This window comes from Apus apus, chromosome Z (assembly GCF_020740795.1).
Source record: "Apus apus isolate bApuApu2 chromosome Z, bApuApu2.pri.cur, whole genome shotgun sequence".
NCBI lineage: Eukaryota > Metazoa > Chordata > Aves > Apodiformes > Apodidae > Apus > Apus apus.
This window is the reverse complement of record NC_067312.1, coordinates 1,123,141-2,158,041: the sequence shown is the minus strand read 5'-3', so window position 1 is coordinate 2,158,041 and position 1,034,901 is coordinate 1,123,141. Positions and strand designations below refer to the sequence as shown.

At 48.6% G+C, this 1,034,901-nt stretch overlaps 12 protein-coding genes and 1 long non-coding RNA gene across 30 annotated transcripts; 9 read left to right on the top strand and 4 right to left on the bottom strand.

Annotated features, from left to right (window-relative positions):
- The first annotated feature begins 385 nt into the window (after nucleotides 1-385).
- Nucleotides 386-42,914, top strand: ME2 (malic enzyme 2). The gene is made up of 16 exons (XM_051642492.1): nucleotides 386-484; nucleotides 7,488-7,616; nucleotides 19,344-19,477; nucleotides 21,851-22,000; nucleotides 24,236-24,311; nucleotides 25,072-25,233; nucleotides 25,766-25,869; nucleotides 26,378-26,487; nucleotides 26,616-26,713; nucleotides 27,703-27,816; nucleotides 27,904-28,018; nucleotides 30,378-30,520; nucleotides 35,018-35,120; nucleotides 35,917-35,987; nucleotides 37,339-37,437; nucleotides 37,810-42,914. Exons 2-16 carry the CDS (start codon nucleotides 7,509-7,511, stop codon nucleotides 37,957-37,959), a joined length of 1,737 nt encoding a protein of 578 aa, XP_051498452.1. The 5' UTR covers nucleotides 386-484; nucleotides 7,488-7,508; the 3' UTR covers nucleotides 37,960-42,914.
- An 848-nt stretch (nucleotides 42,915-43,762) lies between these two features.
- On the top strand, nucleotides 43,763-51,148 carry ELAC1 (elaC ribonuclease Z 1). Its single transcript, XM_051642526.1, has 4 exons — nucleotides 43,763-43,955; nucleotides 46,713-46,891; nucleotides 48,567-49,034; nucleotides 50,086-51,148. Exons 2-4 carry the CDS (start codon nucleotides 46,735-46,737, stop codon nucleotides 50,559-50,561), a joined length of 1,101 nt encoding a protein of 366 aa, XP_051498486.1. The 5' UTR covers nucleotides 43,763-43,955; nucleotides 46,713-46,734; the 3' UTR covers nucleotides 50,562-51,148.
- Nucleotides 51,149-57,363: 6,215 nt separating this feature from the next.
- On the top strand, nucleotides 57,364-82,633 carry SMAD4 (SMAD family member 4). 3 transcript variants are annotated; one of them, XM_051642493.1, is made up of 12 exons: nucleotides 57,364-57,664; nucleotides 67,327-67,715; nucleotides 68,671-68,845; nucleotides 69,273-69,302; nucleotides 70,844-71,059; nucleotides 72,809-72,928; nucleotides 73,064-73,174; nucleotides 75,297-75,347; nucleotides 77,614-77,797; nucleotides 78,622-78,790; nucleotides 79,951-80,089; nucleotides 81,231-82,633. In XM_051642493.1, exons 2-12 carry the CDS (start codon nucleotides 67,467-67,469, stop codon nucleotides 81,440-81,442), a joined length of 1,656 nt encoding a protein of 551 aa, XP_051498453.1. In that variant the 5' UTR covers nucleotides 57,364-57,664; nucleotides 67,327-67,466; the 3' UTR covers nucleotides 81,443-82,633. The 3 variants fall into 3 exon arrangements, with proteins under 3 accessions (XP_051498453.1, XP_051498455.1, XP_051498454.1); XM_051642495.1 differs by lacking the exon at nucleotides 67,327-67,715; XM_051642494.1 differs by lacking the exon at nucleotides 72,809-72,928.
- A 4,771-nt stretch (nucleotides 82,634-87,404) lies between these two features.
- MEX3C (mex-3 RNA binding family member C) lies at nucleotides 87,405-104,937 on the bottom strand. The gene is made up of 2 exons (XM_051642489.1): nucleotides 104,213-104,937; nucleotides 87,405-90,712 (listed from the first exon to the last, which is right to left on the bottom strand). Exons 1-2 carry the CDS (start codon nucleotides 104,841-104,843, stop codon nucleotides 89,487-89,489), a joined length of 1,857 nt encoding a protein of 618 aa, XP_051498449.1. The 5' UTR covers nucleotides 104,844-104,937; the 3' UTR covers nucleotides 87,405-89,486.
- A 13,828-nt stretch (nucleotides 104,938-118,765) lies between these two features.
- On the top strand, nucleotides 118,766-129,689 carry LOC127395474 (uncharacterized). 2 transcript variants are annotated; one of them, XR_007891808.1, is made up of 4 exons: nucleotides 118,766-119,472; nucleotides 119,833-120,154; nucleotides 128,504-128,601; nucleotides 129,150-129,689. It is a non-coding gene; the product is annotated as an uncharacterized LOC127395474 (long non-coding RNA). The 2 variants fall into 2 exon arrangements; XR_007891809.1 differs by lacking the exons at nucleotides 128,504-128,601; nucleotides 129,150-129,689 and adding an exon at nucleotides 121,790-121,975.
- Nucleotides 129,690-274,257: 144,568 nt separating this feature from the next.
- On the top strand, nucleotides 274,258-776,710 carry DCC (DCC netrin 1 receptor). The gene is made up of 29 exons (XM_051642548.1): nucleotides 274,258-274,669; nucleotides 469,369-469,689; nucleotides 517,598-517,882; nucleotides 534,295-534,445; nucleotides 535,228-535,364; nucleotides 597,237-597,391; nucleotides 598,538-598,658; nucleotides 632,330-632,486; nucleotides 640,658-640,812; nucleotides 649,707-649,855; nucleotides 651,582-651,720; nucleotides 659,920-659,969; nucleotides 694,473-694,614; nucleotides 697,543-697,653; nucleotides 702,364-702,558; nucleotides 716,187-716,282; nucleotides 719,768-720,006; nucleotides 723,763-723,901; nucleotides 727,790-727,897; nucleotides 728,968-729,162; nucleotides 736,303-736,335; nucleotides 740,097-740,162; nucleotides 741,973-742,135; nucleotides 750,327-750,553; nucleotides 751,720-751,836; nucleotides 756,627-756,782; nucleotides 764,611-764,823; nucleotides 773,196-773,338; nucleotides 774,421-776,710. Exons 1-29 carry the CDS (start codon nucleotides 274,579-274,581, stop codon nucleotides 774,508-774,510), a joined length of 4,344 nt encoding a protein of 1,447 aa, XP_051498508.1. The 5' UTR covers nucleotides 274,258-274,578; the 3' UTR covers nucleotides 774,511-776,710.
- An 85,523-nt stretch (nucleotides 776,711-862,233) lies between these two features.
- MBD2 (methyl-CpG binding domain protein 2) lies at nucleotides 862,234-890,405 on the bottom strand. The gene is made up of 7 exons (XM_051642527.1): nucleotides 889,940-890,405; nucleotides 878,816-878,975; nucleotides 873,047-873,184; nucleotides 868,503-868,593; nucleotides 867,344-867,521; nucleotides 864,193-864,333; nucleotides 862,234-862,705 (listed from the first exon to the last, which is right to left on the bottom strand). Exons 1-6 carry the CDS (start codon nucleotides 890,308-890,310, stop codon nucleotides 864,204-864,206), a joined length of 1,068 nt encoding a protein of 355 aa, XP_051498487.1. The 5' UTR covers nucleotides 890,311-890,405; the 3' UTR covers nucleotides 862,234-862,705; nucleotides 864,193-864,203.
- A 23-nt stretch (nucleotides 890,406-890,428) lies between these two features.
- Nucleotides 890,429-900,890, top strand: POLI (DNA polymerase iota). Of its 4 annotated transcripts, none has more exons than XM_051642451.1 (10): nucleotides 890,429-890,958; nucleotides 891,472-891,573; nucleotides 892,247-892,411; nucleotides 892,838-892,990; nucleotides 894,393-894,629; nucleotides 895,145-895,323; nucleotides 895,583-895,674; nucleotides 896,274-896,407; nucleotides 897,334-897,536; nucleotides 897,724-898,557. In XM_051642451.1, exons 1-10 carry the CDS (start codon nucleotides 890,895-890,897, stop codon nucleotides 897,805-897,807), a joined length of 1,413 nt encoding a protein of 470 aa, XP_051498411.1. In that variant the 5' UTR covers nucleotides 890,429-890,894; the 3' UTR covers nucleotides 897,808-898,557. The 4 variants fall into 4 exon arrangements, with proteins under 4 accessions (XP_051498411.1, XP_051498407.1, XP_051498408.1 ...); XM_051642447.1 differs by lacking the exon at nucleotides 897,724-898,557 and adding an exon at nucleotides 898,609-900,890 and having other exon boundaries at nucleotides 890,430-890,958; XM_051642448.1 differs by lacking the exons at nucleotides 890,429-890,958; nucleotides 897,724-898,557 and adding an exon at nucleotides 898,609-900,890 and having other exon boundaries at nucleotides 891,387-891,573.
- On the bottom strand, nucleotides 900,506-905,591 carry STARD6 (StAR related lipid transfer domain containing 6). Its single transcript, XM_051642707.1, is given in 6 exon segments — nucleotides 900,506-900,659; nucleotides 900,978-901,064; nucleotides 902,550-902,674; nucleotides 903,351-903,477; nucleotides 905,306-905,355; nucleotides 905,502-905,591. Coding segments are annotated over 6 exon segments (633 nt in total).
- Nucleotides 904,683-919,155, top strand: CZH18orf54 (chromosome Z C18orf54 homolog). Of its 11 annotated transcripts, none has more exons than XM_051642511.1 (8): nucleotides 904,683-904,805; nucleotides 909,621-909,951; nucleotides 911,119-911,796; nucleotides 913,253-913,403; nucleotides 914,575-914,683; nucleotides 916,039-916,170; nucleotides 917,814-917,885; nucleotides 918,467-918,501. In XM_051642511.1, the coding sequence occupies exons 2-7, from the start codon at nucleotides 909,672-909,674 to the stop codon at nucleotides 917,856-917,858; spliced, it is 1,395 nt and encodes a 464-aa protein (XP_051498471.1). In that variant the 5' UTR covers nucleotides 904,683-904,805; nucleotides 909,621-909,671; the 3' UTR covers nucleotides 917,859-917,885; nucleotides 918,467-918,501. The 11 variants fall into 11 exon arrangements, 10 of the variants coding, with proteins under 10 accessions (XP_051498471.1, XP_051498472.1, XP_051498473.1 ...); XM_051642512.1 differs by lacking the exon at nucleotides 904,683-904,805 and adding an exon at nucleotides 907,522-907,545; XR_007891803.1 differs by lacking the exons at nucleotides 904,683-904,805; nucleotides 917,814-917,885; nucleotides 918,467-918,501 and adding exons at nucleotides 907,807-908,324; nucleotides 916,258-916,619; nucleotides 916,733-917,802.
- Nucleotides 919,156-924,147: 4,992 nt separating this feature from the next.
- Nucleotides 924,148-934,393, top strand: LOC127395456 (uncharacterized). Its single transcript, XM_051642520.1, has 9 exons — nucleotides 924,148-924,748; nucleotides 926,436-926,660; nucleotides 927,802-928,008; nucleotides 929,367-929,600; nucleotides 930,312-930,465; nucleotides 932,134-932,243; nucleotides 932,346-932,459; nucleotides 933,188-933,334; nucleotides 934,091-934,393. Exons 1-9 carry the CDS (start codon nucleotides 924,668-924,670, stop codon nucleotides 934,205-934,207), a joined length of 1,389 nt encoding a protein of 462 aa, XP_051498480.1. The 5' UTR covers nucleotides 924,148-924,667; the 3' UTR covers nucleotides 934,208-934,393.
- A 16,067-nt stretch (nucleotides 934,394-950,460) lies between these two features.
- RAB27B (RAB27B, member RAS oncogene family) lies at nucleotides 950,461-973,512 on the top strand. 2 transcript variants are annotated; one of them, XM_051642542.1, is made up of 6 exons: nucleotides 950,461-950,524; nucleotides 964,838-965,009; nucleotides 967,328-967,413; nucleotides 969,815-969,918; nucleotides 971,181-971,304; nucleotides 971,890-973,512. In XM_051642542.1, exons 2-6 carry the CDS (start codon nucleotides 964,857-964,859, stop codon nucleotides 972,077-972,079), a joined length of 657 nt encoding a protein of 218 aa, XP_051498502.1. In that variant the 5' UTR covers nucleotides 950,461-950,524; nucleotides 964,838-964,856; the 3' UTR covers nucleotides 972,080-973,512. The 2 variants fall into 2 exon arrangements, with proteins under 2 accessions (XP_051498502.1, XP_051498500.1); XM_051642540.1 differs by lacking the exon at nucleotides 950,461-950,524 and adding an exon at nucleotides 964,103-964,129.
- Nucleotides 973,513-979,096: 5,584 nt separating this feature from the next.
- On the bottom strand, nucleotides 979,097-990,120 carry CCDC68 (coiled-coil domain containing 68). Its single transcript, XM_051642706.1, has 11 exons — nucleotides 990,111-990,120; nucleotides 986,422-986,575; nucleotides 985,809-985,829; nucleotides 984,204-984,288; nucleotides 983,819-983,944; nucleotides 983,419-983,547; nucleotides 981,925-982,007; nucleotides 981,302-981,407; nucleotides 980,003-980,086; nucleotides 979,651-979,727; nucleotides 979,097-979,172 (listed from the first exon to the last, which is right to left on the bottom strand). Exons 1-11 carry the CDS (start codon nucleotides 990,118-990,120, stop codon nucleotides 979,097-979,099), a joined length of 951 nt encoding a protein of 316 aa, XP_051498666.1.
- Nucleotides 990,121-1,034,901: the final 44,781 nt, after the last annotated feature.

Sequence of the window (1,034,901 nt, the reverse complement as noted above, 5' to 3'; positions counted from 1 at the left end):
TCCCTCCCCATCCCCCCATGTCCCCTCATGTCCCCCCACTCTCCCCATCCCCTCCCTCCCTCCCCCCTCCCTTCCCGGCCCCGCCCTCTCACACAACCCCCGGCCCCGCCCCTTTCAGGACCTCAGCTCCTCATGGCCACGCCCCCCTCTCGCTGATTGGCCACCGCACCCCTACTCATGAATATTCATCAGGCCGCGCCCGGCCCGCTTCTCCCGTTGCCAGGGCGGGGAACCGAACGAAAGAAGCTGATTGGCCGAGCGGCGCGGCGGCCGCCGAGGAAGCTTGCTTCCCATTGGCTGCGGCGGGCTGTCAGTCACGGGAACGCCCCGCCCCCCGGGGTGTCCCTCGCTGGTGCCTCCGTGTGGGCGCCAGTGAGTGGCGGGTTCCGAGGCGGCCGGAGCTCCGGCGGATGGGAGCTGCTGTTGCACAATAGAAACAGGTCCTCGGCCAGCATCACTCAGAGGGCAGCAGCCGCTGGAGGAGGTAGATCCCGTTCTGGTAACAATTCTCCAGTTGCCGTGGCGTGCGAAAGGGGCCAGCCCCGTCCCGCCTCGGCACGGCGAGAGAGGCCCTCCCGGGAGCGGAGGGAGGTGAGAGGGGATGGGCTCCGGTGGCAGCAAAGCAGCAGCTCGGCCCGGGGTGCTGGGAGGGCCGCGGGGCTCGGCACCCACCCACCCCCACCCCCCCCCCGGGGGGCCCCGGGCCTGGCAGCAGGTGGGAACCCCCCCCGGGAGGAAGCGGGGCTGGGGCCGGTGAGCCGGGCTTGGCGGGCAGCTGTCCCAGCGGGTGACACCTTCAAGCTGCCACCCCCCCCCCCCCCGGAGAGCAACCAACCCCCTCGGGCTGGTCGCAGCCTCTCCCCGGGTCAGGCCTCTCTCCTCGCCGAGTCCCCAGGGTGGGGGGCTCAGCTGGTTCTGCGGCTCCTCGGCTGAGGGTTTCTCCCCCCTCTTCCATCCCCCCCTCATCCCATCTCTCACGGCACGGCCCTAAATTAACGCTGGAAGAGCCAGAAGTTGGGAAGCGGCGCTGGGAGAGGAAACGCTGCCGGGGGTTGTTGTGAAGAGCTTTGCCGTCCTGGGGTTTGGCCTCTCGGGTTGTTTGTTTCGAGAAGTGGCTGCTTCAAGTGTCACCGCCTGGCCCCGCACGAGATAAAAACCGCTGGTTTCTGGCGTGTTTAGTCTTCTAACTACTTGAAGAAACCCCCCCAAAAACAGGCCGCGGAGTTGATAAAGAGCTGATAAAAAGGGGCCGTCTCGCAGCCAAGAGTAATTTGGTATCAGGAGTCTTTAATTCCAAGCAGTGGAACAGTGGAACAGTGAACAGCAAGGGGAAATTTCTGTGTATGTATGCAAATAATGCAAAAAAAACCCACCAGGCAGAGCAAGAAACTGCAAGTGATCCACGTGTGTGTGCAGCCAACATGTCGTTGGCTCTGTTGGTCTGTAGAAATTCAGTCTGAGCGTCTGTTTTAAGAGAAAAATGAGCATTGCAAGAGCCAGGACGAAGCTTCTGACGACTCCGGGCGGTGGAATTCCGAGTCAACAGCCCGAGTGCAGGCAGGGTTGGAAGCTTTTTTATCTCCTGCAAAGTAAGCAAGAAGCTGTCAAAATGTGTGGCAGCGTGGTGTGCTGATTAGATGTTCATCTTTACTGCTGGTGGCAGCACCTTTATTGCAGCAGGAGCACGGTGCTGCTGTGGTGGCTGGTCGCTGCTTGTGGCTGGATGGTGGTGTTGGGATTGAAGCAGGAATTTTCTTGTAGAAGCCCAAGCTTGAGTTCACAGCAGGCTGATACTTTGCATCGTTTCCACGACAGGTAGTTCTGAGTTAGCCAGTGCAGCAGAGCAGAGAGTCACAGGATGATTTGGGTTGGAAGGGACCTTAAAGATCATCTAGATCCAGCCCCCCATCATGTTGGGGATGTCCTTGTTGCTCTCTAAACTTCTAGCCAAAACATCCATCCTTTTGAACTGGAGAAAACAGCTCTAATCCAGCTGTGTGCCTCCTCTCCAGAATAAACCAACAGTGGCTCTCTCTTTATATTTGCTGTCTTTCTGAGGGTTCTGCCTTTATCCTGCATATGTAGATGCAGATACCAATAAGACAAATGGAATAAAATAAAAAAATGTCAATACATCTTGTCATACTAGGCCAAAAAATCCTGCTGTTGCAGTTTCCACAGAGCAAGATAATGGACTTTCTGATGCTTAAGAAAAATATTTAGGGCAGATCCATGAGTGTATAAAGAAATGGCTCTCGGATGTTGTGTAGTCAGAGCTTTTCTGAACCAAGGCTCCAACACCAAGCAATTTAGTCCTATTTTATAGTTGTGCTGTGAGAAGTTTTCTAATATACTTTATATAAAGTTGAGAATTTACTTACTCTGCTTGGGTCCTTTGCACCTGACATTTCTCCTTGTTGACTTGATTTCCTCAGAAGAGGAGGGAAGTAATTTTAATATGTGAAAGATCTGCTTCCAAAATGACCTGCTGACCACTGCCAGATGATTTATTAGTAACACCTCCCTGTATGATTGCCCCTTTCAATCTGTAGGTCTCAAAGTACATTAGAAATGTCCTTCAAAATGACTGTGCTGGAAGGAATCTGAAGTACTGGGGTGGTCCCAGTGCCCTTGGTCCCCAGAGCACCTGCTGCAGGGTGGTGGGTGCAGGGGAAGCTGCTTTCTTGAAGTAAAAGTCTCCCTGGGAGACACGTGTACAGTTGGTACTTGCCTAATGTGATAATTTTTGACTGCTTTATCATTAGTGAAGTGATGAAGCCAGTTTGTGTGTGCCTGGTTTGTGTCATGCTTGGCTAAGAAAGGCTTGTCTGCTCCTTTTTTTGATTGTTTTAAAAAAGAGAATAGAGTGCAATGGTGCATCCACACCAGGCTTGGGATGGTAAAGACTCAAGAGGATAGTTTGCTGTGCTGTGTCTCTAAGAGCAAATGTTTGCTGACCCAAGAGCAGTGGTGCTTAAAAAAACAAAAAAACAATTCAGGCTGGAAACTCTGTGAGGCCTGCATGGCCTGGAATTAATAATTCCAGCTGGTGTTATCAAGCTCCTGTTCACACACATTGTGTGCATGGAAGAAAGACTGGAACTGTTCATTTACAGAGGATTTTGGGAATACTTGGGAGTAGGTTTAGCTGTCCTTGAAGCTGAAGGAAGACTGCAGAGTCATCAAGAGCAAGTTGCTGTGCACTGAGAGATGCTCCTGAGTATTAAGGTATAATCCACAAATCAGGCAGTAATTGAAGCAGACCTTGCTTTAATTGACACTGGGCTTCCTGACTCTCTGAGTAATTGTGCCTTTTAAAAGTATGATGAAACTTTCCCTTAAAAGAAGCTTTTGCAATTTAACAAACCCATCATTGCAGCAGCAAAAACATTTGCTCCTAGATAAGGACACTCGTGCAGGATTGGTAATTAGTTTGACCTGGCCAGATGCCTCCTGATAAGGCAGAGCAGAGAGCTGTCATCTGCTGTGCTGGAGAATTCAGTTCTCTTGAACTGTGAAACAACATTTCTGTAGTGGTAAGTCAGAAGTGAACAACTGTGTTGCATTAAGCCTAATGGTGGTTTGTCCTTACCATTGTCAAGTAGTGAAAGGAGAAAAATCATCCTTGTTCTGATTATGCTGACACATGTTTCAGCAGGAATGTGATTCCTCTTTCAGTTCCTCTGCTTTCCTTCTAATTCCTTCTCACAGAATGTTGCACAACCTCACTTCTCTCGGGTGTGTTTTCACACCATTGAAACCTCCTGTGTTTCCCTCAGTTGACATCCTGGTCATGGAATAATGGAATAGAATCTGGTCAGAAATACGAGACACGACCTTTTGAGTCAGACACCTGGCTTGCTCTTTCATAGAATCCCAGACTGGTTTGGGTTGGAAGGGACCTTCAAGATCATCCAGTTCCAACCCCCCTGCATGGGCAGGGACACCTCCCACCAGCCCAGGTTGCTCCAAGCCCCATCCAACCTGCCCTTCAACACTGCCAGGGATGGGGCAGCCACAGCTTCTCTGGGCAACCTGGGCCAGAGTCTCATGACTCTCACCATAAACAATTTCTTCTACATGTCCTACTAAATCTCCCCTCTTCTAGTTTAAAGCCATGACTCCTTGTCCTTTCCCTGCCCTTGTCCCAAGCCCCTCCCCAGCTTTCCTGGAGCCCCTTCAGGCCCTGGAAGGTGCTCTAAGGTCTCCCTGGAGCCTTCTCTTCTCCAGGCTGAACACCCCAGCTCTCCCAGCCTGTCTCCAGAGCAGAGCTGCTCCAGCTCCTTCATCATCATTGTGGCCTCCTCTGGACTCACTCCAGGAGTCCACTGAAGCTTTGGGAGACGTTTCTTCCAGATCTGTCCTTGCCCAAAGTACCTCCCAGAAGCAGGGCTGGCACATGCAAGTCTCCAGGCACAAGGCTTGGTGGCCCTTCTTCCTTTCCCATGAGGCCAGAGGAGAAGCAGAGCTGCCCAGATGGCTTCTTTGTTGTCAGTTGGACTGTGTTGCATCTAAAGTATTTTTCTTGTCTGGTGATATCTTGCCTGGATTGTCCTGTGCATTTGTTCTTGAAGAGAAATTGAGCCTTTTCAAGCAGGACGACCTGGGCAAGATGAGTGGTGGTTTGTTCTTGCCAGGTTGGTGGCCAGCATAAGCCAGGAGGTGACTCATGACAGGTCATGAGCAAAAGCATAGAACTCTTGACACTCTTAGAGAGGAGTGTGGACAGGGCATGGAGAGGGATGCTTGCTTGGTGGGTTCAGGGTTAGGTGATAAGGTGAGTTTTGGAGGCAGATTCTTGCTAAGACACGTTTAAAAGTCAGCAACAGAAGGAGTTGGAGATGTGCAAGGTGAAACAGCAATAGGAATCAATTAGAAGAGCAGGAGAGCTCAGGACTGAGTAACCTGTCAGGTTCTACCCTGGATATAAATGAGCTGGGAGTGTATCTCTTGGATCTAAACAGAGGGACTGAGAGGAAAATTAAGCCCGATTCTCCCACTTGCTTTATGCATCTGAGATACCTCCACCAAGAGAGTGATTGTAGGTGCTGGTGTGGCCCCTCAGAGGAGAGGAGCAAGTCTCTTCTCTCACAGAGGAGAGCAGAAAGTAACAGTTATAAAATTTTAATCACACCCCTTAAAAGTCTATTTTTCTCTCTCTCATTGCTTGGAGAGTTAATTGATTGAGTTAAGAGAAAACTGGGCCACAATCTTGCTGGGTTCCTAAATGCTCATTGATTGCAAGGAAGCAATTTAAATGTAATTAGAGTAAAATAAGGTGTGGTGTTTGGGCTGCTTGTTTCAGGTTTTTGCTCATGACAGATTGAAACCACCCCAGCACCCTGGAGTGGTGGGATGTGGCCTGAGGTTTGTTGTGCTCACAGATCCTTCTCAGCCTCACGTGCACGAGGAGATGGAATCCCAGTTGTGTAACCATGGCAGAGGAGCAATCAGAATTCAAAGCAGTTAAGACTGAATTTGCCACTCGTAAAGGCTGCTTGTTTTGCAGCACGAACTGAATTGTGCTTATCTGATCCTGATTTTCAGCTGCCCCAGGTTCTGGCACAGCAGCTGTGTTGAGTCCACTGCTAGCTGGTTTAGGGAGGCCTGGTCACGTTAGAAGCAACATTTGTTTGCAGTGTTGGCAAGGCTTCCCTTCCTCCTGTCTCCACATGGCAAATTTATGGTCTTTACCACCAAACAACTAAGCTCAAGGCTTTTGAGTGGAGCTTTTTTCAATTGCAAGGCCCAAAGAAGGAAGTCAAGGATGAGATCAAGGGTTGGTTCCTGCTGAGTGTCAGTGTTGCTTTCCTCTGGGCTTTAAAATGGGTGGAAGAGAATCTCAGGTACAACTGGTGATGAAAAGTAAAATATGTTTGCATGTTCTTCTAGTGCCTCGGAAAGATTTTGAAGCAAATCCTCAGGTTGTAACTTGTGAAATCAGTCTGGCCATCTTAAAAGTTGGTTATGTGTAAATTTGATTAGAGAAGGGTTCTCTCAAGTATTCAGGCTATATTTGAGATAATGAAGTTTTCTTCCTTAATCTCATTTGGGCTTCCATCTGGAAGGAATTAAAAATCCAAACCATGCCTAATTTCATTCCGTAGACGTGTCTGATACTTGCTTTACTGTCCCTGTATCTTCACCCAGGCCATGGTTCTGTGTGAGGTGTTGCTGTTGTGTGTCTGTGTTGGTGAACTAATGTTGAGAGACAAGCCCAGGACACATCCCCTGGTGCTGCTGTGTTCTAAAAGTGTGTCATCAATGATCATTTCTTCAAACAATTAGTGGAATAAAATGGGTTTGAGAGTGGTTGTCACCTTGTGAGATGAAGAACTAAGCTTTTGAATGGTACTAACAACTTTGTTATTTTATTAGGGAAACATATAATTTAATGGAAAGGCTGTATTCTTTCTGAAGATAACCCTGGTTTAGGTTTAGAATTTAACAAATCTAAGCATGGACCCCCCAGTTCAGTAATTTTGGGACCATTTTATTCCTCCGTTTTGTTTGAATCTCGTTTTAATAGATTAATAGTGTGATCCTAGTGCAAGTGCCTGTTTTTGAATGAGTATTTAATATTTGATGACCCGAGGGCTGGGGCAGCTCTGCTCTGGAGACAGGCTGGGAGAGTTGGGGTGTTCAGCCTGGAGAAGAGAAGGCTCCAGGGAGACCTTAGAGCACCTTCCAGTGCCTGAAGGGGCTCCAGGAAAGCTGGGGAGGGGCTTGGGACAAGGGCGGGGAGGGATGGGATGAGGGGGATGGATTAAAACTGGAAGAGGGGAGATTTAGGTGAGACATGAGGAGGAAATTCTTCACTGTGAGGGTGGTGAGACCCTGGCCCAGGTTGCCCAGGGAAGCTGTGGCTGCCCCATCCCTGGCAGTGTTGAAGGGCAGGTTGGATGGGGCTTGGAGCAACCTGGGCTGGTGGGAGGTGTCCCTGCCCATGCAGGGGGATTGGATCTAGATGATTTTAAGGTCCCTTCCAACCCAAACCAGTCTATGAACAGGCATAATTTCTTTCTTTTCTGTGGTCCAGACCACGATATTTTATGATCAGTAAGCTGGTGGAGAAAAACTCAGCTGAAGTTTCCTTGCTGCAGTAGGCCAAGTCATTCTGTCCTCCCTGGTATTTGCACTGGTGCCAGTTGCATGGGTCACCAGGGAAGGTTAATATTTGCTGATGGCAATTCTGCTCTGGGTTTATGGTGCAGCTGTAAGACAATACCTAGTGAATGCTGCCTGGCTGCAGCTCACAGTGTACTGCTAGCCCACATTTTTTAATATCTCTGTATGTTCTCTCCACTTATGTGCTCTCTTTGTAAAACCTTCCTCCTGGCTGCTGCAAGGCAGTTTTGGGTTATTATCACAGCCTTAAGAGCAAAGAGTCTTACCCAGCAGGTAGCTATTTTCTTTTACAACATATGGCTTCCAAACCTGAACGTTTGTTCCACTGCCTCTGAATGGGTTTCTTTTCCTTTTCCCAGGTGCTGTCTACAAACCCCAAGATGTTCTCCAGGCTACGAGGAGCTGCCACTCCCTGGGTGGTTGCTTGTCGCAGGGCACACACCAAGGAAAAAGGGAAACCACTGATGTTAAACCCACGAACAAACAAGGTTGGTAGTGCCTGATTTCTCAAAATATCTTATCTTCATCTGGTAATCATCCAGTGGACCTTGTTCTAGGGGTTAAACCCTGCCAGGAGGTGTACTGGGCCACAGCCAAAAAAGGGTGCAGAAGATGGAGGAGTCAGTGATCGTTTCCAGTTTATTCTGTGGACACCTAGAGTACAAGGACTCCCAGTAACACCTTCTCCCTGGTTTGCAGTGGTTTACACAATCAATAGTGCTGCTTCCTCGTGCCAAACAGAGAGTTGCTGAATCTTTCTGATGATTGGCTTAGTTTTGGGGCTGGGTGAATTGAAGCTTTAGTGGAAAAAGAGTCTTATTTTATAGTTTGTAAAAGTGAATCACAGAATCATCAGGTGGTTTGGGTTGGAAGGGGCCTTAAATATCATGTAGATCCACCCCCCCTGCATGGGCAGGGACACCTCCCACCAGCCCAGGTTGCTCCAAGACCCATCCAACCTGCCCTTCAACACTGCCAGGGATGGGGCAGTGCTGAATTCAGTCTTGTTCGTGATGGAAAGTGTTAAGTCTCCCTGTCCCAGTCCTGGCTTTTTCCTGTGAGACTATGGGTTGGGACTGAGCCATATCAGTAAGAAACATCCCTGAGCAGAGTGTTGGGCAGAGAGCATCTAAAAATAAGCCTTGAATGGAGCTAGCTGGGAAGTGCAGACATTATGTTAATGCCATGCATTGAGAGGAACTTCTCCCAAGAAAGCAGGTTGGTTTGGTTTTTTTTCCCTTCACAACATGTTTCTGTATTTTTTCCCTGTTTTCCACCTCCCAATCCTTAATTTTTGTGATTTTGTTGTTTTTTTGTTTTCTTTTTCCCATAGTAGTAGCCTTCAGGAATATTGAAGCAATTAATGTAAACTAAAACTAGTAAGAAACTATAGAATGGTTGGAGTTGGAAGGGACCCTAAAGATCATCTGGTTCCAACCCCCCTGCATGGGCAGGGACACCTCCCAGCAGCCCAGGTTGTTCAGGGCCCTGACCCAAGATGTCTAAATTGACCAAGAAAGGTGACAAATCTACATGCCTCTGATGGGATATTTCAGGAGCAATGAAGCTATGGCAGCTGGACTTGCATAGTTTTATCCTGTATTTTGAATATCTAGCTTTTCTCCTCTTCCCCATTCTCTGGTATTAGTTTTTCCCCTCCTCCAATGCTTTATATTTGTCCTTCACTGTAAATTGCCTGCCTTCCTTCCTCTCCTTCCTTCCTCTCCTTCCTTCCTTCCTCTCCTTCCTTCCTTCCTCTCCTTCCTTCCTTCCTCTCCTTCCTTCCTTCCTCTCCTTCCTTCCTTCCTCTTCCTCCTTCCTTCCTCTCCTTCCTCCTTCCTCTTCCTCCTTCCTTCCTTCCTTCCTCTTCCTCCTTCCTTCCTTCCTCCTCCTTCCTCTTCCTCCTCCTTCCTCCTCTCCTTCCTTCCTTTCCTTTCCTTCCTTCCTTCCTTCCTTCCTTCCTTCCTCCCTCTCTCCCTCCCATTCCTTCTTCCTTCCTTCCTTCCTTTCTCTCTCTCTTCCTTCCTTCCTTCCCATTTCTTCCTTCCTTCCTTCCCTCCCATTTCTTCCTTCCTTCCTTCCTTCCTTCCTTCCTTCCTTCCTTCCTTTTCCCTTCCTTCCTTCCTTCCTTCCTTCCTTCCCTCCTCTCTTCCTTCCTCTTCCTCCTCCTCCTTCCTCCTTCATCCTCCTTCCTCCTTCCTTCCTTCCTTCCTTCCTTCCTTCCTTCCTTCCCTTCCTTCCTTCCTTCCTACCTTCCTTCCTTCCTTCCTTCCTTCCTTCCTTCCTTCCTTCCTACCTTCCTTCCTTCCTTCCTTCCTTCCTCCTTCCTTCCTTCCTTCCTTCCTTCCTTCCTTCCTTCCTTCCTTCCTTCCTTCCTTCCTTCCTTCCTTCCTTCCTTCCTTCCTTCCTTCCTTCCTTCCTTCCTTCCTTCCTTCCTTCCTTCCTTCCTCCTCCTCCTCCTCCCTCCTCCTCCCTCCTCCTCCCTCCTTCCCTCCTTCCCTCCTTCCTGGGTGTCTTCAGGTTTAAGTGATTCCTGAGTGTGCTGAAAAGAAAGGGAGAAGGCAAAATCTAGAGGTGCAGTCAAGTTTCTTACTGTTCCTTGTGCACAATGTGAGTTGACTCCAGAATGCAGGTTGCCTACAGAGAGAGAGGACTGTAGAAGTTATGGAGACTGACTGACCTCAAAAATAAAATTGGGATTGGAAGGAGAAAAGAATAGATGGGTGTGATTTGTCAAAATCAGATCATCTCGAGACTTTTCCATGCTATAAACACTTTGATGTGCCAGTGGAAATTATTTCAAGCCCTGGCAGCTTCTCCGAGTGCTGATTATGCAAGTGTGTCCAGAAATGAAAACAATAGGTCATTTCTTACTGTTTTTTCTACTGGTAATATCTGTTGTTGTTTTTTAAAGCCTGGAATTCTCTGGTAGATTGAGGACAACGCCGGATTTTTATGGGTTGTTTGTTTTGGTTTTTTGGAAGAGGGAAGAGCAAAGAGCTGCTTATTTAGTAATGGTTGATTTCCAAAATGGTTTTAATGTCTCCAAAAAGTCATACTTGTGAGTGGAAAAAACAAACTTGGCACATTTGTATCAGTCTGCTGTGAAGGCTGATAAGGTTTGAATGGATCTGGAAGGTAGTTAAGTGATACTACTTGATATTGGGCTCAGTATCTGTCCAGAAGTGTGTTTGGGAAATTCAGCAGATGAATAAATGATTGACTCAATATGGAAAGTACTTTACCCTTTGTGTTCTTCCTGCTCACAGTGCCTCATATGCATATATACATAAAATATACATACAGGCACAGATAAAAGGCTTTCTCTCTTGCTGGCAGCTTGTGGAGGGGATCATTTTAAGAGTCATGGTTTAGTTGCTGGTGTTGAGTTTTTCCAGTCCCTATCAACTCCACCAAACATTTGGTCTCCTTTAGTATCTCTGGGCACTGCAACATGGCAGCATCACTAGCAGAAAACCACTCCTTGTGCAAATTAATCTGGTCTGGTTCTTTGCTACTGGAGTAGTTTTTTCTTCTCCCATTTGTTAGTTTTCTTTCCCATCCTTACCTCTCTACCTGTCTTTTACAGGTTCCTGCTACACTTTCATTGGCTGGTTTGGGTTGTTATGTTTGGAGACCAGCTTTCAAGTGTTTCTTGTCAGGGTGGCTCAGAAAAAGCTCATGAGCTCCATCAGTAATGCCCAACACAATTGCACAACATATTCTAGCTTCCTTCTGGCATCTCTGTATTTATGGTCATCCATGATGTTTGATTTCTCCTCTTGTGACAGGGATTCAAACTGCACTTAATTGGCTTCAGGACCTTTTATTCTGCTGGAAATCCCTGCTGTGCCAAGGCAGCATCTGAAGCTGGTTGGGTGCTTTTAGGACAACCTCATTTATTTAGTAGTGGCAATTAAATTGGTATTTATATTGTGCTCGTGCTTTGGGTTCTCACTCAAGAGGCAGGATTTTTTCTGTCTGCACAGAACAGAATATGCCTGGGTAGATGATCCCTGACCTTGACAATGTCCACTTGGCCACACAGAGTGGCATCAATGTCTTTATCTTCACTGGGAATAGGTGACCTGTGGCATTATTTGTGTGTTTGTTTCCTCTGTGCTTGCAGCAATTGGTGACTCTGAGTGACATGTCACGCTTTCTATATTTTAGATTTTTCTCCACTGTGGCATCACTTCTTCTTGTTCCTCCCTAAAAGCTTGACTGTTTTGTACAGTTGATTCCATTACCCCATTTTTAGTACTTGCTTCCTCAATGTTCTTTGGTCATTTCATCCTTTAATATCATTCTTCTGTCCTGCCAGGGCCTCTCAAGTGTTTAGCTTCAGCAAAGATCTTTAGGACGTTGCATCAAATGTGTTGCATGCACATATTTGTGTTTGTTTGTATCTGCCTGAGCCCACGTGGGGGGGAATACGTGTTGAATTAAAACAAATAAATCACTGACAGTGTCACACTTCAATCCCAGATTCATTCCTGAGGAGCTCTCCCTGTGTCCACTGTGTGTGATGGGAAAACGCAGTAAAGTAACAGACATCCTGGGAGCTCTGGGTCAGAGAGGGCAGGCAAGGCCTGTTTAGTAACATGTGAATAGTTTCTACTGAGTCTCTTGTTTTGTTTTGGGTTTTTTCTGCAAGATATTTTTGTTCTGTGACAAGACAGAAAAGCTTGGCTTTCCAGATTGCTCAAAAAACCCAAGTGAGCAGGGCAGACTGCTGGGCTCTGCCCACTGTGCCTGCAGGACTGAGAGCTGATGTGGTATCCCCAGGGAAACTGGTTTTAGTGGTGCCATAAGGACAGTCATGCCTGGGGCCTCTCCCAGCTCCGTGGGGAAGGAACAGTGGGAAGCTGGAGACCAAAGGCTTGGCTGAACTAGTAGGAGGTTGGGAGGCATGAGATGGAGCTGCCCAGGCCATTGGCCAAGCTTTGATAAACTTGGTAGTTTCTTTCTGAAGATGTAAACCAGTTTATTCAGTATTTCTTCATCGTGAGGAGTCTTACTGCAAGTATGAGAAGTCAATCAGAAAAACAGAGTGTGGGGGGATTTGTTTATGGGTATTTCTGTATGGATTGAGGCTTTGTGAAGCCTGGTCTAGTGAGAGGTGTCCCTGCTCATAGCAGGGAGGTTAGATCTTGATGATCTTGAAGGTCCTTTCCAACCTTCACCATTTTGTGATTCCGAGTGGCTGATTATCTTCTCATGTGTTGTATTTAGATAATTATTAATCACAGTTTCATCTGTATTTATTCCCAGCTTTTTCCACCCAATTTCTTTTAATCTCTGCCTGACTGGATACTTCTAGAACCTCTTGGGAGATGACCTCTGTGTAGAGAATCACTTTTCTTAACAAAGGTTTACCTCCCTGACTTCTGGCAAATATTCCAATTCAGACTAAAAACCAACCAAACAAAAAACTCAACCCAAAGTTAAAGCCAGTTGGACAAAATAAACAGGACAGGACAGGAGAATGTGAGGGATTGTGTGAACCTGAAGGACTAAAAGCAGCTTCCACTCCCTTCCACTGCCCTTTCTCAGCATGCTGGTTTTTGTCACACCTGATTTCTTTTTCCTCCTTCTTAGACTGTGTCTGTTGGCTTGAGCAGCCAGCGTGGAGAATACTCAGTGCCCATCTCCCTTCCTGGGGAAACCAGGTTAAACAGGATGAGGAGATGTGCTGCAAAGGGTGATTGGCATGTCAGTAAGAAATGCAGTGCTTGAAATACTACCAGCAGGTTCTGATTAGTTGCAAGGAAAGATCCTAGAAGGCAGGAGACTCATGGAAAACTGCTGATTTCTTAGGGCATGCCCAGCCCAAAAATCCCACTGCAAGTTTTGTGTCTTCCCCAACTGGTTTGGAGATGGAGGGACTGTTGGATGGAGGTTTCATGGCTGTGCTTCTGCAGCTTTTGTCAGCTTCCTTGAGACCTGCATGCTTTGAAAGGGAATAAGAAGTGGAAAGATGGAATTGTTTAATCTATAACCAGCTTTTATCATCTGTCTGGAAAGGTGCTATAAGTGCCAAAGGTGACAGGTAATGTTGCACCTCATTTCACTTGGATCAGCTGCTCTGCTCAGGACTTGTGAGCTGCTGGGTGGTGGATGGAGAAAGGAAGGAAGATGGCTTGTTTTTTTCATTTCTTGGTTTCTTTATTTTATTGTAAGATTCATGCCATTAAAGGAGAACAAAAGCAACTAAAGCTATTCAGTTAGAAAACCAGCAAGTTAATGAAATGTCTCTGAGATGTTCAGTGATGGTGTAGATGAACCATTTCAGTCATCATGCACATGATTTTGCTTTACCATAACCATTGGTGCTTGGACACAAACCCCAGAGAGGCTGGATGACTTCCCTGCTGGTGTGTGAAGGTTTTCTGCTCCTGACTTTTCCCATTTTCTGCAGGGGAACGCTCCTAATTAAAGCCACATCATTAGTAAATGAGAGCTACTGTGGGTTTGCAAAGTCTGGTTCAGCAACCAAAATCATTTACAGCTGGTTCCAAATGTGCAGAGGAGGTACAAGAACTGGTGGCATCTTTGCCTGCAGAGACTTAAGTTCTTTAAAGGCTTAATAACCTGGGGAAGGTCTGGGTCATTTCTCAGCTCAGCAGGGAGTAGTTTGCTGTGCTGTGTCATCTCTGCCCTCCAGCACATACTGTGCTGTTTCTGGAAGAATAAAGATATAAAATGGAGTTTAAAAAATGAGGGAGGGAAGAAACCAAAGGAGGTTTCCATATTCTACACTGTCCTCATAAACACAGGGAAACTCTGAGATAGCAGAACCACCTTTGATTCATAGGAATGAACTTTATTAATTTGCAGTTGAAGATGTGTTGTGTAACAATGAACTTTGTGATTATAGCAAAAAGAAGCTGAGTTAAGCAGCCCACAACCCAATGTAAAATCTACTTTATTTAAAAAATGCTTATGATGCTGCTTCAGAGCCTAGAGGTTATTGCTGAATATGTTATAACAATCATTAGAAGTTCTTATATGAGAACCTTTTGATTAAATCTTCCCTGTGAAGTAGGCTAATTCTTGTTCTCCAAACTGTGGCACGTTTGGATATATTCTGTATTTACATCTTTATCAGGGGTTTTGAATGGGTTATGTGTTGTTTTCAGAATGCTTTGAGGGTATTTCTTTATTTATGGTATTGGGTAAAAGTATCTCATATATATATATATATATATATATACCTGCAAGACTTTGCAGGCAGGCAAAAAAACTATCATCACTAATAATTCTCTGCTTAGAAACCTCACATTATTGCTTAGTGGTGCTATAAATAAAAAATCATTCTTGCAGGCTTCAGGTCTCCTGTTCACCTTCATGCAAAGTAGGCAACTGGAATTTTTTTTATGCTGGTATTTATAGCACCACTCTCTTTGTGTGGCAAAGCCCAGTTGTTAGGGCTGAGGTGAGATCCCAGTGCCAGATAATTTGTGGATTAAAGGCAAAGTATCTGATGACTCAATGTGAGCTTGTCTTGACTAAAAAACTGTCAACACTTCATTTTTACTTGTATTTTTTCCCCCCACAGCAGTACGTTGATTTTGTTGCAATGAATTAGTCTGTGTGTATTAATTAATTCATTGGTGGTTTTTGAAGTGTGCTGGGTTTTCTCCTGGATGTGCTCCCTGGTTTGTCTGTACTGTCTCAGAAAGGACACCTGGTGTTTTTCTTGAGCTGTAAAGAGGATTAAGGAAACTAATCTAAGTGAAAGTCACTGCATAACACCCAGAGAAAGGACACCTAGCTCTGTGGGTCAGAGGAAGCCAGAAAATGATCCCTGTGACTTAAACTCAAATAATTGCATTATTTAGGCATTTAATCCCAGTGGAATCCAGAGCTTTTGAGGTGCTGGGATCTTAAGTGGCTTTGGGAGCATCAGTCCCAGTGCTGCAAGTTGTTGAGTGCCTCCTCATTCACTGGAAAACTGGTCACTGGTTCTGTCACACTGAACTGGGGCTTCTCAAACGAGGGAAATTTCTAAGACTGCAGTTCCAAGCTCACTAGTTGAAGGAAAAAATTCCATCCTGCAAGGTGCTGCCCAGGGAATGAGATGCAAAACATGAGGCAGCTGATGGATGTGGACAAAGATAAAAAGTGTTGGAAGGGCTCTGGGTTTTTTATAGTTCTGCTCTGGCCTGAGCTTGTTCTCTTCTAGTTGGAGCAAGGATGGAATTTCTGGATGGAAGTTGATGGCATTCAGATTCCTGAGTTAGGCCTGGGCAGGAATGAAAGCATCTTTTCATGTGGTAAGATCTGATTGTCACAGAAATAAACAGCTGGGAGTCCTTAGTACCACTTAAAAACTGGCTGTGTTTAATGCAATTGTAACTCCAGATACACTGAAGAAACCAGGTTGTCTGTAGACTGGGAAAAAAATGTGGTTAAAGTGAATAAAGGTGGGTGAGTGTTCTGCTTAGTGCTAACCTCAGTGGGTATTATTCAGGACCCAGGTGGTTTAAGGTTTCACTGTCAGGGAAATAAAGGAAAAGCCACACCCCAGTGCCATCCTAGCACTGGGAATCAGAAGTTAGGTAGGCTTTATTTTTCAGGGACTGGAGGGGTTGTGGTGGGGAGGATGCAGGTTTTGCCTGGGAGGTATTTCAGCTAGTTGAGGATTAAATGTCAGTGTAGCCAGCGTGGTACCAGTGAAGGGATTCTGGCCTTGGATCTGGGAGCACTGGTTGGCAACTGGTTGAACAGGAGGCAGCAGTGTGCCCAGGTGGCCCAGGAGGCCAATGGCATCCTGGCTTGTATCAGGAATGGTGTGGCCAGCAGGAGCAGGGATGTGATTCTCCCCGTGCTCAGCCCTGGTGAGGCCTCATCTTGAGTCCTGTGTCCAGTTCTGGGCCCCTCACTGCAAGAAGGATCTGGAGGTGCTGGAGCAGGTCCAGAGGAGAGCAGCAAGGCTGGTGAAGGGACTAGAGGGGAAGTCTTGTAGGGAGAGGCTGAGGAAGCTGGGGTTGTTCAGCCTGGAGAAGAGGAGACTCAGGGGGGACCTCCTCACTCTCTACAACCCCCTGAAGGGAGGTTGGAGTCAGGTGGGGTTGGGCTCTTCTCCCAGGCAACCAGTGACAGGAGGAGAGGGCCTGGCCTGAAGCTGCTCCAGGGGAGGTTTAGGTTGGATATCAGGAAGTACTTCCATGGAAAGGGTGATCAGACATTGGGATGGGCTGCCCAGAGAAGTGGTGGAGTCACCATCCCTGGAGGTGCTCAAGGACAGGCTGGATGTGGCACTTGGTGCCATGGTCTGGAGATGTGGGGGTGTTGGTCATAGGCTGGACTTGATGGTCTTAAAGGTCTTTTCCAGCCTCAATAACTGTGATTCTGTAAATGAGTGGTATCAGTGTCTTTACTGACTGCATAACTTCTGAAAAGAGACTAAGCTCTGCTCTTTTGCTTTGTTGTTTTTATTTTTTCTTCTTAACACAGCAAATCTTTTTGGCGTCATTTTTGTTTTCGTAGTGCCTGAAGTAACAGTCAAAATATGACAGAAGTTTCAAAGCTGTACTGGGCTTCAGGTCCTAAATCCCTGCAAGTCCAGTTTGTGTTGAGAAAGGGTTGTTTTGGAAAGGCAGCAGCTGCTGGTGGTAACAATTGGAGGGGGTGGTTAAGGCAAAGGGGAAGGTGGTTGAGATGTGTGCTTGGATTGTTTGCTTCCCTGCAACTTGGGAAGCTGCATTTACCTTCCCAGAGAATCTTCCAGTGTTTCTTGTGATGTACTTAGGAGTGAAACTTAGAAGTAGATTCTTTGCAATATAATAAAAATAAAAATAAAAATACAGTATTCTGTGTGTGTTCCTCATGGTGGGTTTTTTTCTCATGCATGTGGTGCTTCCTGGGTGTGTTCTCAGTGGGAAATTCAGATTATTCCAATCAAGAGTTCAGAAAAAAAACAACACATGTGGCTGAAGTTGCACCGAGCAGGAAGGGTAAAGAAGTGCAGGAATAAGCCCTATTTTTAACTTCATTTGCAGACAATATTGTAAGGCTGCTGGAGAGGAACAATTAGGTGATGAAATTAAAAATCAGGTTTGCAAATGGCAGATAGTAGAGCAAGGACAGATTGTGCTCAGTATTTAATGTTGACTCTGCTACCTGGAAGCTTGTCAGAAATATGAAGCATCAACCCAATTTTAGGGTTAAATACTTTGGCAATGAAGTGTTTTCTAACTGGTTCCTTAACTCTTCAAATGCTTTAGGACATGGTGTAGAATGAGTACAGGGAAGCAGGTGAACTGCTTAAATCAGGGTCATCAAAGCAACGGATGTGAAATGTGATTTGAGTAAGCAAAGAAAAATGATACAAAGGGGATTAAAAATGTATGTTGTGAATATATTATGAGTTGTTAATTGTTTTAATTATGTTTTTTTTTCCTAAGGAGTCATTTTATTGGCTATCAAGCATTCAGTAATGCTGAATAACACTAAGCACAGCCTCTAAACTAGACGTTTTACTACTGGGCCTGTCTTCTACAAATACCAGTGAAAGCCCATTCAAACACTAGCAGAGGTTAAAAATACATAATTCCTGAGGTTTTTATTCAAAAGTGGGGCAATACCTTTTTGGGGGGGTGATTTCTCTGACTGTGGCAGGAATTTGGAATGTCATTATAGGGCATGAAACAAACTTGAGAAAGCTTTTTTAAACCTTCTTTTTCAACTTGGCAGTGAGAAGTGTGGGGAAATTGGAGGAAATCTGCTCCTGTTTTTTAATCTGGCTGCTTTAGGAAACAGAGGCAGTGTTGTTTGGGAGCAGAACTGATGTTTCTTGTTTCTGTCTCTTTCCAAACATTCCAGCTTAGCAGACCTTTTCCTTTCCAATGCTTTTTTTTTTTTGTGCCCCCAGATGGATGCACAACCTTGGCACAGCAAAGGCTTTCCTGGGTTTTCAGCTCCTGCCTTCACAAATAATTGATTTAATCATTGACTGAACTTGACCCAGTTGGATAAACTTTAATAAGAAAGGTTTATCACTGGTCTTTTGCAAGGGGAAAACTTGAAAAGCAGGGTCAGTTGTTGTTGGAAATGGGGTCAAGCACTTTGGGCCAGGTTGGCTGGGAATCTGGCCTCAGATCAGTGAACCTGTTGCAAAATTACACCTTGGAGCAGAAGGTGAAGATGCTTCTGAGACTCCACTAGCAGGTAGCTCCCAGCAGGCTGGTCTCTCTGCTAAGTGAAAAGCCAGTTTTATTGGACATTATTGTTAAATAATTCCAATTCATATTAAAAAACCCCAATAAATTGAAATTCAAGGCCAGGTTGGGTGAGGCTCTGAGCAACCTGGGCTGGTGGGAGGTCTCCCTACCCATGCAGGGGGGTTGGATCTAGATGATCTTTAAGGTCCCTTCCAACTCAAACCATTCTGTGATTCTGTAAAATTCAACTCTTCATTCACCTTGAAGCAGAGGAGGATGGAAGTGGTGGGATGTTTTTGCAGTTTATAGAATCATAGAATAGAATCATGGAATGGTGAAGGTTGGAAGGGACCTTAAAGCTCATCAGGTTCCAACCTCCCTGCTATGAGCAGGGACACCTCCCACCAGACCAGGCTGCACAAGCCCCATCCAACCAGTTTAACTCTTCTGTTACAAATAGGTAGCAGACAACTGCAGTTGAAGACAAATATGTTAGTTCTAGATCTAACTAAAAAATGAAGGATTTAGGTGGAATTGTGATCTGAAAAGGAGCGTTTTGGCAATTCCCTGAGTTTGACATCTGGCTGGATTGCTGAAAGTGTGTATAAAAAAGCAGCAAATGGAGCAATTTGGATAAACCTTCATGGACTAAGTGTTACTGTCTGTGATTGTAGAGACCAGACTGGGTGACCAACATGTTCCTGGTCAGTCTGATGGTTTGTAGGAAACAATTCAAGAAGCAGCTGTTGTTGTACTTTTAAACCTTAGCCTGTTTGCAATGGGATCTCCTAGTTCTCCAGATCCACAGAGGAAAAGGAAATCTAGTAAAGGAAGACTTGGAGATGAGGAAAAGCTGTAGTCAAAAGAGATACTCACAAAGGGTGAGGAGAACCCCAGCAGAGGGAAATAAATCCAAACCCTGCCTGCAGCAGCACCTGCCATGAGAAAAGGATGCAGCGGGCAGACAGAAATGGCCAGTAGAAATACATTGTAAATAGAAATGCTGGAGAAGAAGTGCTCATTATTTCTCACCTCTCTTGTTTCCAGGGCATGGCCTTCACGTTACACGAACGACAGATGCTTGGGCTGCAAGGACTTCTGCCTCCTAAAATAGAGACTCAGGACATCCAAGCCTTACGTTTCCACAAGAACTTGGCCAAAATGACTGACCCCTTGGAAAAGTAAGCACTCCTCTGGCTTTGTTTTGTCCTGCAAAGAAGTGGAAATGGCTGGAAAATACTGCCTGGGGTTAACCAAACAAGGTTTCTCTGCCCCCACTGGGTTTCTCAGCTGTTGGTTATTTTCACTTTTGCACTGAAAACTGCTTTGATCAGTCGTGATTCATCACGTGGCTAAAGGAGGTTGGGGAGCTTTTTTCTTATATTCTGGACTCACAAGGTAATGACAAAGAACATGCACAGGTTAGGCAGCCACGAAGCTGCAGAACTTGCTCTAGTAGGTTAATATGTATTTCTATAGTAGGTAATATGTATTTCTGTATAGAATCATACAGAATGTTAAGGGTTGGAAGGGACCTCTGAAGATCATCAAGTCCAACCCCCCTGCTGCAGCAGGAACACCCAGGGCAGGTCACACAGGAACCTGTCCAGATGGGTCTGGAAAGTCTCCAGAGAAGGAGACTCCACAGCCTCTCTGGGCAGCCTGTCCCAGGGCTCTGTGACCCTCACAGGAAAGAAGTTTCTCCTCCTGTTGAGGTGGAACTTCCTGTGTTGTCACTTGGTGCCGTTTCCCCTCGTCCTGTCACAGGCACCACTGACCAGAGACTGGCCCATTCTTGACACCCACCCTGCAGATATTGAGAGACATTCATCAGGTCCCCTCTCAGCCTTCTCTTCTCCTCACTAAACAGCCCCAGGTCTCTCAGCCTCTCCTCATCAGACAGATGTTCCAGTCCCTTCACCATCCTTGTAGCCTCCCTTGGACTCTTCCCAGCAAATCCCTGTCCCTCTGGAACTGGGGAGCCCAGAACTGGACACAATCCTCCAGATGTGGTCTCACCAGGGCTGAGCAGAGGGGCAGGAGAACCTCCCTTGACCTGCTGGCCACCCCGTTCTTAATGCATCCCAGGATACTATTGGCTCTCTTGGCCACAAGGGCACCTTGCTGTCCCATGGGTAACCTGTTGTCCACCAGGACCCCAAGATCCTTCTCTATGGAGCTGTAGTATGTAGGGTTTGGGTGGCAGGTTGTTAGAGCACAGACCATTTGGGGGGAGGAGGGAGCAGCCATGCATGCTAGAAAAATACATGAGAATGAAGATCATTTGAGAGTTTGATAATTGAAAGTCTTCATCATAACAGCAGTTAGTGCTAGGGGAGGAATTAGAGGGTTAGAATTTTGAGTCTCATCATGTATAATTTTTTAATCAGTCTTACTTTTGTTTAGCCAGTGGTTTGGTGAAAAAAAATGTGATGCATTTTGATTTTTTTGGTTTGTTTTGGAATGGCATGTTTTTAGCATCCTGGTACTGTTTTCATACAAACCTCTGTGTACCTGCCTGTAAAAACAGGTCTCCCCTTCAGTCTCCTGAAGGTGAGAGGAGCACTGGGATGGTTTGAAGCTTCCTGAACCACATCAAAACACTTCTGTTCTCATGCAAACTGAAAAGCTGGTTTTTGAATCCACGTCGTGTTACTTGCTGACCTGAAGCAGACATGTCATCTGTGTTGGCAAAGTGCCTGGTTTCTGTGGCCTGAGATGAACCCCTAATTAATTATCTTGATGTTGTTGGGTCAGCAAGTCTGAGTAGGCATTGATACATGGTGGTTTGGTAGGTAAAGTTGCAAAAATGCAGGTTTCATTTACAGATGTAGGGAAGTCCTTATAATGAACTTTTTGTTAGGGGTTAGTTTGTTTCATAACTGGGCTAAGGTCAGGATTAGAATCATAGAATCATGGAATGGTTTGGGTTGGAAAGGACCCTAAAGATCATCCAGTTCCCACCCCCCTGCATGGGCAGGGACACCTCCCACCAGCCCAGGCTGCTCCAAGCCCCATCCAACCTGCCCTTCAACACTGCCAGGGATGGGGCAGCCACAGCTTCTCTGGGCAACCTGGGCCAGGGTCTCACCACCCTCACAGCCAAGAATTTCCTCTTGATGTCTCACCTAAATCTCCCCTCTCCCAGTTTAATCCTTTAATCTCTTCCCCCTTGTCCTCTCACTACCCTCTCTGGTGAAAGCCCCTCTCCAGGACATTACTGCCAGGATGTTACTTTTGAGGATGAGAAATCCTTTCACTGATATTTTTTTTTAAACACTAATGAGACTCCCAGCTGCATCCTGTCCTAAATCCATGGGTTATCTTTTATCACAGTGCATGTGTGTGCATTTATTTCAGCTTTTTAGTACTTTTACTCCCTCTTTTCCAAACATGATTTAGTGTTCAAAGCTCAGTTTGAGTGGAAACAGGAATTTCATGAGGAATAATATGAAACGAGATGATGTTGTTGCTTTGACGTTTTCCACATTGTTTTAAAGAAGCACAAGTGGGAAGTAAGAAGTGTTTGTTGGTTTTCTTTTGCTTCATTTCAGGTATATCTACATCATGGGAATCCAAGAGAGAAATGAAAAATTATTCTATAGGGTGTTACAAGATGATATTGAGAGGTTAATGCCAATTGTTTACACACCAACAGTAGGCCTTGCCTGCTCCCAGTATGGACACATCTTCAGGAGACCAAAGTAAGAACAAGATCTTCTTTTATATGTATGTATTTATTATATATATATTTCTCTGTATGTTTACCTGAGGTTTGGAAAGGTTTTATTTCATTTTCATTGGGGTTCAGCTACACAAGACTCAAGCCAGTTCAGAGCAGCAAAAGTTCATTCAGTAATACCTCAAGACCCAGTTTATATTGGAAACCAGAAGGTTTGAACACAGAGGTGGTACCTGTCACACAAATACCCAAAGTGCAGGGCTTCAGCCCCCTTTCCAGCTCTTCCTAGATGCCACACAACTCTTTCATTCCAAGGAGATGCTGTGGCTTTCTCCAGCTGTCACAACCACATCTGTGAGTCTGTGCCAGGACAGAGCATTCAGAGGGAAGTGGAGATGGAAAGGGATTTCTGGAGGTCATCCCATCTCCCTGTCTGTCCAGGAGGGGTAACTTCAGGTAGATTCATGAGATATATTCCCCTGTGTATTAAAAGCCCACACCACCTGGGTCAGCACAAATCTAGGCTGGGGGAAGAATGGCTGGAGAGCAGTCCTGAGGAGAAGGGCTTGGGGGTGGTAGTTGATGAGAAGCTCAACATGAGCCACCAGTGTGTGCTGGAGCCCAGAGAGCAACTGCATCCTGGGTTGCATCAAAAGAAGTGTGGCCAGCAGGGCCAGGGAGGTGATTCTGCCCTTCTGTTCTGGTGAGACCCAGCCTGGAGTGCTGTGTATAGTTCTGGGGTCCTCAGCACAGGAAAGACATGGAGCTGTTGGAAAGGGTCCAAAAAAGGGCCACCAAGATGATCCAAGGGCTGGAGCAGCTCTGCTCTGGAGACAGGCTGGGAGAGTTGGGGTGTTCAGCCTGGAGAAGAGAAGGCTCCAGGGAGACCTCAGAGCACCTTCCAGGGCCTGAAGGGGCTCCAGGAAAGCTGGGGAGGGGCTTTTCATCAGAGAAGACAGTGATAGGGCAAGGGGTGATGGTTTTAAACTGAGAGAGGGGTGATTTAGTTGGATATTAGGAAGAAATTCTTCACTCTTAAGGGTGGTGAGGAATTGGAATAAGTTGCCCAGGGAGGCTGTTGATGCCCCATCCCTGGAGGTTTTTAAGGCCAGGCTGGATGAGGTTTTGTGCAACCTGATCTAGTGGTTGGGATTCCTGTCCATGCAGGGGGGTTGGAACTTGATGATCTTTAAGGTCCCTTCCAACCTTAATGATTCTATGAAGCTGTGCTACCAGAAGTCAATCCCAGTTCTTCTGAGACAACAAACATGCTTGGCTGGGATCTGATTGGAGTTCAGCAGCAAAATTCAAAAGAACCATTCAGGTCATTAGTTCTGTGTTGAGGAAACCAGTTCAGCCTGGCAATCATTGCAGCTCATTTCCATCCTGCAATTCCAAGTGTGTTTCCAGAGCCCTCTTGCTTGAGGGCTTTAGTGCTGTGTGGAGGAAAGGCTAACCCTTTACTGCCCTCAGGACTCAGCTGTGTAGTGTGGCTGCTGTGAGAAAGACAGTGGGACCCTCATGGTTTTGCTCCTGATCTGGGGCAGGGGGGAGTGTGAAGGATCTACTCTTAGTTCTCACATACTTCCTTTCCTCTTCCACATCTCTGTAGGTATTACAGACCAGTTTGAAAACTCTGTCCCTCTTAGGAGTCTGTACCAGAAACAGCAGCAGGGGCTGGAACTCAGGCTGTCCCCCTTTCTTTCCCACAACCAGCACTTGCCAAGTGTTGGGAATTTGTTGCCACCTCTGCTGAGCCTTTCATGCCCTTTCCTCCTAATCACAGAGGGCTTGCTGGAGCAGGAGAAACACAGACACTTCACCTCTGCTCCTTTGCCTCCCTTCCCATGTTTCCACAGAGGAGAGAATTCACTGGGCTTGGAGAAGACAGTCTGCTCCACCACCTTGTGAGTGGAGATTCACCAGGGTGAAGCCAGGCTTAGGATCCTGTTCCCTTCTCATATCCTTACAGGGGAGTGTTGACACCAGAGGTGTTTTGTCCTGGAGGATTATTCAAGGTAGCAGTGTGAAATCCCAAGTAGCACCACAAAAAGCCTTTTCTCTACCTTCTAATTTTAGTATCCAAGTAGCTGAATAGAGAGAATTGCCCTTATTTATGTCAGTGATTGCCAGGCTTTCAATTTGAAGGAACTTGTGCTCTTTGACGTGTAGTTTTGCAAAGCAAGAGGAAATTTCTAATTGCCACCTACAAAATATTCCTGCTTTGTGTTTTGTTTTGTTTTTTTTTTTCTTTCAGAGGCTTATTTATTTCTATCTCAGACAGAGGCCACATAAGGTCAATTGTGAACAACTGGCCAGAGAATGATGTCAAGGTACTACCACTGTGCAGTTTGTTTTCTAGTTGTTCTTTCATCTCACTTGAGCTTCTTAAGATTTTTGTAGGGTGTGATGAAGTTGTAAATGCTAAATAATGCACCCTTGGCAGTAGTTGGACGAGGATGGCAAAAGAAAAAGATCACCCATCTCTTCCAGAGCAGTATTTTTATCTTAAGTAGGAGGTTTATGGTTTGAGTAAACAGTGAGGATGAGAATGAGATTGGCCAAACTTCTTGTTTTACTTCATTGTTCCACCTTTTGGGGAGGTGTTGGAGAATGCACCTCTGGGTCTTGCTTACTGTGTCACACAGCAGCAGGAGAGGTGATCTTGTCCTCAGGACAGAAGTAGTAGTTGGGAGTCCAAGATTTTGCCCTTAAAACCTTGGTGACTCAGTTGGGTCAAGGAACCACAAGAAGAGATGAGGTGAATTGATACTTACCCAAACTTTTGGATGTTTGGATTTACAAGAGGAAATCCTCAACCCGAGTTGCAAGCTGCTGTTCCACAAGGCAGCTTGAATCCTTCCCCATTTGCCTTCCAGGAATTTGGGAAGTTGATTTCAGCAGAGGAAAAGGAGTGTAGCAGATTCCAACGTGAAGGATTATTAAGTAAAATATTCCTTGTAATCTGTTCTTCCTTTGATTCTGCAAACACACCTGAATTTTTGCCTGGAAAAAAACAACCCACAACTGGTATTTCTCTACGCTTGATCAATTTCAGTGACCATCCCTAACTTCACCTGCTTTTCTTTTCAGGCTGTAGTTGTCACTGATGGAGAAAGAATATTGGGTCTTGGAGACCTAGGTGTGTATGGGATGGGAATTCCAGTAGGAAAACTGTGTTTGTACACAGCCTGTGCAGGAATCCATCCAGACAAATGCTTGCCTGTGTGCATCGACGTTGGAACTGATAATCCAGTGAGTTGGACTGAACTTTGCCTGCCATAAGTTATCCCTAGGGACAGTATTTCTTTAAGAGCATTTGGTCCTAGAAGAGAAGATTTTTCTTTGAGCACTTTTTTGTAAGAGAAACCCAAGTATTTCATGTCAGGATAAATGATTTGGAATTCACTCTCCAGTTACGTATCGACAATGGAAAAACTCCAGTTGATTTGTCAGTGAAATGGCACATTTGGAAGTCATTTGAATGCTGGGATGCTGTAAAATAGACAGTCAGGTTGACCTGACTTGGAAGAAGTCAGGAGATGTGAATCAGATATATTTAAAGCAGTTTGTTGTTCACAGTATTGATTTGTTCCATTTTAAAAGCAGCCATCCCCAGCCTCAGGTGCCAGCTGGAATCACGGAGCCATCCATACAGGCTGGAGGCAGTTCCAGGGGCTACAGAAATGCAGGATCTTTGGTGTGACATGTGTTATTGGGAACTCTGGGAAGTGTATACTGAGGAAGTGATTCATCCTGCTCCTGCCTTTGATTTATTCTTTTCCAGACCCTCTTAAAAGATCCATTTTATATGGGCCTGTACCAAAAAAGGGATCGCTCACAGGTCTACGATGACCTCATAGATGAATTCATGGAAGCCATCACAGACAGGTATGACACTGACTGTTCTCCATGGAATTAGGGCCAAAACAGCTGGCAAAAAACTCCATCACACACTGTCCTTGAAACAGTCGTTTCAGGAAGAAGGGCAGGACTAGAAGTGAAGGGACCTTGAATGTATTTCTGGCTCTGCAGTGATTTGCTCTGTGACTTAGAACGTGCTGCTTGTAGTTATCAGGTAAATATGCACAGAACTGAGATGGAACTGTTGGAAGCAGTGAAAGTCTGAGGCCATTTTCTTTCCTAGGACAATTGACTACATGCAGGATTTGTTTTCAAATTATTTTGGAACAGATTGCCCAGAGAAGCTGTGGCTGCCCCATCCCTGGCAGTGTTGAAGGGCAGGTTGGATGGGGCTTGGAGCAACCTGGGCTGGTGGGAGGTGTCCCTGCCCATAGAACTAGATGATCTTGAAGGTCTCTTCCAACCCAGCCCGTTCTATCATTCTGTTTGATTTCTTGATGTGTCTGGTGATGGGAATCTTTGCCATGCTCTGCAGGTATGGTCAGAACACACTTATCCAGTTTGAAGACTTTGGGAACCACAACGCATTTCGCTTTTTAAGAAAATACAGGGAGAAATATTGTACCTTCAATGATGATATTCAAGGTATTCCCTTTGTTTATGGTCCTTAATGCAGGTGCAAAAAAAAAACCCAACAACCCCCGACTTGCCTCCAAGCATAATCTGCCATGTAGATCTGTTCAGCTCTCCTTAGATTTGTCCTGCTTCTACAGGGACAGCTTCAGTGGCCTTGGCAGGGCTTCTGGCAGCACAGAAAGCCACTGGGAAACCCCTCTCAGAGCAGAAGGTGCTGTTCCTTGGAGCAGGAGAGGTGAGTTCTCTGAAGGCTTCTAGGGCAACAGGAGAGTTCACTGTGTGTTTTCTGGTTCTGTAAGACTTGTGGAGATTCACATTCTCTGAACTCCATTGCAGAACTTATTACAGAAAGCTGAAATAGGGACCTACTTAAAGCTGATTAATGGAGAGGTGTTTAACATTTGCAGTGGCTCAAGTTTTTCACTTTCTTACATGGACTTGGAAGAAACATCAGAGACTTGTGCATGGCTGAAGGGGAATTGACCATAAAATTATGATTTAGTAAGAAAGAGACATCTATTAATTTGTGTAGCACTGGAGAGAATTGCACAGTGGTTTTCTTAGCAAGTGAAATCAGTGGCTGTTGGCAGCAGACACCAGTTAGTTACTGGGGCAGCAGCCTCAGGACCAGCTTCTTGGTATATCAGCAAAATTGCTTCTGTGGTGCTGACAAAATAACTCAATTAGCTGGAAATTTCTCCAGCAGGGGAAGGTCCAGATTGCAATAATTGGCTGATGTTTTGTTGTTGCCTGAGCACTGGGAGCTGCTCTGCACTTCCCTCTTGTCTTAGTTCTCCTGCCAGAGGTAGCAGCATGTGCAGAGAGACAGGAGAAGAAGGGGTGTGGAGGGAGGTCCTGCCAGCCCCCCCTTTTTGCCCTCACAGGCAGTGGGAGCAGGGAGAGGTTTGGAAAGCAGCTGGACAGAAAACACAAGGCTGCTTTTCTGACAGGAGGGTTGCTGGAATAGCTTGTTCTTGTTGTCTGCTTGAGCTGCTTTGTTGTGGCTGCTGAACTGGTCCAGGCAGTGGGGACACAGCACCCAGGAGAACCTGCCTCTCTCTTTCTGCTTCAAGTTGTGCCACCATTGATCCCAAGAGTCTGTCCCCATCTAAGCAAACATTGCCTGTGTTTCAGAGCTGACTGAGTACAGGATTTTTGTGGGCATCTTGAACTGGGTGGTGGTTGTGCTGACTTGTTCAAAAGCCAAGTCCTTTTCTCCACAAGGCTGCCCTGGGCATTGCAAACCTCATTGTCATGGCCATGGTGGAAAGTGGAGTTTCTGCTGAGGAAGCCTACAGGAGGATATGGATGTTTGACAAGTATGGTTTGCTGGTTCAGGTAGGGGTGCTTTGAAATACCACAGTGCAGATGGTCATTCCTTTCCATGGCCTCACAAAAAAATGATCATCAACTTTTCATCTCTAGGGCCGAGACCAAAAGGTAGATTCCAACCAAGAACCATTTACACATCAGGCTCCAGAGCAGATACCAAAGACATTTGTAGAGGCAGTGAATGTCCTTCGACCTTCAGCTATTATTGGTAAGTAAGGTTATTTCTGTGTCTGTGTTTCCATCATTTGGTTATTTGCTGCATTTAATTTGCTAAGGTGGCTGCAAGAAGGTTGGTGACCGAGATCTGTGTTTTGCTGGTGTCAGTAAGATGAAAATGTGAGGTCCATTTTCTGCTTGGAAATGGGCTGAGCTGCAGGCTGGTTCTCAGTGCATCCTCCACTGCAGCTGTGAGGCTCCTGCATCTTGTGTCATCAAATTATAGGATCATTTAGGTTGGAAAGGACCTCTCAGACCATCCAGCCCAACCATCACCCCAGCCCTGCCCAGGCCACCCCTGCCCCATGTCCCTCAGCACCACATCTACACGGCTTGGAAACCCCTCCAGGGATGGGGACTCCAGCCCTGCCCTGGGCAGCCTGGGCCAGGGCCTGACAACCCTTGCCAGCAAGAAATGCTGCCCAAGATCCCATCTCAGCCTCCCCTGGCACAACTGGAGCCCATTTCCTATCCTAGCTAACTGCTTCCTCTAGTCCTTGTCCAGCTGATGTCAGACCCTTCTTAGAAAACTCTTCTCATGGCCACAATCAACTCAAACTGCAGGGAAAGGCATTAAGAGCCAGGAGGACAAACCCAAAATGTTTTTCCCAGACACATTCCCTGCACCAGCAGAAAGGGAAAAAGCAGTCACAAACACCACCTTTTCTGCTTTACAGGAGTTCCCTACATGGAGTAAATCTTCTTCTCACCTTCCTTTTCCTTTCCCCAGTCACCTTCTGTGGCCAGAATCTGCCAACAGCAGCAGCAGGAGCTGTTTCCTGCAACTCACCAACACCTCTTAGGTCACTGACAGATGTAGTTATTGATTAACAAAAGTTTAGTGGTGCAAATGTGTGCTGAGACAATCTAATTAGGATATTAAACTTCACTAATGATTGTTAGGTGTTTAACTGTTCAGAGGCACACCCACACATCTTCTGCTTTTCACATTTTCAAATGGAAATAAAGCTATTCCTAAAATTTTTCAGCAGCAGAAACCCAAGGTGAAATGAAATGGATCATTGTAGACCTGTTTGGAAATATAATTGCTTAGAGTTGCCTTAAAATGGTTTTATTCCACTGGCTGTTTTGTGCCAGAATTGAATTCTGGGTGCAAACACGAGCTCAAAACATGCCTGCAAATTTGGCAAGTTAATTGATACAAATCAACCACTTCAGGTTTTCTTGGGAGTTTATTTTTTTGCATGTGATACCTTGATCTGTGTGGTAGGAAGGTTTGGGGGCTGTAACTACCTGTTCTAATGCCCTCAGCTCCAAAGGAAAAACTGTGGCAGTCTGCAGAGATGGGGTTACAGGTATTTCCTGATCCAACTCTGTCATTCCCTTTGGAAAAGTTTTGTGGCTGAGTAGCTCCCCTGGAGCTTGTAGCTGGTGTACAAGTGTACACTGTTGGTATGGATTAGTAGCTGTGTGTTTGGGTGTGGTCAGAAATACCAGTGTCAAGGGAATGTGCATTGCACAGTTAACACCCAGCTAGGATGAATCATCTGGGGAGAACCTGGAGTTGCCATTTGCTTATCCAAGCAGTGCTAAGTGTTCTTTACACAGATCAATAGAAAAAAAAAGAATATAAAATAGGTTTTCTCTGTCTCTGCTCTGTTCTGGTGAGACCCACCTGCTGTGCTGGGTCCAGTTCTGGAGTCCTCAACAGAAGAAGGACATGGTTGGGAGCAAGTCCAGAGGGGGGCTGTGAAAATGACCAAAGGGCTGGAGCAGCTCTGCTCTGGGAACAGATTGAGAGAGGGGGAAATTGTTCAGCCTGGAGAAGAGAAGGCTCCAGGGAGACCTTAGAGCACCTTCCAGTGCCTGAAGGGGCTCCAGGAAAGCTGGGGAGGGGCTTGGGACAAGGGCAGGGAGAGGACAAGGGGGAATGGCTTTAAACTAAAAGAAGGGAAATTCAGACTAGATATTAGTAAGAAATTGTTTTACAATGAGGGTGGTGAGACCCTGGCCCAGGTTGCCCAGGGAAGCTGTGGCTGCCCCATCCCTGGCAGTGTTGAAGGGCAGGTTGGATGGGGCTTGGAGCAACCTGGGCTGGTGGGAGGTGTCCCTGCCCATGCAGGGGTTGGAACTAGATGATCTTGAAGGTCCCTTCCAACCCAAACCATCCCATGATTCTATGATTAATTAGATGTTCCTGTGAAAATGAGAATTTTAAGCAGCCTTTAACAGAGCAGTGCCTTGATTTCCATCTCCTGCTGCTAGAGGAGCCTGTGATGCTTTGCTAGAAGGACTTCAGGGATGCCATGGACTTGAATCTGCTGTCACTCTCACCTGCCCTGAGGCAGTCAGGTATTGATTCCCTCCTTGTGTGTGTCCCTTTCCTTCAGGAGTTGCCGGCGCTGGGCGGCTCTTCTCTCAGGATGTGATCAAAGCCATGGCCTCTATCAATGAGAGACCCATCATCTTTGCCCTGAGTAACCCCACAGTGAAAGCTGAATGCACAGCAGAAGAAGCCTACACGTTAACAGAGGTGTGTATCATCGAGGGGTGTTGCCCTACTTAGTGAGGGAACTGTTGGCTGACTGGGAGAATGCAAGAAGTCCACTTGTTTTCTTCTTACTTGGACTTCCTGACATCATAAGACAGATCTCTGGTGTCTTCTGGCACAAGTAAATGGAGGTGGTTTGAGAAGAAGGCTTGATTTTTAAATAGTAACATGTTGCAAAGCTGAAAAGAACCTAAATCATCTTACTGCTTTCTAAAAGTGGGATCACTAGGTGCTGTTTTGTAGCTTTGGTCAAATTATTGTTTTCCACCATACTTTTTAATTCTTTGCCCAGAGAAGCTGTGGCTGCCCTGAAGGGCAGGTTGGGGGGGGCTTGGAGCAACCTGGGCTGATGGGATGTGTCCCTGCCCATGCAGGGGGGTTGGATCTAGATGATCTTTCAGGTCCCTTCCAACCCAAACCAGTCTGGGATCCTATGATCTTGGGTTTTAAAGAGAAATGTGAACATGGAAACAGAGACTGAGTGCAACATGTCATGGCAGAGTGAAGTCCTTAAAGCAGGTCGTGTCCTTGCTTCACTCCAGGAACTCTGCTTTGCACTCACTCATTTCCTGGTGTCTCCAGGTCTGAACTGGTCTTGTTGACAGTGACCCGTGAAGTTCAGGAGGTGGTGGTGGCCCCTCTGTCCTCCTGTCCCCTGTCACAGGCTCTGAACCTCGTGCACTGGCACCACCAAACGTTGAAATGGGTGAACCACAAATAAACACACCTGCTTCTGCCCTGTTACCTTGGAGGAGGTTGGGGTTTTGGGTTGTGGGGTTTGGTTGGTTTTTTTTCATAACACTGTCACCAGCTCATCCAAACCTTGGTTTTGCCTAAAATGAAGCAAGTCTTTTATCCTTCTGCACAGCTTTGTATATAAAATGAATGATATTTGAAGAGAGCCTGAGGGGAAGGAGGTGAGGATGAGGGAGCAGCAGGCAGACCAAGCCCTTTGAGCTGGCTGGTGATGCTTTTCCTCCAGCTCCCTGTGATCTCTCCCCTCTCCAAAGGGCTTGCTTGCAGAACTCCAGGGGTGGGGCTGGTCAAAAGACTTCTTTCTTGCTTTTTTCTTTTCTTCAAGGCAGTCCCAAATCAAGTGACTTATACATAAAGATGAGATGGGTGGAGATCTTTGCTTGTTTCTGGATGCACAACTATGAACTTCTTCCTTCCACTGTTAGTGGGGCTCAGCTTCCAGCATTACAACCTCAGCTGTGTTGGCTTCAAACTGGGAAGGGTAGAATTCCACCATCTCCAGTTGGCACCTAGATTCTCTTCCCTGTTACTCAGCCCATCAGCTCAGAGGGAGCTCTTGCTGCAGAGATTTGCAGGTCCAGAGAGAGCCCTAGGCAGGAATAACAGCCTCTGGACAAGATCTAGACCTTAGCTTTTAATAGAATCATAGCATCACAGAATGTCTTGGGTTGGAAGGGACCTCTAAAGGTCATCCAGTCCAACCCCCCTACAAGAAGCAGGGACATCTCACACTAGACCAGGTTGCTCAGAGCCCCATCCAGCCTGACCTTGAATGTCTCCAGGGATGGGGCCTCCACCACCTCTCTAGGCAACCTGTTCCACTGATCCACCAGCCTTATTTTAAGGAACTTTTTCCTCATCTCCAACCTAAATCTCCCCTTCTCTAGCTTCAAACCATCACCTCTTGTCCTATCATTACATGCTCTTGTGCACAGCTCTTCCCCAACCTTCTTACAGGCCCTTTTCAGGTTTTGGAAGGTGCTCTAAGGTCCCCCTGGAGTCTTCTCTCTTTCAGGCCCAACAACCCCCACAGCCTGTTTTCATAATTCCTCATAAATGAGAATTACTTTAAATGAAGATGGTTTAATATCTTTCAAGTACCTTCATTAGCCAGAACAGGGAGCTGGGCAGAGTTTCAGTACAGGAAATTGGATTCCAAGATCTTGGGTAGAAAGTAAGCATGAGTTAGTTGTACAGCCAAGCAAAAATACATGTAAAGCCTAGTAGCATTTCTGAAGGCTGAAGGAGGCCAGCAGAACTCTTGGAGGGAGAATCAGCCTCATTTTTGCTTGCACTTTTCACAGAATATCAATGGAGCAATAGATCACAGAATCACAGAATGGTCGGGGTTGGAAGGGACCTCTGGAGATCATCAAGTCCAACCCCCCTGCTGCAGCAGGAACACCCAGGGCAGGTCACACAGGAACGTGTCCAGATGGGTCTGGAAAGTCTCCAGAGAAGGAGACTCCACAGCCTCTCTGGGCAGCCTGTCCCAGGGCTCTGTCACCCTCACAGCAAAGAAGTTTCTCCTCCTGGTGAGGTGGAACTTCCTGTGTTGTCACTTGGTGCCGTTTCCCCTCGTCCTGTCACAGGCACCACTGACCAGAGACTGGCCCATTCCTGACACCCACCCTGCAGATATTGAGAGACATTCATCAGGTCCCCTCTCAGCCTTCTCTTCTCCTCACTAAACAGCCCCAGGTCTCTCAGCCTCTCCTCATCAGGCAGATGTTCCAGTCCCTTCATCATCCTTGTAGCCTCCCTTGGACTCTTCCCAGCAAATCCCTGTCCCTCTGGAACTGGGGAGCCCAGAACTGGACACAATCCTCCAGCTGTGGTCTCACCAGGGCAGAGCAGAGGGGGAGGAGGACCTCTCTTGACCTGCTGCACACACTGATCTTAATGCACCCCAGATGTTTTAAGGGAAGAGTTCTCCATGGCTGCATGTTGAGTCCCAAGAAGTTGGACCTCAGGGTAGTTGTCACGATCAGATGCAGAAGCAAGGCAGTGCTGGTTGGACTGGGGTGTGGTGACATCTTCATGGGAGGAGCTCTGTGACCAGAGTGTCATTGTAAAAGTTTGTGCCAAATGGAGAGAGGATCTTAGTGGGTTTTTTTTTCCTCTCTTGCATCTACATTCCCTTTTATTCATGATTTTCCACGAGTTGTTATTTATAGACATGGGTTATTTGGACAATTAAATATTACTGCTCAGCAGATGAACGGGTGTAATTTTATTCCAATCCTTATTAATCAATTTTCAAATGTTTCTGGCTCTTTAGACTTTTCTCCATATCTAATATTTCTTTTCCTAATGCTCTTTAATTCTCTGAGCTGCATTCACGTTTACCCAGAGTTTGCCCTTCAAAAGGGATAATATTTTTCCCTTCAAGACACAGTAATTACCTAGAACATCCTCTCTGACTTGATTTACTTTCTCAATTAACCACCTTTATCAGGCCATTAGGAATCAGAGCTGTCAGCCCCATGTGTCTCCTGGCCCCCAGAATAGCCTAATCCTGCCTAGTGTGAAATCTTAGGATAAACTAGGAAGTCAGGAAGGAAACCAAGATATCCTCACCAACCTTTTATTCCTCCTGATTTTTTTTCCCACTAGGTGGCACCTGTAAAAGCCTGACGATGCTTTAGTGGCCTCTGCCACTGTGTGTGCTGTGGACTTTTCCTGGGAATTCGTTTCCTGGGGTTTAGTTTTGGTTGTCTTTAAGGTCTTGTTCTTAAATGCATCCACATGCTTTGCTCCCTGCACGGAAAGGTTGTTGTCAGCCTAACATTCCAACATAGTCTTGAGCTTCTTTGGTAATTTGTTCTCCAATGTGCAGTCATCCTGGGGAGCCTTTGAAGGTTTTTAAAGTCATGGGGTTAAACCTGACACTCAAAAAATCCCAAAGTCAAGATGTTTTGCTTGCAGGGGTTTCATTGCTTGAGGAAAGGGTCCTTTATGTAGAGGGTATGTTCCACACTCCCAAACTGTAGGTTTCTTTTAACATTTGGTGCTGATGACAATCCTTTCCAGAGGCAGAACAAGCAAGCTGCATCATTCACTCCTCTCAGAGCCCTCAGCAATAAAAGTGTGACACAGGAGTCCCTCCTTCCCCCTCCCACCCATCAGCAAACAAGTGACCTTTTGTTCCTGTGCTTGTATTTCCATCTCCTCTTGGAAGCTGCCATTACTCAGCTGTCTTTGTACAGTCCCCACAGTGGTGGGTCTTGGCTTCTGGCCACTGTTCCTGATACATGGTTATGGTTTTGATAAGACACAAGTACTTTCTTTGGGGTGTGAGTGGATCCTTGAAGTCATTTCTGTCTTCAAGAATGATGAATGAGAAAAGGAAGGGGCTGCTACCATGCCTTAGAAAGCTGCACAGTTCAGTGGGTGTGCTGGCCTCTTCGTTTCCAGATGTTTGGCTGCTTCCTGATGCTTGTGTCTCTTCCAGGCCCTACTGGGAAGGGTGGGCTTGGTGGTTGTCATTCTGGGATTGTAGGAATTGAGCCAGCAAGAAATGGAAGGATGTGCTTGAATCCAGCTGCGTTCAGGAGGGCCTCTTGCCTTTTTGACTCTGTGCTCAAAGACTTTCCTGACTCTACCTAGAGCTGACTGGGAGCTGTAGGACCCTGGTGTCCCTGGATTTCACCCTGACCATGTTGCTCCACACATTTGGCTCTTCAGAAGGTGCCTGACTGGGGTTTTCCCTCTGTTTGACAGGGCCGTTGCCTGTTTGCCAGTGGCAGTCCCTTTGAGCTGGTGACTCTGCAAGATGGGAGAACCTTCAAACCAGGCCAAGGAAACAATGCTTATATTTTTCCAGGTAACAAATGAAATGGCCAGCTTTCTCATCTTTAAGACTAGGCTTTTAACACCTCTTCTTGTGTTCCTGTGCTATGCTGGGCACAGTTAGGGAAGCAGCATGAAGAGGTGTTACCAGCATGTCAAGCTGAGAACTCAGTCAGAAGAATGAGTGAGAGAAAGTCACTTAAGGACAGACGCACAACACACTGAGCTCACCCAACTGGGTATTTCTAAGAACACAAAAGCTTTTTAGACATCAGGAGGAAATTCTTTGCTGTGAGGGTGGTGAGACCCTGGCCCAGGTTGCCCAGAGAAGCTGTGGCTGCCCCATCCCTGGCAGTGTTGAAGGGCAGGTTGGATGGGGCTTGGAGCAACCTGGGCTGGTGGGAGGTGTCCCTGCCCGTGCAAAAGGTTTGATCTAGATGATCTTTAGGGTCCTTTCCAACTCAAACCATTCCATGATTCTATGCAAGCTGCTGCATTAAGGGTTCTCCTGTTGGATTTTGGGAGGGAAGAAGAAAATGAATCCCAATGTATTCCTCTTGCAGTTACATCTGCACTGGTGAGGGTATGAAAGGAGCAGTAGGAATCTCTCTCTGCTTTCCCTTTTCTCTCCCTTTCCTCCTTGAGCTGCTAAGCTCCAACCCCTTGTCCGAAGCCACTTCTTCTGGCAGACGACTAGCACACATGGTAATAGTTACTTGGCTGTGTGGAGAAAGCTGTGGGAAGGTTTTGAAGAAGAACTCTCTAGCTGATTGGCAGCTTCTCAGTATTTGAAACTGCTGTGGCCCTAATTGGCAATAATTTTCTTGTAGGCGTGGCTCTGGCTGTGATCCTCAGCAGTGTGCGACATATTAGTGATAAGGTTTTCCTAGAGGCTGCTAAGGTAAGTGTGGGAGCAGAGTAGGCTGTGGCTTCTGGCATGATGCTGGAGGAGAAGGCCTTGGGGGTGCTGGGTGATGAGAAGCTCCCCATGAGCCGGCACCGTGCGCTGGAGCCCAGAAACCCCCCGTGTCCTGGGCTGCATCCCCAGCAGCGTGGCCAGCAGGGCCAGGGAGGGGATTGTCCCCTCTGCTCTGCTCTGCTGAGACCCCCCTGCAGGGCTGGGGCCAGGGCTGGGGTCCCCAGCACAGGAAGGACATGGAGCTGTTGGAGAGAGGCCAGAGGAGGCCCTGGAGATGCTGGGAGGGCTGGAGCAGCTCTGCTCTGGAGACAGGCTGGGAGAGTTGGGGTGTTCAGCCTGGAGAAGAGAAGGCTCCAGGGAGACCTTAGAGCACCTTCCAGTGCCTGAAGGGGCTCCAGGAAAGCTGGGGAGGGGCTTGGGACAAGGGCAGGGAGGGAGAAGACAAGGGGTCATGGCTTTAAACTAGAAGAGAGGAGATTGTGGTGAGACATGAGGGGGAATTCTTTGGTGTGAGGGTGGTGAGACCCTGGCCCAGGTTGCCCAGAGAAGCTGTGGCTGCCCCATCCCTGGCAGTGTTGAAGGGCAGGTTGGATGGGGCTTGGAGCAACCTGGGCTGGTGGGAGGTGTCCCTGCCCTTGCAGGGGGTTGGGACTGGGTGATCTTGAAGGTCCCTTCCAACTCTATTCTATGATTCTATGACATGATGGGGTGTTTCTCAACCCTTGCTTGAAACTCTGTGGTTTTCTGTTTGTTTTCTGTTGGTTTATCCCTCCCCAATGGGAAAAAAGAAGTGGATTTTGATCAAACAGAATTATGGAAAATATCAGCTTCCACTGCAAATTATTATTATTTTTCATCCAGAAACTAAACATCCAAATAGGAAAATCTGTCCAGGTGTAAATTTCCTCCCAGCCTTGTCAGTCTGTCTTCTCCTCCCACCCCACTTTGGTGGTGGGGTCAGGGATGCACATGACCTCCAGGCTCCCATCCTGTCCAACCATGGCAGGAGCACCTGTCATGTTGGAATAACCACTGAATCAACTGCCCAAAGACATGGCCAATCCTGCAGGGATGTTGTGCTCTTATCACTTCCAAGTAGTTCAGCCTCCAAAAAAAAAAAACAGGCTCTTGCTTTGCTGAATGTTCAGAAGCAGAATTTGCTGATGTGGGCACAGATGGCAGAGTTGATCTTGGAGAATTTGGGGACTTGCCCTGGTGCTTTGGCAGCTCTCCTGTTGTTAGAAGACTGCAAGTTGTTTCTCTCAGGTGTTTTGGGGTGCTGCTGGTGCCATTTGGATGCAGGCAATAGATCTTGTTTGTTTTTCTAACTCAGGCATTGGCAGAACAGTTGACTGATGAAGAGCTTGCCCAAGGAAGACTTTATCCTCCACTGTCTAATATCAGGGAAGTTTCTATTTATATTGCTGTCAAGGTGAGTATGAAGTACAGAAGTGGACTGTCCTAAAAGTGTTGCCATGTGTACATTAACCTGCTGAATTGCACGGTATGACCCTTCCACACTGGGTGCTTGGGCAGAAATTTCCCACTTCCTTGTGCCTTTTGTAAGAGACACTTGGAAAACTCTTGGGTTTGTTGGGTGCTTTGGTTTGGAGGTGGTGATGGACCAGGATCAGCCTCCTTTGGCTTCCGAAATTCAGCTTCCAAAGGCGCTCAGGAATCCTAAAAAGACTTTGGTGTTTCTCTTGATCCAGTTTGTGAGTCCTAAATATACCAGAGTGGAAGAAGGTGGGTGTTGTGTGGAGGGAGTAACAGGCACAAACCACCTGGTGATTTCACTTTGCAGGTTATGGAATTTTTGTATGCCAACAACATGGCTTTCCACTACCCGGAGCCCGCTGACAAGAACCGGTACATTCGCTCCAAGGTTTGGTCCTATGAGTACGAGTCCTTCATGCCAGATGTGTATGACTGGCCTGAGTCTAAAGTTCACTGAGGCATCAGAAGATCACACTCCTCAGGCAGTATCTTCTACTCTGCAGGGATCCCTTTTCCAGACCAACTGAAGTCGTGATCTTTCAGTCGTGTAATTTATTTCCGCTCACTGCGTTGTCTTTTCTTCCCTGTTCTGCCTTGTTTTTCACATGACATAGATTTATTGCCCCCCCCCCCCCCCCCAATTATGTGGGTGATGGCATCTGTCACAGGAATGAGGGAGCTCTCCCAAAGTAATTGAAATAATGACATTGCATTTCTAACTCAGAGCCAGCCCCACACTGAAGAATTCCATGAATGATGTTTTTTAGCTGCCTGTGTTTGATGATGAACTGAAGCTCTCTCATCACTGCTGATTTCCAGCATGATTTCTTTCTGCTTTTAATAATCAGTCTTCTAATTGTCCTAGTGATGTCACACTCTGACATCACCAGAGAGCCTTTGTCCAAAAAACAAAAGTCACTTTAAGACGTATTTAACACTCTGATGGGCTTTCTGTTTTGTCTGGTGGTTAAAGATGTCCAGGCCTCCTTGTGGCATTGGCTGCTCTGCTTCTTCCCCTGTGCTTTGAGGAGCACGTGTGGGACCTGCAGCAGTGTTTGTATTTCATCATGTGAAGTCTGGTATCAGGAAAAACAGGAACTAGTTAAAATTATCCTTGGGGAGCCTGAAAAGAATATTAATCACTTAATAGCTTTTGAAAACAAAGTGTTGCACAATAAATTCTATCGTGGAAAGGCAGGATCTGAAGTAATCTGTGGAAATCTTGTAGAGATCTTACAAGGAGATGATCTGCAGTGGACTCCAAGGTGATGTACCAAAGGATCTTGGTTTCATGGGTTGATTTTAGTCCAGGTTCTGTTTCTCCTAAGCAAGTTGTTTTCTCCCTTGCTTACCCTTGTTCTCACCAAAAAAAAAGACTTGTGGGTGATGTTTTCATGGCATCGCTGACTCAGATGCTCCCAAGTGGGCTCCTTTGCCACTTGGGACAAACTCCCCCAGAGGCAGCTGGTGAAGCTGAGGCAGAAACTGTTTTACAGGCAGCTATTGACACGCACATTTACAGAGGGTCTGACCATGTTCCTTGGGGTCTCAGTCCAGGATCCTCAGCTCAGGTCGTGCGCAGCGAGCGCAGACGCGGAAAATCACATCCTTAGAAGCTCTGAGTTCATCACTTCATCTTCCTCACTCTCTTTCCAGGTTGTCAGGGGTTCCGTGTGGCAACAAAAAATAGTGAGTTGACTTTTTCCTGGCAGTGATACAGATACCACAACGTGCATTTCTTTATAAATGGAGCCCCCTCCCTTTACTTTGTATTAGCAGGCAAGGACACGCAGCGATGGGACAGGCTGTGACATCTCTAAATCTGGTCTCTGCAACAGGAACAGTGGTGTGGCAGGGACAGAAATGATGTGCTGCTCTCTAGTGAGGCAAAAAAGGACAAAACCAGGTAATGAGAGAGATGTAAAAGGGCTATACTGGCAAACTTGAAGCCAGAATCCAAAGAGATGAAGAAGTCAAGCTTGCTCAGGATTTATCCGTGGCAAGCACCTCTCTCATATCCTCATCTATATTGGGAAATACAGTCTCCACAGAACAGGCCCAAAATAGGACCAGGAAAATAGTCTCTCCACCTCCTTAGACATGGTCTTTGTCACTTACTGCCTAATACCTGATTTTAAAATGATGTTCATGTGTTAGAGAAAAAAGATCAGTGTACTTTGGGAAGGCTTTACCTGCAGAAGGAGAGAAGACTGATTATTTAAACACAGAAAATAGTGATGTGGGGCAAAAAGCTGCTTGTTCAACCTGTGGTAACCTGCTGCCTGGTGGGGCTTGAAATGCTACCTTGCCAAGTTGGGCAACCTACCTGGTTTGCAACTTGTGTATGTAAGTGTTTGTACAAAAAAGACCAACACACACATATGATGTTTTTACAAAGAATGCTTTCTTCCCCCCCCCATCTATTTTTGCTATGCCTAGTTTTTATTGTATTTAAATTCTTGATCTCGTTGAGAAGTTATTTATTTAGTGTGCAAATTATTTTTACCTTCTGCCAATTCAACTTGAGCAGAAGCTTGTTGCAGTGTGCCAGTGGGAGTCCTGCATCCCTGGATTCAAACACCTTGGGAATGCACACTTCCTCACTTCTGCCAACTTACTAATTAGGCAGATGAATAATAAAAACACTCCATGCACTGACCTTGTGTCCTGACTGAGAATGATCACAGAGGCAGGGCAGTTGGTCCCTAAATGTTACAAAATAAAGATCTGTCTCCATCTCTTCAGCATCATTATTATTTGATTTTTTTTCAGGCAACAAGTGCAGTTGTGGTTCAGAATCAGTGGGCATTGATGAGTACTCAGGAAAAGCTGGCACTTGGGAAAATAGTCCTACCTGCTGCTGCAGGAGTTCTTGCTTTGGGGGAGAGTGGGTTTTGGTTCCCAAAGGGACCTTCTGTGCAGGAAATTCCAGGGCTTGGTTGGTGAAGTGCAGTCCTTTCCCTTCCCTGCTGGCTTTAAGCAGATGCCAAGAGGGACTGATTGTTCAGAACTGACTGGCAAGTGGGATTTTCCCAAGTACAAACGTTCCTGTGGAATTCTACTGGAAATCCCAGTGCACACGTGAGGAAAAAACAGACTTGAACCCACTGGGAGGCTGCAGCTACAGCCCTGCCCTGGGAGGGCTGTGGATGTGTGGGAGCTCCAGAGTAGAAAAGGCCTCGCTGTCTCTCTCCCCTTCCCAGTTAGAGCAGCTCAGTGGTACCAGTTAGACTTGACCTCTCCACACACACCTGTGGATGTACTTCAGGTTCTGTGGCTCATCTCTTAACCTGCAATAGCAACACGGAGGGATTTGACCTCTCATGGGTAGTGGTTGTTTGCCATTAGCAACAGGTAACATGTCAGCTCGTTAGTTCTAAGTGCATTTCACTCTCCCTTTCACCTTTTTCAGATGATTTTTTTGAAATCAAATACATAGCTACATCTTCAGTTTTGTGTATCCTTCAGATCTGATTCATCTCTGAGTGATTACAACTCCTAATCTTGCTGCTTAGGAAGGAACCACAGCCTCTATTTTTCATATCCTACTTAACCTGATTTTTTTTTTTCCTATTTGCTGGCTTCTTCAAAAACATTTAGTGATCTTGATCCATATGGAAAATTCTCTTCACCTGATATGGAGAGGGAAAAAGTTGTCAGCAGGATGCATTTCCTAAGGTCACATAGTGAAAGTTAAGCTTACACTGTTCTTTAAAAACAGTCTGTCAGCTAAAGGGTGACCAAAGTTCCAGCTCTTCACACAGCCCTAGTGGCTTTTGCCCTCCCAATAGTACAGAAGCCTGTCTTTTGTGTCTCTTCTGGGAGGATACACTCTTGGATGTACAGAACACTTCCCAGAGGATGTAAAACTCCCACTGAGATGAGTTGCTCAGTCTTTTCCAGGCCTGGTTCAAGACTTGTTTCCTTAACATCACCAGGGGCAGGACTGGGCCTTGTACAGCAATGTCTAAGGGAGGAGAAGAAGGGGAGCTCAGCTTTTCCTTATTAAACATGTGTGACCTTGGGCAAAGGTGTGACCAAGGTTTTTGTGTTCCTGAAATATATCCCCGTGTGCCAGCAACTGGCACATCGAGGAAGGCTATTAAAATGTTGTGCCTGATAGATTTTGAAACCCCAAATGTGACTCCTGGTAGAAGTTCTTGGTTATGGTTGTGAGCAGGGATGTTTCGTGACCTTGTGTTTGGTTTCCAAGCCCAAATGAAGCGACACTTCACACGCAGATCAGTGTTCAACAGGTTTCCTGTGGGAGGTCTGTGTCTGTGGACTGTTTTGTTTTTTTCCAGCACAATGTTTTGCAGGAGGGGGTAAAAGAACTCCTTCTGCCACCCCTTTGGTAGCAGCTGTAAGGAGAAGTGAAAACACCTTTTAGTTTTTCATTCCTGGCCATATTTAGTGACTCCTGTAGAGGAAGATCTGTGAGATTCTTGGATCAGACTGTAAGCACAGCACAGTTTGGACTCCCAGTCTGTCTCAGCTGCTCCCGAGTTTAAGAAAACCACTGTCATTTTTGGACTCTTTTGAAAAGGATGTGTGCTGCTCTCCTGTTTCATAACAGCTGTATGGAATAGGCAGGGACTGGTGTTACACTGAATACTGGAGCAAGGAGAAAATCTGGAGCAAAGCTCTAATTGCACCCACTTGACGGCGGGATTTGAGCAAACTAATTCAGTTGCCTCTGGTGAAGGGACATCTCATTCTGTATGGATCTACCTTGACCTACCTACCTGCTCCCAAAATACACGTGGCTGTGGTTTGGAGAGCCTGCAGGTGTCCTGGGTGAGCCACGAGGAGAATTCAGCCTGGTTTAAACCTCTGCTTCCAGCCACCGCTTCCCAGCTGGGTGAGGACGCAGCCTTCTCCAGAGGAACACGTGCTAACAGCCAGATGGTCCGTGGGGAATCCAGGTCCTGGTGGCACGGTTGGACCGTGCCTACAGCTCACCTACAAAGCTCTCTCACACCCCAAGTGTTGCTGGCAGTGCAGGAACCCTGTGGTGAGCATTTAAATCCCTGCACGCGAAGTACCGAACTCCCCCAGTACCTCTGACTTGGACTTACCCATCCTTTAAGCACTTGTTTCTCTCATGGAAATAAAAGCACTTTTTAAGTCTACACGGACATAGAAAGGTGGCCAGCTTGTCAAGAAGTGTCACCACCATTTAAATTTATTACTCACTGAAACATACCTACCTGGCACAGTGAAACGTAGGTCTCCTGGAGTGCTGTGGGAACAGTTTGGACCCTCCCTGAGCTGAGCTGAAACTGAAATGGTATTTAAACCTGAACTGATTGGAGTTTTTTTTCCCCCCTCCTTTATAATGTTGTAAACTCTATTGAAAATGTGTATTCTGGTCTTCTATTTTCTTAGTAAAATGCATTCCCTTTGCCTAAATGACATTTGATTTGGTTTGTGCTAAGTAATGCTCTGTAGGGAGCTGGTATGGAACTGCCTAAACCGCCCATGGCATTTACCTTTTTTTTCCCCCCTCCCTTTTTTTGGCCTTGCAAATGATCAGCAAACAAAAGAGGGGCTTGGGCTGTGGGTGAAGCAGTTACAGTTTTATCTGGAAGCTGGATTTTTAGCACGGTGGGCTGTTGTGACAGCACGAGGGCCTTAAAAAGGTTCCTGGGGAGGGGCTTGGGACGAGGGCAGGGAGGGATGGGATGAGGGGGATGGATTAAAACTGGAAGAGGGAGATTGAGGTGAGACATGAGGAGGAAATTCTTTGGTGTGAGGGTGGTGAGACCCTGGCCCAGGTTGCCCAGGGAAGCTGTGGCTGCCCCATCCCTGGCAGTGTTGAAGGGCAGGTTGGATGGGGCTTGGAGCAGCCTGGGCTGGTGGGAGGTGTCCCTGCCCATGCAGGGGGGTTGGAACCAGATGATCTTTGGGGTCCCTTCCAACCCAGACCAGCCTGGGGTTCTGAGATTCCATGACTTGGAGTCGTTCGGAGCTGGCACTGGAGCCCCCGCAGCCAGGAGCAGCGTGCCCGCCCGGGACGGGGTTCGCTGGGAAGGGCCCTGGGGACAACATCCCGGTCCCGGTCCCGATCCCGGTCCCGGTCCATTCCCCGCCTCCCGCAGGAGGAGGCCGGGCCGGGCCTGCGCTCTGCCCGTTCCCCGTTCCCCGTTTCCCGCCGGGCGCTCCGTCCCGCAGCCCGGTCCCGCCTCCCGGTTTGTCTCGGCTCTGCCCCCCGCTCCGGAGGGCTGAGGCGTTTCTTCGCCTGCTTTGGCGCTTGAGGAGGAGGAGGAGGAGGAGGGCTCCTCTCCCGGGGAGCGCGGGAGGTGCCCGGCCCTGCGGGAGGGCAGCGCGGTGCGGCCCGCACGGGGCTCCTCCCGCCCGAGGGGCCCGGCAGCTCCTCCGCAGCGCGGGGAGCATCGTCCCGTGGCGCCGGTTTGTCCTGACGGGAGCCTGGAGCTGCTGCGGCCGCAGGAGGTTGGACAGGAGGGGGGAAGGAGTCTGAAAAGTGAGGGGGGAGGGAGGGAGGGAGGGGGGGAGGGAGGAAGGAAGGAAGGAAGGAAGGAAGGAAGGAAGGAAGGAAGGAAGGAAGGAAGGAAGGAAGGAAGGAAGGAAGGAAGGAAGGAAGGAAGGAAGGAAGGAAGGAAGGAAGGAAGGAAGGAAGGAAGGAAGGAAGGAAGGGAGGAAGGGAGGAAGGAAGGAAGGAAGGAAGGAAGGAAGGAAGGAAGGAAGGAAGGAAGGAAGGAAGGAAGGAAGGAAGGAAGGAAAGGAGGAAGGGAGGGAGGAAGGAAGGAAAGAAGGAAGGAGAGGAAGGGAGGGAAGAAGGGAGGGAGGAAGGGAGGAAGGAAGGAAGGAAGGAAGGAAGGAAGGAAGGAAGGAAGGAAGGAAGGAAGGAAGGAAGGAAGGAAGGAAGGAGAGGAAGGAAGGAAGGAAGGAGAGGAAGGAAGGAAGGAAGGAAGGAAGGAGAGGAAGGAAGGAAGGAAGGAGAGGAAGGAAGGAAGGGAGGAGAGGAAGGAGAGGAAGGGAGGAAGAAAGGAAGGAAGGGAGGGAGGGAGGGAGGCTGGGACAGCCCACAGCTGGGGCCGGGAGAATCGCGCCTGTGCGTGTTCTCCTCAGAGAGCTTCCCAAAGGCCGTCCTGCTCAACAAGGGCAAGTGCAGAGTTTTGCATCTGGGGAAGAACAAGCCCATGCACCAGTACAGGTTGGGGGCTGAGCTGCTGGAGAGCAGGGTAGGTGAAAGGGACCTGGGGGTCCTGGTGGACAGGAGGATGACCATGAGTCAGCAGTGTGCCCTTGTGGCCAAGAAGGCCAATGGCATCCTGGGGTGTATTAGAAAGGGTGTGGTTAGTAGGTCAAGAGAGGTTCTCCTACCTCTTTATTCTGCATTGGTGAGGCCGCATCTGGAGTATTGTGTCCAGTTCTGGGCCCCTCAGTTCCAGAAGGACAGGGATCTGCAAGAAAGAGCCCAGGGCAGAGCCACAAAGATGATGGAGGGAGTGGAACATCTCCCTTATGAGGAAAGGCTGAGGGAGCTGGGTCTCTTTAGTTTGGAGAAAAGGAGACTGAGGGGTGACCTCATCCATGGTTACAAATACGTAAAGGGTGAGTGTCAAGAAGATGGAGTTAAGCTTTTTTCAGTGATGACCAGTGACAGGACAAGGAGTAATGGATACAAATTGGAGCATAGGAGGTTTAAAGTGAATATCAGAAAAAAATTTTTTTACTGTGAGAGTGACAGAGCCTGGGCCAGGCTGCCCAGAGAGGTTGTGGAGTCTCCTTCTCTGGAGACATTCAAACCCACCTGGACACGTTCCTATGTGATGTGCTCTGGGTGACCCTGCTCTGGCAGGGGGGCTGGACTAGATGATCTTTTGAGGTCCCTTCCAACCCCTAGGATTCTATGATTCTGTGATTCTATGATTCTCCTGCAGACCAGCCAGGCTCTGGAGAAGACAGTGGACACATCCATCTCGGGGGTAGGCGGGTGGTTGCACAGCTCCTGCTGCCAGGGTGGGTGCCCTGTCACCCCTCAGGCAGCCCCCAGGCCCCCCCAAGGCTTGCTGGTGTTTAATCATTCCCTTGGCACCGAGGAGAAGTCCAGCACCCCTCAATTCTAAGGGTGCCCTCTCCAAGGCAAAGTGAGTCGGGTCGCCCCTGCCTCTTGCAGGTCTCTGGAGTTGATTGGAGGGGAGTTTGTTCTGCTCCTGGTGTCCAGGAACCGTGTTTTAAGTGTCAGCTTGGTGTTAAGTCATTCTACAAAGGCTTTTAGAGGGAAGAGCAGCCAGGTAAATTCCCAGTTTAAATAAAAGGAAGAAGAAAGAAACAGGAGTGTTTTTAAAGATGAGAGCGTTTCCAGCTGGATAGGGCTGTTTCTCTAGGAAGTGAACATGAAAGGTCTTAATGTTTGGGCTGTGTGTTTGCAACCTGCCATTGCCATGGAAAGGAAATACTGTGTTGTCCTGCTCCAGGGAGGTGTTAGTTTTATTTTTGAAGGGAAGGGACATTGGATACTCAGGCTAAACTACATAGGATGCCTTCATTTAAAGCCAAAAAGTTTCTTTCCCAGCATAAAGTGTGCCCAGGTGGCCAAAAAAGCTCATGGCATCCTGGCTTGTGTTAGAAATAGTGTGACCAGCAGAAGCAGAGAGGGGATTGTCCCCCTGTGCTCAGCACTGGTGAGGCCACACCTGGAGTGTTGTGTCCAGTTTTGGGCACCTCAATTCAAGAGAGATCTCGAGGTGCTGGAGTGAGGACAGAGGAGGGCAATGAACTGATGAAGGGCCTGGAGAATCAATCTGATGAGGAACACCTGAAGGAGCTGGGAATGTTTAGTGTGAGGAAGAGGAGGCTGAGGGGAGACCTCATCAGTCCCTACAACTACCTGAAAGGTCATTGTAGAGAGGCTGGTGCTGGTCTTTTCTCACAGGTAATTAGCGACAGAACAAGAGGGAAGGGCTTCAAGCTGCCACAGGGCAGGTTGAGACTGGACATGAGGAACAATTTCTTCACAGAAAGAGTGGTCAGACACTGGAACAGGCTGCCCGTTGAGGTGGTGGAGTCACCATCCCTGGATGTGTTGAAGGGTGGTTTGGATGTGGTGTTGGTGGAGATGGTTTAGGGGAGAACTTTGCAGAGCAGGGATGATGGTTGGACTCGGTGATCCCAAGGGGCTTTTCCAACCTGAATGGTTCTGTGATTCTATGCTAAATAAGTTATGTTCCAAATCTCTTTCAGGTGGCATACCAACATCTCTGAGATGTCCATGGATATAACTTTCCTGGGCACAGGCTCAGCCTACCCCTCTCCAACAAGAGGAGCTTCAGCCTTAGTGCTGCGCAGGGAAGGAGAGTGCTGGCTCTTTGACTGTGGAGAGGGAACCCAGACCCAGCTCATGAAGAGCCATCTCAGAGCAGGTTTGTGCTGCTGGAGGGTGTTGTGGGGAGGGAAGGGGAAGAGTTCCATGGGATCTAAACCAAACACCTTGTCCCCGTGGTATTTGCATACACACTAAAGATGCATGAGTATCTGAAGTGCGTGTTTAGGTGGCAGTTGCTGAACCTGTTGTGCAGTGATCCTTGATTGCCCTTTGGTAAAGAATGGCAGTCAAGAACCAAGGTCTGAGGTAATTCCTTGGGATTTGTAATTTCAAATGTGGACCACAGAGCAGCTTGAAACTGGCACAGTTTTATTTGAAGAAAGCTCTAGGCAATACCTGCTGCGAGTCCTCCTGCCAATAAATACTGGGCTTTTTTTTTCTCCAGTAAAGTTGTGTGTATTGGTGGTAATATTTTGGCAAAACAAAGGAGAAAACAGATTTACCTTCAGTCACTGTGCTTTTGCAGTCTGCAGTGGCAAGAGCAGACTGCTGGCTCTCACATGACAGAGATGAAATGATCAACTATAAACAGAAAACCAAGTTCCTGCTCCTAACCTCCCACCAGCCCAGGTTGCTCCAAGCCCCATCCAACCTGCCCTTCAACACTGCCAGGGATGGGGCAGCCACAGCTTCTCTGGGCAACCTGGGCCAGGGTCTCACCACCCTCACAGGGATCTGCTGGAGAGATCTACAGTGGGGGCTGTGAGGGTGATGAAGGGACTGGAACATCTGTCTGATGAGGAGAGGCTGAGAGACCTGGGGCTGTTTAGTGAGGAGAAGAGAAGGCTGAGAGGGGACCTGATGAATGTCTCTCAATCTCTGCAGGGTGGGTGTCAAGAATGGGCCAGTCTCTGGTCAGTGGTGCCTGTGACAGGACGAGGGGAAACGGCACCAAGTGACAACACAGGAAGTTCCACCTCACCAGGAGGAGAAACTTCTTTGCTGTGAGGGTGACAGAGCCCTGGGACAGGCTGCCCAGAGAGGCTGTGGAGTCTCCTTCTCTGGAGACTTTCCAGACCCATCTGGACACGTTCCTGTGTGACCTGCCCTGGGTGTTCCTGCTGCAGCAGGGGGGTTGGACTTGATGATCTCCAGAGGTCCCTTCCAGCCTCTGACATTCTACAATTCTATGAACTTGGACATGGAAAAAAAGCCCAGATATTTAAGTTCATTTTTTTCATCCATTCAAAACAAACCCGTTAGGAACCCTGGAGTTCATACCTTTTAAAAAAGCTTTGAAATCAAAACTGGATGCTTTAAACAATTATGTTCATTTACTGTGCTAGATTGAAACCTTGGAACAACCCAAATTCCACTTTGTTTCTCCTTAGCCTGGAGTTTCCATGTCATGTATGGAAACACAACCACTGTCCAGGACTTCTTTGCTATTAAACAAGGCTGATGTCACCAGTCAGTTCTGTTCCAGCCTTGTAGCACATTTTCTGCTTAGAAGCAGCTAAAACTTAGGTCTCCTCAGGCTTTTCTTGACAAAACCAGCCAAAATAAACCTTGTGTGGAAACTTAACCACTACTGTGGAAATAAAAAAAATACCTTGTGGCTTGGGATTTATTTCTTAAACACAGGTTTTATTTGGATATCCCTCCTTATTTCCTACTTCTTGCCCAAAAGGGATGGTTTCTGAGTTGTTTGGGTGTTTCTTTTCATGGCTTGTTCTGGTTTGTTTCTCTCTTCCTGTTCTTCTAATCAACAGGCAAAATTACCAAGATTTTCATAACTCATCTTCACGGGGACCACTTTTTTGGCCTTCCTGGCCTGCTGTGTACACTGAGCCTCCAAAGCAACCCAGACCCAAACAAACCACCAGTTGATATTTATGGACCTTTAGGACTGAGGAACTTCATATGGAGGAGCATGGAGCTCTCCCACTCACAGCTTCTCTTTCCCTACACTGTTCATGAGCTGGTACCTACACGGGACCAGTGCCCTGAGGATGAATTTAAAGACTTTTCTTACCTGGACAGAGATGAGGGATTTCTCAAGGGAGCACAAGGGAGAATCCTCCACCTGGATCCAGTAGAAAGCTCTTACCTGCTGGTTGAGGATGAGCAGCTGGTTGTGAAAGCTTTTCGCCTGTTTCATCGTGTTCCTTCCTTTGGATTTGTGGTGGAGGAGAAGCCCCAGCCTGGGAAACTCAATGTAGAGAAACTGAAAGACCTTGGTAACTAATTTGACTTATTTTTCCTCTTCTTAATTCGTTTAAATCAGAATCCCAGACTGGTTTGGGTTGGAAGGGACCTGGAAGATCATCCAGTTCCAACCCCCTGCATGGGCAGGGACACCTCCCAGCAGCCCAGGTTGCTCCAAGCCCCATCCAACCTGCCCTTCAACACTGCCAGGGATGGGGCAGCCACAGCTTCCCTGGGCAGCCTGGGCCAGGGTCTCACCACCCTCACACCAAAGAATTTCCTCCTCATGTCCAACCTCAATCTCCCTCTCCCAGTTTTAATCCATCCCCCTCATCCCATCCCTCCCTGCCCTTGTCCCAAGCCCCTCCCCAGCTTTCCTGGAGCCCCTTCAGGCACTGGAAGGTGCTCTAAGGTCTCCCTGGAGCCTTCTCTTCTCCAGGCTGAACACCCCAACTCTCCCAGCCTGGCTCCAGAGCAGAGCTGCTCCAGCCCTCTCAGTATCTCCATGGCCCTCCTAAATAGATATGGACAAGCTGAGGAATGACTCCAATTTTCAGCCAGCTGGGTTCACAGACAGCTGAAATCTATTAATGACCACCTCTTGAGGGCTTCTGGCAAGTTAGTGCTGCTGGATCTCTCCATGATCCATTCTAATCCAGTTCTCCATTGCCCATTAAGGACATTTGAATACTTCATCCCAAGGCAGCAGTCTGAGTTGGTGTGGAACAGCAGTGCCCATTAGGACCTCAGACCACTCTCATACCAGGAAGAGCGAACAAGTTCAGGTTCTGAAGTTGAAAAAGCACCATGTGGCTCTCAGGGAAGTGTAGGGCCCAGTGTATTTCCATTACTTTCTGGAGTTGAATGTGAAGAAGACAGCTTTTCTTCAAACACACTTCCTGCTAATGTTGCAAGCTCTTCATTTGTATGAAGTGTGTGAAACAGCAATTGCTTTTTATACTGAGGGTGGAACTTCTCAGTGAGACAGCTCTAGAGATAGTTTATCACTTCTGAAGTGATGTTTTTGCTTTAAACCTGACACTCATCATCATACTTAGGGGCTCTTCTGCTTTTCTTTACCAGGAGTTCACCCAGGTCCTTTATATGGGAAACTGAAGAATGGAACTGCAGTTGTTTTAGAAAATGGAGTCACCATTTCTCCTTCTGATGTCTTGGAAGACCCTATTCCTGGAAGGAAAATCTGCATATTGGGGGATTGTTCAGGGGTGGTTGGAGATGCAGCCATCAAGCTTTGCTGGGAAGCAGATGTGCTGATACATGAAGCCACGTTGGATGATACCCAAGAGGAAAAGGCCAGAGAACATGGTCACAGCACTCCCAAAATGGCATCAGAGTTTGCAAAGTTGTGTAAAGCTCAGAAACTGGTTTTGAATCATTTCAGTCAGAGGTATAAACGAGCTGCTCAGGGGGGTGAGGGAGATGTGGACATCACCCAGCTGAAGAGACAGGCAGAGGCAGTGTTAGGTGGTCAAGAGGTGACACTAGCTGAGGATTTGATGACACTAGACATTCCAAAGAAGAAGGAAAAGCAGCAGTGAAGTGCTGTGTGAAGACATCAAGGAGGAGAGTGTTGGACAGCATGTAAAAATCATGGTAGGGTTGCTGGTGTCCACATCAGTTCTCTTGTTTGGCACACAGTGCCAAGTGCAGGAAGTACCAGGTGGAGCTAGCATTGCTTTTGTAAAGCAAGAAAAAAGGATACTCAGCCATCTGAAACCTGGAAGAAATTCCTGAGGGATTGTTTTGGACACTCAGCCTCCCCAGCAAGCAACTGCACAAACCCTTCACAGCCCAGGGTTTTCCTGGAACCACAGGTTCCTGGAGGAGATCACTGGATCCTTTTGGCTTAGTGCAGCCTTCTGGAGAAGGTTTGTGCTGTGCACCAGGATTTAAGGTGTCTTGCCTGTTGCAAGCTTTTGAAGAACACCTATTTGAAACTTGTGTACAGGGTTTTGTAACTGTTACCCCACTTCTGTCTAAGAGGACATGACACTGAAACTAATAAAGTTATTTATAGCTCTGCCAAGTGTTTGTGACTGGGGGTGTTGCTGTGTTCAAGTTGAGGAGCTCTTCTTATTCTCCTTTTGGGTCTGAAGTTTTCTCATCAATAAATAGAGTTGAGCCTTCCTGTCAAAACTGAATCACTCTTAACAATTGGATTCATTTAAAGCTCTCAAGTGTGAGCCCTGAATTTGAACACCTGTTCCCTGCATCAGGAAGGTGAGGAAAGTATGTTCTGGGAGTCTTGAGGCAGGTGACAAGTAGTCTTTTCCTCAAGTGTTCCTGCAAGTGCCTTTTCAAAGACAAATCATCCTGAGAAAAGCCTGTTTGTGGTTGTAGAAATACCCCTGCAGGGGGAATGTCACTGATTTTTAGCTCAGTCTTTCTGCAGTGACTTTATTCTTTCAGTGAAGGGACATGGAGACCAACTTTGTAGACTCTCTGTTGTGACTGGTGCACTACTCAGTGTGGAGAAGGGTGATCCCCACCCAGGCTGCTGAGGTGAGGAAGTTAAATCCTGCAGATTAATTTTCCTCTCCCTGTTTTCTTCACTAAGAGTGTGCTTGGCTGTAATGAGACAAAGAGACAGGAGTGTGATTTCTTGCTGTCTTAACTGAACTCATCAAACTGGATGTCTTATTCAAACAGTCTTTCCTGCTCTTACAGCAGCTCCAACCTGAATGACCCCAATGTTAATATTTCATGCTTTAAATATGCTTCAAATGTAGAAGAAGAGTCATTTCTTTACCAAAAAAAGCATAGGGAAGAGTTGTAAACTTGAAGAATGTGACTTCTGGAGCTAAAACTCACTGATCTCTCTGACTCCTCTTTTCAAATGGGTGTGAAGTGGGCAGAGACTACAGGTCATACAGTGGCAGGTGATTTTCCTGCCATTCGTTGTGGGGTTTTTTGCTTGTGTAAAATAAAAATGGGTGGTAGGAGCAGTGATGTCACACTCTGCTTGATAGAGTCAAAGGCTGGGCAGCTCTTAGTGGCAGCAAGAGTGCTGCTTCCAAAGGGAGTTCACTGAAGGAAGCCAAAAAAATAATCTGTAAGAAGAAAAGTGGTTCCATCCTGGCTTAAACCAGGACAATTCCAGGAACTTTGTTGTCTGACCTGCTCTGCTGAGGCTGCTCCCACACTGGAACAACCAAAAATTCCTCTGTTCACAGGGATGAGCTGAAGTTTTTGGGACCAGCTTCAAAGCTTGGTGGAAGTTTTCCCTTGGATACCAGCTGCAAGGGACAAAACCAAAGGATGGAAAGAAGAACAAGGGACAATCCAAAAGCTTTTCCAAGCCTGGAATGTGTGTGCCCACCTCTGCAGCTCAGCCTCCCCACCAGGCTGGATCCTGCTGCTCCAGGACTGGGTTACCCATCCTGGCATCCCTTTTTGCATTTGTGTGGTGAGTTAATTGCTGTGAATTCAGGAATATCTTCAGTTCCTATTCAAATGATGAGGGTGTGGATAGATGGTGGGATGAGTAGATGGCACAGGCTCCCAGCCTGGAGGGAGCCTGGGCCACCTCATCTAAACTGTGCTCCTCTCTAGATAGGTTGGACCCGATGATCCTGGAGGTCCCTTCCAAGCTGGCATTCTAGGATTGTGTGATAGGATGTGTTGGGCCTGCAGAGTAAGATTGAGTTTGGTTTTGACAGAAAAAGTTGAGGAGGTGGCTCATAGACCCCAGCCTGCCCTCTCTTTCCTGTCCTGGTGAATTCAGTGGTGAAGAGAAGGCTCCAGGGAGACCTCAGAGCACCTTCCAGGGCCTGAAGGGGCTCCAGGAAAGCTGGGGAGGGGCTTGGGACAAGGGCAGGGAGGGATGGGATGAGGGGGATGGATGAAAACTGGCAGAGGGAGATTGAGGTGAGACATGAGGAGGAAATTCTTTGGTGTGAGGGTGGTGAGACCCTGGCCCAGGTTGCCCAGAGAAGCTGTGGCTGCCCCATCCCTGGCAGTGTTGAAGGGCAGGTTGGATGGGGCTTGGAGCAACCTGGGCTGCTGGGAGGTGTCCCTGCCCATGCAGGGGGGTTGGAACTGGATGATCTTTAAGGTCCCTTCCAACCCAAACCATCTGATGATGATGTCCTTTGGTGCTGGTGTCCCCATGCTCCAGATCAATGGGCTGGTCCAGTGCTTGCCTGGGTAAAAAACCCACAGCTTCGTGCTACCCTGCAAGAAAACAACCTCTGGGCTAATTTTTGGCTGTGTTACCAGGTCAATTAGTGAGTTATCTTGCTGCACAACAAGAGTTGAACCAAGGAAGGTGCAGAACTGCCCAGCCAGAAATGAGGAGCTGCTTGGGACCCCCCTTGTTTGCAGGAGTGAGCTGATACTTAGGGTCAGTCCTACCACGTAGCTACGACCTCAATGTGTTTTAGGATCTAAGCCCTAAATACATTTTAGGATCTAAACCCAAAATACGTTTCAGGATCTAAATCCTACATAGGGAAGAGTCAGTTTGGATCCAGAGCAGCAAGGGGAAGTGTGTATCAAATGGAAGGAGCAGGCCAGGTCCTCCTCAAGTATTAGGTCTTGGGGACTTTTAAAATCTCTTTGCCTGAGAGTGTTTGTTTTGCCAGCAGGTGAAAGCCTCTGGTCTGGTCCTGGAGGGTGTTTGAATGAGTTCTGGGCATGTACATGAAGTTGTTGGGGTTTTTTTTTAGCTTTGAATAACTTACTCTAAAAATTCTTCTGCTTTCCTGGAAGAGTTCCTCTAAATTTGGTTCCTTTTTTTAGCAGAGGGACTTGATAAACTTGTGAAAGAAGCTTTTTTTTATGTTCCAGGAAAGAGGAGGAGGGAGGAAATAAGATGTGAAGAGTTTTGTAACAGCAGAGACATCCCTGCCTTTTAGGTGGAGCTGCTCAGGGGAGGGGTGAGTGGTGATCAGAGGGAGGGAGGTTGAGAAAGAAGTTCCCCACAGCACAAAAATGATGTGTTGCTGCAAGTGTGGTGCAAGTCTGGGAGGAGGATGGAGAGCTGGAGATGGAGTCTGGGCTGTAAATCCAGCTGGGAAAGGGATCCTTGATCCTGGAGATGGTTCAGCTGTTGGTCTCAACCACTCACAGTCTCCATTTGGGGGCATTTTTGTGTTGTTTTTAAACAGCCTTGGAAAATCATTTGCTCCTACTGAATTGTGCTCATTTGTAAGGAGAAGGATATGAATTATTTACCTCAGATGGCTTCAGTCTAGAAATCAGATTTCTGGCAAGGTGGTAGGACTGGTCCAGGTCTCCCTGAAACCAGTGGTTTGGCACGTAGTCACCAGAGCAACTTCATGTATTTTTTATTAATAATAAACCCACATTGCTTGGGATTTTGAGGTAGAACGAGTGGCAGAAATTTGATCAAATTTCACATTTTGGGGAGGGGAGCAGGGCCAGATGCAACCCCCCAAGATGTTAAATTGGTCCTGCGTGTGATAGTGGACAAATGTTTGAGTGAAAGGAGTTGAGGTGGTTGGAAAAAGCAGAGTTTTCTTGGGCACAGTGTCCCTGCAGCCTTTCAGAATGACTCCAGGGGCTGACAGAGGTCCTTCCCAGGAAGGGTTGTTGCTGGAGCTGTTTGGGTTTGGAGGCAGCAGCTCAGCATCTTCCCTGGTGGAGCACCTCCCTGGTGGTCACCCAGTTAGTTCCCTTTCAGCTCCAGGTCAGTCCTTTCCTTGTGTGCTGGTGCCCACTGTGGTGGAGACACCACGTGTCCTCAACAGCCACCGTGCACAGAGGCTGGTGGGCACTGTGCTGAGCTGGGGACATTGAAGGCTGGTGGTGGCACCAGCTCCATGTCTTCTGCACCCCCAGATTTGACATGTCACCATCTGGTTGAGAAGGACATGGCAATGATTGCTTTATGGACCTCCAGCCAGCCAGATGTATAAACACTGAGAGTCACCACGACTTGTACAATGCTCTTTAAGATACCTCAGGGCTTGGACAAGTCAAGTCTTCTCTGGGTAAAAAACTAGCTGGATGGGCCCAGGGAGTTGTGGTGAATAGAGAACAATGCAGCTGGTGGGTGGTCACCCGTGGTGTCCCTCAGGGCTCAGTGTTGGGGCCAGTTCTGTTTATCAATGGTCTGGTGAGAAGATTGAGTGCTCCTTCAATCAGTTTGCAGATGACAGCAGGTTGGGCAGGAGTGTGGATCTGCCTGGGGGTAGGAGGCTCTGCAGGGGGACCTGGGCAGGCTGGAGGGATGGGCTGAGGCCAGTGGTGTGAGGTTCACCAAGGCCAAGTGGTGGGTCCTGCCCTTGGGTCACACCAACCCCAGGCAACGCTCCAGGCTTGGGGAGGAGTGGCTGGAAAGTGCCCAGAGGATAAGGACATGGGGGTGATGGTTGAGAGCAGCTGAACGTGAGCCAGGGTGTGCCCAGGTGGGCAAGAAGGCCACCAGCATCCTGGCTTGTGTCAGCACTGGGGTGGCCAGCAGGAGCAGGGCAGGGATGGTCCCTCTGTGCTGGGCCCTGGGGAGGGGGCAGCTGGAATCCTGGGGTCAGGTCTGGGCCCCTCAGGACAAGAAGGAGATGGAGGGGCTGGAGCGTGTCCAGAGAAGGGCAAGGGAGCTGGGGAAGGGGCTGGAGCACAAGTGTGAGGAGGAGCAGCTGAGGGAGCTGGGGGTGTCCAGCCTGGAGCAAAGGAGGCTGAGGGGAGACCTGCTGGCTCTGCAGCTGCCTGAGAGGAGGTTGGAGCCAGGGGGGTCGGGCTCTGCTCCCCAGGAACAAGGGATGGGACAAGAGGAGATGGGCTGCAGTGGTGCCAGGGGAGGCTGAGATGGGATCTTGGGCAGCATTTCTTGCTGGCAAGGGTTGTCAGGCCCTGGCCCAGGCTGCCCAGGGCAGGGCTGGAGTCCCCATCCCTGGAGGGGTTTCCAAGCCGTGTAGATGTGGTGCTGAGGGACATGGGGCAGGGGGGGCCTGGGCAGGGCTGGGGGAACGGTTGGACTGGATGATCTTAAAGGTCTTTTCCAACCCAAACAGTTCTGTGTTTCTAATTCAGATCCTTTCAGGTTGAACGTGCTCCAGAGGTGAATTAACCACACTCCCCCACAACCCAGCTGTGGTGTCACACGGGGGGATTTCCTTGTTGAATGTGCAGCTTCTTCCCACCTGCTGGTGACACGAAGTGAAAGTTACACCGGATTTCCCAAAACCCTTTCATCTCCACTCTTAAAAACCCACCTTTTCCCCTGTAAAGACACCTCCCTGTTGGAAAAGTGTGCAATGCACAGTGCCCGTGGTGGCATTTTGCTGCATCCCAGAGGTTTCTGGTTCATGTGATGCCTTCAAAGCCAATTACAGCTATTGCCAATGGAAGGAAATTTAACACAGGACATTTAAACTTCATCTTTGCCATCGAGGAGCTGATGGGCCTTGCCTGGGACGTGCTCCCTGGCCAACTGGAGCTCTCATCACTCCTCCAGAACGCTTCAAAAAACCTCTCAAAATAGAGAATTTGCAACACACTCAGCAAATTCTGGCGTGAAGAGGCTTCAATTACATCTCCCCAGGAAAAGATGACAAATATAGCAGCATTTCATTTTGCTTTTCATCACTGAGATCCTCTTAAGGACCTGGAAGTGACTAGAAATGAGTGTGAGCAGGAAGTTTTGGTGTGGCAAAAGAACGATTTTTGAAGATTTCTGTAGTTTTTGCCTCTTCCCAGAGTTGCTGGAAGGGCACACCAGGACTTTGCCAGACATCCCACTTGTTGGGATGGACATCCCACTTATTGAGTAAAGAGCAGATGGAATTTTGCAGGGGATGTGATACTTTCTGCACCTGGTCCCTTCTGGTTTGTACCCCAGGGGTGGCCCTAACACCACAGAGACGTGAAGATGGAATGAATCATTGCCTTTTTCAGCTGGATTCCTGTCGGGGGAGGGTTTTGTGGGACCCAGCATCTCTTGGGGTTACATGTGTGGGGCTTTGGCTTGTAGGGGGGGGGTCCCATTTCCAGGGCCAGCCCTTGGTGGAGGTGGCACGTGTGACCCTGAGCGGGGCTTTGCAGGTGCGTTTGAGGGGCTGGACGCCTCGGGGGGTTGCTCGTGGATGAGGCTGTGCATGTGGGGGGGGGGTTTATTTATTCCACTCGTGCCTTATTTTGGGGGGGCGGGGGGAGGGCCGTGCTTGCGCGGCCGTGGGACGCCAACCCAAAAAACTTCCCCCCCCCCCCCAGCGGGGAAAACGCGCCCGCCCGCCCAACGCTGGGGCTGCGGGCTGCGCGCCAACCGCGGGGACGGCGTGTGCGCAGGCGCAGTGCGCAGGCGGGGAGGGGAGGAGGGGGAGGTGGTGGTGGTGGGGGGTGTGTGTTGCCCGGATGTGGCGCATGCGCGGTGCCGCCTGGACGTGTCGGCGGAGCGCGAGCGGCCGGGGCGGCCGCCACAACAACAACAACATCAACATCCTCCTCCTCCTCCTCCTCGACACCAACGCCAACCAGCCCCCCCCGGGAAGGCGGCGGCCGGCGCAGGGCGGCCCGCTGGCCCCCCTCCCGCCCCTCTGAGCGCCCGCAGCCCCGCGGGAGGGCAGGGCGGAGGGCGGGGGGGCGGAGGCCCGGCCAGGCCCGGCCCGGCCCGGCCCGGCCCGCCAGGCCGGCTGAGGCGACCGAAGGTTCCCCCCCCGCCCCGCCAGCGCCGCAGGCCCAGGTAACATCCGCTCTCGGCTCCCGGGCCCGTCCCCCCCTCCTCCTCCTCCTCCTCCTCCTCCCGCCCGCCTTGCCTTCCCCGCCAGCCGGGCCCCCCTCCCCGCCCTGCCCTCCCCCCAGCCCCGCTTCCCCGCCTGCCCCCTCCGCCGCTCCTTCCCCGCCTCAGATCTCAGCCCTTCCCTCTCTCCGGCCCCCCCCACCCAAAAAAACCCAAACTTTTCCAAACCCCGCCGCCCTCCCGGCGAGGCTTTGCCGCCGGCCTGGCCCCGGTGCCGCTTCCCTCCGCTCTCTCCCTCCTCTCCCCCGCACGCTGGGAAGTGCCCCTGGGTGCTTCTGCCTGAAGCCGCCCCGCGCTCCCAAATCTGCCATTTTATTTGCGGTCCTGACAGAGAACGGTGCTTGTAGCTGATTTCCTCACCCAGCGCGGGGCTGCTCATGAAACGGCTCCTCATTGGAGATTAGTCCGTCTTGACTGCTACGGTTTTTGTTTGTTTGTTTGTTTGGTTTGTTGTTTTTTGTTGTGTGTTTTGTATTTTTTTTTTTTTCCCTTCACGTCCCCTTTCTGTTGGCTTTTTTTAGGGAGGTTTGTGTCTTGCTGCCTAGCTGAGCCCTTTAACCGCGGGAGGCTGGTTAATTGATGGGCTCATCTAGTTGTGGCTTCAGGTGTGTTATTATTCCCCGGAGCCCAAATTCTCCAGCTGCAAACCGATTGTTGTCAGACACACACGGTCGGGGCAGGATGGTGGTGCCTCCTCTGGGGTTCAGAACCCTGTGCTGCTGTCAACAGGCAGGAGGGATTTCAGGCTCTGGGAGAGCTGTCACCTTTTAAATCCCAAGGCTCTTGTGCTGCTTGTAGCTCGGTCGGTGCTGTAGGTAATTCCACCGAGGGTTCTTGAAACATTGCCCTATAAAACTCAAGGTATTTTCATCCCTGAGAAGCAGGCAACTAGTCCTTCTGGCCCTCCTCTTATCTTGGCCCGGTTGCTCCTGGAAGGAGTTTCTTCTCACTTTGCATTCGTCAACCTCCTTTGATTTGCTTCTTGCATAAGCATGTGTTTTTAATATTGATAGAGAAACTTTTATTTCAAAGAGCTGAAGCCTGAAGAGAAGCAGTCAGTGTTCTCTAGCTGATTAGAATTCCTTTTTTAAGTCGATGGCTCTTTACATAATGCATTCAGGCGCAGCCAGCACAATAGGCCTGGGAGTTTTGAGAGGTACCGACAGATTGAGTGGAGAACAAAGGTGCTGAGAGCAGATCCTGGGGAGGAGCAGCCTTTGCCGGGCTGTCGTTAAGGTCCTGCTGGAATTTTAGGCCTGTTAACCTTGTGAGAAAACTCTTACTTTTGCTCGGGACTGGAATTTTCCATGCTTGCTTTGCCCAGAGGTGATGATTATTTCTTTTATTTCTTTTCCCAAAACCTCGACCAAACACAGAGAGCGTTATCCCGGTGCAGATGACAATAGAGAACAGATATTATCTCCTCCACCTGTTGCTGGGGCATCGAAACCTTAGGGCCAAGTGAGAAATCACACCACTTCTGCCTGAGCAAGGCTTGACTCTTCCTTTTATTGCCTGGCGTGGCCACAATTGTTTCCTCTGTTTGTGAGGTTTGGCCAAATTACTGTTTGTCCCGTTGAAAGGAGCCTTCTGCAAGAAGATGGGGCTTGGCTTGCAGGATCTGTCATTCCACAGCCAGAATTTCCATCACCTGCTGCTTTCTGAGCATGGTCTCTCCTGCCCTTCCCAGGTTTCCATCCCCTAGGAATGCTAGGATGAGGAGGGGGATGGCTGGGTGGGACACCAAGGGGTGAGGGAGTGTGAATCTCAGTGTCTAGAGCTGTGTTGTGGAAATAGATCCAGGTGTAGAGGAGTTTCCTGCCCTTCCCACTCTCCTGGTCTCTTTCTTCTCTGGCCATACAGAAGCCTGTATTGAAAGGAGGAGATTATTTTCCAGCTGGATGCTTTCTCAACAATACAAAGTAGGGAAAGGGAACAAAAAAGAAAAATGCAACTTTCTGGGGTTTAACACCTGTGCAAATGTAGTCACATCAACAGAGTGGTGCTACCTTTTCTCATCATGTCCTGCCCCCAAGTCCTTCAAAGACAAGAGAAGGATTTGGGTGGGTTTTTTAATGTTTAGTTAGTTCCTTGATGAAAAAACCTGGAAGCTTGTGCAGCAGCAATGTTTGCTCCACTTGCAGGATCAGGCTGTTGCATTTGTCAAGTGCTTTTGGAAGTGCACAGGTGGAAGCTGAAAGGAGGGGGAGATGGTGAGAGGAGGGGGAGATGGTGAGAGCTGCACTTGGGCAGCTCCATCAGATCCGTTTCTTCCACACAGAAATGGCTGCTCCTTCTTTTTCCTCACGGGTTCAGTGTTAAGATGAAAGAGTTGCCACTCAGATTTGTCTAAAACTCTTCCCCAGTTCCTTTTATGCTGTCATGTGCCTGAAGTTTTTCTAGCTGCTGACAGGGAGATGAGCAGAATTGATACTGGTGATGCAGATACATGCACAAAAATAGTGTTCTGGGGAATGTTGGCTCTTCTTGTGCAGAACAGTGTGAGTGCAGGACCTGCTTAGGACTCTTTCTCATCCTCTTTAATGCTAATTGTTCTTATGCCTACAAACATTTTGTTCCTGTTCACCCTTTGGGCAAGTAGATAATAGTCTGATGTGCTGGAAAGTATTTGCAGTTTAATCACTTATTCATATCTTCATCAAATCACGAGCTGCCTTTTGTTTTATTGGTTTATGGATTTTTTCTTTAGCGTGTTTGTCATAAAACTTCCACCACTGCATTATTAAACAGCAAAACTCAGTAGTAATGTTTTGGTGGTTAAAAAGCCATCCAAAGTGCATGCTGCTTTTCTGACATCTTTGTGTTTGTCTAATTTTGGAGGCAACAGCTTATGCAAGAGCCTTTTTTGTCCTTTATTCCTGTGAGATGTTCTAGCAAGATGTCATTTTGCACGCTCTTCTAATTAGCCACTTTGTTAGCACTGTGCCTGTTATCAAAGCACTGGGAGTGCTCTTACTGGGAAATCCTCCTGGACCATCAGTGGCAGCTTCAAGCAAACAATCCTTATTTTTTTTGAGGTAGTTTTTTTCAAAAAATTCCCTTCATATTTGCAATCTGGCAGTATGGTTTTGGCCATTAGGGTATTTTTTGCATTGATTCGTTTCCCTCCTCACCCCAGTTGATGACCCCCCAGAACTGCAGGCTGTACCTCTTTGCCATCACACAGCACCACCAGCCTTTGTTACTGCAATATACATGGGGTTTATTTTCTATTTTACTTGAAAGCTCAGCTGAGAGGAGCTTCATTTTTTTTTCTTCTTTTGAAGACCATAGTGGTGATACTCAAGTCGTGGCTCATCACAAAGGATATTCTGCCTGCAAATCTGCTGACTTGCTGAGACCCTTCTAGTGGATAATGGCCAAGATCTCTTAAGTTTTGTAGCATCAATAGAATCACTTTGCTGTACCTGGTGAATGCCATTAGACTCACTTAGTTGCTCTGTGTTATCATCCTGAGCATCCCTGTCCATGTTTGTAACAAACACCAGCCCTTACACAGATACACCAGCACTAAAAACTCTCAGGCTGATTTATTTTCATGCATCATGGAGCACTTCTGCATAACTGCTGCTGAAAATTGGTGTTTGTGTTCTTTGGAATCCGTGTGAAGGAACCTTTGAAATGCTCTGAGGTGACAAAGGGTTGCTGTCTGATGGGTTTGCACACGAAGATAGCACATCTCTCTCTACCTCACTGTTAAAAGTTACTTCCCCAAGTGTGTCACCTGATACATAGCACCTGTAAACCTTTTTTTCCTTACATTTTAACTTTGCAGGCTGGTTGGATTCCCATCACAACTCTTTATTTCAGGCTGCTTGTGCATGTGGTTGCAAATCCATCTTGCATTCTTCATTCCCTTCTGATCTGTTCCTGTGTGCTGATGTTCCCTCCTTGGCATGTTTATTAGCCCTCCCCACCAGCATCTCTGCACCCTGAGGAACCTCTTTTCTGAGCTTTCTCTATCAAACATCTTCTCCGAGGGCCATTGCTGCCCTAACACCTGCAGGAGCTATTTGTTCCAGTTGTGCCAAGGCTGTACTATATTTTTTCACTTATTTTTGCTTTCAATACAGCACTGCCCAATTCTTACCACCTTAGCTTTTCAAGCAAAGTGTTACCTGATCACTCCTAATCACAACTACTTCTCACTTAGTTTGTCCTGCAAGCTATGAAGTCTCCCAAGAGTCTCAGGTTTGGAAAATACCTAGTTTGCTGTAGAAACTTGGTAAAATAGATGCTAAGAAAGTAACATGCAGGGACTTTTGGCCTTTTGCCCATCTCTTAAAGTAATTATCTGGTGGCATTTGGACTGTCACATTTTTAGACCGAGTTTCTTGGTGAACTTGATCCCTCTGCAGCTGTGATTGGTTTAAACCCTACTGTAAATGACCAGGGTAGGGTATCCTATCAGTGTCCTGCCTGAGCTGTTGGATTGCTGATTGCCTGGATCATATTCCTTTGGGTTCCATCCCTGACTTCCAGCTCCATCCATAACCGCCTGGTTTGTCTGCGTAAGCCCTATGATTTCCTTTTCTTGTTTTGGGGTTGATCTTTCTCCCCCAAATTGCAGAGTGTGGCTTTTGTGGGAGGAGAGGGGGAAGATAAGCAGCTTGGGAGTGTGAAAAGTGTTCCTTGAAGGTTGTGCTCAGTACATAGGGAAAAAAAAAAATAAATCAAAGTCACTTCTCAGCAAATTTTAACCTCTTTCGAGTACTGGGGATGGGAATTGGTTGGGATTTTTCAGCTGAGTTTCAAAATTTGCTTGGCTGAACAGCTAGGGCACATTGAGAAGGGAGTTTAGGTGAAGACTTCATGGTTTTTTTAGCAGTCCCTGCTCTTCTGTCTGAGCTGAGTTTCTCTAGTAGCACATCTATGACAGCAAGGAATTCAAGTCCATGTGTTTTTTCTAACCATGAAAGCAGAAAACCTTATTTTCCCCCTCCTAAACCCCTTGTACCTTCTTCAGACCCTGCCTGTGTCTCTGTCTGGGTCTGTATTCATCTGCGTGCTCTTTTGATGAAGAATTTCAAACTGAAATAAACCTCAGCAGCTTGGGTGAGGCCTTCCAAATGATCCTATCTCTTAAATACTCGTGTGCTGCCTGAAGAGTTGCTGCAAATATTTGGAAGTCATGGCTCATGCTGTTTTTGTTACCCTTGGTTTTTGGCATGGAAAAGCACTTTTTCTTAAGCCATGCTGGCTTATAATATTATATCTTGCTGGTGCAGCTGAAGAGGTACTGGCAAACAAAGTGGAATATTAATTTTCTGTTCCATAAATGCCTTGGTTATCCCTCTGGGTGACATCTCATCTGCTTTTTTTGGGCTTTGCCCCTTTTTATCTAGTTGATCTGGAGCACCTTGCTTCCACAAATGAGAATCCTCTCGTGGAGCTCTGAGCTATAACAGGAGATGCTGAACATTAAACCCAGTCTCTGTTTTCTGGTCACACCACTAAAATAACTGCAGGTTTGGGAGAATGTGGCCATTGATCTGAGAACAGTGGAAGAGTTGGAGTCTGTACAGTGCTTATTTTGCTTTCCTGCCTGTAAGATACATAGAAGTGCATGTGTGAGAGCTCAGTGAAGTTCCTTCCACACAGATAAGTCAATAATATATTTGATTTTAGTTACATGAGGTTGCATACTGTGTTTTTTTAGAATCTATTTATATTGTTCAGGTAACCATTTCTGGCAGAATTAGCCACAGCCATGAAAATGAGGCATGTGGCACCAGTGTTGCAGTTTTAATTGTAGACAGCTGCTTCATGTTTTGAATTTCACTGCCGAGGCTAAAAAGATCCATCACCCTTCAGCAAGGCAGCCCTGGGCAAGTAGGGTGTGTGGAAAAGCCATGGTCTTTGTTCAAGTCTTGGAGGAAGAGTTTCACTGAATGGTTATTTATCAGGTCTCTGAGATAGCAGCGTGTTTGCTATCGATCGTCAAAGGTGTTGTTAATTGCCTGGCAGTCTTAACTTCTTTTGTCTCTCACATTTATGTCCTCTCCAGAGGATCTTGCTCTCAGACTATGGCAGAGCACTAGTTGCTGTTGCTCATTTTGTAACATACCCATTCATACTTAGTTGTTGGAATAAATTACTTACTAGAACATAACGAGGTACTTCTCTCTAACTTTGTAACTTGTTAGCATTTGACATCAGCAGTTCCATTTTAGTTCTCCTGTCTTTTGCTTGCATCACACCATGGCAAAAGGGAGAGAAATATCTTCTTGTTCCTTGTTAGGAAAAGCCAAGAGCTTTCATACAAGCTCCATCTCCTGCTGCTGCTTTCCTCCTGTCCCCTGGCTCTTTTTTCCTGCCCCTTTCCCCCTAAAACACGCTCTTACCCGTTGCTGTTTCCATGGAATTCCTGGGTGAAGGGAAGGAAGCTCTTTGCTCCATGTGTTTAGCAGTCTGTTCCACTGCAAATTCCACTGGAGCTGTAGGGTGGGATCACCTTGGGCCAAGGGACATGCTGAGGGACGATTTCAGAGTTTCATGCTTACATCAAATAAAGGTTAAATCATGCAACCATGCTGTTGTTTAGCAGAACATCTAGCACTCCATTGCTGAGGGCATGCTGGAACCTTATCTTCAAAGGCTGTCTTCTAAAAATATCATGCATTAAGATTGCATTTTGCTTTTATTTGCACACATGAAAGTAATAGAGTAAGAAGGTGTGAAGGCACCTCTTGAATGTGTGACTCAGTCAAAGATAGGCTTGGAGGGCTGGTTGATGTGAAACTGAGTTTGTGGAACGTGCAGTCTTGGCTGCAAAATACACTGGTGCCTTGGGTGCTTCAAGAGAAATGTCACAGCTCTGGAGCCCCCAAAACTAGAAAGATGTGGACCTGTTGGAACGTGTCCAGAGGAGGCCACAAAAATGATCACAGGGCTGGAGCACCTCTCTTATGAAGACAGGCTGAGGGAGTTGGGGGTGTTCAGCCTGGAGAAGAGAAGGCTCCAGGGAGACCTTAGAGCACCTTCCAGTGCCTGAAGGGGCTCCAGGAAAGCTGGGGAGGGGCTTGGGACAAGGGCAGGGAGGGAGAGGACAAGGAGTCATGGCTTTGAACTAGAAGAGGGGAGATTGAGGTGAGACTTGAGGAGGGAATTCTTTGGTGTGAGGGTGGTGAGACCCTGGCCCAGGTTGCCCAGAGAAGCTGTGGCTGCCCCATCCCTGGCAGTGTTGAAGGGCAGGTTGGATGGGGCTTGGAGCAACCTGGGCTGGTGGGAGGTGTCCCTGCCAATGCAGGGGGGTGGGAACTAGATGATCTTTCAGGTCCCTTCCAATTCAAAACCATTCTGAATCTATGATTTATCAACACGGGCCAGGTTGGTGGCCACTGACCTTGACCCCCTTTTATTCTGGGGATGGAAATGGCAAGAATAAAGAGAGGATTTCTGCAGGGGGGACTTGAAAAGGAAGGCTCCTGGATGCCCATGCCATCACACACCAGCAGTGTGTGACAGGATTCAAAATCCTAAACAAGTGGCCTGGCTTTCAAAAGTGCTGAATAGTCAGAAGCTCCTATTGAGTGCAGTGGCAGCTGAGGGGTGACTCAACATTTCTGAAGATCATTCCACTTCAAATAAGGATTTCTTTGCTTGATCTTAGTCACCTGAAAGTCAGGGGGCACAATCCTCACTCATGGTCGTAGGGGTGTAGAAGATAGAGCTGCATATCTAATTTTAAGCATCTCCTTATTTAAAGCTCTTTTGACTAATAGCTTTATCTAGTCACTTCTTTATGATTATTTATGCATATCTATCTGAGATGCTGGTTTATATTTAAGGAAAATGATGTTCTATTCTGTTTTAGCTGGCAAGCTTTTATGGTTTTATGCAAGTGTGGGTTGCCATGGAGAATGACTGGCAGGTTAAGCTTGACTTTTCAAAGAGGCTTAGTGAGTTGAAGCACAGAAAGACCTAGAGTTGAGGGAGAAGCTTTATTAGCTAGGTAAAATGAGCTTACTCAAACTTGGAGGTAATGGTTTCTCCTTTGGGAGAAATTAGGTCCAAAAGCATCCCTATAAAAGAAGAAGACTTGAAAATGGAGCAGAGGGGAAGGATTTGTGATGTGTTTTTTCCAAGTGTCCCAAAACACGCAGTATTCTAGTTGAAACTGGAGAAAAAATGAAAGAGGGAAGACTTGGTTTCCTTATATAATTGTTATATACTGGAGTTGTGGTGCAATATTTCTTTGACCAGAAGGGAAACCATGCATTCACACTGTAATTTGTGTGATGCCTGAACTTCCTAAATTAACATCCCACTCTTATTTTTGTGCAGTGCATTTGTTTCCAATAAATAGCTACTACTACTGTACCTCTAATAACATGGAAAATTCCAGTGCAGCAGCAGGTCTTTGACTGGATGTGTTCCTCAGATCATGCGAGCAAACTGTTTTCCTTAACTATTCAAGTCAAATATATTTTATTTACATGGCTGAGAACAACAGAAGGGCTTATATTTTAAGTTCACTTGGGAAATGTCAGGGTGGTAAGATCACTTACACGTATTTGCTGCCAGGGTTTTTAAGTCAGACCTCCTAGTTGGTAGAATGGTGTTACTGGATGATGACCTGAAGCTTGAAGAACCAGAGCAGCTTCTTAACAACATTAGAGTCATTTTCTGTGAGTGCATAAAACCTGCCCTATGTTTCTGGCTAAAGCATATTAATTAGCTCATTCAGAATTGAGAGAATCGGGCCAGCTCTTCTTCTCATTTGTGAATTAAAGGGAACTTCAGAAGGACGAGGTCTGCTGGTTTGGAGAAGGATGTCTTCAGGACCAGAAACTGCTGCAGGTTCTTAACAAATCGAGTTTGAAGGCCAAATGTGTTAGGATGAACTTATTCCTTTTCTTACATTTAGTCTAATTAAGACAGTTCTGCTTGAGACAATTCAGAAGTGGGTTTTTTGGTGAATTCAGTTGATTTGTCTTGATCCAGAAGCAGCTGGATCCAAGGAAGTCAAGTCAAATGTTGGATTTTTCATATATAAAGACACACATGTTAGTGATTTCCAGAAATGTGTGTTAAGCTAATGGCCAGGTAGAGTTTTTTTTGCCTTTCTGATTAGCCAAGACAATTTAAGGTTAGTCAGAGGTCAGGACATAGCTGAACTACTTGAACAGGATGATGAAAGAAAGATGACAGCTGATTCTGGTGTGCATTCCTGCTTCTTCACTCCTCACATGTTGTTGAAATCAATGCCTTTGCTTGCCAGTCAGTGTTTTCACCTGGTTTCATCCTACCAGCATAAACCATAGGAAATCATTGTCACTGTTCTCCTTTTCCTACTTCATCTAATAATCCCTGCCTTTCTATATGTACATACTATGTGTACATGTATATAATCTTTATTTCAATACTGTTACTAGGGGAAAAAAAAATCATCTCCTATCTAAAACTGTGCAAGCAGTGTCTTAAGCATGTTTTGGCTATCGTGGGACAAGTTTTTTCATGTGCTTTTAATATCCTGCACTTAGCTTGAAAATAAAAGCAGCAAAAAAACCCACAGACTTCCTTAGAAACATGATCTGCCATTTGTTACAACCAATTCTAATGGAGCTATTTTTTCCTCCTAGGTTTTACCAAGGGACAGTACATCTAACACTTAACTTGGATCATCTCTTGTTCATCAGCTTGAGAATCATAACAGCCCCCAAAACTGACATTTGATCTGAAAAGGAAAAACCAAACAAAACAAAAAACCAAACAGTGACAAATGGACAATATGTCTATTACTAACACACCAACAAGTAATGATGCTTGTCTGAGCATTGTTCACAGCTTGATGTGCCATCGTCAAGGTGGAGAGAGTGAAACTTTTGCCAAACGCGCAATTGAAAGTTTAGTTAAAAAGCTAAAGGAGAAAAAAGATGAATTGGATTCTTTGATTACAGCTATAACCACAAATGGAGCTCATCCTAGCAAGTGTGTTACAATACAGAGAACGCTGGATGGGAGGCTTCAGGTTAGTACAAGTGAAAAAATCAGATGTTTTCCTCCTAGTGAAGCTGGAGCAGGAATGAGTGGAGCAGGATCCTAGAGTGTTGAGGAAGAGCAGATCTTCTCTTGCACCCCCTTTTTGCAGGCACGTTTGGTGGCTGCAGCTCTGGGCTGCTGCAGTACTTGCTGATTTTTTTTTTTTTTCCCCAAAGGAGCAGAAGGGGTTGGATCAGCCCTTCTAACCAAGCGTGTGTGTGTGTGTGTGTGGCAGTAAAAAGCAGGCTCACGTCACAAATTTGGCTGTTAATCCTGGTATTTTCACTAGAAGCTTCTCTTAGCTCAGTGTTGCTCAGCAGTGTGAAGAAAGGCCTGTGATCCCTTGCTGAGGTACTCCAAGGAGTCTGCACTGAGGACTTCTCTTAGCCTTACATTGTCAGTACTCAGTACCTGCACAGCTTGGCTTGGGATTTCCTTCTTCCAGGACAGATGTCATGTTTGCTGGCGTGCTTTCTGTCTACCCTAGAAGCAATTTTTGAATTTTAATTTCAAGATGGATTGATTTTTTTCAGTCTAATGGATTGGCATTTCTTCTCCTTGGAAATTCCTTACAGTGTAGCTTAGTGCCTCGTTCCTCTTCTTCTGGGGCAAAGCTCCTTCATCATCCATGGTGGGGAAGGTAACCATACATACTCCATGAAGCACAAATTCTGCTTCTGCCATTTTGGGTCCAGTATTTTTTTTCCTAAAGAATCACAGTGTTGACTTAACTGTAACAAAACCCCCATAGAAGCATGTTTTGAGTGCAGAACTTTGGGTAAACTTTACACCACCTTTATTTTTATTTTTATTCCCCTCCCCCCCCCATAATTTGATGATGGAGGGAGGTTGGGGGGTTGGTTTGTCCTCTTCCAGCTTTGCTCCTCAGGAAAACAAATGCTTTTGCTACTTTTCCCAATCCACTTTTGTGTCTGGCTTTTTAGGTGGCTGGTCGCAAGGGATTCCCTCATGTGATTTACGCTCGGCTTTGGAGGTGGCCTGATCTTCATAAAAATGAACTCAAGCATGTTAAATATTGTCAGTATGCTTTTGACTTAAAATGTGACAGTGTCTGTGTAAACCCTTACCATTATGAGCGTGTAGTATCACCTGGCATTGGTAAGTAGACCCTTGATTTCCAGTAGAACAGTGGGGATGAGATGGGGCATGTTTTCCTTTGGAGGGGAGAAACTGCAGGCCTGAATTAGAAGCACTTTAACTTTTAATGATCTTGTGATTAGTGGCTCCTCATGTGCTCTAGTCCATCTTCTTAATGGGGATGTTCTTTTAGCTTTATTCTAAATTTGAAAGAAGAGTTTGTGGCTTTTGTTTAAGCCTCTCTGTTGGCTTTGCTCACCGTTCCTATAGTTCACGTGTATCCTGGGAATACCTGAGCTTTGAGACTTGTGTTGGGGGGTGTGATATGTCAAGTCTGTAGCACCAGTCTCTAAAAGCTTATAAACTCAATGATCAAACACTGTTGAATACCTCTGTGTGTATAATCCTCCACACTCCCCCCCCTCTTTTCTTTTTCTTCTTTTTAAAGATCTCTCAGGACTGACACTACAGAGTTCTGGTAAGTAGTTCTGTTGATGATTGCATTTCTGTGGGCACAAACTGTGTTCAACTCTTCAGTTTATTCCTCTCTGTCTCCTTGGGAGGGAGTATGGGGAGCAGATGGAAGTGCATTTGTCTCACCAGTTTTGGAAAAGCAGCTGAGTAGCATCTGAGAGACAAGGATTGATAAATTCTTTACATTGAGGCTTCAGCTCAGCTTGTGGTTCTGTTCTGTTTTTCGTTGCCTGCAACTTAGAAACCCCAACAAAAAAAGGAAACCAAACACTTCACTGTTGAATGCTGCTAATTAAAAACCCCAAACACCCCAAAACCTGTGCACCTGGATGGTACACTAATTAATGGAATTGGGAATAATAGATGCTTATGATTTAATGAGTAGTTTAACAAGCAAATAATAGAAATCCTGTAATAAATATGCAGTTGAATGAAGCAGGCCCTGAAACTTGAGAGAAACTGGACAATAAATGGCCAAAGAACATGATCAAGAGAAGAGAATTTGGGTAATCCAGTGTCTTTAGCACATTATTACAAGTATTCAAGCAAAAATTACTTTAAAAAAAGAACCCCAAACAACCCAACAAACTCTTCACAAGCTGTAACTTGTGTGCTTAGCTCTCCTAATTTGCATTATTACCTGTGTCTTCTGGAAAATGGTCCTTTTGTAAGGAATCAAAGCTCACTAGGCAGCAGTTAAAAGTTTTTCCTTGTGGTGCTGCTGTTTTTGCAGCAGGAGACAGAAAATTAGTGCAGATTTTAGTGTATTTAAGGCTGCTTGAAAAATGATTATAGGGATTATTATAGTGGAAGAGTTTGACTTGAACATGCTCAACAGGACCTGTAGAAATAAATAGGACCTGTATAAATAAATAGGACCTATAGAAATAGGACCTGTATAAATAAATAAGATCTATAGAAATAGGACTTAAAGAAATAAATGGTTGTCTTGTCAATGGCAGCAATTTCCTTACACTGTGGAATATTCTGAATTGGTGACTACATTAAGTATCAAGTGTTCTGTTGTCTCTGAATGTGAATTTGATGTTTCCAGTCCATTTGGGTGGGAGTTGCTTGAAATTACTGAAGGGATGCATGAAGTTTTTAATGTGCTTTGTCCATGAATGATGTGTTTCATGGGAACTTTGTGGAGATTCTTGTATGCTAGAAACTGGTTTGTCAGCTACTGTATTAACATATGTTTAGGTGCTTGGCAAAATATATTTCCCTTTTATTAACCATGTCCAATCACACAGTGATGGACTGGAAAACAAAATGCTGTTGGGAGTCTGCAGGTGTGGGACTGAACTGCTTGTTTGGTAGCAGGAAGCAAAACAAACAGTTTCTTTCCCCTCCAGATGTGCTCCAAAAATCCCTGCTGCTGGCTTGAAGCTTTGATTTGCAATTTAGAGGAGTGCTTTAGCAATGTTTGGATAGGTTAAATCCTGGAGTAGCATTGTTATGGCTTGACAGTAGCAGTGCAATTTGTGGTTAAGTCCTGGGAGTGGGTTTGCTTGGTGTCTTCACCTCTTTGCTTCTCCACAGCTCCATCGAGCATGTTGGTGAAGGACGAATACGTTCATGACTACGAGGGGCAGCCATCCTTGTCTTCTGCTGAAGGCCATTCAGTCCAAACCATCCAGCACCCACCAAGTAACAGGGCATCTACAGAGCCTTATAGCACCCCAGCCATGTTAGCTCCCACTGAGGCTAGCACTACCAGCACCACTAATTTCCCCAACATTCCTGTGGCTTCAACAAGTAAGATCATCGGGATTGTGTACAAAAAAAAAAATGTGACAGCTCAAAGATGACCACTGAGTTTTGCCAGAGTAGATCTTGCCTTGCAACTGGGCTGCTGCCACACTGCCCTGATGAAGTGTGTGGTGATGTGATCTGGGCAGTCTTGTAAGTTTTTAACAAAAGGTTTTCACTTGCAGCATAATTAGAGTAACTTTTCCTGGTGAGCCAGTCTCTTTTCAGGGAGACTGACACTACGTGAGTGTTACAAGATTCTTTGGGATATGCCAAAGGTTCAGTGATACAATGTTAAAGCAATTGAGCACTGACAAAACATGATGGCTATTACTGGAATAATTGCTGTAGGGATGGGAGGATTTAATTATTTCATTACAACTGCAAGCAGGAGGACAAACAGATACAAGGTAACAGAATCAAGAGCTTTCCAGACAATTCTTTAGTGTTCCACAGCTGACAAAATGACTCTTCCAGTTTTAACTTGGGGATTTTTATGCTGGCCCATAGTGACAGCCTTGATTAGTATTTCCATGAGTCATTTGGAGTTTTTCTGTGCTTTTCTGTGTCCATTTGGTCCAAGTGGAAGAGTCTGGTTTGCCGAGATCAAACCTCACACTTCACTCCAGCCAGGTAGTAAAGCAGTGATGGACATGGGGTCCTGCACCCCTGACTGGGAAATGAGTGAAGTTTGGAGGAATTTTACCTCCTCTTTTGTCACTTGAATATCAAAGATGTGTGAATACAATGGGTTTCATGTGCTCAGATTGGGTTGAGGGTGGTGCATGGGATTTTGATAATGTTCTTTATTTTTAGCTGATGACTTTCTTGCTTAAACTAATGATGGTTTTGCTAAGCTGGGGTACAGTGACTTTGTCTCCAGCAGCTAAAAAAGGATAAGCAGCTTAATTGTATTGCCTTTGCACAACAGTTTATAGTCAAGAACTTTTTCTTATCAGTTCTGTAATTGTTGGAGCCAAGTAGACATGAAAAAACAACTTGCTTTTAGGTTTTAATTCAAGTTTTCAACGTGTTAAATTCTGCTAGCCAAACCAGCTTGAGAGTGCAAGTGTACTTGTGAAACTGCTGATCAGTTTAGTGTTAATGGCTGAGCTGAAGCCTTTTAAAATCCAATTCTTTTAACCTTTTCTGAAATCTCTGTAGTTTTACTTCAAAGCTTAGGCAATTCTTGAAGTATTTTTTTGAAAGAAACCAACCAACAACCAAAACAAACCAGTGACTTTTTCAGGAAGGAGTCCAGTGATATTTGCAGCTCGATTCCAGCACTGTTTTTAAAAAGAAAATACTGTTCAGTATGTTTTGGAGGACATAAATTGAAAGGATTGTCCTTCTTGGGAACAGTAGTTTAAAAATGCTGCAAATAAGCAACTTGCTGGACCTACTGTTGGCCTGTTTGGCTTCATACCAGCTCTACTCCAGCTCTGTTATTGAATAAAACCTGTGACATCTCTTTCCAACTGAAAAATGAGATGTGAACACAGCACAGATTGCAACTGATAAACAGAGTTCTCTGCATACTTGGACTCCTGAAATATTAAGGCTGTCAACATTAGCTGATGCAGAGTTTGAGTTTCCTGAGACACTGGTGGGTGGAAAAAAGACTGAAACCAGACTTGTAGGAACTGTGTATGGCAGTGCCCTTAGTTGGGTGTGTTTTCCTACCCAGTAGTGCTGAGCCTCTTCTTCATTGAAATTTTGGAACGTTCATGAATAGGTAGTGTGTTCTTTTACCAGGTCAACCTACCAGTATATTGACAGGTAGCCATAGTGATGGACTCTTACAGATTGCTTCAGGGCCTCAGCCAGGAGCTCAGCAGAATGGGTTTACAGCTCAGCCAGCCACTTACCATCACAGTGAGTATACACATACCTGCACTCTTCTTAGTTTGCTAAAAACCAGTTTCCAAATGTTGAGGAGAAATTAGAGGATTAGAAGGGGAAGATGCAGAAAAACTCCCTTTAAAACCAACCACACTTTGCTGTTCCCAGATAGCACCACAACTTGGACTGGAAGTCGGACGGCGGCCTACACACCCACCATACCTCACCACCAGAATGGCCATCTTCAGCATCACCCACCCATGCACCCTGGGCATTACTGTAAGCAGCTTGTTTTCAGCTTTTGAGATTGTTTTGTACCCTCCCTCCCTTTTTTTTTTTATTGTAGAACTCCCATTACTGTACAGGAAAGCTGGGGAGGGACTTGGGACAAGGGCTTGTATTGAGGACAAGGGGTGATGGATTAAACTGGGAGAGGGGAGATTGAGGTGAGACATGAGGAGGAAATTCTTCACTGTGAGGGTGGTGAGATCCTGGCCCAGGTTGCCCAGAGAAGCTGTGGCTGCCCCATCCCTGGCAGTGTTGAAGGGCAGGTTGGATGGGGCTTGGAGCAACCTGGGCTGGTGGGAGGTGTCCCTGCCTATGCAGGGGGCTTGGAACTGGATGATCTTGGAAGTCCCTCCCGACCCAAAAGATCACATGATTCTGTGAAATGCAAGAGCTTCATAGACTTGCCTTCTTTAAAGCAGCAGAGATTAGAAATTCAGATAGCTGGCTACCTTGATACCATCAGACACTTTACCATACCTAACAAAACTACCATTTCCTTTCTAGACCTTAGAAGGTTTGCAATCTGGTAGTAAATATTTCCTTTGCAGGAAAGGAAGTTGATTCAGAGTGTGTTATTTGAATATTTTGTTCTCTCAACACTCCAGGCTGTTTTTCTTTTCTAGAAATTCTGAAGTCATCTAAATGATGTAACAGTCTTTGGACTGTTAAGCTTTGGAAGATGAGTCTCTGTGTACACTGGCCAGTTGAAAAGAACTTTGTGAAAACAATAAAATACTTGTCAATAAAGTGGTCTTGCCACAGGCTGATTCATTGCTACATTTGGCACACAGACTTGAAAGTCTTTCTCATTTATGAAATAGCACCAAAACCTTTTGTTTGAAGGTACAGGAGATGGGAAGGAAAAAAAGAAGGGCTCATACTTTTAGTGTGTCTAACCCAGCATAGGCATGATGAGGATAGTTCAGAAAAACCCCACCCAAATTAAAGGTTTTCTACATTTTGTGGCAAAAAGCCACAACAGTTCTTGATTCACTTACACAGTACTTAACCAGATCCCCTGTTTGTAGCAGTTAGTGGAGGGGAGGGAATCTTGTGAGTTCAGGTTAAAATGACTTCTCAGCTTGTCTCTGTCCAGAACATTGTGGTTGAGCTACAATTATTAAGTTTAATTGTTTTCTTCTGTTAGGATCCCACTTCATTTGCCATCTGATTTGTCAGAAATACCAGGGTGTAAAAAATGTAGTGGTGCAGTAGATGCTCTGGAAGTGTTTCTCAGGTGCAGTAGATAGTCTGGAAATGTTGCTCAGGTGCAGTAGATACTCTGTAAATGTTTCTCAATGCATGACTCCTTCCCTAACTAACACTTGTAACTGGCTGGTGGTACCACAGGGAGCTTCTCTTGCCTGCTGCCATTTCTCACTTCAGAAAGTAGCACGTTTTGACACCTACCAACATTTTGCCTGTTTTGACATCTTGTTGCAAAAGCTGCTGCTACTTGGAATACTATGTTTAAAGTCTTGTTCTGTGCTGCCTGTGAGGGACCTAGTGAGTTTATGGAAGAGGAGAGAAGAAACTGACTCTTATCAAGGCCTTATTTACTATTTTTTTCTTTAGAAAATGGGTTTTCTAGGGCTTTTTTTTTTTTTCTCCCCCCAATCTTCAGGGAGTGTTTCTTATGGCCAAGTCCACCCCATGCTGGGCAACTCCTTCTGTGATTGATGGGATTAATGAAGTGTCATTTCAGACAGATTTACATCACATGCCTCTAGAAGATGAAGATGAGTTTCTCCTTGCCCAACTTAGGGGCAGATGAGAAGCCCCAGTCCTGTTTCTATCACATCTCCCCACTGCCTCTGCTTTCTGCTGTCACCTGGAGCTGGGTCTGGCTGAAGCAGCATGAAATCTTTCCTCCTGGGATACTAATGGAGCTTTTAGTTCTGCTCAGCTTCTGAATTTTTAGGAAACCTCTGAAAGTGGAATTCTTCTGTGGGCATTTTTCTCCCCTGTCAGATGTGGCCAATTGATTCAGGAATTACTGGGTTTTATAACACCTGGCATCCCCACAAGTCATTTCTCATAGGAAAACAAGCTAGGAAAGAACAACCTTTCTTTTTTTCCTTATGTAAAATAAATGATGTGTTTTCTTTTAAAGGGCCAGTTCACAATGAGCTTGCATTCCAGCCTCCTATATCAAACCATCCTGGTGAGTAAAATCTAACCTGTAATGCTAATATTGTGAAAGCCAATAACTTTGTTTTGAGTCTTTAGGGGTTTTTTTTATTATATCAAGTACTCTGAAATTAGTGAGACATGTTGAGAAGGGAAGGGGAAAGAAGGAGAAGAACCATTTTGTGAGAAGGATTTTTTTTCTATTTGAACCTCTGCTTTGAAACAGCAACATATTTTGAGAACTGAATTTAATTTAGATGCTTAAGTCCAAAATTGAAATCCTTAAGCCCACACTGAGCCAGTTTCCTGAGCCAGTTTCTACCCTGGAGGTGTCTGAACTCTGAATGTCCTGAACATCACAGGGTGCCTCAAGTTGTACTTTTGGCCTGCTTAGAAACATCATGGAGCTTAGGTCATTCCAGAGCCCTCTTGGATTCATAGAAATCCAGAAGTTGGGTACAGCCCTTTTTAATTTTGGTGCTGAAGCTCCTCTTTGGACCTTTGTCTTCAAGCTGGTTCCTTCCAAGAGCATTTATTAATGGTAGCAGTTAGTAGAACCAAAGTGCTCTTTTCTTCTGGCACAAACCAGCTCCACTGCAGGTGCAAGGTGGAATTTTGTTTTTAACAACATCAAAGCTTTTAACCTGCATAATTAAAGAGCCTAAAAGTTTATTTCATTTATTCATTGGCCAGTGACTAAATCAGTACCAGAAGTAAAACTGTTGCTAATTGCTGGCTGAACTTATCTCTAGCTAAGTTGTATTTCCTATTATTTAGGATGCTCCTTTTGTTTTTTCATGAGTTTTTATGTAGAGCTCTTTTTCCTGCTGTGCTTTAGGTCCTATCACCTTAGCTCTTCTCCTTCCCTCAAGTACCCCGTGCTGCTGATTTTCTTTACCCTCCCCACCAAGCTGCTCAAATGCCTCCTGTGGAAATGGGCCCTCAGAGTCAGCAAAGGCCCCCAAAATCCCCACTTACTCAAGCTTGTTCCAACTTCAGGTTTTCCTGTGTCTGAAGGGAGAAAATCTGACACTTGACAGCACACAAACTTGCAGGAGGCCTGACAAGCTGCTTGCCCCCAGGTAGCACAAAGCAGCAGAGACACAAAATCACTTTGTGCTTTGTCAGGTTTCCTCCCTTCCTGGAGTGCTGGGGTCTCAGCAGCATCCTCCAGAGGGCTGGGATTCTGTATCCTCACGTGGTTCTTTCTTCCAAATACCATCTTGCCTTTGTAGTTTTGAGAACAGTTTGAGTTAAAAAATCACCTCTTTGCTATTAAAAGATGCCATTTTGTTCTGCTCCCTTGCTTAATACTTCCTGTTCTATCCCAGGCCTGACTTTTCTTGTGTGCAGACAAAAATCAGTGTGTGATCTTTGGTGTTTTTCCCCTCATTGCCCTGCTTTCCAAATCTGGTTTGCTTTGCAGGAGGATAGAGAACAAAACTGACTTCATCTAGGATGCAGTTATACTTACCTCTTAAGCCTGTTTGAGAGTGAGTTTCTATCAGCCTAGCCCTGAGTAGAGACATATATATGACTTCTTTATGCTGAAAGAGGACAAAATCAAGCTGTAGACATAAGGTATAGGTATGCAGATGGTTTATATAATAAACTAGAGTTATAAACTGTGCAAAGACTTGTGAGATCTTATGAACTATACAAGGACTTGACAAATTTTACTTACAAACTGGCATTGATGTGGGCTCAAATACAAACAGAGTTGGTTGTAGTGTTGTATGTTTCTGTGCTAGCAGACATGTCTCTGCCTGTCTGGACTCTCTGAAGTGAATGTTCTCCCTTACTCTGAGGGACAAACAGGGCTGCAGAAAGCTGCAATGATTGTCTGGAGTGGGTTTGTGGGGTTTTTGTGCCTTCCAACCAGCTGATTACAGGCTGAGAGAGTTGGGGTGTTCAGCCTGGAGAAGAGAAGGCTCCAGGGAGACCTTAGAGCAGCTTCCAGTGCCTGAAGGGGCTCCAGGAAAGCTGGGGAGGGGCTTGGGACAAGGGCAGGGAGGGATGGGATGAGGGGGATGGATTAAAACTGGAAGAGGGAGATTGAGATGAGACATGAGGAGGAAATTCTGGAGTGTGAGGGTGGTGAGAGCCTGGCCCAGGTTGCCCAGAGAAGCTGTGGCTGCCCCATCCCTGGCAGTGTTGAAGGGCAGGTTGGATGGGGCTTGGAGCAACCTGGGCTGCTGGGAGGTGTCCCTGCCCGTGCAGGGGGGCTGGATCTAGATGATCTTCAGTTTTGCTTCCAACCCAAACCCGTGTGTGATTCAAGGATTGTCTGTGTTCCTTAGCTCCAGAATACTGGTGTTCAATTGCATATTTTGAAATGGACGTGCAAGTTGGGGAGACATTCAAGGTCCCTTCCAGCTGTCCCATTGTCACCGTTGATGGATACGTGGATCCTTCCGGAGGAGACCGGTTTTGCCTGGGCCAGCTTTCCAATGTCCACAGGACAGAAGCCATCGAGAGGGCAAGGTACCCAGCAGAGCCCAGGAGCTCCAGCTCTCTGGGAGCTTGGATCATATTTTCTTTCACCTTCAGTGTGTGTCTCCCTCTTGAAATGACAAATGGGGTGTTGCTTTTAACTGAATTAACTCCAGCAGAGGATGTTTGTCCAGGCCACTGCTGTGCTGTTCCAAACAGGAGTTGTGTGACAAGCCCTCCAGAGCTTTGCAGCAGCACGTTGCTTTCTATTGCTTCCCAAGGCTGTGCCTTCAAGGATCAGATTAGCAGTTGTCACTCATTCCCACCCTGCATGTGCTAGGCTTTTTGGGAGCAGAGGAAACCCAAGGCATCTTGCACCTTTTATTTTTCTTTTTTGGAAATGAAAAGGAGGAAAATGATTCCATGTCTACAAAGGTTGCATGGTGACAGTTGAAATGCTGGGTTGCTGTCATGAGATCCAAGTGAACATACAGCTCTGCATGAAAATGTGGCTTTGGGAGGTGTGCTGGACTGACTTTCTGTACCAGTGAGATTTGCCACTTCTGAACAGAAGTGGATGTGTTTGCTTGCCGAGCTCTGCATTGGCAGGGAGTGCTGTAGCTGCTCCTCAGTTATTGTTTCTACATTCTGTATTTCCCATTGATCTTTGCCTCTTATTGCAAATTTTTTGACTTGACAGATTTTATGTAGCTCTAGACTAACTTAATTCTAAGGTAACAACCACAATTTCAAGTTCTGGTGTGAGTGGAGTGTAAATGTAAGGTACCACAGACAACTGAGATCTGGAAAATGATGCTTTATTTAGTCAAGATGTTGTTTCTAGTACCCAGTTTGGAACTGTCCTTCTTTTTAAGGTTGCACATAGGCAAAGGGGTGCAGCTGGAGTGCAAAGGAGAAGGGGATGTGTGGGTGAGATGCCTCAGTGACCATGCAGTCTTTGTCCAGAGCTACTACCTGGATCGAGAGGCAGGACGTGCTCCAGGGGATGCTGTTCACAAGATCTACCCAAGTGCATACATCAAGGTTGGTTTCATCTTCCTAGAGGGAATTTGTGGATGAAATAGCATTCGTTTGGTTCTTGTCATGGTTAGGGCAGCTAGGAGGCACTGGAGTAAATGTAACTTTGCTCTTGACCATCCTTTAAAAAAACAAACTAAAGCTTTGCATTTGACAGGTCACTTAAGATGACTTTTGTCAGGGACTCTGAGCTGGAAATAGCATCCAGGTACTACAGCAGGAACTGATTGTCACAAACCATCTTGATAGCAGCTTTTTGCATTTTCAGCCTTACAGGTTTCAATGAACTGCTACTAAAATGCTCAGCATAGCTTCTCTGTTTCTTTCTCCAAGACAGGAAAAGTTGGCCAAGTTTGTCTAAATGCAGAAATGTCAAGGGTGTTTTCAAGTGTCTATGTGCACAAAATGATCCAGAGATCACAGTGGCATGGAAACTAATTATTTTCAGGAGCTTCTTACTTGGACGTGGCTTGAACATTCACTCAGGACAAGCCCCACTTGCACAAAATCATCCTTTCATTAGAATTAAACCACTTGCAGTTTGCAGAGAGGTTTTATTTCTTGATTAATCCTCAGGTTTGCAGGCAGGTTGTGCACTGAAGGTGGAAGGAACCCCACCAGCCTCTGTGTCTCTGAGCTTTCTAGTGTGAGAACAGAGGTCTCAGGGATTTAGTGCCAGCCCTGATCATGGAGATAGAAACTGCTACAACTTCAGGCCTGGCAGTTCTTGGTGTTTCTTTTAAACAGGCCAACACATTTCAGCAAAGCAGTGAAGAGGAATCGAGTCTGACAAGGTTAAGCACAACTTGTAGGGTTCCATTTGTATTTATAGGCCTATTCCTGGGATTTAATTAACACGTTGGGATTTTCTTAACATCCTTCAGACTTTGATCCTGCAGTCAGTTCCTTAGGAGGCACTGCACAGCTCAGCCAGGTCGTGGTGGTAACATCATGTGAGAAGAGCCTCCAAGAACCAGCTTTAATGGATTATTTCTGTTAGGAATTCAGCTAATCAGGCAGGGTTTGCTTGGAGAGTGTGTGCTGTGACTAGGGGTTGGTTTGGGAGAGAAAACAGGTTATCAGGGGTGGGAGGGGAGGAATTCTTCATTGTTTTGGCTAAGTGCACGGTTGACGGAACCACACAGACTCTGTTTGTTGTTTTAAAGGTGTTTGATTTACGCCAGTGTCACCGTCAGATGCAGCAACAAGCAGCCACTGCCCAAGCTGCTGCTGCTGCCCAAGCTGCTGCAGTAGCTGGAAACATCCCTGGACCAGGATCAGTAGGTGGAATAGCCCCAGCCATTAGTAAGTGCATTAACTGCTTGGTCTCCCTTTTATTTTTTTTCTCACCTGAGAACACTTTGCTCCAAACAATGGGGATTACTGAGCAGCAAAATCCTTGAGGAGGTTTAGGGAAACTTCATAGTGATTCTTGAGAAGAGGAAGAAGAGAATATGAGGGTGTTTTGCCTTTTTCTTTTTTTTTGGAGATATTCTGGGCTAGAGATTACCTAGTTGCTGAATTCTAAATCCTTGAAATTGTACCGAAGCCCTTTTCCAAGTGGAAATACTTCCATGTCTCTGAGTCCTTCATGTGCCATAGTGTTTTTTGGATTCCTTGCCAAATGGCTCTTTCCAGCTATCCTGGAAATTGCTGAGGGCATTTTGGGGAGATGGTTTAACTTGTCTTGATTTGAAGTTTGCCAGCTGTATTCATGCACTAAGTAATTGGAAGTGTTGAAGGGCAGGTTGGATGGGGCTTGGAGCAGCCTGGGCTGGTGGGAGGTGTCCCTGCCCATACAGAGGGGTTGGAACTTAGATGGTTTTTAAGGTCCCTTCCAACCCAAACCTGTGGGATTCTGGGATTCTATGAGATGTGACATAATTATAGCAGAGATGTAGAAAAATGGATTGGCCTTGGCTGTGGTGAGAGGGAACCTCTGCTATGAGGACAGGCTGAGAGAGTTGGGGTGTTCAGTTTGGAGAAGAGAAGGCTCCAGGGAGACCTTAGAGCACCTTCAAGTGCCTGAAGGGGCTCCAGGAAAGCTGGGGAGGGACTTGGGACAAGGGCAGGGAGGGATGGGATGAGGGGGATGGTTTAAAACTGAGAGAGAGGAGACTGAGATATTAGGAGGAAATTCTTTGGTGTGAGGGTGGTGAGAGCCTGGCCCAGGTTGCCCAGGGAAGCTGTGGCTGCCCCATCCCTGGCAGTGTTGAAGGGCAGGTTGGATGGGGCTTGGAGCAACCTGGGCTGGTGGGAGGTGTCCCTGCCCATGCAGGGGGGTTGGGACTGGATGATCTTTAAGGTCCCTTCCAACCTTCACCATTCTGTGATTCTCTGAATTGTGCTGAAGACAGAGCCAAGCAGACAGGAGTGACTGGCCAAGCAACCAGCTGAAAACCCACCCTGTGTCCATCAAGACTGACTTGAACCCTCTCCTGTTTAGGTTTGTCAGCTGCTGCTGGGATCGGTGTGGATGATCTTCGCCGCTTGTGCATCCTCAGGATGAGTTTTGTAAAAGGTTGGGGACCTGATTACCCGAGACAGAGCATCAAAGAGACCCCCTGCTGGATTGAAATCCACCTACACCGGGCCCTCCAGCTGCTAGATGAAGTACTTCACACCATGCCCATTGCAGACCCACAACCTTTAGACTGAGATCCCCCCGGGCTTTGGGAGATGGGGGAGGCTGGTGGATTGTAAAATAGAATTCTGTTTATAACCTGAAGAGATATTTTACTTTTGTTTCTTGTTTTGTTTTTTTTGTTGGTTTTTTTTCCTGCTTTAATCTTCTCCAACCAGGTTTTAAAAATGTGTTTGCCTCCTTGCTCTTAGCAGAAAGAAACTGAACAGGCAGAATTTGGATTTCAGTTCTTCTCAGAAGTGTAATGGTCAGAAATACATGGCTCAGGGCTTAAAAGTGAAAGGTAAGGGCCTCGTAGAGACTTGACAGTATTGGGTTTGTTCCCTTTTTCCTTCTCTAGCATGGCATCTTGGTGATAAGCCTCACAGGAGCCTTTTGTATGCAGAAATATATATTATATATATATTTATATCTGAAATTTTCCTTCTCATAGTTAAGAAACATTTACCTTGTAGCGACTTGAAAAATTCCAACAGATTTGTGATGTTCTTTTTTAGGGAACAACAGTTGTCTGAAGACTCCTTGATTTTTGTTGACTATCTCATGATGATTTTTAGTTTTTTCCAGGTGAAAAGGTAGAAGCTGAGGTGGAGGTTGGGAATGATTCAAAACAGCAAGGAAAAGAAGCCTGGCTTTTCCTTCCCTAGTTTTTAAAAAGAAAAGATCCTTAGCTTTTTATTTCCATAGACAAGTTTTTAAAACACTAAAGGAAAATGGATTCTTTCAGTGCTGGCACTCAGATTGAAAACAGGACATGAAAGACCCAGGCTGCAAAGTTGCCACTGAAATTGTGCAGGAAGAACCTGATGGCAGGAACATATTTTTCATACCCACTCCTGACTTGTCACCCGAGCAAAAGCTTCATGACTCTTTTTGCCCATAGCATGAGATCATGGGAGAACATGATGCCACCCAGATTTAGGATCCAGTTGGTTTTGGGGTTGGTTTTTTTTTCCTTTGGCTCTCTGTTCACCATTTCCACTCAGGGCAAGATGGCAAACTTGTTTTTATACCTCTTGGTTATTTGAAGCCCTCTGCCATCAAGGACCTGATCAATTGGCAATGACTTTGTCTAGAGAATTGATAAGTAGGAAGAAGGAAAATATTGCAGATGTATTGACTGTATGACAGATACAATATGTATGCTTTTCTCTCTAGTGACTAGTATCAATAAAAGGATGGAAACCTGGATTTTCCTAAATTTAGTTGGCTTCTCTCATGTAATTCTGCACCTTGAAACCTTTCATCTTGAGTGATGGATGATTTTCCCTGGCAGGACCAGCAGCAGCCAATAGTGGGAGGAATTTTACTTGGTTTCAACTTGCCAGGAAGTAAGTCCCAGTTTTTCTTCCTTTCCCTCCTTAGTCCTCTCTTGGCTCTTCAGTGGAGTATGAAGAAGGAGCAGGAATTCCTTCTTTTCCAGCACATAGGTGGGTGTTGGAGCTTAATTAAACAGGCTTAAAAGTGCAGAGGCTCCAAGTTGAAATCCTTCAAGCACTGCTGGATCACCCTGCTGTGCTGAGCAGCCTGGCAGCACAGTGGTAGTGGTTAACAGAAGTCTTGGAAGAGCTTATCCAGCAGCTTTTTGCCAAGCTTCAGGAATCTGCAGAGGGCTCTTTAGATGTTGCTTCTCCCATACACTGAAATCCTTCTAGCAGAAGTCAAGGGTCATTGTTCCTCTCTGAGGTGTGGAGGCACAGAAGACAGATGACTTTTGTCCATACTTCCAAGAGCAGCATTGTCTTCTTCAGACTTCTAAAATACTTCATTTCTCTTTAAATTTTCCCTCTTCTGTGGCAGCTTCTTGATGTCTGGACAGTGTTTGCTTTTCTCAAGGTCTCTAGTTGAAAACTTTCATTTTCCTGTCTCTCCTGATGATCTAGTTTGTCCAAACTCCTTCACACTCTTGAGGAACACGTTCAGTAGAGGGTTCTGGCAGCAGGCTCAGAGGAGTTTATTCATCTTCATCCTTGGTTACTCTTCATCCCCCACAGATAACTTGATTTGGGGGAAGAAATGTAAAGCCTCTCTACACATTCTTCTTGCCAACCTCCCTTGGGAATTCTCTGCCCTTCTCTTTCTGCTGGGCTCGAGGTTCCTCAGCTTTTGGGAGGTGTCTCACCTTTTCAGTGGGGATTCGAGTGTTGATTTGATGAGGAGTCCACCTCACTTTGGTTTGATTAGGAGTCCATGAGCTTAGTAGTCCCTGTTTCACTTTGTGGTTTTGTGAGGTGCTTATCTGGGTGGAGGCCTGATCTGTACATGGTTACTTCACAGAAGACTCTCTGTACTGGTTTGGATTGTGCCAAACTTTGCTAAAATGGTCTTAAGATTGCTTCAGCCTGTGGGGGTTCTTGCCTGTATTACAGTCTGAAGGAATCCAGCTGTTCAGGCTTTCTTGCAGCTGTTGTTCAAGCCTCTCCCTCCAGTGAGTGGTACCTACAGTGTGATATTTAGATGGCAAAACCCATTCAGAAGAAAACAACAAAAACACCATCAGATGAGTTGATCAGGACCAAGAAATCACAGGCTCCACCTCAGGAGAACTCTGAACTCTTGTGTGAGGCAGTAAAAACACCCAGCTGGCAACTGTACCTGTTCAAGGGCACAGTGGGACACTTCACCTTATTTTTTAACCTGCCTGGGAGTTAATTTATGTTCTTTCATGACCAGGCAGAGAAGAAGGCAGTGTGTGATGGGTTGGAAACCCTTCAGCAGCAGCACCCTCAGGCTTTGACAGCTTTGCATGTTGTTCTGAGCTTCAGGAAAGAGTTCCAGCTCCTTGACAGCTGTGACCCTCCCCGGGCAGAGATGTCAGGAACACCCTGATCTCATCTCCTCCCTCAGCTCTGAATGTCTCAAATTGGGTGAATTCAAGGAGGATGATTTTTTTTTTCTTCCAGCTTGCAACCTCTCACCATCCCCTTCCTGTCTGTTCTGCTTGGTTCTTTTGCTGAAGTCATGACCCCTTGTGTTTCTCCCCCTCAGTTACGTGCTCCTCAAAACAGGCATTGTGCTGGAGCACTTGCAGGTGGCACTTGGTGTACTGGAGAGCTGGGATTAGCACCGGAAGGTTTAGAGGGTTTTAAGTTGGTTTGGAAAGCCAGGGCATTGAAAGTGAACACAGTAGGAGAGGAAACCTTTTCCCTGGAATGGTTTGAAAGGACTTCATTCTACCAGGAACCCCTTGGAAGGAGTCCTGAATGGTTGCTCTTCATTCTGTGTTGGTTGAGTGATGAGTTGAGAGACCTGGACCTCCTGGCTGAGATACAAATCACTTCATAAGCAGCTCTACTGTACTGAAGACCTGGGAAGTCCTTTGGCTGCTTTGTAGAGAGAGGCCTAAAGCAGAGAGGAGACACCAGGCCTCTTCCAGTCACCACCCAGGGCTGTAGCAGCAGTAGTCTTTCCACCTCTGGCCAACTCCTGTGCCTTAACCTTTAAGACCATCTGACTTCTGGTGACACTTCTAAAGATGACAGCGTCCTCTCTGCCTAGCTCAGGAATGATTGCTTCAGTTCTCCAAGGAACCATGCAAAAAAATCCCTGTGCCACTGTAGATAAGGAGGCCTTCAGCCTCTGAACCCTTTAATGAGGTTTACATCTTGATGGTGGTCTTGCTGGAGACATCTTTCATCTCTTCTTGGGAGGGTAAAGAGCTCTAGAAGGGACCATCTCCTCCATTTGCATTTTGACTCTGCTGCGTCTGGGATCTCTGGTGGCTGCTTTAATCAAGGAGAACCAGGTGGAGCTGCTTCTAAGTGGGATTCAGGCTTCATTTAGGAAATCCTCTTCCCTCCTTCTCCTGGCAGGCCCCACGCTCCTTAACATCTGCTCCATCAGACCAGAAGGTGCTTGGTTGGCAGGTATCATGAAGGATGCTGGTTTTGAGAGGTTCCTTTCTGAAGACTTCAACATGAGAAGTGATGGTCTTGCCTGGTCCTGCTGATAACAGGAGTGTTGATAACTGGGAACAGGTTTTTGAGGACTATGGGGATGGTTTTGGGATTGAGGTTTGTGAGTTGCCTGGCATGGGGCATTTGTGTTCTTCATCAGTACTAAGCTGGTGGCTTCTACCACTTTGGTCCTGGATGGGGAAATGAAACCAATGGAAAGCACTTCTCCACCAGCCCTGTAGGACATGGGGGTGAATCACTGGGTCACCCACCTCCAAAATGTCTTTCATGATGGTGTGTTTCTGGAAATGATCTAGGAGGTGCCAGCTTGGGACCTGCCACACGTGGTGTTGCTGAGGTCCCCAAGAGCCAACGGGACCTCGTAGCCCTGTGAAAGTTCTGTTTGGTGGGAAGCAGGACTGTTGGGAGACAAAAACCTCTGGAAGTTCTGGCACTGCTGGCTGCTGTTGTGCCTTAGGGGTGATCCATCCCTCCTAAATTGACAGGACTTTTTGGAGCTCACCAAAAAAAAAAACAAACCCACCTAGCGCTTTCTTGCTCCACTACCTTTTTGTGTCTCTTTGGTGACGTTTGGTAGCACCACCAAGTTGTGATTCAGCTGGATGGAGAGCTGCAAAAGTGCCCAGAACCCAAACTTCACCATCAGAGGGGTTTGGTTTTGAGCATGAAAGCCTAGCTCAGCAGTTCTCCTTTCAGCCATTGCCTTTTGATAAGTGGTCAACAGAATTCCCAGTAGTTCCTTTGTAGCTTCCTGTATGTTTTTCATTAGACCTAGTTTGTGGATAATATACTGTAGTTAACTGAAATTCTGTAACAGAGTATGTTTTTGATTAAAAAAGGTAAAAGATTCAACTCTCTGTCTTCTTTGGTTCATTCCAGGGTGAGCTTTCCACCCTGTGTCTGCTCAGCTGGCAGAACTAGCTGCTGTCTTCACCTGTGTGGTGGCCAGAAGAGCTCTCTGCTCCAGGACGATGATTTTGGAGGGTTGTGGAGTCTTGTGTGTCTGATATGGCCTCAAATTGTGCCAGGGGAGGGTGAGATGGGATCTTGGGAAGCCTTTCTTGCTGGCAAGGGTTGTCAGGCCCTGGCCCAGGCTGCCCAGGGCAGGGCTGGAGTCCCCATCCCTTGGTCACACCACTGCCAGCCAGCAATGTCTGCCTGCAACACAAAGCAGAAAACAGCCCTGACTTCCTTCCCTGACAACTGGGACAAGTTTCCATCCTTGTTTCTGTCCTTGCTCCTAACAAGGAGGATTCCCAAGAGAAGGTGGCCCCGTGGCCAAGAGGGGACACGATGGCTTTAGGAGGACACATTGGAACACTCTGCAGCAGGGGCAGGGTGCAAACATCTACCGGAGTTGGAAGAAAGCAGGAGACCCATGGAACATGAGGAGGCCATGAAGATGGTGAGAGGGCTGGAGCAGCTCTGCTCTGGAGAGAGTTGGGGTGTTCAGCCTGGAGAAGAGAAGGCTCCAGGGAGACCTTAGAGCACCTTCCAGTGCCTGAAGGGGCTCCAGGAAAGCTGGGGAGGGGCTTGGGACAAGGGCAGGGAGGGATGGGATGAGGAGTAATGGATTAAAACTGGAACAGGGGAGATTGAGGTGAGACATGAGGAGGAAATTCTGGAGTGTGAGGGTGGTGAGAGCCTGGCCCAGGTTGCCCAGGGAAGCTGTGGCTGCCCCATGCCTGGCAGTGTTGAAGGGCAGGTTGGATGGGGCTTGGAGCAACCTGGGCTGCTGGGAGGTGTCCCTGCCCATGCAGGGGGGTTGGAACTGGATGATTCTCTGATTCCTGCTGCTTGTTGATGCTCCCAAATAGAAGTTGCTGGAGCTCTCCTGGCAGCCATAGTGAAATACCTCCAACATGAGCTCCTCAGCACTGCTGTGCCCTCTGGACCAGCTCAAGCTGCTTTCAGAAGCAGGGTGTGAAGCCAGCAAGCCCCAGGACACAAGACTCCTTGCAGGTAAAGTCCCCCAGCCCCACCATGGGGTCTTGAGCACTGGGAACCCCCTTGGTGGGTGGGGGAGGCTCCAACTGCCAACCATGAAGACAACAAGACATTCCAGTTAATGGAAACAAGTCTTTATTAAGTAACTTTTAATATCAGAAAAATAAAACTCTTATAATTCTCTTTACAGCAAATATATAATATCAGTGCTTTGGCCATCATAAGTTAAAGGCCCTTTATCATAAAATATATGGTTTTTAAACTTTACTCAAATTGAATTTATAATCCCTATGACCTCCCTACATATACATAACAAAAAAAAAAAAAGTGTAGTAAAATTAGCAAATACTAAACTAGGTGGAGAGACTTTGCTCCTCCTGAAGTGGGTGGTTGACAGAAAGGGGCCAACACACCTCACCCCTCTCTGTTCCTTGGCTGATTCGTTGCCACGTCCGAGGCAAGAAAATACAAAAACAAACAAACAAACAAAAAAATCTCCATCCTGCTCGAGTGAACCTTTTGTTCAGAGGCTTCTCCAGGACTGCAGCTAGAGGTTAGGCTTCAAAATACTGACATGGAACTATTCCTACGAGCAATTCTAGGCTTTAAAAGTTAAGCAGTACGTAATAACGCCCTCAAAAGGCAACTCTTTGAGGCTGGAAAACAAAACCCAAAAGAAATCAAATAAAAACCGTTGATCTGTAAACTTCGGATACGAAATGTAACTCTTTCAAGTGGAAATAAAAAACACCATTTTTCTGTAGGTTTACTAGTTCAATACAGGTAGAATCTCTTTTTTTTTTTTTTTTTCCATCTTTTTTGTTTCGTTTCAGAAAAAAAAAAAGCTTCATCTTGGGGAAAATAATGCTTCAAAAAAAACCCCCTAAAACGATAGAAAAAAATCCACCGGAACTCCACGTTGTGTCTTTTGTTGGTGTTGGTTGAAGAATTTGCCAGCCCGGATTTGGGAATGAAGGTGGAAAGAAAGGAAACCGAAAGAGCTTGAAACATCCGCAGGTTGAAATGGAAGAAGCCCCTTCAAAAAGATTAAGGGTTGGTGGTTGGTTTGGTTTTTTTTTTCTCCTTATGATTGGAAAGACACTTTTTGAAATGAAGTCACCTGGTTTGCAGGGCCCCCGTGGCATGGATGACACCAGGACACACAACTTCCCTCCTTCCCATCCCCCCAACCCCCCCCCCATCTTTTTTATTTTTTTCCCTTTTCCTTACTAAAAATAAAATCTACATCTATGTGCAAGACAAGTCGGGATCGAACGTAAAAAAAACGCTTCACATTTTGAACTGTTAACCTCTAAAAAATGTCATTTAAGAAGAGCTTGATGGGCCTGATGAACGGAATGTCGGCGTCCTCGCTGAGCAGTGGGAGTGTGTGCATCCCAGAGCCTTTCCTGGAGCTGGGCTGAAACCACAGCCAGGCTTTTTTTTTCCACACCATGGGTAGGAATTCCCAAATGGAGCTTCTCCTGATCCTCTCAACACCTGGAGGTACCCTGGGCAGCTTCTCACCCTCCCTCTCCTGAAATTGATTACCTGAACCTGGTCACCCATTCCAAGAAATCAAAACTACGCTTTAAAAAAAAAACAAAACAAAAACCCCAAACACAACAACAACAAAAAAAACCCCGAAGAACCAAACGAAGGTATTTTTGCAACGCTGAAGAATTAGGCAGAAGTCATTGGACAAAGCAAAAAAAAAAAAAAAAGTTCCCCAAACCTGTTTTTCAAAAACTGGCAGTGTAAAGAAGGCAGCGTTGGAAGTGTTGGTTGATATCTTGCTAATGCCACAAGCCCTCGGCGGCAGACGAGCGCTCCTGGGGACGGGTACCCAGGCTCCTGGTTGCCAGCACGCCTCAGAGATCCTTCCGAAAGCCTGGACCATTTGGTTTGTGTTGTGTCATCGAGGAAAACTTCCCCTGGACATCCCACCAGCTGGACCTCTGCTGAACGTGCCGTCTGCTTACACTGAGACCACCTAGGTTTAGTGTTACCGTAGCAGCCTTTGGAGAAAGTCAACTTGTTATTCACAACTTCAGCCTAATCCCAAGAAAGCCCAACAGTCAGAATTCATGAGGAAGTTTACTAAGAGGGTACCATGACACCCATGCCTTGAAGTGTTTTGTGTGTTGTTTTTTTTTTTTAAAAAGTCCCATATATAATAATATCTATATATATTTTAAGAGTGGATTTGGATTGCCTGAGTAACAGCGGCCTGGCAAACGGGACACACCGGCGTCTCCTTCTCACAGATCTTGTTGGCACACTCCATGCAGAAGAGGTTGTGGCCACAGGGGACCAGGGCTGCAATGACCTCACTCTCGAAGCAGATGACACAGTCGTGCTTCCGTCTGGACTCGGGGGGCGAGCTGGACGTGGAGCCACCATTGGAAGAGGAGTAGCTGTTGGTACCATTGGAGAAAGCAGGGATGTAGATGGGGAGGCCGGCTTGGTGGCCGGCGCTCGGTGGGTCGCTCCTCACTCTTCTGGCCAAGGGGTGCTCCAGACTTTCTGGGAACGTGGGTGACAGGCGAGGAGTAGATGGCTGGCTGCCTCGGCACGGAGGCTTGGTGGGACCGGCAGGGTCGTTCCCGAAGCCAGAGAGGGGGTTTACGGGTTCAAATGGGGTCCAAATGGTTTGGGAAGGTGTTGCTAAGGAGTCGTAGGCGGGAGAGTCGCCCGCGAGGTCTTCGGTGCCCACCGAGGGCAGCGTTTCTCCAAACCAGAAGTTGCCTGTGCTGAACGGACTGGTGGGGCTGAAGTCAGCCAATCTATTGCTTCCAAAATAGGAATCCGTGGAGCCGCTTCCCAAGGAGCTGGAGCTGTCGTTTCTATAATTAGAAATCATCCTGGTGCGGCTGGGAGGGACGGGATGAGAAGCCAGCCAGGCAGATCCCAGCGTGCCCCCTTCGAAGCTGACATCCGTGCCGTTGTAGTGGAAGTCGTTCTCCTCGTGGAGCTCGATGTAGTTCCCGGTGCGCATGGCGATGTGCATCTCGATCTCCTCCCGCGCCCGGTCCACGTTCTCGGGCATCCCGGTCACCTCGAAGACGGGCTCCTTGTCTCGGCTGGGAGTGACGATGTAGGTGTGGGTCTGCTGCTGGATTCTTTTGATGGTAGCTCCTTTGGGTCCAACCACCAGCCCAACCACCCGGTAAGGCACCCTGACTTGGACTGTGGTCTGGCCCGGCAGGTTGGGGCTGCAGGGCAGACCCCCCAGGGCAGGGCCGTTCTTGTTGCGCGACGCCCGGATCATGGAGAAGTGTTCAGCAGCTGAGAGGATTTCCCTTTTGGCCATGGCTACGTCCTCTTTCCGGCCGGTGACAACAAAGATGGGTTCTTCTCCACGAACGGGGGTCTTGATGTAAGTATTTGTCTTGGCCCTTAGTGCTTTGATTTTGCAACCTGTTGAAAGGAAACACAGGCAGGTTCAGCGAGAGGCCTCCGTTTAGAAAGCCACAAGAAAGCCATCTATTTTAAGCTGCTGGAGAGTTTCAAGAAACCCCAGGGTGAAACCAGAAGCAGCTGTTTTTATCTCTGCGAGCCACACTAGAGAAAGCAGTAACAACTTCTACCTGTGATTTCCAAACAGACCTCTTGACACGTAACGACCACAAACTATTTCTGCAACGGTCCTTGGGCTGCTCTAGCCCATCACCTCCTCCACCGCTCTTCAACGGTGAATCAACACGAGTGGCTTTTTCTCTAGGACAGCCACGTTATCCCACAAATACTGGTGGGCTGCTCTTTTTGCCCATTGCTTTGGGTGTCCTTCAGCTCTTTCTAAGATCTTGCAGGAGGAATAAAGGCTCACATGCAGGCCCTGAGCTCTGGTGCTGCCTGAGCCTTTTCCCTGCCAGGCATGACCTAAAAGCAAATTAAACATTTACAAAGGAGAGCAGGGTCTGTATCACAACCTGTGTAGGATATAGATAAAAGTTACTGATTTACTGAGAACTCTTTCTGTGCTTCCTGTTATCGATGGGTTATTTAAATCTTCCTCTTCCCTGTGGGATGAGGGAGCCACTCCTTGAACTGGCAAGTAGGAGCTCAAGCAGCTGGTTGCATGCAGATCAGGTTTATCATGTAATATGATGTGCCTACGTGGAACTTCTCTCTGTCACTGGGTAAACACAGCCTGAAAGGGAAGCAAAAAGCTCCTCAGACTCTTCTATTTGATTTTTGGGGGACTGAAGGATGGAGTTTGCCAGGACACAGGGGCAGCAGGTTCTTTTGATAAGGTGCTGCAGGCAGTTTGGCACAGGGCTCACAGGAGCAGCTTTCCCCCATCCCAGGGCTGGAAAAGCCAGCAGTGCAAAATTCAGAGAGACAAGCCAGGCTGTGACACCCAAGACAGTCACCTGGATTCAGTCTGAACTGGATTCAGTCCCTGTCAAAACCAATTCAGAAGCCTCAACATCACTTTAGAGCAAAACTCATCTCCAAACAACTCTCAGCAACATTTGCAGGCTGTGTTCTAAGGGTCACATGCAGAGTGGAGTTTATTTCCACTTCCCTTGATTTGAAGCACATGAAACAGTCTCTTGATTTTGGCAGGTCCCTGCACCTGAGGTGCCCACCAGCCACCACAGTTGTACAGTTCAAAAGCCAAAGATGCACTCGATTCAGGACTGAATGCTGATTAAAAAAATAGCAAATGTGCTGATGCTGGTTGGGAGAGAGGGAAGGAAGAGCCTGTTCTTGCAGGGCCCCTGCAGACAGCAAGGACAGAGGCTGAACACAACAGCCCTTTGTTTCCAGGCCACAGCTGGAGAGGAAGTTCATGATCTCCACCAGTTCTGGGAGGCCCTACCTCCACCAGAAGGCTGAGGGAGGAGCACGGCAGGGGCAGACCTGAGCCACCATCTGCAGCAGAGGACAAACCCCAAAGCCTCAAGCTCCCCCTCCAGCCCACCGAGATGGGCACTACTGCTCTGCTAGGTGAAAAAAAACCCAGGGGAAACCACTTCCTGCATCTTCATGGATACTCAGAAAAGATGAGGGGCAAATCTTTACCCCACAAGGATCCCCCAAAGTGCTGCTGCTGAAGTTTTCACCCCAATCAAGGCCTCTTTACAGGAAGACCTAAAATCAAACTCAGCCTCCTGACACACACCAGTTCTGCTCCAATTCACACAAATGACTTTCATTTACTCCACTGCACCCAGGTATCCTTATTTCCTAGGAATTGCAGAAGTGTTTTCAAAGAGAATACTGGGAGCATCTAGCATAATGTTTATATATATATAATATATATATATATATGATTCATTGTTATGTACCACAGTTCAGAAGCTGCTTAATTCCAGCTTCCCAAGTGCTTTCCCAAGCCTCACAGTTTACACTTCAGACAAGATTTTCCTGCTGTTTTAGGAACTCAAATTGAGATGGAAGCCTGGAGCTCCAGCTGCAAACTCCCAGAGGTTGCTTAGCCAGAGCCACATTCCCAAACCACCCCCCCCAGTGTGAGGAAAAGCCTTCTCCTTTCCCCCTCAGGCTGCAGAAGGACACGGATTAAGGTGGGCAGAGCTTGTCTTTGAAGGCATGGGTCACAACATCTAGAAAGCAAGAGGCTGAACACTCCCCTCGACTCCCTGCAGGGATGGAACAAGATTTTTGAACACTGCAAAGGTGGCTGCAATGGAAAGCTGACTCCACCAACCATCAACACTCCAACTTGGTGTGTGAAGTCGGGAGGAACCGAAGAAAGTCACCACAAGCAAACCCCAACATTTCTGAGTGAGTCAGTCAACGTGGCTGGGTTTTATTTGCAAGAAGGAGCCCTGGAAAACTCCCCCCCATCAGCCAGACATGTCAAAACACAAGGTCAGAGCCTCCCTCTACCAGGATGATCTTTGCTTTTCCTCAGCTGCTCTGGCTTCCCACCCTGCTCCATTAGTCACCACCCAGGAGGTGATGGGAGGCTCTGCTGATCTCCCAGCCCCTCGCCGACAGCTCACGGCCGTGATGACACGAGGTTGGCCAGCTATGGAGTCACACAGCCAAGGGATGAATCAAGAAGTTTCCTAACCTCCTGAGCTCGGGGAGACAAAGGGAAAAGAAAACACACCGCCCAACACTTGTGCAACACATCATCAGGTCATTGCAGGCAAGATTGGGAAGCACAGGGATCGAGCCTGAGGGGGAAGTTTTAAACTGGAAATTCAGTTTTATCCCAAGTTTCAAAGTCATTTTAGTTTTGGTTGATTCAAGACAAGTTACCATCCTTGGTTCAGCAGGACAAGCATTTCTGAGCAACCACAGCATGACAGATAGAATGGTTAAGGTTGGAAGGGACCTTAAAGATCATCTAGCGATGATGACCATGGGCAGGGACACCTCCCACTAGACCAGGTTCCTCCAAGCCCCATCCAACCTGGCCTTGGACACTTCCAGGGATGGGGCATCAACAACCTCCCTGGGCAGAGTTAAAGCAAAACCCTTTAGTTTTGCTTTCATGTAGGTAAAGACTGAGTTCCTTACCCAGGCCAAGCCCTGCAGGCAGTGTTCATCCTGCACCAGCTGATTTGCATCATTCTTCTCCAGCCTCCTCCCTGCTTTTTCCCCTGAAGAGGATGATTTGACCAAACATTTGAAACACACTGTGAACATTATACTCCCCAAGAAACTCAAGGGTAGCTCTGAAGGAATTGTTTACCTCATCCACTACCAATGTTAAATGATCAAATAATCCCTTATTAACAAAAGGTGAGAGGAAGACAAGAGGATTTCCCTCCCCACCTTGAAGTGAGAGTTAAGCCACAGCACCCACCCTCCTCAGCCAGCTCAGCCTTCACTCCACCTCTCACCTTTCATCATCAGGATGAGACACATCAAACCCAGTCTCAGGCCACTTGCTCCAGCAGGGAAAGTCCCTGATAGAGCCAAGTGACAGCCTGGGCTGGCCTGCCTTGCTCCATGCCAGCCAACCTGCTGCCCTGAGCCAAGAACCACCCAAAGATGCATCCCAGATTTCTCCTCTGCACAACCAGGGCAGTAGCCCAGGAGAAATGAAACCTTGGGAACAGGACAAGGCTTGAGGATCCCTTCATTGTGGGGTCTCTTCCAAACCTACACCAGGGGAAGGGAGCTCTTCAGACTTCCGAGTAACAACATTAGCAAAACACAGCCTGGAAAAAGCAGGGGGACACACCTCATATCCATGTGTCTCCTGCAGCTGGGAGACTGGGAATCCAAACCTTATCAGCATGTCTGTTTAACCTCAAATCCTTGATTACGTGGAGCTTTGGAAAAAAACCCAACAGTTTATCTCAATCACAGAACGGTTTGAGTTGGAAGAGACCTTAGAGACCATCTAGTTCCAACCCCCTGCATGAGCAGGGACACCTTCCACCAGATGAAGCTGCTCAGAGCCCCATCCAACCTGCCCTTGAATGCTTTCAGGGATGGGGCAGCCACAATCCACTGACAATACTGGTTGGTTCTTCCCTGCTCCTGCCTGGTACCCAGCTAAGGGTTCCAAACTGAGGACCTCCTGCAGACACACAGATCCAGTGGGAAGACACCAGCACCACCTGGGCTGTCCCAGAAGCAAGCAGGGTCAATCTGCATCAGCACCAGCTCACAAAGAACAATTTACTCCATGTTAAGCACGACTGCTCAACATATTTTTCAGAAGACTTGGTCACTCCCACTGGTGGGACAAGCTGCTTCTTCTTTTCCTTAAGCACAAACAGTGGTGCTGCTTCTTGTGCCACGGCTAAAAATACCTCTCCAGTTTGTCTGTCACTTCAAAAAAACTGATGGGGTCCATTTCTTCAGCTGCACTGGGACAGAAAAATGAAATCCTGAACTGTTTCATGGTTCAACCTCCTTAGGTTGGCTACATGAGCCAATGAAGACCAGAACATTTTTTTTTTGGCACTTCACTGGGTTATTAAAGCCATGAAATAGGACCCGTGGGCTGGTCAGTTCATAGACAAGACTCTGGTTACTATCACCTTTCACCTGAGATCAATTAATTCATCTCACACTTTTGTCTTTGTTCATGGACTGGAAAATTTCACCTCCTGACAAGCAGGTTGGTTTTTTTTTTTTTCACCTGGCTGTTGAGTCCAGGCAGCTGAGTCCAGGAAGATGAAGAAAATCATGTCTCTGCATTTGCAAAAGCTGCTGATCTGCACAAAACCTTCATCTTCCTACTCAGGCAGCCATTCATCACCCCCAGCATTTTGAGTTTAGGATTGAAGGTTGTAAAAAGGTTGCTTTGTAAGTTCTGGTGTTTTTTAACCCTTTCCAGAGCAAGCCCTGAACTTGGGAGAAGAATTTCCAAGTGGCATTTTTGGAAAGGAAGTTTTTGTTGCTTTTGATGGAGCTTTCACTGCAGGCAGAGGGTCAGAGATCTCATCACTGAGCATGGGATCCATCCTGGGGGCAGGACTAGACCAACCAGCAGCAGCTTCAAGAGGTAACAGTCTGCTCATTATTTGGGTTAATTAGCCAGTAAGATGAGGGCTCCCAGGTGACAACTAGACACAGTGGATGCTAGAGAGCTAACAAACATGAAGACACCAAGAGATGGGCACAGCTGGGATTTGCTCCAGCTCAGGGGGCAGGTTTGGAAACCAAAGGTGACAGTCCCCAAAGAGCAGGTGAGCTGCTTGATGGGGACAGGGATGTCCACAGATTTTAAGCAACAGCTGCTCTGTTCACCTAACCAATCAAAGAAAACTCCTCCCTGGTAGTACCCAAGCTGTGGTTCCTTGGAGGTGGCCACTTAAAAGATGTCCCTGAGCAAAGGCTTCTCCCACAGGCTCCCCCAGAACTTTGTGCTCCTGCTCTTCACCAGGTGGTATTTTTAAGATGACAGTTGCAACTCATCACAGTAGGGATTGTTCATGAGAACCCACCAAGCAGAGCTTCTTCTCAACCCCACGTGGGCATAAACCATCTTCCACCTCCAACTACAAGAAGCAATGCTACAAGCAGGTACCTCAGTGAGTAGAGGAGAAACAAAACCCTCACTGAGAGCCACCCTGACCAAGTTATTCCAGGAGAAAGAGAGATGACATCCAGGCCCTTTGAAGAAAAATAAAAATGAGAGCATTTTAAACCAAAGCCATTTTTCTCTGCCTTCTGACCCCCTCATTAACTTCCCACTGCAATCAAAGGCTTTGCATCGGGCTGCAGTTCCCTGTGGAACATTTCAGGATGACTCATGCTATATATAGCAACTGAGGCTGCTCCCAGCATGATTCCATCAAGCTTTCCCATTGCTGAGGAGCAACTGACCCCTCATTTTGCTTTGGATTTTCTACATGTACAAATGCTGAGATGATACATGACTCCTACTTGTCATCATCCAGCTGGAACTGCATGAAGGGCTTTCAGACAAGATACTGTCCAGACAAATACTTCAAGCTTGAGTGCAACAGATGGGGGAGCTGCACAGCCTCAGGCTTGCTGAGGACAACCTGGAGGTCTCAAGTACTTTATAAGCAAGTGCCAAGGAATCGTGGTCAACCACTCAGCTGTGCCAGACCACAGGGAGCAGAACTTTGGCCCCACTGCTGCCAAGCTAAGGGATGGGAAAAAAGGGCAGGGTGGTGAGACCCTGGCCCAGGTTGTCCAGGGAAGCTGTGGCTGCCCCATCCCTGGCAGTGTTGAAGGGCAGGTTGGATGGGGCTTGGAGCAACCTGGGCTGGTGGGAGGTGTCCCTGCTCATGGTTATCATCACTAGATGATCTTGAAGGTCCCTTCCAACCCAAACCATTCCATGATACTACGAGTCTATGAAGAGTCTTTGATGATGCTGAGAAGAAAGCTGCCCAAGGAAAGGCTGCTCCTAAGCTCTTGGAAACACCTCCCCCTTTTGGAAAGCAAAAGCCCTGGTTCCAAAACCATGTACAAACTCTTCAAGAAAGACTTCCTAGGTATGCAGCAATTTATCAATTGATTTATCTACCAAGTGTCAGCCTGCACATTGCTTCCTTCTACATGTCAGGCTGGGACAATCCATCAAATCAGCCATCTCACCAGCAGAGGAACACTCCAATTCTCAAGACAGATGGCAACTCAGTAAACAAGTTCCACGCAGCACAAGAGCCAGAGGGCAACAACTTGTATTATTAATGACTTGCCCTGCTGCAGCACCATCATTAAGGTAACAACTGCTGAGCAGAATTAGCAAGATCCAGGAGTAGGAAAGCAAGAGTTAGAAGAGAGGGAGTGTTGTCCAACAAACAACTCCTGGAAAAAAAGTCTGAAGTAAAAACATTCATCTAGTGAATTCAACAGTTTGGTACAAGCAGTGGTGCTGGGGAGGCTGATCTCACAAGGAGGGTATGAAAGGGACTACCTGAAAGAGAGAAAAGCAAGACATTCTTAAAGAGTAACTGAAGTTGGAAACAAATGCTTCAATTAGAACTTTCTGGACTCTTCTTTTGATTAAAGAAAAATGTTCTAGTGCTCAGCAGCCTTTTTTGTTTGGTTTGGTTACAGCACGTTCACAACCCAATCCCTGGTAAATTTTTGATGCCTGCAGTGGAGAGTTGGCCCTGTGGGGTGGAGATACTGCATCAAAACCAAAGTGAAGATCTGTGAGATACCCAACACTTGGTTCTAGACAAAGTTTCTCTTCCAGAAATTCAGACTACAGAAAAGAGGGTAAGGGGGGCTGAGAGAGGGAAACACAAAACATCTGCTGACTTCACCAACAGCTTAAAAAAACCTCCCTGTTTTCTCATGCCACAGGTTCATCTAGGGCAGCTCAGCACATGCCTCAGGACTTTTTTTGGTGTGTATGGTATAAACTTCAAAATCCTGATTTAGAACACTGCCCTTTTTTTGCAAGAAAAACAAAAGGATGAGAAAGGAGCATTTTGTCTCACGAGATTTGTATTCTTTTAACGTCAGCTTCATCTAAAAATCTTCCTGGTCTTGAGATGTTACCATCTCCAGCACTTCCAGCAGGCTGCACAAGGAGAAAGACCCCCCTGCAAGGTGCTGGGTGTGCTTCCCACCCAGCCAGGCAGGCAAGAGCAGCTTTTATGACTGAGGATTTATGATCCCAGCTGGAGAACTTGCACCCTCCTGACACGCTCTGCAACTCGAGCTGGATCTCTGCATAGCACGGCTGACAAAGAGCAGAACTGAAATGATGGTTGTCGTGCAGCAACCAGAGCAAGAAGCCACTGAAACTTCAGCAGTGATTTCACACTGTGCCAGGCCATGGTTTGCTCACGTGCTTCGGTTCCTGGAGTTCCAGGCTCTCAAATAAATGATGAGACTTCAGCTTCTTTGATTTTAACAAATAGCTTTTGTAGTGGATTTAGATCACAGGCTGGTTTGGGTTGGAAAGGACCTGAAAGATCATCCAGTTCCAACCCCCTGCATGGGCAGGGACACCTCCCACCAGCCCAGGCTGCTCCAAGCCCCATCCAACCTGCCCTTCAACACTTCAGAGATGGGGCAGCCACAGCTTCTCTGGGCAACCTGGGCCAGGGTCTCACCACCCTCACACCAAAGAATTTCCTCCTCATGTCTCACCTCAATCTCCCCTCTTCTAGTTTAAAGCCATGACTCCTTGTCCTCTCACTCCCTGCCCTTGTCCCAAGTCCCTCCCCAGCTTTCCTGGAGCCCCTTCAGGCACTGGAAGGTGCTCTAAGGTCTCCCTGGAGCCTTCTCTTCTCCAGGCTGAACACCCCAACTCTCCCAGCCTGTCTCCAGAGCAGAGCTGCTCCAGAGCAGAGCTGCTCCAGCCCTCTCAGCATCTCTGTGACCCTTCTCTGGACCCTCTCCAGCAGCTCCATGTCCTTGTGTTGGGGTCTCCAGAACTAGACTCAGCTCTTCAAGTGGGGTCTCACGAGACCCAAATAAAGGGGGAGAATCACCTCCCTTGGCCTGCTGGCCACACTGCTTCTGGTGCATCCCAGGGCAGGCTTGGCTTTCAACAACACAACTCATGTTTTCTTTCAGTCTTTACATGGAGCCATTTCATACAGCATTTGATAACCTGCTTGTGAGAGAAGATGCAAAAAAACCTTAAGTGTAACTGCCTTTTCAGCTGTCACTTCAAACCAGGTAGCTGGATCTGTGGCTTTTGTTGGCTGGGGCAACCAAGTGACATGGAGCTGTGTGATGACTTTAGTCATGCCAGTTCAGTTTATTCTCAAGAGTGGAAATCTTAGGCATCCAGTTTTGTTTTTAAAAAAAAACCACCACCCCACAATATGGAATTCAGACTAGTTAGCTGTGCTTATGCTGACTGCTTCTTACAAGTCAATTAATAACCAGTCAGGGCTGAGTCAGTATTGTCAGTAACTCAGTAACGTGGAGACATAAAACCAGACCATTTTTTTTCTGAAAGATCAATGATTATCTGACCATAGGACAGCTATGCCTTGTACTCAGTATTTGCTCCAGGATTGTTTTAAGCCCTGTTTCCACTCCCCCAAGAGTAGAAGCTTTTGATTTGGCTGGTCAGCTATGCTAGTTATCACCTACTAACTTACCAAAATTCCATGTCTTTTTGCTTCAAGTTACAGGACTATTTTGAGCCAAGTGGTATTTTGCTCAAGAGCCCATGTTCAAAGAGTAAAAAGGATCATTAAATATGCATACAAATGTTATTTTAGTTGCAAGGCAGATTTGTCATTATTGATTTGATCAGTGAAATGGGATGATATCATTCCTCCTCCTCTTACTCATCTGGGGTCTGGGGACTGCCCTGCCCCTTTCAAGTTCTGCAGCCATCAGCTGAAGAAACAGAAGCACCAGGCTTCAGAGTTCAGTAGTTTCAACTTGGAGTGATGTCTGAAGGAGAAAAAAAAAACCCACCATGGGCAGCTTCATCAAGGACAGAAAGACTTGGAAAAAAATCACATTACTTGGAGATTCACAATGCTGGAATGCATTAGCAAATCTATTCCAACAGGGATCATCCAAAGACAGTTACACTCAGGAATGAAGCTTCTCTTCACAAGACAGATTTTTGTCCCTTCAGGTTTTCTGTTCATGCCTTCAGACACCAACCCCTTTCTTTTGCATGATTCAAATGAGCTTTTAGTGTTCAAACATGTCTTTTTTTTGTGTGTGTTTGTGAACAAAGCAGTAGAGGGGCACTGAAGACTCCTGTTAAACTTGTCAGGTCCTTCTCAAGGCCCACCAGGATCACCACAGAAAAATCCCCATCCCCAACCTTCTGTATAAGCAACACATTTTCAGGTGATCCACAGCAAAACCTGTACGAGTCCTTCCCACGATTTAGAGAAGAAAACAAAACCTCCCAAGTGAGACTGAACTCCTGGAGGTCCAAGTCTGGACACATGTTTCTAGAATTTGGGGCATACACCCTATGCCAGCTTTTCTCAGGCAAACGAGGTCACACTCCTCAGCAGTGCAGCTTGTTTTCTGGCTACCACTCCTCAACAGCACCTTCTCCAGCTGGATTTTTCTTGTTTCAACCCATGCAACTTTGTGCTTGCAGGATCTGTGGCTGCTGACAGCAAAGGAAGTCACTTTTCTGACCAACATGATGACTGGCCAACTGACTGGAGGTTGGATTCAACAACTAGTTCAAATTCATCCAGGAAGCCTGTTCAATGCCATGAATGGAATCTAGTTTTCCTGGCTCCCAGTCACATGCCTTAACATGAATAAAAGGACACAAATATATTTTCCTTTGTTGTTCACCTTTGAGATTCTTCCACTTCAAAGCCTACAAAGAATTCTATTACTCTCCCCCAGCTGTCTGTCAGCTTGAATTTTGGGGGGAGGGGGAGCAAAGAATGAGGGAAGGTTGAAAACTTTGGGGGATTTAGAAAACCAACTAAAAATTGAACAGCTCAAAAAAAACCTCCCAGGATTCAGAAATACTATTTTTTTTTGGTAACAAAAAAAGGAACAAACACCTACTATTCATGAAAGGAAAATCTTATTAAGCCTTTTCCAGTGCTTTTTACAGTGATGTAAATGCTCCCAGCAGCAGGTTACAAACACTGTCACAGCTGCAACCCAGCAGCCTCCACTGCAGCTTCACCAGAAAACCCATCAACCACAAGGTCCATTTTCAGTCCCCACCTTCTCTGTAGCTGTGACATGTCACATGCACAGCCACCAGCATGGATACCCACATGGCAACCTCCCTCCCCCCCCCAGAGCAGGGCTGAGGGGGCACCACTTCACCCCCTTCCAGTGCTCCATTTATTTCTGAAACTTGCACCTAACTGGAAAAAAAAAAAGAAGTGATGTTAAATGCAAGCACTGGGGGGTTTTTTTGCCTGTTTACAGCTCTCTTGGGAATCAAGGGCTCCTTCAGTGCCTGGAAATCCTCTTCCTCTGTGCAAAGAAATGAAATCTGGATGAAGGATACGATGGAATTCTGGTTATCATTCCTCTTTTCCAGTGAGGGGGGTAGAATTTGGAATAAACATGCTTTCAGACACAGCAGTCAGGCCTCCAGCAAAGCCTAGCTCAACCTCAGCATTCCTGGTATTTCAGAGCTGATGTTTTCAGGCTGCAGACGTTTCAAGTTCTTTTTGTACCTCACAAAGACAGCAACAGAACATAAACTTCATCTTCGTGAAAACCCACCAGAAGTAACATTCCAATTGCATCAGCCTTACATAATTAGATATTAAAGTATTACAGCACCCAGGAGTCTGGCATAAAACTTCAGCTGAACTTCTCCAAGCTCATGCAACCAGCTGGTGATGACGTGGGCTAGGAAGGGAATAGGCAGCATCTTCTTTTTTTGAAGAGAGGGAGGAAGGATGGGTGAAGGATGCAGCTCCATCCAGCCTGAGGATGCTTCACTGGGCTGGAGCACAGACCCATGAGGAGCAGGTGGATCAGAGAGCAAGAGCCTCTGGGCCATGCAAGGAGCCTGCACAGCTCTGGGCCATCAAAGGAGATGCCAGGACTAGTAGTTTTAAGAAATGGGCCAAATACTTAGTGGAACTAACACAGTTTAACCTCAGTTGGTCTCCCAAGTATAAGTCTGCACTAAATGAGAATTCAGAAGGACCTTTTCACCCAAAGCTTTCATGCAAATAGATTTGGTAACAAGTTTCTTAGCTCTCCCTCCACTCCTTCTGCTCCTTTTTTCTAGCCCCAGTTCTTCCTACGATACAATCCCTCCCCACCAAGGCTAAATACTTGTATCACAAGTGTGACATCAGATATGAACTAAAAGCAGAAGCAGCAAACGAAGCCTTCAGGAACAACCATCCTATTTTTATGCCAACTCTATTATCTTGGAAGTGTCTCAAAGTACTGAAATACACCCAGCAGAGAACACTCCTGAGCTGGTGGAGAATAAACACAGCAGCCTAATCAGCCCTCAGAGCCCAGCAGTTTGTGTTTCTCTTTTAGAGGACTCAGAGGAATAACTGTTTTCAGTTCTGTTTTCCACCCCCCCACGCCCCCCCCGCCTGCCATCCCCAGTGAGACACCAGCAAAGTCTCCAGAGATGTAAAATACTTCTTTCTTGGAAAATGTAACTTCTGCTTGAAGGGAACAGAGTCGTCTGGCATCAGAGGAAGCTACCTGCCCATTTCTACACCCACCCCTGAGCCAAACTGCTCCAAAGCCTCCCAAAAGTCAAGGTAGGAACAGAAAACAAAAGCCTGCCTTGGTGCATCTCGGTGCTCAGCGGGCAGCTCTGGAGCACCACCTGGGTTTGGAAAGGTTTTAATACTTCTTCCATGCTCAAGAAACAAGAAAAGGAACAAAAGCCACATTGATGGAGAGAGAGAGAGAGAGGGAGCAGACAGCACAACCGCTATCTGAGCCCATCAGCAAACGAGACACACCACCCCCAAAGCCATGAAGAACAAGACAGAAAGGGAAGAGGAAGAGAGCAGCGACTCCTTTGTCTGCATTTCCACACCTACCCCTGACACTGCTGCTCGTGGGATGTGAGTTATCTATATATACCCATCTATAAAAAGGGCTTTTAAAAGAGGGTTCACCACCAGAAAGCTGGGGTGAAACGTCCTCTTTATAACTCATAGGATGGTTTGGGTTGGAAGGGACCTTCAAGATCATCTAGATCCAACCCCCCTGCATGGGCAGGGACACCTCCCACCAGCCCAGGTTGCTCCAAGCCCCATCCAACCTGCCCTTCAACACTGCCAGGGCTGGGTAACTCCTCCGAGCACTGCTCCCCTGAGATCTCTCATGCAAGGCTGACGAGGGCAGCGACATCCCCCATGTCACCTTACCCTCAGGCCGCACCAGGGAAGCAGGGAGTGGAGCAAGAGCCATCAACAGGAAGCCGCAAGCCCGGCAGAAGGAGGACAAGGGCTTTCACCCAGACAAGGGCTGCACGTGGCTCCTTTCTCCATCCCTCCGGCTCCCGAGGCCCCACTTGCTCTGGACCAGGGCGGGGGGGATTCTGCCTGGGCTGCGGGGCCAGCCAGTGACAGCCCTTCACCCCAAAAAGGGCTTGGTACAAACAGGGTCCCAAGTTCCTAGGGTGCGAGAAGCAAGCTCCTGGCTGGAGACCCCCAGGCCGAGGTGCCTACTGAAGGCAAAGCCCCTTCCAACATCTCCCTGGGAACATCCCAAGTATCTATCTAGATGGATGCATCTACCCGCCGCGTTTTAACACCTCCAACGACCCAAGGCCCCAGCTAACCCGGCCTCAGCTCGCAGCTCCTCGGGCACATCAGCCCTTGGGGAAGCCGGGGCTGGGGAGGGGAGAGGCAGCCCCGGGGGCACCGGGACGGCCGGGGGGCTCCTCCAGCCGGCCCTGGGGGAACCGGGACGGCCGGGGGGCTCCTCCAGCCGGTCCCGGGGGGGCTCCTCCAGCCGGCCCCGAGCCCGCACAGCCCGGGGAGAGCCCTGCACCCCTGCCAGGGGCGGCGGGGCCGGGCTGGGCCTCCCCTCTCCCTGCCTCCCTCCCCGCCGGCCCGTCCCGCCCCGCGGGGGCCCCGCACTCACCCTGGCGCCCCACGATCTCGGCCACATGCTCGGAGCTGGGCACGGGCACGCACTCGGTGGTGTTGACGCTCTTTCGGCGCAGCAGGGCCGCCTGCTCCCCGCCCGGGCCCGCCGCCGCCGCCCCGCCGCCGCCGCAGGCGTGGGCCAGCATCGCCGCCATCATGCCCGCAGGCTCCTCCGCCCCGCACGCCGCTCCCGCCGCCGCCGCCTCCCGCGCATCGAAGGGCGGCGAGAGCAGGACGGAGCCCAGCGCCGGCAGCAGCGGGAGCGGCCGGGAGGGCGAGGAGGACGAGGAGAACAGCAGCAGCGCGGCCGCCTCCTCCTCCTCCTCCTCCTCGTCCTCCCCGGCCAGCAGCTCCTCCTCCAGCTCCAGGTCTCCCTCGTCCCCCGCCGCCGCCTCCTCCTCCTCCTCCTCCTCCTCCTCCCCGCGGGGCTCAGCCGGCGCCGCCCAGCCCTCCCGCCGCCGCCGGGCCGGCCCTGGGCCGCAGCCGGCGGGCAGATGGCGGAGGCCGAGGCCGGCCAAGCGCTGCCGGAGCAGCAGCAGCGGGGGGCGGGGAGGCGGGGGAGGCCGGGGAGGAGGCGGCTCGGCGGGCCGGGCGGCGGGGGAGGCGGCGGCGCTGCCGCTCGGCATGGCGGGCCGGGCCGGGCCTAGGGGCGCGGGGCAGCCATGGCGGGGCTGGGCGCGGCGGCGGCCGCGGCTCCTCACGGCGCCCGGCGGCCCATGGCGCTCGCGTCCCTTCGGCGGCGGCCGCGGGAGGGAGGGAGGGAGGGAGGGAATGGGGGTGAGGGGAAGGGGGGTGCGGGGAGGCGGGGCGGCCCCGCCTGCGGCTGCCGGCAGCGCCATTGGGCGGCGGGGGATGGGGCTGGGCGGGCCCGGGGCGGCGGGGGCGGGAGGGGTGCGGGGTCCTCAGGGATGGGGGGGCCCGGGAGGGGATGTGGGATCCTCAGGGATATGGGGACCCTGGAGGGGATGCAGGATCCTGGGGATGGGGGGGCCCGGGAGGGGATGTGGGATCCTTGGGGGGGGGGGGGCGGGAGGGGTGCGGGATCCTCAGGGATAGGGGGGCCCAGGAGGGGATGCGGGATCCTTGGGATGGGGAGGGCCCAGGGCTGTGAGGGGATGCGGGATCCTCAGGGATATGGGGGGGCCCGGGAGGGGATGTGGGATCCTTGGGATCTAGAGGCCTGGGAGGGGATGCGGGATCCTTGGGATATGGGGACCTGGGAGGGGATGTGGGATCCTCAGGAATGGGGGGGCCCAGGAGGGGATGTGGGATCCTCGGGGGGGGGGGGGGCGGGAGGGGATGTGGGATCCTTGGTGGGGGGGGGGCGGGAGGGGATGCGGGATCCTCGGGATGGGGGGGGCGGGAGGGGTGCGGGATCCTCGGGATGGGGGGGCCCGGGAGGGGATGCGGGATCCTCAGGGATGGGGGGGCCCAGGAGGGGATGTGGGATCCTTGGGGGGGGGGGCCCGGGAGGGGATGCGGGATCCTTGAGATGGGGGGGGGGGAGGGGTGCGGGATCCTCAGGGATATGGGGACCCTGGAGGGGATGCAGGATCCTCAGGGATGGGGGAGCCCAGGAGGGGATGCGGGATCCTTGGGGGGGGGGGGCCCTGGGAGGGGATGCGGGATCCTTGGGATGGGGGGACCCGGGAGGGGATGTGGGATCCTCAGGGATGTGGGGACCCGGGAGGGGATGTGGGATCCTCAGGGATGTGGGGACCCGGGAGGGGATGTGGGATCCTCAGGGATGTGGGGACCCGGGAGGGGATGTGGGATCCTCAGGGATATGGGGACCCAGGAGGGGATGCGGGACCCCTCAGGGATATGGGGGGGCCCAGGAGGGGATGTGGGATCCTTGGGGGGGGGGCCCGGGAGAGGATGCGGGATCCTCAGGGATATGGAGACCCTGGAGGGGATGCGGGATCCTCAGTAATGGGGGGGCCCAGTAGGGGATGTGGGATCCTTGGAGGGGGGGCCCAGGAGGGGATGCGGGATCCTCGGGATGGGGGGGGGCGGGATGGGTGCGGGATCCTTGGGGGGGGGGGGGAGCAGGAGGGGATGTGGGATTCTCAGGGATATGGGTACCCGGGAGGGGATGCGGGATCCTCAGGAATGGGGGGGCCCATGAGGGGTTGTGGGATCCTTGCGGGGGGGGCCAGGAGGGGATGCGGGATCCTCGGGATGGGGAGGGCCCAGGGGTGTGACGGGATGCGGGATCCTCAGGGATGGGGAGACCCAGGAGCGGATGTGGGATCCTTGGGATGGGGAGGCCCGGGAGGGGATGCGGGATCCTTGGCGGGGGGTGGGGTGGGAGGGGATGTGGGATCCTCAGGGATATGGGGACCTGGGAGGGGATGTGGGATCCTTGGGATGGGGGGGGCCCGGGAGGGGATGCGGGATCCTCGGGGTGGGGAGACCCGGGAGGTGTGAGGGGATGCGGGATCCTCAGGGATATGGGGATCCGGGAGGGGATGCGGGATCCTTGGGATGGGGGGGGCGGGAGGGGATGTGGGATCCTTGGGGGGGGGGACCCGGAGGGGATGTGGGATCCTTGGGGGGGGGGGGGCGGGAGGGGTGCGGGATCCTTGGGATGGGGAGGGCCCAGGGCTGTGAGGGGATGCGGGATCCTCGGGGTGGGGGGGGGCGGGAGGGGATGTGGGATCCTTGGGGGGGGGGCCCAAGAGGGGATGCGGGATCCTCAGGGATGGGGGGGCCCGGCAGGGGATGCGGGATCCTCAGGGATGGGGCGGGCCGGGAGGGGATGCGGGATCCTTGGGATGGGGGGGGCGGGAGGGGATGTGGGATCCTTGGGATGGGGGGGGCGGGAGGGGATGCGGGATCCTCAGGGATATGGGGACCCTGGAGGGGATGCAGGATCCTCAGGAATGGGGGGGCCCAGGAGGGGATGTGGGATCCTCGGGGGGGGGTGGGTGGGAGGGGTGCGGGATCCTTGGGATGGGGGGGCCCAGGAGGGGATGCGGGATCCTTGGGGGGGGGGGGCAGCGGGAGGGGATGCGGGATCCTGCGGGGGGGGGGGGGGGGGGGGGGGGGGGGGGGCGGGAGGGGTGCGGGATCCTTGGGATGGGGGGGCCCAGGAGGGGATGCGGGATCCTCAGGGATATGGGGACCCGGGAGGGGATGTGGGATCCTCAGGGATCTGGAGGCCCAGGAGGGGATGTGGGATCCTTGGGGTGGGGGGGGGTGGGAGGGGATGTGGGATCCTTGGGGGGGTGCCCAAGAGGGGATGCGGGATCCTCAGGGATGGGGGGGCCCGGCAGGGGATGTGGGATCCTTGGGGGGGGGGGGGGCCCGAGAGGGGATGTGGGATCCTTGGGGGGGGGGGGGGGGGAACAGGAGGGGATGCGGGATCCTCAGGGATATGAGGACCCGGGAGGGGATGCGGGATCCTCAGGAATGGGGGGGCCCAGGAGGGGATGTGGGATCCTTGGGGGGGTGCCCGGGAGGGGATGTGGGATCCTTGGGATGGGGGGGGCGGGAGGGGATGAGGGATCCTTGGGATGGGGAGGGCCCAGGGGTGTGAGGGGATGCGGGATCCTCAGGGATGGGCAGGCCCAGGAGGGGATGCGGGATCCTCGGGGTGGGGGGGCCTGAGAGGGGATGCGGGATCCTTGGGATGGGGGGACCCGGGAGGGGATGCGGGATCCTCAGGGATGGGGGGGGCCCGGGAGGGGATGTGGGATCCTCAGGGATATGGGGACCCGGGAGGGGATGCGGGATCCTCAGGGATATGGGGACCCGGGAGGGGATGCAGGATCCTCGGGGTGGGGAGACCCGGGAGGTGTGAGGGGATGCGGGTTCCTCGGGATGGGGAGGCCCCGGGAGGGGATGCAGGATCCTCAGGGTGGGGAGACCCAGGAGGTGTGAGGGGATGTGGGATCCTCGGGGTGGGGGGGCCCGAGAGGGGATGCGGGATCCTCAGGGATGGGGGGGCCCAGGAGGGGATGTGGGTTCCTTGGGGGGGGGGGCCCGGGAGGGAATGCGGGATCCTCAGGGATGGGGGGGCCCGGGAGGGGATGTGGGATCCTTGGGATGGGGAGGCCCCAGGAGGTGTGAGGGGGGTTTTGAGGGGGTCTGTGGGGAAGGCTTTGGGGGGACACCTGTGAGGAAGGTCAGCCAGGCTGGCCAGACGATAGGAACTCAAAACAACTCCCATGATTTAAAAAGAAACCAGCCCTGGCGAGAAGGCTGTTGCTGGATGCCTCTCGCCTCCCGGCTCTTTTTCGGCGCGGCTGCCCGCCGAGGTGCAGGGGTTTCTGGTGGAGGTGCTGGCTGGGGCTGGAGGTGTGTGGCTGTTGTCATCTGGACACCTTCCGCACGTGGGTTCCAGTCACGGGGGAAAACGTGCCGGCAAAAGGTGAGGAAACTTGTTGGAGGATGTGCTTGTGCTGTCACGAGGAGCCGTGGAATCATGGAGTGGTTCTGGTTGGAGAAGCCCTCTAAGAACATCAAGTCCAACCATTGATCCTGCCCAGGCCACCCCTGCCCCGTGTCCCTCAGCACCACATCTACAGGGCTTGGAAACCCCTCCAGGGGTGGGGACTCCAGCCCTGCCCTGGGCAGCCTGGGCCAGGGCCTGACAACCCTTGCCAGCAAGAAATGCTGCCCAAGATCCCATCTCAGCCTCCCCTGGCACCACTGCAGCCCATCTCCTCTTGTCCCATCCCTTGTTCCTGGGGAGCAGAGCCCGACCCCCCTGGCTCCAACCTCCTCTCAGGCAGCTGCAGAGAGGCCAGAAATGAGGAAGGACTTCTTGGCTCTGAAGTGAAATGATGAGCAGGGAATGAAGAGCACTTGTACTCCTGCTTATTGTTCCAGGGCAGAGAGCCCAGGGAGGAACTCGAAGCAGAGGGTGGCATGGTCCTTCACAAAAACGGACTGGAAAATGTTCTTCAGTGGTGTCCTTCAGGGTTGGTACACGTGGAGCAGGGTTCCTCTTGATACAGTCAAGGAAAGCCATGTGCAACTGGTTGTAGTATGAACGTTTGAGCAAGAACTGGGGCTGCTTAGCTGCTCCCTGACGGTGGAAGGGTGAAGAAAAGTTTCTAAGGAGAAGTCCAAGGCCAGGTTAGAGATGCCGGTGTCATTCCCCGTGCGGCCAAAGGGAGGTGTTAGAGTAGGAGCCGACAGCCATGAGGTGTGAGAGGGGCAGCAGATACTCTGATGGGATAGGAGGGCAGAGGTTTGCAGGAGAAGGAACAGTCTGTGCACCTTCAGGGAGGGAAAGGAAAACTTCCAAGAGAGGAGCATGATTCTTAGGATCCTAGAGTCATCGAAGAGCTCACCTCTCTGAGCAGCCTGAGAAGTTTACTGTGCCACCACCACTGTGCCACAGGTGGCTGGTGGGTCCAGGAGAAGGAGGAGAAGTCTGGCGAGCGTGCCAAAGCCATTAGGACTCTGGGATGGAAGACTTTTGACAAGAAAAGAGGTCTGAACCGGAGGAAAAGCTCTCCAGGCAGCAGCAGTTGGACTGGACGCGTGTTGTTGTCAGCAGCCAGACGTCCACATCACTGCAACCACCAGGGGTGTGTGGATGCTGCCTGCAGCAAGGCTGAAGGCCAAGCTGGCTTGCTGTGACCACTCCATCAGAGGGAGCTGACACTTGTCCTCAGAGGACCTCCTTCCAGGTCTGAGCCGAGCTCCTGGACGTTGGTGGAGATGCTCCCTCAGCCTCCCCGCTGGGCTCCGGACCAGCGGAGCCTTCGTTTCCCCTTTGTCAACTAGTAAGTAGATAAATTAACACCACAGCCTCTAGACTTACTTGTGAGAAGTCTTTTTAAGAACAAGGTTTTGCTAATTGCCTGCTGGAGCCTGGAGCCAAGGCCAAAAGTGTTCCGAGATGTATTTTTTTTGAGCCAGGAGGGCTGGAAACCTCGTTCCTTACCTGGGATCAGAGGTAAGAGCTAGAAGCTCTGCAACGAGGGAGGTTTTTATTCCCCCTGCTCCCATTTGCTCCACCAGCCTCCTCAGATGCCCAGCAAAGACTTTCCCAGCACCACTGTTGGCCTTAAAAGCTGTCACCAATGATCAAAGCTCTTGAAAACCTTTTCCCTTTGGTACCTCTTGGTTTCCAAGTGGAAATTACTGGAGCTGTGAGTGCAGCTTGGTGGAACAGCCTATGGAGGACTGAGATAACTGGCTTGAAACAATCCATACATTAACATTTTTAATTCTGATTTGAGGTTTCTTGTGCTATGAGGGAGGTGAAAGCAGGGTTGAGGGAGTGAGGGTGTAGAGAGATTGCTGCAGGGATGAATCCTCCCCAGGCTGTTGATGAGGCTCACAGAGGCTTTTATGTTCATGCTGCTTTTTTCCCCCCTCCTTCCTTGATAACACTGGCTGTAGAGAGAGGGCTCAGTTGGACCTTTCTCCTGTGTGGGACATGTTGTGCAGTGTCACCACTTCTGATTTCTGTAATGAATCCCACTCGGATTCAAACGGTTCCCTCTTCTGTTCCATGATAGGTTAAATCTGGTGTTCTGCAGCATTTGTTTTGAAATCTAAAGCCAGGCTTGGTGGGAGTTCTCCCACTCGTTCTCAGGCACAAGTATTTACAGGCTGTGGGGTTTGAGGTTGCACCCAGCCTTGGGTGACCTGCTGTCCCAGGGTGACCTTGTGGCTGGAGCTTGGAACAGCTCCTCTGTGCCACGTCGAAGCCTCCATGCCTGGTGTTGTCTGCTCTAGGTGACTTCAGATTTCGTAGAAGATCTTGTTTGTGAAGCAGGGAGGTAATGTGAAAGGCAGGGAATGGTGAAATGAATGTTTGGGGTTTTTTCATCTGTTTCTCTTGGAGGGAAGGGCAGGGGGTTCAGTTCCACCCCAGCAGGAGAACTTGGTGGTTCAACTTGCCTTGAGCTGCAGGTCTGGGAGCATCAAAGGGATTCCTCTTCCTCCAGCCCCCTGCATGAACGTGCTGATAGTAAGGACACCTGCAAGGACCTTTTCTGGCGGGTTTTGGGGTTTCCAGGGTGTATTTTCCAACACTCCCTGCAGGTGCTTGGGAGGTGTCCAACAGCAGTGGGGGACAACAAGCAGGGCAAGACGGGGCAATTCCCTGAGGAGGCTGGAAGGAAGAGAAACCAGAGGCTCCTTCTCCGTGGAGGCTTAATTTTTTTCCCCCCCAGACACATTGAAGTGCACAACAGCTCCCTTCGGCCTCTTCCTGCAGGTTTGCTTCCCATGGGAAGGGGAAAGCTGCAGGGAGCAGGCAGGGGAAAAGAGGTGGTTGCTGCCTTCGTGGGTCTTGCTCTGAAATCACATCACAAGGCAGCTGGGGCTCTCGCCCAAGCCCAGGAGCTGGAGGGTGTCTCTGGGTGCTGTGAACCTGCTCAGCCACTCCCCCTGCTCCCTTCTCTCCCCGTTCTCCTGCTGATCCATTGGTGTGTCCCCTCCTCCCTGGCACAGCCCTCTTGTTTTGCCTTGGGAAGAGTGAAACTGGATCATAAATGTACATTAAATGTAGTGTGTTTGGGGTTTTTTGTGACTTGAAAGACTTGTTCTCCGATAGAATCCATGGCTGTGGTGTCATCTTCTGCAGACAAGCTCTGCTCTTTGGTCAGAGCTTCTGAATCCCTCTAAAGCTGCAAAAAAAGAATATAAAAAGTACATGAATTTTGGCAGCATTTGCAAAAACATTACAAAGAGGATTAAATATGAGGCTAAAGGGGAGCAGGAGAGTCTTTAGCTTTTGGTGACCTGAAATGAAGAATAATGGATCTCTAGAAGATATTTATACACAAATTACTAGGTTACAGCCGTGGTAACTGGGTGAAGTTCTGAGATTAGCTATGATGGCCTGAAAGCTCCTTTTTGCCAAGGAATTCTTTCAAAGTTTCCATGAGTTCATCCAGTTCTGCCCATCGCTGATGGTTGGGAAACAAGTGAGGAGCAGACAAAGAGTAAGAGGACAAGGGGGAATGGATTAAAACTGGAAGAAGGGAGATTGAGGTTGGACATGAGGAGGAAATTCTTTGCTGTGAGGGTGGTGAGAGCCTGGCCCAGGTTGCCCAGGGAAGCTGTGGCTGCCCCATCCCTGGCAGTGTTGAAGGGCAGGTTGGATGGGGCTTGGAGCAGCCTGGGCTGGTGGGAGGTGTCCCTGCTCATGCAGGGGGGCTGGAACTGGATGGTCTTGAAGGTCCCTTCCAACCCAAACCATTCTATGATTCTATGACTGCTACTGTCTGAGTGTTGGATGTTCTCCAGAGCACTTTCTTGCTTTCCTTCCCTCCTCTGTGCTCTGCCCATCACGTATTTTGGTCAGATCTTTGCACCAGTCACTTTTTGGCCTGGCTGGAGGTTTTGGGGTGGCCGTATTTCCACTTCTCTGGAAATGTCTCTGGATATCATGGTGTGGGCAGTATTTTTCTTGTGTTGCTTCCAGATTGTGTTCCAGATGTTACAGCTGGGCTGTCAGGCTGTTTCACAGTGGTTTGCTAAATAGGAATTTACTTCCTGTCCATCCTGTCACCAGGTAGAGGTGAAACCAAAGTCTCTTTTCATCTCTCACTGCCACCTTTCCTTCACCTCCACTATCAAGACCTGCCAAATTTTCAAGCATCAAACCAATTCCCATCCAGAAGATTGACTTAAAAAAAAAATAAATCTCTTGGATCTAAATCCATTGGTGCCAGCCCCTCAGGCAGGATGTTGCTTTCCCAAAGATGAAGGTTGACCTTGGTGACCTCTGCCCAGATGTTGTTTATCTCCTCACTGAGGGATGTTATTTGCCCTGCTGACCATTTTGCTGCTTTCAGCACTCACTGGTACCTGCCTCCAGGAAACCTCAGCAGGCCTGAGGGCTCTGAGCCAGGAGAAGTGACTCCTGGGAGGAAAAGAGGTTTCTTCTCCACTTTATGTGGAGCATCAAAATCCACCCCATGTCCGTGGAGATGAACGTTGCTTCTCGACTGGATTTCAACGTTCTTACCCCCTGCCCTGACCTGCTGTCTCTGGCTGCTCTTCACAAACTGCTCCAGCTCCCAAATTCTTGGTGCTTTTTTTCAGATTTCTCCTTTCCCCCCCCCCCCCCAACCCCCTTCCATTCATTGTTTTCTTGGTAGAACCTCATCATGGGTGTAGGGCAGGTGGCAGTGGGAGGATGCTGGGGTTAGAAAGCCCCAGTCCCACCAGCTGCCAAGGGCAAGATCCAGCAGGAGGAGATGGCTGGAGGCCACAAACGTTTCTGCAGCACAGGGAAGGAAAGGGAAGCAAACATCTCAGGGCTGCCAGGTGTGCTGAGCAGCCCAACGCTGATCCCATCCTCAACGAAGGCTTGGAAGGACTACAAAGCTTGTGTCACCTCCTGCCATCGTTGTGTGGAGATCCAGGGTGGAAATACAGCTCCTGCTTGGTGTGACTGGCACAGCCAGCAGCTGTACCCCCTGTGGGGTGTTGCTGGGGGGCTGTGCCATCAGGTCCTCCTCAGCACTCGAGGGAGAGCCCAAGTGATGCCTCCGTGGAGCTGCTCTCCAGAGTGTGTTTTGGACTTGGGGGGTGGGTTATGTCACTGCCTGGGGGTAGGGGACACATGAGAGTTTCTTGCTCAGCCAGAGAGGGGAACAGGATGAAGCTGCTGGTGTTGCTTTGTATTTGTGTGTTTCTGTCTTTGGGGATATACTCCAGGATGGCAGTGGAGCTCTGGGTTGGGGTGGCAGTGGGAACCTGCTGGGGAGAGAGATGATGCCCCTGGTGTGTGATGGACTGTGTCCCCTGAAGAGCCAGGAGATTATTAGATCTTAGGAAGAAATTCTTGGCTGTGAGGGTGATGAGACCCTGGCCTAGGCTGCCCAGAGAAGCTGTGGCTGCCCCATCCCTGGCAGTGTTGAAGGGCAGGTTGGATGGGGCTTGGAGCAACCTGGGCTGGTGGGAGGTGTCCCTGCCTGTGCAGGGGGGTTGGATCTAGATGATCTTGAAGGTCCCTTCCAACCCAAACCATTCCATGAGTCTAGGTAACTTGGAGTTGGCTTGAAGAAAACCCAAGGGAGCATGTCTGAAAATGTAAGAGTTGGATGATGCTACCTGGTGCTCATGGGCAGAGAAGAGGAGGGCTGAGGGTTGTAGACTTTTCCAGCAGGATGTTGGCAGCAAAGGTGGAGGAACTGCATGAGCTTCAACGAGCTGTGAAGCCTGTAGGGTGAGAAAACTGTTCCCACTCGCTTCTTGCAGGAAAGAGGTGGAATTCCAGGGAGGTTTTCCCTTCTCAGAGATCTGGTTTGGGTCCGAGGAGGGGTGAGCTCTTCAGAGCATTTAGGAGAGACTTGAAACTCAGTTTGGCTTCTGTGTTTTTGAGCCCAGAGCTGCAGGTACCTGAGGAAATGCTAATGAGTGACCTGATTACAAATACCCTGGTTGGAAGCCAGAGCCTCTGCTGGAAAGAGGAGTGTAATTCTGCCTGGCTGTTGGTGTCAACATGAAAACCATTTGGCCCAACACCTCTCCCTGTGGATCCAGTTACCCAGCCAGCAAACAAACTGGTTTCCTACCCAGTGTAGACTGGGATTATGCCTGGGAGGCAGGTGGTTCCTTGTAGCAAAGGAAAAGCTAAAAACCAGCTTCATCTTCTTCAACCTGCAGTTTTTCTTCTGCAAAGCTGCAACACCAGAACTGTATGAAAAGAGCCCAGCAAGAGAAGGGATAAAAAAAGAGAAAGAGTCTAACAGCAAGGCCTGCAGCTGATTTTTTTGGTGGGAAAACAGGGGTAAAATGTTCATGTTGGGCAAGTCAGCTGGCACCATTTCATCTCATCCTCCCATTTGGACCTGCTGAAAGATCTTGCCTGGTTGGTGTGTGTGTGTGTGTCTCCATGGAAGGCTGCTTTTTTAAATAAACACCAGGTCCTTCATGATTTATTTTTTTGGCCTGAAGGCCTCTGGGTATACAAATTAATGTCTGTTGATGATGTGTGTGGATTATTAGGCTTGATTATTCATCCTAGGTGTGATTTCTGTCACCTAGAGTTGCTTCCTTTCCTGTATTGGACAGTTACAAGGTTTGAGAGGGTTTATGAAGGCATAAGCATGTTGGAATGCTGGCATTCCAGGGTTTTCCATGAACAACAACAACCAATGCCCTTCTCCAGATCAATGTGCAAACACGTCTGGATCCCTGCAAGCTCTCCTGAAAAGGTGAACAAAAGAGATGACTTGGAGTGGAGTGTTGCCCAGAAAGGAAAGCAGCACCACTGTGGTGACTCTGGGAGGCTCTGGTGCCTCTTTTTTCTCCCCCCTCAGCGTGGTGGGAGAAGCAGGAGGGTTTTTCTTTCTTGCTGGGCCACTGCTGGCCTGGAGATGCTCGGGCTGGGCAGTTGCCTGCTGGTTTTTTTGAAGTGAAAGAGCCACGGTTGCATCACTTCACTTGGCCTGTTGGGTAGGAAGGGGGGGGTCAGGAGAACAAGCAGATTTTCCGTGACGTTTCAGCCAACCTCCAGAACCATTCTGGCTTAGCACTGGAGGAGGGATTTTTTTGATCCCTCCTCCCCAGCTCAGGAAAAAAGCCAGCGAATAAAAAAGAAATCAAACCCCCTCCAGCTTTTTTTTTTTTTTCAGCCCCAATCAGCCAGGTTTTGTCAAAGCCACTCCAGACTCTTACAGGCTGTGCTGAGCTAAACCCTGGCTTGGTTAAAATCTGGCTCAGCTGGGAGTTTTAGCTCAGCCCTGGGTGTTTGTACAGTGCTGAGCCTATTTTAAGCCCTTGAGTAGCAACTCTGCCCCCACCTTCTGTGCAGCCTGAACAGATGAATATTTTAATATAAGGAAGAATCTTTTGGTTTTTTTCAGGTAGTCTCATTTATCCTGAGCATCCTTTCAGTCTACCCTGAAAACATCTTGATACAGAATATCGGGGTGTCTAACAGAATATAGAGGTGACTGGGTCTTTTAAACACACACCAGGGGTGAAAACACCTATTTTGGAGCCTTCCTGGGGCCCTGGGACAACATTGGTGCCAACTGAGGAACAGGAAAGGCTTTTTTCTTACCCCTGCCTTCAGGCCACCAAGCATCCGAGCTGGTGGCTTCTTGCAGAGCCCTTTGGTGATTTTCTTCACCATCCAAACCACCTGGGGCAGTGGTGTTGTCTGGACATCACCTGGCATGGCAACAGCTGTTATCTAACCTATTGAACAGATTTCTGAGGTCAGAAGAGACCGTTGGGATCATCTGGCTTGACAGTTGCTACGATCAATGGGGATATTTTGGGCTCCTGCCAGCAGCCCCAGGAGGGTCAGGGAGGACTTTTCCCCCCTGGTGCACAATCAGTGGGCATTTGCTGGGTATGGTTTCAGAGTTTGTTGTCCTGTTTTGTTTTCTTTTTGGAGGCATCCAAGGCTGGTTGCAGCTGGAGATGATTCCCAGCAGGGTCCCATGGTTGGGCACAGATGCTGGTTCCCCTGAGGTGGTGAGATCTTCTCCTGGAGATGGGCTGGCAAAGCAGAGAAGCTTTTGAATATCTTTTCTGCTCTGTTGACCCACGACCTGGGTTAATCCCATAGGAGATATGGGATCAGAACAAAGATTTTTTTTTCCCCAGATCAGACTGGAAGGGACTTTTTGCTGCCCTTTGTGGCAGCAGGGGGACAGATCCTGTCTCCCAGGCACAGCAATGTCCTTGCTGGATTGGAAGGGACTTTTTGCTGCCCTCTGTGGCAGCAGGGGGACAGATCCTGTCTCATCCAGTGCTCAGGCACTGCTGGTACCTTCAGCCCAGAGCACCCAAACCCTCAGTTTCTGGAGAATAAAACCAACTCAGCCTGGCAAGAACCACTCACTGCTCCATCATCAGGGTGGATTCCAGGGAGATGAAGTTGGTGGCTCTAATTGGCTTCATTAACCTGAAGGACTACAAAATGACAGACACTGGGCTGTAGTTTTGGACCTTTTGGTTTCTTCTTGGCCGTTAGGAAACCATCATGCCCATCATGAGAGTCACACAGAGCAAGGGGGTGACCTGGGAAGGCAAGGAGAGCTCTGTGCCACCCAGCTCACCCAGGAGGGGGAGTTCACCCTGTGGACTGGGATATAAATAACTGGATCAGCCTGGAATCAAGTGTTTTGTCAGCTGTGTGCAGGGCTGTGCCAAGCTACAGGCTCGACATATGGAATTCTTCTGATAATCCTTTCTCTTCCACTGCTCCCATCATGGTTTTGTTGCGTAAGGAAGGAGTTTTCGTGAGGTTATGAAACAAGGAAACAGTCCTTCCAATCCATTGCCAGTGGAAGGCTTGGTGGAGGATGGACTGCCCAGCTCCTTTCCTAAAGCCAAGGATTTATCCCTGAGTGAGTGAAAAAAACAATAAAAGGAGTGAATAGGCAGCAAGCTCCTTCATTCCAGGTGAGTGGAAAAGCCAGGAGCTGGGCTCGTGTCCCTTCTGTGGCAGAGAAATAATGTCCTGGGCTTGACTCTGCAGCTGCTGTTTTACACCTCGCTGGGTTTCAGTCTTATGAATAAACAGTATGCTAATTGTTTCAGCTTCCAGGGCAGTGGGGTTGGCAAGGCAGCCTCGACATGCCAGGAATTGATGTCATTTGGGTTTTGCTGTGGCCAGCCAGGGGTGAAAGGCTGAGCCTCGGAGATGCCCCTTGCTGGGGGAGAACCTGCCTGGTCCTTATGTCCTCAGAGCATCCTCCGAGGGCAGTGGATCCCATTGCACCCTGATGCCAAGGGAGTGGCTCTGCTGGATGCTGTCCTGCTGTGAAGCTGCCCAGAGGAAAAGGACCTAGAGGTGTTGATTGATAGCTGGATGGATAGGAGGCAGCGTCGTCTGCCCAGGTGGCCAAGAAGGCCACCAGTGAGGTTCACCAAGGCCAAGTGCCAGGTCCTCCACTTGGGTCACAACAACCCCAGGCTTGGGGAGGGGTGGCTGGAAAGTGCCCAGAGGAAAAGGACCTGGGGGTGATGGTTGAGAGCAGCTGAACGTGAGCCAGGGTGTGCCCAGGTGGGCAAGAAGGCCACCAGCATCCTGGCTTGTGTCAGCACTGGGGTGGCCAGCAGGAGCAGGGCAGGGATGGTCCCTCTGTGCTGGGCCCTGGGGAGGGGGCAGCTGGAATCCTGGGGTCAGGTCTGGGCCCCTCAGGACAAGAAGGAGATGGAGGGGCTGGAGCGTGTCCAGAGAAGGGCAAGGGAGCTGGGGCAGGGGCTGGAGCACAAGTGTGAGGAGGAGCAGCTGAGGGAGCTGGGGGTGTCCAGCCTGGAGCAAAGGAGGCTGAGGGGAGACCTGCTGGCTCTGCAGCTGCCTGAGAGGAGGTTGGAGCCAGGGGGGTCGGGCTCTGCTCCCCAGGAACAAGGGATGGGACAAGAGGAGATGGGCTGCAGTGGTGCCAGGGGAGGCTGAGATGGGATCTTGGGCAGCATTTCTTGCTGGCAAGGGTTGTCAGGCCCTGGCCCAGGCTGCCCAGGGCAGGGCTGGAGTCCCCATCCCTGGAGGGGTTTCCAAGCCCTGTAGATGTGGTGCTGAGGGACATGGGGCAGGGGTGGCCTGGGCAGGGCTGGGGGAACGTTAGGACTTGATGATCTTAAAGGTGTTTTCCAACTGGAACAACTCTGTGTTTCTGTGATGCTGGAGCCAAGCATCCTGCAGCCATCTCCAAAGCCAGTGCTGCAGCAAGCTTCAACATCCTTATTTTTGAAACAACATCTTACAAAACATCTGCTTGTGTATCTTCATCAGGAAAAGTCCTACATTTGGAGGTTTGGGTAGTTTTTTTCCCCAAATCTGTCTGGCCTGCAGCTGTGCTGGTGAGCAGACAAATTGCCTGTTCTTATTATTTATATTTCTATTTATTTATTATTTTCTAGCTCTTACTATTTACAGTTGGACTCGATGATCTCAAAGGTCTTTTCCAACCCAAAATATTCAATGATTCTGTATTATTCTATTATTTTTTCTCATCTCATATTACTTACTCTTTTTATTTCATCCCCGTGTGTGACTGTTTCAACCACATCAATCCAGCTCTGGTCTTGAATGTGGAAGGAGCAGGGGCTGGGGTTGTCTTCTCAACCTCTTTTCATTAGGGTGTCATTACTGCCAGGCAGAGAAGAGACCTCAAAAAAACCCATTTCCAGTCTTAGCTTTTGGTTTCCAGATGGTGGCTTGGGGGGGATTTGGATCATCAGTATCGGGTCCAGTAGAAGCCACGTCTGTTTAGATGTTACATCTTGACCTCCAAGTGGGTGACAGTGAAGAGAAACCTCAAACTGAGGCAAATCAGAGCCTGGCAATCCATGGATTCGTGCCTGCTCGTGAGTGTAAATACATCTGCTTGTTACTACGTGGGGAGGTGGAGAAGTTAATTAGAGCACAGCTAATCAAGGGCTCCACTGAAGCGGGGCTGCTGGGGGTTGATTGCACTGCTCACCTTCAACCAGGGCTTCCAGTCTGCCTTCCAAACAGGATAAAAAATGAAGTGAAATGGACTAGTTAAGGGAAGTGTTTGTGTGGTCTGTGATGTCTGGACAAAACCCATTCAGGGTGGTCCTATATATATATATATATAGTTTCTGTTTCTCCTCCCCAAAGTCCCTCGTGGTGCCTGCCCTCACCTTCAGCACCTGGAGCTGGCATGGCAAAGGGAGGTGACATTGGGTCTGGTGTCCCAGCAGGCCTGGACCTGCCATCCCAGTGCCCCAGGAGGCAGCAAGAGGACTCTGCCACCCATCCCGTGGCATCTGTGCGGGCAGAGTCACCTCCTCGTGTCCCCGGGGTGGTTTCTAAGGTTGTCTTCCTGCATCCTGCTTTTTCCTGGTGTGGACGGGTGGAAACACAAGGATGAGATGGGTGGGATCACGCTGAGGGAACGGGAGACACAAATCAACCCGTTTTCCAGACAGATCAGTAGAGCTTACCCACCTCCCTCCAAGAGGAAAACGCTGCCTTGTCGAGGATGGTTGGAAATCTCGGACGAGTGAATTGTTTGGAGCCAAGGTCAGTAGTTCATGAGCTCGATCACCTGTTATTTGGGCTGAAGGCTTGAAACTCCCTGAGACACACTTAACTCCAGCTCTGAGAGGAGTCGTGCACATCTCCAAATGAAGGAACCCAAAGAATTCCTGAGCCAAACCCCTCCTGCACTGCGCAGGAAGAGGGATCACTTCCTAACAGCCTCCTTCCAGAAGGCTCATACCCAAATCCATCTTTATTTTTTCTCCTAGGAAGAGAAACTTTGTTTCCCCCTAATATAGAAACTTACCCTGCCTTATGAATATGCAAAGCAATCACACCATTGTGCCTGTAGAAGAAGTGACGTGGTCCTGATGTTCTACAATTAATGTTGGTTTTAATGAAGACGTAGATCCAGTGTTGCTGCTTCCCTAGTTTGCCTTGCTCAGTGGGAATGTCAGAGGCTGGGGAATAGGAAAACTCACCTGATATCCTTTGTTTAAGAAGAGGAGAAAGAGGATCAGGACATTTGCCATTTGGGGAAGAGGCTGGTTCCTGAGGGAGAGCTCCCTTGAGGAGGCAACCGCTCCAGTTCCTGTGATCCAAGCTTGTTGCTCACATCCCTTCCCAACCCTGTTTCCAGGAGCTGGCTGTGCTCAGTGCACACAGAGCTTGGAAACCACTGAGGAAATGTCAAATTATTTTGAGAAATTAAGTGGCAACTGGCATGAACAGATGTCCCTGGGAAAGAACCACCAGGGAGATGGGGCTGGACTGGCTGTCTTCTCCAGCAAGAACATTGCCTGAAATAATTTAACTCACGTGGCTGAAATTATTGCTGTGGCTTTGAGAGGTTTTTGGGATGGCTTGGTGGCCACCACCCCTGGTGGGGACTGTTGCCAGGTCTGCTGGGGGAGGTGTAAATATTCCCTTTGACTTCAGTGGGATCTGCACATCCCTGGCAGGTTTGGGGCATCACCTGCTGAAGTTGTTGGGCTCATTCCCGTGCTCCCTGTGGTATTTGGATCAGTGGATCCAAGGGCTGGAGCAGATCTCCTGTAAAGACAGGCTGGGAGTGTTGGAGATGTTCATCCTGGAGAAGAGAAGGCTCCAGGGAGACCTTAGAGCACCTTCCAGTGCCTGAAGGGGCTCCAGGAAAGCTGGGGAGGGACTTGGGACAAGGGCAGGGAGGGATGGGATGAGGGGGATGGATTAAAACTGGAAGAGGGAGATTGAGGTGAGACATGAGGAGGAAATTCTTTGGTGTGAGGGTGGTGAGACCCTGTCCCAGGTTGCCCAGAGAAGCTGTGGCTGCCCCATCCCTGGCAGTGTTGAAGGGCAGGTTGGATGGGGCTTGGAGCAACCTGGGCTGGTGGGAGGTGTCCCTGCCCATGCAGGGGGCTGGAACCTGATGATCTTGAAGGTCCCTTCCAATGCAAATCAGTGTGGAATTCTGATTATCCAATTTTTGAGGAGATAATGATGAGAAAAACAAGTTCTGAGACAGGGATCCTACATTTGGGCACTGTCCTCTCTCCTCTGATCTAAGAAAGATTCGACCTGAGCAGTGGCCAACACTGCAGAGGTGGAATCATCACAGAATCATGCAGACCCTTCTGGGCATCAAGGTTGCAGTCAACTGCAACATTTAATAACCAACAGCAAACCTTTGTTACTAAGTGTCTTCCAGTCCTCCACGGGAGATCTCCCCTTCCTTTACTGCTCTTCTTGCTGCACCCAGGGATGGAGCTGCTGCTGAGCTGCTCTTCACGTTCCCTACACGCTTTACACGCTAAGGTGGGATTTTTAGCTTTGACTTCAACCTTCTTCTGGTCCAACTTTTCCATCTTTGGCTCCTTGGCTGGGCACTGCCATGCCAGATGGGGCAGGAAAAGAAAAGCAGACCCTGGTAGTGTTGTGCTTCCCCTCCAGGTGAAGCCAGGCTGCAGAATAGAAATCTTCCTTCTTTGATTTATTAAGCTCTTACTTATTTGGAGGCCTTTGACAGCAGCCAATAAAGATGATCCCAAACAGAGACAGCTGGTATAAAAGTCTGCTTGACACGCAGAGATGAATAAAATTAATTGAAACAGAAAGACCTTCTGCTTCTTTCTGGTGACAAATGAAGGGCCTCACTAAAAATGGACCCACTGCAAAGGAGCTGGAAGGAACCAAGAGCTGGGGAAGTTGGTTGGTTGTTGTTTTATTCCTTGGAAACTTTTTACCTTAAGAGAAAAGTGGGTTTTTTCAGTCTGTTTTTTTTCAGTGGCCACGTTGGGGTTGGTTTTTTTTTGTGTGTGTGTGTGTGTAAAAGGTTTTTGACAAGATCTGTGTGCCCCATGTTCTAAAATGTAGGGTTTGGGACTGGCATCTGGAATGTGGGAGGCTGGAGTTTGGAGGCTCCTCTGTTCCTGGTCCTTATCTCACTGTCACTTCTGCTGCTGCTGGCAGGAGGAAACAGGGGTCCCTTCCACCTCTTTGTCTGAGAGACAAGAAGTCTGAGCACCAAACCAGGTTTTCTCTCCTCCATCCACACTCTGTGTACAGGCCAAAAAAAAAAAATATCCCACCCAAACACCATAACAGGTAACTGGGGGAAGAAAGGTTGGACTTAAAATAAAATATCCCCCCCAAAAAAAACCAAACCAAACCCATCCATCTTCTACTCCTGACCTCTTGGTTGAATGTAGCCTCAACCTGATTTTATTGGCTTTGCTCAGGGGTGAGTTAAAGCCTCCTTGTTTGAGCAGAGTATTTTTAGACCCAAAAGAGAGAACACCCATTGTGGGTGGTGGCCTTGCCCTCCAGTTCTTTTCTGTCCTCTCTCTGTTGTTCTGCTGCACTATAATCATCCCGTGGCTTGTGTCCTTGGTGGACTTATATTTACCATGCAACCTGCAAGTTGGTGTCTTGTGAAATCAGCCCTGTCTTTCCACTGCCCGTTGCAGGAGACACTTGGTTGGCTCTGGAGAACGGGGAGGCAATGGAAACCTAACCCAACTGATGCAGGAATTCCATGGAAGCACCTCCCATGTGAATCCTGCCCCACTTTCTGAAGTGGGTGAAGAGGCTTTGGTGAGCAAAACGTGGTGCTGGGTGAAAAGCAGGAGTAAAATTTGCTCTCTTCTCTCCCATGTTCTGGTTGGCATCTTCAAAGGCAGCAGGATGGTGGCCATGGAGAGCTGAGGGGGTGGTTGTCCCGTCCTTGGGACCATGTCTGAGGGTTTCCACCTGGCCACTGTCTGGGCAAACCTCTGTCCTCCCTCACAGGCAACTCATAGGATGGTTTGGGTGGGAGGAGACCTTCAAGATCATCTAGTTCCAACCCCCCTGCCAGGTGTGATGGTGAAGGGCTCCACAGTTCTGGTGCAGTGCAAGTTTATTTAGTAGATCAACTCTTTCAGAAGCTAATGACTTACAGGCTACTTTTGAAGAGCAGCAGTTTGGCTCCTGGTGCTGTCCCTGGGAAGTGAAGGACATTGGGAGCAAGGTCCCATATTGCATGTTGAGCCTGAGAGAGGTGGTGTCTTCTGGTGGGAAAGGCTCCTTGAATGACATCAGAATCCGTCCCTGGAAGGCTCTGAGGGCCACCAAACAGCTTGTGCTGGGTGCTGATCTGCTGCTGCACCTCTGGTGACAACACCAGGTGGTGGCAGGTCCCTGGTGCACAGCTGGGGGCTTTCTGGGTGAGATGCCTGCAGAGGGACAAGCCCCACACCTGACATGTGACAGAAGCCACTTGTTTTCTCCCTTCCTTTGCTGGAAGCTCGAGTGCTGGAGCTGGTTGCTTGGAGGTGGCACGAGACAGGCTGCTGGGAGCTTGTGGCCTCCAGAGATGAGGTGTCAGGCTGCTCAGGATGTTCTCCACCCCCCTAAAATACGTCAGATTTTTGATATATATATATATTTAATTGAAAATCTGCCTACTTGTTAGATAAAACTCTGTAAGAACAGGCTTTCTGGCAGGGTTTCAGTAAACCCAGAATGGTCCCATGTTGTGCTTTAACTGCAGAGCTGTTGGCAAGGGGAGAAGCAATGTTTTCAAACCTTCCTCCTGGGCTCCAAGCTGGTGGCTCACCACGGTGCTCTCAGCCAGGATGAGGTGCAACCAGAAAACCTCCTCGTGCTGCTGCATGGGAGTTGTGGCTGGATGAAGCTTTTCATCCACCTAAAGCCACCCCAAGGAGGGACTTTGCACAAGAGCAGAAGAGAACATGCCAGTTTTCCCCAAGAAGATGAAGAAGAATGACTTTGACCTTAATCAGACACGTAGGTGTATCCAGAGCTCTTGATACAAGCATTTATTGATTATGTTTTGGGGTTTTTTTTAACTGGATGAAGCTTTTTACATTTTTAGGACATTTTTTGGCTGCCAGCCCTCAGCATCAGGACAGGTTGGTGACAGTGACATCCATGGGATCACAGAATCCCAGACTGGTTTGGGTTAGAAGGGGCCTTCAAGATCATCCTGTTGCAACCCCCCTGCACGGGCAGGGACACCTCCCACCAGCCCAGGTTGCTCCAAGCCCCATCCAACCTGCCCTTCAACACTGCCAGGGATGGGGCAGCCACAGCTTCTCTGGGCAACCTGGGCCAGGCTCTCACCACCCTCACAACAAAGAATTTCCTCCTCACGTCTCACCTCAATCTCCCTCTTCCAGTTTTAATCCATCCCCCTTGTCCTCTCACTCCCTGCCCTTGTCCCAAGTCCCTCCCCAGCTTTCCTGGAGCCCCTTCAGGCACTGGAAGGTGCTCTAAGGTCTCCCTGGAGGCTTCTCTTCTCCAGGCTGAACACCCCAGCTCTGCTAAGTCATAGAATCACAGAAGGTTTGGGTTGAAAGGGACCTTCATGATCATCCTGTTCCAACCCCCTACATGGGCAGGGACACCTCCTACTAGAAGTCAGATCACTGCAGGATGCACTTGACATGAATCTTGGAGATTCTGTGACCTAAAAGTGGGATTTGATGTTGGGTGAATGCCCAGAGAAAAAAAAGGTCAGTTATGGTGTGGGGCTGACAGGTGGCATCCTCCAGAGACTGATGATTCCTGCCCAAGCACACGATGCTGATGAACATCTCAGGAAGCAGATAAATGTGTTTTTAATTTGGTAACATAATTAGCCCAGCTCTGCATAGTGCTCAGCCAGTCATTCCTTTCTCAACAGATGATGAACTTGAAAGAATTCTCTTGGCAGATGAACTCCTCCCCTTTGTATTGGAACACCTCTCTGGTGCATCTTTGCAGACCACGGGTGTCCTCAACGTCCCTGTGTCATTATTGTGGTCACCTTTTGATCTATAAATGTCCCTCTGGAGCAGCTCCTGTGGATCTGAGTCTGAAACATCCATCTTCTTCTTGTAATTACATCCTCGGGACAGGAGAGAACCTTCATCCTCCCAAAACAACTTACTACCAATTAGGAGGTTTGAAGTGTTGGGTAGACACCCTGTCATCTCCCTGCTTGGAAGCAGAGTCCACCTCTTCAACCTTTCCAAATTATGGCTGTAGAAAAGGGAGATAATGTAGAAGATGGTAAATCTGGTGTCCTCACCAGGGTTCTTCACCTTCTTTGAACCTGCTTTTCACTCCGGTGCACTTGGTTGTGTGGAGGGACAGTTCAATCTGTGAAGCTCCACATGAATTGTGGATCAAAAAGCCTCCCTGAAATTTCGAGGCCTGTTTTTCTAATTGTTTTCTTGTTTTCTTTTCCTCATTCCCACCACCAAAGTTAATGTCCAAAGGCTATCTGCTCCAGCTTCTCTTTCATCAGCAGGAGAAAGAGCAAGTCCCCTATCCATGGTGGATCAAGCCCAAGTTTGGTCTAAGAGCTTCCAAAAGAAAGGCTTGGGAATTTGTCTTTCAACCCCAGCCTTGCAGTCTGGCATCTGCACTGTTAGTGCTGGGACAGCCCTTTCAAGCCAGTCTTGGATCATTTCTGTAGGCCATGGTGGTCATCAGAAGAAGGTGTGCAACCAGGAGGTCCCCTGGAGAGAGGGAACAATGTCCCTGCTGAGCCACACAGCTGAGCTGGCTTCCAGGAGCTGTTCTAAGCTGGGTTTCATGGCTTTTCACAGGCATTTGCTTCGTGAGGTGTGTGGAGATAAATAAAATGCAAGTGTGAGGCTGCAGGGGTGTGTGACACCAGCACCCCTGGTGTTCACAAAGCTCCCATCCCCAGTTTTACCTCCTAGCTGGACACCTGTGGGAGACCCTCTGGGCTCAGAAAACACTCAGATCAGCTGAGCAGGTTGATGTTTCAATTCCCTGGGTGATTATTGCTGACTTTAAACTCACCAATCTGGCTGTTCTTTGGTTCCTCAGCCCTCCCAAGACCTCAAGGTACCAGGTTTCTCTTCCTCACCCCTTGGCTTCTGGTGGGTGTTTGCCCTGGAGCTGCTCTGGCTCGCAACAGATGACTTGGACTGGTCCCAGGTGTCTACACTGGGAAGAGAAACCCCAAATCTGGTTTCCTAGAGGTGCCTTTTTCTTTCTCACCAGCTATGGAGCAAGTTGGGGTGGCCAGTTTGGGTGGAGGTGCTGGTGTGGGGGTCAGGGATGGCCTGACTGCTCCTGCTGCTGGTGGAGTAGGGTCAGCATGCTGTGAGGATGCTGAAGCTGAGTTCATAAATCTAGCAGTGTTTCCAAGCAGGGTTTTTATTCATCAGAACTCTTCCCCTGGCTCTGGAGCTGCATCTGCTGGTGGCTCAGTTTCAAACCATCACCCCTTGGCCTATCACTGCCCTCTCTGCTGCAGAACCCCTCCCCAGCTCTCCTGCAGGCCCCCTTTTAGGAAGGGATTCATGAGGGAATGAATGAAGGAATTTTGCTCTCTCTTTCTTCTTGCTCCTCTCGTGGTTTCACTTCTCTCTGTGGTTTTGTTTCCCCCTTGCTTGGAGAAACATCACACAGGTTGTTCCCTTCGTTGTTCCTCTTCCCCCTTGGCCCACCAAAGTGAGAAGGTTTTACATCCTCATGCTGGCCACGTCATAGTTGGGTTTCTCAGCATGGAGTGGGTCTGATGCTCTTGGGAGGAAGCAGGAGGAGCATCCCCCTCTGCCTTTTGATGTCTGGATTTTGCATTTGTCATCGTTGGGGCTCTTTTGACTCAGCAGTTTGGTCAAAAATACTGGCAGGAGATGTGTTGTGGTTGGTTGAAGCATTTCATTCAACCCTCAGTGCCCTAATTCTTCATCCTGCCCTCTGTGTGCACCTCCAGGGCCTTTATTTCCTGGCCTGGCTGAGCCTTTTTGAACCCTTCTTTGAAATCAAGTGCATCCGTTGCAGAATTCAAGTAGAACCCTCAGATAAAAACTAAACAAGAAGTGATTTTTTTTTTAAATCTCCTTTCTCACCCCCCCACCCCACCCTTGGCTGCAGGTTTCAGTTCAGCTTGACTTAGAATTCAACCTGGGTTTGGCCACCCTCCAATTGGGTGATCTTCTAGCCGACATGACCTGGGAGTTCCTGCAGCCCCAGTCAGAGCATCTTCTCATTAGCTGCATTTCTCATGATGATGATGATGATGATGATGATGATTTAATCTCATTAAGAAGTGCCCAGTGCCTGGAAAATCAGCCTCTCAGCTGCCTGCCCTGAAGTCATGTCCTGGTCTTGCCATCCTTCCCAGAAGATGTTCAGAGGAGAAACTTAGTGTCTGGGAACAGAGATACTGCAGAAAAAAATGGGAAGAGGGGAGATTGAGGTTGGACATGAGGAGGAAATTCTGTGCTGTGAGGGTGGTGAGACCCTGGCCCAGGTTGCCCAGGGAAGCTGTGGCTGCCCCATCCCTGGCAGTGTTGAAGGGCAGGTTGGATGGGGCTTGGAGCAACCTGGGCTGGTGGGAGGTGTCCCTGCCCATGCAGGGGGGTTGGATCTAGATGATCTTTCAGGTCCCTTTTAACCCAAACTAGTTTATTAATCCATGATTCTGTGATTTTGAGATCAGGCAGCTGAAGAAGAGGTCAGAGGAACCCCACATTTCCAGCCAGGCCTTGCCCACACGTGGCCAACCCAACTCAACCCAATGTATGGGAATACTGGGAGCTGGATGTTCTGGGAATTATCCCTGACACATGGACTTGGAGTTAGCTTTGACAACACCTCAGATGAAGCTTGACAGGGCCATTTCACAATGAAGAACAGTCTATGTGGAAGAAGAGCAAGCACTGATGCCCCAGCTAAGGCCCTACCCACCTCTGTGACATGTTGTCTCCAGGGAAGGATCTCCAATGTGGGCTGTAATTGCATGGAATAACTTTATAGCTCTGGATAAATTTAATCCTGTTTTCTCTGCTCAAGCTACACCTACACACTCCAGTCCTTCTTATCAAGCATGCCAAAGATCTATGTAATAATTAAGTAGTCTTCCCATATGATTTTTTTTTATTTCAGGGGATGTGCTTTCAAGAAGTTCATCTCCCTGATGCTGCCTGCAAGGGGATGTCTTCTGAAAAGTGAAAGTCCTGCTGCAGTTCCAAACAGTTTCCAGGGTAAGTCCGTGCTGGTGAGTGGCTGAATCAAAGCAGGATAAAGGGGGTTTTGAGCCACAGAGGCTGGTTTTCCTGGGGGAGGAGGGGTGGCTTCTGTGCTGCACACAAGGGAGCTCCATGTTGCTGTAGTGGTTTCTCCCTGAGCGTGGAGGGTGGGAAGGGGAAGAGAAGACATCAGGTGAAACTTGCGTTTTCACTTTGATGGTGCTCTCATGGCTTTCTGTGGCCATCAGCCCTGGCCAGGGGGTGCAAACATGTCCAAGCCTCAGGATTCAGAGGTTTTGCTCCCCTGAGTCCAAGGGAGGAGGGGAGGCTTTAGAGTTTAGTCTGGACTTTGAGATTGAGGGGTGAACGAGGTTGGACGGGGCTCTGAGCAACCTGGGCTGGTGGGAGGTGTCCCTGCCCATGGCAGGGGGGTTGGAACTGGATGATCTTGAAGGTTCCTTCCAACCCAAACCAGTCTGAGATGCTATGATTCCCTGGTTTTGCCCCTGAAAACCCAACGTGCCCCACTGAAAGGCAAGGCTTACCTTGGTCCTTCTGCCCAGGCTCCTGCAGGAAGGTGACCTGACAAGCGGAGGAGAAGGTGAAACATCCCCAAGGGCTGCTCTTTGGCTGCAGACTTGGTCGGAGCTCATCACTTGGGCTCCCCCCGTGTGGGATGGGGTTTTCCCTTTGGGGGTAAGAGCTGGCAGGTTTTTCCATCATCAAACAATCCCTGAGTTGTGGTATCAAGTGGAGGTAGAAGAGCCACCGATACCCTCCCACTGCTGGAGAACATCCGCGCTCGGAGCCTCAGCGCGACGGCAACAAAGTCTAAGTTGTGTGAAGCTGACGAGGGGCAGGATGCCACGTATTTCATGTCGTTGATTAATACAAATGACCACTCAGCCTGGAGCTCCAGCACAGGTGGCTACGTGGGTGGCTTTGCCCTCCAACACCCTTTGGAAACCCTCTTCCCGGGTTGCAGGGGAATTAACAACGGCGCCTCTCGTCGCCGAGAAGCTTCGGGCTGAAATGTGCCCGGTGGGCTGATTTCTGATGCTCCTCTGCAGGTGAAATCAAACCTTCTTCCAGCCTGCAAAGATTTCCACTGATTAAAATACATATATATATATAAAAATATATATATATATATAATTGCATAAGCAGAAAGGAATTTCGAGGTGCTGCAGTTTTATTAGATGCGTCTCCTGGTGAGCTGGGTGGAAGGAATAATTTCCAGGGAATAACTGAGTCAGTTAATTTGTCTCCATGGGGTTTTATTTTGCAATCTTTTTGACTGGCTAATGATAATTGCTGTTTTATTTACCTGAAATGTTAAGCATCCAAGAACTTCCATGAACAACCTTCACCTTGTAGCTATTTTATAGCCATTTGATGTTAGGGGCACTTCAGAGACCTTATTTAGGAACAATCTCTTCCCTATGAGGGTTGGCCCAGGCTGCCCAGGGCAGGGCTGGAGTCCCCATCCCTGGAGGGGTTTCCAAGCCGTGTAGATGTGGTGCTGAGGGACACGGGGCAGGGGTGGCCTTGGTAGGGCTGGGGAAATGGTTGGACTGGATGATCTGGAAGGTCTTTTCCAACCCAAACCATCCTGTGGTTCTGATTAACCTTAGCAGACACCCTTGTTGCACATTGTCACATCTTGTCCCTGAATGGGGTCACCTGAGGGTTGGTGTCCGTTCTCCACAGCAAGTAGTTGTGGATCCTAGTCTGAAAATGTGATTCTCAGTGACTTGTCCCTAACTATTGTCTTCTAAAATGACCTGTTGTTATAAATACACTGAACAACAAATCCAGTTCCTAAAAGACACATAAATCCAATGGAAAAAAAGGGTGGAAGTGTGGCTGAAGCAAATTCTGTAGGATCCTTGGAGTCTTTGCTGGTGCTTCCTCCTGGTGTAAAAGATCCAAGGTGGCTGCAAGTCCTGGTTTATTCTCTGTGTGCCTCTTCCCTATGGCCCTGTTTTGGACTTGACAGGTACCTGGCATGATGTGAGGTCTTCATTTCTCCATTGAGAGAGGAGACCAAAGAGGTATCCCTTGGGACATCCATTGGGAGTCATCTTAAAATGGGGCTCTGGGCTGATGTGCAGCTGGTAGGGCTGATGGACTGGAGCCATCCAGCTTTGGGGTCACCTTTTCTGGTTTTCCCTTCCAGTCACAAAAGGGTAACAACTTCTACTTGGTGTAGAGTTCCCAGTTCTTGTGATTTTGTTATGAATCTGCTGTGATGTGGCTCTTTTTCTGTAGCTTCACCTCCTGGCATCTGGAGATCCTGGAGAATGTTAGAAAAACCAGTGAGTGAGCAGCAGCTCAACAAAAAGTGGGTGGTCATGATATCCTGGGAACTGCTTTGGGTCCCCAAAGTTGGGGGGGGGACATCCCCAAGGGATGGGGACAGCATGGGGATGAGCCTGGCATGCAGCTGAGATTCAGATGTGGCTCCTGATTTTGGGGGGGGTTCCTGCAGAGCAGCAGCTCCTTCTTTCACCCCAGACCTGTCCCCAGGCTCACGTCATCCCTTCTCAAGTCCCTTAATTGGGGAGTGCACCTCTTAATTACATTCTGAACGAGGACATGAGAAGCCTGAGCCCTCCTTTTTGGGTTGACAGCAACCCAGCCCAGCTTGGAATGATGTTCTGGAATCAAACTCCTTCAGCCCTGATGGGGGGGAGGTGAGAGTTGAAGCACTAGGGGAAGGCAGAGGGTTAAAATCACTCAGCTGGTGTGAAGTGAGCTGTGAGGAACAGGTCCCAGCAGGCCCCCAAGTAAATAATGCTTTCTTCAGACTTAATCTTCCATCTCTGTTCACAATTAAGCACATAATCCTTCTTGCTTTCATGTTCCCACCTCACTCTTTGGCTTCTCTTTGTTCCACCAAAGCAGGAAGACAAAAAACGAAACAAGAGTAAGACCAGAGTAGGAAGTTCAGGTCCGTGTGAACCTTGGCGGTCCCTCTTCTCTTCTGGGAGGAGGTCCACTTCTAGTGTCATGGAGGGCTTGGATTTGTATTAGATAGGTTGAGGTCCAGGGCTTACCTCCCTGACCCTGTGTGCCAAAGCAGCTAAACAAACCAATCCCAACAGTTTTTGTGGTGAGACATCATTTTGGAGGACACTAAGGAAGCTGGGACCTCGCTTTACTTGCAGATGTTAGAACCATGGCTCTCCTGGGGGGTTGAAATGCCTCCCAAAGGGCTGGAGTTGAGCAGGAGAGTCCTGGAAACCAGACACTCTTAAGCCCTGATCCGCAAATGAGCAGCAGGATGGATCCCCCTGAGATGCGTCCTCCTGAGATCCCCCAAAGTGGCTGTGCAGAATTGCTGGGGAACATTTGTTGGGCATGAAGAGCTGCAGCCACAGCTCGGAAGCTGTGAGCTCATTTTGCTGCTGGAAAGAGCAAAGTGAAGAGAAGCAAGAGGCTCCATCAACTGACCTGCACATCCATTTGATATGCCCCATAATTCTTCCGTGCCGCCTTGGCCTTCAGACCCCAGATTTATGGAGGTGTTTTACAAGCAATATGGACAGAAGTTTAGAGAGTTCCACATTGACTTTTTTTGTTTGTTGACTGTGAAGTCGTTAGACAAATCTACCACCTAAAACATGAGCACCATGGAAAGAACCTGGTACTCCTAAGGCAGCCTTTAGGAAAGCTTTGTTGGGCTTTAACTTGTAGCATGGGCTATCCATTCTGCAGGCTGCAGGGCCCACACCATCTCCCTGTCATGCCTTCCATTGGGTTGCCCTTCAACCCACCACCATGATGAAGATGCTTTTTAAAGAAGCCATTCACTCCATGAGAAGTTTCCTTCACCCTCCTCTTTCTGGTTGTATGAAGCTGCCTGGAGACACCTGCCACAGATGTTGGCCTTTGCTTTTTTGCCTGGAGAGGGAGTTGAGGTCCATAAAGCTGGTTGGGTCTTGGGAAATATTTTTCAAGGGCTGACAACTTTCCTGCCTGGAGTTAAAAATGTCCTGTCTCTAGAGCTAACCCAGAGCTCCCAACCTGTGCCTCAGTGTGGGCCTTCGATCTTCTCACTTGAACTGGTGTGGGTTGGACTGGATCTTAGGAACAATTTCTTGACTGAAAGAGTCAGGCTCTCAATGCTCCTGGGATCAAAGGAGGCTGAGGGGAGACCTGCTGGCTCTGCAGCTGCCTGAGAGGAGGTTGGAGCCAGGGGGGTCGGGCTCTGCTCCCCAGGAACAAGGGATGGGACAAGAGGAGACGGGCTGCAGTGGTGCCAGGGGAGGCTGAGATGGGATCTTGGGCAGCATTTCTTGCTGGCAAGGGTTGTCAGGCCCTGGCCCAGGCTGCCCAGGGCAGGGCTGGAGTCCCCATCCCTGGAGGGGTTTCCAAGCCGTGTAGATGTGGTGCTGAGGGACACGGGGGGGCCTGGGCAGGGCTGGGGAAGTGGTTGGGCTGGATGATCTTAAAGGTCTTTTCCAACCTAAACAACTCTTTGATTCTATGAAATGTGCAAGTCTGGGCTGGTTGAGCCAGGCAGGAGAGCTGGTTTGGTGACCACTCGATGAACATCCCAGGAGGAGATGTGGAGCAGCAGATGGAGGCAGGGCAGGCAGGAGGATCTGGCTGAGCATCCGTTGGGTTGCCCGGCAGTTTCTGGGAGAAAGACTGAAACAAAGGTGCCATCAGGTGTGACAGATCAGGAATTCAAGCCCGGGAGTGTAATTAATGCCAGTCAAAATGGTTTGATGGCAGATAGATCTGGTCAAAGAAACGTGATTTCATTCTTGGAGAACACGTTTGGGGGATGGAAGGGGCTGAGCTGAGGTAATAGACTCCTCGGAAGCTGTTAGTGCAGCACGGGCTGACACTGCCATTAACATTTCTTGTGAAAAGCCATCAAGAACGAGCACATGAAATGGATGGAGGGCTGGTGATCTGACAGGTCTCCAGGAGGGGCTGTCAGGAGGAAATCTGCAGCAAACAGGGGTATTTCCAGTGGGAATTACCTGCTGAAACCGGTGCTGCAGGCAGGCGGGTGGAAGGGGCAGTGCTGTGGGTTGAACCCTACCCCCGTTGCTGCTCCACCAGCACCAGGTTCTGCCCGTTTGTGTCCCTCATGGCATGGAGTGACCAACTGGCTGAAAGGAGGGGGAACATCCCTAGAATCACAGAATTGTTTGGGTTGGAAAAGGGCTCTCAGATCATCCAGCCCAACTGTTCCCCCAGCCCTGCCAAGGCCATCACTGCCCCGTGTCCCTCAGCACCACATCTACACGGCTTGGAAACCCCTCCAGGGATGGGGACTCCAGCCCTGCCCTGGGCAGCCTGGGCCAGGGCCTGACAACCCTTGCCAGCAAGAAATGCTGCCCAAGATCCCATCTCAGCCTCCCCTGGCACCACTGGAGCCCATCTCCTCTTGTCCCATCCCTTGTTCCTGGGGAGCAGAGCCCGACCCCCCTGGCTCCAACCTCCTTGCAGGGAACTGTAGAGGACAATTTTCCTGGTGTTTTCAACACTGGGAAAACCACCAGTGAGGGCATTTTATTCAGTGTTTGCACTTAAGGTGTGAAAATGAGAGCAGGGCTTGGAAAGGCTGTTTAATTGGTAACTTGTTGTTTTTTTTTAAGCACCTACTTCTGGGCACCCTTCACGGGCCACGTTCTGAAACTCTCCCGAAGACTGAAGGGATGAAAGAAACTGGAGCAAGAGCATCTGAAGGACAAAGTCAGAATCCAGATTTTAATGAAGCAAACATAACCTTTTACTGAGGCAAACTCACCCTGAGCTCCTCACAAACCTGATTAAAGCCTGCCCAGCTTTTCAGCTCCGTGTTTAATTATAGCCGAGCTCACCAGCCCCCTCGGAGTGAAAGGATTTTCAGGATTTCTGATACAATTTCTCTTCCCTGCTCAGCTTTTTAGAGGCTTCTCACTTATATCTAATGACGTACACTTCAGGCTGAAGCTTGCTGATGCAAAATGATGAGATGGTGAGTGCCCACCTGAGAGGAAGTTGTTTTGGGGGGTGTCAGAACAAAATCCCAGCGGCTCGTTTTGTTTTCCTTGATGTTACAATTTTTTAACCTAGGAGACACAGAGGATAATCATCATCTTGGCAAAACTTTTCCAGTCACCCTTCCTGCTACCTCACCCTGAAGCAGAGTGACCCTTGGAGGAGTTTGGAAGCCACGTTGAGGATTAAAGCTCTTCTTTTTCGGTGGTGAGAAATGGGGTGGAAAGGTTCCTTGTCTTCCCAGGCGTGAGCGTGAACGTTTGAAGGAAATCAGGGGAAAAACTCCTGCTCCCAACCAGGGAACCTTGTAGAGCCTTTTCCTGGCTTGCCTGTGGGCTTAGGGGCAGGCAGGAGAAGGCAGTGGGTTTGGGAAGAGGCAGGAGGAACAGTAACAAAATAATTGGAAATTCTCCTTCTTCGACTTTTCCCGCTTCTCCCGGGACGGAGTCGCAGGGTCAGGACCTTAATTCAACCCCTTTTTTTGGACTGACATCAAGCCAGCAGCCCCTTTTTTTTTTTTTTAATTAAAAAGGGCCTGTGCATTTTTGCTGTACTTTTAGTTATTTGTTAGATGAGTTGGCTGTGATTAACAGGAGCAAAACTGCCACGGATTGGCTCTGCCACCCAATTGCAGCTCCTGGTGACTTCGGGGCAGGTTCGTGGTGCACATGAGGCATCATCTCCTTGCTCACTCAGCAGAATTGGCCACCAGGTGCCTGCTCCTGGTCCTTCCTCCCTGGAAACACGTCTTTGATTCTGGATGCAGGAAGCTGGAAGCATTTTCCCCCTTGGATCCCTGCAAAAGTGTCAAAGCAGTGCGTGAGAACCAGAAATGTTGAGGTTTCTCTTGTTGCTCAGTTCACAACAGGTTGTAATAATAACAAGAAGATAACAACAATAATAATATAACATACTAATAATACTAATAACACTAATACTATTAGTAATAGTATATTTGAGGGGGGAAAAGGCAGATCTTTCCTACCTACTCAGGAGCTGAAAGGACCAAATGCCCCTTTTTCTGTGGCAAGACCAAGAACTGGGAGGCTGCAACTGGGAAGGGCTGGGAGCAACAGTCAGACCTGGTCCCAGATGAATAAGGGAAGGAATTTCTCCCATAGAAAAGGCTGGAAAAGAGAATTTGAAGAGGGGTTCAGGGGAATTCGATAGGACAAGGAGGCAGTGAAAGAAATCCTAGCAGTCCTGCTCAGGGTTGAGCTGTGCTCCAGGACCTGCTTTTTATCCAAAATACTTGGCTTTTTGCTGCTGGATTTTTCACTCACTCCTAGATTCAGGGAGGGGGAATAAAAGGAGGCATCTCTAGCCCATTTTTTTACAGCTGTAAATACAGAAGTGAAAAGGATCCAATGAAGGAATGAATCACCTTCTTGCACACTTCCCAAAATAAATACCCTTTCAAGTTGCAGAGCCTGCTCCCAACTTTCCCTGCATCACTGACTATTTATAAAGGCTTGGAGCTACTTTATTTCTGTGGAGGTTGGAATGATTTCCCTCCAGTTCTGGTGGATCTCCCAAAGCTTAAGTAAATCTCTTTGGGTGATGGTTCCCACTGCTGCTGTGGAGTATTAGGTCCCTTTTAGACAGCCAGTCCTGTCTGGGTGCTGCTATAAATAGCCTGATGTGATGCTGTCTGCTGGCTGGGATGTGATGGGGGGGCCTAAAAATACCTGCCCTGGACTGGTTTAGCATCCTGGAAATGTGCTGGTGGGAACTAGGTCTTGGGCAATCAGCCACTGAGGGTGTCCCACATGGTAGATCTCCCATGCGTTTGTTCATGGATGTCCCCAACAGGGTGAGGCAGCAGATGTCCGTGCACGAAGCAAGATGGGTTGGAACCAGCACCAGGATCTCCAGGAAAAAGGCAGGAGGACAACTGGATTGTGGGGAGTTCAGGGTAGCAGAACAGGACCTGAAAGGGATAATACAAAAAGGTGTCTTAATAACATTGCCCCACTAAAGCAGGATCCCCTGGAGCACATCCCACAGGGGGGGCTGGAATGTCTCCAGAGATGGAGACTCCACACCCTCCCTGGGCAGCCTGTCCCAGGGCTCTGTCACCCTCACCATGAGGTTTCTCCTGATATCTTCATGGCACTTCCCATGTTCCAGCTCGTGCCTGTTGCCCCTCGTCCTGTCCCTGGGCACTGCTGAGCAGAGTCTGGCTCCATCCTCCTTGAAGCCACCCTGAGATATCTGTAGGCATTGATCAGGTCTCCCCTCAGTCTTCTCCTCTCCAGGCTGAACAGCCCCAGCTCTCTCAGCCTTTCCTCATCAGGGAGATGCTCCAATCCCCCACCCATCATTGTCACCCTCCTCTGGGCTCTGTCCAGCACTTCCCTGTCTCTCTTGACCTGGGGAGCCCAGAACTGGTCCCAGTTCTCCAGCTGTGGCCTCACCAGGGCAGAGCAGAGGAGGAGAATGACCTCCCTCCACCTACTGGCCACACTCTTCCTCATGCACCCCCAGGATTCCATTGGCCTTCTAGTCAAGTTAAAGACCAAAAGTGTTAGTATCTCTCACCCTCTTGCAGCCACAGCTTGGTGTCCCTTGTCCCATTCCTCCACTCTGGAGAAATAATCCCTCTGGCAGGTGTCCCTGCTGGAGAGAAGGTCCAGCAGCCTCCTGGGAAACCATGGGAGTCTCTCCCATCAAAGATGGGACCAAGCTTTTCTAGAAGAAAGTGGGTTGACTGCTGTCATTTAACTATTGAGTCCTCCATCCAACATCTCTCATTGAAGAACAAAAGGAAACCAGTGGAAAAACCCAACAAGGCCCTTTTCTCCCCAAGTTTATCTGTTTGCTCCCACTTTATCTCAGTTCTGGGCCTAGTTGTGGCTGGGCTGGGCTCTGTGTTCCTCAACACTGGAGAGCAGCTGGTGATAGGAACATCAGCTTGGCCTCTGTTTGTACCTTTCAAGGTCGTTACCAGCTCAGAGCTTGCGAGGTCCTTTCCCTTCCCATGGGAATCTTTCCAGGCCTGTCAAATGGAGAGACAGGAAGCAATGGAATCATAGAGGGAAACTGAGGCAGGGACCCTGAGAGATGGGTTGCTTTAGGAAGAGCCATTCTGGTGTGTTTCTCCAGTTGGAGATGGGGCAAAACGTGTGACACAAAGAGCTTCCTGAGGGTGGTGTGTCCCTGTTGTGGTGGGTACCATGGTCTGGCATCATGCCTAGCAGGGGAGTATCCCTGCTCCATGGGTCAGACAGGCAGGGGTGCAAGAGCCAGCCTCCTCATTGTCTGCAGGGTGGTCAGAGGGGAATTCATGTGAATTTCTTCGAGTTCAGAGAGCAAATCTCCATCTCTGGTGGGGTTGGGCGTGGTGACGTTGAGGGGATCTCTGCTTCTTGCTTCCTGCAGCTCCCTGGGCGGAGGTTGGGGTGAGGTGGGGTTGGTCTCTTCTCCCAGGTAACAAGGGATAGGATAAGAAAAGCTTCTTGTGCCCTTCCCCAGGTCTCAGACCACCTCGAGGAGAAAACAGCAGGTCCTTGCTCTGTTCCCAGGTACCACCACAAGAGCTGGGACTCCTCCCCCAGCCCTCCATGTCATCAGGCTCTTGCCAAGGGCTCTCAAGTCATCGTGATGGTGATTTACATGAAGACATGGGAGCTCAGCAGCAGCTTCTGCTCCCTTTGAGCCACTTGGCTGTGCTGAAGGGTGATTTTTTTTTTTGGGGGGGGGATGAGGGTGGAGGAGGCAGCCACGGGGTTGTGTGGCTCTCCCAGGGAGGTGATGTGCTCCTTGTCCCCCCCCCAGGATGTCCCTTTGGGGCTGAAGTGCAATGGAAAAGGGTGTCCCCAGCCTCTCCCTTCCAACCTCCTCAGGCAGCTTTGGGGTTCCCTCAGCTCTGCCCTCTCCCAGGTTCCTCACCTGTCCCCAGGTGTGCAGAACAACCAGCCGGTGAGACCTGTAGAGTGGCAGGATGGGAATTTCATGCCCCAGCAGCATTTCCTTGCCTTCTCAACCCTTTAACAGGCTCTCAGAGCCTCACTTTTATTCACTTTTCACCCCATTTGAATGTGCTCTTGGTTTGAAGCCCTGGCTGGGCTCAGGGATGATGCTCAGACTCTTTGAGCCCAAACAGCAAAGGTGTTCATGATGTTCTTGCTGCATCTGGGGGCTTTGTTCTTTTGCTGTGGAGAAACCTGTTCTTGGCTGCCAGCGACAGCAGAACCAAAGGTTATAAATGCCTGCAATTCTTGGTGGGATTTGATTTGGAAAAGGAGAAGAGGGAGGTTAGAAAATAAAATAATAACAACCAAAAAAAAGGAAGGTGGTGGAAGGTTTCAAATGACAAGGACCCAGCAATTCATTGGGTTTTGACAGAGCACTTCATCATCTGCTTCTCTTCCAGGAAGAAAAGTGAATTTGTAAAGGAAAAAATCACCCAACAACAAAGAGAATGGGAGGTACAAACTTTTTTTTTTCCCAAAGGGAACCATTTCTCTGTTGTTCTAGGAGACGTGGAGAATGAAGGTGAACACGCCCGGCCATCCCTTGTGATCTTCCTCTGAGTTGTCTCTCCCTCTTCCCAAAAGGATGTGAGGACATGGACACGTGTGCCCTCTGCTCCCCACCCTCCAGCCCACCAGCCTCACAGTCAGCTTTCCAAAGAAGCCCAGGCTGGGGTGGATTTGGAGAGGGCTGGGGTTGTGCTTCCCAGGGTCAGGAGGGAGAGAAAAGCCCTTGGCTGTGGAATCCTTCCTTGGTGGCACCAAGTGGTGTTTCCTTTTGACATCTTCTGCCTCGAGTGGGTGGGTTTGGAGGGTGGTCTTACTGGAGAAATGCACTGGGAGAGTAGCAAGAGGGTTTCCATGGAATCCTAGAATTATCCGGGTGGGAAAAGACCTCTAAGATCATCCAGCCCTGCCAAGGCCACCACTGACCCGTGGCCCTCAGCACCACATCCACACCCGGGGCTGAGAAGAGCAATGGAAGAAGAATGGAGAAGCCAAGTGATGCTTCACCCTCCTAAAAATTGGCTTTTCACTCCGTTTTGCTTCTCAGAGGTCCATCCCAGGGCAACCCCTGGCCTCCCAGGTCCTCCCTGAGAACACAGCTTGAGGAGGTGACTCCTACCAGCCCTGCAAAGATCTCAGCAGAAAACAAAACCAACCGACCAAAGCCGGGAAGTGTTGGTTGTCACAAAAAGGTTTTGGGGAGGAAAACAGGAAAAAACGTGGCCTTTGAGGATGAACAACTTGCCAGGAGCAATCACTGAGCTGTGGAAGGAGTTATTGAAGTGGTCAATTAATTCCAGGTGTAACATACTTTTCCCTTCCATATTTCTGCATCACTCCAGCACTTTTAAGCTGTAAGACCATGTTGGTCTGGAAGGTCAAGGTTGTTGTGATGACTAGGGGGATTTTTCCTTCATAAAAGCCCCATGAGCATGTTTAGTTTTAATCCCTGACAGCTTGGGGAAGCAGATATTTACATTTCCACTACTCCTGAATTTGGTTTTTGTGAGGGGTTCTGCTCTTTGGGGGAGGAACTGGACCAAATAACCCCTGCCTGGAAAGAAAAACCAAAGAGCTGATCTCCCTGCTGGGATCCAGGCTCCACCTGGTTGGTTATTTAATGTCATTGGGGTTTATCCCAAATGAGTTGGGGTCATGAAAAGCATCCTGGCTCCATCTCCAGCATCTGCTGATGGGTTTTTAAGAAGGCATCTGTGGGAGGGAGGGAGGGAGGGAGGGATTTGGCCCATTATGTAGATCTTTGTGGCCATTTTCTCATGGCAATGAGTCGTGTGGTTGGTCCCACCTGCACCTGCCTGGTGTTTCTTCCCTCCCCAGGGAGCTGGGAGGTTTGGGTGGTGTCTCAGATCCCACCTCCCTGGTGTTTCTTCCCTCCCCAGGGAGCTGGGAGGTTTGGTTGGTCTCTCAGATCCCACCTGAACCTCCCTGGTGTTTCTTCCCTTCCCTCTGCAGGGAGCTGGGAGGTTTGGTTGGTGTCTCAGATCCCACCTCCACCTCCCTGGTGTTTCTTCCCTTCCCTCTGCAGGGAGCTGGGAGGTTTGGTTGGTCTCTCAGATCCCACCTGAACCTCCCTGGTGTTTCTTCCCTTCCCTCTACAGGGAGCTGGGAGGATTGGTTGGTGTCTCAGATCCCACCTCCACCTCCCTGGTGTTTCTTCCCTCTGCAGGGAGCTGGGAGGTTTGGTTGGTGTCTCAGATCCCACCTCCACCTCCCTGGTGTTTCTTCCCTTCCCTCCCCAGGGAGCTGGGAGGTTTGGTTGGTGTCTCAGATCCCACCTCCACCTCCCTGGTGTTTCTTCCCTTCCCTCTGCAGGGAGCTGGGAGGTTTGGTTGGTCTCTCAGATCCCACCTCCACCTCCCTGGTGTTTCTTCCCTTCCCTCTGCAGGGAGCTGGGAGGATTGGTTGGTGTCTCAGATCCCACCTCCACCTCCCTGGTGTTTCTTCCCTCCCCAGGGAGCTGGGAGGTTTGGTTGGTGTCTCAGATCCCACCTCCACCTCCCTGGTGTTTCTTCCCTTCCCTCTGCAGGGAGCTGGGAGGTTTGGGTGGTGTCTCAGATCCCACCTCCACCTCCCTGGTGTTTCTTCCCTCCCCAGGGAGCTGGGAGGTTTGGTTGGTCTCTCAGATCCCATCTCCACCTCCCTGGTGTTTCTTCCCTCCCCAGGGAGCTGGGAGGTTTGGTTGGTCTCTCAGATCCCAGCTCCACCTGCCTGGTGTTTCTTCTCTCCTCAGAGAGCTGGGAGGTTTGGGTGGTGTCTCAGATCCCACCTCCCTGGTGTTTCTTCCCTCTGCAGGGAGCTGGGAGGTTTGGGTGGTGTCTCAGACCCCACTTCCACCTCCCTGGTGTTTCTTCCCTCCCCAGGGAGCTGGAAGGTTTGGTTGGTGTCTCAGATCCCACCTCCACCTCCCTGGTGTTTCTTCCCTTCCCTCCCCAGGGAGCTGGGAGGTTTGGTTGGTGTCTCAGATCCCACCTCCACCTCCCTGGTGTTTCTTCCCTCCCCAGGGAGCTGCTTTCTTTGCCTTTTGGTGATGTCACATGGAGCCACCTCAAGACCTTGCTCATTTATGGGAATTAGAATTTAGTTCTCTCTCTATATATTTTTTTTCCTGACTCTGGGAATACCTGAAAGCATTGAAAATGATTTTGCAGAAGAATGGGTAAACCTTTTGTGATGGGGAGTTTGTCCACCTGGATGGCAGCCCCGGGGAGTCTCTCCCCCCCCAGGACCAGGCAGGAGATGTGTGGGGCTCTTCATGGATGTGATACTGCTGTGGAATTTGGGGTGTTTTTCAGGAAGGAAGGGCTATCCCAGTTCCAGGCTATGAATTTTTAAGCTCTCACTCCCCCAAGGAAGAGGAACTGAGTAAGATTTGGTGCTTTTGCTTCTCGGGGCCTCCAGAAGAAGTCCTCCAGGGTGCCTCAGCTGTGCTTTGCCCACAGCCCAACCTCGTGAGCTTGGAGACAACCCAGCAGCTCCAAGGAAAACAGGGCAAAGCCCTGAGAGGCTTCACTTGCTGCCACTCCAAAAACTTCAGAGCCAGGGATTTCTCCTCAACGGGGCCAAACATGAAGTATTTGCTCAAACAGATGAGGCCAGGTTGGTGGCCAAATGGATCTCACGTGAACCTCTCTTAGATAAGTGAGAACTAGCTGAGCTTAGCACTGGTTTTGGAATGCAAAAGAAGCCTCTGAGTGCCACCTCCATCCAATCCTTTAATAGCAACTCATTCCTCTCAGAGACTTCTTGGTAAGGGGCTAATCCACGGGGGTTGCCTACAAGGTGCTTCCATCCAGGTGCCACCTGGGGCAGAAGGAAGAGCAGGAGAAATTGGGCCCAAGGAAAAATCAGGGTGGTTTTTTTTTTTAAAGCTCAACCTGTGATGACAGCAGGTTGGGCAGGAGTGTGGATCTGCCTGGGGGTAGGAGGCTCTGCAAGGGGACCTGGGCAGGCTGGAGGGATGGGCTGAGAACAGTTGTGTGAGGTTCACCAAGGCCAAGTGGTGGGTCCTGCCCTTGGGTCACACCAGCCCCAGGCAACGCTCCAGGCTTGGGGAGGAGTGGCTGGAAAGTGCCCAGAGGAAAAGGACCTGGGGGTGATGGTTGAGAGCAGCTGAACGTGAGCCAGGGTGTGCCCAGGTGGGCAAGAAGGCCACCAGCATCCTGGCTTGTGTCAGCACTGGGGTGGCCAGCAGGAGCAGGGCAGGGATGGTCCCCCTGTGCTGGGCCCTGGGGAGGGGGCAGCTGGAATCCTGGGGTCAGGTCTGGGCCCCTCAGGACAAGAAGGAGATGGAGGGGCTGGAGCGTGTCCAGAGAAGGGCAAGGGAGCTGGGGAAGGGGCTGGAGCACAAGTGTGAGGAGGAGCAGCTGAGGGAGCTGGGGGTGTCCAGCCTGGAGCAAAGGAGGCTGAGGGGAGACCTGCTGGCTCTGCAGCTGCCTGAGAGGAGGTTGGAGCCAGGGGGGTCGGGCTCTGCTCCCCAGGAACAAGGGATGGGACAAGAGGAGATGGGCTGCAGTGGTGCCAGGGGAGGCTGAGATGGGATCTTGGGCAGCATTTCTTGCTGGCAAGGGTTGTCAGGCCCTGGCCCAGGCTGCCCAGGGCAGGGCTGGAGTCCCCATCCCTGGAGGGGTTTCCAAGCCGTGTAGATGTGGTGCTGAGGGACATGGGGCAGGGGTGGCCTGGGCATGGCTGGGGGAATGGTTGGACCTGATGATCTTAAAGGTCTCTTCCAACCAAAAGGATTCCATAAATTCTATGATTTGCCCCAGTCAGCCCCAAATTTCAGGGTAGAAACCTGGAAAGAACAAGGGGCAAAGTGCCCCATGTCTGTTGGGAGCTGCTGCAACAGAGACTGCAGCTGGAGAAAAAGCTTGAAACTTGGCAGTGGCTTCACTTGTGCTTCCCAGCCACAAGATTCCTGACGAGATAAAGCTCCTCTCAGTGCCCTCTCTGAAAACACTTCCCATTTCCTCAGCAAACTGCAAGGAAAACAAATCCATTTGGAGTTACAGGAGAGCGTGTGACATCATGGGTTTAGGTGGGGGGTTGTCCCCCATCCCTCCTTGCCCAACAGACCCTGGACGTGAAGCAGGAGAAGGCATCAAGTGGTTTTTTCCAGCCTGGAAGCCTGTGGGAAAGGAGCCTGGTGACACTGCTGCAGCAATGACCTCCTGTGTCCCTTGAGCTCCAGCATCTGGATCTCCATGAACCTCTCCACTTGCATTTTGGAATTAGAGACCTAGGCATGAAGGAGTCAGCAGATGTCCTACCAGCTCTGAAAAAGAGAGACCAGAGGAAGAACTCCAAATGCACCATGAAGAAGGTAACATACAAATTTCAAAGCTCTTGGACACTTTTTTAATAACAGAAATACTCTGAGCAAAGTCAGCTCTGACAGAGGGGGGGGTGTGTGGAGAACCCCAGCTGTTTCAGGGCTGTTCAACAAGGGTGAGCTGATGTCCTGCTTTGGACCTGGGCTCCTGCCTGGCCACCAGCTGGAGCTGGTTGCTTCTAACGAGCTGCTGATCCTGCTCTGTCATGGGGTAATGAGGGAAGGGCCAAACTCAGCACACATGGGCTTAATTCAGCCTCTTTGTTGAATAAGAAGGGGGAGGAAGCCCTTTCTTTTTGTGTCTTGGAAGCTTCTGGTGGTTTGTTTTCTTCTCCTGTTGGGGGAGGAAACCCTTTACTTTTGTGTCTTGGAAGCTTCTGGGGGTTTGGTTTCTTCTCCAGCCTGGGGAGAAGCTCCTTCTTGCTTGTAAGGTAAGAGTGAAGGTCTTTGCAGTTGCTCAGCACCTTCCTAGCTCCTGTTTCTCCTCTTCTTTTGTCTTCTTGCTGCAGGAGAAGGATCCTCAACCTGTAATCTGGGTTGCCTGAGTCTCTAAATCTGTGTCCCAAGCTGAGAGCAGTTGGGCTTTGGTGGAGCTTGTCCTGACTTACTTGGCTGCACGTGTGATCGTAACAGATGTTTCTTGGCTATTTTTCCTCTTCTTGCAATGGAGCCTCTTCAGGCTTGAATTTCCTGGTGTGCTGGCTTTGCACTTTGGTGCTTTCCCTCTTCTTGGTGGGTTTGCTCTGAAGTTGGATGAGTTGGGGAGAGTCAGCCCGTGGTCCTGGTTCTGGAGGCGTTTCAGGTTCTCCCTGAAAACGTAGGAGCTCAGGCAAAGAAACCAACCCAGCCCATTTGCTCCCCCTTCCTGGGAAGCTGGTTGAGAATGAAAATGGTGATGTCAAATTTGATGTTCTCTTACGTGGCTTCAAGACTGTTCACCTGGGGAAACTTGCTGGGCAGGAGCAAGGTCCTCCCCAGTTGTGTAGCTCTGTAGGACCTGAGGATGTTGGCCCAGAGAGGTTGAGTGTTGCTGAGTAACTATTTGGCAGATCATGACTGCAAGAAGGGCTTGGAAAAGACCTGCAGAAAACAGCAGGGCTGGGGACAATGGTGGCCCAGGAGTCCATTTCAGCTCCAGCTTTTTCCCAGGAGAGAGGGGGAGGAAGGGAGGGAACCCTGGAAGTGGTGAAGGAATGGAAGAATGATCAGTGTGGGGATAATAATGATGTTTGGGGTTGTGTTTTTTGGTGAGGTGGGATTGTGGGAAGCTGGTGAGCAGCACTTCACTGGCTTCTCATCTAGCAGGTGTGGTCTACTGGCTGCCCCAGTGGAGGAGACAACCTCCAGGTCCTGAGGGCAAAGCTACACCAAACCCAGAGGATCAGGAGAGTGGAGTGTTTCAAATTGGCCTTTTTTTTGTTTGTTTATGAAGCATTGTGATGTGAGGAGTAAAAGGGACTGGGTGTGTTCCTGTCTGAGAAGAACCCCAGAGCAGTTGGCGTGGGAGGTGGTGGGTTTTGGGGTTGAGGAAGGGTCAATGCAGTGACTGCAACTTGTTGATTAGGGGCTGGATGGGGAAGAAGGGTGTTTTTAGACACAGTCACCTTCTGTGGGCTGCTAAGTGGTGGCATGTCAAAGGTTTGCTTTGGAACAAGCCCTCATAGTTGGCTTTTGGTAACCTCCAAGCTGGGAGAACTGGTAGAGATCCATGGATCAGGTGTGGGACAAAAAAAAGGGGTGAACTCTTAGATTCAATTCTTCTCTGCTGGTTAGATACTGAGTTTTCTCATGCCACTTGTACCTGGAAACAGTTGCTGGACCTCTCAGGCACCCAGTGATAAAGCCTCCTGAGAAATGTTGAACTATGCTGCTTTCCTCATGTAGAAGCTGAGCTCCAGATAATTGAATGTTGACCTCATGGCAATAGACAAAGAGGTGATGAGTGGTTGGAAATCTGGCAGCAGGCTGGGGCAGGTTGTTTCAATGCTGCTCTCGTGCAGGAGAGAAGATGACAGTGACCACTGATGGATCACGTTGGGACTGTTCAAGGTGGAGATACCCGAAGGTTTCAATCACTGGGGGTGTGAGGGAATGGAATTTAAATGAGAAGGACTGGAAGGAAAAAGTGAACTGGGGAAGAGCATCCAATGAGTGTCCCTAAAAGCTTGGGTTTGGAGCAACCTGGTCTGGTGGGAGGTGATTATTTATCCAACCTTCCCCTCTTTGATGAGCTCCCGTGACCTTATTTCCATAAGTTTTCTTGAATCCCAGGCTGGTTTGGGTTGGAAGTGACCTTAGAGATCATCTAGATCCAACCCCCTTGCAAGGGCAGGGACACCTCCCAGCAGCCCAGGTTGCTCCAAGCCCCATCCAACCTGGCCTTCAACACTGCCAGGGATGGGGCAGCCACAGCTTCCCTGGGCAACCTGGGCCAGGGTCTCACCACCCTCACAGCAAAGAATTTCCTCCTCATGTCTCACCTCAATCTCCCCTCTTCCAGGTTTAATCCATCCCCCTCATCCCATCCCTCCCTGCCCTTGTCCCAAGCCCCTCCCCAGCTTTCCTGGAGCCCCTTCAGGCCCTGGAAGGTGCTCTAAGGTCTCCCTGGAGCCTTCTCTTCTCCAGGCTGAACACCCCAACCCTCCCAGCCTGTCCTCCACGTACTTAAACAGAACACAGAAAGGACAAGTTGCCTAAAGAGGTGAAGATTTATGGAATGAACTGTTTATGGGAGAAGATCATCAGATCAGATGGGTAGAAAGACAACTTGAGACCCCAGGGCAGACCTGGGGCAACAGATCTAAAGATGAAAACTAATTTCTGGGTCATTTCTGCAAAAGTTCCTGTGTTTAAGCTCTTCAGTTGCTGTTCCAGCAGCTGCTGCTACTTCTCTGCCATATGGTCTTGGTGGAGATGGTGTGAAAACTACTTCTGTCTCCTACTGCTTCTGCCTCCTATTCCTAGTAACCTGGTGCCTTCCCCAGAGCAGATGCCACCTGCTCAGACATACAAATGGTCTTGGTTGAAAACAAAATCATGTAGACAGGCTGGAAATAGCTGTGCTGTCTGTTCTGTGGCAGAAGGAATGAATTCTGGAGCTGAAACCCAAGTTCCTGAGGTAGTTGTGAGCAGAGCTGTCTCAAGGCCATAGCTCTGACCAGGAAAGGTTATGGCTGGGAAGGAAGATGGGTGGCTTGGTCCCAAAAAAGGTCCTTGGAGTGGAGATTGGAGAACTGTATCTTGTATCCATCACTGCTTGACTCAGTGAACTACTTGGGTTGAATCCTGTAGTGGGGTGTGTGGGCTTGGGTGTCCCTTCCTCAACAGATCTTCTGTGCTGGACCATGGGCCCTTCTGTCCTCTTGCAATGAATGATCTCAGATGTCCTGACTCAATCTGAAGGTCTGGTGCACACTCTGCTTGTGGTGTAGGGACAGGAGGGCTGCCCTTTTCTCACCTGAAACGGAGTTCCTGTCACCTTGGTTAACCAGTGCTGAAGAACAGGTATTGTCACAGAATCCTGGAATGGTTTGGCTTGGAAAGGAACTTGGAGATGATCCTGTTCTTACTCTTCCATGGGTAGGGACACCTCCCAGCAGCCCAGGCTGCTCCAAGCCCCATCCAACCTGCCCTTCAACACTGCCAGGGATGGGGCAGCCACAGCTTCCCTGGGCAACCTGGGCCAGGGTCTCACCACCCTCACACCAAAGAATTTCCTCCTCATGTCTCACCTCAATCTCCCTCTTCCAGTTTTAATCCATCCCCCTCATCCCATCCCTCCCTGCCCTTGTCCCAAGCCCCTCCCCAGCTTTCCTGGAGCCCCTTCAGGCCCTGGAAGGTGCTCTAAGGTCTCCCTGGAGCCTTCTCTTCTCCAGGCTGAACACGCCAACTCTCTCAGCACGTAGTCAAGGTGAACTGGGGTCTTACAAGAGCTTGAGAGGAACAGGAGTTCCCTTCTGTGAACAACGAGGGGATACAAAATTCAGACAATTGACTTCTTTTCTAAAGAACATTCCACTTGTAGGAAGTTTGGGGGTTGTTTGGGGTTTTTTTGAAGCCAGGGTTGTGCCACGTGTAAGTTCTGGCTGTGGTTCTGCAGTGATGACATCTGTGTGACAAGCTGGAGAAGGTAGAGGCTGTTTTATGGTTTCAAGCCAAAAAAAAAAGGGAGACTTAGGTCAGACACTAAGAAAAAGTTCTTTACTGTGAGGGTGGTGGATCAGTGGAGCAGGTTGACTAGAGAGGGATGGGGCCTCCACCACCTGAAGCCATTCAAGGCCAGGCTTGGTGGGGCTCTGAGCAACCTGGTCTAGTTAGAGGTCCTTGCTCACTGCAGGGGGATTGGACTAGGTGACCTTTAGAGGTCCCTTCCAACCCGAAACATTCTGTGATTCCACGTTTCCAGCCTTCTGGAGTGATGCTGCAAAACTATGGTCCAACACAGAAACACCACCAGAGGCTTGGAAGAAGTCAAGAAGGAAAGAGCTGAGGCTGGGGCAGGTGTCTGAAGGTGGGAATGGGGTTCCTGGTGTCCAAGACCATCACTGGGTGGGCTGACAAAGTCCTCCTCTTGCCATCATCCAGCCCTTGTGCCTTGTGTGTTTTTCCTGGGCAGCACTTTTTGGGCTCCTCTGCTAGATGGTGCTGTTGGCCTGGTTTCTGAGAGGAGCTTGCAAGCTGGTCCTCAGCAGATGGTCCTCGGAGGAGAGTGAAGGCTTATTCCATTAATATCCATTGTTAGAAGCTGGAGCCGGTGGAAAATCTGTTGCTCTCCAGCAACTGCAGGGAGCTGGAGCTGCTCGGAGTGGCTCTGCTGCCAGATTGTCCTCACCAGCTCAAACCCTGCTCTGGGATGGGCCAGATGTCCTCCTGGATCTGCTGCTGGCCTGGGGTGGTGTCCTGATGGGAGTGTGTGGTCTTGTGAGGCTGGAACAACTCGTGCTGCTGGGCAAGCAGCCTCCTTCATCTCCTGGTGTGAAGGGAAAAAACCATCTCAGTGGGGATGTCAGGAGATCAGGACAAGGAGCAACCAGCTCTTGGCAGCCATGAAAGGAGGCTCTCAGCTTGATTTCAACCATGACATCTGCTGAGAAAAGTGCTGGTGAGTTTTGTCAGGTGGAAGTTGGACCCGAGTTACTTCTCTGCAAGTCTGGAGGAACTTCCCTGGACTTCATGGCAAGGTTTGATATTCACCTGAGGCTTTTCTTGGAGGAATGACCCCAAATAGTGCTTGAGCTCCACGGGCAGTGCCAGGGACAGACCCTCGTGGCTTGGGCAGGACAGGCTCAACTCGTCTCCTTCCTGGCAATGGAAGCAGCAGCCACGTCTGCTCGGGGGACTGAGGTCAACGTTTCAGGGTGGAGAACTTCAGGACTGGCAAAGAGCTGAGGCAACGTTAGCACCAGAGTCACTGAGTGGCCATAAAAGCAAGTTTTTGGAGCTTTCAGGGGGAATCATGGGCTCAGGTGTCTGAAACACCCCCCCCTGAGGGCCTACAGGGAAGCTGGGGAAGGACTTTGGGCAAGGGCTTGGAGTGAGAGGACAAGGAGTGATGGTTTTAAGCTGAGTGAAGAGAGATTTAGGTTGGACATGAGGAGGAAATTCTTTGGTGTGAGGGTGGTGAGACCCTGGAACAGGTTGCCCAGGGAAGCTGTGGCTGCCCCATCCCTGGCAGTGTTGAAGGGCAGGTTGGATGGGGCTTGGAGCAACCTGGGCTGGTGGGAGGTGTCCCTGCCCATGACCAGCCTGCCCAGGGCAGGGGTGGAGTCCCCATCCCTGGAGGGGTTTCCAAGCCCTGTAGATGTGGTGCTGAGGGCCCTGGGTTAGTGGTGGCCTTGGCAGGGCTGGGGTGATGGTTGGACTTGACCTTAAAGGACTTTTCCAACTTTTTTCTGTGAGTCGGGTGATTGGAACTAGATGATCTTGAAGGTCCCTTCCAACCCAAGCCATTCTGTCACCAGGAGACAGCAGATGAAATGAGTGGGTGAGAAACCAAAACACTTCTCATTCTTAACAAGGTCCATTTCCAACCAGTGTTGTTGCCATCAGGTGGTCTTGATGTACAAGATGATGCTCGGGAGGTTCTTCCTCTCTTGATGTCCTTGTTTGGTGGGTGCCTGCACCCAAGGCCTGATTTTCACGGGCAAAGCAAGGGGACAAGTCCAGCTGGGAGCCAACACCTCCACATCCAAGCAAGCACAAGTCCCTCCCTGCCTCTGTGGAGAGTTTGTTCCCTGCAATTGTCTCACTTCACCTCTTGGTTTCATCTTGTCCTGCAGGATCCAAACCCATCTCGTTTTCGGGCAGGAAAAAGAAAAGGAATGAAACCAGAAACAGAGAATAGTCTCATGAAACCCAAAAGGGTTTGATCTACTGGATTGAAAGCAGAATATTTTTCTCTGTATGTAACGAAGTCCAAAGAAAGAAGGGATGGGACAAGAGGAGATGGGCTGCAGTGGTGCCAGGGGAGGCTGAGATGGGATCTGGGGCAGCATTTCTTGCTGGCAAGGGTTGTCATGCCCTGGCCCAGGCTGCCCAGGGCAGGGCTGGAGTCCCCATCCCTGGAGGGGTTTCCAAGCCAACATTGATGGTTCTATGAATATCCACTCACTGCTTCAATTCCATGATTCTATGAAGCACTGGGATTTATTCTGGTTGGAAAAGATCTCTAAGATCATCCAGCCCAACTGTTCTCCCAGCCCTGCCAAGGCCACCCCTGCCCCGTGTCCCTCAGCACCACATCTCCAGGGCTTGGAAACCCCTCCAGGGATGGGGATTCAAACCAGTTCCTTATAGAATCATGGGCAGCTTCCCAAAGCTTTCCTCTGCCTGAGGAGAAGACCTGATCTTATCCCTGGTGGGATTGACGACGTTATTGTTTAATTCCTAACATGAAACCTTCCCTCTTGCAGCGTGGGTGGATTTGATTTCATCCATGGGCTGGTGATGCCCTGTAAAATTCCAGGGCCTCCATCACCCACCAGTTTCTTGGGAAAGAGGTGGGCTTTTCCCTTTTTCTCCTTCCTTTTTCCCCAGCAGAAAGGAATTCAGACCAACCAGGCCGTCGGGTTAGTGAAGCTTGACCTGCTAAACTGCACCTGACAGTTCTACAGCATCAGATCTTCACTGGGTTGACCTTTTTAATGAGAAATGGGTCTATTAGATCTGTTTTACTCTCTGTAAAACCCTTGATGAAGCTGCGTGGTGCTTTCCATCATTTAGGTTCCTCTCCAGTTATGGAGGGGAAGGTTGAAATGTGACCAAGGAAAATGAGCTGCTCGGTGGCTTGTCCAGGTGGGTCTCATTTGGTCACTTGCTGACCCCTTTTCTCCCTCTGCCAAAAAGCCTCCAAAGATGCCAAGGAGCAGCTTTTGGGAGGGGAAGGAGAAGGTGTCCAGCAGAAGCTGCTCTGGGAAATCTCTGGCAGCCTGGACCTCACCAAGAGGATCAAGAGGGGCCAAACCACAGGTCTTGTTGATGACTTCAGAAGCTTTGGGGTGTCTTTTTGAGGGGAGGTGCTTGACCCCAGAGCAGTGGCTGTTCTGTTTTGGGTGCTCCCACCTTTCCTTCTCCTCCCTGTTTGATCAGAATGTTTTAATCAGCTCAAATGAAGCAATTACTTAGAAGAATTTCTACTCAAGGTGTTAATTAGTTCAAGTGTGTCCTCTCTGGGGTGTGAAGCCCTGAATGCAGCAAAGAGCTCAGTAGCTCCAGCTTCCTTGAAAAGCTGTGGAGATATTGGGCTCTTCTGGAGGAATCCGTGGGGATTCACCAATTTCTCCCATCATTTTTAGGGAAAAGGGAAGGTGCAGGCAGATCCTGAGCTGCTCTGCTCTTTGGCTTCAGGGGACATCCTTGTGGTCACACATCTGCACTGTCCCCATCCTTGGAGGGGTTTCCAAGCCGTGTAGATGTGGTGCTGAGGGACACGGGGCAGGGGTGGCCTTGGCAGGGCTGGGTTAAGGGTTGGACTTGATGATCCTAAAGGTCTTTTCCAACCAGATCAATTCTGTATCCCTCCTTCACAGCCCATTCCCACCCCAGTGATGTCCCCTCTAAATCCTGTCTTGTTTTTCCAGCCCCTGTGGGTGTCTTAGTTGATGGGAGGTCACCTGAGATGTTCCCCACAAGCCAGATGACTTTTATCTGTGCAGAAGTACCCATGAAATCAGAGACTTAGGGGCAATATCTGCTCATATCAAGCTCCATTTACCCAAACTTCCTTCCTCTTCCCACTGATCATTCAGTGTTGTTGACACAAGAGTTGGTGCTAATGATTCTTCTGGTTTTTTTTAGGCTGCACTTGGGGGGAAAACCCCTCACAAGTGACATCTTCAGTGGCACCTTGTCATTGCCATGATGCCCTTTCCTCTTTGCTCCCTCAAACCAGTTCATAGCTGTTGATTTTACAAAACCAGTCGGGTAGAAACTTGTCCTTTAACTTCCCAGACACCCCTGGATGGGGACACAGTCCTCAGATCTCTTGTGCCACATGGAAGAAGTGACCATTTTGGAGAAAGCCAATGGTCAAGGTTTCATTTCCTACTTGCCATGTACAATTGCCCTTCCTAGTTGGAGGAGATGAAGCAAGAGAGCTCCATTCTTGAGGAGATTTTTAAGTCCTGCATTGAATGTTTCCACCTTGTTGTTTTAGGCCAGCTCTTCCCATGTGGTTTCTTGGCTGGAACAGGTTCAGGTGGTGGGTTTTTTGGTGTGTGAAAGATGAAAGACTTTATTTTTAAAGCTGTTGTCATTGCCTTCATGTTCTTGCTGTTTCACGCTGAGGTTCCTGCTGGGGTGGTGTCACCTGCTGAAATGTTCTCTCTGCTTTCAACAGGTCAGGTATCAAAGATCTGTTGTTGCTTTCCAGGTGCAGCTGCTGCTGAGTTGGGGTTAGAGAGAAGGTCCTGGGCCTGTTTTCCATGGAGATGGGAGGAGTGTTCCCCAGGTTTGTGGGAAGGAAAAAGGACCAAACGCACAGAAGTTTAAAGGAGGCAAAAACTGGATGTAGTTGGAGTTTCTTCCTGAAGGAAACTGGCAGGTTTTAGAATGACAGAATTCTTCTAGTTGGAAGAGACCTTCAAAGATCATCAAGTCCTAATGTTCCCCCAGCCCTGCCCAGGCCACCCCTGCCCCATGTCCCTCAGCACCACATCTACACAGCTTGGAAACCCCTCCAGGGATGGGGACTCCAGCCCTGCCCTGGGCAGCCTGGGCCAGGGCCTGACAGCCCTTGCCAGCAAGAAATGCTGCCCAAGATCCCATCTCAGCCTCCCCTGGCACCACTGGAGCCCCTCTCCTCTTGTCCCATCCCTTCTTCCTTGGGAGAAGAGACCTCCCCCTTGCTACAACCCACCTGTCATCCCTGTCCCTTGCCTCCAGCTCCCCTGAAGAGATGCAGAAGGTGAAGGTGACCTGTGCAGGTTCAGCTCAGGTCATGCAGGGGGTGGTGGGAACTGAAACCAGCTCCAGGAAGAACCATGGCCATACCCAGCAACATGAATCAGACCCTGCAAGCAACAAGAGAAACTACTTGTCCCTGTCAGCTCTGCTAATACATATTTATCCTGTTAACAAGGAATTCATTCCTGAGCAGAAAGCCTGGGAGTTGATTGATATCACAGTCAAATCAAGTCTGAAAAAGCTCCTAAAATTACCTGTATAAATCACAGTGATTCTGGTTTTGCTGTGGGCTGGGGAGAAGAAGGCAGCTGAGCCAACATGGCCCTTCGTGCCTGTTAATAATTAATAGCAGTTAATGAACAGGATGAGGGATGCTTGCTTGTTCTCAAGATCATTAATGGTGCTGGAAATGGTTTTAGCATTCCAACAAGGATGGTTCAGGAGGATCCTGATGAGCAGTGGACACCTGGGAGTGCCCTTGTCACCCTGAGGACCCAGGTGAGCTGCGTGGGTGGATGGGTGCAGCAGATGGTCCATGTTCTCCTTTCCCAGATGCTTCTACTCCTGGTTTGTGGTGAGCACCAGAAGAAATGGGGCTGTGGGTGGAGCTTCCCCATCAGCATGGCCCCTGGAGAAGTAAATGGGTGTAGGATGGTCCCAGTTTGAGCTGTATTTCCCTAAAACAACCACGTGGTCTCTGTGGGATGAACACAGGCTTGGGGGGAAGGTGCTCGACTTGAAATACTCAGTGGGTGAAGTTCTCAGAGTAAAATGTGACAAGTTTAGCTCTTGGAGATGAGGACCAGGGAGATTTCTGGGGGCTTGCAAATCCACAGCAGAGACCATGGACTTGAATTCATGAGGCTGAAGAGTTGTCTCTAAGAGGAGATGCCACATCTGTCCAAGCCTGTTGCCTCAGGTGGGTTTGAGATGGAGAATGGGTTGGGAGATAAAAAGTGTCCTAGTTCCAGAAGTTAATAGAAGAACAGGGTTTGTCCTCCTGCAGGTGTTCAGGTTTGGAGGGAAACACAAAAGTTGAGTTGTAAATGAATGGGCAGTTGAGACCCAAGGCAACATCCATTTGGGCTTTTTAAAGCTCCTTTCTTAGCAGGAACTTGCTGGTAATGGCTCTTTGCAGTGACCAGTTTTGGTTGTGATGAACAAGAGTCCTTAAACCAGATGAATTTGGCTGAAAAAAGGATGGAATCCTAGGGGCTGGAAGGGACCTCTGGAGACCATCAAGTCCAACCCCCCTGCTGCAGCAGGAACACCCAGGGCAGGTCACACAGGAACGTGTCCAGATGGGTCTGGAAAGTCTCCAGAGAAGGAGACTCCACAGCCTCTCTGGGCAGCCTGTCCCAGGGCTCTGTCACCCTCACAGCAAAGAAGTTTCTCCTCCTGGTGAGGTGGAACTTCCTGTGTTGTCACTTGGTGCCGTTTCCCCTCGTCCTGTCACAGGCACCACTGACCAGAGACTGGCCCATTCTTGACACCCACCCTGCAGAGATTGAGAGACATTCATCAGGTCCCCTCTCAGCCTTCGCTTCTCCTCACTAAACAGCCCCAGGTCTCTCAGCCTCTCCTCATCAGGCAGATGTTCCAGTCCCTGCATCACCCTTGTAGCCTCCCTTGGACTCTTCCCAGCAAATCCCTGTCCCTCTGGAACTGGGGAGCCCAGAACTGGACACAGTCCTCCAGCTGTGGTCTCACCAGGGCAGAGGGGCAGGAGAACCTCCCTTGACCTGCTGGCCACCCCGTTCTTAATGCACCCCTGGATACTATTGGCTCTCTTGGCCCCAAGGGCACCTTGCTGTCCCATGGGTAACCTGTTGTCCACCAGGACCCCAAGGTCCTTCTCCATGGGGCTGCTTTCTGGCAGGCCAACCCCTCATCTATACTGGTGCCTGGTGGTTCTTCTCCCCAGGTGCAAGAGAAATGCCATCCAGGTCTGCTCCCCCCTGAGACAACCTTGTCTCGTGCCTTCTGGCAGCTGGGTTGAGGAGAAGACCTGAGCTCTGCACCCACACTGGAGCTTGGGGGTTGCTCCTTGGTCCTCCAGTACAAACCAAAGTCAAATATTTGATTCTCCCCCGTGTCAGCATCAGTTTATTATGCACAGAAAGAGATCCCTGCATATGTGAGAAGATGCCTTTATTTTTTATGTTTGATGTTAAGTTCACCCTAATTGAGTCTCAGGTTTTTAATTGCTCCGACGTGGAGAAGGTTTATGGACCATATTTCTCCACGTTTCCTCGTTGTGAGCCCAGAGGAACGTACTGAGCATAACATCTCATCTGCCTTCCATGAGTTCAGGACATTTTGGCAATAACCCTTTGCAATCTTTGTGGAGATGAGCACTTGAAGGACATCTGTTGGTGCTGGGAACAATGAGGGAGGATTTTGCTGTTGGGTTGTGTTGCTTGTGCTGGTAATTGCTGTGTTGGCAGAGGAACAGGCACGTTCCTGTCACTTGAGATGAAACTCCTGCTCGGGGCTGAGAAAATGTGCTCCTTGTCCTCCCCCCTCACCCAGTTCCTCCTTTCCCTCTCTAATTGGCAGCTGAAGGTAAAGGTTCCTAAGACATCTTTTGGAAAGGGAGATCAATAGTTGGCTGAGCCACGTGGAGGTCTCTCCAGGGGGTTGGTTCAGCCACTTAGGCTTTGTCTGGAGAGCAGCACCATGAGTTCTGTTTGATGGCAGGTTGGAAAAGGTATGTGAGCAAGTGATGGTGGGAGCCTCAAGCTGGTGTTTGCAGAAGAAATGTGCTTTGTGTGGTCTACGTGCCCAGGTGGGCATGAAGGCCACCAGCATCCTGGCTTGTGTCAGCACTGGGGTGGCCAGCAGGAGCAGGGCAGGGATGGTCCCCCTGTGCTGGGCCCTGGGGAGGGGGCAGCTGGAATCCTGGGGTCAGGTCTGGGCCCCTCAGGACAAGGAGGAGATGGAGGGGCTGGAGCATGTCCAGAGAAGGGCAAGGGAGCTGGGGAAGGGGCTGGAGCACAAGTGTGAGGAGGAGCAGCTGAGGGAGCTGGGGGTGTCCAGCCTGGAGCAAAGGAGGCTGAGGGGAGACCTGCTGGCTCTGCAGCTGCCTGAGAGGAGGTTGGAGCCAGGGGGGTCGGGCTCTGCTCCCCAGGAACAAGGGATGGGACAAGAGGAGATGGGCTCCAGTGGTGCCAGGGGAGGCTGAGGTTGGATATTGTTGTTATTGGATGTTCAGCCATTCAATGATTCTGTGAAATCCAGCTGGGCAGCTCAGCAACTCTTCTGAGATGCCAAATTTGAGGGGACACTGAGGTGAGACATGAGGAGGAAATTCTTTGGTGTGAGGGTGGTGAGACCCTGGCCCAGGTTGCCCAGAGAAGCTGTGGCTGCCCCATCCCTGGCAGTGTTGAAGGGCAGGTTGGATGGGGCTTGGAGCAACCTGGGCTGCTGGGAGGTGTCCCTGCCCATGCAGGTAGAACTAGATGATCTTGAAGGTCCCTTCCAACCTCAAGTGATCCTATCATCTTTGCTCCTGTTGGATCACCTTAAAGCTGAGGTACCACCCTCTCCCATGAACTTCCCAGCAGTTTCCCTGCAGTTGCCAGGACTCGTGAGGTGCGTGGCGAAATATTTTGGGTGGAAAACAAAACATTGAGCATCATTGTTGATGAGTACCAGGACTGATGCTGCAGCAGTAAATCTATTTACTGTTGAAGGCTGGTGGCCTGCTCGCCAGGTGCTGTTCAGAACATTGCTTTGAGAAGTACCTGGTGACTTTTCCCTCACGAGCCACTTAGGAATTAGAAAACCTTGACTCATCTACTTAGGAAGTTTAGTATGTTGCAGACTGAAGGTGGAAAAGTTTGCCAGCCAAGGAAATCAAATCAGTGAGGTCCAGAAGATTGATTTGAGGCAGTTTTTTGGGGAGAGGAGGGGAGTGGAGTTGCTGGGCTTCTGCCAAGGCATAGGAGGAGAACGGGCTTTTACCTGGGATTGTTGGGAGGGTGGGTGGAAACGTGTGTCATGGGAGCAGGGAATGGGAAGGGAGGTGGGACATCTGGCTCAGAAGGGGTTGTGATGTGGGAGGATTCATTTCCTGGTCGTGCTTTGGGGGCTGCATCTTCTGGGGCAGGTTTTCAGAGGACTAATTTTAAGTGTGTATTTAAAATACATGTATTGGTTTGAAATTGCAGAGGAGGCAAAGGTGTCTTGGGTAAAATCACCTGATGCTCTTGGACTCTGTGAGACTAGTTCAGAAGAGCTGGGGTCATGATGTCTGGCTTCAGATGGGTTTGCAGGCAGCATCATGAACGGGCAGGTTGGGAAGTATCCTTTGACCAACTCTATAGTGCCCAAATCTGTCTCATCCATCCCTGCAATCCCTGAATCCTCTTGCTCTCAAGCATCTCCTCATCTCCACCTACAATACAGGCTGAGTCTTCCTGACTCATCTATCTGGACTTGTGCAGGGCCTTTGACATGGGTCCCCATAGCTTCCTTCTGGGTTGAAGAGATAAAGAGGCTGAGGGGAGACCACCTGGAATGCTGGGGTCAGGTCTGGGCCCCTGAGGACAAGAAGGAGATGGAGGGGCTGGAGTGTGTCCAGAGAAGGGCAAGGGAGCTGGGGAAGGGGCTGGAGCACAAGTGTGAGGAGGAGCAGCTGAGGGAGCTGGGGGTGTCCAGCCTGGAGCAAAGGAGGCTGAGGGGAGACCTGCTGGCTCTGCAGCTGCCTGAGAGGAGGTTGGAGCCAGGGGGGTCGGGCTCTGCTCCCCAGGAACAAGGGATGGGACAAGAGGAGATGGGCTGCAGTGGTGCCAGGGGAGGCTGAGATGGGATCTTGGGCAGCATTTCTTGCTGGCAAGGGTTGTCAGGCCCTGGCCCAGGCTGCCCAGGGCAGGGCTGGAGTCCCCATCCCTGGAGGGGTTTCCAAGCCATGTAGATGTGGTGCTGAGGGACACGGGGCAGGGGTGGCCTGGGCAGGGCTGGGGGGATGGTTGGACTTGATGCTCCTAAAGGTCTTTTCCAACCTAAATTGTTCTACAGTAGGTTAGAGCTACAGGGCCTGGGTCTGTGGGCATCCCCCCCTCCTCTCCTGAATGCAGAATAAATATTTAGATACTGGAACAAGAGTCTTATTCAACGTAATAATTGATTTCTTGTGTGTCTATTAGGTCAAGTATTAAAACCTTCGTTGTCTTTCTTGCTTCCATTAAGTTGTGTCAAGTGATGAATGATCTTCCCTCAGGTGCACATCTCATCTGTGAGCAGCTGTCTGGGGAGAAAGGATTTCTTTTGAAATAGGATGAAGTGGCTGGTCCAGGATCATTTTGGGTTTGTGGTGAAGGAGAATGTGATGGATGTTACAGGCTAATAATTCCCAGGCTTTGCCTGAGTTTGGGTAAGTCTCAGTAGGAATTTTGACTGTCCTACCAATGGAAGATCTCTGTATTTTGTGTGTGGTTCTGTGAGAAGAGCAAAGCTTGGATGTGGAGCTCCTGGAGAGAGTCCAGAGGAGACCAGGAAGCTCAGAGGGCTGGAGCAGCTCTGCTCTGGAGCCAGGCTGGGAGAGCTGGGGTGTTCAGCCTGGAGAAGAGAAGGCTCCAGGGAGACCTTAGAGCACCTTCCAGGGCCTGAAGGGGCTCCAGGAAAGCTGGGGAGGGACTTGGGACAAGGGCAGAGAGGGATGGGATGAGGTGGAATGGATTCAAGTTGAAGGAGGGGAGACTGAGGTGAGACATGGATGCCCACCCTCATCTTGCCCTCCCCAAGGTGAAGGGAAGAGCCCTGCAGGTGCAGCACTAACCCCCCCGTGGTCCCTCCCCTTGTGTTTGTTGGTTCCAGCTGATACTCCAAGGAGTTTTGTGAGGGCTGGTACCAGCTTCCAGGTGACTTGCTCCAACCTGTCTCTCTTATCACTCTCAGTGGGGAGTGGATGTGACCCAGCTCTTATCAAACCTCATGGTAGGTGGGGAAGAACAGTCTCCACTGCCCTGGTTGCAGGAGATGTGAAAATCCTTTCTCTGCTAACATATGGAACACGAGGGATTTAGCTTCAACTTGCCTTGTTCACCCTGTCTTGGAGATGAGTGGCCCTTTAGATAAGCCCTGGGCAATGCTTGTCCTTTCCCACCAAACCAGCAGCACTTGGTCTGGATTTCCCTGGGCTCAGTTGTTTGGTTTCCCACCCCCCCCCCCAGTTTTGATGTGACCTGTCCTGATTGAAAGCTCCACCTGCTGGCTTCTTTCAAAACCTTTGCCCATCATCTTCTACCCTCTGCCACAAAACCACTGTGGGGCTTCCCTTGGTGGCTTCAGAAGTTCATCTGACTTCTCTCACCGTGTGTGGTTTTGCTGTATTTAAGATGTTACCTGCTGCCTCCTCATTAGAGGTGATCTGGGACTGTTGAACCCCAAATCTTCTGTGTAGATCATAAATCACCTGCTCTGGCCAAGTAACCTGGTAGTGATGACTTTGTGGAGCTGACCAAGGCTGAGCTGTGGATGTTGTGGAAGCCCCAGCCCTGGAATGGGCTGGATGCTGGGCTGCATCACCAAGGGCATCTCCAGCAGAGATCAAAAGGTGGTCATCTTGCTCTACTTGGGGCTGGTCAGACCATACCTGGAGTGTTGTGTTCAGTTTGGGTCCCTGCTCTAGACAAAGGAAGGGACAGGCTGGAGAGGCTCCAGAGAAGGGCCACAGGGATGATCAGAGGACTGGAGGACCTGCTGTATGAGGAGAGGCTGAGAAAACTGGGTTTGTTCAGCCTGGAGAAGAGAAGGCTTCAGGGAGACCTTATTCCCATGTTCCAGGACTTGAAAGGTGGCTCCCAAGAAGATGGAGACTCCTTATTTACAAGTCACATGGAAAAGATGAGGGGTCGTGGGCACAAGTTGCTCCTGGAGAGGTTGTAACACGAGGTAAATTTTTCCCCATGAGGACAGTCAGACATTGGAACAGTCTCCCAAGGGATGTGGTGGGTTCCCCCCCACTGGACAGTTTTCAGTCTTAGCTTGACAGGCTGCTGAGCCACCTCATCTCAACTAGAGTAGCACCTTGAAAGGTTGGACCAGGTGATCCTTGAGGTCCCTTCCCACCTGGCATTCCATGATACTATGATATATACTTAGATATTTGCTCTACACAGTGTTAAGAAGAACCACAGTCACAGAGGAGGTCTTTGGCAGCTCTCAGTGGTGCCACCTTCCTTCAATCTGATATCTCCTCATCAGAGGTGACCTGGGGCTGCTGAAGCCCAAGTTTTCTGTCTAGATCATCCATCACCAGCTCTGGGCAAGTAACCTGGTCGTGATGACTTTGTGGAGCTGACCAAGGCTGAGCTGTGGATGTTCTCCTCTCCTGCAGCGTTGATTGGCTCCTGCACTTGGGGTTGAGACACAAGTTTTCCTTTGGAAAAAGGACTTGAATCCAAACCTTGGGTTTTAGAGCCAGGTTCAGCTGCTGGCACGGATCTGTCAGTTCAGTTAATGAAGTGGTGACCTGGAGAGCAGTTCAGAGAACTGGGCTCCTTGTCTGATTGGTGGGACTAAAGGCTTTGGACCATTTCATGGGACCCCACTGCTAGGGCAGCGAGGTGCCCATTTCATGCTCATCCATCAGGTGCCTAAAGTAGATGATGGGAATGTTGTCATCCAAGCTTTAGGCAGTAAGAAGATGGTTTCTGCCTTCTGAAACTCAACACTCCACATGCACGTTTGAACCTGCTGCTGGAGAAGATGCTGGGACACGTGAGGTTGGCCTGGGTAGGTCTTCACGGCTGGATAAAGAAGTTCAATTACTGGTGCTGCAAGCTCCATCCTGAGGTTGGAATTGGCCTGTGTGGCCTGTTCCTGAGCCTTCTCACCTTGGATGGCAAGAAAGCTGTCCCTGGTTTAGACACCACATCAGCCCCAAAGAGGAGATGGTTTTAAACTGGAAGAGGGGAGGGGAAATTCTTCACTGTGAAGGTGGTGGGACCCTGGCCCAGGCTGCCCAGGGAAGCTGTGGCTGCCCCATCCCTGGCAGTGTTGAAGGGCAGGTGGGATGGGGCTTGGAGCAACCTGGGCTGGTGGGAGGTGTCCCTGCCCATGACAGGGGTGGGAACTAGATGATCTTTCAGGTCCCTTCCATTCTGTGATTCCACCACCCTCACAGCAAAGAATTTCCTCCTCATGTCTCACCTCAACCTCCCCTCTTCCAGTTTTAATCCATCCCCCTCATCCCATCCCTCCCTGCCCTTGTCCCAAGCCCCTCCCCAGCTTTCCTGGAGCCCCTTCAGGCCATGGAAGGTGCTCTCAGGTCTCCCTGGAGCTTTCTCTACACCAAGCAGCTGGGCTTGTTGACAGGTTGTAATCAATTCTGCCCAACCTTTTAAGGAACTTAATTCCCCAAAGTGGTGCAGCTCGAGTTCATAACCCATCTTTCTAACCCAATCATCTGTGGGCAAGTTGTTAGGACGTGCCTGCAAGGGATGGAGCTGGGGAGAAGGAGGAGGGGGAGGGAAGGAATTCTGTCTCTGCCACTTCTGGCAGGAATGACTCCACTCCTGAGGATGTTTTTGTTTGGTTGGAACCAGGAACAAGGGCTCGTTTGGCCACGAACAACAGATGTTGTGTTGCAGATGAGGGGAATGAACTGGGGTGGCCCAGACTTCCCCTGCCATGGGGGTGGGGGTCAAGGGCAGGTTCCCAGTGGGGAGCAGCAGTTCTGCCTGGCAGGGGGTGTCTGGCAGCACAGACCCATGAACAGCTGAGGAATGCTTAGTGCTTTTGTCCTCGGGGCCATGGAGCTCATCCTGCTACACCAAACACCACTTCAAACCAAGCCCTGCTTGGCTGGGGGAGCCTCAGAGCTGCGAGGTTGGGTCCTAGACTTGGATTTCCCTGGAGAGCAGGAGTTTCATCTTCTGGGCTGTGCACTTTGCCTTTGAAGGCTGAGAGCTGGATGGTGGGTGTTCCCTAAATTAAGGTTTTCCACTAGGATTTCATGTTTTGCAACTGTTCTCTGGGTTCTCTTCATGAAAACTGTGTCACTAGATGGTTCTATCAATCCAGGGAATATTCCCTCCCCAGTTTGGGGCAAATATGGAGCCACATCATTTAATATATCTATATTTTAATAGATATATTTTCATTTCAACACAGAAAAGCTCTGACATTTCCAACACAAAGAGCTCAGCAGCCTTTCAAGCCCCAAGAAAGCCCTCTCCACATCTGTCTTCTTTTTTTTTTGCCCCCCCAGCAGTTTTAATTCCAGCTACAACCTGCTGTGACCGAGTCAGGTTTTGAACATCAGGATGAAATATTGTGTCTGAAATGGCAGAGGCTCCGTAAAGTGAGACCTTCTGTGAGGCTGGAATCGATTTTTACCCCCCCTCCCTGGCTGCTGTTTGCTCAGAAGTGGGGTCAGATCCACTTGTGCTTTGGTGGGGCCAAGGTCTTCACCTCTTCTCATGCTTCTGCTGTGTGGAGCTGCTGCATCCCGGGTGTGGGGAGGTTAGAAAGCCTCACCTGAACTTCCACTGTGGTCTGGACTGACCTGTTGCTCGTGTCCATCTGGGAGCTGAAGGTGGGTGTTGGGCAGTTTCCTCCCTGCCACACTTGTCAATGAGCATGGATGGGACTTGGACATCCAGAAAAATCCACTGGACAGGAACGGTCCCACCGTTGAAGTTGGTCCCTCCAGCCTGTCCATCCTTTCATTAGGGAGAGTTTTGAGGGTGGGTTTTTGGCAACAGGAGGCAACATCTCTAGCACACAGGAGCATGGATGTCAGCTTGATCCATCAAGGGTTGACTTGGCTCGTGGTCACTTGGTTTGCTTTTTGCTCATGACTATTATGAGGTCACCCAAGGGCTTGGAAAAGTAAGTATCCTGCAGGCCTTATGAGATCATGGGATGGTTTGGGTTGGAAAGGAGCTTAAAGCTCATCTAGATCCAACCCCCCTGCATGGGCAGGGACACCTCCCACCAGCCCAGGCTGCTCCAAGCCCCATCCAACCTGCCCTTCAACACTGCCAGGGATGGGGCAGCCACAGCTTCTCTGGGCAACCTGGGCCAGGGTCTCACCCCCCTCCCAGGTGTTCAGCTGTATGATTGGAGCCAGCTTGAGGATGGAAATGTTGAGCTGCAGTCCAGCTTCTGGATGTGGGCAAAGCAACCTCCTGGGAGTCCTGCACCACAAGTGTCCTTCTGTAGCTCCATCCCTCTGAATGCTGAGCTGGGCACCCTTGCATTCCTCTCCCAGTCTCAACTCCTGCTGTCTGATGGGAGTTGGTTTCTAGGCAAAGTGGAAATCCAGCTGTTGGAAGTCTGAAAGGTCATAAAACCATCTGCAACCAGCCCTGGACCGTAATCGTGGCATCTCCCAAGGGTTGGGCTGCTGCTGGTTCCACAGCTGAGCTCAGGGGTGGGACCAAACATCTCACCAACTTGCTCAGGCAACACATTTGCTCCCCATCCCCATGAGGACCACACTAGATGGATGAAAACCTTCTAAGCAAGCCCTTCAGCTGTGCCTCACGGGTGTCATTAACCACACCCAGATGTTTTTCCTGCCCCCCAAATCCCTCTTGGCTTCCCAAAATGTGACCACTTTGGGTTGTCACCCTTTCCTCGAGCAGCCAGTGTGCAGAACAGATGTTGAAGCACCTCTTACTGAAAGGAAAGATCAATCAAGATCAGCCCTGCTGCTTTCATGCTTGGTTCTAAAATGAGTTTAAATGATCAATCAAGGTTAGGCAGGAGGAGCAGCAGCAATACCTGAATTATGAAGTGTGTGGAGATAAGAAAGGTGACAAGCAGAGCCAGGTTTCCCCTGGGAGAAAAATATGAGGCTGGCAGCAAGGATTTCCAGCCTTCTGTTGGCAGAAGAGAGACTTGAATTTTACACCAGAATGAGAAGAGCCAAGGGGGGAATGAAGGTTCTGGTTTTGCTTGGTATTTCTAAAATCAAGGTGCTAATTTTCTATAGGAGGTCTTGTTCTGGTTGTCTAATGTGATTGGGCACTGGGAAACTGGTGGGAATGTGCTGGGTTGTTTCACCCAGTAGTGGAATATGGGTCTAGGTGGCCATGCATGGAAATTATTTGATATCAATGTGTAGGTGATGAAGTGTTGGAGGAACAAAGGAAGAAGTTCTTTGGAGTTTCTGTTGGAAAGTGTCAAGGTTTAACTTGGGACCTTGAGTGTTCTTTGGGTTTCTTTTTGGTTTTGTAACTGGGGAGAGGGGTGTTTCTTGTCTGGAGGAAATGAAGTTCATTTTGACTTCTCTTCTTGGGAGATGGAGATGATTAGAAACAAGGAGGAGGCACCTGTGCTGTGTTTCCATTGCTTTTGGTTTCCAGGGCATGGAGGAACCAGAGGAGGTGGTGAGGGTGGTCAGGAGCTGGGAAGTGTGATTGTGAGGAGGGGCTGAGGTGAAGAAGGAGCTAAGGGTGATCCCAAGGCAGCTCACCAGCTCTTGAAGGGCAGTTGCAAGTGTGTTGGAGACAAATTCTTATTGGGAAGTGTCAGGTAAAAAACCAGTGGCCAAAAATTGTCATCTTTAGGTCAAACATTGGCAAGTGCATCTTGGAGAGGAGGGTGATGTTGAGCTGAAGAGGTGGCATCTCTGTCTGTGGAGGTTTCCAGGACTTGCTTAGGCAAAGACCCATCTGGTGGCCTCACTGTGCCCAAGAGCCCTGTGTGGAGCAAGAGCTGGGACCAGAGGCCTCCAGCTGATCTTTCTGTCATCCTTGGATTTGGATGCTGTTGTGATGTCTCCAGCTGGAATCCATCTCCCCTTATCCTCTCGCTACCCTGTTGCAACCCTGCTCCAGAACACCTCAGGATGTGTTTGGTGGCTCTTGTCTGAGTTTTGAAGGGGTGAAAAAGCAAGATGAAGGTCCAGGTCTCCTGCCATCTGACCTGCCTCCCACCTTGCCTCCTGAAGGCAGAGGGAAGAGGCAAAGGGTGGTGGAACGAGGAGATCTTTCACGTGGTGGGCTTTTCTTGCAAGAAGCTGGAGCACAGGTTCTCTGGGGATTTCTTCCATGCACACACCCCAGGATCCTGCTGCCTTGGCCCTGGGAATTCCTGGATGTGGCCATGGGGTTCCCACAGCATCCTGTGTGGGTGCCACGTGTTGCAGCTTCCAAAACCTCAGCTTTCCACACGTTGGAAGGGTTGGTTGAGTGAAACTCCTCTGCCAGGTGACACAGCACACCCTGTTCTCACCACTCAGCTTCATTGTAAACCCTTCAACTCAAGAAAACCCAACCCAACAGCCACCCCAGTTGAATGGTTTTGTTAGGCTCGAATCACAGCCACAACTCCCCACCTCATTTCATCCCTTCCCAAGAAACATTCACCCCAAGGCTTTGGAAGAAAAAAAAAATCCCTGAAAGAGCCTGTTTGACTTCGTTGGATGAGAAGAGTGGATTTGTTTGCTTGGAAGAAATTTGATGATAGGCCTCAAGATTCTCATGATGTCTTTACCTTTTGGTGCAGCCCAGGGGTTTTGTAGATGTCACTGTTACTTAGCAACCTCCACTAGTTTTGGAAGCACTTTTGGATGCTATTTTTTGTCTTCTTTTTTGGAAGCAGAAAGAGGATATAAACATGAATGGTATCTTTTTCATAAACAAGAGCCAAGGATGTATTTCTCCATTCAAGCAGCTAATTTTAGATGAAAGGGGAATAACTAGCACACAGCCCTGGCAAGGTTCTCGGGGAAGGAGATCACAGAAATGAGCCTTTTCAGGGTTGTGGATCTGAAATGAAGTGTTGCTGCAAGATGAACTGGGCAGGGCCACAGTTGGTTGTGTTTAAAGTGGCCATATCCATCAGGGGGAAAAGGACATTCCCTTTCAGGGCTGGGGCTGCATCTATCACCCCGGGGCAGGCTTGTCAGGTCAGGAGGGGAAGGGCTTGTGTGAGGCTGAGGTGTCTTGAACAGAACGGGAAGCTGAGGGGTACAAATGGGACCAGTCAGTCCAAATGATGGTGGCAAGAGGGAGCACGTGGGGCTGGACAAAGAAAAAGGGGACTTCATGTGAACAGTGGGTGAGGTCACTTGGAAGGGCAATCCCCTGATGTGTTGGTTTAGGGGGTTTTATTTATATGTAAATAACACCTATCACGTAATAAGGGAGACCTTGGAGCACCTTCCAGTGCCTGAAGAGGCTTCAGGAAAGCTGGGGACATCATAGTGAAGAATTCCATCCCAATGTCTCACCTAAATCTCCCCTCTTCCAGTTTTAATCCGACCCATCCCTCCCTGCCCTTGTCCCAAGCCCCTCCCCAGCTTTCCTGGAGCCCCTTCAGGCCCTGGAAGGTGCTCAAAGGTCTCCCTGGAGCCTTCTCTTCTCCAAGCTGAACACCCCAACTCTGTCCAGAGCAGAGCTGCTCCAGCCCTCCCATCATCTTTGTGGCCTCCTCTGGACTTGCTCCAAGAGCTCCGTGTCCTTCTCATTTTGGGGACTCCAGAGCTGGACAGCACTCAATTATTTTACTCAGGTTTCTAGCAAGAAGACAAGAGGTAATGGATTAAAACTGGAAGAGGGAGATTGAGGTGAGACATGAGGAGGAAATTCTGTGCTGTGAGGGTGGTGAGAGCCTGGCCCAGGTTGCCCAGAGAAGCTGTGGCTGCCCCATCCCTGGCAGTGTTGAAGGGCAGGTTGGATGGGGCTTGGAGCAGCCTGGGCTGGTGGGAGGTGTCCCTGCCCATGCAGGGGGGTTGGATCTGGGTGATCTTCCAATCAATGGCCATAGGATGCCCGGCATTCAACAAGATGTGTGGACAGGGTGGGTCAGGTCTTCCAATGCCAAGTGTATTTGCCAGAAATTCCCAAATCTTCAGCAGCATTTAGGTGGTTCTTTCACCTGGCTCCTTCTTGAATGCTTTTGCTTTAGGCAATTGAAATACTTTGGGTCCAATGCAGTCCTTGTTGTGGGGTTTTTTTGGGTCTATTTCTCATCCCAAATAACCAAGAAGGAAAAGAAACAACCTTCCAGCAACCCACAGGCAACAGCTCTGACAGAATTTACTTAGATTTTCAGGACAGTGCAGCCCCACAGGCTATTTCAATCAAACCCAGCCATGTACAACACCAGTTGAGTCAGTATTGAATCCCAATTTATTTACTGAGGAGATGAAAATGCCTGCCATAGGGAAATTCTCCTCTGTGGATAATGTTTCTTTTGGAGTCATGCAGAAGGGTATTTTTGAGCCTGTGCTCCTGAATGATCCTTGCAGGAAAACACAAACGTTGCTCCATAACGTTGAGGGTGGTGAGACCCTGGCCCAGGTTGCCCAGAGAAGCTGTGGCTGCCCCATCCCTGGCAGTGTTGAAGGGCAGGTTGGATGGGGCTTGGAGCAACCTGGGCTGGTGGGAGGTGTCCCTGCCCCTGCAGGGGGGTTGGAACTAGATGGTCTTGAAGGTGCCTTCCAACCCAACCCATTCTGTGGTTCTATGATCAAGTGTGTGGGTCCTGCCAGAGCTGAATGGTAAAAAAGGTGGGCAGGGCCACTGGATGAAGCTGGATTTTAGGGTGGCATCTGTCCTGGACACGTCCTCCAGGAGAACTGAGGTTCTTCTCTGCTGCTGGCAGTTCTTGAGGACAAATATCCAGGTGTGCCCTCAGCAGAGCTGCTGCTGCTTTGGCACAGGAGCATGTTCCAGATGATGCCTTGATGTTTTATGAAGCTTTCTCGTTGATTTTCTCAGAATTGGTGATTACCTCATTACGGTGACTTCACATGCCTTAATCTTTCTGGAATTGAAGAATCATCTTCTCTAGAGTTTCCTGGGGACTATTTCCAGGTACCTATTTATTCTGTTCTTAGTCAGCTTCACACGTGTGGCTGAGGGGAAAGAACCATTCTGAGGTTCATGATGCAAGTATCAATGAACACCCCTTAAAAAGGAAACACAAATGTGTATGTATCAAGAACTCCTCCTCCAAAATGATATTTCCCAATGCAAAGGGTCAATTTTTTTGGGGCAGTTTGGCTTTTTTAATTGATTTCCCCCCCCCCTCTTTAGAAAATATCAGGTCAGTTCTGCTGGCAGCTTTGGGTTGGATTAAAACATGACACAGGTTCATGCTCCTTGGCTTCCTTCTTTCAGCCAGTTTCTATGACAATGCTTTACCCCATGTCTACTTAGCTTCCTTAATAACATCTCATGAGGGAGTTGCCCAAGGTTTTCTTCAAGCCCATGTCAACCATCTGTCCTGTTTGCAGCAAGACAGATGAGGGGGAAAAACAACAACAACAAAACAGGCAGAAGGGATAAATTAGTTGTTCAAAGCCAAACAGAAGGTTGGTATCAGAGAAGCAGGGAGCCTGGAGCCTGGCTCCTCTTCAGCTGCTGATGGCGTTAGGTAGCACTTTCCCTGCAGAGCCATGAGTGCTGGGAACCAAGGAAATGCAGGTAAAAATGAGACCAGGATGGGGGATTAATAAGTAGGCTCATTAGTTCCTGGATCAGCAGTCACCAGGCTGCTTTGGAACCTGCCTGCTGAAAACAAATCTGCTGTTAATAAGGGACCTGCAGGTAAGGATGTCATTAGAGCCAGCTTAGCTGGAGTTTAATGGGCTGTGAGCTTCTCTGAGTGTTGGTTTACACAGAGCCAGAAAGTGCAACGAGGAGCAGGGGAGGCAAAGGGAATCGTGGTGGAGATGAGGTGCAGAAACTGTGCAAAGACGGAGGTGACAGAAGAGGCTCAGGTGCCCCGTGCAGAAATGTCTGGTGCCTGGGAGGTTGGTCTCTAGGATTAGTTTCTGCTGTGCTCCATCTCTAACCAGCTCCATTTGTCTGCCCACGTGTCTGTTGTGCTTTGCAGGTGAAGCCCTCGGGTGTTGGGCTGGAGGAACCTCCCCAGGCTGAGGTGGGAGGCTGCAGGAGAAGCTGAAGAGAGAAGACAACCCTGGCTGTGTAGCAGACTCAGGTAGTTTGTGGCTGAACACACCTCTGCCTGTCTTCTGCTGCTTCCAAAGTGTGGGGAGTGCAAGAGCTTCCTGGAAAACATGTCAACAATCCCACAGAAGTCACTGTCCCACGTGCTGCGTTGTTTTGAAGTCTGAGCTTTCAGAGTCGAGCAATTAGATGATTCTCTCCCTGTTAACCAGGAAAAAAGAAATGTTTCTGTTCATGGAGAACAGTGGAAATGGCTTCAAAGCATCAACTCGAGAAGGTCCCACGCTGGGAAGCAACACAGGCAATTCCTTCAGTCCTGAAGGTTGTTGGAGGCCCCTGGGGGTGGCTGTGCCGAGGTGACTGTGCTCGTAATGCTGAGGTGGGGTGAAAATCAATCAAAAGTCCTCAAATCTTTGGGGGGAAAACCCACCCAAGTCATGTTTTGGAAGGGAATCCAAGATAAAAATGTATCTTTAGCCTGTCATCCTTGTGCAAACACCTCCTGGTCCTGGCAGAAATACTGGAGCCCAAAGAGATTCACTGCCTCTGCTTCAAGGCCTTTTCCACCCTTGGGCAGGAAGGGATGGAGAGACACTAGAGCCCTGAAGCTCACACTTGGCCTGCTGTCCTGGGAGGTCTGTTGGAGAAGAGCAGCAAAGCAACCAGGAGGCAGTTTCCATGTCATTCTGTTTATTATCGTGGCTCCACACATCTCTCAGGGGAGGAAGAGGGACTCATGTTTCAGCTTTCTGGCTTTCCTAGGCCTGCCAGGTCGAAATGAAGGTGTGGCTGGACTCAAGGTGTGGCCAAGTTTCTGCCCTGTGGGATCTGGTCCTGGTTCTTCCAAAAAGCAAGGACTGGCAGCAGTGGTCTTCTCCAGTCCCATGATTAGCTCATTTCTTGACACTAAGGTAAATGCCAGCTTCTGTCTGGTTTGGAAGATGAATTTTCACCTCCTGTTATTGGCCAGGAGAGTCCCTCAAATGCCAGGGCATTTGACAATGAAGTTTCCCTCCTGCTTGCCTGGTAGATGTGGTTGCAGATGTTAGGAGCAATGGAGCAGTCCCTGATCCAGACGTGAGACTGGATCTGGGTTGGTTTTTAAGAGCAACCTCAAGACTGCATTTTCCAGCTGTCCAGATTGTTTAGCCTCTGGAAGGCAGTGGGAACTGGATTTAGGACCAATCACTGGTGCACCAGGATGTAGGATGGATGGGAGGGAGGGAACTTCAGATATATTCCCTGTGGTGTGGTGAGCAGGGGATTGTGCACCTTCCTGAAGGGCAGACAGGTCCTAGCATGCTCCACCTGCCCTGCAGGGCCATCTCCTGAGCCATCCCATGGAGACAAGATTGGTCTGAAGCTGTTCTTGATGTGTTCTGCTACACGATGACATGGGGTTTGTAGAGAGCCTGAAGGCATCCTTGGAGGCAGCACTGCCCTGTGGACCCTTCAGACCATTCTGAAAGTACCTCCAGGGATCTTAGGTGTCCAGCTGTGGAGTCCTCAGCACAGGAAGGACACATACCTGTTAATGGGTCCAGAGGAGAGACACAAAAAATAATCCAAAGGATGGAACACCTCTTGCTCTGGAGACAGGCTGAGAGAGCTGGAGTTCTCCAGCCTGGAGAAGAGAAGGTCCAGGGAGACCTTATTGTGGCTTTTCAAGACTTCAGTGAGGCTTATAAAGATAGATGGGGACAGACTTCTTAGCAGGGCCTGTGGTGATAGGACAAGGGGTGGTGGGTTTATACTAAAAGAGGGGAGATTCAACCTAGATAGAAGACATTTTTTACATTGAAGGTGGTGAGACCCTGGCCCAGGTTGTCCAGAGAGGTGGGAGATGCTCCATCCCTGGAAACATTCCAGCTCAGGCCTCTGAGCAACCTGCTCTAGGTGCAGATGTCCCTGCTCACTGCAGGGGGTTGGACTGGATGGGATTGAAAGGTCCCCTCCCACCCAAAACCTTTTGGTGATTCCAAGTGTAGCCCCGTGGTCTTGCAGCCCAAGGGAGGTTCCTCAGTGCAGAAGGGGGCATTCCAACCAGAGGGACTGTCTTGAGGACTCTAGTGCAGGGATTACATCAGATTGAAGTCCTTGGCAAGACCCCTTGGTTTGGAGATCTGTCACAGAGTGGCCAGGGATGTGTCTTTGGGGCTGGTTTCCTGCCATCCAGGAGCACCAAAGAGCTTCCTTTTTGCTCTGTGCATCATTAAGCTGATCCATCCAGACTGGAGCACAGGAAGAGGAACCCAGCCCCAGCATGTACAACTCCCACAGCAAGAGGGATGGACCCAGGACCTACCACACCATGGGGGAGCCCTTGGGAGTCAGCAGCCAAGTAGTGTTTGAACACAAGGAGGGATTTTGCATGACACTTGTCTCTGTTGGGTTTGATGATCAGGCAGTGAGGTGAATCAAGAGCTGGTTGAAAGGAAGGAGTCAGAGAGTTGTGGTCAATGGGGCAGAATCTAGTTGGAGGCCTGTGACCAGTGGAGTCCCTCAGGGGTCGGTACTGGGACCGGTGTTGTTCAACATCTTCATCAACGACCTGGATGAGGGTACAGAATGTACCCTCAGCAAGTTTGCTGATGACACCAAGCTGGGAGGAGTGGCTGACACACCAGAAGGCTGTGCTGCCATTCAGAGGGACTTAGACAGGCTGGAGAGTTGGGTGGGGAGAAACATGATGAAGTTCAACAAGGGCCAGTGTAGAGTTTTGCATTTGGGGAAGAACAAGCCCATGGACCAGTACAGGTTGGGGGCTGAGCTGCTGGAGAGCAGTGTAGGTGAAAGGGACCTGGGGGTCATGGTAGACAGGAGGATGACCATGAGCCAGCAGTGTGCCCTTGTGGCCAAGAAGGCCAATGGCATCCTGGGGTGTATTAGAAAGGGGGTGGTTAGTAGGTCAAGAGAGGTTCTCCTCACCCTCTGTTCTGCCCTGGTGAGGCCGCATCTGGAGTATTGTGTCCAGTTCTGGGCCCCTCAGTTCCAGAAGGACAGGGAACTGCTGGAAAGAGCCCAGGGCAGAGCCACAGAGATGATGGAGGGAGTGGAACATCTCCCTGATGAGGAAAGGCTGAGGGAGCTGGGTCTCTTGAGCTTGGAGAAAAGGAGACTGAGGGGCGACCTCATCCATGGTTACAAATATGTAAAGGGTGAGTGTCAAGAAGATGGAGTTAAGCTTTTTTCAGTGAAGACCAGTGATAGGACAAGGAGTAATGGATACAAATTGGAGCACAGGAGGTTTAAGGTGAATATCAGAACAATTTTTTTTACTGTGAGAGTGACAGAGCCCTGGGACAGGCTGCCCAGAGAGGCTGGGGAGTCTCCTTCTCTGGAGACATTCAAACCCACCTGGACACCTTCCTGTGTGATGTGCTCTGGGTGACCCTGCTCTGGCAGGGGGGTTGGACTAGATGATCTTTTGAGGTCCCTTCCAACCCCTGGGATTCTAGGATTCTGTGTTAAGCACATGAAAGGAGCTCCCAAATCCAGCAGAATCCAGGCCTTGGGGATTTCTCCTTCCAGCTGAAGCTGAGCCAGAACATAAGGCACATGGAACATAAGTATGGATGGTCCAGGCCATCCTTTCTCTCCAGCTGAATGGGACTGGAAGAAAAAGGAGGGATCAACCTTTTTTACTCTGTTTTGTTGTTTTTTTTGTCTTGTTGCATATTTTTATTTCCTGTTCAAGTGTGTATTTCTCTCCATCTGCCTCCCCTCTCCCTGTGTGACAGGACTACTCAGCCTGGGCGTGGGAGGGAGCCAGAAATTCAGCTCCTCACCTCCTCCACCTTTCCTGACATGTGTACATTTGTGTTCATTTTTGTTTGGTGCCTAGGGCTGGAGGCCAAGCCTTGCAGAGTCACTGGGGAGGTTTCAGCCAGACGTCCTTCTTCTCTGCCTTTCCTCAGACACAGAAGCCCTTCAGTTGCAAACCTGAGCCAGGCCAGTGTTCATCTCAACCAGGTGAGAAGTTTCTGCATGTTTGTGTCAGTGGGTCTGGTCCACTCACGAAGTTAGAATCCAAGAAAACAGCCAGACTTTGCCCTCAGTGCAGGAATTCAGAGAATCCCAGACTGGTTTGGATGATCATCTAGATCCAACCCCCCTGCATGGGCAGGGACACCTCCCACCAGCCCAGGTTGCTCCAAGCCCCATCCAACCTGCCCTTCAACCCTGCCAGGGATGGGGCAGCCACAGCTTCTCTGGGCAACCTGGGCCAGGGTCTCACCACCCTCACACTCCAGAATTTCCTCCTCATGTCTCACCTCAGTCTCCCTCTTCCAGTTTTAATCCATCCCCCTCATCCCATCCCTCCCTGCCCTTGTCCCAAGCCCCTCCCCAGCTTTCCTGGAGCCCCTTCAGGCCCTGGAAGGTGCTCTAAGGTCTCCCTGGAGCCTTCTCTTCTCCAGGCTGAACACCCCAACTCTCCCAGCCTGGCTCCAGAGCAGAGCTGCTCTTCTCATCATCTTTGTGGCCTCCTCTGGATTTACTCCAGCAGGTCCTTATCCTTCTTGTCTTGGGGGCTCCAGAGCTGGACACAGGACTCATTTTCAGATACATTTCAGCTTAGAATTGTGGCTGTCATGTTATCTTAACCCCTGAAAAAGCTGGTTTATTCTCTCACATTGTCAAAGTTGCAAGCTCTGAGCTGTGCTGCCTTTCTCAGCAGGGTTGCACCAAAGCATGATGATTCCCAGCATCCCAGGGATGATGCTTTGGCTCCAAGGTTGAAGGTCTGTTTTCTTTCCAAGTGCTTTTGATATGAGTGCAGCAACAAGAGGGTGTATTTTAAAGCCATTTGGTCTCCCCAGATGCTCAAGGCTGTTGATGATGTATCTTTGGGATCTATCCTGCTCCCAGCTAAAGGGAGTTTGGGCATTGCACAAGTTCTCAGAACCCTGTGTTCCCAACAGGAGTACATGTAGGTTTCTGGGTTTTGCTTTTCAAGCTGGAAGCTTGTCTGGAATTGGACTTGGACTTTTACAGAAGTGGCTGTTCACATTTTTATAGCTGAGAGTCACATATGAAAACCAGCCAAGCCCCAGAGCTCACTGAGTTGGAGTGGTCCTTCTCCTTTTCCATCCTCCTTCACCTCAGCCAGCTTTGGATTGATGTTTCCCTCTAACCTTCCTCTCTCCACCTTCATCTCCTCTTGCTTTTGACATATTTCCTTCTGACTTTAGCACTGCCAGTAAATTTGCCAGGTTCCCACAGACAGCTGGGAACCTTGGAAGATCCCATATGGAAGCCAAGTCTTGATGCAGGTGGTGGCACAACACCCTTGAGGCCACCTGAGCAGGGTGCAGGAGGGGACTTGACTCTTAGGTTTGCTGCTAGAACCAGCACTAAACTGTGTCTTAAGTGTGAACGTTCCTGATGTGCTGGTGAATTTGTCCTGCTCCTGTTGGGCTTGGTTGCTCCAAAGGCCAAATCTGCCCCAAGGAGCTGAGGTGGAGACAGAGGCACAAAAAAGCAGCCACAAGGTGGTCAGTGGTCTTGCAGGGGAAGAGAAGACAACCCACTTGAAAAAGCTGGTCAGCTCACCATTTCACTTTCCAACTGCCAGAGCTCGAGCTGCTTAGTTGTGGATCCTAGATCTTGAATTGCTAAAAATTGATGAAGAGTTGGTTCCAGCTCCTCACAGATATGATTCCTGTGGTCATTATGGGGTGTGGGCTGGTCTAATAGTAACCTAAAGGAAGTGGGGCCAGACTGCAAGTGCAAAGAGGGAAGACACTTGATCTGGCTGAGCCAAGTGAGAAGGAGGAAGGTCAGGGTCCCTAGGACATCAGGTTGAGGAGATCATAGAATGGGTTGGGTTGGAAAGGACCTTAAAGATCATCCAGTTCCATGTCCCTTCCATGGGCAGGGACACCTCCCACCAGCCCAGGCTGCTCCAAGCCCCATCCAACCTGCCCTTCAACACTGCCAGGGATGGGGCAGCCACAGCTTCCCTGGGCAACCTGGGCCAGGGTCTCACCACCCTCTCAGCAACTTTCTTCCTAAGGAGATGCTGCAGTGGTGTCATTCCCAATCACAACCTACACCACCCTGAGTCAGCTCACCTAAGGTGTTTTTGGCTCTGGGAGTCTAGGATTTTGGGTGGTAAATGCCTCCTTGTGGCACAGCTACTGCCTGCTTTGGGAGAAGCTCCCCAGGGTGTCCTCCCTGGGCTTGCACAAGGACAGCTCTGCAAAAAAAGCAGCTTCTTCCTGAGGTGAGACAGCTCCATGGGGATGGCTAGAGATCCCTCAAATTGAGAAAACCTTTGGCTGGGAGTAGTTTTTGCTGGTCACAGTGATGATGTTTCCCAAGAAAGCAAAGAAACAAGAAGCTCCACTTGTCACACGTTTGCTGCTTCACACAGCAGGAGTTACACTGGGACATTTCATCCTTGAGAGAACATCACCCTTGTAGTGTAGGCAAGGTCAGCAGCTTGCATGAACTAACTGTCATGTCAGCTCTGGTCAAAGGGGTGATGTGAACTTAAGCTCCTGACTTCTCTCATGATCTCTACATTTTGCCTTCATGCCCGAGCGTGTCTTGTCCTTTCCCACTGTCTCCTCTCCAGCTCTGCTCAGAGTGTGGACCACAGGTGGTTAGACGTGGGAAGGAGCTCTGGGACTCCTCGAGGATAAAAACAAATGACCTGGCTGTGAAGGCACGTGGGGATTTAGAAAAACTGGGCTCAGGTTTTGCCTTGCAGGAGCTGCTTGTGATGGTTCAGCTCTTGCTGTGCCTGTGCTGTAGTTTTGGAGGGGTGTGACAGTGTTTGGATGGTGGCTGGACCCATCCAACTCCTTCCCAGGCATTTTGAGTCTTGCCTTCTGGCAGCCTGAGGGCTCATTTCCCACCCTCAGTTCAGCTGGCTAACCCAGCAGCAAGGGACAGCCTGGGAGAGGGGACAAAAAATACTGCCTTCTGCTGATGTAGTGAGTTGGAGATCTCCCAGAACAGAGTAGGGTTTTGCCTTTCAGCAACCAGCTTCAGCTGAGCAGATCTGAGGTGTCATACAAGGGACAACACAAGTCCTGGCACTTGTCCTGAGGAGCAGATGGTGTCTCTTCACTGCTGTTTGTCTCTCCTGGGCATTGTCCTTCTGATAGCAGCACCTGACCAAGGGGTTTGCTGTGTTTTTTTGGTTGCTCAACCCTGCGTGCTCCTCATCCAAGCCCAGGGCTGCTCCCCTGCAACCCCAAGTCTGTCTGTGGTTACTGATAAAAACACAGTGTGAGCTGGAAGGGATCCTTGCTGTCAGCAAACAGGGCTCTAAACCAGAAGCCACAGAGCAGGAGGCTGCCTGAAAATTAAGGTGCAGGGGGGAAAAAACGAAATCAACTGCTAATCAAACCAGGACAGCTCGGCCACGTATGCTGAAAACCCATCTTCCCAGCTCCAAGGGTTCCTCCACTCCTGGAACACCTTCCCCATCCCAGGGAGGTTATTCCAATGCACACAAAGCCCTGAGCTCTCACTGCTCTTCATGTCCTAACTTGCAAGAACCTGATGTCACTCAGAGCAAGCTCAGATGGCATCAGTCTTGCCTGAGAGTCCTGCCTAGTCAATTAGCTGAAAGAAAAGTTACATTTCTACCTGCTCTATTTTCTTGGCTTTATCAGCAAACTTCAAGGGCGGATGAAATTCCGCTCTGGAAACACTTTAACACCATCTAAATATCTGTTTCCCAGGTTTTTATGACAACTCTGTGCCTTTTCACAAGCAAGGAAGGAGCAGGCTCTCAAGTGCTGCCAGTTGCCCTCATGTAGGAAGCAAAGAGTGTTGAATTTTCCTCCAGGGAAATTCCCTTCAGCTGGAAGAGAGGGGCTTGTGGGGGGACCGTCCCACATCGAGCAGATTCTTGGTTTTCTTTAAGGGCTTTAAACTGGGAGAGGGGAGATGGAGGTTGGACATGAGGAGGAAATTCTTGGCTGTGAGGGTGGTGAGAGCCTGGCCCAGGTTGCCCAGAGAAGCTGCCCCATCCCTGGCAGTGTTGAAGGGCAGGTTGGATGGGGCTTGGAGCAACCTGGGCTGCTGGGAGGTGTCCCTGCTGGGGACTAGATGATCTTGAAGGTCCCTTCCAACCCAACCCAACCCATTCTGGGATTCTATGAAACCCAAGCCCCCTGCTGCAGCCCGCGGGGCCCTTCCATCTGCTTCCCCTGCTCCTTCCCGGGGCCGGGAAAAGGATCTTCCCCGTTTGGTTTCCGTGCCTTCTCTTTTATGATGGATATAACCGGAATAAAATAAGATCGACTGGCCCGGTTATTATTAGAGGTGATAATTTGCAGCCTAAATGCGTTGCCATGGAGACGTGAGAAGCCCCCGAAGAGGGAGGCCGGGGCTCGTGGCCTAATCCTGAGGTGATTTTCAATAGCACCAGCTGTCCCGGGGCTGAAAGGCATAGCAAATTACGCCATTATTGGAGGGAAACAGGGAGGCCAAGCTAATTATTTGTGGGCTTTCAGACCCAGGTGTTCATAAAAGCGGGGTTGGGGGGGGGGGGGGGGAGGCCCGGCGGGAGCCCCCGGCCCCTCATTTCCATCACAAAGGGGGGCCCGAGGAGCGGCTGCTGCCCTGGGCCTGGGCTGCAGGTAACCCTGCTGGGGCAGAGCTGCTGCCTTCCCCCCCGGAGAGCTGCCCGGGTTTGTCCTCTTTTCTCGCCCGGGTTTTGTCGTCCTCGCCGTCCTCCTTCCCGGGGAAGGGTGGTTGGCAGCCAGGGCACCCGAAGGGGTGCAGCCCTTTTTTTTTATCACCCCCCAAAAGGTACTTCCAGAGCTACTAAGATGATGAAGGGAGTGGAACATCTCCCTGATGAGGAAAGGCTGAGGGAGCTGGGTCTCTTTAGTTTGGAGAAGAGGAGACTGAGGGGTGACCTCATCCATGGTTACAAATATGTAAAGGGTGAGTGTCAGGGAGATGGAGTTAGGCTCTTCTCAGTGATGACCAGTGATAGGACAAGGGGTAATGGGTGGAAATTGGAGCATAGGAGGTTCAAGGTGAATATCTGAAAAAATTTTTTTACTGTGAGAGTGACAGAGCCCTGGGACAGGCTGCCCAGAGAGGTTGTGGAGTCTCCTTCTCTGGAGACATTCAAAACCCGACTGGACACGTTCCTGTGTGATGTGCTCTGGGTGACCCTGCTCTGGCAGGGGGGTTGGGCTGGATGATCTTTCAAGGTCCCTTCCAACCCCTAGGATTCTATGATTCTATGATATTTCCATTTCAGTGTTTTGGTCTCTTAATACCAGGCAGATCTGCTGGCGTTGCTTTCAGGGCTTGGCGCCGAACAGGGCCGAGAACAACGCGCGTCCTTTTATCTCAGCTTTGCCCGGTGAAAGCTTTGCTGTTTGTTTGTTTTTCTGGGCGTGGGGCTGAGTGCGAGGTAAATACACACAAGCCGGGTGGTTTGAGATGAGAAAATAAGCTGATTACAAGCAAAATAAGGGATCTGACATAGAGGAATTGCACGGTTTCCTCAGCGAGGAGAATGGTTGGTTGTATCTCGTGTGCGTGTGTGTCTATGAAAATACTCTTGTGGGAATAGATTAGCTTGGCTCCTTCCTGCTTTTCCTGAGTCATTCCGTGCTTCACATTTCCAAAGCTGCTTTTGAACTCTGGAGCAGGCTTGAAAGTTGTCTGTTTTGGGTGCTGCGACACTGAAATGTTTCGGGGCGTTCTGATGTTGTGGTTGTAAAGGGTGGGAGGCTGGGAAGCTCGGCGCTCCACTCTGCAGGAGAGGGACTTGGTTTGGAAGGCTGGAAGCTCAGTGAAACGGTCCCTGTCAACGTGAGGAGCTGTTGATGCTCCCAGAGTGGCAACTCGGTGCCACATCTTGTGGTAGGTCCTGCACGAAGTGTCTTTTTGCAGGAGCCCAACTATCAAAGCCGAGTGGTTTGGGAGTTCGCATCGATGTCATCAAAGCAAGGAAACATTAATGTTGTCAAAAATGAGGCTGCTTCCAAGAAAGAACTTGAGGCTTTAAAAAAAGGTCTGGTTTTGAAGCTTCATTGATTTTATTATTTTTTTTATACAGCTTAATAATTTATGTTGATTTAAAAAACGTTTTGGCAGGTAAAAAACCAATTTGATTTTGGCTAATGGACAATTAGGCTTTTTCTTTGTTGCAACTGTGATGAGCACTCCCCTTCCCCCCTGAAAGAACATGCAGCCTCCTACAAATTCTTCCCAGAAAATACTTCCAAGCTGCACTTTCCTGGACGACTGACTCAAAAGCTCTGGTGGCACAGGGATTTGCATCTGAATTCCCTAGATCTGGTGGTCGGGCTTCTAGTTAGTTGCTTTTCAGGTGTGGTTTCAGCAGGTTTGGGCTAGGTTGGGGTGTGTGTTAGGAGTGAAGTTCAGTGCTTAATGAAAAGCTTCTAGGCTGGTAGAAAGCAAAGAGAGTTATCCACTGGAGAGCAGAGTGAGGGGAATTTTCTTTGCCTCAGATGGTGTGTTTGCTGTTTAAATGTACTATCTCTCTCAGCTGGAGCTTTTCAAGCTGGAAGAATAAAGGATATCAGGGGTTGGTGTGTGCTTCAAAGTCTAAAAAAAAGTGATGTGGTGTGTTACATTCTTTTTTGGTTATAACTTTATCAGAGTGCTGCATCTGTTGTGAAGAACCCGTGACCATGCAAGTGTACTGTCAGATTATATTGTAAGTTAAGTCCATGTGGTATTTCATGCTTCATCTTTTTGCTGTCTTTCACAATAACACTACAGAACTGATGCAGGGTTTGTGTGTTTTCCCCCAAGGTCAACAACCACATTGACTAGTACAACCTCTGATCTCCTCTCCTGTACCTTTTGAGGGAGGAATTAAATATCAGGTTCAGGATAGGTGATTCAAATCAAGAGCTGAGGCCACTGTCTCTTACACTTTGTGTCTTTATAGCCTTTAAAAGTAAAAAAAAAAAAAATGCATGTTGTTAAATCTCCAAGGGCCATGGAAAAAGTTCACACTTGATAACTTCAAATAGCAGAGTGGAGGCTGCTGTGGCCAATTACTTGTCTCCCAAATAATAATACCATAATGGATTCATTACCTTGCTGCTGTCATATAATGAAGAAGGAAGAACCATTGTCGTTTTTATGTGCTGTGGAACACAAATATGTTCACAGGGCAGTGAGATTAGTGCTGGGAAATGGAAGCACTGACTCTGTACTCGCATGGCCCTGGCACTGGGGGAGCAGCCTTGAAGCACTGACAACAATCCCTTTTGGACCTTTGCAGGCAGTGCTGTTGCCAGTGGAGGGTGGCTGAGGCTTCTGAGGTGAGGATCTCTGAACAGAGGCTGCAGGTAGTTTGAAATGTAGGGTTTTGTACCCTCTCCGTTGTAACTGGGACCTACTGGAGCTGCTGGAGAGAGTCCAGGGCAGGGCCACAAAGATGGTAAGGGGACTGGAGCATCTGCTCCATGGGGAAGAGGAGACTGAGGGGGGGTGTGTGTGTGTGTCCATAAACACTTGCAAAAATCCAAAGGAGATGTCAGGAGGATGAGACCAGTCTCTTTTCTGCAGTGTCCAGTGACAGGACAAGGGGCAATGGGCACAAAGTGGGGCACAGGAGGTTCAAGTTAAACATCAGAAAAAATGTCTTTAGTGTGAGGGCAACAGAGCCCTGGGACAGGCTGCCCAGAGGGGTTGCAGAGTCTCCTTCTCTGGAGACATTCCAAACCCACCTGGATGTGTTCCTGTGGGATCTGCTCTAGGGGATCCTGCTCTGGCAGGAGGATTGGAAGAGATGATCTCCAGAGGTTACTTCCAATCCTGACCACTTTGTAACTCTGACCTATTCTATCCTTAAAAATAACATTGCAGTTCCCAACTGGCTCTCAGCCAAGCCTACTTGGGCTGAACTTTTGGAAATACTCCCGGGTTGGTTTTTTAGGGAGGCTGTGGAGTGAGAATTCTGGGTCTCTGTAAGGCAGGTGTGCTCTGTGTGTCAAAGTGTGCAAGCAGAAGCAGCTTTCATAGTTGTGTAGCTCATGATTTGGAGTCCTGTCAAGAGAAATCTCAGCTTACAGGTTTTTTTTTTCCTCCCTGGCTATTGTTTTCCTCTGAATTATTGACTGTGTGGTTTGTGTTAAAAAGGGAACATCTGAAACAAGTAGGAAGAGAACATGGCAGAAGAAAAGCCAGTGGAAAGCTCTTCTGGGTGAGGTCTTAGGGGGTTGATCAGGACAGATTCTGGGCTTTGAAACCAAGTTCTTCATCGTGGTGTTGCTTTACTACTGTGTCACATATGGGCGCCTCGAGAACTAAGGGAAGAAGGATTGAAAGCTGTTGTTAGGGCAGCAGATGCTCTTTCCCTGCACCCTTTAGTGTTCAGCCTAGCGTGTGCTGTTCTTACAACATTCTTTGGAGGTTTTGAGGTGTTGGAGCGGTTGCTGTACAAGACCCTACGTTGAAAAGCAAGGACGTTTCATTGTAAAAAGGAAAAAAAAAAACAACAACCCCAAACCAACAGTGGAAAGTGATGAGCTGGTGGGGGGGGGCTGTGATCCTGTTAGGGGCTCAACTGTGTTGTAAGTGCCCATGCCTGGACGCTGGGAATTGGCCCTTCCAGACGCACATGGCTTGAAGGGGTGGGGTGAACTGAGGCAGCTGGGAGCTGGGCTTGTTCTCTGTGGGAAGCTGCTGGGAGGGCTGAGGTGCTGGAAGCAGAGGAGGCTGCTCTGGGGCAAGTGGTGCAGTGCTGAAGCTCGGCCTCGCTTGAGCTCGGGGCTGACCCAGAGACCATTCGGTGCGTGTTTGCTGCTCCGTGCTGGGGGTGGTGACAGCCAGGGATGGCCCCTCTTTGGGGGCCAGCCATCCCCTGACCTCAGTGGCTTGGCACGGGGTTAATTCCACGGGAAGAAGAAGAAGAAGAAGAAAGGGCTTTGTGTGGATGATCAGCTTTGTATTTTGGGGCTGGGGAATCCCCAGGGCCTCGTCCCTGCAAGGCTGCCTGTGCCTCAGCTGTGCTAGCCTCCTGCCACCCAATTCTGCTCTGTGCCCAGCTGGCCTTCAGCTGCAGCCCCCACCTGGGGAAGCCCAGGGAAGGCAGGGGCTGCCCTTGCAAATTAGAAAGGGTCCCGGTGACAAATTTCCTTGCCAAGTGCAAAGGCAGCCATGGGGACTGTTTTGTGGCTGAGCCGCGGCCTGACTCGGTGCTTAAGTGCCTGGGGAGAAACGAGGGGGTTTCCTTTGAAACCCAAGTCATGGTGCTATTATTGTGGTGGCTCCTCATTATTGGGTCTTCTGCTGATTGCAGGCAGCCTGAGAAGCAGTTCTTGTGAAAATGAGCTGGGAGAGCTTGCAAGTGCTGACCGGGGCCAGGTAGATGGCAAAGCTAGAAGGTAGATGGCTGGGCAGTAATTAGAGTTTTATTTGTCTTTACTTACACGGGAGTAGTTGCTGCTAATCAGGAGAATGTTCTGCCTCTGGATATGCTTTCAGTTCATTGCTTCTCTGGGCACAGCACGGTGCTGGTGCTGTGGGAGGAATGAATCCATTGTGTCGTGTTGCTGGTGGTTTTTCACCATTTCCTGTGCTACGAGAAGATGTCTGAAGGGCACTGCTTCCTCTGCTTTCATTTTGGAGCCTGATGTGGGAGGAGAAATCCTGGGAGATGTGATTCTCTGCGGCGGGGTGTGGAGTTGTGTACTGCTCTGCAGGGTTGATGTGGAAAAGCTCTGCTCTTTGTTTTTTCCCCTGGTTGGGTAAAGACAATGCAGCCAGAATGGTGGGGCTTGTCTCCTAAATGCCACTTCAGTCCTGGTGGGAAAGTGTGAAAACCATTGCTGAGTACTGATGAAAAGAAATATGATCAGCCTCAGGAGGAACAGGGCAGGTTTGAGGTTTGAGTTGAAGGCAAATAAAACCTGGGAAAGGCATAACGTGGTGACAGCAAAAGAGCAGGGCTTGGGAGGATCCTGGCTTTTGATTGTGGCTCTGACACCTCGTGTGACTTGGCTGCAAAGTGCTTGACCTCCTCCTGCCTAGTTAACCCAGCTGGAATATCAGGGAAAGAAAGCAGAAGCCTCAGTGAAGCTCAGCTAGCCCATCTGATCGGAAGCCTCCTGGGACTAGGGTTTTCCAAAAGGTGTGGTGCTCTTAGATGCTCATTCTTGAACGCTTCCTGGCCTCGTGCTGCGAGCCAGAGGTGAGACTCACCACCAAGAAGCACAGAGGAGCAATTTTGAACCCAGTTCTCTGATCAAACGACATCAAAGTCACCCCCTAGTTTGAGCTTGGAAAGATTTCCTTCCCTCCTGAAGGCTGAGCCTCTGGAGGTTTTGTTTTAACCTGCAGTATGTATATGGAATTGATTGACCCTGTGGCAGATGTTTCTCACTCGTCGTATCTGACACGGGCTTGACTTGTCTCAGATTTACAAGTTGAATCCAGCAGATTCCTATAATTTTCTGGAAGCAAACACATCTAGCCCGGGACCAGCTGCTGGTAATTGAGGCTGAGGTGTCCGTGCAGCCGGGTGCATGCGTGTGCATATCCCCAGGGAACTGGAAATAATGACAGCTCAACTGCAATCCCTGTCCCAGCACAGCAGCTCGGCTTGCTCAACCCCCTCCCTAATCGTAGTACTACTTCATTTGGGGCCATTTAATCTCGTTTTTAATTTGAAATGGGGGATTTCTAGCTCAAGCCACAGCCTTCTCCTTTTGTGGGTGTGAAGCTGTGGTGAGCTGCTTGGCCAGAAATGGGGTCTGGTGTGTGAAAAAAACCAAAAGCCATCGTGGCTCTGACTGAAATCCAAGTGGCACGTTCATGTGGCTCAGGGCCATGCTGCTTTTGTCTCTTCCCAATAAAACAGGAGCTAATTTGTCCCTGGTTGGCTTTCACCTGCAGCCTCATTGACAAGACAGCTCAGAAGGGAGTTGTGGCTTCCATTAAAACCAGGGAGGGCTCTTGTGGGAAAAGAGGGGGTGACAACTTGAGCAGTAAAACGGTTTGAAACGAGCTCTTAGCTGGGTGGAAATAATTGTGGCAAATGGAAGGCTCACGGCAGGGCACCTCCTTTCTAGTTTGCAAGGGACAATGGTATTTAAATGCTGGGAAATGCAAGTATCCCAACCCAAAGTGATGGCACAATTGAGGCTGAAGCCACTGGAACTGGTGAGCAACAGCAGTGTAAGCACATTTCACGTGGCTCTGAAGAATACAGGGGGGCTCTTAACTCTCCCTTGCTACATCTAGGGTCTGCAGGATCTGTTTTTCAGCTTGGCTGCATCACTTTCTCTCCCAGTGCAAGTTTGGGTTGTTGCTTGGAGCAGCCCAGAGTCACAGCATTGAAATTGGAGAGGTTGTATCTGCTAAAAAAACCCCTCAAGCCCTTAAATCCTGAAGGGTGCTGAGGGTGGAGGGAAGGGGTAGTGAAGGGGCAAGAGGGTGGGGGCTGAAAAAGCTGAGGCCCACTGGAAAAAAGAGGCAGCATGAGTGAGGAGCAAGTTTTATCCACATAACAGCTGCTGGGTGTATGGTCCTTCTGTGGTGGGAGTTTCAATTGTGGGACATAAAAATGCACCTTCCTGCTTAGTTCATCTCCCTGTGTCCAAAGAAATCTGCCCCTTGTTCTGGGCGTGGCAACATCCATGTTTCTGTGGAAGTGAGAATAATGAGGTTCCCTGCTCTGTATGGCTGCTGAAATATTAAATCCTGCTACAGTGGAGGTGAACTCGAGGCAGAATATTCCACGTGTGGCTACTCCAGGGCCTACTTTTTTCTCCTTGTGGTGGAAACAGCATTCCCCTTCCTCCTGCAGACAGGTTTGGCTCTCTCCACACTCTGGAGAAGTCCTGTAGGCTGTGCAGGGCCCAGAGGCAGCAAGAAGAAGGCTCTGCTGTGGAGCTGTGCCTGAAGCTGCAGCCTGTGTGCACCGTGTTGGGGTGCTACACAATCTCTCCAAATCTGCACATAGCCTGAAACAAAGCAGGAGAAGGTTTAACTGGGATGGTCCTGGACATTCTATCTATCACAAGAAGGAGGTGGACCTGCTGGAGCGTGTCCAGAGGAGGGAAACCAACATGAACACAGAGATGGAGCATCTCTCTTATGAAGACAGGCTGAGGAAATTGGGGTTGTTCAGCCTGGAGAAGAGAGGACTCCAGGGGGACCTTCTAGTGACCTTCCAATACCTGAAAGGAGCCTATAAGAAGGTCGGGGAAGTGCTGTTCACAAGAGCATGTCATGAGAGGACAAGAGGTGATGGTTTGAAGCTAGAGAAGGGGAGATTTAGGTTGGACATGAGGAAAATGTTCTTTACTATGAGGCTGGTGGGTCAGTGGACCAGGTTGCCTAGAGAGGTGGTGGGGGCCCCATCCTTGGAGACATTCCAGGTCAGGCTGGATGGGGCTCTGAGCAACCTGGTCTCGTGTGAGATGTCCCTGGGTTGGACTAGGTGACCTTTAGAGGTCCCTTCCAACCCAAGACATTCTATCAGTGATTTTGGAGCAGTGGGCAGTTGGTATCCCTGGTGTGCATTCTCAGCATTACCTGACAAGCCCCAGGAAAAGCACAAAAATGCTTCCAAGGTCCTTTGGCACTTCTCCATCTTCTGATGCCAGCTGGAAAGCTGAACCTGCTCCTTTACTAGTCTCTGAGTGGCATATCTGTGTTGTTCTTCTTTCTCTTTGGTGTTCTATTGATTTTGTAAATTATTTTCTTGAATTCCTCCTTGAACTTTTAAAGCTGATCTCAGCCAATTCCTGCCTTTTCTGTGTTCACAGTGTTAGGAGTCACCAAAGGCAGGAGTTTGGCCCTGAGGGGTGTGACCACCTCAGGTGTAGCACAAGCCCTTCCAGAATAAAGAGGAGGAAGGCTTATCCCTTCATGCAAAATGTCAGCCTGCAATATTCAGGAAGAAAAACACACCTGGTGGGGAAGGAGGAAGGAAACCAGTCATGTTTGGGTTTAAAAGCCTAATAAATCAATAAATATGGGGCAGCATTACCCAGAAACCTTCACAGAGAGGAGTGGGAGTGTAACTGGGCTTACAAATCTAAGCAAGCAGTGGTGGAATTTGGTTGCAGGATTCCCCCAGCCCCAGTTGTGGCTGACCTGTAGGTTCATCACAGTCATTCTGCAGTCAAAACCTGTTTGTCTCATGCTGAACTCCTGGATCTTACTTAACTGAGCACCCTGGAACTCCCCTCTGGCAAATCCCTCAGCGTTTTGGAGAGCAGCAGGAATTTGTTTTGCGACGTTTCCACGCACTGAAACTGTTTTGGGTTTTCTGTTTCCTTGTGGCACAACGTTACCCCGTTGCCTCCCACGTCTGGTAGAGCTTTTCCACCCTCTGTGGAAGTTCCTTCTGCCCTGATCTGTGGAGGAGCAGGCTCTGCCACCCGAGCTTGGATGGTCTAAGAGGCACCAAGGACGGGGAATAAATCTGTTGCTGTGTGTTGTGTTAACGATGGCAAATGTTGAGCAAGGCCCTTAGTTTTTTTTCTCACATCTCTTATTTTGGTTACACTGAGCACAGTAAATGTGCAGGCAGCAGCTGGTCCAGCTGGCCAGCACGGGTTTCCATCATGGAATGGGGAAGCTGAGAGCAAGTGGGGATGAACCTTTCTTGCAGACGCATTGCCTGTAGAAGTTAAAACACCAAGAAACTGCTTGCCCATCGTCAGCATAGTGAAGTTTGGCTGGTTTTAGGATGCCAGGGGAGCAAGTTCAGGACAAAAGAATCATTTGTGCAGCATAGGCTTAAGATTACTCACAGGCTGAGCTCCCTCATTTGTCAAAATCTGATAGGAATTGCCTGGGATTTCATCAGTCTTCAACTGATTGCTGAAACTCTTCCCCCTAACGTGCTGCAGGCTGGGTTTTTAATGACTCCACAGGAATGATTTGGGCATTTGAGGATCATTTCCTGGGAAAAAAAGTCCCTCTAATAATAATTTGCTAGCTGGCCAGCAGACAGGATTGTGGTCGTGCATGCTGTGATTCCGTGTTGTTTTCCTGGGAATGTCTAGTCTGGATTTCCTCTCCCAGGGAATCAGTCTCTGTGTAAACAGATGAGGCTTTAGTAGCTGGAGTCTCTGAAGGTTTCACACTTGAAGCAGGAGTCTGAGTCTGTTGTAGTCCCACCTAGGCAGCATGGAAAAGGAGTAGCCAGGCTGCTTTGTTTCCTGAGCTGACTCAGAAGGCAGGGAACTGCATCATAAGGTGGGGACAGTGCTCTGGTAGGTGGATGTGACAGTGGGATGGAGTGGGCAATCAGGTGGGAGGCAGCAGGGAGGACGTGTGAGGCTGAGGAAAGCAGAGACCTCTGTGAAGAGGAGGTGCAGGTTGTCACAAATCAAGAGGAAGCAGAGTTTCTGGTGAGCACAGGGCTAGGCTATCAACATATGGCAACCGTGGAACCTCAACTCCTGTGCCTGGAAAACCCTTTGGGGACCTCTTGGCCTTCCCTCTCATTCACCTCAGCTGATAACTCAGTCTCTTAGCCTGGTGTTCCCGTGCAGGGGATCAAGTGAGACCCCAAAATCCTAGGAGGCTGCATCCAGAAGGTACATTTTCAAACGGTGCCTTCACAAAGAGGTGCCCCAAACCAAAAAAAAAAAAGGGCCAGAGCCAATATTTTCTGGAATGCAAAGCTGACTCCTTGCCATCATGCCCTGGGAGACAGGGTGGGTTTTGTCTCCTCTGATTCTACCACCTCCCTCAAATTTAGCTGCTTAGTTTCCTCCTGTAGCAGAGAAAAGCAGGCATTCCTAGAATGTTATTTAGCAGATGGATGGCTTTGTGTGTGAGGCTGGGGGCTGCCTTGGAGAGGCTGATCTTCTCCCTGTTGCTGTGTTCAGTGGGATGATGGGGAAATTGTTTAAAATTTTCCTATTATGGGTATTTTCTCCCTTTATTTTTTTTTTTTGGAGGGGGGGGAGGTGTGTCCTGCTTGAGGACTGCAGGATTTAATTGAAGTGCCATGTTCCAGCAGCTTTAACTAGACTTGACAGGAGCCATCATTCAGGCACCCAAGGCAGTCTGTGATCCTGGGGTGTTTTGAAGGATTGTGTTTTAGGCAGCTCGGGCTACACCCCAAGCTAAAGTCAATTTTTCAGCTTGCTGTTTCTGCCTCAGTGAAGCAGAGATGCTAACAGCCTCTGGCCTCCTTGGTTGTTGGGAAACCAAAGAGTATTTGTGAAGGGCTCTGAGCATGGTATAAAAGCTGTGAGGAAACACATAATCCTGTCTTCAGGGTATTTAATAAAAAAAAAAACAAACCCAGAAAATCCTATAAACAGGAGCACAGCAGCTCAGAGGCATGTAACAAATAGTGATAAACAGTAGCTCATCCTGGAAACATCTCCCTCTTTTTATATCACTTAATAACTCTGTGAGACATGGGCAGCTTGAGCTGTGTTTATCACCCCAGATTTTACTCAGTCTGATATTTTTATTTGATTTTTTAGAAATGTTATTTGGGGAAAAAGAAACCCAACCCCCCCAGGAAGGTGTGCATGTGTCACTAAGCAGGAGTGCTCAATGTTGCTTGGTTTTACCTCCCTCAGCTTGAGAATTCCAGCTTCTGAAAGGTCAGGCACCATGTGGTCCCAGGATTTAGCCCACAGCTCAGGTTGTGGTTTCAAGAGGTGCCAGACATGCTTTGGCAGCAGGGGAGGGTGGGCTGAGCAAGGCTGTGATCAGGCAGCCATGTAGGGAGGGTGTTGGGAGTCTCCCATGGGAGAGGACCTGGTGGGACTGGACTACATGAAGAGCAGCATGGACTGAGCTGCACTAGCATCCCAGGAAGATGCTGCCCATCTTCTCCTGCCTGGGAAGGTGCATCTGTAGGTGTTGTAGCCATGCAACAGGTGACCTGCCATGCTGGTGCCTTCATTTTTTGGGGGAGGATTGGCATCCCTCACCCAACACTATGCCAGGTGGTTCTTGCAGGCCTGGAGGCAGCTTTTCAGTCCCTCATAGGTTCAGAAATGATGTGTCCTCAGTTTGTGTCGAGAGGTCCTGGTCACCAAGCTGGTGAGCTTTCCCATGGTGGCTGGAAGTGGTGCTGAGCTACAGCAGGTCCAATTGGGAGTGCTCCTGGCCATTTGGATGCTGCTGTGGGAGGAAGAGATCGATTTCTGACATGTCCTTGGCAGGCAAAGGTAGGTCTTGCCCTCTGATAACCCCACCTGACTCAGGAGCTCCATCCTGTCCTCTTGAACTTGTGCATGTTGACTAGAAACAGACTTCAGTTAAAAAGTGTTTTAGCATTGTCTCCAAGTTTGGTGCCTTGCTTCTTTTACTGTCAGCTGAAGATGCTTCACACTGTAGGTGCCAGCTGCTGCTCCTTGGTGAGGAGCTGGTCATGTTGGCTCCTGTTCTTCTCCTCAAAGTGTTCTGTGCCACGAGGCAGCTGCTGCTGTTCCCTCAGAGATCACCCTGTTTCCCAGCCTGGTGAAGCCTGGCTTGTAGCTTGGACCTGTCTGGGTGTGTGAATCCTTTGAGCCACGTGGTATTTATGTACCTTGAAGAGCAGGAATCTATAGGTGGAATTTGCTAACATAACTGACTAAGGGTAAAGCTGCCAGGAGAAGGGTTAAATTGCAGCTCAAGCCACTGGTGGTTGTAGTGATGCAGTGTGTTTCTGCAGAGGGAAATGACTTGAAAGCAGGCAGTGGTGTGGAGGGCTTGGACTAGATGATCTTTTGAGGTCCCTTCCAACCCCTAGGATTCTGTGTGGCAGAGGGATGGCAGGGAAAGGGAACTGAAGTTGGAGAGATTGCACAGGATTTGAGCTGGAGCAGGTTCTCCCACTGGTCTGAGTGGTTGGCCACAGGGAATTTATGAAGGCCCAACTTCAGAGATTAAAGAGTTGACTCTTCATAATCAAATCCAATTCTTGGAGCCCCTGCTTTAATTACAAGAAGATGCCCAGCAGGCTGTTTCCTTGAAGGCAGTGGAGATAGCTCCCTGGCCTCTGGAAGGCTTCTCTGCCCCTGTCCCTTTTTCCTCCTGGGGTTTTCCTCTCCCTGCAGGTCCCAGGGTGCAGTGAGAGTGGCTCAGTGGCATGTGATGACAGTGACCCCATGCCCGGTGGCCATCCCGTGGCACTGAGATTGGCCATGGTCCCTCCTGGCTGAGGAGGGTGAAGGACCTTCCTGAGGGCTCACCCCAGGGGTCTGTGGTGTGGGATGAAAACCACATGGCCCGACTCCCCACCTCTGTGTGCTTTGTGTGCTTCATCCCAAGAGCTCAAGTGATGTTTAAGGCAATGTTTATTAAATATTCATATACTTCAGGAAGGTGGCTCGTGGAAACCAGGAGCCTCAGCTTGCATTTTGGTTGTCAGCAGAGACACTCATCTGAGTCACCTTCCAGAGAGCCTCCCTTTCTCCATGGTCTGTGTATGGGCTCTGTGGAAACATATAGATGTGCAAATTTACATAATATGTATATTTCATTATAAAAGATGTAATAATCTGTATAGATGTGCATATACATATGTACAAGCATCTAATGGGGAGCTGGATCTGGCTGGGATGGAGTTAATTTTCTTCATAGCAGCCTGTGTGGTGCTCTGCAAGGTTATATATATAGATACACACACAAATAATCCTTAGAGATTTGTAAATCCCTCCTGTGCTCTAAAATCTCTCATTCTCTAACTAAATTGCTTTCCTGTGGCCAAAAAAAAAAAAAAAAGGGGGAAGTAACCCAAATCAAGTTTATCTTAGAACATGGTTCTTTGAAATGATGCTGGTTTGGAAAAGCCACCGTGGAGGTTGGATGTGTAGCACCTCAGTGACATGCATGAGACTGGTTGTTTTCATCTTCCTGCTCGTCCCTGTGTTGGTCTGGCCCAGAGTGGTTCCTCCTGAGGGTCTTGGGCTGAGCCTTTTGCTCTGTTTTGAGTAGCCAGCTCCTGTCTTCACATCTTATTCAGCACAGCGAGTTAGTGAGGCTGATGGCAACTCGCCGTGGCCTGAGTGTTTGACTGTCCCCCTTTTCTATGGAGTTGGAAAACTTCTTCCATGCCCACCCCCCAGGCTCCTGCTTTCTCTGCTCTCTGCTGGACCATCTTCTTGCCACGGTGACCTGGGGAATCCTGGCCAGCCCTCACCCTGCCAGCATCTTTCAAAGTCATCCAGGGGAGATGTAACCTTTACAACCAGTCCTCTGCTGTCAGATCAGATCCCTCCAATCTTTCCCGTGCTCTTCCTTTGTAAAGTGACCTTAAAAACCTTTAAAAGTCCAGTGAAGACACAGAAGGCTGGGTGGCAGTTGTCCAGCTTTTGACTCGGGCTGTAATATCTTCTCATAACATCTAGAAAAGGGAGAACAGAGCTCTTGGTCTCTCTTGACAGGTGTTTTGGAGTTCCCTTTCACAGCATTTTTTGCCCTTGTCGAATGAGACTGATTAGGCTCCCAAAGATGGGGCTGTGGAGGAAGAAGGGAACCATAAAGCAGCAGGGTAGAGAGGAGGAATGAAGGGGAGAGAAATGTAAAATTCAATGTTAAATGTGTTTACAGCACAGTTTGTTTGTTTGTTTGTTTGTTTTCATAGGTGCTATAAAGCTCTAATTAAATGGAGTATCTTAAAAGTACTTTTATCCATCACAACAAAAGTGTGGCAGGGGAAGCAAATGCTCCTTCTATAGGGTGCTTTACTTCACCCTTGTTGGACCAATTTACAGCTTTACTTGCAGGCTTAATTACTGCCCCATGAGTCAGGGGAGCTCTGCCAACACTGGTGCTGTTCCCCTGGTGGAAAGCTGTCTCCTGTTTCCAGGTGACCTGGACCTATCACCTCCTAATGTAGCCACAATCAGTTGCAACTTAAGCATTTTTCTCCACTTCATCTTTTGTGTTTATCATTGTCTAGGATAAAGAGTGACTGGATGGCTCTTCCTCCTCCCCCCCCACCATCTCTTCATGGAATCATAGAACGGTTTCTGTTGGAAGGGACCTTAAAGATCACCCAGTTCCAACCCCCTGCATGGGCAGGGACACCTCCCACCAGCCCAGGTTGCTCCAAGCCCCATCCAACCTGCCCTTCAACACTGCCAGGGATGGGGCAGCCACAGCTTCTCTGGGCAACCTGGGCCAGGGTCTCACCACCCTCACACCAAAGAATTTCCTCCTCATGTCTCACCTCAATCTCCCTCTTCCAGTTTTAATCCATCCCCCTCATCCCATCCCTCCCTGCCCTTGTCCCAAGCCCCTCCCCAGCTTTCCTGGAGCCCCTTCAGGCACTGGAAGGTGCTCTAAGGTCTCCCTGGAGCCTTCTCTTCTCCAGGCTGAACATCCCCAACTCTCATTCTGTCTTCATAGGAGGAAAAATCCTTCTCAAATGTGTTGTTTTTTTTATTTAAAAAAAAACAACCCACCACAACAACAAAACAAAACCAACCTCTTCACAATGGAAACTCAGAACTGAAGAAGAAAGCCTCACCAAAAAGTGGTAATGAGAGCTGTCTTGCTCATGTGAGCAAGAAAGTCAAGGTTAGGCTGGAGAAGTAGAGGCTGGCTGTCCTTCCTGACCTGGTCTGTGGTTTAGAAAACCCTTCATATGGCCAAGCTCTGCCTTCTACCAAGCTGGTGCTTTGCCAGATGGAAGGCAGGGAGACCTCCCTGCTGTCTCCTGTCCTAACTGGAGCTGCAGGAAAAGCAAGAAGTTTTGCAGAGGGATGTCTTGAGCAGGAAGGGAGTTGTTGTTCTTTCAGCAGCACTGCAGGGTTTGTTCTCAGTGTGTCCTGTGGAGGCTGAAGAGCTGTCCTTGTGGCACAGAGAATTGTTAATGATTTCCTTATCCACAGGTTTCTGTCTCTTCTGTCCCTGGAAGTTTGAAGCAACTCAGTGTGCTTTATACATTCGGGTTGTTCTGGAGATGCTTGCTCGTTAGCAGGAATTAGAATTCCAGCTGATTAAACACTCTGATGATCATTACAGACAGAAGAAGCTGTTCTAGTTAAGAGTGCAGTTGGTGCATCAAAGCCTGGCATTTTGCAGTTGTTGTTCTGCCCCTGGGAGAAGAAAAACCCAAACTATTCCTACTTCCCAGGCACAACAGACCATCCCAAGTGTAAATGGAAATCCTGGAATGGTTTGGGTTGGAAGGGAACCTGAAGATCATCCAGTTCCCACCCCCCTGCATGGGCAGGGACACCTCCCACCAGCCCAGGTTGCTCCAAGCCCCATCCAACCTGCCCTTCAACACTGCCAGGGATGGGGCAGCCACAGCTTCTCTGGGCAGCCTGGGCCAGGGTCTCACCACCCTCACACCAAAGAATTTCCTCCTCATGTCTCACCTCAATCTCCCCTCTCCCAGTTTTAATCCATCCCCCTCATCCCATCCCTCCCTGCCCTTGTCCCAAGCCCCTCCCCAGCTTTCCTGGAGCCCCTTCAGGCCCTGGAAGGTGCTCTAAGGTCTCCCTGGAGCCTTCTCTTCTCCAGGCTGAACACCCCAACTCTCTCAGCCTGTCTCCAGAGCAGAGCTGCTCCAGCCCTCCCAGCATCTCTGTGCCCTCCTTTGGACATTCCCCAGGAGCTCCATGTCCTTCTTGTGTGGAGGGCTCTAGAACTAGACACATTACTCCAGGTGGGGTCTCACAAGAGCTGAGTAAAGGGGGAGAATCCCCTCTCTTGACCTACTGGCCACACTTCTTTTGATGCAACCCAAGACACAGTTGGCTTTCTGGGATGATATGTGTTGTTTTCTCTCTCTTTACCCTTGGATTTTCTGCTGTGTCATGTGGAGGGTACCAGGAAAGATCTGCATGGGAGGTGATGACCAGGCAGTGTGCCCAGATGCATAAATGCCCTGTGGACTTTTGCTGTGCAACAGGAAGGTTGTTTTTCAAAGCAAAGCTGCAGGTTGCTAAATGCAGAAGAAGCCTTGGATGGGACACAGGGATCAGCTGCAGGAGGTGAAGGGCAGGGCTGCAGCTTTGCACCCGTGGGAAGTTCTTGCCTGGCTCCAGAAGTTTTGGGCATATGAAGCTCTAAAAACAGCACTTAGCTGTGTGAAGAAATGGGACACAGTGCAGAGTGCCACATGGCAGCGTGTTGTAATCCCCCCTCACATGAATGGAAACACAAGCACCATGGAACAGCCTGGAATTTTAGGCCATGTCCTCCCATCAGTAACATGTTGGCTTCACCTGGAGCCAACCAAAAGCACCAAGGAGGACTTAAGAAGCTGTTGCAACGCGTGGCCAGGTAACGAGGACAGCAGCATCCAGCACCAAGTTGATTTAGAGAAGACACAACCACATCTCCCTGAAGTAACTTTGCTCCCTGTATCTTTTTATGGATGTGTGTGACAACTTTACTTTGCAGGAATCTCTGTGTCACAGTAAAACCAGAAATTATGTTGCTCACGAGGAGCTAAATTGTCCCCATATATTGTTAGGCAGGGTGAATGTTTCCAGGCTGCTATAATTTTCAACATACCCTATTTATTGCTGCAATTATTGCTTTGCTGTTAACAGTCATTTGGCTCAGTGTTTTGTTGCCAGGTGTTTGCTTTGTTTAAGCACCAGAAAATTTATTTCCTAAAAGAAACCTGTGTATTTCAAAGCGTTTACTTGCAAATTTGACAACATTTAAAATCCTGAAATGCCTGTTTATTAGGTGTGTTGTTTTTTTCCCCTCTTGTCTTGATCTATCGATGAGGAGAAAACACTAACCTTGTGAAGCTCTTTGAATCCATCTATGACCTTGTCCTGCAGTTTGGGGGTTGCTGGAAGGTTTGTTTCTCTCTTCTGGACTTGTGCAGCCCCTGTGGGAGTGGACTTTTGGGCCCACGACCTGACCTGGCAGGCTGGGAGAGGTGTGCACCTCACTCCTTCCCACCCCCTGTGCCTGTGGGCTGTGTTTGGGGTGGGGGGGAAAGAATTTCCAAGCTCCTCAGGAGCTCTGGAAGCCTCTAATCAAGAGCTATTGCCAGCTCAGACCATCTGGATCTACATCATTCCCAGTTTTGTTCTTGGCTCGGGCAGGGGTTTGGCAACCATGGCCTGTTGGGCAGGGTGACCTTCCTGCTGGGCTGGATTTCCCTGGCCCACGTGCAGTCCTGCCTGAGGGAGATCTGGGGAGGCTTTTTCTGGTGAACTGTGCAGTTTTCTGCAGGGCCAGGGCCAGCAGACTGAGGCATGAAGAGGTCCTATCCTAACGAAATGCTGTCAGACCCTCTGGGAGAGCCTCAACCATCCACACGTGTGCACAGCAGCTGCTCACGGGCTGTAGTGTTTCAGCCTGCTCCAAGGGGCAAGATTGAGGGCTCTCTGGCTCTCCATCTTATGGCAAGAGCCATGAGATCTCTCTGCTGGAGAGCATCATGGCCAAGGGCTCTGGAAGGTGGTTATTTTTTTGGTGCTGCACAGGCTGGGACACCAGGAGACTGCAGGTTGACCTTTAATTTCCCTTCCCTGTGCAGGGCTGCCCTCCCACCTGAAATCTTCTCCACGACCTTCACTCAGCCAGGGCTTTGTGGGCATGGGGACAGCTGTGGGTGCAGGTCTTGCTGCTTCTCACACCACCCTGATGTGAGCAGTGTCTTGCTAGAGGTGCAGGGGCTGGAGCCAGAGGCTGTTCCTGTTCTTGGAGGGCCACCTGAAAAGCAACATCATTTCTGGCTTTTGTTTCATGCTCATTCCAAATGAGGGGTCCCCGGGGAGTCCAGGCCTGCTCTCCAAGGATGAGAGCTGTCTGCCTGGAGGTCTGCCCTGAGAGGCAGGTGCTGAAAAATTGGGCTGCCTGCCTGCTGAGTGGAGTAGCTGTGTGGCCGAGTAGGAAATTGGGCCAAAGCCAGAGATTGACGCAAGAGGTCTTTGCTGCCAAAGTTGTCTGTGAGAAGAAGTCTGGGCTTTTTTTTGGGCCAAGCCTGGCTTTTCCCAGTTTTTCTCTTCTCTGCTGAATTGCTGGGTGCATTAAAAGGAGCAGGGCCTGCACAAGGCCAGCTGCACTGCTGCTGTTCTCAGCGAGAGAAGAAAGGGTGAGCCTGGTCTGTTAGTAGCTGAGGTCCACGCTGACCTTTTAGCATCCTGAAGTGATGGGAGAGGTGATGGTTACAGCCCTGAGGAGAAGGAATTAGGTGTGTTGGGTGATGAGAAGCTCAACGTGAGCTGGCAACATGTGCTGGCAGCCCAGAAACCCCCCGTGTCCTGGGCTGCATCCCCAGCAGCGTGGCCAGCAGGGCCAGGGAGGGGATTGTCCCCTCTGCTCTGCTCTGCTGAGACCCCCCTGCAGGGCTGGGGCCAGGGCTGGGGTCCCCAGCACAGGAAGGACATGGAGCTGCTGGAGAGAGTCCAGAGGAGGCCCCGGAGATGCTGGGAGGGCTGGAGCAGCTCTGCTCTGGAGCCAGGCTGGGAGAGTTGGGGTGTTCAGCCTGGAGAAGAGAAGGCTCCAGGGAGACCTTAGAGCACCTTCCAGGGCCTGAAGGGGCTCCAGGAAAGCTGGGGAGGGGCTTGGGACAAGGGCAGGGAGGGATGGGATGAGGGGGATGGATTAAAACTGGAAGAGGGAGATGGAGGTGAGACATGAGGAGGAAATTCTTTGGTGTGAGGGTGGTGAGAGCCTGGCCCAGGTTGCCCAGGGAAGCTGTGGCTGCCCCATCCCTGGCAGTGTTGAAGGGCAGGTTGGATGGGGCTTGGAGCAACCTGGGCTGGTGGGAGGTGTCCCTGCCCATGCAGGGGGGTTGGAACCAGATGATCTTGAAGGTCCCTTCCAACCCAAAGCAGTCTGGGATTCTGTGATTTCCTCTTTTGTTACCTACCTACAAGATGAAGCTGTTACTCCTTGGGAGGAAGCTGTTTTATTTCTACAGATCTCCTTTACAGCAGACTAGAGACCAATTTGTGATTTAAGGGTGGGCACAAGTGTTTTAGAGAGGGAAGCTCCTGTGAGCCCAACAATGCTGTTTACTGTTGGCACAGAGGGTGTCACTCCTACTGGTTTCCAAATGGTGTCCTTCACTGTGCAGGTCCCTAGCAAGCCCGTGCACGTGTGAGAAGACTTAAATAACCCCTACTTTTCATAAGCTCTGAGCCCCACCAGATACACTGGGATGAAGCTGAAGGTTTTAAACCTTCCTGGCTGACTAAACAGAAGCAGATCACCCATGAAGGAGGACTCTTTGCTCCACTCAGGAGACAGACCTTGATCAGATCTCCTGAGTAGAAGTACTTGACCTTCGAGGGGGAGATGCTCAAGATAGAGGCCAAAAAACCCACTTCTTGCCACACCTTCAAGCTGGCAGAGCCACCTTGGCTGCCCCCCTGAAGATGTCCCACACCAGGTTGCCCCGTGTGCACCTGCCCTTCCATGAAATAGCCAGCAATGTGCCCTTGTGGCTAAGAAGGCCAATGGCATCCTAGGGTGTATTAGAAAGGGGGTGGTTAGTAGGTCAAGAGAGGTTCTCCTCCCCCTCTGTTCTGCATTAGTGAGGCCACATCTGGAATATTGTGTCCAGTTCTGGGCCCCTCAGTTCCAGAAGGACAGGGAAGTGCTGGAAAGAGTCCAGCACAGAGCCACAGAGATGATGGAGGGAGTGGAACATCTCCCTGATGAGGAAAGGCTGAGGGAGCTGGGTCTCTTTAGTTTGGAGAAAAGGAGACTGAGGGGTGACCTCATCCATGGTTACAAATACGTAAAGGGTGAGTGTCAAGACGATGGAGTTAAGCTTTTTTCGGTGATGACCAGTGATAGGACAAGGAGTAATGGATACAAGTTGGAGCATAGGAGGTTTAAGATGAATATCAGGACAAATTTTTTTACTGTAAGAGTGACAGAGCCTGGGACAGGCTGCCCAGAGAGGCTGTGGAGTCTCCTTCGCTGGAGACATTCAAAACCCGCCTGGACACGTTCCTGTGTGATGTGCTCTGGGTGACCCTGCTCTGGCAGGGGGGGTTGGACTGGGTGATCTTTCCAGGTCCCTTCCAACCCCTAGGATTCTATGATTCTATGATTCTATGATAAATAACGACTTGGGGGAGGGGGGTTAAGGAATCCTTGGAAGAGCTGCTCCCAGTCGATTAATCGGTCGCCATCTATTACCAGCGTGTTCTAGTCGTCTCAGGGTGGTGTCCAGAGGGCAATCCAGAGCAATTAAATAAAAAGTCACCTGATAGCTCCTGCGAATTGGGTTTGTACATTTATTAGCTGCTGTTCATTTCCTCCAGATACGAGGGATTCATGTGGGAGGCGACTGTTTGGGAAGTGAGAATCCTTTTGGGGGGGTTTCCCCGTGGTTGGGGCAGACAAAACCTCTTTCACTAGGAGCCCCCAGTGCTGAGGGAATGCTAATGAGATGCAAATAAAGGGAGGGACTCGTCCCGAAGCCTCCCACGTGGGGCCTCTTCTCTGCAGAGAAACAAATGGACCAATTACTCACTTCCAAAGGCTTTCCTCTCCCTGTGAACATTTTCTTCCCTTTCTTTGTGTTCCCCGTGGGATGCAGTGAATTTTGGAGTGTTGTGCTTCACCTGTTAATAATTTAAAAAGGCAGTTTGGCGGTGGGAGAGAGGGCCCTGCTGTGTGGCTGAGTCTTGTGCTGGCTGACCCAAAACTAGCTCCAGCTTGGCAAGGCAGTGGGAAGGAGTGGGGTAAACTGGTTTCTCCCAGTTTGGTGGACTGGCCCGGAGTAAACACTGGGACAGGTATTTTCAGCATGGATTGTAAGTTCACGTGGTCACATGGAGACAGGCTCTGCCACTTGGAGTAATGATTCCTTTGCCTCATGCCATAAATTCTGCCACACTTGCTTGGGTGAGGAAGGAAGAGCAGCACTTCTCTCCAAGCTTTCTGATTTGCTCTTTCCTTGGGGAAGCCAAGACCTGGTATAGAGACAAATGCAGACATTAGCAGGCAAAATGAAGGTATAAATCACCAGAGGGAGAAGCTCTGCATTGCTCTGCAGTAGTCAGGGGAAAATCTGGTTTTGCTCTGTCTTCTGGGTTGTGTCTGTAACTCTGGCCCAGCCCATTCCTTTGCCATCCTATCACCTTGTTCTTCTTTGCTGGAGCAGGGGGCTGGTAATGGCATCCTGGGTTAAGGGGTAATGGGATCTCCATCTGTTCTGGAAGAGGTATCCATCAGGATCTTGATTTGGATCCACTGGGATCGAATACTCCTTTACTCAGAGGGTAACAGAGGACTGGGACAGGTTGCCCAGGGAAGTGGTGGAGTCTCCATCCCTGGAGACATTCCAAGCCCACCTGGATGTGCTCCCTCACGATCTGCTCTAGGGGAATCCTTCTCTAGCAGGGGGGTTGGACCAGATGATCTCCAGTGGTCCCTCCCAACCCCAACCACTCTGTGATTCTCTGCTCCACCCTCCAGGAGTTTGAGCTGCTTGTTGGTTCCCTGCCCAGGGCTGCAATTCAGCTGCAGTTGTTGGTTGCATCAAGGCTTGTTCCTTGACTTGTTCTCATGCTGAAATCCCCATTTCTGGGTCAGGATGTGTGCTGCCATTCCTAGTTGGCTTCATTCATGAAGAGTGGTGCTGGTCATTTCATTGTGAAGGCAGTGCTTCATGTCTGCAAAGCCAGGTGCTGCCTGCAACCTTCTTCTAGAGAGGAAGGATGGCAAAAGTAAGCAGGGTTTTCTTTTGGACCTGGAACAAGTAGAGTATTTAAGTGGAATCTCCACTCCTTCTGGAGGGATGGATCCACCAGCTTTGACATGGAAGCCTTTCCATTGCTAGGATGGGAGCTCCTGCTTAGAACAAGAAGGGGAGGCTGAGATGGGATCTTGGGCAGCATTTCTTGCTGGCAAGGGTTGTCAGGCCCTGGCCCAGGCTGCCCAGGGCAGGGCTGGAGTCCCCATCCCTGGAGGGGTTTCCAAGCCGTGTAGATGTGGTGCTGAGGGACATGGGGCAGGGGTGGCCTGGGCAGGGCTGGGGGAACATTAGGACTTGATGATCTTAAAGGTCTTTTCCAACCAGAATGATTCTAAAACAAAGCTGCTGGGTTTTGCACAGTGCTTAGGTTGGACACCCATCTTGGCATGGGAGGGCCAGATGAATGTCCTGCTCTGAATGAAGTGGTGAAGGAGGTGAATCCAGGCAGTGTTTGCCCAACCACTGAGCTCTTGGCTCATTCAGCTGTGCTGTGGCAGCTATTTTGGTGATGCAAGTGGTTGTGATGTTTCTATATCTGTGAGCTGGACATGGTAACCACTGGACATTATATTCCATCAGGCTGAGGAGTCCCTGACCATCCAGCTTCTGTTTGTTGGGTGACTTCAGTTTGCTGTTGTTTCCTTGGAGCTTCCTGTATGAAATAAGTAGACAAGGTCCTTTTGTGTGTTATTACTGTGGTCAGTAAGTCCTTAATAAGAATAATTTTTTATCTCTGTCCTTCTTCTGAACATTCTTGCCTGACTTATGGCTACTGGAGCTGGTATAATATTGAAGCAGTGTCCCAGGTGGCTCCTCTTCAGGATTTCTCCTATTCATACAAAAAAAAATGGCTTTAGACTGGTGAGACTCCAGGTTGCAGTGTTGGTTCTTCACTCAAGGTGATGTTTCTAGTGCTGTGGGACAGGCCACGTGCCTCCTGCAGTGGGAGATCACAGAATCATGGAATAGTTTGAGTTGGAAGGGACCCTAAAGATCATCTAGATCCAACCCCCCAGGTTGTCCCCCTCCAGAGACACCTCCCACCAGCCCAGGTTGCTCCAAGCCCCATCCAACCTGCCCTTCAACACTGCCAGGGATGGGGCAGCCACAGCTTCCCTGGGCAGCCTGGGCCAGGCTCTCCCCACCCTCACAGCCAAGAATTCCCTCCTCATGTCTCCCCTCAACCTCCCCTCTCCCAGTTTTAATCCATTATGTTTCCTTTCCCACAGGTTCCCCCAAACCACCAGGATGGTTCCAGAAATGATCCATCAGGAGCTGCAGTGGGAATGGGCCTGCTCCCTGGTATGTCTTTAATCCATTTAGCTTGGCCTAAGCTGATTTTCTCTGTATTTCCCTCATCAGACAACCCTGCACTACCAAGTGAAATGTTTCAGAAGGATGTCTCTGCCAACAAACAGACCATCATGCTGGCAGGATCACTCTGCAACCTCCACACCAGGTTCTCCAAGCTCCAGTTGACGGGCATTGATACAAGATGAGGTGAGGCTCAAAAGCTGTCATCTTTCATAGCTGGTATTTTTGCCATCCCAAAGGTCCTGGTGGTGCTGAGCATTTCAGGCTCTGGTAGCCATCAATCAGCTGGCTCTTCCCCACACGTGAGCTGGATTTGTTGAACACTCCTGCCTGTTGCCATCAGCCATCCCACCCCTCGTGTTTAGACTCTTGGAACATGGAAGAAATCCACTCAGTGGATTCATTTGCTGCTGAGATGGAGGTGGTGTCTTGGAAAAGAATAACATCCCAGATTGCTTCAATTACACTGGTCACAGGCTCCTTTTTATTGTCCTTTTGCTTCCTTTATCTGGACTCTACAGCTCCCAGGTTCTGTCACATATTGATCACCATTAGCTTCCTCTGGAGTTCTTGAATGATAATCAAAAACAGTGGTTCCAGCTGCTTTCTCCTTAAGGAAGACTGGCAAGACTGGGAGAGGGCAAAACCAGAGATGTCTTTTTCCCTTTGGGCAACTGTGGTTTGGTGGAGGTGGGGGTAGGTTGTTTCCTTTTGCACGTGAGAAACAACATCTGACACTTTTCAGCCCCGCTGAGTTGACTTCTCATTGTTTTGAGCTTTGTGAGATGGGCTGTTTCAAAGCTGGGTGTGATGAGGGTGTAGACAATCCTTTCCTCTCCCACCACAGATGTAATCCAGTCGTGATGACTTGCACTCAGGAAGCAGCTGATTTCCAGTGTAGTGGTCAGTTTACTAAGCTGTTAACTCCCATGTGACTCTCTCCTCTCCAAGTCTCCACCATGGCTGCAGCAGGGGGGTAAGAAATGTAAACCTAGAACTTTTCTCTGCTTGAAAGCTCTTTTTGGTGCTGTTACGTCTTCTTGAAGTTGCTTGGCTGACTGAAGACTCCAGTGGTGGTTGCACGGGCTGTGCTCTCTCTGTTTCATAACTCAGGGTGATGTCTGCTATCTTGCCAGGAATTGGAACCAGTAATATCATGGTTTTCTTCCCTGCCAGGCACTTTCTTAAATAGCTATAAGCAGTGACTCCACCCATGGAGGTCTCACCACGTGGTGTCCTTGGAGCAGACCTGGTTAGGACTCTGAGGTGGTTTCCCTGCCTTCATGCAGTGTGTAGACAACTGGGGCCTGGGGGTTGTGTTGTGTGCCTTGTTGGTCAGTAGTTCTTTCATGCTGTAACCTTGTGAAGGTTGTTCACTGACTTCTGGAGAGGGACTTTTTACAAGGGCATGAAGGGATGGGATGAGGGGGAATGGATTAAAACTGGAAGAGGGGAGGTTTAGGTGAGACATGAGGAGGAAATTCTTTGGTGTGAGGGTGGTGAGACCCTGGCCCAGGTTGCCCAGAGAAGCTGTGGCTGCCCCATCCCTGGCAGTGTTGAAGGGCAGGTTGGATGGGGCTTGGAGCAACCTGGGCTGCTGGGAGGTGTCCCTGCCCATGCAAGGGGGGTTGGAACTGGATGATCTTGAAGGTCCCTTCCAACCCAAACCAGTCTGGGATTCTGCTAAACACCTTCTGCTCTTGGCACCCTGTGTGAACTGTATCTGCCTTCTCTGCTCAGAATTGACTCAGCCTTTTGTCCATCTCTGCTCTTCTTCCATTTCCTGGTTTTTAGGAGCTCAAGCTGGGACAGTCCTGCTTTGCATCTGGTGTGAGACAGTCCAGGAACTCTCTGCAGTGCTCTTGGTGTCCCCAAAACCCCTTAGTGACCCCTGCCTTCTTCTTAGCCCTTTCTGTGGATCAGGCCCTTGGAAGCTGTCTCTTCTCTGCTAGGCTTGCCATCCCTTTTGAAAAACATGATCTTCATGAAAAAGGAAGGAAGCAAAACTCCAGGTTCAAGGGCCAGGGCTTCCCTGTCTCTTAGGCAGGAGGGTCCTGGTGAGATGAGCTTGCTCTCCCTGCAGCCTCTCTGGGAGCTGGAGGTCCCTGTGGCAGGCCCCCTGCCATGTAGATGACTTTTCCCACCCACCTCCATAGGGAAGAAGAGCAGTGAGGCATTTTCTGGGCCAGGAACTGCTGGATACCAGAGGGCAGGAAGGATGGAGCTTCATCTGCACTTGTGGGTAGTATCAGACCTGGCAATTCTTCTCTGAAGCTTGTGTTCAGTGAAGGTTTTTATGCTTACCAAGGAGAGCAGGAGACAGGAGCTGTAAAGATGAGCAGAAATTTATCTCCCACATCCAACGCTTCGGTCTGGTTTTCTTCCACAAAGTCTGGAAACACCTAAAAAGAAAACAAGGCTGTATTTTGGGGACACAGGGAAGAAAACTGAGACCCTTCACAAGCTCAGTTGGCAGGTCCTGGTGTCTTAGACTGGCTGTGTGACTGAAATGAGAGTGTGTGGGTAAGAGAGGTTCCTTGTCTCTCCTGGAAGTCCTGTGGCAAGGATTTCCTCTCCCTTACGAGAGCAGCATTAGATAGTCCTGCCAGAAGACCTGCCAAGTGTTTCCACCCTTTCAGACAGAAAATGTTTACACTAGAGCTTGGTCCATGACTTTCTCTTTTTCCCCTGGCATAAGGGTGCCTGCAGAAGCTGCCACCTGTGATCCATGCTATCCGGGTCAGGAGACTTCAAAGCAGCCCTGGGGGGAGCAGATATTCCCTCTTTGCATCTCTGCATGCAGAGGCTGAGATTAGCCTGGTTGCAAAATCCTTTTTCTCTCCCCTTCTCTTGGCTTCTCCCTCCCCTTTTCTTTCTAAGACATCTGTTTCAAACTCAGCATTTAGGCCAGACAGGGGGCTCTTGATTGCACCAACGTGCTCCTGGCTCTCTGATTCAGCCAATTAAGGGCTCAGCTAGCTAACATTACCATTTTAATGCCACTTATTGGGTGGCACGATTTGCTGCCTGTGCAGAAGAGAGTTCATGCCCCACCATGTGCCAAGTGGCACGTTTGTTGCTCCAGAAATCTTTAATTAACAGCAGTGGCAGCTATTTGTTTGCTCTGAGGTGGGGATGAGGAAAACAAGCAGTAAACACAAGGATTAGTTGTCAGGTTTATGCTGCTCTGCTTAGGGGCTTGTTAGGGCATCATAGGGTCCTTGTGGTTGGAAAAGACCTTTAAAATCATGAAGTGCAAGTGGTAAGGTGCTCATCCTGGAACGTTTCAACTGTGTCACTGTTTTCTTGCTGCTGGCATAGATTCTGGGGAATTATGGGGTCTGCTGCTGCTGGGTTTTCTGTGAGAGTTAATGGGAATTAACTCAGTTACCAGTGGAGTTGTGTTGGGGGTGGGATTGGCAGAAGCTTTGGAAAGAAAAGGGGCTTCGTGCCACCCTTAAGAAGTCATGAATAGGCAAAAAAAAAGGAACGTGCTCTAAATGCAGTGCTTTGAATATGTTAGTCTAATCAAAGTCTTAATCTTGTCAAACTGCCACTAATGGGGATTATTAGTCCAGTTAGGATGGCAGACACTTCTGGTTCAAATCAAGTAGTTAATATGGGAAAGGCTCAGTAATAGTGAAGCCAGAGGGATGCTGCTCCTCAGAAGGCAGGAGGGCAGGGATGGGGAGCCAGGCCAGCTGGGCTTTGGTGCTGGAGGTTATTTATTCAGAATAGCTGCAGCCTTATTTATGCTCTGCACATCACCAGGCTTCCTGTGATGTAGGGGCTGGGAAGAGAACTGCAGAAATTGTAGCTCCAAAGGGCTGGCTCCTGGGCTTGGGAAGTGCTGGCAACATGGAAACCTGACCAAAAACAGTCAAAATCATCATCATCATCATCATCATCACCCTACGAGGGGTTGGACTTGAGAGCATAACAGCCTGCAGAGCACATCCTGGAGGCAAACTCAACCTGTGGGCAGCTTGGGTTTAGAGGTCTCCAAAGCATGGCAGCTGTCAGCAGGAAAAAAATAAACACCCCCCCCCAAAAAAATAAGAATAATGAGAGTGGGTTTTCTTCCTGGAAAGATTAGTCTGGCTGTTGGGAAGGGTAATGAAAGCAGCCAGGCTGTGGGCAGGTGCACATCAGCAGCTCTCCCTAGGTGCAGTGATAATGATTTGGAAGTGTGGAAGGAAACAAACCCCCCCCCCCTCACCCCCTGCTGGGATGCTGTGCCCCAGAGCAAGGAATGTGGAGCACCAGTGCTCCTTGGTAACTGCTGTGCTGCCAAGGGCCCAAAGGGGCTGATTTTGAACAACCCACCCCAAAAAGCCACCCCATCCCCAGCTGTCAGCTGCCTTGCTGCACGGGTTGTTGCCATGGTGGAGCAATATGTGGCCAGTCCCTGGGCAGGTCACTGTTTGCCCTGTCCCCCCCCCCCAGTGACAGTGGCTCATCCTGAGCCTGGGTGGCTCTTACTCCAGCCTGGAAGTGGAAGTAAACAGACTGTTGCAGGGAGCTGCTGCTGGTGCATGCTAAGAGCATTTTAAATATTTTTTCTGTGCTTACTGGACTTGAAACAGCTGAATAACCTCCAATTAGGTTGGGGGTGGTGGGTTTTTTTGCTTCAGATGCTGTGGCTGGAAGCTGTGCTGGATGCAGTTCTTCAGGGAGTCATTAGAGCTGGCACTAAACTGATGCAGAGGAATGTGTTAGCTTTTCTGCCTCTTATTTCTACAACTTTTTGGTTGCTGCTGTTCAGCAGAGTCAAGGAATAACATCTTCCCTGAGTAGTGGGAGGGAACAGCTTTTGGTTTGGGAGAGGGGGCTCTTGGGGAGGAGAAAGCCAGAAGGGAGGTGATGGTGACTGGCCTTGGGGGTGCAGAACCTGGAAGTGGGACCTTCCCTCCATCCCCACCCCCTGTTTGTGGTTCAGGCTGAGCATGAGCCCAACAATTGGGCCTATCCCCCCTTGTCTGCAGTGCCACAAAAGCCTTGCTTGCTCCTCCTGCAGAGCTGAGAGCCAGTGTGCCACACACCCCTTGTTTTGAAACCAAGTCTGGCACGTCGGGCCCGTTGCATCTCGGTGGAGCATTCTCAAACATTTATTCAGGAGGACACACTGTTCTGAATTCATAAAGCTTCATAATAAAGACAAACATAGCAGTGATGCCAGACGACAGAGAGGAGGAGTTGGTGAGACACTGTGTTGCGGAGCTTCGTGGCAGGTTAAGTGACCAGGGAGGATGTGGAGGGAGGGGAGTGGTGCAGATGTTTAAAACAACATCAGCTGGTTCTTTTGGAAGGGTTAACAAACCCTTGTTTTGGTGGGGGAGGTTGAGGAGCCTGGGTAGAAAGAGATGGAGGTAAGAAAACAAACAGTACAAAGACCTGTGCAATTGAAAGGAAGGTGAGAGGAATAGGGTGGGGGAAAAGCTTTGAAAGGGAAAATGGTCTTCAGAGGAGGCCACGGAGATGCTGGGAGGGCTGGAGCAGCTCTGCTCTGGAGCCAGGCTGGGAGAGTTGGGGTGTTCAGCCTGGAGAAGAGAAGGCTCCAGGGAGACCTTAGAGCACCTTCCAGTGCCTGAAGGGGCTCCAGGAAAGCTGGGGAGGGGCTTGGCACAAGGGCAGGGAGGGATGGGATGAGGGGGATGGATTAAAACTGGGAGAGGGAGATTGAGGTGAGACATGAGGAGGGAATTCTTTGGTGTGAGGGTGGTGAGACCCTGGCCCAGGTTGCCCAGGGAAGCTGTGGCTGCCCCATCCCTGGCAGTGTTGAAGGGCAGGTTGGATGGGGCTTGGAGCAACCTGGGCTGGTGGGAGGTGTCCCTGCCCATGCAGGGGGGTTGGAACTGGGTGATCTTTCAGGTCCCTTCCAACCCAAACCAGTCTGTGGTTCTATTATTCTATAACAGACTTCAAACTGGTTTTGTGTGTCTAAGCTTAGATCATAAATAACCATCACAGGTGGGTGCAGACACAGCTGGGGAGAGGCAGGAGAGCTGTATGGGCAGCACGACCCGGGCAGGGATGGAAGGAGGGAACTGGTTTCTCTGCTCCCTCTTCCCACAACCCTTGGAGCTGGCTTTTCTGTTGGTGCTGCCCGTGCAGTCACCTGGCCTTGTGCTGTGGCCTTCCTGCCTCTGGGGACAAGGACACTTGGCTTCTTGGCTTGTGCCAGTAGAAGCCAGCTGGCTGGTTGCAGCCCTTGGCACTTGCTGCAGTAGATGGCTGATTCATGAAGGCAAATTTTGTGGAGGACAAGGGTGGACAATGCCCTGCTCACCCACACCAGGGACATAAGGTCCAGGAGGATGGTTGGGTGCTGAATCTATCTGACAGAGGTTTGCAACCCAGCCTGGTGACAGCCAGGACTTCAGGCACAGTGTCCTCTGCCCCTGTCTTTTTTTTTCCCCTCCTTTGGCTGTTCTGCCACGCCATCAAAAATACCACCTGGGTGCTTTGCTTTCCTCTAGACAAACAAGGTTTGCTGTTTGGGTGGTCCTTGTCAGAAGTCCTTCCCCAAGGACTCTCTCACTTCCCTCCTCAGCTGGAGAGGGGAGAAGAAGCATCAGGAAAGGCTCTTGGGGGGAGATAAGGACAGGGAGATCACTCTGAGTGTGCCAGGCAAGACAGGCTTGACTTGGGGAATATTCATTTCTTACCAATCACACCAGGGCAGGGTAATGAGAACGAAAACCCCATCTCAAAACACCTTCTCCCACCCTTCCCTTCCTCCCAGGCTTCACTTTGCTCCTGGTTTCTCTTCCTTCTCCCCCAGGCAGTGCAGGAGGATGGGGAACGGGGGTTGTGGTCAGTTCAGGAGATGTTGTCTCTGCCACTTGTTCCTCCTCCTCAGAGTCCTCACGCTTCCCTTGCTCCAAGTGTGGGGTCCAGTTCTCCAGTTCTCCCAGTTCTCCAAGAGCTGCTCCAGGGTGAGTCCTTCTCATGGGCTTTAGTTCCTTACCAAGAGCTGAAGCATGGGTCCCTCCTGTGGGGTGCAGTCCTGCAGGAACAGACTGCTCCCGTGTGGGTCCCCTCAGGGGTCACAAGCCCTGCCAGCAAACCCCCTCCAGCTCGGGCTCCCCTGTCCACAGGTCCTGCTAGGGAGCCTGCTCCAGCACAGTCTTCCCATGAGGTCACATCCACCTGCTCTGCTGTGGGGTCCTCCACAGGCTTCATGTGGATGGGTCCTCCACAGGCTTCATGTGGATGGGTCCTCCACAGGCTTCATGTGGATGGGTCCTCCACAGGCTTCATGTGGATGGGTCCTCCACAGGATCCATGTGGATGGGTCGTCCACAGGATCCATGTGGATGGGTCCTCCACAGGCTTCATGTGGATGGGTCCTCCACAGGCTTCATGTGGATGGGTCCTCCACTCTGGACCTCCACGGGCTGCTGGGGGACAGCCTGCCTCACCCTGCTCTTCACCACAAGCTCCTGAGGCATGGTGGTGCTCAGAGCACCTCCTCTGCCTCCTCCCTCACAGACCTTGGTGTCTGCAGAGCTCTCCTCACATATTCCCACTCCTCTCTCTGGCTGCAGTTGCTTGGAGGTGCTACCACCATCGTTGATGAGCTTGGGCTTGGCCAACCTTGTGTCTATCTTGCACCTGGTTGGCATTGGCTCTACCAGACACGGGGGAAGCTTCCAGCAGCTTCTCATAGAGGCCACCCCTGTAGCTCCCCCCCCCAGCTACCAAAACCTTACCATGCAAACCCAAGATAGAGCCTTTCAGAGAAGTGGGTGGAGAAGACAACTCACTTGATCCCAGCAATTAGTTGTCTTTTATAGGATGATTTCAAAACTGGCAGCAGTGAACTGCCACAACTGAGCTTCATGGCAACGACCTCATGACTTCAAACCCTGTTCCTTGAAACAAACCCAAGAGAACTTCCAATCACTGTTCCCTTGGCTTTGTTGTGTAATTTATTGGGAATGTTTGTCAGTAAATTAAGGCTCGTTGGGATCCATCCCTCTCCTTTTTCTCTCTGCCTTTGCAAGAAATATGAGATGCTTCTGGAAGTTGGGCAAAAAGGAGTTATGGCCTTGTCTCCTCCAAGTCACTGGCCCAAGAGCTGGTGGCATAAGGTCTCCAGGAGAGTTTCTATGTGCAAGACCAAGCAGAGATCTCACCTGGTTTATGAGCAAACTGACCTCCTCCTTGAGAGGTGCTACCCAAGAAGCTGCTGAGCTCCAGAGAGCTGATTTGAGAGCCAACCAGCATCAAGTTTTTTGAAATATGAAGCCCTGGACAAGCAGAGGAGGGTTTTCCATCTCCAACTCGGGTGCTGTAGGGACTGTTGCAGCTTGGAAGGATCTGTTTGTCCGTGCAGGCTGCTGAGAGAGAATGAGCAGAGCTTGAGGTCTCTTGGAGGAGAAGGAGCTTTGGAGCCTGGGTGCTGGGAGGTACAGAGAGCCCCTTTGCTGTGCAGGGCTGCTCAGGGATGGAAGAGGTGTGGGATGGGATTTCTTCCCACCTCAGCTCTCTCTGGCCTTTTGGGAGCTTGATTAACCCTTGGCCAGTCCTGGCAGCTTCATGAATGTTTGCTCTGACTCCTTTAACACTTCCCTCCATGACTGGTGTCTGGTCTCCCTCACTTCTTTGCTCTGGCACTGCAGGGCTAATCGGAGACCTGTGGGCTCCTGCAGAGTGTGGCCACCCTTGTGGAGTTCTTTGGAGACACAGCACAAGGTGACCTCTGGTGACTGCTCCCAGTTCATCCCCAAGACATTGAGCTGCACCCTAAAGATGACAGAATCACAAGTATGGGTTTGGTTGGGACCTTGAAGCCCATCTAGTCCCAACCCTCCTGCATGGGCAGGGACACCTCCCACCAGCCCAGGTTGCTCCAAGCCCCATCCAACCTGCCCTTCAACACTGCCAGGGATGGGGCAGCCACAGCTTCCCTGGGCAACCTGGGCCAGGGTCTCACCACCCTCACACCAAAGAATTCCCTCCTCATGTCTCACCTCAATCTCCCCTCTTCCAGTTTTCATCCATCCCCCCTCAGCAGCTGCATGCAGGTGGGAATGAGCTGGGGGGAGGGGGAACATAGTGTGACAGTCCAATCCCATGCCCCAGCTTCTGCTGACCTTCAAGGATGCAGCAGAAATCAACACTGATTCATTGCCTGAAGAGGTCTGTACAGTCCAACCATAAATGTGGCAGGGATGTGAGATTTATCTGTGCCTTGCCAAAGCACAGGACCTTTCCCTTCAACTGCCTAACTGGACCTGGCTGAAGGTCTTCTCACTGCCTGGCACAAAACCCCCTCCTGAAGTGTCATAGAATCATAGAATCCCAGGGGCTGGAAGGGACCTCGAAAGATCATCTAGTCCAACCCCCCCTGCCAGAGCAGGGTCACCCAGAGCACATCACACAGGAACATGTCCAGGTGGGTTGGAATGTCTCCAGAGAAGGAGACTCCCCAGCCTCTCTGGGCAGCCTGTCCCAGGCTCTGTCACTCTCACAGTAAAAAAATTTTTTCGGATATTCACCTTGAACCTCCTATGCTCCAATTTCCACCCATTACCCCTTGTCCTATCACTGGTCATCACTGAGAAGAGCCTAACTCCATCTCCCTGACACTCACCCCTTACATATTTGTAACCATGGATGAGGTCACCCCTCAGTCTCCTCTGCTCCAAGCTAAAGAGACCCAGCTCCCTCAGCCTTTCCTCATCAGGGAGATGTTCCACTCCCTCCATCATCTTTGTGGCTCTGCCCTGGGCTCTTTCCAGCAGTTCCCTGTCCTTCTGGAACTGAGGGGCCCAGAACTGGACACAATACTCCAGATGCAGCCTCACCAGGGCAGAACAGAGAGGGAGGAGAACCTCTCTTGACCTACTAACCACCCCCTTTCTAATACACCCCAGGATCCATTGGCCTTCTTGGCCACAAGGGCACATTGCTGGCTCATGGTCATCCTCCTGTCTACCAGGACCCCCAGATCCCTTTCTCCTACACTGCTCTCCAGCAGCTCAGCCCCCAACCTGTACTGGGACATCGTGTTGTTCTTCCCCAAATGCAAAACTCTGCACTTGCCCTTGTTGAACTTCATCATGTTTCTCCCCACCCAACTCTCCAGCCTGTCTAAGTCCCTCTGAATGGCAGCACAGCCTTCTGGTGTGTCAGCCACTCCTCCCAGCTTGGTGTCATCAGCAAACTTGCTGAGGGTACATTCTGTGCCCTCATCCAGGTCGTTGATGAAGATGTTGAACAACACCGGTCCCAGCACCGACCCCTGAGGGACTCCACTGGTCAAAGTGTGCAAGTAGAGGTGCTGAGAGCCACGGCTGGGGCAGGACCTGCCTTCTGTTGTGCTTCCCTGCCTACCCATCTCTAGCAGAAGGATTTTCCCCCTGGAAAAACAGCCGTGGATGGGGGGGTGACTCGTGGGGCCAGCACCTCGGGGCAGCTCCACCTGGGAAGTCCTGCAGGTCTGTTTGCAGAGGTGGGGGCAGCACAAGAGGGGGCAGTGCTGGCAGCCTGCTGAAAAGCAGCTCGCAGAGGTCTGCCCTACAGCTTGGTGCTTGTCTTCCAAACCCTGCAGACCCTTGAAGATACAAATAGGCACTTCAAGTGATTCCCTTCCACATTACAGCAAAGTTTTCAGGTACTTTTCCCCCTCCTCTTCCTGCTACCCCACAGTGGTGTCTGTTCAGTTGCTTCCTGCTCTGTAATTACAGTGTTATTCATACTATGTATGTACACATGTTATAAATACATCCTCACCACGTCTGGGGAGGGACTTTTTACAAGATGTAACGGGTTCAAACTGGGGAGATTGAGGTGAGACATGAGGAGGAAATTCTTTGGTGTGAGGGTGGGGAGAGCCTGGCCCAGGTTGCCCAGGGAAGCTGTGGCTGCCCCATCCCTGGCAGTGTTGAAGGGCAGGTTGGATGGGGCTTGGAGCAACCTGGGCTGGTGGGAGGTGTCCCTGCCCATGCAGGGGGTTGGAACTGGATGATCTTGAAGGTCCCTTCCAACCTAAACCCCTCCATGACACAATGCTTTGCATACTCCTCTTTATTACATCCTCTTTTCCCCAACCCATTCACCTGGAAATGCTCTCAGTGGTAGCTTTCAGCTCTGTAGAGTTCCCCCTTCTTCTGGGGTGTCCAAGGGTCAGTTCCTGTGCTCTGTGGCTGCCTTGGAGAATCCCAAATCTATCTCCTGGCAAGTGCAGGAGGAGACTGGAACACACAGCATCATAGAACCATTCAGGATAGAAAAGACCCTTGGGATCACAGAGTCCAACCACCATCCCTGCTCTACAAGTGTCACATACAGAGTGTTTGGTCCTGCACCCTGTTGTATTTGTGGCTTCTTCTTCACAGCACTGTTATCCTGAAGGACACTAGCATGGATTCAGAGACACAGAGCTCTGTTCAGCAGGATGTATTGCCCTCGATTTATTTTTACTTTCTGCTAGGAACCTAATTTTCTTTTTGGTATTGCAAGCAGCACTCCAGGAGCTTCTTCTAGACTCTCCAGGTAGTTGCAGTGGGAGCGTGGTTGAAAGAACCACTTGCATTCCAAAGTGAAAACAGTGTTTATTTCATGAGGTTGTAGACATTTGTAGAGGTGTGTTGTGTTTTTTTTTAAGGCTGGATTAGACAAACATACAGTGAAGAGGATTTTGCTGTAGCTGAGGCAATGGAAATGCATTGCAGGGCTGGGTTCCTGATAAGCAGCTATCTTCAGGAATTGTAAGGGAAGAGGGAGATCCCAAAGGACTGTAGGAAAGCAAAGTGTGCCTGTTTGTGACTCTCCTGACTGGTAGAAAGTGTTTTCCTGACACCTCATCTAAATCTTGCATCTCTAGCTCTGTAGCTGAAGCCTGTTAGTTCATGCATTATCTGCAGAGGAGTGGAAAAAATGGACTTAACCCCCTTCTCTTTTGCATCAGCATTTTTCCTATTTAGAAATGTATGATGTCTTGTTGTAGATTTCCCTTTGCTGGACCAAAGCAGCCTGGAGAAGAGAAGGCTCCAGGGAGACCTTAGAGCAGCTTCCAGGGCCTGAAGGGGCTCCAGGAAAGCTGGGGAGGGACTTGGGACAAGGGCAGGGAGGGAGAGGACAAGGAGAGTTGGTTTCCAAGTGAAAGAGGGGAGTTTTCTGAGATATTAGGAAGAAATTCTGTGCTGTGAGGGTGGTGAGACCCTGGCCCAGGTTGCCCAGGGAAGCTGTGGCTGCCCCATCCCTGGCAGTGTTGAAGGGCAGGTTGGATGGGGCTTGGAGCAGCCTGGGCTGGTGGGAGGTGTCCCTGCCCATGCAGGGGGTTGGAACTGGATGATCTTGAAGGTTCCTTCCAACTCAAACCATTCCATGATACGTATGGGCTGTGCTTTTTGGATCCCTTTTCATTGCTGATTTCTGTTGTTTTTCAGTTCTCTTGGCCAGCAGGCTCCAATTTCATGTCTTCTTACAGTCTTATTTACCCTTTCCATAACAGCAGCAACCTCTTTGAAGGCCTTCTCTGATCCTCAGATCCTTTTCTGCAGAAGCTGGTGGCTCAGTCTCTCCTTCCTCATCCTGGATTTGCACAGCCCATAGTTTTCACCTACCTGCTGTGCTTCCACTGCCACTTGGAATTGCCTCTGCCTTCTCTTCTGCATCATTAATGCCATTTGAAAAGTAATTCTGAGCTCCAGTCTCACCCTGCACAAGACTGGCAGCTCTGCCTAGCTTGGTTTGTTCTTCATGGCTTAATAAGAATGCTCATGATTGAATTGTTGCAGGCATGAAGGAAATTATAGGATACCTGGTTGGAAGGGGATTCCCTGCTTGAAGCACAGTTCTGGCTTTGTAAGGAAGCACTAGTGACTGACCTGTCTTTAGGAATCAGGTTTGTACCCACTTGTGCCAGCTGCAGCCAGACAGTTTTCCAGGTTGCTTTCCAAGGAAGCGTGAAATGCAAAACCTGAAGGGCCCTGATGTCTGCAGTTCTTCCCTCTTTGCAGGGCTTCTTGGGAATAAATTGCTGAGGTTCAAGGACCAAAGATCCACATTCAGTTCCATTCTACCCAGCTGTGCTCTCTAATCCCCTCCCCAGATGTGCTGGGGAGATCCATCCTCTGTTCAATACCTGGGAGTAACAAACCACCCCCTCCTTTCCTCTGAGCTTCTAGTTTCTCTCTTTGCCTTTTCTGATCCTGGGGGAAAACATGGATTGTCTTTTCTCATTTTGCCACTCCTCTCCCCTGAGGTAGGTCCTTAATTCCTCTCCTTGCAGGGTTTGTTCTCCCCTTCTCCTTTGCCCTTTCTTTTTGTTCTGGTTGTGAAGGTCACCGAAGAGGTCCCTGAGGCAGCCCTGGCTTTCCCCTCCCCAGCTTGGGGCTGGTTTGCTGCTCTGGGTTTCTGTGGCCTCTCCTGGCCTGCTCTGCATCTTTTTTTCCCACTCTGCCTTCCCAAGGGATTTCACCCCAGCTTGGTGAGGGACCCAAGCCCTGCTTTCCTGCACTCCCTTCTCCTTCCTTGCACCTCTCTTCCTTCAGTGCCAGCTCCATCCTCTCGCCACATCTTGGGCTCCAAGTCCTTTCCTGTCTTTTAGATTCTTGACCAAACCTCCCCAGCCAGACTGGGAACTGGTTTAGAGCAGAGAGGAAGAAATAAACTGGCAATTTTTCCCCCCACCTCCCACCTGTCCAGGATCATGCTGCCTTTTGCTGTTCTCTGGGGACCTCTGTGTACCCTCTAAATTAGAGAAGGGACGTGGAGCAGCCTTCATGAGGCTGCTTAGTGATGCAGGAGAGCAGAAATACACAGGTCTTGGCCCTGCCTGAGTTGTTTGTGTCCAAATATATGATTTTAATGCCATTTAAGAGGGAAAAAAACCCACCCCAAACCTCAGATGGCAGAAGGCTGGCAGGTTTGTCAACCTGGCAAGGTTTGTGGAAGGAGGGAGGATATTTTATTAGACCACTGGATACAGCTCAGAAAAGGCAGGAGGGCTTGAGGCTGGCAAGTGGCAATGCTCAAAGCTGGGGGAGATTTGCAGGCTGTTACTCAGAGTTGAACCAGAGATGAGAATCCTTTGGACTCTGGGAGAGGAAAGAGGGGCTGCTGAGAGCAGAGGGTGGTGGGATTAGTGGGGAGAGGGAATGTTTTGCTATTGGGAATTGCAACCTGGATTTCTACTCCTTGCTGTTTACCCCTGTAACTTACAGCTTAGACCTGTCTGCCTCCTAAAAAGACAAGAGGGAGGGGAGGAAAAGCAGTTGTTCCCCCTGTTGGAAAGCAAAGGTGTGCAAGTTTTACCTCTGTTGTCCTCCCTCAGCAGCAGCAGGAATGCTGCTGTGTGGGACATGCCTGGATGGGGTTTGGTAGGCACACAGTTCTCCCTTCTGCTTCCAGTTTAGTGTCTAAATAACAGCAGTATTAGCCTCAACAGCCAGGCAAAAAAAAATAATGAGCATTTGAATTAAGACAAGCTGGGAAAGGGCCAAGCACTAATAAAATTAAAAAGGACCTGGCCTCTTCAAATGAAATGAATTGTCTGTGTAATGAGAGGAGAAAAAAAAGTTGAAATCAGCTAAGCAGTGCCCCAAAATGAAACATGAATAATCTTTATGACTGGAAACCTGCAGAATCTGAAAGCAAATGGTTCCATTTTTCATTAATCCTTAGTTTAGCTGATAAGCAGAGAGTTGCAGAATCATTGAGGGGAAAGAGTTATTGCAGGAGCTGTGTTGAGGCCTCCCTGGTGTTTTCTGGTGGGGCACAGGGTTTGCAGCCATTCCTGGGCAGGTCCTTCAGGCTCCTTCCCTCTCTGCAGATGAGGATTTCCCAGTGCCCACCTTGGGCTGGAAGTGATAAAGGTGGTTGTTGAATACAGCCCACAATTATTTCTGGCAAGTTACTGAGAAGACTCAATGTCTTCAACAGAAGCGTGCTGAGAGCTGAAGGTGGTCGTCACCAGAGCTTGTGTGAAGCTGGTGGGGCTCAGGGGACCTTCAACAACACTGAAATATGGGCGAAAGCAAGAGGAAAAGTCAGGATTTGGAACCAAACCAATGGAGCAAAGCCCATCTAATTCCACAGGTATGAAGCCAAAGTGGGAGCCCAGCTGCTGGAGAAGGACGCTGGCTTGGTAGTAGCTGGGAAGTTATAAAGATGGTATTAAAATACATGGAGAGAAAAGTGTTCACACTCAGGTCCTGTCAGACTTAGGAGGTGAGGTAGAAGTTCACTGAAAGCTGTTGGGGATTTCTCTCTGAAGATACAGGGGTTTGATTACTTCTTTTGCCTACAGAGGGAAATATCCATAGAGCAGTTGAAAGAGATCCATGGTGCCTGTAGTAGCTGCCAGTTTGATACCCTGCCAGAAAGCTCCTAATTCTAGTGTGCCAAGAGGAAACTGGTTGGGATGGAAACCCATTGCTTTAACGTGGTTGTTGCAGGAAGAAGGAGTGTCATGGTGTTAGAGGGAGGAGGGAAGGGAGGGTTGATCTGAAGACTTGAGCTGGTCTGGGCTTCGTAAGGTGGTTACTGGTGGTGGAGCTCTGTCCAGGTTGGATTTGTACCTCTAAAGTGACTGTGGAAATGGCCTTTTTACTCTAGTAGGTTCCTTACCTTGGCGTGTTCAAAAGTAGCTCAACAGCAAATGCAACCACTTATTGTTCCAGGGAGACCTGAGAGCAGCTTCCAGGGCCTGAAGGGGCTCCAGGAAAGCTGGGGAGGGGCTTGGGACAAGAGCAGGGAGGGAGAGGACAAGGAGAGTTGGTTTCCAAGTGAAAGAGTGGAGTTTTCTGAGATATTAGGAGGAAATTCTTGGCTGTGAGGGTGGTGAGACCCTGGCCCAGGTTGCCCAGAGAAGCTGTGGCTGCCCCATCCCTGGCAGTGTTGAAGGGCAGGTTGGATGGGGCTTGGAGCAGCCTGGGCTGGTGGGAGGTGTCCCTGCCCGTGCAGGGGGGGTTGGATCTAGTTGATCTTTAAGGTCCTTTCCAACCTGAACCAGTCGGGGATTCTATGATGATCTTTTCCCCCACTGTTTAATCATATTTATTGTGGTGGAGGGGGAGGACAAGCTGGGTGATGAGGTTCAGCCCTTGCCAGGTTCTGTGACTGTCACATGAGCCAGGCTGCTGAGCACTGGGGTTGGTGGGCATCACTGGATAGGAGAGGAAATGCTGTCCAGCTGCAAGTGCTGGCAGAGAGGAAATACTATGGCATTCCCAGCACAAAAGCCTCTACTAGCTGGAAAACAGCAACTCCTGCCCACCTCTCTCCTCTTCTCATGCAGCTGAGACCAAGCAGGGCTCCTGCCTCTGTGGCCAGTGGTTCCTTCCCTGCCTTTTGTGTAGGACCTGCTGGAATCCATTGCAGAGTAACTTGTACCCCAGAGGGTTTTATGCTCTCTCTTTAGCAGTGGTGCCAAGAAATCCCCCCTGGAGCACCAGGAACATCAAGCAAGGCTCATGTTTTGGCAGCCTCTGTGACCCCCAGCAGCAACCTGTTGGGTGTGTAGCTGCGTGGCACTAACTGGCAGCAGTGCCCTGTTTCCTCCCTGCTGCTCGTGTCCAGCCCCAAGCAGGACGTGTCCCTCTGCTGGAGCAGAGGCAGCTGCCACAGACCTTTTCCTCCCAGAGCTTCAGGTTGCTCGGGTTTGATGAAACAAGCCTCTAGTGCTGCCCAAGCTGCTGCAAATTGTTATCAGGGAGCAGCAGCGAGTGCTCCAATCCAGCCAACAATGGTAGTGACTGCAAAGTGAAATGAGGTTTGATTGAGCTGCCAGGCAGCAAGAGAGCCCTGCAACAAATTAAAGGCAGCTGATGTGACAGTTTAAGTGTCACATTCCGTTTCTTAGGGGTGATGATAGACCTTCTATCAGCTTTTACCTCTGGGTATGGCTTGCTTGATATTTGTTTGGGATGCTCTGGGGCTGCCTGTGCGAGCAGCGTTGCTGGTTGCAGGGTTGGTTTCAACTGGCTGTGTTACTCCTGTTGGGGCCACAAACCAGCAGCTGAGCCTGAGGTGGTGGTGTTGGGGTGGGAGGAATTTCCAGCAGCTCAAAAGGAGCGAGAATGGCTGTGAATGAGAGAAAGGTGTTCATTACTGGCTGTCAGCAGCACCACCAGTGCTTCTAATTCCAGCTTTAAAGCTTGTCCAGGTGCTCTGTCAGCTTCTCTTTGGTTCATCTGTGACTTGGCTTCCAGGTGAGGTTATTACGTGCCTGTTGTTTGTTTCCTAAGAATGGCTTTTGTTGTGGTTGAGTTGCTTTTAAACTGAATGCACATTTTAAATGGTGGTGTCTTGTAACTGAGGCCAGTGCTGCCTGTTGGAAAGAGCACGTGTGAAATGGGGACCTGGAATACAGAAATACCAGCTGTTGAGCCAGGCAGCTGTGCCTACACACAAACTGTTTGAACACTGCTGCATGGTGGCAGAAAAGTTTATCTTCCCACTTCTTGTTAGTTTACAACTCATCAAACCACCAGCAACAACCTGAGCTCGCCCTCCCTTCCTGCTTCTTGTCTCCCCCGACTGTGCTCCAGGGTGTGAGGGAGCTCTGAAGACTCCCAGGTCATGGAATCATGGAATGGTTTGGGTGGGAAGGGACCTTCAAGATCATCTAGATCCAACCCCCCCTGCATGGGCAGGGACACCTCCCAGCAGCCCAGGTTGCTCCAAGCCCCATCCAACCTGCCCTACAAGAGTCTGTAGCTGTGACGTGCAAATAGAGACAGGGCAATCAGGTGGTGGCTCAATGAAATGCCAAAACACAAATGACAAGGTGGTGGAGTGAGCTGAGAGCAGTGTCTCCAGCTCTGTGGGAACCTTTACAAAAGAGTTAACAAGAGGCTATTGAAAAGTTGTTATTCTAAATAGACATATTTTTTTAACGTTGACTAATTGGTGCATTTAATCTAGGCTGCTCCAGGCAGGGAAGTCCTGCATCTACTGCCCACCTGTAGCAGCCTTAAGTAATGCTTAAATCTGGTCCCTGGAGGGTAAATCCATCTGAAATCTGTGTTTGGTGTGACTTCAGCAGATGCTGAAGTGGTTTTGTGGGTGGGGATAGCCATGCGAGTCAATGACCGGCTGAGTAACGCGCGGGGAAGCTCTTCATCCTGACTTCAGTCTGGTACCTGTCGTGGCATCTCAAAGGCAGGACTGAGGTGTCTGTCACTCCCCTGCCCATAATTGCTCCCCGAGTGACCCATTACTGGCTGAGAGAGGAGTTGATGGTAACGAGCCCCGTGCATGGATCACTCTTCCAGGATTTTATACGGCGCAGCTGCCGATGGTCGGTATGAGATATAAAACACCTCTTGTTAAAGGACACGTCATGGAACTTACACATGACCCTGCTGGGCAGGAGGGTGTTGGACCTTGAGGAAGGTCAATGTCTTGGGGGTAGCTCCCAGGAGACAGGCAGTAATAAAAGAGGAGGAGGATGACTGCAACTGGCTTCTAATTAAGTCAAGAAACAGCCCGAGGGGAGAGATTTGGGCTTGAAATTTGGGATTGAAACCCAAGGAAAGGGTTAGGTCCATGAGCAAATGCCTTCCCAGCCTGGGGTAGGCAGCTGTAGGCAGCCTGTGGAAGATGCAGAGCTTGCAGAGAAGCATGGTTTTAAACTGACAGCTAGGTAGACAGCTAAGGCTTGTGAGCTTGGATAACGGGAGAAGCTGCTCGTGGTGGCATCAGTGACAAGAAGTGGCACCTGAGACCACGTTGTTTGGATTTTGTAAATGATTCTGGATTTTTCCTGGCTCGGGTCAGATGTTTTTCACTCCCCTTTGTATTTAGCAGGCTCTGTCCTTTCTGAAAGTCAGGAGGAAGCAACTGAGCGCTGGGCTTGGAGATGAAGGTGCAGGTCTTTGGGCAGAGGTCGTCCTCCAATCTCCTTTGCTGCTCTTCTGCTCTTTCAAGCACATGTGGACCTTGAGGTTCTTCTTACCTGATGGAGTCTGGCTGCACTGCTCTGGGGAGCTTTGGGCTGTGTTGGTGGCACGGGGAGAATGCTCACTGCAGCCTGTCAGGGCTGTGTTTGCCCAAATGTCCCATATTGTCCCCAGCTGTGATTAAGCCAAGGCTGTATCTTGCTGGTACAGTGCAGAGAGTTGCTCTAAACAGGATGAATTTTCAAAAGATGACGATTTGACCAAATGCTCTGCTCTTATAGAATCACAGAATGGTTTGTGTTGGAAGGAACCTTCAAGATTATCTAGATCCAGTCCCCCTTAATGGGCAGGGACACCTCCCAGCAGGTTACTCCAAGCTCCAACCCACCTGGCCTTGAACACTGCCAGGGATGGGGCAGCCAAAGCTTCTCTGAGCAACCTGGGCCAGGGTCTCACCACCCTCACACCAAAGAATTTCCTCCTAATATCTCAGAAAACTTGTCTTCCTTGTCTTCTCCCTTCCTGCCCTTGTCCCAAGTCCCTCCCCAGCTTTCCTGGAGCCCCTTCAGGCCCTGGAAGGTGCTCTCAGGTCTCCCTGGAGCCTTCTCTTCTCCAGGCTGAACACCCCAACTCTTCTCAGCCTTTCCCAGTTCTCTTCATCTTTGATTAAAAAGAGGGAATCTGGAGATTTGTCTCTCACACAGACCATACAAATTACTCTGGAGGAACACTTGGATTATTGGGTGCTCCTGCATGGCAGGGTGCTTTTGACTGCAGTTGGGTGTGAAAGAAACACAGGGCTGTGTTTCCTTCTCACTTCTTATTTTCCTCTTCTTTTCTAAAAGGTTCATTTCTCTGTGGACACCTAGAAACTCTGGAGATTTGCTTTTCCATTTAATACCAGCACAAGCCCAGGGAACTTTCCTCTCCCTGCCGTGGGAGTTGTGTTTAGATCTAACATGCTCAGATAAAAATGCACTCTGATGGGTTCTGTAATAAACTAAAAGAACTTTGTTTTACCAAGTCCTTTTGTAAACTGTTGTAAGGAAGAGGCTAAACCTGGCAGGGCATTTCCAAGAGCAAGTAACATGCAGAGCATGTTAAATGTTGGCTTCTCTTGCTGCTCTTGTTGGCAAAGGGAGCTTGTTTCCCTTCTCCATTGTTGTTATTTCTGTAGCAAGGTTAATTAACAGCAAAAGGAGTTGTTCTTTCTTTACAAGTGGGGGGATATGTAACAGTTGTTCCATGGGTAGGAGGAATTATGCTTGTTTCATTTGGCAGGCAAGACACAAATCTTGGTGTCACGTTGGTGGGTGTGGAATCACGTGGCAGAAGCTGGTGGGTGATGGACTCCACCAGTCTTTTTCCCCTTGGATTTGTATATGATGGCATACACTGATGTTCTGGGATGGTGGCTTTAGTAGTTCATGGCTGCAGTTGAGAAAGCTAAGAAGAATGGCCCTGGACTAGGCAATTGGTGTCTTCTCTTGAGAGGCTGCTGGGAAACATGCTTTGAGAAACTGTGCAATGGAAGAGTTAAATAAAACATTTACTTGTGGTCCCAGATTTCATAGAATCATGGAGTGGTTTGAGTTGGAAGGGACCTTCAAGATCATCCAGTCCCACCCCCTGCACGGGCAGGGACACCTCCCAGCAGCCCAGGTTGCTCCAAGCCCCATCCAACCTGCCCTTCAACACTGCCAGGGATGGGGCAGCCACAGCTTCTCTGGGCAACCTGGGCCAGGGTCTCACCACCCTCACACCAAAGAATTTCCTCCTCATGTCTCACCTCAATCTCCCTCTTCCAGTTTTAATCCATCCCCCTCATCCCATCCCTCCCTGCCCTTGTCCAAGGGAACAGCTAAATCCTGCCAGTTCACTGGCAGGAGAAACAAGATGTTGTGAGAAAGGCAAATCCAAGAGGATTAAAGCCAAATAGATCTGGCTGAGGGGATTCCTACCTGTTCCACAAGTTATTTTCAACTTCCCAACACTTCGGACACACAAGCAGAAGAGCTAAAAGCACTTGGAACAGCTTGAGAGGAGTGACAAAATGGCTTAAAATTGGGAGAGAATATTAACGACACAGATGTCAAACTCCAGGACTACACTTTTAATTGCTCCGTGTCAGCCCTACTGCCATGGGAACACTGGGTGGCTTTTCAGTGGTCACAGGAGGAACCATCAGTGCCTCTGAACATCCAGCTTTTATTTAGGTATCCAGCTGGAAGCAGGAATTTTCACACCTGCATGTGTGGAACACTTGGAAAACTTCGGGATGAGCCAAAGGGAGGTGAGCATCCTTGGGGAGCTTCCTGGTGAGAAGAGGGCCCTTGCTATGTCCTCTGGAGGTGCAAGATGCAGTCTTTGCAGAAGGAAATATCATGTCCTGGCTCTGTCGTGTAGGGCTGGGAGGTGAGAGCAGTCCTTTGTCAGTGCCAAGGGTCTCCTGCTGCCTGTCAGCCCTTCTCCACAGGCCTTGTGCTGGAGGTACCAGTTTGGACTCCACTTGACTCATCAACAGGATCAAAATTCCTTCCCTCTTCCCTTCAGTAACCAGGATGAAGCAGGTCACCGTGAAGATTTCTTGCTTGGTGGTGATCACTGAAGAGATTAAGGAGTTGAACTCCAGCCAACTGGAGCATATGGCAAGCCAGCCCCAACCTTCTGCAGCCATGAGCTGCCACCCTTTGGAGAAAGGTGTTCCAGTAGGGGCTGGTTTCAAGACACGAAGTGCTAACTCACTCCTCTCCAAGAAGGCATGGCCATTTTATCTGACCTTAGTGATTTAGGTTTAGATGAGGTGTTAGGAAGAAAGTCTTGGCTGTCAGGGTGGTGGGACCCTGGCCCAGGTTGCCCAGGGAAGCTGTGGCTGCCCCATCCCTGGCAGTGTTGAAGGGCAGGTTGGATGGGGCTTGGAGCAACCTGGGCTGCTGGGAGGTGTCCCTGCCCATGCAGGGGGTTGGATCTTGATAATCTTTAAGGTCCCTTCCAACCCAAACTAGTCTGGGATTCTATGAAAATGTGAATTTTAAAACAGCTCCACCCAAAAGCTCATTTTTTGCCTCGGCAGCACAGGGTGGGTTTTGACCTTCCTTTCTTAGGTCAAATTTTGAGCCTCATCTGGGGCAACTGTGCTGCCCCTTTGCCTTTGGCTCGTGCTCTTCAATCCTTGTTGCCTCCATGTAGATCAGCATGGATCCTTAAGGAAACTTTGGAAGAGGTGACTGTAGAGAGACCTGCCCCACTAACCATCAGCCTGGCTTCTTCTCTGTAAAGATTTCTTGGGTGTTCCTTTCGTTCTTCAACACTCAGTGTCAGAAGATGGACCTTTAGGTGGGCCTTTAGCAGAGCATGGTTATGTTCAAGGTAGAGAATACTTTGTGTTCTTTCTTTGGGGTGGAGCATCTTCTCTGATTGAGTTTGTGTTGCCTCCTGGAAGGGAAGAGGCCTCACATTGTAATGATTAGGTTTCATCTCCTTCTGTAATGCTTGCACGTGCCACAGTCCCTTGTTGATGCATCATTTTGCCTTGTGTTACATTTCTTTGTCTAGTGTTTTGAGGTGTCTGATGTGATGAGGTTTCTCTCTTTTTTTGCTTTCCTTTCTCTCTGCCCCCACTTTTTTGCTACCCAACCTGAAGGTCTGAGCGTTGATCCTCCTGGGAAACCTTCTCCTGGTGGAGATAATTCAGAGAAGTCTAAGTGATCAACACCTGTGAGACTGAAGGTGGTTTAGCTGAAAGGGGTGGGACCAGGAGAGTCATAGGAGACATTTGTACCATTTTCAGGGATGAACAAAGTTTTTGATCCAGAGAGAGATCTACCCATGATCAGCTGCAACTCCAGGGAACATTGCCTTGGGCAGAGGCTACTCCTTGGCTGGAGCTTCTCCTCCTGAGCTGTGTGTATCTAGTGAGGAAAGGGCAACCTGCAGCTGCTTAAAAAGCAAGAGGAGTGTGGAGCAGAAGGCACAAAATGGCAAGAAGAGGCTCTGGTGGGTTCAGGGGCCTTTGAGTCTAGCTGCTCTTCCTCCAGACTTGGGGTGGAAGCTTGACAGAAGATGAGCATCCCTCACCTGGGAGGAAACTGGCAGACTGGGAAAGAAGTGAGAAGATGTGGGGAAGGAGGGGGGGAGGTGGCCCTGCTGGCAAAGGCAGGAGAGAGAATTTGAGCTGGAGGAGAACGTGTGAGGACAAGCCTCCCACTGAGGAGGGAAAAAACCAGGGAGGAGAAGTTAGAGAGTGAATAGAAAACAAGTTCTCACTTTAAATTTGGCTGTGTGCAACTGATCCACACAGACCAAGAGAGGAGGAATGTAAATAACAGTCCAGATTTGAGAGCACAGCTCTTCACATGTAAAGAGGAGGTGGGGAATTGTTTCCATGGGTTCTTAGAATCATAGAATCCTAGGGGTTGGAAGGGACCTGGAAAGATCACCCAGTCCAACCCCCCTGCCAGAGCAGGGTCACCCAGAGCACATCCCACAGGAACGTGTCCAGGTGGGTTTTGAATGTCTCCAGTGAAGGAGACTCCCCAGCCTCTCTGGGCAGCCTGGCCCAGGGCTCTGTCACTCTCACAGTAAAAAAAATGTTTCTGATATTCACCTTAAACCTCCTATGCTCCAATTTGTATCCATTACTCCTTGTCCTATCACTGGTCACCACTGAAAAACGCTTAACTCCATCTTCTTGACACTCACCCTTTACGTATTTGTAACCATGGATGAGGTCACCCCTCAGTCTCCTTTTCTCCAAGCTCAAGAGACCCAGCTCCCTCAGCCTTTCCTCATCAGGGAGATGTTCCACTCCCTTCATCATCTTTGTGGCTCTGCCCTGGGCTCTTTCCAGCAGTTCCCTGTCCTTCTGGAACTGAGGGGCCCAGAACTGGACACAACACTCCAGATGCGGCCTCACCAAGGCAGAATAGAGGGGGAGGAGAACCTCTCTTGACCTACTAACCACCCCCTTTCTAACCCACCCCAGGAGGCCATTGGCCTTCTTGGCCACAAGGGCACACTGCTGGCTCATGGTCATCCTCCTGTCTACCAGGACCTCCAGGTCCCTTTCACCCACACTGCTCTCCAGCAGCTCAGCCCCCAACCTGTACTGGTCCATGGGCTTGTTCTTCCCCAAATGCAAAACTCTACACTTGCCCTTCTTGAACTTCATCATGTTTTTCCCTGCCCAAGTCTCCAGCCTGTCTAGGTCTCTCTGAATGGCAGCACAGCCTTCTTACCACCATGGCTTCCTCTAGGTTGCAAGCTCTCTGGTTTAGCTCAAGTTAATGTCTTTTGGAGTCTTGGGATTGCTTTTCCTGAGATTTTTGGGTAGAAACGTGTGTTTTGGACATTGAAGCTCAAACACACAAACAGGATGACTTGGGTGGAAAGTAAATTTTGGTGTCAGGGCTGTTCTAAGCTGCTTAAATTGACTTCTCAGATTCAAGGAAAAAAAATTGCACTGGTGTCAGCGGAGCCAAATTAGCTTCAGTAATTGAGATCAGTTTCTGCCTGTTTACCTTTCTTGACTGCTTGGATGTCCAAACACAGTCCACTCCAGTGTAGAAATGCAGCTCCAGCCCAGCAGTTTGCAACTGGGCTAAATAACTTCTGTTCCTGTGGCAATTCAGTCTTTCCCTTGGAGAAATATCCTGTAGGAATGGTGCTGCCTCCACACTGACACTTAAATGGCATGCTAGGCTGTTGCTATTAGCTGCATGGTTTTTACAACTTGTTTCACTTTTCCTCAGGCCAGGTTGGGACTTAAAACATCCTCTGCCTCAGGAAGACCTTTCTGTGTTACCCCAAACAGCATCAAGACCTTCAGGGTCTCTCCTAGAATCCAGCTGTTTCCAAAGCTTTTTAGTAGGTGCCAAAAATAGCCCCATCCCTGGAGGTGTTGAAGGGTGGGTTGGAGGGGGCTTGGAGCAACCTGGGCTGGTGGGAGGTGTCCCTGCCCGTGCAGGGGTTGGATCTAGATGATTTTGAAGGTCTCTTCCAACCCAAACCAGTCTGAGGTTCTGTGAAATAGGGCACTTTGCAATGGGGGCACTAGAGCTGAGTTTGAGCTCTCCTTGGCCTGGGGGATGTGGACACTGAGCTGGTTTTGGGCTGAGGCTTCCCACCATCCCACCCGAGCCACCACCTCTGCTGAAAGGAGCTTTAGTGTCACTGCTGACAAGGTTGTTCCCTGCTTCCTGATGTTCATCATTCCTCTCCTCCTGTGTCTCCTCTTTCCTCCTGCTCTCGTGGATCATCCATAAAAACAGGGGATATTAGTGCCTGCTGGCTAGTAAATCTTCAGAAGAATTCAATAACCGTGCAGAAACGACTCAGATTCCTGCTTAGGAGAAGAAAACCACAGTGTAATAGACTTGTTTGTGGGTCAAGAGCTGGTCTCCAGCCTCACTGGCTTTTCTGCTTGCCAGACTAAAGGCAGTGTAGAAGAAAAAGTAATTCAATCCATGCTGATGAATAACTGGCAAGTCCCTGCACAGAAGAGCTGAGTCCACTGGACTTGCAGGGAGGTTCTCACCTCTCCCAGGGGTTAGTTTTTCTCTTCTCTTCTGCTGAAATACAGTCCAATTTACAGTCAGACACCAAGGTGCTGGACTTCATTCCTTCTCATCTCTTTGTTTTTCACTCCAAAGTGGAACAGAAGTGGTAGAATCACGTTCAAGGTACTTTGGGATGTTTCTGACCTGGCTGGGCTGTCCCTCTTGTGAAGCTTCTTTCTTACCTGAGCAGGAGGGAAGAAAGACAGGTTGTTCTTCCCCAAACACAGCAGATCTTGGTGTTAAATAACAGTCCCTGCAGCTGTGGTGCTGCCTTTCCTGCAAAAAGGGTGATGTGCTGAGCACCAAAAGCACATCTCAGGTGCTCAGCTGAGATCCAGTGTAGTCAACAGAGCTGTTCCCACCCTCCTCCACCTTGCTGCCACCTTTCCAGGGGACAAGGAGAAGGACCAAAGACTGTCCTGCCCACTGGCCTTGCCAGCAGATCCAGCTGACAACGACCTGAGAGGTCACGATGCCACAGAAACTGGTGCCCTGGCACAGGAGCCAAACTCCTCCCCTCTGCTGGGACCTTTGGATTCCCAGTGTGGGGCTGAACACCACCTCTTCAAAACCACCTGAAAAGCACAGCATGGAAGAGTTTAATAGCTGGGGAGCAAAAAAAAACAACCCAAAAGCTCTCTCTTGATTCACCCAGAAGCAACTCTTTGCCATTTCCCCAATGTACCTATTGCAGATACTCGGTGTCAAAATCACTCCTTGTCAGAAGGGGAGAAGCTGCAAGGGAAAAATACACACTCTTAATGATACTCCCACGTGCACTTTGCCAGAAACCAGCTCCTTTCCTGGATCCCTGAGCCTGCACCTTGAATGAAATGTGTGTTTGTCACACGTGGCTGTTGGAAAAGCTCCAGGTCAGAAACCAGGTGTCAGAAGGGGGTGGTTGTTTTCCAGGGCAGCTGCACAAACCAAGGGCAGGAATGTCATGAAGTCTACAAAGCAGACCCCCTTTTCCAGGCTGACACCACAGGTTCACTCCTGCTGCCAGGTGGGCTTCATGGCCCCTCCCTCTTTCACTGTCAAAAGGTGTTTTGCTTTACAGGAAAGCCAAACTTCAGCATCATTGGGGGTTTTTTTAATCTCAGTTGGTGCTTATGTATTTCACCTCCTAAATATTGAAGAGCTCATCATCTGAAAGGGTCTCTCTTGGATTCTCAGACTGGAGGAGAAACAGTATTGAACCCTCCTTTCTCTCACTGCACTGATCAAGGGAAAAATGGCAAAAGCTTCCTAGTGATGCTGATTCTCTCTGGTTTGGGCTGGAAGCTCATGATGCCTTCTAAGAACGTGTCCTTCAAAGAGGAATGATGAAGCTGATCATAATGGTAGCCTGAAACCCTGTGGCATGTGTCACCCAGAGGTCACACCAGACAATTTAGCAGCCCTTTCAGGCAATTCTGGGGGTCTAACTGAAGTGTTTCAACCCCTTTTGAGGACTGCTTGGGCAGAGCACTAATCCCTTCTCCTGCTGCTGGAGGAATGGCTGTTACTCTGCACAAGTCACCTGCAGCATGACAGAGATGATCCAGCTTTAGAGAAACAACTTCATCTGCAAACAGCTTCTTCCCACCCTAGGACAACCCGTATTGTCACTAATTAAGGCAGAACAGGATCAGGAAAGAGAATTTCTAGGGGAATGTTCTTGTCTGCCAAGAAATCTTGCTCCTCCCCACTGACAACTCGCGGAGATAAAATGTCTTCAAAAATGTTGCTGCCTGAGAGAAGCCTCACTGTATTTTTGGTGAGCTCTAAAAGGGCAATGATTTCATCAGCTTTTCTGTCTGAGAAAACATCTCAGTGTTTTTGTGGAACACAGGATTTCTGGTATTTTTATTGTTTTTCCCCCCCTTCTCTTGCTCACTGTAAAACTTCGCTGGGGCAGGACAGGCCTGGTGTGTGAGAGGTTTGAAGCTTCAGGTGTGGTTTTTCCTGCCTCTGAGTGCCATGAAAGAACTCGTCAACATGCTGTGAACTGCACTTCAGTGGCAGGCCCTTTGTGTGGGGTAGGTGCACTCTGGGTTCCTGCTCCATCTGTCTCTTCTACCCAGTAGATTCCAGCAAGAAGCCCTGGGGGCAGGTTCCAATTATCCAGAAGGTGGTAACAAGCTTCCCTCCAGGCTTTAGGACCTAACTACACAAACCCCTGGAGTTGACTTTGTTTCTACTACTAACTACACCAAAAGAATTGACTCGTTCCAGACCCAGCTCTGTGCAATGTCATGGAATCATAGAGTCACAGACTGGTTTGGGTTGGAAGGGACCTTCAAGGTCATCCAGTTCCAACCCCCCTGCATGGGCAGGGACACCTCCCACCAGCCCAGGTTGCTCCAAGCCCCATCCAACCTGCCCTTCAACACTGCCAGGGATGGGGCAGCCACAGCTTCTCTGGGCAACCTGGGCCAGGCTCTCACCACCCTCACACCAAAGAATTTCCTCCTCATGTCTCACCTAAACCTTCCTTCCTCTAGTTTTAATCCATTCCCCCTCATCCCATCCCTCCCTGCCCTTGTCCCAAGCCCCTCCCCAACTTTCCTGGAGCCCCTTCAGGCACTGGAAGGTGCTCTAAGGTCTCCCTGGAGCCTTCTCTTCTCCAGGCTGAACACCCCAACTCTCCCAGCCTGGCTCCAGAGCTGCATCCCCCCTGTCTTGAGACTATGACCTTCCAAGTCTAGTATTGAAACCATTCTGTGAGCTTTGCACCTCTAGCTTATTTCTGTGAGCTCCTCCTGCATTTTAGAGCTCCCCAAGGTTTATAACAGCAGTGAGCAGTGCCCTCAATTCTCTGCTCCTTCCTTCAGAGAGAGCTCTCCTGCTTCAGTCCTGGAAGGCAACTGCAGCACACCCATCTGTTGGAGGATTCCAGCAGAAGTCAGCCACTAAGACAAAACAGTTGCTCAACAGAATCCACAATTCCCACCTCCCCCTGCAACTCCACTTTCATGGCTTTATTTTACATGACAGGATGTTCTTCAGGGAGCTAATTTGGATTGACAGCACATGGGCCACAGCTCCTCCCAGACAGAAACGAGCCCACGTTTGTGTATAAAAAGCAGTGGGAACACCTTGTCAGTGCTGAGACAAACATCAAAACATGTGACAGCTTGGTAGAGATGAGCCAAGAAGTCTTCAAGCATCCCAAAACTGCTACGTCCTGGGAACAGAAAGGCAGCCTCAGGAGCTTCTGCACCTTGAGTCTTCTCAGTTCTGCAGAGCCAGGCCTGAGTTGGGCTGAGTCTCTTCCAGAGGAACATGCTGCACGAGTTGTTGAGGAATGGAGGGGCAGAGCTACCTCCCAGTGGCTGCTGGAAGCAACTCATCTCCCATTAGCTTCCTAAACTGGCCCAAACCAAGCTGGAGCCTGAGTAATGGGCTCTGGGAGTGCCTGAGTTTGGGACTCTTATCAGAGCTTTTTCTGCAACACAAAACCAGCTCCAAGTGGCAGGACTGTAGGAGAAGCCTTCTTCAGGCACATGGGCAACAAGCAGGAGGAAGCTAAAACCTGAGAGAGCTTGGATGAGTCACTGAGGCAAAGCCATGTAAAGGATTTTTTAGTTTCCCCACCCCCCCCTTACTTGAATGAGGTCCTTGAGTCAAGATCTGACTGTTCTTTGGGCTGCAGAGAAGACACTGAAGTGGACTTGGGTGAGCTGAGCTGGAAAAACTAAGGAGGCAGGTGAGCAGTTTTCTAAAGGTGAAATCTTTAGACAATCTAATTGAAAGCCTCAGGTCTTGCAGGTGATGGGCCTCCCACTGTAGAGCAAGTAGTAGAGTCCCAACTTGATCTGACTCTAATGGCCATGGCTGCTGGGAAGGGTCTTCCTTCTTTTGGCAGCTCCCTGGGATAAGGAATTTTCAAGGAATACTTCAGTTGGTGACTGGTGACATTCCTCATCCCCCAACCCACTCTTGCCTGGTCTAAATGAGGGTAACTTCTTCACCAACCTTTGAACTTCACCTGCCCCAGGATTGGCTCTGCCACCTGTTTACAGTTCCTTGCTCCTTCTGACCTCCCCCCCACTCTCTCCTTTATTCCTGCTGCCAGTTCTCCTCTGACTTTGTTCCCAACAGGTTCTGCTTTCCCCCTGCAGATGGCTTGAGCAATGTTATGCTGTCATCCAGATTAGGCTGGGCTGGAATCACCAAATTCTCTTCGTTTCTCCCCAGTTGTTCTACAACGTGTCTGCACATTTGCATGAGAAGAGGCTCTTTGTGATCTTTGTTCCTCAAGGGCCCATCTGCTCCTGGTGCTTATTTTCCCCCCCACCTGAAGGCCTCATCCTGCTTTTGGTCTGACTGGAAAGATGAAGAAATTCTAGGGATGTCACAGAAAGAGGATTTATGGCACTTTCAGGTACAGGAGCAGATGGACTTTGCACAAACAAGGTGGCAAGGTTCTCACTTGGAGGAAACATGAGAAACAGGGAGGAGTGTTCTGCCCAAATGGGCTTGGATGTTGCTACATGGGCCTTTTTCTTCCAAAATAATGATGATACATTCTCAGCTCTTGAGATCCAACGTTGATTAAAGCAGAATGATGTTCAGAAGGCAGCTGTTGTCTTAATTTCTGCCTGGAGAAATGAAGCAATCCCAAAGTCCAAGGTTCCACGTGCTCCATGTGGAGCACAGCCATGGTAAGAGATTGCATTAAACATTTGCAAAACAACAACAACAACAAAAAATGGAGACAGGAGTGAGAGAGAGTTTGGTTTGGTTTTTCTGGAAGGCTCTGGGGAGACCTTATAGCACCTTGCAGTGCCTGAAGGGGCTCCAGGAAAGCTGGGGAGGGGCTTTTCATCAGAGAAGACGGTGATAGGACAAGGGGTGATGGTTTTAAACTGAGAGAGGGGAGATGGAGTTGGATATTAGGAGGAAATTCTTCACTCTAAGGGTGGTGAGGAGCTGGAATGGGTTGCCCAGGGAGGTTGTTGATGCCCCAGCCCTGGAGGTTTCTAAGGCCATGTTGGAGGAGGTTTTGTGCAGCCTGGTCTGGTGGTTCCCTGCTCATGGCAGGGGGGTTGGAGCTTGATGATCTTTGAGGTCCCTTCCAACTGGAATGGTTCTGTGATTCTTTTTGTCCCAGCGTGGTTGCTGAGGCCCAGAGGAGCTTGATTCACTCAGAATACTGCTCAGTAGGACTTCTGCTTGTGCAGGTGGGTTCCTGCCTCTCTCTTGGCCAGACATTTGGGGGGGGGGGGGGAAAAAAAGAAGCAGCCAGTTTCTCATGCTGTTATTTTGATCTGCAAGTATTTTTCTTCTCTGCAGTGTATCTCCTCCTCCTGCCTCACCATTGTCTGTGTGGGAGCCAATTCTCTCCTGACACTGATGAGAAGAGGAACAAAATCCCTCCTAAACTTTGCTCCTGTTACTTGAAGCTTTTGCTGTCCCTTTAGCTGTCATTGGAGCTCCCCTCTGCTGAGAGCACATGTTTTCATTCCCACAGCCTTGATCTTCTGGAAAGCTTCTTTTTGTATAGATATATATATATATTTTTACACACATCTCATTTGTTATTGTGCTGCCTTGCTTATGAACTAGCCCCAGAGCAAGACTTCTGCCAGTATTTTAAGCTTTGATGGTGTTATCTGTTCCCTGTGTAAAGAGAGAGAGAGAACAACCAGTGCCTTTGGGTTTGCAGGGTGGTGGCTGTACCATCCTGAGAGCACACAGAGGTCCCTTCTCCCTCTCTCTGATAACTCCCTGTGCTCGTGGTAACACCTGAAATCAGTGCTGCTAATTCCTCCCTGCCCCTTAAGGCAGTGTCTCCTCAGATCACCTCTGCTCAACAAAGAGAACTCAAGCTTTTGGAGTCTTCCAGTCCCACCGTTTCACCAGCAGCCAAACCCCATAAATCCTGCCCTCAGCAAGTGTTGTTCACTCTCTTTTCCAACTAACCAGGTGACAACGTTGGAGTGGAAAAGAAACTGGATGGCAGCAGGGGAATTTTTCATCTGAGTCCTACTGGCAGCTTAGGGGAGGATCAGATTTGCAAGGCTCCATCCTGAAGCATCGAGGCTTGAGACTCGTTGCCAGATGCAGAGATGCAGAAGTTCTCCCTCAGGGGGTCTCTGTGCCACAATTTTGGCAAACTTGAGGGGATTTGCTCCTATTTACCAGCCATCTGAGGTCTGCCATTGTTGGATGCAGGACACGCAAAGGATGGTTATGGCAAGTCCTGTGGTCCAGCTGATGTGACTCGTAGAAAGGTGGGAAGTTTGTCTGTTGTTGCCTCCAAAGAAGTTCATGTTTGGTTAATGCTGAGACAGCCCAGAGATCTGCTAGATCCCTTCAACTGAGCTGGCAGTGGTTTTGAGAACTCCTTCCAACCAAAGACTTTCTCATCCTCCTCTTCTGTGGGATGGAAGAGGGTTTTCTTGAACTTTTGTGGTTGCAGTCACACAGTGAAGTCCAAGGGAATGGAGCAGTTTGGAAGGAGCTTTATCTAGGGAGGAATGATGAGCTCTGGGTCTAGATCCCTGCAGAAGAAATGGCAGGAAACCAAGGGGGAAGTTTAGGCTTAAGATGAAGATGGTGATGTTAGATGGGTTTATCAGTGGGGGAATGTTTCTCACACAACTATTCCCCCACTGAGAGCCCTGCTCTGGTTCTTGACAGAGCTCTACAAAAACAGGCTGGAGGAGAGAAGCCAGGGAACTGAAATTCATCAAGTGCTATTGACAGTCCTGGAGCTGGTGATAGGGAGAATGAGTTTTGTGATACACCTTAACACTCCTTTTCTATTGCTCTGCCCTGCCAGGTCTGGTGGTGGACTTGTTGGGGGTTGAAGTGCAGAGATGAGAAGAGGGAGTTTGGGATTTCAGGAGTCCACTTCTGCTCCTCACTTGTGGCACAGCTTGGAAGAAGTCCTGGACACTGCTTGCTGCTTGAAATTGCCCCTGGTTACAAGGGGAGGACACCTTATGCCAGCCTGCCAGGACTGGCCAGCCATGCTTTGTCAAGTGGTGCTCAGGCAGGGTGCTGGGTGCCTGTGCAGGCTGCAGAAGTTGTCTTCTTTTCTTGGTTTAGCCTGGAAAGGTAGAGGACACCTGGTTCCCTTTCTCTAGGCAGCTCCAGCAGGGAGGGGGTTTCTCAGTGCCAGCAGCAGGCCCCTTGGAGACAGCTGAAAGCTGCTCGGGTGCTGTATCTCTTGGGAAAGCCAAATCTCTTCTAAGCATGGGCTGATCCCCCACAGCAGGGAAGACACATTGGAGATTTTTCTCCTCCAGTTGATTTAGCAGCCATCTGAATTGGCCCACGGGCAAGCTGTGGCCCACGGGGTTGAGTTTTTACCAGCTGGAAAGATACAGCCTGGAAATAAAAATGGGAAAGGGAAGTAGGAAGAGAAGAAGTTGCCAGGCCAGCCTGGGGCCCAGGCCTCAGTTTCTGTTGCCCTTGAGTAAGTTAATTAAGCTGCTGTGAGGAGCTGCTGCATCTACAGGTGGTTCCTCCAGCTCCTGTTCCTTGGACACCATTGTCCTCATTCTCCCCTCAACTAGAGCTCTGTCATCTGGTTTTTGCTGCTTCACCAGCCAGGAAGGGAGCCAAGGAGAGTCTGTTGTGGCAGGAGTCTCTGAGCTACTTTAACCCCAGGAGCTTCAAGCACTTGTGTCCGTGGCTGAGCAAGCAGTACAAAGAGGAGATGAACCTCATCCTTGGATCCTAAGATCAGATTCCTGCAGAGCAGCTCTGGGGAAATCAGTGGGTTTTGTGTGTGCATGTGAGGACCAGCCACCCATTGCTCAAACTGAGCTCTGAGCAAATGCATTTTGGTAACTTTGTGGTTGATTGCTGAAGATTCCTGCTGAACCTGCACAGTCATCAGGTCTTCATCCAGAAGTCTGCTAGGGAGAGTCAAGGTGCTTTTCCCAGCCCTTCACAATAGGTTTGTGTCTTCTGGTCCAAAATCAAAGTTGACCTGTCAGAGAGCAAAAGAAAAAGAGACTGACCCAAAGCCTAAAAACAAGCAGCACAACTGGATCTGAAGCCTTTATGGTCTAGGCTGCAGGAAGAAATTCTTGGCTGTGAGGGTGGTGAGACCCTGGAACAGGTTGCCCAGAGAAGCTGTGGCTGCCCCATCCCTGGCAGTGTTGAAGGGCAGGTTGGATGGGGCTTGGAGCAACCTGGGCTGGTGGGAGGTGTCCCTGCCCGTGCAGGGGCTTGGATCTAGATGATCTTTGAGGTCCCTTCCAACCCAAACCATTCCATGATTCTATGAACTACCCATGGGTTGGTCTTAAATCGGTTTCCAGCAGCAACCTGGAGCTACATGGGCACATGAGCTCATATCCTGGTCATTCCCTCTGGTGGCTGAAATCTTCAGCATGAATTGCATGGAGTCCTTTACCTCCAGTCAGTGATTTTCATTCTCTATTTTCTGCTTCACCTTTGTGATTCCACCAAAGAGGGACAGGAGGAGGAGGAGGAGGTCACCCCCAGGCTGTAGCCAGCAAACAAGCTGCGTGCAGCCAAGTGCCACCTATTTTGCTGCTCCCAGATACGTGGTGTGACAGGAGCTGTGGCCTTCACAGCTGGCTTCTGCACAGCTTCAGCTAACATCCCAGCCTGCCAGCAGCAGCTGGAAGCTGCTGTTCATTATTGAAGGCAATAAACAGCTGCCAACATCTGGCTCGACTCCGTGCGAGGACAGCGATGAATCCATTCCTGGAGAACAGGTTGCTGAGCAGGAAGCCCCGTGGTGACAACCCCATCCTGCCCCCAAGTCTTGAAGACAAGTCTTGAAGACAAGTCTTGCTGCAGCTGTTTGAGGGAATAAATAAGTTAACAGGCCAAGGATGAGCAGCTAATATCTGAGAAACTGGTATGAATTGCTGAAATCGATATCAGTCCTCCTGGTGAGGACTCTTCTTTCTACTTTTTGGCACTTTTTAGGAATGGGAGAGGGTGAGGGCTCCTCTGCTCTGCTGAGCACTCTCCCTTGCTGTCTCAGCCTGTCACATAAGCAGCATTTTCTCTGTGCTTTTCTGGGGGAGCAGCAGAGGCTGAGTTAAACTGTGCTGCCCTTGAACAGCTCCACCCTGCCCGGGCACTCCTTGGTGAGATGCTCCTCCCTCAGCTTGGGACCATTTTCCCTGGAGATGGGCAATTCCCAGAGCTTGACAGAAGACCTGTGCAGGTTGTTTTTCAGGTGGACAGTGCCTGTGAGGCTGTCTTTTTGCAGGCATGAAGGTGTGTTTCTGTGCCTATTCCACCAAACAAAGAGCTGCGTTTTGCTTCGGGGGTGCAGAGGTGGGTGGCAAATGACACAGAAAGAGGAAATAGAGCTCACATTTCTAACAGTGAGGGTTAATTACCCATGGGAGTAACTTACTGCCCTTAAGATATCCATTTCCCAAAGACTCTACTGGAATATCCCATCTTTTTCTGCAGCACAGGCTCTAGTTCAGTCAGAGGTTACTGGGCTTCCAGCCAGGGTCACCAAGTGAAGCTCTGTGGTCTCTAGCATGGAAGAAGTCACCCTGGGTGATGACAATGGTCCCTTCAAGTCTTGCTGAAGGAAACCCAAGGAGGGTTGTGTCCAGGAGCCTGAGCTCTGCTGCTTCCTCGTTCAGCAGCTGCTTTTATTTAGATATCAACATCTTTTTTTTGAATCGACCAAATCGACAACGGGATGGCACCCTCAGTGCTGTAGACCCTTCAGAGCCATTTCCTTGTACTGTGCCCAACACTTCAGCTTTCTCAACATGCCAAAAAAAAAAAAATAATAATGTCTGTCTTGACAGTTTCTCTCATTGAAATCACAGCTGGAGGTTTGGGCAGGGTAGAGACAGATGGGGTTTCTGCCCCCTGGGGAGGCAATTTGAGATGGAAACGAAGGTCGTTAACAGAATAAATTCTGCTAAAATTATGGTTAAGTGACTAGCTGAGAGTGTTGACCTTTAAATCACCATGTTAAGGCTTTGAAGTCAACAAACGATGGGGATCAGTGAGGTGAGGAATGGATTATTGTTGTGGGCTGTCTCCGGATTCAGGAAGACAATGTGGTGTTGATGAGCTCAGGTTTAAAAGGCTTTTAAACCACATTCTGGAGAAGACCCTTGGACAGGCTCCTAGAAGAGACAAGGTGTGGGCAGGTAAGTTGAGGCAGCTGGGAGGAAAGTGTGCTCTGAATATCAGATGTGCAAAAGCAGCAAAGGAAGGAGTCTGAGGGCTGAAAGCCTGTGGTAATGAGACAGTAAAGATCCAAGTGTGTGGCAGATGCAAGAGGAGCTAATCAGGTCTTCTGGTGAATAAGCAAGGGGATTAGTTAAAACAGGAAGAGAGAATGGTTTCATGACACAAAGCTTTTGTAAAATCTCATTTTTGAAGTATCATACCCAGCAGGTGGTTGTAAGGAGGATGTTCCCAACATCCCAGTGTGTAAGGGCAGGGTTCCAAGGAGCACTGAGGCAATCGGAGGGTGAGTCCAGGAAAAGAGGCTCCAGGACAAAAGAAGGACTTGATTGTATTTTGTTCTTGTTCAAAGAGGCTCCAGAGCCTGAGAAATGATTCCCAGCACGCAGAGTTGTGGTGGTGGTGGGAGAGGTTGGTGGGAATGTTTAGGGCTGGCTGCAGGAGGGATCTTTTCTGAGCATGATGCAGTGGGATAAATCATAGACTCATGGAGTGGTTTGGGTTGGAAGAGATATTCAACACCATCTAGGTCCAACCCCTCTTCATGGGTAGGGACACCTCCCACTAGACAAGGCTGCTCTCCCCCAGAGTGATGAATTTCTTCCTAATGTGAAGGGTGAGACCCTGGCCCAGGTTGCCCAGAGAAGCTGTGGAAGTGTTGAAGGGCAGGTTGGATGGGGCTTGGAGCAACCTGGGCTGCTGGGAGGTGTCCCTGCCCATGCAGGGGGTGGGACTGGATGATCTTGAAGGTCCCTTCCAACCCAAACCAGTCTGGGATTCTGTGAATATCCAACACTGATTTCTGTGCTGGGAGTGAATTCACCTTCAGTGATGAGAAACAAGATTTCACAGAAGAAATGCTGGGAGAGAAACATTGGTCTTTATTTCAGCTTGTGATTAGAACATGCCATCAAGCAGAAACTCCAACTCACACCTACTTGGCCAAATCAATGCCTTGGTTTCTCCTTTTGAAATTCATAAACCAAGAAGTTGGGTGACCAGGGTGACCTGGTGACAGGAGCAGACAGGAGAGATCCAGACCCAGTTTGTTGAACTGGGCATCAAGTTTGGCATCAAGAGAAGAAGCTTCGTATCATTAATTGCTCTTCCTCTTCATTTTTGGTGGAGAAAGATACATCTTTCCCTTTACTCCAGGGCAGAAGACATAAACATGAAAGAGTGCAGGTTTGTCAGTGCTCATTTCAGTCCTAATACCAACATATTGGGATTTAGATTCTGTTTGTTCCTTGTTTTTCCAGTCCTTCAAGCAACCTGCTGGGATGGAGCTTGTTTATGAAGGTGGAGAAGGAGGGGGAAGCATCATGATCATCTTTATGAGGTGTTGCAGGCCCACTGATGAGCAGCCTCTTCAGTTCTGAGGGGTAATCCACACACAGCTTTCATCTTGTGGGTTTATTTTTTGCTTTGTTGCTTTTACTTTGGCCTCGAGTCAACCAGACTCGTGGGCACCTAAAACAGAGACTGGGCAATTAATGATCTGCAAGAGCTTCCATGCTCTCAGTATTATGGAAAGATGCACGTGCATGCATGGAAAAAACCTGGTTCTAGTGGCCCACAGGGCACCCACCTCTGAAGTTTTTCAGCCTTCTTATAAAAAAAACCACCCCCCTCTCTTCTCTTTAAATCCTACGTGGGGAAACACCCAAGGGAAACCATCCCTCTTAGAAAAGTCAGGAGGTGGCAGGGAGTGGTGGTGAGTCCTTTTAGAAGTTACTCTGTGGATTTTTCTTATGGTGGGCAGAGAAGAAGTGCAGAGACCTGGGAAACCTGAGGTTGGTAGAAGCGTTGTGGAAGAGTCTGTGAGGTGGTGGCTCGGAGGTGGTGTCTCCTTGTGACACCTCAATCATGAGATCATGCTGCATTTGAGGGGGTTTCAGCTCTGTCTGTAGAAAGCAGCAGCATTTTGGGGAAGAAATCAGAACCTGAGGCAAGACTGTGCAGTCTTACCCAGGACTGTGAGTCCTCAGAGCTGGGGGGCCTGTCCCTGTTCCCTCTTCCTCCAGGTCCCCTTGGAGGTTGCTGCTGTGGAACGACACCTCAGTGCTGGTGGGGAAGGGGGATATCCAGCCAGACTGATGAAATGGGGTTTTCTAAAGAGGAATCCAGCCTGGTTTAGAGGCTCCCAGGTTATATTTTTTTCTCCTGACTTGGAATTTCTGAGCAGGAGCTGCTGAGTTTGTACCTTGTGTGCTCAGCACCCGGTGGCACCGACCCAACGATGGGCAACCGTGAACACCCCTGGTGGGTGCAGGTTGCTGAGGGGCAGCTTCTCGCTGCCAGGCTGGCACCTCTTGCTGGGTCCACCTTCACAAACCCTCAGGTTGCTTGCAGGAGATCACAGGCCTCCTCCCAGCTGGAAGATTCCAGCCAAAACTGTGGCGTTCAGCTACGACCGAATGATTGACAGTTCCCATTGGCAGCTGCTTTCATCCCTTCTCTTGGAGTTGCTCATGAAATGTTCTGCAGTCAAGGAGAGCAACAAGTTTTCTTCTTTTTGGTAGGAATCCTTCCTCTTCCACTGCTGGAGAGAGGTGTGCAGATAAAAATGCATCCTGATGCCCACAACAGGCAGGAAAAAGAAAGCAAAATGAGACAAAGCTCCAAGTAGAAATGTCTTTTCATCTGCAATGAAGGGATTTTCAAGGCCTTTTTGATTGTTTGGTTGATGTCTCTGAATACATCACAGAAGATCAGCCTGGGATGATATTGATCCTGAAATGAAAGGGTTAGTTTTCCCATTGATGCAGTAGAGCTCTTAATCCATATGTTTTTGGGCAGGTGGTGCATAGGCTGGACTGGTAGATCCTTTGGAAGGGCCTGTCCATGGCTGGAGCAACATTTGGAGCAAGGGCTCTTGCTTTTTCTCTTGAGCTCCTTGAGTCACTGCACCATCTTTTGCCTCATGTCACCTGTGTTGCAAGACATCTTCATTTGGCTTGGTGTTGGGTGGACTGTCTCCTGCTGGCCCCTCAGCTGCTGGTTTTGATGGGAGCTGTGGAGGGATCCTCCCCTGGGTTTCCCAATGGGACAGCCCCACAGCTGAGTGCAGGGAGGTGGGGACAAGCAGAGAGAGATGCTGTCATCAATTTGGGATGCTCCAGGTCCCTGCAGGCAGGGTGGCTGTTCCAGGTGCTGGATCTGGGTGTTGGAATTCAGAGGCCAGAGATGCAAACTGTTCCTTCTGGCTGGTTGTGGTAGAATCAGGTGATGTGCAATGTCAAATAAACCCCTTCTCTTTCCTCCAAAGCTGCTTGCTCAGTTTCTGCTGGTCTTCAGGTGGGAGGAATCTGGAGCACTCTGTCCAGTTCTGGGCTCCCCAGTTCATGAAGGACAAGGAGCTACCTAGGGAGAGTCCAGCTCAGAGCCACAAAGATGATGAGGAGACTGGAGTTTCTGCCCCATGAGGACAGGCTGAGAGAGCTGGGGCTGTTAAGCTTTGAGGAGACTGAGGGGGGGACCTCACTGATGTTTATCAATATCTCAAGGGGGTGTCAGGAGGATGTGGATCATTTCTGCAGTGTCCAGTGACAGGACAAGGGGCAATGGGCACAAACTGGAGGACAGGAGGTTCAAGTTAAGCATGAGGAAAAACTTCTGTGGGGGTAACAGAGCCCTGGGACAGGCTGTCCAGAGAACCTGTGGAATCTCCTTCTCTGGAGACTTTCCAGACCCACCTGTGTGATCTGCTGTAGGGGATCCTGCTCTAGCAGGGGGGTTGAACTAGGTGATCTGCAGAGGTCCCTTCCAACCTGCACAACTCTGTGCATTCTCTGGTTTTAAGGGAACCACCTGTGTAACTGTAGAGTGAAGCTGAAAGTGCTGGTTCTTCCTGTGGTAGAGCTGGGATGTTCTTCAGATGCCAGCTAGTGTTGACCTGTTGGCTTTTCCCTCCACACCAGCATCCATTACCCTCTGTCTTCCACCAGGGACCCATCTTCTCAGCCCCAGCAAGGGGCTGTGGTCATGAAGAGCCCAGTCAGTAGGAGGAACACAGTAATTGATATATCCTGCTGATGCTGCTAAGGAGGAGAAGAAATTTATGGCTTGCTTAGCCCCATCTCTCCCCTCCTCTATAAGCTTGGTGGGGCAGATAGAGCAGGACAGGAACTGCCTGGCCTGTGGCAGCAGGGGCTGGAATAAGGCTGCAGCACAGAGAAGTCATTATCCACCTTGGGATCTGAGGATGTTATCCCAAGAGTAGTTAATGCATTTATGTCCCTGCTCTGTCTTCTATTGGATTCAACATATTAAGGTGTTACTCCATCTATTTTCTATTTAGTTTGCAGTGACCTCTGGTATTAACCTTTCCTGCTTGAGCATGTGCAGGGAGAGCAGAACAGACAGCAAACAGAGATCTGCCTGAAATTGATGTGGGGTTTGCAGAGAATGTAAATCTACTTGCAAATGGCTTGGAACAAACTTGGAGGGGGTGGGGTTAGCTAATACACTGGGCGATTCATCTCTCAGGTTGGATTTAACTTGGGGCTCAAAGCAGTTGCATTCACCTTGGAATCACTCCTAGCTCTTAGATATCATTAAAAGAATGAAAAGCAAAAATGTGCTGGTGCCTGAAAGTCACTGTGGGCAGTGGGAATCTTCATCCATGCTCCAAAGCTGCTGGAATTTGGAGCCACGTGAATCTGGAAAGACCCAAATACCAAGCGAACGTTGCTTTGTTTGCTGGTTTGAGACGACTTCTTTAGGCAGATGAAGAAAAGAGTACCCATCCCCTGGAGGTGGAGGGAGCACAACAAGCTGGAGAGGGCATTGTTATGTCAGGAAGTCTTAAGAGTTGTGGGAATATTGGTGAGCCTGTGATCAAGGTGAGATTTCTAACTGGCTCGTTCTGATGGGTTCTCCTCGCTCCAGTGCAACCCCAGAACTGTTTGGGTCTGATCGTGGTGACATCTGGCATTACAGAATCAGAAACTTCTTTTCAGCTATAATTATTGTTATTTTTGTTACTGGGGACTCTTCTTTACCTTCTTGTTTTCAATTTCTATTTTTTTTTTTGGAAGTAAATGATAAGACTTTCCCCTGGTGCTGGAAGTTGAATTGCAGAGAAGTGAAAAGCAACTTTTTCTTTTTTGCTTCATGCATCAGTCCTGGGTAATTACAGCTTGAAAAGACATATTTCCCTGCATTGTTTGAAAAGAAACTGTCATGGAAACTTTTGCAAGCAAAAATTTCATTATCCTGGAACAATGCAGTTGGAGACAACAAAGCAAACAAAGGAGAAAAGTGGTAATTAGTACAGCAGCCTCCCCAGGAAATATGATGCAGTCATTTATTCTCTCCTGTGTGCCACAGACTATCACATGGTTCTTCATATTTGCCTTAAAGTACAATAGAGTGCCCTAAAAAAAAGAGCTTGAAGGGCCAAACATGTTGGAGTTGCTCCAAAACTGAACCCACGCCTGTTGGCTTCACAGCAGCTGAGAAAAGGCCTTGGGGTTTTGATACCCTAGGATTTTTTAATAGCAAATCCTTCCCTTCTTTCTCCAAAGTATCTCCTTCCCAGGAGCCACAGGCAGCCCAAAGGTGGTCGTGCCAATCTTTGGTCACCAGGGGCTTCAAACCCAACTGTTAATCAGCCACCCACGACCAACCTCCTGCTGCTGACAGAAGGGAGTTTGTTTCTCTCCCTATTTAAGCTCTTTTTTCATCCTCAGGAGCCAAGTGGGCAGGGAAAATACCACTGGGCAAACAAACCTACCTTTTGTAGACTGGTTGGAAACCTTCCTGCTTGATTCCAAGAAGAATATGATGTGTTGAGGGTAGAAGAGAAAGCTGGATGCACCTCTGAAGGGGCCAGGAAATTCCCATCCTGGGAAGTCCTTGGGAAATGTTGCTGTTTGGTGCAATCTGTTCTGCACCCTGGGCAAAAAAAAAACAACCTCAAACCAAATTAAATATGCTCTTTAGAAGTAGTTCTGGGACCCTCTGGGCTAAATCATCTCAAGCACTGATGAATTAGCAACCTATCCAGACAGGAATTAGCATTCCCAGAGGCAGGGAGGTTGGTTCAACCTTCCTTCCCATTTGGTGCTGGGATTTTAAAAAGGGGTTTTAGTGAAAACCCTGGAGGAGACTGGAGTTCCAGTCAAGACACTGAATCTTGCTAAGAGACAAAGTGATGGGTAAACTCCAAATAAAATGGGGAACAATAACAACCCACCCCAAACCCAACCCAACACGTTGATGCTGTTTGTTGATGCATTTAACAAACCATCTCCCCCCCCCTCCCCCCCCAGAAGAGAATTTTGGCCAAAAAACCAAAAGCAGCTTTTGCCACATGCTGACAATTTTTGTCTTCCTCCTTGAATTTGGTGCTCCTGAGTGCTGGGAGGCAGACGACAGCCTTTGTCATCTCAGACAGGTCCTCAGGGTTCAAGGGTCAAGAGTCACAGATTGGAAGGCAAAGCAAGATGAATTGAGCCAAAATAATGGGCAGAGTTTTAACAATGAGTGCAATTAACTGTTGGGATAATTCACCTCGGGGCATGATGGTGTCTCCATCCCTCCAAGCCTTTAAATCATGGCTGGAACACTTGTCTAAATGATGTTGTGGAGCTCAGAATGAAATTATGTTGATGGAACAGTTGGATTTTGATGTCGTGGGGGGGGGGGATTATTTGCCCTTTAATGTCCTCCATGTATATTTATGTAGAGACAGACAGACATAGATAGAAACATCAAGGTGAAATGCATTGAGCACATCTCTATGGTGGGAATAAATAAACCTTTGCTGCTTTTAATATAATCTAATATATTATAATGTAAATAATTAAATTCACATCCTCCCCTCTCCCATCCCTTCGTGCTTTCCTTGCAGATCAGTGCTTCTCCCACAAAAAGCTGTGAGGGAATAGCTTCATCCAGGAGCTGTAAAGAACCTCCAGTGTCAAAAAAAGTGCTTTTCCATTTTCCTTGGTCTTCTCACCACAAAATCAGTCTTCTCCTCCCCTGCAAAACCTTTAATAGGTAGTGCAAATTGCAGTTTTAATTGGAAGAGCAAACTTAATGGGAGCAATGCAAGGGGGCAGTTTCTTGCTGGAAGAGAAAATCTTCATGTTGTTTTTTTTTTTCCTGGAAACTTGGTTCATGTTTTAATGACAGACAGAAGTCATGTTGGATTAAGTTCTCAGGTGCCACCACCTGGGAATCTGTGCACTGCAGCCAAGGAGCTTGTTTGGCTTTACCACGATTCCTCCTCTGCAGTAGCTTCCCCCAGATGTTCCTGTTGATCCATCAATCCATGGACTTCCCAGGGCCTGCTGATGTTTGAGGACAAGGGAGAATGGGTTAAAACTGGAAGAGGGGAGATTGAGGTGAGACATGAGGAGGAAATTCTTTGGTGTGAGGGTGGTGAGACCCTGGCCCAGGTTGCCCAGAGAAGCTGTGGCTGCCCCATCCCTGGCAGTGTTGAAGGGTAGGTTGGATGGGGCTTGGAGCTGGATGATCTTGAAGGTCCCTTCCAACCCGACCCATTCTTTGATTCCTTACACAAGGTGTGATGGCTCTTTCAGCAAAGGTCCCCAGTGACTGTTTGGGTTGGTTTGTTGTCTCTGGTTTTGTGAGGCTGCAAAATGCCTTCGCTCTCGAGTTTCTCTCCTCCTTCTTCACTTCATTCTCTTGAATGACATCACCACCAAAGGGACATTTATGTTCTACCACTGATTCAGCATTGGATGCTGAAAGGTTTGACAGCCCAATCCTTCATGGTCTGAGCTGGGTGACTTGAGGAAAATGAGGTGCCTGCCATGGAACGAGCTGCGTGTCGTGGGCACGTTGTCCGTGTTGTCACTACGAGTCAGATCAATCCCATTTGCAACACATCTCTGCTTTTAAGCTTAAATGATCTATTTAGGTCAGCACCTTGGAAAGTAATTTGGTGCCTCTGGCCGTGCAGCTGCTTCTCCTTGGGCACCCCTTCCCCTTAATGAGACTTTAGATGCTGGGTTCTTTCTCCATTCGTTGGCCAAATGTCCTTGCTGTGTTTATGTGAAGTTCCTCACGTTCAGAGGAACAGTTGCCTGCCAAAACCCTGCAGCAGTTCTGAGCTGTACCTGGTAGGTAACCGTGAGGGAAAAATAAGCAGTTATGCTTAAAAGAGGATGAAAAATGTTCCTTAAGTTCCCACTGCTGCCGTTTTGCCCTGCAGAGGTATCACTTTCTTCCATGGCTGCTCTGTGATGTAGCCTAAACGTGGGTTGCCTTGGGGCTGGGGCAGGGATCTGGATGGCCAGACATGGGCTGGGGCAGGGATCTGGATGGCCAGACATGGGCTGTGCCAGCAGGAGCAGCTCAACCAGCCAAGGCCAAGGACACACTGGCTTGGATCTGCTGCCCGTGCACTCCGGGCCCCTTCTTCCACAGGGTTGCTTGCCCAATGTTGCAGAGGCTTCACGAGAAAAGCTGGAGATTTTCCTTATCAAACAGGTTCTATCCAGAAAATCCAGCCAGCTGGGGTGTTCTTTGCCCTTCAAGTGTCCTCTTCTCCTGTTGCATTGCTTTAGATTTCACTCTGCTATCCAACATCCCCTGTTGTCTGCTTACACACAGCCTTGATCACTGGGACAATTTCATTTCTAATTTATCTTTACTGGCAGAACTAAATATTTATCACCAACTATGCAGCCTGGTAATAATACAGTGTTTTAAATGAACTTGGAGAGGTGGACTCTGAATTGCTTCAGAGGGCAGCATTGTTTGGTCAGGACAGTGGTGTTACTCTGATGTCCAGCTCTGGATAATCACACTCCCTGTGTTTGCTTTTCCCTTCATTTTCCTTGGGAACTCTTCCCTGGCCCATGTTAACGTGGATGAATGTGTCTGAGATGTTTGCAGCAGCAAAAAGGGCTATGAATAAACATTTTTGCCTTCCCTTTCTAAGGCTGGCAGGATTCTGAGGGCATTTGAATAGAAGCATAAGTTATTTTTATAGCTGGTTTGCTCCTGGGCGTGTGACAGCAGCAGATCCTGCAGGCTGAGGGATGCAGAGATCAGGGGGTTTGGTGCTTTGTTCTGAACCATCCCCTGCTGTGTTGTGGGTTGTATAATCACAGGCTGGGCTGGGCTGGAAGGGACTTGAAAAATCATCTAGTTCCAACCCCCCTGCATGGGCAGGGACACCTCCCAGCAGCCCAGGTTGCTCCAAGCCCCATCCAACCTGCCCTTCAACACTGCCAGGGATGGGGCAGCCACAGCTTCCCTGGGCAACCTGGGCCAGGCTCTCACCACCCTCACAGCAAAGAATTTCCTCCTCATGTCCAACCTAAACCTCCCTTTTCCAGTTTTAATCCATCCCCCTCATCCCATCCCTCCCTGCCCTTGTCCCAAGCCCCTCCCCAGCTTTCCTGGAGCCCCTTCAGGCACTGGAAGGTGCTCTGAGGTCTCCCTGGAGCCTTCTCTTCTCCAGGCTGAACACCCCAGCTCTCCCAGCCTGTCTCCAGAGCAGAGCTGCTCCAGCCCTCCCAGCATCTCCGGGGCCTCCTCTGGACTCCCTCCAGGAGCTCCACGTCCTTCTTATGTCGGGCACCCCAGAACTGCAGGGAGTTCTGAGCAGAGCAGAGGGGACAATCCCCTCCCTGGCCCTGCTGGCCACGCTGCTGGGGATGCAGCCCAGGACACGGTTGGTTTTTGGGTTGGCAATGCACAGTGGCAGCTCATGGGGAGCTTCTCATCACCCAGCACCCCCGTGCAAAGACACTTCTCCTAGTGAAGTGGTTTATAATGGGCAGGAACTACTTGGACACATACGGGCAGCAGGAGTTACCATTTCCCCTGCCAGGAGGAAGAGCTTTTGGGCACATGGAGGTGCCCATGGTGGGTGTGCATGGACATCTCTGCTCTGCTCCCTGCTGCCATGGGCTCTCGAGGCATTCCAGAGCTCAGTGCCTCTCACAAATGCTGCACCCCTGCCTCTTGGACCAGGCGTGGTGGATCTTTAGCAGGTGTGATGACAATGATTTCTGCTGGGTTTGGTTTTTGTGTCGTTTCCCTGAGAAGAGCCCTTGAATAGAACTTGACTAAACAGAGAGCTGCTCTTACATGACCTCTCCTGATTTCAGAAGTTACTTCTGCCTGAACTGCCAAGTTTGTTGTGTGAGTGGGAGAGTCAGCCCTCCTGGAAGAGCCCCAAAGTTTTCTCTTCTTCACCTTTAGCACCAGAGACTTTAGCAAAGGCCGTTTGGGGAGGAGAAACTGAGGGACAAAGACCTTTTTGATCTCCCTTCTGCCCATCTGTGGGAAGTGGTCTGAAAACACAACCTGCTCAGCAGTTTTCCCAGGGCTTCTTGCTCTTGAATGATGCAATTGCATCCTTTTCTCAGTTTGTATTTTACATGGCAAGTCTTTTGAACCTAAGAATCATGAGTGAGCAAGGTTCTGAGGCCTTGCACGTGTGAGTGGGCTGCACCAGAGCTTTTATTGCACTGCAGAGTTTCTGGAATAAATGGTTTCTTGAGTAAAGATGAAGAACATGAGACCCAGAGCAAATGGAGAGAGCAGAGGAGTAGATCAAATATGAAGAAACAGGAGAGCAAGGTGGAGCAAGTGGAGGTGTTTGCATCCTTTGCTAGCAGGATAGCAGGGTGTTGTTCTTCACCCCTGAAGTGAGATGAAGTGTATTCAAGGGAGAAGTTGTGGCTGCTGCTAAAGGGTGTGGAGAGAAGTTCCTCCAGGTCGTGGTCAGTTGTATTTCTCATGTGCCTGTTGGCCCTAAGGGGAGGTGTCCTGGGGGTACTGATTTTGAGTGACAGCACGTTGTGACTGGCCTGACCTGGGGCTCCCAGGCTAGCCCTTGGGCAACAGGCTGAAGGCTGTGGCAGAGGAGCTTCATGGGCAGCCAGGACCAGTCTGCAGAGTGGGACAGCTGGTGCTGAGGACTTAAGCTCTCCCCAAAATGTAGAGTTCATTTCAGGCTCTCTCTCCTCTGGTCATAGGGTCATAGAAGGGTTTGGGCTGGAAAGGACCATCTACTTCCAACCCCCCTGCATGGGCAGGGCCACCTCTCACTAGACCAGGTTGCTCCAAGCCCCATCCATCCTGGCCTTGGTCCTATGGTCCCATTAGCAAGTTGAGCTCATTTTTTGCTTGATTTTAGCTGAAAGGAATCTAGTTTGGTATCCTGGGAGCACTCTGCAGTGCAAACCAAAGCTTGGGAGTGGGTATGGCCAGAGACCACCTTCGTGTCTTGAACTAAACCACTGTTGTAACCTCCTGCAGGTGCTGGTGGCCCTGGACTGGTGTCTCCACTTGTTCCAGCATGGTTGGGTGCTTGGAGACACCTGATGTGTGGAACACCCATCTGCTCCCACCCACTGTTTCCTCGAGGAGCCTGAGCCTGCTTGAAGGGCCACCAAGAAGAAACTATTTTCCAAGGATTAGCCTCATGCTTCATTGTCTTTTGCTGCTGTTGGTGCCCCCTGGATGCTGTTTCTGCTGTTCCTGCCTGTGAACATAGATCCAGGCTGGCTGGATTTCACTCTGAGGCTATGGAGGGACATCTGTGTCACCTGTCACTGGAGGTCACAACATCACAGAAGATGCTGAGTTGGAAGGGACCCATCAGGATCATGGAGTCCAACTCCTGTCCCTGTGAAGGGCACCCCAAGAATCACAACATATGCCTGAGAGCATCATCCAAATACTTCCTGAAATCAGGCAGGTTGGTGCTGTGACCACTGCCCTGGGGAGCTGGTTCCAGTGGTCGACCACCCTCTGGGTGAAGAACCTTTACCTGATATCCAACCTAAACCTCCCCTGGTTCAACTTCCTGCCATTTCCCCCAGTCCTGTCATGGGTCACAGGGCTGAAGAGACCAGGACCTGCCCCACCTCTTCCTCTCATGAAGAAGCCACAGACTGCAATGAGGTCACCCCTCAGCCTCCTCTTCTCCAAACTGAATAATCCAGGTGACCTCACCTGCTCCTCCTGATTCATCCCTTCCAGACTCTTCACCATTCTCCTGGCTTTGAACACTCTCCAATACCTCGATGTCCTTTTAATATTATTGCCTGATACTTTCAGGCAGCAATTTCCAAAAAGAAACATTTTTGGTTACAGCAGCAAAGGAACAAGAGGAAAAAAAAGGATCCCAGCCCCAAACTTGCTCTGCTGGTTCTTCAGACGAGGCGGGCGGTGATGGCTGCACCATCATCCTGCACCTGGATGACAGGTAATCCTTTCAGACATCAAATAACTCAAGTGACAGGAGGGTTGTGCTGTGGTGCTTGGTGCCAGAGACCCCTCTGCAGAGCCTTGAGGAGAGCTTCAACCTTTGCCTGTTGCCTGCAAGTAGGTGAAGGTCTGGACCATGATTTGGACCATTGCATTTTCTGGCTTGGTTGACCAAGGAGATAAACTTGGTCCATTGTTGAGCATGAACAGAATGAAAAGCTGCAGTGTAATTAAGAGAGGCTGGTGATTATGCCTCGTTTCTGCTGGGTGGAATCCTGGAGTCACCTCCCTCCTGGATCCCCTTTAGCTACCCCTGACTTGCTGTTAGAAGTGGCTCATGTGCTAAAATGATCTCATGTTTGAGTGGGTGCTGCTTCTTCTAGAAAATATTTGCTGTTGGCATATTTCTCATTTGTTTAGGGGTGTCTTGTGAGCAGGAGGGAGCTGGACATAGTCTGGCTCAGCATGGGGTGGTACCTTCTTGGTACCTTGGTGGTATCTTGGCTGGTGGTACCTTCTTGGTACCTTGGTGGTATCTTGGCTGGTAGTACCATCTGTGTGCCTCTTCTAGTGCCTTGCATTTGAATGTCACAAAGTATTCCCCAAGATGAGATATACTGAAGTTTTAGAACTAGTCCAGTGAGGCAGCTGCTCTGGCTAAATGTTTTGTTGGTGGGTGGCCTGTAAAAGTGCTGCTCCAGCCAAGGCTTGAGAGGTTCAAGTGCTGCTGGGCCCTGGGAAACCTGGAGGAAAAGGAACCATCTCTTCATCTCTCGGGAAGAGCAGGTGAGGAGGCCAGGAGCTTGGAGCATGGCTAATCTTAAGGGCAGGAGAGATTAGATTCTTAAAGTGATATTCAAATGAATCTCAAAAGAGTTTCACTTTCGAGGCCGTGACCTGAAGTCACAGAAGGGTGGAGTTGGTTGTCTCAAGGTCTGTTAGCAGGGTGAGGGGAGGGCAGAGCACAGGCTTCACTGGAGTCGTGAGGGTGGTGAGGATGAATAGGTGAAAAGGGATCTAAAAGCACAGGGTGCCAGGAAAAGCCTGAAGTAAAGCACATCAGTGGGACTCGTTGCTACCCCTTGTGTCCTGGCCCCGTGTCTTGCTTCCTTCACCAGGGGCTGCATCTCTCCAAGGTCTTCTCCCCCAAGCGGGTCTGCTGTGGCAGATTTGGAAGTGTGCTGCTCCTTCCTTGTGAGGCATTTCTTTCAAGCTGTGCCTTCTGAAGCAGCTTTTCTTCCCCTCCCCTATCTCATGCCCTCTCCTGCTCGTTATGGAGGTGACAAATGAACTAGAGGCGACCGAGCCGGCGACCTTCAATCGCTCGTTGACCTACGTCGCTTCTCCTCCGAACGGATCCTGAAATTACAAATTACGCCTCTGCTATGATGCTATTTGGTTTAATTGCTGTGTTCACTTGATGGAAGGAAGGTTCCTGAACTCTCGACGCCCTGGTCTCGACAACCTAAAAGCTCCAGATGACTTTGCCTGGTGAAAAGAACAACCCACCCCTTCTCCGCCCCGACCGTTTCTTGTCGCCGCGCCGCAAACGCCGGAGTTGAAGGTGATGAAGTGGGGATGGTGATGGCTTTAGTGCTTGCTGCTTTGTAAATTGCTGTCTGAAGTGTCACTGGAACAAATGATTTGTAAGCGTGATGGTGCACTTTGCCAGCTGAGCAGCTCATTAGCACAGTGGACTGGAAACTGCTTTATCACTTGCTATGGTTTCTAAGTGCATTCTAATGGCTTCCTCCTCTCGGGGAGGCAATGTTTTGCTTCAGAAATGGGAGCCTATTATACATTCATGTTAATCAGCAAAAGCAGTATACCCTCTTGAGAAGGCTGAAGGTACCTGATTGAGAAAACTCTTGCAGATTCCCTTTTCTTCCACCCCTCTCCTCGTTGCCACAGGAGAGCAGAGCCAGACGCGCTTTGCACGCGTCGCTTTCCTGCAACTCAGCAGTTTGGTGGGGGAAGAGCTTCCCAAAGCCCAGAGCTCTCTTATCACAAGAATCGTAGAACGGTGAAGGTTGGAAGGGATTTGAAAGCTCATCAGGTTCCAGCCTCCCTGCTATGAGCAGGGACACCTCCCACCAGCCCAGGCTGCTCCAAACCCCATCCAACCTGCCCTTCAACACTGCCAGGGATGGGGCAGCCACAGCTTCTCTGGGCAACCTCTTCCAGGGTCTCACCACCCTCACAGCAAAGAATTTCCTCCTCATGTCTCACCTCAATCTCCCCTCTTCCAGTTTTAATCCATCCCCCTCATCCCATCCCTCCCTGCCCTTGTCCCAAGTCCCTCCCCAGCTTTCCTGGAGCCCCTTCAGGCCCTGGAAGGTGCTCTCAGGTCTGCCCAGAGTCTCCAGGCTGAAATCCCTCAGCCTGTCTTCATGTTGTGCTGTACAATCCTTCCCCTTCCCCTTGACCTGTGCACCACCTTCTCTAGGATGTTCAGCTGTTCCAAGCAAGTCCTTGGCTGGACCACAGTTGTTTTTGTCCCAGCCTTGCTTGCAGGTGTCTTCTGCCCAGTGCTGTCCCCAGAGATACAAACCAGATTTGGGTGTTTGGTGTGTGCCTCCACTCTTGTGGTTGTCTTATTTTAGGGTGAAACTTTTGGCTTGGTACTCCCTCTTGCTGCAAGCAGCATCGTGTCCCAGGGGAGTTGGTTGGGAATGCCCTGGGAACACTGGGAATCTGTGGGCACCGTGGCTGGGGGAGCTCACCTGCTGAGAACGAGGGGAGCTGGCACTTCCTTCCATGCCCTTTGGTGGCCACATTTCACGGGTTATTTTTTACATGTCTTCTTTTTAACAAGCTTCTACAAGTCCTCTAATGAGCTCTCCATAAAAAAAGATCTATCCATGTGTGTATAAATACCCTTCTCCTTTGTGCTTTTCTTCTTTGGACAGAAAATTACAGTTATGTTGCATGTACTGACATCTTTTTTTGTGTTGTTTTTTTCCCCCCATTCTGTTTTCTTTTGCCTAATTATAGAACAGGAAGGTGAACTATGGCTAAGAATCCCACGTCTTTGTGTTTGGTTTTTTTCAAGTGGCATGAATTAGAGTGAAGAAAAGTACAACTTGCCTTTAAATTTCCTTTCCCTTGGTTAAATCCCAGGCTGTAAAGGAATAATCAGTGTCTGTGAGTTACCATCACCACAGTCTTTTCATAGTTAGTTCCACCAGTCTGGTGGCACACCAAGGGCTTCTGCTGGTGGCTCCATAAGTTCTTCTCATTTTTAGCTTGGTGATGATTAGTGTTATGTTATAAAGGGCTATGGACAACATGTCTGAGCTCAGAAGCTGATCTGCAGGCCTCTCAGTCTGTATCTCAAGGGACTGTTTTACAAGGGGATGGAGTGGTAGGATGAGGAGTAATGACATTGAGACTGGAAGAGGGGGGATTTAGATGAGATCTTAGGGTGAAATTCTTCACTCTGAGGGTGGTGAGAGCCTGGCCCAGGTTGTCCAGAGAAGCTGTGGCTGCCCCATTCCTGGCAGTGTTGAAGGGCAGGTTGGATGGGGCTTGGAGCAGCCTGGGCTGGTGGGAGGTGTCCCTGCTCATGCAGGGGGGTTGGAACTGGGTGGTCTTTAAGGTCCTTCCAACCCAAATCAGTCTGGGTTTCCATGACAGATCTCAAAGGGCACAGTCATGTATTTGAAATGGCCACGTCGGGGTGCCCATCTGTTCTCTTAGCTCTTCTGGCTGAAGGATGCTCCTCTGAAGTGTCATCTCTTAGAGGGCCTGGATCTTTCCAGCAGCCTGGAGGGCGGGAGCAGAGCTGCCCTTCTGCCCCTGTGCACCAGCCACTGCCACCAGTGAGGCCAGGCAGTTCTCAACCCATCTGAATCCAGCATCCCACACATCTGGATTCTGCCATAGCACTAGGAAAGGCTGTTGTGGTTGTGGGATGGAAGTGCCTGCTGGAGGTGGAAAGAGTCCAGCACAGGCCACAAAAGTGATGAGGGGACTGGAGCATCTTCCCCATGAAGAAAGGCTGAGAGAGCTGGGGCTGTTCACCCTGGATAAGAGGAGATGGAGGGGGGATCTCATCAGTGTTATATCTACAGAGGTGGTCAGGAGGATGGGGTCAGACACTTCTTGGTGTCCAGTGACGGAACAAGGGGCAATGGGCACAAACTGGTACCCAGGAGGTTTAACCTGAATATGAAGGAAGAACTTCTTTGCTGTGAGGGTGACAGAGCCCTGGGACAGGCTGGCCAGAGAGGCTGTGGAGTCTCCTTCTCTGGAGACTTTCCAGACCCATCTGGACACGTTCCTGTGTGATCTGCTGTAGGTGATCCTGCTCTAGCAGGGGGCTTGGACTTGATGATCTCCAGAGGTCCCTTCCAACCTCAACGACTCCGTGACTGTGACTCCAGGACTAGGTGGCAGGTTTCCTCCTGATCTGGGATCCTTTCTGAACGTGTCACCGGTGAGTGATTCAATCACCCATTAAACACAGAGCTGCTTGTCAGGCAGGATTACCAGCTGAGGTTTGGATTAGCCCAGCTTTATTTTTTAATATCCCATGATGTGTAGTCACTCGTGGTCCTGCTGCATCCTGGCAGGGTCGAGTCCCTTGGACAGAATCGAATCAGCATTTGAAAGCCTGGAGGTCTCTTGTTAGTTTGACTGGTGAAAATGGAATCGGTTCTTCTGCGTAAATCAAGAGCAATTTGTTATCTCAAGACATTGGAGACCTCGAGGAAAATGTTGGACTGTTTCTTTCTGCTCAATTACAACAGGTATTAGAATAGTTTCCCACGGAGAAAAAGGCCGGGGTGATAACCTTCAAAGGAAACTGGCTGGAAAATCTACATGGTTGCTAAAATACCTCTTGCTAAAGCACCTGAGAAGTGTAATGAAAGCATAACAGCAATTAGAGGAAACCCATACAAGGGATTCATGCTGGCAGAGCCTTTTGCAACCCAGAGGAATCTGTGTGATGAGAGGAGAAAGGAGACAAGGGAACGTGGTTTTAACCAAGAGCGTCGGGGGAACGTGGATGTTCTGGAGGGGCTGGTTGTTGACTGAAAGAAAAGGTCAAGACTTGTTTTTGTCAGGAGCTGGCAAACTGCTGAGCCAAGCTGTCAGGATTGCTCTGGCTTCCCCGGGAGGCTCTGCTTGTGGGCAAGGAACACCAAGCAAGCTTTGCTGAGGAGCAGAACTGCTGCTCGACGGGAGAGGAGCAAAGCCGTGCTTGGGGACACGGGTGGGTTTCAGGCAGTGGGTTCTGCCCGTGGCATCCTGCCAGTGTCACCACTTGTAGTTTGCCTAGAATCATAGAACGTGCAGAGTTGGAAGGGACCCATCAGGATCGTGGAGTCCAACTCCTGTCCCTGTGTAGGGCTCCCCAAGAATCACACCCTGGGCCTGAGAGCATCGTCCAAATGCTTCTTGACCTCGGGCAGGCTTGGTGTTGTGACCGTGGCCTGAAGCTGTGCCAGGGGAGGTTTAGACTGAATATTAGCAAGAATTTCTTTACCCAAAGAGTGGTTGGACACTGGAACGGGCTGCCCAGGGAGGCGGTGGAGTCACCATCCCTGGTCATGTAGATATAGTGCTTGGTGACATGATTTAAGCACTGAATGGGTGAATCAGGTCATGGTCGGGGGATTTAGGTTATGGTTGGACTTGATGATCTTCAAGGTCCCTTCCAACCAGGATGATTCTGTGGTTCTTCCTTGGGGAGCTTGCTCCAGTGCTCAACCACCCTCTGGGTGAAAAGCCTTTTCCAGACATCCAGCCTAAACCTCCCCTGATTTTGTAGTCACCTCAACAGTTAACTGGTGGTGGTGTTATTTTTTTGGCTTCTCCTCATCTTCAGGTGTCGCTGGGTGGTTAGAAAACGTGTCAGAGATCCCACAGCATTCTGAGTGTGGCTGAGGCAAGCTGAAACCCCCTTGGGATTTCCAGCAACTCCTTTGTCAAGAATTTGGTGCAGTTTTGTTTGGGAAGCTCTTGCAGGACTCGTGCTCATCTCTCTCTTCTTTTGCACTGTGTGACAAACTACCAGGCTAGTCTTCCTGCCTTGGTTTTGCTTCCCACGTGCCTCCTCTGCCTCTACTTTATTTTTTCCTCTAATGCCACCCACCTAAAAGTGTCATTTCATGCTGTCAGAGCTGTTTTAATCCAGAGGAGGAAGCAGCAAACTTCAGGGAGCACCAGCATGCTTAATTTTTCAGGATACAGTGTTGAAGCTTTTGAGGGTTTTGGTTTTGTTGGCTTTTTTTCTTCTTCTTTTATCCAAAATAACTGTACTTCAAGGAAGGAAAATAAAAAGGAGTCTCAGTATAGAATACTAGCTAAAACAAAACCTTAGACCCAGCTGTTTTGTAGGAGCTCTGGGAGAATTCCAGAGAGCCATTTGGGCAGTCCTGTGAAGGGCAACTCATGTCACCTTTGGACAAGTTTGATGCTGGTTTGGGGGATCTGCCTTTTGCAGGACCTTGTGGATTCCTGTCACAGAGGGCTGTGGTGCTGAGCTTGGGTAAGGAAACGTTTTCATGGACCAGATTTCGGAGGGTTAAATCCCATCTTGAAACTGCTGCAGCACATCTTGCTCTGCTGTGCTGGTGCCACAGTGCAGGAATGGGGAGGAAATGGGTCCAGACCTGGTTATGGGCTCAAAACTTCATAGAATCCCAGATTGGTTTGGTTTGGAAGGGACCTTAAAGACCATCTAGTTCTAACCCCCTTGCCCTGGGACACCTCCCACCAGCCCAGGTTGCTCCAAGCCCCATCCACCAGCCCAGGTTGCTCCAAGCCCCATCTAACCTGCCCTTCAACACTGCCAGGGATGGGGCAGCCACAGCTTCTCTGGGCAACCTGGGACAGGGTCTCACCACCCTCACAGCCAAGAATTTCTTCCTAATATCTCAGAAAACTCCCCTCTTTCACTTGGAAACCAACTGTCCTTGTCCTCTCCCTCCCTGCCCTTGTCCCAAGCCCCTCCCCAGCTTTCCTGGAGCCCCTTCAGGCCCTGGAAGGTGCTCTAAGGTCTCCCTGGAGCCTTCTCTTCTCCAGGCTGAACACCCCAACTCTCCCAGCCTGTCTCCAGAGCAGAGCTGCTCCAGCCCTCTCATCATCTCTGTGGCCTCCTCTGGACCTGCTCCAGCACCTCCATGTCCTTCTCATGTTGGAGGCTCCAGAACTTCTCTTACCCTTGATATTATTTGCATCAAAGGCTGGAGCCACATCCATTAGAACCAGGAAATGTGTTTCCTCCTCCTTCAGTGATGTGGGAAATCCAGCTTTGCCTTTCAAGCAGTTAGAAAGAGGGCAGGACATGAAAGGAAGGAGTTGATCCTTTGGCTGTGATGCTGTGTTGAGGAGGTTTTGGGGTCTGTCTCTCTGCTCCTGGGCTGCAGCCAGTGGAAGCTACTGCCACGTTGCTGGTTCACACGTTGGGAATACAGGGATCCCTGGCACTAAAGGATTAATGGCTTGAATAACTTCTTCAAATATCACTCTGCTGAGGCAGCATAAAGTGGGCTCATAGTCACTTTTTTGTCACCTAAGAGGAGCCCTAAAAAGGTTCAGGAAACCACAGAGCAGAACTAGGAAACCAGATTAGCTGTGGGAGAAGGGGGCTGGGCTCCCTTATCTCCCCGAAGCCACAACCAGCACAGACCTTGTGGTCAAAATCCAGCCTCTAATTTCATTTCTTCTTGAGTCTGTATTTATTTGTGTGTGTAGCTGAATGTTTTCCTTGGTGCTGATTTCATTATGGTGAAGGAATTGATAGTGAGGGGAGTCCATTGGGGATGACATGATTGCTGGTGCAGCCAGTGGTTGGGAGGGAGGGGTGGTCAGTGTGGCTGGAATAGCAGGCAGAGCTTTTCATCCCGTGGCAGATTCAAATCCCTGGCATGAAACAAATCAGGAGGATCAAGCCAGCTTCTACCCTGGTGGACTGACCCCCTTCACAAAGCACGTTGGAGCTCTTGGGCCCAGTTTTCACCTTTGTTGCAAACTCAGCCCTCAGTCCAAGAGCCTGGACAGATGGGAAAACAGCAGATGAGCTTCCAGCTTATCCCTCAAGCTCTAGCCCAGGACACTTGGGATCAAATAGGGTCAGGGGAGAGAGTCCAGGGAAGCTTTGATTGCTGCTGTCCCAGGTGGAAGTTCAAGAAAGCTAAAGTCAAGGTTAAATTCACCAGAAACTACTGATTGATTAATTGCAACCATTGAAATGAATAATAAATTGCAATCTTATGTAGTTCTTTTAGTTGAAAATTCCCCAGGGCTTCACCTGGTGGGAAGGCAGCATCAGGCCCTCATTTACAATTTGTCTTTGTGATTTGATAATGTAACCTTCCTGTGGGGAAAAGCAAGGCAGGGATGAAATGAGGCACTGCTGGAAGGATGCAGCACAGAGGGGATTTGATGTCCCCCCTCCCCCCTTGCTGAGCCCTGGCCCAGCTCTGTGCACTGGCTGTGGTGCAAAATGACCAGGAGCTTGGCTTGATAGGTTGCCCAAAAGATTCAGTTCTCATGAGAAGATCATAGAATCATAGAATCTTAGGGGTTGGAAGGGACCTCAAAGATCATCTAGTCCAGATGTGTGTAGATGTTAGTAAACTCGTGCCCCCCAGATCATAGGATCTCAGCCTGGTTGGGGTGGGAAGGGACCTTCCAAGGCCAACCAATCCAACCCCCTGCAGTGAGCAGGGACATCTGGAACAAGATCAGGTCGCTCAGAACCACGTCCAGCCTGAGCTGGGATGTCTCCAGGGATGGGGCATCTCCCACCTCTCTGGGCAACCTGGGCCAGGGTCTCACCACCCTCAGCATAAAAAAAAGTTCTTCCTTATATCTAATCTAGGTACTTTCTACTCTGCCAGAGTCTTTTCTTCCAAACCTGTTGCTTGACATATATTTCCTGCTGCCCGTTGTAAATCATGCAGCTTCGACACAACCACGTCCAGCTACACCAAACTGAAGAGCCTAAGGGTTCAAATTTCTCCTGCTGAAACTGAAGGTAAAACTCCTCAGTCCATCCATGGAGCCAGCCCTTCATGCCTGGTGCTCATTTCAGCTAAGGCAAGCCTGCTGTTTCTCCAGAGCCTTCTGCAGATTCATCATTTCCAAGCGATGAGTTTGCACTTCTCCATTTTCGTGCTGCAGTCGTTTGTCACAGTCCAGCAGAGCTTGAGTCCTGGCTGTCAGCACTATGCAAATCCACAAGTTCTGTGCAGCTCTCACCAGAGGTGGGTTCGTCTGGAGGGTTTGCTCTTGCTTGAGCCCTGAAGAGGTGGGATTTGCAGGACCCAGTGGCCTGGGTATATGGAAGGGGGATTTGAGGCTCTCTACTGGAAGGAGATGGAGGAGTGTGTCCAGGGAAGGGCAAGGGAGCTGGGGAAGGGGCTGGAGCACAAGTGTGAGGAGGAGCAGCTGAGGGAGCTGGGGGTGTCCAGCCTGGAGCAAAGGAGGCTGAGGGGAGACCTGCTGGCTCTGCAGCTGCCTGAGAGGAGGTTGGAGCCAGGGGGGTCGGGCTCTGCTCCCCAGGAACAAGGGATGGGACAAGAGGAGATGGGCTGCAGTGGTGCCAGAGGAGGCTGAGATGGGATCTTGGGCAGCATTTCTTGCTGGCAAGGGTTGTCAGGCCCTGGCCCAGGCTGCCCAGGGCAGGGGGGGAGTCCCCATCCCTGGAGGGGTTTCCAAGCCATGTAGATGTGGTGCTGAGGGACATGGGGCAGGGGTGGCCTGGGCAGGGCTGGGGTGATGGTTGGGCTGGATGATGTTAAAGGTCTTTTCCAACCAGAATGATTCTGTGATTCTCTGATTCAAGTCATTTATACCATATATTACTATATGAAATGAACATTGCACCAAAATATTTACACATAGTTGTCAAGCTTTGATATATAATTTCTCCTAGGTAGATTTAGTTTGAACTTACGTGTAAACAGAAGAGGGACAATTTGCTGTTTTGTCTTCATCCCATTTTAATGAGAACCTGGAGACGGGAGGTTTCCCTCCACAGTAAGCAAAAACCAAAAGTGTGATTGTGGAATGGAGGCACCAAAATAACTTATTTGAAATGCCAAAAGGTCAGCAAGGAAGCAGCAAATATGAGGAGATGTGAAAGAAAAGAGGTGGAGACCAAAGAATCAGAACGAAACAAATCTACCAGGGTTGAAAAAGGTCTGCCAAGAAGCATCAGTCTAGGTGACATCTTGATTTCTAGAAGTGCTGGAAGATAGAAATAAAACTCCATTTTCCCCCAGCAGTTGGTGCCATGAAATATCTGTATGATCACATGTGTCTGGCAAAGGGAGACCTCGTGGGAAAAGAAGTCATGGAAGAATTGTAAGGGGCCAGGGTTATGCCCTTGGAAACATAGAGGAGCCTGTGCTCCAGGGGGTGGTTTGGGAAGCTGGGAATTGTTTGCAGAGGGGAGTGGTCAGAGGTGTCCCCCTCCAGGGCAGCATCATGGAGGGGTGGTGGTGCCCTGGAGGTGATGGGCTGTGTAGTGTCCTCCTGTAGTGACTTCCAGGTGCCTGGCAGGTCCCTTTTCCTCCCTCTGCCGTGTCTCCAGGCCACACACTCTGTGCTTACCAGGGCAGTAAAACGAAATAACAGAGGTAAATAACAAGCAACGTAGTCATAACCACCCTGATACATAAAATAAAACCTTGTTGTTGTTGTTGTAAGAGTTGTAGGCTCCTGGGAATAAGAATCTGTGGCTTGTGCTTCTCTTTTTTGTCACTGTGCCCTAAGAGGAAATGTGTCTCTCCTGCTTTTATTTTGTTTGCCAACTTTGCTCTTGGGCTACGTATAATGCTGGCAATTTGCATGAGGTGGGACTGTAGCTTTCAAGTGTCAGCATGGAGCAGGGCAAGGCAGGAGCTGTGGAAGCCTGAGGGAAGCCTGGAGTATTCCTAGGAAGCCTGTGGTGGCCCCAAGACCTGCGATTGCTCTGGTGTCAAAGGAGTCAGACTCATTTTGAGTCTTGCTGTCCTGCTGTTGGCAAAGATCCCAGGAGAGAGCAATACAGAAAGCTGCTGCAAAAGCCATTTGGAATTCCCACATCACCCATCTAACCCCTCTGTGCTCCTCCAGTTCCTGAGAGGCTCAGCCAGGCCGTGCCCTGACTCTTCACTGAATGCCCAGGCAGGTGGAATTAGCCCTGGATACCCAGGTGGCAAAGGTGAAGAGCTGGAAAGTGCTGGATGGCTTTTTGCTCTGCCTGTTTCTGCTCTCCTGAACATCACGTGCATTCCTGGACACCAGCGTGGGGGCAGCTCCATGACCCTGAACAAGTCCCAGTAGGATTCCTAGGAGCTGCATTGCACATATTGTGGTCTGCAAAGTGTGACTTCCAGCTGAACCCTGAGAGCTTTGACTGGTGCACAACACACCAGCAGTAATTTATTGATCTCCCAGCTGGGCTTTGTAGGTGATCACTGCCAGACTTGGCTGGAAAACCCCCATGATTTGGTTGGTGGGGAAGTTTGGAGTCAGAGGACCCCTGGGGTGCATCTCCAGGTGCTGTTTCCCAGGGAGAGGACTTGTCCATGGAAATACAAGCCCTGGCCCATGTGCCAGTGCTGCCCTGGCCATAACTCACCATCTTGCAGTGATAAATAAATGACATCTTGGGATGAAATGTTGAGAGAGAATCCAAGCCCTGGAGCTCAAACAGGCTGAATATAGAAGCACAGAATCCCAGGCTGGTTTGGGTTGGAAGGGACCTTCAAGATCATCTAGATCCAACCCCCTGCATGGGCAGGGACACCTCCCACCAGCCCAGGTTGCTCCACTCTCTCCTACATCTTTCTCTCTACCTAAATAGGCAGTTTCTTTTGCCTGTGGTTTGTAAATTCCCTTCATGTCCTCGTTCAAATAACAACCTCTGCTCTAAGGAGGAACATTTAATGATGTTCTGAGCGCTGGCAGGAACATGAAATGAGTGTGTGCAGCAGGAGAGAGGGAAATAAAACCCCAGCCTTGATAACACACTCCCCTCAAAAGCTGCACCATGAATGCAGACCACGAGGACTGCTCTGGTATGAGAAGTATTGTGCAAAGGAGGTGCAAGGGGAAGGATGTGTCCTGGGTGAGCTTGAAGCCTGATATTTGAGGAAGGGAAATATCTCATTTGAACTCCAGGTAGGTGATTTCCCCCTGAGGCTGAGACTTTTTATTTTTGTCCTATAAAGGGAGCAGGAGAGCAATCAGCAGCTGCAACCCATGCAGGGGACATTTTAAGGTGAGCTCCTGTAGTATGGAGCAGAAATCAAGTATTTGCTGAACACTGTATGCATAGATATAGATGGACTTACTCATTTTTGGATGAGGTCTTCCAAGGCATAAAGGACTATGGTGATGGAGTTCATGGGAGGAGGAGGTTGGTGTGGACTCGTGCTTGTCACTTTCTAAGAAGTGGCCAAACTGCCCTGTTCTCATTCCTGGTGGGAGCAGTGACCTGTTTCTGCTGACAGGCTTTGCTTCTGTGTCAGAAGGAACTGTGGTCCACCCGTAGGGAAAGGACCAACACGTGGCCTGCTCCATATCCCCATTGTCAGCCTTCTCTGCCAGGTTGCAGGCTTCATCTCAACCTACACTGTCCACCCTCACCTTAACTTCTCACGGCTGCTGCTTCTTGTTCCTCTGATTTTTCTCTTGCATATCAAGACTTGCCAGGTCTTTCAGGTAGCATCTCCTGGCTGCTGTGTACCATCAGTCTAAGGGCTGGTGTCTTCAGAGACAGTGTCTCTTTAGTCTGACCGGTCTCCAGGAAAATCTGTTGTGTTGCCAAAGCTGTGAGACTTTGAAAGTGGTACCTGCATCTTCAGAACCAGCTGGGTTACAAGTTGTGGCAGGATCACAGTGGTTTATGGTCCTCCTGCTCCTTTCCACCTCACCAGGCAGGCAGGATATTGGGTTGCCTCTCGATTCCCTGCTGAGGAGCAGGAGACCCTCGGAGGTAGGACCTCAGGTCCACCTCTAACAGTGGCCACTGTATTCAGAGAACTGACTATTTAGCTCAACTGCTACAAGTGCTGTGTGGTAATTTGGCCACATCAGAGCCCTTCTTCAGTCCTCTGACATCCTGGCTCAAGACTTCAAGTCATGATCTCAGAAGGAAAAGGGCTTCTTATCTTGAATACTTCTGCTGTACTGCACCCTCTTGAGCATCTTACCCAAAAGCTGCTTCTTTCTTGGCATTTCCCTGTGATTTTTTTTCTCTCAATTCTATTAGATAAGATCAGAAAAGCATTGTTGCCAAACTAAACAAGCCAAGCAGTGCGTGGAAGTTGGTCTGAAGTCCTTTGCAATGCAAACTCTGTCCTAAAAATCAGGTGTTGGGCATTTGGAGGTGAGGTGTCCCTGAAGGAGGCAATGTATCATAGAATCACATCATGGAGTGGTTTGGGTCCGAAGGGACCTGAAAGATCATCTAGTTCCAACCCCCTGCACGGGCAGGGACACCTCCCACCAGCCCAGGTTGCTCCAAGCCCCATCCAACCTGCCCTTCAACACTGCCAGGGAAGGATTCAGTACGAATGGAAATTCTGTACACACACACAGAGCTCCTGATATTTATCTAGCTTTCTGGAAGCTCAAATCTCTCTTAATCCACTGTTTTGCTCTGCTTCTGGGTTCTTGTTGCATACATCCTTTGTGAGATACATAAAACCCCCCGAGCTCATCTTTAATATCAACAGGAGAGCTGGGTTTCATCTCCTGTAGGTTTGAGTCACTTGCTCCGTTGTGCTCAGATATCTGGTGCTAAGCTTTTCCTTGCATGCTACGTGTTCCTTGCAGGTGTTTTGTGATCTGGAGGAGTTCCAGAATCTTTTTATTTGACACATCTCCCCCCAAGACCTTGCTCGTTGCACCCCTGACGTGCAGGACTGGTCGTTACGTTGACTCGATCGTTGGGCGTCGGAGCAACTTGATAAAGCCCTTCCCAGATTCTGTGGAGCATCAGGGGCCATGAGCTCAATCCTGCCATGGGAAGGCTTTTATTTCTGTCTGGAGTGGTGCCCTGCAACCAGCCTTCATGCTGGAAAGAAGTGAAAGCTGATGAAAAGCCCCCGTTCTCAAGCAGGGGTGACAGACACCACAGCCCTTTAGCACGACTGACCCCACCACGAGATGTTTCCCCGGCTGGTTTTCCCAGCCTGAGCTCCAAGTGGGAGGCAGGGAGGATGATTTTTGCTCTTCTAAAGCTGACCATTCCCCTCTGCTGTACCTCCTCTTGTCCTCCAGCTGGTTACATTTCTCAAATGATGATGGTGGCTGTACTATGTTCCTATGATAATGAGCATTCCCATTAAAAGAAGTGGAAAGGGGTGAGAAAACCTGGAATAGACCTTTGAGGAGGTCTGACTTGACATTGAGGAGCTCTGTTGGTTTATACTCACTGAGAAACAGAATCTAAATGCAAAGGGAAAGGAGCTATCAGCATGTAGAACTTCAGATAGGTGAACTTATTATCTTTGCTTTTTACTTCCCCTATAATTCCTGACGTTTGAAGGGCTCTTTTGCATCCCTGCTCTTCTCTTGCTGCCTTAGATGGCAAAGACTTGGTGTAGCTTCTGGTTTTGAATGGATTTATGGGCATGAATAAAATAGGATCCATTTTATAGGCATGAAGAAAAGAAATGAACATGTTAGAAAAGAGGGGGTTTTGATCAAAGATGTGGAAGTGTCTGGACTTTATACAAGTGGTGGTAGGAGGAGAGGGAATGGGTTCAAGCTGGAAGAGGGGAGATTGAGGTGAGACATGAGGAGGAAATTCTTGGCTCTGAGGGTGGGGAGACCCTGGCCCAGGTTGCCCAGGGAAGCTGTGGCTGCCCCATCCCTGGCAGTGTTGAAGGGCAGGTTGGATGGGGCTTGGAGCAACCTGGGCTGGTGGGAGGTGTCCCTGCCCATGGCAGTGAGTTTGGATCTAGATGATCTTTCAGGTCCCCTCCAACCCAAATCACTCCATGATTCTATTCTGTGAGTTCACAAGTTTCATGTGCATATTTAATTGGAGTATTAGGACACCCATGTTATGGGCCTGCAAGCCATGTTATGAAGATCTGATGGTCAAAGAGTGGTTGCCCTGGGAACCCTCTTTGATCTGCTCTGGTTCAAGGTCTCTGAATGTGCTGAGCATGAGAGTGTCCATCCTAGTGAAGGGCACAACCCATGCCTCATTCTGCATATAATGTCTGGAATGCTGATTTTGAGATTTGTGGGGCAACTCCTGTCATTCAGTTATGGTTAGAGCACTCAGGATTTCCCAGGAATGGCCCCTGGGGATGGAGGGTGAGAGTGAAGATTCCCACCTCTATTTTAAGCAGCAGCATTAGGCAACTCATTGAGTTGTGTTTGAGAGGAGCCTGATTTCCTTGTGGAGCCAGCAGAGAAAAAGGAGGTATCTTTGTGGATGAGTCTGATTCAAAATGCTCCTAAAAGAAACACACCCCATAGATGAGGGCCACTCTCCATAAAAGTCAGGCCTCCATTAGGAATTTTTTGGCCCCAAGATCTGCTTCAGGTCCCAAAAGTCTTTTTCTAGGTAGCTCTCAGGAAGTCAAGAAGTTTTAGAAGCAGTGTTTGACCTCCGTGCCCAAACCCCCAGGTCCCAGTAAGGCCCAGAGATGTCATCATAATCAAGAATTGATCTAAAACAGAGAGAAAAAGATCTGTTTCAGCAACAGAAATGATATTTACCACGCTCTCTGGAGCAGGTGGCAGATTTTGGTTGCCAGAGCTGCTTTGTGGACTGTCAGCTGGGGGAAAAAGGTGGCCATCCCTACCTGCCAGCGTGGGATGACCAAGGCTGGATAGTTCCATGGAGACACTCTGCTAACTGAGATAGCTGCAGGTGCCTGATTTATTCTAGCCATGGGGAAGTGGAACTTGGAGTAAGTGGGCTGTTAATGACCCATTCTTTGGCAGCCCAACAATAGTACAATGAGATGAAACAGATGCAACCACAATAGGCCTGCAAGTATCAGTTTACTTTCCATTCAGAACTCGGGTAGCTCTTCAAGCTGAAACAGGGATTTTCAAACAACAAGGGGTCTGGAGGAAAAAGGGGTTTTGAAGTGGCCAATCCCTCCTGGCTTCCATTTGGCCTGGCATGAGCTCATTCTTCTCCTCCTTGGAAGCCAGGGCTGGTTTGGCAAGCTGAGCTGCTGTGGGTTGTTCTTCCTTTCTCTGTCATTGTGTGTCATCTTGGACCCAGTCCTCTGAGCAGAGGACTTCACATTTGAACAAATTGCTTCTCAGCCTGAGCAATCTGACACGGAAAAGAGGGGGGAAAAAATAACAAGTAAATGACCAGATGCTTGTCTCTTTCCCAGAGGGAAGAGCACGGTGGTTTCACCATCACCTTTGACATGGCTCATCAGCAGTTGAAGCCCTGGCAGGCACTCAGAGGTAGATAATGGAGAGTTGATATCTTGGCTGGGGACTGAATGGTGTAAAGAATTAGGCACGGGCAAAGTGGTTTCCAAAGAGAGGTGGCAGGAGATGAACCCAAAATTGGCTCCAGAGTGTCCTTTGTTGTCAGCGTGAGGTGCATGGAGATCGTCGGGGCTTGGTCTTCTGAGCCAGGACATGAGAAAATCCAGAAGAAGGCAAAGAAGAGGCTTAGATGGTGGAGGGCAACCTGTGGTCACCCTGCCCTGGTTGAACCCACACTGAGCTGGCCTGATCCTGTCGGGCAACGCTTGGGTGAGACACGTGGGAGGACGTATTAGGGCCACTAAGATGATGAGGGGACTGGAGCATCTGCCCCATGAAGAAAGGCTGAGAGAGCTGGGGCTCTTCAGCCTGGAGAAAAGGAGACTGAGGGGGGATCTCATCAATGTTATAAATATCTACAGAGGTGGTCAGGAGGATGGGGTCAGACACTTCTTGGTGTCCAGTGACGGAACAAGGGGCAATGGGCACAAACTGGTACCCAGGAGGTTTAACCTGAATATGAGGAAGAACTTCTTTGCTGTGAGGGTGACAGAGCCCTGGGACAGGCTGGCCAGAGAGGCTGTGGAGTCTCCTTCTCTGGAGACTTTCCAGACTCACCTGGACACGTTCCTGTGTGATGTGCTCTGGGGGATCCTGCTCTGGCAGGGGTTGGATTATGATCTTCAGAGGTTCCTTCCAATCCTGACAAGTCTGTGATTCTGTCATCTCAGCAGCTTGGACAGTTCCTAGTCAGTGGCAAGGATTTTCCCCAGAGTGAGCTGTAGGTGCACCTTGTGGTCCCCTGCCCAAGAGAGGGATATGGGACCACCTCTGCCTGTGGTAGCCAATATCCTTTGGCACCCCAAAATTACATATGCTGTCACTTTTCCATCTGATTTCCATAGGGAAGGGTTGAAGGCCAAAGATAGACAAGAGGAAAACTGGGCATATCACAGAATCATGAAATGTTTTGGGATGGAAGGGACCTGAAAGATCATCTAGTTCCCAACCCCCCTGCACAGGCAGGGACACCTCCCACCAGCCCAGGTTGCTCCAAGCCCCATCCAACCTGCCCTTCAACACTGCCAGGGATGGGGCAGCCACAGCTTCCCTGGGCAACCTGGGCCAGGGTCTCACCACCCTCACACCAAAGAATTTCCTCCTCATGTCTCACCTCAATCTTCCCTCTTCTACCTGAAAACCATCTCCCCTTGCCCTATCACTCCATACAAGAGGACCAGAGGGCCACATATCCAAGAAATGTTGAGTCTGTCCCAATTCAGGAGTAAGGTGCTGCCAGTTCTGACTGCACGTGGATCTCATAGCAATCTCTTCCACCTCTGATTTGTAAGATTTACAGGCACTTCTTTAACCAAATTGATGGTGTTTAAATGTAGAGGTCATAAATGATTTTCTTAGCATTTATTATTAGCTATAACCTACTGGTGTTTTAATCTATTAGTGTAGCATTAGCTGTAAGTCTCTGAGACCTGCTCTTGACTGAGGGGCTGATTTAGCAAAGCTTTCCAGCTTTTGCTTCCTTTCACTCTTGTGACTAAATTGTTGCCATCATTGGAGCTTGTCTGATGGGCTGTGCTCTTAAAATCACACGTGGCCCTGAGACCCTCCAAGAAGCTTCTGTGCCCTGCTAGTTGTATAAAATTCGCTTTGTTTCCAAACAGAGGGGTCATCTGGCCCAGGATGAGGGTCAGCAGGAAGGATTAGGTCCTTTCAGAGTTTGGATCACTTGATCCTAAAGGAAGTGTCTGAGAGTGATGCATGAAAACTGTGTTTTCAAACTTTATTGACTGTAACAGGGTCCTCCTGGGCTGGGCCCTGGGGAGGGGGCAGCTGGAATCCTGGGGTCAGGTCTGGGCCCCTCAGGACAAGAAGGAGATGGAGGGGCTGGAGCATGTCCAGAGAAGGGCAAGGGAGCTGGGGAAGGGGCTGGAGCACAAGTGTGAGGAGGAGCAGCTGAGGGAGCTGGGGGTGTCCAGCCTGGAGCAAAGGAGGCTGAGGGGAGACCTGCTGGCTCTGCAGCTGCCTGAGAGGAGGTTGGAGCCAGGGGGGTCGGGCTCTGCTCCCCAGGAACAAGGGATGGGACAAGAGGCAAATGGGCTGCAGTGGTGCCAGGGGAGGCTGAGATGGGATCTTGGGCAGCATTTCTTGCTGGCAAGGGTTGTCAGGCCCTGGCCCAGGCTGCCCAGGGCAGGGCTGGAGTCCCCATCCCTGGAGGGGTTTCCAAGCCGTGTAGATGTGGTGCTGAGGGACATGGGGCAGGGGTGGCCTGGGCAGGGCTGGGGGAATGGTTGGGCTGGATGATCTTGAAGGTCTCTTCCCACCAAAACGATTCTATGAATCCTAATGAAGAACCTCAGATGATTGGGTCAGGTGGTGACATCTGCATTTTACAAGCTTAAAGTTTAAGGCAACCAGACTGTTGCCAAGACTTTGCAGCAGGTGGGGAACCCAACTCTGGCTTCCAGCATTTGCTTCTGTCCCAGGACAGCTTAGGACAAGGGGTTAGTGACACTGGAGTTCCTCCAGCACCTTCTCTGGGGAGCAGCAGCATTTGTTGAGGATGAAGTTACAATAACCAGGATTTGCTCTGAACTCCTGAAGTAGCAGAAGCCATTGAGAGCTCCTGAAGGAAAACCAGTAGTGGTAGGGAGAGGAGCAGGTGGTGGGTGGGACTGGCTGGGGCAGCAGGAATCTGGAGCAGAGGGCTGCTCAGAGGAGATGCTGGGGCTCAAAAGGCTTCTCTCCCTGGAGGAGAAAGTACAGAGAGAGCATCTAGAACCCAGGAAGCACTGACCCCCTTCCTAAAAACTGGCAGAAAACGAGTGGAGTTTCCAAAATCACTCAAAAAATGAATCCCATTCCCTCTTCAACCTTCACCCTTGCAGACACCTTCCCCGTGAGCTTCCTCTGGTTTCCATCAGCCACGGGACACGACACAGAGTGTTGGGCATGAGTGGCCTCCAAGATAACCTTCAGGAAAGCACAGAGAAGTTGGGCTTTTTTATTTCTTGGGGTGTTGTTGGTTTTTTTTTTGCAGAGGGAGGCATGAGCTGCTCCTTTCTCGTAGCGTGGGCTGGCACAAGGTGCTCTGGGCTTTGCCCTCTCTTCAGGAGGAACACATCTTCCCAGGAGGTTTCAAAACTGCTTTAGGAGAAGAAACATCTTGGCAATCAATCCATCAGAGAACACAGCACACCACAGCACCTGAGTACTTGAGTGTAAGTCACAGAGAACCTCACAGCTGCATTTTCCTCTACAAGAAGGTCACTTCCATCCATTTCCAAGGCTGAGCTGACTCCCAAGTGGCTTTATGTCCAGCAAAGTCCCCAGTTCATCCAACTGGGACAGGACCAGGACCCACTTGCCCGAGGACAGAAAAACAGGTGTTTTTTTCTTTGTGGTTCTTTAAAGTCAATTGTACCTTCATGTGATTTCCAGAAAGGAAACTTTTCCTAAGAAGATGTCGAGCTGGATTTATGGGATGAGGGAAAACGGAGGAGTGGTGACCTTGAGAGGAGCAGCATGTGAGTGAGCTTTGCTGAGACATCTTGCTGCTTGTGCTTGAGGGCTTTGAGGGGATCTGAGCTGCTGAAATCCAGAGTCATCAAAGGAGGGATGACTGGCATCTTGCAGAGTTGGGCTATTGCAGCAGACAGGCTGTTTAATCCTGTTTGTTACAGCAGATGCCCTGTCCTTTGTTCATGGGATGAAGCTGTCGTGGAAGGAGAAGGGGAGGAAGAATTAATTGTGATTAAATAAAGGAGAGAACAGGATGGTCCAAATTACAGCTGCCCCCTTACCCGACGGGATGTGCTTGCAGCAGGGTCTGGCCACTGGCAGCAGTGCTGGATGGTCACCTTCCCCTGTGACAATGTGACAGTGTCATTGCTCAGCCTGGAGAAGAGAAGGCTCCAGGGAGACCTTAGAGCAGCTTCCAGGGCCTGAAGGGGCTCCAGGAAAGCTGGGGAGGGGCTTGGGACAAGGGCAGGGAGGGATGGGATGAGGGGGATGGATTAAAACTGAAAGAGGGAGATTTAGGTTGGACATGAGGATGAAATTCTTGGCTGTGAGGTTGGTGAGACCCTGGCCCAGGTTGCCCAGGGAAGCTGTGGCTGCCCCATCCCTGGCAGTGTTGAAGGGCAGGTTGGATGGGGCTTGGAGCAACCTGGGCTGGTGGGAGGTGTCCCTGCCCATGCAGGGGGGTGGGAACTGGATGATCTTGAAGGTCCCTTCCAACCCAAATGATTCGGTGACAATCTGACTCCACAATGGAGCTATTGGAGCTGAAGGGCTGTGTGAACACAGGTTTTGAAGCTGCTCAGTGCACAGGAGAACAGGAACCAGTGCAAAGATTCTGCTGAAGAGAAAGAACATTTAGATTTTACCAGCCTGACTCACCAGTGGCACAACAGGAACGGTGACAAAGCTTTAATCAGAGGAAAAGAAGAATTTACAGTGTGTAAGAGCTGGATGTCTCCAGGCAGCAAAGCCAATATTCTACTTCAGAGGGGGGTGAAGCCACAGATTGGCTCTTCCTTCCAAAAAAGGGAAGCAGTTGCTTGTTTTGCCCAAGCAAGAAATATTCTCCCTTTTGCATGGGAAGTCTTAAGACTCCTACTTTCTCTCCTCTGTCTAATCAGCTCATTAATTGTAAGCTGTTTAGTTAATTTAAGGTGCTTAGTAAAAGGGACTAAATTCTGCTCTGTGCTTCTGGAGTCACATCAGTGTGGTGGTTATTGTGGTTCCTTAATGCTGACTTGAAGATCCTGGAATGGTTTGGGTTGGAAGGGACCTTCAAGATCATCTAGATCCAACCCCCTGCATGGGCAGGGACACCTCCCACCAGCCCAGGTTGCTCCAACCCCATCCAACCTGCCCTTCAACACTGCCAGGGATGAGAAATGCAAACAAAACAAGAAGAACAAAGAAATTAAGTTAATGTCCATGAAGTTTCAAGCATCAGGACAAGAGGAAATGGGTTCAAGTTGTGCCAGGGGAGGCTGAGATGGGATCTTGGGTAGCATTTCATCCTGGCAAGGGTTGTCAGGCCCTGGCCCAGGCTGCCCAGGGCAGGGCTGGAGTCCCCATCCCTGGAGGGGTTTCCAAGCCGTGTAGATGTGGTGCTGAGGGACATGGGGCAGGGGTGGCCTGGGCAGGGCTGGAGGAATGGTTGAACTGGATGATCTTGAAGGTCTCTCCCAACCAAGGTAATTCTGTGAGTTTGTGATTCTGTAATTATAACCAAAACAATTCTAAATCTGTAAGATTCATTAGGTGCCACTCAAGAATGGAAAGATGCCACAGACGTGGCAGGAGGTGGAGAGGTTGGTTTGATCTTTCAAAGGATTCCTGCCCTGCCTGGTAGGAGAAGGTGTGCTTGGCAGCAGGTGGAGATGGCAGGTGGCCAGGATGGCAGGAGGAGGGTCACCAGGCTGACACTGGAGAGCCAGCTGGGCTGAAGGCCCAGGGTTTTGATGGGAACCCACATCAGGGTGAGCAGCACCCGAGGGTTGGTGGGAAGCAAAACAGGCAGGAAAGGGGGAAAACTTCACTGCAGCTTCCTTTGACTTCCACCACTTTTCTAATTATGTTTAAAAGGCACTTGAGTAAGGGTGATGAAATTATGTGTTCTGATCTGCTGCACAGTTGGGTGAATTCATGAAGGTGTATGAAATATTCTTTGTCACAAATGAAAGGGGAGTGGTAATTCTGGAGAACAAAATCACATGAGAAGGAGGTAATTGCACATAATCTTACAGTGGATAATAGTACCTTAAACATGGTTACTGGGAGGTAAAAGTCAGCCAAAGAAACCTTCAAGCTTTTGAACAGGTCTCTGGAGGTAGAAGGAACCAGATCCTAGAAAAAAGGTGTTAAGAGAGGAAACTCTGCAGTCTTGAATCATCTGTGGAGCACTGCACATCATGGGTGTTAGAGGAGGAAGAGCTGCTGGTTCAGACCTGTTGAGGTGCACAAAGGGTTGGAAAGTATCTCTGAATCCTCCAGCCCCAGGACAGACTCTATGGGGCTGGTTCACTATCTGCTGGTAGCTACAGAATAGCTCAACCTTCTCATTGCATGACCAGGAATGCAAATCTCCTCCAGCCTGGTGAGTGCTTTTAATCCCTCACCTTCAAGGTCACACTCAGTCTTCTTGCTTCTCAGCCCATGAATCTCCATTTATGTTGGGTTTTTTTTGCTAGCTCAGGAAGGTTTTACTGGAGAAAAGGTATGTGCATAAAACTTGGTGGCAAGAAGCTTAAAAATAATCTCAGGGCTGAGTTTTAAACTCCCCTGGAGGATCTGTTGCAGTTTTTAGGATCTGAATCTGACTTGAAGGACTTGGCTCTGGGGAAAGAAATCATAGAACCATAGAATGGTTTGGGTTGGAAAGGACCTTGGAGATCATTTATTTCTAACCCCCCTGCATGGGCAGGGACACCTCCCACCAGCCCAGGTTGCTCCAAGCCCCATCCAACCTGCCCTTCAACACTGCCAGGGATGGGGCAGCCACAGCTTCTCTGGACAACCTGGGCCAGGGTCTCACCACCCTCACAGCAAAGAATTTCCTCCTCATGTCTCACCTCAATCTCCCCTCTTCCAGTTTTAATCCATCCCCCCTCATCCCATCCCTCCCTGCCCTTGTCCCAAGCCCCTCCTCAGCTTTCCTGGAGCTCCTTCAGGCCCTGGAAGGTGCTTTCAGGTCTCCCTGGAGCCTTCTCTTCTCCAGGCTGAACACCCCAACTCTCCCAGCCTGGCTCCAGAGCAGAGCTGCTCTCCAGCCCTCAAGACTTTGTCATATCTGAGGGAAGAGAGCAACTGAACAAGCCAGGCAGTTGTCACCCACTTGGCCACTCCAGGATGCAGTGACATACTGGGCATTTACTTGTCCTGAGGCCAAGGTTTGGCTTTACAGGTCTCTGTATCCCCTCACTTCCCAAATTTCCAGCCATTCTTGTTTCCAAGGATGTGAAGCCTGTTTGTTTTAAGGCACATCCCAACCTTCTCACCCTTAGGATCCACATTCAGCTTGGAAGCAAGCAACAGGTTCTGTGGTGAAAACCTTCTCCCCCATTTGTGAAGCTCCTCGAGCCCCAGTGCACAGAGCAGCACATTTGGCCCCATCTCTTCCTGAAGAAGCTCAAGGCCAACAGAGATGAAATTCCAGAAGGAAGCAAAGCACTCCCTTGTTTTCTGCTTGGGTCACTTCAGTTCTGTTTGTCCTTCCCTGATGTGTGTTCCAGGAGTTGGGAAAAACCCACAGTTGCCACAGAGCTTTGCTGGAGAGCTTGAGAGAGACCATCAGCTTCTCATCCTCTGTTTACCTTCGTGAGCAATGTGGCAGGAGTTGTGTTTTCACTGCTGGGCTCCATACAAAGGTTGAACAGAAAACCCAGGCATGGGACTTGCAAATGGATTCCAAAGGTCTTGGTGGCACCTTGGAAGAGCTGAGCTGCAATGGCATGGTGGGACCAACCCGTCTGGGGACAACCCATCCACAGTTTAGGTCTTTTTTTAGAAATTAGGAGATCTGTCTGCTTCTCCCAGATCCCATTCTGCTCTTCAGGCTTCACCCAGTACCTGGAGTGATCTGCTGGGTGATAGATTCCAGTTCAGCTTGTGGTGGTATTCTTGGTCTCCTAGGCTTGCAGCTGCAGATGTTCCCCCCATGCTTTGAAGACAGCTGTGCTGTTCCTTAGGGAAAAGTCTGCTCTCCAAAGGACTGGTAGGTTGTTCTCTTTTATTTTTGTTTTAAAATCAGCACTGGAAATGAATGCTGTTCCTGTCATGCTGTTGGGGTGTCCAGCCTGGAGCAAAGGAGGCTGAGGGGAGACCTGGAATCCTGGGGTCAGGTCTGGGCCCCTCAGGACAAGAAGGAGATGGAGGGGCTGGAGCGTGTCCAGAGAAGGGCAAGGGAGCTGGGGAAGGGGCTGGAGCACAAGTGTGAGGAGGAGCAGCTGAGGGAACTGGGGGTGTCCAGCCTGGAGCAAAGGAGGCTGAGGGGAGACCTGCTGGCTCTGCAGCTGCCTGAGAGGAGGTTGGAGCCAGGGGGGTCGGGCTCTGCTCCCCAGGAACAAGGGATGGGACAAGAGGAGATGGGCTGCAGTGGTGCCAGGGGAGGCTGAGATGGGATCTTGGGCAGCATTTCTTGCTGGCAAGGGTTGTCAGGCCCTGGCCCAGGCTGCCCAGGAGGCCCAGCTGGGGCTGATGAGGCCCTTGGTGCTGGCAGGACCCTCCCCTGGTCTCTCAGCTGCTAACGAGGCCCAGCTCGTTAAGGGCCCTCCCAGCTGAGGGCCATGGGGCAGGGGTGGCCTGGGCAGGGCTGGAGGAACGGTTGGACTGGATGCTCCTCAAGATCTTCTCCAACCAACCCCATCCTCTGATTCCCTGCCCGCCGCACAATTCCCACATTCCCGGTACAGAAACAAGGCGGAAAGTGGGGACCGTTTCCAAAACGCTTGCTTGAAAACCACCTTCCTTGAGTGTGTGTGTGGGGGGGAGAGAAGCCAGGGGTTCCCCCCGCTCGTACCCCCCAACCAAGGGGGGCAGACCCCGGGAACACGGGGGGGGGGGGGGCGCTGCAATTCCCGCCGCCGCCCGCAGAGGGCGCTCCCCGCCGGGCGCTGCGCCCCCCGGCCCGGCCCCCCCCCCAGCTCCGCCCGCCCTTCCCCCGCTCCCCCCGCTCGGCTCCGGGGGCTGCTCGTCCCGGCTGCTCGTCCCGGCAGCCCCTTCCTCCGCCGGGAAGGAGGAGGAAGAGGAGAAGGAGGAGGAGGAGGAGGAGGAGGAGGCAGAGCCGCTCCCCGCCTCGCACCGCTCCCCCGCGGGCACCGGGGCTTGCTTCGTGTGTGTCCCCCCCCCTTTTTTCATCGCCTTTTCTCTTCTTTTTCTCTCCTCATTCCGGACATGGAGCCTCCGCGACTCTTTTGATGCTCGCCGGGGGGTTTTTTGGCTTTTTTTCTTTTTTCCTTTCCCCCTTTTTCCCTGGTTTTCATCCCCTTCTTTTGGGGCAGGAATTGGTTGCCTTCCCGGATGGTTTTCCAGCGGCGGGAGGACCCTTCCCCATCACCCTTCCTCGTCTCCTTGAGTTAGTTCCCGGAGCCATCGGACTGAAGGCAACTTTTTCCCCTCCCTCCATCCCCCCAAACACACAGCAGCACCCAAAACAAGAGGAGCCACCCCTGCCAGGAGGAGGAGGAGGAGGAGGAGGAAGGGGCTGTGCGTGCATGTGTGCTTGCTGCTGGTGCTCAGGACCCCCATCTGTAGGTGCATGTTGAAATATGGAGAATAGGCTTGGATGCCTTGGGGTACCAAAACTGGCTTTTTTCCTCTTCGGGTTTACCCTGGCGAACCTGCAACCTCGAGGCTCCGGTAAGTCGGCTCTTCCTTCTCTCCCTTTTACCCCCGGGGGGGTGGGATTTTTCTGCCGCATCCCGGAGCGCTGTGCCCCTTTCCTCTTGTGCCGATGGACTTTTTTTCTCTTCCCACCTCCCCTTCTTGTGCCGATGGACTTTTTTTCTCTCTTCCCACCTCCCCCCTTCCCCTTCTCGTGCCGGCGCGGTTTGGTTTCTCGAGGGGGGGGGGTTTGGTGGTGCCGCTGGTTTGAGCATCCCTTCCCGCGGCTGGGAAAAAAAAGGGGAAAGCGGGGTTAGAAGCGCCCTGGAGGGAAAGGGCAACCCTGGAAAGAAAGAAAAGCATGGAAAAGGGAGGAGGAAGGTGGCAGGAGGTGGTAGAATAGGTGTGCGTGCCGTGGCAGGGTTAGATCCCCTTCTCTTTTCGCAGCCGGTCCCCTGGGCGGTTTGGGTTGCTTCGCCTGGAGCTTTTTGGGATGGGGGTGTTGGACACCTAGGGAAGGGGCTGCTTTTTTTTTTCCCGGGGCAAGGAATGAAAGCAGCAGAGTTAGCGAGGCAGTTCTCCGCAGAGCATCTTCCAACTCCACGGGGAGGCGATTCTTTGGGGTTCGCCCCCCCCCTCCCGCCGCCTTCGGCAGGAGCGTTAAAAAAAGGGGGGGGGGGGGGAAACTGGTCCAGGGATGCGCTGGGGCCACTTGTGCGGGGGGGGTGGAGGAGGGTTCTGTTGTACCCAGGTGTCTTCTTCCCCCCCCCCCCAAAAAAAAAAAGCCAAGAGGAATGAGAGGGTGAGGCAAGAAGTGGTAGGGAGCTAAGAAAGTGCGGCTTGGATTTGCAGGAGGTTGGGGGTGCTGGGGGGAGGTGGGGGAGGAACGTTTCGGTGGGATCACCCTTGGGCAGTGGGGGTGGTGGGAAATGGGGGTGGGGGGGGGGGGGGTGGAAAAAAAAGGCTGGGAGAGCACACGGCTGTGCAGAGCGGCGGAGGAACAATGGGAAGCAACTCCCCACCCCAGCTCTCCAGCAGGTTTGGTGCTGGGGAAAGTGCTGCGTGGCAAGGAGAAAAAAAAACCCACCGCAACCAAAAATGATCCTGGGTGCCTCCTGGCAAGGCTGAGGTCGGCAGCTGGGATGCCAACGGCACCCTTAGGGGGGGTGTGCTTCCTTTACACCCGAGGTTCTGGTTGCCCTGATTTTGGGGAGCTAGCAAGTGGAGTGGAAGATGCTCCTGGGGTTGATGGTGGCCTGGGCATTGTCCTCTGCGCCGGAGGTGGGACCCGGGCAGCTCGGGCAGGAGGACGAATAGGATCCTCTCCTGCCTTTCCAGCTTGAGGGAGGTGGGGAATGAATGATCCTCCTTGGTGCAAGGGGGTTTGACTCGCAGGTTGCTTCGCCGCCGGAGGAAGGGATGGAGCGAGACCCTCCGAGCCTGAGGAGCAAAGGAAGCCCTGGGGCTGTGGCAGGGGCCAAACGTGCTGCCAAACCCCCTCGCTCCCCCAGCTCCTTCGTGTGGAAGGAGCAGGCTGTTTTTCCAGCTGCACAAGGGTGTGTTCCACAGCTTGTGACAGGCGGGTGTTGTTTGCACTGATTTGGAAGGTGGCACCTCCGAGCTGCGCCCCGTTCCCGGCTCCGCGCTGCGCCAGCTGCCAACGGGCCAAGTTTTCCCAGCATCGGGACTTGGGGATCCCTCTCACCACCCCGAGCCAGCCAAGGAAGAGGAATCGAAGCGATCCTGCCCCTCTTGGGCAAGGCTGTGGCTTCTGATGGCTCCCTGTGGCTTTTCCACTCGTGAGCCGCTGGTTTCCACCTGCGAGCTGGTGCGCCGTGGGCAGGAGGTGCAGGGCAGGAGGTGCAGGGCAGGAGGTGCAGGGCAGGAGGTGCAGGGCAGGAGGTGCAGGCAGGAGCTAACAAAGGGCTCCTGGAGATGCTGCACAACGGGGCTGGCTCCCCTCTTGCTCCCCAGAGCTGTGGTGGGCAGAGAAGGGTGAGATCCAAACGTTGGTACCAAAGGGCAACGGGGGTATCTGGAGCCGAGTCCTGTGCCCGTTGTTTGCTGGTGTGTGTGGGGTGGGCAAAATGGTATTTTTTTGTGGGAGGTTGAGGCAAAAAAGTCAACACTGGACTTAAAAACACCTGTGTGGGGACAGGGTGACAGGCAGTGTTTGGAAAGAGACCGTGGAAACCGGGTGGCTGCTCAAGGCAAGGAGAGGTTCTGTGGTGTTTGATCAGTGTGGGGCTGTGTGGTTTGTTCTGTGTGAGAACTGAAATAAGCACAAAATGCTGCTTTTTTTTCTTTTTTTTTCTTTTTTTTTCCAAGCTGGAGGTGGGATTTTAACTCCAAGGTTTGTCGGAAATGCCTTCTGTGTTTGGTGCCTTTGCCTCCCTCTCGGGGAGCAGTTTAGTGTTAGTGCGACGTGTCAGGGCACTGGAGCAACCACTCCTGCCAGTGGGGCAGGATCAGGCCCTGGGGACCTGGCCCAGCATCTGCTTCACCCACCCTGGGCTTGCTGTCTGGGCCAGAAGCTGTGGGAGCTGCCACGTGGCTACTCCAGGAGTCGTTTGAAAAGTGGGAAAGAGCTCAGCTGAGGGTGAGCACTTTGCAGTGGAATATTGGCTGTGGTTTCTGGAATATTTGTTGTGCTCAGTTCTTGTTTCATGGGTTTTTTTGTCCTCGCTCTCTCCTTCTCCATGTCTGTATGGATACAAGACCAATGTTGGCTTTAAAGACACACTCAGGGATGTTTCTTCTCAGGGAAATGGTGCCAAGTGCAGCAATGTCCAGATTTCACACTTGCTTCACTTATCCTTGACTCCTACTCCCTTGTCCTTCCCCATCCAAAACTTAGCTTGAAGGGTCTGTTCCAGGCCCCAAGACGTGGCAGTGCCATCAAGATGTTCTCCTTGTGTTTCTCTGTTGGCTCTGAACCCATCTCTGATGGTTTATGCTGGAGCAGGAAAATCTTTGGAGCAAGACTTTATGTGCAGATTCCCAGCAGGATCATGGTCCACAGTGGGTGCTTCTAGGGTCAGAATGCTTAATAAATACATCAGTGCTTCTCAAACTTAGGGAAGAAAACCCGTGGGGCTGCTCCTTCCAGATACAACTTGCAATCTAGGTGGGTTCTTCACATCACCCAGTGGAGCTGAAGTTCTTTTTGAGTCATCCACCCATTGCTCAGCACACTGATTTTCCACCAGATGTCCTTTAGAGGGCCAGCACTGGTTTGTTTTCAAATGTTCCTTTGGTGAGGTACAATGCTACAAACCTGAGTGTTTCCTATGCTTGTGTGGCCTGTCCAGCTGCAAGGACACAGCTCTGCGATGGCTTTGCACCCCCATTTTGGGTGGAAAAGGTGGTTTTAGAGGCTTTCATGTGGATGAGCTGTGAAAGGAGTTTGCTGCCTCCTGATATTTTAACATCTTCCCTGTTTGCTGGTTGCCCTCCGTGCTAGTCTAAGAGAAAGCTTCACTGTGCAGGTGTAGAGACACTTGAAGGCTACACATGAGCCAACAGGGGTTTTTTCCTTGGATTTGCTGTTGCAGATCCCTTGGTGGATGTGATTTCCAGAAGTGAGTCCCTCCGTGTCCTGAACCAAGTGGTTGGTGCGAGAAGCTGAGGCTCCAAGAAAGGACCCACCTGCTTCATTTTCCCTTCTGCCAAAATGCAGATCTGTGACTGTGTGAGTCAGTGCAGCCAGTCTCTTGGTTCTAATCCAAATACATGGCAATTCCAGGCCTTTCCTGAAGAAAAAAAGTCCACTGACAAATTCCACTTTGGCTTTCGTGATTAATTCACTACAGGCAGAAAAAAAAACCCAACAAAAAAAACCCCCAAACTCACTTGCTCTGTTAAAATTGTCCCTTGGGTGAAACGTTGACCTCAATTTTTAATTTCCATTGGAATCCAAAGTGAGCACGTTGGTCCTGTCCTGGTTTCCCCTCACATCCCTCTTCCCATGGTGTTCCAGGCTGGATGGAGGTGCTCCTGCCCAGGGGAGAGCGTTGGCTCAGGAGGCAGCACCCAGGTCTGCAAGGTCCAGAACAGCCCCTTCTCCTCCAGAAGGCATTCACCACTGGATGTTCTTAGCTATTCCCAGGGTCTCTGAACACCCTGAGGGGACAGAAGGGAATTCCTTGCTCCGTGCTGGCCTGAACATTCATCTGCCCAAAACCGAGGTGCCATAACGTTCCTCATCCAAACTGTGAGCTTGGGCTGGTGCTTTAGAGGGAACTGGCTTCAGGACTGGGCATTTGTGCCATTTTCTGCCCAGCTCCCTGGTGGACGTTTCTGCTGCCTCCCTTTCAAGTATTTCTCCTCAAATGTTTGTTGTGGAGGTGGCTTCAAGTGCTGCTGGTCGTAGTGGAAAAGAAATCTCCTTTATGCGTCCATTACTGGTCTTGTCCTCCCCACCCTCTTATGAACTTCACAGTCTGTTTGGCTCCTTGTGTTAAAAAGCACCAGTGGTCTCCTCTGCAAGATAAATGGTGCTTGGGAATCTCTTCTTAATATGGGTGGAGAGCCTCAGGCATCTGAGGTTTGCTCTTTTGGGTCTTGTTCCTTCCTCCTGGAAGGAAAACTGTCGTGAAGTGCATCTCCTGATTTCTGACAGCAAATGCCCTGGTAAAACAGTGTGTGTTATTCCTGAAAGAGAACACAAGCAGATCATTGTACACCTGACAGCCTTGTTTCCTCCTGACAACCCTTCTCCAGTTCAGCTTTGATGTGGAGGGCTGCAGGGGAATGGGGCTAAATGACAGAACATCTCACTCGAGAGCTTGGAGGTGGTGGCAGTCTCAAGGAACCTGCATTCTCTGAGAGGCACCATAAATGCTCAGTGAAATGTCTCCATGTCTGTCTCAGGTTGATGGCAGTCGTTTGTGGATGTAATTTTAGAAGTGCTCTGAAGTATTCAAAATGGGCTGAAAACTGCTCTCAGTTGCTGCTTGGAGTTGCAGGAAAATATTGGTTGTCAAACAGAGGAGCTGAAGGAGTAGGATCTTCTTGGAGAAGGCATTACTGGCTGAAAGCTGGGTGGCTTCATGCCCTGCAAAGTTGACTTCAAAACAGGGAGACTGCTGCTGTTTGGATGATTTTTCCTTTTCTGGTGCTTTAGATTGAGTGGGAAGTGGCCCCAGCTCATGGTCACACTTCCTCAGGCTCCCAAGGTGCCTCTGCTCCCAGCTTGGAAGCAGGAGGTGAACAGAAACCAACTTGGCTTTGATGGCAACCAGCAAAAGCTTTGATATCAAGTTGCATCTGTCTTGGAAAACTGCACCCTGAGCAGCCCAGGAGTTGGACTCATTGAAACAAATACTGTCCTTCTCTCCTGGGCTCTCACAGCAAGAACAGAGGGTGACAAAACCAGGTGAAAAGTAGAAGAAAAGGAGCTAAAATTACAGAGAACTTCTCCAGCTCTGTTCAGGTAGACACTGAAACAACCCAAAACACCATTGCAGGTGTTGATGAAGACATTTGGTTTAGTTGGAGGGGGCAGGTTAGTTGGACCCTTGATGTGACCCAATCACAGAACCTAGAATTTCTCTAGGTCATGAAGGTGGTGCAGGGTTGTACCATGGGATAAAGATGTGCCTTGGGAGGTGAGGCTGCTCCTTGGGTGCTGGCTGGAGAGCTTTATAAATTGCAGGGTTGTGATTCTTTTGAGAGGCTGTGTAGCTGAGCTAAGGTCAGCTCCTCAATCACCAGAGGAGCTCTGCAATGAATGACAGTCTCCTGGTCCATGGTTGTAGCATTTATATATAAGAACAGTTTCACAGCCTGGTGTCCACGCTCTGTGTACCCTGGCATTCACTGAGGGCTTCAGATGTGGTGCTGACAGGGACAGTGTTTGTCCTCTGCAGGCAAGGAGCTGCATTTCTTGATTTCCAGGGTGCTTTGGTGTATTGCTTTCCCTTTTCTCCTCTCAATCTCACAGCTCTGTTCTTGTCTCCTGTTTCTCAAATTTTTGAATAATGGAATCGTAGAATGGTTGGGGTTGGAAGGGACCTTCAAGATCATCAGGTTCCAGCCTCCCTGCATGGGCAGGGACACCTCCCATCAGCCCAGGTTGCTCCAAGCCCCATCCAACCTGCCCTTCAACACTGCCAGGGATGGGGCAGCCACAGCTTCTCTGGGCAACCTGGGCCAGGGTCTCACCACCCTCCCACCAAAGAATTTCCTCCTCTTGTTGAACCAGAAATGTCTGAAGGCTCATGTGTATGTTACCAGTGTGACCTGCAGCTAAACTGGTGGGCATTTGTGTCTGGCTATCCAGCTCTGAGAGCAGTAATGAGATGAAACATGGCAGCTCAGGCCAAGGACAATGGATAGAATCATGTCAGGTGCTTCTTTGCAAAGGCAGGACTCCCCAAAGCCTTGCAATGACAAGCTGAAGGTTTCTTCCCTAGGACTGGAGTCCACTTAGGAGCCAGAGGAAAAAAACAGTTGAAACTTCTCCTGTGCTCTTCCTGGGTGCTGGAGAGATGCAAAGGACTGTGGTTGTGGTGGGACCCAACTGCACCAACCTAGTGACTCTGTTGTCTTGCTCAGGTTGAGGTTCTGGTTGTTGTTGTCTTGGTGGCAGGAGCTTGTGCTGGATGCCAGGGACAGACTGATGCCAGTTCTCTGCAGGGCTGGATTTAGGAATCATGGTTTGGGCTGGAGGTTGGGCTGAACCACCTTCAGAACAGTGAGGGCCATGGAGAAGGGATGCTGTAGCAGAAGGGAGTGTAGATGGCATTACATATATAAACATATGGTTATACCTATAAAGTATATAATATATAGATTGAATATGGTTGCAATGATCTGGGGTTCTCCTCTTCCTCAGATTCTGTCAGTTTGCTACAAATTATCCCAATCTCAAGGTGCTGCTCATCCAGATTTTTCTCTTCTCCAAGGTGAAATTCCCTTCTCCCAGTTTGTCCACCCTTTGTTGCATTCTAGCTGCTGCTGAGTGTGCTATTGGCATGGCTGCTTCTCATTTCTTCCATATTCTCCATAAATTTGGCCAAGAAAAGGCCCACGACCCCTGCTCTGGGAGGAAGTTTCCCACGTGTTTGGTTTTTTTTCTGCTCAGGAAAGGTTTGGATGAATTACTGAAGGGGTGTCTGTCACCCATATGAAAGGAGTTAACTGCCTTAGATGTGGACTTTGCTGTTAAAAAGGGATTTATTTCCACCACCACATCAATGATGATGATTTGCATCCTTTGAGGCCAGATGTTTTCATATTCCCTGGACACAGTGAATCCTGTGTCCTCCTGTGTGAGGACCAGTGTGAAGTGAGTTGAGAAAAAACCACCTCCACCTGACAGCTCTTGGGTTTCCCTTTGTGATGAGGAGGATGCAAACTGAGTCTTGCTGCTGGAGAGTGTCAAAATGGCTTTTCTTTTTTTCGGTCTTCATGGGGTTTTGGGAAGGTAGAAGTGGCCTTTTGGAGGCCGTGGAGCAAACTGGGAGTTTAAGGATGCTTAGAAAAAAGGATCCGTGCACAATGTTGGAAAGAGCTGTGGTTCTGAGTGTGTTGCAGGGACAAAAATCATGGGGTTTGGACACAAAAATGGAGGGGATTCTCAGTGGGAGTGAAACCAGCTGTGTGTTTTGGAGTGGCAGGTGGGTGTTAGAAGAACTATCTTCTCTTCTGGTGGAGATTTGCACAGGGCTGGGATCTCCCTCTCCCATGATTCTTTTGTTGTTTCCATGAATCTGAAATAAAGGTCACCTGGATGAAAGATGCAGGGGAGAAAACTGGGGAGCCAGCTGGGTTTCCATGCTGCCCACACAATTCCTTAAGCCCCCAGGAATGGAGAGTAAGTCAGAGTTTTCCTTTTAAGCCAACACATGGGGAGGGCTTGAGCAATTAGAAGAGGAGAGAGAAAAGTTGCTTCGAGACATGAGGCCAGATTCTCAACCTGGATAACCCTTGACTTCCAGGGAGACACCTTCACATCCCCCAATTCCTCTTCACATGAGTTGGTGGTGGTGATTTGCATTCTCCATGTTCCAGCAGAAGCTTGATTCTCTGCAAGGAGCAGCTGGATTGATATTAAAAGGGTTGTTAACATCTCTCCAGAGGGGGATATTCTGTTACCACTAACTCTATCAAGCTTTTCCATCTGCGTTGGGAATTTGTCAGGAGCTGGTGTGATGTTATTAAAAGTATTAGTTAGCTCTTGATTGGGCTCTAATTGCATTTGAGCATTAATAGAACTCAGTTACAATCGATGGGAGATGTTATCACCACGAGGACAGTGGCCACTTGAGGTTGGGAGGGAGGCTTTGTGCTCAACCCAACCAGTCACCACTGGGGCAGCACCAGGACCCTTTGAAGGAGCAAAATTCTGCCCAAGGGGAAGGTTTCCTCATGAAATGGGCCCACTGGCTTGCAGCCACCCAAATCCCTTTGCACTGCCACTTGAGTGCCATTTGTTTGTTGGGAATCTGCTATGAAATGGTTTTAATCTCAAACGTGCCATAAATTAATGCTCTGCCTTTTTTCTTTGGTTTGGCTTGGTGTTGTTGTTGTTGTTTTTTCCTGATGGTTCTTACATAAGATTGATCTGGCCTTGTCACAAATTCTTGAATGACTTTGGGGTGAGGCCATCAATGAAGAATCACGGGCTGGTTTGAGTTGGAAGGGACCTTGAAGATCATCTAGATCCAACCCCCTGCATGGGCAGGGACACCTCCCAGTAGCCCAGGTTGCTCCAAGCCCCATCCAGCCTGCCCTTCAACACTGCCAGGGATGGGGCAGCCACAGCTTCCCTGGGCAACCTGGGCCAGGGTCTCACCACCCTCACAGCAAAGAATTTCCTCCTCATGTCCAACCTCAATCTCCCCTCTTCCAGTTTTAATCCATCCCCCTCATCCCATCCCTCCCTGCTCTTGTCTCAAGTCCCTCCCCAGCTTTCCTGGAGCCCCTTCAGGCCCTGGAAGGTGCTCTAAGGTCTCCCTGGAGCCTTCTCTTCTCCAGGCTGAACACCCCAACTCTCCCAGCCTGGCTCCAGAGCAGAGCTGCAGGGGACATCCTGGGGTGTGCCCATCCCAGGCTGTTTGGGTTGTGTTGTTACTCCTCCTTTTCATACCCCATCTCATAGAACACCCCAGGAATGACAAGTGCATCCATCAACAGCTACAAAACTAACTAGCTGTCCACAGGAACAAGCACAAATCCAAGCAGAGGGAAACCTGGGCAGACTCCAATTGGGGTGGTGGATTTCCAGGTGTTGGTTGGGTCTGCACAAACCAGGTGGAGACTCCTGCTTGGTTGTTGAACTCCCTGCCCACCAGGGATGGACAGCAACTGCTGCTGGTGGCAGTGAGACCTCTGCCTTGCAGTAGATGTGCAAAAGAAGGAGCATAGAATTATAGGGTAGAGTTGGAAGAGGCCTTGAAGATCATCCAGTTCCCACCCCCCTGCATGGGCAGGGACACCTCCCACCAGCCCAGGTTGCTCCAAGATACTCCAGTGACAATGCAGGACAAAGAAGATTATCCATCACCCGTGAGACTCCGAGAGCTCGACCATCAGGAGGATGTTAGAGCAGAACCCTGGACTGTATGATACCATCAATTTTTTTGGAAAGCAATAGTCTTGACAGGTTTTAATGGGCAATTCCACTTACAAATCAATGGAGTGATTCAACCCTGTATTTATTAACACATTGCTCAGATTGCAGATGAGTGGAGCTACCTGAGTACAATTCCAATGGCTCCTCAGCGTGGAGTGTGAGAATATTGGAGTGTCCCATCACTTCTCCTGCCAGCCTCTTGTCTCAGCAAATGAGCTCTGTCTCTGTGCATGAATATGCCAAATACCTGAGAGCAACAACTGTTTCATTAGGCCTGATGGTTCTTGACAGCTCTTGCAGTGCCAGGAGTTTCCCTGCATCCCCCTTTGCTTGGGCTTTGCCACTCCACGTTCTGGTCCCATATGGGAGGAGAATGGTTTGTGGCAGAGAGGAGGAAACCTTTATGCAAGGTCAGTCTGGGTCATTGCATGACTGAGAAACAGCAACATTAAAAATGCACCAGGCACTCCTGGAGCTGGGCTGAACTTCCCAGTCAGCTAAATGGATGCTGATGCAGAGGTTTCCACCCCAAATGGTTCTCCTTGGCTGAGCTGTAGAACTAAAGGTCCCGTGGTCCTTCCCATGATGCTGAGGCTGGTCCCCTTTGAGGCTGAGTTTGTTCCTCTTCATTTTTTCTTGGGCTTTTAATCCTACCAGCTGGAAAAGCTCCTTTTCCCAAGCTGCTCAGTGATGCTGCCACTTGTGTGTCCCCGTTGCTGCTTCTCCATGGGGTTAAACAAGGATGGGGAGGTGCTTAGTCCCAGTTAAAGCTAGAAAACTCCCAGTTAAAGCTAGAAAACTCCCAGTTAAAGCTAACCAACTCCCAGTTAAAGCTAACCAACCCCCAGTTAAAGATAAAGACACCTAAGAAGGAGGGTAAAATCCTTTGAGGTCCCTGCAGTAGAAGGGTAGGACACAACCATAATGTATGGCTGTCATAAACTCCTGATCATCCCAGTGCCAGGGAGCTCCAAACGAGCCTGGAGTTAGCCTGGCAATAAATTAGATTTTAAAAGGGCAGTTTGGTGAATGTCTGATGAAAATTGGGCCTCTCAGTGTACGATCTGTCAGCAACTTGTCTGAATTTGTTCCTCGTTTCTTGAGGGAGCGTGGCTTGGTGGCCAATACACGAGGCTGTGGAATGAAACCCGTGGCCAAAATCCACCCCCCAGGAATGACTTTGCTCCTGGGAGAAAGCTGGGCTTTTCAAATGACAGTTGGTAAATGTTTTCCTGAGAACCTTTGGCAGGTGCCTCCCCAAAAAACCCCTCTGTGTTCCTTCTTTGTGGTCGTTAGTTTTAGGACGGTGGGAGCTGAAGGCCTTTCCTCAGCCCTCTGGTGTTCCATGAAGTACATCCCTGGTGTTCACAGCCTTCATAAGCTGAGGAGGGGGTGAAAAATACCTCCCTGCCTTCCTCTGAGTGGCAAGAGGTGACTTGTTGGCATTGAGGGAGCTGGGGGTGTCCAGCCTGGAGCAAAGGAGGCTGAGGGGAGACCTGGAATCCTGGGGTCAGGTCTGGGCCCCTCAGGACAAGAAGGAGATGGAGGGGCTGGAGCGTGTCCAGAGAAGGGCAAGGGAGCTGGGGAAGGGGCTGGAGCACAAGTGTGAGGAGGAGCAGCTGAGGGAGCTGGGGGTGTCCAGCCTGGAGCAAAGGAGGCTGAGGGGAGACCTGCTGGCTCTGCAGCTCCTGAGAGGAGGTTGGAGCCAGGGGGGTCGGGCTCTGCTCCCCAGGAACAAGGGATGGGACAAGAGGAGATGGGCTGCAGTGGTGCCAGGGGAGGCTGAGATGGGATCTTGGGCAGCATTTCTTGCTGGCAAGGGTTGTCAGGCCCTGGCCCAGGCTGCCCAGGGCAGGGCTGGAGTCCCCATCCCTGGAGGGGTTTCCAAGCCGTGTAGATGTGGTGCTGAGGGACATGGGGCAGGGGTGGCCTGGGCAGGGCTGGGGGAACAGTTGGGCTGGATGATCTTTGAAGGTCTTTTCCAACCAAAATGATTTTGTGATTCATGGCACGTGGTAAAAGCTCTGTGAACCTTTCTGCAGTAGGAGTGACCTCAGTGACCCAGCTTGTTCTCTCCCATCCAAAGCCCCATAGAGGATCATGCCTTCTACATATTTGGTCAAATGGGGGTCCTGCCTGCTGGGACCTCCCTGCTGTGAGTGATCCCCAGTGGGAAAGAATCTCTTTGAGCTTCAGATCCCTGGAAGCTCTTTTGTCTTTCAGGGCACAGTGGTGTATGATAATCTGTGGAGCAAAACAGTCACCTGCAGATGGTGAATCATCTGACCTGCCTTGATGTCTATCTCATGAGAATGGTGACCTCCACAAAGTACCTCCTTTCTTCCTCTGTAATTGAAATGCATTTCTATGACTCTGTAGTAGGGAGAAAACCTTAACATCAGTATGAAAAAAAAAAAAGGCACTGGCTCTTTCAGCCTTGTGCAAATGATTTCTAACGTGAGCTTGGGATGGAATGCACAAAGTGACCTTGGTGGCATTTCCCTGGAGCAGGGGTGAAGGAGAGAATGGAGCTGCTGTAATTAGGGCCAGCCAGACAGGGAGGCCCTTTGATAAGAGCTTGCTCTGGAGGACGGGCAGCCTGAAGCAAGAATTTGTAGGTGGAAGGAGAAGCAAGGAGATGCTGATGATCAGGGGGCTGGAACAGATCCTCTGGAAACTTTGTTGTCACCTTGAAGAAGTGGAGCTGAAAGCTGATGAAGTCTCTTGTATGTTAGGAAAGAGCAAAGGTGGGTTTTCTCTGTGTTTTCAAGACACTCCTGGAACACTGCTGAGAAGGACATGTTGGCTCTGAGAAGGACCTCCTCCTCAGTTGGATCTAGATGATCTTTAAGGTCCCATCCAACCCAAACTGTTCCAACTCAGGTAGTGAGTCTGACAGGGAATTTTCATTTTGTTCATGCAAGACTTTTTAAGTGTCCTGCAATGGGAGATTGTTGATTTCTTTTATTCTTTTTGTAACTACTTAAATAAGAGGTAAAGAGATGATTTCTGCTGAAGTTGGCCAGGACATATCCCTCTGGGTGATGTCCAAAGTGAGTTAGGAGCTTCCAACATGAGAAGGACATGGAGCTGTTGGAGAGAGTCCAGAGGAGGCCCCGGAGATGCTGGGAGGGCTGGAGCAGCTCTGCTCTGGAGACAGGCTGGGAGAGTTGGGGTGTTCAGCCTGGGGAAGAGAAGGCTCCAGGGAGACCTTAGAGCACCTTCCAGTGCCTGAAGGGGCTCCAGGAAAGCTGGGGAGGGGCTTGGGACAAGGGCAGGGAGGGAGAGGATGAGGGGGAATGGATCAAAACTGGAAGAGGGGAGATTGAGGTGAGACATGAGGAGGAAATTGTTTAGGTGTGGTGAGACCCTGGCCCAGGTTGCCCAGGGAAGCTGTGGCTGCCCCATCCCTGGCAGTGTTGAAGGGCAGGTTGGATGGGGCTTGGAGCAGCCTGGGCTGGTGGGAGGTGTCCCTGCCCGTGCAGGGAGGTTGGATCTAGATGATCTTTCAGGTCCCTTCTAATCCAGACCAGTCTGGGATTCTATGATTTTGTCAGGAGAACAGTTGGTTTCATTGCCTGATGGACATTTGGATGACTCTGCACTTGAGGAGATTATAAAAAAACCCCACCTCCAAACCCTCCTTCACTTATTGAGTAGATCCTTGTTGCTCTTAAACACCTTGTCACGATTCAGAAAATGCTTATTTTCTGTTAAGACCAAATGATGAACCTAAATTCCTCTTCTGAGGACGACTCAGGGCGGATCAGCTCCACCAGGATTATCCAGCAAAGGCACCTGATGAGTCCAAATCCTACTTTCATTCCTGGCATTTCTGGGGCCCCACCATCCCTTCGGGTTCCGTGGGTGGCATTTTGCCATCCAGTGACTCCTGTGGGTGCTGTGCACGGGTGGATGTTGGAGGAGATCCCATCCTGTGGACAAAGGTCCTTGAAATTCTGGGCCTGCTGAGTTTGGCCGGGTGTAGGTGTGTTTGTGTGGCCACTGGTGGACTTGTGTGGGGTTTTGTGTCACAGAAACACCTGGGTCTCTGAGTAGAGATACACACATGCATGTCCACATGTTGGTTGTGCTACGAAAAGTTGGGCCAGATGATCCTTGAGGTCCCACCTTGGTATTTATGATTCAGTGACAAGAGGACATAAACGTACTTAATGTGTGAACACAGAAGATGCAAGTGCTTAGGGAACTGCAGGTAGAAAAGCAACCCAGCTTGCTGGAAGAGCTGGGAGAAAAACTGGGATAATTACTTTTTGCCTCTAGATTGTGATCTAAAGGAAGATTTGACTTGAAGGTGTCAGTTTAGGGGTCAAATAGACATCATCTTCTTTGGTCTTGGGAGAATCAGCAGCTCGGAGCCACGTGAAACGCGCCCTGGGGATCTTTTGGGTACTGAAATCACCGTGTGTGTTGAAAGCCACAGAGGTAGCAATTCCCACCCCCAGCCCCCCCTTCCCTCTCTAGAGAATTAGAACATTTCTCATAATTTTGATCTATCGTGGAAATTAAGCCTCCCAAGTGGTGTGCTATGTCTTCATTACCAGAGGAGACAGCAGCCATCATGAGCTCGTGGAGCGTGGTGGTGCAGGGGGCTCTGTTCTGCTGTTGCTTTTTTGGGGTTCTTTTGCTCATTTTTGAGCAAATATTGGTTTGGCACTCCTGCAGGAACCTCCCTTTGTGAGCTGAGTGTCACAAACACCCACCCATTTTCACTGCCAGACAAAATGCTTGGTTACAATATTCGTGGACTCGTGCTCGATGCCTTTAAAACCCAATGTTTGAAGTGGAAATTTATCCTCTTCTCCTGTGACTGGTAATAATTCCCAGGGCCCAGGGACAGGTTTTCTAGGGGTAAATCAGAAGTGTGACTTCATGCCAACTTTTGGCCCCCCCCTGGGGTTTTCTATTTTCACTTCCAAGCAGGTCTAAGTTCTGCCTTCTGCGTGCAATTAACGGGGCTTTAATGAACAATTAGTAAATTGCTGTGGGAGGAAATTACTGGGAGCTGAACTTGGCCTTTTTCAGGGAGAAAAATCCTGCCCTCTGCATTTCTAAGTGTATGAAAACTGCCCTTTTTGCACAAGTTTTGTTGTCTCCGTGGGCTCTTTCAATGTGTTTTCTTCCACCGCTAAGTCTGGACCTTTGGAAAAGCTGCTCCTGATGTGGCAGGAGGAAAAAAAGGTGGTTTGTGGTGTTGCAGATTTTGGGCACGGGCTGGAAAAGGGGCCTTGGCAAAGCTGGATCTGTTGTTGCCTCTTGTTCCTGCAAATCAATAGTTCCCTTCACACGTCGAGATCCTGGGAGAGGGATCAGGCGCACGAGGCAGAAATTGGGCACCTTGATCAATCCCTGTCACACCAGTGAGCTCAGCCAAGGTGGAATTTGGGGTTAGGAGCAGGACTTGAGGCTTGAGAGACACCTGGGGAGGTTTCAGCTTCTGCCTGACCCGGGTTTATTCCGTTTGCTGGGACTGGATCCCACGTGGCTTTTGGTAGAAATGGGAATAATGTTCTCCCACCTGGGTTCCAGCTTGGTGGGAGCAAAGAAGGGAAGGAGAAATAGTGATTTGTAATCCATTGAGCTGAGCTTGGCAGAGAAAAATGTGGATGTTGTGCTGGGAGGAACACCTGCCTCCCAAGCACCTACAGCCCTGGTTGGTTGTAGACACTCAGTGAAGAGAAATCCCACTGAAGTGGGTCCTGAGTGGGTTCAGGGTGTTGTGGGGGGACACTGGTTGATGTTCAGCCTGTACAAGGAAAATCCTTTCCCTTTCCACTGTCCTGTCACCCTGGGGGTGCTGGCAGAGCTGCAGCTGAGCAGTTGGTGGGTTGCACACCAGGTTTCCAAGCCCTTCACGTTCCCTTTGGACTTCTGAAGTGGTTCAGTAGCAACCTGGAAGTTCTGGTGTTTCCGAGGCACAACGGACACAAAGATCTCTCTGAATCCTGAATGAATGAAACACTTGAGTAAATCCCCTCCTGCACAACCCAAATCCTGGAGAAGAGCTTAATTAAAGGTCCCTTTCAAGCACAGGAGCTGGAGGAGTACCTGGGTGTGGCTGAGGGGTTGTTGCCATGGGTGAGGATGCTGGCTGTGGATCAGGCACTCAAGTTTGCAATCCTTTGTCTTCCCAGCTCTTCAGAAGGATCTCGAGGTGCTTTCTCAGGCCTTCAAAGCTGGTGTGCAAGCCACCAGGTTTGGCTTGGAGTAATTAGAAGGGCAGAATCACTTTTCTGTTTCTGGGGAGCTCATTGTTCTCAAGTGGAGCTCTGTAACTGGGCAATCAATAGCAGAGTAGAGGTCCATGGCATCACCTTCTCCACCTGCTGATGGCTCTTCCTCAGATTGTCATTTTGTGAACTCAGAAGATGGGAAAACTACAGTCAAACCTGTGCTGTGACCAGACCTCTGGCAAACATCCTCTGTCTTGGCTTGGAGCCCTCTCAATGTGCTGAGATCTTTCCAGGCATGGTGGAAAGTCCTTTGGCAAACTTTTCCTGGAAGGACTTTCTGAAGTTAAGTGAGGAGCACGTTGTCAAGATGGGTTTCATCTGAACCACTGAGCTCAAAGGCTCTTTTTTTGGGATCAGATTTGACACCTGGGATAAACTGCCAGGGAAATGGAGTGTTTCTGCCCCAAAGATGGTTAGGAAAAGCTTCTCAAGGGTTGGCAGCAGTGTCTGTGTTCTTCCTGAGGAACAGGAGACCCAAAATGGAGACATCAAGCCAGGCTCTAAGACTTTGGCTGCTGCCAGATGTGTCTGTGTTGGAGAAGAGTGTGAACATCAGCACAGAGTTCCTCTGGGACACATGAAGGGGCTGTTGAGTCCCTTTTAATGTAGCATCAATCTCTGAACAGAGCTGGGCTCCCAGCTCTTGTTGTCCTCTCCTTTGCAGAAGGTCTGGTTCCTGACCCCACCACCTTGTTCAGGCAGTGAGACAAGACAGAGACTTGTTGTGCAGCTTTATAAAGCTTGTCATGGTGACAGCAATATCCAAAAATCCTTAAAACAAGCCAATTTTCTCTCTTTTAAAAACAAACAGGACAACATGATCCCGTCCAGGGCCAACCATGAGCAATGGTTTCCTTCCTTCCCCCTCACATGGATAAATTGCTGTGTGGCTCCCACTGGGCTGTTAGTATTAGAAACTAAATGCAGTCACACCTGCTTAGTCCTCATCTTCCTCACCCAGAATGTCACAGACACCCTGAGGATGTGCCCAGGCCAGGACTGGACCCATGGGGCTGAAGGAGTCAAAGGTTTAGATGAACTGGTTTAGGTTAAACACTGGTTTAGGTCAACTGGCCTGAGTGGAAATGGAGCAGAGTCTTTCCCTGCTTTGTTCCTGGGTATAGCAGGAAGGTCAGAGGTGTTTTGATGTCAAAGCCACTTCTGTGTTTGGTGATTGGGGTGCTTTAGTGGGTTTTTGCATTGGATGAAAAGCAGGAGATGTTTGGGCTCTGAAGGACAGAGCCCAGTCACTCACACTGGTTCTGCTGGGAATGACTTTTCATCATGGTGCTAGATCACAGACTGGTTTGGGTTGGAAGGGACCTTCAAGATCATCTAGATCCAACCCCCTGCACGGGCAGGGACACCTCCCACCAGCCCAGGTTGCTCCAAGCCCCATCCAACCTGCCCTTCAACACTGCCAGGGATGGGGCAGCCACAGCTTCTCTGGGCAACCTGGGCCAGGGTCTCACCACCCTCACACCAAAGAATTTCCTCCTCATGTCTCACCTCTTCAATTTTTCATCCATCCCCTCATCCCATCCCTCCCTGCCCTTGTCCCAAGCCCCTCCCCAGCTTTCCTGGAGCCCCTTCAGGCCCTGGAAGGTGCTCTCAGGTCTCCCTGGAGCCTTCTCTTCTCCAGGCTGAACACCCCAACTCTCCCAGCCTGTCTCCAGAGCAGAGCTGCTCCAGCCCTCCCAGCATCTCTGTGGCCTCCTCTGGACTCTCTCCAGCAGCTCCATGTCCTTCCTGTGCTGGGGACCCCAGCCCTGGCCCCAGCCCTGCAGGGGGGGTCTCAGCAGAGCAGAGCAGAGGGGACAATCCCCTCCCTGGCCCTGCTGGCCACGCTGCTGGGGATGCATCATCTCCCAGGCGGTTTGTCAGAGCCTGATGGAGTGTTGGCCAAGGCAGAGGATGAGCAGTTCTCTGTATGAATTACTGCCACACATATGGCTCAGGATTAGGCAACATCCATATCCTCCCAGACCCTGGGAATGTCACTTGTCCCTGTGGCCCCGTAGAGGTGATGGGACCTCACTGCTGAATATTTGGGTTTCCCAACTGACCTTCCCTAGGAGTGAAAAACCAGAGAGGAGCAATGCCCAGAGCACAGGTGACACTGTTAGCTGGGGCAACAAGCTCTGCTCTGCCTTGGCTCTTTGTGCCACAGGGCAGTGTGGAAATCAGAGAGGACAAAGTGAGCAGGAACTTAAAAATGAGCACAGAAAACCGACCGGGATCGATTCCGTTCTCGCGTCGCAAAGTTTGTGTCACTTGTCTGAGGAGAGCTGAGCAAGAAATGGCTCTCCCCTAAGCAGGGCCTTGATTGCAGGGATGGACAGGCAGGTGTGGAGCCTGGAAATCAATAGCTGGGAGAGATTCAGGCAGGAATCATGAATTTGCAGGCAGTGGAGACCAGGGTCGCACGGCTCCGTCGCTTGGAGCTCACGTGGCTTCAAGGGGGCATCTGTTCTGACAAGAGTGGCAGGATTTGGCCCCTGCAATCTTCCCAAGTACTTTCCTGAGGTTTTATGGATTAGCCTTGGGTCCAGTTTTATTGGTGGGAATTGTCTGACCCATCAGCTCATTCTGGCTGAACATTTCTCCTGGCAATGTGTGGACTCGGGGTGGGAAAACCCCATTTACTGCACAGCTGGGGGGGGGGGGGGGGGGGCTAATTTTCTTCATTCACCAAAGCTTTGGGTTGTCTCAGGAACCTCTGTCCTTCTCTGTACATCCAGCCCCCTTCTGCTTTGGCTTGGAGGAATGATTGATGTGAGGACAGGCCAGAAGCAAACCGGTGAAATAACCTCAGGAACTGTTTCTGCAGCAGGAAACCAGTCTGAAGTCTCAGGTCTGGACTGGGAGCACAAAGAGCCTGCTTGGGCCTCCACGGCCCTTGGAGCATCTTCCCCCTTCAGCTGCTCCTTGTGTCCATGAGCAACTTGGTTTAAAAGGTTCATTTTTGGCACTTTCTCTTTGCTTCAGAGCCGTTTTGGTGCAGCTAAATAGTAACACACATACAATGAGACTCTTGTATTTATCTGCAGGAAGGAGGAAGGACCTTGGGGAGACTTTTAGATGCTGAGTTACTGTCAGAGGGCTGGAGGTACCAGAGTCTGATCTGGGTGAATAAATAGATAACCCAGCCAATTCCTGCAGAAAGGTCAGGAGAAAACCAGAGGCTAGAAGACTTGAAAAACTATTTCCAAAAACCTAGAGGGTGATGATGATTGTGTTTTGGTTTTTTTTTTTTTAAGCCAAGATGTGGTAATGAGGAAGGCAAATGATGGAGGCCTTAAATTTGGCTCATCTGAGAGAATTTGAGAGTTTCATTAGTTCTAGCACTTCAGTCATTTCACCTCCAAGCACTGTGTGAACTTGAACAAGTGCTCAGTGATCAGCTTGGGCTGAAAAAAAATGAAATCAAGTTTTCAGGCAGTTTTGCCTGAGTGCAATTAACTGTGCAAGGACTTTGCTAGCAGAGCTGTAACATTGGCCAGGCTTCCTTAATGAAGATTTCCTTATTATTCACAAAATAATGTCACATTTTCAGTGTTACTCATCCTGGATACAAGGCTCGAATATCCTACAGGGTGTTATTCTCATTTCCTGACTTGCATTTTTGGGGCAAGAAGGCTTTCAATTCAGCAACCCCCTAGAAGCTGAGCTTTCCAGTTAATGATGGTTAATTGATGGTTGTGATGTTGGTGGGGCTGGCTCCTGCTGAAGAGCAGAAATGGGGAGACACAGAGATAGAAAGCTCTGAGGAAACAGATACTAACAGCAGATATTAATATCAGGCAGAAGCTGTTGTGTGGTGTTTGCTTGTGTCTAGGCTGAAACCCATGGGTGTAGCTGAGAGGGATAAATGAAGTGGGTGAGAGTCCTCAGCCCTCTCTCAGCAGGGGCTGGAGCAGAAGTGCAGCAGAACAGGGTCTCCACTTCCCTTTTCCAGCACCTCTGGAGCTGCTGCTGACCCCAAGTAGTGGGTAGCAGGGGGGGTTTTGTTATCTAAAAGCAGAACTTGATCAGCTGTCTGTTACAGGATCCTGTACCAGATGTTGGCCTGCCAGAAAGCAGCCCCATGGAAAAGGACCTTGGGGTCCTGGTGGACAACAGGTTACCCATGGGACAGCAAGGTGCCCTTGTGGCCAAGAGAGCCAATAGTATCCTGGGGTGCATTAAGAACGGGGTGGCCAGCAGGTCAAGGGAGGTTCTCCTCCCCCTCTGCCCTGGTGAGGCCACAGCTGGAGGATTGTGTCCAGTTCTGGGCTCCCCAGTTCCAGAGGGACAGGGATTTGCTGGGAAGAGTCCAAGGGAGGCTACAAGGATGGTGAAGGGACTGGAACATCTGTCTGATGAGGAGAGGCTGAGAGACCTGGGGCTGTTTAGTGAGGAGAAGAGAAGGCTGAGAGGGGACCTGATGAATGTCTCTCAATCTCTGCAGGGTGGGTGTCAGGAATGGGCCAGTCTCTGGTCAGTGGTGCCTGTGACAGGACGAGGGGAAACGGCACCAAGTGACAACACAGGAAGTTCCACCTCACCAGGAGGAGAAACTTCTTTGCTGTGAGGGTGACAGAGCCCTGGGACAGGCTGCCCAGAGAGGCTGTGGAGTCTCCTTCTCTGGAGACTTCCCAGACCCATCTGGACATGTTCCTGTGTGACCTGCCCTGGGTGTTCCTGCTGCAGCAGGGGGGTTGGACTCGATGGTCTCCAGAGGTCCCTGCCAACCCCTGTGCTTCTATGATTCTATGTTTTTGCAAAGTACTAGGCAGTGAATTTAAAAAGGACCAACCAACATCCATCTCCTGTGTGGGTCAAGTGGAAAACTGGATAGAAAGGGGGATTTTTTTTGGTAGTAAATCCAGGCCATAAAATCACCTGGATGGTAAAAGACGTGGTGAGGTTTTTTTATGTCCCCATTCCCACCCCATGAGCAGAGTCCCACACCCCAGGAGTTGTGGCAGCTGAAGCATCAGGTCTTTTTTGGGAAAAGGGTGAGATTTCTGGAAAGGAAGGGGGGTTTCTGGCCAATGGTAATGTCCTGGAATGGGATTCTCCAGGATGATTCAGGAGACCAAGGGACCTTTTTCTCCCTCTCCCACTTCTGCTGTCCCCAGGTCCCCATGCCACCTCCTGTTGGTTCTTCCTAGAGGAGCTGGGACCTATTTTGGAGACTCTGGGGCTGATAGAGGTTGTCACCAAGAGTTCACATGACTTTTAATCGACTGATGAGGCGAGTCTGGGTTGGATTTTCTGTTGGTGGCTTGAATTTCTTCCTTCCCAGCTAAGGGAAATGACTCCCATTCCCTGATATCCATGTTCCCAGAGGCCACCTGCCTCCTGAACATGCAGTTTAATCCAAGTGGCAGATCTGGAGCCAGCGAAAATGAACCAATTCATTGATCCCAGTGGACTTTTCCCCCAGTTTCCCTTCGATGAATTCAGCCCATCAGGTTCTTTTCCATTCTGAATCTCCAGCAGAAGATCACACGAAGCTAGACAGCCCTGCTGCTCCCTGGAAGGAGCAGAATGAAACACACCAAAGGCCTTAGGCAAGAGGGCACCAGAGTTTTCTTAACTAAGGAGCTTTTTTGGTGAAAGGTGTTGTCACCACTTTCAAATCCTCTTCTCTCTCTTCGAAGCCACAGGGACCTTCACCTTGCCTTAAGTTGTATGGAACAGAGTGTCTCTCTGATATCCTATTTCTGCCTTTCATTTCCCAGCTGAGACTTCAGTGCTGGAGTTTTTCTATCCAGAAAAAAAGTGCAAGTGGAAGCAGAACCTTTACAGATCCTTGCAAACCACGGGGCATTTCCTTCTGGATGACTTTAGGTTGCCACCCTAAGGATATTTTATCAGCTCTCAAATAGTTCCCTCCCCTTGCTGGGTGTTCAGTGTGTCAGCTTGGCCCTAAATGATTTTGCAGTTTGATTTTTGTGTTTGCAGACTGTTTATTTTTTAGTGAGATTTCACCAAAGATAAGGCTAGAAAAAAACAGCTGGTGTGGTTGTTCAGTCCAGTCTCCTGTGGTGCATCAGCTGCTGCTGTTGCCCTCAGGGTTCCTGACTGGAAGCTTGGTGGTGGCACGTGCTGCTGAGAGGTTTTGCAGGGTGCTGGGGGATGGCTTGATGCCGTGGGTTGGTGTGTGGTTGCAGGGTGGTTCATGCCTCTGATGGTGCTTTGGTTTCATGGTGTCAACGAGAAGTGCTGCCAAATTGAAGGCACAACTGGATGGGCCCTGCAGGTGGTGGAGGGAAGGTGAGGTAGAGCAGCGTGGTCCATGTCTGCTGGGCCAAGTTAGTAGATCCCTTTTCAAAGGTGAACTGCAGGTGAATCCTGACGTTTCCCAGGGATTTCCCTGGATTCAAGTTGTGTCATGAAGTACTGACGTGGAAAGAAATGGCTAATCCTTTATTTCCTGCACTTTGGGCCTAAAGGAAGGCTGAGCTCTTGTGGAAGCTGGGATCGGAGGAAGATGCTGAGAAAGCAGTGCTGGTCTCTTGGGGAGTGAACAGCTGGGCAAGGGATTTCAGTTGCACACCTCTGACTTGGGCACCAGGGCTTGAAAGGGACTGTCTGTGCCAGAATTCCAAGGCTATGGGCAGGCTGCTGGCTCCCAGCTGATGGAGAAGGGTGTAGGGTTCAGGCAGCACACCTGGTGGCAGGAGGAAGGGTCCTGTTGCTGTCCCAGCCCAACGTGGGGAGGTTTGCAGGCTGGGTGTGCTGGTGGTGAATGCAGAAAAAAAGGAATTGGACTTGAACTGAGTAGGAAATACCTTGGTAGAGCCTTTCCTGCTTAAGCTGAGGTGGCTTTTCAAAGGCCACGTCATCTTCCCATGCCTGCTACGAGGAGGTCAGGTCTCTAGAGAGTTAAATGCAGATTGCTCCCTTCAACAGAGGAGCTGCACGGCTTGAACTGGAGTCAGAATGGGACTGTCTGCATGGGTATTCAAGGCATTTCCAGAAGCCAGAACCAATCCAAATGGGCTGCTTGAAGGCTTTGGAGAGCCGAGGCTGAATCCAGCCTGGCTGCCGCCCTCCCTGCCCATGGGGATTTGTGGTCAGGAACCCAGGGGTGAACAGGTAGGCACGAAGCCTTGGCAGCCCAAGGATGCACCTCGATTGGCAGCAGGCTGCTGATGTCTGTGAGATTACAGGCTCTGCCTTCTAAAGAAGAGCTCAATTAGCTCTGCTCCAAGAGGTCCATCCTCCCGGCCGCACGCGTGCGTAGCTTCCTTTGACACGAGGGTGAGTTATGTACAGGGAGGAGAAGGGACCCAGAAGAACTTTGGGGAGGTGTGGGACACATGGAGAGGCAGAAAATGAGCTGGTGGGGGAGGAGGAGTGAGAAGGAGGGAGGACAATGGAAAGAAAATGTTGAGGAGTAGCTGCGTGGCCGGGGAGGAGAGAGGACCTGCCTCACCAGCCACAAGGATGCTGGGAGCATGGGGACGTCCTCCTGGCTTCCCCTTTTTCTTGCCTAGGGAATTCAATCCAGAGGACTCTCCCTCAAGAGTAAAATCCTCGGGAAACCTCCCTCTCTCTCCTCTTTTCCTTCTGAGCCTCCTAGTCCCATCCTGTTGCTCCATGCATGGCAAAATTCCCCCCTGGTTCCAGCAGCAGCCAGATGTGGGATGGACATGTAGGGATTGGTGGCTGGGGAGGAGGATACATGTGTGCCATGGGTGGGAGGAGCAAGGGGCTCCTCTCCTTAAGGCAAAAGCTCCTATTTCAACTCCAGTAAAGACAAGAGAGCAGCAAAATGGAATAAGACATAAAGTATAGAAGTGATGTATGGCTGCGTTTGGTGGGGCTGGGTGTGGGAAAGGAGCTGCTGTGCATAATTAAACAGTGGATAAATGGACCCATCCATGGTCTCTCAGAACTCAAGAGTGTGATAAATGAGTTGCACTCCATCATGTTCCTCCACCTCCTGCTGCAGGTTGCTGGGGATGCCTTTGTGCTGGGTATTCTACTCACGTTGCTCCAGCCAACTTGTTGGGGAGAGTAAAGGAGACACAGTTTGGTTCCTCTGCCCAGCAGGTCTGGAAGCTGGTGTTCCTGCAAAGTCTCTCCATACTGCTGAAACTCTCCCTGGGACACAGGAGGAATTAAAGGCTTTTCTCACACCAGCCACCCTTTTTTTTAGTATATATATATATATATAATTTTTTCCCCTGGATAGGCTTTGTGTGCTCAGACTGAAATGAAGAGAACTGATGACAAACCTCCCAGCAGGGAACATGCTGAGATCAATCACACAAATCACAATTGCCATTGTAACCTTTGCCAGGTGCCAGGAAGCAAGGTACTCATTGGATAAGCAAGAAAGAGTCCCTAATTATTTTTAAATAGTATTTTAGGATGTGGAGTCCATAGCTGGACTTGCTTCCCAGCAGTGTTTCTTCAGATCTCCAGCAGTGCTGAAGCAGCTGAGGTGTGGGGTGGGGAAGCTGCTGTGGAGAACTGTGGCCCTGCCCAAGTTGTGTCATTTAGGCACTGGAATAGCTTTGTGAGGAGTAGGGCTCATGGCTGTCACAAGGGATGGATGTCCATGTTGATAGGTGTCATCTTCTCACTTGCTGAAGAGTTTGCAGAGCCATTGTCAGAGGTGGAACCATTTCTTGCTGGCAAGGGTTGTCAGGCCCTGGCCCAGGCTGCCCAGGGCAGGGCTGGAGTCCCCATCCCTGGAGGGGTTTCCAAGCCGTGTAGATGTGGTGCTGAGGGACATGGGGCAGGGGTGGCCTGGGCAGGGCTGGGGGGATGGTTGGACTCGATGGTCTTAAAGGTCTTTTGCAATCAGAACAATTCTGTGGTTCTGTGTCAGGTCTCAGTGGTGATGGGGGACAGAGCCGTGGTAGGACGTGGACCTGCACACCTTCCTGGTGCTGTGCTACTGACCTTCCTCCTGGGCACCAGCCTGGTGGCTCACCAACCTGCTGATGGGCATGTAGCTACCTCTGACCTAGTGGTGGATGTGGGAATTTGAGTAGAGCATGGGGAGAACAGCTGAAGACTGAGAAGAGGTTGAATACTCATGGCTGAATATCATAGAATCATAGACTGGTTTGGTTGAAAGGGACCTAGAAAGTCATCCAGTTCCAACCCCCTGCATGGGCAGGGACACCTCCCACCAGCCCAGGTTGCTCCAAGCCCCATCCAACCTGCCCTTCAACACTGCCAGGGATGGGGCAGCCACAGCTTCCCTGGGCAACCTGGGCCAGGCTCTCACCACCCTCACAGCCAAGAATTTCCTCCTCATGTCTCACCTCAATCTCCCCTCTTCCAGTTTTAATCCATTCCTCCCTGCCCTTGTCCCAAGCCCCTCCCCAGCTTTCCTGGAGCCCCTTCAGGCACTGGAAGGTGCTCTAAGGTCTCCCTGGAGCCTTCTCTTCTCCAGGCTGAACACCCCAACTCTCTCACCCTGCCAGGTAAACATGTTGCCAGCTCTGAGAGCCACACCATTACATTCTCATTCTTCCTCTTCCCTGCCAGTGGAAATAACACCCTGCCTCAGGGCAGCCTGTGTTATCCATGTGTGTCCTGATGGATTTCAAATGCCTCCAGAGATGCCTGAGATAGCAGAGATAGCTTTGGTGGAGGTGGCTCCCTCCCACAGCCTCCAGTCATTACCAGCTTTGCAGACTAGCAAGAGATTAAATCACTGCAGTTAAAAAATAAACCACAGGCATTAATGAAGGTCAAAAAGATATTTGCCAACTAAGGGGAATATGCCTGGATTATCTTAAGGCCCCAAATGGACTTTTTTTTTCAGGTGTTCTGACTTAGCTGCTTTATGACATGCACACCAAGTGCCTTAAAACCCAGAGGAGAAGAATTTGACATTCAGAGGAAGAATGTATCCAAAGTCAGGTTATCCTGAGCTTTTCCATCTTCTGCTCGTCCACTTTTTATTGGAATTTGCCTGAAAAACACAAGGAGTATATAAAATGTCTCCTCAGAGCACAATCAAGGGTAGGATCACTTTGCATAGATGGCACTAATTGATATTAATTTATCTATTTAAATAGCAGATGTTTAAGTCATCATAAGGTCCAGCCCTGCTGCAGACTCTAGTTGAACTTGAAATACCTTTGCCTGTGGAATCAAAACTCAGACACCAGTGACTCCAAAAGCCAAGCTTGCCCACAATAGGCTTGAGAAGTGTCCCTGTTGGGCTTTTCCATGCAGAGAAGTTGGGCTTGCAGCTCAGGCTCTGAGGGATTCCTGGGGCTCAGCTGGCTTAGGTGGGACAAACACGAGCATGACACGTGGCAGCACGGGCACTTTTGGAAGGGCTCATCTTGTTGCTGAGGGTGTTTGTCAAGGTTTTGGACCTTCCTGCTCCACCCAGCCCCTTCTCCCTTCTCCTTTTCACTGCTTTTCGTTGGTCACCATTGTCTTTCCAAGCAGAAGATGCAGCAAACTCCTTGGGCTGCTGTTCCCTGTGTAGTCTTCTGGTCCTCAGCGAGGTGACCACGTCCCTCAGCCTGGCTTCACCCAGGGATTGCACCAGATCACCCCCACAGGCCCTTCCCAGCCTAAGGCTTTCCACACGTTCACCTTGGGTCACCAGGATATGGAGTGATTGCTCCCAAGCCCCAACCTCAAAGGTTGAGCTGGGAGCAACACCCCAAGGCTGGGCTGCCTAGAGGGCACTTAAGAGCCTCAAATTCCCCTCGTAGCTTCTGGAGGCACCTTGAAAGGTTGGGGCTGAAAGCCTTGCCCAGATGGGAAGAGAAGCTCCAGAGGAGACCCTGAGCAACAGCAGGATAAGGTTTGGGTTGAGTTTTCATCTCTCCCTGGCTTTATCTAGGTTATGTTCAGATTCTGCAAGGTAAATCTGTGTGTTACTTGCTTCTTTAAATCCAGCCCCCTCAGACCAGGCTGCTGGTGCTGCAGAACCTCCTCCTTTTTGGCTAAGTCTATGTTATATTTTCTGAGCTTTCTTGCTGCCTGACAATCGAGGGATTGTTCATTTTCTTCTGAGAACAAAATGTCAGGAGGAGAATGTGTTTCTCTTTTCTGGTGAAGATGAATGCATTTATTTTTGATTAAGCTGAATTCTGAAGGCAAGAAACACTCAACAAGGCCAAGAAAGGAAAAAGACACATTCAAACCCTGCTCACAGATCTGTGCTTTCTGCTGTTGTTACTTTGGATCAGGGTGTAAATTGTGCCCTGAGCAGGGGCTGATGTGGAAAGGTGATTGACATCCACCTCTTCTTCTCCAGATTTTCCCCAAAGAGCAGGACAGGACACAGTGAGCTCTTGGCAAAGCTTGCGTGGCTGTGCAGTGGAGGACATGACACATCCCAGTCCATGCTCTCAAAATCATAGAACCCTAGAATCCTTTGGGTTGGAAGAGACCTTTAAGACCATCCAGTCCAACCGTTCCCCCAGCCCTGCCCAGGCCACCCCTGCCCCATGTCCCTCAGCACCACATCTACACGGCTTGGAAACCCCTCCAGGGATGGGGACTCCAGCCCTGCCCTGGGCAGCCTGGGCCAGGGCCTGACAACCCTTGCCAGCAAGAAATGCTGCCCAAGATCCCATCTCAGCCTCCCCTGGCACCACTGCAGCCCATCTCCTCTTGTCCCATCCCTTGTTCCTGGGGAGCAGAGCCCGACCCCCCTGGCTCCAACCTCCTCTCAGGCAGCTGCAGAGCCAGCAGGTCTCCCCTCAGCCTCCTTTGCTCCAGGCTGGACACCCCCAGCTCCCTCAGCTGCTCCTCCTCACACTTGTGCTCCAGCCCCTTCCCCAGCTCCCTTGCCCTTCTCTGGACACGCTCCAGCCCCTCCATCTCCTTCTTGTCCTGAGGGGCCCAGACCTGACCCCAGGATTCCAGGTGCCCCCTCCCCAGGGCCCAGCACAGAGGGACCATCCCTGCCCTGCTCCTGCTGGCCACCCCAGTGCTGACACAAGCCAGGATGCTGGTGGCCTTCTTGCCCACCTGGGCACACCCTGGCTCACGTTCAGCTGCTCTCAACCATCACCCCCAGGTCCTTTTCCTCTGGGCACTTTCCAGCCACTCCTCCCCAAGCCTGGAGCGTTGCCTGGGGTTGGTGTGACCCAAGGGCAGGACCCACCACTTGGCCTTGGTGAACCTCACACAACTGCCTTCAACTCATCGATCCAGCCCGTGGAACGGGAGTGGAACAAACTCTCCATTTTGATCCTGACCATGATGCTGCTGGTGCTCTGCATCAAAAGCAGGTCACTCCACTTGGCCTTCGTTTATCCTGGTCAGATTCCTCCCCTCTCTCCCCACCACATGGTGCTGTGCAGGGGCAGTGCCAAGCCCTGTTAGCAGTGCACAACCTTCCCCAGACATCTGCTGAGATGTGAGAGGAATACCAAGCAGCTGCTGCTCTCCTGCTCTCTACCCCCCAAGCCCAGTGCTGAAGCATCTTTCCTAAAATTGGGAAGGCTAACTAAATCCATGAAAACCTAAGGAAGTTCTTCCCCCAGTGGGAGGATCAGTCTTGAGCAAATGTACTGGGAAGCTGTGGGAGCACAGCAGAGAAAGATCTGGGCTTTAGCTGTGCTGCAGTGAGGTTACCAGGGGGCTTGTGCAGAGAAGGGTTGTATTTAGGGAGAACACGTGACATTTCTTGTCATAAGAGTTCATTGCAAGGGCATAATCCAGGAAATCTGGGGCTTCTTGGGGGATTTAGATGTCTTGTGGAAATAGGCTTTGAGAGCAGGTGTCTGGCTGTGCTAGGATCTGAAGTCAATGTGGTTTCTTACGTGTTGATTCCCAAGGCTCCAGGGAGACCTTAGAGCACCTTCCAGGGCCTGAAGGGGCTCCAGGAAAGCTGGGGAGGGGCTTGGGACAAGGGCAGGGAGGGATGGGGTGAGGGGGAATGGATGAAAACTGGAGGAAGGAAGGTTTAGGTGAGACATGAGGAAGAAATTCTTTGGTGTGAGGGTGGGGAGAGCCTGGCCCAGGTTGCCCAGAGAAGCTGTGGCTGCCCCATCCCTGGCAGTGTTGAAGGGCAGGTTGGATGGGGCTTGGAGCAGCCTGGGCTGGTGGGAGGTGTCCCTGCCCATGCAGGGGGGTTGGAATGAGGTGATCATGAAGGTCTCTTCCAACCCAAATGATTCCATGGTTCTTTGGACACTTCTAAAGAGGACAACTCTTTCAAAGTCAAAAAGGAGAGAAAAAGAAATGCTGGGAATGCTACAAGTCAGATACAGCTTGCAGGTGATTTCAGTTTGATAGCCAGAGAGTTTCCTGTTGTGATGAGATAAAGGGTGTTGTAGAAGAATTTCCTCATCTAAAATGGTCCCAAGATCTATATTGCCTTGATCTTCCAAGTAAAAATGTTTTGTGCTAAATCAGGAGGAAACTCAGGCTGAGTCAAGTGTCTGGAGGAAAAGCAGGGGAGAAGAAAACCAGCCATTTCACAGCCAGCAAGATTCAATAACCCCCCTGCTACGAAGCCTTTTGTTGTCACCATGACAAAACCAGCTCTTTAGGAGGGACTGAGCAAGGTGACAGAAGCTGAGGTGCCAGCTGGATGTGTGTGTGTGTGTGCCACGAGGGAGGGCAGAGCTTGGGGAAACACCTGCTCGTTTCTCTCAACTCCGGGCGGGTGGTTCCGCGCGCTGAAATATTGACGTGGCTCCACCTCCTGACAGGAGCTCCACGCTGGCCAATGTCTTCAGGTTGGTAGTGAAATGAGGAGCAATCACGTTAGCAAAGGTAACAGAAGCCGTTGGGAAAGCTCTGCACCACATCTCTGCGTGGGGATGCGATTCAAGTGTCAACTCGGCGGGAGCGGCGGGATTAACGGGGTAGTCAGACGTTAGTGATTTGTACCAAGAGGTGCTGTGGCAGCACAGAGAGCAACCAGCTGCAGGAAGAGCAGACCTGGAGGGAAACAAGACGTGGAGGAGGTAATATTAGTGATGAGGGAGGTGATTCTCCCCCTTTACTCGGCTCTCGTGTGACCCCGCCTGGAGAACTGTGTCCAGTTCTGGAGGCCCCAAGACAGGAGGGACATGGAGCTGTTGGAGATGATGGGAGGGCTGGAGCAGCTCTGCTCTGGAGCCAGGCTGGGAGAGTTGGGGTGTTCAGCCTGGAGAAGAGAAGGCTCCAGGGAGACCTTAGAGCACCTTCCAGGGCCTGAAGGGGCTCCAGGAAAGCTGGGGAGGGGCTTGGGACAAGGGCAGGGAGGGATGGGATGAGGGGGATGGATTTAACCTTGAACAGGGAGATTGAGGTGAGACATGAGGAGGGAATTCTGTGCTGTGAGGGTGGTGAGACCCTGGCCCAGGTTGCCCAGAGAAGCTGTGGCTGCCCCATCCCTGGCAGTGTTGAAGGGCAGGTTGGATGGGGCTTGGAGCAGCCTGGGCTGGTGGGAGGTGTCCCTGCCTGTGCAAAAGGTTTGATCTAGGTGATCATTAAGGTCCCTTCCAACCCAAACCGTTGTATGGTTCTATGAAATTGAAATGTGGCCTACTTATTGTTTAGCTGCTGGGATGGTCTGTCCCTATAGGAAAATTGTCCCTAAGGCCTTCCAGGCTCAAGCTTGACCTTGCAGTGGTGGCTGTGGCCACGTTCCTACTCTGTCAGATTTACTGATGAAGGGAGCTTTGCTCTCATTGCTTTTCATGGTCTGAACTGATCCTGCTCCCCATGGCTGGACCTGACACATTTCCTCTCCTTCCTCCTCTGCTCACAAAGAAGCCCCAGCTTAGCTTCTGTCATAGAATATTCCCCCAAAAATTCCACTTGAAGGCACAGATGCATGAACTTGGGGATGTTTTCATGTCCTGGTTGTCATCTTCCCAACGTATCTTTGGCATTTAGGTTTTGGGAGTTGAACTGGGAGGGAAATTCGAGACGTGGCAGGGATTGTGTTTAGCACTCAGAAGAGCCTTTCCTGCAGTTCTTGGCTGGTGGGTAAAAGAGCTTTCTGACTCGGCGTAGGTAGCAGTGATTAGCCTTTTTTATCATGAGGGTTTAATTAATCAATGGCTGAGCAAGGGAGAGGGATTTGCACATCTCCTCCCCTCCGACGGTCGCACCGGCAGGCGGGAGATAACAGGTCTGCCCAGGAGTGCTTCACCTGGGGCTATATCCCTGAATCCAGGCTGGGAGCTGGGAAGGGATGGACAGCTGCTCAGGTGTCCCTGGTGTTTGGCAGTGTCCCCAGCCCGAGGTGTGCCTGGCACTCTGCTTCAAAACCAAATCCCTTCTGGCCACGGAGCGAATTCTGCCCTATTTAACGTGTGACGTTGCGAGGGGGTAAAGTGCTTCTTAAACACCTCTCAGGGACTAAGGAGCAACCCAGAGATTTGTCTGACTGGCCTCAAATGACAAGTTGAAGGCAGTCGATCAAAACAGGCTGTAATCCAAGCAAACAGCACAGACCAATGGTGCAGATAATCCCCCTTCTTCCTCCTCACCTGGAAGAGCTGAGCGAAGCTCACAGACTCTGAATCTGCTTTTATTGCCCAGAACCAAAACATTAGGAAGGTTTTAAATATGAAAAAGGTGGAGATGGGAGATAATTGGGCTGGAAAGTTTGCAAATTTCCTTCCAAAGTGTTCTGGTTTGGGTTTGTGAGCCTTTTTCATCTTTTTTCAGCTGGAAATGGTCTCTTCTGTGAGCAGGGAGTGTTGCAGCAATGTGGTTATTTGTTTTGGATGAATGATTTCTGGCAGTGTCCTTTTGGGGATGGGGAAGGGTTTGGGAGGGGAAACAAAAGTATAAAACCCTTCTAGAACAAATATTTTAATGGGTTCTGAGGATCCAGGCATCCATTTGAATATGGCATTTGTTATCCAGCTGCTGTGTCTGCATGAGGAATAGGGAGGTGATGGCTGGAGGAGCCTTTTCCTGCAGCGGTGTCTGAGCAATGTTTCCCAGACCAAAGGCAGAACGAGCTCCATCGATCCTCACCATGCTCCAGAGGCTCAGAAAGGACAAGTAAAGCAGCATTGATTTGGAACCAGGAGTAATGGAATGGAGGGGTGTTGTTGGCTAGGAAGGGATAAAGCTGCCTGACCTTTCTGCTGAGCTCTTATCTGCTTAAATCCGACCGTAATAAATGAGGCAGCATTTTTTGGGCCGACTAATCGATAGGGCCAGCGTAGTCAAGGAACCTCATATCACACCAGTTAACTGGGTCGGACTTCATCATGTGAGTTACAGCTTTGTGTGGCTCTACCTGGTCCTTTGGAAGCTTGGGGAAAAGCATCCAGACCAGGGAGGAAGGATTTTGCTGGGAGAGCAGCTCGTGCCGTGAGAGGATCTGGGGAGCGTTTGCTGCAGCCCCACGTCACCTCTTAAATAACCAACTGGATGAGGTGCTGCTGAGGAAGTCTGGACTGAATTCTCTTGGAGGGGCTACTAGAAGTGCAGCTTTCCTAGGACATGTTACCAGGAAGGAAAACATGCTGCATTTTCCTGATGTCCTGAGCATGCACAGCCTGGGTGCAGATGTGCTCGTGGCCTGCAGAGCCTTCAAGATATTCTGGGGGTTGAAAGGAGCTTACCTGTTGAGAACCTGTAGGGAGCTGTGAAAAAAAAGGCCTTTAAAAGTAATTATCTGTCTCAGTACAGGTGGAATCGACCTGCTTGTAGGCAGGGAAAGGCTTGGAGTGGGTTATTTTTGGCAGTGCAGTAGGGACCGTTCAGAATGTGGTGATGATGGTGCAAACCTTCCAGATGCTGGATAATATTGGCCTGTAGGACTTCACAGCCTGGAAGAGCAAGACTGAGGTTGTTACCCTTCATCCTTACAGGCACCTACCCTGGTCCTCTGATCCCTCTTTGCACCCAGTCCTTGGAAAGGATCATGATGTGATGGTACTTAAGTGATACCTGACTTGGCATCACTTGGAGGGCCTTCCCTTGTCTAATTTTAGCTATCTGGGTTGTTTACCTTATTAAAAAGTTATGCAGAGTCTTTTTGTATTGAAAAGTGCTCAATATGATAAAAACATTAAGATTGGAAGGGACCTTAAAGACCATCAAGTTCCAACCCCCCTGCCATGAGCAAGGAACCCAACCACTAGACCAGGTTGCACAAAACCTCATCCAACCTGGCCTTAAAAACCTCCAGGGTTGAGGCATCAACAACCTCCCTGGGCAACCCATCCCAGTTCCTCACCACCCTTAGAGTGAAGAATTTCTTCCTCATGTCTCACCTCAATCTCCCCTCTTCCAGTTTTAATCCATCCCCCCTCATCCCACCCCTCCCTGCCCTTGTCCCAAGCCCCTCCCCAGCTTTCCTGGAGCTCCTTCAGGCCCTGGAAGGTGCTCTAAGGTCTCCCTGGAGCCTTCTCTTCTCCAGGCTGAACACCCCAACTCTCCCAGCCTGTCTCCAGAGCAGAGCTGCTCCAGCTCTTTGATCATCTTGGTGGCCCTTCTCTGGACTCACTCCAACAGCTCCATATCTTTCTTGTGCTGAGGGCCCCAGCACTGGACACAGCACAGTTAAGAATAATCTTACTGACTCTGATCTGACTGACTCTACTGCCCCCTCCTTCCTGGAAAGTCATCCAATTATTTCTCAGGGTTTTTTTTGAGTGGAGGGTTCATGAGTTGATGTCATTTTGCTGTAAAGGTTTGCTCTTCTGGGAACAGCATCTGCTTGCCACGAGTTCTGTTGTACCACGTTTGAAAGGTTCTGCACAATAATAACAATACTAATACTACTACTAATAATACTTTATACCTCTGCAGCCAGTTCTTTCTCACAAAGAATTGCAAGTGCTTTAGGGAAATTCTCAAAGTCTCCATGACAGTAAATCAAACAAGTTGTCATCTTGCTACTGGCACCCATCAAAAATCCCTCCCAGTTATCAGCCTGGGTTTTGCAGAAAAAGACATTGAGAAAAGGGGCCAAGTGATGCACGTGGAATTAGGGACTAAGATCAATGCCACTTTGCTGGTTTAGACACAACACCAAGTGGTCCTGAAGGGGTTTTTTTGTTAGTTAAGCTTAATTTATCCCTTCCTTCCTTCCTTCCTTCCTTCCTTCCTTCCTTCCTTCCTTCCTTCCTTCCTTCCTTCCTTCCTTCCTTCCTTCCTTCCTTCCTTCCTTCCTTCCTTCCTTCCTTCCTTCCTTCCTTCCTTCCTTCCTTCCTTCCTTCCTTCCTTCCTTCCTTCCTTCCTTCCTTCCTTCCTTCCTTCCTTCCTTCCTTCCTTCCTTCCTTCCTTCCTTCCTCCCTCCCTCCCTCCCTCCCTCCCTCCCTCCCTTCCTTCATCCCTTCCTCCTTCCCTTTCCTTCCTTTTCCTCCCCTCCCTCCCCTCCCCTCCCTTCCCTCCCTTTTCCATTTCCTCTGTGTTTTCTGCCTAATTATTAAGAGTGATGTCCCTCCCCTTTCCCTGCCAGCCTTCTACATGCTGATCTTCACTGTAATTACATTTTGCACTTAATAGTTCTCACTTGGATTTCCAAGTGCTTTACAAAGGTGGGGAAATGTTCTCTCTGCAGCCTCAGGATGTTGCCCGTGACTTGCCCTGAGCACAGAGGTGACTTAGGGACTTGGTGCTCCTCCAAGAAGGGACCATGCCCTTTCCAGGCATTTCACAGCTTCTGTTTCTCCTGCTTCCCATTACTTTTAAACCATCTTGGAAATGGGATCTTGGCTTAATTCTGGCTGCTGGGTAGATTATCAGAGAATCATGGAATGGTTTGGGTTGGAAGGGACCTTAAAGATCATTTAGATCCAGCCCCCTGCATGGGCAGGGACACCTCCCACCAGCCCAGGTTGCTCCAAGCCCCATCCAACCTGCCCTTCAACACTGCCAGGGATGGGGCTTCCACGACGTGTCCTCTCACCATGTGCAGCCTTTTGGGGCCCTGGGACTGAGCCCCCTACTCCTGAGGGCTCTAAAACTGGTCACTTCTTTATCCTAAGAAACACAGGGATGTGTTTCCCCCCCAATTTCACAGGCAAAACACCTGTCTGAAGGCATTTCTTGCTGCTGAGCACGGTGGGTTATTACAAGAGAGAAACCCCAGAGCCTCTTCTCTTCCACACAAGTTGTCATCTCCTCTTCTGCTGACTCTTGACAGGCCTAAATCTCCACAGAAGAACTTCACCCAAGTCCTGCTGTCCGTTCACAAATACATAATGGGGTAACTCCCTCCCAACAGACCTTTTTAGGAGGATCCACACTTGCCTTAAAACAGGCTTCATAATGCAGTGTTGCAGAGTTAAGGTGTGAGAAAACATTTATTCCTTCACCCGGGACAAGAAGGAATGTGTTTATGTTGATGTGGCAGTGTAAGATTTATGGGATCATTAACTATTCATTTCCCTGCCTTGAACTGCTTGGGGGTTTGGGGGATGTGATAGACAGTTGCTTTGCTTTCATTTAGCAGCCTGAAAAGTTGGCTTTTCTTTTTCTTCAGTGGCATTTTAGGAGGATTGGGTTTTGGGAGAGGGTACTTTGCTACGCTGGGGAGAGAAGAAACGTGTCTGAGGTCGCCCAGTTGGAGTTGGGAACCAATCTGGTGTCTCCAGTTTGCTGGGGGCACTGGGGACCAGTCCACCCTTGCACCCTGACAGCAGCCCCATAACTTCATCTTCTCTGAGCTCTCAACACAACCTGCTTTTTTCCTCACAGACCATTTCCTCCAAACCTCCCATGGGTCGGCTCTGGAGAGGAGTCCAGACCCTGGAACAGGCTGCCCAGGGAGGTGGTGGAGTCACCATCCCTTGAAGTGTTGGAAAGAAATGTAGATCTAGTGCTTAGTGACATGATTGAAGCACTGAACGGGTAGATTAGGTCCTGGTAGGTGGATTTAGGTTATGGTTGGACTTGATGGTCTTCAAGGCCCTTTCCAACCATGCTCATTCCATGACTCCTTCTTCCTGGCTTTCTCCATGCCCCTTTCTACACCCAACTTGTATTCAGCAGGTGACAAATGGCGTTTGGAGCCTGGAGATGGGCTGCAAGGGTATGGCTGAAATGTTCAAGCAGAACTCAGCCCCAACTCATGCGTTTGCTGCTCATTCAATCACGTGCTTCACAACCCAGAAGTGCCTTTTTTTTCTTTGTCTGGGCTTGGTCTCAACACCTGCTCTCCTGAAAAAGGCCCTGAAATGTGCATTTTATGGCTGTGTCGTGCAGCAAGGGACAAGCCATTGTTCTTTGGAAATCTCTGTGTCACTACGTGTTCAGTTGGGGCTTGGTCATGGGTAATTGGCAAGCATTGACCTGCGTGGTGGTTTATACCTCATTTGGTGAGCTCAAAAATTGCCATTTTTTTTCCTGAAGAACAAAAGTCTCGTGTGTTTGAGGAAGGACAGGGCTGCTCAAGCTGAGGGAGAGTGGCTGAAGTGGGGTTGAGAAGGGAGTTGTTCCCTGAGCCCTTCAGGAACAGAGACCCAGACCTGAGGTGCAGCCCCAGGCCCCAAAACTCCACTTGTTTTTTGCTTAAATGCAAAGGATTAGTAAAATCTTTTCTCCTACTTAAAGCAGGAGACCCATGATTTACGTAGCACTGTAATGAATTGCAATGAAACAAGTGTCATTAAGCATCTGACCTTCTAGCTGGAGACCAAGCTGGTTGGTTGTTCCAAAAGACTTGAACTGGGGAGGGGAAAGAAAGTGTGCAAATGTGTGTAAACAAGCTGAAATGGCAGTTCCTCCACCAATGTGCCACTCTTTGGGTTGTCTATCCCATGGAGATCAGCAGGGAGGTGGATTCATTCTCATCCTCAAGAATCATTCTCATCCCAAGAAGCAGGAGAGGAGAAAATCAAGGTGTGATGTCACCTCTCTGAAGAAGATTGTTTCTCTTGCTGTCACTCAATGAGATGGTCAAGAAGCAAAAAAAGACTCTTGGAGTGGTGAGATTGCCCCCCAAAATGCTGTGGTGATGTTCTCCTAACTGTGAAAATGGAGGTAGGGACAATATTTACACTCGATGCCTCGTGCTGTCTCATGATGTGCACACAGGGAATCAAATGGAAAAAGCAAGAGAAGATGAACTTTTGGTTCTTTCTTTTCTATTTGGCACAAGAAGAGACACAAAACCAGTCTGGAAGTGGTGCATGATCTGTCACCAGTGAGAAGTGGCATAGACAAGGGGAAATGGGTGAAGGTACCTGCTGTGGCTTGGTAGCAGGTTCTGCCTTCGGATATAACCAGTAGAACTGGAGTAAATCTGGGTCTTGGTTGAGCTGCCAGTGATGAGACTCCCCATCTAGGCTGAGCATGTTCTTCAAAAGCAAAGACAAAGTGCTGAGGTGTCTTTTTGTGTTCTTGATGTGATGTGCTCTAGGTGACCCTGCTCTGGCAGGGGGGGTTGGACTAGATGATCTTTCGAGGTCCCTTCCAACCCCTGGGATTCTATGATGATTCTATGATGATTCTATGATTCGCCCAAGTCCTTGGGTTCCTTCCACATCAGAGCCTGGGCAGGTTTGCTTCCTTTGCCAGATCTCCTGTCTGAAGCCCAGATGGGTGCCTCTGCTTTCCCTGGGTGTGTTTTATCTCCATCAACACCTCTCCTTTGCCACCTCCTCCTGCTCCTCAAAGGCAGCAGTAGGAGGGGCTGCAGCTGGGGAGGGGGGATGGAGAAGGAGCAATTACTTTTGCAGCCTTGTTTCTTTCAGCAGGATTGGGGTGGGGTTGGATCTAACCAGCCCTAACCTTTCATGGCCAGGTTTGAGAAGAAGCTCCATGACCTGAGTTACGGAGGCAAAGAGCTTTCATGAATGAATTTTTCAACTGTAGGAAGTTGGAGATGGGGGAGAGAGAAGAGCAGAGAATATATTCTTGTTATGAAGCAAGTGCATCTCAGATCCAGAAGGAAAAGACTGTAAATTAGCTCCTGGGTGGTTTATGTTCTTTATTTTGACTTGTCTCTTTTCCAGCTTTTCATTAATGAGTCTGCCTGAAAAATTATAGCCCTGTGCTGACAATAACTGCTGTGGGTACCTGAGAGAGAGGCCAAATATAGCTGGAGGCTGGAAAAAAAAACAGAGGCCAATGGGGAGCAGATGAACCCTAGAATGCCAGGTGGGAAGGGATCTCAAGGATCACCTGGTCCAACCTTTCTAGGTGCTACTCTCGTTGAAATGAGGTGGCTCAGCAGCCTGTCAAGCTGAGACTGAAAAGGTGGGGGAATCCACCACTTCCCTTGGGAAACTGTTCCAATGTCTGATTGTCCTCATGGGGACAAATTCCCCTCTTGAGTCCCATCGGAATCTCCCCAGGAGCAACTTGTGCCCAGGACCCCTTGTCTTTTTGATGTTGTAGGCAGGGAGTCTCCATCTTCTTGGGAGCCACTGGGACATGATACTAAGGTCTCTCCTCAGCCTTCTCCTCTCCAGGCTGAACAAACCCTGGAGCACTTGGCTCTGACCTTCTCACGGTGGTGGGGCAGTGTCAGCAGCTCCATGCCTGGCCAGATAGGAATGGCTGAAGCCCACAAAATGAGCCATGACCCCATCATGTGACACCATTTGGATTCCTTCTGCTCTGAGCATTTCAGAACCAGTCCAGGCTGGTTTGTTTTTTTGGGGTCCAGCCTAACTCCTCCAGCCTCCAACTGTGGTTTTACCCCAACCACTCAGGCCAGAAATCCCAGGCTGTGAAGGACAACGTGCTTCCCATTTCAGCTGCATAAAAAGGCTCCTCTCAAGAGGAGCTGCCCGAATTTATCCAACTTTTTGACACTAGAGATTGAAGAGTTTAGCCTTGATGACTTCCCTCACTGTACCCTCTGAATAATAATCATTCACTCAATGGAAAGGGCTTGGAATCCATCAGCAGTCAGTGCCTGGAAAGCCTGTGAGCTGGAAAAGAGCTGAATAATATCAGGCCTATTTTTTTAGAACAAAATGAACCAATTTCTGCTTCTCTTTACTTCAAATCTTATGTGGTGAGGCAACAGAATTACTGCTGCTTTCCAGTCATTTCACTCTAAGTCCCTGGGTCTTGTTTTTTTTCAGGTTATGCCTAAGGTGTGGGGTTAAATGTGGGGCACATTTTCCCTTCTTCCTTGAGTTTTGAGTGAGTAAAGAGTGGGAGGTGAAGCCCTCTAATGCTGGAGCAGAGTCCAGCATGGCCAGGGTAACACTGTGGGGTCCAATCACCCAGGTGGCCTTGATAAATTGGCATGTGGTCATTTTAGGTTTGGGGTTAGCTGTTGTTGCTCATCTTTGGTGCCCTGGTTCTTTGGGGCCTCGGTGGTTTGTAGGACTGGGAGAAGAGATTGAAGGTGAGAGATAAAGGAAAAGAGATGGAAATGCTTCATTGTGCTCTGGGGAGGGAGTTTGTGGTCGTAGCTGCAGAGGCAGGTGATGTCTGTGGGGAGAAGGGTTCAATTCATGGATGGTGGCAGGTCCAGAAATGGGTGGCAGGGCCATAAATGGGTGGTAGGGCACTAGGTGGGCTGTAACCTCTACCATCAGTCATACATCAGTTGTGGGTGCTAGAGCTCCCACAAGTTGTCTTGGCTTGGATTTCAAGTTGTTTGGTCTGAGGCAGAGAGGGGCTGAATCTGTGGAGGTCCCACCAGGTCTGGATCCTTCAGATCCAGGACATGGAGCCCTGGAGCCCAGACCCAAAACCTGCCCCAGCCTGTGCAGAGGCTGGTGACTTGTGGTGGCAGAATGAGACAACCCTTTGTGGCCATTTCTTCATGGCCAACTCTACCCCAGAGTGATGCCCTAGATGCCTGTGGTGGGCAGGTGACCTGGGTCCATGAGAGCCTTTCTGCTCCAAGGGGAGAGAGAACTTTGCTGCAAACCCCACAGAGTTCTAGCAAACAAAAATACTGAAGCTTGACTGATGTTTCTTGGCAGATGAAGACCTATGTAGGAGAGTGTATCTTCTGTTTACACCAGTGAGGGATTAAGATGTTTACCTGAGAAGAAAGGAAACTAGATCAAAACCCTTGAGCAGCTTTCGCCAAAACCACAAGGAACAGTTTTTTTTTATTCTTTTAATTTAGCTACAATCAAGTTGCTTTAATTAAAACACTCTGCTGAATTCTTTCACAGCTCATGGCAATTCAGTTCCCATATGTCAGCTTTTCCCTGCTGATGCTGGGGCTTTAGTACAGGTTGTATCTCCCAGAAGTCATCGTTGGGTGGGCACCTGCCTGCCCAGCCATCAGCAGGTAGTTGGGGGAGCAGCAGGTAGTGTCATAGAACCCCAGACTGGTTGGGGTTGGGAGGGACCTTCAAGATCATCCAGTTCCAACCCCCCTGCATGGGCAGGGACACCTCCCACCAGCCCAGGCTGCTCCAAGCCCCATCCAACCTGCCCTTCAACACTGCCAGGGATGGGGCAGCCACAGCTTCTCTGGGCAACCTGGGCCAGGGTCTCACCACCCTCACACCAAAGAATTTCCTCCTCATGTCTCACCTCAATCTCCCTCTTCCAGTTTTAATCCATTCCCCCTCATCCCATCCCTCCCTGCCCTTGTCCCAAGTCCCTCCCCAGCTTTCCTGGAGCCCCTTCAGGCCCTGGAAGGTGCTCTCAGGTCTCCCTGGAGCCTTCTCTTCTCCAGGCTGAACACCCCAACTCTCCCAGCCTGGCTCCAGAGCAGAGCTGCTCCAGCCCTCCCATCATCTTTGTGGCCTCCTCTGGACTTGCTCCAGGAGTAATGTCTAACCTGGCTGGCACTACCATCTGCTGGCAGTGTGGAATCCTCTAAACTCTGCTGAGCTGTTAAAACAGTCTTGGGGTTTCTTGATACGAGCATCTTCCTTGAATTAATCCTCTGTAGACCAACATTATTAGCTCTGAAGTGCAAGCTGGTGTGGAGCAGGGTTGAGGGCTTCTAAAAAAAGTGCCTAAAACACGAGTTTAAAACCACCATTTGGGCAAAGACACCAGTTGGTCTCCTGAGTGCCAAGTCCATTCAACCATTTATAGCCCCTTTTTATTTCAGTCTCTGGCTTGAACTTTGCAAAGGTTGCTTAATCCATTCCTGATGGGATCTGTGATGGCAGGCCCTGATGATGGGCTGCTTTGGGTATGATCTAGCTTAGGTGGCAAGGTGCCCAGAAACTGGTATCACATTATGTTTTAGGCAGAAAACCTGCCTGGGAGAAGATTTCAGCTGTAGCTGGAGAGTAAATGAAGAGGGGCTGGTACATCCTGAGATGTGTGAAGCACTAGTCAGTAAGAAGCTCTCTGGTAGGTGACCCATTTGTCCTGTACTCCTGAGCAAAGCATGAGGAGCTGCCACGTTCTGGCCTCGGTCAGGTTAAGTCATTGAAAGTTGGTTGGTTGGGTTTTTTTTCCCCCTGGTGATAATCTGGGCTGTGTGAGGCACGTGGCAGTGGGCTTCATGGTGGGTCACTCCACCTCTGCTGTCCAGCAACCATGTTGTATCTAATTTATTTGAACCAGGAGTACTGGTTATACTCTGCTCTACTCTGGTGAGACCCACTTCAAGGCTGGGGCCAGTTCAGGGGTCTCAAGGATTAGAAGGCCATGGAAATGACCAGAGGGCTGGAGCAGCTCTGCTCTGGGGACAGGCTGGGAGAGTTGGGGTGTTCAGCCTGGAGAGGAGAAGGCTCCAGAGAGACCTTAGAGCACCTTCCAGTGCCTGAAGGGGCTCCAGGAAAGCTGGGGAGGGGCTTGGGACAAGGGCAGGGAGGGACGGGATGAGGAGGATGGATTAAAACTGGAAGAGGGAGATTGAGGTGAGACATGAGGAGGAAATTCTTTGGTGTGAGGGTGGTGAGAGCCTGGCCCAGGTTGCCCAGGGAAGCTGTGGCTGCCCCATCCCTGGCAGTGTTGAAGGGCAGGTTGGATGGGGCTTGGAGCAACCTGGGCTGGTGGGAGGTGTCCCTGCCCATGCAGGGGGTTGGAACTGGATGATCTTGAAGGTCCCTCCCAACTAAACTGTTCCGTGATTCTAATTCAAGGGCCTGTTTTGAGAGGAATGGTTTTGAGCTCTATTGGCAGAGCTGACTTTTATCTCTGAATTAGTCCTGCATACAATAATTGCATTTAAAGAGGACTCAGCAGGCTGCTGTTATCACAACCTTGTGGAAGGTCTGTTCTGTTTGAAATTTTCCTTTCAGCTGGGTTGTTTTGGTTTTGTTGTGTTTTTTTTTAAGAGCATCAAAGACCAAAAAAGACCAGAAAGAAAAGAAAAAGGAAGGAGGACTTGAGAAGAGACACTGCAGTGCATGGTAGCACCCTGCTGTTAGAAGATGCCAGAGCAGGAGCAGGACACCATGTGGCACTTGGGTTTGGGACAGTTCAGGGCCAGCTGCTTTTTGATGGTGTGTTGGATATGGAGCCACCCAGTGTGGACTGCACCTTTACTGCTGGTTGAGTCCCCATCCCTGGAAGGATCTCCAAGCCATGTCGAGGTGGTGCTGAGGGCCGTGGAGCCCTGGAGCCCAGACCCAAAACCTCATCCTGCACCTTCTCGCGCGGCTTTTTCGTCCATCCCCTGCTCCGTGTCCCTCTGCTGCCATCACGGAGTGAATCAAGGAGCGAGCTGGTTTCCAGGGGGTTTCACAAAGGCAAACCCTGCTGAGGGTTTCCTGGGTGGCTCAGAAACTCAGAGCTGGGAGGAACAGGGCAGGAAGATCATCTCCCAGGGTTTTCGTGGAGCGCCGGGGAGGGCACGGCCGTGTTGAGGCTGGAGAAACCTGCCTCACCTCCAGCCCTTCAGGGAATGGCCTGTTCATTTGTCAAGCCTGTAATTACAGGAGCTCTATAAAATGGTCTCGTTTGGTGTTGCATGAAAAATGCCACAGTTAATTGCTCTTGACATTTCCCTGCTTTGTGTTGCCCTGGAAGGCAGCCTCCTCCTCACAACAGAGGCCAGGATGCCATTGGGCTTGTTGCAGAGCTCGTGGGCTATGATCACCCCATGGAATGAGTATTTTTGCTCCTTCTCTCATCCACTGGCCAACAGGAGTGTAAATGCACGTGGTTTAAGAGGATGTTCTTGGATTTATGGAGCTTGGCTTGCTAAATCCAACAGGCTTCCCTCTCTCCGGGCTCTACCTCCCCAGCCAGGTCTGCATTGTGGGGTTTGGGTTTTTTTTTCCCCTTTCATCCTTTCCTTCCTTTCTTTCCCTGCAGATCTGGCAGGTTTTTTTCATCCTTGTAGGTTTCAAGCCATCTGGACTGAGAGCTGCCTTGATTTTTTAACCTCTTTCCCAAATGTCACCTCATCTGCTGATTAAAAAAAGAGAAGAACAGGGCTTACAAGATCTGGATATTATGAATGATCATGCCTGATGTCCTTTGCTGTGAGGGTGGTGAGGCTCTGGGACAGGTTGCCCAGAGAAGCTGTGGCTGCCCCATCCCTGGCAGTGTTGAAGGGCAGGTTGGATGGGGCTTGGAGCAACCTGGGCTGGTGGGAGGTGTCCCTGCCCACGCAGGGGGGCTGGAACCTGATGATCTTGAAGGTCCCTTCCAACCCAACCCATTCTATGACATGATTCTCTGATTCCTTAGCAGGCTGACATCTAAGAACTGCCCAACTTGACCTCCTCGGGTAAAAAAATATTTAATAGTACATTAACTATACCCTAGATTTGTTGTAAAGATGCAGAGAGAGAGATTGACCCAAAATCTTTTATCTGTTTTTAAGGTACAGAGATTAAAACTAGAGAGAGAAACCAAAACCAAAGACACAGCAAAGCTGCTGCTACATCCAGCTCTTCTGCACAAATCCTCATGAAAACCTGGATGTGAAGCCATGGAGGTTTTTACTGAGTGGGAGGTGATATCCAGAGAAACCCTAAAATCTGGAATTAATCTCTTGAATTAGCTTTTAATCCAACCATAAGGACCATTTATTCCCTGGGCATTTCCTGAATCTTCACAGCTGAAGTGTAATAATGCCACATGTTTAGTCAAGTCCTGTTTTCATTTTAGGATTCAGAGGAGAAAAAACCTGCTAATCTGCAATCCTGGTGAGGCCAGGAGAAGAAGAGACTCAGGGGGGACCTTCTCCCTCTCTACAACCCCCTGAAGGGAGGTTGGAGTCAAGTGGGGTTGGGTTCTTCTCCCAGGCAAGCAGTGACAGGAGGAGAGGGCCTGGCCTGAAGCTGCTCCAGGGGAGGTTTAGGTTGGATATCAGGAAGTAATTCCCATGGAAAGGGTGATCAGACATTGGGATGGTCTTCCCAGGGAAGTGGTGGAGTCACCATCCCTGGGGGTGTTCAAGGAAAGGCTGGATGTGGCACTTGGTGCCCTGGTCTGGAGATGTGGTGGTGGACTTGATGGTCTTAAAGGTCTTTTCCAGCCTCAGTAACTGTGATTCTGTGTGATTCTGTGGCCAGGAGAATATGTCAAGAGAGCAGGTACATGGAAAGAAAGAAAGATGAGCACTGTGGTGCAAAATGAGGGGGTAAAAATGAAATGGTTATTGAAATGGACCTGGTTTTTGTGCCACAGATGTCCTGCTCCCCTGGGTCACTGTAGCATTTCAATCCAGGCTGGCACAGGTAGCCAGGGAAGAATGGGGAAAAAAAGGGAGAGAAGAGAAAAAAAGAAAGGCTGACACTCATATCAAAGGCTGAAACTGTTTCATAAGGTCTTTGCAGTTCTAATCCAGAGAAATTCTTCTTTTCCTCTAGGTGTTCTATTTATTATAACACTTCATAAATTTGCAGGCTTGGATGGAGCATCCCAGGATCCCTGGATCCTTCCTCTTGAAATGGTGGCTTTTCTGTCCACTCTCTCTGACTTTCACTTGAAATGGTTCCCACTGAGGTTGGAAGTCAACGTCCTCTCTTTACATCAGGGTTTGGGTGTTGAAATTCCTCAAGAGTCAAGGAAAAATCCTCAGGGCTCGAGGCTTTGAGGTAGAAAGACCCACTCGTGGCCCAGTGCAAAATTAGGGCTTCTTCAAAGAAGGGATTTAGAGGAGAACATCTTTTTCATTTTTCTCCACTCTCTCTGAAGAGCAGCAATCAATTCAACCTGCCTGAATGGAGGGGATTTGGGAGGGTGGGGGTTTTTTTCCCCCCCTTGGTTTTTGTATCCTGTTTTTTTCAGTGAGTGGCTGAACCACAAGGCTCCAAGAGCTGGAAGGGTTGCTTGGATGGTGCTTTTTTTCTCTCTCTCCACCTGTTGTGTTGCAGAAGGCTCTGCCACCAGCTTCTCCTCCTTGCCCTGCCATGGATTTATTAGGAGATTGGCTTCACTCCCTCCATTCACCTCCTTTTGGCCCTCAGGAGGGGGGGGTGGGAGGTGCCAATCCTGATGTTTCCAGCTGCTGAGGGCTCTGCAGCCAAGGGAATCCCTCCAAATGCCTTTTTGGGATTCATGTTGCTGCATTGGGTTTGAAGTTTGTCCTGTAATTCCCTTAAGGAATATCAGTGTATTATATTTGTCTACATGTGTAGGTTATGGATTGATTTTTGGGGGGTTTTTATTCTCACAATCAATAAAGCAGAAAGAGTACATGAAGGACCCTGAGTATTATAAATATCCTCCCAGCAGTTTATGGAGTGGCAGTTTTCTTCCTTCTCCAGCTGCTTCCCTTACAAAAAAACCCTTCCCCTTACAAAAATGCCCCCAAAATCAGGCAGGAAGGGGCTGCTTTCTGGGGGGTGTGAGGGGGGTTTTTTGGAGAAGTCAGTTACTTCAGGGCAAAGGAGGAAAAGGTGATGTTTGCCCACCAGCTTGGGTGGGTTCCCTTGGGCTCCTTCCCCTCTGGATTCCACTGGGCCCTGGGATGGGTTTGGGGTCTCTCTCAACTTCTGGGACCTTCTTTCTTGTTGCAGTGGTAGGAAGGGAAGCAAATGGCAGTGTACAAATCCATTTTCCTTTGTAATCCTTTTGATGGCCATTCCTGTGTGGAAAGTTCACAGCTTTGGAGTTTCATAGCTGGCACAGAAGCCAAAATGGTACGATTTCCTCTCATTCTGGTTCCCCTCATTCCACACTTTCTGCTGCTCTTTATTGGAGCCTTCATCAAAATGAGTGCTGCTTATTGAGCTCTTTTTCAAGGCTTCCATTTCCTTTGGTCAAAGTGCATTGATTTTCTCACATGAAAAATGAAGGCCTGCATCTCATGTTGAGCTCAGTTCTGTCTGGTTTTCAGCTCTGGGATTGGAGTTGGACAGGATGCCTTGGACATCTCCTCTAGGTTAAACGTGTAACGTGGGCTCCAAGAACTTGGTGGCTCACCCAGGTCACCAGCAAAATCAGGTCTTGGTTTAATCAGAACAGTTTTTTGCTCTTGGGGAAGATCCTGGAGAAGCTTCGTGCTCCCTGCCTTGCTCATGGGGCTGCCGTGGAGCAGCAGCCAGGAGGAGAGTTTGCTCCTCTGCTAGGAACATGGGCATTGATTTTAAACATGTGCCTTGCTCCTCACGTGCTTGGCATGATGCAGAGTTCATGAAACAAACCCAGTGATCTCCTAAAGAAGTTTTGCCATGGGAAGGATCTTGATTCCCAGCAGGTGGGATTCACTGCACTCAGTGTCAGATGCCTGAGGCAGGTCTCACTGCTGGACTTGCTCTCCTCACCTCCTCTGCAGGAGCAAGAGCACCTCTGAAGCTGCATTTGCCCCAGCAAATTAACCCCATGTCCACTTCTCCTGTTTCACAGAGGTTTCTTGCAATTGTTTGTGGTTCCAGAAATCATTGTGGTTGCAACAGTGTCATGTTTTAAAACCCAGAGCTGTTTAGGACACACCAGAACTCTCAAGAGTTGCAGTGCTGGCCTGCACTTGTCCTGCCTGGGTGTCCTGAGCTGATACCAGTAACACTAACAGACATGTTGGAAGGGCTGTGAAGTCTCTTTGGTTGCTAATGATTGTCCCTGGGGAGGAAGCAGGGACAGAACGAGGTGCCTCTGCTCTTCAAATGCATCTGCTCCTGTTGCCTGCTTCAAGGCTACGTCTGATCCGGTGGTGTCATTCCTCTGGGATCCTTCCTCTTCCCATGGCAGGGACTGGGAATACTGTGGTAAGATAATTGCCAGCATTTCTAAGGGAGCTGGAGGAGCCACGTGAGGAACTGGTGCCAGCAGCCCTGCTGGAAGCACACAGGGAGCAGAACAGACACCATTTGGCCCAGGTGTCAGATCCTGCAACGGGTTTCCCAGAAGAATACCAAGCTGTGTAGTTAGCAGGAGCATTTCATGACTCATTCCTGGCTCCTGGTTGCTCCCTGGGTTGGTTTGTCTGGTTTCTGTGGCTTAGAGAGAGGGAAATTTGGGATGAGCCCAACCGTGCAAGGAGGGAGCCGAGCGCTGTCCTTCCTCGCCAAGCTCTCCCAACCTTTGCTTCTGCTCCTCACAGCAGGATGGAATTTGGCCTGGAGGTTTTTGTTTCACACACGTCAGTGCCAAAGGGCACAAGCTGATTCCTCTTCTTTTTGAGGACTTTTCCCTAAAAACCTGGTTGTCTCAGCCAGGGACCGACCTGCAGCTTCAGGAGCTGTGAGCTGGGGGGAGGTCTCACTCCCCAAGTGTTTCGTTTCACTTGTCAAGTGACACTTGGAGAGAAGTGTCAGCACTGTCCCCCACAGTGGTTGGACACAGGTTGTGTGTGTGTTTGGTGCCTTCTTTCTTTGCCCCACAGCTCTACAGGGCATCACGGGGGCTTATAGGGCCACAACATGTGGCTGAAAGGGGGTGCCCCATGGGCAGGGCTGGGGGAGGGACACTGGGACACCAGCCAGTGTCTCCAGGGCCAGGACACCTTGCTTCCTTGCTTTTGCTTTGATTACTGGCTTTCTCTGGAGGAATGGTCAAGGTATATTCCCCCGAGGAGCAGATGCCAATCTGTACTGGTGGGACAGTGTCAGTGTAGCTCTAGGCACGTAGCCTGAGGCATAGAGGTCATATTCCAGCTAAACACCAGCTGTGAGTTGCTAATTTCTCTGGAAAAAGAAGCAGAAGACAGGTTAGGAGAATTTGGGGTGGTTCAGCCTGGAGAAGAGAAGGCTCCAGGGAGACCTTAGAGCACCTTCCAGGGCCTGAAGGGGCTCCAGGAAAGCTGGGGAGGGGCTTGGGACAAGGGCAGGGAGGGATGGGATGAGGGGGATGGATTAAAACTGGAAGAGGGAGATTGAGGTGAGACATGAGGAGGAAATTCTTTGGTGTGAGAGTGGTGAGGAGCTGGAATGGGTTGCCCAGGGAGGTTGCTGATGCCCCATCCCTGGAGGTTTTTAAGGCCAGGTTGGACGAGGTTTTGTGCAACCTGGTCTAGTGGTTGGGTTCCCTGCTCATGGCAGGGGCGTTGGAACTTGATGGTCTTTGAGGACCCTTCCAACCTTAATGATTCTGTGATTCTAAGAATCCCTCCTGTTTGCAGAGAAATGAATAAGTCCCTGGCTGGAGGTTCCTCTCTCCCTTCTTCTCCCACCCTCCCAGCTGCCACATGGTGCCCTGGGTTAATTCCTGACCCACATCCACTGCCCAGTTTCTCTCCCTGTGAATATAATTTTCAAGTCAAGCTGGCTGAAGGTTTCTTTACCCTGTTAGCAGACAAACAGAGTAATCTTTCACAGTGGCTGATCTGGAACTGGGAGAAAAACCTTCTCCAAATCTCCCTGCTGCTCATTCCTGTCACGTCCCTGCAGCTCAGTTGCCTTCCCTCCTGTCTTGGCACACACCTTCACTTCTTCCTTGGCCTGGCAGTTTGCACGTTGCCTTCCTTCTCTCTTCTTTTTATCCACACTCCCTTATCTTTTGTCCTCTACCCACCAGCATCCTTCCAAGAGCCTCACAACAACTCAGCCTGCCTCCTTGCATAGTTATGAGCCATCTCATTTCTTCTGCTCCCTGACACCCAGAACCTGATGTAGTGGAGTCATTGTGTGAGCCTCATCTAGGCAGGAATTACTTTCATTAAATAGCTGTCTGCTGGGGGTTGTTTTGGCTTCAGGTTCCTTTTGTAGTTAGCAAAATTCCCGAGGAAAAGAAATCTCAGCTAGTCTAAGGATCAGTTCTGCTTCCTTACTTTTCTTTATTTGACTAATTGTGTTAAAAAGTGCTTTAAAAAAAAAGTCTCCCAGATAATCAAACAAATCGAATTGTCAGCTGGGGATCCTATTGGCCTGAACTACTGGTTGGAAAGGACTTTAGAGACTGGGCTTCTCTGCTCACTTGACAAGGAGGTGGAGAAGCAAACCCATCTTCACATGGGTGAGTTGTCTGAAGTCAGCTCACTGAGTCTATGTCAGTAGGTGGTACTGCAGCCAAATAGATCTCCCAGGTTGCTGGAGTCTGTAGAATCCCATCCCCAGCCCTGGAAGGAGAGAGATCTTGATGGTTTCCTCTTGCTGTTTTGAGGCCTCGGCTTGCCCACCACCACCCTCACTCCCTCTCCACCCCAACCTCCCTTACGAGGAGCTCATAAGTTGGGTAGGTGTGAAAAATACCTTCCCTTCCTGTCCGTGTAGGTGGTTCTGCAAAGCATTTTCCTCCCACCTCCTGAGGCAGAAGGATGAAGGGTTGAACAGTCACACAGGGTCATCAGGGTTGGAAGCGACCTCTGAAGATCATCTAGTCCAAACCCCAGCTGGAAGGGGTGGCCTTTTGGTTGACTCCATGTGCAAAGTCCCAGGGGCCTCCAAATGAAACAATTAATTAAAAAAGACCCCAACAACAAAGCCATGAAAAAGAAAATTGTTGCCTCTTTAGCCAAGATCTCAGTAGACTACTTGCTCTGGCTGCTTCAGACCAAGCTTCCAGTTCCTTCTTCTGATGGAAAGGATGTGAAGATCTCTTTCCTGCTCCAAAAATACCCTCATGGCTGATCTGAAGGGGAGACTGAGATCTCACCATCTCCTTTGATGATGCTCCAGCTCTGGAAACAGTTAGATAGCAATAAAAAGAAGCATCTAACCTGGCAGATTATTTTATCTATCTAAAATTACTCCTGGTTTCCTGCTGGACATTCCCATTTTTACCTGTTCCAGTGTTAACCCTCCACTATTGCATCTCTGCAAGGGTCCTCTCTTTGCTGCTCCATCTCAAGATTATTCCATCTTACTAATTCTTCTCCTCAGGTGCTTATTTAACTAGACAGCTCTGGACACCCCTGCCAAGAGTATTTTCTCCTCAGTTTGCCAGGGCTGTACATTCCAGACAGCATTTGCACTTGGCATTTCAATTCTAGCCCTCCTATATTGAAGGTCAGAAGATCTTGAAGGACATTTAGAATTGAGAGACAGAAGGAAGTCCATGTTTAACTTGTGCTGTGTAGTGTTTTTTTCTAAAGGAAAGGTCTTTCTTCTGCAGGTATTTCCAGTGCAGCTGCAACCAGAGGAGAAAAAAAGTGATCAAGGTGTTGTTAGAAGCTACTAGAGAAGATGGGTTTGGCAGGGTCCTGGGAGCTTGGGTCATCAGACATTTTGACTTTGTTTGGCTGTTTCTTTTCTCTTTCTTTTTTTTTCCCTCCCCTTCTTTTCCTTTGCTGAGGCATCTTTATAATCAGAAAGAGCTGTCATTGGCCAAGTTTAGCTTGGGGTTTTTTTTCATCTCTTCAGTGGTCCCTTCTTCTCTGAGACTGGCCAAGGTCCAGACCTTCAGCAAGATCTTCAAGTTCTGCTTTTTGGGCTTTTCCTCTGGGGTTAGAAGATTTTTTTTCTGCCTTTCCTGTTCCCTCTCAGTCAAGATTAGGGAGGACAAGGGCAAGTCTCAAGGGAGGACACATCTCAGGGCACTTTACCTCCCATTGTTTGACTCACACACAAACTAATCCAGGATCCTGCTGACAAAGCATCTCATATCAAATCTCTCTGCCAGAAGAGACTATATTTTCTGGGAGAAAAGGGAAGATTTTTATCTGAACAGTGTGTTTCAGAAAGCACAAAAATAACACTGACATAAGGAAAGGCTTTTGTTGCTACAGCCTTTGGTAGCTTTTAAAAGCTGATGCCTTAAGCACCTGATTAATGCCATAAATAGGAGGTGAAACCATCCTTATAAAATGATAAACTACCCCAGCATCATCCCACCTGCCTTTTGTAGCAATGTCTTCCTGGCTTGTATCAGGAATGGTGTGGCCAGGAGGAGCAGGGAGGTGATTCTCCCCCTGTGCTCAGCCCTGGTGAGGCCTCACCTTGAGTCCTGTGTCCAGTTCCTCACTGCAAGAAGGATCTGGAGGTGCTGGAGCAGGTCCAGAGGAGAGCAGCAAGGCTGGTGAAGGGACTAGAGGGAAAGTCTTGTAGGGAGAAACTGAGGGAGCTGGGGTTGTTTAGCCTGGAGAAGAGGAGACTCAGGAGGGACCTTCTCACACTCTACAACCCCCTGAAGGGAGGTTGGAGTCAGGTGGGGTTGGGCTCTTCTCCCAGGCAAGCAGTGACAGGAGGAGAGGGCCTGGCCTGAAGCTGCTCCAGGGGAGGTTTAGGTTGGGTATCAGGAAGTACTTCCTCACAGAGAGGGTGATCAGACATTGGGATGGGCTGCCCAGGGAAGTGGTGGAGTCACCATCCCTGGAGGTGCTCAAGGACAGGCTGGATGTGGCACTTGGTGCCGTGGTCTGGAGATGTGGGGGTGTTGGTCCTAGGCTGGACTTGATGGTCTCAGAGCTCTTTTCCAGCCTTGCTGATTCTGTGATTCTCTGATGTTTGATTTTGTCCCCCAGCAAGGCCATGGCTGCACTTGGCCCTCCTTTTTTTTGTGTGTGTGTGTTTTCTTCCCTGCTAAAGACATGACTGAGGAGCTGCTGCCTCTTCTCTCTCCTCAGTGGTACCTGAATTGCTCCAGGAAGGTCCTGGCACCAATTTATCCCCCCAGTGTCTCCGAGGCGAGTCGAGGCAAATTGCTAATTGTTGTCCTTCTATGCAGACTCCTTCTAGGAGACGTCTCCAACTTGAATCAGTTCCATGGCTCCTTTGATGATGATGAGAGCAATCACTGCAAGATTCATCTACAAAGTGCTGGGAGTGCCCTTCTTGGCAGGGAGCTGCTCCTGCAGATCACAAAGGTGCTTTTCGTGGCAACCTGGTGGTGTCTCGTGGCTCTGGGTCCACAGAGCAGGACAGAGTCTCTGGGGTTGTGGCTGATTCCTCTCTTTTTTTGCTGGAACAGCCTCTCGTTAGACCAGGGACAGCACAGGGACATTGCTTCTTTCTGAATTTGGATGACAAATCAGCATTCACTCCTGGTGCCAAAGCTTCTCCTGGTGCCAAAGCTTCTCCTCCCTGTGTTTATCACTGGTGAGTCTCAGACCCTCCTCAGCCTTTCTGATCATTCCCGAGGTCATCCCGGTTCTGGAATGATTAGTTTGGGTTTGGGTTTGGCTCTCTTTTCCTCAGCCTTTTGGGTCTTCATCAGTGGTCTCCAAACATCACCTGCTGTGCCAGCAAGCTGCAGCCATTGTAGTCTTGCTTGGTTACTGCAGTGGTTAGATGGTCACACCAGGGGTTTCCAGGCTCAGAAAGATTCAAATAGGTTTGAAGCCCTGGGGAGGGGGCAGCTGGAATCCTGGGGTCAGGTCTGGGCCCCTCAGGACAAGAAGGAGATGGAGGGGCTGGAGCGTGTCCAGAGAAGGGCAAGGGAGCTGGGGAAGGGGCTGGAGCACAAGTGTGAGGAGGAGCAGCTGAGGGAGCTGGGGGTGTCCAGCCTGGAGCAAAGGAGGCTGAGGGGAGACCTGCTGGCTCTGCAGCTGCCTGAGAGGAGGTTGGAGCCAGGGGGGTCGGGCTCTGCTCCCCAGGAACAAGGGATGGGACAAGAGGAGATGGGCTGCAGTGGTGCCAGGGGAGGCTGAGATGGGATCTTGGGCAGCATTTCTTGGATGGGGCTTGGAGCAACCTGGGCTGCTGGGAGGTGTCCCTGCCCATGCAGGGGGGCTGGAACCTGATGATCTTGAAGGTCCCTTCCAACCCGAACCATTCCCTGCTTCCATGATGATCTGAAGGGCTGCATTAGGATGCTGCCACTGAAGGAGGGCTTCCAAATTCTGCCTTGCAGATGAGATGGGCACCAGAAACCCTCGGCACCCCCCACAATGAAGTGGTTTGTGCAGGATAAAAGGCCACTTGGGCTGAGTTGATCAAAAGTGAGTGATTAGACCTTGCTGCTCCTGCATCCTTTGCTTGGGGTGAGGGGAAGAGAGACCATTGACCACGACAGGAGACATTTCCTCCTGCCCCTCCCCTTTCCAAAAGCTCAGCCAGAAGGTGGAAATAGACCCTCCTGATGCTGTGCTCATAGCCCTTGCTATAAAAAAAAGCCCTCCCCCTGATTTTTACCCTCTTCTTGCTTTCAGCACTCATGAAGTGGCAAATGCTACAACGAAGGAGTTTTAGGTTAAAATCCAAGTTCATGGTGTGTTTGCTATTCATGACACACGAGCCAGTGGTTTGAAAGACCCTCTGGGCACAGCCCCTTCTTCCCTGTACCCCTGCAACGTGGCAGGACAAGACCCAGCCTGGATTTTTTTTTCTACACCCAAGGGTGTTTGCCTGTGAGAATGAAGTGACCTCAACCCCTCCTGTTCCCCAGGGAACAGAAAACCTTTTGGAGCAGAAAATCCCAAGTCTCCCTCGTGCAGCTCAGAGGCTTTTTTTCCAGGTTGCTGCTGCTGCCTGAACCTGCTCTGTGCACTGAGGGAGATGATTTGCCTCCTGAAGGGGTTCCTGTTGGTTTTCAGGGTAAAATGGATCTTTCTGAAGTACCTGCAGCCTGATCCAGCTCCTAAAGTTGCTTGAATTAAGCTGTTTATTCACTTCCTCACCGAGGACTGGCAGGAGTTTCCTGCTTCACCTGCTGCCTCCAACCTGCTTGCAAACAGCAAATGCCACGAGGAGCCCAAGTTCAAAGTCAAAGCAAGGAAGGCAGCTCTCCAAAACCTGGGATTGGAGTGAGGAGCACTTGACTTCCAGGGAGAAAAGCTTGATGGATTGTTGCTAAACAGAGCCAGCAGCAGTTGCTTCTCTTCCAATTACTGAGCGATGAGATAAAAGAACTCAATGAAAGATGCAGCTTTTTCTCAAAGCCTTCTCATCTGATGTTTTATGCATCTTTCTGTTGGGAGATTTTATTAAATTCTGTTTGTTAACCCCCTGAGAGAAAGGTTAGGAAAAAAAAACCCACCCCAAATTGTTTTGATTTCCCTTTAAAATACTAGGTAGCATTAAATTCTTTTTTCCACTGATTTATTTGTTCCTGAACCTGAGCTCGTATTTTTATCTGGCTTCTTGTACATCTATCAAATAATTCATCATGCTCTTGAATTTGAACTCCTGGCCACTCTTTAGAATGGTGCTAAAAATACTTCATGGCTGGCTTAGAGCTTTGGGCCAAACTGGAAGACAAATCACAACCAGCTAAGAGCGATAGGTATTTTATCCTAACACCCCCCCCACACACACACAAACACACAAACACCCCCTAAACTGCTCAGGAAAGTGAGTTGAAACCCCCCCTAAACTGCTCAGGAAAGTGAGTTTTTAAGGCAAAATCTCTTGGATTTGGGGAGACATAATCAGAACAAGCTGAGGAGCCCAGTGAACCTCCCTGTTCCTGCGCATCCGAGTCAGCACATTGTGAGAGTGCAAGTGCTTACTTTGTACTCAGGCAATTATTTACATGAACCTCTGCTGAGTCTGGCAAAAAAAAAAAAAGAATCAGGATTTTAGCTCTGGGAATGTGTGTTTCCAGCACTGGGCCAATTTTTCTAACAAACCTGTACCCAGAGCTGTGTTCCCCCCCCTGTTCCGCAAAGTGCCAACGTGGGGCCGATGTCGTGGAGTAACAGTGAAATCCTAAACTCTGGAATTTCTGTCGTGAGTGAGGTAGCTGGGCCTGCCAAGCTCCAGGACCACTTTGGAAATGAAAGCCCTTTGGGTAGGGCCGTGGGGCTGAGGAGCAGCTGGCCCTGGGGTCAGTGGTGGGTAGAGAGGGATGGTAGGGCAATTGCAGGGCGGGGTGAAGGGAGGGATCAAAGGAAGAGGTGGGAATATCAGAGCACCTAATGGGAGTAATTGGGTCAAATCAAGCCAGGAGAACCAACTGGAGAGGAGGAGGGGGCTGGCAGTGTGCTGTCCTCATTTCTTTGGCCACCCTGGAAAGGGCTGGGAAGTCAACAAGCGCAGCGGGTACCGAGGGTGTTGCCTCAGGTACAAACCCGAGGTTGGTTGTCTCTCTGGGAGTTCCAACAGGAACAAGCCCAACATCATGTGTCTTGCCAGGGACTGCAGGCTTCTAGTGCACACAGAGCATTTGAATTCAGCTGGTTGGTTTTTGGTTTCATGCCCTAGGAGATCCTTCATCCCACTGCTGTCCCTTGCCCGGCGCCAGCTCCTCAAGTCCCCACCACCTCTGGGCTTGGCCAGTGTCTGCACTGGGTGACAGTGAGGACCTTTCTGGACTGTTTAGCATCACTTTAACAGCTGCTTCCTCAAAACAAAATCAGGCTGATGTTTTTTTGACTTCCAAAAGGATTTTTTTCCCCCTTATCAGTTCTGAGAGCAAACAGTCAAACTGCCTTCAACTCATGGTTTTCGTCAGGAGAGCCATGGAAATTTAGGATGAGAGGAAATGTTGGGCAAGGGGAGGTTGAGATGGGATCTTGGGCAGCATTTCTTGCTGGCAAGGGTTGTCAGGCCCTGGCCCAGGCTGCCCAGGGCAGGGCTGGAGTCCCCATCCCTGGAGGGGTTTCCAAGCCGTGTAGATGTGGTGCTGAGGGACATGGGGCAGGGGTGGCCTGGGCAGGGCTGGGGGAACGGTTGGGCTGGATGATCTTGAAGGGCTTTGCCAAGCAAAATTATTAGATTCTCTAAAAATAATGATTTAGTTGAAGATTTTTTTCCAAGAGCTGGATGCAGGCACCTTGGCACAGCAATCACAACGTTCTGTTTGAACCCTGGGGTGTCAAAATGTCCACTCTCTGCTAGATCCTGTCCCCTCCATGATGTGAGGATTCAGGAGTAACATCAGGAGAACATGTGCCAGTGCATGGGAACAAATGACCTTAAATGAATATTATGACAGAAATCTCAGAGGAACTCCTTTTAAAAATAACTCTGAAGGGAGATATTTGTTGCACAGATCAGGGTCATCATTTTAGAAAAGCAGGTCTCTCCAGGGGTAGTTTTGCACACTCCTCATCTAAGAGCCTACAGAGGACACAGAGGAAAACATCCTGGAGGCCTCCCTGTCTCCTGATGCATCAGTTTTAGCAAACTTCAGGTCAAGTCAACAAGGACTGGGAAGGAAGAGATGTTCAGCAGGGGCTGTGGATGCTCCTGCTGAGAACTTGGGATGATTGACTTTTCTTCTTCCCATTGTCTACGTTTCGTTTGGACGTTTGGAAGCAAATGCTAAGCTGGGCTCCTGCTGTGAGGCTGAGCTTTGTGAGTTAAAAAAAACAACCAAAACCAACCCAACAACTCTTTTTGGGTTTTATGGAGGCATAAGGTTCTCTCCGTGGGTTTGAAAAGCTGGTTTCCAGGTGAGGTGGAGCCCTTGTTACTGCCCTTTGCAGGAGCAAAAATGAAGGATAAATGAAATATGGACAAGGCCACAAAAAAAAGTACAGCCTGCCTTGATTATGGCAATATTCCTTTATAGCCTTCCTCTTTGGGCAGGTTTAAACATGCAGCTGTTTGCAACCCAGCCAGAAATACCTTTGGTTCTGCTTCTGCTGCTGGTGGGAGGACCCACGTGCCACGGGGGGCTGAGGTGAAGCTGTCGGTGATGCCTCCACTCCCTTCCTCTGCTGCAATCAGTCAATTCTTGCCACACCTTTGTCATTCATCTTGGTTGACAGGCCAGGGTTGTGGCTGAGGGAAAGAAAACCTTAAAAGCCACGATGAAGGTGAATTCATTCTTTCAGCTCTTCCCCCGAGGCCTGACGCTGCGAAGGAGGGAGAGGTTTGTGTTCCTGCTGGAGTCAAGGAGACTCCACGATGTGAGGTGTTCTCACCTAGGGAAAGATTCCCCTTTTTTTTTCAGTGAAATTAAAAAAAAAAACCAGCCCACCACCAACAATAAACAAACCTGATGGAGAGCTGAGGGGAGAAGGGAGTGAGAAGGTGGTTCAACCTGGCTTTGAACGCTTCCAGGGATGTGGCAGCCACAGCCTCCCTGGACAAACTTCATCTATCTTAAAAGCCCCAACTCTATAATCATCGAATTATTTTGGTTGGAAAAGACCTTTAAGGTCATCAAGTCAAAGTATTAACCAATAATAGAATCACTGAGGTTGGAAAAGACCTTCCAGATCATCGTGTCCTACCATCAACCCTACTCTCCCAAGCCCAGCACTGAGCCATGTCCTCAAGCACCACATCTAGGTGGCTTCTAAACACACCCAGGGATGGAGACTCAACCACCTCCCTGGGCAGCCTGTTCCAATGTCTGACAACCCTCACAGTGAAGAAGTTCTTCCAAATGTCTTGCCTAAACCTCCCCTGGTGCAGCTTGAGGCTATTCCCTCTGGTTCTAAATAACTTGCTGCAGGACAAGAGTGGGAGAGATGAAGAACATCAACCACTTGGCCAGTATAATTCCTTTAGGTTCACAAGGTCCATCTCAGAGCAGGCCTATGTAGCTGTCTGGTGGTTAAGAAAGCAACAGGGGAAGGTAGACACTTGACTGCTCAGCTTTCCTGTGGGCCCATGTCACAGGGATGTCCTTCACTCGACGGGCTGCGGTGAGATCCTTTCAAAATATTGGGGGGATAAAAAAATGATGAGTGAAAACATGAAAACAGGGAAAATCTTGGAGGGATGAGAAAGATGAGCTTTGATGGCTTCGGGGTTTCCAAGTGCCTTCAGAGGGTGGGTGCTCGTGCTGTCCCCATCCCAGGGAGTGGCAGAAGGTTCCTTGTGGAGACTGAGGAACCCAACCCTGATGACATCTTGACTTTCCTCTCTCCCTGAAGGAATGAGAAGCATAACACTGATCCTCTGGCACTCAGTGCTGTGGTTTTGGTGGAGAAAAGCCACCCCCTCTCATCTGTAAGAAGGATCAGGCCCTGGGAAGCATAATTAAGGGATAAATAAGGAATAAATAAAGCTTCTTCATCACTGGTGCTCTCTAATGAAGTCTAATGATGTCTGCTCCATTTCCCACCACTTCCAATCAATAGGAAGGGGCCCATTAAGGGGACATGGCCTTGCAAGCTCTCTCTGGCTGGCATGGCAGAAGGAGCTGGATCATTTGGAGCCCTGTGAAAGGAAAAGGCAGGGAATGATGCCACGTGCCCTCTCTTTTAGCCAGAGCTTCCTCTCAAGGAACACTTCACCTCATCCCCATAGCAAGATGCCACTGCTGGCAGCAAAAGAGCTTGTATTTATTGATGTATTTATTTATTTTCCAGGGGAGCTGCAGGCTTCTTGAAGTGGAATATTATCTTCTGGCATAATTAGCAGTTGATTTGGTTTTTTTGATGTAATGAGGTGCTATTTCTGTCTGATGGCTGGGGCAAGCACGGGGGCTAGGGACAGGTGGGATGCAGGATGAACAGAATGGCATGAAAAGGTTCTTTCCTTTCTGTGAAATGTATTCAGGGCTGCAAAATACCTGCCTCATTAATAAGCAAGTCTGCAAGAATCCTGTCTTGTGATGGGAAGGTTTTACATGGAGCCATTAGTGACGTTCAGGCTTTTGCCTTGGCAGCTGAACCCACCATCCCTGCTGCTGAAACCCCACGTGGTGATGGAGAGACAAGGAGCTGGTTTGTATTTTAGCACGTGGAGTTGTCCTTACAATTCCCACAGATCAGTTATGCTCCTCCAAGGTTTATTAATGATCCCTTCATCCCACCTTAATTCCATGGAGCTGACACGTGGGAAATGTTTTCTGCTGTACAGGAAGGAGTTTGAGTTGTCTCAGCGACTTCTGAGGAGCCAGCTGAAATTCTGCAGTTGTGATTGATCCCTCAAACGAGGGTTGCATGAGGGCAGATGCTGTTTGCAAGCCAAACTTGTAGCTGAACCTGTGCAGAAACCTCAGCTGAGTGTGTGTGTTTTAGTGCTCGTGTCCAGAGCAGGTAGAACTGATGGAACCTCAGATAGCTCTGGGCAGGGCTCATCTGGGTACTTCCTAGTAGGTAAATGCAGCAGTGCAAGTGCAAGGTCCTGCACATGGGTGGGGACAATCCCAAGCACAAATACGGGTTGGGTGGAGAATGGGTTTGGAGCAGCCCTGAGGAGAAGGAATTAGGTGTGTTGGGTGATGAGAAGCTCAATGTGAGCTGGCAACTTGTCCTGGCAGCCCAGAAACCCCCTGTGTCCTGGGCTGCATCCCCAGCAGCGTGGCCAGCAGGGCCAGGGAGGGGATTGTCCCCTCTGCTCTGCTCTGCTGAGACCCCCCTGCAGGGCTGGGGCCAGGGCTGGGGTCCCCAGCACAGGAAGGACATGGAGCTGCTGGAGAGAGTCCAGAGGAGGCCCCGGAGATGCTGGGAGGGCTGGAGCAGCTCTGCTCTGGAGCCAGGCTGGGAGAGTTGGGGTGTTCAGCCTGGAGAAGAGAAGGCTCCAGGGAGACCTTAGAGCACCTTCCAGGGCCTGAAGGGGCTCCAGGAAAGCTGGGGAGGGGCTTGGGACAAGGGTAGGGAGGGGTAGGATGAGAGGGAATGGCTGTAAACTAAAAGATAGAGATGAAATAGGAAGAAATTCTTTGCTGTGAGGGTGGTGAGACCCTGGCCCAGGTTGCCCAGAGAAGCTGTGGCTGCCCCATCCCTGGCAGTGTTGAAGAGCAGGTTGGATGGGGCTTGGAGCAGCCTGGACTGGTGAGAGGTGTCCCTGCCTATGATGATCTTGAAGGTCCCATTCCATGGTTCTTCACTGTGAGCTGAAGCTGGTGCTGGTATTTGGGTAACCAACTAAAACTACAGCTGAGCCCAGAGACCTCACTAAGGGTCTGAATCCATTGTCACTGATGTACATTATATAGTGGTCCTCACATCAGAGTGGATACAGGGGTGTTCCAGCTCTGTCTCCAAGATACTCAAGTCTTCAGCTCAGATTTTAAGAGATAACTGCTTTTTTCGTTGTTGTTTTGTTTTTATCTCAGAAAATCCTCAGTTAAGTCCCTGAAGTTGTGTCCTTGAAGACCATCACCCAAACGGTGTGAACATCAGTCCCAGTATTTGAAAAGCCAGAAGTGGCAACTATAGATGAGAATGCAAATGAATACATAAGACATGTATGTTTGTATTTGCATTTCTTATAATACATTAATAAGCTTTAAATAGTTCTTTCCATTTGAAACCATTGGAGTCAATTGCTGGCAAGCTGACTTCTGGCTTTGGTTCTGCAGCACAGTTTCTTTTGTAGGAGTTGGACCTTATTTTGCAAAGCAGAGTGTGGGCATGGCTGCAGGGATGGAGGTAGTTCCATGTCTTCTGGCAGATAAAATCCACTCCAGGGCAGAGAGACAGCTAAACTTAGAAGAAATGAATGAAATTCCTGGGTATTTCACTGATCGTGTTGAGTCACCTCTTCTCTCTTTTAGTCTCTCCTCTTTCCTCTCTTTTCTCTCCTTTTTCTTCTCCTTTCTCCTCTTCTCCTGTCCTCTCTTCTCTCCTTCCTCTCCTTTCTTCTCTTCTCCTTTCTTCTCTTCTCCTTTCTTCCTCTCCTTCCTCTCCTCTCCTCTCCTCTCCTCTCCTCTCCTCTCCTCTCCTCTCCTCTCCTCTCCTCTCCTCTCCTCTCCTCTCCTCTCCTCTCCTCTCCTCTCCTCTCCTCTCCTCTCCTCTCCTCTCCAGAAGGGAGATGTAAAAAAATGCCAGGACTCAGAGCAGTTAAATCTGCATGAGGATGGAAACTAAATCCATGAAAAATGAATGAAGAGTAAGTGCATCAAGATACGAGCTGAACAAAAAGGGATGGGAGAGGAGGAAGGTTAAATAAGAGACACAACATGTTTCCTGATTTTTATGCAGTGTTAATGGTCATTTTGCTTGTCTTACCCGTGTCAAATTCCAGCAGCATTGCCAGCTACAGGAGAGCTTAGAGCTCAGCACAGTTGCCTTGCTCTCTGTGGATTGATGGAGTGATGCATGAGAACTTTTAGCTCCCAACAACCCTGTGCTTGTGCTAGCACAGGGATTTGGGTTGTTGGGATGTGCAGGCACGGAGGGCTCTGCAAGTCTGTAGCCCAGCCTGCAACACAGTCTACTCCTGATTTCAGATGTAGTACAAACCAGCAGATTTCTAGCCCCAAACAGTAGATTTCTAGCCCCAAACAGCAGGTTTCTAGACCCAAACAGCAGATTCCTAGTCCCAAACAGCAGATTCCTAGTCCCAAACAGCAGATTTCTAGCCCCAAACAGCAGATTCCTAGTCCCAAACAGCAGATTTCTAGTCCCAAACAGTGAATTTCTACCCCAAACAGTAGATTTCTACCCCAGTTCTCACCTGAAAAGCTTTCAAGGTCTGAAAGTGTTGCTATCTGAGACTAAATCTTGGAAAGCTGCATACAATTGTACCTTTAGCACTTGGTTTTCATGATGGGTGGGAAACAAGTGACTGTTCACATTAAGTGAACAGGCAAATGAGCAGCTTCTCATCATTGCATTGTCTTTATAAATTAACTTGATTAGATTGTTTTAATTTCTCCCTGTTCAGTAGCTAGCACAGCATCATGTTACACCAGCGTGTTAGCAAATGAAATGAGACAAAGAATGTCAATTATTACCAGCAAAACTAGCTGGCAGCACTAAAAAGTGACAGAAGCCTTTTTGGCTTGTGTTCAGATGGGAAGTGTGAGCCAAGTTGTCCCAAACAGCACAGAAACTGAACCCTAGGATGGTTTGGGTTGGAAGGGACCTTCAAGATCATCCAGTCCCAACCCCCTGCATGGGCAGGGACACCTCCCACCAGCCCAGGTTGCTCCAAGCCCCATCCAACCTGCCCTTCAACACTGCCAGGGATGGGGAAATGGTGGCAGGGCCTCAGACAATGGTGGGTTTTTCCTGTTCTTTGCTCCTGGCACTGAGTCGAGTCACGTGTGGTTTGTGATGCTGGAGCGTAGCTAGAGTCGTTGGGCTTCAACGTAGGTGTAAGTCACTGCAACTTAATGATGTGTGACTACAGACCAGGAAGTGGAAGGCTCATTGTCATCTTGGAGAACTTTCCTAACTCATTCCCTATGATTTCATCTGCTGCTGCAAGAATTCTGTACACATGGACTATTAGCTCCTTAGGTAACGTTTTGTGCCCGGACGATGGCATCAGCCCCCCTGCTCTGGGGCAAAGAAGTGGTGGCTGCTGGAGACCCATTGCTGGAGACTAAGGAAGAGGCAGAGGGGGTTCTTCTTGCCACACCATGGTTTTCACTGAGATATTTCTTCATGTGGCAGATTTTCTCTCTCTCTTTTAATGCCTGAGGTGCGCGACAGTGAACACGGGTCGTGTTTCTCCACTGTGCTTAGGCCATCAGATGTGTCACAGGGCAGGAGAAGAAATTTCTGCTCTACAGGCTGGGTAAAACTTGCAAATTCCATCTTTTTTTCTTGGCATGGCTCACGGCTTTGTGCCTTTTCCAGTGTTTTTTAACAGCAGTCTGGCTGGGGTGTGTTGACCGACACTTCCAACGGCGTCTTCGCTGCCGATTCCCTTTCCACGCAGGGAGTCCCTTGGAGTTTGTTGATAACAAGTGTCAGCAAAATCTTCAATTAAAAGTTCAAAACAGGGCACAATCAGAGCAGAGAGAGTGGAAGAATTCAACTCCAGTGGAGTAGACGTGAAAGGGATAAGTTGTGTCATCAGGAAGAGGATAAATCACCATCCCCAGTCCCCTGGCCAGCAAGAGGGGGGAAGGGTTTTACCCCAGGGTGCTATGTTGGGGTGGGTGCATCTGAGCCTTGAAGCACCAGAAGTGGGTGACCAAAGGGGAGCTGACCTCCTGGAGGGCTGGGAACCTTCAGGGGAAGCTGGGAAGCGCTAGAAGGCAGGGAAGGAATCAGCCTGTTGAAATTTGAAGGCCTCTTTCTTGGTGTTCAATGGAATCCTGGTCCATTAAGCAGGGAGTTTTAACTGAGCAATGCTGCTTTGCAAGTGCTTGTGAGAAATGTCTATTTTTAGGAGCTCTGGTTGGCAGAGTGGCTGAAGGACACAGCAAAACCAGAAGAGGCCTAAAATGAGAAGTCTTTTTGTTGGCTTTGTGCTTGTTTTTCCTCCCTGAGGGCAGTTTCAATCTGTGCACACACCATGTTGGTTTTTTTTCTTGAGTCTCTGTCTTTTTTTAATGAGAAAAGATAGCACTCCAGGCTACACCAGCATTGGTTTTAGAAGAAAGAAAAAGCACTGGACAAAACCAAACGCTGCTGACTTGGTTGGTGGTTTTGTTTGCCTTCAGAAAAAGGGGTGAAAATGAGTTTGTTCCCAACTTTTCAGCCTAAGACAATAAGAAAGGGTAGGAGGTGTAGCTTAGATAGATGCAGCCTCTTCCTTCTCTTGGAAGAAAAGTGTCTGTTTGAGTGAATAAGACCAGCAATGTGTCCTGGAGTGGTTTTGTAAAGCACTACTACATGGATAAAGTTGCAGTTTGTCTTTTGACTGAATGGTAGAGTTGTCAGGATCCCTGTTGGTGTAATTTGCACCGTTTAAGACAAATTGGTTGGATACACCATGTGTGAAGTCTTGGATTCCATGAAGTTGAGACAGCAGTGTGACTTTGTGTCCAAGAAGGCCAATGCCATCCTGGGGTGTATTAAAAAGTGAGGCCAGCAGGACAAGCGAGGTTCTCCTGCCCCTCTGCTCTGCCCTGGTGAGGCCACAGCTGGAGGACTGTGTCCAGTTCTGGGCTCCCCAGTTCCAGAGGGACAGGGATTTGCTGGGAAGAGTCCAAGGGAGGCTACAAGGATGGTGAAGGGACTGGAACATCTGTCTGATGAGGAGAGGCTGAGAGACCTGGGGCTGTTTAGTCTGGAGAAGAGAAGGCTGAGAGGGGACCTGATGAATGTCTATCAATACCTGCAGGGTGGGTGTCAAGAATGGCCCAGTCTCTGGTCAGTGGTGCCTGTGACAGGACGAGGGGAAACGGCACCAAGTGACAACACAGGAAGTTCCACCTCACCAGGAGGAGAAACTTCTTTGCTGGGAGGGTGACAGAGCCCTGGGACAGGCTGCCCAGAGAGGCTGTGGAGTCTCCTTCTCTGGAGACTTCCCAGACCCATCTGGACAGGTTCCTGTGTGACCTGCCCTGGGTGTTCCTGCTGCAGCAGGGGGATGGGACTCGATGATCCTCAGAGGTCCTTTCCAACCCCTAACATCCTGTGATTCTGTGACTGTAAAACTTAATTGTGTGAACTATTGGCTGTTAAAAATAATAATAGGTTTTCTACAAGGATTTAGGTGGTGATGGTGGTAGGAACGAAGTGAGAAGTATCTCACCTTTGTGCTCTAGGAGAGTGTGAAGTGTCTTGGAAATGTTCAGTTTGCAGCTTGGCCCCAAATTTGGCTCTGCTGTGGAGCAGATGCAGGTTTCATTTAGCAGCACTCAGCAAGGGAGGGGCTCTGAGAATTGTTATTAATGAATTAGAGATGGAAAAAAGGAGAAGAAATGTCGTGTGGAAGAAACCCAAGGCTTTGTTGTTGCTGGGGTGGTTGTGCCTTGCCCAGCACACGCTGTCTGGTCTCAGCACCATCTGGAGACTGAAGTTTGGGATTTGATTTGTGAAGGGCTGAGATCTTGGGGAAAACTCCAGCAGAGCATTTAAACACATACACGGGCTCATTAAAACAATCTGCTCAGATGTGGAAATGAATTGTCCCTGTCCCTGGGCTAAATCCTCCTCTCCTCCATAATGGGAGGAAGGTGGACTCGGGAGCAGAGTCAATTAGAGACGGACACGCTGTCCCCAGGGGAGCCAGGGGTCGTGGAGCTCCTGAGAAAGCAGAAGGGCAGATGTCCTTTGATTAATGGGACACCCCGTGTGTTTGGGGCATCTGGCAGGCAGGCAGGTCCTCCCATGCTGCTGCTGGGGGACTGTGACCCTGCTCGATGCTGTAATTGCTGGTCCCCCCCCCTCCCTGTTGCCCCCCAGCCTCTGTCCTCGGGCTCAGCCGCGGGGCTGCGGGAGGCAGCTCTTGTGGGCACGTCTTCATGCCGGGCAGTGCCCTCAGCTCCTGAGTCCCTCCCTGCTGTGGTAGATCAACAGAAAGGTCGGAAACAGGAGTTCCCTGGATCTGGCCACCGTGCAGCTCCTACGGTAGACTCAGGCGTTGGGATTTATTGCCCCAAAGGTGACCCAGGCGTGGTCCTCAAGCCTTTCCTCGAGGCACCACTTGCAGCCAACGGCGGGCCAGAAGTCCACAAGCCTGGGCACACGCAGGGGACACGAGCTGCAGAAGGATGAGGATTATACAGCATCGCTGCACAATTCCCACTTCTCCCCGTGCCTTTCCTAATGCAGGTGTGTGTTGGTCCCCATGAAGAAAATACGTCCCCTTGTAGTTACGTAAAATGTCACTTCACGCAGCAGAAGGAAACAACAGCGTTTTCTCTGGCTCCTTTGTTGCCTGAGTTGAAAGCTGGGGGGGGGATAGATGGGTCACTCTGCCCCCAGAAGGTGCAAAAATCGCCCTGTTTCCAGTTTTTCTCTTGAAATATCCCAGAGAAAGGGAACAAAATGCAGGTGCAGCTTAGTTACATGTAAATCAGCATGTATTTAAAAACTCTAAATGTTAGTGGATATTTTTAAATGTGAGCAGTGGGTGTTAACTTCCCCAGATTCTGGATATGGAATTACTTAGGCTGGTGTCTTTTGTTAGCTGAGTCCTAACTACCCACGTTGAAGTATCAATTAAATGTTGTAAGTAAATAATAGAGAGTTGCTGAGTATTTGCGTGGTGTAAACGAAAAGGTCTTTGCTCCTTCGAGTGATGTAGATTTAATTTCATATACATGTGACTACAGGCACGTTGTGAAATCTAATTTGTATCAATAGAATATCAGCTGAAATGGAGGTTTTATATTCTAGGAGATGATCCTGTTTGCCTTCAATTCAGCCGCAGCAGGTTGTAAATCCCAGCAGACCTCCTGCTGCTCTTTTGTGCAGGCAGGAGAGCCCCCCGAGCCACAGCTGAGGGGGAAATCAATGGGGAGGACACGGGTGGGCTTGGCTGGGAGGGTCATGAAGCAGCCTTGAGGGCTCTCGAGGGGGTCTCCTGGTGTGGAACCTCACATCTGCCAACGCTGGGCTGTGTCCCTGTCCCCTGGGGCTGGCGGCAGCTGCCTGCAGGTGCAGGGCCGCCATGGGCGCGTCTTGGCCAGGGGAGGAGGTGGGATTGGGAAGTGGTCCCTGGGGGGAAGCTGGGCGAGGCAACGGCCACCTCAAGAAGCCACAGGGGCTTTCTAGGAGCAAGAGAAGCAGCTGGTTAAGGTTTCATCCTCCGAGGGGCTCTTTTCAACCCGCTGGAGTCCTCCTTTTTAATTGCCACTCATGTCGTTTAACAATTCATGAAAGAGATAGGCAAGGAAAGCTGATACTTTCTTCATTTCTTTATTTAAATGTGCGTATGTGTCTTTTGCTGAGCTTGTTTCCCAGAGTTTTATCCTCCCGAGCTGTCTGACGCCTGTCTAACACTTCAGGAATATCCAAAGCCATTCCATGTCTTGGCTCTCTCTGTCCTTGATTGCACCAGCATAACTACAGACCCAACACACCCGTATGTAAGAGCTTAACAGCCTTTTCAGTATTTAAGAAAGGGTGTGATTTGCAGGGTCTGGACTTCAATGAATATTAATTCCCTTTTGCATTGTATCAGGAGAGTTCCACAATTCAGGGTGTTCGTAAGACTTCTCCCATAGCACACAAAATGTAAATTGACGGGATCTTATCAGTGTTTTCAGGATCCTGGGGTCAGGTCTGGGCCCCTCAGGACAAGAAGGAGATGGAGGGGCTGGAGCGTGTCCAGAGAAGGGCAAGGGAGCTGGGGAAGGGGCTGGAGCACAAGTGTGAGGAGGAGCAGCTGAGGGAGCTGGGGGTGTCCAGCCTGGAGCCAAGGAGGCTGAGGGGAGACCTGCTGGCTCTGCAGCTGCCTGAGAGGAGGTTGGAGCCAGGGGGGTCGGGCTCTGCTCCCCAGGAACAAGGGATGGGACAAGAGGAGATGGGCTGCAGTGGTGCCAGGGGAGGCTGAGATGGGATCTTGGGCAGCATTTCTTGCTGGCAAGGGTTGTCAGGCCCTGGCCCAGGCTGCCCAGGAGGCCCAGCTGGGGCTGATGAGGCCCTTGGTGCTGGCAGGACCCTCCCCTGGTCTCTCAGCTGCTAACGAGGCCCAGCTCGTTAAGGGCCCTCCCAGCTGAGGGGCTGTGGGGAGAGGCAGGAGCTGCTGCCCCAGGGGTGCAGGGCAGAGGTGCTGGTGGAGCCTGGAGCTGCTGGGACACCAGGTACAGAGCTGCTCTTGTTTTTGATCTTGTTGGGGTGGCTGAGAAGCATCGTGGTAGCGTTTATCTGGAGGTGGTGGGTGAGTTAGAGGTGGGGCTGCAGGTGGATCTGCTGAGGTGTCGGCGCTGAGCAGTGAGGACCGGCCTAGATGTTGTGTGGAAGGGCTGGGTGGAGAGGGGAGGGAGCTGGTGCCTTGGGACAATCCCTCTGGGTAGTGAGTGCTGGGGAGGGAAACCTCACCGGGTCAAAAGGGGGAGAGATTTGGTTTGGTTTGGTTTGTTGGACACCCTTGTTGCAGAGGCCTCGGGCTGTTGTTAGGGGGGTGTTGGTGTGGTGGGCTCGGGCAGGTTGAGTCTGTGGGGGAGGCCACCTTCTGAGATTAGATATTGGGAAGAGTTTCTTCCCCAAAAGGGTTGTCAGGCCCTGGCCCAGGCTGCCCAGGGCAGGGCTGGAGTCCCCATCCCTGGAGGGGTTTCCAAGCCATGTAGATGTGGTGCTGAGGGACATGGGGCAGGGGTGGCCTGGGCAGGGCTGGGGGAATGGCTGGACTGGATGATCCTACACATTTAATAGTGGAAGAGAAGTGCAAAGAGTCAGAGAAATGTTCCTGGGTCGTGTAACACCTGAGCCCCAAAGTGAGGACTTTGCCTTTCTCCCAGGTACACCAGCTTCTCACCGTGATCAGCCTGTTCCTAAACCGCTTTGGTTCTCCTCTCTTCTTCCTATGAAACATTCCAGGCCTTCAGATCTCTCTGTGAGAAAGCTGTGCTCCTTTTCTTGTGTGTTTCCTGCACTGCTGTGATTAAATAGAATATATAAAGAAACCCCTTTCATTTTGCTAGGAGATAAGAAGGTTCTTTTCTAGTGATTGCTGCAGAATCCTGTTTTGAATATTTCATTTGCATTTTTGTTCAAGCTTAATAATAATTTTTTAAAAAGCACTACAAATGGGTTGCTTGACAACAGGAATTTCTTGGTGCTTGAAGGCCTGCTGAGAGTGTAGAGAACATATTTATTGCTGATGACACAAAACAAGGTGCTAAGCACCCACTTCGGGGTTGAGGTTTTTGTCTTACTGCAACAGGAACCGCAGGGGTTTTGTGGCCATTTGGGTTCTTTACAAGCTGGTTTGTGAGTGGTCCTGCCTCAAAACCAGCTCTGGGGTTCCACGGGGTATTATTCTGTTGTTGGTTTAAGTACTAACCAAATGGTTGAGCAGTTTTTATTCAGTGAGGAGGCATTAAGAAGTAGTTTTGACTCCTAGACTAAACCAAGTGTTGTTTCTTTGATGGGACCATTTATCTCTTTCAAGGAGAAAGCAAGTTCTTCAGCCAATTAGAGATGGACACTGGCATGAATGATCTCAATCCCCTTAAGCTCTCATTAAGATGTAAATCAAGGTTTCCTCCATCACCACCAGCCTTGTTCCAACACACAAGAATGAGCTGAGCTAAGCAAGGTTGATCTCCTTGCCTGAATTAGCAACCTCAGAGCCTGTTTGGAGGTGGACTGGAGTCCTAATGAAGAGTATAAAAAAATTCACTGCCTAAACTTCCAAGGCCCTGAGCATTTCCAAAAGATGTTCCTCATGCCAGAACATGGCCAAAACCTGCTTGGTGTTGGCATGTGCGTGGTGGGCATTCACAAACCTCGTTGTTTTCTTGGGTTTAGCAGGTGAGGGAGTTAGTCCATGCATGGGAAAAGCTTCTTCTCTTCATGGTTTTATTTACAGGAGGCAGGGTTGTTGTTGGCAGGGAAGCCTGGTTGGTTATGTCTGAAAATGCAGAAGGTATTTTTAGTCCTCAGAAATGAGACTTCAGAGGTGCCACGTGGGGAGGCAGCTTGGCCTGTCTGTGGGTGTCAGACCCTTTATCTGACCACTTGCATTGCCTTTGGTAGAGCAGGTGTCTCAAAACTAAGAAGCTCTCATGGGTTTCATGGGTTGGGGCATGTTTGTCACCTCTTTATACTCTACTTAATGGTCTTACCCAGAAAGAAGTCAAGGAGTTTCATGCATGTCAGGGTAACAGTTTGCCTTAGCACAAGAGTTCTCCAACAGCACAAATGTCTTACACATTTAGTCTGAACAATTTGTAGCCTGTTAGAGCAGGTCCCCCTGATGCAGCAGGTGAAGCCTGACACCACACCTGGTGGGTACAGAGCTGTGGCCTTGCTTCAGGGTTGGACTTGACCTGCTTGTGTTTGCCCTTACTCCAGTCATGAGATCACAGACTGGTTTGGATTGGAATTTCTTCCTAATGTCTCACCTAAATCTCCCTCTTCCAGTTTTAATCCATCCCCCTCATCCCATCCCTCCCTGCCCTTGTCCCAAGCCCCTCCCCAGCTTTCCTGGAGCCCCTTCAGGCCCTGGAAGGTGCTCTAAGGTCTCCCTGGAGCCTTCTCTTCTCCAGGCTGAACACCCCAACTCTCCCAGCCTGTCTCCAGAGCAGAGCTGCTCCAGCCCTCTCATCATCTCTGTGGCCTCCTCTGGACTCTCTCCAGGAGCCCCATGTCCTTCTTAAGTTGGGGGCTCCAGAACTGGACACAGTTCTGCTGGCACTGCTGGCCACATCTTGGATATAGTGCTGTCCCTTTGTTTTAGTAGGGTTGGACCTTGTTTTTTCTTATGCTCTATGGAATAAATCTTTTCTCCCTTACCAGCTTGTAAACCAGCAGTAGCTAACTGGTCCATGACACCACTTGTGCTGCTGAGGCTGCTGCAGACCATTTTGGCAGCACACAAGTCTCCCTTTGCTTTGGGAGAGCTTCCCAATCTTGAGAACTTCAGGCATCTTCAAGCAACTTGTGTTCTTAAGCTCTGACCTCTTATTCGATGTAGGGAAGATATCAAACGATTCTGTTTGAGGAAATAATGTGGTTGCAACCTTTGGAATGATGTTAAGAACATTGTGGACTAATCTCATTGAACTTTCAGGAGGACTGACAGCTGGAGCCCTGCATGGAGCAGCAGAGGGAACTTAAGCAGGAAAAAATTACTTCAGCTTCCCATAGTTAAATCCTAATAGGCTTAGTAGGAGAAAATAAAAGCAGTTCAGTTCCTGTTTCACTTGGTTAAATGGAAAAGAAACAAGTGGGGACAGAAGAAGAGATCCACCCTTGAAAATTAGCTGATGTTTCACGCCTTTTTCTCCTCGCCATCCTCATTTGCTGATTTCAGGCTTGTCAAAAGCATCAGTTTGGGCCTTCAATCTTGGGACTGCAGTGAATTTTCATGGCAGTCCACGTGGCCTCTCGACACGGGGGATCAACTGTGTCTTCTTCACCAAGGGGGCTTGGGCAGAGCTGGGGCTGCTGCCACCCCCTGCCCCGCGTGGGAGAGGCCAGATGAAATTCCAAGCAATGAAAACAAGCATAAAATTCAGCTGGTCTGGGGTGGCACCAGGAGGGTGGCTTGCTGCCACACTTGTCAGGTCTCTGATGACTTTTCTTGATTGGCTTCAGCTTCTGTTTTTCTAACCCGACCAAGCTCCGTGACTTTCTCGTTCTGAAAAAAAAAAATCTGCAATGCAAAATAATCAGGTTGCTCCTCTTAATGACTCTGCAAGAGACAGCCCTGCATGGAGTGGGGTAATCTGAGGTCATGGTTGTATTTGTTGCCAAGAGATGATACGGGTTTTCGTTTGGTTTGGTTTATTATTTTAAATAAATATCACGGAATCATAGAAGATGCTGAGTTGGAAGGGACCCATCAGGATCATCGAGTCCAACTCCTGTCCCTGGAAGAATAAATACAAAATTATCAGCAGTAAGTTTATTTATTTTGATAGAAGGCTCGTGCAGGTTTTAATTAGAGCAGGAAACAAAAGGCATAACAGTAAATAGTGGTTGTCATTGACCAACAGTTATTATTACTGTCTCTGTTAATAAATGCTTCTTATTTTCCCTCAAAGAATCAATGAAACAGGCTCCAACTTCTAAAGAATATTCTAAATCCCACCAAGTTTTCTTTCAGGAGATCTGCAAATCCTGCAGCAAACTGGAAACTCTAGAGACAGGCTTATCCTCTGCAGGTGCATGGGCAGAATTTTCACCCTGCTCAGCTGGAATGGGAAAGAACTGCTCCTGGTTTTGGGGCGGGGGGGGGAATAGCCTGTGTCTGAGGTTGGTTGTTTTGAGGCCACCAGACACCAGTAAAGGCTCAGTCAGGTAGTGATAAAATGCTGCTTTTCTGCTAATAGAGAAGCAGAAAATGAAATATTTGTCCTTTCAAGTTAAAGCCTTTTTTTTTTTTGCCATCAACCTCAGTGCCAGGAAGGTTTTTTTCCTATGGTACTTAGATTAAAACTCATTCTTTCCTCCTCTTCTTTCACACTGTAATGAAGAAAGATGCCTCTGAACTATTGGATCTCTATCTGACTTGCTTTGGAAGGAAGGACTGTGTCTGTGCAACATCGCAGGGCTGGAGGGTACTAGCATTGAGAAAAACCTTCCAGAATCATGGAGTGGTTTGGGTTGGAAGGGACCTTCAAGATCATCTAGTTCCAACCCCCCTGCATGGGCAGGGACACCTCCCAGCAGCCCAGGTTGCTCCAAGCCCCATCCAACCTGCCCTTCAACACTGCCAGGGATGGGGCAGCCACAGCTTCTCTGGGCAACCTGGGCCAGGGTCTCACCACCCTCCCAGCCAAGAATGTCCTCCTTATGTCCAACCTAAATCTCCCCTCTTCCAGTTCTAATAATTCCCCCTTGTCCTCTCTCTCCCTGCCCTTGTCCCAAGCCCCTCCCCAGCTTTCCTGGAGCCCCTTCAGGCACTGGAAGGTGCTCTAAGGTCTCCCTGGAGCCTTCTCTTCTCCAGGCTGAACACCCCAGCTCTCCCAGCCTGTCTCCAGAGCAGAGCTGCCCCAGCCCTCCCATCATCTTTGTGGCCTCCTTTGAGCCTGCTCCAGCTGCTTTATCTCCTTGTTGTCTTCTGCTTGGCCCCTCTGGTTCAAGTCCTGCTGTGAAACATTGAAGCATGATGCAAATTTCCAAAGAAAACTGTGAGAGAAATTATTTGTGGTCAGCAAGCAATTATCATGCACAGCTTTTTTTCAAGAGGAGGTTAATTCTTTCCTTTCTAGTTCATAACCACCAAACATGCTGTTTATAACAAAGCCATGTTGCTGCTTCCACCCTTGATAATCAACAGTCATTATCCTCAATTCCACAGTGCTTCAAATAGAAACCCAGTACTCCCAAGAAGATGAAAAACTGCCAGGTCCCCAACCAAGTTGTCAGACATTAATTAACGATCTTCTCCTGAAGCAACAGCTCTTGGGCCTCCAAAGAGCTGTTGTGTCTCAAGCTGAGAGACATGGATCACTACTTGCATAGCAACTTCCCTTGAATACCCTGTGATAAGTCACCAGCATTGCAGAAGACACACTCTGCCCTGGTGTTGGAAGGCTTTGTGAACATGAGGGAAGGTTTAACTCCACAAGTTTCGTGACCTTCAAGCTCTCCGTGGTTGTTTCCTCCAAAATTAGCAGCGTGTGCTACCTCTTCTTGCCTTGAGCTGTATAGCAACTGGAGAGGTGTTTTGTCCTCCAGAGGTGCTGGGGTGTTGTGATCCTGCTGTGCTCAGGCCTGTTAAGGACTCCAGCCACCTGAAGGTGGCTTGCAGACATGGCAAACATATTCAGAGTGGTTTGCTCCATGACTTGGTCATTGTTCAGCGCGATGCGGTCGGGGCAGTTGTATTTTCATCCTCTGGTTGAAGCACATCTGATGGTGTGAGGGCAGAGAAGTGCCACATGTGGTACCTTCAAAAGCAGTGGTGGGCACCACGGCCAGCCTTGGTCCCCATGCAGAACATGTGGGGTCACTGCATGGTAGACGTGCAGATGGTTGCCCTCCTGTAGGGAGTCCCGTTTGTGACTGATACACTGGTGTTTCTGCAGACATGCTGCAGAAATTGCAGCCTGGTGGGAGCTGCCTTACACCTCTAGTGCAGAAGAAGTCTCATCCCCCTTGTTCTCTTGACTACTTTAACAGAAATCTCAATTTCACTGGTTTTAGACTTTCCCCTGGTGACATCCAGACGTGCATTTGCTGGTAATTCAGTCTATCTGTCGGAGACAGGAGCCTCCTTTGAACACTCCTCACGATGATTTAGACACCCTGATGGAAGGGAGGAACAAATGGCAGGACCAAAATGGGGCTTCTTCAGCTCCAGAGGTGCAAGAGCAGTTTTCACACACCACTGACATTAGAGATAAAAGGATCTTGCAGTAGCACTTAAAAGGTATCAATTGGTTCCATTTTTTACTTGCTTGCTTAGGTTTAGTTTACCTTAACTCTCAAAAGCTACTTTGGAGTGGCACTTTGGAAGGTCATTTCTGATGATTGACACAGCTCCTGTATCTCACTGGCTGTTTACAAGCTCAGACTCACTTATCCTGTCTGTCCTGAGAGCTCAGGGCAGGTTTTTTGCAGCTTAAACACCATTAGTGGTGGTGAAGATGCTGCAGAGGAGATGGAATGAATTTTAGTGCTTGTGTCTTCTTTACTGGTGGGTCTTCTCTGCAGTCTGTGTTTGGATGAGGTCTCAGTATAAGAATAATAACAATAAATATAATTACTAATTACTGGAAGGGCCAGTTAAGGTGAACATTTACTCAGAGCCCATTAAATTTAGATCAAGATTCCTCTGGGCTGGTGGGACAAGACCAGGAGAGGTCCTGTGTAGGAGATAAGTATCAAGTGCAGCATGTCCATGAGCAAACAAGGCATCCATCATCACTGGGCTTGGATTGCAAAATTACCTTCCAGAATTTATTTCAGTGGGACTTCAAATATATTTACTGTGGATTGCAGGGTTGGATCCAGCCTGTCTTCAGGAAATGCTGAAAAGCTGGTTTTTCAGAAGTGCTTTGCCAGTGTTGGAAGGTTTGATGCTCACAACACAGCTTGGGTTTCCACCTTCCAAACAAATCCAAACCAACCATAAAGAACCCCTGATGGAACAAATTAACAATGCCAACCTAAAGGCAGCCCAGTTGTTTTGGCACCCCCTGCTTTCCAGAACAACAACTTTTCAAGAATTCAGGTCGATGGTAGCTTATCATTTGGCTAAGAAGCACATTTAGGAATGGCACCTAGGATGGAGAAAATAAGCAAACAGGAATCCTTGTCAGAGCTTTAAAAGCTGAATTTTAGTATCTTCTGATGAAACTTTTCGGTCTTGAGCGAGACCTTATTATGAATGGGAAGAAATGTCAAACATCAAAGGTTAAATAAATCTGATGTGTAATGAAATATGCAGTTTGGGGTGAAAGAGAGCATTTCACCTCTCTGCAAAATGAATGGTTGCAGGACAGCAGTGGGAGGAGCTCATTAAGCTCAATACTTCCAAGCTTTTCATTTCAATTTTACCAGAACAGTTCGGGTTGTGGGTTGTTTTTTTTCCTTAATTTTAATGTTTTAATGTTATTCCCAGCAAAACCTGAGAAATCTGCTCCCATCTCTGGGAGTGGTGAGAGGTGCATACTGTGCTGGGTGCTAATATCTTCAACCCAGCCCTCCCCGTGACCTGGACTTCATCACCTTCTCTTGTCATTCCGGAATGATATTTGCAAAGATTTATTTTCCTCCCATAACTAATCCATTAGGCCAGAGTTGAAGGATAAATACAGACAGCACACTCTGTTAGCTTCAATTTGATCCTTGCTGTCCTAACATCCTGGCAGGGAAAAATCAATAAAGGAAATGAGAGGAGCACAAGAGACCCCCCCAGCGTGGTGGGGAGTGTCTGTCTTCACCATCTCTTGTTATCCCAGTTGTCCATAAGCTTGTTGCCACTGGCCTGAGACTGGGGAGCACTTTGTTGGAACTGTAGAATCACAGCCTGGTTTGGGTGAGAAGGGACCTTTCAAGGCCATGCAGTTCAACCTGAGCTGGGATGTTTCCAGAGATGGGGCATCTCCCATCTCTCTGGACAACCTGGAGCGTTGTCTTACCACCCTTGTGTGTTTGTTTTTTCTTCTCTCTAGTATGAATCTCCCCTCTTGTAGTTTAAATTCATCACCCTTTGTCTTAATGGCTTTAAACTTTTAAGATTCAGGTTAGACATTAGGAAGACATTCTTCACTATGAGGATGAGACCCTGGCCCAGGTTGCCCAGGGAAGCTGTGGCTGCCCCATCCCTGGCAGTGTTGAAGGGCAGGTTGGATGGGACTTGGAGCAACCTGGGCTGGTGGGAGGTGTCCCTGCCCATGCAGGGGGCTTGGATTATTTCTTTAACGTCTCTTCCAACTCAAACCAGTCCAGGAAGAAAATGAACCCTCAAGCAGAAGTAAATATCAGTCAGACTTGAGGCTTTTTCCTGTTTTATGTTCTCTTTATTTTGTATTTCCCTGGATTAGTCTGTTCACTTTCAACTGACAACTACAAAAAATCAGCAGTCTTGTGTTGTTTTAGGCTTTTTGGAATTGGAGAAATCTCTTGATAACCTAATTTATAAGAATTTTGGCTGGGCTGTGTAGGTAAATGCTGTGTATCAAGTAGGGATCAGATAGGTTTTCTGTAAGATTTTTGTGTTGAGGAGCTTGAGACCTGAGGTCATAGATGCTGAATATAAAGAAGTCCCAGAGTTTGTGGTATCTCAGCTGTGTGGATAAACCCCCTCCAGATTTGGCTTCTCCATCTCTTCAATGTCAATTTTGGTTCAGCTCTTCTGTGCTGCTTGTGCACAGGGCTTAAGACATGATCATTTTTAGGATTTTTTAAATTATTCAAAGCTCTGGGAAAGGAGGCAGCAGGTGACAGGACACCTGAGGGACGTGGAGCTGAGGCCTCTTTGTGTTACTTGACCTGAGATGCAGAAGAAAAGCACGTTCAGGAATGAGCATCCCAGGTGTGCAGGGATGGCGTGGGAGGATTTTTGGAGGTAGTCAGGGGGAAAAAAAAAAAAAAGGTGTGGGTTTTTTCTCCCCCTTGTGCTTATCAGCAATGATCCTTAGAGCAATTTGGCTGCAGATCCACAGCTGAACATGAACTTGGGGGTCAACTGACGTAGCGCTGCGCCTGGTGAGATTTGTCTTGTAGTCAAGGACACCAACGTGATGATATTGGTAGGATTTGTGTTATTTTTTCTTTTGCCTGGCAGAGGACCAAAAGAAGATAGGCTCTGTGGGCAATTAGTTTCCACTCTGGATGTTCAATCTGTTTGAATAAATAAAGGTGCTGGAGGAGTCTGTCTCTATCAGTCACCTTGATGGTGCCACGTAGCGTTTGCTCTGCCGGTGAGAAGCAGGAGTTGGGTTTTCATTTCCAGCCACTGGTTGTGCATCCTCCCTTGAAGGACTGGAAGCCACATGGTCTTCTTTTCTGTCCCTGTATTTTGGCCACTGGAAGATAGAGATGCAGTCAAAATACCCTGATTTCTAAAGCTGTTACAGAATCACAGAATCCTTTTCGTTGGAAAAGGCCTCTTAGATCATCCAGTCCAACTGTTCCCCCAGCCCTGCCAAGGCCACCACTGCCCCATGGCCCTCAGCACCACATCTACACGTGCTTTTGGGGCTTTGCAGCTGCTTTTCAGAAGAAGAGGCGATTTTTCAAGGTTCCATTGTAACACAAATGCTAGATACCTACTTATTCTGGACGTGCCTTTGTTGTGATTGCATATGTTACTCACATATCTATTTATTTAGAAGCAGCCAGCAGTTTGGAGTCCCACTTAGTTGGGAAAACTTATGCACAGATGCCCTGTGCATGTTAATGTATATTTATGTACTGCAGCACTTTCAGGACCATTTTCAACTTGCTGGGATGTGTTCCTTGTTTCCTAGCATTTGAAATATTTCAAAGGAATCTCAAGCTGAAGAGAGAGACGAGTGGGGAAAATAATAATTGCATTCCCTGTTCACCTTTCTGTGTGCACAAGTTTTCAGAGGCATGGTTTTGTACTTTGAAACCTCCATCTTTTAGGGCAAGACATTATTCATTCGCACAGTTCAGTCATTTATTTGTCTCCAAAACATGCATCCAGGAAAAAAAAAAACAAAACCAAAATTAAAGGGAAGGTTTTGAGCAACAAGTTCAGCCCGGTGGCAAACATTGTTTTGAGAAAAGCTGTTTCAACAGCTTCCTTTGAAGTTTCTGCAGGGAAATTAGGCAAGTTGGGAATGAAAATACTAAAATAGGATGGAAAGGAATCATCCTCATTCTGGAAGGCTCAAAGAACCATCACCTGTAGAGGGTTTAGGCTCTCCTAGCACAGAGCTGGGATGTAGTTGTATGGGTCTGCCACAAGTCCCTTCCAACCAGCCATGGTCTGACCACATTATTTATTGATGCCCTGTTTCCTATTTCTACAGCAGAGCTATTAAGTTTTACATCTTTCACTCTGCTTTTGCCCCCTCTCTGTTTATTCATGAGACTCTTGATACCACTGCTAGAACATCACCTGTTTCAGCCCATTATTTTTTCCCCACACATTGGTCGTTAGTTATAATGTTGTTACGCCTCTTAGGATATGGAAGATTGATGAGGACAGTGGGGATTGCCCCAGCCCCCCATCATTTGCATACTGAATTATGAGGGTCATCACTTCTTCCATGGCAGCATTTCCTCCTAGCACAATATTTACTGCAATTCATTTAGGAAAGCCAGGGCTTTAATTTTGGAGAGCGAGGTGCAGGGGGGTTCAGCCTGCCTGGCTCTAATTACATTCCATAGGAAAGGTTCAATAATTAAAACCTGTTTTTCATTGGAGTTGCACCTCTGCAGCAGAGGGAGCAAAGAAACTAATTAAGAGGAATTCTGATTGACTGAACTTGTGCATGCCAGCAGACCACTGATTAGCAGAGTCATGGCAAGGCAGGTGAGAGAAACCTCCTTGTGCTGCCATGGGTAGGGATGGAGGGATAAAGGGAAGGCTAGAGAGGCAGGGCCAGCTATTCCATCCACTCATTTATATGTGAGTTCACCTGAGTGATCATTTTTAAGGAGCGCAAGACAGTGGATATTTAGCTGGAGTTATGAACTGTGTCCAGTTCTGAGGACCCCAACACAGGAAGGACATGGAGCTGCTGGAGAAAGTCCAGAGGAGGCCACAGAGGTGATGGGAGGGCTGGAGCAGCTCTGCTCTGGAGACAGGCTGGGAGAGTTGGGGTGTTCAGCCTGGAGAAGAGAAGGCTCCAGGGAGACCTTAGAGCACCTTCCAGGGCCTGCAGGGGCTCCAGGAAAGCTGGGGAGGGGCTTGGGATAAGGGCAGAGAGGGATGGGATGAGGGGGATGGGTTAAAACTGGAAGAGGGGAGATTGAGGTGAGACAGGAGGAGGAAATTCTTGGCTGTGAGGGTGGTGAGACCCTGGGCCAGGTTGCCCAGGGAAGCTGTGGCTGCCCCATCCCTGGCAGTGTTGAAGGGCAGGTTGGATGGGGCTTGGAGCAACCTGGTCTAGTGGGAGGTGTCCCTGCCCATGCAGGGGGTTGGAACTACGTGGTCTTTAAGGTCCCTTCCAAACCAGTCTGGGGTCCTGTGATTCTGTGAAGATTAAAAAAGGGAAGGACAGCAGTTCTGACCACATCAAGATGTATATATGAGCTGCCCTGAGTAAACTGATTGTTTTGAGGAGCACAGGACAGTGAGCATTTAGCTGGAGTGGTTACGAGAAGCAGAAAACCAGGAGCTCTAGTATTTCTGTGTAAGGAGTATGAACATATTTCCTTTCTCTGGAAGGGGATGAGATAGAGTAACAGTTCTGCCCTTGCTGCTCTCCCTAATTCATGCAAGAGGTGACATTTTCACCATCCGTGGAAATGGCTTGTTTTACATTTGTACCAGGAGAAGCTGAGCAGAGTGTTTTTTTTAAAACCTTGTTAACCTCTCGTGTAGGAGCATGTTTCTGTTTCAGAATAATAATCCAATGTTATCCTCCATCCTTGAGAAAGCTGCAGACATCCCAGGAAAGGAAAAAGATGGTCTCTTTTCCAGGCAGGTGGTGGTTGCCCAGTGTCTTAGGCTGTAGTGTCCACGAGGTCAGGATAAATAAATATATTGAGCTGCAAGTTGAAAATTCTTGGAAAATTATGTCCCTCTCCACCTGGGTGGTGCAGGAAGGCCTCCAGGTTTTATGGGGAATGTCCACCCTGTTCCTTCATCTCCCAGTGCTCAGCAGGAAGCTTTGTGGAGCCTTCACCAGCCTGGCTCCCTAGATCCCATCAGCATTTCTGAGCTCACTGGGAGCACTGGGACTGAGAGCAAAGGAGAGGCAGAGGGGGGAGAAGCAGCTCCCCATCCACCTCTTGTTGTACCTGTGGCTTTTGGAGGAATTTCTGCACCAGTGAGCACCAGAGCAAAGGTTTCCCCATGGCAGGACACACTGGCCCCATAGAGAATCTAGATGGTTGTCTAGTAGGGTACAAAAATTGGTGTTTGGTGGTAGTCATAGAATCATTGTGGTTGGAAAAGACCTTTAAGATCATCAAGTCCAACTGTTCCCCCAGCCCTGGATGATCGTGGAGGTCCTTTCCACCCAAACCAGTCTGGGATTCTATGATAATGAACTTTCTACATCTCGTTCCTGGGAGGTGCAGAAGCCCACGGAGGAAGAAGGGGCACCTGCCCTGTGCCTTCCTGGGGACATGTTCAGAATCACAGAATCATTCTGGCTGGAGGAGACCTTTAAGATCATTGAGTCCAGCCATGAACCCACCTCTCCCAAGTCCAGTGTTAAACCCTCTTTCTACTCACCACATCTACGTGGATTTTACACACCTCCAGGGATGGTGACTCCACCACCTCTCTGAGCAGCCTGTTGCCAGCTTTGATTCCAGCCTGTCCCCAGAAATTCTCCCAGCAGCCTGGGTGACACAGCCATCATTGCTGTGGTAACATCACAAGTCCTTGCTGTGATGCTGACTCCATCTCTAGCAAAGACCTGCATTTTCCGACCATCCAGGCTGATGTATCTAAAGCTTTGTGATCATCCTCTCCCTGTGACCTTATCAGGGACCATTTTTCTTCCCCATTAGGCTTTGCTTTTGTCATGAATTTGTGCCATTCATGCTGCTTTTTTTTATACACACACTTATTCTGGCTGCTGCAAATATTATGACAAGCTCTTATCCTTTCCTGAGGTTTATGTAAATACACTTCAACCCTATATAACTCAGAATGATGGTGGTCCTTCCAAGAGTTCCTAGACCTCCCGTGGGTGCTGTTTAGTCCTTTAATTGCTTACTAATGTAAAAATATCATTGTTAGTTTAGTATCAATCATGACAATCTTGTCCCACAAGAGGCTTAAGAGCAGCTCGAGATGCCGTAATTAAGAGATACTAATAGATCCAGCAATTTCTATAACAGTTGCTCTTAACGAGGTCAAAAAAGATGCTCCCAGAGGCAGAGGAGATAAAATACAGGTCCTGTTTGCCACAACAAGGTGGCTGTCTGAGTGTCAGTACTTGTGGGGACATCATCTGTGGGAGCCATGAAAGCTGCTTGTGTGGATTTGTCTGAAAATACCCGTGTGCCTTTGGCTTGGTGAGTCTGGGATATTCTTTTATAGGTGCATTGAAGACTTTGAAGTAGGACCTCCTGGGCTGTATCAGAATTATTCTGGGTATCTCCTTAGAGGATTAGCAGATGTAAGCCTTGTGATCTGCCTGAGGATTTAAGATCATTTATGTCCCTCGCAGGAAAGTTTTGACCAGCATCAAGAAATGAGTCTTTTGCTGCAGGAGCAGAGAAGGAGGTGAGGAGGGGGTGGATCCTGCTCCCCTCCAGCTGGGAGACTCACAGGGATCTGCTCCCAAATTCCCCCCTGAAATCCAGGGGGTTTAGATCATGCTTTCGGGAGGAGAGCTTCCTGGGAACCAGAAACCTCTGTGAGTTTGGCAGTCAGAACCTGTTCCCAGTGCTTCCCTGGAGAGAGTAGTGGAGCAGGGATGTGGTCCTCATCCCCTGGCAGGGAGCTGAGCTGCCCTGGGGAGCACTGGGGTGTCCATGGGCCACGTAGGGGAGCTCTGGAGCATGTCAGGAGTCTAAAAGACACTGGGATGTGCACGTCTCAAGTGGGGCTTAGGAGCCAGCATCCAAAATGGATATTAAACCCCCCAAGACTCCAGGGGACGATGAGCCTCTGTTCCCCAAACCTCTGGGGATTCTTAAGGGCTGGACATGTTGTCACTGGAACAGCACAAATTGACTTAACAGCCAGCTTTAAACTGGCATTTTAGAAAAAGCTGTTACCAATTCCTGGAGCAGCCTTGGGGACTGCCTTTTCTTTCCTTTTATGAGAGAGGACTGCAGTTCCACTCCAGCTCTCATTCCCTGTGGACCACCAGGTCTTGACATTTTCCTCTGTGAAGCTGGATGACTTCAGCTCGTGCTTGGTGAAAAGCACCCACCTTTCTTCTGCACCTCAGTCTGACCTCCAGCCCAAGACCTGAGGGTGCTCCAGGGAAGCTTGGGTGACCTCCCCTTTCCAAGGAATTTGCCTTAAACACTTAAGTTTCTAAAAGGATTTCTCTAGCCTAAATGATGAGGTTTCTGGTACATTGTTGGGTTCTTAGAACACTACAAAAATGTTTTACAACAACAAAGGTGGTAAAACAGGAGCACTGCATGAGGTAGCAGTAAATTTGGGGCTGTAGGAGCAACTGCATAGAGTTGTAGGCTTCCATAGGTGCCTCCCTGGGTGATGCTTTTAGTCTGTGTGCCATTAAGAGTGAATTTCTAACTTAAAAGCAGCTTAAAAGCAGTTAGCAGATCAAAATGAGTGGTGAACCCCTGGCTCAGGACATGGGTTCATTAAGATGCTCATTAAGAAACACTCTCTAGGTTCAAGGCAAGGATTGCAAACTCAGCAAGGTTTTATTTTCTGTTTGGTTTCTGGGGTAAATGAAGGTAACCCAGCCAAAAAAAAAAACCACCCAACCAAACCCTCTGGAGTCATGGGGATGATTTCCAAGGTTGGGATCATCACACAGCAATGCCATGTTTTGGTCAGCAGGAGCACAGGGTTGTCTGATGAAGGTCTTTGTGTCTTGTGACTCTTAAACAGCAGTCTTGGTAGAGAACTGAGCCACCTGCCTCTAATCTTGTCACCTGCAAGACCTCTGTGTATTGCCTACAGGGCAGCTTGTGGCCAGGGGAGACTTGTCCTCCATCACACAGCAAGTGTTGCAGGCAGAAACCTGCACCACAGCCACCTCTTTTGGTCTTGCTCTGCTGGCTTCTGCTGCAGAGTGAGTCCACTGGAGGGTCCCCATCTAATTTTTAGCCAATGTAATATTTTTTGAATTCATCTGCATTCCTGTTTGCAATTTGTGAAGTACTTAGAAACCTTCAGCTTTCACTGGTGATTCCTCCAGTGATGTTTTGTTAATGTTCTTAGGGCTTTGAGTCCTCGGGATGCAGTGAGGAGCACAGGAGAGAAAGTTACTCAGTGATGCCTGGAAGAACCACGACACTGAGTGTGCAGAAAAGCAAAGAGAGGGAGATGTTTTCTCTTCCACTTGCTTTCAGTTATGGCCCAAAAAGGTGTTATTTGTTCTATTAAATGGGACAATTCTAGACCAACATGTAGGTGACGTTTTGAGGACGTGCCTTTCAAGAGCTGTGTAAAAAGCTTCAGAAAAGAACTTCTTGATGTTTGAAGACAAGAAGGAGTCAAGTCACATACATATGTACTATATATATAATAAATATATATACTGAGTGTTCTGCCAGGTTCTTTGCTAGTATCTCAATTGGCCTCAATGAAGAGCTAATATGTTGGACCAGAAGAAACCTGGTGTGTGATGTATGAAGGTCTGCAAGCTTAGGGTACCAGCAAGCCATGGAAAACCAGAACTGAGAGACAGGGCAAGAGGGAAACTGGCTGGTTCATACCTGGTTCAGATGGTGCTTGGTTCTGGGAATACTCTCCTGGGCTCAGCATCTCCTGGTTGGAGATGCCTTGGTTGAAGCCCCGCGTTGCTTTTTAGTCACAACCCTGAATAATTCAACTTCCAGCGTCCCTGAGTGAAAAAGTGGATCCTGATATTTTTTAAGCTTTTGTGGCAGAAAGAATCCTGGGGGCTTTGAGCCTCAGGGATGTGTTGGTATCAAATGTTCTCCTTTTCCTGCTGCCTCTGATTTCAGGGCATCCCTTGATGTGTTTATCGGAAGCTGAAAAGCAGAGCAGCTTTTGTGTGTGAGCAGGAGCATCATTGGAGCCTGGAGGGGGGGAGGGACGTGGAGGGTTGAGCTTCCCTTCCCTCCCTGATTTTTGCAGTGCTGTTTGCACTTCCTCTCGCTGAATGTGTAGATCTGATTCATTGACATCTGTTAAAGAAGCAGTGGAGATGAAGCTGTGCCCAGGACATTTTAGGGAATAACGTCTGCATTTCAATGAGCCTGAGCTGTTGTTACCTTGCCATTTATTCAGTGGCCTTTGGGGCACTGACAGGCAGCACCCAATCTGGTTCTCATCAGAGGAAATTCCAATATTTACTTACAATTGGTTCACTAGGAAGACTTCCCCTAAGGTCGTGCGTGTCAGCTTCCTGATGAAAATGTCTCTCCTCTCCAAACCTGGTCTGCAATTGTCTGGACGTTGAGCTATACCAAAGAGGGAGTGGCAGAGAGGAGCTGGAGGAGAGGAGCTGATGCTGGGAGCTGGTGTGGACATAATTATGCTCTGTGCTGCCTCTGAAGTAACAATAAAGGACCCATAAACTTCAACAAGAACCAAGTGTGGCCTCAGCAGTGCTAATAGGTGTCATCAGGTGCTCTGTGTGTGATCAAAGCTGATCACTTAAACAGCTTTTTTAAAAAATAAGAGCAGTACATTTGAGGAGGATGTTATTCAAGGTGCCAGAGTTTGTGCTTCATGTCAGGAGGGGCAAGAGCTGGTGGGGGTGCTCAGGGGTGGGGATGTTGGCGAGACGTGTGTCCAGGATTTGGGATGTAGCAGCAGCCAAAAGAAGTTCTTCTTGCAAAACCAACGAGGAGGTGGGACTCTGAGATGAGGAGAGTTGTTTGGTGTGCCTTGTTCCTGGGGTATCCCACTTGGCAGCCTTGCCCTAACTCGGGTTTGGTGGTGACTGCCCAGGAATACCAATTCTGTTCAGTGTCTTCGTGGTGGTTTCTCAGTTGCCCCTTCACAAGCTGGCTCAGTAGTGCAGGGTCATTCCCAACCCCGGGGGTGCCCACATGGATTTCCCCCAACAAAAACAGTAGGCTTGGAAGGCCAAAAGGTGCAAGGAGCTTCCAAGAGGAAGGGGATCCTTAGGGTGAAGAAGCACAGATGTGAAGGCTCTGTGTCTCCCTGGGACTCTCAGCAGCAGGTTATGCTGTAATTTGCTTGCCAGGGGCTTTCTTTCCTCTTCTTACTTCTGAACCATCAAGCACCAGCAGCTGCTGGAGGCAGCCTGCTGCTCAGGGTGGGTTTTCCCAGACCTGCAGAGTTGATATTAAATTCCTAGATTGTATTTTTGCCTTAAAGTGAAAAGTGTTGCAGTAGCTTGGCAGGCTGGCAGCCAGACCTTCCCCCTGCTGCTTTTGTGTTTGGCTCACCCTGGAAAGTGGGCCAGAAAAATGATCTGAAGGCTGGAGCAGCTCTGCTCTGGAGACAGGCTGAGAGACCTGGGGGTGTTGAGCCTGGAGAAGAGAAGGCTCCAGGGAGACCTTAGAGCACCTTCCAGTGCCTGAAGGGGCTCCAGGAAAGCTGGGGAGGGGCTTGGGACAAGGGCAGGGAGGGATGGGATGAGGGGAATGGATTAAAACTGGAAGAGGGGAGATTGAGGTGAGACATGAGGAGGAAATTCTTTGCTGTGAGGCTGTTGAGACCCTGGCCCAGGTTGCCCAGAGAGGTGGGAGATGCCCCATCCCTGGAGACATCCCAGCTCAGGTTGGACGGGGCTCTGAGCAACCTGATCTAGGTGCAGATGTCCGTGCTCACTGCAGGGGGTTGGACTGGATGGCATTGAAAGGTCCCTTCCCACCCCAACCTTTGGATGATCCTATGGAAGTGGTCAGTGGCCTCGTTGTTTCTGAGAATGCCAAGTGGGCTAAGCCAAGAACTGGGGAACATATTCCAGAGAATCTTTGACAAGGGAATGGTTTTGTTGATGGGAGAACCCTGTAAACACCTGCTCCCTTTCAAACAGGAGTTTTCCACCTGTAATGGGTGCCCTGTGTATGGTGATACTCTAACACCACCATACTTGTCATTAATTTTCCTGCCTCTCCTTGCTGAGCAGTCTCATTGCAGGTGACAGGGAGCAAATGTTCTGCTTTCCTTTCACCAGCTCAGCAGAATGACAACCCACCTTGATTGTCTCCAGCCTCCAGGCACAGTTGCTGTCTGTAAAACATTTGCCAACAATGCTGCACCCTGCTCCTCCAGCACTGCATGGGTGCACCTGAAATAGTCATGAATTACAAATGAAGACTCAGAACAGAGACTCTCTGACTGGGTGGTAATGGATTAGCAAATGAGGATGTGATTTGTTACATCAAAATCTGCTCCTTCCTCCTGAGCTTGTGGGATTGATCATGTTGGGAAGGAGGTGCTGACCCTTAAGGCCTTTTTAAAGTAAACTAAAAGAAAATGATTTTACAGGTGTCAGGCATGAGACAGTAATGGATTTTTGCCAGGGGGGAGGAAAAAAAATCATGTAAATATTCTTCATCATGTGAAACTAAAGCACCTTCAGACTCCTGGAGTTGTGCAGCAGCTCAGGGCTGGGATGTAATTGCCCTCCCAGATGGAATCACCACAGTTTGGTGCCTGAGCAAATGAGAAGTGAAGGATGGGGCCGTGCAGACCAGCATTTGCTGAGTCTCTTTTTTGGGGTGTCATGCTAGAGAAATCTGAAATGTATAAAAAAAAACCCCAACAAAACAGTCAGAAGAAGCAACCATGACTCCATTGGAAAGCCATTTGCAGGAATCCCCTTGAGCAACACCTGACAGGAGGGCTTTGAACTTTTGGGGCTATTTTCTGTGCAAGGAAATGTCCTGGAGGGCTCTGGGTGCTGTGAGCATTGCAAGGTGCCATGAAATTTGGGTGACAAACAGCACGAAAAGTATGGGCTATGGGGTCTATCCCAGTCCTGGAGAGGGTTTCTTCCCCTGTCCTGAGTGGATCTGTTTTCCATCTGGATCTGTTCCCCTTGGTGAGCAGTCACTGCAGCTCCCAGGACAGGGTCTGGAATGTCCTTCTGTCACAGTGAAGGTTTCAGCTCGTGTCTCCAGTTTGGGGAGGTGCCTTCCTGCCTCATGCTCCACGTATTGGAGTCTGTGTCTCTGGTTGCCCTCAGGCCTGGAGATGGTTGTTTCTGGACTACCAGAAATCCTTCCCAGCTTTTATATGGTTCTCCTAAAAGGAAAAGTTACTCCATTTACTCTGGATCATGAATTCTACGTATTGTAGTGATGGAATATTGCCTTTGGAATGGGATGGAGGAAGGGAAAGCCAGCTCCTCTTCTCACAAGTGTTGTCAACACTTCAGATGGTTAAATGCTCAGTGCCCTTGGGGGACAGAGCTACTGCCCTTGGAAACCAAAGGAGAAACCTTCACAGCTCCATGTTATAGACCATATTTCCATGCTGTTTCCATAGGATCTCTGCCCAGTGGTGGCTACTGATTAGAAACAAAACAAAATCCAATCACAACTCATACGGGTCATCCTATGAAAGCATAATTTTCAAGGTGGGACTTCATTTATCTGTGTGTAGATGGAGGGTCCTTCTTGTCCAAACCCCTTGAGCTCTCGGTGGAGTAGAGCTTGGTGACAGCCAACCTTCCTGCCTTTATACTAGAGCTTTCTGGTGATGAGGGTCTGAACACTCTCTGGCTCTGGAGAGCTAATCTTGGAGGTACCTGATGTCCTGGGTGGCTGCCAGAGCCTTTGGGCAGCTGGAAAGGATGATGGGAACAAGGTCCTACTCTTCTTCCTCCTCGACTTAATGTAGTTCAAGCTTTTGTGACAAATGTAAACTCAGCCCAAGAACAGTTAATTCACAGATAAAGATGATGATTGAATCCAAGCTCATAATGCAGAGAGGACAGCAAATAGTGCCTGCTCCATGTGAGGGTGTTAATATTTCTGCAGCACATCTTCAGAGGTCCTGCTGCTGCACTGACATGATATTGCCTGGGGTTTTATATGCACAGCATGGCTTGGAACCTCATGTTCTTCTGGGGAAGTGGGTTTGGGCCCCAGAGGCACTAATTCCAACATCTGGTTTCTGTATTCCCATTAACCAGGCCTTGGGGAGACTCTGGACCACCTGAAAGTATCTTTCTTTCTCTATCTTCATGGATAAATCAGACCTTGCTGTTTCATCCCCCCCACACCTTATTGCAGACTTCTAAGGTGGCTTCAACAGCCAAGGTCATCCCAGCATGAAGACCTTTGGCTATCCCAGTTGCACAGCAAGGATTCATTGTGTGACTTGGTGTGAGATAATCAGGTGAATGATTAGATTATTGTCATTTCCCTTGGAATGGGTTGGGGAAAAAAAAGAATTTTTGGGGTCTGCTCTTTGTTGGTGACCAGGCTTGGGTGAGGTTTGTGTTTAATTCAGATTTCCTTCTGGTGCCAACAGGTAACATGCCTGTCGTGTGGTACCTTTCCATGGAAGTGCAGCTGTTTATTCCTGAGACTCTATCATTTATGTAAATCCTTTCCCACATGATCATTTCTAAGCAGGGAGAGAGGATTCCCTGCTGTTGGAATTGGTATCCAGCAGATAGAGACAGTCCAGGTATGAAAGCACTTTGAGACAGGTGGGAATTCTTCCACCTTGATCTGCTTTTTGTTGCTGGATTTCTCCAGGGTTGATTCATGTAGGCCCAGGAGACTCCATCCTGCTTTAGAGCTCGGTGCTGCCATCAAAGACTTGCTTGGCTGCCAAGCTGGCAGCTTCTCAGTTTTGAAGGATACTGAAGTAGAGTTGCAAGACCCCAGTCTGTTCTCCATGCAACAGTGGCTGCATCAATCCATCTGGCTTGGAGTTCTGCTTCCACTCACATGTCCTCACGAGATCCCACTCTGCCACTTTCCTGCTGTCATCCTGGTTTCCTCAGATTCCTGCAAGACCAGCACAGGGGGGTTGGAACTAGAGGATCTTTCAGGTCCCTTCCAATCCAAACCAGTCTGGTTCTATGAGTGTCTCACCATGCCAGTGGTAGAACCATCAAGTGTTTCTTCTTTCAGCCATAGAGGGGACATCCAGCTGGGTGGCAAAGGAAGTACCACAGTGGCAGGGCTTGGGAAGAGGTATCCCAGGAAGGTGGGGATTTTGTCAGAAATGGCACAGAGGGAATTTTCTTGATGTAGAGGCTGAGCTTCTGAGTAAGGTTCTAATGAATCTGCATAAACCCAGAGTTGATCTGCCATATGTCACTGCAGAAGGGATCTGGGTGGGGTTTGGGTGCACGTGAGGTGCTGGGCAGACCTGCAGCGTGGTTCCTGAGCTCACCCCCACTGAGGTGCCCCATCCTGTTCTTCCTGGGAGCTCCACAGTCCAGCTTGAGCTCAGAGATGCCAAAAAAGTAGTAATGAGAATTTTGTGAGCAGATCTGTTTGATACATGACAGAAAGCAGAGAGAGCTGTTCCTCTCCAGCCCCAGTCCATTAGTGAAGCTACATTATACACTCAGGGTAGGAGATGATGATTTTTTTTTTTTTTTTTGCCATCCTATATTAGTCATCTCTGGTTTGCTCACTGACCTGGAGGAAAGAGATTCACTAACTTGGGTGAGCATCAGGGCTGCTTCTGAGTGGGCTGCAGCAGCTTGGAACGCACCATCTGTGCACATGGAGGTAATTGTAGGCAATTAGGGGCTGTTCTGCTGCTGTCAGTTCTTTCTAATTCCTTCTTTGTCAGCAGGATAACTTGCTGGTGTAACCTTGTGGTGGTTGTTGACCCAAGCTGTCCTCAGCCCTTGGTGCCTTAGCATTGCCTAGTCCTGGGTGACACTGTGTCACAAAGTGGTGGGACTGTTGGCACCACTGGGAATGGGGATGAGCTTCACCATGAACTGGGAAGGTGACATTTCTAAGAAGCCTTAAGATACCTGGAGGGGCTACAGGGAAGCTGGAGAGAGACTTTGGACAAGGGCAGGAGGTGATGGGATGAGGGAGAGTGGTTTTAGACTAGAAGAGGAAGGCCACAAACATGAGAGGGCTGGAGCAGCTCTGCTCTGGAGACAGGCTGGGAGAGTTGGGGTGTTCAGCCTGGAGAAGAGAAGGCTCCAGGGAGACCTTAGAGCACCTTCCAGTGCCTGAAGGGGCTCCAGGAAAGCTGGGGAGGGGCTTGGGACAAGGGCAGGGAGGGATGGGATGAGGGGGATGGATTAAACCTGGAAGAGGGGAGATTGTGGTGAGACATGAGGAAGAAATTCTTTGCTGTGAGGGTGGTGAGAGCCTGGCCCAGGTTGCCCAGGGAAGCTGTGGCTGCCCCATCCCTGGCAGTGTTGTAGGGCAGGTTGGATGGGGCTTGGAGCAGCCTGGGCTGGTGGGAGGTGTCCCTGCCCATGCAGGGGGGTTGGAACTAAGTGATCATTAGGGTCCCTTCCAAACAAAACCAGGCTGGTTTTCTTTGTGTTTTTTCCTTGGAATGCCCTGTATCTCTACAGCAGGTAAACTCTGTGGGGTCCTTGGGATGGCCTGAGCCCCTGGGAGATGTTGCTCCCTTGCTCCTCAGCACTGTCCTGTGAATGAAGGAGCTTGGGTTCAGTCCCTGACTCCCTCTTTACCCCACATGTGTTCCCTGCTTCTGGCATGTCTGAGCTTCCTGTGTTGGAAAACAGGATATTTATAATATTTTCTTATCTAAAGGGAGGAAAGGGAGAGGTTGGATCTGTTGTTTGTAGGATCTGAAGAGCTGTATTATGTTCTGCAAATTGGCCTGAGCATCAGAAATGATGTCCAACTGTTCCTTGCTTTGAAGAAGGGAGGGGGAGAGAAATCATCAGGAAGGCAGGAGCTGTGAAGCAGCTGGGATGCTTTCAGCTGAGTTGCTAATGCATCTGCCAGTCAGTTGAAGAGGCTCTTTATAAAAATCTGCACGTCTTGCCAGCAGGTAGGGTGGGCTGAGCCCTCGTGCCTCCTCCAGTGACCATGCTCCCCTCTACAGCTTGGAGTTTCTGCAGAAAATTCTGTCTATCTCTGTGCTCTTAGCATCTTGACTGATTGTTCTGGTCTTGCAGCCCCAAACTGCCAGGGGCTGAGCACTAGGCCAGTACTCACAGTCTTGCTGTGTTAATAACTTGTCTGCTTTTATTTTCTAGAATTCAGATGGGATCAAGAGTGTTGGGTTTGTGTGCACTTGGCAGGGCTTCAGCTGGATGTTTGTTGCTTTCCATTTGACACCTACACCAAGCCCTGACCGTGGGGTGGCTTGTGAAAATGTCTTTGAACTCCTATAGCACTGAAAAAGCTCCACTGACTCAAAGCTCCAAGATTGGATCCTGTGAGGAGATGCTGAGGTCTGGGAGATAGTTATGAAATGAGGATTGGGATGTATTAGGAACAATGTGTGCAGCAGGTCAAGGGAGGTTCTCCTGCCCCTCTGCTCTGCCCTGGTGAGGCCACAGCTGGAGGATTGTGTCCAGTTCTGGGCTCCCCAGTTCCAGAGGGACAGGGATTTGCTGGGAAGAGTCCAAGGGAGGCTACAAGGGTGATGCAGGGACTGGAACATCTGCCTGATGAGGAGAGGCTGAGAGGCCTGGGGCTGTTTAGTGAGGAGAAGAGAAGGCTGAGAGGGGTCCTGGTGGATGTCTCTCAATCTCTGCAGGGTGGGTGTCAGGAATGGGCCAGTCTCTGGTCAGTGGTGCCTGTGACAGGACGAGGGGAAACAGCACCAAGTGACAACACAGGAAGTTCCACCTCACCAGGAGGAGAAACTTCTTTGCTATGAGGGTGACAGAGCCCTGGGACAGGCTGCCCAGAGAGGCTGTGGAGTCTCCTTCTCTGGAGACTTTCCAGACCCATCTGGACACGTTCCTGTGTGACCTGCCCTGGGTGCTCCTGCTGCAGCAGGGGGGTTGGACTCGATGATCTTCAGAGGTCCCTTCTAACTGCTGTGATTATATGGTTACATGAATGTGAAAAATGTTCTCTGAGAGTGAAAGCTTTGGAGGGGTATTATTTTATTAGCCATGTTGATAGCTTCCCAATTAATGTCATCCTGTGTGCTCATTAAGTTTGCAACTGACGTTGGGAAACTTTATTCTTTTGACAAGTAAGAACTTTCTGATGGAATGATGATAATTATTAATAAACTTGTTGCCCTAAATAAAGCCTTGACAGAAATATTATGTCGTGTAGGAAGTATCCATAACTGGAGTTACTGTGCTTGGAAGACTTGTGCCAAGGTCTAAAATACACCCAAGCTTGTCTTTTAGATCAGAATAAATGAGTTGCTGCTGCCCAGTCAGTGTAGTGTGAAGCCCATGGAGATGAGGAGGCAGGTATGAGAGTGCTGCAAGGAGAAGACTTGAAGTTGTCCTCTGGGTTTCTCTCGGGTCAGGATCTTGCAGGATGGGTTGATACTTCAGGGTCTTGGTGTTTAGACATTCCTGAGCTTTTCTTTTACTGTGTCATCTAGGGAAACAGCAAAAGGAATTTGCCCATGGCAACAAAGCTGGGAGTGAAACCCAACACAGCCTGGAGAAGAGAAGGCTCCAGGGAGACCTGAGAGCACCTTCCAGTGCCTGAAGGGGCTCCAGGAAAGCTGGGGAGGGGCTTGGGACAAGGGCAGGGAGTGAGAGGACAAGGGGGATGGATTAAAACTGGAAGAGGGGAGATTTAGGTTGGGCATGAGGAGGAAATTCTTTTCTGTGAGGGTGGTGAGACCCTGGCCCAGGTTGCCCAGGGAAGCTGTGGCTGCCCCATCCCTGGCAGTGTTGAAGGGCAGGTTGGATGGGGCTTGGAGCAACCTGGGCTGGTGGGAGGTGTCCCTGCCCATGCAGGGGGGTTGGAACTAGATGATCTTGAAGGTCCTTTCCAACCTAAACTATTATTTGGTTCTATGAACTCTCCTTTTGTCAATCATGAGGGGAGGACAATGGAAGGTAGGGTTAGGAGACCTGCCATGTCCCCAGCCTGGGAAGCACATGGGAAGGAAGGATCCAGACTTGATACTGTAATGATAGCTCAGAGAAATGACACCATATTGACAAGATACATTGGGATAAAGGGAAGAAGATGTGGGGTAGGGATCCCCAGGAGCATGAGTGCAGGTTGACAAAGGTTTGGGCTTGGTAGAGCTGTTGCCAAAAAAGGAACTGGATGAGGTGCTGGGTTCCACAACCAAAAGCAAGATGCTGGGATGCAGAAGGCAAAGGGTGTAGAGTTTAACATGAGTATCCTGTGTGGTGGTGTGTGGAGGGAGTTATTCCTTTCCACTTGACATGGATGAGGCCACAGCTGGAAAACAGGGCTCAGGTTCAGCAGCTGCACTTGAAACTCTGCAGACCATCTGCTGCAGTCCAAGGGGTGTTCAGAGGTTTGGGAAAGAGTGACCATTGAGGGAAGGTTTGAGCTCTGGGCTGGTGGAGCTAGAAAAAGAACCTTGTGGCACAAGATCTTACAATAAAGAAAGTCTGGTTGTAGAGAGGATGTTGTCTGTTATTTTCCATATCCACGTGGCTGATGGAGGCCAGTTTAACCAGCAGAGGTTTGATCTGGATGCTGGGCAAGAGGCTTGCCAAATATGAGCATAATCATGGAAGAGTGTTCCTCTGTGGTTCTTGAGGTGAGCATCAGCTGGGGGTTCTCCAGTTCTGCTGCTTCTCCCCAGCACTCTGCTGAGGTGCTTTCAGCCTCCTGTGTCCATGTTTCTCCCCACCCCAGGACAATCTCTGGTCAGCAACACTTGTGTCAGCCAGTGAGGGGCTGCACGGGCTGGGACTCATTGTGTTGGTGTCTGTGACAGATGCTTTTCAGCAAGTCTGTTTGTGAGGGCATCAGCACATTAGACCACAGTGATCTTTACACTTTACAAAGCTGTCATTGGGAAGAACCCTCAATGCAGCTTCTTGATGCTGCCACAATTAATGGCTGTGCTAATTTGTCATCTCTTCTTGCTCTCTCTCACCCTTGTTGTAACTTCTTGTCCCTTCTGCACCCCAATGAAATATTCAAGACCAATCACGGGCGATAAAATACGGAGGTAACCTGAAGTGACAGTTGTTGTATGGGAATCATTGATAGTTGGAGATAATTGCATTTCAAATCAGGTCTCATAATGGCTCCTATTGATTGAGGGTAGGTAGCCAGATGCACTGTGGAGCTGCCCTGGCAGCTGGATTGCAGATAACAGGAGAGCTTTTCCATCTGGGAGTGTTCAAATCCACACTCCCCCTCCTGGGCTTGGCTGCTGGCAGGACGGGCTTGGCCGTGCCTCCTCCATGTGGTGCCTCCCCAGATCCCAGCAAGCCCTGTCCCACTGAGCAAGAGTTCAGGGATCCTTGGGGCATTTTGGACCATGTCCCATCCTTTTCAGCTCTCTGCGGGCAGCTGGCTCTGCAGCTGCAGCCTGGGAGATGAATTTGCTGCTGGGCCAACGTGGTCGACACGATGGTTTCTGGTTGTCACACACTGTGAGCGTCGCTTGAGGTATTGAAGGGCTGTCAGGAATGGATACACCTACACAGTAGGTATCCAAAAGCTTTTTTGTTGAACTGAAAAGGATGAAATCTAATGGTTAAATACCCTGAACTAGAGGTTTGGTTTGCATTTCTTCGGGGGAAATAAATCCACCATCTCGGGCATCTCCGTCAGTGCAACGTAAGGTGATGCAATTAAGACATGTAGAAATGTTGTCAGGGCTTGAACATTTGCCTGTGACCAAGGTAATAAAAAGCTCAGGACTGTCTCAGTCATCATGTCTTTTCCTGTCCAACCCCTGCTCTGTGCTGCCTGCTTGGCACAGCAAATAGAAATTCAAGATGTCCATAGCTCAGGTACGCCCAGAAGCAAGTGACAAGTTTAATAATGTCTTCGCTTGCGGTTCAGCCGTCTTCCTTTTTAACACAAACCAATCAGCTTTAACTAATTACTCCCATCAAATATGTCAAAATCCGGGAAGCAGGAAGGTAGGTGAATGGGATGTTATTTCCCTGTCACTTTTTTTTTTTAGTGTGTGCTTTTGCAAAACACAGTGAAGCGTGGCAGTGGCGTGTTTGCAAACCCGGGGCTGTCGGGAGAGCGGGCGGCTGGTTGGGCTGCAGGATGTGGGGCTGGGCTGAGCTTTACTGCAACAATTAACACACTTAATGAAGTTGGGGCACTGTAGAGCAAGCCAACTCAGGAAATGCTGCATTTCTTTCCCCAGTGTTTCCTTATATTATGAATTAGTGTTATTTTGGGATGAGGAGCTATGGAGAAGCTAAAAAATGTTGTAGAATCCCAGACTGGTTTGGGTTGGAAGGGACCTTAAAGACCATCCAGTCCCAACCCCCCTGCATGGGCAGGGACACCTCCCACCAGCCCAGGTTGCTCCAAGCCCCATCCAACCTGCCCTTCAACACTGCCAGGGATGGGGCAGCCACAGCTTCTCTGGGCAACCTGTTCCAGGGTCTCCCCACCCTCACAACAAAGAATTTCTTCCTAACATCTCATCTGAATTTCCCCTCCTTCAGCTTAAAACTGTTACCCCTTTTCCTAAAAAGTGTTCTCTGTACAATTTGTACCCACCTTGTCCTAAACTGAGTGCTTTAACATGGAAATACTGTCAAGAAGAGGAGAAAGTTCTTGCGGAAGTCTTCAGGGGAGTTCAGAAGTGTGATGCCACGTGGGGCAACAGCTTCTCCCCTTGGGACTCCTCTGTGGTGACAGCCATGGGCTGGATAGTGGTGCCAGAGGCTGGTCAGGGCAGCTCTTGCAGAGCTTTCTGTGCTGGAGGGTTATTTTGTAGACCAATAGAATCATTTTGGTTGGAAAAGACCTTTAAGACCATTGAGTCCAATTGTTCCTGAGCTCTGCATAGGTGTTAGCTTAAGTCCTAGCTAGGTTGCAAGCCTGGATGAAGGTACACATACCTTTCTTTAGACACTTTCTGTCACTCCAGGACTTATTTCTCTCCTCCAGGTGCAGTAAGATCCTACCCTCTTTATTTTCTCCTTCTTTTCCACCCCCTTTTCTCTCTCCATCATGGCGTATCACAAAAGGCACTGGGGTTTTCCACAGGCAAGATGGTGCAATGTCTGTGCTGCTTCATGAGCAGAGGCTACCTTTGCTGGGGGCTCAGAGAAGATGTTCCTCTGTCCAGCCTGGGTTTGGGAGCTCTGATGGGATAACCAGGCTCTGGATTTAAATGTATGAAATTCTAGAGTCACGTGGAAATCTTAAAACTTCTTAAAATGGCCATCATGGCAGAGCTGAGAAGGACACCTGACAGGAGGCTCCCAACTGAGCATGTCACTTTTGGTCCTATCTAGTCAAACACTGTTTGACTCTGAGGTGCTTGGGCTGTCTTGAACTCAGCTTAAAATGAAGACCTGGCAACACACTATATGCTCCCAAGAGCTCCATGTCTCTGTCTTTGTCCCCCTTCTCCATGTCTCTGTCCCCCCAGCCCTGCAGTGCTAGGACATCCCTTGGCTGCTCCCTGCAGGTGGGTCACAGCCTGCATCTGGGAACCAACTGCTTGATTTCCCCCTCCTTCCATTTCCCTATCTGCCCAAGAGGGTGAATAATAATAAAAAGCTGCTTTTCTCACAGAACTGTCCTGAGGTTCAGTTCCTTAATGTTGCTAAAGCACTTTGGGTCCTCCAGAGAGGAGGCAAAGTGAGATGGAAGGAGCCCAGAGGAGCAATGAGGCACCTTGATGTGAAGCTGTTGGTGGTGGGTGAGATGTCGGTGGCAAGAAAGAAGACTCTTTGTCACTGTGAGAAAGAAAATGGAGAAGAAAGACACTTGTAGAGAGTCACTTTTCAGGTATTAATCATTAAGTATTTACAGAGTGTTGCTGTCATATTTACTTTCCATCCTCAGTCTATCTTTTGCTCACGCTGCTGATTAATTGCCTGTCTGGACATCTGAAGTCCTGATTAATTGATGACCCAAAGGATGACCCAGAAATACTAACTAGGCTGTCCCTCTGCATAAATGCTTTTTTTTATATGCAAAAGCAGAGCCTCACCAGGCTGTTGTCATGTTTTGTTGACTGGGAAGTTTGGTCTTGTAGGATGGGATTTTGCTCCCTCCCCAGATGGGTGAAGTTAGGAAGGATTTTTGTAACCCCAAACTATCAAGAAAGGAAGAGTTGTAACCCTTTGGATTTTACATTTAAGAGTGGTGGATCATGTTCTGTTGATGCAAAAAAAACCCAATACATATATATATATATATATACACAAATAAATCAGTGTGTTTTCTATTTGTTGGATGACTCCCTCCCAGGATCAGATGTTCACCTCCTGTGACAGTATTGCTGGAAACAAAAAGCAGAGAGCTGGATGCAGAGCTGCAGAGGAGTGGGAGAAATAAAAAACCAACTCTTTGCTGTGCTGTTATCATCTCCCCAACCTGCTCTCACTCCCAAGGAGAAGTTAAAGAAGAAGCTCTCGGGTGCTGACAGGAAAGGAGTCGGTGTTCAGCTCCTTTGGCATCATTTTTGGTCTCTCTTCTGGTCCTCCTTCAGGCTCCATGCAGGTTTCTAAAGTGGAGTCCTGGTGGGATCCTCTGCTGTAATGCTCTCTTCTCGTGCAGGGCCTAAATAATGTAGAAGGGAGGAATGGAGATAATAGGACTGCTGACATCTGGCTAATTGCCATGCCTGCTGGGGGCTGCCTGCCAGCTGAGAGAGGCAGGCTTTGGGGCTGAAGAACTTCTAGTGAACCGTGATGGACAGAAGCCATCAGAGAGAGACAGGCCAAGAGGGAAAATAGATGGGGTTTTTCTCTCTCTAAATGGGTCTCAGTGGTAATGCCATCACCTCTGCTAGCCCGTGGCTTCAACCTATCAAAGATAAGAGCTTCGAGGCTGGGAAGGTGTGGGCTCTATTTAACACTCCTAATAGACTGGCTCTGCAGTTGGTGCAGCTGCTTTTCAGCATAAAGTCAAGAAATGCCACGTGCTTTCTGCACAGTTTCCTAGTAAGGTTGCAATTAAGATTAGGAAAAAATCAAGAAAGCTCCACCTCTTTTTTTTTTTATCACTCGAAGAATTTGTTGTCCCCCCCACCTCCTCCTCCTAAGACGTTTTTAGACCAAACAAAGGAGAAAGATAACTATGCTTTTATCAATTCACTACATGCTTCCAAATGCTGACTGGGTTTTGAGTGACTGCCTTCCCCTCCACTCCTGTGTGGTTCCTTTTGATTTGAAGCTCTTCCAGGTAGACACAATGTCTCTGTAGGCATTTGGCTTCTGGAGCATAGCTGTGCTGTTAGGAGGGAGAATCCTTCATTTCTAACTGTATCAATTGGCAGAAATGTTAAGGGCTTGTAGTGAGAGGACAAGGGGGAATGGATTAAAACTGGAAGAGGGGAGGTTTAGGTGAGAAGTTAAGGAGAAATTTCTGCTATGAGAGTGGTGAGAAAAGAGCCCAGAAACCCCCCGTGTCCTGGGCTGCATCCCCAGCAGCGTGGCCAGCAGGGCCAGGGAGGGGATTGTCCCCTCTGCTCTGCTCTGCTGAGACCCCCCTGCAGGGCTGGGGCCAGGGCTGGGGTCCCCAGCACAGGAAGGACATGGAGCTGCTGGAGAGAGTCCAGAGGAGGCCACAGAGATGATCCAAGGGCTGGAGCAGCTCTGCTCTGGAGCCAGGCTGGGAGAGTTGGGGTGTTCAGCCTGGAGAAGAGAAGGCTCCAGGGAGACCTTAGAGCACCTTCCAGGGCCTGAAGGGGCTCCAGGAAAGCTGGGGAGGGGCTTGGGACAAGGGCAGGGAGGGATGGGATGAGGGGGATGGATTAAACCTGGGAGAGGGGAGATTTAGGTTGGACATGAGGAGGAAATTCTTTGGTGTGAGGGTGGTGAGACCCTGGCCCAGGTTGCCCAGGGAAGCTGTGGCTGCCCCATCCCTGGCAGTGTTGAAGGGCAGGTTGGATGGGGCTTGGAGCAACCTGGGCTGCTGGGAGGTGTCCCTGCCCATGCAGGGGGGTTGGAACTAGATGATCTTGAAGGTCCCTTCCAACCCAAACTCATCTCAGATTCTATGATCTTTAAAAATACTAGTTCTGTTTACAACTTTCTGCAAAGTCACTGCAAAGGGACTTCAGAACCACCTGTGACTAAAGATGGCAATTTTAGGTGCCCAGTTTTGCAAGGAGCTGGTGAAATGTGTGTCCTGTCATTGAATTTCCAAAAGAAATCAGTTTTTCCAAATGGACAAAATGCTGCCAATGGAAATAGAGACTCTTCAAGCTGAACAAGCTGTTCAGAATAGAGATTTTATATCACTTTTTTTGGAAAACATCCCAATTCCCTTGGATTCATTTCATTAATTAGGTAATTTCAAATCAACCCAACGCTTTCAGTCCAGGCACTGTCTTTCTTTCCAAGGCAATAAAGATTTGAAATGTTGTTTGGGATTTCTTCCACGGCCTGGACATGAAATACTGTTGTTTGAGACACAATTTCAGCTCAGGGTGTTTTGGGATGGGCTGAGACAGTAAGTGATTTTTCTTAATAATGCAGTAAAGTTATCAATATTTAATAAACAAGGATAGGTAGATAATCTACTACTTCTGTTTATGCACTGTGCTCAGTGACCTACTCACATTTTTCTGCTCTTCTCCAAAACCTGTGTATTTCTGAAGCATGTTCCTGGATAAAGATAGAAAACATCTGGGAAAAAAAGCAGCAGGATTTTGTGAGGTAGTGGGAATGTGAATCAGCAACGTGCAGACAAACACCCTCTTATTTACACACACATCCTGGTGTGCTGAAATTCAATGTTTGGGTTGGATGGTGGTGAAAATTTTCATGTAGGGACTCTGAAGGCACAAAACGTGGAGAGGGTGAATCTAAACTTTACATTCTGGCTGCTGCTGGCTACATGTTTATTGTGCAACTGAGTCAGGAAAGGTTCTTTCATGAATTTTCATCAATTTTTCAACAAAGCCCTGTTGCAAATGGTGAATTATGCATTAACATATGTTCATGCTAATTTATACGACGCTGACAGCTTCTTGGCTTTGGATCAGTGCCTAACATTTATATTTCTAAGGTTTATTTATTGGTAATATCAAGGAAATGAGGAGTGCCAGTCAGTAAGAGAGAAGGCTTCTCCTCTTTGGGTGCTGTTGGGTTTGTAGGTTTGAGTAATGAGCGAGGAGCAGGGTCGTGGACGTGTTGGTGGGTTCATGGTGCACATTCTGGCTTGAACAGATGTCAGATGCCTGGTGTATAAACCAGGTATCAACTGACAGTTGGGCCAGTTTAATTTTATGACGTTGGTTGTTTTGTTTAGCTAAGGAAGGAAGCACATTTGTCAGTAGCTGGCTGCTCATGGCTTGGATGGGTGTGCACTTTGCTGGGTCAAAACTGACTGGATTCTCTGGCCCAAAGAGTTGTGGTGTGTGGAGTTCGATCCAGCTGGTGGCCAGTGAGCAGTGGTGTTCCCCAGGGCTCACAGTTGGGGTCAGTTCAGTTGTGTGAGGTTCACCAAGGCCAAGTGGTGGGTCCTGCCCTTGGGTCACACCAAGCCCAGGCAACGCTCCAGGCTTGGGGAGGAGTGGCTGGAAAGTGCCCAGAGGAAAAGGACCTGGGGGTGATGGTTGAGAGCAGCTGAACGTGAGCCAGGGTGTGCCCAGGTGGGCAAGAAGGCCACCAGCATCCTGGCTTGTGTCAGCACTGGGGTGGCCAGCAGGAGCAGGGCAGGGATGGTCCCCCTGTGCTGGGCCCTGGGGAGGGGGCAGCTGGAATCCTGGGGTCAGGTCTGGGCCCCTGAGGACAAGAAGGAGATGGAGGGGCTGGAGCGTGTCCAGAGAAGGGCAAGGGAGCTGGGGAAGGGGCTGGAGCACAAGTGTGAGGAGGAGCAGCTGAGGGAGCTGGGGGTGTCCAGCCTGGAGCAAAGGAGGCTGAGGGGAGACCTGCTGGCTCTGCAGCTGCCTGAGAGGAGGTTGGAGCCAGGGGGGTCGGGCTCTGCTCCCCAGGAACAAGGGATGGGACAAGAGGAGATGGGCTGCAGTGGTGCCAGGGGAGGCTGAGATGGGATCTTGGGCAGCATTTCTTGCTGGCAAGGGTTGTCAGGCCCTGGCCCAGGCTGCCCAGGGCAGGGCTGGAGTCCCCATCCCTGGAGGGGTTTCCAAGCCGTGTAGATGTGGTGCTGAGGGACATGGGGCAGGGGTGGCCTGGGCAGGGCTGGGGGAACGGTTGTACTTAAAGGTTGGAAAAGACCTGTAAGATCATTTTATCTGATTCTCTGTACATAAGGGGAGTTTTGGTGTTTTACAGCTCTGCTGGGCACCAAACCCCTTGATGCAGCCTCATTGGTGCCTCATCCTGACTGGGTTTTTCTGCCCTTTCCACAGAGCCAGTTGCAGCCTGGGGCAGTTTGAGAAGAGTACACAGGGCTCTTGTTTGCAAGGTGACCAGTTCAAAATGCCATGAGCTAATGGCAGAACATGAACTTGGCTGAAGGGTCAGGAGGATTGGAAACATTGGTCTTGTTGATAAATATACTTGGTTTACTCTCATGAGACACAGAAAAATGCATTTGGGTGCAACAGTCTGGTAGAACCTGGAAATGAAAAGCAAACCTTTGTGCCCTTCTAATTGGAGAAGAGCTGGAAAGCTGAGAAAATGGTGGACATTTTGGTTTTTTAAGTCTACTTTTGCACTTTTTTCTAATGATGAAGTTTCACTGGCCTGAGAAGTGCAGGGTCCAGGGCTAAAGGCTGAACGTGGTTATTTTAGACCATGGAGGGCACGTACACTGGGGAACTTTCTACTTAATGGAATCAAGCAAGAGGCTTTTGCTGCAGTGAGATGTTAGATAATAAGATGGCACGTTAGAAATATGGCAAGAAATAGGAGGCCACTAAAATAACCACCAGTAGCAGGAACAGATTGTTTCAATCTCTTCCTTAGCTGGTTTAATTTGATGATGAGAAGCCTCGTGACCCACTGGATCAATGGATAGATTGTTTGGTTCATAAAGCCCAGTTCCCAAGCTGGAGTTTAAATGTTTTTAAACTCAAAAGTCTATTAAGAAAAAGTCAATTACATTAACATTCCTACATTTGTTTGGTTCCCTCATCTGTCTCCACTTAAATTCACATGTTCCAAACCCCCTTAAGGTGTTGGAGGAAAAGGTAGGAAGAAGTTTAGGTGCTAGAGGAAGAAACCTTGACCTTACAGGAAAACCAAACATAACGTATAAGCAGCTATTGATGATGGAATAATCTAGGATTTCCTGGAGAGCCAAAGAGCAGCTTAGGCAGCTCTTCCCATTGGCTTGTCTTTGAGAGTTGAATTTCCCTGGCTTCTTTGGAAATGTCAATTATTGATTTAAAACTGTGTGTCTGGGGGGGGGAGGAGCCCCCTCCTTTGCTCCAGTGTCATCTCATCTTTGGCACAGCAAATTATTGGGCAGTTTCTCTCGGCTTTATAGACACTTGCCACGATGTAAGTGACCATCTCCCAGTCTGAAATGTAAATGTAAGTGATTTAATTGTTTGTTTCAAGGTCTTGAGTAGCTGCAGGTTTGTTTTTCTTTGCTCAGTGCCTTGATTGGATTCTCACACCTGCTTCTGTCTCAGGGATGAAATATCTCATGGCTGCAGTGGAGGTGTTAAAGGTGATTTGTTGGATGTGATCTCCCTGCTCCTGTGCAACACCTCTCCCCATTCTTCCCTTTCCCAGCTTGTACTTATTAATCTCTCCTACCACATGATTAGGTTTTCTGTAAATACTCTATAAATAAACATACTTAATGATGCCACCAATGATTAATTGGGTCATAACGGTTTGCCGGGCATGATTTATGGATGACAAGTTGAAGCAATTATTAAGCTTAATTATACTTAATTGATGGGGTATTATTCCATTGTTTATTGCAGGGTTTGTTAGCAATGAGAATGAAAATAAATGTGGTAGGAAAACCTGGAGTTCAGTAGTTGTTAAATGGGTGTATTAATTCTTGCATCTGTAACTCGTTAAATGAGCTGCTGTGCCCAGAGCACGTGGCAGAAGGGGCACCAAAACTGCTCCTCCTGTGCCACGTTTGGGCAGTGAGAGGGAGAGGATGGAGGAGAAATCATGGAGGGAGGGAAGTGTCAGATCCCTTGGCCCTGCTCTGTTCCCTAATGCTTGCTAGAATTGCTGCTCCAATGGGGATTTGGGTGCTCCAATTGGGTGCTCGGACAGGGCTTTGGGTGCTAAGATTGGGTGCTCAGTGATGTGGGTTGCTCTGCTGCCTGGAGGCAACAGTTGGTGTGGGAAGAAGGCTTCTGTGTCAAGGATGAACACAGACTAGGAGAAAAATCAAGAACACTCAGTGATTGTTGGAGATGTCAGGGAGAAAGTGTTTCATCTTTCTCCTCGTTGTGCCATATTAATTAGTGGTTATTCTCTTGTATTATCATGACATGACAAAACTCTGTGTCACTTGCTACTTCAGGCAGTGAAGAGCTGACTGAGTAGGAAGACAGCTGTCCCAGGCATGAAGTCAAAAAGACCTGAATTTGCCCAATTTTGTCCCTGAATAAGTGTTCCTGATGTGGAGAGGTGGAAAGACATGAGAAAGAAATTCTTCACCATGAGGGTGGTGAGACCCTGGCCCAAGCTGCCCAGAGAAGCTGTGGCTGCCCCATCCCTGGCAGTGTTGAAGGGCAGGTTGGATGGGGCTTGGAGCAACCTGGGCTGGTGGGAGGTGTCCCTGCCCATGCAGGGGGGTTGGATCTAGATGATCTTTAAGCTCTCTTTCAGCCCACACCATTCTGTGTTTCTATGAAAATCCCAATGGAGGTGGACCTGCTGGTGTTTCCTCAGAGGTTCAGTCCCTGCTGGGGTGTTGAAGGCCCTGGGAGGGTGCTGGGTGAGCTTTTCCACAGAGCTCAGTCCCACATGTACCAGGCTGCCCAGAGGGAAGGTTGAGCTGGGTGTTTCTTGGTGGGTCTTGGCTTGGTCTCCTATGGAATTTCAACCTGGGAGGTGCATCAGGAGCAGGGACCAGCAGTGGCTGCTGAGGGTCAAAGCACTGTGGAGTCCCAGGGATGGTCCCAGCTGCCCTCAGTCAGGTCTCCAGGAGGAGAATTTTCCCCACAGCCCTGTGGGTGCCTTGGAGCAGAGGGGCACCTCATTGTGCTGACACATTTATCCAGTGCAGCACCCACCACATCAGAGTAGCAGGGACCTCATCTTATCAGGGACTGCATGAAGGACTTGTAGCCAGTTTCACCGTGGAAGTGAGATGATTGCAATCAATAATCAATCAAACCACTTGAGACAGTTACCATACATCACTTGCCATCAGGGTTGACTCTGTGCTGCTGCTTACAATTCTAGATGCTTCTCCTTAAGCCCTTTTACTTTCCCTGTGCTTTCCTTTGTGATCTGTCAACACCAGGAGTCCTAAACTTTTAGGGAATGTTGTTGGAATTTTGGAGCAGCAACGAAGGGAGGAACAACAAAGAAATGGAGTTGAATATAGATCTGGGCTTGCTCTTCCTCTGAAGGTGGTTGTCCTCTGTGTTGAAGGCAACTTAGTATCTTGGGCAGCCCTTTGCTGTCCTCCTGCAAATGATCCCAGTGTGTCACCACCCACCATTCCTCAAAGCATGAGCCATGGAATTTTGCAAAGGGGCATGATTCTAATGGTGCCACTCATCCATCTGCATGGAAGCTCTCTGAGGGGTTTCTTGGTGTTCATCTTTGGGCTTGGGGAAGAAAAAGCCTTGCAGGATGATTGCCCTGCACAACGTGGCAGCTTGTCTTCTCTGGGGTGGTCTTCCAGCTTCAGAAAGGAAGTGCTGGGGTTTCATAGCACCTTCCTTCCTAAGAAAAAAAAACCAACCCCAAACAAAGTAGACAGGAATATTGTTGGGACTGGAATATATATATGGGCAATATAGGCCTGCTGCTGAATGAGGTGGGTGCCCTGGTGACAGAGGATATAAAGAAGGCAGAGGTGCTGGATGTCTTCTTTGCATCTGTCTTTACTGCTGTAGACTCTCCCCAGGAGCCCCAGATCCCTAAAGCCCCAGAAGAAGTCAGGATGAAGGAGGAGTTTGCTTTGATAGATGAGGATTGGGTTAGGGATCAGTTAAGCAACCTGGACATCCATAAATCCATCCGTATTCTGTCCGGGCCCATCGATTTATGGACCTCCAGATTGCTTAACTGATGGTTAGCAGGTCAAGAGAGGTTCTCCTCCCCCTCTGTTCTGCCTTGGTGAGGCCACACCTGGAATATTGTGTCCAGTTCTGGGCCCCTTAGTTCCAGAAGGACAGGGAACTGCTGGAAAGAGTCCAGGGCAGAGCCACAGAGATGGTGAAGGGAGTGGAACATCTCCCTGATGAGGAAGGCTGAGGGAGCTGGGTCTCTTGAGCTTGGAGCAGAGGAGACTGAGGGGCGACCTCACCCATGGTTACAGACACATTCAGGGCAGTGTCAGGAGGACAGAGCCAGGCTTTGTTCAGTGATGTCCAGTGACAGGACAAGGGGCAGTGGGTGCCAACTGGAGCACAGGAGGTTCCATGTGAATATCAGGAAGAACTTCTTTCCTGTGAGAGTGACAGAGCCCTGGGACAGGCTGCCCAGAGAGGCTGTGGAGTCTCCTTGGCTGGAGACATTCAAAACCCACCTGGACACGTTCCTGTGTGACGTGCTCTGGGTGACCCTGCTCTGGCAGGGGGGTTGGACTGGGTGATCTTTCCAGGTCCCTTCCAACCCCTAAGATTCTGTGATTCATTTTACCTTTTTCTGGGCTTGTAGCAACCTGAGCCGGTGGGGGGTGTTCCTTCCTATGGCAGGGGAGGGATGAAGCAAGATGATTTCTACAATCCCTTCCAACCCAGAGCATTCCATGATTTTATGGTGGCTGGAGTATTTGGCTACAGATTTCACAGTTGGTTTGGTTTTGGACGTGGGGTGGTGGGATGACCCCTTGGTGCTGTGCTGGAGACACGGGACCACCAGGAGCGCAACCCAAAGTCCCTCGTGCCATTATAATGTGTATGTTTTATAAGAGCTGGATCTACAGGGGCAGCTCGTTCCTTTCCCATGTGTTTACCACTGGGATTTGTACTCTGGACCACGACTGGAAAAAAACCTCCAGCTCCTCTAGCTAAGGTTAGAAAGCTTTGTTCTCATCTAGTCCCTCGGGCTGACTTGCTCATTGCTTCCCGAGTCGATCCTCGCCGGGTTTGAAATGCCAACGTTTGATGTTTATTCACACTTGATTGTGCTGGAAACTTTCAAGGCGACTCCAACCAGCCCCTGCAGACCTGTGACATGGTCACAGTCAAATACGTGTGTGTGTGTGGGGGGGGAAACATTTTTTTAATTCTCTTTTGTAAGGAATAAAAAGCATCCTGAGCACACGTCCCCTTGGAAAGTTTGCGGACGGAAACGGACGCTGCTGAGAAGACAAACTCGGTATTTATTATTAATTACTGCTCTTGTTTATTTATTCATGCACCAGCACACGTTACATACAAATGAAAACCTTCCCCTCAGGAGTCCCAGGGTGCCTTAGAGAAATGCATGCGCCGTCACATCCGCAATGGAGACATGAAGAAGTTCTGGGGAGATGGATTTCTACCTAAAATCCAAAGGTCTCTGCTGTGGTTTCCTCTCTGTGAGGTGTGTTCAGCTGACCCCTGTCCCATCAGAATGGTGGAAGAAGGAATGAAGAAGGATTTTTCCAAGGTGCTTGAGTAATTAATAGGATTGAATGAGAATCCTGCATACCTGAAAGCTCCCATCCCTAATTCTTGTGGGGTGCTTTGAACACGAAAACAGATGAGGAGAAGTTGTTCTGCTTCAACCACTTTGTTTTGCAGGAGCTTTTTACAAACACGTGGAGATTTTCTTACTTTCCTTCTGCTTTTGGTTAGCCATGATACCAGATCCAAGGACTGCCTTGGTTGGAAAAGACCTTAAAGATCATAGAATCATAGACTGGTAACCTGTCTGGACAAGTTCCTGTGTGATGTGCTCTAGGTGACCCTGCTCTGGCAGGGGAGTTGGATTAGATGATCTTTTGAGGTCCCTTCCAACTCCTAGGATTCTGTGATTCTGTAAAGATTGGAAGGGACCTTAAAGCTCATCAACTTCAACCTCTCCGCTATGAGGGATGGAGCAGCCACAACCTCCCTGGGCAACCTTCCTACCCTCATGGTGAAGAATTTCTTCCTGATGTCCTACCTAAATCTTCAGTTTAAAACCATTACCCCTTCTCCTATCACTACATTCTCTGGTGAAAAGTCCCTCCCCAGCTTCAGGCACTGGAAGATGCTTTAAGGTCTCCCTGGAGCCTTCTCTTCTCCAGGGTAAACACCCCCAACTCTCTTAGCCTGTCTTTGAGTCCAACCATAAACCTAACACTGACAAGTCCATAACCAAACAGTATTACTAGCCAGTCCATCTTTCTGAGATCTTCTCTTTCTACTGTAAAACTGGCACTTGTCTTTGTGGTTTTCTGGGCAACTAGATGTACTCAGCAACTAAAGACACTGTTACACTCATGATGAGCAGAGCTGGGTTTGGATGATTGATTTGAAGAAGCTGGTTTTACTCTTCTGTATCTTCCTCTCGCACTAAATCCATCTCTCCATTTACTCTCTATATACATTAAGACAATATATTTAAATAATTAGTTTCTGCAGCTGTCAGAAAACTTCCTTCATGTATATCTGATGGGGCTTGCACCACTGAGGCTTCTTGAGGGACTTTTCAAAGAAGATACTGCCTAGAACAGGCCTGTGTTTAGCACAGAAGAGTTTGGAAACTCCTCTTGCTGTGCTGTTTGGTTTTGGGAAGCCACCACGAGGAAGGAGGGGAGGTGGAGGTCCTGCCAAAGGAGTGGCTTTGCATAGAATTGTGGACTTGTTGTGGTGGGAAAAGACCTTGAAGGTCATCAACTGCCAACAGCCCTGCAAGGCCACCACTGAACCATGGCCCTCAGCCCCACATCGACGTGGCTTTGAAATCCCTCCAGGTTAAAAGTCTACAAAGGGTTTTAATCACTGACTTTGTACATCCGTGCAGCTCTTCTCAAAGCAGTTTGCAAGACAAAGGTGACCTTCTGGCTCTGCAGCTGCCTGAGAGAAGGAGGTTGGAGCCAGGGGGGTCGGGCTCTGCTCCCCAGGAACAAGGGATGGGACAAGAGGAGATGGGCTCCAGTGGTGCCAGGGGAGGCTGAGATGGGATCTTGGGCAGCATTTCTTGCTGGCAAGGGTTGTCAGGCCCTGGCCCAGGCTGCCCAGGGCAGGGCTGGAGTCCCCATCCCTGGAGGGGTTTCCAAGCCCTGGAGATGGTGTTTCCAAGCCCTGGAGATGGTGCTGAGGGCCATGGGGCAGGGATGGCCTTGGCAGAGCTGGGTTAAGGGTTGGACTGGATGATCCTACAGATCTTTCCCAACCAAAATGATATGATGATTCTGTATCCCATTGTGACCCATTCCCTGGTGCTGCAAAAATGCTGCGACGTAAATGAGAACGTCACAACTTTGAAACCTTCACAGTTTCTTCACCGTTTCTTCCCCCCCACCCCCAAGTTACTTATTTATTCAGGTGTGAACTCTGCTCAGTGATTTATTGTTTGTCATTTGATTCGCTCTTGATTAAAGCTGTAATATCACTATTTAAAGGAAATCAAATCAGTATTGCAATTCTGCAATCAATCATGGGTCTCGGTGGGATTTTTTTTGCTGGCCTCTCTCTCCCACTTCCCCTCTTGTTGGAAAAACCCCCTTCCATTGGTGCTTGTTTGTATTAAAAGCATTGATCTTCTGCCTTCCAGGTGGATAGCAGGTATTTATTTTTTCAACACGTTGCCTAAAGGTGGCTTGGGCTGGTGTGGTTTTTTTGTTCTTGGCTTTTTGGTTTGTTCCAGAGACAAGATTTTGCATTTATGTCACCATGTCCAGCTAGGGAATTCCAAAGCATAAATATATTCAGCCTGGAAGAAAAACAGGAGGGGAGGTGGAGAGGAAGATTGGATCCCATGTTTTTTGTGGGGTACACAGAAGCCTGAGTTTTGACTACCCAGAAGCCTGAAATATATATATAATATATCTAAATAATTTATATATATATATTTTTTTTTTTTCAACTCCTGGTACAGACTTTCTGATTCCAAAAGGCCTTGAAAATATCTATAAGACATTATCCCAGCATGAATAGGTGATACTTGAAATTTGCCCTCTGGTTTAATCAAGCAGGGACCCAAAAAGACCTGAAGCCCCAAACTGGACCTTGAATTCCTTTCCTACAGAAAAGCTCCAACAACCCTTACAGGGGGATGAACAGAGGTTCAGTTTCTTCATTGCTGTCTAAGAAATGTGAACCCCACAGTCAGGTCCCCTTGCAGGTGTTTCAAGAGTGGACTGCACAGGCATCAAGGTTGGAAGAGACCTCTGGAGATCACCTAGTCCAGCCCTCACAGGGGTTTGAAGTGGTTGGCGTGGAGCTTGGAGAGGCCAGGCTGGCTTTGCCCTACTCAGACAAAGCTCATCCTCTTTCCAGATAAAAAGAAGTGGTTCATTTGAGCTACAGGCTTGGGGTGAGAGAGAAAAACAACTGTTCATACTGCTCTGGAAGGTGTGAAAATCTATTTTCAGTGTGTTTTGTTGGGCTTTGTCCAGTAAGTTGTGTACAGGGTTTTGAGCCAGGTGTTGCAACCCACATCTCTCCTTCCTTAAGTGCCTTAACTTCAAGTGTTTTGCCTCCCTCCAGCTGCTCAGTAAACTGGGATTATTTCCAGTAAGGCTGAGGAATGGTGATGGTGGGAGAGAGGGAGGCACCCTGGGGTAGGGCAGCCTGAGAAAGCCAAGTTTGGGTGCTTTGGAATGCCAGATGTTTTCTGAGCTGCTTTAGAAAACAGGAACTTCTCTGCTTAGGTCTTAAAAAAAATCAGCTTTTAAAGGTGGGATCTTAGCTTGGGAAGTGTAGCAAGATGCCAGTGAGACACAGGTGTCCTGTCACACCCCTGACATCCAGAGGCTGGACTGATTTCACACTCACATCAACGTTGCCTCACTGGCCCTGGCTCAAGGCAGCTCTGCCCCCCTTCCCAGCTATCTCCCCATGCTTGGATTTTTTGGGAGATCAAGTTTCTGGCACCTTCCTCTCCCCCTTGCAATAGGAGCCTTGGTGCCTCACAAAAATGGCCTTGATTTTCTCAGGACCTGAGCTGTATTATCCATTTTGAAATTCAATTTTCTGCCTGCATTATAACCAAGAGGGCTGTAAATACCAACAGGGCTGGGGGTCAGAAGAGGAAAAGCATTTTCCGTGGGGCCAGACAGCAGAGTTCCTAGGTGTGCAGTGGGTTTTTCTGCTGCTCTTTCTTAGTGCTTTGTGGTTGGGTTTTGTTCCCATTTTTCCCTGGAGATGTGTGTGTCTGCTGGCTGCCTGCCTGCCACCTTTAACCACTTCAGACCTTTCTTCTCTCTGCTTCATTCTCCTTTGCATTTTCTAGTATCCTTTTCTTTCTTCTGTCACTCACTGTCCCAGGAGACTCTCAGGGACCCCCTGTTAGTTTCTTTCAGCAAAGAAAGCTTTTTGACAGCTGAGTCTGAGTCCTACTCAGTGGTGTGATATAAAGAAGAAGAGATAATAGGTCGTTTTCTCTCATTTTCAGATCATTTTCTTTGGCATTTCCTGCCTGGTTTTTTTTCTCCTCACCCCTTCATTTCAAGATGTTCATCTCCTGCTGATGTCCCCCTGCTGTGATAAGTTCAGGTTGTCATATGGGTAACGTGGATCTCCAGGTCACTTGGTGTAGTAAGCCTTGATGCTGCTTCTCCATCTGCTTGCTCTGCTGCATTAAAGGGGTGGGAGAAAAAAAAAGAAAACCTGGATTTTATGTGATAAGTTGATTTTATTTTTTGTAATTTTTTGGGTATTTATTCTCCCTGAAGGGTTGTCAGGCCCTGGCCCAGGCTGCCCAGGGCAGGGCTGGAGTCCCCATCCCTGGAGGGGTTTCCAAGCCCTGGAGATGGTGCTGAGGGACATGGGGCAGGGGTGGCCTGGGCAGGGCTGGGGGAATGGTTGGGCTGGATGATCTGAAAGGGCTTTTCCAACCAAAGCAATTCTACCATCCTATGATTCTGTATTTTATTTTTATTACAGAAGTATTTCTGTGAAAGGAATCAATGGTCCAGGGCATCTTTTTGGGGGGTTCATCAGCAATCTACAAGTCAGAGCAGGCTAGTGGGGAGTGTCTGAAGATGTGAGGCAGGAGATGGTGGAAAGGTGTCTCAGCCATGTAGTATCAAATTGGTGCCTTCTTTAATCTTAAGACCAGCTGACCCTGGGGGATTTAAGTTAGAGGGATCCCTGGTGAAACCTCTGAAGATGTGGATCTCCTCACTTAGAAACATAGAATAGTAGAATCACAGGGGTTGGAAGGGACCTCTGAAGATCATCAAGTCCAACCCCTCTGCTAGAGCAGGAACACCTTCAGTGGGTCACACAGGTGCAAGTCCAAGTGGGTCTGGAAAGTCTCCAGAGAAGGAGACTCCACAGCCTCTCTGGGCAGCCTGTCCCAGGGCTCTGTCACCCTCACAGGAAAGAAGTTTCTCCTCATCTTGAGGTGGAACCTCCTGTGTTGTCACTTGGTGCCGTGCGTCCCAAGCGTTCAAAATGCTTCTCATCTCAGATTGTGCCCATCTCCAACTCCTCCTCACCCTGTGTTTCAAGATGCTGGCTTCATCCTGATAGCAATCAGACACACAACCCAGGGAGTGAGCAACTGGTTAGTTGGTCACTCCACAATGCACACATCTCAGTGGAGGTTTATTTCTGCATGGTTTTCTCTAGCAACTTGGGAAGGCCATTATCCCAGAACACATGGGTTTCAGCTTTGTTATCAGGAAGCATGAAAATCCCCTCTGCCCTCGTGTCTGAAAGTCTTAAGAGGAGGCAAACAGGACAGAAAAATCTTGCAAAATTAAGTCGTGGGCTGCTCTCCTTCTCACAGCACTGCCAGTGCTGGGCAGAGATCACGAGAAGATTCTTGCTCACTTTATTTACTCCTCTTGCTTCAGAAAGATATGGGAAGAACCCAAATTGCAGGGCTCTGTTTTTCATTCAGCACGAAACCAGAGAAGAGTGAGAGAGTCTAATGGTTTTTAAACTGATTAATCCTATCTTATTTGAGACTGAAGGGTCCTGGGGGGTTTAGTTGCAGGAGGTGCTGGAGGAAAAACAATGCTTAAAATTCCAGTGGATGATCTGTAGGGAAGATAAAGGCCTCAATTAAATGTAGTGAGTGAGATTATTCTTTCCCTGAGAATTATTTTACCCCTTCAGGAAATATTTGTTCTCTGTGCTTAGCTTATCGTGCTATGTGAGATGATGAGCTGGAGTTGGAGTTTGTTTCCTGTAGAGTGAAGAGCCAGAAGGACAGTTTTGGGGAATTCCAAGTTGGATTCATCCAAGAAACTGAAGAAACAGTCTTGTGGAGACAAAAGAATGCAGAATAAGATGGGATTTCACTGCTGCTGGAATGGGAATTGCTGTGTTGCTGGAGCTGTTCTGCCCACGGCCTGAAGCAGTGAGACCCCCAGCAGCAGAGGGCAGGAGAAGGGCTGATACATGAGCCCCACTGTGGAATTTTTCTGGTGCTGTGTCTCCATTTCCAGTTGCCTCTGAATGTTAAGTGTTGGGGACCACTGGAGCTGGGTTGCTCAGGCTTTTCTCTCCACCTGAATCCTGCAATCAGAAGGCAGGCGAGCTGCCTACTGCTTGGAGCTGAAAGGTTTCTGGCAACTTGAGTCTCTCAAAATCAGATGACAACAGAAATGAAGCTTTGGTCTTTTCTGCTAATGTCTGGTTTAGTTTTCAAGGCACAATGTGTAGGGTTCTTCTAAAAACCTTTCACTATGCTTTACCTTGGCTGATTTTGTATTCATGAAGAAAAACATCCCTTATTTTGCTCACTGAAAGGAAAAAACAACAACCTAGGAATACCAGGATTGAATTCTATGTCTCTTCCTTGAAATTCTTTGGAGCTTTACCAGCTGTGCTACAGCTGGGTACAGCTAAAAACAACAACAGGTTGAAGGAATATGTTGGTTAGTCAGGCAAGATGTCTTGCCCAGGCTTGCAAAAAGTTGTACATCACGGAGTCACAGAATGTGAGGGGTTGGAAGGGGCCTCTAGAGATCATGGAGCAACCTGGGCTGGTGGGAAGCATCCCTGCCCATGCAGGGGGTTGGAACTGGATGAGCTTTTAAGGTCTCTTCCAACCCAGAGCACTCCAGGATTCTATGATCTGATTTTTACCCTCTTATATGTTGACTTTAAATTCTGGAGCTTTTTGCCCGAAAGAGTCTCCGCTGTCAAAAAGGCAGAGGAGACTTGGGTGTAAATGCTATAAAATCTGAGCAGCCCTCTGGTAATTTACTTCTCAACCCCTTCTGAACCACAGAGGCTGGAGCTGGTGCTTTCCCTGTCACCAACCCCCTTTTCTTTGTCTGTTTTAGAGTGCAAGCCACTTGAAAGGTAGAAGCTGTTCATTTTATGATCCAATTATGCGAAACGATGTGCGACGTGGTGATTGAAAGCTCCTGTCATGCAATCATCTTGTCACACAAGGTGATTCCCTCAGAGATGGGCAGAACAAAGAGGTCTCGAGAAGGTCCTTCCTGACAAGCTATCAAGGCAGTTCTTCCTGCAGTAACAGTTGGCTTCTCTGTGTCGAGCCAGGAATTTTGGAGCTCAGTGCGAGCTGTGCTGTAAAGCAAATGTTTGATGGTGTTGGGTAGAAGGGCAGCATTCTACATCTTTTTCTGACAGAGCAAGAGTTCAGGCCAGAGTGGCTTGGGCTGAACCACGTTACAGTGTGGTTTGATTGTTGAAATGGTGTGTTTGGTTAGAAAGAGTTCTGGATCCAGTTCCTGTCTCTCACTGTGTACTTGAGGGGTTTTTTTTTCTCCTTGCACTGTCACCTTCCTGAACATTCACGTTTAACAGGTTACAGGAGCTTTGTCTTAGAGAAATAATGAGTGGTAGAAGGAATGAGCAGGAAGAAGGTGGCTCTACAAACCCTGGACTGTATGTTACATATTTGTCAGGGAGCTTTACCAGTTAAACCATTATTTCCAGTCCTTTTCCAGAAGTTTAACTCGGACTCTTCTGATTTAATCCCCGTTTATCGAAAGTGTTCATTTAAACAACTGAGTTCATAAAATATTAGGGGCTAATGATGAACCCCCAATTGTGTATCAACTAATTTGAGGTATAATTGCACATCCTTCCCCTTAGATGGTGAGTTGTGCTGCTTGGATAGCCTGTCCCAGTGCCCTGATAAATGGTACTTACATCAGAACCCCTGATGACTCTGCCTGGTGACAGGGAGAAGTGGTTCCACCTCCAACAGGAGTGATCCTGCCCCAGGAATGAAGTGTGATACCAAATCCCAAGCTGATTTTAAATGGTACCATCATTTGTGGCTTCTGCATGAGATTTTCATGGCAAGCAAGCTGCAGACAATTCAGCTCCTTGATATTTCTGAGGAAAATACCTTTCTGACTTGATTGATTCGTTGTAGTAGCATGGGGCATAACAATAATTAGTAACAATGAGGCATTAATAGTGCATTTTCTAATGACAATCTCATTGCAGACATGCATAAAGAATTCATACATAATCTTCCATTTGAAAAGGCTTTTAATGTTTGCTTGTTTTTGTTTTTTTTTAAGGGGGAAGTTGATTTTAAATAGAATATTAAACACTCAGCAAACTCCTACTGAAGCAGTAAAGAACCTTTGACTCCATTCAGTGGTGTTGAAATGGGAGCAAAAATGGGGGTGAGACATAGTCCTCCTCCTCAGTTTCCCTTTGCTTTGCATTTCACTTTATAAAGCACCTGCTCCAACTCAGCAGAAGATTTTCTGCAGGCATCTTTCTGCTGGAAATCCAACTTTTAGGAGATGGCAGCAAGAACTGGAGGCTATAAGGAAGCTGAGATGTTGCCCCCAACATCACTAGACTTGGCTGGGCAGTTTAGGGACCTGAAAATGTCATGTATTTCTAAATTTGCAGCTGATCAAAGAGAAATGTATCATGTTACATTTAAAAGTCCAACCCTGGGATTATCTGATTGCTCTAAAATTGAAATGAGTGGTTGTTGTGACTGGATAAAACTGGGTGGATGAAAGTCCTGGGAATCACTTCCCTCTTCCTTGTTGTGTCCTTGACTTGAACTGTTGCCACTTCAGCTTCCTAAATGTTACTTTAGCTTCCTAAATGGAACATAACATTAATATTTTCCCTTTTCAAACAGCCAGCCCCCTAAAAACTGCTACATACTATGTGGCTGTGCTGGTATCTTGCAGAATTTGCTGGGTCTTGGAGGGATGATGGTTTTATCCAGGTGGTCTAAGCACGGGTTAAGGTGGCTTTCACAGTTGGGAAGTTTTCAACAGGAATTCCAGCTTTAGTGGCTTATGCTATGAAGGCTAATTAAGTAAGATTGTGGTATGAATTAGTGACTCCTCAGGACAAATCCATGGAAGGAGCACGAGCTGTTCTAGGGACACATGGGAAGGGTCATGCTCATGTGGGGAGAACCCTTTGTGCTGTGATCTGCTGCTGATCCCTTTGCCCTGGAGTGGAAAGAAATAGTGGGTGGCACTGATCCTCTGAGCAACTGGTGTTAACTCATTCATTTTATTCTTCTTCTGTACAGAATAAATGTGGTTTTAACTAAAACCCTTGGAATTAGGCCTTCTCTGTTCTTGCTGTCTCACTGCTGGCTGCAGCCAGGTGGGAACGTGTTCATGTAATGCTTTCAATTGAAATATAGGACCATACCTTCTCATCCAGAGGTTACTTTGGTTGTATATGTATTCATGGGTGTTGTGCTCTTTGGGTGTGCTCCTGGCCATCTTTAGGTGTTGTCAGTAAAGGTGGTTTTATTGTCAAGTCTTTTGTTGAGGAATGTTTTTGATTTGCTAGGCTGAATTGCTGCTCTAGCACAGAGATGCTGGGAGGGCTGGAGCAGCTCTGCTCTGGAGACAGGCTGGGAGGGTTGGGGTGTTCAGCCTGGAGAAGAGAAGGCTCCAGGGAGACCTTAGAGCACCTTCCAGTGCCTGAAGGGGCTCCAGGAAAGCTGGGGAGGGGCCTGGGACAAGGGCAGGGAGGGAGAGGATGAGGGGAGATTAAGATGAGATATTAGGAAGAAATTCTTGGCTGTGAGGGTGGTGAGACCCTGGCCCAGGTTGCCCAGAGAAGCTGTGGCTGCCCCATCCCTGGCAGTGTTGAAGGGCAGGTTGGATGGGGCTTGGGCTGGTGGGAGGTGTCCCTGCCTGTGCAGGGGAGTTGGATCCTGAATGATCTTGAAGGTCCTTTCCAACCCAAACCAGTCTGTGATTCTATGATGAAGAAATCTGTTGTTGTCTTGGTCTGGGCTGTGAATTGTTTTAGGTACCAACCCCTTTCCTCCTAATTCAAGTGAAGTTCTTAGACCTGGGTTTCTCCAGTCTCAACAAAGCTCCTTGCCCACAGTGGTTACTGTGACATTTTGCAGAGGCTTCCTTTCCTTCAGAGCATATCTTTGACAGCAAGTGTTTTATTTTGATTTATTTTTTTTTGCTCTTTCCTGAAGCAAAGTGGATTTACTCATTTAAAAAAATAAACATGAAAACTGTTTCTGAGATCAGAAAATCCTTTCTTTCCCAATTTTCCCAAGGCTTCTACGGAGTATCAATAATGACCAGCTCACTTTACACCTGCAAAGTCACTCTTACAGCCTGTATCTAAAATTAATTACAGGCACAGAAAGGCAGCACTGGTATTTTACAGAGGAAAGAAACAACACCTTTAAAGGCAGTGGAAGCTGTGTGAAAATCAAGTTCCTCGAGTAAAATCAGATTGGCTGCATCAGAATTCATGACATCTGTGAGGTTTCCAAGTCAATTTAGGTTTTTAGCAGTAATTCTTTCCAACATCATCTTCTTTTCCCTGCTTGTAGCACCATTTCAACTCATACACAACCTTCTTCATAAATTGTTGGGCACGGCAACGGGTTTTTCAAATCCAGAATGTGGACGGGTTCAAGAATCTCAAGGAGTGAATTATAAAAGTGGACAGATTTAGGTTTACCAAGAAATCTCGTGGAAGTAAATCTAGTCCTCCAAGTCAGTGCTTTCCTGGGTGGAGAATATTTCACCACTATAAAACTTTCAGTACTCCAGAGCTCCGGGAGCGGGGGATGAATTTGCTGCAACAACTCTGTTGCTTTTTGGTTCCCTGACATGCTTCACTGTGTTTAAAGGTACCAACTGATAGTCATCTTGGCCTTTGCTGTCAAGAGAAAGGCTCAAGTTTCCTCTTTTGTGATGGACTAGGGTAGACAATGGGTCGCTGAGGAGCTCCAGTTTAATGACATGATCCTCTCCCCTGTGTGGAACAGTTTTGCTGGCAAATGTGTCACCTTTTCAACGAGCAAATCAAGGTGGGTCTCTCCACACTAGGAGGAGTAATAATAGTAGATGTTAGTGCTCAACTCCTGCACTCTCTGCCCCTCTCACTGGTGTTATTTGCATCAGCCACCCTTGGATTCTGCTATCCACATGCTCTCCTTTGAAGGTGGTGATCTCTGCAGTGATTCTGTGGAATCGTGAGCTTTTTTTTGTTTCTTCTTCCTGTTTGTTTGTCTGGCATCAGCACTAAGCCGTGGTTTTCAGGGGAGAAGAAAGGCACTGCTCTCCAAAATCAGGAAACTGAAGTTCTCCATGTGGCTCTTTCTGAAGTGATACAAGCTGAGGTTGCTGGATTGGATCGGTTCCAACGCTGAGAGTTGGGTCTGTAGGCTCAGAAAATCCCTGTCAACTTTCTTGCTATACCTGGGCCTCCTCGTTAGTCACGGATCCTTTTATTTCACTTTTTAGACAGTGAGTAACCAGACTGACATCCAGGAGCTCTGATTTTTTTGGCTGTGCAGTGCCTGCAAATCTGCCGTGGCTGGGAGCTACTTCAGAAGTTGCCAGGAACATTTGGGAAGACACAGGCGAGTTCTCCTGACTAATGACCAACATGGGAAGGGCTGAAACTGGTGTAGATATTGTGGGAGCTGTTGGGGATGGTCTTGGTGCAGCTGAAGTGCAGAGTTATGTGAAACAGTGTGGGGAGGTTGAGAAGCAGGACAGTAAACATGGTCCTTCTGGTCACTGCCATTTCCAAAAGTTTACATTGAGGGACCTAACTACTTGTCTCTTCTTCACGGGAGCTCATAGCAAGAGTGGAAGGGAGAGGAAGTCCTTGCTGGTTTTGTAGTCAGTTGTACATTCAGGTTGGACAGAAATTTGATCAGATTAAAAAGCCTGTCTAGGTCAGTAGCTTGTTTCCTGGACTGGGAAGCAGTGGAAAAGACACAGGAGGCAAGTTTAGAGTGGCCTTGCTTTGGCAGGGATGTTCAGGAGCATCAGCAGATCCTCCCTCTGTGTTTGTCTCATCTCTCTTTGAACCATTTGGCTCCATAACATCCTGCAGCTCAGAGATTTGGGATTTAATTATACGTTGCACTTACAAATCAGTTTATTTCTTTAAAAATGGCAGCAATGGGACTTCTAAGTTCTTGTGTTCATGACGTGATGAATAATCATTCCCTCTTTAATTTCCCTGGCGGTTTGTAAGTCTCCAGTAGGTCCTTCCACACCACTGTCCATCTTCCAAGGAGACCCAGCCCATTAAGTCCTTTCTGAGAATGAAATCCCACCATATCTTCTATAATTCCTGCCATCCTCTACTAATTTTATAAAAGGCCTGGTTGTTCTGGTATCAGTAGTCCCTTTGGAGGCAATATTAGTCATTAAAGTCCCTCTCTCCTTCTTTTTAATTATCTTTGTGGTTTGAATTCAGATAAGCATTTCTAATTGACTTGACCTGACTGCTCTGTTGAACCAAAGATAAGGTCTGTGGTGCAAGTGTCATCTGCAGGAATCATGGAATCCTAGAATGCCAGGGTGGAAGGGACCTCAAGGATCATCTGGTCCAACCTTTCTAGGTACTTCACTAGTTGAGATGAGATGGCTCAGCAGCCCGTCAAGCTGAGAGTTAAAGGTGTCCAGTGTGGGGGAATCTACCACGTCCCTTGGGAGATTATTCCAATGTTTGACTGTCCTCATGGTGAATATTCCCCTCTTGTGTCCCATCTGAATCTCCCCTGGAGCAACTTGTGCCCAGGACCCCTTGTCTTTTCCATGTGACTCCTTTGAAATTGGTGGTCTCCATCTTCTTGGGAGCCACCTTTCAAGTACTGGAACATGGTAGTGAAGTTTCCTGTCAGTTTTGTCTTAGTGATCAGGTATTTTTCCCTGAGAAGCTTTTTGTGTAGCATTGTGAAATAAATCATAATTTAAAAAAAAAAAGTCTCCACGTAGTTGCTAAGTTAGAATTCAGTGAAGAGTTTTGAAACAGAGTATTTTGCATAGGTAGACAGTTTGGAGATAGCTGGAGGGAAAAAATGTTGTTTACAAAGACCAGTTTAATTTCTCTTGTTCCCAAAGTGAAATTCATCTGTGCCAAACCCAGCTGGTAGATTGATTTACCTCTAGCAGGATAAGATCTCTGTGAAAACAAACAACCCCTGACACCCATCTACAAATCCAGAGCTGGTGGGTATCTACCCACGTGCACCCAGTGCTCATTTCCACTAGATAAACCTCCATTCCCAAATCCAAACCAGGACCAACCCTTTTCTTCCCTCACTGAGAGATGTTGTGAACATGAATGAATGAATCTGTGAATGTCACAGACATGGAGATGTCAAAACATCACATGCTGTCTTGCCTTCTTGGTGAAGGTGATCCATGACAAACACGCCTTGTCCAACACTGGGCAGGAAATCTGGAGCAGAATCCGAAATGGCAGGCAAGTCTCTTGATTTGCAGAGCCAAAAAAAAAGACAACAGGATTCCTTTCCCTCTGTTCTGATGACACAATATTTTTAAAACTGAAAGAAAACCAAGGAGCAGGAAAAATGACAGGCAGCCTGTGAGGCTGCACGGATAGTTCTTCCACGAGGTGATAGGGTTTTACAGCTTTGTGTCTTCCAAGGATAGCAGTACTTTCTGGGTTTTAATACATCCATAATAATTAAAAAGACTTGATTTAGTATTTACTGTTGATCTAAACCCTCATGAGCCCCTTCAGAGCTGCCCATAGTCTGCAGTTGAGAGAGGGAGGCAGAGGAACAGCAGTTACCTTGTGGAGCACTTGGGCTCTGTGCTCTCCAAGGTTGGTGCAGACAGTCAATTACAACTTCCTCAAGTCATTATTGATACACAAATAAGGCAGTAATTCTAGTTCAGGATTAATTTACGGGCAGAACAATGAAACAAGGCTGCTGAACAAGGAACAAGAAGGCACAGAAGGGAGGGTGGCTTTTCTGAGGGGAGGAGGAATAATTGGGATGTTTCCTGTTGCTCTGCTCTGGTGAGTGGTTCTGCTGGGTGTGAAAATTAACTGTGAGCATGACTTCCATCACAAGAAATGAATGTGAACCTCTTCAGAGATGTTCCTGCTGTGAAGGAAAGCAGTCAGCCTCATCATAATCAAGAAGGTAGTTGGAAAACAATTGCTGTCTAAGTGCTGGGTGATGTTTGTGTTTTATACCTGCAGCTCTAGCTGTCCATCATGCAAAAAAGCTTCCATTTTCATCATAGAATGGTTTGGGTTGGAAGGAACCTTCAAGATGATCCAGTTCCAACCTCCCTGCATGGGCAGGGACACCTCCCACCAGCCCAGGTTGCTCCAAGCCCCATCCAACCTGCCCTTCAACACTGCCAGGGATGGGGCAGCCACAGCTTCTCTGGGCAACCTGGGCCAGGGTCTCACCACCCTCACAGTGAAGAATTTCTTCCTAATCTCTCAATCTCCTCTCTTCCCATTTTAATCCATCACCCCTTGTCCTCTTGCTACAAACCTTTGTCAAAAGTTTTAAGCCAGGAGGTGGTCTGAGTTAAACCCTCCCACTTTTGTAAAGAAATTAAACTTAACATTAGGAAAAACCCTCAGGTAGGTGGTGGGGAATTAGGTTAACTGTGTGAATCCTTGACATTCTTCCAGTCCTGGTGCATCAGGAGGATAATGGGAGAGATATAAACCCCCAGAGCCAGTTTAAAGAAGAAGTGTAGCAGAACAGGCTTGAGTTATTGGTGGGATTGGTCTCATCTAACTTTGCCTTTGACTAGATAATTGAAGCTTCCTCCTTATTTAGAGATATGGGCACCATGAAAGAGGGATGAATCCTGTCCAGAAATAGATGGGAATCTTGCTATAGGGAAGGGCTTATCTGTTAGAGATAAAGGCACATAGCAAGCTCAGACTCAATGTGCATCTTTTGGATGGTTCTTTTACTCACCTCTCATGTTCTGAAGCTGTGGTGCTTCTCTCCCCATTTTTATATTTAAAATTTGCCTTCACTCATCAGTGCTGGGGTGTCAGCCCTTGAGAAGGAAGAGATCAATGAGTGTTCCTGGGAACAGCAAAAGTTTAAAGATTCATGGACATGGAAAAGAACAAATGAACATTTGGTCAGAAATTATTGCAGATATTCTTACTGGGAGAAGATTGAGTTGTTACCTAAGGAGAAGTTGCAGTTCTGAGGTTTGTTACAGGTGTTTTGTGTACCTCCAGCTTCTTGTTTCTGCTTGGGCACAGTTGTCCTTGATTCCTTTGAGGATCTGCAGTTTTGGTTCACGCTGCTCTTCCTTTCTGCAAAACAAGTGTGAGAATATTTCACTTATTATTGAGTTCTTCTTTTATGTCAAGTGTAAATAAGAACATAAATTGAAACAGAAAGCAAGCTATCTGTATCTTAACAACATTTTTCTTTGTTCTAAGATACTGATGAACCTTTTTGAGATGCAGACTTGAAAGAAATTGAAATTATTCATACCCATTCTCTCCAAGAGAGGAGAGGTCCTTTGAATATCCCTGCAACACCTAGGGAACTGCTGCAGGATTCTGAGGATACTGACAATAATCCCTCAGGATACTGAAATAATCATCATTTAGGCTGTACCCCTTTGGTCAGGACACTTTGTCCTCAAAATGGCAGGGCAGATGGAGAAGAGTGGCAGTGATTTTCAGTTAAATAAATAAATAAATAAATATGGTTGGTGGCACCCACTATAAACAGCCTTGCAGTCCAACCAAGTTAAAGACCACAGGGACATTCAGGCTTGGATTAAAATTCTGTGCTGTGGCTCTGTTTGAGCAGCAGAATCCTGCTGCAAGTTGAAGATTGAGAATTATTGTCATTTGAAAGATGAGAAAAACAGAAGCACAGGAAGGTCACTCAGGGTGGTCATGGGGAAGCCAGGGGAGCTGAAAAGAGAATCTGCCTTTCTGAGGCCAAACCTTGGTACTGTAACCAGGAGGAATATTTCATTCTGAAAGTTGTTAGTAGGTGAAAATGGGATATAGTTTGTTGGGAGAAATGAACAAAATGTGGTTAGGACCACTAAGCTACCTCGTAGGATCAGAACAGCCTCATGTAATTGCAGCCATATCAGGGAACCCCCATTTGAAATAACCTGACAAGGAGCAGGATAGCTATTTGAAAACTTTAGCTTGTTGGGTTTTTTTTTTCTAATTTCTCACAAAAGAAGCCACTGTTTCTTTCCCAAATCCCACACATTTTACATTTGATTGAAATAACTGCTGCCTGATTTCCCTAATGCCTTGCTGTAGCTTGACGAAGGAAAGCCTCCAAAGATGGATGGTTAATGAATAATGTTTTTTAATGCTATCCAGCTAATGCTGTTTGTGTTTTCTTATGATTAAAAGAAGTCTAAAAAAGCTTCTAATGAAGAGAAATATCCTGGAAAATGACTCTCTGGGGCTTGGTTATAATGCAGACAAAGCTTTCAGTGGAAGGCTGGACTGGGGCCCTGCAGGACTGGCAGCTGGTTGTGTTCAGCAGCATTCCCTGATATCTTTCTCCAGCTTCTCCTGTTCCTTCCCAAGCCAGTACACCCTCAAGTACCATCTGAATGCTAGAGCCTCCTGATGAATCACCAGCGAGTCAAGGTGTATTGTGTGTTGGGGGCTCATCTGAAAGCTGGCTGCTCTTTTTGGTGGTGGGGTCCATCTCTCAGTGCAGCACACGCCGACAGCTCAGCTCTCTAGAGTAGGGATTTCTCTATAGGTAATTAGAGTATGTATTTAAGAATTGAAAAAATGGGGACTGAAAAGGAAAGGTGGGCTTCCTCCTGTCGAAATTACTGTGCAACTTTAGTGGCCAGGGCCTGTTTGGAGGGCAGCAGCGTGGGCTGGAGCTCCCTGGCTTTGCCAGCAATGCAGCCCTTATAATGGGGGGCTAAAGTCTGAGGCAGCTGCTCTGCTGGCACATGTTAAGATGCCTCAAAAGATGGTTAAAACCTGACTAGCCAAGTGTCTGAAAGCAGCTGTTGTGCTTCAGCTTGGACATCGAATGTTGTGCTTTAGGTATCCAAAACTGTGTTCAGTTCTGGGGCCCTAAGAACGAGGACATGGAGGGGCTGGAGCGTGTCCAGAGAAGGGCAAGGGAGCTGGGGAAGGGGCTGGAGCACAAGTGTGAGGAGGAGCAGCTGAGGGAGCTGGGGGTGTCCAGCCTGGAGCAAAGGAGGCTGAGGGGAGACCTGCTGGCTCTGCAGCTGCCTGAGAGGAGGTTGGAGCCAGGGGGGTCGGGCTCTGCTCCCCAGGAACAAGGGATGGGACAAGAGGAGATGGGCTCCAGTGGTGCCAGGGGAGGCTGAGATGGGATCTTGGGCAGCATTTCTTGCTGGCAAGGGTTGTCAGGCCCTGGCCCAGGCTGCCCAGGAGGCCCAGCTGGGGCTGATGAGGCCCTTGGTGCTGGCAGGACCCTCCCCTGGTCTCTCAGCTGCTAACGAGGCCCAGCTCGTTAAGGGCCCTCCCAGCTGAGGGGCTGTGGGGAGAGGCAGGAGCTGCTGCCCCAGGGGTGCAGGGCAGAGGTGCTGGTGGAGCCTGGAGCTGCTGGGACACCAGGTACAGAGCTGCTCTTGTTTTTGATCTTGTTGGGGTGGCTGAGAAGCGTCGTGGTAGCGTTTATCTGGAGGTGGTGGGTGAGTTAGAGGTGGGGCTGCAGGTGGATCTGCTGAGGTGTCGGCGCTGAGCAGTGAGGACCGGCCTAGATGTTGTGTGGAAGGGCTGGAGGGGGAGGGGAGGGAGCTGGTGCCTTGGGACAATCCCTCTGGGTAATGAGTGCTGGGGAGGGAAACCTCCCCGGGTCAAAAGGGGGGAGAGGTTTGGTTTGGTTTGGTTTGTTGGAGACCCTTGTTGCAGAGGCCTCGGGCTGTTGTTAGGGGGGTGTTGGTGTGGTGGGCTCAGTCTGGGGTCTCTGTCCTCAGTGTGCTTTGGCTGCTTATGTAAAAAGAGACATTTTGCCCAATCTTTTCATGTCGCTGAGTATTATTAGTGCGAGGGGGACATTAAGACATCTAAAGGAGTTCAGTGAATGATCTAGTCTAATATGTAATGCTTTTTTTTTCCTTGTTTTTTTTTTTTTTTACATAAAGGGTGTGTTTAAGTGGTATGAGGTAGTTCCCAGCTGGGGCCAGGCTGGTGGCTCCTGCAGCCCCAGGAGGGACTGGTCAGGCAGGGTGTGATGTTTGTCCATCATCATGGGTGCTGCTCCCAGCAGGACCATGCTTGGAGGTGGTGTGGGCTGTGGGATACCAGTGTGTGGTGGCTGCAGTTTCCCATCGGCTTCTGAGCCCTTGTGGCTTTAAACAATGTCCTTTTATTGCCATTGACTTGCTTTGGAGCTGAATAGCTCACAGGTAAAGCTTGTATAAAAACATTTCTACTGACACTGCTTTAAAACATTTTGATTGTTCTTTCCTCTCCTACCACTAGGCAATGGTTTCCTGGTGACAATTTAATCTAGCCTGGGAGAGAGGATAAAAATTGATATTACTCTTTGTACAGGTTTTCTGCTCCGGGTTTACACCTATGGAAACCTCACAAGTGTGTGTGGGTTTTGTGTAGAAATTGTCTGCCTGAGCATGCTCTTAAAGACTGGGCAGGTTTGGCTTAACTCCAAACTAAGTTGCACCTCCATAAGGATGTGTTTTGGTCTTTGGAGGTACAGATCTAAACGTGGGTGAAGTATGAAGTATTTTATTTACAGGCAGGAAAAAGAATTGTGGAAATCTTTCTTTCTGTTTAGAGTTAGTCACCTACATCATGAAAATATCAAGGAGACTTGGCAAGATATTGATGTTTTAAAGTTGCAAGTGTTGTGTCTGTTACCGGTGATTAGTGTAAGTTCTACAGCTGCTGTGGATTCCATAGAAGGGAGTGGGGGGGGGAAATATATATATATATGTGGAAGAGTGTAGGTTTGGAAAATGAATATGGCCTGACACCTCCAGAAATACCAGCTTAAAATGTTTTTCATTAGGCCCTGACAAGAGAGAAATGAATTCACAGGAACAGAATCTCAGATGAAACCTGTTTCTGCTTTCATAAAATGAACATGTAGCGTTCTGGAGCTAGGGAGAAAATAAATCTCCCCAGAAATGACACCAAAGAAAAAACCTGCTGAGCATTTGTGGCTGCTTGTCAGGTGCTGCGGAATTGTGGGGGTGTTTCTGAGCAAGACAAGAGAGGCTACAATATTTTGGTATTTCCTCAAACTGCCTGTGCATAATCCTCATTTACTGCTTGTCACTATCCTAATCTGGGAAGTAAAGCAGAATGGTGTGGTGTTTAGTCATGCTTCTTTGTAGACTCCTTTGCTCTGTTCTGCTTAATGATATGCTGCTAACATCCTCCTAAAACCTTAAATACAGCTCTGAAAGAAAAAAGGGCCCTTTCCTGTTCCTGTGTTTATAATGCCAATCAATTGGTGCCTTCAAACAATTATGGACTAATTAAAGACTATCTCAGAGAAGACAGAAAAAGCATTAGGAGCTCACATGTGGCACTAAACCATTTGATAATATTTGCATAGTACCAGAAATGGAAGAGCAAACAGGAATTTGTTAAACCTTTTAGCAATGAAATTGGAGTGCTGGTGACCAGACAGAAGGAATCTGTTACCAAAGTGGGAGCCCTTCATGCTTCTTAATCCTTTTAAATGTTAGATACAAATTAGCTTTTGGCATCAGGGCTTGCCTGTGGAGCTGGGCAAGGATGTACATCAGCTGATGATAATATTCTGCTACCTGCTTATTTCATTTACAGGTGGCATCAAACCTCAGCCCTGCAATTTCATAACCCTGTGGTGAAGGGATATTCAGACCCAGGGTGTGCAGAATGAGCCTTTTAGAAAGAGGGGAGGAAGCCATGTGTTAAAAAAAAATTAAAAATCACGTGCATACCTTGTGTGGTTTGTTTGGTGTGGGCACAAGTATCAGATGTAGAAGGTCAGAGAGATTTGATAACTGATGTTGTCTTATTATTATTGTTTGGTTTATGGCTAAGCTCTGTCTTTTAGTACAAAAGGTTCTCTAAACCTCCCTGACCTTTCAAATAATCATAGGTTGTGCTTCAGACCAACCAGAGTTGATTTATTGCTGTTGTTTTTCTTCAAAATCCCATGAACTTCAGAGCCCTTCAGAGTATAAACCCAAATCCAGTGGTTTTCCTCTGAGCTTCTGGGGTTGGTTGAACTGGCAAAACTGGGAGCAAAAGTTGAAGAAATCATAAAACCTTTAGATGGTCAAGGACCCATCAACAGTTCCCATGACTGCTTGCAACTGCTTTGTAAATATTTAAAAGCTGAATATAGAGTATAACTTCTTGTGTGTGACACGTGGGATAAAGTTTCTGCCTCAAAGAGCTGCATCTCTTTTTTTTTCATGTAACAGAAAGAACCATAGGATGGTTTGGGTTGGAGGGGACCTTAAAGATCATCTAGTTCCAACCCCCTGGCACGGGGGGGTAAAGGTGCTGTAAAGTCTCCCCAGAGTCTTCTCCAGGCTAAACACCTCCAACCCTCTCAGCCTGTTTCCTGAGCAGGGCTACTCCTTGAGCCTTAGGATCATCTTCCTGGCCCTTCTCTGGACTCTCTCCAGGAGCTCCTTGTCCCTCTTATGTTGAGAGCTCCAGGAGTGGACACAGTTCTCCAGGTGGGGTCTCATGAGGTTGGGAAGATCACTGAATATTTCCCTTATTTTCATTATGGGAGGTGAAGAACAGGAGACCAAGCAGGTTGCTCAGTGTGATTGTGGAAAAGCCTGTAGCTGAACTGAAATCCTTTTAGCCAGAGGGCAGGGTTTCCTTGTGCAGCACCTTTTTTTTAAAATTAATTTTATTTTTTATTTTTTTAAAAAGCATATTTATTGGCTAATTCAGAGTTATTTAAGAATCTCACTGGAGTAACTACAAAGACATTCAATTCCCTGTCTAGAGACTCAGCCACCAAGCTTTCAATTCTCTAATAAATTACCCTTTTTTTTTTTTCTTAATCCTTGCTCCACTTAATTAATCCCAGTATCCTGATTAAAACCCAGTTCTTTCCATTTATCCCAGTCTGTTTGGGATGTCCTCTGTGGTTTCATGCAGGCAGGTGGAATCTGAGTCCTTGCTTTGTTGCAGTCACTGTGAAGTTTGTCTCCTGGTTGTGGGAGGGTATTTTTTCTCCTATCCATCAGTTTGATAAGTAACTGGTGAGCTACTTATTTTAGCTGCATGTTAGTGGTGCTTCACCTGGTCTCTTGTACATCTGATGGGGTCGAACTTGGAGAGCTGAATTCTGGAAATTTCTACCTTCACCTTCATTTTTTCCTGCCTCACCCAGCTCTGTAACTTGGATCCAATTTGCACAGCCGAGTTCTGAAGATCTGCAACTTGAAAGTACTTCTTTTTATTAAAGCTGTTTACAGAAAATGTTTCTGATCTAGCTTTTTCAACCACTTGGAGAAGAAGATGAATAAGTTGCTGCACTTAGATGCTCTGCCAGACTCACAAGAGCAATAAGCCTCCAGTTCTAGTGTTTTCAGGAAGAGGATGCAAGTACTAGCTCAGAAATCCAAGATTGTGTCCCCAAGAGGATGTTTGTCTTGACAGAGCTTCAGGCCTGATTATTAAAGGCTCTGTGTGTAGCTGCATAACTCACCTTGCTTTTCTTTTTCCAGGGAGTTGTAGGTAAGGAGACAGAAACACTGGAATAAATCTCTTCCAGGAGGCTACAAGAACACTTGTCCCAATAAGAAAGCATATGAAAATATTATTATCTCTGGTGATATTGTTTGGGCTACTTAATTGGTTTTTAATGATGTAGTTCACGGCAGCTTCAAGTCCTTAAAACCATTACTGGACTTCTCAGTAAATGAAACAAAAGCAATGAGAATGAGAAATGATTCTTCATAATCAGCAGTTGGTTGTTCTCAGACACTTCAATTATTTCCTCATGTTTTTAGTGAAGAGAATATGCATTAGCCAAGAAAAGTGGCTTTACATGGTGGTCGAATTGGGTTTAAATTGATAGATCTGACTTTGGAAAGAAAAAACTGCTTTCTCTACTTATTTATTTATTTAAATATTAGGAAATATAAATGGTTGCACAAAATGCCAGGTTCTGGAAAATGGAAACTTTACTGCTTCAAAAGGAAAATGTCACCGAGTGTATTCAAAGCTTTTTAAGTATATTGATAACCTAATGTCTTTGAGGGAGGGAAGGGCAAACAGGAAGGAAAAAGGGGAAGCAATAGAAACGTGTCTTGTTGCCACGAGGTTCCTGCCAGTGTGCATCTTGGAGGTGTGCTTGCATTCTCCTCACAGCTTTTGAAAGATTCAAGAGAATGAAATGTAAAAAAGGGTTTATCAACTTCTACTTTGTTGCATCATGTCTGAAAAAAAAATATTAGAAGTGATTCCATTTGTGCAGTCCTGAGCTCCTGCTTGTCCTGTGAGCTGCCAGCTGGCTTTGGCCTGGAACAGGCAGGTTCTCTTCCTGTCCCGTTGCACTGTGTGTGCTTCAGAGATGTTCTTTTCCTTGTAGATCAAGGTGGTGGTTCAGTTACCTTACTGGAAAACACTCCTTTGATTCAGGTGTACTTCTTCTTTTAAACCTTCCATGGACTTCAAGCTGTGATGTACAAATGCAAAGCAGAGTTACAGAGCAGGGTTGCTGAAAACAGATCTTGGGAGACCATTTCTTTGTTTTGAACAAGAGACTTTTGTCAAGGCCCTTTCTATGGAAGGATACCATGCAGATATTAGATTATTTATAAGGCTAATATTGTACCTGTCTCTAATTAAGACCTACTTATAGAAGGCTTTCTGGAAGTAGCATTTAGCTGACAGTGCTGCTTCTGAGTGCAGCTGAGAAGTTTAGCAGCATTCAGTTCCTTGATTATATTATTGCTTCTTCCTGAAGAATAGTTTTTGTGGGTGGTGTGTGGTGTGGGTCCTGTCAGGAGGGGCCCACTCAGGAGGATTTCTTAGGGAAGCTCTTGTACAGCCCTGCCTGCAGAATTTGGGCTGGTTTTGCTGCAAGGGCCTTCAAGCACCTGCATCTCCCGTGTGCTGGGCCAGCTGGTTGTGATCCTGCTCAACATGGCTTCTTGGGTTGGTTTTGGGGGAGGGGTGCCAGGAAGTCAGGCCCTCAGTACCATTTCATATCCTAACAACTAATTGCTGTGGATGCCTGAGAAAAATGCTCAGAAATTTCATGAGAAAGGAGGTTTCATCTCGCTGCCAACAAGGTTGTGTTGCCAAGCCTGTCACCTGTGGAGTTGACCCCTCTGCTCCAAGAGGACTGCTGTATTGCCTGTTCCAGCTGGTGTTGCTGGCTGTTGATCACAAGTGTTTATACTTTTTCATTCTCACTTGATTTCCACTTCCCCTGCTCGACTTTGTATTCAGAGTTGGTTCATTATGAAGTATATTGTTCCAACCCTGTCTTGACATTTCCCTGTCAGCTGGCAGTGATGGGTCAATATTACTGCTGTCACTTCTCACAATGCAGAAAATATGCTATCACACCAATTAGGGTGTTTACTCAAGCTTTTCTCTGCACTCCTCCTGGCTGGCAAACGTGGCTCAGGATTTTAAAATGGGAAAAGCATGTTAAGAAAACCTGCTGCCTGTGGTTTCTGAAATAATTGGTGTGGCTGTTGTGTTTTCAGCTTCTGTAAACTGAGAAACAAGATGGTGATCAAATTGTGCTTGCTGGGTCTGTAGTAATTTTCTGGGTTGTGTTTGGCAATCGTGCTAAAAGTATATTTCTCATGAGATCCAACCTGAAGAGCTGTATCCAGTTCTGGAGCCCCCAGCACAAGAAGGACACGGAGCTCTTGGAGTGAGTCCAGAGGAGGCCATTAAGATGATGAGAGGGCTGGAGCAGCTCTGCTCTGGAGACAGGCTGGGAGAGTTGGGGTGTTCAGCCTGGAGAAGAGAAGGCTCCAGGGAGACCTTAGAGCACCTTCCAGGGCCTGAAGGGGCTCCAGGAAAGCTGGGGAGGGACTTGGGACAAGGGCAGGGAGGGATGGGATGAGGGGGAGGGATTAAAACTGGAAGAGGGGAGATTGAGGTGAGACATAAGGAGGAAATTCTTTGTTGTGAGGGTGGTGAGACCCTACCCAGGTTGCCCAGAGAAGCTGTGGCTGCCCCATCCCTGGCAGTGTTGAAGGGCAGGTTGGATGGGGCTTGGAGCAACCTGGTCTGGTGGGAGGTGTCCCTGCCCATGCAGGGGGGTTGGAACTGGATGACCTTTAAGGTCCCTTCCAACCCAAACCAGTCTCTGACTCTATGATGATATTGACTTCTTCGACTGGAAATAAAAACAAATTACAATGATGTGCCTGGGAATAAGATTTCATTTGTGGACCATAACAAGTGATAATCATATTCCCTCTGCATTTAAATATCTCATACCTTATTTAATTAAACATTCTGATTCATCTCAAGGTGGAGGCAACACTGGCAGCATGTCCTTGTGATACAATGCAGGGCAGCTTAGATGATGGAGGTGAAACAGTTTTTGTGCTGAGGTCCTTGAGCTTGGATCCCAGAAGCACAGCTTTGTTACTTTGTGGTAGTAGGGAATTTGACCCAGATCTCGTGATCCTCCAGTTGAGGATATAACGAGATTTATGTAAAAAGTTAAAATCTGCATTTTGCCTTCCCACTTTTTGGGAAGGACGTGTGGCAGATCAGTGAGATACATGCTGTGAATCACCAGGGAGCTGGTGGTGGTGTTCTGATTTGGATTTATAAATGTTGTTTTCTTTCTTCCTCCTTTCCCCAGTAATGGTTGGAGGGTAGAGTCATTAAACTTGAGAACGATTCACTGACGATTCCAGCTTATCTTTTAAATATTTGCAGCCAGATTCAAACCAGCACATTTATGCATAAAGCTCATTGTGGAGGAAGCAGATGAGTGTCATGGGGTGAGCTGAGGTAAAAACCTAACCAGTGTATTTTAGAAGCCATCAGCTCAGCTTTTTATTCTGAGAAAATAAAACCAAATGCCTCAAAACCTCAGGGTTGAACTCTCCCAGCAGTGGCATGAGGCAAGATCTTTGCTAAGGGTCTTAGATCCCTTCTGACCTCTGCACGGTGGCCTTGAGCTCTTTGAAACTGTCATATAACAATTAATTTTGTTACAGTGAGGGGATGTTTCGGGAGAGGAAGGAAAGGGAGAGAATTCCTAGGAAGTGATTTGGTGCCTTTTTTCCCCCCCAGTTATTTCATCTCTTCCTGCAGCTCGTGTTGGCTGCTGAGCTGAATTAAGTGCTGCCTGACTTGGGACAAGGCATGTGGTCTGTAGATAACTTTTATTTTCTCTGCATGTGTTTTTGGTGCAATACATTTTTTTTTAATTGGGCCTTCTGGATAGGGAAGCTGGTTTTTGTCTGGCTTTGCAAACAATGAGTAGTGTGTGCTTAACTGCCCGTTTCAAACAACTTAGAAAACAACAAATGCAAAGCCAAAAGGAACAGAACTGAGAAACGAATGAAAGAGATGACTTGGAAAAAGAAAAGCTTTCATCTCAAACTGGAAAAGAAAATGGGCAAGACTGAGCAAATACTGTCCTGGTAATGGAAGAAAAGATTTCATGCAAAATCCAAGAAAACTTTCTTCAGAGGTTGTGCATGAAGCAGTTTCTTACTGGCCAGTTTACCAACCTGGTTGTCTCCTCCTTTGTTGAACCAGCAGGTGATGAATATCTCCTTAGGAAAGAGAGGCTTGTTTTGTTTGGGATTTTTCATTTGCTCCCTATTTTGCAGCTAAGCTAACTGAAGCTTCACCTGCCCCTATTCAGGAGGCAGATCGTGGTGGTTGGGTTTTAATGTTTGTGCGAGCAAACGTTGCTCATTAGTTGAAGGGAAATACCCTTCAAAAGAATGGGTTGGTTTAGTAAAAACCTGCTTTTCCCAATGCAGTGCAACAGCCCAGCTTGTTATTGCAGAGGTTGCTTTAAATTAACTTGTCGATAGATTGTAGAGCATCACTTTCCTCTAGGAAGTCATGACACTAAATGTAGATGCTGCTAAAATAGAAACCCAAATTGTGATAGGAAAAGTTACCTTTTTTACTCTTTTGAGTTGTTCAGGGATTAGTGGAATGGTGAGTAGCTTAGGACAATGCAGACAGCTGGAAATGTAGGTTGCAAGTAGCTCAACTCGATAGCAAGTGAAGTGCAAGAAAGCAGGTTCACAGCTGTCCAGAGCCACCAGCCTGAAGTGATGTGTATTGGCATTTCTATAATGCACATTGGATTCATAATACCCCCTGTTTGGATCTGTCTGCTGTCTGGCTCTGCTCTGTCAGATTCCAGTTTGCTCCCTCGCTCCAGATCTTTCATTGCTTGTGTCTTGACTTGATTTTGAATGTCATGGAGTGAATGTTACATGATTAAAGACATAATTGATTAGGGATAATGGGAGTAGTTAAATTTTAATCCAGCTCTCGATCCTGCTGTGATATCTTTCAGAAATGCAATCAATAGAGTTGCTGAGGCCCTCTCTGCAGTAATGATGCAGGTTGCCACCTGAGGTCAGGGCTCCTGTCTTCTAGCAATTATAGAAGAGCTGCCTGGGAGGCTTGTAGTGGTTTATCATAACAATTGTCACGAGTATTTTATTTAAAAGACACAAATGTGTACGCGTGGCCTATATGGAGAAACAGAACTGTAATTATCTTTCAGGTATACTAATTAAATATCCTCTAAAATGCATTTAATGTTGATTAGGAGGGGGCTCCTCTGTGGTTGTTATCAGCATCATATGGTGCTTGGGCACATGTTCAAAGCCCCAAGGGATTCAAATCTACTCCAAGTATCTGCATAGCTGCCTGGTGATCACAAATCCAGAACAAAAATGTGTCTGAGAGCAGAGGCAGAGAGTTAATGTCAATAGTTTATCTCTCTTCAAATCTGAAGGTATTTTTCTGCTGTCTTGTCAGCCACACTTAGCTCATTCCTTGCCAAAAGAACACGGAATGTATGACAGTCCCTTGACAGGATCCTAATTCAGCTGCTGCTCTGCCTCTCCACTTGTTTCCTCTGCTGGGGGATTCATTGTCTTGTTTATTTGTAATTTCACTGATGTTCAGGTGATTGTCATAAGCTGAATTCACTGTAGCTTTTCAGTAGCCCTTATTTCAAGTTAGTGTCATCTCTTCTGGAAACGTGTAGCTGAGGCAATCCATGGGACAGCAATGTGTCCTTGTGGCCAGGAGAGCCAGTAGTACCCTGGGGTGCACTAAGAACAGTGTGTGCAGCAGGTCAAGGGAGGTTCTCCTGCCCCTCTGCTCTGCCCTGGTGAGACCACATCTGGAGGGTTGTGTCCAGTTCTGGGCTCCCCAGTTCCAGAGGGACAGGGATTTGCTGGGAAGAGTCCAAGGGAGGCTACAAGGATGGTGAAGGGACTGGAACATCTGTCTGATGAGGAGAGGCTGAGAGACCTGGGGCTGTTTAGTGAGGAGAAGAGAAGGCTGAGAGGGGACCTGATGAATGTCTCTCAATATCTGCAGGGTGGGTGTCAAGAATGGGCCAGTCTCTGGTCAGTGGTGCCTGTGACAGGACGAGGGGAAACGGCACCAAGTGACAACAGAGGAAGTTCCACCTCACCAGGAGGAGAAACTTCTTTGCTGTGAGGGTGACAGAGCCCTGGGACAGGCTGCCCAGAGAGGCTGTGGAGTCTCCTTCTCTGGAGACTTTCCAGACCCATCTGGACAGGTTCCTGGGTGTTCCTGCTGCAGCAGGGGGGTTGGACTTGATGGTCTTCAGAGGTCACTTCCAACCCCTGTGATTGTATGTTCTTGCCTTTAAAGTCCTACTGAAATACTGAATGCACTTCACGATTGTCTCACTGCAGAAGCTAGGTCATTATGGAGGAAGTACTTCACAACAGCATGTCTCTTTAGCCTAGTTGTTAGGACTAGTTACACTTTACTAAATATCAACCAGGTGTTAGTAACAGGTAGAGGTTTTTATTTCTGGAGTTTGAATGCAAATTCTCCATTGGTTTCTCTGGGGCTCCAGTGTCATTTATCTCTGTTTTAAAGATGAATCCAATAGGCTGATGAATCCGGGGAGACCTTAGAGCACCTTCCAGTGCCTGAAGGGGCTCCAGGAAAGCTGGGGAGGGGCTTGGGACAAGGGCAGGGAGGGAGAGGACAAGGGGGATGGATTAAAACTGGAAGAGGGAGATTGAGGTGAGACATGAGGAGGAAATTCTTTGGTGTGAGGGTGGTGAGAGCCTGGCCCAGGTTGCCCAGGGAAGCTGTGGCTGCCCCATCCCTGGCAGTGTTGAAGGGCAGGTTGGATGGGGCTTGGAGCAGCCTGGGCTGGTGGGAGGTGTCCCTGCCCTTGCAGGGGGCCTGGATCTCAATGATCTTGAAGGTCCCTTCCAACCCAAACCATTCCATGATTATATAGCTATTATTCTAACATGGGGTATGCAAACACTTGCAGATGCAACTGTGGTCATGATCAGTGACTGTTTCACCAGGGGGTAGGTCAGGCAGGGAGAGACCAGAAGGCTGTCTACTCCCATCTTCTGCTCCAAGTTCAGAGAGGAACCAATTGGGTCTTCAGAACCTCTGGAGATGCAAGCTGCCCAGCCTGGCTGCTAACCTCTCCCCTTGCCTGCTGCTGATTCTGCAGCCAGGAGTGGCATCCATCTGCAAGATGAGTCAAGTGGCAGTTACAGTGTATGTGCCTGGATGGGAGACTTGCTTAACAACCATAACATCTTCTGGGGTCCTTCAGGCTCTGGGATCTCTCCTGTATGCCAGGAGTTACTCATTAACCTCTACTCCAATGGGAGCTGGTACTGCAAAGGCCTTGGAAGAATTTGTCTGGTAGAAAAGATGAAGTTCCCAGTCCTGAGAGTTGAAATTTTAGGGCATTTTCATAACTGGAGCCAATTTTCTACATGAATTATTTTTTGGATGTTTGCTTTCTGTTTCATGCAGTAAGTGACATGGAGTTCAACATTTAATAACTGCACGTGAATGATCCGTGTTAAATTCATGGCTGTACATAATATTTTACTGCTATAGGCAACAACATAAAATACATGTAAAGCCACCACCCTCTTATTGCTTGAAAGCAACATGATGTGGCAGTTATTAAATATTGGTAGGCAGAAGGAAAATTAGGAATTGATTAATTTATTTCCTTAGGTGCTAGTTAAAAAAAAAACAAACAACCTTCCAGAATGGGGAAGGAAAAAAAAAAAAGGAGCAGTGTGGCAGGTCTGAGGAGGAAATTCCTCAGATTCAGTATTTTTGAAGAATATTAATTAGAAGACAGAAAAGGTTATAAAGAATAAGGGGGAGGATAATGCTGAGCTTTTACCTCCTTATCTAATGGAAAATAAGGATTTAGAGTCTGATTTGTTTTGATACCACATGAAGCAGTGTGGGTTCCCCCCCCCACCTTTAAAGCAAAACAGTATTTTTATATGATGAGGGGAGTAAACTTAAGCTTTTCTTTCTTGATTAGAAGGTAATGAGAAAGCTATAATTTAAAAAAATCCTCCTGTAGCAGAGCTGTAAATGAAGTGTTTTCTTTAAGCTACTGGGGCTCCTCATCCTGTGCGGTCCTGCCTGGCCTGTCTGGGGCTCTGAACAGTCCCTGATTTCATTAAGAGCTGAGTATCTGTCAGGAACTGCTCAGTATCTTGAAGAATAGTCCCTGAAGAGCTCAACCCTCCTATCCAAACAGCAGGGTGGATCTCAGATAAGCAGCTCAAATGAAGGATTATCTTGGCTGCAATGCAGACGAGTTGATCTGCAGGATGCTGCTGGGTTTCCAAGAAGGATTAAAACTGCCTGCCCACCATCTCGGTGGTGGGATTGGGGGTAGGTTTTCACCTGTTGCATTTCTGGGCCAAATTCAGACCTGAGTAACTAAGCTGTTGAAATCAGTTTAGTTTCTTGTAGCTGTCAGGGAGTTGCTATCAGATTGAATACCAGTCATTTCAGAGGTAGGATCTGAAATAATCATCTCAAATGTGTGGGTCAAAGTTAAAGAGGGAGGGTTTTAAGGCTTTGTGGGGGTCATTAGTTGGCTTCTTATGGTAGTGGTTGATGGAAGATAGTGGGGAATAAGGCAAAAAAAATAGGAGATCAGTAGGAAAGAGAAATTCCCATGGGGCTTGCTTGTGTCCAAGCCTTTGCAGCAGTCTTGAGGTTTGTGTGCAGGAACTGTGGCCACGCACTGGCTGTGCCACCTGCCATCAAGCCCTCCGAGTGTGTATGCATCAGAGGACACTTGTTGAGCCCAAGAATTCCAGCTTGTTCCTTAGGGAAAGTTGGGAGCAGGAGTCCTCAGATGACAAGTGCTGGGTTCCAGGTGATTTTGCAAGGGATTTCTGAATCCCAGTTCCTGCCTGATGCTTCCCAGCCTCTGCCAAATGACAGCAGAGCTGCAGTCTTAAATGCAAATGAAGTTCATTACCTGCTGTCAAGAGTTATTTCCACTGCCTTGATTACATGCTAGAAGAGGGGTTTCATCATAGAATCATCATAGAGCCATTCAGGTTGGAAAAGCCCCTTGGGATCACTGAGTCCAGCCATCATCCCTACTCTACAAAGTTCTCCCCTAAACCATCTCCACCAACACCACATCCAAACGACCCTTAAGCACATCCAGGGATGGTGACATGGTTTGCTCTCATAGCTGGGCATCTATAACCAATTCTGCATCCACGGCTGTAGTCTTAGCATGACTGTTGAACTGGTTTTAACTGCATGTTAATTTTGAGCACAGGAGACCCTCTGCAACCCTCTAAGGAAGAGATATTTGTGGTTCTTTTTTTCATCCACAGATTCTATTTAATGTGTTCCCAAGTGCCCATCATATTTATTTGCCTGCTCACAGCCCACCTCTAGTGGTTGAAGGACAGAGATGAATGCATCCAGCAAGTAGCAGAATCTAATACGAGTCAAGCTGATCTCTGTAGATGAAAATCAAAGTATTTATTCTTGCTCTTTTACATCCTTGAACAAATTTGAGTCACTCTGGGGTATCTAAGGTAGTGTAAGGTAGTTCAGTTGCCTCCGAGGTGTTTTACAAGACTGCAAGCATGCTTTGTGGTCTTCTCACCCAACAATATTGAGGGTGTTCCATGAAACAGTTATATACAGAGGGTAAATTCTGCCTTTAAATACATTGAGTAGAAGTGCAGGCCAATTGTGACAAATTAAGCAGCAGAAACTGCTGGGAAAGTTCTATCAGAGATCCCTAATGGCCCTGCCCAGTCTGCATTGCAGTTGATGAGAGGCCGTGGACATTCCTAGTTAATTGCTTTTGCATTCCTCCCAAATACTTAACCTAAATTAAAAATGAGATTGGAGCAGCTCTGTGATGATCTATGAAAAATATATCTCCACTGGGCTGTGGGGAATATTTGCTATACAAATATATTGATTTAATTTGAGCTGGATGTCAGGAAAAACAAGGAGCAGGAGAAAGAACAGCTTAAAATAAACTGATAAGCACTGAAGTGCTAGTAAATAAAAGTACTGCATTTAGAAGATGTGTTTATTTTTTTCTCCCATTTGGTCCCTGTCAGACTCCAGACTGATTTTGTTTAGAAGGGTCAAAGAGCTCCTGTGAAGGACTAATGTTCATAGGTAGGTGCCCAGCTGGGGAGATCTCAGAATCACAGCTCTGCTCTGGTTATTTTTGTGGTGTAACAAGCATCAGAGGAAAATACAGATGCATGGATTTGCTGGTTTCTACTTCATTTTCCTGTAAAACTGATAGTTTGCTCCTTATTTTAGAAAGCAGCCAGCACTGCTGGCATGTCAGGAGTCAAAGATGTATAAATGCAGATGAAACAAGTAGAGTAGAATAGTTCATACGAGGAATACAGAAGTGTGAAAAGTTGGAGAGATGAAGCAATTTGTATTTAAAGAAAAAAAATACAGAGGATGGGAGTCAGGCTTCTGAATGTGTAGGAGATGTCAGTAATACTGGCACTGCAGGTTTGCTGGGAAGTTACTTGCTGCTCAGTGAAGCAGGTGGAATGTTGGGTTGTGCCAAAATCAGGGGAACGTTTGCAGTTACTCTCTTGGCACTTTATTTCACCAGTTCTATTCACAGTAGATCATAGCTTGCAATGAAAAGTCTTCTTTCTTGTTCCTTTCCTCCTGTGCCCTCTGCTCTTCTTTTTTCCCCTGAAGCTTGGGTTTCAAAGCTATATCTGCTGTAGCAGCAGAACAGTAACTGCTTTAAGAAAGCCTAGTATCCTTTCTTGGAAGCTCTTTTTAGAACTATCAACAGTTGATACCTGAAGCTGGAGCAGCTATTTCAAAACCAAAGTTCTCATCTTTTGCAGGGAAAAAGAAACCAACCCCAAATGATTTCTTGCTTTACCCAAAACTGAAGTGTGATGACTGTCAAAAGACAAAAAGATGATCTGAAGTGGGATCTCAGTTGCTCCTTTGATAGGAAAATGCAGATGTAGTAAGAAGTCTCCTAAAAGTTGTACCAGCTTGTGTTCCATAATTGACTGGGTGGATCCTGGCAGCTGCGCCCGCATCCAGGAGGAGAATGCTACCGAAACCCTTTCTCAAATGCAGGCTTAAATTAAAACAGCTAAATAAAAGGATGAGCTCTGTCTTGTTCAGTAGAAAATGTCACTTAAATGTCAGGTTTCCACCTGCCTGACAACAGCTTTCATGAAAATATAATGTAGCCCAAACACGTCTGAAACGTCAATTCTCAGTTTCAAAATATCAAGGCTTTAGGAAGAGTACGTGCGTCTTGGTGTGAAAGTTTGGCAGGGAAGGGCTTTTGCTGCCTTCTGGAGCAGTTCAGATCCTCTGAAAGTCTTTTTTTTCCACTGGAGATACATGAAACAAGTCGAGGTAAATGGGACTGGTTTACCTGAGAGGCTGGTTCTTTTCAAAACACATTTTCCTGGATGAGTCTCTCCAAATCCGTTGTCATCAGTGGGTGTGGGATTACTTTTTTGGGGTTGTTTTGGGTTTTTTTTCCCAATTGTGACAACAGAACAGGGTTCTGAGAGGACATGAGAAGACAGTGATGCTTGTAATTACACTCCAAATTTAAAGAAGCCAATGCAATTAAAAAAACTTAGTGTTAATACTGGTTCTTGTGGGGCAAGGTGCTCAATAGGTTTTCGATGAGTTAGTATTAGATGAGTCCTGAGATTTATTTTGGACAAATACATCAAGTTGTGGAACACAATTTCCTCTTCTAAACTTGTCTGATGTGGTAATTGTAAGGTTCTTAGTTTGAGACAGACTACAGGCTTGAAGTTGTCCTGGTTGCAGGCCTTTTAAGTGCAGAAAAACATCACGCAACTCACCACCTTTAGATGTTCAGGTGGCCGTGGTCAGCATCCAGAGTAATTCAGAGCATTCAGAATATCATAAGGAAATAAAGCCCACGTATGGGCAAACTGTTTCTAGAAGCTGAGCAATTAAATTGGTGTCTAGATCTTGTTTTTTTTAGTTGACTAGAGCTGGAATTTAATCATCTGGCTTGTGTGTAGGTGCTTAAGCAGCATCCTGTGTTTGTCCCAGGTCAGATTTGAGCCACCAAAGTCTTTATTATTCTCCTGATAAACACAATAAATCATGTTCCCTGCTGGTCCAAGAATCCTCTGGGTATTTTACTTGTTTAGATGTTGAAATCAAACTTTTTACCTTCACAGCACGCTTGAATCTAAGTGAGGCCAAAGTGGAGGACTGTGATAAAGACCAGGATTGAGAGGTAGAAGAAAAACAATCTCTACAAGAGCACTAAAATACCATGCATTGCCTTATTTTGGGGGAAAAAAAGCTAGCTCTTGAGTTTCATAATTATTTTTATTTACAGTTTTAGCACTTTAAACTTGATGAGGTGTGTTTTTGGTCAGAGTGATGTGTGGGGAGATGAGATGTACCTTGGTGGACGGAGATACTGGTCAAGGGGAGGGATCTGCAGCTGTCAACCTGCTGCTCTATGCTGTGCAGTTCTGGTGAACACTGATGTGTAGTGACCAGAGAACAATGTCTGTATGTCAAAGAATGTTGGTTGCAAGGAAGGAAGCAGGAGACTTGATGATTGTGGTCTCTTTTGACAGTGTTGTCAGCTAGAAAAGGGGAGAATCCCATAAAACGCTTCTTAATGATCAGCTGGGAACGTGGGACAAAAGCCAAGGGGTTTTCTGAGAACCACTTTTTGAGAGCAGAGGAAATACTTGTTAAGAACAATTAGCTACTTTGTGTACCTTAGAGAACTAAGTAACTTAGACATAATAAAAATCCCATTAAGTAGTAAGTGAGGCCAGGAAAACCTGTACAATAACCTACAGAAACGTGAGGCTGCGTTTGCATTGCTTCACAATCTTCCCACCTAATTGCTCTTGTCTTCAAAGTAGATAAAGTGTTGGGTTTTTTTTCCATTTAGGGCTTTTTGTTTTAGATTTCTTGAACTGTCCAATTCAGGCAGCTCCAGCTGGGTGTGTGTGTTGATGTGGTTTAATCTTATTACACAGCTCCTCTGCATAAAGCCTGTAAGCCAAGGCTTCCTAACGGGATTACATCCACTGGCTTATTTTATGCAGCTTTCTAACAAGGTTGTTCAAGGATATTACATTTGGATAGGATTTTTACTACCAGCACTTTCTTATTTGCTTTTGTGGTTTTGATTCTGGAGCCTTCAATATAAGAAGGACACGGAGCTCATGGAGAAAGTCCAGGGAAAGAAAGTCCACGAAGATGATGAGAGGGCTGGAGCAGCTCTGGAGACAGGCTGGGAGAGTTGGGGTGTTCAGCCTGGAGAAGAGAAGGCTCCAGGGAGACCTTAGAGCACCTTCCAGTGCCTGAAGGGGCCCCAGGAAAGCTGGGGAGGGGCTTGGGACAAGGACAGGGAGGGATGGGATGAGGGGGAATGGATTAAAACTAGACGAGGGGAGATTGAGGTGAGACTTGAGGAGGAAGTTCTTTGCTGTGAGGGTGGTGAGACCCTGGCCCAGGTTGCCCAGAGAAGCTGTGGCTGCCCCATCCCTGGCAGTGTTGAAGGGCAGGTTGGATGGGGCTTGGAGCAGCCTGGGCTGGTGGGAGGTGTCCCTGCCCATGCAGGGGGGTTGGAACTGGCTGATCTTTCAGGTCCCGTCCAACCCAAACCAGTCTGGAATTCTATTGTTTTCCTTTTAGTCAACATCTCATTTTCAGTTTTCAACCTCTGTTGTTTCTTTGAACTTTTTCTTCTTGTCCACAAAGAATACTGTTTTGGAGTTTGGTGATACCATGTCTCATGTTTTCATTGCAAGGCTGCTTTAAGGCTCCTCATCGAGTCAGGGAGGACGAGTGGAATTAACCAGTGGTGCAGAAACATGCAGGAGGGGCATGAGGAAGACATCCCCCTCCTCACCACAGTGAACCAATAAGCCAGAAGCTGCTCAGGTCATGCTGGTTTTTGTTGTTGTTGCACTTAAACTCCTTGTTTCCCTCAGGCTGGCAGCAAATACGTTGCATCCTCCCGTGATCCCCAAACAGAAATTTCACTTGGAGGGCTTTGGCATTAGGGGAAGGGAGCACCACCCTGAGAACCTAAATACAGTAGATAATGAATATGAAGCTCTCTCAATAAAGCATTTTTAAGTGCTTCAGTGCAAACTCCATTAAATTAGTGCATCCTCATAAATCCCAACAAGAATTAAATGACTCAGCTGAGACTTGCATCCTGTAATTAAAACTGTGAAGGTTCCTCTAGACCTAAATACAAATTGACACTTCTTTTTATGTGCCCATATTTTCTGAGATGAAAGATGCCTGTGTGAATGGGAGTGGGGTAGTAGGAAATAGCTCTCTTCACTACCAAGTGTTTCTCCAAATGAGGACAAAAGGTCTTTTCTTGCAGTCCCAATAGCAACGACTTGAGATAACAATGTTTTTGTACCAAAGGGAGTGTGAAAGGAAAAATCTCTGAGGATCGTGGAGTCTTTACAGGAAATGAGAAATGTAATATTAGGATGGCACTTTTGGAAAGCCCGGGAGTATTAGACTGGGATCTTAAAGGAATCTGGCTTGCTGGGAAGGGCTTGGAGAGCAGAAATTGGTTTTTGTGCTCCTGGGGAAGTGCTGGAGCATCTTTGTTCCCAAGCTCCAGAAATGCCGTTGGTGTGTAATGAGCCTGACCCCTTGGCTTTGTGCTGGGATTAATAACCATGGAGATGGGAACTCATCTCTTATCAGCCCCTTGCATGCTGACAGGCTAATGATGGCTTTCATTCCTGACCCAGATGCCATGGTGCAGGGTCAGAGGATATCTTGCTTGCCCTGCTCTCTGGCCTTCACTCCTCTTCTGAGCCTGCCCCCAAGAGCTGGATTCTACTGATGGGTGTGAACCTTACCAGTTGATTTCAGCAGCTTCCCCCCTGCTGCTCACAGCACGGATGGATGAGACAGTCTGCTGCTTCCTAATCCACCTTTCCCTCTTTCAGATTGTCCCAGCTTTCAGTCTTTCACCTTGACAGTGGGTCTGTCAAAAGTCTAATTGCAGCTGGGGAAAAAAAGGCACCTCACTTTAATTAGCAAAAGCTTGAATTTATCTTACCAGGCAGAAACATTTACCATCTAACCTGCCCTGATAACTCTGGTTTATTGGCTGATTAAAGCTCCATCAGTCATTATTGAAACCCAGTCTCCTTTTCTGTAGAGCTGTGCATCTTGTTTGCTGTTCAGGCCTCTCAACACTCAGTTCCAGTTGAAAAGTCTGAATGGCACCTTGAACTTCCTCTAAGTCTTTCTGAAAACGAGTTAGGTGTATTTTAACTTATTTATTCTCCTAAGCTCCTCTGAAAATAGGTTTGCTGCTTTGAGGAGAACACGAACAACTCTTGTTAGCCACAGGTAATAGTGGAAACAATGAAATAAAGCCCTGAAACTGTCTTTGAAAATTTGTCCTTTGTTGCACCTTCCTGAAGGCTGGAAAGATCCTTCTTGGGAAAGTTAAAAATGGCCAAGTTGCTCTGGAGGCTCATTTGGAAAAACCAAATGGAACCCCACTAATTATGTCATCTCATTCTTTGCCTTGCATTTGGCTCCAGTTCACCTACTATGATAGATGGTCTTAAGGAGTTTTATTGACAGTGATCTGGAAACACATTAAAAACCTGTTCCATTTAGTGTTTGGTATTTAAAATACATGTTTTCCCAGATATAGTCCTCGATTTATGTGTTTCATTAAAGAAGGTGTTCTGAATGACAATGAAAATAATATTAAACTGACTTGTATTGCCCATTATGGTAACTCTGTCTATAGATTCATCACCTCTCTGGACAATTCTGGCTGTGGGAAGAAATATAAAGAGCTATCCCTTTATGGTTTGGGTTTCCAAGAGTTCTAGAAAGTATCTCAACTTTTTAATATCAACTTTATTACTTTTCCTGGAGCTCCAGAAGTTTGTTTGGAGAGAAATGGCACCTAAACCCTTTCCTTTTTATGTTTGAAGGACTCTAATGAAATAAATCAGAGAAAATCTCTGCTGAAGCAGCAGTATTTTACAGTGCTTTGGATTAGATTTTTGTAAGTATTTTTAGAAAATCCTTACTCCTCTTTCTTTGGAGGCTGATCTCTATCGATAGGTATCTTTCAGCCTTATAAAATAGATGTTAATAGCTCTCATTTTATTCCTGTCAATATTTCATGCTAAAGGAACAGAGCTCCAAAAAATGACAAGTATGAAAATTCATCTTTTTATCCTCAGATATTCTGTGTTCTCTTTTCTATCACTGAAGCCTATATGGGTTTTTTTGCTTATTTGTGCAAGTAAAACTGCTCACTGAGTGATCTGGGCATAATGGTTAATTTCTCAACATAAGTACCATTTTTTTCTTCATGTTATATGTTTATTGTGTCATTTAGGAGGCTCCATCTGTCATCTTTGTTCTCTTGTGATAAGGACAATGCAAAAAAAAACCCTGAAAAAAATGAGCATTTAAACGAATAATCCAAATCATCAAGTCAAAGAAGCTGAGAAAACAATATTGCCAAAACAATTGTATGTACCTGTTGGGATTTTATCAGGCTTCTCCATTCCTGCCAGTGGAGCTATTGGCAGGTAGATCTTCCTGAGTGAGGAATGATGTTTTCTCCAGACAGCTTCAAAGTCATTGAAAAATATTAGTTTAAGGGCTACTGGATGAAGTGGGAACTTGGGAGGGTCCTTATTTTTTTCCTCATGCCTGAAACAGGCACTTGGGCATTTTAACAGGTCTGGTGAAAGAAGGGCCTGGTGACTCTGCAGTCAGCATTTGTTCTGCTAAAGATCATTAAAACAATTCCCCTTATTCCATAGATCCTCAAGTCTCCTTTGTGAATATTGATGCTAATCTCAATATCCTTGGTCTTTAATGCCCTTTTCATTTCCTAATCATAACTACACTGCCTTTCAAATGAGCCCAAGCCAAATATCATCTTAAATACAGACTTTTCCATCCTTTCTTCACCTTCCTTCCTTCATGGAGTGTACCCCAACTCATGTGTGAGGAGCTGTGGGTTTGGAGTCCGAGCTTGGTTTTATACACATCTGTAAAAGGTTCCTTATTCAAACCTTTTCTGCCCTTAAAGCTGAAAAACACTCTTCTTCAAGGGGTGGATGTGATCTGCAAAAGAATCAAGTTCTCTTGTGCCAATAATGTTCCTGCTTTGTTGGTTTGTTTTTTTTTTTCCTAATACAATTAATAGATCTAGAATAAAATGCTGATTCTGAGAATAATGAACCTTGGAAATGTTTTAGCATAATGCTTTCCCTCAGGTGTTCCTTTGCTCTGTTTTAGAAAGGAAGGATTCTTGGGATTAATCAGAAATGAAATGGTGACAGCAGCTGCTTTCAGTTTCATTTTGTGACAGATGATTTTAGCAAGCTGTCTGCCTTGAAAAATAGGACAAGGTTTTCTTTCTGCATTTTTTCTGTTCTCAGATTGAAATCTGCACGAGGCAGATAATTTTTTCAATTATTAGGGGTGTGGCCAATGTTTATCATGACCAGAACATGATGACCAAACCAGCAATTCAGTAGATACTGTCAATTCCATGTGAATCTGTTGCTTTGGGATGCTTTGCCCTTCCAGTTAATCCATGTTTTGTTTTCCCTCTTGAAATTTCTATTATTGGCTGACACTTCTGCTAGGAAAAAAAAAAAATCCTTTTCCTGAATAACTTCTGTCCTTGAGTTGTTTTCATGGAAAGTATCTTCAAAATGTCTTCATTAATTGCTAAGGGTTTATTCCAGACCCTTCCAAGGCATCTGGATGATCCAGGAACTGGTGTGAGTGCCAATGCATGAACAGTCTAGATTGTGCAGTGGTCTCTGGGACTACTACACTGGCTGTAAATTTAATTTGATGGCTACCTTTCAAATTTATTACTGTTTGTCAGTTGCTTCTTTGGCAGGATATTGTCACAAGCCTCATGAATAATGTATACAGTTTCCACAGTGTTTTTTATGGGATCAGCCCATCAAATAACTCTCTGGAATTTTGGAAATATGTTGTCAAATAGATTCATCTAAGAAGAAATTTATCATACACATGAGAAAGAAGAATGTGAATGTTAAATATCTCATACATGTGGGGGAGGAAATGGTGGGGGACTGTGTAGCACTTCAAAGGCCAGAGGTTCATTAGCAGTTGGATTAGAAATCCAGTTCAGTGTCTGAGCTCAGAACCTGGGGGCAGGTTGTCACTCCAGGCCAGTGAACCTCTTTGAAATCATAGAATTGTGGACTGATTTGGGTTGGAAGGGACCCTAAAGATCATCCAGTTCCAACCCCCCTGCATGGGCAGGGACACCTCCCACCAGCCCAGGTTGCTCCAAGCCCCATCCAACCTGCCCTTCAACACTGCCAGGGATGGGGCAGCCACAGCTTCCCTGGGCAACCTGGCCCAGGGTCTCACCACCCTCACAGCACAGAATTTCCTCCTCATGTCTCACCTAAATCTCCCCTCTTTCAGCTTAAAACCATTTCCCCTCATCCTATAACTCCCTGCCCTTACAAAAAGTCCCTCTCCAGCTTTCTTGGAGGCCCCTTGAGGTGCTGGAAAGCCACTATAATGCTCTCCTTTCTGATTCTGATCTCCAAATGCATTTAAGAGCATTAAATTCAAACTTCATAGGCAGAGAGGTGCTCATATTCGTGTAGTTACACCACTCTAATTTTGCAGAAGTGCAATCTGCAACTCAGCCTCCTACTCAGGTCAGCAACATGATTCTCCTTCTCCAGCAAAGGGGTATTTCTGCCTCCACTGTAGTTGTCACTCCTCCTGGAACTTGTGCTCCTAACCCATAATTTACATGGAAAGGGACAAGTTACTTGAGAAGCTACGTGGGAGACCACAGTGTTTGAGCTGTGTGTTTATTAATGAAGAGCTCCTCTGAAAGCACTTGAGATCCTTGTGCTCTGGCTTTCTAGTCCATGCCTTTGAATATAAATGGCTTGGCTTGATGATCTCTGCAGTTAATGAACCATTGGAACCTTCAGCTGTGGGCTTTTCAAGTCCTTCTGGCTGACCTCAAAGGACACCTAATCCATCAAGCCTCAAGCAGAAAGGCTTTCTTGGCTTTGCAGCTTGGGCTGTGCCAGACATCCAGCCCTGGTGAACTGTCCCCAAGGGGGAGGGGAGATGCACAGGTGTGTGCTCACACACTTGCCTGCTCACAGCTTCTCTGTGCAGCTGCCCCAGTGGGTGCAGTGGCATCAGCTTCTGCTTGGGTGCAGAAGGTTGAAATGCTCTGTTCCTGCTTCAGCAAGGGCAAAGAACGTGTGGCTAAATCTCTCCTTCAGGAAGTGGAATTTGTTTTTCCAGGAAGACGATGTGATGAGGGACTTTTTTATAAGGGCAGGGAGTGCTAGGGTGAGTGGAATGGCTTTAAACTGGAAGAGGGGAGGTTTAGATGAGATATTAGGAAGAAATTCTTTGCTGTGAGGGTGGTGAGAGCCTGGCCCAGGTTGCCCAGGGAAGCTGTGGCTGCCCCATCCCTGGCAGTGTTGAAGGGCAGGTTGGATGGGGCTTGGAGCAACCTGGGCTGCTGGGAGGTGTCCCTGCCCACTCAGGGGGCTGGATCTAGATGATCTTTCAGGTCCTTTCTAACCCAAACCAGCCTGGGATTCAATGATGAGAAGACAACAGTTTTTATTGTATTTTTCCAAGTGAAGCAGTACTTGATGGTGGAGCCACCACAGCAAAGTCTCTGCCAAAGGTGAAGCAGAATCACCCTCACCCATCTGTTCTCTGGAAAGACTTGGAGATTCAAGGCTGCTGTTAAGCTGGAGCAATACTTGTGGTTTTTTTGGAGGAAGCTGAGGGAGATTCCAGGCTATGTAGAGCTCTAACCTTTTCAGTGGGGCTGGAATGTTGGTGAGAGGAAACATTTTCCCTGTCTCATGACAGAGGTGGCTGTGTCCAGCCCTCCCTCAGCATTGAGTGTCAATACACCCCCCTAAATGGGGAGAGAATGGGGCAGAGAAAGGTTAAATGACCCAACACAGTGAATTTGAGGTGCACCAAGGTACTACTGTGTGGTTGAGTGGGGTGTGGTGCTTGGAGCCCAAAAGTCCTTGTTACAGCATCGATTTGTTTATAACTTTTAGGAAAGCTATTTTGCTAAGCCTCAGTTTCCCCTTTTTTTTCCTGCCTGAGGCCAGTGACATTTACCTGCCTCCTGGAGGTGTTGCAAGGCTCAACCCAGTGTTTGTAACCTGGTGTGGGGAAAACTAAGGCTGGTCAGTGGCTAAGTGCAAGGTTACTACAGCCCAGTGATCAGTCTGCTGCATCTTATGGCTGCAGAGGACAGGCTTTTTCTCCTGCTTATTGAAGTCCTGACCTTTCTTTGGGTTTTTTTTTCAACCCATCATATTTTCTGTAGGAGGAGATGCAGCTCTGTGTGGAGCTCAACCATGAGAATTTGCATACAAGTCTTCATAATTATTTGTGGTTTTTCTTACAAGTTTTGCTTAGCTCCATTTCTTAGATGATTCCAGATAACTGCGGTGTAGAATGCCTCCTGAGAATGAGACTCTTTTCTTGTTTCCTTAAATATTTTCTTTGGATAGTTGAGTTTTAGTTCTCTAGTGCCATTTCCATGTCTTGAATGCACTGAAGCACTTGAGGAGTGCAGGGGAATTCAAAGACTTCCACAGATGGGAACATACTGTCTTTTTTTTCCCCTCGTTGTTCAGCCTTTTCTTTTGCAGCTCTGAATGTTCTACACAGGAGGAAATGAAACATGATTTAGGCACATGCTGCAAAACTCAGTTTGGGGCCACCTGTTAAGAACAGCTGAAGTTTGTGGTCCCTAGAAGGGGATAAATCTACAAGTTTCTTAGTTCTACTTGTTTTCACTTGTTGAAATAAAGCTGCCAAGTGACTTAAAAGGTTGAAAAATTCCCTGTTCTGTTGCTGGCTTTTGACTGGGACAATCATTATGGTGTTAACTGGATGACAGGGGAATGAAATAGCACTTTTCCTGCCCTCCCCAGTGTCGGTGAAATCAAGTGCAAAATAGTAATAGCTAGACCTTGAAATCCATGGTCTTCTCATGTGTAATGATTGAGAGCTACAAGGCAACCCCTAAAAGTTCCTACTCGTGTTTTTGTGTGATGTGATAAATCTGGAACTAAACTGAGCTGGTAGATCCCTGCATGCCCAGGTACAACTGTATGTGTATAAACCAGAACCTTTGGTGATCTCCTGGGCTCAAATTAGTGTTTAGCTCCCTGGCCAGCAGGTGAGACTTGGGAATATTGGTTGTCTCCCCTTCTTCTGCTGATCACAGTTCACTGCCATGTGCAACACAGTCTCATCTCTTGTTTGAGCAAGGTAGACTCCATGGGCAATACTAAATCTAGCTGATTGTTTGGTTCATCCCAGTCCATTTCCTGATAGAAGACTGGATTTATTTTGAACTCCATGTCAAAGGTTTGATGTTAATGGCATTTGGTGACAGTGAGAGGTGTCTGGGTGAAGTCAGTTGCTCAGCCTTGATCAGTGCCAGCTCTCCATGATGTCTGTGTGGAAATCAGTCAGATTTTAAGACTTGTAAGGCAAGTAAGCTTTCCTGCGTGGGTAGATTACACCTCAGGGAAAAAAACATACTTTAAAATTTATTAGCATCTTGCTGTAGGTTAAAACTTACAACAAAATAAACTTGTAGTCTTTATAGCAGTTGCCAGCAAACCTGCTGCATAAGTGTTCAGTAGAGTTTTACTCGTCACTCTTGGATTTAATTGTGTAGTGTCCTCGTGGATATTTTCTCTTTAGACCTTTTACAAAGCATTGTTATCATCTAGAAATTCTGTTCCTTGGAAGTTTAAAGCATTATAAGACAGTACAGATGCTTCAGTCCTAGCCTGGGCTCCTAGGTTTGTCTCAAGCCTTTTTAAAAAGAGGACAGAAAGGTGTGTCCTTTAGTTAAGAGTAATAGACAACAGATTCTTTCCAGCCTCTTAAATCAGTGTTTTCTGCTAGTCCAGAAACACAGAGAAGAAATCTGCCAACCTCTGAGCAGTGAGGGATTTTTATTTTCTTGTGTTCAAAGCCATGGAAAAATCACTCAAACACAGAGAAGAATCAATATATTCAGTCAGTGTTGGTGTCTTGACAAATGTAGACTCTTTTGGTCTTAACATGGAGGGTGAAGATGGAGATAGTACCAGGATGTCTACACAACACTAGCCCCCTTTTGTGCAGGTGATTTTATTTCAGCTTAGTCTCCACACTTGATTCAGTTCTTGCAGCCCTTCTGGACACTCAGAAAAGGTAGCGAGCTCTTCTGTTTTGACGTGGAAACCAATGCAAATTACCAGGCAACTAAATTGTCTTTTTGAAACGCCAGCTCCTTCCCTAAGTGCAGCTTGGCAAATGCCAGTGGGAACCTGTTTTTAAGGGATCCCTGCTGGGAGCTCTGAAGCAGCAAAGAGGAGAAAAATCCAAATGGTGGCTTTTTAAACTGAATAAATGTCAGTTCCCAGGGTTTCTGTTCTACATCCAAAGGCGCTCGAGTGGTTAAATGACCGTGTCCATTGATAACCATGGAATTATAATTTTAGCCAAGGGAGATATATTAAAAAACCCTTCTGAGATGTAGAGCAGATTTTTGAAAGACACTTGAATGCTTAAGTAGTTTAGAGTGTTGGTGTTCTCTTCAGAGATCTCGTTAGGTAAACTTTTTTTAACGTGACATCTAAACACGGTATCGGTCTTAGAGGAGGTGGGGAAAGAAACATGAAATGGGCCTCATTTAACAACAAAACAGCACCACCCCCCTGCAAACCCCAGAGGAGACCAAAAAGCCAATTTTACAAGGAAATTTCCAGGGTGAACTGAGCTGTAAACGTTTTTCTTAATCCTTGTAATCGATAAATTAGCTTCAACTGAAAAATTGAAGTGTAAATACGTTGCCTTTGTGTTTTATTTGTTCCTGTTTTCTCTCAAGTTTTACTGCAAGTGTTCTCTGTGCTCCCCGTGGGTTAGTGCTGTAGTTAATACTTCCTGAGGGTCTGTTGGGAAGAATCCCTTCTGGTGATCTTTCTGATGGAAGGACGAATAAAATCAGATTGTTTCACATTGTTGCAACTTTGGGACCATCCGTCATGAAACTTTTATTAGATGATTATTGCTGCCTGGAGTTTGATAAAATACTGGACTCATCAGGTCCATTTGGTATGAAAATGCAGTTCTGTGCATCAGGTTTTCTGGAACATCACACACCATAAATTATAGATAGAGTTCCATCCCAATGAATTTTCAGGGCTGGCACCATCTTGTTTCCTTCTGTCTTTTGGGGCAAGTGCTGCAGAATGAAAGAAAATGGAAGAGAATGAAGATGTAAAGTAAGAAATTAAAAGCAACTGAGTGTCTCAAGATTTCTTTACCTTTCTTGAGAGTGCTTTTTTCAGTCTATATGTCAAACAGTTCCCGTGTGACCTGCACTGAAACCAATGGAGCTGTGATAGATAGTCATGCATATGCAATTTTGGGGATTTCATCCTGTATTTGCAGCTGACAAATCTTTCACTGGAAAAAAATAAAAAGCCAACCCACTACCCTCTCATCATTTTCCTGGGAAGTGCCTGTGTTCCTGCACAATTTGCTTCCTTAGAGCTGGTGCTGCACTGAAGATGATGGACATGTGCCCAGGGATATGTGAAACACTCTCTTCTCCTGAAACCAGTTGCCCATTACTGACTGGGTCAAGCTTTGCTTTGCCTCTGCCTCTTCAATGCACTCAGCCTTACTGGAATTAAGGATAAAATGATGTTGGGGATTTGTACTAAAGATAACGGATAAAATGTTTAGTTTCCAAGGAGGTAGAATCATAGTATATGCAGAGTTGGAAGGGACTCATCAGGATCCTTGAGTCCAACTCCTGTCCCTGTGTAGGACACCCCAGGAATCACACCATGTGCCTGAGAGCATCATCCAGACACTTCTTGAATTCAAGCAGGTTGGTGCTGTGACCACTGCCCTGGGCAGCTGGTTCCAGTGCTCAGCCACCCTCTGGCTGAAAAGCCTTTTCCTGATATTCAGCCTAAGCTTCCCCTGGTTTAGCTTCCTAACATTTCCCCCAGTCCTGTCACGGGTCACAGGGGTGAAGAGATCAGGACCTGCCCCACCTCTTACCCTCGTGAGGAAGCCACAGACCTTGAGGTCTCCCCTCAAGCTCCCCTTCTCCAAGCTGAATAATCCAAATAACCTCAGCCACTCCTCATAACTCATCCCTTCCAGACCCTTTACCATCCTCGTGGCTCTCCTTTGGATGTTCTCCAATAGCTTGGTGTCTCTTTGGTTGATTGAGTTTATCTTCTGCCAGAAAACCCCCAAACCCAGGGAGTCTTTCCCCCCCTCTACAATACTAGGGCAAACCAGTGGCCTGGTAGGGTCTTCAGTCCTCGTTCCCTGTGTGATCATGCTCCTGGTTGTTAAATCTTGGTGGGAAGGTGGGATTTGTCACAGGAGCTTGAAGAATTGTTCCATCTAAGCCTCTAGGAAGTAATGCAGAGCATCTGTAACCTGGTTGGGTGCAACACAGGAAGATCAGAGCAAGTAAGGTTTGAGTGTTGTCATCCAAGCACTGCTGCGGTTCTGAGGATGTTGAGAAGGGATGTCTAATGAGTGGTTTTAATTATGTGAGCATTATTTATCTCCTGTGGTGGGTATTGGAGTTTACCCTGAGGAAAGCTCTCCTCTTTTTCCTCTGGTGGCTTTGAGGGAAGGAGGGAAAGATGCCTCTTTGAGCAGGGGATGGTTTCTGAGCCTTGCTGCTTCCGAGCTGGAGACAAAGCGAGATGGCTGCCAAGATCTCAGAGGGACTGAAAGGCATGAGAAGCATTTCAGGAGATACCAGAGCCTGTTGCCAAACCTGCCTGCATGCTGCTTCTGGACAAAGGAGTTTGGATGGTGTATCCATCTGGGAAGCCTTTTAGAAATGCTTACATCAGGCACGTCCAGATTTAGCATCCTTTTTTTAAAAAAGAAAAGTCCTCCTTCTATCCAGTATTAACAATGATGTCTTTACTGGTATTGTCTACTTAATAGTGGGCTATCATTACTTTGTGGGGGTTTTTTTTGCCATGGTAAACATAACAAAAAGCTACAAGCCTGATTTGTGGGCTGGCAAAAAGGTCTGCGATGGATTTTTTCCAGTTCTCAGTGACTTCAGAAGCAAAATGATAAAAAAAAGGTGCCAGAAACTAGAGAGTTGCTAAACCTAATGCTGAAGAGAACATGGGGAACTAATAGCTGGAAGTTCAAATGAGACAAATGGGTATGTTAAGCAAGATGGACATTTGAAGTGAGGTTGGCAAGTCACAGGAACAGTTTTTGTGCTCTCTTGGGTATGTATTTAGTTCAAAGACAAGCTCTTATTAATCTGAAATCATTAACTGAATGGGCTTTGTTAGCTGACTGGGTGAGAAGATCCAACTGCCTTGTCCAGCCTTAGGGTCTGAGTGGCACCCTAGTTATTGAATGCTCTTAGGAATGGAAAATAGTGCATATTTTAATATATATAGCTGGTTTTTTCCTGGGATAAAAAGAATTGCAAATGCCTTGGGTTGGAAGGGACCTCTAAAGGTCATCCAGTCCAACCCCTACAAGAAGCAGGGACATCTCACACTAGACCAGGTTGCTCAGAGCCCCACCAAGCTTGACCTTGAGTGTCTCCAGGGATGGGCCCCCCCCCACCTCTCTAGGCAACCTGGTCCACTGATCCACCAGCCTCATAGTAAAGAATTGTCTCCTGATGTCCAACCTAAATCTCCCCTTCTCTAGCTTCAAACCATCACCCCTTGTTCTATCATTACATCCTCCTTTGAACAGCTCTTCCCCAACCTTCTTAGAGGCCCTTTTCAGGTACTGGAAGATCACTAGAAGGGACAGTGATGACATGGGAGTGAAAAAATGTAAAGATTTCAATAGTAGAAATCTCCTTGTGAACTTGGATTAGAATTTAATGCAATTTCTCCAAAGGACCAACTCTTCTGTGGCATTTTTTCATGTGAGTGGTTGCAAGACCACGTTGAGTTGTTCTCACCTAGTTGTCCTTAGCTATTAGCTGGATTTTCATCCCTGGCTTATCTGCTTGTCCTTTACTCCCCAGAACTGTGTTTTTTTTCAGTGTACAAATGCAAGCTCATCTCCAAGAATTCCCTAGATTTCAAAACAAATTCTAAAGGATGAGACTTCCTTCTAAAAGTAGCCTAGGAGAATCTAGTCACTTCACGTTGGGTGTGAAATCCTCCAATTAGAAACAGGAAATCTGAAATGAGTAGTTAGAGAAAATTGAACTTGAAATGCTTTAGTGACCACGGTTAAAACTTGCAGATGTTTCATTTCATATGAAGTTTCACCTCATATTTTTCATTTGAATTGAAAAAAAAAAAGAATCAGATGGAGATTTGGCTTCTCCTGAAGTCAAGTTCTCCCGGGCAAAGCACCTTTTACCACCTGTGCCATGGAACTGCTGGTGTTGTTTATTTTGCACTGTGCCATAAATACAAACCTCCCAGCCTTAAATCTTCCACACATGACTGCAGGAATAAATTTTCAGTGCTGTGTAGTGGAATTGAAGCTCTCATAAAGGGTGAGTGCCCCGTGCTGAGCAGCTGAACCCTTGCCTTTTTCCATTAACCCACCTCCCTCCTTTGCCTTTCAAACCATTACCTGAAGGTTTTTTTAAGGCTGATGCATCCAGGGCTGTAAATTCAAGCTCGTTCAGCAGAGTTGTAGGTGATGAAGCAATAAGACCTCTTATTTTTCTGCTGTAAACCAGAAGGTTTTCCACTCCAGGTGACTCAATAGAGGAAAAACTTATTCAGAAAGGTGAAGGTGTGCAGCAGGAAAATCATGGCTCTTTTCTACTCCCCAGCCTCACTCATTTAAATAGTTGATGTGAGTGCAGTTCATGAGTATTTGATGGAGAAGTGTCTCTGCCATGAGTGTCATGTAATTCTAAAAGAAATATACTTAAATTGGAAGTATCAGAACCTGAAAAGCTATTGTTACTGGCGAGGGAGGCCAGAGCTGAAGTAAGTGCTGGAGTGGGTGTTGCTGCTTGAACCTTAAATCTCTGGAGCTGAAGAACATGAGCTGACTGAGCTCAAAAATGAAAGCCTGCATTTGGGTGTTGTAATTCACCCATAGCTTGTTGAGTGGATGTAGGAGGAAACATTTAGTACCTTAATATCTAGTTGGTGGTGATTACAGCTCCAGCTTTTCAACTCCATGATTAGTTTAAACCTGGTCTGATTCAGTCCTTGTTGGATGAGTGTGTTCCTCATTGTACACATGCAGACTTCTAAGACTGAAAATAAACAGCAGCCTTGATGTTTGGATTGCAGTTAATTTTCCCTCAAGTGTTGTGCTGTACATGGGGAGCTAGAGAGGTGTTGTGTGGCTCCTGCTGAGCAGGGCTTCAAGGGTGGCTCCAATGTCTTCCACTCACCAGTAGCTGGAGGTGGGGAAGGTCTTGGGAGATGACAGAGCCAGGACACCTGACCCAAAGGGGTGTTCCATACCATGTGATGTTCACTTGGAAATCCAAGCTAGGAGAAAGAGAGGGAGCATTTTTTGCTACTGCTTGTCTTTCAGAGCAACTGGTGTGTGTACTAAAGCCCTACTGCTTGGGAAGTGGCTAGATGTTTTTTGCTGATGGCAAGTAGAGAATAAATCTCTTCCTTTGCTCCCAAGTGGGCCTTTTGTTTTATTAAACTGCCTTTATCTTGACCTACAAGGTTTTTTTTCCAGTCTTATTTTCTCCTCTCCCTGCCTTGCTGAAGAGGGGAGTGTTAGGGTAGCTGGGTGGGCACCTGATGTCCAGCCAAATTCAGCCCACCACCACGTTCATCCTTTACCATGATGTTCTCCTGCTGACAGAGCTGCCTTTAAAGTGACCCTTGCCATTTTGGAAGATTTGTTGCCAAGATTATTCAAATAACCTTGATTCTTCTTGCAGTTTCTGAAACTTGCACAGATGAAGGTTTGATTTCCCAGGAAAGGAGGTGTTATTTACTCAGACTCATGTCAGGATAAACCAATGTTAATACCATTAAGCCATTGTTTTTGTCTAAGACACCTTTCAGTTGCTCACTTCATAAATATTTCAGGAGATTAAAGGAATCAGTTCTTACTAACTAAAGCTCATTTTGTGTTAATGATAAAAACAAATTCTGCTTGCACCAGCTGAGACTCAGTCTGAGGTGTTACTAGTGTGGGTGCCCTGCCTGTTACTAAGCTGAATTGAAGTTTCCCATTGTAGGACACGTTTTGTGTTAGTCTGAGTGTGTTTTGGTTTATGATGAAGTTTTGGCTTCTTATTATTATATTTACTACTGTTAAGTTTTGTTTTATTGTTAATTTTTTTGATTACTAAGTCTTCACTGTGATTTATCCTTCGGCTCATGAGAGACCCCAGCTGGAGAACTGTGCCCAGTTCTGGAGCCCCCAACATAAGAAGGACATGGAGCTCCTGGAGAGAGTCCAGAGGAGGCCACAGAGATGATGGGAGGGCTGGAGCAGCTCTGCTCTGGAGACAGGCTGGGAGAGTTGGGGTGTCCAGCCTGGAGAAGAGAAGGCTCCAGGGAGACCTGAGAGCACCTTCCAGGGCCTGAAGGGGCTCCAGGAAAGCTGGGGAGGGGCTTGGGACAAGGGCAGGGAGGGATGGGATGAGGAGGGAATGATTTCAAGCTGAAAGAGGGGAGATGGAGATGAGACATGAGGAGGGAATTCTTTGGTGTGAGGGTGGTGAGACCCTGGCCCAGGTTGCCCAGGGAAGCTGTGGCTGCCCCATCCCTGGCAGTGTTGAAGGGCAGGTTGGATGGGGCTTGGAGCAGCCTGGGCTGGTGGGAGGTGTCCCTGCCCATGCAGGGGGGTTGGGACTGGATGATCTTTCAGGTCCCTTCCAATCCAAACCGTTCCATGACACAGAACTCTGTCTCATTTAGGGATTTGACTCTTGATCGAGTTACCTTAACTAGAACAAAGCTTCAACTTGAAAATTTCTGCAGAACTATCTTTTCTGCAGCTCTGGAGATCAGGACATGTAGGTTAAGAGCAGAGCAGAATCAGTCATGGCAAGGAATTGACTGCTACTGAATCCAAGTTATCCATTAAAGAAAGGAGGTGGGGTTATGATATACAACACTGTGCAGTCCTAGGAAAGCCAGTAGGAGCTTTTTATTAGATAACTACCTCATCAATCAGTCCAATAGAACAAAGGCCTCAGAAGTGAAAATCTTACACCTTTTCATTGCTGTTCCTGGTGATAGATGACACGGGCCATTAGTTTAAGTGCAGAAAGTCTTCTGAGATGGTGGTGGTGAAGTTGCACCGCACGCATCTCCATCATGGAAATGTGGGGTGTGGGAAAAAAAACCCACCCCACCACACTCAGGATGCAAAGGTGCAGCTATAAATAAAGGAGCAAACAGGCACCAAGCAGCTGCTCTCTCAGCACTCACAGGCTGATGAAATCCCTGCCCTGTGGATGCCAGACCTGGGAGCTCTGCCCAGTGCTTGGCACGGGGGGAATGCAGAGGAGATGTTGTTCTTTCCTGCATGGAAAGCCATTAATATCCATAGTGCTGTGCTGGTTGGCAAGGGGAGAGGGTATATATAGAGCAGCTGATTAATTGGGATGTTTCTTTGCTGTTCTGTAGTATGATTATTTAACAAACACTGTCAAGGATGTATGGTGATACCATTCACCAAGCTGGTTTTTGATCCTGGGGTGGGGGAGAAACCAGAATAATTTGTTGACATTCCAGCCATTATAAAATACTTGCCTCCGAGAACCACAAATGTAATGACATTAAGTTTAATTACATGTAATTAATGCTGCAAAATATTTAAATTGTTGTGTTGAATTGTGCAGCATTGGTTGCTGTACATTTTGTGAATGCGTGGAGCAGATGTGCATGAAAGAGTCTGGAAGTCATCCAGAAGTTGGTAATTATTAACTGGGTAATCTGATATTGATTTATTCTAATGCTGCTTAATTTACCTACATAAATGTCTACATATGGATGGAGAGGGGATAGATGTAGACTGTACAGGTAGAGAGGATAGAATTCCCTGCAATTTTAATGATTCATAATTAACATCAGCGTGAGTCCAGATTCCCAAGAGCTGATCCCTCTTTTCTTTTTGCCAGTGCTTGGCATTACCTTCTTTTTGGATCCTTGTCTAATGAGGTGTTTCATATCACAGGATTATAGGAGTATACCTGCAACATAATAGAGGATTAATGCTCCTCAAGGGTGCTGAGAATCTCTGCGACTCCTGTGTTGTTGAATTGGCCTCTTGTATCAAGTCAGAAGGGGCTGAGCCTTAATCATGGAATCACAGAATGGTGAAGGTTGGAAGGGACCTTAAAGCTCATCAGGTTCTAATCTCTCTGCTATGAGCAGGGACACCTCCCACCAGCCCAGGTTGCTCCAAGCCCCATCCAACCTGCCCTTCAACACTGCCAGGGATGGGGCAGCCACAACCTCCCTGGGCAGCCTGGGCCAGGCTCTCACCACCCTCACAGCAAAGAATTTCTTCCTGATGGCCAACCTAAATCTCTCCTCTTTCAGTTTAAAACCATTACCCCCTCTCCTCTCACTACCCTCTCTGGGGAAAAGCCCCTCCCCAGCTTTCCTGGGTACTGGAACCTTCTGAGCTTAACCAAAGGTCTGTCTGAATATGCCATCATTGAAATCCCTGGTCAATTGGGGTGGTCAAATGCAGCCAATTGGCAAAATATTTCACTGCAGTGACACAGCAGGTGATAGGGGAAGGGAAAGGAGAAGTGAGGAGAGGGGATCCCATTTTCCACCATGATTGTTACCAGGTTGGATGCTGTTCAGGGTTAAATGGAGGTCTTTCAGCCTTTCTTCATCAAACAGATGTTACAGTCCCTTCAGCATCCCCACAACCTCTGTTGTACTGAAGTAAATCACTGTCCCTCTGGAACTGGACACAGTCCTCCAGCTGTGGTCTCACCAGGACAGAGTAGAAGGGGAGGAGAACCTCCCAAGACCTGCTGGACACACTCTTCTCTATGTATCTCAAGATATTGTTGGCCTTCTTGGCCACAAGGACACATTGCTGTCCCTTGGATAACTTGTTGTCCACCAGGACTCCATGGTCCTTCTCCACAGAGCTGCAAGGCAAGGCTGGGCTTGCAGCTGAGCTGCTGGTGGCAGCACTGTCCCTGTGGTACTTGTGTCCTTCAGAGGTGACAGTTAAGCAAAGAGCCTTGGATTTGCCTGAGGTGAGAGCCTGTTTCAGAAATACCCAGCATGAAAAATGAAGCAATGTCAATTAAGGAGCATCCTCTGGTAGCTTTGGGTGAAGGGGCCATGCATGATGTGGGCAAGTGACCTCTGAGTGAGGAAGGACTGATAAAGGCTCCCTGGTGTCACAGCCATTCCTGGACATGCAGTATATTGGTTATATGACATGAACATGCACATTAATGACTCATTTGCCCAAGGAAACATGTAAGGAACATCAATTAGTGGAAATCTTATAGAAATGGTTCCAAATAATAAGAAAGGAAATCTTTGTGAGATCTCCTTTGGAGGAGATGGGGTTGAGTAATTCATTGCTGGATTCCTGCTGAAATCCACAGTGAATGGGAGTCATAATTAATGTTCTCACAAGGTCTGAGGAGAACAGGATGGCAAAATCTTCATCCCACTTCTTGAAACGTTTCACTGAGATCAAAGCTTATCTTTCATTTAACAAGGCAAATTAATTTCCTGAAGAATTCTGCAGTGTCAAATGCCTTGATCAAGTTGAGATTTCTAGGCTTTAGAGTAATATTAAATAATTAGTAACTCACCAGTTTATTATCACCAGGGCAATGCATTTTTGGATCTGCATTATTACCATAAAGAAGCTAGATCTTTAGTGACATTATTCCCTAATGTCTCTAGGTGGATGCCCTGGGCTCAGATCTTCCAGTACAGAATCATTCTTTCTGTACACAGAAAACAATGGAAAAAATCTGGGAATAAGCCTAGTTTGGGGAGGATGGGAAAAAAATCCAAACCTACCCACAAGGCCAAGCAAAAAATCCACCAACACATTTGTGCAAGAAAAGGAACCTGGAGTTTCCATTTCCTGCCCAGAAAAGAAGAGACTTTGCATTAAGAACAGAGGTGAAGAGTCCAATTGGAAAGGTGTTTTCCCTTCAATTTGGATTGAAGATCTTTTCAAATCCATTTCTGGGACATTTCAGAAGCATTTTGAGCAGCTGCTGCACTGAAATGAACCAGTTTGATTCTTCATTCCCAAAGGGGTAGATTTAGGGTAACTTGCATTATTTGGGTGGTGGTGTTGTTTTTCTGTTAGTAAAAGAGGGAATTTGATGTGGGTTCCTTGGATTGAGGTGCAATGTTCCCAGGAATGCAATGGAAACGTGCTCAGGCTGCTGGACCAAGCTGTGCAGCAGGTCAAGTGTTCCCAAAGGTTTTGATTTCAAAACCTGGCTAAATTTTAATTTAGTAAGAAGCTAACAGATCAAAATTCCCCACATGCAACAACAGTAAAACCTTTGGGATGATAATTTAAAAAAATAACTTAAATCCCAGACTGGTTTGGATTGGAAGGGACCTTCAAGACCATCCAGTTCCAACCCCCCTGCATGGGCAGGGACACCTCCTACCAGCCCAGGTTGCTCAGTATCTTGTATAAAACTGCTTTGTCTGAACTCTTGGCTATTTTTGCCTGCTTCCTGCAGCAAGAAACTAATTCCACTCTTCTGTCCATCCACAAGTCCTTCCCCCTGCCAATAATTTCTCAATATGTTCTCCAATTTCAGCCAAACTTGGTGATGGAGGAGCAGGTGTTGAAGATATATTAAGTTCCTCCTGAATTAATGAAGATCAATAACTGTGTAGAGAGGATCTAAATGAGTCCTGTGCCTGAAGCAAAGGCAGGACTGAGGGTTTCAGCTGTGCTAGGGGCCAGTGGCCCAATGTCCTCTCCATGTGGCTTTGGATGGGGACCAGGGGTGGTCTCCTGAGGGTGCTGAGGCTGTGGTAGGCAGCCCTGGTGCTGGCTGGAGGGAGGGAGCTGGGGTGTTGGAGGGGACTCGATGGGGAGAGGGGGAATTAATGAGGTGGCAGTGTAAGAAAATGGGATGTAATTTATCAGGAGATTAAGTTCTGCTGCATCCAAAGCCATGTGTTCAGATGGCAAGAATGCACAGTGCAGCTCTGCTTGGGTGATGCAAAAAAACCCACCCAAACAAACCCCAAAACACCCTTAAAAAATGTCAAATGAAAACGTTTCATTCCAAAATGTCAGGGTATCTGTTGATCTGGGCAGCTTTTCTTGTTTGATTGGGGTTTTTTTGTTGGTTTTTTTTCCCCTCTGAAATCACACTGATAAGCCTGCAAGCCATTCTGGGATAGACAGGGCTATCAAACCTATGGAATATATATGTGTTTTAAGAATATATCCACTCCTGGCTTTGTTTTTGAACATATCTGCATAGAAAATGTGTTTTGTACCTGTACAACACCCTGTGGCCAAAGGAGAGACACCAGGTAACCTGTGCAAGGTATTATTCCTTCATGCCTAAGAAAGCATTGGTTAATTGTTAGCATAATAAATGATCATAAAGATTCAGGGTATGGGCCATATTCAAATTATTAGGTAGGAATTAGGGTGTATAAATAAGCAAATTGGAGAGTGTTGGGGTTTTTTCTGGGGGTTTTAGGGTCTGTGTTTGGGAAATCCATGGGATGTCCAGGGAATGGGAGGATGAAAAACATCTCAGGATGATGATATTATTATTATTATTATTATTATTATTATTATTATTATTATTATTATTATTATTATTATTGTTGTTGTTGTTGTTGTTGTAGTAGTTGTTGTTATTATTATTGCCATTATTGTTATTATTATTGTTATTATTATTGCCATTATTGTTCTTATTATTGTTATTATTATTATTATTATTATTATTATTATTATTACTAATTATTATTATTATTTTCATGTTCCATTCACCTTTTTGTGAGTCGTTTGCAATTTCCCTTTGGGTAGACTTGTAGACTGCTCTTCTGAAACTTGGGCTTTGTTGTTTCAGTGGGAAGGGAAAGGGAAATATGAGGTGGAGGGGGAGGGGTTGGGGAGGGAGAGGCTGGCAAATGGGAGAGGTTTTAATTTTTTTTCCACGAGGAGAGCATTTGAAAAACACTGCGTGTTGCTTTGCCCAGAGATTTCTTGGAGGACCCAAATTGCTTTTCTCTCTTTAAGCTTTTTTTGCTGCTGTTCCTTCTGCATGCTAATATCTGGGGCTGCAGATTGCTGGTAATTTCCTCCTCTAGTATCTTTATTTTTAGCCTGGCTATCTAGCTGTTTAGTGGTAGCAAGATGCAACACTCTTGGGTCAGACTTGATGTATGTGAATCAGAAATAACCGTGCACTCCCAGTTAATAATGGTTTTAGGCTTTGAAAGCTTGAATTTTTCAAGCAAAAGCCAGAGGAGTTTCTGGTTCCTTCCCTCATATATCCAATAGTTTTGGGTTCAACTGATTTTTATACCAAGTGGCATAACCAAGTTGAAGGATGCTCATCTGAGCTATGAGTGTCACTCAGTGATGCTCTGAATTCTTTCCCCTTCCCCTAAAAAAAAGGTCTCCCAAGGGAACAAATGCTGCATTTTGGCTGCCTTTTGGCATCTAATTTTGTTAGGGTTTGTTCTGCGAGTGCAACACTACCTTAGCCAGCTGGGTTTTGTTTCTTTTTTTTCTGATCAAGTTTCTCCTTGTTGAACCCAGCAGCAAGACTGAACCATCCAGCAGTCCAAGGAAAAGGCAAAAACCTTTGTTAAGAGCCACGGGCAGATGGCTCAAAACTTGGCTGGGCTATCTGGGCAAGCCTGGAGAATAGAAATGGTTCTTTAGAGCTGGGTCCTGCTGCCAGGGTTTGGGTGTTGGGTTTTTTTTTTTAATTATTATTATAATTAAAAAAAAAAAAATCCTATTTCAGAGGGTGATTTTGCTAGATATCTGCAATCTCCAGGCCCTCTGTGGGGATGTGTGTTTTATGATGATCATGGCTGGGGGTCGTCAGGACAACACCCTGGCAGGAGGTGGCATTTGCATCCCTGCCTTTGAGCAGCAGTGGAGTGTCAAAGCTCAGCTCCGAGCCCCCCCACCCCCCCCCCTCCCTCCCTCTGACAGTTGTGGCAAATCAGAACAATTTCTTCCTGACAGCTTTAGGAACAATATCCACTAATTTATGCAGTACTTCTCCCGGGATAATTGGGATGCGGACATGCTCTGCATAAAAGCCAAGGGGGTAGGAGGAGACCCCCGGTTTCCCAACTGCTGCTCCCGGGAAGAAGCTGGAGGCCAAGCAGATTGTCCCTTTGGCAGGAGAAATTAAGGGTGATAAGGAGGTTGGAAGACAAAGCAGCGAGCCCTGCCTGGGTCATCTGTCAGGAGCTCTCCATAGAGCCAGGCAGGAAACAATGGGAACCACTTCAGCTCAAACAATGCACCTCAGAAATGTGCTTTTGGAGTGGAAAAGAGAATAGAAATGTTGGTTCTCAAGCACTTTCACAGAGAAGCACTTTCTTCCCCCCTCCACCTCTTGAATTTAAAGCTCCAATAAAACTTACTGAGCAGAAACTTTGCTGCTGCTTTAATTCTGTGTCTGCTTTTGGAAAGATCAGCACATAAATTATTCAGATTCTGGCTGACAGTGAGGTTTGTGGAAGGAGGACATGCTGTGTAGCTGGAAAAAGTGGCAGAGATGATGATGGTGATGCCAGTTGGTTAAGAATTGATATTAAACTTTAAGGGAAAATTACAGGGAATTGATTCTTTCATCCCCTGTAAAATTGCTCTGATCTTTGGAAACGTGAAGCTTTCTAGTTAGCAGCCACAACGAGACAATTTTGGTTTTAATTTTTCTCTGCTTGGCTCCACATCTACAGATGGTCAATATTTCCATAATTGTCCAGTCTTGGGTGTAAGGCTTCAACCATGCTAATATCCACCAGCTGGGCCTCTCCTGCTTGTTGTGAGCCTGGAAAAAAAGCAAACCCAAGTGAAAAACAACTAGCTGACAAGAAAAAGGGCCAAGGAGGGATGAGGTTGAGTTGGATTTCATATGCTGGCTCCAATGGGCACCTGCTGATTTGGAACCTCCAGAAGTTCCTCTGTGTTCATGATGTGTTGATGACTGTGCTCATAAAGCTGAGTCAGGTTTGGCTCAGAATTCCCTCCACGACTTTTGCACAAAGAATTCTACACGTTGAAGAGCTTCCACGCAAATGTAAAAGACAGTGAGAAGTGGTTTTGAAGGATCAATGGCCGTATAGAAGTTATCTTTTGTCTTTGTTGTTAATTCAGTGACCCCTGCTGGGGAGGACTTAGATAAACCGAGTCAGGGGTCTGCTGCTTTTTATGAAAAATAGGCTATTTTGGGCTGCTAATGAGGTTAATGAGACAAACAATCCAGCCTTTTCTCTGTGTCTTTCTGATCCTAGGCTGTTGAGTTGTAATCCTTGGGGGAATCACTGTCTCTGCAGCCCCACAACCTGAATGACTGTGGTCGATGACAATAGGACACATATGGTAAATAGCTCTGGCTGGTTCCTCTTGACTCCTTCTGATGAGCTGAGTCTTTGTTCCATGGAACATGCCAAGTGTGATTTCTGATCTCCTGTTGTATGGTTTCTTTGAAAAAAAAAAACCCACAAACATTTCAAGGTCTGTATGATGGGGTTTCCTTTTCTGACTGCTGCTTGTCTTGACAGGGGCATCATTTCGGTGTGTGCACCAGCAGACAGGGTATTTAAAGAGGGAAAAAATCTTAAAGGAGAGAAAGGAAGGAAGGAGTGGAAAACTGATTTACTTTTCTGACCCTATAAATCCAATGAAGTAATTTTAAATAGCAGCTATTTGTAATATTAAGTGTTTTCCTTGCCATGTTCCAGGGAAAACCCGTTTTCCTCCTTCACTATACAGAAGTATTCAAAGCAACACCTGAGAAAAAGGTTGTTTTGAGGACTGAGCTGTCTTCTCATGCTGGTTGACCATGCAGGAGTTGCCCTGTGACCGTGGTCCTTACTTGCTCCACATCATCATCTCTGTGCACAGAAGATCTGGGCAGCACTTGGACACTTCTTGCCTCTGTGTGCAGGCAATGCTTGTGAGAGAAACTCCACTTTTGGAGTGACTTTCAAGACCCAAGGTCAAAAGGGGCTACCTTGTTAGCTGTAGATTTATATTCTGCTTCAAAGCTGCCCTGAAAATACTGCTTTTCCTTGACCTCACCCCAAGCTGGAGGTCTTTATACCCTGGGGACCTGGGCCACATATATCAAGAGCAGCCAGGGAGCCTACAAATGTGCCACTGTGAAAACAGTAGTTCTGTATCTGGAGCCTCTTGGGAAGATTTGTTTCTTCTTAGCCCCTGGCAAAAAAAAAAAAGTCCTGTGAAGGCAACAGCTGCTGGACAGTGGTGTTGTGTGACTGTGTATTGTATGGCTGTCACTTGTCCCTGCAGGGGCCAATCTCTCCTCGGTGGGTGCCCAGCAGATGAGATGGAGGAGATGCTCCCCACCTGCTCCAGGAGGAGGAGCTGGTGGCATTGGGGCTTTTTTTAGCATCCGTGGTTGATTTGATTGTGGTGGTGTTTCTTTTTCTTTCCCAGCGCTTCCTAATCCTGAGAGTAAAGATGACACTTGTTTCTCTTCTGAGTGGCAGGGTTTAAATGACAGAGGAATACAACTTAGCATCAGTCTCTCCTCCACCCTTTCAGGAGAAACACCTGCACACAGAGGGAGCTGTGAGCTCAGCTCAGCTATTTCATTCCTGTTGACTTTGTGGTTTGTCAGGGATGATTAAATGCCTTCTCCATAGCTGGAAGGGTGGGATGGCTGCCTCTTTAGAAGATGAAGCTATTATGATCCATTTCTGAGGCTGAATAAAGTAGCTTGTGATACTGTATTTGGATAGCCTTCTGTGTTTGCATATGTCTGGCAAGAGGAGAAGGGAAGATCAGCTCTGCGAAGAAATTGCATCCCTCAGTTTTGATTTTACACATGAGAGGTTCCTATTCAAGCATGTGGGAATCTATGAATGTTGGCATGTTGTTGAGGGGAAAAAAAAATACAGTAATTTTCTCCTCTTTATTTTTTTCCCCTCCTCTTACCCAGCACCTCTTCCACCTCCATCGTGTAGGTTTATTTCAGTAGCAGAAGGACTCTCTAATTCTCAAAATACATTCATCAAGAATAGTGTTAAAAATAGATCTGTTACTAAAGATAAGGTCGAAACAAATTGGAGGCTGAATTTGGGGGAGGGGGTTTGTTCTTAAATGGTTCTGTTTTCACTGAGATGGGATGACCTGTTTCTGAGCATCTCTGAGGCACCTGCAGGTGGTGATGTTACTTGGATGGATTTCCATCCCCCAGCTGCTGTGCTGTGGTGTTGGCATTATCATCATTCTGGGGCAACTGAAATCTTCTGGTTGGAGCCCCCAACATCAGAAGGACATGGAGAGAGTCCAGAGGAGGCCACGGAGATGATGGGAGGGCTGGAGCAGCTCTGCTCTGGAGCCAGGCTGGGAGAGTTGGGGTGTTCAGCCTGGAGAAGAGAAGGCTCCAGGGAGACCTTAGAGCACCTTCCAGGGCCTGAAGGGGCTCCAGGAAAGCTGGGGAGGGGCTTGGGACAAGGGCAGGGAGGGATAGGATGAGGGAGGATGGCTTTAAACTGGTTAGACATTAGGAAGAAATAATTTAGCTGTGAGGGTGGTGAGAGCCTGGCCCAGGTTGCCCAGGGAAGCTGTGGCTGCCCCATCCCTGGCAGTGTTGAAGGGCAGGTTGGATGGGGCTTGGAGCAGCCTGGGCTGGTGGGAGGTGTCCCTGCCCATGCAGGGAGGCTGGAACTGGATGATCTTTCAGGTCCCTTCCAACCCAAACCATTCCATGACTCTATGACTAAAATAAGGGTGCTGAGGCTTGGCTGGAAGGAGGGTTAGAGAAAACACTGCTCCTGAGCTGTTGCTCTTGGCCTTTGAAGATGATCCTGTGCAAATTCACTACTTCTTCAGTTTATAAAACTGAGTTGTTTCAGCTTTGGAGAAGTAACTTGGCAGCACTACTGGAGCAGATTGATGCCTGCAGGTCTGCACAGGTCCTCTCTGACAGCCAGAATCCTGCCATACAAGATTCCCATTGAATGGAACAAAATGCTTCCAGTGGTTCCAGTGCCAAAAAAGGATATGCCCAGAGAGTCAGATTTATTTGCAGGTCAAGTGCTCTGCAGTTGTACCACTTTTCCCTTTCCAAAATTGAACTGGTGATTTATTTGGGAGGGTGTTTTTATATGCACCAAGTCGTTTGGAGACTTGAAGCCTCAGAAAAGGGCACTTTCTATATTTACATTAAGGGAAGTGACTTCCAAAGGAAAAGTCAGCAAAAGATTTAATTAACCTTTTCACTAGAAATCTAACTCCATTGATTGTCTCCTGCTTCCTCCTCTCTTTCTCTTCTCTCTCTTTTTTTTTTTTTGGCTCTCTGTGTGGCAGAGCAATTTTGTTGCCTGTATTTAGGTATTTCATGCATCAACTGCCTCTGCTTGCTGGAGCCTCTCTGGGTCTCTGAAACAACCTGGTGGTGGTTTTTTTTTGATCTCTGGGTCTCCTGCAGTGGTTTTGGCTGCTTTATTACTTCTTCCAGACCTGATACATTCTTAATTGAAAAATCAATATACACCTGAGAATACAGGGTCAGCAGAGGAGTTTTGTAACCTACCAGGGATGAAATGGTCAAATATTAGTTTTACCTCAGGGCTTCACAGTTTCCCTGGGGAGAATGTTATTTATGGGAGTGAAGGAGAAGAAGGTGCATCCCAGCAATGGGAGCCCTGCTTTTCAAGGGGAGTCAGAATTATTCCTAGCATTTTGATTTGCCCCCTCCTTACAAAGTGTTTCAGATGCAGGGAGAGTTAACTACGTGTTGAACCCACTTTTGCAATTTATTCCCTGCCTCGTGAGCTTGAGTTCAGCCAAATACTCCTCCAGAAATCCACTTGGGTCCAAATGAAACTCCTGCTGAGATCCAGCCAGTGTTTTGATGGTTTCCTCTCTTAACCCTGCTCTCCTCCTGAATGATGTCAGAGAGAAAAGCAGGGACAAGTGGGTGACAATCAAAAAGCACTTCAGTCCTTTCGTTTGCATGAAGTTGAGCAGCACAACAGCTGGTGGACACGGTCTGGTGTCCACTTTGTGTCTGGTAGGTTTTCCTTGAAGGAGTCTGATCCCAGGGGCCTGGGGATGCTTCCACAACAGCTTCAGGTTTAGCTTGGGCTGGAGGGGCTCCAACGACGTGCTTGAAGACTGCTCCACCATGTGGATGGAGCACGATAGGTCAGAGAGATAGGGGGCTTGGAAAAGGGCTGTTGAGATCCCAGCTGAAATACTTGGTGTTCTCCTTCTGTCCCTGAAGTACCCAAGTTCTGAGAGAAATCCCAGCGTCCTGACATCTCAGCTGATTTCTTCACCTCCTAACTTCTGCAGCAGATGAACCATGGTGTGACACACTCTCATCTCTGTGAAGGTTTTGGTTGTTCAAACTCTATTTTCCAATGCTAACCAACCCAAGCAAACCAGTGCTGTTTTCAGGCTGGATGTGACTCACTGCAGTGCAGTTTTTAGAAGTGCTGCCTGCAAGAAATTGGTGGCCCTTTTTCTTTTGTTGCTGTAGGTCTGTCAAAGGGTGTGACTTGGCACAAAGTTGCACTAATAATGCAAGAATCTACCTCGTTGTGCTACCTGTGACCAAGCATATCACAAACTCGTTTATGTAGGAAACTCCTGTTGCTTTGCCTGGTTCTTCTTCAGGCTTAGTAAAAGCTTCAGGCATGAGCTGACTTAGGGAGTCCTATCAAAATCTGGTGATAGACCATAGAATCATCCAAAGGTTTGGGTGGGAAGGGCCCTTTCAAGGCCACCCAGTCCAACCCCCTGCAGCAAGCAGGGACATCTGCACCTAGAGCAGGTTGCTCAGAGCCCCATCCAACCTGAGCTGAGATGTCTCCAGGGATGGGGCACCTCCCACCTCTCTGGGCAACCTGGGCCAGGGTCTCAGCACCCTCAGTATGAAAAATTCCTTCCTTCTACCTGGTCTGAATCTCCCCTCTTTCAGTTCAAAACCATCAGCCCTTGTCCTACAGCTACTGGCCCTGCTAGAAAGTCTGTCCCATCTATCTGACAGGTCCCCTTCAGGTACTAGAAGGCCACTAGAAGGTCTCCCTGGAGCCTTCTCTTCTCCAGGATGAACACCCCAACTCTCTCAGCCTGTCTCCAGAGCTGCTGCAGCCTCTCATCATTTCTGTGGCCTCCTCTGGCCCTGCTCCAACAGGTCTATGTGTGCAAGATTTTTTTCTTACTGCAGACAGAAATTGCAAAGTTGGACAATTCAGACAAACTAAAAACCATGTCAGGAAGATATGAAAAGCTTTAAGTGCTGGGTAAGTTTTCCTTCAGAACTGGAGAAGAGATTTTTCTGGCTATTTGCAGTAATGTGTTATGAAGTGGAGTACTGTTGGCAGGATAGAAGGTGCTTAAAGCTGTCTGCTCACCTAGGAGGTTGTCCTTGAATAAAGCAGTGGTGCAAATAACTTGCCCTATTATTTCTAGAAGTAAATCAGGCACGTTTTGAAGTCTGTGCACAGCTCTTCAGGCAAGCTCCAGCTGGCTCGCTGGTTGAGTGCCTTGCAGAGACTTCAGATGACTTCCCATGGTTTCATTCACAACTCCAGAGCAGGAGTTTTGGTGGCACTACTCCTTGGTGGAGTTGGAGGAGACTCCAAGTCCTCAGTGCCAGCTTGTTCTGTCAAGGGATTAACCACCAGATGGGAGGATGCAGCTCCAAATGACATCCAGAATGGAGAATTGCTGGGTTTTTTTTTCCTGAAACCCACAAAAGTGACCATAATTTAACCTCCACCTTGTCCATTTTTAATCCCCCTTTCCACTAGTGTTGCCTTGAGGGCTTTGGAAGGTGTAACTGGCTTTCCTGTGGCTACATTCATGTTTGTACAGGTTACTGAGGGGCAATTAGCCCATCACTGAGAAGCAGAGGTGTGTTTTACCTGGGGTTTTGACTTGGAGTGTCTGGAGCCTCAACTTAGGTAGGAAAAATAGTGCAACAGTAGGAATTGGGTTGAAATAAAAATGCTGTGACTTGTTGAAACCTATTTAAAGAAGGAGAAATGAGTCACCTCATTTCAGTGAGGATGCTTGGGACCTATTCAAAGATAAGGACGTTGGGTTGTAAATTGTAAATCTTATTTTCCTGAACAGTAGCAGAATTTTTTTTAATATGCATGGCAGGCAAGTGTTGACCAATTACTGACTGGCTTTGATCTGTGCAAGGCTTTCAGTTGTTTGCTCAGTGGTGCAATTCCCTGTTCTGTGAGATGCTTGACTAGCATTTGAATGCAATTTCTCCTGTAAAAGCTCCTCCAAAAACTGTCTGTTCTCATGGATTTGACAACAGTTTTTTCATTCACCTGCAAATTCATTTGTATGAGCCTGTGTGTTTGAATACCAGGGTGAAAAATGTTATTTGTAGATTCATCATCACAGACTGGTTTGGGTTGGAAGGGACCTTCAAGATCATCCAGTTCCAACCCCCCTGCATGGGCAGGGACACCTCCCACCAGCCCAGGTTGCTCCAAGCCCCATCCAACCTGCCCTTCAACACTGCCAGGGATGGGGCAGCCACAGCTTCTCTGGGCAACCTGGGCCAGGCTCTCACCACCCTCACAGCAAAGAATTTCCTCCTCATGTCTCACCTCAATCTCCCTCTTCCAGTTTTCATCCATCCCCCCTCATCCTCTCCCTCCCTGCCCTTGTCCCAAGCCCCTCCCCAGCTTTCCTGGAGCCCCTTCAGGCACTGGAAGGTGCTCTAAGGTCTCCCTGGAGCCTTCTCTTCTCCAGGCTGAACACCCCAACTCTCCCAGCCTGTCTCCAGAGCAGAGCTGCTCCAGCCCTCCCAGCATCTCCGGGGCCTCCTCTGGACTCTCTCCAGCAGCTCCATGTCCTTCCTGTGCTGGGGACCCCAGCCCTGGCCCCAGCCCTGCAGGGGGGTCTCAGCAGAGCAGAGCAGAGGGGACAATCCCCTCCCTGGCCCTGCTGGCCACGCTGCTGGGGATGCAGCCCAGGACACAGGTGATTTCTGGGCTCCAGTGCATGGTGCTGGCTCATGGGGAGCTTCTATTTATGGTTTACTCTTGCAGAATAAAGCTGGTTTGAAGGAGAGGGAAAAGTCTTCACATCCAATTGACAAACCAGGTTTGAATGGTGTGTGTTTGATTGTGCTATAACCAGTGATTAAAAAAAAACACGTGGCTGTTTTCTTCCTTAAGTTAAATCTCTGATTATACAACTTCAGAGCTAATTTCTTCTTTTCCTGAGTGGCATCTTCCATTCATTTCACTCCAGGTCATGATACAATGATATCTAATAATTGACACGATTCAATATGCAATACATCAGTGCCTTTGTGCAGGGATCCTGCAGCCTCTTCAGCTGCTTGCCTTTGGATGGGTTCCATCTCCTGCCTTGCCAAGAGCAGATCTGGAGTCTCTGACATTTTGTCTGACATTAGTCAAGACTGGTAAAGCAAGGTTTCTTGGCAGGGGTTCTGCAGACTTGTCCATCTTGTAGGTGTCCATCTGATGCTCGGAGGAAAGGGATGAGCCAGCTAAAAAATGAAATTTCCCATCGAGAAGAATGGCTGAAGAATTCATCTGGGATAAATAAGAACTCATTTAGAAAGAAGTCTCCTGGAGATGCAGGCAGTTATCTGTTTCAAGTGCTAATGACACACACACACAAAATCATCTTCATTCCCCTGAGCAAGGGTTTTTGAAAATAGAAAGTGAATATTGATGAGAGAAATCCAAAAGTTTTCTATGGTTTAAATGCAGTCAGTGTCTGCTGGCCTTGCTGCAAGAAGGAAGACTGCAGGGCTGCCTGCTCACTTGATTTATCTCAGCCAAGTGTTGCCTCTTCTTCAAAATGTCCTGCTCATCTCCTGAATGTGGGGGCGTGTTGCTGAGCCCCAGAACCTCCAGCTCTTCCCACAGGTGCAGGCACCTGAACTGGTTGCAGGTTCCTGGGTCTAAGTGGGAACAAAAACTTGTCCCAAGCAGAGGAAGTCTCAGTTCCTTGCAGGTGATGCTGGGGGACTAGCAAGGAGATCAAGGTGCTGCTAAATGGGGATCAATAAATGGGGCTTTCTTGAGCTCCTCCAGGCATGTGAGTTGGGAATCTCCTGGCATTTCAAGGACTCTGTAAAGCAGCAGCATTAGTGGAGTGGGAGCTCAGGGGAGTCTGGCAGATGAGGTGATAATGATTCCCTGCACTATGGGAAGGAAGGAAATGGTAAAATCCATCTCCTTTTCTTTTCCCTTGTTGTCTGATGTCTTTGATCATTCCATTTCAGTGTGTTCCTCTAGCAGGTTTGCCCCTTTTTAAAGCTACCTCTGATATGATGCTGTCATATCCTTCAGTGGAGTCCCTTGCACACTACAGATGTGCAGGAGCTGAATTATCTGCCACCCGCTGTCCCTTCAGAGGTGGCTGGACCTCTATTTTTCTAAAGAAAACCTTTTGCTATCATTTTTCTCCTTCCTGTAGGTGGCTGGTCAATGCTGCTTGGTCCTGCCAGGCACAATCACAGCTTACCTGGGGATGCGTGGGCTGGAGAGGGATGGTGCAGGGAAGAGGAGGTCTCTGTGACCACAAAGGTGTCATCTGCTGAGCAACTGAGGCAGGTTTAGAGCTGGAAGCCAGGAAGAGGTCTGCTTGCCTAATTAAGTGCTAGGTCACCTGCTGAATGTTGGGTCTTGTTGGTTTTGTTGATGGTAAAAGCTCTGTAGTGGTTCCTTGGGAAGAAGGGCCTTTCTGTAGATACACAGGACCATGTGACACAAGTCAAGACCTTCTTCCCAAACAAATACTATCAGCCCTCCCCATCCTACAGAAAGGTGCTTGGCTTCTCTTAAAGTCTGTGTGCTTTTAGAATAACTGGAATGAAATCCTGGTAGTTGAGCTCCTGTGAAATTCTGTAGGTTAATCCCACCTGGGCGTGATGACCCAGGTTGTGCTTATCACAGGTTAACTTGCCCAATGAGCAAATGTGGTGCTTTGAGGACAGAACAGACAGTCTGTAAGGACCTACTGCAGCTTGGGCATTGAAGTGCAACACTGCTCTGCAGATTTGCACCAGCTTTTAGACCTCTGCCAAGCTCCAGTCACAGCCCTGCTCTGCATGTGATGAATCTTGAGGTTGAGAGCTGCTTGGTAGGTGTCCTTCAACTGTGTTCATTAGTACACCCCTGCCTGAGCTGCCTCTTCAGGAATTGTATCTGCTTCAGCTTGCTCTTGGTGGCTGGCTGCATCTCCCTCATGAGCAAGTGTCCGTCTGTGCTGGGTACTGGTGAAGCCACACATCAAGTCCTGGGGTCAGGTCTGGGCCCCTCAGGACAAGAAGGAGATGGAGGGGCTGGAGCGTGTCCAGAGAAGGGCAAGGGAGCTGGGGAAGGGGCTGGAGCACAAGTGTGAGGAGGAGCAGCTGAGGGAGCTGGGGGTGTCCAGCCTGGAGCAAAGGAGGCTGAGGGGAGACCTGCTGGCTCTGCAGCTGCCTGAGAGGAGGTTGGAGCCAGGGGGGTCGGGCTCTGCTCCCCAGGAACAAGGGATGGGACAAGAGGAGATGGGCTCCAGTGGTGCCAGGGGAGGTTGGGATTGTTTCTATAACCCTGTTGTTGGGGTTGTTTTTTTGAAGGAAAGCAACAGGCTTCGTTTAGTAGAACGTTGGTCACTCCTGTGGGGTCTGCCTGCCCCAGGTCACCCTGCCCCCTGGCTGGGGCAGGTCTGTGGGACCTCCTCTGGCATTCCTGGAAAGCTGCAGACTGTGGTGTTAACTGCAGAAGAGACAAAAGCTTCCTTGGTCTTTGAAACGACCACTAGGAAGTCAACTGGCTGATCAGCTCCTGAGAGAAGTGCTTCATTTTGGAGTGTTTTCCAGGGACATTTGGCTCAGACGGGGTGGGCCTGTCAACGTGCTGCTTGCCTACTAGCTGATCAAGACTGGCTTTAAGAACTTGAAACAAAACACAGTTTCATATTAAAAAGGTGAGATTCCATATAAATGATTGTAAGGATTGAACAGAAAGTATTGACCTCAGCAGGACCAGTTTTGAGGTCACCTTTTTTAAGAGCACAGTTACAGTCCTTCTTATCACCTGGGAACATCAGACTCCTATTTATGGAGAAGACAAACCCAAAGTGTCTGTCTAGACACAGTAGATGTTCACAGCTGCTCTGTGCCTGTTGCCATGACATTCCACCTCAGTGCAACTTCTGTCCTCGGTGCATTTGTGTTGTGGGTTTTTTGGGAAGTGGTTTTCAATTTGGTTTGGGTCTTTTTGGGTCGTCTTGTTCATGTTTTAGGGATGTTCCTCCATCCTTCTCCCCTCTCCCTCTGGGGAGAAGCTTTTCAGTATCAAAACTAAGCTGATAAGGATTTATTCCTCCTGTGGCACATATCTTTTTTGGGCTGTTTTTGATAGATAGCTTGGTTGCTCCAAGGAGCATTTCTTGCAGAAACCCCCCACATCACCACTGCTTCCACTTCATTCTTGGCTCAAACCTGGCAGCTGCCAAACTCCTTGTCTTCTCAGGTGTGGTTGATGCTTGTGGGGTTGGATATTCTGGGGGAAAGGTCTAATACAGAGAGAAGTTAGCCTGTGGACAGATGAATCTCATTGACTGACATTTTACTACTGGATTTGACTGTTGAATAATAAACCTGGTTAGTAAGAAATGGGCTTGTCACTCAGCAGGCTGCAGGAATCTTCAGGATCTCTACTTATGAAGAAAGAATTTCCTCCCAGCAAAATCAGCTCTCTGTAACACTTATCCTCTAGGATGGGCAGCATTTAGTGTGTTCTACATATTATAGAATCATGGAATGGTTTGGGTTGGAAGGGACCTAGATGATTATCTAGTTCCAACCCCCCTGCATGGGCAGGGCCACCTCCCACCAGCCCAGGTTGCTCCAAGCCCCATCCAACCTGCCCTTCAACACTGCCAGGGATGGGGCAGCTTCTCTGAGCAACCTGTTCCAAATATGCTCAGCACAAAGCTGTTTGGACTTCTTTTGACACTTGTTGCCTTAGCAAACCATGTATTTTCACTCTACTCAAGACAACTAATGACCATTTTACAACTTGTGTGTTTATTCCATCTATCCTGCATAATGTAGCAGATAAACCCCTCAGGCCCTGGGAACAGGGAATTAATGTTGAGGCTGTAGCCCTGGAATAGAGAACAGTTCTTTTTCTAAAACCAAGGGATGCTTTTAAATAAGTTTGCCTCAAACCAACCTCTTTGTTTGTTTAGAGATACTAGAGCTGTGTTTGATAGAAATGCTTAGTGTACAGGCTTCCCAAGGATTATGTGTGAATTGCTACCAATGACATCTGAAAGATCACAGTGCTTGTTTACTTCTTACATTTTCCCAGCAACTTTGGGCCTTGGAGTGGCACTTTTTGCTCTGGGCTTGTCGGGGTTCAGACCTAAACCACTTGCTGTGCTGTTCAGGTAGGTCAGAAAAGATTTAGGATCTTGTTTTGTTCTTGAATTCAAACCTTCTGTGATGTTCACATTGTGATTTTATTTATTTTTTGTAATTGTTCTTGGCCAGCCTTGCCTTTGGAAGCAGAAATTTGGTCAATAGAAGCATCTGACTCATGAACCTGTTAAATCCCCGGATTTCTTTCCTCTTTCAGATGATCAGCAAGCTCTGTTCTTCAGAGTGTTCTGGTGATGTTTCACTTCATTTGGTCTTAATGCTTTAGAGAAGAAAGAAGGGTCTTGCAATTCAGTTAGAAGGAGATGGTGCTTTTCCAAGCTGGGTTGAGTGTTTTCTGGCATCTTTTAGCAGACGTGGGTGCCCCTGAGCTCAGGAAGTCTGGATTTATACCTAAAAGTACAGAAGAGAGATGTTTGTGTCCAGGGACAGTTGCCATCTCGTTCTCCATCTGGGGTGGTTTTCGCAGAAGCCCAGAATAAGGGTTGACTTCGAGCATCTTCATTTATTTAGCTGTCTACTTCAGTGGACTTCCTAATTAGCCCTACCTGAAATCCTTCTGCAGTTGGCCACAGTTTGCTCTTCAGAAGGGCACTGAGCACCTGTCCTGCTGAGCCCCTGACACATTCAAGTTGTAATTGAAAACCATTTCACTTGAAAGATCTGAAGGATCGCTTGACTTGACAACTTCTCATTTGTTAAGTGACCACTTCTGGCACTTCATTTGCTGTTCCCGCCCTAGAGATTTCTCTCATCTGTCATCTTCTGTCTGTCCCAGGGTCTGTGGGTTCAGGTTTCTCACATCTTTCTTCTTTAAGCAAGGTGATCAAGATCCAGAGGTTCAATGGTCAACATATTTGGCAGGATGCTTCATGCCCTGGAGGCTCCTGGACATTGACCCTCTTTGCGGGTCACACAGGTTTAGCAGCTACAGAAAAGGTTTTGAGGCTCATCTCTCTGTCAAAGCAGAACCCTGGAATGTTTCTGTAGCAAGTGATGAAATTCCATCTCTATATTTGATGAGTGCAGAGGTTTGAGGATAATATCCAACTATTCTAGGGCTTGGAGCAACCTGGGCTGGTGGGAGGTGTCCCTGCCCGTGCAGGGGGGTTGGAATTCATGATCTTTCAGGTCCCTTCCAACCCAAACCCTTCTGTGATAATGCCTGAGTGATCTTAAACATCAGAAGTTATAACCTGTTTTGGTTTTTGGGTTTTTTGGTGGTGTGTTTTTGTGTGTGTTTGTTTGTTAAGAGCTGCAGCCCACCAACATCTCTGCGTTTTGCTGGATGCTTTTCAAACCCTGCCATAAATTCTCCTTTCCAGGTTGTCCTCCAGGTTGCCTCATAAATCATCCCAGATGCTGTGAGCTGGGTTATCATGGAATCATAGGATGGTTTGGGTTGGAAGGGACCTTAGAGATCATCCAGATCCAACCCCCCTGCATGGGCAGGGACACCTCCCACCAGCCCAGGTTGCTCCAAGCCCCATCCAACCTGCTCTTCAACACTGCCAGGGATGGGGCAGCTTCTCTGGGCAACCTGTCCCCCTGCCCTGCCCCATGAAGTCACTCCTACCTTTGGACAGGGGGTGCCAAGCCTTGCCAGCTGCTGTGGTTTCATTTGCAGTGAACCCAAATCACCACTGCCCTGCATCTTTGGCAGTTGTCCCCATAAAGAGGGAGGCAGGTCTAAAACATTTCTGGCCATATATAATGTTAATGCTGTTTTCTCTACAGAATGATAAATGCATCAGTGGGGAAGCAAGGGAGCCAATTACTCAGCATGATGAAAAGCAAACAAATGGCCTGTAATTGCATTTCATAATTAAAAATTCACTGCCTATTAATATATTTTTATTATTGAGTTTATTAGCAGTTCATAAAAGTGTAAAACATGTATTACTAATAGCTGCTATATAATTGCAATATATTTTCAGTTTCCAGCTCTAAATGTTTTAAAAATGGGATTAAGTCGAAAGGCTGAGAGTGATTTTTGAACTGGGATTTGGGAGCAAGGCTGAGAGTGGTTTTGGCTGCATGGTGTCTTAGGCTCTTGGTTTTAATTTACAGTCTGGTTGTTCAGAGGACCTGGTAGTGAAAGATCTAATCCCAGACTCTGGCCATTCCTTCTGATCTATGTCATGTCCTCCTGAAAAAATGTATCTATTTAAGGGTTGACTCAAGAACATTCCTGGCAGTGACAAGATTTCTGTATTACTTAGCATCTTTCTTTGGGGTTTGTACATCCAAATATTGAATAGATGAGCTGTAGCAGAGCTGGGAATGAATGATACTGGTGACTTAGGTGCTTTAAGGTACCTGAAATGCTGTAGGGGGAAATATTAACAATAGCAAGGCAGAAGATAAACAAGAAATAGATCTGAAGGTTTGGAAAGAAAAGTCCTGGCATTTAAGATTGGAGACATCTGCCAAAGCAGGCTTTTGTAGAGCTGTGAGAATGATATCTAAGGATGCTCCAGTCCCACAGGGAGTGTGGCAGGGACTGGGCTGAGGGAAGGAAGAGAAGAGCAGCAGTTGGACCAGAAAACTTCCCGAGCTCAGACTCAACCCATGGACCCCAGAGAGCAGCACCTTGAAATCCCTGGGCCCACCTGAGGATGCTGCTGTAAAATAGCCTAAATCCAAAGGTTGCTGCCTGCAAGAATTCACCTTTTTAGGGAGGGTTATGAACACAGCTGAGTATTTCAGAGGGGCGTGGTTGGAAAACGTGGCTTGTCCCCACCCCAAATCACAGGGGACTGAAGAGTGGGTGTCTCCCCACCCCCTGGGGTCTGCCTTGGTTGCAGGGGTGGCACTGGGCAAGGTTTGAAGCTGCAGCTGCTCGAGTGGTAAAAACACTCCTCCGGATTGTATTGAGCACATACATCTGCATGTTTATAGCCAGTTGGAGCTAAATCATCCAACACACACCATGCTCAGCATTTGGGTGGTGTAAACGTTCTGGGATGTGATCAACAGCTGCTCTTCTGAATTCTTTCCCTCCAGTTTCCTGAGGGTTGGTTTGTTTTTTTTCCCTTGCTAACTGCAGGCATTCCTGACTCAGTTTTCTGACGTGGCAGAGGAGTGTGTTGCTTTGAAGGCCAACTTCAAGCTGCTCCTACTCTTGCATTCAGACAGAACTGCAGATTTCCCTCGCTCTAGGAATATTTTCCTACTTGAAATGGAATTCTGTGCAATGAGGACAATTGCAGCAGAGCAGCAGCAGTGAGACTGTGCCTTGTGCTCAGAAAATAGACTGATTTATCATCTGTAGTAGCTGAGGAAGGCGAGGCCTGAAGAACATACCTAGGACCTAGACAGGTTTTCTCCTTCTGGATCCTGTGAAAATGGAACCAAATGTTCCTAGTTTTGCTGCCAAGTGTCCTGAAGAGTTTTGAGTGATGTAGTGACTTCTGTGCTACTCATGGCTGTCCTGCTCAGCAGAGGGGAGGTGTGGAAAGTGGGTGATGTAGGGTGATCCGCACTTGTGTCATCCAAGGATTCCCTTGAGCCAGGCTGGAGCAGGAGCAGCTGGATGATCCATCCTGTGGAGCAAGGATCAAACACTCCCTGGTGCAGCTCCTCCAAGGTTGATGTCCAGCTGGGCTCTGACTGGCTTGCTGTAATCAGCTGCCCTGACAAACCAGTTGCCAAGAGGTGTGTTTGGGAGCTCTAGGAGATCTGGATCCTGCTGGATAGAGACAGGACTATCCATAAACAAGTGGACATGGTATTTTGTTCTCATTCCCCATCCTACTTGTAGCTGTGTCCTCCTCCTGCTGGTTGCTTGTTCTTGCCTTGAAAAAAACACAACCTGTAGGATGAATCAATGCTTAAATACTTTCAGTAGCTCATGTTTTTATTCTAGCATTTTGTAGGAGAGCTGGAATCAGGATAATATGGAAAAGACTAGGGAGGAAAAACAGAAAATGTATCCAAAATGAACAAGCTCTGGGGTAAGTTTTGAATGCAGCTGACTTAGATGAAATAAAAGGATTGAATCAAGGGGGTTTTTTTTGCCTAAAAGTCAGGTCAGATTTTGGGTTGATAGGGCTAAAACTCATACTTGGAGAAGGAAAGGCTGACTGGGTTAAATTCTCCTCTGATTCACTGCAATGTGCACCCACTGCTTCACCTCTCCTCTGGAGCCAGGCTGGGAGAGTTGGGGTGTTCAGCCTGGAGAAGAGAAGGCTCCAGGGAGACCTTAGAGCACCTTCCAGTGCCTGAAGGGGCTCCAGGAAAGCTGGGGAGGGGCTTGGGACAAGGGCAGGGAGGGATGGGATGAGGGGAATGGATTAAAACTGGAAGGGGGAGATTGAGGTGAGACATGAGGAGGAAATTCTTTGCTGTGAGGGTGGTGAGACCCTGGCCCAGGTTGCCCAGGGAAGCTGTGGCTGCCCCATCCCTGGCAGTGTTGAAGGGCAGGTTGGATGGGGCTTGGAGCAACCTGGGCTGCTGGGAGGTGTCCCTGCCCATGCAGGGGGGTTGGATCTAGATGATCTTGAAGGTCCTTCCAACTCAAAGCATTCTCTGCTTTTATGTTTCTATGCATTTCCTGCTTGTGTTTTTTCTTAAGTGGCTGCCTCTGTATTTTAGCCAGAAGTGACAAAGATTTCAAGTCCCTGAGCCCCGTGCAGGCAGGTTTTGGTGTTGAGGAGTGGGAACCATATGTGCTGTAACTGCTCCATTACACTGGCTGTCAGTGGAGGATTTTGATGGATACTTATTAATGGAAATGGCTTTCCATTCTCCCTGGCTTTCTTCAAAGCAAAGCACCTCTATTCCATCTCTTTTTTTTTTCCCCTAATTAATTGCCATAATTGGTAGAAATGGGCCATTTGGGAGGGAAAACCCCTTTAGTACTTAAAAGGAATTACCAAATACTGTTTATCTACACAAGTGCCAGTAATTTAAATTAAAGTGTTTGGTCCTAACCCTTCTTTTTACCACAGCAAGTGATTGTTTGTGGTGTTTTGTTAGAGCCAGCTTCAAGTATTTGTGTTTCAGGCCTCCCACTCTCCCTTTTATATAGAAAGCCAGAGATCATCAGTATTTACATGCTTTTATTTACATGCTTTTATTTACATGCAGCAGTTAAGGAATATGGGGAATTGAGCCTCCCAGGGCTTTGTGCTTGGAGAAAGCTGTGTGGAACTTGGAAAATAAAGGGAAATATTACATTAAAAACTGTTAAGGAAAGGTGGAGCTTTTCAAGCAATGATGTTCTCCAGACCAGACTCCTGGGGTGTTTGGTATTTGCTTTTTATTTTCCTTAATCCTGAAAAGTAACACCAAAAGAAAAATGGAGGAACCTGAGTGAGCTGTGGTTGTGTGGACTCTGACTTCTTCTCCCCTCATCCATGTGCTTCAGAAAGGAAAAGGAGTCCTAATGGGCTAATAATAATTTAGTTAAGTAAGTGATTATAGGGCCTGAAATCACTTCAGTGCTGTGATTCCCACAAGGCCCAGGTCTAAACCTCTTTTGGTGGTGGTCTTTTAAATTGTGAATCAAGTTCAAAGCAACTTTAGATGATGAATTGATGCTGTCCTGGTGAAGGAAGCACTGTGGGGGAAAAGACAGCCTGATCCATAGATCACAGGGAGTGTTCTGTTTGGTTCTTCTGGGACTTTTGGGTTTACCTGGTTCCTTTTTAAATCTGACTTGTCTTTCTTCTGAGAAATTCTGCTTTATGAAGATTATGGAGGGTATATTCATTTTCAGGTGTCATGAATGATCAGCTTATTCAGCAGGTTTAATAAACCTGCAGTGTGGTGTTATCCCAGTCTTCATGTGTTGGATGGATTTCTGTTTTCCTACTGGAGAGCAAAGATTATCTACCTGAAGGGTGATGTGTCCTATTTCTGAAGGGATGTTTCCATGGAACCCCAGACTGGTTTGGGTTGGAAGGCACCTTCAAGATCATCAGGTTCCAACCCCCTGCATGGGCAGGGACACCTCCCACCAGCCCAGGTTGCTCCAAGCCCCATCCAACCTGCCCTTCAACACTGCCAGGGATGGGGCAGCCACAGCTTCTCTGGGCAACCTGGGCCAGGGTCTCCCCACCCTCATGGTGAAGAGCTTCCTCCTAAGATCTCATCTCATTCTCCCTTCTTCCAATTTTAACCCATTCCCCTCATCCTAGTACTCCACGCCCTTCCAAGGTCTCCCTCTCCAAGTTTCTTTTAGATAATGCTGATCTGAGAAGTCCCTACCTGTGCAGGGAAGGGGTTTGGGACTAGATGATCCTTTAAGGTCCCTTCCAGCCCAAAGCATCCTGTGCTTCTATGACTTGGTTGATATTAGCTGAGGAAAGTGGCAGCCCCAGTTGTCCCACCAGGGTGGTATGTGGAAGTTGGGCTGCCGGGTGGAGTTGCAGCAGTTGCCCGTTGCCAAAACAGCCTGACAACCAGAGATGGTTTCAGCCAAGTTCTGCAACTTTGCAGCCAGAGGGGAGGGGGTTATTGGTATGCAAGGCCTGTGGCTTTGGCTCAGCTGCAGAATCCTGCAACCCTCTTTCTGGAGGAGCTTCAGCGAATAAGGTCGCTATTGTGCTCCTGCCTGGCGCCTGCTACAATGGGGCACTGTTTGATGGCTGCCTGGGCCTGGAGGTACCACTGTGGCCCCAGCATGAGTTAAACATTTGCATTTACAAGAAGCTGTTCAGGCAAAGGTTGTGAAGCCATGTCTGGGCCTCCCCCCTTCAACTCTTTTTCTGAGTTGCGTTTCTCGTACCTTCGCGGCAAACTGTGGCAAACGTTCCCTGCTCTTCTTACCTGCCTCTCCTGTAGCTCAGGCTGTTCTCTGCTTTGTCTTCCCTGAAATTGGGTGAGTTGAACCTTTGCCCAACTCGAATCAAGGGGAGAGCTGGAAGACACCAAAGAGAAAGGTGCAATAAAACCTGCCTTGTCCCGGCTGGTTGTGGCACTTAGCTGGAGGACGTGGCAGTGGGGCTCTCTCTTGCCCAGCCAGGATTTGTCTGAGTGAGCAAACGGGGCAGAAACCAATTCCACCATTCAAGGCAAGTGGGATGTGTAGAAGCTGTTGTATAAATGAAGAGAAGGATGGGTTGGGAGAGGGGAGGGAGAGACTGGCTGTTGTCCGTGAGGCGCTTGGCGCGCTTGGTTGTTTTGTGCTTGAGCACCTCTTAGAGCTTATTAAACCATAGTACAGTGGATGCCATCAGTGAAGGGAATAAAGTGGACTTCTGATCTGTGGAAGAGATGGAGGAGATCCACTGCCACGGGGTCAGAATGGTGTGGTTTGCACAGCCAACTTCCTCACGTGAAGGCAAGAGGGATTAAATAGGCTGAGGTTCTTTTGGGGCTGCAGCCCTTCATTTGGACCAGTTCAGTAACTGACTCTTTTACCTGGAGGTAAAACATCTCTTCTGGCACAGGCATCACCATCCTGCTCTGTGCATTCAGGCCCTGGCCAAAGCATGTTTGTGGGAACCAAGCCTGGGAGGTTTTCCAAGCCCTGGAGATGTGGTGCTGAGGGCCATGGGGCAGGGGTGGCCTGGGCAGGGCTGGGGGAACGGTTGGACTGGATGGTCTTCAAGGCCTCTCCCAACCAAAACAATTCTGTGGTAGTTTGTGTGCTGGAGTGGTTTTGTTTGACTTTTTTGTCTTTACAATCTGGTTTTGTCTTTATTGTGATCCTGCTTTTTATCTAAAAACCAAGCCCCAAACCTTCCCCCAGACACAGCCTTGATTTTTGGAGCCTCAAATACAGAAACACACCAGACATCTGGCTACGAGAGAAGTCTGAGTCCTTAGCTAAAGCTGGAAATACTTCTACTATAGAGCCTATTTTTTTTTCTCCTCCCTCCCAGCAATACTTGCAATCAAAAGGTATTTAGTGGCAGGGGTGGCCAAGGGCAGCCTTGGCAGAAGGCCCCAAAGCCACTGCCCCATCTGCATAGTATTATCCACATGAGTAGGTTTTCTTCATTGACATCAACAGGACCGTATGGCAACGTTCAGATCTGGAATTCTTTCCAGGGGATTCCCATGTAGCTACAAGTCCTTCTTTGCAGTCTTGCTGATTTCAATTTGGAAACTCGTTCAAGTGAATCTTATAATGTTGGACTGCTCCTTCTGTTTTCCCTTGGAGCTGGCAAACTTCTCAAACAACTTGACTGCAAGGAAACTTCTCAGACCTGGAATAGGATATTAGGATGGTTTGGATTTATTTGCTCCACATAGGAAATGGAGTGGAAGTTGCTGTAATTCTGCAATGATTTAAAGAGAGCGACTCAATTTTGTGCTCTGACTTGGGAGCTTTTCCCAGTCTCAAAAGACAAGTTTAAGGACTGAGCTTTCACAAAGTAATTTAGTTGTGGTTGCATGGGTGAAGGGCCTCACTTCCTATGGGTGCTGTGCTGCTCCTCTTGCCTGAGCATTGTTTAAAACGTGTTCAGCAGAAGATGATCCAAGGGCTGGAGCAGCTCTGCTCTGGAGCCAGGCTGGGAGAGTTGGGGTGTTCAGCCTGGAGAGGAGAAGGCTCCAGGGAGACCTTAGAGCACCTTCCAGGGCCTGAAGGGGCTCCAGGAAAGCTGGGGAGGGGCTTGGGACAAGGGCAGGGAGTGAGAGGGCAAGGGGGAATGGATTAAAACTGGAAGAGGGGAGACTGAGGTGAGACATGAAGAGGAAATTCTTTGGTGTGAGGGTGGTGAGAGCCTGGCCCAGGACACCAAGGAGAAGAGGGAGCAGTAAACCTTTCCCAAGGGTTTCCTCCACCCTCTTTGCTCCCATTGAAATGCAGCACATGTTCAGGGAGTGAAGAGGAGCAGAACACTTAATGGAAGCTTGATTCTTTCTTGCAATCTGATGAGAAACTTTTCAGGTGCATGAAACCAAGTCTTGTAACTCACCCAGTACAAGTGAATCTGCTGATGTAGTGTGTGTGGAAGTGGGAATGTTGGAGGGCTCACTCAAGGCATTTCAGTTCCTGGAAAGCAATGGCTCCTTTCTTCCACAGGAGCTTATTTTCCTGGAAACCTCTCTACTAGCAAGGAGGGAGGTGAATATTTGATTACAGAATAATATGATGGGATTCCTTATCCCCTTCTTAGTCCCAGGTGAGCATGATTTTTCATTCTGTGCCAAGTTTGATTCCTTTTCCTGTTATTTCTTTTTTCCTCCTTGATGGAAAATTCTCAGGTAATTGGGATTTGGTAGCTGCAGGGAACGAGGCTTGGGCTTTGAAGACATTTCTGCTCAAAACCCATGTGTGATGAGCAGTTCTGCATCCTGTGTGCAGGTTGCAGGAAGCCAATTTCCAACTCCAAACTGTCCATCCTAGAAGTAAACACACTGACAGCTTTGGAAGTTATTTGGACAATGTTTCTTCTAGGCTCGATGATATCTTGGAAATACATTGCTGTTTGACATTTGTTCCTTTGAGTCTTTATGAGTCACTTCTGAATATGGATCTGCCACAAAAGCTGGTCCTCTTATTTAGCAGTTTTTCAGGAAAAGCTCTTCATCATGTCATGATGCAGACTTCAAAATACAGGCACTTGGTGGATACAAATTGATTTCTTATCACTGTCCAAGCCAAAATTTGACCTGTCAGGTCTCAGCCTTGATATCTAACGTGCAGAACCCCATTTGTAGTTGTTGTGCTTATCCTGTGAAATAAAAATCATGCCTGTAGTGCTGAAGGAAAAATGGAAAAAAGAAGGGATGTAGGAACATGCTTCAATTCTAAGGTGCTGAATGGGCGACAGATCTGTTGTCCTGGAGCTCGTGATATGTGACCATCTCCCCAAGGAGATGTGCATTTTGTAGCTAGTGATGACTTTTTGTACTTTTCATTTCATTTTCAAGGTCTGGATCCTTCCTAGGGTTGTGGAAATGGTGCTGGTTTTCTGTCTGTTGGTGGTGGTGAACTCTTAAAACAGTAGAGGTTGGCAGGAACCTCAGGAGGTCTCTTAGTCTAGCCCCTCAATTTTTCTGCTGCTGTAGCTGAGAGAGAGAGAGAGAGAGACAGTTAAAAGAAAGTAAAACAAGGAAGCTGTGATTTATTATGAAACAAAATGGAGTCATTTTTTTCTTCTGGAAAGGCTGATGCATTAAGGGAGTGGGATGGGAACAGTTTGATATTCATTGGTTATCCCTCACGACACCACTCTCGGTTGCTGTCGGATGTTTTATGGCTCAGATTATGCTCAGATTAGACTGTTTTGTTGCTTTCCTTAATTCTTTGGGGTTTTTCAAAAGCTGAAATGATGCATTCAGGGCACACAGTCCATCAGCTTTGCTGTGCTCTTTTATTGTGCAGTGAAGGAAGGGCTCTACATCTGCAGTGAAGTCCCCATTTGTTTCTTTAATGTTCACATACATTATTGGAGCACTGCAGTTTGTTTCCTTAATGAGCACCATTCTGGTGTTCCCAGGAGCCTTTCACCACGTAGAAGTGGGTGAATTTTAATTTCAAGGATTGAAGAAGGAATTCTCTTTCTCTCTTTGGGAAATGGGAGCAGAGAGAACATGATAAGAAAGATATTGTATGCCCAGGAATGGGAGGAGGGCCCAAGGAGCCTCCTGTTGCCTCAGCTTGGGTGCTGGTTTGTTTTATGCAGGTGTTGGTTTTGGGTCTTTTTTGGTTGTGGGGCCCTGGGTGGTCTCTGCACTGAGAGACCTGCCTACCTGTGTAACACAAAGTACAGTGATGGTATCCAACATGTTGAAGGTTCTTGAGAAGGCTGTAGATGAGATAATTGAGTTATAGAATGGTTTGAATTGGAAGGACCTTATAGATCATCAGGTTCCAACCCCACTGTGTGGGAAAGGACACCTCCCACCAGCCCAGGTTGCTCCAAGCCCCATCCAACCTGCCCTTCAACACTGCCAGGGATGGGGCAGCCACAGCTTCCCTGGGCAGCCTGGGCCAGGGTCTCACCATCCTCACACCAAAGAATTTCCTCCTCATGTCTCACCTCAATCTCCCCTCTTCCAGTTATAATCCACTCCCCCTTGTCCTCTCACTCCAAGCCCTTTTCCCAAGTCCCTCCCAGCTTTCCTGGAGCCCCTTCAAGTACTGGAAAGCTGCTATAAAATATATAGACATATCATGTTAGGTGATTGCCCAGAGAAGCTGTGGCTGCCCCATCCCTGGCAGTGTTGAAGGGCAGGTTGGATGGGGCTTGGAGCAACCTGGGCTGGTGGGAGGTGTCCCTGCCCGTGCACAGGGGTTGGATCTAAATGATCTTGAAGGTCCCTTCCAACCCAAGCCATTCCATGATTCTATGATAACTAATACCAGAACCAGTCTTTGAAAGTCCCTGGAGTTTGCTGCTTCTGAAAGGTGAATTTTTGGCAGCTGTGTCACCCAATATGTTGAAGGAGATAACCCACCCCCCAGGTAGGCTGTGCCAGATCAGTCCCATTCATCCTTCACTGCAAACACAGCTCTGGCTTCTAACAAAACCAGGAGAAAACAATTTGTCTGGGTATCATTAACATAATTGGTGTTTATTCCTTTCTTTGTAACTGTCAGAGTGGTTTCTGCTTGGGGATGCTGGGTTTCAATCACACCCACAACAGGCCCCGTTGATGTGTTTGTGTCTATTATGTTGTCCTGATAAGCCTGGCCAGTGGTTTTCACCTTCCTGATGCAAGTTATGGAGATTGATTGAAGCTCTATGCTTGTCCCATCCAAAAGGCTCTGTAATTAATGCTTCATTATGCTAATGCATGCAAATGTGGCACTATGCATTTGATGGGGAGGGGAGAGAACAAAAAAGGATGAAAGAGTTCCCTCTCAAGTACAAATTAATTTATTGCTTTACTAAATGGCCTGCAAGGAAGGAGGAATGCATTGAAGAAATGAACAAATATGAAAACAAAAAACCCCCCTGTCTCAATGTTTGTTCTTCCCAAGAAGTGGCTTCATCCTGAGCACTGCCCTGGGTGTGTGAGCAGAACCATTTGTGCAAGAGGCTGTTGGGAGGCTTCAGTGCTCTGAAATTCATCACTGAGCTCTCCTTCGTGGAGTCTGGGTTGGGTTTTTTTGGTGGCTTTTGGGGTTGGTTTTTATTTTTTGCCATCCCCCTCTTCTTTCTCAGCTATTTCCTCAAAGGGCATCAGCATCTTAAATAAAACAATACATCATTCCAAGTGGAAATACTGGCTTTGTTATTGCTCCCTAATGCCTTTCTAGCTTAAAGCTCTTCCAAGGGGTTTCTCTTTTCAGCACCTGATGTTTTCTTTGGCTGTTTTAACTCTCTAACTCTCACTCTTCATTCTTTTTCCATCCTCCTCTTTATTCTTTTACTCACCTGACTCCTTTCTTGCTCCTTTACATACATTTCCATGTCCTTGCTCTCTCATCGAATCATAGAATGGTGAAGGTTGGAAGAGACCTTAAAGATCATGAGGTCCCAACCTTCCTCCTGTGAGCAAGGACACCTCCCACCAGATCAGGTTGCACAAACTCTCCAGCTCTTGCCCTCCTTTGCCCCTTCATTGGATCATGGACATCTCTTCTGTTGGCTCATGCCTCCTTCCTGCAGTCAGACTTTTCCACAATGACTGGTAAAATCCTGGATCTGGCCAGATCTGTGGGCCTTTTCTGTTCTATATTCCACTCTACTCTCCCCTTTTAGCTCTTCTCTGCTTGACTTGGGTTCCCTGCTGGTTTAATTCCCCTCCTTTTCTCTCTGTCTCCCTGCTTCTTGAGTGTTCCTGGGCAATTTTCTCATCCTTCTCATGCTTGGTGTTGCTTTCTGCTCTGCCCTGATCCCCTCGTCCCCTCTCCATGTGTTTTTCATTTGGGTGATTAAATCTAATAATAATATAATCCAATAACTAAAGTGCTTTTTTGTTGTTGTTTCTGTCTCTGCAACTATAGTCCCAAAATTCACTCCAGCTCTTGGCTTTATTTAGACCCATATCTGTAGCCAGGCACCTCTTGGGTGCCTCTTCTGTGTTTTATTCTGCTAGTTTGGTCTGTTAAGTGTAGCTGTGGATGCAACAGACTGAAACACTGAGAGCAGAAGGCTGAAACTTTGAAGGTTCAGTGTTGAAAAATCTCTTTCATAACCGATGAAGGAGAAGGTTGCACACAGAAGGTAGCAGAGATGTGAGAGTTGATGTTGTGTAAGCTTTTGACATGCTGTAGCTGTCAGGATGGAGTTGACTTTGCTGGTTGAACATGAGCCAGGGTGTGCCCAGGTGGGCAAGAAGGCCACCAGCATCCTGGCTTGTGTCAGCACTGGGGTGGCCAGCAGGAGCAGGGCAGGGATGGTCCCTCTGTGCTGGGCACTGGGGAGGGGGCAGCTGGAATCCTGGGGTCAGGTCTGGGCCCCTCAGGACAAGAATTGACAGGTACAGGTTATCCTGAGGAAAAGGAGCAAACTCAGGCAAGGATAAGATTTTCTGATAATGGAATTTGAAAGCATTTTGAAACAAAAGCAGGGAGGAAAACATTGCCCTGCCAAAGTGAGTGCAATGTACTGTTCAGTGATCTTCTCTGGGTGCTGGAAATGAAAATCCAGTTCCTGGCCTTCTCCAGTGTGAGAAAACACCAGGCTCTGTTTGGGTTTCCTCCAGACAGTGAGGTCTGCAGCAGCTGCTACCTGAAATTCTGGGCAAGCTTTGGACCAGAAGAGATGCTGTATCCTGCTGGGTTGAGCCAACCCTCAGTCCTCCTCCTCCAGCATGACTCATGTTTTTTAATGCAGCCCAAAACCCTTGGGCTGTACATCCTCTGGGCTGTGAAGGAGGCAAAATGATGCTCTCGCTTCGTTCCAGGGATAATTGGATTTTCTGGAGTTTTTTGCCATGAACTTGTAACTTAAATGGGTTTAGAAGCTTGAAGCAGCAGTGGATACTTAAGGGCTTGTTGGCTGGGGAAGCTGGATTTTGGTCATCAGACTGGTAAGGCTAAAATGAGGCAATGAGAATGGCTTGTAGTGTTTTAAGGTAACCTGACCTGGACCTGAGATTGGGTGATCTCAGCTCAGAGGACTTGAGCTCTGTCTCTTGCAGAGGCTGCCTGAGTTTCACTGTGGCAAAGGAAGCAAACTAGGTCTGTGTAGCTGCTTGTTGAAATAGTTTTATATAGCCTAGCCAGTCATAGAATCCCAGACTGGTTTGAGTTGGAAGGGACCTTCAAGATCATCTAGTTCCAACTCCCCTGCATGGGCAGGGACACCTCCCACCAGTCCAGGCTGCTCCAAGCCCCATCCAACCTGCCCTTCAACACTGCCAGGGATGGGGCAGCCACAGCTTCTCTGGGCAACCTGGGCCAGGATCTCCCCACCCTCACAGCAAAGAACTTCTTGGGTTTGCATTTTGGACCTACTAGCTCAGTTTGGGAAGCCCAGCTGCAGCTTTACACGTGAAGCCAGGACAGCCTGGAGAGCTCCCCCAGGACACGGCACCTTCTTGCACCCGTCATTTGCACAAAATTCTCTCCTCTAATTACTACCTCAAGCAGCAAACACTGAACCTGATCCCTCTAACATCACAGCCAGGAGATCCTTGCAGCTGCCTCAGGTCACTCTGCCTTTCCTGACACTTGCTTCCAGGTTCCTTTGCCTCTTGGAGGTTTGAAAAGGCAGGACAAGAGAGCAAAGTGCTGCAGTAGCTGCTCCATCAGTTGCAGTGAAGCTATTCACCTTTTCCTTGCATGTTCCCAGCTGGCATTTATGGCCAGCACTCCCATATTTTATTAAATCTGATCTGAGATTAGGAGTCCTGCAAAAACCTGAGGCTGCTGAAACTGATGGGTCCAGAGCACCTTAGGGCCTCCTCTGCCCCTGACTGCAGCCAGCCCAGACAACTCCAAACGCAGGGTTAGGAGCTCTCTGGCTTCACTGCAAGCTTCAATGCAGTTGTCAAGATGAAACACCTCTTCCACAAAGCTACCTGGCAGCTATTCCAAGCACATCCCTGCCATCAAACGAGCCTGTAGCACTGGCTGGAGATCTGAAGCTCTCAGGTCAAGGAGAGCACTGTTAGCAACAGCCCCCATGTCCTTTAGCCAAATAAAGAAGCAAACTTGAAGCGAAAAGAGCCCATCCTTGGTCCCTTGCTGCTTTAGCAACCAGGACGTTGCTCAGTGTGATGACCTGCTCTGTGATACAGGAACAAAACTAATGGGCTTCTCACCCTGACAGCCAGCATCAGAGTCACTTCAAGGTGATCATTCTCCAGGCCACAGACAAAATTATCATTTAAAAGATCATCTCTGATGTGCTGCTTAATCAGTCCTTGGCTTTGAATCCTCTGCAATGTGATCTTCCAGGGGGGGGAGGGTTTGAGTTTGATAGGTTGTTTTTTTGGGGTTGTTTGTTGTTTTTTTTTTTTCCCCCTTCGTGTTCTGCACCAGTTGCTTCCATTATAGAGAGGGAATAGATGTCACAGTTGCAAAAGCATTTGACTGGGCCACCCCCGCAGCTTTCTGCTTTTGCAAATAAACATGAAGAGAGAAGACTTTTACACACAGACCATCTGAATTGTGTGAATACAGAAATACCCCCCCCCAGTCTGACTGGAATGCAGCAGCAGAGCACTGTAGCTGAACTAAGTCTGTTAGAAGGAAGTGTATTTATGGGCACTCAGGGCCCAGGGTTTTTTCCCTCTGAGGATTTTCTTTTCCTCCCCCTTCACCTACAGAGCCCATATCAATTAGCTTGATCAGCATTTCTTGACATGCTTAGGTAAGGCAGGATAAACAGCAAAACCTGACACAGTTTTAGCTGCCTGCACAAAATGTCCCCATATGAAGCTTTATATATATATATATATATATTTTTTTTTTTTTTATTAGGAGAACTCTTGTTTTAATGTTTTTATTATAACTTATGATCTGCCTTCTGGGGTGCTGAATATTTCATTTCAGCTCTATGAAATTTTGAAAATCAAGCCTGCTGCCCTGCATTTGATGTTTAGGTGTGGAAATAAAAATTCCTGCTCCAATGTCCTGGTTTGTCAAACGTTGACATCCAAGAAACGTGCAGTGCAACACAGTGGTGTGTGGTACATGGGAAGGGTTGTTCAGTTTTGAGATAAAAATGAGCATAGACTTTTTTTACCAGGACTTTTATCACCGTGTTCCAAATCACTGCATCTTCCAATGGTGCTATCACAGGATTTTGGGCTGTTCTAAAAGTGCCTGTAACAATAAGTTCATTATAACTCCTCTGTATTCAGTGGATCATTAGGAAGACATGGGGATCAGCTGGAATAAGGTGGTGTGTTCTGGGGGAAGCTGTCTAGGTTGCCCTGACTTCGTGTGTAAAGTTGCAGCTGGGCTTCCCAAACTGAGCTAGTAGGTCCAAAATGCAAACCCAAGAAGTTCTTTGCTGTGAGGGTGGTGAGACCTTGAAACAGGTTGCCCAGAGAAGCTGTGGCTGCCCCATCCCTGGCAGTGTTGAAGGGCAGGTTGGATGGGGCTTGGAGCAGCCTGGGCTGGTGGGAGGTGTCCCTGCCCGTGCAGGGGGGTTGGGACTGGATGATCTTGAAGGTCCCTTCCAACCCAAACCATTCCATGATAGGTACTAGTGGGATTTCTAAATGCTTTTCAACCTTTCAACACCTACATGCGACATAAACGTGGCCATTAGCTTCTTTGCCTTCCAAGTGATCTCTTCTAAAAACATATGGTCATTTTCTTCCCTTTTGAAGATGTTGTCGTGCCATCCATCTCTAGGAATAATACTTCCAGGAAGATTTGAATTTTCCACACATTCAGAAAGCTCTCCAGGTTATTCAAGCTGTTAGGTTCGTTGTAGTAAAGCAATTGAGGTTAAATATGCCTTTTGCAAAGGATGTGAATAGCTGAAATTGCAACTGAACTGCAAGGGTAATTGCATGAAAAGAAAGTTAATCTTTGTTTAACTTGCATAACTTTTCCCCATTTGCTGCACTGGGAGCTGCCAATGCCCTATTTCTCTTGCAGAAGGGGGTTGTTTGCTTGTGATAATAGCCACATCAAATCATGAGCATGCTGTCATAAACAGCTGTGTCAAACTGTGCTCTAAGTGTTGGTGACATAAATAACATGTCCAACTAGAAGGTGTGAGTTGCAAAGAGAACATCATTCCTTTGGGAGAAGGAAAAGGAATACCTGGGTATAAAATAACTACAGACACTCCCCAGGGCATGGATGTTCAGCCTGGAGAGGAAAAGGCTCCAGGGAGACCTTAGAGCACCTTCCAGGGCCTGAAGGGGCTCCAGGAAAGCTGGGGAGGGGCTTGGGACAAGGGCAGGGAGGGATGGGATGAGGAGGGAATGATTTCAAGCTGAAAGAGGGGAGATTAAGGTGAGACATGAGGAGGAAATTCTTTGGTGTGAGGGTGGTGAGACCCTGGCCCAGGTTGCCCAGGGAAGCTGTGGCTGCCCCATCCCTGGCAGTGTTGAAGGGCAGGTTGGATGGGGCTTGGAGCAACCAGAAGCAGGGCAAAGGGCACAAACTTGAGCACAGGAGGTTCAAGTTAAACATAAGGGCAAACTGCTGTGGGAGTAACAGAGCCCTGGGACAGGCTTCCCTGGTAGGTTGTGGAGTCTCCATCCCTGAAGACATTCCAAACCCATCTGCATGTGTTCCTGTGGGATCTGCTCTAGGGGGTCCTGTTCTAGCAGGGGGTTGGACTGGATGATCTCCAGAGGTCCCCTTCCAACCCTGATGAGTCTGTAACTCTTTCCTGCATTGTAATTCAGCCTCTATAACATTACCCCTGGTTTTTTTGCAGAAGTGCCCTGTGCCAATGTGCAGCTTTTGAACCTAATTCTGGTGGTTTTCCTCCAGGAACTGAAACTAGAGCATTAAGGCAGATGAAAAAACATATCAAGATTTGACTTCTCTTCATGTTATTAAACAGCACATTTTATTCTAAGTTCTCGTGGTGCTATTGTTAGTGTGCCTGAAATACTCCCTGAGTTGAGGCTTCCAACTCTTGCTTTTTCCTTTACTGCACTATTAATTTGCTGAAGGAACAGCTCTTTTAATTTGCATGCTTTGAAGGAAAATCTGGTACCCACCTTCTCCAGTTAGTGTGTGAGTGGGACTAAGCACTTGACAAGAAAATAATTTCATGAAAGAGAAAACCAAGGAGCTGTTTATGCATTGTTATCCATGTATTAATAGAAGGCTTTGATTTCAAGTATAGAATAGAAATAATTAATCTTTTGCTTTAGCAGCAGAAGGTTTTTGGCATCTTTTCTTATCGTGCAAGTTTTTGTTTTCATTTGCTCTAATGAGGTAAAAATTGCCATGTGATGAAGAAGAAGAAACCCACACATGTTTGTATTTCTCTGCAGCTGTTTCAAAACCCAAGGCTGGGGAGAAGCCTGTTCTGGGGCCTAGAGATCTCTAGGTAAAGCTGGAAGCACCTCAGAGGTGCTGCCCCTGGACAGGGTGGGACAGGCAAGCCAGGGGTGTGGCAGAAACTTCTGATTTATTGTGATGTAGTGGGAATTGCTCTGAATTCTCACTCAAATGTTGTCGCTGAGACTCGAGGAGACGGCGTGGTCTAAAAATACAAGTTGTACGTGTGTTTTGTCTGTTGATGAATTATGAGGAACATCTTCATGTAGCAGAGAAAAGGGAGCGTGGAACGTTGTTTGGAGTTGGGCCCTTTGGTGTAACTGCAGCCACTTGTGACCAAGTTTTTAATGGATGTTGCTGCTCTTTAGCAGACCTCACCTTGTAGCTCTGTTCTGAGAGCTTCTCCCTCTGCTTTTGCAAGCTCTTATCTCCTGACTGCTCAAGTGCTGTGTTCCCCTGTGCTGGGCCCTGGGGATCCTGGGGTCAGGTCTGGGCCCCTCAGGACAAGAAGGAGATGGAGGGGCTGGAGCGTGTCCAGAGAAGGGCAAGGGAGCTGGGGAAGGGGCTGGAGCACAAGTGTGAGGAGGAGCAGCTGAGGGAGCTGGGGGTGTCCAGCCTGGAGCAAAGGAGGCTGAGGGGAGACCTGCTGGCTCTGCAGCTGCCTGAGAGGAGGTTGGAGCCAGGGGGGTCGGGCTCTGCTCCCCAGGAACAAGGGATGGGACAAGAGGAGATGGGCTGCAGTGGTGCCAGGGGAGGCTGAGATGGGATCTTGGGCAGCATTTCTTGCTGGCAAGGGTTGTCAGGCCCTGGCCCAGGCTGCCCAGGGCAGGGCTGGAGTCCCCATCCCTGGAGGGGTTTCCAAGCCGTGTAGATGTGGTGCTGAGGGACATGGGGCAGGGGTGGCCTTGGCAGGGCTGAGTTAATTTAAGTGCTGATGATCTTTGAAGGTCTTTTCCAACCAAAATTATTCCAAGGTTTTATGGAAGCTGATTGGTGTTCTGTTCCCCAAGTGACACCTAAGAGTGTGGCCTCCACGTTCCTGCAGCAGGTGCAAGTCTCAGGTGTTCAGTGCTGTGGTGGGGCTGGTGTGCAGCTTCTAGACCTGGCATTCCCAACACCTCCTCTGCTTCTTCTCTATATAAATGTCCTGCTCACGTGGTTTATTTCTTGCTGCCTACTGGAGAGCAGTGTCCAGTGTCCAGAGTAGTTGGTAGTGAGGAGACCATTGTTCTGGTGAGGTGGAGGATGATCCACGAGGCTGAAGGTTTTGGCCAGGTTTCCGATAGATGGTGAGACTGCACCCATTGGTTTAGCTGCAGCAAACAAAGTGACACCCAACTATTTTTGTGCTTGTCACCCTGAACTATGTCTCAGTGCATGTGGCTGGAGTAGATCCTGGGAGCAGTAAGTTCTCCAAATAAAGCTCAAGAGGTGCAGTGGTGGTGCTCTGAGCTCCAACCCTGGTGCGGGTTGTACAGAGTTTTAGCTTTGCTTTAGCTCCAGGTTTTACATACAGAAGAGCTGTTTATCTACAAATCCTGCTTTTTGTAGTGATAATAAATAAATGTAGGCTTGTTTTCCCCCGAGTGTGGTAACAACTTGCAGATAAACACAGTTTAATTTCTGATGTTTGCCAGCTGGATCTTTGGTGCCTCTGGGGGGGTTGTGTGGTAGCTCCTTATATTGAGTTTCCACATCTCATAGAGTGTTTCTTCCTCCATGGAAAGAGAGAACCTGTATTTACTCCTCGTCTCTTCTGGTTTTGTTGTTTCAGGTTCACAGATTAAGACTTTTACATCCCTGAGGTTCTTGACTGAGCCCTCAGATGCTGTCACCATGCGTGGAGGCAACGTGCTGCTGAACTGCGTGGCAGAATCGGATCGAGGAGCCCCGGTTGTGAAGTGGAAGAAAGATGCTGCCTTCTTGAACCTGGCAGTAGATGAAAGGAGGCAGCAGCTGGCCAACGGATCCCTCTTGATAGAAAACATTGTCCACTCCAGGCACCACAAGCCAGATGAAGGCCTCTACCAGTGTGAAGCATCTCTAGAAGGCGTCGGAGCCATCATCAGTCGGGCAGCCAAGGTCGTGGTGGCAGGTAGGGAGAAACAGCCCTGCCTTTTGGGTTGCTGGAAATGCTTTTTGTGTGAAGCTGGTGGGTTTTTTTATATATAAGAGCAAAAAATGTACACGAAATCACTTCAGGTGCTGCGGGTGTTCTTTTTTCTCTCTTCAAAAGAAGGAAAGCTAGATATGATACCTCTGTGGCAGTCATTTATTTCTGACAAGGTATTATTCTTGTTTAAATATGTCTAATCATCTCTTTGTTGCTTTATCTGCTGCATATTTATTGTCTTCAAAATAGATAAAACCTCTGAAGTTGGAAATTAACTGCTTTGCTGATGAATTGAGGATCACAAAAAAAAAAGCAGCAGACCTCTGTAGGGCGTGGAACGTACAGATTTCTGTGGTTCAGGGACCTTTTTGTAGACAAGAACACATTATGCAGCTTACTGGAACTGGCAGCCTCTTTGTATTGCCTTGAAAACCCTTGTGCAGGTATAAGGCAGAAGGAACAGGGGTTTGTTACCAGGAGAACACTTGCAGCTCCTCAGGGACTTAACTAGCTTTGTGAAAGCTGTTTGTCTGAGATTTTCAAGGGTGTGTAGAAGGATGGAGGGAATCTTCAGTCATCTCCTTATTGGGGGAGAAAGGGGCTTGGAAATCATGCAAATAAAAGCTGCAAAGGAACCCAGAATCACTTGGTAACTGCTACCAACCAGAACGTTTTGGAGGTCAGAATAGTTGTCTTTATGATCCTTTATTTAAGAATTTTTTTCCAATTCTAAGGGGATGCTTTTTGTTTCTGCTCTTTGTATGGATGGAGCTTCTGGGTCTTGATGATCTCTTTGACTCAGACCTGTTAGAGAGTGCCCTTGTTGCCTTGATGAGGGTTGAGCACCATCTACAGCTTCTAACTTGGTAACCTTGGGAAAAGGGCATAAAATAGTCTTTTGTGCTGGGGAGAGGATTGACTCTTAAGGCCTTCAGTGCAAAGCTGAGCTCTGGGTTTGTTGAGGTGCATTGGTCAGGTGAAGGAGCAGCTGGTGTCTGGTCTTGCTGCCCTCTACATTTTGAACAACAAAGGGATGGAAAGCAAAGCTCAAGCCAGGAGCTTCACAGCTTTTTCCCATCCATTGTCTTCCTAAAGTCTCACTAGTTATTCTGGGAGGGAGTCCAGGCAGCTCATTTCTCAGCTGGTTTCACCAGTGTCCCTCATGACCTTGGTGCCTCTTTTAGTCTCAAGATTCCTTATGCTGAAAATAATTTCCCTTCCTCCAAACCCTTCTTTTACCAGCTAGAAAAAGCATATTTTTCTCATCAAACCTGATTAAAACAGGTCATAAGAGTTCTTTCCTAATCTATCTCCTCCCCACCACTTTTCAGTCTGAATCTCTGGTCACTTCACCTCCTCAGGGTGTAGGATTTATGAAGAGATTTCTAGGATGTTACAAACAGTTTCTAATCCTAGGATTCCTACCCAAAGTGATGGAGAGCCCCACAGAGGCACAGACATTGGTGATGCTGTTGTCAGGTCACCCTCAGAGGGAACCTGCAGAGCCACGCTTTGCCAGGCAGGGCCTTTTGCCAGTTCAGGTTGTTATTTGGCCTTGATCTTGGTTGTTGGCAACCTGGAAGGAATAAAATCCCTCCAATTATTCCTTTCAAGTGAACACACCTGTGTGAGTGTACGTGCCCAGCTCTGGCATTTTGAGCTTTCCCTTGGAAAGCCTGTGCTTTGTGTGGCAGGTCCTGATCTCCTGTCCCTGTGGTGCTGGTGGGAAGGTTGGGGTGAGGAGGGGTTACTCCAGACCAGAACAATTTGGCTGAAACTGGAAGAGCCAGTAAAGATGTCCCAGTTGGGAAGAGTGAAGAGGAGAAGAGGTGATGTGCATGAACTGAAGTACTGGGTGTTTATTGCAGCAGGAGTATTTTTCCTACAAGGATATTGATGCTGTGAAATGGGTTGTCCAGGTGTGCTGTGGAGTCTTCATCTTGGAGATACTGAAGACCCAGTTGGATACAGCCCAGTACACCCTGCTGGTAACTGTCCCTGCTTTCTAGACAGTCTCTATGGTCCCTTTTGACCCTGGGGCTTCTGATTCTTCCCAATTTGTGTGTGAAAACAGTTATAGGGTGGAAGAGAAGGTGTATGGCAGTGCCAATTGGCAACAAGTCCTTCAAGCAGGGTGTTTTTGCTCTCTGAAGGACAGGTGTTCCTGAGTGAGCAGAATTTTAGTGGTGTGTGTGGTATTTTCATGGTGTTCTTCTGTTTTGAGGGAGTTGCTGTGCAATGTTGGCAGAAGAACATCATGGACTTCAGGCACTGGCAGATGGAAACACGATGGAGTGAGGGAAGGAGGGCAAGAGGAGAAATGAAGGTCTCACACCCCAGTGTGTTGTGTTAATCATTGCTTGGCAAAGCAAATAAACTATGTGCAGGGAAGCCTCCTTTGACAGAAGATTGGGGCAGGAGAGAGCTATGATTCATGTTCTAACACTTGATGATGGAATCCTGATCTGCTGCGTGATGTTCTGCTGAGCAGAACTTTTCTGGGCAGCCTGATGGTGTCATCCACTGGAGTTCATAGAACCACAGAATGTGTGGGGTTGGAAGGGACCTTTAAAGGCCATCTAGTCCAGCCTCCCCTGCAGGACACAGGGACCTTCATGAGAGGTTGCTCAGAGCCTTGTCAAGCCTGACCTTGAAAGTCTCCTTGTTGATGGTGGTAGGTGTGATTGCACCATCCTGAAGAGTGGAAGATGGTGTTCATGTCAACAGCACATATTCTCATTTCACTTGGCCTCCCATTTCTGTGCCAGATTTCACTCTTGCAAGATTTTCAGGGAGAGGATCATGAGCTTTAGCATTTCAGGTCGGTTTTAGGGAGAGATTCTTTCCCTCAATTCCAGTCTGATCTTGGGTAGTGGTCCTTGGAAACTCTAGGTCTGCTCCCAGCATTTGAAATACTTACTGTGCTGTTTGGCACCATAGAATATGTCAAAAGAGATGCCTTTCTGAAGGTTGGAATTCCCAAACCACTTGCTTGCAGGAGAGACAGGTATCTTGGTGGCAGGAAAGACTCTGGACATGATTTTGCTGCACATTTTGAAGCATGAATAGTCAATAAAGCAGTCCCCTCTGTGTGGAACAGACTGCTCAGGGGTACTGAAAGTGTAGTGGCCTTTTAAAGCCCTTTCCCTTCTATTTTCATGGCCTAAAGTGCTTTCCATAAAGAAAATGTAGCAAGTGAAAACTGTTTTTAATCAGTGAGAATTTTATGCACCGAGCCTGCCAGGTGTGGGAAAAGACACCATTTCCAAGAAGTTCTCAAGGGTCCTTATGACCCTGACGTGCTCCAGCTGTAAAAGTGAGCCAGGCTGGAATGGAAATGAGGGCACTGGGGAGAAACAAAGAGCTGCTTCCTTCTTCTAGCATCAGTAAAACTCTCAATTTAACAGGCTGCTGATTATTGGTATTGCCAGTAATTGGTGGGATTTCAGAGAGAAACCACACTGCCCTGTCTTATGTCTCTATTTATAGACAATTAGAGGATCAGTCCTTCAAAGGTTCTGCTGTTACTGTTCAGCTGAACTGTTTGTCTTTCCCAAGATGATAAAAAAGTGGGATCCCAGGTTAATTTGTAGGGAAATTCCTGTACCTCAGCATCCAGCCCCTTAGTGAAGACCAGCTCTTTGAAGGGATTAGCTGGGCATCTATTGTATGTGGTTATAATGATTTGTAACTAGAAGATAATTTCTGCTGGACATTATTTGTAAGAACGTTTTGCTTGTAAAAAGCCTCCCAGGAATCCAAAGCTAAAACTCAACCCAAGCAATGGAGAAGCCATTTAACAGTTATAGATCCACCTAAATGGAGGTCCTGGTTTTGGCAGGCACCAGTAACAGCTGTCTAGAGTCTGTGGGATGACTGGCTATCCACAGAACTCACCTGAACACTCTCAGTGGCCCATGTGGATGGTGTGTCTGAAAATTCTTGAGTCATGAGTGTAGCATATGTAACCTTTTAATTAGTTTTCTCTTCAAGACATTTGTCTTCTTGAACCCATGTGGGCTTTTCAGTGCTCCCTGGGGACACAGCCACTGATTCAGTCCTGGCTGAAATTAGAGCTTCTTTTGGAGGAGGGAGCAAAAGAACAAGCACAGACTAGCACCTAGCTGGGATGCCTTTGGTAACAAAGAGGACTTGTGTGAGAGCAAGCTGAGAGAGTTGGGGTGTTCAACCTGGAGAAGAGAAGGCTCCAGGGAGACCTGAGAGCACCTTCCAGTGCCTGAAGGGGCTCCAGGAAAGCTGGGGAGGGGCTTGGGACAAGGGCAGGGAGGGATGGGATGAGGGGGAATGGATCAAAACTGGAAGAAGGAAGGTTTAGGTGAGACATGAGGAGGAAATTCTTTGCTGTGAGGGTGGGGAGACCCTGGCCCAGGCTGCCCAGGGAAGCTGTGGCTGCCCCATCCCTGGCAGTGTTGAAGGGCAGGTTGGATGGGGCTCGGTGTTTGTTAAAGAAGTTTTATTGTTATGTTATGGCAGGTGTTACAAGATGGCACCTTACACACAGTCTCACTAGATGTCTCTTTAATTCTGGAAGGACTTTTTGGGTTATTCTGGAGATTAACACCCTGGGAAGAAGAAGAGGGGAAATCTCAACCAACGTGTTTGTACAACATTGAGCAAGTAGGGTCGAATAAACAAAGATAAGTTGCTATATTTCTCCCTGAGCTGAAAGTCAACCTATATGCTCTCCAAAAGTGTCAGCCAAGCAGCAACATATTTCTTGAAATGCTTTAAATTATTTAAAAGGTACTTTGAGATGGTGTTTGGCACCATCAGTGCATCCCTCAGCGTTGCACCCGAGACTGTCGCTCGTGCCACGGTGTTTGATCAGGTTGTTTCATCATCTGATGAGAAAGAAGTGCTTTATAATTGTGCTGGTGAGGCTCAGAACTTTGCTGTGTACTTGCCTGGAGAGAACACCAGCAGTTCCCAAAGGGACAAGGTAACTGGCCTTAAAAATGACAGCCCTGTCTTGGTGGTGTTTGCACCTCACGCTGGTTTGCTCTTCTCTCAGGAGGCTTCGTTGCTCCCACAGCAACCCAAGGTTGAAATCTTGCAGGTGTGAGGCAATTTTAGTCCTTTCCTTGTGTTACAGCTCCATTGTTTTCCTAAATTCATTTTTAAATCATAGAAATCCACAGGTAATTGGAAAACATCTGTTGAAGTGCACAGGGAATGGGGTAAGAAATGGTGAAATGTAATATCACCTACCAGTATTTTGGGGAGTTGCAGGAACTAAGGATACAGCTGAATCATTTAGTGGTAGGAAGTTGTGTCATCTTTAAGAAACTATAGGATGAACACAGAGAAAAAAGTTAGGAAAGACTTTATTGGACACAGTAAGGAAAACATGGTCTAAAAGATCCAGTAGTTCTCATTCCCTGGCTTGATGAGCTTTTCTTTTTACATAAAGGAGAAATTAGACTTTCAGAAGTGAAATATTTGGGAGGAGTAACTTGATTTATAACAAAATCAGCCAATGGTGTTGTGGTTTTTTTTAATTCCTACCTTTTTTGAATCCTAAACAAGAGAAATGGCCTAATAAAGGAGTGACCAAAACTAAAGTCATAGTAAAGAAAGAGTGAACAGAACTGAAATAAATGTCCCTTCACTCCTAAACATTTTTGGAGCCCCAAGAACATATTTTGGTGATAAATAGAATAATAAATAAATAAATGAGTCTTAATAACTCTGTAGAATAGGCATGATAGCTGGCAAATTTTGATTAAAAGTATCAGCCCTTGAGAGAGCAAAAGAGGTGGATGTTGATCAACTTGTGGCCAACAGGTTTTTCTCTCATCTGCCTTTTCATGTTTGTGTCTTGGACAAGAACAAAAAAGTGATCATTCCATCCTGGTGAAGTCTGGTGTTTAAGAACTAGCTATCTGATTGAGATTTTTTGTTCTCTTTTGCCATAAGAATATATATATATATACCTGGGGGGTGGCTTTTTATATCACTTGGATGACCCAGAGGGCTTCATAGTGTGTTTGCTTAATGGAACGGAGGATTCCCGATTGCTGGCTCGTGCTGCCACTGCTTGATGGGCTTTTGTTGGGATTTCTGAGCTCCACCTGACTCCTCTGTCATGTCATTCAAGCTCATTAGCACGTTGGTGTTTAAAAGCACATCTGCAGTGGGAAAGGGCATCTCAGGAAAGCAGGTGAATATTTGACTCTTGACGTGCCACTCGGTTGCGGTCCTGGTTTTTCTCCACTGCTTTGTTCACCAGCTGCACCTCCTTTCTTTGTTGCAAAGGGGGTTGCAGGGAAATAGAGAATGAAAAAATCCCAAGCAAAATGCCCAGTGTATTTTGTAAGGTAGTTGTCCTTTTGATGCTGTCACTAATTAATTATTGTTCTTCCTTTCAATGGTAATTTCCAACATCAGTCATGGCTGTTGGTTTTAAGTAGATAAGGTGACAAGCTTAGGTTCCTGTTCTGTAGGGTCACTTGAGTGCAACAGGCTTGGAGTTCCATCCTTGATTCTCCAGATATTTGTCCCAACTTGAGTCTCCTGGAACTGAAATGGCTCCTCTAGGTGTGTACAGAGCTGCTGCAGGTCTCTCTCCTTGCCCCTGGGCAGCCATGGTGGGATCTCTAACTGCAGGATGTGTGAGCTGCAGGTGATGGTTTTACTTCCTTGGGAGTGACTTTAACTCATGGAAGAATCATGGAGTCGTGGAATGGTTTGGGTTGGAAGGGCCATTTAAAGGTCATCTGGTCTAACCTAGAAGTCAAGTCTATTCTTTGGCATCTGGTTGGTGTTTTTTTTTTTGTTTCCTAATATTTAGTGCCTTCTTGATACCATGACTCTGAGCTACATCTACTCCATGGCTGTAAAGTTAAAACATAAACCCATAAAATTTCATATAAAGATGTCTATTTTTAGTAGATATGGACTGTACCAAACCAGCCTCCTGCCAGAACACAGGAAAGATTCAAAACTTCCAGGTGAGGAAGTATCAAGAATTACCAAATAATACTGGGATAGCTGGGGAAGTGCAGAGGGAAACACCAGAAGCTGTCAAAGTGCTGGTTCAGCATCACCACCCACCACTGCAGCCAGGGCCAACCCCCTAGGTGACAATTTTACTCACCTTTTCCTGCTGTGAAGCTCCTGGGTAGAGCAGGTACCATCCTTTCCCAGGGTCAGCAGCCAGAATGTTTTTGCTGCCATTAATATCCCTTTGTGATCAGCAAAGTCTGACTCAGAAGCTTTCCAAGAGATATTGGTGCTTGAACTTGTCTTTCCAAAACAGGCAGAAATCCTGTTGTCCTGAGCATGGAAAATCCAATCCCAGCAGCTCCTTCCTCTTGGCTTTGGCTCGGAGGAAGGCAAGATATTTCTGCCTGAATTGCTTCAATCTTTAATTGACCACTGAATACCAGAACACTTGAATTTGGAGTGACAATTCAGGAAGAAGCCACTGCCTCATGCTAGTGGCAGGTTCTTCTAACTGTGGTGACCACTAAGCACCAAGTGGTTTGGAGAAGAACCAGCATCTGCTACCTTCCAGTGCCAGGAGAAACAAGGCAGCCAATTTCTGCCCCATCTCTTAAAAGAAAGAATTCTTCCTTCTGAGCAGCTAGAAAGAATTAAGAAGTTGTGGGGTGTTTGGAGCCAGTCATCAAAGCCTGTTGGGTGAAGAAGCAGATAGAAAGTGGCCCAAATGGCAAGAAGCAGAGAAGGCTGAGCATGATGTTGGTTGTTTTTATGTATAGCATAGACTAGGTCCAGTTCAACTGCTGAGGAACTTAACTTTAAACATGCTACTGCAAGATGTAAAGGTAATAAAAATGCTGTGGTTACTTGAGCAGGTATTTTATATTCCTTCAAATAAGGATTCGAAGTCAAGTCACTTTAAATGCACTAAAAATCCAGTGACTTAGGGGCTACTTGGAGATGAGGGCAAAGAGAAGCATCTTTGACAGCTCCTGCAGTGTTCAGGTAACACACAGTTCTGGCTTTCCCTCATTTCTCTATTTCTCTACATACCCCCTGCTCTTCATGTCTTGGGTTTTTATCATCTTCTGGTTGTTGGACTTTTCCCCCCCCCTACAGAAAATCAACCTCCTTAGGTCTTTGCCTTTCCCTTACCCAGACTGACCTGCTCCCCCTGCCAGTATGAACTGGGAATAGCTCCACCATAACGTTTCACTGGTTTTAAAATAGCAAGTGAAGAAGTAGGCCATGGCTGAAGGTCTGTGTCTTTGCTAATATTCCACTTCATGTTCAAGCACCTGAACACCAACACAATAATGAGCAGAAATCCTTTCATCAGCTTTTCATTTTCCTTTTGTTGTTGACTTTAAAATCACTGTAGGGAAGTGACTTGGGAGCAGCAGCCTCCTGAGGACCACTCCAGTCACACCATCTCTTGATGTGTATCCATGCACGTTGCTCTTGGGTATCCTTCCTGTCAGGAGGAGGAATAATTAACTCTATATTTAACACACACATAAAAAGCTATCTGTTCATGCAGATGAATGCCTCAAGTCCTCTGGGCCCCCCCAAGGCAGTGGGAGGAGACATAGCCAGGCACTGCCTCCCATTCTGTGACTCCAGTGAAGGTGCTTCTGGATTCATAACCATCAAGGCCTCTCCTCTGTGTTCCCCTCTGAGGACTGAGCAGAAACCCAGTGCTGGGTGACAGATGCTTTGAGCCAAACTTCATGTTTCATGGACTTGTAGAATAGGATCTCTGACTGGTTTGGGTTGGAAGGGACCTTCAAGATCATCTAGTTCCAGCCCCCCCTGCCTGGGCAGGGACACCTCCCACCAGCCAAGGTGCTACGTTCAGGTGCTTATTTTCCACCTTTAGCAGAGCAAAGCTGGGTGCTCAGTGAGCTTGTAGCAGTGCCTCTGCCTGTCCTAAATCTCCCTCTCTGTGCCAGGACACCACGTGTCATCCTGGTTTGCCTCACCAGTTGCTTAGTTCCATCATCTTCAGTTGATACGGTGGTTCCTTGGGGGTAGCCAGGGACTAGAGCTGCTTGGGGAAGGTGGCCCTGAGGAGATGGCAGGACAACTCCAGTGCTGTCACCTCTGCAGGCTGACATGGTAACTGCATGTGCTGTAGTCCTTTTTTTAACACCCTTTTTGCAGCAAGAGGTAGGAGTGCTGAGGCAACACTGCAGCAAGAGCTCTGAAGCCATACTCCTTCTGTTGTGCCATGTTGCCTCCTGGTTTCCCCTTGTCCTCTTGCCCATGGTCCACCTGCATCTCTGAACATCTACAGCAGAAGCAGGAGAGATCTTTGGGCAGAGTATTTCATTCTGTTTCCAATCTGTTTCATTCTGTTTCTAATCTGTTTCATCTTACCTGGACTCTTCCAAGACTGAAGCCATTGCTCCCTAGTCGTGCTTGGTGTATCTTGGTTGCAATCCCATATTTTCATCCTCAATTACTGGGGAGATGGCTGATACTTTTGACACCTAAATAGCTGGGGGTAAAAACAGAACTCGTGTCATTATTGTTTGTTTTAAATGGACGTCTCTGAGCCAGAAATTATTTTGCTCCTAATAATGGAAGTTGGAGAATCAGTAGCAGAAATGATGAAATGTGTGTCAGCCCGCTGATTATTGAATCATTTTCAATTTAATGAGTTGATCAACCTGCAAGGCAGCACCGTCCCAGAGTCAGAAATTGCTTGAGACATGCATTTCTGGGCAAGACTCCCTTTTCTTTGGCTCTGAGGTGACAGCAGAGATGCTGCCTTTGCTGCACTGTGCTCCCTGCTGCTGTTGGGCTGCTGAGAAATGCTCCGTGGGGACACAGGCCTCCACAATTCCTGCTCTCTCTCTCTGCTCTTGTGCTGCAGAGAAACGTGGCTTCATTAGCAAATTTCATTTAGGAAAAAGGCTTTGCTTTCATTTGAAGGGCCTGGCAGGGGTTTACTTAGGCTGAACTTGAGGAGATTGGATTGAAGAAGGAGCAGGCTGGGTTAGAGAGGGCATGGAGTTCCAGTGAATTAAAATAATGGGGTGTAATAGATCACAGGCCCTAGAGGTGGCCATCAGCCTGTAGATCATCTGGCCAGTTTATCTTCCAGGAGAGGATTGTTTCCCACACTGTGTTTGCTGATCAGCTGTCTGCTCTGGTTTCTCTAGCCCTAAGTGATAAGACTCCTACAACCTCCCTTGGGACTGTGTCCTCCTGTCTAATAGATCTGTTGTTGTTTCTGGAAATTCAGCCTCAGGTTTTGTGGTGCCATCACTTTGTGCAGGACAAAGGTTCTGAGATGGTTTAAGCCTGAAAATAAAATGCTTAACTGAAGTTATTCTGGGGTATCAAATGACTTTTTTTTTTTGGGTTTTCTTTGTGACCTAAAAGTACTTTTCAAGTCCTTCATGATCCTGGAGCTGCTGTGACACAACAGGTGACAACCAGTGCAGACATTTCAGTGAGAAAAAAGCTTTGGGATTCCTCCCTTCCCAGTTGCTTGAGACTTGCTGGAAAACTTCCTACTCTTTGCTGACTCTTTTGGTCTCCTCCTCCCTCAGTCCCCCTCCCAGTGGCAGTCAGCTGAACCAAGCAAGACCTACATATAATCATTTCCTGGCTCTGTCAGCATCCATTTCAGGCTGTTGAAGGTAGTTTTCATTCAGGAGCATTTCCCTTTGCTGCTGTGAGCAAACCAGGCCCAAACTGGTGTCCTGCTCCTGGGCAGCAGCTGGTGGGACAGGTTCTGCTGCTGGATCCAAGCAAGGCAACCCCTGCTCTGTTTCTGCCTCCAACCTTCCTTGTTTCCAGTCATATCATCTACATTTTCAGATGTAAAACTTGATTGTTTTAGGCAAGAAGGCTTTTTTTCTTTTCCAGTTAAAAATTACAGCTTAATATTTCCCTTCATTCTGACAGCTTTTTTTTTTTTCCTTCTCTGGAAGCAGCAAGGCTCACATCTGAATTTACAGGGATCAGATTTTCCCTGTATTTTTTGATGTGCCTTTCTCAGTGTGTCTAAAAGTGCTTCAGCTGTTATTTGTCAACCTATTGCTACCAAATCTTTTGCAGAACCAGAAAGGGTGCCATCAGAAGCAATACCCACCCTGGCTTTGCAACTGGGGAGAAAGAAATGGAAGATGAGGCGAAAGAGAAACGAAATAAACAATGACAAAAAAAAAGCAGCTTGCTTTTATTTAGATGCTGACATTTCAATTTGCTGCCCTGCAGTGCCTACTCAGCTGCTGTCTGACCATGGAGGCAATTAAAGCCCCAAAGTTGTGGCAGTTTTGACCTCTGTGTTTCCTTGGTGGCTGGTTGCTCCATCCTGTGCTTGTCTGCTCAGCCCTGGCAGCTCCCAGGAGCCTCTCTCTTCTCTCTGTGGGGAAGGAGATGTTTATCTGCTTTTCTCCCCAGGATATTTCTTGCAGGGTGGGTGGTGCCAGCAGGTCTGGTCTCTGCAGGCAGCATCAGGCCCTCTGTGGGAGACATAATGGGCACCAAAAGCTGGAGGAGCTGCCCCTCTGCAGTCCTCAAGGTGTTGCAGAACTCAAACCAGCAGCCTTGGCCAGCCTGGGTTTGTTTCAGCACCCCACCAGATCTCCTGATGTCCAACCTCCATCTCTGATATCAAAGAATCTGATCTAATCCTCCTCTTTATGACCAAAACCAACAGAGGGATGACTTCTTTAAGGTGTAACACACGAAAAAGCTGCTGAAACTCTTGCTCAGAGCCCTCATCCTTACTCCTTCTGGATTCAATAAGCATGATTAAACTAACATCAACTTCATCTTTCCAAATATCTTACTGGTTTTGTTGCTTGTTTGGTTGTCCAGCTTATAAACTTGTATCCAACACCAGCAGCATCAGTGTTTTATGGCACCAGGTAGCAGGAAAGAAGTGAAGGGTATTTTTCTATACTTGAACCACAGATGTTATGGGCAGGTTCTTGAAACTCTTTTTTCCAGGTGATGTGTGGTGCAATTATTTCTTGCAAGGGTTAAATCTTGCATTTCTAACATAGAATGAACAGTCAGGACTGTTGTTTTGTGTTGTTTTTTTTTTTTCCCTGAGAAGAGCCTGGCCTGTGAAGCCAGAAAGAATGGGAAATTTTATAGCTGTATTTATCTGGCAAGTTTTAAGAAGAACAAAGAGCTATTTCTTTGGGAAAGAAGTTTTTGAAATGGGTGATTTTCTTAACCAGGAGCAGTTCAGTGTAATTTCATCCGTAGGTTTCAAAGTTGGTGTCACGTAGTTTCAGGTAGTTGGATGTAATATCTGGAGTTCACAGAGAACCTAGGCTGAAATTGCTCTCCCTGCATATCCTGAACATTAGGGCCCTGGCTCTTGGAATAGCATTTAGAGTGATGAATTGGCCCCTAAGTGTCATTTACAGGGAGTGGGGAGAATTAAATGCCCCAGAGTGAGATTTGTTAGAGCTGGTGTTGCTGAACGCCCTCCTTGGCTGAGGAGGAACGTGTCTTCAGTCTCATCTCCTCATCCTTTAGGTGAGACATGAGGAGGGAATTCTGTGCTGTGAGGGTGGGGAGACCCTGGCCCAGGTTGTCCAGGGAAGCTGTGGCTGCCCCATCCCTGGCAGTGTTGAAGGGCAGGTTGGATGGGGCTTGGAGCAACCTGGGCTGGTGGGAGGTGTCCCTGCCCATGCAGGGGGGTTGGATCTGGATGATCTTGAAGGTCCCTTCCAACCCAAACCGGTCTGGGATGCATTTTGTTGAGATTCTGGCAAAGGAAATGGCAATTTTTGAGTTTCAGACCCATTTTTGGTGGGGGGTGTGACCCCACTGCACCCATTCTCCAGGAAGGTAGCTCTGTTATCCCTCCTGTATAAGCTACAACACAGTCCAGGCAAAAATTCCAGCTGGTAAGAGCTTAGGGCTGGGCCTGTTTTCACACATGTTTCATGGAAGTGACTGAGCACCTTGGACTCAGATATTTCCTTCTGTGCCTGGAAAAGTGGGTGACTGCAAATTTAGGTTATCTCAAGGAGCATAAAATCTGAAGTGTTCAGAGAGCTGGGCCAGCCAGAGCAGGAGAGCTTTGAGATATCCTCAGCAGGATCATTTTAGGTGCTAAAATACATTTTCTAGTGACAACTTTAGTCTTCTGTCCCACTTCATTTCCTTAAGTGGGTCCTGCAGAGCATTTCTGGCTCGCCCTCTTTCTAGTTTAGCTGACCAAGTTCTGAGTAAGCATATTCTTGAGGTGTCTAAATGCTGTTTTGCCTGTGGTATTCTTCTGATCCCTGCTTTAGATGAGTGGGCAATGTGTTTGAGGAGGAATACAAATGCAGCAGCTTGAAAACTGTGTCTCCGTGTGATTTGTTTGCTTTCCCCTGACAGCCCGAGTGGTAAAACTGCAGCACTTGCTCCTGAAAAGTGAACATGAAACAGTGAACAAACATGATCAGCTGGAGGTGGGGGAGGCATTCAAAAGTGGAGAGGCTTTCTAGGTAGCTGGTATTTTGCACCTTGTTTTTTCAGGACCTTTTTCCCTATTCTTTTAATTTTTTTTTGGTCCCTAATGACAGTAATAAAGATCATAGAGTCATGGAATGGTTTGGGTTGGAAAGGACCTTCAAGATCATCCAGTTCCAACCCCCTGCATGGGCAGGGACACCTCCCACCAGCCCAGGCTGCTCCAAGCCCCATCCAACCTGCCCTTCAACACTGCCAGGGATGGGGCAGCCACAGCTTCCCTGGGCAACCTGGGCCAGGGTCTCACCACCCTCACAGCAAAGAATTTCATCCTCATGTCCAACCTAAATGTCCCCTTTCCCAGTTTTAATCCATCCCCCCTCATCCCATCCCTCCCTGCCCTTGTCCCAAGCCCCTCCCCAGCTTTCCTGGAGCCCCTTCAGGCCCTGGAAGGTGCTTTAAGGTCTCCCTGGAGCCTTCTCTTCTCCAGGCTGAACACCCCAACTCTCCCAGCCTGGCTCCAGAGCAGAGCTGCTCCAGCCCTCCCATCATCTCTGTGGCCTCCTCTAGACTTGTACCAAGAGCTCCATGTCCTTCTTATGTTGGGGACTCCAGAACTGGACACAAAGATTATGCACCTTCAGGGCTTTCTTTAGGTAATTTCATTTTCTGGCTCAGAACCATCTTGTGACCACCCTGCCTGCTCTCTTGGTTCCAGTTTAACCTTTCAAACGGTTTCTTGACCTCGCATCCTCAAAATCCAAACACATTTCTGAGGTGATGTTTAATAAGAGGACAGAAGCTGTTGACAGCCCTCTTGTTTGTCTCTGTTGGGCTAATGAGAAGTAGGTCAGTCGTGATGCCACCATGTCACAATGGGGGGGGGGAGAGATTTAAATGAGCTGAGTCAACTTTCAGGTTCCATAAAACACATCGTGGAAGCCAATTAATGAAAAAGGGGCCAGGTTTCTCTACCCTAGTTGGTTGCCACATCTGGCCAGGAGAAGTGCTTGATGTATGTCCTGGGTTAGGCCCTGCTGGACGTGCAGCAGCCCAGAAACGTGGCTTCCCACATTTCTCTGCAGGTTTTCATTGCTGCTGGATGTTGAGGAGGTTTACAGGCTACAGTGGATCATCCTTCAACCTTCTTTCTCCATATTTACCAGCAGATGATGCAGGGACTGAAGGTCTCTTTCCATTTCCAAGCTCAGCTTCTCTGCAAACCTTTAGAATGTAAATTGGGAGCGTGTTTTATATTGGTCAGTGCAAAAATACTCTTGAAATGCTTTCACTTTGAAAAGATTACAATGATTAGCATTTGTTATGCTGTTGTTTTCATGCAAAAAAAAAAAAAAAGAGAGAAAATCCTGCCCAGATTTTACTAAAATTGAACTTCCCTGCCTTGCATAATGGACCTGCTTTAATTTGAATAAGATTCAGAAGCAAGTGGCCAGATAAGAAGTTGAACACCAGGGAGAGAGAAAAATCCTCATTTGAGCTGCTAAATGAATGTGGTTTAATACACAGCCCCAAATGAGGCTGTTTACAAGGAAGTGGTATCACAAAGGGCACACCAGAAAGTCTGGGGAAAGAAAAAGCAATTTGGTGGAGAGCAAGATGTTAAGGTGCTTAATTTTCTCTCCAGCAATAAAATGTGGTAAAAGGAGGTGAGTGATTGCATTTGCTTTATTACAGCAGCTCCCACTCGTGTGGCTGGTGCTGAGAGTCTCTCAGCATTTCCATTAGAAAGCCTGGCTTCATGGGTTTCTAATGCAGTCCTAAAAGCTCACCTGGGCTGGTGTCTGGCACCTGAAGTCACAAATGAATTTTCCACACCTTTGGAAAACGCCGGTTTTGGCTAGATCTGACTTAACTAGGAGTTGTCTTATGGACATGGCCTCTTTTTCTGCAGTGCTGTGCTTGGGAGCTTGCACTCAGCTTGGAACACATCGTGCTGGAGTCACTTTTTGGTCATGGGTGACTGAGGCTCCTAGGGCAGATGTCACAGAAGAAAAATCAAGGGAGAGAATCAAGCCTTGGGTTACAGAGCGAGGAACGAAACCTCAAGTGCAGCAGGGCTATTTCACTTTGCAGCCTGGTTGGTTTCTCTGCTTTTATTTCCCTCTTTAGGTCATTTAAAGCAAGCTCAGACACTTTTATATGACACTGCACTTGGCCATGCAGTTTTACCTCTGGAGATGGATGGAGGGAACGACTCCAGCTTCAGGACTGGGCAAGGAGATGTTGGGGTTTAGACCCTGCTCCAGCTGAAAGAAATGAAATGCTCAAGATCTAAGAGGATTCTGCCCAAAAAAGTTCATCAAATGTTCACCCAAATGTTCAGGGTCAGGGGGGAAGGCCAGGTCAGGTGAAATCAAGTCCCTGGAGGGTAAGACCTGTTGTGTATTTGAGGCTATTAAGGACATGGACTTGTTGAGTGAAGAGAAGGAATCACAACTCCCAGTCTGCTCTCTAGCCAGATCTGTCTGATGGATTCAATCTGGATTTTGAAACTGGATTGTGGAAGACAGAAATAATACTTGAGCTATTTTTAAGGCAAAATAGGGGCATAAGTTATTTCCTTAACTCTTCATCTTGTTTAGCTTTGTATATCCAAGCTATCTGGATAGAGTCCTTGAATCAAGGAATGAATGGTGTGTGCCCATCACATTGTTAGATAGTTAGAAGATAAATAGGTGTTCCCAGGAACATCCAATCAGCCAAGCAACTTTACAGGTGTCTGGGTTCTGAACACAAAAGGGAAGTTTACCTGGCTGTGAGTAGCACACATCTTCTGGGGTGACCTGCTTGAATCACTGGCTGGACAGCAAAACCCTATGGAATTACCTCCAGATGTGCAACCTATTGGACTGGTTTTATGTCTTGTCTGGCTTTGGAGATGCACGTGTTCCAGCTTTTGGGGAAGACTAGAAAGAATTGATGTTAAGAGAGAGCAGAAAAGAAAACAAACCTCTCCTGCAAGTTCTTCTTTTCCAGGAGCTGTTTCTTTGAATTTGAAGGAGAACTAATCCAGCTGTTTTGCTTGGGTAATGTGGAGTCTTTTCATTGGCACCTTAGACCATGATCAAGCATCAAATATTTTATGTAATGAAAACCAGTAGTGGCAGGGTCCATAACTGACTGAAATGAATTTCTTTTCTTGGCAATCTCTTGCTGGTTTCTGAGATTCAGAGGGAATATTTCTATGCTGTAGGAATTAACCAGCAATTTGGCCAAAGTCCTCTGGAAAAGAGACTGATTTTCAACCATCTTCATCTTCTTTCCATCTCCGTTTAAAACGTTGCCCCTGATCCTCTGAATGTGTCCCATGCTTTCCCATCTTCATTTTTTATTACTTATGGAAGCAGCTTCTGGAATGGGATTCAGCTGGTGAGTTTGTTCCTTGAGTACTTATCAAATCCTGAGTTTCCCTTCTAGGCTGTGGGATGGGCTCTACTGGTTGAAGGAGACATGGCAGCAAAGCACTTTGAGGCCAAGAAAATGATGTCAGGCAGGAGTGAGCACTTCATGGCCTGGCAGTCCCATGTTCACAGCTATTCTTTCAGCAGGGGTTTCTTTTACTCTGATTAAAACCAGCCAGTAAACCAGGAATGTCAGGAGGACAATAACAAGAGGCTAGAAAAAGCACATGGTGAGAAAGTATTTCTTTCGAAGAGGGCAAAGTTAAAGCTGTCCCCAGGAATTGCTAAACTTGATGGCAGAAATGACAGAGCACTTGGATTTACAGGTTCATGGTCCTACAGCCTAAAACTGTTCTGGAGAGTAGATCCAAGGACAACCCTCCAGGCTGAGCCCGTGGTGTAAAACTCCAAGATGACCCATGAGGTCGAGTGCTTGACCTGCAAGGGCAGGTCAGGGCTGGAGGGATGTGCTTCCCAGAAGAGCTTGGTCTGTACCACCCCACAGGAGGGCACCTGGTGTCCAGGCTGTCATGGACTCCTCCGAGTTACCATGTTGGTGCAGGACTCTCCTTGCTCTCCAGGGTGGCAGCTGGGGAGGAGGGACTTTATGGGAGCTGGTGCTGGAGTTGGGTCATAGAGTCATCACAGAATCGTAGAATGGATTGAGTTGGGAGGAGTCTTAAAGATCATCTAGATCCAACTCCCTGCCATAGGCAGGGACACCTCCCACCAGACCAGGTTGCTCCAAGCCCCATCCAACCTGCCCTTCAGGGATGGGGCAGTCACAGCTTCTCTGGGCAGCCTGGGCCAGGGTCTCACCACCCTCACAGCAAAGAATTTCCTCCTCATGTCTCACCTCAATCTCCCTCTTCCAGTTTTAATCCATCCCCCTCATCCCATCCCTCCCTGCCCTTGTCCCAAGCCCCCCCCCAGCTTTCCTGGAGCCCCTTCAGGCCCTGGAAGGTGCTCTAAGGTCTCCCTGGAGCCTTCTCTTCTCCAGGCTGAACACCCCAACTCTCCCAGCCTGGCTCCAGAGCAGAGCTGCTCCAGCACTCCCATCATCTCCGGGGCCTCCTCTGGACTCTCTCCAACAGCTCCTCATCCTTCCTGTGCTGAGGGCTCCAGAGCTGGCCACAGCACTCCAGGTGGGGTCTCACCAGAGCAGAGCAGACGGGGAGAATACATACTTTCAATAGAAAAAGTAGCAATTAAAGAACAAAAAGCAGTGGGGGGATGTGGGAGTTTGCTACGTGTTCACGTTGAGCTGTTTCCTGGCTGAAATGGCAGCAGAACCCCAAGATAAAACACCCTCCTGGGAGGAGGAGCAGAATCCCTTTGGACAACGGCTTCGTTTCACTCCTAGCTTGGTCTGTGGTGCTTGGGAGAAGCCTGCTGCTGTGTGGGCTTGTAAAAGTAATAGCAAGCCATTCCTTCTCTGAATTTTCAACATGTGGATAATAACAGGCTATCAGTAGCAGCCCTGCCTGATTATTGCAGTGTTTAAGGTGAGTAATTTTAGAGCTCAGCATTTCCATGTCCTTACGTATGTTATGGATCAAGTGCAAACTGGTGCTTTTTCTGGTGTTTCCCCCTCAGACAGATGTGACAGCCTGACACTTGGATCAGCCTGACACAGCCCACTTGGGATTGATGGGCTGCAGGGAGGGAGGGGACCAGCTCCAGCAGTAAAAAGCACATCCAAGTGCTGAGATCAGCTTGGGGGAAGACGAGGGGGGGGGGAGAAAGGCAGAGATGCTGCAGGGGGAAGTGGCAGCATTATTTGAACATGGACTCAGGGATCTGACTCCTCATTAAAATCAGGCCATTCCCCACCATAATCCTCTGCCTCTGGAGTGGTTTGGACAGTAATCCCAGAGCACTGTGTAATTTGACAAACTCAGCCACAAACAAGTGCTTATCCCAACCCTTGCCTGGCTCTGGGGTTTGAGCACAGGTGCCAGCTGGAATTGAATGTGAGTCATTTTATTTTAATGATTTATTCTTTCTTTTTTTTCCCCCTGAAGGCTCATCCTGTTATGTAACAACTATTTCTAATCTCTCATAGGATAGGGGGGGAAAAAAAACCAACCCCACACAACCTATCCCCAACCACAATATTCATCTCTTAGATACATCTTGGAAGCCAAGGTGGGACTGCCCCAGTTTTTTTCTCCCAAGGTGGAAATATTGATGTGGTGCTGTAATAAAACAGCCAAAAGGTCATTGCATTAAGGTTGCCATGGCCACTGATGCTTTGTAGTGCCCTGCACTTTGTGGTGGGGAAGGGACTTGTGGCCTCTTGGGATCTGGTGAGTAGGAAGTCCATAAAAAAGGCTCAGGAGAGATGGTGCTGAGGAACAGGCTGCAGCCTTGGTCCTTCTGGCCACACAAGGTGGTGTGTCCAACTAAAAAGTTGAGGAGTTTATGTATTTATAGACACACACACACTTATTCTCTTGGAATAAAAATGTGTGGTAATACCCAATAAAAACCCAACTTGAAGAGAAACTGCTGCTCAGGAGAGCCCAGTGGGCAAACTTGTTGCTTTGGGTAAGAAAAGGTGATGGTTTCTAACAGGAAATTTCCAGGAGCAGCACGAAATGTGGGAGTGGAGAACAGATGTCCTGTTGACTTGTAGAAATGAGGTCTCATTGTGTTTATTGCCTGTTGGGATTTTCTGCAGGGGAAGAGAAGCAGCAATAGGTCAGGAGCAGAGAGGTGACCCTACATCTAACAAATGATGGGTGCTGCTGCAGGAATCCTCCATTCAACAGTGACATTTTTAAAAGCTGTAAAGTTGAGGGTAGAGGCACAATATGTAGAGCTGGTAGAAGTGGGGCACAGCCAGAAAAAGCTCTTTACTCATTTTATGAAGGACTGTCTTGATCAGGAGTTTTCTGCATCCATGCAAGCAGAGTTGAGAGGGTGCCTCACCATCCCTGTATCCTCATCTCTCACTGCTCCCACTGCAACGTTTTTTTTTCATGAAAACTGAGAATTCTAGATAGGTTGAGTGGACAGTTTGGAGAAGAAGTGTCCTGGAGCCAGCAGGGAGAAGGAGGAGGAGAGAGGCAGACCATTCCTTGCTGTGACACATCAGCCTGCTTGCTGGAGCTCATGTCTGGTTCTCAGGAGCAGAGGAGCCAGAGGGTCAGCAAGTTGTGTGTGGGGCTGCAGATGTTTGGAAACAGAAAAGCTTCAGGATGAGGAGGAAGGCAGAGCTTTGAGGTTGGTGTTTAAAGAGGTCCTGAGCTGGTGGAAACATCTGACTTCCTTGGCCTGTGCCTAATGGATCTGAGCAGGGCACTGGCCAAGGGTGTGTGTGCTGGGCAGGGTGGGTGAGCACCCTGTGCTCGTTCAACACGAATTCATGCAGCAGGGGGGTTGGACTTGATGATCTGCAGAGGTCCCTTCCCACTCCTAGGATTCTGTGATGCTGTTTGATCCCATTTGGATCAAGGGCATTTGGCTAATTGGTCTTTTGATGAATTCTTGAACGTGTCTTCCAGGAACAAATGCAAGAGAAGAAACACAGTGACTGAGTTTTATTGCCAGCTCTTTAATGAGCAGCTGATTCAAGACAAACTGAAAGATATTGTGTCTATAAAGGGAGGAAAAGCAGCCCTTAGTGTTCTAATTTAAAACCAAACCAAACCTGTGTAAAGGAACTCAAATAGCTCGTTCTCAAGATGAAGGAATGCTGTGGGTAGCAAAAGCAAGAGGCCCAGTAGTGATTTGGTGAGAAACTGGGCCAGCTGGCACTATAATCACTAATAATTACATCCAGTAGAAGGCTGGTCCTCCAGTGAGTAGTGTAGTAGTAGTAAAAAAGGGGGTGAATGAGTTTTACTTGTTAACCAAACAAAGAAACTAGAGAATCTGAAAGTCAGGAGGTTTGTTGGAGAAGAATCATGTTGTGCTTTTGCTCCTTGCCAGTAGATGCTACTGGTCTGAAGGGTGACTTAGTGACCTGACTTTGTTTGAGCACAGTCCCAGTAATGGAATTCCCAAGATTTTTGATGAGGGTGCATGATGGGAGATGTCTCATCCCCTGGAAAAGCTTTTCTACAGGGAAGAATCCAGATGTAGCTCCACAGCAAGTTCTTCAAATTGTTCATTGATTATGATTATTTTCTTTTGTTTACAGTCATCTAGTTTCTTCTGAAGGCTGGGGGACATTTTAATGGAATTCCTAAAAAAGTGATGCTCATTCACAGGATTTATATACTCAAAAATTCTGTTTTCTAAAGAGAAGATGTTTTGGTGGGAAGATATATTTTTTTTGGTCCAACCCTGGTTATTCTTATTGTTTCTTTGGAGCTGTCTGGAACATGAGGGTGTGACAATGCCCATGATGATGGAAAAGAAGGACTATTCTTAATATTAAAACTACCAGCAAACATGATTTTTTCTTGAAAGGGCTGTGGCAGGTTCATTGCTATAATTGCTTTGCCTGAAAACTCAGGACCTAATTGTTTTCTGTCATGTTTTTTAATCTCTCTGAAAATTCCATCTTCTTCCTGCCTTGTGGGAAACCCTGATTTTCCTGCATCATGCAAGGAAGGAAAGAATGTTGTCATCAGCTGTGTGTTCACTCTGGGAAGGAATAATCCATCCAGGGCTGTCGTGGTATGAGTGCAAGACTGAATTCACAGGTGCAACCTGCCTTGCATTTGAATTTGATGTCAGAAAGAAAGGGTAAAAAAAAAAACACGTTGCCATCTGATCTCAGGGCAAGGAAAACCTCTCAGAGTTGGAGCCCTTCAGCCCTTCTTGAGAGAGGAGTAAGAGCAGCAAGAGAGGAGTGAACTGGAATGGATGCCAGGAGAAGGCACGAGGCAGGAGAGGCTGATGGTCAAGGTTGAGTCCCTGCACACCACAGAAGTTGCCTGGTGAGCTCAGCCTTGCTTTGGTGCTCAACTGCCTCAGTTTTTTTGAAGAAGAGCAGCTGGCATGTTAGACATCTTTAAATACAGATGTTGTGGTGCTGAGAGAGCTTTGCAGTTAATGCTGCCTTGGCTGGATTTGGGGTGGTTGTGTACATGCAGGAAGCACCTCATCTGAGGGCATTCCATTTGGGAAGCAGCTGTATGGGAAAGGAGAGGGTCCAGTTCTGGGGTCCCCAGCACAGGAAGGACGTGGAGCTGTTGGAGAGAGTCCAGGGGAGGCCCCGGAGATGCTGGGAGGGCTGGAGCAGCTCTGCTCTGGAGCCAGGCTGGGAGAGTTGGGGTGTTCAGCCTGGGGAAGAGAAGGCTCCAGGGAGACCTTAGAGCACCTTCCAGTGCCTGAAGGGGCTCCAAGAAAGCTGGGGAGGGGCTTGGGACAAGGGCAGGGAGGGATGGGATGAGGGGGATGGATTAAAACTGGAAGAGGGGAGACTGAGATGAGACATTAGGAAGAAATTATTTAGCTGTGAGGGTGGTGAGAGCCTGGCCCAGGTTGCCCAGGGAAGCTGTGGCTGCCCCATCCCTGGCAGTGTTGAAGGGCAGGTTGGATGGGGCTTGGAGCAGCCTGGGCTGGTGGGAGGTGTCCCTGTCCAGGCAGGGGCTTGGAACTGGATGATCTTGAAGGTCCCTTCCAACCCAAACCAGTCTGGGATTCTATGATATTAACATCTCAAATGTGTATCATCATGTGTCTGGACAATCTATAATGATATATATGGATGTTAAAGGTTTTTTCCAGCATAAATGATTCCATGATATTTTAGTCACGTGGGGATGTTCAGCTTCCTTGGTTTCCTATAATCTTAATAAGCTTCTTCCATCAATCCCCTAATGTTTCAAACTCTTGCAAATATTCCAGTTGGAAGAGAGGAATTAGTGCAGCCTACCACACTTCCATGGGAGGCAAAATCTTTCTTCTATAGATGGAAGTGAAAATTAATTTCTGAACTAAGAAGAATAATCAGTTTAGGTGTGTAATTGCCAGCATTAGAGGAAAGAAAGAAGCAGCTTGAATTTTAATTCTGGTGTGTTTTTTTTTCATCTGTAGAGCCAAGCTCCTCTCATCTTTCCCTGGTTATTACTAAATACTCCAGCAGTTCTAATCACTCTGAAACTCTCCAGAACTTCAGAGCAACTTCAGATCATTGAAATCATGTTCCACAGATTCACTATCAACTTGATAAGGTGAAAAAAAACCACCAAACCCCACAACCAAGCCCACTTGTGCCCTGTCGTGCTGGAACAGCCAATTTTGATGTCTCGTGGCATAATAAAGATGTCACAGCAGCTGAGGTGACATCTGAGCTGCTGGCTGGCATCTGTCACCTCTAGGTGTGAAGACATTTCCCTCTCCCTCAATACATTCTGAGATATTGAGTAGCAGCTTTTAAACTTGCTCTGAGTGTCTAGGGTAATCAGGTAGAACTTAATTAAGAAAACTCGTTACGTATCCACCCGAACGCACTGGAGAAATGGGGAGTTTGTAGGATTTTTTTTCCTCATGACCTCAAAATAATTGCAGTGATGCACACAAAGTCAGCTGGCAGCGAGCTTCGAGTTGATTAGTTTCTAAGGTTTAAAAAGGAAAGGTTAAAAAACCCCACAAAACCAACCCAAAACCTTCCCTCTGTTTTCCTTAATCATAATTTATCCCTTGGGCCAGCGGGTCTTGCTGCTCTGGGTTTGTGAGTGCTGTGCATGCCAGGGAAAATCCAACAGGAGGATGAATTGTCAGGAAAACCTCATTTCCCAGGAGGGTTGTGACTAACGTGCACCCTGAGTGAGAGAAGAATGCCAGGGTAGGGCAAAAATGCTTGGAAGATCATGCTCTTTGTGCTGCGTGGACCTCCTCGAGGGAGGGAAGCTCCTTCCCCTGTTGCTTGACTCATTTCTGAGAGCAAAATGAGCACCAGTGTCTTTGAGAAGGCAAATCCAAGGAGAAAATTCTGCTGTCGTGGTTTCCTCGTGTTCATGGCACGGGCTGGGCCTTGGGATATTGCTGTGTTGCTTGGTGTGTTATCATGAAGCTGCAGATGATGGGGTGATAGGATGGAAAACGGATTGTGTGATGATGAGATCATGCCAAATAATCCCAAGCATTTCCCAGCCCAGGCATAAAAAACTCCTTGCCTGCTTTTTCTTCCCTGTGGTGGCTGAGAAGATTACAAACCAGTAACTTGGGCAGTGGTCTGTTGAGAAGAGTTGTCAAGTAGAAATAGGTAAATGTTGGGTTTAGAGCTTTTTTTTTCTGCATTCAAGCCCATTTTAAGATTGTTTAACCATGAGGATGTTCAGGCATTAATGTCAGGCTGTCCTGGAACTTAGCAAGTAGCCCAGGACAAGCTAATAATGGTGCAAGGGGCTGGCAGGTGTTCATGGCTCCACTTGGAAGGGTTTTGCTGGAGGCAGAAGTGTTAAACTCCTGCTTGAAGACCTTCATTCTACAATCTATCCTCTTCTGGCTTGTTGTGTGTGTGAGTGGTATCAGTGGGATTAATCACCCGTGGGAAATCAACAGCTCAGCTCTTCCCTCTTCCTCTGCCATCTTGGCTTTGTTGGGCTGATCCTTCTCCCTCCATGTCCCTCTGTGCCCTTTACTCCTCAGCTGAACTCTCACGGTCCATGTCCCATGTTGATTCTTCCAGGGTTTGGGACTATTTGGACCTCTTGGAATTTATGATCTTATTTTAAAGTTGTCATCAGCTAAGCAAAATGATTGACTGTATCCCTTCAGTGTAAAGGCCCAAATCTTCTCCTCTTCTTAACTATGTTATTCTTTAAAGTCTTTTTTTTCCCCTGCAGCATCATCCAAACCCTGATCATTGTTCCCTTCTCTTTCTAGTGACCTTTACAAATGCAGCCTTGCTTGACACAGCAGAGTTGCACAAACCATTGTTCTGCTCCTCAAGGTCCTCCTCCTCTTCACCTCTTCTCCAGGGGCTGCTGCTCCTGGAGCTGTTAGTTTTGCTGTCAGGGCCCTGTCTACTCATCACCCACTGTCAGAAAATCATCTCCCCTTGTAATCAGACCCAGATGAGCTGGGTGCTGAGCAGTCTAGCTCAAACCCAGGCTCTTGAAATGGATTCTCAATTTAACCTCTTCCTGGTGGCATGTGCATGTATGTGTGTAAGTACATGGTTCTTCAGGTGGGATTTAGATGCTGGAGATCCTTGTCATGACCTGACACTTGGGTTGCCCTCTGCCCTGCCTGTCCCAGGCTGCTTTTTTACCCCTCTCCCAGTGTTAATCTGGAAATTATTGTTTCCCCACCTTCAGTATTTACCTGTAGCATAAAGAAACACCTCAATGCAGCTCAAAGACCATTAGCTGGTGTAGAAGATGCTCTTGGATTTGGGGCATTATCAAGAACCAGCACCCGACCACCCACCCACCTGCTTCCTTGGCTGTGTCCAACCTCCCTGTTCAGTGATCCCAACTTGTCTCACTCATTTGTGGCATGTATTCCTGTTTTCCCCCTGATTTTTGACCATGTTTCTTGCCATTCCCTTTGGATTCAGTAGAAAGAGTAGCAGGAAGGTCTCCTCTCCAGAGTTTATGTCCCCATTCCCTCCCACCAAGGTACCTGGAGGTTGCTTCCATGCCTGGCCACATCTCTTGTGGATGCTCCCAGGAACATGGACAGAAGCTGACTCATGAGTAGGTGCAGGTTGTTAGCACTGATGGGGCATTTGTTTTGGTCTAGGAAGCTCCTTGCAATTTGTAGGACTTTTTCCTTTCAGCCCTACAACTCGAAGGGGTTAAAAGTGGCCAAAGGGTTCCCAGAGGTGCCCTCTAACTTCTTACCACCAACATGGGTTCAAAGGGAGAAGGGGAATGAATCAGCTCTTGCCAGTGCCAGGCTTTAGTGGCACCAAACAGGGAAGGGGACAGCCTCTTGTTGGCAAAAACATGGAAAAAAGGCTTTTCTTGACAATGGGATGACATGAAGTTTGGATTGTGGAGCATTTTCTTTCCACTGCTTATTAGCAATGTTGTTTGAAGCCATCACCAGTGACAACTGCAACCCCTTTGTTAGAGCAGAAGTAGTGATTAGCTGATGGATGTTTCATAGAATCACAGAGTTCTCTGAGTTGGAAGGAACCTTAAAGATCAACCCAGTTTCATCCCCCTGCATGGGCAGGGACACCTCCCACCAGCCCAGGTTGCTCCAAGCCCCATCCAACCTGCCCTTCAACACTGCCAGGGATGGGGCAGCCACAGCTTCCCTGGGCAACCTGGGCCAGGGTCTCCCCACCCTCACAGCCAAGAATTTCCTCCTCATGTCTCACCTCAATCTCCCCTCTTCCAGTTTTAAGCCACTCTCCCTTGTCCTCTCCCTCCCTGCCCTTGTCCCAAGTCCCTCCCCAGCTTTCCTGGAGCCCCTTCAGGCACTGAGGTTTGCTGGAAGACTTGGTCTCAACCCACCCCCCTGCTGCCTTGGACATTGGAAAGTCTTCTCCAACCTGTATTTGGAGTAGCTTAGCTGGAGTAATTTCATGGAGACAGATTGCTCAAGGATTATTTTCATAGTGCCATACATTTGCAAGCAACTTAATGTCAAGAAAACCACCTTTTAAGTCTCTTTCCCCTTTTTTCTTCAGTTTGTTTGTTTGAAAACAAGACCCTGGCAATTCCTTCCTGAAATATTCTCCAGCTGTGTTCTTCTTGTCGGGTCTCTCAGATGTGGTGGGCTGAGGTTGAGCATCCCCACTTTCTGGAGTGAGAGAGGGAAGTTGGGTTGAGCAGAAAGCAGATGTTGAGCCAATGACTGTGGTGAATGCCCCCAAGGCTGCAAGTGCTAACAAGATCCTCTCTGGGTTTTCATCTGTCTGAGGAACAGGCGAGGAAATCTTAGTTAAAAACAGAAAGAAGGGAAACAGAGCAATCCCCTCAAGCTCCCTTTTAAGCTCCTCTTGGCTTTCAGCTTTCCAGGCCTCCAGGAGGAGATTTTTCCCAAGCTCTCTGTGGTTTTCACAAGTGGGATTTCAGCCCTGTGTGACAACAGCCCCTCCAGTCACCTGCAGGGGAACTCAGCAGGGGTTTTAAAGCCTGTTTGTTAGAGCACAACCACCTCCTTGCTGTCACAACACTGAATAATTTCTTTTTTGGTGGGGAAATCAGTGATATCCTGGCTTTCCTAAAAATGCTGCTGCTTCTCAGCCCTCAGGTCCATTTCCCCTGAACACTTCTCTGTTCCTCTGTCACCAAATCTTGCTGATGGGAGAAACCAACATGTTTTCCTCCCCCCTCATTCAAATCTGGAATGTGCCTGGGATGTCTCAGGACACAGGTGTGTGCACACTGTGACCACCTTCCACTGGGGGATTCAGAGCCCTTTCCCCTCTGCAGTCTCTCTAATGAGTTTTAAAATCCCTATTTTGATAGGATTTAGAATTCCTTTGTATTCAGTGCCAACCAAATGCACATTTCAATGTCATTTCTAAGATCAGGACTTGTACCAGAATGGCATCTTTTGATCCCTAGCCCAACTGCTTTACCTCCCAGCTCAGTGCCCTTAGCAGGAGAGGGAAAGGAGGGTCTTTTCCATATCTTTCTTAGGATAAAGTCTGTCCAAAACGTTTCTTCTCTGAGAAAACAGTTGGTTGCAACAAAATCCTGCCTCGTGCCAAAGCCCTTGGGGTTGCAGATCTCCCACCAGCTGCACAGCTCCTTCTGTCAACAGGACTGTTTGCTGCTCTTGTTTTTATTGTTGCTTGAGTTGCACTGTCACCGTGGGAGGTGCACGGGGTTTGGTTTGGGTTTGTTCTCTCTTCTTTTTCCTTGGGCCAAACGAAATTGCTGGCTGAGAATTTGTGATGCAGGGAAACCCGCGGCAGCCCCTGATCAAACCTACCCCACGGGGTTAATGGGCATCTTGTTGGGAGCTGAACTGAGTCCTTTCTCTGGGTTAAGGTTCATCTTCTGCCCTCTGTTTCATCCTAACAAGGCAAACCCCTGCAGAGAGCAGCAGGGTGCTGACACAAACTCCTTTCATTTTGTCCTCCCCAACTTGAGATGCAGAGAGAGGACCACCGAGGTGCTTCAGCACTGCTGGAGAGTCGAGTTTGTCTGACAGTGCTGGCAGTAAAACACAGTTTTGAAGAAAGGGCTTTCCAGGGTGCTGGAAAGAAGTCTCTCTTTGGTGTTTAATGCATTGGAAGAAGCTGTCCACCTGTGTAACCTCTGTAATCCTGCTGGGGCCTGAGGAACCTGGTGTGACGTGGTCCAAGGGCTGGTGGGACCAGCTTTCAAGTCTGGAGAGCAAACACGTGGAGCCAGACAGGGGGATCTTAATAGCAAAGTTTAATAGAAGATGCCAAGTAAATTCCCAGTGTGCTGGTGAGAGGGCTGGGAATTATCCACGGGGATGTTTCCATCTCTGACTCTTCTTCTTTCACTTTTTCTCTGGGCATCTCTTCACGACTTAGTTTGCAGGGACTAGAGATCCCTGTGGGCTGGGAACTGGCTCTGGGTTGCCAGTAGCCTTGCTGGAGAGCTGAAAAAAATCCCAGATATTGTCTGGGGGAAAGAAGTGCCCAAATCACTATCCTCAGACATCAAATCAGATCAAACAGGGATACTTGAGATGCACCCTGGCAGAGCAGGTGGGCAGCAAAGCTTCGCTTCCATTGCTCAAAAACCAGCGAGCACAGAGAGCTGGTGACTATTTCCTGCTCCAAACCATCTCCTTGCAAAGCTGGTGACACAGAATCAGAAGTTTCTGTGCACAGGAGCTTCACAAAGGGCTAATGAATGGTTAATATCTCCTTAATGAATGGTTAACATCTCCTTAATGAAAAGTTAATCAGCTCACAGACGACTGGAGTCTTGCAGATGAACCAGATGCTTATAACCATCTGTAATACCTCTGACTGATGCATTTTACAATCATCTGCTACATGTTCTTCATATTTTAGCAGGTGACTGGAAGATGTTCCTGACACAATTGTTGGAGATTATCACTTCAAGCAAAGTTTGACCAAAATGCTTGGGATAACCACAGGGAGAGCATAGTTTTGTGTTGACAAGGAAGAATCACTTGTGGCATCACACAAATACGGCCTTGAAAAATGCCTCAGGTATTGAATATACAGCATCTCTTGGACAAATGCAGCCTTAACCATTCCAACTTTCCCAATCCAGCTCGTTCCTCAAGTGAAACTGTCAAAAGTGAAGCATTCACTGTGGTTGTGCCCCCCTTTTGGTGTCCTGGGCAGCTCTGCAGGGGACTCAGCCTCGTGTTCCACTGTCGCTGCACGTGGTGGTGGTGATTTAGGAACCAGCTGCTCACCAAGTGACAGCAGTGGGTCAGAAACCAGGGGATAAACAAAAGAAAACAAAGGAGCTAGTGAAATAAAATAGTAGTTGCACATATGGTGATGGTTTAGATAGAAATAGAAAATTGAGGCCCCCATGATGAGTAGGCAGGATCTGTTGGACCTGATGGGTTAATGCTGAGTTATTCTAAAAAGACTGAGTTGCTGTTGTTATTGTTTGGTTTGTGGCTCCTTACTTGCCCTACCAGCTACAGTCCTCAGTGTAAAGGCACCAAAGGATCATCTTTCCCCCAGCTTTGTAGCTCCCTACATCCAGATCCTGCTGCTTTTCCCTCAGTTTTCCACCACCCCGTTTAGCTCTTACGCTCAGAGCTGCTCTCCCCGCTCAAGTCCCTCTCCTTTCCTGCCTTAACCTTGATGGCCACATTAGTCCTCCAGGTGCAACAGCCTCTTTCTCCATTCCCTTCAAGCTCCCCACTGCTTTTTTTTTGCATCAGCTTGCATCGTTTTCAGCTTTCAGCTCCTTTTAATCTCCCTGCTACTTCCTTTGCACACCGCTTTATTAAAAGAATGGTTTTATGTACCCGGGCTGTCTTATCCTTCAGGTATTCCCTGTTTTGAGATTCATTGCAGCTCTAAGAAATCAATTTATTTATGAAGCTGTGATGGGGAGCAACCCTAGATAGCTGCCATGGTGTCTATTCCACTCATTAAACTGAAGGAAACATAGATGTATACAAGCCCTTCATAAACCCAGTCACTTTTGATTGCTGTTGCTGACTCTGGAGCTTGATTCTGCATTCATTTTTTTGAGCAGGTTTGGTTTTTTTTGACTTGGCTCATGTGATTCTCAGATGCAGCTGGCAGAGCAGCAGTGTCTGTCTCTTCGTTTCTGCTCGTGTGCTTTCCACCACAGCTTTCTCCCCAACAAAGGCATTTTGTGGCTGAATCGATACAAATATTCAACTGATGAATCTTGGCCTTCGATTGGTCTTTTCATCTCCAAGTGTTCTCACTTGGGAATGCTGTGCTAGTTGTAGAGGGGAGGGGGGGGGAAGGATCCTGCTGCTCCCTGTTTCAGGCTCTCTGAGCAAAAAGCAAAGGTTTTGGTCCTCTTGGGGCCTAAGAGAATTGCTGCTTGGGTCACACAGGCTGATTTTCCTCATTCATTCCCCACCGACTCGGGCAGGATGGAAAACTGAGCCTTCCCAGAAACGTGCTTGTGGTTTCTGTGCTGGTGTCTGCAAGGCCAACAGGAGTGAAAATACAGCCCAAATGACTGGCTGGCTCCTGTCTAGAGCTGCTGAATCCTTCAAAAATCCCAGTTTGGGATGTGAAGAGAGGGTTCACTCATGAGATGTGACAGGAGTCGTGTCCGCAGATACTGGTTTATGGCTCAGCTGGGAATTGGTTTTACCCTTCTCTGAACAATTTGAGGCTGTGGGTTTGTGTGCGTGTGCATTTCTATTTCCTTACAGAAATGATGCAAATATTAGACCCTAAAAATGACTCTCTTGAAAAGCAAATTGAAAATATCCTGCATTACAGCCTCCTCTCATTACTACTTCTAATGGTTTTACTGGGACCAGCAGATACATTGTGAAGAACCACAGGATGTGTTAAGGTATTTGATTCCAGTTTTATCCAGAAACAAAAATGCAAAGAGAACTTGAAAATAAAAATGCAAGTTCTCCTGGCTTATCTGAATTCCAGAAGTGAAATGGTGGGGAAAAAAAACCCCACAGATGAATAAATAATTGCCAATTCTAGTGGCCTGATTTATCTGCAGGTTCCAGCTTCACTCATCAAACACCTGTGTGGTCTGACAGCATTTATGGTCTGGGTCAGGAGCTGGTTCTTTTCAGGCAAGGGAAAAATATTGACTCAGCAGCTCGAGGGGCTGAAACATCATCTTACCTTCCAAACAGAGTTGGTATTTTGTTTAGTGTCTAGTTGAGAAGTTTTATTCCCTGCAGCTAAACACTCTCAGCACTCCTGTCGTGCAGCACCTGAGTTAGTTTTTCTTTGTCCTTCTGGGGCTGTGCCACACTCCTTTGAGCTCTGACACTTGGGGATAAACGTGCACCTGCTGGTTAAGCTTCAATTTAGGGCTCCAGGTTGTGCCTGTCCTGTTTTTGAAGTGGGCTTCACTAAGGAGGCTGATGCTGCCTTTCTTCTCCTCCCCCCTGAGAGAAATTGTGCTGGCTGAGATGCAGTTATTAAATCTGGTAACCACAAGCAGAAAGCAGCTCATGCAAACATTTTCCTAGTGATTGAGCAAAATAATACACTTAAAGATAAATGAGTTGAATACTGTGACTGACATTTAAATCACCCAGAGCATCAGAGGCAAGAGAGTATATTGCTTTTTTTGTGTGCTGGCTCATAAATGGGGCTTGATGAGGTGGTGGAAAGGCAGCTCTGTTCCTGGACATTCCTTTCTGCTCCCTTCTTGTCTTTCCTTCCTTTCTCTAAAGCACAAGATGCTCCTGGCAATATTGCAGGTGGGCACGGGGAGGGGGGCAAGTTGAATGCCAAGAGCAGGCAAGGGGGTTGAACATGGTACAGGACCTGGGGCAGGGATGTGCTCCAGGGCCTGATGGGTGTGTTGGTCCCTTCTGCCTGGGTGGTGGCAGCAGTTCAAGGGAACATTTGGGAACTCCAGGATCGTGGTGAAACAAAGTCCAATTCAAGGAGTACTGTGTCCAGTTCTTGGGTCCCCAAGCTAAGAAGGACGTGGAGCTGTTGGAGTGAGTCCAGAGGAGGCCATGGAAATGAGCAGAGGGCTGGTCTGACCAGAGCTCTGCTCTGGAGACAGCCTGGGAGAGCTGGGATGTTCAGCCTGGAGAAGAGAAGGCTCCAGGGAGACCTTAGAGCACCTTCCAGGGCCTGAAGGGGCTCCAGGAAAGCTGGGGAGGGGCTTGGGACAAGGGCAGGGAGGGATGGGATGAGGGGGAGTGGATTAAAACTGGAAGAGGGAGATTGAAGTGAGACATGAGGAGGAAATTCTTTGGTGTGAGGGTGGTGAGACCCTGGCCCAGGTTGCCCAGGGAAGCTGTGGCTGCCCCAGCCCTGGCAGTGCTGAAGGGCAGGTTGGATGGGGCTTGGAGCAACCTGGGCTGGTGGGAGGTGTCCCTGCCCATGCAGGGGGTTGGAACTAGGTGGTCTTTAAGGTCTCATTTTGGATGCTCTTGTCTCATCTGTGTTTGTTCAGAGTTTGGGTTACGGAGTAGTGATGTGCAACAGTTGTGCCTGGGATTTAGTTGTGTTTAAGCTGGAATTAGGAGAGGGCATCTCTGAGATCACTCCTTAAAGAAGGATTTTAGGTCACAAAAGTGCAGCCATGTTTCTTTGCCAGAGCTGGAGTTAGTGCCAGGTCTTAGGGGGAAAGATAATTAATCTAGGTCCTCATCCTTTTTGTAGTTCCGAAATATAAGTGTAGTCATTAATTTGAAAATCTGCTTTGAAATCATATTCCTTGTATTGCTGGAACTGGCTCTTCACATCCAACTTTGATTTTAAGGCTGTGTCAGTAGACTCTCAGAAATGGTTTTTAGTTCAGCTCTTCCAAGAGTGTCATTTAATTAGCACGACTTCAGAAATACTCCAGCTTGTCTTCTACGTGGGCAAGAAATTCTCATTTTCTCAGGGTAAACAGATGATTTTGCTGCTAGGCAGGGAAAGGGTGGTCTGTACAGAAACCTCTGTGTGCCAGGGAAGCCCCACGGATCCTCCTGTTGAAACACTCTCATCCCTGGAGTTCAGGAAACTCCTGCAGCTGGATAACTGAAGTTCAGCACGAGTTCACAGCTCGAGAAAATGAGGATTTAATGCATCACCTGAAAATTATGAGGCAGAGGGAGCAATGGGCCCTTAGCCAGGCATGAAGTCAGGGTTAGTGTCTCACTTCTACTTGCCAGTCACATCTTTCCAAACTAAATTCTTCCTTGTAGTTTTTCTCCCATCCTTGAGCTGGTCAAAATGCTTCTGGTGGCTTCTTTCTTTTTTGCAGCACCCAGGAGATCCAAAGTGATCTTCTAGCAGGGACAAGCTTGGTGCTTTCAGCCCCCCAAGCTCAGGTCTGTCCTGTAACAGCTCTTCAGGCCTGAAAACAGCAATTTAATCAAGACAGGAAAAGATTGTTTCAATATTCCCTAGAACTCTTTGGTACTTGAATGAAGAGGTTTTGTAGGATGTTTGGGTTGTGGTTTGTTTTTTTTTTAGTATAAAATGAGTTTTCAGTGTAAAATTCAAAAAGAAAAATAAAAAGATGCCTTAAAAATTCTCAGCAAGCACAACTCCTGCTTTTTTTGGTAGTCAAAGGTAGAAGAGCATTGAGAAGGACCCACTTATTTCTCCGTATCCAGGCTGCTCCTGGTGATGAATGTCTCTGTTTCTACAGTAACTTGGTTCACAAAGTGCCTTTGGAACATGACATAGAGTCATAGAATCACAGGGCTTGGAAGAGACCTCTGGAGATCATTGAGTCCAACCCCCCTGCTGCAGCAGGAGCACCCAGGGCAGGTCACACAGGAACGTGTCCAGATGGGTCTGGAAAGTCTCCAGAGAAGGAGACTCCACAGCCTCTCTGGGCAGCCTGTCCCAGGGCTCTGCCACCCTCACAGGAAAGAAGTTTCTCCTCCTGGTGAGGTGGAACTTCCTGTGTTGTCACTTGGTGCCGTGTCCTTGTATCCCCTTCATCATCCTTGTAGCCTCCCCTGGACTCTTCCCAGCAAATCACTGTCCCTCTGGAACTGGGGAGCCCAGAACTGGACACAATCCTCCAGCTGTGGTCTCACCAGGGCAGAGCAGAGGGGCAGGAGAACCTCCCTTGTCCTGCTGGCCACCCCGTTCTTAGTGCACCCCAGGATACTATTGGCTCTCTTAGCCACGAGGGCACCTTGCTGTCCCATGGGTCACCTGTTGTCCACCAGGACCTCAAGGTCCTTCTCCATCTGTGTTGGTTTGGGAAGTAAATATATCTGTTGGGATTGCTGGAGACCGAGGAGCAGGAACAGGAAGTGCTGTTCTTGAAGGAGCACTGGGGAACTGAAAAACCAGGGGGCACCAAGTCCCTTTCTAAGGTTTTGGGTTGGCAGAGGAGCAGTGCTGAGCAGGAGCAGCTGGGAACACCCAGTGTGCCCATTTGGCTTCAAGATGTGGCACTTTTGTTCCTGGTGTCACCTCCAGCAGTGGGGCAGATGTTGTTCTTGGTGGCCCCAGAGATGCTTGTGCACGTCCCGGTGCTGACTTTGGTGCTCTCCTCATGTTTATTAAGTAATGGTAATCCAGCTGAAATTCCTTCTGCACCAAGCACAGGAGGGACCTTTTCATTTTTGAAAGACTTAAAATATTTCATGATTCAAACATCCTGGTTTTGCTAAGTGTGGCAACACCCCCCCGTGCTGCTTTGGGGCTGAGAATCCAGCCCTGGCCCCAGCACCAGGATGCCCAGATGTCATCATGATGACACTACTAAGACTTCAAGCTTTTCTCCTCTGCCTCTGATGACAATTTGGACTCCAATTTTCATTCCTTTGCCTCTTTCCCTGACTTGTCAGGCCCTGCCCAGGTTGTTGGCTCAGACTTACCTCTATAGGAATTATTTGAACCACTTCAAGGGCTTTAAATTGCTGCCTTGGACCCTCCTTTTTTAATTTTTTGATTAATTTTAATTTTTGCCTTCAGTGCAGATTGATGTGAAAAGGAACTGATGGTTTGATCACTTGGGAGATGACAAGGGGGAAGTGTCATCTTAATTAGCTGTGGAGAATCATTAATGTTAATGAAAAGAGTGAAGAAATTGTTTGGTTTCTTTTTCCTTTATATTTTTTTTTGTGGTGGTGGTTTTTTTTGTTTGGTTTTGACTTGTTTTAAGAACAAGCTGAGTTAAATATAATCCCAAGGGTTCCAGAAGGGATGAGATGAACAGGCTCAGCACTAGGTTGCAGCAATTCCTGTAGGATTGGGAAGCCCCAGGACTAACTCCTCCCAGGCTTTCTGGGGATGTCCCTGGTGGAGGCAAGAGAGTGAAAATATGGGTCCTTGTGTCTTCACAGTCAGTCCCTGATCCTTCCTTCTTCAGCAGCTGCTAAAACTGCCCTGGGGGCATCAGGTAAATAGCTTTTCATGCCACAAGTAGGCAACGAGGGATAAAGTCACTTGTAGTGCTTGATAATAAATGTACAGATCTTGTCTGTGTGAACACCTCATGCTGAACCTCCCCAGCTGAGGGTCCTCTCTGCTGCCTTACAGAAAATAAATTGTCTCCAGAACAAGAAACCTTGCATTTACTGTGGTTCTCCAGATATTCTGCCACCTTTCTTGCTGGAAAGGATTAATCCTTCCTGCAGAGAATTCAGCGAGACCACGTAAGGAATTAAATGACACTGTGTGTGTGAGGACATGGGGAACCATTTCCTCTGAGGAGCTGCAGCCTTGTTGTCCTATTAAAAACTCAGAATATCAACCACTTCAGCATTTGAAGAATATATCCTCTGTGTTTTCTTCCTGAGGAGTCCTGATTTAAATAAAAAGGCTTGTGAGAAAGGAGGGGGGGAAAATCCACGTTGGGCTGTAAAGACCGACAGGGACATAAATCGTGCTCGGGCAAAACTAAGAAAAGAAAGAAACCAAACTTGCCTGGGAAACTTCTGGGGATATGACAAAGCTGGGTGATGTACAGATGTGCTGTGGAGAGAATTGTAGAAGTGGTGGAAGGGACTTTGCTTCCAAAATACTGGAATGAGAACGACACGAACGGAATCGCTCGGCAGTTTTCTCTGTTGGTTTTTGAAATAATAGAGATCATAATCTTAACATATACTCCTGCAAGGGCTTGGGGACAGGATTTGCTGCCTCTTAAAATGTTTAAACCCATCAGGCAGAATTCTGTGAAGGTGCTAGGGATGATATGTTGGAAGCATTAAGGAGATAGAAGCTGGCTGGAGTTAGGCTGTTCTTGCTAAACGCTTCTGTGATGGATCATAATTAAAATCAAACATTGTGGTCTTAAGGAGCCACAAACAGAATCATAGAATCATAGGATGGTGGAAGTTTGAAGGCACCTTAAAGCTCATCAAAAATTGCCATTTCATTTGCCAGAATCTCAACAAAATGCATCCCAGACTGGTTTGGGTTGGAAGGGACCAGAAAGATCATTCAGTTCCAACCCCCCTGCATGGGCAGGGACACCTCCCACCAGCCCAGGCTGCTCCAAGCCCCATCCAACCTGCCCTTCAACACTGCCAGGGATGGGGCAGCCACAGCTTCTCTGGGCAACCTGGGCCAGGGTCTCACCACCCTCACACCAAAGAATTTCATCCTCATGTCCAACCTAAATCTCCCTCTTCCAGGTTTAATCCATCCCCCTCATCCCATCCCTCCCTGCCCTTGTCCCAAGCCCCTCCCCAGCTTTCCTGGAGCCCCTTCAGGCACTGGAAGGTGCTCTAAGGTCTCCCTGGAGCCTTCTCTTCTCCAGGCTGAACACCCCAACTCTCCCAGCCTGTCTCCAGAGCAGAGCTGCTCCAGCCCTCCCAGCATCTCCGGGGTCTCCTCTGGACTCTCTCCAGCAGCTCCATCTCCTTCCTGTGCTGGAAACCCCAGCCCTGGCCCCAGCCCTGCAGGGGGGTCTCACCAGAGCAGAGCAGAGAACAAATCACGCCCATACCTGAGGACATACAGATTCTGGCAAGTTTCTGCCCCCCAGGTCAGGACTATTTTGCCTTCCACTTGCCCGTGCAGCTCCGTGTGTCTCCGCCGCATCGAATCCGTGTTTGTGTCCAACAACAGGAGCCAGGGAGCTGTAACCCACCCCTGGGAATGGCTGGAACACAAGTACCACCACTGCTGAGTGGTTCCTTCTTCCCAGCCATAGCTGGTGATTTAGGGTTGCCTGTTAATGCTCCATAAAATGCCAACTGGGGCTGTTTCTCAGGTTGGTGTTGCCTCTGCCTGCTGGTTTCATGGCCACGGGGAGCACGCTGGGCTCAGCTCATGCATTTATTGCACTGTAGATCAGGGGTGGGCTTTGACAGGCTTTTTCCACATTTATCTCATAAAGAAAAAGATAGGCCACATGGCCCAAAGGCTTTACTAGCCTCGAGATAAACCAGGAAATCTGTCAGACCCAAATTACTGGCTGGTTTTAGTTGCTTTCCTGAAGGAAGCCACAGATTCCTTGGGGCAGGGGCAAGAGTTATTGTGCCCGTTGGGATGGTTGGGGAAAGAGGGTGGTGGCTGAATCCTGATGGGTGGAAAAGCACCTTGGAAGAGCTGTCCCAGGAGTGAAGAAATACTGTGGGCTTAGGAGGAACTGATTAGTGTAGAAAAATATTGCTACTTAATAGTGGTAAAATAATGATCACCTGATTTGAATGTGCTCAGCTGTGTAGGATGAGATGTTTTCCTTAGCATGGATTTTATACATTATATATAATATATTATATATAATATACAATATATAATATACAATATATAATATATAATATATTATATTATATATAATATACAGTATACAATATATAATATAATATATAATATATAATATAGACACTGTTCCAGTTTGTCCAGGAACATAAAAACCTTCTAGCCAATATAATTTTTAAAAAATAAGGCAATTCTTGTGTTTTGGACACCATTCCAATAACTTGGGGAGAGATGGATATTTGGTCCTTTGTGATCCCTATCATCAGCAGAAAACACAGGGCTTGTACAAGAAGGGCAAGAAAATAACCCAAATGCATGGCTTGCAAGAAGATGAAACCAAGTTCAAAAGTGTTACCCACTGCAAAATATAATGTAACATCCCATTTAATGTCTCATTTAAGTCTTCTGTTCTTTCTGATGGGTGGTTTGCTGCATCACTTGGAGTTTGTGGATGGACACCATAATCTCACGTGGGCCACGTCTGAGTTGCTTTTTCCAGAGGGTTTGTTCTCTCTCTCCTTTTCTCTAGTTGTTTTGCTGTCAGGAGAAATATCCCGTGGCTTATTTCCTCGTGGGGAGAGGATGTAAGGAGAGAGAGGAGTCAAGTGTTGGAGGTGATGAGCTCTCCTGGGGGTGCACGACTGGAGTGAGCAGTCTCCAGGTCCCTAAGGACCGTGGTTGACCGAGGGGAGTTCCCACCTTTCAGGGCTGAATCCAGTTATGTTCATGATGCTCAGATCTCCCTGTGTCAAATCCACTGGGAGGCAGGTGTGACAAATAAGTTGGTGGATGTGCCCTGAGCCTGGTCTGGAGCGAGGAGAGACAGACCTGAAGTGTGTTTTCATGCAGCTTGTCAGAGAATGGCTTAGAGAAGATGGAAACTTTGAGGGTTGTTTTTATTTTTTCCTTGCCTTTTGAGCTGTGTTGCAGCACTTGAGAGGATGAATTCTTCCTCTGGGATAGTTAAACCTGCCAAGGGTTGAGCTGCTTTGCACCCCGTGGCTTTCCATGCAATGTCTAAACATCCTCTTGGTCTCATCTTTGTTAATGATGTCGGATATTCCCAGCTTGTGGAGTCAAAGGGTTGGTGGTCTTGGAAGTTTGTCCAAAGTTCCCTGACCTGTAGTGTCTCTTTAATCACCAGTGGTGTGTCCTGCCCTGATGAAGTGCTGTGTAGCTTGAGCACAAGAAGTGGTTGTCAGAGATCTTCACCAGGATTAAGCTGTGAAAGTGTCTGTCCACTGGAACAACCCCTCAAAGCATAAAATCCCAGACTGGTTTGGAAGGGACCTGAAAGACCATCTAGTTCCAACCCCCCTGCATGGGCAGGGACACCTCCCACCAGACCAGGCTGCTCCAAGCCCCATCCAACCTGCCCTTCAACACTGCCAGGGATGGGGCAGCCACAGCTTCTCTGGGCAACCTGGGCCAGGGTCTCCCCACCCTCACACCAAAGAATTTCCTCCTAAGATCTCACCTAAACCTCCACCCATACCTTGCACACTTAGAGATCACTCCCTGCATGGCAGATGCCCTCTGCTTGCACTCAATGAGTTGAAATAAATTTCCCCTCATCCTTGTGTCTGAAGCTTTTGAAATCTCTGATAAATCTTCCTTCCTGCCAGACTTTGCTCCACAGCCTGTCCCAGGCCTTGAGCAAGTCTCTTCTTCAGCATGAGTGAGATGAATGTCTTCTGAAGATAAGTGGTGGTTGACAATTGAGAGTTTGGAATTGATCTGCTCTTTAAAGAGATCTCGTGAGCCTTGGCCATCAAGTACCTTGAACTAGAGGGCTGAGGCCTTGAACTTGACTTCATCTTCTGTGGGTAGTCAGTGGAGGAGGGAGCAGAGAAGAATTCTTTTTGCTGTGAGTTGCATTAAGAGCAATTTATATTCATTCTGGCTCTTCAGAACACTGCAGAAGGATAATCCACAAGCTGGATTAGGGGAGGGGAAGGGGTCATAAACACTGTCTCTGCTGTCTAGGCAGAAGCTGTTATTTATGGTAGCACAGCCCTGCCCCTCCTTTCTCTGAACAGGTTGACCTTTGGTATGTCTGAACGGGTCTGTCACATCAGAAGCATCTACTGCCATCGTTGGAGAACAAACCACAGTTGATGCCACGTGAGGAACTTCAGATTTCTGGAAGGTGAAGCTCACAACAGGCAGCAGGATTCAGAACCTGCAACGGGTCAGGCTTTCAGGACAGGGTTTCAGGTTTGTGGTAGTCTTGTAGACCACATCAACCCTCACTGCATCTTCTGGGGTCACCACTTCTAGTGGTCCTGTGCAGGTTCACTTGGGTGTTGGCTTGTCTCTGGTTTTGGCACAGATTGCACAGGGTTTTAGGTCTGGCTGCTGTTGTCCTGTGGTTCCATGGTGGCCCAGGAGCAATCCCTGCTTTTTGGAGGCAAAGGTGGCTGCAGTGCTTGTTCTTTCTTCCTCCAAAGCTGGAGGTGACTCTGTCCTGCTTGAGGAGACTGTTCATTGATCAGAAGGTGAGGCTGGAGTTACACCTAATTGCTCTGCAGGTCTTTCCAAGGTGGTTCTGAAGTACTTGAAGTGAGGCAGGTCACAAGAAGTTCATGGTATGCTTCTAGGCTGTTACATCAAGAGGTTGCTGGTCCACTCAGGGCATTTTTTAACTCCTGCTTTGCTTTCTGAAAGCCAAGCCACAGGTCCAAGGGCAGGGCTTGAATTATCACAGCCTAAACAATGCCAGGACCAGCAAACTCCTGCTGCCTGGCACACCAAGGAGACAGCCTGCATATTTTTTTATGCTTTTCATTAGAGATTTTGAATTCTGGCCCTTTTTAGCTTCTTCAGCCATCCAAAAAGGGCCTCATTTCTCCTTGCTTGCTTCCTGTTGGAGGGGCAGATTTGATGATTTCATTGGCAGCCTGTTCTGCTGGGCTGGCTCTGAGCCACCAGTGCTGGCAAGAGCTGCTGACAGGAAGATGAAGAGATTGACACCCTCTGATTTGTGCATTAACAGGGGCAAAGCAGGAGGTGGGCTTGGCTGGGGATGAGGGGGAAAGATGAGGGTGGTAGTTGTGGTGGTGGGCTACTGGGAATGGCAAGGAGTCCCAGTCCAGGGGGTCCTGCATGGTGGAGGCTTGTTCCTAAATGTGAGCAGTTTGCTTGCTTTGAGTATCTGCTCTGCTCTCAGACTAGGTATAAAGGAGAAATGTTTGATGGTGAAGGTGGTGAGACACTGGCCCAGGTTGCCCAGTCAGGTGGGAGGTGCCCCATCCCTGGAAACCTTTTTTTCTGATGAGGCTTTTACTTTGAATGGTCCAACTTTGCAATTTCTGTCTGCAGTAAAAAAAAACAAACAACAAATCCTGCACACCAGGCTCTGGAGTCCTCAACACAACTGGGACATGGACCTGTTGGAGCAGGGCCAAAGGAGGACATGGAGATGATGAGAGGGCTGGAGCAGCTCTGCTCCAGAGACAGGCTGGGAGAGTTGGGGTTGTTCAGCCTGGAGAAGAGAAGGTTCCAGGGAGACCTTCTAGTGGCCTTCTAGTACCTGAAGGGGACCTGTCAGATAGATGGGACAGACTTTCTAGTAGGGCCAGTAGCTGTAGGACAAGGGCTGATGGTTTTGAACTGAAAGAGGGGAGATTTAGACCAGGTAGAAGGAAGGAATTTTTCATACTGAGGGTGCTGAGACCCTGGCCCAGGTTGCCCAGAGAGGTGGGAGATGCCCCATCCCTGGAGACATCCCAGCTCAGGTTTGGTGGGGCTCTGAGGAACCTGGTCTAGGTGCAGATGTCCCTGCTTGCTGCAGGGGGTTGGACTGGGTGGCCTTGAAAGGGCCCTTCCCACCCAAACCATTAGATGATTCGATGCTTTTACTCCTTTCTCTTTGAGAAATGAGGAAATTGTAGAAATTGTGCAAGAGGGGAAGTGGATCCAACCCCCTGACTGAGCAGCCCTGGAGGGCTATAAATCTGGAGCTCTGGAGATTCATGTTTTGCCCGTGGCTCTCAGAAGGCCACAGTTTCAAGCTGTGATCTTGAAGAACGACAGATTTGGCTCTCTGAAACCCTGACAAATCTGTAGGTAGAAGAGAAAAGGAACCTTGAGGTTGTACTTGAACAATTCAGTTAAAGTGGAGATGATTTCCTTGTTCTGAATGTGTTCTGCACGTGTGGGATGTTGAGGCACAAGAGCTTTGGGCTTTGAATCAGAAAGATCTGTGAAGATAAAGTAGAACTGACCATGAAGCTGTTGAATCCTTGCTGCAAATCCCTCTGCAGCAGAAAGATGTGGCTGGAACAAAAGAGGTTGTTTCCATGGGTTCTGCTGAGAGGAGCCAGGGAGTGACCCACATAAAAGGTGACAAGTGAATTAGGTCTTAAAAGTCTTGCAGTTTTGATAATCTGAGCTGACATCAGTAACACGGGGTAGGGAAAAGTCTTTTCTCAGAATAATAAGTTCATTTATTTCCTGTTGATAGGGAAGAGGCAGCAAAGGGCAAATCCTGGCTTCATCTTCCCTCAGCCTTTCTTGGTGGAATGAGATTGCTGGCAAGAATTGGTGCTGTGGTCCTTGTAATGGGCTGTACCTGCTGGGAGAGAGAATCCCTGGGCTGGAGGAGACCTCAGTGTGCTCCTTGTCCTCAAAAATGGGAATTGTCTTCCTGCATGGGAATTGTCCATCTGGGAAGGATGGTTTCTCCTTCTGCAGTGAGTTCAACAGGGCTTGTGTGAACGAGTTCAGGTGAGGGTAGGGCTGATGGAGGAAGCTGTGGCTTCTGACTTGCCTCTCCATGTGGTTTGAGAGGAGTCATGAGGACTCTCCTGGCATTATTTGAGGAACCTGATCAAACAGTAAACTGCCAGGATTACAACCTCCTCAAAGGGTGAGGATGCCTGGGGAACTGGGCCACTTTCATGGCTAAGAAACACACCAGGGCTGGAACACAGCTGAAGTGTTTGAGCCCAAACTCTCCCTTAAATCCTCTCTTATCTCTTTACATCTTATCTATCTACTGGGGGCCAGCAGGAAAGCTGGGGAGAGACTTTTTAGAGGGGCATGGTGTGATAGGTTGAGGGAGAAGGGATTAAAACTGGAACAGGGGAGACTGAGGTGAGACATGAGGAGAAAATTCTGTGCTGTGAGGGTGGTGAGACCCTGGCCCAGGTTGCCCAGGGAAGCTGTGGCTGCCCCAGCCCTGGCAGTGTTGAAGGGCAGGTTGGATGGGGCTTGGAGCAACCTGGGCTGCTGGGAGGTGTCCCTGCCCATGCAGGGGGTGGGACTGGGTGATCTTTAAGGTCCCTTCCAACCCAAACCAGTCTGGGATTCTAGGAAATATTGTTGCTTTTACAGTCACCTATAAATCTGTGCCTTGTTTCTCTGACCTTGTTGTAAGTTGACCCAGGACAGAGATTCCCTCCAGACCTCTGCTACTCTTCCAGGTCAGCTAAATTATCCTCCTCCCTAAAGGGGAGAAGGGCAGAGATTGCCCCTTGCAGTCTTCACCTTGGAGGGCCACCTAAAGACCAGAAGACTTGACAGCAAGGCTGGCCAGCTACATTTTTCCAGGATGCTAATGGAATGCTAAACACAAATTGCAGAAGGAATTGTCTCGCCCTTCAACGTGGAGGCTCGGAAAAGCAATCACAGTTTGGTCCTCCTGAAAGCAGGCCAAGTGCTTTGTTTGGCTTGGAGGTGGGGATGAATCTGGCTGGAAACATCCAAGCTGCTTGCACTTCCCTGGCACACAGCAGGATGAGTCAGTCCCAAATCCAAAAGCAAGGAGCCACATGCTAAGAGGACAGCAGCAAAGCAAGGGAAGTCGATTTGGTTTTGACTCTTGTTCAATGAATATTAAACATCATCCAGTCTCTTTAAACCCTTCACTTCTGACCTTCCTTTCAGTGTGTCCAGGGATGGTGGCCCTTCGTTTTTCTTTGCAGAAAGTAAACCCTTCTTCAGCAGAGCTCACAGGCTTGAATTGTGCTTGAAGCTCATTCCCTTAGGAGGATTTTTCTCCTTTCTGCTGAAAACTGGAGAACTCAGCATGAACCAAACTTTCCTCTCCCCACCTTGGCTAATCCCTGATATGTATTGCAGTTTGTGGGGGCCCCAAAAGAAGCTCTCACTCCATTTTTTTGAAGAGGAAACACTGATATATTTACAGAAGAGATTAGGACAGCCTGGTTTGAACCCAGCTTACCTTATATTTCTCTTGTGGCCTCGAGTGAGCAAGTCCATCACTGCAGCATCTTCACCAGTGCCTAAAAAGCCCCAGGAACTCTTGGCAGTTAGAAACTGCCCCATTTTACAAGCTGGTGGGACACCAGTTTCTGTGGCTTTGCTGACTTTCAATATCTTAACCTGTATCTTAGAGACACAGCTCTTCACCTGTGAAATCTAAATATCATCTCTTGTTTACATGAGAATATAGATTCAAGACTCTGCACTCAGATATGCATGTACACACACACTAATATAATAATTTAGTTAATTGTGTACAGAATTCTGTAACTGTCTCTGCTTTGGTTAATTTGGACCTGTCTGCTTCTGTGCTTCAGAAGTAATTACTTGCATTTCAGTACCCAATTTTAATGCCTCCATCCCTCCTGCAGACAAGGGCCGAGGACCAGAGTCGTCCTTGTTGAAGTCTGACAGCTTAAATCAAGCTTCCAGATTTTGAGCTGGGTCTTTTCTTCCTGTGGTTGCAGCTGCTGGATGCTGAGCAGCACAGGCAGATCCATTTCAGGATCTCCCCAGGCTTGGGGCAAAATTACACCCGAGACGTGGGGAAAAATAAAGGCAGCAAATATGAGCAGTAGAAGTTTATTTCTCAGGATGTTGTGATGTTCTTGTCCTCTGAAATTCTCAGTTACTTTTCAATATCTGTTTTGATGGAACAGTTGAGGACACAGTTGTTTGTGTGACGTTGTTGATAGTGGTCATAAGCTCTCAATTCATAGAATCAGGGAATGGTTTGGATTGGAAGGGAGCTTAAAGATCATCCAGTCCCAACCCCCCTGCATGGGCAGGGACACCTCCCACCAGCCCAGGTTGCTCCAAGCCCCATCCAACCTGCCCTTCAACACTGCCAGGGATGGGGCAGCCACAGCTTCTCTGGGCAACCTGGGCCAGGGTCTCACCACCCTCACAGCAAAGAATTTCCTCCTCATGTCTCACCTCAATCTCCCTCTTCTAGTTTTAATCCATCCCCCCTCATCCCATCCCTCCCTGTCCTTGTCCCAAGCCCCTCCCCAGCTTTCCTGGAGCCCCTTCAGGCACTGGAAGGTGCTCTAAGGTCTCCCTGGAGCCTTCTCTTCTCCAGGCTGAACAACCCCAACTCTCCCAGCCTGTTTCCAGAGCAGAGCTGCTCTTGGATCATCTCCATGGCCTCCTCTGGACTCCCTCCTAAAGGTCCATGTCCTTTGTGTAGCCGCCTCATTTAGGTAACCCCCATGGGCTCTTCTGTTGTCTGAAAGCAAGAAATTTCTTTGTCTGGAGCAAAGTCCTGCTGTCTGGACTGAGTTTACAGGAAGCCTTGGGAAATGGGAGGACTAATTTAGGCATAAGGGACAAATGCTCACACATTATTGATGCTTATGTATTTGTTCTCATCTCCTTGCTATGATGTTTTCCTCTGGCATACCTTAAGTCTGATCCCAGCTGGTGGTTAAGTGTCATTTGAAATACTCTGCTCCTAACAGGGTGAAGCATTTCCAGTGTCAGATTCAAGTCTGAGGAGGGGTTGAACTTTTCTCCTCTAGAAAACAGGTAATAAGAAACAGGCCTGTGATTATTTGATCCGTCCTCTTCTGGCCTCATCTGCTCTGGGATCACCAGGCAGGTTTTCATCCTCAGCTTCTCAGAAGATCAGGACCCTTCCTCTCCTTCACTTTGCACTGAGGTGCCCTTTGTGGCAAGCTGGTTCCACTTCCATCCACAGAAACCTTAACTGCCCCCATTTCATGTCTAAAAATGCAAAGGCACAAACCATCTTATTCATATCAAGTTGACTGTACTATTAAAATCCTTCCCTTTTGGGTCCTCCTCCTTTTCCTGTCTGCTGGCACCAGGACTGGCTGCCCTGGGTGGGTGACAATACTTGACACAAGGTATTTTGAAATACAAAATGTCAATTTGAATTTTGATTTTTTCCCTCCCTCTGATTTGGTTCTTCCCAATCAAAAATCTGACTCTCCAGCTTTTCCTCCAGCTGCATCTCCTTGCAGATGGCACAGCTTCCAGTCCCAGATGATGGGGGTGGCTAGAAGAACAGTTTCTTTAGTTCCTGACTCTGTGAATGAACCTGGACACGCCACGTCTGTGCTTGGATGATTTGGTGTCGTCTGCAGGGCTTGTTCTGAGCTGTCTGCTGCATGTTATTGGTGCACATCTTCTCAGGGTTATAAATGGGAGCTAGCAGACAAAAAAAGAATATAGAGCAACTGAAGTATAACAGCTTTTTGGAAGCCAGCCTGTGGAAGAGAGAATTAGACAGCAGTTTCTAAAATATTTACATTTCCAGATGCACTCAGCCATGTGCTTCCTATTTTCTGAAGCAGGCAGAAGGAAATCACTCTTTGTCATTCCCTTGGTTCCTCACCCTTCAGGTATTGTGTGAATTGAAAGGGTGTGTGTGTGGGGGGGGGAATATGAGTCTTGATGCTGAGTAACCTTGCAGGCTTTAATTGGAAACCAAGCATTGAAAGCAGTTGTTCTCTGGGGGATTGTACTGAGTGCTAGGAAATTGCTGAAGATGGAATCACTCGACTTCTTGCAGGCCCTGAGATCTGTCCCCCAAGTGATAAGGCTTTTTTTTTCTGAAGGGAACATTAATTGCTTAATAATTGGGTCTTCTGTAAGGAGAGATGCTGACGGGCTGCCAAGGAGACTGGGTGGGACATGGTTCCCTGAGCAGGTTTGGGTGTAAGACATGGAGATGAGCCTGTGACCCTTGAGCTCTAGAGTGGAGCCTCACTGAGGGTCTGCAGTGTTTTTTCATTCAAGTCTATCCCAAAAAGTGACTTTCTTGGAATGTGTTGCCCAGCCTGTTCCCTTGAGCCAGCTCCAACATCTCTGGAGGTTGCAAACCTGCCCTTCAAATAAACCAGCATAAGCCAAGAGAGCAGGGATGGTTCTCAGAAAACTTGTATTATGGTCCTGCAGAGAGAGGAAGAGGTTTTGAACATCATCTTGGCAAAAAAAAAACCAAACATGGTGAGTGTCTTTTCACAGCAAAAAGTTTGTCTGCAACATCCTGATCTTTTGATCACTGTGAGGGTGGGGAGACCCTGGCCCAGGTTGCCCAGAGAAGCTGTGGCTGCCCCATCCCTGGCAGTGTTGAAGGGCAGGTTGGATGGGGCTTGGAGCAACCTGGGCTGGTGGGAGGTGTCCCTGCCCATGCAGGGGGGTTGGAACCTGATGATCTTGAAGGTCCCTTCCAACTCCAAAAATTCTGTGAATCTGGGATCATCCTCATTTCTCCGATTTGATGATGCTTTTTTAAACTTGAGAAGAAGAGTTGGGATGCCTGCAGAAAGGGAGAGGGTGCAGAGACAGGGCAAAGCTTGAGCTTTGTGGGGACACAGCAGGTTTGGTGCCTGTCCATGGTTTTTCCATGGGGAAAAAAAATCCCTTGGTGGCAATTGTTTCAATCCAAGTTTTTATGATCAATTGTTGGACGTAGCTGTCTTTCCTCCTGGAAAAGTCTGCAGCATTCAGCAGCTTTCCATCACCCTGTTTTTCTCTTCAACATTCTTTTTTTGAAGTGAAAGTGTTGACCTTCTTGTGTTCTTCTAGCTTCACCAGCCAGGTCCTCTTCTTACCAGCTTTTCCTTCTGCAGCCCACGAAGGACGGGGTCCTCATGGTTTTGCACAAAGTGAGGCTGGGCCACCTGGGCCTTGAGGAATTCAATTCTTCCCTGCTCTTGAGAGTCAAAAATGGGGGGGGTGTGAAACCAGACACGTTTAACAAACTTCATGATGTGACCCAAAGAACTTCTTAGAGTGTTTGCTCCTTGTAGAGAGAAATCCCTCTAAATAACCAAGATGTGACCGGAACAGTTTCTTGACCTTAGGTAGTTTTACTTGTGCTTCCCTTCCAATACCCCCCTGTTGTGAACAGTTGGGATTGCATGATGGCACATCTGGTCCATTTCTTCCTGAGTGGGTTTGTGAGTCATTTGTTGTTCCTCTTGATCCTGCTAATGCATCTTTTCTTTGCTCTTAATGAGTGTCACTCCCAAAGGCAAGTGTTAGTCACCCCACCATGACAGCAGATTCCCAAGTAGTTTTCAGACTGTCTCATGAATTTGGACTTGAGTTCTTCAGTCAGGATTGTTAACAAGCTCTACATCAGCATGGAAACAACATTCTGGTATCAGCAGCTCAATAATTGCTTGGGTTTAGGGTTTGTTTTTTTTGCTTGTACTTGCAGGACCACTGAGGTTTCTTTCCCAGACGGAATCTGTCACGGCTTTTGCAGGAGACACCATCCTGCTGAAGTGTGAAGCTGTTGGTGAGCCCATGCCCCTGGTGCACTGGCAGAAGAACCAGGAGGACTTGTTGCCCAGCCCAGCTGACCCGAGGGTGGCCATCCTGCCCTCAGGAGCTCTGCAGATCAGCAGGGTTCAGCACGGGGACAGCGGGATCTACCGATGCCTGGCCAAAAACCCCGCCAGCTCCAGAACTGGGAATGATGCTGAAGTCAGAGTTTTGGCAGGTAAGAACTGGACCCCTTCTACACCACTTTCTTGTCTGGCTGTCTCCTTTGTTCCTCAAAAAGAGAAGCCACTCCTCCTGGGCCAGCTAGGCTGCTTTATCCCACTTCCTTTCCATTTATTTCTACAAGATCCCAAGATGTTCTTCATGTAGAAGAGCCTGGAGACCTTTAGAAGCAGTTAGATGTGAAGGTGAGGAGCTGACCCCAAGGGAAAGTGTTCATGCTGCCTGACTTCAGGTGCCTAAATCAGATATGTATGAAGCTGGTTTCTTTTACGTGGTCAGTGGAGAAACAAATACTTCAGGCATTGGAACAGGCTGCCTGGGGCAGTGGTGGAGTCCCCATCCCTGGAGGTGTTGAAGAGTTGTATAGACATAGTAATTAGGGATATGGTTAGTTAAGGACTTGTCTGTGTTAGGTTAACAGTTGGACTCAATGATCTTGAGAGTCTTTTCCAGCCTGTGATTCTGTGATTCCCATCTCACAGTGCTGGTGGGAGCCCTGGAATTACTTCTCCAGGGCATTCTCTGGAAGAGCTCATCTCTACTCCGTTGCCTGGAAAGGGAATTTGTTGGGATCAGCTGTTGAATTGACCTACTCAAAGTCAGGCTGCTGGATGCTTCAGTGCCTGGTGTGATCTACCAAGCTGTCCAAGCTACAATTTGGGGTCTGACACAGTTTAACCATGACACATGATGTTCCTCAATTCACGGCCAAGTGAGCATCTCACTGTCCCTCTTCATGAGCTCAACCAGAGTTGGTTGCCCCTGCAGTTTCATGTCAAGAGCTGAGCACCAAAAGAGTGGTCTGCAAAAGGCACTGCTGCAAAATCCCCTTCCCTTCTACGTGCTGACATGTAGTTAATTAAACTAATTGCAGCAAATAAACTAAATTAAGTACCTAGAGTTAGGATTTTGGGGGCTCTGCACTTCCTAGACAATGTTGTTGGTTGGCATCGTTTCTCGTGGAGTGAGAGGTCACTGAGCAGGACTCTCAGACTTCTGAGGTGACCCAAATCAGGAAGGCCAGGACCAGCTCTAAGGAGGTGGCCATGTGAAGCCTGGTGAGTTCATCCTCACTTCTAGGAGTGGTTTATAGCTCTGGGATTTATTGTAAAGGAATTTGAGGAGTTAATTTCTTCTGCATTTGTGATTTGACAGCAAACAAATCACCCCCCACTCTCTAAACTTGGAGTTGCAAACCCCATGTCCTCACTCTGTGCTGCAGGAGCAGGTGTTGATCCTTTTTGGAGCTGCAGAGCAAAATTGTAGCTGGAGGAGCTGGCAACAGAGGAAGACCATGTCACCTGGAATTCCCTGGGGGGTTTTCCCTATTTTTGGGGGGTCCCAGAGTTTGTGCCCAATCTCCCTAGCATGGACCTGTCCCCCGTTGGCTGGTTTATCTCATGGGCTGGTCCAGGTTGGATCTTCTTGGGGCTTCCAAGCTCACCATGAACCTTAGAGCCCTGTGCTGGTCCTTATCCTCAGGGCAGCACTGAGCCATTCCTGCCCCGTGGCCATTTGAGATCCATGGGGAAATGATTGGGGGGGTTTTTTTCCCTCCAGATGTCTTGATTCAAAGGAAGAAAATCAGAAACCTTTGTGTCTTAGGCCAGACTTTTCTCAGCCTCCTCAGAGTTAATTTCCTCTGCCTCTACATTTCTGATCATTTGTGGCTGGATTGATGTTTCTTCCTGGCTAAACAGCCCTGCTCAAGCTTTTCTGGAGGAGAGAGGGGACTTAATTGATCTCTTCCCAGCATGTTACAATTTGGTACCAGGGAAACATTGGAGCCAATAATGAGGAAAAAAAATATACCAAGGAACTCACGGGGTCCATCAGGCTTTTTTTTGGCTTAGGGCAAACAGCACAAGGTCTCATTTGTGGATAATGTGAGCAGACAGCAGCTCTTCTAAGAAATGAGTAGTGCTCCTGAAAGAAAAATTCAGATCTTATTGAGCCTCTTGGGAGTTTGGTTCTCCTCTGCACGCTTTGATGGTTCAGAGCCAGCTGATACTTGGCTCCTAATTCTGCCTCTCCTGGTTTTTTTTGTTGGTAGAAATCTGCCTTCACTTGCAGCTCTCCTCTCCTATAATTAGTGAAGGCAGAATATTCTGGTATTCTTTTTTTTCTTTTCCCCTGGTTCCTGGGGACACAAAAAAACCCCACAAAGTCTTAAATCCCATTCAAAGGAAGAAGCAACAAAGCAACATGAATGAATTAATAGTGTAGGCAATCCAGAATCACTCTGTATTTTTAAAAATGTTGCTCTTCCCAAAGCTTGTGGTTGTGATTTGTTTGAGCCCCCCAACCTGGCCAGGTTTGTGGTGAGCTGGATTCAATCCTGGCACGTGGTTTCTAGTCTTCTCTGTGGCTTCCAAAGAGGGTGTAAGGAGAAAAAAAGAATGAAGGAGAAACATTTAGTCCTTTAGTGAGAGTGTCTGTGGCTTCAATACTTGATGTGACATGATGGTGGGTCTGGAGATACCAGTGTCTCCTGATGATAGGAAAATGAATCATCTGACATCATACAGGTTAGAAAAACAAAATATTGGGGTGAAGAAATGGCTGATTTCTGGACAGCAAAGTAAAATTCACCCTGCCAGGCCCAAATCTGTGATTCCACTCACCATGTAAATGAAGAAATAGTTCAGGCTTCAACCTTGGTGACCCAAGAGAAGAGGTTTGTAGGCTCATGAACGTGTCTGGTTGGGGGGACAAAGTGTTGGGCAGGAAGTTTTTCCTTTGCTGACACAAAGACTCTTTCCAAGTGCCCATTTGCAAGTGTTTTTCCCTCTGGGCAGTTGGGTTTTTAGCTCTGGAAGGGGCAGATTCTCCCCCATAAACTCACAATAAACCCAGGGTTCACCAACAGCTCCAACCCCCCCATCAGAAACCAAGTGCCAAATGGACAGGCCACCTGAGAATGGATTTTGAAGCACTTGTATTAAAAAAAAAAAAGCCCAAGAAACATGAGCAAAACTCATGAGGAGTTTTGCACGTCAGGTTTAATCTGTTGCTCTTAATTTTAAGAGGAGCCAGTGCAGCTTTTTTTGCAGAAAGCTCATTTCAAATGCAGGAAGAGCTGGGTTAGGGGTCTAGAAACTTAATCCCAGGTGAAAAGTTGCAGCAAATACTGGGAACACGAGGAAATACTCAAAGAACTGCATGTGCTCCCTGAATTAATGTAAAGGGGACAATGCTACCAACCAAAAAAAAAAAGGCAAAAGATCTCATGGAAGCCAATATTAAGGAATTAGTGCTCAGTCGAGTTCATTACTTCTGTAAATGAATGAGGAAGTTTCTCTGGGAGGTCTGCACACTTCAAAAATACAGATGACTTTTTCCAAGCAGCAGTTGAGTAGTTTGGTGCCTGAAAGCTATTAATTCTCTATTTATACCTTATAATCCTGCATTTATCAGGAGCTGTTCAAGGAATCTGCTGCCATTTATTATTGTCTGTTGTGGAGGTTCCTTCGCTCTACACTTGTCTCTTGAGCTGCAGCACAAGATAATGGGACAATCTCATGTAATTCCTTAGTTTTTAGTGGGAGTGGAGCTTGGTTGCTGGTTCTTCAGCCCTTCTTGAGAGAGGAGTAAGAGCAGCAAGAGAGGAGTGAACTGGAATGGATGCCAGGAGAAGGCACGAGGCAGGAGAGGCTGATGGTCAAGGTTGAGTCCCTGCACACCACAGAAGTTGCCTGGTGAGCTCAGCCTTGCTTTGGTGCTCAACTGAGTCAGTTTTTTTGAAGAAGAGCAGCTGGCATGTTAGACATCTTTAAATACAGATGTTGTGGTGCTGAGAGGGCTTTGCAGTTAGTGCTGCCTTGGCTGGACTTGGGGTGGTTGTGTACATGCAGGAAGCACCTCATCTGAGGGCATTCCATTTGGGAAGCAGCTGTATGGGAAAGGAGAGGGTCCAGTTCTGGGGTCCCCAGCACAGGAAGGACGTGGAGCTGTTGGAGAGAGTCCAGGGGAGGCCCCGGAGATGCTGGGAGGGCTGGAGCAACTCTGCTCTGGAGCCAGGCTGGGAGAGTTGGGGTGTTCAGCCTGGAGAAGAGAAGGCTCCAGGGAGACCTGAGAGCACCTTCCAGTGCCTGAAGGGGCTCCAGGAAAGCTGGGGAGGGGCTTGGGACAAGGGCAGGGAGGGATGGGATGAGGGGGGATGGATTAAAACTGGAAGAGGGGAGATTGAGGTGAGACATGAGGAGGAAATTCTTTGCTGTGAGGTTGGTGAGAGCCTGGCCCAGGTTGCCCAGAGAAGCTGTGGCTGCCCCATCCCTGGCAGTGTTGAAGGGCAGGTTGGATGGGGCTTGGAGCAACCTGGGCTGCTGGGAGGTGTCCCTGCCCATGCAGGGGGGTTGGAACTGGGTGGTCTTTCTGGTCTCTTCCAACCCAAACCATTCTTTGATACTCAATTATTGTTTTTTTTTGAGGAGAGTTTTATACTAAGTCTGGAGGAAGGTCTGGCTGAGCTCGAGCACCTGGTTTTTGAAGCTCAGCTGTCAGTTCCTTCTGCAACAGCCTGAGCTTGGAGCAGGTGCAAAGATGCCATAAAGTTTTCTCCTCATCTTTTATACCCCAGGAAGGGTCCCTGTGTTGTTGTACACACCCTAACAGCCAGTAATGGTCTAAGCCAGGTCTTTAGGTTATTCTGAACCTCAGCAGCTAGTGTCTTACTGTGTTTATTCTTAAATGAAAACAGATTCCTACCAGATGTGGCCCGTTTAAAGTAAAGACTGAACTTGTGAGTTTGTTTCTTTTATTTAAAATCTAACCAATTCCACATTGATGTTCCCCAGTGGCTATTTCCTGCAGGGCTGCCTTGCCCTAATTCTGGTGAGTACATATAAAAACCAAATTAAAGCCACTGAAGGTAACCAAACAAAAAAACCCAGCAAACAAAAAGTGATTTATGGCTCAGAAACCGTGGGGGTGCTGCAGGATTCCAGCCATGAGTCCCCTCCACAGATGGATCCAGGTGATGGTTGGAGCTGAATTCCTCTATTTTTATGATCTTTTATCAGTGAGATGATGCACCAAAGTGTGGGAAACTTGTGGTTAGAAGCCAGGAGGTTTTGGGAGGGGATTTCTGTTCCCTGAAGACCAGCTGGATATGAGTTTCCAACAGGAGAATGTAACTTAAATGTATGTAAATGGAGAATAGTTCAGAAAAGGATAGAATCCTCTTTGCTCTATGTTGCTTGATTTTGGGTAAAGACATGAGAAATGTCACTTGAGCCTGGAGACCTTGGTAGAATTGCTGGTAGTGTGCTCTGGACTTGGGGGGGAGGGGAAAGAGTCTTTCATCAGCAGTGTTTTCTGAACTAGATGAAAAACTAATGGCTGAAAGGAGTTTAACACTTAAACCAGGAACAGTCGTTGAAACTGTTGGTTTAGGTAATGAGTTTTCCAGCTGGTCTACTGGGAGGTGTCCCTGCCCATGCAGGGGTTGGAAGTAGATGATCTTGAAGGTCCTTTCCAAGGCAAACCATTCCATGATTCCGTGATCTCTTTATATCAAGGTTGGATTTTCAGTTGCTGCTCCAACTGCCTTTCAAAAATGACCAACGAGTGGATCAAAAGCCTTGACACAGAGTCGTAGAAAAGACCTTCAAGATCATCCAGTCCAACCATCCTCCCTACCACTCAACCATCTCCCCAAGCACCACGTCCACCTGTTTTTTGAACCCCTCCAGGAGCGGTGCCTTCAGCACCTCCCTGGGCAGCCTGTTCCAAGGCTGCTGAAACGGGCTGATTTCTATTTCCTGCTTCATTTTTCCCTCCTTAGGAGAGATGGGATGGGATGGGGTGTGCCCTGTCCCAGCCCATTCATTATTGGATGGATTTTTTTTCGGGGGGGAAAGACTTTCTTGGTGGGTGAATAGATCCTCCTAAGGTGTCATCTGGTAAAGCCACGTTTGAAGACAAGGCAGAGGGGTGAGAGCACTCACACTTGCTCCTGTCCTACTGTCTTCATCATCTGCCCATGTGCATTTTTACAAGGTAGATTCCTGGTTGGAAAAGTCCCAAACGAGCAGTCACTTTATAAGCTTAACTATATTCTGACCCTTCATCAAGCAAAGGTGAAGTTTCAAATGCTTATTAGGAATCCTGGGGAACGAGCTGTTTCGCCTCTGTCCCCTACATAAATCTGATTAATATCAATCATCTCTTGCATAACACACACAAATCATCAGTTTCCCGTGGATAATTGCTGGTCATGCTGGAAGGAAAGTGAGCAGGGAGATGGAGACCTACCTAGAGTCCCCCAGATTTAATGCAGATCAAGTATTTTAACAACAGTATGTTGATTATTTCTGGGGTTTTTTTTGGGGGGAGCAGAAGTTGGTATTTGGAAGGTTCTTGGTGTCTGGGGAAGCTGGTGACAAGGAGGTGGCTGGAGGCTGCTGGTGCTGCCTGGGGGACCAGAGGCTGGCTGGAAAATGGGGGGGGGGCAGTGAGGGACCAGGTGGGTCACTTGAGATTCAGCACAGATCCCACTGTCCCAGTGCAGTCCACAAAGAATCCCAGACAAAGAGGGAATTGTTGGAACAGCTTTTCCTTCTGCCTTTGAGGTTTGCTTCGTACTAAACAGCAGCACCAGAGCTGTAGCAGATAATATTATTTCAGAATGATAACTAATAATATCATGCTAATTAACTATTAGGAGTGTTGAGGACTATTATAGATCCTAAACATCAGAGATGAAGGTTTGGCATGTAATGAATTTGTAGGTTTGGTGTTTGTTTTTGTTGTTGTTTTTTTTTTTGGGGGGGGCTTTTGTTTAATTTTTAACATTTAATTTGTAACATTTAATTTTTAACATTTAATTTGTAACATTTAATTTTTAACATTTAATTTTTAACATTTAATTTTTAACATTTAATTTTTAACATTTAATTTTTAACATTTAATATTTTTAACATTTAATTTTTAACATTTAATTTTTAACATTTAGTTTTTAACATTTAGTTTTTAACATTTAATTTGTAACATTTAATTTGTAACATTTAATTTTTAACATTTAATTTTTAACATCTAATTTTTAATATTTAATTTTTAACATTTACTTTTTAACAGTTACTTTTTAAAATGTCCTGTAATTTCAAGCATCTGGTTTGATGTTTCAGAATTGCACCTAATTTTAAAATTCCCTTTCATTGCCTGGGTGACATTGCTTCTTCTCTCTGCCCACTACCCCACCTGGCTGGCAAAACATGCAGTGTTTTCTTATCAGCATGACATTTTGTGAAGTTATCTCTTCCACCAAGAGAGAATTCCCCTGTGCAGGAGTCAAGTTAGGAGGAATTGAAGTGGAAAGAATCCAGTGACTATTGTGGAGGTGCAAGTCTATTTTAGAAATATAATCCAATGTCCCTAAGACACATTGACCTGAAAGGCAGTGGAAGGACAACCTGAATCCTTCAGCATTTAGTTCCAAAGACATCAGGGGAGGGGGGGAAAATACTGGAACAAATCATCTGATCATAATTATGAATAAAACCTCACAATTTCTGGAAAGTCAGATGAGTCAAAGATGTGGAAGATATAAAGAGTTAGTGAAGTTTGGGGGGTTGGAACTAGATGATCCTTAAATTCCCTTCCAACCTTAATGGTTCTATGATTAACTTCAGGGTACAAATGTTTTTTTCAAATAGAACTGAAACAATAATACCATGAATGGATGAAAGGAATAGAGCTTCTTTCAGTATTTACAAGGCAGAAAAGTAAAATGCTCTTTAAAAATAAATACATGTGCTTGCATACATGACATTGATTTTTTTTTAAGTTATTTTTATATAAAAGAATTCAAAACTTCAGTCCTGTGGTCACCCCACTGGCTTAAAATCTTGTGTAAAATGTTCATCTGCCCCCAGATAAAATGCAGCTCCTGGAGAAGCTGAGAAAGTCTCAGGACCATTAATTATTGACCATAGATTTTAAATACTGAGGTTTCCAGGGGTCTGCAGCAAACACCCCCTCGAGCAGCTGATGGTTTGTCAGCCTGGCATCTTTGAGGCACAAAATTAGATGGTCCATGCAATTAAAACCAGTCAATATCAGTGTGTGAAAGCCCAGGTTTTGGGGATGATTTGCTATAGTAGGTTTCTAGGAGGATTTCTTGCCTAAGACATTAAAGAAATTGAAGATCAATATAAAATCTATTTGCTAGATAAGATTTTGTAGCCACCAGGTCTCCAAATAGGAATGGTTACTGAGCAGGTATTTGGGTTTTTTGGGGGGTTGCTCCTTGTTTCCAAAAGCTGCACAACCTTGTGTTTGATTGTTTCCTTTTTATTTTTTTCCAACTCCAACCAGACTAGGACTGGGAGCAAAACTGCTCCTCCCAGTTACAGTGATAGGTCTGCACTGGAAAGCTTTTCTCAGGTTCTTCTCTGGATTCCCTGCTCCGTGACTCCTTGTGTCTTTGCATCTCAAGGACAATGTGGGTCCAAGGCAAGGTCTGCCAGAGCTCAGCTGGAGGGTGGAGGTGGTGCTGTCCTCTCCTCAGCTCTGTCCTCTGGTGAGAATGTAGTTGAGGAGCAGGTTCTCATTCTGTAGAAACTTTCCCTCTAGCTCTTGAGTGGCTGAAGGAAATAGGCACCTCCTTTTATCTAGTCAGTCCCAACAGGCATTGTCCCTTCTCTACCCCTGCAGGAAGAAACTGGAGATTATTTTACCTGAGGATCTCAAAGAACCAGTCAAAGGCTTTCCAGTACCTGAAGGGGCTCCAGGAAAACTGGGGAGGGACTTCTGTGGTGAAAGGTCAAGGGGGGATGGATTAAAACTGGAAGAGGGAAGATTGAGGTGGGACATGAGGAGGAAATTCTTGGCTGTGAGGGTGGTGAGACCCTGGCCTAGGTTGCCCAGGGAAGCTGTGGCTGCCCCATCCCTGGCAGTGTTGAAGGGCAGGTTGGATGGGGCTTGGAGCAGCCTGGGCTGGTGGGAGGTGTCCCTGCCCGTGCAGGGGGCTGGACCTAGATGGTCTTGAAGCTCCCTTCCAACCCAAACCAGTCTGGGATTCTCTGAAAGGACTGTAAATATTTTATCTTCATTACTGATGAGTGTTTTGCAAGAAATCTTCGTTAAAGCTAGAAATAAGACCCCTGATGTATAGTCTCACATTCCAGCAGTGACTTGGCATAGTTTCTCTTGCACTCAGTATTTTTATTTAAGTGATTGTAGTCAGAACAGTGTCTTCATGCCCCAGTTTTTTTACTGTAAGAGTGACAGAGCACTGGAACAGGCTGCCCAGGGAGGTTGTGGAGTCTCCTTCACTGGAGACATTCAAAACCCCCCTGGACACGTTCCTGTGTGATGTGCTCTGGGTGACCCTGCTCTGGCAGGGGGGTTGGACTAGATGATCTTTCGAGGTCCCTTCCAACCCCTGGGATTCTATGATTCTATGATAATTTGTGTTGGTGCTGATTGTACAATCTTTTTGTGTCCCTCTTCCAGAGATTCTTCCGGTCACGTCGCATCCCAGAGTCTCTGCTGAACCAGGCTTGGGGTTGTTGGTGTGTTGTTTGTTTTTTTTGAGGGAAAGGAAGGCAGAAAGGTTGAAGCAGAAAAATGCAAGCAAGGGGTTTGGGAGGTGGAGGCAAAAAGCAAAATCCCAGAGCAGTAACCGAGTAACTGCATCCTGGTTCTACATTTTAATGCGTTCTGGATATTGAGAGATCAGTATCATTTTAATGACAGATTTCACCAACCCTGGTCACGCACAACCCTTCCTTTCTCCTTGGGATTAAGTGTTCAGCCTCTGGGCACGATGGTGAGATCAGGCTGGGGAATTTTGCCAGCCTTTCTTCTCTGACAGCAGAGAGCAAAAGTGGGTTTTACTTGGGATAAATCTGTATCTCTTTTAATCGAGTTTCGAAATGGGACCACGGACACTTAGAGAAATTCCCTCCCATCAGTGTCACATTAAAGGCATCTCAGTTCTGCAATTTGCAATATGAAGACTGCTCCAATAGAAAAATAAAATGGTACCAACAAAGGACAATGTTTTCCCAACACGTTCTGAACCATTTGCATGGCTCTGGGGTGAAGGGAGTCTTTTGTCAACTGGACAACACTTAGAAATGCAGCAGGGATGCAACACCTTTTAATGAAAGCATTTCCTTTTCTTAAGGAGCTAAAAAAAAGGTGAAGGGAGAGGAACATCTCCCTGGTGAGGAAAGACTGAGGGAGCTGGGTCTCTTGAGCTTGGAGCAGAGGAGACTGAGGGGCGACCTCATCCATGGTTGCAGACACGTTCAGGGCAGTGTCAGGAGGACAGAGCCAGGCTTTGTTCAGTGGTGTCCAGTGACAGGACAAGGGGCAGTGGGTGCCAACTGGAGCACAGGAGGTTCCATGGGAATATCAGGAAGAACTTCTTTCCTGTGAGAGTGACAGAGCCCTGGGACAGGCTGCCCAGAGAGGCTGTGGAGTCTCCTTGGCTGGAGACATTCAAACCCATCTGGACACGTTCCTGTGTGATGTGCTCTGGGTGACCCTGCTCTGGCAGGGGGGTTGGACTGGATGATCTTTCCAGGTCCCTCCCAACCCCTGGGATTCTGTGATTCTGTAAAATGCTGCAGGATCATGTTTCTCCTCAGCTACTCAGGAGCTGCATCTGTACAGCTGAATCCAAGTCCTTGCAGTTTTCTTTTCCTTGGAGACAGAAATCGATGCCATCCTCTCCACTTCCACTCGCTGAAGACCAATTTGGGAGGAGAGTTAAATGCATCCTCAACTCTTCAAAATGCATTTGGACACAAAATCCTGAGGGTTCGTTGAGGGAGCAATCAGTGATTGACTACAAAGTGTGCTGGTACAACGTGTCTGAAGCTTGTGCCTTGCATTTCAGAATGAGGGAAAACATCATCCAGGACCTTCCCCTGCTGCAGGATACATGTCTATGCTTAGTTACTTCACAATCTCAGCTGTGAATCTCAAACAGTCTCAATTACTCCATTAACCTTCCAGAAAAAGGAGATAAAATTATAATTCCTTGTGAAGACATATTTTTATTATTATTATTTGAAAGATAATGATGTATTCCCTAAGATCAGTTTAATGGGGACGGCTGAAATCACACGTTTGCAAGTCCTGTTTGTGGTTTTGGATTTGAGCTGTGTGCCATGGATTTAATGAGCATGGGAAAGGTGGGTCTTGCTGAGGCTCATTATGGCACACACTGCTCAGGGAAAAGGCTCAGCACAGAACTACAGGGCTTGCTTTCTTCAGGGAAGAGAAGATCTTGTAGGTCACCGCTTCATACTGGGGTTTTAGGTTCGTTCTTAAGCATTAATAGATAGAGATTTGTGAGAAGAAAATCAACAAATGCCAGGGACAGGTGCAGAGGAGGCTGGGAACCATGGAATGGTTTGGGTTGGAAAAGACCCTTCAAGGTCATCCAGTCCAGCCATCCCCCCAGCCCTGCCCAGGCCACCCCTGCCCCATGTCCCTCAGCACCACATCTACACGGCTTGGAAACCCCTCCAGGGATGGGGACTCCAGCCCTGCCCTGGGCAGCCTGGGCCAGGGCCTGACAACCCTTGCCAGCAAGAAATGCTGCCCAAGATCCCATCTCAGCCTCCCCTGGCACCACTGCAGCCCATCTCCTCTTGTCCCATCCCTTGTTCCTGGGGAGCAGAGCCCGACCCCCCTGGCTCCAACCTCCTCTCAGGCAGCTGCAGAGCCAGCAGGTCTCCCCTCAGCCTCCTTTGCTCCAGGCTGGACACCCCCAGCTCCCTCAGCTGCTCCTCCTCACACTTGTGCTCCAGCCCCTTCCCCAGCTCCCTTGCCCTTCTCTGGACACGCTCCAGCCCCTCCATCTCCTTCTTGTCCTGAGGGGCCCAGAACTGACCCCAGGATTCCAGCTGCCCCCTCCCCAGGGCCCAGCACAGGGGGACCATCCCTGCCCTGCTCCTGCTGGCCACCCCAGTGCTGACACAAGCCAGGATGCTGGTGGCCTTCTTGGCCAAAACCAAAATGTACCTTCAGTACCACGTTCTGCTGCAGAAGTTTGCAGTCTCTGGTCCCACAGACATTTTTGGTCAATGAATTCTTTTGATGTCCAACCCCATCCCCTTGTCAAGGCAGATCTGAGCTGAGAGGAAAACTCTGGCACGTATTTTTGATTATTATATCCCTGAAATGGTCAGAAGATCTGGAGTTTATTTCTGCAGTGTCAATATTATAGATAGTTGTTTGGTTTTTTTTTAATGAGTCTTGTTTCCCTGAGGAGTTAAATTTTACCCAGTCAGATGAGGAAAATATTCTCTTCACCCTACTCAGGGTTCAGATTTTCTTTCATTTAAGCCTAAGGTTTCACATTGTTGCCTTACTGCCAGCATTCATTTCAGATACTCATTAAAATAGAGTATTTCAACCAATTAAGGTTCTATTCTCAGGCAGCATATTCTGTAGGTACCTTGTTCTGAACATATAACTTTTTATTTTGAGGTCTTGGACTGTTAGAGCCCAGAGGACTGAGAAGAGGTGACATTATGAGTGTATGTAGGATGGCTGACCTGGTAAGGTGGGCTTTGAGCTGGGCATGGTGTGGTAGGGAAGGAGTAACTCTCCAGAGGAGGCCATGAAGATGATCCAAGGGCTGGAGCAGCTCTGCTCTGGAGACAGGCTGGGAGAGTTGGGGTGTTCAGCCTGGAGAAGAGAAGGCTCCAGGGAGACCTTAGAGCACCTTCCAGTGCCTGAAGGGGCTCCAGGAAAGCTGGGGAGGGGCTTGGGACAAGGGCAGGGAGGGGTGGGATGAGGGGGATGGATTAAAACTGGAAGAGGGGAGACTGAGGTGAGACATGAGGAGGAAATTCTTCACCTGACCATTCTGAGAGTGCTTCTATTATTATTTTTTTAAAAGAATTAGGTATTTTCTTCTTGTTGCCTTCCTGTAGCAGATACTTAAGCTGTCTAGGTGGCTTTCATTTCCATCTCTGGCTGTACCCTGGGCTCTCTGTTCAGCTGGGAATGAAGCAGCAAAAACGTTGCTTCACAACTGAGACTGTTTGGTTTCCATCTGCTTCTGAGCTGCATTTGCAGATGAAAGGGGGGGACAAAGAGGAGATGCCACCTTTTCAGCTTGCAGCTCGGTCATTAGAGACTTCAGAACAGTTCAGACAGAAGCTGAGGCTTCTCTTTGTCTGTCTTGAATGGAGCAAGAGATGGAAATGATGAAGAGCAGGCAAGAGAAGTGCTCTGCAGAGGACGGGAGCAGCAGCCAACCCTGTTCCAGGCACAGATGGCTGCTGGAGGCAAAAAGGAGCCAATCCTAAATGGGAATCAGTGTTGGAAAGAGGAACTAAGCAAGAGAAATTCTTATTCAATGGAAGCTTTAGTGGGGACAAAAGCAGAGCTAAGTTACAGGGATGTGCAGCAGTGGTATTTTCTGATGCTGAAAGGATTCGTTGCTTCCCATTCAATACAAAACTCATTTGCAATCCATCCCAGGCTAAAGCATTTTTGGTCAATTTTAGGCTGATTAAGAAATCCTAAAATGGATACTAATAACAATTTCCAGGCTCTTAGTCCATCCTCTGCCCTCTGCCAATATTGTCTCAAGATCTGAGTCCCAGTTTGGTGTTGGCTGATGCCTCCCCCTTCCTATCCTCAGCAGTTTCTCATGCTGGTGCCCTCTGAGCTCAACCTTGGGCTGGGTCTTCCTGCCTGCTTCAATGCCAACACTTTTGCTCTCACTTTGGGATGTTCATTCCATTCTAACCCCTCAGGAACATCCAACATTTTGCCAGGCAAATGACAGGCGAGGAGGAAAAATCCAAATGCAGTCTTCTTGCTTTTCCCCGTGGTTGCTGTGTGATGTTGCTTCAATCTCTGCAAGTTATTAACTGCTCTGCAGGTTGTTGACAGAGTTCTAATGAAAATATTTTCACTGGTGGAGTTCAGGAAACAGTGATGTCTCATTAACATTGTTTCCAGTACAACAAAAAACAGATTTCACAGCTCTGTAAAACATGAATTTTGCTTTCCTGCTTGTTGTTTGGTTTTTTTTTCCCCAAGTACAGAACAGAAATGTATCTTGAGCCACTCTTGGGTGGGGTTGGATTTGGCAGCTTTGCCTAATATCCAGCCCACACCACCTCTGGATTTCCACTCCTGAATGTATTGGAAGCAGCTGCTCAGCCAGATGGGTTCTTGTAAAGCCTGTGGTTTCAATTATCAATCCTCTCCTTCATCTAACTTCAAATTTCAGCTTCATAGAATCATAGAATCATAGAATCATAGAATCATAGGGGTTGGAAGAGACCTGGAAAGATCACCCAGTCCAACCCCCCTGCCAGAGCAGGGTCACCCAGAGCACATCACACAGGAAGGTGTCCAGGTGGGTTTGAATGTCTCCAGAGAAGGAGACTCCCCAGCCTCTCTGGGCAGCCTGTCCCAGGGCTCTGTCACTCTCACAGTAAAAAAATTTTTTCTGATATTCACCTTAAACCTCCTATGCTCCAATTTGTATCCATTACTCCTTGTCCTGTCACTGGTCATCACTGAAAAAAGCTTAACTCCATCTTCTTGACACTCACCCCTTACGTATTTGTAACCATGGGTGAGGTCACCCCTCAGTCTCCTTTTCTCCAAACTAAAGAGACCCAGCTCCCTCAACCTTTCCTCATCAGGGAGATGTTCCACTCCCTCCATCATCTCTGTGGCTCTGCCCTGGGCTCTTTCCAGCAGTTCCCTGTCCTTCTGGAACTGAGGGGCCCACAACTGGACACAATACTCCAGATGCAGCCTCACCAATGCAGAATAAAGAGGTAGGAGAACCTCTCTTGACCTACTAACCACACCCTTTCTGATACATCCCAGGATCCATTGGCCTTCTTAGCCACAAGGGCACACTGCTGGCTCATGGTCATCCTCCTGTCCACCAGGACCCCCAGATCCCTTTCACCTACCCTGCTCTCCAGCAGCTCAGCCCCCAACCTGTACTGGGACATTTTTCTTTGATGTCCTGTTCCCTGTATTTGCATTGCTGCACTTCTCCCTGCTGCTCACATCTTCCATCCTCATCGCTTTAACCAAAGACAATTCCTTTGTGATTTCAGAACTCTTCATGGGGACATTCCCACATCAGATCTGGGTACTCTACAGATTTGGTTTGCTTTCTGCTTTTGCCCATCTGCTTGCATCTTTGGGCACCTGACTCTGGGGGGGAGTGTTGAAAACACCACAGCCCTTCAGTTTTCTAGTCAGCTGCCTTGTTTTTAGTGGCAAACATTAAGGCAGGATGGGCATTTGGGGTTATTGCAACAGCTACCACACAATTCAGAGACCAACTGTGATCAGCCAAGATGCCTTCACAGACTGCAGCTCTTGTGGTGTGTGTAACTTCTGCATCACTTGTACCTCCTGATGGCTGCAAGTTGTGTCCCCATCTGGTTGCAGTAAGAAGTTGAAACATGCTGCTGCTGGAAACCCAGCATGAAGACACCCAGCCAGTTGCAGCTGCTGCTTGGAGCAGAATCTTGGAGCAGAATGTTGGAGCAGAATCCAGCTCATGACTTGGAGATGATTCTAGGAGATCTCGTAGTTGTTCATTTGGTGGGAATATTCATTTGGTGGGAATATTCCTTTCTCTTGTGTCATTTGGATGGCTGTGTCAGGAAACAGGGAGTACTGTTGAATGGCTGGAGTCCAGCACATTTGTTTCAACATTTGTGACAAGGAAACAAAGTCATTTTCAAGAAGAAGAACAGGCTCAGTGAAAAGCAAACAAATCAACTGATTCCCTTGGCATGTGGTTCTGTTTGCTGGTATTTCAGGCACAATTGGCGGGGGGGGGGATTTGCATCTAGGTTGTCACCTGCGTGTGGGTTGTCCCCAAGGACACCTTCAGTTGGGCAAAGGAGAATTTGGGGCACTGATCAACCTACTTATTCCTTCTCAGTTCGGGGTTTTCCACTTCTTTCATTCTTTTCTTCCTGTGTTTTCCCAACTGGGAGCTTTCCTTTTCCTCTCTCACCTGCCCTATTAATGAACTTCCCTCTTGCAACTCCAAAATAGTGTTGTTAATCCAGTACCACTCTTAAGCTCATGTATCTCTCTGTCTTTTCCTGCCACGACTGTGCCTTTTCCTGTGGCATTTTTCCTGAAACCTGTCTTTAACACCAGGCTAGAAACAGTCCTTTTTCACTTTCCCAAGAGCTGGCATTATTCTGCCTTCAAATTGCTCCCTTGGGCTCAACCTGCAAGCAGCTCTAACGTTGCCACTTGATACACTTTGTAGATGTCTGTACTATGACTCCTTTATTTTTCCCATCAGGAACAATCTTTGAAAGCCCTGGTCTCCTGGGTCCATTATTGGTCAGTCACTTTTATATTCCCAACCAAAAGGATGTGGTTTTGTTTCCATTTGTTGGTTGTTGACAGCTGTTTCTTTTCCTCTCGTAGATCCAGGTTTGCACAGGCAGCAGCTTTTCCTGCAGCGACCATCCAGCGTGGTGGCCATGGAGGGGAAGGATGCTGTCCTGGAGTGCTGTGTTTCTGGGTACCCCCCTCCCACCTTCACGTGGCTGCGAGGAGATGAAGTGCTCCCCATCAGGTAGCTCCATCCTTCATGGGTTACACAGCAGAGTGACAGAGCCCTGGGACAGGCTGCTCAGGGAGGTTGAGGAGCCTCCTCCGCTGGAGACATTCCAAACCCACCTGGATGTGATCCTGTGGGATCTGCTGTAGGTGGCCCTGCTCTAGCAGAAGGGTTTGGACTAGGTGATCTTCAGAGGTGCCTACCAGCCCTGGTATCTCTATGACTCAAATGCTTCATTTCTTTGAACAAAGTAAAGACAAACCACCGAGTGATGCTTTAAGCTCAGTAAGGTGGCTTGGAGGCCATGGGCTTTCCCTCCTTAATCATAATGAGACTGGACATGTCTCTTAACCTGCTGCTATAACTCATTTCTGCACTGAATCCAGGGCTGGAATTGAATCATAACTGTCAGCTGGCTGGGATTTAAAAGCAAAGTGAAAAGCCATCAACAACAAAGAGCCCAGCTGAGAATGACTTCATTGAATCCCAGGCTGGTTTGGGTTGGAAGGGACCTTAGAGATCATCTAGATCCAACCCCCTTGCAAGGGCAGGGACACCTCCCACCAGCCCAGGTTGCTCCAAGCCCCATCCAACCTGCCCTTCAACACTGCCAGGGCTGGGGCAGCCACAGCTTCCCTGGGCAACCTGTTCCAGGGTCTCACCACCCTCACAGCCCAGAATTCCCTCCTCATGTCTCACCTCCACCTCCCCTCTCACAGCATCGTTTACTCTGGGGATTTTGTTCAGGTAGATACAGTGCCTTACCAGGTTGTGGACCCGTGTTATCACTTTTTCAGGTCCAAGAAGTATTCCCTGCTGGCTGGCAGTAACCTGCTCATCTCCAACGTGACCGACGACGACTCGGGGACGTACACGTGCGTCGTCACCTACAGGAACGAGAACAGCAGCGGCTCCGCTGAGCTCTCAGTGATGGGTGAGTCCAGCAGTGGTGCTTTCCCAACAAGCTTTTTCAACATTCACCTTCATTCCCTCAACTCCAAAGAGCTGCAAACTGGGCAAGACCCTTCTCTGCTCCCATCAGGTGTTTGCACCCGTTGAAGCCAGGCGCTGTGAAGCTTCGTGTGTATCAGGTGTCAGTTGCTGCTGCGTTTTGTGTCTGGTGCTTTCCCTTTGTTCCTCCTTCCTGAAGCCTGATTTTTAGCCCTGCACTGGAGGTCCCTGTTGTCCATGATGTCAAGCACAGTGGGTTGAACATCAGGCTTGGAGCTGCTTTTTTAATTTTTATCAGGAACCATCAAGATGGTAAGATGAGAAAAATCCATGGACTTAGCATCTTCTCGCCTCATTAACACAAGCCCCAGGAAATCCCTGGCAATCCTCTCTCAGCAACAGTGCTCTGAGGTTTCCCACTGTCCTGCTGCTGTTGGTCATAGGCTGGACTTGAGGATCTTAAGGGTCTTTTCCAGCCTTGCTGATTGCTTCTGTGAATGTCCCACCTGATGGCAGTGCTCTCTGGGCAGAACTGCTTTCCCCCCTGCTCCTTCCTCCTGGCAAGTATTAATAGGATCTGAAACAGGTTGAAATCTAATGGCTGCCTTTCCCCTTTCTTCTTTCTTTAAACCACTGCACAATAGCAGAGCACATTAGTGTTATTCAGGCAGATCTGAAGAGTGACAGAGTTAATACTTAGTCAAACAATAACAGATTTCAATGTGCTGTTCATTTTGCATTCTGGCTTTAAAGCTTATGTGTGATAAATACTTAGTGAATAGAGCCTTAATTTGGATTATAGGATATTCCCTGCTTGTATAACAATATCCTTGCATCAAGCCATAACAAAATAGAACAATTTCTGGTGATGGAGGGTTGAGTTCTATTTTTTTGGGGTACATTAATGTAATGCATTGTTTTACTGGATAAAAAGAAGTGTGACTTAATAATTGTAGCACTTCATTGCCTGTAGAATTGTTTTAATGATAAAGCATCAAATATTGAAAAGGCAGGTAAGTTGCTGGGCAGTAGACTTTGATTTGCCTTGCTGAAACACATTGATTTCAAATCTAGTGTGCAGCAGGTGACTAATTGTTGTTTGAGAGGGAGAAATAAATTCCACGGGTACTTCACCCCAACAGTAAATTGAAATATCTCCTGTTAAGAGCAGCTGTGGCTGGAGGATCATTGTGTACATTAATGCATGGATAGATACAAACCTCCCATTAATTTCCATGAGAAATATATGGTCAGAAGCTACATCCTTTCTGTACCTTCTGAAAAATCTCTTCCTGTCTGCATTCAATCTGTGCTGCATCAGGCTTTGGTTTCGTTGCACCTTCTGCTGTACGTGTCATGTAGAAATTAAAGGCATCTGGGTTTTCATCAGAGGTACCTGATGGCACCATATGACACCACTGAGAGGATGACTATAAGGTGATGAAAAGACTTGGGGTGGTTCAGCCTGGAGAAGAGAAGGCTCCAGGGAGACCTTAGAGCACCTTCCAGTGCCTGAAGGGGCTCCAGGAAAGCTGGGGAGGAGCTTGGGACAAGGGCAGGGAGGGATGGGATGAGGGGGATGGATTAAAACTGGGAGAGGGGAGATTTAGGTTGGACATGAGGAGGAAATTCTTTGCTGTGAGGGTGGTGAGAGCCTGGCCCAGGTTGCCCAGAGAAGCTGTGGCTGCCCCATCCCTGGCAGTGTTGAAGGGCAGGTTGGATGGGGCTTGGAGCAGCCTGGAATGGTGGGAAGTGTCTCTGCCCATGCAGAGAGGCTGAACTAGAGGATCTCTAAGGTCCCTTCCAGCCCAAACCATTCCATGATTTAAGAAAAGACAGGATCCCAAGGTAGTGCTCAGCATGGAACTCACACTCCAGAAAGGTGAAAGATGCCACAATTTCATGGGGAAACCTGAAAATTTGGGGTGCATTCACCCATTTTGGAGCTCAAAGGTTGCTCAGAGTTCCTGTTCACCCACGTTCATGAGGACTTCACAAACCTAGGGCAGATGAATATCTAAAAAGTAGCTGCAGCTTAGGATTTGATGGAGGTTTCTTGCATGAGTAGAACAGTCATTTGTGACATTTACCTGAGAATGAAACATCATGTTCATCTAAGCTGCTGTTAGTACCAGAAAATGTTCAAAGGATTGCAAAGAAATGACATGACTGAACTGGAGAGGAGCTGACAGCAATCCCCTCATATCTGTCCTGCCAGAGCAATAGATCAGAGCTCCTAATTTGCTCAGAAATTGTTGATTTGTTGAATCCATCCTCACCAATAGCAACCTCTCCAATGCACTCCAGTTTCTCATGTAGTCATTAGAGCTCATCAAGAGAATAATTAATGGATGGTTTTCTTTTCTTCTCTGGTTAGCTACAAATGGGTGTTTCCTTGGTGTTTACATGCTTGTTTATTTAACTGGCTGTAAACTGCCTGTTAGTATTTTGTTGCAGGCCTGGCATTTTTTGAGGTTGATGAATTGTTAATGCAATCTGTAGAGCAAAGAGGGATGAGACATTTGCAGTCAGAGTACAAAATAATCTAAGAGCCCAATAATTATCCCCTCTGAAGTCTGAGCAGGCAACATCAGATCAAAGTTGGTTCCATCACATGGCAGCAAGATGCTTTTGATCTGTTAACTAATGTGACTATTTGCAAGAAAACTGTGTGGTTTACCCTGGAGTTCCTCTTAGTTCTCTCAAAGAGCTAAAAATAAGCCTCTCTGTGGTTGCAGGCCTAAAATTGCAAGAGGTGAATGAATTTGCAAGAAGAGATAGAAAGTTAAAACTCAGCACAATCAGTTATCCTGGCCTTTTAGCAGTATTTTTTGCCACATCTCCCTGAGTGATGAAAACTCAAAGGTCAGGCTCTGATTTCCTAGTTGCTGTATAAATCACCTGCTTGTTCAGTGGCTTGAGAGAGTGTGATGTTTAAATAAGTGTTTGAAGGTGATTAAATGTATTAACCAGTGTCAGCTACAATGATTTTCTCAATGATTTCCAGCTTTCAGAAGTGTATTTTGGGCTGGGTCTTTATTTGGCTTTGTCAAGTGTATTTTTTTGGTGGTGTTTTTTTGTGTGTCTTTTTGGTTTGGTTTGGTTTTTGGGGGGGGTTTGTGGTTTTTTTTATATATAGCTTTTTTTTCCATGTTTTGCTAAGCAAGACTTGCAAGTGTTTTAGCAAAGAAACTTCCCTGCCCTGTGTTCACAAATGTTCTGAAAAATGTTTTCCATACCTTACACCTGCTTGTGGGATCCCACTATGACTGCAGCCCAGTTTGGCACTTGGGATTTCAGGTCTTGGTGGAGGACTTGGAGAACTGTATCCAGCTCTGGAGTCCTCAGGACAGGAAGAACAAGGAGCTGTTGGAGAGAGTCCAGAGGAGGCCCCGGAGATGCTGGGAGGGCTGGAGCAGCTCTGCTCTGGAGCCAGGCTGGGAGAGTTGGGGTGTTCAGCCTGGAGAAGAGAAGGCTCCAGGGAGACCTTAGAGCACCTTCCAGGGCCTGAAGGGGCTCCAGGAAAGCTGGGGAGGGGCTTGGGACAAGGGCAGGGAGGGATGGGATGAGGGGGATGGATTAAACCTGGAAGAGGGAGATTGAGGTGAGACATGAGGAGGAAATTCTTTGGTGTGAGGGTGGTGAGAGCCTGGCCCAGGTTGCCCAGGGAAGCTGTGGCTGCCCCATCCCTGGCAGTGTTGAAGGGCAGGTTGGATGGGGCTTGGAGCAACCTGGGCTGGTGGGAGGTGTCCCTGCCCATGCAGGGGGGTTGGAACCTGATGATCTTGAAGGTCCCTCCCAACCTTCACCATTCTAGGACTGAATTCTAGAAACCCAGTTTTCTGTAGCTGGATATAACTGAAATAATAGGTTTGCTAATAAGCCATCATACCTCATTTCTTTTTCTTCCTGGTAATATTTGAGTTGTCCCTTATTTGTATCAAAGAGCAAACAGAATGGTGCTGATGTGGTAGGGGAAGAGAGTATCTCAACTCTTCTTTGCATAATAATGGATCTATTTCAAATTACACTCTCAGTGCCTTTGTATGAGGCAGCTGCTTTTCAATGGATCATGATGGAGGTGTTATATCTACATATATAAAACTGTATTTACCTGAGATGTCCCTAAAGGAGGAACAGAGAAGGGAAGAGTTTTCCAGTAGTGTTGGCTCAGGAATGTTGGCTTGAGATACTTTTAGGTCGTTGCTTCAAGTCAGCTGAAGTAGAAGCAAAAATAAAAATAAAACCCTGGCCCTGGAAGACTGTGTTAGCAGAAAAACACCCTCTCTAACTTTTACCACACATCCATATGTATAAACTCCAAATGTCTGCAATTTGGAAGCATTTATTTTTTTGCCAGGCAAATGCCTTTTCCTGGAGAGTTTTGCATCTGAAATGGTTTTAGCAGTAGTTTTGTTTGCTGCTGAGGAAGAAAAGCAACAGCAAAGGTAAAGCCACGTGAGACAAGTGGCTCATGAAATCACCTGGGGCTTTTTTGAGAAGCATGAAGGATTGTAAAGCACCTTGAATCTTGGTCAAATCAGTTTTACTTCTGGCTCTGCTGCTGCATAAATTCTTGGAGCAAAGTGGTTATTCAGGGATCAAGGTCATGGAGAGCAGTGGATCACGTTGTGGTGTGTGAATCACTTAGGCAGAGAGGAGGAGGAGGAAGGAAACCTTCATCACCACAACATGTTTTGACACGGCAATGAGAGCATGAAAAATGAGAAGCCTTCTAATGTGTCCTTTGTGAGGGCTGCTGATCTCACCAAAATGCCCCAATCTTGAAATATTTAGGGAAGCAGTTTGAGTCTCCAGCTACTGTGAAAAGGCAGAGCCAGGACGTGCCCCATTTGGTGTCAGCTCCTTGAAAAAGAATGTCCAAAAGGCAGATTATCTGCTCTTTGGATGCTCATGGCTCGGATGTGTGTAAGCTTTGCTGGGTAAAAACTGGCTGGATTCCCCTGGTCCAAAGTTGTGGGGAAAGGAGTTGATTCCAGCAGGTGGGTGGTCACCAGAGGAGTTCCCCAGGGCTCAGGGCTGGGTTCTGTTCTCTTCGATATCAGTGATGTGGATGAGGGGATTGAGTGCACCCTCAGTAAGTCTGCAGGAGTGTTGATCTGCCTGGGGGCAGGAGGTTCTGCAGAGGGAGCTGGACAGGCTGGAGGGATGGGCTGAGAACAGTTGTGTGAGGTTCACCAAGGCCAAGTGGTGGGTTCTGCCCTTGGGTCACACCAACCCCAGGCAACGCTCCAGGCTTGGGGAGGGGTGGCTGAAAAGTGCCCAGAGGAAAAGGACCTGGGGGTGATGGTTGAGAGCAGCTGAACGTGAGCCAGGGTGTGCCCAGGTGGGCAAGAAGGCCACCAGCATCCTGGCTTGTGCCAGCACTGGGGTGGCCAGCAGGAGCAGGGCAGGGATGGTCCCTCTGTGCTGGGCCCTGGGGAGGGGGCAGCTGGAATCCTGGGGTCAGGCCTGGGCCCCTCAGGGCAAGAAGGAGATGGAGGGGCTGGAGCGTGTCCAGAGAAGGGCAAGGGAGCTGGGGAAGGGGCTGGAGCACAAGTGTGAGGAGGAGCAGCTGAGGGAGCTGGGGGTGTCCAGCCTGGAGCAAAGGAGGCTGAGGGGAGACCTGCTGGCTCTGCAGCTGCCTGAGAGGAGGTTGGAGCCAGGGGGGTCGGGCTCTGCTCCCCAGGAACAAGGGATGGGACCAGAGGAGATGGGCTGCAGTGGTGCCAGGGGAGGCTGAGATGGGATCTTGGGCAGCATTTCTTGCTGGCAAGGGTTGTCAGGCCCTGGCCCAGGCTGCCCAGGGCAGGGCTGGAGTCCCCATCCCTGGAGGGGTTTCCAAGCCGTGTAGATGTGGTGCTGAGGGACATGGGGCAGGGGTGGCCTTGGCAGGGCTGGGGGAATGGCTGGACTGGATGATCTTAAAGGGCTTTTCCAATCAAAATGGTTCTATGATTATAAACCTGTAGAGAAACAGGTAGATCTTCTGTGGATGGATGTTGCAGCAGCTCTGCAGAGGCTGGCAAACCCAGGAAAATTTGAGTAACCTGAGGATCTTTTCCTCACTGTGGGGTGAGTTAATTCTGCTCTTATCTTGCCATCTTTTTGAAGAAACCAAGCGTGGACTAAAGTTGCTAATTCTCCTCTGCTCTGAGCTCATAGTTCCTGATGAACCAGGACACGTGTGTATGTGAGCTGGCAGATCAAGGGTCACAGCCATCTGTGACAAGTCTCATGATGGGTGATTTCAGGCAAAAAAATGAGACAAATTAACATAAAACCCAATCTTTGAACTTAGAGACTGAGATGTCCAGATAGCTTTTCCATCCCTCCTTCTCCTCTGACCAGCCAGGCAGGTGGAAGTGTCCAATATGTTGTTCTGATGGCCTTTCCCAGAAGGCTGATGGAGCTGAGCTATCAACTTCTCACTGAGATGAGAGGCAGTTATTGGTACTGTCTGCTGAAAATATGCAAGTAGAATATCTAGATGAGCCCTGGGGAAGAGAGACCTTGCTCAGGGTGGTGTTGTGGGACTGGCAGCCCTGCTGCAGACATTGGCTTTGCCTGCTGAGATGTGACCAGGCTTCCCAAGCTGAAGGTGCTGGCCTACATGAGCTGGATCAGTAACTCTGTTCACTCCCCTTTCTTTAGAGAATGTTAAAAATGTATTACCTAATCAATAGGTGAAAATCCAGGAAAAATACTTTTGGACAGGTTTTAAGGTGTATTTTATGTGACTGAAGCTGAAACATTTCCCTTGGAAATCAGTTCCCTGCCTAACAGAGCCCGTGCTGTGGAGTAAGGACATCAAAGAGTATTTTGGGGGTACCTTGTAGGTGATCTCAAGGTGTTAACTACTCCTTTTGAGGTGGTTTGGTTGTATTATTATTATTTTTAAGAAGTTAGAACATTCTGATGCTTTTTTCCCCTCTATCTTACACTCCCTCATGCAGCTGAGCTTCCGTTCAGACCCGAGGCACGAGTCCTCACATCACTGCTGCAAATTTAAAGCTGCTCAGCTTCTTTTTTTTCCCTTGTAAACTGTGTTATACTCATCTGTGGAGCTTCCTATCTCAGTGTAGCTTTGGGACCAGCACATTTGTGGACTGAGTTAAGGCTGGGTGTTATTTGATTCAACATTGCTTTACTGAACACCAAAGAAAATAGGATTTCAACAGTCTCTTCTGACTGTGTTTTTATATAAAAGAGGAAGAAGATACATGTATATATGTATGTGTGTGTGAGCTTCAGGCTTGATTTAATCCTTTATAGGAAGAAACATCTACTTCCATACAATAATATCATAATATAATAATCATATGCTTCTATTTATAGTATGTATTATTATTCAAGGGCAGGTTGGATGGGGCTTGGAGCAGCCTGGGCTGGTGGGAGGTGTCCCTGCCCGTGCAGAGGGCCTGGATGTAAATGATCTTTAAAGTCCCTTCCAACCCAAACCATTCCATGATTAAATTACATGATGAGCATAAATTATTCTGTATAGATTTGCCACAAAGTTCCTCTGATGCTGTTGACACTGGTTAGTACTGGCTGTGAGGCTGGACTGGAATCAATTTCTGTTCAGGTGGTTTATTTTTATTTCCAGTCCTGTTGAGTAGCTTCTTTTGCTTCTAGAGCAGCTGTAAGAATTTGTCCTGAGTGATTTTCCTGTCATGGAAGCCAGGAGTAATGAGCTGAATTCCTGATTGCAGGTAGAGGGAAGTTTGCCCTGGTAATGGTTTGGGATTGAAGGACAGTTGGCTAATTTTTCTTGCCATGGATGGCCTGGGAGTTGAGTGCCTCATTCAGATCATTCTGGCAAGATAATTCTTGTCAGTGCCTCATGAGGCTCAAGTAGTGATGCAGCAGCTGACACCTGTAAAAAGCACTTGAGTGAAACTCCAGTATTGCTGTTTTCTGATAATGGTGCTTAAATTCAATCCTATTAAAAATAAAGGCACCTAACAAGGTCTGTGATAGGGATGCTCACTTGGCTGAGCATTAAGAACATTGCTGTGGCTGAGTGTGATCTGCTGGTTTATGTTTAAGGGAGAAATATTCATACAAAAATCCCTTGGAATCCACAGGAGAGGAGAGCTCAGAGCACCTTCCAGGGCCTGAAGGGGCTCCAGGAAAGCTGGGGAGGGGCTTGGGACAAGGGCAGGGAGGGATGGGATGAGGGGGATGGATTAAAACTGGAAGAGGGAGATTGAGGTTGGACATGAGGAGGAAATTCTTTGGTGTGAGGGTGGTGAGAGCCTGGCCCAGGTTGCCCAGAGAAGCTGTGGTTGCCCCATCCCTGGCAGTGTTGAAGGGCAGGTTGGATGGGGCTTGGAGCAACCTGGGCTGGTGGGAGGTGTCCCTGCCCGTGCAGGGGAGTTGGAACTGGATGATCTTTCAGGTCCCTTCCAACCTAAACCATTCTATGAGTCTATGCATGATGGAAAGGTAGCTATACCTGCTCTATGATTTTTAAATGTATCATTTTGTGGCTCAAGGTGTGGTAGCTGGAGAGCTACTCCAACAAAGAACTTGGTCCAAAAAAGTTGTATACTGTCTGACAAGAGAGTTTTTCTGCTGCCAGGCCCATTTCCTGCATTGGTGTGTCCCTGTGTGGATCCATCACAGTGATCACAAATGCCTAAATCAGTTTGGGAGCCAATTCTGACCTTGAGACACAATGAGGAGCTACTTACCCTTAGGAGACAGAAACTGGTTGACTTGTTCTGTTGGCTTCCTTGCTTCTTGGTTTCTTTTTTAAACATGATTTGAAGTTGAGTAACATGCAGGGGAGCCATGAATCATGTGTGCAAATGTTACTGCTCATGTGGACTCACTTTTGGGGTACAAAACTGAGGGTTAGTTGTTGTGGGTCACCTTGACCTTCAGGGAGGTTTGGGAGTTGAAGTGTTTGGTTCAGTGTCTCCTTTTTAAGTCCAGTGCACTTTTCAAAATATGACCACCAAACCCCTTCTTTTACCACCAAATCCTTCCTTGTTTTTACCACCAAATCCCTCCTTTTGCTCCCAAATCCCTCCTTTTACTCCCAAAGATCTCCTTTAAAATTGTGTTACCCAGAAGGTTTCTGAACAGCGTTGATGTGTAAAGCTCCAGGTGAAGGATTTTGGTCTTTTCCACTAGAGACAGTAGGAAAAATGTAACTTTTGTTAGAGGTCTGAGCTCTCTATGATCCCAGAAGACATAATGGCTGCTGTTTCACCAACTTTTAGTGGATATTGGTACTTCAAAATAGGTGTTTTCTTTATAAATGAGGTAGTTTTCCAACGCACAAGCATGATGACCTTATGACTGTGTGATTTTGCCATGACCCCAGTTACTGCAGGTTTGGTGTTCACCTTGAAGTGCCATCAAGTCTGCCTTCTAAACATGAACCAGGATGAGACAAACCACGTGGAAGCCCAGAGTTGTGTTTTGTTTCTCTCAGCAGTGGCATCTCCTTGGAGCATTCGGCTGCTCCTGTGAACATCTAACAATATCACTAGGGCTCTTTCCCAGTGGGGTATTATAATTCAAATATTAGCAGCTTTAGCACCTGCTATTTCCAGCGAGGAGAGTAACTTAGACACTTAAAACCACCCCAAACCCAAAGGAAAAGAACAAGCAAAGAAGCAAACAAAGTGAGAGCTTCTCCCCGTTGCTGGCCAGAGCTGAGGAATAAAACCAGCAGATGTCTACATACATTTTAACCAGCTTGTTTTCAAAACAAAACCAAATGCCCAAGCTTTTTTTTGTTTTTCCCAAACACAAAAGGTTTGAAGCAGAAAACTTCCAGGAGAGTGGCTCCCAATATTTAACCTGACCCTTGGCTGTTCAGCTCTGACTTTTTAGCCTGTTTCCTTGTCTCAGTGGAGAGAAGAGCCTGCAGCTGGGTTACTTCTGAACATCATTTTTTAGCTCTTGTACTATCAATTGGGAAGTGCAGGAATATATATAACTTAAGAAGTGGTTTCTTTTGCCCTTGGAGTGGTTTGCTCTCTGTTCCTGAGCTCTCCAGGGCACTTACTGCAGCAAAGGGCTGGAGAGTAACCCCCCTGGCTACTTGCAAAAGCTGTAGATCTCCTTGCAAAGCCCACTCACATCATGGCAAAAGAAAGAAATGCCTCGTTTTGTCTCAGCAACACAACTTCTTGTAGTTCACCAACTATTCTGATCGTTTTTAGGAGCGGGTTGCCCAGGGTGTTACCAGAGAGCAGCTGCTGCAGTGGGGTGGGCTGGGATCCCTCCAGGTCCCTCCCAGCCTGATTTGGATGATCATCAGCAGAGGAGTTTTGCTGATGGATGCAAAATCTTCTTGATTAATTTATATCTTTTCCCTGAAATGTCTTTCAAATCAGACTTAGGGCGGAGTTTCACAGGTGAGAGGAGAAGTGGGAGCACTGGTTCCAGACTCTTGCAGTTCTCTCTGTTTATACCACGAGATGAATGGCAACGTTGATTAGACCTTTTTGTGGTTCCCTTTGTCTTCTGGCTCTGGGTTTGCTTCAGTGTGACAAGAGTAATTGGCCAGTGGATTGATTGATGCTTATAAAAGATCCTAAAAGAAATGAATGGTGAACTGCACTCAGTTATGGAGTAGTTCCCATTCAACTACATAGTTAACACAAATTAATGCAGCTGATAAAATTCACTTCTCAAAACAAAAAGAAGGCAGGAAAGTGTCCAACCCTGAAAAATATCAGTTGCTCCTAATGAATCCCAGGATTGTCATGGTTGGAAAAGACCTCTAAGATCACCAAGTTCAACTGTCAACCCAGAAAAAAACCACCCTGCCCATTAGAGCATGATCTGAAGTGCCACATCTATGTGGTTTTTTTAATCCTTCTAGGGATGGTGACTCAACCACCTTCTGGGCAGCCTGTTCCAGTGCCTGACCTCTCTTTCAGTAAAGAAATTCTTCCCAGTATCTAGTCTAAACCTCCCCTGGTGCAACTCCAGGCCATCCAGTACCTGAAGGGGCTCCAGGAAAGCTGGGGAGGGGCTTGGGACAAGGGCAGGGAGGGAGAGGAAAAGGGGGAATGGATGAAAAGTGGAAGAGGGGAGATTTAGGGGGGACATGAAGAGGAATTTCTTTGGTGTGAGGGTGGTGAGACCCTGGCCCAGGTTGCCCAGGGAAGCTGTGGCTGCCCCATCCCTGGCAGTGTTGAAGGGCAGGTTGGATGGGGCTTGGAGCAACCTGGGCTGGTGGGAGGTGTCCCTGCCCACGCAGGGGGGCTGGAACCGGATGATCTTTCAGGTCCCTTCCAACCATTCCATGATCCTATTATTCCCTCTAGTCTTCTAGTTATTTCCTCTGGAGAAGAGGCTCTATTTCCAGGACTTTCCCCAGCTTTTGCTCTTCTTCAGATATCCTAACAGTGCTTTCTGTTGGTTTCAGTGGTGCCCTTGTGGCTTTTGGGGCAAGCCTTTGCAGCTCCCAGCAGTCGTGCTCCCTTCAAACCACTTGGGACTTTGAGACTGCTCCAGTCCAGCCTGTGAAGTCTATTCCAGTTGCAAAGGAGGGGCTCTCAAAAGCCTTTTCAGCAACTGGTTCCGACGAGTTTAACTAGGAAATATTGAACAGAGCCTAGAACAGGTTTCCTACGAGGTGCCTGGGTTAATGTGGACATTTATTAGCTGAGACAAACAGTTCACTCTGCCAGGGGAAAGAGCGAACTCAATTTAGACACCGGTGCATCATCCTTCACAGGGACTGCAGGAACAAGCTGGGGCTGAATTCTCTATGACTGCTAAATAATTGTAGCTTTGGAAAGGGCTTTTTTTTTTTTCCCCCCCCTCTCCTGCTGCCCAAGGGAGATGTTCAGCACGAGCAAGGGTTTTGTTTCATAAGTATATTTAGATTTAGAGTTCATGCGGTCGGCAAGAAACGATGTATGTTTTTCTCATGATTCTGTGTCTTATTGCCAAGTCTTTCCTGTCATCCTGGGTTCAAGAAAAGGTGCTGGAAAGGTGAAGTTAATAATAGAATCATAGAGGGGTTTTTTGTTGGAAAGGCTTTTAAGAACATCCAGTCCAACCATTGATGCTGTCGAGGCCACCATGTCTTGGTGGCCACGGCTTGGAAACTCCTCCAGGGATGGGGACTCCAGCCCTGCCCTGGGCAGCCTGGGCCAGGGCCTGACAACCCTTGCCAGCAAGAAATGCTGCCCAAGATCCCATCTCAGCCTCCCCTGGCACCACTGGAGCCCATCTCCTCTTGTCCCATCCCTTGTTCCTGGGGAGAAGAGACCAGAAATTGGAGTTCTCCATGAACGCAGCCACACAGTGCATGGGGACAGTATTTAATATCTACACACATTATCATCTTTTGCTTTCTCAACTACCAACTTCACTATCAGGCCCAGAAGCAGTGATGTTGAGGACAGCAGCCACATCACCCAGGCAAAGCTTGCTTTCTTCTCTGGAAACATTAAAGGCACTTTCAGTCAAAGCCAGATGTCAAAAGAACTTTGACTTCAGTCCGTTTTGAAGGACTTGCATGGCTGAGATCTAATTTTTTTTTACTCCCTTTAAGCCTTGGAATTGTATTAGATATACACAGCATTGGGTTTTGAGCAACAATTTGTCACAACTTTACTAATTAGAGTGTAGCTGTAGGCCAACTAGACCCAACCATGAGTGTTTTTAACCATCTTTTATCCATAAGAGAAGAAATCATGAAGTGGTTTGCATGGAGAACCTACTATCTTCCAAATTTGTCACAATGGAGTTGAGATGATATTTAGAGATGTTGGAGCTCTTTACATTTGGGAGGTAGTTGAGTTCAATCTCTTGTCACAGATGATACCCAAGAGTTGAAGGAGAAATCTGCAGCTGAGCTCTGGATCAGCACCAGCTTCAAGGAAAACCTCTGGGATTTATCAAACTGGATTAAGAGGCAAGCCTGGCAAAAATGAGTAAAGAAGCTTGGATTTTGTTGCCAAACCATGAATGAAATAGCCCAGTTTGCTTTAGCCAGAACAAGAAGAAGTGTAGAAATATTTCCTTCAGACCCTGGGCTTTATCTGCATACAGTTTTGGGGAAGAAAGAAGATAACTGAGATGGGGAGGAGCTCTCACTGCTGATTTTTGAAGCTTTTTTACCTCTGATGCTGGACAAGCATGGACAGAAAGAAGTAAAGCTCTTCTTTCAGGTTCTGCCCTGTGCTGCTGCCCTCTCTGGGTACTGCTCTATCCATCCTTGAGGGCCCATGTGTGAAGGTATTTTGAAAAGCTGTAGTTGAGGTGCCTCTTTCATGAGAGAAGGTTGGCTGATTGGCCAGGTTGGACTTGTGAAAGGAGGGCAGAAGGAGCAACGGGAGGCCTCAGGATGGCAGAACACCAAACCCACAGCGGTGAGGAACGACCTTTTGGGAAGGCAAGGTGGGCTTTGGAGGTGGTGTCTGGGCTGGAGCTTTGTGTCCTCTCCACCTTCAGGGCGTTTCTCAGCTTCTTGGCACCTTTCTGGAGCTGGAGACCACGGGGCTGCTGAACACACTGGCATTTGCCCTGCAAATCCAATTGTTCTTCCCAAATCGTGGCTTCAGAAGGGACCAATCTGCATCTTGGTGGCTTTTTTGCCACCCCATTTGGCTTTGAAAGCTGTGGCTCTGCAGTCCTGCTTACCAGGCTGCAATCAGCAGCATCATGTAGTGCTGTGAGCTCTTTGGGGTTGGTTGTTTTTTTTTTTTCCCTGAGACTCTTTCATTTCTTCATGTTTCACTTCTCAACCTGCCTTTCAGAAGCTGCTTCTTGGACCCAAAACAACCAGGAGTTGGACTTGTTCTGCTTGAAATGCAGGTCTCCACGAAGCAGGGTCTGTTTGAAGTCTGACAACGAATCATTTATTCCTAGCTGCATAATAAAATGGGTTTAATTTCAGCTGATATTCATTTTTGTTGTTGTCGTTCCAGCTCTCAGAGGCTGCAAGTTGATTAAGTTAGCACAGGCAATTGTATTTATTTTTCCTGCCATTATCTTTAAATATTGGCAAAGTGGGTTCATTAGTGGTGCAGATGCTTTTGGGACATCTCAGAACTCGATGCTATGAAATATTCAGAGGCTGTGGAGCAGTTTTATTTAAAACATAATGTTTTCCATTTTTAGTTTTTTGAGCTTTTTGCTCTGTTGGTTCACCCCAGTCATTTTTTGGTCTTTTTTTTACTTTTCCCTTTTTTTTGTCTTCCTCCTCCTGTCATTTCCCTACATCTTCAGCCTCTAATTCACACTAATTTGCAGCATGGAAGATTCTCTTGGTCGTTCCTGCAGAGCAGCACGTGGCCATGGGTCCAGTAGGTAGACTCCTTAATGGGAAGTCATTCCTTCTGTCACCTCTTCAAAACTCTGGAGAGCTTCACATTCCATTTCCTTGTCCCTCTTCCTGCCCAGTTTTTAGGGGCTCCCTGAAGAAGGGTTGGCTATTATCTGGCTTTTTGAAGAGAACAGAAAATGATTCCCTTTCCGTAGAAGTGAAAGTCTTTCTTTTCCTGTTGAACTGGGGGAGGGAAAGGAGGTGGCTGTGTGGGGTAGGAGGGAACTGCCAGGCTCCTGCTGGACACCTCATGTGTCACCTGCTCTGAAAGGATGTTTGGAAGTCCCAGGAGGGACAAAGCTCCTCAGGGGAATGTTCAGTATTTATTGCCTGTGAATGCAGAGGATTGGAACACCACCAGCTGCACTTCTGTCCAGACTGTCCCTGTGCCTTGTCCCTAGGGAAACTGCAACTAAGGAAACCTCTTTTTGGTGCCCACCAACACAGATCCTTTCTTGAGACCTTGGGCAAGCCTCTGGTCCCCACGTAAAAACCTGCTCTCCTTGGAGAAGTCTGTGCTGGTGCTCGTTGGGTGTGGATGCTGCAATTCCTCTTCTCTGCTGAGAAGAGGCTAAAAGAACTTAGTTGTTTTCATTTTTTTGCAGGCAGAGGGTGAAGTAAGATGTGAACTTTGAGCCCTGGGCTGCAGCTGGAGGCTGTGGGGCTGCCCTGGTGTGAAGCATTATGCAAATTCTGCTGGAGAGGCCAAGCTCCTGTGTCACAGGAAGGGCAGGAGAAGCATTGGAAAGCTGCAGTCAGGGAATAATTATCGAGATAGTGAGAACTGAGTCATGGAAAACACCAGAAGATGAAATGTCAAGAGGAGGTGGAGCATGGCCAAAAGTGCAGGAAATCACTGACAAGATCTGCAGGCTAGAAATACCTTCTGCTTTTGCTTTTCAGTAAACACTGAAGATTTTAATGATTTCCCCCCTGTCTTTCCTCCTCCTCTTCTGTACAAGTAGCTTGTTTATCACAAACCTTGTTTTTTTTGCTTTTGCCTTTGGCTTTTCAATTATTTTTTTCCTTCTGCTGGAAGAGGGGAGATTGAGGTGAGACATGAGGAGGAAATTCTGGGCTGTGAGGGTGGTGAGACCCTGGCCCAGGTTGCCCAGGGAAGCTGTGGCTGCCCCATCCCTGGCAGTGTTGAAGGGCAGGTTGGATGGGGCTTGGAGCAACCTGGGCTGCTGGGAGGTGTCCCTGCCCGTGCAGGGGGGCTGGAACTGGATGATCTTTCAGGTCCTTTCCAACCCAAATCATTCTATGATTCCAAGAAATCTGTAAGCCAGTTTTTAGGAAGGTGCCAGCCCTTGCACTCCTGTAGTCAAGGACACTGGAGCTGGGCCTGTCCTCTCTTCATGGGACAGCAAGGAAAAGGAATGTTTACAGTCTGGTTTGGGCTGGAAGGGACCTTAAAGATCATCTAGATCCAACCCCCGTGCGTGGGCAGGGATCCTGAAACCTCACGGGCTCAGCAGCCCTGGAACCAGGGCTGGGTTGGCCCAGGGGATGTCCAGGTCCCTCTGTCTCCCAGGGAGCTTCTAGCCATCCCGGTGGAACCCCTCTCGTGGCATGGGTTTGCCTTAATATTCCAAGGAAGTCATCTGAGAGAGCTCACCTCACATCCCCACGGTTTTACACAGCCTAAATATCCACAGAGATCAGCAGGGAGCCTTGTTTGTGTCAGACCTGCAAGGTTTGAATCTTTATCTTCAGAAAGAGAGGGATACAAATTCTGAGCAGCTTCTACACGAGTGTGACAAGAGCCTCTTTGTGAGGGGCTTTTGGAGTAAAGATCCTCTTCAGGGGAAACCACAGCCTGGTGTTTTCTCTTTTCCCTGGCTCCTGCTTTTCTGTTTTCCTGTCCCCCCTCACACAACACCCTCTTTGCTTTTGCCTTTGGCCCTGCTAAGTCCCTTCTGCTCCTCAGAAGAACTTCTTCAGTGGTTGTAGTGAAGCCTTTGTTGTGCCACGTGATCTTCCAGTGCATCATTGCACCCGCTGTCCAACCTCTCTCTGGCTGGATGTCTGGTTTTTTTCTTGGGGGGGGCAGCACCTGGGAACTTGGCTTCATCTGCACTCCAAACAAAATGAGACTGAGGAGGAAGAAGGAGTGGTTCAGCTGAGGAGGGGAGGATGAGAAAGCAGGACCAGAGGAGAGAAGAACGAGCAGGGATACGCTGAATGTTGAGGCTCACACTTGGCTCCTCCCTGCACATCAGCCCTGCAGCTCTTCCTTTCACACTTGTCTCAATATCCTTGGTCTCAATTGACCACTAAACCCAACAGAACAGGTGCTGGTTAGAGGGGAGAAGAGAGGCCCCCACCTTCCTCCCTCAGGGTTGAAAGGTGTTGAAGCGTCTCCTCGTCTTCAAGAGGCTGATGGTGAAAGGGAGTTTGGTTTTCTTCCTGTTGCCTTTCACTCTGGGGAGAGAAAAGGGGAATGACACCTTGGATCTCTCCTTGCTTCAGCAGGAGGGGAGGAAATACATGGATCATCTCTGGAGGAGCAAGAATTGCTTCTGGGTCATGTCTGGAGGAGCAAGAACTGCTCCCGAGTTGTGTGTGTTGTACAAATGACTTAAGTCACTGATTATTTTGAACTTTGGGGTTTAATATTCCTACCCCTAATGCTTTCAAATGGAATGATGTAGAAACCTTGGGAGGGGTGCTACAGGTTTTCCCTTCTGGAGCAACATTTGGTCCTTTGGCTCTTAATCCAAGTGATTGCCATGATGCCTGGGCATAGAAAACCAAAGCACCCTAGTCCCTGGATGTCAAAAACAAGGCTTGAGAAGTTCATCACCCTTTATTTTTTGAAGTGCTTCATCTTTAGCTCAAGAACCTCAGCCTTTTCTAACAGAATTAAACCCAATTAGCAAGTCCTTAACCTTTAAGAAAGGAAGAAAAAAAAAAAAGGCAATTACTTTGGAAAAATTCTGAGGTTATATTAATTATTTGTGGAGTTATTAGGCCTGGGAAAAAATGATTCTGCAATGACAAAGATGGAGATAAAGAGGTTTTTTCCACTTTTTTTTGGTATGTAAAGTTGAGCCCAGCTTTGCAGCTCTTCTTCTCCTGTGTGTTTCCTTGGAAAAGGCCCTTAATTGCAGGTTTTATGGTTGAAAATTCACCCCTTCTTTGGCAGGAGAGATGCAGGGACCTGACACAGCAGGGTGACTGTCCTGCTTCTGTTAGCTCTGTAGGGATTCTTGGGGTTTATTTCTGGCTGTTGTTGCCTATATTAAAAGAAAGAGGAAAATGCAGACGAGCCCCCAGGTTTCTAGGGAGAGGGGGAAAGAAAAAAAGCTTTCTGAAGTCTTATATTTCCCTTCAACAAGGAGCTGCTGAAAATATCATTTAAATCAGCCAGTTGACCATGATAAATGTCATGGGCTCCATATTGATATTCCAATATTTTGCAATCGTTTTCCTTGTAGATCATAGAATCCTATCATGGAATGGTTTGGGTTGGAAGGGACCTTGAAGATCACCCAGTTCCAACCCCCTGCATGGGCAGGGACACCTCCCAGCAGCCCAGGTTGCTCCAAGCCCCATCCAACCTGCCCTTCAACACTGCCAGGGATGGGGCAGCCACAGCTTCCCTGGGCAACCTGGGCCAGGGTCTCACCACACCTAAACAATTTCCTCCTCATGTCTCACCTCAATCTCCCCTCTTCCAGTTTTAATCCATCCCCCTCATCCCATCCCTCCCTGCCCTTGTCCCAAGCCCCTCCCCAGCTTTCTTGGAGCCCCTTCAGGCCCTGGAAGGTGCTCTCAGGTCTCCCTGGAGCCTTCTCTTCTCCAGGCTGAACACCCCAACCCTCCCAGCCTGTCTTTGTAGCTCTGTGTCCTTGCAGATCACAAGAAAGAGGTGACCTTTTTGAGCAGCTTCATGGAACTCTGCAGTCTGGGGTGCTATTAAAATGAGGGCACGGAAGCAGCAGCCCTTTAAGTTTCTTAGCAAAATAACAGCACCAAAAGCTGGGTTGAAATCAGAAGTGGTGTCAACAGGTTTGTGCAGTGGTCCCTTGTGTCAGAGCAAGCAGAGACTTCACCTTCCAGACCTGCCCAGCAGCCTTTTGCTCCAGCTCAGCACAGCTTTCCCAAAGGTTCCATGTGCCATTGCCCCACATCTCCAATCACTGAGGATGTTCCAGGTGGCATTTGATGCCTGTGGTTAGATCTGTGATTCCCACCCTTGTTCAGCACCAGGCTTTTCCCCCAAATGACTCTTGCTTCATGGACCTGTTCACCTGCTGACACACACCTGTGCAAGTCAACCCCTTGGGCAACATGGTGGGGAAATTCAGTCTTTTCAAGGCTTTTCCTCTGGAGAATTTTGCCTGGGACAAGTATCACTGAGGCTTTTAGATGTCTTGGCTCTTCTTTCTGAGCTTTTGGGGTTGTTGTTGGGTTTTTTTTTGGTCTCTGGGCCTTTGGCAACTTCTCTGTTTCTTCAAGACCACTTGTGTCCAATCGACACCATCCCCACGTGACAGAGGGAGGTGGGCAGGGTCTGTTGGTGTCAGGGTGTTCCCCTGGCTCTGAGGTGGGGGAGGGCTTGTTCTGAGTTGTGCCTTTCAGGTTCGTTAGAGGCAGGTGGGTCATTCAGCCTGTGCTGCCAGAAATAAGCCCTTCCAGAGCAAGCCACGTCTTGTTATCACCTTGACCTTTGAAGTTCCTTCACTCGGGACGTACGTGCGCTTCCAAACATCCCAGAGGGAAAAATCAGGGAACACCCAGAGCAACTTCTTACCCACGCAGGTTTGTGGCTTCTTAGCTGAAAACTTGGTTTGTCCAAGATTTGTTGTCAGATTGTGGCTGGCGAAAAGGCGGGGAGAGTTTTGCAGGTGCCAGGCTCGAGCTCACGAATCCAACGGCACGATGTCACCATCCGGCACTTGGATACCTGGCACTTTTTTATCCAAGGTGCTCCCAAATGGTGAAATGAAGAGGCAAACGAGGTCGGATGTCACACGCACAACATTCTTAGAGTGACACAGCAAAGTCCCTAGAGCGGAGAGGACAGGGAGGAAAACAGAGACAGAGAAGCAAGGAGAAAGCAGAGATCCAGAGGGCAGCAAACGAGAGCACAGTTACCACCACGGTCCAGCGATGGTTGGTGGGGAAGTGGTTCCTGGTGGGGAAGTGGTTCCTGGTGGGGAAGTGCTTCAAATGCACCCATAGTGTCCCAGATTTTTAGACAGTTCTTGCCCACTGCAGCCCCACTTTTCTCGCTGAATAAGGGAGAAAATCCTGCTATCTTCTCTGTGCTCCTCCGAGGTAGCAGGGGGGGAGGCATGGCTCCAGGGCTATGTCCTGCAGATGGTCTTTGTTTGGCTAAGTGTTCAGACCAGCCATTTCAAAGAGGAGGTTGAGACAACTGGCACCACAGGATTAGTTTGTTGCAGTGGAGTTTCAGTCCTAGGAAGTGGCTTGAGACCAGCACTCTTTGTCTTGTCCTGCTCAGTTGGTGGTTTTCATGAGATATCATATCAAGGCCTGGTTATCACTGAATACTCTGTTCCCAGCACCAGCTGTAGATCTCCTTTTTCTTTTTCCAAGCTCAGCATGTCCCACATTAAACTCCCCAGTTCTCAGGTACACATGGCAGGAGGGGAAGCAAAACAGTTGAGTGGGTTGCTGAGACATCTCTTTAGTCCACCAACAAATGTTGTTCAACTCTCAGGTGCCACAAGACAGACAACAGATATCCTGAGTGCCAAAGTCCATCCCTTATCTCTTGGATTGTACATTCTGAATGTCACACATGATGTTGTGTCTTCTGAAAAGAAAAGAAGCAGCACTTGATAATAATTGTTGGGGGGGAGGTGTGGATGTGGGTGTTTTTGGGGTGTGGGTGGAGCCAGCTGGGATTCCACCCGTTAGTTATTGGGTCATTCATAGTCTTCCCAGCTCTTGCTTTCCTGGGGAAGTTCAGAGCAATGACTGAGCTGTGTAATACAGAGAATAACACGAAGAAATAGAGACTTCAAACGTTCTGAAAGGAATCTTCTTGCAGCATCTCTAGTTGGTTTTATTAAAAGCAGTTTCAATTCCCCTGCCTGGAGCAGTTGGGAATGACAGAGACGGGCTGCAGAAATTTACATTTTAATTGAGGCAGAAGACAAAATGGGGCAAGGCAGAGCATTCACACACTCCCAGAAAGAAGAAGTAAGATAGGGATCAGCTGGGAGAAAAGGAAATGACTGGTCATTTTTCACTGCCTCCTGTGCTGTGTTTTCTACCGGAGCGATACCGGGCTCGTGTCGCTCTCAACAACTCAAGCTACCCCTGTTGAGCAAGTTGGTTATTTCCAACACATTTAAAGACTCTCTTCTTTCCAAAAGCAACGCCAGGGACCCAGCAGAAGGTGAAGAAGGGGTGTGTCTGTGGCCTGTCCTCAGATTCGTTGGAAAGCAGGGGGCTTGAGAGGAGCTTCCAGCCTGGTTTGTGCAGCCCGGACGCTCGACTGGAAGTTTTCAAGTCTGGTTTCTAAAATGGTCATTCTACCAAAAAAGCTGCCTTGGTGCTCTCCTGGGAGCTGGGGCCTGGGTAAGGACGGTTGGATTTCTGTTGGGCTTGTTTTGGATCCTGAGGATGTTTTTTCTAGCAGCTGGAGGAGGAACCGTGTTGTTTCCAGTTTTGAAAAAGACTCCACTGGAGATGATTTCTGTGTCATGTTCCTGCCAGCATGAGGGCAAGGCCCAAAACTAGGACCTGAGAGTGAGGGCCTGCTCTGCTCCATATGGTACCCAAATGAATATAACCTCTCTGACCAGTATGACAAAATGAAGGGGAAAGAACCCATGAGCTTTGGTTTGTGGTGCCACTGCCACCCATGAGGTCAGGAGCTGAACCATCAAAAAATCTGTCCCCATCTTTCTTCTAGGCCCCCTTCAAATATTGAAAGGCCACAGGAAGGTCTCCCTGGAGCCTTCTCTTCTCCAGGCTGGACAACCCCAACTCTCCCAGCCCTGCTCCCAGCTCTGCTCCACCCCTCTCAGCATCTCTGTGGCCTCCTCTGGACCTGCTCGAAGGAGCATTTCATTGTATTGTTAAGGAAAGAGTAAACAAGGATCCAAAAGTGACTCCTTTGGCTTGGATGACTACTCCCCCTCTCCTACAAAACCATTTGGATGTCTCCTCCTGTCCACCCATGCGGGAACAGAGGCAAAGCTGTGAGGCTGGAGAGCCTTCCAGCTCAGACCTGGTGCATGTCATGCAGGAAGGCACCAACAGGGCCTGTCATGACCACAGTCCCAAGTTTTCCACTTGCAGAAGGCTTAGCAGGCTGACCCAGAGAATCACCTGGCCACCCTGGAGGCAGTAGTGTCACCCAAGTGTCAGCAGTGTGTGGCATGGATCAACTCCTCTTTCCCTGGAGGAGAAGGGAATGATGCAGACAGGGCTGTGTTGTCACTAGGGATGAAGCTGCAAAGCTCCTGAGCATCCCTGCCACATCTAATCCCTGGATCCCATCTTCCAGACTGCTCCTGAGAAGGAAAGGAACAGATGAAGGTTTGAGAAGCTGGCAAGCAACTTCCACCACGTGTGGATTCCTTATGGCTGCCCTAGAAACGACTTGATCTTCCTCTTTTGGATCAGTGGGAATGCTGTAATAGAAAGAAAATCAAGAAGAAATTCACAATCCTGGAGATTTTTCCTCTAATCCACTGTGTAGATTATTCCTCCCTCTTCCAAAAAAAACCACCACGTGAGGGGAAAAAAAATAAATCCTGTCCTACATATTTGTCTTGAAAGGATTATTTCTTTGTGATTAAGAAAAAAATATTATTTTCCTGCTTTTAAACCCCCCCCAAGTTCTGACCTTCCTTGTCTTTGGTGTAATGATCTAATCCAGTGGGGATTTAATTTTGATGTGCTTCCAGAATTTGGCTTCCTGCTGCTTTTTGAGTGGTGAGTGTGAAACATGACCAAACCTCCAGCAGGATGGTGCTAATTAACATCAGCTGAACATGCTTTTTCCTCCTGTTAAACCCAAAGGCAGCAGCCAAACCCAAAAGCAATTGGCCAAACCCACCTACCTGGGTCGTTGCTCAGGCTGTGTTGTTCTCCCCTTTGTTTAATTATAATGGGTTGTCTCCAGCTTTCAAATTAAATTATCCCCAGCACTCTGCACCACAATGTCTCCATCTGCCTTGGTCGACCCCAAAATATCCTACTTTGTCCCCTTCTTGCAATACAGGAGCCAAGACCTTCAGGTCATTTCTGGAATTCTCTTTCAAGGACAAGGAGCTCCTGGAGTGTGTCCGGAGGAGGCCCCGGAGATGCTGGGAGGGCTGGAGCAGCTCTGCTCTGGAGACAGGCTGGGAGAGTTGGGGTGTTCAGCCTGGAGAAGGCTCCAGGGAGACCTTAGAGCACCTTCCAGGGCCTGAAGGGGCTCCAGGAAAGCTGGGGAGGGGCTTGGGACAAGGGCAGGGAGGGATGGGATGAGGGGGATGGATTAAACCTGGAAGAGGGAGATTGAGGTGAGACATGAGGAGGAAATTCTTTGGTGTGAGGGTGGTGAGAGCCTGGCCCAGGTTGCCCAGGGAAGCTGTGGCTGCCCCATCCCTGGCAGTGTTGAAGGGCAGGTTGGATGGGGCTTGGAGCAGCCTGGGCTGCTGGGAGGTGTCCCTGCCCATGCAGGGGGTTGGGACTGGATGATCTTGAAGGTCCCTTCCAACCCAAATCATTCTATGATTCCAAGACATCTGTAAGCCAGTTTTCAGGAAGGTGCCAGCCCTTGCACTCCTGTAGACAGGGACACTGGAGCTGGGCCTGTCCTCTCTTCATGGGACAGCAAGGAAAAGGAATGTTTACAGTCTGGTTTGCACAGCATCAGGGGGCAGATGATGATCTAGTTGAGCATCCTGCTCAACGTTGGCACAGAAGCTGCTGGTTGGAGCAATCAACATATTGCTTATGTCTGATATGGCTTCAGGCTGAAATTCTGCCTACAAGATGTTGTCAGGGCTGCTCTGGATTTTCATGTGTGAGCTGAAAACCTCTTGCTGACTCCTTCTAGGAACCCACAGGGACATCGATGGGATTAGTTGAGCTGGGCCTCCTGTTCCTTTTCTCACTATGCACCTGGATTCTGACAAACAGTGTGAAACAGCCAAATAGCAAAAAAAAAAAAAAGGAATCTTTGCAGGGTCTGTGGGTGATTTTACTCCCATGAAAACTACTCCTTTTCAAAGGACTGTCAGGGTGTGTGACTTGATGGAAGGTACTTGGGAGGTTCCAGCTGAGGGGGTGTTACACCCCGGTGTATTGAGATCTAATACTGATAAACAATTGTTATTCCTTGGGTATTAATTGGGATAATACCCCCAGGAGAGTGGGTTTCTATATCCACCTACTTGGCTTTTATACCCAGCACTTGTCTTTGGAAGCTCTTTGTCTGCAAGGTGAGGTTTGGGGGGGTCTGGCTGGAGCTGGAGTTCATAGAATCATCGACTGGTTTGGGTGGAAAGGGACCTTCAAGATCACCTGGTTCCAACCCCCCTGCATGGGCAGGGACACCTCCCACCAGCCCAGGTTGCTCCAAGCCCAGATTCTCCCTGAATACTCAGAAGATCCCTCCTACAGCGTTCCTAGCAATTTCTTTGCTCATTTTGTCTCTGCTTCCAAAAAACTTAGGCCTGCTCTCTGCAATCATGCCCCAGTTTTGGAGAAACCTGAAACCCAAGGGCAGATGTTTTGTTTTAAAGGCACATCCTGGACGTTGGGCTGGAGCTTGTAGCAGCCTTTTTTGGTTTCGAGTTGATGTCCTTGGGTCTGGTTTTTTTTGGTTGGTTTGATTTTTCTTCTAGGAAACAGCTGATAATAGAGATTTGATTTGATTTTTTTCCATCAGTGCATCTTCTCTGCAAGCTCCTCTTTGCTAGAATTACTGAAGAATAAAACCTGTGATCTGTAGCACACAGCTTACCTTAAACTTTTCTCCAGCAACATCTTTGACTGGGCTTCCTTACAGAATAATTTTGCCAAGCTCCCCTACGGCTCAGAGTCACTTTAGCATCCTTTGCTTCCTCTGATGTCTTGGAATTTATTCCTTGTCTGCCATTTTTTAGCTAAAGCTGCAGACATCCTCTTAGAGGCAGAACCTAAATCATTCAGGAATGCAGAGGTGTCAGGAACTTTCATGTTTTCAGAGGGCTGCATGTGAAATGACAGCAAGTCCCAGCTCCTCTGCTTTTCTGACAGGGCCTTTGGGCTGTTGAGGGGAAAAGCACATTTCCCTCCTCAGCAGAAGCCCGGGGTGCTGACATGGGCCCCAGGTGAGCTGGAGGACTTGAGAGCTTCTCTTCTGGTGGGGTTTGATCTTGTGGATCATTTGTAGGAACTCTAGTTTGAAAGCAGGTTTGGGAAGGAGTTTTGACGTGCAGCCTGAGCGTGTCAAGCTGTGTTGTAAGGGAGCTCATGTTGGAACCAGGGGGAGCAGACACTTGAGCTTCCTGATGTTTCTCTGCAGTGGAGGAGATGCCTTTGGCCCTGCTCTTGTCCTACTTCTGTTTCAGCCACCTGAAGCCCAGGAGGAGAAAAAGGGGGGGTGAAGTGTGACACTCTGTGCGGCTGCTGGAAGAGCAACATGAGAAAATATGTCCTTGTTGGGTGTGTGTCTGGACATGGACTGAGGTTGGAAGTGTTGAAGGGCAGGTTGGATGGGGCTTGCAGCAACCTGGGCTGGTGGGAGGTGTCCCTGCCCATGCAGGGGGGTGGGAACTGGATGGTCTTCAAGGTCTCTTCCAACCCAAACCAGTCTCTGATTCTAGGAAAGCAGAGCAGGGTACATTGTGGTCAGAGTGTAAGCTTTAATTTTCTGAACAAAAGTTTTACCCTCAAGTAGATGTAAATTAATGCTCCCTCGTTCTCCTAGGTCCTAGTTGAGAAAGTGGTGGCTTAGTGCATTTGGATGTTGTCATGAAAGGTAGGGCGTTGAGCAAAATAATAAGGATTGGCAGCTGTGCAGCACACTGAGAAGGTCTTAGATCGTGTTTCAGGAGAAGACCCAACACTGGACACTTTTAAGATGGAGCTGGGCAGGGTGTTGGGCTGTCTTTTGTAGACCCTGGTTTTTGCCAGGAAAGGTTGGGCCAGATGGTCCTGGAAGTTCCTTCCAACCTGAGACTCTGTGATTCTCTTCTTGCTCCATCAGCACATACATTTAAGGCCATGGTCAGTTGTCTCCTTTGGATGCTCAGCTTGGAGACCAGACTTGCTAAGGAAGGATTCCTGCTGTGCCCTGGGCTGCCCTGCATTTTACCCCACAAATATTCCCTCCTCTTTTGGCCCCAAGGCAAAACCGAGCGAGACAGGATTGGATGGAATTGGAGGACGGGTGGAAATAGGTTCCTCTTTTCATCACTTATATCCAGTGTATGACTAAAGGGGAAGGAAATCACAGTCTGATGAGAATGGAAGAACCTTTTTGGTTTCCAGCTGTGTGCATTCATTCAAGCTTTGCTGCAAGGAGAGGGTGCAACCCATGAACCTTTCAGTTTTTTGCTGGGTTCGATGACGTTGATGAGTTTCGTATCAGAGTTCAACACCAAGGGCTCCCAGTTTAGCTCTGGGCTCTTCCCAGCAAGGGTGAGACATTTGAGTAGCAGTCAAAATTGTCTCAGACTGGGAGTTCCTCATGGAGGTACAAGAGGAGGGGAGTTGAAAAAAAGCTTTCTCCTTCTCTGTGAGTCTCCTAGGAAAAACAGAACTGTCTCCTTAACCTTCGCTGGGGCAGAATTTCTCCTTCTCAGTGTATTTCATCCTTCTGGAAACAGAGTCTTTTCTCCCCAGTGGCCTACAGCTGTGACTGGCAAGAGAGAAATTTTGGCCTGAGACAAATAAGCAAGGCAGGATGCTGTGCAGTAGGGGGAGGAGGAGGATGGCTTGCTTTTCTATCTCTAGATATTAAAAGAATCTGTAATGGGTGTTCTGGTTTTGTAAGGTGCTAGGGAGTTATATATATGTTGCATGCATAAATAAATGTGGGGTTAGATGTTGTGATAGTTGTAGCTAGAAATAATTACAGCCTTTTTGCATTTCTAATGCTGAAGAATTTTGTTCTTAGTAGTCATAATATTATTTTTTATTAATCTCATTGCTCTTTGGAGGGGAAGTAATACCAACTTGCAGACTGAGTGGCTTGTCTGAATGACAGCCACCACTCTGAAGCTGCCAGGATGCATTTCTCCTATTTTGCCCCATCATTATTCGTTTCTGGTAGTAATTTCATTTGTGTTTCTGCCCATTGGTGATGGATTTAATTCCTAATACACCTAGGAAGGGTGCATCCATTCCCCCCCCGACACACACCTGAATGGTGCAGTTTCTCTTGTTTGCCATGACATTTTCCCTCTAGATTGAAAGAAGGGGACAAGGCTCCTTTCAGGGTGACCCTAAATATTGAACAGATCCATCCAGTCAGTCGTGCTGATGTCCCCTCCTTGCACAAGGCACAGGTTTTCATGTTTCAGAGCTGCTATTATCTGCTCATTCCAGCTGAGAGCCCAAGAAAAAAAAAGGAAAACACCTTAGACTCAGCAAAGAAAAAAGATAGTCATTGTTATTAAAAAAAAAAATCATAACTGTATTGCCATGGGTGGTTTGTGATGTGTAGAAGGGATGAGTGTGTGTGAGGGAGTGGGGCTCCCAAACCACTCTGGTGCATTTCAGATGGTTGCAGACCTGAAACTGCTGGCAGGGGGCTGGTAAGAAGCCAGGATCTCAGCCTTCAGAGCCTGGGTTTGGAACTTGGAGGTTGACATCAGAAAGAGCCAGGACGAATGCGTGTGGTGCTGGCCTTTATGTTTCTCTCAAAAGACATGAAACTGATGCTCTCCACAACTCCAGCCCCAAACTGTGCTCCAGGAAATCAGCTTTCCCGAGGCATCGTGAGAACCCCTTGCCAGGCATTTGCTTTTACTGGAAATGCTCTGAATAACCATTAGGTTTAGATTTGCTTCTTGGAAGAAAACCATCCCTAGGTGATGGGGAAGGCCATCCAACAGGAAGGGCTGAGGGATCTGCTCTGCAGGAGCTGGGGCTCAAGAGGTCCCACCTCTGCAATCTCCTTTCCACGGATGGTTGGGGTGAGCAGAGAAACTGCAACTGCTGTGGCCACCTTCCCATGCTACTAGGTTGTTTTTCCAAGATCAGAGAAGGTGCTCAACATGAAAACATGACTCCCTGCATTATTCATTTGCAAATTAAAGCCTTTCTCTTTTTGGTGAGGACTGGGAGTACCTGCAGAATGGGTTGTCAGTGGCAGAGTGTTGTCTCTACCCAGGACACGTGTCATAAACACGTGGAAATTTGAGGCTGGGAGAAGCATTTAATCATCTGGGGGTTGGACTAGATGATCTTTCGAGGTCCCTTCCAACCCCTAGGATTCTATGATTCTATGATCTGCCTTTAAGTGAGTCCGTGTCAAATGCCCAACTTCTGAAGGGCTTAGAATAAACCTGGTGGAACTGAATAACCCGTGGCAGGAGAATGACATCCCCTCCACATGTAAGCTGGTAACTTGCTCTGATTTTTAAGACCTGCACTTTATGGTTCACACCAACCATTAACACGTGCATATCATGGGTTTTAATTCTTTGGGAAAAAAGCAAATCAAAACCAACCTTGTCTTCATTTTTTTTTTGCTTTAAAGAAGAAAAGGGAGCTCTCTTACCATTTATTTTAGAGTCAAGTTAGCCTGGAGTTGTGCAAAGCCACAGAATCCCACTCGTATTGACCTCCTTTCCAGCCAAACTGTTTTGCCTCTTGCTGCTCAGTTATTGAGCAGTAGGAAGGTTTGACAAGGATCTCTTCTTCAACCTTGCCTTTTGCAAAGATCCAGTACAGCCAGTTGCTTCCCAGTCCACTGCAGTCATCTTCAAAAGCTATCCTGACTGTGAAAGGAATGCAGGATAAGCTTCAGCTCAGCTTTCTGGTGGCCATTCACAGCTTGCTGAAGAGGATGTTGCATGTTGAGATAAAGAGAAAACCTGGTTGGGTGAAAGAGGGCAGTAAGTTCTCACTGCTTTTGTGCTGAGGGCTTTTCAGTTGTTGTTCCTTTGAGTTTTATTTCATAATAATAAGAAGAAAAAAGCAAGGAAGGCTCAGAGGATTTTGAAGGTGCCAGTAGGGACAGTCAGGTGGTTCTGCTGGAAGAGGTTGGGCTCAGCCCCAGCAAACAGCAAGACAGTTGCAATTCACTGGGGGTTTTCTTCTAAAACTGGTCTGAGGGGATTCAAATCCAGAACTGAGGGTGAAAAAGCAGCAGAAGAGGGGTTGAGAGGAAGGTCTTTTGCCTGAGAGAAGAAGTCAGGATGTTTTGCTTTCCGTTTCTTCCATGCTCTGCCTTCCAAAGAGCCTAACTCCTTTCCCCCTTCCCACCCCAACCCCAGCTGTATCTCAGGCAGACAGACTCAACCCATGAAAACACATTCCCTGGGAAGTTCAAACACTCCAGAATTATAATGATGGTCATCACGACCCAGCTAATAAATCGTGCTCTGGCTTTTTGCTGGGGTTAATTAACTTCTGCACAAATCTGGGGGAACAGAAATGATGCTTGTGAATAATAATCTTGTTGGTGGGAAGATACTGAAATCCAGATGCTGGGCCACAAGGGAAAAAAAAACCTCTCATGGGTGCTCTTAGGCAAATGAACCTGAGGAGCCTGTTCCTAGACCCATGGCTCCATCAGAACTGGATGTTGGTCACCAGGAGGTAAAACAGAGGCTCTTTTGAGTGTGGCTGGGATGTTAGCACCTGGCACCAAGGTCAAAAGATTAGACCACTGGGCACAGTCATCTCACTGCTGTTAGAATTCAGGGAAAGCTCAGAAAAGAGGGGGAAAAGGCCTTTATGCTGTTATATGCCTCTTCTTTAGGAAGGGGGGGTGGAAAAGGCCAGAAAGGATCCAGCAAGAGAGTGGCAAAAGCTTTTTGTCTCAGGGCACTCAATGTACAATTTAAGTCCTGCTTGAAACAGAAAAGAGCTTTAAAGTGCTCTGTTGCTGGTTGTTATTCCTCTGTAAAGTGGGTTTGGTGACTCAGAAGGTCAGTTAGGTGGGAACCTTTCTCATGGTTGTGAAGGAAGCAAAGCCACGTCCATGCTGTCCCACCATGTGGCTGTGTTGGACCCACTGGCCAAGGATGGAGGATGCTTTGGGTGAGGTGGGGCATTGTTACACTCTCTCTTCTCCTGTGTTTGGTTTGTTCTGACTCCAAAAACCCTTGCAAGTGGTGGCAGGCAGCCCAGGAAAAGGATAAAAGTCGTCCTTCAAGCTGGATGACCACTGTCTTCTGGCTCTGCAGCTGCCTGAGAGGAGGTTGGAGCCAGGGGGGTCGGGCTCTGCTCCCCAGGAACAAGGGATGGGACAAGAGGAGATGGGCTGCAGTGGTGCCAGGGGAGGCTGAGATGGGATCTTGGGCAGCATTTCTTGCTGGCAAGGGTTGTCAGGGCCTGGCCCAGGCTGCCCAGGGCAGGGCTGGAGTCCCCATCCCTGGAGGGGTTTCCAAGCCGTGTAGATGTGGTGCTGAGGGACATGGGGCAGGGGTGGCCTGGGCAGGGCTGGGGGAACGGCTGGGCTGGATGATCTTAAAGGGCTTTTCAACCAAAAGAAGTCTATGATTTTACTATTTAACAAAAGATTTGAGAGAGGTGGGTGTGTGCCTATACATTCTTCATTCCCAACCTTCACAACCTTCAGTGTTTCAGCTAAAATATCCTGGGAACCCACGTCACGTTTAACCCTTCGGAAGGGGTTGGATCAGAGTTGCTTCATGGTTATTTCCTGCTGAAATTTTCTTTTCTGTTGAGGTGGCTGTTCATGTGCAGCTTGCAGGGGTTATTGCTCCCCTTTGCTCCCATGAACAAAGCTCAGTGCACCTTAAATGTGAGCAAAGAGGAGTGAAAAATCATTTCGCTGCTCTGGCTTTGTTGGGGGGACAATGGTGGAGTCAGTGGGAGTGCTGTGAGGAGAGCTTATCTCTGGGACTCTGGCTGGGGCTTCAGCTCATCCTGCTTCCTTTTTCCTTCTGCCCAGGTAGAGAAATGGCTATTTCTGCCTTTTTTTTATCCTTTTTATCTCTTGCTGAGCACCCGGGCCCTTTTGATGACACAAACGGTGCATGGGTGACCTGTGTTGGCTGTGCTGAAACTGATCAACTCTGGGGTGCTTTAAATCAAGAACTTAAAGAAGACATTCATGGGTTTGGGTGAAGGTTGACTAATATGATGCCATGAAATAACTGTAGACTTACAAGTCATCCTGGGATGTCCTCCAGCCCCTATGATTCCCCATATGAGAACAAAGCAGATGGCTTGACATTTTCTTCCATGCTACCATTTGCATCCTGGGGGTGTTTGCCCCAAGGGAATGACATGGATCTCCTCTGCTCCTTTTTGAGGGCTGAGTTAGGAGAAAAGAAAGTCCCAAGGAAGGTTAAGGGAGGACTGAACTCTGCCAGAAGGTACAAAATGAAGTAAGAAATGGCTGGACTCTGTGCAGATGTCTTTAGTGGATGTCATGAATCTCTCTGCTTAGTTTAATATCCAGAGCCTGTTCACTGGAAGCTGCCTAAAACCAGGGCAAGTCACATGTAAAAGATGTTTTCTATTTCAGAGGGACCATATTGGAGAAGTAAGGACCACTTGCAAAGCCACCTTGTAAAGCAGCAGATCTGGTTGGCTCATTGTGGCACCAGCAAAGCTGCTCTGACCTTGTCAGCTCTGCTGGGGAAGGACTAAAGGCCTGGGGCCTGTCAATAAACATCCAGCAGCTGGTTCAGTTCAGGGCATGACAAGGTCTCTGTGGGTTTGTGCTCTGCCCTGACAAATGACAGTGACCCTGGAGAGCTGGAGGGATTATTGAGCAACCTTCAGCTCAGCGTGCTGTAAGCCTGGATGCCTCCCAACATCTTCTTCATTACTGGGTACACTGCAGTGGGAAAGGAGGATCATTCCAGAGACATTAGAAAAATGAACATCAAGAGAGGTGACGTGTCTGCTTTGCCTGTGGATAACCCCCCCCAAAAAATCCCCAGTATTCATGAGAAGAGCATCTGGTGCATCAGCTGCAGCAGGAGGATTGGGCTGCATGTTGATCTTTGGGTACTGGAGGAGGGTTGGACGTGGATACAATAATTTAAAGCCATAAGGTTGCTGGGGTAATAGGAAAAAATTGATGCTGAAAAATATGAGAGCAAATCTTCAATAAGGTCAGATGGGGGTGTCAGGAGCTGAATATGAAGCAGGCAGGTGTGGTGTTCCCACTGGAGACCATCAATTTGTTGGCTGTGAACTGTCAGTGGTATCAAGAGCCTGTTCCATCACTTGGGGAGAGCTGGGAAGTGAACAGGAGAATCCAGTGAGACACCAGTTGTTGGTTAGAAAAGGGTGATGGGTGGAATTTGGGAAAGATCCTTCCAAGGGAGAGAAGAAATCCAGGGTCTGCCCTAGCTCATAGTCCTCAAGGTGGGAGTTAGTGAAAGAAAGGGAAAGCCAAAAGGCCCCAAATGTGACATGACTTGTGAATTTTTACTGGTTTTAAAGGCTTGTGGTCGAGCTCAGCTTGGGAGCAGTGACAGCAAATCAGCTGCTGTAAAAGTGTCTCTGTGCTGATGGATGAGATGGAAGGGATTGGATTTGCAAGACATTGACATGAGGTTTATAACAGGCAGAGCTGCCAAATGGCAAGTTTGCATCCAGGAAACTAGCAGGAGCCATCGTGGCTCTTGGCTGGGTGGGAGGCAGCAGGGATCTGTGGGCAGAGGAGGATCTCATTCCCTGCCTTGGTGCCAGTGTGGGATGGACAAGGGTGGGCAAGGCAGAGCGTGTCCTCTGCAACCACTGCCCTCCCTGCTCAGCAGCAGAAGGGGTTGGAAGGACGTGGTGTGGAGGAAAGGGGGGGATCGGGCTGGTGTTCACTGAGTGAAACCAAAACCTGCTGGGACTTGCAGCCCGAGTGCCCAGTTTCAGCCCCAGTGTGATCTTCCTCACACCAGTATATTGGATTTTCAGTGCTGGGTGATTTCCCTTTTCTTGCCAGTGCTGGCAAAGCTGCCACTTGGTTTTAGGTTTTACTCACCCACACCACCCTGAAGAATTTGCTTTGGGAACTTCAAATGCCACTTTTTGGGGAAGGTGTGGTGGTGATTCCCTGGGGTTAAGCCCTGCTGGTCCTTGGTGAGAAAGCAGGTCCCAGAATTTGCTTTGGGAACTTCAAATGCCACTTTTTGGGGAAGATGTGGTGGTGATTCCCTGGGGTTAAGCCCTGCTGGTCCTTGGTGAGGAAGCAGGTCCCAGAATTTGCTTTGGGAACTTCAAATGCCACTTTTTGGGGAAGATGTGGTGGTGATTCCCTGGGGTTAAGCCCTGCTGGTCCTTGGTGAGGAAGCAGGTCCCAGAATTTGCTTTGGGAACTTCAAATGCCACTTTTTGGGGAAGATGTGGTGGTGATTCCCTGGGGTTAAGCCCTGCTGGTCCTTGGTGAGGAAGCAGGTCCCAGAATTTGCTTTGGGAACTTCAAATGCCACTTTTTGGGGAAGGTGTGGTGGTGATTCCCTGGGGTTAAGCCCTGCTGGTCCTTGGTGAGGAAGCAGGTCCCAGAATTTGCTTTGGGAACTTCAAATGCCACTTTTTGGGGAAGATGTGGTGCTGATTCCCTGGGGTTAAGCCCTGCTGGTCCTTGGTGAGGAAGCAGGTCCCAGAATTTGCTTTGGGAACTTCAAATGCCACTTTTTGGGGAAGATGTGGTGGTGATTCCCTGGGGTTAAGCCCTGCTGGTCCTTGGTGAGGAAGCAGGTCCCAGAGGTTGGCCCTTCATCCTTCCCTCCATCCCCCCCAGCTCACCTACCTCCTGCCTGGCAGCAAGACCCATGGAAAGGCCATGGTGGAGAATAATGGAGAGATGGGATAATCAGACATTTACAGCTGCTCTTTTCCTGTTAGTCAAATATCTTGGAACTGGCAACACATGTGGTAAGATGATTTCTTGCACCCTGTGCATGAAAATCCCCAAATGACCCAGAGTGTCATAAAACCAGAGAATGGCATTGTCAGGAGCACACATTTTTCTCCTGTGTGGATGCAAAGAGACATTTACAGACATTGCTCTAACAGTTTCATTTGTTCTTTTATCACCTTGTGATACCACGGGCTATAGAGCTACAAGGAGATATTGCAGTGAAAGAAAATCAAAACCATCACAAAGCTGCTCCTTTACAGGGGCATAACTATTGCAGTTTGATGACAGCAATTCAGCCTGATTTACACAGGGATTCACGGGGGGGGAGAGAAAGTTGATTGGTTTGTGTTGGGTTTATTATAATGAAGAAAGTAAAATACTCCCCATCCTAAAAAAATATATATGTATCTGATGAGGAGCAACGTGTGCCCTTAAATGATTGTGAAGCAGATGAAGACCCCAAAATGTCAGTGTTTGTTGGTGTTCTTTGAGCTTCTCTGTGGAAGATGCAGCAGGGCCAGAGGAGCATCTCTTGAAAGTATGTTTGACAGATGTTTTCTTAATCAAATACATCAAGTATTTCCATTTAAAATGTGCTTAGAAAGTGATTAGGCCCAGTTGGGTGATACTGCCTCCCACTGGTTTGGTTTGGTTGATGTTGCAATTAATCTTAGCAAAAATCTGATTCATCCCTGGGCTGCTTTCATGCCAGGATCAGTTTGTTGCAATCAAAAGCAACAACCCCCCCTGTCTAATCAGATCTGTTATCTTGACTTAGGGGAGCAGCAGGTTTGTGGAGTTTTGTTACAGAGTAATAGAATTACGTCTTCACGAGTTTGGGATAATGGATTTAATTATTATGTGGAAGAATAAGTCTCTAATCAGGCAGATATAATCCTTGGATAGTTTTTTGGGGGGGGTTCTTCTTTCGAGGAACTTGGAATAAATGCACTTCACAGCACTTGTCATTGCTCTCCTTTAATCCTTAGTTATTCTGTGTTTGATTTGGGGAAATATGGCATGAATGCACTTCACAGCTCTTATCACTGCTCTCCTCTAATCCTTTGTTCCTTTTCCTCTTGGTCTTATTTTGGGAAATGTGGATTAAATGCACTTCACAGCACTTGTCATTGCTCAGCTGTAAGCACCTGGGCAATGGATATGGGCTTTAATGAATAATTCCTTCCACTTTGACAAAAAGAGTGAGTGTCTCTCTTGAGTGAGCTAGCAGAATAAATGCAACCCTGACATCTAATTATTCCTGGTGCATGAATACATTTTTTTTACACTTGTGGTGTTGGAGGTGAAGGTAAGATGGCTTAGCATTCAGCTAGCAGCAGGGATGTGCTCCTGGAGCTTAAAATGGACCCAAGTCAGTAACAAACATTTTCTCCAGTTTATACTTGTCCTTTCCCAAGTGTTGGTGGATCACCATGTTGGTTGGACACTGATCTGTTGCTCACCAGTTGCAAAATCAGATCCTAAACACCATTTTAATCCCTCCCAAGCTGCTGCTGTCGAGCTTCTCTCTCCTTATCATGGCCAAGCCCTGTTCTTTGTTGATACCAACCTGCAAAGGTTTGTCCTAACTTCCTTCCAGTCAAAAAAGGCTCCATGAAGAGATGATAGTTTGGTGTTTAATGGACTTAGTTCAGGTTTGAGGTTGTTTGAGCAGGAAGTAAAATGCAGTAGCTGGGAGGGTGGGAATGTGACATGAGGAAGAAATTCTTGGCTGTGAGGGTGGTGAGAGCCTGGCCCAGGTTGCCCAGGGAAGGTGTGGCTGCCCCAGCCCTGGCAGTGTTGAAGGGCAGGTTGGATGGGGCTTGGAGCAGCCTGGGCTGCTGGGAGGTGTCCCTGCCCATGGCAGGAGGTTGGAACCAGATGATCTTTAAGGTCCCTTCCAACCCAAGCTAGTCTGGGGTTCTACACGTGGAAGGGCATCCTTGGCTGTGCTCGCTGCTCAGCACAGGGACCACAGAGCACCAGGTGCTGGAGCTGCACACAAGGTAAAACTGGTGGCACGCCTTCTCCAGCAGCATCCAAATCAATAGCATCTAACAGCACCTCTGCAGTCCTTCAAGGATGAACTGTTTTCAAAGTGGTGTAAAAAGTGTCAGCCAGTTGCTTAAGATGGAAAATATTGTGAGTCTTCTGAAGAAGCCACTAGTCTTTAAATACATGTAGTCACCTCTCAGCATTTTCAATCCCCTGAAGACATAAGACATGTGAAGTCTCATAGTCCTCAGCTTCTGGATCATTTTTATGGCCTTTGTTCTCCCTTGCTCTGGTGTTTCCAGACCTCCCTTGAAGCAGGAACCAGAGCTCTGCAGGATGCTGTAGGAACCGTCTCAGAAAGACTGCGTAGCCAGGCAAGATCAGACCCTTTCCCCTCCTTGATGTTCTTCTGTTTCAACATCCAAGGCTACACGAGCTGTTTCAACCACCACGGTGTCCTAAGAGCTCATGTTGAGGCTGTTTGAGACCTCTGAACAGGAGCACATTGCCTGAGGTTGCAGAGCCAACAAGCTGCTGCTGTCGTCTGGGACATCAAGGCCCTCGGCAAGTCTTTGCTCAGACCATCAGACCACCCTGCTGTCTTTCAGAATTCCCTTTTAAATGCATGCCAACATATCCCACTTTGTTTTTTCCTTGGTTTTCTGCTTTTCTTTCACTGTCTTAAAAGAAACCAACCGCCCAAAAAACACCCTGTGTGCCATTAAACATTTAATAACTGTGACGAAACAGGGTAAATACATTAATAAGCTGGATTCTATATATTAAATGGCTGTAAAAATGTCACTATTATGAATAAAATGCACTCAGAACCATTTTGGGAAGGCTTCCTGTGAAGGCTGGGATCACAGGATGAAAAATGACACGGTATATTGGCTAGAAATAGATTGGTGGATGGAAGGCATTTCAATAATTCAATTTGATTGTGTAACATATAATCTGCAGGAAACCAATAACTTGCCACTTAAAGAGCTACTCATTCCTCTCAAAAGTCTTCAACAAACATTCTGTTTAGGAACGAGTCACATCTGATGGTCTCCATGTTCTTATTTGTAATTTTTATTTTTATACTGAGCAAACCTGGATGAAGCCAAAAGGGTTTGTTGGGTTTTTTTCCACGTTTATTCGCCCCATGGAAAGCTGGAGTTAGGGTTCCTGGCTCAGGATGATTTCAGCTTCTTCCAGGGGAATCAGCTGCCACAGGTAGGAAATACCTTTCAGAAGTGAAAACCATTTTCCAAAGGTTGCCATTCATTAGAAGGACTGGAGGTGAGGCCAGGAGGGGACACCTGGGCTATGGGTGCAAGCACTTTGCTCCTCAGGAGGTGACATTTCCTTGGGGCTCCAGCAGTCCTCGGAGTGAACAGCCTGGTCTTTCCTGAAGAGGGCTTGCTTATTTTAATGTAGAGGAGGAGGATGTTTTGACCAGTTTGCTGCATTTTAATAATAATAATAATTTTGGTGTGGATTCTTGCTGATCAGACTTAAGAACTGGGTGATAAATGGATCTGAGAGGGGGCCACTCCATCCCTTCTGGACCTGTTCTGTGTCGTTGCTCCTGGGCTAGATCTGCAGACCAGAACTGAAGGCTTGTTCTGCACTGCTTGGTGTGTCTTAGGTTTGGAAACAAGAGGCACAGAGCTGGGCTCAGCCTCTGCCAACATCTGACTCGCACCAAGCTTTGGGATGTATTGTTTGTGCGTGTCTGTGTCCTCAGAGGAGAGTTTGTTTAGTACATTCTGCCGGAATGTTTTATAAAGATGTTGACATGGAGGGGCTGGAGCGTGTCCAGAGAAGGGCAAGGGAGCTGGGGAAGGGGCTGGAGCACAAGTGTGAGGAGGAGCAGCTGAGGGAGCTGGGGGTGTCCAGCCTGGAGCAAAGGAGGCTGAGGGGAGACCTGCTGGCTCTGCAGCTGCCTGAGAGGAGGTTGGAGCCAGGGGGGTCGGGCTCTGCTCCCCAGGAACAAGGGATGGGACAAGAGGAGATGGGCTGCAGTGGTGCCAGGGGAGGCTGAGATGGGATCTTGGGCAGCATTTCTTGCTGGCAAGGGTTGTCAGGCCCTGGCCCAGGCTGCCCAGGGCAGGGGGGGAGTCCCCATCCCTGGAGGGGTTTCCAAGCCGTGTAGATGTGGTGCTGAGGGACACGGGGCAGGGGTGGCCTTGGCAGGGCTGGGGGGATGGCTGGGCTGGATGGTCTGAAAGGTCTTTTCCAACCCAAACAATTCCATGGTTGTGGTTGCTCTCTAAGCTCTGCATATGAATGTTTCAGTAGGCACCATCTCCTGTGGCTCTTGGTTGGTGCTAGCTCAGATGGGGTTTCTTCCAGACATGGGGCAGAGGGCTGGATGATCTTAAAGGGCTTTCCCAACAGAACAAATGTCTGCTCTCCGCAGGGGGACCCTTCTGAACCCTGTGCCCCACGGCCCCGGGTTATGGGAGCAGTGGGGCCAGCCCTGGCAGCCCCAGACAGGCTGGGGGACCCGTGTCCCCCCGGAGCCAGGCCAGGGGCAGCCGGGGACGGGGCTGGGCTGAGCTGGCCCAGGCCCTGGGGCCGCCATCATCTCCAGCTGGAAGGGGCTGGGAGGCCCAGCTGGGGCTGATGAGGCCCTTGGTGCTGGCAGGACCCTCCCCTGGTCTCTCAGCTGCTAACGAGGCCCAGCTCGTTAAGGGCCCTCCCAGCTGAGGGGCTGTGGGGAGAGGCAGGAGCTGCTGCCCCAGGGGTGCAGGGCAGAGGTGCTGGCCGAGCCTGGAGCTGCTGGGACACCAGGTACAGAGCTGCTTTTTCTTTCCAAAGTGTTTTTTTATTCGAGCCTGCTGCGATAGCCGCGAACAATCGCGGCAGTTTTTCTCTTTAGGTGGTGGGTGAGGTAGGTAGAGCTGGGCTTGGAAGGGGGTTTGCTGAAAGGTCAGCCCTGAACGATGCAACTGGGTCTAAATGTTGTGTTCTTATTATTTTAGTCAGACTGTCTAGTTGGCATTTCAATGAGAGAAGGTTTTGCTCTTGGGTTTTGCTGATAAGTGACCCTCCTCTCTCTGTCGCTGTTTAAAAGCTATGATTTCACCTTAAAATTAAGCATGGAAACTTGGCTTTAGCAGTGGGCAGGAAGCCTTGCAAGAGGGAGCTGCTCTTGGGAAAATATTAATGGCATTTCAGTCTGAGAAGGTGACTTTTGTGTTTAGTTTTGCTGGGTTTGGTTAAAAACAAATAGGGAGCAGCCCTTTTGCGTTTACTCTCAGCATTTACTTGCAAGAGTTGCTAAGCTGGAGCAAAGGGTGTGGTTAGAAAGTGGCTTCATTGTAGATGTGTTTGGAAAATGTGTGTGCATTTGGTTTATAGCCATGTCTAAGAAAGGTAGAGGTGTAAGATTTGAAAGACATGAAAATTGGAAGTTGCTGCAAGAGACTAAGATGGAGTCTCCCAGCCTCGTTATGTGGCTGTGGCACACATGGCAGAATAATTAATTAAGAGAAGCTTCCATGAGAGGAGAAGCTGGACTCACAGATGGGTAGCACCTGTGGGATCAGCATGGCAACCACTGGGGTTTTTTTCCCCCAGCACTGGCCATTTTAGCTGTGTAGTGCAGCTCTCTCTAACATGGTTCTTCTTTTTTTTGGGGGGGTTGTGCACTCCCCTTCAGGAAATAGCCATCCTGAATTTAGTCAAGCTTGAGCTGATCGAGTTCAAGTGTGCACAGGGGAAGATCCCAGGTGATTTGTGAGGATTTGCAGGGTCCACTCCCTTCTGTTTTGGTTTCTCTGGGGATGTGTTTGTGAAATCTTGGGAGGAATTGTCAAAAGCATTGAGCTAAAATTTGCTTTTTCAGTTTGAGCCCTGTTACCAACTTGATCTCCAACCCTGGGTAATTAATTTAGCATTTCTGGAAGGTTTTTTTCCCCTTGTCTGCAATGTGGGTAATAATAACTGTCTCTGAAGAGCAGAGATTTAATTGATTAGTTTTTTTGTCAAGTACTTTGATTTTTAAATGGAGAACTGCCACGAAAGTGCTAAATAATAATATCATAGATTAATACACAAGCTCCTTGGAAATGAATAGCCAGATTGTGAGCCATAAACTCAGAGTGGAAAGTGTCCTGGTGCTGTGTGAGTAGCTCCACTGAGCAAAATAGAGCTATGATGGCAGGATATGTGTCCAAAATTCAGAGGCAGAAAGGAATCATATTGCTGAGCTGGGCTTAGGGGTGGTGAGAGTCTTAAAAAAGAGTTGCTGGGGAATATACAGCATGAGGAAAAAAAAAAATCATGACACTTTTGAGGTCAGGGCAGGTGTGGTTTTAATTGTTCTACTAATAGTCCTGCTTGATTCAGGCACCTGGAATTATTGTCCTAACTGAGAGCTTCAGTTTTCCAGGTTTAGAGCCCACCAGGCTTGTTTTCAAGTGTACCCTCTGTTAGGTTGGGACTGGAAAGAGTTAATTTTCCAGTATTCATAGCTTTTTAGACCTAGACTGTGTTTAAGACAGTCCAGGTACTGAAGTAGAAAATTCTAGGGTTCTGCCTGGGTTTCTTTTTGGACTTGCAGGCATTATGGGGAATGATATTGTGGCTTGATTTGTATAGCACTTTCCCAATGTGTATTTTGAAGTCACTTTATACAAAACCTAATCAGTAGGTACAAACCACAGCAAGAAGTGGCCAATCAAGTGGCATTTAGGAAAGGCAAAGGGCTGGGTTCCCCAGTAATTGCAACACGCGTTGAAGCGTGCATCAAGATTCCAAGTGTCATTTGGCTTCTGAAGCTTTGGTTGAATTTGTCAAGGAGTTCTGTGGTGGGACAGTGGCAGCTAAACACTGAGAGACCCCCAGGGCCCAGCAAACCTTGTGTTCTTGGGTGATGGATGGCAGGTTTGGGACTGGCCGTTAGAGACTGCAGGCTGGGACGTGGAGGAGCAACCAGCCTCCCCCAGCTCAGCTCAGGACAATTTTCCCTTGGGTGGTCAAGTGATGGAGTGCCTCGTGCAGTGTTACAGAGCTGTTAACAACAGGGAATGGTTTAATCCTTTTCCTAAAGCAGGCAGGAGCAACGTGGAGGAGGCCATGAACCTGAGGCTCCTCTGGCATCACACGCTGTGTTCCCGCTCCCAAACCAACGTGGGGTTTCCTCAGGTAGCAGCAGTGCCTGGCACGAGGGGATGCTGCAGGAGAGCAGTGTCACAGCAGGGGTTTGGGGGCTTGCAGCTTGCAGTCTTCATCTCTTTGCAGCTTCCTAACCATGAGGGAATCAGAGTTGTGGTGCTTGGTGATCTGCCAGCCACTGTAAATACGCTTTGTTGTGTGGAAACAATGACTTCCAGAAGGTCAAACTCCATGTAACCTTATCCTTGCCAGCAGAAAGGTGTCTATATCAAAGGTAGGAAGGTATAATAAAACTGGTCTGTGGGATTTTCAGGGTTCCCTGATGCTTGTTTTTTTAACCTGTTGGAGATGATATTGAATGGACCTGTTGTGTTCCACTGAGGGGAACAAAGAAGTGTTCAGCTAAACAGCCTTTAAAATAGTCAAAGCAGTAATTGTGGTCATAAAAGGCCCTCAAGAGTTAAGGCCTTTAAGAGTTAATGCCTACAAATTCCTGGCTGACGTGATGATACTTTGCAGCTGTCATGAACACTGAGTAGATCTTGAGTCTCTTCACCTGAAGTTTGGTTTAGGTTTCTCATCTTCAGTTCAATGATTTTTCCTGAAGTGGTGGAATGAGGAGGTGACAGAGGTTCAGGATCAGACTGTTTCCTGCTGTTGGGAAAAATGTAGGGACCTTTGCTCTCATTCTCCTCTACAAGAAGTTATTCATGTCCTATAACTCAGCACTTTCTTTTTCTGCTGGGATCTTCTGCACCTGAAGGATCATCCCTGTGGAAACATGGATGTTGCTTTTCCTTTATGAGGTTGTAACTGAAGATGGAGGTGTATTTCTTGCCTTTCTCCTTAGTCTGCTTTGAGGAATTGGTGTGATGGATGGAAGCAATAGTGTTGTACAACTGTTGTTCATGAAAGTAAATCTTGAAGAGTGGGTAGGATGGAGCTCTCTGCAACTGCCTGGGAGGAGGTTGGAGCCAGGGGGGTTGGTCTCTTCTCCCCCATAACCCGTAATAGGACAAGAGGAAATGGGCTCAAGTTACATCAAGTTCAAAATGGGTATTAAAAGAAGTTTCTTTGCTGAAAGAGTGGTCAAGCATTGGAACAGGCTGCCCAGGGCAGTGGTGGTGTCACCATCCCTGGAGGTGTTCAAAAACCATGTGGACGTAGCACTTCAGGACCTGGTTTAGTTGGCATGGTGGTGCTGGGTTGATGGTTGGGCTTGATCATCTTAGAGGTCTTTTCCAACCTTGGTAATTCCATGAGTCTATGATCTGGTTAAAGACACAGCAGATTGGGAATGCCCTGAGTCAGTGTGTTACAGGTTGGAAGAGGCAAGAGGTTGCCTCAACATTGGCTGTGGGGAGCAGAAGCTCCTGCATTGACAGCACACACTTGGCATTTCTTCCCCCCCAAAAAAAATAGACCCACTGCAGCTTTTACACTCTGAAAATGCACATGTTTTGCTAGATCTTCCAAGGCAACTTCTGAACTGGATTCTGTTGGGTTAAACATACAGGGAGAGGAGGAAGTTTAACGAGAGATGCTGGAGAGAAATTGTACAGCTGATTTAAAATGATTTCTTACAGATATACCCTAAACAGGAGGAGAATTCTCTTTCATATCAGTTCTATTACTCATTGCAGTCTACCAGTGTCAAAAGAAATGTCTTTCAAGCAGCAGGAGTGCAGAATATTTGGAGTTCCTGTGGATGAGGATCAGATGGTAGATGTCTCTTACTGATTATCTGAACCACATTTTCCTGGCCAAATATTTGATCATGTTGGTGTTTCATATTTCTCTACATTATTTCTTGAATCTATGCAAATATAATTACAGTCAAATAAGTGTTAATATTTTACATGAAATTCCCTGGGTGACAAGAAAGCAAAGGAGATTGAAGGACTTTTCTGCTCTTTTGCTTGAAGGAATAGAGAGAGTGAAAGATTCCCAGTATTTTTCCTGTTGAATTGGAAAGATTTAAGTCTGTGTACTCTGATTCCTCATGATTCCTGCTTGGGATGGGCAGATACAGGGATTAGATGGAACATTGGGGGCCTTCTTACCTACTGGTGAGGGCAAAGAGTCAAGTGACCTGGAAAAGGAGGATTGTTCGTGGCATTTCCAGTAGAGTTTTCATGTATTTTTAAGGAAAAAAATCTGGAGGGGACTGTATATTTGAAAATATAACAAACTCGGGGGGACAATTCCTGTTCATTTAAGGTGGATCAGTTTGTCCCCTGAGCAGAAGAAATGGAGTCCTGGTGGCAAGGGTGTGCGTGTCCCTAGGGGTGCTTGATCCAGCAGCTCAGCATGATCAGGTCTCACCTGAATATTCAGGGGCTGTTCCATTGGGTCTGAGTGGTTGGGAATTGGTTGTGCAATTCCTGGTCAGGCTGCAGGATTTCTTGGATAGCATCAGGTCTGATTCTGAAGATTTATTTGCACACGTATAAATAAAACCCCTTTCATTTTATATCCATCTTGCTAACGTTTCCATAAGAAGTAAAATGGTGGAAGTTGTAGTGAGAGAACATAATTTCTTGTATTGACTGGTTCTAGTCAACTCTGGTGACATTTAATGACCTGTTGGTTCCTCATGATACTCATTTTTGGTAGAGCAGAGCCAGGCAGTGGATGTTTCAGGTCTTTCAAAGCCATTTCCTAAGTTCTCCTTGGAGCCAGGGAACTAAACTGTTGAGATTAGGTTCAGAGTTCTGATGCTCAACCACAGTAGAAGGAGATGTTTGGTGCAAAATAAAGCAGGTATCTTGGAAACCGTGTGGTTACACTAGAATCATGGAATCATGACAGAATCATAGAATGGTCTGAGTTGGAAGGGACCTGAAGGATCATCTAGATCCACCTCCCTGGCATGAAAAGATCATGGAAGTAAGTAATTTACTTTGGAATTTGTGTTTGTAAACTTAATATATGTATAGAGAGAGATAATGGCACATGTTCCATCAAATGGATGGAAAGAGAAGTAATTGAAATCCTAGAATGCCAGGTTGGAGGGGACCTCAAAGATCATCTGGTCCAGCCTTTCTAGGTGCTACTGTAGTTGAGATGAGGTGGCTCAGCACCTTGTCAGGCTGAGATGGAGAACTTTCCAATGGGGGGGAATCCACCACATCCCTTGGAAGGCTGTTCCAATGTCTGACTGTCCTGATGGGGAGAAAATTTACCTTTTGTGTCCCATTGGAATCTCCCCAGGAGCAACTTGTAGCCGTGACCCCTGCTCTTCTCCATGTGACTCCTTGTAAATAGGGAGTCTCCATCTTCTTGGGAGCCACCCTTGAAGTGCTGGAACAAGGTTTTCCCTGAGCCTTCTCTTCTCCAGGCTGAACAAACCCAGTTCTCTCAGCCTCTCCTTACATGGCAGGTCCTTCAAAAAGGCTAAAAAAAAAAAAAAAAGGCAGTAATTCAACACTTGTTTATATCAGAGTTTGGAGTAATGAGACAAAATGAGGGCCTTGCATACCCAGAGAAGATATTTTTGTGCCTGATGATGTTCTCCACTCCAGTTTGGAGTCTGCTTGGTGTCATTAATTTCCATTTAGTGTTTAATGAGAAATAATACAACCACGTGTAGAAGGTTTGAGGCTTCACGGTCATTGGGAAAACTCAGTGAAGACATGCAGTGTAATGCAGACAAATCTGAGAGAAGTCTGGAGGCAATGAACCAAGCTAGAGAGTACATGGGACTATAACAGGAAAATCCTCCAGGCCATCATTTTAGCTTTTTTGATAGAGTAAAATGGCAAAGGCCTTGCTGAGATCCATCAGCAGAAGGCAATATAAATCATGGGAGTCATGGGAGAGGGGAGCTGATGTTCTCAAACAGCTCAGGGGCTGGGAGCCACATGGTGCTGCTGGAGGCTTCATCTAAGGTGGGGCAACCAGTGGGTTTGGGAGAAAACGGTTTGCTGTTCCCTTGGTGGGGGTTTTTCTTGGTGTCCTTGGGTTTTGATGATGATTGGGGGGGGTGTTAGAAGGTTTCCTGATTCCCGTTGAGTTGTTCAGGAGATAGTTAAAAATGAATCGTGTGCTAAAGTGAAATATTTCAGATGCAGAGGGAACTGCTGCCCTCACATAGTGGATTTTTCATGATTGCCTATCAACAGTGAAATATTTCCCAAACTTCATTAAAGACCCAAGAAGAAAAACAGCCTAGAGCCAGGACATGAGCTCATATCTCTTTGTCTCCTAACCCAATCATTTCATTTGCCTTAACTGGCCATCAGAATTTTCCAGAGAAATGTCACATTCCATCTTGGCACCTGTTGAGCTGGTGGGTAACATCCATGTTTTCCTTCTTCTTTCATCTCAGCTTTTAATTTTCAACAAAAAAGCTTCTCATGTTTGTTTGTTTTTTCACCCAGGTTTTTTGGCCTTCCACATATTTTCTCTGTTCCTCTGTGCCTGTTTTCAAAAGGTTTCTGTTTCCTTAAAAGAAAAGAGGAAATGAAGACTTAAAAATGACAGTGAAGAAGAGAACTAGAGGAGAATTCATTTCATAAAGTAGCAAAAATTTGTTTTAATTAGGAGGGTGGGGAGACCCTGGCCCAGGTTGCCCGGAGAGGTGGGAGATGCCCCATCCCTGGAAACATCCCAGCTCAGGTTGGACGGGGCTGTGAGGAACCTGATCTGGGTGCAGATGTCCCTGCTCACTGCAGGGGGTTGGACAGGGTGGTCTGGAAAGGTCCTTTCCCACCCAAACCCCATTCCCTTATGAGCTTGAGTTGTGTTTGCAGGAACCTCTAGCTTCTTACTTCTCAGTAGCTATTCAAGAAAAGTGCTGGTGAGGATGACCTTTCAGTAGAGGTTCATTTGCTTAGGAGGCAGAAGGTGGACACAGGAAGGAAACCTTGGATCTCTGCTAAGATACATTCAGTATCTCCCAATAATTCCTTCCTGATAGAAGGAATTATTAAAGGGGGAAAATGGGAATAGAAAATGAAATAAAGCCATGGTGGCTACTGAGTGGGCCTGCCCTGGTTAGTCCCATTTGGATGCAGAGCTGGAATAGTGCAATTTTGGTGTGAATTGTGGCAAACAGTCATTCTTCAGTGGCTTTCTTTGATTGTGTGAATCTCTTTTGCTTGACTTCATAATCTGATTTTGGAAACCTGTCTTCAAACCAAGTTTTTAGGTGGAAATTTGGGTGCCATTGAGGTTTCTTTCGAGTTTGCCCCCAGCCAGCAGAAGCGATGGGTGGGTGTTCTGGTTGCTCTGCACTGCCTGGCTCTTTGTGTTACAGGGCTGGGATTCCCCAGGGAATTTCAAGGGATAACTTGCAAGGCAGTTCAGATGGGAGGCAAGTGGCACACTGGTTCTGGATTCCTTGTCTCAGGATGTTTACCTACTTCAATCAGTGAAACACTTGAGTGAGAACCAAAGTGTGTTTCATAAATGGAGAAACTGTTTCTTCCAGCCCCTGAAGAGCACTGAATTTTGATATATGTAATTCCCCTTTTTTATCTCCACTTTTAAACCTAATTTCCCTGAGACTTTCTGGGGACAGATCTTGAAACTCTTTGTTGTGGAATCAGCCTTTTTGTTTGTGGGCTTGCCTGGCTTTTCCCTCCCAACAGCTACATGTGTGAGGTGGTGATGGGAGGAGTGACAGCTGTCAGAGTGATTTGTCTCACAGCTCAGCAGCTGAGTACTTGAAGTAGATGAAAAATTTGCCTCCTGCATTAATTAAAGTATGAGCAATTGCTTGAGGGGGGCTAGGGGGTGACAGAAGCAACCCAGGACCTCTTGCCAGTTCTGTCTTGTAGTTGTTTCCTGTGAGAATAATGAAGGAGGTGTTCAAAAAGGATGCTCCTTGGATGCCTTTTTCTTAGCAGAGAGCCTGTGTGTCCTCCTTAAATTCTGTACAAACCTTCCAGGGAGTAAGTGATGTGTTCAAGGGTGAGTTTTACCTAGAGCCCATGAATTAGTGGGTTGTTGGAAGAGAGGAGATGAAATATCTATTATTAAACAGGGGTTGAGAGCATTACTTAAAGTAGTAAACACTAATCCTAATAATACAAGCAGAGCCTGCAGGTTTGGGATCACACTGCTAAGACCTTAGGGTTAGAGCTGATAGCTTTTATTTCTTCTGTAAACTGCTGAGAACACAAGAGCTGTAAAAATGATATTGCAATGTGCACCCGTGCTTGGAAATCATGAATCCAAAGGAATGAGCTACCCACGTGGACAAGTTGACTTCCTGCTGCTGGTAATTCATTGAGGCTTTTTCAAGTGAATGCTGCCCTTTGGGAAGGAAGGAAGGAAGGAAGGAAGGAAGGAAGGAAGGAAGGAAGGAAGGACGGACGTGCTGCAGGTGTTGTAACAATCACTAATAATGGAAAAGGCTTCTGCTTTAAGTTTTAATTCAAAAGAGACAGTACTCACAGTATCACAGAGGATCTTAGGGGTTGGGAAGGACCTTAAAGATCCTCTAGTTCCAGCCCCCCTGCATGGGCAGGGACACCTCCCAGCAGCCCAGGCTGCTCCAAGCCCCATCCAACCTGCCCTTCAACACTGCCAGGGATGGGGCAGCCACAGCTTCCCTGGGCAACCTGGGCCAGGGTCTCACCACCCTCACAGCTCCCAGCCCTGTGGAGGAGATGGTGCAGGTTTTGGAAGCTCCTTCAGCCCTGCACTGCAATTTTGGTAGTTCATAGAAGACAATCAGAGTATGTAAGATAGACATGGAGGTGCTGGAGCATGTCTCGGTCTCCTGCCCAAGCTGGGGCTCCAGGACTGATGAGACTGAACCCATGTCCTATTTCAGGAGGTGGGTTATGGTCCAACAGCTCCAGTGTTTTTTTGACATCTGCATTTTGCTGGACTGTATGTTTATATGCAGCAGTACTTGGGTCAAGCTGTGGACACACTGGTATTCCAAGTGATCTGAGGAGAAGGTGGGTGATGTATCCAACCCATAGTGTTGCATCGAGGGAGCTTCACTAGGAGTTAAATGGTAGATCAGGAAATTCTGCAAGTGCTGCCTAAAATAGCCATCTTCAAACATCTCATTTTAAATTAGCTTCTCGAAATCTATTGTATTCCAGAAGTTTGAAAGAACTGGTGGAACGAGTGTCTGAATTATAAATGTACCCTTTTTTAGTGATTCTTGAAATAGTGGGAAATGATAGAAGACTGGGAGGAAGCTGCTCATGTGCCAGGGTTTGAAAACATAAGGGGATGCCTCAGTGGATAAAATATTCTTCTAATATTAAGACCAGTGCCCTTGAAACAAAACAAAGCCTTGACAAAACTCAGAGATAATCCAAGCCCAGACGTGTGCTTTTGTGAGTGGGGGAACTGATGAAGAAACGTGTTGCTGATTGATCTGGAGTAATTAGGGGAGCTCAGCACAAGCAGATGGTATTTGTGTGGATGTGTTCTGGGGGTGGAAGAGGCCAGGGGTACAGACTGGAGGCTTTGCTGGGAAATAAAGCCTGGGACAAGTTAGGAGGATCAAGGCTGTGGAGCTGCTGAACATCACACCCAGCATTAGGCAGCAGCTTAAGCTGTTGGTGTGATTTTGGGGATAGATTAAAACAGGCCTCTGTGCCTGGTGTGGGGAAAACCTTGCTGAAGAATTGCATCTGTAGCTCAAGAGGAAGATGAAACAAGTGCTAAAGGCATCCAGGGTGAACCATGGCACTGGTTAGAAGAGTGAAAAAGCTCCTTTAGATGCAAGATCCCCTTTTCTTGATTGAATTTGTCAGAGTCTGTTAGGGAGCGGTTTGATCACGGTCTATGCAGAGAACAGAAATAGAATGATGGGGCCTTCAGTCCACCTGCCCAAGAGATGAGGAACATCCACTGTTGAAAAAGGACAAGTGGACACTAGATAATACTTTTTTTTTTTTTTCCTCTTAAATGAGAAGAATGAATCAGTAGAACAATGAACCAAGGGCCACGGTGGATTTTGTCTCGCTAGGAAAAAATGGAGGAGTTTCCTAACAGAGATGCAGTCATTCAGAAAGTGATGAACTCAGGGAAGTCCTAGTCTGATTTATTCCTTAGGTCGGACTAGATCAGCAGAACGTTCCCTCCTGATGTGTCTGATCCATGGGCTCTCATCTTCCCCTTGGTGCAGTGACAAGGAGGTGTCCATCCCTTTCCCTCGGGTGTTGCAGCCCCATTACTATCTACAGGGGAAGTGTGGCACAGCAGTGAAACCATTCTTACTTTTGCAGCAGAGGTTAAGGCAGTTGGAAGAGCTGCCCTGCTTGTGACACTGGCTGACAGGAACTCAACTGGCTCCATCTCTTCCAGCTCCCTTTGTGCAGTTTGGGGTGTGTCACGGGTGGGATTCAGAAGCAACACACTGTGGGGCACAGGCTGCAGGAATCCAGGAGGGGCTGGAGCGTGTCCAGAGAAGGGCAAGGGAGCTGGGGAAGGGGCTGGAGCACAAGTGTGAGGAGGAGCAGCTGAGGGAGCTGGGGGTGTCCAGCCTGGAGCAAAGGAGGCTGAGGGGAGACCTGCTGGCTCTGCAGCTGCCTGAGAGGAGGTTGGAGCCAGGGGGGTCGGGCTCTGCTCCCCAGGAACAAGGGATGGGACAAGAGGAGATGGGCTGCAGTGGTGCCAGGGGAGGCTGAGATGGGATCTTGGGCAGCATTTCTTGCTGGCAAGGGTTGTCAGGCCCTGGCCCAGGCTGCCCAGGGCAGGGCTGGAGTCCCCATCCCTGGAGGGGTTTCCAAGCCGTGTAGATGTGGTGCTGAGGGACACGGGGCAGGGGTGGCCTGGGCAGGGCTGGGGGAAGGGCTGGGCTGGATGGTCTGAAAGGTCTTTTCCAACCCAAACAATTCCATGATTGTGGTTGCTCTCTAAGCTCTGCATATGAATGTTTCAGTAGGCACCATCTCCTGTGGCTCTTGGTTGGTGCTAGCTCAGATGGGGTTTCTTCCAGACATGGGGCAGAGGGCTGGGCAGCAGCAGACATGCTGCCTTCATCCTGCCCTTCTCCCTGCTTTGCTGAAGCAACTTGCATTTATTTTCTCGTGGTGGTTGCACCCTGGCAATGGGGGGAAAGAGGCTCATGGCAGGGTCTGTGTGGTGATGCCTGCAGGACAGGCTCTTCTTCACCCCGTTTCATCTCACCCTGTGGTACAGGAGCTGTCAGCTGCTTCATCCTCCCTGTCAGGGGAATTAATGGCAAACAAAGAGTTGTGGTTTTGGGTCCTGGAGCAGGTGACTTAGCTGCTTTCAGGAGAACAGCTGTCTTATGTATGTTTGGGTGAGGAGCACGTGTATCCCTCAGCCACTTCTCTTCTCAGGCCCCTTGCATTAATTCCAAATCATTTGATGTTTTGGCTTGCAAATGGAATCAGAGGTTGTTGATTCCTTTCTCTTTGATCAAAATGCAACTGCCTCCCCCCGAGCAGAAGGTGGGGGTCACGTAATGAAATGCCTGGAGCTGCAAGGGCTGCTTTGAGTCCCTTTCATCTATCTGCACTTCACTTTTAGTGCCAAGAACAGAGGTCATCCCGTGCCAGAGCAGCCGGTGGAGGGGGAGCTTGGCACCAGCTGCACTGAAATCATCCTCAGGCTGTTCCATAATTCATCTTCTGCCTTTGCTCATCTTTTTTTGTGCTCAGTTGGCAGGTAGGATTGTTAGCCAAATCGACCAAAAGAAATCTGCCTGCTGTCTGCTGTTAGTTTTGAAACTAAGTGGGAGCTTTTAGGAGCCTTGGTTGAGACCTAGCACTTGCTGGCTGTTAGCTGTGTCTCTGCAAGGAAGATGAAGTGAGTTTTGATTTCTTGATTGTGAGGCTTGTATGGACAGAGAGAACATATCCACTGGCATCTAAGATGAGAGCTGGTGTTGGTGTGATGTAGAGTGGAGTATATTTTCCTTTGAGATCTGGGCATGGTGACCAGCACAGCTCTGAGTCAGTTCCTGACTCTTAATTAAGTAGGAGTGTTAAAACACATCCTATCTGTTTAAGAAGGGCATCCTTCATTCACCTGGCTGGGCTGAGGGAAAGCTCCTCCTCAAAGATGAACACTGGAGCTGGGAGAAGAAATCAGTAAGGACTGGGAGAGCTCTGGCATCAGAGACTGCTGTTGTCTTCTGCTCTGTCTCCAGGCTGTGGTACCTCAGAATGCAGCAGTTCCTCCTGAATATTTCTGGGATTTCAAACTTTGGATTACTTTCTGGCAATGCCTTCTGCATCCTCTGTGTCCTACACAGCTTTGTTTGTCAAGCCCTTCGTGCCTGGCTCATATCTTTGTTTTCCAAGGTGCTCATTCTGAGCATCTGTCTTCAGTTTGTGTTCATGATTTTGCTTGGGATGGTTTAAAAAATTGGTGAATAAATGACCTGAGAATCCACCTATTAACTTGCCAGCTGCATCAAGGGGTCTGGAGGTATAGTAAGCATCTTCACAGGCTGCAGCAAGCTGTCCAATATTACATATACTGCTGCAATATATATTCTGTCTTATCTTATTTGCTGCTCAGTTTCTCATTTCACTTTCTTTTAAGGCAGTGTGATAAAAAGAAGATTGAGGCCGTACAAATAAATAGCTCAAAAATCAGTACCTTTTCAGTGCACTTTCTCAGTGTTTTCCTCTTGCTGAGTGACAAGCTGGTGTCAGTCTTTTAGTGTTAAACTTCTTCCAGCCAAGCTCCTCCAGGCAGAGCTTTTAGTCTGTCAAGCAAAAACTCCCTGCAGGGTGATCTGGGGCTTGAACTGATTCGTGTCCATTTTGGGTTCTTCCAGCAACTGGCTTTCTATACTTGGATGAAGGTTATTGGATTGTGATGAGTTGGTGGCTTTGTTTCCTTAGAAGGTTGTGTTTTGTTGACTACCAGAAAGAAATCCAGAGCTGCTGTTGTAATTCTTTTTCATAGTTTTTTTTAAAATATACTTCCAAGTGTGGTGGAGGCTTTCAAAGTGAAATGGTTTCCTTATTCTTTTGAGGTGTGCTGGTGAGCCTGAGAGGGGTGAGATCATTGTTCTGCCCATGTGTGGACCTGGCTGAGTCACTGAGTGACTCCAGTGAGCTACTACTGCCTGTGCACCTTCTATTCTCTCTAGTTTTCTTGGGAAGTTTTGCTACTGACTTAAAAATCAGGCAGGATAAGTTTGTAAAGGCACCTGCTGTGAGCAGCTCCCAGTTACTTAGAATCACAGGTTGGTTTGGGTGGGAAGGGACCTTTCAAGGCCATCCAGTCCAGCCCCCCTGCAGTGAGCAGGGACATCTGCACCTAGAGCAGGTTGCTCAGAACAATTCCCTGAGCTGGGATGTTTGCAGGGATGGAGCATCTCCCACCTCTCTGGGCAGCCTGGGCCAGGGTCTCCCCACCCTCAGTGTGAAACATTCCTTCCTTTTATCTACTCTGCATCTCCCCTCTAGCAGTTGAAAACCATCACCTCTGGTCCTTTTGCTACAAGCCCTGCTAAAAAGTCTATCTTCAGCTTTCTCCTTGAAGCAATTGATAGGCCATTGTACTTTCAGGTGGTTTCCCCCCCTGTCACATGCACTTTTTATCTCCCAGGAATCTCATTACCCCAGCCTGCTGCTTTGTAGTCCTTGGATATCATGGAGGAAATAAGGAAACACTGACAAGAAGTGGATGTTAATGGCAGGGGAGCTACAGCAGTGCCTTGTCCCTTGGAATGAGAATAAAATTGTGAATAAAAGCAACAAAAAAGCCTTTATTAGAGATCAGGACTGCTACAGAGAGGGTAATAAATTCCATACAGTGTTCCCCTGACTTCTACTGTATTATTATCTCTTCTCAGCCTTTCCAATTTTCTTTTTGGATGAGGTTACAGCCATTGCTTTTAACCTTAATGAGGAGGAGAGCTGCATGGAGCAGGGTGGAGCTGGCTTCTTAACTGACCTGCTGGCAAGGGAGGTCCTCACTGCCCAGTGTGGGGACTGGGGACCCCAAACTCCAGCTAGTCTGACTTGATGGGATGCTGTCATGGTGAAGACGTGCAGATCCTGAATGGGGTTTTCCCAAGAGGAAGTCCAAAAATAAACTTGGGGAATCCATCCTGTGATTGGATGGGCTTTCTCTTCCAGCTAGTGAGGGCAGGGAGTCTTAAATATACAGGAATCTCCCAGGGACATCTATTAATTACACTGGCTTTTAATTATCTGTCACTGATATGTTACATGACCTTGAGCAAGTCATTTACTCCGCGTGCCTGTGTATCTATCTGTGAAATGCTTGTGAATTATTTAATGTCTACAAATTGCTCTGAGATTCCCCAGATGAAATGCATTGTAGTTGCAATTATCGAGGCTGATAACACGGGGCTGGCTGGTGTCAGCCCAGATCTTGGGGTGTAAGGCCTCCAGGAAGGATCCTCTGCTGGTCCTTAATGGATGAGGAATCAAGCAGTGTCCAGGACCAATGGTTATTTTTCTGTCTAACCACAAATACTTGTGTTGTTGGGTTATTTTTTTTCTCAGCAGGATGTAGACAGTGTGAAATGTTTCCCCTTACTGAGGTGCTTGGGAGGGCAGGTTGTAGAACGTTGTTGCATTTTGGGGTGGGGTTTTTTTTGTCTTTTTAATGAGGTGAAGGTTGGGTCCTAGAAGTGAACTTCTCTGGAGTTAACTCAGAGCTGTTGTATCTTGGTGCTTTTATGAAGGGAAAGGAAAAAAACCCACCAACCCCAAATGTGCCTTTTGAGGCCTTGAAGAGTCTTTGTAGCCCTCAAATATTTGGCCCCACGGGCAAAATATCCCTTAAAAAAAATAGTATATGGAGATAATTCAGTAACTTTCTTACAGCCCAGTTTTTCCCTTCCGTGTTCATTAGTAACAATGAGCTAATTTTTCAGGATCACGTAATCCTTCAGGAAGCCCCCTCTGTTGTGGGTGTTGTTCCTATTACAGAGGGATTGACAGAAATAATATTAATGCAGCTGAAACTGAAGTTTGACCCAATAGACAATTATGAAACGCTCATTTGTTCCCCAGGCAGATGGTACGTGGTCAATAACTGTTGTCTGGTCTATAAGTCATGAAGGCAGCAATAAAATGAAATCTTTTAGGCTGTTATAAATTGACAGATGTTGGTGACCTCAGTTTTCTCTTCCCAGGCTGTCCATTATCAGTGCTTTACAGAAAAGGAACATTTATTAGCATCCTGGCTCTGGTTTCCAGCCAGGGAAGCCCTTTCAGGAGCTGCACTCACATGCTTCGTTTCTTCTTGATGTTGTTTTTCACTTGGTGCTCCAATGTGAAACAGTTTCTTTACAGGGAAAATTCCATGTCTTACTTCTCTGCTGGTGGTGGGGAAATCCTTGTCTTTCACAAGTCATCCAGGATATTGTTGTTAAAAACCACTAAAGTATCATTTTTGTCTTGAAGCTGGAAGAGGGGAGATTTGGAGATGAGGAAAAAGTTCCTTACTATGAGGGTGGTGGATCAGTGGACCAGGTTGCCTAGAGAGGTTATGGGGGCCCCATCCCTGGAGACATTCAAGGTCAGGCTTGGTGGGGCTCTGAGCAACCTGGTCTAGTGTGAGATGTCCCTGCTCACTGCAGAGGGGTTGGACTAGGTGACCTTTAGAGGTCCCTTCCAACTCCAGACATTCTCTAATTCTATTATGATCCATTTTAAAGACTTGTGCTCCTGATTTCTGTATAAACTCAGAAATCTACAGCTATGGGCATGAATCCTGAAATATTCCACATGGTGGTGGAATATGGTGGTCCACGAGGTGACAAGGACTGCCTCAGCACTGCTCATGAAAATGATGCAGAACATGCTCAACAGAAACTTGTAGATGAGAGTGTGTACGTATTCCTTCCCCAGACCTTGATTCTCACCCTCCATTGATCTGGTTTCAGTGCTTTTCCAGGCTTTTTCTGGAAGGATGAACACGTGTAACTGCTCCATCTTCTCCTCCATGCTGGTGTTGCACTAGTCCAGCAGCAGCCAGATGAGTCGTGGTCAACCTTGCTGAACTTAGCAGGGCCTGGCCACCAGGAGGGCAATCAAGTGGGAGTTGTTGTTAGCCACCTGACCAGACAAGCTCCCCCCAAAATCCCAGGAGAGTGGTTTTTTTTAATTATGATCCTCAATCTTGGAAAGTCTTTGGAACTCATTTTTTGGGCAAATGGCACAAAGTAGCAGGGTCTGTGAGGAGGTAATAATTTGTGAGTGGAACTTCTTCCTTGATTCCTGGCCTGTGGATGACATCCTCGTTGGTGGGAATTACTAAAAAAAAGGCCTTTTTCTCTGAACAGCCTCTTTATACTCCTTATTTATTACGGTCCTGCAGTGAACCTGTCCTTCACTTCTGCTCTGACCTCTTCTGAAAACCTTTCAAGTAATTGTATCCCTTTAGAGTTTTCATGGAACATAGCTGCAATTTCAAACCAGTAATGAGTTTTCCTTAGGTAAACAGTGTCACCTTTCCCTCTGCAATGAAATGAGGGACTAGCTCCTACAAATCCAGCAGAAAGTACCTGTTTATTTAGGTGAGATCAGGCCTTGCAGCAGTTGGAGCACAGCAGAGGCCACCACAGAGTTTCAGAAGGCTTTCTGACTTTGGAAGCAGATGTGGGAACAATGAGAAGCTTTGCTTTTCACTGCCTTTTCTGGCTGTAACAATGAAGAATCTTCCTGATTATTTATAAAACTGGGCTTGTATTTTTTCCCTAAGCATGCCTTTAGTGCACTTGTTCAGAGAAGGACATTTAGTCATGGAATTAAAGAAAAAAGTATCAATCTTTTCCCTTTTCCCACTCTCTAACCCTTTAAAACATCTGCAGCTTGAAAGGGAGGAGGCCAAACCCCCCCTCCTTTGATTATTCTGTCTTGTCAGAAAAGGGAAAAATGAAATCCATCATTTTATACCTGCTGCCACAAATTAAAAAGAGGGGTTTTTTTACAACTGTGGGTTCATAGAACCACAAGATGCTGAGCTGGAAGGGACCCATCAGGACCATGGAGTCCAGCTCCTGTCCCTGTGTAGGGCACCCAAGAATCACCCCGTGTGCCTGAGAGCATCAACCTTGTGAAAGATGATGTAAGGTTCCCACCCTTTATATCTCTGTTTCCTTTTCCAGGGTGAGGTTTTTTTTTCCCAAATTGAGGCTGAAAATAGCAGAAAGAAAACCCTTCACAGAACACCTCTAGGTATCATTTCTTGTGTCCATGCAGGGGGTTGGAACCTGGTGATCTTTAAGCTCCCTTCCGACGTTAACCAAACTAGCAGCTTTTCAGTTGGCTAAAGCTCACCTTAGGAAATGCAAAGAGGGAGAGAAGTGCTGCTCTTTTCTGCTCTCTCCCCTCTGGGGGATTCTCTCCAAGCCTTTTCTCCCCACTCTCTGCTCAGCTCCCAGTGTTTTATTGTACAGAGACATCTGAAACCACGTAGAAGTTTCAAGGCTGCTCCAACTTATGCCGAGGGACACGGATCTGTTTGGGTTAGGAGCAGAAATGGAGACTCAAATTGCTGAAAATACATCAGTAATGTATTCAGCCCAGAGAGGGATGTGTGTGTCTGGTGGGAAGGCTTTGACTACAAAAGCTCCAGCTGCAGGAGTTGTCTCAGCCTCTTCTCCTCTTTTGTGCCCGTGGGATCGGCACGAAGCAGCGTTTGAATTTTTGGTGGCTCAGATCTTTGTCTCTTGGGAACCCTGAACTGGTGCTGTTGTGCAGTAGTGGTATAAGCTGACCTTCATGTGGAGAACTAAGGAAGAAGGAAAATAATCTAAATCATTAAATGAGACAAGTTATACCTTTCGTTAGCTGAAGAATGACATTTTACATGGAGTAACAACTTCATTTTTCTTTTATTTCTTCAAGGCTGGTCTGAGGGGAGATACAGTGAGATGATACTGTCTTTTCTGCCTGTCAGGCAGAGAGTTTAGAGCAAGACAAGGATACAGAGCTGTGGGAAGAGACAGAAAGATTGTAGTTGTAATCTACCTTTTTTTTTTTCTCAGAGACATTAGTGGCATTTTAGTCTTTTATGCCTCCTGCTCTTTCCAAGAAGTTGTGCAGCCTAATGCCATTCAGGTGGTTTTTTCACTTCTTGCAATGGTAGCACAGTTCCTGAATTGCCAGATAGAGCAGGGAAGAGTAATAAATACATGTATCTATATAAATAAATCCAGTGCCCCTGTCATTTCCAGCTCTGGAGGACCTCCACTGCCTCTGAGGGAGGTCGTGCTGACTCCCCTTAAGGCAGGTACAACTCGGTGTGTTCACTTGATGTACCCTTATTTTAAATTCACAGTGTGCATAAATTAGCAGTGAAAAGTACAAGGGTTTGCTGGGTTTTTTTAAGAAAAAAAAAGAGGATTTGAATCTCAGAGATGCCAGAGCCAGGCTTTAAGTGCATGCAGTTGAAAGTCTTCCTGCTCAGAAGGCTGACAGGGTTGGGCACTTGCTGACAGCCTTTATCTTCCTTGGGTCAGTAGAAACACATTCCTTATTCAAACATGCAAAAAGAAGGCACTTTGCATTAGGAAAGGCTGACATTTCTCTGTGTTGAAATGGTTTCCTCTTGTCTCAAGATCAGCTGTCACCTCACAAAAGGTAGTTCTAGAAATGGGGAGGTCATCCCAGCACACAGCTCTCTAAACCAGCTGTTCCTGCTGGCAAGTGTTCCATTAGTCCCCAAGTCTCTGCTACAGCCTCATTACAACCCATCTTTGACGTTTTTGGGGAAGAAGTGCAGCCTGCTGTGGTCTTCCAAGGGAAAAGCCTATTTTTTCAAAGCCAGTGTTGGAGACCCAGACTCAGACTTGCTTCCCCTGACATCCAGGGATTTCCATGTGGTCTTTTGAGGAGATATTATCTAATTCCAAACTGCTTTGGTGCAAGCAGGACAGGCTTTCAAGCATGTTCTTTGTCCAAGGGCCCTTTTGTGAAGGTCAGGGCTATAGTCTGATCTTTACAAGGGTGTACACATGAAGTTGAATTTTTAAAGGTGCTTTTTCCTTGTGCACAGCAAACCTGTCATCCTCTCCTGGAGGTGCCAGAGATCTGCTGGCACATGGGTCAGTTACTGCATCTTGAATCTCTCAGGAGCCATGCCCTGAAGTGTTGGGGGACAGCCTTAGAAACTGAGGACCCACCAAGAGCATGAAACTTCTGTGTTAACTTGCATACAAAACCACTTAACTGCAGTGTGGCTTTTATCTTGCATGGTGCACTATTTCTACGAATAAAAATGCTCCTGAGTCAATAGAGTTGCTGATACTCTGCTCTTGTGAGACCCAACCTGGAGTACTGAGTCCAGTTCTGGAGCTCTCGATACAAAGAGGACATGGAGCTGTTGGAGAGAGTCCAGAGGAGGCCCTGGAGATGATGGGAGAGCTGGAGCAGCTCTGCTCTGGAGACAGGCTGGGGGAGAGTTGGGGTGTTCAGCCTGGAGAAGAGAAGGCTCCAGGGAGACCTGAGAGCACCTTCCAGGGCCTGAAGGGGCTCCAGGAAAGCTGGGGAGGGGCTTGGGACAAGGGCAGGGAGGGATGGGATGAGGGGCATGGATTAAAACTGGGAGAGGAGATTGAGGTGAGACATGAGGAGGAAATTCTTTGTTGTGAGGGTGGTGAGAGCCTGGCCCAGGTTGCCCAGGGAAGCTGTGGCTGCCCCATCCCTGGCAGTGTTGAAGGGCAGGTTGGCTGGGGCTTGGAGCAACCTGGGCTGGTGGGAAGTGTCCCTGCCCACGCAGGGGGTTGGAACCAGATGCTAGCATAGAATCTCTGAAGTCTGCAACTGGGGCATTTTTATAGGGCTGGGGTAACAGGAAATAGTGAAAATGAGTGTTTAGAAAGGTGTTTCCATCTTGATATGTAATAAGCATAACCTTCTGACATGTTATTTACAATTATTTTTGGCTGAAGGTCGAATTTTAGGGCTTTGACCCAAGGCACAGTACAGCACCAGTGTCCTACAGTGCAGGAGAAACCTCAGCTCCCACTTTTCAGCAGGTCACGAACATGTTCTTAAAACACCCCAGCACCTTTCTGTGAAACATTCCGATGGGACACGAGGTAAATTCTTCACCCTGAGGAGAATCAAACACTGGAATGGTCTCCCAAGGGAAGTGGTGGATTCCCCCACGTTGGGCAGTGACAAGTCTCAGGTGGCCACGGTGCTGAGCCACCTCATCTCAACTGGAGTAGCACCTTGAAAGGTTGGACCGGATGATCCTCGAGGTCCCTTCCAACCTAGGATTCTATGAAAACAGTGTGTACTTTAATTCCCTTTGCAACCTTCCTCCCTGGCCTTTCTTCATGTGTGCATGCCTTGAAAATATTCAGGACTGAAGGGAAAAGAAGGATACAGAGAACAAATATGGCCGTGCTGGAAACATCTTGATATATAAAATATTTATAGCAAGGGTATTTGTAGAGCTTGGCATTTTAGATATGTACAAATATGTGTTGCCACTCTGAATGCCTTACATCTGTTTGCTTGAGGGTGTTACATTGTCCTTGTTTGTGGTGTCTTACCTGTGTTTAATGCTGCTTCATTTCCACCCGAGTCATGATGCAAATCAGGCACTTTAATGGTATCCTGAGGAAAAATCCAGGGCCCACCCACCCTGCTGCAGGAACGTCGGTGGGGAGAGACTGAACATTGTTCGATCCATCAACTCACTGCCCCTATATTGAAGAGAAACCATAAAAATAGAAAGCACCAGGCTTTCCAGCAGTCTAGAAAAATGCCAGCAATTAGAAAAGGAGAGAAATGGGAGGAGGAGAGCAACAGTGATGGTGGAAGGAATGAAAAGCTGCAGGCAAGTGGGGGTCAAGGTCCTGGAACGCCTGCGTCGTAAAGAAGAAGTGGCAGGAATCTGTGAATTACAAGTCTATAAATTAATTGCAGGCTTCTGGTGACGGGGCAATAAACCACCCTAATGAAGATTGAGTAGTTTATGGTTTTGTCAGAGCTCTGCAAAATTATATGGTTTTTCAGCTGCACAGATACTGGTGGTTTTATGGGAGTTGGTTGAATAAATTAGACTAGCTAGGACTCTAGTGTGGGAAAAAAAAAAAGTGTTAGAAATTAACCTAGGAATGTGATTCCATCTTAAATTTTTTTCCTTCTGGTTTTTCTTACCCAAAGAAGCTTGTTTCTTTTTCCTTCAGCCATACTATCAATTCTGGTTCTTCCCAACTTGACCCCTGAATTGTCTCTCTTTGTGTAGTTCTGGTGGTACTAACTCTAGTGACAGTATCTCTTAAGATACTGTTTTTAAAAAAACCCTCTTGATTAACATGCTAATTACTGATGTTCCCTAATGAGAGATGTTTTAATTGAAAAACCATCTCAAGAAATGTCCAGCTTTGGGGTCTGTCTGCTATGGAGACCCTGGTGTCATGGCCGGGTGGCCACAGAGCAAGAAGAGCCAAATGTACTCGGTTATCTGGGTGGTTTTGATAGGAAATGAAGCAGCTAAATTCATCAGGATACCTCATCAGTTTTAATTTGGTTTGACCTGAACTGTGTCAGGAACTTCTAGGAACCCAAAATTATGAAATAGATGGAAAACAAGGGACCAATCTGGAAGAGGAACAGAGAAGATGGGGCGTGGGAGCAGTGCTGGGGGGGCCCAGGGTGGATGTTTATTGAGCTGCAGGTGATTTTTAGTTCAAAGGCAGAAAAAATAGCTAAAATCAAATAAAAAAACCTTGCAGTCCTCCTTTCACCTGGTTGGTTTGATGCAGTAGACACAGATTTTAAACAGAATGATCTCATTTTCTCCCAAGTGCTCTTACCTCATTGTGCACAGAATTTTGGAGAGCGCTCAGGATTCATTGGGAGTGTAGGATCCAAGCGATGCTGATCTCTAGGACTTTGCCTTCATTTATTACCAAAGCTGGGAACTCTGTTGTCAATAAGGCAATAAAAGAGAGTTTTGTGGCTAAGGTGATGAAATGCAGACCCTGAAGAGCTCAGTTTTATCTGCAGGGCTGCCATAGGATTCTTACGGGACACGCGTTCATTCGCTTCCACCACACGTTCATGTGTTGCAACTGGTTTCCTTATTTTCTGATTCCCAAAGAGTTTTTAAGGTTTGACGTGCAAAAACCCCCACAGCAGTGTGTTGTGTGCTGCTTTAAATCATACCTGAGTGGACAAGGAAAAGGAGAGGGGTCATTTTGCCCTGTCCCTGGTAGCTTGGCTAGTAGCGCTTCTTAGTTTTCAACTTTTAAAAATATTGGTGGGTCCAGTGGAAGTTGTAGAAATAGGAATGGGGGGGAAGAATCCAAAACACTGAGAAATTAATAATTTTGTTTGCAGAGATAAGTTTGGAAACTAGAAAGCCTGAAGCCCTGGACAAAACAGAAAGCTTCAAATTAAATCCTGGCTTGCTCTTGCAGCAAGAAGGTTCCTCCTGGAGCGCACGGAATGCGATTGTGGAATTGAGGAGCACGTTATAATCCTTGCAAACCTGGGGCCTGATTTAAGGATGTGAGGGCAGCCTCAGTTCTAATGGTTCTTAGCTTCTGTGCAATTTATTTCCTTATCTTCACCTTTCTTTTAATTTAGAGGATTATTTTTTACTTAATATTACAGCTTTATAAATATTATAATCACGCGCTGGGAATGATGGCTGAAGAAATAGAATTGGATTTTCTGTCTGAAATGATAAGTCATGGTTGGTACTTAGAAATTAATCTCTTCTGGCTTCCTGGCAACTCTGGATATTCAAACCAGAGACTTATTCCCCCACAAAAATGGCCCAAATGGACGTGGGCTGGTGAGTTTTCTTGCGTGCGATTTTAGGTAGGATGTGGGGGGAGCTCGTTAGAGAGGTGATGCTATTAGCAGTTTTCCTCAAATTGCTAATTTCCATCATCCTAGTATTACAATAATGATGAAATGGAATTAAATTAGCATATCATATAGCATACTGAAAGACTGTGAATACATTAGAGTAACACAAGGCAACAGATAATTGCTGGCCTAATAAGAATTCATTTTCAGCAAGGATAATTCAACCTTTTTCTTCTTCCCATCACTAGGGACAGATTTCCTGGTTATTGATTATCTCCTCATCTTGTATAAACCCAGTCAGAAGTTCTTCTTGGTTAGATGAAAATGTCTCTACTTTTAATTTGGTGTCACTTTATCAGTGAAGTTGTTTTGCACCTGTGTGTGCCTGTGCATATGTTGACTTGCAGGCCCTTGTTTTCTCTGCGCTTGGCATCTGGTCCTTGGAAATGAATGAGTTTTTATTACCTCAAAACTCACTTAGTGAGAATTATATATATTTTGTTCTCCATAAATCTTACACGTTTTTCATTTGGCAAATAGAAGTTAGCATCAACAGTTTATTTTCTAGGATAAATGCCTTCCCTAGCATTTCATTTTTAATAGGCTCAGACTGAAAGACACTAAATTGCATATGTTTTCTATTTATGTCTAATATTATTCAAGCTTATTGAAGTGATTAACTTGCTAAGCCTTAATTTATCTCCACTCCTTGCCACTTTCCTTTTTCCCTCATCTTTTTTACAGTTCCACCATGGTTTTTAATCCGTCCCTCAAATGTTTATGCCTACGAAAGCACGGATATTGAGTTTGAATGTGCTGTGGCTGGGAAGCCTGTTCCTACAGTGGAGTGGATCAAGAATGGAGAAGTGGTCATTCCAAGTGACTATTTTCAGATAGTGGTAAATATCTGGTTTTTTCTTCTTCATTGTCTTTTACTAAGTGGTGAAATGTCTTTTGGTATTTGATCCAGTCGTTGCCTTCATGAACGTATTTGCCTTCCTGAAGAATTACAGCTTTGCAAGGAGAATTGTTGGGCACCCTGCCCAAAGTAACATCTTCTTCTTTGAATTTTGATGTCACTGTTACGTGGGCTGGGAATTTCTGCTGTGTCTTCTAAAAAGGGTTGAAGAGAGTGGCAGTTGGAATGAGCCGAGATGGTGGGAAGCACCTTTGGAAGCTTCAGGCACTTCAGAGGTGTCCACATGGTGTATCTTGTTCAGAGACAGGGCTTGAGTCGTGTCTGATTTTTCACCTTGTAACCAATAATCATGATTTTCATTGTGCCTGTCCAGAAAAAAACCCACAACCAAATAGTTCTTGACTGTAGCTTTCATGCAGGGTGGACCTTGCCACAGACAATAGGAAATTCCACCTTGGTTTTTTATATATTAGAAAGCAGCCAGAAGCTGTCCAAGGAAAGGACAGGTCTACTGCTCCTGTGGTTGTGTGGTGGAGGTGCTGGAGATTTATTTTGCTTGCTAATTAAGAGAAGATACATTTCAGTCAGAGCACACCCCTCACTGGAGGTATTTTACCCAACATAATTGGTTTCTGCTTGTGCTAACAGAAGTGGAAAGCTAAATCTGCTTCAAATGAAGTAGCAGTTGAGTGACCTTTTCATGAGGATCTCCAGGCCTCAAGCCATCCAGGAGGGTTTGACCTTCAGAACAGTATTTGTTCAAAGATGCAGAGTTGAAAGTTGTTTTCCACCTTCCCCGAGGCAAAGAGCCCAGACAAAATGCTGAGCAGCACTCGAGTGATGGCTGTGATTTGGGTTTGAGAAAGGTGGTGGGTGGACTCTGCAAGCAAGTCAATTGTCCCTCGGGCTGTAGGCACCATCAAACAAACTTCAAAGACCACGAGGTGTCAAGAGATTGCTGGTCGTGGTTCCATCCCTGTATGAGCCAAGGCTGAGATGACACACGTGGCACCTCGTTGCACAAAACAGCTGTTCTGGAAGGGTTTTATAATCCACGTTGACTTTGGATGGTGTTTTTCTAATTAATTCTCTCCACTTCCCTTCTTTTCTCTTTTGCTCTCTCTAGGGTGGCAGCAACTTAAGGATTCTGGGCTTGGTAAAGTCAGATGAAGGTTTTTATCAGTGTGTAGCTGAAAATGAAGCTGGAAACTCACAGGCCAGTGCACAGCTAATCATCCCAGAGCCTGGTAAGATGCAAAGGACGTAGAAAATTGTAGATGTAATTAATGCTATTAACATAAACATCCCAAATGAGCAGCTACAGTTTCTTTACTCTCTCTTCCTTATCCAGCTGGCTGGCTGCAGTTAAAAGCATGGCCAGGCTAGGAGAGGCTTTGAGGCATTTTGTTCACTGGGTAAATGTCCTAGAAATGACTCTGGAGGCCAACTAAACCTGCCTGAAAAGCCCCCAGGAGTGGCTCACTATCTCTTGGTGGGCTTTATCCTGCTGAAATGTTAAGAAGCTGATCATAAATGGGTGAGGTGATGGAATCAAATACCTCAGAAGCAACAGTGAGTTATACTCTGCTTGGTTTAGCATTAAACTGTTGTGGGATGTTTGTCTTGGGGAGAGAGAAGAATAAGGAGAGAGAGAACAGTTTGGCAGTGGGACCTCAAGTCCAACCAACCATTGAAGACCAGAAGGTTTGTGTCTGTGTGCTTAAAGGATGGTTATGTATTTGGTTGCTCTGAAATGAAGAGATGTTTGGTTTTGTGGGCTGCACTGTGCAGCAGCATAGGTGGTCACTGCTTATTGGGTTTTTAAGTAGCAGGTGTCTTCATCTTAAGGTGGCTGCCGTGTGAAACGTGGGTATGAAAACATGGATAAAAGCCTTTCAAAGTGTTTGGGTTGTAAATGATTAATGCCCTGCATTGGGACTGGACTTGTACTTACTACTGCTCGTGGATCATGCCAGTAAGAGGAGAGCAGGAGGACATGCTGAAGTGCTGCTTGATCTCTGGTTTGGCCTGGGAAGAGCAGAAACTCGGTAGCCCACAAAAATGCTAATTCCATATAGCCCTAGTAGGATCAATTAACCAGCTCCTACCATAGAGTTTCTTTGGGAAATTCTTTGAAAAGCTTCCATGCAGCATCAGTGTGAAGTTATAAAGCTTTGCCAAGAATCTGGCCCTCTGGAAATGGAGAAGTAAGGCCGTGGTCCATGTTCTTGTCAGCTGCAGTGGTCGGACTCTTAAGGAGGCATCTCTGGACTCTGAGCAGGAATGTTTGCTGAGATCCATCCCAGTTGAGCCCTGTAAGCTGTTGTCTTGTGAGCACTGTTATCCAGAGTGGTTCCAGGCAGTATGGTGGGAGGTGACAGTCCCATGTGGTCCTAGCTGAGATCAGCTGGTAGCCAAAAGTGAGGAGTAAGCACCACTGGAAGCCTCGGATCCCCAGTTTCCAGTGTGCCCTCCATGCAAGTACTTCTGGCAAAGGAAAAGGGAAGTAGGGTTAAGGTTTCTCCCTTAGGAGAACCTTCTCCCTAAGGGTTTTCCACCTTGGTCCTAAAGAAATGGCTGAGTGTAGGTTTTGCAGCTCCTTGAAGGTTGTACCTCCCTCTTATTCCTTCCTGTGATTCAGCATCTCCTTTAGGAGCCTCTTCTCTTTCTTTTCTCTCCACTGCCTGAAAGCAACTCCAGTAGCAACTGGGAGCTCATCAGAGCCTTCTCAGCCCTTCTCTCCTGAGATGCTCATGGTGCAGATGTTTTACAGCCACGAAATCAAGCAGCTTAGTGGGAGATCCAGGAGGGGGTAAATGGAGGAGAAATATAAGGTCCAGAGAGTTGTCCTTGTCATCGTCCTCCTAGCGTGACCTCCAGCCTGGGCTCCCTCCTCACCATTCTCTGTGGTGCTAATTGGCTAACAGAAGTTGATGGTTGGCTACCAGGACCAAGAAGCAGATATTTTGTTTGGGTTCCCACTTGGGTATGTGAAGGGTAGGACCTCATCAGAGGAGCATTTCCTGCTCTGCAGTCGCTGGAGGTGATGATGAGGTTACATTCCCTGAGGGACCAATGTGAAAATGAGACAGCACTTGCAAATGAGATTTCTCTGGCAGAAGCAATGTCCATGTGATACTGAGAAAGGCTGGCAGGGGTCACCATCCTGCTCAGAAACAACCTCTTCCACTTCAGGTCTTCACTGTGAGGACATGTGCAGTTGCCCTGCCTTTGTGTTTGGTTTTCTTTCTGCTGTCTTGTAACTGGACCTGCTCATGGCAGGGGGCTTGGACCTACATCATACTGAAGGTCCCTTCCAACCCAAGCCATTCTGGGATCCTATGATTCAGTTGGTGCTTTTTTTTGGATTTGATTTGGATGCAGGAACATCTGAAGGAAACAGGCCATATCCTGCTGTAGAGAGGTTTGGTCTGGTGACAGGATCATCCAAAGGGAAACTGGGCACCTCCTTGCTGCTCCCAGCAAGTCACTGGAAGTGAAATGCTATCAGGAAACCCCATGCTGGGTGGTGGTTCTTCTGCTTGGCATTGGACTAGATTGAAAAAAGAAAATTATAAGAAAACCCTGAAGAGCTGTGGGACAGCATTGTCAACTGTCTCCATTTCCCTCTTGAAGTGATGGATTACTTGTTTCTGGTTATTTAATCAGCTCTTCAAAAATGCTGCTCCAATTCCTCTGAGGTGAAGGGGGGGCCAGAGTGCACAGATGGTGGAGAAGCCAGTGAGAAATACAAATGAAGTGGAGGGGCTGATGGTGGCAGGAGCCCCCTCTACTTTGATTTTTTAGTGGGCCACAGGGCAGGTGAGGACCCAGCAGAGCCCACAGTTGCTTTTGATGTGTTTTTATGAGCCTAGTGAAGTTTTGGTATGGAATTCCAGGATGATTTGGGTTGGAAAGGACCTTAAAGACCATCTAGATCCAACCCCCCTGCATGAGCAGGGACACCTCCCACCAGCCCAGGCTGCTCCAAGCCCCATCCAACCTGCCCTTCAACACTGCCAGGGATGGGGCAGCCACAGCTTCTCTGGGCAACCTGTTCCAGGGTCTCACCACCCTCACAGCGAAGAATTTCCTCCTCATGTCTCACCTCAATCTCCCTCTTCCAGTTTTAATCCATCCCCCTCATCCCATCCCTCTCTGCCCTTGTCCCAAGCCCCTCCCCAGCTTTCCTGGAGCCCCTTCAGGCCCTGGAAGGTGCTCTCAGGTCTCCCTGGAGCCTTCTCTTCTCCAGGCTGAACACCCCAACTCTCACTTGGCCGTGTAGAGCTGGGCATTTCATCCCTGGCTTCTGACTTTACCTGCCACTTCGCAAGCCAGAGAGAGCTTCATTTTCAAGTTAACTCCTCTCTGTCTCATCCATTTTTCCTCCTTTTATGGGTGCTCATTTTCCCCCTGAACGTACCAATTGCCTTTGGAAGCCTAGATGAAGTTACACTCCAGAGTTCAGGAGCAATAAGGTCAGGAGATGCATTGTCTGCAGCCCTGAGTGCTGATGGGTTTTTCCACGGCGTGTACCTCGTCACCTTCCCAGCAGAAACCTATTTGCTGAGCTGCCATTTGATCAACGATAAGAAAGGGTAAGGAACAGCTGAACGTGTTTGCTTTATGGGCAAACAGCAAATTAATCTTTGGGCATATTTGTCAGGGATAGGGATTTTCTCTCTTTTTTTTTTTTTTCCCTGAGGGCAAGAGTTGGGGAAAATAACCCCCAACCACGTTCACTTGCGTGTGGTCCTGTTTGGGAACCACATTGGATCGGTTATATATTATTATGGGTAAAATAGCAGTTTGAGAGAGTCATTGAATCATTTGGGTTGGAAGAGAGCTGGAAGATCAGCAAGTCTCAGCATCAAGCCAGCACTGCCAAGGCCACCACTAAACCACATCCCTTTTTACTTCACGTTCAGGGCCCGTCGAGAAGGGCAACGCGTGGAGCGTGTGCACCAGACGTTCAAAAAATGGGGTGCAAATATCACTCTGAAGACTCAAATATATTGTTTTCATTAGCCCCCGTGGCTCGAGCAAGTAAATATGGTGAGCTTTGCCATCCCTGTGTGCATGTCTGCTCTCCTGTGTGCAAAAGGGAGTTTTTCTGTGTTGCAAAAGATGAGCCTGGGTGAGAATTAGAAGAGGAAGAGCAAACTTTGGCTCTTTGCCACCTGGAGAGGAATCCACTTCATTCACCCTGACTATCCTTGTTACAGTGTTAACTATAGACTAAATAGTTTAATATGGATTTAAGTAATGAGCTCACAAATTGATTCTGCAGCATAAGCTCTGTTTAGAGTTTAGGAGCAGTTAGTCTCTTGTTAAGATCCAAACAGTGCTCCTGCCTGTTGACATTTCCAAGCACAGGCTTGAGGGCAAAGATGAGGATTCCCCCCCACACACCTCTCATTTTCCTTCCTTTGTTTCTGATATTGATTCTGACCTATTAGGACTTTTTCTGTTTGTATGTTAATTCACACCTGTGGGATCAGAGAGTCATAAGGGGGGAGGATTAAATAAAAAACACAGACAAAAAAAAAAGCCTTGTGCAAATTCCTGAGGGAGGAATGCAAACGTTTTCTCTAGGAATGCAAATGTCTTATCAGAGTGACAGGGGAAAAAAAAAAACAAACCACAAAGCAGGTGTCTCATATTCTCCCCCTTCCTCTCCTCCATCCCTTCCTTCTACTCCCCCAACTGCCATTGAGGAATAATTTCACGCCCCTTGTTCAAACATTAATTATTGAACTGGAGTGATTTGCTAATAACTTGTGGAACGAAATTTCTTGGAAGTTGAGGAGAATGAATCCCTGAGATGGTGCATCTTTCATCCCACCCCTTCCCCTTGTCTGGCTGCGTGGCCTCGGTGAGATGTAATTGTAATTGGTGTCTGGGTCGGGATGACAGTGTCAGCCTATCATTGCAGGGTTTAGAGCTGTGCTTTGGATAGCCAGATTTGTAATTATAATGTGCTTTTGCTCCTATTTATATGCAGCAGCATTCCTGTCTTGCTGGGCCTTTCCCTGGGAGGGGAAGGTTGGGCTGGGGAGGGGTGGCTTGCAAACCAGAGCCATGATTTGTTCAGAAAACACCCTGATTCTCTGAGGAATAAAGGAGCAAGGTGAGCAGCCAGCCAGAGTAACCATTTACTGGCCCGGAGAACAGACTCTGAAATGGGGCTTGCCAAATGGGAATATAAATGTGCTGGCCCCTCCAGCAGGAAAGTTCTTTGCAGGCAGAGCTGGGATGGTGATATCTGTGCTGTGAGCCAGTGCTGTGACCCCCCCCAGGCTGGCAGGCAGAGGATTTCTCTTGCAATGGCCTCATAAAGGGGATGGTTGGATGGTCCTGTTTTCCTCCAGCATGTTCTTTCACCTGGACCTGCAGGACCATGGACAGAGACTGACAGAAGTCAAGGTCTTAGTCCCACTGGATTTGAAATCGGGCTCAGTTTCCAGATCCGTGGCAGTTTGCCTTGGTAGGAGTTCATTTTGAAAAGGTCCAAGGGTTGGATTAAGTAGAAGTCCTACTGGCCTTGTCAAGCTGCAGCTGCAAAGCTGATGGCTTGTCTCTGGGCAGGGCAACACTGTGGCATTTGGGGGGACCACTTTGGTAGCAAACACTGTTGTTTTTTTTCATGTTTGGGATATGAGCCCTTCATCTGGCTTAACATTTTTCTTCCTTTCATCACCTTCTTTTTCTACACCTTGAAGGCTTTCTTTCTCCTGGGTCTGCTTTCCACAAATTCCTTCCTGTTGTTCCCTTTCCCCCAGCATCTCACCTGCAGCCATCACACCTAATGGGATTTCAACCTCTCATCCCACCTGAGGTGTCCTAATCCTGCTGTGGATTTGGGGGTAAAAGGTGCTTCCAGGTCAGTTTCTTTCATATTCATGTTCTGTCTGCAGAGAGAAATGTGAATTAGAGCCAGGGCTAGGTTCAAGAAATTCACACATTTCCCCTTTCCATTCCCTAAATCCCAGTGAACACCTTAGTCCTTCACCCCTGTTCCCTGGTTTAGTGAAGTGGGAACTATTTTATATCACTTGATACATGAGGATGGAGTCCTCACAACCAGCAGTGTTAGATCTGATCAACTGCTGCTGAAATGCCAGGTTTTCATGTCTGGCTGTTGAATTAATTTTTTAAAATCTCTTAAAAAAGAAAGGTGGGGGAGGGGTGTGGTAGTTTTAATTGTTTTTAAAGGATGCACAATCAAGTTTGTTAATATAAAAATGAAGGAAAAACTATTTGGTAAAGGGCAATTTTGAAAAATAAGTTTCCCTCTCCATCCTTGGGTCTCAAATTAGAAATATGGTTATTTCTGTCTTCTGTCCTTCTTGCAGCATCATCTGTTGAGAAAACAGGGAGGGAGTTTTGGGCTCTCTGTGCTTGTTCTGCTTCTCTTGAGCTTGTGACGTCTCTGTGGGCAGCATCTTGTGAAAATCTTCCAAGTGTTTTATTTCGAGTACAATTGCTCTGCAGTTCCCTTTGGCACAAAGGAATCTCTGATGGCCAAGTGATAATTCAAAGGTTCAATAGCTATTCACTGGTGTGCTGGGAAACAAAGGGAGAAGCAGATTTGGGGATGTAGCTCAGAGCACGGGCACAGAACATGGAGTCGTTGCTGAAGGGTGATGAGCATCTCTGTGGGCTGCCATAGGATTTTCTTTCCTCCAGAATCCAAGAATCTGATTGTTTAGAGAAGCCCTTTAGGGTCATCCAGTCCAACCATTCCCCCAGCCCTGCCCAGGCCCCCTGTGTCCCTCAGCACTACATCTCCAGGGCTTGGAAACCCCTCCAGGGATGGGGACTCCAGCCCTGCCCTGGGCAGCCTGGGCCAGGGCCTGACAACCCTTGCCAGCAAGAAATGCTGCCCAAGATCCCATCTCAGCCTCCCCTGGCACCACTGCAGCCCATCTCCTCTTGTCCCATCCCTTGTTCCTGGGGAGCAGAGCCCGACCCCCCTGGCTCCAACCTCCTCTCAGGCAGCTGCAGAGCCAGCAGGTCTCCCCTCAGCCTCCTTTGCTCCAGGCTGGACACCCCCAGCTCCCTCAGCTGCTCCTCCTCACACTTGTGCTCCAGCCCCTTCCCCAGCTCCCTTGCCCTTCTCTGGACACTCTCCAGCCCCTCCTTGCAGGACCAGAGCCACAGTTAAGAGCTTTGTCTTGGTCTGCTCCACCAGGAATTCCAACTTAATATTCTCACATTTATCTTTCTTTAAACTGGGATTAAGGGGAAGCTTTGTTTTCCTTTGCTTACCTTTTTGTTTGTTTGTTTTTGCTTTGGGGTACTTGGTGGGGTTATTTTTCCCTTCTGTTATTTGTGATTTAGCATATATGGGATTTTTGAGCAGTGCAGAGCTATTAAATATTTAATTACAGAACCAGTTGGCAGGATTTTCCCTGCCAGAACTTAGTATCTGCCCTTCAGGTAGCAGCAGCTGTTCAGAGTTGTTGTCAGTTAAAGCACCTTCAGTTAAACAAAGCAAAAATTTTGCAAGTCTAGTGGTGTGGAAGAGTGGAGGAGAATTTTTAAGCCTCTGTCACAGCTGTTAACCCTGGAAAGAAACAGGAATGGGATATGAAGCCTGAGAATCAGGTGAGGATGGGTGTCTTTTTGTAATGATTACAGAGAAGAGGGCAATGAAGGGCATGGTTTGCATGGGGAGGGCCTGGAGAGCTTGACCCCACATCTGTCTGTCTTGTGTTGAGGGTGTGCAGTTCTGTGGCCCTCAGCACAAGAAAGATATAGACCTGCTGGAAAGGGTCCAGAGAAGGGTCACCAAGATGATCCAAGGGCTGGAGCAGCTCTGCTCTGGAGCCAGGCTGGGAGAGTTGGGGTGTTCAGCCTGGAGAAGAGAAGGCTCCAGGGAGACCTGAGAGCACCTTCCAGTGCCTGAAGGGGCTCCAGGAAAGCTGGGGAGGGGCTTGGGACAAGGGCAGGGAGGGATGGGATGAGAGGGAATGGATTAAAACTGCAAAAGGGGAGATTGAGGTTGGACATGAGGAGGGAATTCTTTGGTGTGAGGGTGGTGAGACCCTGGCCCAGGTTGCCCAGGGAAGCTGTGGCTGCCCCATCCCTGGCAGTGTTGAAGGGCAGGTTGGATGGGGCTTGGAGCAGCCTGGGCTGGTGGGAGGTGTCCCTGCCCATGCAGGGGGTTGGGACTGGATGGTCTTTAAGGTCCCTTCCAACCCAAACAAGTTGGTGTCTCTGTGTTAATGATGCTTCAGGACACTATGTCTCAGACTTTATGGCACCTCCATCACTACATTTCATTTGACAAACATCTGTCGGGGGACTAATGGTTTCATTTTGTGCAGACAAGTGTGAAACCCACCAAAAAAGTGAGAGGACAAACCAAAAAATATAACGGGACAAAAAAGATACCATTAGCCAGGTCTATCTTGCACCCTGTCCCAAGACTCTTTTTCTATCCCTGTTTCTTAAAACTCACTTCCAACATACAGGCAGCCTGCTGGGAGGTATTATTCTCATGGCTGGCTTGAATTATTCTCATGTGAAGGTGTTAAAAATCAAACCAACTCTTTTAGATTTCAGTTACTCTGTTGCTTATTATATTAGAATCTGGCTTATTATCTTTTACTGCTGTTGGTATTTTTGCAAGCCTACATTGCTGCTGTAGCTTGGTGACATTTAGCTTGGTGTGCAATTGCCCAGCTCAAGTAAGAAGCAAAATCAACCTGCTGATGTCCCCAAATGAAGAACTTCTTCCAGCATGTTGAAGGCAAGCTTAATAATGCCAACTTTACAACAAGCTTTTTTAACTCAAGTATGAAGCCATCTAAAAATTAATGTTGCATATGTGATGTTGTGTATTTGCATTTCTGGAGTTAACTCGTGCCTTTCAGCACTGCAGTCCTTGCCTTCAGCATGTGAGAGGCAGCTTTGTGTTGACATCTGGAGATAAAAAAGAAGAATATAGTCTATTATCCTCTGGAGGAGGTTGTAACCAGTGGTGTGGTCACTTCATTTGGGTTTTGTTCCTAATTAGTGTATGGTGGAGGGCAATAAGTTGGCTTGGGCTGTGATGGATGATTTCCCAAAGCAAGGAGCTGCTCTTGTCTGTTGGCTTCTCTGGAAAGGTGGAGGAGCATGCAGAGTCATCTCTTCACTCTCTTGGCCTCTGAAAGTAGTTGTTGTAGGAAGTATCTAGCAGGGGATGCCTTTTTTCCACCCGTGAGTTGCTAATGGTTTATTCTGTGACTTATTCTAAACCCATCTTCTTGCTTGTGGTGAAGTTGGCAAGTTTCTGGATGGTGCTGGGTGCTGTGCTGTGCCCAGTTAGGTTTGTCATGGAAACCAACTTCTTCTTCTGTCAGTTATGCCAAATGTACAAGCAAAAAGGAGTCTCCTTTGATGGCAGCACCATCTGCAGGGACGAGCTTCTGGAGGACATACCCAGGGCAGCGCTCCTTGGGTTTGGAGAGAGGAGGTGGCTGTGCCATCACCCTGGGACCCCACAGCCACCCCACAGCTGCAGCTGAGGCCAACTGACCACCTTCCTGGGGGTGATGGGCTGCAGTGAGTTTCATTTTTATGCACAGTGATAACTCACAAACGTGGATTCCCAGCCCTGGGCAGAGGGGGGTGTTTTTACCTGGCATTAGTTGTTCCTGCCATGTTTCTAATGTCTGCAACTCCAGCTGTGTTAACCAGCAAAGCAGCTGGGAAGTGTTTTCTCCCCCCCTTGTTTTTCCTTCAGCAAAGGCCTCCCTGGCTTTGGGGAATCTTCTGGCTCCAGCCATGGCTTTGTTCCCGTGTTTGCACAGCCAGGGTAGCTGTGGCTGTCTGGCCAGGCCGACCAAAAGAGCTGTGTTTGTTGGACATCTCCTTCGTGTCCCCATCGCTTTTCAGGCTCCCTCCCCATCCCTGGCATCTCATTGTACTTTAGGTCGAGGCCTCTTGAGCCTCCAGGCTTAACAACACGGGATGGTGAAGCAGAGAAGTTATTAAAATACATTGAGCACTCAGGGATTTAGATCCTGACCTTCTGTCATTATCGACACCTATTGAATTTCTCCTTTCATCCATGGCCAAGCCTGGTACAGCTGCTATGGCACATGGAGATACCTCATGGTTGCCAGCACAAGCTGATTGGCATTCATGCTTGAGTGTCTTTTGATTTTCTCCTTGGATGCTGGGAGCAGCCCGAGTAGCTGAGCAACGAAAGAGCTTCATCTATTAGGCGTGACAGATTTGTATGCAGCGCTAAATGCCCGACCTTGCTCCAACTCCCTCATCCATTCCCATCATCCTCTCCCAGATGAAAGATTCTGCTGAGCTCCTGCTTCCTGGCGGTCGCCTTGGAAACGGGGACCAAGCGCCGCAGCCCGGGAGAATCACTGAGGAGGGAAGGGCTCTGGAGGAAGGAAAAGGGGCTCGCCAGGAGCTGGCAAGCCAGGGGCCTGAGGGAGGAGGCCTGGAAAGGCAGTTGGGTCTGAGGGATGGAGGCCTCTGGTGAAGCCATGGGCTGGAATTCCTGCTGGGGGAACCGTGTGGTTTAGCGTCAAGTTTCCGCGTGGGGGGTGGGATCACAGAATGAGAGAATCCTAAGGGTTGGAAGGGACCTGGAGAGATCATCCAGCCCAACCCCCCTGCCAGAGCAGGGGCACCCAGAGCACATCACACAGGAACGTGTCCGGGTGGGTCTGGAAAGTCTCCAGAGAAGGAGACTCCACAGCCTCTCTGGGCAGCCTGTCCCTGAGCAGCAGAAGGTGTGTTTCAGAAAACCCGTTGTGCCCGTCACTTCACAGGATCGGGAAGGTTGGAAAAGACCTCTAAGATCATCAAGTCCAACCCTCAACCCAGCACCACCGTGCCCACTAAACCGTGTCCTGAAGTGCCACTTCCACGTGGTTTTCTACCACCTCCAGGGATGGGGACCCCATTACTCCCCTGGGCAGCCTGTTCCAATGCCTGACCGCTCCTTCAGTGAAGAAATTGTTCCCAATATCCAATCTAAACCTCCCTTGGCACAACTTGAGGCCTCTCCTCTCATCCTATCACTTCTTCCCTGGGACAAGAGACTTACCCTCCCTCTCCTTGCAATGCTTTGCTTGGTGTATCTCTTTAACCTCTCACCATTTCTGGGTTTTAATGATTTCCCAGGTCAGAAAAAAAAGTTGAGCCTTCAGACTGAGCCTGAATTTCACCTGGAAACTTGAGATTCTTTAGATGTAGACACTTCAGATTTTAAAAAAAGCTGCTTTGGGGTAATTTGTTGCAATGGGAAGACTCAGCAGTCAACCCAGCAAACAATTTTCCTCCCGTTGGGTCTACAGTTAGGAATGTGTGTGCAGTACATACCTGTGCTGGTTAACAGCAACCTGCTAGTTACCTACAGAGGTTGGTGGGAAGTTGCTCACTGTGCTGGCTGGTTCCCATGTTGAGCCCAGTATTTCCAACTCAACCGTCACACTGGAGTTCCTGTCCTGAAGGCTCCTGGTGGCAGGTTTGGGGTAGGTCTGTTTTATTTCCACCAGATTTGCCTTCTTGCTTGTTCTGTATTTGCTGCAGGGGATTCTGCACCAGACTGAGGTCAGGAATCCCCACCAGTTCCTTCTGTGTCCCTCTGGAAAATGTATTGATAAAACACAAATACGTAGCTCTTCAGGAATGGCATAGTTGAGTCCATTGTGTCAGTTGATACATTTTTATCTTGACTAAGGTTGGATGGATTGCCAAGTGATTCCTGTTCCATGGACAAATAGTCCATGTGTTTGGACTCAGGGTTCATGGCTTATTTGGGTTACTAAGGGGTTTTCGAGCTGATGATGGAGCACAGGGCCCTGGTTATCACCCTCTGTAGCACACAGTGAATATAAAAGGGGACACAATGACAGTGTTGTAAGTAGAAAAAGGGCATTAAAACCCTACAGCAACAGGTTTGGTGGTGGGTGAAATTGTTGAACTGCTTTTTGTGATGTTTAAAAAAAAAATACACGTCGTGCTTATCCCGCATTGTGATGTTTCCTGGAGAGTCTGATATTGAAATAAGGAGGCAAAGCCTGTCACTGTCCCTTCAGCATGCAGGGTGTTATTTTCAGTGGCTTCTTCACAAAGAAGTGTTGTAGAGTGGGAAAGGTCAGTAAAACATGGCTGAGAAATAGTGCAGAATTGCAAAGAGAAGGTTAAAATGCTTGGAAAAAGAAGGAAAATATGATTGTAGGTTTATTGCAAGAGGATATTTGTGATTAAATAATGTGTACATAGACATGTCCATATCCATATATATTTATATGTATAAAAATAAGATCAGGTTGGAAAGACCCCAGATGAGTAGCTGGGGGGACAGGAGGTGAAGAAGGATCATTTAAAGCAGGGTAAGAGAACACGTATTTATATGTAGGTTGTCAAGCAAGCAGGTTCTTCTGCTAACCTTGTCATAATTGGCTCTGGAGGGGGAGCTGGTTTTCTCCAAGATGCCTTTCAGCTAAACACACATCTTTTAAACACACTGGTGGCCAAAGAATCCATATATTCTATTTGTGCAGAGATGCAACCCTGAGAGCTGCCTGGGAGAAATGTCAGCTCTGTTAGAAAAGGGAGTTTGGCCCAGCAGAGACAGAGAGAAGTTCTGTTTGGTGAGAGAGAGTACCCAAAAATGTTCTCCTGAGTTGATAGTAGCTGAAATATTTTCAGTTAATTGGCAGAAAATGAAAAGAAGTTGAAATGAAATAATGAAAATAAAATAAATTAAACACACGTTTCTGAAAAAAAGAAATTAAATGAAGAAAAAATGAAGAAAATGCTGACTTTTTTTTCAAGGGTGCTGTTTTTGTTGGAACTGCTCTCAGATGTTGAAACAGGAATTCTGAAGAGGAGGGAAGTGTGTTTTCTTCTTCCAGGAGCCTTAGTGGGATGGCTAAAAGGCATCTCGTGCTCTTCCTGTGTTACAACCAAGTTCATCATTTGTGTTGACAGATGAAACTGTGTCTGGGTAGCAGGCTTAGACAAAATGCATTCTGTGAGACCAACTGTGTGCAGGACTGTGGTCACGTTCAGTGAAGTGTAGTGCACCCCCATCTATATGATTATTATGTTTCTAAAGAGGGAAGTGAAGATGCTGTTATGGAAATCTCTGAAGAGATAGAGGGGAAGGAGCTACAGTTGATGCTAACAGAAGAGAACTATTGAAATCAATAAGCCCTACTAAAGGTTTAAATGAAAGGCAACAAAATGGAGATGCACAAGTACGTTTGCAAGTCTGTTTGTAGACAGCTGTTCCTGTGCAAGGCCTTTGTAACCTTGACAGAGTTTACTGGGGCAACCTCTGTAGGGAAAGGAAAGCACTTTTCCAAGACGTTAGTCACACCCTGGCTTTCCTTCAGCATCAGATATGCATGAGTGTTGTCCCAGCTTTGGGTATTTTCATGTATTTTTGTTGGTTGTAGCTATAGGGCTGTATTCTGCTCTTCACATGACTTGTTTTGATGTGGTACCAGAAGCTTCTTGCTGTAGCAAGGGGAGGGAAAAAGGACGTGTCCTCTGCTGAGGCGTTTCCCCGCCGTCTGGGCCGCTGATTCATTATGGATGCTGGCCTCCAAAAAGCGTGCTTGTTTGTTTTGGCTCTGCTTTTGAGACCCTGGTGCCCCAGGATCAGTATCGTCGAATGTCAGGCTTGCCAGCTCTTCCTCTCTTTTGGGAACGAAATCCATTTTCTGCACCTTGGCCTGTTGAGGGCAACAACGTCCCCCCGACCTCCCGCTTGAGCGTGCGCGATTATCCGGAGAGCGAAGGTTGTGGAGGAAGCAGCTTTGAAAGCATTAGACATGGCAGCTTTAGGGCATTAGCAAGTATTAGACTGAGCTTTCTCCCATGATACTACTCAGTTTCTCACCTCTTTTGGGTAGATCAAAGGTCTTTTCCTTGCACTGAAGATTTTGCTGGCATGAAACCAACCAGTCCTTCGTAACTGATGATCCCCTTCCATGTCAAGACACCTTGGATTTACCCACACTTTGGTGGTGTCACCACGTGGAGCTTGCCAAGTCTAGAGACACAGTAGTCAGGGGGATTTAGTTATTTTTTCTTGTAGTCTTCTAACTGATCTTTGTTTAGATTAGGGGGAATTTTCATCATGCAACAGGAAGCAAATGGATTGTGGACTGACCCTTAAAAACCGTTCGTAACCCGCTCCCTTTTGCAGCTCCTCTTTATCTGCTTTTCATCTCGATTATCAACATGTTTCTCGTGCACTTTCACCAAGTTCTGGGTTTCCCTTGCCAGCCCTGGAGCAGTGGGCTTTAGTTTTGACTTTCCAGTTGATCATGGATTTCTGGAGGCTGGAATCCACACTGCCTTTTTGCTGTACCTGGATGATTTTCTTATCACTCCCTGCCGATTTCTGCTCTAAGACTTTGTTTTTTGTCGTCGCGCCAGACTTGGGGCAATGATTCTGGTGTGACCACTATTTGAAGGGTCTTTTTTGGTCTATTCCTGAGTTTTGCTGGAGGCAGTTTGTGTGCCTGCCATTTCTTACATTACCCTGATGACCTGAGAAAGCAAGAGCAACCCGTTCAGCAGAAAATGGTTATAGAGGTTAAAGGAGCGTTTTGCATTAAGCAAGTTTTCTTTTTTATTATTTTTTTTTTTAAACCTTAATTTGAATATATGAAATGGAAACTGTGTCAAGGCACTCACTTTTCATTTCAGGAACATCACATACATCCAGGCAGTTGTAGCTATGCTGAGGAGTTTTTCTCCTGTGATGGTATTTCCATTCATAAGGATAAATTTGCATGATGTCTTTTCCTCCAGAGATCTGAGGGATCACAGTAGGACTTGCCTGGAGTAAGACATTGTATCCAGAATAAATTGGATGCATTTTACACCTCTCAGGAAAGGAATACAGGAACAGAGCTGTGGTTTGCTCTGTCCTGTGCTGAAGCTCGTGTAGGTCTGGATTTGAAATGAGTGAGCCTCTGTCTTGATTTTCATGGAATGATAGGATGGCTTGTGTTGAAAGGGACCTTCAAGATCATCCAGTTCCAAGCCCCCTTCATGTGCAGGGACACCTTCCACAAGCAGGAACACCTCCAAGCAGCCCAGGTTGCTCCAAGCCCCATCCAACCTGCCCTTCAACACTGCCAGGGATGGGGCAGCCACAGCTTCTCTGGGCAACCTGGGCCAGGGTCTCCCCACCCTCCCAGCAAAGCATTTCTTCCTAGTGCCTGGCTAAGTAACCAAGACTGGCTGTGGCAGAGGATCCTTCTGGCCACGTACCAAACATCACCTGAGCCTTCCTTTTTGCTCATCATGTTTTCTAGTGCCTGCACAGGTTTATTTTTGTCTCTACGTTGTTCTTGCTGTGCCTGTACGTTGTCTAAGGTTGCTGTCAAAACAACGTGTAGTTATACAAGAGGTATGTTAGGTAAGACCACGTGTCCAGTTGCTCAGCTCACTGATGCTTCACTTCTTCAGTTTCTGTCTGGTCACTTTGCTAAAATTGACAACAAAAACTCTCTTCACCTGGGCTGGTTTCTGCATTCCCTACTGAGAATTCATTGTCAGGGGGCAATTAAGTGAAAGCATAGTAATACAACATGATGCAGTTATGAGCAGCTTTATCTCTTTAGTTTCTTCCTGAAGGCTTGATATCATATGGTTCCAGGATTAATATCGTGTTGCAAAGGTCTCTGCTGATGGCCACTTTCTGGAGCTGGGGTGGGGTGAATCCCTCTCTGCCACCAGAGTGGGGCTTATTTCTGTGCCTCATGGTTTTCAGCTTGTGTGTTTCACTGTTGGAAAAGGTGCACCATGCCAGAAGAAGGCTCACTGGGGCCCTCTTTGTGGTGGGTGCCTACAAGAGGATGTAACAGGATTTTACATCTTCCTCTGATCTCACTTTCCATGTCTCTGGCTGTTAGATGTAGCTCTTCTGTGGTTCCTGCTTGAGATACCAGCTGGAAGAGCCAGCACTCTTGCATGGATTTGCATGGGTTGATGCAGCTTTCTCACTAGTTGAATTAAGTTGGAGAGTGGAGTGGATGTGCTGCTTCGAGCACCTTGAGGGTTTCCACACAACCATGGGAAGGGTAAATATCCTTAAATGGGTATGGGATTGGGTGCTGTGCAAGGTGGTGACACCCTCTAGAACCAGGCTGTGTCTCAGCCCTGCCATAAAAACCCCACCATGTCAGTACCCGGTTAGTGGTGCCCTCCCTCTTTTGGTGATAGTAACAAAATGTAACATTCCTTTTCATGTGGGTTTGCTGACTTTCGGGCAAATGTCCATGAACAGCACCAGTTGGTAGGAGTTGTTTCAAGTGCCCAGTTGGAAAATAATCCCAGGTTTTCATGAATCCCCCCCCTTTTTCCTTCCTGCTGCACGTGAGCAAGGCTGGCAGAAACGAACTGGAGGTTCAAGGGCTGGTTTTGGCTTTGCAGAAGATGGTTAGCATGCAGGAGAACAGCAGATGTTTGCCAGCAACATGATGTGTTCCTCAGAGAAGCACCCCCTGAATAAGTGGGCAAGCTCCTCGTGGAAAGGCAATTCCAGGTATCCAAGCAAACCAAAAAGCTTTTGCTTTGCTTGCTTTGGCTTTTACGTAGGACAGGCTGGAGCGGGCAGATCCTCAGCTGAGGAGATGCAAACCCCAGAGCTCCTTTGGGTCTGGCTGAAAAGGGGAGTTGTGTGGCAGCTCTTCAGGGCTGCAAGAAGAACAGCAGCTTGTCGCTGTTTCAGGCCCCCGTGGTGGGTTCTTGGCATGCAGATCAGCCCCACCGAGCTGAATTGCTCCTGGAGAGAAGAATAACTCAGGGCTTCAAATCACTGCCAACAGCTTGGGCTGGAGCTGCAGGTTTCTGCAAGTCCTCTCTGCTTGATTACATTTCTGGTTGGATTCACAGATTTATAGAAGCGAGTCGCTTCATTTCTGTGGGGCCAGATGGAAGAGACGTGAAGGAATGTTGTGTGGCTGATGAAAGGGGGAGGGGGGGGGGAAGTAATTGTTCAAATGTGATGATTACCTGAGAGCTCCAATCCAGCGTGGTCAGCCTGGTGGCACGACCCTGCGCTGGCTCTGGACGTGAAGCTTTTGTAGCTTGATAACCAGCTGGTTCTCCTTTCCCTTGGGCTTGGTTGTGTATTTTGTGACAGGCTTTCTTAAGGCTGGGAAACTGTTTCTGTACTTAGATTTGGGTTTAGTCTTCTCCTGAGCAGCCACAGATCACTGCCTGCGTGGTAGAGCTGCCCCAACGTGTGGTCTCAGCGTTGCCAGTCATGCTGAGGGGACTTGTGCTGTTTCCTTGCCTTTCGTTTGTTTTGCTTCTGTTTACAGGAAATGCCAATTTTGGGCTCCTATTTTTTTTTCTCTATCACGATGCAGAAGGATTGCTAAACATAATTTCTCATTTTCACTTGCTTCATCCAAGTAGTTGTACTTAGTCAGTGAGACCAACATGGGCTGTAAGCAAAAGCTGGGCAGCAGCATCAGCTGCAGGCACCTGGAGTCTCCCTGTTGTTGCTAAACCATCTCCTCGAGACATGTCACATGTCCACTCCACCAGTGCTGGTCCAAGTTCTGACCAAGCTACTTCTTTTGATACCGTGTGAATATCTCCTAAAATGAAACTCCTGGACTATATTTCTTTTCTTAGCAGTCATTATTCCAACTTGTGTGTCTGTTCTGTGTGTATCTTTTCCTTTTTTTTTCTTTTTCTGTGTTTTGTTTTTACTTATTTTCTCTTTTTCTTTCCTTTTCTGTGTGTGGTTTTTCTGTGTGTTTTCAGTTTTTTTTTTTTCGTTTTTTTTTTCCTGGTTCATTTTTTTTAAATTTTCTTGATTTTTCTGTTTCCTGTGGGTTTTTTTCCTTCCCCCTCTGCCCTCTGCTTGCCTGTCCCCCTCTGCCCTCTGCTTGCCTGTCCCCCTCTGCCCTCTGCTTGCCTGTCCCCCTCTGCCCTCTGCTTGCCTGTTCCCCTCTGCCCTCTGCTTGCCTTTCTATGATTCATCTTTCTTCTGTATAAAATAAGTTTCTTTTAAACGTACATGAAAAAAAATCCATTGTGTTTCCATTGCTTTTCCAGAACTCATGATTTCAAAAAATAGCAACTCCTCATGATATATTCCCCTTATTGTGTGGAGTTATGGAATTCATCTTTATCTTTTTTCCAGCAAGATGGATAAAAAGATGTTCTTAATTTCTCTGACCTTTTGAATCCTTTCAGAAACCTGTTCCTTGCTTTGTCCTTCCTTAAAGCTCGAGTCATTTGTCTCTCTTTGTAAATAAAACATGAACGTTTCGTATCAGTTTGGAAGAAGCAGGAGATCTTTAGGTGAGGAAACCTCCATTGTTCAGCCAGAGCTTTTCCATTATCAATGGTGACACTTGCAGCAAGACACAGGAACACAAAACCCTTCAGCTTTCCTCCATGTTTCCCTGGGCAACCTTTCCCACTTGGCAGGACAAGGTTTTAGACCTACTCGAAACTTTCAAGCCAAGGTGAAACCTCTTTAGATGTCTGGACATCTTGGACAAGTTCTTTTAGGCACTGTGCAAGTGAGTGACTTGAGGTCAGGTATTTCCTGCTCCTTTGGGTCTGAGCTGCAGCAGCCTCTGCTGAAGAGCTCTGGCAGTGTAAATATTTAGTCCCATTTTTCCCATCAAGGAATAGCTGAAAAATAACTCTGCTGATGGGGCTGGTGATTGTTTACATCTGACTGCAATCTTTGGTGAATCATCTTTCAGAAGGACTGAGGGGAAAGAAAGAAAGTATATAAGAGATTTATTTTCCTGTCATCTCAACGGCAGCTTGAAAGACCTGAAATTGAAAAACTTGCTTCTTCTGGAACCAACTTCGTCATGTTTTGTTCCCTTGCTTTGTTTCCACTTGCCCCATTATAAGGGATGCTGTTCATCATAGACTCCCAGGCTGGTTTGGGTTGGAAGGGACCTTAAACACCATCTAGTTCCCACCCCCCTGCATGGGCAGGGACACCTCCCACCAGCCCAGGTTGCTCCAAGCCCCATCCAACCTGCCCTTCAACACTGCCAGGGATGGGGCAGCCACAGCTTCTCTGGGCAACCTGGGCCAGGGTCTCACCACCCTCACAGCAAAGAATTTCTTCCTCAGATCTCATGTACATTTGAACTTAAAATCATTGTCCCTTGTTCTGTCACTCCATGCCCAATGAGAGGAAGAAGCTGGCTCTTGTTCTTCTCCACTGCTGTCTCTCCAGCTCCATCTGGGGCTGCTCATTGTTCAAGATGAGAGAGCTGATGAGCTGGCCCTTCTCTGAGAGCACACAAAGGGATGTGGAGGTGGGATGAGAATGTAGGGTGGTCATTTTAGTGCAGATGCTGGAGCTGGAGGCTTGCTCTGCTGCGGGATCCTCCCACAGCTCTGGGCAGCATCTCCCTCTCCCTTCCTCCTTGAGAAAGCTACGAAAGGTCTTGAGCTCATCCAAATGCAGAAACGTGTCTCCCTCTCTCTTTTATCTCCAATTTCTTCTCGAGACAGGAAAACTATTTCTGTCTGGCTCTGAATAATAACTCAGGACAAGGAAGCCCCCTTGATATCAAAGCACTCACAGCATAAGCACAGGTCAGTACGAGTAGGTTATAATTCATCCCTCCAACATCAAACACTTTGTCCTTTTAAATTCTTTATAGACTCATGGGGCATCTCCCTTTGTACCTTGGAAAACAACAAGGAGTTTGCCCTTCCCTTCAGACCAGGGAGGTGCCATATCACACCAAAACACACTATTTTGAAGTGATCTGTAGAGGATTGAAGGGGTTTTCCTTCTTAGGAAGGAGTTTGTTTTCTCTCCTTTTGCATGTTAGGGGACTATTCCCCCTGGTAACAAACTTAATGCAGGGCCATGTAATGAGAAGCAGATTAACTGTATTATTCTAAACTCTCTGTCCTCCTGCAATCAGTCTGGTAATTTTCAAAGGCAACAGTATCAAACTTGCAAGACTAATAATCATCACTGTGATGAATAATGAATCCTGAGATGTTATTACACAATAGAAACACACCCTTCCATGCTGTGTTATACTTTTCAATTATTTAAAGCTCTCTGACAATTATAAACTGGCTTGAAGTTTGTCTTCTTAGAGGATGGGGAACAGCAACCTCAGCCACAGAAGCCTCTTTTCTTTTTTTCTTGATTGCAGTTCAAAATGAAACTGCATTTAATATTTCAAAAGGAAGGTTTCTTTAGTCCTCCCATTTAATATATATATATATTTATTTTTTTTTCTGCTAAGGGATGCTGTTTTATTTCAAAGCATTATCCAGGAGAAGAAGAAAGCAAGCAACATTTCAAACCAGAGCTCTGTGATGATGTTCTCTGGGGAGCAGAGCTGGGGGAGGGAGGATTGTGCTGTCGACTTTGGAGAGGAAAAAAATGAGCTGGACCAAAAAATCATCAGAAGGATGAGTTAATATTTGTCAGAGTTGCTAAGAATTCTGTTGATACAGCTTCTAGAAGCAAGCCCTCTGCTGCCAACTCCCAACTCTGATGTGTCAAGAGCTGCTCAGCTTCCCAGCACCCATCAGCCCTGGCCAGGTCTTGCAGGTATCTCAGCAGCCCCACGAGCAGGGTCTCTCTCTACTTTTTGGAGCAAATCAGGGATATAATAGCTGCAATTACTAAAAATAATGTCTGGGAAGGACCTGTCTTACAGGCTGGAAAACAGAGAAGATGGATGTGCAGGTTGTATAGAGAGTGGGGTGTAAAGAGTGATTTTGTTTGGTGTTTTGTACCACCTCTTGATTCCTTTCTTCCCCTCCCCTACTTGTTTCCCCCCCTACTCCATCCCATTCCTATTCTGTTCTGTGTCTCAGTCTCACTACCCAGTCCCACCAAAATCCCTTGAGCTTGTGCTCCTGAACTTCACCTCTGGTTTGCTCTGGTCCTTTCAAAGGCTTGCATGGATTATTGATGCAACTTGCAGTGTAGGAGATGAGATGTGCTTGGGCAGACCCAAGGCTGGCCTGACAGCCCTCAGCAGGATGTGTGGAGAAAAGGGGTTGATGCCCAGGGCAGAGGTGGGTCTGTAGGTCCCCCCCAGGTCTGCTTGACCAAAAGGCTTGTCAGGCCCTGGCCCAGGCTGCCCAGGGCAGGGCTGGAGTCCTTATCCCTGGAGGGGTTTCCAAGGTGTGTAGATGTGGTGCTGAGGGCCATGGGGCAGGGGTGGCCTTGGCAGGGCTGGGGGAACGGTTGGACTGGATGATCTTCAAGGTCTTTTTATTTCAGAACAATTCTAGAATTCCAAGTGTCATCTCAAAGCAGGTTTCCCCAGAATGTGCTGTCATGGTTGGCCATCAAAGTCTTCCTCGCTGGCACATCTCACTCCCTTACTGGGGGTGTTTCTTCTGGTTTGAACCATTGGATGGAATGGAAGTTTTCTTCAATATAACCAAAACAGATTTTTCCAGACATCATCATTCATCATAACTATTTCCAGGCTTGGTAGCTCTTATGTAAAGAGTTTCAAAATGGGGTTGTTTTCTTTTCTTGCCCCTCTACTGAGTAAAACATTTCTCCCGTTAGATCCCTCGTATCCGTTTCCAAAAACACCAGTGGGTGGTTCTCCCCTGAAAAATCCCCACCTGGTGGGTGAGGAAAGGGTTGAAAATTACAGGTGGTGGAAGAGGGAAGTCAAATGGCACCAAAGCAGCAACTGTGAAGGTGCCACCCCAACACCCACTAGTATGTTTAATTCATTGGAAGTCTGTGGCCAAAGGAGATAATGTGACCAAGACTATTAGCACCACTCCCCACTGCTATAAATATCTCTCCAGTTGTCTCAGACTAACTGCTTTTCTAATGGGCCACAGTGAGTTTCATGAATGTATAGATTAGTTCTGCTGCTTTTCTTGCTTTCCTCTGCAGATTCAGTATCCTAGAGAGGAACTTCAGAAATATGGAACTTTATCTGCTTTGTCAGTGCTTTGTGCCGTGATAATAGCATCAGAATTAGCATTCAGCCCATCTGAGTGCTGGTTTTTGTGTGGCTTAGGTGGGGAGACAGGTTTTATTTGGAAAGGACAGGGCATGAAAATCTCTGCTGACTCTTTTCTGTGGCTACAGGATCTACCACGGAGGTTTCTAATGGGTTTATTATAGACTGGAGGCACTGATTCTCTCTGCTTGAGAATCCTTCTAATTGCTAATTGGGTTACTCGTGTGGTGGAACAAATGTTCTGGGGGCTGTGTAAGCTGGAGTCAGCTTTCCTAGAGGTTGGAGTCCTATGAGCCTGCTCCTCAAACCACACTCATCTTTGCTCTGGTCATTTCATGGGTTGGGTTGGGAGGGACCTTCAAGATGATCCAGTTCCAACGTCCCTGCCTGGACAGGGACACCTCCCAGCAGCCCAGGCTGCTCCAAGCCCCATCCAACCTGCCCTTCAACACTGCCAGGGATGGGGCAGCCACAGCTTCCCTGGGCAACCTGGGTCAGGCTCTCACCACCCTCACACCGAAGAATTTCTTGCTCATGTCTCACCTAAATCTCCCTCCTTCCAGTTTTAATCCATCCCATCCCTCCCTGCCCTTGTCCCAAGCCCCTCCCCAGCTTTCCTGGAGCCCCTCCAGGCACTGGAAGGTGCTCTAAGGTCTCCCTGGAGCCTTCTCTTCTCCAGGCTGAACACCCCAACTCTCCCAGCCTGTCTCCAGAGCTGCTCCAGCCCTCTCATCATCTCTGTGGCTTCTTCTGACCTCCTGCAGGTCCATATCTTTCCTGTGCTGGGGAAGACTGGATGTGGCACTTAGTCTAGCTGGTGTGGTGCTGCTGGTCATAGGCTGGTCTTGATGATCTCAGAGGTCTTTTCCAGCCTCAATAATTCTGTTACTCTGTGACTCCAGAACTGGACACAGAACTCCAGATGGGGTCTCACGAGATAATCCCTAGGGAAGAAGAACCAGCAGCAACCTTGTATCCCCAAACCTTTGGGGTTCTTACATTTAGCTCTTTCCCTCTGACTTGAAGAAGGGGTGACAGGCTGGAAAGGGAGGCTCAGCGTGCCTGTCTTGCTAAAACTAGCAAGTGAAGCAGGAGTCCAGTGAGTCTATATGGACTTTCATGGACTTTTTTTATTGGCTTGATGACCAGAGCCCCAGGTCTGTCTCAGCACAAGCAGATCCACCTTTCCTGAGCTCCTGAAGCTCCATGCACAACGGGATGCTGAGCTGACCTGCTTACCCTGGAGACAATGGCTGATTGTGAGAACCTTTTACTCTCAGATTCCATCTCCACAAATTCTTTGTGTGCTGGGCACAGCCCTGCAGTTGATTTTTTAGAAATGTTTGAGGTCAAAGTAACTGCAAATGTTTCTCTCTTAAAAGCTCTGTCCTGGAGGTACCTCGCTGTGCAGCTCACATCACACACACAGGCCACCAGGAAGTTTTCCAGCTCCTGGGATGCTTTTGCTTACTTGGCTGAAGATTCATGGGCTTTATCAAACCAGTCATTTCCATGACACAGGAAGAGCTCAAAAAAGCCACCCTACATGGGTGGGCATCTCCTCTCCTTGCCATTCAACACGTCTCCATCTGCTCAGGCTGCTGCTCTGTTGCGACAGACCTGTCTCGCTCCTGGCAGAGCTGTTGGAGTTCCTGGTGCTTTGATGAGCAGAAATGTAGGTCCCAGCAGAGCTGCAGGCTGGTGCTGGGTGTGCTGGCATGCTGTGGGCTTGCTGAAGCAGCCTGGTGATTGTCACCTGGCTCCCTGCACCGTCACATCACAGCTGCACCCGTGCTCCAAGTGGGTTTTCACCACGGGCTTCTGGGGTGTTTCAATCTGCTGAAGAGCTGAGGGTTGTGTGAGTGCAACATCTGGGTGTCCATCTGTCTGCCTCTTGCTTTCCTTCTCCTCCTTCTTAGTTGTTTGTTATCAGTATGGCCATCTGAAATGTTTCTAGAAAGGGTAAAGATCAAAGATGCCCCATCCCTGGCAGTGTTGAAGGGCAGGTTGGATGGGGCTTGGAGCAGCCTGGGCTGATGGGAGGTGTCCCTGCCCATGGGAGGTGTCCCTGCCCATGGGAGGTGTCCCTGCCCATGGAAGGGACGTGGAACCAGATGATCTTTAAGGTTCCTTCCACCCCAATCCACTCTATGAGGATTTTTGAATCCCTTTAATGCGGGGCCAAGAAGGGTTGTCAGAGTCAGTCAAGGAGGTGTGAGAAGGAGAACTGAGATGTCCCAACATTCTGAGGTGGTGAGCAGCTTTGGGAAAGGGAGGGAGATCCCTCCAGGACTTCTCCATATCCTTTTGCCATCAAACACTGACAACAGCTGTGGGATGTGGAGCTTTGGGAATTGCACCCTGGGCTGCACATCTGTGAGTGGCTGATGTCACAGCTGGCCTTGGTCCTCTGCTGTTCTCACCCAGCATCTCACTGAAGGTGACACAGGCCCCCCAAAGAAGGAGGAGAGCATTCAAGAGCTGTCCAGATGATTTTAAAATCTCACTACCTGGTCTAGTGGGAGGTGTCCCTGCCCATGCAGGGGGTTGGAACTAGATGATCTTTTGAAGGTCTCTTCCAACCCAAACCATTCTGTGGTTCTAAGTTGTGGTCCCAGGGATAGATGCTCCAAGCTTGCACTGTTTTGGGATGGATGCTCTAAGGAATCAAGACCATGGGATGCAGCTTTGATTCACAATAATCCCAGTATTAAAAATGAGAAGGTATCTCAAAATCCAAACCCCAGAAAGCTTCACTGAGGACAAGCTAAGAGACATACCATGATGTTTCTTAAAAGAAATGGTTGATCCTCAGGAGGAGACCGTCACCATCTGTTGTGCTTTCCAAATTTCCTCTCTGTGATTGCTGTCTCAGGAAAACCTGTTTTTCAACTTGGTTACATCCCTGAATGATTTGAAATCTTTTAGGGCTCAATTTGAAATGTTGTTTGGGGGCAAAAATAAAAAAGGTAGAGCCACGCACGGCCCTCTGTTGCTGGAGAACTGGTGGTCACAGGGAAGAAGAGAGCAGAGGAGGACAAAGCTGATCATGAGCAGTGGGAGGTGCTCATATGACCATGAGCCAGCACTGCGTGCCCTTGTGGCCAAGAAGGCCAGTGCCATCCTGGGATGTGTTAGAAAGGGGGTGGTTAGTAGGTCAAGAGAGGTTCTCCTCCCCCTCTGTTCTGCCTTGGGGAGGCCACATCTGGAGTATTGTGTCCAGTTCTGGGCCCCTCAGTTCCAGAAGGACAGGGAACTGCTGGAAAGAGTCCAGGGCAGAGCCACAGAGATGGTGAAGGGAGTGGAACATCTCCCTGATGAGGAAAGGCTGAGGGAGCTGGGTCTCTTGAGCTTGGAGCAGAGGAGACTGAGGGGCGACCTCATCCATGGTTACAGACACGTTCAGGGCAGTGTCAGGAGGACAGAGCCAGGCTTTGTTCAGTGGTGCCCAGTGACAGGACAAGGGGCAGTGGGTGCCAACTGGAGCACAAGAGGTTCCATGTGAATATCAGGAAGAACTTCTTTCCTGTGAGAGTGACAGAGCCCTGGGACAGGCTGCCCAGTGAGGCTGTGGAGTCTCCTTGGCTGGAGACATTCCAACCCACCTGGACACGTTCCTGTGTGATGTGCTCTGGGTGCCCCTGCTCTGGCAGGGGGGTTGGACTGGATGATCTTGCCAGGTCCCTTCCAACCCCTAAGATCTGTGATTCTGTGAGGTGCTTGACCTTCCAGCCACTCTCCCCGTGGCTGCTGCAGCTGCACAAAAATGAACGTTTGCACGCTCTCTTGCTGCCGTTTGAGCACCACAGATGATGATAACATTTATGGCTGCTGTTTAACACGCTTGATATTTGACCATGAAATGCTTTCCAGGTCCCTTGGCTGCTTTCAAAATCTGTACTTCTGCTTTTTTTTTTAACGTGGGCAGCAGCTCTGGCTCGATGGGTCGGAGATGACTGACTAGATTAACTGACCAGCATCTCCTCTGGGAGCATTTGTGGGTGATTGAATTTCTTGCAATCACCAGCCCGTTGCCCCTCACCCCTCCTTCTTTTTCATGGTGACTAATTGATGATGACAGATGTCACCTGCCTGGTGACTCCAGCCCTGCCTTCCCAGCACCAAGAGGGGGAGAGCAGTAGTGGATCTCAGAACACAAGAGCTGATCACTGGGAGGTTTGCCTGGTGTTGTGGGGTTTTTTTATATATATTTATTAATGTTTGGGGTTTTTTTTTACAATGTAGTGTCAGTTAATGAATCCCATCTCTTTGCTGCGTGGTCGTCAGCAGCTGTTAAGGCCATCTTTGCCATTGATTTCTTCCTTCCAAACGTGCCCAGCAATTTTCTCAGCTGTAAAAGGGAAGAACTGGAATATAACGTGCAGAGAGATGTGCAGATGGGCCTGCTTGGCTTTCCCAGGCATGGGAGGAGAGAAATGTGTGCATGTTGCAGCCTATCCGAGTCTCCCCTTGGACATCTGCTGGCCAAGCCGTGTCCAGAACAAGCTCAGGGTTGAAAAGAGAAATATTTGCAGGTAAAGGAATGATTTGAATGTGGTTTGTGTCATTTGTGGGTGACTTGTTTTAAAAAATAGTGGCAGTGCCTGTGCCAAGAGTGCTGTTGGTGGCCCAGCAGTGGGAGGGTGTGTGGGTGCAGCATCTGGCCTTGGAGGGTTGCAGCTGCCAGTCCTCCATGCTCTTAAACAATGTGCTGGAACACTCAGAAAAGGAGTGAAACCCCCAAAACGTTGCCTTGTCTGGCAGAGCTGGAGGTTGAAAGAGGAAATGTTGGATGGGTATTCATCTTGGTTTCCTCCCTGCTACTGAAAGGTGGTCAGATATTGCAGTGATGAGCAGAGAATTAAACCCTGGAGCAGCGTGGCTGGGTTTGCAGGTGGAGGCTTGAGGGCATTTCTGATGTTCTGGGTTCCCAGGGGTGGGGAAGGGCCTGTTGCTGCTGGGTTTTGTGGCATGGCCCTCTGGGCATTTTTCTTTCACTAACTGAAGGTTGCAGCTGCAGAGTCTCATGTAGCTTTCTGGGGACAGAACCTAGGATCATAGAGTTGTTTTGGTTGGAAAAGCCCTTTAAGATCATCCAGTCCAGCCATTCCCCAAGCCCTGCCCAGGCCACCACTGCCCTGTGTCCCTCAGCACTACATCTCCAGGGCTTGGAAACCCCTCCAGGGATGGGGACTCCAGCCCTGCCCTGGGCAGCCTGGGCCAGGGCCTGACAACCCTTGCCAGCAAGAAATGCTGCCCAAGATCCCATCTCAGCCTCCCCTGGCACCACTGGAGCCCATTTCCTCTTGTCCACGACCATGTGACAGATCCTGTGCTCTTCTCTGCAATCATGAGCATCATCTCCCTACTGAAAGGGTTGTATAGGAGGAGATCATCTTGGTGGCCTTTCATGGGGGTGTCCCTGTTGCCTAGTTTGAGATCAGTTTCACAGCTAACCAGCCTCCTCCCACCCTCTGTCCCAGCTCAGCCATGAAGCTGTGATGTGTCCATGTATCTCCCCTGCCTGTCCTTGAGAAAATGATGGTGGAGAGAAGAAAGAAGCACGAGTGTGTGTTTAGCTTCTGATGTGGTTGTTATTGCCTAGAGTGGAACTGTCAAAATCCCCCCAGTCTCTGTGAGACACTCTCTACTTCAGGTGGGTCCATGCTGTTTGCAAACCCCTCTTGGCCTAATCCTGTGAGGTGCTGAGGGAGTGAAACCCCCCCCTGTGCTGTAACAGCAGTTGTTGACACCCATGAACTTCCATGATTTATAGCAAGGTTCAGAATGTCATCCAAGAGGCATAATAAAAATTAGTGCTGCATGACTTGTTTGGAAGAACATCATTATGGCACCAAGTGGTAATGAATTACCGTGTGAGAAGCCAGAAGGGAGGAAACGTGTGGCAACCAGGACAGATCTTTTAGTTGGGAAATTAGTGTTGCTGCAGATGGGCTGGAGATCCCTCAGCATATGTTGATGGACCCTGGCACGTGCTCAGTGTCGTTGGTAGAACCTGATGTGTGTGAACACATCAAATGGAGATGCACACACTTGAGTCCAAGCTGTGCCAACATGTTCTTCTGGTGTTTGGAGAATGGATCTGAGCACACAACACCATAGGATGGTTTGGGTTAGAAGGAACCTTAAAGATTATCTAGATCCAGCCCCCCTGCATGGGCAGGGACACCTCCCACCAGCCCAGGTTGCTCCAAGCCCCATCCAGATGTTTTTGAATGTGACTCTTTGGAGCTGTGTTGTGTGATTCAATGACTGGATGAAGAACTGGAAGAGCAGTGGTTTCTTGTGAGGCAAAGAGCATGTTGTTTGACCATGAATGATGAGCTACCAGTAATTTTCCCAATCTGGTACTTGGGAGAGTGAATCACACTGTTGCATATCTCCATACAGGTCATCTGATAGAAGGTCTGATCTTTTTTCCTAGCTGTTAAAATCAAGACTAAAATTAAGTATTTCATTATCAGCCCCTAACACTGTGATTCATTTGGTTCCTACTTCTCCATTTCACCAACTCTTACCTATTTAAACACCTAACGTGGGATGATGGGACCTCCTGGATCCATGTCCCAGGGCTTTCTCTGAGAATGTCCTTCTGCTGCAGGTTGGTCTTGGGTTTTAGAAGCAGCATGGAGGATGGGTGATTAAATCCATTGCTCTGTCAAGAAAGTTCAGGTGATTTTTTTTTTAATTTCTATGCAAAATGAGGTTTCCCCCCTGCCTTTTCCTTTCAAGACTTGGTGGTTTAACCTGTGGCTGAACCACCACCTGTGGTGCCACCAGACAGATGGGCTTCAGGTCCTAGGAGCCCTGTGCCAAAGGAAACGCCTCATCCCCAGATCAGGTTCTTTGGTGGCACAAACCCTCCATCCTTGGCTGGTTTCCTCAATCTGGAGGAAAGCAGGTCCTGGTCACTGTCCCCACCTGCTGGTGGGTGTACCTGGAACGTGTGAATCAAGGATTGCTTTGATATTCTGAGTTCATCAAAATGAGGCTTCCAGCATTGGAGGGACACAGGTCCTCTCTGCTGCTCTCTGTGTGATCTCTTAAATTAGAACCAATTAGTGAAGTGTTAAGAACTTAATATAACTGCAAATTCATCTTTGCACAGGAGCCAGTGCAAGGTTAAATCAGGCAACTCCTGCTCCACACCCCAACTTTGTTTCCTTTAGAGTTGCTCTATTGCTTTCCTTAATGTACAAGAATTTTGATTATTTTTTTCAAGACCATGAAGATTTTATTATTTATTTATTTATTTTTAATCCCATTTAGTCATTAATAAATTGAATCATTTTAGGCCCTCACTGCTGGGTGGGTTTTCCATCTGCAGGTCTGGAAGAAATCTGCTTTAAGGGTGTTTTATTGCAAGAGTGCCTCCCTTTTCCAAGGCCTAGGTGTTACCAGCAGCTCTTAAAGTAGAGCTGGAAGGTGTAAGATGGGTCAAAAAAAAGGTTCTGAATAAAAATTCCACACTAAAAAGCACAGCAAAACACCCAAGTCTAAATATAGGAATATACCAAAAAGACTGGACTGATCAGGCTGTGGCTGCACTGAGCAACACCAGAAAATAAGCAGGTATTTGATGTTATTTCTGGAGTGATTTTTCCATGTAAATTGCTTTTCCCTGGAACACTGAGGATTTGGAGATGAGAACAGACTCGTGTTCTGTCCCACTTGAAATTCAGGGGGTAGAAATAACTGACTTGAAGTGCTAAACCAAAGGAAAATACTGGGGGGGGGAGAGACTTGAATTAATCCACGGGGTTTATACATTAACTTGAACAAAACACCTTCCTTTTCTGCTCTGAAATGCTTCACTTCAAACCTGAGCGTTCCTTTTCATGTTGAAATCCAGTCAGTGAAATTTCCAAACGTGTTTTAAAACTGAGATATATGAAAAACTCCTCTCAATATCAAAAGAAAATTCGTCTCTATGATGAAAAGAGAAGAAAAAAATCAAATCAAGGGATGAAATGGTGGTTAGAAGGCATTTAAAAATGTTTTGAGGTGTAGTGTCTTGGCTGGAAAATGTGGTTTGATGTCTCGAAATGGCCTTTTGGCATCAGGGAATGTGGAATATTTAGGAAGAGTGTGATTTGCAGCAGGAGGTTGAAAATTTGCAGTGGGAGGGTTTTCTCACTTGTGCTTCGAGTGGATTGAGTTTCAAATCTTATCATTGAGCTTTAATTGAGAGTATTTTAAAATGTAGTAGATGTTCTTATTATAGCAGGCTCCGAGGTGTAAACCAGTGGCAACTGTTGTGAATAGTCTTTGAGTAGGCAAGGTTAGGATTTAAAATATCATCATTAAATGGATAATGGCATGCAAATTAATCACTTTCTCTGAGATACAGGTAGATCCTCATATAACTCAATCTCTGTCTCTATTTATCTCCCTGAAAAAAAAAAAGTCTAATTTCTAATTCAGGGGTTGTGGCAACGTGGTGGGTGTGGGACTTGAGTAAAGGTTTGATGTGAATTCACCAGCAGTAATTAAAACCATGCAAATTTATTTGTTTTAAAAGAAGACAAACCAAGCTCTTCTTTTTCAGGACTTGGTCCTCAACTGTAGATGACCAGGATGGCTTTTAGATTAATATGAATGATATCCAGGAGCAATCTTTTCAGGATGTACAGTAACTTGTTTCCTCAAATTTTCCTTCAACTTCTTGCTGGTCACTTGGTAAATAAGTAAAAAACCCAACCCTAAAAAAAAACACCCCCCCAAAACCAAACCAAACCAAAACCCAACCACCCCCCAAAAAAACCCCAAAACCAAACAAAGTATTTCTTTTTGCACAGAGCTGCAAAAACTGTGTTGAGATCTGGGTTTATATATGTAATTATTTATATAGATATTTAATATAAATAAAAAATAAAGGCCCTGTGAGCAATTGAGTGAAAACACAAGAGGTTTTATAGCTTGGATTGGGAGGTTTTGCACCCGTGTCTTACCAGGAGAAGCTCATGAATAAACCCATCTCATCCATTGCCACCTGTGCTTTGTAAGAGTAAAATCTTCTCAATAGCAAATCCCTCATGGGAAATAATTATCAGGTGGGTTGTTTGGAGTTGGTTTTTTTTCAATCATTTATCATCTCTTCTTGTAGATCCTACATGAGCTTTCGCTGGTCTCTACAAGAGGAAACTGCTGCTGCTAGGATCTCCTCCTTGCATGTGTGCAGATGTTGGCATCCAAAAATACTATGGCAACTATTAAAAAAAAAAAAAAAAGTGTTTCTTTAAGTCTCATCTTCCTGTTAATTTGAATTACAAACAGCCCATGACTTGCTTCTGGGAAGGAGTGGTGAGAAGGGTTGGCACGCACGAGGGGGTAGATTCTGCTGTTGGGTCTGGCTGGAGTGAAGCACATTTGGCCCTTAGCTGTTCTAAAAGCTCCATCGATTGTTGCCCTTGCACATGTTTTACAACCAGTCTGTATTTTTATCTGTAAAAGCTGTAACCCAGCAGGCTGTGCCCACCAAGATCAAGCAGAGCTCTGTGTTTATGGAGTTTGCTTTAGAGGTGCCGAGATGGGTCCTCCTGAAATAATAAGAAGGAGTTCATGAAGCTGGCAGCTGATTCTGGATGTAAAAAACTACCAGGGGATTTGGTTCTGGATTTGAGGTGCTCCGTTTGGCTTCCTAAATGAGAAGATGGGGCTCAGTTCCTGTCAGGAGCATGTTCAGACCTTCTTTGTTGCCTGGAAGATGAGTCCAACCGCCCCGTTTTGCGCTCGCGTTGCGCGGAGGTCGGCGATTATTCACAGGGCCACGAGAGCAGAGGAAGATGCGCTTTGCAGGGAGTTAATCAAACCCCCATCAGGCTAAAATCAGCGCCTGTCAGACTCTGATGAAGATGGTTTAACCAGGGATGGATTGATCTCGTGGAGTCACACGAAACAGTGAAGGATTTTAGGCATTGCTTGCTGAGATAATTCCAGGTTCGGTGTCTCGCTGTGGTGCTGTGTGTGTTTGCTGTTCCCTGCTAGCAACAATAAAAGGGAAATTGCTTTTGTCAGTGATAGCTCTGCAGAGTTTAGGGGAAGCCAGAGTGAAGCACTTGCACAGTGGACAAGAGCTTCAGGTCCAATTTTCCTGGTTTTCACCTTGGGTTTTTGGCTGCTGTCTTCCTAAATTGACACCTCGCTGGTCAGCGGCTGCTGCATCCACGAGATTGAGGTCCAGAAGGGGGTGGGTTCATCTCCAGAATTTTAGAAACTTTTGCTTCTTGAATGGTAGTTTGATAGTTCAAAGAACTTTTTGGACTCTTTCTGTGTTAGATAGATGTCCTCGTTTTCTACAGGAGGAGCTTAAACACCCATCTGTATGCAGTCATCTGAGCAGAATCATAGAATCGAAGAACAGAATCATTCTGGTTGGAAAAGACCTCTGAGATCATCCAGTCCAGCCATTAACCCAGCCCTGCCACCCCTGCCCCATGTCCCTCAGCACCACATCTACACGGCTTGGAAGCCCCTCCAGGGATGGGGACTCCAGCCCTGCCCTGGGCAGCCTGGGCCAGGGCCTGACAACCCTTGCCAGCAAGAAATGCTGCCCAAGATCCCATCTCAGCCTCCCCTGGCACCACTGGAGCCCATCTCCTCTTGTCCCATCCCTTGTTCCTGGGGAGCAGAGCCCGACCCCCCTGGCTCCAACCTCCTCTCAGGCAGCTGCAGAGCCAGCAGGTCTCCCCTCAGCCTCCTTTGCTCCAGGCTGGACACCCCCAGCTCCCTCAGCTGCTCCTCCTCACACTTGTGCTCCAGCCCCTTCCCCAGCTCCCTTGCCCTTCTCTGGACACGCTCCAGCCCCTCCATCTCCTTCTTGTCCTGAGGGGCCCAATGTAAATATGCAGCTCTGGACACGGGGCTGATCACAGCACAAGTTTCTAAATATTAAACAGGTTGTGATGCAAGGGAGGTGCCAGACTGCTGTGCTCCACCAGGAGGGTGGCTATTTGGTGGAGGAACCATGGTTCAGGGTGTCTTGTGGCAGTGTAGGTAGAATTACACTTGAGCCTGGTGTTTGCACGTGATTTTGGATCAGTGGCCCATGACTAAGGACTCAAACCAGAACCTCGGTGCAAATAATGGATCCCAACTTTGCAGGCTAAAGAGCTGAGACTGTGGCTTTAGTATTTCCTTTCAACACATCATTAGTCTGGAAATGCCAGTGGGAAGTGCCTCAATTCCTTCTGATTTGGGGTTGCTCATAGTAAGTAAGAGGTAATGATATTTGTTATCAGTCATAGTGATGGCTTTTAACAATAATTTAGGGATAATAGAAGAAAATGCTGATGTTCAGTGGACATCGTGCTCTTCTTCATAAGCTCTTTAGATAAAACAAGTGTTAATGAGCCCACAGTTAATTAATGCTGCTAATACAGTTCCCAGGGTGTGCTTAGGGACTGACCATAAAAGATTTGCAATCATAAAAACAGAATGAATTGGTTTTGTTTTGATACCAGTGGTGAAAAACCTGCTTTTTGGGGCTGGTATGGCCTGGGAAAACAGATTTTGTCCATCATGATTGTCCTCAGAGGGAAAACCATGTGAAATCACTGAGAATCAGAATCACTGAGCACTGAAATTACTGTTTAATAAAGAACATACTCTTTTTTTCTTTTCTTCCCCACGTGTGTTGATGAGTAGTTTTCAGATGGACTTGGTGGGCAACCACCAGACCCTTGAACTCTAGAGTTGATTCTGCAGTGCGTGTTGCTGCTTGAAGCTGCAGGTTGGCTGAGGAAGGTGCATTTGGTGGTGTTGATGTTACCCTTAGTGGTTTTTTCTCTCTCTCTTCTCTCCCCTTGTCATGTGCTTCACGCCCTTTCCCTGCCACCTCGGCCCTTTGTTTTCTAACACCTCAGCCGTGGCCACCACGGCACCTCCTGTCTTCCCGGACACCCCCGTGCCACCAACCTCTCTGACTGACTCCTCTCCTTCCCCTCCAGCTGTCCCAAGTTCCAGTGTCCTCCCCTCTGCCCCCCGAGATGTGGTCCCTGTGTTGGTCTCCAGCCGCTTTGTCCGTCTCAGCTGGCGCCCGCCTGCAGAAGCCAGAGGCAACGTCCACACCTACACGGTCTTCTTCTCCAGGGATGGCATCAACAGGTAGGCATCAACAGGTCTCCTCTGGGTGGGGTGGAGTTGGGGGGGAGCCCTAAGAGTGCCTGAGGTCTTCACAAATGTCTTGCAAAACGGGTCTTAGCTTCGTGGTGTTCACCCGGGGGTAAAAGTAGCATGGAGCTGGAAATGCCTGTTGCTGCTGGATGTTCTTGGTGGACATCATATCAATGTTGAGAAAAGTGCTCACTGGCCTGGTGTGAAGGACCACCAGGTGGTCCTGACAGTGATGTCTAAGGATCTTGCCTCCTCCAGCTATTACTGGTGGGAAGAGGGCTGGGTAGATGATACCTGACTGCAGATACAATGGACCAGCTCAGCCTGTCCTACCCACGTGAAGCTGCCCAGCAGATAGCTCTTTTGTGACCATGGCACTAGAGGTTGTTTGGTGGCTGCATGGTTCTTCATCCTCTGTGCTCATTTCACACCGGAAAAGCTCCTGCATGTTTACTTGTGTTGATTTATTTTCTGAACTTTGTAAGTGGTTTTATGCCTGAGAAACATCTTCTCTTTTTCTCTTCCTCATCGCTGTGAAGAGCTCACTTCAAGTGTCCTGTTCTTTGTTCTCCTGCACTTAGGGTCCACTTCAGATACTGGTGTCTAGGTCTTGGGTGTGTGCTGATGGCAGCTCAGCTGCTGAGGGGACTTGAGCATCTCTTTTTAATTGAAAAATGGGTGGAGGTGTTTTGGATTAATGAAAGCTGAAGGTGGGACCTCATAGGCATCAAACTGAGCTCCCCTCTGCAGCAGGGTGGGCTCATCCTTCACCCAGAATGGCTCAGTCTTGCTGGCAACAATTCCTGTCCCTGCCTGGACATTTGCAAGCTTCTCATCTGAATCTCCAGTCAAAGCTGCTTTTATAACCATCAAGTTAATTTATCTACTGAAAGGGTTGTCAGGCCCTGGCCCAGGCTGCCCAGGGCAAGGGCTGGAGTCCCCATCCCTGGAGGGGTTTCCAAGCCCTGGAGATGGTGCTGAGGGCCATGGGGCAGTGGTGGCCTCTCACCTTCCTGAAGTGCTTCCAAGTCTCCCTGTGAGCAGGGTGGGAGAACCAGCAGCAGAGCAAGACAGATGGGGCAGAGCTTGAACAGCTCAGCTCTCCATCCTGTGTCAGATCAAGTCTCCAGTTGTGACTGGCGTGTATGGAATGAGAAGGACTCCTCAGGGGAGCACTGGGAAAGGCATCTCTTGAAGGCTTTAAGGTATTTATTGCCCGTAGAAAAGCCCCTGATGCAGGAAGAGTGATGAATGAACTCGGTGGGAAGCGAGGATGCTCAGCAGCTCCCCTGCTGCTCCCAGTTTGGCTACTAAATTAGGGTGCACTTGGCTGAATTGGTTTTGCCCCTTTTTCTGCAGCCATCACCACCAGGAGCTGTGGATCAGGGCACTCTTGTCATCACATCTCATTTCTTCTCACTCCTCTCAAAAGATCAGAGCTGCCACACAACTGGTTGGACTCTTTAACTCAGCCTTTCAGTGTTAGCAGCGAGGAGAAAATACTGATATTCTTAGATGGAGCCTTTAAATAGTGGTGTTTCTGGGGTGAAAAAGCTGCAGAAGGAGCTCATCCTGGATCCCCTTACACTCCCAAATAATTTTTCTTCCAGAATTTCCCAGGTGCTGCTCAAAACCCTGACTACCAGAAATATTCCTTAGTCCCATTCCCAACTACCTGCCTTCCTTCTTCAGGAGTTTCCCACAGAATCCAGCGAGTTCTGTCTGAAATGAACTCAACAAATAGGTCAAATAAAACTGTGCTCCTTCCAGCAAGGAGTCAAAATACCACCCATGGATTAAAGCTTCTGAATCTGCACCTGTAGCCTGGCAGATTTGCAGAGAAAATGTGAGATAAAATGTCATTTTTCCAAAAAGGGAAAATGTTTGTGTTTTTTTTTTTCCAGTTGTTTGTTGTTGAACACACTTTGGATGAAAGATTTGGGTTTTTTCTGCTCACAAAACTCAAGACTGGGTTTGAGATTCACCTCAGGGCTGCAAAGGAGTTGTCAGAGCAATCGCTGTAAGGCTGCAAGGTCCTGGGTTGGAGAGCAGGGAGGACTTAGGTGACAGCTTCACTGAGGGTACACGGCCACTTCAGGGACCATCCAGAAAAACAGCCTCCTGTGGTTTGAACTCTCTCATCAGGGTGGTTTCTGTTTGGAAGCTTAGCCCTTTCAAGGGAAACTTTGCAAGTTGATGGCACTGGTTTCCACGACCTAATCACCAAAGGCTTGTAGATGGGATCTTCTGGAATCTTTGTGCTGGATCCAATGGGTTTGCTTGCTGATAAGGGTGATTGGAAGAAGCACTTGAAGGGAAAAAGCAAGATGCTCAGCAAAGGTTTAAAAGAAACCTTAGATTGATTAGGAAAGGAATAAATAACCCACCAATACATCTGCTCTCAGGGAAGATTCTGGTTGAGATGGAAGCTCAGAATGAAAAATGAACTATTATAGATGTCATGGAATGGTTTGGGTTGGAAAGGACCTTAAAGATCATCTAAAGACCCTAAAGATCACCTCCCACCAGCCCAGGTTGCTCCAAGCCCCATCCAACCTGCCCTTCTCACCTAAATCTTCCCTCCTCCAGCTTAAAACCATCACCCCTCATAGTCTCACTACATATTCTGTAGTTCTTGCTGATAACAGCAGGAGGTAAAAATGAGCAGAAAGAGAGGATTTCATGTGCAGGATCTGTTAGTAACTCTTAATACACACTTGTGCTTAGTTGCTGTTAAAATCTAGTGGAATATAATAGAATGTAATGTCTGCAACTCAGTGGGTGTCACTCTTCAAGGTAGAGACATGTAAACAACATGAAGACCACAAAAATCCCTCCTGCTTCACAGGAGAAGTGTTCCAGGAGAGGAAGGAGCTTGTTAAGGTTTCATGTGGTGGGGTAAATTCACTGGGGAAAAAAAAACAAACCAAAGCCATTTTATCAGCAATAATGAGCTCATCTGAAAGATGAAAACTGCAGAGTTTACCAATAAGCATGGGTAAATTGCTGCCTTTTTTGGATTTCTTGCCCATCTTGCTGCCCAGAAGATGAGCTCTTGGGAAACAGGGCCATCCTTGGGTGCAGGGAGGGTGAAGGTGCTGCTGCTGCACCCCTTCCATCCACAAATTCAAGCTGACATTTTCATTTCAGTCAATTCTATTTTCTTTCCCCCCCCCCCCCGGTGGTCTTTTGGTGGGGAGGATGGGATCCAGCTCCTCCTTTAAAACTCTTCCAACCAAGAGCATCTGGATGTTGCAACCTGCTTCAGAGTAGCAATCTTTGGAACATTTGCAAAACGGGCCAGATTTGGTCTTTCCATCCACAGGCAGGTTCAAATTTTGATTTGATGTTGGTGTCCACGTTGACTCTTGACCTTCCCTGTTGGTTCCCTCTTCTCCATCTCTGCTGTTTGGCTTCTCAACAAGCAAGCTTTGATTCACAGGGGCATTTGATATTTGTGTTAGTCACCAGCAAGAGGTGTTTAGTTTTGCCCCTTTGCTTTTGATCTATCTCTAAACCAAAAATAAAACCAACAAAAAACCCCCTCACATGTAATTTCAAGGCATATTTAATAACCTATGCCTGGTTTTAAATGAATTTTGGCTTCCTAGTGAGAATTTACATCACTATATTTTAAATTCCAAATGGAATTGACAGTAAAACATTGTATTTATTTATAAATAATAATAATAAAAAAATTATACACTAAAATACTTCTTTTTTAGCATTTGAGGTGAGAGACAAACTCTCAAAATGCTGTTCAGGTTTTGATTGCAACCTTTCAAATTTCAAGTTGGCTTAAATAATGGGTTCTGCTTTGGTTTTTAACTGACTATTTGCAACCCTTTTTTTCCCAAGGAATGAAATGCCACAATCTTTAAAAAAAGAATATTAAAAAAATGGAAGAAAATGAGCCTGCAAATCAGTATTTTACAGCTGAATATAAAACCCTTTGACAAAAGACTCTTCTGCAAGATTGGGAGCAGTTTTGTTTCGAGTTGGACCTTCACCTGTTGGCACTAACAAATGAAGAAATGCACAGACAGTCCCAGCAAGCCCCCAGCTCTCCCAGTTTAGCTCCCTGAATGCTGCCAGCTGAAGAAGGGAGCACTTAATGGAATAGAGAACCCTTCTATTTGACTCAAGCCCATCTTCTGAATTCAGCTGCAGTTCTCCAAAACTCCTTCCCAGATGATCTGTTTACAGGAGTTTTGAGGTCTGCTGGTGAGAATCAAGGGCTTGATGTTATGGAGTGAGAGAATGATGATGGAGGATAAAAAAAGCCCAATGAACTCGAGGGGAGTGCAAGCCCATCCCTTTTAAAATGAATAGTGTTCATTTCACAGCAGGGAGCATGAACGTGACTTGTCTTGCTTGAAGTAACTAATTAGGTGTTGGAAACATTATAAAAGCATTTGTTACACACCTAAGAGATCTATGGGAGCTGTAATGATCCTTTTTTTACATGCTGGCACCATAATGGAACATGATCTTCAGTCACTGGGAATGACATGTTGAAGCTTCTGCTTCACAAGGAGGTGGATGACTTTGGTCAAGGTCTTTTCTTTTTCGGCTGTCATTTCGGGCCAAGATGAGTTGGAGAAAGAAAACCCCAAAGGGAAAGGTGCCTGATTCCAGGATGTTTGGTGCTTTTGCAGGTATTCTAAAAAGATGGAGCTCAGGTGTTTTATTTACAGCATCCATCCCACCTGTTTTTAGGTACCTCCTTTCCAAAGACAAGTGTAGGGTTGTTACCTTCTTGAGGAGTTTCTTATCTTCTTGAGGAGTTTCTGCTGGCTGGAGGGTTTGTGTTGTCACAGATGGTGTCACTACCTGGTGGGACATTGGCAGGGATGTTTTGTTTCTCATGGCTCATGATTCCATTGCCATGGGCTGTCACAGTTACAGTGGAGTCAGAGGAGATTTGAGGGCAATGAAACCATCTGGGTTTCTCTGATCATCTGAGTATTGAAATCCCAGGAACCTGTGAGCAGGAGCTCTGTGCCAGGAGAAGAACCAGGAATATGTCCTGTGCCAGGAGAATGACCTGATACTTCAGTCTTGCTTCACTTATTCCTCAAAGTGTCTGATAACCTGGGTTGTGAGATGATGCTCAGGGAGATGTGAGATGTTCTCACATCTCAGCCTGCTCTGAGGGAGTCCTGCTTCACTTATTCCTCAAAGTGTCTGATAACCTGGGTTGTGAGATGATGCTCAGGGAGTTGTGAGATGTTCTCACATCTCAGCTTGCTCTGAGGGAAACCTCAGCCCTTTCTTTTGCTTAATTCCTCTTGGGCACAGTCCTGGGGTGTTTGCTTGAGCAGAATTCAATCGTTGCTGAGGTGAATCTGGCACCTTGGGGTGTTTCTGCAGCCTGTTTGTTATATTTTTTTGAAGTTACAAGATCTCATGTAGTCCCACGTGCTTCTGCTGTTTTGTTGGGAAGATACTGTAGATCAGATAGCCAGAAAACCCAAATTCTAGGACATCAAGCATCTAAAAGTTGAGTTTGCTTAGAGGTTTCCTCAGATGCGTGGAGGGAACACGCTGGTTGGCCAGGAATGGGGCAACTTCCCTCTGTGACTTGTCAGCACGGGCTGGATGGACCAGTTAATCACCACAAGTGATGGGCTCCTTTGGTCCATCAGCTTGACAGCACTGATGTGCTTGGGTGCTTATCCAGCTCCTGCTTTGCCCTGGGAAGTGTTCTGAGAGATAGCCTTTGGTGCCACCACTGAGGTCCCATGGAAGAGGAACCCTGAAGCTGGGTCAGGATTTTGCTTCATAGCACTTCCCAAACTACACAAGGTGAGAATTTTGGGCTGGGTCAGCCCTTTCAGTTTCAAATGCAGCTTTTGTTGAGCTCAGGGAGTCACTCCCTGGCAACATGAGTGCCACCAGATACGTGTAGTTTTGAAAAATTCATTTCATACTGGATCATGGGAAGAGACTCAACGCTACAAACCTCACCACCTTTCCCACCTCTTATCTGTGTATCAAAACAAAGATCTGAGTGGATTTTCTTTCTGTCACTTCATCTCCTCCTTCTTCTCTTCTTTAGTGCTATTTTGGGATTGAAAAGTGCTCTTGTTGCCCTTCTGCTGTTAAAAAAAAAAGAAAGGTCTACAGGAGGTTGCCTCCAGTCCCATCATCCTGCAGGAAGGAAGTCCCTGGGAATGCTGGATTTTCTTGCCTCCTGCTGTGGGTAAAAAGGTCTGGGAGATATCAGAGCTGTTCAGTTCAGATGTCTTTGCCATCTGACCCCAGCAGACCTGCTGCTTTCAGAGTTGGTCCATTGATTATGAATCCCCTGGAGCTGTTTGCAAAGCAACTGGGCTCCTACTTCTGGAAAATAAGAGGCAGAGACAAGAGGGGAGAGAAGAAAACGAGCCCCCTTGGTCAAGCTCAGCTTGCAGAGGTGGAAAGAGCCTGCAGCAGATGTCCACAGCTCTGCTGTTGTGTTGCCAAGTGCAACAGCAAACCTTGCTGCTGGAGCAGAGCTGTTAAGCCCCCCCTTGTCTCTGCTAGGAGACCATCTGACCGTTTCTCCCCAGGGAACGTTCACCCGAGCTTGGATCCTGGGAGGGCTGGCGCGCCGCTGGAACCCGGTGCTGGGAGCACAGGCCTGTTCTCTGGGCTTACAAATGGCATTTTGAGGAGGTGTTCCCCAAAGGAGCAATCAGCTCCCTTCTCCAAACTGCTCTGTGCCATTTGCAGCCCAGAGAACCGTGGCAGCCCTACGCTTAGTTTGACAATTAGTTGATTTAGCCTTAAGTGATTATTTTTTTTTCCCCTGCCGCGTGAAATCCGCTTTTTCATCCTTGCTTTGCAGAGAGCTTCTAGGCAAGGAGAGGAGCAGGGCACAGCACTCATAAGGAATCCATTTCACCTACTTCTCTTTGCAGGTTGTCCATGAAACGACTCTGGTTTCATCCAGCTTGAACCCTGCTTTTACTGTTGTGTTTTTTCCCCGATCATCCCCCATGAAGGACTCTGGATGCTGCTTTTCTCCCCCCACGCAGCACCAGGCTTTGCTTGACCCAAGGCAGAGGTGCCAGGACACAGGACACTTTTGCTCTGGGTGCTTCAGGTGCCAGGAACAATGATCTGGATCTTGGCCTGATGGGAGAGTGATGTCCTGTGTGTCTTCATGGCCAGAGGCTGCCATTTCCCAGTCTCTAGGCTGTACCTTCACTCTGGAGACCCACCACTGGCCAGTTACCCCAGGACTCAGCACTGGGAGCAGCTGGTGGAGGAAAATCAACTGCATTTTTTTTTTTGCCATGGCTCAGTGACAGCAAACTGCTGGCCAGGCTGAGCAGAAATAAAATCAGACTGGTTTGGGTTGGGAGGGACCTTAAAGATGATCCAGTTCCAACCCCCCTGCATGAGCAGGGACACCTCCAACCAGCCCAGGCTGCTCCAAGCCCCATCCAACCTGCCCTTCAACACTGCCAGGGATGGGGCAGCCACAGCTTCTCTGGGCAACCTGGGCCAGGGTCTCACCACCCTCACAGCAAAGAATTTCCTCCTCATGTCTCACCTCAATCTCCCCTCTCCCAGTTTGAAACCATTCCACCTCATCCTTTCCCTCTAGCCCTGACAAGAGTTTGACTTCCAGAGCAAGCCAAACTGAGTTGGACACTTGGAAGACTCAGCTGGCCTGTGTGCTGAACCATCTTGTCTAGACTGTGCTTTTCCCAAGCAAGGTTGGACCAGATGGTCCTTGAGGTCTGTTTTCCAACCTGGAATTCTACAATTCACTTTTCATTAGCTGGATGTTTATGATGTGATATTCCTCTCTCTTCCTTGACCAGAGATGTTTCCCTTCCTTGAGCAGCCATTTCTTTCCATCAGTTTTCCATGTTTTGTTAAGAATAAACCAATATACTATGTATTTATATCTTATGAAGTGTTAAAATACAAGCCATCCTGGTAGCAGCTCCAGCATTCCCAGTGAGCCCCATGACTTGAATTAAGCTTTTTCAAGTGAAAAATCATTTTAGAAACCCCAGCATGGAGACAAAGGAGCCTCAGAATGAAGTTTGGTAAGGAAGGAATCAAACCTTGCAGGCAACCAACCCCAGAAATAAATCATGGTTTAAATCCAAATGTGCCTTAAAGTGGATTTGGTTTATGGGCTGTGTTTTCCTTTTGTTTAGGGAACGGGCAGTGAACACCTCTCAGCCTGGGACACTCCAGCTGACCGTGGGCAACCTGAAGCCAGAGGAGACCTACACCTTCAGAGTGGTGGCCTACAACGAGTGGGGACCAGGAGAGACCTCCCAGCCCGTCAAGGTGGCCACGCAGCCCGAGCGTGAGTGTGGACAGCAAAAGGGGTGCTGGGTGCAGGCACTGGGGGTGGGCTGCTGCCCTGAGCTGCTCAAGGGCCCTGGTTTCAGGTTTGCCCATAGAATCCTCCTGGAAAATATCACAGAATCCCTGAGGTTGGAAAAGACCTTCAAGATCATCGAGTCCCACCATCAACCCTCCTCTCCCAAGCCCAGCGCTGAGCCGTGTCCCCAAGCACCACATCCAGACCCCTTCTCAACACACCCAGGGATGGAGGCTCAACCAAGGTCTGACAGCCCTTTCCATGAAGAAGTTCTTCCTAATGTCTTGTCTAAACCTCCCCTGGGCCAGTCTTTATGTTTAGGGAATAAAAACCTTCCCTCAGTTTGTGGTATTGGTTGCAGGATGTCTACGTGCTCACCAGGAGCTTGTTGCTAGTTTGTGTCCTGGCTTTTGGTGATCATACATCCCATCTCTTATGGACCAGCAGAAGGTCTATGTAAACCTCTGCTGTGGTACCCGAGGACAAAGTTACAGAAAGATACAAAAACTGGGCCACTGGAGTAAATATTTTGGCTCGTTTGTGTTTCAAAGCAACTACAGGCTGCCCAGGGCAGGGGGGAAGTCCCCATCCCTGGAGGGCTTTCCAAGCCCTGGAGATGTGGTGCTGAGGGACATGGGGCAGGGGTGGCCTGGGCAGGGCTGGGGGAACGGTTGGGCTGGATGATCTTGAAAGGTCTTTTCCAACTAAAACCATTCTAGGATTCTGTGCTGCTTTCTCTTGGTGAATGTTTAGCACTGTGCTTGGTAAATCTTTGGAGCAGGTGGAAGTTTTTGGTAGACCCTTTTCTCTTTCTCTGTCTCGTGTGGTTGTAAATGGTTGGACACATCTGGTCTTCTTCTGCTTGAGTTTGTCCTATTGCAGTTTGCTTCTCAGTTGGAAGGTCCAAGAAGGGCTGTTGTGTGGAAACATTATTTGAGCCCTTCCATGGCAAAAAACTAGTTACTCAGAAGAATTAATCCTAAAAATGGGATTGGTATTTAGTTTTTAGCACTGAAATGGGTGCTCTGCTTTGTACTGGTGGACACTGGTCTGCTTGGAGGAACCGTGTGGGTGATGATGGGATGCTGAGCTGCTTTTAAGCATCTTCTCTAAGTCCCTGCCAGAATCTGCTCTCCCTCTGCAATAAGGTGGGAAATGTACCACTTAACAGAAGCAAAGAAACTGTTTCACATCCTCACCCGTTGCCACGGGCAGAAGTGGAGCTGAAAGGCAAGTTTTGCCTGAAAACCCCTGGTGTGAAGAGACCAGCTGTGCTGGAACCCCCTGAGATGTGCTTTCCAGATGGGTTCTCACAGGTGGCTTTTGGCTGGGAGCAGGGAGAGGAGGTGGGAATGACTCTCTGGGGGGGTGGAGGGAGGAGAAGAAGAGCTTGGAAGTGAATCCTGTGGAAAGGTGAGCCTCTGGAGATGGCTTTAGGTGGCTTTTGAAGCTGTGGCTAAGCTGAGCCCCAGGAACAGTGGCTGTTTGGGCCAGTGACAGCATCTGCCACAACCTCTGAGCAGGCAAGGAAAAAAGGACCTTTAGACTTAGAGCCCTCTGTGATTTTGTGTCTGTAACTTGATCACCAAGCGTGGTTTTTCCTCCCTCTCATCACTTCCCAAGCCCCCAAGAGCAGTGATGGCAGTGAATTATCTCCAGAGACATCTGGATTTCTGGCTGGCCTTGCCGTTTGGAGACGCCTTCAACTCCTGCTCTGAGCTTGTTCTGCTGCTTGTTGCTTTGGTTGGTCATATGCACGTGTAAACGAGGTGATATCCCAGCCCTTTGCAGGGGAATAATTCCTGAAATTATTTTCCTGAAAATCAGTTCATGATTCTCAGTCTTTTTTGGAAGTGAGGTGGTAGGTAACGAAACATCAGCATCTCTTATTAATTTATCTCTGCCTAGGCACACACACGTGCACGTAGGCACCTTTCTGCGTGTGCCTCTGCTTTATATATGTACATTTCTAGAATTAAAAGAACATTTCAGCTGGGAAGATGCCTTTCCCCTTCCCAAACTGCTCAGAGCAGGCACCACTCCCCCCTGCTACGACCATCTCGAGCAGCCACGACGTGGAGGTACCGGACTCCCGTGCTCAGCGTAGACGTTTGGGATCTCCTTCCCATTGCATAGCTCAGAAGATTCCCCTGAAGTGTCAAGTCTGAGCAAGGGGAAGATATTGCTTTCCTTTTTTTTTTTTCTCCTGGCTTTTTGACTGGTGACCAAATTATCTTATCATTTTGCAACAACTCTCTCTGGTCCTGGGAGGCAGGCGGCCTCTCCCCGGCTGCCGTGGAGAACACGTTGTAACTATTGTGCAATAAATTACCTGGCTGCAGAGAAATTGAATTCCCACATTATTGGAAAATAGCAGAAGGATGATGCGATCTGGCATTGTTCAAGTTAGGGGGGAGGGAGGGGAAAGCTGATGGAAGAGGACATGTAAAATTCATGTCTTTCAGGGCCTGGCTCGAAAAGTGCAGGCGTTTGCTCAGTAATCAGGTTAGAAGATCAGCAGAACAAGTTTCAGCTTTTTTGAAATAATCATCCAGAATAGAGAGGCTAGGATTTCATGAAGGTCTTTGTCCCCAGATTAACACACTCCCCTCTTCTCTTTTTTTTTCTTAATTCAACTACAACCCCTTTTTCTCTGCCTTTATATATCTATATAATTTCACGACAGTATTATCAGTCTGGATTTAAATCCCTGCCTGCTTAAGCCATGTCTAATCTTTTCATACCACATGTGGAGACTTTGTGAGTTATTATTTTGGCTCCTCAAGATGCTGTTAAAGCAGCTTGGTAGTGGAGAATAAAGCAGCACATCTATTATTGCAAGGAGGATTGGAATTGTCCATCTCAGCTTTGAAAGCAGCTCCCTGCTGAGGGACCAGCTCGCTCCTTGTCACAGCCAGTAGGAATTCAAACCAGTTTCCTCCTCAGTGGACGTCTCCCTGATGTGTGTATTAGGTGGGGAAAGAGAAGATGGACAGGGAGGCACGTTGGTGGGCCCCAAAGGAACGTGGTGGCATCACTCTGGTTTCAGAAAGTCACCCTCCTCCCCTCTTCCAGGGAAACGAATTGAACGTGCGCTGAAATCTCAACTCCCACCCAAGCTTCTTTAAGGGCTTTACAAAGAAAAATGAATTACTGCATCCTTCTGAGGTAGGGAGGTGGTTTTATACCTACTTAGGAGAAGCCCAGCTGTGGCCACAGATGTGTGCCCCCCCCACGCTCTGCTGCCAGGAGGAAATCTCTGCCCCACCCTGCTTGGGGAGCAGCCAGGAGGCCAAAGTGCTGAAAATGCAAGAGTTGAGAGAGAAAGATAGAGATTTGGGGTGGAATTCTGTGGTAGGTGGGGGGTTTTGCAGCAGCTAGAGGGCCATGCTGGCACAGGAGACTTGGGTGACTTTGGTCACCAAGGGTCACAGCTGCCCAGATATTTTTTTAATGTCACAGAATCGTGGAATGGTTTGGGTTGGAAGGGACCTGAAAGATCATCTAGATCCAACCCCCCTGCCATGGGCAGGGACAGATCCCACCATTCCAGGCTGCTCCAAGCCCCATCCAACCTGCCCTTCAACACTGCCAGGGATGGGGCAGCCACAGCTTCTCTGGGCAACCTGGGCCAGGCTCTCACCACCCTCACACCAAAGAATTTCCTCCTCATGTCTCACCTCAATCTCCCCTCTTCCAGTTTTAATCCATCCCCCTCATCCCATCCCTCCCTGCCCTTGTCCCAAGTTCCTCCCCAGCTTTCCTCTCTTCTCCTTTCAGTTCCCACCAGAGGCTGGTGCATCTAACCTCAGACATCACTCCCTTTGTCACTTCAGAACATCACTTTCTGTGATTATGGTGAGGAAGACGTTTATCTTCTTTCTTTTTTAGCACTGATCAGTTGCACATGAGTTTTTTTGCCAAGACAAGCAGCACCACAAGTGCCACCAGAGCTGCAATAAAGCAACTGCACCAGCACCTCTTCAAGGTTTTGAGATTTTGGGATTTCTTTTCCTACAGATTTTCCAGCAGAGACAATATCCTTTGAAGTGATTGCCCAGGCAATGTTCCAAAGGCCTGGACAAAATTTCAGCTGCAGCCTCTTTTAACATCCATTTCTTCTACAAATGTCAGAACTGAATCTAAAATTAAAAAGCCATTAAAATTAATGCAAGGAAATTTCAGATGAAGAAGCAAGGGGAGGCAGGGATGTCTTTTAAGCCCACACAGCTGACAATTTTATCAAGCATCAATCAGTTCCATCCACGTTGCTCTGTGCAAATGAAGTTTGCAGAATAAACACCTGCTGGAGCAATTGGGTTTTGCTGGAGACTTGTAGCAGATCTGTCTGGTTGAGACACCAATGCAGAGGTGGTGGCAGGTTGTCACCTCTCAGGGCTGGCAAGGGTCCCCAGGCAGGGCTGTCCCCTGCCACTGCTGGAGGGTGGTGTGTTTCAGAAGGTGCTGGTGCTGCCTTGGTGTCCTGCTTGGCTCTTTTGGGTGCCAGTTTCAGTCACAGAGGTGATGATTTGTCCCTTGAAGTGATGGGAAATGACCTGCAGGCACTGCAGGTTGTCTACAAAACCTCCCACCACAGTGGGCTTGATCAGGGAGATGAGAATCATTGAATCCCAGACTGGTTGGGGTGTTGAGGGATCTTCAAGACCATCTAGTTCCAACGCCCCTGCCATGGGCAGGGACACCTCCCAGCAGACCATGTAAAATGGTCATGGGGCTGGGTGGAGAAAAAGCTGAGCTTGTGTTGAAGTTAGGAGGACTGGAGCCAAGGTTCTGTGTCTTTGGGCAGGTTGTGGAGGCCTCTTGGTTCTTCCATCCCCAGAATGTAAGTGAGCAATGTTGGCAAAAGCCAACAGGTATCTTCTGAGATGCCTTTCAATCTGGGCTGTTTGTTGAGGCTAGGACTTTCCTCTCTCCTTTCTCATGCCCAGGTGCAGATCTGTTTACTGTGTCCAGCTCTGGAGTCCTCAGCACAGGAGAGACATGGAGCTGTTGGAGAGAGTCCAGAAGAGGGCATGAAGATGATGAGAGGGCTGGAGCAGCTCTGCTCTGGAGACAGGCTGGGAGAGTTGGGGTGTTCAGCCTGGAGAAGAGAAGGCTCCAGGGAGACTTTAGAGCACCTTCCAGTGCCTGAAGGGGCTCCAGGAAAGCTGGGGAGGGGCTTGGGACAAGGGCAGGGAGGGATGGGATGAGGGGGAATGGATGAAAACTGGAAGAGAGTGATTTAGGTGAGACATGAGGAGGAAATTCTTTGCTGTGAGGGTGGTGAGAGCCTGGCCCAGGCTGCCCAGGGAAGCTGTGGCTGCCCCATCCCTGGCAGTGTTGAAGGGCAGGTTGGATGGGGCCCTGAACAACCTGATCTAGTTGAAGTTGTGCCATGCAGGGGGGTTGGACTTGAAGACGTTTAAAGGTTCCTTCCATCCTGAACTACTTCTGATTCTACAAGACCTGCAGCTAGTCCCATCTAATGCTGGAGGTGGGGGCTCCATCAGGAACCTCCTCTGCTGCCCCCTCATGCATCAGCTGTCCCAGGGATACACTGAGGACACGACTCCTGCTCCCCAACCATCAGGTCACATTCTTGTTTCCCTTGTCAGTTGAGGAAAGGGTGAAGCAGCCCTGAAAAACCTGTGCTGTGGAGTCATTCCGATCCTCCTCATTTGTGGGTCCTCTTCCAGAAGGGCCCAGGAAGAGACACCCTGGGGCAATTTGATGCCATGATTACACGGTTCTTGAATTTTATGAGCCATTTCTGGGGTGGGGTGGGGGGAGATTTTTCAATTGCTTGAAGTTTTAATGAAACGTATCTTCCTTTCTGAACGTTGGGCAGATGTAAAGGAAAAAATGGTGGTGGCAGGTTTTGTGTGTCTCAGGCTCCTCATTTTGGCTTCCCAGCCCTGATTTTTTTTTTTTTTCCTGGGCTTCTAATATTTTTTGGTCTGTTTCTGGAAAGAGAAGAGTTGCTCCTGTTGTAGCTCCTGGAAGGTGCTTGGCTCTTCATTGATAGAAGCACAGGGGCTGGAAGGGACTTCTGGAGACCATCGAGTCCAACCCCCCTGCTGCAGCAGGAGCACCCAGGGCAGGTCACACAGGAACCTGTCCAGATGGGTCTGGAAAGTCTCCAGAGAAGGAGACTCCACAGCCTCTCTGGGCAGCCTGTCCCAGGGCTCTGTCACCCTCACAGCAAAGAAGTTTCTCCTCCTGGTGGCTTCTCTGGGCAACCTGGGCCAGGGTCTCCCCACCCTCACAGCAAAGCGTTTCCTCCTCAGACCTCATTTAATTCTTTCCTCTTTCAGCTTAAAATCATTCCCTCTCATCCTTTTGCTACAGAATTCCACCCAGGAGCCCCAGATCTGTTAGCTGGGAGAGCAGCATCCAACTCCGTGCGAGCAGTTGTGGTTCTGAAGCCACCTGAGATACTAAACTGATCTCTCATGGGAGCAGGAGGGCACTGTGAGAGGAATGGTGGGTTTTGGTGGATACTGAAGCACCATGTGGAGCCCATGGTAAAAAACCAAAATGCATCACTCACCTCCCTGCCCTCTTCCCTTGATCCTTTTTTCTAGGAGAAAGGCTGCTCTTAGTTGTAAGAGGCAGACTTGAGAAGAAACATGATTTCATCTCTTGTTTTAGTGGAACGTGAAGCACTTTGAGGGCTTGGCTGCTGTTTAGAAGCAAGCCTTTAGGAAAAGCTTGCAAACTTCATGCCAATTGTCGTGAGATTATTATTGCCCAGAAAGGATCAGGAGGGATTATTAAATGCTTTGTGTGTGCTGAAGATGCAGAGACCTTAGGCACGTTGGAGTGCCAGAAAGACTGAAACAGAATGAAAAGGAAAACTGGGCAAAGGGAAGAAAACCATTTTCAATTGTAATTCTCTATTTTTCCCTCCCTGTTTTGCTCCAGTTGAAGGTGCAGATCAGTTTTCAGTAGCTCCATCCCCAAGCAGCAGTTGTCCCTGGGGTTAGATCCAACGGGGAGTGATTTTTCTGGTAGTTACAGAGGTTTATGAAGCATCTTTTGTCTAGTTCTTTTGGTTTAAGAAGTGATTCGAGCCAGCACCCCACAACAGAGTGGATGGGTGACAATTGGCATTCAGGGGGAAATGGGAGCACTTCAAAACAGCCTGTGTATTGAAAAAATGGGACCTCGTGTTGTTTCCTTCCCCCGTGGAAAGGGGTTGTTTTGTGGTGGTGTTTTGGGGAGGGGTTTTGCCCAGCATCTAGGGCTTGGCGTTTCACATGGTCTCCACTGAGAGGCTAAACCTCCTGCCACACCTCTGTGCTTGCAGAGCTGACCAAAGCAGGTTGACAGGTTCAAGGCTGGGCTGTTTTAACAGTTGGACTGCCATGCTTTGCTATCATAGAATCATAGAATCATAGAATCCTAGGGGTTGGGAGGGACCTGGAAAGATCATCCAGTCCAACCCCCCTGCCAGAGCAGGGGCACCCAGAGCACATCACACAGGAACGTGTCCAGGTGGGTTGGAATGTCTCCAGAGAAGGAGACTCCCCAGCCTCTCTGGGCAGCCTGTCCCAGGCTCTGTCACTCTCACAGGAAAGAAGTTCTTCCTGATATTCACATGGAACCTCCTGTGCTCCAGTTGGCACCCACTGCCCCTTGTCCTGTCACTGGACATCACTGAACAAAGCCTGGCTCTGTCCTCCTGACACTGCCCTGAACGTGTCTGTAACCATGGATGAGGTTGCCCCTCAGTCTCCTCTGCTCCAAGCTCAAGAGCCCCAGCTCCCTCAGCCTTTCCTCATCAGGGAGATGTTCCACTCCCTCCATCATCTCTGTGGCTCTGCCCTGGGCTCTTTCCAGCAGTTCCCTGTCCTTCTGGAACTGAGGGGCCCAGAACTGGACACAATACTCCAGATGTGGCCTCACCAAGGCAGAATAGTTTCCAACAGGAGCTTGTGACAGCCCTGTGGTTTCTGGAAGTGCTGGGCAACGTGCAAGCTGGGATATTGTTGAAGAGAAGAGCTGGAAGGCCAAGTGAATAATGACGTTTGTACAGCTGAGGTGTGAGTTTTAAGGGCAAATTAGGTTTTGGAGATGATGAGAAGTCTCTGATGCTTCATCCCTGGTTGATCTGCAGCCCCTCAGGCAGCTGGAATAGAGTGAGGAATGCATCAAGGAGCTTAACCAGACAGCAAAAGCATGTCCATGGGCATGATGCTGTGAGGAGAAACCAGCAGAGGGATTTTGAAGGTCAATTGCTTGCTGAAAGAACCCAAAACCTGCTGCTGTGCATCAAATCAATTGATCATGGGACAGCATCGAGGTGGTGCCTACAGAGCTGGGGCAGAAACACATGACTAAGTGGTGCCTCACTAGAAAGCAGCTCTAAGCTCATGGTTGGCATGTTTATTAGATGACTTTGGATGTGTCAGGTGATGTGTTGGTGTTTGCTTGTGAGTTTCTCTGGTGGCTCCTCTAATGGCAGTAACGTTGCTCAAACTGGTCTTGGGTGATCAGGCTGGTGTGTCTCTGAGGTCCTCCTGCCTCAAGGTCAAGGCATCTCTTGGATGTTTTGGGGTTTATTTCCCAGAAAGTCCACTGGAAGATGAAATCCATCCCCTGAGCCAAAGGCACAGAGCTGTAGCCTTGGTGGAACCACCCTTTTCAGAAGGGGTTCCTGGATTCACGGTGCTAAATTCACACCAGTCTTTCCACAGTGCATCTCCCATGGGTTTGTCATCCCTGTTGGGTTTTGACTGGAACTTTGGAGGTGCACAGGGCTGAAGCAGTGCTGGGGCAGGCATCCCTCAGAGGTGTGTGCTGGGCTGGGTGGTGCTGGGGACCTGGGTGATGTGGGAATGGGGCTTTCACACCATCCTCTCCTTCCTGTGCAGTGCAAGTTCCTGGGCCGGTGGAAAACCTACGGGCTGTGTCTACCTCACCCAGCTCCATCCTTGTCTCCTGGGATCCTCCAGCCTATGCCAATGGCCCCGTTCAAGGCTACAGGCTCTTCTGTACAGAGACAGCAACTGGAAGAGAGCAGGTGAGGGGTGAACAGGGCAGCTCTGTTCTCCCTGTCAACAGGAGATGTTTGCTGTAGGCACCTGCAGGTCTTCAGAGGGAGAGGTTTGGTGGATTCACCCAGTGATAAAAGAGCAAATCGAGCTGAACAAATTGCCCTCTGTATAAAATGGGGTCAGGAGGTAGAAGGAGGCAGCCTGTCCTGTCTTAGCCGTTCCTCAGCTCTGCACTGACATCCCAGAATAGCACCAAAGAGCACGTCAAGACCTTTTAGAGTCCCCTTCTACATTGTGCAAAACCATCCACACACGAAAGGCACTTTGTACACCTGATCTTTCCAAAAATCTGTGTTTTGCCAAGCAGAACATTCCCCAACCCCTCGAACCTAGGTTCTACAGTTGCTTCTTGGAGCTTCTTCCAAGGAGGAAGGGGAAAATGATACAAACCCAGGCTAGAAATGGTGCTTTTTCTCTCCAGCCTGACAGATGCTCGTGGTAAAACGGGGTGTTGATGCTGTGCACTTGACTTCCCCCCCAGGGCTGCCATGAGCTTTGGAGTCCAAATGAGCACCTTGCCTCTCTGCAGGTTGCAAACTGCTCACACGCTTCCAAAGGTTGGACCAGATGATCCCAGAGGTCCCTTCCAACCTGGTGTTCCCTCATTCCTACCGGCCTTTTAATAACCAGTGTCTGACAGAAGGGCAGCAGTAGCAGTGGAGGTGGGCAGAGTGTGGCCTGAAGAGGTTTTTAGCAAGGAGTAGGGCAGGGAAGAAAGCAGAGATGTCTTTTTTCTGGCCTGGTAGCCCACAAGAATCACCAGCTTCAGCATTTGGGTGGCAGGTGCTTCAGTAGTCTTGTGGGAACTTGTAGACAGTGCCATCTTGAATTTAATGCCATCTTTTCCTCACCATTCCCCCCTGCCTTGCTTTTCTTCTTTCCTGGTGATGGACCTGTGGAGTGGCAGCCACTGGCTTAACCCAAAAAAAGTCCCTTCTTCTCCTGCTTCCCAAAGAAGGAGACAGCTCCAAGGAAGGAAACACAGGTCCAAGGTGCTGGAATCCCCTCCATCCTGAAGCCATGGGCAGGGCTGTGGATGAGAGCTGAGAATGGAGCTGTAACAGGCTGCTCTGTTACAAATTGTCTTTGAAAATCATGGACTGGTTTGGGTGGGAAGGGACCTTTCCAGACCACCCAGTCCAACCCCCTGCAGTGAGCAGGGACATCTGCACCTAGATCAGGTTGCTCAGAGCCCCGTCCAACCTGAGCTGGGATGTTTCTAGGGATGGGGCATCTCCCACCTCTCTGGGCAACCTGGGAGAGGGTCTCACCACCCTCAGCATAAAGAATGTTTTCCTTGTATCTAGTTTTTAGACTTGAAAGCAGCCTGGAGACCTTTAGTTTTTGTGTCAGTTGGAGGGGTTAGCTCTGCTGCTCCAAGAGAGAAGAGCCCACCTCTAATCCACCCATCCCTTGGTGCCACTGGTTGTCACATTTCCCCTTGGTTTCTCACAGGGTGGTCAGGGTTGGAAGGGACCGCTGGGGATCATCTAGTCCAACCCTTCTGCCATGGCAGGATCCCCTACAGTAGATCCCCCAAGAACACACCTCCAGATGAGTTTGGAACGTCTCCAGAGCAGGAGACCCCGCAGCCTCCCCGGGCAGCCTGTCCCTGGCCTCTGTCACCCTCCCAGGAAAGACCTTTTTCCTCACGTTTAACTTGTACCTCCTGTGCTTGTCTGTGTGTGCTAGAACGTGGAGGTGGATGGGCTGTCCTACCACCTGGAGGGGCTGAAGAAGTTCACCGAGTACACCCTGCGCTTCCTGGCCTACAACCGCTACGGCCCCGGCGTCTCCACCGAGGAGGTGACCATCACCACCCTGTCAGATGGTGAGTGGGGGCAGAGGGGCAGGCTGTGCCTGCTGCTTGCAACCCTCAGGTGGTTTTTTTTTTCTTCTGCCACCATGGGCTGGAAGAGGCAGGAGTGACAGCGGGAGGTTATTGGCCCTGCGGGATGGAAAGGAGAGCTTTGGTACCTCCAAGCTGGTGCTGGTCCCCAAGGAGAACTGGTTCAGATCATGATGCAGGTGTTTTGTGATAAGGATTGTCTACTTTTCTCTTCGCTCCCTCCTTAACTTAGGCCCTGGTGGATCCTCTCAGCTTTTCCACAGCCCCTGTTTTGGTACAGCTGCATTTGAGGCTTGGTCAGGGCTTGGTCAGGGCTTCCATCTCTGCTCATCACAGCCTCCTTCCCTCAGCTCACACCAGGCTCCCGTGGCTCCAGGAGATAAATGGAATTTTACTTGGCATTCAGAAGCACTTGGGTGTGTCTGATATCCCCCAGCTTCTGCACCAAGGCTCCTCTTGAAGCCACTGAGCCTGATCCCCACACCTGGCTGACCCAGGAGTGGCTTCGCTGGAGTCATTCAGGCTACAGAAGTGTCAAAAGCATAAAAATGCCTGAAAAATTCTTTGAGGGGGGTTGGTGAGAGGTCATAAAGCAGGAGCCAGACTCCTGGGGCTCCAGGGATGGGCCAGCTCCTGACTCAGCCCCACAGCCAGTTGTCAGCTAAGCTTTTCAAGCGAGATTTAGAAACAGCTGCTTTCCCTTCTGAGGAAAATTCAGACCATTTCTTTTCATTTTGGGTTAGTAGAACAAGATATGGGAGTTTGTCTGGCCCTGGCCTGAGTTGGGATCACTCATTTAAGGTCATTTTCAGGGGGAAAAAAAAGGTTTGCTTTTACACGAGGGTATAAAATCAGGGAGTAGACAGAAAAAAAATATGTTGCTGTGGGCTTCAACTTGCTGGGCATATATAGAAACAGTCCCCAGCACATGGGGGGGTCACCACAGGTAGAGGTATCTGAGTTGCCTAAAAATTTCACCCTTGCTCCTTTCCAAGCTGTAGGTTGATGCTAGAGCAGGACAAAAATGGAGACCAGGGAGGTGGAGATTTATCCCTTTCTATTTACGAATTCTTCTGTCATTTTTTAATGAAGTTCTACCCCAAAAAAAGCTGAACATTTGGATGAGGTTGAGAATGGCAGGTTGTCTGTCTGCCTGGTGACCCAGCTGCTTCTGAATGTCTCACCTGAGCAAGTGAAAATAGCAGTTTGTGGGCAGTGTTAGTAGAAGCTGTGTAGATCCTGATGCAGATCAGCAGAAGGTGGGGTGCCATGCCCTGGAGAAGCTCTTGCATCTGGTTCATGTCTCTAGAGGCCTTTGCAGGTGTCCCTGGCTTGTTCCTGGGTTGGTGACATCCCCTCTGGAAGTGATGCTCCTGTCTCACCTCCACCTGCTCCTGGTGGGGTTGTTGCCACCCTGAATTACCCTGTGGTCTGCAGGTGCCCTCAGGTCTGCTTGACCAAAAGGGTTGTCAGGCCCTGGCCCAGGCTGCCCAGGGCAGGGCTGGAGTCCCCATCCCTGGAGGGGTTTCCAACCCCTGGAGATGTGGTGCTGAGGGACATGGGGCAGGGGTGACCTGGGCAGGGCTGGGGGAACGGTTGGACTGGATGGTCTTCTCCAACCAAAATTGTCCTGGGATTCTATGACCTCTGGAGAAGGATGATCTGAAAGAAGACACTTCAGGCAGGGGTCAGGAGGAGCCAGGGCTTCCATCTGAAAAAGGCTGAGCCACTCTGCCCTGAGTTGACTTCAAAAATGAGCAGGCACCTCGGTGAAGGACGCTGGAGGAGACACTCTAAAAGACACCTCTTAGAAGAACAGCTTGGAGGGGGCCAGGAACCCTGAGCAAGGAGGCTGTTGAACCTCAGAACTGGTTCCAATCTGTGCTATTCCAAGCTGAATCATCCATGGGATTCAGCTGAGAGGCACCAAGGTCTGTTCACACACTGATTTTTACATTTGACACCTCTGAAATATTTGGTTCAAGTGCTGCTTCCATCTGCCCAGCACGTTCAGTTTTGCCTTGTAACACAGGCTGGATCTTGGCAGAGTAAATGACTTCCCACTTAGGATTACAAAAACAAAAGGAAAACAAGTGAAAATGAATCTCTTGCATAATGTGATGCAGGTTTAATTCCCAGGGGGAAGTGTAGCACTGAGGCCCCGTTGGTTGAAGATGTCCCTGGACGTGAGGAAGGGAAAGATGGTTATTCATGAGTCTGAGAATGAGCCTCTCCAAGTGTTGGGAACACTTCTCCTGGCTGTGAGCACAACTCATTGCCAAGGAGGAGGTTTGTGGCAGACTGGTCCAGAAGTCAGGAGTGTGCATCCCTGCCTTGGCTTTGGGAATCTGCAAAAAGGCAACGTTTCTTTTTCTCTTTCCTGAAGCCAAAAGGGGTTCTGCAGAGAAGTCTGCTGCCTTCTTGGGCTCTCACCTGGAGCAGGTGTGAAAGAAGAGAAACTTCCTTTTAGATATCTTGTCTTTCTTCTTGTGGATCTGCCTGAAACCACTTTGGTCTCTGGCATGAAGAAGAGCCACCAAAAGGGCCAGAGCCTGGCTTTGGCCAAGCCTGGGTGAGGGTGGCATCAGTCCTGGCTGTCCCACCACCGAGAAGGAGGGCAGGGAATGGAGGGAGCAAGTCTGCAGCACCAAAACTTGCTGTGATTTCTTTTATGGTACCACGCAGAGACCTCTCCTAGGGTTGAGGTCCCTTCTGCTAGAAGGATGCACAATCAAGGAGGCCAAGACCTTGAATCCCATCCTGTTGTATTGGTGAGAGGTAAAGGAAGGATTAAACCTGTAGTTGTCTGTATGCATGTCTGGTTTGGGGCAAGTTTTGTTCCTGCATCCCCTGCCACCACTCTCCCCGTGGAGAAGAGCAGCTCCCCAGGATGCCCCTCTCTGCTTTTTGGGTTGCAACCAACCCATCTTCCAGCTGCAGCTGAGACTTGGCAGCTCCATCAGCCAGGGACAGGAGCTGGCCACTTTTCCCATCTCCTACCTGCTGCTTTGGCCACCAGACAAAACCACTGCAAAGAGCATTTTGCTTGTCATGACCAGCTCCCTTTGATCTTTACTTCATCTACACTTCCCATCCTGGTCCCTGCAGTTTATTTTCACATCAGGAACCAAACCCAAGGAGCTGAGATGCTCTCAAAGGACTCCCTTCTGAAAGCTGGTTGCAAACAGGAGTAACACAGAACCAGACATGGAAAATGGGAGACAAGTCCTGGCAGATGGGTCTGCTTTTCCTTTCCTCTTGTAGAAAGGACAAGCTCATTTTGAACTCTGCTTCTCTTGAGCAGGTTATTTTTTCTGTGCCAGTCCTTTGCTGCACAGTGGGTGACAGGACATGGAGTTGGACAAAAAGAACAACCCAAAAAAACCCAACCAAAACTCCAGTGCTACTAGTTCCTGCAGATCTGGAGGCAGAGATTTCCCATGTATCATGGGATAGAATCTGTAGTCCAAGAAACACCCTCCCCAGTCAATGGGAAGGAATGTGGCAGCTCCAGCCCCCAGCCAGTATTCACCAGATCAAGGGACATACTGGGGCTTTAAGGCTTCATTTCCAGTTTCAACCACAGCTCAGCTCACCTTTGGCCAAGCTGTGTGCTGGTTCAGAGGTGCTGGGGGGACTTAACGTGCTCATGAAGGTATCAAAACTCATTTAATCCCAGCAGTTGGCAGCCAGTCTTATTTCCTGCTTCCTGAGCACTTGATTGAAGTATCATTTATGGCCAGAATTATGATTTCTTCTTTGAAAACTACCCGTGGCAGATGGATGTTCAGCTTGAGACAGCCCACGGAGTTTCTCTGGTGGCAGGTGCCAGTCCTGGGGTTTCTGGTAGCAGGGTGAGGAGGAAAGGGGCTGGGAGGGTGTTTAGGGCAGCAAAATCCATCGCTCAGAGCCACAAGGATGGATTTGTTGGAGGTCAACAGTGCTGGGGACTAAGTCCTTTACTGTCCTGTCCCAAAAGCCCAAGCTCTTGGCATGATAAATTCCCCTAACAAGAACCCCAATAACTCGTGCATCTTCATCAGTTTGGATGTGGCTTAGTGACCCAGCAGGTGGAGGAAGGAGAGGATTGTCCCCCTCTGCTCTGGTGAGACCCTTCCCTTCAGTACTGGGTCCAGTTCTGGAGCCCCCAACATAAGAGGGACATGGAGCTCCTGGAGAGAGTCCAGAGGAGGCCACCAGGATGCTGGGAGGGCTGGAGCAGCTCTGCTCTGGAGCCAGGCTGGGAGAGTTGGGGTGTTCAGCCTGGAGAAGAGAAGGCTCCAGGGAGACCTTAGAGCCCCTTCCAGGGCCTGAAGGGGCTCCAGGAAAGCTGGGGAGGGACCTGGGACAAGGGTGTGAAGTGACAGGCTGAAGGTTTGGTGGCTGGAGGTTGTGCCAGCACCAGCGAGGCTCGGTTACCTGGTGTACATGTCTTTGTTGAGTTGACCACCTGGTTTTGGCACCCTTGCCTCCTGGTTCACTGTCTCCAGTCCCTCTGTCCCTCCAAAATCTGAGGACCTGGGAGCTCTCTGGGCTGCAGGGAAACACTCAGAGGTTTGCTCAGCCATCTCATTCCTTCTGGGCCGTTCTTGTCCGAGAAGAACAAACAGCCAAACCACAAAGGTCATGGAGTCATCTGATGGACAACTGAAAAAATACCCGAGATGTTCCATCAGGGGCTCTCATGTGGTCATGCCAAGTGTCTCCTTGAATGAAGTGCAAGAGAGGAATAAAGGCACCAGTATTGCTGGGGAAGAGATGGAGTTGGATGCTGGGTCAGGTCTGGGTTTATTTCTTGTTTTGGTGGAAGATCTGCAGGAAAGGATAAATTTCTTGTTTTGGTGGAAGATCTGGAGGAAAGGATAAATTTCTTGTTTTGGTGGAAGATCTGGAGGAAAGGATAAATTTCTTGTTTTGGTGGAAGATCTGGAGGAAAGGATAAGGAGCGTGTCAGATGGTGGGTTGGGGAATATGCCAGAAAAAGGAAGAGAAGTTTGTCTGGTAGGGGATTGAAGTAGCAATAACACTTGGAAATCAGTAGCAAGAGAGAAAGGTTTAAGGTGGTGATGGCTGGTTGTTGGGATGAACTTCTGCTGCCCGTGGGAGAAGGGGGAAGAAAAAGAGGAATCACGTGAGGGAAACTGAGGCTCTGAGCAGCTCTGCCTTCCTCATGAGCCAGAGCAAAGATTCTCCATCAAGAGCAGGCTTGTCTGGGAGGCTGCAGCATTCAGCAGAGCCAGCTCACTCAGAAGTGTCCAAAAATATTTCACTTTCCTTTTCCCCTCCCCTCCCCCCCTTGCACTGCCAGGTACATCACAGAGACAGTTTTCTGTCTGTCTGGTGTTTTTCACCATGAGAGGAGTGTGAGCAGTGAGGGAGATGAAATGTCTCATGTCCTGTTTGCTGCTGCCTCAGATCAACTTGGCGTTGTCATGGGGAGTGTGGTAACAAAGGAAGGAGAGTTCCTGTGCTAGGGAAACTAGGAGCCAGTTTCTGAAGCTGCTTGTCTGGAGAGAGAGAGGTAAGAAGACTAAGTGGTGAAAGGTTTTGTGTGTGGAGCCCTGGCAGGTGAAGGCAGAGTTGAGAGTGGGGTCCCCCAGTGTCCCATCATGTCCCCCCAGCCTTGACTGCCCACCCTGATGGAGAGGCAGGGTTGGGTGGTCAAACCAGAGGACCTCAAGGTGGTTTGGTGTATTCCTTGAGCACAAATCCTCAAATGAAGCCGTGGCAGGATTAACAAAGCAGTCCAGAGACTCAGCTGCTGCCACGGGGAGCTCCTGGCTGACTCAGCCTGCTGCTTACCCTGGAGACTTCCAAAAGTGAATCTCTCTGACTTGGAACCCCCAGACTGGGGAGGGGTTTCTGTGTTCCTTGTTGCTTGGCTGTACCTCTGCCTCCAAATAATCTGAGGTTTGCAATTATTTTGATACAAATGCAGGGGGTTTTCCTTCTTCTCCTCTTTATGATCCACAGAATCTTCACGGGCAACAATATTAACGTGGGATTTTGCTGCTAGGGTGGAACCCTCCTGTTTAGCTGAAGTTATTCCTCCTCTTTTGTGGCCTGTATTTAAAACTTTAGTTCCTTATTAGCACTGATAATTGGCTTAGCTCTGACTGCCTTAAATAGGATGCTGCCAAGTGCTGCACTTGGGGGGATTTGTTTCTTGAATGTAGACATGACTGGACAGAGTCCAACCGAGGAGCTGTCTGACCAGGGATGCTTCAAATGATCTGGGAGAGGTATCATTTCTGGGACTTGCTGCCATCCTCTCATTTAATGACTGCACAGGGTGTTTCTTATCCTATTAGTGGCTGTTACATAATTTAGGGGTTTGTAGATGTTAAGGTCAGAGGTGGTTTCTCACTGGAGATGCAGCCTGTCTCTTTGGGCAGGCTGATCTTCAGCCAGTTGGCTCATCTCCATCTGCCACAGCTGGCAGCTTCTAGGGACAACATAGACTAAAGGGACAATGTAGGCTAGAGAGAGAGACTGTAAGAGAGAACAGCCCCCACAGAACCATGATGGAATGGTTTGGGTTGGAAGGGACCTTCGAGACCATCAGGTTCCAACCCCCCTGCATGGGCAGGGACACCTCCCACCAGCCCAGGTTGCTCCAAGCCCCATCCAACCTGCCCTTCAACACTGCCAGGGAAGTGTATGAAATGACTCTCTACAGCCAGAAGTCCTTTCCCCATGCAGATAGCAATAGATAATAATCCAAACACTTCTTAAAACTGCACTTCTTTCAGTAAAACTGTTTGGTCTCTAAGATGTTTCAGATCATTCTTGTAGACCATTGCTGAATCAACTCAAATGTGTGGGCAACTGCAGCAAGAATGGTTTTGCTCTTGGATTTCTTGTTCATATCATGTTAAACAACTCTGGTTTGCTTGGATACAGTCATGCTTGTACCCTGAAAAACCATTTAATCTCATTTTTCCTAATATATTGCACTGTAAACTCTTAAATTGGGTATTCACCATAATCCTTTTGCAGCACTTTCCATCCAAGTTCAGGGTCACCTTCCTGTAACATTAAAGTCCATCTCTGCTTTTCATCTCTTCAGCAGCCCAGTTTAGCAGGCTGGCATTATTTCCCTGGAAGGAAAATAAAGCTTTGGGTTCGTGTCAGGCAGCTGATGCATCACCAACCAGCAGCTTTTTTTTTTGAAGGCTCTTGGCTCCTCAGCAGTTGAATTAATATTATCCATCAGCTGGAGGAATATACATTTGAACTGCTGTTCCACAAGCCTGTTGGAAATAGATATCCAGAGGTACAGTGGAAAACAGGCCCAAACTGGTCTGTAATGAGTTGGCCTGTCCAACCATGGGGATGCTGAGCACTGACTGGTGCTCCTGGTGCTTCTCAATGCTGGGAGCCCAACCCTTCACAGGGAGGGTCCAGCAGGATGGATGGGCTAAGTCCTCCTGCTCCATACAGGTTTTTCCAATTACTATATCCAGAGAGAGTGTGAGATTAAAGGAACTTTTAAAATGGGGAAAAAAAACAAAGGCACACCTTCTTGATTCAGAGCAGTGGGTGTTTTTCTCAGGCTGTGGGTGCCAGGTCCATGAGTGCCTTGTGAGGCATCTTTGTAAGACCACCAATAGTGATTCCAGGACTCAAGGATATTTTTTCAGAAGGGATATGCCAAAGTTTAGTGGGCTGAAATGAGGTAGGGATTATAATAGGTGTGACAAGCAGAGCCTTCATGTAAAATGTTGGGGTTGGGTTTTTTTAAAGCAATATGTAAAAGCCAAGTTTCTTTTCTCCTTCCCCTCAGGCATCCATGTCACAAAGGGGCCACTGAGGGAGGAGCTGCCTGTTCTGCCATGAGCTTTAATACATAAAACCCAGAGACACTGCAGCAGGTTCTAGCTGATTTCAGCCCCAGTTGCTAACAGATGAGTGCATTCAAGGAGCTGGTCTCTCTGCAGGGAGCCTGCAGACAAAGGGCTTGCTAACCAGGCTATCAAAACCGGGAAGAAGGGAACAGATGCGTTTGTTTTCTCTCTCCTTAAGGGACCTCTGAAGTGCCACCTGGATTAGCTGTGACCAGATTATCCACAAGCTGCACTCGTTTCCTTCCCCAAAGAGAAATCTAGGATGTAACCTGTTCTGCCTTGAAGACACGAAGGGCAATCTTTCCAATTCCTCTTTGCTTTGCTTCCCTTTCAGTGCCCAGCGCGACGCCTCAGAACGTCTCCTTGGAAGTGGTGAACTCCAGGGTAAGTCTCCCCCGTGCTTTGGCACCTCCTGGCCACCAGGCATGAGTATGTTTCCATAGAGAGAGACCCAGCTTGCCCCTTGCAGAAGGTTCCCTTCAGTCCCCTGGGAGCTCCTGTTAAAAGCAGAAACGAGCCACCCCAAAAAAGGTTGGCGAGAGAAGCCGTGATTGCTCCGGAGAGGCTTGGGCAGCAGTGGTATCACCTCAACGTTGGTGAACAAGCAGAAACTGGTCCCTGATGGCAGATTAACATCTGCAATAAACGTAACTGCACTTTGATTAAATGGAACAATCTCAGGGAATAACGAGGAGCAGAGCTGTTCCTGGGGGAGCAGAGATGCGGGAAGGAAATCTTTCACAGGCAGGTTGTACGCGCCACGTGCAGGTCTGGTGTTACCTTGCTTATTCCAACCAGTCTGTTTTTTTCTGAAAGGTGCATTTCTTCCTCTTCAATCCAGTGTTTTCCTGCTGAAAAAACTTAGTACATATGGCTGATATTATTTCATGATACAATATTGTACATAATAGGTGTTAACTGTGCATAGTACTTGTTGGGTGCTACTTCTTCTGACAGTTCTTTCGGGTATTTCTCTTTTATTTCATCCATTCCTGCCATTTGCTGGAGCTACTTAAGCTGTTGTTCTGTAGCTGATGTCAATGATAGGCCCGTTTGGGCTTGGAAAAGCCTCACGTCTCAGAGTGTGGAAGAAAGGCACAAAAAACCCCATCATGTCAGGTTTGTCCCCTGGGATCTTTGGAGATTCCCAGTTGCGCAGCCACTTGGGAGCAAGAGCCCAAAGGTCACTGATGAGGAGAAAGTGCAGTTTAAGGAGCACTGATCTGCTGGGAACACAGAGTGCCTGTCAGTTTGATGTTTCTCTTCCTCTGCTTATTTTCATGACATCAAATGTATATTGTGCTTTTTTTTTATTTATTATGTTCTAACTGGCTTGGCTCCAGTTATTTCCAGCTCCTCTTACACGTGGTGCTCAAAGGGCATGGATGTCTTAGCACATCTTATTCCAGCCCTTGGTGGTTACTTTTCCTTACTTATTCTCCAGGTAAAAATGTCACAGAGCAGCTGCTCATGGTTTGTGACCTTTTGTGGTGGTCATTTAGATTTAAAGCACTTAGAACAAAAAGAGAGAGCAAGGAAGCTCCTGCCCCGAGGGGTAAAATTGCATGATTGGTACGTGGAGATGGTTGGTAGAGATGGGATAAGAGAGGAGGGGCTGTGTGTAAATCTCACCACCTTCAGAGGATGTCAGGATGTTCCTCATCATGGAGCAATCGATGTTGGAAGCCTCGATGGGATGTCCATTTGCAGATGGAGGGTGTTGGTTTGCCAGGCTCTCAGGCTGGCACCCCGTGGGATGCACTAACGGTGGGCAGAGGGGGTTTAGGGGTGTTTGTGTGAAATGGGGAGATTCTTCAGAGGGGAAAAAGATAGGGAAACATTTGGGGCTGCTTTGGGCTGTCTGTGACAAATAAGAAGGACGTGGCAAAGTACAGATACCCTTGTAGGTCAGCAAATCTTGCTAAAGCTTGAATAGAATGGAAATATTTACACCTAGGTCCTTTGGACCAGCAAACAGAGAAATGAACCAGACTCCCTTAATCATAAGGAACAAAGCAACTTTTCCAGTGGAAGAATGAGCTTCAAAACCATGCCCTGAAATACCTCTTTTGTACAACTGTGGCATTTGTGGTCGAGGCAGCAGTAAACTCATGTTGCAGGGAGCTTGATGCAGCCTCCCAGGCTTGTAGAAGGCTGCAAGGACCCAGCCTCCTGTCATTCCACAGTCCTTTTTTTAAATCATCTTCTTGCTCTGCTTCTACCTTGGCAGCAGTCAGAATTAATTGGATTAAACACTTAACCATTCTCCAACTGATTAAATCAAAGCAAATAACTGAATAACCCTGCTAGCATGCTAACTGGGTTGGAGCAGCACACAGCAGAGCCCAAAGGCTGGTCCCAGAATGGTTTAAAATTTTATCTGGAGTTTAATAAGATTTCTCTCTTTCTGCTCTTTTTCTCCAGCAGTGGCAGACCTATTAATTTATTAACATAGCTGAGATGGCCAAGCCAATGGGAGATGCTTGATAGGAATTATTATTATCATCATTATGGCTTAATTTTGGTGGTGTTCAGTGACTGGAGACCTCGATCAGATCAGGGTTGATAACAGGGAGGACTGTGACAGAAATACAGTTCTCTGCCTGGAAGAGATTTCATTGGAAAAAGCAAAGCAGAACTGGCCCAGACAAGTAAGCAGGTGATTTAATATCAGAAGCTGGCAAAAAAAACAACCCAACATCAGGAGATTGTGCAGAGTTTGAATTAGATATAGGGGATCTCATAAGAAAGGAGAGATTTATTTCTGGCTGCTCTTGTTTGCAAAGAACCTTCTTTGCTTAAGGGAAAGGACATGACACCCACAGTGACTTTGCAGCTGACACCAGGCTGAGTGAGAGTGTGGATCTGCCTGGGGGTAGGAGGTTCTGAAGATGGACCTGGGCAGGCTGGAGGGATGGGCTGAGGGCAATGGTGTGAGGTTCACCAAGGCCAAGTGGTGGGTCCTGCCCTTGGGTCACAACAACCCCAGGCAACGCTCCAGGCTTGGGGAGGGGTGGCTGGAAAGTGCCCAGAGGAAAAGGACCTGGGGGTGATGGTTGAGAGCAGCTGAACGTGAGCCAGGGTGTGCCCAGGTGGGCAAGAAGGCCACCAGCATCCTGGCTTGTGTCAGCACTGGGGTGGCCAGCAGGAGCAGGGCAGGGATGGTCCTTCTGTGCTGGGCCCTGGGGAGGGGGCAGCTGGAATCCTGGGGTCAGGTCTGGGCCCCTCAGGACAAGAAGGAGATGGAGGGGCTGGAGCGTGTCCAGAGAAGGGCAAGGGAGCTGGGGAAGGGGCTGGAGCACAAGTGTGAGGAGGAGCAGCTGAGGGAGCTGGGGGTGTCCAGCCTGGAGCCAAGGAGGCTGAGGGGAGACCTGCTGGCTCTGCAGCTGCCTGAGAGGAGGTTGGAGCCAGGGGGGTCGGGCTCTGCTCCCCAGGAACAAGGGATGGGACAAGAGGAGATGGGCTCCAGTGGTGCCAGGGGAGGCTGAGATGGGATCTTGGGCAGCATTTCTTGCTGGCAAGGGTTGTCAGGCCCTGGCCCAGGCTGCCCAGGGCAGGGCTGGAGTCCCCATCCCTGGAGGGGTTTCCAAGCCGTGTAGATGTGGTGCTGAGGGACATGGGGCAGGGGTGGCCTGGGCAGGGCTGGGGGAATGGCTGGACTGGATGATCTTGGAGGTCTTTTCCAACCAAAACAATTCCATGATTCTCAAAAATATTTACCAAAAGTTGTATCTTTTAAAAGAGAACTTGTTTTAAACTCTGATCTGCAGAACCAGATCTTGCTGTAGCTGTGTGAGCAAAGCAAAAGGAAGATCTGAGGGGAGATCCAGCAGGTCTGAGCTCTTTTGAGCCCAGCTCTTGCTGTAGCTGGGGACCACGAGCTGGAAAGCTGAGAGTTTGCTCCTTTTGGCTTTCATTTGAAGAGGGTTTGTTTCTTCCTTTCAGCTTCTTTCTTCCTCCCTTTGTAAGTAGGAGGATGAAGCGACTGTTTGTGGCTGTTGATGTAATTGTTTACTTCTTTCTTTCCTTCAATATTGGTGTGTTTTACTTTCTAGGATTTAAACCCCCGTTGCTAATTAGCAAATGTGAAGTGCAAAAATAGCTAGAGATGTATCTGATTAAAACTGTGTGCAGCTTTAGTTCTCTTGTCCTCTTCTCAAGCAGAGGGAAAAGGGAAGAAATAATTGTCCTGAACTGTGGAAGCAGATTTTCTTTGGTCCTGTTTAGCATTGATTTCATCCTGGGATGCAGTTCCACTTGGATTGGTTGGGATAGTTGCAGGAAGAGGATTTTTCACAGGCTACTTAGGGCTCTGAGCATCCAACTGGGAAGCTCCTGGGAAAGTTAAAAAGCTGGATCATGGATCTGGGGTTTTGTCATTTCTTTTGTGCGTGTGTTTGTATCTCTCCCTAAACAAGAACATTTCATGGTTATTGTTCCTCACACTGTTTGGAGGCTGCTGCCACCAACTCAAAATCTGTGCTGGTTCTGAGCTTTTCAAAAATAGCTGGAAATAACCTGCAGGAGGAGCTGTCCTAATTGTTAGTTCACGTTTAAGAAAGCACAGGGGTTTGGATCAAATCAAGCAAAGGAGAAGGTGGCTCCAGGGACCAGCAGCTGTGGATCATGGGCTTGAACTCCAGACTTGCAACCCTTTGCTGGATGTTATCCCTCAGTGGGAATAGCTGGCTTAACATTCCCTGGGCAAAATTCACAGAATTCCAGACTGGTTTGGGTTGGAAGGGACCTTCAAGATCATTTAGCTCCATCCCTCTGCATGGGCAGGGACACCTCCCAGCAGCCCAGGTTGCTCCAAGCCCCATCCAACCTGCCCTTCAACACTGCCAGGGATGGGGCAGCCACAGCTTCTCTGGGCATCCTGGGCCAGGGTCTCACCACCCTCACAGCCAAGAATTCCTTCCTGCTGTCAAGTGGTAAGGAATGTCAAGTGAGGTGGAAGAAGGTCAAGTGAGATCCGAGAAGGTCAAAGAAGTTCAAGTGAGGTTAAAGAAGGTCCAGAATGTGGGCAGTTATGCTTAGCAAAGTCTCTGCAGCAGCTATGGAGAGTGTATGTTACTGTCAAAAGAGATGTCAGGACCTCCACCCCTAAGAAATCACTTAATTCCACATTACTGAAGCACACAGATAAGTGCCCTCTGGAACCTGCTCCAGATCTGTGGAAATTTTGACCTGTTTAGGGTTCCAAAGTGCTCCTGCCATTGGACCAAACGTTTGGGCGAGTTAAATGAGTGAAAAACGAGGCTGTGGCTTTGTTGAGGGGCAGAGCAGGGCAAATCCAGGGTCAGAGGAGCTCATCAAGGCTGAAGGATTCTTTGTGGCTTGTCCAAGGCTGAGCTTGACTGGGGGTCCTCCCAGAGGAGGACAGGGGCAGGTCAGCTGCTTCCACCTGTAATTATGTTCATCTTCACATTGTGTCATGAAGGGCAGTGCCCAAGGTGAAGAGTGCTGCAGAATAGCTGGGGGGAAAGGTGTATTTTGGAGCTAGCTAGACCTTGAGAAACCACATTGATTCTTAAATGTTGCTTCTCTGTCCTTTTTTCTAAATGATTGAATCCAAAGGTTTTAGGCACTTGGAGGTAGGTGTCTGGCTGGCTCTTCTCATAGGTGCTCACCTATGGGACATTGGACATGGACCAGTTTTTGTGGCCAGAGAGGGTCTGCTGGTGTTTTAGACAAGTCTTGCTGATGATTCAGAGAAGCACAAGTGTGAGGAGGAGCAGCTGAGGGAGCTGGGGGTGTCCAGCCTGGAGCAAAGGAGGCTGAGGGGAGACCTGCTGGCTCTGCAGCTGCCTGAGAGGAGGTTGGAGCCAGGGGGGTCGGGCTCTGCTCCCCAGGAACAAGGGATGGGACAAGAGGAGATGGGCTCCAGTGGTGCCAGGGGAGGCTGAGATGGGATCTTGGGCAGCATTTCTTGCTGGCAAGGGTTGTCAGGCCCTGGCCCAGGCTGCCCAGGGCAGGGCTGGAGTCCCCATCCCTGGAGGGGTTTCCAAGCCGTGTAGATGTGATGCTGAGGGACATGGGGCAGGGGTGGCCTGGGCAGGGCTGGGGGAACAGTTGGACTGGATGATCCTAAAGGTCTTTTCCAACCCAAATGATTCCATGATTCTATGACCTAAAGGAAACAAGCTTCTTGTCAGGAGTTGCACATCATCTCCACACAGCTCTGTCCCCCAGCAGGAAACCATCTAACAGTCTCCACATTGAACTCATCTCCCAACTCTGACACTCTGTGGAGCAAAGCCTGGGATTTTTAAGCTCTCAAACTAAAACCTGAGCAAGTATCTCCTCTTCCCTCTCTGATTTTGTTCCCCACGTGGATTTCTGCTGCCGAGAGGGATGCAGACACGGGACCTGCCCTGGGACTCTGGGTGACAGAAGTGAGGTGTGCAGGAGCCAGATGTTGCAGCTGCAAAAAAAAACCCAAACCAACAACCCCTCTGGTTTTTTCACTGCTTGGCAGCTGAGTCTGGAGGCTGCTTTGCACTGACTGCAAGTGCTACACTCCAGCCCAGCCAGAGAGATCAACCATTCTGTCAGGCTGCATTTAGCTCAGCTGCTTCCAATTGCTCTGCTACTCAGTGTACATGAAAATGGGCTATAAATGCAACCTCACCCTTCCAAGGGATTGTTGCTGAGCTCTCCATCATCCCCGTGTGTCACCTCTGCCTTGCTTGAGGATGAGGATGGATTGGGCCCTTTATGGGGAAGCAATCTCCAGACTGAACATTTCTTTTCAGGCTGGGCAGAGTGCTTCAAGTTGGGGCAATATATTCAATTTAGCATCTTTCATCAGGTGTGAAATGTGGTGGTTGTGAAAAGTGGGGTTTTTTTCCACCCAATGGGCCCTATTGATCAAGCTCACACTTGAGGTGAGGAAGCATTTGTTCAGCAAGAGGGTTGCCAGGCCCTGGAACAGGCTTCCTGGAGAGGTGGTCAGGGCCCCAACCCTGCCAGTGTTGAAGAGGCATTTGGACAATGCCCTTAACATCATCCTTTAACCCCTGGTCAGCCCTGAAGTGGTCAAGCAGTGGGACTGGATGATGGTGGTGGGTCCATTCCAGCTGTGAAACTATTCTAATTGCATCCCTATCAAATTTTACTCCCTTTCTATTTCTGTTCCCTTTCTAATTCTAATTCTATTCTAATTCTAATGATGTTCTACTTCTCTTCTAGAATTGTCCCTTATCAGTGCCAGTGAAGTTCAGAACCACCTGAGAAAGCATCTGGGTGTGCAGTGATCTGTCCCAGGGTAGAGGAGCTGTGTCCCACCCAACTGCTGGGGCTGATGGGGAGCCCCTCCTTGCTTCCCCCCAACCCTGTGAGTGAGGTTCCCAAAGCACTGGTGGGTCATGGAATGGCTTGGCTTGAGAAGGATGTTAAAGATCATCTAGTTCCAACCCCCTGCATGAGCAGGGACACGTCCCACCAGCCCAGGTTGCTCCAAGCCCCCTCCAACCTGCCCTTCAACACTGCCAGGGATGGGGCAACCATCCTCAGTTCCAGTCATGTCAGGTGCCAGGTTGCCCAGCTACAGACTGGTGAGGAGCAGAGCCTGTTTGGGACCTGAAGCCCAGCACTTGTCCTGCTTGGTGGTAGGAGCAGTTCACCTGTTTTACAAACAGAGAGGCTGAGACCTAAGAAACTTTTTCCAGGTGTGAATTACTGACCAAATTCCTGATTGTTGAGACCCTTAAATGTACTGAAACCTTTCCAGAACACCCAGGGGAGATGGTGAGTCCATGAGTGTGACAAAGCCACCAGGGCTCAGCAGCAATGACTAGAGAGTAACAAGTTGAAGCAGGAACTTGGGCTTAACCCCCTGCACGAGGCTGCACGGGTATTTCTCTCTGGCATTTTATGGCAAGGCTGGAGGAGCAGCAGGGTGGTTAAGCTGGATTTTCAGGTGGTATTTGCAAAGCCTGAGCAACAGAGTCATTCATTTGAGTGGCTAATATTTGTCAAGCTTTGTGGGTTCGTTGGCTAATATTTGTCAAGCGTGGAGAGCGAGGCTTTCAGATGTGCTTGACTGTGGTGGCTGTAGGAAAAGATGAGCTGGGAACTGGAACGTTCAAGGAATTGATGTCATGGAAGTAGTTTTGAAGAAGCCACAAGCAAAATCCAGCTGGCTGTCACTGCTGTTTAGAGATGTGTCCTCTGGGAACAGTGGGTGTAACCTTTGAACGTCTTGTGCGTGGAGAAGGCTGCAGAGGAGGGGGTCTTTAACCTTTAAATCTATTACTAATAGGAAAAGATAGTAAGAAGGATTGAGCTTAACCTCCCAAAGGAGCAAATGTGCTGTTAGCTTGCAGAGCAATCCCTTTGGAGCCTCACTTCTAATGATTTACATTTCTGAGACCCGCAGTGGTTGGGAGCCTCTTAGAAAATAGCCCTTGAACTAATCCTGCTGGAAGATGGGTGGGTATCAAGAAAGCTTCTGTCGTTGTGCACTTGAAGGTGCCTCACACACCTGGGAAGAGCTGATTGATCCTGAACAACAGGAGCATTTTTGGGTGGCTCTTGGAGGGTCTGGCCCGCTCCTGCCACCTCACTGCTGAGGAGCTCCAAGCTCTCAGAGGTTATGGTGTCCAAACTGGACAGCTTCATTATGGTCTGGGATTGGATGAAACCTTGCTCCAAGTGATGAATGCTCTGGCCACCTTTCCATTTAAGACAAATTTAGAGCTGCTATTAAGGCACTTCGTGGACCCCAGCAACACAGAGGGTCAGAGCTGTGGGCACCTCTTCCTTCATGCTCAAGACTCAGCAGCTTGTGGGCAGAGTAGCACGAGAGGTTTCCCCAGAGACCAATAAAGCAAATTAATGAGCTATGACACTGATTAGTAGAGCTAGATGTTCCTGGGTGTCTTTGTGAGGAGCAATAAAAAAGGCTAGGGAAGGAGAAAGGCAAGGTCAGGAGGGGAGCAGATAGTGCAGGCTGCTCTGCACCCCTTGCAGATGCCTCCAACCCAAAGGCAAGAGGAAGGAGCTGCTGGGATTTGATTTTCCGTGCTCAGGACAACAGGATTTCTGCCAGTTTGGGAAATGAAGCTGCCAGGTTCAAGGGCAAACATCCCTTCTGAGGTGAGCAGCGTGGAAAGTTCCTGAGTCAGACTTTGCTGATCACAAAGGGATTTTAATGGCAGCAAAAACATTCTGGCTGCTGACCCTGGGAAAGGATGGTACCTGCTCTACCCAGGAGCTTCACAGCAGGACAAGATGAGTAAAATTGTCACCTAGGGGGTTGGCCCTGGCTGCAGTGGTGGGTGGTGATGCTGAACCAGCACTTTGACAGCTTCGTGCAGGTGTAGAAGGATTCGGATCCTCCCAAACGAAACCCTGACCTCATGAGGGTCTTTGTTGTTGTCAGAAGTTCCTCAAAACCCAGAAGCAGGTTGGCACTAGTGCCTCCATCCCTGCCAAGAGACCTGTTTGGATGCTGCACATCATTCACTTGTTCTAATATTTACTTCTGCTCCCTTAAGAGATCCTTAGCCTTTTGCAATGAGGCAGTTAGGCTGACAAAATAATTTATAATCCTAACAAGCAAAGCGGTGCAAATCGGTTCCTAAATATATTTCTTCTTGATTTGATGTGTTGTGGTAAACACTTTATTGATTTATAAATATGTTCCTTGGAAACTACCAGCATAACATTAGTCCCAATCAGCACAACAATGTTTTGAGTATCAGACAAAGCATCTAAAAGTAGCAGAGCAGTAAAAAAAAAACAACCCCAACTGCACCTCCCCAATAAAGACAGGCTGAGAGAGTTGGGGTTGTCCACCCTGGAGAAGAAAAGGCTCTGGGGAGACCTTCTTGTGACCTTTCAATACTTCAGGGGGGGCCTAGAAGTTGGGAAAAGGCATTTTAGCAGGGCCTGTGGCTACAGGACAGGGTGTGGTGGTTGTAAACTGCAAGAGGGGGGGAGTCAGTCCAGATATAAGGGAGAAATGTTTTATCCTGAGGGTGCTGAGACCCTGGTTCAGGTTGCCCAGAGAGGTGGGAGATGCCCCATCCCTGGAGACATCTCAGCTCAGGTTGGACGGGGCTCTGAGCAACCTGCTCTAGGTGCAGATGTCCCTGCTCACTGCAGGGGGGTTGGACTGGGTGGCCTTGGAAGGTCCCTTCCCACCCAAACCTTTGGATGATTCCTTAAGTGATGCTCTCAGTTGAGAACTCAGAGCTGGTAGGTCTGTGGTTTAATCTTGAAGCTGATTTAGGAGGAAAGCCTTACTTCTGTGGGTTGGTTCCACCTGCCCAGGGCAGTGCCCTTCTTTCTCTTGGGTTAGCTCTGGAGACTTCGAGGTTGGCAAGAACGTTGGGTGGCTTTCCATCCAGCAGGGATGAAGTTGAGGGGCAACAACAAAAGCACATCCCCAGGAGCAACACAACATCCTGCATCGTTTCCAGGTGCTGCTCCCAGATCTTCAGGTGGGGAGGAAAAACCCTCCCACCCAGAACATAGAGGACGTTTTGAACTAGGACGAAGCAACATGTGCTTTGGTCTTAGAAGTGGGGGAAACTTGGAATGGAGATTTTCCAGGGCAGTTCAGCCTGAGGCAGTTCTCTCCCCCAGTAATGAAGGTAGTTCAGTCCTCCAGGCTTCCCCTGCTTCAAAATTCCCTGTTGCAGAGGTTTCGTTGCCTTGTCTGAGAGAGTCATTGCTCCTCCAATGACTCCACCATCAAACAGATTCCTTTTCACCTGGAACTCTGTATTTTTCTGCTTGTTTCTTGACCATCCTTTTGCACATGCCTGCTCCCCTCCAATATTTTGGAACTTTGGGCAGCTTCATACATATGCATAAGTTTATTTTCAGCAGGGATGTTCTGCAGCTCCTGTTACGTGTTAATTGTATTCGACATCTCTGTAAGAAGCTGTCAGAAGTTTCCAGCTGTTTAAAAACCCTGTCAGAGCTCCTGTGTGCCAGAGTTGAGTGCAGAGCCTAAATGTGCCTGAGTGTTGTAAAAAAAAGAGTCAAAACATCATGGCACTGAAGTGTCAACATCACATCTTCTGCTTAGTTGCTGTGAAGAGGAACAGAACCCCAAGCAGGGGAAGAGCCCAGCAAAAAAGCCAAATATATCAAGGGTCAGGATGGATTGGAGGAAGCAAATCTGCATGTGAGGAGAATGGTTTCCTCCAAGCAGAAGGGAATTCAGCTGACTCAGTCAAATTGTTGGAGTGGGTTCAGAGGAGGCCACGGAGATGATGGGAGGGCTGGAGCAGCTCTGCTCTGGAGCCAGGCTGGGAGAGTTGGGGTGTTCAGCCTGGAGAAGAGAAGGCTCCAGGGAGACCTTAGAGCACCTTCCAGTGCCTGAAGGGGCTCCAGGAAAGCTGGGGAGGGGCTTGGGACAAGGGCAGGGAGGGATGGGATGAGTGGGATGGATTAAAACTGGGAGAGGGGAGATTTAGGTTGGACATGAGGAGGAAATTCTTTGGTGTGAGGGTGGTGAGACCCTGGCCCAGGTTGCCCAGGGAAGCTGTGGCTGCCCCATCCCTGGCAGTGTTGAAGGGCAGGTTGGATGGGGCTTGGAGCAACCTGGGCTGGTGGGAGGTGTCCCTGCCCATGCAGGGGGTTGGGACTAGTTGGTCTTTAAGGTCCCTTCCAACCTATTATATGTTCTATGAAATACAGGGACATCTGTCCCCAGGACTGGTCCAAAAAGGTGATGAATAAGTTGGATACATCCCCCTTTAGGTCTTCTCCACAGTCCTCCTAGGATACTGGGAGAGCTTTCCTGGCTGCAGCAAGCCCTGCTTGCCCAACCCAGGATCACTGCAGCAACTGCTTCTGGTTTCACCATTGCCCTGTTTCCAAATGCTCTTTGTTGACCACCAAGGTCGAATGACATCTACATGGACCTACAGATTGGGCAAGTTTTAGCAGTTGTAACATTTTTTGCTACTGAATGCTGTCAGGATGCTGACAAGGAAGAGCTTTCTCTCCAGAAAGGTGGTTTCCAGGAATACCACGTTGGTCCAGGGTACTTGGATGGAAATCCCTTGATTTTAGATGCTTGAAGATAGCCTGGGGTTGGTGTCAACCAGTATGGCTCTGAGCAAAGGGGCAGTTTGAGCTGAGTTTCTGTTTCTATTCTATATAAATGTATTCATTTCTAGGCCTGAGGGGGGAGGTTGTCTCCAGCAGCTCACAGGGCCTGGTGGCAACCTGCATGTAGACCCCCACGAGACAAACCTGAGCTCGTGCACAGCCTGAAAGGGTGAAAAGAAAGGAATTTACAGCAGCTCTTTCTTAGAAATCAGAAAGATACGAAGAAAATGTAAAGCAGAACTGGTTCAAAACCTCCTGCAGGGTGTTTGGGTGGTTGGGGTTTCCTCTTGCCCGTGGTGCAGGGTGCTCTGCAACACCAGCCTGGCACACGAGGAGCTGCCAGCAGGGTTTATAAAAGCAGGGCTGGCTTGTTCCTCCCTGCCTGTTTCTCATTTCCTCCTTGTTTCAGAAAGATGTTATCCAAGCCTCTTATTGAATTTAGGGCTAATTACATTTGAAAAGGAAGACTGGATGAATCCAGCCCGATTCAATGCAGGCTGACAGGCACGTTGCTTCCTGATTTAATCATGGCACTGAGCAATTTGCCCACTGCAGAGTTGGTTGGCTGCTGCTATTCACTGGAGGATATCTTTGGGAAAAATGCTCATTAATTTCAATAGTTTCAGATTTTGCATCCAGACTTGGTTTGATTGACTTCTAGTTAAAAAAAACGTGGTGCAGAAGATCATCTTTTGTCTGGAGGAGGTTCCACTCCTCCCTGCATGTTGCCCATCTTGGTGCTCCCTCAACATCTGGAGGTTTGGGAGGAGATGTGCCCCGTGTCAGGGTGGCCCAGCACAAATCTGTGTTCCTGGCACTGCCTCCCAGGTGAAATAGTTTGCAAATTGCTGGGTTGTTTTTTCCCCCCCCCCCCTTGCTGGTGTCAGGAGATGAAGCATATGGAGCAAGCTCAGCTGAAATGATGTGTCCTTTCCAATAACTGGCTGTGTGCTGCCAGCCCAGTGCTTATTACAAACCAGCTTTTGCTTCCCTCATTAGGACCAGGAGCTTTTGTTCCACAATAAAATGAGCCATCCAAAATTGGGGAATGGCTTCTCATAAAAATTGACCGAGTCAGGATCCTGCTGGATGGTCCAATAAAAAGCAATTTGGTCTGGGGCTCAGTCTGAGCACTCCTGGTTCAAGGTGGGAGCTCAGTTGGGTGTTCCTCTTTGATTTCCAGTGGCTTGTGAGGGGTGGTAAGATCTCAGCAGCATTGGCAGAGTTTTTAAAGTGGGTTTCATTTTTATGGCTTTATTTAGTAGCTGTATAAAAGAGACAACAAGCTCCTGTGCTTCCCTCATTTCCTTCAGCACTTCTCACCATCATGTTGTAAGTGCCTTTTATGCAGAGGCAGGCACTGGCAAGACCTTCTTTTCTCATCCCCAACCCCCTTGGCTTGGTGCCATTTGTGAGGGGAAAATGTCCCTTCCTGCAGTGGGGAGGGTGGAGCGTCCCAGATGGAAGGGATTTGGGGACGTTTTGCAGCAGTGAGGATGAAAAATGGCAGATATTTTCAAATGCCTCTGCAGAATGAGGGATGCTTTCAATAGCAGAGTGATTCCTCTTGCCTTTCAAGATGGGGATGTCACTTGTTGGAGGCACTTAGGGGTGGTTGATGCCTTTCACCCGTGGTGTTCTCTTTTGTCTCCTGGTCCTTAGATGCAATTTGCTGTGCCTGAAAGGGTGTCAGGTCATGAGGTGATGCCAAACTGGTTGGTTGTCTTGCCCACATCATCAAGCAATGAATAGCAAATGTTACTGTAAGAGGAAATGATTTTAGAAATGCTTTTAAGTGCTGTCCATCCTCATCTCTTGCAAAGGTGGAACGATGCTGAGGTGCTGCAGGCAACAAGCTGCTGGAGAGACCACTCAGGGCTGTTAAGCAAGATGTTGCATGTGTCCTGTCTACCTTTCCAGGGATGGACAGGCATGTTTGTTGACCTGAGTCTGCATTTCTCCAAGTCTGGGGTGCTCATAGAAGCAGACAAAGTGATTGTAGTGCTAAAAGCTGTTGGGCAGGGATGGGTGGCTGTGGAGATGAAGGGTGGCATTGCTGGCAACAAACAGACAGTTGAAACCTGCCTGTTCCTGCTCATTTCCCCTAAACCTCATGGATGTACCAACCAAATCTCTTCTCTCGAGGTCTGAGTTGTGCCCACTGAAAACACAGGGCAGGAGATGCAGCAAATCATTAGACAACCAGGAGCCAACTTCATTAGGCTGCAGCATCCAGGCTGGTGGGAACTGCCTCTGCACTCCAGCTTCCTCAGATAAAGGAGCCTCAAGTATTTGTGCATAAAAGTGGGAGTTGTCACTTGATTTGGTAGTTTTGCTAAGTCTTTCAGGTACCTGATGACAAGTTCAAGTGAAAAAAAAAAGGCAAGAAGTGTGCTAAAACTTAGTGCAAAGATGGAAAAATAGTATAAGTGCAGGACAATCTTGTGTTTGACATCTTGGTGCTCCTCAACCCAGGGAAGGGTGGAGTCACCATCCCTGGAGGTGTCCAAAACAACATGTGGAGACAGCACTTTGGGACACGGTTTAATTGGCATGATGGTGTTGGGTTGCTGGCTGGGTGTGATCACCTTAGAGGGTTTTTTCCACCCTTAATGATTCTATAAACTTGTATACTTATTTTCCTTGCTGTGAGGGTGGGGAGACCCTGGCCCAGGTTGCTCAGGGAAGCTGTGGCTGCCCCATCCCTGGCAGTGTTGAAGGGCAGGTTGGATGGGGCTTGGAGCAACCTGGGCTGGTGGGAGGTGTCCCTGCCCGTGCAGGGGGTTGGATCTAGATGGCCTTTAAGGTCCACTCCAACCCAAACCAGTCTGGGTTTCTATTCCCAGAAGAGGGCTGGTCCTGCAGCAGGGACAGCTGAAACCATGGCCTTGGTTGCCCACTCGGTATCACACCTGCTTTGGCTTTCCCTTGGGTGGGAGGATGGGGTGGGCACATGGAGGTTCCTCCAGCACTTCTGCTCAGCTGCAGGGTGCACAGCAGGCAGGGCTGCCCTCTGCCTGCCCTCTCCTCCACTGTTCCTCTCCCACCCCCATTAACTCCATATTGATTTTGCATTCCAGAAGAGAACTGTAATTATGCAGAGGTCCAGGGCTTCTGTCCACTCAGAGAAGCTGCATTTTTTTTCTCCCATGCTTTATGTCTCTATTTCCAGCCCAGTTCCTCTGCCAGGTTTCGTGCCCGTGATGAAAAGTTATAGCTTTGTTGTGCTGGTCCAGGAGAAACCAGCAAGGAAAAACAGCCTCTCATTCACCCTTGGCTGCACTTGGAACTGTAACGAATGGTGCACGTTCTCAGCTCAGAGCTGGGGTCACTGCTGACCTGACTCAGCAGCTGCTGGGAGTTGAAGAGAGGTGGTGACAACCCCTGCCTGGGGCTGAGGTGGAGGAGGTGCCTTCACTCCCTCGTGCCCTTGCTCATCCACAAATTGTCATAGAATCCCAGAATCCCAGGGGTTGGAAGGGACCTGGAAAGACCATCCAGCCCAACCCCCCTGCCAGAGCAGGGTCACCCAGAGCACATCACACAGGAACGTGTCCAGGTGGGTTTTGAATGTCTCCAGAGAAGGAGACTCCACAACCTCTCTGGGCAGCCTGTCCCAGGCTCTGTCACTCTCACAGTAAACAAATTTTTTCTGATATTCACCTTAAACCTCCTATGCTCCAATTTGTATCCATTACTCCTTGTCCTATCACTGGTCATCACTGAAAAAAGCTGAACTCCATCTTCTTGACACTCACCCCTTACATATTTGTAACCATGGATGAGGTCACCCCTCAGTCTCCTTTTCTCCAAGCTCAAGAGCCCCAGCTCCCTCAGCCTTTCCTCATCAGGGAGATGTTCCACTCCCTTAATAAAGGGTCGGGTGACTCTGCTTAGAAGCTCAATCATTAGTTGTTCAGCAGGGAGCAGAAGGGCAGACATGAAACAACCAGGGCCACGTGTGCCCAGCTCGACGGGGACATTTCTCATCCTCAAAAAGCTGGGGAAAGGTTGGGCAGCACCAGCAAAAAGGGGGTTGATTGCCTTGGTGCTGTAGCTTTTTAGGTGCTCCAGCTCGTTTGTCCCTTTGGCCTTGCAAAGAGCAAAATCATCATCTGCAGTAACAGCCCCCAAATCAAAACAAGAAGTAGGAATAAACTTGGCAGGGAGGCTTTTTATGGCTCGTTTCGGGGCCGCGATGACGTGCCCAGCTGGAGCTGGCTGGGAGGCAGGAGCTTGGAACTGAGGTGAGCTGAGTGCAGGGGAGAGGGTGGTTTTTAGAGTCGTGGGGAATCAGCAGGGAGATTCTGGGTCAAGGTTTCCCCTGCAAGGTGACTGAAATGTGCACGGGGAGGAGCTGGTGTGTCCTCTGGTCCCACTAACCTCTGCTCCCACCACTAACCACCTCTGGTCCCAGCAGTGTATTCAGTCTGGTTTTTTATTGCCCCCTCCTCATCCTGTTGAAGGGCAGGTTGGATGGGGCTTGGGGCAACCTGGGCTGGTGGGACCAGTTGTTGAAGCCGGGTGTCCTCCTGAGTGTCCTCTGGAGTGCTGCTCATCAGAGCTTCTGGCCAAGCTTTTGGACATGACCCAGCTTCACTTTTCGGATCATGTTGCTGGAGTCTGTGAGCCAACAGCTCATACCTGGAGCTGTGGGCAGAAGCCAGGATTCCTGATCCTGCTTTCTACAGGGCCATGGGGAGACAGGATGAGGAAGAAGTGTTTCAAACTGAAAGAGGAGACACTGAGAGGATATCTTAGGAAGAAATTCTTTGGCGTGAGGGTGGGGAGACCCTGGCCCAGGTTGCCCAGAGAAGCTGTGGCTGCCCCATCCCTGGCAGTGTTGAAGGGCAGGTTGGATGGGGCTTGGAGCAGCCTGGGCTGCTGGGAGGTGTCCCTGCCCATGCAGGGGGGTTGGAACTGGGTGGTCTTGAAGGCCCCTTCACACCCACCCATTCTCTGATGGGCTAGCACAGGATCCTCAGAGGGGCATGCAGCTTGCTCTTGGTGTCTTTCTCCCTATCAGTGCTCATGCCCTGTGCCTGAGGGACAGGATTGTCTCAGAGCTTCACTGCTCTTCACTCAAGCAGGAAAACCCACCACTGCCGTGGTGGGATCAGCCACACAGGGCACTGTCACCTGCTGTTGCTGGTTTTCCTACATGACCTCTCTGGCCTGAGATAAGTTCTCCTGTGCATTTCCAGTTTCCAGAGCCTGATTTTAACCTTGACTTCTGACTTAGACCAGATCCTCCAGTTCTGAGGAGGTCACCCCTGCAACCACATACCCAAGTGCTGTTGCCATATATATCTTGGCTCCTCAACTCTAACCACCTGCACACTGAGAGGTGTCCATACTTGCTTGCCAGTATCTCAAGAGACATTGCTCTAATGTCACCTCTCTTAGAGGTGCTTGAACCTTGAGGAGATTGGTTCCATTTGGAGAAGACTCCTTTGTGTTTCAGCCACAGCAGTAATTGTGATGAAGATATGACAAGCAAGGACCTGGAGCTCAGGTTCCTTGGTGAGAATCACTGCAGCAGGCTCGTATGGTTTTGGCATTTCTGAGAGCTGCTGCATCTATAAAAACTGATTTCTCCTTGAGCACAGGGAGCTGAAGTACCTGAAAGGGTCTCCAAGGTAAATTTACCCAGGAACAAGATGCATTTCAAGAGCTCTCTTTAGCTTCCTTCAGCATCATTGTTGCAGGAAAGTGAGAAATGAAACTTTCTTTCCTCCTCATTGAAGTCTTGGAGCCCACAGGTAAAATTCAGAGAGTTCCTTTTGTAAAGGAGAGTCAGGTTTGTGCTAAAAATAAGAGGTGGGTGGATGAGTGGATGGATGGATGGATGGATTCCACCACAATCAGGCCTCAGTTTCATTTAGAGACAACAATATAGATAGTTTAGAAGCTGTAGGACATCAGGTATTAAATCCAGCCCAATATCTAAGAGACTAAGTGCTGGGTATGGAGACTCCTTAAGGATGAAGTCAGTTCATTGCTAGAGGAAAGAATATAATGGGATTTGTTGGAAGTTAACTGGTGCAACCTCTTTGGTTTTACTCTTTCCTAGCCCTGGTGTCTTCTGAAAAAGTTGCAGAGGGTCAGGAATGGGATTGAAATTCCAGGTGTGGAAAACAAAACCCTGTTATCCCATCATGAGTGTTGCTTTTGCTGTCCTGTCGAAGACTTTGTGTATTTAAAGGTCATCTAGGAGGGTTGGAACTAGATGATCTTGAAGGTCCCTCCCAACCCAAACCATTCTGTGATTCTTAGAGGTGTTGGACAACATTTCACTTGGAACATTAGATTTAGTGGCTGAGGAAAAAGCAGCAGTGGAATAAGGATGTTGGAGCTTGTAGAGTTGATGCTTCCAGGCGGGTCTCAAGTCATTGTCCATCTTTCTTACAGGCTGAAGTTAAGAGTTCACCAGAGCAAAACCAAAGCCATTCAGGTATTTTTTGGTTTTCCATCAAGTCCTTGCACTCCTGGGGGTACATGGGGCTTGTCCCTGATTTCTGTTGGTTTGATCCTTGTGTTTGAAGGTGATTTGAAGGGAGATGGGGCCCAGTTCTCTTAAGATGCCCCATCCAGGTGTGGTTGCTCTGCAGCTGTGAACACCGAGGGCTTTTCTTTCCTTCCCATCCCATCTCTTCCAGCAGCCAGTTGGATCATAAGGATGTGGCATCTGTTCCTTTGCAGAACATGAATGTTTTTAAAAGAGCCAGGCAAAAAAACCCACTCATGGTTGTTGAATCTTTCCCTGCATTGGTCACTATCTCATTAAAGACACAATGAACTCGTCCTTAAAAAGAAAAGCAAAATAGAAAAACATCACAAAACTTTGGGATTAAAAAGAAAAACGTGAGGTGCCAAAACCTGGAGGATCAGGTTGTTAAACACGTGCAGTCAGAGTCACTGGGGTGGGGTGGGGGGAAGAAAAGTGTCTTGGAGACTTCAAGGAAACGTTGGCTTGGCTGAACTGCATGTAAAATCTCCTTGAGAAGAGGCATTTAAGGCATCAATTAAATGAGGCAGGAAAGAAGACTTTGCATTCCAGAGTGGAAGGGCTCTGTGGTGACTCTCAGGAACTTAATTTTTGCCTCTCCTTGCTCTGTGAGATCTTATCTGTGCAGATTGAATGTTTCACAGGCAGTGTTTCTGTGGGGTTTTTTTAATAAAAAAGAAATCACCTTCCATCTTTACTGCATAAATAGCAAGCAGTGTAATTGTAGGTGTCACAATAAACCATGTGCCTCCAATTACAGGGATCAGCTGGGGTGGGTTTTATTTTTCTTCTTACCAGACTTGATACCCAGTCACCTTCTTCATCTGTCCTTCAGGCTGTTCCCTTCCAAAACGTCCTCCTTGCTTTCTGTAAAACCCAGCACCACCTGGAGAGCAAAATGCAGCATCACTGCTGAGGCAACCTGGGCAGTCCCTTTCATGGAGGATTTCATTCCTCCCCTTGTCCCTGAGCCTTTCAAGTGACATTCACAGGGTTCCTAGCAAAAGAGAGCCAACTAGTTCTCTGGTCTGAGGATCTTGGTGAAGTGAGGATGAAGGAGCAGGCTGGAGGAGTCACCTTGGGGGGGGTGGAAAGGGGCAGTTACCTTTTACAGACTGTTCTTCCCCTAGAAATGCATTTTGGGAAGCAAAAGTATAAACTAATAGCTGCCATTAATGAAGAGTTGGTCTCAGCAGCAATGTCATCTGCAGGACAGGCTTCAGCCAGGCTGGGAGGTTGGAAGGAAGCAGCTCCTGTGAGAAGAAGCAGGTGTGGTGTGGCTGCAGAGCTAGCTCCAGGAATGGGGTGGAAACAGCAAAGCAGAAGCAGAAAGTTGCTTTGGGGACACTGAAATGGAGCTGGGATCTTGCCCTTCTTGGCTGGTTTCTGGGGTGCTGGTACCCAAAGCCTGGGGAAGTTGGGCAGGGTTGGCTGCTGTGTTTTGGGGTTCAGCTTGATGTTGGTGAGGACGTGGCTTGGTGCTGGGCTTCTCAAGGCCAACCTCAGAACCCACTGAATTTTTCCCTGAGTCTGTCAGAATTCCATGTTAGGCAGCTCAAAGATTTTCTGGCTTGGGCTCTGGTGTCACAACGTGAAGATGCCATCATCTCCCAGGTGGAGCAAGTCTTTGGTGCTGGTGTGTGACTGTTGGTGCCACTCTTGAGACATCTCCCCTTGGTGACTGGAGCTGCTTGTGATGACCAGTCAAAGAGAGATGAGAGCCACCATCTCATCCTTTCATAGCTCCATCCATCCTGCAACCTCCTTCTCTCTCATCTACTCGTGGAGGTGCCCATGGGGGGTGCAGACCAGAGTCCCCAGGCTCTTCTCTCACCCCCTGCACCTTGAGGATCCTCCTGGGCCCATCATACTTCGTTTGGTCCAGCAGAGAAATGACAGGTAATGAAATGAAGGAGAAACATCCCACTTTTACAGGGTAACTGGGAAATTTGACCTGGATTTTGAGGGCAGTGAAGAGCTGCAAGGAAGGTTTTTTGGTATCTTTGGGGCCATCCTGACAAATCTGGAATATGTTTTGTTGGTTGGTGGTTTTCCATGGGGCTGTGAATCTGAATGCACTGGGTTTTGTTCTTGCACCCCCCCCCCAAACCAGTGTGGGTGGTCTTGTAAAGTTCTCAACCTTCTGAAGTGCTGATATAAAACCCCTGGGCTGAAAAGCTCCTTGCTTGGGGTGCCCAGGGGGGAGAGGTCCCTCACCCAGCACCCACCAGGTGGGAGCAAGGGCATCCCAGCACCTACCTGACTTGCAGCTGGACTCAGCTTGACTTGCTGGAGGATCCTGGAAGTCCACCAAGGCTTTGGAAAAGAGAATTCAACTGGTTCCAGTAGATTTATGATCCAGCTTCTGCTTATGCAACTACTGCTTACACCATCCTGGGAGGATGAAGGTACCCAAAAAAGGGTTGTAAATTTACCCTTGCCTCCTGGAGGTCTTTTTTGCACAGCCAGAAAAGTTGGGAGATTTCTCAGTCTACATGAAAATCAGGACCTGAAGTTTCTTTCCTTTTCTGTTTAATGACTCTTATGACTCTTCCTCTTAATTATATATAACCTAAGGGGTTGTTCTTCTTTTGGTTTTGCTTCTCTCTTGCTGTATTTCTTATTTCTGGTAGATAATATGGCAGTGGGGATGATGTTTCTGGTTAATTTGTGTTGAAGGAAAAGAGAAACTACACCAGATTTTAATTTTTTTTGATGTTATAATCATGCACCTGATGGGGTTGGTGCTCAGGGGATGGAGGAGGTGATTGGAAACAAAACCCTAAGAGCAAAATTGGCTCCTTAAAACCAAAGTTTGGATCCCATAGCTCTCCTGAAGCCCAAAGGATAGGGACTCACATCTTGAAAATCCACAGCACGGCCTCTGGAGAGGAAAACAATTACAAACCAGCCTGCTTCTGGGCTGAAAGTCCAGGATATTTATGGAATACTTCATGCCTGAATTAGCTTTGCTTCAGAATTTCCAAAGTAGCTTAAACTCCCAGAGTGGCCTTTTAATGCATAATTAACTCTTTTCACAAGCTCAGTCTTTCACAGACAAGTCAGGAAGTGTGTGCTGAAAAATCTGTATTGTTGGTGTGTTCATGTTCTCCAGGCTCTTCAGGTTATTTTGGTGTTTGTTTTGCTGGTTTGTTGGGTTTGTTTTTTTTAAATGAGGTGGCAGTAGGAAGGAATTATTTCGAGGGGTTTTGTTCCCTTAATTGGGGCTGAAATTGCAACAGGATCTGAGCTGAGAAGTGTCCCTCTGAGTAGGTCATCAAATAAAGCTTAGAGCAGATCTGTCACCTGCTTTCTAAGTGACCTTTGAGATGCCTAATTCCATGGTTTATGGGCCCCGTCCAGCAGCTGGGGAAGCACAAAGAGAACCAATATTCTTGTCTTGAAGGAGCTTGAGGAGATGTGAAGCCCACCAGATGTGGGTGGCGTTTAGGAACCACGGTGTTTCTTCAGGTGGGGAAGAAAAACGTGGCATGCACAATCAGATCCTTCTAGTCAACCACTTTTCTGAGGCTGCAGTGGTTTGCTGGGACCATAACATGTGTTTAATAGAGAGATCCAGATGGTGTTATTGTAAGACTAGTGAAGGCAAATGAAGCTGGGTGTGTCCTGCCTCACCTGGAGGAAGGAGGTGACTCCATCATCATCATCTGCAGCAACAGTTGAAGCCCTTGGATTCAATAAGTCCTTTCTGAGCTGTGTGTGAAATGCTCTTTGGCCAACTAAGTGTCTCCAAATCTGCTCACATCCTTTCTATTGATTTGTTAAACTGTTTCCTATATTTCTGTGTACACTCTGAGATATTTACCTCTGATCTCTCTCTGTGAAGGCTTAGCCTCCTGTGCTCTTGCTCTGCTGCCTTTTGATTTCCTTCCCAGGAAGGATTTCAGACACACTCAGCAATAGCCTTCTTGCTTCTTTTTCTCCACCTTATTTATTGAAGTCGACTTCAAGGAGCATTCCCCAGGAGCAACAACATTTCTGGGGAGCTGGGCATTTGCTGCACATCTCCATGTACATCCTGAGTCCACAACGAGCACGGGCATCTTGGACATGCCAGAGGCATGGAGATAAGGAGGGGTGGTTTGGGATGGTGGGTCATGGGTGTGCTTTAGAAGAAAAATCCAGGCAGTGTCAGAAAAAAAGGGGTTCATCTACAGTCTGCTCCTTGGTAGGTGTTCTTGGGGGGGTGGTGTTTGTTTGGGTTAGTTCTCAGCAATGGTTTTCTGGGTGCTTGTGTGTTAATTCTGTTAAATGCCTGCTAGTCTTTTTTTTTTTCCTCATCAGGAAATGAATGGTATAGATGGTATTAATAGGAGATCCTAGAATCACAGGGGTTGGAAGGGATCCCTGAAGATTAAAGCTGTTTTAAAAACATCAAGCTGTCTCACCAGAATGACCAGCCTTGGGCAGAGCTTCACTGGTCTGGCCCATCCTCTGCATTAGGCTGTGCCTTCACATATCTGTGAAGTGAAGGTTTCTTGGCCCTGCCCCAAGCATTTCTGCACAGCAAGGAGATGAAGTGCAGCTCCAGATGTTTGGAACTGGGACCTGAGCCCGTTTGGCCGGTGGGTGAGGTCGTTAACTCTGCTGAAATCTGTGTCTGTGAAGCCCTAGATGAAGCCCACCTGTTGCCTCCTCTTGGTGCATCTCTGTTGGGTCATCAGTAGGGCATGAATGACTCCACACCTGCCTGGCAAGATGGGACTGAGCTGTGCTCTTGAGGGAAATTTGCAGGGCTGGGAGTTGGACTAATATTTGATTTGGACTGTTTATCTTCACTGCATGCCTTGTTTTCCCAGCAGACAGAGACAGGACCAAAACACTTCTTTGTGACATAGTCATGACAGCCTGGAATTTCTAAGAGTTGACATCTGGTGTCATTTACTCCAACTGGAGAAACCTCTGAAATTATTTTGCCACGAGCAGCCTGCAACAAAGGCTCCTGATTTCCTAATGGTTGCTTTCTTCTTCCTGTAAAGCTCAGGCCAATTAGGGATGTGAGGTGGGGTTGTCAAGTGAAATTTTCCCTCTTTGTCTGCTGGATGGCACCCAAGTAATCATGTGCCTCTTGCAAACACACTTATCTGCTGAAGAGAAAATACTTGACAGAAGAGAAACAAACCAGCACATTCACTTAAAAATGAAGATCAACTCTGATCTTGGTGGGATGGGGTGGGAGTGTTTGTGGAGCCATGCTCTGCTGGGTGGTGGTGGCAGAGGCTGCAAATGACTCGTTGTGCCCCTTTTCTTTGTGTTTGTAGATATTTTGCTGGAAGGTGCTTGATCCTGCACCCCATTCGGCCAAACCTGGGTGAAGGTCACCCCAGGGAAGGCTGCTGGAGGCAGGCTCCAGACCCAGCACTGGGATGGCTTTCCACCACCCACCCCTGAGCTCTGAAATGGCCTGAGTGAAGGTCTAGAGTGGCTCCAATAGATCACTGTCTGTATCATTCCTCCACTGTCAGGTTTTTATCCTGAAAGGGATATAGCCCTGAGGGTCAAAACTGCCAGAGGTGCTAGCTCTGCTCTTCTGAGACTGAAGGAAATGGGGGTGTCCAGCCTGGAGCCAAGGAGGCTGAGGGGAAACCTGCTGGCTCTGCAGCTGCCTGAGAGGAGGTTGGAGCCAGGGGGGTCGGGCTCTGCTCCCCAGGAACAAGGGATGGGACAAGAGGAGATGGGCTGCAGTGGTGCCAGGGGAGGCTGAGATGGGATCTTGGGCAGCATTTCTTGCTGGCAAGGGTTGTCAGGCCCTGGCCCAGGCTGCCCAGGGCAGGGCTGGAGTCCCCATCCCTGGAGGGGTTTCCAAGCCGTGTAGATGTGGTGCTGAGGGACATGGGGCAGGGGTGGCCTGGGCAGGGCTGGGGGAACAGTTGGACTGGATGATCCTAAAGTTCTTTTCCAACCCAAATGATTCCATGATTCTGTGACCTAAAGGAAACAAGCCTTTTGCCAGGAGTTGCACATCATCTCCAGACAGGTCTGTCCCCCAGCAGGAAAACATCTTTCACAGCTGGACTTTGGACTGAAGATGCTCAGGTGGACATGGAAACAGCTGAACAAATGATTTGAGGCTTGACCTTTTTTTCCCTTCCACCTCCATGATGAGGCACAGGGGAATTCATTTCATCCTTTTTCCCACCATCTAATCTAAGCCAAGCAAGAAACTGAATCTGCTTGGTTTTGGTGCGTCCCAGTGGTGGTGGGTTTGGTGTGGACTGAAGCAGCAAATCAAAGCCTGATGATGCCAGCAAGGCCCTCCTGAGGAAGTTCTCATCCAGGACCTGGCCATTTGTTTGATAACTAACTTCAGAGCAGGGCCAGGACCTGCCCTGCTCATTTGTTTTCATCTGCTCCCAGGGGCTTAATTGGAGACAAGGTCGGTCTGCATCACATTTCAGGTCTTCTCCTAGTCATGAGCTCCACTGCTGTGTGATCATTAAAACACAGTTGGACAAAGCCACGTTTTATCAGCATTCAGCCCCAAACTGAGTGGTAGGAGATGTATTTGTGTAACCAAAAGGAAAAGCAACTTATTTCTCTGACTAAATGGATGTAACAAAGCTTAGAAGGGCTTCAAGGTGCCAGTTTTCAACAGGGTGCAGAGAAAAACAGGCAGTTCTGGGGTGTTGTCAAAGAAAGGTAAGAAGGCAGGTTCTGTCAGCCAAACTTCAGGAGGTGTTCCCCAGGGTGGGCTGTTTGTTGCAGACAGAAAAGAAAGGGGAGGAACTCATTGGTGCATGGAGGGGTAGTGGTGTCCCTCCCCATACCCACCTGCCTGACTTGAGAGGGGGTTTTCCTCTGTCAGGAACAGAGTTGGGCAGTTGGACTCAGTGATCCTAGAGGTGTTCACCAACTGTGATGGTTCTGTGAGAGATGCTCTTCTCTCCTGAGAGAGAAGCAACAATATATACTTGATAAAATGGTGAGTTAATGAAGTTCAGTCGAAAATGTGGAGATGGTTGAGCAAGATTCAGTGGCAGGGTGCACTTGGTTACTCAGTGCTCAGGGAGGAGAGACCCTCCCGTTGAGTCATGAGGTTCAGAAAGGACCTCCTTGCTTTTTGAACTCCTCCTGAGTGTGGCTGGATCCGAACTTAGTCCCAGACCTGGTCAATTATTTATGGTCAAGAATTACAGAGGGTAAGGACAACCTCCTGCTCAGTCATGAGGTTCAGAAAGGACCCTCTTGCTTTCTGAACTTCTCAGAGAGGAGTCTGGGTATGGCTGGATCCAATCCTAGTCCCTGACTTGGTCAATGGTTTGTGTCTAAGGGGTTATATCTATGCAATGAATTATCTCTATAGCAAAGCTGTGATTTTCAGTTTCAGCTTTTATTCCCAATTTCACTAACCAAGTATCTGACATGATAAGGGTTCTTTCAGCCTCGAGGAGTAACCTTGAAAGCCACCCCTACTCATGGGGACATCTGGTGTGCAGCCCACTGTCATTTCAGGAGAGCCCAACAGGCCCTGTCCACTAGTTATGGAGTCAGATCCTTGCCTACTAGTCATACTTGTTTCAGTTAACCCATGCTCAACCAGCCCTCAGCCCTGGAGCAAGGTTTCTAGCCCTAAGCCATGGTGGTGTTACCTGTCTCCCAAGAGCTAGATGCAGCCATCATGGTCACCGTGCAGATCTTGAGCTTTAAAACAGATGTGAATATTGGTCTGGAGGAAAACTGAGGAGAAGTAGCTCCTGTCTGGAGTCCTGCCTTCCCAGAAACCACTTGGAAGTGGGAATGTTCTTCAAGGAGAGTGTTGGTGCGTGGCACGTAGCAAGTTCAAAAGGAGGAGGAAGCTTCTGTGATCCTGCTGCACGTGTGAAGTGACTTCAGTACTGGTGAAACCAGCTGATTCTTTCAGATCTTCCCATTCCTCCATCCCTACCACATCTTTGATTCCTCTGCCTTTCACGTTGTTTGTTCCCAAGAAAGGGAAAGTTTGTTATTTCATTAAGCCGAGGAGCTGGTCGTGGAGAGGAGTGAGGATGAGCAACTTCAGTCACCTGGATAATAAGTCAGTTTGGGCCCTGGCTGTAGCATGTGCCCTCCAGAATGTTCCTCAACTTGCCAACCCTGGCAACATCTGGCAGTTTTTCCCCTTCCTTCCACAGATGTTTCCACACCATCTCGTTGCCTTGGCCTTTGGAATGGGATTATTCATCATCTTCCATCTTTGAGCAGTTCACCAAAAGCTTTATACCCATTTATAGAATTTCTCTCTTTCTAGCTGTTTGCTCCTGTCCAAATCCTTTCCCAGCCCTCCCTCAATGCCCGTGACTGGGCTCAGGGAGCTGTTCCAGCTCCCCAGATGGTTCCTTTCTCTTTGGAGACTCAATTCTGCTCTATAGATACCCAAAATAGTGTGGGTTTTTTCCTTTACATCTGAATATTTCTGCTTGTGAGCTACCTTGATGCTTTGTGCATGAGAGGCCCAAGGAGATGCTCTCCAGGTTAACTGCACACCTGGAGAAGCAGGGAGGCTTTTTTTGCCTTCCTGTGTTACCTTTCCAGCTTTACTGCTGCAGGAGCATCAATCATTAAAAACCAGGATTAAAGACACATTCTTTCATTGGGCTTTTTTTAAAAGCTCCCTCCTTTCATTAGTTTTGGCAGTGCTGAGTTGGCAGTTGGGTTGTTCCTGCTGATGGGCACCTACCACCTTCCTCCAGAGCAAGAGGGACTCACCTGCCTTGGAGGCATCTCTGGGCAGCTCCTGAGATCAGCACAGCATCAGAAGGGTGCAGGTATTAACCTCATTTGACATGGAATGGTTTTGTTCTCAGTATTCTGGAGATGTTGATTGTCCTCTGCATCCTGATGGCCCTAATGACTTGGGAATGATTGTGCCCTTTCCTTTGGAAGCTCTTAATCAGGAGGCTCTCAGGCAGGGTAATCAGCATCAGTAATTAAAGTGGTAGCCAACTGCAGGTGCTGCTAAGTGCTAATCAATGAAGTGCATTTGTAATTGAAAACTTGCTTGAAGTATTGATAGATGCCTTGATCCCTGGACCTGGGAAGTTCCAGTTGGTTTTCTGGACTCAATCTTTGATGAGTTTGCAGTATCCAGCAGGTGTGGTGATAGAAGGAGGAGAAACTCAACCTTTCCTTGCCTGGCTGATGTAAAAACTCAGGTGCCCTGGCTCAGGAGGGGTTTTGCCAGATGGGGAGTGGCTTGAAGGAGTCTGCTTGTGGAGAAGGAGCTCTCTACAGGTGGTTCTGCTGCCCCTCTACTTCTGATGTTGGCAAATGGCCTCCAAGGCAACGTTGGCTGCAGGGCAGCAGCCACTGAGCCGGGACAGGGCTCCTGCCTGGCCAGGGAGCTCCTGCTAGCATCCCTGGCCATTGGCTGGTTGGTCTTCCAAGGTTTCATGATTCCACACACACCAGTGACCCGAAACTAGAGCATCCCCAATGGGAGGAGAAGGAGCTGAGGGTGACTGTTAATTGTGAGTAGCTGTGTCATTGACACAATGATGGCATCTCAGCATGGTCTGGGTGGGAAGGGACCTTTAAAAGCCACCAAGTCCATCCCCCTCCAGTGAGCACCTTCAACTAGCTGAGGTTGCTCAAAGCTCCATCCAAACTGACCTTGAATGTTGCAAGGGATGGGGCATCTACCACCTCTCTGGGCAACAAGAATGAGTCACAGTGAAAATAAATGCATCACTGCAGCTCTGGGAATAGAGGTGGCTTTTTCTTTTCCAGACTTTCCTTCTTACTGAAACCTTTCTAGCCTAATTTTGATTGAGAAGTCAAAGCTTGCAGCATTTTCATGAAGATGATGTTCTTTCAAAGAGCACTTCAAGGGGATGGTGTCTCTCAGTTCCTTCCAAGGTTTTTGGTTTCAAATGTACTTCTGAAATGAGTAGAAGTTAGCTTTAATTGTCTAGTGAAATACCTAAAAGAGCCCTGAGTTACTTTAAAACACCTAAAAAATGAAACGATTGCTCTTTTCTGCTTCATTAAATTAAAAACTGGGAGCATGATTCTCACCTCTCCTCACTTGGACTTCTCCAAGTCAAAGATATCCATGGCCAGGCTGTCTTCTGCTGGTGGAGGAAAGTGGTGAGTCCAGAGGTGAGTTTCTTTGAACAGACCATTTTTCTCACCATCAGCTACCAAACAGCCTGACATGTTCATCTAAACTGATTTTGAAACATGAGCTGCTTCAAACACTGCTCTGAGGCTGCTATTTTAAAATGTTCATGTCACCCAGCACGAAGAAGGTGGTTGAAATGTACCAGGTTATTTCCCAAGCCTTTTTCAAATACATAGAGCAAGATTTTGGAACCAGTTGCTCCCGAGAAACTTCTACGTTTGCAGAGAGCAAAAAAAAAAGGGCCTTTTTTTTTTGGTGGTGGTTTTCAAGCCTTGCTATTTGCTGTTTGTTTTGGTCCTTTGCCACCATAACCAAGAGTTTCTCTGAGGTTCCTGACTCTCCTCAGCCTTGTCTTTGGTGATGCTCCAGCCTCTCTTCTTTTCCACTTGGTGAAGGCACCCGGAGGCATTTTTATCCTTTCAAGTTTTTTTTTTTTCCCCAAGTGTATCAATGCTCTCACCTCCTTTTCTTTTTTGTTTTTCCCCTCCCTTTTTTATTTTCCCCAAGACTGGTGGTCGAGTGGTTTAATTCTGAAGTATTTTTCCTGCAACTTGAGCCGTTTGGAGATGTAGTTGAGAAGAGAAATACCCTGAGGAGATAATCCTGGCTGAAAAGGTCTTCATGCCTTAACAATCCTCCCATTTTTTTCTCCTTTTCTTCCCAAAAAAGAAAAAAAAAAAGGTGATTTTAGGAAGCACCATGGTTGGGGACTTCAAAATTGCTTGTATCTAAGGCACCTCCCAACGGGCTCAACGTGTGTTTGTAGATTAATTTGCAGCTTAGACCTTGGTTGTAGAAGGAAGATCCCTTCCCTGCAGGGTGGTGGGAACAAGGATGGATGTGCTGGAGAGTCAGGAAGGGTCCTAAAAGAGCAGAACTTGTTGGCACAAATGGGTCCAAACCTTGTCCCTTCTGCTCCTCAGCTTGCAAACCAGCCTGTCAACAGTCCTGTCTTCTTCCACCAGTGATGCTTTCAGGTCTTTCCAGCAGGACTTGGGGCATTCACAGCACGTATTGGATAATACTCTCCTTTTGTTCTTTAGTGCCTCAGGGGTCTCCAGGAAAGCTGGGCAGGGACTTCTGGCAAGGGCAGGGAGTGATAGGACAGGAGGGAGTGGTTTGAAGATGAAGGAGGGAAGATTGAGGTGAGATACGAGGAAGAAATTCTTGCCTGTGAGGGTGGTGAGATGCTGGCCCAGGTTGCCCAGAGAAGTTTTGGATGCCCCTTTCCAACCCATCCCATCCCTGTGCTCTTTGGCTGCTCACAGTGTGTCCTGGGTGTTCTTACACAGATGTTGGTCCTGGTTTGGTTTAGTTTTCCCCCCCATTTTCATGCAGAATAGTCCCCACCCTGTTGCCTCTGTTTAAAATCTTGGTGAGTTTTTGGAGTCTTCCTCCAGTGTGTCACTTCAAGGCTCTATCATATACTTGCTTTGTGTTTCTAGCTGGTTTGTTTGTAGATCATTGAACTTCTGTTGGGAAAAAAATATACCTACAGAATGGACTTGGTAAAGAAAAAATCAGGGAAAAAAAAGGATATGTGCAAAGACAAAGTATTTCTGGCCAGAGAATTATTGACTGAAATAAGCTGCCAAATGGTCTTTGCACATCCAGCAACTTTGAACTGGGTAAGATTCCTGCTGTTTCTGATGTTCCATATTTTTAATCACTGTGGAGGCTGTGTCTCAACTTCTTCTTATTCTACTAAATAATCATGGAATTGGGAAAATGAAAATACCCTATGGCTTTGGAAACTGCAAGAAAGACCAAGTTCAGCTCGGGTTTGGTTTCATCTGTTGGGCCAATGTCTGAGCTCCCTGAAGAAGTTTATCAAATGGTGAGACCCTGGCCCAGGTTGCCCAGAGAAGCTGTGGCTGCCCCATCCCTGGCAGTGTTGAAGGGCAGGTTGGATGGGGCTTGGAGCAACCTGGGCTGGTGGGAGGTGTCGCTGCCCATGCAGGGGGGTTGGAACTGGATGATCTTGAAGGTCCCTTCCAGCACAAACCATTCTATGATTCACAGCCCTGAGGAAGGACAGTGCTAGGTGTTTGAGCTCACCCTGAGCTGCTCAGGTTGGTTTCCTAATGGTGGAAGGAAGGAACCATTCCCTCCTTGGAAAAGGACCATCTCAGCAAGCACAGGTGACCAGCAGCCTTTTACAACACTTCTCCACATGGTGTTCCAACCATGACTAACGTGTTCCTAAGATCCTCTTGAAGCTGGCTTCATTATATGGTTTCCTCAGGAGTCCTGCTCTTACAGACAGGAAAGATTTTCTTTCTGCTGGTTGCCTCTCAGATCAAGCACGAAGGATTAGAGCACTAATCATTTCTGCCCCCTCTTAAGCAGAAGAAAGGACACGAAGCCCATCAGGACGTCAGTCCTTGATTCTCCTGCAGCAAAGGGTCACGTGTGAGGTCCTATTGCCACGAAGCATCGTTGTGGTGTCCATGGAGACCAGGTTGAGGTGAAAGTGAACTGTTAGTGCTGCAGTGACAGCTTGAGGTGGACCTATAAAGAACCTCCTTTTTCCTCTAATCATAAGGAAGGTTTTACTCACTCTGCCTCGAGCGTTAGACCAGACCCGTCGCTTCTGTGGGACCTGAGACACACTCCCTGTTGGCTTCAAGGCAGAGAAGGGGAGATTTGGGGTCTGATAAAAGCTGTTCAGGACCTGAAGATGTCGCAGCTCCAGGATGTTTCTGCTGGCAGTGGTTTGCCTTTTCTTAGATCAAATCAGTGTCCAGTTCAGGCTGGAAAGAGATGGCTGCAAAAGTTCCTTATACCCCTAAAAACTTGGTGTCTCTAAATCTCATGAGTAGCTGTACACATGTGGTGTGTGGGCTTTGTCCTCTGGGGACATGTTTGGAGAGCTTGCTTGGACACTATGACTTTTGTGTGCCCTTCCTTTGGGAGCCTTCAGAGTTTTCTCTGCTCAGAAAGGTAGGACCACTGCTGCTTGGTCAGGATCCCACAGAGAGCACCCCAGGCTAGTTCCACCTGGTGCTTAAGAGAGGCTGGAGACAATCCTGGTCTTTTCAGACAGCTGCAACATGGCTGTGCCATCTGTAGGTTGCTTAAATGGTTGCTGACTGGCTCCATCGAGTGGTAGAAGCACCCTGAAGGCATATCCATTGTTGAGCATTGTCCCATTTGCTGGAAACTGGGTGAAGGCTGAGCTGAAGAACCTTTCCTCTGAAGGAGCTCAACCCAGACTGTTGCTACCTGTTAATTGGACAACAAGTGATGAGCTGTTCCAACTCACTTGTGGCTCAACAGTCATTTGTGATTAGCAAAGTGGAGCCTGTGGTTTGGAAGCAACCACCCAAAGATCCACTCAGAAGTCCAGGACATTGGAAGATCTTCCAAATTATGGGATTTCTTTCCCATCTGTGGTTTCTCTCAGCTGATTCAGTGCTGTGTTTTCTATCAGCAGCCAATGGTGTTACTGCACTTTCCAAACTGAGAGGTCAGTGTGATTTGTCCCTTCTGGTGGGATTTCTCAATCCACAGATCTTTGCTCTAACCAGCTCCTTCCTGAGCTGTGCAACAGGTCCCTGGAAGCATCCCTGTCCCTCCACTTCCTTACTGCTACTTCTCCATATATGTTTTGTCTTCCCTCCAGCCTCTTAGGATGCTCCAAGACTCAAGGGTAGAAAGCTTCATGGGTTCCTCTTTTTGCTCTTCCATCCATGTATTCAGGTCAGTGCTGCAGAATGGGCACAGATGGTGTTTCAGAAGAGTTTTTCTTGTGGCTCTTGAGAAAGATGGAGTTGTTCTTTCCTCCCCTTCCCTGAGAAAACACCCCCAAGTGCTCTGCTTGCTCCTCTCCGCGGGAAACGGGGCAGGCAAAGCGTCTTCTCCTGGTAGCTGGGCTGGAATAAAACCAAGGCTGAAGTCCTTCAAGGTGAGAGGGTGGCTCGGTGTTGTGCAGAGGCTGGGGGAGCTGGGAGTGCTCCAGTAGCAAACAATAAGTTACCTGGAGATGTCCCCAGAGCTGTCAACAGGAACATGTTTTAAAGCCACTCTCGGCGTGTTGGCGTTCGCCCGTGAACGTTTGATACGGAGGCAATTTCAATATGCAAAGTGACCAGAGCTGGTTTTAAAACAATCCCTCTCAGGCCTGCAAAAAAAAAAAAAAAAAAAAGGGATTTGTTCTGCCCTGCTGCCAAAACCTCAGCATCATTTCACTCAGCCATGAAAACCTGCAGTATTGATTTTGAAATGGATAATTGATTGTAACAATAAATCCCGGGGCAGCCTACGTGCAAAATGGATTTTTCTATTGCAATAATGAATTTGATATGCACCAGGACATATTTATGTAGGGCCTAAGCAACCCAGGAATGGTAATAAATTGTATTTGGTCAAAAACTATCCACTGGGATGTGGTTGAGCTTTCCCTTTGTCTAAAAAAGGCAGTCCCACGGTGCCAGAAGAGCTATTGGGATGCAGTTGGGAGGCCCTGCTGGATGAGAAACCCTTAATACCCTGAATATGTTCTACCAGGCTGAGTAAAAACTCTGGAAGGATTAGAGACTTGCAAGGAACAGCTGGGCCCCAGGTTGTTTCAGCAGAGAAATGTTGATGTGCAATATCAGTGTTCTTATCGGTCCAGCCCAGTAAACCCGGTGGTTTTGCTGGACAAGTTGGTGGGAACTGTAAGAACAGGATGAACAGACACATGGATGAACGTGATATGATGAGGGGGGGATCAATACAGCTTTTGTGGAGGGAAGTCTGGCCTCACGTGCCAGTTAAAGTCCTTTGAAGGAATCCTTGAGCACGTGGGTGAGGAGATCTGGTTGATATGGTCGGCTTGGATTTGCTAAAGCTTTCTGATAAGATCCTTCACAAAAGGCTCCTGAAGAAATGAAGTTGCTGCAATGCAAGGAAAAAGATCCTTTTGTGAGAAGAAGCTGGTGTGATAGGGAGCAAAGGATGGAGAGGGGTGGTGGCTGGTGCTGGTGGTGGCTGGTGCTGGTGGTGGGGTGCTTGGCTACTGCAGGAGGTGGAGGGTGAGGAAACAAGGGTTACAAAAGTACAAGCTGATGGTGACAATCCTGACAGAGCTGAGTGCTGGGAGATATGAAAAGAAATGAAAATGCACGTGGTTAAATAGAAAGTGATGCAGAGAGAGCCTGTGCACCTGCTGCTGAGCCCTGGCTGGAGGGTGACCTCAGGATGGAGGTCTTGCTGCTGATGTCTGGAAGCACAGCGGTCTGCGGTGGTAAAAGCCCTGCTGAGTGTTGGGGTTTATTGGGAAATGAGAAGAAAATGGTCACTGCAGAGTGGCCCAAACCTGCTGTGCACCCTCTGCCCCGCACAGGGGGGAAAAGGGCCACGAGAAAGTGGTGGGGATGGTCAAGTGCATGGACTGGCTTCTGGATCGTGGTGACCAAAACTCCTGCAGCCCTTTCTGCAAGGAGGGAGGTGGCAGAGATGGGTGCCTGGCTGTGTCAGGAGCCATCAGGGAGGGAGGGGGTCAGTTTGGGCCGTGAGGCTGAGATAAGGTCCCTCACCCAACCTAGCAAAGAACATGTAGGGACAAAAACCAGAGCTTGGTCTCAGTTGCTTGCATTCCTGTTGACCCCAAGGGGTGGGGATGGCTTAGAGGCAATTCCCTCCCGTGCTGGGCTCAGCAATCCTTTCATTCCCAAGAGGTTGGACTCCTTTTGGCATGGATGTAACAGAGGGTGCAGGAACATCTGTGGAATTAAAATGGCCCAGATTTGTTAGAGCTGGTCAGGTTGGGGTTTGTATCCTAGAGTGAAGAAGAGGCAACTTGGGCACTTTGGGCTGAAAAACTGAAGGTGTTTCAGTGGCTGCTCTGCCCCAGAGCTGGGCTTGCCAGTAGTGTGGGTGTCCTCGTGGCCTGTTGGGATGAGAAATTCCTGAAAAGGGAGAAAAGTTACTCTCTAAATCCATTGTCTGTAGAGCCATCCACTGCTGGAGAACTCACCGTTTCCTTCATGCCACTGCACATCTTTTCAGATGTGATTTATTTTTCTTCTCAAAGCACCAACTTGGTTTGAATCCACCTTGCTGTTAAAAAACTGTCGCTTAATTTTATTCTTTTCCCTTCCCCTCCAGTTGATTGTATGTGCTTTTCTTCTGTCACTTCTTAGCCAACCAAAAAAGAGCAACCAAAAACAAGTCAACAAGGATCTCTCTTCTTTTCCAGAGCATCAAAGTGAGCTGGTTGCCTCCACCACCAGGTACTCAAAATGGATTTATTACAGGCTATAAAATCCGACACAGAAAAACTACCCGCAGGGGTGAGATTGAAACACTGGAGCCAAACAACCTCTGGTACTTGTTCACAGGTCAGTGTTTGTGTGGTACAGCCTTGCAAGGTTTTGATGAATGAAATGCTTGGGGAATAAAATATACTTGCACTTCAAGGGTGCATTGATTTCTTGGCTGGCAGGAGGCGTTTATTGTGGTGTACAAAAGCAGGTTTTCTGGTGGGGTTTGTGTTGGGGTGTTGCTTTTTTTTAAGACCAGGGTTGTTGTTTTTTTTTTCCTTCATGCTCTTCTGTTTGCCTCCTGGATTTTAGTAGTCAGGAATTGCAAGTTGCATTTTTGGGGTGTCCAGTTTCTTAAGCCTCAGGTGGTGTTTCAGAGCACTGGCTTGTCACCTCCTGCTTGATCCTGGCTGCAAAAAGACCAGTTTCCCTAATTTCTTTTCCAGGATTTTCAGTGGGAACTGTCTCCTTGCAGAATAAAAAGTGCAACAGTCGATCATAGGGAAACTAAAATTGGGATGAATGGGCCAGATGAGTATTGGGAAGGAAACAGGGAGTTGTGGTGGGGAAAAAGGAATTTCCCCTTGGTTCTTGCACAGTGCCCAAGACATCAGTGAGAAGGCAGCAAAACACCCAGGGAGAAAGTCAAAGTTTGTCAAAGTTTTGCCCCTGAATTCAGATTCACCATGATTTCACCTCAAATGACCTGCTCTGTGTTTGCTTCCACTTGTTAAGTGTAACTGGTGAGAATCTGAAGTGATTCTGAATTGAATATTTTAGAATGAAACCTGTTGCTTTCTCTTTTGGAAGGAAAAGCAGCATTTCCTTGCAAAATGAAAGCAAAGGTAGAACATTATTAGGAGGAAGATCTTAAATACTGAAATCTCCCCTTGGTCATCTCATAGACTCACAGACTGGTTTGGGTTGGAAGGCACCTTGAAGATCATCAGGTTCCAACCCCCCTGCATGGGCAGGGACACCTCCCAGCAGCCCAGGCTGCTCCAAGCCCCATCCAACCTGCCCTTCAACACTGCCAGGGATGGGGCAGCCACAGCTTCCCTGGGCAACCTGGGCCAGGGTCTCACCACCCTCACAGCCAAGAATTTCCTCCTCATGTCTCACCTAAATCTTCCCTCTTGCAGTTTTAATCCATTTCCTCTTATCCCATCCCTCCCTGCCCTTGTCCCAAGCCCCTCCCCAGCTTTCCTGGAGCCCGTTCAGGCACTGGAAGGTGCTCTAAGGTCTCCCTGGAGCCTTCTCTTCTCCAGGCTGAACACCCCAACTCTCCCAGCCTGGCTCCAGAGCAGAGCTGCTCCAGCCCTCCCAGCATCTCCGGGGCCTCCTCTGGACTCTCTCCAGCAGCTCCATGTCCTTCCTGTGCTGGGGACCCCAGCCCTGGCCCCAGCCCTGCAGGGGGGTCTCAGCAGAGCAGAGCAGAGGGGACAATCCCCTCCCTGGCCCTGCTGGCCACGCTGCTGGGGATGCAGCCCAGGACACGGGGGGTTTCTGGGCTCCAGCACATGTTGCTGGCTCATGTTGAGCTTCTCATCACCCAACACCCCCAAGGCCTTCTCCTCAGGGCTCTTCTTCATCCATTCTCCACCCAGCCTGTAACTGTGCTTGGGATTGTTTTGTTTTACATCTCTTGGCAGTACGTGTTTGAGAAATCAAGGAGGAGACATCCAGACCTCATTATTACTTGCCCCATGTACACACTGTGATGGCTGGAGCTGTGTGGCTCTTCTACATGGACATTTTAAGTGTTAACCTGCAGGCACTTCAGATCTTTGCTGCCATCTGATTTGGCAGGCAGGTGCTTTACAGGATAATAACAACATCTGCCCTAGCAAAGGAGCTGAGAGTTAGACTGCAGCTTTTTAAATAGCCCCTGTCAAGTTTGGAGTAGGTTTCCATGTCATGTTCAGCTGCTCTTTTTCATGATGAGTGTTCATCTCCAGAGATGTTTGCAGTTAGGTGGAGCAGGTTTTTCCTGTGGTCAGTGTAGATGGAGCAGAAAGATCAACTGATATCCCCACCTCAGGACATTCAGGAATGCTGCTGTTTTCTGATGGCTTCAGCCACAGAGGAAAACATCTTGTTTCTGAATTGATGCTGATTTTATAATATTAGTAAGACTTTATATTGGGTTTGTTTGGTTGTTTTGGTGGTTTTTTGGGTTTTTTTTACCTGAACTGGTTGCTCTGGAGTTCATCAGGAGCACTGGGAAGCACAACACTGCCAGTCACTAACCTGGTTTCTAGCCTGCAAACTTGCTGCCCGAGGAGACTGTGCCAGCAGTTCCTTGCATGTTAAAAGCAGTGAGCTCGTGTTGTTAAGTGTCCAATGAATGGCTCAGTTATGTAGAACAATTCTTCAGTTTCCTGCTACATGGACTTCCATTGATTTTTGATGTATGAAAACAACGGATGGGAATTGTGACCCAAAACAATCCTGGTCTGGTGCAACTCTTGTTTAGTTTTTGAACCAGCAGAGCCAGGGAGGGGATTGTCCCCTCTGCTCCACTCTAGTGAGACCCCCCCACCCTGCAGGGCTGGGTCCAGTGCTGGGCTCCCCACCACAAGAAGGACATGGAGATGTTGGAGAGAGTCCAGAGGAGGCCACGGAGATGATGAGAGGGCTGAAGCCCAGAGTCTTGCTCTCCCTGGCAGTGTTGAAGGGCAGGTTGGATGGGGCTTGGAGCAACCTGGGCTGGTGGGAGGTGTCCCTGCCCGTGCAGGGGGTTGGAACCTGATGATCTTGAAGGTCCCTTCCAACCCAAACCAATCTGGGATTCTATATATGCCTTTCCATGTTCTCCCTTCAATAGGGCAAATCCAATGGACTATTACTAGAAAGTGAATTTTACCCAGAGGCTGTTGCAGACTCAGGTTTTGTCATTAATTTGACTATTTTTTTTCATCTTTTTCTTTTTTCTTTTTTTTTTTTTTTTCTTTGCCTTTTTTGTTTGTGGTTTGGTTTGTTTGTTTGTTGCTTTGGTTTCACCAGGACTGGAGAAAGGAAGCCAGTACAGTTTCCAGGTGGCTGCCATGACAGTGAATGGGACAGGACCCCCCTCCGACTGGTACACGGCAGAAACGCCCGAGAACGACCTCGATGGTAAATGCATCTCTCCTAAAAGCTGTTGTCTCCCAAAGCCTTCTAGCTGAGGGCTGTGGCTGCCCTTGCCAGCCACTGAGGTGCCTCACCACCCATCAGAGATGTTTTCTTCTGCTCCTGGATCCCACATGCCTCGTGTTCTGCTTCTCTGTCGTCACCCCGGACCGAGGAGCCACGGTTCTTTGTTCAACTCATTCTGTGCCAGAATTGAACTCCTTGAAGGGAATCACTTCATCAGTGATAAACCCAATCAAAGAAACAATGACAATGATGCCAACAGTGCCAGCAGTTCACTGAGCAAATACTCCAATAGGTCAAATCCTCTTTTTTCAGGTGTTAGAAATGCAGGTTGGCAACGAAGCTGAATGATTAGTGAGAGATGATGGGATGCAGATACCTGAAAACTGTGGGCTGTCTAAATCAGTGCAGATGCTGACACAAAAGGGAAGAAAAAGATTGAAATGAAAGGGTTAGGCTGGAATATTTGAAGTAGGAAAGGAATAAAAGGAGGGTAATGAAATAGTCTACCTAAAAAAAAAAATGAGACAGAGTGCAAATCAAACGGAACAAAGAGTCTGACAGATGGAAGTCACAGCAAAACTACAGACAATCCATAAGGAGCCAGTGTGCAGTAGAAAGGAGATGAATAGAAAAATAAAAGGAAACTGATGAAAATTGCTCTGTGTTTTAAAAGAAAGGAAGGCACCTAAAAAGGATCAAAGGTAAAGTGGATGAAAGAATAAATAAATAATCCGTTTAAATGCACTGTAGGTCTTGATGTTGCCTTGCTATTGACTGGCCGGATTTCCTTAGGATCTCAAAAATCAGCCTTTGCAAATTGAAGAATTTCTGCCTTCCCCTGGGCCCAAATGTGATTTTCCAGCAGGCCAGGAGTGTCCACAAAGCGGGAGCACCAGGGCCTGTGGTTTCTGCCCCCGGGTTGTAAAGAAGAGGTGATGATGCTTCTAGACGTGGTCCAGCTATCCTAATGGATCCCATCGTGCCGTGGTGCATGATTTCTAATGATGCTTGGGCTGGAAATGGGGCTGTTGAGGTGCAAACAGCTGAGTTTTCCCTGCAGAGCTTTGCTTTTTAGTGCCCAAGCCATTCCTTTCAAGTTCTGCTGCCCAAATCCAGGGGTGCAGACGAAGGAGCCAGCGGAGCAGTCGCGGGAGACACGTGATTGGAAGTAGGTGCGTGTGAATTCATCCCAGCCAAGCCATCTTGGTCATGTGTTGCATTTGCATGCATTTGCATTTGCAGTAGTGAGGAATGACCCTGGGGAATGGTGGAAACAGTTTCTCTTGTGTTCCCTGGAAGCCTGGTTGGCATCAGCAACACGAAGATGAACCGTATCCCGGCGAACGGCGCCAGCTCCCGTTGGAGATTCAATTTAATTAGTGTGTTTTGTTGGAGTGATTAGAAATCCAAACAGAGCTGCTTCTTCAAGGTTCCCTAGAAAGTTCGCCTGCCTTTCCTGACAGCTGGGAAGGTTTCAAATATTTATTTTAAGCCTCCAATGTAGTGCTTTAAGAAGACCAAAAAACGACAAGGAGGACTTGAAAGCGGTGCTTTCTCCAAGGGGTTTGTTCTAAATAGCTTGAGCAAGGGAATCTCCCATCAACTTTGCAAAGGTATCCTCCAGGAAAGTGGGTTGAGGATGGTGGGTTTCTGGTTGCTGCATGGAACAGATGGAAGGTGTTATACATGTAGGTGGGGATATAGTTCAGCTCCAGCTCTAAGTTGCTGCTTTAAGAACATGACGAGCTCAACGCTGTCAACTTGTAATTTGTAGTGGGAAGTGATTGGGGAAATAGGGGAAGAAGATGGGCTGAGTAAAATCTATCCTGACTTTGCAAGGTTGTACATCTTTCAGTGCCTAAGAAAATTGCTGAAGTGTCCCAAGTGTGCTGCGTTTTTCAAGCTTGACAGTGGAATTAGGGGCCTTGAAGAAGCACCAAGCACAGTGTTCCCTGGAGGGAAGATGCAGGTGCCCAAGCCCTCGTGTAGAAACGCAGTGAAAGACTTGGAGGACTGTGTGAGCAGATGTGGCATGCCAGGAGGAGATGTCACAGCACACAGTGACACAGAACTTCAGCTGCCATGTTTTGGGAAGCTAATTTTCCACGAGGGAAGAGAGGAAGAAATGCAGCACTGAGAAATCTGGTTTCATCAGCAGATCTCGGGAAGAGCTGTCCTCCTGCGTGCCAGGTGCTGGTCCATGGGGCTGGCTGACGTCCACAGCTTATGGTTCTGACCACACCACGTGCTTACAAATACCCAAAGATTCCCCAACGTGAGAGCAAGTGATAAACTCTTGGTGCCATTAAAGGGGGACTACAAATTTGGCTCCTTTGGGAATAAGGATGAAGAACTTATCGGGCACTTCATGCAGGAGAATGGGATCTCAAGGTGGCTTCTCAGAAGTTGTCCTGACATCACGTATCCAGGAGGTACAAAAGGGAACTTACTGGGCTAAAACTGCAAGGAACTGGCCTGACAAAGAAAGCAATAGGAGATGCATGAGCCAGGAAGAGTTTTACTCCTGGGTATCTAAGTGCTGGGCCACTGAAAATCAGCAGAGCCCTGCAAGGGCTGGATGGGCCCTTTCCTGGAGACCTGATGGATTGAGATGTTTGGCACAAGTCCTTCCTGTGGCAAGCGTGCTTCGTTGTCATTAGAACCAAAACTGCTTGATTTAAGGAGAGAAAATCCTTGATTATGACATTTAACTTTGTATTTTGGGGTGTGAAACACAAGGCACAGAGTATAAAATTTGGAGCTGTATCAGAATTAAGAGGAATGGGGTTTTTTTTTCCAGAAAATGTTTAAAAGTAAAGCTAATGGGGCCATAATTAAAATGGCTTTGTACAGGAAGCTGAAGGGAAAGAATATTCAAAAAAGCAGCTGTGTGTTGATGAAATTTTATTATAAAAAAGAGTTCAGAAATTAATTCTAGAGGTGATAATAAGTAGTTTAAAAATGTTGCTCACCCCAGCTTCATTTTAGGGACTTAATTCACAGGGAGGGTGCAAGAAGTGAAGCTGCCTTTTGCTTTCTGAAACAGGGAGGTGGGATTTACCTGTGAAAGGCACCAATCTCATGTTTGAATAGTTTGATCTGAAGAGTGTGAAATGTTTGAGTAAAGCAGTTCTAACCTAAGCAGCTGCCTCAAGGTCTCTGTGCTGCAGCTGAAAAGCCTGTGTGTGTCAGATGTCAAAATGATCTCTTGAAGGCCTCTTTGGATGCTCTGATTTCCTGTGCTGCTTGGGGATTGCTACTTTGAGGAAGTTTTGGAGGGACTGCTGTGTTATCCAGCTTCTCATTTCCAGGCATGGAATTGTTCTTTTCTCTCTGGGGCTTGTCAGAAATGCTTCTGCTGTTTGCTTTTCAAACAGAGCTGTTGAGGAACAGCTTCTCCAGTAACTTTTCCTGCTGCATTAAAGCAAAGTTTGGGAGAGGAGGGGGGGTAAATGGCAACTTAACCTGATGTGCAGTGGCACTACTGGTGCAAACTCTTTCTTCTTCTCTTCTTTTTTTTTGTGAGTAGTGACTTTTTCAGTGAATTTCCCTCAACCTTTAAGCAAGACCCATGGTTTGCAATTGTAAGGAGTTGAATGCAAAGGACTTCTAAAGTTGCTGGGTGTTTCAGACTGGTAATGGACTCCTCAGACATCCCTGAAGGTGCAACAGGTTTTCCAAGGACTGGCATGTGTTCATCAGAGCTCATCTGAAGGCACATAAAAATACCAAGGACACCAGGATGGCCCTGGTTATAGAAAAGGGTTAATTCTTCTTTTTATTACCTTTTCCAAGGTTTACAGTGGGAATGCTTCACAACTGCAAAGTGTCTTTTGTTGGAGTTTACATCATTTTGTATTTGGAGTGTTTTTTCTAGCCTGTCCTTGGTGCCTTGCATATAAGCTGTCATCTGTTATATTGCAAGCCTTTTTATTGGGGGGGAAAAATAGTGACTTGTCTCTTTCTGCTCTCAAAAAGACAAGCTACTGTGCAGCTCCTCTGAAGAGACTTGTGATATGATAGTTATTGGGTAAACTCAAACAAAAGGCATGTACTCATCCAACCTTGATAGTAAAATTAGGCTTCTAGAAGGCAAATAGACTCGCAGTGATTAATGACTACTTAAAGTGTTGAATTTTACCTGGCAATACCTGTAAATCAAATACCTCATTCGATGAATTCATTTTTGAAATGTTGATGTATTATTTGAAGCAGCTTCGAAGCAAGAGATGCACATCCAGGAGTTAAAATTCCCTTCTTGGTTTCATAGGAAGGAGACAGCTGATTGCCAGAATACACTAGTGTGTTGCTGACAAAGGAAAGCTTTTGCTTAAATAATCTGTGAGCACAGAGCTCCTGCAGTCAGCTGTCAGGATCCTGCTGAACCTGTAAATAGGGTGGGGGAGAGAAGAGTTGTCCCGCTGCAAATTCTTTCGGGGGTCATGAATGTGATTTTAAATCTCTCTTGTGCCTTTATGCTACAGCTGGGAAGCAGTAGGAGATACTCTGTTTAATAGAGGATGAGGGTCTTGGAAGGGAAGGATGTAGCTCAAATGAAATTGCATGTAACTCTGCATGTAACACTCGGGCACCTGGTTGTGCTTTTTGTGTCAGTCTTTTCATCTCGGCGCCGACCTTGAGGCGAATATTAATTGCTGCTCTTCTCTCTTTTGTCCCTTTGAATCCCAGAATCTCAGGTTCCTGACCAGCCAAGCTCCCTTCACGTCAGGCCCTTGACAACAAGCATTGTCATGAGTTGGACTCCACCCCTGAACCCCAACATCGTGGTCCGCGGGTACATCATCGGCTACGGCGTGGGCAGCCCCTACGCCGAGACCGTGAGGGTGGACAGCAAACAGCGTTACTACTCCATTGAAAACTTGGGTAGGTCATTGCTCTCCCTCATTTCACTTCCCCCCAGAAAAAAGCTTCCTCTGAGCTGAGGCTATTTGTGTAGGTTTCTTTTCAGTGCTTCACGACTGGTGCTTCCTTGCTGTGTTGCTTTCTCAGGATGCTTCTACGTTCCGTTGTGCGTTCGGTCTCTGGACGCTCTCGAGATGTCAGGGTGTTGGGGTCTTTTATCAAATGCTTATTTTATGCAGTGGATCTTATTAAGTCTCCTGCTCCTAACACTGACTCCCACTTGTGCAGAGAGCTGGACTCAGAGGTGTTATTCCTTGGGCTGGTCCTTCCTATGTTTGAATTTTAATGACCATGGCAAAGCTCCTATTTTGCGTCTGTCAAAACGGTGCCGAGAGAGAGGTGGTCATTCATTATTCATGGCCTAGCCTCTGTCACAGTTCATCGAAATTCTCAGCATGGTACACAGGGACCTGGATCCTTCCAGTGGTGACTGACCCTTCTCCTAGCACTGGGAAACAGTTTAAAAGCAGTCCAAAAAAGCTGAACTGGTTTCTTCGCCGTTTCTTCTTTAGCGCTTTTATTCCAGGTAAAAAATGAGAAGATTTCTGCTTAGTGTTCTGGGAATGATCAGATATTACAGGAAGATTTGTTATCTTGGTGCTTTAGGGGTGCACACCTGGACTAGTGATATCAGTTCTGCTGGACCAAAACTCTCTGAGATCTGGAGAAGCTTTTCTTTCACATCAAGCTGCATCATCCAACGTTTTTACGGTCCCCTCAGGGCAACCAGGGGAGGGGAATAAACTAGTTGTACTGTTATTTCATCAAACAGCTTCACTATGTCCAGGTGTATATTTTTATGGTGGAGGTATTTGCAAAAAGCTCCACGTAAACACTCCCAAATCTTCGGTGGCTCCTGCAGAAAAAGACAGATGGGATTGTTTTGTGCAAGTGGGATGTTCCTGTGCAAACGGGGCTGGACTGGGGGAAGAAATTCAGTGGGATATAAAGATTGAAAGCTTTTACTAGTGAATAGTCTAGTAACTAATGGTCAGGGTTAAATGCAATGTATTTTCTTGTTTTAGTTACAAAATTCTCCCAATTTCCATTTTCCCAAGCCCGTTTTAAGTTGTTTTCTGTCTTTAAGGAGTTTTAGTTGAGTCTTTCCCCCCTGTTGACCCAGAAATATTAGAAAAGAAAATGATACAGACAGAGGTATTTAAACCACTGGGCTTTGGCAAAAGGGAAGAAGATGCCTCCACAGCTCCATTGGAGAGAATTCCAAGTGGTCAGCTCTGATTGATATGGTCTTGATTAACAACTGGAGAAATGTCTTGGGTTTTGTGGAGCTTCAGTGTTTGGTTTCCTTCCTGTGTTAACTGACCAGGGGATATATTTGCTCCTAGGACCTCTGGTAGCCACTGCCACCAGGTGGAAGCCACACTAAGAATAATGTGCAGATAGAAAAACCTCCTCATAGAGTAACTACACTTGGGATCTGGGGAAAGCTGGTGCTACTTGAGCTGTTAGAACTGCTTCTGTGAATTAAAAGGCTTCTCCTATAATCTTGGTTGTGCTGGCAGGCAGAAGCACAGAGAAAGTCCAGCAAGCCAGGCAGGATGTCTCACTAACATGCTTTAATTAAGAGAAGTAACACTCAGACACCTAGAAAATGTCAAGAAACTGCTGAGCATATCAAATATTTAGCTACTGATAATTCAGTCACCAAAGTGAGAGTTTGTGGGGTTGGTTTTGTTTTTTGCTGAGCATCCTCCAGCTGACTGAGGTTTCATGGAAGTTATCAATCATTCAAATGCAAAGTATCTTTTCATTGTGTGGGTTTGTTGGGGTTTTTTTGTTTGTTTGATTGCAAATATTCCACATGTGAAGAGTGTCACTTCATTGTCCAGATAAGCCACATGCATCTGGACCCTAACTGGATATAAGGATGCAAGGATTTTGGTCACAAATCCTGCTGTGCCCTTTTTAAATTTGACTCCTCTTTGAAAATCAGTTTCCATGAGCAACTGCACTAATTCCATCATTTAAACATCCACGGAAATGAACCCCTGAGGGATGTGACCAGGGGCCCTGAGAAAGCTTTTAAAAAATTAGACCAGTTGCCAATACTTCCTACATTATTTACCCACTTTATTAGAGACCATTGCAAGAAAATGGCACTAAATGGTGAGACAGAATTCTTTTCCTAATAACAATCCTGTCTTCATTGTTGTTATGAATCCAAATGTGCTGCTGGCAGGATTGAGGGGGGAAAAAACACTTCCTAGATGTTAGGTGGACTCATCCCACCTGTTGGAAAAGTTCCCTTGAAACCTCTGCAGGAGGGATTTACTTTCTCTTAAATGTGAAAGCCACACTGAAGTCTGGTACTTCAATAAATGATGAACTTCAGTGGGTTTTTCTGTCCCCTCTGCAGACCTTGTCCCTTTTGATCCTCGGGGCTTTCAGTGATTATTTCTTCTTGGCTCCCCAGCTCTTCTTTGTCTCCTCAGGCAGAGACTGTGGAGAGGTCACCCCACTTTGCCTCTCTCCAGTCTGTGATGGATCTAGCTGGAAAACTGGGGGTTTTTGCAGCTTCCTGAGGTTCACCACAGTTCTTCTTGTTCCTTTGTAGGCTGTTTTGAAGCCTGCTGGAAACCTGTGTGCCATTTAGATGCTTTCATCTAATGGCTTTTCTTTGACACCAGCTGCCTTTCAGAAATCCTGCCTGATTCTCTCATTTACAGTCACCTTTTTCACACACAGGTGCCCAAAGCTGATCATCCAGGTCCTTGTCAGGCAATATTGGACTTCTATAAGCTGGAGTCCTGAGGGAAATGATGGTGAGGAACTTCTGTGGTGAAACTAGTGCCAGGTTGGGTTGAACAGGGATGTGAAACACTCAGGCACCACACGTGTGTGTGTGTGTGTATGTCCATGCATGCCTGATTTTTTATTTCCTGGGGACAGTTTTCTTCTCCCTGGGTTCAGAGCTGCACAAAAGCACCTCCTGGACATCTTTCCAAAGGCCTCCCAGTTGAGAGGGGCAGAAGAGGGATGTATGTAGGTGTTGAGAGGGGAGGCTCACAGCCCCCAGACTGGCTCACTGGCTTTATTCTCCTCCTGGGATCACAGCTACATTCCCCTGGACATTCCTGCCCTTGTCATCCCCCTTTGCCTGGTGGTTCCTGCTGTAGGTGTGTGACAGGGTTGCTGGAGCAACTGCTGCTTGGTGGATGTGGATTTAAGCCCAGGACTGTAGATCTTCTCTGTAGGCAGGTTGTGGAGAAGCTGGTAGCTTCACTTGTGGTCTTGATATGTAGGTGTTCAGTGGTCAGACCTTGGTGATGTAATGGAACTGCTCTTAAGCTCTGACTATTTTGTCCAACCTTAGATGTTTAACTGAGTCACCAGAATTTGAGCCCTATCAGCCCATGTTACTTCTCTAGTCCATCAATCATAGAATCACAGACTGGTTTGGGTGGGAAGGGCCCTTTCAAGGCCACCCAGTCCAACCCCCTGCAGTGAGCAGGGACACCTGCACCTAGATCAGGTTGCTCAGAGCCCTGTCCAGCCTGAACTGGGATGTCTCCAGGGATGGGGCATCTCCCACCTCTCTGGGCAACCTGGGCCAGGGTCTCGCCACCCTCAGTGTGAAAAATATCTTTCTAATATCTGGTCTAAACCTCTCCTCTTTCAGTTTAAACCCATCACCCCTTGTCCTACCTCTACAGGCCCTGCTAAAAAGTTTGTCCCCCCCTGTTCAAACAGGAAAAGACATCAGCAAGGATAGTTCAGCCCACTCAACAGCCTGATAATCTGACTGTTTCTCCATGTTGCCCACAGTGGATGGTCCATAATGGTAACTTCACCATGGTGGGCATTGCTACACACCAGGATTAGCTGTTCTAGCACTGATGAAATTCCAGAGGTCTTTGTAACTTCAGCCTGCTGCTAATGATGGACTCAGAATGCTTCCTGAGTAGAACTTACTGCTTTTGGGTGGGAGTCAGGTATGGAAGTCTCTTTAGAAACCCCAAAAAGACACTTGGCTGCACTTTCATAATCCTCAGTGCTTTAAAAACTCTGCTTGAAAGTGCAAGGCTTGGAAGAGATGGACGAGCTCCTGAAGTGGATCTCCCAAAGGGGAATGATGGACATATCTACACACTTGTGGAGTGGCCTGCTTTGTAATTCCATCCCTCTTGGCGACACGAGTGTCCCACCAACACGCAGGAGTCAGCTGGCAGCCTTACCTCACGGGTCAGGGACTTAATGGATTCCTTCCTATAAGCAGAACTTTTTTAATGGTTGACTCAGCCTGTGCCCAAGCTCTTACAGCACTTGTCTGGAGCACTTCAGCTATTGACTAAATCACTTCAAATACATGAAGAAAAGCACTCGCTCTTTGATAATGGGGGTTGAGAACTTTCTTCTATGTGATGATCATCTTGACTACAACAGGATAGAGGTACTGCTTCTACTCTGGATTGAATTAGAGTAATTTTTTTCTCATGAAGAAGTGGGCATATTGCCTTGGAGACACTCTCCACAGGTGCAGAAGAGTATCAGAGTATCCCAGGATTTCAGCTTTGTCAGGGAAGAATTTGTTGTATTTCCTTTCTGCAGTGGATGAAAGATACTCAATGTCAGTTTCAGAAGCTTCAGGAGCCAGCATCCCCTCCTTTTGGTCAACCTTTTCTGTGGCAGAGAATTCAGTGCTTGACTGACTCTCAAATGAATATGGAGACCCACTTCACTGTCTTCTCCCTCTCCCTTTCCTCCTTCTTCTCCCTTCTCTTCTTCCTCTCCCTCTCCTTTTCCTTTCCTCTCTGCCCTCTCTCCCCTCTCCTCTCTCTCCCCTCTCTCTTTTATGTTTGAATTCTTTGCTTGTGATTGTAAATAACAAGGTTATTGGCTGACGAATGGGTGTTTTAACAATACTGGAAAATTCCCAGATGCTAGTTCAGATCTTTTACTCCTAAGAAAGAAGAAGTTCTTTGCTGATCCAACTCAGAAGGCGTTAAATGTAGTCGTGAACGGACTGGGCTCATGGAGCTTTCTTTTAGAGCTTCTTGATCAAGTAAAAGCTTAAAGGAAAAGGCAAGAATTATGCCAAGGAGATGTCCATTAACCAGCTCTGCAAACGTAAACCCCAAAAATACCTGAAACACCACACTGGCTGTAACCATTTGCATAAAACTTTGTTGTAGATCCTAGAGCCGTGCTTGTAAATAATGTCTTGGAGAAATGAAACGATCAGGAAATGTAATTCCACTGGCATCCACAATAATGCTCCCATCTGTAAAATGCCTGAAGACTTTCCATGAGAAAATGTGTATAAAAATGAGTATTTGACATGTATTCAAACCATTCAGAAACTAAATAAGGTGGGAAAGCTGCACCAAATCCCACAGTCTTACAGAACTGTGGACTTTCTTCTTCAGAGCCTATCCCTTCTCTCCTTGAGTACAGAAGAACAAAGCCTAATTTTAGGAAGAGTTTTTCAGTGGAGTTGCCTTTCTGTGACCTCAAAAAAAAGCTCCATTCACCTCCCTGAGTGTGCAGGAATTGGGATGCACCCTCTGGAAAGAGTCTGATTGGGAAGCTGGAGTTCACCACTTGAAATATTATTTTCACGTCTCTTTTTAACTTGGACCTTTTATCCTCCTGGCCCAGCAATGAAAGTGAAGTGCATAATATGCAGCAAAAAAAACCCAGCAAAGACTTTTCAAAGTGACTCCCTCTCCTCCCCTCAAGCCTGAAGCTCCACACAGCTGAAAATGTGAAGACCCAAAGAGGAAATCTAATGGACGTGAGCAATTCCTGTTTAATTGGTAGTTTGGAGAATTAGAGCTGCTGTATGAATAATAAGAATGTATTAACAACTCACACTGGTATGTCATTTTATGGTGTTGGAGGGGGTTTATATGGACCAGGATAAGAGGCTCCATGTGGCACAGGGAGAGATTGGCAGCCAGGGTGGGTGTTTTTTTGCTCGGCACACCTCGATGCAAATGTTCGGGTGATTCCCCGGTGCCTTTTGGATGGCACAAGTGTCAAACTTGACAGATCCCTGTGTCACTCAAGGAATGAAAACTTAAAAAAAAAAAAAATCAATTCTCACAAGTGACAAAAAAACGGAGGCAAAGCTTTTAAATCTGAATTTATGTTTTAGCAAGCATGCTGCTAGGAATAAAACGAGTTGGACAAATTCGCCTTCATCGGAGCTGCGGATCGGATTAAGTTTGACCCTTGCACATCAACGAGGCCAGAAAAGCATTTTGTTTCATTGCACAGAGAGAGGAAGAAGCTTCTTTGTTGCCTTTAATCTATGCAGATGACAGTTGTGGATTATAACAAAGACATGAAAGGGAACAGAAGAAGCTTTTTAATGCAGTTTGGGGTTGTTTTCTTCCCTTTGCGTTTTTAATACAAAACGGAGCAGCGAAAATCAACCAAAACACATGTTAAATGTTATGCATCTCTCTGTTTCCCTCCTCGACCACTTTAAAGCCCAACACTAACAAGTAAAGGCACTTGGAGACTCAGGGGACTGTTCATTTGCTTTCCTGCCTTTGAAAACTGCCTCTCATTTCCAGAATGTTACCGTTTCTGCAACTACTTCATGGGACAATTTTCTGGCCCTTCTCCCTGACTTGGCTTTCCTACAGGATATGGAGAAATTGCTCCTATATCAAGGGTCACTTTGGGAGGTGTCCATTCTTTATATTAGGAAAAGCTCTTGCATAACTCCCCCAAACCAGCTGCTGTGTGGATTTTGAGTTAAAGTGAGTGTTAGCCTTATCCCTGTGTGTAGAACTCTGCTTGGAAACCACTCTGGCTGACTTGCCTTACAGCACTTTAGTTTGTTTATGCCTCAGTTCTCCAGCTGTAAACCAAAAAAAGCTGCACAGGCTTCCCTGACAAAATGTTCAGGTCCTCTTGATAACAGAGGGAAGAGCTGAATATTCCCCTTTTGATACAGAGCAGAAGGCCCAAGAGGAACTCTTCATCCCAAATGATGATGGAAATCATACAGGTGGCCAAGGAAGGTTGGACCAGATGATCCTCGAGGTCTCTTCCAACCTGGTGTTCTGGGATTGGTTTTTCTTTTATATTCATTCATCAACTGAAAAAGAAAGAAAAGCAAAGCAAACAAAACCTGAAGCAACAACAAAAAAAGGAAGCTTTGTTGCAAGGCTTAGTTTTCAGGACAGATAAAACACTCAGCTTTGCCTTCCGGGATGTCACTGGTCTCCCAGTCACAGATGCCAAGGTCAGAGCAGCCAAGTGACCCCAGGTCCTCTCTACACCTTCCCTTGGATGAAAGCCTCATTTTTTTTCCAAGGACAACACAAGCTCCCTTCATGGTGCAAATTGCAGTGTTGTTTTTGTGCCCAAGTGCCTGATGGAACCTCACGCTGACCTCGCTGGCCGGTTATTGGTGTTTCCTCTGAGTCAGGAAGCACCTCAAGCCCCCAGCTCTTCATTTTTTATTCATTTGTCCATATGTCTTTCCACTTCATTGTCTGCTCCACTCCTTCTGCAGGGTCGGGCTGCATTTGGAACATCAATAACAAACCTACGTGCTCCGCAGAGGGGTTTTCTTGCTGTTGTTGCTTCTCATCCTCAGCGACCCGACGTGCGCTGAGCTTGCAGCGCACCACGGGAGGTGGAAAGGTTCACATCTCCACAGGAGACCAGACCTATTTCTGAGCCTCTTCAAATTGCAGTCTTGGCTGAAGATAATAACAATAATAATAAAAAGAAAAAAAGCTCCCTGCTCACTTTGTTAAAATGCAATTCTCACAAGAGAAAGCAAAGCAGGCATAATGTATGACGAGATGACATCTTAAAACCAGCCGTAAATATGGATTTGCTGTTTGTCTCCTGCACTGCATTAAAATAAAAGCACTTAGCAGCTTCATGCTATAAATTCTCTTTGCCCCATTAAGCCCTTTCCCCAGTGTTTTAGGAGTTAAATGTTTCCCCAATCAGCCTGAGTACCTGTAAGTACACAGGCACCCCCAGGACAGCGAGGGACGTGGTTGTCGTGCAGCTGCAGCAACGTGTTTCGGTGAGCTGGGTCATGTCCTGCACTGTGTGCTCAGCCCAAGGCACCATCCAGGCTAGGTCTGTGTTGACTCCTCAGGAGGATTTGCTACGAGATGTTCTGGCAAGGGTGCTGCCAGTGAGAAGACAAGGAGGTCCGGTTGCTGAAGGACCCTGCTGGAGGTCCCACCGGAGCAGAGTGAGGCAAAGCCCCAGATGTTGCCACTTAACCAAAGATTTGGAAGAGGACCCCAGATCCTCACCCAAAGAGCTCAGATGTGTCCTCAAGACTTGTCACAAGTTGGATGGTGAGATGGGGTTAAAAATGAGAGGGTAGGTTGGGTTTGTTTGAAATGGAGATGGGTAGGACCCCCTGCAGTGCCTGGTCCTTCACATCTCTGTGAAGCAGAGGAGCAGAACGGCCTCCTCAGGGACAATTTCCAATGAAAGAGAGGAAATATTTGAAGCACGGCTGCAGATTAACATATCTTGATTTGGTGTGCAACAGGATTGCCCAGAGGGTCGAGGTGAGATCAGGATTTCATTGTCTAGTGAATATACAAACACGGGAAAACACTTCACTTCAAAGAGCTCGTAGGCAGATACAGAAGGACTTAAAAAAGAAGTTAATGTCACAGGGGCTGAAGAGCAACAAAAAGCAGTGACTTGTCCATCTTTTCTTGAGGAGCTGGTGAGGTCCTGCAGACACGAAGCCACATTTCAGCTCTTCTGTATATTCATTCTCAGAAGAAATGTTGTTTTCCAAAGAGGACTTGAACACTGGGGTGGTTGTTTTCCCAGGCCCAAACTTTCAGATTCCTGCTGTCTGAATCAACAGTTGGCTTTGTTCTTCTGGGCAGTTTTCTCTGCCTGGTGACCCAGCTGCTTCTGAATGTCTCATCTGAGCAACTGAATATATCAGTTTGTGGGCAGTGTTAGTAGAAGCTGTGTAGATCCTGATGCAAACCAGCAGAGGGTGCGGTGCCATGCCCTGGAGAAGCTCTTGCATCTGGTTCATGTCTCTGGAGGCCTTTGCAGGTGTCCCTGGCTTGTTCCTGGGTTGGTGACATCCCCTCTGGAAGTGATGCTCCTGTCTCACCTCTACCTGCTCCTGGTGGGGTTGTTGCCACCCTGAATTACCCTGTGGTCTGCAGGTGCCCTCAGGTCTGCTTGACCAAAAGGGTTGTCAGGCCCTGGCCCAGGCTGCCCAGGGCAGGGCTGGAGTCCCCATCCCTGGAGGGGTTTCCAAGCCGTGTAGATGTGGTGCTGAGGGACATGGGGCAGGGGTGGCCTGGGCAGGGCTGGGGGAATGGCTGGACTGGATGATCTTAAGGGTCTTTTCCAACCAAAATGATTGGATGATTCAGTGATTGCTAACAAAGAGGAGCCAGGAAGCTTTTGGTGAAGCAAACAGTGAGGACAACAGGGATGACAGGGGATCCTGTGCCAGCAGCTGACTTAGAACTGCCTCCTCAGCTCAGCATCTAAGCCAGGTTCCTGCTCTCATCATTTTTAAGTGAGCAGGTATTAATCATCACAGAATGGCTTAGGTTGGACAAGATCTCTCAACTGATATGCTCCAAGTCTTTGTTCAAGCAGGGCCAGCTTGGAAGGTAGCTCTGGGTCACACCAGCATCACCTGCTGATTTCTGCCCAGCTGATGCTCAAGCACAGTCCAAGGGGTGAGATCTCAATGCAGAGTTTCCATGATGATCAGGAGATCCCATCTCAGTTTCTGCTCTCCAAAGGGCACCCATCTGGGGAGCACTCTGCAGCTCCCTCCTATCAGGTAACTGGGGAAAGTGGGAATGAGAAGAGGACTTGAGAATGAAGTTTGATTTGAGGGAGAAAGGAGCTGGTCTGGAAAATCAGCCCAACTGTGCTACCCTCTTTCCAGCACTGTAGTTGAAGGTGAGGAGCTTTCCTTGGGTTGGAGTTTACATCTAGTTGTGCAGCATTTATTTCATATTTGTTGCTTCAAGAGGAAATGAAATTAGGCATGAAAATTAATTCCCTCTCAAAAGACCCCATTGAGATGTCCCAGTGTTAACCCCTTAAAGAGGAAAATATCGGGGGTATCTGGAATGAGTTGCTGTGTGTTGATTATTTTTTGTCCAGTGACAAGATCTGCTGGGAGAAGAAAGGGATTTTGTTCGTGCTTAGTCTGAACTTCCTGTATTTTCTTTTAATTTCTTTTTAAGTTGACCTGCACAACACTTCATCTCCAGAGCCTGCTCCACACCAACACTGACATGTTGATTCTTGGCTCTAATTAAAGCTGAATTCTTTGCTCAGCTGCTTCAAAGGCAAGAAAAGCTTTCTTTTGCCAGAAAAAGAGCATTTAGCTTTCTCCTTCTCCTGCCCTAGAATAGCAAATACAAATGGTAACATCATTCTTGATAGATTTGTGTTCCTCACTCTCATGAATGGGCATAAGTGGAGAGAAATGCAGAATTTACCACTGAGTTCTTGCAAGTGCCCTGTGATTGTTCTCTCTGAAAACCCCTGTTTCTTCATGTTGTTTCTGCCAGGAGCACTAACCACCTTTCTGTTCCATTAGCTGCTGCCCTTATTAGCAGGATTCTGCTGAAAAGCTGCCCTGGTTTGAACTCCCACTCCAGTGGCATTTTACCAACAGAGAGCCCTGGAATCACCCTGGGAGGGTTATTAATACACAACCCAGTTCAGAAAGCAACAGTGCCCCCTGATAATAGTCATGCTTTCTCATTTTCTCCTTCTCTTGGGCTAAACTGAGCATTAATACTTGGTTCAAACACTGCACCCTGGCAAATGGCCCTTTCCCCTCTTCTCTAAGAGGAGACTCAAGCAATTATTTATTGCTCCAGTTAGCAGCAAAATAACCACCTGAATCTGTTTTGTTTCTAAGCAAGAGCTGCAGGTTGAATCCTCATCCCCATCTCAGCTCCTCTTTGCAAATGGATCCTCCTCCAAACCAGTTCCAGGTTGCATCTTCATCCCAGCTCCTCTTTGCAAATGGAACCTCCCCCAATCCAGTTCCAGGTTGCATCTTCATCCCAGCTCCTCTTTGCAAATGGATCCTCCCCCAAACCAGTTCCAGGTTGCATCTTCATCCCAGCTCCTCTTTGCAAATGGATCCTCCTCCAAACCAGTTCCAGGTTGCATCTTCATCCCCATCCCAGCTCCTCTTTGCAAATGGATCCTCCCCCGAACCAGTTCCAGGTTGCATCTTCATCCCAGCTCCTCTTTGCAAATGGAACCTCCCCCAAACCAGTTCCAGGTTGCATCTTCATCCCAGCTCCTCTTTGCAAATGGAGCCTCCCCCAAACCAGTTCCAGGTTGCATCTTCATCCCAGCTCCTCTTTGCAAATGGATCCTCCCCCAGACCAGTTCTAAACATAAGTCCTTGGGCAGTCTGTTCCATTTAGAAAACATGATGGACTCTCCCTGGTGCTCTCTGGGCAGCTGGAATCCCATTTTAAAATCTTCCATGAACTTCTCACATTTCCCCACCTCATTTATCAATTGCTGCGAGTAGATTTTTCATGCTCAAATTAATAGTCACTCAGTTGGCTTATTCATTCTTGGGACTTCTCAGTGTCTTTTGGTTAGATGTGACAGTTATATGGGGCTTGGGAGGGGGGGTTGACAGTCATTTCTAGGATTTCTTGAGTAGTCTTTCACCTTTTTAAAAGAAAAGTAGTGTTCAGGGTGACATTTCTTTCTGGATAATGCCTTTTAATTTCACATTTAAGCCAAGTGAAGTCCAGACATCTCTGCTCCGGCCATAATCAGGGGAGAGACATTCCCCAAGTCTACCCTAGGTCTGTGTCACTCTGCCAGATGTAATTCCAACCTCCTAAATCAGCACAAGAGCTGGGATGTGGTAGAAGGAGGAGAAGGAGTTGGTCTAGACCGTGGAGATGAATTTCTTTGGCTTCTGCAGGTAGGACTGAACGTGACACTCTCAAGCTCTCAGCTAAGTCATGACTTTGTGTCTCAAGAAATAAGACTTCATGTGGAACCTGGAGAGCCACGACACTTGGTTAAATTAGAAATTAAAAGCAGTATGGGAATATATGGTGGAAATCGTGGAGCTAGCTACTGCATCTCTGTGAATACAAACCCATTTCCTTGGAACTAATGGCACTGCAGTGAGCACCAGCTGAATTAATAACCCCACATCACAGCACGGGGAGTTATTAATGCACCAGTCATTCATTTGGCAGTTTGTAAAGTTTAGCTCTTTTGTGACAGCAGCACAGAAGTCACCTGAACATGAAACAAATGTGTCACTGTTCCCTCTGGATGTCACACCGAGTACAGAGTATGTGGGTGGGAAGGAGATTAGTACCAAGACACAGTAAGTGCTTAAAGATTGTTTACTCACTCCAGCTTCACTGTGGTAATATTCATCACACTGAGCTGATGTGGTGGAAGTGGAGATGAAATTTAGCACGCTGCAGGAGGAGTTTTTGTGGCAGCACCTTAATAAATGCCTCCTCACTTGGAAACTTTTGTCCCTTCTCAGCAGAGGACTCGGGAGGAGGCATCTTGGGCAGGTGTATGGGAGCCCGATGTGTCCAGCTGCCTTTTTCTTCTGTACAACTGGAATGAACAGATAGAAAAATGAAAAAGGGGGTTGGGGAGGTGGGGGGGTGAAACATCGTGCATGGGAAGAAGAAGCAGCAGAATAGATTGCCTTGTTTTCCTCGGAGAACAGGAGGAAAACCAGGGTGGAATTGAGGTGCTCGTTTTGTTTTCGTTTGGGGATGTGTTCAGAGCAGATCCGTGGGGAACTTGGCCACTGGAGCAGGTTCAGCATGGTGAGAAAGTGGTAAAATGACCATTACTGGTGCAATCCTGACAGTGGGAAACCAGGGAGGGAGTGTTTTGTGGTTCCCTGCTGTGACTTTTAGGATCCCAAGGCAAGGCATTGTTGGTGACCCTCAACCAGCTCTTCCTACACCATCCCTCATGTGGGGCTGGATGCCTCCCTGCCCACTGGAGCTCAGCACCATGGCCTCAGCTCCCCCAGCTCCACCTGGGAGCCACTGGGAAGGCACTGGTACCCCACCAGCATCCCCCCTCTCTGTGTAGCACCACACACAGCCCCATGTCTACTTTGAGTGACGGGTCAGGAGGTCCAGCTGATGCATAAAACTGGTTCCAGCTCTCAGGCACACAAAGGTGCAGATGCCTAAAAGAACTTCAGATTGTTATTGAAGAAGAAACCCCCAAAAGATTGAGCCCCTGGCCCAGGTTGCCCAGGGAAGCTGTGGCTGCCCCATCCCTGGCAGTGTTGAAAGGCAGGTTGGATGGGGCTTGGAGCAGCCTGGGCTGGTGGGAGGTGTCCCTGCCCACGGAGGGGGGTTGGAACTGGATGATCTTGAAGGTCCCTTCACACTCAACCAGTCTGGGTGTCTTTGATAAATCAAACCTTTGGAAACAAGGATGATGAGCAGCAGTTGTGCTCATCACTTACGTTGCACAAGCTTTTGCTTAACTTGATCTTCTTTTTTCTTGTTTTTCAGGAAAGTTCTCGTCCGTTCTCCGTCCTGGATCTGACTTTCACAGTCTGTGCTTTATTTTCCCATTTCTCTTTTCTCCTGCAGAGCCAAGTTCCCATTATGTCATTTCCTTAAAGGCCTTCAACAACGCAGGAGAAGGGGTCCCTCTGTACGAAAGTGCCACCACCAGGTCCATGACAGGTGAGTTGCAAATGCTGGCTCACAATCTGCTGCCCGTCAAGGAACCTTCTCCTCACCAAGGTGCCTTTGAGGCCAAATAATTCTGGTCAAGGCAATGGAAGAAAAGAGCTCTGGGTCCCCACTTGAAGAAATCAGCTTCATTTTCCACTTGCTTGGAATGACACAGCTGGAATGAGTGATTGACCCTTTCCAGAAATTGGCTGCATCAATTTGTTGGGGTGCTCGGGGGTGCTTGCTCTTTGGGGCAGGTGGTCTTGGGATGGAGCAGGACTCCCAGACAGTTGACGTGTTTCATAACCAGGGCAGAATCGTGGTGGATAACTTGGCTGGATGAAGCCCTGATGAAATGAGGTTTTGTTTCCTTCGTTTCTCAAGCAGTTGAAACGAAAGTGAATTAAAAGCCCAGTCACCCGGCGTGTTTCTAGAAGCATTTAGAGGGGTTGCAAAAGGTGTCCTGCTAAGGTTCAGGCTTGAAGAAGGGCTTACCCAGAGGTAACAGAGCAGGGGTGCCTTTAGGCAGCTGGTTTTCACAGGTGGATTGTCAGGAAGTTCTAAAATGCAATTTATTCCTGGGCAGCACCACCTTCCAGCCTTGCCTGGTGGGTTTCCTGCCATCGCTGCCGGGTGGGACCGATGAGGGGTTCAACAAGGTTTTCCAAATCGAAAAACCACACAGCTCTTTTCCCTCTGGAGTGCCACTGGTGTCTGGTGAAGGTTTTTGTCCCTGGCGTTTCACCCTTGGTGTTCAGAGCTGCCTGGAAGGGGAGCTGTGTCACTGAGAGCAAACCCGGTCGCTGACGCTGGCTTGGGTGGACCGTGAGGGAGAAACCAACCAAATGGCCCTTCTCATGGCTCTACAAGGGAAAAGCAGCTTTTTCTCCCCGTGGCTTTGTGAAGTATTCCCATGAGAAATCTTGGAAAGTCGGAAGGAGAAAAAAGAAAAAGAAAAAAAAAAGAGATTAATTACACAATCAAAGGGCAACCACGAGAAGCTGTATGAGATACAATAAGTGTCAGGGAACTTCTGGCTCAAAATGATTAATCTTGCTTCTTGTCTGGTGTCTGCAGAGGTCATTCTTGATGAGTTTGTGTCTGGTAAGATCTTTTTCCAGTCAGTTTGCCTCAGGATCCAAACATAATTTTATTTTGAAGGGTTGTGGGTTTTTTTGTTCCCTGTTGATTCTATTTAAAAATCACCCTGCTGGCCGGTGGGATTTGGTTTATAACCTTTCCTAAAGCAAGTGGTACCCAGGTGTGGAAAGGTAACTCAGGTTTGGGCTCTGTTTTGGTGAACTGACCTGATGATCATCTGTGAGCAGTTCACCTGGGGCTGCTCTCTGATTGCTGGGGGTTGTCTGGACCCAGGGCTTCCCACCACCTCCCACCCATGGGATGCAGCCTCTGAAAGGAGTCAACAGCCTCAGACATGGAGGAACATCTCAAAAAATGCTTTTAGCAAAGCAGGAGAGCATGGAAACTTTGTACCACAAGCACCCCGGGCACCAAAAAAACCCCCCAAAACTCTGCCATTGTGTGTCCATTTACCATCTGGACATCCTTTGGTGTCTGCTGGGGTGGATACAGGCTGCAAACTGAAGTGACACGACGTGCAGAGTTCACAAAAACAGTGCCAAAGAGGGCAAAGTTCTGCCAGGAGATTGCAGTTTCCAAATGGCAGGTGTCCATGCAGAAACAAATAGCACCTGAAACTTCAGAGGGAAGTGGAGGCGCCGTCTTGAGGGACCTGTTTTCAGCCACTGGTGGATTATGGACCTTTCCCTCTTCCTCAGGTCAGTGGTGACGTGTTTCAGAAACTGAATTATCTTAATGGATTGAGATGGAGCATTTGTTTTGCTGAAGCCAGGGTCTTTCCATAATCCCCTCAGCAGCAGGCCTCCAGTTTTCAGTGTGGGAAAGGAAGGAGAAGGGGAAAGCAGCATTTGCTAAAGTACCAACTCAGCTCCAGGCTCATCAACTTCAATCATTAGTTGGCAAAAAAGTAATAATCCCCAACAGAAACAGGCATTTCTTCCCTCCCAAAGGTTACAACCAATCCTTTTTGGAAAACTTCCCTTCAGGAGGAGAAATTGCTACTTTTCAACTTGCAGAAGCTCAATTCACCAGGATTGGGGAAGAAAAGAAGTGATTTGGATGTGTTGGCCTTTTGGATCCCTACCAACAACAACTGGGTTGTTTTATTTCCTTCAGTGCTCTTATTAAACCTTATAAAGCAGCTTTTGATGAGAGAAGCAACAAAAGGAGCTGATGGAACCTAATGGCTTATCATGCATTTTAAACATCCTGGTTTCTCCTCTGGTTTCCCTTCTGAAGGCTGTGACCTCCCCAGGTTCTGCATAATGAATTGGAAAACCAGAAACCAGGAGTGATCAAAGAGTGTCAGGAGATGGTGTTTGCACGTGGAGCAGGCAAACTGTAGCAACAGTCAGTGAGGAAATAATAGAGTCATTTATGCTTTGATTAATTAATTAGCACATCATTTTAAGAAGGGGGAAAAAAAAAACCCACCAAAACATAACCCCCCCTCCTTTGTTGGTGTGGTCTTTGCTGCACTTGCTGCCTTTTGAAGTTGGATTTAGCAGACTAATGAGTGAGTAAATAAGGAGTGTAGCTTTAAAAGGGAGGCCAGAAGTTCCCTTCCCCAAAGGGCAGAGCCAGCAGGTAACTAACCCAGCCAGAACATGCCCCTGGGTCGCCGTGTCCTGCACGTGGTGCTCAACACCTTGCTCCCCAAAGACCCCCTGAGCCCAGACCTGTGGGTGAGAGCAAGAAGCCCACTTGAAGACCATCCACCTCCCCATGCCCGGGTGTGCCCAGTTCTCCCCCTGACAGTGCCAGCCCAAGATCTTCACCTCGGAAGTCATCACGCTCTGGTTTGCCTGACAAACGTGGATGGAGATGCAGGTTTTCCTTCCAGGCACCTAAAGCCACCAAAAGAGCCTGAGAGAGAGGCTGTTGAGGCAGGACAGCGTGGGGAACTCCTCCATGAGTGTGTGTCATGTCTGGAAATCAGGTTGGGAGGTGCTGCACTCTCCCCTGCCTGGGTGTTCTCAATAATGTCTCGTTTAAGTGGGTCAATTTGTGAGGAAAAGGGGAATCATTTGGAGGAAGGAGTGTGCAGCATGGGCTTCAGCTGGTGTGAAGGAGACACACCAGCCCTGGAAGTGTTTCAGCAGGTCATGTCAAAAACACTGGTTAGTGCTCTAACGCTGGTTAGAGCACTGGTTAGTTCTGTTGTAGTGATGTAACTGAACTGTTGAGGACGAGTTCTCATTTTGCATTAATGCCTTTCTTTCTGTTCTCCCCATGTTCCTCCTCCTCATTAATGCCATGCATTTAACCCATTGTGCTGTGTGCCCCTTGGTGGCTGTTTGTGTTTTGGTTTGGTTTGTTGCTTTCTTTTCTGTTCTGTTTAACTTACCTGTTCATTTCTTTTGGAATGCTCACTGGGTGATGTATGGACCCAGACCCCATTGACCCATTAGAAGTTGATTTTTATCCTTTGCTTGATGATTTCCCTACCTCAGTCCCAGATATCTCCACCCCCATGCTCCCACCAGTAGGTGTCCAGGCTGTTGCACTTACACATGATGCAGTGAGGGTCATCTGGGCAGACAACTCTGTCCCAAAGAACCAAAAGGCTACGGAGGTTCGTTTCTACACGGTGCGATGGAGAACGAGCTACTCGACAAGTGCCAAGTACAAGGTGAAACTTTAACATCTTCTGAATTTATGAGCCATTTCATCTCTTCAGGTTGTATTTGCAAAGACTCTGGGGTGGCTTTTATGGCCTCCCCGTTTCGATCAAGAGGAGATTTGCCTGAGTGACTCCTGCTTCCTGGCAATCGGTGTGTTTCGGTGGAGGGAAGGGCCCTGTTTGAGTTCCACCTGCCAAGGGTTGAAAGGTTGGATCTTGAATCTTTCCCAAGCAGGTAGAAATCACTCACAGGTCTGGCAGCACAATAGTGCAGTGTGAATAGGTAGAAGTGGCACTTGCAAACTTGGATGGGGCTTGGAGCAACCTGGGGCTGGTGAGAGGTGTCCCTGCCCATAGCAGGAGGTTTAGAACTAGGTGGTCTTGAAGGTCCCTTCCAACCCAAACCAGTCTGGGGTTCTGTGATCCACACCACATGGCAGTTTCACCCACCCAGATTACACGTTCATACACATGCTGAAATTCTCCACCATGAGGGTAGGAAGGCACTGGAACAGGTTGCCCAGGGAGGTTGTGGCTGCCCCATCCCTGGAGGTGTTCAGGGCCAGGCTGGATGAGGCTTGTGCAGCCTGGGCTGGTGTGGGAGGTGTCCCTGCTCATGGCAGGGGAGACCTGATGATTTTTAAGGTCCTTCCAACCTTCAGTGTTCAATGATTCTATGATTCTGTATTCCCAAATAGCAAACAAATGCAGGTTAGTCTATGGAAGGCTCAGTCTGCTTGGCCACGACAGCAGCTCCTTTCTGTAGGAGAGTTTCTTTTTGCATCCTGAGGAGAGCAGCACCAGATCACCTGTGGTGCAGCAAAGAGATCCAGTGGGCCAGGGAATGGGAAGGAACAAGCATGGGACCTTGAGGCTTTTTTCTTGGCTTGTTTTTGAGCAACAAGTTTCCTTTTCCCCACTGTCCTCAGCTTATATATTGCACCTCCTGTAACTCTCACCTTCCCCATGATGTCCTTCCTCACCTGACCTGTCAAAATAGTTGTTTTCCTTTGTCTCCAGGTTCATATCAATCCATACTGAGTTGGTTGGATTTATTTTTATCCTGCAAATGAATGCCTCATTTTTTTCCCTGTCCTCTCTCCTGCCAAAAGCAGCCTCATACAAGTCCCAGAATCACAGGCCCTGCTCTATCCAAGTCTGTGGCTTCTCCAGTTAAAGCCTGGATGATGTGTCTAAATACAGGTTGACATTGCTAAACCCCAGAAGATGGGTCTCTTTAGGTCTTAGTGACTCCCCTCTTGAGATCTTTCCCAGGTAATTTTGGGAAGAAGTGGGAATGAGAATAGAGACTGGAAGCAAGAGCTTCTCCACCATCATTGAATCATCCAATGTAGACGTGGTGCTGAGGGCCATGGGTTAGTGGTGGCCCTGGCAGTGCTGGGGGAATGGTTGGACTTCATCACCTTGAAGTTCTTTTCCAACCAGATTGATTCAATGCTCTCTAGTTTGAGCAGTGTGTGAATAGCTTTTAAAGAGCCAGTCTGAGTCATTTATTCCAGCTCCATCACCCAGAAGCAGAAAAAATCAGAACTCCTTAAGGAGGGTCTGTTTTCTTCAAATAACCACATTTTTTTTTCAAGAAAAGCAAGATAAAACCTCTTCCATTATTCTTGGAAAACAGGGAGGAGTCCTTCTGTTTCCCTCAGGAGGGTTTGGAGCAGGCCCACAAATAGGTTCTCATGGCACTTGCGTTGGAGGTTTCATTCTTTTGAGATGTTTCCACCCAAATCTCCCATTGCTTCAAAAATGTGCATCGACCCAAATGTAGGGATGGGTTTAGACTTTCCCATGGAAGTTGGAAGTTTAGGAATTCAAGTTTGCCCTTCCAGCTTTGCTTTGTACAACCTGTCCCAGCCAGGCGTGGTGTGGCATTGCTAAAGGTAGTTCTGCAGGCCCATCTTCTTCATCTCCAGGTGATATTCACTTCAAGGATGTTTGGGACTATTGAAATGCAAACATTTCATAGTGAGTGAAGCAGGCAGAGAATTACACTCAGCTGGAGACAAATCACTTTGTTTTTAGCAAAAAAACCCACAAAAAAACAAACAAAACAACCCTGTGTCTTTTATGCTCCACTTTATTTTGTCCAAACTCTATTTTTTGGGGTTCTCTCCATGGGCATTTTTCCTGTTCATGTGGAATATCTGAGCACTTCCCTAGTGATAGTTCTCAGCTTGAGTTGTCCTCAGTCGTGCTGAGGAATATTTTATGCCACAAATCATTCTGTTTCTTCCAGAATCTTTCCTGGGGGAGAAAATGATTCTTCCCCATATTTAAATCCAGCTCTTAGTCAAAGAATAATGAGTGTAAACTCCAGCAGGGAGGTCTGGCCATCTTTGGGAAGTGGCTGAGTGCTTTGGTTGAGCAGGTGGTGGGTGTGCAGGTTGGAAATGTTGTCTGTGCTTCAGGAAGACTTTTTGTAGGGGGAGGTTCTCAGCTGGAGTGCACCCTAGTACAGTTGCAAACCTGCTAATTTCCAAGAGTGAGGAATTTGAGTTGAGTCTGAAGGAGAGAAAACCTGGGATTGCATGAAGTCTTCCTGTCAAGTAACATGGAAAACACCTGCCAGAGCACTTGTAAAAAGAAGTACCATGGAGGGGTGTAGAGCCCATTCAGTAATTAAATTTCTCTGGCTACCATGTGAATATTTCTCCTTTATTCTGAACTTGATATTCCCTTTTTTTGGGTAAATGTAGTCAGTGACTGATTTTCTGCTCCTCTGATGATGAGCAGGAGAATGGCATCACTGCCAGCAAGGTGCCCTCTCATGAACCCCTTCCCAAATGTGGACATCAAACAGTTGCCTGGTGCAAAGTTGTAGATATATTGTCCTTACTCAGTCAACCTTAAGTCCACAGGTGAATAAAAATGTGCAAGTAACTCCCTGGCCTGGAAGTTGCTGATGCTGGAGGGTTGCTCCCCCAGCTTGAATAGCATGGGAATTGATTTTATCCAGGTGTTGCCAATTTCTCCCCAAATTTCCTTCTCCCTTATCTCCTTTGATACTGGAGTTTGCTTCCAATTGACCCGAAATCCCAGGCTGAGGCCAAAAAAACAAAAGCTCCCTCAGCCAAAACCCAGAAATGAACAATGCAACATTCACATCCACATCGATATCTGTGGTTGTTCATAACACACCACAGTGAGGCAGATCAATAATATGTTTCAAAAAGGGTCTAATTTAGAAACCTTTTCTATTTAAGTCAGCACAAGTGTGTCTCGTGCAGCTTCATGCAGGGGTCCTGGGTTGGATCTCCGTCATCAGGATGTGTTCAAGCCACTGTGAAGCCTTAAGCAGGGCCATTCCAGGGATAAAACGCTTCCTGAGCCTCCCCTAAAAATCAGTCTAGATTAAAAACTGCTCTCTTTTTAGAAGGAAGCCATCAAAGAGGCTGGACATGAGTGTTTAAGTGATGGGAATACTCCTCGTTTTCTTCCTCGCGTGGGCGTAGGTGGAGGCCACAGGGTTAGCTTCCAATTTTACACGTTTAAGAAAAAAAATGCCTGCCCCTTTGCTTTGTCTGGGGAAAGAGGAATAGAAAGCACCCCCATCATTTATTTAACTGCCTAAATTACAGGCAGCAAGTTGAGGATCAGATTTAGGGTACCACAAATACTCCCGTGGAGGCTCGGGGGAGCAGGAGAGATGTTCCGCTTGGACAAGGATCCCGTCGGAGCTGGGTTCTGCTCAGGAAGCAGCCCAGCAGTGGCTTTAAAGATGTTCTCCACTCCCTCTCTTTGCAGTCAGCAGACACAACTGCTCTGAGTCACACCGTGATGGGGCTGAAGCCCAACACCATGTACGAGTTCTCCGTCATGGTCACCAAAGGTCGGCGGTCCAGCACCTGGAGCATGACGGCGCACGCCACCACCTATGAAGCAGGTAGGGCAGGAGCTGCTGGAAGGGTTGGCTTTGGGCTTTGTCCTTGGCACCCAAAGTGGTGTTCAGGTTCATCCTCGCTGCATAAGCCAACACTGTAGGTGCAAAATTAAGCACAGTTCTTAATGTGGCCGGTACCTGAAGGTGCTAGAGGAAAGGTGAGATGTCGGCGAGACGTGAGGAGGGAATTCTTGGCTGTGAGGGTGGGGAGACCCTGGAACAGGTTGCCCAGAGAAGCTGTGGAAGTGTTGAAGGGCAGGTTGGGTGGGGCTTGGAGCAACCTGGGCTGGTGGGAGGTGTCCCTGCCCATGCAGGGGGGTTGGACCTAGATGATCTTGAAGGTTCCTTCCAGTCTGTGATTCTATTATCTCCCCTGTGCCAAGTGTTGACTTGTGTGATTTCACTGCTGACAGCTTGGTAGGACATCCCTTCTGCACTCAGTGCTTTAGTGCATCTGTATTTCATTTCCAGCAAGCAGCCACTGTCAACATGAACAAGGTGCTTACAATTAACAAATACACTTGGAAGGCTGAATGTCACTGTTCTGCTCCCGAGTTGCAGGGAGAAGAGAAGGCTCCAGGGAGACCTTAGAGCACCTTCCAGTGCCTGAAGGGGCTCCAGGAAAGCTGGGGAGGGACTTTTGATGAGAGTATGTGGCCATAGAATGAGGGCAGTGATCTTAAACTAGAGCAGGGTAGGTTCAGGTTGAATATCAGGGAGAAGTTCTTTACAATGAGGGTGGTGAAGCAGAGCATCAGGTTGTCCAGAGAAGTGGAGGAGGCCCCATCCCTGAAGACCTTCAAAGTCAAGCTTGACAAGGCTCTGAGCAACCTGATCTAGAGAAACCATCCCTGAACACTGCAGGGGGGGGCTGGACTTTAATGGTCCCTTCCAACCTCACACATTCTGTGACTCTGATATCTCCACTGAACTTTGTAGTGCAGACCTACTAGATTTCCCACCTTCTTTATGGTTGCCTAAAGACCTTGTCCATAAGTAGGAATGGCTCTGGTTTGTTTAAAATGCTTTTCTTCTTCAGCTGTTGCAGACAGCAACCTGGGCAGCAGAGCAGCACGTGCTCTCCTTTCCTGAGGGCCTTCAAAACACTCTAGGTGCCCTGACAAATTGGTTCCCACCAGCAGAAACCAAATGAAATCTGCTGGTAAGTATTGATTTGTTGGCTTCTTTTAAAAAGGAAGCCCACAGAATGTTCCAGGTAATTAACAAAGGGAAAAGAAGAGGGAATATGTGTCCTGAGATTTGTCCCCACGTGATTGCAGTGCAATTATCTGAGCTTGATGGAGCAGCTCTGGTAATTAAGGGCATCCTGCACTGCTGATCTTTATTGCCTGTTGTGGAGCCATTCTGCATGTTGACTTTCTCTTGATGCTATTAAAGAAGCTCCAGACCAGCATGGATGCAGAATTCCTTGGAGACCACGACAGTGGCAAGGGAGAGTTGTTCTGCCTGCAACTCTCAGAGCCAAGTTCTGTCCCCACATCTGCCCACACGAGCCCCACTGATGGGAGGGCTGTTAATGAGCAGTGAGGGAGACATCTGAAGCTCTGATTTTCCTCACGGTGTCTTCTGTTCCTAATCTGCTGAGAGCAGAGCTCCACTTCAGCCACTCTCGTGGTCTTCACCAGCCTGGCAAGGCTGTGGTGCAGGAGGGGGCCTTGCAGACTTCACTAGTTTCACCTCCCAAAAGACTAAAGTCTAGGAAGGGAAAGGGTTAGTTCATGAGGACACACCAGAAGGGTTCATGTCAGGGAATGGAAAATAGTGGTTAAGGTCAAGGTGCTGTTTGCATACAGAGAGATGTGGTGGAAGCACAATCATTCATGCTGAGTTGGAGGATATTTCAGGGTGGGTTTAGCACAGGGAAAGAGAAGGAAAATTCTACTTTTCAAATCAGGTGTGATTTGTTTGTGACAAGGGTTATCTCTGGCAGTTCCCTGAAAGAGCAAGGCAGTCCAAGATGGTTCTTCTGCTTCTTCAGCTGATGAGCCAGTGTCCCAAGCTGGCAACGAGCTGAGTGGCTTTCAAATGCCACATAACCTTCCTGAGAAACAAGAACAGTAGTACCAATAACAATAATAACAACCATAGAATAATGGGATGGTGAAAATTGGAAGGGACTTGAAAGCTCATCAGGTTCCAACCCCCTGCATGGGCAGGGACACCTCCCACCAGCCCAGGTTGCTCCAAGCCCCATCCAACCTGCCCTTCAACACTGCCAGGGATGGGGCAGCCACAGCTTCTCTGGGCAACCTGGGCCAGGGTCTCACCACCCTCACAGCCAAGAATTTCCTCCTCATGTCTCACCTCAATCTCCCCTCCTGAAGTTTTCATCCATCCCCCCTTGTCCTCTCCCTCCCTGCCCTTGTCCCAAGCCCCTCCCCAGCTTTCCTGGAGCCCCTTCAGGCACTGGAAGGTGCTCTCAGGTCTCCCTGGAGCCTTCTCTTCTCCAGGCTGGACATCCCAACTCTCCCAGCCTGTCTCCAGAGCAGAGCTGCTCCAGCCCTTGGATCAATATCAGTACTAATAATGGCATAAATCATGACAATACCAAGAATGCAAACCTCCCTAGGAATTGCAGGAGCTCAGCTCATGCTAGACATTGCCAAGGATAAGGAGACTTCTCAAAGATCTGTGAGCTTGTGTTGGGGTTTCCCTGCTTCAGGGTGAGAAAGATGCTTCCAAGTAATGTGACAAGAGTCAGCTGAAACACTGAGTCCTGTTGGTGCTGGCTCTGGACATACAGGCTGGACGTGTTGCTCCAAAGAGATAACCCACCACAAATCTGCCACAGAGAGCATCAGCTGATGAGTAGTCCCCTACTTAAAAACTATATAAATGATGAAGAAACTCTTTATTTTCTGTGTGCAAGTTTCTTGGTTGCTTTCTGGATCCCACTTTTCAAAAGTTGAAGTGGTGCAAACACCACAAGGCCATCTGCTCAGTGTTGCTTCAAAGGGCTCAGTTCCTTGTGACCAGAGCTGCTGGCTCTTCCCTTCCTTCTTGTTCAAGTTCAGTGAGTGTTTGTCACCCTGAAGATTTGTGCCTGTGCTTTAGATCAGGCTGGTTTAGCTCACCATCATCCCTCAGGTTTTTCAAGCTTTGCCTCCTGAAGTGACTTTGGAGCAGCTCTTCAGTCCAGAGTGTTGTTTAGTGGCCAGATGGGGAGGACACAGAGGATGGGATGCTCCTGCACCATGTTCTCCATGCTCTAAGGCATCAACAAACCAACTAAAGGAACTATGGTCTCAGCACCAATTTATTACTCCTCTTTCCTGACTAGTTTTCAACCATTTCCCACATTTCCTTTATCCTTCAAGGTAGGATTGGATAATACCTGGGGCACTGTGCCAGACCTCCTGGCCAGCACCAGCAAAACAGGGTGCAAATCCAACCTTCCATCTGCAATGCAGTGGAGACAGAGAAGCTAAGCTTTTTCTCTCCTGCTTACAATGTCCCAAGCTGAGCATCTCTTTAATGAACATACACAATTATGTTTGGTTTATACTGGTACATGCCTAGAAATGTTCCTAATAGAGAAGCCATGATGTTATTAGTGTTTAATGTGAGGTGTTCTTGGAGGCCTTGGTGGCTGTTTAGCTGTAGGGACTGACCTTAGTGGCAGGAGAAGAGCTCTCCACCAAACCTCAGGTACCCACGTGCAGCTTTTTGTCCAATTGCCACTATTAAATCATCACTTCTAGACATTTTTTTGCTATTTGAAATACACGTTTGACGTGGATCTAAGGACACTTCCCCTACGGAAGGATCTAAGGAAGCAAGAAATACCTCCTGAGCAGCTTGTCCCTGCTACCATCTGTGAGGAATTCAAAGCAAGGTGAATAACTTGTCAATTATTTTCCTTCTTTTCAGCTCCAACCTCTGCTCCCAAGGACTTGACAGTTATTACAAGGGAAGGAAAGCCCCGGGCTGTCATTGTCAGCTGGCAGCCACCCTTGGAAGCCAATGGAAAAATTACTGGTAACCATTTACATGAGCCCTTATTGTCTGGGTTTTTTTTTTTTTACTGCTCTGATAATTTGCTGCTTTCACTCCCTACATCTCTTCGTGTTTTGGTTTGGATTCAATTTGCTCTCACATTCTTTTCTCTGACTTGTATCAGTCAACTTGGTGTAGCATTCAAGGCAGTCTTGGGGAATCCTGCAAGATCTGGAAACTCAGGGGTTTAAACCTTTTAGTATAAATGCTAAGAGCAGTCCTATAAGTTTTAAAAAAATAAATGCAGCACTCAAAGGTTTTGTGAGATGTGCTTCTCTGTGATAATTAGAAATGACTACTCCTGAGTACTTTGTTTTGCAATCATGTAATCCATAATGTATCTAATGATAGGTTGCTTGGTGCAGCACATCGTGGGAGAATTTGTGGGGAGATGTTTAACTTTACAATAGCAATTTCAGGCAGTGAGGATGAGGGAGAGGGGTGAAAAAACCCCCAATATTGACTGACAAGAACTGAACTTAATGGATGCTTCACAATGACAGATTTTGCTTTTCCAAAATGCTGCATAGAACCTTCATGTCTAATTAAGAAATCCAATACAAAACTTTAATGTTAATTTAGCTTGAAAAACATCGTGGAGTTCTGTGATGTTGCATTTAAGTGATCATTTTAGGCTGCTAATAGACATCTCAGAGGTGTATAATTATTGGGAGAGACTTTGCTGGACAAAACATGGGCACATGGTGGGCACGTCGCTACGAGCAGTTGGGTGAGACCCTGGCCCAGGTTGCCCAGGGAAGCTGTGGCTGCCCCATCCCTGGCAGTGTTGAAGGGCAGGTTGGATGGGGCTTGGAGCAGCCTGGGCTGGTGGGAAGTGTCCCTGCCCATGCAGGGGGGTGGGAACTGGATGATCTTGAAGATCCCTTCCAACCCAAACCATTCCGTGATTCCTCAAAGCCGTTTCGCTTGGAGACCCACCATCCTTCCTTTCCCAAAGAAACCCCTGGTTTCAGCCATCTGATTTTTTTAGAGGTATTTGGTACTGCTTCCAACCTGCTTGCAGCACTAACGGAGAGCCTGTGTTTCTCCAGCTTACATCCTCTTCTATACCCTGGACAAGAACGCTCCCATCGACGACTGGATGATGGAGTCCATCAGCGGCGACCGCCTCACCCACCAGGTGGTGGATCTCAACCTGGACACTGTCTACTACTTCCGAATCCAAGCTCGGAATGCCAAGGGAGTGGGGCCTCTCTCAGATCCTGTTTTCTTCCGGACACTGAAAGGTTTGGATTTGTTTCTTCTGGATATTAGTGGTAGCTGGAATTTTCGAAGGCCTCTGTGGGGGGTTTGCAGTGAATCCCCCGTCAGCCAGAAGAGATCCAACTCCTTGAAATGGTTCTTGAGAGAGAAAAGTAGCTTAGCACACAGGAGTTGACAAAAGTAAAGCACATAACGAGGCAGGAACTGTGCTTGTAACTTCACTCAGCTGAGGGGAACACGCTCTGACACCCCCTCACTTTCTGCCATCAAGGGTGAAGCTAATTGGATCTGACTGGATTCCTCAAGGGAGGTCCCTTTTCCTTTTGGGTCCTCCAGTGACTGTAGGAACCTGCAGTGACTCACTCCTATCAGCAGCACAGGCCTGCAAAATCCCAATTAAAAACCTCAGGAGCTTGCTTTTGCTTGGGGGGAGTCATGCCAGGTGTTTTTCAGTCCCTCTTCTCAACAACAAACTAATTAATACCTGGTCCCTCTCCCTTCGTGAGCAGGAAAAACAGGAGCACCCTTATTTATTTATTTTATTGGGGGGGGGGGGGTTGGTGTTTCAGCACCAGTGTTTCTGAGAGCAAATGGCTCCCCTTTGTCTCAGACTCAGTATCAAATTAGCAAGGAGAGATTATTCCTCTTCTCTCTTCCCCTGCTGCCTGTCGATGTGAAGACCTGACGTGATCTACCCAGGAATTACTCGTTATAAAGATGTAAGCAGCCTTACCGTGAGTGGGAAGCAGAGTGCTCTGCTCCTTCTGTTTGAACTGTCACTCATGTGCTGGCACAAAAGTAGGAGATTACTTCTCAAAAGAGGTGTAATTAATGAAAAACTCAAATGACATAGAGCAGCCAAGCTGTTCCAGGGAAGGAGCGTGGCACATGCGAGAGCACGTTGCTGCTGCTGCTGCTTCTCTTGAGAAAACCCAGGCATTTGTATGTGAAAATGGCATCTTGGCAGAAGGGGGTTGAGACTGAACACGGGCTGAGCCTGAGAAGTCACAACTGGAGGGGAATTAAGGAAATTCAGCCTCAAACCCGGGGCTGAGAGGCTTGGCATGTGTTCTCTTTTTAATCGATTCTAAGTGACTTTCTGTAACGCGAGCTGGGCTTGTCTCCCAAGGGAGGTGGTGGATTCCCCCACATAGGCCAGGTTTCAGTCTCAGCTTGCCAGGGTGCTGAGCCACCTCATTTCGACTCTATTATTACCTAGCAAGGCTGGACCAGGTGATCCCTGAGGTCCCTTCCAACCTGGTGGGCTGTGACTCTAAGCCAAGCCAAAGGACTGCAGAGAAGGGCTCCTGCACCACCCCGTGGCCTTCCCACGGGCAGGTGGTTTGTTGGTTTGGAGAGAGCTTGTCTTTGAGTTGGTCTTTCAGGAGACCTTGTTTGTGAAGAGCCAGTTTTTCTGCTGCCTCTGCAGGAAGGAGGGAAATCTCCCTGTTTTTTGCCCGCTGTAAGGAAGGGTTTTGATGAATGACCCGGTGCTCTGGGCAGCACTGGCAGAGCTTGCCCCTTTGTCCTGCTCTGGTGTTGGTGTTCCTGGTGCCCATTCAGACTGGGAGTGAAAAGCCTCATACAAAACATTTTTCATGAATTAGTGAAAGTCAGGAGGGGGTGGAAAAAAAGAGAAGAAAAATTGTATCAATTTGTTTGGAGCTTATCTCTGCCTGCCCAGGTCTGTGGGACTGACTTGTCCAAGTCATGTTTCACTTTGAGTGAGTTACTGGGAGGATCCTGATTATTCATTCTCCCAGGCCATGAAATGTGGAGAGATACCACGTTGAGGGTGCTTCATCTCTCTCAAGGGGATGGTGCCAACTTAATTTCACGCTCCCAATTTGTGCCAAGCAGAAGAAGTCTATTAGACTGAGTTTAAAAGGAATTGAGGCATCAAAATAGAATAACTGCAGACTAATGAGATATGAAAAGATGCAGAGACCCAGATATCGAGCTAAACCCAAAGATTAATGCACTTGATATTGCCTGCTTTGTAATGTATATACAAAGGACCATAAAACTCATTTGGGAAATGAATTCTAGATCAGACAGGATCAACAGATACCCAAAAGATGAATTTCTACATTTGTTACATCTTGTAATAGCCTACAAGGACTACGTTTAATACCCTGCCATGAATACTTAATGCTATCCACCCTAAATATGTCATGTTCAATACTGTTCAGCTGGATTTTTGACAAATCTATCCCTACACTTGAGGTGAACAGACTGTCTGAAGCCTCAAGTCTTCCATGCTGAGTTATGCCCCCCCCCCAAAGAAGATGAAAATGTTGGGTTTCCCACCCTGAACGCTCATCACCAGAAGCTGTGGACGTGCCCCGTGGTGCTGTGGGCTCTGCTGGCAACTCCATGTCCTGATCACAGGGAGGTTTAAACCTAAAGAAGCATCAAAGATCCCCTTAGTCACCCACTGCCTTGTTTATTTATTGTAGCACGTAAAGCTCCTCCGAGGGAACCGAACGACTCGCGGGGTAATTGGGAGGTGTTTGTAGCAAGTATCTCCTGCCCTAATGAAAACGTAGTGATCTGTGAGAAAGAGATATGTTCAGTAGTAAATAACACCAGCGTGGAGCAATGAGTTTATATTCTATCCCCCTCAGCTTCGCAGGCAAATCCTCAGCTTATGGAAATTGTCCTTATGCTGGGAACGTTCATCAATCCACAGCAGTTTACATCAGTTGAGGTTCTGCTCTTTTCATGCTCTGGCTGGTTAAGTTTCTCACTCCAAGCATGAAGAATCTGATACACTCCTTCTTAAGGACCTGGGGTAGAAGGAGAAAATGGGATGGAAGGTGCCATCTTGTTAGGGATTTTTTTCTTGTATGTTTTGAGGCGAAATTTGAGGTTGTTACTGGAATTTTTCTGACTCCTTGCTGAGTCTGGAGGACTTCAGAAAATATTAGGTCCAGTTTTGGAGCTGCAAACAGAAGAAGGAGCTCATGGAGAAAATCCAGAGAAGGGCCATGAAGATGATCCAAGGGCTGGAGCAGCTCTGCTCTGGAGCCAGGCTGGGAGAGTTGGGGTGTTCAGCCTGGAGAAGAGAAGGCTCCAGGGAGACCTGAGAGCACCTTCCAGTGCCTGAAGGGGCTCCAGGAAAGCTGGGGAGGGGCTTGGGACAAGGGCAGGGAGGGATGGGATGAGGGGGATGGATTAAAACTGGAAGAGGGAGATTGAGGTGAGACATGAGGAGGAAATTCTTTGGTGTGAGGGTGGTGAGACCCTGGCCCAGGTTGCCCAGAGAAGCTGTGGCTGCCCCATCCCTGGCAATGTTGAAGGGCAGGTTGGATGGGGCTTGGAGCAACCTGGGCTGCTGGGAGGTGTCCCTGCCCGTGCAGGGGTGGGACTGGATGAGCTTTAAGCTCCCTTCCAACCCAAACCATTCCATGATTCTGAGAGAGAGAGAGATTTAGATACTGAGATATAAAGAGAAGCAGAGATTGCCCAAGTAATACGTGTGTTTTGCAGCCTTTCCCAGCGTGTTGTCATGGATTTCCCCCAAAGTGAAGTCCCAGCTTTCAGTGTTACGTTGCTTTGATGACATAGAAACTTTCAGAAATTCAGGGAGTTGCAGAAATAAAGAGATAGGCTGACATTTGTTTCCCACTGCCCTAGGAAATGGGTAAGAGTGGATGAAGGAGGTGGTGACAGGCAGAGAAGGAGGGAGGATTTCCTCAGTCTTTTACAGAACCTGTCAGTGATTTCTTTACCTTTCTCATCTTTTACAGACCCAAGCAGATCTCAGAGCTGCACTCACTCGTTGTGCTTGTCCTGTTTTGCTGCTCAGCTGTACCTGTGCTGTGTTTCAGGCAGGATTTACACCCAGCCCTTCTTGGCGTGCTGCACTCCTGGAAATCCAGAGGATTAGGGAGCAGGGTTCTGCTTATGGGCATCACACAACATGTTACAGGAATAGGTAGAAAGTGAAAAGAAACGAAAACTTGGCTGTTCATGCCCCTACAGATGTAACATCCAGCGTGAAGAAGAGACTGGATCAGATGTGTTTTGGAAATGGGTGGGTGGAAAGGGAGAGAGAGGGAGGACGAGGTCATGGGCTGAGCTTCAGGTGTTTGATATCGTGCTAAGATGTGCAGGAAAAACTGTTGATGGGCTGTAACAGGACACCAGGTTAAACTGTGCCTCTTTTGTACCATTTCTATCAGAGCCCTGCAATAGCAGAGGATGCTGGTCCCACCCCCCCCATCCCCCCCCCCCCCCCTTTTTTGGCAGGGCTGGTGTGGGGCAGCATTTCTAGCACTGCAGTGCCCTCTAATGCTGCCTTGGCGAGGTGGTTCATCAGATCCTCACTGACACCAGCCCTGAACCTGCTGGGAGGAGATTTCACCCCCCTCCAGGGCTGCAGAGTTGCTTGGTCGTGAGTTTTGCCTCCTCCATCACCTGGAGAAGGCAGCAAAGTGGTGCCAGGGCAGCACTTGAGGGGCATCAGGAGGTACCAGCAGCCATCAGGAAGATGTCATGAACACTTTTGTCCTAAGGGAAAGGTGGGGACCCAGTGGGTCCTGAGAAGTTCAGGGCAACGTGCTCCATCTGTCCCTCTGCTGCTCTGCATCCACGTGAAAAAAGAACCTGAGAAGGGAGGCAAAAAATGAGCTGAGGGTTTTGGGGGGGTCATCCAAGGAGCTGTTCCCCCCTCTGCCACAGGCCTGGAGCTCGTGGCTGTGTCTGGAAAGGTCAGGGAGTTGCTCCAAGCACGAAGCCACCACCCCGAGGAGGTTTTTGTCATGATTTGAGCAGCCTGCTCTGCACCTGCAGGCAGTGGTTACTTGAGTGCCAGGTTCGTGTGCCAAATCACTCCCTTTCCCCCCCAGTTCCCTGTGCTTCAGAGTCCTGCATCATTTCCTAAGCAGAGACCTGGTTCATGCTCCACAACAGCAGCTCCTCGAGAAGCTGAGGGAAGTTGAATTCCCTCAGCCATATCATAAATAGGCAGAAGTCACAGCTGTGCAGCAAAAAAGCTTTTAACATACCTATTGAATTCTGAAATCTTGTCTGGTGAGCTTCAGATCCCACTGTCTTCTCTGGTTATTATGCAAAAACATGTAAATAGTTTTAAACCCCTTTGTAAAAAGCTGGGATGATGATAAGTCAGACTGAGCTTTCAGCTTGTAGGTGATTTGACTGTAATTATTCCAAGCAGAAGTATCTCTGTCTCCTTTTCCCTTCTTGCTTAATTAAACTTCCCAGATCATGTTGAAAAAGAACACGAACGAAAACGAAGTTGTGGTAAAGGTTTCACGTTGGGAAGCAAATGGTGAAAAGAGCAGATCCAAGGCCGTGTTCAACCTGTGTTTGGAATTCAAGGAGTGTCTGGGTGATGCTCTTAAACATATGGTTTAGTTGAGGAGCAAGGAGTTGGGCTTGATGGTTCCTTTTGGGATCCTTTTCACTTGGGATCCTTTTGGGGCCTTCCAACTTGGGATCCTTTTGAGACCCTTCCAACTAGGGATCCTTTTGGGGCCTTCCAACTTGGGATCCTTTTGGGGCCCTTCCAATTTGAGATCCTTTTGAGGCCCTTCCAACTTGGGATCCTTTTGGGGCCCTTCCAATTTGAGATCCTTTTGGGGCCCTTCCAATTTGAGATCCTTTTGGGGCCCTTCCAATTTGGGATCCTTTTGGGGCCCTTCCAACATGGCATCCTTTTGAGACCCTTCCAACTTGGAATCTTTTTGAGGCCCTTCCAACTTGGGATCCTTTTGGGGCCTTCCAACTTGGGATCCTTTTGAGGCCCTTCCAATTTGGGATCCTTTTGGGGCCCTTCCAATTTGGGATCCTTTTGGGGCCCTTCCAGTTTGGGATCCTTTTGGGGCCCTTCCAGTTTGGGATCCTTTTGAGACCCTTCCAACTTGGGATCCTTTTGAGACCCTTCCAACTTGGGATCCTTTTGGGGCCCTTCCAATTTGGGATCCTTTTGAGACCCTTCCAACTTGGGATCCTTTTGAGACCCTTCCAACTTGGGATCCTTTTGAGACCCTTCCAACTTGGAATCTTTTTGAGGCCCTTCCAACTTGGGATCCTTTTGAGGCCCTTCCAACTTGGGATCCTTTTGAGACCCTTCCAACTTGGGATCCTTTTGAGGCCCTTCCAATTTGGGATCCTTTTGAGACCCTTCCAACTTGGGATCCTTTTGAGACCCTTCCAATTTGGGATCCTTTTGGGGCCCTTCCAACTTGGGATCCTTTTGGGGCCCTTCCAATTTGGGATCCTTTTGAGACCCTTCCAACTTGGAATCTTTTTGAGACCCTTCCAATTTGGGATCCTTTTGGGGCCCTTCCAATTTGGGATCCTTTTGAGACCCTTCCAACTTGGGATCCTTTTGGGGCCCTTCCAATTTGGGATCCTTTTGAGACCCTTCCAACTTGGAATCTTTTTGAGGCCCTTCCAACTTGGGATCCTTTTGAGACCCTTCCAACTTGGGATCCTTTTGAGACCCTTCCAATTTGGGATCCTTTTGGGGCCCTTCCAACTTGGAATCTTTTTGATGCCCTTCCAATTTGGGATCCTTTTGAGACCCTTCCAACTTGGGATCCTTTTGGGGCCCTTCCAATTTGGGATCCTTTTGAGACCCTTCCAACTTGGAATCTTTTTGAGGCCCTTCCAACTTGGGATCCTTTTGGGGCCCTTCCAATTTGGGATCCTTTTGGGGCCCTTCCACCTTGGGATCCTTTTGGGGCCCTTCCAACTTGGGATCCTTTTGGGGCCCTTCCAATTTGAGATCCTTTTGGGGCCCTTCCAACTTGGGATCCTTTTGAGACCCTTCCAACTTGGGATCCTTTTGAGACCCTTCCAATTTGAGATCCTTTTGGGGCCCTTCCAACTTGGGATCCTTTTGGGGCCCTTCCAACTTGGGATCCTTTTGAGACCCTTCCAACTTGGGATCCTTTTGGGGCCCTTCCAATTTGGGATCCTTTTGAGACCCTTCCACCTTGCATTCTGCAATTCTGTGATTCTGTGTTTGTCCTCTCAGTTCTCCAGGATCTCTCAGGAAAAAACAAACAACCAAACAAGGGAATGGTGAAACTCCTCCTGTCCCCTCTGTCCCCAGGGCTGTAGTTGCTGCCCTGTGTCACCTTGCCCAGGTGGAGCTGCCATCCTCTAATGACATTGTTTCTTTCTTGCAGTTGAGCACCCTGACAAAATGGCCAATGACCAAGGTATGGTGCCCTCAACCTTTTCTTCTGGGGTCTGGAGGCCATGCTGGGGGGAGGGGGGGGACACTTCTCACCTGGGCCACACACCTGATGAGGCAGACGCTGATACAGTAATTAACCTTGTTAATGAAGTCCTGCTCAGCTGAGGCTGCTCCTTTGATGGGGAAGATGCACATTTTCAGGAGGAGAGGAAATTGTTTTGTCTCTTTTTTGAAGGACCAATTAAAATGTCAAGCTGCTTTCTGTGAAATAATTTTTTAGTCTCTCTGCTGCACTTCTGAGTAATTCACGTGACGTGTAATTAAGCTCAGCAGAATTTCCAGGCTCCTCTTGCATCCTTGGCTGGGTTAGAGATGAAAGTTCAAAAGCCTCACAGGGAGAAATCACAGATCATCTTTTGCTCTCCAACCAGCAGCTCCTGTTGAACCACCAGCAAAGTTTAGTCAACTTTTCAAGGCATTATCATGAACGTTTCCCAAACGTGAATAGAGGTCTGACTGGGCACAGTTCCTCCCCTCCTAGCTGCTTGTCAATGCTTGTGGAGTCAGTTGCTAGGTTATTTTTGCCCCTTTTTTTCTATACTTCAGACCTCTTGATTCAATTCTGCCCAGGGAACAGCCCTGGTGGCAGTTGGAAACCTCAGGCCTGAGCTCAGGAGGTTGATTTGGATTTGAACTCTCCCTTCACACCAGTTGAAAAGGCAAAGTGAGGTGTAAACCTCAACCCATTGGCTTCACTTAACAGCCACCATTTTACCCCAATGTAGTGGATTGAGTTAACTATCTAGGAGGGGACAAGAAGATCTTCTTTAGAAGATCAGAGTCAACCCGAGGTCACTTCAAAGGTTTTACTTGGACCTGGAGCATCCCTGGAAGTTAAGAGCTCATTTCTTCACTAGGATTTTACTTGGTACCAGGTTTGGAAATTCATCCTCTGCTTTCCAGCAGGTGATTTGCTGAAAAAACTACACAAATGATAAAATTCCAAGCATGATGGTTCTGCAGCGTGGCACACACAGGTTGCAAATGTCAGGTTTGAGTGGGCAAAGACTGTTTTGAAAGGGTAAGAGCGTTTGGTTCTGAAGCAGCCTGAAGGCAAATAGTGTGTTTCTCTCAAATTGGCACTGAAAATGCAAATCAGGCAGGTTTGGAAAACCCAAGAGAGGCTGCAGCACAAAGCATCACCCAAGAGTTCAGTTTAAAAACAAGAATAAAGGGGGGGGGGGGGGAAATGTCAGGCTGGGTGGAAAGTCTGTGGTTTAGTTCTTCACTGAGCCCCTTGCTGGGGAAAAACTCTCAGTGTCACTAGAACAGCAATACTGGTTTTGCACCTGGGCAGCTGGAATGTGCTGCCTTTCCCTCCTTTTGGACTGTAGGATCTGAGGAGGAGACGTTCTCAGCCTCTTGTCACATCCTCCATAAGCTGGTTGGGATCTCAGTTCATTCTCCGTTTTGATGTGACCTTGGTGATGAGTTCTAGGAGGTCTGAGGTCTTCACCTGATCTTTCAGCAACTCAGACAAGTTTGTGGGGCCAGGTCTCCCTGTAAGTGTTTCCAAGCCCAAGCATTAAGATGGTTTCTAACAGCTAGTTTGCCTTAGAAATCATCCAAGTGAATTCTTTCATCACCCTCAACAAATTCCTCCTGAAGGCAGTGGGAGCTTTTCAGATGACTCTGTGCTTTGGGCAAGGCCTCCAGGACCATCTCTGCCCCAAATGCAGCTCTCTTGGAGTGACAGCACTTAACTCCTGTGGGTCATCAGTCTCTTAATGCCAGCCTGTGGTTCCCAAATTCAGGAAGGAAGGTTCATTTAGGTGGCAGCAAGGAGCTGTTGGAGGGTGTGGGACATCTGAAGAGATTTGGGCAGAGACACCAAGGTTTCTGAGCTTTGAGATCCCAGATGTGAGGTGAGCTAGATGAGGTAGTACAAGTGCTGCCATCTCTAGGTGCCTAAAAGGGAGATGGGCAGGAGAGGAGAGTTTGGGGAGATCTTTGGAGGTTTCTTGGTCTTGCTCTTTGTTGCTGCAGCTCCCTGGAAGAGCAGAGACCAACTGCTGTGAGAAAAGGAAGGAGGTAGGAGGCAAGGACTTGTAGTGATAGGACAAGGGGTAAAAAAAAACTGGAAGAGGGGAGATTGAGGTGAGACATGAGGAGGAAATTCTTGGCTGTGAGGGTGGTGAGACCCTGGCCCAGGTTGCCCAGGGAAGCTGTGGCTGCCCCATCCCTGGCAGTGTTGAAGGGCAGGTTGGATGGGGCTTGGAGCAGCCTGGGCTGGTGGGAGGTGTCCCTGCCCATGCAGGGGGTTGAACTGGATGGTCTTTCAGGTCCCTTCCAAGCCAAACCAGTCTGTGAGTCTATAAAATGATCATGCACAATGCCTTGAAAAGTGTTCTTCCATTAATTTAAAAAGCCCTCAACTCCAGAGTGGGGCATCCAGGGTTAGTTTTTTGAAGTCTCTCTCATCCTGACTACATTTTCCAGCGTGTTAGGCTCCCACTGAGATGTTTCAGGCTGGGCTCAGAATAAAAACCAGCAATATTTAGCAGCCTTCCATGGAGATACCCAGTTTCCTGAGCATCATATAACCCCGGGGTGACAAGATGTTCCCACTCGGTGATGTCGTGCTGGGAACAGGACTCCTTTAGAGTGTCACCTTGGCCAACAGAAACCCAAGGAGCCTTCTGTTTGTCTCCGTTTGGTCTGCTTTTCCAGCCAAACATTTTGCAGCCTTGGGCTCAAGTTGTTGTCACTGTGCAATTAGGCTGATTGGAAAGATGATTACACTGAAGGCTCTTCTGAGGGTAATCATCACCCAGGTCTTTTCGGGCCATTCATCACAGACTACTTGCCAAACTGGTCGACCAAGTTATGCACAGGGGTTTCTTTGCAGTTGTTAAACGAGTGCACAGCAGCAGCAACTGCAGGGAAGTGAGAAAATGGGGGTTTGTTGGGGTGTTTTTTTGCTCCTCTGTCCAGAGGTCTGCTGTAGGTGGTGGTGGTTTGGTGTAGAAATTCAATATATAGATATAATCTTTGGTAATAATCCCTGGTAAACCTTCTCAGAAGGTTTATATAATCCCTTCCCCAAGCAAAAACCACCCTCAGGGAGTGTTGGTTGGATCTATGGGATGGTAGCCCCCCAAAAAAAGCCTTGGTCTTTGCCAGAAGAGCAGCTTGGAGCCCCAAACTCTTCTGCCACGGGCTTGGACTGCTCAAGCCCATCCCTGAAGGGCTGAAGAGGAGCTTGGTAGGACTTCACCAACCTCTGCAATTCTCCTCCTGCCAGACACGAGGGGGCAGAGCTGCTGGTTCTGGCAGAAGCAGGGACACAAAGCTGAGAAACAGGAGAAAACCCAGCAGGCACCTCCAATTTTCCACTGTGAATTCACAAATGTTGCCTCAACAGCCAAAACCATCTTTGGAATGGGAACAACATCCCTCTTTTTTTTTCCTTCCTTCTCCTTTTGATTGGGGGTTGGGGGTTAGGAAGGAGTCAATCTTTCATGTCACAACCAAGTGGTTTCCACAAGTGGGGAGAAGGAAGGAAATGAAGCTTGCCTGGGAGTGGTGGGAAGGCAGGTGGAGAAGGTGTGATGTGCTCTGGGTCCTCTTGGGTGGCCGTTTTGCCCCAGCAGGTATGGGATGAGTTTTCCTGCTCTGTTGAGTGGTTTGAAGGTTCTCAGGCAGGTGCTGCCTCAAGCAACAAGCTTGACTTGGCTGGTTTTACCTGTCAGGCTGTATCTGAAGTGTTCTTCTGCCCAACAGGTCGTCACGGGGATGGCTCCTTCTGGCCAGTGGACACCAACCTGATTGACAGGAGCAGTCTAAATGGTAAGTCCAGCCTCCAGCCAGCCACACTCCATCCTTAAGTGAAGTTCTGGAGATAACCTCCCACTTTTCTTCTCTTTCTTCCTCTCTCTTTCCTATCTCTCGTGGCTTTGAGGTCACCCAACGTGCCCACAGGTCACCCACTCCCTTTTTTTTGTAGGGGAAAATTCTTTCAGCTGTTGAAAATCCCACCATTGGGCAATTTATGAGGAACCATCTCTTGCTGGCAAGGGTTGTCAGGCCCTGGCCCAGGCTGCCCAGGGCAGGGCTGGAGTCCCCATCCCTGGAGGGGTTTCCAAGCCGTGTAGATGTGGTGCTGAGGGACATGGGGCAGGGGTGGCCTGGGCAGGGCTGGGGGAATGGTTGGACTGGATGATCTTCAAGGTCTTTTCCAACCAAACAATTCCATGATTCAAAACAGTCTGTTTGAACCAGAAATGTTGGCAAAAAGCAGGATGAGGTCACCAGATGTGCTGGTTTGGCTTTCTCAAAGCTGATCCCCAGACTCCCCATCAGATTTCCAGCTGGCACAGCACCCCCAAAGGTCTGATCACCCCACGAGATGCTGCAGGTAGATCTGAGGCCATGAGAATGCCCCCCCCAAAAAAAAGAAAACCCAACCCAACCAACCCAACCAGCTTAAAAACTATAAAATGCATCTCATGTTCTTAGATTCTTTTCCTCAGCCAAGACCAGGAGGGAATGTAAAACGTTGGTGCCTTCTCCTGTCCTGCTTTCCTGCAGGGAACACGACACTGGGTTAGGTTGTTTTTTTTCTCCTGCTCTTCAGACACCATAAAGGGAGGGGAAAAAAGGACTTTCTGGAAGTGAAGTGAGAAACAACTCGGAGAAAAGGGGCAAATTATGTCAAGAGGGTAATTAGTGAAGTAAAGGAAGGACATTGGGGGAGAAAACCAAGGAGAATCTGACCATTCAAGTGCATCTCTTGCTTCATACGACTGTTCTTCAGGAAGAAATGCTCCTTTTTCCTTCCACACTGAAGGCAAAATGTGCTCCCAGGCAAATATTGAAGTGTCCAGGTGGGAAGGTTGTGGGGCTGGTGTGAGGTGAGTTCCTCTCCTTAGGAAATCTTGGATGTGCTGGAGCTCTGCCTTCTGCATCCCACCACCCTGAAGACTCTTTGGGGTTGTTTTTTTGAAGGGCAAAGATCCTTTGTGCTTGGTGGGTTTGTCATCTCACAGGATTGTCTTAGAAGACAGAGCTGGAGGTGTCCCTGCCCGTGCAGGGGGGGTCAGAACCAGATGACCTTGAAGGCCCCTTCCAAACCAAACCATGCTATGATTCCCTCCCTAATGTTTGGGTGGGCGGCCATAACTTTGAACCTGAGGTTGCTCATCAGAGCAACCTCTGATGAGGTTGCTCATCAGAAGGTTGAGCCCTTAAACCTGCAAGAAAGGAAGCAGGACACGCTGGGAGAGGGGCTGCAGACCAGGCTGATCCAGGAGCTGTGGATTTGCCTGGGCAAGAGCATCAAATAAAACTCCATAGTCCCTGCCTTTCCGTGTCCAGCTGGTAACAGCAACAAGGAGCTGAGAGTTATGAACTTCCCCCAGCGGGTTGTTAACACCCAGAAGATGCAGAGAAGCTCCTGCTTCAATACTGCCTTGTTTTCTGTCCCACTGGGGTGCAGGGAGACATGGAGTTCAGCCCCTTCCTCGCACCCACCCGCACCTTCCACCTGCTTTCTCTGAGGGCTTCGTGCCCGGCCGGCCGGCGCGGTGGGTTCCTCCCGAGGAGGCAGGAGTGAGGACTCATCTCTGACCCACCCCCTTGGTTGTCTCTCTTCTTCCAGAGCCGCCCGTCGGGCAGATGCACCCTCCCCACGGCAGCGTCACGCCCCAGAAGAACGGCAACCTCCTGGTGGCCCTGGTGGTCACCGTGGGGGCCATCACGGCGGTGGTGGTGGCGGCGGTGGCCGTCGTCTGCACCCGGCGCTCCTCGGCGCAGCAGAGGAAGTAGGTGCCTCCTGAGGGGCTGGTGGGGAAGGGGAGAGGGTGCCCAGCTGCAAACCAGAGCTGGGACGAGGACATTTGGAGGTGGAGAGGTGGTGGCCTGGAGGCTGAGGAGCAGGTCTTGGGCTTGACCTGCTGGGCTGGCAGGCGTCGCTCCTGGCGGGCGGGTGGAGAAGGTCCCCGTCAGCTTCCGTGGTGCCTGGAGGAGAAGGGAGCCCAGGGAGGCCCAGCACTCTGCTGGTTCTCCTGCCCAGGAGCACCCTGAGGTGGGAAAGACCCTGAGATACCTGGAGGCGTGGATCAGGTGCCCCCTCAGCCTGCTCCTCTCCAGGCTGAGCAGCCCCAGCTCCCCCAGCCTGTCCCCATCAAGGAGATGCTCCAAATCCACACCCGGCATTGTCACCCTGCCCTGGACTCTCTGCAGCAGTTCCTGGCCCTCCTGAACTGGGGAGCCCAGAACTGGGCCCAGTTCTCCAGCTGTGGCCTCACCAGGGCAGAGCAGAGGGGCTAAGCCAAGCTGTGCCAGGCTGTGCCAGGCTGTGCCCAGCTGTGCCAAGCTGTGCCAGGCTGTGCCCAGCTGTGCCAACGTGTGCCAAGATGTGCCAAGTTGTGCCAGGCTGTGCCAACGTGTGCCAAGATATGCCAGGCTGTGCCAAGCTGTGCCAGGCTGTGCCAGGCTGTGTCAGGCTGTGCCAAGCTGTGCCAGGCTGTGCCAACCTGTGCCAACGTGTGCCAGGCTGTGCCAAGCTGTGCCAACGAGTGCCAAGCTGTGCCAGGCTGTGCCAAGCTGTGCCAACATGTGCCAAGATGTGCCAAGTTGTGCCAAGTTGTGCCAGGCTGTGCCAAGGTGTGCCAAGATATGCCAGGCTGTGTCAAGCTGTGCCAGGCTGTGCCAGGTTGTGCCAAGCTGTGCCAGGCTGTGCCAACCTGTGCCAGGTTGTGCCAAGCTGTGCCAGGCTGTGCCAAGCTGTGCTAGGCTGTGCCAACCTGTGCCAACGTGTGCCAGGCTATGCCAAGCTGTGCCAGGCTGTGCCAGGCTGTGCCAACGTGTGCCAGGCTGTGCCAGGCTGTGCCAAGCTATGCCAAGCTGTGCCAAGCTGTTCCAAGCTGTTCCAAGCTGTGCCAGGCTGTGCCAGGCGGTGCCAGGCAGGGCCAGGCAGTGCCAGGCAGGGGCAGTCTGTGCCCAGCGGTGCCAACGTGTGCCAACGTGTGCCAGGCTGTGCCAGGTTGTGCCAAGCTGTGCCAAGCTGTGCCAGGCTGTGCCAAGCTGTGCCAATGTGTGCCAGGCTGTGCCAACGTGTGCCGGGCTGTGCCAAACTATGCCAAGCTGTGCCAAGCTATGCCAAGCTGTGCCAACCTGTGCCAACGTGTGCCAAGCTGTGCCAGGCTGTGCCAAGCTATGCCAAGCTGTGCCAACCTGTGCCAGGCTGTGCCAACGTGTGCCAAGATATGCCAGGCTGTGTCAAGCTGTGCCAGGCTGTGCCAACCTGTGCCAGGCTGTGCCCAGCTGTGCCAGGCTGTGCCAGGCTGTGCCAGGCTGTGCCAGGCTGTGTCAGGCTGTGCCAGGCTGTGCCAACGTGTGCCAGGCTGTGCCAAGCTGTGCCAACGAGTGCCAAGCTGTGCCAGGCTGTGCCAAGCTGTGCCAGGCTGTGCCAACCTGTGCCAGGTTGTGCCAAGCTGTGCCAACCTGTGCCAGGTTGTGCCAAGCTGTGCCAGGCTGTGCCCAGCTGTGCCAAGCTGTGTCAGGCTGTGCTAGGCTGTGCCAGGTTGTGCCAACCTGTGCCAGGCTGTGCCCAGCTGTGCCAGGCTGTGCCAGGCTGTGCCAAGCTGTGCCAGGCTGTGCCAGGCTGTGCCAAGCTGTGCCAACGTGTGCCAGGCTGTGCCAACCTATGCCAAGCTGTGCCAGGCTGTGCCAACGTGTGCCAGGCTGTGCCAAGCTGTGCCAGGCTGTGCCAGGCGGTGCCAGGCAGGGCCAGGCAGTGCCAGGCAGGGGCAGTCTGTGCCCAGCGGTGCCAACGTGTGCCAGGCTGTGCCAAGCTGTGCCAACGTGTGCCAACGTGTGCCAGGCTGTGCCAGGTTGTGCCAAGCTGTGCCAAGCTGTGCCAGGCTGTGCCAAGCTATGCCAAGCTGTGCCAATGTGTGCCAGGCTGTGCCAACGTGTGCCGGGCTGTGCCAAACTATGCCAAGCTGTGCCAAGCTATGCCAAGCTGTGCCAACCTGTGCCAAGCTGTGCCAGGCTGTGCCAAGCTGTGCCAAGCTGTGCCAACCTGTGCCAACCTGTGCCAGGCTGTGCCAACGTGTGCCAAGATATGCCAGGCTGTGTCAAGCTGTGCCAGGCTGTGCCAACCTGTGCCAGGCTGTGCCCAGCTGTGCCAGGCTGTGCCAGGCTGTGCCAGGCTGTGCCAAGCTGTGCCAAGCTGTGCCAGGCTGTGCCAACCTGTGCCAGGCTGTGCCAGGCTGTGCCAAGCTGTGCCAAGCTGTGCCAACGTGTGCCAGGCTGTGCCAAGCTGTGCCAAGCTGTGCCAGGCTGTGCCAACCTGTGCCAGGTTGTGCCAGGTTGTGCCAAGCTGTGCCAAGCTGTGCCAGGCTGTGCCAAGCTATGCCAAGCTATGCCAACCTGTGCCAGGCTGTGCCAACGTGTGCCGGGCTGTGCCAAACTATGCCAAGCTGTGCCAAGCTATGCCAAGCTGTGCCAACCTGTGCCAACGTGTGCCAGGCTGTGCCAGGCTGTGCTAGGCTGTGCCAGGCTGTGCCAAGCTGTGCCAAGCTGTGTCAGGCTGTGCCAAGCTGTGCCAGGCTGTGCCCAGCTGTGCCAGGCTGTGCCAGGCTGTGCCAAGCTGTGCCAAGCTGTGTCAGGCTGTGCTAGGCTGTGCCAACCTGTGCCAACGTGTGCCAGGCTGTGCCAACCTATGCCAAGCTGTGCCAGGCTGTGCCAACGTGTGCCAGGCTGTGCCAAGCTGTGCCAAGCTGTGCCAGGCGGTGCCAGGCAGGGCCAGGCAGTGCCAGGCAGGGGCAGTCTGTGCCCAGCGGTGCCAACGTGTGCCAGGCTGTGCCAAGCTGTGCCAACGTGTGCCAACGTGTGCCAGGCTGTGCCAGGTTGTGCCAAGCTGTGCCAAGCTGTGCCAGGCTGTGCCAAGCTATGCCAAGCTGTGCCAATGTGTGCCAGGCTGTGCCAACGTGTGCCGGGCTGTGCCAAACTATGCCAAGCTGTGCCAAGCTATGCCAAGCTGTGCCAACCTGTGCCAAGCTGTGCCAGGCTGTGCCAAGCTATGCCAAGCTGTGCCAACCTGTGCCAACCTGTGCCAGGCTGTGCCAACGTGTGCCAAGATATGCCAGGCTGTGTCAAGCTGTGCCAGGCTGTGCCAACCTGTGCCAGGCTGTGCCCAGCTGTGCCAGGCTGTGCCAGGCTGTGCCAGGCTGTGCCAGGCTGTGTCAGGCTGTGCCAAGCTGTGCCAGGCTGTGCCAACCTGTGCCAACGTGTGCCAGGCTGTGCCAAGCTGTGCCAACGAGTGCCAGGCTGTGCCAGGCTGTGCCAAGCTGTGCCAAGCTGTGCCAGGCTGTGCCAACCTGTGCCAGGTTGTGCCAGGTTGTGCCAAGCTGTGCCAAGCTGTGCCAGGCTGTGCCAAGCTATGCCAAGCTATGCCAACCTGTGCCAGGCTGTGCCAACGTGTGCCGGGCTGTGCCAAACTATGCCAAGCTGTGCCAAGCTATGCCAAGCTGTGCCAACCTGTGCCAACGTGTGCCAGGCTGTGCCAGGCTGTGCTAGGCTGTGCCAGGCTGTGCCAAGCTGTGCCAAGCTGTGCCAGGCTGCGCCAAGCTGTGCCAACATGTGCCAACCGGTGCCAGGCAATGCCAAGCTGTGCCAGGCTGTGTCAGGCTGTGCCAAGCTGTGCCAACCTGTGCCAAGCTGTGCCAGGCTGTGCCAAGCTGTGCCAACGAGTGCCAAGCTGTGCCAGGCTGTGCCAAGCTGTGCCAACGTGTGCCAAGATGTGCCAAGTTGTGCCAAGCTGTGCCAACGTGTGCCAACCTGTGCCAGGCTGTGCCAACCTGTGCCAGGCTGTGCCAACCTGTGCCAGGTTGTGCCAGGTTGTGCCAAGCTGTGCCAGGCTGTGCCCAGCTGTGCCAAGCTGTGCCAGGCTGTGCTAGGCTGTGCCAACGTGTGCCAAGCTATGCCAAGCTGTGCCAGGCTGTGCCAGGCTGTGTCAACGTGTGCCAGGCTGTGCCAACGTGTGCTAGGCTGTGCCAAGCTGTGCCAAGCTGTTCCAAGCTGTGCTAAGCTGTGCCAGGCCGTGCCAGGCGGTGCCAGGCAGGGCCAAGCAGTGCCAGGCAGGGGCAGTCTGTGCCCAGCGGTGCCAACCTGTGCCAGGCTGTGCCAGGCTGTGCCAAGCTGTGTCAGGCTGTGCTAGGCTGTGCCAACCTGTGCCAACGTGTGCCAGGCTGTGCCAAGCTATGCCAAGCTGTGCCAGGCTGTGCCAGGCTGTGCCAACGTGTGCCAGGCTGTGCCAAGCTGTGCCAAGCTGTGCCAGGCTGTGCCAACGTGTGCCAGGCTGTGCCAAGCTGTGCCACGCTGTTCCAAGCTGTGCCAGGCCGTGCCAGGCGGTGCCAGGCAGGGCCAAGCAGTGCCAGGCAGGGGCAGTCTGTGCCCAGCTGTGCCAACCTGTGCCCAGCTGTGCCAGGTTGTGCCAAGCTGTGCCAAGCTGTGCCAGGCAGGGCCAACCTGTGCCCGGCTGTGCCAACCTGAGCCAGGCTGTGCCAGGCTGTGCCAACCTGTGCCATGCTGTGCCAAGCTGTGCCAACCTGTGCCAAAATGTACCAAGCTGTGCCAGGCAGGGCCAACCTGTGCCAAGCTGTTCCAGGCAGGGCCAATCTGTGCCTAGCTGTGCCAAACTGTACCAACCTATGCCAAGCTGTGCCAACCTGTGCCAGGCTGTGCCAACCTGTGCCAGGCTGTGCCAGGCTGTGCCAGGCAGGGCCAAGCTGTGCCCAGCTGTGCCAGGCAGGGCCGTGCCAGGCTGTGCCAGGCTGTGTGGCTGGCAGGGGGGGCAGGCTCAGCTCAGCCCTCTGGTTGAGCCTGTGGGGCTGGGGCAGCAGCTCATCCCGTACTTTGTCCTGGGCACTGAGACCTCGTGGAACGGGGGCACCGAGGGCAGTGGGCAGGACAGGAGCTTCCTCCTCTGCCATTCCCAAGAGAGATGGGATCTGGGGCAGCATTTCTTGCTGGCAAGGGTTGTCAGGCCCTGGCCCAGGCTGCCCAGGGCAGGGCTGGAGTCCCCATCCCTGGAGGGGTTTCCAAGCCCTGGAGATGTGGTGCTGAGGGACATGGGGCAGGGGTGGCCTGGGCAGGGCTGGGGGAATGGCTGGGCTGGATGATCCTAAAGGTCTTCTCCAACCCAAACAATTCTATGATTTCATGACCTATCCACAACTCAGCATTGAAAATTCAACCCCACAATCGGTGTTAATCAACCTTGGCAGAGGTTGGTGGTGGGAACGACTTGGGTTCCCAGCTGCCCAGAGAGCAGCACACAGAGAGTTTGGGTTCAGGTTTGGTTGGCAGCTGGTTCTGAGCTTAAACTCCCTGCTGAGCTAGGGAAGAAAAGGGCTGCACTGAGGGGAAGGGCCAAGGCTCCATGTGCCCTTCCCCAGAGCCAGAACTTGCAGGTGGTGGAACAACCTCCTCTGAGCCTTCAGGGGCTGGAAAGTCGTATTTCTTTAGTTAATTAAACCTTGGCTGAGAAAAGCACAATAAAACATTTTCTACCCAGCGAGCTGGCTCTGACCTGGGTGGCTTAGTTGGTGTTTTCTGCCACCTCAGGAAGAATAAACTATCAACTGTACAAAGCTTGGGACAGTTTGACACCTGTGAAAAACAGGGGAGAAAAATGTGAGTAAAGGTTTAGGGCTCCAGGAAAGCTGGGGAGGGGCTTGGGACAAGGGCAGGGAGGGAGAGGACAAGGGGGGGATGGATGAAAAGTGGAAGAGGGGAGATTGAGGTGAGACATGAGGAGGAAATTCTTGGGTGTGAGGGTGGTGAGAGCCTGGCCCAGGTTGCCCAGGGAAGCTGTGGCTGCCCCATCCCTGGCAGTGTTGAAGGGCAGGTTGGATGGGGCTTGGAGCAACCTGGGCTGGTGGGAGGTGTCCCTGCCCATGCAGGGGGGTTGGATCTAGGTGATCTTGAAGGTCCCTTCCAGTTCAAACGAGGCTGAGTTGTTAGAACCTCAGGTGTTTTCTCTGGGGTAACGTGGCTGCAGGGAGGGCAGGTGAAGAGGCCATGAAGAGTCATCTCCCCCAGGGGTGGTGGAAAATCATCCCGTGTGGGTTGTCAGGAGCTGTCTGGATGTGCTGGAGCCACTGCCCACGGGGTGTTGTGCTGGAAACTGTGAAAAGAGGCACCAAGAAAGACTTGATTTATTTTGCCCGTTGTCCTGCTGTCACTGTCCAAGCCTGCATGAGCATGATCTCTCTTTGAAGGGTAGAGCTGAGCTGGTTTTCTGTCCATCCTTAAGAAAACAGTGTCTATCACTCTGGTGTGCAAGCTGGATGCATCCCGTGTTGTCAGATAACTGGACAGCAGAAATGCTGCCATCCCAGAGCCATTTCTCAGTTCCAAAGCCCTTGTCTCCCCAATCCCTGCTCCACTTCTAAAGAGGGTCATGGATTCCCTTTGAATCCCACTCTGCATCCCAACAGGAATTCCCAAAGCTTCAGTTTCCATCCCTGCAGCTGAGGCTGGAAGCTGGTGTTGGTGCCATTATGACCACCTTTTCATGGGGATGATGTCCTTCTCTGCTGCAGCAAAGTTCTCCCCAGCCCCTGAGATAAGGGGGGGTGATGCCTTTTTCCAGAAGCTGCACCTCAATTTCTGCACTGAACAAAACAAAACACATTCCAGGGGAGGGTTTCTTTTCTTTTGGTGTTGCTGACCTTTGCTGATGCACTCCTAGCTGGGCTTCAATTTGCAGCTCAAGGGCTGCCAGAACATCAATAATTTGTGAGGAAAAAAAAAACCCCAACAACAGTGCCAACCAAGCCAGGTCGTTGTATTATGTATTTTTCAATGAAATCCTTGCAGTTCTGGAGGGAATCCAGTGGCACGTTCATGATAACCCCCTCTCTTGAGTTGTGTATCAAATGATTTGGGGGCTGAAGTTGCTCTGGCCTGGCTACAAGCCTGGAGAAATTAAGCCATTTCAATTCCAAGTGACAAAAAAGCTGCTGTCTCCCAAAGGGAAGAAAGTCTTTCCTTGTTTAGAACCAAAATTATGGCCTTTTTTTTTTTTTTTTGGGGGGGGGAGGAGGGTGCCAGAAAGACCAGCTTGGCCTTTTAACTTTGTACGTGAAGGTTTGAAGGAAAGTGCTCGTAAAGAGTCTTGGAGGTGTTAATCAGGATGGTCTTTGCAAGGAGATATTCAAGAGCTGCTTTTGTTCTGTGCTTTTTTATCCCTGTTCTTTGAAATAGTCTCATTTTTAAATTCCTAAGTTTGAGTCATTAGAAGACAGCAGACTAAACAAAGCAAGTCCTGACAACTACAGACCAAGGTTCTTCTTCCTTTTCGGGGATCAGTATAAATCTCTGTGCAGCCCCCACCCTCAAATCCACTGCCAAACACTCCAGAACACAGTTTTAAATCCATCTTTCAACCTTTGAGGAGCTTTTGGGCTTCCAGTCAAGGAACCTAAATCATTTCTGTCTTTTAGGGTGGCAGTTTGAGGCCTGGGATGTTTCTGCTCAAGGGGGTGGTGTTGCCCTTGGCTCCTGGGGATGAGACAGGGCTTTTTTTGTCATAAACATCCCAGTTTGGTGTGTATTTAAGGAATGCTCCAGGTGGTGCAGGCAGTCATGGAAGGTGTAAGATGTGTGTAGCTCAGCAGAAGTGGCCTCAGCAGTTTTCAGTGGTTGAAGAGGCTCCACAGGTGCTGCTCTTCCCAAAGCAAAACTGGGCCACTTCCCTCCTCTTCCAGGAAAAGTGGTTTCCCCCCCAGTTTCTACATCAACTGGTGCAAAAAGTGTCCCATCCTGCTGAGCCTCAGGCCCACCCCCTGGAGCAAGCTCCAGGGAGCACACCAAGAGAACTGCTGTCCTTGGAAGGACACAATCAGAGGGGTTCCTCAGAAAGACACCCACGAGGAGGTACCACCTTGACAGTTCTATGAGAGGGAAAAGTCTTCTCACCTGACAGTTTTGTTCTTCTAGGAAACGTGCAACCCACAGTGCTGGCAAGAGGAAAGGCAGCCAGAAGGACCTGAGGCCTCCAGATCTGTGGATCCACCACGAGGAGATGGAGATGAAGAACATCGAGAAACCAGCAGGCTCAGAGCCTGCAGGAAGGGACTCCCCAATGCAGGGTTGCCAGGACATCACCCCCGTGAGCCACAGCCAGTCAGAAACACAACTGGGCAGCAAGAGCACCCCCCAACCAGGTGAGGGCTCCAAGGGCAGGAGAGCTGGAAGGACCATAAAAATGAGTTCATTTTGCTTCTCGTTCCCTAACAGACAGTTGAGGAATCCTGGCTTTTCACTCACAATCAGTCTTTCAGTGCCCATGGATAGAAGACTTGGCATCTCAGTCCTCCAATTCAGAGAAGAGAGATTTTTTTTTGGGGGAAAAAAATAGTCTCTTCATGCAAATCTTTATTTTTTGCTTCTTTTTTAAGGACTACATGTTCGCTTGGGTACATCAGAGGTGAATGGTTGGAGTGGGTGTTATTAAACTTACCCACAAGGACAGTATTAAACTGATTTCATCCAGAGGTTGTGAAAATGGCAAATGTAGGAAATGCAAGGTTTGTGTGGAACAGGGGATGAAGAGAGGGAAATACAGCTTTTCTTTCCCTGCCACTCACTTCACTGAACATCCAGTTCCAAGCACATTTTCTTTCTGACAAGTAAATTCTCTGAAATCTTTGAATGCTTCAGGTGTGACTAGAACATCCATATTTCAAGACCTAAACAGAATGGCTTATCTGTAAATATACAGAGAAATCTGTGTAGCTGCTGAGACAGTTTTGAATTGGCTTGGACATCCAGGAGCCAGCAAGGGAAAGATCCAGGTCTTTCCTCTTTGTCTTCTCCTGGTTTCTGTAGAAAAATGAAGCAGCAGAGTTACCACCATGAGTTTCCAGGCCTGCAGCCTCAACAGTCAGGACATGCCTGGCTTCTCACAAGGGAGGTTGTTCTCAAACTTGAGCTGTATTTCCAAGGACAGTTTGGTTTCTAGGCAGCTGAATTTGTGCTGCCTTTCTCTGGCCTCGAGACTCGGATTTTCAAATCCGTTTCCGACGGGGAAGTGAGAAGAAAAATGTCATCTTTTTGTGAAGCCAACGGGGGCTTTCGAGGCAATTTCAGGGACAAAGGAAGAGGGGACAAGACACCTTAGTTCTCTCACAGAAAAATGCCAACAGTCACTTTGTTCAGAAGATGCAGCCCAAACAGTCCGTGCTGCTCTTCGCTGGTGACCATAGTTAGTGAGCAGCTAAAATAACTGAACCCTCAACAACCTTCTTGATCTTTCTGCTAGAGACAGGGTGAAGGCAAACACTCCTGTGCAGCATTTTCAGCTGGGTGATTGTGCTGGTTTTTCCTCCAGGCCCCGAGACAGAAGAGGTTGGGAGCAGCATGTCCACGCTGGAGCGCTCGCTTGCTGCCCGCAGAGCCACCCGTGCCAAGCTCATGATCCCCATGGAGACACAACCCAACAACCCTCGTGAGTAGCAGAACCTTCCCCCCTCCCCTCCTTCTGCACCCCACAAGCCCTGCTCGCCCATCTGAGGCCCTCAAACCACCTCTCAAATCTGACCCAGTCACTCCTCACGAAGATCAAGCGCGTTAGCAATTTAATTCCTCCGCCTCAGATGAAGACCTGGAAAGTCAGCAGGGCTTCACAGCACACCAGTGGACCAGCTGGGGAGGCAATTCAGACACGAGGCCTCTGCTGGACTCAGCTCAGGCTCAGCCTTAAAAGGTCCTTGATTCTGTTTTTACCAGGTGGACAGTGATGGATCAATCCCTCTGTCTCCTTCTTATAACACTTTAGAAACAGGGGTAGGAGTTCAAGCTGCCAGAGGAGGAGGTTTCCCAACACAGAGATGTAGTATCCTTCTTATTGTTATTTTCATAGAAGCCCAGACTGGTTTGGGTTGGAAGGGACCTTCAAGATCATCTAGTTCCAACCCCCTGCATGGGCAGGGACACCTCCCACCAGCCCAGGTTGCTCCAAGCCCCATCCAACCTGCCCTTCAACACTGCCAGGGCTGGGGCAGCCACAGCTTCCCTGGGCAACCTGGGCCAGGCTCTCCCCACCCTCACAGCCAAGAATTCCCTCCTCATGTCCAACCTAAATCTCCCTTCTTCCAGTTTAATCCATTCCCCTTTGTCCTCTCACCATAAGCCCTTGTCAAAAGCCCCTCCCCAGCTTTCCTGCAGCTCCCCTTCAGCTACCGATTTAATTAGCATCATTAATGTATTATGTTATTAATTTGTATTATCATAATTAGCTGACCATGCCTACCATGTCTCCTACACTTCCTTTTCCCTCTGCCACGCCACCATGTGTGGTTTTGATGCAGAGTAACTCTCTTGTAGAGCCAAATAAATGAGGAGCAAAGATGGTTTTTAGCAGGTGTTAAACTTCAGTGACCGCAGAGCGTTTGTCACTCAACGCATTTCAGAGCTGAAGGGAACCTTTTTCAAAGTACAGGAGAAAGACAGGAAGGCTGGAGAGCATTAGATAGGTCCTGCCATCCTGCAGAACTTCTTTGAAATGTCTGAAATGACCTTATTTCACATCAGAGAAAAGGAAAGGGATGAGTGGGAGCCTGCAGGGTTTTGGCGCTGAGCAGGGTCCCAGTGGAGGATGAAGCTTTGGGTCTTCACCTTTCCTCTGAGCAGCCCTGTGATCAATCTCTTGGCAGCTCAGTGTTTAGCTGGAAGTTCTACCTTTGCCCTCACGAAATGGATCCAGTCAAAAGCCCAGAGGAATGTGTAAATAGTCAGAGTTCAGACCCAACACGGGTGTCCTGCCAGAGATCCGTTTCAGCCCAGCATTTCTTGCCAGCTCTGATGGTTAAACAGAAGTGCCCGTTGGTGGAAGGGCCCATCACAAATGATGTATTAACACAAATCAAATAGAAGGAACTTGCAGCCCAGAAAGCAACTGTGTCCTGGGTTGCATCCCCAGCAGTGTGGCCAGAAGGTCAAGGGAGGGGATTCTCCCCCTTGACTCAGCTCTCGTGAGACCCCAGCTGGAGAACTGTGTCCAGTTCTGGAGCCCCCAGCACAGGAAGGACATGGAGCTCTGGGAGAGAGTCCAGAGGAGGCCACGGAGATGCTGGGAGGGCTGGAGCAGCTCTGCTCTGGAGCCAGGCTGGGAGAGTTGGGCTGTTCAGCCTGGAGAAGAGAAGGCTCCAGGGAGACCTTAGAGCACCTTCCAGGGCCTGAAGGGGCTCCAGGAAAGCTGGGGAGGGGCTTGGGACAAGGGTAGGGAGGGAGAGGACAAGGGGGGATGGATTAAACCTGGAAGAGGGGAGATTTAGGTGAGACTTGAGGAGGAAATTCTTTGGTGTGAGGGTGGTGAGACCCTGGCCCAGGTTGCCCAGAGAAGCTGTGGCTGCCCCATCCCTGGAAGCTCTTGCACCCCAGGGCTGTGTCCTGGGACATGTTCCCATCTTGTAACCACCCTGACCTCCCAATCAGGCAGTTTTCCCTGTTGTTTTCAGTGGGATTCCTGCTGGCTGGAAGGAGGGCAGCACTCCAAGGAAATGGATAGTCTTGGAGTGGTGTAAACAAAACCAGAACCAAATCAGTTGTCATGACAATGGCTCCATAACACTGTTAGTTAAATAAAAGCCAAGTCAACCTTGTCCTACAGCTTATAAAGTGCTCTTAAACATATGTATTTGTTCAGGCAAATGATGCATTTTGAGGAAGGATGTCCTCTTTTGGCCATTTATTTCTATTTTCAACAGCATCAATCCAGTCTGCCAGTGCATGAACATTGTTTACAAATATTTAAATGCAGATCTAGGAAAGTCTTTATTTAGTGCAGGCTGAGCTAGGCTGAATATGTTGGGTTTGTTTGTTTCCCCCGAAGATAAAACTGTGGCTGTGTCAGCTTAGATGCTGTAATTAATTTCTCACCATTTTCCTGATGCTGAAAGAAATTGTCAGCAGTGAGAGATTAAAGAAATCAAAGCAGCAACATCCTAATTCTGAAGTGAAAAAAAACCAAACACAACCCAAACGTACAATTAATTGTTAAATCCCAAATCTGGAAGTACCCACGCTCATCCCAATAATCACTAGTTGCAGTCTTTGAGGATAAATACACTCCATAAAATGCCTTTGCTTGCTGAAGTGGAAGGAGCATAAACCAGGTGAATTTAAGAAGGTTTTAGTGATGCATTGGAGAAGGTTTTAGTGATGAATTTGGAGAAGGTCTTAGGGATGCATTTGGCAGCTCTCATGCTGCTGAGATACAGGCAGGCACAAACAGGCAGGCTGGTGGCTGGAGAGGAGTGTTTCCTGAGGAAAAAAAGAATTGGGCAAGGCTTTGCAGGGTGTCACATTCAGGTATTGTACTTGTCATTCCCCTGCTTGCTCTTTGTCATCTTTACTGGTGGAAGAGGAATCCATCAGTCTGGGGAGAGGTTGCTGCTGTGGTTTATGGGGAGGGGTTTGGGTTGTGGGGTTGTTTTTTTTTCCAGTTTATCCCCCTCCTTAAAAGGGCAGAAAATCACAACAGTTCAGTGTTGTGCAGGGCGATATGACCATTGCTTTGGCAGCCTCTGGGGTGCTTGAATCCCATTCAAGTCCTCCTGCTTTGTCAGGGGGTTGTTCTCAGGCTCTTTCTCCCCACCTGATGAAGTCCATGTGAAATGTGGAGAGGTGTTTAGGGAGCTCCATGATCTAGCCAGGGAATTTCTGCTTTCAGAGTCTTAGTCTATCCATATTAAGTGCAAATTCCATTGCTGACAGGCTGTGACAGAACAGATTTGTTGTCATATCTGCTTGAAATTGCAAAGATATATTGAAAATGGCTCCTGGTACCTTCTCTCCAGTGTCTCTACAATGAATAGCAGTCCTGTCTGATTTCAAAAATGAAAGTGCTTGGGACCTACACCCTAAGCAAGAAATGAAGGGATGGACTTCGAAAAACAAGTTGTTCTTTAATAGGATTCAATAAAGAGTGATATTCTTCACTGCAGCAGCAGTGTTATAAATATTGGCCATAAAAATGCCTTACACAGGCTAAATCAACTGTCTGAATGGTAGAAAATCTCCCCTGAGAAGGGAGTGAATTGAACCTGGGCAGCTCTGAAGCTCAAATCCCCCAGCTTAGCATTTCTTCAGGAGTTTTCTTCCCTCTCCATCACCCCTGGCAGTGGAGCTTTGGCTGGCTGAAAGCCACGGGCTTCAAAACACCCTGGTCCAGCCTCAGCACCCTCCGAGCTGCTCGTGTGACCTTGGGCAGGTGGCCCAAGTCCCCGTGCTGTGTGATGGACCTGGCAGGAGCCCAGAGGAATGGCAACGACCCATCTGGAGGTTTCCAGCATGGTTTAGAGTTCCTGTGGGAAAGGTGCTTGATAAGCCAAAGCTTATCATCAGAGAGCCAAAAAAAACCAAACTCCTGCTTCTTGTTGCACTGGGCAAAACTTGAACAGGAGCTTCCAAGTTCATTCCTAAAAGCTACAGAGGAGTTTGGGGGTTGTAGGGCATTCTTATCACCTGTCCTGTTGAAAAGAAAGGAGATAACTCACAGGAAAGCCTGAGTGTAGTACCCAGTGATCCTGGCTTTCAAATCAAAGTGTTGCACTTCAATTCAGCTCAAGAACTCAACTTAAGTTTCCCTACTTGGAGCTGCTGGTTTGCTGGTACAGCTCACCCCTCTTCCTCACAGCCTTGGACACCCCTGAGTGGGGAATGTGGTGCCCAGACAGCCTTGGGTCAGTGGGTGAACGTTGAGTCCTGTGCCACCGGGGACATCCAAGGGTGTCGGGGACATGGGTGTGAAGCCAGCAGACATGATGGGAGAGCTAGAGGAGCTCACGCTCCTCCAGAGCAGTGCCTGAGGTCAGCAGGATCTCCTAAGGCATCAGAAAGGGCAGCAGGGACCTGAAACAAGACCTTTAGTTGCCAGATCCTTTCCCTCCCGCTTCTTTGCCGAGGGATGCAAAGTCCCCCCAAAAAACAGAGCTGAAGGACTGGGACACAGGCAAAAAGCTATTTAATGTTACTGATAGCAGACTGCACTCAAAGGGGCATAGTTCTGGATGCAGAGGTGGCTTCTGTGGGCAGAGGCACCTTGGCACAGAGCATTTGGGTCCTTGGCTTTGGCAACGGGGCTGTTCCCGGGCCACGGACGCCCAGAGCGGTTTGGGTCGGAAGGGACCACGTGGATCATCCAGTTCCCCTCTGACCCTCTGAGGCCTTTTTTTTTGAATTACGGTTCTCTTCCAGAAGTGCTCATCTAAGCTCTCTCTCCTTCTTCCCTTTTAGCTGTGGTCAGTGCCATCCCAGTGCCAACCCTGGAAAGTGCCCAGTACCCCGGGATCCTGCCGTCGCCCACCTGCGGGTACCCGCACCCGCAGTTCACCCTGCGCCCGGTGCCCTTCCCGACCCTCTCTGTGGACAGGACCTTTGGAGCAGGACGAAGTCAGTACTCTGCTTTTCTTCTCCTCTTTGCTAGAAAAGTGCTTGGAAAGAAGTTGGCTTTATCACTGGGGGGGGTGTAAGTTCTAGGCAATGCAAATGAGAGCCAGGGTAAATCCGGTCCGGTAGCAGCACGGGCTGCCTCTCCTTCTCCAGCAGTTCCAGGTGCAATTCCCAACCCATACTGATTTTTGTACCTCTAATCCAAACCTGTCTTTTCCACAGGGTGGTCAGGCATTTCACTGGGCTTTTAATTCCCTCTGCTTTGTGCCTGAGGGTATTCCCAAAGCCCCACAGGCTTCAGGAGCTCCAGACTCCAGCATCACCCGCGCGCTAAAACCATCCCTGACAGCACTTCCACGACCTCTCCACGCAGTGGCCTCCCAGGCTCAGCTGCCCTCACTGCTAGAAGCAGCTCTTGATCATCTAATTTACTAATCTGGTGTCCACTCTGGCAGGCAAAGAGCTCCATTTCTTTCCTTCCTTTACATCCATTGGAATCCCCTTGGCCCGTTTCCCATCGTTTGTCTCCTCTCCCCGGGCGAGCTCCGCGTCGCTTCTCTGCAGCAGGAGACCTGTGCTTGGTGTCTTCCCGTGAATATCCTTCACCCCTGGGCTGGGGCAGGTGCACCCAGCCCAGCATCACCTTCACAACTTCCCCACCAGCCTCACCAGCAGCCATCTGCTCTTTGTTCCAGCCTAACGAGCAAGCTCTGGCATATTAATTAGAGGTGGAGGACTCCTCTTTTCTTCTCCTTCTCCCTTGACTGCGTATCAAGTCAGAATTATTGACAGATTAATGCCAAGCTGTTACTCAGCTTTTCTTCCCAGCACAGTGAATCTGTGCTGCTGGTCCATGGGGGTTTCACTGGGAAGTGCCTGATTTTTTCCTCCTGTTTCAGTCAGTTCACACAGGCCTTGAGGACCGATTCTCAAAATCCAGTGGTGGGATCGGAGGTAAAAGGTGGCTTTGGGTGTCCTAGTCATCACCTCAATGCCATCCCCCCCTCTCTTTTGGTGTGGTTGCTGAGGTCCTTTCGAAGCTGGATGAGAAATTCCTCAGGAGGGCCTTGCTGGCATCATCAGGCTTTGATTTGCTGCTTCAGTCCACACCAAACCCACCACCACTGGGACGCACCAAAACCAAGCAGATTCAGTTTCTTGCTTGGCTTAGATTAGATGGTGGGAAAAAGGATGGAATGAATTCCCCATCATGGAGGTGGAAGGGAAAAAAATGTAAAGACTCAATCATTAGTTCAGCTGTTTCCATGTCAACTTAGCATCTTCAGTCCAAAGTCCAGCTGTGAAAGATGTTTTCCTGCTGGGGGACAGACCTGTCTGGAGATGATGTGCAACTCCTGGCAAAAGGCTTGTTGCCTTTAGGTCACAGAATCATGGAATCATTTGGGTTGGAAAAGACCTTTAGGATCATCCAGTCCAGCCATTCCCCCAGCCCTGCCCAGGCCACCCCTGCCCCATGTCCCTCAGCACCACATCTACACGGCTTGGAAACCCCTCCAGGGATGGGGACTCCAGCCCTGCCCTGGGCAGCCTGGGCCAGGGCCTGACAACCCTTGCCAGCAAGAAATGCTGCCCAAGATCCCATCTCAGCCTCCCCTGGCACCACTGCAGCCCATCTCCTCTTGTCCCATCCCTTGTTCCTGGGGAGCAGAGCCCGACCCCCCTGGCTCCAACCTCCTCTCAGGCAGCTGCAGAGCCAGCAGGTCTCCCCTCAGCCTCCTTTGCTCCAGGCTGGACACCCCCAGCTCCCTCAGCTGCTCCTCCTCACACTTGTGCTCCAGCCCCTTCCCCAGCTCCCTTGCCCTTCTCTGGACACGCTCCAGCCCCTCCATCTCCTTCTTGTCCTGAGGGGCCCAGACCTGACCCCAGGATTCCAGGTGGAACAGAAGATTGCAAATACACCAAAAGTTTCCTGCAAGCAGCTTGTGTACCAAACAGCTTGAATTATTCAGAAGACATGATGGGCCTTGAAAAATCTCAAGCAGTGAAGATAATTTAGGTAATTTCCCATTGAATAATTCAAAAGCAATGGCCATGGCCTTGTTTGGAGGATGGTTATTTCAGATGAATGAGGTCTGGGTAATCAGGACTCTGTGGTTTTTTTGAAAACCATCTCAGCCTGGTCCAAGCTGACAACCTGCTCCAGCCATTGTGCTCTCTGGAGAAGGCTCTTGACTTCCCAAGCTCCCAGATCACACCCAACACCTCCAAACGGGATGTTCTCTTTGCTTGCTGTGCCTACATTTTCAGCGCCGTGGGCAGTGAAGTGAAAAAAACCACAATGATGTGGAAAAAGCTTTTGGTTGTTTTTGTTGGTTTGTTTTTCCTAGTGATGCTTGGCACTCCCAACCAGCCAAGGTGGGTCACCAGGGCTGCGTGCTGGCAACAGTGTTCATTCCTCTGCAGTCCCAGGGAGGCATCAAGGGATATAAAAGTGTGTTTCTCAGCCCTGGGGCTGTGGCTGCTGATGCTGCTGCTGGGTGTGGGCCCATCTGGAAGAGCCATGGATCATAAAAGCAGGAGGTTGGTTTGGGGCTCACCTCCCACTGCCTCACCCACCACTTTGCTGCAGCAGAGAACGGGGATGGATCAAGGAAATTAAAGCTTGGAGTGTATTCATTTTTGGGGGGCTGTTTTCTTCATATGATCACGCTTTTGAGAGCAACTGGCAGCTCAGGAGCCTCCAGAGACACCACATAAAGCTTTTTGTGTCTGTGTCTCTTATCCCTCTGTGAAAAATTCACTTGATGCTTGACCAGCTGCAGCTGTGCCTGGCAAAGAAGCCCCCAGCAATCAGTCCTCTGAGACAGAACCAACCCGTGGTGCTGCATGACTGAGCACCCCATTGATCCAGATGTAGCCACCCCTGAATAAATCATCTTCCCTGCCATGAGCAAGGGTGTTGCTCAGCATCCCACCATGCAGACCTTGCTCCAACACCTTCCCCTGGCTCTGGAGGCTTTTTTCATCGACCCAGAGAGTTGAGGGCTGCAACTTATCTCCAGGACAAGTGTTCTGCTGACCAGGGAGCAAAAGGAGATGGAGAAAAGAATCAGGCTCCAGCCAGAGCTTGAAGAATAACCTGACCTGCATGTTTGATTCCTGCTGATGGCACCACCAGCCATAAAATACAAGTGCTAATTGTTTTTTTCCAGGCAGAAAACATCTCTGAGCCATCATAAAGGGGCTGTTGTCTGGTCAGCCTGTCCTCCTCACCACTTGCCTTCTCCTTCAGAGCTCCATCACACCCACTGCTTACAATTTTCTCAAGACAGGTAGGAGAGGCTGGTGACATGCCTGGTTTGGAATGTCTTACAAGAGGAAGAAAGAGGGGAAGAGGTTGCCCAGAGAGGTGGGAGATGCCCCATCCCTGGAAACATTCCAGGTCAGGTTGGATGGGGCTCTGAGCAACCTGATCTAGGTGCAGATGTCCCTGCTGGCTGCAGGGGGGTTGGACTAGGTGATCTTGAAAGGTCTTTTCCAACCCGAACATTCACTGAGTCTCTAAGGAAGACCTACTGGAGATGCTGGGCCATCATGGTCTCCAGCAGGGAAAGAAGAGCTGGAGGAAACCATCTACCCCTTGGGAGGTACTGTCCCCATCCTGCCCCATCCCCACACTGGTCAGCAGAAACGGGTGATGTCCTGGTCCCATCCTGGTCACACTTTTGCAGGAGACAGGGAGCTCTTCTTGAGGCTCACCCTGAAGCCTGCAAGGTGCCTCACAGCACCCATCTCAGAGGGAGCCATCCACCCAGGCGTTGCCTTCCTGTTCACAAAAGGTGTTTGTGGGGTTTTAAAAACATATCTGAGCTTCTGGTGTGAAGGAGAAAGGTTGACAATTGTGTAAGCCTCAACCATAAACCCACAATGAGACAAACAGCTTGGGGTGGGCGTTGAAAAATATGATGGGATGGAGAGAATCCGTGAAATAATTCCTGAGCACCTTTCCTCTGGGAGCTGTGCTTCATGTTCCCACGAGGCAGGTTTAGATGAGCCATTTCCTTTCAAGTATTTCTCCAAAGAATTCCTTGGGATGTACCTAACGTGGCATGAGAGCAGTAACCTGACCAGAACTGCACCCAAACCACTGTTGCTTCTGCTGCCATAGACATCCAGAGATCCCAGCATGAATGAGGCCCTGGTTTGGTAGGACAGCATCTTGGCCACGTGATATTTCTAAGCTAGAAAACTCCAGAAACACACAGAAAGATGTGGAGTGAAGTCCAGTCCCTTTGAAGTCCCCATCTACCATCACACACTTGGTGGTGTTCCCACCTTTTGTCTTCAGTCCCTATTGATTTGTCATCAGCCCAGGGCCTGCCAGAGCCCATAACTACAAATCCAAGTGGGAATATTTCCAGTGTTGCTCCTGAAGAGAAGACACACCCTGTAAAAATATGCCCAGAGACCTAAATTCATTCAATTGGTTTGTTAACAGTCTCCATGTTCCTCCCATGTGACATGAAGGCAAGGAGGGCTTTACCCAAGGCTTCTCCAAAGCAACGAGGGACCCTCACTGGTTTTACTGGGCTGTAGAGAAGACCTTGAGTGGTTGATTTACTCTGGCAAAATGTTGTGCTAAGTTCAAGGTCACAACTGGAATGCAGCGTGGTCTTTATGAGCTGCTTCATCTGAAAGGTCAGCTGGGAGCCTGCTTTCTGCAAGCAGCACGAGGTCATAACTGGAGCAGAAGCAACCATCAGAATTCTTGGGCAGTCCTGCTGGGGGGAGGGAAGGCAGGTATCTGCCAGGGGGTTGATGCAGGGGATGGAGGCAGCAGAAGGTTGGTGCTCATCTTCAGCCAGCCTTCAAATTAACAATCCAGCCCCTCTTCCTGCAGGGGCTTATGTGGGTTGCAAATTGAGGGTTAGGTGAAGAGTCTTCTGGAGCATGAAGCACCTTCATGAGGCCACTTGCCTTCAATGTTTCAAGTCCAGCTCCAGCTTCTAATTTTAGTGGAGTCATCACACCTTTCTCTTCAGCAACAGCTGGAGGAGAACCTGCCATCTTTTATGTGAAGACAGGTATCCAGCTCTCCAGGTTTTACAACTGAACCTAGAAACCAAACCATACCCACATGCTCACCAGGAGTTTCATACAAAGGCCTTTAATGCAGAGATGGTTCTGCTGGTAAAGCTTGGTTATCTGAGAGCACCACTGCAGGAGACACCAAGAAGGTTTTGGATGGTGAGTAACACTGTCTGGTTTACTTGTTTCTCCAAGCAGGTGAAGAGCAGCCCAAAAGAACTGTCCTTAAGGACACCAAGAGAAGCAATGGGCTCCATAGGAAGTTGAGATTTGACCAACAAGTTGAAAGACTAAGAGCCTAGAGAAAAGGCTTTATTTGTACTTCAAGCAAAGGTCTCAACAAGGTTTTGCTCCAGGAAGCATCATAACCTCAGATGTGGACCTCTGTGAGACTCACCCACTACTGGGTGTCTTCTTTTGACCAGGACAGGTGAAGGGAGAGAAGATCCCAATGCCCATGGTAGCCTAGAGCAGCCAGAGGCTCTGACACCTTCTGGAAGGTGTGGGCAGTGAGTAAGGGTGGGAGGAGAAACCATCATTCCTGCTCTCCCCTGTTCCAAACAACCTCAGCATCTCTGGTCTCCTCACAGAGACTTAGTCCTCAGAGAAGAAGAGAGAGGGTCTGCTGGGCAAGGAAGGAACTGGAAGAGCAGACCCAGGGTAATGACATGCTGATGCAAAGAGCCTTGAAGGTGAAGACAAGGCAGATGAGCCACAGAGGAGCAAACTTATGCCAACTGTAGATGGTTTTGACCTGGGTCTGATCCTGTGGTTGGGCTCCTCTCTGCAGCCTTGGGCATGGTTGGGGAACTCCTCCTTTCCTTTTCTTTCAGCATTGTTTTGCTTCTCAGTAGGTTGTCATTCCTTCTCTACTTGGACATGGATTGTTACCAACTGCCTGGAGATTTTGCCTGTGTAATTGCATGTTCTTTGCCCAACGAGCTCTGGTTGCTGCAGCAGGCTCTGAAAGCAACCAGATCCTCTGGAGCACTCTGGGTCCCAGTAGAAGAACTAATCCCAGGAGCTATGGCTCAGGAAGGTTTTCTTCAGGAAGAGGTTGAGCTTTTCCTCGGTGTCTGGTTCCTGCATGATTAACTGTTGTGCTCTGAGCCATCCTGGCTGGCACAGAGAGTGTGGAGACACTGGACAAGCCCGACACGCTCGGATTAGACAAGTTCTTGTTGTGAACAGGCTCTTCAGTAACTGGTTTGCTCCCTTCCACTGCTCTGCTCGCAAATAATGTCACTCACACCAAGAGGAGAACATCCTCCAGTGCTGCAGGAGCTGGGAGAGGGGCCAGGAGAAGCCACGTGCCCAAGCTCTGGGGAAACCTCCACAGCACTTGTGGTGCAGGAGCTGGAACAGGAGCTGAGAGGTGGTGTTTCCAAGAGGACAGCAGTGGCAGGCTCTTCCCTGGGGCCCAGGGGAATGAACTTGTTGCTGCCACCCCCAGAGCACCACAGCAGAGTCCCACGGATCAGTCCTCCTTGTAATTAACTCTTAACTAGTTCTGCTTGTCCTGGTAGGCTCAGTGGTCAGGAGGAGATTTCAGAGATTTTAAAGACTTGGAAGATGGGTGTTGATTCCAGTTACAGTTCTCTTACAGGAACAAAATAACCTCTTTCCTTTGGAAATCCTTAGCATTGTCAGGTTGCTGCCCAGGCCTGTGGGCTGGAGTCCCCATCCCTGGAGGGGTTTCCAAGCCCTGGAGATGTGGTGCTGAGGGACATGGGGCAGTGGTGGCCTTGGCAGGGCTGGGGGAAGGGTTGGACCTGATGATCTTAGAGGCCTTTTCCAACCAGAACAATTCCATGATTCTATTATTCTGTCTTTGATTGTTTCCTTAAACTTCTGGGAGTCTGAATAATGTGGTACATCATTCAGAACGTGTCCTCCTGGGAACAGCAGCACTGAGTTTCTCTTCATGACCAAAGAGTCAGTGTTAGGTGTGAAGAGCAGCGCCCTAACTCTGGGTCTATCTATCCTGGAAACTCCTGTGCAACCATAATAATATTGCAATTTATAGTTTGGGTCCAACTCAGCTTCCTGGAGGGCTGTAGAAATTAAGGGGCTTTTCTCTTTGTCTCAGCTTTGTTTTCCTTAATACTAATTTTGCTTCTCTCTTCTGGCACGGGAAGTCCATGACAGAAGTTGAGACTGAAGGTGCCTTTAAGGAGCACCACGGCCAGAGGGAAGCTGACTTTGGTGTGAGATGGTTGCTGTGGAACTTCTAAATCTCAGAAGAGTGGACTCTGAATATAAAGCTAATAAACCAGCAGCCAACTGCTTGGGCACACTAGGTGTGACAGCTGTCTCATGGGAAGCCAACGTTGGTGATGGGTTATGTGGAGATGAATGAAGCCCTTTCTTTGTCCCCAGCTTTTCTCCACTAGGACTGGAGCAGCACCATGAGGAGTTGCCACCTTCACAGTTTCTTCCAGCCTCCACGCGATGTCTCCATGTGCTGGTTGATCGTTCACATTTCCAAGCAGGCAGAGAGAAGGGGATAAAAACCTCGTGCTTGGGTCTTGGTTTGTTGTGTTGTTGGGTTGTTTGTTTGTTTAGGAGAAAATGGTTTAGGGTTCCAACGGTGCTGAGGAACATCTGGGGGCTGGATGGATCTGCCAACAAGCGTTTGCAGGTTTCCTGCAGCTCCTCGGTGGGAGCAACTGACCCGAAAAGTAGGAGACGGGGCATAAAGCAACCGAACCGAAACGCATCAGCTGGTGGTTCTCTAGGGCTGACTCTCTCTTTCTTCTTCTGGGCTCTTCTCTTGCAGCTGCCACGGAAGGGCCAACAGCCCAGCAGCCCTCCCTGCTGCCCCCGGCCCAGCCCGAGCACCCCGGCAGCGAGGACGCCCCCAGCAGGACCATCCCCACCGCCTGCGTCCGCCCCACCCACCCTCTCCGCAGCTTTGCCAACCCCCTGCTACCTCCACCCATGAGTGCAATAGAACCCAAAGTCCCTTACACGCCACTTCTGTCTCAAACAGGTGAGAGGGACCTGGGGGTTGGGGGAGGGGGAGATGCTGGTTCTGCTCCTTGAGCCACTTGCGGTTCCGTTCGTGAGCAAAGAGAGGGCAAGGAGGTTCCAGAGGCAACTGCAGGTCTCTTCTGGCAAGGAACAAGGGATGGGACAAGAGGAGATGGGCTCCAGTGGTGCCAGGGGAGGCTGAGATGGGATCTTGGGCAGCATTTCTTGCTGGCAAGGGTTGTCAGGCCCTGGCCCAGGCTGCCCAGGGCAGGGCTGGAGTCCCCATCCCTGGAGGGGTTTCCAAGCCGTGTAGATGTGGTGCTGAGGGACATGGGGCAGGGGTGGCCTGGGCAGGGCTGGGGGAACGGCTGGACTGGATGATCCTAAAGGTCTTTTCCAACCAAAACCATTCTATGCTTCTATGACAAGATTGTCCCATACCTTGAAGAACTAGATCTGCAAGTGGAAATCCATCTTGCAGCGTGGCAAGTGGGTCTGTTCAGTTTGATTCTAATAATCCAGCATTTCATTCTCACAATCTGGGATAAAAAAGCCAGGCCAGGGTGACAGCTTAACATCAGTATTAATGAATAAGGGATAAGAATGAGTGAAGTGAGATGCAAAATGAACCACTTGCTCTTGTTTCCAGTCTCCTGTTAGGCTACAGGAACTCGACCTGGTGCCAAACACTTGACTTGTGGTTCAAGGCTTCCCTTTTTGATAGTGAAAGGACCATTTCTGCACTGGACAAGAACTCACTGCAACCCACTGCAGTGTGAAATGTCCTTAAAATTAAATAAGGAGTGTGCAAGCAGCAGAGAGTAAATATATTGTTTACAAAAAAAAGAACAGTGAATGGATCTGGGGGGTAGTTTGGGGGTTAGATCAAATCATAGAATCCTAGAATGGTTTGGGTTGGAAGGGACCTTCAAGATCATGTAGTTCCAACCCCCTTGCATGGGCAGGGACACCTCCCACCAGCCCAGGCTGCTCCAAGCCCCATCCAACCTGCCCTTCAACACTGCCAGGGATGGGGCAGCCACAGCTTCCCTGGGCAACCTGGGCCAGGGTCTCCCCATCCTCACAGCCCAGAATTTCCTCTTAATGTCTAATCTAACTCTCCCCCCCTTCAGTTTTAACCCATCACCCCTTGTCCTCTCCCTCCCTGCCCTTGTCTAAAGGTGGCCAGAAAGGGTTGCAGTCAGTATTGGTTGGTGGGCAGCATGGCAGCCCAGGGCAGAGGAAGCTACTGCCTTTGTAACACTAGCAGAGCTGTTCAGGAGGGAAAAACCAGTGGGGTTGCAGGCTGGTATCTCCTCTTAACTGTTGGCCCTACACCTTTAGCTTGGACCATCTCCAGTTTGGCTCCGACAGCCTCTGAGATTTCAGCTTCACTCTTTTTGCTGTGCTGCTTTGCTGCCAGGCAGCCTATGTGAGGGCCATGTTTGCAACAAGCAAGCTCCCAACTCCCCCCTGCACTTTTCCTGGAAGCACCTGCTATCCATCAGCAAGCAATCCAGTTTCTGACAGCAGGCAGAAGGAGATAAATCCTTCTGTGCTGGAGAACTGCTTTTTGCCAAACAGTGCAGCTGAATTCTTTGTTAGATCCAGTCGGGTCTATTCATCTTTATGGAGTGCTGCATTTTGCTGTGTGAGGATCCAGTTCTGCTTGGCTTACTCTGGTGAGCAAGCCTGGTTACTTCAACAGGACTATTTGCTCTGTCAGTCAAGCAGAGTCCACATTTTAACCATTCTAATTCAGGGGGGGGGGAGGTAACGACAGAGGAGCTTGGGGCATGGAACTAAATCTTCATAAACTCTCCTGTCATCCTGGAAAATGAAGCTGCCCCTTCTTCAGGCCAGAAATCTCAGGTGAGCAGGTGCAACGTTGCCTACACACAACCTGTGGGGCTGAGTTGCTGGGTAAAAGCAAGCAGTGAAAGTCTCTGGCAGTGGTCTGCCACTGAGCAGTGGAAGTAAAGACATGGAGATCTGTCTTTTCTGGCCTCAGAGGTGAGCAGATGTTGCTGGGCTGTAGGTGACATTCCAGCTGTTGTGTTCACTGTTTTCCTGCAGCCACGACTTTTCCTTTGTATAATTGTGTAGAGCTTCATTTTTTTCTCTCCTCCCAGCCACTCGCTGGTGCTGAGGGTTGTGTCTTGCTCTCTCCCTTGCTCCTCTCAACACAGTTGTCCTCAGAGCTGTGAGCCAGGCAGATGTTGTCTCCATCACCAGTTCCTTGTAGGAGCGTTTCCTCAGTAATTCACTTCTCCTGGTGCCTCAGGGCAGTGGGGGGAGCAGAACTGCTCCTGGTTCTGCAGATGATCCCTCCGAAGGAGATCCCTCTTCCAGTAGCCCCTCCTGAATCCCACTCCTCCACAACCCAGATCTCTCTTGTTTGCACTTCAAATGGGAGCAGAGAGAGAAAACCTTGGGAAGGAGATGTCAAGAAGCAGGGCTTCATTGCCCCAGCAGTTCTGGGAGTCTGATACTACCCCTGAGCGTGGCACCTCAGCCATGGTTAGATACCCACACGAGGGACATTTTGAAGCCAGCTGGGACTTCCCCAAGCTTGTGATGTATTTATCTAGTTGAACAAACCTCCTGGAGAAGGGGACTGCTGGGTCCCTGCACAGACACTCGACCCTGGTCCCCGCTGACAGAGCAAAGTTGGCCAAGCTCTCTGCAGGCCTGAGAGAATCCCCTTCTGGATCATGTCCACTGATTACACCCCACTCAGGGACATCTCAGGTTTAAAAGGCTCTTAGCAAATTCCCACGTTGGAATAAAAGCCACTTTCCTTCACCTGATGGACAGAATTAATTCATTTTTCATTATTTTAATCTCAAGACATTTTTACTTGTCCTTTGTACTAAAGCAACAGGGCATTGAGTAATGGACTCTTCATCACTTGAAGCAATCAACCTCCTTTTGGCTTTGCTGGCCCCTTTTTAATTGCATGTCACTCAGATGTCTTATCCCTTCAGACACCACGTAACTAATGCTCTGGAGCCAGGCTGGGAGGGTTGGGGTGTTCAGCCTGGAGAAGAGAAGGCTCCAGGGAGACCTTAGAGCAGCTTCCAGTGCCTGAAGGGGCTCCAGGAAAGCTGGGGAGGGGCTTGGGACAAGGGCAGGGAGGGATGGGATGAGGGGGGATGGATTAAAACTGGAAGAGGGAAGATTTAGGTGAGACATGAGGAGGGAATTCTTGGCTGTGAGGGTGGTGAGAGCCTGGCCCAGGTTGCCCAGGGAAGCTGTGGCTGCCCCATCCCTGGCAGTGTTGAAGGGCAGGTTGGATGGGGCTTGGAGCAACCTGGGCTGGTGGGAGGTGTCCCTGCCCATGCAGGGGGTTGGATCTAGATGATCTTTGAGGTCCCTTCCAACCCAAACCCTTCCATGATTCTCTGTCTCCTTTTCTAGAGTAGCTGGTATGGAAGTGCCAGGCAGTGGTGTCCTCCAGTCCTCAGCCAGTCCCACCACCATCCCCACAACCAACCACATCCTGAAGCTCCAGATGGGTTTGAATATTTAGATTATAGTCCAGGAGCTGATGTCTAACACTGGTCCTCATACAATATTGATCTCCAAATGAATTTTTTGGATCTTGCCCAGAGAACAGATGAGCACAGGGCTTCTCCTTGGCTTGGATTGACCTGATGCTAAAAGGAGGCATCTCCTCTCTTATTTTATCCCATGTCTCTCTCTCTCTCTCTAGTGGCATTATAATTAGCTGCTCAACTCTCTCATATGGTTCATAAAAAAGACACACAGAGATGATGATTCAGGGGGATTTGGCCACAAGTGTATCAATAAATAATGCAAGGGCTGTGCTCCTGCTCTTGGGTCATAACATCAGCCTCATCCAGGGCTGGATCTGCCACTTGCCTTCTGGTTTTTTTCCCTTTCCCTTTTGCATTTGGAGTCCCCTAAATCTCAGCTCTTCCCCTTGGTGTTTTATTAGGGGGGGTTGCAGCTTTTCCTCACTGCTTTGTGAGGGAGAACTTGAGGTCCCTAATATTTATTCTGAATCACTCCAGGGAATCTCCAGCCCCCCCCCCCCCCCAGCAGCTCCTCTTTGTACATCATCCACCGAGATGGAAGTGATTTGACTTGGTCCCCTTTCAGGTGAAACAGAAAATGTTTGATGGACTGTTGAGCTTATTGCCTTATAGAGCTGATATAAATCCCACAAATGGACAGGACAGAGATACTTTCTTTTTTGTTTTAGCCTCACAAATGGAAATTCTTTTGTCTTGCTGATCAGCTGTACTTGAACTGAACCTGAATGAGAAGGGCATTTCTCTCCTGCAGCAGCACGTGGGAGGTGGTAGAAAATACCTCTGGGTTTTGGATCTTCTGTGAGCTTGTAAAAAAGCTGCATTTTCTCTATTTGCTACTCCACCAAAGGAAGTGTAGGTGGAAATCTGAATTTCTGATCTAGCTGGAACACCAATCTCAGTCTTCCCAGAATCCGTGATAGCCCAGAGCTAAATCCCACTTTATTGTACAGCAAAACTGAGCTGGATTTTCCTTCCCCCTGCCCCAAACTGGCCCTGGAGTGGGACTGTAGGGGAGGGTAGCATTGCAGCTGTTCAGGATTTAGTTCTTTGCAGGTTTGGGGAAAGAAAAACCCATTTGTATTTTCAACATCGAATGGCTTGGAGAGTAGAAGGGAGGAGTGAGATGATGAAAGAAGCCCTGTGTGAAAAGCAGCAGCTGGATATTGCCTGGACATTAAGACAGATCCTGCCACATCCAGGCTGAGCCACACACTATTTTCATTTCCAAATGGGATAAGAAATGAGTTTCATGAAATATTTTATGTGCTCCTTTCCCCCCGTCCCCCCCCCCAAGTATCTATTTTAGGAAAATAACCCCCAAAGCAAGAATGTTTGCAGGGTTAAAACCATGAGCTAATGGGCAAATAAACAAGGGATTAAATCAAGAGGAGGGGGGAAGATTATATTGATATTAAGCAGTGAATCCTGGGCCATCATCATCTCAGATAACAAGGGTTGGGGGCTGCAGGAGAGGCTGAAGTTACAGAGCTCCTTAGAAAAGTGAACGTAGGAAGAATCTAGAAAGATCTTGCAGTTGTGCCAAACCAGGAATACTGGGCAAAACCCCTGGTACACAAGTCTCTTGAACCTTGGCTCTCAGGTGGAATGTTTCGAGATGGATAATCCAAGAACAGAACTTTTGGCTGCAAATTAGGGACATTTTGGAGCCCCGACCTTAGAACCCCCCTGGTGCCAGAGGTAGGTATTTATTGAATTGCTTCCCATATTTTAGAGGGTTTAATCCTCTCTCCTGCCAAGTGGGGAGTTCATTTTTTGAGTGCATTTATTCTGACCCATCAATTAGCTCTAATTAATGAGCTGTACAGATTCTGCAACCTTTTTGGGGGGGAAAGTTGACCAGTCACAATAAAGAAAGCAAACCCAGGGCTAATGTAAAGCACAAATGAAAACCTGTCTCTTCTGATTTTAATTCAGTGATTGCATTTAAACATATTTTGTTAAGAGGGTACAAAAATCTTGCTGGTGTAGGGTTCTCTTTTTTCTTCATTTAATGAGGAGTGCAAATGAGATTCTGGATTTCTCTTCATTATTCTCTCCAGTAAACAAGGTCTGTCAGTTCCCTGGGAAATGGGAATGATTCATCCTTGAACCTTTTATTCTGAAATCATTTGTGCACCAGTAACTCCCAGACTCAAAGGGAAGTGTTTTATTTCATAAGCCTTTACCTGCTCCCACTTCAGTTGGGAAATGTTTGGCTTCTTTTCCTTCCACGTTTCCTTTTATGAAAACAAGATTTCTCCAAACATCTGGGAGATGCTGGGGCACAGAAGTGACATGAAAGAGGCAGTCCTGTTGGAGAAGTCTGTCCCCAGTCCCCTCCAGTTTAGTTCACATGCAGATGGCTTGAAATTGTCTCAGGAAAATCAGCAGGACCTCTGGAAGGTGGGAAGTGAAGTGTGGATTCAGGTGCTTGGCTGGAGAAATGGTTCCCCTGGGGTAGAAATGATCCATTTCAAAACAAGGGAGCAGTCAAATCATTACAAAATATGTATCTGGACCATTCTACTGTGAGCCCACAGGAGGCTTTAAGGATGAGCCTTGTTTCATAAACAGAGAAATGAAACTTCTTCCAGTGCATGGAAAACCTAGGACTCTATGTGACCCCTGAGCAGCTGCAGCTTTTGCCCCAACACTTTTTTACACCCACCCAGTATTTCCAGCAAGTAGATTAAAACCAGAAAGAGCAGCTGAGAAGGCAGAGGCCAAACCTCTGCCACATCTCCACGTGTTTGAGCAGCCCGTGCTGGTTTGGGTGGGAAGTCTCCTTTCCAAACTCACTGCTTCAAAGCCTGTTTTGAAGCTGTAGAAGGTAAAAACGTGTGAGGTAAAACGTGACTCTTGCCTCCTGGCTGGAGCTGTGAGGATACAGAGAGCTGTCAGCACTGCAGTGATTTGGTGGGATTTGGGGAGCTGCAGCTGCTTCCCAACGCTGGAGTCCTTCTCCAGGCAGTGCTGCTCTGGGCTCGGGAGTGGTGCTTGCAGGGTATGTTAATGATCCAGAAGAAAAGAAGGGTAAATCAGGTGGGAACCTAGTGGTGAGGAAGACAAGTAGGTGTTTGCACTTCAGATTCATTACAAGGTGGTGTGTTTTTTGCACAGAAGCTGGTTGGCTTTCTGATCTCGGACCTGGAGTTTTGGCCTGTGGGTGTCCCATGGGGACGGAGACATCTCCCACACTCCTGGTCCCTGCATCCCAGCTCCAGAGCCATGGGCATCCTCCCACAAACTTGTCCTGTGTCTCTTCCCTGGGACACCCCTCCCTCTGTGCACAGGGTATGGCAAATTCTTCCCTGTGAGGGTGGTGAGACCCTGGCCCAGGTTGCCCAGAGAAGCTGTGGCTGCCCCATCCCTGGCAGTGTTGAAGGGCAGGTTGGATGGGGCTTGGAGCAGCCTGGGCTGGTGGGAGGTGTCCCTGCCCATGCAGGGGGGTTGGAACTGGATCATCTTCTAGGTCCCTTCCAACCCATTCCATGATTCTATGATTCTAAGACCCATTTTCCTCTTTCTGGTCCAGTTCTGATGCAGTGACCTGCTTGGCTTCCTGAGGCTGCTGCCCTTTCATACCCCTAATGAGCACAAGCAGCCACTATCATTAGTGTAACACACATTTCCTTAATAGATCAAAAGGCAGAGAACTTGCTGAAAGTCATCGTGGAGGAAATACATCAAAAAAAAAAAAAAAAAAAAGTCATTAATTTGTGATTCATCTTCTTGATTTCAAGCAGAGCCAAGTGAGCAGAATAACAATTGTCCCCAAGCCTCATGGGGGATGGAAACCTGCCCTGGGAGACTCCAAAGGCATCAGAGGGCAGCTGGTCTTCACTGGTGGGGATGGCTGGGGGATCTGACAGTCCCTGGGATGTGGTGCCCCCTGCAAGCACCAACCTGGAGGTGGCATATTTATAGACAGGAGCATGAAACTCGCCTCAGGGCACAAGCAGGCATCAAAGTGGTTTAATGCTGGTGAAGAGCAAGTGGGAAGAATACATGTGGGGGACCTAGGTGGCTGAAAGAAGTGCCAAAGACACTCACAGTTTGGCCTGGGGCGGGTTGTGAGGATGTCTGAGCCCTTCAGGGGGAGCAGGATTATGCTGGCAGCAAGAAAGCTTGAAGTTGCCATCCCCATTTTTGGCCTTGAATCTGTCACGCGTGAGCTGCAGGGTCCCAGTTTGCCTTTGTGAGGCCACTTCCATTTGAAAACCATCCCAGTGCACTTCAAATCACTGTCCTGTGCTCCTCTATCCCAGCTGCCAGCCCTGGTGTCTCCAGCAGAGTCCTGCAGAGGGCCAGGCATCTTCTGCTGAGTGGAGACCAACTGCCCAGGACCAAAGTTTTCTTCTTTGATGTTTTAAATCATGAAAAGGGCTGAGACATTTCAGCTGATGGCCCTTTGACTTCAACAGTTCCCTGCCAGGCAGGGCCCAGGGAGCTCAGGTCTTCTTTATCTTCACAGGCTACCCAGGGTGTAGGTATTTTTCCCAGGAAAATGTAGGTTTCTGGGTGAAAACTGTTGTATGTTACAGAAGAGCACGCTTCATCACCAAGTAATGGTAGCAGAAGGTGGCAAAGCTGCTGGGACTGAGAGTCTTGCAGGAGCAGAACCCATGAAACGTGATGGAGGAGGTTTTAGAGAGTGTTTGTGTTGGTCCTGGTGCCTCCCCAGGGAGGGAAGGGAAGGGACCTCTATGTGTACAGCTGCAGACACAAGCAGCCACGGTAAAACCAGCTGCAACCTGCCTGGAAACCCCCCCCATTTCCCTGGGATTCCACGGCTCCAGCTTCTCAACCTGCCTTCTCGTTCTTCTTCCAGGGCCCAGCCTCCCCAAGGCTCAGGTGAAGACAGCATCCCTGGGCTTGGCAGGAAAGGCCAGGTCACCCCTGCTGCCCGTCTCCGTGCCCACCGCCCCAGAGGCTGCAGAAGAAGGCCACAAGCAGACAGAGGACTCTGCCAACGTAAGAACCTTCTTCCTGAGCCAACTTCCTGGCAGGGCTCCTCACCACCGAGTTCTGTTCTCTAATCCCCAGTTTACACTTTCATTTTTAGCTCCTGGTCTGCCCCTCCTCAGCCAAGGCTGCAGCTGATAGCTCTTAGAATGGGAGTGAAACCATAGCCTGGGGGCCAGCAGCTTGAAGGAGGGGATTGTCCCCTCTGCTCTGCTCTGGTGAGACCCCCCTTTGCAGGGCTGGGGCCAGGCTGGGGTTCCCAACAGAAGAAAGACACAGAGCTATTGGAGTGAGTCCAGAAGAGGGCATGAAGATGATGAGAGGGCTGGAGCAGCTCTGCTCTGGAGACAGGCTGGGAGAGTTGGGGTGTTCAGCCTGGAGAAGAGAAGGCTCCAGGGAGACCTTAGAGCACCTTCCAGGGCCTGAAGGGGCTCCAGGAAAGCTGGAGAGGGACTTGGGACAAGGGCATGAGGGATGGGATGAGGGGGGATGGATTAAAACTGGAAGAGGGAGATTGAGGTGAGACATGAGGAGGAAATTCTTTGGTGTGAGGGTGGTGAGAGCCTGGCCCAGGTTGCCCAGGGAAGCTGTGGCTGCCCCATCCCTGGCAGTGTTGAAGGGCAGGTTGGATGGGGCTTGGAGCAGCCTGGGCTGGTGGGAGGTGTCCCTGCCCATGCAGGGGGGTGGGAACTAGATGGTCTTTAAGCTCCCTTCCAACCCAAACCAGTCTGATTCTATGAGAGGAGGACTCAGAGAAGGGTTCTTAATATGTTCTAGCATGGTCACCTTTAGTTTTCAGCTCACGTGTTGAACCCCAAGAGGCTTTGCCATCCAGCCTGGGTCAGCCCATCCTTGAACATTCCAGATCACAGAATCATGGAATGACAGAATGCTTTGGCTTGGAAGGGACCTTTCAAGACCACCTAGTCCAATGCCCCTGCAGTGGGATATCTTCTCCAGCACCACACAGGAAGGTGCCCTTGGAGGTCCCTGCCACGTGCCATGTCCTAGACTCTCGGGAGGTGGAGGGGGTGGGGGTTGGTCCCTGTCCCACTGCCTGCTTATCTGTCTGTGTGTTGCTTCCCTGGCAGGTTTATGAGCAGGATGACCTGAGTGAACAGATGGCCAGTTTGGAGGGACTAATGAAGCAACTCAACGCTATCACGGGCTCAGCCTTCTAGCAGCTCCTGCTGAAGGGATGGTCATCCCGGAGCACTGCAGCATGCCAGGGTTGCACTCCTACCCCCTGCATACACCACCCCCCCCAGAACCATCCTGTTGCTGGTACCACTCCTTCACTGCAAGGAAGATCCCTGCAACGTCCTCCAGGGAATGATCAAAAGAAGGAAACAGAAAGAACAATAAGAGAAATGTTACAGAACTGTAGATCTGGCATCTCGAGTGATGGAAGCGTGGCAAGGTCACCACTGCCAAGTGGTAGCTGATGCCACCAGATGGCTCATTTTGATCTACTAGTCTTCGTAGAGCTCAAGTTGTCACGACTAACTCATGTTTTACTCCGTAGAGGTTTGTAGCTCTTTGTCTAGCTCTAGTCTTACCTCATGCCAGAATGTTTTTGAACATAGACCAGGCCCTTAATGAGACAGTGTTGTAGGTCACTCGTTGGTTGGTTGGTTGTTGTGTTTTCTTTTTTAAATTCATAATTACTGACTAGAAAAACACCCGTAGCAATTAATGATGCCACCACACCAGAAAAGAAAAACAAAAAAAAAAGTGGAAGTTTCCCCAACAGCACAAAATGACAAGACAAATGACTCATTCCTGTTGTCACCTCCATCGCTCACCTCGCGCGAGCGGTGGGATCAGCTCTCAAACTCAGCCATTCTACCAAGTGTTTGCAAATCCTCCCGTAGCTCATGTTTTGTGTGTGGCAACCAGAGAACCAGGAATGTAGCAAAAAAGGCACAGAAGAAGGTCGGTGTGGGTGGCCTGCTGCCAGCCAGCCAGTGCAGGCTTGCAAACAAGAGGACATGATATGGAAGATCTTCTCCGACACGCCGTCTTGACCTGCTGAAGCTTGGATTGAAGCACGTCTGTTTGTCTGGATGACACTGGGGGAAGAAGGGCCACCACGAGCTGGAGCAAGGAGAAAACCAGAGCTGAAGTTTCCCCACACCTTTCCCATCTGCTGTGCCCCTGCTGTGAAGACCTGTCCACTTCGGATGAGGATGGGCAGAGGATGAGGAGGGCAAAGGGGCAGCAGAAGCTGGTGCAGGACACGAGCCTGGGAGAAGAACCACGAGAAATAACTGATAAATCAACTAGGAGGGCTTTTCCACACCATTTCCACAAGGTTGAGAGCAGCAGTATTCCAGGAGGACACCAAGCAAGGAGCAGCAGGACACCATGAGCCCTCTTCAGGGATCCCCCCTCCTCGCCCGGGTGCTTTGGCTGCACGTCACGGTGTTTATTGACAAGAACAACGGGTTGACTTGCCCAGATTTTGTGTGCCCCAGTTTTAGTGCTACATTTTCAGCTGAGTTCAACATTAATCCCCATTTATGCAGCTGGATCACCAAAAGGCAGCTGATTTGCATATTTATCAGTTAGGAGGCTGCACAACCCAATAGGGGGGGTTCCAGATGAATTATTCCATTCAGCTCTGCCTTTGATTTCAAGCTTGAGTGGGTCATAATTTTAAAAGAGCATGGAAAGGATAGGATCTTTACAACCTAATAGCTCCTTTTATTAGGTGGGTAATTATACGTGAGTCTTGAAATGAAATATTTTGAGTCAAATGGCAAAGCAACAGGAGGAATAATTCCGATTATTTCCCAGGCCCCCGCGCTGCAAAGGAAAGCAGATGTCAAGGGGGAATTCAACCACTTCATTAGGAACTCCAGCCTGTTTGTGAAAATGCTCCTTTAAAAATGCCTTGTTATTCAATTGACTAAGGTCTTATTGAGATGTTCCTCCAGGGTGAGGAAATCTTGTTTGCCTGGGAGATGGAGCGTTCCCGTTCGGCGTGACTGGGAACCAACAACTGCTACGAGAAGCAGAGTCATAGAATCTTGGAATGGTTTGGGTTGGGAGGGACCTTCGAGATCATCTAGATCCAACCCCCCTGTGTGGGCAGGGACACCTCCCACCAGCCCAGGCTGCTCCAAGCCCCATCCAACCTGCCCTTCAACACTGCCAGGGATGGGGCAGCCACAGCTTCCCTGGGCAACCTGGGCCAGGGTCTCACCACCCTCACAGCCAAGAATTTCCTCCTCATGTCTCACCTCAATCTCCCTCTTCCAGTTTTACTCCATCCCCCCTCATCCCATCCCTCCCTGCCCTTGTCCCAAGCCCCTCCCCAGCTTTCCTGGAGCCCCTTCAGGCCCTGGAAGGTGCTCTAAGGTCTCCCTGGAGCCTTCTCTTCTCCAGGCTGAACACCCCAGCTCTCCCAGCCTGTCTCCAGAGCAGAGCTGCTCCAGCCCTCTCAGCATCTCCGGGGCCTCCTCTAGAGCCAAGACTTGCTCCAGGAGCTCCATCTTTCCCAGTGAAAATCCAGCTCAGCTCTTAGACCCTATGAAATCCCTATGTCCATTTTAACTCAAAGAAAGGAAGTTGAATGCAGCTTTTTCATAGCTCCCCATCCATATCTGCAGAGATTGACCTCCTTGAAATTGGAACATAAGGTCAAATCCATCTCTTACTTTTGCTTCATAAAGTACTAACCCAGAACCAAGAGTGTAACAATCCCAAATTGCCTGAAATAAGCCACAAAGTGCTTTGTGAGGTCTTGTTAATTTTGGTTTGGCCACAAGCATCATAGTGTCCAGGTGCCTTGGGCTCCATCTGGTTGGGTTCCAGCATCTCTCTTGGTTTTAACCATTCTGAAAGTCTGAAGTCAAATTGATCACATTAGTAATAAATTTCTGCTTCCATTTCATCTCAGCAAAACGAAATTACTTCCTCCAAAGAAGGAGTTTTGGGAGAGGTTGTATTTGTTATGATTTTCCTTCAGCTGTGCCCTTCCTCTCCCCTGAGCCCCATTTTTTTGGGGTGTCATTGTCCTCAGATGCCCCAGAGACATTCCCAACCTTCATCTGAGGAGGGTTTTAGCACCATTCCAAGTTATCAAGCAGGCATTTCTTTTGAAATGCTACCTTCTACGGCCAATGCTTTAACACAAAACTTCCCCATGTTGGTTCTGCTCATGCTTAGTTCACTTGCCCTGAGCTTGGCTGGGAATTTCTTTTGGATTTTGACACATTCCTCCACTGGCAGAATATTTACAGCCCGTGACCATGGCAGCCATGGGCACTCCCAGGAAAATGTGATGAGAAAATGGGGATGGGCTTGTGAAGCTCCATGTCACCATGACCTTTGGCTAATGAATACACTGGTGCTGCCATAAGCTGGTGGGGGAACCAAAACCCAGCAGTCAAAAAAAAAAAGAAGGATATGGAATCACAGAATCATCAAGGTTGGAGAAGTCCTTGAGGGTCATCAAGTCCAACCTGCAACCCCTGCCCGCTCAACCAAGCACCATGTCCACCTGTTTTGTGAACACCTCCAGGGACAGTGCCTTCAGCACCTCCCCGGGCAGCCTGTTCCCAGGCCTCACCACTCTTTCTGTGAAGAAATTGTTCCTAATATCCAAGCTGAACCTCTCCTGGCACAACTTGAGCCCATTTCCTCTGGTCCTGTTGCTGGTCACTAGGGAGAAGAGGCCAACACCCCCCCCTCACCACAACCTCCTCTCAGGTTTCCCCTCAGCCTCCTCTTCTGAACCTCCAGCTCCCTCCTCCCCTCCTCATCAGACCTGTTCTCCAGACCCCTCATCAGCCCCGTTGCCCTCTCCAGCACCTCCATGTCCACCAACCCCTCTCCTGAGCCAGCTCTTTACAAACCAGTTCCCTCCTTGACGTTTTGCAAGACTTAGATGATTTTTTTTACAAATGTTTCTCCAGAGCTTCTGGGCTCTGCTCACCCATTTTGATGTCTTCTGCTAAAAACCACTGTTTCCTTTCTGGAAACACTGGGAAAAATGATGGCAGAGCCTGGGATGGTGGGATTAAGTTAACAGTGAGGCCACTTCTGGACCCTTGGGAAGCAGCAGGTGTTTTCTTTTGCAGCCAAAGCTGGAGGTGCAACTCCTGCTGTAGCTCACCAAGGGTCCTTTCCTGGGACACCCTCCTAACTGAAGCCTGCAAATCCATACACAGATGCTCAAAAAAGGCAGGGGACACCTTCAGCCAAACCTGTGGTGAAACCAGGAGCAAACGTTGGCAGGGTGAGAGCTGGAATGTCAACCAGGTCACTCTTGGAATCCCAAAGGAGATGGAGGAGAGGGAAGAGCTCTGAGGGCAACATAGAATCAAAGAATCACCCAGCTTGGAAAAGACCTTGAAGATGATTGAGTCCAACCATTCACCCTGCTCTACCAAGTCCAGCATTAAGCCATATACCCAAGCACAACATCAGTGGGAAGGAGAAGACCATGGATCTACAACCCCCCCTGAGCTCATGCCTGAGCTGGATACCTGGAAGCTGGATGGAAGAAGGTTTCTTTAGAAATAAAACCACAGCTTCAGAGGTGCTCAGAGATTGGTTTTCCTCCCAGCTTTGTTCCCCCACGTCCCCACCAGCTGCTCAAGTGTCCTGCCTGGTGTCGAACTGGGTTCTCGGAGGCTCCATCACCTTTTTTTTGGTTGTTTTGTGGTGGTGTGGTTTTTTTTTTTTACCTTGAAATGTTCTCAGCAAAAGGCATTGAACACGTCCTCATGCTGGGCTGGCTGGAGAAGAGGTGAGGGCCCCCAGGAGGAGCCAGCTTTGCTGTATGCTGCAGATGCCTGAGTGAGAGGAGGAGAAGGGACGATGCTGTTTTTACTCTTGTAAAATAAGACCTGGCAATTCCCACCTTCGGGAATTGTCACCGCGTTTGGGACGGGCTGGGGGGGGTGGGGGGGTTGGGGAGGGAGGGTGCACTTTTTCTAAGTAATATTTAATTTATTCTTTCGAGTCGTTTTGGGGGTTGGTTTGTTGGGGTTTGGTTTTGTTTTTTTTTTGGATAATTTATGACACGAGGGATACCTGGCTGGGAACCTAGAGCAGGCTGTTAAAGCTGCAGTGTCCCCATGTCCCCCCCCCTGTGCTGGGCTCTGAAGGGTGAGGGGCTGGGAGGGATGGGCAGTGGGAACACCCCACCAGGCACCACCACCATCCCACCAGGCAGCACCACTGTCTCACACACCCCATCACCACCACCACCACCACCACCACCAGCACCCCCCGTGGCTGCTGTGAGCTCCAGCCTGCTCCTTCCACGTCCTGGCACTGCTGAAGGGCTTTGCAAGGTGATCCAGAAATTCTTAGCATACTAGTGAGATGTTGATCTGATAGAAATGGGTTCGACTACAGCTTTAACTAGCCTTAGATTGAGGGAAAACAAGTCAAACAATTAAAAATCTTGTTACAGGAGGCCAGAAAATGGCGTTTTTTTGGAGCCTGTGAACAGTTTCAATTGTCAGACTCTAGCATTGTTAACCAAATTAGATTAGTGACTGCAATATTTAAGTGTAAATCTTGTTCTATGAGACAGGGAACTTGCTTACAGTTTAAAAAAAAAAAAAAGGAAAGACTGTTTCTACACACAATCTTGTATACTGCTACATGAAGACAAGGGGTTTTGTAATGCACTGTAGAACAGTCTCATACTCATTTTTTTATAGAAATGTTATTCCAATGGTGCATTTTTTTGTTTAATAAATAAAGTTTTGATACAAATTCCCTCTCTTGGCCTGGTCCGTTGGACAAGATGCCCGGGGTGTCAGCCCAAGCCTTCCCCCAGCCCTGCCCAGGCCACCCCTGCCCCAGGTCCCTCAGCACCACATCTCCAGGGCTTGGAAAGCCCTCCAGGGATGGGGACTCAGAAGAAGCTCCCAACAAGATGGTTTCTTGTTGAGAAATGTGGGCTCATGTGCATGGAGTTCCAGTCCAAACCAGAGAAGCAAGAGAAGGACAAGGGTTCTGTGCTGCTATCCTGGACGTCGACTCTTGCTGTTGGAGATTTGACTCCAGGCCTTGTTTTGGGCAGTGGCTGCCCCAGGTTAGGGATGGTTCTGCAGGCTCCTGGTGGGGTGTGCAGGGCTCTGAGCCACCCCACAGCCCCCCTGGGCTCTGAGCACCACCCCACAGCTACCCCCGGGGAGCTTTTCCCCTCTTGCTGCCTCCTCTTCCCTTCTGAGGCGGAGCGTGAAAGACAAGAAAACCATGACAATGTTTGCAAGGAGAGGGAAGGTGGTTCCTCCAAGGTAATGACAGGTTCACCTGCGTGTTCATTTTCAAGTGTTTGGGCATGAGCTGAAAGAAGGGCTGGTTTATCTGATGTAACAAATTACACCTTTCCTCAACTCCGCAACGAGACGCTGGTTCTGTAGTTGAGGTGTGGACCATAGCAAAGAAAATAAAGGAGGAGGGGGGGGGGGGGAAAAAGAAAAGGCAAGCAGTAGGCATGTAAAATTCAGTGTCACATTATTATGACAATGTGTTGCCCAGCCTCCCAGCACCATGTGCCAGACTGGAATATTTTAGTAACCGAGGAGGAGCAGCGTGAGCTGCAAGGCCAATAAGTGGTGGGGCTGAAACAGCTCTCGGTGCTGGCTCTGGAAGCTGGTGCTGATCTGAGGGGGCACAGCTGGAGGGTGTGATGGGGGATGCTCCAGGACCCCCTTCCCAGGGTTGGTGTCCTTGGTTCATGCTCTGCTGGACTGTGGGGCCACCCTACCCTGGGCCCAGGGCTAGAGATGTGATGCGATGGCCGTGGTGGCCCTCCCAGCACAAGCTGCCGTGGGCCAGGTCTCTGGCCAGGTCTGGCACGGAGCTGGAATTTCCCCAAATCAGCAAGACGAGATGTTTTGCCTTCCTGAAGTCATGGGGGTTGCCTGGATGCCCTTTAAAGTGCCCTTCCAACACAACCCGTTCTGTGATTCTCTGCAGACCCTTTTGCAGACACGGTGTGATGCTACAGCCCCCGACTCCTGGTCGCTACCCTGGTCACTACCCCTTCCAGGCTGCTGCCACCACCTTTGTAGCCCACAGCTGTCCCCTGTTCCTCTGCAAAGCCACCAAGGGCAGCTCATGTTGCCTCCTGGGTGGGACCAAGGTGGGCACCCAAGGGGCAGCTCTTCCTGGGGCTCAGGAGCAAGAAGCTGAGCACGTGCTGAACTGGAGCCCAAGAAGCCAACCTCTTGTGAGCCCAGGTGACCTACAGAGTTAGACTTCTTCAGTTAATGTTTGCAAAGGTGAACATTTAGCCTTCCAACTCACCACGTTCCATTGAGAAAGAAAAGCTTGAGTAAGTAGAAACAGTTTTATATTGTTGCTGAGGAAATTGGATTAAGGTAATAGGGCCTGGTCTGAATCACTACGTGTTTCATCTGCCATTGTTATTTTTTTTTTTCACCATTTCATTACTCAAAACTCTGCCTATTTGCTGCATTTAGTTCAAAAAAGAGGGCAGGAGAGACAGCCTGAGCACTGAGAAGAACTGTGTTGTGTCTTTATATTTGTACTTGGGAGCTACGAGATGCAGCTGGAAACACGGATTTATTGGGTCTAGGAAAAACCTCTTGGTTAACTCTTGCCACCTCAAGCAGACACCTCTGAGCCCCTTGAGGCACGTGAGACTGCTCAAATTAGTCACTTGGCAACACTCCAGCCTCCTGGAGAACCCAGAGCAGCACTTATAAAGTGCCCCTTCCACAGAAGGGTCAGTATCTTACATCATTTAATTTGCACACAGGAAAATCAAGGCTTCAAACCCTGCTCCTAGGGTAGTTATCCCTGTTCCTGGTGGCTGCTCCTGGTTCCTCAGATGCCAAACTGCTTGTCCAGCAGCACAATTAAGCTTACAGCTTTGATGCCATTCCCTCTGCCCAAGGAAGCACTTAAAAAAAAAACCAAACCAAAAGTAATTCAACAGATGGTGGTGGCCTGACTTGTCCCCCCCCCACCCCGGGACAGCACCAGGACCTGTGACACCAAACCAAAGATGGAAGAGGCACCAGCACCAGGATAATGGGAGGCTGGAAACAGTGCCTTTCCACGCCTTAAAATTCTCCTTTTTGTTAACTTTTTGAAAAAAGAGGCTTTGATTACAGCACATTACTGCATGCACCCCCCCCACGGGCTAAACTCTCTCCACCTGTCCTGTTAATGTGGACGTACCTGAAGGTTCCCTCAACACCAAGCCAGCACAAGGGGCCTTGACCATTTCACAGTGACATTTGTGCCATGGAGTCCTTCAGACAGAAAGGTGGAGGCATCTCCCACAGCTCTGGGCACTGCCAGCTTGGCAGGACAACTTTCAGACCCACAGCCTGAGGCTTTCAGACCATTTTGCTGCTCTTAGTGACTTAAGAGTCCTTGTGACTCCTCAACCAGTTCTCTCATAAGACAAAACATCCACCAGCAAGAAAATCACAGTCACGGAGTCATTTTGTTTGGAAAAGAAGACCTTCAAGCTCATCAAGTCCACCTATTAACCCAGCATTGCCAAAGTCACCACTGACCCACGGCCCTCAGCACCACATCTACACAGCTTTGAGATCCCTCCAGGGATGAGAACTCCACCCCTGCCCTGGGCTGCAGCTGGACAATGGCAAAAGCAGCAGCCAGCTGTTGATGATGGCCTGGGCAGAAGTGGTTTCAATCAACCCAAGCCCTGCTTTTCCCCTCAGACACGTGCCATGCCCTGCAGCCCAAAGGCTAAACCTGGGTGACAACCTGCACTCGTGTGGCCTCGCTGAGTCTCCTTGTGCTTTGGTGGCAAGGACAAAATGAGGGCCAAACCACACCCAGCCCTCCTTGGATGGGAGGGAGAAGGGCTGGGCTTGGTGGCCTCTCTGCAACCACCTGCACTTCTTATCAATAACCAGAGTTATTGGTTTGGGGTTCAACTGGCTGTAGTAGCTGCACTGCATTAATGCTCAGCTAAAGGGGTCCCGAATGCAACCATAAATCTTCTGCAGTATTTACAGCCTACATGGCCCAACATGTCCTGTATTTATAGGCAAAGCATTTAAATGAATATCTGATAAGCAAGAAGACTATTAAGTGGAGAAAAACCTTCCCTTCCCAGCAGGGCTGCAATGAGCATTTGAGCAGCTAAATTAATAAATCTGCTTGGCACTAATACATCAACGCTGCATGTTCTATAAACTTCCCATGCAGAAGAATATAAATATCTGACAAAGAAATCATCCTATTAAAGAAGAAAACTGACTGCAACTCCCAGCCATATGGATAACAGGTCTTTGCAGCATCACCTGCTGGGTCTTCCACTCTCTGTCTTTACAAACTCCTTTTTATTTCCCCCCCCCCTCCCGCCTTCAACCCTGGGGAATCTTTTCTGAAGACATCTCCGTTCAAGCAAAGGAGCCAGAAAATCCCTCCCAGTCCTAGAAAGGACTCTCTAGCCAAGGAGGGATTTCACACAGCTTGAAGGGCTGAGGGGATTATTTGCTCTGTGCAGTTTGACTTTCCGTGCCACCGAGGAGAGGCTTTGGCAGTGGCTGATGCATCAGTTTTACCACCTGGCTGGTGGGGTTTGGAGTTGCAAGACTAAAGGTGTGCAAGCAGCACATTTCCTCTCCCTCAGGAAGAGCAGCCAGGGGTCTGAAGCTTGGACAACCGTGGCCACCTGCAGCAGGAACCTGAGCTGGCGCAGGCAGAGCTCCAAGCGACGCGGTGGTGCGCGTCCAGAGCCTTTGTGTTGCTCCAGGAGAGCAGGCACCCCAGCTGCCACGTGGGCTTCAGGCAGCCCACATTTCCAGGAACCTGCTCAGTTTTAATCTCGAGCAAGGGTTGGGACTGCTCACAGTCTTCTGGGTTTTGTTTTCATAGCGTGATAGAAGCACAGAACCGTGAAGGTTGGAGAAGACCTCTAAGATCGCCCAGTCCAAGCATCAACCCAAACCCACTAAACCATGTCCCAGAGTGTCACATCTACACTTCTTTTTTACCACCTCCAGAGGTGGTGAGTCCACCAGTGCCCTGGGCAGCCTGTTCCAATGCTTGGCCACTCTTTCAGGACAGAAATTGTTCCTGATACCCAATCTAAACATCCCCTGGCACAGCTTGAGGCCACCTCATCGTTCTTCATACATTCCAACATGACACAAATCACTGTCACAGGCCCTCCAGCCCAGCTCCTTGTCTTCAGGCAAAAGCTACTGGTTTCCACTGCTAAACAAATGGGCAGCTCCCCCTCTCTGCCAGGGAGTCATGTGTGAGTCCAGGTAGGTGGAGAAAATGAGAAAACTGCCACTACTCTTAAACAAAATGGGGACCTTTTTCAAAGCCTCCTGAGAGCAGGCACTAAATCTTGGAGGATTCAAGCAAGCTCACTCTTTTCTGAGGATGTGAGTGGAAAATAATGTGGCAAACATGCTCAGAAGCTTTCCTGTGAAGCAAAAGCTCCTGCTTGGTGGAGTTTGGAAGGCACGGGAGTCAGAGAGGAGAGGGACCTGCTGTGGTCCCAGGGATGAGCAGCACCAGGCAGCTTCCAGGCCTCCTCCTCCCAGCACAGGGCCTTGGTGAACTTGTTTCCCAGTGGAAATGCTATTTTTTTTTTGCATATCTTTAAATAAAAATCCAGCCAGAGAGGACAAATCAAACTGAGGGGGAGGAGATGACACAGCAGCAGAGTGAAGAACGGTGCCAGCAAACATGACTTCCAGCAAATCTCTCTGGGGTCAACAGGGCAAAGATTGTTAACCAAGTATGTTGTGGATTTGGACATAACTGCTGTGCAAATGCTGGATTCTTGCTCCAAATATGTTGTGGCCAGAGCCATCTGGATGGTAAATGTTATTCTTAACTTGTATTACTCTTTCTAAGGCAGGTTTGTCACTAGTGTCTGAGCAAACTCATGTGGCTTCTACTCCAAAGGCAGCAGTGCTGGATGGTAAAGCTGCCACTGCTGCTGCCACCGTGGCTAAGGCTGCACCCAAAGGCTGTTTTACAGACAAAAAGGAAGCACAGGAAATGAAGGATTTACTGCTAGTATGATTTGCAGTCCTAACACTCTAATTTGAGGGTTAGTATTGGTCTAGGTCAACGAGGTCAGCAGCAGTTCTGGGTCAGCTGGGAGCTCAGGCAACAGCTGAAGCCACTGACCCAAGCTACCCAGGTGCATCCAACACCATGAACCCCACCTTGTTATAAAGGGGGGAGTTTCCTTCCTTTGTTTCTCTTCCTGCATCCTCCTCCTTGCAAGGGTTTCCATCCCCAGGCTGCTTTGCTCACCACCCTGCTCCTGAGGACACCTTTCCTGGCTGTTGTGACCACTGTGCCTTCACCACTGGGCTGAGTATGACTTTGTACACTTTGCTTTGGCATTAATGTCAATTTTTGCACTTTTGTGAAATCTGCTTTAATTTCAACCTGTGGGCCACTTCTCCTTTTCCCTGCTCCCCTTCTTGGCTGGGGAGGGGTCCCTGGGGGAGCAGAACAGCTGCTGTAGTTTAGCCTGGATGTTGGCTAAATGTGGACACTCGTTGGGGTCTTGGAGCCAGTAGCTCAGAGCTACCAGGGTTTCCATCTCTGGAGGCTGAGCATCTCACTGGCTTGGAGAGGCATCATCAGGGCAAAGTGTTGGCCTGAGGGCTGAAGGCCCCCATGAGCACCTTAATTCACACCCAAAGGTGAGGGGCAGCCTGTGGGTGGCTTGGTCAGGGCAGAAAGAACTAGCCATGTCCTTCTCTGGAGGTGCAAGGGAGGTGTTGTGGCAGTAACTTCCAGTTTCTGATTCTCTGGACAATACCAAGCTGTATGTTTCTCTACAGTTTGGCCAGAAACTGAAGATGTACTTTAAAAGCAGCTGTTTGTTCCATCAGCATGGTTAAGAATAATAACAACAATATTTATGTGGCTCTTTCTTCTCCTCATAATACTGAGATCCATCATTTTTATTGCCCCAGCCTGCAGCTCCTGCCAGCTGGAGAAATCAAAGTGAGGTGAGAAGGGAAGGAGCTGGGGGTGCTTCTGCCTTCTGCTCAGGTGCCTTCTGTCAGATCTCTCACCAGAAAAGTACTGTGGTGGTCAGGGCTGGGAGAGGGAGCTCATGTCAGGCTTATGGTAAAGATGTCAGGACTGGAATTACTATCACAGAGTGGTTAGGGTTGGAGGGGACCTTCAAGACCATCTAAGTTCCACCCCCTGCATGGGGTGCTAGAAGCAAATCCAGAGCTGCATGAAGCACAAGACATCCAAGAGTTAAACTGAAGAGTTACCAGTTATAGCACTAGTTATTGTGGTCTCTTGTTTATCATTATTATTTCAGGAGCTGATAGCAATTTGCTGCTTCACCAAGGGCAGAGAGAGACTTTTTATCCTGCTGTGAAATGGTCACCAGAGAATTCCTGGCCCACGTGGGTGACTTGAACTCAGCACAATGACTCTGATGGGGATGAGCTCCCAGTGAGTTTCAGGATTGACTCTGAGGGGCTGGTTCACTTTTTCTCATCTGTTGGAGATCTCTTTTTTTTTCTGAGGACTGGGAGGGAAAGGCTCACATCCCTCCTGAAAATCTGGCTGCAGCAAATGAACACTTGAAGCCCCTGATTCAGGGGAGGTTTAGATGAGATATTAGAAGAAGCTCCTTCCCTGAAAGGGCTGTCAGGCCCTGGCCCAGGCTGCCCAGGGGGTGGTGGAGACCCCATCCCTGGAGGGATTTAAGAGCTGTGTAGTTGTGGTGCTGAGGGACATGGGTTAGCACTGGACTTAGTAGAGTTGGGGTAATGGTTGGACTCAGTGATTTTATTGGTCTTTTCCAATCCAAATTCTGTGGTTTAGTGATTTCCATCTAAGTCTTGCCCACTCTCAGCCAACCTCTTTCTGTTACACAGCATCTCACCTTCTTTCCCTGCTTATCTCCTCCTGTTTTTCAGCTTGAAATATCAATTCAGACTGAGAAACCCAGGCAGCCTCAGCCAATGTTGCTAATACCAACAGGTGTGTGAAGAAAGAGGGGTTGGGGTTATAAATGGAGAAGGAATAAATAGAGGACTATAAAAGATCATCAAAACCATGGAAGCTACAATTTCTTTTAGCCTCTTCCATTTTCTATTGGTCCCAAATGTAAGTTTAATGCAGACTCATTTCCAGCTCTGAAATGCAGAAGGCAAGTCAATCAGGGCAGCAGATAAAGATGTAACCATTCATATTAACAGTCCAGAGCTATCAGCTTTCCCTGCCTGAGAACAGAAAGCCCACCAAATTTAATTAGAGGTTTATCTTTCACTGTCCTTTGTACTTCTTGCCTTTTGATGGTAATTTAGCAAGGAAGGAGCATCAGTTGGCCAAGAAAGGTAGAGAAAGCAAAGATGGCCAAGGCAGGGAGCAGCAAGATGTTCAAAACACCCCTTAAGTATCTCACAGGGGACAGCAGCAACTCTGAGGACATCAAAGCTCAGCAGGGAGCAGCACAAGCTTTTGGTGATTCATGGTAGCAAAAACACCAGCAAAGGCCATACAATTAAAAACCCCATCAAAAGGAAAATCAATTCCTACCAGGATCTTGCAGAGCTCTGGGAGGTGGGGCCAGGCACCATGAAGGAGGGATCCAGCAGCTGCCAGGACACTGGTGAGGAAAGAGAAGGGAAAGAGGATGAAAATCAGCTCTCAGAAGTGGTGTTAAGGAAACAAGAAATCCTCCCTGAAAAGAGCCAACAAAATAAAGCAGAGAGGCAGACACCAGCACAGCTCTACACCAGCTTCTGGTCCCACCTTCCCCCACCACTCAGGAACTTCATGAGGGTTTCCTGAAAGAGTGGAAGTGACAACTAGAACTTTGCCTCCAGGAATCCAAACTCTTCAAACCAGGAAGTTGTTCAGATGGATGCAAAGCTGCAGCAGGAATGTTATTGACTTCTTATTTTAGGATCTTCCCTCACAAGAAAGGAGGTTATCCCACCTTCTGCTGTTTGGCTTACATTGATCCCAGAGGAAAGCAAATACCAAACTGTCTGATCTTGAACTTGGAGGAAAGCAAATGCTAGAACTGTCTGATCCTGAACCTGGAGCAATAAAATAAGAAGGGGCTTAGACCTGAGCTGTGCTCACCAGAGCTGAAGCAGCAGTGCTCTTCCAGATGCCATGGGCTGAGGAGGTAAATGATGGCAGGTAGTGAGGAGGGACAATATCACAGAACTACAGAATGTTAAGGGTTGGAAGGGACCTCTGGAGATCACCTAGTCCAGTCCCCTGCTAGAGCAGGATCACCTACAATAGTTCACACAAACACATGCAGAAGGGTTTGAATGTCTCCAGAGAAGGAGCCTCCACAGCCTCTCTGGGCAGCCTGTCCCAGGGCTCTGTCGCCCTCACAGGAAAGAAGCTTCTCCTTGTGTTGAGGTGGAACTCCCTGTGTTCTAGCTTATACCCATTGCTCCTTCTCCTATTACTGGGCATAATTTTTATCTCTCAGATAAGACTGACTGATGTGAGGAACAGGCAAGAGTGCAGGCCTGAGGTTGAAGCAGTGATCTTCAAAGCAAAAATACAACTGCTCTGAATTGAACTCTCAATCAGTTAAACTGTACAAGAGGTGATGGGCATCTGTGAGTAGGAGGGAAAGAGACTTTCATGGAACTTTCAGAACTTTCATGGAATCATAGAATGGTTTATGTTGGAAGGGACCTTAAAGATCACCTTGTTCCAACCTCCCACCAGACCAGGTTGAAACTTTGCTTGGAACAACTCAGAAGAACAGAGCTGGATGTACCTCTGTTCATTTATTCAATTAGATTTAAAGAAGAACTATTTAAATGTTCCTCCAAGCTGGCTCTGAGAAGATATTGTAGGTGAGCAGGCAAGTACAAAGCCAAGCCTTGAGAACAAAGGGCTCAGAGAACACCAGTGTCCTGAAACCCAGAGGGAAGGAAATAAATCCCAGTGAATTATTTAGAATTGATAAAGAAGGCCACAAAGACAACACAGCAGAAGAAGGACTGGAGGCTGAGCAGAGGGGTGTCAGGCCCCAGTCCTGCTGTTTGGTATGTGCAGCAAAACTGGTCTTTCCCATGGGACCTGCCATGTGATCCTCACATGGAAAAAAACAATATATATATAAAAAAAATAAAAGGAACAGAATTTGCTGGATCAAAAATATCACTGAGAGTTTCAGGAAGTCCTGGTGTTTGCTTTCCTACAGCTGATTGCAGAATCAGGCACTGGTATTCCACTAAAATCCCATCCCTGGTGCATGCCCCGTGGTCCAGGCAGCGTGTGGTGCATCTCAGGCCAGGCACCTCCCTCCCCAGCCCAAAATGAAACCAGCCCACCAGGGCTGGACAAACTATTGCAAGCTGTCAGCTGGTGCTGGCAGAACAATACAGTGCACTTTAACTGGTGCATCCCTGGCGTTCACAGGGTATTAACTGGGAAATGAAGACCAGGTTTCACAGGCAAGGTACTCCTAGCATAGGCAAGAAGCCTTCAGACTTGACTGTCGTGTCTTGATGTGGGAAAATCTGGCTGATTTTCATAGCAATTTGTTTGGACTGTGGAGGACAGATCCCCTTCTTGGACCTGTGCTCGATTGGAAGGCTTAAAAATAAATGCAATGAGGTTTTACTTCTCTGCCTCCTCACCGTGGGACTGGGTTTTCTAGCCCTGCTCAGATGAGCCCTGTAAAGAGCCTGAGCTCATCAGCCACCACTCACAGCTCCAGCTCTCCAATCCAGGCTGCATTTTTAGGGACCTACCAGACACAACATGATAACTCTGACTCCCTCTGTCAGCTTCCAGCTGATGTTCTTCCTAACTAACCTGAGAGGAAGCAAGGCACAACTGATTTGCCAGCTGTTCTTAGCATGTTCACAGTGTGCAGATGGGGCCCAGAGCCTTGCACAACATGATTTTTCAATAGAACTGGAAATCAGGTGTTTGATACTTTTTTTCCTACCAAGAGATCATCCCTCCTTTCCAGCCATGAGAGGCTGGTTTTGCTTTGAAAGCTGCTGTGGTAGTACCTGCCCTGTCTGGCCATAGAGAGGTTGAGAAGACTTCTGTAGGGAACCACTGTCTTCTTCCACTTCACTGCACCTTCTCCCACCTGCTCCATCTTGATGTGGGAGACCTTAAGGGCTGGAGCAGCTCTGCTCTGGAGCCAGGCTGGGAGAGTTGGGGTGTTCAGCCTGGAGAAGAGAAGGCTCCAGGGAGACCTTAGAGCACCTTCCAGTGCCTGAAGGGGCTCCAGGAAAGCTGGGGAGGGGCTTGGGACAAGGGCAGGGAGGGATGGGATGAGGGGGATGGATTAAAACTGGAAGAGGGAGATTGAGGTGAGACATGAGGAGGAAATTCTTTGGTGTGAGGGTGGTGAGACCCTGGCCCAGGTTGCCCAGGGAAGCTGTGGCTGCCCCATCCCTGGCAGTGTTGAAGGGCAGGTTGGATGGGGCTTGGAGCAGCCTGGGCTGGTGGGAGGTGTCCCTGCCCATGCAGGGGGGTGGGAACTAGATGACCTTTAAACTCCCTTCCAACCCAAACCATGCCATGATTCTAAGAGACTCTGAAAGTCTCTGAGAACAAAACAGAAGCACTCTTAAGAAATGGGGTCTTAACCTCCACTGGCTCACACTTTGGCCTGTCCTCTTTCCAGGAGGCAGCAGGAGCAGCACATCACCCAGCCACTCACCTGGCTGTTCTTTTTTTCTGCCAGAGGCCTTGGCTGCCCATCCACACACAAAATCCATCAGGTAGGAAGTAATCCTTAGGACATCTGGATATCCCTGCAGCAAAAGAAAGATCAAATACCCAAAGTGAGAGAAAAAAAACTTTCCTGATGGCTGCATGAGCAAGGGAACATTGTTTTTTTTTCACAGCATTACCCACTGAATTAATTTTATTTGCAGCATTAGCCTTATTTCTTCTTTGAAAAGATTTCCACCCGACTTGCAGTGCTCTCTCATTTCTGTGTCTTGTCAGGATCAGACTTAATTACTTCTCCTTTTAATGTTTTAAAAACTAACCTGCCCTCCAGTCTTGCATGAAAGTTGTGTTGGCATGGTTACCCAGCCCATTACTTCATGAGTATTGATTGTGCTACTCATTTGGCTTGAAAGCCCTGAATTCACTAATTAATACTGTCGAGTTGAGAGTTGGGATCATAGTAGAAGGGATAGCTCCTAACTCCCCAGATCCTGTCCAAAAATGAGAGCTGGGAATTGCCCCAGAGAGAATTTTTTTAATGGCTGCTGCAAAAAAAAAAATAGCAGGCTGAGGGGAAGGGGAGCAAGCACCCAGACCTCACACTGAAATGCAGATGTTGGAGAGCTGGGCAGAGCAAATCACTCAGCTGTTGGTATTTAGGAAAAGGAGAGGGAAGGAGCTGCCCTTCAGAAGGGGAGCAGAGCCAGGTGGGATGCTGCAGCCTTGCTTTCCAGACCTGTATCAGGTCTGAACTTTCCAGAAATCCAAGTTTAGCAGAGAGGATCACCCCTCAAAGCTATCAGAGACCCTCTGCTGTGGAGCAGATGGTCCACCAGCACCTGCCCACAGCCCTAGCAGGCTGTGCTGACCACAGAGGGTCCCACAAGTCCTGCCTCTTCCCTTTCAGGTGCCCAGCGTTGCTGCTGGCTGCTGCTTTCTCTGCTGCTGGCTTTTCTTTTCCAGCCCAGCACCTCATGCAAAGCAGAGGCAGGAGGGGGCAAGGCTGATGTCCTCATGGCACCACCGTGTGTCAGCTCACAGGAAGAGGCTGGAATTAACCCTCTGGTAAGACAGTTCCCACGTGCCAGAGCCTTTGCTGCCTAATCATTCCTGATTGCTATTTAGTGGCTGGGAACAGAGAGCTGGTAATTAGGGCTCCTGGGGACTATTTCCAGCTCTGTCAGTCACTTCATCTGTGACCTTGGGCAAGGCACTTATCCTCCCCCTCCCCCTCTGTGCCTCGTCTTACCTAGCTGGAAGGCACTTGAAAAGAAGCTGCTGGGGAGGTGGTGAGCCTGGCCCCTGAAGGGCTCTCAAGTGTGAGAGTAACTCGTTAAGAACCTGCAGCCACCCCTGGGCCGTGGATTGGTGCCAGCCCCACGCTGCCCACCCCTCGTGAACCTGGGAGGAGAGACCCCTGCCTTGCAGAGTGCCTGGGGGGTGGGCAGAGGCAGCAGAGAGGTCCAACCCCCCCCCATGCTGTGCCCAGAGGGTGCTTCTGGCTGGCCTCTGGAGGCCTTGGTCCCTTTCAGGAGAAGCCCCAAGCACACTGCTGAAACACTTGGGTGTCAAGAGAGCAGCAGATGCATTTCCTCACTGCTCAGCACCCTGGGCCTCTTCAGGAGTCTCAGCTTCCATTTTCATCAAAGCCCAGAGTGGTTTGGGTTGGAAAGGAGCTTGAAGATAATAAATTCCCACCCCCCTGCATGGGCAGGGACACCTCCCAGCAGCCCAGGCTGTTCCAAGCCCCATCCAACCTGCCCTTCAACACTGCCAGGGATGGGGCAGCCACAGCTTCCCTGGGCAACCTGGGCCAGGGTCTCACCACCCTCACAACAAAGCAATTCTGTGTATCTAACCTAAATTTCCCCTTTTTCAGCTTGAACCCCTTCCCCCTCTTCCTATCCCTCCATGCCCTTTTTCCCAATAAACATGTCACACAAAGCTGCTGTGGACACCTCCTCCCCACATCTCAGCCTCCCAGAACTCTGCAGTGGGCTCAAGGCAGGTTTCTATATCTAAGAGGAAACCAAATCCAGCTTTCCCCACCCAACCCACAGCTCCTGCACAACCTTGATGGACCCCCATCCTGAGCAGCTGTGACCCTAAGAGGTCCCCTGCAGAGGTCTGGCTGGTCAGCCTTAGATTTTGAGTTCTTCACTCCATTTGGCACCATATTTTGGAGGCCAAATCTGCTGTTGGGTGTGGATCCTTGCATCTCCCCTCTTTTCCATTCCCATAACAGATCAGGTGCCATCTGGAGCAACTGCAGAGACTTTGTCTTGCTTCTCAGCTGGGCTCTTATAATATTTGCTTAGAACCTTTACATTCCTGGCGTTGGGAACCTGTAGATGTGGTTAAAGCCTTTGAGTTGTGCTGGTTTGAAGGGATGATTGCCTTCAATATTTATCCCTTTGGCAACCTGTGAATTATTAGCTGAAACATGAATTGGCCAAGAGGCCAGGGCTGGCATCCTGTATCAGAAGCAGCCAGAAGACCAGAAACATTTTGATAAGGCAAGAGCTGCTGCAGTGAAATTAGAAATGCCACAGTGACTAAAGTGCAGGGATTCATTATGGTGTCAAACCCTTCATTTTCCTTCAAACTTGTGAAACTTCTGCTTCACAATATTATTTCCCTTCCATTGTGGAGACTCCCTAGGATCCACTTTCAAAATGAGGAGTATTATGAGTGAGAACCCTTTGAAGCTCGAGATGTTCTCACCTCCTGTGGGGCTCAATGAAGAGCCATTTGTGGCTATAAGCAGTGAAAGCTTTCAGGAGCAACTCCCTGGCCCAACTTTTGGCCCCACCATCTGCTGCAACACCTGACATCTGGGAGGTGGGAAGATGGTTTTGCAAAGAGGCAGCTGAGTGATGGCAAAACCAGCTGCAGCCAAAAGCTGAGGCCAATTTTCAACACTCTTTGAAGACTCATGTTCTTTGAGGGAAACAGCAATGAGACACGTTCCTGCTCATGGGAGTACCTGATGATCTCCTGCTGCTGATGCCTGATCTCCTCAAGAGGGAATGAAGGGTAAGGAGCTTTATTGAATGGGATATGAAGGGCTGGTGAGACTTGGTTTTAAACTGTAGGTGCTGGAATGGTGGCAGGCAGGGCAAAGAAGGACATTTTATGCTTGGAGCACAAGCCAGTGAGGTTTGCAGTGGCCATTCATGCCTGCTGAACATCATCTCTGGGTTGGCATCAGTCCTCAGGAAGGAAGGTCTTCTGCAGAGAGGACTTTTATTGCAGAAAGCTGAGCTGAGACATCAAGAAACATTCTCAGGCTTCATCCAAGAACTTCAGTGGATATTTTAGTGCCTTGGACCAGGACTGGTGTGGAAGCTGAAGACAAAAAATCACAGAATCTGGTTGGAAAAGACCTTTAAGATCATCGAGTCCAACCATAAACTAACGCAACCAACCGTGAACCTAACTCCACCAAGTCCAGTGCTTGAGCCACCTTCTCAAGCACCACATCTACACGGAGATCTTGCACTTGATTCAGCACACTCAGGTAGGTACTGAGGCACCCAGGGGAGGCTGGGCTGCTGCATTTTATTTCGTAGAAATATGGAATTGTTTTGGTGGGAAAAGACCTCTAGGATCAAGTCTAACTGCCAAGTCCAGCCAAGTTGATTGATTGACATAGAAGCCCTTCCTCATGAATCAATTTCTGAATGACTGATGCCTGGAATATCCCATGGCTGAAGTTCAGGAAGGTGTGTAAGAGAGGGGGGAGAAGGTATGGGAGAGATGAGGTGAGACTTGGCAATTTTTCTCTATTTTTAAGGAAGATCTTGTAATCAGAAAACAAAGGGTGGTTGTGGGACTGAACTGACCCAGTTTGTACCTTCAGCCAAGCTACTCTACTGTAGAGGATCACCTCTAATCTGCTCTTTGGATCCAAGCTTCATGGGGGTAGATGTTGAACAGGGCCAGAGCCAGACCTTCATGGGCTTCAGAGATGAGAGCCACCCTGCTGAAGATGTATTTTCTTATCCCTGCTCTTTCAGGCTGTCCCTGGTGGAGGAACTATTGGACTTGGTGGAGGAGCAGCTATTCCTATAGCTCTTCTGGCACTCTCTCCAGTGGGAGGTAATATCTCATGGCTGACAAGGTGAAGGGCTGCAGGGAGGTCTAAAATAATGAAAATGTTTACTAACAAGAGGAAATCATCCATCATTTTGCCAGTAGAGCTGTTCAAAGTCTGAACTCCAGCTAGGATCCAGAATGTGATGAATTTCTGTTTAAGTTTTTGAGAGATTCTGCACAGGTTTTGCACAGGAAGGGCAGGTGTTGTTCTGGAGCAGCTGGAGGGAAGAGCTGATGCCCCAAGGAAGGGCAGGTGTTGTTCTGGAGCAGCTGGAGGGAAGAGCTGATGCCCCAAGGTGAATTCCTTCAGTCCTGGTCACGCTGCCATTTGAATGAGAGGGACAGAAAAGTTGATTTGGTCAAAATAAACCCACTGCATTTTCTGGTCAGGAGCCAGAGCAGCTGCTGTGGAGTCTCTGCATCAGCTGGGAGAAGCAGGGCATTCATCACATGTGTTGGGTCAAGGCTCCTCCAGGCTGTCCAGGGCTTGTGGATGCTTTCTGACCTCAGAAACCCCAGCTGTTTGCTAAGAAGCTGTGGACACCACCAGGGTCACAGCATTTGACCAAACATTGAGGAGAAAAAAACCAAGGAGACTGGGTTGTTTGGTTGTTTTTATGAACAAATCATGTCAAACAAATCTAATTTCCTTCCATGACAGGGTCACAGCCTTGGAGATAAAAAAGCAGCAGGAGATGACTACAAAAACACTTAGAGAGGCTTTTAGCACTTTATCACCTGCCATTCTTAGAAGAGAGGGAGGCAGAATGGTCTGGCCTCCTGTCTGCTGGAGCCTGAGGGGAGTTCAGTCAACAGACTTAAGAGAGGGGTAATATTTTATTGCTGGGCACTTTGATGGGAAATGCTTATGTCTGAGAGAACTCACTGCAGGTGTTGCCTTCCTGGTGTGCAGTAAAGCTACATGTTGGCTGCAGCACTCTGCTGTTTCTTCTAGAGGAGGGAGTCACCACGCTGGCACCAAGCAGGGTTTTGCCACGGCTGCTGCCAGGTTTGCTTTACAAATACAGGAGAGGGTTCCTGGTGATGAGGGAAAGCTCAGGGAAAGCTGGGCCTGGCTCTACCATGCTCTCACAGCAGAGACATGACTACTTCCAATGTGCTCTTGAGACAGTGGAGTCAGAGAATCACTGAGGTTGGGAAGGATTTTCAAGTCCACACCACTCCATACCCATAAGGTCTGGAAGGCTTAACCCTCAGCAGGGAGCTCCTGGCTTTAAATCTACTCTCCTTCATAGTTCAATAAAATACCTGCTATCATCATCATCATCATCCTGCTTTTCTACAGGTGGCACAGAGGCACCACCAAGTGTAACCAGCCTCATTCAAGGTCAAGCTCCTCTTCTGGGCTCCCCAGTTCTGGCTCCTGCTCTCACCACAAACCACCCCCTCATGAAGACTTCCAGGCCTGATTTTAACCTGAAATATGTATCACTTGCACCCTCCAGGATTTGTTCCCAACATGCCACCCAATATCCCAAGTGGTGAGTCCTTCATTATACAATCAAATTTACTTTATGGCTGCCAGGACAAAGTTCCTCAACATTTTTTCCCCAACTGGTTACCTGCCTGGAAATGCCATTAGTTTTCCTGTGGCTGTCAAGTTTGTTTTATCTCCTGGGATAGTGAGGAACACAGTTCATGGGGTTTTATGCATTCTTTTATTAAATGCTTTGTGCTCTGAACCAGCTAATGCTTTATTTTTTTGGTCCCCCTTTTAGGGAAAAAAAAAGGAGAGAAAAAGTTAATGGCATGGAAAGATGATCTTCCTATGTAGTGATGATGACTTGAACTGAAGTTTCAGATATTGAATGGAGTTGTTTACCAGGCAAATCCAGGCCTTCAGCAAAGGGAATGTAATTTTGTTTGTTTCAATCCAGCTTGAAAAAGTGCTGGGGTTGTTTTTTCACGGTTGGGTCCAAGATGCCACTTGGACAAATGGATGAGATAAATCAGAGTCCACTTCCAGCACTGAAGCATCAGAAGAAGAATGTGTGGATTTCTTCTCAACCGTTTCACTTAGGTTTCAATTCTCTCAGCTCAGTGAACTTCAGAGCAATATATTTCTCTGTGTGGCTTTTGTTAACTGCAGCTCTCATCAATTTTGAACAGGAGAGTCAGAAATGCAGAAGGGGTAAAATCAGAAGAACTGCCTTTGTCATGGGCAACCTTTCTTGTCAAGCTTTTAGAGCTCCTCAGTGGCTCTCTCTACACTGGCCAGTCGTGTTGGTTAAGCTCTTGGCCCTAGAAAAAGCTCATCTTATTCTGAATAGGGGCAAAGTTATGGCTTCACACTAAAATATGAAATAACTGAGCACAAATAAAAATAAGTCTTCCACTATGTATCACAGTGAAACCTGAATCTATCTTTATTTCCACTAGGTAGCTACAAAGGTATTTCAGGAGGCTGGAAGCCTATTTGCTCTGTTACCTGTTCAATTAATGGAGAGAAAGAGAGATGTTTTTTCTGTCTGGCCATGAGTCAGAGCCAGCAATGACTGAGCAACCCCATGAAGGTCTCTTCATTGCCTGCAGCAGGAGTTAGATGGGCCAAACCAAAGCTTCAGGTCAATACACTCTACTGCCAGTGACTATATTGACTACAAAATCATTTATACTGGCTGACAATCATTGGAGTTCTTTCTGTTTCTTCTGTCTCTTCTCCACCTGTCACTCTTGCCCAGGGAAGTACCTGCTGGGCCCATTGTCTCCCTCTCAGGTACTGCTGGAGCTTCTACTGGACCCTCCTGCTGAGGATCACTCAGACAGTGGGGGGATGCTTTGTGAGTAAGAGGGGTATTTGCAGGCTTGCAAGGGTAAAAAGGTGGTTTGAAGAGAAAAACAACCATAAAAAAATCATGCTGATGGTGCCAGTTATTTATCTCATATCATCCAACTGAGAAAATGTTCAAGAGCAGCTCATGTTTCTTTCTGAATTGGCTCTGGGAACCACTCACCCAAGAGAAAGCTGCCTGAAAAAGCTCAAATGAACTGAAGTTAAACTTATTTAATTTTTGCCCAAGCTATCAATGGGTTTTGGGATTTGGGATTGTTCTCCCTCCTTTCCTTGCCTCTCCACTCCTCTTCAAAAAATCTGTGCACACAGCCATTATGTCAGGGATTTATATTTCAATGCTTGATTAAAAAACAAGAAATAAATACCTAGAGGTAATTCTGGCTTGAAACCAGTTCACAGACCTCTTTTCTATCAGTTGCCCGTTCAAACAAAATGAAAATTAAATGTGCATGAGAATTAGGCATCAGTTCCCTTAAACTGCCTTTTCATGACTCTATACTTTAATTGGACATAGCAGATAAATCCTTAAAAAAAAAAAGCTTAAAAACAACATTTTCATTAGCCTGGAGCAGCTCATATTTTGTTCCAAGCAGCTGAACAAACATGTTGGGTCTCTTCTTCCTCATGGTTTTGTAAACCTTCCCCCCCACCACCAAACACAGCCAGCAAGTTACATGCAGGAATTAGGCAAAGCAGATTCAAATAAGCTGTGTCCTGACTGAGATAGTTCCTTGCAGAAGGGAACAGGTGCAATATGTTTCATTTGTGGAGGTGGGGGGGAAATAAAAATCAGCCCTTTTTCTGTTGCTGAAGTCCCCTGATGTTAAGCAAGGTTGTGTTATATATATCAGCAATTGTTTGCCTCTTCAGGTGGACCAAGGGGCCCTAGAAACTGTGAGCTGCACCACAGGTGGCTGGAATAACCACTCTGAAGAGGCACTCCCTGGGCCAGAGAAACAAAATACGTGCATGGAGAGACACCAAGGCTGAGGGGGGTTGCAGGGAGCACCACAAAATGGGGGGGAGAGCCTTTCTGCACCTCTGAGGCCAGTTGTCAGAGGCAACTCCAGCATGGTGGGCTCGCTGAGGGTACATCTCACCAGGCTCCCCCTCTCCTCCCAACTCCCTGCACTGATGTGCTCCTGGGCACCCAGCCACCTTGGAAGGACCTTCTCTCCACATCATTTTTTACAACTGATAGTTGCAGCCACGGGGGGAATTTTATTGACCAAGGCTGGTGTCTGTTTTGCTGTCAGGAAAACAAACCAAAGCGGCTGTGTCTAATAGGGTGAGTGGGCAGGGAGATCCCTCTGGAGCAACACCATAAATCACAAGCCACTTCCAGTCAGGGAAATCAACAAAGCACAAGAAAACCAAGCGTGGGTCCCCTGGGTGCTGGGGCAAGGGCTGCTAACTGGGTTTTTGGGGGGCTAGTGCTCTGCTTTGGGCAGGAGAATTCACTGGACATGGCAACTCTGGAAGCCCAGGAGCATCCTCCACAGCTGCTGCTTTCCCCACCATGCTCTGCATCCAGCTACCCACCCTGTATCACACTTGATTATTCTTTTTTTTGCCTTCCTGCACTAATTACTGCCTCCTTTGCTAATTAGCTAATACTAATACAATATTTAGGACTTCTTTGCGTGGTTGTTTCTTTTTGCCTTCAGGCCTTTCAACCGAAGCCAAAGAGCTTTAATGGTTTGTATTGTTTGTATTCAACCTAATGTTGAATATGAACTCCTGAATACAACTCAATTTCAATCACTTACCATTAAAATGTCATGACCTGCATTGCCCACAGAAATCCTGTGCTAGGAGTGCCCATTTCTCTTCACTGGGAGAGCAGTTTGGACAGATAGTCCATCCCTGGATGTGCTCCTGGGATTCTCAGCCCTCTTGGGAACCAGCCCACACCTAAACCATCTCAAGAAGCTGAGAGTCCTGAAGGAAACGATCCCCATTTTCAGCAGCCCCTGGTTTCCAGGGTGCAGAGGAGGCTCTAGGAGGTGGAAATCTCTGGAAGAACCTGCCCGTCCCCGCGCTCCGTCACTCGCCAGCTGCAGCTGCAGGAGCCAGGACTTGCACCCCGGGGCTGCAGGACACCCCACCTCTGGGATGCTGCGTTTTCCACCCCGTTTTTAGCCCCTGGAAAGTGAAGACATAACAACTCCAGAGCTCAGGCACTGGGGCTCTGCAGGTGAACTGCAGGTCAGCTCTGGAGCCTGTGGGGGTTTGGGCCACCCAGGGCCAGGAGGACCCAGCCCGGGGCTGCTCCTCCAGCTGCCCCCTGCCCATGAGGGGAGGACAAACCCAGCCAGGACCCCCTGGTACAGGACCAGGAGGGGTCTCCACCAAAGAAGGTGGTGGGCTCAGCAAAGAACAGGGTCATTTACCCCTCACCCAGGGCAGGGGGGACGCGAGGAGCGGGGCTCGCACGCCTGTCTCCCCCGGCCAGGGTTGCTCTGCTCCCCATGTCTCTTTCTCCCCAGGGAGGGATGCAGTTCAGTCAGTTCCCAGCCTGGTTTCCTGCCTCTCCCTCCTGCGGATCCCTCCCCTGCTTCCCCACGGGGGTCCCTCCACCAACCTGTTCTCCATGAGTCCTTCCCAGCAAGCCCGGAGCTGCTCCCGCTCCCACAGGATCCTGGCACCTCCCCTGGCCCGGGGGCTTCCATGGCTGCACCATCCCAGGCCAGGGGCAGTAAATCCAAGTTCAGCCCTCCTGGAGCCTTCAGGAAATGTTCCACCACCTTCCTGCACGGCTGCAGGGGGGACAGCTGCCATCTCACAGGGAAACTCTTGGGCACCTTCTCCCTCACCAACCACCAGCACCCTCCGCCTCTCCAGCTCCCCCTCTCCAGCTCCTCTTCCTCCAGCTCCTGGCTCTGCTCAGCTCTGATCTCAATCCTTCCCTACGTCTACCCCAGAAGAGCCTCTACTGCTCCTCTCATGGCTCCTTGGCTGATTTTGGAGCAGGGGAAGCTCCTCAGCTTCTTAACGAAGCCACCTGTGCGGCCCCTCCTCCCCCACCAAAACACCTGCCAAACCAGCCCAGAGCCACTAGTAAAATGTCTAGGAAAAAAAAATCACATTTCAGCAGGAATTCTCTAAATGAACAGTATCTTTACAGCCACCAGCTTCTCTCTCAAGGCTGGAGAGGAACGTTCACACGGTTAGAAAGGGCTGAAAAGGGCTTTTAAAAAGAGGTGAGTCAAAGTGGTTTTAAGTGGACCCGAGTAGAAAACAGTTCTGCTGCTTCCACAGAAATGGCCTCTATTTCTGCACTGGACTTTTTTTTCCAGGTTTGAAACAAGATGGGCATGATGTAAACAGGAAAAAAACAAAACCCAAACCCCAACAATGAGGAAAATGAGCTTCCTCTGTGAATTCAACACATTCACTTTTACAAGGTCAGGCTCGTGGCAAGAGCCAGAAAGCAAAACAGCATGAGGAAGACTCATAAAACTGTTTGGTTTGCATATTTTCAAAAATAACTCCTCTCTTTTCCTCTCCCCCCCTCCCAAAATGTGTATCCATATGGAACATTTCAATGTAGTGCAGAGTGAGCTCCTCCCTCTCTGTGACCAGTCCTACTCATGGGCAATATTGGCAGGCAGGTTAGATGACCTAGTAGGAATTTATTATTATTATTTTTAATGTCTTTGATAATCCAGGAGTGAGGACTCTGTGAATTAGAGGGTTACCTTGCCATGCCACCAGCCTTTTCACCCCCTCCCTCTCAGCCAGATGATCAATAGCTCATTAGCAGACACCTGCTCAACTTCAGAGCAGCCAGGAATTGGTGGCACCTGCAGGGAAGCACAGGCATGGTCAGTAGTGCTTGCAAACAGATAAAAAATAAAATAGAGACCTTGGATTTTAATTTTCTGTGACAACTGACCTGCTGTTTGATGTTGTACCACTGTCCTACCAAAGACCAGAATTTTGTTCAGTGAGTTGCAATGTTTAAATCTCCTCCTTTTGACATGAGAAAGTCCCAGAAGCTGCTGCCCATGGGTGATTCTCACTGCTTGCTTATTTAATTCCAAACCAACCTGATCCCTTTACCTCCTTTTCCCATATGTCTCTCAAGCACTTCTCACTGAGGAGAAGCACTCAGATTCCTCTTCCCTTTTTTTCAGCCACAGCAGTGAACTTGACTTACTTGGAGGATCTAAATTTGGATTTGTTCTTCCTCATGGCACAAAAAGCTTTTCCTGCAGCATCTTTCCCATAGGGAAGCCCTCTCTGTGTAAAGAAACCCACCTCTTCAGCTCAGAAGGGATTTGCAGAGGGTCATCTAAAATACAAAGCAGTTCTGAGGGCCCTGTTTTTCAACTCAGTCATCTCAGCAAAGTATGTGCAGGTACAAGAGTAGAGGTTTGATTGCTCTTCCCATGTGAAATTCAGGGTGACACGAGAAACCACTGACTGTGTAACATTAAAAATGACCAAGAAATAAATCATTATATCATTTTATACCTAGTTTTTCAGAAGTGGCCTGATAGGCCAAGATAGAAGTAAGACCAATATGCAGATCAATGGAAGAAATCTATCTAGCAAAGATAAGTATCATGCCAGAGTGCTCTTCTGCCTAGGCTTTGTCTTACTGAGCATGGACAAAAACCAGGGAATAAGTCAGACACATGGGGTTTGTAGTTTCATTCACAATGTCATCTCTCAGCCTTGGCGAGTTATTGGCTGTTTTATGGGGATTATGCTCCTGGATTAAGCATTTTATACTAAGAATATATCCTATAATCTTAGATATTACAAGAAACCAGGATGTATCTTTTCCAAACCATGCACTTCACCAACAGCTTTCTTAGCAGAATCTAAGGGGAGTGTTCAAGAATCCTAATGGCCTAACAGAGCCCCTTCTTTCCCAAACTTTCCTCCAACTCCATGTCCTCCCTCCTAAACAAAGTACTTTTCCCTCTCTACAGTGTGTTCTCCAGGCTTCCATTCACAACCTGGGCTCCTCTTCCTGCAGACTTCAGCCTCCTCTGGTGTTGATCCTCCATTCCCCACTCAGGGGAAGGCTGAGATTTGAAAGAAATGGGTGGTTTTTCTGGCTCTGCAGGGTTTTAGTACCCCCAGATCTCCTGCCTTTCACAGGCTGGAAGGGCAGAGCCTGAGGTGCTGAAGGGTGATGTTGGATCACCACGTGTAAACCATCTTCAAGTGCAGGAAACAGAGTTTTGCTGCCTACAATACAGAAACTTGTTGTCCTTGACCTGCAAATTTGTTGTGTGTTCCTCCCACCTGATCTCAAAGCCTGAGGTACTGCTGAAAATAAAAAGCTAAAGGGCCAAACCACGTTTTTCATTCAAGAAGCCAACATCTACCTTGGCTGCTCTGCTGGAATAGTTTCAGATTCTACTTCAGAACTGGAAATTTCCTTCTTGGGAGGCTTTCCACAAGCTCATCCTCTTGTTATCCCTACAGAGAGCTTCTGGCACCTCTGTTTCCTGACCAGAACACCAGCCCAACTCCTCTTCCTTGGGACAGACCCTTGGCTTGATGTTTTTTCTCTGCCTTGGACCTGGTTTTTTTGTGTCGTGAGTCTTCCCGTTGACCCTCAGCAGTGCCCTTGAATCATCTTGAAGCTGCACCACTACTTGAGAGATGAGGGTTTTTTTTTTCCACTTAATTACATTTGGCTGCCTAAACTGTGAAGTTTTCCATCATTTCCCACACCCCCCCTCCCTTAGCCTTGGCTTCCAGCTTAGCAGCATTTGCAGAGAGCCCAATTTCCTTCTCTTTTGGGAGGTGGTAATGGAGAGAGTGCCTTGCTCAGCATTCATCTACAGCACCTTCCCTCCCACCAAGGGGGCAGCCTGAGGTACCTACTGAAAAGTGCCATGGTGAAAACCCTAACTTCAAGACTTAATGATCAATTTTCAGTCTTTTTTTCTTTAACTGGCTGTGTTGGGTGTTTGATTTTACTGCCTGGAAGGGGTTTCATTTGGCTGGCAGAAACGTAGCCCTGCTTAATGGACTTGAAAATTCCACCCCCAATTTCTGCATTCTGGTGGGAAAAAAAACCAACAAATAAATTAGAAAAATGGGAAAGCCAGAGCTCAGAGATGATGCCCTAATTACCTTTGCTCCTTTCACCTTCAGCTCTTTTCCACTGCTTCACTGCAGGTGTGGAAAATCCACAGAAGTGCACATCAAATGGAAAATAAAAGCATCAGTCTCTGCAACAAATCACTGAATTACAGACTGGTTTGTGTTGGGAGAGACCTGAAAGATCATCCAGTTCCAACCCCTGCATGGGCAGGGACACCTCCCAGCAGCCCAGGCTGCTCCAAGCCCCATCCAACCTGCCCTTCAACACTGCCAGGGATGGGGCAGCCACAGCTTCTCTGGGCAACCTGGGCCAGGCTCTCACCACCCTCACAGCAAAGAATTTCCTCCTAACGTCCAACATCAATCTCCCTCTTCCAGTTTTAATCCATCCCCCTCATCCCATCCCTCCCTGCCCTTGTCCCAAGCCCCTCCCCAGCTTTCCTGGAGCCCCTTCAGGCACTGGAAGGTGCTCTAAGGTCTCCCTGGAGCCTTCTCTTCTCCAGGCTGAACACCCCAACTCTCCCAGCCTGGCTCCAGAGCAGAGCTGCTCCAGCCCTCCCATCATCTCCGGGGCCTCCTCTGGACTCTCCAAGAGCTCCTTGTCCTTCTTGTGTTGGGGGCTCCAGAACTGGACACAGTTCTCCAGGTGGGGTCTCACGACATTGATGATGTTTACAACACTGGATGTTGCTTAAAATAAAGAAGAAGAAAACATGCATGGCTGTCATGCAGCTGTCAGGGAGGTGACATATTGGCATATTGGTTGACATTGATTTTGAGAGGGAAATGTGCAGGTGCAGGGAAATTACAAACCTCTTGCTTCAGCACAGCCCATTTCTCTTTGCTTGCCAGTCCAAGCCTCCTTCATTGGAAACACTTCAGGATTATACAACTACTTTAGGGGCTTCTAAGCACCTCTTGTGATCAATGTTGTGGATAGAAACTATGTGAAGAACTACTAAAAGTGCTTCTTTTTTTCCCTTTCAGTGTCTTCAGCATCTCATGAAGAACATCTCTCATTTACCCCCAGATTGCCCAATTAACCATGATGAAGTGTTTATCAAATCTGAGATAACACAGCCTGCTGAACCATCCCCAGATCTTTTCTACCCACCACCTGACCCCTCTGACTGTGACAAGCATCCTTTTTCTTTCCCATTCATCACCAGAGTGGCTGGCTTCATCATTCCCTGCCCCTTGGTCCTGAAATTTGCCTTTTTAAAGTTTTCTCTTAAGCCTAATGGGCCCACTCAGGACCATGATGAAGAGCAAAGCTCCCAGCAAATGCAGCCACCTCCTGAACTCCAACAAGTGAGTTTGCAGCAGGGAGGAACCATGAGGTGCAGCTCTGTTTAAATCCAAGGGAGGGACACAGTTTCCAGAAGACTGTTGCTGAGCTCCCAGCAAGTGGAACCTGATGATCTTTAAGGTCCCTTCCAACCTTAACCATTCCAAGTGTTGGAAAACGTGCCAAGGACAGAACACTCAGTTACAATAGTACAAAGTTCACAACAATTCTTCCAAAAGTACAGCTTGTACATGGAAGTGGGCTTTAGAATTTTGTTTGTTTTAACCTTTACTAAATTCACACCTGGTTGTATCTTCCATGAAACTCATCACTCAAAGGACTTGCTGAAAAGGAGCATCCTCCAGTGAAACTGGTGTCTCTCAGTATGAATCTGCAGCCCTCTTTCTGGAATGATTAGCATCAAATGCAAAGCACTGCTCCTGGGATCAGGGAATAACAGGTTAGAAGAGACCTCGAGGATCATCTGGTCCCACCTTTCTTGGCAGAACAGTCTGGAAAAGGTGGCCCCACACCCTGTCCAGCTGAAAGCTTGAAAGTGTCCATGATTGTGGGGACCATGGGTGCTTCCATACCCCTGGGTGTCAATTTTAATGCATTTTAGCCCACAGTGTTTCTCTGCTAACTAAGGCAGCAGCATCATGGCTGATCTTTGAGTTGTGTTTTTCACCACTGGGATCCAAACGCTTCGTTATTAAGTATCATTATTACTGTTATTTCAGTTTCCACATGAAAAAAAAGAAGAAGGAAGGTCAAAGAGCTGGGATTACTTAGCCAGCAACACTTGGCACAGCAGTGGCAGGATCAGAAGTCAAGCCCAGCTCTCCAGAAAGTGCTGCTTCAGCTGGGAAGGAGGCCAGCCCAGCACCCACCAACTAGAGGAGCCCAGAAGAGTCCCTCTGGATCATGAGGTGGCTGAGGAAAGCATTCCCTGCTGCACGTCCCTGCAGTCAGCACTTCCAGGAGCTAAGCACAAATTCCCTGGCCTGATCTCACCACCTGATTTGTGCCTTTAACAGTGTGATTACCCTGATTAATTGGCAGCCCAGTTGTGTCGTGAGCTCCTTGTGTTATTGAATCAATTGCGACCTTAATCTGGGGGTTATACTGGGTAAGTTCTAGTTAGTTTAGTGAAAGTTTTTAACTCACCAGGTTTACACCTTCTCCAAGAAATGTCATTGATTCTTCGTTTGCTGCTTTACTGATTTATGCTGTTTGCTCCTAAATTTCAGGACAGACTTAGCTGCAGAGTTGACACAAAACATCTTGTCTTTGAAAGTTCCATCAGAGATCATAGAACCCCAGACTGGTTTGGGTTGGAAGGGACCTTCAAGATCATCTAGTCCCAACCCCCCTGCATGGGCAGGGACACCTCCCACCAGCCCAGGCTGCTCCAAGCCCCATCCAACCTGCCCTTCAACACTGCCAGGGATGGGGCAGCCACAGCTTCTCTGGGCAACCTGGGCCAGGGTCTCACCACCCTCACAGCAAAGAATTTCCTCCTCATGTCTCACCTCAATCTCCCTCTTCCAGTTTTAATCCATCCCCCTCATCCCATCCCTCCCTGCCCTTGTCCCAAGCCCCTCCCCAGCTTTCCTGGAGCCCCTTCAGGCACTGGAAGGTGCTCTAAGGTCTCCCTGGAGCTTTCTCTTCTCCAGGCTGAACAGCCCCAAGAAGGGAAGGGGAAAGAGGAAGGACCACAGGAAGAGATGAGCCTGGACCCCTTTCTTTCACACAAGTTCAACCAGCACTGTTACACTGTCAGCCAAGCACTGCACAGTCCTGTGGTGCTCAGCCCAAGAACCACATTTTCTTGCAGCTATGGAAGCCAGAGCAAAGTCAAAATCCCTCATTAGCATCATCCCATCCAGCAAAGACACACTTTGAAACCCACCAGCTGCTTCACAGCTGTTCCTGGGCTCCTGCATTATTGGAAACCAGGGAACTAATTTTTTCTGATAGACAGAACTTGCCACTGGGTTTCACAAAGGGGGGAAAAGTGTAACGACTTCATCAGAGCAGCTGGAGTCTTGGTGCTGCTCCTCATGCCTCACCTCAGCCACCACATCCTCCCTCTGGCAGCAGGAGCAGCAGCCATCTTATTTATTTCTCTTGGATAGGCAGCATTTCTTCCTCTAATCAAGTGTTACATTTTAAGCAGCTGGTTTCCTGAAGCATGAAATGGGTACATAAATACAATCCCACGACCTGTAACATCCAATTTCAGCATCTTTTTTTCTGGAGGACCAGCTATCTAACAGGCAAAGAAAAGCTCTCATTTCTGGGAAAGCTGCACGTAAATATTCAAAAGCATTAATCATGCAAAGTGAATTTGGGAGCCTGACAGTTATTTCAGATGTTTGGGTTTATTTGAATAAATCCAAACTGCAATGTTGTGTTGTTGCTTGTTTGTGTGGTTTGCTTTTTTTTTTTCTTCAAAGCCTGGGCCAGTGTCTCAAATTGCTTTTCCACCTCTTTTCTTTCTGTATCCTGGGCAGACACAAGAGATCAAAGGCTCTGCTTGTGGCCTGTGTCCCTGGGGAGGGAACCTGCCATTCCTCCCACCCCACAAGAACAAGGGCTTTGGGATATCAAAGGTCCCAAATCCTAGAATGGTTCAGCTTGGAAGGGACCTTAAAGATCATCTAGTTTCAAACCAGCCTGGGATTCTCTGATCCTATGTCATAAAACCAATCTAAAACAAACCCAACAAAACATCCCAACAAAACCATCTCAGCAAACAGAGCAGTCACTGGACTGTTTGAAATTCCAGCCACAGCTCAGCCCAAAAAGCTGCTGCTGGAGAAAAACTTGTGGTGTGAGCTAACAGGCTGTGAGGAGCCACCCCCTCCCTCAGCACTTTTTCACAGGCTGTCAGATCAAAAACTCCCCTTTGGAAGAAGTGGGAGACAGGGTGGGCTGGGACAGGCTCTTGGTGATCACACCAGCTGGGGGAAAAAGGGCATCCAGGGCCCTGGTTAAAACTGGGGGTTTAGCAAGGCTGAAAAAGCAGTCAATTAAAAATACAGCACCAAAACCCTGCCACCGTTTTAGCATATGCAAATCAAGCTCCAGCCCTGCTGTTTCCTTCCCCTCCTGTTAATGCTATAAAGCACAGAGGATGAGACATCCTCTCCATTCATTTTAGGGTTTTTTTCATTAACAGGAAAGTTTTATCACCTGCAGCAGGGCTGGGATTCCAGCAGCACTAGGAGGAGGCTGAGGAAGTGATCAAGGAGAGCAGGAACCTGCTCCAGTGGCCCCCAGCCTTTCAAGCAAAGTGTTTTCTCTCCTCAAAGGTGCCAATTTAACAAAACCCCTGTGTTCTGACAGAAGCCCCATCTATCTTTCTGCTGGAAAGCAACTGGGGAGCCTCCCTTCCTCCCTCCTCAGGAATATGCTCCTGGTTTACAGCAGAGCCAGCACCTGGGGGCACCCAGCTGGAAACTCCCAGGATCTGGGATCCCCAGACCCATTTACCAAAGTGCTTGATCCCTGACAAGTTCCTCCAGACTCAAGAGAAGCCTTGAATCTCCTCAAGACTGTGATGTCTCCTCCTGCTGGATCTCCCAATCAGAACAGTTGTGCCCCAGCCTATTTATTTAAAGGTAACTCCTTTATTTAAAGGTGCCTACAAACCCATCTTGTCACTTACCCCAAGCAGCTCCTGCATTTCCAAGCCTCAATTAATGAGGGATGAGAAGGATTGAATGAGTCTGTCATCCCTTCTTCCATACCTCCTGCTGAAGGCAAGAGGGAAGCAATGTCATCTCCAGGAGGCAACCTTGAATGGCCCTGGAGGGAACTGATAAAACTCAACACACATTTCTAGATATTTAACTTATTGTCTCTTTTCCTTTCCAAAAGAAAAAGGAAAAGCAGCTGTTTTCTCCCCAGCTGGAGAAAATAATGTTGAGGGAAAGACAAGAAATGGGAAAGCAAAGCAATTTGCACTCAGCTTGATATGATTTTTATCATCTGGACAGAGAAAATGCTGATGTTGGATGAGAGAGAGAGGGATCCTGCCAGAAGTGGGATGCATCTAAACCAAGGCTCAGAATCTTTGGGGTGTCAGGGTTATTGCTTACTCCTAATTTGCTGCTTATCTTCAAAGAATGCATCTCCTTTCCTCTGCCACACTCCTGGTGTCTGGAGCTGGGACACTGATTTCAACACCCCAAACATTGCTTTGCACCTCCCCCCCCGAGCACCAGAGCCTCTCACAGCATGAAAAGTGGTTTCAGATGGTTTTCTTTGCAGCTCAGGAAGACTCTTTGACAGAGCTGAGCACGGTACCTACTGGAGTGTTGAGAATATTCCAACTCTGGTCTGAGGGAGGTGGCTGCAAGAAGAGGGAGTGCACAAACCAGTTGGAATTAGAGGTGTGAAGAGGACCAGGTTGCTTGAAATGGTTGCTACCATGTCTGTACATCTTCTGCCTGGCACTGCCCATGGACCAAGTAATCTCCAGCAGTCTAGGCTGGAACTAAGAGAATTCCCCCCCAAAAAACACAATGAATTTCTAATTCAATGACACTCAGGAGCTTCTCCTATTTCAAAAGAAAACCTCCCCCAGAAGTGGCTTCTATTTTTGTTCAGTTTGGGGCTGTACTTGTCCACAAAGTGCTTCTAAAAAAAACAGATGTATTTTTGGCTCATTGTTCTTTTCTAGAGCTTAAATTTTTCTGTCCTGGCTACTGCATTTGGCCTTGGTGAACCTCACACCATTGTCCTCAGCCCATGGATCCAGCCTGGCCAGCCAGGACACAGATTTCCATTTCACCCCAATTTCTGGCAAGGGCCAATCCCACCACAAGGAGTGTTGTGTCAATAAGAACAACACTGAATTCCTCATTCTTAGCATCTAGAGGAGCTTGACTTCAGGCTCAGATCTTGGCAACTGTTTAGCAGCTGCCCTGTTTTGCTTTGAAATGCTTCTTGCAGCCAAGATGTTCCCTCCCCTCCCAAGCACAGGAATTGCTGGTTTTATTGCAGGGTTCAGCTTCCTTAAAGGCATCCAAAATGGATTTAGGATTTCTCATGTTTTACATATGGATGCAGGTATAATTTGGGGTCCATTCTTGCCACTTCCTTGGACTGCAGCACCTTGCATTCAATTCTACAGCCAGACATGGTGAATCTCTCCTTGCCCATAAAGTATCACGAATACAGTTGATGGGAATATGTTGGTATGAAAGGTCACACAAGTTACAATCCATTTATCCCAAGGATTTAAGATGAGACTCTACATTAAAAGTGTTAAAATAATCAGGCTGTGGCCCTACCAAGCAAGCAAAATTGTCATTTAAGGGATGTCCCAAGGGGACATAAATTATATGTTCAGAAGACTTTAAACTAGGCTCTTTTTTTTTTTTCCTTGTCATAGAATGGTTTGGGTTGGAAGGGACCTTAAAGATCTTCTAGTTCCAACCCCCTGCATGGGCAGGGACACCTCCCACCAGCCCAGGTTGCTCCAAGCCCCATCCAACCTGCCCTTCAACACAGCAAAGCCACATGTGAGCTTCTCTGTTTCTCTGGAAGCTTTCAGCCTAGTATAGACAGTAGGGTGTGAGTCCAAACCTTCCAGTTTCACCACTCCAGTCTCATTTATGATAGCTAGTCATGAAAGAAATTATGACCTTTTTGTCAGAAGCCCAGTGTCCTCCTCAGAATGACAATAGAAAGGAGATGCTCACAGCAGTGTTGTCTCAGTGTGTCTTCCCCAGGGTGGTATTTCCAAGGAAGGGACAAGTGGGACTGAGATTATTTCAGCAAAGGCCTGAAGAAGAAGAGGAGAGAGCTCTTTTTCTGTTATCCAAGGTATATATTTCTATCATTCAGGCAACTTAGTGGAGAAGGTTCCAGAGTGAGATGGTTTTTCTCTGTTGAGGAGGCTGCAAACATGAACACTGCCCCAGAATCAAAGCCTAGGACACTAAAACAAGGGAACCTGCTCCATCAGGAAGCAGAAATCCTTCTGCACTAAGGACAGAAAGTTGGAAAAGCCATTTTGCCAAGTCCTCTCTTTTATAAATCCCAATTAAAATCCGGGGTCTGAAACTAGAAACAGTTTTGCTCTTTACTTACCTACCCAAATGTGTAGGCTCTGCTTTCAGACAACCTTAGAAACAAGGTTTTAAGCTGAGATGTTTCAGTAGCACAGGTACCAATTCTGATACAATTCTGGGGGTTTTAGGATCCTAACTTTTAGATTCCTTGAAAATCTTGATCTGAAATAATGTAGCTGGTATGAAGTTGAACTCCAGCTCCCCTGATGTTGTCAGGATCAGCCTTCAGCAGTTATAAGAGAGCATCTTCATTCCCACACTTCAGTCCCAGCAGGGATGTATCCAGGAGGCTGAGGGGAAAATCTGAATGTTAAGAACTTAGAAAAATATATTCTGGGTTGGATCACCTGCACCACTTCCCATCCTGCAGAAATCCACTGGCAAGCCCCAGTGCCTGGTCCAGACCTCTAAAATATTCTCCATTGAGAGGCAGAATGGATCAAAACTTTCCAAAAATCTAACCTGAGGCATTAAAAGTTTCAACGTGGTGTCCAAATATTTCATGAGACTGAAGTGTGGAACTTCATCTCTGTGATGAACAGTAGAAGCTTATGGGCTGTCCATGCAAAAAAACTTCTCCTTGGGGAGAACCTTGGGACAAACTGGCCTGATGAGCATGTTCTTTGCCATCTGATACTTGTTGCTGTCATTTAACTAAGTTTTGCTCCTGCATTTCATGAACAGAAAGGACACGTTGGTGTCCCCACGTGGTGGGGGAGAACCTGCTCTGCAGAGCAAGTGAGATCTCCTCAATCCCCCAGGGGGCACAGGGGTATTGGATGAAGGCACCACTGGACCTGCAAGCTCAGGACTTCAGTTACCAGCACATCTCAGGTAGCTGATGGGTGTTTATCAGATGCCCACATCACACGTTCCCATCCACCACTGGTCACTTCTTCTGCAGCTCTGCAGAGTATCTGAGGTTGGAAGGACCTCTGAGGGCCAGCTGGTATGGGATCTTCTGCTCCAAGCAGGGCACACTTGAAAGGTAAATCAGATTTGTTAGGAAAAACCACTTCTGAATATGCCCAAGGATGGAGATTTCATAACCTCCCTGGGCCCCCATTCCAGTGTTGGACAATCCTGACCCTGAAAACTGGTAGTTTTATCAAGAATTTGAGGCAAATGATGAAGCACAGCAAAAAGAAAATGAAAAAAACAACCCCCCCCCCCCCCCAGCAGGCAGGGCTGCAACTTGCCAGAGGAAGAATGATCAATGGAAATGCTTGATAAAACAATGGAGATGATTTCCTTGCCTAGCAGGGAACTTATGAAAGAAAACAGGCAGAGTGAGTCTTGGGGATGGGCCTGTGCTTTGGTAGACAGCAGGAAAACCTGAACTAGAATTCCCAATCCATCCCTTCCTCTGACAGAGCTGTTGGTTTCACCTCCAGCAGGGAAGACAATCACCCCAACCATAGAAATACCAGGGATGTTCTACCAGGAGGAGCTGAGCTGCACCCTGACACACAGGACCACTCTTCACGACGTTCCAGGACATCTCCCTTCCCTCCTCCTCATGCCACAGGTCATGGGAGGTACAAGGATCATAGAATCATAGAATCCCAGCCTGGTTTTGGGTTGGAAGGGACCTTAAAGATCATCCAGTTCCAACCCCCCTGCCATGAGCAGGGAACCACTAGACCAGGCTGCACAAAACCTGATCCAGCCTGGCCTGAAAATCCTCCAGGGATGGGGCATCAACAACCTCCCTGGGCAACCCCTTCCAGTTCCTCACCTCTCAACCATCCTCTCAACCAGGTCTCTTATTTTTGTCCCTCTGGAGAGCAGGGTGAGCCTCAGCTGTGCCCATTCCCTCAGCTGGTGACCATGTCCAACCCTTTTCCAAGCCAGTGCCAAGGGAAATACTCCCCTCCTGCCCTCCCAGCACTGCTTGACAAACCCCATGGGAGCACCAGCAGAATTTCTGGCACTTCCCCACTTACTCCACTTGCACATCCCCAGGCAGCAGCAGCTCCTCCAGCAGCAGAATCCTCAACCCCCTACTTTGCTTTCCTCAGAACAAATCCCAGGATACAGGAGAGGAAAAAAAAAAAAAGGATTATATTAACAAACAAGACTATCTTGAAATATTATTCCCTAAGATGGTGTTTTCTCCCCGTTTACCTTTATTTCTTTTGGCCTGGTATTTTGGAAACTCCCTTTCCACTCCCCAAATAGTAAATTAAATGTGGTTTCTTACCCCTAATGCTTAAATTGTACACAATATATAAGGGGATTTACATATATCACACCTCTACAGTATGTGCATGGGGTTTATATACATGCACATAAATAATCCAAGCAAGGAAAAGTCTATTTCAGTATCAAAATTCCAGGAAAATTAACAGAAAAATCAGTATCAGGGAAATAAATTATCCTAATGCCAGAGGAAAGGGAATTTTAAGGAAATATATGATGTGGACTCAGACTGGTAGGTGTTTTCTGTCTGGCATTCAGGTACAAGAGGGGCTAGGGTGCAGGACTGGCCCTTCCAGGCTGCACTTTCTCTCCCCATGAGGCTCAAGTCCCTGTTCTGCAGTTTCCCATCCCCTCCAAGGTCCCCACCCTGTATCTCCACAGGCTTGCTCTTCTGGATGCTGTCATCCATGCACCAGGACCACCAGGAGGCCCTTCCTGACCATCCCAGGCTGTGTCTGACCTTGCTTCTCCCCAGGGCCTGATCCTGCCCCCCACCCACAAGCTCCTGAGGGACCCAGGAGCTCTGCTGCAGCTCAGGAGAAGCATCTGCCACATCACTCTGTGTGACATGTGGTCTTGAACAACCCTCAACATCTGCCCAAGCTTTGCCAGCCCACAAGACTCAACCCCAATCACTTCACCCCAGGCTGAAATCCTGGGACACCCAAGAGGATGCAAACACCAAGAAGGAAAATGCAAGTCAAGCTGGGGCCCTTCCAGGTGCTGACTGGAAAATTGGTCACCTCTGTTCTCACTTGGACCAGATTTCTTTTGGGGTTTGATAACTTGAAGCAGCTTCTGGTTAATCAGATGATTGGGTGGTTGGCTTCCATGAGAGGAAGGATCCATAGCCTTGGACCAGCAGCTCCTCCAGAACTGATTCCCACCTGCTCTGGGAAATGCATCCTGGTGAGCATCATCCTTGCCAACCTTAAAGACTATTTGGAGGCTATTTAGGGAAAGAAAAAAGAAAAAAGAGGGGGCTGGGGGGATTGAAATGGAAAAGCTTTTCAGGTTATTTTGCTTCCAGCTTCTCAAGAAGTCCTTTGTGCTGCCAGGGAGGTGGTGGATCCAATCCTTGAGGATGCTGAGCTGCTCCTGGGAAGTGCTGAGCACCTGCAGGGGGTCAGACCATAGCAGGAAGCATCAAGCCATGAGTTCCCAAGCACCAAACAGGGGTGGCTGAAGATATTGACACTATTGATTCCTTCCCCTTGAAGACCAACTGGTTCGATCAGAAATGATTAATTGAAATGAATGTCCCTCAGCAAATGTTGCTGAGCACCAGCCTTTGAGAGTAAATAATTCAGCAGCCTAATGCACTGCTGAGGTATCAAACTGCCTGAAATGTCTTGCTCTTGCACTTTTCAGCTTTGCTCAAGACTCTGTCAGGATCTGCACCAGGCAATGTCTGATTTGGCTGGAACTTTGAAGGTCAAAAATCCAACTGCAACCTAATTCTGGGCAGAAAAGTCCAAGAAAAGTCAGAGGGGTCTCACGTGAGTGGCAGGGGATGAGGGTGAATCAAAGACTAGAGCCCAAGTGGCATTAAATTGGGGTTTTTTTGAAGGACACAAACACTTTCAGCTCTTTCCTCCCATAGGCAGAAGTGATAGATTATGGAAAACAAGCAGCCCCTTTTCTTTAACTAAGTCTCTTCACCCGTGTCACAAATTAAATCTCAACCTTTGGGTGTTGAATCAAGTTCACAAGGTGTTGATTGTGACTAATTTTGAACTCAGCCCATTGTGCTGGCTCCTTAAACCTTCAGGATTTTCCTTGGCTTGGACAACAGAGACGTGTCACCTCCCCCTTGCCCTCAGCTGCCAGGTCCCTCCAGTGCCAACCAGGTGCTTGGATCACTTTATCCACTCCCAGGCTACCTGAGAAAACTCTTTGGGGAAGTTTCTTCTTGGCCTGTGTTTTCCAAACAGTTCATCCAGGAGCCTGTGGCCCTTTCAAGCCTTAAAGCCTGTAAATAAAGACAATTAATAGAAAATCTGCATTCAAGTCTCTCACACACACTCCAGGATCTAGGGATAGACAGATCCATTTCCACTGTAATTAAAATATTGCCCATAGGAACTTTGCTAGTGAGCTTAGAAGAAAAGCTTCTACTTTCTGAACATCAAGGTAGGGAGAAAATTAACCTGACATTTGGATTTGACAAGGAAGTTAATGCTGTGCTACTCCCCTGTGGGACACAGCAATCTCCACCTGTCAGGGATGTTGTGGTCCAAAGGGAATCTCATCCCTCTCTGCTTTATTTGAACTGAAGAAGAGGGGGGGGTTGAAGAAGGAAAATGCTAATTATCCTGCAAATGCAAAGGAAAATAGCCAACTTGCCTCTCAATGACCTGGTGAATTCAGCATAGCTGTGGACCTGGCTACAAGGATCCAAATCTGGGGGACTACATGTTCCAAGGGTACTGAGGTGATTATCTTGAGGTGGCCAGAACCCACCCAGTGCAAGAAACCCTCTCTTTAAATGCTCTGACTCCCCACTAGCCATGATTTAGGACACCCAGGTACTGGGAAAAGGAACTGAGGAAGGATCTGGACATCCCAGAGGGGTGAAGAAAGGAGAAAATCCCTGACAGGAAGGTGGAAAACTGGAGAAGCTTCACCCTGCCAAGGACCAGGCTGAGAACTTTGCCCCTCCAAAACAGGGGAGAGCTGGGCTATATATATATATCTTTTAAATTTTTTTTTACAGAGATATAAATAATTTTCACTCCAGGCTCTTAACTGTTAATTAGTCCACTTTAAAACTGGGAGATGTTAAATTCATTACAGCACTAACTCACTTGGAAAGGCATTAGTATTCATCTGCACTTTCTAATCACTGCAGCCTGCATCTCAGATGCTTTCAGGAACCCAGTCTGCACAGTTTCAAGTTGATGCAAATGTCAAAAGCAAAAGACAGAAAGGGCTCATTAGCTGAGAACCTTGGTTGCTCCTTGGCAAGGAAGATGTGAGCTTCAGGAAGGCTCCTTGCAGGAGGCTGCAGGATTTCATGGCAGGTTTTGAAGGAAAGAGGAGAGTTGGTTGGGTTGAGCAAGGCTTTTCTATGCCTGGAGGCACCTTTTCTGTCCAGTGGGCAAGACACCCTTGGATGGCCCCTTCATACCAAGCTTCTCTTCATCCTGAGGATGGGATTTCCATCCTCAGAAATCCTGGAAACTCAGCTGGACAAGAACCAGAGGAAGGTGATTAATTATAATGGCCTCAAGGTGTACCAGGGGAGGCTGAGATGGGATCTTGGGCAGCATTTCTTGCTGGCAAGGGTTGTCAGGCCCTGGCCCAGGCTGCCCAGGGCAGGGCTGGAGTCCCCATCCCTGGAGGGGTTTCCAAGACCTGGAGATGTGGTGCTGAGGGACATGGGGCAGGGGTGGCCTGGGCAGGATCAATAGTTGGACTGGATGATCTTGAGGTCTTTTCCAAGCAGAATGATTCCCTGGCTCTATAAGCTGGCTCAGCTCTCAGCAGGGTGTTGGACCAAGTAACAGCTGGGAATCTCTTCCAACCAAAGTTAGTTTAAGATTAAAATCAGGGTTATACTCAAAGCAGGGCCAAATAGTTCAGATTGTTCAGAGCCTCATCCAGTAGAGTTTTCATGGTCTCCAAAGAGAAAAATCCCCCAGCTCTCTGGTCTCTCTTCCAGTCCTGGATTCTTTGATTCTGGTGTCATCAATCTCCACAAGAGCATGTAATGATAGGACAAGGGGTGATGGTTTGAAGCTAGAGAAGGGGAGATTTAGGTTGGATATGAGGAAAAAGTTCTTTACTATGAGGCTGGTGGATCAGTGGAACAGGTTGCCCAGAGAGGTGGTGGAGGCCCCATCCCTGGAGACATTCAAGGTCAGGCTGGATGGGGCTCTGAGCAACCTGGTCTAGTGTGAGATGTCCCTGCTTCTTGTAGGGGGGTTGGATGACCTTCAGAGGTCCCTTCCAACCCAAAACCTTCTGTGATTCTAAGATTGCTTTCTCTTTTTTTGGAAAAGAAAACGGGTAAGATCTCGTTTGGCACCAGCTCACTCAGCCCCAAGCACTTCAGCAGTTGGACTGAATGAAGTCAAGAGACTTCATAAAATGTACAAACCCTCTGAGATTCATCTGACCAGATGAATCAAATCCTGCTGCCCTTAGATTGCAGCTCTTCGTGTATGCAGTGATGGGTTTATTAGATCATTGAATTAAAATTCCATGGCAGCCTTTAAAATCTGCTACATTGATCCCTACATCAAGTGCCTCCCTGTAAGATTAAATCATCCTTTCTTAATTTCAAGGGGAAAAAAGCAAAAAGCAACAGTAAGAAGTTTTGTGTGGCAGCAAAATTCCTTGGGGTGAGTGCTTGAAAAGTGAAAGACAAGCAAGACAACAGGACTGTGAGCAATAGGAATAATTGCTGAGGGTAAAATGAGGGAGGGAAAAGGAATTCTGAAGGATGAGGAGCAGGAGAAAGCTCAGTCCTTCAGGATATTGAAACAAATATGTTTGGCATGAGTTTAGAAACCAAAGGAGCATCTCTGGGAACCCAGCTCTGGCAACGTGCTTGTTTGCTCCTGTGGAAATACTTCCTTGACTTGTAAAGAAAGGAAACAATCTGAGGTGAAATTGAGTCTTTTTTGGGCTTTTTATATTTCTTAAAAGAATAGCAACTGGGAGCTGAAAGCCAGTTGGGTTTGGTTTTCACCTTAAATGCTCTTTCTGGCCTCCCCCTTTGTCCTGTGAAGGCTGGATTTGATCCCTTTGGAGAGAGGATCCACCCTGGCTAGTGGGCTCCAGCCAAGGTCCTCCCTTGGCATGATGTGGCAGAAGTTACAGCAGAAGCTTTAGGGACATAAATAGGGAAGGAATTATGTAGTGTGAGGCTGGTGAGAGCCTGGCCCAGGTTGCCCAGGGAAGCTGTGGCTGCCCCATCCCTGGCAGTGTTGAAGGGCAGGTTGGATGGGGCTTGGAGCAACCTGGGCTGCTGGGAGGTGTCCCTGCCCGTGCAGGGGGTGGGACTGGATGATCTTGAAGGTCCCTTCCAACCCAAACCAGTCTGGGTGTCTATGAAATGGCTAAGGTGGGGATGTAAAAGTGGCCAATTAATGTCTTCTGTTCATGACAACATCCATGGCTTAATCACCACAGACTTCTCACAAATGGTCCATACCCATCCCCATTCTCATTCCTACCAGGACAGTCCCTCCATGCTTTAGCAGGACAGGGTGTTTGCCAACCTTTGGCCCTTACTCCAGGCTTCAACTGCCTTTGATGCTGTTTTGATGTCAGATTGTTGCTTTTCAGAGCATTTCCTAATATCCTGTGGAGAGGTTTGGGCTGGCTGGCTCACAGATGGAGAAGCAGGCAGCTTGTGAGCAAGATGATGCTCAGCTTTTTGCAAACTGTAGCTGAAAGCAGGGGAGGAAGAACAGCTTGGGTGGTACTATCTCAAGGCTACATCCTTCAAGTTCCTTCTCCTTCTCTCACCAAACTCCAAAGATGTTGGAAAGCTGGTGCAGGGAATTCTGACCTGCTTCCTCTTTCAAGCTCAAAAAAAAAACCCCAACAGTCAAGAGAGGGACCAATTTATCAGCACAGTTGTTGCAAACAGCTGTTTGGAATTGTAGATGGAGATTTCCATAAATCCATATTCAGATCCCTCAGCTTTTCTGCACTATAAACAAGAAAGTTTTGTCAAGTGCCCAGGGAGAGCTTTGCTGTGATGGGTGCTAAATAAATACAATTTGTTGTGGTGGGGATTGTTTGTTCCTTCCTCACAGGCTGCTGGAGGCTAGTACACAGAGCTGTTCCCTTCAGGAACTGGTTGAGACTGACAGCTCTTTTGGAGCTGATCCTCCACAGCCTCCTGGAGCTTTAGCAAACACACATTGAGGAGAAAAAACTCCAAAATATGCACGAAAGCTGGGTTTGCAGAAGTGAAAAGTGTCCAGCTCTTGGAATCATGGAATGGTTTGGGTTGGAAGGGACCTTCAAGATCATCTAGTCCCACCCCCCTGCATGGGCAGGGACACCTCCCACCAGCCCAGGTTGCTCCAAGCCCCATCCAACCTGCCCTTCAACACTGCCAGGGATGGGGCAGCCACAGCTTCCCTGGGCAGCCTGGGCCAGGGTCTCACCACCCTCACACCAAAGAATTCCCTCCTTATGTCTCACCTCAATCTCCCTCTTCCAGTTTTAATCCATCCCCCTCATCCCATCCCTCCCTGCCCTTGTCCCAAGCCCCTCCCCAGCTTTCCTGGAGCCCCTTCAGGCTCTGGAAGGTGCTCTAAGGTCTCCTCAGAGTGAGACAGAAATGCTCAGGTAGATTCTCAGGCTCTAAAAGCACATCTACTGGAAAGATATAAAATCAGTCAGAGGACCAACCCATCCCTCTTGTGACCAATCCTTTCTCTGGGACCTGCAGCAGCTCCTGCTGCTGTGCTGGGTCTCCCTGCCCACTAGGAAGTTACCCCAAGACCCAGCACTGAGACTTCATTCAGGCCAGGCTTAAGCATGTCCAAATACTTCAATTTGTTCACGTAGAGGAAAAGCCAAAGGAAAAATGAACCCCAGAGGAAGGAGAGCAGAAGGGCCTCCAACAATTCATAGAGCTTTGCAAACATCATTTTATGGCATATTTTCTTACATGGAATATATTCAGATGCAGATTCTGTGTGTGGCAAGGGAACTTGATAGCGTGTGAAATTAAAACTAGAGGCAGTTGAATTATTGATAGACAATCAAATAAAATGTTTCAGTAATTGTAAAGCCCTTCATCTTCAGATGGTCTTTTCTGTAAGAGAGTCGTTCGGGTGGGTCTGAGTCTATTTAGTGGGAACAACTGAGGCAACTTTCACCTCCTGTCTAAGGAAAGTGGATCCTGCCTGTCTCTAAAACAACCTGAGAAAACCCCACCAGTATTGGACATCTCAGCATGGGTGAGACCACACCTGGAATGCTGGGGTCAGGTTTGGGCCCCTGAGGACAAGAAGGAGATGGAGGGGCTGGAGCGTGTCCAGAGAAGGGCAAGGGAGCTGGGGAAGGGGCTGGAGCACAAGTGTGAGGAGGAGCAGCTGAGGGAGCTGGGGGTGTCCAGCCTGGAGCAAAGGAGGCTGAGGGGAGACCTGCTGGCTCTGCAGCTGCCTGAGAGGAGGTTGGAGCCAGGGGGGTCGGGCTCTGCTCCCCAGGAACAAGGGATGGGACAAGAGGAGATGGGCTGCAGTGGTGCCAGGGGAGGCTGAGATGGGATCTGGGGCAGCATTTCTTGCTGGCAAGGGTTGTCAGGCCCTGGCCCAGGCTGCCCAGGGCAGGGCTGGAGTCCCCATCCCTGGAGGGGTTTCCAAGCCGTGTAGATGTGGTGCTGAGGGACATGGGGCAGGGGTGGCCTGGGCAGGGCTGGGGGGATGGCTGGACTGGATGATCTGAAAGGTCTTTTCCCACCAAAACAGTTCTATGATTCTATTAAGAGGTCTATGGAGATGATCCAAGACATGGAGCACCTCTCCTAGGCTGAGTGAGTTGGGGTGTTCAGCCTGGAGAAGAGAAGGCTCCAGGGAGACCTTAGAGCACCTTCCAGTGCCTGAAGGGGCTCCAGGAAAGCTGGGGAGGGGCTTGGGACAAGGGTAGGGAGGGAGAGGACAAGGGGGATGGATTCAAATTGGAAGAGGGGAGATTGAGGTGAGACATGAGGAGGAAATTCTTTGCTGTCAGGGTGGTGAGACCCTGGCCCAGGCTGCCCAGGGAAGCTGTGGCTGCCCCATCCCTGGCAGTGTTGAAGGGCAGGTTGGATGGGGCTTGGAGCAACCTGGGCTGGTGGGAGGTGTCCCTGCCCGTGCAGGGGGTGGAACTGGGTGATCTTGAAGGTCCCTTCCAAGCCACTCCATGATTCTATGATTTTGTCTTGCTATAGAAGACCCAAATGGCCCCCATTGATCTTGGTGGGCACCAGAGCAGGACTGAAAACCACATGCATCTGCTTAAGTAGGCAAGTGTTAAAGAGGGTGCTACTCCTTGCTTTCTGCACCCACTTGAGGTTAGCCAAAGCCTGGTTTTCCTTTTTTACTGATGGAAAAAAACTCCTTCATTTCCTTGAGTGTTTCTCCCAGAGTTCCTGAAAGCACCAAAGCTGGTGGGAATCACTTAGCTAACCTGTATCCCCACCAGCATTATTGTGAAGGCCATACATCTCCAGACACCAATCTCCCCTGACCCAGGTGCATTTTTATAAGAATGATGAAGGGCATCATTATTCATGTCCACATTCCTATTTGAACAACAATCAGGAAAACAAGTCAGTGCCATCAACTTAAAATGCCAGGGCTTCATCATGTGTTGTACCTCATGCAAATGTGGTGCTCTCAAATCAAAAAAAGGGAAGAAATCAATGATCCTAAGGATCATTTGCCTTGACATTTATCAATAGCAAGTGTGACCACGACAGCTCCTATAAATATACATCATAAAAATGCCTGGATTTCTGGAGTTCATCAATTGGGCAATGGGTTTCCATCACTCAAAATCAAAAGTGCCAAGAACAGCAGCCAGGAAGAGTTTGCAGCCCCCTGGGAGGGGATGAAGCCTTTGCTGAGTACAGGGGTTTCCTGATGAACATCTGCACTGGGACCAGGGATGAGACATGGCCAGATCAATCCATGGCTGAGGAGACTGAGAAAGCACTCCCCATTTTCCACCATGTCTATACCCAGGGCAGCCCAGAAAGCAACTGTGTCCTGGGAGGGGATTGTCCCCTCTGCTCTGCTCTGCTGAGACCCCCCCTGCAGGGCTGGGGCCAGGGCTGGGGTCCCCAACACAGGAAGGACATGGAGCTCTTGGAGAGTCCAGAGGAGGCCACGGAGATGATGGGAGGGCTGGAGCAGCTCTGCTCTGGAGCCAGGCTGGGAGAGTTGGGGTGTTCAGCCTGGAGAAGAGAAGGCTCCAGAGAGACCTTAGAGCACCTTCCAGTGCCTGAAGGGGCTCCAGGAAAGCTGGGGAGGGGCTTGGGACAAGGGCAGGGAGGGAGAGGACAAGGGGGATGGATTAAAACTGGGAGAGGGAAGATTGAGGTGAGATACGAGGAGGAAATTCTTTGCTGTGAGGGTGGTGAGAGCCTGGCCCAGGTTGCCCAGATAAGCTGTGGCTGCCCCATCCCTGGCAGTGTTGAAGGGCAGGTTGGATGGGGCTTGGAGCAACCTGGGCTGGTGGGAGGTGTCCCTGCCCATGCAGGAGGGTGGGAACTGGATGGTCTTTAAGCTCCCTTCCAACCCAAACCATTTCATGATTCTGTTAATTGAGGTGGTTGCTATCCAATCCACAAATAGGAGCTGAAAAGTCAGATGCACTTGAACACCTCATTTCTGCTCTTCAAAATCAGCCTAAAAATATCAAGAACCAAACATGTAATTGCTTCTCACTGCAACTATTTTTAAGTCCTTCTTGGAATATTGCTCTGATGTCTCTAGAGAGTTCAGAAAAGGCAAAAGCAGTCAACAGTGATTGAACATTGGGCTAAACACCTAATATGCCCAGAGTTAGATTAAGTAAGATTCATCTCTAAAAAGTTAATCAGCCCATGGCTTCATTACTCTGCAGTGCACAAATGTCTCCTGGGCTTAAAATGTGACTGTTGCCACTTACAGCTTGACAACACTAAAAGTTCTGCACAGCAGGTGTACCAAGACTGCAGAAATGTCTGGTTTTTACTCTGTCTCTGCAGCAAAAGTTGCCCTGGTAGTGGCCCCCACTGGGTCTGGGTGGGGTGTGACTGTGATGCAGCCTAGAGAGCAAAGCTCAGAGCTCTGGGAAATCAGGATCACAGCTGCCAAGTTCTGCTCCTTCACTGCTCACACCTTCCCCCCCCCCTCATTACCTGCAGCTCAGAACAGTGCAAAAAGGAGAGCAAAGCTAAAAGGGAGTCAGGGGCTGGTTAGAATTCCATGGGCATCCCCTTGCAGTTCAGCAGAGGCAACAGCAGATGGACACACCAATTACAAAGGCTCACCAACGGGTGTAAATTCTCACTGAAGAAGGTTTTTACAGGATTTCCCAGGCACTCCGTGTCTAAATGTTAAGTCATTTCACTGCAAGAGAGAGTTATGGCCAGTCCAAAGCCATATGCACACAAACCCAACCTTCTGCTTCTCTTCCCAGCACTATGTTAAATGTTTTCTGCAGAAAGGAGGTGGGGATGTATCCAATTTAGCAGGTTTTCTACATTGCCATCTGCACAAAGTTTCCCAGCCTCCTTTTCCCCACTGAAGGGCTCAGCAGTGACAAGGGATGGACACAGTCTCTAAAACACCTTGTTCTCATTAAAGGAAAACCCCAAACCTTTCCAGTCATTTTACATTTCTTGCCCAAACACCTGTTACCTCCCACAGCTGCCTGAGAAAACCTCTCACTCCACCTTCAAACCTTCTGTACAAAGAAAACAGATTAAATACCACAGGCAAAGCCAGACTTACAGAGTTGCTGAGGTTGGAAGATCTGGAGATCATCTGGTTCAATTCCCCAGCTCCAAGCAGGTTGCTCAGGGCTTCCTAGCCCACGTTCATCAGCCTGAAGTCTTGCAGATACTGAGAACCTGTGAATCACTTCATTATTGCTCCTCCAAGATGCTTAGGAAAGGTACAGTCACAGTTGTCAGGCTTCCATCTGTATTCGTGCTATTTCTGAAGGTGTTTATGCCTGGAACATTTCTGGGTGTTCACAAATCAAGAAAGCTTTCAGTCCCCTGATGGATACAGAGAGATTTTTACTAAGTATTGTCAAGCAGAAGCTGCATTGCCCAGAGTCTTCCACACATGGCAATGCAGTGATTCCCTGGGAAGCACATTGAGGTAAAAATCTTGTTTTCTTGCATTACAGAGGAAGATAAATCTACCATCAAGCAATGGACAAAGGAACATCTCAAGCATTTTGGGCAACCTGGGTCTCATCTTGATCAGGACAACCTGATTCTAGCTCAGCCCACAAGCTGCCCAGGAAAAAGAGATTGATAGTTTCTTAGAAAGTGAATTAAAGAGAGAAGAAAAGGGCAGTGTTCTACTCACAACTCATTTTACCATCTTACTTGCCTCAGATATATACATATAGATCAACAACACACACATATATTTACAGACTTGCACATGCACAACAGAAGCCCAAAAGAACATAGAATCATAGAATGATTTGGGTTAAAGATCATCCAGTTCCAACCCCCCTGCATGGGCAGGGACACCTCCCACCAGCCCAGGCTGCTCCAAGCCCCATCCAACCTGCCCTTCAACACTGCCAGGGATGGGGCAGCCACAGCTTCCCTGGGCAACCTGGGCCAGGGTCTCACCACCCTCACATCAAAGAATTTCCTCCTCATGTCTCACCTCAATCTCCCCTCTTCCAGTTTTCATCCATCCCCCCTCATCCCATCCCTCCCTGCCCTTGTCCCAAGCCCCTCCCCAGCTTTCCTGGAGCCCCTTCAGGCACTGGAAGGTGATGATGAGGTTTTTCTATTTCTTTCTCCTCAGTGTCTCTGCAAAAGCAAGAACTGTGCAAACAAGCAGCTGCACTTCTGGATAATTAGCAGCATTTCCCAGACCTTTTTGCTATGGTGCAAATTTGGAATCTGGAACTGTTGAACTCCCCGTGTCTGTGTCTAGTCCAGGAAATGAAATGTCTCCTGGCACAAGAAATTAATTGCCCATATGGTGGGTTGTTGGCACAGTCCCTGGCACAGCAGCTCTAGCCCAGGCTAACGACCACTTCTCCAAAGCAAATCAGCAGGGAACTTGCATCAGCCAAGGAGCATTCCCAACATCCAGCTTTCCACGAAGCTGCCTCATTCTGCAGGTCAGAAAGTTTCCCAGCATGGATGTGGGCAGTTCCTGGCCAAGGAACCAGGACCAGAGAGTGGTTTCAAGCACTTGTAGTTTAGTAATGTAGACGGAACATGAACTTCTGCCAGTTCAGCTCCACAATCTAGTTGTGCAGCCTGGGCTGAGAGCTGGTCCCTCCTGACTTCCTAAGTTTTCCAAGACTATTAAAAAAGATGATTTCCCACGGAATTTTGGACTGGATTTGTGGCATAAAGGTCTCCTTGGTCTGCAAGGTAGACAGACCCCTGGAGAACAAACAGACCAAGTCAGTGGATGTAGCAGAATCTAACTCGAGTCAGAGTAAAATTATGTTATTTCTGGAACAAAACAGTGAGGTCCAAAATTCCAAACAGTCAATACAACCTAACACAGACAAACTGATGGGCCCTCTACCTGGAACAACCTCTTTCCTATTTTTCCACAGGAAAGTTTAGAAATCTTTAGACCTCTCTTCAAAACAATGAACCTAAACACACATTATTAATTAGTTCCTTGAATTCAGTGGTGACCTGGATTGCAATGAACATTCCCAGGCTGATGGGAAGGAGGAATCCCTCTGAAAAGAACATGGATAATGTTTGGGAACTGCCACTTGGACAATGTTATGCTCAGATACATGCTCCTGAGACCTCCATTTTTCTTCTAGTCTTGTCAGAAGATACACTGAAACTCTCCACTCTAAGATTATTCCACCTCAGTTATCTCCAATAAACAATTTGCATTTCTTTTCAGTTGAACACCAAAGCTCTTTAAATGCCCTGAAATTAATTTTCCAAAACATGGTGACAAAAGCCTTGATTCCACTGCTCTGTCCCAGCTGAAACTGGTGCAAAGAAAAAGTCATGACAGGCAATTTTTGAAGATGTGGGTACTGAGATACTCCTCTGTTTTCAGTTTGTTGACCATGAGAATGAGGAACCAGGAGAGAGAACTTCCTTCCACTGCCCACTTTGGAAGAAAGCCACCTTCAAGCCAAATGCCAAAGGACATGTAGGGAGGCAAACTCACCCAGCCCCTCCTCACCAGGGATTTGGGAAGGTTTTGGGAACTCAGCCAAGAGAAGCTGATTGCATCTGTCCAGAGGAAAATGCCTCATGTCTGCAAATGGATTGTTTTCTGAAGGCTTGGAAAAGACTTTTAATCAGCAAATAGTTCCCAAAGAAACCAAGGGAGCAGAAGGGCCTCCATGAATTCATTAATCCTCCTAGAAGATTTAGGATCTGTTCTATTTCATGCCTGGACTCTATAGAGTGCAGATAGATCTTTAGGGATGTGATGTAGGGTTTTCATTTGAGATGGAAAAAACCCTTTGAGATCATCAGGTCCAGCTGCTCCCCCAGCCCTGCCAAGGCCACCACTGCCCCATGTCCCTCAGCACCACATCTACACGGCTTGGAAACCCCTCCAGGGATGGGGACTCCCCCCCTGCCCTGGGCAGCCTGGGCCAGAACTTCAGTGAGTTCCAAAGAGCATCTTGGCTGTGGACTTGTAGGAAGATCCACAGGAGCTTCTGAGAAAGAACATGGCATCCACCAGCTGCAGATGCCCAGAAAAGGCACCACTTCAGTGCCAAGGACTTTTCCAAAGCACTGGAATGGGAATTTTCCTCTGTATAGTAAGAGGAGGGGAATTCAGGAGGCTGATCATCAATAGCTTTGTCAGGTGGTTCATTAACCTTCCTCTAAACATGCAAAGATAACAAATCACTCTGATTTAAAAGGGTGTTTTTTACATCCCAGACAGTTCACCATAACTATTTGGAAGAGGGTGCATTTTTAAAGCCAGAAGGGCCTCCATTTCTCTGAGGAAAAGCAGCAGCTACAGAACTAAGCAATTATTTAGAAGCACTTTTATCCCTTTAACAAGTGGAAAATTGTGCAGCTTTTGTTTCTCCATCCAAATTGCCTCACAACTGTTGTCTGGATTGAAGCAATTAGGAATCAGTGCATCTCCTCTGCATCTCTGGGTTGCATCCAATCAATGGGAAACATTTTAGGAGGGGCTGTTGTCAGTCTGAGTAATTAACAGCATTTCCAAAGCAACTATTTTGCTGCTTCCCTGGTTATCCCCAGAGAATCAGACCTTTATGTTTATGTTCCATGCAGCTCCTCCACCCTGAAGCAAATGCAGAAGGTACTTGCAGAAAGTCCCTTCCAGTTGGGGATTTTCTCCCAGGAGGGAGAAGGCTGAGATTTAAAAGAAGCTCTTAATGGTATATATATTTAAATATGTATCTATTTAAAATAAGCTCCTAATGGAATATGATACAGATGACATAATGGTGAGACTTGATGATCTTAAAGGTCTTTTCCAAGCAAAAATGATTGTGTGTTCATTTTCAAATTAAGGATCTTTCTCTTCTGCAGAGGCCTCTGGTGGGACAGATCATAGAATCATGGAATGGTTTGAAAAGGACCTTAAAGATCATCTACTTCCAAACCCCCTGCCATGGGCAGGGACACCTCCCAGCAGCCCAGGCTGCTCCAAGCCCCATCCAACCTGCCCTTCAACACTGCCAGGGATGGGGCAGCCACAGCTTCTCTGGGCAACCTGGGCCAGGGTCTCACCACCCTCACAGCCAAGAATTTCCTCCTCATGTCTCACCTAAGTCTCCCTCTTCCAGTTTTAACCCATTCCCCCTCATCCTATCCCTCCCTGCCCTTGTCCCAAGCCCCTCCCCAGCTTTCCTGGAGCCCCTTCAGGCACTGGAAGGTGCTCTAAGGTCTCCCTGGAGCCTTCTCTTCTCCAGGCTGAACACCCCAACTTTCCCAGCCTGTCTCCAGAGCAGAGCTGCTCCAGCTCTCCCATCATCTCCGTGGCCTCCTCTGGACTTGCTCCAACAGCTCCATGTCCTTCCTGTGTTGGGGGCTCCAGAACTGGACACAGTTCTCCAGGTGGGGTCTCACAAGTGAGAAGCAGAGGGGAGGGATCACCTCCCTTGACCAGGCTGGGCAGACAAGCCCCAGTGTGGTGGCTCTGCTCTGCAAAGCTGGGAGTCTGAGATGGGTTTGTTGCCAAAACCAAGACAACTTCCTTGGTCTAGGTGTTGTTTCTGTCTGTACAGCAGGAGGAAAGACAATTACTCTGCTGGGAAGCACAAGGAGCTCTGTGGTTGGACAGTACAAGAGCTGAATGATTATTTATTAGATACAATCCTACTTGGATGCTGCTGCTTCCAGCATCCCATAAACCCCAACTGTCTTAGAAATTCTATTTGCACAGTGACAGTCTCTGGGCTGTAAACATCCAGGAGGGACAACAAGGACTCTGTGGGAGCAAGAAGTGCCACAGGGAAAGCAAAATGTACAAATTAGATTTTAAAAAAACAAACAAACAAACAGACAAAAAGAGTAAAACCTAACCCAGAGTTGGAATAAGCAAATGACAGACTGCATGAATACAGCCCGGTTCCCAGCTGCTCAGAGGAAAGAAACAACTGCTCAGGCTTATTGTCACCAAGGAAATGTAAATATAATCTCACCTCCTGCTTTATCACTCCAGCAGAGCCCATCCTGTGACCACCCTGCTGGCAAAGGGAGCTCTCTGCCTGCACAACTCAACCCACGCAGGGAGAAAGAGTTTCAGTAGCCACCTTCCTCTTATAAATTAGGGAAAGACATCTTCAAATTGTCTTAATTATTCAGCTCTGTGGCTATAACTGATCATGATCCTTTACTGTTCCTTCCCATCCACCCCAGCATGAAGCAGCCATTAGAGTAACAAGCTCATTTGCTGTGTGACTTTTGCAATTCTGTTGTATCAAAGGCAACACAGGTAATAGCTCCCAGGATTAATATGAAAGATTCACACTTGGGAATAACAGACCCAAAGAGCCAGGCTTTTTGTGTGGTCATTTAGAAGGCAAGTGAGTGTAAAAATGCTCTCACTGCCTCAAGTCCACATAAAAGTCATCATTAATAACAATCATTCTGATGTCAAAGTGAGCTCAGAAAACTGCAGCGTTTTGTGCTGTGGAGGAACAAAAATTCAGTTGGTTCTGATTTCACTTTACACATTTAATTACCAGCTTTCTGAGCAAGCACTGAGAGCCCACGTGCTATTTTGGAGCTATTCTTGAGACACTCAGCCCAGTGGAAGGTGTCCCTGCCCATGAGAGGGGGCTTGGACAAGGAGATCTCCAAAGGTGCCTTCCAAACCCAACCACGCTGTGATTCCATGAAACTGAAATTCCTAATTCAGGTGGTTAGTCCCCACGGGATTCCTCTGGTACAATCTTTGTGTCCCATCTCCTATGATCAATTAGTCCTTCCAGAACTCCAGGAACATCATTCCAGTTCTTGTTAGAGCCAGGAAAGGGGAGGAAAGGACACCCTGGAGGTTGGACTCTGCAAAGTGCTGATCTAGTTCTAACTCAGATATGAGCACGTTTATCTCCCTGCAGTATTTCAACTAAACCATTTGAAAAGCCACAGACAAAAGGTGAATTTTTCCATCATCTGCATTGCAAAGTACATTGAGAAATAAAATCTAAACACATGAGCTTGAAGGGAACTTTGTGATGTGAGCAAAGGAAAAAAAAACCTGCAGTGAGATGAGCAGCACATTCCTGCTTCTGCCCAGACACCCAGGACACCTCTGCCTGCCTGCAAAACCTCCAGGAAAAAGTGATTCACAAGTAGAAGCAGATCCAAGGCAATAAATAAAACCCTCAGGGGGGTGGCAGCTAAAATGCAGAGGTTCAGGCCTGCCTGTGGCATTGATACTCACCTCAGAGGGCAGGGGTTACTGGCAGTTTGTTACACAGCCCCACAGCACTGGCGTGTGTGTGTCACCCGAAGGGTTTGCATCCTGTGTTTCCATCTAGCCCCACAGGGATGCCCCAGACCAAGGCCACCCAGCCTCCCCTCCCCAAACCTCTGCTCAAAGAATGCCATATGGTTTTAGCAGCTCCATTGACAAACTCCCTTCCCTGCAGAAAGGAAGGAAAATTCTCCCCGCCCTGCTGCAAAGCCCAAAGCTGTCCAGCCCCTTTCGGATCATGTGCCAGCACCAGCAGAGGATTAGCATAATTAGCAGTGGTAGCTAATTATTTTCCTTATCAACACTGCATTGCTGGCTCGCTGCAGAGCTGGCAGCAGCAGCAGGCTGGAGCTGTGACATTTTCGTGGCATTGAAGAATTCCCTTGACCCCAAACGTGCCTTTGCAGCCCAAATGAGAGGCTGGGACGTGGAGCCCTGTCCTGCAGCCAAGCACTTCACTGCCACGAAAACCAAACCAGGTTCTCCTGGGGGGGGGGGGAAACTTTGATTTCTTCCCCCTCACAATTTATAAGGTGCAAAGAGAATCCCCAAGGAGGGAAGAACTCACTGCAGGCCGCTCCTGCGGAGCTGGGATGGGTTCCTCCAGGACCCTTCTGCTGCATAAATTAGCTTCTTGCCTTTCAGGAAGAAATTCCAGCTGAAATTCCAGCTGGTATTATTTTTAAAAGAATCAATTCTTTTGCTATTGAGGGGAAAAAAAAATGACCAGGAGCTCACTGTTAACCAGAAATGATACTTAGTGATAACCAGTGTCTGAAAGTGTAAACCAATAAATACTAAATAAAGAAAGGCAAAGCTTTCAGGGATATTTGGGTTATTTTTTGTAGTCAGTTAAAAACCTCCCTGGCTTTCTTTACTGGAGGTTTCCCCATGAGCTCCAAACAAGGCCCAGAGCAGACATACCTTGTTCCCCTGACACAGCAGAGCCACTTCTCCTCATTTTCAAGCAGGAAGCAGAAGTGCTTGACGCCGAGTTGAGCCCACAGAACTTCAGAGGCTGCTGGAACCACTGGAAGTGACAACTGCAGCATCAAGACTCCTGGAAATGTTGAGTTTCCAGTGGCAGGTCTCTCCCAGTTTCTGCTACAACAAGAGGTACAGGCAGTGTTGCATAGAGAACAGATTTTATGCTTAATGAAAAACGTATGGAGGTGTTTTCAGGATTGCACTGAGGCCTCCCCTGCTTGGGGAGGGAGAACATCCAAGATTTAACAACCAACATGGACAGGGACCCAGAGGCAGCAGTAATTCTTGGGGTCCAGCTGACATTTGTGAACCTCTTGAGCTCAGCTTCTCGGATGGTTTATGAGGTGAGCAGAGCTTTTTGAGGGAATTAATAGCCCACTGCCTGTCTGGAATGAGAAATCTCCTATTTTTCCATCTAACTACAGCATCTGCCCATCTTCACATCATTGTTCCTCCTGTCTGAGGGTTGGGGGGGGGGCTGGATGAGGGGGTTGCTCTCATTTCTAACCAGGAGGAGAAAAACAATAGAGAACTTGAAAAATTAATCCCATTAATGGTCAAATTATGGGCTCTTGAATTCTGTTTGGGAATAGAATTGGAATATCTTGACTGCCATGGGAGAGCTGCAAAGTGCTGAAGTTCAGAACAGGCTGGAATGCCCATGGAAATCACTATTGTTTATTCTTTTGTTTTAATGGATGCAAAATGTGACCGTGCCTACCAGCAGGATCAGCACTTTCTTAAGAAACATCCTGCTGAAATCCCAGAACCCAGGGACACAAGAAAAGCCCTTTGGGAGTGTGGGGGGACACAGCCCCTTGGAGCAGAGGAACCTAATGAAAGTGTTCACAGGAACCAGCCCAGCCCCAAGGGGAAGCCAGCCCCAAGGCCAGAGGGACCCAACACCAAGGCCAAGGGGAACCCAGACCCAAGGCCCAGGGGACCCAACCCCAAGGGGAACCCAGCCCCAAGGCCCAGGGGACCCAACCCCAAGGGGAACCCAACCCCAAGGCCCAGGGGAACCCCACACCAAAGCCAAGGGGAACCCACTGCCAAGGCCAAGGGGATCCAACCCCCAAAGCCAAGGGGTCCAAGCCCCAAGGCCAAAGGGACTCTACCCCAAGGCCAAGGGGAACCTAGCCCCAAGGGGACCCAACCCCAAGCCAAGGGGAACCCAGCCCCAAGGCCAAGGGGACCCAAGGCCAAGGGGACCCAACCCCAAGGCCAAGGGGACCCAACCCCAGGGCCCAGGGGACCCCATCCCAAGGTCAAGGGGAACCCAGCCCCAAGGGGAACCCAGCCCCAAGGCCAAGGGGAACCCCACCCCAAGGCCAAGGGGACCCAACCCTAAGGCCAAGGGGAACCCAGCCCCAAGGCCAAGGGGACCCAACCCCAAGGGCACCCAACCCCAAGGCCAAGGGGACCCAACCCCAAGGCCAAGGGGAACCCCACCCCAAGGCCAAGGGGAACCCACCCCCAAAGCCAAGGGGACCAACCCCAAGACCAAGGGGACCCAACCCCAAGGCCAAGGGGACCCAACCCTAAGGCCAAGGGGAACACAGCCCCAAGGCCAAGGGGACCCAACCCCAAGGGCACCCAACCCCAAGGCCAAGGGGAACCCCCCCCTAAGGCCAAGGGGAACCCAACCCCAAGGCCAAGGGGAACCCACCCCCAAAGCCAAGGGGTCCCAGCCCCAAGGCCAAGGGGACTCTACCCCAAGGCCAAGGGGAACCCAGCCCCAAGGCCAAGGGGATCCAACCCCAAGGACAAGGGGAACATACCCCCAAAGCCAAGGGGACCCAGCCCCAAGGCCAAGGGGACTCTACCCCAAGGCCAAGGCGAACCCAGCCCCAAGGCCAAGGGGAACACAGCCCCAAGGCCAAGGGGACCCAACCCAAGGCCAAGGGGAACCCAACCCCAAGGCCAAGGGGAACCCCACCCCAAGGCCAAGGGGACGCAACCCCAGGCCAAGGGGAACCCAGCCCCAAGGCCAAGGGCACCCAACCCCAAGGCCAAGGGGAACCCAACCCCAAGGGGACCCAACCCCAAGGCCAAGGGGACCCAACCCCAAGGGGAACGCAGCCCCAAGGGGACCCAACCCCAGGCCAAGGGGAACCCAGCCCCAAGGCCAAGGGTACCCAACCCCAAGGGGAACCCAGCACCAAGGCCAAGGGGAACACAGCTCCAAGGCCAAGGGGACCCAACCCCAAGGGGAACGCAGCCCCAAGGGGACCCAACCCCAGGCCAAGGGGAACCCAGCCCCAAGGCCAAGGGTACCCAACCCCAAGGGGAGCCCAGCCCCAAGGCCAAGGGGAACCCAGCCCCAAGGCCAAGGGGAACCCCACCCCAAGGCCAAGGGGACCCAACCCCAAGGCCAAGGGGAACCCACCCCCAAAGCCAAGGGGTCCCAGCCCCAAGGCCAAGGGGACTCTACCCCAAGGCCAAGGGGAACCCAGCCCCAAGGCCAAGGGGATCCAACCCCAAGGACAAGGGGAACATACCCCCAAAGCCAAGGGGACCCAGCCCCAAGGCCAAGGGGACTCTACCCCAAGGCCAAGGCGAACCCAGCCCCAAGGCCAAGGGGAACACAGCCCCAAGGCCAAGGGGACCCAACCCAAGGCCAAGGGGAACCCAACCCCAAGGCCAAGGGGTACCCCACCCCAAGGCCAAGGGGACGCAACCCCAGGCCAAGGGGAACCCAGCCCAAGGCCAAGGGGACCCAACCCCAAGGCCAAGGGGAACCCACCCCCAAGGCCAAGGGGAACCTAGCCCCAAGGACAAGGGTACCCAACCCCAAGGCCAAGGGGACCAACCCCAAGACCAAGGGGACCCAACCCCAAGGGGACCCAACTCCAAGGCCAAGGGGAACACAGCCCCAAGGCCAAGGGGACCCAACCCCAAGTGGAACGCAGCCCCAAGGGGACCCAACCCCAGGCCAAGGGGACCCAACCCCAAGGCCAAGGGGAACCCAGCCCCAAGGCCCAGGGGACCCAACCCCAAGGGGAACCCAGCACCAAGGCCAAGGGGAACCCAGCCCCAAGGCCAAGGGGAACCCCACCCCAAGGCCAAGGGGACCCAACCCCAAGGCCAAGGGGAACCCAGCCCCAAGGCCAAAGGGAAGACAGCCCCAAGGCCAAGGGGACTCAAATCCAAGGCCAAGGGTAACCCATCCCCAAGGGAACCCAAGGCCAAGAGGAACGCCACCCCAAGGCCCAGGGGAACACAGCCCCAAGGCCAGGGGGAACCCAACCCCAAGGCCAAGTGGAACACAGGCCCTAGGCCCAGGGGAACACAGCCCCAGGGGAACCTCACCCCAAGGCCAAGGGGAACACCCCAGCCCCAAGGCCCAGGGGACCCCACCCCAAGGTCAAGGGGAACCCAGCCCCAAGGCCAAGGGCACCCAACCCCAAGGCCAAGGGGAACCCACCCCCAAGGCCAAGGGGACCCAAGCCAAGGGGAACCCAGCCCCAAGGCCAAGGGGACCCAACCCCAAGGCCAAGGGGACCCAACCCCAGGCCAAGGAGAACCCAGCCCCAAGGCCAAGGGCACCCAACCCCAAGGCCAAGGGCACCCAACCCCAAGGCCGAGGGGAACCTAGCCCCAAGGACAAGGGTACCGAACCCCAAGGCCAAGGAGACCAACTCCAAGGCCAAAGGGACCAACCCCAAGACCAAGGGGACCCAACCCCAAGGGGACCCAACCCCAAGGCCAAGGGGACCCAACCCTAAGGCCAAGGGGAACACAGCCCCAAGGCCAAGGGGACCCAACCCCAAGGGGAACGCAGCCCCAAGGGGACCCAACCCCAGGCCAAGGGGAACCCAGCCCCAAGGCCAAGGGCACCCAACCCCAAGGGCACCCAACCCCAAGGCCAAGGGGAACCCCCCCCTAAGGCCAAGGGGAACCCAACCCCAAGGCCAAGGGGAACCCACCCCCAAGGCCAAGGGGAACCCACCCCCAAAGCCAAGGGGTCCCAGCCCCAAGGCCAAGGGGACTCTACCCCAAGGCCAAGGGGAACCCAGCCCCAAGGCCAAGGGGACTCTACCCCAAGGCCAAGGGGACTCTACCCCAAGGCCAAGGCGAACCCAGCCCCAAGGCCAAGGGGAACACAGCCCCAAGGCCAAGGGGACCCAACCCAAGGCCAAGGGGAACCCAACCCCAAGGCCAAGGGGAACCCCACCCCAAGGCCAAGGGGAACACAGGCCCCCAAAGCCAAGGGGAACACAGCCCCAAGGGGACCCCACCCCAAGGCCAAGGGGACGCAACCCCAGGCCAAGGGGAACCCAGCCCCAAGGCCAAGGGCACCCAACCCCAAGGCCAAGGGGAACCCAACCCCAAGGGGACCCAACCCCAAGGCCAAGGGGACCCAACCCCAAGGCCAAGGGGAACCCACCCCCAAGGCCAAGGGGAACCCAGCCCCAAGGACAAGGGTACCCAACCCCAAGGCCAAGGGGACCAACTCCAAGACCAAGGGGACCCAACCCCAAGGGGAACGCAGCCCCAAGGGGACCCAACCCCAGGCCAAGGGGAACCCAGCCCCAAGGCCAAGGGTACCCAACCCCAAGGGGAACCCAGCACCAAGGCCAAGGGGAACACAGCTCCAAGGCCAAGGGGACCCAACCCCAAGGGGAACGCAGCCCCAAGGGGACCCAACCCCAGGCCAAGGGGAACCCAGCCCCAAGGCCAAGGGTACCCAACCCCAAGGGGAGCCCAGCCCCAAGGCCAAGGGGAACCCAGCCCCAAGGCCAAGGGGAACCCCACCCCAAGGCCAAGGGGACCCAACCCCAAGGCCAAGGGGAACCCAAGGCCAAGGGGACCCAACCCCAAGGCCAAGGGGACCCAACCCCAAGGACAAGGGGAACCCCCCCCTAAGGCCAAGGGGAACCCAACCCCAAGGCCAAGGGGAACCCCAGCCCAAGGCCAAGGGGAACCCACCCCCAAGGAAAGGGGACCCAGCCCCAAGGCTAAGGGGAACCCAGCCCCAAGGCCAAGGGGAACACAGCCCCAAGGGGACTCAACCCCAAGGCCAAGGGGAACCCAGCCACAAGGCCAAGGGGAACCCAGCCCCAAGGCCAAGGGGAACACAGCCCCAAGGGGACTCAACCCCAAGGCCAAGGGGAACCCAGCCACAAGGCCAAGGGGACCCAACCCGAAGGCCAAGGGGAACCCACCTCCAAGGCCAAGGGGATCCAACCCCAAGGCCGAGGGGACCCAACCCCAAGGCCAAGGGGAACCCCACCCCAAGGCCAAGGGGAACACCCCAGCCCCAAGGCCAAGGGGACCCAACCCCAAGGACAAGGGGAACCCCACCCCAAGGCCAAGGGGAACCCACCCCCAAAGCCAAGGGGACCCAACCCCAAAGCCAAGGGGAACCCCACCCCAAGGACAAGGGGAACCCACCCCCAAGGAAAGGGGACCCAGCCCCAAGGCCAAGGGGACTCTACCTCAAGGCCAAGAGGAACCCAGCCCCAAGGCCAAGGGGACCCAACCCCAAGGCCAAGGGGAACCCAGCCCCAAGGCCAAGGGGACCCAACCCCAAGGCCAAGGGGATCCAACCCCAAGGCCAAGGGGAACCCAGCCCCAAGGCCAAGGGGACTCTACCTCAAGGCCAAGAGGAACCCAGCCCCAAGGCCAAGGGGACCCAACCCCAAGGCCAAGGGGATCCAACCCCAAGGCCAAGGGGAACCCAGCCCCAAGGCCAAGGGGACCCAACCCCAAGGCCAAGGGGATCCAACCCCAAGGCCAAGGGGAACCCAGCCCCAAGGCCAAGGGGAACACCCCAGCCCCAAGGCCAAGGGTAACCAACCCCAAGGGTACCCAGCCCCAAGGCCAAGGGGGACCCAGCCCCAAGGCCAAGGGGACTCAACCCCAAGGCCAAGGGGAACCCACCCCCAAGGGGACCAAACCCCAAGGCCAAGGGGGACCCAGCCCCGAGGCCAAGGGGAACACCCCAGCCCCAAGGCCGAGGGGGACCCAGCCCCAAGGCCAAGGGGAACCCACCCTCAAGGCCAAGGGGGACCCAGCCCCAAGGGGAACACCCCAGCCCCAAGGCCAAGGGGGACCCAGCCCCGAGGCCAAGGGGACCCAGCCCCGAGGCCAAGGGGAACCCAGCCCCATGGGGACCAAATCCCAAGGCCAAGGGGGACCCAGCCCCGAGGCCAAGGGGAACCCAACCCCAAGGCCAAGGGGACCCAACCCCAAGGGGAACCCAGCCCAAGGGGACTTGCAATGTTCTTTGAGCCAAGTGCCTCAGCTGATATTTCTTCATTCTACTTTGGAATAAAGGGCAGGAGTTCAACCAGCCTGTCTTCTTGAGTTATTTCTTTCCCCAGAAGAGTCAGTCTATTTTTTGTCGTAGTGACCCAGCCTTCCACTTTTTCCAGGACTTTTCTCCCAGCCCTGTTGTTTACTTTTTTTTTTTTTTAACTTCATTTTTCCAGCATAAAGGGAGCAAATGCAGATGTGTGGATGCTGACTAGCTGGCAGCAGAGCTGGGACTGATCCAGCAGCTCCTGCATTTGGAGGACAGAAAGTTTCCCCTCCAGCAGAACCTATCTGAGGTATCTCCAAGCACATGTTCTGCTGTGAGAGACAGAAGATACTGAGAAGAATCAGGCTACAACCAAGAAAATAATAACCTTCATTATCACTGGATTAAAGCACCTTGCTAATAATAGAAGCAATTATAAGTATGTTGCTTCTGCAAGCTTGCTAAAGAGCTCTTTATTCCTGTGAGCTTGGAGGATGGTACATCCGTCACATTCAATTTGCTACCAATTTTGGATAAAAAGAATGGTTAGTTTGGTTATATTTAACTAATTAAGATGTATTCAAGAAGCTAAATCCCAGCATATGGCATATGTTGCTCAGTATTTAGTGTGCATAAATTGTGTTCTTCTGCAGCATCCCAGGAAAGAGAGAGCACAGGGAAAAGTATCAGCAGCTGTTTGACACGTGGATAGCTGGGCTTCAGTGCCTGGATTAGCAGCAAGTCACTGAAGATCTAGAATGTGGTCACAATTAAGGATTGGTGGTTGGTTTTTAATTTGTAGTCATCTGGTAACTACAGCTGTGTTGACAAAAAGCTTTCCAAGATGCTCACTGTGAACAGGGTGTTGGTCTCTTCTCCCCAGGAACAAGGGATGGGACAAGAGGAAATGGGCTCCAGTTGTGCCAGGGGAGGTTGAGATGGGATCCTGGGAAGCATTTCTTGCTGGCAAGGGTTGTCAGGCCCTGGCCCAGGCTGCCCAGGGCAGGGCTGGAGTCCCCATCCCTGGAGGGGTTTCCAAGCTGTGTAGATGTGGTGCTGAGGGCCATGGGTTAGTGGTGGCCTTGGCAGTGCTGGTTGGGCTTGGTGACCTTCAAGGTCTTTTCCAACCAAAACAATCCAATGATTGTGTGATGCACCAGCAGCAAGACCCAGGCTTTGAGAGAGTCACCCATTTAAAGTGAAAATGTATTCTGCTGATTCACAGCCATGTGAGGATGGGATTATCTGCTGGAAGCCCTCCCAGAAGCAGTAACTGGGACATGGCTTTTTAGCCCACTGTACCCCTGGCTGCACCCAAGAAAGGTGCACTAAGACTTCCAGCAATGATGGACCTTAAAAATCCATTTGTTCATCCATCCAGGTGCTTCAACTCACACACTGCAGTACCACGTGTGCAAGAATGAAGGAGAGGAAAGCAGAGAGAAAAGCAGGTGAAGTTTCCCAGCCCAGAGAACACAATGAGGAGAGCAAAGAGCTGGAACGAGGAGGTATGACCTGAATGGTGTGGCTTCAGAAAAGCTGAGGAAGCCAGGGGGATGCAAGGGGGGAAGTCAAAGCCTCAATAGGCTGGTTCAACTTCTTGCAACATTATTTCTGTCTAGGCACTTTTTTTTTTTTCCCCCTCAAGCATGAAATGCCTCTTCCTAGCTTTGATTGCCTTTTGGTGAAGAAGACACCAGGTAGAGCACTGGGCTAAACGTGGTCTCCAGGCCACAGCACAGCAGGGAAGAGGGAATTTTGTCACTCTAATCATGGAAGCAAAACACAGCTCGTTGCACACCGAGGGTCTGCAAGGCAGAGATGTTCCAGTAGGAAAAATCCCTGCAACCCAGACAGGTCCCAGAGCTGGTTCAGGAGCTGCTCCATGGACCCCACAGCATCCCTGAGTCCCAGCAATGGTTTCTCCATTTTAGTGACTTCCTTCTGATGGGCCCAATTAAATCTGATAGGCCTAAATCAAAGCTTTGCTTCCCTCCTGGCCTCCTCTAGCACCTCAAAATCTGCATCTCAGGCTTCCAAGTGAAGTTTGGATGTTGCCTTTTTTTTTTTTTTGCCTTTTTTTTCTTTTTTTAAAGGTTTCAGAAAGTATCAATTCTGTCATAAATGCAAGAGGATTTAAAATTTCTCTTCACCTACCGGGTCTGAAGCCAAAGCTGCACCTTTGATGAGTCTCAGATGGGTCAGTCTGGAGTTAAAAGAGCTCATTTCTCTGCTGCACCATCCCCAACACATCCTGCTGGTGCACACGGGTGATGTTATCTTGTCATACCCCTCCGAGTAGCAGAAGTATCTATTCAATCTAATAACTGAGCAGAATAGTCAACCTAATAATCAATAATTCAATCTAACAGCCTCATTACTCAGCCAACAGTGATTCAGCCCCTTGGCTGCTGATTTATCCCTCTCCACATGAATTCTTCATCATTATTGATGGCCCACTGTTAATGAATTAGCCCAGCCCCACTTGCTCTGATAACAGCAAGTCTTGCCTTGGACTTTGAGGAGCAGAACCAGGAGGAAATTATTTCACTTTGCCTCTCTGCTTGCTTAGTCACGACTGCCCTGCAGAGGCAGCCTCGTTCAGGGGGACTCTTCAAGCTTTAGGATTTATTTTTTTTTTAAGACAAACCATAATATTTCTTATTCTGGAGGAGCCAGCCAGCTTCCTTTGATAGCCCATGAATTCTGAAACAGCACCTCACTCAGCTCCTGGCTCCCTGCAGCCAGCAAGACCATTTATATTCATTAGCTCCTTGCAAGCAGGGAGCTAAACTCACAGTGTGGTGCATTTATCTGCTCAAACTGCACAAGAAAAGCCCATCCTGACAAACACCATCTGTATCTGAACATCATGTTTATGGCTAAAAGGTGCTGGAATAACAGACATTTGGTAGTTTGAGAAAACTAATTGATCTGTTATGCAGATTAGAGTCTGAAAATGCTCTGTGTCAGATTTATTTTTAAACATGCTCTGTTTGCAGGAAGGTTGTTTTTTTTTTCCTTCCAGGATAAGGAAACACAAGTTGTTCCAAGCAAGGAACTGGAACAAGGAATTTTGAGCCCAATTTCTCTGCACTAAGGAACCCCCCCCCTCTTGTGCAGGTCCAGGGGAGCCTTCAAGGCACATGTCATATTCAGTGCAGTGGCCAAAAAACATGCTGAAACCATTTGAAAAATAACAAGTAAAGGAGAAATTTAGAGGAATATCCAGTGCAGGACACAGAGCAAAGCTCAAGAGCTACACATGAAAACAGGAAAAGCCATGGACATCCCTTCCCAAGAGCAGGAGAACCTGTCTGAATGGGCACAAAGCTTATTATTCCATATCCTCCTTCTTTGATTTTTTTTTTGTTTGTTTTTGTGGTTTCTTAGGGTTTTTCTCTTTTTTTTTTTTTTTAATAATCTGAATTATTAGGAAGAATTTAAAGCACAGAAGGACACATGCCAAGGAAAAACAGGATTTAGGCTGCAAAATAAAAATGTCACCTCCTTCCAAGCAGCAAAGAGTCCAAAAATGATGTGTCAAGAGCCTTCCCCTGGGCAGGTGTGTCTGCTGTGAGGACCAATGCACTCCAGCAAGTCAGCAGGCCCAGTTGTGCCCCCAGGATCAGCTGCAATCCACAGGGAATTATTCCCAGAAATGAATTCACTCCAGAAATTTAATTCCTCACCAGTGTATTTGAAGCAAGGTCAGCGCTGCCTAAGTCCTTCCTGTTGAGCATGTGTCCTTCTGGGCTTCTTCTGCCTTCCCCAAATATCCAGGTTAAACCATCCGGGTCCTTAGTGGATATTCCTGAGTGTCCCTCTGCCTCTTCCCCAGCACCCCCCCTGCTCCCCCTCATGATCCCACCCCTGCCACCACCACGGAGACCCCAGAACCCCAGAGCATGTCATGCCAACCCCACCAGACACCTGCCCACCAGCAGCTGCAGTCAGCAGCCACCACCAGCTGGAGGTCAAGAGCTCTGAACACCAGGAGCTGCCAATGACTCTTGGTGTTGACCTGAAAGTCCCCCCAGGTGCCATTTTTTGTTGGATTTTTTTTTGTTTTGTGGAGGGTTTTCATGTTAATTTTCTTTTAGTTTTTTCTCTTCTTTTTCCTTTCTTTTTTTCCTTTTTTTCCTTTTGTTTTTTTCTTTTTTTGTTTCTTTTCTTTCTTTTCCTTTTTTCATTTTTTCTTTTCTTTTTTCTTTTGTTGCTTTGTTTTGTTTTTTTCTTTTTCTTTTTTCTTTTCTTTTTTATTTTTTTTTTTTTTTTCTTTTCCTTTTTTTATTTTTTCTTTTCTTTTTTCCTTTTTTTCCTTTTTTTCCTTTTTTTCTTTTTTTGTTTCTTTTATTTTTTTCTTTTGTTGTTTTGGTTTTTTTCTTTTTTCTTTTTTATTTTTTTCTTTTCTCTTTTTTCTTTTTTTCTTTTCTCTTTTTTCTTTTTTTCCTTTTCTTTCTCTTTTTTTTCTTTTTTTTCTTTTTTTTTCTTTTTGTTTTCTTTTCTTTTCTTTTTTCTTTTCTTTTCCAGGATTTCTTGGTTTGGTTTTTTGAGGGTTTTTTTGTTGGTGGTGGTGTTGGCTGGTTTGGATTTTTTTGTTGTTGTGGTTTTTTTTTTTAATGAAATGATATTTTCAAGTTTCTGTTTCTTGGTTACAGGATGTAGAGAGAGATAATGTGTAGAGCACAGGAATTCAGGAAGGTTCAGCCAGAAGATGCTCCAAGGGCTGGAGCAGCTCTGCTCTGGAGCCAGGCTGGGAGAGTTGGGGTGTTCAGCCTGGAGAAGAGAAGGCTCCAGGGAGACCTTAGAGCACCTTCCAGTGCCTGAAGGGGCTCCAGGAAAGCTGGGGGGGGGCTTGGGACAAAGGGGAATGGAGAGGATAAAGGGTTAAACTGGAAGAGGGGAGATTGAGGTGAGACATGAGGAGGAAATTCTTTGCTGTGAGGGTGGGGAGACCCTGGCCCAGGTTGTCCAGAGAAGCTGTGGCTGCCCCATGCCAAGCTGCTCTGAGTAGACACTGCAGGGCCCCCAAAGTGGTGTTATCTCTTCAGGAGGATAAAGCCTGAATCAAAGTGGCTCCAAAACTGGAGCTGGGAAATGGTTGGGAAGAAAGAAACGGAGATGTAAAGTTGATAAAAGAGGAATTTGGGGTGTAAAGGAAAAGTGTGATGGGAGGAAATGCAGAGTAAAGCAGAAATTAAAATAACTTAGCTGGAAATACACACTGCTGGTTTTTTATTTCATTTAATGACAGCTACAAAATAACTTGTCAGAAAATTGACCCCAAACATTTTCAAGGCCCTTCCTTGCCACAATATTTTTAGTATCTCCCTCATTATTCTTTGTTCAAAGGGCTTCTTTCCAACTAAATTTATTTGTTACCAAAAGATGCAGTTCTTTTGGTGGGGTTTTACATCAGGTCTCTCAACGTCCAGCTAAACAAGAGACATCTTTAATTAAAATAATAATAATAATAAAAAATCAATCTCCTGCAGCCTTTATGTTAAGATAAAGGCTGCAGGATAAAAGGTTGATGTGTGTAGGAAAGAGCCTGAAACAAATCCATTTTCCCTTTTCCATATTAATCGTATTCACTCACATATCTGGAAGTAATTATGGGCAAAGAAGGAAGAATCAAGAATTTAAATAATAACTATTACCTTTTTTCTCTAGGTACATTAATTTTATGACAAGTCATTTGCCTCTGATAATTAGCTCGGTGAGACTGATGTACTTTCTTAATAAATCATACAAAAGAAATGGGTTTGAAAGTTACATTATTTCGTATTAGAAGGAAGGTTTTTTATGTAAATGGTGGGGGGAAAAAAAATAAAAAAAGAAATTAAAAAAAGAAATTAAAAAAAAAATTTAAAAAGGGTGACTTCTGCCAGATGAGTGGGAATGAGGATGGGATGAAAGATTAACCAGGAGAGTTTGATGCTGTTCTGTGCAGGTCTCCATCCGATATTAATGTTTTGGAGAAAACAGGAAAGTCTTTCTTTCCATGCCCTTCCCACCCACCAACCCAGGAACTCAGTGGAAGGTGCTGGAGAGGGCTGTGAACTGAGGGTGGCAGCAGTCAGAAAATGAAAGTAACGAAAGATGAGAGAAGAAGAAGGTACTTGCAGCCTTAGCACCCCAAATGGAAAAGCTGGAAAACAATTCTGAAGGGAAGAGCTGGGGGGTTTTAGAGATAGAATGTGCTGGAAGAAGCAGAACTTCATCTAACCAAGCCTGGTGTGCTGTTATCTTCTCCTGGGGTGTTTTTATCTACATGAGCTCTTTATAAATCCTGTGGTTCCTCTGCCCTGAGGAAAGCTCGTGGGCCAGACGTGTGGTTGCTGAGGGCTGCCTTGCTGTTTGCATGTCAGGTTTTGCCTGTTGAGAGCTGTGAAGAGCATAAGGAGAAGGAGAAGAGACACTGAGGGAGCAGGAACAATTCCTACCCACTGCCTTTCATTTGCAGTTATCAGCCCCTCTGCATCAAGACCCCAACACCAAATCTTGCACTTGGTTGACAAGATAAATTTGGGGCTGGTTGTTCACTTCTGACTCGGGTTTTGTCTGATATATTTACATAGACATGGACATTTTTCCTTTCTGTTCCACCTGGAAACGAGTGCAGTCCAGCTGGGCTGGTGCTGTGTGTTCCACCACACACAATCAATTCTATTTTAGTCTCAGAAATGCCCATGAAAGAAGGCTTTACATCTCACACGCTCTATTTTGTTGATGAAAAATGGCTCTAGTCACTAGAATCCAATTAATAATACAAACACTGAGTAGCTGGGGTGGCCTGTTGCAGTTGGGAAAGGGAGGGAAAAGGAATATTAAAGTGTGCCAGGGAAAAAAAAAAACCCACCCCATCATTAACAGGCAACTCAGGAATCCCCATTTGGCAAACTCTGCACGTGTGGCCAAGGGAGCTGCGTTTATCAGCTGCGTGTTCATCTAAAATCCTTCCCCTGGTCCTACTTCCAGCACAACAAATGCTTTTGAGATTTCAAATGGCCCCAGTTGCACAGATTTCCCAACACAAGCTCCAGGCCAAGCACCCACAAATCAAGGTGCAGCACCCCCTGAGGGTTCGAGTTGCCAAAGAGGGTTTTTTGCAAAACCCTCCTTTTGAATTTGTTGGGTCAGGATTGTTGCTGGTGGCAGGAGAAAGTGGATGTCACTGCACCTCCCTCCCTTGGCTCACTCTTTTCTGTTGGTGCCTTTCTTTAAATTTAAGAAGCCTCTTTTTTTTGCATCCACAGGTGGAAGTAAAACTCGCTTTGCCAATGCAGGAGCAAAATTCCTGAGGAGCCTGCCCAGAGAAACAAGCCCAGAGGTGAAAGCAGCTGAGAAGTCACCACCCCAAGGGCAAGATGGGAGTGTGCTCTTCCCACTGCCCCAGGAACAGCACCATCCCCCTCGAGGCAAAATGAGCTTAATCCAGCCCCCCAAAAAAGGGGACCCCCACATCCTTACAGCAGCTTCACCCCTTCTGGCTTTGACAGGGGCCAGCAGAGGGTTCAGGTGGCCACTTGGCACCACGACTGTCCCCAGGCCAGCAGCAGGTAACCGTAAGCACATGACATGGAATGAGAGTGTAGCAATCACCACCTCCACCTCAGGGAGCTTTTCCAACCCCTCCAGGAGAGAAATGGGTGCAGCAAGACACTCCCTAAGCCACAGAGCAGAGGCCAGTGCTTTCATGACATGAAAAAAGCCCCTTTTCAACAAATACCCAAGCAGTGGAGACCCTGGGCTGTGGCACAGGATGACCTGCATGGATTCTTTTTTTTTAATTTATTTTTATTTTTTTAAATATTTTTATTAGTTTATTTTTAAAAATATTTTTATTCGTTTATTTTAATTTTTTTTATATTTTTTTTTTTTAGATATGATGCCAACTCCAGCACAGAAAATAACTTTGTGCAGCAGTACCTGATGCTCTCCTGGCTCCCCTTTACTCGTTTCATACTTGGCCTCCAAGACTTGAAGTACCATGAAACTCCAGGAAACCCTTCCCAAACCCTCCACTTTTGGGGATCTCCATCCCCTGTCGGATGGAGATCTCTGTGTTTGAAATGAGAGGCTGCAGGGACGTTCCTGCCACGGAGGGGAAATGGAAGGGGAAAGGTTTTCATTTTTCAAACCCCTTCTTTAAATGGAAGTGAAACTCAATAGGGAAGGTCAAAGTGAACCACGGGAGACAAGGCCTTAGGGACAGGGAGCACCAGGCATGGTGGGTGATTTAATGGATTCCCTTTTTATGGGGTGGGAAAAGCATCTCAAGAGAAATGCAGAACGAGGTTTGGGAAGAGAACGGGCAGAGAGGCCAAGATTCTGCCTCAGTGGGGTTTCTTCAGGAAAAAAAAGCATTTGGGATTTGGGATACCTCCTTGACAACGTTCATCCCACCAGCACCCAACCTCTGAAAACCCACACCAAGGACAAACCAAGTCCCAAGGGAAAATGAGAGAGCAAATGCAGACGTGGTGAAAATTCAGAAGTAAAGGCAACAGGGGGAAATGAGCTTTTGATTTAGGAGAGAAGGAATTTTTTTTTAATTATTATGTTTTTTTAACTGCCCTTTGTAACACCTTCCTCGCCTGCTGCCCAGGAAAGGTACAGAAAATGGCTCCAGCACAAGCCCCCATCTCAAGGGCAGGGAGGAAACCCCAGGCACCCACCAGATGGAAAGCTGGGGAGAAGCTCCCATGTGCAGAAGACATTCCTGGAGGCAGGCGAGGGCACATGGAAATCAACATTATCGATTTGTTGACTCGGGGCATCAATTTTTACAGAGCAGAGCAGAGTCACCTGCCTAGCACAGAGCGACAGCACAGGAGGTGCTGGCAAGGTAATGCATTTTTGTTGAGTCTGAGCATGATCTGTAAACACGATTCCTAAGTCATGTCTGGCTTAGGAAACCCAGACTGAAATGGGTAAGTTGGTTGCTTTTTTGTTTGGGTTTGGTTTTGTGCTGTGGGTTTGTTGTTTTGTTTCAATAACTAGCTTTAGTGCTGAATTCAGACCAGACAATTGCAAGCTCTTCTGGAAGGAGAAGCTTGGAACTGTACAATTTTTTTTATTTTTTATTTTTTAGACTGCTCTGAAATTATTAATATACAGGAACTGAGACCCAAAATAGGAAGGAACAGAAGGAGATCTTGTGCAATGCCCCGTGCAAAGTGGATGGTGAGTGAGCAACAAAGCTTTCTGCTTCCAGAGGCACAGGATTCCACACGAAAAGGTGGTAGGAATAGATCAGGCAATGAGGGCTCACTCCATCTCATGAGAGAAGAACCTTCAAGTGCTTTTAATGTCTTGGGTCAGTGGGGGAAGGGGAGTTATTTCCTTTGGGGGTGTTGGTTTTTTTATGAGGATTTATGATAAGGTCTTAAAAAAGACTGAAGGTAATAAAATCAGGGCTTCAACTACACGGGGGGGGTGAAGTGTCTCAGGATGGGATGCAAAGCTGACATCTCTGCAAGACACCATCTCCCAACATCAGCAGATGACTTCATCTGTTCTAACTTCACCCACATATGAGCCCTGCTAACTCTTGTCCTCTTCTCACCCCCAGGCTCAGGTCTTTTTTCAACGCCTTTTACCCCTTCAACCCTACTTCAAAGCCCTCCCAAAGAGGCCCACCAACTTCAGGCTCGCAATCTCTTTGCCCCTTGGTGATAGTTTCCAGTGCCCCATGGCCGAAGAACCCGAAACTTCAGGGATGGCACCAGCCTCTGAGCCATGTCTGAATCAGCTGTGCTTTCCTGTTCCTTCCAGCATTCCCTGCCACTGAAGGAACTGAAGAAAACACCATCGGGGCTCCCAGTCCTTCAAACATTCTGCTCGGAGCCCTGAAGCCCCTTTGCATTGTCTCAGGACTTTGGCAATTTTGTCCCTGCCCGGGGCTCTGAAGTCCCTTTTTTTTTTTTTGTCAGGACTTCCCTTGGCAATCTTGTCCCTGCCCAGTGCCCCAAAGTCCCTTTTTATTGCCTCAGGACTTCCCTTGGCAATCTTGTCCCTGCCCAGGGCTCTGAAGCCCCTTTTTTTTTTTTGTCTCAGGACTTTCCTTGGCAATCTTGTCCCTACCCAAGGCTCTGAAGTCCCTTCTTTTTGTCTCAGGACTTCCCTTGGCAACCTTGTCCCTGCCCAGGGCTCTGAAGTCCTTTTTATTGCCTCAGGACTTCCCTTGGCAATCTTGTCACTGCGCAGTGCCCCGAAGTCCCTTTTTTTTTTGTCTCAGGACTTTCCTTGGCAATCTTGTCGCTGCCTGGGGCTCTGAAGTCCTTTTTTTTGTCTCAGGACTTTGGCAACCTTATCCCTGCCCAGTGCCCCGAAGTCCCTTTTTTTATTCTCCCAGGACTTCCCTTGGCAACCTTGTTCCTGCCCAAGGCTCTGAAGTCCTTTTTTTTTTTGTCTCAGGACTTCCCTTGGCAACCTTGTTCCTGCCCGGGGCTCTGAAGTCCCTTTTTTTTTTTTGTCAGGACTTCCCTTGGCAACCTTGTCACTGCCCAGTGCCCCAAAGTCCTTTTTTTTTGTCTCAGGACTTGTCTTGGCAATCTTGTCACTGCCCAGGGCTCTGAATTCCTTTTTATTGCCTCAGGACTTCCCTTGGCAATCTTGTCCCTGCCCAAGACTCTGAAGTCCCTTTTTTTTTTTTTTTTTTTTTTGTCTCAGGACTTCCCTTGGCAATCTTGTCACTGCCCAGTGCCCCGAAGTCCCTTTTTTTTTTTTGTCTCAGGACTTTCCTTGGCAACCTTGTCACTGCCCAGTGCCCCGAAGTCCCTTTTTATTGTCTCCCAGGACTTTTAGGCGATCTCGCCCCTGCCCGGGGCTCTGAAGTCGCTTTTTATTGTCTCAGGACTTCCCTTGGCAATCTTGTCCCTGCCCCTTGCCCCAAAGTCCCTTTTTTTTTTTTGTCTCAGGACTTTCCTTGGCAACCTTGTCACTGCCCAGTGCCCCGAAGTCCCTTCTTTTTGTCTCAGGACTTTCCTTGGCAATCTTGTCCCTGCCCGGGGCTCTGAAGTCCCTTCTTTTTGTCTCAAGACATCCCTTGGCAATCTTGTCACTGCCCAGGGCTCTGAATTCCTTTTTATTGCCTCAGGACTTCCCTTGGCAATCTTGTCCCTGCCCAATGCCCCGAAGTCCCTTTTTTTTTTTTTTTTTTTTTTTTTTTTTTTTTTTTGTCGTCTCAGGACTTCCCTTGGCAACCTTGTTCCTGCCCAGTGCCCCAAAGTCCCTTTTTTTTTGTCTCAAGACATCCCTTGGCAATCTCGCCCCTGCCCGGGGCTCTGAAGTCCCTTTTCGTTCTCTCAGGACTTTCCTTGGCAATCTTGTCCCTGCCTGGGGCTCTGAAGTCCCTTCTTTTTGTCTCAGGACTTTCCTTGGCAACCTTTTTCCTGCCCGGGGCTCTGAAGTCCTTTTTTTTTTTTTGTCAGGACTTCCCTTGGCAACCTTGTCACTGCCCAGTGCCCCGAAGTCCCTTTTTATTGTCTCCCAGGACTTTCTTTGGCAACCTTGTCCCTGCCCCTTGCCCCGAAGTCCCTTTTCATTCTCTCAGGACTTCCCTTGGCAATCTTGTCCCTGCCAAGGCTCTGAAGTCACTTCTTTTTTGTCTCAGGACTTCCCTTGGCGATCTCGCCCCTGCCCCCGGTCCGCTGGCGGGGCTGCCTGCGGGGAACCCGCCTTCTGCCCCGAGCAGGCATCTCCGGCCCCCATTCCCTTCCCGTCCCTTCCCTTCCCTTCCCTTCCCTTCCCTTCCCTTCCCTTCCCTTCCCTCCCCTTCCCTTCCCTTCCCTCCCGTCCCGTCCCTTCCCGGGCAGCCCCCATGGCGGGAGGCGCGCGCGCCCTGAGGCGCCGGCCACGCCCCCCCGGCCGGGCTGTCCCTGCCGCTCTTCCCGCCCTTCCCTCTTCCCGCCCTTCCCTCTTCCCGCCTTTGTCCCCCGCCTGAGGAAGCCCCCCACAGAACCCCAGGATGAATCCCCAAGGCTGGACAAAGCCCTTTCAGACCGTCCAGCCCAACCCACCACCTGACACCCCCCCGCACCTCCAAGTGCCACCTCCAGCCTGTCCCCGGGCACCTCCAGGGATGGTGCCTCCACCGCTTCCCCGGGCAGCCCGTCCCAATGGCTGATCACCCTTTCCATGGGAATCACTTCCTGACGTCCAACCTAACCCTCCCCTGGAGCAGCTTCCTCCTGTCACCGCTTGCCCGGGAGAAGAGCCCAACCCCACCTGAGTCCAACCTCCCTTTGGGGGGTTCTGGAGAGTGATCAGGTCCCCCCTGAGTCTCCTCCAGGCTGAACAACCCCAGCTCCCTCAGCCTCTCCCTCTAAGACTTCTCCTCTAGTCCCATCACCAACACTACATTTCATTTCTAACACCTCAGCCTCTCCCTCTAAGACTTCTCCTCTAGTCCCATCACCAACACTACATTTCATTTCTAACACCTCAGCCTCTCCCTCTAAGCCTTCCCCTCCCGTCCCTTCACCAGCCTCGCTCCTCTCCTCTGCGCCTGCTCCAGCACCTCCAGATCCTTCAGCCACCGACTCTGATGGAATTAATCACCCCCTGCTCCTCTAAAAAAAAAATAATAAATAAATAAATACTAAAAACTGCACGGTTTGGGTCTGGGGAGAGCCGCAGGATGGGTAAAAATGTAGGGATTGAGGAGAAAGCGGGGACAAGAACCTCAGAGAGCTTGAGTTTGCAGCAAGCCTGAGCCCAAAAATGCCACGAAAGGCAGAGGCTGGGTGGGTTGGGGCAGACAAGAGGTGAGCTGGGAGAGGAAACCCCTGGACGCTCAGCTGCACCCGAGGTCCTGGAGATGGGATCTTCTCCCCCTCCAATATTGCTCTAAAGAATTGCAATTGATGCTTCCCGACAGCCCGAAAGGGATTGTGAGAAACGTTTGTCGCGCTAATGAGCAGCCCCACACGGATCCTGCAGCCAAGCACAGTTTATTTACATCCTTGCAAGAATGGGTGACCTAAGCAAGCAGGCACACCCATAGCAAGGTGAATAACAGTTTATATTCCCTATTCCCGACGCAAAATTCCCTCCCCTGTTTCCCCCCTGGCTGGGCACTCCAGGGTTTACAGCCCATCCCACGCTTCAAATTATCCTCTAAGTTTCCCGCCCCTGCTTACACATCCCATTCTAGCAGTTTACTTTTTACCTTTTAAGGTAAAATGTTGACCTTTCTTGCCCCCTTGGCTGTCTTCCCAATTAACAATCTACTGGTGTCATCCTGCCCTGAAGAGCAGCATAGAAGTAGCTTTGTTCGGCCTTATCTTGGGCCATCAATCCTGCTCCATGTTCAGATCCCCCAGATGGAGCCCAATTCAGTCCCTCAGTTTCTTGGCCCATAAACCCCTCCAGGTGTCACTGGAATGTGCAGATATCTCTCAAACAAACAATTATATTCCTAACACTAAAATATATATCTCAAACAAACTCTATATTCCTATATGTGGTCCTAATATAAATGTGGTCAAACAAACTATATGTGGTCCTAACACTAGAATATATATATATATGTGAACCAAACCAACACTACGTTTCTAACACTAGAATGCAAAATCAACACTACATTTCATTTCTAACAGGATGGATCTGGGAGCACCTGCCCTGGGCACGGAAATACCACTGACTGCCCTCCAGACTGATTCCCTATTCTGCTGGCAGGCCTGGATTCAGATTTTCATTGCTGCTGGTTTTTACTGCAGACAATAAACTACTGCCTGGATGCTGTTTAATTGACACTGAAAAGGTGGCACATCAAGGGGATAAAATTTTTAAAACAACCCACAACAACCCGCTTCTTTTTTTTTTTTTTCCCTTTTGAGAGCTTGAGCAATAAAGGCTTTATGGAAAAGAGGAGAGAAAAGTGAATTATTTTTTTAGTGCTGGTGAAAGATGCCAACCCAGTGGGCCTAAAAGCTGAACTCCCCAACCATCCACAGCTGGGAGAGTCCAGAAGACAAGGTAGAGGCTGAGAGAGGTGGTTTCTTCAGGCTCAGAAGAGGTGGTTTTGGGGGGACCTGGTGGTCACCTAAAGAGGACAGAGCCAGGCTCTTCTCCGAGGTGTGCAGAGGCAGGAGATGAGGGGACAGGCCCAAGCTACAGGAAAGAAAATTTCAATTAAAAATAAAGAGAAAAAAAAAAATCACCACCAAGGTGGTCAAATACTGTGGATTTCCCTTCTTTGCAGCTATTTAAAAATTGGCTGCCCAGTGTTTTGAACAACTTGATCTGCCTGGACCCTCTTAGGACCTGAGAGGGAACAAGATGATTTCCAGAAGTCCTTTCCAACCTAAACGATTTTATAATTTGGTGGTTTTAATCTACCCAGCACAGGGACTGAGGCAAAACAAGAGGACTCAAAAGTACTTAGGAGCTTAAAGATGCCATTTCGAGTAGGAACATTTCAGCAGTGGAAGGACAAGCCTCTGGGCCCCCAAGCTGACACCACGTTCTCCCTGTAGATGTGGCAGAACACGGGTCTCTTTGGTCCAGCTCCTACAAACCACACGCTTCCCCATCCCACCAGGCTCCTCACAACCCCACAGCTGAAAGAAGATCCTGTCAGGGCTGGAGCTGCTGCTCTCAAACAACTTAAAAAGGCATCTTCCAAGGAAACACCCTGGGAAGATGGTTGTTGGGGGGTGTGGTGCCATGGTAACCCACCTGCTGCCCTTACTCCTAGATCCATGTGCAGCTCTGCTCTTAGTCCCATTAAAAAAATAGAAATCCACCAAAAAAAAAGTGTCTGCCACCTGAGGCAAATGACTGAAATTAGGCAAAATGGATCTGGTTTTCCCCTTGAGATGTGGCTTGGGTAGGATTTAGATGCTTTCATTCACGGGCAAGTAAGAAAGCAAAATTACACCTAATTTTACCCCTGCAGTTTTCACATTTCCTGGATTCATCCTATTTTTTTATTTTTATTTTTTTAAATTTAATGCAGAGCTCCTGAATTTGCAGCCAGTTCCCAGTCTGAAATGGGGAGATGAGCTGTCATTGTGGCCACAGGTGGCAGCCCTTGCCATCACACCCCACAGCTGGGGACCCTGCTCCTTCTTCCTGCAGAACAAGGTTTCACTGAGTCAAAATGCAAAGGAATGGCTTTGATTGACAGCTCTTTCTAATTGTCCATGTGAAGGATAACCCTGTCAGGGAAGGCCTTCTGGGGAATCATGGAATGGTTTGGGTTGGAAGAGACCTTAATGATCATCCAGTTCCAACCCCCTGCATGGGTAGGGACACCTCCCACCAGCCCAGGTTGCTCCAAGCCCCAGAAGGAGCCAAGATCCAAACCTCCCACCAGCCCAGGTTGCTCCAAGCCCCAGAAGGAGCCAAGATCCAAACTTCCCACCAGCCCAGGTTGCTCCAAGCCCCAGAAGGAGCCAAGATCCAAACTTCCCACCAGCCCAGGTTGCTCCAAGCCCCAGAAGGAGCCAAGATCCAAACCTCCCACCAGCCCAGGTTGCTCCAAGCCCCAGAAGGAGCCAAGATCCAAACCCACCTCTGGACACACCACGGGCAGCCTCAGCCTCCCTGTTTACTTAAAGACTGTCTTTATGTGACAAACCCTTCACCAGCAGCATTTTCTGAGTGCAGGTGGCCAGGTGGGAGCTGTCAACACCCAGCAGTTCAGAGAAATCCAGCTTTCCTGGTTGGGACTTCACTTTTCTTTCCTCTCTCTTTGCTGACAAAAAGAGCTACATTGATTCCCTCCTACAAGGAAAACTGCTCACGATCTCCCTTCTCCTTTGGTGATGAAGAAAAACAGGACACATCCTTCTGTCCTGTGTCCTGCTCCAACCCAAAGTTAGTACCCAAAGACTCCCCTCCTCCTTCTGCCTTTGGCTGGCTCTCCCCACCCACGTTTGATGGGAAGAATACACACTTCTTTTGAGAAGTTTAGACTCAGACATGAAAATTCCAGGCGGGATTTTGTTCCCTTTTCTTCTTTATGAAATTTCATTGAAGTGCCTCAAACAGTTGCAATGCAGAGAGAAAAGAAGCACGAGCAATGAGGTCACCAAGTGAGGATCTTAAGCAGGAGAGTACCAGACACATGTTCCTCTGGTCCCTTTTCACTTGGTTTTCCTCCATCCTGCCTCATTTACTCCATGTTTGTGCCTCAACCATGAAGAAAGTGTCATTTTCTTCCTCTTCCTTTTCTTACCTTCTTTGTCCAAAAATTCCCCCCTGTGTGTTTTGACTAGGCCATAACTTTGCAGCCACCAGAACTCCAGATGGTGAAGCTTCTCTGTGATCCTCCATGCTCCTTCCAACAACCTTCCATCCCTCCCTCTTCCTCCAGGATAACAGAGCCCACCTCCTCCCTGCTCTGCCTTGTCCACAAGTTTGGAAGCCAGCTGTGTCTTGATTCACATTACTTCAAGCTATCACTGTTGTGAAAGCTTTTTTCTCACCTGGACTTCAAGCTCTGCTAACCAGAACTAAACCCACCTTGTCTATACCTGCCTGGAATAACCAAGACCTCAATGACTGGTTATTTCTTCACCTCCTTCCCTGCTCTCCTGAGCTTCCCCACGGATGTGCAGATAAATGCCCTCGGAGGCACACACCTTGTGCTGTTTATCTTGCAGATCTGGATGCTTTCAAAACATCCAATTAGTAATAATGGGCTATTTATGAGTTTATTAATAAACCAATGCAAAGAGGGGGGGGGTGTGTAACGAGTCATTTAGGTCTGTGGCACTTCCTTGGATTAATAATCCAAATGCCTGAATTAAGATTTATATAATGAAACCTTAAGGGGGCTGTTACTGTCATTCCTGTTAAATAATCTTCTTTAAAGTCTTACAAATAAACATGTATTTTGCATCCTAAAGCCTAATAGCTGCTGAGAAACCATTACACTCCTCTGTGAAATAATATGCATGTTTAAATGCCTCTAAATGCATTTTTAATGTATTTGTGCTATTCCAAGGGAGACCATAATGTCTCTTGTGCCAGCAATAATGGTTTATTGTGTTGATTTTTCATAGAGAGGCAAGCTTTTTTTTTGTTACCTTCCCTAGCACCAAAGCAGCAAGAAATGAAGCCATAAAATCTACACTCAAGCAAAATTCTGCATTTCCCCTAATCCCACAAAATACAGGAAATTAAAACTATAAAACGTTGTGGGTTTTTTTATCCCTCAATCATTTTGCTCGTAATAAAAGGAAGGTTCCTGGAAGAGGGGATAGGGAGGGAATTGCTGTGGCTGCTCCTCAGGGCTTTCATTTCTTGTTGAGGCCTGTCTTTAAAAAAAAGCTCTGGAAAATGCCTTCTCTTTGTGATGCTGGTCGTGGTTCTTACTCCCACCACAGGCCTGTGATCCCAGGGCATCCTCTCCGAGTTCCCTGCCTTGGTGAGGGGAACTTCCTGAGACCTGTGACAGATGCACTTGGCACCCACTGCCCTTGTGGGGCTGAACAAATGGAATGAAACTGAACATCCCACATCTCACCCCGAGCCCCTCAGATGCTCCCCCGTGAGTGTTACTGAACCTTCTCTCACCAGGCTGGGACAGAAACCTTCTGAGGAAAACCCTGTTCCCTCAGAAGGGATGAAAGCAGGTGCAGAGCCTGCAGAGCCAACTCAAGGCTGCTGCTGAGTGCTTTCCAAGTCATTCTGTGGGACTTGAACAGAAAACCACCTTCATTTCTCCCTCAGGTACACCTTCCTCTGCCTGTCTTCACCTCTCAGTCAGGAGGCCCTTAACGCTGGGGAAGTCACCTGAAAGAACCATCATGAGAGATTATTTGTGTCTGGGTTAGTCCTGGTCCTACTGCAATGGATGCAAATGACATGGAGTTTAAATATATATCTCTATACCTGTATCTGTATATCAATATATCAATATATCAATATATCTATCTATCTCTATCTCTATCTCTATCTCTATCTCTATATATCTATATATCTATATATCTGTATCTATATATCTACAGATCTACATCTACATCTACATCTATATCATTCAGCTGAGGAAGAAAGCCAGACAACTAATCCTAATTGCCCTTGGACTCCCATTTCTGCTGTCACCTGGACCTGCCCACCAGAGGAAAAGCACAGGGAAAGGCAATCCCCAAGGAATCCCTCCTGATGGCTCAGTAGAATCCCCGTTTCAAAACAAAACAAGGCAAACCAAACCCAAACACAAATGAAACAATTAAAAAAACAAAAAAGTGCAGAGGTTTCTCTCAGTGAGAGCTAAGTCATGGTCTGGCCCTTGAGTTTTGAGAAGGATGTCCCCCCTCCCTCTGCTGTGGGACCACCAGGAGCAAAAAAAAACAGCCAAAGAAGCCAGGGGGTGACACGAATGGCCTGTGGAGAAGGGCTGAACACCACCTTTTGGAGGGGTCTTGGATTGCAAAAACACAACCAGAAGAGGAATGAAGGATGAGGAAGGGTGAAACCCCCTGAAAAACAGCCTGCAGGACTGATCCCAGATCTGCTGGCAAAACCCTTGTACTTACTCTCAAAGTCACAGCTGCTGATTCCCCAAGTGACCTTGGTCTTCCAAACCACACACACCTCTGCTTTTGTGCCCTGCACTTCTGGCTTCTTGGGTTTTGTTGTTTTCTTTCTGGGCCTATTTTCTTTCTTTCTTTCTTTCTTTCTTTCTTTCTTTCTTTCTTTCTTTCTTTCTTTCTTTCTTTCTTTCTTTCTTTCTTTCTTTCTTTCTTTCTTTCTTTCTTTCTTTCTTTCTTTCTTTCTTTCTTTCTTTCTTTCTTTCTTTCTTTCTTTCTTTCTTTCTTTCTTTCTTTCTTTCTTTCTTTCTTTCTTTCTTTCTTTCTTTCTTTCTTTCTTTCTTTCTTTCTTTCCTTCCTTCTTTCTTTCCTTCTTTCTTTCCTTCTTTCTTTCTTTCCTTCTTTCTTTCCTTCTTTCCTTCTTTCCTTCTTTCTTCCTTCCTTCCTTCCTTCCTTCCTTCCTTCCTTCCTTCCTTCCTTCCTTCCTTCCTTCCTTCCTTCCTTCCTTCCTTCCTTCCTTCCTTCCTTCCTTCCTTCCTTCCTTCCTTCCTTCCTTCTTCTCTCAACTCTTCCTCCCCTTCTTCTGGGGAAGAAAATGCATCTCTCCTTCTCTAGCTGCAAGCTCTGGCGCTCATCACTTCATAGCTCCTGATTCAGCCTGTCTTTTGAAAATACCTGCCTGGCCATCCATCAAAAAGCATCATCTGAGCCTGGGAGCTGCAGCCTGAGCTGCTCTTGCTGGGAGGAGAGAGATTTCAAACCCAGTCACACAACTGACAAGAACAGAGGGGTATAAATAAATCACTCCGAGTGAGGTTTTCTTCCATGGTGGGTATTACTGAACGTTAACAGCTAAAGGAACATGTTTGAGGTACTGGGAAGAAGAGATGTGCAAGAATTCCACCTTTTCAGACCTGCAGCCTTCCAGGGTCACCTGGGCCACAGTTTTCAAGACTTGGGTCATCATTTTGAGCACCCAGTGAACGGCATTTCAGACACCCCTTCCAGCCTCCCTGAGCCCCTGTGGTGCAGGCCACACCGGTTCCTCAGCATCTTAGAGAAACGGAGACAGACGCTCAGGAGCAAAAGTTAAAGCCACTCCTTGGGGGGGTGGAATAAAATCAATCATTGTTTATTCTCTGCAGCCCTGTTCCCTTTTCACCGAGGGATAAACGGCCCAGATCTCCCTCCTAGTGGTGGATGGTGAGAGAACAAACCCGGAGAGGTGTTAGAAATGAAATGTGGTGTTGGTTTTGCACCCTAGTGTTAGAAGCCCATTGTTGGGTTGGGGTTTTTTTATCTATACCCTAGTGTTAGGAGTAGAATAGCTTGTTTGAGTGAGAAGTGAGATGTCTGCACATTCCAAGGACACCTGGAGTGGTTTATGGTCCAGGGAGCTGAGGGACTGAACTGGGGGATCCCAACACGGAGCAGGGTCGATGGCCAAGATCAGACCCAACGAAGCCACTTCTGTCTTGCTCCTCGGGGCAGGATGGCACCAGGAGGTACAGATCGTGGTGGTGATTGGGAAGGCAGCCAAGGGGGCAAGAAAGGTCAGAATTATCCCTCAAAAGGTCAAAAAACCTGCTAGAATGGAATGTGTGGAACTTACAGGATCATTAGAAGTCTCAAATAGGCTGTAAACCCTGGGCTACCCAGCCAGGGGGGAAACAGGGGAGGAACTTTGCTGGGGAATAGGGAATAGAAACCATTCTTCACCTGACTGTGGGTTTTGCCTGCTGGTTGAGGTCACCCATTCTTGCCAGGGTGTCAATAACCTGTGCTTGGCTGCAGGATCCATCCGGGCCTGTTCCTTGGCGCCACAGACGTTTCTCACCCAGGAAAGGAAAAGAACCTGGCAACGTTGAGGTTCCTTCAGGAGACTCAGGACTTGGATCTTTCCTCTTTTCACTGCTGTGGAAGTGCCAGCAGCCAGCAGGGGTGGCCCACCAACACCAGCCTGACCCCCTCTGATGCCAGCAAGGAATGGAGCCATAGCTCTTCAACCAGCTCTTCCGTCGGATACTCCTGGCTCTGCAAACTTTCCCCATTCCCTTCTTCCCTCTAATGAAGCTTCCAGAAAAGTTGGGAAGCACTTGAAAGCCCAGAAACTTACACCCTTAGAAGGTTCTGCTGTCCCTCAGCTAGGCTGTAAAACAAGCCCACTGCACAAGCTCGTTTCATTTTTAATAATTCTCTACTTATTGCCCCATAACTTTCCTGGAGATGAACTCCAGGCATTAAATTGAAAAGAACAAGGAAACTGATGACTCGTTAATCAAATGCTCCCTAGTTTAGGGACAGAGCCACTCCTTGGATGGCTGCAAACAGACCCTGTCAGCAAGATTCCCTCTTCTTCCCCTCTCCCTCTTCCCATTCATTAAATGAGGCTCCAGACCGGATGCCAATAAACCCCAACACTTTTACAACCCCCAAGGGTTTAAATCCTCCCCTAAATTTTGCATTTGGGTTTTAGGAACCTGCCTGTGATGCCAGCTCTGAAAGGGCCCCAGGGGGGTGATTGGACAGAGGCTTTTTTGCACACCCACACAAGTGTCCTTTGGAAAAGGATGTATTTTACATTTTAGCATTAAAAAAGTGCATCCTCACTAATCGATTGACCAACTACAAAACCACCTCCAGGTTCTAAAAGCCCCGTAGGTTTTTCCCATAGGTGGGAATGTTTCCCCTTGTGCTGGGAAGAAAGAGTTTCTCCTGACATGAGGGCAACTGTGGGCACTGTCAGAGGCCATTTAGGACATCACATCTTGCTGGAAAATCACAGAACGAGTGTCACTGGGAAAAGGATCCAGACCTAGATAAATATTGGATATGGATGAATAAAGAAATACATGGGTAAAAGGGAGGAGGAGTGTGGGGATAGTGCAGGGCTCCTTTTGATATTTCTCCCCCCCCCCCCAATATTTCAAACCTTCATTCAGAGGAGATTTCACCTTTGCATGTAGCTCGGTCAGACTTTGCAAGGGCCAAGGCACCTGGAAACAAGGGGGTTCGGAGCAGGAAGTTTCTGTTGGAAGCCAGGAGAAGATGTTTCTGCTGTGGGTTCACCCACTTCACCTGCTGAGCAGCAGGCAGGGATGCAGGGATGCAGGCAGGGATGCAGCAATGCAGGCAGGGATGCAGGCAGGGATAGAGGCAGCAGGCAGGGATGCAGGGATGCAGCAATACAGGCAGGGATGCAGGCAGGGATGCAGGCAGCAGGCAGGGATGCAGGCAGGGATGCAGGCAGTAGGCAGGGATGCAGACAGCTTGCAGGGATGCAGGCAGGGATGCAGGGATGCAGGCAGGGATGCAGGGATGCAGGCAGCAGGCAGGGATGCAGGGATGCAGGCAGGGATGCAGGCAGGGATGCAGGCAAGGGTGCAGGCAGGGATGCAGGCAGGGATGCAGGCAGGGATGCAGGCAGGGATGGGGGCAGGGATGCAGGCAGGGATGCAGGCAGGGATGCAGGCAGGGATGCAGGAATCAGGCAGGGATGCAGGCAGGGATGCAGGCAGGGATGCAGGGATGCAGGCAGGGATGCAGGGATGCAGGCAGGGATGCAGGCAGCAACCGGGCCCATTGCTGGAGCTGCACCGACCTCTAGAGGCTCCGGTGCCCATCGCCGCCCGGCAGCGCCCGGGGGGGGCGGGTTTTCCCGGTGCAGGGACGGGCTGGGCCGGGATGAAGGGGGCAGCGTGTCCGTGCCACCTTCGGCTTTCCCTCCTCTGCTCTCCTGCCTCTCTCCCCGCCGAGCCTGGGCTGAGGCGGCAGCGTGCGGGGAGACATTTGCAGGAGTCCTTGCAGGAGCTGGGAAACCCGTCAGAATCACACCATCCGGGGTGGGTCGAGCTGGAAGGGGCTTTTGGTGCTCGCCTGGCCCAGCCCCCTGCAGCCAGCAGGGACATCTGCACCTAGAGCAGGTCGCTCAGAGCCCCGTCCAACCTGAGCTGGGATGTTTCCAGGGATGGGGCATCTCCCACCTCTCCGGGCAACCTGGGAGAGGGTCTCACCACCCTCAGTGTAAATAATTTCCATTATCTCGGGACTGAATCCCCCCTTCTTGCAGTTTAAACCCAGCAGCCCTTGTCCTATCCCAGCAAAACCTGCTAAAAGAAGAGACTGTCCCCATCAGGGAACAAACTTTCCCAAGGGAAACCTGGGAAAGCAGCCGTGCTGCCAGTGCCTGGCATCTTTGTGGCCATCTCCTTGGCATCCTGCTGGGAAAAAAAAACCCAACCAACCAACAGGGAGCAGGGAATAACAGCAAGTTCTGGGGCCAGAAGGACAGCGTGGCACGAGAGAGCTGCGTGTTCAGGTCGTCCTCTGAGCCTGGAGGGACTCGGGACTGATGATCTGGTGGTGTTTCCTCAGAAGGGGAATGGCTTGAGGTGGGAGCCTGAGGAGCAGCCCTGGGTGATGCACCGAGGGAGGGTGAGGGGTGAGGGGACGTCAAGGTGTGGAACCCTGGACCTTAAATCACCTCCCAGTGGGAATTGTTCCGTCCAATTTGAGTCCCAAGGGTGCAAACTTCGGAGGTTTCCCTGCAGAGCTTTCTCCTTTGGACAAAAAAACCACCTCTTTTTTAATGGGAAGAGAGGTGTTTTCTTTTCCCCGGGCTTTTCAGCCACCGTTAGTGTTGGTGGTTACTGAGTGTGGCAGTGGGAAGAGCCATCATCCACATCCCAAAGGACTTGGTAAACAGGGCAGCAAGATGTGGTGGGAGCTGTAAGTTTCCTGCAACCCCCTCCCCCCCCCGGGGGGTGGGAAGCACCAGCAGAGTCCAGATGCTCTGCAGGAAAGATCAGGACAACCCACCCTGCTCCAAGGGTTCATATTGGTGTGATGAACAGCCAAAAGCTCCAGGGTGCAGTTCAACAGTCACTACTCAGAGCCACCTTTCCTTCTGAAGGGGCTGCCTCTGCTTTCTGCTCTCACATGGGACTGGGAAGAGGCTTTTAAAGTCACTTCTGTGCTGGTTTCATTGCACTTGAGCATTCAGGAGTGTAAGAGCAGCCTCCTGGCACTTCCAGCCCTAAAATGAGACTGCAGGTGGAGCAGGAGGAGGAGGAGTCACTTGTCCCTGGCCATCAGCCCTCTGAGCAGGAACTGCACAGACACAACTCTGGGATTAGAACGAGCACAACCTGTTCCCAAGCCCAGCTCCTTCTCGCTGGGGATGGGTTTTCACTCCTCTTCTGTGCTGAGTTTTTATCTCTCAGACCCTTCACTGGTCTTCTGAGAAGCCACCAGCCAGCACCACACACACACAGACAGACATACAGCTATTCCCCAAAAAAACTGTTGTCATGAAATTCACCAAGTGCTGATAATACTCTTGGGAAAATGCCTTTTTCCCAGTTTGGCAGAAGCCTGGTAGCACTGGGCTCCACTCTCTTCTTGAGGAGAGAGTTTGATGGCTCCCCAGACCCTGCCCAGGCTGCAGAAGACCAGATCTGTTCTTCTCTATTTTTCTGCCCAATTATAAACTGAAGGAAGCTGCTTGAGAAAACACGGTGCTGGGCCTGGATTCCCAGCTCACACCCATCCCAGGAAATCCCACAGCAAGATCACCTGTCTCTCTGCTCTCCCCCTTGTGGGGACAGAAGAGGGACTCTGGAGGCGACAGAAATCTCCTCCCTCCGTGGGCTGCAGAGAAGTCTGATGTTACTAGTCATAGAAAACCAGAATCCCAGACTGGTTTGGGTTGGGAGGGACCTTCAACATCATTCAGCCCAACCTCCCTGCATGGGCAGGGACACCTCCCACCAGCCCAGGTTGCTCCAAACCCCATCCAACCTGCCCTTCAACACTGCCAGGCATTACTCTAACCTTGGAACTACTCTGACCTGCCAGGCAATTCAGTTTCCAGTTCTCCAGAGAAGTTAAGTAAACCTATTAGGTTTTTTTTTCTTATTTCTGAGGTTTCTGAGGGAGTGTTCAAGACCCACCTCACCTGCCAGGTCTCTTTGCAGGGCTGTCCCCATGGCCTCACTGCTGTGCTCAGCCAGAAACCAACCAGCCCAAGTTTTGCCCCCCCCCTGCATTCTGCACTGAAGACACTTCTCTCAGTCTCCCTTTGACCTGAAAGCAGAAGCCTGAACCCTGTCAAAGTCATGCTGGCCACTCCTTTATCAGCAACCCTCTCTCTCAGAGGAAATATTTGTGCTTCACCTCAGCTGAAAAGCCCACAAGTGCTCCCAGCTCAGGCAGATTTCCTGAAGGCAGCGCCCTGGGCAAAGGCAGCACTTGGTGAGATATTCCCACCCAGCCAGTATCTGGCCCTGCAAGACAAGCAGGGACACTCCTTGCTGACTCTATCCACAGCACGACAAGTTTCCAAGGGCTTGGAATATAATCATTTATTTCTCTTTACAGTGATGACGGAAGAATGTACAGGTGCTTTCACCCATAGGTATAAAAATCTGTTTATATACAGAGTCACAATAATCTTTCATTGGGAAATCACTCTGTTCTCCTGATCTGTCCTTACTAAAAACCACAGGAAAAACAAATACTTAGTACAGGCAAATAGAATTCCAGTAGGTTTGCAACCTGGCATCAAAAGCTCAGCTTTAGATTAAGGGCGACGTTCGATACTTTAAAAAAGGACTTTGAAGTCATAGGACACAAAATAAAGTTGCTTTTCAAATAAGATATATACATCAAAAATAGGAGTCTAAAAAAGGCATTGGTTTTAATGCTATTAGAAAGCTCTATAAATGTGCATGGGTCCATTTCTTCTGACAACGAAAGACCGAAGGAGAAAGTGCCTCTGTCTTTTGGGAAGTTCCTCCTGGGACAAGTCAGTTGAAGTACCTGGAAAAGAGAGAGGAAGAAGCCCTTTGGAGAAGGGAAGGCTGGAGGCTGCAGCAGGCAGGGACTGGGGTGGCTGCTCCACTCCCACGCCCAGGACACACCATGCCCAGCCCAGAAGAGCCTAACAAGAAATGACTGCACTGCAAGGAGCTGCTCGGTTCTTCAAACCAGTAAAACCTGGTTCGTCTTTCACTCAGCAAACCCACAGCCCCAAGGTGTGTTTAACCTCCCCCCCACATTCCCTGGCAGGTTACCCAGCCCCAGTCCCCCGGTGCAGCCTTCAAGCTTCTTTGCTTTGGTGGGGTTGTTGGGTTTTTTTTTTGAATTCTTGGTGGTTTTTAAATGCAACTTCACCCGAGGAGTTTGCTGAGCAGAACAAGGTGACGCTGGAACGTCGGTCTGTGCCAAGGAAACCAGCTTGTGCCTCACAAGCTGCTGCACATGAGCTACCCCCTTCCTCAAAAACCTCCTTCCAGCCTGTACTGAAAGCCAGCAGGGCAAAAAAAAGGAAAAGCAGTTGGATGGAGCAGAGCCCTGCACATTTCTGTGTGCTCTGGCTGCCCACGTGTCAACAGGGAGTGACTTCACACCCTGGTGAAGCTCCAGGCCTGCTGAGCCAGCTGATCCCTGCAGAGAAGCACAGCACCAGCACAAGGAGGAGTAACTTCATGACTCCATGAAGAAATGATGATTTGTGCCAAATTCAAAAATTCTAATTGGCAGTTGGGTTCTAAAAGGGCAAAGGCTTGAAATATCACATCTTCAAACAGTGTTCTTTCTTGACTTCACAGAATCACAGGATGTTAGGGGTTGGAAGGGACCTCTGGAGATCATCGAGTCCCACCCCCCTGCTGCAGCAGGAACACCCAGGGCAGGTCACACAGGAACGTGTCCAGATGGGTCTGGGAAGTCTCCAGAGCAGGAGACTCCACAGCCTCTCTGGGCAGCCTGTCCCAGGGCTCTGTCACCCTCACAGCAAAGAAGTTTCTCCTCCTGGTGAGGTGGAACTTCCTGTGTTGTCACTTGGTGCCGTTTCCCCTCGTCCTGTCACAGGCACCACTGACCAGAGACTGGCCCATTCTTGACACCCACCCTGCAGAGATTGAGAGACAATCATCAGGTCCCCTCTCAGCCTTCTCTTCTCCAGATTAAACAGCCCCAGGTCTCTCAGCCTCTCCTCATCAGGCAGATGTTCCAGTCCCTTCATCACCCTTGTAGCCTCCCTTGGACTCTTCCCAGCAAATCCCTGTCCCTCTGGAACTGGGGAGCCCAGAACTGGACACAATCCTCCAGCTGTGGTCTCACCAGGGCAGAGCAGAGGGGCAGGAGAACCTCCCTTGACCTGCTGGCCACCCCGTTCTTAATGCACCCCAGGATACTATTGGCTCTCTTGGCCACAAGGGCACCTTGCTGTCCCATGGGTAACCTGTTGTCCACCAGGACCTCAAGGGCCTTCTTCGTGGGGCTCCAGGAGGTCCCTGACTCACCTGATTTCTCTTCATGCCTCCTCTCCATTATCCATTTCCACATCTAGATCCCTTGTTGTGTCAGCTGCCCGTGACAGGATATCTGCCATCAGAGCTTCCTCCAGCTTCTTGCGCACTTGTTGCACCCGCTCTTCTTGTTTCCTGAGGGGAGAGGAGGGAAGAAGGGGCAAAACCATCAATCCCTCCAGTGTACCAGCAGGCTGGGAGCACAACACCTGCACCCACAATGACCCAGGACTGGTTTCTCAACCCCTGATTTAAATTAGAATAGTTCCAGTTGGAAGGGACCTACAAGGATTATCTAAACCAACTGAAAATCAGTCATAGCAGGAGGTTCCCACCAGGAGCACTGAGAGGAGACCTGAGGCCACCTCCCTCTTGCCCCACATGAAGGTGTGTACAGCAGGAGCACCTGTACAGGGTGCTGGGACACTGAGTAGGTTTCTAAGTGCTCAGAGAACCAGCTCCAAGTCCTACCGTGTGTCCACAGGAGAAGAACCTCAAGGAGCTTCACTGTTTGCACTGATGGATTTAATTACTCCTACCTAAGCTACTCAGTCTTCTCTACTAGTCACTGATGCATTTCAGATGGAAGCAGCTTCTGCTGAGACAAAGGTTTGCTTCCCTGGGGCAAGTTAATTCAAAAGTACTACCTTGGTATCAATATACATGTAAGATATTGTCCTAGAATCACAGAATCCCAGACTGGTTTGGGTTGGAAGGGACCTTATGGGCAGGGACACCTCCCAGCAGCCCAGGTTGCTCCAAGCCCCATCCAACCTGCCCTTCAACACTGCCAGGGATGGGGCAGCCACAGCTTCCCTGGGCAGCCTGGGCCAGGGTCTCACCATCCTCACACCAAAGAATTCCCTCCTCATGTCTCACCTCAATCCCCCCTCTTCAAATTTTAATTTTGATTCAATGTTTAGTTTGGAAGGTAAAACTGAGCTTTTCAAATGTGACCAGAAAACAAGGGATCCTCTCTTGAAGTTTTCCCAAGAAGAAACAAGTTTTACATCAGACCCATTTTCTTTTTTTTCTTACATTTCAATCCACTTGTTCCCTCAAGCTGTTTCTGCCAAGAAAAGAACATCTTTCAACAAAATATGTGCTTAAAAATGGCCAGTACTGATCAGAAGCCAGCCCAGGGAAACACTCATTAGTGCTGCAAGCTCCCTGGGGCTGTGTAGGACAGCAGGACAGATGCAAAGAACATCAGATCTCAGAAGGGCAGGAGAGAGATCCAACATGTTCCACAGAAGCCTCTGAGAAGCCCCAGCCTGGAGGGCTGTTCAGTTCTCCAGCTGCAACCACCAGCAGCACACCCCAGGTGCTTCAGGGAGGGCTGTGTGCTCCCAGGTAGCAAGAGAAGGGAAGAGAAACAAAAAGACCCAGCTAGTAGTTCAGTACACAACTTGTTTTCTATCTTCAGGCTGTTTTCTATCCTTGTTTTCTCTCTCCAACCTGCACTTCACTCTCCCAGAGCTGCTAATTTGCAGTGCTGAGAAACTGATCTTTCCAACCCAGGGGCAGAGAGCCCAACTACACCCAAGATGCTTGATCTCCTTTACAGAACCTGCTGGACAAAGGAGAAATAAAAGCCTGGGTAGCCAATTCAGTGTTTGTTAACTGAATGAAAAGCAAGACCATACAGAAGCTGAAACAGAATTTAAAGAAGCAAATAGTGATAAAATGTGCCACCATCTGACTGCTGGAGTAGCCTGTGAACTGGCCAAAGATGGAGGGAAATAAGTAGGTGAAATGTATGTTATTTTTCCCCTGGTTAAGGCAGTGGGATCCTTCCACAACCCCCCAGCCCACAGGCTCCACCTCCACTCCCATGGAGAACCAACCATCCCCAGGAGTCCTCACAGCAACATTTACTCTGTGAAAAACACACTCCAGAGCTTCTCAGCAGCAGGAATTCCAGTGTCTTCCACTACCCAGCTCTGAGACCCACTTCCTGGAAGGAGAATTATTTCCTAGTGTGTTGACTGTGGTTGCTCTATGATATTAAACTCCAGGTTTTCTGAGTTTATCATGATAGTTCCTGGGGCTTTGGGGAGTCAGACTGAAGGTGAGATTTGTTTGGGGTACTGAGGAGTGTTGTGAGGGGCTAACCCACAGCTTGGGCCAAGGCTCCCAGAGCTGAAGACATCCTTAAACCCATGCCAAACCAACTCAGAGAGCACTAAACTTGAATTGCTCCCCACTGCTGCCTCCTGGTAAATACAGCTTAGTTTTTGGACAGATGAACAGGGACTTTTTCTTCCCCACTACCAGGCAGAGCACGACAGAGATGCCACATGAGTTGTTTTGCTTTTGGTTATGGCTACCCAGACAAAGAGGCAGCAGTCCCAGTACCAGCCTATTTGTCAAAAAACAAAAAAGGAAAGCAAGCTGAGGGACAGAACCTGCTGGGGGGTGGTGTGTGCTCAGCCAAGAGTCTGCACTGAGCAGGAGAAAGGGCTGTTGAAAAGTGATAGGTGGGATTTTCAGCAATGACTTCTCAGCTTTAGGAAAAGCAAACCCCTGAAAACTGTAAGCTTCAGAAAACCCCACTAAGGAAAGAAGCAGGAGAGAGCTGGGAATCAAAAATGCTTGTTACCATGTAATGGCAAACTTCTCCCACCCCAGCACAACTAGAAAAAAACCAATCCACCTATTTGCTATTTTCAGAAGGTACCATTGCCAGCTCATCCTGAAAGGGAGGAACTGGTCAAAGCTTTTCTCTAGCAGGGACAAAAGACCTTTCAACACTGCCAGGGATGGGGCAGCCACAGCTTCTCTGGGCAACTTGGGCCAGGGTCTCACCACCCTCACAGCCAAGAATTTCCTCCTCATGTCCAACCTAAATCCCCCCCCTCTCAGTTTTGATCTATTCCCCCTTGTCCTCTCACTACAAGCCATGACAACAGCCTGATGTGTAGGGCATTCTCTTGGGAAAGAAAATGTGCATTATGACTCTTAGTGAGTATTTTATATTTTTGTTTGGACCACAAAGTCCAGGTCTTCATTTTTTTCAGCATACTGAACTAACCAACAGGCACAAGAAGCAGGTTCACACTTCCCTGATCTCCAGGTCTGAGCCAGGAAGCCACCTGCTTGAATGGAACTTGCTTTTCATTTTCCCCAAGACTGTAAAACTTACCTAATGTCATCATCTGTGACTATGAAAGCTTTGCAGAGGGGCTGAGATGTGTTCAGCCAGACTGCTGGGTTCTTCTCCACAGCTGCAGAGAGCTGCCCTGTGATGGGGGCAGAACTGGTGTGCAGGGCACTGGCAACAGCTGATAGCAGGGTGTCATCATTGTTCCCAGGGCCAACCCCTGCAACAGAGGAAGGAACAGTTATCATTCCCAACCCCTGCAACAGAGGAAGGAACAGTTCCCATTCCCAACCCCTGCAACAGAGGAAGGAACAGTTCCCATTCCCAACCCCTGCAACAAAGAGGAAGGAACAGTTATCATTCCCAACTCCTGCAACAAAGAGGAAGGAACAGTTCCCATTCCCAACCCCTGCAACAGAGGAAGGAACAGTTATCATTCCCAACCCCTGCAACAGAGGAAGGAACAGTTCCCATTCCCAACCCCTGCAACAAAGAGGAAGGAACAGTTCCCATTCCCAACTCCTGCAACAAAGAGGAAGGAACAGTTCCCATTCCCAACTCCTGCAACAAAGAGGAAGGAACAGTTCCCATTCCCACTCCACATGCAACTTCTCATGGCAGAGCTCTTCTCAGCCTGTAGGGTTATGGACATGATAGAATTGCCAGTGGATAATGAAAGAGTTAGAAGCAAGTTCTTAAAACTGGCTTTGGAATTTAAATGAAGTGTAAGTCACTGCTAAAACTGGCTGGGGTATTTTTTTTTAATCAATTTTTTAATAAGTTCACATCCTACATTTATCAGTCACTTATTGAAACAGTTTCTTTGCAGCTTCCTGGGATCCACCCACACCAGCACTGTCTCCACTTCAATGCTACAAAGTATTACATTAATTCTGGGAAATCAACACTGAAGTTCTTCACAAGCCTCACATTCCTGAGAAGATCTCCCAAGCTGTGGAACAAAACTATTAATTCTGAACTAGCTGGGATCAGCTTTCACCAACAAGAGTGCAGTTCTGAGGTGTGGTTTATATTAAGGACTGAAATGAATTACAGATTGTTTTGGAGACTGTTCTGTCAGCAAGGACACTTACAACCTGAAAACATTTACAAACAACACTGGCAAAGGGCACCACAAGCCCCTTTTTAAGCAGGAGTGACTTGGTGGATCTGAGGCAGCTGCAGTGGGTGATCACAATACCTTGAAGACCTTTAGGAAGCTCCATGGATTTTATGATTTGTTCACTGACATCTGATGCACTAAGGCCTTGTAGCCTCTTCTCCCAGAAAAGCTGAAACAGAGAAAACATCATTGCTCATTAAAAAGAATTTAAAAACCCACCAAAAGCTAAATCAGCTCATGGAAATAAAACACACTCCTGATCAGAACAGCAGCAGAACAACAAAAGAGACTCCTCTGGAAATAGAATCACATCTTCCCACACTCAGGAAGAGGCATGAAGGAAATGTACCTGTGTTTTACTTTCATCATTCACTGATTAGCTGGGAACATGTTCCCATTCCTCTCAGGAACCAGTTGCTTGACCTATCAGAGGACTGGTTCAATGGTACAGATTTCCCTGCTCACCCCTGGCCCACTGCAGATTCATCCTGGAGTTGTGGCCTGGAGACTGCTCTTTGAAATGGGCCTTTTCTATTTCTATTTTCTATAAGAGAGCAATGAAAGCTACTTTTAAAGTTGCTTTCCATTCCATGAGAAGCTTTCTTTAACAAATGAGCCTACTAGGGAGGTAAGCAAGGACCATGTCCTGTGGAAAGAGCATTTGGGAATGGTTTGGGTTTTCTGCAGAACATGGAGAAGAGAAAAAACAAATAATCTCTTTCTTTTCATGCCTGCAAAACCTGAGATGAAAAACTAACCCCACTGCTAGGGAATTGTTGTAGCTGAGTGTCCAAAGGCCTCAGTTGAAGATGGAGCTTCTGAATGCCACATTCTGTTCCCAAACTGGAAGTGATGCAACCAGAGCATCCTCTTCCATCTGCGTGGAACCTCTGCTGCCAGGGACACTGCTTCCCAGCTGGGGCACTGGGCACCAGGCATGCTTAGCCAGAAAACACCCACAGGTTTGCAGTTCCTGAGGCAGCCAAGAGAAACCCAACACACCATCTCTGCCTTAGGAGTGAAACCAAACTGACTGACTGCAGATAAACCACACAGTTATGCCAAGGAAAAGCCAGTCCTCTCCACAAGGTGTCTTCAACAGCCTTGTCAGTCAGCAGGGTGAAGGAGACTTGTGCTGCCTGAGACACCATGTGTCATTTGCTAGAGGGGTCCAGCTCCCCACTCTGATAACCAGCAAGCTGTAAAACCTTGAAGAGTGGCTTTGAAAGCCTTAAGATGTTGTCTTGCAGGGGTGTTGGTTGGAAAAAGACTTAAGACAATCTGGTGACACTTGTTGTGTGCAATGACTGAACGTGCTGAGATGGGGAGCCAGCAGCTGCAGAGGATCTGCTGCTCTTGGTGACAAATCTGCCTCCATCAAGCTGGTCTGAGTTTCTCTTTCCAAGAACTACCACAGGGTTTACTGCTTCAGGAAGAGCTGCTGCCAAGTTATCTTCCCTGCCAACACCAACAAGCATGTCTTCTCACTCTCAGGCCATGAACAAGCTACAGCACTCCTTGCTTTTGATCTCTGTGGAAGGAGGCAAAGGAGAATTTTCAGGGAATTCTGGTGAGCCTCTTTTGAGAAGGGAGATACAAGCAGATAAAGCTTTCAGAGGTAGGCATCTAGAAGTACAGAAGTAAGAATCTTCATGGATTTGGGCCAAGGACTGGGGGAAAAGGGAGGAATGACACTGGGAGTGACAACTGAATGAGTTTTACATACAAATAGGCTGTAGAGGCAGAGTTCCAGCATTCACTGATAAATGTACAGACTGTGGACAGGAAAGTTTGCACATCTGGGTGTGAGAGAAGAAGACAGTGACATATGTAGGGATTATTTATGTCAGGAAAATAGAGGCTTTATCTGGGGGGGAAGAGAATTCAAACCCATTTGTCCAGCAATTGTATCTCAATTGCCAAGTGCTCAACACAGGCTTTATTAAGAATAAAGTTTTCCAACAACTCCAGCCCTCACCCTGACTTCTCTGTCTCCATGGCATCAAGACAAGAGCTGTTGCTTTTTGAGAACCAAGCAGAGATTGTACCTATCCAACGTGATGCTCCAGCCAGCAAGGAAAACACCAGCATGCACTGCATGGCATGTTGAAACAAGGGGTGCATGTCTGAAGGGTGCACACATGAACAGGGACTGGCTGCTAAGACCAAAGAAACATCCATAATTGCATGCCAGGAACTTGTGTGGAAAGAAACCAGCTCCCTGGAAATGGTTTGTGATGGAAACACAGGAGGGGATTCTCTGCCTTTCCTCAGCTCTGCTGAGAACTGTGCCCAGTTCTGGAGCCTCCCACATGAGAAGGGCATGGAGCTCCTGGGGAAGAGTCCAGAAGAGGCCACAGAGATGAGGAGAGGGCTGGAGCAACTCTGCTCTGGAGCCAGGCTGGGAGAGTTGGGGTGTTCAGCCTGGAGAAGAGAAGGCTCCAGGGAGACCTTAGAGCACCTTCCAGGGCCTGAAGGGGCTCCAGGAAAGCTGGGGAGGGGCTTGGGACAAGGGCAGGGAGGGAGAGGACAAGGGGGAATGAATTAAAACTGGAAGAGGAGAGATTTAGGTGAGACATGAGGAGGGAATTCTTTGCTGTGAGGGTGGTGAGAGCCTGGCCCAGGCTGCCCAGGGAAGCTGTGGCTGCCCCAGCCCTGGCAGTGTTGAAGGGCAGGTTGGATGGGGCTTGGAGCAACCTGGGCTGGTGGGAGGTGTCCCTGCCCATGCAGGGGGTTGGAACTAGATAATCTTTAAGGTCCCTTCCAACCCAAACCAGTCTGGGATTCTAGGACACATTAAATTGCTTTGTTCCAGATGTTTTAATGAAAACCTTACCGAAAACTCACTCTGATTTAATGTAAAAACATTAACAGCCTCTTCCTTCCCTTCCCCAAATCTCCCACCTCTGTCACTACTCAGAACCATGACAAACCAGGAAAACACCCCAAGGCAACACTCTAGCTTGGAGAAAAACAAGAGTGGGCCACCCCAAGGTTTGTTCTGCAGTTAGATGTGTCGGATTAATGAGTCCACATTCCATGCACACATTTCTTCCAAATGCAGCAAGTGACTCCAGAAGAAGAGCAGTGTTTAAAGTGTCCTCTGCTGAAGATGCACTGCTGCATCCCAGCAAGGAGAAAGAATTTGGTGGAAAAAGGATGCTGACCCAGGATCAGCAGATGATGATTTCTAGAAGATCTTGCTCCAGCTCAAATCTGTTAGAACCTTTCTCGAAGAGGCAAAGATTGAACTTGGGTAGGCTTGAAAGCAGCTGATTCTGCAGGTTTCTACTGGGTAGCTGCTCACAAAAAGACAAGGGATGCTTTCCCAGAAGAGTTCAGTCACTGTGTGTTTGAAGAAAATACTCTGGAAGAAAGAAAAGAGGGAGGAAACAGGCAAGCTGGAAAGAGCCTGGGATCCATCAAGATATGAATTGCCAGGCTTCCATTCCTCTTGCCCCAGGGGTGCCCAAATTTCCACAGGCTGTGGTGGGTACTGCTGGTTGAGCAGCCACGACCAACAGGACCTCCCTGGCCCAAAGAGTGGAGCAGTTCAAAAGGCAAACCCAAAAGGATGGGAAGAGCATCAACAGACACATGCAGTTATGCACCTTTTAGATCTGAACGTGATCCACTTACATGGCCCCTGCTGAACTTCATGGGACCAACAGTGAGGTTAGCTGAGGCCTTCCCATCTTGCTAAAAGACATCATCCAACTGGGCTCCATACCTCTTCTGTTCCTTTCTCACCTGAATTTAGAGGATGCAGAGTCTAAATTCCTTGTGTCACTTCTCACAAGAACAGCATTCAAGGTGTGTGCAAGTGCAACATTAGAGACAGCTCGTGTTTCAGAGGACATGTTGTTAGAAGTGAGTCTACAAATATCTGAGCAGGCCTGGGGATTTTCTTCTCATCCCTGCACTCCTGAGACACCAAAAGGTGTTTCACTTGGATGGTACTAAGGCTGGGACCCAAAAAAACCACAAATCAGACTTAAATACCTCAGCCCAACATACTCTACATTATCTAGCTGATCAGTTGCTCACTAACCAGACTTTAGTTCCTTCTCAGCTCCCTCCTCCCCATCAAAAATCCAAACCCAAACCAGTGCTGAGTGAAGGGGTGACCTGTCATTTACGGGAAGAGAAGCAGCTACAGGAGAACTTGTGTGAGATGAGGTTGAGCTCCTGGGGTTTGTCTTTATAGAAGCAGTGTGAAAAGGAGGGATTTAAAAATACATTTTGTATTGCTTTGGCACCAAGTTCTTCTATGGAAAAGAGAGCTAGTCCTTCTTGGGAACTGTGTCTTTCCTAGAAACCTCTGTTAAGAAGCTGCACATGAAAACATTCCTATATTTGAAGGCCAGTTGTGACAATACAGCAGATATCTGAATTTCAAGAGGAATGTGGTAATCAAATATGGATTTGTCTTGGATTGAGGAAAATTCATCACCATCTGAACTGCTTTTTCAAACTGTCATATATATATATTACACATATTTCTGTCAGTGACCTTCCAGAGAGGAATTCTCATCTGCAATTGAAGCCCAGCTGAAAACAAGGACTTTTCCAGCTTGCTTCAAGTTTCTGAGGAGGAACAATGGGCAGAGATGAATTCTCACCTGTCGTGGCTGCTCCGTCACCCGCTGTGGGTCAGACCTGACCTTGTTACTGGGATGGTTGGTGACTTTGGTGACTGGTTGTTTGAAAATGGATGCTGTTTGTCTGATTGGTAAAGTTGTATTTAGGTCTGGTTTTCCCTGTTAAAAAACAAACAAACAAACAAACAACAAAAAAAAAACAACAAACAAGCAGAGAAAAGTGAATTAACAGAAATGATACAGCAAAATCACCCAAATTAATGTTGGATTCACCCTCTTCTACTGATGGGCAGAAGAAAGAGCCTTAGTTTGGAGTAAAGATTTAACTGAAGAGCTGCACTTAACTAACCTTTGCAGTCACCCATTTTAAAAGAAAAAACTCTACAAGTTTCACCTTCTCAGGGAGGGTCAAACTGCTTGAAAGTCCATCTTTTCCTTTCAATTGCATTCTGAGAAGAGTCAGCTTCACCATCAGATGCCAGAAGGAAAACCTCCAAAGCTCCATGAAAACAGATTGGTAGCCAACAGAGTTCCAAGAACAGCTCTTGCATTTTGGCTGGTGCTTTTCCTAACAACTCCAATCACTCCCTCCTGGTTTCCCCAAGGACACCAAGGTGGGACTGAGAAGAAGTGATTATACCCACAGAAGAAAGACACTGGCAAGAAATATTCCACGAGCCACATTCTTCCCAGTGAGCTTGTATCAAGAAGCAGGTTCTCTGCTTTGCAGGAGAGCACTGAGCACTTCAAGACATTAATAGCTGCTGCCAAAATAGCTTTTTAAAAGTGTCCTGCTTCTGCTTCAAAAGGAAAAACCAAAAAAAACCACAACCAAGTTATTAGGGAGTATTTCAGATCTCAGAAGTTTTAGCACTGAATGGAAGGTCAGAGCTCCAAAGTTACACCAAGAACATGGATGTCAGAGTCCATCCAAGGATCATGTTATAAGCTTTTCATTAGGATTTCCCTAGACTCCTGATTTGGTGACAAAAATCAATCTCTTGGGCTTAGACATGGGAATGAAATCCCCAACATTTCATATTTTGATGATGCACTTTGGACTGCACCACCTCATAAAAAGGACCATGTTGTGAATCAGAGAGCAGATAACTATTTGAAAATCCTTCATTCCTAAGCTGGAACTCAGGAATTCCAGATGACAAAAGCCAGCACAGTGATTACAGCTGCTCTGGAATGATATGGATAAAAATGAAATTGAAAATACAGCTAGAGGCTTAGGTTTATTAAGCAATAAGCCTTCTCTTCCCTGCATCTGTCCCAGATTAAATTCACAGAATCATAGAATCACCCAGGTTGGAAAAGACCTTGAAGATCATCGAGTCCAACCATTAGAGTAAATTAAATGTTACCATTAAATTGTGATTATTAAAGCAGGTGTCCCTCTTTTAGAGCAATCTGGCAGGGGAGTTCCTCCACCACCAGCATGACCTGTACTTTTGTCTGCCTGTCCTTGCAGGGTGGGTGGAGGACAGGTAGAAGCTTGAAGACCCAGTATGAAGACCATTCTGCAGCCAAGCCACTCCACCCCAAAGACATCCCTTACACCCTGCAATGGTTATTACAGTGGGTGCTCTTTCCCAGCTACTTGATCCTTCTGCAGGGTGGGAGGGAGAGGCAAAGGAGAACTTCCCTCATGAAAATAAAGGCTAAACCCACAAATTCCAATGGAAGCACAAGTGCTTCTTCCACCTGGTGACACTTGATAGCTTTAACCAGCCAGAGAAACCACCATTTCTTTAGCACACAAGTCCTGGGATCTGTTCACACAAAGCCAGAGTGAGAATCTAAGCTTATAAATAAATCCAGGCACTGTTCTTCTCCTCATGTTTCACCCACACAGTCCCAGCCCACCAGAAAAATACTCTCAGATACACTGGTCACTGCTTTTAACACATGCTGTGCATGGTGGACACTGGTTATTGGGATCTATTTTTTCCCCCCACAGAGTATAACAATAGCAAGTCTAATATTAGACTTTTTCCCAGATAATTAAGCACCTCTAACCAGCACAAAGCCACCAAACCAGAGCTAAAGAGTAATGACATGTACTTAAATTTGCAGCAAGTATTTTGACAATGACCTTTCCTCTCACCACTCACACCAGAACCTTGATGGGTCTTGCCCATCCTACAAGGTTCCCATGCCCTGATCTTGTGACATCAAGTTCAAAGTGGTATTTGAAGCTTTGAAGTCCATGCCCCAGGGCATTCTGTGCAGCAGCATCAGTATTAGTGGTAAAACAGCTATTAAAATTGGCAAAAAAAGCCCTGTGATACTACAGAGTAGGCCATATGGGGGATAAATCTGGTTTAGCAAATGTTTCTAGGACAAAGGTCTGAGTTTCAAGCTCAGGAAAAATATTTGCAGGTTCCTGGTGGCCAGTAATGGGACATGAAGTTAAAAACTGAATCCATCAAACTTGGAAAAACAAGAAGAGAGATTTCTTCAAGCAGTCTGAGAAATGAGGAAAGTTCAGCTCCATGAATATGTCCCCCAGAATTGAAATGAAACCCCGGAGAGCTACAAACTCTGCAGGTTCAAGGGCTTGATGTCCCATCTACTTTTTGTCAAGGCTCCACACTTGAAAATGGTCATTAGGATAAACTGCTTAAACCAAGAGCAGATCAGTTCCTAAGTACTGCCATTATGATCTTATTACTTCCCTACTTCATTTCCTTGCTAACCACAGTCACATGTGCACTTTCTGCTCTCCTTGTGCATCAGCTTCCTCACTGGTGGCACTGGGTTTGAACAGCAGAAATGAACTCCCTGGCACAGCAGCTTGCAAAGCTCCCCCATCTCCAGCAGATCTTCAGAGGTACAGGGGAAAAAAAAACTACCACACGTTGACAGGGAGTGACTGATACTCAGAGAAATGCTTTTTCACAACAAATCATAAGGCACACACAAGGTTTATTCATGACCAAGGAAGGGCTTCCAGTACATCTTAATAAAATGATTAACAAAGATCCCTACAACCAACAGCTCTCCTGAAGACCAGAGAGCCCTCCTGAGCTTTCCAGACAGAAGCCACTGTCTATGGATGGTCAGACACAGGTTCCTTGGTTCCAGAGGGTGATGAAGCTCCTGATATTCAGCTTTTCTGTAGGTGTGAATATTGAATCAATATTCAAACATTCAGCCCTCAGAGACAGACACACTCTGGGGCTTTCACACTGCTTGCCTGGTATCACCAAAGTCCTTCCCTACTCTGGGCACTACAGCAACGTATCCACTACCAGAAACATCAGTGTTCCCTGCTCATTTTTACTCAGCAGGAGTATTTTATGCTCCAACAACAGTTTCCAGAAGAATTTCAGTTCACTGCCTTTCCAGAGATGTGTATTTCCAGAAGCATTCTTGTGTCCCAGACATAAAAATGGTTTTAAAACCCAGCAGTGCATTCCCAGGCCTTTCAAATCCTTGAACCTAAGGAGTCACTTCTCCCCAGGCAGCATGTTCCACCTGTAGTCTCTGTGATGTTTTCTTTTCCACAGTAAGAATTAATAAGCATATTTTTATAAGCACAGCAGCATCTCTACCTATTGGATTCTACTCAGTTGTGTCCCTTCCTTCACAGTCTCTTCAACTAAATCCAGTCATTCAGTTTGCAAGGGAAATGTAGAAATGCTAACACAGGAAACAAGGGCAAGATCAGCTCAGGTTGAAGCAAAACTCCTCCTGCAGCTCTGTCATAAATCAGCTTATCAAACATAGGCTTTAATTGCCTGAGAGGTCAGTAAGAATGCAGAGTGCTAAGGCAGGGGATAAGTAGAGTATTTGCACCTCATGTACACTGCCATTCATTAACATCACCAAATGAAGAGCACTCCTCAGCATCTCTTACCCTCAGTTCCACCTCCAGCCAGGTGGCATTAGCATGTTAACCTTGACATTGAGTTCTAATCTGCCAATGTGGAGGATCTCCAAAGCTCCAAGGATGGCAAGACACTTCCCACCCACCAGCTACACCAATCTAACTGCCTAGACAAGACCCAGAAAGAAAACTCCAGTATATTTTTACATTCCCTCTTGAAATGTAAGGGGAGCCACAGAACTTAGAGGCATTTCTGGTAAATTGTTTATACAAAAAACCAGTCACAAAATACAAGTTCATGCACAAAGCTGCTTATACAAGCCTGCCTTTTATGGCCCCCCAGCAGCACAGCTGCAAAGTGGACTGGAAGATGGCCACAACCAACCCCTTCCAGTGCCTGTGGAAGAAAACATTACCTTTATCTAAGAAAAAAAAGCCTTTTTTTCTAATTTTGTATTTAGCAGAGCTACTGTGAGCAACACTCAAGTCCACAAGACCACAAGACTGGGAAGTGAGCATGGAGTCATCTAGATTTTTATACCAAATGGTGTCATTTCTCCTCATACCAAAGTAGCCTGACCAAAACCTCCCCTTGGACTACTCCCAAATGTCATATTCTTTGAAAGCCTCGTGTCTGTGGGAAGAATAGATGAAATCCATTGAACACATGCTTTAAATGAAGTGAGCATGAAATGTGTGGCTCATGCACTCCCAACAGCAGAGCACAAAACCCATCAGTGCACAAGACAGAGCTGTAACTTGTCAGGTATTATCATACAGTGCTGTAAGTTGGGAAAGCCTGAAGGATAAAACACTTCCAAAAGAAAACATTGCAGGTTGTTACAGAAATCCTTCCCAGCTCTTGGATGAGGTTGCTGTAGTTTATCCAGGAATTTCTTATCTGAGAGTCAGCTAAATTCCCTTGTCATGTCCTTAGTTATTTCCCTTCTGTATGGCTCAGCCTTTTGCTTTTAATCCACTATACACATTGTCTCCAGCATTCCAAAGGATACACTGTTGTTCCAAAAGAAACAGACAAGCAGAGAACAACCAGATCAACTGAGAAAGGCCCAATCCTAGGCAGGAATGCCCCAGAGCTGTACACAGACACCCAGGTCTGTACAGATCATAGGACCCCAGACTGGTTTGGGTTGGAAGAGACCTTAAAGACCATCCAGTTCCAACCCCCCCTGCATGGGCAGGGACACTTCCCACCAGCTCAGGTTGCTCCAAGCCCCATCCAACCTGCTCTTCAACACTGCCAGGGATGGGGCAGCCACAGCTTCTCTGGGCAACCTGGGCCAGGGTCTCACCACCCTCACACTAAAGAATTTCCCCTCGTGTCTCACCTAAATCTACCCTCTTCCAGTTTTAATCCATTCCCCCTTGTCCTCTCCCTCCCTGCCCTTGTCTAAAGTCCCTCCCCAGCTTTCCTGGAGCCCCTTCAGGCCCTGGAAGCTGCTCTAAGGTCTCCCTGGAGCCTTCTCTTCTCCAGGCTGATCAATGAAGATCAATGCCTCTGCCTCAGAACACAGGCTTCCTGACACATCCTGCACACATTCAAAATGGGAACTATCTCACCTCAGAACAGGAAGATTAACACAGCAACCTGAAGCCTGGCACAGGCACAGGATCTCTTGGTGAGAACAGTCCTCCCTTTCCCCATTTAGCAGAATACCCTTCAGGCAGATGACTTAGCACTGAGGTTCTTACTCCCAAGCCAACTCCTGAATGACTCCAAATTTTGATTCATATTAACCTCACCTTGATACTTGCTTGGTAGTAGCAGAGTACTCCTTCTATTTATAAACTTATGTCTCTACCACTACTAGAAATGAAGCATCCATGAACACCTTCCAAGCAGGCTGCTTAAAGCAGGAACGAAATTGCTAAAGGAACTACAGGAAAGGAAAATCTTAGGATATCCTTAAACACAGTAGTGACTAACAAACCTTATTTTGATTGAGAGAATCATTCCTTAGTCTCTGTTTGTTCTTCTGCAATTTACTGGGCATCATCTTTCCCGTTCTGAAGTCAAAACTGCTGAGATCAACAGTGTTTCCCAGGTATCTTGCCAACTGAGGCTTGCTTCTGAACTTCTTACCACTTGGACTAAAAAGAAGAAAACACTTTAGTATGTTTTGTTGTACAAGAGGATATAACCTTGACTTCTTATAACAGGTTTTATACCTTGTTAAGGACCTAAAAAGTCTCCATTGTCTTGCTTCCATGTGGCACACTCATTGGTGTGTTGCTTGGGGATGGTTTACCTGCCCAACCTTGGCATATCCACTCCCATCCTTTGCCCAGGGTTTAATTTCTCTGACAGGTTGTTGGGCACCAGGATCCACTACTCCCTGGGCAAACCCAGCTCCAGTATCAGGGTCAGGACAGTCTCTGCCCACACGTCAAGACTGTGTGCAGGGTTTTAAACTGAGCTAAGGGCAACCTGGACTCAACAGCAACCCTTCTCAGCTGGCAGGGAGCGAGGCGTGGGGCAGAGGGGCAGGAGGAGGCCAGGAGGTGACAAAGCACCAGCCAGGCTGGGGAGCAAAGCCAGGAGCTCAGCAACAAGCAAGCAAGCAGCAAGCAAGATGATGCAGAATGTCAAACAGCTGCCATTGTGCAGAGAGATCCCACCACAGCAGATCAAACCAGTTGCAGGGACATTGTTTAAATCGTCTTCGCTCGGAATTGGGGAATTCTTGTTATCCTCCATTCCCAGCTGACATTTGGGAGTAACAGCAGCAAATACCCAACTTCCAGTTATCCTAAGGAATCTTTGCATCACAGAACTTGTATCCCCTCATCTCTCCTTCATCCTCAAGCACCCCAAGCACAGTCACACACATTGTGCATGGGCTGGCTGCACTAAATAGACATTTAATCCTTGTGCAGATTTTCCCCAACCCCACTGGGGGTTCCTGCACTCTCTGGTCTGCAAGTCAGTGCTAAGAAGCTCCTGATGGATAAGAAAATGCCTAAACACCCCACAGGTAAAGAGAACTGTCCCGTGGTCCAATACAAAATTCCTGGCCACTGAAACAAACCCAGTGTCAAAACCCTGAAACCCAAAAGGTTAACTGAGCTCAGAGAGTTTGTCACACAGAAAACAACTGAAGATTTTCATTTTCTTCACCTTTCCAAGGTGTTTGTTTGGGGTTTTGTTTTTCATCTCCAAAACACCTTGAGGCAAGAACTGCCCCACAGAAGAAGAGAAGTGGAATCCTGGGAAAAACAGCTCATGAAGCCAAACAACCTTTTCAAAGTCATTTTAAAAAAATCCAGAAATATGGAAAGACATCATTAACAAGATGTAAAGGGTGGGAGAAGAAGACTTGAAACAGATCACAATCTGAAGCTCACCACCTCAAGGATGGGTGTGGGAGGGAAAACAACCACCCACCACACATCCAGACACAAACCCTCTTCTACCTCTTGTAACCCAGGAGCTGAAGCTCTGCCCTGAGCCCAACTCAACACAACACCCTTTTCATTCTAGACAGAGAAGATTAGCACCCTGGTTTGCTAACAGCAGCACCAATCCTGCACTGAAGGTCAGAGAGAGAGCAAGTCTTTCATGGGGCAAGTGGGATTGCTCCTGAAACCATCTGACCCCTTGCCTTTCATCCTGATTTAGGCACTGATAAGAAAAGTCCAGGATGAAAAAAACCCTGCCAAGGATTGCTGGCTGCCTAGCTATAGGTCCCTGCTTCCTAACAGGCTGAATGTATGGAATCATGGAATCCCAGACTGTTTTGGGTTGAAAGGAACCTTAGGAATCATCTGGTTCCAGCCCCCTGCCAGGGGCAGGGACACATCCCACCAGCCCTCCTGCTACAAGTTGCTTTCCCAGCTTTCCTCACCAACAGAAAACACTGGATGAAAAGGAGAAAACAATGACTATAAGCAAACCCTGAAGCTGGCATTCATGTTCCCTGTTCCAGACACTTCTTCTTTTACTTAATACATGAATACACTCAGTCATTTTGGCCCGTCACTGCTAAAAGAATATAGAAATTTGACATCTTCCACCTTCTATCATATCCCAGTTTGGTACCCCTGCATCCCACATTCATGACATTTTTCTTGGCCTTTTAGCACCCAGTCTTCCAACCCTGACTATCTTCATCCTAAAGCATCCCCTAATCTTCAAAGTCATGCACTTTCTCCTGATTATTCTCTGATCTTCAGGTGTTTTGATGATGCCCAGATATGACACTTGCTCATGGGCAGCACACATCACTTGTGCACCCATTCAAAGGTTTAACAACAGGTTCCTTCCCAGAAGATTGTCCAGGCAACTCCATCAGTAGCTTAAAACAACCAAGAAGCCCTTGTTTTATCATAACCTACTCTTGTCTCCCCTTCAGCCCTTTAACCATTTCACAAAACCTGCAGGACTTTGCACTCTCTGCCTTCAAGAGAACCCAAAGACACACAGCTGAAAGTCCAACACCCAGAGCACCATTCCTCCTGCTAACTTCAGAGGGTTACTTTGGCACTGAACAACTCCCCTCAGGAGCTGGCAAATAAGATACCCACTGGCCTTCCTGTCACTTCCAAGGCTGCAGGTTTTTCTGCTGCTACCCAGGCTCATCATCTCATCTGTCAGCCCTTCCCCCTGTTCTAAAGGGGAGATAAAGACATGAGCTGGAAGGATCTGAATAAGCTCAGGACTCGGTTTCCACCCCACAAGTCTTAGTTCTTACACATGCTCCTTTTTTTCAGTGCCAGTGCTAGAGTTGTTTCCATGCTACACTCTCAAAGTGTAGGCTGTCTAACCACTGCAGTCATGCCTCCATTTCTGAATCATTTCCAGATTATTTGCATAGAATCACAGAATCATCCTGGTTGGAAGGGACTTTCAAGACCATCAAGTCCAACCATAACCCAAATCCCCCTAACCATCACTTGATTTACCCATTTAGTGCTTCAACCATGTCCCTAATCACTGTATCTACATTTCTTTTAAACACTTCCAGGGATGGTGACTCCACCACCTCCCTGGGCAGCCTGTTCCACTCTCCAACCATTTTCAGTCTCTACCCTGCACCTGCTGCAAAGTTTTCTCTTACCTGCAGAGAAAGCTCCACGAGGTAAAAGTCAAATAAAAAGCCTATTTGCAGAGGCTTTATTTGAACATCTATTAAACACTTAGTGTGCACTAATGGAAAAGAGTGAGATTGTTATAGAACCTATTGAAACCAGTGTGTCTACACAAAGCCCTGCTACTCACACATCCTGGTTGAAACTGAGAAACAGCTTCTGTTGGTTTTTTTCTTTCTTTTCCTCTGAAGGTGTCAAAACCAAGTTTAAGTTCAAGCTGAGCTTTGAGCAGAAAAGAAAGGCAGGAGGAGAGGTGTGAAGGTTTTTTTTCCTCTCTGAGAAGGCACTCTGGATGATACTCTGGAGATAGCTGAGAAGGCAGGCTGAAAGGGAGGCTGAAGAAAGCTCAGGCTTCCAAGTCACACTTGCTGCAGGAGGTTTTTCAAGTGCATTGCTCAGGGGTCACAACCTCTAAAATGGGCTGTTAAGTTATTCTAAGGACACGTCACACAGATATGGGAGAAACAAATTTGCCCTCATCCACATGTCCAGGAGATTCCTTAATCTCACACTGACTTCTTTCATGCAGCCAGCAGCAAGTGGAAGTCTTCTCTCAGGGTGCTGGGACACAGCAGAGCCTCTGCTGGGACCAAACTGCAGCAGCACCCAATATTAAGGCACTTGGGAATTGGAGGATGAAAGCTGAATTCCACAAGGATATCTCTGATATGGAGCACTTGATCAAGAGATTGATGTGAGACTGTCACTTTTTTTGTTACAGATACTTACTCTCACCCAAAGACAGTTCACCTCCTACAGCTTTAAAAAAAATAAATATATTAACTTCAATTAGAAGGGTTGGGGGGGGGAGGTTTCCCCCCTGGAAATATTATATTTAGTGCACCCAAGAGACTTAGTTCTACACACGTGTCAGCACCTGCACTTTATCCTGTCAAATTAAACACCATCAAATTGTTTTCCACCTAACCAATTAACAAAACCCAGCACACCTCCAAAGAGGTGATGTGCAACAACAGCTACAAACTGCTTTTCAATGACATTATCAAGGCTCAAATCACTTTTTACATCATTAAGCTGAGAACACAACCCTTCACCTCCAGCTGCAGGCTTGTGCAAATCCACATGCTACACAAATTGGAGTTCTTAGTGGGCTGAAGGTGATTATGTTCTATAATGAGCTTGCAAGGAACTTTACTAATAAAGACACTTTTCAGATGTTTCCTGTGAGGCAGCAGAGTGAGCTAATTAATGGACAGGGAAGTTACCTTGAATTTTCTAGTACAGTAAAAGCTACTTGATACCAACCAACCTGCCCCCCTCCCCATTTCAAAACCCACAGCAAGTCCACAGGAAAAGCAGCAGGGTGGCTTCTTCAACCCACCACCTTGCTGGATAACATCTCTGGGTTTGGTTGCTTCCAGATTCTCCTTTTTATTCACTTGGGAGGTTTCCCTTGCTGGCCCTCCCCATCAGACAGAGTGTGGAGGGAAAGTGCAACCCCAGCAAGCCAGATGTGCCAACAGCAGATGAGAGCAGGGAAAAGATGCTGCCTTCTCCAAGTTTAAAAGGTCTTGCTAGTCAAAGCAGCTCCAGCTGCAGTTTTGCAGCAGTGGCTAAAAGGAGGAGAAACTGAAGGGAGAGAAGGTGTGATGATAGAATCCCAGGCTGGTTTGGGTTGGAAGGGACCTTAAAGATCATCCAGTTCCAACCCCCCTGCATGGGCAGGGACACCTCCCACCAGCCCAGGCTGCTCCAAGCCCCATCCAACCTGCCCTTCAACACTGCCAGGGATGGGGCAGCCACAGCTGCTCTGGGCATCTCATGGCTATTAAAAGTTATTCCTTCAGTTTAGAGCTTCCACCCTGGACTAGAGCACTGCAGGGGCAGTCTGAAGAAACAGGGCACACCAGCTGTCCCCAGGTGCCCAGCAGTCACACAACTCCTGTTTTGCCAGGATCCCTCCTGGCAGGCTGCAGTCTGACCTCCAAGAGTGCTGAGCAGCCACGTGTCATTAAGGACATATGCTAAACCCTGCTGCAAAGGCAATTCAGGTTAAAGACATCTTCATTTGGCCACCCCACAGAAGCAGGGCAAGGCAAAGTACTCCTGCCAATCACTCCCTTCCGTACATTGGGAACGAAGGGCAGGAAAGTAGGGAGACTGAAAATATATCCGAGCATTTTACAGTGTAATAGTAAATAACACCACAAATTCCACAGAAAATGAGTTGTTTGACCTTCTGTCCAAGGGAACCTAACACTGGGCAGCTGCTGCCTAAAGCCTCCTAGGTAGCTGACCTCTAAGGGAACACCACAGGTTTGTTCACCAGGATATCAAAGCTGCTCTGGAGATGGTTTTCCTCAAAGATTTGTTTGCAAATACCCAGGCACACACGCTCCAAGATGTCCAAAGACTCTTGGCTAGAGGATGGCAGAACACAACACATTCCCAGGCCTTCCAAGGAGTGCAGCATTTGGGATCTAATTTTGCTTGTCACACAAATATTGCTTTTACACCGCAGAGTTTACACCACCACACTAAATCCCCAACAGCAACTGACAGGGCCAGAACAAAAATAAACTGCAAAAGGTTAATTTCTAGATTGCTGCTTAATCTGCTCTTTCTGGAAATATTTTGGGTTCATTTATCAGAATCTGTTGCTGTTTCCTAAACAACCTGACAAGTTCCTCTGCTGGGGCTGAGCACTGCTTCAGCAGGCCCTGGTAAATGAAGTTAGTTACCACTCTGACTGTGCAATAACCATCATTATAATTCAGTACAGGGACAAATTCACCCTATAAAGAAAATAAATTGATTTTACAGACTAAGACTCCACTAGCCAGCATTCCCCTTGCTGCTCCAACTTAAGCAGAGGAGATTGTTACCATCGCTGCCAGTAATTGAGCCAGGGAAATACAAAGTAACAGCCCTTCCACTTAAACTGCTTTCTTATGTTTTCCTCCCAAGAGGCTAAAAGAAAAGGCAGCCAAAAATATTCAAATTAAACCCCCAGATGATACAGAGAAAGCCCACACGAGGAAACCTGGGCTGACCTGCTTGTTATTATCCTTGGCCTTCTGCTGGTTTGCATTTCAGCTTAGAAAAGCAGCAGCGATGAGCAGCAAAGGAGAAAAGGTGCAGACTTGGTGAAGTGGGGAGAGGAACAAGCTGGCAACTAAAACTCTCCTGAAGGAAGGCCAGTCCCTGAAGTGGGTGCACTGCAGGAAAAAAAAGGTATCATCAGAGCAGCACTGATGAATTAAGAAGCTGCAAACTGCAGCAAGTTTTTTCTTGTGCAGAAGGTGAAGCCCGTTCTCAAGATTTTGATTGCACCATTAGGATTTGCTCTAATATTTGTCCTTCTAATTTCACTTTGGGAACAAAAATCCAATAAGCCAATGCCTAAGAGAACATCACTCAGGGAGGGATGACTTGCTGGCTTCTAAAGACAAAGGTAAAGGTCTCCCTCCCTTAAAAAAAAAAAGAAAAAGACTTAAACTAATCCTACTGGCACTGGAAACTCAGCATTTATCTTCCTGTCAAACCACAAACCAAACTTCAAAGGGATGTCTGTTTGCCCCACGGGCACACACGATCCTGGAAAAGCTTTTGTAGTTCAACTGAACAGCCCATTGGAACCCACTGAAAGCCCTGTGGACTGCTTGGCTTTTTAAATCTAGACTAGGAGGTGGGGGGGAAAAAGTGCAGTGGTTCTTGCTTGCTTTTTTTCCCACGAAGAACAAACGCATCCAAACAGGATCTTAACCTGCTGCTGTGAAGTCATGTCATGCCAGAGTTTAAGCAACATTTTTCAACAGGTAAATGCTCCAGGGGGTTATATATTCCAAAGGGATTGTACCCATAAAAAGAAGGGGTAAAGCAAACAGAAGGTGAGGCACCCGTGTTCAAAGTTCCCACTGGAGTCAGACTCCTGCAGGGTTTTGGAAGCACGAGTGAGTCTTTTGGCAGGACAGCAGCACCCCCTACCTCACTGTACACTGAATCAATCCGTTTTTAAAAGTGATGCTGACAATTTACTACAGTGTTTGGCCTTACAGAAGCAAGGTGCTCCACAGAGAGTAAAGCAAGCATTTACTCTGGGAATGCTGCCTTGGTTTTGCATTTGTCCTGCATTCAGCATCGTGAGTTTTAATGCACTGTTCCCAAGACCAAAGAAGTTTAAATTACTAAATACAGTAAAACTTGGGTCAGGAGATTTAGCTTTTCCTCCAGAACCATTACCAAGGATTCTTCAAGCCAAGCCAGGCCTCTGGTGTCACCTGGGCAAGCCTCAAATCAAGACACAAGAGGAAAAAAACAGGGCAGAGGATGAAACTAAGCCCACGCTCACTGGGAGTTGAAGTCTTCTGAAGACAAACAAACTTCAGACTCAATGTACATCTTCATCATTGTCCTACAGTTGCCAAAAAAAAAATGTGTGGTATTGCTCTTCAAGTGGTCATGCCAAATCCAGACCATGCAGGCTTGTAGGGGAGATGAGTCTAAGGCACACAAAGCAAATCCCAGTTGTACCCAACCACATCTTGTAACCACGTAGCCTTTATGAACGTTCTTCCTCCTTGTTTTTCTCTCAATTCCAAGGGAGCCCAAGTGACATAACACTTCTGGATGGAGCTGGCCTGCTCTACTTACTGGATCAAAACAGATTTTCATTTGTTTTAAATCCAGCAGTGCTGAAATCTGCCTCATAGCTATAAGAGAATGAAAAGGGGAAAAGAAAAAAACAAAAACCCACCAAAAAACAACAAGACAAAGATAAATTCCCTATGCCAGTCCTGCCTGCAGCCATAAAAACATGTTCTATTTGTTTCACTTTGGTGGTGCAGAAGCAGCCCAGTGACTGAGCTGGAGTTATTTCTCTAGACATAAATGACTACTCCTTTTTCCAAACCTGTAATCTGTACTGAAATCAACAAACTCTGAGCTATGAGTTGCCTGGTAAGTTTTTAGTTTCAATTTTGTGGTTGTTTGGCAGAAGATCTGCAGCACTGCTAACCATGCTGGAAGGCTGCCTAACATCTGAAACATTTATTCCTACCACTTTCCCACATTAAACAGACAGAATTTTAGAGCCAGTGATGAGCAGATTAGAGTCTTGCATCTTTAACAAAAAAAAATACTGTTTCCAAGAGCTTCTTAACAGGGTTTTTAGGCACCAGCCGTGGCAGAATCTGCAGGATGAAGGCCCAGGTTGTTACACAGAAGGGGCTCACCCCAAAAGCTGCTATTTTTCAGGCATTTCCACCCCACCCCTCTTTTGATAGCTTTATTTATATTTTTTTTTAATGACAATCACAAAGGTCAGCAGACTGTAAATATGTGAGGAGGGGCAAAAGCCATCCTAGAGGAAACTGCTGGAAGTGTTTGACTTTCCCTGAGCTCCTGGTTCACATCGTCCCACAGCATGATGCTAAAATACCACAAAACAGTCCCGAAACAGGCAGGTTTCAAAATGCAAATAAGGCAGATTGCAACATGAATTCATCTTGCAAGAGTTGTTCTTAAAGACTATTATTATTATTTAGACCATCAGAGTAAATGGAGCTTTGTCCAATCCCTTTTGGGTTTTTTTCTAGCCTTAAGAAATCATCAAAACATAAACCTCAGGTTTTTCATCAGTACTTAATGAACTTAATGAGGCTACCTATCATTCTCTGCAAGGTGAAAACTAAAACCTGGAAATACTGCTGGAACTCACTGCGTTTTCCTCATGTTTTCACAGTTTCAGGATCTGTAATGCCTAAAACACTGACAACCCCTGCAGTCTGAAGGGACAGAAGTGGCTAAACTGTTTTTGAAACAGGTCACTCCCAGCAAAAAAGCTGCAGTTACTTGGGCCTTCTACACTAAATATGCTCCAAGACAGTCAGCAGTGACTGTCTGGCTTGAGAGCAGCCTGGCATGTAACTCTGGAAAGGGAGCAATCCTGTGCAGAAAGTTCAGCTTGGCAGTCTGCAGCAAACCAGGATCCACCCCAGCACCTGGGCTTGGGACTGAGGGCTGGAGAGGCTCCAGGAGGCAGCAAGGTGGGTGCAGAGGGACAGACAGGGATGCCAGGTCCTCTGCTGCAAGTATTGGCACAGGGCTGGGAGCACCAGTCAGGTGAAGGTGGCTAAGACAACACCAGAACTTGTCTAAAAAAAAAGTTTTCAGAGTCATTTGAAAAGCTCACAGACACACACACACAAAATAAAAAAAACAACCACCAAATCAACATTCCACCTCCACATCTTGGGAAGCTTTTGGCAGGCTTTTTGGCTTGGCAGCAAGACGTGAGGGGTCAAACCATGCCATGTTCAACCCAGACACAACGTGATTATTCCATGAGCTGGTATCTGGGGGCGGAGAGCAGGGGGGGAGCAAGCAGGATTTCTCCCTCCTCCAGCAGAAAGACTGAGTCCATTGATGGCAACCCAAGGGGACTGGCAGGCCTGCTGGCAGACAGCAGCGTGAGGGAGAGGTTTCAGGTGTGGCTCAGCAGATGGGTGCAGAGCTATAAATAGAGGAGCTGTGGGTAAGAGGTTAGCTGGTGCAGAAGCAGCTTCCTCTGCTGTGCAGCAGCCTGGACTGACAGAAGCGTGGCCTGAGAGCAAGACTTCAGAGCTGACTGGCTGTCTGCCTCGAGAAGAAGACCTGCCCCCTCAGCTGCCGAAAGCAAGCGGGAGGCTGAAACAAAACTAGGTTGCTGTTGCTTCTCTTGGTTTGACTCTAACCTGTGCAGTAATAACAAGAACATCTAGGAGTGGCCAGGCTTCTCCAGTTGTCACACGCTCCTAACTTTGCTCCAACTTCCACCGCGGCTGCTTCCCAACGAGTTCAGTGCGGTGTCTCGACTGACCCCGTCGGTGGGACATCCTGGGCACAGACGAGGGCAGCTCTGCCTCGCTTGGAACGCAGGACAGGGGGGTTTCTCTTCAGCCTGGTCCTGCCGCTGCGGAAGCGCCCGGCTCGGGGCAGGGTGGCCACGGGCTGAGGGGCTCCCCAAAGGGCTGAGGGGCTCCCCAAAGGGCTGAGGGGCTGCCCAAAGGGCTGAGGGGCTGCTCCCCAAAGGGCTGAGGGGCTGCCCAAAGGGCTGAGGGGCTGCTCCCCAAAGGGCTGAGGGGCTCCCCAAAGGGCTGAGGGGCTGCTCAAAAGGCTGAGGGGCTCCCCAAAGGGCTGAGGGGCTGCCCAAAGGGGGGCTGCCCAAAGGGCTGAGGGGCTGCCCAAAAGGCTGAGGGGCTGCTCAAAGGGCTGAGGGGCTCCCCAAAGGGCTGAGGGGCTGCTCAAAGGGCTGAGGGGCTGTTCAAAGGGCTGAGGGCTCCCCAAAGGGCTGAGGGGCTGTTCAAAGGGCTGAGGGGCTCCCCAAAGGGCTGAGGGGCTGCCCAAAGGGCTGAGGGGCTGCTCCCCGGCCCGAGGGGCTGCTGGCCGTCCCGCTGCTGGCCGGGAACCGGCAGCATGGCTGCAGACAGCCGGCAGCTCCTCCCGAGCCAGGGCCGGCTGCCCGGGGCTCCTGCATACGCGGCAGCCGGAGCTCCGGGGGCGGGAGAGGGCTTGGCCTCCGGCCCGGCCACCGCGGCCGCCGCTCCCCGGAGCTCCCGGAGGCCGCCGGCGGCTGCTGCCAACCGCTGTCCCGGGGCTGGGCTGCCCCGGGGCCACGAGCCCGGCCGGCCCCGGAGCTCCCTTAGCCCGGGGAGCGGCGGGGGGTCCGCAAGCGCGGCCCGGCCCGACGGGGCCTCGGACCGGCGGGGAGCGGCCCCGGGAGGGACCGGAACGGGGGCCGTGGGGGGCACCGGGCGGGACCGGGGGGCCAGGGGGTCCCGGCCCCTCTGCCAGGGGGTCCCGCCCTCCCCCGGGGGCCCTGCCAGCCCCTCCGCCGAGCGGTGACAGGAGGGGACGGCTGCCGTGACAGGCGGGGAGCGGGGGAGCAGGTGCGGGGGAGCCGGGTGCGGGGGAGCCGCCGGGGCCGGGCCCGCGGGGTGCCGGCCGGCACCCACCCAGCCACCCACCTGAAGTAGTAGACATCGCTCTTGCCGGCGCTGAGGCCCGACTTGCGGATCACCTCTTCCTTCTTCCAGCCCGGCGGCAGCGCGGGGCAGTCCATCCTGCCCTGCTTCTCCATGGGGCGCGGGCCCCGCCGGGCCGGGCGCGGGGCCGGGGTGTGTGTCGGCGGGCAGCCCCGGGCGGGCAGCGCGGGGCCGTTCCCGGGCAGGCCCGGCAGCCGCTGGCGATGGCGGCCTGGGCGGGCGGCGGGGCGCCGGGAGCGCGGGCTGCGCGCGCAGCCGGCCGGGCCCTGGGCCCGCTGCCCGTTCCCGCGGCCGAGCCCCGGTAGCGGTGTCAGCGGCCTGGAGGGGCCGGAGCCGCCGGGCCTGCCGACCATAGAGAGCGGCGGAGGCGGGAGGGAGCGGCGGCGCGGGGGCGGGCTGCGGCACCGGCGGCCGCCGCGGGCATCTCCCGGGGCCGGTGCTGCGGAAGGGAGGGAGGGGGAGGAAGGGAGTTGCCGCGGGTAGGGCTGGCCGGGCCGCCCCGCCAGCCGAGCGGGGCCGGCGGGCAGGTGCTGGGGGGCGGGAGAGGACGCTGCCCTGGCCGCCCCGCCGTGCCCCCCCCTTCCCGGGGCTGGGGGAGGGTCGCCGCGGCGGAACGGATTGCGGGGGATGTTGAAAAGGGAGCCCCGCGGCGGCAACAAAACCGGCGCCCGGCCCCGGCTCGGCCCTGCTCTTGCTGCGCAGCGCCCAGCAGCACCGCACGCAGCCCTGCCCCGCACCCCCCTCGGCGGGCTGGGCAGCCCTCCCGGCGCTGGCTCGGGCCCCGCAGGGCCGGGCCGGGCCGGGCAGGGCAAGGCTGTCCCGGCCCCGCAGGGCCCCGCAGGGCAGGGCTGTCCCGGCCCCGCGGCGCTAGGACCCGGCGGGGCGGCCCGAGGGGGCTGGCGGGGCTGGGTCCGGCCCGGGCAGGGCAGGGCAGGGGATGGAGGCCTGCCCGCCTGCCCCGGGGCGGCAGGACGGCGAGGAGCGGCTCTGCCCTTCGGCGGGTGAGCGCGGCAGCCACGGCGGGGGGAGCTGCGGGAGCTGCGGGAGCTGCGGGAGCTGCGGGAGCTGCGGGAGCGGGCCCCGGCCCGGCCGGGGGACCCCGCGGAGGGGGCAGGGAGAGCCTGTCCCCAGCCTTTGGGTCGGGGGTCGGGGCTGGGCTCCTGGCCCGGCCCGCTGCGCTCGGAGCGGGGACACGGACGGGACGGGACGGGGGGTTCCGCGGGAGCTGTGTGAGCCCAGGGAGGGGGTGTCCGGCAGAGGGGTGCTGCAAACCAGCCGCGCTCCGCTCCCCGGGGGTGTTGTCTCGGTGTCTGCAGGCGGCCGAGGGGGGAAAGGCAGCCCGGGCAGGCAGTGCTGGGCGCGGCGAGGGGCTGCGGCTGCCCCGAGCCCCCCAGGGCGGCTCTGCCCTTCGCGTCGAGCTGCTGCGCCCTGCGTTCCTCTTGGGAAGCTCTGGCTGTTTGCCCGTCCGGCTGAACGGAGCAGGGCTGTAACCTGTCCCCTCTGCTGCCTGGCAGGTCCCAGCACGGCGGGCAGGGTGGTCGTGCACCTGGACCTGGACTGCTTCTATGCTCAAGTAGAAACGATCCGTAACCCCGCGCTCGGGAACCAGCCTTTAGGTACGAGCTGCTCGGCTGCTGGTCTCGGGGCGACGTGTGCTCAAGGCAGGAGAACCCGAGGGATGTGAAGGAACCGAAGGAGGTGCCTGCGTGGTGAGGTGGAGGCAGCGAGGCAGGGGGCAAGGCTGGGCTCTGTGCCTGTGGCCGCAGGGTGATGGAGCCTCTTGAGCACAAGTAACGGGCACCTGCGGGTGTGTCCGAGCAGTTCTGGGGGCTGAAGAGGCTGGTTTCTGAGGCAGCCAGGCACGGGGAGGGCTGAGCTCCACCAAGGAGCCTGAGCCTTGTGACAGCTCCAAGTGTGTTCCCTCCCAGCCAGGAGTGAGGGGTGAATGTGGGGCAGTGGGTGGGGTCTGCAACCAGGACCTTGTAAAATGACTAGGACATCAAGAGCACCTTCATGGCTGAGAGTGCCTGGAAAGACCCAAAACTAAGAGCAACGTTTCAATAAGGAAAAAAACATATATATATACATATCCATAAGGTTTTAGAAGTTCTTACCATCCAGTACTCTAAACCAAGAGATGTCTTGTGAAATATGACTGCTGGCTTGGTGTGTTTGCTGCTCCTGGGGTGGTGTGTTCTGACCAAAGCACATCCTTCACAGTGGCAGGAAGGTGCTGTGGTCCTCTGGGCAGGCCCAAGACTTTAAAAAGCATTTAACCTTTACCTTTAGGTGTGCAACAGAAATCCCTCGTTGTCACCTGTAACTATCAAGCCAGAAAACTTGGAGTTAAGAAGCTGATGTCTGTCAAGGATGCTAAGGAGAAGTGTCCTCAGCTGGTGCTGGTTAATGGAGAAGACCTGACCCCATACAGGGAAATGTCCTACAAGGTTACAGGTACAAAATGAAGTAGTTGTGGGTAGAGGACAAACACTCTGTGTGCACCTGCATGTGTGTGCCATAGTATGGGACACTTTCCAGCTCTAAAAGTTCTTCCTGGAATGAGCCTCCTACAACAGGGATAATATTTCCAGTTGTACAATGTCACTATTTCTCCATAGGAGAAATAACTGCAGAAGTTAAAAACTGTAATTTCAAAAAGAAACGAGGGAAGAAAGAAGAGATTTAGGGAGAACAAAAGCAGGTGACAGAGGTAGTGGTGGGATGAAGAAATGCTCCCTTTCACCTTTGCTAAAATGTGTGCTTTATTATTTCACCTGGAAGAGAAGAGTTTCTCTTCATGCCAGGATCCCTGGGACATCAGCTGTGGATGGATGCAGCTCTGAAACCCTCACGTGACCCTTGGGTATCTCTTCCTCCTAGAGCTGTTGGGGGAATTTTGTCCACTGGTGGAAAGGCTTGGGTTTGATGAAAATTTTGTGGATGTCACCGAGATGGTTGAGAAGAGACTAAACCAGCTGCAGCAAAGTGGATGCTCCCAGGTCTGTGTGTCTGGCCACGTGTACAACAACCAAGGTGAGTTAAACATTGTTTCATGTTGGAAAATCAGGAAAACATTTCTGCAGTTCAATACAAAGTTATCTGTCTGGTACTAAGTGTTGTCCAGAGCTGAGCAGCTGGAAACTTGGGTTGCTCCATGCTTGGTTTCTCTGTTTGCAAATCAGTGTCCCACTTGGAGTGTACAAAAACTCAATCTCTGTGGGAGATAAGCAGGGACAGTGATCTGGGGGAACTGGTTTGCATGATCATTTTTGAGCCCTTAAAGTAGTTTTGAGGTAGTAAGGGAGAGGATTTTCTTCCAGCTTGGATGTTGTTGTCAGTTGGCAAAACTGAGTGAGCTTTTCAACAAATAAAAACCTGAGGAAATGTTGGCTATAGGCATTAGTTCAGGAGTGGAATTGCTGAGACTGAAGTAGCTGAGCTGCTTTGTACACTAGGAATCATAGAATGGTTTGGCCTGGAAGGGACCTAAAAGATCATCAGGTTCCAGCCTCCCTGCCATGAGCAGGGACATCTCCCACCAGACCAGGCTGCACAAGCCTCATCCAACCTGGCCTTGAACACCTCCAGGGATGGAGCAGCCACAACCTCCCTGGGCAACCTGGGCCAGCACCTTCCCACCCTCATGGTGAAGAATTTCTTCCTAAGATTTCATCTCAATCTCCCCCACTTTCAGTTTTAATCCATCCCCCTCATCCCATCCCTCCCTGCCCTTGTCCCAAGCCCCTCCCCAGCTTTCCTGGAGCCCCTTCAGGCACTGGAAGGTGCTCTAAGGTCTCCCTGGAGCCTTCTCTTCTCCAGGCTGAACACCCCAGCTCTCCCAGCCTGGCTCCAGAGCAGAGCTGCTCCAGCCCTTGGAGCATCTTCATGGCCCTTCTCTGGACTCTCCCCAGGAGTTCCATGCCTTTCCTGTGCTGAGGGCTCCAGAGCTGTATGCAGTGTGCACCAGGAAGGAAAGCAGTTGGTTTTTTCCTGGACTTTGAGCTATTTCAATGGCTTAAAGTGTGGTTTGGAGAGGAGGGAAATGCCTGAATAGTCCTTTCCTTCAATTGCATTTGAGTAATACAGGCTTAGCTGCAAGGCAGCCCTCTCTATTATTACAGACATCTCTACTTTGGTTACATTTCTACAAGAATCTCTAATGTTTAACACTTTGCTTTGACATCTCTTTTCTATTTCAAATGATCCCTAAACATGATGCCTCCTGGACAGCACAGCCCTGGTTTTGCACAGCAGTAGTCTCATTGGTACCAGGATTTTGGGGAGATAGGAGTGAGGTTAAACATGAGTCCAGAAGCCACAGCAATACCATTTGACCCATCAGGTCCTAATGCCATATAGAAAGTATCTAAATCAAGCAAATTAACTAACTAGGTGACTGTGTAGATGCTGAACACTGCTTTCTCTTTCTTTCCAGCTATCAATTTGCACGACACAAGGCACGTAAGGCTAGTTATTGGATCTCAGGTTGCAGAAGAGCTCAGGGGAGCCATCTGTGCCAGACTGGGCCTCACAGGCTGTGCAGGGGTGGCCTGGAACAAAGTGCTGTCTAAACTAGTGTCTGGCACCTTTAAACCAAACCAGCAAACTGTTCTTCTGCCTGAAAGCTGCCAAGATCTGATGTGCAGCCTCGATCACATCCAGAAAGTGCCTGGTAAGTGTGGTGCTGTGAGCATAGATGGGGAGCATGTTGACAGCTCCTCAGATGAGAAGACAAAAAAAAATACTGAAAAAAATGATAAATATCATGATTTTTAAATCTAGTTCTCACAAGCAGGTGTGCTTAGGATGCTGGCTTTTTTTTTTTTATTCATAAGCTGTTTGAGTTTGGTTTAGCAGGAGGAATGAAAGGCCTTTGGTTTCCTTAATGTGACATCAATGTGTTGCAGCACTTGACAAGGGCTTGACCACTAAACTCTTGTTTGTTTTTATCAAAGCCCAAACACTGAAGCTGATACACTGAAGTTTTTTTTTTAAATACAAACATTTTGAAACTCGCTGACTTAATTCAAACAGTTAATCCAAACAGCCTGTTGATGCCTGGTGAAATGCTCTGAGGAAGGAATTTTCCTTGTCAAGCATGACATGGGTGGGCATTTTTAATATATATGTGTGTGTGTGTGTGTATATTTTCACTCTTCTGTGTATTTCACTACACATTTTGTTTAGGCATTGGCTACAAAACTAGCAAACGTCTGGAGACGTTGGGTGTTAGGAACCTGTGTGATCTCCAGACATTTCCATCTGCTGTGTTAGAGAAGGAACTTGGTGTTTCTGTTGCTCAGCGTATCCAAAAACTCAGCTATGGAGAAGATGACTCCCCTGTGACTCCCTCAGGCCCTCCTCAGGTACAAGAATGATTATAATCAGCACCAAAAAAATTGCTTTTGCTTTTGCACAGCTCTGCTGACTACCCAAAAGGATGTCTTTTGAATGCATTCTTGAGTTCAACTCAAAATAACTTAGAATCCTCCTGAAACTCAGTTGAGCTCTGAGTCTCAAAGATATCTTGGTGTTCATTCCACACTCTTCATGGGGATCCTTTTTTTTTTCCTCTTCAGAATTTTGAACAGAAAATTGAAAGGACTAATGTGGGGTTTTTTTTAGTCCTTTAGTGATGAAGATTCCTTTAAAAAATGTTCATCAGAAGAGGAAGTTAAAAAGAAACTTGAAGAACTGCTTCCTAACCTATTAGACAGGTGACTGTCTCTTTTGGATGACTGGAATTATGACCTGGAGGGGCTTGGGGCATTTGTTAGGTTTGTCTCACCCTCTGCATCCTTTCTCTCAGCAAACTGTCTTTGCAGGGACAGCACCTGCTTCTCCAACCTCCCCTTTGGCCTTTTTTTCCTCAGCTTAGGGATTGTCCCACTTCTCTCTTGCCCCCACCTTTTGGCTGGCCCCCACACCCTTGCATGTTCACTTGCAGGTCCTGCCCTGGTGCTTTGGTTGGGCACCACAGGTTTTAGGGCATCTCCCCTCATCCCTGTGGGGACCTTAAGTTTCCTTTCATTCTCCAGAAGTGACTTTACTTTCAGACCCTTGGTGATCACCACTGATGCACGTCTGCTGTTCCAAGTGTTGAAGGGCAGGTTGGATGGGGCTTGGAGCAACCTGGGCTGGTGGGAGGTGTCAGGGGGGGTTGGGACTAGATGGTCTTCAAGGTCCCTTCCAACCCAAACCGTTCCATAATGATCTGTCATGCTTACATTAAGTGACTTTGTAACCTAGCTGCTCTGGCAGTTCCCATAGACCCTCTGATAATGCTCATTGCTTTCTGCACCTTCATGTTCCCTAGAATCCAGAAGGATGGAAGACAGCCCCACACAGTCAGGTTGACCATTCGCCAGTTCTCCTCCACCAACCGGTGGTTTAGCCGGGAAAGCCGCCAGTGTCCTGTTCCCCCTCAGCTCCTTCAGAAGCTTGGGAAAGGTAAACATGGACTTCTTGGAAGTGTTAACTTGGTGCTGCTACTCCTGAACTCCTTTGTAAAATTCTGCTCCTTCATTTCATGATGATATTCCCTGTATTTGGAAACCTTTCCATTACTTGTAACGGATGCTAAAAACGTAGCGAGCTTCCCCGTAGGAATAATTTGTGTTATGATGATGTTTGAAACCCAGCCTGCCTGGATTCCTGGCAGTAAATTTCCTGCTGGGATGGGGAAAGGCAACAAGGGGCTGTTTCCCAGATTAATAATCTGCTTTTCTCTGTTGGGGATTTGAATTCTGGTCTCCATTTGATGATGTAATAAAGTGTCTTTTTGATGTGCCTCTGAAAATGAATCACATGGAGGCTCTCAGCCTTCTCCCGTGTCATCCTTCCAACCTGCAATTCCAATTTATTGGACACTTCACTCAGGAGGGGGTGAGGAAATCAATAAGAATCACTGCTGTAGCAGCACTCAGGATCTCACCACCCTCACAGCAAAGAATTCCCTCCTAATGTCCAACCTAAATCTCCCCTCTTCCAGTTTTAATCCATCCCCCCTATCCCATCCCTCCCTGCCCTCTTCCCAAGCCCCTCCCCAGCTTTCCTGGAGCCCCTTCAGGCACTGGAACGTGCTCTAAGGTCTCCCTGGAGCCTTCTCTTCTCCAGGCTGAACACCCCAGAGCTGCTCCAGCCCCTGATCATCTTTGTGGCCCTTTGGACTCTCCAGGAGCTCCATGTCCTTCTTGTGTTGGGGGCTCCAGAACTGGACACAGTTCTCTAGTGGGATCTAATACTGGAGCCCCCAACATAACATCTTAATCTCTTAAGAGATTATTTTTGAAGCCTTTGGACTTGCCTATTTCAACCCATATGACTCAGTAACTCTTAATCATATACATTGCTTTTTTTAACCTCTTTTCTTGTAGAAAGCAGCAACATTATACCCCCATTGGTTAATGTACTGATGAAGCTCTTTCGAAGGATGATAGATGTGGATCTTCCCTTTCATCTCACCCTTCTGAGTGTCTGCTTCTCCAACCTCAAAGACCTTCCTAGCAGCAAGAAAGGATCCATTGGCTTCTATCTCAAGCAGATGTCACCAGCATCAGGCTCTGGTAAACGTGGCCGGGTAAGCTGAAAAGATCCTGAAAACTCTGCAGATTAGAGAGTTCTGGGATGGTTCTGGCTTTATTCTATAGATTTAAAACTTAACTGCTTTAAAAGTTTTAGGATCGTAGGTTTTGTTCACCTGGTACAAATGAAGAGTGACCTGGAGTCTTGTGAGAAAGTGTAACTTGTTTGCTTTCTCTGATTAGATAGATGACTTCAAAGAGATGTGCTGGAGTGGGGCAGCCAGGGGGTTACCAGGGCCCTTAGCTGAAGGGAACACGATTCATTGAGGGAGAAATCCAAACTTCCATCTCCTAAGAAGAAGTGCTGTTCACTCCAGCCAGACCTGCCCTTTGTTGAGCACTGGTGAAACAGGCCACTTCCTCAGATGCTGTCAGGCTGAAGCATCTCTTACCTTGGACTACACTCTCCTTGAAGCTGCTGATGCTTTACCTCCTTGCTTTTATTAAGATCCTTTCAGAGTGACTATTTACCTTCCTATCCACTCTCAAGTCTCCCTCTTCAGACTAGAAATCAAAGATTCTTTTCTGCATTGGCTGCCAGCACCAGCTTCTGATCTAGTGAGCTCCTAATTCCTGCTTGGGACTGAACACACCTCCTGCCTCCCAACTGCTAGAGTGTGGGAGCTCTGTGTGGCTGAGAACTTCCACAAGATGCTTTCAGTGCCTCAGCCAAAACCTGAGTAACTTCAGAATTATGTTGTGGGATGAATTTATTGTTTCTGCCTTGAAGGAACAACGTTTCATATTGATTAACTGTCTCTTTCTGCTCAGGAATAGGTGGGATAACATGATCTCATGTTTTCTAAAGCTCCAGAGGGTTTTAAAGGAATAAAATATAACTTCAAGGTATTTGTTACTGTAAAATAAGGAAAGGCTCCCTACATGTATGTACTTTTTAAGGTCTGTGTTTGGAATTAAGTTATAAAAAACCACTACTGATCACAAGGGGAAAAAAATTGCTGTCTGTTAAGGAATAATTTGAAGAACTTGCTGTTAGCAAAATCATGCTTGGTCACTAGTAGATTACACAGAACATATTTATGCTTTTATATACATTTTTTGCCACAGGAAGTGGAAGATGTCCCACAAGGTGAGGGAAGTGCTTCCTGGAACCAGAACTGCAACAGAACTGGAACCACAAAAACTAGGAAGCTTTCTGAGGAAAAGAAAAGCAATATAAAAAAAGGAGGAATTCCTGACTTGCCATTTCATTTGTCTCCTGGTGATATTGACCAGGAAGTCTTCAGAGAACTTCCAGAAGCTATTCAAAAAGAAATTATTTCTGAAAAAGCAGAAAGGATCCCTAGAGAGAACGTTCTGGGTCAGCCATCAGGAGGTTCTGCAGAGGAGGGACAGAGCAACTCCCCAGGTTGTGAGGGACTGGAGGGTGACTCTGCAGGGTGCAGTGACCACCTCGTGTCAGCTGGTGTGGCACACAGCTCCAGGGCCAGTTGTTCTTCTGAGTGTCCCAGGAGTGCACTGGCAACCAGCAGAGTGGAAGAACAAGCCACAGACTCTCCAAACTTCAGAGGGAAAGGTCTGTCACCTCTGGAAGCCCTGCATGTCCCTGACTTGGAGAAAGACAAGCAGGCCTTTGAAACAACTTCTGAGGATACAACTTGCAGGAGGCAAGCAGGGATTGTACTTCCTCCTCATGTTGACACAAAGACTTTTTATGAACTACCTGCAGATGTGCAGGAAGAACTGCTAGCTGAATGGAAGAACCAGAGCCCTGTGTCCAAGGCTTCTCTGGAAAAGAAAGCCCCTGAAAAGCCTAGAACAAATAAAGGAAGAAGGAACACAGCCCCATGTTCACCACAGTCCAACAGTTTGCTAAGGTATTTCAAACCACAGTGAAACATTTTTCAGAATAGAGACACTGTAAGCATCAGCACCTTAGTAGTTAGGAAAAGTTTACTGGGAAGATGTGAATATTGAAGAGGTATTTTGGCAACTGTTGACAGCAAACCTGCTGGTGGCCCTGGTTAAGTAGTAACTTGTCTGTCTTATTTTTCCTTCTTATAAATAGACATTTTTCTGATGGATCTTTAGTTGTCCTCACCCTCTCACAGCATGCAAACATATTTTAGCATTCCCTGCCTCAACACACTGACTGGAGGAAAGGAATTTTTTATTTTCCCAGAGTTATACTGTGTATGCAGCTAATTGTTTCTAAGCACTGGGGAAGGAGTTGAGCAGAGAAGATGAAAGCAATTTACACTGAGTTGTAGTGGAAATGGCCATTCCTGTGGCCATCACTGTGTCCTGCAGTTGGCTCCTAGTAACTAGAGGTCCTAGAAGAACTAAGGGGGAATGGAAAATCCATCATATCACCAGCTTGTTCCTGGAAACCAGCTGGCCTGTAAAAATGGTTTAGGTTTGGTGCTCAGGATTGAGGAAATGGCAAACAGCTCTGTGTTTAAAGAGCAGCTTTTAATGAGCTGCTAGATACAAACTCATCAGGCTTTTCTTCAAATACTTAATTCCAAAACAGTGAAACAGTTGCTAATTGCATTTGCACACTTAACAGTTAATAAACATGTTTAAAGCCTCTAGTACACAAGATGTTTGCTTCTTTCAGTCAAGAGTACATAATTGAGATAAGAATTTATTAAAGTGTGTTTAAAGCTATGGCAAAATATTTGACTGCTGTGCCTTAACATTTATATCACCAGATTCTCATGTGTCTGTGTGGGAATATATATATTTTCTCTGCATATAGAGTGCAAAAATATTATAGAACATCTCCTGATGACAGTGAAAGTAACATCCTGTGCTTTGATGGCACGAAAATTTCTTGCATCATCCCCCAGAACAGAGCAAAACCAGCATTCCCCTTCCCAGCAGTTAAACTTTGTACATTTCCACATAAACCACAATACAAATCAACTTCATGCTCGACCTGAAAAACAAACCCCAGTAAAAGATGCAGGTGACTGAAGTGCTTGTTGTTTCCCACTTACATTTAGTTATGGGCTTCCAGGCTTTTCAGTCCAGCTTTTGTTGCAGTGATTAGGTTGATGAGAGTAGTAGGGAGCACTGACTCCACTAGAGAACAGGGAATCATTCCTCCTAGTTCTGGCTGAATAAATGCAACTAGCTTGGAATGCTCTGGATTCCTGTAATGAAAGGAGCAAAATCCTTCATTTCACACTCATTACTCTTGCTGTGGAACTTCACACAGTTCCCATTTACAGCCCATCTCCCTGGAAATTACTAAGGCAAAGATGTAAAAGATGGGGGAAGAGTTTCTCAATTGTTTCAAAAGTGAGGCACAAAACTGCACAAAAATCTCAAGTTTCCCCAGAATGAAACTGTCTAAATAAAATAAATCTAAACGAATAAAAAGCTGTGTGGTTCAGGAAATGTTAAGCTTTGTAAAGAGAGGGCAACTCAGTAACTAAAGGTGTTAATAGAAGGGGGCTTTAAATACTTCCTGGGGCAAAGGGGACCAGATGTATCCGCAGGGATTGTTATATCCTCGGACACAAGAGGGAGTCGGAGGGCAGCTGGAGTGTTCCACACTGGCAGCCAGGGCACCACACACAGAGAGCAAAATCCAGTTAATCCTAGAGGTCAATCCTATGACTCAAAAACACCTTTCAAAACAACCCGCCCCAACTGCGACAGGAGCAGTACAAGGTCTTGCCATCGCTGATGTGTCCAGCAATTCCATCCTGCCCACAAAACACCTGAAGGACAGGAAAGATTTGTGGAAGGAACTCAACACTCCTGAAAGTTTCTCTTAAGATGTTTGGGCAGGTGTACACGAAGTCTTGTCCTTGAGACCTGGTTACACATTCCTGAGTGCTGGGGTGGGGCTCAGGCCTTGGACAACAGAGTCAGTTTGTCAGCAGATGTCATTAAGTAGTAAAGGCAGTTGCAGAGAGGATGAGGAAACTGCTGGTTTTGTTGAGTTATCCATTAGTTTTGCACAATCAAAGTATTGTAAAAGTATGGCTGGGAAGAAGCTGACAGGTCAGGAGAGTTCCTGCCGTGTACTCGGGAGTCACATGAAGGAAAGAGGTTAGCAGGGAAATGGGGCAGCAGTGAGGGGTGTCCCTGGTTACCCCATGGCTGTGGTGCTCCTAGAACCACAGAATGGTTCAGTTGGGAAGGGACCTTAAAGCTCACCAGGTTCCAACCCCCCTGCATGGGCAGGGACACCTCCCACCAGCCCAGGTTGCTCCAAGCCCCATCCAACCTGCCCTTCAACACTGCCAGGGATGGGGCAGCCACAGCTTCCCTGGGCAACCTGGGCCAGGGTCTCACTACCCTCACAGCAAAGAATTTCTCCCTGATGTCCAACCTCAATCTCCCCTCTTTCAGTTTAAAACCATCACCCCTTATCCTCACACTACCATTTACAGAGCCAAACCAAAAGAGTAACAAAAATGGGGCAAATTAGCAGGCTCACTCTGAGAGGAGCATATTAGGCAAGAAGCATTTGGTCAGGAAGCCACCCAAGTGCAGAAAAGTGTTATTAAATAAGCACCAGATTTATACAGTGAAAAAAAAAATTCTAACTTCCTTATACTACTATGTTTTTACCAGAGTGTAATGGTTTCAAGCTGAAAGAAGGGAGATTTAAGTGAGACATCAGGAGGAAATTCTGTGCTGTGAGGGTGGTGGGACCCTGGCCCAGGTTGCCCAGAGAAGCTGTGGCTGCCCCATCCCTGGCAGTGTTGAAGGGCAGGTTGGATGGGGCTTGGAGCAGCCTGGGCTGGTGGGAGGTGTCCCTGCCCATGCAGGGGGGTTGGAACTGGATGGTCCTTAAGGTCCCTTCCCACCCAAACCATTCCATGATTCTTTCTGGTTTTCAAAGAGGCATAACAGGAGACTAAACAACAGTATTTTTGTTGAAGATCAATTTTGATCATTTCAGTATTAAAAAAACCCAACCAACCAGCTTTGTTTTGGGGCCAAACAGAAGAGGGGAATACTGCACCCCTTCACCTGAGGGTTCCCAGGAAGCAGCCAAAACATGGACACGGGCAGTGGTTACACACAACTTACAGCTAGTTGTGAGGACATCCCCAGGGTATGGTTTAACATGCACCAGGTCAACAAAATCTCATGCTGAAATCAGTCCCATGCCATGGCTGTGTGTCACACTGTGGTAGACACCAGTGTCCTACAAGCAAGCAAGGTGTTTAATTAGCATGCAAGGAGCCAAGTTTGATTTCACTGGCAAAGCAGTGTTACCTGTTGAATAATGGAAGTGTGGCAAAAATGAATTCCTGTTTTGTTAGCTCACAGTGACAGTTCTTGTGCCCAGTTAGTGCTGGGCTGAACTAACAGGAGGACCAGGAAAGGGATCTTCCAGGAGCACAGGGTAGGGATTCACTGCCATTCCCTGAGGCCTAGGTTTGAGGCAGAAATAGAATTGCTGTGTCAAAACCTCAAAATGTGCATGTGTAGTGGATAATAACAGAAGAACAGAATGCCCACCTGCAGTAACATACACATGCCAGGCTGCACGTTGCCTCCAGGACAGATGTGTCAGCTGGGAAACTAACTCAGCTCCCAAAAAAGCCAAGACATGGTGGGATGTACCATTGCATCCTACAACTCCAGCAGATGCAGGCAGAGGGAAGTGAGAGAGAGGTTCAGGGAAGACCAAAAGGGGAGGATTTTTTCTTTTCCAGCTTAGGGTGGACTTTTTTTACAGCTGAGTTGTTCACACACGTGTAATATGTTCTGAGACCCCTTATTTTGGACCAAGAGCTTTCTTTGTCCCAGTAGAGATCTTTGTGGTCACTGTAATTCATGCAGAAAGAGTTAAATGAAGTCTTTGTATGAAATATTACCTGGTCAATCCTTTCTAACAGCTTGTAAGATTGCAATGCCTTGTCCCATTTGCTCTGATATTCAGGAAGATACATAAAAGGAATGATTTTACTAGGGACTTCCTGAGTTATCCCTTCTCCACGGTATCTGGATGGTGTAAGAAACAAGATATGGAACTCACATTTATGGACTGGAAAAATCAGTTACACAAAAAGGAGCACCTAGCAGTTGGGCTGTAATGAGGTGAGGCACACAAATGTGGTTGCACTGTGTGGATTGATCAAAATTCAAGTCGTATTCAGTTTTTATTCTATATCTGATCTTTGAGACCATTACATTCTTGACACCACACGTTTTAAATTAATTATTTGTGAGCTATTCAATAGGAACCTGATAATCAAAGTACATGCAATTCATCTATTAATTTATCTCCAGCTACTTTCCATCCATTTTGACTCTGACTGCAAATCTCACTGTTTAGGAATGAGCACGTTCTGGCATTTCTCCAATTTCTGTCCATGATCTTTCGAGGAGTTGAAGGGAAAGTTCACAGAGGGGAAGAGGGGCTTCTCACAAGGAAACAGGAACCTCCCATGGTGCTGGGAACTGCTGGCCGGGACTGACAGTTCTCACACCTAGTTCCTGGAGAAACTGTGAATCACAAGGGTAGCCACTGGGACAGCAATTCAAAGCAAAGGTGAAGGACGCTGCGTGACAGCAGGGGAGCAAGAAGGAGACCTGGCTTGCAAACAGGTTAAGAAGCATGAAATCAGATGCACAGGCCCTGATGATGCAGGAGTGGAAGTCAGGAAGGGCAAAGATAACCAAGCTCCAACCCAAACACAGAGTAACATGATGGAAATCCTGGATCTGCTCCTTCACTCTGCAGCAGGGCCCAGCGTGAGCACGTCAGGCTGCTCCAGGAACTCACTTCTCCACTGACTACAGCAGGTGCCTTGGTGATGGAAAACACCTTAATGCCTACTCAAAACCAGCAGGTACAAGCTCTGGCAGGGCAAGTTGAAACCAGCATGTTCCTGTTTGGATACACCCTTTATTTCCATAAACTCCCATGGACTTCTGCTCGCCTGCATCCCAAAGTATCTTCTCAGCTAAGCTCAGTGGGAGCTCCCAAGCAGGAGGACTTCTAGACAAGGCTTCTGAAAGACACCCTTGCTAGAAGAAAGGGCCCACTTGGGAAAAAAAAACCCATTCCCAGTTTTTACAGTGGGTTATGGGGAACATTGGAAAAAGAGGAAGTAAGTCTGGTAGAGACCACTTAGATCACCCAACCTAGGCTTAGACAAACTGAAATCCACACTTGTCTTGCTTGAGCTCAGGTGACATAATTCCAAACAAAATCCCCCCCAGCCTTCAACAATCACCTCAGTGCTCCCCTGAACTCTGCTGACAACGTTTCACCTGACTGCAGCACGGATTTGGGTTGCTTTTCACCAGCAGATTCCTTTCAGCAGGTAAAGCAAACTGCTAAGGCTCCTGCCAATTAAAAAACGAACAGGCATTTGTGATCTGTGGTCAAGCAATAGTCAGTGTCAAACTGAAGATGCAAACAGCTGTACGTGTGGGTGCCAGAAAGGTACAAAGGACAGATGAGGTAGAGCAGGAGCACAAGCAGGTCTGGGTGTGTAGGAAGGGGTGGAGAGTGAAGATGTTAATGGCTCGATTAGAACATCCCACCAGGAACAGTCACTGTCACCTCATAGCTACTTATTCCCTACTAGCAACTGTTGCACAGTATTCAGTTTTCATAGCAGGTTTGAAAATCCTGTAGGAAACCCATCTTTTGCATTCCAGCCCTGCTGCTGGCCCAGTGTGAGCACAACATCCTCCAACCAACCTCATCTCAACACCCCGTGAGGGGCAGAAGGTGGTTAGCTCTGCTGCTTCAGTCCTGGGTGTCCCTGTTCAGACAAGGTGCTGTTACTCATTGCAAGGACAAGGTGTAAATACTCACATACTTCCTGCGTGCTCTTTCGAAGGCTTGGAGGAAACCCTAACACTTTTCTCAGGGTAGAAAAAGGCAAAACCAAAACCTTAGCAGTGGAAACAAAGTTGTCACCGGCAGGAAAACGGATTTAAGCACGTTGGGCAAAAAAAAAAATAGGTGCTTAACGACAATAACGGCGTGAACAAACCTGATGTTTTCTTACTGACACGTTTACCACCCTCCATCCTGAGGGGTCTTGGCTGTAGGAGAACATTTTTCCTGAGACTTCATCTGCAGCCCTGCCGGGGTGCATTAGAAAGGGGGTGGTTAGTAGGTCAAGAGAGGTTCTCCTCCCCCTCTGTTCTGCCTTGGTGAGGCCACATCTGGAGTATTGTGTCCAGTTCTGGGCCCCCCAGTTCCAGAAGGACAGGGAACTGCTGGAAAGAGCCCAGGGCAGAGCCACAGAGATGATGGAGGGAGTGGAACATCTCCCTGATGAGGAAAGGCTGAGGGAGCTGGGGCTCTTGAGCTTGGAGGAGACTGAGGGGTGACCTCATTAATGTTTACAAATACGTAAAGGGTGAGTGTCAAGAAGATGGAGTTAGGCTTTTTTCAGTGATGACCAGTGACAGGACAAGGAGTAATGGATACAAATTGGAGCATAGGAGGTTTAAGGTGAATATCAGAAAAAATTTCTTTCCTGTGAGAGTGACAGAGCCTGGGACAGGCTGCCCAGAGAGGCTGGGGAGTCTCCTTCTCTGGAGACATTCCAACCCACCTGGACATGTTCCTGTGTGATGTGCTCTGGGTGCCCCTGCTCTGGCAGGGGGGTTGGACTGGGTGATCTTTCCAGGTCCCTTCCAACCCCTGGGATTCTGGGATTCTGTGATTCTATGCTAAGAGCAGTGGGTTGGTGCCTGCCGGTCGCACCCCTCGGGGAGCAAACACCCCCGGGCTCGCACCCCCATCCCTTCCACCGCCTGCAGGGCGGGTGGACTGAGTGTTCCTACCGGCTGGAATTCTTAATCCCGCTCAGCCGCAGGGAAAAGACGCTCCTTCCCTCAACAGAGCCCCGATAACCGCCCTTCCCGCCGGGGCCGCGGCTCCCGGGGGGCCCTGCAGCCCGCCCCGCAGCCCCCGGGCACGCACAGCCCCCCCGCTCCGTGCCCAGCCCTCGCTGCTCCCCGGGGAAACCCGCCCTCCTCGGGACCCCGCGTCCCCCGGGACCCCCATCCCGGGCGCTGCTGACGCCGCCGCCCGCCTCACCCGCAGGGCGGCTCTGCCTCACCCCGCGGGGCTGCGGGGCTGGGGGGCCGGGGCTGCGGGGCTGGGAGGATGCGGGGCTGCGGGTCGGGGCTGCAGGGCTGCGGGGCTGGTTGCGGGGCTGGGGGGCTGCGGATCGGGAGCTGCGGGGCTGCGGGGCGGGGCTGCGGGGCTGGGGGGCCGGGGGCTGCGGGTCGGGAGCTGCGGGGCCGGGGGCTGCGGGCCGGGCTGGAGGGCTGCGGGGCTGAGGGGCTGCGGACCGGGCTGGGGGGCTGCGGGGCCGGGCTGGGGGGCTGGGGGGATGCGGGACTGGGGCGCTGCGGGGCTGCGGACCGGGCTGGGGGGCTGCGGGGCTGGGGGGGCCGGGGGCTGCGGGGCTGGGGGGCTGCGGGGCTGGGGGTCGGGAGCTGGGGGGCTGCGGGGCTGGGGGTCGGGAGCTGCGGGGCTGCGGAGCTGGGGGGCCGGGGGCTGCGGGGCTGGGGGGCTGCGGGGCTGGGGCTGCGGGTCGGGGCTGCGGGGCTGGGGGCTGCGGGGCTGGGGCTGCGGGGCTGGGGGGCTGCGGGGCTGGGGGGATGCGCGTCGGGGGCTGCGGGTCGGGGCTGCGGGGCTGCGGGGCTGCGGGGCTGCGGGGCTGCGGGGCTGGGGCTGCGGGGCTGCGGGTCGGGGCTGGGGGGCTGCGGGGCTGGGGGGCCGGGGGCTGCGGGGCTGCGGGTCGGGAGCTGGGGGTCGGGGCTGGGGGGCTGCGGGGCTGCGGGGCTGCGTGTCGGGGCTGCGGGGCTGGGGCGCTGCGGGGCTGCGGGTCGGGGCTGGGGGGCTGGGGGCCGGGGGACTGCGGGGCCGGGCTGGGGGCTGCGGTCCGGGCCGGTCCCGCCTCCCCGTCCCGCGGGGCTGCGCGGCGGGGCCCGCGCGGCGCCATCTTGGGCGGAGCGCGGGTCTTTCGAACGGCCGGTGCTGGGGAGCGGCCGGTGCTGGGGAGCGGCCGGTGCTGGGGAGCGGCCGGGCGGGTGCGGGTGATGGGGACGGGGACGGGACTGGGGACGGGAATGGGGACGGGAACGGCTGGGGATGGCGGGCGGGAGGCGCGGCTGCTGCGGGCTGCCCGCAGAGGACAGGGCACCCCCCCACACACACCCACCCCGGGCTGGGGCCCTGCGGGCTCTGCCCGCGCCTTGCGGGGCCCCTGGGCCGGGCGGGATGAGCTTCAGGGCGGTGGTTCCGCGGTGGTTCCGCGGTGGGCGCGGGGCTGGCGGGGCTGGCGGGTTTCCCCGCTGCTCTTCCCGGGGCCGGGAGGATCCATGGGCTGTGCCACCCCGGGGGTCCCTGCTCCCTGACCCCGCAGCCGGGCAGGTTGTTTGATGGTGTGTTCTGGTGTTAGAAATGCAGTGTTTGCTTCGGTTCACGTCTATCTATCTCTATTTTAGCGTTAGGAAGAGGTAGTTTGTTTGACCACGTATGTGTTAGGAAGATATAGTTTGTTTGACCACATATATATTAGGTTTGTTGACCACATATATATATATATTAGTGTTAGGAATATAATTGTTTGAGAGAAGTGAGATATCTACACATTCCAGTGACACCAGGAGGGGTTTATGGGCCAAGAAACTGAGGGACTGAATTGGGCTCCATCTGGGGGATCTGGACATGGAGCAGGATTGATGGCCCAAGATAAGGATGAACAAAGCTACTTCTATGTTGCTCCTCAGGGCAGGATGGCACCGGGAGCTTGTTAATTGGGAAGGCAGCCAAGGGGGCAAGAAAGGTCAACATTTTGCCTTAAAAGGTAAAAAGTAAACGGCTAGAATGGGATGTGTAAGTGTTAGAAATGAATGGTAGTGTTGATTTTGCATTCTAGTGTTAGAAATGTAGTGTTTGGTTTGGTTCACATATATATATTCTAGTGTTAGGAAGATATAGTTTGTTTGACCACATATGTATTAGGAACATGTAGTTTGTTTGACCACATTTATATTAGGACCACATATAGGAATATATAGTTTGTTTGGGATGTGTATTTTAGTGTTAGGATGGTTGTTTGTTTGAGAGATATCTACGCATTCCAATGACACCTGGAGTGGTTTATGGGCCAAGCAACTGAGGGACTGAATTGGGCTCCATCTGGGGGATCTGAACATGGAGAAGCATTTATGGCCCAAGATAAGGCCGAACAAAGCTACTTCTGTGTTGCTCTTCAGGGCAGGATGACACCAGGAGATTGTTAATTGGGAAGGCAGCCAAGGGGGCAAGAAAGGTCAAAATTTTACCTTAAAAGGTAAAAAGTAAACTGCTAGAATGGGATGTGTAAGCAGGGGCGGGAAACTTAGAGGATAATTTGAAGCGTGGGATGGGCTGTAAACCCTGGAGTGCCCAGCCAGGGGGGAAATGGGAGGGAATTTTGCATTGGGAATAGGGAATATAAACCATTATTCACCTTGCTATAGGTGTGCCTGCTTGCTTAGGTCACCCATTCTTGCAAGGATGTAAACAAACTGTGCTTGGCTGCAGGGTCCGTGTGGGGCTGTCATTGGCGCCACAGGCGTTTCTCACCTTCCCCTTCCAGCTATATACAAATATCTGCGTCCTGTGCTCCTAGCATCCAAGCTGCTGCTGGTTTTGTCCACAGAAGTTGCCCTTTCATGCTGTTTCTGAAGTAAAAAGTTCTGTGTGTCTTTGCTGGGTCGTGTATTTGGTGACAAGTGTCAGCATTTCTTACGTGAAACCCTTTTTCCCTGCAAAAGCAGGGTGCTGAGGTTCCTCTAGAACCTAGGGAGGAGCTGGGTTTTTCTTACTCTCTTGGTGTCTTTTTCTTACCCACTATGGAAGTTTTAATATAAAAGAAGTTTTCCCTGTTTTTATCCTTTTCCCCAAAGCCTTTGTTTTTCCACCTTTTACCTTTCTAGGGGTGCTGTGTATATATCTGACAAACTTATTAGGAAAAGCAGCAAGCTGAATAGCTAAAGAGGCCTAGGAAAATAGTAAACTTGCATAACAAAAGTCAAATATCTTCTGTGTGTTGCAGTTTGAGGTGAGGTTTCGGCACAGGTGATCACTTGTGATTTTTGTTTCTTTCTCCATGTAGCTTGATTAAAAGATGAGTGAAACAGCCTAACAGAAACCTGGATAAAGAGCCATGGCAAGCTCAGTGAAAGGAAGCAGTGGCTGCTCTCCTGATTCAACAGTCTCTTCTCTTTTGAGAAGCTGTGGCATTGACAGCAGTCATCCAGGCTCAAGCAGTTGGATTCACTACAAGGGCAAGCTTTACAGCTCTGCATCCGAGGCTTTGGAGGCTTATATTGAAGATTATAATTTGAGTCTCACATCCCCAGGAGTAAGCACTGGAAAAATCTGCCTATGTCAAAGCACTCCCAAGCAAGTCAAGTTTTCAAAACATCATGCCAAAGAAAAACACGGTATGTCTCCTGCAAATGTGCTTTTAATTAAGTTCTGGTGTTTGCTGTTCTTCTTTTTTTTATATATTTTTCCATTTCCAATGGCATTTCATCTCCTTGACTCACAGCAGGTGTGTTTTGTTGAAGGAGCAGTCCCTGCACAACTGCTTGCAAGGTTTTGTGGCACAGGCAGTGATTCTTGGTCATGGCTAGCAAGATTTGTCAATCTCTGGAGTGCTTTTCTGTAAAAGCTTGGTGGGTTGGTGAGAATTCATAACCATGTTAGCATAGAATCATAGAATGGTGAAAGAAGGGACCATCTAGTCCCACCCCCTGCACAGGCAGGGACACCTCCCACCAGCCCAGGCTGCTCCAAGCCCCATCCAACCTGCCCTTCAACACTGCCAGGGATGGGGCAGCCACAGCTTCTCTGGGCAACCTGGGCCAGGGTCTCACCACCCTCACAGCACAGAATTTCATCCTTGTGTCTTATGTGAATCTACCCTCTTTCAGTTTAAAACTCCTTGTCCCACCCCTCCCTGCCCTTGTCCCAAGCCCCTCCCCAGCTTTCCTGGAGCCCCTTCAGGCCCTGGAAGGTGCTCTAAGGTCTCCCTGGAGCCTTCTCTTCTCCAGGCTGAACCACCCCAACTCTGTCTCCAGAGCAGAGCTGCTCCAGCCCTTGGATGATATTGTCCCTTCTCTGAACCTTCTCCAACAGCTCCATGCCTTTCCTGTGCTGAGGGCTCCAGGCATGTTCACAGATGCAATAATAAATTCTAGAATATGGAATAGAAATTCAATTTTCTCTGGGCTAAGGGCAGTGTAAATCATTACTTAAACTTCTTGAAAACAATCTGCTTCCTTTCCCATGTAAGTAACATCAGAATCTGATTAATTGAAGGGGTTCCTTTAAGCACTTCTTTGTCTTAAAACAAAATCTGCCCCATATCCATTGATTTTTGTGGAATGTGCTTCTGGATGTGAGGTCTGTCCCCACTGGGTAATACATATGGGTTTGAATTGGCTCTGATTAGAAACAGAACCACTCTTGCAAGAACTGTAATTCAGTGCCCCCTGGTAAATAATGTCTTTCAGCTTTAAATTATCACTTCGTGTTAGATCTTAAAAATGTCTCACTTTGCTATGCTTGTAGTTTAGCCATTCATGTAAAATATCTTTGTTTTTCAGCACTGGGAGATTTTAATCAGCAAAGAGGACTGGGCCTTCTTGCCTCACCCTGTGGAGGGCAGGCTGAGTGTGACCCAGACTTGGTTAGTCTTACAACAGATGATCTGTTAGGGTTTCCAGAGGATGGGTCGCTGCCCTTGGTCCAGAGTCCTTCTCAACCAAAGCATCCCAGCAGTGGCTGGAACAGATGGAGCAGTGGAACACTTCAGCCATCTTTCTGCCCTCACCAGACCTCATCTCTCAATCCTGAAAGCCCCTCCAGTCCTCAGAAGAATGGGAAAGCTGCTGCTCACCAGGATCCACACAGAGATTTGAAGAAATGGAATCTCTCTACTCCTGATGGGTACGATCCTGTCTCTAGAGGAAGCCCAAGAGCCTTGTCTTTGGAAGAGAACTCCAACACTGTGCATCTGAAGAATTATCCTGGGTGGCTCAGCAGTCACAAGTCTGACTTCAGTGTATCAGGGATGAGCAGTATCCCCAAGATGCACTTCCCAGTCTGGCTCCAGAAAGAAGGACCCTCTGTAGACAAAGACAATGTTGATTTTCTTGACCCAAGTGCTTTCCTGGATCTGAGAGGTGACAACCAAGTAGAAGAAAGTGGCAACTATGCCAGCCCAGATGCATGCTGCCCATTTGATACCTCGTTTTTGAGAGGCACTAAAAAGCCCTTCAGAGGTAACTCTATTGCATGTAATTTGTTTGTTGGGTTTTTTTAATTGAAGGGTATGAAGAAGCACATGTTTTAAACCAGCACTGCTGGATTGCACTGGGCAGCAGATTTAGTCTCTGTCTTTGACAAATGAGTCAAAACACTTACTTGTAGTTAACCCAGTTAAGCAGCTTTTCCACTGTAAGTTTTCAGATATAAATCAATATTGGAGTGTTTCTCTTACAGCAAAGTATTTATTACAGTGGCATATTTAGCACCTTGCTGCAAGATAATGACAGTAATTCCATAAATATCTTTATAGAATTTCAAGCATTAAATTAAATTACCTGAAGTGTAACCTTGGGGGAGAGAGATTCCTAAACCATAGTGTAATTGAACCTGTCACATTGATAAGAAATACCATTCATCATGCAGTCTTTTTCTCTCCTTTACACAGTCAGCAGGAGGTATTTGTAACCCATATATTTAGGTTATCCAGTGCTTGCAGTTTATGGGAAGGCTTTCCTTGGGAATCTCTCCTGTAGCTACTCTTTGCAGCAGGGCATCACCCTGCAGGTCTTCCCATGGTGAAGCACCATCTTTGTATTCTATGAAATATCAGCAAGATTTGCTTTGATAAAAGAGATTCACATTTTTAAGGGTCAATTACCTTCTTCTCTGTCTGAGTTCATTTCAAAAGAAATATGCAAAGCATAAATATTGACCTCTTCCCTTTTCCAAGAGGCTGTTTATAGAAACTTAGTGGAAGTGTTGTTTATGTTGTGCTTTTAAAGTGACAAAATGCTGGATATACAAAAGTGTGCAAATACCTTTCTAATCTGTGTGCATGATGAACTTTAAATGCAGGGTTATAGCTTTTTTCACACAGAAAATGTTACCAATCATGAGCAGGTTAGGGATAAAAAAATATATGTGAGAATGTATATGTCATTTTGAGGACTTACCTCAATCTGGTTTTAGATGTGAGTCCTGTGTGTAATTGTCTTTGTGGTTTGCATGGATGTGTTGCATGTTTTCTCTCCCAGATGCCTGAAAAAGCAGCTCTTAGTTTTCTTATTATTTTGTGCAGGGTTTTCTAACCTAAGAACTCACAGGATTAATAATTGATATTTAACACTGCATTGTGAATTAATATTAATTATATTTTCTATAGCATGCAAACACATGTAAAAACCATTAACTATTATTGAATGCTGCACGTGACACTTGTTTTATCTGAGTTAGGAAGAGAAATTCTTGACTGTTTTCAACACTCTCCTGGCCAGAACTTTGCAGATCCCACTTAGTGCTGGAGACTGACAGACCATAGCAAGTTAACAAAAGGGGCTGGATTTGGGTTATACCCTGCAAAATGTTTCCTGTGCTAGTTGGTCTGTAGTCATTTTCTGTTGGAGTATTTAATAAAATTAAAAAGAATGTGGAAATAATGCCCTTGAAAGCAAGTGTCCTTGGTTTTTTCAGAAGGGCAGCTTGGGCTGCTTCCCTTGAAGGCTGACATGGGTCTGGAGAGTTCAGCTGAAGAGCTGGCAAAGAATCTGGAGCCTGATGGCAGCTCCTCCACCACAGAGACACTAGAAACTGAAAGATCATGGGAAAAGGCTCCAGCTGCTGTGTAAGTAAATACGTATTTTGGATTAATTTGTTCCTGAAAGTGCATCATGTGTTTAATTGCTTTGGTATCTAGATTATAAATCAAGGGTGCTGTGGCATTTTGATAGAGGATTCGTTATTAGATTTCTTGTTAGTGCTGAGTGCTTGAAATTCCAAGGGCAGGATGTTGGTCCACTGCTTTTCCATTGACTTGCAAAGCCTGCTATCAATATTACTGATTGCCTTCTAATGATGTTTACTAGAGATTAATATGCAAATATATTTATTTCAAGAGGAAAAAATATCGAGTGGGATTTAAACTTAAACTGACAGATTTACTAGTTTACTATTAATAATTTGTGACAAACAAGTTAATAGAGAGGGAAGTCCATTTTCTCCAAAAAGGGCAATTTTGGAGCACTGGAATTTCAGTTGTTCGGAAACTGGGAAGTTATTTCACAGGAGCCAAGAAGACTAAAATTCCATACTAGAATTTCCTACAGCTTTCAAGAAGCAGCTCGTTGTGTGTGGTTCTGGGTGTTGTCTTAGCAGTTTCCCTTGACCCCAGAAGATTTTGACCTGTTGGTTGATTTTATCAACATTTACCATGTGAGGAAGAGGCTCATACTGCTCAACTCCTGCTCATAGTAAGAGCAGGGGCACTAGTCATTGTCCTGCTGAGAGAGAGGCTAACAAAGTGACCTCCTGCTAGCCACCAGAAAGCCCACACAGGAGAGAGCATCACTGGAAGTCAGGCTTCCCCAATAGCCTTCTGTGGCACTGCCAGCCTTCAATTAAAATACTTCAGACACTAAAAGAATGAGAGGTCATTAAGCAAAGGTAGCTCTTTTTCTTTAGGTGTTGAACATTAATGGTGGAATACCAGGTGTAAGAAAAACACTCATGTAATCAATTCCAACTAAGAAGTCCTTACCTTGCCTTTGTTTTGGTTTTGGGCTTGTTTGTTTGTTTATTTGACTTTTATGGCTGCCCAGGTTTGGATTATATTGGCAAAACTAGACAAAACAGTTGTTTCCCTCACATACACCAAAGTTCTGACAGGACCACTCAGTGCCCCTTGGTGCTGCAGTGCTACAGTATCTGTTTTCATCACAATGATCACATCCTAAACCAATTCTTCTTCATTAATAAACCTGCTCTTCTTCTCTACTGCATGTTCTGTGTTGGTTTAGCAAACCACCAGTGCCTGGGTGCTGTGAGGACATGGAGAATGCTCTCTCATTCCCCAAGGCAGAAATCATACATCAGTTCCTGGAAGACTGTTTACGTGACAAAAACAAGGTCAGTAAAACTGAGTATGTATTTCTAGGAGTGCCCAAAATACCTGAGAGTGCTAAATATTAGAAGAGGGTTTAATTATAAATTGATTATTTTCTTCTGTACATTTAAAATGGGAAGCCTAACTGCAGTAATGTAATCTGATTTCAGCCCAATGAAGTCAGACAGTTTTTAAATCCTATCATCTAACCCTTGCTCACAATTATGATCAAGACATCATCTAATATAAAATGCTTTGCTTAGTAATGGTTTAACTTTTACACTCATGTTTTGTTTTAATAATCATCTGCCTGCCTCAAGTAAAGGAAGACTTTTATTTTTTTTGTTACTGATGTATTAAATGCTACTAATTTCCTAGCCTGGCTGGTGTGCTGTTGGGTTTGAGTTAAGTAATGTATTTGTTATTATATGATTATTTAAATAACATGCTCCTGCACTGGAATTGGATAATGAATTGCAATTGCTCTGGCTAGCCATGATTTTCTTCCTATTCTAGCATATTAATCACCATCTTGGCAGTCTTAGTATTGTCCAGCCTTTCCTTTGGGGTGTAGGAACACTTGATCCTTTTCCCAGCTTGGGAGGTGAGCACTGAGCCCAGTGTCCCAGCTGGAAAGCCTACCTGTTCATTTAGGTACTGACTTGTTGACTTTCTATACTATTGTCCTTAAATCTTCACTGCCCTAAAGTTCTGTTTTCCCAGAGCATCAGCCTGGAGGTTTTTCCACATCCTTGTGTTTCCCTAAGGAGCTGAACTGCCACAAAACCTAAGAATGTGCAGGAGGAATTCCAATTACTCTGGCTGGTGAATTCCCTGTGTTTCATCCCTCCTGTTTCCCATGCTCTTGGTTCTGTGGCATCATCAGACGTTTCCAGATGTAAATATTCCTAGATTATCCACACGTTTGGGTCATGCTGAGTTAATTTGCTTTTTTGATGCTATGATATCTGCTCATGCTATAGATGCTAATGACATGAATCAATCAGTTTCTCATTAAGGAACTTGCTTGCTGTGGCAGCAGAGAGGTGGGAGCATGTCCAGCACTGCTGTCAGAGCATCACAGGGACTGACAGTCTTCATGGTCTTGAATTATTTTACACCAGCCAGGGCTGAAGCATTTCTGTGCTGCTTCTTCCTTTCTTCTCCATGTATTTACAGGGATTTCACTGACCACACAGTTCCAGAAATTAAGATGAACCAGTGTAGCATGATTATTTAGAAACAGACCTTTAAAGAAAAGACAGAGGGAAACACTCAATGGAATTAGCCTCTCACTTGTTCCAGGGCAGCATCAAAAGCTGGTTGGTTTGGCTTATGTGCACTGCAGGACCAACAGATTCTTTGGGTTTTGGTTTAGGAACAGACTTTTTGTGGAGATCATCACGACAGGCCCCTGGAAGCTTTGAAGTTCATGCTGTTTAAACTCCAAGCAATTCAGGGAAGCTTAAGCCAGAATGAAACTGCTGAGCCAAAGGAAGAGTTTGAAAAAGTGAGTAGGCAGTTTTCCTGCTGGTTGCTCTTTGCCAATCCCGATGCAGCATGTGAGAAACTGTCCTTGGATTGATTCGGTTTCCAGGCACCTTAACAACGAGCGCTGCCAGCAGCTTCAATCCGGTTTGCAACAGGAGCATGTGCCAGAGGTCTCCGTGCCCCGAGCCTGCAGGGAATTGATGCTGCAGCCCCTGTCGCAGGGCACCAGCTCGGCAGTTCCCCTGCTGCAGAAAGGGCTGTCGTGAGCCAGGAGATGGCGACATTTCAGGCAGCCGTGCCCGAGGGGAGCAGGCTGTGCTCTCCTCTGCTGCTCCAGCCCTCGCTGTGCTCGGGAAAAAGTTGCCTGCTGGTGATAGCCCTGCTAATTTTAGGCTTTCAGGGGCAGGTACCAAACTTGCACAAAGCCAACCTTTCTCACATTCTCCGTGGTTGCATCCTTGGGCATCAGTGAGTTGGTATTTTATGGCAATTTTGTTTCCAAATGATTTCAGAGACTTTATTGTCTCTTTTTACCTTTTTCATAATGTTGCAGTGCTCAATGTGTGTATATCCCTGGCTAGGGAGCTGCCCTGGTGAACATGCCCAAGAGGTCTTGGTGGGTACAAGCTGAACATGAGCCACTTGTGTGCCCTGGCAACAAGGCAGGAACCTGGGCTATGAGGACAGGAGCAGTCTGGATGGATCAAGAGGAATTATTGTCCCTCTGTGTCCCTCAGCACTTATTAGACCATATCTAAAAGACTGCATCCAGAATTTGGCCCCTCATTTGAGGACAAACATCAATAAGCTGGTGGAGGGGCACCAAGGTGGGGCTACAGCATTTGTCTACTGGGGGAGCTGAGGGAACTGGGCTTGTTCAGGCTGGAGAGAAGGAAGTTTTTGGGGACCTAAAAGAAATCTTCCTGCACTTATGAGGAGGGCATCAAGAAGATGGAGCCAAGATCTTGAAGTGGTGTGTGGTGGCAGGATGAGAAACAGGCAGAAATGGAACCAAGGGGTTCCCACTGGACCTGGGGAGGAACTACCCCTGAGCACAGCCAAGCACTGGAACAAGCTGTGCAAGAGCTTGTGCAATCTCTGTCCTTGGAGCTTTTCAAGACTTGACTGGAAGCCCTGAGCAACCTGCTGTAACCTCACAGCTGCTTCTGCTTTGGGCAGGAACCCACCTCCCCAGGTCCCTCCCAGCCTCGATTACTTTATGATGCTATAAAGTTGTTGACAATATTTTCCAAAGCAACATGTCATCAGTAATTCACTGGTTTCTGTCATCCCCAGCTGCTGTCCCTTCCTTCAGTTAATATTTTTGGATGTTGTTTGTTTGTTTGTTTTAAGCTTTCTGAAAAAGCAGAGGGTGAATTAAAGCTGTGGCAGTGAGATAATCCCTCTTGCTAATTCTGTTCAGAAGTAAGTGACCACTGTTGGGTGGTTTTTTTTGTATTTTTAACTCTTTTCAGAAGGTGCAAAAAAAGGAAAAACAGATGAGCTGAGAGATTTGTCATGTGCTCTGAAAACTTTGCTAAGAACAAGTCATAATAATAATGATGATGATAATTAAAAACATGGCAGTTCATGGAGAAGACAAATACCCAGTGAATGGTTGTAGAGCTGTACCCTATAAATAAACATTTGTATTTCATCTAGATCAATGGGTTAATTATTGCTACACATAAATGGACTTTAAAATAACCAGATTTGGAGAAGTGTGTTATAAAGGTACCAAATATTTTACCTTTTTCAGTACAGTGAAGAAAAATTTGCTTTAAAATATATTCCATGAATGAGATCATTCATGGAATGATAGAGACACAATCTGTCCTACTGAACAGTTAGAAGTGACTAAGGAAATAAGTTTGAGAATGGAAACCAGGTTTTTATTATGCAGAGCATCTGTTTAAACCAGACTCAGTGCTGCAGAATAGTTTTAGACTGTATTGCAAAATTAAAAGATTGTTTAATTAAAAATACTGAAAGTTACTGCACTGAGATGCTATTTTATGACAGGATACTTTGCAGTGTTTAACATTCTGGGTTTAATAATAATTTCATAGAAAGTGTGTGTGTGTGTGAGAAGATGTATTTAAAATTTCAGTTCCAAAAATATTTAACTTTTTAAAACCAGCCTTATTGTATTTTATAATCTCTAAAGCAATAAGTGGAACAGTTAGACACAGATGTAAACTGTATGTAAAGCCATTCAAACTTAAGCTGTTGGTAAGAAATCAGCATCATTTGGTGTGAAATTTTAACAGTAATTTATAAACTGTTGTTTCAGGTCTTTATTTTTTCTCCTCTAGGACTTTGCACCATTTCTCACATCTTAAAAGTCTGGTTGAAGACAACAAGAACCAACAAGAACAGACCTGTGATCATGAAGGAGATAAAGAAGGAAAAAGGATTATCTGTGAAGCTGATATCTAAGAATATTTTCATGTTGTGTAATTTATGTCATTTGTCAGCCTGACTCCTGGTCAAAAGGCTTTTGAAAGCTGAACCACTGCCTGTTCTCAAAAATGATGTATTCAGTATTTCTGTCCAGACTCTCTTCATTAATTGCTTCTCAGCTTGGTTGATGATTACTGCTTCCAGTAGGGTCTACCAATGTGACAAGATAACCACTTTTTGAAGACTAATTAAAATAATGTGAGCATTTTTGTGGAAGAATCTCTTGTTGTCATAAAAACTGACAACAAACTGAACTGTTTGGCCAGCTCTAGTCATCACTGCATTAGAGGGCCTGTTGAAGCAGGGGGAAGCTCAATATCACGTGTCAAGTGAAGCAGTGAAGTTTAGCAAGAAGATCATTACATAATCTTCTCAGGGCTGCTCTTTCTAACAGGACTGGAGTTGGTGTAATTGTGTGCTCCTTCTTCCCTAAGCAAAAAAAAGCCCAAGTATTTTGTATCAAAAAGTCCCTGAAGTCTTTTTGAATGTCACATCCTAGGAAAGGTTGGTTCTTTGGGGAGAAAAGGGTGTTTAGAGGATGTTTTAAACCAGGACAGGGGAGCACAAAATGTGTTTCAGCTGAACTGGTCCAGCAGCTGCTTGGCCCTGCTCTTCCTTCTATTTTCCTTGGCTTTAAAGCATGTAAAATCCTCCAGTGAGCCTCAAGGAATAGATTGAATTCTTTTATTTATTTATTTATTTTCAGCATAATTGAATAGAATTCTCTGGTGAAAGCCACAGATAAGCACTGGAAACTTATGCAGGGGAGAGAGGAGTGGGATTTAGCCCACTTGGCAGCAGCAAATTGAGAGACAAAGAGAGAAGCTGTAAGTAGTCATCTGAGTTGTGAACTGAAATGGGGTGTCAGAACAATTTGGAAGCCCCTTTGTACCTCCCCTGAGACTCATCTCACGTAGCCTGGCGTGTTGGGTTGTCAGTAAACAAAGGGTGGCAACACACCTTCCCAGGGAGCTGTTGCCTTTTCATCTGGCTATTTCTAGGTACACATGAGAGCAGTGACATGAGCATGTGCTGATTCTGAGAAGTGATACAGAAACTGAAAGGGAAGAGAAGTTAGTTCCATGTTCCCCCCCACCCCGTCTTCCCGTTGAGAATTAGTAAGTGGGGGAATGATAATGTCTTCACTTTATGGCCCTGGTGGTGTTGTCAGAGCAGAGATCTGAAGTGAGACGTCAGAGTGTGTTTCAGACAGATTTTATTGGTCTTGCTCAAATGCTGAGCTAGAGCTGAAGTCAGAGTACAGAAAATTAAATTGCTGGGGTGGGAAACGTCCTTGTAGAAGCTTCTACACTCTTTGACAGGGATGTACAAGCCAGCTGGCACTGTGGGTGTAACTGCTGTCTGTATTGAGACAGGAGGTGTTTGTTTGCCAGAGGTCATTTTACCAAAGCAATTCAGATGTGCAGGGGAAAATGAGGGGGTTTTCCCCCTGACATCCCCCAGGGAGTGTGGATCACGACGAGTTTGCACTCCTCTGGCTGCTGGGTGTAGGTGGTTGTGCATGTGGAACACCTCAGGTTCTCAGCACAGCTGGTGTGGCACTGCCTCAGCTGTCAGCTCCTGTGTTTGGAGGGGCTTGTGCTTCCACAGCTCAGAGCAGAAAGGGTGATGTACCCACCCAGATGTGCAGACACTCCTTGGGTGCTGGGAACACAAGCAAGGTGGGCTCAAAGTGAGATTGATGACCTGAGGGTACTCAGAGGTTACACCACACTCCCCTCGTCTCCTGTCCAGGACGAATGTAAAGCCCCCCCTGCTCTCTTGGCCATAACATCAAGGGAAGTTCTGAGTTTGTTTGCTGTGTAGAAAGTCTTTTTCATTAATTCCCCCCTGGAGAATCCTCATACATATCCCTATTTGTGAGATACTTCATCCTCTGGAGTTTTATTTTTCTTAGGCTCCAGATCCCTCTCTCCTTTGGTGGAGACTTTCAGGGCAACTTGTCATTTTGATGGCACACAGACCTGAGTAAAAACTGCTGTTGACATTCTTGAATGTTGACCTTTCCTAACTTCATATTGGCCAAGTGTGAAAGGCTTTGATCTTGGATAAGGTCCAGTGTGTGAGGGATTGTGCTGCACAAGATAAAAGTATCTTAGGCATGGGAATCTAAGCAATAAATGAGTGACACTCTTTAGTTGAAAACAGCAGAAATTCAAATAAGAATAAAATAAAATTATATTAAGAAAAATCCCCACCATTACTGAGTATGTAGAGACAACTGGTTTCACATAAAATATGTTTTTTAAAATGCTATCATGACTTTGAAGGCCATGAGAGAGGATTTGATTTGATATATATAAATACTTGATCTATATATATTTGACATATAAGGATTTGATCCCTTATGCATCAATAGAAAACAGTAGCTTTTTGGTTGTGTACACTGGTCAGTTCTTGCAATTATAGCTGGACTTTAGTTTGCTGGTAAGTTAGAATAAAGGAAAAATAATGGAATCTGGAAATCCAAGTACCCAGCAAAAAGAATTGCCATATCCAAGATGTCAGGGATGTCCTTGAGGCTAGAGCAGAGCCAAGGAATTGTGTTGAACAGTGGGAAAACCAAAAAGGCTGAAAGACAGAGAGACCAGGATTGGAAGGAAATGCTGAAAACTAGCAGGTCATCATTTCTCAGCAAGAACTGTTTGCTAAGGATGTCCACGAGCAATTGTGAACCTGTGTATTTGCATATACAGGAAATATTTTATGAGGAGGGCACTTCCTGAAGTCCGGGGTATATATAGCAGGAAAATGAGCCGAGGGAAGCAGAGGCTGTGAGGAAGACAAGTGTTGGGCTCTTTAATCTTCTCAAGATCCTCTCTGTGGTAAGATTCTGGCTTGGCGTGGTGGTAGGGGGGGGAAATGGGACTTTTGGCTTGGGGATTTTTGCCTTTGAGATGGTTGCTGAGAATCCAGTGTGGTCCTGATGTTGCAATGGAATGACTCTGCTGCAGCCCTCTCCTCTCCAACGGGGCATCTGCAGGAGCACGTCTCTCTGCAGCTCTGCAGTCCCTGACACAGGAGGTGCTGGGGCAGGGAAAGTGAATCCCAGGCTCCAGATCTCATGAAGACCAACAGTTCTGCCAGCAGGGAGTTAATTTGGGTAGAATTTATAGCTGGCTTAGTCTGAAAAGGATTATCTTGGACTTGATCTCGAAGGTCTTTTCCAACCTTGGTGATTCTGTGCAAACCCCAGAGTCACTCATTCCCAACCCATGAATTATTTTCCCATGTAACTGAGAACTGCCAGTTCTGTTTGTGTTCCAAGAGATGCTTATGAATTCCCACATATACAGATCTACAGTTATGAAACCCTTGAAAATCATGATGTATCTTTTCTTGTTGATCCTGGATTCTGTGATCTAGCATGGGTTTTAATTCATTTAAAATGATTATTCAAAATATCTGGTCAACTTCACAGCTGGTAGGTCTCTCACTGGACAGAGAGAACTGCTGTTGAAAGGGAAATGAGAAAAACTTTTCATTTTAATTGACCTGATCCTCCTGCTGCCAGTTTGAATGGCTGAGCTTCCACAGCTCTTCCAGGACAGAAAAGAAAGGATTGCTGAGGAGAGATGGTTGCTGGCTCATAAGGGAAAAGAAGTGCTTCTCAACTAGAATGAATGACTGGTGACAAAAGAATCTGAAGTGTTATCAGTGGAAAGGTGGCCAGAGACACAGTAACCATGGAGACAGGGGGTTTATAAAAAAGATGTGAGCAATATAGAAAACAGGAGAGTGAACATGTCTGGTTAATATTTAAGATGTCAATGGTAGTGGGGGCTGCATGGGAAAAAAATGGAAGGATCTACAAAGTTCTCTACACAGTTGGGATTTAGGCAGGGTAAGTGTTTACTTGATGGGCTAGTTCTTTGGTTAATGGATTAATACAGAAAAGAAAAAGCAGACTTGGCTCCTGAGGAAAAAGGGAGGAGAGATTTGCTTCTCTAGGAATATTTACCTTTGTGTTTATGTCTAGAATATAGAGGGAGAAAATCTGATGAAAATATCTTTGTGATAAGGAAAGGAGAAAAAAGCCCAAGTGCTGTTAAGCTGAGGACCTCCCATTAAGACCAGCAAGCTAAAAAGGCTAAGATGGGAGGAGCATTTTTTTTTTAAACAGCTGACAGAATCATTTGCCTTCAGGAGTCCTCGTTAAGCAAATATTTGTTGGGGGAAAATAAATTGACCACAGAGTATCCAGGGGATTTTTAGACTAGGATGATGTGAGTTTGATACAGAAGGTGGAGGTTAATATAAGAACTTTGTTACAAGGTTTTCAAGACTTTTAGAATGGAAAAGAGGAAGGGTAGAAAAAGAAAAACCGAAACAAACAACTACAAGAAGTGAAAATATTATCTGCAAAATCCTACTGGAAAAAAAAGTCTAGGAAAAAGGTGCTCCAGACTTTGGCATTTCAAAAAAATCCATGTGTCTAAGATAAAGTTGCAGGACAGCTTAATATGGAACAGTGAAAATAAATATAATGTGTCTTGAAGCCCTCAAAGTTCTTCAAGAAGGCAGCATGACAGAAATGGCCACAATGTCCCTCAGGATGAGTCAGTTTGGACTTTTGTGCTTTTTGGAAGGTCCAAAGCACAAAAAAATGAGAGACAAGGAGGAAGAGCAGTCAAAGATAATGAACCAGCCCAAAAGTTCCTTGTTGCTTATGACCATCAACAAGAAGTCCCTCACTGATGGCAGGGAGGACCAAGGATACTGTTGGTCCATGACTGCCCTGCAGAGAGTAAGTAATGATGTCAGTGAAGGTAAAATGTTTACTTAGAACATCAGCAAGGGAGGGTGGACAAAGCTCAGAAATGAGGAGAGGGAAGGAAAAAAGGGAGAGGTCTTTGCAAACCTGTGTGTGGCATTTAACACTTGAGTGCCTCACAACAAGGAAATTCCTAGGAAATTCTTTTCAGGAAAGACAGATGGAGAGCAGCACTTGGAGAGCAGTCAGCAATGAAGTGTGTTGCTCTTCTTTATAATCTGGTGGAGTTAGAGAAGCTCCAGGGGAGAGTGACTGGAATGTTGGTGGAGACAGAAGAGCTGCCTGATAGGGAGAGACTGAAAAGGCTCAAACCTCCAGCTTGGAGAGTGGAACATGTGTTGGATGTTGCTCAAATCCCACAATCCAGAAATGAAAGGAGCTGGCAGGAGATCTGCTGAGGACTGAGGAGCCCTCTTCGTTGTAACCTGCCAGCAGCAAACCTGGGAGGTTCAGAAAAGAGGAGGACAAAGACGTGGAGTTTTTCACAGAATGAAACCCAAAGGGAAGAGGCTGTTCCCTCCAGCAGCTCTCATCCAACAGGGATGTGGGCTTGTGGAGTGTGAAAGGTGCAACCTGGACATAGGAGCCAGGCCACCTTCTCCCTTAGCAATTCCTGAAGTCCTCTTGGAAAAAAACATTGCTGGGCTGGATGAACTGTTGGTGTCACCCAGTGGGGCAGCTCCTGCGTCGCCAGGACCATTGTGGGAGGGTAAAATGTACCTGTTCTTTTGCAGCAAGAGTGATTTGGGCTTGTCACAACCTTTTCAACAAGCAGGACACAATAATAGCACGTAAGCAGGGAAATGGGTTGCCAAAGTATTTCTGGAACCTCAACCGTTTTTGTGGTTTAAGAAGGAGATTACACAACCAGCCCAAGCTGTAATTTCATAGGTTAGGTCCCTGGCATAGGTGAAGGAGCTAGGTGACCTCTCTTCTTTTGCTTTCCCCCACCAGTTTGATGGTTCAGACTCTTGCCTCATTGTCTTGTTGTGTCTCAGGGTTCATGTGATACATGAATAACGTGAAGGCTGAACCTGGAAATCATCACATCTTTCTGGGGAGTTCAGTGAAGAATTTTTGGGGTTGCATCACATTCCTGCACACTTGTGCTGCACTTAATACCATCAGTGTTGCTCTGCAGAAGAAAATGAGTCACTTCCCTGGACTCTGACATAACTGAGCACGTATTTGTATGAACATTCTTTCCTTGCAGTGTTTTTCTTGCCTCCTGTGGACTGATCAATTTCAGCTTTACTGAATGGATAACCAGGCGTTTGAAATGCACGGAGAGAGCATCCAGAGTTCTTCCAAAGCCAAAGAGTGGCCAAAGAAAGAAGAGGTACCAGTTGTTTTCTTTGACAAAACATCATTAACAGAGTCAGCCTGAAGACTAAACCTTTGTTTGGTGACGTGACCTAATCCTATAGTATTAAGAAATTCCCCTAATCCTATAGTATTAAGAAATTCCTTAAGGTGAGGAGGAAATTCTTTGCTGTGAGGGTGGTGAGACCCTGGCCCAGGTTGCCCAGGGAAGCTGTGGCTGCCCCATCCCTGGCAGGTTGGATGGGGCTTGGAGCAGCCTGGGCTGGTGGGAGGTGTCCCTGCCCATGCAAGGGGTGGGACTAGGTGATCTTGAAGGTCCCTTCCAACCCAAACCATTCCATGATTCTATGGTTAAGAAAGTCCTGAAGAAAAGAAAAGCTCTAAAGGGCTGCAATTGCTAAGGTCCTAAAATGCAGTTAGGGTCTGCACTGTGAGACATCCTTCCCTGGCCCCACTTAAGTTAATAGCTCAATTCTTTATCCTGTAACTGCTGGAGAAAGTAATTATCTTAGGAGGATTCTCCATTGATTTTAACAGAAACTGCTCCTTAAAACCTCATCTTGTGCTGATGTTTAATATCTCCACTGAGTTACTCATTAGTTTAATCTCTTCTTGTTGTTGTTGTTTTGCCCTTGAGAAAAGTAATTCTCTGTACTTTTCCCATTAAAGTTTTTGATTTGAATCAACATCATGCAACAAGAGCTGGCACCTCACTCACCAGCAGCTACATTTGTTTGCAGCCTGCACAATGCTGCTTCTTGGCTAGAAACATTCCCAGGCTTGTCATTTCCTCACCACATCACTCCCTCCCTCCCTCCAGTCGTGCTGAGGTCGGATGTTCTGTGTTCATCATGATTATTATGTAGTATGTCCAGCATTCTTTCCACTCCAAAAATAATGATCCAGTTGGTGCCACTGCTGTGGAAATGCTGGAAATTCAAGGTCCTTCAAATCTGGAAAAATGGGGATTTTCAAATGCATTTAACTCTGATGAGACTTTGGGCTGGGTCCTACTGCTGTGATATTTAATTGAACAGAAGCTTTTAAAAGGGGCTCATTTAAACTGAAGAAAAGCTTATTACCAACTAGAATAGGATGGTATTTCAGGACTTTTCTGCTGGCAACAGAAATGCCCTTGTAAAGAGCTTATCTCAAAGAGATTGATCCAAAAAAACAGTCGTTTTGTTAAAATCAGTAAATAATCTTCAATTTTTTTCCTTGTCCAGCTTAAGGAATCAAGCTTCACAGCTGATTTTCAGGCACTCAGCATTTGAAAAATTAGGCTTTTCAAGGCAGGTCCAACTCTGTGCCCAGAATCAGCCAAGAGTTTGACAATCTGGGCCAGAAAATGCAGTCTCTATTCATCTGAAGCTGCAGCTTCAGCAGCAGAAAAGGTTAAGGGACAGGAAACACTGAAAATCCTCACCACGTTGATGCTTCCTGGTGCCAGAAATGCCCTGGGCTCCTCTAAAGAACTCGTGTGCTCCTGTTTCTTCTCCCTCCTCCCGAGGCCTCCATATCCAAAGTGGAAATTTGCAGTACATTTTCAGGAAATGAGGCCCTGAGCAGTTGCTACAGATGAAATGACCCCCTCCTGGCCTGTCCTCTCCCCTTCTGGTTACAAAAGAACCATCAGAAACTCTCTCCTGTGTGTTAAGTCTCATCAAGCTTTCATCTGGGGGGGGCTTTTTTCTTAATTTCAGGGAAGAAAGGGCAGCTGGTCCCTGATGAAAGTCTTCCTGCTCTGCTTGCTGGCCTGTGTCATCACCACTGCCATCGGGGTGCTGGTCCTCTCCTTGGTCTATGTCAACACCACTGCCTTCCTGAGAGAGACAGGGGGGAAAGAGGATGGTCCCCCTTCCCCAGAGCCCGAGGAGAAACGTGTGGATATCAAATTCCAGTTCCTCAATCACCTGCAGAAATCAAAGGTAAACTCTTCATCTTGGGCAGTAAGTCAAGCATCAGATCCAGAAGTGTCACCAAACTCCAAACCCTGTTATCCAGGCTTCTTTTCTGATCCATGGGGAGAGAGACAAACTTCCTGACAGCTTTTCACTCAGATGTTGGAAGTGGTGTGGATCTCTGCCTCTTGGAGAGCTAAAGAGTTTCCCCCCACAAACAGGGTCTGCAAGACAAGGCAACCAATTCAAGTGGGACTCTGAAATAGTCAGAATGGTGTAAAATTCTGAGAAACAAAACCAGGAAGATCAGATCTTCCTGGAAGCTGAGCTGCACTTGGGACTGGATTCAAACAGATTCCTACAGCTCAACTCCTTGATCTTGTTTGTGAGCTACAATGAATTAATTAATGAAGCCCTAGGGATGGTGTAGGTTTTGTTTAGGTGTGTTTTACTTACAGAAATGAGCAAACTGCAGAGAAATCCTCCATCTTCTAAATACATTTTTAATAGAAATAAAATAATGCCTGATTCATTTGCAGCAAAAGAGGGAAAGGGATAGATTAGGTAGTGGGGTATTTTATACTGACAACAACCATTCTGGGACTCTTCCCTGTTAGATTTAACTATGGAATCCATTTTCCAACAGAAAATGCAAAACAAAACCTGTTTAAGAGGAGAGTGACCCTTTTTTAGGTGCCCTTCCTCAGAGCAAGGTGATTCTTGAAAGTACAAAACCTGTTCTAGAGGCTGCATAAACATTGGGAAAGGAATAGTTTTGGGTAGAAATAGTTTGCAACCAGGGAAATCCAGAAAAAACACCTTTCTCAGGGCAAGTTTTTTTCAATGTTTTGAATCTTTAAGCACATATCCAACTGATTTCCCAAATCCAAGTCCAGGATGGTGTAAAAAGGGAAGATCATTTTGGTTTTGATGTCACTGCTTATTTCTCCTTTGTTGAAAAGAGATGATTACATCACAGCATGTGATGTCATGATTACATTATTCAATTATTACATCAAGGCATATAAATGCCTGGGAAAATCAACTAAAATATCTACAGGGAAAAACACCCCTGAGAAAAGGAATAGAATCTTCTCAAATACCTTTGGAATGTTTCTTCCCCACTGTCCACAATTCACACAACTCTCCATTCTCACCAACTTTCCAGGTATTTAACTACCCAGGTGGTGAAATTCAGTGGGCAAGATTCAGGAATGATGTCAAGGAATATCAAAATGATGAAGAAATGGAGTTTGGGAGAAGTATCAATAACCATCGTTCCAGAATGACTTTTGGCACCTTGAGGATCAAGAGCAAAGGGCTCCGGGCTCCTCACTGGCATTTTAATGCCAATGAACATGGCTACATGCTCCAGGTATCATCAGATGACTGCAGCTTTTATCCATGAAAGCACCATGTGCACCAATTCCATCCACATTCCATGCACATGTCAGCAGGTCAGAAGAGCAGAATTACCACTGATTGGTGGGTGACTTTAGTTTTCCTGCTTGAAAGAACATTTTCAAATACAGGTGCTTCAAACAGGCTGTGGAATGGTACCTGCAAGAGGACCAGACATCTGCAGCTTCCAGTCCAGGAGAAAAACAGCTCAGAGGAGAGGTGTGGACACCTGAAAGTTACAGAGTTTTGTGTCCTTACCCAAGTGCTTACAATAATTAAAGTAATTACATTCTAGAGCCATCACAGCAGCCCAGAGATGGACTGTAAGGTTCTTAAGAAAGCCTCTGGCTCCATCCCTGTACTGGTGCAGGATAAGGATAGATATAGATGTAGATATAGATATAGATATAGATATATATAAGGACAGATATAAGAAGAGATAGAAGGATAGATATAAGGATACCTAAAGCCTAGCTGACAGTTTTATTCAGTTTTTAAAGATCTCCAACAAAGGAGCTGTTACCAAATCAAAAAATAATATAGTTCCCTCTCATGTTTCATCACACAAACCATGAGAAAGTTTGTGCTGGTGCACAAACCCCATTTTTATTTGTGGCAAAAAAGAATTAAAGGAACCCTCATTTCTCCTTGTTTCTCTCCTTCAGCTGTGGAGAGCCTCAGTTCATCTGTCTTTCTCACAGCATTTAAAACCTGGGAGACTGTTTGGTTCTCATAAGGTCTTCTCTTTCCTAGATCAAATCCCTCTCCCTTCCTCCTCCATCCCCAAATACCTTTGGAAAGGTTTGCTCTGTCTCACCTGAGTGTCACATTCCCAATCTGTCCAACTAAGGGAAATGAGATAAACACTCACCCTGAGGAATTTAAGACAGGGTATTAATTTGAAAACAAGATAGTTTTTTTTTATCTGGAAGTATAGATATGTCTCAGTCATTCATTTCATTCTAAGAACAATTATTCATACTTGGATCAGGATAAAACTGAGCAGCTCCAGCTGGATGAGGGCTCATCCCTGGGGCAAGGCATTCCACAAACACCTGCTCCTCTCTCCAGCAGATTTGGTCCAAGATGACTCCCTTACACCTGGTCACAGCCTCTTCAGTCAATGCAAGCAACGTGTACTTGTCATGGGTTCCTTAAACCTTCTAAAATGTTGTCTCTTCCAGTGCTATCCTGGAGTTGAGTTCACCCAGGCTTGGTGGAGAGAGCAGCAGGGTCTGTTTCCTCCTAGCAGGCTTCAGGTTATTGGAGATACTGCTTTGCTGCCTGTGGAGGAGATGAGACAACCTGAATTCCACCCTGCTTGTGTTACAGGGCAGTGCCTGGGTTGGAGTTGTTGGTCCAGATGACAGCGTGGTCACCACATACAACGTCACAGCTGGCCAAGTGGTCTTCTTCCCTAGGAACACTGTGCACTGGATAAAGAATGTAGGAGCAGAGGACTGTCTCTTCCTGCTGTTTTTCACAACACATGAAGAACTGCAGACCTTGGATGTAGATGATGCATTTTTCTCCACCCCAGAGGATATAGCAGCTAGAGCACTAAAGGTGTGTGGTAGGGCAGCCACCTTCTATCTTGGCTTCTACACATGCACTCCAGGCTCATTCTCCATTTCTTGGAGAGGATCCTCCCTCCTTCAGCTCTCCTCTTTAGTCCCACCACTGTGGAAGGCCACACACATGTCCTGTGTGTCACACTGGCTGTTCCTTTATACACAAGGAGAAATACCTGATGATGCTCTCTCCTTCTCCTCCACCCTTCACATTTATCCCCAGCTCCTGGAGGTTCCTTTGTATTTCCAAAGGTGGGAGGGAAAATAAACCAGAGTGAAGCCCAAAGCTCATTTCCCTGCAGCCCCTTGATGAGTTCTGTGGGCTCAGAGAAGAAGGCCTGATAGAAAACTATAGCTAAGTCCTTCTCCTTCTTAAAATGGATCTTATTTGAGCTGCCTACTTGGCAATGTCCCTCGAGCAGGAATATGGCCACAAAGTTTCTGCTGAGCCTGAGGAATCAGCCTGTTGAAACCACAGAGCTGGGATAGACCTTCCCACCCTGAAACAGGACACAGATCAAGTTTCCCTTCTGCTCCCTGTGGCAGCAGAGAAGGAAGGGCAGAGCAGGGCCAGGGGGAGGCAATTAAAGACTTGAAGTTTGTCCACAAGGTGGAATTTGTCTCCCCCAGGTCCTAAGGTGGGATATTCCACCAAGCAAAACGTTGCAGTTTGTGGTGTCAGTGACATGTTCTGTGTGTCCCGCAGCCACAAGGTGGAGTCAACTTCATCAGAACGTTCAAGAAGCAAGCAGAGGACCAGGCAGTGAACCTCCCACCCAACTTGGATGAGCTTGTCCACAACGCCACCTACGTGCAGTCCCCGGACAGCCTGGTCTGGCAGTACTTCTACAACCTGAAAGGTAGCACCTGGGAGCTGTGGGTGGGAGAGGGGGGGGGAACTGCAGCTGAGGCACTGGAACGGGAGGTTAGAAGGATAGAGAGAAAAATCATATTAATTTAAGGAGGTAAAATAAACGGATAAGCTCGTGACTGCCCTTTGAAGATGTATCACCTGATTCTTATCTCAAAGTAGTTTAGACATGAGGGGGAAATTCTGTGCTGTGAGGGTGGTGAGAGCCTGGCCCAGGTTGCCCAGGGAAGCTGTGGCTGCCCCATCCCTGGCAGTGTTGAAGGGCAGGTTGGATGGGGCTTGGAGCAACCTGGGCTGGTGGGAGGTGTCCCTGCCCATGCAGGGGGGTTGGAAGTAGATGGTCTTTAAGGTCCCTTCCAACCCAAAGCATTCCATGATTCCAAGCAATCCTTGCTGGCTCTGGAAAGCTGCTTGGAGAGGGCATCTTGGCTCTGGGAGCTGTTCCCACCAGGGCTTGAAGAACCTCCCCAAGCCCCCACCTGGTCACTCTTGGCAGGGACAAGCACTGGCAGCACGATGGGATGGAGGCCAAACATAGGAACCCAGTGCAATGTGGCCACCAAAAATCCCAAAATAACAAAAATCCCCAAAGCAACAACAACCCCACAGCCCAAATGATCAAAAAACACCCCTCAATCCATTGAAACTCTTTACTAATTCTTCAAGAAACATCAGAGCTCCTGTGCCTTCCTCTTCTGTTGAGATCCCACCAGCCAACAAGCTGTGACAGAGCTTTGGGAGGTTCTCAAGGGTTCTTGATACAGGATGATTTAATAATTAAACCTGCTCTGTACCCTCAGTCCTGCCCCTTCCTCCTCAGGACAATGAGCCCTTGTGGCCCTGGTGACTTCTAGAGATCCCAAAGGACACAAGGAAATTTCCTGCCCTTCCTGGTGTGTTCTGATCACAGCCAGGTTAGAAATGTTGAGAAATCTTGGCCTCTCTCTGCCAAAGCAAACACAGACAAACAGAAGATCCAGCCCACAGCCCAACCCTGAGCAACCTGCAGTGAGTCATCTCAGGAGCTGCTGCATCTTCTCAGAACCATGAAGGCTGGAAAAGACCTCTCAGATCATCAAGTCCAACTGCCAACCCAAGCCCACCCTGCCCACTAAACTGTGTCCCAAAATGCATGTTTTTTGAGCACCTCCAGGGACAGTGACCCCACCACTGCCCTGGCCAGCCTGATCCAGTGCTTGGCCACTCTTGCAGTAAAGAATCTGTTCATAGTACCATGGAATGTTTTGGGTTGGAAGGGACCTTAAAGATCATCTAGATCCAACCCCCCTGCTTGGGCAGGGACACCTCCCACCAGCCCAGGTTCCTCCAAGCCCCATCCAACCTGCCCTTCAACACTCCAAGTCTATTCAAGAAGCTATAAAAAGCAAATATAGGTGCAGAGCTCCACACTGGAGCTGATGGAGCTGACGAGAAATGGATGTGGGACAAAAATCTTGACCAAATCTTGGTCTTTGGACCATCAGGGCCATAAAGTTGACATGAACCAGTTACACTGGAAGCTTGTGTGATCTTGAAGTGTATGGTTACTGACAGCAACGTGGGATGGGAAGAATCCAGGCAGAGGTGTTCACGGGGGCTGCCTGGCCACAGGAGGGTGCAGACAAGGAGGAGGTGCTGATGAGCTGTCTGGTTTCAGGGTCAGCAGAGTATCCCTTTCCTGGAGGGGTCTTCCAGTGGGCTCGCTACCGCAGGAACACCACCGGCCTCAACGAGACGGAGAAGATCTTCAGCGAGTCCCTCAACAAGGTGTGTGCCCTCAGCTGGGTGGAGGTTCCTCTCTGCCTTGTGCACGACAGGGGACATCACCCACCCGGGTGCTTTTCTGACTGGTTCTGTTCTGCTTTGCAGCACGAGAACACCCTTACCTTGGCAACCCTCAGGATATTCAGCAACGGGCTGGGCCAGCCCCATTTCCACTTCAATGCCAACGAGATGGGCTATGTCATCAGTGGCTGTGCACAGGTGAGCTGGTACCTCCAGGAGGGAGGAGTCCCAGAATCCCAGAATCTCAGACTGATTTGGGCTGGAAGGGACCTTTAAGACCATCCAGTCCCACCCCCTGCACAGCCAGGGACACCTCCCACCAGCCCAGGTTGCTCCAAGCCCCATCCAACCTGCCCTTCAACACTGCCAGGGATGGGGCAGCCACAGCTTCCCTGGGCAACCTGTTCCAGCACCTTCCTACCCTCATGGTGAAGAATTTCTCCCTGATGTCTCACCTTGCTCAGCAAAATCAGAGGAATCCTCCCTCTTCTGAGTGCTGGGAGTACAAAATAGAAAAGCAATACTTTAGATTTAGCCCCTCTGAGGAGCAGATAAATGGAGAATAATTAGGGTTAACTTTAGATTTAGCCCCTCTGAGGAGCAGATAAATGGAGAATAATTAGGGTTAACTTTAGATTTAGCCCCTTTGAGGAGCAGATAAATAGAGAATAATTAGGGTTAACTTTAGATTTAGCCCCTCTGAGGAGCAGATAAATAGAGAATAATTAGGGTTACCATTTAGAGTACAGGACTTCATGATGTGCTTCTCACTCCGTGCAAATTTGAAGTACAGAGAGAATAGAGGTGGAATGATGAGATTCCATCATGTTCTTCCTCAAGAATCTGCCTAGGACCTCTCTGCCTGGCACTGTTATTTCTCCACTGACAGTTGCTGGTGTTGATTGTTGCTCCTGTACTTGCCCTAGGCTGGAGTTATTCTCTCTGGAGTCACTGCCAACTTCAACATTGGCATTGGGGATGTCATATTTTTCCCTGTTGGGACCCAGCATTACATCAAGAGTGTGTGTGATGAGGATCTGCTCCTGATTTTGGCCTACAGCACAGGAAACCAGGTGAGAATTCAGCTGGACAAGGGGGGGAATCAGAGAACCACAGGGCTTGGAAGGGACCCCTGAAGGTCAAGTCCAACCCCTTTGCTGCAGCAGGAAAGCCACTCAATCTTTCAACTGGGCTTTTCTCAAGCAGGGAAGCTTTCTGCTTTGGTGCACACCTTCAAAAGGAATCCTGTCAAGTACTGACTGTGCAAATTCCCCTCTGGAGGGACTGGCTGGCAGGGAACCCCTGTTAAATATCTGTAGCTGGACACAGGAGGTGGGGAAGAGCCAGCAAAGGTCCGTGGCAGGGTGGGTGTCAGAGAGATGGAGTTCAGATGCTGGTTGTGCATCAGGTTCTGCTGGTGCTACAGACAAGTCCTGGACAGGCTGGGGGTCTTGCCAAGCTGAGCACCCACCACAGGGAGAGATCTTCATAACCCTTGGACAAATCTATATCCCAGGAGCCAGAGCAAGGCTGTATTTATCTAAGGTCACATGGATCCAGTCATCTTAAGACATGTCATAGAATCCCAGGCTGGTTTGGGTTGGAAGGGACCTTAAAGCTCATCCAGTCCCAAACCCCCTGCATGGGCAGGGACACCTCCCACCAGCCCAGGTTGCTCCAAGCCCCATCCCACCTGGCCTGGAAGGTTAATTGAAAATTAATTTTCATCTTGGACTTGAGGTGCACTTCTTCTTCTGCATTATCACTGTTGCATAAATGACCAGGCAGCTGTGATCATCCTTTTGAAAACTCTGTCATCTCCTTCCTAGCTGGAAACCCTCCGGATGAAGGACTATTTCCATGGCACAGCAGATCATATCCTTGCTCAGCTCTTCTTCAAGAAGCAGGAGGAGTTTCAGAAGTTCCCAAGGGCAGCCAAAAAATGAGACAAATTACCTCCTGTAGCAGTTAATGGCTCCAAGGATTGTTTCACTTGCACCACGTTTCTAGCAGCACTTTTTGGTACTTTCCTCACTGTCTATCCAGAAGTGGTGTTCAGGACAAAGAATTTGGGGTTGTTAATTATCACAAGGTGTTACCTTTTTGTATTTTATCTGGGTTTATTTATAGTGCAATGCAGTTTGATTGTTTATTAAAGTCATTTTTACCTTTCCAATTGCCTTTTGCTCTGTGTAAGGTCCATTTTTCCCACCTTCTCTCTTCCCTCCCACTCCTGAAGTGCACGCTGGGGGGGGCAAGAAGATCTTCCACCATTTCTTCCTCCATTTTCTTCCTCCACTCCCAGGGTATATTTATGACTTTTTTTGGCCTCAGGAAATGCTTCACTCATGGGGTTTAAATCCAATCAGGTTCACTGATTTATTACCAGCAGATAATAAACAAGGATTCAGTGAAATCCACAGCTGGGATTCAATTCCATGAAGGCTTTTGGTGCTTTAAGTCAACTGAAGGGCAGCTTCCTCTTCAGCTGGCTCAGGCTGGGGCCAACATCCCATCAGCTTGGGGTGCTCCACTTGCAGGTGCTGCCACCCTCCCCTTCTCACCACTGTGGGGCAGCCACAGCTTCTCTGGGCAACCTGGGCCAGGGTCTCAGCACTGAGAGTTCTCACAGAGAACTGGTTCCCATATGGCTTCACTGAAGGGCTGGATGTAATTCAGGTTACAGTGCAATAAACATTAATGAGACAGTATTTTGTGCAGGCAGGTTAGAGCAAGATCAAAAATGATTTCCCTGGTGCTGTGGTGATGCAATAACTGCTGCTCTCCCAGCTCTGTGCAAGCTCCTGGGAGACCTGGCATTGGAAGGCATGCAGGGCAAGAGGAGATCTCTTTATTTTGAGGATCATGGAATGGTTTGGGTTGGAAGGGACCTTAAAGATCATCTAGTCCTAACCCAGCTCATGAAGGAGCCAAGAGTCTCTCTGCTGTGTGTCCTGTAGCAGCCCAGGAAAACTGGGGTTATTGGGGTTCCTGCTGCTCATGCAACACATCCCACCTCCCTTGCAATGCCCTGAGCAGGCAGAGGGGAGGGAGTTTGGGGGTCATAATGGTAAAATAACTGCAATAAAAACCTCAGACAGATGTGACTAGCTGGTCATCCTCTGTCCTGGCCCAGGGGAGCAGGAGAGGTCAATGAGAGCAGCTGCAAACTGGCAGGGGAGGGAAGGCAGGGGAATGCACTGGGCAAAGAAGAGGGCAAATCAATATGCAAATGACTGCTGAGCAGCCTTCACGGGAGGATGGGATCAATTATTCATGTGCATTTGAGGAAAAGGTTAAATGAGCTCTTAAGGCTGCTGTGAAGGGACTTGTGCTCCAGGAAACTCCTCGTGGTGCTGTCCAGGGAGGCCAAGAAAAGCAGCGCTGGGAAGGAGAGGGAGAATTAATTGGATGTGGTTGATTTAGAGAGACCCGAGGGCTCTGTGGGTGCTTGGGGTGGGGGGGAGCAGCAGGGGGTGCCTAGGGGTCTGGGGCAACATCTCACAGGGTCCCAGACTGGTTTGGGTTGGAAGGGACCTTCAAGATCATCCACGGGCAGGGACACCTCCCACCAGCCCAGGTTGCTCCAAGCCCCATCCAACCTGCCCTTCAACCCTGCCTGCTGGAGAGGTGGTTTTCAAACCTATGATCCATTTTTCCCCACTCTGGTGATTAAGAGGTTGCACTTGGCACCTCCCTGAGTGAAATCTGGGGACTGATCAGCCCTTTTTTTTTTCCTCCTGACTTAGCTCCTTGTGTGAGCCCTGATGTGAAGGCTGGGAAACGGGATATGCCCACGGGTCCTCGTTACAGGATTGTTCTCCAGTGGTTGAGCTGGATGATCTTAAAGGTCTTCCCCAACCAAAACGACTCCACAATTCAATATGTAGCTAACTAAACTGGAATTGTAAAGGTTTTATGCTTCTGCAGCAGGAAAGAAAGGGGTAAGTCTGAAGGACACGTCCCCTGTGTGCCCGCTCTGCACGGAGCCATCCACCAGCTTTGCAGCTACAGGAAGCAAAAGAAGGATTCTCCAGGGAAAGAATTTCCCTGTGGCTGTTTCCAGAGGAGCAGAAGGTGCTTGTGAAGGCCCATGCTGTGCCAGGGGCTGAACCCCTGGCTGAGAGGCAGCAGATATCCTCGGTGCACTTCAGCCCTGGCTGGGAGCAGGCACCACAGGGGCTTTGGGGACCGTGTCTGTGAGGCTGCTCTGGCTCAAAATGTTCTTAGTGATCCCTGAGCTCCCCAAGAACTCCTGGAGAACCTTTCGGAGACTTTCCTTAAGCTGGAATTATTTAAAAAAAACCAAAAGAGACTTTTTTTTTCCCCTCCCTTAAATCAAACTCGGTGGTTACCCTTGTGCCAGGGAGCAGAGCCTGTGTTAGCTGGTATTTTTGTCTCCACAGAGAAATAAGTCAAACACTTCATGTCTTATTCAAACCTCTCAGTGAGTACAACCCACACACCACCCCTTGGTCAGCTGTTTACTCCACAAATGGTTTGGAAGGGTGTTTGGCTGGTTTCACTACAGATCAAACAAGGAGGAGAAGGGCTGGAGCTCTGCTCCTCTACCAAAACCTGGTTGTTTCCTCATCTCCTCCCCAGCTCCCAGACCCTCCAGAGATGGTCTTTGCTTTCCCACTGGGGATGCTGGGAGGTCTCCTGCAGCCCAGGCTGGTTTCAGAACATCTGTCTGGTGGGATGTAGATGGAGGCAGGGCAACTGAAGAGGTTATTTTCCCAGTGCCCTTTCCCCCCTTCCTTGGTGCCATCCTCCCACACATCCCTCTCCTCTACACCCACGTCTATCCTAGTTTGGGTCAGAAAGCTGCTCTGGGATGGTTCCCAGTGCCTGGAGGTGCAGCAGAGGTTTGAGATGCCCTCGTTGACATTTCTGGGTGTTTTAATTGACTGGGGAGGTGGAGAAGACGGAGTAAATGGCAGGGTTTAAATAATTAAGGTGCTGCTAATCCTCAAGAAATGTCAGAGAGGCCCCACGAGCGGCCTCATGGGATCTTCCTGCTTGTGAATCGGCTAATTAAAGGGCTCCTTTTAATTGGGAAGAGATGAGGGCGTGGGGCTGCAGGGGCCACGGGGGGAGGAGGGCTGCTGGGAGGCTGACACCTCTCCCCAAAAATGCAGTCGTTTCAGCTGGGAGGTGAGAAGCTGCAGAGACAAATCCTGCTTGGCAGCCAGGGGAGCGATGAGCAGCGGCGGCTGAAAGCCGGGGCTCTGCGCCTCCAGATGGACCTGAGAAGGTCCCAGAAGCTGCTGCAGACCTGCAGGTGAGAGGGGCTGCGGCCGGTTCTGCTGGAGGCGGGTTGGGAAACCCTCTGGGAAAGGAGGGGAAGGTGCAAGAAGTTTGTTAGCCCCGGCGAGATCCCGGCAGGGTGGAGAAGGTCCGCGCGGCGGAGGTGAAACCTCTGGGCTGGGTGGGATGTAAATTTCCTTTGCCTCATCCATCACCCTGGTGCTTCCTCCTGTGTCCTTCAGAAGCTGCCTCTGCTTATTGCTCATTCCAGAACCCAAGGTTGGTTTCTGAACGTTGTGTTCTGGCTGGAGAGGGTGGGGTGGGAGCTGAGGAGTGGGAAATGTCCAAGCCTGCAGAATTGTGGCTCTCAGGCACGGCATGAAGTGAAAAACAAGCAGCTGGAGAAAAAAGACCTTCCCTTGGAGGTGAGTTTCTCACTGGCAGAAACCAAAGGTGCTGCTACCAGAGCTGTGATGGTTCTGCCTTGGAGTTTACAGAAGCCAAGAGATGCCAGGGAGAAGCAGATTGCCTGCTTCCCTCGAGATGTCTTGGGGAAGGTCTGGATTGGGCCGGATGAGGGGAGCAGGAAAACATGTTTCTCTGAAGGCTGGGATATGGTGAAGAGTCTCTGGAGTTGCCTTGCACACCTGCAGCAATTCCTAACGCTTGGCTCTTCCCTCCCTGGTGCATTTGGGACTGGGGGCTTTGGGTTCTCTTTGCAGCTCTGGCCCAAGAAGCTGGTCTCCAGCTCCCCCAGCCCAACTCCCTCACCCTACTCTTCCTTGGGATGTGGCTGAATCCTCTCATCTGACACATGGGTGGTTATTTTTGGGGCACACTGGCATCAGCAACATCCCTTTTCTAAAGAAAAGCATGAAAAGGTTATTTTTGTCCCAGTTCTCCTTCTTTTGGAGGAAGATGCTCTCACGTCACGGTGCTATAACTGGAACCTGGGTTCTCTCCATCTGCTGGATCCAGGGACATTTTGCTTGCAGTTAAAATTGCCTTTTAAACCCTGCTCCTCCTGGGGCCAACTTGGCTTTGGTCCCCTGACCCAAAATCTGCTTTATTCAACCCAGTTTGATGCTCAGAGGCTTGGGGAGGGACTGACTCCCAGCTCCCCACCTGGTCCCTGGGGATCTGCATCCCCAAACTCAGCTCCTGCTGGACAACAGCAAAGGGATGAACTTGGGGAAGAAAGGAGGTATTTTTTTCCCCCTCCTCCCTGCTGCTCTTACACAGGGTTTAAAAATCCTCCTGGCAGAAATTCACAGCAGGGTTTGCTACAGCTTCCTAACAGGAGCTGTGAGGATGCCAGAGCCTGTTTAACTCTTCTCACCCCTGAGCAAAAATCTATCACTCAGCCTCTGGAAACAAGAACTTAGCAACATTTGGATGCCCTGACACAGGATTGAAACCAACCTCCTGCATCCTGCCCTGTGAGGGGAAAGCCTCAGCTTCTGTCCTGGGCTGTGACCCTTTGCAGGAAAGGGAAACTGCCTGCACAGGGGCTGCAGAAGTCACTAACCAAGGAGGAATTAGGAAAAGGCACATTCAGGATCTTCAAACAAGAGTAAAATAGGGCAGTGCTGAAGGCACTGGGTTTAATATTTCATCTAGCAGGACTAAATTCTTGCTGAGCAGCTGGAAACCAGCAGAAGGCAGCAAAAGGATTCAGCTCGGGCTGGATCTCTAAGTTGATTCATTTTGTTTCTTAATGGTACCCTTGAATACTGTGTTTATTACTTTGGGTTAATAGGAAGTTTCTTCTCTGAGAGAGAGAGAGGGAGAAGTTCTATTAAAATGGACTTGGTGATTTATCCTGTCTAAGCTTTGCTGTGTAAGGAGCAGTTTTAAACGGATCTTTCTTAGGTTAAAAATGTCATTCTAGGAGGCAGAGTGTGAATGTTGGTGGGGTTTAGGGATATTTATGGTCTTAAACTTCAGGTGATGCTCAGCAGTCCCTTCCCACTGAAACTGCCCTGTCCCTCTGTGCTGGGTGAGGGAGCAGCAGGGAAGGCCACGTTTATCAGACCCCTCCAGGATAAAAGGGGCATATCTGAGGTACCCAAGGGTTTTAAAACAGTCTCTTCCTGCCAAACTGGTGAATGTGATTCAGAATCCTGATTTTGCCATGGGTTTCAGAACTCCATTTCTCTGCCAAGCCCAGGGGAGCGGTGCTGGTGCCAGGGGTGCTGGCATCCCCCCTGCATCTTCACCTCACCCCTCTTCTTCCTGGGGAGCTCTTACTCAAACTGAGCAATGGGATTTAGCCAAGTCTGTCTTTTTCCACCTGATTGGGTTGACTTAGGGAACTGGAGTCATTTTTTTTCCCTTTCATTTCAAAAAAAATCAAGGGAACTTGGCTGGTCTGTTCAGGTGGGCGATGGTTCCTGGGGCTTGTCGGTCACCACAGCAGGAAGGCAGCAAACAGTCCTGGCTGCTCCCCACCCAAGCCTGGGAAGTTCATGTTTTCCCTCAAAAGAGGGAAGAAACAGAAGGCAAAGCTCAGCTTCACATCTCTGAGCTGAGGTGCTGAGTTTGTTGCCTACACACACAACTGCATTTCCAGCCCCAGCTCCCTTAGGAAACTGTTCAGCCAAGGGGAAAACTCCTCAATTCCTGCTAAAAAAAAGGATAAGGCTTATGAATTTGGAGGAGTTAAAGTTGTTTGAGGACATTTGACTCCTCAATTAAGGCTTGAAAGGGATCAGTCTTATTCATTTGGAGGAATGAGAATCGTTTGAGCCAGGTTTCTTTGGAATTCAGGCCAACACATCCCATGGGAATGTATCAGCTGGTTGCAAATCCACCAGTGGTGGGTGCTGGAGCACAGTTCCATGAGGGCTCTTTTCCAACAGCAAAGTCATGAAAAGCAGATTTTGCTCCAGTGTTCCCAGTATGGCTCTATGGGTAGAGAGCTCCTCACCTCCACCTCAGGCTGGGGCTTGGAGCAACCTGGGCTGGTGGGAGGTGTCCCTGCCCATGGCAGAGGGGTGGGACTGGATGGTCTTGAAGGTCCTTTCCAACCCAAACCATTCCATGGCTCTAGGAAAACCTCTGGATAGCTGTCCTTTCAGTGGGAAGGCTGCTCAGTCTTTGCAGCAGCAGTGCAGGGAAGCTGCAGGTAACCACAGCAGTGAGTTGCTAAGGCAACACTTCCCCAAGCTGGCAGCTTCCCTGCAGCTTTTCAGCTCAGCACGGACATGTCACAACCCAGGCTTGGCCCGTGCAGAGCTCAGCTTTGCTCCCTCACCTCCTGCAAGGGAGGCAAAGGACAGTCTGTGCCCAGGGCAGGTGTCTCTCCAGGGGTGGCAGAGGTGGAGACCCCAGACCCATCTCGGTGCCCTCTCCAGTGAGCCTGGCACCCGGGGAAGAAGTGGCCACTGTTCATGAGCCTGTTGGCAACAGCTGCTGGAATTCAAGGCACTAAAGGGAGTTGTCTCAGCTGGGAAGATGATGGGTAGTGGTCAGATCTGGAAGATTCCCATCTGCAATAACCCGGGCAGACATGCCCTGCAGGTCAGCAAGCTGCACGGTGGCTAAATGCTCCTTTAGCTGAAGCAGTCACCCCTCCTGGGCTTTGCTTCCAGATGTCCTCTGTTCAGCAAGTGCCTCCCCAGCACTTCCCAGGCAGAAACTCAGGGGAAGCAACAAGGATCTGCTCAGGGCCATCTAGGCTGTCTGCAGGCACCGGAGCTGGAGGGAGAAATGACTTCCCCTGCCAACAGGTATTTATCATTCTAGATAACGAATGCTAGTTTGGTTTGTAGATAAATCCCAGAGTTTTCTCCCTGGCAGACTGTTGGATCCAGCTCTTGGTTTGCAAGTGCAAGTTCAAGTGCTCTCCCGTTGGAACCTGGGCTGCAAATCCAGGCTTCCTGCCACTGTCTTATTGGAAGTGATCTGCCTTGAGGGTGCCTGTGTCTTGGGTGCTGTTCTGTCGTGGGGTTTGACACAATTCTGAGTTATTTGTGATTTTCAGTTGTTTGTTTTGGCCCTGACCTCCTGGGGGGGGGAGCTAAAGCAATCCCAGTGGTTTTCCTAAGAACTGGGTTGCTGCTGGAGACTTCACACTCAAACTGTCCAGCTTGTGTTCTTCCAAATACCCTGTTTGGGCTAAAGCTGCTTCTGAATTTCACACCTGTTGAAGACAAAAATTCCAGCCAAAGAGATCTTCAAAACCTCTGGCTCATGGATCAGCTCCAGCACCCCATGAGAGAAAACCAGGCATCATTGAGGGCTCATTTAGCAGAAAATAAGGACACCAGGTACAAATTAATTAGCCTCCAAAGAACTTGGGGAGGGAAAACCAGGCATTAAGTGCCTGACACACAAGTGCTGGGCAATAAAGAAGAGATTCTGATTTGGCCCCCATCCCTGGAGGTGTTGAAGGGTGGGTTGGATGAGGCTTGTGCAGCCTGGGCTGGTGGGAGGTGTCCCTGCTCATGGCAGGGGGGTTGGAGCCTGATGAGCTTGAAGGTCCCTTCCAATCTTCACAATAAATTGGGTCTGGTTATTACTTAACCCCAACGGGAGGCTGGAAAGTGGGAGCTGGTGGGTTTGAGTTGTTGGGAGAGGAGCAAGCAAGGGGAAGCAGCTGCACAGGAGGCACAAACCCCCCAGGTTGGATGCCACCTTCAGCATCCCTAGAGGTCAGGAATATTCCCAAAGCCTGGCACGGGCTGTTTGTGTCCTTGCATCCAGGTTGATGCAAGAGCTGTGGCAGTTGTGAGTTGCAGAGAGCAAAGAGCATCACGTGGGCTTCCCTTGGGAAACGTCCCCCATCCGAACGAGCGGTGTCCAACTTCACTGGGGAGCTTCAGACTTCATTGGGGAGCTTCTTCCAATGATAGAGGCTGCTTTGTCATCTCCCAGCACTTCCTCACGTGCTTACACCTGTCTGGGAAACAGGTGTAGTTCATGAAGTCAACAGTCCTGCCCAGATGGATCCTCCTGCCCGGATGGATCCTTCTGCTTTGAAGACTTGAGCTCTTGGCAATATCTTCACGGGCAGTTTTCCCCTCAGCCTGACCAGAATTTCTTCAGATATATTTAAATCAAGTTCTAGATGATGTTTGTCACAGTCAAGATTGACTATTGCTGCTGGGGAAAGTCCCATGATATCTGAACAAACCCATTTATTACGAACTGGAATCGTTAGAATTGTTTTGGTTGGAAAAGACCTTTAAGTCCAAAAAGGGCTGGAGTGGCTGTTGAGAAGTGGTCCTGGAATGGAGTTCCCTGGAGAGCACCCATGTGTGGTGAGGTCTGGCACTTGCCCTCTGTCTTTTTGCACTGCAGCACCCTCAGGGCACAGCCTGCAGTGCTGGCAGCATCTGGGAAGCTTCAGGTTGGATCTTGGGAAGAATTTCTTCCCCAAAAAGGGTTGTCAGGCCCTGGCCCAGGCTGCCCAGGGCAGGGCTGGAGTCCCCATCCCTGGAGGGGTTTCCAAGCCCTGGAGATGTGGTGCTGAGGGACATGGGGCAGGGGTGGCCTGGGCAGGGCTGGGGGAACGGTTGGACTGGATGATCTTCAAGGTCTTTTCCAATCCAAGCAGTTCAGTATTTCTATCAACTCTATCACTCCCCAGCCTCTCAGTGCTGCTCAGCACCTCTGCAGGGCTTTGGTAGGTCCAAAAGGGAGAGATTACCCTGGGAACAGCCATTAATCCCACCCAAGCTGCCAAGTGTACCTTATGGGGTGTAGACCTGGAACACATACCGGGGTTTTCATGGGAACCAGGAGGAGCAGCTTGCCAGGAAAGCACCAGTAAAGACAGAGGCAGCACAGAACCAGTTCCTTCTCATTAGAGTGAAATCCCTGATTCTCACAGATGTAGAAGTGCAGACAGTTCAGCAGAGGCTGCAGACTGGGCTGGTGCTCCACACACCAACCAGCCTTCACCTCCTGCCTCTGCAAGCAGGTAACGAGTGTCAGGGGGCTGGAGGAACTGGAAAACTTGGTTTGAAACAATCACTTTTCTCTCTAGACAACACTACTGTGTGGGGGCCCTTTCACACAGCCTTTCATTTAAGGAGCTTCCATATTCTGCCTTTTAGCTACAAATGTTCATCCCTGTTTGCACCCCCAGTAGGTTCTTTACTATGTGCTCCAGACAGCATCTCATGATGTACCTGAAAGAACCTGGAGCCACTAGAGCAATTATTAATTTCTCAATTTAGCATAGGGCCTAAAATGTGTAAAAGATAACCAGCTCTGCTTATATAAGAAGGTTTTGATGTTAACAGTGTGTTTCTGTATGATTAGGACATGTAGATTATTATGAAACGACTCTGTGGGTAAGAAACCCAGACACACAGAATCACAAAATCCCAGACAGGTTGGAAGGCACCTTGAAGATCATCCAGTTCCAACCCCCCTGCATGGGCAGGGACACCTCCCACCAGCCCAGGTTGCTCCAAGCCCCATCCAACCTGCCCTTCAACACTGCCAGGGATGGGGCAGCCACAGCTTCCCTGGGCAACCTGGGCCAGGGTCTCCCCACCCTCGCAGCAAAGAATTTCCTCCTCATGTCTCACCTAAATCACTCTCTTCCAGTTTTAATCCATCCCCCTCATCCCATCCCTCCCTGCCCTTGTCCCAAGCCCCTCCCCAGCTTTCCTGGAGCTCCTTCAGGCCCTGGAAGGTGCTCTCAGGTCTCCCTGGAGCCTTCTCTTCTCCAGGCTCAACACCCCAACTCTCCCAGCCTGGCTCCAGAACAGAGCTGCTCCAGCCCTCCCATCATTTTTGTGGCCTCTGGACTCTCTCCAACAGCTCCAAGTCCTCCTTATGCTTCAGCAGACAGGTCACCCCCACAGTCTCCACCAGCCCAAGGACATTCCCCAGGCAATGTCTGCTGGGGAACATCCCACAGCCCTTGGCTCCAACCTCAATCTTTCATTTCATTCTTCCCAGACAAAGCTTCTGAAGAGGAAGGCACAGGGTGCCCAGAGGTGCTGGCTCCTTGCACCTCCAGCCACAGGGTGTTGCCTCCGTGGGTTCAATTAGCTGGAGAGCATCCAGAAGCTCTTCCCAGTGGGTCATCATTTTATGGTCATCTGGTTAGATTAGTTTTTAGCAGGGACAAAGCACTCCTTGTTCTCAGGAACCCAGCACCCCAGGCTCACTCAGCACATTAATTTCAGATTAATTTCATGCAGAGCTTTTTAGCCCTCGTTGTGCTGCACGTAGTAAGAGCCATCCTTGGTGCAAAGGCAGATTTTCTTTCACGTGTTTCCCAGCTAAAATGTCCTCTTGTTGGAAATTCTGGGTGGGGGATGTAGGAAGAGGTGTGAGGGCTTCCAGGAGCTGATGGCACAAAGCTGCCTCGGTGGGTTTTTTGGTGGTGACAGCTGGCTCAGGTGGGTTGTGCAGGGCATGGTGCCACCTCCCTGAATTACCCTGTCCTCTGCCTCTGGGACTGACTCACAAAGTCACCCTCATTGGATCCTTCTTATCCAGTTGCAGAAGAGATCTCTTCAGCCACCTTGTCTGGTTGTTCTGAGCATAGACCTGATCCCCACCTGATGGTTGGTACCTCCCCATCCAGGCAGATTGGTGCTGGTGGAACTTGACCAAACAATCCTGAGCTGTTGGTTCAGAAAATGGGGGCTTCCACCTACACTTCTGCCATTTCACTGACTCACTTTTTAAATTCATTAATCCCCCCCTTATCGATGCACATAAAATCATAGAATCACTGTTTAGGTTTGAAGGGACTTTAAAGATCATTTAGTGCTGCAGTGAGCAGGGACATCTGCAACCAGACCAGGTTGCTCAGAGCCCCATCCAGCCTGACCTGGAATGTTTCCAGGGATGGGACATCTCCCACCTCTCTGGGCAACCTGGACCAGTGTCTCACCACCCCTATCCTAAAAAAAAAGATTCATCATCTTCTTTTATCTTCTCCTTGCAACTTGTGTCCTCGCCTGGGATTACTAGAGGCTGCTTTTCCTCCCTTATTCCAGCAGACTCATCCCAAAAAAACCCTCTCTGCAAACAAGCAGCTTATTTTCCTGTGTTGCTGATTAACTCAGTGCACGAATCAATAAAAAAATCCCCCCCCCCCCTCCCCAGTTACAGTCTGGAGAGACCAGTGTGGGAGAGGGGGAGCTGCACCAAGTTGGGTGTTTTCCTCTTCCTGGGTGTTTCCTTCCCTTTCTGAGTTTATATTTTACAGGATTTTAAAGCAAATCTGGTGTAGCTTGCTCTGAAGAGGTGCAGGTTCAGCCTGCATGGTGTATTTTCCTGTCATGTTTCCTTCTGGGCTTGGATTGTTTCTGTAGATAACATGAGAATGTCCAGAGGAAAGGTAGGGGACAAGAGCCCAGACAGACACGGTGTGATGAGCTGGTGTAAATCAGCTCCAACCACTTTAAGAGAACGAGTCAGGTCTGTTCAAATTAGAGCCTTTTTTCTGCCTATCACAACAGCCCCAGGTACTGAAAAGGAACATTAAAACATTTCCAGCTGGCCAGCACTGCCTTAATTGCTGCTTCTGCAACAAGTGAGAGTCAGGGGAGAGAGAGCAAGTCAAGCCCAAGGAACTGATGAAGTTCCATGCAGGCTTTTTGGTTGTTTTAGCCATGAGGAAATAAATGCAGACACAGACAGTTATTTAGGTGCTGATACTTGATGTTGGCAGCATCACAGTCATCCCAGTTTGTTGCTGAGTGGTTTGGCACATCAAGGATTTAAAACATTGCAAGCCATGGAATTTAGGTGCGTTTTGAAGTTAAATAACTGACCTGATTTGAAAGAGCACTGCAAGTTCCTTGCCATGACAGAGTTTTTGGTTAGGCAGAAATCACAGAATTGTGGAATGGTTTGGGTTGGAAGGGACCTAGAAGATCAGCTAGTTCAACCCCCCTGAAAGGGCAGGCAACCACCCTGATAAAGAACATTTATCTGCTGGCCTTGACTACTTGACTTGACTACTTTCCAGGAAAATAACATTTACTGGGCCTGAAAAAAAATCTGGGACAACCTTCTAGATGAAAAATGTACTTTAACCCAAAAACCTAGTTGGACTAAATAACTAAAAGATCAGGGTTTTTTCTTCTTAGCAGCATTTTGGGCAGAAGAGGATACTGGTTTCTGAGCAACCTTGTTCATTCCTCTCCTTGTTAACTAATTAGGTCCTGGCTATTGAATCATGGTGCAGGAGAAGATGAGTGTAATCTGCTGAATTATTATTGCTTAGGGAACATTTAATGGATTAAATACCCAATTGGCATAAATTGATGGAGTTTTGTGGAGCTCGGTGGAGTTACAAGTGCAGACATTAGACTAAACTAGACCAGAGTAGACTAGAACATTAAGTTAGAAGAGACCTAGAATGATCATCTAGTCCAACACCCAGCAAGTAGATGAACCAGACCAAGGGGCTACAGGAGGACCTGAACCATTCCTGGGTGCCCAGCACAAGTGGGAGAGGATGTGGGTGGAGAGGAGTGGAGGAGGAAGGGGAGAAAGCCAGATAAGACATACAAGTCTTCCTCATTAATTCAATCTGCAAAGTGGGCCTCATCTAATGAACTTTATGTAAGTCAACTGTTTGCTCAAGATTTACCTTGGTTATGTATCTAGTTCCTATGCTCTAACCTTAAGAAGCCTTTTACAAATTGTTTATACTACTGCTTAGAAGTCTGGGTGGGTTGTTGTGGGGTTTTTTACATGAAGGGCCAAGAAACACTCTTGATACAATTTAAAACAGGGTCCCAGCCCTCACGGACCCACAGCAAGTTCAGCCAGACTGCAACAAACCGAGCCCGTTCGTGGGAGACCTTGGTAGCAGCTTCACGAGGTTGAATGTACATTAATTTGGCTTGGGAGATGAAAAATGGCACGACTAATACCCTGTGCAAACCCACCAGAACTGGTTGAAGACACTTTGCCTGAAGGCAGACACCAGTTTTGCTAACCACAGTTACAACGATTTTATTTGGGTTTGTTCCCCCCCCAAGTCGAGCAGGGCTTAAAGAAAAATTTGAATAAGAAATATCTGGGATAATTAAAGGAAAAAAAAGAAACAAACAACAAACCAGTTGGCTGCAACTTCTTCCTCGTTGCTGGAGAGGAGTGAAGCTATGCAGAGCTGGGCAGCCAGTGCCAGCTGGGATCTGGGAGAACAGGTGAGGGAACATGTTTGCTTTCCTTGTGGGGCAGTATCGCAGCTAATGCAAATATGCTGGAGACAGGGAACACAAACACCACATCCTGCTGCTACTCCCCAAGCAGATCCAGCTCCTTTTTTTAATTTTTATGATTTTTTGATTTTTTTTATTTTACATGGTATCAGGAAATACCAGCCTTTCAGTATTAATTGGGCAGGATTTTCTCTGATAACCCCGTAAAGTTTAGTCACTGGTGCTTCACACGAAACGTCTCTATCTGGAAAGAGCAGGGTCTGTGCACATTTCCTGTTCTTGTGATTAAGGCTGAATTTTAATTGTTAGAGGAATAAGCAGGAAACTGAGGTTACAGAGCAAGACATTTGCCTGAGGGGAGCCAGAAGAAACACAGCTACCGTCGTTTTATTTCACACTGAGCTGCCTGGAGGAGATAAAGAGAAAACTCCTCTAGAAACTGCAAGGGCTTTGGAGAAATGCTTCTGCCTGAAACCGTCCCTCATAGCAAAACATTTCCAGTGACAGAAAAAAAAGAGCTGGCAACCAGCAGAGCTGCTAATTGCCTGTGTGGCCAAACTGAATCACTGCTGGTGGCAAGCCAATCTGTGGGCTGCCGTGCGTGGGTGCGAAGTTCTGAGCGGCCAGGCCGGGAAGAAATGTTTGCCAACAGTTTGATCCCCTCTGTTGGTGAGCGCTGGGTGTTTGCCAGCGGGGACAGGGGCAGGCAGAGCAGCCATCACCCACTCACCAGCCCTGCAGCACCTCCACGCCGGAGGCCGGACCCGAGACGGCGCAGCTGCCGCCGCCGCCGGCCCAGCGGCAGGGAAAGAGTCCTTCCGAAAGGTTGATTTGCCAGCCGTGCAGCCCAGAGAACAAAACTGTGCAGGAAACCTCCTTTCCTCGTGGCTCGTTTTGGAAGGCTGCCAGCAGCAAAACCTCCCCGGGAAGGGCAGAGACTGTTTGAACGGGCCTCTGGCTGGCTCTGCTCGAGACGGGGACTGGGCGCAGGATCCGCGGCTCCTGCCGGGGTCACGGAAGGCTGCCTGCTGCTATCCCAGTTTTGCAGGCAATCTCTGGGCACCCAGAAATAAAGAGCTTTAAAAATGACAGCTGAGGGTTCCTCTAAGCATGGGCGTGAAGCTCAGGCTCCTGGTCTTTGCTCCTCCCGTGACGATGGGATCTATCAGCCTGGTACCTCAACACCAACAACCTCGCACACAAAGACCCAACACATAAAAGAGGAACCATAAGCTATAACTTCACAGTACACTCTGCTGAAACTATAATAAATCCAAGGATTTGAGTGAAATTACCAGAATTCCCTCTGAACAGGCAGCCCTGCCTCCCAAGGGCTTTGCAATGTGCCCTAACCTTGCCAAAACATGTACACAGGGTAACACCAGCCCTTATTTTCCTGGGCTGTTCTCACTCAGCTCTCTCCCTCTCCTGCTTTCTTATTTCTGAAGCAGGTATTTTGGGGCCAAGCCATGCCAGTACGTAGCTGAAATGGTATTGTTTTCCACGTGGATCCCAACGTGCAGTCTTAGAGGGTGAGTGTCTCTTTCCCAGCTCTGTGGGCTGTTTGAGTTCACTGAAGGTTCTCCAGTCCTAGAACGTGGAAGTGATTCTGGAAGAGCTGTGATTTGGACACAAAATACTGGACGTTTTTGGGTGTGTAGTAGGGTAGGGTGGTTGGGTTGGCAGTGCCTGGATCAGGGCTGATGAATTCCTGGAGCTCAGTGGTCACAGCACTGGGATGATGGAAGAGCTGCAGGGTTTGAAACACGCCCTGACTGGCCAGCTGCCTCGGGAGCTAGTTTTGGGAACTAGGAGATGGATTAAAGGGAAATGTTGAGTTAACCAGAGCTAGCAAGGCTGTGGAAAGAAGCCCTTGAAGCTTCTCAACCCCTAAGGATTCAGGGGGGTGGGTCACAGGAACAGGTTACAGCTGCTGGTGGTGCTGGATCAGGTCTTGTGCTCAGGCAGGGCTGCTCCCTGGGGGAGCTGCTGGTGAGAGCTGATCACCCCAAACCCAGGGCTGCTCCCCAGGGGAGCCACTGGTGAGAGCTGATCACCCCAAACCCAGGGCTGCTCCCCTGGGGGAACTGCTGGTGAGAGCTGATCATCCCCAAACCCAGGGCTGCTCCCCTGGGGGAGCTCCTGGTGAGAGCTGATCACCCCAAACCCAGGGCTGCTCCCCTGGGGGAACTGATCACCCCCAAAACCAAGGCTGCTCCCCTGGGGGAACTGCCGGTAAGAGCTGATCACCTCCAAACCCAGGGCTGCTCCCCCCGGAAGGCCACTGGTGAGAGCTGATCACCCCCAAACCCAGGGCTGCTCCCCTGGGGGAGCTCCTGGTGAGAGCTGATCACCCCCAAACCCAGGGCTGCTCCCCCAGGAGAACTGATCACCCCCAAACCCAGGGCTGCTTCCCCCGGAAAGCCGCTGGTGAGAGCTGATCGCCCCCAAACCCAGGCCGGGCACACGGCGGGGCTGGCAGGCTCCTGCCTTCCTCCTCCTTCCTCCTCCTCCTCCTCCTCCTTCCAGGAAGGCAGGGCTTGTGGGGGGGGGGGGCCTCTCCCCCCAGAACGCAGCTGAGGGGGAAAGCTGGGAAACCCTCCCCTGGAAGCCGGGCCGGTTGGCCCGAGGGGAAAGCAGGGCGGAGCAGGGACCCCTTTTCCCCCCCGGTCCCCCGGGGGACCCAGGGACCCCCCACCCCCCAGGGACCCCGCCGCCGGGGCGGTGGGCGCTTCCCCGGCAGCTCCGCCTCGGCCCGGCCCCGGGCTCCCGCAGAGGGGAGGTGCTCCCAGCCCCGCTCCTTCCCCTCCTCCTGCCGCCGGGAGAGAGAGACAGACGGAGCCGCCGCGCTGCGGGGAGCAGGTCTGTGCGGGGAGGGGATGCGGGAGTTGGGGGGGGGATGCGGGAGTTGGGGGGGGGGGGGGCTCTGCCAGCCCCGTCGGGGGCGGGCGGGGGGCTTGGGGGGCTGCAGGGAGGGCAACACGGAGACCGGGGACAAGGAGCCGGCTTAACCCGCAGGGCGGAGGGGAGCCCCGAGCCCCGCTGGCCGCTCCCCGCCACGCGGGGGGCTTCCCGCTTCCAGGAGGGGGCGGCCGGGGGGGGGGGGACCCACCCGCGACGTGGTTCCCTGGTGACAGCAGCCTGCGTGTGTGTGTATTTCTGTCCTGTCTTGCATTCTGAGCCGGCAGGTCGGTGAGGTGGAAGGGGGGGGGGGAAAGAGCTGGCTGGTGGGAAAGGGAAGGCAGGGCGGTTTGTCCCGCGTCTCCCGGGTGATGCCTGGAAAGGGACTCGCTGGGTATGAAAAAAAGCACGGAGTGAATCTGGAACAGGGAGTGCCCGAGTGTAGTTATCCCGGAGTAGTTCTTCCGTGAACGGACATGTTCTCCCGGCGCTGTGTCACTCCTTGGTTTAGGCTGGAGGGGTGGGATGAGGACGTGGTAGGAAGCACGGAAGGAGCAGCTGCAACACACGCGGAACGGGCTGCATCGCTTAACAAGAAACACCCAAACCCGCTGCTGGTGCACCCGTGTGTGGTTAACACCCTGGCATACCCTGTTAGATCTGGTTATTGAGGAGAGGCATCGTTCACGTGGCTCTGTGCACCCTGTGGGAATCTTGGAAGCAGATTTGGTCCTTAAGTTTGCAGCCAAGCGCAACTTCTGCAGGGTGTAGCTGAAGCGCCTTCCATAGAATCATAGAATCATAGAATCCCAGGGGTGGGAAGGGACCTGGAAAGATCACCCAGTCCAACCCCCCTGCCAGAGCAGGGTCACCCAGAGCACATCACACAGGAACGTGTCCAGGGGGGTTTGAATGTCTCCAGAGAAGGAGACTCCCCAGCCTCTCTGGGCAGCCTGTCCCAGGGCTCTGTCACTCTCACAGTACAAAATTTTTTTCTGATATTCACCTTAAACCTCCTGTGCTCCAATTTGTATCCATTACTCCTTGTCCTGTCACTGGTCATCACTGAAAAAAGCTGAACTCCATCTTCTTGACACTCACCCTTTACGTATTTGTAACCATGGATGAGGTCACCCCTCAGTCTCCTTTTCTCCAAACTAAAGAGACCCAGATCCCTCAGCCTTTCCTCATAAGGGAGATGTTCCACTCCCTCCATCATCTCTGTGGCTCTGCCCTGGGCTCTTCCCAGCAGTTCCCTGTCCTTCTGGAACTGAGGGGCCCAGAACTGGACACAATACTCCAGATGTGGCCTCACCAGGGCAGAACAGAGGGGGAGGAGAACCTCTCTTGACCTACTAACCGCAGCTGTGGCAGGAGGAGAAGGACTGGTACCCAGAACAGCAGAGAAATCGTTTGCCTCTTCTCAACCCCATGATAACAGTTCTTTTGAATTAGCTTCATGCCGTGGGCTGTAGGTAGAAAAGCAAAGTGCCAAAGGTAAAATGAATTCCATACCTGTAGGCATCTGGGGGGGGGGGGAAAGGCCTGAGTCTTCCAGTTACGCTCACTCACATCAGTGAGACTCCTCTGTCAGCTCTTCAGTCAGGCTTTGACTCGAAGGAGAAGCAGCTTTCCCCTGCTGAAGCGCTCTCCTCAGCACATCTGGCGGGTCTGGGCTGCGTGTGAAGCCCTGGAGACGGGGGGTCGCAGGCAGGCGCGGGGCGGCCCGGCTGGCGGCCTCGCCCACGGCGCTGCTGGGAGGCTCTGCCGGAGCAGGGGGCTGCTGGGGGGGCTGCAGAGCTGCAGAGCAGAGCCACGGCTCTCGTGGTGGGGTGGGGTGCATCTTTTTGCCCCCAGAGCAGCAGCGAGGTGCTGCAGGCCGCCGAGACGCGCCGTCTGGGGAGGAGCGACGCGCGCCCGGGAGCCGCGAAGGCTGGCGTGTCACAACCTGGGCATTCCCCACACAGGTAGACTCTCGCTGTTCCAAGCTGCTTAACAGCACCTCAAAAAACGTCCTGCCCTTGAGAGCACGGCACGACACACGGCTGCACCCTGCCTGCCTGCGTGTCTGCACGCCCTGCCTGCTGGAAGGCCCCGCTCTGCAGCTGTGAGGACTGGATGGCTTTGTTTTGTCGCTTTCTTTTCCTGGGACTAGCTCTTCTTTTCTCACTTTTCTCACCATGTTTGTGCATTGCAGCCTCGGTTTTCCGAGCTGGTGTTTCCTGTTCGCGTGGGGCAGGTGTTCGGGCTCAGCCCTGCTGCAGAGGCGACTCAAGTAATGTGTGCGTAAATATGCGTTGCGCTGCTTCCCACAAGAGCTTGGGCTTTCTTTGAGGAGCAAAGTAGCCGAGGGTAATTCAGCAAAGTCAAGTGTTTTGCCTTGAAGTGTGACAGGGGGAGGCAGCATTGTCAGTGGCAAGATGCAGGAGGTCTGGGTTGGGTCGGGGTGGCATTAGGGGAAGGTTTGAGCCTGGCACTGGGCCCTTCCCCCTTGCCACCCCTGGGTGAGGTTGTTGGCTGGGGTGGGGGTACTGAGAGCTGAGGTGAAGCCTGCCCCTCTGCCCGCAGCCCGGTACTGACCCCCTTGTTAATGCAGGACGATGAAACGGGCTTGGAAACGGGCAGTTTCTGTGCTCTGACCCACAGCAGGTTCATCCAGCAGCGGGTGATTCTCTGGGCGGGCTGGTGGAGAGCAGACCTCGTCACCTTGAAGCTTCCCATCAGGAAAGGAGCTTTAAGATTTATGTTTCCTGTTGAATCTTGAGAAACTGGCTGATGCCCGTAGGTCAGGCTGGGTAAAGGCGTTGCTGGTCTTGCTTGTGGCAGCTCCCAATTCCCTCCTCATTCTTGCCCTCAAAACGTGTCATTTGCTTGTCTCCCCTTCAGCCCCCGGGTCCCTCCCAGCGCCGGCAGCGTGGGACAGGCAGGGCTGGCTTTCCCTGGGGTGGGGTGGGTTTGGCTGGTTCTGGAGACACAGGAGGAGAACCAGCTAACGGGAGGAGTTTGGAGGTGGAGGTTCTGGTGTCTGCCTGCCATGTCCCCATGTCAGCAAGAGTCCACCGGCACAGGGAGAGGAGAAGGACACCCTGGAAAGCTTGCTGGCAGTGGGACAGACACAGGAACAAGGGACATCCCGGGAGGAGCATCACAGGGAGTTGAGAAGATGGGTGTGAGAACACCTTTCTCCTCTCTGGTACAGCCTTAGCTGGAATAGAGAAAACACTGTTCTCTCTGTAAGGGGTTAAAACTTTCAGGATAAGCAATTTGTCCCTGAGCAGTAAAATAGACTTTTAATTCCTAAAACCTTTCATGGGATAATCAGATTGCCTCTGCGCTCGCAGAAGATTGCCTGCCGGAGGAAGAAGAAATGATTTACTGCTTCAAAAGCAGTGATTTAAATGTGTAATAGCCATTAGCTTGTTAGAACTAATGACTTTGTATCTCGAGGAACCTTCTTTAGAGTTGGCAGCCCTTAAAGAGCCACCGTAAATGGGATCAGATTATTGGACAAGCCGGAGCGTTCCGCTCCCCGTTGTACATTTTTGTTTGAACAGAATGGTGCAGGGGGTGGGAACCTGCCTGACCGTGTGCAGGGAGGTGTAGGTGCTGTTGTGGCTAACGAGGGCACCCTCAGCAAGTTTGCAGACTATGCTAAATTGCTTGGGAGTGTTGATCTGCTCGAGGGTAGGAAGGCACTGCAGAGGGACCTGGACAGGTTAGATCGATGGGTTGGGGTCAGTGGGATGAGGTTTAACAAGACAAAGTGGTGGGTCCTGCACTTTGGCCACAATAACCCCAGGCCATGCTACAGGCCTGGGGAAGAGTGGCTGGGAAGCAGCCCAGTGGAAAAGGATCTGGGAGTACTGGTGGATGACAGGCTGAACATGAGCCAGCAGTGTGCCCAGGTGGCCAAGAAGGCCAATGGTATCCTGGCCTGCATCAAAACCAGTGTGCCCAGCAGGAGCAGGGAAGTGACCGTGCCCCTGTACTCAGCCCTGGTGAGGCCACAGCTTGAGCACTGTTCAGTTCTGGGCTCCACAGTATAAGAAAGACATTGAGATCTTGGAGCGTGTCCAGAGAAGAGCAACGAGGCTGGTGAGGGGTTTGGAGAGCATGTCGTGTGAGGAGAGGCTGAGGGAACTGGGGTCGTTTGGTCTGAAGGAGAGAAGGCTTGGGGGAGATCTTGCTGCTCTCTGCAAATACTGAAGGGAGGTTGTAGAGAGGCTGGTGTTGGTCTCTTCTCCCAAGTAACCAGCAATAGGATGAGAGGAAATGGGTTTAAGTTGTGCCAGGGGATGTTTAGGTTGGATATTAGGAAAAATTCCTGTGCTGAAAGAGTGCTGAGGCACTGGAACAGGCTGCCCAGAGAGGTGGTGGAGTCACCGTCCCTGGAAGTGTTCAAGGAGTGTTTAGATGTGGCACTTCAAGATATAGTTTAGTGGTTGTGGTAGTTGGATGACATTTGCAGTGGATGGTCTTGAAGGTTTCTTCCAACCTTAATGATTCTATGACTATTGCAGCCATTGTTCAAAGGGTCACTCCAAGTATTAGAGCTTTCCAAGCCTGTCCTAAGCAATTTTCAGTTATTCCACAAGTCTTCTTCACCTGTATGACAGCAAAAGGGAAGCTGCTCTGGGGATTGCAGAAGGGCCTTTGATGAAGTGCAGTCAAATATATTTACCTGTGCAGCATTCCCAGGGATTAGGTGTGAACTGAGTGTGCAAAGGGCAGGGCCAGTGTCTGGCCCTTCAGGGTTTGTGAAGCTGCACTTCAGCCACAGAAGAGCCTCCCTGTTTCCAGGGAAGCCCTGCACAGGCCTGGGATATAGCAAAGTGAGTTTGCCAGCTTAACAGGGCTTTGGTGTTAAAGGAACTGAGAACCTAACCCAAAAGTTTTGGGAAGAACAGGGATGTACAGACCTGCCAAGGGTGCAGGCAGCCAGTATCTGGAGCTGCTGTGTCACAGCTTTGCTTTTGATTCACTAGAATGATGTTCTCCTTTGCCAGGTGGGACTGGGTGGGAGGTGCAGGCCAGCTGCACAGCCATGGAAATGAATGAAGTCCAAGGAAGCTGCTTTTTTATTTTTTATTTTTTATTTAGGAAGAATATAGCTGTTAGAAGGGCCATGAGCTTTCCAGGAATGGAGGCCACAGTGTTTCAGAGGCTACTCTGAGCCAGCAATGGGCTCCACTTGCTGCTTTCTCTCCATTCCCAAACTGATATGGCTGGGCTTCCTTTGTGTTTTTTTTCCTTTTTTTCCCTTTCCTACACATACATCCCATTATCCCTTAGAAATTCTCCTAGGCTTAAGCTTGTTGCAGACTTCCCATAAGATACTTCACTGTGAATTTGCTCCAAAAGACAGGGTGGGTTTGGTTTGGGGACCAGTTAGAAGGCCAGTGATAGACTCTGGCTGATGATGGTCAGCCCTGTGTTCCCTGCTCCTTCTGAAAATATTCTTGGAAGGAGATTAGAAAGAATCCAGGGTAACACAACTGGGCTGTACTTGCCAGCCTTTGGGCTGACTAGCTGCAAAGCAGCAGAACTGGTTAGTGGAGCAGCCCCCAACTATCACGACAGACTTCCTAAGCTGTGGAGTTGACTTTGCTCCCCTCGCCCCCTTGCTCTTTCCTCTGCTGCTAACTGGCCACTGCACATCTTGATTCATGTCTGCAGGAGGAAGGGTGGTGCTAGAAAAAACACGAGCAGCTGGCAAACGTTCAGGTCTTTTTAGATGTAATCATCCTGTTTGGAGCCTTCATCGGCACATAAGGGTTTCTAAATTTAAATAGAGATCTGCAGAGAAACCCAGTGTGGCAGTCACGTGCCTGGTGGCAAAGGCTGGGCCTTGTCAAAGGAGTTTTACAAAAGGTTTATGATGAGTTTTGGATTCAAACCATGAATTTGATAAGGTCAGGGAGAGACGAAGTATGGCTAATGATACCGTGCTTCTGCAGTTAAAAGGGAAGTCTAGCCCACTTCATGTCTTTCAGATAACTATATTAGCTCATAAATTTTCATGGGGTTTCTGGTGTTTTTCCCTGACACACACAGACAGATCCACAGCATAATGAATGGTACTTTAGCTGGCTTTCAAAAGAGCAGGAAGGACTTGGAGGGTCTGAGCAGCAAGACAGCAGGGAGCTGCTCAACATCCCTGCTGGAGTCTCTGGTGTTCAGGGCTGTGCTGGTAGGCTGGGAAGTGACCCTGCACTGCTGACAGGCTCAGCACCCCCCTTCTGTCCTGCTTCACCAGGGTACTTCCTTGTGCACCTCCAATCCTTGTACAACTTTTGGGCTTCAAAGGAAGTTACATGATTTAATTGTAGTTAATATGTTGTGGTTGTTTTTTTTTTTTTCTAATGAGCCACTGAAACTTCCTCCTACTGACTTTCTTCCTTCTGAAACTCCTTCCTGCAAATGCTATTAGTGACTGTGCTTGTTTTACTTTTTGAGGTGTGCATTAAAGGTTTAGAGTATTTGCTGCCTGGGTTGTTTTACAGTGGCAGGATTCTGCAGCCTTTTGCAAAATCCATCAGTGGCTTGTGTATTTTGCAGGCATTTTGTGAATTATCATTATTTCCTGGTCAGTAGCCCAATTATATTTGTGTAGTCAATCAAGTGTGATAGACTGGATTACGTGCTGAATACAGACGTGGTCAACCCAGAACTAATCCCTGTACTTACCAAGCAGGTTCTTGGAATGGTGAAAGGGAGGAAAACGGGGCTGGTGTTGGAGCTCACCTCGTGCTGTGTGTGTGGAGGGAAGGGCACGGGGGAAACCTGGTGGTCACAGATTCTGGGAAAGGCTGGACGTGGTCCTTGTCTTTGCCTTTTTGGCTTTTTCTTCATGGCATGTATTTGTCACATTGATTAGTGCTGAAAATGACTGAATTAGTCACTCTTCTCTCTTGCCCACACCCATGTAAAGCTGTGTTTGCTCTCTGGGTTGTAGAGAGAGTTTTTAGGTGGAGGCAGCGCAGCGGCTGGAAGGGAAAGGCTTCAGGGCTGCTCTTCCTACTTGGAGTAGGACTTGGGGTAGCGGAGCACCCGGTGGGAGAAAGGGACCCCAGAAGGTGTGGGTATGTGAGCAGAAAACACGGGTGGACGTGGGTGGCTGTGAGCCTGCTGCTTGGCTCACCCTGAACAACACCCACGGGATGCACGGCGATGTGAGCGGGTTCCAGGGGCTGGCTGGTGTTTGCCCAGCTATCTGGGAAGTGGTACTTGGAGACTGGACTGGCTTTGCTTGTGTGGATGCTCACTGCAGGCTTCTGGGGAGCTGAGGGGGGGGGGGGGTTAAGGTGGAAACCCTGCTGGTTCCCTGATAGGGCACGTGTAGCAGTGAGGAGTGTGGTAACGAGCTCACTTTGGTTCCTGTGGAGCCCTTTTCAGCCTGTGCCCGAGTGGGTGAAAGCTGAAAGGCCAGATATTTAAAGAGCTCCTAAAATGGAGTATGGTCTGTCTATATTTCTTCCTCTATCAAAAAGGAAGGGTATCCTGGCTTACTAAAAGAGAGGAGTACGTGGCTGTGGCTTGCCAAGAGTCTTTTGCATACCGAAGCCTGAAGCTGTCTGTGCTCAAATGCTGTGAGGCATCCATGCCAGGAAGCATCCGTCTGCTCCTCTGAGGGCTTCCACTGTGAGGGAGAACATGAGGAAAGATCATGCCTTTCACACTGATGCTGCATTTGTTACGTCTTGTTGCTCACAGCTCCTGGATGGCAATTATTGTGTGTGTCTGAGTTGGAGCCGAGCAGCCAGCTTTCATTTCATCTCAGCATAGCTCCAGTGAGTTGATTTTTGAGGAGGAAAAAAATGTTTGGCTCCTTGTGGGCCATTTATTTGGGAGCTGTGAGTCTCTGCTTTGTTTGGCAAATGAGTGCAGACAAATTGTAGTGTGATGCTGGGCTGACTGGATGGAGTTTTATCTTGTCTTTCCTACATTCTGCCTCTTTCTCCCACTTGGGAAGGGCTTGTGAGGCTGCTTTCTGATAATGCACTCTGAAATTTAATTCTCTGTCTGCTCCACTTGCAGTGCTAGACCGTCCTGTATGTTCTCTCTGCTAGGGAAGAGGTGTCTGATGTGACTCTGTTAATGAGTTTGATGTTAATCATGTGGTTAGTGTGGGATTCTCTCTTGGCTGCTCCATTGATGAGGCATGTTAGCCCACAGCCAGAGGGTAACAGGTTTTGGGGTTTTCTGGCAACAAGGGACTAGAGTTAGTTCTTCACTGTACTGGATGTGGCTGAGATAGACTTAATTCCAGTGAGAATCTTGAGGATGAAAGAAAAGGAAGGTTTCTGGTGTTCCTGCAGAAGACCAGGGGAGACTTCTGTTCGTGTTGCAGAGCTTTGCCTTTCTGCTCACAGGACGTAGCTGAGGAACTTCAAAGACCAGCCATGTCCAGGTCCATTTTGGGATGTCTTTCTGCTGCAGCCTGGATGATTTCTTTAGAAGGACAGACAGAGCCGGAAATAATGCATTTCAAAACTCTATTTATGTAGTGACTCAGATTTACAACAGGAACCTGCTGCCATCAGTGTTTTCCATCTCCTGGAGGTGACCCTGACAGGAAACCTAGCGGGCAGCCTGTCCTCCCACAGCCCAGCTTCCCCTGGCTCTCTGGTCTTTTCCTTGTTGGAAGTCTCCTTGCAGCTCTGTGCTTAGCAGAAAGTGGATGATACACCTGTGGAGTGCTTGGGGACAAGAAGGGCTCTTGGGTGATGCCCAGCTGTCTCTGCTAGGTATTTTTAAACCATGTGTTGATGTGGGGGTCGTCTCTGCATGCCACGTGTTGGTGGCAAGTGCCCTGTTCACCTGCATCCAGGTACTGACAGGACCACAGAATCACAGAGTGGTGGGGGTTGGCAGGGACCTCTGGAGATCACCCAGTCCAACCCCCTTGCCAGAGCAGGATCCCCTAGAGCAGATCCCACAGGAACACGTCCAGGTGGGTTTGGAATGTCTCCAGGGATGGAGACTCCACCACCTCTCTGCAGCCTGTTCCAGGGCTCTGTCACCCTCAGAATGAAGAAATATTTTCTTATGCTTAGGTTAAACCTCCTGTGTGCTAATTTGTGACCATTGCCCCTAGTTCAGTCACTGGACACCATCGAGAAGAGTCTGACACTGAAGGGATCTAGGAGTGGGATCTGTGGAGTGAAAGGATGGTGCCACAGTCATTGGGGGGGATCTTGCAGCTCATCTTCACGTGGTCCAACACCTTTGCCTGCATTTAGTCATGTCTCATCCCATGACCTGGGCCATGATGGCACCAGAGAAAGCTGAATGGGGTCAGTCTGTAGGTGTTTTGATGCTCTTGGGACTCCCAGGCCGTGGCTCTTGGAACACCATGGCATTGTGTCTGGGCACCAAATCTGCAGCAGCTGAGGACGTGGCTGGGTGCCACAGGTCGTCCAAAGGAGATTTGCTGAGTTGACTAAGTGGTGGCTCCTGTGTGTGTGCTGTGCCTCTGATACAGCCCCCCCTGAGGTGGCCCTAAGGACAGAGCTGATTTGGTTGTGGTCGTTTCGTATTTATTTCTTTAAAAAAAAACAACTTGGATGAATACTAGTGGTGCTGATTTATTTTGCTGCAGAGGGAACAAATCTCTGGCTGCCCAGCTGCTGGTACAATATGTGCACTGTGATTTTATGCCCTGCATTTTCTAGAGCTAATGCTATTTATACAACCATTTTGTTTGTTCAACTTTTAACTAGTAGTGTGTCAAGGGAAATCAAATCTGATCTTCTTGCACTGCTTTCTCCTCTTGTTGCACATGTAACTTTTCCTTATGATATTCCAACAGGTACTTCCATAATTGCTGAACTCCTTGGAGCAACTCTCTCTGTTAATGAGAAAATGTGTTACCAGGAGTTCTAGCAGGTTGATTGGGGTGGTCTTTTACAATTTAAAAATCTGCAAAGTTTGAAATAGAAAAGTTTTAAAGTTCTTCAATCTTTTCCGATTCTGATAGGCTAAAATTGTAACTAACAAACTATGTTCTTAGGTTAGGTTCATCAGAGGCTTAGATCAATATTTTTTTAGCCCCAAACCCAACTGTATCCTGGGCTGCGTGGCCAGAAGGTTGAGGGAGGGATTCTCCCCCTTTACTCAGCTCTGCTGAGACCCCACCTGGAGAACTGTGTCCAGTTCTGGAGCCCCAACACAAGAAGGACATGGAGCTGCTGGAGAGAGTCCAGAGGAGGCCACGGAGATGATGGGAGGGCTGGAGCAGCTCTGCTCTGGAGCCAGGCTGGGAGAGCTGGGGTGTTCAGCCTGGAGAGGAGAAGGCTCCAGGGAGACCTTAGAGCACCTTCCAGTGCCTGAAGGGGCTCCAGGAAAGCTGGGGAGGGGCTTGGGAAAAGGGCAGGGAGGGATGAAAACTGGAAGAGGGGAGATTTAGGTGAGCTATTGGGAGGGAATTCTTTACTATGAGGGTGGTGAGACCCTGGCCCAGGTTGCCCAGAGAAGCTGTGGCTGCCCCATCCCTGGCAGTGTTGAAGGGCAGGTTGGATGGGGCTTGGAGCAACCTGGGCTGGTGGGAGGTGTCCCTGCCCGTGCAGGGGGGTTGGAATGAGGTGAACATTCAAGTCCCTTCCAATCTAAACCATCCCATGATTCCATGTAAACATCTTGACAGGAGACTTTCTGAACTGAAACCATTTTTCTGCAGGCTTTTTTCCCAGCCAAAAGTCATTTTTTCCAAAAGCAATTTAGATTCCAGTGCGTTGCTTTTCTCCCAGTTCTTGAGGCACACACAATGGATGGAAGAAGAAAACCAGACTCATAGCTTTTCTCCTCCACGTCCCTTTCCCTGCACTGGGGGCAGGTCTTGTGGAGCAGCACGAGCCACAGAGCAAAGGCATGAAGCCTGAGGAGTAGGTTTTCCTCTCCCTGAAGGCTGTAACTGGGTGTCTCAAGGTTTGATTGGTTTCTGTGAAGCCATATCTCTCTGTCAAGAAAATGTTCTCTGGAGTATCTGCTGACAAGTGCCAGATTTTAAATGATCTCTCACCCTGTAGTTAGAGAACATTAAATAGGGGTGGAACAAAATAATCAATCAAGATAGAAGATGCTGCTTCTGGTCTAGATGGGAATCTTGTCTGCCAAGAAAGCAGAAGAGTGTTTTTTAAATCAGGCTCTGTCTAGATGCACAGCCTGGGAGAGCAGCATCAAAACGTCACATCCATCATCCTCTGGCTGTTGGCCATGTTGGCAGAGAGGGCTGGGAGGGATGGTCAGGAGGCCTGTTTGGCTTGTGGAAAAGCTTCACTGGCAACGTGGTATTAAGGAGACAGCAGGAGCTTCAGAATTGGAGGGTGAGATTGGGTTAGACGAGTGGAAATTAGATTTTGGGGTGTGGGGGAGCTTGCAGGTTGAGCCTGCGAGGGAGACCTGGCTGGTCCTGGCTGCTGCTGGGCTGTGGGGGAGACACTGGTATGAAAACTTCCAGGTCAGGATGGTGAGGACTTGAAAGCTGAGGTTCCAGGCACAGGGCTGGTTTTGGAATATCAGCATAGAAGGCTGTGAGTCGAGTTGCCCTGGTTTAGCAGCAGAAGACACCTGGGTTACAGCCCAGGGGTGTTGCTCACCAGTAGCTCGATATATCGAGCCATTTAAAATTAGAGCTGAACGAGGTATATTGCACTTTAATTACAATGCCTTGTTAATAACCTCTTCAGAGAAAATTCTGAAGTGTTTTTCACGTTTTTTGCTAGAAGAAATTACCTTGAAATAAAGTGGGGTGTTTGGTTCTTTTTTGAAACCTCCTCCCCTGCAGCACCTTCCTTTGTTTCAGCTCTTGGGGGGTGTGATTTTTAGACTTCGGGTGTTTGTACTAGTTGTGTTAATATTTGTCATGTGGAACACAGGGAAACAGTCAAGAGTTTTCAAACCCAGTCATTATAGACACGTTTAGCTAAGAGTAATTATTAGTAATTGCAACTCTTTCATTCTAAATGAAGTTAAAATCTGAATGCGAAAATTTCCTGTGGAACAGGAGCTGAGTTTGCTGCATTCCAGCACTTTGGAAGTGGTAAAGGAGTAATGGCTGGGGAGGAGCTGTCTGGGCTCTGAAATTGTGCTCATATCCATGGTTTTGGGAACCATGCTCATCCTGTCTCCATCACCTGGCTGGTCAAGCTGGGGGAAAACTGGGGGCTTCCGGTGAAAATCTGAAGGAATTAATCCCTTTCTCCAACTAATTACTCTCCTCATTCTCTGCATCACCTAGGAAAATAAAATGGTAAAGTCAGAGCAGTTCCCAGGCTGGCTCCGAGCTGGGGTGACCCCTTGGCTAGTGCCAGGCTGGGAGAGGCTGCAACGTGTGTGCAGCCTGGGCTGCCAACAGGCAGGAATTTCTGGAAAAGCAGCTGGTGCTGGGAATAGGAGAACCAACTGCCTGCTCGTGACAGGTTTACAGAAACCAGGGGTTTAATCATCCAAGTCTGATGGATGTTTTGCTCGGCGTTTACAGGGCTGGTAAACTCTGAGTAATGTGCTTTACACATTTGCACAGCAAGGAGATGCTGAACTTCAGCTCCCAGAGAGCATGGATACATGGAAGCAGTGTCTAATCCCTCGTGAGCACTTTGTACTGCCAGGCAGGCATTTGGGGGAGAATCATTTCCCACAGTAGCTTTCAGATTTGTTGAGTGAAATGCTCAAAGAACAGTTATGGCATTGATCAGAAATACTTTGATAATCCTCAGACTTCGGGGGAGAAATTCCTCTTGCTCAGTGGAGCCTTGTGGTAAACCTGGGATATTCTGGAAAGGATTAAGGGCCTTGAGTTGATGTTGGTGAAGTGTCTGTGCTGGTACCCAGCACAGACCACAGGCAGTGCAAGGCAGAGCAGGGCTGTCAGACCAGGGGCCTTTTCCTCTAGATTGGTTAACCCTCTATCATCAAAAGATGAATTTCTCAAAAGCTTGTCCCACCTCTCTGGGTGGCTTTGGCTGTCAAAGGTATCACTCTCATACAATCAAGCTGCTCAGCATGCAGCCAGCTTTTTTGTCCTGAAAGCTGCTGAAATGCAGGATAATCAGAATGGGCTTAAGTCATTCTTTTAGTCCAAGCAGATCAGTATTTGCTCATTTAGCTGCTCCGAGAGGTAGGTTTTATTCTGATGGAAATTCAGGTCTTGTACAGAAACAAGCAGTAATTTATGGATGGGATATGACCCAGGGTCTCCTACTCTGATAGCACAGTAACTAGTCTCAGCGTAGAGATCCAAATGGAGCAGCTCTCCATCCATGCTAGGGATTAAAAAATGTTGGGGAAAAAAAAAGAGAAGGCTGAAATTATGTTGAGAACAAGAGAAGAGGGGATATAACCAGGTGGTGTTTCATATGAGTCCAGTTTTCTCATCATCAGGGCAGTTTGTACATGTGAATAAATACTTGGTTGGTCTGTTTCTTACATAGGTGCCCTTTCCTTCTCCTGTAGAGAGAAGTAACCATTACTGGCAGAGTAAACACAGGAAAGGATAAAGATCTTCCTCTTCCTGCAAATTCACGTGGCTTTCTGATGCATATATTTGTTTTACAAGTGCTTAATGAGGTAGGCTTGGCTCCACTACTTATCAAACAGCCTTCTCACTGCTGTCAAGGCCATTCTCCGGATGGTGGCCACTCTCTGGTGGCTTCCTGAGCTGCAGGAGATGCCACCACTGGCTGTCACAGCAGCAGCTGAACCAGGACAGTGGGCTTGCCATCTGCTTTTCTTTCTTCTTCACACCAATTAGTGTCTGGAGCGTTTGATGAGGGTGTGGGTTTGGTTTTGTGCTTCGCAGAACGAGGCAGCTGTGGGTTTAGCTGGTTGTACTGGAGAGGAAGCTGCACTTGAGCTCTCTCCTTTTATTTACAGCAGCTCTGGGGTAATTACTCACTCGGCTTTTTAATTAGTTCTCTTCAGGAGAAAAAAATATTTCGAGATAAAAATGTATAGGCCTGAGAGTGTCATGCAACAGTGGTTAGAGCTGGAGCCCTGAGAGTTCTCCTTGCCATGGCCAAGTTGGCTTTTCATGCTTGTTTCTGCCACCCTTATGTTGTTGTTTTTTTTTTCAAGCTTATAATAAGACACTTTGAGCAGAGGATTTAGCCCTAGGTTTCCTACCTTTGTTCACTCTAGGCCTTATTGTTACCCTCAGAACACAAAGAATCTTTCTATCCCAAACTCAACTCATTCTAAGAGCAGAAAGGAGGCAAAACCCAACAGAAAGGGGGATTTGTTATCATTCCATCAATGGGTTTTCTCCTCTCTATGTAGGTTCCTGAAAATTAGCACTATGACTGATGGAGACTATGATTATCTGATCAAACTCCTGGCCCTTGGAGACTCTGGGGTTGGAAAAACAACGTTCCTGTACAGATACACTGACAACAAATTTAATCCAAAATTCATCACGACAGTCGGGATAGACTTCCGGGAAAAGCGAGTGGTAAGTTGTCTGTGCCTCCTTCTTGCTTCTGGGTTCATTCCTGCTGAGAATTATGTAGTGTAAGTGTCTGCTGCCTCTCTTTCTGCAGGGTATAGAATGTGCTGAGAATGCTTCTCCTTGTCCAGTTTTTGGCTCGAACGTTTCAGAATCAGGAACTGGATGAAGGGGGGAAATGCTTCTCCTGGGGTTGGAGGGTGAAGTGGTTTGTTGGGTGTTGGTATAAAAGGAGCTTTCCAAGGGCAGGTTTCCATAGTGCTTGTGAATGAAATGTGGCTAGGACTAGGAAAAGCTCTGGCCCCCCAGACTCCTCATTTAGGTAGAAGCTAACGGGTGGAAGTGCTGCTTAGCCTGCTCTGCCAGGCTTTTGTTTCCTGATGGGAATTACATGAGGAGGCTTCCATAGTGTCAGCCAGATGCTTTTTATGGATATGAGAGCACGCTTGCTTTGTTTTAAAGTAATGTGACTAATGTGTCTGCTCACAGATCCTGACAACTGATGCAGGCTAAATATAGGGGACAAATTCAGCTCTCTAATAGGAATCCCTCTAGCTTGCCTCAACAGTAAAACCATAATAAATACAAGATGTTAGACCCTGGGCAGTTATTGTTAGTCATTTCCGTAATAAAAAGGCATGTAAAGACTTGTCCAGATGGAGACCTCTGTAAGTTAGATTCTTTTTAACTTCATTTAATTGTTATTTTCCTGGAATGCCATGAGAAGATGGGCAACGCTTCCCTGTTCACCTTCATCCTCCCTGGCAGCTTTTTGATGTCTGCCAGTGTTTGTGGAGCTGCCGTGGTGGGGTGGGGATGCAGGGGTCCCCTGAGGAGAAGAGCCACGGGCCTGAATTCTCTCTTTGATGTCTCATCATCAGCACTACACAAATTCAGGCTGGTGAGACGTGGTGCTCAGGTGGGAGTGGAGCCTGGCTCCTTCTCTGCACTGTGTGCTGGCACTGATAGCATGAGAATAAAAGAGGAAAAGCCCAGTTTTATTGCAAGGAATTGTCTGAACGTGCAAATTGCCAGAATACTCTTTCCATGGCTGGTCAGACACTCATTAAGATGTTTTAAACATGGGTCCTTGGTTCTTTCCAGGAGGTTGAACTTTTCTGCTAAAGGTTGCAGACAGATTTCTTCTGTCATTTTCCATTACTGGACATTTTGGTGTAACATAGTTCCTAAGAGTGGAAGAAACCACATGAAATTATCAGCTTTGCAGTGTCTTGAAGGTCTGTCTAATAAACTGCCTTCTAAGAAAGAGATGCAAAAGGTTAAATATGTTTTTTTTGGTAGTGTAAAAGTAAATATTAAAAAACTCCCCTTGAGATTTTCTTATTTATCACACCAAATGTTACAGGAACCTGCTCCAGTTGAATTCACAGCAGTGGTGTGGTTGATCCCTTGATTCTTTTCTGGTTTTCAGATCAGGCACCTGCCAGAAAGGAAAGAAAGGCACCTTGCAGTCAGAAGCTGCCTGTTAAAATGACAACAGCTTAAATAAGGTCCACAGGATCACAGAATAGTCTAGGCTGGAATATACCTCCAGAGGTCATCTAACCCATTAATATTTACTTGGTTGAGCAGGACAACTAACTGCTGTATTTCACAGCCTAGGAGGGGCAGGTGAGAAGGTGGGCTGCTTCCCTGGGTAAGGTCAGTGCAGCCTCTGGACACAGACATAAAGCCCATATGCCCTTGATTTAAATGCAAGGACCATCATTGCCTGCTTTTAAAACTGCTGAGGGTCTGCTAAATTGCCTCAGATAACAAAACCTGCTCATGCTTATTTTATCTTTTACTGCAACAGGTCATTTACACACTCTTACTGTTTCATAAAGAATTGAGCCCCAGCAAAAGGTGGTGGTAATTATTTACTTTTTTGAAAGCACTCTGAGTTTGCAGTTGCAGTTAGGAAGGAAAGCATGAATGTCCCACTGAAGTTAATGACCAAAAAATGGCTTTTTGTAAGAGTGGTTAATCCTGTCAGCCAGCTGTAAGCTTGGTGAGCCCAGCAATGAAACAGAGCACAGCTTGCTCAGCACAGGCTCAGCCAAGTCTTAAAGAATTGATATCTTAATTTGAAGTACTAAATACGGCCAAATTACCTTTCAAGTGCAGCTTTTGCAGAGGTTTCCTGTGGCTCCTGGGTTTTTTAATACTATTCCAAGCAGCCCTCTGGCTTTTGGAGGGACGAGTCAAGGGCTGAGCTGTTACTCCTCGTCATTGCTTGCCCAAAATGTACCTACCAGGCTGTGAGCCACCTGCTGGGTCCCCGTGTGAGCTGTATGGCTGTGCTGACTTGACTCTCTCCTTAGGTGTACAACAGCAGAGGACCAAATGGATCTCCAGGAAAAGCCTTCAAGGTACATCTCCAGCTCTGGGACACGGCTGGACAGGAAAGGTAACAGAGTTCTGCTCACTGGGGAGTGGTTCTGAGCTGTTCACATTTCTGGGTAAACCATTTGTCCATCAGATGAAAAAATACCAGAAATCCTTGTGTTTCAGGACAAGAAAAATGTCTTCTAGAGAAAAAGGTGTTTTTGTGGCACTGCTTTGACTTGGTGATCAGAATCTCAGGGAGCAGGGCTGGAAGGTGGTCACTACTCTGCCTTCTGGGTTATTGAGTCATTGGTTATCTTCTTTGGGTTTGTTTTGTACTGTTCTTTTAGCTTCATAACACATTCCTGATCTCCTCTGGAAGATGCTGTGTAACCTACCCGAGTGTCTTGTTCTTGTTCCACACTTTCTCTGTTAGGCTGGATGGTGGGGCAGGTTCTGATGAAGGGGCACAGTGTGCCAGGACTGCATTAGCATGCATGTCACCATCAGACTGTGAGAGGGGGCTGCTCCCCTTTCTGCAACACTTTGGAGACCACATCTGGAACAGTTTCCACCCCTGCAAGCCCCAGTGTGAGATACTTGGTACTGAACATCTTAAGTCCCATGGGGTGCTGGGAGGACAGATCAGGAGGCAGAGGCATGTGATGCCCAGTGAGGGCTGAGGGGGGCAAGCACTGAGCTCGGTAGAGTTGGGTTAATGGTTGGACTTGATCTTGAAGGTCTTTTTCAAGCAGAATGGTTCTGTGAGAAGATGGAGCCAGGCTTTCCTCAGGCTCACAGCCACAGAGCAAGAGGCAGTGGTCACAAGCAGCAAGGATATTGCAGCCAGGCAGAAGGACACAAGTGTTGGCTGTGGGAGTGGTTAAGCCCTGGAGCAGGTGGACAAGGTCATGAGCACCCTCATGTCTTCCTTAAGCCTTCTCAAGCTGCCAAGCCCTGGCCTTCCCCAGACTTTTCTGTGAGGAGCAAGTTTTCTGTCCTGTCCTGCCCCAGGCTGCTTCCAGCCTGTCCCCACCAGCACGCGGGTGGGATGGAGAATTGTTGCTCAAGTCTTCCAGAGCTGAGTTGCACGGAAGAGTTGCTTCTTATCTTTTATGGTTTTGGTTGTGTTTGCCTTCCTTGCAGCAGCAGCATAATGTGCTTGACACCTGTGAAGTTCCTGACTGACCAGAATCCTCCTGCAAAAGGATTCTTTCATCTAACCAGTTGTGCCCCCGTCTTGCATGTGCGCAGTGGTTTGTTCTTCCCAAAGTCCTCCTTGACTTGTCCCTGTGTGGTGTGTGTCACACTGTGGTTGTTTTCAAGGGAGAAGTGTGGGTGCTGCTTCCTTAAGCTCCCCCTGGCTAGTTCCATCAGCTGGTTCTCACTGCCAGCAAGCTGTGGGGCTGCCCTCGCTGTGACTTCTGATGGCATCTGTCAGCGAGGGAAGAAAATGCCACTCAGGCCTGCTTGCTGTGTGATAGGGAGTGAAAAGCAGCAGCCTGAAGCCTTTGCCCAGTGGGGAGGAAGGAAAATCGTGATGAAGACCTCAGCTTTTGGAGCAAGCAGTGTGGGAGGGGCTGGGGCTGGATGAAAAGCAGAAGCAAGCTGGAATTTTGTGGCTGCATCTCTGCATTTTCAGACAGTTTGTGTGTCTGCCTCCACAAGAGATTAAACATTTTGAAGCCCCCTTTTTAAAATTTTTCTTTCCTCCTGAAAAGAAACCCCAGGGGTAGCACCAGGTGTCTGACACATTTCTGGGGAGAGGTATTTTTTCATTTTCATGGACGTGTGGTGTTAAATATCAGCTGCCACTTCTGCTGCTGCTGGTTTGTGCTAGGTTTTGTGGTGCTGTGAACCATGGCCCTTCCAGAGTGCCAAGGAAAGGTCTCTTTCCTTCAGCTGATGCTCACAGCAAACTATCAAAAGGCCTGTACCAGCTCTTTCATGTTTTCTTTATATTTCTTTCATATTAAATAGTGCACATCCATCAACTAAGTGTGTGTGATGTTGGCAGCTGAATCGATTTCTCTCACTGTGATTTGTGGTGCACTAAATGCTTCAGTATCTTTCTTCTTCCTTTTAACCAACCCTTCTCTGTCTCGCCCTCAGTTAAATCAGGCAGAATTTGAACTAACAGATTAGTCACTGACAATGTTTATGTTTTCACATATAAGCTTCCTTTGGTAAATTACTGCCACGCTGATTAATAAACGTTGGCTGCTGTGATGCATCACAGCTAAAATCAAAGTCCAGGATTTGTTTTCACTTCCCAGGGAATGTATGTCCACGAAATCTTCCAGGCTCCTCAGGTGTCAAGGTGTTTTTTTTGAAAGAGAATTTTGGCCTAAGCAATCCAGAAAAGCTTGACTTCATCTCTTTCCCCCCTTCCCTCAGATCAGGCTTGGCAGAAGAGTGCTCCCCTTGGAGATCAGTCTGTATTAACAGAGCTGTGTTCTCTTGTTTTTCCCTTCCACCTTCAGGTTTCGAAGCCTCACCACGGCGTTTTTCAGGGATGCTATGGGCTTTCTGCTGATGTTTGATCTCACCAGCCAACAGAGCTTCTTTAATGTCAGAAATTGGATGAGTAAGTACAACTGGAGTTGCATTTATCGGTCGACTTGCTGCTTTCTTGTGTGTTTTAGGCTCCTGGGCTTTGTGTGTGTCATTGCTTGTGAGCTGGAAGATGCACAGGGACAGTAGGTGTGACAAGTGCAGCCATAAGTGGGGTCCTTGCAGCCTGCAGTTTGGGGTGAAAGCTTCACCACATTAGAAAGATACTTGCTCTTCATTTTTTTTTCCATGATCAACTCTTTGGGGCATATGCTTGATGAGCTTGTTTAGGTTTTGGTACAATTTTAATAGATCTGTTGCCTCTTGAAACTTCATGGCACTTGACGTTTCCTTGGTTTAGGTGATGAACAGGGGCATGGAAACTGTCCTTTGGATATTGGTGGTGTCTTGATGGTGTGTTTCCTATTTGTAGAGGAGGAGGGGATTCCTTCTTGTCTGCTTTGAGGTTTCAGTTAATATTCAGGTTTGGTTTGAAAGTGCATTGTGTTGGTTGTAAGTGGTTTTCCTTCAGACAAGGGCTAGACTAAAAGTGAAACAAAGGTTAAATTCTTCAACTTGGTTTCTAATTGAGAGTGTTCAGAGTGATGGAAGGACAGAGGCCAGTACATTTCCAGCTGGCAGTTTTCCAGCAAACAAGCTGAAGTGATCCCTGTCTCCCACTGAACAATGCCTGTCATCACAGCCTGCCACTGCTCACCCAGCTGAGTCATTTTCTTTGTGTTCACTGCACCTCTTCAGCTCAGTCCCCTCAGGACTGAGGCAGGATAAGTAACTGGCTTGGCACAATTACTTACAATGACTGTGGACAAGTACTTGTGCCTGGATCTTCACATGGATAAAATTGCATTTCAGCCATTGAGGATATCCAAGAGAAAAAGTCTCCTGAGGATTTTGCCCTAAACTTGTGAAGAGCTGCATCTGCAGATGGTGGGATGTTGGTTGTACTTCCACCATGTCCTGCAGACTCTTCCAGAACAAAAGCTTTGGCTGATGGAGGTTCCCCTCTGCTAAAGCCCTGTGCTAGTGCACCTCGTTGCATTGAAGTCCTGTTGTGTGTTGGTAAAATAAAGACTGGAAATAATTCTCTAGTACCATTTCTACTTCCTACTTTGGAAAAAATCCCCTGAGCAAGGAAACGTGTAACGAGGAAATGTAGTTGGTACAAAGTGGTTGGCTGGTTAGTCTAGGATATTTTGAGGTGGGGAGCAAGAGAAGTATTTGGAATTCTTTTTCCCAACAGTCTTGGTCTTAACTTTTGTTTGCTTTTGCTCCCAGGTCAGCTCCAAGCCAATGCATATTGTGAGAATCCAGATATAGTCCTAATTGGGAACAAAGCTGATTTATCAGACCAAAGGGAGGTGAATGAAAGGCAAGCAAAAGATCTGGCAGACAAATATGGGTAAGCAAATTATGACAGAAGGTAAATTTAGTCATTTGTAAATGTGGTATAAGACTGAAATGAACTGTTATTCCTGGAAAACCACCTTCTTGGGATGTTGGCTTGTCCTGAGTTCAGGACAGAACATCCCAGAGGCAGATGAACGCTCAGTGCCATGGACTAAATAACCATTTTTATAAGTTAGTTTGGAAGTGGAGACACACCTGGAGGTTTTGGTCAGGTTCTAGGTGTGCAGTGGCACTGAACTTATTTGTCTTTTCCCTGATGGATAATGAACCTGTTACCTGAAAGACTTTTTCAGCCGAGGTTTGTGCTGAGGTCGTTGCAATTTGAACTCAAAATGCCAAGATACATTTTGTAAATTAAGGTGGTGGTTTTGTGCTCATGTCATCATGCCACGGAGCAGGAGTTTGGCTCCTGCCAGGAAGGGAAAAGTCCCAACAAAGCAGAATTCCTTCCCATTCATTTCTTTGCCACTAAGATTCTGTGATTCTGTGTAAAACCAACCTTGATAGCGTTGGAATGAGCCAAGTCTCGGTCGCCTTTAGCGGTCTCTCCAGCACACCTTTTTCCTTCCCCCCACAGCATACCCTACTTTGAAACCAGTGCAGCTACTGGGCAGAACGTGGAGAAGGCTGTGGACACTCTTCTGGACTTGATAATGAAGCGTATGGAGCAGTGTGTGGACAAGACACAGGCCTCTGACACAGCCAACGGGGGCAGCTCGGGAAAGCTCGACTCGGCGCAGCCCGAGGAGAAGAAGTGTGCCTGCTGAATGTCACCTCCACACTGTGCCAGCCTGGGGAAACCTGTCACCAGAACGACAGCTGACCTACCACCCAATTCCAACCGGCTCTCCGGAGCCCTGCACAGAAGCAAATTGCCATTGTTTTCTTGGGATTGTGCATCTTGTCTCCAAAGAACTGGTTTCCGACGACGAGCCGCGGCTCCGTCGGGCTCTCGCGCTGAAATGATTCCTCCCGGTACCCTGCCAGCTTTGTGGAAAACTCTCCCACCTCCTCTTCCCCACTCCTTTGCCCCCTAGCCCTCATCTTTATTTTTCATGTGATCAGGATGCTGAATAGAGGAAAGGAGCTTTATTTTTTTTTAAAAAAAGGAGGGAAAGAACCCGGTGTCTGCATGCGCTGGATATTGACGTGAAGACGGAGGTGGGTGGTTTTCTAGCTCTGTGCCATTTTCCCACAGAATCCTGTTTCTTTCTGATTCCTCTTCTGCATCAGGGACTGTGTGTTTTCTAAGGTAGATATGAAAGATTTTACGTGGCCTCTTTGGAAAAAAAACTGTTTCTCACGTGCACGGAGCAAGCAATGCTGTGAATCTGTCCTACCTGAATCACTGGTGACTGGGGGAGTGTGTGGTTTGGGGGCAGGAAGCAGGGAATGTGATTGAAAAACCCCCCCCCCAAAAAATCATTATCAGGGAATTGTGCAGCGTTGCCAATAATCCAAGCAGGGATATGGGAAAAAGTATGGAGAGGGATTCTGATGCTGCAGGGACAGTGGATAAAGAAGAAAGTTCCATGTATGGGAAGATTTCTTCAGGTTCTAGGGAAATAGCAAGTTGCTTATCACAAAGGAAAAATGAAAGAAAAATTCTATATTTCTAAGTGTAGATCATTTTCTAAACCAAGTTACAGCATATTTATTGTCTACCCTGCCCTTCTTTATAGAATAACTGTTGTGGTTTTATACAGGTGGTAGTTAAAGGTCTGTTTTTATTGTGCTTCAAGCTACTTTGAAATCACTTGGGAGGGTGCAGGTTTGGGGAACAGGTCTCTTTACAAGTCAAGCTTCATGAGTTGGGTTGGCAGGACTGCAGACTTTAATGTATGTAGATGTTTTCACCTTGGACTGATTCAAGGCTACAGACTCTGGGACTAGCAAGGTTAGAAAATGTTTCAATGCTTCCCAGAAATGGAGAGTTTACCAGATTCACTGCTGAAAACAGTAACAGGTTTTCCTGCCCAGCTCCTAAACTGATGTTTCCTGGCTGATTTGGCACATGGACAGGGCAGATGGTGCATCTGCAGGAGCAGATCTTTTGGGTGAGTAGCCAGCTAGCTGCAGTTGCCATGCCAGAGATCTAACCTGTAGGCTGTGAAGGTTCTCTAAGTGATGGGCTGTACCTAAAGGCTGGACATAGTGAATCCTGTGCAGCAGGTCCTTTTGTAGGCTACAAACAGCCCTGACCCCTGACCCCTCCAGAGGTGGGAAAGCTCTTGTGGTAGTCAGCAGGAGATGTCCTGGGTGGAAGGAGTAAGCAAGCAGGCTGATACACAGATAGGTTCTGCAGTTACCTGAGGTACTTAGACTGGGAGTTCAGTGTTTTCTTTGAAGTTGTGTTGCTTTTTAATACACATAATTAAAAAAAAAACACAATGAAGTGTATTATGTCTTGAATTCCCAACAGTGCTGGTCTCAGGAGCTCCCTGGCTCACTTGGAAAGAAACTCTCTCCTTCTGTGGCATCAGATTTTTGTCTGTTAAACAGGAGTGAAAGACACTGCTGAGAACAGGGAAGCACCAGCAGTCAAGCAAAACATGTTTCTCAGAGCAGCTCAAGTGCAGCCTGTCTAAGTGCTCCTACACAGCTGAAAGTGTCTTCAGGAGCAGACAGATGATTCACACAAAGGTGTGGAAAATCCCAGCCCTGGCACTTGTTTCAAAGCACTTTGATAGGAAGATCAGCTGCTTCTGTTTATCTCTCCAGCTGCTGCAATTAGCACTCTTAAGATAATAATAATTAAAAAATAAAATAACACAGCAGTGACACCCAGAACAGCTTGGTCTGCAGGAGGATTTCTCCTGACCTTGCCTCTGAGTTTCAGTGACTGGGAGTTGTCAAAGCTGGCAATCCATCACCAGGGAGCTCTGGATAAGGATGTTCTGTAAGGATACAATCTTGTAAACTCTCCTCTCAGCCCAGTGTTGCTCGAGGGGTCTGTTGAGGAATGAAAAGGAAATAACTGTAATCAAGATGCCATTGCTTGGTTTGTATTTATATATTTGCTAATACAACAAACATTATTATTCTATATATTAAAAAAAAAGAAGAATCTGTGAATGCATGTGAAACTACTTTCACAAAAAGGATTTTGCCATCAAAACTTTGGAGGAAAGGAAGAGAAGTTTAAACATGTTTCCTTTGCTGGGAGGTGCTGTTGTAGCTCTTGGCTGTAGAAGAAACAGGAACATGATAAGTGATTCTAAAAGGTCACAGACACCTTTGTTGTTTATCAGGTCACCTCTCTGCAAAAAAACTAGCTAATGAAGTCTGACTGGAAACCACCTTCTGCCCCCTCTCCATCATCATTTGGCTTTTGCTCCATTTTTCCTTCCAACTGTCCTCTTAGCTGGAGCCACGTATCCTCCTCTTCCCATCCTTTTCTCCCTCCAGCCACTCCACAGGTTTCACTTCAACATGCTCAGTCCTATCAATTCTTCCAGGAGACCAGCCTAGGAAATGAAGGTGCTTTCACTCCACATCTCTGGTAGGATACAGCCTCACCCCATGCCAGCAGCAACTGGATTCAGGATTTGATTATGTGCATTTGAACTGGAAGTCAGGCATTTGCTTTTGAGCACTAACCCAGTGTGCTTGCAACCCTGCTAGATATCCTTCAGCAGGGCTGGAGAGGAGGTCCTGGGATCCTTGCTTTATCCAGGATGGTACCTCTAACCCTGTGGGCTCTTGGCTTGAATTCCAGTCCAGGCACTGGTTTCTCAAGGACTCGTTTTGTGTCCTTCTAGACACACCTTATTGCAGTTGTCCAGCATCTCCCCAGTGAAGTGCTCTTGCTGCAGACTTTTTTTGCACAGCCTGTGGTGAGTTTGGAGCTGAACAGTCACTGACAGGGAGGAGGGTAACCAATACCCACCCTTCAGAGCTGCCACTTGTAGGACCTCATGCTGAGGATCATTTTGGTTTCCTTCTCTCCAAGACCTTTCAAATTACCTGACTTCTTGTTGAACCTGTTCCCTTAATCCTCTTGGCATGTCCCAGTTCACAGCATCCTTCGAGCTCTTCCTCCTGATCTACAGGTGGTTTTTGTCCTCCCAGTTTACAGGCACTGCAGGGATGCCCTGGTTGCAGATCCTTCCATCCACCTGCAGGTCTGTCTTGATGCAAGAAGTGTGTCCCTTACCCATTGCCCAAGTCTGGTGTTGCTGCTCCTTTCATGAACTGCCACATTTCTGGAACTCAGAGCCTGTGGGTAACACCTGGAGGAGTGAAGAAGACTGCCCTACTATGAAGATGATCCCATGAACCCCCAAAAAAAAGGCCAGGAGAGGATCAATGCCTGTTCCTCAGTGCAGGTTTTAGACACTCCCCACAGGTCCTTACCAGGTTGGTTGCTGACAGCCTGGGAGGGTTGGAGGTGTCCTGGGGCCAGGAGGTGGCATGTGGCACAGCACCTGTGTTAGGCTTCACAACCCTCTAAGCCTCTTCTTTCAGTCCAGGAGATTTTCTTGTCTGTGATCAGCTTGTCACGTGTCTTGTTTTTGAAGAGGAAACATAAGGCAAGAAGAGGGAATTGGCTGAGTGCTCCCAGGGCTGAGGCTGGCAGTGGGTGTGATGTAGCAAAAGACACTTGAGAGCAGCTGCTGTTTCCTTGCTGTCTTGGTAGCTCTATAAAAACCACTTGCCTGAGCTGGTTTCTGGAGGCTACATCTTAAGGAACATCCCAAATGGCTGAAGGGTTGTCATCCTTGCATTTACATCCCAGAGGGCTGCATCAGGTGAGAAAGTTCATTCAAAGTTGTAGAAGATGGGACTGTGATACCTGCTCCATAGTGACTCTTTGGGACTGTTTCAAGGTAAGAAGTTTTGTCTCCTGGAACTATTTCAGTCCATGGAGATAATTAATGTTTTCAGCCTAAACTAAAAAAAAATAATAAAATAATAAAATCTGGAGCTGTTATCTTAAAATTTGTATTCTTGGCACAATAGCTGAAGAAAAGTAGCAAGGGTAAAAATAACCTGAAATGACTGCTATTTTTATACAGGTATGAACCCTGTAGGAGTTTCAGACCATGCTCTGATCTTCCCTACAAAGAAAAGGGGGGGGGAAAAAGTGTTGGAACTGTAAAAAAGAATCAGTTTTTTACCTGTTAGGAGACCTGGTTTGAGGCACCTGTTAAAAGAAACCCCCAATCTTCACAGCATCTTTCCTGTCTTCATCATTCTTCTACTTTAAACATCAATTCCCTCCACCCAAAAAAAAACCCCACACAGCCATAATAGGATAAGTTTGGTGTTGTTTTTGTTTCCCAGAGGATGCTGTGGACTTGGGACCATTCTCTGGGATGCTGGGCAGGTCTGCTCCTGATTTTTTATCATTGTTTCTATCTGAAAGGCACCAGGAGACAGTCCTTTGCTGTATGTTTTCATTCCGTGGGGTTCCCTAGGTAAAAGATGACTTAAGCAAGTAGACCCTGAGGTTGCCCATCCTCTTGGTGCAGGTCGGGCTGAGTGGAGAAGCTGTAAAAGAGAAGCAGCCTGTTGTGTCTTACCCACCTTCTGGAAGTGAAACGCTTCCTCTCTGCTTTCGCAGCCTGTATCCACCCCCTCCGGAGTGCTCCCTTCTGTTCTGCTGCTGTGTGAGCACGTCTTCTGGTTTGTCTCCAGCAGATCTGTGCTGTGCCTTGTCGCTCTTGAGTGTGACCGAACACAAATAAGTCCTTTTTTGGGGTTTTTAACTAGAGATGCCCCCCTCCCGGCCCGCGGCGCTCGCTTCCCGACGTCCCTGCTGCGCCCAAGCACCTGTGGCTTCAGAACATGCTGTCCCTGCCTCCCCGGTGTTGGGGTTGTGTAACACGGCTGGGGGATGCAGCCTGTGCCTCAGTTCCTGCACTGCTCTTCTCAGAATAAAAGTACATTTTCCCAGTCCTGTCTCGCAGCTGGTTTGGGGGGAAGCGGAGGCTTCTCTCCCCCGAGGTGCAGCCTAGTTCTGCAGCCTGGGCAAGCTGGCAGCTGAGGGAAACGAGGGGAGGAGCAGGGAAGGAGGGGCAGGGCTCCCCAGCCTGGATGAGGGGTGCTGGGGGGGGTGTTTGCAACCCTCAGCACTCAGCCTGCCCCCTGGGGCATCCATTAACCCCGTAGGGAAGGGAGAGGGGCTGAGGGGCTGAACTGCTCAGCTTGAAGGAAACACCAGTGGTGGAAACGAGAATAATGGGATACCTACAAAAATAGACAAAGCCACTGTCATCTCCTCCCCAGCAACAGCCATGTCACCCCCAGGGCTGCAGGGCAGGCCTGGGGAAAGTCCCAGACTGGGCTCCTGGAGTCAGCCACAGGCAGGAGCTGGATGCAGGAACACAGGGATTCGGGAACACATTGTCAGGATGAGATGATGAGGCTGAAAGGCAGATGAATGGACAGAATCTTCCCAGGACACTGACTGTGGATCAAGAGAGCCTGACCCCTGGGATCCCTCAAATTTATACTGAGCATGACCCATATGGAAAGGAATACTGAGGTGAGTTTTGGTCACCTGTCTGTCCCACTCCTCCCCACGGGAGGGTGGCAGGTGTGACCCCTTCCCTCCCTTCTGCTCTTGGAGCAGCAGTGTCTTTCAGAGCCAAGCAGCACCTTGGCTCTCTGTACCATTCTCCAGCACTAACTACAAGCATTAACCATTATCAGTCCCAGGAGCAGCCACTGAAAAACCATGCCATTAATTTCAGTCCAGCTACTTAGAAGAGACTCAGCTGAAAAATCAAATTACTAGGAAGAAAACCGGGTCCTACCCTGCCTCAAAGCAGGGCACCCCTCAACATTGGGCCCCCCGAGTCCCAGCTGAGCTCAGTATCTCCCAGGAGGGATGGGAAAGACCTGCCCAGCAGCTCCTGGTCCCTCTGGGGCGGGGAAATGACACCATTTCTAAAGCTCATCCTCTGAAAGGGTGGCTGAGTCTAACCCAGCACCCACTGCCTGAGCCCGGGGGGGCAGCAGGGGCCAGGCTTTGGTTTGCACCTTGGCCCAGCTGACTCCAGAGTGACACCACAGGTGAAGAACCTGCCCAGGGTTAGATATGAAACGGAACAAACTGGAACTTGGTACCTTTAAAGCCTTATTTAAGGATCCACACCTTTATTCGTTTGGTTTTCCCAAACGCTGCTCTGTCGGTGAGCCAGGGGTTAGAGGACACACCAGGGACATGGCAGGTCCCTCTGTCCCACAGTGCAGAGCCACTGTCACTCCCCTGGGGACAGGTCTCTCCTGGGGCTGTGCCACCCCTCTGGAGCAGGGGCTTGCTGACCACTGCAGCACCTCTCCCCACTGTGTGGGGGGGGAACAAAACCAGCACTTCCCTTTGGCAAAGGGATTTCAGCCAGAGGAAAGGTTCGAGGAGGAGCTCCACACCCCCACCAACCTGGGCAGAACCCTGGGACCAAGGTGCCAGGTAAGCCAGAGGTTCATTTTCTGGTCTTACCTAAATGAGTTGCAGGGAAACACTGCAGTCTGGGTGGGTGGGAGCCCTCGGTGCAGGCAGGTTCCTGCTGCTGCCCACACCAGGGCAGGCACAGGGCTGGTCCTAGACACGGTTGCCTTCATCTTTGGAGCTGTGTGGGGCCCTCGTGAGCTCACCACCCCTCTTCCCAGCTCCTGCCTCGTGTCTGGGTTTATCCTGGCAAGGGCAGCTCTGCAGCACAGCTCCAGGAAGCACAGAAGGTGCTTTGCAGTCACACAGAGGCCGGAGGAGCTGGAGGTTGCCACAAGCAGGAGAAGTCCTTCTGACAAAGGTAGGAGGGAAATATCCAGTCGTTCCTTTAGCTCTCTTGCTTCCTTAGCCTGGTGAGCATCAGGTAGGAGGGTGCTCCAAAAGCTCCAGATTCTCCTGGGGTGCTGCAGAGTGAAGCACAAGAAGGCCAAGGTGACTCACACCCTCACCTGCCCAAGCCAGGCTCAAACCCACCACAACTAGGTGTGAAATAAGTCAGAGGTTGATAACAATGGCCCTGGATAGGGAGGAGCTGACTGCAAAGATCTGTTCAGCTAACTGGGAGCAGAGATTTGCACCCAGACCTGCCACAGCAAAGAAGGTTTCCCAGGAAATTTCATCCCATTGAATCCTGAAGGGATGCTCGACCTCCTGCAGTGACTCCTGCCTGATGTGCTGAAGGGCTGCTGGGGAGCCATGAGGTGGGCTACCAGCACCACACCATCAGCACCAAGTCAGAAGCAGAGCTTGTGCTTCCCCTCCCTTGGTGGTGAAGCAGGTCTCTGCAGGACGAGGTGTGGTGGCTCCCAGCAGGTCCTCACTGCTCCCTCAGACCCCTGTGGGGACACCAGAGGTGGCCCACGAGAGCCACCAGCTACGTACTCTGTCCAGACAGCTCTTGAAACCTTTGTCTTGGGCTGGCCAGACCACAGCTGCACTTGGTCTTTCAGTTCTTTGTTCTGCAATGAAAAAACAGAAAACAACCCCCTCTCAGTCCAACACAGCAGACAGGAGACAAGCCTGGAAGCCACCTGGGACCTGACGCTCCTCCAGAAAGGGTTTGGGGGGGGGATTTTTGGTGGCTTTTGTTGGTTTTTAAACTGAAAGGTGCAGTGCAAAGAAGCACCAGCCCACAGTGCTGCACGGACACCAGCCCAGCAGTGTGAAGGCCCCTGGTTGCAGAGACCTGCTTGTGCTCTTCCCTTCCATGCACCTCCTGACTTTCTGGCCTTACCTGAGCTTCCAGCATGGTCAGCTTCTCTGTCAGGTTTTCTATTTTTTCATTGTGGCTTTTGAGCTGGTTCTTCAGTTCCTCTGCCTGTCCAGTTAGGAAATAAAGTCTGTCAGCAGTTTGAAAGCTGGTTTCGTCAGAGACGTTTTGGTGTCCAGCAAAACCACCAGGTGAAACATCTCACCCCACCAGGGGAGCCACAGACTGAGTCCCTGGGCTTTTCCCATAGAGAAACTCAAACTCCTGGGTGGACCAATTTTATAAAACAACTTCTCAGCCCGTTGTGTCACATTGTCCTTAGGATAACAGGTCTGCCTCTTGGTGGCATGTACAGAAACATGATTCTGAAAGGTACCTCAGGTGTCTGCTTGAAACCCCTGCCTCCACCACGCTAATCCCTTTTTTAGGGATGCCATTTCCATGCAATCATAGGATGATTCAGGTTGGAAAAGACCTGTAAGACCATCCAGTCCGACCTTTAACCCAACTCTACCAACCCACCTCTACCAGCCCCCTGCTAAATCATGTCCCCTAAGCACTGTAGCTAGATGACTTTTAAACCCCTCCAGGGCTGGTGATCCAACCACTTTTCTGGGCAGCCCTACCCAGGGCTTAATAACCCTTAATGAACTTCCTGTCACAAAGTTTCTCCTAACATCCAAGCCTCTTAAAGTTGAAACACAAGTGGATGGCTGAATCACAGAACTCTTCTGGTTGGAAAAGACCTTCTAAGATCATCTAGTCCAACCATAACCCAGCTCTACCAACCCTTAACCCAACTCTACCAAGTCCAGTGCTTAAACCATGTCCCTCAGTTGAAACACAAGTGGATGGCTGAATCACAGAGCTGTTCTGCTTGGGAAAGACCTTCTAAGATCATCTAGTCCAACCATAACCCAGCTCTACCAACCCTTAACCCAACTCTACCAAGTCCAGTGCTTAAACCATGTCCCTCAGTTGAAACACAAGTGGATGGCTGAATCACAGAGCTGTTCTTCTTGGGAAAGACCTTCTAAGATCCTTGAGTCCAACCATAACCTGACTCTACCAACCATTAATCCAACTCTACCAAGTCCAGTGCTTAAACCATGTCCCTCAGCTCCACTTCTAGATGGCTTTTCAACACCTCCAGCCATGGCGAGCCAACCACGGGGTCTGAACACAACCTGCCCAAATTGGGGCACAGCATGACAAGCAAGCTGCTCAGCCCCACCACACACACTGAAGGCAAGAGCCCACCTCCCAGTATCTCCCATGGCTCTTCCCAAAACATTCCCAGTGGGCCACGTGCCCCAGGCTGACCTCCTGGATGACGCCGCGCAGGCCTTGGTGCTGCACCTGGATCAGGTGCTGCAGGTGGCAGATCTGCTCCTGCAGGGTGGAAATCTGCCTCTGGAGATCCAGGCACCTGTGGGAGAGAGAAGAGCACCCCGGGGTCATCCCCAGGGATCACTGGCCCACCTGGCACCTTTCCCACCTCGGGGGCAGCCCCAGAGCTGCTCCCTACTGAAGGTGCTCCTGAGGATACGTGGCTGGGATCCAGGCAGAGCTATGAAGGCTTCTTCCTTGAGCAGAATAAATCAAACCATAGTTTGAGACACATTTTGCCTGGCAGGAGCACCCTTCCAAGCTTTTAAATAAATTCCTGCATAATAAATCAGGAAAGGGAAGCAATCCATGCATGCAAGGTGGAAGGGAAAGTCCTAGGAATTCCAGTAGAATCAACATCTAAGGGCTGGAGGCCACCAGCACCTGTCTTGGCTTCTTCAAGCAACCCCAGTAAATCATGGTTTTGAACCAGTCACTTTTCCTCATGAAGGATTTTACTGCCAGAAGGACCTTGAGCGAGTGATGACCTGGTACCCCAGGTGAAATCATGTCCCAGAAGCAAACAAAAAAGCACTTTATCATGTGCAGTTGCTCACCTCTTGCCATCTTCACTCCTCCCCATCATCTGTTGAAGCATCTTTTCACATGACATTTTCTTCTCCAGCAGCCTTTTCTTTTCCTAAGGAAACAAGTCACAGAAATGATGTTACATTCCCTGCCAAGAGAAGCTGGGCTGCACCTTCAGTGGTTCCACCCTGTGCCTGAAAACAGGACCCAGGCTCTAACCCCCCAGGCCAGCAGCAGCTTTAGACACAAACCAGTCTGACCTCTCTGAATCCAGTCTGGGAGGGCTGACAGTACCAATTGACCATGAGAAAAGCCCAAACTCTCTTAAAATCGCAGTTCTTTACTTCATTAGCAAAAATCTTCAGGTCTTGTGAGAGTCCCTGCTCAGCAGCTGCTGCAGCCACCTCTCAAAATCATGGAAGGGAAAACCATGGAATCACAGAATGATTGGGGTTGGAAGGGACCTTAAAGATCACTTAGATCCAACCCCCCTGCACTGATACGGGAGCAATTCCCACTGCTATGAGGCAAGTACATCAGGAAAACAAGGCACAGCATCATGGAATCACTGAGGTTGGAAAAGACCTTCAAGATCATCGAGTCCCACCATCAACCCTACTGTCCCAAGCCCAGCACGTGTCCCCAAGCACCACATCTAGACCTCTTCTAAACACACCCAGGGATGGAGGCTCAACCAAGGTCTGACAACCCTCACAGTGAAGAAGTTCTTCCTAACATCCAGTTTAAACCTCCCCTGGTGCAGCTTGAGGCCATTCCCTCTTGTTCTATCCCCAGCACAGGGCTGCTGCTGCTTCCAACACCTCTGCCACCACCCAGGAAAACCCGCAGTTGAGGAGAAGACCTTTCCTACAAGGTCCTGCACATGCAGCCATCAGATTGTGACAGCAGTCCTTTGCCTGCCTGGGATTTGGGGCACGTACAGGGGTATTTTTCTGGGAGTTAAGGAGGAGCAGTTTGAGCTCTAGGATGGCCCATTTTCACATCAAACACCAGACGTACACCCACGGGGGAAGGTGGAGGAGCAGCTCTTTGGGAGTAGAAGTAATGAATAGCTGCACATCAAGTCTTCTCCCTGGTGCTCCACAGTTTGTAACAACTGAAAGGAGTGAAAGAGGGAACTCCAATTGCCTGTCTGGTTGACAGCTGCAGCTAAAGCCCCTCTGTTTGGTGTGCCAAGGCAGAAGCCTTTTTACTCCCAATTCCAACAGCCAACAGAACCCAAACCCTGAAGGTGGTTCACTCTGGAACAGGCTGCCCAGAGAGGCTGTGGAATCTCCTGCTCTGGAGAGATTCCAAACCCATCTGGATGTGCTCCTCTCTGTTCTGCTGTAGATGACCCTGCTCTGCCAAGGGGCCTGGACTAGATGATCTTCAGACATCCCTTCCAACTCTGGCCACTCTCTGTCTCCTCTTCCCAAGTGCCAGCACTCCCAGGGCAGGTTCCTCACCCAAGCCAAGTCCTGCTGCCAGGACAGATGGAGAGGAGGAGTGGGTGGACCTACCTCCTCCATCCTCTGCACTCGCTTCTCCATCTCTGCGATGCAGGCAGCTCTTTCCTGGAGCCCTTGGGTGAGGTGGCTGGTGTTTCCCATGCTTTCCTGGAGCTTCTCTTCTTGTTGGAGATTGTAAGCCTAGGACCAAGGAGGTAATTAGTGCAGGGAGCTGGTGTACACAGTGGAGGGCTAGAGACAGGGCTGTTACAATGGTTTAAGGAACCCTAAGTCCAAGAGTCAGGAAGAAAACTAAAATACTTTGAAGTTTTCCTCTTTAACTTCCCCACTGCACTAGCAGAAGAGACTCAGTAGCTCCCAGGTCCAAGTTTGCAGCCCAGAGAGCCAGAGCCCACCTCAGTGTTCCCACAGTGAACAGGATGGTGATGCCCACGTGGGGAGAGGTTTGTACCTGGAGTTGCTGCTTCTCCTTCTCGTGGCTTTTTTTCAGGCCTTCTGACCAACTCTGGTAATTCTCATACAGCTTCTGGGAGGCAGATCTGAGGGCCTGCACCCCTGCTTCTCTCGTGGCTTCCAGCTGGGAAAGAGTCACAGCACAACACGTGGACGTGGGGTTTAAATGAGCCAAGTGATGTTTATAATCACACCTGGAAAAAGAAGCCCCCTCGGCAGGATCTAAGGTCAGTGTCTATCCTTGCCAAAAATTCAGACTCACTCCTTATCCCCCCCCGTGACAAACCAAGGATGATGGTTTAAAAGGAGAGATGCACTTCCAGCCACTTGTAAACACATATAAACACCAAAAAAAAAAAAAAGTCCAAAAGCCCCAAACTCACCTTGATCCTCAGCACTTGGTTTTCCCTGCTCACCACCAGCAGCTGCTCTTCTGTTTCCATCACCCTCCTCCCGACTGGGCTCCAGCTGCTGCTCTTGGGCTCTGCTTTACTGCCTGAACCTGGAGGAAACTGGGACAGGAAAAGCAGCTGGAAAGGATTTGTTTTAGCTCAGAGAAAACCAGCCCCAGGAGCCCTGCCGACCTGCTCCTGGGGCAGCCACCAGCCCTGCTCCTCCACCCTGAAAGGAGGGTGAAAGGAGAATCTTCTTCAGCTCTCCAGGGCTTCACGTCGGGAAACCTTTGCGTGTCAATTCCCACCTGCAATTCCCTTCCACCACCCCCCCCCTGCAGAGCAATTCCAGGGCTGAAGGATGAATTGGCTTTCCCAATATTGCAACAAAGTCTCACGGGAGCTGAGGCAGCAGAAACAAATAAAGAGGAAACAAAAATAAAGAAACAAACAAAGAAACAAATAAACCTTGTCCTTCCCCTTCAAGACCACCCTGCTTTTTCCTCCCAGGGTGTTTTCACTGCTCGGACACGTTTCCAACCCTCTTTCCATCCTAGGAGGCTGCCTCTTTGCTCAAACCCACTTGCTTAAAGTGGTTTTAAGTTGCTTAAGCTGCTTTTTTCCCCCCCTCCTCCCCACTGTTCTCAAACATGTGCTGCTTTGGGAGCTGGGACATGACCTGCAGCAGGTCAGATTTGGGCCAGAACACACCAGCATTTGTGCCACCTCTCCTACTTCACACCAAGCTCACATCTTTAAGAGAAACCACCACAAACAAAGGGCACCCTGTGCTTTTCAGAAGGTGCAAACCATAAATTGCCTTCTTTTTTTTTTTGATTCACTTCTCTCCAACCTCATTCCTCAACCAAGCAGAGAAAGGTGTAAGTGCTTCTTCCAAAGAACTGCTTGTGATTGATTAGATCATGAGGATGAGCCACTTTTTTTTTTTTTCCAGCCTGCTGATCCTCCCCTCTGCTCTCCCAGGGTGCAGAAAAACTGCCCTTGCATGGGATCATCCCCCTGCTCTGCTGCTTGGAGCAAAGAAATCAAGGATCAGGTCTGCCAGGCTGGGTCTCATTGCTCACAAAAATCTCTTCTGGGAAGAAAAAGCCAGCAGGCCAAGGTCTGTCCTACCCACCCACGGTGTAAAAAACTACTTCATGTGCCCTTTAGGAGCTGGTGTCACCACCACTGAATATATGTCCTTGTTTTTTGTCTCAGCAACTGCTTTGTGTGAGTGGTTTTCCACCAGGAGATGCTCAGGAATTCACCACAAAACGTTCAGATTCAAAGCTGAGGTGTTTATTCTGCAACTTCAGGAGGGGAAGTCTGAGGGGAGTGAGGAAATCTGGTTTCTTCAAGCTTTAATCAAGAAGTTGGAGGTCTCTTCTTGTGTCATTCCAGGAAAATTCATTAAATGCATTTATTAAACTCCATTCATCCTGCACTTGCTCTGGTATTCAGAAAAGGACCATCTTGAGACTATTTCCCAGCCCTCAGAACTGCTGTGCTCTGTGCTCCACTCCAGGATCCTCTTGTCCCACCTCTGCCTCCCCAGATACTGATCCTCCAGCTACTTCAAACCTTCTCTTCTGCTTCCAACTAGGCTCCTCACTGCTCCAGAGCTTCCTCACCTCTCCCAGGGACCAGACCCAGCCCTACAGCTCAGCTTTCATGCTGTCTAGAAAAGGGCTTCAAATCAAGACTTGCAGGTGTATTAGGATGTACCACCCACACCATGTTCAACCTGCCCAGGAGGCTGAACAGCAGCCTTAGAGAAGGTGTTTTTAATACATCACACATTTTTATTGGGTTGGTTTTTTTTTCAAATACAAAGTGTCCATCCTACACTTTCTGGCTGCTGAGTCACTGGCTTGGTATGCAAAGCAAGCAGAGGTGCTCCAGCCACACGGTCCTTCATGCTCTTTGCCAGAGGACAGCAAACCTTTGCTGAAACTTGGGTGGACCCAGGTGATCATCAGCTCCATACCCATCTGCTTATCAGCCAGGCTGCCAGCCACCCTCTCCCTGCAGCTGCAAAGCTGAGCCTTCTTGCTCTGGCTCCAAGGAGTAAGTGGCATTTCTGGTGTCTAAACCAGGAGGGCTCCCAGGTGCTGCCCCACAGCTCAGAGCTCTCTCTTCCAGTGGTTACTGGTGTTGCTCACCCCGCCTGCTGCCGAAGCAAAGGCAGGAGCAGAGCAGCAAGGACGTCAGAAATACCTTGTTCACGTATTCAGCTTCCTCAGTGATTTGGGAACAGGAGGATCCATAGAGGATGTAGGTCCCCTCTGGGCCATGGTCTTCTCGTGCCACCTGCTCGGTGAGCAGCAGGGTGGTCATCACGATCCGTGCGGGTCTCTGCTCTGGACAGGGGAGAGGAGAGAGGGGCTTGCTTCATTCCACAGGGATGGAGGGCAATTCCATGATTCCACCCCATTTAACCCCACTGCAGCCTCAGGGACAGGCTGGAGCCAAGCAGGCCCTGACACACCAAACCTTAAGGGCCTCTTTAAAAAAAACCAACCCTCAACTTAAAAATGCAAACACTTGATTTTCTTTTAATAGATGGGAAAAGAGATATTCACACATTCTTTTCACTGAAGATTTCCATGACTTTACCAGCAACCTGCACCCCAACCCTCCACTATTTCAGGAAACAGGCAGGAAACCAGTGAATAACTGGCACACACGTGGGGTTTCAGAGCAAACCAAAACTTTTATCATCCACCTGCAAAGTTTCCAAAGCAAACCTGGTACCACAGCATCCTAGAGCAAGCAGGGAACTTCCTCCCTGCTCCCACTGCCTGCACCAGCCTGGAACTGGTTTGGATCAGGTGCAGGAGGATCACCTGGGAGAAACCCCAAACTAGCCAGGGGGGTAGGTGGGAGAAAGGAGATCAGGTTTTTCCTCTCACAAGAAGGAGAAATTCCCAAGCTCCTTCCACGGGGTTTCTGCTGTACAATGGTGACACCCAGTGTCAGCTGCTCTGAAGTGAGTTGCATCTCAAGATGCTCCTCCTTTCTAGCCCCAGGTAGGCAGCGAGTTCCCAGCTGGTCCTCAGCCAGTTGGCTTTTTTTTTTCCCCCTAATGAGCACATTTGAAATACCTGGCACCAATCAAGCTGAGCTCAGAGGAGTAATAAAGCCAATGAGAGAGCATGAAGCTGTGGACCGACTCCCTGACTGAATGTGGTTGCACTTTATCAAGCTTACAGATAATTTACAGCAATATTTCATTTCAAAACACATTTCTTTTGGAGTGCTGACGTGGAGGGGCTCAGGGCTTAGCTCAGTGGCAGGAGGGCTGCTGCAGGGCAGACCCCTGGGGTGTTGGGGCAGCCCAGCAGGAGGTTTTGCAGCACTGCCAGGAAGGTCCCTGGGGCTGGCACATTTCTTAACCAGCTCCTTTGCTAATAAACAGAAGAGAACTGGGCAGCTTGGCCCATGGGTGGAGGAGGAATGTCATTCCCACCAGGCTGCCCAGGTGGACCCACACCAGACCCATCTCTACCTCGTGTCCCAGGCAAACAACAGCAGAAGGGGAAGCCAGACATTAACTATAAATGATTATAAATTATACTGAAGTATAAATCAGTGTGAATGTAACACGAGCCATAAGTGCCCCAGGGCTGCTACTTAGCACTCTGGTTCTTAGGTGGTTTAAAGATTCAAAGAGCAATAAAATAAAAACCAATTGTTTGTCCTTTTTACCCTTCACTTGCTAAAACTCAGGTGCCTCAGCATCCCTGGTCATCACCCAGATGGCCTGCTCTGGGCACTGGAAAGAGGAGGAAAAATCAGGTTGCACAGGAGCAAAATGCCTTTCCTACCATAGCAAAGAGAGCCTGGATCTCCAGACACAGCCCCCAGGGTCTTTGACCTCAAGCAGAAGTCCCAGACTGGTCTGAGTTGGAAGGGACCTTAAAGCCCATCTAGTTCCAAACCTCCTGCATGGGCAGGGACACCTCCCTCACTCCAAATGCCATCCCCTGATTTCACAGCACCAGAGTTTACCCAGGCTGGAAGATGAGGCAGAGGATGACATCCCAGAGGCTGGTTCCCACCAACACCCCCAGGGGTTAAGCACAGCTTGTTCTGACTTGCTGGTTGCAGTTTCCCCTCCTGCCTGCCATCTCCTGAGTCACCCAACACCGAGGCAACCCGGCAGCAATTCTCCTTTCAGCCAAATCCAGCCTGAAACCTCCTTTGGAACCCCAAGTGAAAACAGTCCTGGAATGGGAATGTTTCCCAGCTCCGGAGCAGCTGAGCCAGGAGCAGAGGGTGATGAGAGACAGCTCTGACTTGATCAGGGCTGGAGACAGAGGTCCTTGGAAGGGTCCCCCATCCCAAGCAGAACCATCACCCCCAAGCTGCCCGTGGCACCCCGAGCTCAGCATCCCCCACCCTGTGGGGACTTTGGGTGGCCCCAAAACACCCCAGGGGAAGAGCAGTCTCTGCACTTCTGCTGACAGTGGGGGTGGCTTCCTCCAAAGCTCACACAAGAGACAATCCAGGACACTCCAAGCAGGAAAGCACCAGCCTGGCCTTACAGAAGGGACATCCCAAATTATCCAGGATAAGGATCTTTTGAGCAACACTCGACAGAAGATCACGTTTCCATCATTACACTCTTGGCCAGGAGGAGGTGCAGCTCCTTGGCCACCTTAGGCTTTGCTGCAGAGAGCAGAGGTGCCATGGGTGGGTGGGTGGGTGGGCTGTGGGTGCCACCACAGTGTGCTGGACAGGCAGGGGACAGCAAGGCTTGTCACTTGTCACAGCCAGGGCAGGGGACACTGCAGAAGCCAAAGGCAGCTCTCCTGCCATCCCAGCAGCCTGGTGTTCACCACAAACCTCTCCTCGGGCTGGCTGGTGGGACTAACAGGGGCTGGGTTGGAGTCATTCCAATGGAAACGAACCCTTTTCATTGCAATTAGTGGCACTAGGCAGATTAAAGAATTCCAGGACAGTCCCCAGCTGAGCACTGGAATTCAAACACAAAGTCTCCGCAGCAGTTTTTTTTTTTATCCTCCTGCACACACCCCAGCTCCAGCCAGGTAAACAAACACCACGTTTCTTCCACCTCTGAGCAGGAGTTGGGACAACATTCACTCCCTTTCCCTTCCTGCTGCCAGGACACAACCACAGAAGAGCAGTTATTTGCTCCTGTTGATCTCAGAAGTGTCTGAGAAACAGGTTGGCTCTTTTTTTGCCTCCCCCTCTGAGCACATGAACCGACACGTCAACATGCCTGTCTCTCCTGGGGCAAACCTTCCTTTTCCACACTCTCCCACCAAACCAAAGCTCTTCCACAGCCAACCCAGGGGAAGGGGAGAAGAGCAGAGAACTGCTGATCCCCAGCACCCAGCACAAAGGAACACCAGGAACCAGGGAGGACACCTGGCAAACGAGACTTTTGGCCACCAGACAATTATTCCTCCAAGGAACCTCAGCCCCAGAGAAGCTAAGAGGGATCATTGACTTCTGTGCAGGCTCCTTAATGAAGGTGGGGGACAGAGAGGGGGGGGGGAAATGAGCTCTGCTTTCTGGGAAGCCTGAGGGGTCAGAAGGCAGGGGGTGAAAGGCACCTGCAGGGGCCTGGGCTGGGTCAGGGGTTGCTAATTTGGGGGAAATGCTGGCAAAGCATTTGGGGACACAGGGAGCTGAGATCCAGCCCCCAAAACTAGGGATGGGACTCGTTTCCTGACAGCCCCTAGTGCAGGGGAGTCAGGGAAAGGGCCCTAGGGATGCTCCTGGGGCTTGGGGAAGGGGCTCTGAGGGTTCCCCTGGGGTTTGAGGAAGGGGCTTTTTGGATGCCGATGGGACTTGGGGAAAAAGGGCCACCACCACCACCCCGCGGGGGCCAGCACCTGCCCCCAAGCAGCCGAAGCCAAGACTCACCTCCTGTCATGCTCCCAGGCAGCCCCTTGGTGCCCCCCACCCAGCCCCAGGCAGCCCCACTCCTGCCTCCAGGACCAGGACTAGATCCTCCCTCACCTGCTGCCCCACCCTCATTAATGAGCTCATTATCTCCATTAATCTATCACTCAGGGTGATGAATGCTGCCTCTCAGCTGATAGTGAAGCAGAAGAAAAGAGGGAGGGGGGAAAATCTGGTCATTGCAGCTAAAAGCCAGGCTGGGAAATAGGGATGTGGGCAAGGGAAGAGAAGGGGTGGTGGAAATAAGGCAGAAAGAAGCACAAACCTACAGGGAAACGGGGTAAAGGGGAGGAGATAAAACAGAGAACGGGCAAATAAAAGTGTAGAGCCAACCCTCTGACAAACAGGAAAGTCTGGATCCACAAGTGGATCTGTCCCCTCAGATCGATATCCCTCCCCATCCCTCCTCGCCCCCCAGTGGGACGAGCTGCTCTCAGCTCTCTTTTGCCAGCAGCTTTGGGATTCTGGGGGTGTGCCTGTCCAGGGTGGGCACAGAGGGGGTGCTGCACACCCACATGGCATGTGTGCCCTCCATACACCCCCTGCCACCTACTTCTGCCCCCTCCCTGGCAGTGCTGAAGGGCAGGTTGGATGGGGCTTGGAGCAGCCTGGGCTGGTGGGAGGTGTCCCTGCCCATGCAGGGGGGTGGGAACTAGATGATCTTCAAGGTCCCTTCCAACCCAAACCATTCCATGATTCTATGAGTCCAGATGCCCTCCATCCACACCCCACCACACGTGCCCCCCTGCTCTGCCCCCACTGCAGAACAACAGGCTGTGGTGCCCCCAGAGCCCCTGTCAGCCCCAGGTCCTAACAACAGGTTTCTTTGGAGTCAAAGAGAAATTTTCTTATTAATCAGAAACGAGGAAGAATAACAACAACAACAACAAAATGCTGCTTTTTACCTTCTGCCTGGGATGGGTGGCCCCTTTCCCACCTCCCTGCACAGCCAAGAGCCTGGAGGAGAAAGGGGAAGGAAACCCTGGGCTGGCAGTGCCCTGTTCCAAGGAGCTCCTGGGAGCAAAGGGCAAGAAGCACTGCCAGGCACGGCCCTGACTCACCTGCCCTGTGTCACTGCTGGCTCCTGAGCTGCTGCTTCCTCCTGCATCTCCAACCTGAGGGGCCCAAGAAGTGGTTTGGCTTCTTATCAGGCCCATTTAAATAACTAACCATTGCTGGTTAATCTTTAACACCTGGGACTAACAACCTTCTCAGCTGGCTCTGGCTGTTGGGAGGCTGGAGCCAGGGTGGTGGCTTCATTTGCATTTGTCACTTACAGGAGGAGTGGCAATAATGCCACTCCTTAGATCTTGGAAGCCACAGAGAAAATGTTTTGCAGTTTTCCATGGGAAATCTCTGAGGATTTAGGAACTGGAGCATAGAGTCACAGAGTCATGGAATGGTTTGGGTTGGAAGGAACCTTGAAGATCATCCAGTTCCAACCCCCCTGCATGGGCAGGGACACCTCCCACCAGCCCAGGTTGCTCCAAGCCCCATCCAACCTGCCCTTCAACACTGCCAGGGATGGGGCAGCCACAGCTTCCCTGGGCAGCCTGGGCCAGGGTCTCACCACCCTCACACCGAAGAATTTCCTCCTCATGTTCAACCTCCCTCTTCCAGTTTTAATCCATTCCTCCTTGTCCTCTCACTACCACTTCTTGTCAAAAGCTCCTTCCCAACTTTCCTGTGGTTCAGCTGCATCACTGTTCCTCTGGCTGCCTGCTGGCTCTGTCACGGGTGTGACCACAGAGACCAGGTCTCAGTTAGCCTGATGTTGCTCCTCAGCTCAGGTCTAGACAAGCATTTCCTCAGTGGGCACCTTGCTGATCAATAAATAGGCCTGACACAGCCCTCTGGGGGAACTGGTTTGTCCTGCCTCACGTTTCTTCTGCCACGTGTCCTGCCCAGCCTGGCACTACCTGCTGCTGGCACCTGCACATCTCACCCCCTGCTCTCCAAGGAGCTCCTCCAAAGGCAACTTCCATGGAAAACATCAAGGAAGACTTAAAGTGAAGGTCTAGAGATTGTAATGGAATTCAAAGATATTCCAAGCACAGCTCCTCGTGCATAAGGCCAGGTTGGCTGGGGCTTGGAGCAACCTGGTCTAGTGGGACATATCCCTGCCCACGCAGGGGGGCTGGACCAGGAGATCTTTCAGATCCTTTCCAACCCAAACCAGTCTGTGAGTCCGTGATGAGCAGCCTCTTGTTGGTGGCTTTCAAAACACTTTCCATACATAACCTCAGGAGGAAGGTATTTACAAACAGATGCAGCGTTTTTAGACAAGGATCTCAGGCCACACTTTGGCTCTGACAAGCCCATCAGCTCAATAAAAACCCTGAGTCACTCCTCTGCTGCCTGGGGTGAGTCACCCTGGGCTGGAGCAGAACCCAGGAGACCCAAACACCCTCTGTGTCCCAGGGGGCTTCACCAGGGACATCTATCCTTCCAGGAATTTTCCTCCCAGCAGAACCCTCCTGCAGCCAATGCCTGCGTCCATCCCGGAAGGATTCTTGTTGCAACCACCACAATCCCCCCAAAACCAGAAGAACGTGTTAGAGGACCCCTCAGGTCACATCCCTGGTAGCAAAGCTGCCTCCACAACCTTCATGGATGTGCACCCAGATTGTTCCAGCTGATGCTGAAACAAAGTGGTAACAATCCTCCAACCAGGAGCAAAAGGCAGCTCTTTTGCCTCAAGTGTTTAACAGTCACCAGGGAAGCCTGGTAATTAATTTATTGCTTTAATTATACAGCGTGTTAACTGTTCCTGTCAATGTCTTTTTAAGATAAGAGTTGTGTTGCATGAGTAGCTTGGGCAAGGATAAAGAGTATTTCTTATCTTGCTGAGGCTGGAGACACAACATGAGCAGGAAAATGGAGCCCTGGCTCTTCCTGCACTTCATGGAGACGTTTTGAAAGCAGCTAACCCAGGCTGGGAAATGCCTGCTTGCTCCTGCCTGCCTGGGCCTCAAGATCTGTGACTGGAAAGGGGAATAAAGACTGTGTCTGGTCTAACCAACCACTCCTTTGAAGGAGACAGAAGCTAAAGCTTGGAATTTGTTCCTTCCACTCCCCGAGCACAGAAGAGCCCGCGAAGCGGAGAGCTTGTCCTTCAGTTGGGTTCCCCAAGAGGGAATCAGTTGTTCCAACAAAATGCTCTCCCGACAGAACTTGCTTCCCTGTCACCAAAGCTAGGGGTGGTTGCTGGTGAGATTCATATGCTCTGTTGGTTGTGAAGGATCCTGCCAAACCTCCCTTGCCTCTCTGAGCACTCCTGTGTCATTACCCAGTTGTGCCTTGAAACTGTCTCTGTCTCTTCCCTTGGCAAATGTGTTACCTGGGAGGTGGTGCCTGGTATTGTCCATGGAAGGACTTTTCCTTCCCAGTTGCCTTTCCTGGGATGCCCAGCAGGGACAAGGGGGATCCAGGGCTGGCTGTGCTCCTGGGCTGTCTGGAGAGCTGGTAGCTGTGGGACCTTTGGCTGAGGATGGGAGCCCTGTCCTCCTTTCCTCTCTAGGTACCTCCAGTTCCTACAAGCTGCTTTAAGGCCCAATTTCTGCTCTGCACTTGGCTACGTTGGAGAAAAAACTCTCCCATTTCCCCAAGGCCACCAGTAAGTCATTCAGTGGCACTTAGTCCTCCCTGGGCTCCTCGGGCTGACAAGGTCATAAACACCAGCTCACCCAGGGACCCCCTTGGAGAGGGGGCTCTGGCTGGGGAGAGAGGCTCTTCACACACAGAAACTCAAAGGAGCCAGGAAAAGCCTGACCTGGACCACGATGGAGATGTTTGCTCCTGGCTCCCATAAAGAGTTAGTGCTGATTTTCTGCACTTAGTGACCTGAGAAGTAAGAGCTGGGAAGTGTGAAGCAGCAGCTTCCACCCTGCAGGGTGTGGAAGGGCTCAGCTCGGACACTTGGGGGCTTTAAGCTGAAAGAGGGGTGATTTAGCTGAGATGTGACACACAAGTTCCTTCCTGTGAGGGTGGTGAGACCCTGGCCCAGGTTGCCCAGGGAAGCTGTGGCTGCCCCATCCCTGGCAGTGTTGAAGGGCAGGTTGGATGGGGCTTGGAGCAACCTGGGCTGGTGGAAGACGGAGACATCCCAAACCCACCTGGACTTGTTCCTGTGGGATCTGCTCTAGCTGATCCTGCTCTGGCAGGGAGTTGGACCAGATGATCTCCAGAGGTCCTTTCCAACCCCTGCCATGCTGTGATCCTGTAATGCTGCAGTGTGGACCTGGCAGGTTCAGGTTGGGGAGGATAAAGCCATCATCACACCCACAGAGCAACTCATGACCACACAGATTTAGACCCTTACCAGCCTTCCTCGAGGGTCACAGGGATCTGCAATCCAGACTTTGGGAATTGCTGTGTTTCAGCTCCATTACCAACCTTATTTTCTGCCTGGTAGTTTATGTATCAGCATCTTTTTGCTGCTTGGAACTCGTTTGCCTTCACACCTTGGCATTATGCTCGGAGTCCTCGTGCCAGGAAAGACAGTGCCAAGAAACGTCAGATGGAAAAGGAGAAAACTGCTCCAAAAACTTGCAAAAACGCAGTTAAAGAGCTGTTTTAAAATATCATTTCACTGTGTTTTTATAGTGCTCACAATTATTTTGCTAGGGCTGCTGTCTAGGGTGGGAATGAGATGGAGCTGAGCTGCGTGTCATTTCTGCTGTCTAGACATGAGTGTGAGAACAAACTTAGAAAATTCAAAATCTCTCTGTGCAAAGCTCTTCATTGCAGGCAAAGGGTTAAAAGTCACTGCTCAGGGGACACTGCCCTGAGCACCCCAACCTTAAAGGACATGGAGCTCTTGGAGCAAGTCCAGAGGAGGCCACAGAGATGATGGGAGGGCTGGAGCAGCTCTGCTCTGGAGCCAGGCTGGGAGAGTTGGGGTGTTCAGCCTGGAGAGGAGAAGGCTCCAGGGAGACCTGAGAGCACCTTCCAGGGCCTGAAGGGGCTCCAGGAAAGCTGGGGAGGGGCTTGGGACAAGGGCAGGGAAGGATGGGATGAGGGAGGAATAGTTTCAAACTGAGAGAGAGGAGACTGAGATATTAGGAGGAAATTCTGGGCTGTGAGGCTGGTGAGACCCTGGCCCAGGTTGCCCAGGGAAGCTGTGGCTGCCCCATCCCTGGCAGTGTTGAAGGGCAGGTTGGATGGGGCTTGGAGCAGCCTGGGCTGGTGGGAGGTGTCCCTGCCCATGCAGGGGGGCTGGAACTAGATTGTTTTTAACCTCCTTTCCAAACCAAACCAGTCTGGGATTCCATGATTCATGATGATTTTAGAGAACAGACTGACATGAGTAAGACATGAGTTTGCGCTTGTCTCAGTGTCTTACAGGAGGGCAGAAATTCCTGAACTTCAAACCAAAACAGCCCTCCCACACTGAATTCTACCAAGCCCAGTTGATCTGAATGTCTGTCCAAAGGTGTTTCTTCTCTCCATTTACCCAATACATGTGTATGATGGGATTCTCCAAGCTCAACCAGCCCGTGTCCCCGTGCTGGAGTGTGCCCAGTGAGTCCCTGGTGCTTGGAGGTGCTCGTTCCAGCCCCTCCTGTGCAGCTGCTTCCCACAGGACTGGCCTGCCATCCATGCCAATCTCCTTCTCCCCATCCCACAGCTGCTGCTCTGGGTCTTCATTTGGATGAACAGTCTGTTCACTGATAATGGAGCCCCAAGTCCCTGTAGCTCAATTATCATCATTCCACTCGTCAGAAAGCGAGGCTTGGAAAGGAGCATATTGAAAAATGACAGACAGTGAGAAATTCGGGGGTTCTCTTCCAACAGTTTGGAAACATGTGCCACTTTCATTTAGTTCCTCGTTGGAGGAATGATAGCACAGCCTAGGGCACTTGACACACCACCAGATTTTATCTCCTAGGCATGGCATTGCAGAAGAGACACGGTAAAAGCATCTTGGTTGCTCACTGGGGAACAAGCCTGGATGCCTCAGAGGTGAAGCCCCAGCAGGAGATCATGACTCAACCCATGCTGGGGCCCAGGGCCTCATCCTCACTTCCTATCCATGTGTCATCATGTAGGGTGGCTGCTCAGCTCCACACACGCCAGGGAAGGATGTTTTGACATCTGCAAACTGCATTTCACCTTGAGAAGCTTGAAGGACCCAAGAGGTGCTGCCACTCCCTGGGAACAATCACTGAGGGAGGTGGCATCAAGTGCTTGCAAGCTCTGGCTTTTCAAGGCTTATGTTCTTCTAGATGAGGAGATGACAAGGTGGAACATTTGGAAGCAAAGGTGTTGCAGCACCTGGGGTCTTTGTTGGTTTTTGCTCATCAAGGATTCACCCATGAGGGTTAGACCCCCATGAGCTGGAGGAGATGAGGTTATTGATCCAGGAACATCTGGCACACTAGATGATATTTAAGGTCCCTTCCAACTCAAATCAAGCTCTGATTCTATGACATGAAGATTTGATCAGCATTGGGGTCAATCACTGTTCTCTCTAAAGGCAGAGCTACAGCTTCATCTGACAGGAGCTGTGAATACCTTCTGTGCTTCCACAGGCATGGTCAGAGCTCCAAGGTGGGCTGCTCTTGAGGTGTGGAGGAGCAGAAAGCACGTTCTCAGGACACAGGTCATCAGGGATTGCTCACCTCCCAACCTCACCCCGGAGACACGTGGGAGAAGGACGGATGGGCTCCACAATTAGCGAGGAGGAATTGTGTCACCAGAAGGTGACACCTGAGCACGGGGCTGGAGGAGATGAGAGGGTGATGCCTGACCAGGTGGAGCCCTTCATCTCCTGCTTTTAGTCCCTTGGCTGTAACTGTTGTTTCCAGAATTGTTTCAGCCTTGCTTTTGTCATCTCATTTAACACACTTAATTCACCTTAAACTCCCCATTCTGGACTTCTCCACGTGACACTGTTTAGCATCTCTTAACTCCACCTGATCTGGGTTTTTGCCTTGATAGGATATTATTTTTTGCTGGGATATTTTTGCTTTGCTACGAGCTTTTTGCTTCTCAAAAGCTTGTTTTTTTTAAGCCTCTTTGACGTCCTGGGGAGGAAGCTGAGAGGCTCTGAAGCTGCCCTGTCCATCACCTCCCTGCCCAGGCTGTTTCACCTGACCTGACTGGCGTGTGAAGCCCCAGCAGACAAAAGTGCTAGTGCAGAAGTTTGGTGGTAAATAATTGCCCATCTCCAGGTTCAACCACAAAATGCAGTGCTTGCCCCCACCCAGTGCCTCCACCTTCACTCTGCTGGGCTCCCGAAGTCTCTCCCCTTCCTGGGATAATACACATGGAAATGGGAAAATTCTTCCTTAAGGTGCAAATTTCCTCAGTGAACAGGTAAATAAAGTGGCCAGAAATCAGAAAAACCTGCAAAAAAGGGGAGAGAGGGGACAGATTTAACCACACACATGGGCTTGGCAGGCAGCAGTCACCATGGTGGTCACAGCCAGACCCCAGGAACAAGGGATGGGACAAGAGGAGATGGGCTCCAGTGGTGCCAGGGGAGGCTGAGATGGGATCTTGGGCAGCATTTCTTGCTGGCAAGGGTTGTCAGGCCCTGGCCCAGGCTGCCCAGGGCAGGGCTGGAGTCCCCATCCCTGGAGGGGTTTCCAAGCCGTGTAGATGTGGTGCTGAGGGACATGGGGCAGGGGTGGCCTGGGCAGGGCTGGGGGAACGGTTGGACTTGGATGCTCTGAGAGGTCTTTTCCAACCAGAAGGATCCCACGATGCCATCCCAAGCCCTCCCCATGTCCCTGCTGCCCCATCACCCTCCAGCCAGCCCTGCTGCAACGCGGCCCCGGGGCCCTGGGAGGTGGGATAACGCTGGATAAACCAGGGGGGGGAAAAGATCCCGGGAAGCATCTAAACATCCCAGCATCACTGCTGGGTTAGAAGGGGCTTCCCAGCAGAGGCTGCGCGGGCAGACAGCGCCACCTGCCTCATCTTTTACCTCATTTATTCATTTTTTTTCTGTAAATATCAAAGAAATCTTCACATTTCAGCTCAAATCATGACCTCGAACTGCCGGGTGAGCCTCTAGTTTTATTACTATTTTTTTCCCCCCCCTTCCCTCCCTGCCTTGTTCTTCGGATCCTCGTTTTAAAAGCTTCTCTGATTTCTGCAGTTGAGCCACGTTCATTATTCCTTTGAATTTCCCCATTTGTCAAAAGGGGCATGAAAGTTTTCAAGGTTGAAAATATCCACCCCAACCTGGGAGAGACCAACCTGACCCGCATCTTCCAGCCTCAGGAAATCAAAGCTCCACAGATTTGTTGGGTTTTTTTTCTTCCCAGCCGAGAATCAAACTAATAACAACGAAAACAAACAAACAGACAAAGAAAAATCCACTTCATCTCTCCTTTCTTCTCCCTCTTGTTTGTTTTGTGTCTTAAAGCTGAGAGGAACCCAAGAGGAGATGTCCTCTCTGTGAGACAAGTGTGATGGTTTAATGTGTGACAGGCAAAAAAAATTCCAGCACACTTCTTGCTCAGTTGCAGTGGGGGGCTCCCAGACCTGCCCAGGTTGTGGAAGGGAATGTGGGGGCCTCTCAGCCCCAGCCCTTCAGCCCTGACTTACCTGCACCCACCACCTGTGGTCTCTTCTCTCCCCGCTTCCCCGCAGCTGGGGCAGGTAAGGACGGATCTCGGCAGCTTCACAAACTTCATCAGCCCCCTTGAGAGGCAGCAAAAAAAGGGATTTGTTTCCCATGGGAGCAGGATGACCTCCGTGCCTGCCATCCCCTTTGTCCTCCTGGCAGTGCCCCAGGCACCACTGGCCACCAGCAGACTAAAGGGATAGATGGACCAAGACAGGTTGCACCCATCATCAACACATGTGCTTCCCACCTGAAGGTTGACCAATGCAGTAAATGCCACTGATGTCCCCCTGGTGGCACCTTAGGACCTCCTAAACTAGGAAGTGCAAACAGAGCAGAGAATAGAATCGTTCTGGTTGGAAAAGACCTTTAAGATCACCAAGTTAGCCCAGCACTGCCAAGTCCACCGTGGCCCCCAGCACCACATCTCCATGGCTTTTAAATCCCTCCAGGGATGGGGACGCAGATCATGACTGTGTAAGAAGACTTTGAAAGACCTTTCCTGCCTGCTCCTACTGAATCCATCAAGGGCAACCATCAGGAAGGACAGCCAGCACTTCCACAGCACTTCCCACCCCTGCTTTTTCCTCCTCCCTGCTCCCTAGTGTGTCCAGGGGGAAAGGACTAGATGGAACAGCAGGACTTGGGTCATCTCTGTCCACCTGTGGGTCATTCCCCACCCCTCTGATCCAAAAGTCCCTAGGGAAGCTTCAGATGTGACCCCAGGCTGGAACACGTGGCTCCTCATGAGTCATGAAACACATCTCCATTTGGGAATTCCTCTCTGGAGCACACTGGGCTGATCTTGGCTGCAGTAACTGGGATTCAGTAACTTGTTCCAGGTGGGGAGGAACGGACCCTGCAGAGCCAGGGCAGAAATCCCTTCTGGTGGGACCCAGAAAGATGTGTGCCATGGAGATGGCTTGGGGGGGGTGTCTCAAGGGGCAGGGCTGTGATGGGATCATCTCTCCCCCGGGCACACCACAGGAACACAGGGAGGGCTGAAACTCTGCCCCCAAAATGTACAAGTCCAGGGTAAATTCTGCACCTCCTTGGCCCACGTGGAACCTCGAGGTGATGAACGCAGATGATGTGATTGCAGGCTGGTCCCCACTGCTGCATCCCTGGCCTAAGCACATGGATTGCCCCAAACTTGGCAGGTATTTAAATCATTGTCATCAAGAAACTAGGTCAAGTTCCACCGTGTGGCTCATGAAGAGAGCTCGGAGGGAAGGTGCCTGCTCTCAAGGACCTCCAGCACCAACCACTTTCCCTGCATTAATTTGGCCCTAATTAGAAAACATCCCCCTTTGATTACTGCTCTTTTTGTTTGTTTGCTTGTTTGTTTGTTTTCCTCCTCTTTTCCAACTGAATGACACTGCAAGTTTCTCCATTAGGGGAACCTTGGGAGGGTGGAAGGTCTTTTCTTTGTTACCCCTCCAAGGCAGCTCTCCCTAATGCCTCACAAACTGTGTCTGCAACAGATGAGAGATCAGTAACGTAGCCTTGAAACAGACCTAAATAAAGCAGGGAAGACTCATCAGGCTGCTCCTTTCCACTCAGGATTTCAGCAAGTGGCCCTTTCTCTTCTCCCCTCCCTGCAGCTCCCCTGTATCCGCCCAAATGTGTAAGGAAGACACCTCCACCTTCACACCAGAAGAGAAGCTGGAGCCTCAGATGGGGGGAAATGAGTTTCCTGCAGGTTTGGGAAGATTTCTTGGATCCGAAGTGGGTGCTGGAGCAGTTGGGATAATGAACTGCAAGGAATTTCCAGCTGCTCAGTGGACCCGAACGTGACATTACCCCTCACCCAGCTGCTCCTCTCTTCCCACCCTCCCCTTCCTTGTATTTTAAGGAGCTCGTGCTCCCTTAGCCCCTTGGGTGGCTTGTGCATCAGGAGCAGCTTTGAGCACCCAGAGATTTCCTTTCCCAGGAAAACCAAGTCCTCCCAATCACACGGTGCCTCGTTAACAATTATTACCCCTAAGTTTCCCCATCCAAAAAAGGAGTCACTAGGTTTGACATGCAGGAGGCAGCTTTGCTGGGACCAGAACAACCCAGACACAAACACTTTCCCTCCCAGGACCAGCCCAGATTGTCCATTCATTGTTCCAATTTGTCTCATGTGGCTTCAGCATCAAGGCTGTGCTGAAACCTCTTCGAGGTGATTGAGGAGGTGGCCCCGTGGCCTCTGGTGACCTCCTGGGGGATGGGGCTGGAGATGGGGGGTCCACCCTGAGTGCACATCCCCAGGGAGCCCTTCCTGGGGCTCTTAGGCTCTCCCAAGTGCCCTTCCTCAAAGCACTAAGAGCCAAAGTTGTTTCATTCCAGCCGAGCTCAATTAAGTTCAGCTACAAATATTATTTTTTTGAAGAAAATGACTGTGTTCACATGGATCAGGTTTCTGTATCATTTCACGAAATAATTATTGTAATTAGCATCTCAATTTGCATTTAGAAGCTGTTTCCTTCCCCTAACCCTCTTTCACTTTTTTTTTTTTTAAAGTATTTTTTATCTTTTAGAAAAACAAAATTCCCTGGGAAACTGCTGAGAAAGTTTCAAACTAGAAAGAAATGCCTGCAATAAATCAAGGGGTAAGGGAAGAGGCAGAGATGATTCTGCAATTAAAGTTTAGAGAATTAATTCCACCTCAAACCCACAGAGTTCCATGTGCTGAAGTCCCCATCTTCTGTCTCCTTCTGGAAAAGGAGCATCTCCTAAATCTGGGAGGGAGACGAGCCTGGTGGCAGCAGCTCCAGTCACCACGGTTCCCCCAGCCAGGAGGAGCCAAAGGTTTTTCAGCACTTCTCCCCCATTTGTGGACATTCCAAAGAACCTCTAAATAAACACGAGGCCCCTCAACCCTCAGCAAATTGATTGGAAACTCCAGGTGATTGGAAGTCGAACGCCAGCATTTTGGGGTTGGTTGTGTCGGGTTTTTTTTCCCCCAAATGAATGTAAATTTCATTAGTTGATAATTAAAAGGAAATTATACAGACATTACCATGCCTGCCAATGGCATAAATGATGGAGCTATATGGCAAAACAACTTAGGAATTCACATTGCAGTTCTTATTGTCAATTTGGTTGCCAAAGAAACCAAGGATAAATAATAAACTCAGTGACTATGCAAATGAGGCCTTGATGCGTTGCTAGGCTGTTAAAGCTAATGTCATTGTATAAAACAATAATGTTAAACATTATTAGTTTTTTAATTATGTCAGTTAATTAGAATGGTTCCTGTTAATTGCCTATGATTCATCTCCAGAAGAAAAATGTACAGCTAGCAGCTTTGGGGGGGTGTGGGCGGGGAGTGTTCCTCAACTTATCACCTCGAAGAGGAAGCAGAGTTTTTGTGCTACAACATTAAAAACAGTGTTGATCAGGTGTTGAGCCCCAACAGGTCCTGGTGCACCCATCAGGAACCAGGAGGGGTTAATGAACAGGATAGAAACCTGGTGGTGATGGTGGAGAGAGGCACAAACTCCTGCTTCATACTGAGGGAAAAGGAGCCAGGGTCAGAAGAGACCTGCCCAGAAGGAGGTTGGCTTTGGTCCCCAGAACCCAACCAGCTCTTTCTTCAGCAGAGCCCTCATGGGTACCATGGGGTTTGTTCCCAGGCAGTTGCAGGCTCTTGGTTTTGGCCTAAGAGCAAATGTTTCTGATGGAACTTTCAGATTTGAGGGCAGGTTGCAGCCTGGTGCTCTGCCTTGGTGGGAAAAAGACTCCACACTGGCTCTACCCTGGGTGCTCCCTGGTGAAAACCAACCAGCAGAGAGGCTAGAAGGCCATTCATGCTGTTGGTGTTGGAAGGTGCTCTTGTGCAGCTGGGCCCAGACAGAGAGAAAACCAGAGAACTGATAAAGATACAGGGGTTTGTGAGACAAAAGTATTTTGCTAAGGATCCCTGGGAAGGGAGAGGAGGTTTGGCTTCCTCAGGCATGACTCAGTCAAGCAGTTTCTTCCAGAAAAGCCCAGTCTTGTTCTCTTACACCCTTTGCCCACGGGATGTGTTTGATATTCCCACCTCAAGCAGGGACACCCCTCGAATGGTGACTCCTTGGAGGCTGAGGGAGATACCCACAGGCAGAGGGCAGGCTCAGTAACATCAACCCCTACTTAATAATTGAACTATTGCTCTAACATAGTGCTTGAAAAGTATTACTTCAATTATTGCTCTAGATCTAGTAACTGCCAATTAATAAACAGTCACTATTCAACAGTGTTTACATTGTTGACCACAATGGGATAGATCTTCTGATACTCTGATCTATGTTCTTTAGCCCCCATCACATCAGTTTTATAATTTCTAATAAAAGGTTGCTTTGTGTGCACATACACCCTGGTCTGCCATCCTAAACCGGCGTGGGACACGGGTGATGTCCTGAGCCCATCCTGAGGGGGGTTTCACCACAGAAGCTCAGGGCTCGACTTGAGCCTCAGGCTCTTTGGGGCAGTATTTTGATGCTGGGGATAAACCTCCACCCCCTTATGTCAGGAAAACTTCAGAATCCGTGATAAAAACTCTTCCTATCTAGGATGCAATTGCTGAGGTCACCCAGAGGATGAAGTATCAGAACATCAGCATGGGGTGGGTTTCTCTGGAGGTTTCTCTTTGGTGTCACCCTGGCTCCCCAGGCAGCAAAGGGAAACTCAGAGGCTCCTTCACATCAAGGGCAGGGGCTACTTCCACAGAAAATGCTGTTGCCCACATTCCTCAACTAGAAAGCTGCATTTAGCAGATGATGGAAGTATTTAAATTGGGGGGAAGGGGAGGAGAAAAGGGAAGGATAATCCTCAGGTGGGAGCATCCCTGTTCTGGCCAGCCCAGTACCTGGGCAGCAGCACCAACCTCCTCCACCTCACTTCAGCTTCTCTCACCCTGTGCTTGGTACCTGCAGCCTTTCCCATTTCTTCTAAAGAAAACCAGGTTTTACCTGAGCTAAAATTCTCAGCAAAAAAAAAAAAGGAAGCCTTGATAACCAAGCAAACTGTAGCTGACTGGTCACCTTTGCATGTCATTTTTAACTGTAAGATGAAATCAGAAGCCTTCAGAGAACAGTTCTCAGCATCTCAGGGTGCCCTGTCATGACTGAGATGGGTCTTTGCAGCAGGGTTTGCAGGCTCAGGCCCTTCCCCTTTTCTCATTTATTTTTGAATTTTGGTTTTTATTCTGCTCACTGTCATTTCACCCTGTAGAACAGTTCCTGTAAGAATTCCTCATTCTGCCCCTGCCAGCACCCCTCCCACCCACCTTGCACTTCCAGCTCTGCTCCGGGACAACCACCATCCCTTATCACCACAGGGAGAAAAAGAGGGTGATTTATTTTCCTCTACGTTTATGTTTGATTCAGAAAATACTGCCTTAACTTCTCTGGGATCTAACCCCTTCACCCACAAGCCAAACTCTGACTGTCAAATTCAGGTCACAGAGGCATCCCCGGTGCTCAAAGAAAGTTAATGCCCATAAATGCACCGTGGGGAAACTGGATCCAAGCAGGATCTCACACTCACAGAAGTCTACAAGACAGCTTTCTTCACACCAGAAAGGAAAGGCTAAAGAAGTCAATCAAAGTGTAGCACCATCTTCTTGCTGGGTGATGCTGGCTCTGGCTTGTTAATATTCTGCTCCCCTCCCCACAGCTCCTTTCCCAAATATTGGATCTGCAATTTCTCTCTTCTTCTCCTCCTCTTTATACCTTTCAGGCTAAACGCAAACAGAAACAAAGGTCCTAATTATGATCCCAAATCATTATTCTCTGAAGAAGTTCCTGGTAATTAAATTTTAAAGAAAAATGTCTTTAATGAGCTTTTTACAGTTTCATCCAAGAGATACGTATTCAAGTAGACAGTGATTAGACTGAAACAGCTCTAATGTGAATGACTTGATAAAAGCTCCTACTTCACTACTATGTTTTTAATAATTGTGTAATTACATAGAGAAGCACTCCTGTAAATACCACTTGTTTTGCACCAAATGGATGACATCAGGATGGGGCAGAGGGTGTTATCTACGTTTGCAGCCTTTTGAAATGGGTTTTTCTTATGTCAGCTGAAAAGTGAACGTGCTTGTGTTAATGGTAAGGATAGAGAGGAGAGCAGAAGCCTGGGCACATGTTTCAGGTCTCAAAATGAAAGCAGAGAAAAAAGTTTGTGCTCTTGGAAACGCTCTCAGGAAGAGGCATCCACAGCGTGGGGGTCCCTGCTCTGGCTGGGGTCCCACCTGGGCTTTGCTGAGGGAAGAGGAGGATGGTGGTGGTGGATGAGAAGCTCAGCAACAGACATCAATGTGTGCTGGCAGCACAGGAAAATAACCACATCCTGGGTTGAATCCCACCTGGACTAACCCTGCCTGCACTGCAGTTACTAGTTCTGGGGTCCCCAGCACAAGAGGGACATGGAGCTGTTGGAGAAAGCCCAGAGGAGGCCCCAGAGATGCTGGGAGGGCTGGAGCAGCTCTGCTCTGGAGCCAGGCTGGGAGAGCTGGGGTGTTCAGCCTGGAGAGGAGAAGGCTCCAGGGAGACCTTAGAGCACCTTCCAGGGCCTGAAGGGGCTCCAGGAAAGCTGGGGAGGGGCTTGGGACAAGGGCAGGGAGGGATGGGATGAGGGGTTTAAGCTGAAAGAGAGGAGATTCACCTTAAATATCAGGAAGATATTGCTGTGAGGGTGGTGAGAGCCTGGCCCAGGTTGCCCAGGGAAGCTGTGGCTGCCCCATCCCTGGCAGTGTTGAAGGGCAGGTTGGATGGGGCTTGGAGCAACCTGGGCTGGTGGGAGGTGTCCCTGCCCATGCAGGGGGGTTGGAACTGGATGATCTTGAAGGTGCCTTACAACTCAAACCAGTCTGGGATTACACGACTCCCATTTACTTGGGGCTCCCTTGCCCTGCTGCGTCCAGGTGGCAGCAGGGGCCACTCAGCCCCAGCAGCCTGAAGCTTCACCCTGTTGTATTTTTCAAACCCAACTTGCTGCAGCACCGTGGAATGGGAAAGCAGTTCCTCAGGCAGTGTTAATCTGGATTCACTCCTGTTCCTTTTCTCAAGACCATAAAGCGACTTCAGCTCCTTTCCAAACAAAAAAGCCAACTTCTTCAGCTCAGTTCCTAGCACATGTGCAGCCTCAAAGTGGCAGTTTGCACTGATTGAGTTTCCTAAGTAGGTTTTAATAATAGTGGCACAACTAATTTGCTCAGATATGAAACTCAATCTAAGTGATATTAGCTGCGAGATAATTAAATAGGAAAAATTTTAATGCAACTCTGATTTTTCAATCAAAGCTGCAGGTGACTCCCTAAACATCTCTCTTTTCCCTGGCTCTGGTTATTGTGTTTAGCAACTCCCTGGCCACCCTTTCTCGGGATGTTGCTCTTCTCTGAGACATCATTATCTGGTGGGGGGGTTGGAATTCATTTCAGCTGGAAAGAAATTCGGATCCCAGTGGGAAAGGCTCATCTCCTGCTGAAATCCAGAAGTGTGTGGATCATACCAGCAGGTGTTGCTGTGTCCATCAGGAAGTGGGGGGCACTGGGCTTTGGGGCACTCCACAATCAGCCTTTGTGCTTATTCCCCCTTTTTCTGCCTCGGGTTTGTTTCCTGTGCTTCTATCCTTTCTTTTCCCACCCCTCTGCCTTAACTCCTGTCAGGGTTCCAGCTGTTTGCAGGATGCAGGCAGCTCCCCAGGGTCTGTGCCTGTGGGGAAGCCTCCTGCAGGGGAAGATGCTGCAACCTGTGTAACTTTCATGCATCCCCCCGGATGCTTTTCCAGACAGAAGCAGCTCCAGTGCATGTTCCTCATCCAGAGGTGTCCCCTGCACACCAGAGTTTAGCTCCTACAGCTGCACATCCCTGAGCTTCCTGTTTCTTGCAGGGGGTTGGATCTAGATGGTCTTTAAGGTCCTTCCAACCCAAGCCATTCCATGACTCTAAGCCTGGGAAGAGCCTTTTCATCCTGATCACCCAGGGGGAACCAAGGAGCCCAGCTGAGGCACAGAGCTGGGGTTGGCTGAGCCACAGGGGCAGCCCATCCTGGAGCATAAACCCATCACCAATGGTTATGAAAAGAGAATTGTGCCACGTGCTCACAGCCTTGGAGTTTTTCATTAAATCACACCAAAAACAAAAAAAAAGACCACTGGCCTGTGGTCTCCTGCGAGACCACTTGGACTGATTTATGCATTCATTTCCACTTGACAGGCAGCTGGGAGAGCAGGCACTGCTGATCTAATAGCCAGAGAGAGGTGCTGCTCACCCTTTTTCTGTCAAAGGAAAGGAAAACCCAACCAAAACCATGGATATGCTCCTCCTACCCCAGTGATGAGCTGGACAAAGCCAGCTCCAGGCACCAGGGAGCTTCTCCTCCAGCCTCAGCGAGGCAGGCTCTGGGGCACACCAGCTGATGGGGAGCTTTTCTTGTAGTGGGGAAAAGATGGGTCTTGGGGACTCTTCAAGACCCCCACCCAGCCCCCAGGTACCAAAGGTCACTAAGCTGGTGGCTTAAAGCTTGAGGGTGCTCCAAGTGGAGCTGTGGGCAGCACCTGGCTGGGGTGCAGAGCAGGAGTGTTGCTCAAGAGCTCCCGGCTGAACTGAAAAGCATGAACCAAACCCAAAGCAGATTTTAAAGCTAATTCAAACCAAAACCAAACCAGATTTCTGAATGGACTAAAAATACATCTCCTTTCTTTTCTCAGTTGCTTGTGATGGCTTTTTCTTGACTTCCCAGGGGCTTAGTGCTCTGGTTTCTCTCCCTGCTGGGCATATAAGGCTGGTGGGCTGATATCCAGGGAATTAAATCCAGCTTTTCCCCAAATCCCTTCCTTTCTCACCTAATTTGTTGTGGTTTTTTTTTTTTTTTTAACCTTCCTGGTCCCTTCTATTCAGCCTGGAGAAGAGAAGGCTCCAGGGAGACCTTAGAGCACCTTCCAGGGCCTGAAGGGGCTCCAGGAAAGCTGGGGAGGGGCCTGGGACAAGGGCAGGGAGGGATGGGATGAGGGGGATGGATTAAAACTGGAAGAGGGGAGATTGAGGTGAGACATGAGGAGGAAATTCTTGGCTCTGAGGGTGTTGAGACCCTGGCCCAGGTTGCCCAGGGAAGCTGTGGCTGCCCCATCCCTGGCAGTGTTGAAGGGCAGGTTGGATGGGGCTTGGAGCAACCTGGGCTGGTGGGAGGTGTCCCTGCCCATGCAGGGGGTTGGAACTGGATGATCTTGAAGGTCCCTTCCAACCCAAACCAGTCTGGGATTCTATGAAGTGGAGAGTTTTGTATCATTGTTTAACACCAAACTTTACTGGGGAGCAGGGGGGTGCATCAGGCAAGTGTCCCCTGGGGGCAGAGCTGGGTGGGGGGGCTCAGTGCCAGCCACATGTCCCCCCAAAACAGAGCTGTCCCAGGACCTGTTGCTTGAGGGGATTTCAAACTCTGCAGCCCCCCCGGGGCTTGGGGGGGGTGTAACAAACATGGGCTGAGTTAAGAGGGGGGTAAAGGGTGGAATAAAACCTTCACAACCTGCTGAGCAAACCCAGACTTGCTGAACTACTAGAACATCAATGAGCGAGAGATCTTAATTAAATTCTTTGTAATTAGCTTTCCTGGGAGTAAAAAAATATAATAATTAAATAAATAAAATAAAAATGCAAAACTAGTGAATGTGAAATACCTCCAGCACTCCCAGAGGAGCACACTGCTCCTGCAAAGGCCCTTCCTGGGCCAAGAACTGGTCCTGCTCCTTGTTGCAGGGAGTATCTGGGATGGGCTGGGAATGACCAGGATGGAATTGATGGCTATTCCTGTCCTCAAGGCTTTTTCTCTCTTTGTGGCTCTTCCCTTGCTCTAGGGCAGCCTGTAGGTGCCACGACTGCAGGGCTGAGGAGCCCAAGGTCTCTCACCTGGACTTTGGCTGGTGGTAACTGGAGGAGCAGTTATGAGGTTCTAGTCCTGCAAGGAGCAGCTGAGGGAGCTGGGGGTGCCCAGCCTGGAGCAAAGGAGGCTGAGGGGAGACCTGCTGGCTCTGCAGCTGCCTGAGAGGAGGTTGGAGCCAGGGGGGTCGGGCTCTGCTCCCCAGGAACAAGGGATGGGACAAGAGGAGATGGGCTGCAGTGGTGCCAGGGGAGGCTGAGATTGGCTACCAGGAGAAAATTCTTCTCCAGAAGGGTTGTCATGCCCTGGCCCAGGCCACCCAGAGCAGTGGGGGAGTCCCTGGAGGGGTTTCAAAGCCATAAAACCTGGCAGCCCAAGCCTAGGCAGGAGCCAGGCCCCTCTGCACACCCGTCCCTCCCTGAGCAGCCCGTGTCCCGCTGCCACCCCCCTGGTGCCATCAGTGCAGGCACACCAGGAACAGCCCCACACACAGCGTGGCAGGAAGGAAGTTCTCCCCTTGCCTGAAGGACACCCTTTGATGTTTTTAATCCTTTTTTTTTTTTTTTTTCCTTGCTCATTTCCAACATTTTTCTGTTGCTCTCCCCCCGTTTCCGCCCTCGTGGGTGTCACAAGCCTTTTCTTCCATCATTCTTGTGGTTTTGCTCTCAGCAGCTTGTTGTCTGGTTGCCTTTCCTCCTGCTCTCAGGCTGCTCCTGGCCAGATCTGCTGCTGCTGGACCTCATGCCCTGCAGATCCCCTGCCCAGCTTCACCTGCTGCCAGCTCTCCTCCCTCCTGCTCTACAAGTCGCAGCCTCCCACAGCCCCGAGCGATTCGTTAGTGTTAGGGTTCCCTTTTTCCTCACATCAGCCTCTTGGTGTAGAAAACAAACACCTTTGGTGTCTCAGGGAGCTTTGGAAGTGACGAAGATGGATGCAGAGAGAGGTGAGCAGAGACCAAGGGGAGGATTAGCACGTCTTGGGAGAGTGTTGGGGAGCCTTTCGTTTCTGCCTTCGACAGAATAATCTGTTCCCACTGCCTCGTTAGCTGTCTGGGGCAGTTCCTCTCCAGAAGAGATCCCATTTTTCATCCCAGATGTTCAAAGCTGGATGTCACAATACCTTTCAAGTTAATCCAAACCAGCTTTTGTAATTAGCTGGCTGCATAAGATGGGGACGGGACACCCTTTAGGACCAGGTTCTGATAATAAACCCATTAGGCAGGTTCTGTTTCCAGTAAAGGAGACAGCCTGCAATTAATCCCTCTGAACAGAAACAGGGTGAGCAGATGGCTTAGCCCCCAAAATAGATGCACTGTTCTTGCAAAAATAGATTCTTGCAGGCACCCTGGATTGGGTTTCAGAAGTATTTGGGGTGCTGGCACATTCTCACCCACCTGAGATGCTGCAGGTGGTGGGGACATGGGGTGGGAGCAGATCCCATCAGCTCTGCTTGTTCCTGCCCCTCCTGGGAAAAGCCTAAACTCACACTGACTGAAGATCTGGGTCTCTGGTTTTAGGGTGCAAGGTGGTTTCGACCTGGTTCTGCCAAGGTTGCACCCAGAGCATCCCTCATCACCTTTCCCCACATCATCTGCTCCCCACCGTGTCACGTCCATTCTCCCCACGCACAACGGGATGGCAGGAGCTAAAAATTCCTCCCCAAACCCTTTCCTTTGCTCCCAGCTCTGCCTGGCACCCCCAAACCAGCACAGCACCACATCCAGCCCCACTGTGGCACAGACCTCACTGGGTAGTGCCCTCATTTGCACCGATAATTAGCTGCTGGGAGTGTTGCATTGCTAATTAGCTGGCTAGGGGCACGCCCAGACCTCTTGCTCTGCATTTGCTCACTCCAAGAGCTAAAGGGAGCACTGGGCTGGGGTTGCCTCCTGGTGAGGTGGGTCATTTCTCACCAGTAAGAGCCAGAGGTACGAAGAATTCCACTGTCATCCTTAGGAATTTTAGGGTGTTTGCTTTTTTTCAAATTGGGGGAGTGGATGAATGGTAGGAAGAGGTTGTCCAGAGAGGCTGTGGACCCTCCATCCTCAGAGTTATTCCAAAGCTGTTTGGACATGGTCCTGGGCAAAGAGCTCTGCTTCATCTTGCTGGAGACTGGGAGCAAGACTAAATGATAAAGAGAGCAAGATGACAAGGAGGACTAGATGAAAAGCAAGACCAGCAAGTAGAGGGAGGGGATTCTAACCCTTTGCTCCACTCTGGTGAGACTCCCCTGCAGTGCTGGGTCCATTTCTGGGGTCCCCAACACAAGAAGGACTTGGAGCTGAGCCCCAGGGTGACACAATCTGGTGCAGGTTGCTCTGGGGTGGGGGGGAGGCAGAAGGAGAATAAGAAGATGGGAGACAGACAGGAAAAGGATCTGCCATGCCTCCTCTTCCTCAAAAACCCTTCTCTTAATCTCTTTTCTAAAGTGCCTTTGAGTTGCTTCTCAGGTCAGGAGTAATGAAGTAATTACAGACGGACTCAAAGCTCTGACATAAAACAAAAGCCACCCAGAAAGCCATTTGGTGATTACACTTTGTCACCTCATTCTTTTTTTTCCCCCTCCTAACCCAGTTATCGGGAGCTGAACTCGCCGCGTTCCAGCCCAGCCAGAGCAAACAGGCCGGGACTTTGGGAAGTCATTCATCTTGATCCTCCAGAAGGGGCAATAATCCAGTTCCTTGGAGGTGACTTCTTTGGCTTTGGTCAGCTGGAGGGGGCTGATGGTGGTGCCTGGCCCACCAGCCGTGCAGCTTTGCACAGCCAGGCGTGCACGGAGCTGAGCCCCCCCCCCAGCCTCCCACCCCTCTCCTCCCCAAAACCCCCTCGTCCTGCTGCTCCCCTGCCTTGTGCCAAGCCCACCAGGCATCAGGACAGCACCTGGGTGTTCCCCCCACCTTGTGCCACCTTCCTCCTGGGGTCTGTGTCACCCGCTGCCCAGGGCAGGGGCTGCTGGGCTCTCGGCAGCATCTTCTGCTCCTTTTGAGGGAGTTCAGCTGAAGGATGAGGGAGCAGCAACAGAGCTCCTGGGTGGAACCAGAGCTCAGAAGTGGCTTTGGTGGCATTCAGGCTGGGCTCTGGACCGCTCCCATCTGACCTCCTCTGGCCACCTCGCAGCCCAGGAGAAGTGGGGACAGTTTTCCTGAGCTTGGAGCCTGGGGTGGGGACCAGGTGTTGCTGCTAAAACCCACAGCCCAGCGGGAGGGAAGGCAGGGAGAAGGCAGGGAAAGCTGGGAAGCAGCAGCCGAGGAAGTGGGAGGTAAGCAAAGCCACCAGTAGGAAAGTTTGGGCTCTAGTAATTAGCAGAGAAGCACGGGATAATGAGCACAGCGGGGGGTCCCTCAAGGTACTTGGGGCTCCTACTGTGTTTATTACCCAGCAGCAGGATGGAAATCCTGACTGCCTTTCTGCCTGGCTTCGTTTATGGGGGTGGTTAGAAGTTCCATAACGGGCTCTTGCGCTCAGGGAAGAGGTTCCTAAACTGTTTGCACTTCCCAGGTCTCCTGCTGGTACCACCCCAGGGGTGGGAACCCCAGGGCAAGGGACGTGGTGCTGGAGCAGGGCAGGGCTGAGCATCCTTCCCGGGTGACTGAGGGCAAGGCTCCCGAGGAGCCAGGACAAGGAGGATGGACAAGGATGGATGGATGAGTTTGCAAAGTGATGCCACCAAGGTTGGTGGTCATTTCCAGCATGGAAAACACCCCTTTCCTGTGAGCTAATCCTGTGGAGGGGGGAGGAAATCAGGACTCAAACGCAGCTCTTTGCTGGACCCCATTGGGGAAAGGAAAAGAGAGTAGTAAGACAATCAGTTATAATAATAGTAGTAGTAGTAATAATAATAATAATAATAAATGGATAAAAGTAGGTGGAGAAGTAAAAAATAAGCAAACAAATAAAAAAACCAAATAAAAATTAAAAAATAGGAAAAGTAAAAAAAAGTAGATGAAAGTAAAGATGCCAACAAAATAAACAGGTTAAAAAAATAATAGTAAAAAAAATAATAAAAGTAGAGAAAGAAAAAAAATAAAAATTAATATTAAATAATAAAAGAGCAAGTTAAAGGCTGTTAAAATAAGTGTAGGGAGGTTGTGACCCCCCCCAGCCCTCACCTCTCCTGATCTCAGCCCCAGGCTCTGCAACAGGCTGGGAACGAGCCGTGGGTCATAAACCAGGATGATGATGATGATGATGATGAGAATCATAATAATACCAATAATAATTCCGTGTGCAGGGAGGGGCAGGAGCACCACTCGGTGAGTGCAGGCAGGAGAGCAGGGCGGGCTCGGGGCTTCCAAGGGCAACCACAACAACAAACAGGATGAAGAGCTTGCAAGTAAACGACCCATCTGTAATTGTTTTCTTATTGCGTTGGATCGTGGTGGAGATGGGGGGGGGGGAAAGGACTGATCGCTCCATGTACTTAAAGACCTTTTATTTGTTCAGGGGACAAGGTAAAAGACAGAGCAGCGGGAAGAGGGAATGTGGAAATCTGAGCTGCGAGGAATAAGCAGAACAAATGTATTTCCCCTGGTCCTCTCCTAATGTTATTTGTGTCAGTCTATTTGCCGTGGGAAGCCTGCCCGAATCCCAAATTATTTTAGCTAGTTAATCTGCTCAGTGCCAGTTGATTCTGCAAACAGTCTCTGCAAATCCCGAATAATTGCAGTTAATCTGGTCAGTGCCAGCCCCCAGATCCAGCCTTTAAATTGGGTCAGTCCCTTCTAAGCAGAGCCGAGGTCGGGCTCTGCCCCAGCCCATCCCAGCCTCTGGGGAGGGGGGGGGGTGAGGGATGGTCCTTGGGGAGGCAAAGGGGGTGAGACAGCAGCTTTTCAGCCTGGGGGGTGATGGGGTGCCCTGGTTTTTGGGGAGGTGAGGGATGGGAGCAAGGGCTGCTCCCCACCCGTCACCTCCTTGGGTGTCCCAGGGCATCGGCTGGGCCAAGGGAAGAGCTGCTGGGGAGGCATCCCTTGGCTCTGCCTGGTTTTATAGCCCTCCCTCCCTGAGCATCTGGATGTGGCCACTGCCAGAGGGGGCTAGGATGGCAGCTGGACCCTCAGGGGGACCCTGCGTGGCTGGGTTGGAGGGTGAAGCCATGTGGCTTCATCCCCACGCACCCGGGAGCTGGATGCCCTGAGCTGAGCCCTTCTGCCTGAATTTTAACCAGGATAAATACAGAATAAAAAATGCTGCAGTATTTTAGATTTATTTTTTTTTTTTAAATCTTTCCTGGATTGAACAGGGGTTCATGCTCCAGGAACCTGGAAACTCCCAGCAGGGCTGGGGCTGCTGCTCAGAGCCCTCAAAAGGAAGCAGAGGAGCACCCGAAGAGCTGAACAAGGTGGTACCACTTGCAAAACGACTTGGCACCCGGGAAAAATCCCAGCAGCTGGGAGAGAAGGTGGCCACAAGGAGCCCTTCTGACTCAGCTGGATGCTCCGTGCCCTTGCCATGAAGCTGGGAAGGCTGAGGAAAAACTGCAGAGCCCAAGCACCTCCCCAGGCAGAGGGAACAGACCAACTCCATCCCCTGCTGTTAGCCATGAAACATTTGCTTCTGGTCTCTCTGGATCGGTTTGCACTGAAAACTGACAGGGAAATACACCTTTCCTGGCCTGAGCCCACCTGCAGGGTAGTTCAGGTACAAGAAGGAATGCCATGGGGACTCCCACTGGCAGGAAAACCAAAAAAAAGGCTCTTTGCCAAAGGGGTTTCTCCAGGGGGGACAGGGGCTGGGGACAGGGAGGCCAGCAGCTCACTCCCAGGACAGGCAGATGAAAGAGGAGAGAGAGCCAAGGCCTGGAGCAGGAAGGAAGTGGGAGGAGGAAACCAGAAGATTAGGAGGGGAAATGGAGGGGGAACGAGTTCAGCAGAGTCCCATAAGGCTGAGCCCAGCCCAACATAAATGAGGAAGCAGCAACACCACTGCAGCTGCTCCAGCTGGAGCCTGTGCAGAGCTGCTCCATGGACACACATGAAACCACCACTGGAGTCACACAGCCCATCAATTACCACTGTCATTCCAAAGCTACCCAAGGTGACCAAGATTCCCATGACAAGCCCAAAGCACAAAGCCCTCTCAGAATCTCTGTCCCAACAAATCCAGTCCAACCTTCTTGGAAAGTATTTTATAAGGTCCCAAAGCTTTTGTTGTAACTGGAAGGAGAAATGTCCTATTTATTTTAATTTTTTTTTGCCTGGAACAAACTTTTTAAACCTAAACTTCAGCAACTTGATCTGTGACTGGTTGCAAAGCTCTTTTTTTTACTTTATTATTGTTAAAAAAACCAACACAACTCCTGGCAAGCTTGCAGAATGAATCATCCCTGTGGTACCCAAGAGCATCCTCTACATCCCCACTTGCTTGTGAGCCCTCCAGGCAACCTGGCCACCAGCCCCTGCTCCTCTGCAGCCCCAGAGCTGGGTGAGCTGTGTCTTCAGCCCCACAGGGACCAGAGCTGGACAAGGTCCTGCCTCTCCCACAGTGTCCTGACAAGCCTCATGTTGGTCAAGTTAAGGAGCACAGGAGAGCATCAAAGGAATCTGGTGTTCTGTAAAACCCTCCCAGTTTGTTCCTTGGCTAACACACTGGAATCAGTGGTGCTGAAGTCCTCTGCACCAGTGGAGGCTGCAGGAATAGAGGCAGGTAGGACTGAGCTCAGCTCCAGCAGAATGAAAAATCATTTGCTTTTGGCTAATTGGGTTAATTTTTACCTTTGGCAAATACCCTGGCATGGCCTCATCATTGTTCATGAACCAGCTCGTGGTCCTCAGGTGAAAGTGGCTCAGTATCTGCTGCTGCTTTGCCACCACCATGTTTCTGCCCCCATCAGCACTGGCTTTTCCTGCTGACCATCGTGTGGGGACTCTGAAAATAATCTTCTTTAACGTGACTTTCAAGCCCTGGGGAGTGTTTCCATGCCTCCCGTTCCACCAAATGGAAATACCTGAATAAAACCAGCAGGGATGGGCTGCGTGATGGGTTTTCTAAATGGACACAACCACCTCCTGGATCAATGTAAAAAAATCACCCCCAAAATCTCCTCCACTCAATGACCTTTTGCTGCATCCTCCCCTCCCTCCCCTTGAAGATGAATCGCGCCTTGCAAGAAGATTTTGCAACTGCAGGATACAAAACAAGTTTGTTTGCTCAGTCCCTTTCTTTTTTTTGCAGTTCACTGGGGAGGCAGCAGGATGGTGTCCTGAGCCTTTGTCCCCTCCACTGAGCCTGGGGTCTACTGGTGAGGGGCTGAGATTTGGGGACAGCGAGGGTGGGAGGCAACGGGGGGGCTGGGGAAAGGGCTGGTGGAGAAAGGGCAGAGAAAACTACTGAACAAAGTAGGTACAGGGGGTGTGTGTGTGTGGGGAAGTCAATCAGAAGAGTGGAAGATCAGGAGGACAACGCTCAGAAGATGCTGGGGCAGCACTGGGTGGGCTGGAGAGCCAGGGCCAGGCTGGAAAGCCCTCAGAGCCACCCCGAGGAGCTGGAGCTGGCGTCGGCCCCAGCAAAGGCAGAAAGATCAGAATTCAATAATAAAGGCTGCAGCTCCTCCTGCCTCTGTCTGCTGAGGAAAAGGGTGTTTTTTCCTTTTTTCTTTTTTTTTTTTTCCCCTTTTAATTTTTAATTATTTGAATGGTGTCCAGCTGCCAGGCTGGGCCCTGGGCTGGTGCAGCTGCCAGTGGGGGCTGGGGCTGGGCACTGCTCAGAGGGGAGAGGCTGGGGGGGCACAAGGGACTGGCCAGGACAAGAGCTGCTCCCCCATCTCACCCCTCTGGCCATGGGCTTTGCCTGTCCAGGTAGCTCCAAAGGCAGATTTCCAGCCTGGAGGTGCTGGCAGGGATGAACCCCCCTCCTGGTTTCTGTTGCTTGCCCAGGGGGGCTGAGGGAGCACCTGGCTTGGCTCACCCATGGGCCACCAAAAGGGCTAAACCACATTTCAGGAGCTGTCTCCTCCACTCCTGAGAGTTGGCTTTTGCCCAAGCAGGGCAGGGATCTCCTGGGCTCCTCTTCCCCCAGGAGGCTTTGGATCAGGGCCTGGAGGGGGGGCGGGGGGAAGCACCAGGCAGAGCAGCTCTAGGGATGCTGCAGATGGGCACAGGACCTGCAAAGCTGCCCTCAGCCTGGAAGGGAGCATCCTGGCATGGTTTTTCCTGGGATTTAATTTCCTGGGAGGCATTCCTCAGCTCAGGCTGCCCAACATCTGCTCTGCCTCACAGAAGGGCTGCCCACTCTGCCCAGGGCTGCACCCATGCATCCCTCCTCAGCCCTGTCCCCCCATGGTCTCCTCCTCTACCAGGTCCCCCCTCAACACTCCTTCCACAGAACCAACACCCAGGGGACCACCAGGACATCTCCTGCAGGGACTTCAGAGCCACTGAGCCATTCCTGTATCTGTTTATTTGTTTATTCCTCTCTGGCTTTCAGCAAGACCTCCCCTCCATATCTATCAGGAATTATCAAATAAAACCCACTTCACATTAAATCAAAGGAACATTTCAACGGCCAGATTTAATAACACAAAATAAAGTCCTGTGGAAACCCACACACAGCTGTGGAAACCCCAAAATAAATCAATTTTCAAGTGGCTGTACGGGAGCCAGGGAGCAATTTTTTTTTTTCAAATTGCCTTTTTTCCTCCCTCTCTAATATAACAAACTCCTGCCCAAGGTTGTGCTGCAAATGGGGAAAGAACAAGCTCATTTTCTTATCAATAGGCTATTGTCAAGAATAATAAGCAGCCCCTCCAACATCACTATCGTGGTTTTTACATCTATTCTTCTGTTTCCCCTGAGTAGAAGGCAAGTAGAAGAATTAATTAACACAAGATGGGATTAGGGCGCCCTGATTTACAACCTGTTTCAGACAAGTCTGTGTGATCAGAGCAGAACATCTTCTAAATAAAAGTAGGGATGTGTCACTAAGGCATCTGATTTGCCTCTGAAGCTTCATAATTTAACCCTGCGTGGGCCAAGGGGGGGTAAAAAAGACAGAGTGAGGCACGTCCAGTGAGGTGCAGGACCCGGTCCCAGGCTGTGCTGGGTCCCTGGGAGGGCTGACAAACCCTCAGCACCTTGGTCATCATCTTCAGGAGCATGAGTGCTAAGAACTGGAGAGGTACCAGAGATCTAGAAGGTGAAAAACAGGGTTTCTGCCCTTTAAAAGAGAAGGAAAAGAGGAAGAGCAGAGACACGATGGAGCTGGCAGCTCAGCATCAAGTCGCAGAAAAGTTCTGGAGCAATCAATCAAGGAATGTTTAAGTGCATGGAACAAGGAGATGAGTAACAACTGCTATGGCTTTGTGAGGAGTAAATATGTCAAACCCATCTAGCTTCATCCCACAGCAGGGCAGCAGGCCCTGCGGGTGGAGGAGAAGCTGTGGATGTCACGTGGCTGAGCTCTGGCAAGGCTTCCCGTTGGAGCTACCAGAGGAAAACACCAGGGACTGGAGGACCTTCCCCAGGGATGAGCCTGAAGGCTGCCAGTGTGACAGGACAGATGCAGAGAGGTTCCTGACCAAGGAGATGCAGAAACCAGGAGCCAAGTAGACAGGGTCAGAGCTCAAACTTCCACAGGTTGGAGATGGCATAGAAAGAGACCTCAAAGACACCTAATTCCAACCCCCAGATGGTCTGGACAAGAAGAAATGGAGTCAAGGACAGGAAGCTCTGGGTTCTGAGGCCAAGGGCTGCGTGGGGGTGGGACCAGGAGCACCTGGTGAAGTCGTGGCTGTGCAGTGGAAGGACCTCAGCTCCTCAGGGCTCAGCGCTGCTCTACCAAAGAGAAGGGAACCACCCTGAGCTGGACACAGAGCCATGCTGCTTGTGAGGCACAGGAAGGGATCCTGCCTCTCCCCTGGGGACTGCTGGGACCTCAGCTGGAGAAGGGTGGTCGCTTTTGGATGCCTTGGGAAAGATGTGGTCTAGCTGGAGAGAGTCCAGCAGGAGGTGGCAACATCCTGCATGCAAAGTGTGACCTGCAAGGGCACCCAGCAGAGCCTGGAGAAGACATGAGGTTTCTTGCTTTCTAATACCTAAAAAAAGACTGAAAAGATGAAAAAAAAAGCTTCTCTCCCCCCTCCTTTTGTGTCTCTATTTTGCAGTGTTTCCTCAGCTGTATTTTCTTCCCATTTCTGTCACCACCCATTGTCTCCCTGAGCAGACAATTCCGTGTTGGGCAATCCAGCCTTCCTGCAGCCCAAGGAGATCTGGGATGGACACATGGCAAGACAGGGACCTGGGTCTCTGGGAGAAGAGACCTACAGAGATGCATTGGTTGAAAGGTATTTCAAGGTCTGCTCGACTTCAGCAGCTCCATCCTGATGGGGTCCTGGCCCACCCACCCAGCAGCTTCACTACGTTCCCCTTCAGACCTCAAAGCCCGCGCCCTCCAAGGTCACCCGGGGCCTGCCTCACTGCCCTGCAGGCATCTTCTGACCTCCACCCAAAGTCCCAGTCTCCTTTGGCAGGCATCATTTGGAGGGGCTGAGCAGTTGCCTGCCATCCTCCAACCACCCCTCCCTCTGGGGTGCTGCCCCGGAGCCAGCAACGCTCCCTCCGGCGGGTCCCCCTCCCCAGCAGCCCAGGCACCACCTAATGCTTTTCATCTGCTCCTGCTCTTGCAAAGAGGAAATAAAAGAAAAAAAAAAAAGAAAAATAGATTGCAAAGCACTTCATTATCCCCCTCCTCACACTCCCACCCCTGGAATTTGTGGTTTCTTTAACTAGGGCCTTTTTTCCCCCCCTCCCACCCCCTCCACGTATCCCACATGGTCACCAGTGCTGGGACCCAGCTGTAGGGGAATGTGTTAGTCACATTCAGCTTTTAATTACATGATAGGGTTTAATGCCATTCGTATCCCCAGAGAGCTGGGCTTGCTGCTCTAAACAGATCCTCTTACACGTTGCATTTGAGAAGCAGTTTCTGGAGCGAGATGGTTGGAAATATCCTTACTCATGGTAGGGGTTCATGCCTGCAGAGCCTTTGCACGGTGGCAGGAGCACCAAGGTTTGGTGTCAGACACTTCTGATGCAGCCTTGAAGAAGGATATTTGGGGTTTTTTCAGAAAAAAAAAAAAACAATTAGATGAGCAGGAGCCTTAACCTTCTCCAGACCCACCGACCAGCAGCTGCGGGACAATGTGGTTTAGCTGACATGTGGGTACAGTGGCCACAGGTCGTGAGCCCCAAAGACTGTCCTGTGGGTGGCACAGGGGGGACAGGCTGTGGGACTCGGGTACCTAGGGATGGGAATCCCACAGGGCCAGGCTGTGCTGCTGCTCCCAGCCTGGCTGATTGGTCCCTAGAACTCAGGGTTGAAGTAGTCCCTGCTCAACAAGCAGTGTCACCTTCACAGCAGCAGGCTCCTGGTGGAGTTCTGCAGGCAAAGCAGCCACAGAGAACTTGAGTCAAGCTCATGATTCACCCATATGTGATGTCCTCACTTCCATCAAGGGGTCTGGCCCAGAAGTAACTGATCCACAGGGTGTCACAGATTGTAATCCCACCCTCACATCTCTGCAGAGAAGAGCTGAGAGGCTTCTACAGGGGGCTTGGCATCAACCACCATTCAAATCCAGGTGAGAATTAATCACCACGGGCATGTATCATGGAATCACAGAATGGTTGGAAGGGACCTCAAAGATCATCAAGTTCCAGCCCCCTGCATGGGCAGGGACCCCTCCCACCAGCCCAGGTTGTTTGAATATATATATATAGAAATACCATTCTGTATTTCAATTGATCCTAGTTCTACTCTATGCCTGCACTTAAAAAAAAAATAATAATAATGATAAATGAAGGGTGTAATTAGCCTAATCAGCAATTAGCTGCTGTGGTGGCAACAGCAGACACTTGCTCCTCTTGGTTACAACAGTGGGGACCAACTCACTGGCAGTGCCTGGGCATCCCAGTCCTGTCCTGAATTCCTGCTGGTAGGAGGGGACGGGAGGCAAAAGGGACCCCGAGGGACCCAGCAGCAGGGCCAGCACCCTCCTTCCAGCACCCATCCTCCCCCAGCAGCCTCGGGGTGAGCAGGAACCAGCCCTGAGCTGGACAGATCTCGCAGCTCTCCAGGGAGTAAGACCAGATTGAGATCAAACAGGAACAAGCTGGGAAGCAGAGCCAGGAGTTAAGACAAACGTCAGACAAACCCTTTGAATCCAATTCCGACTTCTTTGTCAAGCCCCCCCAGCCCCCCCCTGACACCCACAGCTGCTTGGGACCCAGAATTTGTTTCCTCTTAACTCAGATGGTTGGGGATGGGTGCAGGCAGGAGGAGCCACGGAGCGGCCAGGTTTGGGATGCACAGGGAGGCTCTGCAGGCACCCACAGACACACCAGGCTGATCTGCACATCTCACCTCCCTCTCTCTGCTTCAGATCAACCCACATCACCAGCTTTTTTTTCTTTTTTTTTTGGGGGGGAGATGTCTGGTTTTGAAAAAATCAAAGTGGACAAAGTGAACTCTTCGGGGTTGCGGATGCAAGATGAAATCTGCCAGCCAGTGAAGGCCAGGGTCACCTCTGGGGGTGGGAGATTCACTCTTTGAACTGGAGATGAACTGTTCAATCTCAGCAGTGTGTCTCAGCAGCTATTTTTAGCCTGAGCCCATCAGTTCCCTGATTTTATCCTGGGGGAACTCTCAGCTTCCAGAGCACTTGCCCATTCCGGTGGCACTGGGGAATGGCAGAACCTGGCTCTGTTGGCAGGGGCTCCACTGGGCCCTAAACCACCAGGATTTTTAGAAACTTACTTCAACCCTCCCTCCAGATTAGCAGGATGCAACCAAAGGGCATTTCTGTTTCTTACTGAGTGCTACAGGAAACGATTCCCCTTAGGAATCCCTCGAGAGAAAGAAGTGGCTTGAATGGCACAAAAAAGGTCACTTACAAAAATGAGCTCTTGACTTGATGTAGAAGCACCACACAAAGCCACTACCCAAGCTGGCCAAGGAGCTCCCTGGGGTGGACTCCTGTCCCTGCAGAGCTTCTGGGGGGGCTGTAACACCATCCCATGGGGGGAGGATAACTCTCCACGGACAACCTCGCACATCCCGTAGGACACGCAGGGTTGTCCCATTCCAGCCCCAACATCCCCCCTTTGCTTGACCTTTCCCAAAACGTTCAGGGCTGGAAGGAAAGGAAGGGAATATTTTACAAACCCTGAGGAGCCCCTTTCCCCACTGGCTCCTTCTTCCTAGTGTCTCCATCCCTGCTGCTATGGGACATCTCTGAGCCTGATTTCTGCCCTTGCAACATGCTCCTCTCTCCTGACCTGCTCTCTCAGATCCTCCTGCCTGACCCGTGCCCCCCCAAATCCATCTGCCATCCCCCCTGCCCCATAAGGAGTTCAGCTGGCCAAGCACAGCCCTTTCTCCCCCCCCCAAATCTCAGAATAAGTGGCAATCTTCAAGCCTGATGTCTTCCCTAGTTTTCATTTCCTGAGTTCTTTTAAGAACTTGCACCTGTGTAATAACTGAAAACCAGGTTAAAATTGATACCAGCCTTCCAGGAGGTTGCTTGACCCACCCTGGCTTTAAATGGGATCTTTGAATGGATCAATTTGAGACCTTAACACATTATTTTCTGCCTTGGAAAAAAATGCCATGTGTTTCTGACACGTAGGAAAAAATTAATAAGAAGGAAACCTGAGCCACTATCAGACTTCAATAAATGAGTGTTTTCTGGGAACTGAAACAGGAGACAGGAGGAGAGCAAAGGGATGGAGGAGGAGAGAGAAGAGAATGATAATGCCCTCAAGTCCATTTCCACAGCCTCAAGTCCATTTCCAAGTCCTGCTAGAAACAGCGTGATGGGAATGCAAGACCCCAGACACATTCACGGGGAAAAGCCCCCACAGAGGTGGCTCTGCAGCCCCTAAAGGGGGTGGAAGATCCCACCTGCAGCAGAGCTGGGACCACGATGAGTGTTGGGGCCCAGCCTGTCATGGGTGAACTCCAAGGGTGCTGCCAGGTCCAGCTGGAGAAGCTCTGGGATGCACGGACCCCACCAGAAACTCCCAGTGCAAAAATGACTGGATGGGAGGGAAAGATCATCCTGGGGTGAATCTACCAGCACTGGTGAGGTCACACCTCGAGTCCTTGGGTCAGGTGCCCTCTGCAACCCACCACCCCCTCTCTGAAAGCAGCTGATTTGCAACACCTGGGAGCAGAACCTGCCACCAAAAACCAGCTCCAAAGGCGTGGCCTGCAAAAGCCACCAACCACCAGGACCTTCTCCAAAGCAGGGTTGATGGAGGCTGGCGTGGCTGGATGTGTCTAGGAGACCTCTCTCTGCACCAAGGATCTGATGGGCTCCTCACAACACAAAGCCCTGGCAGCAGGGCTCCAGATTGTTGGCTCCCCTCCATTCCAAGACCCACTTTGATTGGAGAAGCCTCTTTAAAAAAAAAAAAAAAAAGAATAGAGAGAGCTGGGCTGACTAAACACAAATGAGGAAGAGGATGATCTAATTTCTCCTGCTAACCAGGGCATCAGAGGGATGTGGGAAGATGCTTGCTCAATCCAGGGGAAGGAATGTCCCTGAGAAATTAGTCAGCAGCAGCAAAATGAATACCCAGCTTTCCCAAGAAGAGCTGAGTGCTTCTCTCCCCATCTGGGATGAATTTGGGTGCTTTGTGCAGAGGAAGGAGCAGCCAGAGCCTGGTTGCAGCTTGCATTCCTGGGCAAGATGTGGAACTGAGGCTCCTGCAGCCGTTTGCCCTCCTGGTCTGAGGAGGGGCTGGAAGGTCGAGCTGCTGCAGAAAAAAAGGGATAAAAGGGCTTTCCATAAAAATTAGAGGTGGGAAGCAAGAAAGAAAAGGTTTGGTGGGGTGAAACGATTGCAACGTGCTCCACGAGGGTCTCTGGGGTGGCTGGGGAGGACAAGGCACCTCTGTGAGGTGTGTCCCAGGGGTGATTCCAACTGGAAGTGATGAGAAACACCCAAGCCCAGGTTTCTGAGCAGACAAGAGCCAAACGGTGATGCCTCACTGTGACAGCACCTGCCCCTTTCCTGGGTGGAGCCTCCTCCCCTTGCCTGACAGCATCCCTGCAAAGCCTGGCAGGAATAAAGTCAGCCACGGTGCAGGGGAGGGGGGAAAGGCTGAAGAAGTCAGTGAAATCTTGGAGTGCCTCTTGCAGAGGGATTTCACAGGCAATAAGAAAGGGAAGACTGGAGGAGTTCTCTGAAAATACAGGCAGGGCTGTTGCAAACACTCAAGCTCCAGGCAAGTTCTTCAAATGCCCTGAAAACCCCAGTAAGGCTTTATAGAAAAAAAACCAAACCAAATAGATCTGGCCCTGTAACCAGAGGAATGAAACCCTTTTCATCTTTACAAACATGTCCTTTTGCTTCTTGACCATCCTGGGGTCCCCTCGCTCTTTATTCAGTGCTCCTCATCTCCCAGGCCCTCCAGAGGATGCTCCATTTCACTTTGCTCCACCACTAGTGCCATGACAAGTAACAACTTTCCTCCCCCCAGGTGGATTTTCACACTCTCAGCCCCAGGTAACCATTTGAGATCCATTTGCTGACCATTCCCAGGACAGGGAAAGAGCATTCCTAGGACAGGGCTGCGCCTGGGCAGGCAGAGGCTGGAACTCAGGCTGGGACAATGAATAACTGCCTGGAAAAACCCTGGAGCTGTCAGCAGCCCTTCAGCTGGTGGAAGTTATCCTACCTCCACCCACTTCAAAGATCATCGACTTCAATGCAGCGAGGACAATTCACAGCCTTGGCAGATCTGCCTCCAATTATGCTGCCTCTGATGCTGCAATATCCCCAGCTCCCTCAAATCCCACTGACTTCCAACCAGCAGCATCCAATGGCCCCAGGGCTGGATCCCTGAGCACCTGGGAGGGCAGGATGAGGGGCTGGGGACAGCAGGGGGACATCTGACACAACCCCACCTTCTCTTCAGGACCTCTCCTGCTGCAGGTTTCCACCCAGCTTGCACTATCACCAAGTCCAGCTCCTCCCCAGGCATCTCCCCATGATCTTTCCCAAGCCATATGAATATTTTCCAGTGTGTTTTTCTTTCTTCAAGCATAGCTCTTAATCCGAACCACATTCTCACAAACGAGCCACTGCACATTTTGCTGCATGGTTGGGGTTTGTTTGGTGTTTTTCTGGAAATAAACCCTGCGTGCCAGATCCTCTAGATGTCACTCCTTGCAGCTCTCGGTTAAAAACGAACCAGCCTCTTCCCACCAGCCCTTTGGGTCTCACCCTCTGCAAAAATCCAGCCCCCCTGCCCCCCCCCCATCAGGAAGAAGCACAAGTTTTGCTGATGGGCAAAGCTTTTCTGAACATTCTCATTCCTATGACAGCAGAGAAATAGGTGGAAGCAGCAGATGATTCGTATTTTCTTGAGCTCAGCTGCTCGTGCCTCAGGGCAAGGGGTGCAGGGGGGGTCCCAGCCCAGGGACCCACCTGCCTGCAGGGATGGGGAGGACACAAGGACAACATGATGCTCCCCGTGGGGAGTCCACCAAAGGGCTGGGAGCACCCAGCAGGGTCTCTCTAGGGGTTTAAGAGATCTTATCATCACGCTCCAGATCTGATCGTCCCATTCCCCAGCTGAAACAAGTTCAATTGTCAGCAGATAAGACTGGCTCAGCAGTCTTGCATTTTCATTTCCTTTAATCTCCGATTAATTTTAATGATCTTACAGTCCCTTTTATGCCACATTATGCAGGACTTTCACATAATCTTCACATCTCAGCATGGCTCCGTGGCCTTCAATCCACACCCATCATTTTGCCTCCCCTTGGAGCTGCTCCACCTTCCACCCAAGGAAGGTCTTTGCTTTCCACCTGCTTGTGTCTGGGGACACTTCAGCTGGAGTTTTATTCCTGGGTTGGTAACAGACAGTAGGGATTTAGGCTGGTTCTAGAAACCTAAGGTTAAACCCAGAGCACTGCCTGGCTGGTGGCAGGTTTTGGAGGGGGGCATGGTCAGACCCAGCACACCACACTGATCAGAAGGATCTTCCCTAACCACATCCTAAAGCTTTTCCAGCTGCAGGAAGGCCTGGTGGTATTTGCTAAAAGAGATGCACTTAGAGGGACCTTAGGCTGAGATTGCCCCTGTGCTGGGCCCTGGGGAGGGGGCAGCTGGAATCCTGGGGTCAGGTCTGGGCCCCTCAGGACAAGAAGGAGATGGAGGGGCTGGAGCGTGTCCAGAGAAGGGCAAGGGAGCTGGGGAAGGGGCTGGAGCACAAGTGTGAGGAGGAGCAGCTGAGGGAGCTGGGGGTGTCCAGCCTGGAGCAAAGGAGGCTGAGGGGAGACCTGCTGGCTCTGCAGCTGCCTGAGAGGAGGTTGGAGCCAGGGGGGTCTGGGGGCTCTGCTGTAAAATCCTTCATCACCAGAGCTGCTGAACATGAGGGTCTTGCCAGTGCTGCTGACATGGGACACAGCCCGGGACAAAAAGCCACCTGAAATTCCCCATTCTCAGCACCTTCAGGATCTCCTGCAGCCCCAGAGCAGCAGACTGAGACTGCAGTGCAAGAAAGAGGGATTTCCCACCACCCCTCCACCCCCCACCTCTTTTTACCAACAGGACTTTCCTCTCTGGGTTAGAGCCTCTCTAAGCCCCTGGCCCACCCCGCCCTGTGCTGCAGGTGCTGATCTGCTGCTCCCAGCTCCAGGACAGCAGCTGCTGCTCCCACCCCCTCTTCCCCAGCCCCACAAGCAGGGTGGGAGCCTCCCAGCATCTCACCCACAACTCGTTTTTCAGACCAACTTTAAAAACAATAATAATAATAATAAAAAAAAACATGACAGCAACTGAATAGTTCTGGCCTATTCCAGATGATTGAATCCTCTTTGGACTTCTTTGGGTCTCAGGCTGGCAGTTCTTGAGAGCATTTGGGCAAGGAGCTGAGTGCTCAGCAGCACATCTGCACCCAGGGGTGCCTCGTGCCAGAGCCCCCCGCCATGGCCTTGGGCCCAGGGATGCCTTGCTGGGCTTCCCTTGGAGCTGAACTGGAGCTTAGTTTGCTGTGCTGCTTCCCCAGTGCTCTTGATGGAGGCCCTGGATAGAATCATTTTGGTTGGAAAGACCTTTAAAGTCACCGGGTCCAACTGTTCACCCAGCCAAGAATACTCGACAGCAGGAAGTTGTTCTATCAATACTGAGCTCTTAGCAACAACAAAAAAATACCCTGATAAAATAAAATTGTGGCTATTTTTGGAACAGACAGTCCAGGAGCCCTTCTCTCCTGCACCTTCCCAGCTCATGCCCCAGGGCTGCCTGTGGGGCCACAGCAGGACCCAGGGAAGGGCTTCCCTGCTCCACCACCATCCCAGGGATGGTTTTTCCCATCAACCAGCCTGGAGCTGCTTCTCTCACCACCTTCCTGCCAGTGCTGGCAGCACCTCTGCCCAGCTGTGCAGGGGAGAAGATTTCCAAGGCAGCTGCAGGATTTCTCTTAGAAACAGCAATATTGGCTTAGTGGAGTAAAGAAGATCAGCAAGTCCTAGGGCAGGATCTCCCTGAGGTCTTTAGCACTTCTGGAGGGATGCCAGGGCTGTGAGCACCAACCCCAAACCATGGACAGAGGGATGAGTTAAACCCCAGGGCTTTGTCTTGCCCTCAGGGCTGGGCAGATCCCCCCAGCTTCACCTTCACCATCTCAGGACCTCATGGAGGTAGCACCATCAAAAAGCTCTTGGCTAACAAGGCCTCACTGGTTTAAATTCAGGTTTTACGTGTGGCTGGAGAGTTTCCCCACTCTTCCAACCCCTCTGCTCCCTCCCCAGGACAGCTACCTACAATCTGATTAACACTAGATTACAACAGAGGGAGGGGGGGTTTAAGAGCTTAAAAGCAGCTCATGCTACAGAAATCTATCTGATCACATAAGCAGCAGCACTTGAGGAAAGCAGGGCCTCAAAATGAACAGAAAATTTGAGGCATTTCTTGCCAAGAGGGCGATTTACTGAAAGTGGAACTTTTCAGCCCATTTCCTTTGGCATCAGTTTGGTTTTGCAGAGACTCCAGTGGGGCAGGATCACCCACCAGAGGAGGCTCCCAGATTATTTGAGGATATTTGGAGTAAATGTTTTCATTTCTCACCAGAAAAGCTTCCAGGGAACACAGGAAAACCTTGGCAGCTTTAGCAAGGCTGCCAATAACAGCATTGGATGGAACAGCAGTTTCCCTGGGAAAAACAGGGAGATTTATCCCACTTATCCAGGGGAACACCAGCCTGCCCTTCTCAGAAGGTCCTCAGAGCCTAACAACTTCCAGCATCATTGGCATCAGCATGAAAGAGGGGGAGAAACTCCAGGAATTGTCCTGAGGCTGAGCAGGCAGCAGTAACTGGGTGACAAGAAGCCATGAAAAGCAAAACCAGAGACTGGATGTTGAGGAAACATTTCTGACCATCCTACCTGAGGCTGGGCAGTCTTCTCCAGGGCCTTGTCATCCAGCTTCTACAGCATCTCCTCCTGTCCCAGGGCCAACACCAACAAGCCATGCAGCAAAACACACCCTGTGCCCACCAAACCAGCTTTATTCCTCAACAGAGAGATCCCATGACTTCCCAAAATGCAAATGAGCTTGCCTCTGATTGATTGATTGATTGATTGACTGATTGATTGATTAATTCTATTAACACAGCCAGGGCCCACCCCTGCCATCACCCAGGCTCTGCTGTGGCTCCAGGGCTGAGCTCCAGCCCAGGATGGGGTTGGATCATTTCCAGGGCTTGTGCTTCCAGGATTTACAAGCTCCAGACACTCGAGATGTATTTACTGGCTACCAACATAATTGCATGTGATATCAAGGCAGCTTTCCTCCAGCTGTCAGCCACGGGCCAGGGTGGGATGAGTCCTCAGCCAAACTCTGTCTATATGGAGCCACCAGAAGAATGGAAGTCATTCTTCCACCCTTCAGCTCCTCTATTCTTTCATTATTTTTTTTCCCCAGCAGAAATTTGGAGCCCCGGAGCTTTATTAGTAAATAAACAAACAAACAAACAGCAGCCCCGGCTCCTCATAAATGAATTACCAAGTGACTGTCCTGCTGAAAGCCCTGGGTGAGCTGCTGGCAGGGGCTGTGTCTCCATCTCCTGCCCTGCAGAGCTGTGCCCAGGGCCCCATCCCACCCTTCTGCCTTGTCCTCCAGAAGGGGTTAGTTAGGATCATAGAATCCCAGACTGGTTTGGGTTGGAAGGGACCTGAAAGATCATTCAGTTCCAACCCCCTGCATGGGCAGGGACACCTCCCACCAGCCCAGGCTGCTCCAAGCCCCATCCAACCTGCCCTTCAACACTGCCAGGGATGGGGCAGCCACAGCTTCCCTGGGCAGCCTGGGCCAGGGTCTCACCACCCTCACAGCAAAGAATTTCCTCCTCATGTCCAACCTAAATCTCCCCTTTTCCAGTTTAACCCACTATCCCTTGTCCCCTCCATTCCCCCTTGTCCCAAGCCCCTCCCCAGCTTTCCTGGAGCCCCTTCAGGCACTGGAAGGTGCTCTCAGGTCTCCCTGGAGCCTTCTCTTCTCCAGGCTCAACACCCCAACTCTCCCAGCCTGGCTCCAGAGCAGAGCTGCTCCAGCCCTCTCATCATCCTCTGTCTGAGAAGTCTGAGCCCCCTCCCCCAGGAAAGAGAACAGAGCCCATGACTGCATTTATTTCAGATGTCCTGCTGTGCTGCTCAGAAGAAAAGCTCTGATTCACGAAGCCCTGGGGTGGCAAGGTGACCCTCAGCAATCCCACCCCACTGCTGGACAGAACAGAAGGGGTTAGCATTTAAAAGCTCAGCCAGTTTCAGATGAAAATCAGGTAGAACATTCAATCCTCACCTTTTGCTACCAGTGGCCACCCTGGTGGGCCTGGCTGGCTCCTCCTGAGGGCGAGCAAGGACACTGGTGTCAGTGATCATGGAAAAGATCCCAAAGACCTCACACAGGATCAATAGCTCCTCAGTGCAAATCTACAATGGGTTTATGTCCACCTCAGGTGTTGTATGAGCACTGGGTAAACCAGCCCCCCTCCCATCTCTCCAAAACCAACCCAAGGCCTTTCCACACAGGTCCCCTCTCAGCTTGCACGTCCCCACCACTGCAAACTTCCCGGGGTGAGACGTGATGCAAGGAGCTCATACCAGCCTGAACTTGGTGGTTGCCATCAGGAGGTCCAGCAGTGCCAACCAGCAGCAGATAATTAAAAATGAAACACCAGGAAACCACAAAGGAGGTCGGCAAGGCTGAGTTTACAGCACTCGTGCATCTCAGGTCTTCTCTCCAGCTCCGACCACGAGATTGCAGCAGAGAAAAACCTGCAGAAGAGCTGCCCCAGCCACGTGGTGGACACCAAGCCTGCGTGGCGAGCCAGGGCACACCAAAGCCCTTCACGGGTTGCATTTCTGCAGGGACCCAGCCTTGGATTGTAGGGATTCCACCCATTTTTCCAAGGTTCCTGAGGTGGCTCTGCCTGCGCCCCAGCACCTCCCGTCCGGCATCCCCGCTTCCTCCAGCAGGTGCTTCGTGTTCTGCCAGAGAGTGAAACACAGATGTTTTGACTCACGCCGATCAAGAAGCTCGATGAGAATGAGAATGAAAATGACTTTGCCTTTTTCATAGCACCTCCCTCCAGGAGGACTGGAAAGCCCCTTTGCCAACCGTACCAGCTGCTGCAGAAGCCACCACGGAGGGCAGCCCGAAGCACCCAGCACCGGGACACAACAAGGTTTTACTTTACCCACAACACACACACACACACTACAAAACACCCTCAAACCCTCCCCCAGAACCAGGCCAGGACCCAGAGGAGGGTGATGGCAGAATGAAATGAGAGCCAAGTGTCGGAAGGGGTTTATAAAAATGGCACATTTATTGCTACAGAACGGTCATGTACATGACGGCATCGAGTAACTACAGATGAGAAACAGGTAATGGCCTACACCAAGCTGGCTTGGCTTGCTTGTCATCTTCTTGAAGGAACTCCAGCACACAACCTGTTTGGACACTTCTACAAATCAGAAATACACCAAAAACATGAAAAAATCGAGGCACTCAGCCACACATTGAAAACAAGGTGTAACTGTTCATCTTTTTTTTTTTTTTTTCCTTTTTCTTTTTTTTCTTTTTTTTTTCCAATATTTTTCCCTTTTTTTTTTTCATTTTTTCTCCCTTTTTTTTTTCGTCCCCCCCCCCTTTTTTTTTTTTAAATTCTTGTGTTTGTTTGTTACTGCTGCAGCTACATGTACAGTCGCACAAAATTTCCCCTTTGCGACCTACAACTAAAAAACCAAACCAAACCAAACCAAACCCCTCCCCCCAAAAAAAAAAACCCAAACAAACCCCAAACGAGCTACCATACAGTTTCATCTCCATCAACACATGGTAAAATAACATCTTTTAAATAGTAAAATAAAGTAACAAACTTTTACTCAGAATGATTCCAAAAATCTACAAAGAAGAAATATTCAGAATCTGACAAGTTGTGGTTTTTTTTTTTTTCCTTTTTTTTTTTTTCCATAATATTCATGGTATAAAAGGATTGCTCCTGTGAAAAATAAGCCAAATATACTTTTTATTTTTAAATTTAGGTTTGTTTTTTTTGTTGTTTTTTGTTGTTTTTTTTTTTTCCTACTAGGGTGTACTACAGTCTATTTTATAGCAAAAAGAGCACTAGACAAACGAAGCTTTATAACAAAAAGCCAGGCACTGATACATGGTAAATCTCTGCTTTTCTTTTTTTGTTTGTTTGTTTTTGTGGTTTTTTTTTTTTGTGGTTTTTATTATTTTTTTTTTTCCTTATCTTCACTTAATTGCATCACAAGTAACAAGAATGAAAAAAGGCCACAGTTCATATATTTTCACCATTACATAAGTCTATAATACTTGAAATGAGTATGGTCAAACCAGCACTGCACAAATGTGAATCAACTTCAAGTCCCATGGGAAAGAACATGTCTCGGGTTTTTGTCCTTTTTTTTTTTTTTCTTTTTCTTTTTAATAATAATAATAATAATAAAAAAATAAAATTAAAATTAAAAAAATCCAAACAAGCAAAACAAAAACGACAAGAAAAGGGAGCCCCCCCCAGGCCCCAGTGCCCCGCTGTGTTGCAATTCATCATATTCCACCTTGTTGGGTTTTCATTTTTCCAGTCAACCAGTGGATTCATTTTTTCATTTTCTTTTTTTTCCCCTTTTTTATTTTTTTTTTTTTTTAAATTTTAAATATATATATATTTTTTAAAACTTATCATCTATTTGTGCTTGTTTCTGCTGTCATCTCTTCGTTCCTGGCAACGTTGTTCGCTTTTGGACACGGATCGTGTTCTGCCTGACACAAAGGTGACCCCCTCCTCTCCCTGACCACCCACCTTCATCACCTTCCCCTCCCACCCCCGACCCCTGAAAAATAATAATAAAAAAATAACCCAAAAAAAAAAAAAAACCTCGGAAGACTGAATCAGTACAAGTTGCATCACTGGTAGGACTGACAGTTGTAGAAACATTAGTGTTCCTCGCAGCTACACAGAAGACAAATGGTAAAAAAGTTCTAGGTGAACAGGTTCCCTACTCAGCATTTTCATAAATTACTTGAATGTGGAGGTGGATCGGATCAGAAAAAGCTGCTAATCCCGTATTTATTCCTTTCCTTGAGCGTTTCTGAGCCCGGTTTGCTCACCACAGCTTTCTCAAGCCCTCCTGGCTTCCCCTAGGTCTCCTCAGCTGCAGCCCTGCAGGAAGGCAGCTGGAGCTGGGCACACCTTACCTGGGCTGGGAAGGAAGGGAACAAACTACGGGTGCCTCATTCCCAGGGAGCTGGTTCTTAAATCTTGCCTTGTCTGGAGTGGAAGCCGGCCAGGATCCTCAGCTCTTAAATCCAGGAGGGATGAGGGTCACACGTCCTGTGTGAGCTAGGGACCACTGGCATCCATCCATGCATCCATGCATCCATGCATCCATCCCCACGAGCCGCCGGGCACCCCCCGGGCTGCTCCTCGGCTTCAGCCGGAGCCGAGGGCCAGCGGAACAAGGAAAGCTTTTTTTCCCCTTCTTTTTAAGTTCCAGCAACTCAACTCGCCATTTATTTGTCGTCCACAGACTGTTTAAAATTAACACGAAGTTGGTCTTAAAACTGGTTTTGTTGGTTTGGGTTTTTTTTTTTAACGTGGTTTATCAGCAGCAGAGTCCTCAGCATCTCGGCCACGATCTCCTGGCCGCTCCCTACCCCGAGCCAGTGGTGGACAGACCCAAACCCAGTGGGATCCACCAGGGCTGAGCTTTCCCAGGGGAAAAAAAAAAATAACATATGGCTTGTTCCTCAGCATCACAACCTCCACACCATCCAGAGGGACAACCCGGGGGGCACGGAGAGGCAGAGCCCCCCAGGGGACCATGGGGCCGGCACCGGGCGGGCTCCAGCTTTATGCAACCCCCTCCGAGACTAAACCAGGCTCCAAGTCCAGCTCCAAGTCCCTCCTGCCAGAAGCCTTTGGAAGTGGGAATGAGGCCTTGGGGTGGTCTCCTCTGGCGTCTGCTCTAGCGCTTGAATCCACCTCCACATTTGGGAAACTTATCGACAAACCAAAAACCACGGAGAGTTCTACCACTACTGAACGTATTTACAGTTCCCAGCACGCACACAGCTAATCCAAGTGGGAATGGGGATGCCAGAGGTGAGCACGTGGAAACGACCACATCTTGTTCTTTCACGTTTTCAGAAACAAACAGAAAATTCAGATCCTTGTATCTCACTATTTCATTTCAAGGAGACTTTTTTTTTTTTCTCTTTGTTTGTTTTCAACCACACAGATTTTTATAAACAAAAGAACTGATACAATGTATTAAAACACATAATAACAAGAGTCTACATGTAAAAATATAACTTTTACATACACAATTTCAAAATAATGATACGTTTGCCATTTGTTGCATAAAATTTACAAATGTATTTTTCATTACTATATAACTGGCAAAACAGGAGAACAGATGGAACATTTAGACCGTTTGATGGATTTATGGCATTTATTCAGTGTTGATAGGTGGAGAATCTACTGGAACAGGGAGATTTTTTTTTATTTTTTTTTTTTTATTTAAAATACATGCCAGGTTGGTGTGGCTGTAAAAATAGGAACTGGAATTAAGAGACAAAAGGATGCTGACAAATACCTAACTAGGAGCACTATCTGTTAATCGTACTGTACACCAAAGTCAATCGTGATCAAGATTCACTATGGAAGTTGGTTCAGTTGTGCCCAGACTTCAAAGCTAGTTATCTGATGAGCTGCTGTGCCATAGTTTGAGCTACGTCACTATTAAAACACCTTAAGTAAAAACTTCATTCGTACTGGCCAGAGAAATACTGTCCTACCACCCCTCCTGGAGAAAGTGCAACTTAATGCTTTAGGACTCATAAGGCTTGTTAGAAGAACGCTGCGTGGTGGCCGGGATTGGCATTTCACAGAGAAAGGAAGGAGGCAGCAAGTGGTTCTGCACTGAAATAATCCACTTCGAAACCAGAGAAGAACGACAGAAAGAAAAAGAAGCCGATCAAACCTGTCACACTACTTGCAGTCCCCCCAAGAAATGGCTCCCCCCCTCCCCAAAAGCCCTCCCCACCCTCCCACCCGCTTCAACCCCCCCCCCCCCCCAAGAAGAATCCGACCAGGAATTCAGCAGGGCCTCACTGCACACTAGCTGGGCTCCACACGCAGGGGAACGCTCCAACCGCTTCGCTTCGTCACAGCCACTTTGATTTATGTCATGTTTCCGATGATACAAACATTGGAAGGCACAGTGGTAACATTGTAGCATTCTAACCTTGTACCTCTGAAAATCCCAGAAAGAAAAATAAAATAATAATAATAATAATTAAAAAAAAAGGGGGTCGGGGTTGGGGGGGGGGGGGGGCTGGCAGGGCTCACTCCCGCGCCCCCCGGGGCCGGCGCCGCCCCCCACGCCCCGTCTTCCCCCCCAAAAAAAACCAGACTGAAGGAACAACTCTCGACTTGAGGGATGGATGAGAAGCAACGTCAGGGTCAGCATTTCAGCCTGCACTACCCCTCCGAGAGACAGAGTTGGCACTACAGGTTACAAGAACAACAACAAAAAAGAAAACGAAAAACACCGAAAAAAAACCAAAACAAAACCAAAATAAAACAACCCCAAACGAACAGGGCAGAGGGACAGAAATAAGACAAAAAAATTCCTTATTTACAGTAAAATCTTTTTTTTTCTTTTTTAAAAAAGTTAATCAGTACTATTTTTTTACAGGAGCAAAAAAGTCTGAAACAAATGAACAAAAGCTTACCATATTCACTAAATTTTTAATATATATTTATATATATATTTATATATATATATTTTG

Bases quoted from the DNA above. Each gene is read 5' to 3' on its own strand.
- ME2 (XM_051642492.1), top strand. From the start codon at position 7,509: ATGTTCTCCAGGCTACGAGGAGCTGCCACTCCCTGGGTGGTTGCTTGT. The intron at 25,870-26,377 runs GTATGACACTGA...CATGCTCTGCAG, and splicing joins ATGGAAGCCATCACAGACAG to GTATGGTCAGAACACACTTA. The intron at 35,988-37,338 runs GTAAGTGTGGGA...TTTCTAACTCAG, and splicing joins TTTTCCTAGAGGCTGCTAAG to GCATTGGCAGAACAGTTGAC.
- ELAC1 (XM_051642526.1), top strand. From the start codon at position 46,735: ATGTCCATGGATATAACTTTCCTGGGCACAGGCTCAGCCTACCCCTCT. The intron at 46,892-48,566 runs GTTTGTGCTGCT...TCTAATCAACAG, and splicing joins GAAGAGCCATCTCAGAGCAG to GCAAAATTACCAAGATTTTC. The intron at 49,035-50,085 runs GTAACTAATTTG...TTTCTTTACCAG, and splicing joins AGAGAAACTGAAAGACCTTG to GAGTTCACCCAGGTCCTTTA.
- SMAD4 (XM_051642493.1), top strand. From the start codon at position 67,467: ATGGACAATATGTCTATTACTAACACACCAACAAGTAATGATGCTTGT. The intron at 75,348-77,613 runs GTGAGTAAAATC...TGTGTTCCTTAG, and splicing joins TCCTATATCAAACCATCCTG to CTCCAGAATACTGGTGTTCA. The intron at 80,090-81,230 runs GTAAGTGCATTA...TCTCCTGTTTAG, and splicing joins TGGAATAGCCCCAGCCATTA to GTTTGTCAGCTGCTGCTGGG.
- MEX3C (XM_051642489.1), bottom strand. From the start codon at position 104,843: ATGCCGAGCGGCAGCGCCGCCGCCTCCCCCGCCGCCCGGCCCGCCGAG. The intron at 90,713-104,212 runs GTGAGTGCGGGG...TCCTTTCAACAG, and splicing joins CGAGATCGTGGGGCGCCAGG to GTTGCAAAATCAAAGCACTA.
- DCC (XM_051642548.1), top strand. From the start codon at position 274,579: ATGGAGAATAGGCTTGGATGCCTTGGGGTACCAAAACTGGCTTTTTTC. The intron at 659,970-694,472 runs GTAAGTCTCCCC...CTTCTTTTCCAG, and splicing joins TGGAAGTGGTGAACTCCAGG to AGCATCAAAGTGAGCTGGTT. The intron at 736,336-740,096 runs GTATGGTGCCCT...TCTGCCCAACAG, and splicing joins CAAAATGGCCAATGACCAAG to GTCGTCACGGGGATGGCTCC.
- MBD2 (XM_051642527.1), bottom strand. From the start codon at position 890,310: ATGGTCGGCAGGCCCGGCGGCTCCGGCCCCTCCAGGCCGCTGACACCG. The intron at 878,976-889,939 runs GTGGGTGGCTGG...TCTTCTTTTTAG, and splicing joins AGCGATGTCTACTACTTCAG to TCCAAGTGGTAAGAAGTTCA. The intron at 873,185-878,815 runs GTTTGTTAGTCA...GTTTTTTAACAG, and splicing joins ATTCTCTCAATCAAAATAAG to GGAAAACCAGACCTAAATAC.
- POLI (XM_051642447.1), top strand. From the start codon at position 890,895: ATGGAGGCCTGCCCGCCTGCCCCGGGGCGGCAGGACGGCGAGGAGCGG. The intron at 890,959-891,471 runs GTGAGCGCGGCA...GCTGCCTGGCAG, and splicing joins GCGGCTCTGCCCTTCGGCGG to GTCCCAGCACGGCGGGCAGG. The intron at 895,675-896,273 runs GTGACTGTCTCT...CATGTTCCCTAG, and splicing joins CTTCCTAACCTATTAGACAG to AATCCAGAAGGATGGAAGAC.
- CZH18orf54 (XM_051642511.1), top strand. From the start codon at position 909,672: ATGGCAAGCTCAGTGAAAGGAAGCAGTGGCTGCTCTCCTGATTCAACA. The intron at 909,952-911,118 runs GTATGTCTCCTG...TTTGTTTTTCAG, and splicing joins TCATGCCAAAGAAAAACACG to CACTGGGAGATTTTAATCAG. The intron at 911,797-913,252 runs GTAACTCTATTG...TGGTTTTTTCAG, and splicing joins CACTAAAAAGCCCTTCAGAG to AAGGGCAGCTTGGGCTGCTT.
- LOC127395456 (XM_051642520.1), top strand. From the start codon at position 924,668: ATGGATAACCAGGCGTTTGAAATGCACGGAGAGAGCATCCAGAGTTCT. The intron at 928,009-929,366 runs GTATCATCAGAT...CTTGTGTTACAG, and splicing joins AACATGGCTACATGCTCCAG to GGCAGTGCCTGGGTTGGAGT. The intron at 933,335-934,090 runs GTGAGAATTCAG...TCTCCTTCCTAG, and splicing joins CCTACAGCACAGGAAACCAG to CTGGAAACCCTCCGGATGAA.
- RAB27B (XM_051642540.1), top strand. The intron at 967,414-969,814 runs GTAACAGAGTTC...TTCCACCTTCAG, and splicing joins GACACGGCTGGACAGGAAAG to GTTTCGAAGCCTCACCACGG. The intron at 969,919-971,180 runs GTAAGTACAACT...TTTTGCTCCCAG, and splicing joins TAATGTCAGAAATTGGATGA to GTCAGCTCCAAGCCAATGCA.
- CCDC68 (XM_051642706.1), bottom strand. The intron at 981,408-981,924 runs GTGAGCAACTGC...TCTCTCCCACAG, and splicing joins AGGAGTGAAGATGGCAAGAG to GTGCCTGGATCTCCAGAGGC. The intron at 979,728-980,002 runs GTAAGGCCAGAA...TTTTCATTGCAG, and splicing joins TGACCATGCTGGAAGCTCAG to AACAAAGAACTGAAAGACCA.